Raw genomic sequence first — 1,020,414 nt, forward strand, 5'->3', positions numbered from 1 at the left:
TCGGTTCGATCGCTCTCAAGCTCTCTAAACTCAAGACACTATTAGCGAATCCAACAACATACTCTGCGTAGAGGTAGGAAATATGTATCTTTTAACCTACCTTCGAGAACATTCTCGAGGAAACCGCTAAGAGTATGTTTTAGAATATTCTTGTTCCATCTATGATGTATCGCCAATTTTGTCGCCAAATAGGCGATTTCGCGCCAAATCTGGAAACCCTACCCCGCTTTGCGGGGAAGCTATTTTACCACAGATGAGCATTTCTCAGCAATACATTACATTATTAACATAATTTATGTATGTGATAGTGCCAAAATATTGAAATTTTATTTAATAATTAAATCATTAATTCCAATTTCATATTACTGCTGATGATCATTTCTGTATTGACACAGTACTAATGTTATAAGTGTACTCCAGAGAGAAATGTATTTCATTATCCAAAAAAGACATATGATCTCTTGAAATTTAACTGATTTAATTATTAACAGTTGGGACTAGTTCCTAATTTCTTATTTCTCATTCTAAATGTAATTGATTCCAATTTTTCCATTTCCCCATTCCCTCAAAACTTATTTGTACACCCATTATTATTTAATGGCGAACGCTTCCCTGTAAAATGAATGGAGTCAGACAGAAAAACTTTCTGCTTTGAAGGAAAAATATCATTTGCCTTCGGAGGCAGGAAGATTGAAATTCGTTTGAAAGTACCACATATTCTCAATCCTCGGTGAGAAACAGGCATACATCTTAACCCACCTAAACCTAATAATTCTACTTTTTTATGTGAATTTATTAATATCTTCTTAGTTGCCACAAATTACGAATTTAGTTTCATATAATATTTTATTCCCCCAGAAAACAGGAATACAAATTCTTTTTCATATCCACGTAGTCCTGTTCCTCTTTGAGGCTTCGTTCAAATCTACTTGAAAAATTGTGCTAAATAGGTATTGACTTCTTGAACATGTCTCTCCTTTATCTATTAACACTAGCTTTTCTGCAAATGCGAACTGTTATCAAATCAGAGCACCAGCACAGAGTTCATCAAGAAAGTGTAACTTCTATACCTGTGTCACAAGTTTACACACTTTCAGCTTAGATTATAACGACGATACTTTTTTTTTATTTCTTTCCGTCCCGTAGCTTCAAATAAAATGAAAAACTTCAAATATAATGAAAATGATAGATGCTTAAATTGCTTGCAAAGAATGATACAGCCACTTTCTCGACAGTTTGTCACCTTAGGGATCTTACCAAACTGGGTCATGCAACAGGATTACCGGCATTACAGAATTCTTGAAACTTACAGTAACATCTTTTTCGTGAGAACCAGAAGAAGATCCTAGTGACGAATTTTATTCAATAACGCAATAATAGCTTTCGTTTCATATATAAAAAAAATGTAAAGAATATACGATTATACTAGTAAATCACCTTTAAAAAAATATAAGGTTATGTTCTATTATTTAAAAATATACAGATGCAGAAATTTTTCTAATTCGTTAAAGTCTGGTTTCTTTAGCATTTTACCGACTTTTTTAACCATTCATATATTAATTCATAAGACAAAATTAAATATGTTATATTTTACGTAACGTTTTTGCCAATGTTTTGTGACTTTTATGAAAAATAAAAAAATTATTTAGATTATTAATTTTTATTTAGATTATTAAAAATTATTTATAAAATTTTATTGAATATATCTGTTGAATTCCTGTTTTGTAGATTTAGAGGGATATGATTACTTTTCGTTTTATCATGTGAAAGCAATAATATTTCTTTCCATAAAATATTCAAAAATCTTATCTATAAATACTTTACGCTATTTGAAACAAATTTCTTTTAAACGAAACCATTTTGTATGGTTCTATTCATTCGCTTACAAGTCCAAAAAAGGGCCCACCAGCGGCCGAGCGGTAAAGTCGCTGAACACTGGTAGTTCGGTCCGAGGTTCGAATCCCGCGAACGGGCTGGCTGCATGGGTGTTTTCGTGGTTTTCCCCATGTGTAACGTGTATACGAGCCAGTTTCCCTTGGAAAGTCCTCCACGAAAGGCATCCCTCCTCTTAGGCAGATAGCCCTAGTGTGCTTTGCCATAATTAAATACACCACACCACACCACTACAAGTCCAAAATCGGTTTTCATTCGATTACAAGTCCAAAATCGGTTGCTCTGTTTATCCATATTGTAGGAGATTTTTGAGCTTATTTGAGATCTACTTTAACATTAAAGTATCGTATACATTTTAAAAACATCTCACGAGTAAAACACCTGTTTTTATCCATCACTAAAATTTAAATAGTGAATGCAAAATGGTTCCAAAATCAAGTAAATGATACAAGTGCATTTGCTAATAGATCTATATTCCTAAAACAATATTAAAATAAAAAGACACGTAAAGAGGCAAGTGTGAAGCTCTGCAAATGCAGTAAAATCGACGTGGGAAGTGACATAATGAACCTACAATGTCTTAATTTATTCTCGTAGTCTTGAAAACCTAGAAGTGCACTTGATCGGCTCAAGACACGTGATATTTTGTTATTACTTTCAAAAACTAGCCTAAATAGAGTCACGTAACTTTTATTTTTCAGTATTATTCCCCTTGTTATCTATTAATAGAAATTCTATGCCTTTCTATTCCTTCTCAATAAATTCGGTATGTTGCTTAAAGAATCTAATTGCTTTACTGTATGAATCATTTAAAAGTGATGCATCTCATTGAACATGACAAGTATCCTTGTCTAATATTCTCAAATTATATCGATTACTTATTAGAAATTTGTAATAAAGTAATAATTATTAATCATTAAATTCACGCAGAATGCTGCACAATTAATTGAATAATAAAGCGATAGTAAAATAAATTAAATCTTTCATAATGGCGAGCTTACTAACAGGAAAAAACAAAAGTAAATCAATACAATGATGTTCGTAGAATATTAAATTATAAATAAAAATAGAAAATAAGATATAGATAATTCCTTGTTCTTTTTCGAGACGTAGCCTAGGTCGTGAATCAAAAATTCAAAAATTAATCCGTAACTGAAATTAACACTTTAACCCGAACTTTAATTTTATATCTGTAATGATGTTCTTTTAATATATTCCCTTAATTTCTCTGGCATATTAAAAGTCTCTATATATACCGCTTTTAGTTAATTAAGTTAAGCCTTAATTAATTAAGTAAATTAAAGTAAATTTAACGAAATAAAATCGATATAAAATAAAATAAAAAGTGAAGAAGAAATTAAAATTTAAAACAATATATATAGATAGATAATATTGATATAGATCGATATAGATATATAGAGATATAGATCGATATAGATATATGGATAGCTTTAGATATAGATCGGTATAGATATATATATATATAGATATAGATATAGATCGATATAGATAGATATAGATGTATATATTCAAATCGTTCTAAATAGGTATTGACATCTTGCTTATATCTTTCTTTTGTCTATTAACTTTTCTGCAAATGCGAACTGTTATCGAATCAGAGCATCAGTACAGATTTATACATCATCAGCTTAGATTATATCTCGAATATTTTTCTATTTGGTATCAACTGCCGCATCTTTCTTTCCATCCTATAACTCCAAATGAAGTCATGACAATGATAGACGTTTAAATTTCTTAAGAAAATGATACAGCAATTTTCGCGCTATTTTGTCACCGTCGAGATCTTACCAAATTGGGTCATGTAACAGGATTACTAGCATTATATAATTCTTGAAGCCTGCAGTAACTATTCCGTGAGAATCTATAGAAGGTCTTGATGATGAATTTTATTCAATAACATGGTAACAGCTTTCAATTCTAATCCGTTCCGCCAAAGATGAACCATTTCATTTTTTTCGAGTGTAAAAAGTATCAAAATTTAAATTCGGGTAGTTGGCATCATGTGAGTATTAGAAATATTATTTTGCATGTGAAAACAATTTATTAACAGCGGTTAGAATCATATGATAGCAGGAAGAACGAAACATGTACTCGGCACTCATTAATCGTCCGGGTTTAGTGTTTTAAATACTAACCTCTTGAAAAGTTCTATTTGAAACATTAAACATAGGAAGGTTAATAAGTTTTATTTGTTACTACAGTAATAACTTTGTTTATATATATATTCAAGATTGATAGAATAAGGAAAGGCACATAAAATAATTCTTTTGCAGTTTAAATAATTTGTAAAATTTGTAATTTAAATAGCTCTTCACTTTTAACTTAAAAGTTTATTTTATACTTAATATTTACTTTATTTTCTCTCCCAAAGCCGCCTGATTATTCGCATTTAATTATAAACAATAATCTTTAGTTAATTGTTAGGCTACTAACTTATGAATACTTCAAAAACAAGATTTTGAATATACTTTCATTCAAGCATTATCATAACTGAAGAATGAAACAGCTTTTTTTCCCTCTTTCTCTTTTTTGTTTTTAGCCCAAGGGGATAATTTCCCCAGAAGGGCTATTAATTTCGTTTTGGCATTTTGCGTCGATTCACTATAAACGGCGAAACACTTTTTAAATTGTTGCCACCAAATATTAGAGCCCTGTATTATATTTAAAGAAATTAAATAATGAAGAATCTGCATAAATGTATGTATGTTTTTCGCATTGTGATAAAAATACGGTACCTAGAGCCATCAAATTTTGAATAACGTACGTCTCCACCTGCATATGGGCATCTGAAAGCCAAAATTTGGAATTGATTTTATTATCTATTTCATATTTTGTAAACATTTAACGAATTTTTGATTAACAAACTCAAGGATTTCAAAGCGATCATTGGCAACACTGTACGGGGAAGAAATATATCTCCACAGCGCGAGACTGTGTATCGGAAATTCTAAAGGTATGACCTTTTAAATATTTTGTGATATTGCTGTTGAACTGAATTTTATAGTTTTAGTACGAAGACCATGATATTTAATAAATAAAGGTAACACACAAAACGTTAAAAAAAAGCTCCCGTTTGGGCGTAATATAAAATCTGAAAACTTTCAGATTCTTGTTTATTTTATTTATTTATTATATTTTTTAATTTTTACCTATGGAAAAAAATTTTCCTTATACTTTTCAAAAGAAGAATGAAAAAAATGTTCAGTGAGTTGAAGGAATGATATACTAAATTTACTGCTTAATGAGCTGAACATAGTAATTATCACCTGACTTTCAAGATAATTTTTTTTCACTCCCAAGTAATTTCTTTGCAACATATATATTAAAAAATTCCAAACTAAATATTTCGTAATAAGTTACATAAATATATTTTATCATTTGAGTCTGTCTTTGAGTTTAAATATATTAATGAAAATTTGGTAAAATTCTCAGTAGGAAACATATTTAGCTAATGAATTTTGCTCTCAAATTACAAAACGAAGGATTTATAGGCCAAATTACTTAACACTTCTCGATATTTCTTGAAAAAAAGATTGCTGCTATTAAAAGTGCTAAAATTAATTATTTTTATCTTATTTTTCTTTCAATAGCATCATTCCAAATTATTTCAATCCTTTTATGGCTATTATTAAGCATGTTACTACTTTCATTGTGTAATATTATTTCCTCGTTACATGGAAAATATATGAATAACTTTACAAAAAGGATGAGTTTTACAATTAACACACAATTTTTGTTGTCGCAATCCCAAGCAAGAGCAACTGTTTTTAAGTGACGTCACAGAAGGTTTCTCGAACACCTGTACCCAAAAACGCCATTTTCCTTTCCACGCATTCCGCGCACGCAGTTCCTGTTTTCACGGCTTCAATACCTGTTCAGAATTCGGTTCTACGGGACAGAAACTGCACACGGTAGACAGGCACTGTTTTTTCCCCGAACTACGCTGAAAACAACAAAAAAAGGTGGCACACCTCGCATTAATGCTGGAGAATAAAGAATTTAGCTAGAACGTAAAATGGAATTACAGCGGCTCAGATGTTTTCGCTTATTACTGAGAATGCAGCTGTTGCCTTTTCACTTTTATTTTATAACAGAAACGTTTTGATGAAGAATTAAAAAATTAGATAGTTATGAAGTGGCGTGGAATAATTTCATTAGTGTTACTCTTCATAAGGTAAGTAATAATTTCTATGAAAATTTTGCGTGAATTATGCTTTATTAAATCATATTAAATGGTTTATTTTTATATTTGTTATTTTTATTTGTTTCAAGGCCATCCCGATAAGTGGAATTTTATTTATTTAATTATTTTAATTTGATGCTGTTTGTGAAAATAACGTTAAGTGATTAAAAATTATGTTTGCGCTTAAATGTTTAAAATTAAGCATTTTTCAAATGATAAATTTTCCTAAAATGTTAGATTCAACTAAACTTTCAAAGATGTTAAATTCAAAACTATAAAATACTTTCTAAGGCTATTATAGGACTTGCTTAATTCTTATTTTTGTTCTAAACCTTTTTTTAAAAATTAAGGGTAAAAATTTTAATTTTGAACAGTTAGGTTTATTGCTTGGTGCTATTATGTGCATGTTGATATTTACGTATTTTTTCTGACAGCTATATTAGTTAAGTTAGTATTTTTAAAAAGTCTTCAAAATATTTCAATAATATTTTTTAGCCTTTCTTTTATTCATTGCGTTGCTTTTCCAAAACACCGGGAGATGCTCATCCATATTGGTTTTAAAGGGGTAAATATGTTTAAATAAAATTACGTAAGTTTTCATTAATATTATTTAATTTTTTTTTGATGTATAGAATACTTATAAAAATGTTCAATTTTATCTCTTCTATATGAATATTTTGCTAAATATTAATTCCATGGCTTTTTATATTGCATTTCCTTTTTCGCTGTGCGAATCGACATTCACAAGGTCATGCAAACTTGTTGAAGACGGAAAGAGAATATCATCTAAGGTCTGTAACTATGCTAATTAAACTGATACAGTGGCTCCCAAAAGTGTTCGTACAATTATAATTTTCATTGAAATAGGGCTCTATCCATTAATTAAAAGTAAACTTTCTGCATGAGATTTTAATAATAAGATCTATAATCTATTCGTAATAAAATTACATGAAATATTTTTTAAATATAGCGAAACTTTATTTTTAAGAAATTAATAATCAAAAAATGACAAACTTTTTATCTCACAAAAGTCTTCCTACACTGAAATATTTTTAGATAAAATCAAAATTAGAATTATCGTTTGCCTCTTTTTTTAATTTTTGCATTCTGATGGCATTTAAAAAATCGTTTGCTTTAATTTTTTATTGTTTACTTCATAATATTCTATTTATTATTGAAAAATGGGTCGCAGTCGTAAAAAAATTACAAACAGCATTCGAAAATTGATAATTTTTCACCAAAGTAATGGTAAATCAATTCGAAATACCGCTAAATTACTTAATTTATTCCATTCTACAGTGCAGTATGTGATAAAACGCTTTAAAGAAGAAAATCGGATTGAAAACAAGGTAAGAAAAGGTCGACCGAGAAAGTTAACTAAACATTATGAGAGATTTATTATTAGAAAATTTGTGAAAAACACAAGTTTAAGTGCTGTAAAAGTTTCTGCAGAATTTAATACAAAGTTTTCTACTTCAATTTCACCTGAAATTGTTCGACGAGTTCCCAGAGAAGCTGGATTACATGGGCGTTCTGCCCGTAAAAAAAAATTGTTAGTGAGAAAAACAGAAAGCTTAGGCTTTCATTCGCAAAATCAATGATAAATACACCCGAAACGTAAAGGAATAATGTCCTATTTGCTGACGAAAGCAAATTCAACATTTTTGGTTCCGATGGTCGAATAACTGTATGCAGAAGGAAAAATGAGGAACTTCATTCTAAGAACTTAGTTGGAACAGTTAAGCATGGCGGTGGAGGTGTTCTTGTGTGGGGGTGCATGGCAACATCAGGACTAGGTAATTTGGCATTTATTCATGGCATTATGAATCATTCTCTTTATTTAAATATTTTAAGAGACAATTTAAAGTTATCAGCCTAAAATTTGGGTATTGGAAACAATTTTATTTTTAATCATGATAACGATCCTAAACATACGGCTCTCAACGTTCGCCTGTAGTGTCTCTATAATTGTCCACAGGGTTTTGAAAACACCACCTCAGTTGCCAGATTTAAACCCCATAAAACACATTTGGAAAGAACTGGAGGTTAGAATATAAAAACACGACACCAAAACGAAAAGTGAACTCTAAACAGTCATGGTGTAAAAATGGATGAACATTGATACAGAAATTACAAAACAATTAGTAAAATCTATTTCCAGACTTTTAAAAGCTGTCGGGGATGCTAAAGCATATCCTGCTAACTATTAATTTAACGAAAAATGAAAATATTTACCAATATGTCAAGATTTTTTTGAAGTGTACGAAGACTTTTGTGAGATAAAATGTTTGTCATTTTTTGATTATTAATTTCTTAAAAATAAAGTTTCGCTATATTTTAAAACTATTTCATGTAATTTTGTTACGAATAGATTATAGATCTTATTATTAAAATCTCATTCAGAAAGTTTACTTTTAATTAATGGATAGAGCCCTATTTCAATGAAAATCATAAGTGTAGGAACACTTTTGAGAGCCTCTGTATGTGTTGCTAGAGTTTTTGTGTCGCTAAACTTTTACAGATTGTGGTGATATCATGAAGAGCACACGCAAGTGTATTTATAATAAAATCAAATCACTCAAATCTTATCGTTAACTAGAAAATAACTGGGGTCAGTTGCTGATTCCTGTTACTCTTAGATAGAGTAAAGGCGTTTAAAATCTTTCTATTCCCAAGTCTTCTCGGATGGATATGGAATAATCCTTGAAGCATTTGTTTATGCTATTAAAATATTATATTTATCGAAACAGAGTTTTCTTTCCCTCATTCATTTTTTAAAACTCAGCAGGACAGAGCATCCTACCCATGAATTAGGATTGAGTGTTAGTTGCAGTTAAGTTGTGATACAAGCACATCATGTAAACTAGAGCAAAATGCAGAAGGGGGATGGGAAATACGGAATTGGAGTAGTGTAAATAAATTTGCAGTATTATAGTTTCGAAAGTCGAGCAGAACTTTCTTCTTCAGAATATGAAATTCATTTTTATCCAGAATTTTTACATTCGCAACTGAAGAAGACTGTTCTGCTTGATCTCCAAAACTATACTGCAACTTTCGTGTACTTACGTTAAGCTAATTATTAGTTTCTTTAGCGTCTATCTTATTTGGTGTGTCTTTTGCAACACAAAAGCAGATTATTCAGAGGTTTTCATCTACACTTCAATATTTTCCCATTTATTCGGACCAACTTTTTCCCCAAGTAATCGAAAAGATATAACTGATAATGCATGAAAAATGAATCTGATGATAGGTAATGTATTCATGATTTGATCAGATGCACCAAGCATGCGAGTGTGCTCTGCACAAAGGGATCAGGATTTCATACTGTTATTTTCAATCTACTATCACTTGATTTGTTTCATGTAATAAAAATACAAAACAATTACAGTAATGTTTGACATATTTCTTAACATTTTTCAATACACAATGTCGGAAATTTCAGGAAACATTTAAATTTACTGAATATCATTGTTTTAGATTTAAGTATACCAAGCATATGAAAGTCCTGCCAATATGCAAAGAAGATGGCGTTTTAATTTAAAAAATATAATTTTCTGGTGGAGAAGAGTATAAAAATTACATATTTATTTTTCAATATCCCTGATATAGGCAATATTTAATTTTAAAACCGCTTCCTATTCCCAGGCAAGAAAACAGAGTTGAAGAAATAAACTAGTTTAAAGAAAAAAATAATAATAAAACGAAATTTATGAGGCTGTTTTAGAAATTACAGAATATATTCATGATCTCGATCTCGTTGCAAAGGGTCTGAAGAATCTCAGGAGTGTTTCAATATTCGTGAATGTTATTACTTCTATCAAGGTAGTGACAGAGGATCTCGATATCAATCCTGTTTTTCTAAGAACTTCAAATAAAACAAAAATAAGTTTGTATGTGAAGCACTTGCTAAGTCCACAGAGAATGATTTAGAAAATTTTAAATCTTGTTACTCCTTTCCTTATTTTTGTCACAATAGTGCCATCAATTACAGTAAGAGCTGTACAGCTGAAACAGCGCTATGACGACTTATTCACGATACAAGTTAAAAGGAATGTAATGGAAATTTATTCTAACGCTGTAAAGATATGCACATAAAATTGAACGACGACATGAAAATGACGCTAATATTTTATTTCAAAAATGAGAGCCCTTAAAATTAAGTTTCATAATATATATATGTGTGTGTGTGCCTTTCACAATTCTTTAAAATATTAATATGAATATAATTTAATTGATACTTTTCAAGATGCTGTTATATTTTATCTATTTATGGAATGCTATTCGTATCCGCATCTTTGGGCATTGGAACTTTTTCAAAGCTAAAATTATTTAAAAGTTATTTTCCATCAATCGCACCTGGAAAAAGAAATGATTTATTAATGAAAAATTATTGAATGAAACTTTGGTACATCCGTATTACAGAGGAAAACACTTCTTATAAAACTACGAATTAAATTCATAACAGAAACCTAACAAGCGAAATCCTGCATTTTTGCTGAGGCCCATAAAACATTTAGGGTAAAGGTGGTTAAAACCTTCGCAGCCGGTAGGATTCGAACCTACGCGGGGAAACCCCAATGGATTTCAAGTCCATCGCCTTAACCACTCGGCCACGACTGCTCGCTAGGTTATGATATATTAGAGTATTTAATATAAATAAGATTTTTGTGTTGATTAAAATTACAAAGGTTGGTTTACTTAAGCTGGGAAATATTAAATTGGGAATATTTAAATTAGGTTATTGCAGTGGCGTAGCTAGGATTCCAGCGCCCGGGGACTACTGAAAAATTTGCGCTCCTTTCTGTGTGCCAAGAATGGAAAACATTTCATTAAAAAATTTCGTAGCGTCAATTGGGCGCCACCTGGATGCTGCGCCCGGGGACATATGTCCCCCCTTGCCCCACAATAGCTACGCCACTGGGTTATTGGTTTATTTAAATATGGAAAAGCAAAGACTACCTAGCTGAGAAGAGAAGGGCTATCGAGGATGATTTTCTGAAGGAATCTGACTCCTGTTTGCGTTATACATGGGGAAGACCAAGGAGACAGTTCTTCCGGAAAGCCAATTGTCAGGTGCCATCACTTATCAGGAGCCGGTAAAGCAGCATATACTCGCTGCACACCGACAATAAAGACACGGACTGGACTGGACTGGAGACAGTGATGCAGACGGCCCCTCGCCGAGATTTTAACTGGATCGAACTACTAAAACTCTCTTAACAAGCAGGAAGCGCTATCTGGGGCTGAATAGTTAAGACCGCTGAGTAATAGTAGTACAACTCACGTTCGAATCCAAGCAACCAGACTAACTGCATGTTGTTTTTCTTGGTTTTCCCATGTGCAATGTGAATGCGAACCAGTTCTACTTAGATAGTCCTCAGCGAAGCCCTACTCTTAGTAAGGTATCCCTTGTGTGCTTTGCAATAGTCAAATAGCTTAACTTTAACTACAAGGCCCTTGTTGAGTCTAAATATAGACTGTATTATATGTGTTATGTATGTCACTTATAACCAAAGTCCAAAATATATTATTGCATTGTGATTTACTTTGGAGTAATTTATTTTATTTCTTATTTTTCAAGGTGCTTTTTTATATATGCGTGAAATGTGTGTCTTACACTTGTACACTGAATAAACAAAATTTTGTCTACAGTAATTTTATTTTATTTTTGTAAACTGTTTTATGAGAGATGTAACTCTGTACAAAGTCGCTTCCGCTCCACTAAGCGGTGTTGAACCTCTAACATTAGTAAGTTCAGATCAAATCGATTTATTTCAATATATATCGTTCAGTAGAAAATACTGGAGTCGGCTACTGTTTAAGATTGAATGAGCAAGATCATTTATCCTCGGACTGAGTTGGATTATTTGGATTATGGCAACGTAAATGAGAGCTATCTGATTAAGTGTGATGGGGCCTTCATGGAGGATTTTCTAAGAGATATTGGTTCGTATTAACATTACATAAGGCGAAAGCAACGTAAATTCGCCTGTAACCAGCCCTTTTACAAAAATTTGAACTTGAGTTCGAACTACCAGTACTCAGCAGTCTTGCCATACCACCTGTTCTTATCCCAGAGAAAGTTCTTGGTTTTAGATCCCAGTCGTAAGCTAAGTATATGTGGTATAATGTGATTTAAAAAAAAATTAAATCATCCAAAGAGCGTTAATTAGTGCTAGCAATAAACACTATCTTGAATAAATATGTCAGTAGCAATCATTTTTGCTTTAGTGATGAAACAAGCTATTGAAAATAACAGTAAATATAAAAGATTAATGAACGGAAAGGAAAAACATAACATACAGTGAAATGTATGATTCCCAAATCCGTTCTTGCAAGGAAATTTCCTCTTCATCTCAGTAATCAATATTTTAATAAATGTTAATTTCTATCTGTGAGTTATACATTTCCAAAGAAACGTACTTTAAATTTAAAATCCTGACTATGCAATTAATTCACACAGCAAGAATGGGAAAAAAGGATAAAAGTGTGCTGAGATTTTACAGCGGGGCTTTACCTAAATCTTATTACTGACAAAACATATTTTGCCCGTTTTCCAACAATAAACAACACACTCCGCTAAAGCTTTTGAATTTATAATGCCAAACTAATATAAAGCTTAGAGGCCTTTGAATGCGATAATGGCTAGACTTCATGTTGCATTTACAAACCATTAAATAGTAAGTATTCAATCAAGTATCAAGGGGTATAAATAAAAATAAACAGAAATGTTTCTTAGAAGTTTTAATGTGGAGTAACAATCATGAAATATATGTTAATGATCTCATTAAAAATAAGGAAATGAAAAAGACACCGCATTTAAAATGATAATAAAGCTAAGATAACTATACGTTTGTTTCTTCTTAGATTGGAACAAAGTCATAAACGTATAGGCCTGAATTTTGGTAGAAATTATTCATATGATACGCCTTCTTGAAACAGTAAATGATAGACTGGATTATAATTTAGATTTTACTTAAAAATTTATAAAGTTTCAAGATGAATATTAGCTCATAAAAATAAGTAAATTATGTCGTTTTTATAAAATTTTCGAACTCAGATTGCCAGATTTATTTTTCAATAAAACAAGTTATGTCGAACTTTTATATGAATGTTTCTTCAAATACACGCTTGCAAAATGCATGTAAAAGTACACAGAATTTCAGTTATTCAAAAATATTTAGCATAGAGAGAGAAAATAAAACTTCTCTTCGCCACCCATTTAGTTCTTATAATTATTTTTGATTTAAATAGATGTTTGATCATAAATGAGAAAAGGAATCTATAATTCGAATTACTCGAGGCAGAACTTGACCTTGAAATAAAAAGCTTTTCGTGATTCTGACATCCGTCATATGTATCCTTATCCGGAATGGTTTGTATTTTACTTGTTTTATTCAGACGTTAGGAATAATAGATCAACTGATTTATTGCGTCATTTAGTTACCAGTTTAACAGCGTTTCGAAGTAGTTAATGTCTCAAAGAGCAAGAAATTAGTGACGTTCATGCGTACAAAGGTTTTAAGTTTATTACAAAACAATAACTTCTTAATATGCATCACAAAACGCCTTAATGATGCGCACCTTCTTAAAGAGGCGTTGATAAGCTATTTAACTGAAAGAAGCAAATTAACTCAAGAAATCTTCCCTTTAATATTCACGTTTGTTCAAAAGTACTTTCAGTTCCTCTATGCGTTTAAATATTTGTGAGGGGTATCAAAATAGACCTCATAAACTCTTGGTTTTATTTTCTAAGTAATTAATTACCTTGTTTTCAAAACGTAGAACTCTTCTGGGTAAATGGAAAAAGTTAAGCAATTTATATAATATATATATATATATATATATATATATACTGTTAATAATCTGCTGTATCAGTTTTCTGTCTGTTTATTGTTGTTGTTTTGTTTTGTTTATCCTGGTATAAATTTGAGTGATTAATTCTAAAGAAGTATTTAAAGGGACGAGAGATAGTGTTGAGTCCCGCCCGAAGGAATGAAGAAAAAAATTTAGATTTCCAATCAGTTTTTCTTTTAAATATTATAACGGAATAAAATTCGAAATTTATGTAAATGTTGAAGACGTTAAAGGAGCAGTTTGTAACATTACAATGCATTTTCAGAATACTATTGCAAGAATGTTGTTTTGTCAGTGAAGCTAGCTATAACGTTTTATGAAAGCAATTTCGTTTCCGAATTTATTATTCTTGAAAAGAAGATATGCCAAAAGCATTATTAATGCTAGTGTAGCTTATGAAAAGTTTCCTTTCTTGAATATTTACATTAAAAAAAAAATATTTGTTTGTTTTTCGTCCGTTTCCTGTAATTATTGCTCAAAGACATTTTTCAAGCTTAAGACAGTTAAAACTATTTTAGAGATATTCAGCATTGGTTGATCAAATGGAATCTTTTAGTATCATTCATTCATAAGAACTCCCATGTAAATGATGAAGAAATTCTTGATAAATTTCCTAGTATATCTAGGAACCTAAATTTGTTTTCCGGCAAGGATGCATAATAAATTGAACAAATAATAGAGCACTTAAATTTTTAATTAGTTTGAAAGCAATGGAAAATTAAATGTATGTAATAGAGTTTTCAACAGCCAATAGATTTAACCTTTTGAGGCGAGGGCTTTGGTAGCAGCTACCAAGGGACGGGGAATCTTGAACCGAATGCTTTCCCTTCTTTAAGAATTTTGCAACAAAGATTCTTGTATGTAGTTTAATGGATTCTCAGAGGGGTGCATCTATGTCACAAAAGGAAGATCTTTGAAAGAGATAAGTGGTGAAAACCCCAGTGACTTCAAATTTGACATTTCACCTCACTTTTCAGCCTGGAAAATGGGAGAAAAAGACATGGCCACTAAAGTGGACAACCCCGTCTTTTCAAGAAGAGGACTCTATGGCCACTATAATGGCCATCCCGTCTTCAAAAGATTAATTGCTTTACGTGTTCCACTAACTTAGCAAATTATATTACTTCCTCACTTAGGAATCAATTTAAAACGCTAAATTCAAGAATTAATTTTAATTATTTTAATCAGTTAAAGTACTCTTAATAATTCCAGCAATAAAATACATGTCACTATCTTTTTTCTTCCTGGTCATCCCCGAAGCTAACCTTTAATTCTCCGCAGTCAATTTTTCAAAAATGAGGTCTCAGAAAAGCAGACTTCAATTATATAAAGATAAAATTTTTATTAAATACAGTTCATTTAACAATAATACTATTTTTTAAATTTTTTATGCTCGTTATTAAATACTGATAAATTAAGAAAATGGTTTATATGTTAAAATATCAGTTTCTAAATTCATCATTCATTGATTTAGTCAGCATTGTACTTTATACTACGTACGAGTGGTAAAAGCTGAATGAAAGAAAAGAAGATTTTGATTTCATATTACGGGTGAAATAGAGAAATAGACTCCCCTGATGTTTATTATTGAGATTTATTTTACCGCACTGCCCTTTCTGAGTTCAAATGATTTTCTTAATATATTTCCTCTGTTCTACCACAATAAAACTACAAAAAGGAACAAACCGCAGATTCCTCCATAGGCTACAACGTAATATTTATGCAGCTTTCGTTGCACCATGGTGGAGCCATCTGCGGAATTCCCTCTTACCAGATGCTCAGAAACCAAAAGCAGCTTAGTAAACAAAATACCTATTTCAGTGACTATAATGAAACTATAATAGCTGAATTATAGTATCCTGTGTAGAATTAAAAGAATGATTCCAAAGTTTTTCAGTTCTAAAAATTTTGTTTCGTTTTAGAGTTGAACGAAGTATGCGGTTTGTCTTATTTATAAATTCCCTTGTTGTAACTTATTTTGTAATAGTTACAGCTTATTTGTAAGTTTCTAATAATGCATTTTGTAGTAATTACTGCATAGAAATGTATGATGAAGGCATGACATGAACTGTGAAAGCCATCAAAGACATGGCAATTTGTAAATTTCTAATAATGATATGTTCTTCTAAATTTCGATCAGTACGATTTAATTTTTTTTATTTTAAGTTGATGTATGTTGAACAAAACACGTATCTCTCGTTCTTCACCTCTTCATAAATTGCTTTATATTTCCTTTGCGTGAAATGATCAATTTGGCGAGCTTCCACATTTTAAAAATTTGGAAAGTCGCCAAATAACGCTGCATTGTCAATTTTTATTATGTTTTTACAATACTGTTAAGTTCTACGGGTTCGTGGATTTGGAGTGATTGATGTCAACACTTGATGAAGAATCAAAACACAGTTTATACGTCAGTACACAGGAGAGTTCCAAAGGCACGTTTACAGCCGTCGAAAAACTACGATAAACACACTGAAACAATCAACAACATAGCATTCAGGCTGTCGGGCTATAACGGGGAAGACAGCTTCACGGCAAAGCACTAAGGTACAGGTCTCAACTCAGTTGATCACTCTCGGAAAACTATTACTGAACTCAACGTACTCCTATACTCCCTACCACAGACTCTCGATACACTGCTACTCCGCGTACAAGCAGGATTTATATAGCTTTTGACCTGCCTTCGAGAACATTCTGGGGTAAACCGATAAGAATTCGTTCTAGAATGTTCGTTCTCCGTCTATGGCATATCGCCAATATCAACGGGCGATTTCGCGCCAAATCTGGCAAACCTGCCTGCGGGAAAGCTATCTTACCGCAGCTGGGCTTTTCGTAACAATATTTTAACTGTCTATTTATAGAATATTAACAACTAAATTGTTCATTACTATGCATTTCTAAATAAGCAGATTTATATACAATCATTTCTTAATTTTTTGGTGGCACTGAACCTGGTGTTGCTGTCAGATTTAACTCTGGAGTAGTTTCTTTGTTACAGATGCATGGCCTTTCACTCTCATATCAGTGGTCAGTCTTTCCAATTAACTTATTTCGATATCATTTATTGCGAATTGGCAAACCTAACTGTTTGTTGTTAGAATTCAATTCTATTTAATTTACTTCCATTTCACAGAGGTTGGTAAATTCGTTTCTGATTAATTCACGTCCATGAGCTTTACATAGGATGACGCTACTTAATCTTGTAATTTAAATAGTGCGTAACATTTTTAATGTAATATCTTTTATACAGTTTCTAGCATTAAATAAGATTTACAGAAATTATTGGATTATATTTTTTAAATAATATCTGGAAAATGGCTGTCATTGTTAACTTCGTTTGGGCAAGCTCTCTTTAGGAAATTCTCCTGCTGGAAATTTGGATCACAACTCTTAAACTGTTCCTCTAATATTGCTTTTAAGCTGTTGTATGGTTTTTGGCTTATTAACATGCACTTTTCTTAACAGTAGCTCTACAGGAAAAAAAAAAAAAAATCTTCGGCCGTTAAATCTGGCGATCGCGATAGGCAGTAAATTTCGAAAATCGGAAGTTTGTTCGGTATCGGAACATTTTCTCAAAAAAGCTGAAAGTTATAAAATAGTCGGTAAATTAAACTGAAAGAGAAACCTCAAATCGCATTTTAAACAGATTTAAAATTAGGTAAAAAACAATTAAGTAAACAATTTAAAATTAATAATTATTTATTATAATTAATAAATTAGTATTAAAATATGATAATTATAATTAATATTAAATATGATAATTCATTAATAATATTGATTAAATATAATAATTAATATTAAATATGATAATTCATTAATAATATTGATTAAATATAATAATTAATATTAAAATTAATAATTTATTGAATAAAATCCCTCTTTACCCTTTCCATAAACCTTTTTTATTTGTTTGTTTGTTTATTGTTTGCCATGCTAGATCATTTTAATCTGCTAAGGAAAAAGAAATGGCTTCTTTTTACTCTTATATATATCGTCCGTTTCTTAGGTTCAAAGTTCCGCTAGTGTAAATGGGTCTTAAAGATCGACTTTAATTCATATTGAATTTATAGTATATCTTGTCAGTATTATTTGAGATTTGCCAAACTATAAGAGCGTTAAAATTCCGCTTCAAAAAACACGCATTTTATGTCCGAAAAGGAGAAATAAGCAAATCTTCGATTCCTAATAATAGTTGGAAAGATAACCACAGTTATGAGTTTGATTAAGCGAAAATTATCCATGAAGCTTCTTCTGATCATGAAATGGCTTTCCTTGAAGCTTTTCTCATTCAGAAAAATTTATTTTGTTTAATTTAAGACATAAATTCTAACCCAATCTTTCGTAATACTCTAAGAATTTTAATATCTTAGTTCTTCCCGTTTCATTACTATTTTTCTCCACAGATGGCGCTACGTTTAGGTTCACTTTCCTCCGCTTATTGCTTTCGAAATAAATAGGTCGTTGCTCCTCCCATTTTTTTTTTTTTTTTTTTTCCCTGCCTTCTTCACTTTCAGAAGAAGAGGAACCTGTATCTGATCACCCTCGAAATTACAAAGTTTTTGTCAAAATATATATCAAGCTAAATTTGTTGTTTTGCCGAGTCAGCAAACTGTTGAAGAACTAGGCACGTTCAGAACATTAAAGAATTTGCGCTATGCTTATCACATCAAGATAAAAGCGAGTTGATTTTCAAATATAACTTGATTCAATTAACAAATTTCTTCCTTTACTTGGTGATAAAATTTTCTATCATAAAATTTTATAGTATTGATTGATTATACAGTCCTATAATAAAAAAGAAAAAATTGGCAAATTCAAGTAAATGTTATTCATTATCTAAATCAGGGTTTCTTAAACTTTCTCAGTCGCGACCCCCTTTTATCACGGAGATTTTTTCGCGACCCCCAGGATCCCATAACATTTACAAAAATTTTGTCCGACCGCATAAGTATTGCGCAAATCCGACACACGCGTGAGTGAAACTGTCAATTTTTTTCGCTTGTACTGTAATATACTATTGCAGTTTTAGGTCATTAACTTTAATTTCTAATTTTAAGACATATAACAATGTGAAAATTTTAAATAAGTAACAGACGAAATGACAGCGTCACGTGCAAAGCAAGGAAAATGAACGTTTATATTATAAAAAGAATGCTTCGAAACGCTTTCGTTTTTTTCTTTGTCTGCATTGTCTTATCTTTATCTATTTTCAGATACATCGTGTAAAAATAATTGGTAATTGTAAAATTATTATAATAAGTTAAAAAATATCAAAACTGCTAAAATTTTCGGAGACCCCTGCTGCAGGTTCCCTTGGGAGTCGCGACCCACAGTTTGAGAAACCCTAATCTAAATCACAGCTCGAATTATGCGCAATCCTACAGTTATATTGTAGCTGAAATGTATAATGTTTTATTTAAAGTCAGTTGCGTGATTTTATAATTTTATTCAAATTCACGTTATGGCACAACTCAAGACTAACAGCCTAAATTACCACCAAAAGCAGTTAGGTGGACACCCTTTTTGCATATGAATATACTGTGATTCGCCCACTTCCTTAGATTTCAAAGAGTAGTTATTAATTAAAGTGGCGAAAACTTAAATTTAAATTGGCATTAAGTTAGAGAAATATTCTGTGAATTTTGAGAGATTATGCTACAGGCCTCTTTTCTCCATGGACATATTCCGTCAAAATCAGTATCTGATCAGTATATGTTTTTGCTTGAAAAAGAATTTATCAGATTCTATAGGAAAGCCTAGAATATTTGTTTAACATTAAACGTGAGTTCGAGGCGGTTTTTATCCAATTTTAAAACTGCTGCACTTCCTATTACACTTGATATACATTTTCCCTGCCTTCTCCGTGGTTTCAGTTTATATGCCGATGATCGATGACGATGTTTATATCTTATATATCGATGACCACGTGAGAAAAATATGAATACTTCCGCTAATCTAACCATTCATGAACTCGCAGCGTTTATTCAACGTACAAGTTATTTCTTTTCTGGGAAAGGAAGTCAGTAAAAGCTCGGACTCTGGTCTTTGCGAATCTTTATCAGATTAAGGCTTGGGTGTCTGCGCAACTATGGACAGAAACAAGATCTTCCAGTTAAATGGCGGGCCAGTACGTTGTCCGCGACAGGTCGAAGAAAGTATGTTGGGAAATATTCGGACTGGTATGCTTCGTGTTCACCTTTATCACATTCCAAATCATTCAGAATGTCCCGGAATCGTAAGTCACTTGATCCCTTTCTTATTTGTTAAAACTTGTAGAATATATCTTAAAGCTTCGTTAAGTTTTTCTGGTGTTTATTTTATTAATCTTATCTTATTTAGAAATCAGTTTGCTATCTTATTAGCACTCGATTTGAGCACTTTATTAGTTCTTTGGTAAATAATGGGAAAAGGGAACAAAAATTTGAAATCTGAAAATTCCAAATTCATTAAGTAGTAGTAGTTTGCAATTTGAAATGTGTGTCCATCAAAAAATTCTAGATCTAATTATCTTCTTCTAATGAGAAATATTTATTCATTCATATATGTATGATATGTATATTAAACCGGAACTATAAAGATACTAAATTCTAAGAATCAAATTTTACTAAAACGGAATTTAGTTAGGAAAAAAGTTGCAAGTTGAAAACTTAACTACAGTCTGCTACCTAGAAAATTATACCTTTAAAATTTCAAAAATAATAAAATATCTTAAAAAGTTGTCATAAAATTGAAAAGAAATTTCTGTCTGATTTTCGTATACATATTTTAGTTTAAAATCTGAAACGGTTTTGAACTGAGCAAATATGACGAGTTTGCTAGTTAAAGAATTAGGCGTCCAAATGTTAAAGGCATGAAACAATTGCATTTAAAAGCAGTTTTTCAAAACAGCAAAAAGAAAGAAAATGAAATTTTCTATGTAACTGCATTGTAAATCATCGCCACATTGCATTTATTTAATAAAGAAAAGAATCATTCAAGGTGTAGCCATACATTTATTTCACCGGATCGCTTATGGATGAGATTTGCGACAAATAGTTCCTTCAGGTGGCAGTATTATCTGTTTTGCTAGGATGCGAAATTCATGGATTGAAAATGCTAAACAAAAACTATATTTTTAACTCTATAAATGTATATATATTTGTATTCAACTATATAAATCTAACGCTTTGCTTTTCCTTCAAAAATAATATTTAATATTGTGATCTAATTCAATCAAGTTTTCACTATTCAATTAAAATTTTAGAACGAGATGAACTGATGGCTGCACTTTATGCACAGTATGCTTTATGAATGCTAACAAAATTTTAATATTACTATTAGGTTTTCTGTAATTTTATTTACAATAAAAATATTTACTTATTTTTTATGCTGGCAATAGTATATAGATAGAGGAAATAAAATTTGTTGCTGAAGCTAAGATCGCTTCAGCTTCAGGCTCAGCACATGTATAATTTCCTTCATTAAAAGAATGGAAAAACTATACATATATAATAACTATATACAACTATGTGATACAACAATCTTATTCGGATTTAATTATGCAGAATTTATTAAAATTCATTCGTACTTATCAAAAAAATTAATAACCTTAGTTATACGAATTTTTGTACTAAGAATAATCTTTTTGTTTGAGAATAAATACAATTATATGTGAACAGCTTTTTTTCAGAGCTTATAAATTAATAACAAAAAAGATAACCATTGAGCATCTACAGTCCATGATAAAGATAATGTTTAATAATTTCTCTCTAAGGCTACAAATTGCATCACGATTTAAAAGCCATCAAGTGTCAAGCTACAGCAAGAAATAAAAAAGTTTACAATTATTCACACACAAACATATGTTATTTTTATTTATGTATCAAAGAAAAATTTATAGATAAGAAAAAAAAAAGACTGGGTTATTATTATTTGTTCTCAGACTTTGTCCCACTTGGTAAAATTTCTCTGAAAACCTAGAAAGTTTTCATAATTTGTTTATTTTCAGTTTAAATTAAAGCAAGTTATTTAATGTTGGTTAATGTTGGCATTAATTAAATAAACATTATTTAAAAGAAATTTGTGTCTAAGTATTTAATATTTAGTCGTCAATATATTTGAACTACTAACCAAGAACTATGTCTTACAGAAACCAAATTTTAGACTTCAGATAGAAATAAACATAAATTTGCATTTTTTCTTTTGCGATATTATTATTGTTTATGCATGTTTTGATAAATACTTAATAAGCAAAATTAAAATTTATTAGTATAAAGGGGTAATTTGCCCGCCAAATATTATCGATCTGTATTATATTTAAAGAAATTAAATATTGAAGAAGCTGCATAAATGTATGTATGTGTCTCGCATTGTGATAAAATGACGGTACCTAGAACCATCCAATTTTGAATAACGTAATCCTCCTGGGAATATGGGCATCTGGAAGCCCAAATTTGAAATTTGGAATTTGCATTATTATCGATTTCATATTTTGTAAAACTTTAACGAATTTTTTATTAACAAACTCAAGGATTTCAAAGCGAGCAATGACAACGTTGTACAGAAAGGAAAAAAAAAAAAAAAAAAAAAAAAACATTTTTTATCTCCAGCGCGCGAGATTGTGTATACGAAATTCTAAAGATATGCTCATTTCAAAATTATTTTGCGATATTGCTGTTGAACTGTATTTTATGGTTTAAGTGCGTAGAACATGATATTTAATAAATAAAGGCAACACACAAAATGTTAAAATAACGCCCCTTTGGACGTAATTTTAAATCTGAAACCTTTCAGAATTTTTGTTTTTTTAAAAATATCTTTAGTTTTGTAAATAAAATTTTTCATTTAAAAAAAAAGAAATTTGACCGTCAGCTGTTTTTAGACCATGCATTCGGCCAATATGCAATTCGAATTTGATATAATTGTTTATCGTTATATTTCATTGTATAATGGATTGATATCTTAAATTTTTTTTAAACCAAATGAGGACCACATCAGACATTTAGATTTCATTGGACCAAACATATCAACCAGTATAATAATTATAATTTTATTAAATTAAAAAAAAGCTGGCAGTTCTCAAAATAGTTTGCGCTTCGGTAATGGACACATATAAGTGCTTTGCGGAGTTTTACTTGATCTGAAACTCGTACTTAATCTATTACCTTGACAGATGTGAAGCAAATTATCGCTGTGTCTGAAGTAACTATATGTCGTGTGAAGGTTTTAAATAACCTTTTTATTAAATCAAAATTAACATAAACGAACTTTCTTATGCTAGCAATATCAGCCACATCTCGTAGTGATGCAACTGAACAGAACTATCAAATTTAAGTACAGTAACAGTAGTCAAAGAATACTCAAAACCGGTTGAATAATCCTATCGAAGCCTCAAAATCAAATTTTCGGCAGCGATATAACACAAAATTGAATAATTACAATTATCAGAGCTTGCAGGAGCTAAACGTAGTGTGCTCGCGCAACCAGAAACGCGCTCTGTCTTAAAAATCCCAAAAATCTCAGTTCAAGTATTAGCTATCTCACTTGCATTATGGTGAGGAAATGGAAAAATGAAGTTAAAGTAAAGTCTGAAATTATAAATAATTAATTTAAATAATAACCTTATAGCCTAAGTAACAATAAATTTTACAAAATATAAGCCCGTTAAGTCACGGTTTCAGGATTACTGCTTTATGTTAAGATAACCTATGTAACAGTTCATCTGTTGCATCACGTCTGTTCCACACAGGTTCAGAACGGGCGCATTGAACTGGATTACATGGATTATTCCCAACCACATGGAGAGCTATCTGCCTAAGAGGAGGGATGCCTGCTTATAATACCTTTTAAGGGAAACTAGCTTGCATATACGTTACACATGGAAAAAAACTCTATGAAGTTAGCGTGTTCACCGGGATTTGGGCTTGGTCAAACTAACACTTTTCAGCTATTTTACCACTTAGCCGTTGCTGAGATAGCGCAAACCGGGTGGAAACCATCCATGATGATTTATTGTCTATGTCAACGGCAAGAGTAGATACGAATGCAATTAAGTATAAAAGCGTAATGCGTAAGAAATATTTTACATGTCCTGCTCAAATCGAGTACACAATTTCTTCGCAGCAGGTTATTACGCAATATTTTCTCTATCATGAAATACAGGCGATTAAATGAGGCACTTACGTATTAACGTAACTACCTTGGCGTTATTCGGCAATTTCTTATAGATGAAAAAAAAATTATGGCATAAGTCATCATTTAATTTAATTGCGAGGTATAAGAGTTTGAAACATCCTGAAAATTTGGTGACTTCTGCTAAGGAGATTGCGCTAATACGTAAGTACCTAAAAATACCTGAAGGAAAATAATTTATTGCTGAAAATATCTGGAAAGTATTTGCATGAAACACGACTTAATTTCGGGTATATTTAAATACATATATTCTTATAACAGAAGTGTGTGTTACTGCCATCTCAGTAAGTTTCATGAAGCATACAAAGTGTTTCAAAATAACTGAATGGCTGAATGTGTCTCATATGGTTGGGCTTAAATCTGTATTATCATTTTAAGAAATGAGAATCAAAAACGTAAGCCAATCAAGACAATTTTGATCATGCTGTAAGGATGATTAAGTGTTTCGAAGCAAGAAACATAAAAAGTCAACAGTACCCTCTTTATAGGATACGAACTATGCACCTTTCGTTTGTTAACTAGATAGATTAAATGTTAACTAGATAACGTTTGTTAACTAGATAGATTTACTTCCCAAAATAATGCACGTGGAAAGGCTAATATTCTTCTACTTGCCAGATGTGTACGTTAACCACTGACATCACGACAGCACGTGTAGGGAAATGTGATACTTACTTATAGTGTAACACATTTATTAATGTAAGAAATTAAAGTTTTTGTGTACGATTTGTAGGAAGAAAATATCAGATATCTGTGATATGGTTCCACCTCAACAACAGGAGCGATTTTATTACTGTTGAAGTATCTATGTACAAGAAACTCAAACTTAGGAAAGTTGAGACACAATTATTAAAGTTCTTGGTAAACGTACTTACTAAAGATGAGTTCTCCCCCCTAAAACATACAATAGAAATATTTATCTGAATACTTGTCCTTCTCTTTACTTATCGCATGTGCTTGACCTATATCTGCACTTGATCTGCTATTCTTCGTATTCCGTTGTTTACTTCTTGTTGGATGATTTTTTTACGGATATTTTTTTAAATCTATTTAATCGTTTTTCGTACTTAATTTCTTACTATAAGAATTCAAACCATATGAACTTTTCAACATATTTCTTAAATTAACGTCATAAAAATTACATCTAAAAATTATATAATTTATATCTTTTATGCTCAGAATAAGTTTGAAAGATCATAGAACTTAGCTGAATCTGGTAACATCATAGAACTGCGTGCATTCGCTTACAACTGTGGGTCATGATTGTTTCCGGGGCTCAATTTGCGAGGAATGTATGAAAACTGTTTTGAGCTACAGTTTTCGATTACGGTTTCTTCTACATAATCATCCGCTATATTCATGCATTTGTGAATTCTGTTTTACGATTGGTTTACAGTTCTCTTCGACGGTTCGAACGATTTTTCCTGAGTCTAACACCCCTGAACGGTCGCCTCAATGATCTCATCATCCGTGTTTAAATGGTATTCCCGAAGTAAATTTTTTACAGCAGGGAACAGATGAAAATCTGATGAGACCATTCCGGGAGAATAAAGTGGATGGTGAAGAAAATTAAAACCACGAAAATCGAGCAAGGCAGCTTGTGCAAATGTAGTACACTAAGAAGGTGCATTGTCTTGATGCAGAATGATTCAATTTTCTCTGGTGTTTTCCCTCCACATCATCTCTCAGTTTATGCACCAGATAGGCATGATATTCCCCGCTGATTGTTGAACCTTTTGTCACAAAATCAACCAATATTAACCCTTTATTTATCCCAAAACGTCGCTGCTGTCACGTTGCTTACAGTTGCAGTCGCTTTAAATTTTGCGACGGTAGTAACAAAGAGTGGTTATGAAGAATGGGGACATTGCTGAGACTGGTGTTTCGTTGTGCCGCACACATTCATTCGAGATCTACAAACGTTCAGGTACTGTTTTCACACTCTCTCGAAGCTTGTCCATGATCATATCCAGCACAATGTTTGTTGTTTTCTGGTGTTGTTGTTGTCGTCTTTGGATGTCCTTGTGGTACATCCACGTTTGAAAACGTTATCTCAATGTTTAACGAATGCATATGATAAGGCTTCATTTCCTAATTAATATGTCCTTAATCTGCAATGTCCTTAATTTCCTAACGTCTGCAATATGTTCTTAATGCAGTGTCGCGATTGCATTAAGGCCTTTTCGACTAAGGTACCAAATCACGCACGAGCCTGTCTGCCATTCTTTTCTTGGCTGCTTCATTCCTTTTCCACTTAAAAATAAATAAATAAATAAAAATGAAATTTTGCACAGTATGTCATAAAATTTCAACCTAACATCATACAAAATTTCTACAGTTTCCTGCGAGGCTCAAAATTTTTTACTCTCCTTATATAATTGTTAATTGTTGAGCACTATAAATATGAGTTTATATAAATTATAGACACCATTAGGTTAATGTAACAGGAAAACGTGAAAAATCAATTGCGCCTTTGACAGTATTCGAATAACAACATCTAATTTGCTAGCCAGACATGCGAACCATTTGCATCCCGAGAGCACGCACGATGGAATGCGAGAACTTTCCACAAACTAAAATTAAATAAAGACAGGAATACATTTTTTCTTTATTTATACATACTTGTATAAAAAAAATCTTTGATATTTGGAAATTTGATGTACTTTCTAGTTTATATCGTACAACTTTTTTAACTAGTTTTCGTTCCACACAGGTAATAGCACTAAGGAAGTTTAAATAACATCAATAGCATCGAAATAGCACTGACGAAGTTTTTCTGATTTCCTTTTTACTTTCAGGAAGTATTAGAATTGCGAAAAATTTCGCGTTTTATATTTCAACAAAAATATCCAGTTTGACCGCTATCGAATACAATTTAAGGATGTTTTTGCATGACATCTGTACGTAAGGACAGAATAAAGGACTCTTTTTCCCAAAACGGATTATAAAATTAATTCAGAAGAAATTTTTTTCGTGACGTCTTTACGTATCTCGCATAACTCAAAAACGACTAGCCTCAGAATGTTGAAATTTTGTATGTAGGGCTGCTTTTACATGTTGTAGTGCACCTCTCTTTTTGCTAGAAATCGGCCATACCAAAACTATATATATATATATACCCACTCTGTTATTCGGCTCGGTGAGCTCATTTTTTTATTCTTATACGCTGGTAAATTGTGCATTTTTTTGTTTTAAAAGTGTTTGAATTATGTTGTTCCGGTTATTGTTTTTTATTCCTTTAGTTAGTCTGTATGAACAGATGTAGAATTATCTACAATTTGAAGATTGTTTAAGTGCGATTAAGCTTAACAGAGCACCATATTGGTTTACTTGGAAACTTAGCAGAACAGTGAATTAAGTCAGCTTCTGCACCTTCAGTGTCTTTTTTGCCGAGAGAGACCAAAAGTAAACTTTCCGTTTTGTGCATCGAAAAATCTGCCTTCTTGCCAGTTGGAGGAACTGCTTGATTTCGAGTAGAATCTTAATTTTATTTGTAATTTTTTTAAAAAACTTCTTTTAACTGCATTCGGTGTTTTATGTTTTCCTATATTCTACAATTTGTAATGAAGATATTTTGAGTTTTTATGTATTTTTGCCTTGCCGCGATGTGGATTAATTGAATGAGAAATATATCTCTAATGAAATAAGTTCAACTGAAATGCATCAAAAATCACTAATTTCAATAATGTTTTTTAAAACACAGTGAACCTTTTATAACTACTCATAAGTTTAGACTTTTGTGGATATGCTTGCTTAAAGAAAGATGGCAAACGGCGATTATTGGTTTACATAACGCATTTATCCTATTTAAAAAACTCTTGACGTTTGTTAAAGAAAACTGCTAAAGTAGAAATGCGTTATAATGCAATATAATGACCAATTATGCAATATAATTAATAAATATATACAATAATGCAATATAATTATTAAAATTATTAATAATAATGTAATAAGAAAGCAAAACTTAGAATAAAATTTCTCTTGATTTAAAATATTGTAAAAAGATAATTCTTCTTCCATCAGAATTTCTTTCGCTTCTTTAGAAAAAGAGAGCCATAGACATGAATTTCAGAAAAAATGCTCTTCTATAAGTGAACCTGAAGATACTTTTTTCTGTTCATGTATATCAGAATCTAATTATTGATCTAATTTTTTAAGACTTCATTTCCGGTCAAGATTAAAATTTGGTGTTTGTACTTTGATGCAATCAAAAATTATTCCTAAATACGTTTTTCCGTTCTTTTCTGGCCTATTCGACCAACACTACCGAATCTTTCTTAATTATTTGATCTGCATATCATACTTAATATGTCTATTATGTTAATTATGTGTACTAATATTATAATAAAGGTAAATGATTTAATAATTTCAAGATCCTAAAGTGATGATTTACTGTTTGCAGTAAGATAAAAAAAAAGTCAAATTTAATGATATTTTTAATTTACTTGATTGCCACTTGCAGACTGACCTCATTTTTAATTTGTACATGTTGTGCGGGTTTTCCCAAACATACGCACTGTTTGCCTTGGGCGGCAATTACTTTTTGTCCTGTAACTCTAAATAATCTATAACGACGAAAACGTTTTTTTAAGAACTCTTGCGAGAGAAATGAACATTCTGCTTCGGTGTCCAAGAGCGTCGGGGTTGGTACGTTATTTACAAGAATACGAACCTCCGGTATGGCTAGATTTTGCTCCACTACTGAGTTCAATCGTATTTCTGAGGGGCTTTTCTTCCCACACGGTGATCGTTCTCCCTTCTCGATCACCGGTTTGCGTTTAAATCTGGTTCCCCGCCGCCTCTTTACGCTGAATTTTGTATCCGCCACCCTTAGATTTATCCGCGCTCTTGTTATTGAACTTTTCACTTTTTTCCGTCTGCCGATACTCATTGTGCTGAACTTTTGGTTTCTTTTGAGGAGTAAATCTTGAGAGTTGGCCAAACTGTTTTGCACGTGCTTTCTCCGGGTTCCATCGGCTTTGGAACGTCGCCGAAAGCTGAAATAGATCTTCTAACATTTGCGGGTTACGGACTTCGAGGAAATCTTGAGCTGACGGTAGTAGACGGGGTAAAAATCCTTTCGATGAGTTCATTATCTGGCCTCTTCCCGTACCGTCAACTCCTCGAAACTTCCTTGGTATTTACTATACAATTCCTATTCTAGCTTCTCACAGTCTTTGACAACTACAAATGCTTTCAGTAATGCCGACTTGAAATTTTCACAGCTATACGATTCTGATCCTGGGGCCCCCAACAAGAACCTTCCAATGCCTACCAGCTGAGGACCTGACCTTTTAAGGCTGTAGTAGGGATGGTCACCTTTTGCAGCTGGTTCACAGGATGCAAAGTGAAATGCAGGTCCAGCTGTTCGAGAAAAGTCCTTACCGAACCTTTTCCGTCAAACGTTGCGGCTGGTTTCATAGCAGCCCGCATTGTTTCAATGATCTATCCAAACCCTTCCATAGGATTCGTAGAAGTCTGAGGGACCTGAAAGGTCGGAGGGGTCAACGTGAACTTTTCACTCTCTAACGGCATGGTCCTTTGAAAACGTTTCGGGCGCAAAATGTAGAGTTCCTCACTTTGTAAATGTTACGTTACAGTTGAACGTGAAGAATCTTGAGAACTAGTAAGCGAATAATCGCTTGAATTAGTGTAGATGAAACAACAAACAAAAAGGGTAAAATAACTCTCTATTATTCAGATAAAAGTTAACAGAACTCCGACTTGGATTTTTACAATAAAGCCGAACACTCGGGCTTTGAACTTAAGATATTAAGAACTAAACTAAACTAAGCTTAACTAAAGAGTATAGCCGAAGCTATCAAAGTTTTAATGTAGTTGGCCTCTTAAACACGAGATAACTGCGAAGCTATCAAGGGCCTGAGTACGGCCGAGCGTAATAACAGCTTTGAGAGAGAGTAGCCGAAAAGGCGAACGCGCGCTAATCAGAATCTCTGATTCTCTCTCATTCAGCAAGTAGAACTCCGCGGTTAAATACCGCTCCTCCTCATCATGTATTCAGACGTGATTCTAAAACTACGTTCTGATCGGAAGTAGTAAGTTGAAGTTAAGAATTTGACAGGAAAGAAGTTTTAACTAAAAATTTAACTGTTAATAAAATTAACATAATCCTTACAAAGTAAATATCTTAGAATGATGCTATATATAAATCTAATATATATCCTTAGTCCTGCTTTCAAGACATGAAAAACGCAATTTGAATTTCCTCACTTTGCCTAGTAGAAAACGGGAGATATAGAACTGTCTCTTTTTTTTTTTTTTTTCCCCGCAGTGTACATTAATAATTTGAGATATGACACATTATATACCTCTTGATTAATTTATTACATAAAAATGACTATGTTTAATAACAAAATTAGGTATTTTGGTGATCGCCTTAGTATATATTTGTTGTCTTTATAGAAAATAATTTTAGAATTATTACCTAAAATGTGGGAGCTCTTGGCTCAAACTTTGTAGATCTGCGCGATAATCAGAGCCTGAATAACATATCAGATTTGACAAATTTTAAAAAAATGTAAACCTACCAAAAATAGGAGGCATGGTGTAATTTATAATTATGAAGCAGTAGAATTTCGAAACAAAACTGGAGGTGACACACTTAAAATAAAAACAAGTAATTATTTTTTTATTTACCTACTCGTATTTTGCTTGAATGAAATGAAATCGCAAAATTTATCGCTTCAGATGAAACACTTTATTGACATCACCTTCCACGAATATAATGTTACATGATGAATTTTAACTATTTTTTGAATGGTAGATTTGCATATTAGTACATTTTAGTCCTATATTTGCAACTCTGTCTATGAACAACATAAATTATAAAAGCAATTATCAAAATAATGATATCTTAAAATAGAGTATTTGGTACTTCCTTTTTTGCGCATAATATAAATTATTCTGCTATCTAAAAGTGCGTTTTATCATATACATACCATAAATTAAAAATTTAATTATATTTTAATATTCTTAAAATGGGATCACTGAATAGCAATTATTCAGCCCCCAGGAGGGGAAATCCTCCCTTCTGTACGAGCTTGAATTTCCTATTGAATTATTTTTTTTAATTAAAAGTGATTGATAATAGATGTAATTTGGTTATTAAGAATAATTTTTTATTTACAGATTCACTGACAGCGGAGCACATTCTTTGAGCAGGCGGGTAGTGAGAGAAGCCAAGGAAGCCGATGGTGAGTTGTTTTAGTTCCATTAGATAGTTAATTTTTGTTAGAAAGGCCTCCATGAAGTCGCCCAGACGGTATAGTGGTTGGGGGAGTCTACTGCGGTACCGAAGGGCCTGGGTTCGAATGCCGGAGAAGGCATGGATGTTTGTAAATGTATAGTGTCTGTGCGGCATGGGGGCTTTCTAAATATGAGGCGAGCAGAAAGTCTTCTCGAGAGATCGGTGGTTGGGGAAGAAGGATGGGAAACCCTCGGACCCGTCCTCCCGGGGTGCTCTCCTTCTATATTGTTAACTAAAAGTGCATATTGAAGGAAAATTACATTTTTGCGTACATTTAAAGTATATAGTCTTTTATATTTTATTGAATATTGTATATTGTATGCATGTCATTCTATACATCGTAATGATTGGGATTTTATGTATCTGTATGTCATGTGTATATTGTATGCAGAAATTGCACGTATATCGTGAATTACAAGTATTTAGTAAATTGTATGTTTTGCATTTTAATTGCATATTGTTGACCAGAAGTTCATATTGAAAGTACATTGCAACTGTACGTGCATATTGTATATAGTAGATGCACTGTATTTTATTGAAGCGTACCAAATATTGTATATTGTGTGCACGTCATTCTATATAGCGTAAAAATTAGGTTTTTATTTATCAATAAGTATTTAATTGTTTATTGAATGTGTATTTTGCACGTATACTGAGAAGCGTGTATGTAGTATACTGTATGTGCTTTTTATTATAATTTATATCGTTAACTAGAAACCACATTGAACGAAAATTGCATATATACGTACTATATACTAGTATATGTGCATGTCATACAGCTAACCACATAGCGTTTATCTCATTAGGTCTCAAGAATTAGAAAGCAAAAATTGATTGGTATCATATTAAAAATCTGAAAGCTCAATTAAACTAACTTAATTTGATAATTGACTACAAAAAAGATTTGATAATGACTGGGTGAGGCATGGGGGATTGTTGAGTCTTAGTAAATAAATAATGCTTGTACTGAACTGCAAACGTAGTAAAACGACTGTTGTAGTGACAAGTGCAAAAATCGTAGGGACTTGTAAACTCTGAATTAGAACTTACTGGCATCATATTAACTAGTATTGGCTTTACTAATATCCAATTCTGATTGTAAGATGTCATCAGTGATAACCTCACCACCCTTTTACTTCGTTTTAAGTCTTTTAAATTAAGTTACAACTTCTAAAATTAATTAGTCGATGCATTGTATTCATGTGTCTTAGTTTCTGTCTCCAGTTGCGCAACAAATGCTCACTTGATTGAGTATATTCATCTGTCGACTGTGGCAGTGGAAGCTGTTGGTTAGTAGATGTTCTACCGAGCAGGCATTGTTCCGTTCTGTTTTCGTCTCAGTCGGAAGCCTCCCTCCGGTGTTACAGGGTGCTCTCCTTCAAAATTAGGGGCGGAACTGAGAGAAGTCGCACTGTCACTTGTATGGTGCTCAAGGCCCTTCCCAACGACAGGCGTAATCTTGCTGTCCTTGCCACGATGAATTTCGTGGCCTTATTCTGATGTTACTGTCAGATACGTGAGACAAGTCACAACAAAAACAGTCTTTCACAAAGGCATCCTTCCCCTTAGCTCTCGAGTGCTTTGCCATAATCAAACCAAACCATTAGATAGTGTTACATAGTTTCCCTTTCGAATTCAAAATACATAGATTTTTTTTCCGTGTGACTATATAAACTATTTTTTTAAATAAAAAAATCATTCAAGGCTTATCATTATTTTTTTTTTTTTGTTCCAATGCCGGACATTTTCTTATTTACTAAACAGGAAAGGCCGAACTCATTGATCATTTAGCTGTGGAGACCCATATTATACCTGCGAGAACAGGATTAATCAATTACAAATATCGATTCCTTTTCCAAATTCCGAATCTGAGTCCCACGCTGGGCTAGTCGAGGCCACCAACACCTTACCCAAAATTAGTGTTAATAATAAACAGATCACCAGAGGAAGAGAATCCCAGACCTGGAATGTTTGAGGCACCCTTAACTCGGTTAATAAATACCCTAATCTCCAGAGGCGATTCGAGGAGTCAATCCAGAGGGATTTTTAAATGTTACACTCGTACAGTAAATGAACTCAAACACAGTAGTGGACGGCTAGCATCCACCGAAAAAAGCAAAATCACAAGGTTGACATCGTCCATTACTCAATATTGACCAAGGGTTGTCTTGCGATATCAAATCATGTAAGGTCCCCACAACCAAGGGGCAGACAGGACAGTACCAGTCCGGTCCCTGCCAAGCCTGAACCTACCACCGAATAAACGATGGTTCTAGTCTTGTGAAGACATTATTTACCCCAGAAGTCGATGCTGTCTAGAAATTGATCTGGCCAGAACGCTGGGATAGTCAGTCCTAGTCGAATCCCAGAGATGGTTGTCCGAACGAAGTCAGCCCAGGCAAACCTGGTTATCAGCGAGGCCATGAGGAGGCCTATGTCGGACTGGGACAGAAGAGGCTATGTGGACAGGAGATGTCACTGCACTGTAGCCATACCCACCCTCAGAAGGTCCAGATCAGACCCCGGGTCTCCTCCCAGAAATTGGTCGGTTCCAGAAATGCGATCCTTCCTAACCTCCAAGCTGTACGACTACTCCAGCTGTTAATAATAAATAGTCCAAACTTTTAACGGAAATCTAAGTTTGCTAAGCAATAAGGCAAAGTTTCTAAAATGTTTCAGTAAATGTTTTAGTTTAATGAGTAACACATATAAAACACTCATGGTGGTCACCTCCTGTAGGCCAGTATATTTGAGAGAGAACACTATTTCTGAGAACATTAGCAAATATCAATGTAAAACATCTTTTATATTGACTACAATTTTAACGTAAAACGGATATTGTCTTAGGGAAATTTACTGCATTCTTCCTATAGCACTTTTTTTTAATGTAGCGTTCAATTTTTGGTGCTAAAAATCCTTTTTATTTTGCACACATTTCTTAGTTTACCGACAAAATTATAGGTTTGTCCAAACCAATAGGTTCGTCAAAGGGCAAAACATATTTTTTTAATATTTCTTTTGAGAAACTGAAATATAGTAGTGGTAACTAAAGTTTTTTTTTTTTTTTTTTTTTTTTTTTTTTTTTTTTGCTTAGATGGTACATGTTAGTCAAAAGGTTGAAAACCACTGATCTAGACTAAACTAGACAGATATTTAGGGGAAGGGATAAAGTAGTCTAAATTCCTTTCGGAGATTAAAATTCAAAAACTTGGAAAGTTATATAAGAAGAAAGCAACAGCAGATTATATCCTTAATGAGTTAGATTACTTGGGTTGTAGCAAACCGCACATGGGCTACCTACTAAGGTACGAAAAGCTTTAGTATAGGAAACTTAACTATAAAGATGCTCGTAAGTCTATTAACACATGGCCTAATACAGGGTTTCTTAAACTTTTTCCAGCCGCTACCCCTTTTTATATCACAGATTTTTTCGCGAACCCCAGGACCCCATAATATTTACAAAAATTTTGTGGGACCCCATAAATATTGCGCAAATCCGACACACGCGTGAGTGAAACTGTCAGTTTTTTTCACTTGTACTGTAATATTTGTACTGTAAATACTATTGCAGTTTTAGGTCATTAACTTTAATTTTACGACATAGAAGAATGTGAAAATTTTAAATAAGTAACAGATAAAATGACAGCGTCCCGTGCAAAGCAAGGAAAATGAACGTTTATATTATAAAAAGAATGCGTCGAAACGTTTTCGTCTTTTTCTTTGTCTGTGTTGTCTTATCTTTATCTATTTTCAAATACATTATTGTAAAATTATTATAATAAGTTAAAGAAATATGAAAACTGCTAAAATTTTTGGCGACCCCCCTGATGCAAGTCCCGCGACTGTCTTAGGAGTCGCGACCCACAGTTTAAGAAACCCTGGCCTAATCGAGGAAAACTACCACGCATCTAGTCTATTCACCAGGATTCAAACATAAGTTCAACTAATAAGAGTTCAGCAGCGTTACTGCTCGACTTTTGGTGGACCTAACCTTCACAGGAGGATTCTGACTTTGAACATACTAACGCTGTATTTTAGCTTTCGAAAAATTGCTTTTATCTCTATTCAGTCATTTTTTTAACTTAAAATTTTTCTGCTTAACATATAGGAAGAATCAAATATTTGAATATATGGCTTTTTTTCCTCCCTAGATGACTGCATATGGAACCTGACAGTTGCAGGCAGTGGAGGTACTTTGACCAGCCCCAAATATCCTGATAATTATCCGAGTAATGTAGACTGTCGTTGGCAGCTGACAGCGACAGAACCCAATGCTACCATTTACCTCAGAATTGACAAACTGCATATTGAGCCGGACACGGACTGCAAGTAAGTTATAATTTTTCAAATTAGTCCCTATAATAATGAACGTAATAATAACTCCATTCAAGCTAAATAACAAACGCTCATTTTTATAGTCGAATATATTCAAAAAGTGTACCCATTTCGTAGATGCGAATTACTTAATTCATTTCATACGTAAACCCATTCTTATATGCACGTAAATTATCATATTTATTCGGAAATTCAAACTGTTAGATAAAATTAATATTGTAAATAAATAATGCGGAATTTTAAAGAAAAATTGTTCTCAAATTGAACAAACTTAGTAGTTTAATCAGAAAAGAAGAGGAACGTTTTTCATGCCTGTTAATATCATAACTTTATACTGATGTAAAATTTTACAGTATAAAAATCGGAAGTAATATACTTTAATTTATGTTAACTAATTCCAGAATTTTTCATCTTGATATATTAAGCTAGTAAATTAAACAAATCCTTAAATTATAACCTTTTTCGAAATTAACTACAATCATGTATTGTTAATGTTCTTTGAAACACATCTTTGGTGGGTGTCGGTAGGGCTCGATTTGTTGAATTTATTGAAAAAAGCTGCCAGAGTTTGCTTTAGGAAACATTATTTTTTCAGACGTACACACACACACACAGTTCACAGTATTTCATGATGTAAAAGACTTTGCACTACCAAACGCTTTGCGTACAGTTCTGAAAATAGTTTCTTCTGTTACTCAGCTCACATATGAAGGCGAAAGATGCTTTTTGAGAATTCGACATCGAGCCCACCTGATAGTTCTCCCGCCAGAGGTATAAATTAATGAATTACTTGGAGTAATATCGGTCCCATTCATTTCAGACTGGACTACTTACAGGTCTACCTCGGGGCCTCAACGCTTGCACCTTCTTTGGGCCCCTTCTGTGGCAACATCAATGACAGAGTATTAAAGACAAACTCTTCCAAGCTTCTCCTTGTATTCCATTCTGATCCTGTCTATGAGGATAAAGGCTTTGCTATTGACTACTTCACGCAGACTCAAAAAGGTAAACAATATTTAATAGATGGATAGAAAATATTGTACACTTGTAGAGTCATTAGGCTATTTTGATGCTAAAAACGTGAACAATGAGCAATGCCCTCGTCGGGACTCGAACCTGGACCTCTCGAACACGCACCGAATGTGCTAACCATTACACCACGAAGGTATGCAGAAAAGAGGGATAAAATATATATCACTGCCTCTTTTAAAGGGCAGGTGGGGATTAGGGAGCCCAATCGCCAAATTCTGATTGCGCAGAATCCTTATCCACCACCATTTTTTAGCTCGAGCGTCACTGTAGAGTCATTAGGTTATTTTGATGCTGAAGGCGTGAAAAATGAGCAAATGCCCTCGCCGGGACTCGAACCTGGACGTCTCAAATACGCGCCTAGTGTGCTACCATTACACCACAACGGTATGCAGAAAGGAGAGAAAAAATACCTTATATACTCAGCTTACTTAAGAGCTGTACTGAAAACACTCGCCCCCAATGAATAGCTATATTTTTTCTTCTCGTTCTGGGCCCACCAGCGGCTGAGCGGTAACGTCGCTGAACACTGGTAGTTCGGTCAGAGGTTCGAATCCCGCAAAGGTGCTGATTGCATGAGTGTTTTCGTGGTTTTCCCCATGTGTAACGTGTATACGAGCCAGTTTCCCTTAGAAAGTCCTCCACGAAGGCATCCCTCCCCTTAGGCAGATAGCCCTCGAGGCTTTGCCATAGTCACATACACACATTCTTCTTTCAAGAGAATAGGACACCGTAATAATGGTCTCGTAAAGGTTGTTACTACTCCTATTGGCAAGGGGATGAATATAGTATGTTTTGCTTCGTATTTTCGAGAAATATCGCTTAAGTATTGTTATAAGTGATTTCAGGATGTTGAATATTTGTTAAATCGAGTGGCCCAAGATAAACTGAACTCAAAGTAAATGAAGTGTTTCATGACCGGTTCGGTTTATCATGGGTCACCCGGTATTAAGCACGGCATTTAACTAGGAAGTCTATCCATAAAATTAAGCATAACTTTCAGCACACAACCTAGGCACAGTGGGATATTCAGTATATAAAAGTGTAATGTTGCATCATTCATACAAATTACAGAAAAATTTCGACTTCCAGATACAAAAGAAATTAAAGTTTCGTATTATCAAAGGTGTATCACATTAGCGATGTCAATAATCTAGGTTGCCTCACTAATGCTGTTTTTCGAATTTTCTAACAAATTAGGCTTTTTTAAAAATCAAGTAAAACATTCGAAATATTTGACTACAATCCTGTGAAGAACATTCTATTGACCAAGAAGATCTATTGGCCAAAGATCTTGATTTTTAATGTCTTCACAAGCCTGCTTATATGAAATTTACCTTGTATCAAGTTTTAACGAAAGTTTCCCACCACCAAATATCGCCTGCGCAAACAAGTTCTCGTTGGCGTGTTTGATAGTATTTTGTCAAACGATTTTTGCCGTTTGAAAGAAAGAAATTTGCTTTAGAACACTGTGTTGTGAAATTTGTAAAAAAAAATTATCATTAAGTACAAGTTATAACGTTATCATTAACCATCATTTACTTAAAATGGAACTATCACGCTACCAGATTAGAACCGCCACTTACTTCCAGTTCTGCTGCAAAAAAGTCAGCTACGGAATGTCACCAAATCATATACAGTGTCTCACTAAAGTGATCAGACACTTGTGCTTTGCAAAAGGAAACTGTAGTAAATTAAATAAAAAAACATGTAAAAAATTGTGGGTGTGTTTCATACTTAAATTTAGTAACAATTATTACATAACATACATTTTCTCAAAATATTAAAATATTAATTTAATAAAAATACAATTGTTTAGAACGGAGCAAAAAATGGCTCACATAAGTGATGGGACACTTACTTTTCCATCAAATATTTATCCAAAAATTTTACTTTTTAAAAGATTTTAATATTTTGTTGGATTTCCTTTTACTTTTAAAACATGATTTAATCTTCTTGGGATGGATTCGACTAATTTTTTTGTGATTTCTGGAGTTATTTTACCCCATTCTTCTTGAAGCACCGATTTGAATTGTTGTTTTGAAGAAATGCTGTGTTTGCGAATTCTTGATTCCAATTCTTGCCAAATATTCTCTGTGGGATTTAAGTCTGGAGATTGTGGTGGTGTTTTTATTATTTCAGGACAGTTAATACAGCAGCCAGAGTCTAACGTTCAAAGCAGTGTGCTTGGGGTCATTGTCCTGGTAGAATTTAAAATCGTTATGAAGGTTAAATTTTCGTGCTGAAGATTTCAAATTTTGATTTAAAATGTCAATATACTTGTACTGATACATTATACTGTCAATAAAAACAAGATTACCAACTCCAGCGGACGACATACACCCCCATACCATAACTCCTCCTCCACCACGTTTTACTTTTGGCACCTAGTTCTGTTTGCGAAATTCTTCCCTGGGTTTTCTCCACAAAAAGATTCTACCGTCAGAACCAAATATATTAAATTTACTCTCATCAGCAAATATAACTTCATTCCAGTAATCAGAATTCTTATTTATGTTATTTTGCGAAAGCCAGTCTGAGTTTTCTATTCTTTTCACTTACGAAGAATTTTTTCCTGGCTGCTCTACCGTGATATCCAGCAGATCGAATTACTCTTCTTATAGTCTCAGGATTAACAATTACTCCATACAATGCTTGTAAATCAGTAGTAACTTTAGGAGCAACCGTTCTTGGATTTTTTTTTAATATTTCGAACGATAATTCACTTTATTCCATTGGATAGCTTTGATGGTCGGCCAGGTCTTTTATCCTGAATCATATGATTCTTTTTATATCGTTTAATGATATTGAAAACTGTTGAATGACTCAAGTTAACTGTTTTAGCAGTTTCTCTCATAGATTTTCCACGTTCAATATGCAAATTAATAACTAATTTTCGAATTTCAGGCAAAAATTCTTTTCGTTTAGCATTCATGGCTGCACAGAGCTAAAAAGCACAAAAATTCCAAAAAAAACTGGAGAGAAATACTGCAGACGATTTTATAAATTATTGCCAATTGCTTTTGAGTAAAAATAAAAACCCCAAAAAATATTTCTATTGTAGTACGTAGTAGTGTCTAATGGTGTTCCATCACTTATGTGAGCCATTTTTTGCTCCGTTCTAAACAATTGTATTTTTATTAAATTAATATTTTAATATTTTGAGATAATGTATGTTATGTAATAATTTTTACTAAATTTCAGTATGAAACACACCCACAAAAAAATTTTACATGTTTTTTTAATTTATTTTATTACAGTTTCCTTTTGTAAAGCACAATAGTCCCATCACTTTTGTGAGACACTGTATACAGCTTTAGATACTAATGTTGTATTATATGACACTGTGAAAGTTTGGTACTATGACATTCAAGAAGCAGAGCTCTCTGGCCGGCATGCTGATGTTGATGAGGTATATTTTAGGAGCTGAATAAATGCATTATATTTTGAGTACTAGTGACTCTTTGAGTTTTGCATGTGCTGAGTGTACTAAAAAATTATTGAAGGTTATTTCTTCAAAATGATATTAAATTTTATTAAAAATTTCAGCAGCATTATTCACTTTGCAATACAGAATACAATAATCTGTACTGTAAAATGAATAATGTTTTCTTGCATATTTTCCAGATTGTCAGACATCATTGACAGAAGGCTCGGGTGTTTTAAGAAGTCCCGGATTTCCTGAGAATTATCCAGATAGTATAGATTGCTGGACTTTAATTACTGTCAACTCAAATAAAAAGATTACATTATTCTTTGATACTTTAGACCTCGAATATGGAGAGAATTGCACATTTGATTATGTAAAAATATTTGATGGGGCAACCCGAGGTAAGCGCAGTCCTTTGTATTCTTCAGCTAATTAATTCAAAGTATCTCAGAGTCTTGATATTATGTTTCTCTTTTTAGATTCTCCTGTCTTGGGAAGTGTTTGCTCTCATTTGAGTGAAACAAAATTTGAATCTTCAAATAATTTTTTGCTTATACATTTTCATTCGGATGAATCAGTCAATAAAAGAGGTTACCGAGCACACTACTCTTCCATTGACAAAAGAAGTTCACCCATTGGAGGTATGCTTGCTTACTTTGAATACTAAGACAAATAAATTAACTATAATTGTTCTATAGTTATTTAGTTGAATCTTTCATAATTTAAAACTTCAGTTAGCCTTCTTTGCTAATGATTCAGCTATTCTTCTTCCAACATGCATATATAAACATTGCGCAAAAGTAAATGCAGAATCATCTGGTTGTTCTTAAAATTTATTTACGGTTAGAAAATAACTGCAAATACTCGGAAATCAGCAGCAATGGTTTTCAGAAAATTTACATCCATAGACAAATCAATCAACAGAGTGCTATTTGAAGAAGAAATTGAGTGGAGAAATTAAACAACATGCGTTGGTGTCACTTTAGATAACAAGTTTACAATCAGGCTACATTTTGAAAACGTTTCAAAACTCCAACTTCAACCTTGCCAATTTAAAGGTTTTATTCATTACGAAAAACAAACCTTGTGAAAAAAACAATATTATCTTATGCAAAAGAATTTTAAGTTTTCCATCATTACGTACTATAACACATGTATGGGGATATGCAACAATAGCCAGTCTACAACAAGATGCAAGGCTTCAAAATACACCAAGACCTTTCACAGTGTAGAGACATTAGATTATTTCGAAGCAGGAGATGGATAAATGAGCAACCCCTTCGACGGGAATTGAACCACGGGCCTCTCGAATACGCGCCGAGCGTGCTGACCACTACTCTACGAAGGCATGCTAAGAAGGCGGGAGAAATACCTTATATACTCCCTTTTTTAAAGGGAGACTCGGAATTTGGGAAGAACGATCATCCACCTTTTAATTCGGGTAGCACTGTTGAGACTTTAGGTTACTTCGAAGTAGGAGATGGAAAAATGAGCAACGCCTTCGCCGGGACTCGAACCACTGGCCTCTCGAATACGCGCAGAGCGTGCTGACCACTACATTACGAAGGCATGCTAAGAAGGCGGGAGAAATACCTTACAACATGACCTCAAATTGTGCCCCAATCACCGAATTTTTCAAACTGGCAGCTGTTAAAATCTATGAATATAGTGAAGAATGTATTTATCAGAATTCAAAGATACAATCCATTTGCCTTGTGCAAGTACCCATATCCTGCCAATGTTTTATTACTACAAAAAGCATACTGACGAATGCACTGCACTATTATGTTTTACTTCTATTGTTCTTAAGTACTGAGAAGCAAAATCAAGACTACTGGCTTAGTGGCCAAATGTCTGGCATTTGTAAAAATAAATTAATTAATACTATAAAAATTTATAATATCTATCATAAATATTCCTCAGATTTATATTTAAAGCTTGCATTTACTACACTGGTGTAAGAAATTAAGAGAATTTTCATATTTGATCTCTGATCTCCAGAACTACTGGACAGATTTTAATAATAAAAATTGGTGTGAACATAGGTTGATAGAATTATGTTCGTGTGTAACACTCATGGGAGTCTGAAGGTCTAAAACAGCGGTTGCAGAAGACACAAAAGAAATGGGTTAATAGGGGGTATGGTCCCCTCTTACAGCCATACAGGCCTCGCAGCGTGATGTCATACTGGAAATAAGGCAGTTTATCAGTGCCTGTGGCAATTGGTCCCACTCATTCAGCAAGGCTGTTTTCAGTTCCTGGATAGTTCTCGGAAGAGGGTTGTGAGTTGCAATTGCCCTCCCCAGAGCGTCCCAGACATGCTCTATAGGGCTGTGATCTGGAGACCTGACTGGCCAATCCATCCACACTCTCGAGAAATTCGTCGAGCAGACGAGCTCTGTGTGGCCTCGCATTATCGTCTCGTAAGATAAACTCGAGGCGCATTGCATCCCGGAAAAGGTAAACATAGGGCTCCAAGACCTCATCCCTACCAAGACCTTTACCTTAAACCAGTCACAGAGCTTCTGTCAAAGACGTGGAGAGATGTGCGGCCATCTAACATGATGCCTGCCCCCCCCCGACTGTTACACCGCCACCGCCATTTCGCGGAAATTGGAGAGAAGGTAGCAGGTCCCTGGCTCTCTCCATTTGAAAGTATGGCTAAAATCGGTGTTTAGGCTAAAACGGGACACGTCGGTGAACAAAACGGTCGCTCATTGCTCCGTACTCCAATCACCATGCTGCCTGCACCATGCTAATCGGACTCGCCTGTCCGTAGACGTGAGCGGGACGCAAATAGCCGGTCTTCTGGCAAACAACTTCTGTCATTCAGTTTTTTTGGAAAACAGTCACCCTTGTTACACAGGTTCCTGTGGCTGCATACAGGTCCCGAGAGATCTTAGAAGCTGTATCCTTTCTGTTACGCCTACATAAAATGGACAAATAGCCATCTTCTCTGGCCGTCGTGGCTCTTGGACGACATTGCCCAGGCTTTCTCTCGATGGATCCAGTATCCTGGAGCTCTTGCCATAGGTTACATACAACGCTGCGCGTTAAATTAAACTCTTTGCATATCTGGACTTGCGATTGGCCTGCCTCCCCACCTCTTTCCATCATCTAAACGTTGGTGGTTACTCATTTTTACTGTTCCGATGTGAATTTAACCGATTGCTGCAAGATAACACCAAGAAATTCGTCAAGATGTGCTAGCGAACGCAATTCGTCTAGTCTAGTCTAGTCTAGTCTGCACGGTTATTGCCAAAGAGTCGCGCAGCTGCGCAACTTATCCGGCTCTTGAAAATTAAGCCCGAAGGGCGCATGACTTTGAATTTTTCATGACAAGTTTCTAGGAGGTCAAAGGTGGTTACAGGGGGCGACCATGAGTCGCAAAGCCAAAGAGTGGCGCGCGCATCAAGAAATTTGCAAAGCAGGAGCCGTGAGGATCTGTATGATATGTTTGTGTTGTATCATAAAAGAAGACACAGACAGAATCCAATAGATTCAATCATGACATCTGAATTAATATATATCATAACAATTAAACATAAGCATACATTATTACATAAAAACAAGTGAAAAGAACATACAAACTAAGCATACAAATAATAAATGAGAAGTAAAATAAAATACACTATATACACTATATACAATATATACAGGCACTGTGCATTCCCATCATGATAATTTTACGTGGGAAAATTTAAGTCCCTGGCGAGGTGGGCCGCGAGCGGTCTAAGTGCAGCATCTTCTTCAAGAATTACATAATCTAATACATTTAAATCGGTCATATGGTTGCATTCTTGTGCCTTGTTGAAGAATTTATTATTTGCTTTGTGTAGATATGTTTCTACAGATTCCATTTTCAGATCATTGTGCAGGGTTTGATTCGAGACATAATAGTGAGCGTTTGTTATCATTCTAAGTACTTTATTTTGAATAATTTGTAGCGTGTTCAACTCCTTTTTCTGAACTGTTGCCCAGGCCGGAGAAGCGTACGCAAAAATAGGACGTATAATGGAGTTATAAATATGTCTCTTCCTCTTGATGTCTAATTTGGAGGTCGCAGACAGGAGCGGCTTAAGACTTTGAATTACTCCAATAGTCTTACCTCTGACACATTTTATATGCTCTTTCCAAAGGAAATTAGCACTATATTTTAAACCTAAGTAAGTAGCAGTTTTTACAACTGGTACAACAGTATCAAATAACAACAGTTGTGCAGTTAATAGGTGATTCATTTTATTCTGTTTAAAAATCATAAGCTTAGATTTATCCGCATTAATTGCAATTTTCCAATTGGCGCACCAGGTTTCAAGTTTCGGCATAAATTTTTGAAGTTTCTTAATCGCAAAATTTGGCGACCCAGACTTGACGGCAAAAGCTGTGTCGTCTGCGTAGCAGCCCATGAAAAAATTATGATCTAGATGTTCTGCAGGTAGATCTGCCACGTAGAATAAATAGAGCACGGGCCCTAAAATAGATCCTTGAGGGACCCCAGCCTGTACTTGCTTCTTATCTGAAGTGCTATCATCAATGTGAATACTGAATGTTCTGTTTGAAAGAAACGAGTGAATAATTTTGATTAACTCAGTGCTGAACTGCAAACTGATTAATTTATAAATTAACCCCTCATGCCAGACGCGGTCGAACGCCTTCGCCACGTCTAGCATGAGTAAGGCAACATATCTTTTGTTGTGCAGTGCACTACTTATGAACTCATTAAGTCTAACCAGTTGCTTCGTCGTGGATAGGGCTTTCCTGAATCCAAACTGTTCAAGTGGTAATTTATCCAGGTGTGGTTGAATTCTGCTAAGGACAATTCTTTCAAGTTTTTTTCCCATACTGGGCAGCAGGCTAATGGGCCTGTACCCATCCGTTTTTGTCAGATTCTTTCACGGCTTTGGGATCACTATCATTTTAGCAGACTTCCATATATTCGGAAAATAACTATTGTACAGGCAAGCATTCACGCAATGCGTGAAAAAACAGGCTTTATAAGCGTGAGGAGGGTAAGACCTTACCCTCCTCACGCTTATAAAGCCTGTTTTTCTGCTGGCTCCGCCTACACACACATGTACGCTTACGTATTTGCCGTACAAGATTTGCATTTTTATCTAGAAGTAGTGGTTTTTCTTTCAGTTCAGTTCTTTTCACGCAATTCAACAAAATATGCAAATGCGCTTAATTTATTTCACCAGTGTAATTAGCAAAATGCATCTGTCATGTTTATCTTTAAGTTTAATTGGAAAAGCTAACAGCATTTTGAAAGGAAATAAACAAATTCATATACTGTTTTTTCTAACTGAAATCAATACGAGATACTGAATTCTTATGTCTATATTTTAATATGCCGTTTCATATTTTTAAGTCAATTGAGAAATAAAATGTATCGAAAGTTAATGATGCCGTAAATTTTCATCTTGTTCAATTTCCCGTAACATTCTAGCAATTTTAGAATGCAGTAAACGTTACATAATCCAAAAATATTCAGTAATTATTTTTAGTTTATTCATTTAAATATTTTAGGAGTGCATTCTTAACTTAGTTTATTTTCACAGACTGCTTATGGGAAAGTGATGAAAGAAATGGCACTATTGCTAGTCCAAATTATCCTTCCAATTATCCAAGTTTCTCTAATTGTAGCATATGGCTGCAGGCTCCTCAGGGAGAGACAATACTTCTAATTTTTGATGCACTGCAGTTAGAAATGGAAGCAAATTGTACGTATGATTATCTGCAAATCAAAGAAGGTCCTCCATCAAGTAAGTTAAGAGTTTAAGTAATATATGAAACTTGTAATAATATCAAAATAATGAATTCGCAACAAATAAGAAATATACTCTTTCTTATTAAAAAAAGTCGGGTTTTATTGTTAACAGTTAATATTTTATAGCTCTCGCTTTGATTCATTTTTCTGACATAGTATATAAAAACTCAAATTTATAAGTTTCTTTATTTAAAAAAATCATTAGATTAAATAAATGAATTTGATTTTCCTCATGCAGTTAAACTTCATTATCATGTGACCGGATAGTAGCTCACTCTGCTCATTATAGGTCATATTCTTTTGGTGTCGATAAATTCCTATTTCATTTCGATGTTATCAATACTGCTGATTTAGTCTCTTTCGAGGTTCTCATTTTGCTGTCACGCTACATTAAATTCATGATGCGAATAAAATTATTTACTCTCAGAAAGAAAGCAGGTTTCTTCATGATTCTAAATTTTTGTGACAACGGTTACTTTTCTCTGTATCATCTTTAAAAATCCACCAATTCAGTAAATCTGTCAGTCAAAAGGTAAAACAATTTTAGATACCAATTTCCATAAGTAGGAAGGTTACGCATTTGTTTCCAAATTCTACTACAGTTTCTATTGTAATTCTATCGCTAGATCCTGAAGCATAAAAAATGTTCAGATGTTACCAGAGTCATTTGATTTTTCGGGAGTGGTCGGTATGTTGTTGTTTGGGAAAGGAAATAAGGACAATGGAACTTCTAAAAGTGACGCAAGACACTTTCTTAAAAAAAAAAAAAAAAAAAAAAAAAAAAAAAAAAAAAAATCAATTCCGAAAGGCGTTATGGAAATTCTGGTAATCATTAAATAGTGTATGTTATCTGTTAAGGAAACAACATCAGAAGGTCACAAATCAAATGTAGATCAAATTATATATAAAATTAAACGTTTGTATCGATCTAAACGAATAATTACACCGTAACTGCACCGTAAGCGAAAAATTAGTTTCAAAATTTCTTATTTTGCTAGTTGCTTCAAATGACAGGGCAGTTTCAGATTAAATCATTTATCGGGTGTGGTCGAAACCCATCGGTCATTTAGCCTTTTCATATGCAAAAACGCTGCCCGGACGGTATAGCAGACGGTTAGCGAACCTTACTTAATTATGGAACTTGGCTTTCGCCGTGACATTGGAGTTTTTGCTGCATGACGCGGTACCTAAGGGTTACTACGGAACAGCCTAGCGAAGCCTACTGCGGGCCCGGTTCGAATCCGGGAGAAGGCATGGATATTTGTAAATTTATAGTGTCTTTGCGCCAAGAGGGCACTGTAAATGTATGGCGGTTCAAAAATCTTCTCGTGTGGTTTGGTGGTAGGCGAGAGGGGTAGGAGAACTTCGGACCAACCCCTCCGGGGTGTTGTCTCTCAAAATTAGGGTGGAAGTAGAAGTCCAGCCTCCTTGAGACTCTGGCAGCTATTCTTCCATGAATTACATGGACAAGACAACACCACCACCACCAAAAACGTTGACCAAGGATACCACAGAGGGCGATCGAATTACATCCGTAAGAAAAGGAAAATATCCAAATTTTGATGCAAATAGCCCAGTAGACCGATCCAAGGAGCTCCTATCCTCCGCTCCCTTACCAGCAATCTCTCGAAAAAACTTTTAGCTCGAAAAGATTAAGTGCTTTTATTCTCCAAACACACTAAGATCCGAAGATAGCATAGTAATATCTATGCCATGTTCGGAATTCGAGCCCGAGCTTAAGGCTGTAGCAGTTAGTTTACCTACCACCATGCCGATAGGGTAGTCAATTCTTATTTTACATTACCCTTTAACGTAGATGCCTTAAACGTTATTTTTAATGCTTAATGAGAATCAGTGTTAATAATTTATTTTATTTGCTTCCCACAAAAAACTATTTTTACAACTCCAGATCATAAATCATTTTTTACTGGCCGAAAAGAATTTCTTAATGAGGTTTGACTGTACATAAATAAACTTCCTTAGTTTTACCTCTTCCATAGTTTCCTTAATTAGCTTCCTGTCTTCGTACTGACTATCAAAGCGTCTTCGCAGTTTTTATAACTTACACCATAGTTTTGTTAACTAAAATGAATGCGCAGCAAAATAAAGTCCAGTTAAACGTGCTTAGGTACTTGTTGAAAAGCTAGACACAAAATGTTAAATGAAGATTTATACATTTGCTATTACCATATTGGAGAGAGATAAAAAGTTGCGAACTTTTTATAGAACATAAGCAATAATTTTAATTTTATATTGCAAGTAACCATACTGTGCATTAAACTGCTCTTAAATTCAAGTTATGGATCCAATTTTTTTTTAATTTATCAAATGAAATTCAACAAGCATTTCTAATTGTAAAATCATTGGTGACTTAAGTGAAGTATGAATATTTGAGATTTACTATTATCTGCAGAAGAAGCTGCAACCATTTTTTAAGGAAAAGAAATTCTACTATCCTGAGCATTAAATTGCGAAAATGTCTCAAAATTAAATATATTTTTTAACTGACGGATTTCGATAGGGATGCAATTTACTCATCATGCATAGGAAAAAAATGCTTAAAGGGATATATTGTTTAAATCATTTTGATTCTCTTACCTCAGAATTCTGAGATGTAGACTATATATTTTAGGGGTTTAAAATAGTACAAAAACAGTGTTAAATGTCTCAACTAATTAGATTCTTGGACATCATACTGCCCAACAAAGTTAGATAAAATTGTTTTCGAACACTTTAAAGTTAATCTTAAAAAATCTGATGTGTACACCACATAACTTCCTTGTATTGGAATATTAAATTGGAATATTAAATTATACGCATTTTTTCCTGCATTTCATTTTAATCTTATTGGATTGAATTAAATCTACTTCGCCGACAGCGCATAAACCACAATAGAATAAATGCATTCTTTAAAATTCACTTTAGTATTTGTTTACCATAGCGACACTCTGGCGCTAGATTCACTTAACAGTATTAATAATTATATAACAGTTAACTTATATATTTCGTTCATATTATAACTCATAATGCACAAAATTTATATCATTTAAAGAATAGAATTATCTAATCGTTGCCACATATTCTATTCAAATACTATAATAAAGCTAGAATGATGTATAAAAGAAATTAAGCAAACAAAACAAAAAAGAAACAGTTTTTCACAGACGATTGAATATTTCTCATTTAATTAATTCAGTTAGCACTTCGCGAGAAGGCAAAAATACATAAAAACTCAAAATATCTATATTAAAAATTACGAAGTAAATCTTAAACACTTATTTCCTCGAAAAAATTCCAGAAAGAATTAAGCATGATTTAATTGGCAATAATAAATGAATGCGTTATCTTTGTTGTTGCGAAGCTAAGTTTCCCTAGATTGGCAACAAGTCCACTAGCCTCCTGTTTCAAATGTAAACATCAATGGTCCCCATTAAAAACAAGGAAGTAAAAAAGATCAATTTGGAGAAAAAGAAAAACTTCAGCTCGTTCGTGTTCGTATATTGGAAAAAATACCGCAAAGGCAATACATATAAATTTGTCCTCTACAAAAGAACACACATGCATTCTTTAATTAGTCAGATAAGTATATTATATACAAGATGAGAGCATAAATATAATAGAGACTCAAAGTAAAGCGATATTTAGATAACGTTAAAATAAATTGCATGGACATAAGAACTTTATTGTTTTTAAAATGTAACTAACAGGTCTTATTTCATCACTGCAAGATTCTAGCACCATTGGAAGGTACTGTGGAAGAGGGAATGAACCTAAAAATTTGACTACTAGAGGTAACGAAGTGGAGCTCATTTTCCGTTCTGATGATTTTGCAGAGTTCTCAGGTTTTAAAATTAGATACCAATTCCTCAAAAATGAGACTGGTAAGTAATAGTTATTCATCAAATTTAATCATGTTTTAGATTTTAATAAACAGTCTATTATTTTCTGAATACTTTTCAAATAGATTGAATCTTCTTCTCCCTCCAAAAAAAAAAAAAAAAAGTACTGATAAAAATAGTGAATAGTAAAGTAGTATATAATGAAAGTATATGCAGATTAGATCAACTTTCATGAATGATAGGATTCTTAAAAATATACATAACTACAATAATTTTACAGAAAAATGCATGTTTAATTGCTCGCTTAAAAAGCGTTTAAGCAGCCATATTTTGCAAGCATCTTCATATTGCCCACATTTTTGTCATTGCTCCTTTACTGCCCTTCAGACAAGTAGCGCCTTCTCAATTCTCAGCCTCATCGCTGGCCAATAACGCCCAAGTTTGAGAAAATATAGATTATAGTTAGAAGCAATTTTTAAACGTTCTAATTCTCCCCCTCTCTCTTTTGTTATCATGGTAATTTGTAGTGCAGTATTTCATATAAAGTTTGACCTTTCTGAACTCAAGTCGTTGTTTATTCTAGATACAGAAAACGCACGTCCAGAAAATGTAAGGGGCTCTACTGCAGTAAAGAATTCATTTCTGAATATTCCTCAGAATGCTACATTATCAAAAGGATCCTCGCACATGATGCACTGTAGTGCACGTGATCTAAATGCAAGAATACGGTGGTAAGTTATTATGTTGTGGTAAGTAGTCATTTATAGAAATAGAAATGTAATGATGAATCTCAGTAAAATTTGGCAAGATCTTTTGGAATCTTAATATTATTAAGAGGTATAAAAATACTCCTAAGACTCATAATCGCGAATAAGAGGTATTTGTAACACCTGTGCCCAAATATATTTGAGAGTATTGTTTAATTTAAAATGCTACACACATTATTAATTCTGTATCGTACTCGATGATGTACATGCACCAGTAGTTCCCAAAAACTTCCGTTTCGTAGCGCCCTTGATGTATCAAAATGTTCTCCCCGCGGATCGAAGTCAAAACATAGGCTTGCCAAACAATTAGTAACAAGCATCTGCTATGGTTATGTTAGTTAAACTTGTAGAGTTAAACAATAGGATTTTTTAAAGCAGGAGATATGAAAAATGAGCAATGCCCTCGCCGGGACTCGAACTTGAGACTCTCAAATACTCGCCGAGTGTGCTACCGTTACACCACGAAAGCATGCGGAAAGGAGGGAGAAAATATTCCCCTTTTAAAGGGCGACTGGGGATTAGGAAACCCAGCATGCAAAAAGGAAAGAGAAAATATCTTATAAACTTAAAAAAATGAATGAAACTCATAATTCAAATTCAGAAATTTGCTTAAAATAAACTAAATTTATGCATATTTTGAACAATCATAGCGTTTAATAAATGAATCGTAATTCGTAGGTAGGGTGAGCCTTCTTACTTCGCATATTTTTTGAAATCTTGGAATCAGCCTGATTATAATCATCTCAACTTTTATTCCACGTTCATCTCTTTTCACAATAGTTGCTTTATCACATGAACTGCCGAAAATCTTGCTTTCTCAAATATGATATCACACATGAATTATATACTATATTTTAATGATATCCAAAATTTAGTTATTTCCCTGCTGTCGAATTGAGTCTTCGATGCAGTGTCTCAAAGAAAGTTCAATAACATTTTCCTCTCCAGAAATAAAGGTTATATACCTTTATTTCTGGTTTCTGTTATCGGGATCGGGTTCAGAAATATATGATGTATGCATGTAGGTAGATGGACGTGTTTATGTACGTATGTGGCTACATACGTGTGTATACACACACGTACACGTGCATACATACATACATTTCTGAATCCCGTCCTGATAACAGAAGAGTACCGAAATTAATTCAGATGGAGCTTTGGTTGTGAAAGAGCTTTGAATCTCATTGCAAACTTATTGCCGTTACCTCCTTGAAAGTAATTTCCAAATCAGCTGATATACCTGATAAGTACTTTCCAAAACTATAGGTTGTATAGTGTTTGTTAGGTATACTTTCTATCATAACATCAGCACATCGATGGTCCAATTCTAAAACTATGTGCACTAAGCTTAATGTCTACGAAAAGCACTGAAATATTTCGATGCTCGGCCAAATAAACCACCCTTGGTGCCCTAACGTGCCAAAGTGCACAATTTAAGAACCACAGACGTATATTATACATTGTAGTAAAAATATAGCAGAACTTGTATTTTTAACATTATAATATAAATACAATATAATGAATAGCATAGTGAAGTCATACTGAACAAGGTAATTTATGGCATATGAAGTGATTTATTGGGATTTGTATGAGAAATCTGATCAAAGAAATGCTTTCGCAGATATATTCAGTACCTTTGTATGATTTTACTTGTAAATAAATTAATCATTAAAGACTTCGAATATGCAAAGATAAAATTGCATTTCGAATATAGGGAAAAAATAGAGGGTGTAATGTCAGGTTATCTAATCATTTGACATGTAGCGGTTAACTGCTAAAACTTCGAGATACTGCATTGTGCCCGACTCATCCCATAAATTTGTATTGAAATACTGTGTAACATTCCTTCTCTAATCAAGATCTGTAAGATTTTCGAAAGCGTACTTAATACTTCAAACTGCGTAGTCGATCTATTAAATACTTTCTTACACTTAAAAAAACTAAGAAATAATGCATGCCGTCTGAATCGAAAAAGCACTGAAACCTTCGATGTGAACTTCCGCAGAGTATATGGTGAAAATTTGATTAGCATCTAGGTGTACGCCACAGGACAAACGTACCACAACCTGGCCTTAGGAAGAGGGTACCTGTAGAAAACAAATTTATATAACAGCTAATTGTGCAAGAAAAATTTTAGGTACATTGCTCTTATATCTATCTCTCTTAGAATAAACAGCCACTTTTAACTGATAGATTATATTAATTCTACACTGACTACCAATAAGTATTTGGACACCTATGCAAATGACGATATCTGCGGTCCTAAGGTATTTCACGGACTCCGCCGGTATATATCGTGTAGGAAACAGCATCGGCTTTAGTAGCATGCAAGATGCCTCGCAGTTCGGAGCTCTCTGATTTCGAGAAAGGTATAATTATCGGGTATCACAAATGTGGCCGATCCTTAAGGGACTTATCTAGCGATCTGAAGTACCCAAAATCGACAGTGGTTTATGTGATTAAGAAGTGGAAGGTGAGCGTTGATTGTCGGAATGTGCCCTGAGTCGGCAGACCAACGAAACTGGGAGATAGAGACCGACGAGTGCTGTCCAGAGAAATTCGGAAGAACCGCACCCAACCGATGGCCCTCATCTGCAAGGAGTTTCAACAGGCATCCGGGAGTATTGTTTCAATGAATACCATCCGTAAGGAAGCACATCTGCTTGATTTTCATGGTTGTGCTGCTGCCCATAAGCCTTTGATCACAAAGTCCAACCGCGCTGCTCGGTTAATGTGGTGCAAAGCACATCGAAATTGGACCGTAGATCAGTGGAAACGGGTTCTTTGCAGTGACGAATCAAGGTTCATCCTTTACCGTTCGGATGGCAGGGCCTGGGTCAGGCGTCTACCTGGAGAACGTCTCCTGCCAGAATGCATTGTGCCAACAGTCAAGTTCGGCGGAGGTGGAATTATGGTCTGGGGGTGTTTCTCCTGGTATGGGCTGGGACCCTTGGTCCCCATTCATGGTAAGCTCAACTCCGATGCCTACTGCACTATTTTGGATGACAATGTGCTTCCTACGTTGTGGCAGTTATACGGGTTGGACCCCTGTTACTTTCAGGACGACAATGCCAGTTGTCATGTTTCTACGTTAACCAAGGCTTGGTATGGTGCCAATGGAGTTCATCGAATGGACTGGCCTGCCCAGAGTCCAGACCTGAACCCTATCGAGAACCTCTGGGACGAGTTGCATCGCCGAATTCAGGGGTGCACTACCCGTGCAAAATCGGTGAAGGAACTTCTATGTCTTCTCCAAGCCGAGTGGAAGAAAATACCACTAGCTGTCATACAAAGACTTGTGGAAAGTATGCCCCAAAGGGTCCACGCTGTAATTACCTCTCGTGGAGGCTCTACCAACTATTGATTTTCAATAAAGTTAGTTTTTCTTTTTTATCACAGGTGTCCAAATACTTATTGGTAGTCAGTGTATTACCTACTAGAAAACAATTCTACTGAACCCTCTGGTGGTGACACTTCTAAAGGACATCAGTATTTTTGAGCACATAAACATTTGTACTAAGTATCACCTCTATAAGACTATCACATCCACAAAACTCAGAAAACATTTAAAACCTTGGATGGTTGCATTTAAGCGATTAAAGAGATTATGCTTTTTATAAAACATGTGCATTGGCTTTAATCATTCATTTATTAGACTTTTATTTTCTTTCACAGCAATGGAACTATATTTATATTGCTTTAAAAAGAAATGAAACTAAAAAAAATGAGCACTTTATTACAAAACCTCAACATGTTCAAAATACGTATATCTGATCCTCAGATATATGTATTTTGAGCATGCCTCAGTTCCTTATTCCGCTTAGATTAAATTGTTTTATGAAATATTTAATAAATGTCAGAAACTGAAAACTAAAACATTTGAAAGCAAGTTTAACAGTCACCTCGTCTATAACGTTATAATTGACGAATGCAGACGCTTGCTGTAACAGAAAGTGATTTTTCGAGGAGCAGATGAAAAGGAAAGAGGGATGGATGGGGGTGCAGTGGGTAAATCGACATTATTTGGAGCTGAGGATGAATCAGAAAAGGACAGAACGGTACTAAGCCAAATACGATCTTGCAGTTACTAGTTGGACATGCTACCACATGCACCAAGAGAATGCGCACAGAGAAATGCGAAAATTCCGTAGTACTTAAATAAAATTTCGTTATTTTTCCTGCACATAGATAACAAATAACCTTTCATTCTTTTTAATTACCCTCTGTTACAAAAAAGGTAGCTCAGATAAATAACTTTTTTTTTTTTTTTTTTTTTTAAATAATTTTATACTTAAAGCTGTATACTTTTAACAAAAATAGTGATTTATTATGGTGTAATTTTTAGGCTGAAAGGTGATCATTTTCTTGCTGGTGGAAATCCATTGCCAGGCCTAAAGATGCTTTCTAATGGTACCCTCTGGATACAAAGAATGGATCAGCATTTGAGTGGCATGTATACATGCGTTGCTGTTTCCCCTGACGACACCATTTCTGTGCATGTATATGTGCGCCTTGAAAATGAATCAAGTAGCAGTAACTCAACGTGTGAAATAGGTAAGTGCCATTTGCGAAAGTGATTTTTAATATTAATAATATTTATAAATGGTTTCAAGATAGCCATCTATAAGATTATTTTCTTACCTAAATGTAGGTAAATTATTTCTACTTTTATGATAACTTTTCAGGAGAAATAAAATATGTCGTAGATCAAGACATTTCTGTTATTAATTTTTTTGGTCCGCATGAGAAACAGTTGAATGCAGTAGATGTATTGAGTTATAGAACTAACAACATTTATTAAATTTTTAAATATAATAAATATTATTTTATGTAAAATTTTATTTTAAATAATATATTACATATGAATAATATGTAACAAAATCTTTATAAATACTTTTATTTTTAGAATTAAACTGATTTCTTCAACCATATGCTATTTTTTCTACATCACCACCTACATTTTCTATGCCATTCTATTTCGCATTGCGCCGACTGCCATATCGTTAGGCCCACATTCATATCCCTGAGAAGGCATGGATATTTTAAACGCATAGTTATTTAGCGGTATATATTTTGCGTTGACATTTCATTCCCGTGCGGATTCAACATGCATCAGTAATAGTTTCGAGTACAAGCAATCATATTCTAGACGTGAATGACTGGCGATATAGCTGCTAATATACGTGACTCCATATATAACAGAACTGTTAGGTTCGCTTTAAACCGACATCGAAACATCTTATGCCAAGACTTTAACTTTAGTGATACAGGTAAAGTCCTGTAGCATTACTGTATTCCATAAAGGTATTGCAAAGCATAAATTGCAAGATAATGAAAAATTTAGTATGGCACTGGGAATTATTGATAGTTTTCAGAACCAAATCCTATCATACTGCTGCATTATGGGTGAAAGGATAAATGCATTTCAGGACACCTTATAAGGAAACAACAAATTCGTGAAAATAAAGTTTGCAATCGCAAGAGAATAGGCTAGTTGTATGGTTGGTTTTTGAGATTTTGTAACATGATTTCGAACCACTTCTCTTAAAAGTCCTTCACCAAGGCATCTATAACCTTAGGCAGAGAGCCCTCTCATGCTTTGCCATTTTTCAGTAATCTAACCTAACTATTCGAATTATGTCGTCATACAGAACATCATTCGATGCACAATTAGAGAGTGGAGCATTGTTTGCTCTTGTCTATTTTGACAATATTGCAAAATTTCTGATATATGTCTCGAGCAATTAATATACACTGCGAAAAAAAATGGGATAGTTCTATATCTCCTGTTCCACTGGGCCGATTGACGAAATTCAAATTGCGCTTTTCATGTCTCGAAAGCGCGACTTAGGATATATATTATATTTACATATAGCATTGTTCTTACATAGGTATTTTTGACACAAATTGGGACTTTTTCTGAAATGACATGCAGATTTTTTTCCATATTTCGATTCTACGACTCAAATTACGCCAAACTGCAAGTTTCGCAAAAATCACGCGAATAATTTTTTAAAAAATTAGATTTCGAAATTTTAGCTTTTCAATGTTAATTGAGTTTAGTATGTATTTATTAATATCTCTTTTTTTATTAAAGTTATTTGATTCTTCCTTTCACATTTCGAAATTTAGGTTCGTTGCAAATACTATTCGCCCATTTTTTTATGATTTATTTTTTAAATTTGTACTTTTAAATAATTTTTATAAATTTTTCGAAAAATTTTTTTAGTCATAATCTATAAAATTTTTACCATCATCGTAAAGTAGATGTATTTTTACCTGCAAACAATTAATATTTTTATTCAAAATTTCCGAAGATATACGTGAATTTTTATATTGGCGCGTTTTGAAATTTGGCATATTTGTTGAAAGCGATAATAACATCAAATATGGTTTAAGCACTTTGTTAATATTATTTGAAAGGAGGAACGATGCGACTTTTTTCCGCTCATGGACAATGTAAAAAGGTAGGAACGATGTCACTTTTTCCCGTTCCTGCACAATGGAAGGGGAAGGAAAATTGGTTGCCTTATATTAAGAAGTTCGCCAAGTTAATTATTCTTGGCGCAACTGAAAAAAATACGCCAAGATAAATTTGTGAATTTCTCCGTAAATTTCGCAACAAATTTTACAAAATTTAATATTTAGGCATAATTTGAATCATAGAATCGAAATATGGAAAAAGTCGGTATGTTATTTCAGACAAAATTCCATTTTATGTCAAAATACCTATGTTAGAACAATGCTATATATAAATCTAATATATATCCTAAGTCGCGCTTTCGAGACATGAAAAACGCAATTTGAATTTCGTCAATCGGCCCAGTAGAAAGGGAGATATACGTATATCTGTCCCTTTTATTTTCTATTATTGTTATATATCCCTAGGAATTTGAAGCATGCCACAGTGTCTGCTTGAAGTGTTTAAGTTCTTGATTTTTTTAATATAATTAATTATATGGTGTACTATATCTTAGAATATGCATGTTACTACAGTAGTGAGCTACATGCAAATTTTACATATTATGCCTAGCACAGGTCTTTAGATCCACAGTTGTAAGTTTTGTCATGAATTTTTATGTTTTTTTTAAAATAGAGGAAAGTTACATTGAGCATATATTTTTCATATGCTGCAATATAATTCCCTCAAGCAATGTATATTAAATTTTAATCAAAAACATAATGATCTGGCATGCTACTTTTCCACATTGATTGTTAGATGTTATATTTCCATGAATAATAAAGTGTGAAAAAAGCACAGAGTAAAGAATTATTGGATATACCTTTTGAGTTGACTGAGAGATAGAACATATATATCCTGCATCCTTGATCTGTTCGATTTCATTCTTGTTGCTAGTTTGCAACACTGCATTGCTGTTAAATGTGTCTAAAATTTGATATATTATCCATTTTTTATGTCGATATGTTGTGTGTAGAGTCTAATGCTGCTTCTCTTACAAGGTGGTCTGCTTGTTAATTCCCATCGTGGCTTGCATGTGCGCGTATCCAGAGATATTGATTTGGAGTTCTTTAGCGAATTGTAGGAAAATCACACATTTCTTACATTGGCGGAAACAAATGTTTAAAATTAGAAATTTCTTGAATCCATGCTTAACGTCGAAATGAACAATGATTTTATCTGCTTTTATTTCTACAGCATGGGTTAGTGCAAACTTTATGACTGTTGCTTCAGGTTTGAAATCATTGTTTTGCTCAACGTGTAATGTTTACAACACAAATGGACATTAATATCAGCACTTAATTTGGCCATGTGACTCAGGATTTACATAATTATTAAAAGAAAGTAATTTGAAAACAACAAATTCTTTAAATTTGTGGTTTGGCAAAGTGTTTATAAAATATTTGAAGTATATTTGCAGATGTTTTCAGATATTGCTATTATTCCTGCTTTCTAAAGAAAGTTCTTCCAACTCTGAACATGATAATAAGATGAGAGAATTACAGTTTATGGCGAACTTCCATCTATAATTTTAGACAACATTAAAATGCACTTATTGCCTTGTTGTTAAAGCTATTCAATAGTTAAAAGTATTTTGAATGTTTTCAAACAAGAAAATATATGTGTAGCATTTTCTAATTAAATGTATATGCAACATTTGATCTAATTAAAAACAAGCAATTGAGACAGTAGTTTTCATAGTAATAAACAGAATATTCATTTTTTTTTTTTTTTTTTTTTTTTTTTTTTTTTTTTTGGTAACTGCATCATTATACTCATCTATTCTGATATTTTTTAGATATAAAAAAGAACTAACTGACAAAATAGCACATTTTTCACATTTTAAAGGGAAAAAAAACACAGCAGTCATTTCTAATAATATTAACAAACTGGTTGATTGCTGATTTTTAAATGCAAGATGTGCAAGTAGTGATTTGTAATTAAACAAAATGCATACGACTCATCAAATACAATGAAAAATAAATATATAATGCATTACATATGTAGTAGAAATTTGATACATCATTCGAAAACATGAACAGCACTTGAAACTTCAAAATGCTAACTCTTAATGAATAAAGTAGCTCCCCTTTTTCTTTCTGTAGTATTTCGAAAAATTCCTAAGGATTCTTCATTTGCGGAGGGCGAGTTTGCACATCTAGAATGCCTAGCAGCAGGAACACATGTGCAATTATCATGGGAAAGAAATGGAGAGCCACTCGAAAGAAAAGAACACATGACTCTTCTAAAGAACGGATTTCTATTCCTGGACAAAGTGACACTTGCGGATACAGGAATTTATACATGTGTAGCCTTTGATGAAGCAGCTAACTGCCAGAAACGAGCATCTGCATTTCTTCAAGTGAGTAAGAGAGCAAATATTGAGGAAAGTAAGTATTAATTAATTTTTGCGTCTCACATCTAGAAGTAGTACCAACAACCAAATTTGAATTAATTACTATTAATTCTATTATAAATTCAGTTGATTGTTGTTATTCCTTAAATGAAGTTAGAATGACTCTAAAAAGAATTACGTATCACATAAAAAATAGAACTGGAATACTTAAATTCGAATTTATTCAACAACTAATCATATAGGTTTTTACTTGGGGGGAAGGGGCTGTGGCTAGCACATTGTGCAGAAGCTCCACAGGCTCGAGGTTCCATCCCAGGACTGAGCAAAGTTGACTTAACCTTCCAGTGGGTCGACAAAATTAATACCAAGTTCGTTTGAGGACTAAACACCGGGTTCTGTGACAAGCTGACCCACTAGTTGAGGGTATATGCTCAAGCAATCCAGGGCCCAGGGTCAGGAAAGCATATATCGGGGCACTGCTAGCAATGGCCCACTAGGGCTGTTGCACCACTGAGTTTAGTTTTACTTTCTTTTATATTGGTTATAATATTGATAGCTTCTAAATAAATTTTTATATATTTAATGACTGTAAAAAAATGGCAAATGACAATATGTAGGATTGTCTAAGTTTTATTTATTTCTGAAGTCTGTTGAAAAGGTAACAGCAATGAAGTCACTTGACTCAAATGAGGTATAAAATAACCAGGATTTCCTCTTACCCTTTCCCAGCTCAGCATTTTTCAGGTACTAGAATGCATAATCTGCATTATATTTCAAAACTGGGATGTGCTAGGCCAGTGGCAGGAAATATTTAAACTTGAATAACCATACACATGGCTGAAATTTAATATGTCTTAAAATTTATACTTCATTTTTACTTATTAAAAATGCAAAATTACATTACATGAAGAAATTATACATAAAAAGAAGAGAGATAAGAATGCACATTTTGCTAATATTTTGAAAAAGTTATTACTTCATGAGCTAAATGATTTTGCATTTCAGTAAGGAACATGCATGCCGGTAGTCATTCCCCTGGATATTTGGAGTATATACTCTAATATTTAATATAGTTTAAATTATATCTCAATTTTAAATTTTGTACTATGAATTTTAAAAAAATGCAATAGATTTTTCAATGAAATACATACATCTTTTGTTTCTTTCTCAAATGATTTTTACAGAACTAATTTATCAATTTCATTTCAGTTTGTGGGAAACCTAAAGTTGGTCAACCATCTAATGATGTACCACTGACGCAACATGGGAAGATTATAGGTGGTCATAATACAAAGAAAGGTGCTTATCCGTGGCAGGTAAGAGAGCTTTATAGAGGATTAGATTTATGCATTTGTGTTTTCTTTGTCTGATTTGAAATATTTTGGAATAATAAGATATACAGATGCTTTAAAAAAGCTAGCATAATTGAATATTTCTTAAACAGTTGATCATGGAGCTATGGTTCTAATTCAAAAGATTAATCCCATAAGGTATTTGGAGTACAACATATTTAAAATTTCAATTTTAATGCAAGCCTCATAGGAAAAGAAGGGGGAAAATGGCAGTCAGAAGGTTTTTTTCTTCCTATACAAGATAAAATAGATAAATTTTTTATATAATTAAACTTACAAAGATACTATTTATTAGATTGTGTGGAAACCATACATAAATATCGCTAAAAACATTTATGCAAACAGAGTTTCAAATTCAAATTTCTATAAGATAATTTCACATCAGATAAGCATAAAAGTTTATGCTTAAACTGCAAATTAACATATGCAGAAATGCTAAAATTCAATTTTTTAGAAAATGAATTTCAATATTTTAGCTTTAAAAAAACATAGAAGTTTTTCTCAGTTGGTTTTCATCTCAGAAAACAGATTAAGACCAAATAATTACAAATGTTTCATTTTTATATTACATAATAGCAATGATTCAAAATTAAGCATTAGAACATTTTGAGATTTTCTCTTCACTTCTCAGCAGAAAGCACATGAGAAAATTTAAAGTTTTCATATACTTACTATTAGTACCCAAAAGCTTACCTTGTTTGATTTGTTTCTTAAATCCTAATCAGGTTTACATCTAAATGTGCAAAATGCAATCTCGTTTAAAGAATTTTGTATTTTTTAAATATTCTGTAAATAAAAATAATGAGTTCAGAAAATGCACTTAAATTTTTGATTGGAAAGATATTTAAGGTATTTCTAAAATAAGTAACAATACCTATATAAAAATTTTAATTATGCACAAAAATTGTAAAACACAATTATTGATGCAGTTTTAAATCTATGATGAAAATACCTTAAATTATGTGGGCTTTTTATTAAATTTCATCTGTACTGAAACTGAAAGCAAATCTTGATTTAGATTTAAAATTTGAGAAATTTTTAGATACTTAAAAACTTTTACATTTTTCATGACGGCATCTGTTTTCAAACACTTACTCATATGGATCACTTCCATTATTAGAACCTTGCATACTACACTATTCAGTGTCTTTCTATATGATTATTCAGTACCTTTCTATATGATGAGGAACCTATATTCTGTTATTGCATTATTTGTATTTGCCACAATGTTTTAAACATCTTATCGGTGGAAAATAAAATATTCTTGAAATTAATATCATAAATAAACATAGAACTGTTAATGGCTAATATTCCTTTATTTTATGCTATCTTTAAGTCCATAATGTTCAAAACGGAGATTAACTAGTCTTCTTCTAATAGTTCTTCTTTAATATATAAGCCCTAAATTAAATGTCTGGGTTCTGTATTGGTAAAATAATTCATTGATATTTTATTTCAGGTCATGCTATGGGAACCAAATTTAGAATCATTCTGTGGAGGATCCTTGTTGAATGAAAGATGGATCGCAACTGCAGCACACTGCTTTGTAAATTACAGAGGATTACGATGGGACAGAATTGTCATTAAGATTGGCAAACATGACCGTGAATATGAAGAGCAGGAAGAGTTCAGGACAAGTATTGCAGACCCATCCTCCATTGTTGTGCATCCAGCATATGACAAATTGACTTTTGATAATGATCTCGCGCTGGTTCGTTTGAGAGATCATGTCCAATTCACTGATTATATTCTGCCAATTTGTCTCAGCAACAAAGAGCTAGGTGAGAGATTACTAACAGGAGATGGGGATACCTCCCAAGTTAGAATGGGTACAGTCACTGGATGGGGAAAACTAAAGCAGCATGGACTCTCTCCACGTTTCTTACAAGAGATCCGCCTACCAATAGTTGATCAAAAGACATGCATGGCATCTACAAATTACACAGTAAGAAAATTTGGTAATTCTCCATTACGCACCTGCCATGCATTTTGGCCAGCTTTTTTAATTGTTAACAATTTCTGGTTATAAGAATAGTTTATAGATACACGCATATCTATAGCCAAGAAGATGCTATCATCAAGTCTTGTCGTAGTTTGGCTTCTCTTCTTCTCTTTCCCAAACCCCAAAAAGTATAGCAGATGTATAACAGAAAATTACTGAAAATTTAATATTTAGCATTACTTTTCAGATGATTACTAAGATATTCAAAAGCAATTATAACATTTTAAATACATTATTTTTAAAAGAGAATGTTTTTCAGTTTGATAGCATAAAAAGTGCTTTTACTATCCTTTCCAAGCATAAAGGAACTTGTTACACTTTATATTAGCCAAAACTAATCCTGTAACCAGATCATTATGGTTGATAGCCCTACATATAACATAACCCTGCAATTTTTAATGTTAATTACCAAAAAAAAAAAAGACCTGTATCACAGACTTTGAACTTTTTAAACATTTTCCCAGTCCTTATATACTGGATAAAGGTATTTTCATGATACAAAGTACAACTCACATATGACAAAAGTTGACTAGATATTTTGAATGTTTCAAATAATTTTTTCTGAAAACTGAGGAGTTGTTTATAAATTGCAGAGAGCAATAGTTAAATTTGTATGGAACTCAAAATAAAACATTAAAGTAGAGAAAAAGGTATTTGATGTAAATGATTTTAAGTAGTGAGCACTGATATGCAGACTGTTATGACAAGTTCTAAGACAATTTTTAAACAGATTTAATTTTTTAGCACATATTGCAAACAGTAGAGTCCATAACACACACACACACACACACACACACAAAAAAAAAAAAAAAAGTCTGAATATTTTTTAATAGGAAAAAAAATTAAATGATATTTTTTAATTATAAATAATCAAATATTGTATTTCAGAAAAGAGGTAAAAACTCTCTTAGTGACTATAAGTTTAGATATTAAAAAAAGATTATTTTACACTATTCTAAATTTGGTCATGCACAATAAAAAAATATAAAATAAATAAAAAATTCTGAAAATAAGGAGAACAATTTATATTAATATCAAGAAAAAAGAAATCTTTTACCCTAAAAAAAAAATAAATAAATAAATAAATAAATAAATAAAATGAGAAATTCTTAGGTGAAACAAAGGTTTCTCTATTTTAGAGTAATATTGCTCAAAACATCTGCCATCAGCTGTTACACATAATTGTGCCCATAAAATAAAACGCTCTTGGACTCTTAGTATAATTGTGTTACATTTGCACTTGTAACTTCTATATGATTGAACAGGTCTATATGACTTATTAATTCCCTTTTGTAAACGTCCTTTCTAAAAATCCCCAGGGAAAAAATTAGTATGTTTAAGTCATATGATCATGACAGATATATCCAATCATGATTGGCTGTACATTAGTTCCTAATGTATTCCTTAAAATATTCTGAGGCTCTATTAATTTATGTGGTGGAATGCTATCATGTGGAAACTACACAGTTGTGAAATCTTATCAGAAGTCACATGATGATCTATTCAATATTCTGAATTTTATTTATGTATACTTCTCAACAGTTAAAGTACCAATAAAATTAGTGGTCCATTCAGTGTTTTGTTCTAATGTAAGAGAATAAGATTTTGTTCCATAACCCACTAAAAATTGTAAATCAAAAAAATTTTACACATAAGTAAATCAAAAAGGAATATCATTGAATGGCCTTACATGGAAATCAAAAGAACCTTAATTTATACTAACTTGTTTTTAACTGATTCCTTAAGGAGAGCAATAAATTCAATTTTCGAGCACTATAAAAATACTTAAATATTCTAAATTTTAAGAGGAATAAAAGCTTTCTTAGATTTGGGCCAAGGTAGTATATTTCTATATCAGAAAACTACTCATTTTAAAGCTTATCTCATACTTTGCTATTAATAAATAAATGTTTTTATGATAAGGGAATAAATCCATCTCATTGCTGACTTTATTTTCTAAATGTAAGAGAACAAGATTTTAGTAAATTTTGTAGTTTCATGAAAAAGTGTTATGCATCAGACATTTATTTTATGGGTTAATGTTTAGAAACTAATAATTTAATAAAGTGTTTTCCAAAACAAGAAAAAGTATTGTAAAATTGTACACTATCCCCCAGCTCCCAAAGAATCATTTAATCATTTATAGCATATATTTAGATATTGAATGCATCAAGACATTGTACTGTGATCAAAACCTGAATCTTGGACAGAGAGACACAGGTAGATTTATTGGGCTGTGCAAGTTGAAATCATGAGAATTCCAGATATCATTAAATAATTTTTTTAACTAGCAAACATAACTCATGCCTTAAAATAAGGAACCTTAAGTTGAGAGAGGGCCCAATTTATAAATCTGATATTATAGAATATCGGTATCAGTTTTTATCTGAGAATCATTTTCTTATTAAATAATTTTGCACAAGTTGAAAGATATGAAGAATCATTTGTATGCCCAACATTAATTTTTGATAGCAGTTACATGAACCTTGTTTCAGCCTGATTTATTCATGAGAGATCTTTTTCTGCAATAGAAATTTAAATGTCAAATTATTAAATGAAAAAAAAAGAGTTGTAAAAAGTTCTAATGTATGATTAGTTTATGATAGACAAAAAATTGTTTTTTTTTTTTTTTTTTTCCCCCCTACAGAAATGTTCAAAAATGTGTTTAAAATGTGCCTTTTTCATTTTAGGTAAGTCGCAATATGTTTTGTGCAGGCTATGCTCAGGAAATAGTAGGAGATGCTTGTCATGGAGACAGTGGAGGGCCATTTGTTATGAATTACCAAGCCAGATGGTATTTGATAGGTGTTGTCAGTTGGGGAGAAGGCTGTGGAAAAGCTAACAAGTATGGTTTTTATACCAGGATACCAAACTACTTACCCTGGATAAAAGGAATACTGAAATCTTAAATACTGAGCACACAAAAGAATTCAAAAGCTACAACTGTAAATATTATTCTTATGTTTTCAGTGTATTGTTAAACAGATTTTGTACACTTTTATTAAAATGCTATTTTTATACTTGCCTCAGTTACTATATATCAATATGATATACTCTTATGTTAAAAAATTCACAGGAAATGTTTGTCAAGCATTTTTTCTTGAAAAGTAAAAAAAAAAAAAAAAAAAAAATCATCTAGTAACCTTCGACATAACATCCATTTAAGCATACACAATACTTTCTTATTTCTTGGAAGCACTAATAGAATGCATTTTTGGTATCTGTTATAGACTTGTCTCATCATTTGGGATATCTTCAGTACTCTGAAAATATACTGTTTTGCTCAAAATGTGGCATAACACTGCTGGAAAAGATACTTTAACTTCATTTGAACTGCAATATGAATTATGCTTTGTAAGGGGATATCACTTCATATCTTTCTCCCATAAAGGGCTCACTAATGCCTTCTAATAGCTAAATTCATTTGCTGCAGATTTTACATGTGAAATAACATTTCCAGAATCTTTCAAAAAGAAAAGTATAATAGAAAGTATAAAATGCATGTCTGAATGTAACATAAATTCTACTAAAAAAACTTCAGAAAAAAAAAAAAAAGTATAGCTAGCTAGCTATATTTCTACATAGATTTTAAATATAGTTACTCTGACATAGAGTTTATTAGTTTATTCTTTTAAATTTGGATATTTTTAAGTAAAAATATATAAGAATTATTCAATGAAACACACATTAAAAAAGCATTAAAATTTATTAAAAGTAAATATTTCACATAAAAATTCATCCTCTTCATGTAACAACAAAATATACCTTAATATATTTCCTAAGAACAGATCATGATGGTGAAATATACTTTGAAAAGGGTGTAAGAGAAATAACATATTGGTCTTAAAGCTCAATTTCACTAACTTTGAATTCTAACCTAAAGATTCAAATTTTTCAATTGAAGCTTCACTTATTTAAATCTAAAAATGAATGACTGTTTTTGGCTACTAAAATTAACAAATGAGTGTTACTACTAATTAACTACATAAAATCTTAGAACTATAACCTATATTTTACATTTTTTGTTCCAAATTATCTTCAGGTTGTATAGGCATTTGATTGTTCTTGTTCCTGCAGAAGACTTAATTTGATCAGAATTACAGCAAGTTGATCACCAACATCCAGTTCAGTGTTATAAAAGTTAAATTAAACTAGGTAATAAAATATATAACAGAATAAAGCTACCCAGTGACTGCTGAAACTCAGATCGGACCACTTCTGCAGTGTGTGATGCATGTTGTAGCCCTGGGAGAAGGAAGAAACTTTTATCAGAATTTAAAGAACAAAATTTTATTTTCTCTAAAAATGCATAAAATTTTATACCAAGAAGGAAAACTTAAATTTAATATAATCATATATAGTTTTGGTACTTCCATATTATTTACTTGACCATGTAATTATGAAAGTTAGCAGAGTTGGTACCAGTCATTCATACAGAATTCTGAGCTACACTTCTGTCTGCTATTCTTATCATAAACTACTGTCAGTCTCTCTGTACAATATACCAACTAGCCACTGCTGCAGAAGTATCTGACTTGCTTCGTTTTTGTGTTTGATAAAAATGATTTGATCAATTTCTATTATTTTGTTAGGTTCTATGATTTTTACCAAAAGCTTTGTTTAGAATGGTAGGAGTACAAATTTCCTGCAAGTGAGTATTCTAATATCTATTACTGTTTTTTGACCATATCCAACTGTTTTCTCCTTTCGTCAGATATTAATTTTTTTGACCAGAATGAACCAGACTCCTACTGCAAATATGATTCTACAACTCTCAAATTTTTTTAATAAAAAGAATACAGCGATAGCAGTTAATTTAGATCCCTGTTCATAAAAACAAAATATGTTTCAATCTATAGTATACTGCAAATATGATTCTACAACTCTCAAATTAAAAAAAAAAAAAAAAACAGCGATAGCAGTTAATTTAGATCCTTGTTCATAAAAACAAAATATGTTTCAATCTATAGTCCCCTTGGGCAGATAGCTCTTGCGGCTTAGTCATAATCATATAAAGAAAACCAACACACCATTGAGTAAGTACTCTTACCAGCTTAGAAGCATTATAGTGGATGCTGGCTTACCATGGAGTAATGGGAATGAGAGCAAAAATTCCCTGGCAAAGAAAGAAACAACTGTCTTCCAAAAATCCAGAAATTTTACGAGCTTTTATTTTGTTAGGAGATTGATAAATACAAAATTAGCAACATTCACGACTCAAATTGGTACATAAAAGCTAGGGGAAAGGCTTGGCAGTATCTCCTGAACTAAGAAACATAATATCCCAGACCCTGTTCATTCTACAGCGGAGCCACCATTTCATCTTTTTGCTGGACATAATTATCTTAGTGTTCGTCTCTTTTACATTAGACTCAGAAATTTCCTAATGTGTTCTCTCACTGTAATGTTGGACAAAGAACATTTAAACACATGATCTGCACTTAATAGTCTTAATTCTGTCATCCAAAAGTAATGGCAAGGAAGGTGCTTAAGCAAGCATAGCTTAAGTGCTAAAAACCAGGCATTTGTAGATAAGTAAATATTCTAGACTAAAACAACTCCCAAAATACAGTGATATCATCTGCTATCTCGGCCGTTATCTCACATCTACTGTTCTACTGTATATCTACTGTTCTTTCCCTTTTTTCTTACTTCCCATAAACAGTTTTGCTTTATGTTGAAGGTCTGTGATAGAATTTCTCTGCCATTCTTATAATAAACAAACTAATCTTTGTTCTCAGGCAAGTTCTGGCTAATCTGTCACCAGGTTAATCCCTTTTGTCAATTAGGAATTGATTGTGTTTTATTTTTCATCTACTACTATTTGCCTTTACCATGTATATTTAGAATACATTAATCTGAATGAGAATGATAAAGAAATATAACGTAAAATCATTATACATAAATTTACTTATTTTTGGCATGAAAATCACATAAAAATCAAACTTTATTAATATATATATAATCATCAATATGAGCTTATATGCATTTTTTATCGATAGCTCTACAAAATTATAAACAGGTTTGAAAAATATACACAAAAGCAAGTCACGTATCTCTCATGATTTTTAACTTCCAACAGATATTATTTATCTTTCACCCATTATTCTATGCTTTTAAAATACCATTTACAATGCAACAATATTAGAAAGTGTGAGAGTGCAGAAATATTAACCTAAAAACATTGTCCATGTCAAGACAGAACAGGAACATAATAAAATATAAAATTAGGCAGAGCAATAACTTTATGTTTGGCATAGATTTTAGTCAAAATTCTGTCGATTTCAAGGACAAAAAAAGTCCCTCTTCAACAGGAGGGAAGAAATCTGTAACAAAGGGAAAGCCATGGTTGTATTTAAACCCAAAAGGAGCAAAGTAAATAAGAAAGTCTGTTGGCAGAAATAGTAATTTAATAGTAATTAAAAGTTATAGTAATTAAAATAGTAATAGTAATTAATAATAATAGTAATTAATAGTAATTAAAATTAATAGTAATTAATTTTAATAGTAATTAAAATTGAAAAATTAATAAAATTTTAAAAGCATTAGGAAGGACTGGATGAGAATTAAAAATAATTAATTAAGATAAATCTACATGAATGTGATAAGCTTCAAGAAAATCCCATTCGCCAATGGAAAAAGCTTTTCAGATAATTTTTACTCAAAATCAAAATTGTGATTAAATTTCCACCTATGATTAAGCTATTGAAGACTTGATAATTTCACTTTTTCAAGCATAAGATTTGCGTTCCTTGATGCAGAAGTTTAATGCTCTTTTAGTTAGACTGATATATCTCAAACTAAATTGACAAGATACATATAAATTCCCCAAGAATTAAAGTCAGAAATGGAATCTTTGCATGAAAATAGAATTTTTGATGAAACCGTACAATTTTGCAAGCAGGATAAAGTTATTAATTCTAATGCAGAGTGTCTTCTTTGATGGCAAGATTAATATTTTTTAAAGGCTTTATCAATAAATAAGAGAGAAAATCATCAAAAAAAGACTTCCCATAAACAGTGGAAATTGACCTCAAAAAATTTTCTTTAGCGAGTGAAGTTTCTGAGGAGCAAACTGAGAACACGAAATAGGAAATAGTAAAAGGAGGCATTTTTTTCTTAGACAGATGACAGAACATGGCATTGGGAGACAAGCAAACAGAAAAGGTTTTATGGTAAACAGTAGTGCTGAAAGCAGATCCATTGTGGATTATAAGAATAACAAGGAAGGGAACTGTATTGTCAGATTCAGTTTCAAAAGTGAACTGGATAGCTGCATTAATTGAATTTATAACAGATAAAATCTAAAATAAATCTCTTTTTTATTACAATCAAAAAGCACAAAAGTTTTGTGTGCATAGTGAATTCAGAGACTAGGTAGTTTCTTAAATAATTTGACCCCAAAATAGTGGACATAAATGTCAGAAAGCACAGGATTGGAAGGATTTTCCATAGCTAATCCTTCAACTTGGCAATAATATTCATTTTAGAAAACAAAGTGAATTTGACTCAAAGAGACTTTAATAAGAAAAATTAACTATTCAGTTTCAGTACATATGAAATGGAATTCTTGAAGCCTAATTTCACAACATTTTAGAGCTCCATTGACTGGAACATTAATAAACAGTGGTTCAACATCGGAAGAAATCATAATGGAGAGCAGGAGAGAAATATGCTTAAGTTTATCAATGACTTTAAAAGATTTTTTTACATTGTAAATATTTTTAGAAAGTAAAGGACAAAATATGGAAACTAAATATTTGGTCAAAGAATATGATTCAGTTCAAAAAGGAATTTCAATTTTGTGGACTTTAATGAAAGCCTAAAACTTAGCACAGTTGGCAATAGATGGAATGAATGATTCTTTAAACTGAGTTGGAAGTATAAGAAAATATTTAACAACTCTTTTAACTTTCATGAGGTCAGAAGTTAAGGAACTTTAGGAACTGAGCAGTATTCATTTATCAGTATTTTATTTCCTCAATGTATGTGTGTTCATCCATAGTAACAATCTATCCACCCAACCAGCTTTGGAAATTATAATCTTAGAATTAGAATGAATTTCAGATTAGGCCCTTCTTTCCTTTTGATTAAGATTCGAAACAAATGATTTGTTATTAAAATTAACGTTATGAGTAATTAAGTGACAAATTGTGTATTTCTGTGTTTCTGAAGTTTTAGATGATTTAAAAGTTTTTTCAATATGGCAAAGATTTGAGAAAATGAATGTTTAAATGTCTTTGAAAAGTTGAAGTTATAGTTAATATTTTCATATGATCCTTCAAACGATTAACATTAGAAATATTAACAATGGGATTAGTATTTACAGTGGAAAGTTTTAACTGGATTGGTGGGACTAGCCGATTGGGGTGTGAGCTTTTAGAATTTAGAAATAAGGACTTAGTTTAAAAAAATCACAGTTTTGATTTGGGGCCTGCAAAAATTATCTAAAAAGCTTCTTCCACTGGTGAACTGAATTTTCTTGAATCTTTTTACATTCACAAAGAATTATATTGTTTAGTTAATGATTTTAATTCCAATCTAGTTCTTCCTAATGGTATTAAAATCCTCTTATTTTTCATTTTTTGTTACTATTTCTGCCAACAGATAGTGATAGCTTTTTGTTCGCATTACTCCTTTTGGATATGAATACAATAATGGCTTTCTCTTCACTGCATATTTCTTTGTTCCTGATGAAGAGAGACCTACAGTTGTTTGCTCTCAAAATTGATAGAGACTTGACTATAATCTATGGCAAACACAAGTTTTGCTTTGCCCAATTATCCACGTGAATACTAAATCATTGACTGAACATTATGTTAATCCTAAATAAAATATTGTATTATTATGTATCTATCTATAAGAAATTCAACTGATTTTTTTGGGAAGAATTCTTGTGTTAAAAAGAAAATTCACAAAAATATATGGAATAAAACTGCTCACTAGTTGCCAGGTAATATTCCTGAACTGCAAATGCTCAAAAATGCTCAAAACTGCATAAGCTGCAGTTTATGCAAACTGTGTTAAACCTAGTAATCACATTCTTATTCATGCCATATAATTGCTTCCACGCTATATTTTCTAATATCAGATCATCATGCCTGTCAGCTTTGTAAGAAAAAAAAAAAAAAAAAAGACACAAAAAGAAAATTTTAAGAAAGAGTGTACAATGATTTTCATGGACCAAACTGATATATATCTGATTTTTGCTTTTGCTGAAAAATAATTCAATTATATTGCCAAAAATAACTATCTTGTTTCAGTTTTGGAATTAAGATATTCAAAAATCAGATGAATTCAAAATGAAAAGTAAAGACATTTTAAAACAAGAGGGAGGAAACAAAAATTCATTTTAGTTCTATTTAATTAAAAAAAAACTATCTTAACACACTATTATTATTTTAATTGCATTATCATGATGCTATTGTTTTAAAAAATCATCATGAAATTCACAAGTAACCAAACCAAACTTTTTTTGACAAACTGATCTTAGAATCAGCAAAATGCTGATAAGTTGCCAAACTTAATAATACATAACAACAAAATAATGAAAAAATAAACAAAATTATATTTCAAAATCCTAAGAACTTCTTATGAAACAAAGAGTGAAGATTTAAATAGCAACTTGATTGCCTGTAAGATATGCATTTAAAATACTATATGGTAACAAACTGGCAAACTAGCACAACTTTTATCATCTGCCCATAAAATTACATAATTCATAAAAAGAGGATTTTGTGTATAAGATCATATAATAGTTTTTGTGCATACTGCAAAAAATTTGAAAGTTAGCAGATATGCATACACGAGACAATATGTATACCAAATATGTATATAAGAAAAAAAAGTAAATAAACTAATATATAAACAGAAGCTATAAAAAAAAAGTTGAATAAGTTCTTACCTCCTCTTCAAGAGATGAAGAGCTATCAAACATGACTCCTAAATAAGCAAGGTGGAAAACAGAAAGCAGTCCAAAGGCAATATTAGTAATTACAACATAAGGGTGGTCCTAAATGGAAAAAGTAGACTTGGAGACTATGCATTTTCTTATAAATGTTATTGAGAGGTAGTACAGAGATAATGATTCATAATGGTAATATTACTTATCACATTATTCTCATAAATTAAGAAAAATGTTTTACAATGTTCTTCATTTGGGAAGAATTATTTATTTTTTCCCTCAGACGATATAGTGGTTAGGGGAGCCTAATTGCAATACCAAAAGGTCCGGGTTCGGATCCCAGGGAAGGCATGGATCTAAAACTGTCTGTCCCTTCACAGGAGGCAACAGTGGCCACCTATTAGTTGTCTCCACAATAAAACGGCCACCACTTCTAGCCGTACAAGTGGCCATTGTCGTTACTGACGCGCAGATGATATAGTGTTTAGGGGAGCCTAACTGTGATACCGAAGGGCACGGTTTGAATCCCGGAGGTTAGGTTAGGTTATTTAATTACAGCAAAGCCTCGAGGGCTATCTGCCTAAGGGTAGGAAGGCCTTCGCAGAGGAATTTCTAAGGGAAACTGGCTTGTATACACGTTATACATGGGGAAAACCACGTAAACACCCATGCAGCCAGCCTGTTCACTGGATTCGAACCTCGGACCGAACTACCAGTGTTCAGCTACTTTACCGCTCGGCTGTCGGTGGGCCCCCAATTCCTGGAGAAGGCATGGATGTAAAACTGTCTGTCCCTTCATAGGAAGTAACGATGGCCACCTATTAGGTGCCCCCACAATAAAATGGTCACCACCCCTGGCCTTAGTAGTGGTTAATGCCGTTACAAGCAAGTGCTCGCCATTAAAAAAAAAAAACAATTAAACTTATAAAGAAATTCAAGCTAAAATTACGCATACTTTTTTTTTTTTTTTTTTTTTTTTTTTTTTTTTTTTTTTTGTATTACTTCCCATAGTGGAAATCCCACTATGAGATTTTTAGACCCTATACCAACAATGTTAAATTGGACATTTTCGATGTACTTTTTATAAAAGTCTATTGTAGATACATGCTTGAAATTTTTTGTGTAATTAAAGTATACCTATCTGATTATACTGAAATGAGCTTTTGAAACATTTTGAATTTTAGTGTAATTTACAGAATATTTTGTTAGGCATAGTAAAATTTAGCACTTTTCTCACACATAAAATTTTTTTTCTTAGTTTATCATAAAAAGCTCATTTCAGTAAATATAAGGAAACATAATAAATAGCCATAAAAATTTTAGATATCTGTGAGCAGTAGTTCCTGAGAAAAGGCACATCGAGTATAAAAAAATCACGTTCACAGAAAAATGCTTTTTTATGTAAAAATCTTTATTTATTAAAGCATTCGATGACAAATTAAAATTATATTTTTTAGAGTTCTAATTTTCATAAAGATTAAAGAATGATATTTTTAGAAAGCTAAAAATGTAGTGAAAGTGAAAATGCAAAAATCCAAAATCACCATTTTTTGAAGACTTTTGGCTTTCAACACCCCTTAAAAAATTACACATGATAAAAATGCTTTATTTAATAAAAACTTTATAGACCTTTATAACACTTTTGAAGAGAAAAACATGAAATATCAACTATTCCCTTGCCAGGATTCAAACCATGGAACTTTTAACTACTAGCTGAATGTGACAAAATGTTACACCATCAGAGGACGCACAAGAGACTACAGTAATTCATTATATTCTCCCCCAATTAATGACTGACTGGACAGAAGCAAGAGACTCAGGTGACCAAATTCAGGGGGTTGACAGTTGGCATCCATCAGATCTTTTTAGTTTGGATGCCATTTTGCAGGGTCTTGAATTTTTCAGATCAAGTAATATGAAAAACCAAATGCACCTTTGTCGGGATCAGAACCATGAAGCTTACAATAAAAATCTTGTTATACTTAAGTCTTGTGTCATGAAAATATGCAAGGGAGTCTTTATAGTATTATATGAGTACATTTTTTTCTCTTTATCTCACTGACAATATCTGATTCTGCAAAAACTGAGATAAATTTTAATGCATGAAGTCATCAGTATTTGAAACTCGAAATCATTTTCAAATCATCTATCTACATTTTTCTGAAAATAAAAATTAATTAAAATAATTCATGAGTTAATTGAAAATATTAACTTTGAGAAATAAGCTCAGATTAATAATTTGTGATACATACATTCTATGCAACTTAAGTGCTGTATACTGTACAGCAAAATACATATACTAACCAAAATGATATTTTTAATATAACAGCAAAAAAAAAAAAAAAAAAAAAAAAAAAACCTCTAAATTATGCATTACAGATATTTCTTTACATATTAACTAAATAAAGCAATCAATAGTCATAAAAAATTTAACAGTTTGCACTGTATTTTGTTGGGGGAGAAGGCGGGAAGGAGTCCGTATACAATTTAGAAATGAAACTTTCTTAAAAACTAAAATATTTACTTGGCTAGCGAATAACCTATCTTGCATACTAACATTGCAAACTACGTCCCCTTGCATACTAACATCATTACATATTATTAATTTAAATATTATGTGAAAGTAATAAATCTATAAATAATCACAGCCTTAATATAATGAGCCTTCTTCTAAACCTAATTAGCTTCTTATCAATCAATGCTATATTTATTACATGGAATTTATCATACTTACATATTTAAATAAATGATCACACTCAGATCTGCACCTCCTTGCCAAAATGCAAGCATTGAAAATATTTGATAGCTTCTTCCTCAATACTAGAAAAGACACCATGAAAATCAAGTATAAATTTGATATATTAATTCAAGGAGGAAACACAAATATGAAACTGTGAAAATGCTAACATATTATGATACATGATGCTTTTAAAAAAGTGCATATTTAAAATTAAATATTATATTTGGAGGAGTATAAGATTCACTTTCTTTCTTTGAAAATAAGTCTGAAAAACAGGGTGCATTTTATACGTCGATACTGCGTCTCATACGTCGATATTCAATTTTTTATTATATTCATTTCTGGAAATTTTCTCTATTCGGAGTTAAGTGATTTTTTTTTTCTTGTTTCCTTCCAAAGTGTAGGAATATTACAGTTTTTTGTAGAGTTCAGTGAATGTGCATGCGCTGTCATCAGACGATCACAGCAGGATTTGTTTAAACTTTCTAGTTTTTGTGAATGACTTTTAAGTGAGTGAAATTTCTACTGTTCAATTTTCTTAAATTTGTTGGCAAGTCATGGCTCAAAAACAATGTCGGCATTGCTATAACATAGCATACAAGCTACGTGTGATTGCATATGGTAAAGTACATGGAAACAGAGCTGCAGAGAGGCATTTCGGGCCACCCCCAACTAAGAAAATGATAAGAACTTAGCAGAATCAGGTACATGATCTAGAAAAGCAACTCATAGATTGGTATTTGCAGAAAGTATTACTTTCTATTTGTATTACTTTATATTTAAAATACTGTAAATTCATTATAATGATCAGTAACAAAATTTTATCCTTCAAAAATGTGTACAAAAAAAGGAGGTGCATCTTATAAGCCAGCAAATAGGGTAATTAAGAAGTAATGATTAATTTAAGTTGAATCAAATAGTTTAATACTTTTAGACTAAATTGTAAATCAAAATTTTTAAGATAAGGTAATACAGGGTGATTATAATTAAAGTTTAAGTTTCAAAACGCTATAGAAAAAGAACCACTCATGAAAATGACGCTAAATTTGAAAGGAATGTTATTGAAGAAGGCGGAAAGCGTATGGCAGAAGAAAAAATTTAGTTTCAAAAGTTAGCAACAGATGGCGCTGCAAGCGGAAGAAGACAAATTAAAATGTTAGTTAAATTTCAGTGTTATAAAGCCGTCAGATACCAGGCTGTTCCTCATTTCGCGTCTCAGACGTTCGCCATGGGTGTTTCACTGCAGGACCGCGCTCTGCTGGTAAAGCTGTATTTCAAGAATGATGATTGTGCAAGAGTAGCTCTGCAAAAATTCAGGACACTGAAGGGTATAAAAGAAAGCGTTCGTCCAATGAGTGTCGTAGGTCTAAAGAAAATGATGCAAAAATTCGAAACGACAGGTTTGTTTGATGTGCAATCTGGTAGAGGGAGAAAACGAGTGCATTCGACGGTAGTTGAAGAAGTGGCCACAGCATTACAGGAGGGGTCGGCCGGTGGTGTGCAACCGTGCAGTGCACGAGGAATTGCCCGAACATTGGACAGGCCTACGAGCACGGTGCTGAAAATTGTACGAAACATCCTGCAATGCTATCCATACAAAATTGGCCATGTGCAGGAGTTGCTTCCGCCTGACCTGACAGCTAGGGAGATGTTTGCGTTAGAATTCCTGGCTCGCATGGAAGTGGATAATGAATGGCCGTGGAAAATTTTGTGGAGAGATGAAGCCCATTTCCATCTGACAGGATACGTGAATACCCAGAATTGTCGAATATGGGCAACAGAAAATCCACTGGCAACGCACCCCGTACCACTTCATCCTGAAAAGGTCACGGTATGGTGTGGCTTTACGGCATCATTCATCCTAAAACCACATTTTTTCGAGCAGAGTGCTTCCGGTCCAGTTACTGCAACCGTCACTGGTCAGAGGTATGCGTCTCTTTTGCGCAACCACGTGATTCCAGCTCTGCAACAGCGTGGATGTGTGGATGAAATCATTTTTATGCAAGATGGCGCTCCTCCGCACATTGCACATCCCGTGAAGCAGCTGCTGAGGCGCCATTTCGGAAATGCTCGAATTATCGGCCGTCATTTCCCTACAGCCTGGCCGTCCCGATCGCCTGATCTTACTCCGTGTGATTTCTGGCTGTGGGGATATCTGAAGGATGCTGTGTTCCGTGCTCCAATTGCAAATTTAGCGGAATTAAAGGCACGCATTTCGCAACACATTCTGAACATCACCCCGGAGACACTGCGATCCGTTGTGGAACATGCTGTTTGTCGCTTTCAACTTGTTGCACACAAACCATATTGAACATGTTTTGTGCCAGTCTCGCGACAGTTCCGAACTTCTTTGATGAATGGTTCTTATGCGGTATGTCGCCGCATAACTCTTGAAACCGATTTGTCCCTTTCGATGTGATATGTACAGTCATGCAAATAAAATTATTCAACAATTCTAATTTGTCAATGCATTTTAATGTGTAACTTCCACCTTAGCCATTGTTTTACGAATCGCTTCTCGTTTCTCGTCGTGATTTTGCCGCTTACAGCGCCATCTGTTGCTAACTTTTGAAACTAAATTTTTTCTTCTGCCATACGCTTTCCGCCTTCTTCAATAACATTCCTTTCAAATTTCACATCATTTTCATCAGTGGTTCTTTTTTTATAGCGTTTTGAAACTTAAAATTTAATTATAATCACCCTGTATATAAATTAATCATTAAATTTAAATACATCTTTGCAAATATCAATAAATGTTTTCAAAAATATATTAGTATCTTTTCATTAAAAAATTTTAGACTGAATATGATATTCTTACCATGTTCTATATATGTATAAAAACCCAGAGACAGAAGAACTGCAGAAAGCTGAAAGTTCAATCCCTAAAACAAATGCCCAAATGCAATTACATAAATTAAATTTAAAAAAAAAAAAAATTCATACACAATCTATTTTAATGGTAAATCAAAAGAAAGTGTAAATTAGCAGAAATTGCTACATACCTGCAATTTCTGTTAATATGGCTTCAAAAGAGCATTTGTTTCTTATGCAACTGCACTAGGCAACATAATTTAGGTATAACAAAATTTTTAGGGAGGCACCAGGCAGCAAAATTTAAGCCCTGCAGAGTTTGCACCGGGTGGCAAAACGCTTAGCTCTGGCCTTTTATACTAGTGCTGCATATATTTTGTTAGGTAAACCTCAAAGTGATGCCAAAAAACAAAAAGGCTTGTTATTTGTAACAGAATATGCAAAAATGGTCTCAAAATGCATTTATACATCAATGCTGAAAATACCAAGAGATAGATACAAGCTTAAAAGTTGAGGGAAGGAGAAAGACATTATTATGGCTTATTTAATAGGACTGTGGCTTATTTACTTGTCAAAAGAACTTTCACATGGTGTTACAAGCATTTAAAAATATGTGAAAGTTGTTGATTGGAAAAGTTATGTTGCCTGATAGAGGTTTTAAATAGGGTTGGTTTTCAATTAGCATTCAACTATAGAGATTAATTAAATAATTAATATTTTTTCATAAAAACCTCCATGACATACAAGTATATTTCAGTTTTAATTTTTTTAAGAAGAAAAGAAATTGATCATATTTGAATAAAACTGTTTTTTAAAAACTCAAATGCTATTGCTAGCTTTTGAAAGAGATTTTCTACTTATATTAAAATCATTACACTAAAATATATTTAGAGAAAAATTTTTTTAATTATTTTTGATTCAGCAATCATCTTTTTAATTCTAATTGCATAAATATTTTTTAACTTCCTTTTTACTTTTCAAATTCAGTTTCCTAGGCTTACTTTTTCCTTTAATAGTTAGATAATGTGTGTGTATTTAATTATGGCAAAGCACACTAGGGCTATCTGCCTAAGGGGAGGAATGCCTTCGTGAAGGACTTTCTAAGGGAAACTGGCCCGTATACACGTTACACATGAGGAAAACCACGAAAACACTCATGCAGCCAGCCCGTTCACGGGATTCGAACCTCAGACCGAACTATCAGTGTTCAGCGACTTTGCCGCTCGGCCACTGGTGGGCTTAATAGTTAGATAAAGACATTATTTTTCTCTTTCATTACAGGTCAGAAAATTTTAGAAAAGGATATGAGAACACAGACTTAGTTGAAGACTTTTTATAATAAAAATACTGCAGTTGATTGTGTTTCATTATAACACATAACATTTCAGTCATAGAATTTTGAGGCAATTAAGCATCTCAGGTTTAATTTTAAAATTGTACTTAAATAATATTCCATCTACTGTGAACATTGGCTATTATCAAACCCTGAAAGTTAGTCAAAATCCCACCAAAATTGTGTCAAATATTCCTATGGAATTCTGAAAAAAAAAAAAAAAAAAAAAAAAAAAACCTAGCAGCTCTTCATCTAATAAACAATCAGCATTTAACTCATTTTCTTTTGTGCTTCACAGAAGGCCTTTTGTCGATTTCTATTATTAAGTCAAACCTTCTAATTTTATCGGAAGTTCTGTTTAGACCACTACAAGTGAAGTTCCTACAGGTAATTATTCCAATCTATTACTGTCTTTTTGGCTATATTCAGCTAATCACATCATGCCCATTAATACATACTTTTTTAATGGTAAGCTTTCATAACTTGAAAATGAAAATAATCCATTGCTTGCTGCTCTGTAGAAGGCAAATCTCAAATTTAAATACTTAGTTTCAAATGTAAGAAAAATACAGCAATAATTAGCTCAAAGGTGCATTAGCCCAGAAGTGCTATTAGCCTCAAAACAGTAGTTTGCATTAATTCACTATAAATGTCCATTTCACTTTTAAAATTGCTACTACCAAATATTATCTCCCTGTATTACATTTAAAGAAATTAAATAATGAAGGATTTGCATGAATGTATGCATGTTTTTCACATTGTGAAATTTCAAATTTGTTTTATTGTCTATTTTATATTTTCTGAAACTTTAATGAGTTTTTGATTAATAAAATCAATGATTTCAAAACGGGCGATTGTAACAATGTATAGAAAAATCTATCGGTAATTCTAAAGATATGCTGTTTTTAGCTATTTTTAATTCAAAGGGACATTAGCCCAAATGCTCTCAAAATGTGCATGTGTATGTAAATGGAGGAAAAAAAAATTGCCTCTTTGGGTGTTATATAAAATCTGAAAGCTTACGGACTTTTTTTTCTTTCTTTCTTTTTTTTTTTTTTTTTTTTTTCTTTTTTCTTTTTTTTTAAGTTAATTTATATCCTTGTTCATAAAATCAAAAGACGGCTTACTGGGAATCAATCAGGTTACACCAAAAGAAAACACAGATGTTATGAGTGTGTTGTTACATCACACTTATTCATAACTGGCGCTAAATTGCATAGCTTGAATGCAGTTTCAGGGTCAATGGGATAATATGTTAGTAGCATCAAAATTTAATAAAAAGGTCAATCTAACATTTTTCAAAAGCTATGAATTATTTATTCCAATAAATTACACAACATTTCAGTACTATTACATATAATGATTTTTTTAATACTGCATTTGTCCATTAGCATTCAATAAGAATTTTAAATAAACATTTAATTTGTTTAAGTAACACTTAAATATCACCACACATATTACATTTACAAATATTACAGCTGCCATGCACAATGTATAAGCTTTATAATATGACTAAAAGATAAGAAATAAACAGAGGAGAAGGTTATGATACCTTAAACAACAATTTTTTTGGGGAAAATCCAATATTACATCACTATATTTATTAAGTAATTAATTTTACTTACATGAAGAAACGAGCTGGCAGCATAGGTAAGCAATATGGCAATAAAATCACCTAATGGCCTTGCAGTTTTAAAGACATCTGAAGATAAAAATGATGCAATTTTAAAGGAAATAAAAGATGAATAATTATATATACTAATACACATATCACATGTATCCAATATACTTTGTAACAACAGAACCATATATGTTTTGACTACCATAATGACCAGATTTTTAAAACTATCAATAAATTGTTTATTTAGTAGTCTATAAAAAGTTGCTATATCAAAATTTTAAGATTTTTGTTTTGCAAATACTACATATCAACAGATAAAATGATTTAAAATTTCTACTTCTGATAACTACTATTCATAAGATTACAAGTACGCTTAAAAATTTAAATGTCAGAAAAAGTGTAAACCATACAAAAGCATTTGAACAAATGCTATTCTTGTTCTTATTGACCAGAAGTCATTCTAAGAAAGGATAAAAAGTAAACTTCATTTTGATTATTAAACTTTCAAAACAACAAATTTGTTTGAAGAGCCTAATTAAAGAATTCTTCTTTAATTAGGCTCTTAACTACATACAAGGTAAAAAAGCTTAAAGATACAAGCTTAAACCCCCTTCTATAAACAAAAAGGAGGATGAGAATTTACTTGCTTATAAATCATCATTTCTTGCAGTACAAAAATGTATGTGTTACATAGGGCTTTACTTATCAGTCCAAACATATAAAACAGCTCAAGTATCACACAAGAACAATGATAAAAAATGTGTTATAACTCAGATGAAAGTTTGCTACATGAGACCTTCTATGAATGTACATTCAGTAAGTTAATTATATATCAAAGTGGCAGTTTCATGCTGCACATATTCTATCTGCTCAGTAAATATGAAATACACTCTTGCACCAATCTGCTGCTAAAGATGCAAGTACTGCATACATGGTTAATTTCATGAATTCTCAGAGAAAAAAACAAATACAGGAGATAAATCTTGGAGACTTCAAATAATAAAAAGACAATATGGTCTCTGATATATGGCATATTTTTGTATGGCAAGGTGGGTAGAAGAAAGAAAAATCTTATTCTTTTTTATAAACCATCCTACACATAATAAAATTTTCAATCAAATTCAATTGCTAAATGACAAGGTCATTACTTTTCCCATACACAGTGTATAAGTCATATCAATATTGCAGTCTTACTTTCATTCAAGTTGTAGACTGAATAGTTAAAGGACATAAATGAGCCGGCTGTAAATCAACCAGACTGCAGTTACAAATGTAGCTCTCAGACAATGTTCTATAGCTCTCAAACCAGGTTCTCTTTTGAATGGATATACTGTTTATGCAATTTTTCCCATTGCACGCTATTGTTTATTATTTTTGAATAATGTACTATATTATGTTCATTAAAACACATTTGTTTTTATGGTAGGATCCCATAACTGAAAATAATTCTTTTCTTGCTGATCTATAGAAAGCAGGTACCAAATTTTAATTTTTTTTTTTTTTTTTTTTTTTTTTCAAAATGCAAGAAAAAATACAGCGCTGACAGTTAATTTATCCTTTTTCATAAAGACAAAAGATTACTTATTAAGAAAATCAATTGGTATTGCACCAAATGAAAGCACAGATGTTATGAGTGTGTTGTTACGCCATGTTTATCCATAATTGGTGCTAGATTGTGCTCCTTAGTGACAGTTTCATGGTCCTCGAGTAGTTTTCCCTTACAGTGAAAAGACTACAGTTAACACTATATTAACAGTTAACACTATATCTGGTTGAGTTAACACTATATTTGTAGATTGTAAGGAAACACTATGAGAAAACTACAGAAAAAATTAAAGCAATTAATTCCACTCTATTTGCAAACTGACTATAACTTCACTTCGATTCATTTTCCCTAGCTTTTCACCTAACTTACATAACCATTTTAAAATTATTCTAAAAATTCACTAAACCATAAAAAAAGTATAAAAATTTCTAGGCAAAAATGTGACAAATAAAAGGGAAATTTTAAATTTTAAAAGGTAAGGAAGTGCATATAAATCCCACTAATATATGTAAAAATGTCAGATTATTTTCTTATATTAAATATATAACTATCAGTATAAACAAAACACTTGAAATAAAATTTTGAACTAAATATTAGTTATTAATATTTAAGCATGAAAAGCAGTCATATATTTAATGATATAAATATAACAAAATAATAGTGTAGGTTCATAGGTTAGTACCAACATGAGATATTCCATTCACTTTTAATTTCAAAGTCACATAAGTTTTAATTTGAAAAGAGTGTAAAGCAAATGAAATAGAAACACTAAGCTGCCTCTTGGGGGGAAGGAAGGCTCATTTTGAGATGATGACATCAAGAAGAATCTAATAGTTAGTTTCTTAATCACATCACTGTTCTAGGGATCTGAGAAATTTGAATACCTTTGACATTAGTATGTTTATACAAAGAGAATGTAATTTTAAAAACAGATATCAGACTTACATGTTTTGAGCCAGAAGTGCATGGGAACATTCCACCAGATTACTACCTCCACCAGAGAACGTGGAACCTCAATATCAAATGCAGATACAACAGCAGATATTCTAAAGTAAAAATCGTAATATTAATACCCTTTGTGTTTATTAAATACATTCCTAGTCTTGCTGAAATTTATAAATTTAAAAGCTTTCTTCACAGTGAAGTTTATTAAAAGGATTTTATAAAACTTAAACAAGCACTTAGAAGATTTAAATAGAAATTTTTAAAAGTTTTGCAAATGTGTAATTTTGAAATGTAAATGAGATGCTATGAATGACAAATGGGCATTATATTATTCATCAAAAATCTAGAAACTGATTTTGATTTAGAAGTGAGGAGGGTATTTTGGTTGTTTCTGTTAATACAACCAATAAGAAAGGAAAAAAAGTACTTTTCTGATCAGCATTAACATTTATAAGTGTTTTTATTTTATTATTTTTTAATGAAGATGCATTTTCAGAAGTTGTTTGAGAAATAGTAGAACCATATTAGAAATGAATATAAATTTGGGCTCACCACCACCACCCATTCCGGAGTCCAACAAGGGGACGCAGATTATTGCACCATGTCTAAATGGGTGTATATGTAATCTGAAGCCCCACAGTCAGTTTTCCCCAAAACAGGAGGCTCACCAGTGGTTGAACGGCAAAGTAACTACCCAAATATTATCTCCAAGCCACTGACACAAAAGATTAGTGAGGACAGCTATGTGCCTCCCATTTGGACTCAAGCACAAGCCAAAGCAGTATGTTGGGCATAGTACCTCGTTCCTCACTACCAAGATCCTCTTCTGCAGCTGTATGGGTCTCCATGCACAGCAAACATTTGGCAGTTTACTCTCCATGAAAACTAGAAACAAAGGGATATAACAGCATTTTAGTCTGACCCCAAACTATGTAAAGGAAAATCACAAGGGATGAAAAAAAAGAGGAAAAGAAAGAAGGAAAGATAAGTCGGGTTCCAGGCTCATGGCCTCCATCTCACCAAGGTGATTCCTTCGAAAGCTAGAGTACTTTGGAATTGCCACACCTGTTCTCACAAATAGTGAGCCCCTGACATCCTTATGAAATTACAGTCAGTATTTAAACTGAATGGCAACTAATCACTGTAAAGATTAATTGTTACTTTTCCGTTTCGCCGGCGTAAATCTCTCCAAGCAGACTTTATGGGCGACAACATACAGTATATATATAAAAAAGTTAACAAATGTTAGTTCTTAATTTTTTATTTTGAAGGCATATACATCTTAATATCGTTTAAAATTTTGTAAAAAGCCAATATATAAAGACAATATATTTGTAAAAAGACATTAATTTGAGAATTTACTATGGTTTTATGGTTCAACATCCTGATTCGCCAGTTCATATCACATGACCCCAAGCGATCTCATCTCACGTAAACTACGGTACAAAAATCTAATTCTCTCTACATTAATTTCAAGTTAAATCTTCATTTGGAATACAAGTTTAAATGAAATAATTATTTCAATTCGTACAAAAAGCTTACTTAGAAACTATGTAAAACCGCAGTGCTTTACTTCGCTAGTGCATTCTCATTAGAATTAATGAATTTAACACTTGACTTTGCCTTTTCTATATTTTCACCTTCGGGTGAGCAGTGTGATTGCATCCTAATTGACTTAATTACTGCGAATGGCCTGAAGGCATAAAATTGAACTATCTGGTAAAAATGCTATGTAATTGTACGCCAGTATTGGAAGAAACAATCAATCTGATAAGAAATAGCCATGAAGTGTTTTGAAAATGAGGCGTAAAAGGTTACCAGCGAGGATATTCTGTTTGTTTGGCATCAGTTGTACCATTATTCGTGACTTTAATCGTCTGCACAGGCAAAACGGAAAAGTACCAATTAATTTTCTGAGAACAGTTGTAATTGTGATCAGCATAATTTATGCTTAATGTCAAAACTTAAAGAGCACAGAAAGCCAATAAGTTGAGATTTCTTTTGCAGGGTTTTTTTTTTTACAAACATTATGCCATAAAATAGTCTTCTGTAAATTTCTAGTCAGCTAAAGATATTTATTATTTGATATTTTCTCATGGTTAGAAAAATGTATTACGCAACTCTTTAAAACATAGCTAAGAGTTTATGTCAAATATTATTTCCCAGACCCTGATAATGTTTCAAGATGTTGACAAGATCTGGAACATATTCAGTGGTTTGGAATTCAGTTGCTTCTCTCAAACTGAATGCACACTCATTACTTATAATTACTAACTGAACATAAATAAAAATACTATATGCATCTAAAAGGGCCTCGCCAGTAGCCGAGCAGTTAAAAAAAGCTGAATATTGATAGTTCATCTTGGGTTTGAACCCAGGCAAACAGGTCGGTTGCATGATTGGATTTTGCCCTGTATAACATGAATACAAGGTACTTTCTCTTTGAAAATATTTCAGAAAGGCATTCCTTCCTTTAAGCAGATAGCCCTGGTGTGCTTTGACATATTCAAATAACCAAACCAAACTACTAAAAGGAATTGTAGAATATCAATAAAATATTTTATTGCCAAATAACAATGATTCATTGCGAGAACAGAAAAGTTTTCTTCTATTTTCTATAGTTTCACATTCAAATTTCTTATACCGTGAAGAATGCAGTTTCTTACAGATTATTTCAAAGTATATCCTCTGATTTTTGAGTAACAATACTTTTTTTGTAATTTTGTTACAGAAAATACTTCTCAAACAAAAATAATATGGAACATTTGCAGATTTTTTATATCACATGAATTCAATTAACTATGAAAAGTCTCATTTTCAAATATCATAAAATTACATAATTTATACTTCAATTTTCATCTTTTGTACAAAATATCTTTCTAGACTTACCGCAAACCAGATGTAATGGCTGTAGCTGCAGACATATAACTGACAAAATAATGACTGGATCGAAAAGATAATGCATCCCGATATGCATCTACCCATCTGAAAAGAAAAAAAAAGGGTTATTACTTTAGTAGTAATAAAAATAGAAACTACTAAAAAAAGTACTTTCAAGAAAATGATTACTTTAATACAAGTTGTTACAGTTAGACCTAATGGCATATTACAATTAGAAAGAATATCTGAAAAGCTCAGATAATGCAGAAATTATGAAAACTATGAACATTTACTAAATTGCAAAAATTATTCATCAGAAAGAAGATACAGTCCCGGTTGCAATAAAAATTACTGATGTATGGTCAAATTTAATGAAAAGTTTTTTATTTCAGAATCATTCATGGATTAATATTTTCTATATTTCAATTAATAGCTTGCTAGAATTTCAAAAGGAAAAGCATAACTATACATCACAATATCATTTCACTTATTATAATGTATTATATGATTGCCAAACTGTCTCTAACTCTATGCTTGTATATGAATACAAACACACACAGTTGGCTCACAATTTAGTGTAAAGCAAAATTTTTTCTTCAGCTAAAATTCTCTTTTCATGTGTGAAAATTACTAAAAGCAGCATTTTGATGTAACATTTATATATATTAATAACCGAATGAAGAATTTGATTCAGCCTGTGGACTGATAGTTACTACTCAAGACACTTTTTGTTTCAATAATTTGTTCACTATCCAAAACATGTAATCCAAGGTTCCACTAATTAAGAACATTCCACATTCTATATCATTAATCTCTGGGCAACAAATTCTTAAACTTGATTCTTGTTTCAAAGGTTAAGCTGAAATCTACATAACAAAAGCAGATGCAATTTCTTTTTAATCTCATTATTTTTAATTTTTTTAAATATTTATTTAATTTAATGAAACTTTAATGGTAAACTCTTCAAGGCAACAAAACTGAAATCCAGAAGCTTCAGACTGAAAACTGCAGTTGTAGTCATTTGGAAAGCAAATACTTGAATAATGAAGCAAATTTCCCATTTTAAAAAAAAGGCAGATTACTAAATGAAGATTTTGCGATGCAATAACATGAAATCTAATAATAGTAAGATTTTTAAAAACAGTTTCCAACTATTTAATTGGGGAAATGACTTTGGATTAACATGAAAAAGTCATACAATATTAAATATTACATGAAAACATAACATATGAACGTGCCCTAAAAGCAAATACTAAAAATACTTTTTATAACACTAAAATGATTTCAAGAATAGGCAGCATTTGAATTACATTTCTGATGCTCATGGAAATTTTGAATTCAGGTTATGTTAGCCTTGCATAAAATAAGATACTCAGAAAAATAAAACAAACTACAAAATTAACTGAAGCTTTTAACATTTAGGTTTGCTAAATAAAATTTAAATTATATAGAACTGAAGGTTATGGATGATTTTAATTGCAATGTTGCAATAAAGATTACAGATTAAAAATAGAACTGATTAATTTTGTTAATCATAATAATGATTCTATTAACAAAAAATTTTAATTGTTATGTAAAAAGTCTGAATTATATAAATCAATCTTACTTCCAGCCAGAAGAATATAGTAACCAAGATGTCCAGCAAGTGGAAACAGTCAAAAAACTGAAGCTCAATGCAAGATTTTTCACAATGGAATAAAACCATGAAAAACTCTAAAATGTAAAATTAAGGTCTGATTAAGTAAAGATAAATTAAGTAGATACACAGCTTAATAGCTACATAAATTAAGTAGATACACAGCTTTAAATAAGTTTATTTAATATCACCATACTTAACTTTCAATGAATATGTTATTAATGGTGGTTTTCATAAGTTAAATGAAATGAATAAATCTCGGGATCACAGATACATAAACACCCAAACTCTGATATGCATTCTAATAAGAAAATTATAAATAATTCACAATCATATTTTCTTACCTTCAGCCAATATTTTTGACAATGAGCTTAAGCAAAGATTCATATTTTACAAACTGATCTACTGTTTTCCAAGCATCATCCCTACCATGTAGCTTCACCTTCTGATTAGAATCTTTGCCTTTTAATACGTCAAAAACCTATTTTGACTAATACTTCTTTTTTTTTTTTCGAAAAAAAAAAAAGTCTTCTAATTCTTATAGTTTTAGAAGTAAAAAGCAATGGAAATTAAAAAACTCTGCACAAAATTCAAATTCTTAAAAGAAAATGTACTTACAGATTATCGCAACCACCTTAGTAGAAATTGCCAAAGTTTCAGAATACACCAAACTCCGGTGCATAACAATTATTCAGGCAACTATGCACATGAAAAATATTCAGTTCTGTATACATTATTTTTATTGTATTCCAAATGCCAATGGCTTTCATAGAAAAATTATGATAATTTTTGTCTTATATTTAAAATTTATGCTTGTAGGAATTTCCTCTAGAAGAATGAGAGGTGAAATTTCTGCAGGAATACATTATTTTTCTGCAAAATTGTTATACGAACAATGCTTCAAATTCTTTCTCATAGGCGACAACTGCGAAATTTCTGTCACAACAAAAACACATTCGTAATTAGGTTTACTGATTGTCTTTTGGAATAAACATACAGTTGAAATGTGTAATAGTATGTAATAATATGCATATATGTAATATATAATTTTTCATACTAAAAGTAATTGATCTTTTTCCTCCATAAAATTCACCACACTGCACCAAGGTGGTTGTGATAATATGTGGAACTGCTGTCATATATTTGGCGAAACATTTCTCGCCAAAAATGTTTAGCAAGAAATTCTATGATTTTACTTACCTAAATGTTTTGTTTACATTTCAAACTTAAAGCCTAAAATGTCTGCAAAAACCACATTTTTGCACACGATTTACAGTAAAAGTCTGAAATAAAAACAAAAAATTTAGATAAGTAAAAGCGTGAATTTTCTCACCAAAAAGGTGTAAATATTCATTGTACATAAACAGTATGGCATGAAGACAAAATGATTAAATTTGTAAGCAGTTTGGAGCGCTACAGGGGAGCGAAATTAGAAGAAACGGCCTTTATGTGTTTAGGCATGGAGTTAACTGGGCTTGGATGACAGAAACAGAAAACTCATTCCATGCTGCTTCCTATGTCATACTTCATTAATCGTATTAGCAGGAGATGGGTGGCAGGTCAATCTCTCAGCAACCCATGACCATATCTTTTCAATTGGTGACAGATCTGGAGACCAAGCAGGCCATGGCAGCAATCGAATACTCTATAGGATGATGACCTATATACGAGGAAGGTCAGAACACAACATGCAAAATGTGGTCTTGCATTATCTAGTTTGAAGATGGTGTTTGGCAGGCCTCAAAGATAGGGCACAACCACTGGACATAAGACGTCAAAAATGTATTGATCTGCGTTCAAATTACAGTTGATCCGAAGCAGAGATGTTGAACCTGCCCAAATCATCACAACAGACCATTACAGCTTTGTTGAGAACCACATTTACCCTGAACAATTTTTTTGCAAATCCATCACAAACACAATTTTTCTTCCGAATCTTCATATCAGAACCGCACTTCTCACATGTCAAGATTGGCTTCAAAAATCCTGTATCCCATAAAAATTGCAAAAATAGATTTCTGTCAGAATGAAGACAACCAAGAACAAATGCTTCATTAATAACTTCAACAACATATCTTCTTGAACTAAATCTAGCTTTGAATACACTCTGAAACATGTGGCCGATATATCTCCATGACTTCGTGCAACTATACACCTTTTTTCAACATGTAAGCAAAAAACCATCATGACGAAGTGCAACCACATTCCTCCCAACACTTTCCATGTAAAAAGATTTGCCATACAAATAAAATCTCAACTAAACCATCCAACACAAAATATCGCCACATATGGTGACCACATGTATACCAGGCCGTATTACCCTAATAATGCAAGTACCTATAAAAATTCTATTCTTTGGAATATCAGTATTAAAACAAACCAAATATATGAATAATATATGTGATAAAGGACAAAATTTAGAAAAATAAAAATAGATAAATTTATATATTTCTTGATGCATATTTATTAATACTTGAGAGCCTAAAACCATATAACTGGTAATCTGACTATGTTTGTTTTTTGGCAGCTGATCAGGTTGGCTACAAAAAATTTCATAGATTTCCATATACAGTGGTATCTCAGTATAATCATAAATTCCTTCCAGATCTTTTCCAATAAAAGAAAACTAATTAATCCTTTCTATTAAAATATTCCAACTGTTATTATTATAACACTGTTTAATACTAAAATAAAAATGCAGTACGTGAAATATAGGCTGTACACAATGAAAACTTTAAAAAATTTATTAATCTCTTTCTTTTATTAATGTCATCCTACTTAAGTTTCAATGAGTTCTCAAGTTTTTGTCAAGTGCTTACTCGGACCTAATTAAGAACTGCCAGATCTTACATTAGATGATCTAATAGCATCTTTGCTTTTCACAATCATAGATACTACCATTCTCACCATACGGTATGCAATAGCCAAGTCCTGAGTATAGATGTCACCTTCATACTTTTCAACAGTTTTTTTTTTTTTTTTTTTTTTTTTTTTTTTTTTTTAATCTCCACGGTGACTCTAACCTTTTACTTCATTGCTTAATATCTCTAGTTAATTTTCTCTTAACTTATTGTTCATGAATTTTTTACTGAATAGAACTGGCATACTGAAAGTCATGGGCAGTCATAGCCTTACCTCAAAAAAAGTAATACTACAAGGTAATGCATGCAGTGATCACTCATCAAACTCAAGTCATATACAAAAGAAATATTGTACACCAAACAAAACTTTTTGTTGGACTTACTTTAAAACTGATGTATACTGAGGTACAATTGCACATAATGCGATCATGAACCAATCCCAAACAGGTAAAATTTACGCTTCTGATAAAAAGCTGAATTCAAATTTTTATGGAAACAAATTTAATATAAATATAGAATGTTAAAAAAAAAAGCTCTGAATATTTTTACTTACAATTTTTGTGTTCTGTTTGCTATTCATGTATGTAGTATAACTGATCCAAGGACCAAATATCACAGTTCCAGGATGGAATAAATAACCAAAGCAAGCAAAAGTTTCAGGCATAGTTTTAGCAATACTTCCAGTATCAAAAGCTAAAGATATTAATTTCATAGACAGCAGCATTTGAGAACCTGTGAACTGAAATGCATTAGCACAACTACTTGAAAATAAGTAAAATACACAAGAATTAAGAACAAGAACTTTATCAACAGATTTGCATAAAAATACAATACAGGTACATATTACTAAGACACTGATTACCTCGTATACGATGCCATAGAGTTTTCTCGGCAAAAAACAGTTCACTATAAAAAACATAAACAATAGTAAATGAAGTAGATAACAAGTAAAAATATCTTAATTAAATAACTTAAATAAATGAAAACTTACCATATAATTAAAAATGCATAATTTGCAAAAACACACACAATTCCTTGATACTGCTTCAAAATAATATTTGTTAACAGTAAAATGCCATAACCAACCACAGCAAAAAGAATAATGTAGAGAATCTCATTTTCAAAGAAATGGTACAAGCAGTAAAGACCCGTTAATGATGATGTTAAGTGAAAGGCATATTCTGGCAAAAAATCTGTTTAAAAAAAATTGCAATAATAATTTAGTAAATTTCTTTGCATTAGAGACACAGTAATAAAATAACAATAATAATAATAAATGCACTATTTAGCTGTTATTAATTAATATTCTGTACAAAAGTAAGTTCCTAATTTCCTTCCTATAAAATTGGTATACAAAAAAAGACAGATACTGTTTTCCTACTGCTTTCTTTAGCTACAACCACCAAAATGTCATAAAAAAACAGCAAATTCATGTTAAGAAATGCAAAACTAATTCCATTTCATTTAATGATGAAGCTATTGATCTACACAGAAAAACCTGCTAATATTCTCTATATTAAGTGGTGTGTAATAAGAAAGGAATAACATCACAAAATCTATATGGAATCTTTTCAAATTTGACATCATTAACAATAGCATAACATATCACAGGATTAAAATGTTAAGGTGCTCTATTATACAACCTCTAGTAACCTGTTTTATATCACTGCTGTTACAATTTTAACTTTAAAAATATATGACTGGCACAGCCGATTGCAACAAAAAAGGAAGGTGCATAACTACATGTTATAGAAGTCCCATACACAAAATTTCAACATTCCACGTCTACTCGTTCTTGAGTTATACTATGAGATACATACATACGTACATACAGAGATCAAGACAAAATCTTTTCTGAATCAACTTTAAATCCATTTCATAATCTATCTTGACAAACACAGTCCTTTATTCTGTCCATATGTATGGACCCTACAAAAACAGCATTCAAATGGTTTTGAAAGTGGTCGAATGTATATTTTCATTGAAATATGACAACCAAAATTTTTCGCCATTACAATACTTCATTTACTTTATACAAGGAAGTAAAAAGAAGAACATTATTGGCAAGTTCTAAAAGAAAATCCTTTTATCTTTAAAATAATTTTAAAATTATAGTATATGTTTTTAGAAATGCATCTAATTAAGAAAAAGCTATAACATGAACATCAGAGATGTATTTATAAATTTGCACTAGTCACAACTGTGAAGGGCCTCCAGGAACTAAAATAAAATAAAATAAAATAAAATAAAATAAAATAAAAAATAATATAAACACACACTGAATCTTAAGAGGAACCTCCAAATGTTTAGATAAGGTGTGCTCCATTTCATAAATCTGCCCTGATAGCTACTTATAATAAAAACTTTCTTATCTCTCTCTTTTTTTTTTTTTTTTTTTTCCTAGTTACAAGTTAGTAAAAGATCTTACGAGTTACATTTCTAATACAGGATGAGCCAAGATAATCTGAGCCCAAACCAAGTAATGAACATATGAATTGCAAGGTAATGTTATAAACTAAATCAAAAAGCTTATTTACATGCATTTCTCCATCTCTACAGGTACTGCTGAAAATGTTAATTACGTTGTTCAGGTCGCAGATTGGTCTCATAGATCATGCTAGGTACAAATAGCTGTAACTCACCCATTGGAAATTAGTGACTGCATATGTTCTGTTGCAGTGTGTCAATAGGATGAGGTTAATGAGTTTGAGGACTGCTGTGGTCAATATTTTGAGGATTATGTGATTGATATTCAGGTTGCCCACAAATAAAAACTGCAGTTGCACAGATCAGAAGGCCATGCAGGCCAGAGATTTTTCGAGATAGATCTGTCAATTGTGAAAGCACAAATACATTGCTTCCAAGGAGGCATGTCCAGTCTGTGCTATTGCATTATCCTGCAAGAAATTAGTAAAACGTCATTTACCTGGTGTCAGTTCCTCTATAAAGGGCTCAAAGATGCTGGAAATGTAATGTGCTGATTTCACTGTGTCTCAAAAGAAAAATGGGCCTAAGAATTCTCATTCCCACTCAGAACAACACACCACACTCCAGTCTTTGCAGTAGCTCAGATATTGGTTGTGAGATTTTAACTGATCAATACCATGAATTTTTGAATTAGCATAGCCACCGAGCTGGAATCATGCCTTGTCCATCATGAAATATAAGTATGGATCATGAAAACCACATCTTATTTTTCTGCAAGTAACCATGTTCAGCACTGTACACATTCAACACACTGTGCAGGATTTAACTCTGGTAATGTCATGATCTTATACGGCTGTAGGTTAAAGTTCTTCATGATATGCTGGCATTCCAGGCTTTTGTGACAGGTGGTGTATTTAATTATGGCAAAGCACACTACGGCACTATCTGCCTAAGGGGAGGGATGCCTTCGTGGAGGACTTCCTAAGGGAAACTGGCTCGTATACACATTACACCACGAAAACACCCATGCAGCCAGCCCGTTCGCGGGATTCGAACCTCGGACCGAACTACCAGTGTTCAGCGATTTTACCGCTCGGCCGCTGGTGGGCTCACTTTTGTGACAGATTTTCATAGTTCTTTATGGGGATCTGAAACATTCGCTGGTAAATATTTTACTTCTGCAGTTTATGAGTTTATATATGGATGATTTGACTATTGAACTTGACACAAAATTTTTCTTGTACTTTTTTTAGTAATCTGCTTTGTAATTAATATCTTTCTACAATGAATATCCTGGCATTCTTCATCCGCACATTTTCACCAGCATCTCTACTGCAGATTGGCTGTAACTCGATTATTTTTTCACAGCTAAAAATTGTGTTTCATTTTTCCCATCCATGCCTTTCTACTCTTTCCATTTAAAGTCAGCACAGTTTGTTACATGGAATACAATATATTATTACACACTGCTATATTGATGATAACAGCAAAGTTTTTCTTATCTTCGGTTGGGTTCAGTCAGGTTCGGTCTGCCTTGGTTCATTATGCAGTAAACTATTTAACTACAGATTATTCATTAAACTAACTAGTATTTACACATTAACGCAATCTCCTTTGAACATTATGTTAGTGTTTTACAGATGAAAAGATAAAAGTTCCTCATCAAGACCAAATTAGTGTTTTTCACAACTTTATTTTAAAAAAGATTCCCAAAATATAAATATTTATTGTAAGTCTGTAAACTTTATCAACATACGAAAAGGAAAGATAATTCAACAATTTAGAATACAAGTTTAATTATTAGATAAAAATTACAAAGTATGTTAAAAAAAATTAAACACTTGCATTCATTTCTAAATCTTTTTGCATTGTTTTATGCTATTCTTCTCAAATACATATGATCTGTTTCTGCTTTTTTGGGGAGGGGATCAGAGAATTTCAGAGATTTAGCATTAGCCTTAGCAACACCGGCTATCTACCAAACACATTTCTACATTGTCACCTTTAGAGATTTGAAGCAAAATTCTATATTCCTGCAGAAAGTTTATCACAGTTTCTTTCAATGCTGGTAAATTCCACAAGCGCATTTTTTAAAATTAAGCTTAAGACAAAAAATATCACAAATTGTTTACAAAAACTGTTTAAACCTAATTCAGAGTCAAACATTTGAAAATATAATGCTGCTTTTTGTTGTTTGACTTCTGAATTGGTATTTGGTGTGTTATTGTGTCTTAATTGTTTAAACCTGTTTATAAAAACTTTAAACTTTGGAAAAAAAACAAAAAGAATGCATATGAAAATTGAATTTCTTCGATGCATATTGCAAATGAACATAAATAAAACAAAAACTTCTAATTCCATTCAAATTACAAAAATATTACTACTTTAATCAATTATTTATTCAACAGAATTCTTATAGTCCATGATCACTTAATCTGCAAATGCTCATAATCTTCCTTTATGTTTGGATGCAAATAAATAAAATTCTGATTTTCGGAAAATTCAGCATGGTAAACTTAATGCAATTTTTTTGTTTCTTAAATGTATATAGAAAGGAATTTTTAAGCCAATTATAATATTTTCTAAAAGAAATAAATTAATTTTTTCTCTAAGTTATTTAACATTTTCTGCATATGTGGGTGCTCCTATTTTAAAGTAAACATGAATTATGAATTTCTGAGAATTTTTTGTTTCATATCAATCCCTCCTTTTTTGTATAAACCTTTAAAATCTTTTAAAATTAACTTTAAAAGTAACTGGGTCCAAATAACTGGGTTTATGAGGTTCACATGAAAGAAGAATTTATTTTTCTGTAATGTTTCAGGCAATGAATTTTAACGTAAATGCACTTTAATGTCATGTTTGTTTACTTTCCACGAAATATGCAAGCTTGTTAATAAAGGCAGTAAATATGGGTAGATTATTAAAAACTTTTCACAGAATTTTCTAGCATAAAAAATGAAAAGTATTTGCAGCACTTTCAGATAATTGCTACAATAGGACTACAATCTACAAACGAATAAGACTACAAACGAACAAAATATAATGGCAGAATAAGTGCAAGGGAAAAAATTTAGAGAAAACTTCATTGCAGTTCTCTAAAAAGGGCATTTTCTTTTTACATTCAGCAGAAGAAAAAGTGCTTTGAATGTAATTTCACTCACTGATACACCATTCTTTTTACAACATTTTAACTTATTTTCCTAAAAAAGTTATTTACTTTCAAAAAACATATTGCTCTCATTCATTTTTCATCTCCAGTAAGTCTTCTCCTCACATTGGCATTATTTTCTTTGCATTTAATCATAATTAAAAAGTATATCATATTTTCTTATGTGTCTTCCCTTCTAGCTTTTTAGCATCAGGTTCTGAAAACTAAAAAAATTATTCATGTAATGTTCTCCTTCCTAAATGCGTTCAGAAAATGAGTTCCAAAATTTTAAAATGGTTTAGTCATCAAAAGTAATTGTTTTTTTTTCTTACTAACAAAGATATATCCTTAATAACTATCTCTGGAAGACATGATGAAATTTTCCCTTCTAACTGCTTAACAATATTTACAAGAACTGACCCATCAGAGTGAGGTAAACATGAACTGACATTCAGTCTATGATTTTGCTAAGTCAGCTGCCCATTTGGTTTCTCTAATTATATATGGATGATAAGAAGTAGCAAATATAACAGTAATGAATCGGCAAGATTCAAATTACAGAGAAGTAGAGATGAAGCTAGCTTATTAGATACTGTAGTATTAATATTATTATGTATTCTTATTGCAATGTAAGTTTCTTTTAAAGGTATAATGTTGTAATAGTTACCTTAGTTTATCCGTTTTCAGTTGTAATGTTCTTATAGAATTGCAACCTTTAGAAATCAAATTGTTCACACAATTCTATCCCTCGATTTTTGGATAATAAAATTAATTAAAAAAGGGAGAGAAAAGTACCTGAGAAAATAGTATTGTATTTCATAAAACTTAATTCAGGAATTTCTACAAATTCACTAAAAAAAAAAAGAAGCCTTGGCTCTCAGATGTGCTTAAACTATTTTTGAGGATATAATTTTTACATAAAATTTTTATGTGAATGTAAATGGCATCCTTTTGGTACATGATAGTACATTTATTTTTTATTCTTATTTATGTGGAACACAATTAAAAAGTTTGAGAACCTCTGATACAGAGAGTTTGGTTAACAAACTCAGCTCACAAAAATAAAATGAAATTGTATTTGCAAGACTTTTATGAAAAGTGAAATAGGTTGATCTTTGGATTATGGTAACTTGGCGATTTTTTGGCGACCAACTCTGCTACATCAACCCTCTATTTTTTTTTCGCCGCCATTTTGTCTTCACGAAGTAGACATGTTTATTTTCTTTTTATTTACTCAACACTTTTTCCAACAATCCACTATCCAAATTACACTTATGCTAGAAATTTTATGTAACAAAACTGCTTAATCATGACAAATATTAACTGCAAAATTGGGAAAAAGTGCACAATCGCAAACTCCTTGCGCGTTTTTCAGAATAGCACATAACCATTTACATGTCGACTTATTTTTACTTAAAAAAAGTCCCAGAATTGCACAAAAATGGCATTGCACACACTGTTAACTTTATCCATCTACACTGCTATCTTCTCATAAATTACAAAAATTTGCACGAAAATGCAGGAAAATTTTCTGAATCTTTAAACTCGGTAAAAAGCACATATATGAAATTACCTGATCGCGAAAAAGTATATACCCTTTCCAAGGATGAACATTTCCACATATAAAATAAATAAATTATCCAAAAACTTTTACCTCTAAATTATCTATTATATTATAAAGTCACCAACGAATTTTTACCGCAAACATTAAAAATAGTTACCAATACTTAGTGTCAAATATTTAAATTATTTCCATACACGTTTACTTCAACTGAAACGTATACCAAATTGTTACAAACATAAAATTCACAAAATAACTATCATTTAATTAAAATATTACTGAACCATGTACACGTTGACTTATTTTTACTTAAAAAAACATCCCAGAATTGCACAAAAATGGCATTGCGCACACTCTTCACTATATCCATATACACTGCTTTTTTCTCATAAATTAGAAAAATTTCACGAAAATGCATGAAAATACTCAACGTATTCTACTCAAACGTATTCCAAAATACTACAAACATATAACTCACAAAATCACGATCATTAAATTAAAAAACACTACTTAAAATATAAATAAGCACATACATTAAATTAATAAAAATTAGATTACAATCCTAATTATTTTAAACTAAATCATTGCTAATAACAATTTTCCATAATACCATATTAATTTATTTACTCCTTACATTTAGAACAATGCATAAAAATAATATCCTCAAATGATTAAAAATACTAACTTACCTAATCTTCTTCAGAATCTTCATTACGTGGCACGCACACTTCCCTACAGAAAGAGTTCCAATCGGCTGCAGTACTACTGCTAATTTCTAAATCCGAAATCCAATAGTCAACTGGCAGTCTATTCACCCAGTAATAAGAAATTAATAAAATTTCACCCATATTCAAACTACTTTCAGCAAACCACGTACCCTTCCTTACACTCCGTTTCACAAAATGTCCATTTTCACCAGATTTCTTGCACTGCCATTCAAACTTATCTGTAATATCCTTCCTTTCACACAATCTCAAGTTATTATTATCAGATAAACGCATTAAAAATTTAGAATTCACTTTACATAGCGCCATGCAATCCGAAAATTAATCAACACTATTTCACACAACACACAATGAAGCTTAATACAGTCAAAAGTCGTTAATTCGGACACCCATAATCCGGAATGATCTATAATCCGGACCTCAAAGCTACAACCTTTCTGCGCATGCGTCGCGTTGACGTAAGACCTTTACCGCTGCGAATTTGTGTGTGCGCAAAATACGTTTATGAATGCGCGTTTAATGTATAACGGACGGGATAAGCTAAGCTAAAACTATCTAATTATCTATTTCAGTTAATGTTGCAGATTGCGTTGTTCCTTAATCTTCGAATTGGATCCGGATTATTATTTTTTGCAGACTGTTAGAGCAATTTTATAAAAGTAAGCTTGAACTTTCGATTATGTCAAATAGAATTTTCGATATATATTTACTAATAAAGCGAAAGTATCTTTCGGAGCCCATTACACAAAAAGTGGAATTGCTGCAAAAAATGGATAAAGGCATATATTTTGTTTATCTAAACTTTAACGCTTGTTTATCTAAACTTTAACGTTTGTTTATCTAAACTTTGTTTATCTTTAACGCGGCGGCGGCGTGCAATGAATTCACTATCCTTATCTTAAGGGCAGATGTTTTTATTTTATTTGGCTTATAATTGCTTACTCAATGTAGTATTTCATCTCGATGTACTCCATCTTTGATATGATTTAAATCAAATGCCTCGTCATTATAATTCGCTTCCGATAGCGAAGAAAGTGACAGAGGTTATTGAAAACGAAAAAATTTCGATTGACAGATTAGTCGGTATTCTCGACACAGCAATTATAGGACGTGAACAGCGGAACTTTGTAACAGAACAAGAAATTATGTCTGTTTATAGAATTAAAGAGAATGTATTATCACATAAAAAACGAATCAACTTAAACTGAAAGAAATGTTTAATAAAGTAAACAAATATTAAGCTTTTTTTTGTAAATTTTGATACCCTTTAGATCATAATTGTTCTTTATTTCGTAAATTACGGTTTTATATTTTTAATTTTATAATTTCTGCATGCCATTTTACCAGATTTAAACTGATGATCTATAATCCGGAAAAATCAATAATCCGGAATCGCCGAAGTCCCGACGAGTCCGGATTAACGACTTTTGACTGTACAAAATAATATACGAGGGCTATCCAGAAAGTAGATTACGTTTTGGAATAAAAAAAATAAACAAAGTATAGGAAACAAATTTTATTATATACAGATGAAAGCCACACTCAAATACTACTTTTCTACATAGTCACCATACAAATTAAGGCATTTATCGTAGCGATGTACGAGCTTGGAAATTCCTTCGTCGAAAAATTCGGCCGCCTGCGCCTTCAACCACTTCGTTACCTCTTCTTGCAGCTGTGCGTCGTCATCAAAACGCTGCATAGCCAGCCACTTCTTCATTGCTGGGAATAGGTGGAAGTCGCTCGGTGCCAGGTCGGGACTGTACGGCGGATGAGGAAACAACTCCCACTTAAAAGATTCAAGAACTTTATGAGTGACATTTGCCGTGTGGGGCCGGGCGTTGTCGTGAATCAACAAGATCTTAGAGCTCAACATTCCTCTGCGCTTGTTTTGAATTGCTCTTCTGAGTTTTTGGAGAGTTTGGCAATACCTTTGAGAGTTTATTGTAGTGCCTCTTTCCAGGAAGTCCACCAAAATTACACCTTTTCTGTCCCAAAAAACAGTCGCCATCATCTTCCTTGCCGACATTGTTTGCATGCATTTCTTGGGTTTTTGGGGAGAACTTGTGTGCCCCCACTGCATTGATTGCAATTTCATTTCACAGTTCACATGTTTCACCCATGTTTCGTCACCAGTAACGATGCGATCGAGTAAAGAGTCACCATCCTTATGGTAAGCGTCCAAAAAGTTCAACGCTGCAGCCATTCGCTGATTTTTGTGGTCCTCTGTCAAGATTTTTGGAATCCATCTTGCACAAAACTTGTGGTAACCAAGCTTTTCGCTGATGATTTCGTGCAACAAACTTCGCGAAATTTGTGGAAAACTCAAAGAAAGTTCCGTTATTGTGAAATTTCGATTTTCACGGACTTTAGCATCGACTTTTTCGAGAAGTTCGGCGGTCACTATGCTGGGTCTCCCACTTTGATCTTCGTCGTGAACATTGGTTTGGCCATTTTGAAATCTTATGACCCACTGACGCACTCCACCTTCAGTGATAATGTTGTCCCCATACACTTCACGAAGCTGCCGATAGATTTCTATCGGTTTACAGTTTTTTGCAGTCAGAAACCTTATTACTGAGCGCACCTCGCAGCTCGCGGGATTTTCAATTAACGCAGACATTTCAAACCGTCACAGTATCTGAACGGAGCACAGCACGAACCTCTCACTAGCACGGCTAGATGCAGACTGAGCTGTGCAACGCTCTGACCCCAAGATGGCCGCGCTAGCCCCGCCCCTAGCGGACACAGACGGAAACGTAATCTACTTCCTGGATGGCCCTCGTATTACTACAGATATTTTTCCAAATTTTACCCCCTTTTCCGATTAAAGAACTGTAATTCACCCATTAATGTCACATGACACATCTCATGATCTTTCATTTCCCTCACACAAAATAATGCGTAATCGGAACTGAGTACTTCTCACATTATTACCAAAGTCCTAGGTAGTAACCTTTATCGCCTCCAAAATGTCGCCAAACTACCTGTTACCATATTCCAAAGATCAGCCGTGAAATATACTTGTTGCTGCTTATTTATCATTAAAAATGTAAAATCTAATTCAATGTCTCAAATGTATTTGCATTAATCAGTTCTGCATTCAACCAATTTTGACATCTGTACCTCACACCTAAAAATTTAGCAAAAAGTTTCTATGTACATATATGTTGTTCAGAAGAGAAATAATTGTTCATTATAATTATTTTCTGCCCTTCTGAATAAAAAAAAAATCAATTCCCAACAAAAGTAAACAGCCAGGAAAACATTCTCAGTTTAAAGAGTTTGCAATTAATGATGAGCTTGTCTGTAAACATGATTTACTAATCATATAATAAACAGTAGATATAATTTTATTCAAGATCCTATCGAATCTCATAATTATTTAGAACATTTTTCAGATATGAAATTAAAATGATAAACTGAGTAAAATATTATTCAAAAATAATTTTATGCATTGGTAAACATCTAAAATTTCTGTCAAATAGTTTGATAATGTAAAAACTAATTTTGATGATGCAAAGTTACCATTAGTTTGTCAAACCAGTACTTTTCCATATTGCATCTGCCACACATGTTGGCAGTATTATTGTAATATTCAGTTTGTGTGTGTATTTGATTATTCTTGTTTACATGCATGTATACGTTATCCCCAGACTGACGTTATGGCTGGGTTTTAACATCTAATTTGACTGCTCTTTCATACTGCCAAAAACCACGGCAGGTGCAAAATGTAAAAGTATCATGAAACCTAATTTTGACAATGCAGAGTTACATAGTTATGGTTAGTTTGTCAAACTTAATTTTGATAATGCAGCTATAGCTAGTTTATCAAATACAACTAGTTTGTCAATTTGAAATCTATTTGATATATAGCCTTTTTCAAAATCAGCAATATACAATATTATTAAAAAATGCTTCACTGTTTATTCTAAAAACTATGCTCGTGAGTTGCTATTGTTAAAAAAACTATGGTTGGATCCTAGCAAAGCCCACACTCTTGGCGCGGCCACTTATATGGTGCGTATCAATGTGTACATGGACAAAGTCAAGGGAGTGTGCAATGCCAAGATTGTGCAATTCTGAGATTTTTTTAAAGTGAAAATTGGTCGATGTGTACATGGATACCGAGTTTGTGCAATTTTTTTACTTATTTTCAAGTTAGCGATTTTGGGAAAAGCGAGAAGCAGTGGGTGATTCTGCACTTTCACAGTTGGTCGCCAAGGGTGTGGGCTCTCCTAAGATTTAACCAAAACTATTTATATAAATATTCAAGAAGACAGGAAGGAATACATTAAAAAAGGAAAAACTTACTAAGTGAAAGAGTTAACTTCAACAGCATGCAACAAACTAACAGCTTGGATGATGAATTAAATCCATCAGAAAGAGTGGGCAACAGACAATCATGCCAAAGATCCTGGATGGTATAATCCATAATACTCGGATAAATACCTCCATAATCTTCATATATTCCATCATACTCAGCATCGGAATAATAGTCCAATTCATAGTCATAATCGCCATCCATTCTTCATTTCTAAAGAAAAAAAAAACGATAAAAACACACGTCAGAATATACACTACGAAGTGCAGAATTTGTATGGAAAAAAACATAACGCTCAGAAGATTTTCCAATAATACGATTAATAAAAAAAGTACACAATTACATCGATGCTTAGTAAAAAATATCAGCACAGAAAGTTCTCATCGGTAAATGTTTACATGTTTCGAATTTATGATTACTCTAAACATGAGATTAGAGTCAACTCATTTCTAAGCCATTAAAGACTGCAGAATACATGTGAACACTACACACGGAATTTAGAAACATCTAAGAATCATTTAATTTATATGAACATTTTTTATATAAACTAACTTGCGGCTTATAACTGTTAATATTTTGAAGCTGAAAAAGTTAAATATCCCGCAAAAATAAACACGGTTACAGTGAAATTTCGTAAATTTGGAAAGCATAGTAAATTCAAATCTGGTTTTCTAAAATCAAACAGTGCTCCTGAATAAACATTTTAATTCCTAATGTTGTATGAATTGGATATTTTTAAGTATTTAATTTGAGCAATGAATGTCTCAGATACTTAAAATATTATTTTACTGTGCTTAACTGCAGTAGTTATGAATTAACTGATGCAAAATAACTACTTGCTAGTAACAAATTATGATAAAAGTCATCTTATTTTCAATTTTACTCGGCTTTCTTTCTATTCAATAATGACGGTTAAATGAATCATCAGAAAGTCAAACAACTTGAACATAAATATAGGGGCGAATTCAAGTGCAACGCTCTGATAAATTGCAAATGTTAGCTCGCAAGAGGCGTTCCTGCTATCGGCTGCTAAAGTCGCATTCAAGTGCAACGCTTTACCGCTCTGGTAACTGATGACGTCAAAATTGCAATGGGGAGCTGGTTTGCTCTCGTGCCAGGAGAGCTTGTCCGATAAACTACATCAATATCCAATGAGACTGCGTGTGGATGTAAACAAAAAACATCAGTTCCTATAATTCCTCTGAGCTTATGGTCAAGTGTTTACTGCGTTGTAGTGTGGTGTAACGAAGTGTTCCAGACTTGAAAACGAAGGAAATATACAGACATGTAATGTAATGTGTACAACTTTATTTACTTTATCTTATAGATTCCCTCCAAAGTAATCTAGAGCAACAGGTGTGTGTAAAATATATTTTACTTTTCAGACAAAAATACTTGCTTTTTCAAATATAAACCACATTTTTTTCCCATTTTCAAATTACAGCATTTGGTTTTAATTCTTCTAATAGTAAGTTTAATTTAAAATTCAAATTTATGTTATATTTTTATTGTTTAATGCAGATGCATGATTCTTCAGTGACAGTAGGCATGTTTACCATATGAAAATTAACTAGTTCTTGAATTATATAGTAATTAATAAGCCCATCTATCTACAAGCAGATAAGCCTGCTGAACACCGCTATCCCAGTCTCTTCTTAATCCAGGGAAAAAGCTGGCTGCATGAGTGTTTTCTTCATTTTTTCAATGTATTATGCTTTGTGTTCTGCTCATTATATTGTGCATTTACAGTGCACTTTCTGCTTCTTAAGTGAAAGTTTGGACCCATTCTCATTTGATATCAGTTATATTCAGATTTATTTATTTCATAAAATTTCAAAAAACAATTTTTGGCTATTAAAAGCTACAAGTGCAGAAACAAAAGCTTAATTTCTTTACTGTAACTGTGTCATGCTTCTCTGTTGATAATGAAAGTCATCTTTTAATAAGATTTCTTTCATTGCATATATTAATTATATCTTTTACCATACTGGTTGCCATCTTTGATTGTGCATTCTTCAATATTTTTTGGTACTTACGTATTAACACAAACACCTGGATCAGTTTGGTGGTCTTTATATATGAAAAGAGAAAAATACTTATCAGGAGAAGTACGTTGTTTTTGCAGCTTGCTTTTAGCATAACCAAACTATCAATATTTATCTAAGTTGGCAAAATGTTATCAACATATCAAAGGAAAAAACATTTAACAAATTTTAAAATACTAATTTGAATTATTAAATAAAAATTATATGATAGTTTAAAAAAAATTATCCACAAATTTTTTGTCTAATTTTTTAGCACTTGTGCCAAGTGATCTGTTTTCACTTAAAAAAAAAAATCAGAGAATTACATAAACTTGATACTGCATGCCTTGTCTATGTACCAAATTCATCTCATAGTTGTTTCCATTAGAAATTTTTGTACTAAAATGTTCTATTCCTGCAGAACTTTTAACACAGCTTCGTCTTTTGATGGTAAGCTCCACAAGCAGTATTTTAAATCTGAAATTAATCTAAAACAACTATTCGTATCTAAAATCCATTGGAACTTGAAATACAACATAAGAAACACATATGAAAATGGTGACATTGCTTGAATAAAAAATTGTCATGAGCATGTTACCTGAAAAATTTTGATACATAATCGTTGCCAGAGTTTGGCACATTTTTGAAAATTTGATAACTTTTATTAAGGTGGTTTCAATAATATGCAAATATCTTTTATTCTTATGATTGCTTCATTGTATACTTTTCCCCTTTCCCTAGAGTGCAGCACAATACCACAAGTTTTCCAGCCAAATGCGGTATGCATTTCAAGTTTCTATACATTTATATAAATTTTAAGAGAGTAAAATATTGACAAAAACTGCATTAAGTTTTCAACTCTTGTTTTGTTTTTCATTAAAAATTTGCTACCATTATGTATAATTCATTTTTTTAATGTAAATATTTTTAAGTATTTGTAGGATAAAGGCAAATTACATTTATTCATTCTTTCTTTGATATAATACATGTAGCTCTTTACCTGAAATCAATGTTTGTCAAATTATTATGCATAAATTAGAAGTATGCATGTTTCTCTTAAGTCAGTTATGTTTCAGGAACTATCTTTAATGAATTGTATAGAAAATTGTGGACGAGGTGTTAGGTGTACAGGAACGTGGTATATTATAAACATGTATAGTATCTCATAGTATATAAACTCATAACTTTGATTATGCAGTATGCTTTGTATATTATTTCTGAAAGCATGTATATTTCAATCAAGATTGTTGAGTAAACTTTTCTTGCTTTATGCTATCTCTGAAAGCATGTATATTTCAGTCAAGATTGTTGAGTAAATTGTGCTTATTTTATGCTTTTTTCTTTTTTACATTAGAAAATTCCACACCTTTATCACGAGGAAATCTGCAATGGCATTTAGGAATGACAAGTTTGTATCTATTACATAAAATCTAATGTTTTCTGGATTCTTCTTTTCTTTTTCCTCCCAACAGAAAAACTTTAATGGTATAAATCAGCGGTTTTCAACCTTTTGACTGTAGTGTACCATCTAAGCAAAAACTGAAAAACATTAATACCACCACTAATTTTACAATTCCTCAATATTTATTTTTCAATTCCTCAATAGAAATATTAAATATATATATATATATATATTGCCATTTGCACACTCTTTGTATTAAATATGTACACATAAAGAACTATTAGATTAAAAACTGATGATTACTTAATTATCAAAATTAAATTTAATTAAATTAATTATTCACTTGATTATCAAAATTTCAGTTCTAATATTTTAATATTTAATTTCTTTATGTCTGCTCTTATTTCATTTAATGGTAAATTAGGATCCACTTTTTATTTTGATGAGTATTTATATTTCAAATTTAACATGGAAAAAATTATTTTTCACACAAACAGGTTGTGCGAAAAGACAATACAAATTTGATAGCTTTATTTTAAATGCCTTTAAATTCTTTTTTTCGTTTCAGCCAAAAGTTAACAAGTGTGTCATTTTCCAAATCTTCAAGTCAATTTCGATCAAAGGAAATTTCTATTAACTATTCTTTTCTTTATGAGATTTTTGAATTTCATAGTTAAAAATATTTTGTTTCTTTGCATACCACCGGTTGAGAACCACTGGTATAAATTAATTATAACAGATGTAAATTAATATTTCTCATACAAAAGAGTTATTTCAATTCTTTATTGCGAACATTATATACAGAGTATGTCTTTTATTAACAACACGATTTTAAGAATTTAAAATAATAATCATTAAATCCTCTTGATCTATAAACAATCTTAAAAATTATAAAGGGAAAAAAATTGAAAGTTAAAGAAATCAATATTATGAATTGTTCCTTTTTAGAGAAGTTTCATTGTTTAATTAATTATAAAAAGTGTTTTACATTATGAAATATAAAAATTAAGAATATTTGAATTTGAATGAATATTTTAAAATTTTCTCTCAGATAGAAGCTCAACTATTCAAAGCAGGAGACCGAAGAGAAGAAAGGAAGAGAGATGATATTACAGCTGCAGAAAAGGAAATAATTAAAACGCAGAAGAATATATTAATGTACTGTGTGAAATATGTGACTTGTATAAGCAATCAGTTGCAAATCAGTCTGCTGTCATAGAAAATCAAAATATAATTATTAATTTATTAAAAAAATAAATCATGCATTTCAAATATTACAGTGTTTTCATTCTTGTATGTATTTCTGCAGTGTGGGATTCATATTTTAATTGTAAAATTTACTACTTTCTTAATTTTATAAAATTTTGTGATTATAAAAATTATTTAAAAGAAATTCACAGATCCATTATATGACATAAACATTATAATAATTCTAATACCACTATTATAAGTCTCGTGAAAATATTTATGCATTTTACACAGCAATTATCTTTTTCCTGGAGAAAATGGGAATAAGACCTGTAAGAATCTTTAGTCAATGTATTACAAATTTTAATTTTCAGATATAACACGAAATGAATTAAATTGTTTTTCAATTATGTTAATAAGTTATATGAATGAGATGTGGTATTAAAAATTTCATTTCTTTTTATCATTGAAGAAATAACATTCGATATCCTACAGCTCCATAACAATGGCAGATAAAATTGACATTCTAATTTCGAAGTTCTAAAAATACAGAGATGACAACTATTAAAGTATGGCTAATGTCTAGTTTACAATAACAGTGTTGAGTCGCGTACTAAAAATTAAGTGAATCAAACTGTATTTATTTTCCCCCTTCTCTTTTTAAATGTATTTCTTTTAATTTCTTTTTAATGTATTTCTTTTAATGGCAAACCCACTGAGGTAAGTATGCAGTAAGTTATTATAGTGAATGCGTAATGATGATATAAATCTAAATTCAGCAAACAATCTTTCCCTTACTTTAATGTTTTAAAATCTAGAATTAAAAGAAAAATGTATGTTCTTCAAAATAATACAAGAGGATATGGAGGCATAAATCATAGGCTGTTTTTTCTTTACATATTATGCTATTCAGGAACTGGAGCAAAACCCTGCTTAATCGAAGAATACGCTCACAGGAATGGTGGAGCAAATTGAACTGTCCAATATTTGTTTTGCCCACCCCCAAGAAGACATAAACAGTATAGAGTGAAATAATTGTTTTTAGGAAATACATTTAAATATCTTTGACAGAATATGTCAGTTTTAATTTATACTATAATAAATAAGCATGAAGTTCTTATGCTATTAAATGTGTATTGTCACATGGAAATTTTCTATCTTGTCCCACGGAAGGGGACGAAAGGGAAACATTTGACTTTTTGGAAGAAACTGAATTTCGGTGCAGTAAATCTTATTGCTAAGTTTAAGATAAATTAAGTGCAATGCTAATTTATAGTGACTTACTATTGTAAATCATGACTGGCATACTCAACACTAAAATATATATATATCAAGCCTATTAAGTTATTTCTGGTGGTCAAGAGTTTTTAAACATAAATGATGGAAACAAGAAATTCAGAGGGAAGAACAATAATGATAAAAGTTGTCAGTATGCATTTGAAACCAGGACTAATAAAATTATTTAGGATTATTATTATAAATTAAAATCATTTAGGGTTGTGCATTTAGTTACAGGTTTAAATATAAACCATGGCTTGTGGGTCCCCAAGAATATATTATGAAAGTAATTTTTTTCATAATATATTCTTTATTATCCATGAAGGGGGTTTCACCTTTGCCAGAGGTTCATTGTTGCCCACTTTGGGTTTTTATTATCGAGTTTCAAAATTTAAAGATAATTCATTGTGCAATGCAATTTCAACATGCACTGACTGAAAACTTTCTGAAGGTACCAACTCATCATCTTCAAACACATCAATCTCAGGATTTTCAACACAATACCTTAAGCATATATTATGTAAAATGGCCACCAGATATGACCATTTTACATATTTTGCTTCGTGAATACAATAGTGTTCCACCAGTATCGTGCAGTACCCTAAATCTTGATTTGATCTCTATAGCTGCACGAACTTTTCTGTGCTTCTCATTATACAGATATTCCCGTGATAAAATGGGAATATAATCCACTATCTCCCAAAGATATGCACGATGCGACAAAATACTATCTAGATTTTGTTTCAGTCCACTCCATATAAATGCATCATGAGTATTGCCTGCCATTGTCCTATAGCATAGAGAACCCTTAGACCAGCATTCCATACCTAGAAAAACATAAATCCTAAGTCAAAAGAAAGTTTCATCTGAAATTTTAATATACAGATTTTTAACATTAAATATAGTTGATATATTAATAAATCAGTCTTTTTAAGGAGTTTACTTTCCATTTTTAACAAAAATATGTCACTGTTTTTTCATTATTAAAAAATATGCAATAAAACGTTAAAACACACACACACACACACAAAAAAAAAAAAGCTACCCTTTTTTATTAAATTGTAGTAATTATAGTAAATAGGTGATTCTAAAATTTATTTAATATTTTGTATTATTTAATATCTACACTTCACTATAATTATAGTATAGATAGCTTTTTGTTATTATTATTTGAATAACAATGAAACTTTCTTGCAGTAATTTGAAATGACTATAATATTATACTTATTATCATATATTTCTTACCTTTTCACCATTAATGGAAAATTTATTTTTCCGGTTAATGAAGACAAAACAAAAATTAATATCACCACACTCGCAACATCTGCGGTTTCATTTGTATGTAACCCAAAATAATTCTTGGTAAGCTAGGTAGAATCACATTTGTGATTGCACTCCAGTTCTTTTACAGCTGGTCGAAAGAATTAACATCTACTGCATATGGAAATAGCGAACAAAACAGTAAGAAATTGGAACAATTACCTGTGGACAACTTGTATTCATAGCATTCTAAAATGAGCTTTCGGTAAAATTTGACCGCAAATAAAACAGTAGTAATGAACGAATGTTTATTCACGAAGTGTGTCCAATACTTTCACAGCAGGGTTATTTCATGTATTCTGCAGAGAGACTGTTGTATGGTTTGTTGTAACTGCTGTATACAAATGTCTGGCTCAGAATTCCACAGCAGTAATTAGCACAACTTTCATGGTTGATGGTATAATATGGAGGTACCAAAAATTAGGATTATCACAGTAACTGCAAGATGGCTTATATTTCTAAAACTCAGTTAACACATTTCATGCAGAAAGAAAATATTATCCAGTTTCATACTTAAATCAAGGTCACTGAAATGTGGTAAAAGCAATCTGCTTAAGAAAACAGATGCCTCTGTAGAGGACTTTCTATGGAAAACTGGCTTTCATTACTATTATACATGGGCAAAACCAATGTCATGTAATATAATAATCTATTAGTACAGTAAATACATTTAATTTCTTTGTATTTATTTATGTCATGCTGCTTTTCGTGTAATTTAGTATGATAACCTTATAAGTTTATTTAATTCTGATCATGGTCTACGGAAGTAAGGTAAGTCACCTGTTATCGAGAATATCAAGTTATTAATAGTTATGTGAAAGTCTGCAATAACTTTTCATATCATAAGAGATTTATGAATGTGTATATAACTTACATGTGTAGTTATTATGCAAGATCTATAGAAAGTATCAAAAATTACCATGACATTAATCACACTGTACGAACAGGCAAGACATTATACATTAGGAGAAAATTAACTAATATTTTGGGGGGATGAAATACTATTTTACACATGGGAACTGTTTAAACAGCTGAGAAAAATTCATGGTTTTTCCCCCTACAGTTACAGAATATATATATATTGTTTCATAAGAATAAAAAGTAAAGTTAAATTTAAATAATTCTCATGTGCCATTGCTGCAAAGAATGAAATTTGAATTTTAACAAATATTCTCTATTCATATAAAGTTAATTTAAATTATGAAATTTTAATTGCATACATATCAAAGATTAATTATTGCTGCAAACTAATTTACTATATCACTGAAATTCTGAGAGCATATGTAAATTAAATGCACGTATCTAAAACCATGAAAAAATATATAATATTCCAAAAAACTAATCCCAAATATATACATATATATATATATATATCTCAAAGACAGGCATATGCATAATTTCTGTTAGAAAAACAATTTCTCCGAGATTATGTTTTAGAGTAATTAAAACAATAAATTAATGGTGATATTATTACTGCATTCCAAAATTCGCAGTAATTAACGATTTCGATCATTACTACGAAAAAAAAACGGGATGAAAAAGAAAGAATCCTGATACAATAACATTAAAAATTTGTGTGTTTACGTATAAAAATATATAATATTCTCAACTAGGTCATTTAAGCATAGTCTTTGATTCGGTAACATTTCCAGAAGTATTTCAGTTTTCATAATCTGAAGTAAAAACAAACCTGCTTTTGCAGAGAATATCCATTGGCAGTTGCCTTCAGAAAAGGTTTCAATTCATTGAAGCAAACCGATTTAATCTGAATCAACTGATGAATTCACGCTCCACCATTTCAAAAGCATTACAACTGTCTCTTAAATGCCAAGGGATTCGATCAGCATTTCTCCGATTTCTTAAACGTCTGAGCAAAATCACTTCAGCCATCTTGTTTACAGTCGCTGTTAAGAGTTTGCGGCAGGTCAGGAGTAGCCGCAAAATTCCTCTATGGTAGTGACGTATTTTCAGTAGGCGTGTCCGAAAAGCGTTGCACTTGAATTCGGTTTTGCAATGCAAGTGCGATTACCATGACAAGCGTTGCACTTGAATTCGCCCCATAGAATTTCTATCTGTCAGACATCTAAACTCTACGATTTAAACTCGGCGTGTTACGTAGCTGCAACAAAACTACCGTCAACAGTGTTTAAAATCGTGGTGGTGTATTGTGGTCGTCTGCTTAAGCATTCTAGATTCGGCTTTGTTTTCAGTGGATACAAACGCATATATGGTACGGATAGTGCGCTGTTTTGCGGAGCATTTTGCAAGTTTTTAATTTTTATTATATGTGAAATGTTATATTTTGCACGCAAGGATATTTATTGAACAAGATCGTATGGAAGAACTGGATTATGTGGAGTAAATAACAGTCGGTTTGTATCACTATATACATTTTACCAGTCAAATAAAAAAAACATCATATGACTGATTTTTGACGTTAGTTTCTCCTATGTATACTAAATAACAGATCTTGAATATTAAACTAATGCTTAATAAATATTATTATAAGACTTTTAACTATTCAGAAGTTTGTTATTAATTTTTCATCTGTAGGAAAGACTTTTGTAGGAATCTAATTCTCAGCTTATTAAAATAATAAAAATATAAAGGAAAACAGAATAATATTGAATGGCTGCTTATATTTAATTTTATTGAAATGTGCGATTTCTAATTTTTAGAGAAGGATTTTTAAATGTAAGCACTGGCTACATTAATTCCTCTAATGATTTTACATTTCGCGTACAAATCGGTAAGTTAATTCAAATCATCGTGAACGCCGAATTTGGAAAATTAAATTTGTCAGAAATGTTTTGTTTTGCTTCTTGAATCTGATGTTTTTCCTAAAATTTTCACATTTTGAAATTAAAATAATGACTTCAGATTTTTCTTGATTTGCTTACCAAAGAAGTGCCATGCTTGTAAAAGAATTAAAAGGCATTTTTCTAATATAAAATAGAATTTTGGGGCATGTTTTTGGAAGAGAGAGTGAAATAAATTTCCGAGTTAAATTACCACGACTCTTTAAAACACTCATTTCATGTGCCTTTTTATGAATTTTTCATTATTTAATATAAGAGGTTCTGTATACATTATATTAATTTTTAAACACTTCTGAAAAGATTTTTAATATGAATATTTAATATATAATTATTATCACTACTACATATTAATATTTAAATTTGAAACTGAAATATGGAAACTTTCATAATCCTGTTTCTCATCATTTATTTTATTTATTTAATTATTTATTCTGCTTGTTTCTTCAAATAGTATGATTATCACAAAAGAATTTTATTTTTGTTTTTTATTATTTTAAATTTCATTTTTAGTTACTTTTATCTTCACAAAACACATTTATTTTTTGTATTTAAGTAAATTTTCATATTGTTTAAATAATTTAAGAGATATTCTATTTTTTTTTTTTTTTTTTATTATTATTATTTGAAGGGATGTTAGCACTTTTATGTAACAGTATTAAGTTTCTTAAAGCTATTGAAACTACATCTTGCCTTTTAAGTGCTTTAACATGGAGCACCTTTCCAAACGGATGAAACTATTTTACTGGCACTTACTTAGAACATAATTTATAAACATGCTTCTGAAATATTCTGCCAGATACTATTATGAGGTAGAATTTTTATTTGACGGTTGCAAATGATATGAATTTCTGTACCTTTACAAACGAATTATGAAAATCTATACTGCGCATCAAGTGATAAAATACTTTTTCTCTAATATTATTTTTTGTGCAGTTTGCAAAACTAAATTATGCAGCTAGAATTTTAGTAAAATTTAATTTTAGCTGCAATATATGGATTCTGTTCCCTTTCAGTATTGGCTAAATCATTTTGAAAATTCTTTGAAAAGTATGTGCTATAGTCTGTTTCTTAATTTAAGCATTTCAAGTGCTTTGCTAGCCCTTCCAATTTACGATTGTTAATGCATGTCTTTATTATTGAACAGCACTTACTTTCTCCACCTCATTTGAGATGGTAATTCAAGTTAACCTTCATTTGTACAATTTTATAAAATAAAGCATGCTGAATGGAAATGAAAAAAAAAAAAAAAAATATGCAACACAAACCATGTGCTTCAACTGTCATTTCTATTATTAGTAGGCAAGCCAGATAGGGGAATATGATTCTTGTGTAACTTCTTAAGCTATTTTATCGACCACCACAAAGTTCTGAGAAAAAGAATGGCCACTTCGAATGTTCCCACATACAGAGTATTTCTTAACGAATTCTCGAAAAGATGAAGTGACCAGCAATAACAAAACAATTTCAAGTTTTTGTTCCTAATATAGTTGTTTGAAGGGAAACATTGTTCCGTTCCCTTTCATCAGTTTATAGGATTCAGTGTCTCAGACCACTCGGTTTGAGTCCCCAGTTGGAATCGAAAAGTTCTCGCTGACTTTTCCCCAGGCTGTCTTCATTATATCCAGTTGTTAATCAAAGTTCTCTTGCCAATCAAGAAGCACTTCTAAAAGTTATGGACAAATGAGGATCCTGGGATTCATTTCAACACGGCCAGTACAACTTGAACAAAATCATGGAACACAGTTCCAGAGGGAAGAGCGAGTGAGAGTTAGTTGCAGTAAGTAGAGAGACAAACCTTCTCTCGCTTTTTCCACCGCGGCCATGAGCATATTTTTGCTTCGCTCTGTGTAGAGCGATATTAATATCTCTGCGAAAAGATTTACAGCGAGGTAGCCGGGTTCGCCGCTACCTCACGAAGAGCATCCTGCTCGGACACAGCTCAGTCCGGCAACCACAGGCTTAGAGAGCTGATTAATTCTAAATAGTCTTATCTTGAACCAGCCACCAGCTTGAACTATTTCCAAACGAGAACTTTCATCTTGGCTGAGTTTTAAACAGGGACTTTATTCACACTGTCTGGAACTGGTTATATTTCTTTTCTCCTCACCTTGCTGTGAGAACAATACTGTATAAGTTTATTTATTTTTATTTTTTTTTGCATATAGTTTAGAAAGAACCCAAATAAATTTATTTACGCTACCTCTTGCCTTTTGAATTCGTCACACTATTGAAAAACAATAAGCTATAAAAATGGAAAGAGAGTTTTATATAACAGAGATAGCTAATTTTTGTACATACAGAATTTAGTTTATGCATCCTGGTACAGTAGATGCAAGTTAAATCTAGATAGTAGATATATATATATGTAGTTTAAGTTTTCTTTTTTCAATGGCAGGCACTTGCCTATAACATCATTGGCCACTACTTAGGCCAGAAATGGTGGCCATTTTATTATGGAGGCACCTAATAGGTGCCCACCCTTACCTCCTATGAAGGGGCAGACAATTTTACATCCAATGCCTTCTCCAGGATCACCTGCGTTCACATTTGTATGGTCTTATAACTATAAATGTATGTCTCCTGCAAAAATCACCTGATCATTTTTTGCCATGTTCAGAGTGTCTCATAATTGTTCTGCATCTTTAACTGATTGAAAAGATACCATCGTTCTAGCCAAATGATGCCTTTCTGCAATAAAATCTCATATTCATTGGATCATCAGAGAAAAAGTATGAAAATATTCTACATATCTAGAAAATCAATAATATTAATAATTGACAAATTTTATCTATTAGGCCACGGTCTGTGTACTTCCAGTTTGCCATCTATATTACAGATAATTACCATCTATGCATAATTATCATCGATATATGCAAAATTACAAATTATAGTATACAGTTTAGAAAAATTCTGCAGCAAAAAGTATATAATATATCAAATCACAGACATATTTTATTAATGGTAATAATGATATAAATATTACTACTTTTCTAAAATGTTATCAATAAGCATACATTGTTTTAGGTGATTCTTTCTTCTATACTGATAAGCATTATATTTGTTAGACAAAAAGTAAATCCGATATTCAACAATGACTAATTTTTCATTGGTTTTCCATACTAATCTTTCATTTTCCATAAAGGAAGAATCATACATAAGACGGTGGAAGAGGTTTGTTTGTAGCTTTGCATAGCACTTTCTTCAAAGTGAAAAAATTAGCTCTGAAGAAATACTTCAGGAATACTGAATTTTTGAAACTGATAAATTTTTTCAGATATTATTAGTATATGGAAATGTGCAAGAAATAATTTTATTTTTAATGTAGTAAATTAAAACATTGTTTATTTAACATTTAGTGGTGTATTTTAGTTCATGAAATTGTTCACATGATATCTGAATGATTTAGCAGCAAAATATATATAGGCATTAATTCAAAATTTAAAATATGGAGAAAGTAAGATGAAATCTCTATTCAGCAGATCATTACAGAGCTTGTACAAGCAAAAAGAGATTTTTTTCCGTAAAGAAACAAATAGTCACAAATAGTAGATGTATCCTGTGTATTTTCTTTTACAGAAAAATTAAACCTTATACTTATCATTCCAAAGTGGAATATCAAAGTCCTGTTTGTTGGTCGTGTTATTTTGTATGAGAAGTTTTTTTTTAATTATTCATTTATTTTATGGCATCTGTCAAACTAAAAAAAATTACTTATATTGGCATGATAAATTTGATTTCCCTTTCTCTTGCAATTTTATGCCGTCCTCTTTATTCAGTGCATATTCTGCTTTAGTGTACTTAGTCTTGATTTAAAAAAAAATAAGTTTTCTTGATAAGTTCAATTTCTGTAATCAGGGCATGCAACTAAGTTTGAGTACTTTAATAAAAAATTACTTCAGTAGCCTTTTTTATGATGGTCTTGAATACAGATCTTATGTATTCATTTATACTTAATTTGAAATTCTGATAATAATTTAAAAGTTATTGGTGCAATATGTATCCTTGAATAAGATTCAGAGCAGTATGTATCTCTGAACATTTGAATTACTATTGTACATATTTTTGCTTTCAAATGCCATGACCAGAATGGAATATCATTAATTTCATCCTTTCTATGGTGATATAAATAATATTTCAGGCCATATTCAAAGATTCAAACCAAAATGTAACTATACTTTTATTTCCTCATTCAAAAATAAGCATTTAATACCTCCAAATGTACTCATGAGGAATGAAAATCCTGTTAAAGTTAATAATTATACAGTTGTAGATTTATGAAATGGGAGGACCCTATTTCTAAGGCGCAGGTTTGTTTATCTTTCATTGCAAATTAAGCATAGATTTGGGGGCTCTTGAAATGCCAGGTCCATCGCGATTGTAACTTGTGCCGTCACATAAATTCTTCTCTGGAATTCTCCTGGCCTTTTCTGCTGCTTAGAAAAATTACTTATTCTCATAAAAGGAAAAGCCTCTTTTCTGAATTAATTGGCAGAAGCTTTTGTCTAGTGGATTAGGATCATTAATCTGGAATAAGATGGCTAAACATTTTTCGATACTTGAGGAAACCACTTATTTCTCTTGACCCCAAAGAGCAATAATTTGCTGTAAATGTCAGCCTTCCTCTTGCAACCATACCTTCAACTTTCGCTATATTCGCAACCATATCCAGGCTAATTTATGGGGTCGTGCAGGTCGTAATCACGAAAGGCCCCGAGATCATTAATTGAATTTTAATAGCCTTTTGTTTTAAGATGGAAAGCCCTCAAATGTTCAGATTAGGTGAGGCCCCCACTTTATAAATCCTCTTCTAACCATCCTTCAACTTTACCGGAACAGAATTGCAAAAGCCATACGACTTATTGCACAAGCAGTTATCCGTCAGATTTTGCCAAGTTACTCTATGCTGGTTAAAACTATCATAAAACGGAATAAATATCTTCAAGTAGTCTGTATTACTGATATAGAGAGAGAATTGATATCTCCATTTTGTAGATTGGTTACTGAAATCTGCCGGTATTCAGATCGAAGTTACCGTGGCACCGTTTTAAGTCGGCAGCGTAGTTTAATATCTTAATGTCTTTTAAGCTGCAAAGTACTGCTCATTGTATGTCTTTCAGGAAGAAGAAGGGGAAACAATTATTAAAAAGAAAGAAAACTTCTGATAAAATATATGCTTTATATTCATTTGACTATCAAAACTCTCTAATTAACCCGCAGTATGTATTTTTATAAAAATGTTCATAAATGTAAAAGGCGTTTAAACAAGTCAAAAAATTTATGTTTTTTATGCAAAGAAAAACAACCTCAATTTTGACTAACGATAGAAAATTCTTTGTGTTTATTTCTCTGAATGAAGCAAAATATAGCAGGGTTATTTGTCAGAAGGGGGAATGAATTTTCGAAGGAAAAGTGACTCATAATTGTGGAACATGCGCAGAAAATATCAAATGCATCTTTATTGTTGAAAGGCAACGTACGGTAAACAGTTTTCTTTAGAAAGATATTTGCCCCAGTTTGATATTTCCAACGAGAAAACATGCTTTCGTCATGTTCTTATTTCGAGTAGTGATATTAACTATGTGTTCTGTTTCACAATTCCGTTTGGTTTATCACTCTGAATCTCCCGAAAGCCATCTCAGCGGCGCATCGTCATATTGGTTATTTAGACTCGTGTTCAAATTCCGGAAAAGAGTTGGATGTTTGTAAGTATAATGTGGCATGGGAGGGACGCATTTAAAATACTGCCTAGTCTTACGTCCTCTCGAGTGGTTTTGATTGGTAGAGGAAATGGGCCCTGAGACTCTCGAATCCACCCCTAGAGTGGTCTCTGTCAAAATTGCGACGGAGCTGGACAGTTAATGCGATTAGACTATACTTGTACGATTAATGGTGAAATTCTAATATTTCGCCCACTTCTACTTAGGTAAAATTTTTCTAAACATAAGGAATAGACTTCTTGAGTTTGTTATTTCCTTGAACAAAGAATGACACGCTTTAAAAATTTTATACTGACAATACTTACTGTAAAAACAAAAACACTACACAATAAAGTAACACATTTAAAATTTTGCGGTGGCCACTAGGTAACGCTGATCGATATCTGATGATCTTTTTGTTCAAACTTAGTCGGTGTTCTCCCAAAACGGAAGAAATCCCATGAATGCAGCCAGCCCATTCAACTGGATTTGAACCTGGGTTAAGCTGCCTGTGATATATTTTGCGCAGCAAGAATAATTTCAGTTATATAGAAAACGTAAATATCTGCTTGTTAAAGAGTGCTATTGAATGCTACTACTCTGAATATCCAGAACCTTAGAATGAACAGCAGTGATAAATAGCTTAATATCATATTTTTTTCTGTCTAACAATAATTTTCTATGTTCATCAGCGACCGAGCAGTAAAGTAGCTGGACACTGGTAATTATTTGACCTGGATTCAATTCCAGTCTAACAGACTGGCTGAATAGGTGTTTTCGTGATTTCCCTCATCTGTAACGTGGATACGAACCAGTTTTCCTAAGAAGTGTCCCGCATTTTCGGTAGATAGCTCTCGCGTGCTTTGCCATAATTCAATTTTTTTAATCAGTCAACAGCTTTTGTTTAACTCGTTACCTCTAAAACCACTACCGATTAGCCTTTGGCTAATCTAGTGAGTAAAAAATGCAATGTCGTTACTGGATTCTTTGCGGTAATAAATCCATACTCTTTTCCATCTGAGCAGACTGGAGCATCAAAAACAAAGGCAATAAACAAACAAAGGTGTGTCGCAATGGATGTTATAGGACATACATCAGTTTAATGACTTATATGATTATGTAAGCATTCTGGGCGCAGAATGACACACTGTCCGATTCTTTCCGTCATTAGTAATGTATCTTTGATCAATCTCTCTTTTCTAGATTCTCAGGAGCTAACAAATTAAATATCTACCTCCAATATACCATCTGTAGACATATCATCAGCCCAGAGAGCAAACGTTGTACACCTATCCATCTCTCATGGATAGATGAAGTCAGCTTAATAGGTGTCTAACAGGCTTGAGGATTGAGCATTAGGTGGCGAAGGTCACATCAGAGCTTAGTAGAGCAAGCAGATGGTACTTTGCACATTGCATGCACGAGACTACAGAAGTATATATTATATTCGTGTTCCACTATTAACTGTTCTTATGAAACATTGTACCATGTAATTGGCTGCAGAAAGGCACTTAGTTATATGAGAAGAACTCTATAGCTTATTGCATCGAAATGTTAAAATGTAGGTCGGCAGAGGCAACATAAGGTGTGGATCCATTTTGCCAGAAAAGTTTGTTCAAGGCAATGGTGGCTACTTAGTGGTGTAGAGCAGTGGTCGTCAACTCTTTTCATAGACCACTACATATATAATTTTACATTTGGTGGACCACTTATATGAATTTAAAAAAAAAAGGTATATACATTTATACAGTAATAATCAGCAAACTACACATATTTCGTTCACATTGAAAAATTACATGAAAAGTACAAAAATCTTACCTTCTTGTACGGAAAGCTTCTCATTTCCAGACCACTGAATTTTTTTTTTTTTTTTTTTTTGTTTTGTTTATTGAGAATACGGCAAAGCACACTAGGGCTATCTGTCTGAGGGATGCCTTTCGTGGAGGACTTTCTAAGGGAAACTGGCTCGTATACACGCCACTGAAAAGGAACTTCACGAAAAGCAAGAACAAACCGACAAACCCAAAGCAATATTAATAAATTGACAGTGTTTATGCCGCCAATTTTTAATTATTGTAAACATTTGCTTATTCAGTAATGGCGCCATCGATCAACAGTTAGACAAAACGGAAGCAATTATAAACAAGAATTGAGATGGTTCTCATAAAAATCCATCAAGATAACTATTGACACGGAGAAAAATTGTTCTATTAAAGACCACAATAACATATGTTTGTAATTCAAAAGGAAAGAGAATTCCACTTCTCGCTACTATTGATAACAGCAGCATATCTATGGATGCCAATTCTTACTTTCAAATTTCGCTAGGTAAACCTGCAAAAATCGCTAAATTCAGAAGGAATTTCGCTAAAAGTAGTAGCTAAAATTAAATATATATATATAAAATCCATATTCCATAATAGGTTTTGTTACTCGTCATTTTTAAACAGAATCTTCATAAAAACTTAAATAATGTCCCAATTTTTCTGCGGACCATCAAAAAGTCTTAACGGACCGTCGGTTGGCGACCCCTGGCGTAGAGAACCTTGCCTTGTGTTATATTGAGTTACTAAGTCCTGACGAAAGGTCGTAGATAAATCTATATTATTTTATTTAAAATTATTTTTTAAGTTATCATTTAAGTAATAAAAATTAGCTTTCATAAAATGGCAAATTTACGACAATTTAGCAATTTAGGATGCCCAGGTATAGTAATAATATCTGACCGATGAATGCCCTGATAGCTTTAGCATGCAAAGAAATTAATAAAAGGGCCCAGCAGTATCAAACTGCATCTTAATTTCGAAAAAATGCTTCATTTGTAATTATAATATTTAGGCAGAAGTGTCGCGACGTCTGATTTATAGTTTTCAACATTTGATGTGATTCCATGCGTGCCAAAAGCTTACTTACTATCAGTAGGTCAAATCAGCTGTGAAGTAACAACTTTATTAGAAAAGGTAATTTAATTTTATTAGGTTTTATTCTCGGCGTAGAAGTTCTAAGACGGTTTAAAAAAATTTACTGCGTTTCAGAGATATATGGCAGTTACATTTGTGTATGTTTGCGGGGGGGGGGGGAATCTTTTAAATCCCACTTTCAGTGGGATTTATTCCCACTTTCATTGGAATTCTTGTTTTTATTGTTGTTCATCATTCTTGTTGTTCATCATTCTTGTTTTTATTCCCACTTTCAGTGGAACTCCCAGCTGTAACTTTAGTTTATTTTTGAACTGAACTAGGATTTTTCAGCTTCTTTCTGAAACATCTGCTTCGTAAGTTTAATGAGGCATTCCCTTGCTTGCTCGATTTTATTTTATTACGAAGTATTTGTGTGTGTTTTTCATAATCTAAAATCCGTAAAAGCATATTCTTTCAGTTGCGGTCATTTTCACTAGGAATTATCTTTTATATTTTTTCTGAAATTCTAAATCTGATTTTATGCTGCGCTATAGGAGGAGCTTTTGCTTGGTTGGTTAAATAATTATACAAAAATTTATCTACTTTTGCTAAATTGTATCTTTTATTCATGGACATATTAAGATGAATTGCCTAATGCGCATTACCATTGAATTGAATAAAAGTTCATATTAAGCCATTATTGTGCTCGAACGAATTTCATGTATATCTTTTAGCTGATTTATTCCGAAATTATATAAACATGCAGTGAAATTTTTTAACCTCTTTTAGTTTTACGCAGCTTTTGCGTGTTTCTTCTTGTATAATTTGCAAGAAAACCCTCAGTAGGCATGATCACGTTAAATTTTTCAACAGACCATATCTTGTAAGTATGATTTTGTAACATATCCCCAGTGTCCGAATACCGGCAAATAGAATTGATATTTCGTTTGGAAAACGATTTGCAGTAGGTAGGCTGCATGGAGTTTCATTATTTACTGTATGTGTAAAAGAATACGATTCATTTTTCCATAAAAATACCATTGAATACCTGTAAATTAAACCCTCATAAGACGGAGATACATATCGAATGCTTTACCGTATTCAGTTAAACTTCCTGGCCATCTTTTGGCGTAGTTACAGAAGCCGAAGAATTTCCACACCGGTGACGGAAAAGGAGTAAAAATGAAATAATTAGAATTGGGGCCAGAAAGAAGGAGGGGGCATAGAAACCAATCACTTGATCGTGAAAAGTTCTCACTTTAGCCTTACTGATCTCATGATAGGCTTGTGCATTATTAAACCTTATCTACTTTGTAACTCCACGATTACATCATCTGTGTGAACTTCTGTTTAAAGATAATTAGTTCGTTTCCTACAGCATTAAAATTCACTTTCCTCCCAGCCTTGCTTGGAGCATATTCATGTTATAGCATTTGTATGTAAAAGAGTTATTGTATTGGAATAAGGTTAGTGCAGTTGAACCTCTTAAAACACGGTCTGGGAGCTTTCAAACGTTTCTGACCGGTTTGTATTCATTTTTCGGTACAGTAGACCTTTCCTCGAACGAGTACGCGTGATTACAGTTTTCTTTTTATGTTGAAGAAATCTTTCCTTTGTGTTTTGCTATATGCGCAATGAATCTGCGCAAAATTTTGCTTTTGAGGAAGAAAGTTTACTTTCTTTTGTTCTACATTTCCATGTTGAATATTAACTGTGTACGAATCGTTATCTCACATGCATTTGCGCCAAAATATGTAATAAGCCAAACAGTATACTAAACGCCGCGAAACTTAAATATTCATCTTTTCTATTCCTGATAGCAAAACGAAATTGGCTGTATGACCCCTCTCAGTGCTTTAATTTAAATGCTGGTTAGTTTTTCTGTAGATATTCAACGTAGACATTCTTTCTCATTAGACGTTGGTATGTTTTAATCGATGTGCCGAATTTAATGAGATTAGTAATTCATAAAATAAATAGTTTTGATCTGTCAATATATTATTTCCCAAATGTATTTTTCATTTTAATAGAACTCACTACAATCACCCGACGAATATTTGTAGCATATAAAACGGTTAGTAAAATTTTTGATCAGATTGTCGTCAGAGGAATTTTACAGGTTGCTTTACTGAGATACAGGTAGGCACTGAGATACACGAAGAACACAGACAGTTTCCGGCAAATGGGCTAACTGCAAGGAAAGGTACCAACACGAAGAACACTAGAGCTCTGTACCCATTGGTCAACAAGTATAGTCTTCACATGCTATCTATCTTGAAATGTAATTCCCAAGCTTTACTTAGGAAGCGGGAAAGGCGTTTTGACTGTGTAACAATAATAGGCACTAATTTTTCATTTAGTTTATTTATTTGGTTTATGGAAAAACATGCTAAGGCTATATGGAAAAATAGTTCGTATCCACGTTACACGAGAGGTAAATCACGAAAACGTCCATTGGATCCAGCCCGTTCGTCTGGAATCGAGCCTAGGTGCAACTCCCAGTATTGGGCAACTTTACTGCTCTTTTTTTGTTTGGTTTGGTTTTGTTTTAAATCAGGAGGGACGAAAGACATATTTTATATAAAATTTTCATTTTATGAGAAACAATTTTCGAATTTTAGCATTGTTGTAGCTGATAAACTTGAAATCGCGATTGTATATTAATATTTATAAATTATAATGTATAATGAATTTTGGATGAACCAGATTATGCCAAAGCACATTAGGGCTATCAACCTAAAGTGAGGGATGCCGGTCAGAGGACCTTTTAAGGAAAAATGCCATGTCTTAAGTTATAGGGGAGAAAACTATGAAAACTCCTAAGCGGCAAGCTCGTTTCCCGAGATGGGAACTCGGGACGAAATACCGGTGTTCGTCGGTTTTTAACCGTTCTGCCGTTAATCGGACTCCTGTAAAAAGTATTTAAATTTTTTAAATTTTTTTCTTCCTCAAAATGGCTTATAGAGGGATAAGCTTCGTATATTTTTGCTAGTATTGTTATGTGATTCACATTATCGTAGTGTTGTCTGAAAGCTGTTGTCTGTTTCATTTCTTAATCGGTATTCAAAACGAAATCAACGTAAATAAATCGGCCAGAGTACTTGATTCAATTTTCCTAAGCATTTTACTTTTTTCGGATAAACATTTTAATGATTCAAATCACATACAATTAAATTACGTGTTTTTGTGTTAAAAAATAACTCCCAAATTTACAATGGCTATTATTTTTGTTTCCATCGTATTTTTATTTTACTTTTCGTGTTTTCTGTCGTCTTTTCTTCTTGTGTGTCAGTTCCCAGAGATTTGTGATAATAATTTTTACGTCGTTGTTCAATACAAGTGGCCAAGTAGTTAAAATCGCTGAATACTGGGATGTCGACCCAGGTTCAATTTCAGGCTAACGGGGTGGCTGCATGGTTGGTTTACATGGTTTTCCCTTGTCTAACGTGGATACGAGCCAGTTTCCTTTAGCAAGTATTTTATAAAGGCATCCATCTCCTTAGGCAGATAATCCTTGCTTAGTTTGCCATAATCAAACAAACCGTTAATCGGACTCCTGTAAAAAGTATTTAAATTGTATTTTACTGTAAAAGTAACTTTGCCATAATAAAACCAAAACCTCAGAAAATTTGCCACGAAAGCACCCCTCCTTCCTAGACAGATAGACCTTGTGTATTGTGCTATATTCAACTAGCCCAACCCAACTTAAATAAAATTGATTTTTTTGTGCAGGAATCGGTTATTCATTGATTAATTGTAAAACCGAACGATTTCTCAACGATGGAACGTATTGCTGATTGTTCAGGCTATGATTGCGTCCGTTGTAGCTAACAATGCTGAATTTTATTTATGTTTATAATTTATTAGAAATTTCTGTTGACGAAGATTGAGTACCTTAGCGTTATAAGTTGAATCGCATTTTAATGGAGGAGTTGAACTAGAAAATGTGTTTTTGGTCATTAAACTGATAAAAAGGAAAATGTTATGCAATTTCTCTGACTTTAGAACTCATCATGCAGTAAAAAAAGGGACGTGGAGATTTCTGAACAACAGCTGTTGCTAAGTGATAATAAATGAGCAGTGCGGTGTCTAATAAGTGACCGAGTAAGAATCCTCCTCAAATGTAACAGTGAGGTTTTATAAAGAAAGAAAAATTTCTTTTCAGAGGTATAATGTACATTTGAAGGTCACGAAGATTGTAAAAAATCAAGGACGAATCATGGCTGAATGTAAGACTAATTGCAAGGATCACGAAGAAAGTTCAGTATGAGCTGACGAGCAGAATAAAATTAACTAGTGTAAATTAAGCGAAGGATATCCATTTTGTGATTGCGAACAAGTGATTTTTCTGGTGCTTGGAACTTTTCTGGGAAACGTTTGGAGGTTCAATTCTTGGAAGACCATTGTAGGCAAAATAGCACCTGTATAATAATTATCGTATTGCTTCGAATTTAATCTTTATTTTTGAACTTTGGTCTTCATTAGTGTACCAATGCATAGCATTTTCGTTGCAATTTAAGTCAGTAGTAATGTAACATTATAAGGTATTTCTCCTGCCTTCCTAGCGTGCTTTCGTGGTGTAGTTGTTCTGCACGCTGGGCCGGTGTTCCAGAGGTCCGTGGTTCTATTCCCGGCGAAGGCGTTGCTAATTTTTCATCTCTCCAGCTACTTCCAAAAATACCTAATGTCTCAACAAGCTGTCTCAATACGATATTCTATCAAACCAATTTATTTATAAATCCCTAATGTCTCTACAGTGGCGCCCGATATAAAAGGGTGTTGGATGAGGATTCTCCACACCCAGGATTTGGCGATTGGGCCCCTAAAAGCCCCTATCGCCCTTTAAAAGGGGGAGTATATAAGGTATTTCTCCCGCCTTCCTAGCGTGCCTTCGTGGTGTAGTGGTTCTGCGCGTGAGCCGGTATTCCAGCGGTTCGTGGTTCGACTCCCGGCGAAGGCATTGCTAATTTTTCATCTCTCCGGCTTATCCAAAAAATACCTAATGTCTCTACAACATTATACAAAAGATTTTTTAAAGCAGATTTAAACAATATCATTGCGGGAAGGGATATCAGCGGAAATAATATGTTAAAATATTGCTTTGCATTTAAGCCTCATCTTAATTTTAAATCTTAAAATATTGTATTAAACTTCCGGCTTAAATTTTAAATTATATAGCAGTTGTGCTTCCTGCATTTTTTAACCCTTCTTCAATATAAATATATAATATCTAGTTTGCTTGAATATATGTGACTAGCCGCTAAGCTGCCAGCTTTCATCTGGCTTTTGAATGTACCGTAAAACTGCCTAAAGGGAAACATTACATTTAAAACCCGCATAGAATTTTACTCTGCAGAAAAACTTTATCAGAAAAAATGTATTACATATTAAAAAATTACAATGAAATAAGCAATATCCTTTAATACATTTATTAATTATCCTAATAAATAAATTAACCAACTTCCCGTTGCAAAATCTTAAGAATTCAACTGATATAAAGGAAGTTAAGAACTTTGTTTCCTAAAAAAAAATCGTGCAAAACTTTTTGTATAATTATATATAATTCAAGAATAATATAAACAAATTACAATGAAATAAGCAATAAATCTCATATTTTCAAGAGAAAACAGTCAGCAGTGCAGTATCCAAAGCAATGAAGGAAAAACTGTTACCAAAACAGTTTCTAAAAGAATGAAACTATCATCAGAAAGCAATAACCAATCAATATTGTACTTCGTGGATGGCATAATTTCAAAATATACAAAACTCTTTGCCATTAGCTAATAAAGAGAGCGAGGGAAAAAAGAATTCTTTCTGTGTGCCTTGAGAGACACGTGCGCGTCAGAATAAGAAGAGTGCCAGGTGCGTGTTGCGTGTCCAAAAATCAAAAGAAAATAAGCAGCATGAAATAAGCAATATCCCTTAATACAAATATTAATTATCCTAATAAATAAATTAACCAACTTCCCGTAACAAAAAAAAAAAAAAAAAAAAAAAAAAAAAAATCATGCTAAACTTTTCAGTATCTTAAAAACAGTGAAATACGTAATAAATATTTTATCTCATATTTTCAACAGTCAGCAGTCCAGAATACGAAGCATTGAATGAAAAACTGTTGCCAAAACAACTATTCAAAATGATGCAATTTCTTCAAAAAAAAAAAAAAAAAAAGATAAAATTTTTTCGAATTAAAAAAAAAAAAAAAATCGCTTCGAAGTGCACTGGCTCTTGTCTAGATGCACCTATATACCAAATTTCGTAGCCCTGGGTCTACTAGCTTATGCGCAGCACGAACGAAAAACACACACAGACAGATTTTTTCTTTTATTATATAGAGATATTTAGTTTGCTTGAACCTTCTAATGGAAAGTAAAAAAAAAAAAACTGCATTCTCTTAAAACGGAATTTTTTAACACACTTGTACTTTTCTCGTGCAAGTATTCAAGATGTAGTCGCAGATATTTAAGAGTTTTGAATGCATGCAGTTTGAACATAATTATATGTGGAAAACAGGTAAATATAAAATCTATTTTTATTCATTCTTGTATGGAAAAAAAAATTACGTAATATATCAACGTGTATGTGTGTGATTATGGCAAAGCCTCGAGGGCTATCTTCCTAAGGGGAGGAATGCCTTCGTGGAGGACTTTCTAAGGGAAACTGACTCATGTACACGTTACGCATGGGGAAAACCACGAAAACGCCCATGCAACCAGCCCGTTCGCGGGATTCGAACCTCGGACCGAACTACGAGTGTTCAGCGACTTTTACGCTCGGCCGCTGGTGGACCTAATATATCAACCTAATGATTCCAGCTGTTTTATTAGTTACAGTCTGCTGAAAATATTAGGATTAATTATATATTTTAATTTTAAAAAGACTTATGTTTATTCAAATCGCCTAATCAATAATTTTTACTTGATTTGCCTTATGTAAGTCGGAATGAATTATTATATCAGTAATTTTTATTTTAAATTGAGACTTAAAATGTGGAGTCGTCAACTGTTGTACCATCATTATCTGTATGAGAATTAGTAATCGATAAAATAATCTGATTCATCCCTCTTGTCACTGCCCTTTATTATTATTTTATTGACATGCTTCACAATGACCGAGACGAATTTATTCGTCGTCGATGTCTCTAAATTGCTCTTCTTTTAGTACTGTAAGAAACAAAAGAGCTGAAATAAAAGAAAATACTACTCTTTGTAAGTTTGTAACAGTATGAAAATCAAATGCAGTGCAATCCTTTCATTCATTGTATGGCACTGTTTTGTACAGAACAAGAGAACAGGAAAAGAGAGATTAAAAAAAAAGTATATACGTATTTCAAATATTGCATGTTAGCTAAAGACGTCAGATTGTTTTGAGAGCGTTTTTGTCGGAAACTCCAATAGAAAAGAAAAGAGTTTTATAAACTAGAACCGGATAACATATTCAAAGTTCAGAAGTCAAACAACAAAAATCAGCGTTATATTTACAAAATTTTCACAGGACTAGTTTCGATGGTTTTACCGAACCACCATCTTCAGCTGCAAAACCGCAAATGAAAAAATGCAAAACCGCAAATGAAATCATTTTTTCATTTGCGGTTTTGCAGCTGAAGATGGTGGTTCGGTAAAACCATCGAAACTAGTCCTGTGAAAATTTTGTAAATATAATGCTGATTTTTGTTGTTTGACTTCTGAATTAGTATTTATTCGGCGTGTTATTGTGTCTTAATTATATTCAAAGTTATTTTATTCGGCAGTTTCATATTTTTTTTTTTTAAATGCCTAGCGACTATCGCTCATAGCCATTCAAGCGATACTTAAAGTGTAGTTAGTGATCCTCAGATTTTGTTGAGTCTCGAAACCCCTAAAACTATTAATTTTTTTGGTAGAACCTTTACCATACTTAGAAAACTAAATTAAAAAATAATTGAAAATATCCATGTTATGCTCACTTTATGTGGCAAATTAAGTGAAACGTGTTATTTTATTACAACTTCGTTCATAAAAACAGATTTGATTCACATTATTTTAGGTAACAGTAACAACAGAAAAAAAATGTGTTGTTTAATAAATTATTTTAGATGATAGTTTTTGCTGTTCACAAAGTATTTCTTTTATACATTTATTTTATGAACTTCTGAACAATATCCAAAATATTTGTGGATACTTTATACATTTTACTAATATGGTTAGTTGGGCTAGATTGTCTTCATATGCTCATTTAAACGAAATCGATTGTTTTTTAAACTATTCTAAAGGATATTTTGGACTAGGTTGTCCTCATATGCTCATTTAAATGAAATCGATAATCTTTTTATCTTGATAATACTGGAGACATATCACAGTTTTTAGATCCTGATGATAGGGGCAATCAATTTCATTTCAAATTAATGTTTAGTGTAATTGACTTTAGTATGGTGTGGTGTATTTAATTATGGCAAAGCACACTAGGGCTATCTGCCTAAGGGAAGGGATGCCTTCGTGGAAGACTTTCTTAGGGAAACTGGCTCGTATACACGTTACACATGGGGAAAACCACGAAAACACCCATGCAGCCAGCCCGTTCGCGGGATTCGAACCTCGGACCGAACTACCAGTGTTCAGCGACTTTAGCGCTCGGCCGCTGGTGGGCTGACTTTAGTATGTAAAAAATGCAGTAAGGGTTGGACTCAGAATTAGTTACGTGCAAACTAGGTTGTTTGGCCGGTTAAAAATTTACTAAGGCGAAGCACCCGAAGGGAGAGATGCTTTCGTAGAGGCGTTTCAAAACTGGTTCGTATTTACGTTCGTGAGAGAAATTATAAAAAATTCGTACAACCAAACCCGTGATGTGAATTTATGTGGAAAACTAATTTCAACAATCTTATCCATGTAACTTCTTGTAGACCGAATGCAAACTAGAAAATACTTGAAATTGCAAAGTATTAAATTAATATTTTTCTTTATAATCTAAGAATTTTATCTGGCTTAAAAAGAGCAAGCGATATGGATAATTAGAGTTCTGGATGTCTGGAGACCAACTAATTAAAAATGATACTCTGCGTAAGTATCATGTATCTCGTTCGTAAAAATCAATCAAGAGAAAATGATAAATGACCTGAACTATAAATTAAGTTATTTGTAGCTGAACGTTAATTACTCTTAGCATAATGAGTTTTAATAGCACTTGTACGTCATTTTTATTATCTAAAGAAATGGTTTAATTAGGACTGCTACGTAGGACAGTAATCTTCAGAAATTAAACAAAATATTTTTTAAAGTTAATTTTTTAAAATTATTATTATTATTTGTTTTCGGGAGCGGTAAAATTATGCTACTGTTCTCCTATTAAACAACATAAGTTTTTTTGCCGGATTTCCAACTACTCGCGGAAACTTTAGAGACTGAAAACTAATTTAATGCAGAGAGATTGGAATCTGGATTTTCTGAGATGTAGATGATGTTGTACTCGGAGAGATGTGAATGGTCGGATGAAACAGAAATTCGCGTCTGTTTTAGATTTAAAAAATACAAATATTTGAAAAGAAGTGAGGTAAAAAAACGAAGAGAGGGGAAAAAATCGGCCATTTGTCTGGTTGATATTGCTTTTTGTCAATTTTTTTTACTAAGACGTCTTTTGATATATTAGTGAATTTTAATTTAACACCGTTTATGCAAAATATATTGTAATAAAAGCTCGATAATCCGGTAAGTTTGAGACTTAACAGATATTGTCGAATTATCAAATAAGCCAGAATATCGGACTGTTAGAGTTACTAACATTTATTATTTTTACTCATAATGCTGAAAAATTTGTCAAAACTTTCGATGGTTGTTGTCCTACTCTAAGAAATGATTTCGTGAAGAAACTCATATTAAGTTTTCATCTAAAGAAATAACGTGAAATCTTCATGCAGGAAACCTTCCTGGGACTGGTTTAAATAGTTTTAATTCCTGGGACTGAATCTCGGAGGAATGAAAACTATCTCCCGGCATGAACCTTCAGCAGATAGCCCTCGAGGGCTTTGGCATATTCAAATAAACCAAACCAAACATGGTACAATGAGGGAGCAATTGGACGCAAACTTTTCTCTTCTACAAAGTTTTTGTCAAAATGCGGCATACTGATGCTGATGAAATTGCTTGTAATATTTTCTCGTTGACGAACTTCTTTCTTTCTAGCTCGACACAAATATATCGCACTGTGTTAGAGCCAGTGCTGTTCTTTCTTCGAAGGTACTTCTACAATTTTTACCTCTTTAGTTCTGCTCAGTGCATCTACACCGGTTACCTGGCCTTGATGCCAGCACTACATTTCTTTAACTTATAGATCTTTTTGGTCTTCATAATCTTCGATCATCATCTACGTCTGTCACGTACTTCACGAAAGCATAGTTTTTTTTTTTTGGGGGGGGGGGTTGGTATCATCTAAGGATTCCTTAGATCTTGGTTATCATCTAAGGAATTGTTGGGTTTGTTTTTCTGAAGCTCGGGGGTAATTTTATCAGTTAGCTCTTTGATTTTCGCTAGATCAGGTCTTTTTTTTTTTTTTTTTTTTTTTTTTTCCCTCTCACTTTCGTTAAAGGAAATTTTTTTAGCTCTACGTGTTGATAGTTTTGTGTTCTAAATGTTTATATAATTTTACTTTACAGTTTATATTTTCTTAGGTGTAAATATAAGTTTATTTTTTCTGATTTTTTAATTAATTTGCAAATGGATCAGTGAGGGTTTTTTTTTTTTTTCCTATGCATGTAATCATATAACCAAGAAGTGCTCTTTTTGAGGGGAGTAGAGTAGTTGGCCTTTCCGTAGTGCACCGTGGATAATGCTAAATCTGCTACCGCAATCAGAATCTCGTGTTTTTTAATCGTAAGGAAAATCGTTTACTCTATTACGCGTACCCAGGAATGCTCGCTTCTGCGCGCTTTTCGAAGCTCCATTCATTCAGTGAGGCCGCCTTGGGCACATCCTTAAAATTGAAACGGGAAGTGCTGTCTACAAAATTTTACCTGTGTGCTCCCCTATGTTTAATTAAATCGCCTATCCTTAAAAAAAAAAAAAAAAAAAAAAAAAAAAAAAAAAATTTAAAAGGTAGCGTGCCGGAAAGGGTTGAAAATAATTTTTCTGCTTTTGTTTTGATTGGTTTAAATAGAATGCATTTAAATCATATGATATGTAATTAGAAATATTAAACATAATATTTTTATGAAGTGACACTAGCTAAACTCGTTAAAACCATTATATACTATTTTCTTTCAATAACCCTTTTAGGCGTCTGACCGCTAGAGTGGCTAGTAATTAAAAGAGCAATTATAAAAAAAAAATTTTAAATAATAATAAAAATAATTTTAAAAAATGTATGGCAGCCCCTAACATTCTAATGGGCATTTTAAAGATACTAGTAAAGACCCCGATTCTCTAACGAATTGAATAATACTTTAAATTAAACTAGCCAACCAACGTACCTATGTCCTGTACAACGTGCAACTCTTATTTTCAATCCCCAAGGATCATATCTCGATTAATTTTTTAGATGTGTTAACACTGATGTTAACTCTTATTAAGGCATGGAGAAAACTGAACTTTTTTGACTGCTGAATGATCTTTCTCCGATTCTTTTTGATTGTACTCTCAATTTTCCAAAACATTACTTGTAACGTTACACTGATTACACTTGTAAACGCTACTTTTTATATTGCTTCGAGGTTACAATAATTTTTTTAGTAGTTCAGAATGGCCGGGGGGGACTAAAACACTTAAATAAAATACATTATTGAAGTTCTTTTTTCGAACATTTCTTTTTTATAAATAAGAAAAGGGTATTTGCATATTCCCACGTCAACCGTGAAAGTTGGCTACCATTGAAAGTTGGAGATCTCGCCAAAGTTAGGCCAGTTGTTCCTGCGGATTTCTGCAGGAACTGACGCCTGTTTATTTAATCAGCAATCAGTAATGTTAATTTGATTAAACAATCGGTAATGGACTTTGTTTTAGTACCTATTTATTACTTTTTAATGCTGTCAGTTGCAGCTACATGTCCACGGCACACACATTTTTTTCCTTCCCATCTTCACCCTTCTTTTTTTGTGGTCAATTTTGTCTCTTCGCCTTTCTGAATCATATTAACCCAGATGCTGATGTCACTGCTAATGCTAGGGTAATAACTGATGCCTTAAAACTCATTCACCTCATATGCCTTAAAACTCATTCATCTCATAATATCTTAAAACTAACATGAAAACAGGTCACAGAGTGTAAATCATACAATTAGATTAGAATGAGAAGGCTTATAACATCTTATTGATTGTATTAATGGAATCTTAAAATTCGTAATTTTAATATTTTAAAATGACATCTTACCTATTTTCCAGAATAAAAGTTTTAAAACTTGGAACCTTATTTACAACTTAAAGCAGTAACACTTTTTGCAGGTGATGATATCTGGGGCAAATCATTCCGATATTTTCATCAGTTTGTGTCCCAAATATAAATAATATAGCGAATATTGAAAAAAAAAAGAATGGCAACATTTAATAAAATGTAAACGTGAACGTTATTCAGTTGACTGCCTTCATGGCACACATATTCGCCTTTCGTAAGATGCTGTTTTTAAATATTTTTAGATTTTTCTGTTTAATTTTATGCGCGTAAATGCAAAGAAAACAATGCTTAATAATAAATTTAAAAAGACAAAAAAGAAATATGTTGGCTGGAGTGAGTCCAAGAGCAGATTAGTAGGCTCCGATGCTCAGCAAACTTTAAAAATCCTTAATAAATCCTCTGATGCGACGTTAAAAATCTAAATCCTTCATATTTTGCTTCTTTTTTTAAATTTCGATTTGATCTCGGTATGTTGGTCCTCATATTAATTGTGTGATAAAACAAAATTATTAATTTTTATGCAATAACCTAAAAAGTTAATCGATTATTTTTAAATAATTTCCTTTCTCCAATAAAGGTTCCTCTACAATGCGCGCTTTGTGATGATTTATTTTATTCTTTTTAAAAGAATGTGCATAAGTTGAATAGAAAAAGGTTTTATAAAATTCGAATTGTTTCTTAAATTTATGATTTATTTTTCACTTACGTCTAACATATATTTTATTTATGAAGACAAATACGTGTTCTTCGATCTCATTTTTCATAAAGACCAATGCATTCTTCGATACATATTCCGATTTCAGTGTACTTTTGTTGAAACCAAACAGTTATAAGCGGCGGGAGGGGGGAACGGGCAGTTAAATGCTTTATTTTTCTATTTGAAAAAAGACGCTCAGCTATATAGTACATTAGTTTTAAATTTACATTTAGCTGGGACATATATTTTTTTTTAACGCAGAGTAAGAAATACAGATTTGTTTATTTGTAAACATTTTTATTACATTAAAAAGTGCTAAATTCTCCTTAATTTAATTCAAAAGTTTTTTCTATTCAAAGCCTGTCTCATTATTTTTGAAACGTTATAAATATGGATTTGCGGCTCTTGGAGAATTCAGTGCTGTATCGAAATCATGTGGCCCTTGTGTTCATGAAGTTTGGCTGCTTTTGATATATATAATTTCTATGAACACTTAAAGATTCTCTACTGCACATAGAGAATAATAGAGCTGCGTGGTTTCACAAGATGACATAACAGAGAAGAAGAGTTAAACAGACAGGGATTAGATACAACACATAATTTTATTCCTCGATAACTAATTCTAAGGATACACATTCATCTTTTCACATCATCATTGTGGATGTCATAAGCACCCCACAATTTTATACATTTGATCACATGGCTAGATAGTGGATGAAGCAGAGAAATAAGCAGAACACGTTTGCACGAGCGAGAGTAAGGCAGGAAAGCAACTACGTATTTCAGCAAAGATAAAAAATGTAAACGTTTTGAAATACGCACGAATAATGTGCCAAATTGTTTGTGGCCGTTTGTTTTGTAAATAAAAAATAAATATTTAATCTGCCTCAGCTCCCAGTTTTCTCTTCATTATGGATCAATATTTTAAGTATCTGTGCTGTCAATATTTCTATAATATCATTACTTCTAAGTCTGCTTCATTACATGTATTTGTTTTCTGAGTATGTAGTATTTTTCTGCTCATTGAGAGGTTATACGAGAAAAGCAAATTAAAATAGTAATGTTAAGTTACTCTAAAGCTTTGAATATATTTATTATATAATGATACATTAAATTATATAATCATGTGCATATTAATTGATATTTGAATACAATTAGTTCTAGTTCGTTTTCAGAATGTTTTTTACTTTTCAGAATGTTTAGTTAGCTTCAAATATCTCCGAACAGAAGTTATAAGCCAAGTAATAAATGTGGTGCAGATTAATAAGAAATAATTCTATTTTTGGAATACATGCAAATATTGGGAAGTGCTGGCATATATAGTATGTCTGAGAGCTCAGTTCTGCTTTACACTCTAATTCCAGTTGCGTTTCTTGGAAGTTGATATACATCGTGTTGTTTTTCTACTCCATCCTGGAAGTTATTTTATTAGCTTCTGTTCTTTTTATGCCAGGAAATATTTCTCTCTGCACTCTATTAAAAAACTAAAGAATGAGAATAGCTTTTTCTAGAGTATCCTTGTAATAGATTCCTCGCTCCATATTTTTTTAATTTTATCTCCTGTGTCTGGGTGAGCCAGTCTGCAGCCAATCCAGCGGGAGCGAGGGGGGATATAAAACTTAATTGCAAAATCTATGGCAGTCGAAGGAGATACGGTTAGATCTGAGACCTACGCGGACGCAAATAATTTTTTTTGTTTGTTTGTTTCCTTTTCGAGAGCGTCGGTTTCTTTGTTCTCTTCGAATGAAACCTTGATACCAGGCGTGTGATTTATAACACTCACTCTAAAAACTTAGATGAAAATATTATACTCGAAGTAATCGATAGGTGTAATTAATAAAACTCTTGTGTAGTATTTGAAGTACTCTCTTTTTTATGCTGGAATATCACTGATAGATTGATAGGTACCTAGATTAAGACCTTCGTAAAATTAGCCTTAAAAAAATATAGGATAGCATTTGATACCTCCTTTAAACGAAGCTTTGATGAAAAAGACTAAAAACTTCTTACATCGATTGCAGCCTATCAACGGGCGAGAAGTGCTGAGCTTTGGTGTTTCCGTCTGTCGTTCAGCTTCTCTTTGAATGGGCTAGCTGCATGCTTTTTTGTATAGTTTCCCAAGGTGCAATATTAATATTGGCCAATAAATTACAGAAAATGTTGCACGAAAGCTCTATTCTTGCACAGCCTTTGCATGTTTTTCCTCTCATCATTACTCTTTGTCTGCCGCTGCAATTTGACTCAGAGGACTGAAGTCTCGTGCATCTGATCAAACATAATCCCTTTTAAAATCTAACGGGTAGTACACCATATGAATACAAATTGTGAATCACTTCGGGCCTATATTGACACCATTTTACATTGCTGTTCAGAACTAAGGAAAATGCAAACCTCACATCATGATTTCATAGGCTAAACTATTGATCAAGTCGTGTGGCATATGCCATTCTTCTAAACGGTAGTTTTCATGTCTTGGAAGGTCCGGGGGTCTAGCTGGCGCTTTGTATTCGATGGCATATATCATCCCATACATGCTGAAATAAGTTCAAGTGTAGTTAAGACACCATATGCAACGTGAATACGAGTCAGTTTTCCTCAGGAAGTCCTATACGAACGCATCCCTCTACTTAGGCAGATAACCTTCGGAGCTTTGCTATATTCAAATAACCTAATCTAACATAGCTGAGTGAGAAAACTGGTCAATTTTCAAGTGATATCTTTTGTTTCCAGTATTCTGACACCAGAGATGCTTGATGCGGACAAGTATTGACTTCCATCAGCAAAACATTCTAAACCAATAAACCCCTAAACAGCCTTACATGAGATTCCAAGACCTTCACAACATATCTGTGACTGGTTACAGAACTTCCATCAGATATGCAACTCTGCGTCCATTTCTGACGATTCCACCCCGAACCATGAAACCCATTTCGTGAAAACGGGAACTTTCTTGAACAAGGAAAGGTAAACTGCGCATTCATCGTTCTCTCCAGATGAAAGCACGTCTATAATCACAATTCAGACTATATCTAAGCTCCTCGGTAAACAGTACTTGGAGCCTTTTCTCTTGGATCTATTGAACATGTGATGACGTCATCTTAAATAAACTCCTTAGAAAGGTGGAATGAATGGGACAAAAATCATGAGTTCTCTCGCGTAAGTCCAACCTTGTGAAGGCTTTGTATAGTAGTCAAAAGGCTGATTCAAGCTTCTGTGGCACTCGGAAGGTCTAAAACCAACTTTTTTGTAGTTGTTTCATTGTTTTTCTTAAGTTGCCGGTAATTAAACACGGACTTCGGGTGCAGTAGTTCCTTCTAACAGCCCTTGACTGATTGGATTGTCTACTAACTGTTTCACAGTTTAAAACGCTGTTTCAAGTTCTTGATACGACACTTTGATGGATAATCAAATCATGGTGTCTCTATCTGTGTTTGCTGTCTTTTCTCGCGTCATCTTTCTTTTTCTGAGTTGATTGGAAGTCTCCATAAATATAAATACGAATGTAAAGTTATTTAGGTTTATCGTTGCAGAAGACGGTGAAAATGTGCAATGACATCGCCGAGACTGGAACTCCGAACCTCCCGGTACGCGTCGGACATGTTTCCAGTTAACCACGGAAACACACAGAAAGGAGGAAGAAAATTCCTTATATACTATTATTAAATATATAGATTTTTCATAATGTGTGACTTTTTTAGATAACGTTTATGTTTCGGTCATTGTTTTCAAGGTGAGGGGTAATTTTATTGAGACAGATTAGCTAAGGGTAAATATTATTGTGGTGAAGAAATAAACGTTATATAAGGAAAATTTAATTTTTATGCATAGCAGCTGACAGGTCTGTTTGCGTCCACTCTTTCATCTTTCATCGAAGAGTACAAAGGTTAAAATTTCATTTTCTGCACAAATATTTTATAAAATTATCATCAAATTTCACTATTTTGTCCCTTGCTGTTGTTTTGCATTTACCTTGCTAATATTATATGGCTGTGATGTAATGTGGCAGATTATATTTAGTCCTAATACATGCTTTTTAATGCAAATTATAAATATTAGCATCTGTGATTCATACTGCAAACAGGCAACCTAATCTTCCGTATCAAGAGATAACAGTGATGGCTAATGACCTCAGAAGACCAGTTTTTGTTGGCCCAGCTGTCATTTTAACTTTATCTCTCTGTCTTGAATTTTTATTGAACTTTTCGTTCTGCCTGAAAACACCTGCTGTTGAATGATACAATTAAATTTTATGGCCGAAACAATCTGTAGCGTAACTGGATATATAAATGGTTTATATATCCAGTTTGAAATATAAAAGTGTTACTTCATATGCGTGTAGTTTATTTATCTTGACAAATGCTAGTTCAAAATATATCCGCTTTTTCGAAAAGATAAAGAGATGAAGGATGCTGAAGCCATTGAATGGGAAGGGGTTTATATATTAGAAAAAGGTAATGTATTTTATTTTTGAACTGACTTTTTTTTTTTTTTTTTTTTTTTGTTAAACTTGTGATATAGTTTTGCTTCTAGATCACTTTATTGCTGTATCAGAATTACTGTAATATTATTAAAAGCAAAGCACGAAATTTTCATAAATGAAAAATTTAAATAGGCTGTTGTTCAGCTTCTGAAGCTTAGTTGTGTATGCCCCTTATTTTATGAGACTTTTGACCAGAAACCAATACCAAATTAATATTGAATTTCTCATATTTTTAAAGCTGGCATATATAGTTTACCCTTATTGACACTATTTGCATTATTATTTTAGAATTAATTTATATAAATTGGTTAATTACTATCGGTATTTTCTAGTTAGTTTTAGTTAAGTTAAAAATCGTTAGATGCCCTTGAGAAACTAAGGCTTCAAAAATACTGTGCTTTAGCCATTGGAAGCGGTGTATTTAGGGAGGACTTATTGTATTCCTGTCATTCGTACTTTTATGTTATGCTTTCACCTTTGTAAATTTATATCCGTTTTTATTTTTCTCGATAGGTAAAATACGAGAATCGCTCTGAAAATCTCTAGAATTTCTGTTATAATGGATAGATATCAAAAATAAGCCTCTCGCATTTTCTTTAAATTCCTCTCCCTTGTACTGAATACAGATTCTTGTTCTTTCAAATAACTTGTAAAATTACTAGTGTCATTCTCCATTTGGGATTTTTTCCACAAGTACCGTGTAAGCCAGGTGAATCTCTGTCCAGGAATTTACTTGATTCCTTGGCAATGATAAATGAAAAGTCACATGGAATTAAATCCAGATTATAAGCAGGATAGCCAAGTTTAGTGAAGTTTTGAATTCTCGTGAGGCAATAGGATTCGTTGCACTAGTTTCTTATAATCTTAATAAGTCTTATTTTTTCGAACACTTTAGGTAAATTCAATTATAAAGAAGAAAGGCAACTCCATTTGCTTCCAACATTTGATCTTGCTGTAGTGCGAGGATCTTCACCAGCGAAAACCCATACGAATAACATTGATTTCATTTATGGATGATCGTGATAGAATCAAGTTTCGTCACCTGTATGGTAGTGAATATCAATTTAGAAAGTCTTTCATCAAATCTTTGAAGCATTTTAGGTATCACTCTGCTTATTCGTTGAACTGTCGCAGATGAAGAATTCAACGGCTATAAAACCTCTTAACACTTTATTTTTCATGAAAGATATTTCTAACGGCTGCCAGTCCAGTACTTAGAATGTGTTAACTTTGAGCATAAGTTACTTTTGACATTCTTTATATAATAATTATCTTTGACATTTTATAGATATTATTATAATCTTTTAAGATTTGCTCCACAAGCAGTTCAAGGACTGGCCAAGTCAATCTCGGTGATCTTCATCTTGAAAAGATTATTGCCTATTCCTGAATTCATTGTACCACTTGTAAACTGTGGCTTGAGAAGGAGATTTCACAAAAAACATGAACGTAATCCACATAGCAAGCAACTTAGTCCAACTTTAAAGTCATAAAAAATCAAAATTTTTAAGCTTCATGGTGTTTCGGAATCAAGTGTCAGGAGGGCACAAAAATTATCTTCTTGCCATACTGCATTTAGTAGTAAATACTGCATTGCCAAATGCTTTGTCATGCTATAAGAAGTACTTTGTTTGATAGCGTTTCGTAATATAGGATTTTCAAAATAACTTACGTATTAACTTTTAATTTTGGGGTAAAAAGGAATTTTCTTTAGAAGAAGAGATCAGCTTCCGCATTCCACCAGACACTCAATTATAAATATAAAATTTTCATTATAATCGAAAAATATCTTTTTAGAAATATGTCGATTAGGACCTCAGTTTTTATTCATTATTATTAAGGAAAGGTGGAAAAACAGTGAATTTTGTTCTGGACAAGATATAGAAAATGTTAACCCAAATATAGTTATTAACATGCCTAGTATTAATAGTTTACTTATAAAATTAAATTCTGTGTGCATTCAATCCATTACGACCCATTATAATACGCACCCATTATATTTTTGCTTATATTAATCTCGTATTTGTATAGGAATCAATTTGAAAACGAAGAATGGCTGTGCACTTAGTTAATTTTTACGATCAAGAAACTTATTTTTAACGGGTTATTTAACATACGTATTTAGCGTTTAATGTTTATATTGTTACCAAATGTAAAGGCGCGGTAAGATGGCTTCCCCGCAAAGTAGTTTTATGGTTGCCATAAAATGACAAGGGAAAGCAGGGTTGCCACATTTGGCATGAAATCGCCCATTTGGCGACGAATTCGCGATATACTATGGACGGATGGAGAACCTTCTGGAACGAATTCTTACCGGTTTAGCCCAGAATGTTCTCGAACACAAGCCGAAAGCTACATAAACCCTGCTGGTTCGCAGTCAGTTGTCTCGTCTATCGAGCTGATAGTCAGTCATTGAGCAAGTGTCTCGAAGTCTAGCGCCGAGTTCAAATCTACGAACTACGAACTTCAAATCTACGAACCCCGTACGAACGTGAAGGAAGAAAATAACGTAACAACTGGTGTCAGAAGAATAAAAAAACGCAACAATATATTGCAGATTATGTACAATAAATTATGTAGTTTTGTGGATAAAAAGAATTCCCATGTATTGTGACGTTATCTGCTGTAACTAATATATCAACTCACAAATTTTTTACTTCTTTACTTTCATGGTTTTTCTATGTGTAATGTGAATAGCTCCAGTTTTACTTGAAGAATCCTTCACGAAAATATTCCTCCCTTTAAATAGATAGTCATATTATGCTTCGCTGTAGTTTGATAAACCTCGTTCAGTTCAGTCCTCTAAAATAAGTGGCAATCTTCCAATTTTAACTTTTGTTAATTTAAACATGCAAGTGAGATGAATCTATAAAATGAATTTCTCTTTTTTTTTTGGGGGGGGGGCAATATAAAGTTAGAGGTTTAACCTCCATACCGCAATATTTTTGCAAACAGAAAGTTTGAGTTATCCAGAATGTTGGATTTGTAGAGTTGCGCGCCTCCAACCTGCACGCAACCAAGAGGTGACTGTTGAAACTGGAAAATAGACAGAGTCTTACTAAGGGTTTAAGTCCCTTTTTATTCAACTTAAGAAATTACAATTGCGTGCTGTTGACGCTCACAAACTACGCCGACCCGGCGGTAAAATAAAAATAAGAACCTGAAAAGAAATAATAACAAGACTCTAACTACGAGGCTCTCTAAAAGTAACTAACCTCACCGCGTTTTACAATACCGCTGCTAATTCAGCAAACTTTGAATATCACGTTGAACGATTAACCATTCTCCGAGGCAAGCACACAGGCCGAAACGCGGGGTTCTTCAATTACTGGCTAACTACCTCCGCGCTCGTGAAGTAAGAACAGCACACCTCGAACTCGTTTCCTTTCTATTTAACTCGGAATACTTCCGCTGATAATTTGAATCCTTGCGCGTTCTACTAAAATTTACATACTCTGGCATTGGCAGTTCCAGGGGAAAGTAAACCTTGACAGGAAAGATAGTTTAAACTTAAAATAAATATAAACCCTACATTTGCCGCTGCCAGAATTTGGAAAGCTTGGAAGCAGGTCCTACAAATGACCTGTTGTAAAGTTTCTATAATTCTGAACTAACTCTCAAGAGCCTCGTTTACACACACACACACACACACAAAAAAAAAAAAAAAAATCTTATGTAACAAACTGTATACTAAATTTCTGTCGATACTTATATAAATCTCTATTCTTACAGCAACCTTTCCTGGACTTCATCAATCAATCTTGTTCTTTTCCTTCCAGCATCTGGAAGGAATAAGTATCAGTATCTTTCTAAATACATTATAATTTACACTTTCTTGACACTGAATAAATTTTTGTTTTGAAACGATTCGTTTTCCTTAGTTATTGCTTAATTCACATTCCTTTAATTTTTCAAGCATTAATTTAACTTTACCCTGGCTCTCCACCATGTGTGTTGTCAAACGGGAATATTCGTGTTTTAGTCTTACAACACTTCCCCTAACCACCATGATTTGTTAGAATTCAACGACCAAATAGACACACCTTACTCGACATTCTACAACTCGATGAGCTACTTTAACATTCTTAAAAATTCAAGTGTAGGTGGAGAACCCTACAAAACACATTCATTCTAACTTCCCCCTCATTCATCTTTAGACATGCAGGTTTTCGCTGTAAAGCATGATTTTATCTACAGTTTAATACTTAAATTCGAATTCATTGCTTTTAAGCATTTACTTTTAGAATCTAAAATTTTATGCTTCTAGACTAAATTCTACTTTTACATAACTTTCAAGTATTTACGTATATTTACAAAATTTTAATACATATGATTTTTACAATTTACCATAAAATGAATAAGAGAAAATAAATTTTTACTTTACTCATTCTTTGCCAAGCTGGCGGCATTGAAACTAAAATTCTTATTAATACAAGAATACGAAGTTATTTTTATCTTCGGCCAAATTTTGGCTTTAACATAACAGAATTAGTCTTTCGACCAACAGAAAATGCTTGTTCTTAGATTTGTACTTAAAGAAAATAATACTTTTGCCTTAGCTAAATAAAGTAAAACAAAACTAAGTCTCAACCGAGACATATTGACTTTCGTCAAAACATAGAACTTAGTACTTATGCATAACATTTCGGCACAAAAGAAAAAAATTTATAGAAGATTTTAACTTATCTTTGAGTTTTCGCTGATTGAAACTCCGTCATTCTTTTCTGGCAAAATTGTTCCCACGTTATAGGTTTCATGGACGTCAATCTTCTCCTTACTGACCTCCGAGTGTTGTCCACATTAGTTTTTCTCTTGCGTCCTCTGCATGCTGGCCTCTTGGCGGAGTAGTCGTCGGGTTGCTGTCTTTTTCGTTTTTCTCTTGGACGGCTGGTCTTGACGACCTCCGGTCTGGAGTCTTTCTTGAATTTCTTCTGTTGTTCCTGGTATTTTCGTTCCTCCTGTTGTCTTTTCAGTTTCCGGAACGGCGGCCTTGCTTGCACCTGACTCTCTGGCCCTGGGAGCGTTCTTGATGTATAATTTCTACTGCGATACGTTGTAGGGGGTGTTTTCCTCTTTACCAAGGTTTCTTTACGCGGTGGCTTTGCATTCTTGTTTTTCTTAAATGCTGGAGTTTGAAAGTTTTCATTTTTTCTTTTTGGTACCGTCGTCTGGGTTGTAGAAGGGCTAGGTCTCTCTTCAGTTCTCTGCTTCTTGGGTACGCGGATGTTTGTTTTCGAATTTTCTTTTTGGGCCTTGACCTTCGAGGTTCGATGAGTTAGCTTGATAGCTCTTTCCCCCATAAGAGCGGTTTGCATTTCTGGTTTGCTCATTCGAAGATTTCGTTTGGTACTTTGAGAATACGATGCCCCTCTAGCTTTTTCCGCTATTCTGCGATTTTGAAACTTCACCGCCAATTCGAAGAGCTCCTGCAATGTGCTTGGGTTTCTAATTTCGAAGTAGTCTTGAACAGCAGGTAACAATCTTGGTAAGATTATTTCAATAATCTCCGCGTCGGGTTTCTTCCCATACAGCATATCCGCCAGCTTAATTTTTCTCAAAATAAAGTCCGTCAACTCTTCTATATACCGTTGATAGAAACTATATAGTTCGGCTTCCAGCCTTGCTCTATCTTTCACTATGGGGAAGGTCTTTACTAACGATTTTTTGAAATTTTCAAATGTATATGTCTGGCTTCCAAATTCCCCTAATAAAAATTTGTCTATATTCTTCCACCATAGCGCGGCCTGTCCTCTTAGTGCAGATGTGGCGATGGCAACTTTTTGTCTTTCAGGCACAGGGTAGAGCTGAAAGTGATTTTCTAGGCCTTCTAGAAATATCGCCAACGAATTTTTTCCGTCGAAATTGACGTTTGGCTTGATTGACGCTCTCAAAGTCTGGACCAGGTATCCAAATCCTTCCAATTGACTTGCCATTTCTTGGTGTTGTCCCGCGGCTTCCATCCGATTTTCGGCCATTTCAGTTCGATAAGTGTTCGGGCGCCAATATAGAGTTGCGCGCCTCCAACCTGCACGCAACCAAGAGGTGACTGTTGTAACTGGAAAATAGACAGAGTCTTGCTAAGGGTTTAAGTCCCTTTTTATTCAACTTAAGAAATTACAATTGCGTGCTCTTGACGCTCACAAACTACGCCGACCCGGCGGTAAAATAAAAATAAGAACCTGAAAAGAAATAATAACAAGACTCTAACTACGAGGCTCTCTAAAAGTAACTAACCTCACCGCGTTTTACAATACCGCTGCTAATTCAGCAAACTTTGAATATCACACACCTCGAACTCGTTTCCTTTCTATTTAACTCGGAATACTTCCGCTGAAAATTTGAATCCTTGCGCGTTCTACTAAAATTTACATACTCTGGCATTGGCAGTTCCAGGGGAAAGTAAAGCTTGACAGGAAAGATAGTTTAAACTTAAAATAAATGTTAGTTAAAATAAATATAAACCCTACAGATTAACCGAAGGTTGAGAAAGCGAGCTTTCATTGTGGATATTCACAAAAGTGATAGAAAAAATGCTACGTATCATCAAATCCATATTCATTATCGTGTGTCAAGTGAAGTTTGAATTTATTGGTTAAAGTTTTTATTATTAACGATTCAGTGAGTGCGAACTTACTTCATGTAATGCTGTAAAAATTATGTAGCGGAAAGAAGAGTACTTCAAAACTAGTGTTCCCAAACCTTATTTCTGTTGAGTACTTGTGTCATTCAGGAGCTTAAAAATGATAGATTTTTCTTAAAAGGTAAAACCGGGCGTAAACTAGAATACAGTCTTGAAAAAGGAACGAAAACAAAATAATACCGAAAGAAACTTAACTGAAATTTGTCAGCTGAATGCTGAAAGTATTAAAATGAGATTAGCGAAATTCTTCTTACAAAATATTGATTTTTCTATTATTTTCATAGCAGAGCATAAATAATGCTAATGATGTTTGACATGAGTAACTCAGTATGTTCTCATAGGTAGTAAACATCTATTCCTATTTATTCATTACATAACTCTTAAGAAGTGAAGGCAGTGGAATTTGTTTTAATATTGGTCCACAATGTATGTGTCTTTATCTTTGGTTGTTTTTTTAACTGAAGTATTACATTTTAGAATTACTTAACGTTAATAAAAATATATCATGGTCCCGCCATATTATTCGTAAGTTAAAGAATGAAACTTACACACACACACACACATATATATATATATATATATTTAAATCAACAGTACTATAATGTGATGATAATATTTCAACGACCGAGTGAGGGTTGAACGACCGATTGATACGCTACAATATTTTCTATTAGCATTTAAGCGTGACATTCGTTCTTACATTCAAGAGCATCCATTAAACTGGTAACATCGGTAAGATGAGATGAAAACAAAATATAATATTGCTGCTTTTAAGGATTATTATGTATGTATGTAAAGTATAAGAAGTTATGAAATCTAAGCTAGCGTGAAATTCTTTGATGGGAAGTGTATTTGTGTAATCTACGTATAATAACAATTCTTAAGCGTAAGTAGTTGGGAACTGTCATCATTCAAAATGTGCTGCGTGTTTAGATGCGATACGAATGCTTTTGCAGATAATAGAGGAACAAAGAATATAAATTTATATCATGTAGTGTTCGGAATTTTTGGATTGCCTGTCAATTCGAAATGGTTTTTAAATCAGTTAAGATTCAACGATGCAGATTAACATTAAGCGCTCGTCCATTAACAGCTTTCAGAATCTTCCTTTTATACAGACGTAAGGGAGTAGGGCGCATCCAGAAGGAATTATCCAGGTGTGATAACTGGCATGTATTATGCAATCGAACGAGAGTAGAAATCTTAATGTTGAAGATCTTAACGTTAACAATCAGAGCGTTGAAGCCATTTGTTCGGATAAAACAACTATAAACGTGGAAAAATCATTATGTTGCAATGGTCTGTGTAGTACAGATGCTAGCGATTAACCAACGTGGTGTAGATACATCAGCTTACGAGCAGTAATAACGTACCACATATAGAACAGTTGACTGGTCATTTCGATAATATTCTGAGATAAGCGCGTCCCATAATTTGCCAAACGCATTCGGTCAAGGAGAAATTACGAGAATGCTGTAGGAAGGTGTCGGTGTTGTGAATTTAGATGTCGGAGAGTTCTGCTGCATGCAGTTGATTATTATCTTATTAAAAATTAATGTGGTATGATCTGGTAAGGAACTGAACAATAAGAATGCTTACAGAATATCATGGACATTTAATACGGGGAACTACTAAAGATATCTCTTTTCGTAGTTAGATGTGTAGCATTCAATAGTAATCAAATCTCCAACATATACACGCCAGACGATCGATTCCATGAGCCACCTCCGTCTTACCGAAAATCTCAAGAGTAGCTGCAAATTGTACCATAGGCATCCAGGCAGGTACCACTGCATATGGCGCTAACGATGCTCGTTTATTAATGGTAAGCCACGAAGTAACTTTTTGGGGTAGAGTATCGTTCCTTAATTCACTTGTGTCAGAATGGATACACCCATATTTGTAGATGACATATGATCACGGATGGTAGGAAGCAATGTGATTGCTATTGCTTGAGTAGTTTTCACGAGTGTTTTTTCTTAGCGTTCTGTGGTTTCCTTGACCGTCGAGTGCACATATGTGGTTAAGATGTGACTTGCCACTCTGACACTAAATATCATTGGCTGGACGATATCTCAACTACAAGAAAAACCAGCTGTATCAACTCCATCTTACGTCTTTTACTCTCTGGCCGGCGTCAAGTTATCTGTAATCCTTAGAAAAGTGTATAAAAATTGCAGTTCTCTTTTCGGCTGGTTTTTTTCAAGCTTTGTTGTTTGTGTATGTTCCAGAATATTTTTCATGCATTATGTTAGGGAACTATTCGTCAATAGTTTAGAGTTTAATTTTTAAAATTATTTTCATATTTCGTTCTGGAGTGTTTGCATGCAGTCCGTGATCTGATGGCAAACGCTGTGCTGGGGAATTGCATTTTATATAATACATATGATTGATTACAAATTTTGATAACGACGACAAAATAAGAATATTTGTTAACAACAGAGCTATATTAACCATTAAGCAAAATAAGCACTTGCTTAAAACATCAAGAGAAGTAGGCACCGCAAAAAAATGCAAACATTTCTACCTACGCCACAACAAACATCTCGAAACATACACAACAACAAACATCTCGAAACATACACAACAAACAACAAACATTTCCCATTGCTGGTTTTACCGTAGTAGTATGTATGTATAGTGTAGCTAAACCAAAATGAGAGATTAGAAACAGGAAAAAAAAAACTGGTGTAAACATATGTGGGGGCACCAAAATATATTAGGTGCTTAGGGCCTCTAAAAGTATTCATCCGGATCTGGTTAATACAGTTCATTTCCAGGCACAACTGTTTTGAAAAATATTACGTTATTTTGCATTAAAAATGAAATTAGTTTCTGAATTATAATATTAAATTGCGCAAAAATATATGTTGTATTCCTCACTATTTCTTCGACCGGTTATTACAGCAGCGTTAAGAGAGTCCGTAGCCGTTTGTCGACTTCACAAAGGCCATAGCGGCAAGTGATGTGCATTTCCGCGAGCATCATTGAAAAATATATTTGCTTCGGACGAAGAGAACTTATGTATTGTCTGATTGCCATCGAAATCCATAGAGCTTTATGCTTTGCATTATTAAAATTTTGTATTGGCATTTCTGTTACAGTTTATTACTCCTTAATTGCCGTGCCGAAGGGTCCGGGTTCGATTCCCGAAGAAGGCTTGGATATTTATAAATGTATAGTGTTGGTGCGGCATGCCAGCACTCTAAATATGCGGCGAGCAGAAAATCTTCTCGTGTGGTTTGGGGGAAGGGGAGAGGGATGGGAAACTCTCGGACTCGTCCCCCTGGGGTGCTCTCTATCAAAATTGGGGGCGGAACTGCGTAAAATCGCACTGTCGCGTGTAAGGTACTAAGGCTTTTGCCAGCCGTATCTTGCATTTCTTGCCACGAGGAGTTTTGTGGGCTTGGGCTGATGTTAATGTGAGACAAATGAGCATAAGTAACAACTCCTTAATTTCTAAAACTACAGTACTTGTCGTATAAATCATATAACTAAAGAATGCCCCAAGACAACATTTCATCATTAAAAATATCCAGAGTTAAATCCAATACTATATTATTTATAGCCCAATACTACATTTCTGAAGAAGTTTTTAAGAGTATAGTGCTATAAGTTGTGTTTTTATTTCAGTGCTAATCCTTTTTACTTCCTTGTACGAAGTAAAGGAAGTATTGTAATCGCGAAAATTTTCAGGTGTCATATTTCAACGAAAATATTCATTTTGACCGCTATCGAATGCAGTTTAACGATGTTTTTGCGTGACATCTGTACGTAAGGATAGAATAAGGGACTCTTTTTCTCAAAATTGGATTGCAAAAAGGATTTGAAATGGATTTAGAAGAGATTCTTTCGTGATTGTCTGTACGTACGTATGTATATATGTATATCGCATAACTCAAAATCGAGTAGCCTCTGAACGTTGAAATTTTGTATATAGGACTGCTGTAACATGTAGTTGTGTACCTCCCTTTTTGGTTGCAATCAGTCGCACTAGAAGTATATATATATATATATATATGAACTGAGCTCATATATATATATATATTCTTTTTACCATATATATATATATTCTTTTTACCTTATATATATATATATATATATATATATGTAAAATGAGTTCGGTTTTTTTATTCTTATATGTTGGTAAAATGTTCATTTTTTGCTTTAAAAATTGTTATCTTCCGGTTAAAATTTGTATGCCCTTATGCAATAGTTGTAAAATTATCAACAATTTAAAAGTTGTTTAAATATGGTTAAAGACTTTTTTTTTTTTTTTTAAACCACACCAGCCATATTTGTTTACATTTGAAACTTAGCAGAGTAGTGAATTAGTCATTTTCTGCACCTTCGGTGTCTTTTTGCCGTATCGGACCAAAAATTCAGTTTTGTGCACCGAAAAATCTGCCTTCTTGCCTGCAGACTGAACTGCTTGTTTTTGTGTACTCTAATTTTAATTGTAAAGATTATTTTTTAATTGTTGTAATTGTATTTGGTGTTTTATATTTTTCAATTTTTAATAAAGATATTTTAAGGTTTTATATATTTGTACCTTTTAGCGAATTGACAACTGATTCAATCGAATGAGAAATATATTTCTAATGAAGTTCGATGAAATATGTTTAAATGAAATGCAGGAAAAAATGCGTAAAATTTAATATACCGTACATGGAAGTCATGTAGTATACATATCAGATTTTTTAAAAATTTCTAAACAAAAACATCGGCTTCCACACATAAGAATTTAATTTTCATGTCTAAATCGTTAGAGTTGTTGAAACAAACTATCTTAATAGGCTTTTGCCATAGTTCACTAATTTTCATGAAATCATTTTGTCATATATTGTTCACATTCAGATCAACTAGCGCCTTTTTAATTAATATTGTTGCGTGCGTGCGGGTTCGTAATGGGCTGAATACACACAGAACTGTTGATAGCTTGATAAAATTTATCTGCCCAATTTAGCGAGATAGCCATTTACCTCAATGCTAAATAGACTTGTCTCTGTAATCTTATTTTTCCGGCAGAGTTTCGTCTTTTCAAGCATTTCATGTCACGTTGTACAAAAAGTACTACATTTCCACATACAATTTCACTTAAATTATTTGCATGTATACAAAATTCGTAATATATTGTTATGCTCAAAACCCGTTTAGTCTTGACCTTCACGGTATTTCAGCCTATCTTACAAGCCCAGATCAATAAAAATGTATTTTCAACACATTTTTGCGATTTTTTTAATGCGTTTACAGTTTGAATATCTGAAACTGTTTCCACATAACTGTTTTCCTGTAACCTCTTCCCTACTGTATGGCTAACAGTAAATATCAAAACTTGCCTTAATTTTATAGGGCATTTTCCAGAATTTCGGTGTTTTCATATGTCGGGAAATGGCGCATTTTCTCGAGAAACAGAAATCTGAAATTTCACTTCCTCATAAAAGAATTCCCAAAGAAGAACAGTGCTATAGATTACCATTTCTCAACCTTTTATCCTCAGAAAATCCTTGCATTGTTTCTCAGAACACACGAAACACCGGTATTTTTAACTATTAAATTCAAAAATTAAAACTCCCAACATCCTGAATGAACTTTTTCTCTAACACTCGTAAATTTATGCGATCTGAGCTTTGTTCAAGAGTGATGTTGGTTGTAGTACTTTGTAGTGGTGGTATTAAATATTTTCAATAGTGTTTTGTAGTGGTGGTGTTAAAGGTTTTCAATAGTACTTTGTAGTGGTGATATTAAAGATTTTCAATAGTACTTTGTAGTGGTGGTATTAAAGGTTTTCAATTTTTTGTTTAGATGGTACGTATTAATCAAAATGTTGAGAACCGCTGGTCTAGAGCACACCAAGATTGTATGGAGAAGGGTGATGCGCCACACGAACCCATCACACCAGTCGGCGAGACCCAGCATATTTATTGAAATTCATTTAAAGTAATGCCATATAAAGGCTTTGGCAGAGTACATTGCCATACAATAATACTGTTACGGATTTTATATGTAATTTGCTAGTATTTGATTTGTTTTATTTTACTTATTGTTATTTTTTATGTTGTTTGTTAATGTAATGTTTATTATTGCACTGATGCCTTAGTTGTAAATTTGCCTTCCTATCCAGGGATTGTACTGCCTGGGACGTGCAGTCCTTGGGAAATGGGGCAGTGTTACGGATTTTGTATTTAATTTGCTATTTTTAGTAGAATTATAATTAAAATAGTTTTATTTTCCCGTGTAGTGCAGCGTATGACGAATTTTAACAGAAAGCTACGCCGAAAAAGTAAAAATACAGGAGCACGCGCATTTAACGTTTAATAAAATGGGTATTTCGTAACTGTACTCTTTTGCTTTCCAGAAATCTCGAGAAAATACCAGAATGTTCTCGTGTATGATTAAAAAGCTCATAAAAGCCGGAGAAAAACATCTCAGTTCTATTGTTTATTAGTTGTTTACTAAGTTGTTAATTGTAGCAATTTCTGCAGTGAGAGGCGGCAGTAAAAAAGTGTGCGAAATTTATGAATCTAATCTGGATTTCGATTTAAATGTGTTGGATAAATCACAAGAACAAACAACAACAATTGTTGTTAATATAAACGATGAAATTTTTTAGCAACTATAAGAGGAGTAGCTGCTTGTAAGTGGAACCGTTTTCTCAGCGTGGAACTAAAGGTGGAGATGGCGGATATTCAGAATAACTTTCTATAAAAGTGCTATGTAGCAGATAATAACATCTAGAGTCTGGTTGATAAGAGGGAACTTCCATTCTTAAGCATACAATATAAAGTTCTTTTGAATTCCACTTAACATAAATTCAAGTCATTGTGTTCATTGATGAATATCGTAAAGTGCAGATCTCGATTTAATCGAAGAACATTCTGATGATTGTTCGCGAACAGGAACACCATCCTACGCGTCAAAACGCGAAGTAGTTGATGATTTTTTACGTCAAAGATGAAGGATTCTTTTCAAATCGTGAATTCAAACCGAATATTGAACTTTTTTTATGAGAATTTTTTGCTTGCATGATATAATTTACATTAGAATTGAAACAATTATTTTAATTTGTGAAATTCAGATTTGGGGATGAAGTAAGAAAGGTAACGTATGATTATTGTTGTATTATAAATCATGTGTCAGAAGCAAATAAATAAAATGAGCTTTTCATTAAGAGTTAAAAAGGCAAGATATATTTAAAAGAGCTTTAGCTCTGTGTGGGATTCATGCATTATGTTTGTACTTTCTTCCACATTTCTTGTCACTTACAATATTCAGCATAAATAAAGGTATCTTATTTTCTATTGAATAACATTTATTGTAAATTTGGGTATCTTTTGACATACATTCTATTGCGATACTGGTGACGATATGTTTTGGCATATTATTAACTATTTTCAACTATATATATGGCCTGATTTCTCTATTTTAGCTGTAGAGTCTTGTGAAATGCGTAAATAAGTGCTTGAAAATAATAGTTCTTAACAGATTACGGCGAAATGTACCGGAGAAACGCGTATTTACATATATGACAGTAATATTATCCATTTTTCCATAGAGAATAAATAGTCTTTGTAGGGCAAAATGGAGCTAATATAGTGTAATAGCTTAAGATCATTAAAAAATAATAAAATAATAAATTATTTCAAAATTGATCGTCTATTACATTGTCATTAACCGACTCCATAATAAGAAAAGAATAAGCTAAAACGTTAAGAGTTCGAAAATATTTGGAATTCTTTGATCAGTATATAGTTTTTCTTTTAATAAACTGGTAGAGCACAGATTAAGCCGTATGATGGTTCCAATAACTACAAACACAGCTTTTTTACGTAATTATGAATTGACTAGCTGTTAGCATGTCTGTTTTCAGAACGTCGGTTGTTTCGACATGGGTTCGAATTCAGGTGAACGGACTGGCTGCATGGCCGTTTTCGTGGTTTTCCCCATGTGTAACGTGTATACGAGCCAGTATCTCTTAGAAAGTCTTCCACGAAGGCATCGTTTCCCTTAGGCAAATAACCCTCGTATGCTTTTCATTAATAAACTAAACCAAAAGTAAAAGCGTCTCCATCAGCTGTTTATAAAGACATACGTTTCATCGGAAATGTGCTGTAATTCAATTTTAAATGAAAGAAAGCGTACTTACAGAATTCTCAAAGAGTTATATTGCTTTTATCATCTCTTATCTATATTTTAACTCATTTTGCTTTTTAAACGCTTACTAGTGGTATAAAGTAGATAAAGTTAATGAACAATTTCCAGTGATTAAACGAAATTTATTTAGCTGACCGGCAGCTACACATCTGAAAATTTGGAGATGGACTGCGGTTCGAATCTTGGCAAATGAATAGTGCTGCATGTGCGTTTTCGTGATTTTTTTTTTTTTTTAATGTAATTTAGACAGCTTTCCGTAGGCAGCTCTTTCCGAAAGCATGTCTCATCTTAAGCATCTAAGCAACCCTTGCATGACTGATAACATATAATATTACTCACTAAACAGGAAATTTTGGTGCCTTTCTTTTTATATAACATAAATACGAACTGAATTCTTAAGAAAACACCCGAAAAGGTATCCCACCAATAGCAAGCATCCGCTAATATGGAAGTGGATAAGATACCAATAATAATACCAATAATTTTCGACCCATGATCGAGTTGCGGCGAACGGACCGTTTGCATAGATTTTTCATGTTTTTTCCCTGTGTTACATGAATACAAGCCTATTGCCTTCTGTAAGTCCTTCACAGACGTATCGTTTCTCTTAGGCAGATAGCATTGGTGGGCTTTGCAATATTCACAGAAGCCAGCTCTCAAGTGACAGATAGCCATTCGCTTTTTTGTTTAAAATACCCTAACCTGTTCTTTCTTCTTCAAAATTTGTTTCATTGAGCATTATAGAGAATTTTGTTGGGTTTAATCAAAGGAAATGATCAGTGAATTGATATTTAAAAGTTAAAATACTTCACAGCAATCTGAATTTTTTAAATTTTAAATCTTAAAATTTGAATTTTCTTGGATGAAATTTTCATGCGTTTCAATCTGAAATGCAAATGCACATTTTTCTTATAAGTGGGCTGTTTTTGAAGCCGATTTAAATTTCTATTTTGTGATAGAGTTACATTTGTTAGAAATTAATTTCGGTAACAGACAAATTTGATATTTAGTTTCTTAAATGATCATTAACGCTAACAAATGTTGCTGATCAAGCTGTGATCGTAATTCATAATGCGGTCTAACATTCCAGCATTCAAGAATAAGGCATGGCCCAGCTTTTTTCTCCAATAATCCCTAACGAAGCGTTTTCGAAATACACCTCTAAACCTTAAGAATTATTAACCGAAACAAAAGAAATGCGATCGTGACTTATGGTCCCGATTTAACCTCAAGAGACCTCTTCTTTCTCCCCGAAGGCTTTCCAGTTCCTCGTGTTCGGCAGTTTGTCCCCACCTCCACCCCTGATTTTACAGGCTTCTTTTCGCTTTTTGTTTTACTTATACGGTATCCCAAATGCCTCCTAAATAAGGTTTAGGGCTATACAAGTTGACAATAACGGGGTCCGTTTCACGGAGTTGATGATTATTGGAAAGTTCATGATTCTGGGCCCTCGTGGGGCGTCTAAAAAGCTGTTATCTATACCACTTGCTGAGAAAGATGGTGTCGGGGAAATTTTTACGCCAACAAAAAGACTCTCGTTTGCCAGTTAGATTTTTTCCGTGATTAACATTTGCATACTTAATTGGTCCGTAGTCGGTTCAGTTTGGTATTGTTCTGGGATCGTTTTTCCCGCCACTGTTTTATGAGTCATATGCTTCAAGATCATGTTGCAAATAAATTACTATTATCGGTATGAGTATTGTGAGTGGTCGGGAACATTAAAAGAAGTTCCTGAAGCTGGTATTTATTTTCATTTATGTTTACTATTATAACTTGTAGTCTGCTGATTTGTTCAAATATTTTACGTATATTTATCTCCTGCTCGTAATATTACTGGAAGGTTGCCCGGCAATTTCGTTTACTTTTTTTTAGTGCAGAAATATATTTGCATGGTACACCCTTCAGTTATTACGAATATTCTGTATGTTAATGTATTGAGCTTGGTGTAAGAAAAGTAAGCATACCTGTATAAATTTAAAAAGGTTTAAAAAATAACTAAAATAAGCTCATAAAAATCTGTTTCCCTTTGTTTGAGTTAAAAAGAGAATGTTGGTTCTGATTAAATATTTTTACTTAAAAGGAGGTAAATATTAAATCACTAAGTTTTATCTGTAAAACTTATTGCCAGTCTGTAAGTGAATTTTATTTATTTATTTTTTTTAAAAAAAATTCAGATTTGCTTTTGTTTTTCTTTCACGTGTAAATATTTTCAATCTAACTTGATGACTCGCATATTCATCATAATGATTGTTATTTAAAATTAGAACTGTGTACAGTTATTAAAAAAATCTGATGTGGATACCAAATGACTTCCATGTACGGTCTATTAAATTATGGACATCGAATTTCAAAAGATATATTATTTCTCATTCAATGAATTCAGTCCTCGTTTCGCGGCAGGGCAAAAATACATAAAAAACTAAAAACACCGTCATTAAAAATTGTAAAATACAGAAAATCTAAACACCGGATGCAGTTAAAAACAGAATAAAGAAACAATTTTTGCAACTGAAATTGGAGTTTCTACGCCAAAACAAGCAATTTGGCCAACGAGGAGAAAGATTTTCGGTGCACATAAATTTAACCTTATGTCACTGGACAAAAAGACACTGAAGTTGGACACTAGCTGTAATTCTTATATTTGTAGAAAATGCAGTTAGTAGATCTTTGAAGATTATAGAAAGAGGTAGACGATCTGAGATTCTTCCGAGGGCAATTTAAGTATTTTTCGTTAGATTGTGATCCAGAAAATATATTGGCCACCACATTCATTCAATACTTTCCCTCGCAAAATATTTCTGCGCAGTCATCTTTCAGTTAGGGCGAGAAATCTTATTCATCTTTGCGTCATTGGGCTTTTGTCTAAATCACACACTAACGGCATTACTTAGGTCATGCTTCTGGTATCAAAGAGATTACTCTATACACCATAGACAAAAAGGGAAACCTTTTGCATTTAGTCTTGACGTAACTCTCTGATCGGCCGGAAGTTTTTGCTAAAAAAGCCCAAATTTCCCAAAACTGTTATGAGAAAGAAGTATTTTCATGGTTTTATTGCGAATATGCCTCTGGTACTGTATACATAAATTTATATACTAATATAGTGCCTTAAATTCTTGGACATACTTCAAGATGCATGTATCTATATTTTCTTGAAGAAGTCAAAAATGTTCTGGACCGTATATAAAATAAGGCTGTGCCGGTCAGAGGGGTGTCTTGTAGTTGCAATAATAAAAATTCTGAGTGCTAGCTTGGCAGTCGCTTTGGGCCAGTTATTTATGTCCTGATCACCATTCTTCGTAACCCAAAAAGCTTCATAGAAACATGTCTTGAGGCCTCTGCTTCCTCTAGTAAGAACTGCTTCCGCTAGAATGAAAAGACGGAATAATCCACAAGAAAAAAAATTTGCTGCTTCCATGATATGCATTGTCTCATATCCTTGAATCCTGTGGGAGATTTATACTGACTTTCTTGATCTAGTTAAATTTGGGTAATGAAATACTTTTATGGATTTGAATTTGTTTGATGTACAGAACTCTTGCCCTAAGATAGAAAGATAATTGCGCAGTAACATTTTGCGAGTGAAAGTATTGAATAAATATGGTAGCCAATATATTCTCTGGATCACAGTCTAAAGGAAAATATTTAAATTACCCTCTGAAGAGTGTCAGATTGTCAACCTTTTTCTATAAACGTCTATTTATCTGTAGTCTCCCAACAGAATAGCATCATTGGTAATCTTCCGAATACTTTTTCAGAAATAGAGACAAATTTAATTCAATCAACTCTAAAATTTTATGATGAATTTTCGTTGGGCATTTAAGCTGTTGTCCGTAACACATCATTTTCATCGTATCTGTATTAAGCAGCACCTTTTTCCACGTGTTTTAATATTTACGTGTCACAATTGACAACAGATATTAATTTTCGGGACAATAAAATGTATAGTTGTGTTCTTTATTTGAGAGTTTGGAATTACAACTTATTTTTTTGGGGGGGGTTGTCAGTATATTAGTTTAAGTAGGAGAAATTTTTATCATAGAGTTTAGAAAGCCATGCTATTACGATTTAATTTCGTTTAATGATTTTCTAACATATCTAATAAATGCCACAGTAATGAGTAAACGTTAGTCTTTGTTATGATTTTAAATCAAACTGCGTAGCACATTATTATGACTAAATTTTGAGCATTTAGCATAAATTATATACACAGAATGCACCAAGATGTTATATCACGCTGTTAATTTAATTAGTTCACGATTCTTTGGTAAATGAAATTTCTGTATTTTATACCCTGAAGAACGCTACGCCTTAAACATCTTGCCCCCCCCCTCCGAATGAGAAGCACTAGGGAAATATAGAAGACGTGGAATTGAAATTTTACATCGTCAGTTTACTAATCGCGTCTTCGGTAAGCTGTTTGTTTCCTTGACATATCCGAGCATTTACAAGACAGTCTGATTACAAAAAACTACTCGGGCGTAGTCTGTGAAGAAGCCTGGTCGGGAATTTGCAATTTCCATAACAAAAGCGGTCTTTCTTCGCCTTTAGACGGACCCGATGAGCTTTCCTTGTGGGCTGATTTTGTAGTTCGAGTAAATAACAGTTAAAAGGCGCTATCTGGATCAGAGAAGTTCTTGAGGGAGATGCAGCTGCCTTTCCCCCTTCTTAAGCATACATACACACACACATACACACATGTATATATTTTTGTTTATTTGAAAGAAAAAAGAGAGTTCCGGTATTGTATAAGTAATTTTGTTTATATCCGGTACTATTGTGACACGCCTAAGATAATTTAAATGGGCAGTAAAAGAATGCAATCGTGAGTATTATGTTTTAAACAATTGATGAACTATAATGTCACGATCAGTGATGGATTAGTCACAGTATATTGCTTTCATTTTTTTTTTACGTTCGTTTTAACTGATTTCTGTATTTATCACAATAATACGTGAGGAAAGGTATGCAGTTAACAGAGGCTGTTCGCAGATTTTTTTTAAATGATTTTGCTTTTCTATAAAAAATTCGTCTGCGTGGAATTTTTCTTTTAACTTCAGTTACATTTTTCAAAGTATAAATTATCATCTGCCACTTTACAATTTTGTTTTGGCTTTAAAGAAGCAATGGCTGGAACGCTATGTCGGTGCTCTTTCCGAAGAAAATTATTCCTATCTAGTTATTAAGAAACACCGTGAAAGCGATGGTTTTTCGATAACTAAAACTACGATCGGTAATATTGCCAACAAGAAAGGAAGAAAACGTCAAAGTTTGGCTTCAGGTCGAGAAATTGTTCTAAATACAAAAACGGTTGTTGCAAAAGAAATTCTGCCGAGTCAGAGGACAGTTACAAAACCATTAAAATGCTCAGTGTCAACTGCAAACAAAGTAATTAATGCTGATTTGAATCTTAAAAAGCCGTAACAATATAATGTGCGTCGTCTTTGTCTGCGACATACCGCTGAACGCAGAATCCTTTATGAAAAAACATTGACCTCGGGCAGAAGTGGAAAAGTGTTATCACAGTAAATTAATCCTAGGTGTATTTAAATGACTGCAATAAAAAGAGGCCCATTTATTACCATCAAAGAGAAGAAAAAATATTAAAACATGGTTCAAAGAATCTAAAGAAAGTTTTCCAAAGCGATTTATGATTGTTGCTGGTTTCCCATATAACGGCAAATTAAAACTAAAGAAAGTGGAGAAAAATGTTAAGATCATTTCCGCATATTATCAAGAACACATTTTTTAACCAAATTTTCAAATACGAAATACCTTCTGTTTAGCCACAGTGCCATCAATCAATAGAACTACATCAAGACAAAGCCAGCAGCCACACGTCAAAATCCACTGTTAATTTCCTATGGAACAAGAAACAAGTATCTAGGCCAGGGATGGGCAAACGTTTTCGGTCGCGGGCCAAAATTCGGGAAAAAAAAAAGTTTGGCTGGCCAAGATAAATTTTTCTAAAATTTTAAAAACAATGTACAAGTATTACAATTTAAATATGTTAATGAGATGAATGAAATTGCGATTTCATTTTTAAAAGTTCCTTATAATGAGGTTCGAAGTGAGATGCACTGATTCTAAGGAACGAGGGTAAATGCTCATCTGTCAGTATAGTTCTGAAGTAATTATTTCTAAGGTTTATAGTTGAAAACACTTCTTCAGATATATAAGATGAAGTAAACATAGCACTGTTTTTCTGAGCGTGTGATATTAAATTTGGGAAACTTACTTTCGATAATGATTTGTAAAACTCTAACTTCGGCATATTTAGAAACAACTGCTTGGGATGATTTTTAGATTGCAACTCTGTTCATTCAAGCTGCAAATCTAACATCACTACTTCACAATTTTCGTTGAAAGGCATGGTAAAAATTTCTAATTCTGTTTGAATGGCACTGAAATCTTGAAATCTGCGTTCAAACTCAAAATGCAGTTTTTTTTTTTTTTTTTTTTTTTTTTTTTTCCAAGCCATCTTCGTAATTCTTAAGCTTAGTTGAAGCATGCCGGTGTACCAACAACTGAGTTTTGTTTAACCTATGGTACGCAAAGCTGAATTCTCCTAGGAGACGGTCACAAAGGAATTTTAAATAGATTTTAAGTACCACTATTTTGAACTGTCTCATAAACAATCACAAGGATCTAATCTCTGCGGAGTAAGTAAAAGCGAAATCATTAAGCTTAATTTTATTTAATGGTGGCTATCATAATTGTAAAAAATTATCGTATGATTGTTAAACTGTAAGTAGCAGTAGATTCAACTTGTAGTTGCTACAGCCTACCTAAGTTTTGGTAATGAGTTCACCTTACCTATGTTTTGGTAATCAGTTTTATTTTATTTTCATTCTTATCTTATAAAGATTGAGTTAAAGCTGTATAAAGGGAAAAAATCGCATTAAATAGCTCGATTCGAGCTAGTAGCTTGGAAAAAGGATACGAAATACAAATTAAACTTGATTTAATGATCCTCATCTATAAAACCATGGAAAGGTGGTTCGGATCTTCCACAAAAGTAATATATGGGAAAGGAAATTAATTTAATATTACATCAATAATATAACTTATTTAAGTAAAAGATTTATTTATTGCAGAATAATGTAAAATAATCCGAGGGTTCCCTTCTAGAAGAGAATGTTTCGCTACTAAAACTCGTCAAACATTAATTTTTATTCATATTCGCAGAACATTCTTTTCTTGAAGAGTTAGTTAAACTTTTGGCGTAATATTAATTAATAATAAGTATTTAGATTGAGCTGCATTTTTTATATTATGTTATATTGCATATTAGGGCTATCTACACAATGGAAGGGATGCCTTCATGGAAGACTTTCCATAGGAAACTAGTTCGTATTTATTTTACACATGGCGGAAGACCACGAAAACGGTCTTGGAACCAGCCCTGTTCGCCGGGATAGTAACCCGGATCGGGCTATCAGTGTTCAGCGGTCTTACCTGCTTCTCCGCTAATGGCTGTAATATACATTAAAAAACTTTTTCATGGTAAATTCCGGTTTACAGAATTGTTTTATCTTTTTTATGAGTCTAACGTCTGCTTATTTATGCAATTGTCCATTTATCCAGATCCAACCGTTATTAAACGGTAATTAAATGAAATGAGTATCAAATTACAGCATAGCACGAATATTTGATTTTCTCAGCCGCTTGATTTTTTTTATGAAAGCCGTAAAAACTTTCTGAGGTTATTTGAATATAGCCAAGCACACATGGGCTATCTATTCTGAGGTATGTTTTCGTGGTGCATTTTTAAAGGCAGATTAGCTCATATTTACATTACATATGAGAAAAACTCCAGAATCCAACCATGCAACCAACCCATCCGCCTGGGTTGGAACCCGACTTCGAACGACCAGTATCCAGTGGTCTTAAACACTCGGCCCCTGGAAGAGGGGCGAAAGTATTAGTTACATAAGAAACGATGTGTCCCAAAAATGAATATTACTATTCATTCTTCTTTGTTGCTGTATAATATTAAATTCACTTACTTGAAAAGTGCTTTCAAAGTGTGAATGTTAATAAGTAAAGTAATGAAGTCTTATACAGTACTTTAAATAATAAATTTTATAAGTCCTTTAGAATATTTGTAGTTGCCAAGCACTACCTTGCAATGTGTACAATGATTTCGATTGCTATATACAAATGTCTGTTAATCTCTTCTCCATAATATGTAATGCTGGTTAAATTGATGAAATCTTATTGTATCCGTAATCTTTTATTGAAAATAATTGCAGCTTTCTGGTTTATATGAGATAGCATTGGCCCATATCTGGATACTAGTGTAGTGATTTCAGTCTGTACGAATAAATTTTAATTCATCGGAATATCTCTTCGTGTAACTTGGAATCCCTTATTCTGAGTGCAGTTTCCGATGAAGAAAAAGAGCTTATTATGCATTTATACAGTATAAAAATTCTTATTTTGTAGTTAGCCTGATTATTTTTTCTGTAGCTAAACACTTTTATTATCAATTTTTTTTAACATTCTCCCTTTGTGTTTCAAAATACTTTAGGTAATTAAATGTCTCTTCATTATTTCTTTCAGCGTGGATCCTAATGCAAATTAAGAAGAAAACTGATGTAAATGTCATATAATTTCCTATCAATTTCCTATCAGATGGAGCTTACGATAAGAAAAAATAATTTCCTTACATAAATGGGAATAAAAAATAGATATAAATGAAGGAATTATTGTGTTTTTGCATCAATTACGATAATAATATGCTTCAAGCAAAATGTCTGCGATTTTTTATTTTATTTTTAAGTCTTGGACTGAGGGTAGAATTATGAATTGAAACTGAAAAAGAATCCATTGCAGTCTTTATTTATAAGATTAAAACTAAAAAAAAGAGGGGGGTGTGGGACACAAGCGAAGTTTTAATATGGTCGCCTAGAGGAGTAATCATAGACATTCTTTGCCTTGAAACTGGTTATGATATTTCTGATACCTTTGTTTCCCTGTTTCACGGACTATTATATTTTTCTTCGTCATTGCAGAATGTTCGGCCAAGGATGGAGAAGAGGACTCTGGTGAAGAGGGCGCCGTCCTCCAAGCACTGTCCCGGATATGTCCCCCACTTCTGGAGGTGAGTGCCGTTCAATTTGTTTCGCCAAACTCTGCATTCATCTGTCCATTTACACGGAAAGAAATATATTAGATCATGTATGTGTTTAAACGTGGTTGAAAATTTCTTAGAGAATGGTCGTGCTGCGAGATTAATATGTCGCAGCACTTCAACCCACGCAAATGTGAGTGACAACATGCGATTGCGAGACACGTTAATAGCTGAGAATTGCGATCTAACTGATTTGTCGTTTTATGGAATAAAGTTATATAGTAAATTAATAGAAGAAAATAAGTCAAAAATTAAATAATTTTACTTTGAATATACAGCTTGAAATAAATAATTCATCATCCAACACCTCCATGTAACTAGTACTTAATCAAATATAGTGTGACATTTTCTTGCGACAGTTATAATCCTGAATGTAAAGCACTCATGTTTGATTTGGATTTGCATATTTATCAAATAGAGCTGTTACTTTTTTCTTGGGGGAGGGGTCTGACATACTTATTGAATAACTGTGGGTGGGAACATAGTTGGACCAAAAGTAATTGCAGTTACAATTCTACTATAATAAAAATAAAATTATATGACTGTATTGTATTTAAATTGTATAGTTAGTTACTTTGCGGTTCCAGTTACAATGTAATTAAGATAGTGTAATTATAATAACAGTATAAATGTAATTACAATATAATCCAAATTAAATCACACTACAAAGCTTACAATAGCTTTTTAATTAAAATAACAATGTAATTGTCTTATTGTATATAGAATTACATTATAATTCCAATTATAATTGTGTTAACTGTAATTGCATCATAATTGTAGCCACAATTTAATTATCATTTCAACTACATTGTAATTCATTTAGCAAAAACTTATATTACGATATATTATGATTGATTAACGCCTTCTTGTGAGATGGAAGTAGGAAGAATATTCGTTTTATGTTAGCGTTAATCAAATACTATAAGGTATTTCTCCCACCTCCTTAGCATGCCTTTGTGGTATAATGGCCAGCACAGTCGGAGCGTATTTAAAAGGTCCGAAGTTCCATTCCCGGCGAATGCATTGCTCATTTGTCATGTCTTCCCTCATCAAAATATCCTAATGTCTCTACAGTGGCGCCCCAACTAAAAAAATGTGGTGGATGATAAGTCTCCACCACCAGGATTTGGCGATTGAGTCCCCTAATCACCAGTCGCCCTTTAAAGAGAGTATGTAAGGTATTTCTCCCGCCTTCTTACCATGTCTTCGTGTAATGACCAGGACACTCGGCGCGTATTCGAGAGGTTCGAGTGCCAACGAAGGCATTGCTCATTTTTCATGTCTCCTGTTTCGAAATTACCTAATGTCTGTACCTACGCATACTGGCTAGTTTCCATTAAATAGAAATTAGTTAGTGTGTACTCTAATCAGAGACTGTCAAACGTTTTAGCAGATAGACTTGCTCAGTAGAGGCGTCAAATAGAAAATACTCGTAAAAAATATACTCTCCACCAAGAGGATTGCACTTCCCGTAGTGACAATGCGAAAGGTTTGTGTAGTTCTGTACTTGATGTATTATACAAATAGTACCAAAGGTTTTTTCCAGTTCTGTACATGTTGTATTACGCAAATTTTCAAGAGGTGCTTCATATAGACACCAAAACACGAAGTGTTAAGATAGGAAAGAATCGAGCAAGTTTTTGAAAAACTGAACTGTCAAAACAAAACTGTAGAAGCAAGGTAAAGATTGGAAGAACGTAATATTTAAAAAAACTAAATTAAATAAATTATAAACGTATCTCTGTGTTTCAGAATTTATGCCTGATCAGCCGAATATATAATCCGATGATATAAAAATTTTGGTTTTTAATGAAATTTTGAATTGTTCAATTATTAAAAATATCGCAGGAAAGATCTTATTAAAACGGGAACAAATTTCGTGTTTTCTTCTTCAATATAAAGTAAATTGAAATTCTGTAAATTGAAATCCGAGGGCCGTTGTAGTCGAAAAGACACTGGAAGTAGGCCTTTTTCGCTGATCTCAGAACAGAATAGTCTATAAAAATTGGTAGTGTACTAGATGATACAGATTTTCCTTAAATAGCGACTGGCAAAAAGATGTGACCTGTCAGTACCTGATTTTCACATACTTCTAGTGATACCATCAATTTCTCGTTAAGTTATTAGAAGCTTCTGTCTATTGCTGTATGTCTATTGCTTCTATCTACTGCTTACCAAATGTTATTATGTTCGCCAGATTTCGATAGCCAATATCTCTGTCTTGATTGAAGTTTAAACGATCTGTAAGTAATTAACTCTTGTAATAAACAAATAGTACAAAAAGAAGTTGTATGTATAAATACTAAGCACACACCCAAACATCATATATATGATCTATCTTTTAAGTTCTGACTCTTCCTTTTAATTTAACTATATATATACATATGTGTGTGTGTCTGTGTGTTTAGTATTTATACATTATAACCATAATAATATCATAATTTATACATAATAATCAATATACGTTGAAGAGTCCGTAGTTTTTTTTTTTTTTTTTTTTTTTTTTTTTTTTTTTTTTTTAAAGCAGGAGACGTAAAAAATGTGCAGTACCCTGGCCGGGACTCGAACCCTGGACCTCTGGAATATTCGTCGACTATGCTACCAGTTACACCCCAAAGGTATGCGGAAAGGAGGAGAAAATACCTTATATGATAATCCTTTTAAAGGGTAACTGGGGATTAGGGAATCCATTCGCGAAATCGTGGTGGTGACGAATTGTCGTCCACCAGCTTTTAGTTCGGGTGGCACCTCTAGAGTCATTAGGTCTTTTTTAATTATCATCATCATCATTATTATTATTATTATTATTTTTTAAAAGCAGATGTGAAACACGTGCAGTGCTCTCGCCGGAACTCGAGCACTGCACCTCTCGAATGCACGTCGAGTATGCTTCCAATTACATCACAAAGGCGTGCGGAACGGAGAGAGAAATTACCTTCTAACGTTTGCTTTCTAATTTATTTATTTTTCTTTTCTATCCCAGATATAGTAATATGTGCCTTTTCATTGCGTCATTTCAATATTAATCCCTATCATATGTTTCTTAAGCAGCGTTAATGGCGCATTTATTTGCATAATCGTAAAAGTGAAACCCGATGTGTGTTTTATCCAATAGTAAGGGAAAGACTAAAAATCTACGCCTAACACAGATTGTTGCTTCACTTTTATGATCAATATCGTATTCTCTTTTCGCTGATACTTCTGTCCTAATAGCATGTCATTTATCTTCTCTTCTTTTTCTGTCGCCTGCATTTGTATCAGACGTAAACCTATAGTTGCCAAATAGCGGGTGGGCTTATCTTAGGGCCTGTGTATACCTTTATTCACAGTTATGCAAAAGACTAGAGAGAATTTGTGAATATACACAACATCCTGTTGTTAGATGAAAGATCAATAAACAAACAAAACAAAAAAACAACAACAACAACAAAAAAAAAAAAAAAAAAAAAAAAAGTCAGCTATATCATCCTCTTTTTTTCTTCTCTAATACTATACTAAATTTCTATTATTATATATATATAAATGTGCGCCGAACTTTATTATAATATTTCATAGTAAACTTCAATTCGTTTTAAATTCAAGTTCAAAATTCATAATAATGGAGGTAATAAAGTTGTGTCCGTTCTGGCATCTGTTGCACATGCATGCGTGACCACTGGAAATTCCGAACCATAGTTTACCATTCTGACAATTCAACTTCTCCAACCGCGACCGTCAACGCAATGGCAGGAATGAAAGGATTAGATAATTACGTATTTTGGGCTTATCGAATATGAAAGCTTTGTCCGATCGGGTCAAGCGCTGACGCCATTCCATTGTCCACATATGTGACCCGTCGTGTCGCAACGTCCGATTATTGAGTCACGCGAGCGACCGTGACACGTTCAGGGCGGAAAGAAATTGAGAGTTTTGAAGTTGTATAATCTGCCGCCGACACAACTTCATCTCGGCGGTGTTTAACCCGTCCGTTTTCAAATAAATGATCTGCTTCTGTCTATTTATTTATATATCTTGATTTCCTGTCAAGTTTAACAATCGAGTTTTTTAATTAGATTTATAACCTGTTTTGCTGAGTTTGATGTTTTTGGTACGCCTTTTCAGTGTCTTCTTTTGATATTACTGAACTAAATTTTATTCCAGAAATGCTGCAGAATTTCGATTATTGGATGTAATCCGTATTAGTAATGCTTCGGGTATCTAAATGCTGGGAAAGGACATAGATATTTCTGTATGCTAATACATATGAAAATATTTGATCAATTTATACAAGCATTGCATATCATTTCTTATCTTATTAAATTTAAATCAAGTTTTATGAGGTACTACATTAGAATCTGATTATAAGAGTTAATGCGCCTCGATAGTACTTCTGGTAATTGCATTCGGAAAGATGTTGCCATTTCTTGATAAAAATGCTAACGAAAGCAAAAATATATAGTCAATATATTTCATTTCTAAGCCTGTTCTGGTACCTTAGTGAATTAAATAATGTATAAAAATGAAAGTTTGATTACTCAGTCACGCAAATATCAGTTTATTCACTGACTCGAAATTTTGCCTTGTTAGCTAATTTCAGTATAATCCATAGGTTATCAGGCATCTCGAATTGTAATTTTGTTTCTGAGGGATGTCCAAAAAACTACCAGGGGTACTAGAAATGTTCATAAATTTTTAATACTGACAACAAATGTCACATGTTTTGCCCACTTATTGGGCCCACTACTGGTCAAGTGAATAAGAAGTTGAAACGAATAGTTCACTCCAAGCGCAGATCCCGGCAAATAGACATTTTTGTACTTTCTGGGTGTGTTACGTGAACACGAGCCAAACTCGATCACTCTAAGAATTTGATAGGAATCTCTCAACATTTTGGAGCCGTTTCTGGCATAATTTTTAGAAGTCTAGGAGAGAGTATATCAGGTGTGGTACATTTCTGGCCAGACATGCATGAAAAAATCATAAACTTTTCGCACCACTTGGTGAAGACTCATCTTCTGGTTTCGCACAGATATGGATCATTATGCAGAAAGCAATTAACGCTTTTAAGGTTTAAGTGATCGATGTGTGACAACACAGAAATTTGTAGAGGATTTTCCTCTAGCTGAAATGCAGGCTCATTAACGGCGAGCCAAGCTGGGAATGATGTCGTTGATTGCTTATTAGAGCAGTTGCAGCCATTCTTGTAGTAATGCATGTCGGTGTTCATGAGGGGTTCATGGCAGCACACTGCGACCTGCTATCCGTACCCAACATGTCCCACATATGTTCTATGAATATTCAGGTGCGGTGATGTAGCAGGCCACGGCAGATGTGGAATGATTTCACTTTCCAGACGACTCCCCACCTATCGCGCTCTATGCGGGCAAGCATTATTGTCCATAAATATCTCGGCGGTACCCATGGCAGCGATAAAAGGACGCACAAGAGGTTGTAGAATCTCGTAGCGATACCGGATAGCTGTAGCGGAACCACCAGAAATCACGAAGAGGTCGGTGCGGCCGTTTGTTGCTATCCCGGCCCACACAAGTAAGCCTTCTCTTCTGTAAAATATCTTCTCTTTCGATGATATTTGGCGCCCGATAACGTGTCCCTGATTCTCGCCATATCATATCATTGCCCTTCGAGAATCGTTTTGGATGTTAAATCGAGACTCATCCGTCAAGAATATGTGATCCCACTGCTTTGGTGTCCAACCGCGAAATTCACGAGCCAATTCAACCACACCCTGATATGCGATGGGGACAAAGGAACACAAACCAACAGGTCGTCGGGTGTACATTCCATCTTCATGCAGTAGACGTCACACAGTTTGGAGGGATATGGGCCTTCCTGCAGCGGCAGAGAGATGCGACGCCAGCTGTCGTGCTGTTATTCATCTACGTCATCTTGCACATAGACACAGGATGCGATCGTCTACCGTTGTGTTAATCGTCCGGCGTCCAGACACATGTATTCTGCAGGGGTTTTGATCCTTTTGGTAACGATTCCACAGACTATCGATGAGTTTTCGATGGATATTCAGCTCCCTCGCAACAGCGCATTTTCTCGCACCAGCTTGCAAAATCCCGACAGCCCTACAACGCATTTCATTGTGCAGATGGTGTCTTCGGCTCATGCTTTCCGCTTTGGCTTTCTCGGATTACAGAAAACTATCGGTACCTGTGAACTCACCCATACGTCTGGCATGCCCCTATTTTAAGGCGTTGTGTTGTGACTGCGCGATTGCGTTTTGGTTTTCTGTTTGCATTCGGCGATGGAACCTCTACCTCTATAAATTGTGTACTTTAATTCCGCTTTTTACATTCGTATCTTTCCTTTTAGCGTTTGTTGCTTATTTTTTAGCACGAGTTTGTATCTCCTGTAAAGTAATGCAATAATCTTATAATTTATTATTTTTCATTCAAAGTTATTGAAACAAAACAGACAAACAAACAAAATCGCCGTTTTGTACGTTTCATTTTCATGGTTTCAGTTTAGTATATGTGTTGCAAAAAGTACCAACTTACACATCTTAAACCAGAATCTTATTTTTGCTGAAAGAAAAGGGTAAAGAATTTTTATTAATGTTACTATAAACTTTAATTAAGGGGCACAGATATAACCAAATTAATGCATTAAAATTCTTTATCAATTCAGTAATCAAGTATATTAAAATCTCTTTTAATTGGCAGTAAGTTTTTCTGGATAAATGAATATGCATTTTTAGAACATGTCTGATCATGTTTCGTTGATGCGATCTATAGAGAAATTGCCGCATGTGAAGTCCAATGGTCTTATTTTTTCGATCTATTGACCGCAATTAAACAAATAACATTTAAAATTATACAGGCTATTTAAATTTAAAACACATGCAGATAGTTTTATGTTTCATTAAAAAAAAAAAAAAAATGCCATATCTTTATCACATAAGTTTTCTGAATTTCTTACTGTTATGGCTTGCAACTTCGAATATACGCCTGTATACAAGATTGTCGCGCGAATTTTTATAATTCGCTGTGTATGGAGTGAAGCTTCGTAACATCCCGTGCTAATACAGATAAACTTTTGCTCGGCAAATCCTACGAATGTGTACAGTCTTTCAGCAACTTCCTTCCACATAACTTCTTGCTGTATATCGTCTCTCCCCTCATGATAATCTTTTCTTTTCCCTAGTAATATGCTCAATTATTTCGTAGTCGCATTGAGAAAGTGTGCAGGGAACAAAATTTTCCAAATCCTACCCATACTTGCACCTCCCCTTTATTAATGCTAACCTTCTCCGAACATGTAACTAAATCCAAAATGTCGGATACGAGCGCCGGACATTTTTTTAAGCAGAGAATCTTCAGTAATATTATATGAAATGACAAAAATAGGTTTTTGCTCTTAGTCAAGTAAAATGGAGCATTGCCTTTCGTCATTCGACTCGTCATCTATGACCGCGGTCTCAGGCCACAATTTACTCTAACGCAGCGATGCAAAGTAATATTTTTTAAAACCTGGATGCAATGATATCTATTTAAATGACAAGTTAATGACCATATACGGCGTAGAATAGCAACATCATCAGAATGGCAATATGTAAAGCCGCGTGAAGAATAAATTACAGCGTAAAGTAACTTAATATCAGGCAAAAATTTGAAACAATAAGCTGTAGATGTTCAAAAGCTTCCAAATAACATGTTTTGCTTTAGTTACATGCCAACGAACGTGTGTGTCTCATTGAAATTAAGAGCTCAGTGGAGGCTGGTGATAAGACTACTAAACACGTCCGGTGTTTGAAACCCCATCCAAAAGTTAACTGCATTGTTGTTTCTGTAGCTTTTTCCCATGTGAACGTGACGACGAGCCAGTTCCCTTAAAAAGCTATCCACGAAGGCATCTCTTCCCTTAAGTAGATAACTCTAATGATATTTGCTGTATGCAAATAACCTAGCACAACCTAGCCATACCGAAATTAAAACACAACATATCAAGCTTAAATCATTTTGTAACATATTTAATCGTTTAGACTTTCTTGGAAGTTTTTTATTAACAAAATTTTTGTTTTATGGTTATTCATTTCTTCTTTGCCAAAATGCACATAGGCTTCAAAATGTAAGCAAGTGGGGTTCGACACGTAAAAGCGTTGTTTCAATGGTATTAAATCAATTCCGCGCATTCTTCAAAACCTGTTGTATTCAGGACAGTTCTTTTACGAATTCCTCTTTCATTGATGTTAAAACTAATTGTTAATGAATATTAAGATTAATGATGGAATGAAGCGTGATAGTGATTCACATTTGAACTAAAAGACTAATCGGACTTATTATCACATCAAATGTAAGAAAAAATAATAAATTAAAAAAAAGCTTTCAGATTTCATATTACTTTTTTTTCATTTACAGACACATGCATATTTCGAGAGCATTTGGGCTAAGGCCACATTGGGCTAAAAATATTTAAAAACAGCATATCTTTAGAATTTCCGATGGATAGTCTCGCACGATGGAGATAAAAATCTTTTATTCCCTAAGGTCCTGCTCCTATTTCCTAAGGTTTTATTCCTGCTCGCTTTGCAATGGTTGAGTGTTTTAAACAAAAATTCCTTAAAGTTTTATAAAATATAAAATAGGGACTAAAACAAATTCAAAATTTGGGCTTCCATGGTGTCCATGTTGGAGTAAAGGATTATGGTATTCAAAATTTGATGATTCTAGGTACCGTTATTTTTTTTACAGTGCGAGAAACATACGTACAATCGTGTGGATTCTTCATTATTTATTTTCTTTAAATATAATGCAGGGCGATAATATTTGGTGACAACAATTTCAAAAGTGATACAGCCGTTTATAGTGATTCGACGCAAAATGACGTTTCGAGACTAATAGCCCTTCCGTGCTAACGCCCAATTTGGGCTAAAAAAGTCAATGCAAAAGTTAGGCAGTCATTTGTTTTTTCAGATTTACAACTAAGCCTATATTAAAGTCATCTATCTTTTGTATTTTTTTAAAATCTGCTCTTCTCAGATTATCTTAAATCAAGTTTTCAATCTAAGTTAATGAGGCATTTATATGGCTATTATCTAAATGCGACATCACATGCAAAGCCGTGCATTTTTTTATGTCATTGCAAAACAGTTTATCTCTAAACTTATTTCCGGTATTATTGACTGACCGCTTTAGTCCGCATAACCTCTGAAGTATCGTCGCTTGTTAGGAAACGCTACATTGTTATAATTTTAAAAACATTTTGAGATTATTTTAATGTTTGTTGTTACTAATAGGACAAAAATATCTCCAACGAGTTCATTTATTTGAATTCACAGTTTATTAAGCAATGCCATCATAGGTCGTTAACCAGTTAAAGATCTCGAATTGTTCGTTTCGCAGAAACGTAAGATGTAGCTAATATCTCACTTTTTCTAATATCTCAATGAATATATGTATGTATAGTATATAAAGAAACGTAGTAATAGTCCAAAAATTAAAAACTAATGTTCTTTAAAACCAGTCCTGCGCTATAGCTGCAGGATTGAAGTAAATTAAACTTAAAGCATCTAAAGTTAAAATTAAATTGGAATCAAAGCAAGGTAATTCCTCTACAATATTAATAATTGCAGCCGTGGATAAGAGGTTTAACCGAAGATAAGAGATATGTTTAGATACAGTGTTAAACCTCTTGTCCACGGTTACAATTATTATTGTTGAGGAATTGCCTTGCTTTGATTCCAATTTAATTTTAACTTTAGATGATTTAAGTTTATATATATACATATATAAAACGAATAAAGAACTAAGTTTTTTAATGGGTGTAAAAAATTTATTGTTCATGGTTTGCATTGAAAACCGATAAATACCGATTTAAAACCAAGTAAAATATATCTTGATAGAAAAAATTGGAAGGTCCCAAAAGGATGAAATTTGACTAGTCACATCCAAGTGTGACTATCACAGGGTAAAAGGCACAGTGCTCTTTCACAGTTACAATGTAAATTGGACCTCTTTTGATAAATCCCTTTCATATCTGCATTCAAGTAAATGAAAGACAATCATAACAATAGTATCAACAATATATGCATTAAAAAAAGAAGTAGCTGCATCTTTGAGATCTCTTCATTTAGTTGACAGATTTGCTGCAACAGCTTTTTCCCAGAGCCTGAGAAAATGGACACTGTTTTACAAAGTTATTGATGGATTCAAATAAAACGCATTGAAAAATTGTACAATGAGAAGCATCCTTTGCTTTTTTGCCAAAAGATTTTCATTATAGTTTGAATTTTTATTTTATTTATAATTTTATTTTAATTTCTTATGGTATTCAGGAGCTTTTACTTTCCGCTGGTTGTTATGTGGAATTTCTGTTTTTTATATGTACAAAATTGTATTATTTTTTACTTTGCACCTTGCTCGACAGAGACGAGGTAGAAAAGTCTCTGAACACTGATAGTTCGACTCGGGTTCACATTCCGATTGATGGGCTGATTGTATGGAAGTTTTTTTAGTTTTCCCCATATGTAACGTGTATATGAGTCAATTTCACCTAAAAAGTCCTCCACAACGGCATTCCTCCTCACGGATAGATTGTCCTCGAGTCATTTGCGTAATCAATTAATTTAACGTTATATTTACGACTAATAAGAATAGATTAAAAAAGAAAATAGTGCATTCTTCATTAAATGAAATGAGATGCTCCCGTCTTCATCACAAAAGCAAACAAATTTTTATCTTAAGAATTTTAAATCCCTTAGTTCAGTTTTTAAATTTTGTTAAATTCAAGTTTAGAGTGACATTGGTTTTTTTGGAAAAGCTTTATACATTTCAGAAGAGTCTGTCAATTGCCTGCCGCTTTAAAGGAGTAAAAGTATGTCACTTAAACAAGCACAATGCAATCAAACAGTAAAACAAAAGCAGCTATGGAATAAAATAGAAAGGAGGTGGAATGCATGTTAAGAACAGAAACGAGAATATTGATTTCCTCTGTATTTAGATAATTCACTGTTAAACAGCAGCAGATTAATAAGAAATTATCGCATTTCACAATGCATGTTCTCAAAATAGAATTGGTCTGCATGCATGTCTTGCTCGCAACTGGAGAATCCCGGCGAGAATAGAGTTAATTGTTCTCGTTTTCTGTGAAAATCTTAATTCTTTGGTTTCTATAGAATTTCCAAAGCGCATAATATATGAATTGTGTTCAAAATTACGTGTAACTGCGAAAGAATTGAGATGTTTTTTAAATGCTGTTATTCTTGATTTCTTATCTTTGCCAACAACATTATTTTTATACAAAAAGCATGATCAGCGTTTCCAACTGAGAAAAATTACTTGTTGTGTCGAAGCAGTTTCCTTATTATCTGAACCATAGTGTTTAATAAAACTAGTATGTACGTTTTTTGCTAGATTCCTTCGTTATCTGTCTCTCTCATTTTACTTATTACCATGTGGTGAAGTAGGGTTGTGCAACCGAAAATAAATGGCAATCCTGAGAATCGTGTTTCTGTGCATCCGAAAAAAAATTATGTTGAGTTCATGTCCAATGGCTCACTGTTCACTTTTTGCACTTTTATGCAGTCTGTTTATGCAATTAATAAAGCAGCTCCATGCATCTTGAATATGCATCTCTGGCTACTCCTTACTAACTCACTGTCATTTGTATTGATTATAACAGCCGTGTTTACCAGTTCTGAAAATTATTTCGAAATATATCTATACATATAGTGAGAGAGAAGTACAAAGTAATAAAAAAATTAGAACCTAATTCACAAAGACAGAAATGAAATAAAAACCAGTAAAATCCCAAAATTTCCCACTAAAAATGTAAAAACAAATGAACTAAGAGTTTTCAAACCAGAATTCCCGATAACAACAGAAAGGAATTAAAAAAGAAGGGGAGGGAATAGGAATACATTTAAAATCTGATTCAACGTATCAAAAGGGGGTATATCAGATTCAGTTGAATCCTTTCTCCTAGGAAACCACTTTTACTCCAGACCCACTTTCGCTTACTATTGACTACTACACTCTGTTTTTTAAATATTTTAAAAGAACTTAAACTGTTACTTGTATTTTTTAACAAATTAGATGCTTGATTTACTATATTTTATTTTTATAGCTCCTTAATAAATTTAGGAGCATTTTTAAAACTGTATTCTTTTGTTCTTTTCTTATTAAAGCCGCATTTAAAATCTTGCTTCATTCCCCCCCCCTTGTACGAAGTAAAGGAAGTATTGTAATCGCGAAGAATTTCGGGTATCGTATTTCAACGAAAATATCTATTTATGTTTTCTGTTTATATACCTATTCTGGTACCCAGCTCGGTGAGCTTAGTTTTTTTGTTCTTATATGTTGGTCATTTGTGCACTTTTTGCTTTAAAAGTGATTGAATTATGTTATGTTCCGGTTAAGATTTTTATGCTTTTAGTTAATCTGTAATAGTTGTCGAATTATCAACACAGTTTTATTAAATTTTTGCTAAGCCTAACGAGGCCGTGATTTGTTTACATTTGAAACTCTTAGTAGAACAGTGAATTAAGTCAATTTGTACACAGGAAAAGCTGTCTTCCTGTCCGCTGGCCGAATTGCTTGTTTTGGCATAGAAATTCTGATTTTAATTTTAAAAATTATTTTTTAACTGTATTGGTGATTTTATGTTTTTCTGTATTTCATAATTTTTAATGAAGATGCTTTGAGTTTTTATGTATTTTTACTTTGCTGTAAAGTGAGAACTGAATTGATGGAATGAGAAGTATAAATTTAATAAAATTCGAGGATATAAGTTAAAATGAAATGCAGCAAAAAATGCGTATAATTTAATGTTCCGTACAGGGATGTCATGTGGTATTCACAGGAGATATTTTTTAAATACTGTTATTATTATTCTCCTGAGAAAGATTCGAATATGGAAAAAAATTTATTTTTCTTCTACCCCTAATAAAATCGCGCATTGTTCATGGAAAATGCAGTTTTAAATTGCTTCTGAAATTTCCTTTAATAGTCACTTAATTCCTTCCTGGGTCGTGATACATACATTGAGCAACCTTAAATCTGCTTTATGCAGTTTAAAAAAAGGTACGAAATCTCAGTGTCTTTTATCTGGGAGACCGAATTTTCTGCTCCGGTAACCCATAGAATTCTACGGTTCCACAAAAGATCATAATTGATTAACAACCAGTCTATCGAAAAGTCAAATCCCCCGCCCCCGTTTTTTTTTTTTTTTTTTTTTTTAATTTAAAATTGTTAGTTTTTCTCCCGCCTATTGGAGGTATATGAAAGGTGAAGTTTTTGCTTAACCGAAACCGATATTTGCCAGTTTTAAAAATGCAGCTCAACAGGACACTGCGAATATTTATGTGGGACTCTCTATATCGCGTCATCACTAGTGTTCACCTGGTACAGTGCTTCAAAGTACAAGTCGGACACTGATATTTTTGCATTCTACAAAACAATTTTCAATGTAAGAAATAATTGAAATAAAATGTAAAATAGCCTTTATAAGTCAACTTCCGAATGCATTAACCATTCAATTCCGTTCAATGCCGAATTGATCTAAATCTGTTGTAGAAAATAGTCTTGAGGTTATTTTAAAGCAAGAGACGGGAAAAATGTGCAATACTCTCTCCGGGACTTGAACCCCAGACCTCTCGAATACGCGTCGACTGTATTTCCAATTACACTACGAAGGCATGCAAACAGGAGGGAGGAAACACCTTATAGTCTTGTCCGTGGTCGGAAGCCATCATAGTGGTGCACTCACTCACCTTATAGTCTTGCCGTGGTCGGAAGCCATCATAGTGGTGCACTCACTCACCTTATAGTCTTAGCCAACGAAATACTAAATTTTATTGAAATAACTCAAGTTAATTACAACAATAATTATGTCTGAATTTGATTTTGAAATTGCTTTTAATTTTTCTTGAATTTTCATTTTTTCAAAATTAATTAAAAAAGATTATGTTTTATTGTTTTTTGAATTTGTATGTACTTTAAAAGAGTAAATAAATATAATTTATAATTTTGCTTAAATTCTTTTCCTTTTATCATTTCACAGTGAGTAAAAAAGCAGGTATCTGAGTTTTAATTTTAGCCACTGTAGATAGCAGCAGTGTCTTTGATTTTAGTGGACATGTCCAGGACTTAGTATTGAAGAAGCGCGATTCCTTTTGCGAATCCAAGACACTGACTTCAAGACTTTAATTTAATTCCTCAGTTGTGTCTTATTAGTTTTGTTTTTCTATATTCTTTCTTTTCGTCAGCTTCAACCAGAATGCAGATTACTTCAATGTGTAAATAAATATAAGTCAAGTTTCAAAGTCTATTGTAGAACTTTTAGCAACTTAGGCTGATTGCTTACTTTACGTTTCTGCTGATTGCTGATCAGTTGATTCTGCTGATTGCTTTCTTTACGTAATACAAGAATTTGCTCCATTTTAAAACTGAGGGATGTATGCACTAACTTCCCGGAATCTGTATGGGTTAATTCTCCACTTGCAATTTAGGAAGGAGGAGCAGAGATTTAAGTTAAGCTATGCTGATTTTATATTGCTATTCGAATTTCTTTGAATTCGTGTTGAGAAGCTATTATTCTACTTGCAAGTTGGTGGAAGGTTAGTTTTTGTTAATTTCATTTACCGTAACCATGAGATCCAAAGTGTTAATAATTATTTTTATTTTGGATTTTATGTTGATTGTGATACTTCTAGGTAGGAAGTCAAGTTTGGCAAACCGTCGTTTGACAGTCTTTTTTGGTGAACTATTAATTTAAATTTAATTACTTACGGTTAATTTACTTAATCGTGTTCAGTTCAATCCAGTTTTCCAAACGGCTATTATGAAATACTGCACTCTGTATTTTATTAATCCCGGAACTATTTAGCGTGATAGTTTAAGAACATTGCTGGAGTTCAAAAGAATCAGCAAACATCACGTAGATACAGGCAGCCAGGTCTTCTTTGTTTCTGAAGGGAAAGGAGAACCAGTAATCTTCCTTTTGAAAATATTTCCGAATAACGATGTCGACGAGGAAAAGAAATGCGGCTCCCACAATTAGTCGAAGCTATCATTGTGAATTAACCGCACGGCAGCAACTTTCTGTCTTACTTTCGCCTTGGAAACCGGTCGTCGACGTGTTATTGAAGAATTGTTTTTTAAAATCGTCAAAATAAAAAAATTAAAGAAGAAAAGCAGCGCGTTTGAAAGAGAGTAATAATAATAAAGGAAAGAAAAATCTGTGGTATTTGGTTAGTATAAAAAGATCCCCCCCCTTTCTCCCGCAGGGCAGGTGCACGATCGTGAGACACGTATTTCTTTTCTAGTTCGAACTTCACTCACCCACCTCATATACATGCATATAGTTTTCCTTTCGTTTAAAAGTTTCTGTTTAAAAAGTATGTTCAGTATCGTTTTGTTGCTCGAAATTGGCATGCGTTTGCTTTTCAGTTGCCCCTCAGTTTTAAAATGGAGCGTTATCTTGTATAACACTGTAAAGTTTATATTTTATTCTAGCTAATTAGTTCGTAACGTAAAATAACATATCCTTATTCATTTTTCTACATTTATCTTTAAATAGTGGCAGTTGTTGGGTTAAGTTTCAGTTGATGGCAACTAAAGGGGATTGTTGCTAAACAACTGAAGTTTTCGCGTTTTTAACTATATGAAACGTCATTTTTTTCTTTCGAAAGTCCATTACTAAGGCATTCCTTCCAAGGCTGATAGCTTTCCAGTGCTTTGCTGTATTTAACCATACACTGTATGGCGTTCCACTTTGTCAACATAAATTTAAATTACTTTTAAGAGCAAGATACGGGAGCACCTATCTTGCTCCCCGTTGGAAGCATCATGCATCTTATGAATATTTATATGTTTTCTTAGCATGTAGTTTTTACATTCCTAAATATTGCCAAATGCTTTATTTGTAAAGAAATATAGTCTGTGGCGTAGTAGCGAGTGTTACCAATTTATGTATAGGAAATGACAATTTTGTCCTTGATTAACTCTCTAGCCCTAGTGATTTTGCAATCTAGTTCATTTACTTGAAAGGTTTTTCAAGGTTTCTTTATACTTCACATACTTTCTGGCAAATGTGTACGTACTGGTATACCTCCTGTATATGTATGTAAAACCATAGGTATAAGATTACTAATGGAATTGCATGTATGAAATAATGTGGAAAATATCTTCAAAAGTAGATTGTTATTACTGGTCATTTAAGGGTAAGGTTTACTTAAGAGTGTGAGGAATTTTCTTTCTCCTTACTATGTGCAGTCGTGGTGCCATTGGAAGCATGTCCGGCTACCAATCGGGAGGTCCGACGTTCAAATCCTGGTGAGGGCATAGATGATTTTTCGTGTTTACTGCTTTGAAGTAAATTGAGCGACTCTACTTGCGGTCCCCGAACCAAAACGCAGTGACCCATAATTCATCAACATCTGGATTGGGCGACTTCACTCCGCTCCTTTCCAGTTTCGTTAATCCTTTAAGCACCCCAGCCTTACGGCCAATGTCATCTGAACAACGAGAAGTAACCTAAGTCGCTCTTGGGTGGAGGCATATAAAATTCTCTTCCTCCTTACCACTTGCATTGTAATTCGAAGCGCGTCCGGGTAGCAGTTGGAAAGTCCGAAGTTCGAATCCCGGCGAGGGCATTATTTTATTACTTTAAGTTGTCCTGTTCTGAAATAAACCTAATGATTTTACAGTGGTATAGGTATATTTTGCCTGTAAATAATAGTAGCATGATTACTGTGTTAGTGTTTTAAATAAAGTGTTAAATCAAAATCCATTAATCGTTAAATATGCCGGTAGAAAGTAGAAAATTTTGAATAGTGTGATGCGTTTTAAGCAGTAAAAAATAAAACAGTAAGAAGTAAGTAACCGTGTAATTAATTATGAGAAATATATAGAATGTAATAGTAAGTAAATATATAAAATGTGAAACGTATATGTAAAAAATGGTTTTATATTTTGTTATTTATTTAAAATTCGCTTATTTTCTAATAGGGTAGTGGATGATGAATGGGTTTCAATGTAGCTCTTAATTCACTGTTCCGTCATTTTTCTGTTATTTATTTTTGAAAATACTTATACTTCTTTAAGAAAATCTTGCTTTTAATTGAGCAATAAAAATAGTCTGTCTATGCATAATTTTGGTATTCACTACCCTCTAGAATAACTATAGCTTTTTAATGCAACTAGAACATAATTCAATGGTCAATGGTCAATGAACATAATTTGGTCAATATTTATCTTTTTTTAATAAATAATATATATAAAAGCAGTCAAATCCGTTAAAGGACACTTTAACGAAGGCATATTTCCTTATCCTAGGCTGTCATTGTGATAAACCAATGTACTCCTATTTAGCGAGCAGTCCTGATAATGTTCAAAAGCCACAGTTTCATGTGGTTTTATAACATAAAGTTCGGGTATGTAAGTTAAATTACATATTTTGTATTTAAAAAGTATAAATATCAATAACATAAAAAAATGGAATAAATAGTGGGGAGGGGATAATAGTAAAATAATGATGGGATAAATATAAAGAACTAAGTTATATCGCTAGTACCCTTTCTAGTAAAATATGAGGTACGTATGTAAAGTGTTACTAATGCGTATTTTTATTCTTTGTTGGTATGCCATATATTCTAAAATCAACAGACGTCGCAGAAATAACGCATATTTTAATATTGCGTAAAATTATTGCACATATAACAGAATTTAAAAAGTGAACTCAAATCGTAATGATATTTTAAAGACAAAACTATTGCTTGTTATGATGTAAACCTCATTTAAAGCGCACAATTATGAGTATGGGCCTGCTTGGTACGAAGCATAATTTAATGTGATGTTGTAAGAGATTGCTTTTTCCCATAGCAGCTAGTACATTCCAGCGAGCGATTAAAAGTTTCATAGTTCGAATCTCTCTTATCGATCAATTTTTCATGTTTCTTGCTCCAAAAAACATAATAATCTCTTCAATGTAAGTACCCAAAAACTTGGTTTCGGACTTCAAGATTCTGTCTCACATTGCGTAACTGTTTGGTCTTCAATGTAAGTACCCAAATCATTAAAAAAAAAAAAAAAAAAAAAAAAAAAAAGGGGGGGGGAAGAAAAAGAAACGGAACTGATTGGTCTTTACTAAATACTGGAAAACACTTGGTTCGGACTTCAAGATTCTGTCTCACATTGCGTAACTGTTTGGTTAGACGGTGCTTTACTGAACAAAAAGTTTTCAGCCCGTACTGCGGCCTAGTGGATTAAACATCATCCTTATTTTTCTTGGAACTGGGGTTGGCTCTTTGGTTTCTTTTAGCAATCTTTTGTTTATGAATGCAGTGTTTCTAGAGGGTATGATTTAAGCGGCATGCATAGAGCATGGATGTATTCGAAAAACAAATCTCTTGAATATGATTTTAGTGCCGTGACTGAAGAAAAATCTCAACTTGAAAAAAGAAATCCTGGAAGGCTGGAAACGTCGAAAGCCATCGTTCCGGTGAGATGGGTGCCGACGGTTGAACTAATGAATAGGTAAAAGTCGAGTCGTATATTGTGCCAGAGTCAACTTTTTTCATCTATCCTCGCCTTTGCCTGTACTTTTGACTCCCGCATTCTCTCGCTTCGCTGCCTCCCTCAAATTAAAAACCCTGTGCATTTAAATGTGCCCTTTGTTGACGACAAATTCGATTTTCTTCTCGTCAAAAAGAGTCTGTCTTGTACGCCCCGAATTTTGTTCATTTCTATTCTTACTTATCATTATGTCTTTACAAAACTCCCGTGTGTTCTTTTTTTTTGTCCCCCCCCTTTCGCATTCGCGTAGCAATAGAGGAGGAATAGACCGTCGCGTTGTGGAAGATTGCATTTTTTTTTTTTTTTTTTTTTTTAAATCTTTTCTCTGCATGTAGTTACTAGGTTGGGTGGTGCAATCAGTTTTCTGTGACTTGTAAACTGATTGCCTTAATCATTGGTGTGGAAAAGACACGCATGAAGTCTGCATTGCTTTTTACTTTTTCTTTAATGTATCAATTTGTGATTAAAATTCCGAATTCATTTCAATGGAGCTTGTTCTGCTAGTAGTTATCACTATTTCGCACAGTATAAAATAGGTAGAAGCGTTAAAAAATACGTTTACCCTTATCAGCTCTTAATGCATAATAGGTTCCTGGCAGAATGGGTGAATTGCGTTGGCCAGTAACAAACCGAAATGCCACGCGGGCCAGGAGGACAACCCGAAAGCAACTGACGGATCGAAATTTAAAAGGGGCGGGGGAATAAGAAATCATATTTTTTCACAACATGTTTATCTAAACATTTCAAATACGTATATAATACTGAAAATAATACAAAATATAATAATGAACAAAAACTATGTATTTATCTCCTCTGTTCAACGCTTCAAACAGAACTTGTCCAGGGAAAAGTTTTTTGAAGCCTTAAACCAAATTGATTAATGAGTTCCGAATACATGTTTCGTTCCTGAGTCATTTGAGACTCTACACGACGATTAAACACGACGCCACTTTGAACGAGTTTCCTCCTTCCTCAACCCCATAGGAGTTATCTCATCTCGGACAATACCATTGGCTTCTACAAAAATATGTTAACTTGCTTCTGTATCATACTCCCCTCCAATAGGTGGAATTTGACTGTTTTCTGAGTCTAATAGTACTCATTAGGTCTTAATCACTTTCTAGCAACCTTTTTCCACGTTTTTAGCTCAGTTTAATTTTAGGAAGAACTCGAGTCGGGTACAGGTATGTTTGCAAATTTTGTAAGTTTCATTTCTTCACGAATTACTCTGCCTTTTGGTCTTAACAAGACTCCTTTTAATAAAGATTTTTTCTTTAGGATAAAGTTTTTATTTTTTACGCTCAGAGGCCTGCCCCTTAAATTGATGTTTATTGAACTTTCAGGATTAACACTGAATAATTCGATTGACATTAGCCTTACCAGGCCACTTTGTATAGGATTTTCTTACATCTTTTAAATAATTTTTCTCTTTAAGAAATCAAGTACTTCTTTAGAGTTTAAAATTTATTGCTTTGGTGTTTTAAAGTTTTTGCTGTTTTAAGACACGCAAACACCTCGGGAAAAGGAACAAATCTATTGAGACATCGTTAGTAGTAGATGAATTAGAAAATTAATTACAAGGAAGGCCGTTTTCAGTCTCAATATGTTTGCTCGACGAAACGTGTTTGCATGTTTTTGTGGGTTAATCATCTTAGTTGAGGGCTTCAAACACTTTTCCCTTAATAAGTTCTGTTTGAAGCTCTGAAGAGAAAATTGACCATGTTTTTATATATGCACAATTTTTGTATTTTATGTAGATTGGATAGGGTTTTTTTCGCTTTCTACAATTTTTCTATTATATATAGATAGGATAGGTTTATTTCGCGTACATATTTTGTTTAACTTTGATTTAGATGATTTGGCATTGTTTTACACGTAATCTCAGAAATTAGATAGGATGTTCAAATGTTCTTTACGGCTCTAGCTAGGTTTTTAACCTCTCCTTTTCTTAGCAATATATTTGCGCAAAAGGTATAGTAAATGCAAATACAAATAGAAATGCTACATTAATGTAAATACAACCCAAAATTTATAATACTTTCAGAGACAACCCGTACTACATTACTTTTCCATCACAGTGTTTTGAAACTGCCATTAAGTCTCTTTTTATTGGTCATACTAATATTTAGATTCTGATTTTAGAGTTTGAGATATTTCTCATTTGGACATGAACCTTTTTGGCCAAGTGGTAGTAGAAAGTACGGAGTTGTGTAACAATATACAGTTCTTCATGGATAACATTGTTTCGCACATACCAGAATGCGTTGGCAGTTTGAGGTAGAACAGAGTTCTGTGCCCTCTGTAGTGTTTTCTGTTTGTTTGAATAGAGGAAACCCAAACTGCGTGCCATGCCATGGCACATGGCATGGCACGCAGTATGGATTTATAAATGAGTAACTTGTTATCTATGGATAGAACACTGTTTCGAGCATTTAAGGGGAAGAGTTTAGCTTTACGTATTCGAAAGTTCTGAATAATAGCATGTATGTGTGTAGACCATGTGAGAGAATTTGTGAGGATCACTTTAAGATAAGTGACTTACTTAGCACAGATCAAAGCATTTTCATAAAATTTGAGATGCTTGTCGATGATTTTCTTCCTCGTAAACATTATTGCAATGGTTTATCAACGTTTACTTGGATTTTCCATTATTTCAGCCAGGTCTGTAGTGCTTGTATTTGGTTTTGAAGGTGTTGAATGATTGGACGTAGAAATACATTTTGTACAAGGATCGCTGTGTTATCAGTGTACACTGCAAGTGTTATGTTCCGTGTCCAACGAATATCGTTCACATAATCACACATGCCATCCATCTCTCTTGTCTATGAGAGTTTGAGGTTCCGACGTTTTAACTTAATCCTCACGGAACGGAAGAGAAATGTAAAATATGTGTAGTTGTACTGGAGTCAAGGACTGACAGACACTCCTCCTCCTCCTCCCTTCTTCAAGGGAAAAAAAAATATGCGTCTAAGAATTTCATAAGCAATGAAACATTGTGGCTAGTCGAGCATGCGAAATAAAACAGCACAAAGTGCACTTGCGCTTTTGTATTTCATCATATTGTGACCCATTTTCACTTGATGCGTCTTCTATAACTTAAAAGCCGTTCATTACACCTAATTTTAAAAGAGTTCGATGGCGATCAATTCTGCTGATTTCGGTATCGTGAAACGCAGATAAGGGGGAGAACATCACAGTTATTTCTATCAGATTTAAATTTTAAATGTCAGTGGTGCTGTCACATGTTTACATTTCTTTACCACAAAGCATGTGTTTATACAGTTCTACGTAGGCTGTATTATATCATTATTATTACAAGGGCACAGATAGCATATCTTTCTTTTATTGTATGTTTAATTGCTATACGTTTTAAAGCATCAGATACGTACTGCAATAAGCTTTCTTTTCTCGCACTGCATAAATTTACAGTATATAATCCAGAACGCTAAAACCATGATTTTGGTTATTAGCATACTGGTCGTTAGTCTCTGATAATCGTGGAGAACGTAATATTCTGTCTTGGGAGTACTGATAGTTATGTCGTTGCAGCTTTTTGGCCGATATGCTAACATACCAGTGCGTAGGCTGCCTCTATGACTTTGGGGGGGGGGCTTGGTATTCACTTCCTTCTTCATTCTGGCTGGTTAATTTTTATAGAAGAATAGCTTAAATGCATTGCACTTTGCTGCAAAAAAAAAAATTAAATAAAACAAAACAGACACCATTTGCAATTTAAAAGGATGCCTAAAGGAAGATGAATGAAGCATCTACTTTGTTTTCTTTCTTTGTCAACTGAACTAAGGAGCAATAAACTCTCTAAATTGCATGTTCATTTTCTTCTGTTCATCATTTATGCCCCCAATTTATTTTTACTATTTTATTTCGCAAAATATTTCATTATCGTATTTTCTTTAATGATGTAGATTTCTTACAGAATCACATGACCTTTTAGGTTATTAAAACAAGAAAAATAAAAATATTTTATGAAATAAATTATCCTCAAGTAGCAGTTTTATTGGAGAACAATTTAGCCTCGAACTGCTCTGCTTCAACTATATTCTAGCTTAACGGTATTCTTTTCTCAGCGAATGATTCCTAACGTGTTCTGGTTGACGACATACTTAACTGAAAACAGGCACGAAATTTTCATTTTTGGAAATATTTTTATTATTCCCGTAATTATCATCAATTAATATGAATCCTGTTACACTCGCCCATGAGCGAGGTGTCTGATGAACGCAAAAGAATTTATCAAGACATAATCATATGTATCATAAAATGCATTAGCTTGTGTGTTTTCAGATTTCACTGTTGTCGGTGCAGAAAATGGCTAATTTATAAAACATACCTTTGAAAACGTAAATAGCATATCGCACTTCTTGTCGAAAACTTAAGCAATGCTTTTTGCGTGTACAGCGAAAACTGCATATGGTAGGAATCAAACAGGCAAACTGTTTATTTTGATACTCAAAACAACATACGAGTAATAACTTACAATGTGTTGGAAATACCAGTTCAAAGTAATGGCAGCAAATCTTAGGACATGCAGCAATCTTAAATGATATATGAATGAAAAATATAAAGCAGTTAGGCATTTTAGTGTGGGTATGTCCACTTCAAACTGTGATGCAGCAAGTACAGCGCTGTAGGATGGTCAGTGTTTAAGAGTTTCTGGGGCAGATTTGATTCTGGAGATATCAAGTGGTTTAAGAGTTTCTGGGGCAGATTTTTCATTCCTCCATGTTTAGTTTAACGTAGTTAATTTTTTTTCCCCGTAATGTTTCATACGTACTGAGTGAATTGGAGGGTTTGATGTCTGAAAGCATCCAATTTTGTACCGGATACCATCACTATTCATGACAAATTGCATTGCTTCTATGAGATGTAGCATTAAAAAAAGAAATGCTGCACTAGTTACACCACAGAACAATCGGACATCCTTCAAAAATCTCTTTAAAATAATGGTTGCTGGCTATTATCCAACACCTATAGCTCAATGAATTCAATTATGATGACACTGTTTACCATCACCTTAACAACACTTTTCTTCTATACTTTTCTTTTGGTATGCCTTAGTTATTGCTTTCACGCCTCATGAAATAATGACTGAAATGCGACTGTAGGCTGAATGAATTGCACTAGGAGACTGACATTCTGTGATTGTTGAATCTGCCGATTTTATATAGGCAGATTCACAGAATCAACCAGGAGATTCACAGAATCAACCAACCACAATCACAGAATTTACCAGGAGGGGATATATGAGAGCAGCGCCGCTCTCAGTCCTGTCAGACGACTTCTGGTCGTAATTTCGAACACCTGTTTGTAGTACAACCTTTCAATGAAATGTTTTCTGTCCCATTAATATGTTACTGTTTCTGTTCTTATCTGTTTCTTTGCACCATGGCTCGCAACTACGGCATTTGCGACCCTGCGTTCCTTTGTGATTCCGAGTCGCTTACAACACACCATGCCAGTTTGTCGATCTGATAGCGAATCATCCTGTATAAGTTTGAGGTATAGGTCACGGAGTTGTGGTGCGCCAGCGTTCTTTTCCGACTTTAAAGTGCTCATATAAACTCTCTTAGAAGAATGACATTTGATGCCAGAGCTCTTAATTGAAGCTTTAATTAGTAAGGGAAAACATTAAAAAAAAAGACAGAATGTGTTAAATCTTGTGCATGCACTTGATTAAAACATGATTTTTAGTTAGCTAATAACGAAAACTATTGAGTAAGTCTCTGACTTCCTCCATATAGTATATATGTGTGTGCCCGCGGAATGGGCACATAAATATCTAGGGATGGTAATAGTTGCGTGAGCTATTTGTTACAAGGGGCCTCACCGGGTGGTCGTAAACATCTGCCAGATTTCTAATGGAAAAGGTTAGTTCTGTGATGGATGTAAGTGTGTGTGATCTTTGACGGTAGGTCAGGATTTCGCAGTTGCAAGATGGAGATAAAGGATTCTGTTCTATCTGATAACATATTGGGCCATTTGTTCTTTTCGCTTATATGATATTTCATTTGTTTTGCATCTGTCGACATTCGTCACGCTATGTGTGTGAAATATGTTTTCGGTTCGACATCTATACTGACTTTCATATGAACTATATTTGTTATTTTTATGATACTTCCAAGTGAATTACTTTTTTGGAATTGAATACGAATTATGTGTCTATGTGACGACAATGAGCTAAATTTAAATTGAGTATTTTCCCCCTCCTTTTTATTTTAAAAATTAGTAAGATCATAATTATTCTAAAAATAATTTTATTATAAATTTGAGGACTTAGGATTTTCATTAGAATGTCTCTACATCTCAAATATCTGTATATCATGCCTTTAGCTTTCTGTTTCTTTTTTCTCCTTTGATTTGCGTGTATATAAATAATCGTTTTTGGTAACTCTTGACCCCAGTTTTGACCTGGTCATTTATGTGCGTCAGCTAAAGGACTGGCTGTTATTAAATACTCCCTGCCATATTTAATAATAGTCAGTTCTTGGCCATAATTAAACTTTTAAAGCTTTTTTATGGTATTTTATTTGCAAAAACAGAAGTATGGGGGAAAAAATCTACGAACATTTTTAGGTGAATTCATCTTGGTTATTTAGTAAGAGAGTTGAGTGTAGTAATTCTAGCGTTCTCAGTCGATGGAAGTGACGTCACAGAAAAAGAGCTTGATTAACCAGATATAACTTCGCCAACTTGTATATTCGAGGAGGCGACGTAGCCTTGAATTGCCTAATACTTTTTAAATATATATTTGAACTACTTAATATAATAGTTTTTTTATGTTGTGGCAACAGCCTCTTGAATCAGATGTTTGAAATAACGTTAATTTTAATTAATTTTCCTGTATTATTTTCTGTTTCTGTGTTCTGCCATTTTTTTTAATTGAGCATCGCTTGTTTATTCTTTTTAATTGATTCCATTATTTATTTTAATAACAGTCATTTTTCTATGGAAATTAAAAAGCTAGGATTTGAACCTGTCACCTCTTGCATGGAAGACGCGCACGATACCACAAAGCCAAGGTTTGTCTCTTACAATCTGTGCTTTCACCTTGTCCAACAGTCGAAACAACCATAACGTCAGTGCGATGAAAAATTAGCACGCATAAGCCTGTTCCAACAAACTCACGCCGTTTCATACTATCTTGCATCCGCAACGACGAACGAACTCTTTCATCCATTCTCGATTATCCAATCAAGTGGATAATTGATCCACTCTTCATCCAATCAAGTCCGGAACGAACCAATTCGCACACGCTAATTTAGTGTTCGCCTGTTTCGCTGTTCTTGTTTCAACATTTAGCATATTTGTTTCCTGGAGTATTATGTGGCATCAGTTGAAATTTATTTTCGGTTTTAGTTATGAGATTTTCCCACATTTTATAATTTCTCATTTACTTATGTTACAGATATGTTTTTTTTTTCCTTTATTTTCCTTATCCTTCTCACCTTTTACTAAATTGAATTTATTATTTTTTCACTCCGCATTTATTTTTGTATACAAATATAAATTTTATTTTTTACATTTCTCTTCCTTCCACGTTTCAAATTTTTGCAAAAATTTTTTTTCAACTTTTTGTTTTCTTTTCACTTTTTTATTCTAGAATTTTTTTTAACTTTTTTTTTTTTTTTTTTTTTTTTATTTAAGTCCAAAGGGACTTGAGTCCCGAAGGACTATTAGTTTCGTTTTGGCATTTTGCGTCGGACGGATAAATGTCGGTTCACTTTTCAAACTGTTGCCACAAAATGTTAAGAGTCCTGCATTATATTTGAAGAAATTAAATAATGAAAATCTGCGTAAATGTATGTATATTTCTCACATTGTCATAAAATAACGGTACATAGAGTCATCGAATTTTGAATAACGTAATCCTCCAACGAATATGAGCATGTGGAAGACCAAATTTGAAATTTGAAATTTGTTTTATGATCGATTTCCTATTTTTTAAAACTTTGACGAATTTTTGATTAACAAACTCAAGGATTTCAAAGCGAGCAATGGCAACGTTGTGCAGAAAAAACATTTTTATCTCCAGCGCGTGAGTCTCTGTATCGGAAATTCTAAAGATATGCTCGTTTTAAAACTATTTTGCGATATTGCTGTTGCACTGGATCTTATGGTTTAAGTGCGAGGAACATGATATTTAATAAAGAAAGGTAACACACAAAATGTTAAAAAACGCCCCTTTGGACGTAATTTAAAATCTGAAACATTTCAGTTTTTTTTTTTTTTTTTTTTTTTTACGAAGGTAATATTTTCTTCACAAGTTCAACTTTACCTTCGCACTTAAAAATTGTTTTCCTAGTTTTAACTCTTTTTATTTTACGAAAGTAATATTTTTTTCAATTTAATTTTTCTTTTCGCTTTTTATTTTAAAAAAGCTGTTTCTACATTTTTCAACTGATTTATTTTCATAAGTTTAAATTTTTTTTCACTTTTCTATTTTCACAAACGCAATTTTTTATTTTTTCTATATTTTACTTCGAAAGCAAATTTCAACTTTTTTCTTTTCAAATCTTTTTCTATTTTTACAAATGTATGTTTTTTATACTTTAAAATTTTTTTCTTTATGCTTAACTCCCCCCCCCCTTATATTAAATACTTATTTCAATCCTCCAAAATTATACATACATATATTTCTCTGTCCACTTCATTTGAACTGGAATTAACATGCATATCATTTCACTCAGCAAGCCTTCGTGGATAATATTTCCTGTAACTTAAAATTGACTTGAACCAATACGTACGATATTTATTCTGTATAGCTTAGTTGGAATATTACATTCTACAATTTTATACTGCTAACGCTTAACAGGAGATACTCAGGGCTTTCCCTTCGAATGTATTATACAAACTACTAATGATTGTACTAACTTTTTGAAGCACTGTACAAACCATTATGAATTTTGTTTTACGTATTACTTTTATTCAAAGAATTCACGAAACTGTGTGCAGCAAATCTAAATTTTATTCTACTTCCAGTTTGCACACTCTTCCTTATGTTTCATTTTTATGCTGCTTTTAAAATATATTCATGTTACATTTCTAATTTTTTTTTTCCCCCCTAAAAGTAAAAACAGACTTGCAGAAGTTTCTTAACTCTAAGATCTGTTGACTTCAACTAAATCAAATCTTACAATTCATTAGTAATTAAAGTCTTCTTAAACAAATACATGTATATTTCTTCCCAGTTTAGTTAAGATACATGCCGAAAACATTTCATTTCTTATTATTTTACGGTACAGACATATACACGAATATACTCAAGACACTCTCTCACTTACTTTCTTCTTTCGTCAAGTGACTTTTATGAGCATATCTAAGATACAAAAGTTAGCAAAAACTTCAGTAATTGGCAAAGAATCTAATTTCACTAGAAATGAAATGATTTGAAAAATAATCGAAAAGTTGAAAAATATTCATATAGATCAAATACCTTAACTATAATGTTTCAATGTGTTTGTTAAGACTAGAAATTCAAATCAATAATAAAACATGGAATTCGGTCAGTTTCATTAAAAATACGAAGAGTAAAGAGTAGTAAGCAAAAGAGTTTTGCTTACTAGTAAAATATTAATTAAATTCTGTAGCTGGAGTGAAACATGACTTTCCTCACACATTTACATAATTTATAATTAAGAATTAAGACCAGCGACTGTTAAATTACTGAAAGGCAACTTATTTTCAAAAGATTACTTCAAACATAATAAAAAAGTAATGTTTGGGTCAAAATAGGGACATTTTTCAAAAAAAAAAAAAAAAAAAAAAAAAAAATGCTCGCTTTCCTTCTTTTGATACTGTAAAGTTTCTACCTATCTGCGAATTCAATAGCGACAAATAATTAATCTTGTTCGCTTGATTATGGTCTATCCAACTGTAGTTCAAAAGCTTTTTGCTTTTGAGTTGTAATATTTTTGAAACTGAATCTTCAGAAAACGGAATTGCTCTGATTTACCAACTTATACCTAATAAGTGTAGAATACAATCCTCAAAACGGAAGATTTTATAATAAATAATATCTATAGGCAGAAATAAGATTTAAAATACTTCATTATTTTTCGTGCACAGTTCGTGAAACTGTTTAAGGACGTGTCTGATTTGGTACAGGTGCAGAAAAACGTTTCATTTCTTGTGTTTCGCATACTTAGAGGCTTACATTTTGTTGTAAATTTGCATTACCTTCTACTATTTTATATTTCATTGTTGCTGTTTGCTTTGAAAGAAATTTTGTCATGGATATTACAGACTTCTCTCATGCATCTCATACTACATGAACCATAGGTCTCTTATTTTAAAATATTTTATCATGAAGAGTACTTAAAGATAAAACGAAGAATTTTTAGGACTTTATTCCGTGTGGGGGGGGGGAATAAATAAATATAGAAGTATTTGTTTGGAATGTGAGGATCAGATGGCACCCTTTCCATAATCTCTAGGAATAACGGCGAATATTTATTAAAGATTAATTGAAATGTTAAATGCTTTGCTCTTTTGGCCAATAAATCGGTACATTTATGAGAAATAAATTAATTATAATATAATTAAAATTAATACACCTTCTTTCTGCATTTACACAGTACTAATCGCTAAAATCTCCACCAGAAAGTCACAAAAAGCTTTAATAGCATTCACTGCATTCACAGAACTGAAAAAAATCACAATCAGGGGTTCGAATATCATGCTTGAACGCAATTAATCTTCAACTACTGCCTTACCAAAATAAAGGGGGAGGAAGAAGAATGAAAGAAAAAAAATTATAGCAATTTTATCTTTGGATTTACAGTTTATGGCCATCCATTACATAAAATCGTTAGTTTATATGTTTAAATGAATACTAATCGTAATTAATAGGGAAATCATATTAGACATTTATGTGTTTCATTCATTATGTTCCAGTTCTTCAAGCTTTCTCTCAAGTTGATCGACATCGGCAGGGTTCTTCTTCCTCGAATAATATTTCTGTAAAAGGAACAAAAACAGCATCTGCTCTTTTCAACTGGAAAGTCTTCCCTGAGGGCATAAATATAAGGGTGCCATGACCATGCGGACAGTCAACCCTTCGGATTATCCATCATGGGTTGTGGCAATTTATTGGAGTGCTTGCAAACCGCCCGTGTGTGTAGTTCGCCCACTCAAATGATATTCGCTATTATTTCCGAATGACTGGCTACCCTCGTCCTTTCTCTGCTCACTCAAGGCCAGGCACGATTTCTGGGATCTGACTTTCAAAATTTTTGATGGAACGTGCGACACAATCCATTGATATGGATCTGTGCCATTTTCTCTGGAATGCGTTTCATTGTGCGTCGGTTATATCCAGGTAGAAATGACTGGTCACATTTAGAAGGCATCAAATTCCTTCCATAGTTGTTGAAAGTTTTTTAACCATTTAGTACTGAAACTGGTTTACCTATACCATATGACAGTTTATTCGATAATTTCATCATCAAGCGACTCAGCTGGAAATCAGTAAATCATAACATCATCATTGGAACATCTGTTGACATTAATAACATCAGTTTTGTAAATGTCGGTATCGTCAAATATTTTTACATTAAGTGATCCATTTCAATTAACGAGCAATTACGTTCTGTTTTTCGCTTCTGTGGCCAAAAAACAATTGTGCAGTGGCATGTCAATGCTTCAGTGGCTGTTAATCTCTTTTAAGCATTTCTAAGTTTTTATCAGTAGATCATATATTAAACATTAATGCTGGAATCTATTTTGGAGTTTTATAGTCTTGTAATGAAATTAGATTCTGTTTTGTTAAATCTCGTGAAGCGGTCTAACGTAAAAAGCCATTTTTCCTTGCGAAGTCATCCACGAGGGTATTCTCCTTAGACAAATAACCCTAGTAAGCTTTGTCGTCATGCATGGTGATGTTCCACCTCAGTCTCCAGGATATTTGTTTCAACTCAGCCCCGATATGAATATCTCTTGCCTGTCGTTCCCAAATCAGAATTTGTTTAATGGGTAGAAAAAGAATTATGTGATACTATATTAACATATTCATATATTAATGAATGATTATAAATTAATTCGTAATTACACGTAAATATGTAACTATACCAAAAGAAAAAATAGTAAGTATTTTGAAAATTTTCGTGATCTACCAAAAATTACCTCTTAAACATACTTAAAAATTACCTTAGTGGGTCGCGACCTACACTTGGGACACACTGATATGTATTCTTTCACAGCATTTTCTTTTGTAATTTTATTTATTTATTTTTTTATAGAGACAAAGTTTTTCCCAGATTTCTTCGATTATTATTGATTCTCATATGTAGATTAAGGGGTGTTGGAACGCAAAAATCTTCAGAAAATGGTGATTTAGGATTTTTGCATTTTCAAATTCTCTACACTTTTATCTTTCTAAAAATACCATTCTTTAATCTCTATGAAAATTAGAATTCTAAAAAATCTAGTCTTAATTTGTAATCGAATGCTTTGATAAATGAGAATTTTTACATAGAAACGCGTTTTTCTCCAAACGTTATTTTTTTATACTCGGTGTTCCTTTTCTCAGGAACTACTGCTCGTAGGTATCTAAAATTTTTGTGGCTTATTTATTAAGTTTCCTAATATTTTCTAAAATGAGCTTTTTGTGATAAACTAAGAAAACAAAATTAAAAAAAAAAAAAATTTGTTTGAGAAAAGTGCTAAATTTTACTATGCCTAACAAAATATTCTGTAAATTACTCTAAAATTCAGAATGTTTCAAAAGCTCATTTCAATATAATCAGATAGGTATACTTTAACTATATAAAAAATTTCAGGCGTGTATCTACAGCAGATTTTGAGAAACGGTACATCGAAAATGGCCAATTTAACATTGTCGATATAGGGGTTGCTGACACCCCTTAATCTGTCGTTTTTTCATTTAAGTTTAGAGATGTTATGAGTAACTCTTATTAAACATGTAACTGATAAGATCATCGCATTTTATATTGCTATCAAAAACATTTTTTTAACATTTCTGATTGCCCAACAAAAATGTTAAGACAGTTTTTTTATTCTTTTGTCTGAAGATTGACCTCGAATTTTTGTATTGAATTTCAAACCAGCTAACCAGAACGCACCAGCTAAGTGCTGTAATTAGTGTTCTCACTTACCATTAACTTCCTTCGATATTCGAAAATTATCCATCTTAATTAACTGTTGTGAAATACAAGAAACGAAGGAAAAAAGAAAAAGGATTAAGCCAACTAAGTGAAGTTCAGTGATTTCCCAGCTTTTCCTCGTGCATTTTCATTTGTTGAAAGCCCATTACGACTCTCCTATATTTTATCTGATTTCCCTTTTCAGCCCCGCACATACCTGGCTGATTCGCGCCAAAAAAAGAAGACAAAACCCGAATGGTTTCGATCGTTCCGATTGGGCGCCCTCCGCTGCACTCGAAAATGACCCCAACCAGCGTCATATTGCCCCATCTTAAAGCCTGCGTTAGTGTTCATTCTCACAGATTGAATCACATCAGGTTTGCGGTGAGAATGATAGGTATTTGGACTGGTCTTTTATTCCAAAATCGCGGTATTCTCCTTAACTTCTCCCTCCACTTTTTTCTCTTTAATCTGTTATGTCTCATCTTATCACCTGCGCTATAATCAAGGCTCAATTCGGATTTCAGAACAATCGAAAACTTCGAATTCGGGACTGATTCTCCTTCTTCCCAACAACTAATATAGAACTATATTAAAATTAAATCTCAGCATGTTAAAAAAGAAATGCAGAAGAAAAACTTTAGAATGTGGAAATCTATTGAGATAGGTTAAAATTTTTTACAATTTTTTATTTTTTTGATTCGTATGTTTTTTAATTCAATAAATCATTGGTTTGTTTTCGTATTTGAATTGTCTCTTGATCTGCGCGCTTGCTTGGCCATGTGCTCATTTTTATGAAGTTGCTCGAGTATTTTGCTTTTTGCGTATAGTCTGATCGCAAAATATTAACATACGAAACATTATGTACATGTGATGAATAAGAAATATATAACGCACGTACAAGAAAAATAAAAAAAAAAAAAAATATATTATCCATAAACAGAGAAAAATATTCCAGCATATTTTTAGTATATTTATTTTTGAAATAATAAGAGTTTATTCAAACGAAAGGTACGTTAAATATTGAATTTTATTTTGAAAAATATTTAATATCGAATTTTTTTTATTTACATCATTATAAAAAAAGAAAAATATCAAAGTTTTCTGTCCATATTATTGCTTCGATTAATTCTGATGTGTCACAACAAACATTGTGTCACACTGAAATTCCCTAAATCAATCTCATTTCACGTTGCTTGGCATATACAGTGGATGGACAAAAATATGGAAACACCTTGTGAAATGCATGTTTGAAAAGAAAGATTGATTTTAATGAAATATGTAGGTGGCGCTGTTGTTTTTGACTACTGACGCAACCTATACAACTTTGTAAATGTGCTAAACAGTTCAGTTGTCGGAGTACTGTTATGTGAGGTTGTCATTGCATTATATCAGAGTTAACAGACTTCGAACGTGGGCAAATTGTTGGAGCACGTATGGTAGTTGCTTCCGTAAGCAAGGTAGCCGAGGTGTTTAGTGTTTCAAGAGGTACTGTATCGAAGATTTATTCCGCATATTTGAAAAGCGGAAAAACATCATCTGCTAAATCACAGCGCGGACGAAAGTGTGTCCTGAGTGATCGTGACAGACGATCATTAAGGGCAATTGTGACGAAAAATAAGAAAACCACAGCTGCAAAAGTTACTGCTGAAATGAATGTTGTGTTACCGAACCCTGTGAGTACCAAAACAATTAGAAGGGAGCTTCATAAACAGGGAATTGCTGGCCGTGCTGCAATTGAGAAGCCACTCATCAGTGATGCTAATGCCCGTAACAGGAAAAGGTGGTGTTTAAGTCATAAAGCCTGGACTATAGAGCAGTGGAAGCGAGTAATATGGTCTGACAAGTCTTCTTTCACATTGTTTCCCACTTCTGGCCGAGTTTACGTCTGGAGAACGCCATCTCAAGCCTGTAATACAGACTGCTTGTTGCCAAGAGTGAAACATGGCGGGGGTTCTGTTATGGTTTGGCCAGCCATATCGTGGTTCTCTGCTAGCCCCATGATAACTGTGTCAGGGCACATGACTGCCAAGACTTATGTGAACATTTTGGCCGATCAAGTTCATTCCATGGTACAAACTTAGTTCCCCGATGGTGATGGTGTCTTCCAAGACGACAAAGCCCCTGTTCACACAGCTCACATTGTCCAGGACTGGTTTTCTGAGCACGAGGATGAGTTGTCCCATCTTCCCTGGCCACCACAGTCACCAGACCTGAATATTATCGAACCTTTGTGGTCTACGTTGGAACGGAAAGTGCGTTCTCGTTATCCACCGCCAACATCGTTATCTGAATATGCCACCGTTTTGCAGGAAGAATGGTATAATATTCCTTTGGCAAACAAACAGGAACTGTATTTATTCATTCCGAGACGACTGCAAGATGTTTTGGATGCCAACTTGTTTCCTACACCATATTAAGCAAAGAAACATGTTTTTTAAAGGTGGTTCCATATTTTTGTCCAACCCCTGTATGTGTTTCCTGCAACTGTTGCGACATCGCACGCTATGCAAGGTTGTGTTTACTGCAAGTCATTCATGCTGGTGTGGTAGACAAAAATAGACCTGCAGAAATGCACTAGTTAAATCTAATTACTAAGGTGTCATCCAGGATACTCATGGTCCTTTAAGAGATTCTGCACATTGTAAACTTCCTGTAGTTCAGATTTTGTTGACCCCAAATGGAAACTTTATTCTACGGTTTCGACACTGGTACTGAGGCGTCTGCAGTTACCGGCTATATAAGCACAAGACTCTGAACATCCGTTTAACTCTGAAACATTTCCTTTGCAATGAAACAAGCCAGTAGTTAATTCTTTCCTTCTAGATAAAACCGACGGAACGATTTATAAATTTCCTGCGTGGGACCTGGCCGCTGCTGGATAGGAAAGAAAAAGTACAGTTCTCAGTGTTGCCATCACTAGTTTTAGTTATGCAGTATAGATATGTTGCTTGAAATAAAACTTCTGCCTTTAATCTGAAGTTTGTTCTTCATTCGAAAGGTAATTTCGATTCTTGCCTGATATGTTTTTATTCTTCTTCTCCTATACTTACACTATCTTTTGCGTAATTTAGAAAACTCAGTCGCTGTAAGATCATCCGAAAGAAGATATATCGTCTCCTGACGATAATATAAAAATAAATAAATAAATATGAATGTTTTCAGATTTTACGTTACACCCAAATGGACGCTTTTTTAGCGTTTTGGGTGTTACCTTTATTTATTAAATATCATGTTCTTTGCGCTTAAACCATACAGTTTAATTCAACAGCAATATCGCAAAATAATTTTTAAATGAGCATAACTTTAGAATTTCCGTTACACAGTCTCGCGCGCTCGAGATATATATATATATTTCCCATACAATGTTGCCATTGCTTGCTTTGAAATTGGTGAGTTTGAAAGTGTTACAAAATATAAAACCGATAATAAAACAAATTCTAAATTCGGGCTTCCAAATGCCCATATTTGATGGAAGATTACGTTATTCAAAATTTGATGGCTATAAATACTGGTGTTTTATCACAATGAGAGAAACATATTACATTTATGCAGATTCTTCTTTATTTAATTTCTTTAAATATAACACAGGGCGATAATATTTGGTGGCAACAATTTGAAGAGTGCCTCGCCGTTTATAATGAATCGAGGCAAAGTACCAAAACGAAATTCATAGCCTTTTGGGCTAACAACATCATCATCGCCTCGTATAGATAGAATATGTTATCAATTTGCATCACAAATTTGCAGTGCAAAATATAGCTTCACTGTACATCTTTTAAATCCTTATGAAGATTTGTGTTTTAATACCCTGTTATCCACTGTATGTGCACGAAGAAAAAAAAGTACTTTTACAAAAATCAATGCATGACTGCTCACCGTGCTTTATTTAGAGAGAATATTGTCCATGATCATATATTACAGTTAGCAATAGAAAACTTTCTTAGCGATCATGTATATAGAATAAAAGTCTTAAAGGGTTATTTGAGTAAAATGAACGAGATATTGTAAGATGAGCTACAATAAGGCTTACCGAATACATTTTTACATTCATATCCCACATCTAAACAATCTTCTCAGTATAATCTTTCTTTCTATCACTCATGAACAAGAGGCTAGCAGTGAAAACGTATTCAGGCGGGGGGGGGGGAATTCTCTTCGTGATTGAGAGAAATAAAAATTTCAAAATTAGTAAAAAGATATTACATTTAATGCGTCATTATGATAATCGCAATGCCCTTTGGTTTATTTATACTTGCAGGTCTGTATTGCTGTTGACTGAATTTTAAATTAGTAAGAAGTACTTTAGATAAATATATATTCTTTACTTTTGTGTACGCATGTAGATTTACCTTTGTGCGGGGTTCACTGCCATTTCGTTTTTCAGGGCTAGTATATTATGGAAGAAAAAAAAAAAAAAAAAAACATTTTCAAAAGAATAACTGGCAATTACTATTGTGTATGATTTTTCATTCCCACCTGCAGAGCTGGTCTTGGGAAGCTGAAATGAATTCACTTTGCAATTCATATTCGCTGTGCCGACTCGTATTTCATCGAAGTAGCTTCTTGGAGAATGTGGATGTTGCGTATCAGCGCGCAACGGATCTGCAGTGGTCATAATTATTCCTTGGAATGGACATAACTGCGGTTTAGGTGTGCCGCTTGGTTTGTTCTCTTTCTGCTTGAAACGTACTGCAGGGGGATGGATCTTGACTCTTGAGGTGCTTTGCATGAGCGATTTCTTTCCTAGCCAGTGCCTCCAGCAACGGTGTATTGCGTCTTATAACCGAAAAATGAACGGAAGTGTGAGAGCGAGCAATATTTAACATGAAAATGAGAACTTCATTTTTAATGGCTAACTGCGAATATTAGTGATGAATCTACTTCCTTAAGGCAAAAATCAACTAATACATGATGTTTTCAGAGTTAAAAGCATTGGGAATTAAATTAAAATTGCTGCAAGCTTACTGTAGTATCAGTAGAAATTTCATTGTGAAATTCTGTGGAGACAAATTCATGTAAATCGTAAACAAATATGCATTTTACTGTACTTGCTACTTTATTCTCAACTGACATGTAAATGGAATGCATAAGTAGCAGTCAAATACGCTACATAAAAAAAATAATTTAAGTAAGCTTTCGTGTTGTTGTGTGCTTAAAGGGGATAGCAGTTCTTCCACTTCTCTAGTATTCTTGTGCAATTCTTGTTCTCCCCCTCTCGCCGCCTTGCACAAATAGGAAATGGTGGTTATTTCAAAGCTTTTTATTCTCCCACCTCCTCTCTGTATGTAGACGCATTCAAAATGTAAAATAATATTAAATATTTCAGAAAAACATTTTGAATGTCGCCCAGACGGTATAGTGGTTAGGGAAGCCTATTACGGTACCGAAGGGCCTGTGTTCGAATCCCGGAGAAGACATGGTTATTTGTAAATGTATAGTGTCGGCGCGGCATGGCAGCACTCTAAATATGCGGCGAGCCGAAGGTTCTCTCGTGTGGATTGAAGAGGAGAGGGCCGAGAGACCCCCGGATTCCCCTGGAGTGCACTCCCTCAAAATTTTGGGGTGGAAAATAGAAGTTCAACCAAAGAATCTCTAGGGGAACTATAGATTCTTTGGTTCAACCTCTCTTCGGAGTAGGCTATGGCAACCATTGTTCCATGTAATATGGACACGACAACAACACCAACAAACATTTTGAGTACATTTTTTTCAGTTGCTGTTATGCTTATCAATCTAAGTTTAGGTTCAAAAATTTATTCAAAAAAGTAAAGTGTTAACATTTGTTTAACATTTTTTAACATTGTTAACAAAGTATTTCGTTAACATTTCTATGTGCAGTGTTTCTCTTTGATGTCATGGCAAGTGAATAATCGCTAACTGACAAAAAGCTTTGGTACGCTTTTTATTTTAACTATCATTTTTCTGAACAGTGTTTACGGCTGTCAAAATATAAATATCGGCCATATAGATCTTTATTTTCTCATAAAATATATGGTTTTTTGTAAATATGTTTCTTTTTATGAATAAAACAGATGATAAAAAAAATTTTTTTTTCGCCGGCTCATTAGGTTGTCGACTTTTCCCGTGGGGAATAATCAAAAAGTACCCTGTAATGCTCACCTTCCCCCCCCCCCACGTATAAAGCATACAAAAATGTAAAATAAGATTTAAAAGAAACTTGTACCAAGTGAGCAGCACGCAATTTTAGAAATATCTTTTGTGAATTAAAGTAATGCTTCCAGCATTCATAAAACTTTCGAGCTGACTATAATGTACGCTCTAAAGGTATTTAAAATTGCATTAGTTAGTTAGGTTATTAAAAAACGAAGATTTTAAATTATTAAGAAGGCGTTTATTTCTTTAAAATCGCTGTTATTTAAGTATCTGTAGAACGATTAATTTTGAAATGTAAATTTAAATTTAAAATCTCAAATTTTGCCGAATGACAAAACACTAAAAACTGAAATATGGGATTTCGTGTAAATTAAATAAATTAAAGACGTTCATGATACGAGCAACGACAACACTCATTAAGTCCAGATAATGATACGGTATCGGTTTATTTGATTATAGCAAAGCATTCCAACCAGATGATAATGCATAATAGCGTAACGTACCGTAACTATCCAAAAGCATTCAGAAAATTTTCAAAAATATCTGGCCATCATTTTTAACATACTTACGCTATCAACGCTTATTAAACTAGATCTACATACACTAGTATTCAGAAAAACAGTTCAGTGTTGTTATTAACATATTACAATCATATTTTATTCGTAATAATCTTCTCTATTAAAAAAATAAATATAATTTGATCATACGAAATATTAATGTAATTTAGAGTGAGATCATAAATCAGTTGATCAGATCATTGTAATGTAGGTTATATAGTATGGTGCAATTTTCTGCTTTCTTTAAATGAATGACATACATTAAATATAAAATGGTATAAACTGCACATTTATTCGATTTCTGCGGAATGTGGGATTGTTCATTCGTTGAATGGCATATTTTAATCAATTATGAGAAATGAAATAGCCATATAATTTGTATGGTATTCTTTAATCAGATTGCGGGAGTGAAATATTCATGTGAGTGTTACTGAATTTTCAGCTGGTCTTTCGTTAATAGCATATTTTAATTAAACATTAACAGAAACGAAATGTCAAGCAAATTTGGCAAAATTTACATTTATTCATTGAATGGCGTATTTTAATTACCAGAAATAAAATATTAATGCGCGTGTTTTATGGATTTTTCAACTGTTCACTGATTAGGATATTTTGATTAAAAATTTTTAAAACAAAATATTCACACATTTTAGTGCAATTTTTCAGTACGTATTTATTTATCGAATGGCATACTTTAATAAAAAAAAAAAAAAAAAAAAAACTAATGGAATCGAAATAGTCAGGCGAGTTTTATGGAATTCACAGCTGTTCTTTTATTGAACAGCGTTCTTTAATTAAAAAGTAATAAAAGCAAAATATTCGTGAGGTTTTTGTCAAATTTGCAATTTTTCCTTGCCCATTTTTTCCTGCCCATGTTTTTAAGGATTAATAAGAAGACATTCTAACTCACTGAATTATATACTTCCGCAACAAGATGACTTTTTATACACTATCATTTGCATCAAGAATAAACTTAATGATAGTGATAAAATTATAAAGGTGTATATAGCTTGCAATCATTTGAGTGTTTCTTTCTCTTTTATTTTTTTTGAAATGGTGATTTGCTGTTTAGTGGTAATCGCATGGTTTTCTAATTTATGCCATTTTAAATAACAAAAGCAAAATTCGGAAAATAAACTTTTCAAACTGCAGAACTTTTAGTTGAAATCGTGTGTTTTTTTTTTTTTTTTTTTTTTTTCCCAGAGGTGGTTTTTCAAATATTTTTTGTTTATCCTGTAATGAGCAGGAGATCCAAAGATAATGACTTTTCGTCACTCCGTAGTTAGATTGCAACTGTGTTATAATCATTAAAAAATGATCATCGTTACTTATTTCGGAAGGTTTGACGAAAAACCTTCCGCAGTAACGCCTTCTTCCATTAGAACCAGACCGCAGATGTGGTAACACGCCGGGCGCGAATGAGGACCATTGTCGAAGATGTTCCAGTTACGGAATGGGTTTGAACGGGGAGAACCGGTTTCGGCTCTTTCTTGGGGGTCCGACTCCAATGGGGCAGACAGAATCTTGCGCCACCGCTTTTCCACTTCCGACTCGATGACGCACTATTTTCAAATTCAGGACTCCCACGGCTGAGCATCATCTTGTTTGTGTTTCTCGTCTGGGATGATCGCCATTCGCCGGGTCTCCCAATTCCAAGGACAAATAAACAAGCCTTTTTATCAGCTACAACTGAAACATTTAGCATTCTTATGGAATTGCAGTTAAAAGTTCGTTTTATATTGCAGTGGTAACATACAATTAGAAAATTAGAAGCTTTGCGCCGAGTAATATAGTTATATGCATATCAAAACTAAAGCGAAACTCATCATGAGCGTAGATACGTATTCCAGCACTCGTAGTAATTCATTTTAAGAAGGATTCTCTCTCTCTCTCTCGAAGAAAGCATCTTGTTTGGCCACTTGAATACCTTGTGGTTTTTATTTATTTATTTATTTATTTATTTATTTATTAAAATGTTAGTGGTTTCGGATGATCCGTTAAGTTCGAATGATCTTTCAAAATTGTTTCGCAGGATCCATTTATGCAAGAATGTATTGCGTAATATTCCTACGATCTCTAAGCACCGCATCTCTGACTCGATTGGTGTATTGCTCCATAGATTGATGTGGATGGTTTATTAAAATTTGCTTCTTCGAAGCATTCTCTGCCTTCTTTAAACATCTTGTGCATACGAAAATTCTTGTTAACCTGAAAAGCCTTCTGCAAAATTTCGAACATTTTTCATAGCAAAAATTCTATTTCGAAAAGGAAAGGCGGGGGAAATTAATACTTGGTCTTTGCTTAATCGCCAAAGCAAAAATTTTTTTAATTATTGAAAACGAATTTATTTGCGAACCAGAAAAGGAAGTAAAATACGGATTGTTGCCAGATGTCAATAATAGTCGTAGTAAATTTTCAAAAGAACCTTTGCATGCGATATCTTTGCATGTGCGTATTTTAAATGAATTATTCTCAACATGTTTTGGTTACATTCGTGGTGAAATTCATACAACTAAAGTATTATATACATATTGTGTACCGGGAATGCGAACTTTTTTGGTGCCCCTTTTCCTTGATGCCCTAAAGCACGTGCGTATATTGCTGAATGGTTCATTCAGCCCTGGTCCGAAAGACGGTTGTGTGACATAGCGGCCTGCACCCAGCCCCAGCTACAAACGGGGACGACCAGCGACCCAGCCAAATTTAGCAGCAAACTTAAAGTATTATGGTTAGGTATTCAGCATTCGGAAAACCAATGCCGAGATCCCGAGTGGCCAAAAAGTTAATGAACCGCAAATAATAGAAATCATAAGTATACAATTAGTCAAAATCCCATTTCAGTAAGATGGGTCGAGTAAATTTGCTAAATAAAGTGGATGGGTTCTTTAAATCAGTTAACTGAGCGAATAGTCCACCTCTGCATACTACTACTCGCGTGCTATGGCTGGAAATGTGTGCGAGGTTTTCAGATTGGTTAGTTCAGTTGTTCTCAAAATATTTAATCACTACCGTTCTGTTTCCTTTCCCCACCTACTTCCATGACAGAGGCGTGTACCCCACGGATCTCTGCATTTCTGGCGAAAGGGGTGACCCTGATCATTACATTTTTACTTCCTTGTACGAAGTAAAAAGGAAGTATTGTAATCGCGAAAAGTTTCAGGCAGCATATTTCAACGAAAATATCCATTTTGACCGCTTTCAAATGCAATTTAACGATGATTTTGCGCGATATCTGTACGTAAGGACAGAATAAAAGACTTTCCTCCAAAAAAAATTATAAAACTGCTTTAAAATGAATTCTGAAGAGAATTTTTCGTGGCGTCTGTACGAACGTATGTACGCACGTGCGTACGTACGTATCTCGCATAACTCAAAAACGAGTAGGCTCAGAACGTTGAAATTTTGTATATAGGACTGCTATAACATGTAGATGTGCACCTCGTATTTTGGTTGCAATCGGCCGCACCAAACGTATATAAATATATTTATACATATATCCACTCTGTTACCTGGCTCATTGATCTCAGTTTCTTTACTCTTATATGTTTGTAAATTGCACATTTTTTGCTTTCAAAGTGATTGAATTATGTTGTTCTTATCTTCCGGTTAAGGTTTTTATGTCTTTAGTAAATCTGTATGCAATATTTGTAAAATCATCAACAATTTTAAAGTTGTTTAAGTACCGCTAAGCCTAATAATTTTTTTGATGGCGGTCATTGCTTGTTGACATTTGAAACAGCAGATTAATGGATTTGTTGCCAATCTAGAGAAACGTAGCTTCGGAACCACAAAGATAACGCCTTCATTTGTTATTGCGAATTAAATCATGCTTAATCCTTTCTGGAATTTTTTCGAGAAAATAAGTGTTTAAGATTGACTTCATAATTTTTAATACAAATATTTTCAGTTTTTATGTATTTTTGCCTTGTCGCGTAGTGAGAACTGAATTAATTGAATGAGAAATACTCAATCGTCTGTGAAAAACTGTTTCTTTTTTGTTTTGTTTGCTTAATTTCTTTTATACATCGTTCTAGCTTTATTATGGTATTTGAACAGAACATGTGGCAACGATTAGATAATTCTTTAAGTGATATAAATGTTGTGCATTCTGAGTTATAATATGAACGAAATGTAACGCTATTATGTGAACCTAGCGCCAGAGTGTCGCTATGGTAAACAAATAGAGTGAATTTTAAAAAGGATGCATTTAGTCTTTTGTGGTTTATATGCTGTCGACGAAGTAGATTTAATTCAATCCAATATGTTTAAACGAAATGCAAGAAAAAATGCGTATAATTTAATAATCCGTACAAGGAAGTCATGTGGTGTATACATCAGGTTTTTTACTGTAATCTAACAGACGGTAAACATCTGATTAAGCCTAACAACAATCTAATGCCATTTAAGAAATACGCAATAAAGAACAGACACCTTAGGGCCAAAATCAGAGACATTCTTATACATATCCAAAGACTTGGTTCATGTATTACTAAAATATATTTATTTAAATTTTTTAGTTTAATGTTCCAACAATTCATTTTTCTATACGCAATGCTGATAGACGGGAGCTCCAAAGACTTGCTTATTACACCTCCGCCTTAGAAGGGACATTTGTTATACATTTAGACTTTTGGAAACATCAGTTGTTGAACTTTTCAAGAACAGTCTTTTCTCAGTATGATTTGTGTACATTAATAATACCGGAAATCAGTGATCTCAGAAAGTCCTCTCAAGAGGTTGTGGTAAAAAGAAAGGGGCGGGAGATCCTCGGACCACCTCCCTCAAAATTGGGGGAGGGGGAAGGTTTAACAGTTAGCTAGGTTCAGCAATATATCAATTACCTGTGGTACTACGGAGGTGCTGGCCTAGCTTCTACCTGTACTTCATAAATTTTAATTAATGACTTGGTGTAGTGTTACTATAAATTACTATGCATTTGCAGTCAGTGTCTACAGATTTCATTCGGAGTGTATCTAATATGCTAATATTGCAAGATTAGGAGGTCAGTAATTAAAGCTGAAAAAGCAACTTAAACTTGAGATGTACAATTCCTTTCTGTTTGTGGTTATTTTGGTCACATAGAACATGCCCAACTATAATGCTACTGTATGCCGTAAACTTTCATCTGTTTGCTTAGCAACACACTTCAGATCATGTCAGTCGACTAAACGGAAGTTAGTTTCATTTTATTCGTTCGTTTTCCGAGCACTTCAAGTTTGCTTCTTCAGTTCACCTCTTGATCAAGATCTCAGCTATTTAAAAGCAGTTGCTATTGACAGAGGTTTTTCACCTACCAGTATTGAACAAGCGGTTAAAAAATTCTCATTTCAACACATCGAAAATTCCTATCTCGCTTCAGAAGGTAAGAATATGTTGTCATTCCTTTCTTTCCGTTAATTTGCTATAAAATTGCACGTATTTACAGAAATCAGGGGTCGTTTTCTGTTCTATCAATAAAATTTACAGTTCCTTACTTAAGGACCCCTTTCCGACTATGAACTCCGTGATTCTTTGAATTTACATTGGTCAGAGAAAATTAAAATTTCGTTAAAGAACATGGAGCGTATGTTAGGAAAAAAGAAACACACAAATTCCCTGTTACCAAACATTGTAGGTCAGGAAATCACATTTTCCATTTTTCTCCAGCCAGAATTATGCAAATAAACACCTTCTATTGACGAATTAGATTTTTCTAGAGGAGTGTTTCACCTTCATAAATATCTTTCAGTTCTAACTAACGATCCCAATTCCATTCCATCTTTACCATCAGCGTTTAAGGAATTATTTCTCAGTTATTTTCAGTTTTCATCCATAGATGGCACCAGTAGCTCAGCTTCGTTCCTCTCATTGCCATTGCCTGAACACAGGCGTCTCTTTCGTCATTTGCATTTCTGCAACTAAGGCAGAAGGTTCTACATTTTAAACTTCGAAGCTAGTTTTGCAGTTTTAGGAATATTAGGCAGATTTATATTGCCTTAGCACCTCCAATAATCGTTATTCGACGAGTTATTTAAACTATTATTTATTCCATCACATCGGGAGGAACTGTATAAACGAAATATAGTGCCCGTGCGGTATGGGGCGTTCAAAATACACGGCGAGCCCTAAGTCCTCTCAAGGGGTTGGTGGTAGGCGAAGAGCCCTCCGGGATGTTCTCCCTTAAAATTGGGACGGAAGCTTAAAGTCCCTATCACATATGTTTCTGCTATACGGGACTTGACGTCGAAAAGGACATTTCTCAGAACTCTCACATTTCCACGAAACCTACGTAGTTAGATTCCCATTTTTACTTACTAAAGAGACTTGAAAGCCAAACAGTAATCGATTTTCGCTCACATTGCGATCACGTGATCCTTCAGAAGTAGAACTTTCGTCTGATTGGTGTACTTACCTGATTGGTACTCGGCACTTAAACTTACTCGGGACGAAACATTTTCGGCGAAGTTCCAAAATATCCTGTGTAACCGGGATATCGTTTCCGTCGCTAAGGCGGAACTTCGCTTCCAGAGGAACTGTTATTCTAGGAATCCTCCCGTTTAACCAGTGCTACCAGAAATCTCGTTTCTCACAAAAGTCTCGTGTAGCGTCGACGGCCTTTAGATGTGATAATCCGTTAACAATTAGCTAGGTTCAACAATACCTCCATTACCTGTGGCACCACGGTGGTGTTGGCCTAGCTTTTACCTGTACCTGTATAAACGAAATGCAGACTCAATGCAGTGTAATTCTGACGAATATTAATAATTATTTAAAGTCCAAATTACAATGCGAAAGATCATGAGTGTGTTCAATCGAAAAGAATGGAACTATTTATGTGTATATTGCCGAAAAATTTAAATGATGTAAAATATACGTTATTTTCTGCCTTTTTTTCGTAAGCTGACGTCAGTTGCCCGAAGGGATGAGAGTATTGGATTTATTAGATTATGTCATTAAAGCTCATTAAAGCTGACTGCCTAAGTAGGAGGAAAATCCAATAAAGGCATGATTTCGTGAAAGATTTCTGTAGGGAAAACTTACTGTTATTTGTGTTACATGTGGAAAAATTAGTGACTTCCCATGCACTTAGCCTTTTCATCTGGGATTTGAGCTGCGGTCAAATAACCAAATCTTAGCTTTTCGGACACTAGTAGACCGTACATTATATTGCATGCTAGTTCTTGTTCTGTGTTCCATTTTCCGATAACTGAGCAGGCTGACCACTTGAAGTTTGAATTACAAACCAATTTTTTCTCTAAAATCCTTCTGGAAGTATTTCTTCTAAAAGCAGATAGTTCTCGAATACTGCTGCTAAAAGAATTTTCATTGTTTCCATTGCAGTTCTTCACAAAGTGAGTATAAAAATATTCTTTTTTTTTTTTTCTTTTTTCCCCTAAAGATACAATAAAATCATTTGTTAACGATAGAAATCATTAAAATAGCTCTTGAAATTACATAGAACATTATTTCTAAAAGAAATATATATATTTTTTTCCACGCACTAGCGTTTCATATGAACATTTTTCAAATCCATGACCGGTACCTATACTTTGAGCCGTAGCAAACAACCGGAGCAATTTTTGTAAGTCCGACACGCCTTCGACCTTAATAAGTTTTCGGTCAAAAAAAGCTGAACTGGGATCGGGAGTTTTACGTGTCCGTTTCTTCTTTCCGATTGAAAATAATCTTTGTTCTGTTATTTTCATGGGTGTATTGGTCAGATATATAATTTTCATAAAGACTTGCTATTTCTGGCCAGTTCTCGCTTTATAGCCTTTTTAATTCGAAACTGTAATTAAAATTACCCTGTACATCGCAATACATTAGCCCGTAAGTAGGGTAACCAACGCCTGTAGGAAGGGTCTAATAGCACCTCCTTTTTCTCCCCATTTAAAGATAACAGTACTTAATAATGCTCCATTTAAAGATAACAACGAATTATTTCCATTAAAATGAATAGATTTTGAATTTACTGTAAGACAATTATATATTTATAGGTATAAAAAATAAATCGTTTAAATAATTTTCATTCGTGTTTAATGAGCAAAAGTAGGAAAATACAAGTACTACAGTACAAAATCAAAGTAATGGTTTTTATAGAAACATATTTTACAACTAAAGAAATGGGTTAACTAAGTTTTCATTTATATTTAACAATCAAGTTCAATATGCGTACATTGAAAATCAAAATAATATTTATCATAAAAAATTAAGTTTATCATATTTTACAAAATAATTCCTCAACCATTTTCATTTGCAAATATATCTATTATATCATCGTGATTTGATGCCTTAGACCTGGTTTAGCATGATTTAATACTTTTTTAATTGCTGTTATAAACACATTTATAAGTTGCTCTTGTCCAATGGAAGATAGGTCCGATTTTACGACTTCAGTTTGCTAAATGAACGTTCGCAAGAAGTTGTAACAATCATTGTTACGAAAATCCTCAGTGCATTATTAACCTTTAGATAGGTATTATGCAATGAGAATTCGTAATTTTTTTGAAATATTTGAAGAGCATTCATATCACATTAATTTTCTAATGCTTCCATCGCTTGATATTTGAAACTATTGTACTTATAAATTTGGAAGGATCTAAGTCCGTATTATATTTCAAAGCTAAGTCAGCTACGCATTGTTCAGGTTAATTAGCGGCAAAAAATTTAATGCATCTCCATTTAGAAACAGAAATCATTTGCTATCTCTTGTGAAGCTGTAAATCTTCCATTGATTTGTATTCCTATTTGATCTAATACTTCCCAAAATATCTTTTTTTTTTTTTTTTTTTAGCAATACAGTTTCAGTCATTGAAAATTAATCATCAGAAGCCTTCTCACCAAACATATTTTTTATTTCTCTTCCTCTCTTTCTGTCCTGTAAAAATAAATTTACTTTATTTTCTTTACGTAATATTGTATTCCAGAATATTAATAATACAACGACGTTGAATTGTGTTGATTTTAAAAACATTCCCTTTTTAACGGGTATACTCAGGGGCTAATGGAAACTTCTGTTTTGGAAACTAAATATTTGAAACCTTTAAACCATTTAAATTATTTGAAACCTTTAAACATCTTTGTTTGTGAATGGAAAGGGAGAGAAAATTATTGTGGATTTAAAAAAGATGGAATTTAGGTCGTTTTAGTATTTTAAGCTTACAAGTTAGCGAAGGCATTGGCTTTCTAAGTGTTAAAAGGATTAAGGAAGTATAATCAAGAATGATTTGTATATCTATTTGTTCATTCATCGGGATTTTACTTTCGTTATCTGGAATAACAACCACAATAATTATAAGCATAGACAAATTAAAATTTAAACGCCTTATATATTTGTAAAATACTTTAAAATTTGGTTTATAAACGTCTTAAAATTCAGATAGCTGTGAATGAAAATAAAATTCGTATGAATCAGCAAATATATTTGTACATATCCACTTTTATTGCTTTTCTTTAGGCCTTTTAATGAATTTTCACCAGAGGCAGAAACCCAATGACTCTTTGAGTTTTTATGAATAAAAATAGCGCCCCTTCTTGATCTGGCGTCTTTGTTTGGGGTAGGATTTGGCCACTGTTTCTCGTGAATTACCACTTCTAAGATGTAAAATGAAAGAAAAACATAACGATATGTCTGCGAACGTTTATCGAAAAAAGTCATTTGCCCGCAAATAATGGAAATCAGATAAAATGTCCCCTCCAATCAAGCTGCGCCCGGAGCGAATGCCTTTTATGAAATAACTAGTTAAAGTGTGAAATTCTTTACAGACTTTTAACTGACTTGATCAGTTATTTCACCTTAACGGTAAGCATGTGTGTGTGTAAAATATAAACTACTGTGAGAGATAATCACTAACAGAATTTTGACAATAAACCTTTTTAATGCCCACCTGCGGCCGAGCGGTTAAAGCCGCTGAACACTGGTAGCTCGGTCCGGGGTTTGTGCTGCATGGGCGTTTTCGTGGTTTTTCCCATGTGTAACGTGGATATGAGCTAGTTTCCCTTAAAAAGACCTCCACGGGGCATCCCTCCCTTTCTGTGCAGTGCCTAAAGGCGGAGCACATAATAAGTAAAAACCCTTTTTAATTTCTGATTTCACTATAAATAAAACCTCCTTCAATGCATCTCCACTGCCCTGCAGTATTTCACAATGTGAAAGTTCTTGCCCAATCATCATTCAATATTGAAGCAAAGAAGCGAAGCTTATAAATACCACTGCAACAAACTACGCATCTTCTTTTACCTCCCCCCCCGCTTTGCTCTAGCTGATACGTCACCGTTTGTTTTGCTGTATCGTCCGTTCATTGTCTGAAGATGAGCTAAGCTTTCAAAATTTTGGGGTGCATATTTCACCGGTAATCATGTTGTAAAGTTATTATTATTTTGAAAAACCAGTTATTTGATGAGCATTTTACGGTTTTATGAAAAGTATTTCCGCTGCAATTAAAATGTGAATTGATGCCTTTCCTAGTCAAGCTCTCATCTAATATCAAGTTATCTACAACTAAATAAATCATCACATATATACAGAGGGCTTTCACACATTTTTATAACGATGTTTTAAAAATTTAAATATAAACAAATCCGGGAATTTTATTTTGTAATATGTTCACTCTGATAGTCCTTTTGTTGAACTATCATATTACTTCTTAATTTCCAAAATAAAAATCCTTTTCTTAAGAGATCAAGGTTGATTTCATTTTACTCCTCCTTCACAATCTTCCAGAGTCCATCCAATGTTTTGGGATGCCGCTTATAAAGAGCTTGTTTTAAAAGTCCAGATGCGCAGTAATCCATAGGAGATACTTCAGGGGACTTGGTTGGGATCCATTTAAAAGGAATAACTTCAATTCCGGTTGTATTTCATGTTTTTTAAAAAAATAGAGCAATAGATTTAGAGGTATGGCTTTGGAGTCTTATCCTGATGGAACACAGTGAAGATTGGACAAAGAGATGGAATTTCTTCTTTAAAAATAAGTGTTAAAACATATTTCTGATAGTATTGAGAATTAATTTTGAAATTTTTTTCTACTTTCCTTATTTTAAGTTTTCCGCTATAAGAAAATCTAGTAATAACCATAAAACTTTTAGAAACACTTTCCTTGTTTTCTCTGAACCAATATATTAAGTTTATTTTGGTAGTAAATCGAACGTTTTCTATTGCAATCAGACTATCCAAACCTCATCAGTAGATATCCAAACCTCATCAGCTGTAACTATATATTTCCATTTTTCACCTGCTAAACAATTTTCACACAGCAATCTGCTGTAGTCTTACACTGAAAAACATGTTTCGACGTTAGGCGATGAACATCATGTTTTTTTTTTTTATTATTATTATTATTATTATTATTATTATTATTATTATTATTATTATTATTATTAACTTTAAATCAGATTTTTTAATTTTGTTCACAGTTCCTACAGAGATATTTAGATTTTGCAATAGCTCTTTGAAAGGCTGGATTTTCTTTTAAGACATGAGATGCATCTTTAGATTTAGTAATAACTGTACGTATGTACCTTTGTTGGGTATGCATTTTTTGCTTTTTTCCCAATCAGATGTAAACTTTGACGTTTCTTTCCTTTCATATTAATTATGTCACTTATTTTACGTTTAGAAATATTAAAACCATGCTTTTCACATTTTTTCTTAATAATTGAATTAAGAGTATTTCTCTTCGAACAGCGCAATAATATAGCCTTCGATCCATTGTTTATTTTTCAGCCACATTTTAAAGAAAAGAATATTTTTAATGCTGCGGGCGATAATTAATTGTTTTTTCCAATTTGATGCCGGTCATGTTTCTATTTTAAAATTAATATTTAAATTCGTGGAGAAAATCAAAATCGTTACAAAAATGTGAGAACACCCTTCTGTATGTTACCGTTATATCACCTTTCGGGGGTAGAAAAGTAATTATATTCAGTTTTTCGGTGATTGGTTTTTTGTGTACAGCTAAAGTTAGTCGCTGGGAAAAAAATACGAGAGAACTTTCAATAATTTTAATTTTTTTAATTCTGTGTTTTATTATATAATATTTTTAGATTAATTCCAAATACGATTTGATTATCTTATATCTATATATGCAACATATTCACTAGAAGTAATAACCTTTCAATTTCAAAATTTATTTAATTTTAAATTAATTTCCCATTTTGATTTTGAAACAGAAACCTACTTTCAAAGGGAGGAATATTATTGAACAGGGTTTCTTAAACTTTTATCGGTCGCTACCCCTTTTTATCACTGAGATTTTTTCGCAACCCCCAGGACCTCATTATATTTACAAAAATTTTGTGGGACCCCATAAGTATTGCACAAATCCGACACACGCGTGAGTGAAACTGTCAATTTGTTCACTTGTACTGTAATATACTATGTCATTAATTTCTAATTTTAAGACGTAGAACAATGTGAAAATTTTAAATAAGTAACAGACGAAATGACAGCGTCACGTGCAAAGCAAGGAAAATGAACGTATATATTTTAAAAAGAATGTGTCGAAACGTTTTCGTTCTGTATTGTCTTATCTTTATTTATTTTCATGTAGTACATTGTGTAAAAATATTTGGTAGTTGTAAAATTAGTATAAGTTAAAGAAATATCAAAACTGCTAAAAATTTTGGCGACCCCTTTGGGAGTCGCTACCCACAGTTTACGAAACTCTGTATTTAGGAATGAGCTTTATTTTGATTCCGTTTTTATATGTGTGCTCTCGTGAATTTTATATATTCCACAATATGTAATTTTCAATATGTATTGTACCAATCTATCATTTTAGAAGTAATTTTTTTTTTTTTTTTTTTTAAAAAACAATTGATTCCTAGCATTTATTTTGCAAGTACTAGGTACTGAAACTGAAATGGATCTTATATTTACTTTGTGCGAATTTCATCCTTTTATAATTTTTTTATTTCTTAAAAAAGTATATTTTAGTAGTTTATGTTATCTTTTCTACATTATTTTATGTAGACTTACTGGAAACGTAGATATATGTTAATTAAAAATAAAGTGACGTTTATTCATTAAATTTACTAAATTACAAATATTTTCTTTAAAATTTTGTCATTTAGATTACTTTATGTATACTAAAACAATACTATTCGTGTATATTTTGAAATTGAGAACATAATTTAAATAAAGAGCTGTGTAGAATTGAAAGAAAGGCTGAAATTTATTTTTCTCTGTTTAAATTAAGAGAAGTATTAGTTTCATTGTAATCCCATAGATGGCGCCACTACATGGATCATTCTTGGTTCCTTTTGTGATGGGAATTCTTCATGTACCAGCGGCAAAATTAAAACCGTACCTTCAGTACAATAAATATAAATTATTCCACGTTATGGTAAGATTGAAACTGTGCAATTGTCAACTGTCGATAACTGAATTGGAAAGAGGACCTACATGTGCGGTATATTTACTCAGTGAGAAATTTTGATTTTTATATCAAACCAGATGGCTTAACTTTTTAATTTGGATTTACCTATTGCAACCTTAAGATGTCTAACAGATGTATTAATCTGAATCATATAGATTTTATGAGGATTGTGGATGGCTGTTACGCATTAGGGAAATTTTGTTTTGTTTGTGTGTGTGTGCGTGAAATTATAAATGCCGTTGAAATATAAGTTTTTATGCGAAGGGCTATATCAGTTTTTCCCTTTCTTTTCCCTCCTTCTTCTTTCTCTCTTCCCCCCCTTTTCTTTAATGATACTAAATCCATTTTTAAACTCAAAATCCCAAAACTTTATGCATGACATAGCAAAAGGAAAGGTATAGTCTCGAACTTAAAAGGAAAGGTATAGTCTCGAAGGTATACGCATCATTGAGATTTTGTTAACATACAAAGTTGCATAGAATGTGAAAGGTATGTTTCTCAGCCCCTACCATAGCCTTCGTTCCGGGTTCGAGTCTCGGAAAAGACATAAAATATTTGTAAATGTGTACTGTCTTTGCGGCATGGGAGTATTTAAAGTTCTGTTTAGTCGAAAGTCCTTTCGAGGGGTTGGTATAAGACCCTCGGCAGTATTTTCCTTCAAGGACAGTATTTTCCTTCTAATTTAGGACAGCGGTAAGAAATAGCAATGCTGTCATTTGTAAGGCATTCACTTGGGCCTGATCGAAAGTTGCCATCAAATCAGGACTATGCTAATCAACAACAAGCGTTGCATAATTTTGTAAGCTGTTTATTATACCTTAATTCATATGCATATGGTACTCATATTCCTTTTTCAGTATCGTGAAACTAACTTAATTTTAATATTCACGATGGTCAGTTAAAAAATGAAATGATACTTTTTCCTGCTTCATGCAACTAATTATTTTGTCAGACGATTATTTTTTTACTTTAAATGAAATTGGTCAATGCTCAGCGGACTGAGCCAGCAGTGAATTGTGTATTTGTTTTTACTAATTTTTGTATTTAATTTCTCCTGATTGGATTTTCAAAATGATAATTTGAGATTCAAAACGAAAAAGAGCAAGGTTTTTCTTTAATTGTTCATTTATTATTATCCCAAAAGGGATATCAGTCTTGAAATATGACTTTGCGTTGTTTCACTTTTCATTCGAGTCTGTTGCCATTTGGAAAAACAGAAGGTTTTATTTTTTCATATTTAATTTCTCTGTTATTAATTAACAAACTAAATTATTTAAAAGTAGTAGATGCAGTTTTAAATAATATTTTTTTAAATATTTTATTCTGATTCACTTAAATCAAAGTACATTTAATGCATGGTATATCCTTGAAAAATATTAAATATTTTTATAGAATTGTATTACTTATTTTTTCACTTTTTAAATATACAGAAGATATATAATGTTCTCATGTTAGTCTGAATGCATATTCGTTTAATATCCCAATAAAAGGCTTCGCTATTTCACTTGGGCTACTGTATTCTTAACCTCTACTGACAGAAAATGTTAAACTTCAAAAGAACCTTATAGGCGATTGTTATAATCTGAATCAGATTTTTTTTAATTATTATTTTTTGCATTCCTAAAGGATAATAGCGTATTTTATTTCATTATTAATTTATCTCTAGTTTATACTAAATCCTTTTAATTTGCATCAAGAGTTGCATTAGGATTTAAATGTATGTTATTTGTCGAATGGAAATAAAGTAATATACAGTCAGATAATATACAGGGTGATTCAGTCAGGTAATATACAAGGTGTTTTTACAAATTAAGAAGGGTGATAGTACTCATCCAGGGTCACAGTCCATTCTGAGAGGTAGAAAAGAGAAATATTGGAATTCCAACTCGAACTTAAACAGTGTTGGGAGAGCGAATGAACGAGACCAAAAGTTAAGCAATCAGTTTAGTGAAAAACTCACAGAGAGTGCACAAAACGGATAAAACCGAAAACTTGACGTTCTGAAAAAATTAATCTGACCAAACGATTAATTCGAGCTCAGACTTTGATGGTAAACACTCAAACGCACATCTTTGGTTCGCAAGGTCTAAACCTCGCAAACGATTAAGTGAATTATCTAATCAAGGGCTGAATATTATCAACTAACTCCAACTTCCACTGTACGCCGAGATTAGAATAAAAAGTTCATGCTGTGTTTCGACTGTCAGAACTTTGTGTCCGTAGAAGGGCGCTTCAAGTAAAATGAGCACAGTAAATCCGGGAGGCAGGATAGAAGATGGCGAAGGGGGGGAACATCTACTTTGGATAGTATCAAACTTAACTTGAATTGGAGTTAGTTGATAATATTCAGCCCTTGATTAGATAATTCACTTGTTGCAATCGTTTGCGAAGTTGAGACGTGACGAATCAAAGATGTGCAATAAGTGTTTGCCATTAAAGTTCGAATTAACACCTGAACATCAAGATTTCGGTTTTATCCGTTTTGTGCACTCTCTGTGAGTTTTTCACCAAACTGATTGTTTAACTTTTGGTGTCGTTCATTCGCGCTGTCAACACTGTTGTAAGTTCAGGTTGGAATTCTAATATTCTACTTTTTTGCCTCTGAGAGTGGAAAGTGACCCTATGTTCTATGGTAATTACTGCTCATCTGGATGAATACTATCACCCCTTTTAATTTATAAAAAGAATTTAGATTCACTTTATATATATGCAATTTTACATTTGTTTCTTTCAGCTACCGTATTTACTCGAAAATAAGACTTTTTTTAATTTTGGAATAAATTTTAAGAAGTGTTGGTGAATCTTTATTTTCTCTTTCAGTAAGTGCTAACTAAGAAAGGAAATGTTAACCCTCCCAACCACAACTTTTTCAGAATTTTCTTGAAATAAAAGTATTGTTAGGTGTGGCCCAAGGCGCTAGTTACCTACTCTTTTTTTTTTTTTTTTTTCCTCCAGACATAACGAATAACCAGTATAGTAAGTTCATGACAAAATTGAAATTTTTGAGCTAGACGTGGTTATTATAAATAGCAGCAATTTTGCACTTTATGTATACGATAATTAACCTATGTGATTTGTTAGCATTTGAACAGTGTAATTATTCAAAACAGTGTAATACTAATTATTCAACACAGTGTAACAACTCCTTCCTCTCATTCGCCCACCAGCGGCCGAGCGGTAAAGTCGCTGAACACTGGTAGTTCGGTCCGAGGTTCGAATTCCGCGAACGGGCTGGCTGCATGAATGTTTTGGTGGTTTTCCCCATCTGAAACGTGTATACTATCCAGTTTCCCTTAGAAAGTCCTCCACGAAGGCATCCCTTCCCTTAGGCAGATAGCCCTAGTCTGTTTTGCCATAATTAAATACACCTCCACACCACCTTCCTCTCATTCTCCAATTTCATTTATTAAAATAGTCATTTATTAGACCCTACCTTATTTTAGAACAAAAATATAGCAAAGCGGAGTCGAATATAGCAAAAAGTTTTTGAGTAAATATCGTATGTTAAATCTTATGTCCAGATGTTTCCGCAAATAAAGTTATTTTCCATACCCTGAAAATTGTTCAGAACTTGTGTTTAATGGTCCGTGTAAGTCAATTAGCATTTGCTCTTCTATTCAAAAGTCAACCCCAAATGTGTCATCAACCGCCGCCTTGGGAGCAGAATCCTCGTTCTGCTGGAAGTGGGTGAAGATGTGCACTCCTGCTGCTCATCGTGACTCAGTTTTCCTGATTCATTTTTAATATTTCCATCAAGAGTATAAAACTGTTAACTGTATTGTTCGCTGAAGAGCACCGTACTGTTCGTTTCTGGGTGCAGTCGATAACTTCTTGGTAAAGGTTGGGAAGCAAGCTTTAACTTTCGACGATTTATAACTACTCATAACGGTTTTTTTTTTTTTTCTTCTCGTGTGTGTGTGCAAAAGAATTTGTAATTTTTACTTTTCTCGTAGGCATAAGTTTATAAGATTTCGACCACGAACGGAAAAAAAATAAGCCTTACTAGATATCAAGCTAATCCCAAACAAATTGCCTACCTCCAAGCTGTTTTTCACATAGTGATTGACGTGTTATGGATTTCTGAAGATGCGGGTGGCTATGCGCCAAATCTGTAGTCCACTTATGAGGTGAGTTATAATTTTTACAGACTGACTGCACTATAAATACGTTCTGATTAATTCCTTATTTTCTTAACGTGGAGTGTTGTGTTATTATATTGAGATTTCTATTAACTTACCTTTTGACAACTTAATTAGTCCAAAGGAGCTTTGTCCCTGAAGGACTATTGTTTTCACTTTGCGGTTTTGCATTGAATCACTATAAATGTCCGTTTCACTTTTCAAACTGTTGCCAGCAAATGTTAGAGTCCTGCATTATATTTGAAGAAATTAAATATTGAAAAATCTGCATAAATGTATGTCTGTATCTCGCATTGTGATAAAACAATGGTACATGGAGCCATCGAATTTTGAATGTCGTAATCCTCCTACGAATGTGGGCATGTGGAAGATTAAATTTGGAATTTGTTTTATTATCGATTTCATATTTTGTAAAACCTTAACGAATATTTTAGTAACAAACTCAAGGATTTCAAAGCGAGCAATAGCAACACTCTACGGGAAAAAAGAAAAAAAAAAAAAAAAAAAAAAACCTTTTAATGTCCAGGGCGCGGAACTATGTATCGGAAATTCTAAAGATACGCTCATTTTAAAATTATTTTGCGACATTGCTATTGAACTAAATTTTATGGTCTAAGTGCAAAGAACGTGATATTTAATAAATAAAGGTAACACACAAAACGTTAAAAAAACGCGTCTTTGGACGTAACTTAAAATCTGAAACCTTTCAGTTTTTTTTTTTAGTTAAAACTGAATAAATGTGATTTGTGTATAAATATGCATTGCTATTGTTAATCAATACACTATAAAAACATCCCTCACAACAAGTTTTATTATTAGACAGTATTGTAATCGCGAAAAGTTTCAGGTAGCATATTTCAACGAAAATATCCATTTTGACCGCTATCGGATGCAATATAACGATGTTTTTGCGTGACGTAAGGACAGAATAAAAGACTCTTTTCCTACAAAAAAAAAAAAAAAAAAAAAATTATAAAACTGCTTTAAAATGAATTCTGAAGAGAATTTTTTGTGGAGTCTGTACATACGTATGTATCTCGCATAACTCAAAAACGAGTAGCCTCAGAACGTTGAAATTTTGTATATAGGACTGCTGTAACATGTAGATGCAACTCGTATTTTAGTTTCAATCGGCCGCACCAAACGTATATATATCCACCCTGTCACCCGGCTCAGTGATCTCAGTTTCTTTACTCTTATATGTTTGTAAATTGTGCATTTTTTGCTGTAAAAATGATTGAATTATGTTGTTCTTATCTTCCGGTTAAAGTTTTTATACCTTTAGGAAATCTGTAAGCAATATTTGTAGAATTATCAACAATTTAAAATCTTGTCAATTAAGTGCCGTTAAGCCTAATTTAAAAATAACATGGCGGACATGCTTGTTTACATTTGAAACAGCAGAATAGTAGATTTGTTGCCAATCTAGAGAGACTAAGCTTCTAAGCTTCGCAACAACAAAGATAACGCCTTCATTTATTATTATTGCAAATTAAATCATGTTTAATTCCTTCTGGAATTTTTTTGAGGAAATAAGTGTTTAAGATTTACTTCGTAATTTTTAATATAGATATTTTGAGTTTTTATGCATTTTTGCCTTGTCACGAAATGAAAATTGAATTAATTGAATGAGAAATACTGAATCGTCAAAGAAAAACTGTTTCTTTTTTGTTTTGTTTGCTTAATTTCTTTTATACATCGTTCTAGATTTATTATAGTATTTGAATAGAACATGTGGCAAAGATTAGATAATTCTTCAAATGATATAAATTTTGTGCATTCTGAGTTATAATATGAACGAAATATAACGCTGTTAAGTGAACCTAGCGTTACAGTGTCGCTATGGTAAACAAATAGAGTGAATTTTAAAGAGTGCATTTATTCTATTATGGTTTATGAAGTATTGACGAAGTAGATTTAATTGAATCCAATAATTTTAAATGAATGCAAGAAAAAATGCATATAATTTAATATTCCGTACAAAGAAGTCATGTGGTGTACACATCAGATTTTTTAACTTTACTAACAGTTAAGTTTACTTTAAACGTTGTCCTATTTTCTCATTAATTCAGCTCACGTACAGAGGCTGTTCGCACATTTTTAGAGGATTTTGCTTTGCTCTAAAATTTTTTAAACAAATATTACTCGATAATTACGTAGTGACATTCTAGAGATTAAATATATAAATGTTCAACGCAAATATAGTGAGCACTTCTCTCGACTGTTTTCTTTAGAGGTCTGCATCCAAATGTGACTAGTGTTTATAGGAAACTGTGGATGAGAACTTGAACATTACTTTCTGAAACAACAATCTCCGCTGAAGACCAAAATCATTTGTGAGTGATCTCTGAACGGGTTAACGGAAATTAACACCTGAAAGAGTACACGAGAACTATGAAATTATAAATTTGAGTATTTTCAAACGCAAACATGTCGAAAATTCTATATGCAATGTATTCTGTTCTAGTTAAATGCTCTCATATGATTTGTAAGTAATGAAACGAAAACTGTGTAAAAAATAAAAAAAATAAAAAGGGAATTTTGAGCATTAAAAGACTTGGCAAATAAACTGGTAACAAAAGAGGCATTTTTTGTGAAATTCCTGTAGAAATGTAGATCTCTTAAGACGTATAAAGACATTCCCTTACGTTACTGTTAACAGATTTATTCTGTTGTTAAATTTGCTGAGTTAGTGATAATATTGAACAACAATCAAAGTGCATCGACGGAACATTTTTTAATTGCCTGAGTTTAAATTAGCTTCACTGTATAATAAATGAATTACACTGGTATTGAAAAAATAAAATTGTCATTTCGTCATAAGATCTGTTACATGTACAACTGGGGACCCCCCCCCCGAAAAAAAGGAGGGAAAGTTCTATATCTCCCGCTTTACTGGGCCGATTGAGGAAATTTAAAGTGCGGTTTTTATGTCTCAAAAGCGCGACTTAGGATATATATTAGATTTATATAGCGTTGTTCTAATATAGGTATTTTGACACAAAATCGAACTTTTTCTGAAAGGACACATCCAATTTTTTCCATATTTCAATTCTACGACTCAAATGATGCCAAACTGCCAATTTTTGTAAAAATCGCACGAGTAGTTTTTAAAAAATTAGCTCTCAAAATTTTAGCTCCTCAGTGTTAATTGAATCTGATATATATTTATTAATATCTCTTTTTTATTAAAGTTACTTAATTACTTCATCCAGAATTCGAAAATTAAGCTTAATCCAAATGTAATTCCACATCTTTTATATTTATTTTTAAATATTTTTTATAAAATTTTCAAAAAAAAAAGTTGTATTATAGCCTTTAAAATTTTTAGCATCATCTTAGAGTAGATGTATTTCTAGGCATACTTGCAACAAATTAGAGTTTTTTATTCAAAATTTTCTAAGATATACATGAATTTACATATTGTTGCTTTTTGAAATTTGGCATCTTTTTTTGAGCGATAATAACCCCAAACGATAATACGCACTTCGTTAAAAATATTTGAAAGTATGGACGATCACTTTTTCTCTGCTCGTCTACAATGAAAAAAAGAAAGGGAAAATAGGTTGCTGTAAATTAAAAAGTTCCCCATTTAAATTATCCTTGGCGAAAACTGAATTAAATACGCCAAGATAAATGTTTGAATATCTCTGTAATTGCACACAAATTTTGCAAAATTTAATACTTAGGTATAATGAGTCGTTGAATCGAAATGTGGAAAAAAATTGGCATGTCATTTCAGAAAAAAGGTCCGATTTTGTGTCAAAATACCTATGTTAAAATGATGCTGTATATAAATCTAATATACATCCTAAGTCGCACTTTCGAGACATGAAAAATGCAATTTGAATTTCGTGAATCGGGCCAGTAGAACGGGAGATATAGAACTGTCCTTCCCCCTCTCCCTGCTGTGCACTTCTTGATTTACGATGCGTTTACATACAGATATCTCTGTTAATGAAAAAGATGAAAAATCTTTAAGCTGAAAATGTGTTTTAAATGTACTGAGAAGATTACGTTCACCTTCAGCTGGGCATTACCATTAAACTCAAAGCTTGTTTTATTATAAAATTGTAAATATTTTATATAGTAATTTACTGTAACGAATATTATTCTGAAAATGAAATATGTGAGTATACTGAAACTCTGTATTGTTGTGCTTGTCTTAATACATACATAGCACAAAGAATTTCGATTCATTAAATTAACTCAATTTTATAAGAAAGATATTACAGAGGTTCATCAATGTCATTATTTTATTTCTTCCCGCTAAAGCTGAAAGTAGCTTTTAGAATACTTCAGTGTTGATATTTGTAGAAGACGTAATTTTCATTGGTAATGTATCAGATGTTTTCCTTTCTCTTTTTTGTGTTGTATTTCTCTACAGTAATGCGCAAATCATTTGTTGAGAATATTGCTGTAGTCTGTTATTTTAAAATAAGCGACAGTCTTCCCATTTGCGGTCGGAGCGGTAAAGTCGTTGAACACTGGTAGTTCGGTCAGAGGTTCGAATCCCGCGAACGGGCTGGCTGCATGGGTGTTTTCGTGGTTTTCCCCATGTGTAACGTGTATACGAACCAGTTTCTTAAGAAAGTCCTCCACGAAGGCATCCCTCCCCTTAGGCAGATAGCCCTAGTGTGCTTTGCCATAATTAAATACACCACATACCACCCATTTGCGGTCGTAAGGCGTGTTGTCTTCACCGCATAGCACTTACTTTCGCCACTTCATTTGAGACTGTAGTTCGAGTAAGCATTCATTCGCACGCTTAATCCTGAGGCGAAACACACTAAATGGAAATGTAGTGAGAGGGAAAAAAAAAATTAAGCCACTAAAAGTGTGTGCTGTACCTTTCGTTTCCATGGTTACGAGAAAAGTCAGGTTGCGGAATATAACCTTGGTGTTCCTGTTTTAAAGTAGCAGACTACAGTAAATAATTATCGTTTACTCTGTGCATGCTATCGTGATGTTCGTGGAATTTTCTACAATTAAAAAAAATATCGAACTATAATACTCAAGTGCCGTTTATTGTAATCATTAGAGGAGAATTACCATCTGTACTTCCACATCTCCCAATTCCGGATGATTGAATTTTTACAAAATTTTAAAACATTGTATTCCAGTGTTTCTGTAAACAAAACTTGTTTCGGTTATCGTCGCCTTTAGTTTGTCAGGATTGTAGGCCTTATTTGTTTGATTAATTAAACCACAATAAGTATTTTGTAATTCGGTATAAAAACTTCCCTTTTTTTTTTTTTTTTTTTTTTAAACCAAAATTGAACGAATATTCACTAAATTTCGCAAATAATTTTGCTAATCACCAAAAATGTTCCGAGTTGTGGGGCAGATTTCCAAGCTTTCAGTTCTGCTACCAACCTGTCCCTGTAGTTTTCAAATTAACAAATTAGAGGTTTAGATTTAACATTATGGATACAGCAGTTAGATGCGTTGAAAAGCCCGTGCAAACATTTCTTTCCATTGTTTATAGCAATTACTTTTTTTGAACGTAGCAAAATTGTTAACATAAAAACTCTGTTTTAGATAGCACGACAAGAGGCTCTGGAAAGACTGTTATCATTTTTTTAACACTCTATTGAAAGACGGGGGTGGTGAAAAAGCAATTTCGCCGTGTCATCCCTGCTATTGTAGTATTTGCATGATTTGTTCACGCTCTATTATGTGTTATTCCCCGTTGTTTCAAGATGTGGTCTTCCGTCACGCCATTCCGTTGTTCCCTAAAAAGCCATTAACCGGTGCATCTCGATGTGTTGCAGAGGCTCTTAAATTCTATTTACTCATCGACACCCTTAGCGGAAGTTGCCGCTTCAGTAAGCTTACCAACAATCCCTCCGACTGAGAGAACTGCTAAATACGGGAACGCGCTGCTGAACTTAGATCCATAAAAATGCTCGGGAATGAAGGGATAAAACAATCCAGCTGCCCCCCTTCCCCTGATGGTGAAGTTATTGAATGTGCCAGTTTGTTTGCTGCACACTCTTAACCAAGGAAGCTGCTATTAGTGCTTACTTTCAGCCCGAGCGCAATAGCTCGTATCCGATACTTCTTTGTTTGATAAAATTATTGTTACTTCTGGTAGACCGTACTGTATGAGGTTAAAGCGGGTATACCGTACTGTATGAGGTTAAAGCTAATTAATAAATATTAAACTGCAAACTATTTACCTCCATGTGGTCTGGACGAGATCTTGCTAGAATTATAAATTCTCGTTTACCTGGAATTATAAATACCTTATCACAAATAAAAGATAAGAACTTAACAAAAATGTTTATTAACACAATATCTTGTAGGTGTAACTAAAAATTATCAAAATATATCCTCCGCAATTCACGGAGGTTAAAAAGAGCTATCATACATCTTTCTTTTAAACGACCAATCTGTTTCAAAAACGTTATCACTAAGGATTTATTTATCACTGAAAAAAAGACGCGAATTTTTTATTTTTTCTCATTTCCACAAAAAGTTGCGGCTTGTTTGCATTTCAGCTAATAAGTTGTCGAAATCATAATTCCATCTCTATATTTGTTAGGGAATCATTTTTTTGTATTCTTAAATATATGTATTTGTATGTGTAACACCATAAAATAGTTTCAGCGTCTAAAGCAATGCGCTTCATTTACTCGCGACTTCTCGGTTTAAGCGCTAAATAACTCCTTAAAAGCAGATTGCCGAACAATTGTAAGGCTGACGTAAAAAACCGCTTGCTGTGTTGCCAAAGCTCTCTTCCTAAAGTGCACATCCGCTCGTTGTTTAAATTCTGCTCAATATGCAATTTTGTAAAGACCGAAGGGAAAAATTGCAGTTATTGTGAAGAGTTAACACAAAATCTTTCAACTCCATTTTTAGCTTACGTGTTAGTTAAAATAAATTTTACAAATGAAGTGCTTATTTCAGATGATATTCGCTAACTGATCTTTCTAATGACAAGCAAAAGCATACATTTCGCAGCCGATGCAGGTTAATTGGAATATTTCTGACTCATAATATTTTGGTTCAATTAAATGATTAGTTGACCAATGGCCAGGTGGTAAAAATGTAAAACACTGGTATTTTTTCCTGTGAAGGCCAAATGGTTTGTTGTAATATTTTCTTTTTCTTGTGCATGTGTAATCTGAAATAGAATCTTTTTCCCTTATTTGAAGTAGAATCTTTTTCCCTTATTTGAAGTAGAATCTTTTTCCCTTATTTGAAGTAGAATCTTTTTCCCTTATATTTCATGAAAACACTTCTTCTTTAGTAGGTAACTCTTGCTTCCTGTACCGTAATCAGCCGGACGGATAATACCTGAACACTGGCTGCTCAAACCTTATTCAAATCTCGGTGAACGAACTTACAGCATAGGTGTTTTTGTGGTTTTCCTTGTGTGTAATGCGAATGCGAGGGAAATTTCCCAAGAAAGTCCTCCACAAAGGCATCTCTTTTCTTAGACAGGTACAGGTAGAAGTATGCAGTACAGAATTTCACCATCGGTCGCGTAGCATAGATCCATTGCACAAACTGTGCAGCTGCGCCCAATTTTGATGGGGAAGACCCCCCTGTGGACGGATCTTAGGTCTCCTATTCCTCAGTTGCTATTGTCAACACTCGACAGAACTTGCCAATATTTCAAGCGCTCTCATGCCGCACATATACCATGATATACCCAATGATACGCAGGGCGGCTGTTTCCTTAGGAACATAGCCCTAGTGTATTTTGGCACAATACAATAATCAAAACTTATTGATTACTATCATTGCCTGTCCGCGTAGCGATACCAGTTTCACTCGCTTTTAAACATTAACATAATTTGCGGTGAGAGCATCGAAAAAATTAAAAGCATAGAAAAGAATTAAAAACTCCTTTTCGTACAATTCGGTATGTTAAATATTTCCTAGTTTTATGTATTAAATATTTCTTGCAATTCAAAACGGGAGAGGGAGACTCAGATTCTTTAACTGACTTTCACGTTTTACAGTGGGAGGATGCCAGATTATGACACTTGTCGGACGTTAAACTGGAATTTGAAAGATGAGATTGTAATTTTTATATTTGTTTCTTTATTGATCCGCCTTCCTTCTTGAGAAATTTGATCGTCTTATGCCAGATAGTAAAAGCGAATGAATTATAATAACCAAAACTTGACTGGGAGTGAACTTTCAGAATAAACCTGAAAGATGAATCGCTGTAACTCAAAATATAAAAACTTGTTCAAACTATCAAGTTTTCGTCTGAAGACGTAAGTAATTTTATATCAACAAATAAATGTAATGGAATGAAGTTTTTTTTTTTTTTTTTTTTTTTTTTTTAAATGCGTTTGTGTCTTTATTTATGAAGTTCGAAGCAAAATGGTACAACTACAGTTTCTCGTTCAAAAGTCAAACAACAAAAATATAACGCTGATTTTTGTTGTTTGACTTCTGAATTAGTATTTGTTCGGCGTGTTATTGTGTTTGTGGCGTGCTATTGTTCGGTGTGTCTTGATTACAGTTTCTCAGTTTTTCATTCCTAAAATTTTGTATTATTTTCCAGAAAGTTATATTGCTTCCCAGTATTGCCTGCCGCGAGCAGCTGTATGAATTTATAGATTTCCCCATTATGTAATTATCAGTTGGATATGAAGAATCATAAAAATTAGTAAGCGAATAATCGCTTCAGTACGTGAGACAGTAAATAAACTTGGAAAGAATTAAAAGACCCTTTATTATTCAAATATGGTTTAACAGAACTCCGTCTTGGAGTTGTACAATAAAGCCGACACTCGGGCTTGCACTTAAGAGACTACGAATTAAACTAAACTAATCTTAATTAAAGAGATATAGCCGAAGCTATCAAGATTCTAACGGAGTTGGCCCTTTAACGCTAATTGACTGCGAAGCTATCAAGGGCCTAAAGTACGGCCGAGCGTAATAATAGTTTACGAGATAGTAGCCTAAAAAAGGCAGACGCGTGCTAGCCGGAATATCTGGTATCTCTCTCACTAAGACAGTAGAATTTCGCAGTAAGAACTTCTCACTAAGACAGTAGAACTTCGTAGTTAGAACTTCTCTCACTAAGACATTAGAACTTCTAATGAGGAAGAGCGGTTAAATACCGCTCTTCCTCATTAGCATTTATACGTGATTCTAAAACTACGTTCTGGCCGGAAGTGGCTAGTTGAAATTAAGAAGCGATAGCAAAGGAAGTTTCACTCAAAATTTAACTGTTAATAAAATTAACATAATTCTTACATATTCATAAAAGTGAACGCTTGTCACGAATCTTCACCTTTAACTATTTCCATCAGCATAGAAATATTATATCACAAGTAGAAAAACTGTGAAGTCTTAGGAGCAGAGAGACAAGCGTTTAGGAGTTATAGAACCCACAAAATATCATTGAAGTGTGTATAGATGAACATATTTCCGTAATCACTTCTCTATTTCTTGTATGTTCATTCATTGTCTGCTTCTGAAGTACTTGATGGTAAAGTCCTACAAAAAGAATTGGTACCTGAAGGATTTATGGGAAATATCCAGCCTCTGAATATTCATTTTTTCAAACACTACAAATCTTTTGTTCGTTACATAATGGACCTAATCATTATCGAGGCACAGGAGCACATGTGGCATCGCAATAGTTTTCTGGCCGTGCAGTCCTTTTCACTGTATCAATTCAGCGCTCCTCGTTTTAAGAACTTGATTAAGTATGCTTTTTATAAGGGCAGATACTTGGACGACGAACCTGGAATGTGGATTGCGCCAATGGATTACTGTTTCAATTCATTGGCAAATGATGAGTGTGCAAAGTGTGAGGTTATAGCTTTTGTAAAATGTGCCCATTGTCTCTCTGCCTGTCTCACTGTTTATTCGATGAACTGGACATTCATTGTTTCCTGTAATAGAATTTGTTTGAAGTCAATAACAAGATTTTTCAAGATAATTTTCAACATCGAACGTATAATGTTTCTTTTCAACGAGTTGTTTCTTCCTTTACATTAAGATCCCCACCGTTTTACCATATTATTAGTTGACATAAATACGTGAAACGAGCATTTTAGCGACTTTTGGTGGCATTTTTGTAACACTTTTCTGATACATTTTGGGCCCTTTAGCTCCTAACCGCTTGTACCTCTGGGTTTCACAGTTTTTCTACTTGTGACATAAGCTTTCAGAAAATATATGGGTTTCAGGGAAACCGGTATCCAAGGAAAGAAGAGTTTACTTGTAAGTATCTTACGTTAATTAACGAGTTATTATGATTTAAATCTTTACTATAACTACTCCTTCCCCTACCAGAGTGCAAATTAGATTTTTGTGTATTTAAGCTCAGGGTTTTAATTGTTGAGATTAAAGCGTCTGGCAACCGCGTGTTTTTGTTAGCATTTTCTCCAGCTCTGCTGAAGTGTTATCTTCATGTAATAGCAACACGGTAGATTCCAAAATATACACTGCTGGCCACCGTAAATGCAACACCCTGAAGGAAGCATGCAAATAACATGAAATTTACAACATGCATTAGCGGAGGTGAGATATGCAAATGATTATAATTTCAGGGCAGACGAACATCACGCGCGCCTGTGGCGCCACTTCAATGCGCTATTTAAGGCTTGGAGTTTTCGACGATTTCAAGTTCGGCATTTGTGTTTTTCTTGTGGTTTTTTTCAAAAAAAAAAAAAAAAAAAAGATCAATTATGCCTTGTAGTATACAGCGATTATCGTTTGATTAAGTATCCGAGTTCGACAGAGGAAGGATAGTGGCGTACCGAGAGTGTGGATTATCTTTCAAGGAAATCGGTAGTCGTGTTGGACGAAACCAAACAACTATACTGCGGATATGTGACCGTTGGATGCAGGAGGGTACGACGGACCGACGTGTTCAATCGCATTCACCTCAGTGCGCCACTTCATCACGTGATGACAGGAACATTGTGCGCATTACAGTGACGGATCGCTCAGTCACATCCCGAACCATAGCACAGCACATTCGGTCTGTAACGCAACATCCAGTGTCTGCGCGTACCATTCGACGCCGTTTACAGAAGAGTTGTCTGTCCGCAAGACGTCCATTGCTTCGTCTACCCTTGACGCAGAACCACAGACGTCTCCGCCGCCAATGTTGCGATGAAAGAAGGATGTGGACGGCAGAGGCAGAATGGAAGGAAATTGTCTTTACGGACGAGTCAGTTTCCTGTCTGCAACAACACGATGGTCGGATTCGAGTCTGGAGACACCGTGGAGAGAGAATACTGAACAGCTGCGTTATACACTGCCACACTGGTCCTGCACTGGGTATTATGGTATGGGGCAGTATTGGATATCACTCTCGAACTCCTCTAATACGCACTGCGAGTATTTTAAATAGCCAGCGCTACATCTGCGAGGTGTTGAAGCCAGTTGCCCTTCCTTACCTTCAGGGCTTGCCCGCAGCCATATTACAACAGGATAATGCGCGACCACACGTGGCACGCATTGTCCAAGGGTCACCAGATTGAATCACCGTGAATCACCAGATTGAATTGCGTTCCTGGCCGGCTCGCTTTCCGGATCTTTCGCCGATAGAAACATGTGGTCCATGGTTGCTGAACGATTGACCCAGATTACATTCCAAGCTGCCACACCAGATCAGCTTTGGCAACGTGTGGAAGCTGCTTGGTCTGAAATACCCCAAGAACACATCTAAAGTCTCTTTGAATCAATGCCGAGGCGTGTGGCAGCGGCGATCTCCAACAATGGGCGGCTACTCCGGCTACTGATTCTGGAAGGGACCACACTTCACAAAAGTCTATAAATTTAATCATTTGATACTTGGTCAACATGTTATTTACTAAATAAATTTTGTTGTGATATCTCTTGCCTTTCTTGGTGTTGCAATTTGGGTGGCCAGCAGTGTATTTCGGCTTTATCATTCTTTCTAGCCGATGTTTTAAACATGTGACGCTAAAATATCTGAGCCAGCTTATTCTGTTTAATCTGTAGTCTTAGACTACGTTATCAACGTTTGAATTTGACTGTCTTTTATGTTAATTTAAATCTCCCACAAGTTGCGGAAGTTTAATCTGTTTCACAAGTCTTTGTTTATTATTATTAGGAATATAATCAAGAAATTAGTTTTATTTAGGAAATGGGGTGCGTGTTTATGAATCATGCAGCGAATGGAATAAATAAATACAGATACAAAAACACGCCGAACAAATATTAATTTAGAAGTCAAACAACAAAAATCAGCGTTATATTTTCAAATTTTCATAGCCGTGAAAATTTGAAAATAATAGGGGATTTTTGTTGTTTGACTTCTAAATTAAAATAAGTAAAATCAATTTAAAGAGATCTGTACAGAAGCATGAAAATTCGTGTGACATAACATTTGAATAATATTTGAAAGCCATACGGCAAGTAAAAACCAGTTTTTCTGCCTTTGGATCAAATTGCCGAACACTGGTTGTTTGGTTCAAGATTCGAATCCTGGCGAACGGCCTGGCTGTATGGGTGTTTTAGTGGTTTATCCCATGTGTAACTTGTATACGAGCAAGTTTCCCTTAGAAATTTCTCCATGAAGGCAACCCTTCCCTTAGGCATATAGCCCTTGCCTGCTTTGTCATCAAAAATACACCAAACTGGGTTCAGATTATAACATACTTATTTTAAAACTTTTAGAAAATTGCCTGAATTTTTAAAAATTATTCTTGTTTTAAAAAAGAACGGAGTATTTGTTTCAGAACCTGAGAAAATTTCAAAATTTGTAATCGATGCATTTTTAGATCTTGAAATTTTAAATCATATATATCAAGTAGTCGAAAAAAAATTGAGCGTTTGCCGAAAATTCAGCAAAAAATCAGAAATAATGTTAAAAATTTAATGCAAATTTCAATTAAAAGACTCAGTCTAACTCGCACAAAGTCTAACCAGTGGCCGAGCAGTAAAGTAGCTGAACACAAGTTGTTTACGTTCCTGCATTGAAATGTCGCCGAAATCAAAAGAGTAGTTTCGCTTTGAAATAACTTTAATAAAGTCAACTACTCTCAGTTTATACAAATCATATTGTAAACTCGTAAAGTATCCATACGTAAAACATCTAGTAATAATCAAATAAAACAGTTAAATTTTAATGTAAGTATTAGAATAGTTATAGGCCAGTTACATTTTAACGACAGAATTTATCGACGACAAATCCAAAGCGTGTTGCCAACGCAGGGCAACGGAAAAGTCTAAATTAATTCGAGAGGCATGGAAGTAAACACAGGTAGTTCGATCTGGGTTCAGATCCTGGTAAACGGGATGGCTGCATGGGTGTTTTGGTGTTTTTCTCCGTATGTAACGTGGATACGAGCCAGTTTTCTTAGAAAATTCTTCGTGAAGACATCTCTCCCCTTAGGCAGAAAACCGTGTGCTTTGCCATAATCAGATAAAATCAAACCAAATTTAAATCATGTAAAAAAGTTGGCTAGAGCTTTTGTGTTGTTTTGTTTGAATACAATTTTCCTTTTTAAGCTTGATGGTTTTATCTTTCGAAAATGTCTGATGGTGTACGATAACTTTTTCATCGTTTTAAAATATACTTTATTTCATACTTATTGCGTATAACTTGCTGCCAGTAAATTGAAAGTTATTTGAATTAAAAAAAAAAAAAAAGAAAGAAAGAAAGAAAAGAAAAACACAATTTATATGTTGCCATTAAGTATCCCGGAAATATTTTTGTTCTGAGCAATAAAAAGGTCAATAAAAACCCATGCGAAAACGGGATTCCTTGCTCCTGGGAAAGAAATCCTATGCGCAACCGAGCTCACATTTTGGGAGTTCTTAGCTCAACTTTTCGGAGATGGATAATATTTATTTATTTCCTGCTCTTTTGCATCTGGCCGCATTTGGCACAGCTCCAGAAGTGAATAAGAACCGTTTGTTGCTTGAAATAGCAACCGCCCTGAGTTCGTGATCGTACTCATGGAATGGATCTCTCTTCAAAGCGTGTAACTAGAAAGTTTGAAAAATGCATATATTTAATGGTTCTTACTTACATTTCATTCTCTTTATGTATTATACTGTATTTGTAGTCATTATTCAGAGTAGAATTGGATGTGGTACCACTGGAGATTGATTTAATTGGTACTTTATGAAGTTTGGAGTTCTAGATTGGTACATTTCACACTGGATTCCTTTTTAAAATATCCTAAAAAGCATCTGAATCATACACAAAGAATGACTTGTTCGCGCACTAAAGAACGCTAAGCTTAGCGGAGTGTTCCTTTATTTGTTAGTACACCATATTGGGCAGCTCTAAATGGGAATATCTAGGAGTTTCATCAGAAATCGCTATAAGTTCTTTAAAAAATAATATGATTTAAAATGTTAATGTGAAGACTGCATTGAAAAAATTATGTTTTGGTCTAAGCAAAGCGACTGTGGGGTTACGCAGGATTAATATCATAGTTTAAGTAATAAATAAAACTTTTTATTTTTAACGTTATTTATTTTTTCCGTTCTTAATATTAAATACAACTTATGGAAATATATTTGCGTTATGTTTTAAAAATAATATCTGGAAAAATGGCGGCTGTTATTCGCCTCGAAACTGTCTGTTCAAGTAATCTTTTAATTAGTTTTTCGGGTTCTTACGCTTAAACTGCGAGTCGAATATTGGCAATAGGCTGTTAAATAGCTCTTTGCTTACACCTGTAAATAACCGAATTTTTCAGTTTTAAGTTTAAATTCGAAAATCGGGAACTTAATGCGATTGCTAAAAATTTCCCTCGAAAGAGTCATTGTTTTTCGATGAAGTATTGAACCAGTTGGTAAATGTTGGAACTACTCTAGGTCGCGTTCCAAACATTAAAGAAGTTTCAAAATAATAGAGTTTGTCTCGTTTTGTCTACGATAGTAGACATAGTAATAGAGTGTATATAAGTAATAGAGTGTAGATTGTTAAAGTAAATTGAACAGTTTTCATGCTTTGCTGTGTGGTGAGTCTTTCCATCATAAAATTTTCAGTATTGGTAATATTAGTTATCCTGAAAATAAAAAGTACTGCACACGCACCACACACAAAAAACAAATTATTTATTTTATAAAGCTAATTATGTGCCTCCCTATGTTATTTCCTAATAAGTTTTTATCGCTTATAGAAAATCGAAGAACTGCACGCTCTGTGTTTATTTATTTTTATATTTTATGATTTTTTATGTTTGTAGTGGAATCAGTCCAGTTGTTTGTTGTTAAATTTGAGTACAGTTCCAGAGCATTTTTTATTCGTGCAGGCAGGCTATGATTGTTGCCATCGCATGTAATCTTTAATATATCTCCTACGCTGACTGACAAATAGTCCGTTCTCAGAGTCTAACATTCATCGTAGAATAAACACAAATCAAATCAAAAATCTTCAAATTTCTTTTCGAATTATAGCTGCAGTTGCTCTACAGACTGAATGGTTTCGAAGTAATAAGAATTCTTATTAATAGTTTATATGTATATTTTATTTTTAACAATGTGTATATCAGAAACAATTAACAATGTGTATATTGTTTAATTACAATTAACAATGTGTATATTATTTAACAATGTGTATATCAGAACAATGTGTATATCAATCTGATATCAGAAACTGAACTGATAATTTATAAACGTTTGTAGCATTATTATAATTAATACGAGATGCTTCTCTGCCATATATACGTACCTTGTAATAGAATTTGTGTTGCTTTGTTCAGCATCCCATTTCAGTTTCTGTAAAATCTGTTTGTGTATTAGGAAAAATACCAATGCCACTTTTTATCGAGATGGGACCTTAATAATCAAGATAGAAGGTTAGACTGAATTTGACGTAATCTAAACAGATGTATTATCCCAGTTTACCTTACAAATCAGAACACTCAGTTATTACCACAAAGCAAAACAACAATATTTATATCAACTTCAACTTAAAGTTACAAAAGTAGAACAATTAAAAAATTTATTTCTGCTTCCTACGCTTTGGGCAGACAATAATGATCCAAAGTATTTACCAGTCAAAGTTGAAATTTAAAGCCTAACGATCTGGCTGCGCTGTTTCATGACTGTTAACTTAATTTGAATAGAATTACTCATCAGCTGGTACCAGCAACGCTAAAGGCAAACAATCACAGAGGAGTTAATCCCGGCAGGCTGATATCGCTAATTTTCTCTCCTATACTTAGATTCTCACTTCATTTTCATATTCCGGTGAAGTAAATGAAATAGTAGAAATGCAGAAAAGATTTAATATAAGAAATAACATGTTAATTTAAATAAACCTTTCCTAAACATCGATGCACTGCAGTTGCTAAGAATTGTAAATCTTTTCTCACCATATATGATGTAAAAAGTTTTGCATGTGCATGTAATAATATTTTAGATGTAATGATATAGAACATGACGTATAAAAATGTAGTAGCAGTCGTGGCTAGTTTAACACTTCTTTATTCTTAACTACTCGCTACGCGGCCAGCCTTCGTCTGGCTTTTAAATAAATGTACTGAAAAAATACCTAAGGGGAACACCAAACATTAAATTTAAAAACTGCACAGAATTTTACTCTGCTAAACAACTTTATCAAAAAAATCAATAAAAATGTATTAGATATAAAAAAAAATACAATGAAATAAGCAATATCCCTTAATACAAATATTAATTAGCCTAATAAATAAATTAACCAACTTCCCGTTGCCTTCTCTCGACAAACGTCCAGTTCCAAGAGAAGCATTAAATTTAAAAACTGCGCTGAATTATCACCTTCATTTTTCCGAGTCGCAACAGTGATATATCAGCAACAATGGTTGCGTGCCATTATTGCTGATACAACGAGAGAGAATTATCGATTTGATGCGATTTCATCAAAAAATATAAAGGAAGAAAAGAAAAATATTATTCGAATTTTGAAAAACTCGCTTCAAAGTGCACTGTCTCTTGTCTAGATGCATCTACGTACCAAATTTAGTTAGCTTACACGCATCACGAACGAAAGACACACACACACACACACACAGGCAGTCTCTTCCTTTTATATATATAGAAGGTAAAACATTTTTAAAGCAGGCATTATACATTTAAACTGGAGCAAGACTACAGCGCTTTTCATAAATTACATATGTATTTTTCACATTAGTGTAATATATCTGAAGAAGAAAAAGATGCTGCAGAAAATATGCTAGAGAGGCAAAGAAGCCGAGAAGTGCATCGATTCCAATATTGATGAAGTTATAATTCCACTTCATTTCCGTTGGTTAATTTAGGTTTTGGTTTGTAAAATTTAACATTGCTGTTTGATAATTTAACATGCGTTACCTGAGGACATGCACAGTGAGCTTTATATGAAAATCATACAACAAGGATTTATTTTTTAGTGATGCGTGCGAGATTAGTGATGCATGCACATAGTACACGAGAGCTACCTGCCTTTAAGAAGAGGAATATATTCGTGAAGGGCTTTCTAATGGAAACTGCCTTGTATTCATGTTACGAATGGATAATCATGAAAACAAACCATGAAGACAACCCATTTGTGCAGGTTCGAACCCGTGTCGTACTTCCAGCATTCAGCGGTCTTAACCACTTGGCCACTGCTTTCGCGTGAAAGAAAGATTTCTGATAGGCATGTTAGTGTTTTTAGGATTGAAAGAAGAAATAAGCAGATTAAAAATCATCTGTACTGGGCTGTAATAAAGTCAGAATTTTATTTTTTGTTTGAGAACGTGAAAAATTCGAATGTTTTATTCGCTATGCGAAACTTTTCTAATCTATTACATAGGAACAAAAATAAAAAATTTCCTTTCGAAGAAGAAAAAATTATTAAATTGCAAGCGGAGCCGAAGAACACTTAAAATATTTTTGCTTACTTTTAGCACGGGCAAAATGAAATGTCCTTCGTTCCCGCAGGCCTTTCATGATTTCTTCCGTTCCAGTGTCCGAAAGAAATATAATCGTCTGACATTTGACCTCCCATCGATCTAGAGGGAGGACGAAATATATAAAATCTGAAGTGCTTTTCGTGCAATCGAGATCTGTTACTCTGCTTCCCGGCTTGCCGGAAGAGAATCTCTGGCTCAGCCTCCCGATTGGTCCGGCTCCAGAGCGGAGGGAAAAATCTCTTAACTTCATCCTCTCTCTCTTTCCCCACACGGACGGACGGACGGGTCGTGATCCGTCTATTGTTTTTATCTCGTCACGAGAAAAACCCATCTCGAGACTCTGACCAGAGAGAGAGAAGAGAGCAGTGGTATCCGGAACACGTACGCTTTACTTACTCTCTCTCGCTCACGATCTTCGCGAGTGGAGAAACTTTTTCTCGACTTTCCTGATAAGCCCATCTGTTCTGCAGCGGCGAGCATGGTGAGCTATGTGCGTGAGATAACACCGGTCGGTTCGCTCTGACGGCCGGATAAACGGTCAAACCCAGGCTCGCAGCATAACCGTCTCGAAATCTTAAACTCGAACCTTCTGTGGAATACGATAATATATTGTGTTATTTGCCAGTTTTTAGGATATGAATGGATTAATCTTCGGGTGATCCTTTATCGGGTAAGTTTTTTTATTGTTTACATTTCGAATCTAAATTCAGAATGTTTGGCAGTCCTTAACTTCAGTCGAAAGTAAGCTAACCATTTCGATTAAGACACAATAACACGCCGAATAAATACTAATTCAGAAGTCAAACAACAAAAATCAGCGTTAATTTACAGCGTTCATTTGCGGTTTTGCAGCTGAAGATGATGGTTCGGTAAAACCATCGAAACTAGTCCTGTGAAAATTTTGTAAATTAACGCTGATTTTTGTTGTTTGACTTCTGAATTAATATAACCATTTCGATGTTCACCATTAACTCAAACTCGCTAATAATTCGGGCACTATTGGGGTGGGGAGAACACAGGAAAGAGGAATAACCCGTATTATAATTATTCGAAAAATATTATTGACAGTTTACTTGTATTTTCAAACAGTTTAATATGAGGAGTTAGTTTCGTCAATTAAATCAGTATTCAAAGGAAAAAGAGCGCGATGTAAATAACGAAAGAACAAACTTCATTAGAACTGAAGAAACAAAATTGTAAATGACTATGACATTATCTGCTGTCGCTGCTGTTATTTCATGAATTTTCATTTCGTTTTGGAATTCAAAAGTTGTTACGGTAATGGTTTGTGGTAATATTTTTTCTGTCATTGCGGAATAAACTCCCCCCCCTTCCTTAAGACAGAGCCCAGTTTATCCGGTCATTGCAATTTGGTAGTCCACAGTATATTTTACAAAGTAAAAGAAAGGAAGTATATTCCGCAAAAATTCCTTCGCGAGCTCATTTTCAAATGCAGTATCGCATATGCTCTTGCTTTCGTTCATGTTTGCAAGATACGAGCCTCATCAATGAAGGCAAAAATAAATTTTCAAACAAAAAAAATTGGCTCCTCTCTAATGCTGTAAAACCTACTCTCTCCAAATTTTAGTAAGTTTGGAGATTAAAAAAGAACAATTTTTTGTTCTGAGCATTATGAAGTTCAGAAATGTAATCAGTTAGATTTCCCTCAAAACAAAAAATAATTTTTTTAATTTGAGGAAAATATGCACAAATTTTTCTTAGATTTTAATAATTCACCCTCAACACCACTTCTGTTCCGACTGTTGTCCGTTGCTGATAATTTTGAGCTCGTTATAGTGCAATTTTTATCTCTTATACCAGTAAATGCCATCTATTTTTAATACAAATTTTCAAATAAAATTAGATCTTGCATAATTTATATTTAATTGTTTAGTACGAATTTCTTTGACATTGAGGTGATAAATTTTTTGTCTTAAAGTGAATATATGTACAATTATTATAATTTATCCAAATAATGCTTGATGTAATAATTTTAAATTAATTTTACGCTAAATTATAAAAAATATTTATATAAAAGGCTAATATATGAATGTAAATCGCTACTAAATAGATTGGACAAAGTAGTATTCATGAGCGATGAGAGAAAAGAGAATCCTTGAATTTTTTTACTTAAAATTTGCTACTTAGCTAGAAGTCGTTTATTATCAAAATGCCGAGTGCTCCCAGATTTTTAAATCACCCTGCATTATAACACTTTAATCTGTCTGCATTAAAAGGTTTTTTACGTTGACATTCCAAACATCCCAGTACATTATTTGTTATTACAATGTCTCTGCCATAATTACGGTTACCAGACTTCCTAAACGGCCGCAGACTGTCCTATAATTCTAATTATGCCTGGGGATGTGTCTGGGATTTTTAACTGCACCATTGTAAAGTTGAAAAAGAAAAAAAAATATAATTTTTAGAAGAAGGGAGGAAAGAGAAGTAATAAGTAATATTTCTATTAGAATGGAGATATTTTAGATCTGTCTCATTAACTTAATCTTGAGACTTTCTTCACACTGAAATAAATTCTTCATAAAGTCTTGAATTAATTTTCCTACATTAGGTAATTCTAGTTATTAGATTACACTCACCAAATAATTTTCTAAAAAGATACTATATACGCTATAACGAGAAAATTTACTTCCGTTGTCAGTTCATTTCGGTTGTAATATTTTTCTTAAACATAAATAAAAACAGTACCTTGGGTTAGCTGGTTTAAAAAAGAAATGAAACAGCGTGAGAACTTTTAATTGACGGTACTTGCTTTGAAAACAAAGGCACTGTTGTTAGATACAAGGACAATACATTTAATTTAACGAAAGCTTCGTTTGCGCATATACCTTTCCTGAGAAAACTGTGTGCCGCTTTCTGTCTCGTAATGGAAAGGGTCTAAACGTTTTAATTTCTATGTTGCTTAATTCTAACTAGAAGTAGTTTAGCCGTTTATTTTCTGCAAAAAGTCAATTTAAAATGAAAAGTAAACAAGTAAATAAATAAAAATAACATTCAGTAAGAATTGTAGATTACTGTATAACACCTCGAAGAAAAGTTTACCATTAATCACATATATATTTCGCTTCTTGGCCCACCAGCGGCCGAGCGGTAAAGACGCTGAACACTGGTAGTTCGGTTTGAGGTTCGAATCCCGCGAACGGGCTGGCTGCATGGGCGTTTTCGTGGTTTCCCCTTGTGTAACGTGTATACGAGCCAATTTCCCTTAGAAAGTCCTCCACGAAGCCATCCCTCCCTTTAAGCAGATAGCCCTCGTGTGCTTTGCCATAATTAAATAATTAAATAATCCAATCCAATCCAATAGTTCGCTTCTTAAATGAAAATAATTTCTGCTATTGGAAACTTATAGACCTTAATAATATTTACTGCATAAAATTGAAACTCAACTCACTTTCAATTTTACAAAATTCCGACGTTGCATTTCAAGAACATCAAATGTCGTAAACAGAAAAATATCAGGTATTAAAAATGTGCATTCGTTTAAATGGAGAGGGTGTAGAAGTGTTCCAAGTTATCTTAATATAATTAATATTACACATATTATATTAAGTGAAATATGTGTGTAAAAATGTAATCTGATATATATTCACACGCTTGTTCTCTGTAAAATGCTGAACAAGCGAGTAATATCTCAAGCATATCTATCTCTATTTGTAATTTCTTGACTTGTGATCTGCAACGCGATGAAACTTTCACCGATTAAATTGTTTTATTTTGCCGGTTCAGTTTTATCAAACCCATTCTTTTTATATTTTGCTCAAAATGTTGCCGTGCGTTTATGTAATCAACCAGTACTGCTGTTTAAAATGCTGTCATTCGCTGATATAATCAGCCAGTGTTAACATTCGCTGATATATCGCCATAAATATTTATGTAACTAATCAGAGGTTAGGCACTGTCTGTCTTATCCGAAATATAAAGCAGAAGTAATATTTTCGTTTATCTTTTAGATTCTTCATTAAAAAGAGCACAGCAGAGGGGATATTATTGTTTTCAATTAGCTTTTTTTATGACACACCAAATAAAAATGAGAAGCTACTGGCGATCCATGAGGCCTAAATATCTTCCATACAGTTAAAAAAATTATTTTTTCATCAGTGTGACAAAAAATTAATCATTTAAAAAAGTAGTTTTATCTGTTCTTTTTAATGACATTTTAGAACATGTCTTTTATACCATTAATATTATACGCATAATTTGACATTATAATTTAGCATAACTAATGCAAAACTTAATTTCACTTTTTGGGTAATGTGACATTTGAATCAAAATAAAATAAAATAAGAAGTAAACAAGTAAATTATGATGATAATATGAGCAATGATAATAATCTAATTTTGTATATGTTATACATACATAAACATATTAAACATAGACATACGTAAACATATTATACATACATTCATGTATATTTTGATTTTATTCGAATGGTAGATATTTTTAATAGTATGTTTTTAATATTTAGGTATTTCAGTGTTCGACTATTTTTCTGATTATACCTTTTTACGTTAAAAAATTTAATACAAAAACAAACGCCAGAGCTTTAATTTTTTTTTTTTTTTTTTTCCTTTCCATGAGAGATTCTGAAAGTTAAGATAAACAAACATGGGAATTTCCAAAACTCAGTTTTTTTAGTTCACTTTAATTTTATTAAAAGTGAAGATTTAGTTTTATCACTCAATAATAGTAAATATCATTCTTTTTTCATGTAATAGCAAAATTATCTAAAAGATTTTTAAGTGAATATGAGGTTTGGCGAAGTATGATTCATAGTTCAGAAACGTGGACAACATTAATTAAAACACTGCTGGTCTTGTTTGATCATAGCCTGCATCTCAAAAATGTAAATGTAATAACTTGAAGTATTCAAATTATCCACATTTTAAGAAAAATTTTATACAGAATCTTATCAAAAAATTATTTTTTTTAATCAGGTGTTCAGCGCCCTCCGGCGAATTACAAAACAAAGCGTCTTTCAAGATCAGCTTTTTTTATTTTTAATTATCTGTTAATCATGAAAAATAATTTAGAAGAGACAAATCAGTTTTTTTTCACAGTTACGTTGCATTTTAATCAAAAATAATTAATTTAAAATTAGTTATTAAACATTTGTGTATAAAAATGTAATTCATTAAACAGCAGTCTCCATCTGAATTTTTATTTTTCTACATTTTAGATGAAAAAATTATTTCTTTAATATCTAATTCGACACATATTCAACTGGTATTAATGCAAATTTCACAAATCTTTCTTGTGACATACTCGTAGGTAACTAAGTCTTTAATTAATTTTAGTTTGGAAAAGATCATCCACCGCTTCCAACGCCAAACAGGCAAAGTCAATAATATTTACAATGAAATGGACATGTAAGTAAAATAAGTTGTTAGATGAAATTAACGGCAGAATGTCAAAAGGATTTAAAATTTTATTTTTACCTCTGCAAATAATTTTAAGAGCACAGATCTTCGGATTTTTTCCTCCGAATTGTTATACTTTCTCCGTAGATCTTCCTTATGGATTTCTGCTAAATTGTAAAGGAAACCTAAAGTTACCACTGTGCAGTTTTAGTAGTTTAGAAAACGTTTATTTAAAAGATGTCCATGCGATATCTAAAGCATACTAAATTTGTTCTGAGATGTTTGCAATCTTGTTTGCAGTCTTGATGTTCATATTGAAGCTGACGTGTCTTTTTACCTTCGTCAGACTTGAACTACAAATTGAAATTGAAATTTCCTATCTAGACCTTCAGTTTTGCAATTTGAAGCATATTGATATGATTAGAATCTGATTTGTATATTTAGATTAAATCTGATTTGTATAAAAATATTGATTTTTCTGTAGCGGGTTCTAAAGTAACTTTAATATTCATAATTTTATCTTGAAGTTGTTTGCAGATAGGATTTGTTTTGCTAAGAATAGTGTTCCAAGTTATCTTCTAGGCAAATAAGTTTAAAATCTTTTGCCTCATATTATGTTGCATTATTTAAAATGTTGTCGCTCATTATTGTCCAAAATTCCGACCAGCGATCGAACTATAAAGTCGCTGAACAGTGGCAGTCCGATCTGAGGTTCGAATCTCGCGAACGAGCTGGCTACATTGGGGTTTTGATGGTTGTCCTCATGTGTAACATGCCAGTTTCTCTTAGAAAGCTCGCCACGAAGGCATATCTTTTCCCTTAGGCAGGTAGCCCTGAAATGCCTTATCGTAATCAAATAAACGAAACCATTTATTGACTAAATGCATCGTAAATTTTCCACCCCTGATATCGCAGAGGTTTTGATTCGAATTTGCTTACGCAACAGGCATATGGATTTGATCAGTAAATTGGATCTTAAAATTGGATTAAAAGATTTACTCAACTCTGGTGAAGAATGAATAATTGATTAAAGATATGAATGAAAATTTCTTAAACTGAAAACAGCAGAATATATATATATTTTAAATTTTTTTTTCATTTAATAGGATCATCAGTCCTAACACAGGTGGATAAGATGAAATCAGAGGCCTTTTTAATGAATTGAGAATTTAATATTAGTTTTAGAGGCCAGAAGTTGAAGAATCTTTGGGGTATAGTAATATGAGCCTTCTCTTACAAATCTTGTAAGTCCATCATTTTTGTTCATAACAAGTTAACTGTTAGCAACTTTGGGATGTTCAACCCCAAAGTAGTAACATCTAAATTATTTATTAATGTTTGGATCACAAGTAAATTTCGTACAAAATCGTTTCCAGTTTTAGATTAAGATCAGAGCGGAATATTTTATTAATTGATTTATAACTATAGTTAACTTCAATGGTAATTAGTAGTGTGCCACCAGGACAAATTCTGCTTTTAGAAAGAGCTTTGCTTGAGAAACCCTTAGAAATATAGTATCAACAGAAACAACGAGCAGAGCAATAGGGACAAATTGAAAAGTAAAATTGCCATAGAATTCTCAAGACTGTGTATTAATCACATATTAAAGCACATTTCAAAAATGATTATACTGTTTTGCAATCTCAAACTAGCGTTCATGAAATATTTAAGTAAAACTTCTTCATAGTAAATTTGTCTATATGTTCCGACAGTGACTTTTTCCGTCATAGGTGTTTTGATGATTACCTTCAAATGATCGATATTTCTAAAATTGGGCATTCTTAAAACTACTATTCAAGGAGTCCAAAATTCTGTTTTGGGTTCCAAAATGGGATGAATAACGTCTGTTAATGTAAATTGTTTAAGATTAAAAATTATTAACACATTAGCCATCCAATTTTTGTCACTCTTTTAACGTTTGATTATACGACAGGGAGGATGAGACGTATGACGATATTTCAAACTAAGCTAGTCAAAATTTGCCACTTTAGTGCGAGGTAATTTAGTAATGTTCGAAATTTTTAATTACCAACTTTTTCCTGTTCTTAAAAGCGCTATAAGTTAGTATTTCATTCTAGAAATATTTCATGTTACATATTTGTATTAAATGCAATTTCTATCAATGAAAATGATCTGTTTTACTTATTTTTCAAATATTGTTTATAAACATATAATTATTAAAAAAATCATGTTGATGATTACTATTAGAGAAACGTCTGTTCGTATCCCTTTTTGGACAGCGCATGCTTTCTCCTACCTTGTATCATTAAAATTTACGCATAAATATGTATAGATTTTTCTTTTAATTATATGTAGTTTCTCTGATTTTCTTTAGCCTTTCGCTTAACTAATTATGCCGCAAAACATTAAAAATCTGCTGGTCTGACCGGTTGTTGAATATTTATAACGATACACCTGCTAAGTTGTTATAAAAAGAGTAACATTGAATAATTATTGGAGTTAAAGTGCAAATTAACTTTTTTAGATATTTTGATTTAGTGAATTTAGCGAACAGTGGAAACCATTCTTATTTCTTTGGAATAAAATCTCTAAACCTTTTTTATATGTGCGAACTGAAGGTAGAGTTTCTTTCTTTGTAATATGACATTTATATCTACAGTTATATTTTAATACGGAAAGTCGTGTATGATTTAATTATGCAAAAACACCTATTTATGACATTTTCATCTCTCAGTGTTTGAATGTGGTTATATTTGATAATCATAAGTTAATATGGGCACGTGCAGAAGCATTTTATTTTCATATGAAAAACAGAACATATATACTGCCTAATACTATTTTATATTTATGAAAAGTATCTGCATTTCATTATTAGAGAAGTTCCCGATATTTTTTTACTCACGGCGGGGAAAACATGTCGATGAAATTAACAAGGTTAGGAGAGATTAACCCCTTTAATGCAAATCACTCAACTATCCCCTTAGAGGACATATGTTTTCGTGGAGAATTTCTGAAGGAAACTGGTTCGTAATGATAAATTGGTAAACTTCAAACATGGGGATAACTATGAAAATACCTATGCAGCCAAAGTCGGTTCGCCAAGATTTGTAGCCGGGCCGAATTACCGATGCTCAGCGGTCTTACCCGCTTGGCTATTGGTGGGCGGATGAAATAATCAAAAACTGCCGAAGAGTGTCATCAGATTTAAAGGAAAATTTATATTAAAAAATGATTGTGAACAAACAACGTATGCAAAATTCACTTAAAATTTAATTATTAGCTTTTTAAAAAATAAATAAATAGAAATAACGAAGTACATGCGAAGATATTTTGAGATCGAAACAGGAAAAAGAAAGTTTTCGAAAAATCGTCGTTGTTTTTCCTCCCCTCTGAAATTTACTTTGCATTTAACTTTGAGCCAGTTTTAAGTAAAAATAATAATATAATGCATCTTGAATATGGTGTATTGTGGTGTTACTCTGCGTAAGAAATCATTTTTCCCAGTTTCTTATGACCGATGAAATGTCTTACAGAAAATATTTTCCTAAGTTTTGATATAAAATGTTTCATAAGTCATGAGAAAATAAAATTAGGTATTTGCATTCAGAATCAATATAAGCAGTTTATAGAAAACTTTGACGATGAGTTTATGAAGGAGTTATAATGTTGTAGTAAATTTCTTTTTAAAATATTTCGAAGCAAGCGTAAAAATAAATTACCGAGACTGTTAAAATTATCCGGTAAAGAGAAAAAGGGAATAAATCTAGCCTTTGTTTCAACAGCCATTCATTGTATATTCTATGATACAATGCAGTATCTTGTTTTTGACTTTAATGAACAAATTACGAGATGAATTGTAAGGTAGATAGACTGGCCATATACGTTGTATATCTTGTAAAGGGTGCTTTTATAAAAAATTCTCAGCAGAAAAATTGACTCATATTTATTGTACGAGTATATTGTGGAACCTTGATAGACTATAAACACTTACACAGCCAATTCCCTTCTACTGGGAGCCTAAGAGGTTTGGTTTATTTGAGTATGGCAAAGCACTCGAGGGCTATCTGCCTAAAGGGAGGAATGCCTTCGTGGAGAACTTTCTAAGGGAACCTGGCCCGTAGGGAAAACCACGAAAGCGTCCTTGCAGCCAACCCGGTTTGTTCGCGGGATTCGAACCTCGGACTGAACTACCAGTATTCGGCGACCTTTACCGCCCGGCCGCTGATGGGGCGGTTGCTTGAGTGAGCCCGGACAATAAAATGGCAGAATACTGATAGTTCGATCTGTTTCCAAATCCAAGGACAACAGACTGACTGCGAGGTTTTCCCAATGTGTAACGTGAATACGTTTCCCCTGGCAACTTCTCCACAAAACATTCCTTCCCTTAGATAGTACTTAAGTGCTTTTTCGTACTCTAACTAATCCGGTTTTCTGTTGTGTCTCCAGTCTAAGACGAACTAATCTATGTGTTTAAATCAGAATGTCTCACGTTATGGATTGAACTTTGTTATGATTATTTCTTATTATGGCAAAGCATAATAGATGTGTACTTCGGGAAATAGGGCTTTTTTGTAGAGAACTTTCTGAGGGAGACTTGCTGGTATTTATGTTATAGAGGAGTAACCATCGTATAGCAAGCCTATTTAGTCGGCAAGAAGCAGACAAGGACGGAAATATCCAATAGCTACTTATTTGAGGGATATCATTAATGGCAATGCATAAGTTCAACAAGATCAAAAGCGCGATACTGCATTAATGGTGCAATCGCATCGCATGAACTTCAGGATTTTAATTCATAGCCCACTTTTTTATCACTTCTGTGAAGTTAAAATCAAAATTATTTGTGTGAATTTTGTGGTTTTGTGGGATATTCTGGTTTGTTTCATTTGAGATCGCTGCGAATAATTTTATTTCTTACGAAAGTTTCTTGAAGCGAAATAAAGAAACGAGAGGGAGGGGAGGAAGGGTTAGTCAGTCGTGCAGTCTGCTGGCTTTAAGCGGAGAATGGTCATTGATTTTGTAAATGAATAATTCTAGAATTTATATACTCATCCCTTCTTAGCTATAATGAACTAATGCATCTTATATGACATGGGTTTTAAAGTTAGAATACCCAAGAATGCTTGCTTGTTTATAACATTCTTGGCTTTGCTGGCAAAGCTAAGAATGTTATAAACTATTGTTTAGAATTTAGTTCGTTCAAATCATATTAACCTTTTACTGAATTTAAAATTAATCGGATGCAAATAAACGATAGTAAAAGTACTTTTGCGTAACAAAAAATATTGGGAGCCCAAAAAAGGGAGCATAAAATTCATATTTAACATTTAATGAATGTTTTAGTGAGTATTGTAATACGAATTAAAGTTCAGAGACCATATTCGCATATTCGCCCCCCCTCCAACTGTTTACTAATTTTTCCTTTTGAAAATCGAGAGGGAATATTTGTCCGCCATTTCTGAAGGGAGAGGTTAAGAAAAAACACTTAGCTATTCTTTAAAAAAAAAAAAAAAAAAAAAAAAAAAAAAAAAAAAAATCAATAGATGCATTAAAAATTAGTATAATCTGTATTCAAGGAAGTCAATTTCAATTAGCTATCAGCTGTAGGTACTACAGAGCTGCTGGCCTAGTTTCTATCTGTACCTGCTTGTTTAAACTTTACAATAATACTTTCTGCATAAGTTCATAACTCGAAAGTGATGGAAATCATTAAATACAAGTGTAGGTAGAAGTACAGGAAACACTAGTTATTTACAAAATAAATGAAGCAGATCGTTAAATACAAAAAATATATATATTAACACAATATTTAACAGATACGACATACGAAACTTACGTGGAAAATAATAAGGAAGATATTCTTTGAATGCAAAATTTCCTTCCATAAAAACATCAGATAATTCTTTCGGCATTTTCTTTCATCTTTTCTTTGTCTTTAAGTGCCACTCGACTCTGCTTAAAACTCACTTCATATTTGCTTCATTCAAAATATGTCCAGTGAGATTTTTTGTTGCGTATATTTTGAAATGCTTCCGAAATGAAATTCAGTATTATCTCTGAAAATGCTTATACTCAGGGCCGGTTCCAAGGCTGTGTAGCCTGTGTCGCGGCGCAGGGCGCTGAGTATTTAGGGGCGCCATTTTCTTATCATAAATTTCAAAATTCGCGTGCGCTATATGACTGCCGACTGGTAGACAATAGAAAGGAACACGAATGAAAAGCTAACCGAAAATACCACCGGGAACTAAAAAATTTCAACTAGTCAGAAAGCGCAATTATTAAGGACTTTTGACATTTTCTTCTCGTGAAAGGTAATTTTTATAAAAAAAAAAAAATACATTGAAGTAACATGAATTCAACAGATTTCTTACGTCCTACTTTGGAATTCCCATAGGATCTAACAAACTTAGGTGGCATGAAACAACAGTGTGCCATCTACCATTTTTAATCAGATCTGAGAAGTAGGGTCAGTTTCCTTTCTTCCTCTTTTTTTTTGGAATCATTTCTTCCAATATTTTCTTTTGTTGCTGTTTCTGAAGTTTTTGTAATTCTTTCTTATTAATCTCCTTTTTTTTTTTTTTTTTTTTTTTTTTTTTATCAACCCATGCATCTTATGTGGCATGGGTTTAAAGCTAGAACATTGCTGGCCAAGGCTTATAATTTATTGTTTAAAATTCAGTTCGTTCAAACTTCTTTACGTTTTCAATTTTAACTTTCTAGCCCATGGTCTTGTGTAGATATAAAAAATAACAACAGTAACAAAAAAGACCTAAATGCCAGTCTCTGCCTGCAACCGAAGCTGGTCACAATTTCTTGCAAGGTGAAGTCATGGCCCTTTAGTCCCTTGTTACCAGGCTTTATTAATGAAAAGGCCCTGGGTGTTATGCTGTCGACTTGAGCGTTCGTAACTCGAGACACCGTTCGTTATCCGAGACGTTTTTTGTTCAGATAATTTGTTCGTAAAGTGAGACGTTCGTGATCTGAAGTTCTGTAAAATATACAAGATCTTCTTTGAATGTATGACTTATATCAGATTTAATGGCAATCTCCTGAAAAAGCACACGTTTAAAAAAAAATTGTTTATTTTTGAAAAACACCTTTTAGAAATTCATGGCTTGGCCTTAGAACCTCTTCGAAAGTGAATTGACTTGAATGAAGAAAAAAGTAATGGGTAGCACCTTCTGGTATAAATTATGTTGCATAATTAAGTTTTATCCTTGTTTTCTGTAATCTCTATAATTTCTGGCTTTTTGTAATTTTAGAGATTTTTTTATATTTTTTTAATATTTTTCTTGTGTATCCGCACGTATATTTGTATTTTCTGTTTTAGAAAAAACAAAAGATTTAATTATAAATTTTATTTTGTATGAGATTAAGTTTTCATAATTCACCACTGGTTACAATTATAAATTTTAGTTTATTTATGACGTTTAAAAAAAAATTGTTTATTTTTGAAAAACACCTTTTAGAAATTCATGGCTTGGCCTTAGAACCTCTTCGAAAGTGAATTGACTTGAATGAAGAAAAAAGTAATGGGTAGCACCTTCTGGTATAAATTATGTTGCATAATTAAGTTTTATCCTTGTTTTCTGTAATCTCTATAATTTCTGGCTTTTTGTAATTTTAGAGATTTTTTTATATTTTTTTAATATTTTTCTTGTGTATCCGCACGTATATTTGTATTTTCTGTTTTAGAAAAAACAAAAGATTTAATTATAAATTTTATTTTGTATGAGATTAAGTTTTCATAATTCACCACTGGTTACAATTATAAATTTTAGTTTATTTATGACTTAAATTCAGTCGAAGCCTTGCTACAGTTTTCTAGTGAAATCGTAATTTTAGATGAAGCGCGACGTACAAGTAAGATGAAATTTTTCTTGAGTGCTTTTTTGTTTAACTGTACGCTAACATGAACAGAATATTCCATTACCAATGGCAACAGTTCAGTAACTTTATTATTAATATTCTTTTATCTGCATAATGAATTTTGCTATCTACTCATACGCCATGCGTCGCTATCTAAAAATCGGAATTTTCTAAATTATATACCAAAAAACGTATGTTAGAAATAAGATAAATGAATCTCGATAGCAATTTGTTTGCTGCTACGCTTAGATCTCGATATATGTGCTGAGTGGAGAGATGATGTCAGTGTCTCCAAGCAATTTGTCGCGATGTGATGTTGTCCGCTGTCAGAAATTCTGTCGGCGGTGTTGCGTTTGTCTGCTGTCAGATATCCAAGTGATGTAGGTGGACAGCTCCCTTCACGATGACTGTTTGCTTTGGGGACGCGCGAAGCGGCTGTTTTGCCCGCACGAGCTCCAGACGGGTAGGCCAAAGCTAATGAAAGGTCTGGAGGAACTTTTTTCTCACGCTGCTTCGAGATTTATTTTTAGGGCTTCTTCTCCCACGCTCATCTTCGTCTCTCAAGCACATCTTATTGCGGTCGAAAGTGCGGTGAGAAATGAATGATTGGAAAATGTGGCGGGGTCGTCACTTTCTCTCCGGTGTGGGTATAATAACCCCCTCATTTCATCCGGCGCCATTGGCGGTATCCTTTTAGCACACCGTCTTCTACTGCTAATGAAGTATAAAGTAATCTGAACGAACTGTAGAAAGTGAAGGTGTAGTTTTGCATTTACGGACGTTATTTTTTCCCAGCGAAGTGCCAGCATTTTATGTATTTTAAAGGTAAAATTAGTCATAAAAAATTAAAATTTAAAAAAAAAATACAAAACTTTAAGGTGACAGAATTTTAATAAAACGCAAATGGTTATAAGGGCGACGGACGTAGGACGTTCTTTAGAAAAAGAAATGAACAAAAAAAATTTTTTTTATATATATACAGCATTTTAAATGTACTTCATATTTACGTTCTTTACAATTGTGTCACCAATTACATATGCTTTATATTTTGAAAAAGATAAATAATTAAATTGGTTTACATTTATTTTAATAAGAATAAAAAGCATCTTGGTTGTTTTCTGATCTGTAAAAATCTAATGTGTGCACCACATGACTTCCTTCTACAGAATATTAAATTATAAGCATTTTTCCTGCATTTCATTTTAAACTTATTTCCTCGAATTTCATTAGAGATATATTTCTCATTCAATTAATTTAGTTCTCACTTCGCGGCAAGGCAAAAATACATAAAAACTCAAAATATCATCATTAAAAATTGAAGTTTAAGAGTTTAAAAGCATTCAAAGATCCAATTATAAGTAATAAGACCCGAACTGATAGTTGGATCTTTGAATGCTTTTAAACTCAACTTAAATTATGATTTAGCAGCATTTTGCGCTAATCTTTTCATTTAGTACTAGCGTGCTTTATTCTCAAAACATTTACTGCTTCTTTTTCGTTAAAAATTGAAAGATATAGGAAAACATAAAACACCAAATACGGTTAAAATAATTTTAAAAATTACAATTAAAATTAGAGTTTCTGCTCGAAAACAAAGCAATTCAGCAGCAGGCAAAAAGGCAGATTTCTCGGTGCAAAAAACTAAAAGTTTCCTTTTGGTCCCACTCTGCAAAAAGACACTGAATGGGTAGAAACTGAATTTGTTGTTGACGCTATGTTGAGTCAATATATGGGTAATAATTTAAATGATAATTCTAGAATGATTAAGCATGATTTAATTCGAAATAATAAAAGAAGACGTTATAGTTCCTCTAGATTGGCAACAAATCCACTATTCTGCTAAATTTCAAATGTAAACAAATATGGCTGCCATAGTAAAAAATATTAGGCTTAGCCGCACTTAAACAACTTTTAAATTAATGATAATCCTACAACTATAACATGCAGGTTAACTAAAGGTATAAAGGCCTTTACCGGAAGATAAGAACAACATAATTAAATCATTTTTAAAGCAAAAAATGCACAATTTACCAACATACAAGAATAAAAAAAGCTGAGCTCACCAAGTCGAGTAACAGAGTGTGTATATGTTTGATGAGGCTGCTTGCAACCAAAAAGGGAGATGCACATCTGTATGTTAAAGCAGTCCCACATGCAAAATTTCAACGTTCTGAGGCTATTTCTTTTTGAATTACGCCCACCAGCGGCCGAGCGGTAAAGTCGCTGAACACTGGTATTTCGTCCGAGGTTCGAATCCCGCGAACGGGCGGGCTGCATGGGCGTTTTCGTGGTTTTCCCCATGTGTAACGTGTATACGAGCCAGTTTTCCATAGAAAGTCCTCCACGAAAGGCATCCCTCCCCTTAGGCAGATAGCCCTAGTGTGCTTTGCCATAATTAAATACACCACACCACACCTTTTTGAATTACGCTAGATACATACGTACGTACAGATGCAACGAAAAAATCTCTTCTGAATCCATTTTAAATCAGTTTTACTATTCGTTTGGGGAAAAAGAGTCCTTTATTCTCTCTTTACGAACAGGATGTCAAGCAAAAACATCGTTAAATTGCATTCGATAGCGGTCAAAATGGATATTTTCGTTAAAATGTGGTACCCGGAATTTTTCGTGATCACAATAATAACCTCCTCATTTCATCCGGCGCCATTTGCGGTATCATTTTTGGACACCGTCTTCTACTGCTAATGAAGTATAAAGTATACTGCATTAGTCCTTTGTACTTATACTTTTGTAAGGAAGTAAAAAGAATCATTTATTGTTATTAGTATGTCAAATATTTACTGTTGTTCTCATGTAGGCAGCCAGTACAGTTACCTGTGCCTGCTTTGAGTAACAGAATTGATGCATATTTTGTCACCTGCACAGAGTCGTAACGACGTAACGTAACGTCGTAATAATAAAAGAAGTAATAATAAAAGAAGACGTTAGTTCCTCTAGATTGGCAACAAATCTACTATTCTGCTAAATTTCAAATGTAAACAAATAGGACGATAGTAAAAAAAATTAGGCTGCCATAGTAAAAAAAATTAGGCTTAGCCGCACTTAAACAACTTTTAAATTGATCATAATCCTGAACAACACATAGAATTATAATAATGCATAGAATGCACAATAATAATTAAAGCACTGAATAGTGACGTATAGAATCTACACCAGCGTAAGATCAATGAATAACCCATAGAATTTACACCAGCCTAAAATAAGAAACGGCTGGCAGGGTAAGAATTCAATTAAATTATTATTTTGGGGATATCTTAATAGAATAGACAATGGAGGTACAGGTAAAAGCTAAGCCAGCACTTCTGTAGTACCACAGGTAATTGGGGTATTGCTGAACCTAGATCTGTGTTAACCTTCCGCCCTATTTTGAGGAAGAGCACTTAAGGGAGGGGTCCATTTTGACAGCTGTCAAGCTGCACAGACACTATACGCGTACAAACATCCATGCCTTCAATGAAACTTGAACTCGCACCCATCGATACGGCAGTTAATGTCACTAACCACACTGATCTTACGCCAGGAGACTTCTTTCTGTTCCCTTTTTTGTAACGAACCCTAAAAGAGAAAGAATTATTTTCGAATGTTCCAGACCCTCAAAGCCATGCGATACCGAAAGAAGACTTTGCTCGAAGTTTTCAGGAACTGCACAGAAGGTGCGAAAAATGAATTGTAAATTTCAAATATTACTTAGAAGGAATGTAAAATATTTTTCTTGATTTGGGTAAGATTCCTATTGTTTATGAACTCATTCACTGAACTTGTTTGCCATATTTTTCATTAGCCTGCATGTTTTCCATTTCAGTACTCGTAGCACGTCGCCTGTAAGCTATGTCATCTTCCATCTAAGCTCCGAACTGTAAAGCTAAATCATAGATTTTTACGTTATAAATAGTCCTGTTGCTGTGGCTGTTATTCTGTTTTTATAGGATTTAGTACTGTCAAATTTCTTCGGTGGCAGTGTACTCTTGACCCCTGTTTTCTGTTCTTTTCTTTTGTATTTTTTGTTATTTCTCTTAATAAATCGGGTTTTAGAAAATTTCGTTCCCTGGCTTATTTAGAAGCGCCAAAGCAAAACAGTACAAGTCTATTATCATTAACAAATATTCCATGAAACACTTCGACTGAGCAAGGAGGCGTACAACTTGTATGTATTTCTGAATTTACACTAAGCACGTACATTTAGGTAACCAGAAACGTGCATGCCACGAAAACTAGTTATTAAACAGAGTATAGACTGTTTAAACGCACATTCCCCCCCCTTCCGTTAGAGGTTCGAATCCCGCGAACGGGCTGGCTGCATGGGTGTTTTCGTGGTTTTCCCCATGTGTAATGTGTATACGAGCCAGTTTCCCTTAAAAAGTCCTCCACGAAGGCATCCCTCCCTTAAGGCAGATAGCTCTCGAGTGCTTTGCCATAATCTAATAAACCAACCCCCCTTCCGTTCTTTTTTTGGGGGGGCTCCTATAGGGTTTTATGATAAAAGTTGGTCTGTGCGTCTTGTTCGTTGTATGCATATAGTGTTCATACCTTAATTTAGTTTCACACTACAAATGCTAACTACTATACTAGAACAGAACAGACTACCTCTATCATAGAACCATACAGATATTCAGACAATTAATCATCCCCTTGTAACTCATAAAGTGCAGCAGAACATACTCAAATGAAGGTTTGAAACAGACCAGTTTATTTACTTGTCAACCACTTAATTATAATAATAATAAATTAATATCTGCAACTTTCAGAAGAAAACGCAGAACAAATGCTTACGTAAAATCGAAATATTAAATACTTGTAAGTCGCTTTAAGCTTTGGCACATCATCAGTATTTTCACGAAGCTATTACGGCTAGCAAAGTTAAAGCCGATTTAAGTAATTCAGTTGCAAAGAGAAGTAATATGGTAACAGTTAAGGATAGTTGCCGAAGGCTGTGTCTCGAACTCATGAACTCTTAGCGTAAATACCTAATAAAAAGTGATAAGATAACTTTTTAATTAATGTATAAAACCCTACAGTTTATGTAATTTATTACATTTTTTAAGGCGGTGAGCAGAGGGCACTATCCTAAATTCGGTACAACTCTTTTAGAGTTGCTACTCCGTGTGCATTTTATACTGTTCGAATTAAGCTATTTACGTTATCTTATTATAGCAGCAATATTTATTTTTTCAAGCGTATTATCGTTTATGCGTAGCGTGCAACATTTACGAACTCGTTGATCCTGATTAATGATATAAGCCCAGGCACGTGACCCTTATTTTAAACAAGGAGGTCATACATAATATGCCTTTCACCATTTTTCTCTACAGTATACGAAAACACACTATACAGGGGAAACCTAGGTATACGTCTGCTTTGAAATATGTCGAACTTCATATACATTCAAAAAGGACGCGAAAATTTTTGACTCCCGTAGATATTTCTAAGGAATGCGTCTCGAATTCGATGAATGATGGTTACTCACGCTACACGTATTTACCTCTTACCTATAATAAACATATTTATAAATAATGACAAATCTTGACAGGAATCTTACGGACCACAAGAATTAGATCATAATTTTTCGGGAAATTCGAGACAATGGTACGATTGTCCAATAGCATGCATGTGTACGTCTTTTGTAACTCAGTAAGCAGTTCGCACTATAACTCTGAATTTTTAAATGATTTGGCGTTTTTTCGCGTAAATGTTTTGTAAATTTATTGAAAATGAGTTTTCGAAAAGTTAATGCGAAAAATCGAGCAACGACGAAAATTGTTAGGATCATCATGGAGATGAAAAAAGAAATTGCTGAAAAGTATCGAGCTGGCATGCGTGTACGAGACTTGGCTGAGTACGGTGATGTCCACGATTGTGGAAAAACAAAGAGGCTGTTAAACTGACTAACTTTACCAAAGGGATGAAATCAGTTACCAAACAAAGATCAGAGACGTTAGAGCATGTAGAAAAAATGCTTTTGGTATGGATAGTAGAAAAACATTTCATGTACACTGGTGCTTCATTTATGTACAGTATACGTTTCACCTACTGCATTTGTATTAAACAGTAATGTAGTAATAACAATAGAATTAAAAAAAAAAAAAAAAAAAAAAAAAAAAAATCTGAAATGTTTCAGATTTTAAATTACGTCCAAAGGTGCGTGTTTTCAACACTGCACTTAAACCATAAAAATTATTTCAATAGCAATGTCGCAAAATAATTTTAAAATAAGCATATCTTTAGAATTTCCGATACACTGTTCGACGCGCTAGACATAAAAAGGTTCCCCCCCCCGTAAAGTGTTGCCATTGCTCGCTTTTAAATTGTTGAATTTGTTACTGAAAAATTCGTTGAAGTTTTACAAAATAGAAAATCCGATAATAAAACAAATTCCTAATTTCAAATTTGGGATTTCAGATGCCCATATTCTCAGTAGGATTACGTAATTCAAAATTATATGGCTCTAGATACCGTTGTTTTATCACAATGCGAGAAATATACATACATTTATGCAGGTTTTTCATTATTTAATTTCTTCAAATATAATGCAGGACTCTAACATTTTGTGGCAACAGTTTGAAAAGTGAACCGACATTTATAGGAGTCCGACGCAAAATGCCAAAACGAAAGTAATAGTCCTTCGGGACTCAAATCCCTTTGGACTAATAAGAACGTTTAATTATTTTCCCTTTTTCTTATTGGTAAAGTTTGTTTGGTTTGCGTCCAAGAATCTGGAACGGATTAATGACGTTACCTCTGGTACCGAGGTATTGAATTTCAAACGCGTAACCATATTTCTTATTCAGTCTGTAGTGAGAAGAACTTATTCTTGATCGAAAGTTAAGGCTTTAGGAATTTGCAGTTTAGAAGTCCTTGAGTACTTAAGAGAGGGAAAAATCACGCAAATTCAAAAAGAAAGAAAAATATTGGAGGAACTAACATTCCCTTTCCCCTCCTGTGCCCATTAGAGAAATTACTCTCTTCTTTTCTATTCCGAAGACGGTAACGTCGGGATTTCTTTTAAATTCTCAGTGGCGCCTCCTCCGCATTTGGGAAAAGTGTCTGTGCTTCCCTGTTTTTTCTTCCATAGAAAGGCACCTCGTAAATTGCGAATTTTGTGGAGTCAGAAGAATCGCGACTTTGAGACTCCGGATGTCTCCGAAAGCATCGACTGTCCGTCTGCTTTTAATCGACCGGTTACTAAATGGATTAATACTCAGAAGCTCCTGCATTAGGCCTTCTGAAAGTTTATTTGTTCCTGATGTGATCGATAGTAAGGAGCACGTTGCATAGAGACATCTCTATAAACATATTATAAACATAAAATTCTTATAAAGTCAACTCTCGGGAACGGCGCCCACGTTTTCTGACTATGAAGATCTTAAAAGTATTATAAATTTATAACATTTTTAAGATCAATAAATTTATTTTATATTAAGATTAAACTGATTATTTAAGAATTTGTTAACTTTATCTTTAATTATCAAATACAGAATGTGTGTTTTGAGCGTCTGAATATTTTTTATGTGTAAGCAAATAAAATTATAAATTATCCCCTTATTTAAAAATTGCCTTAAATATTTTTAGCTTTATTTATTTACTTTACGAAACTTTTGTTTTTATCTTTAACAACAAAACAGAAGAAAAATTGTATATTTAAATTCTTTTAACTTTAAAAGCAACTATTTTGCATGCTATATACGTATAATCTGCGATGTAAAAGAAATAAAAACTGAATCCAGACATTTGGAAATTGCCAAGTTTAATGTTTAGCATATTTTTGTTTCAAGAAACACTTTTCAGTTGACTATATTCCAAATTACGAATCTTGCTGTCAACTGCAATAAACTTTGTAAGAAGATTGATTCCCCCCATCCTCCCTGTGTGTTTGTTGAAGATGGAAATATCAATAAGTCCATCTTGGTGCACGAATTTCGTTTCGTTATAAGGCGTTTCTTATTTTTACTGCTCGAATTTAGAAAATAGTGCATACTGTGTGAATAGATTTTCGTAATTTGTTATTTTTTAATTTTAGAAACGCATGTAGCACGAGTTTTAACAAATTTTGTAAACCTTTCCTTTACAGTATGTTATGTTACCAGGCTATTTATTATCTATACCAGTGTTTCTTAACCGCCGGTCCGCAAGAAATATTAGCCGGTCCGCAAAATATCCAGCTATCTGGTCTAAAATTGATTTTAGTTTTTATTTCCTTTAATTTGGTAAATTATTTTTTGCTTATTTTGTATCTATCTATACTGTTTACATTTCGATTCATTGTTTTTTTGCTACTATATTAATTAAAAAAATAAATATATCATTAAAATTCGAATTTTCTTGGAGTTTTAGTTAAGTTTTGGTAATTTTATTCTCGATGCAATATTTTAATTGAGTTGAATGTACGTAGTAACGCACCAGAAACCCTGCAAAAGGAGCTAATTAATTTATACTGCGATATAAATCTTATTCAAATATTTGAAAATACTGTTTTGATTAAATTTTCTTCTTTCTTGTCAAAAAATAAATGTTCTCACTTATGAATTTTTGCAATAAGGATAATCGTTTTGTTTGGAAATACATTTATGTGTGAACAGTTATGGCGCATGATAATTAAAAGACCTTGTTTTTCTTTCAGTGTCAGCGCGGGACTTACGTAATATGAGATAACAAAAATAATTGTCCAAAAATTTGGGAGAGATACTTCGAAGGACATGTTTAACGTTAAGAAATTTGTCTAATGTCTGTATTTGATTCCTTGTATTATTTCAATAAATAATTCAACAAAATAACCCCTCTCCTTCTTCCCCTATCTTTAAATTAGCACTCTAGCAGCAACTAAGAGTAAATAATAAGAATTTGATAGAATATATTGAGAGGTTTAAGAATATATTTAAATCTTGTAAGAGAAGATTGAATTTGCAGATGTTTTTATAAGCAAATCCTAACACAACAAGCGGAGCCTGACTTTATGGTTGCCTAGCTGATACATGCCAAATGCAAACAGGAAAACCTTCTCGTCTGCTTAATTTGATAAGCATCCGGTCGGTTGTCGACTTTTTCTGCAATATTTACTTTTCTCGTGCTACGTTTCCTGCAGAAAAATTTTGTTTGGAGTTGAAATCGAGATTATTTTGGGAATGCTGTTGTAACCATAATTTCAGAGTTAGTGCTTGGTTTATTCATAAAAGCAATAAATTATATTCATTATATATTCATAAAAGAATAGTGGAAGGCTGTACAGACTTTTCACGAAAGATCAATTTTTCGTTTAGAAATAAGTATTAGTGTAATGGCAAAACTTGTTACGAATCGCACATGGAAGTTTAAAATAAAGTGATAAAAGGCAACAAAAATAAATTAGTTTGTAACATATTTTTCATATTCCTTGTAAATTTCTTAATAATAAATTTAGCATCATCATACCTAATTCCACTGATGCTTGTATACAATTTAAATCTTACTTCATAACTATAAATTAAATTAACGATACTAAAAATGAAGAGAATTGAAAATTTATTTTGACTCTTAAGAAAAAGTATTCAAATCTTGATCAACTGGTACTGAAACAATTTCGATATGAATTCATAAATATTACATAAAAATATATGGGTTAATTAAGACACTTTAATATTGTATGGGAATAGAAAATATACATCTCGTTATATATATATATATATTTACTTTTTTTGATTGAACAGTATTGAACTAATTTATATGCTAATGTTTTCACATGCTGCGAATTGCCATCCTTTCCCACTTTTGTGCCTGTCTCATGTAGCTTCAGATCATGGGTGCGCATGCTGGTGGTATAATGTTATTGACAGCTTTAATTCTTCCTCGCAAATTGTCAAAATTATATAGTTTCGTTGCATGAACACATTGTTTGTTCAGAACTTTTCCTCAAATTACATGGTGTAAGGCCATTAACAACAAGGTCAATATTTATTTCAACGGCATTATGAGCATCAGCATGAGAAATTGTATACGATACTTTTGCCCATGGCAAAGCTTTTATGAATTGTTATGGAAAACTCCGTTTTACATTTATTTATACGCTCATCTAATTTAAAGAGTATTTGTGCGATGGAGATTTTATTATATTGTTAAACCTAGGTTCATAGATTTAATTCGTTTCTGAAGACTGTTCGTCAAGCGAAATATTTCGTAAGCCGAGACAATTTTTTTCCCGTAAGAATTAATATAAAATGAATTAATTCCTTCCTGGACTACAGATTATTGTTTATATAACTTTATAGCTATACTTTGTGCAGAAGCTCATAAGCCAAAACTAAAGGAAATCATTAAATATATTAAAAAAAAAAATAAGCACAATGCATTTAGCAGATAAAGTAAGATTTACTTAAATTAAAGACTTACTTAATTTTATTTAATTTTACTAAACTAGTACTAGATGATGTAATTTAATTTTCCTGTATTGGTAACGAAGAAGAGTGTACGATGACGGGGAAGATGTATGCAGGCACAATTCTCTTGCATAAAAACACCTGGTAACGTATTGCCTTTTTAGAGCACATCTCTTTACTTCCCAGGCCCTGGTAGCTCGGTCCGAGGTTTGAATCTCGCGAACGAGCTGGCAGCATGGCCGTTTTCGTGGTTTTCCCAATGTGTAACGTGTATGCGAGCCAGTTTCTCTTAGAAAATCTTCCACGAAGGCATCCCTCCGCTTAGGCAGACAGCCCTCGATGCTTTGCCGTAATCACATAAACCTAAACGGTTTACTTCCCCTATGCTCCACTAGATTCTGCTTGGTAATCATTGAGCCTTTATTTCACTCAAAATTTATCTTGAATTGTTGTTACATGGATTTTAAGATGTTTTTAAAGTGAGATATGGCATTGTGATTCAGAATGCTTATGCTGTAGCCTGCTAATGCTTTTTCAGGATGTTATCGTTACGTGAAAATTCTGTAATTTACTCCATTATGCATTATTTCTCGGATTAATAAATTAGGGTAATATTTCTTTCTTCCTTTTCTTCCAAAGACATTTATTTTAAGATCGCCTTTTGTTGCTTTTTCTGGTTAGTTTATTTTATTTATTTATTTTATTTTTATTTATTTTTTATTTTATTTTATTTTATTTATTTATTTATTTATTTTGTTGTTGTTTTTATTGAGCTCATTATAATGATTCTCTTGTACTTTTTATTTTTGAATTCAGTCAAAGGTTGTATCTAGGTAAAAAATATCCGTGAAGAAGTATTAAAAAATAAAGCCTTGTGTCATAATTTAAATAAGTGGTTAATTTAAGTGTAAAACATTATCAATTTGAAACAATAAAAATAAACGAAAAGTCACTTACGGTTGCAGTGTAGCAGTTCGAAGCAGAAGCAAATCTTTACTGCAACAGTCTGTGGATACTGTATCGTAAAAAATTTTTCGTTCTCTGCTTTTTAAATACTTTGCCTCTCCGATTAAAAACTGGAGAATGAATGTGAACTCTGTTTAAACAGTGGTACCCATATTTTATGTTTTTGCGAAACATCTCTGAAATAAAGGCTTATGTTTCAATGAATGTACATTGAGACATAATATTTTTATTATTTAGGCTCTTTTATTCGACAGTGAATAACGTCTGGTTGCTCTTATTGTAATACAGTTATTGAAGTAATTTTTATGAATGTGTACACTAATGGCAGGAGAGTGCAATGTATCTATAAGCACTTACGAAAAACTGGTGCGCAACGAGAATTTAAACCAAAAGCTAGTTTCGGTATTGACGTTTTTCACATGGAGAGTATAACTGTATTAAAATTGTTATCTGTGGAGTTAACCGACAGAGTTGTATTCATGTTTGAATTATTGAAAAATGTGTCATTTTTGTTGATTCTCGAGACTATTCAACACACATACAAAACAAAATGCTATTATTAGAAAATGATTTTGCATCATAAATTGTGCAGTGAATTAAAAAAAAATATTCGTTGCTGGAAATCAAAAGAATAAGCCAAGCGTTTGCAGTATTGTTATTTATCAGGGCTTCCAATCACCTGAAAAATTTTTAAAAGTCAAGAAATGAAAAATGGATAGAGAAAGTAAGAGAGAACGTCATTAAAAATCAAAACGTTTTCCAGACAAAAATTCAGGAATTTTTTCTTTTTTTTAAAAGTGTGTAATGATCAGTTTTCTTCAAATAATAAGTCATATTTTAACTAAAATCCTTAAAAAAAACAGCCTGTCATAAAAAGAAAGTGAGTAAAGTGTAACCGATGTTTTTCTATCCACCTCAATGCAATTTTATCAATTCCTCGAAAATTTATTAAGTAGTTAATTGCACAGTTGGTGTGTACTTTATAATCAATAATTACATTAATTAAGCACTTTTTTCCGATCCAATATAATTTTTCAATTCGGTTTTATTTCGAAGAACCATAGGTAAAGACTTTTTGAAATGTACAGTGAAAATCGTTTAACACGAAACTGAGGGAACTGAAATATTTTTTCGTGTTAAGGGGGCTCATACACCTTAAACCTCTTAACTCCCTTCGAATATGTGACTGTTGCAAGAATTGGGATATTTTATTTATTTTAAAATCAATTACTTCCAACTTTTTACGGCTGACTACATAATATAACTGTTTTGGAAACTAGTGACCAGAAAGTTTGTGTTACCACAAATATTTTTGTAATTTAATCCGCTTTGTGACAAAATGTTTCGTCACGTTTCCACCTTGCGCGCACGATATTTTAAAAATGGCTAATGGTACGTACTTGAAATTTGATGGAATTCTTTATATGAGCTCTACTTTTTAACTGAACCAAAAATCTGATGAATATTTTAATATTAAAAAATTTTATGGACGAAAACATTACAGGTTTTTTTAATAAAATACATTTTATAAACTCCACTCCAAATAAAATAAAAATTTAACATCAAATTCTTAAAATTTTTGGTTCACAGTAGTTTCTAAATGTTATAAAAGCTATATATTAAATATGGAATTAAATTATGCAACAGAATGTTTCAAACTGTGCGCGCAAGGTGGAAGCATGACGAAAATTTTTGTCAAAAAGCGTATTAAATTATAAAAGTATGTGTGGCAACACAAACTTTCTGATCACTATTTCAGAAAGCAGCTATATTATGCAGTCAGCTGTAAAACGTTGGAATTAATTGCTTTTAAAATAAATAAGTTATCCCAATTCTTGCAACAGTCACATATTCGAAGAGCTTATGGGTTTTAAGGTGTACAAGTCCCCTTAAAGGAAATTGAAAAATATATATACATTAACAATATTAGCTTTATTAGAATGCATTTTATTTACGTAGATATATATCGTTACGTTATTTTCTTCCTTCACGTTCGTACGGGTTTCGTGTGGATTTGGAGTGAATAACGACGGCACTTGATGAAGTATCGAAACACACTTTATTTAGCCAATATTAATCAGGACAGCTCCAATAACACTTTTTACAGTCGTCGAAGATCTGCTATAAACACGCTAGAACAATCAGCGACACAGCCTTCAGGTTATCAAGCTATCACTGTGGAGACAGCTTCCTGCAAAGCACCCGACTCTGCTTGGTCGTTCTCGGAAATCCACGTACTCTCGAGACTCTCCACGCTACAACTTGCGATGCACTCGACGACACACGAGCACAGCTCCCGACTCTTCGGTTCAGTCGTTCTCGGAGCTCAACACGCTCTCTCGATGATGCACTAACCGCGATACACTAACAGACTCCTTCTGTGCACTCGACGATCCACTCGGCACTCGCTGCCCGGCTGTCCACTCGATCGACTCCGCAGGGATGGACTCGCTAGACGAGACACCAACTCGATACTAACTAATTCGCACTCTAGACGAGGCACACACACACTGACTGCGGACCAGCAGGGTTTATATAGCTTTCGGCTTGTGTTCGAGAACATTCTGGGCTAAACCGGTAAGAATTCGTTCCAGAAGGTTCTCCATCCGTCCATGGTATATCGCCAATTTTGTCGCCAAATGTGGTAACTCTGCTTTTCCTTGCCATTTTATGGCAACCCTAAAACTGCTTTGCGGGGAAGCTATCTCACTGCGCCTGTACATTTCGTAACAATATAGAGTTGTGGCCAGAATTGTGGACACTTGGAAATTTTTATGTTTTTGAACTTTGTATGGTTATAGAAAACGTTACGTTTCACAAAATGCAAACTTGTATATATCATTTTAAAGAGAATTTATTACTGAATTCAATACAAAACACAAAATTCAATTATTTGCAATACAAAAAAAGTTAAACGATAATAGTTATCGATATACATTAGATAGTGATGATTGCAGTGAGTTATCAGTACTTAGTAGGGTACACTTTTTTTTTTTGATTAAAGCTTCACATCGACGTTTCATTGAGCTGACAAGAGTTTTAAGCTCTTCTTTCGTTATTACATGATGCCAGGAAACAATTATAGCCTCAATTATTTCCCTTTTATTTGATGGGCGCCTCATTCGGACAAAAGTTTTCAAACGGTGCTTAATGCTCTTTGTACGAAAACACTCTTTCAATATTTTGGCCGTGTGGCAAGGAGAAGAATCCTGCTGAAAAATAAACGAAGCATTGTTAGGAAAGAGATCTCTGATGGAAGGTAGAAGTTTTGGTTCTAGAATAGTGTCAATATATTTTCTGGCATTCAGTGTCCAATCGATGACATGAAGGCGACCAATACCATCTGCTGACATGCATGACCAAATCATAACACTAACTGGGTTCTTCACAGTTGCTTGAATGCAGTCAGGATTTAGCTCTTCTCCTATTCTACGTCTTACATACTATTTTCGCCCATCACTACCGAATAACGATATCTTAGTTTCATCACTCCATATAACTTGTGACCACTGATCATCTGTCCAATTAATGTGTTCCTTTGCCCACTGTAGTCTTTTTTTTTTTTTTTTTTTCGTTGCTGAAAATTAAGATAAGGCTTTTTTTCGTGGAATTCTACCTCTCAGTCCAACATCTGTTAATCTTCTGATTGTTCTTGAACTGACAGAAGCACCAGCATCATTCAGATCACTTCTGTTGGCCGCTGATGACATTTTTCTATCTTGGAGACATAGTCTTTTTATTCTTCTGTCATCAATAGATGTGACGCACCTTTTTCGGCCTTTTCTTTTTTTGTTTTTTATTGAATTTGTCTCCTGGTATCGTAAACAAAACTCTCCTCCAGATGTAGTCACTGAACCACCCACCTGTCTTGCAATTTCAGCATAGGAAAGACCACTTTCTCGTAACATCTCTTTCTAGTTGTCCAATCTACTCTTTTATTTGATGTCATTGCTTCTTGACTAAATATTAAAAATTTTTACAAAAATTTCTACTTGTAATTGCAGTGTATAAGAAGCAGGTCCTCCTTCTACAGAACAAAGCAAAATAATGAATTGTTTCAAGTGTAAACATGATGTCAGCTTCTACTGGCAGTTACTAACATTTGATTGGTTCTCAGAACAAGAACAGTGATTGACCAGGAAAGCTAGACATTACAAACCACTTCATAACTGTGTTTTTATTTATATTAAAGTACATATAACTTTTTTTGTATTGCAAATAATTGAAATTTGTGTTTTGTATTGAATTCAGTAATAAATTCTCTTTAAAATGATAGATACATGTTTGCATTTTGCGAAACGTAACATTTTCTATAAGCATACAAAGTTCAAAAACATAAAAATTTCCAAAAGTGTCCACAATTTTGGCCACCACTGTATATATATATATATATATATATATATATATAATGCTGTATGAACTTAAATCCATTTAGTACGAATACAAGTTATTATTACTTGCGCAATTGCTGCAAAGTTACATGTATTTAATAAAAATCAATGAAACAAAAACATCCACAGGAACTTAATAAAATTTAATACAAAATTTTTAAGTTTTTGAAAAACAAATCATTTATTGAATTTTTGGGAAATAATCTGATATATTTCTTTGCATTGACGTTTTTAGCATCTAATTGTTAACAAATTGTTCAATGTCTTCCTTTTTGTTATTCATTTCACCATTGGAAATGTGCATCTAAATAACTGCGCATACATTTTATGATGTTCCTGATTTCGGATGACGTGGGAACAGAGCTGATTTCGGATGACGTGGGAACATTATTCATTTCATTTTCGTCGTCGAAATCTGCATCAGTGATTTTTTTTTTTTTTTTTTTTTTTTTTTTTTTTTTGTGCTTTGAACAAACTCCAAAATGTCTTGGGGCTGCACACACATTATCATCAACTACTGCAACGAATTCTTTCCATAATACAGTAGGACAGTCCAATAACACAGAAACTTTCTCAAACATTTCATTAAGTGTCGGTTTACTTTCAATATCCACCTTATCCATTTCTTTTGGCGCCAAAAGATCTGATACTTTTGAGAATCGTGCATGACGAAAACAATTTTCATTCGTCTTTGGAATCAATAAAATTCCATGCAGATATGAACATATGAACCCTACTAACAGATTTTTACTCACACTGCGATGTACTCGTCACCGAATTCCAAAGCCAACTGATGAGAGATGAGATGTTTGTGTGGCGTTTGTAGGGCTGAAAGGTGAAAGTAGTTTAGATAAACAAAACTGGCTCGTGTCACAGGCCATTCCGAGAATATTTCAAAGCCAAGTTAGCCACCTTTCTACGAAACATGTGAAACCACCTCTCTTTCATTTCGCACCCCTCTTAAATCTCGCCTGCGAGGCCGGTGTTTTCCGTATTTTGTTCATTCCCAAAAAGGGTATCTTTTCGTGTTAAGAGAAACAAAATGCGTGAAAATGTATAGTAGTTTGTCCGGACTGTTGGTATCATTTCATGTTAACCGATATTTTATCTAAAGCGTTTTTGCATTAAGCGAATTTCATTGTATTGTTGTAATAATACATATAAAATAAATTATTATTATATTGTTGTAATGTATATAAAATAAGTATTTATGTCGCTCAACCGTGATAGTGGTTAGCGACGTTGACTGCCGTACCTAAGGACCCGGCTTCGAATCTCGGAGAAGGCATGGATATTTGTAAATGTATAGTGACTGTGCGGCATGGAGGCACTCTAAATGCGCTTTTTGCACGTTGTGGCACCGTTATCATCTTCATGCAAACATCTGATTAAAGCGTGGCGTCATTACTGTTGAACCACGCTTTTGTACATATCCAAAGTTACCTGGCATTTTCCTCTCAGCACTTATGAAACGGCCAGAACTCTGACCTTTCTAATTAATTTAATATGAAAAGTAATTTAAAAAGAAGTTTTCACATTAAAAAAGTTAATATAAAAAAGTTTTTTTTTTTCCAACGCAGCACATTATAATGATATAAGTTAATGGCAGTCTTTTACGTGGACGCTGTATTAAGATGCAACAGTAGAAGCTTTTGAATCAGAAGTATTAATGTCTCTTTAAATTTATTTAGTAATTTGTTATGACAAGACTTTAGAGCTGGGGTCGTAAGAATGCTTCGGTAAAGGATATTCTGGAGGAAATTAACTCGTATTCACTTTGCTATGCTACAAGTGGCGGAACCCAATTACTCAAACTATCTGTTATTTGATTATGTTAAAGCGCATTTATTTGCCTGAGCGAAGGTATGTCTTCGTGGTGGACTTTCTTAGGTAAACTGGCTCGTTTTCACATTACGCATTAGGAAAATTACGAAAATTCCCATACATAGCACCCCGTTCACCGGGATTTGAACTGGAATCCGGCTTCTAGTATTCAGTGATCTTATCCGCTTGGCGACTGTTGAGCCGAGCTTTGAGTGGAACTTAGACTTTAATGACAAGCGCTCAGTGATCTTCTTGATTATTACGTAGCACTTAGAGTATTTATAAATAAATTGGTTTTATAGAATATCGTATTATTTTTTAGACAGCTTGTTGAGACATTAGGTATTTTTGGAAGTAGCCGGAGAGATGAAAAATTAGCAACCTCCTTCGCCGGGAATCGAGTCACGAACGTCTGGAATACCAGCCCAGCGTGCAAAACCACTACACCAGGAAAGCACGCTAGGAAGACGGGAGAAATACCTTATATACTCCCCCTTTTAAAGGGTGACGGGTTTTTAGGGGACCCAGTCACCAAATCTCGGGTGAGGAGAATCATCATCCAACACCCTTTTATTTGGGGCACCACTGTAGAGACTTTAATCGAACCACGGACCTCTGGAATACCGGCCCCAGTGTGCAGAACCACTACACCACGAAGGCACGCTAGGAAGGCGGGAGAAATACCTTATAAAGCTTGATATGAGTTAGAATACAGTTGAACTTTCGATTATCTGAGGTGAAACATCATTTTTATTAATAAGGCCTTTTCTGTCAATTTTTCTTGACTAAAATAAGTCACGGTTAGTGACGGTCGAGAGCAGTTCAAAAGTGCAGGTAAAGAAAATAACCCATAATGAACAGAAAAGTATTATGAGCGATTTATCGGTATTTTCAAGCAGTTTAGTCTGAAAAAGAAGTACATTTGGTTACATAAATTAAGTCAATAAATATTAAAAAATATATATGTATATCTAATGCACTTACTGTTTGTTCTTGCTTTGCGGTAAGAGTTAATATGAAACAGAAAAATAAATGCCTGAACACATGATTTATTTTTATTATTCAGCGATTTACTTTTAATGGATGGTTTAACACTTCAGTTTCAGATTACGTACAGTTAAATTGCCTGCTGTTGCGGATTAAAAAAAAAAAAATCCCAAATATTTCTTCCCCTTCTCTCTCTTTTTTTTTGGGGGGGGAGGGGGAGGGGTGTATATTCCGTAAACTGTTTTGTTTTACCCTAATGGTTTATATATATATATATTTATCGTTCAGCGTTTTTTGATCGTTTGATCGTTCCTGATAAGCAAATCGATTTTTTTTTCAGGGAAAACTGATTAATCCTCAATCCAATTAATCCAGCTTCGGTAAATTGGGAGTTGATTGTATAATACTAGATATACCTCAAGAATAACATGAATTTTTGTGAATTTTCCACAAGATTAAAGATGATAGCAGTTTTTTTCTTTGAAATATCTGCAAAATTTGGTTTTATCTGAGCTTCCGCTTATTCAGCTTAGTTTGTGTATGATACCTCAGGCTTCCGGTTTTGTCTCCCGTAGAACATGCTGTAAATTTTAGGCAATTCAAGACTTGTATATTTTAAATATATGTAATTTTAATACAGAACGTTTTTCCTGTGATAATCTGGGTTGAACTATGAAAGTTGATATTAAAAAATCCGGCTATCAGTTATCCGATTATTTCAGATTTCTAGCGTAGACTTAGGAATGCATTTTCAAGATTAATCGCCTGTTGCGCCTCATTTTTCTGGGAGCGCCGTTTATGTTGTGATGGATTTTCAAAAACAATAGTTAAGACGCAGTAGCTGCTGTGTCCGCACTTGACAGCCCACTGCCAGCAACTTCAAGTCAACCAAATTTGCTGTCACCACCAGCTCTTCCACAAACTGAAGCAATTCGTATTATTGAGGATGCCGTTACTGTCAGTCATGGAGATGATCATCCTGACATTTCATCTGCTATTTAGCTTCTTTTCGAAGGTACAATAATTTAAAATTTTGTGGAATTAAAATTCTAAGGAACCTCTTTTTATTTAACCGAATTAGTATTCTATTGAGTTATTTTACTATTCAGTTGAATTAAAATTCTGCAGAATTGTTGTAATTAGTTGGCAGACAGTATTTTTCTTTTGCTTTTCATTTAGTGTTAAATTTTCTTTCTTTAAAGGACTATGCAAGTAGTCATTTCTGTTAAATATGTGCAGCATATGTAATCCTAAAAAAAATCAACATTTTCAAAAATCCCGCATTTCTGTGGTCCGGAGCTTGCTGGACTTTTTTATCTCAACCTGTACAAGTCAGTCGTAAAAACTATTCTGCAAAGGCATCGATCAGCTAAAGCTCATTGAAAGTAAAACTACCGAAACATGTTCTGAATTAATGCCATATTTTGAACATGAAAAAAATCATTGGTATCACAAGAATTTGCAAAACAATCACGTCTGTTCTTTCGCTAATGCTGTCTAAAATGTTAAGTCCATAATCCAACTGATTCGACCACGCAACGCGCGTTAACATCTATTGTTTTCTTGAGCTTCTGAATGGCAATTGTGATGCTGAAGACCGCGATTGGAGCGCCTTAGAGGTCAAAACCTTTTACAAGGCTGCGAAAGGGTTGCGAAGTCTGGTTGTAGATTCCCAAATGGGCGTACTCTTCTTTGAATGCTTCATTGTAGCCAATGCTCTCATGAACATTACTTCTGATTCATTGCGCTTTTTTTTTCCCTTCCCTCTTCGTACGTTTTTTCTCTCCTTTTTCCCTTCTCTTTCCGGTGTCGACGAGCGATCACAAAAGACACTGTTATCATTATCAAACAAACGTCCAATAGTAATGAAGATTTTTTGATTCAAATTAGCTTTTTTAAATTAAATCTAAAAGTTACGGGTGTTGCAGAAAGCGGACTTATGCAATATATTTTCTTGTGACTTCGCTGTCTGCTAAATAATTATCCACAACTGAGTTATCTAGAAAATGCATCCACACTTCTGAAATTAAAATTTAATAATTACTCTTCATCATCGCCAACGTTTATTTAAATTCACATTTTCACATGTACTGCACGTTTGTAATTTGGATTACTTGGAAAAGCAAAGCACATAATGGCTTTCTGCCTTAAAAGAGAGAGATGCTTTCGTCGAGTACTTTTTGAAGTAAACTTGCTCATATTCAAATTGCTAATGGAAGAAACCGAAAACTTCCATGCAGCCAATCTGTTCGCCGGAATCTGAACGCGGATCGAACTACAAAAGTGTTTGCACACTTTAAGAATTTGCAGAAAAAGCGCTGTAACCCGAAATTGAATTCGATTATAAAGCCCTATATTTTTTCATATCATATTCATGTGATTTTGAGTAAAACCAAATTTTCTAATTTTTAATACTGACTTATTTTCTTTTTCTAAAATTGAAAATGTAAGGAGGCATAGATAAAACAGATCACAAAAGTGATCGTACACCGAAGCAGCTAGCAAAAATGAACTTTTTGCATTTTTTATACTATGAAGGAAATCAGGTTATTCACATTACCTTAAATTTGAAAATAATTAATCTGCCTTAATCGTGATTTTATCTATTAATCAATGTACCCTGAATGAATAAATATCAGAGTAGCCTTATCTTCGAGATGGGGACTAAGATTTTTCTTAAAAAGTAGGGACAAATAATGGGCATCAAAATATATCTGCGATGCAAAAGCAATTCAGAAAACCTTGATTACGAAGATAACGACGGTGGATCTGAATTTGGGGTAGCTGGCCCTAATTACAGAATGTGACATCCATCCATCGTTCTTAAGAATGCAGCAAGATCAGAGTCAAAATTAGGAGTTGACTGACTACAGATTAGGACAATAGTTCCATTGAAAATGAGTAAATTAGTTTAACGCTCTAATCCCCCCCCCCGAATAAAAATGAGTATGCGAGTTGTTTAAATTCAGCGGCTCTTCTTCAAGGTAAATAAGCGTGAACCGACATTTATCCGTCCGACGCAAAATGCCAAAACGAAACTAATAGTCCTTCGGGATTCAAATCCCTTTGGACTAAAAAGAGTTGTTTATGAGCACAACAAGTAAATCATTTAAAACTAATTTCATATATATTTCTTAATAACATTTTGAAAAAAGTGTTATGTTACAACATTAGTATAATAAATAAAATAGATTTATAACACTTAATAACAGGTATGCCCTCACTGCAACTCCCTTCATAACCAAATAGAACTGTAATCTATTACTTTTAAACACATTTATTTAACATTAGTGACATTATTTATTATTAACATTAGTGACACTTTCTTCATTCCATCAATTGTGAGATGTGTCGTCGTTGTCACTGAAAAGAGAGTTAAGGGATTTTTAGCAAATTAGAATTTTCGACCTTTTTCTTGTTGCCATGGTTATGAGTCATGATCATTTTGCGGGAGATGGCCTTTTGGGAAAAAGTCCTGTTTTAAAGTAACAGGCTGTACTAGCTCTATTCGTGAAAATACAGCCAACTTTTGATTACCAGGGTCGAACTAGCAGTGTTCAGTGCTGTAAAATTGCTATAGTTCAGTGTATTGTATATCTATAGTATAATTTGAGTGCTATGGTTCATAAACTATTATTTTGCATGCTGTCCTTTTTTTCTCATAATCAAGCCGACTGTTTTTCTTGTGTTTCTCGGCATTTTATTTATATCAATAGTAATGAAAAGCATAGATGTTAGATGCTGACCAAGTATTTTAAACAATGAATGAGATTCTTTTTTTTTTTTTTTTTCCCTGCCATTTAGCTTCCTACAGCCATTTTTCAACTACTCATTGAACGTTCCATTAGGATTATCTATTCTTACCAAACAAGGCAAAAGAAGTTCAAATGAACCACTTTTTTAGAAGATTTACCAGCCAGTGAAAAACGAGGAAGCATCTAAGACAAGATTATACTTCTACAGGTTTTTCTTCGCTTCTTCGTGTGACCCGTACTTCCAATTTACCGTGTTCAGTTCTCATCCAGTTTCTCCTAAGATCAGCAGATCATAAATTATCCGTTTACGCACTTACCTGAATCACGACTGCTTCATTAAAGGTTTCAAAAATGCCTCAACGATTGTTTTCCAGATACCAATTTTCTGCAATTACCATCCATGCAAGAAAAGAATAAACCGCCTGGACACGCGCGCTGAGGTCAAAATATGTATAGAATCTTTCTGCCCCGCCTACCATCTACTTGAGTTCTTAACATGTAAAATATATGCATCTTTTTTGTTTGATTTAATTGTCTGAAAAAAAAAAAGAGTTATGATAAAATTTAATAGAATAAAATATTATCAGCTGAAGTTTCTGAATTATTACAAAGTTGGTTTTGGCGTGATTGTGGCGCCATCCTGTGGATATCAAGTCAGTAAAACGTTCCATGTGCTTTGGCTTTGCGCTTTATTGTGAGATAATAGTGCCGTGGGCTTTGGTTTTAATTGGAGCGTGATCTGTTCATTCACTTCACAATCGATGCCTGAGGGTGTAGTAGAACAAAGGACAAATGTTGAAGCAGTACCACCTGTGTTTTGTGTAGAAGTTGAAGAGCGCATTTTTAACAAAATATGTATTATTGATTTAAGAATAATGATCCTATCGAAGTAAGAGACTTTAGGAGAAGTAAGAGACATTGCTTTTCACTCAAAATTGAATTAGCGAAAATGCTTAATCAGAATGAGTTCTTTAGTGCTCTGCTTTGGTTCTTGATGCCGTCAATTCACACAAATATTTGGCCTAACTTAAATTGCCAGTTTGGCATCGCCTTATTACTTGAGTAAAGGACGAAACACCTTCGTATTTATTTCTTAATTAGTGTTCATTGAACGGAAGTTGGTTTGTTCCCCTTGAAAAGTCAACTAATTTCCGATCAATGGCAATGATTACTTGCTTTGAATTTAATTTCTTTTTACAACTGAAATTTTGTTATTCATGATTTAATTCAAGTCCCCGTTAAACATTTTTAACAATTTACATTCAAGTTACTTTAAAAGAATTTTCGGAATTAAACTTACTAACTATGGATTCACCCTTTTTAGATAATTCTACTAAAATTAATCTTAGGAGATAATATAATCAATATTTCTTTAGTAAATAAATTTTTATTAACTTACTTTGCAGCTATTGCGCAAGTAGTAGAATAACTCGATTTCGCACCAAGTGAATTTAAGATCATACAACATTATATATACATATGTTGACGTATTTTTTTTTCGGCCGATTGCAACCAAAATACAAGGTGCACATCTACATATTATAGCAGTCCTATATAAAAAATTTCAACGTTCTAACGTTACTCGTTTTTGAGTAATGCGAGATACGTACGTACGCACAGACGCCACGAAAAATTATCTTCAGAATTTATTTTAAATCAGTTTTATAAGTTTTTTTGGGGAGAAAAGAGTCTTTTATTCCGCCCTTACGTACAGATGTCACGCAAAAACATCGTTAAATTGCATCGATAGCAGTGAAAAGAGAGATTTTCGTTGAAATTTGGTGCCTGTAACTTTTCGCGATTACAATACTTCCTTTTTACTTCGTACAATAAAGTAAAAATAGCACTGTTCTTTATATATATATATATATAAAAAAAAAGCAAACATACTTTACGAATATTTAACTAAAGAATTATTTATAAAAAATGTGAGCAATAAATATTTTGAACAAAAGTTGTGCTGAATACAAAGCAAGAAAAGTATATTGCAGGTGTATGCCTTGCTACAAAGTTAATATGAGGATTTTTTTAAACATTTGGAAAGTATTTTGTTTCCAGTAAGCAAATTTTTGTGTCCAGGCCCTTTTCTCAGGAAAAAAGTGCGTTTTGAGAAATATTTGTTGCAAGCCTTTTTGTGCCTGCAGGAAAATAAATCACTGAATTAAATAATAAATGAGTAAGTTTTCAACTGCCATTAATTTGCAGTGAGAATATATACTCCCTCTTGTCCATTCCGAACAGTTCATTTTAATTATAAAATTTATATTGTATAATTTTAATTCTTAAGGGATAAGATTTATGTTATATAATTTTTAATTTGTAATCCTTAAATTAGTAGACCTCTCTTAACTACTTGGTTCAAGATTCTTTTACACTGAAATCTGCATGCCAGAGTTGGATTGCAGGTTCTTTTTAATCTTACAATTTTATCTTTTTAATTATTTCATTTATTTATTTATTTCGAATTTTTAATGTTTACTTGTTTACTACGTTAATCATATTTATTTGTTTACGACGGTAATTTTTCGATAATAATGTGAAATTTTCAGATTGTAATTTTTTTTGTTTGCAAGACTTTTATGAAGAATGTTTGTCAATTCTTTCTTAGAGTAGTAAACGCCGAATGGATTTTAGTAGCTGTAAAGGTGTATTTTTCATAATTTATAAAGAGCAAGCTACAGTTCTTTTCATAGATTATTAAAAGTATTTGACGAAAATATTCATGCTTTTGTGCTTTAAAATATCTTGCCATGTTCTCATTTCCTTGTGTAGAGTAAAAGAAGTATTGAAGTCGTGAAAAATTTCGAATTTAAACCAAAACATTAGTTTTTTTTTTTTTTTTTTTTTTTTTTTTTTGTGTGTGTGTGTGTGTGTGTGTGTAAGTCCAAAGGGGCTTTGTCCCTGAAGGACTGTTGTTTTCGTTTTGCGATTCTGCGTTGAATCACTAAAACGGCGAATCACTTTTCAAACTGTTGCCACCAAATATTAGACTCCTGCATTATATTTGAAGAAATGAAATAATGAAAAAATCTGCATTAATGTATGTATATTTCTCGCATGGTGATAAAACAACGGTATATAGAGCCATCGAATTTTGAATGACGTAATCCTCCTACGAATATGGGCATGTGGAAGACCAAATTTGAAATTTGGAATTTGTTTTATTGTCGATTTCCTATTTTGTAAAACTTTAATGAATTTTTGATTAACGAACTCAAGGATTTCAAAGCGAGCAGTAGAAACGTTGTACAGAAAAAAACATTTTTATCTCCAACGTGCGAGTCTCTGTATCGGAAATTCTAAAGGATATGCTCATTTTAAGACTATTTTGCGATATTGCTGTTGAACTGAATTTTATGGTTTAAGTCGAAGAACGTGATATTTAATAAATAAAGGTAGCACGCAAAATGTTAAAGAAACGTTCCTTTGTACGTAATTTAAAATCTGAAATATTTCAGATTTTTTTTTTAAATTATTACTTTTATTTATTTATTTATTTTTTAAACATTCGAACATACGGATGAAATAAACGACTCTTTATTTTTATGCCAAAACGGATTGTAAATTTTTTTTCCTAACATCTGTGCGTATGTATGTACGTACGTATGTGTCTTGTATAACTCAAAAGGCCCACCAGTGGCCGAGCGGTAAAGTTGCTGAACACTGGTAGTTCGGTTGAGGTTCGAATCGCGCGAACGGGCTGGCTGCATGAGCGTTTTCGTGGTTTTCCCCATTGTAACGTGTATATGAGCCAGTTTCCCTTAGAAAGTCCTCCACGAAGGCATCCCTCCCCTTAGGTCTTAGGCAGATAGCCCTCGAGGCTTTGCCATTATCACATATACACACGCGTATAACTCAAAAACAATTAGCCGTGGGACGTTAGAATTTTGTATATAGGACTGTTATTACACCTATAGTTGTTGAGACTGCCTTTTTTATTGCGATCGGCAACTCCAGAAAAATTATTATTAAAGATATAAATTAAGAAATTTAGAACTAATATTTCACAAAGACCAAAAATTGAATATCATAATTGGTTACAGCCGAAAACATCGCGGACGAAAACGTCGCAGTGAAAACAACGCACAGCGAAAACGTCATGCTACAAAACATCGTGGGAGAAAACATCGCAAAGAGAAAATATCGCAGTTCTAAAACATCGTGATACAAAACATCGTCGTCGAAAATAAAGCGGTTCAAAAACTTCGCAGTTTGAAAACATCGTCGTCGAAAATATCGTGGTAAAAAATAAAGTATCTACAAATCATCGCATGACGATAACTTCGCAGACATGCTTTTTTTGGGCTTTAATAACTGTAAATAGATATTCCCATAATAATTTGAGAGCGCAAGATGTAAAGAATAATAATTTTTACTTTCACATTTTTTGATTAACTAATAAATTTTTGCTGAAAAAGTAAGAAGGAAACATAATAGAAAATTAAATGCAACTTATAGATTATACTTTTTATGAAAAATTACCAGTAAAAACTATATAAAATTATTTATTAATGGTCTTTGTTAGTTAACTATGTCGGTTTAAAATTTTATTAAGTGCTATAAGTTGCATTAATTTTCTATGCTTATGTTTCCTTCTTATTTCCTCAGCAAAAATTAGTTAATATAAAATATGAAAACAAATTATCCTACTTTTTATTTTGCGCTCACAAATTGTTATGGGAATATCTATTTACAGTTATTAAAGTCTGAAAAAAGCATGTCTGCGATGTTATCGTCATGCGATGATTTGTAGATACTTTATTTTTTACTACGATATTTTCAACGACGATGTTTTTAAACTGCGAAGTTTTTGAACCGCTTTATTTTCGACGACGATGTTTTATACCACGATGTTTTAGAACTGCGATGTTTTCTCTTTGCGATGTTTTCTCCCACGATGTTTTGTAGCACGACGTTTTCGCCTTGCGTTGTTTTTTCTGCGACGTTTTCGTCCGCGATGTTATCGGCGGACACCTCATAATTAATAAGAAAAAATCAAAAATTGCATTTATAAGATTATTTGAAATTTATTAATTATGAATTTCGATTTTTGGTCTTTGGGAAATATGTTGGTTCTAAATTTCTTACTATATGTATATATGTCTTACTCGGTTTTTTTTCCCTGAATCTTTGGTCTTAGACATATACTTCGGATAACAGAAGTGTTGTAAATTACGAAAATATTCATGTTTTGGCAATTTCAAATTAAAAAAAAATAATAATTTTGAACAAATAACGAAATGCAACGTTTCATGCGCTTTCTCGTGTTATATACTTATATTTATGGAAAGCTTTATACTTGTTATGAAAAAATAAAAGGTGCAAGAAGTTTGATTCTCATACGACAAAAATTGATCGATATATTTAATTTCCGTTTTTGATTTCATTTTCAGCTTCTCTTTGAGGGATCAGCTAATTAAGTTACAATAATTGGAAGAAATAAGTTTAAGTGAAGTGCCGAAAAAAATTTGCATAATTTAATAGGCGAAAGTCATGTGGTATTCACCTGTCCACATCAGATTTTTTTTCTTTAATTTTATGAATTGAAGGATCATGTTTTAATAATAAAGATCTAATTAAACGATGTCATTAACTTAATTACAGAAATAATGTCAAATATGATTATTATTTAAATTTTGATGAGATTTCGATTTCAATTTCGTATTTATACACAAACATTCAAATTAAAAAAAAAAAAAAAAAAGCAAAAAGCAAAATTAATAAATTTTCGATAGTAAGCATAGTTAGACAACTGATCAAATTTTGGTTCTTCAAAAAGTTACCCGTAAATCTTCTTCATTTGGTGAACTGAATTTGTTGAAGATTTTCATATTCACAGAAATTTATGTTATTTAGTTATTGAAATTAATTCCATTGCAATCTTTCCTAGCGCTTACTATTTTCTTTAAAAGATGGCGCTGCGTTCGCGTTCGGTTTGCTTTACCCATTGCTTTCGATATAATTACGGTCTTTCCCCTCCCATTTTGCAGTTTTAATTCCTTCTGAACAAGAAGGATTAAATATATTAAATATACGTGAAACTAAGGTTGAATTTACTTTTGTTAGGAGTCTGGAACTAGTTTATGTTCCCAAAGCAAGCCAGACTGTATAAATTTAACCTAAAGTAATTATTTAATGACAAAATAAGTGCTTAATAATATAATTCAAAATAAGTATTTATGATGATTTAAGTTATTTATTCAAAATAATTGATTAATGGCTTGTAAATATTCAGTATTGAATGAATTCATTAGTGAAAACGATGTACGAACTAAATGTCAGTGTTCCTATCTGGAAATATGTCACAAAACTGCATATTATTATTATTTTTTTTAATAATTCTATATTTTTTTCCCAACTATGTGCTTATATAATGAAAGGAAGATCATAAAATTCTAACTATAATTAAATTTGAATAGTCAAGTGGATATATAAAAAATAGTTAATTTTATTACGAACTTCTTCATTAGTTTTAAAAATGTGACGGTTTAAAGTGAATAAGTCAGATTGCGAGTTCCTGAAATTTTCATGCATGTAGAAAATCAAATTAAAAAATAGTCAATCTAATAAGCTTTCAAAAAGTTATGTATAATTTCAGCTTTTTTTTTTTAACTTAAATCGATGGATATTAAAACAATATATATATTGTGGTCTGAGCGATGCATTTTAACCATACATTCGTATGTGTTTAAAGTCTTACCTTATCGTAAACGCATAATTTATGTGCAATTAATTTTCATGATCTTGGTTTTGCTTTTAATTTTGATTTTCAATTGAAGATGGCGCCACCAAAAGAGACATAATTGCTAACATTTTTCATTCTCGTGATCTTATTTATTCGATTCTTTTCGTAAAATGTGTAAAGCTAGATTTGCGTCTATTTTTGAAAATTTTACAATCCCGAGGAAATAACAAAATGTTGAACCTTAAAAATGAATTTTTTTTTTTTTTTTTTTTTTTTTTTGAATTTAGAGCAAACCTTTTTTGTGCCCAATTTAGGATCAATATTAAGGCAAAACTGAACTTTGGATCGACGTTGGTATTGTAAAGAAATTGTTCATAGCGAGACAAGCATAGAGGTTCTTTTACCTCAATTAACAAAATACTGGGCTAGGACAATCAGTTTTGCCGTAGAAGAGACTGGGGGAGGGAACACTGTTATGATTACTTTTGCAAAAAATGTGTAGAATGGATCTTTCCGATTACTATCTATAATTTCCTTTGGTATGTAACCTTTGAAAATTATAATTTTTTAGTAAACCCCTAAAAGTCTATATAACCTCTAAAACTAAATTTTTCGTTTGTGTAACACCTTATTATAATTTTTTTTTGCCGAAACTCCTACCATCCTCAGAAAACACTAAATTGAAAATATATTAACTTTGTGTTCATTTTATGAGGAAAACGGAAAGAAAATATTACAATGTTACTTATTAAAAGCACATTTACTTCATAGTGTCCACGTGCTTTCGAATTTTAATTTTTATGTACAAAATCCCGAGGAACCTCGAGCTCTCCTAGAATACAGTTTCGAATACTAATATGGTGTGAAGAAACAAAACTTAAAATCTTTATGCGGAATAGAAAAACACACAGTTAAAAACTTTTCTGTAAGAAAATATTTCATAAATTCCTATTTATCTCAAAAAGACTGCAGGAATGCCAAGCATATACTAAAGAAAATAATTGGAAACTAGTTTTCTACCTTTCCATGTATCGACACTTTTTCCCATATCCGCCGACAGATAAAGCTTCCAATCTCCGCTGTCAGATAAGCCTTCGTCCCAGGACGGACCATTTCTTCTTGAGAGTTCCTTCTTACCCTGAATTATCGAGTCAGACTTAGCCCTACTGCGTAAGCTTCCGATCCAGAACTCTCATAACCTTTACTAACGTATTTGCCGCATGCATGTTTATATCAACACGTTTCAACGTAACAAATTTTTCGCAAATGAATACAAGTGTTAAGAATAATGTATCTTGAAGAAAATTACAGTCTTAATATTTTATATTCTACTTTATAAGTCTACACCCGCTATTTTGTTGTTATAAGCTAGTCTTTTTGCACTGTTATACATATCAAAATGTCCAAATTAATATTCTTATAAGTTAAATATTAACTCTTACCTACTTAATGCATACGGAATATATAAATAAAAGTAAAAATAGAATCTGTATGAGGAATACATTATTAAACTCATACATGTGTATAATACGTTAACTAAGTAGATTTTGCTAAGATTTTGAATGCTGTGCAATTGACATAATGAAAACACAAACGAACAGGAAAGCCTTAAAAGCTTTTCTATTTAAAAAAAATTATTCTTGCCTTTAATGCACCTTAATGCACCAATAAAAATTCAGAAAATTGTCTGATTTCCGTTATTCTTTTTAATTCGTTTTTTTAAAATTTAACCTCTTTCTTTATTTTAACTCAGAATTGTAGTGGATATATTCTGCTGTATCCTCAACTGAAAAAAAAAAAAAAAAATGCTTGAACGTTTTATTCAGACATGCGGCAATAATTTAGTTCGGTGTACCCGAGTTAACTTGGTTGAATGATTAACAGGGTAATAGAAGCTAAGCTCTAATTTTTTAAATTAAAATTCAGAAATAAAGCAATACGTAAACTAGTGGTTACCAAAATAGTTTTCTATCGATTCTGATTTACATTTTTACATATTAAAATCAAAATGTTTACAATTATTTTCGTATCTGGTGGTCTGAACAATATTGTCGAGATATGTTTACTGTGTTTCTATATTCCAAAACTGACAGATCTTAATTTCGATTTACATTAGCATTCTTGTCTTCTCAAAAGTATTACAAAGCGACCATCAGAAGTGATTGATTTAGGATTTCATGAGATGGGACAAAAATAGGAGAATAGGCGCTTACACGTTAGTGTTTTCTGTACTTTTAAACACTACAAAAATGAAGGATATAACACCACTATTAAAGATTAAAATTATGTTATTTAGTTTCATGTACATGTCGATTGTATTCATATGCTTGGCATCAAACAAGGATAAAATGGTACTTGAATATTCTTTAGAATTGTAAAACTTTCAATTAAAACGCATTTTGACCCAGACCGCAAGAATTTTTCCCCTACAATGAATTCACCTCTTATATGCTATTAGCTTTACCCGCGGCTTCGCTCGCGTTAATGTCCTTAAATAAGTTTCAACTCCGCGTGAATTTTAAAAAATACATACTCTTCGTAAAATTTCAGTAAGTACTACCCTTCTTCAATACCTATAGGCCGCGGATATTTTGCGTTTACGCGGAGTGTATCGCTACGGAATCTAGTAAAACTGCTACGTATATTTTCTAATGACTGAAAAATGTTTGTCAAAGAAGAACCAAAAGCCGGAAATCCTGAAGGATTTTAAATAATAAATTAAATTAAACAAATAAAAATTAATAAACGCGTAATTAATAAATGTTATGCTTTCACGCCTTAATTACTTAACCGGTCATCATGAAATTTTCAAGAAATATTTTTGATATATTTGAAAAGGTTATAGGCTATAAAATGTTTGCGTGGTTTAAGCCACGCACCTGCGCGCGCAGACAAACTTTTACATCGTTTAAGTTATCGTTATGAAACTTTCAACATTTAATGTTTATATAACGATAATCATTTTCAGCTATAAAACCTATAGTATAAGTTTCAACAGATAAGTTACATTTTATAGCCTATAATCTTTTCTAATATATCAAAAATATTTCTTGAAAATGTCATGATGATTGGTTAAGTATTCAAGGCGTGAAAGCATTGCAAACAAACAAACAAATATAAACTTACATTCGCATTTATAATGTTAGTTAAGCTATTAACTAATTATGAGGTTACCTGTACCGCATCGCATTCAAAGGACGCACAACAAAGTTCACCCAGCGCGGAGCGATGAGTCCAACAAGAACGCTGTTCCCGCCCCTTCTCTCGGAAGCCCGAAGCCACCAGCAATTTCGGGAGAATATAGACTACTTCATACCCCCAAAGCCTAGTCTGCCTAAGTACAGATCCTAGCCAGCAAACTAGTCGACTCCCCCCTGGTATGCTATATTAAAAGCACTTAAGGAGGATTTATGGTATGTTGTTCATAATATAGAGGGTCCGTAATGAATGTAATTGGAAAACGCTAGTATAGACAACGTAAGTTGTATTGTTATTGGTACATTTTATTTTTGATGCAAGTAGTAATGTACATTCTGACGAGAAATTTGTAGCAAAGGTGCATAATATGTCCCTTTTGCAGGTGTGTCACTTTGCAAGGATTACTGCATTGTGATGAGAAAGGTAAACTAAAAGGTAGTGTGTGGAAACTAGGCTTCAGTTTTTTTAATTCCGTGTTGGATTTTATCTGAAATGAAAATATTAACACCAGGAGGAAATTTTTAGTATTATTAATCGAAGTTAAGTTGAAAGAAAGTTTAACTTTGAGAATTGGGAAATACTTTTCTTACACAATGCGGTGAATTTTAATTTTTTTTTTTTTTTTTTTTTTTTTTTAATGGCCGGGTGCTTTATTTAATAGCCATTAGTCTTGCGCTGCTACAAGGGCCGAAATAATTGCTATTTCATTATGGAAGCACCTAATAGGTGGCCAACCGTTGCATCGGAGTGAAGGGACGGACAGCTAGAACCATGCTTTCTCCGGGATTCGAAACCGGGCCCATCGCTACGGCAGCCAGGGTCACTAAGCACTATATCGACTGGGCGATTTATATTGTAATTAATCTCCATAATATGGTTATGTATTTAAACTGAAATAATATACCATTCGCGAAAGATATTCAAAAATTATTTATACAAATGATTATACTTATCAGTTTAACAAATGTGGAATAGCTATAATGATTTTCGCCAAAATAAACGTTAGCAAAGTCTATGACTCGCACTATTTGACTCTCTATAAATAACTCGCACTCAAACTACATTGAAATATTATATCCGACTTACTGAAGACAGCAACACTGTTTAAAATGTTACACTTAGCAAGTCAACAGAAAGATTTATAACAGTAATTGGCGACTTTTGTGTGTAATGAAGCCAGACTTGTTAAAAAATGAGAAACGTTGTTTACTGCTTAATGGCTCATCGACAGTTATCAACAAATGTTCTACCTGTACTTCTGGTACGAAACGTTTAGAGACCTTTCACAGCGTTTACAGCTATTATTTCCGCAACAGTATCTGAAACGCAGCTACTACTTTCATAATAGATTCTGACATTGACCAGTATTTCGTGGAAAACTACCAAACTGAGCTCTTCAGTGGCAGTCATTCTGTCTTAAGCGATCTATCACCTCTATATGGAAGCTCAAAACTAATTAATTAATTAATTAATTATGTGCTACTGCTGCCACCTAAGCAGCAGCCGTTTTCGGGAAGTTTCAGTACATAATTTCTAAGAACGCAAAAAATTTAGTTGATAGGAGAATAGGACAAAATTAAAAATATGACCATCTTTTTAGATTTGTTGTTTTTAAGTAAAACGGATTGATGAATATATTATTTCATTAAAGTAATTGTAATAAACAATTTTGATTAATTATCGGTCTTCAGTTTAAGCTTGTGCTTTCAAACCTTTGTGTAACTGTATCATAATTGGGGGGGGGCAAGAAGGGACATCTGTCCCGAAAGCAGCATCCAGAAAGAGACCAATTGATTTTATTGCATTTTAACAAAGAGGAGTGGGCCGGTGGGCGGGAAAGCTGTCCCGGAAGCTGACAACCTTTGCTACGCTTCTGCTGTATGTTCACAGGGTCCCTTCGAAAATCTGGGCCCCAGAAGTTCGCCATCCTCTCAAGCCGCCACTGAGGAATGCATCGAGCACACTGGTTGGCTTAGAAATGATGAAAATGAAGATGGTGTTTTAAGCGATTAAATTTGCTGTAGAAGATAATGACTAGATGTGGGGAGGAAAAGAACAAAAGTAATCTATTATTTCATTGTCCGAGCTAGCAGGATCCTATGCCTACCTGCCTAGTGTCAAAAGTAGAGTTTATGGTCTTCTGTGACAGGTATGATATATGATAGTATGTTTCATTCTTAAGACTATCGCAATTTCTGTATAATTTAGTTTCTCATAAGCGATCAAACGTCCTCTAAAACTGCCTTAAACCTGTGTGTTCCTTCATAATTACGACACAGTCACATTTTTCTGAGGTAAAAAACTAACAAACGCTGAATGAGATTTTCGTTTATCTCACTCTTTCGCAAAAACCAAAATCCTGTTGAGGCATTTTCCGATATTTAAATATGATGCTAATAATACCAAATGTGATAATTAGTATTCTGATATCTCAGAGTAGCATAAAGCGAACTTTCGTAAAGTGAAATAACTATATAAGTAATTTCTCCTTTTGTAGGCTGTCGATCCTTAATAGCCACAACTTCAAAACCGATAAAAAATGCTGTAAATTTATATAGCTGCTTCATTGATAATGTCATTTAACAGCTATGTAATGTCGACGCTTAATAATAAGGGCATTATCCACTGCTATGTATTGGCTTTTTAATATTCATAAGATTTGCCAATTTGGAGTTAGCATGTCGTGTGTATTCGGACCCGATACTTAAGTTGCCTGGAGCTTTGCATGAGGAAAACTGTTTCACTTCCATAAAATCGGCCCGCTATTAAATCGATGAAAGACCTTGCATTCCAAGAGAATCTCATTTACCGTCTCATATAAAAATCGAGTTCTCGGGGGAGGCTGGGAAAGGGGGAATTGAGCAGGATCCTAGTTTATGATCTGGGGAGCAACAAAGCATTTTATGAGGCCGCGTATGCAGCATGCCAATGACTAACCTCTAGCACAGAAGACCTTTCTTTTGGCCCCCCTTTCCCAGGCTTGGTCAGGGTCCACCAGACGCTGTGGGCTTCAAACTTTTGAGGCACTACTTCTGTGCGCTTGTTTTAAATTTTCTAGCAATATATATAGATAGCACTGCTATACTTAATGCTAGTTTCGCATGTTGTATGCTTTTGTATTTATGTCATATACCATTGCTAAGAAAATTGTATTGTGCTGTAGTATGCTACTCAGCGATGTGTTTATGTTCATTCCTGAAAATTTAAAGTTTTACAGCCATATCAGGGTGACTCATGGGCTTAGAACGACTTGATATAAATTTAAAAAGTTCATTATGCAGTAAGATTAATCGAATTAATACATTATTATCATGAAACTTTCGTTCACTTCTGCTGTTTCGTCTGTACTTCTACTGACCTTTCTATTGTTTCACCTACTCCACAAGAAGATCCAAATTTGAACAAATGAGAATATAAGTTTAGAGGGAGAGCTTTGCTTAGTAATTTAGGCCCAGAGCGTTGTCTCACTGATTCAACTGGCTGAAGTGCTCTACTGATTGTTGTTGGCTTTAAAACTTTCATTTTTTTGTTCTTGAGAAGGTATAGGAGAAAAGTACTTTGTCTTTAATATTTAATTTGTAAATAACTGACGTTATGTTACCAAGCCGCAAACAACTGCCGAAGTTCTGTTCTTGTTAATAATCTCTGTAATTTTTAACTTCAAAGTTAAGTATCAGTAAATATTTTAGTTGCAAATAGCTTTAGTATCAATTAAAACATCAGTTTCTAATTACTCAATGTAGCATTATAATGCTTTTGCATAACGGAAATTCCAAACTAAATTGCTACATGCAGTTACTTTCTTTAAACATCATTCTAAATTAAACAGCAGTTTACAGTTACTTAAATTTTGTTAAATTTTAAATCTTTAAAAAATATTTTAGTTTAATTATATTGTAGATCAGTGTCTTGTAATTTTAGCTTTGTCTTGCAATTTTAGCTTCAAGCTAAAATTACAAAAGTACAGTAAATGCTTAAGTTGCAAATAGCTGTAAGATAAATTAATACATCAGTTTTTGATTACTCAGTGTAGCATTATAATGCTTTTGCATAAAGAAATTCTAAACTTAATTTCTACATACAGTTACTTTCTTAAACATCATTCTAAATTAAACAGCATTTTAAACTGAATTGCTGCAGAAATTCAAACTGTAAAATTTCTTTAAAAATATAGGATTACTTAAATTTTGTTAAGTTTTAAAGCTTTAAAAAAGTATTATATTTTAATTATATTGTACATCAGTGACTGAAATGTAAGATTCTTACCTCTCTTATGCACATTTCCCACTTAGTTCCTAAATTCTCCTGCCGGATGCAGTTCCTGCGGATTTTTTCTGGAGTAACAATACCAGTTTTTTTCATATTTCAATTCTACGACTCAGATTATGCCAGATATTAAACTCTGTAAAATTTGGTGCGAAATTTACGGAGAAATTCAAAAATTTATCTTGGCGCAATTTTTTCAATTTCGCTTGGCGATTCTTTTCAATAATAAACTTGAATTTCTTAATATACGGCAACCAATTTTCCTTTTCCTTCCATTATGCCGTAGCGGAAAGAAAAGGCATCTCGTTCCTAACTTTTTCCATTGCACGTCGTTCCTACTTTCAAATAATTTTAGCAAAGTGTCTAAACCACATTTGATGTTTTATCGCTTTCAACAAATATGCCAAATTTCAAAGCGCGCCAATATATATATTCACGTATAACCTAATTTTTTGCAGGTATGCTTAAAAATACATCTACTACTATGATGGTAAAATTTTTATAGATTATAATTCAAATTTTTTGAATAATTTATAAAAATTGTTTAAAAATATAAATTTTAAAAGTAAATCATAAAAAAATGAATGAATTTTATTTGGAATGAACATGAATTTCGAAATGCGAAAGGAAAAATCAAATAAGTTTAATAAAAAAAAGAGAGATTAATAGATATATACCAAACTCAATTAACATTGAGGAGCTAAAATTTTGAGAGCCAATTTTTTAGAAACTACTCGTGCGAGTTTTACAAAACTTGGTAGTTTGGCGTAATTTGAGTTGTAGAATTGAAATATGGGGAAAAGAAATTGGTATGTTATTTTAGAAAAAGTCCAGTTTTGTGTCAAAGTACCTATATTAGAACAATGCTATATATAAATCTAGTGCATATCCTAAGTCACGCTTTCAAGACATGAAAAACTGAAGTTGAAGTACAACGAGCGATGTAAAACTGCCCCCCTCCTCTTTTTTTTTTTTTTTTTTTTTTCGCAGCTTTAGTGAAGTCGTCGGTTATTGTAAATTTCCGTTAGTCCGATTTGTGTTGTGACTGTTTAGAGCACCTTGTTAATAAGTCTCGGGCACTTTTGTGTCTAATTAAGGTTGTCACTTATTAAATGCTTGCATTCAATTTTAGAAACTTGTGCTTCGTCACTAATATTGATATAGCGCATGTTACATATAGTGTTACATAGTGCATGTTGTATGTGATATGTAAAGGTCTATACTTGTTGTTTTAAAATGGAACCCTCACCTAGACTGATACTTGACTTAAAAAGAATCTGAAATACTTATAACATCTTTCTCTGCATGAGACTTTTTTAAAATTTTAAATCGAACAATTCAGAGAGAGCATAATTTGTCAGAAAAAGAGCAACAAGAAGGATATAAGCAAAGCAAAATTTTTCGAAATCTCTCACCATATCAAAATTCATAAAGTTTAATTTTAAAAGTAAATTTTTAATTGCAGGTTTTAATAAATTTCTCTTTTCGCAATAGAACATCTTCAGCTTGAATCTTTTCAAAAATTGTGGGCTGTAATGGCATGATGCCATGTTACTATGTCATTTATTATCTGCTCGATATAGCATCGCGTTTGTGCGAGGTATGGGATCTTTATCTCTCACGCGACATGACCAATAGCTGATTTTCAGAGCTACTATTTGATGTGACATAAAATCCCTAACGTAATTTTCAAATTGTAATTGTATGACTTCGACCATATGCTTACGCACCCCGGGGGGCCACGTTCAAGAAAACAGATTTCGGAGCACTGCAGGCATTGACCCACTAGGGCTGTTCGCGAATTCGTTATGTCGCGAATTTCAATTACTAATATGTGTTTTAATATTTTGTGTTTCTAATATTTTTATTTGTATTCATGTGTATTTTAATCTGGAAAAAAGTATTCTTAAGCTCTTAAGGTTTTATTAAACTCATTATTCTTGAGTAGGAATTGTAACAAAGGCGAGAGACGGTTGCAAGGAAACACATCTGGTTTATTGGTTATAGCCTTTTCCTACAAACAATGGAGGCAGTAGGGTCTTTTTTAGCTAATGCGTGTGAAACGGAAAGCGCTTTCCAGTCGCTTTGTAAGTTTGCAGTTTTATTACTTCAAGACAGTGGGGGTGGCTGGTAATTGGATTTTCGTAAAAGCTTAGTTTCACTTCTTAGTTGGGGGGTCTATTTTTTTTCTCCCGTTATGAGTGCAGATGTTTTTCGGATTGCATTGTCAGATTTTCTGGTGTTTGATTCGTCATGGGTGTGTCATTTTCTCAATTTAGATAACTTAAAATTCCGGGATTGGTAAGATATAATTTTATGATATTTTTGAAAGCCTATGAACTCACAGAGGTGGAGAAACCGAGATTTCCTGGGTGCTTGCACCAGGCTAGAGTTCATTATTCTGATTCTGATTTGCAAGAAGAGTAAGAGGAGAAAAAGTGGGGGCTTGACCCTTCGGGTCTTGCTTCTCGCGAGCCGCGTGAACAGCCGGCAGAGGGTATGATTTTTCTCTCGGCTTTTAGCTGGCGAGAATTTGCGTTGGCATAAGGCATAGAGCTCAGCAGAAGAATTTCGATTTCTCTTATCCCAAGAATTGTTCGGCAGATTCTCTTGGTGATCCTGACATCCTGATGCGGTATTCCTGTTTTTACTGGCTTTGACTTCCTAATTAGATTTTGTTCCAAAGGTGCTCTACGCTTATGGTGAGTTTCAGGGCTCCAGAATGAAAGAGACTCGTGTAGGACTCTTCTAAGGTGTGCGTAGCTGTTTATTCTGCCTGTGCCAGCTGCGTCGATTTTTTTCCATCATTCCATGCTCTGGAATTTATTTATTGTAAGGACAGCTTCAGTGGTGTTGCAACCAAGTCATCTTTAAAATTCGCAAGAACTGTCTGCCTCCAATAACGATGATTTTGTGAATAAAGGACAGCAGGAATAATGTGGTGCTCGAGTAAACTTTGGACGCTGGACGATCTGTGGAGCTGTCAAAACACCTTATTAAATCAGTATGCGAAGGTATTCCCGAGTAAAGTGAGTGTTGCAGATTGGACTTCACCCCGTGAGTGATTTTTTTTTTTTTTTTATTTGTTTTACTTCAATAATTATCTTAATACTCAAGCAAGAGTCGTCATTTTAATGTTTGTTGAAATTTGAGCAATTACTTAATTTAATTAATCGATGTGGAAATTATCAGTGTTCTTAAAGTGAATTACCATGATAAATACTTTAAGTTAGAAGATGAAATGGGAGAAAATACTAGTGTTACACTTATGATACAGTAGAATTTGATAATGTTAATCTTAATTAATATAAGTTGTAATTTGGTGTAGTATTATGTGTTATTTTGCTTAGAAAAAATATGTATTGCTGATCAGTTATCCATTATTTAATTATATAAAATAGTCAAGAATTTAATAAATGTTTGTTTAAAATTTAATTGCAATTGTTTATTTATGTTGTGTGTATTTACTGTGGTCTGTCATGTCCCTCCATTTGTTTGAGCCGGGAGGCTTTTAAGAAACATGGAGTTTAATTGAGTTTGGAGTTATTGATATTTCCTTTACATAGGTTACTCACAACGCAAACCTAAAAGTAAATTGTACTATATCACTATACGATTGATTGATAGATATGATATACGATTGATTGATAGATTTATTATACGAATATTTATAAGAATGTCGAAATGATATATGAATATTATGAATTAGTTTTTGAATGTATTTGTTATTTGATTTTTTTTTTTTTTTTTTTTTTTTTTTTTGTTATTTTTGTCCGGCACCATCAGTCAAAGTTCAAAGTTAAATGATATTAAAATACAAACATAAAATTTTTCTATTTAACACCACTGAGTTTAGTTTTTAGAGTTTTAATTATAATTTTGCTAACAGTAGCTATCTAAATACAAAATTCGTAACATTATAAACCATCAGCGTAAAACAAAATTGTCTGTGGTAAGCACAAAACGGATAAGAAAAGTGTGAGGAATAACAACAGTAGTATCAAATGATGTTATAATATTCTGTAGTCATGTTTATCTTGGACAATTTCTGATTTAATAATATATCTAATTTATAATAATTCGTAATTCGGAATATATAAACATCGAATAATTAACAGCAAAAAGGTTTACTTTATTATGTTAGTTTGAATTCAAGGATATTGTTCAAGTTTTCTTATATTGTTCTTTAATGCAATTTCTTACTTAATTACTTCTTTTCCGGTTATATTTATTTGTCCATTATTTACAACGCGTTCTTTATGTCATGAATATTAATTTAATTTACATAACCAAATGATTTTTTCGCCCCTCAGATTAAACTTTATTATTATTATTTTTTTTTAAATTTCCAATGGCTGGGCAAAAAGTTACAAAGAGCAAAAATCTTATAAACAGAGGTTACAAACAATAGAATAAGAACAAAAAGATTGAAGTCATTGCCTAAAGAGCGTTCTTGCCTCTATCTCGTTTCTTCTGTAAGACCACGAAGAGCCCACATCTAGAGCAATTGGTACTTGACCATTTCTTCTCCGAACCCACCAGCGGCCGAGCGGTAAAGACGCTGAACGCTGGTAGTTCGGCCCGAGGTTCGAATCCCGCGAACGGGCTGGCGTTTTCGTGGTTTTCCCCATGTGTAACGTGTATACGAGCCAGTTTCCCTTAGAAAGTCCTCCACGAAGGCATCCCTCCCTTTAGGCAGATAGCCTTCGTGTGCTTTGCCATAATTAAATAACCCAATCCATTTCTTCTCCAGAATCACAAAGTGAGCAAATAGGATCGCTTGAAATGCCTATTCGGTGCAGGTGGACGGCAAGGCAGTCATATCCTGTAGACAGACAGTAGCTGCAACTGCATTGCGTCTTGAACTATCAGGAATAAGAGAATTAATTAACATTTTCCTACTTTTTAAGGCTGTACGAGTCTGAAGATTTCGTAAAATATTAGATGTAAATCAATTTTTTTAAAGCAGTTTAATCCTTCAATAAGAAATGGCTGTATTAGGATGATGGTAGTAAGCTGGCACCTCTTTTTAGAAGGAAGTCCGCTAGTTCATTGCCCCGAAGGCCACAATTCTAAGCACCCACTGGAGAACGATTTGTTTTCCCCTTTAAATGTATTCCTCCCTTTTGTTTAAAGTGAGAGTTCTCAAGGATTCTTGACATTGCAAATTTCCAGGTGTTAATGGGTGTTTAACTGAGCAAGTTGATTGAAAGGCTGCTAGAGAATTAAAGAAAATGACTGCCTTTTTCAGTATGGATCCTCCCTCTGCAGCAGCTTTACATAGAGAACCAAGGCCCTCAACAATAACATCGCATGAATAGGTGTAAACTTCACAGCTCCTGTAACCAGGCGAAGATCTTGGTTTAGCTTCATTTCAAGTTTATTAACGAGCAATTGTGGGGGTGTGTCGAGAGCTTCACAAGAATACGTCATTAAAGGCAGTATATAAGTATTAAATGTAAGGTTGAGAGTCGACCGATCGCACTCCCCAGTTACATCCTTACATCCTGCTAATCTCTTACTAAGAGTACTAAGTGTACTTGAAACACGTTCGGTAAGCTGCTCAACATGAAACTTTCAGCTTTAATTTATTATCAAAAGTCTTTCCCAGGTATGTAAAGTTGTTCGTGTTGGTAATCAAAGTATCTTAGTACTTTAAGTCTGGGCGAAAAATTTCATTGGTTAGAGAAAGAAACTGTGAAGCTGTCTTTTCCAAATTTACTGTCATATTATTTTCTTCATACCAACTCGAGAGCACCTGCAAGTCCTTATTTATTAGATTTTCAATAAGGTTTTTTGCATCATGTTTTGTAGTTTCAGTCCAAATTACCAAATCATCAGCAAATAGTAAACAATTAATACCAGGTGTTGATTTAAGAGGAGAAACTAAATCTTTGATATATACAATAGTAAACAAAATGCAGCTACTAACTGCTCCCTGAGGAAGCACAGTTTGTAAATTAAAACATTTGGAGAAGGAATCAAACTTTACTCTGCATAACCTCTGACTTGTAAAACATCTAATCCAATTAAATAATTTTGATGAAATACCAATACTCACGAGCTCTCTTTTCCCTCCAGACAAAATCATAAGACCCCTTAAAGTCAACATAGACATCTTTCAAAATGTTTCTGTTATCCGATACATTCTTAATAAACTTGATGAATTTTGTCACCTGGTCACACGTTGACCTATTTCTTCGAAAACCAGCCTGTTCTACAGGTAAAATACTATATTCCTCAAGGTACCGGTTCAAACAGTTTACCACAAATCTTTCCATAGTTTTCGCAAGAATACTTGTAAGCGAAATGGGCCCATAGCTGTTCAGCTGCCGGGGCTCTTTCCTTAAGACTGGAGTAATAATACTAGCTCTTCTCCAATGTGGCGGAATCTGACCCGACTTCCATACTCAATTAAAGACATCCAATACTATTTTTCTTGCCTCACTGCCGAAATGGATAAAGAACTCTTGTGTGTATATAATGCACACCAGGAGATTTATTTCTTGAATTTAAGACGTCTAAGTGCAAGTTTCAGTTCTTGTGTACTAAAGGGAGCATCAAAGATAGTCTCCCACTTAAGTTCTTCCGCAACATTCTGCATCTTGATGAACTTTTTCCGTTCAACATTAATTTTCCTTGACATTTCTCTTGCATATTTTCCCTTTCGCTGGAACTGGTAATAGAACTGTCCAAAGTAGTTTGCAGTGTCCTTATCGGAAAATAGTAATTTATTTCCAGCGGAAATTCGGATTCTTTCTACACGAGGGTTTGCGATTAAGGATGTTAGAAATAAGCTTGTATGGATTTATATTTATTTTAACTAACAAGTTAAAATTTAATTTTAAACACTTTCCTATAACCTTTCATTCTCCTAATTGTCAGTGCCAGAGTATTTAAATGTTTTAGCGGGCGTGAAGGAATGCAAATTTCTACTCTGCGGGAAGTATTTAAAAGCCAAGTTTCGGTAGGAGAAAGAGAGAGTTAAGTTCTAGCCGCCACCTCTGCCGTAAATACGTTTGCTTATTGCTGGTTCAAGTGGCTTAGTTGCATTTATTTGCTGCCACTAGTTTCAAAGGGGGGGGGGCTCATTGAGTTACGGGATCTCATTGAGCCCTGTAGTTTAGTGCTATCATTTTTTAATATCCTCAAATTTTAGTTTCGTTACTTGATTTTCAATTACCTCCCAACAGAGGCGAAGTTTGGTAGCGTCGGGTTGATGCATTGTAAAAATTAAATAGCCAATAAAGGGTACTTTAACCCTTCTCTTGTATAGTTTCCTGCTACTCCAGTTTTCATACAGAAGTTTATCTACTGGACTCTACAAACTTAAAAATTTGTTTGCTGTAATCAATGTGTAAAATAAAATCTTCAGAGAATTTATTTTTGACCTGTAATACTTTTTTTTTTTTTTTTTTACCATGATAGCCTGCTCTTGCCATGCAACAACATCAGACTGCCTTTATAGTGAACTTATCTTATGAGTCGGTCCAGTTTCTCTTTATGTTCCTCCAATTTAGGGAACCAGAAGCTCTTACAGAATCTGATTCTGCCGCGTGGTATGCATGCCTTTGCCTTTGTTAAGTTAAGCTGATTTCTCTGGAAGAAGTTAATGTTGAAACTTGACTCCTCCGAGTTCTGTTTCAGTCATTTCTTCAAAAGTCACCCAATTTGCTTTTTTAAAATACCGAGATTTCTTTAAACTTCGGCTTGTCGGTTGGCGGACATTAATAGAGGCTATAACTTGCCTGTGTTCTGAACCTAGATCCTCCAGATCCCTCCTTTCATTGAAATGTCAGATGATACATATAACAAATATGGTGAACTACCCGAACGTTATAATGGATGTAAGTAGGTGGGTCATCAGATTAAACTAGTTAATAGTATTTTTTCTGTTAATTATGATATGTGTTATTTCTCTTTGCCGAGTTCTTTTTAATCTCCTTCGCATCATAATTTTGAATTAACTTTGGATGCCGTTCTGGTTATTACTACTATAAATCGAAGGTTGACTCTACGTTGATACAGTTATTTAAATATTTTCAATGACTTTTCTTTATTATTAATTTTTAAAATGTTGATCCATTTTTTGGTAATATATTGTTTTCATTTTGTAGACATACATGGAGACAAAAATAGTTTAAGCTAAACTTCGAAAATATTTTTATGCTTACGCTTTCAGAATAATAATCCTTTTGTGATAATATCGGAAGAAATATTTTTGCAATATGTAAAAAAGTTTAATTAATTCGTTACTGAAACAATCTTAAAAGATGCATAATAACTTGCATTTTTTATTCATAAATTCTGCACTTATTTCTTTAATCTGCAAACTTTTAAAATTACGATTAGTGCACTCCAGGCTGAATTCATGAATTAGTACTAGAGAATTTCAGTAATTAAAAAAACCAAGACGCTGTTTTATGGGGATGGAAATCTGACTTTATAGCCACCAGTATTAAAAAATATCTGACCTCGTGTTTGCAGCACACTATCGCCGCTTTTAATGATGTGATTGGAGCTCTAAGCCACGCGTCATCTCGGTTAGAGGAAATTCTTTTCTCGGCTGGGGTCCGCGATGTGCAAGAAAAGTTGCCATAAACTTACCAGAGTGGATGAACTTTATTTCTGTATAATCTTAGGGCCGTAATACCCATAAATCCAGCTAAGAGTAAGAAGGAGCGTATATATTTGCGTAGTACAAGGAAAAATGTAAAATAAAAGTGCTTACTCTTCAACGTTACATTTGGATACAACACAAAAAGTCGAGTTAAAAGAAATGGGGGGGGGGAGAACAGATATTAAAAATAAGAATGAAATCACCGAACTATTTTGTTGTGTTCAATAAAAAACAGCTTTATTCCATACATAAACTAAATTTTTGGCTGCTAATAGCGGCGTATTAATGTTTTTTTTTATTCCAATTGTATGTTTAATCATGACTCGTGTTATATTTTTAATTATTTTCGCTTTATAATTCAAAATTTTAATTAGTTCTCTAAATTACTTTAGAGAACTGATTAAAATTCCGTAGCACTTAATTTCTAAAATAAGAAATGAACTTTAAGAAGTAAGAAGAATTCAGTTTTGAAATAAGATTATAAGGTATTTCTCCCACTTTCCTAGTTGTGCCTTCGTGTTGTAGCGGTTCTATACGCTGGGCCGGTATTCCAGAGGTCCGTGGTTCGATTCCCGGCGAAGGCGATTGCTAATTTTTCATCTTGCCTGCTTCCAAAAAAATCCTAATGTCTCTGCAAGAATATTTCTAAATTGAACTAAGGAATATCGTTGACGAAAAGTGAAAAGAGATAAATAAAGCTGAATAAATTGTTAAAATGTGAATAATAATATTTATATATTAAGGATGGTTTGGTTTTATGAGATTACGGGAAAGCTTCAACGGCTATCCGCCTAAGTAGAGGGATGCCTTCGTGGAGGACTCTGTTAGGGAAACTGCATCGTATACACGTTACGCATGGGAAAAACTACGAAAACGCCCATGCAGCCAGCCCTTTCGCGGAATTCGAATCTCAGAGCAAACTATCAGTGTTCCACGATTTTACCGCTCGGCTGCTGGTGGGCATATTATACTGGAATAATAAATTAAACTTACTATTTATCCAAAAAATGGAATTAAGTAAAGTGTGTATTGTGTATTTTAATTATGGCAAAGCACACTAGGGCTATCTGCCTAAGGGGAGGGATGCCTTCGTGGAGGACTTTCTAAGGGAAACTGGCTCGTATACACGTTACACATGGGGAAAACCACAAAAACACCCATGCAGCCAGCCCGTTCGCGGGATTCGAACCTCGGACCGAACTACCAGTGTTCAGCGACTTTACCGCTCGGCCGCTGGTGGGCTGGAATTAAGTTAAGAAATAAATGAAGAAATATTGTAGAATCTGTTAGTGTTTTTGAAGCAGGAAACACGAAAAATAAGCTATGCCCTTCCCGAAATTCGAACTCCGAACCTTCCGATTGATTGCCGGTCATGCTTCTGATTACACCACGAAGGCGTAAGGAAGAAGAAAATACCTTACAAGAGTGACGAACTTGGCTTATTTTTATTTAAATAAACGGTTCTCGCTTTACGAACTAAATCTTCATCACTCAACTGTTGCTGCGTGATATAAATAAACGCGACTTTTGGAATTAACCTGCATATTAAAATGTGTAGCAGTCCAAGTCATTAATGCATGGCCAAAGGCATTGTCTTTTGAAACTAATAATGTATATAATTAAAGAAAGAAATAATTGAAATCTTTATGATTACGAAGTAGTGTTGTCCATGCAGTCAGCATATTCAGCTGTCGGAATCGAATAAGCGACGAGCTACCACTTTTTAATATTTATCCACTCTGCCAGTAGTCTGCTAGAACGAGCCGCCCGGACGGTATAATGGTTAGGGAAGCTTATTGTGGCAACGAAGGACCCGCGTTCGAATCCCGGAGAAGGCATGGATATTTGTAAATGCATAGTGTCCTTGCAGCATGAGGACACTCTGAATATGCGGTGACCAAGAGTGCTATCGAGAGGTCGGTGGTGGGAAAAGAGGAGGGGGAAACCCTCGAACTGATCAACCCCCGGGGGGGGGAGTGCTGTCCATCAGAATTGGGGGCGGAACCAAGCGAAGTCGTAATGTCAACTGTATGGTGCTCAAGGCTCTTCCCTACGACAGGCGCAATCTTGCAATCCTTGCTACGATGTATTTCGTGGGCTTGTTCTGATTTTACTGTTACACAAGTGAGATAAGTCACAACAATGACATGCTAGAACGAGCTTTGATACACGAATAATGTTAATAAAAGTCGCTGGGGGAAGAATTCATGCCTTAATTCCAGATAAAGCTATCGGTATTTTCTGAAATCTTTGAAATTTAAATTTAACTTTATGTTAATATTTTTTAGCTTTTTTATTCATATGCTTTCATAAAAGGTCATAGTTTATTCTCTTTAATATCTTGTGTATAATACATTTTTAATTGGAGAATGCAGTCGAAAGGAATATTCGAGACTAAATGATATGAAAATTTGTGTTGTATATAATTAAAGAAAGAAGAATAGAAATGTTTAGCATCCTAGAGTAGTGGTATCATTAATTCAGGAAAAATCTCAACGCAGGATGAAAAATATGCGCATACAATTCATAGAAAGTGTCAGATATAAGGTAATCAGTTTTCCATTTTGCCGACATTCTAGAATCGTCTCCTCTGTCAAGCCAAGATGGTCGACCAAATTATACCAGAGGGCTGTCACGTGACTGAATTAATTATGAGAAGATATAGTGGTATAGCATTAAGTAGAAGATATAGCATTACGTAATCAGCTATTGAAAGACCTATGACAAACTTCTGAGCCAAAAGCATTATCTTTTGGGAAAAAAAAAAAAAAAAAAAAAAAACATACATACATATTATAAGTGTCATAACGAAATTGATCGTCGGCATACTGTGCCCCTGTGACAGAAGTACGGAGGACTGCTCATGGTATCTTGGAATCTTCATCTATATACTAGAAAGTGCCAAGCATTTAAGTGGTCTTTTAGAATACAGTGCTGTTTTTATAAATCATATTATATAATGTTGTAATCTGTTTATAATAATATAATAGGTGTGCAATATTTGTGATGGACATATCCATACCTTTAAATGGAATTATAGTGTCATGGATTGACAAAAGCGATGTGATCGCTGCTTTTCATGAGATTTTCACAAACTCTTTATCATGACATTCTACCATTCATCACGATTGTCCGGGGCTTGCGTGTCACGTTAATTCCGTATCGCTTCGAGTCATTAATTGACCATAATATCCACTGTCATAATTGCCCTCTCGTTCGAGGTTTCCTCCTGATGTACCCACCATCTTCAGTATGCATTTTTCACATGGTGTGACATGGTTGTTCCGTTGATGTTAACGAACAAAAAAATTTTAAAAATAAAAATTAATAAATAAATGAAAAAAAATAAAAATAAAGCAAATTCCAAATTAGGGCTTCCAGATGCCCATATTCGGTGGAGGATTACGTTATTCAAAAAATTGATAGCTCTAAGTCACAAAGGGAGAAACATGCATACAATTATGCAGATTCTTTACTATTTAATTTCTTTAAGTGTAACACAGGACGATAATATTTGTTGGCATCAATCTGAAAAGTGAAACGGACATTTAAAGTTTTCGATGCAAAATGCCAAAACGAAATTAATAGCCCTTCTGGACTAACGCCCTTTGGGCTAAAAAGGAAATTTCTGCAGCCATTGCTCTGATCTATGATTCCCCTTGACATTCTTGAAAATGGAACGTTTAAATATGTATAATCATATGTAGCATACATCTTTAATACATAGATCAAGATGACTGATACAAAATCGGGAATATCGAAATGTGTATTCCGTGTTTCTGTTTCGATTATTTCAATTTCTTCGTCTGTATTTTAGCTGATTCATTATAAACATAATTCTTATAAATGATTCGACAAAAATAACAATGCTTTAACCAATCCCTCCCCCTCCGCAGAAGAGACGTGCCATGAATTCCATATTAGTAAGTACACCACGTAGGAATGTAGAAGTGAGGAAATAAATGGATCGCAAAAATGCTCTACGAAGTTTAAATCCGTCATCGAGCTCTCCGCTTAAATGCTATCCTGATAGTTGGTAATCTTTCAGCTCTGCGTCGTCGCAAAAAGAGAAACTTATTCATCTTATTTCAGCTGTCTTCAAAGGCCGTAAAGATGACACAGCACCCTCCGTGACTGGTTTGAACGGTGCGTGAGAGATAAAATTCAAAACGACCCGTTACATGATCGCCAACTATCTTGTCGGCCGTCCGGTGACATTTCTCGCTCGGACAGAAAAGTGCAAAATCTACAGAAAAATGGAGAGACGAAGAAAAGCAGCAAAAAGACGAGAGATTTATCCATGCATGGGTCGTTCACCTTGCACAATGACTTCTTCCTGCCTTCCCCTATATGCACTTTTTTAAACTATCTTTATCGCATCGTTGGGTTTATCTGGTATTTTGCTTCTTTTTAGTAGTAGACAGTATTTTCTTTTCCCTTCTATGGAAATGGTCACAAACCTATGATTTGCAATTCTTTTTCTTTTTCCATCTTCCTAGTTGAAATGTTTCCCTAAATTGCAGTTGATACTGCTTTCATTGTGCATTAAAAGTTGATACTGTTCGCTCAGTGCACCAAATCTGGAAATCTGTCTGCTGCAATGTTGCTTTCTTTATAAAGAAAAAAAAAAGATGTAGGGGAATGGACGGGTATTCTCTGCTTTTCATGCAGTGACGGAATTAAATTCCTCTTTTGCTTTTTTTATCCACGTGTGGTAAAGTAAGCAATTTTCAGATGGGCGTAGTTCTCTGGCCACAGTTAGTTCTTATCACGTTTTGTTCAACTGCAGTTTATTCTTCTGTCGCTAGGAAAAGAACAATATTTATCAGACTTACTCAGTTGAAAGGTTTCGTTTGGGTATTCCATGTGTTGTAGCAAACGTAAATGGAAGCATGCCGTCTTTCTTTTCATTCAGAATTTATTGAAATAGAATATTTTAAATAAAAGTTTTACAATTTTTTATGTGTTTGAAATATAGGATTAAAATTAGTACTTCCACGTGTCTTTTTATTTATTTATTATTCCCAAAATACCTATTATAAATCGTGTTATGAAGGTACTGTAAAAGTTTGGAATAAAATTTCTAATTTTCCTTAGTTTGATCTAGATTTTAATGACTGCAGTTAATTTAATAATCTTGAATGTTTAAATGGATTCACTTCGTTTGGAGTACAGTTTTCTGCAAGCATATTGAAATGAAGGAATAAATAAACTAATCAAAGGAAGAAAGAATACTTTATTTGATCTTGGAAAGATTCTTTATCAATGAATGCATGTTATTACCAAATAGCAAAATGCAATAAATAATTTATTAAGTATAGTAAAAGAAGGAATGCATTTTTTAATGTTTTCTCCTCTCTCTAGCAAGCCTCTTTCATTTGATATATCTTTTTGTGCTAAAATAAGAATTCCATTTCTTTTCCAACGTGTTAAGTATCACTGTTGCAAATTATATTGCTTGCTTCATGAAATAACTTTTAGATTCACCTTGTAAAATTCACCTTATTTCAGGCACGCTATTTAAACAAATTGTATATTTTACCTTTGTAAGATATATTCTTCCTCCTTACTGCATGCTTTCGTGGTGTAATTGGTAGCACGTCCGGCTAGGAGTTGGAAACTCAAGTTCGAATTTCAGGGAAAGCGTTGCATGTTTTTCATGTTTTCTCCTTAGACAGACTTAATGACTGTTTATCTTTCAGTATGCTTTGCTTTCATACTTCTGTTTATTATGTGTTACTTATACTATAAGCATTTTATGCATTTAAACCAAGATCTTGTTTTCTTATAGATTACAAAACCTTATTTAATTAAATTACAAAGAAAATACCAAATCAACGCAATACAATTATTCATTAATTTAATAATTAAATATAGCAATAAAATATTAGAATTAAAAGTTTCAGATTTTTTTCAGCGTTGAAGAAACATTACTTCCCCGATGATGTACAGTTTCAACCGGTGGGAGTTGATCTAAGAAAGAAAATAGTGTATTTTTATCCTAAAATTTCCCCCCCCCCCACTATATGAAAATACGCTATATTTTAATAATATCACTTGTCAATAAGAGTGCAAGACAGTGGCCCAATGTCTGATTTTTAAAGATGATTTGAAAACAGTGACATTACCAGAGATTTTACCAATTTCTGACTTGACATCCTCTTTCGATACGCAAGAAAATAGCCACAAAATGTCAAAATGACATATATTAAAATAAATTAAAACTAATTATTATTGTTGAAGTAAAATCTTTAATTCCAACATTTTAAAATCAAACTGTTATTTTGCTCGCTTTTTTCCCTTCATGAAACCATCGTAGACGTAGTAAAGGTGTATTTCATTATTCCAGCTGGTGTCTTATAGACAGTATAGAAAATTTTTTTTAATACAAAGTATTTATTTGTAAGTGTTAAATATTTATTAAAAGATTTTTATAGCTGCCGGCACTTAAGTCAGTTTTGAAGAAAGTTCTCAGTCTTATTTAAGTATTTCTTTATTCAGGAGGTTATGTTTTAGAATTTTAAAACAAACTGCAAAAGTTCAGAAGGCCCGTTTTTCCACAACTCAGTTCTAGTTTTCCCTTGCAATAATGGAAATAATACTCTGAAATATTTCTCTCTTAACGAGAAATTCTTTCTTATTAATGTCATGGTGATCATAATTTATTTTATATTTGTATTTTTCATTCAAAAGTTTCAACGGTGTGTATACAAGGTGTAACAAGAATATGTTACATTTGAAGATCTTGTAATGATTTTATGAGGTATTTCTCCTGCCTTTTTGGCATGCCTTCGTGGTGTGGTGGTCTGCACGCTGGGAGCGTATTCCAGAGGTCCATGGTTCGATTCCCGGCGAAGGCGTTGCTCATTTTTTCATCTTCCCTGCTTCCAAAAATAGCTAATGTCTCTACAGTGGCGCCCGAACTAAAGGGGTGATCGATGATGATTCTCCCCACCCAGGATTTGGCGATTGGGTCCCCTAAAACCCAGTCGTCCTTTAAAAGGGGGGAGTATATAAGGTATTTCTCCCGCCTTCCTGCCATGCCTTCGTGGTGTGGGGTGTGCACGCTGGGCGCGTATTCCAGAGGTCCGTGGTTTGATTCCCGGCGAAGGCGTTGCTCCTTTTCATCTCTCCTGCTCCGAAATAACCTAATCACTCTACAGTTTCTTTGAATGCTTTATCTAGTGTTGAAGCCATTATTTTATTCAATTTTCAACTAGGGATCTCCTTAGTCTTCACTTGCGTCAATGATCCACAGAACTTACCCCTATAAAATAATGTTACACATGGAAAATGCTTCTCCTAAAATTGTGTCGCTTTGTGCGAACTGCCTCTCCACTCATACCACTAACTATGCCATTACATAAGAAACTAAAATAAATTAACTTTTTTCCTCGTGCTCCAGATTTTAAAACCTAGAATTATAAAAGTAATATGTAAAATATATATTTTAAATAATGTAGAAATGATTTAGAGGTCTTGAAATTGGTGGCATAGCGCACGAGCCCCGTTTGCCATCTAATAAACGTCCTATGCAGCCGTTTCCGGAAAAGAGTACATCATTCTGTAAGTCATGGGAAGGAAAAAAAATTCTGCACTATGAAAAAACTTCTTCGCGACTTACTTTGACAGCATATATAAAATGAAAAGAGTCGCATTATGTATCAGTCGCTATGCTCAGTTCTGCTCTAAGCCTTCGTAAAATTCGGAAATATCTTGTTGGTCTACAGATAAAGTACACTTCTTGTTGAGATAAATTGTGGTTGTGCTTTCTGAGCTTGGATTTCCCGACTTTAGAAAAGGAGGAGTATGAAAAACTGCCCAGAGCCAGAAGCCGGATCATTATACGCCCAATATAAACCTCTGCTTGTGGCGGGAGTAGATAGTAGAGCCCACTCGGCGTACACACCACTATAGGTTGTCTGTCCGTCAGGTGCTACCAATAGATGGTAGAGGGATAATATTTTGTTTTTCCGCCCCAAGATATTGTGGAATAGGGGAGTGGGTTTTTAATGAAGCCGGTTTGACTGCGCTCTTTTCTTGTTGTGCTTGTTTATAATCACTTCTCTTGTTTTGCTGATAGCTCTAGCGTACAAACATTGCCTGTTTTTGTTCGACGGGTGCCCTATCCGTTTCGAAAATGGCGATGTTTTTGATACCCCGTTTCAAGTATGTTTTTCGTGCTTGAACTGCATTTTTTGAAACTGAAAACTTTTTTCCCGATGCGCCAAGCTACTGCTGTCATTATTATGGCTCCCAATAGAAATATATATTGAGTCGTAAGGAAAAAATTTCAGAACTTTATACTTCCTTGACCTGGCACATATGTTAAGCGCGAACTTTGTGTTCTTAATCGGAGAATCACGAACTCCAATTCCTGTAAGATAACTATTTTTATTAGTGTATGATAAAGATAACTAGGAAGATTGATATTTATGTTTCTTAACTTTGAAAATTCTGATGAGTAGACACTCATCAGAATTTTAGAATTTTCAGAATAGCGGAAGCTGAACTAAAATGTGGTCGACTGTACTTCCTCGCCACCAGATTTTGTTCAACTGGATCTCATGCCATAATCGCTCTTTAAATGGAAGAGAATGTATGAAATTACCACATTTTTTTCGTGTGTGCTGTCGTGATGTAGAATATGCAGCTAGTAAATGAAAGCTGCGTGCTAGGAATGCTGTCGCTTACACAATTGATTTTTCATGTTTATTGATTTAGATCATCTAATTGTCCTTACAGGGAACCAAATTAAAATGCAGTGAACGATATTTCGTCCATTTGGATTTGGTTGACTCATTCTTGTGAAGTACCACAGTTGCCCTTTAATTAGAAAAGAATATGCGAAATATCGCATTCTTGCGTACTGTAAGCGGTTGTCACGTCTATCCTGCAGAAGAAGATCCGTGATTCGAATTCTGGCCCAAGCGTATGTCTCATGTTTCCCGGTTCTGAAAATCTAATAGTCTCTACACCAATAGTAACTGCAGTAAATTATCATAGTATTAAAAATAAGAATCCAAATGTGACATGCATACTTCACTAGCTTCTCAGAAATGCAAAAGAACATTTACGAATACCTGATCGAGACTCTTGTCTTCAATATTTAAGATGACGAGACTGTTGTCTTCAACATTTAAGATGAATTTGATTTTGATACATCTTCGAGATTTTGATACATCTTTTCCCTTTTTGCCAAAATGTATTAATAATATTCACTTCTGTGTACGTATTTTGCTTGCCTGCAATTACGTTTCGAGTTAAACTGCTTTTTGAATAAAATCGCTCAATAAAACGAAGTTCCCGATTTTTGCATTTTGCTTGTCTTCTTCTCAGTCGTCGAGCAGATGCGTCCATTTGAATGCTAGTTCTGAGTTCATGTTTCTGATGATTTAAATGAAATGTCTGCAGAGTTTTTGTGGTTGACGGCTCGAGTAATATGAATACAAGCCAGCTACTTTAGACTTTCATCCTTCCTAAGTACGATAGCCTTTTTTTAACGCTATAGATAACAATTTCATGCTAGAAATTTTCATAAAGAGTTCTAAATGTTGACTGTAGATCTAGAATTCTTAATAAATATTTCTAGCAAGTATTTTGAACCAAATCTAAGCGATATAGATTTGCAATTAAATCAGAGTTAAATATTATTAACCGGGCAACAATTTGCGTTGAACGTAAAACGTTCAGCACTCTTATGTTAAACAATTATTTATTCTTTTAATTAAGTTTTGACTTTTATCTTCTAAGCATTAAAATTGGTATTCCCCCTTTCCTCCTGCTGTAGTTAAATTCAACTCGTTTTTAAGTCAGAGGGAAAATTCGTGTTTTTCACGAAAATGAGTAATCTGTTTTGTAGTTACTCACATTGGAATTCATTTTGAATTTTCTTATTTCAAATTGTTAATGTAATTAGTATTTTATATCTTCCTTATAGTATGTACATGTGTGTAGTAATAAATATTAAGTTGCATAGAATATTTGTCGTATAGTCTGGACAAATCATGATTACAGTGTTAAAATGCATTGTAAGAAAATATTGTATTATGTCTTACAACCTTGAAAGAACTTCCTGCCACCCTGCTTTAACAAGAATAGCTCCAGAATTCAAATGCAAAACAGTAGCCACAAATTAACTGCACCTTTTGACCTTTAAGCTAGCCTCTATTGTTCCTTCAGAAAATATAGCTCGATAATTAATAACTTGGTGACAAAAAATGCTTTAAGCAAGTGTTATTTGTTCCCAAAGCAAACTGCGCCTCTTTTTCTCTATACGAATCTTTAAAAGAAAAGAAAAAAGGAAGTTTGCTTTACACAGCTATTAGTATTCAGATCTGTAGTACAGTAATTTATGAGTTTAAGCAAAATCAAAGATAACGCTTTTATCGGCATGTCATGGCAGTCTCGTAGTTCTTTCAGCCGGCACCTAATTAAAGATTCGCTTCAAATCTCAACAACATACCCTATTTCTCAGGAAATTTTGTAAAAGTAAGGCCGGTAAATGGGAGCCACCAATCAGATAGATAACCTAAGCTAGTAAAGAGTATATCTAGAATTTAGCTAATTGTAATGAAAAAATGCTGCTGTCAAATCCCCGTTTTTTTTTTTTTTTTAGATATAAGTTATCTGCCATATGGGTTTATCTTAGTTAATTAACACTTTTAAGTCATATATATATACACACCTCGTTAAGAGAATGGATATTACACTTCCCGATCTATAAAACCGGAGATCTTAGAAGCTCCCCCCCCCCCCGATGTTTCTCAATGTAGCAGATGTAGCTGATGCAACATCATGCACTGTATATTTCATAGAAAGGTATTTCGGGAAATATTCTTACAATTTAATGTTTTCCGTTGAGAGCAGGTATTTAAACGAAAAGCTACATTTCGCATATGTTTCGTTTCCATGTTTCTGGCTTAGTATGCGTTGCATAAAATATCAACTTACATATCTTAAAGCAGGATATTATTTTTCCTGAAGGAAACTAATGAAAAGAGAAGAGCCTAAAGAACTTCTACAAACTTAGATTAAATATAGATACGACTACATTAAGGCATTTAAATCTTCTGTCAGTTCATTAAACATTAAAAAATACGCAAAAGCTGTAACATTCAAACTGAAATTTACTGATTAGAAATAAGGAAGAACTCCGTAAACAATTGCTATTTTCTCTGACCGTGAATAGGAGCCACTTTTCCCTAGAAAGACCTCCAAGAAGGCATCCCTCGTGTAAGCAAATAGCTCTCGAGGCTTTGCGATATTCAAATAATCTAACCTAACCCAGCTCTTTCCCTGACCGCATTGTTCTTTTATTTAAACAATATTCGCGCACTTGTTTATTGCCGTTGTTTATTAATCCTTTTAAGTTATCCGAAATGCAAAATGAATGATGTTTCATGATCTAGATCAAAACGTTAATTTTAGTTTGCATTAGTCCCTTGGTTTTCCATTTTAATTTGGTTATTTCTGTCCTAAAAGAAGCAACTGCTTATGATAAACCTCATTAAACTGCGTCATTTCAAAATTGAATCAAAATTCAAACCCATCATATGATTTTTACATAATGCTAAAAATGCACAGACACTTACCTAAAGCTTCAGCCAATGATAATTATTTTAAAAGCTTTACGCATCAAAAGAAAGTTAAATCGAAATAAATCATTCGAAAAGGAGATTTCCTCTTGAAACATTGCATTCTCTCTCCTCTTCTCGCTGTAGCTAGATTGCTTTCGCGGTTTCCTTTCTTGCTGTAGCATCAAAATGTGAAATTCATTCAAGAACGGACAGCGGTTATCGCCAGTTCATTAGTGATGTATCCAGAATATTCATCTACGACGAAACCAATGTTTTGTTAAAAAATAAAGGAATTTTTCTTCTGGCATGCTTTGCAAATATTTCAATCTTCTCTTCTACAAACATATGTATTTATAAATAAGGCAGTTTCTTACGAAGTTAGGATCAAACAATTCACAAATTCCATGTATACGTGAAGATTTACGAAACGTACTATTTTTTTATCTAGGGCTTATATATTGTATGCGAGTAAAATGTAGAATTCAAAAATGCAGTTTATTTCAAACGTTAAAGAAATCGTTTCTTCTGATGCGTACTGCTGTTGATTTTATATATGTTAAAACTAAATTCAAAAATATGTATAGAACATGATATATTTTAAATGTCATAAGAAAATTCGGAAGACCTCCTTAAAAGGAGATAGCGTGGGCACATGCCCTTTTTTGTCCATACCGAATTCAACCCATAATCATACACCACAAACTCTTATCAGAGAATTAGGGCTGAAAAGAAATTACTATTAATCATTAGTTTTAAAACTTTGCTTATTAGTCAGTCCTGATGACGATTGGTTGCATTATTTCAGAAAAGATGTGTTTTCCGATAACGTAAAAAATCACAGGTGAAATATTGCCAAATTAATAATCGCGCATCCTTGACAGAGTCTCGAAATGCAAAAGTAATGTTATAGTTATAAAGCATCTAGTTGAGTCATGGGCGACGGTCTGATTATGCGAATAGTATGTTTACTGTTTTGGTACGTTCAAAAAGGAGTTATTTACTATTTTGAAGAGATTGTCTTCCTGACGGAGCGTTTATTCCTTCGGTAAGTGTTATGCCAGGGATGAGCAAACCTTTTCGGTCGCGGGCCAAAAATTGAAAAAAAAAAGTTTGGCGGGGCAAGATAAATTTTTCTAAAATTTTAAAAACAATATACAAGTATTACAATTTAAATATGTTAATGAGATGAATGAAATTGAGATTTCATTTTTAAAGGTTCCTTACATTGAGGTTCGAAGTGAAATGTACTGATTCTAAGGAAGGAGGCTAAATGCTGATCTGCCAGTCTACTTCTCAAATAATTCTTTCTAAGTTTCATAGTTGAAAACACTTGTTCACATATATAAGATAAAGCAAACATAGCACTGATTTTCTGGGCGTGAGATATTAAATTTGGGAAACTTACTTTCGATATATCGAAAGTAATAATTTGTAAAACTCTAACTTTGGCATATTTAGAAACAATTGTTTGAGATGATCGTTAAATTGCAACACAATTAATTCAAGCTGCCTCACTGCTTCACATTTTGCGTTGAAAGGCTTGGTAAAAATATACAATTTTGTTTGAAGGACACTGAAATCTTCAAATCTGCGTTCGAACACAAAGCTTTTTTCAAGCAATCTTCATAATTCTGAAGCTTCTCTTCAGTTACTGAGAGTATTGAATTTAGCCTCGGGATGAGACAAGTCGTTCTTATCTAGCTGCCCAGAAAACAGATTAAGTTTTAATTTAAAAGCTTTGATAAGGGCCCAGATATATAAATTGATTTTCCCCTTGCATCTTGACGTTCAAGTTGCTAATATGACAAAGAAGATCTGTGAAAAATGCAAAGTCCGAAAGCCATTCTGTATCTTTTAACATTTCACACTCCGCAGAACGCTGTTTCTCATGGAAGAGCGACACAGTGTCGTCTTTCAGCTGCCACACTTCGCTGGAAAAAACATCCTGCGCTAAGCCACCTTACTTTCGTGTAATAAAGTACATCAGAGTATTCAGATTGCACTGACTGAAGAAAATCTCGAAATTACCTGTGAATGCCGCTTTTAACTCTTTAGGTATTGAAAGCTATCTGGGCTTGCTATTTCCGTCGATTTATGTTTCGTAGAACAAAAATAAAGAAAGTAAAAAGATCCTCTGAAGAAAAGGAAGAAAAATTAATATTTAAACAAAGTAGAAAAGGAGATGGAGATATAATATATAAATAATACATTTTCTTTTAATTTGCCTCGGACCAGCAAATTAAAATTATATCCGCGGCCGGATAGAACCTTCCTGCCAGCCGTAGTTTGCCCATCCCTGTGTTATGTGTTGTTAAATTCCTGTTCTTGACGATGTAAGCATGTTTATGTGTTTCTCTTTCTTTCTCCATTTTCTTTCTCTCCCAAATAAAGTTTGAAATCAGAAGTTTATGTTGTACTTCCCTTGCAATGTCTTTAAAAGACTTTTGCTGTCCTTTGAGACAATAATGATGCATTGGAACTGCCTCTGTTTTTCTTAATCATTTTACAGTTTCTGTTATCATCAGTGGACTGACTGCATCTGATTATGAATAAATAAATGACACAATCAATATCAAAATTTGGCGTGTTTGTTCCTGAGATCGTACCTTATCTGTTTTGTCTTCTCCATCTTGTTTATTTTTTCTTATGCTACCTGCATGGATTTTGTAATACAGTGCCACATGAGTTAAGCTACGGCAGTATCCAATCTTGCATACTATTGTTAACAGACTTTTGGGGAGGGATAAGTAAATCAAAATACAACTACCTTCGGGGGGGGCACTGCTACGGTTAAACTGCTTTCGTAGATTTTGTTTGGGTTATTGCGAATGGCGTCTATGATATGGTAAGAATAAGAGCAATTTCTGAATTGATTTTCATTGGTTAACGGCAGTAACCAAAGAAAATAAAAATAAATAAATAAACAAGACTGTCATACTTCAAAACGGTATTAAAACTGGGCAAAATAAAATAAACAAAGGAAAAAAAAATCTGAAAACTTTCAGATTTAAGATTCAGATTCGTACTTAAACCATATAAAATTCAATTCAACAGTAATATAAAAAAATATTTGAAAACAACCAAACTGCATATATTTAGAATTTCTGAAACAAAGCCTCGCGCTCTGGAGATAAAAATGTTTTTTCCATACAGTGTTGCCATTGCTCGTTTTGAAATCTTTGAGTTCTTCTATCAAAAATTCATTAACGTTTTACGAAATATGAAATAGACAATAAAAAAAATCCAAAATTCCAAATTTGGGCTTCCAGGTATCCATCTTCGATTGGAGGACTACGTTATTCAAAATTAGATGGCTTTAGGTACAGTTTTTTTTTCACAATGCGAGAAACATTCATGCATTCAGGCAGATTCTTCATTATTTAGTTTCTTTAAATCTAATACATGGCGATAATATTTGGTGTCAACAGTTTGAAAAGAGAATCAATGCAAAATTCTAAATCGAAATTAATAGCTCTTCAAACAAAACAGGCATAGCTATTAAAGAAAACAAGTACAGATATTAAAGTGTTTGATCTTTAAACAGGTAACAAATTTTTGCACTTCACTCTTTAAACACTGTCTAAGGATATTGAGAACTTTAGCTTTTTATAATAACCTTTGGTTTTTCAATTTAAAAATGCGTTTTTTTGTACCTTAAAATGCCTAGACCCATGACAGATTACCTCTCTTTCATGAAGAGGTTTTTTCAGAGGCAAATAAAAGTAATTCCCGACTTACCTTGCCAGTTGGCGGCGAGTTACGTAAAAAGTTCATTCGGCCTTTGTTGTGTAAAGTCGATGCACAACAATTCGGGTGATGGCTAACTGTGGGCCTCTAATTGCTTACCGCAATTACTCAGCTCCTGCGTGTGCATAGAAGCGTGAGAAATCTTCACTTAGAGCTGCAAAGGATGTCAGAGAGTCAAATCTAGGATAGCGGCAATGACTGGATAGATTCGTAAGACTTGTATCTAAATTAAATACCTTGGGTGGCCAAACTTCTTGCCATTAGGAGTTGCAAGCTTTAAATTTAGGGATATTCATATGCCTCAGTTGTTGTTGTTAAAGTCGTAAAGCTGTTTGCGAATGAAAAGAAATGTTTGAAATAAATTTAGAAGAATTTCTCATTTTTGAAAAATTTATCTAATACGTATTTTATTAAACATAAATAAATAAATGCTGCTGTTCTTGCTTTCAATTTAGAAAGTTTATTCCTATGACACATGCAGAAATTTCAAACTTTTGTACAATATGTTGAATACTGGACAGGAAACTAACATTTTCATCTAATTTTTTTCCCTGTTATAATTTGTGCGCACTTCTAAAAAATAAAATAAATTAAATTAAAAAGAATGACAGAAGGTAACGTTCGCTGCGGGGAAATTGTTATCCGAGATGAGACATTTATTTATCAAATAATATGTCAATTTAGCAGTGTTATGCATAGGTAGTGCGGGATTTACGTATAAGCTGAAAAAGCTATAGCTTAGGGCTTCCACTTTCTTGCCCGCCCGCTGAAAAACTGTAGCGTATCCCATATAAAAAAAAAATTGACTCATATAGCTCATAAAGGGCCCCATAATCTCAAGCAGCTCAGGATCTCGTCGAATCTAAATCCGGTCCTGTGCATAGGAAGTAATAGTTTTTTTTTTTTTTTTTTTTGTTTAAATCTTCATTATGCATTTGACTTCTTCATTATGCAAATCAGAATTGCTTGGTTTGGAATCTTGGAGTCACATTGCCATGTGGCGCAAAATGCTCTTGGATTTTTCATATTTCAGAACTGACAATTGTGCTATAAATCGGAAAAAACTGAAAAATTACATCGCTTACGTTTCTATGAATTATTTTACATTTACTTTATTTCAAAATGTTATTCATCAGCACCGAAAGGAATATGTTGCAAGTCAAAAATTTCTTAATGTTTGCTGCAAAGATGTTGTAGTAGTGAAGTGGCGTACAAGGAAGGTAAAAACGTCTGTTATTTTTCTTAGATTAGTAGTACAGATTGAGGAAGGGGGGCAATCGTGCCCGTCAGTCATGAAAAAAGTTAATCACCGTGAAAACTGTTTCAACTCCGTGATTGCAGTTTCCGAAGTAACATTTTTAATGGAAGTTTAATAGGCTGCTGCCATTGGATTCGTATTTCGAGCGATTGTCTTGAACCTAATTGTGTGTAATTAAATATCAATAAATTCGATGCTTAATTTGAGTACAAGCGGTCCTTTTCAGTTCGGGATGTAAAAGTGGATGAATAAATTGCCAAAGTTTTTATTGCATCTGTCATGTAGTTTTTTACTTACGACTATTGGTGGCTTAGGCGTTTTCAACTACATATATGTAGTGGCATTTCTTCAGTTTATTAAGTTACTAATTTTGAGCAAAAATTAACATTTCTTCACCAAATTTTTACCTCTAATCATGAAAACGTTCACTGTATGAGAAAATATTACATTTTCCAGCTTGTGCTGTTGGGTTGTAAATGGCTAGCATATCCAACTACGAAATAGAATATCTGTGGTTCAAATCCAGGCAAGCACAAAGTGATTTTTCATGTTTCGTGGTTCGAAATGGTCTCTGATGTAGTAGCTAGAATCTAGTTGTTAAATCATCATGCATAAATTTGGTCGATTGGGTCTCAGATCGTTCTCCTTTTTATCATCTAAGTGAAAGAATAAAGAAATTATCGCATTCTGTCATGCGTGTTCTAGTGTTGTTGTTGTTACTTGTCTGGCAGCGACATCAACTCAAGCTCACGAAATTCTTCGGGGCAAGAAACGCTCAAGATATGACTATCGTTGGCAACAACCTTGAGCGCCGTACATGTGACAGTGCGATTTTGCTCATTTCCGCCCCCAATTTTGATGGAGAGCACTCGGGGGGGGATCGGATTCGAGGGTTTCTCATCTCTCTCCCCTTCCACCAAACCACACGAGAGGACTTTCGGCTCAATGCATATTTAGAGTGTCGCCATGCCGCACCGACACTATATAAACATCCATATCTTCTCCGGGATTCGAACCCGGCCCCTTCGGCACGGCGAAGCTAACCTCTAATCCGGTTGCGCGACGTGTTCTCTTAATGGAAGCGGTTATTAATTTAAGTTATGATTGGTAGATCCGTGTGTCAAATCGAGGAACGGGTACAATTGACTTTTCATGTATCCTAGTGGGAAAAGTTATATGATCTCTGCAATTAAAGGTGCAGAAAAGCATATTGAAATAGCTTATATTAGATATGATATGGTTTTTTTCTATTTCCAACTGCTCGATGGAGTTTAAATCACGATGGATGAAAATTCACTGACCAAAAGACAAATTTTGGCTGCCTTGGGATATCCTGCTTGGGAGCTTATACCAACTACAGTGGTCTGTAGCCTCTTCAAACAAAGAAACATAAAACTTTGGCATATGCTGAAGATTTAGTTTAGCGTCAGCAACTGTTTAAAGAAATTATCATAAAGCAATATTTAAAGCAATTGGTGGTTAATGGTGCCGGCTGCCATATCATCGGACCCAGGTTCGAATTCTAAAGAAGGCATAGATGTTTGCGATGTCTTTGCGGCAGGGAGGAGGGTATTTAAAGTATCGTTGAGCGGAATCTGACCTGGAAAGTTATGTTGTATGGGGGAAAATAGGGGAAGGGAACTCCTGTATCTATTCCCAGGGATGTTTTTCAATCAAACCTAAGACGGAGCTGTGTAAAGTCAAATTGTCACCTATAAGATTACCAAGGCCCTTGCCAATGACAGACGTTCTTTGCCTTTTGGCTTTAATGAATCCGTGGATCTGCTCCAGGTCCTCTGAGATCAAGAGAATAAATGACAGCAACAACAAAACAATATGCTTGGAAGTATATTGTTTAAAAAATTCTTCGATATTAATTAGTTTTACGTTTATTTCTGCGTGGAAGATCTCAGCTTATGCGCGTACTAAGAAAACGCGAGGAATTCTTAAAAACCTGTAATGAATATGCCATTGTTCTGTAAAATGTTAATTTTCTTCTCATGCATAATTAATGATATTCATATATGATAGACATTTATATTATTTACTATATTTACAGATATTTTAGGTTTTTCGGACCATCGAACGTTAGAAATCAGTGTCCGGGATTCGAACGGTGGATCGCCTGTTTCCTAGCTAGACATGTTAACCACTTACACCACGTGATCATGCATATGGAAGAGTGATAATCCCTTATAACTTAATATCAAAAATGAAATACTTCGCAGATTTTACAGAGTAGTAAAATGGGAATTACGATGTAAAATGAATCATAAATTTCAGTAGTTCCTTCCATGTTTGTTTAACCTTACTGAACTATTTTTTGTATTCACTGATTAGGAGTGTTAAAAAAAAGTTGCAACAGAAGTTAAGTCATCAGTCTGTCGTTTACATTGCAGCAACATCAAGAGCAGGTTGCGCTGTTGGGCGTGAACTGTGCGTAGGTGAAAGATTTTGAATGACGATGACAGAAGTGTAGTGGGGAGAGTAATTGGACTCATAAAAATGATATGGTGAAATCGTTGGTGTCATATCATATTGTATGATAAATGGCGTGTGTAGTACATAAAAATAACAGATACATTGTCCTCGTTGTTACTGTATTAACAATTATGAGAAAAGGGGGGAAACTCGGGAGATGCATAAAACAGGATAGGTTATAAAATTTACAGACTTCTTTTTTCAAACTGGCATTTCTGACATAAGATCTACAGTATTATAGTACAATCTACTTACTGTATTATAGCATAATCGACTATATATATATATATATATAATAATTTATTTCCTAAACAGTATTTTTTTTTTTTTTTAAGACAAAGCTGTTTTTCAGCCAAGACATATAACACTTACTTCAGCATGTTGGGTTATTTGATTGTAAAGCGCAAAAGATTTATTTGTGTGATATTCGTTGACAGTTAAAATTACCAACGAAATTATTGTAGTTCGAAATATTTCTAAGCATGGAAAAGTAACCTGGACCAGTGTGCATACTAACATCTAAAAATAAGTGGTGGATATGTTTAAAAACCGCCTGTCGAATATATTCTTCAAAACGCTGTTGTACTTATGTGATTGCTGTATAACAACGCCTAATTATTCTTCTTAACTTACCATTTAATTTTTTTGTAAAGCATTATAATACAGTATCAATGTAAATCTCTTTTGAAATAGAAAATTGTAACAACGGTAAAAAAAACAATTCACCATTGATAGTGGTATGCTTTTTGATTTGATTAAAGAAAATTTCTTGTCATGAAATTTCTCCGAAATTACTCTTAAGTCTGTGAAAAGACTAAGCCAGCCACTGGCCAAGTAGCGAACCTTGGAATATTGCTGGTCAGTGTGTAACATGATATATGGGCCAATTTCCCTGAGGAATTCCTCCACGAAAGACTACCTTCCCTTAGACTGATTGCAATGTTCAAATAACCGGAACATTAATGTTGGTTTCGTCTGGATTTGTATTTTCTGGAGCAAATCAGCTACTTTCCAGAACATTTTCATATTTTTTGGCAAAGTGGGTTTAACTATGAATCAGTTTGGCTTTGAAATCTTCCACAAATGCACTTTTCTTGGATCTGTTGATCTAAATTCACATAAAATATGCGAAGAACAAATTGCACAATAATATTATGAATATATATACATACATATATATATATATATATATATATATATATATATATATATATATAATGTGAATAGTTTTAATGAAATTCTATGTGAAATTGTAGTGTCTTTTATAGAATGTAACATGAAAAGTCTGAAGAGACGAAGCACGCCGAAAAATATAACTCGTAGAGGTAAATGGCTATGTCGGTAAAGTGGCGAGATATCGCCAAGTTGGCAATGGTTTAGGCGACTAATTTTTGACTCCAAGCTTGGCGATCATTTGACAACATTTTGGTCAGGTCCCTATATAACAGTAATTGGTATTGTAATTAAGTAACGGTAATTCGTCCCTATATGTAACTGTAACCATATTCGGCCCTTGTATGTAACTTTAACCTTATCCCTTTTAGTAATTTCAATAAATGGAAGGTACTAGAGATTTCTCGGCGGCCGAGGGGAAACTATACAAAAAAGGATGATTCATCATAATCCTACGTGGTGGTGAAATTCTTACGGTCAACTTTGTAAACAGCTGTGTACATCTCTACTTTTCGTATTTAATCAAAATTCTTACTTTTACTATTTGTGCTATTATACTGATTTCGTGTGTATTTTCGTCTGAAGACTCAACAGTCTAGTGGTTAGAGACATTACTACCATCTCACAGGTCATCCGTTCGAGCCTCGAACTTTTATTTTCGTGATCAAGTGTTTTTACTCTGCTTCATTTTTGCATCCCATCATATTATGACTATTACTGTGTCTTAAGTACTTTCTTGTGTTACCTATAATTTTTATGACTTTTACTGCAATCAAGGTTTCACCACCAGTCCGTATATGATGGCACCTACGATGATATGCTATATAATGCTGACTTCTGGTTATCATGATTTTCATTCCTGTCTTTGACGAACTATGCGAATGCATTTTACCTCCCATAGATTTCTGTAAAAGGCCTTAGGGCAAATTTCAATTTACTAATGAAAACTTTAAAAAGTTGACGCTAGCAGTAGAATGATGTTCCCTCCATGTTCAGTTCTCATTTGTTTAGTTCAACTGAGTTCGGAGTATTGAAAGATCTCCATGGGAGCTTCGCCTTTTAGATGCGCTTTTCATTCCGCTGTGTTTAACATTCTTATAGTTTGAAGTGTAACTACGGATAGTACTCTGTGTGATGCTGAGAAAAACTGTACGAGTCTTTTTGTGCAAAGTTCCAGAACTGTAAAATGTTTCTTTTGGTAAAATTTTGTCAAGCTATCATCGGTTCTGTGCGCATTCATTCTATTACGAACCCGTATACACGCAACAGTAATTTCTTGAAATCATGTCTATAATTAGTTATGATGTAAAATGACTCTGTTTCTTAGCAATTGTCGAACAGTGTAGTCCTCTTTTAGTGGCAATTCTTGTCATGCGTCCTGAATCATAACACTCATTCATAATAATGTCATTGCAACAAGAGTAAAATTTAATAATTCCTGTAGAGCTTAATTAAGTACAGTTAAATCGTAACAGCCCAATTAAATTTACAAATTTGTGACATCACTGTCACAGATTTGGTGTGATGTTAAAATAGGTAAGTAAATTAAATTGATCCATTGAAATTAATTCGACCTTCTATGAATCCAAGAAACTGAGGAATTCGTACTACAGAAACTTTCGAGCATAATAAATCCAAATCGCAATAAAATAAATTAAATTAAATTTGTAGCAATGAATCTCCGTCATCGCGTATGTGATATTTAATCTGCATAGTAACATTAGGAGCAACGATGAAATTCTGAATGTCAGGTGTTCGAGAGTGAAACTATAACATTTCGCTGTGTGATGAAGCTTGCACAGATGTGCCTGATTTAATTTGGCAATAATACATATTGCGTCGCGTATGTGGTATGTATTTTCCGAATGTATGTCGGAGATGCTCTGATTTTCTTAAAGGGGAATTAGTATATCGAGAATATATTTGCAGCATCAAAAAGCCTTAACAAATTGAAAAATATGTATAATTATTGTATTGTGACAATATAGTAATTTCTCGGAAAACTTTTAATGCGCATATTAAAACACATTAGTTTAAACGCAGTCAGTGTACTCGTGCTTGTTAATTAATCAACTTGCATGAGGATTCTTCAAAGATAAACGACATTTGGACGTGGAGCGTATCTTTCAGACTGGCTAGGTTAATGAAGTGTTTCAGTAAATTTATTTTAATTAGCTTGAAGAAATGGATTCAAAGAATTTAATTACTCCAACAATTAATCTTGGGCTTATCGAAAGGTCTGTCTGGACGCAGTTTCAGGAAGATAAAGAAATTGGTGAGGTAATTCATATTGTTTTCAAAGATAAGAACAAGGTTATGCCTTTAAAATAATTAATGTTATTTTCGCCTTTTCACCTGTTGCAGCTTTGTTCAAAAATCTTATTTGCATGCTACGAAAGAAAAACTTAATTTGCAGGGGTGAGATTTTTAAGTGTTTGATAAACATATATTCCTTAAAGATGTTTTAAAAAACCGCCTAGAAATTAAATTTGTTACAGTAAAAATTCGATGATCTGCCAAGTTGAGTAATGCCGAATAATAAATATGCTGGATTATCGGATTTATGAAGACAATGCGTAAAAAATCGGTTTTCTTAACGTAATTTAATATACTGTAAGAATGCATGCTATATACAGAATAACCGTAAAATGCATTTAACTCGATGAAAACACAGTAGAAGATAAATTACAGAACATGAATACCTTATTATTCTTAATATATATTTTGGAATATACTGTATTGCTATTGCATAAATATTTCTAGATTTGAATATCCGCTTTCTTCTCAAAACATTATGGTGGATTGTTTGATTACATCTCCACTAATTTGTGACTGTTATGCTGTATAAATTTCACGGATGTATTTAATGGTTTAGGGCCGCGATTCTCAACCGGTGGTACACGTACTACTGATGGTACGTACGCAAAGAAACAAAGTATTTTTATTTATTAAACTCAAAAATCTCATGAAGAAAAAGAACAATTGATAAAATTTCCTGTGATCGAACTCTAACTGAAGATTTTAAAAATAACACACTCGTTAAATTTGGCTGAACCGAAAAAAGAATTTAAAAGCATTTCAAATAAAGCTATTTAATTTTTATTGCCTTTTTGTACAACCTGTTTGTGTGAATAAGGATTATCTTCCATACTGTATTTGAAAAATAAATACAGATCAAAATTAAAAGTTTATCTTAATTCATGGTTAAAACTAAGTGAAATAAGACTAGACAAAAAGAAATTGATATCTTATTAAATAGGCCCAAATTTCACACTTCCTTTATAATTAAAGTGTTATAGCTTAAATTTTGATAATAAATGGTCACCATTTTTAATCTAATATTTTTTTGTGTGTGCACATGCAATAAAATAGTGAATAGGTTGTGCAAATGGCAATATATATATATATATATATAATATTTCTACTGGGAAATTGAAAAATAACGATTGTAAAACGTAGTGGTGGTACTAAAGTTTTCGGTTTTTGTTTGGGTCAAAAGTCACTTTAGTCAAAAGGTTGAGAATCGCTGGTCTAGAGAGTTTTAAACAAATAATATCGGTTAAACTTTCCTTCCTCATTGCTCTGCAACCTTAACACCTGTGAGGTTTTCCCAGTTGGCTCATCTTTGGCGTCCTTAATCCATTCGGCAAATTTTGTCTTCCAAAAGTACGATTAGAGAAATTTTCAAAAGAGCACGAGGACTAAGTTTAGTAATTTGCAGTGGTTAATCGCAGATATATTAATATTTTCTTTTCCTTCAACAGAATTTTATTTTATAATTTTCTTCATAATAAAGCTGGCTCCGAATGAAGTTAAATGCTTTCAACTATTTCTGAAAGATGCGCTCATAGTCTCTAGCAGCACTCATATCAGCCTGCGCGTGGCATACATACTAGGAGTCAAATTATAGAATTTTTACTGAATGTTGTTTTGTTTGGATAGCTTTAACCCGTAGTTATAGTTCCATTATTCAGAGTATCGAATTTTGCAAGAGGAGTTCTAAATACCTTTAATGTCACTGGTAAATCTTATGAGGTATCTCTTCCGCCTGCTTAGCATGCCTTCGTAGTGTAATGGCCAGCACACTCGGTGCGTATTCGAGAGGTTGGAGGTTCAAGTCCCGGCGAGGACATTGCTCATTTCGCATGTCTCCTGCTTCGAAATAACCTAATGTCTCTACAATCTGAGTAAGGAGTGTGTTAAGTTTTAAAGATGCATAGAAAATAACATAAGTTGTCAATTCAAGAGCCAAAGATAATGAGATTATGCTTAAAATTGACTATAGCATATTGTCATTTACTTCTTGCTCTCTCAATAATTCAAGAAATTTTACCACTCTTCTGGTTGTATTCTTTAATTTTATGTGGCGAGATTTCTTACAGAAATCGTCAATTGACTTTTCTCAGATTGTGTTAAAAGAATAAAAATTTCCTAGCGCCTTTTATATGACAAAGAAGTTACATTACCAGATTATTATATTAAATTATACAACATTACCAGAAGAATGCATTGATACGGTCTCGAATACGATCTATTATATGCGTCGAGGGTCGTCATTGCACTTGAAACACATACATTTAGAAAGTAGTTCAAGCGATCTTATTTGATAATTGCCGACTGTGGCAAGCTATTTCACATTTCCCGATAGTCATCATTGTACTACTGTACTCAGATGTAAAATTGCACTGACAGAAGTCACTATTTTTCATGCACATACTATCTTGATGTCTCTCAATATGGCCAGAAATTTATCCCCATTGTAGACAAATCGTTACTACAGTTTAGCACGGTGAGAGGCAGCATCGCGGGCAACGTACTGCAGATTCCTCAATTGCAATAAATCGATAAAATTTAGCTGCTCTCTAGCACTATTCGCAATTAGCATATTGACTGATCTCATTTCCGTTGATTTCTTTTACCCAAGGGAGTGGGGGTGCTACGAAAATGCAGTGAGTAGCCCTGGCATATGCAAGACCAGAGCGGGACAAATAAAGGTTAAATCACGTGATTCATACTTATAAGTAAAGGCAAATATAGGGTATGCCACTTGTTGTTATAGATACGACCCGGTAGATCACCTATTGTTAGAATACCGCTTATTTTATATGACGTATTTTTTATGCTGTGGTGTAGTGACCGAAACTGCTACACAAACCCCGGGTTGTAATACAAGATTGGAATGAACTTCTAACTCAGGTTCTAACAATAACGTGGATTTTAATAAATAAAAATGTTAACAATTGCAACTCATGACGATGTGGGATTGGATACATTCAGTTGGGTAATTTCAGAAATTTGTTAAAAGGAAGAATGCGCTATCACTATTAACATTACACACGAGGAAGGATAGTTCCAGTGAGACAATATATCCATTGCTTCAGCAGGAAAATCCTGGCTCATCTCAGGAAAAAGGCCACCTTTTTGTCTCGCTGCTCCAAACCTTACTAATTCACGGTGTCGTTACCTGCGCTGAATTCCTGAGCGAAGAATCCTTCACGCGTATATAAAAAAGGTGTCCATCCTCTGACTCTGATGAAAAAACTTCTTTTATCCCTTTGTCCCTTGGAGTGACTTCGAGGCTGCAACCGGAATCATTAACAAAGGCACCTCATTTCACAAGGATTTTTATCTGGACTGAAAAAGGTACCATTGCATTCTGAAATCATTCATCATAGGCAAAGAACCTTTATGCGACCTTATCACCGTGTCATTTTACTGTGGTGGAAGTGTTTCTACTGTCTCCTCGGTTCCCATTTTGTCTTGTATCCCACATAGAATGCTGTAAACACCAAAATACTCGAAGTCTAGGTCCAACCTACATCGAAACTGATTGCAATTTCGAAACACAATATAGGATGTAAAAATCTGAAACGTGTTGTGTATATTATTTTTTCCTTAACTGTTTTACTAAACCCTTGCGTTAGTTTTGTGTAACCTGACCGTGAAATCATATTTATTAAATGTGCATTATCTTTCCTCTTTTCAAAGAAGTGTTTTTACTCTAGAGTTTAATCTAATACAATCAATTAATTAATCCCCCCTCACGTTTGAAATGCTGTTCTGAAAAGAACTAGAAAAAATATAAACTACCTTAAAGTAGTACAGGGATTTTGTATATTGATTTGGACGGAACAAATTTAGCTGAATCCATTCTAATCGGAATTCATTGAAATGCTGTATTAAAGAAATTTATGTTCTGCAAAATGAGCGAAAATTATTTAATGGGTGTATAGAACATAATTTAGTGTATTACCCGTGTTTATTCTGCATTTATAGTTATTTCTTTTACTATCCAAACATTAAGATTATTAGCCAGTAATAGCGTTATAACAGGTAAATTTAAAATAGATTTTTACTAAAGGATTTGATTTTCATTTCTGTTTATTTTCAGAAATTTAGTACAGAAAAAAAGGGTAGAAAGGAAAAGAAAAACAGACTACTTTTTTACTTCCTTTTGTACGAAGTAAAGGAAGTATTGTAATCGCGAAAAATGTCGGGTATCATATTCCAACGATAATATTTAATTGCAACCGCTCTCGAAACAATTTGAACGATGTTTCTGCGTACGGACAGAGTAAAGGATTGTTTTTGCCAAAAAGGATTGTAAAATGCATTTGAAATGGATTCTTAAAAAACTTTTTTTCTTGACGTCTGTTTGAATTACCTCGCTCGCTGAGCTTAGTTGTTTTATCCTTATATGTTGGTAAATTTTCTTTTTTTTCCCCTTTAAAAGTGAGTGCATTCTGTGGTTTTTATGTTCCAGTTAAGGTTTTTAATGCCTCCTATTAATCTGCATGCAATAGTTCTAGAATTGTCAGCTATATAAAAGTTTAAGTGGCGAGTTAAGCGTAACGAACCGCCATTTGTTTACATTTTGAAACTCAATAGAGTGAATTAAGTCAGTTTCTGCACATTCAGTGTCTCTTTGCCGAGTGGGACCAAACGTAAACTTTCAGTTTCGTGCACCGAAAAAAGTTCCTCCTTGTCCTCTTTCCGAATTGCTCGTTTTTGCGTAGAAACTGTAATTTTAATTGTTGTAAAATATACATATATATATTTATATATAATCGTTTTAACTGTAGCTAGTGTTGTATGTTTTTCTGTATTTTACAATTTTTAATGGAGATACATGTATTTTTGGCTTTACCGCGAAGTGAGAACTGAATTGATCGAAAGAGAATTATATCTGTAATGAAATTCTAAGAAATAAGTTTAAATGAAATGCAGCTAAAAATATGCAGAACGTAATAGGCCATACAAGGAAGTCATGTGGTGTCTACATACGATTTTTAAAATTGGAATGAGTTTTTCTCATCAGATCATTAAACATTACTTTCTTTGCGCTATATAATGGATCATTGTTTCTTTATTTTTCTCGTTACATCTACCCTTTTTATTTCTCGTTATACCTACCCCTCCCTCCCATGATAGCTTGCAACAATAATGTATTAGAATCGCTTTGAATGTGATAATGCAGTGTGTCCGAAAATGCGTTTAACGTTACAGGTATTTATTGCAACCGTGCAGTATCAAATTAATAATAAAAACTCACCACACAATGCAGAAAAATAATGGTAGTGAGTAAAGGTTTCGAAATGTTTAGGCTGCCAAATTTTCCAATCATTTTTGTATTACTTACTTGCCTGTCAGTGCCCCCCTGACCTGTCCGTCGGAGCAATACCTCCGAGATTTCCTCAGTGCTTACACTGTGAACCATCGATGTCAAATTTTGAATAAGTTACTGAACTTCATTTCTTTTTTAAATTTTTTTCTGTGGCGCTTTCGCCTTTCATTTTATACGGCGACAGCGAATACGTAAAAAATCAGTTCTAATGTCTGTTTAGTTTTCCACTTGTGTCTGATGTCCGATTTATAACCATACACTTCTGTTAGTCGGCAACTTTGTTGTTAGACAAACAATCAAGCCAGTAGTGGCTGCGGAGGGAAAGCTTTTTAATTTCACTTGGGTAGTCCAGTGGAAGGTGTGCCTATCCTTTTGTGGGCAACAACGAGCCTTAAGCGTTATTTGTTCCGCCGATTGTGTATTAAGAAATGGAATCGCCTGGAGGTTTGACGGAAACCGGTCCTTCCGCCATCCATCAGGACCTTTAATGAGGGGGTACGACACCGGACCCAGCCCAGGAATCTCTATCATTCTTTCCAGGAGCTCATCTTCCCTTCCCCCCTTCCTAACATCCCCACAGAGAAGCCATTAGACGAACTTCGCTCTCTCTCTCCCCAGGCATGACGACTCTTCGAATTCATACCTTCCTTACCTGCCACTCTTAAATCCGAAGAGGAGAAATGACCAATCTTATTGGAACTTAGCGTTTTATTTTTGTTTTAAAGAAGCCAGATTGAGGGATGTGGCTGAGTAGGATTTGTTTTAGTCTGGTCGTCGAAAAAAAAAAAATGTTTATGAAATGTGTGCTTTCGAAAACTGTTATCAAATAAATGATGGAAATATTTTATCTGTTGTTGCAAAATGTGATTTAAAATACCTCCAGGGGGATTTGGGATTTTGTTAGAGAAGTTAAGACTGATGAATGTAGGATTTCGGCTGATTGATGTCACTATGTATGTAGCAGTCTTTTTTTTTTTTTTTTTTCCCCTTTTCCTTATCGTCAGCATTTACTAATTTTTAAAGTTATTTTGTTTAGCATCTTAACAAAATAAAGTTAGAAACAACTTCTTCCACATCAGTTATTGTAACTGACAAAAAAGAATTTCAAAGTAATCAGATTCATCATTGTGACGGAAGTGTATGTAGCATTCCTGTACTTCAATTTACCTTTCTTAGACCTTTGTCTTATGGAAGTATTTAGACAGCCTACTATTTCTTGCAACTCTGTCTTGGACTCGAAATATGCATATAATTTTTTCCCTACATTTCCGAGGGTTGGGGAATAAGTTGCTTATTTTTGAATACTTACTTATAATTTTAGACTTTTTTAAGGCTCATCAGTGGCCTAATGAATAAGACTGCTAGTTCGATCCGAGTTATAATGCACGCTGAGGGGCTGGTTGTATGAGCGTTTTCGTGAGGTTCCGCACGTGTTATGTATTATGTGTGTGTCCCTTAGGAAGCCCTCCGCGAAGGTATCCTTCTCTTAGCAGAACATTGACGTGTTCTGCCTTGATTCAAATCAACCAGACATAATCTAGATTTACTAATCCTCGGTTACCAACGGCTGGTTAGATGCAGTCACAGAATTAATTGCAATAGACCTTGTTAGACTCATTTTCTCAAGGATTAAAGTATTTTTGATGATGTTGTTGTTTCTTTCCTTGAATTTAAGATGAACAGAATCATTTCCTTAGAAAATCCTTTATGATGTTCTCTGGCTTCTTAGTTGTTCTGTGGAGTGCTTTATCTTAATTAAGTACTACCTTAAACTTCTTATAAAGAGGCCCACCAGTGGCCAAATGTATAGAATCTCTGGCTTACTAAACTACTCTGAATATATTTGATTTTCAAGCTATAATAGTGTTGCTATTGCTTACACTATTAGTATAATTTGTAAAATAAATTAAAATCTGTATTCTGAACCGATGATGTATATTTGTTGTTGTGAAAATTGTAACATGTGAGCTCAGAACGCTGTTGCTAAAAATTTCTAATGAAGGAAACCCTCTTTCAATTGAAACAACTATTTGATTGGAAGGAAATTAATGAAACTTAAGTTGGGAAAAATCTATTTCCCTTAGTGGTTTTCAGGTTCTTTTCTTATTAAACTTTATTTGATGTGAATTATTTTAATCTACTGTGGGCATTTATGAATCATTTTTATGAATATTCAACTAATGTCCAATCAGTTAATATTCATATTTAATTTTGTATTAAATCAATTTATAGGCACAGTAGTATGCGCATTAACTATTAATTTTATTTTCACCGTGTTTTTAAATATACTTTAATAAATAAAAGCTTTTTTTACCTACATAGGATTAGTGTAAGAAAATTACAAAATAAAATTCGTCAAAGAGGATAAAATTTAAGAATATTTAGTAAAATAATAATCTATTTTACTTAAGAACCATATCAAAAATAGTTCAATAACCCAGCGTTTTAAAGTGAATAAGTTAATTTGAAATTCTTTTCAAATGACTTCTCAGCGCAGCTTGAAAACCTTCCAGTAAAAGCAATTTTTTCGCGAGAACTTCCCAGTGCCTTTTATATTTCAAGGTTGGCAACATCTGTTTCATGTAAATATCTGGTTATCGTTTGGGCAGTTATTGCAGTTTGAACATTCTTCACAAATAAATTTGACAGATTGATTACCAATATATGCTGTAATGATTCACCTAGAATATATCTTAATTAGAAAATCCTGCTGAGGAGAGAACTCCTTTGGGGGGGGGGCTTTTCCTCAGCAGGATCGCAATTTTAGACACTCGTGTAATAAGTACAGAAAACTAAATGAAAGTGTTATTCGTCTTGAATAGGCAACAATACAATGCAATTTCCATGCGAAAGGAAGAAAAGAGCATTTGAAGCATTCCTGTCTCTCAAATAATTGTAGCTAATACATGCATTAATAGAAGTGAAATAATAGTCGAAGCGTAAAAATAAGTCGTAGCGGCAGTTAGTATATTAAGTAGATTTTATAATAGACAGTTTAGTCAATTAAAACAGTATGTAATTCCGTTACATTTAGTAAAACTCGTCAGTATTTACTTTTCCGAATTAAAAAAAATGATGGTAATTCTGATTTTGTGTTAATTCGTATTGTCAGTGCCTTTCTTTCTGGTATAAAATTGATTCTCTTTAATAATTTCCATGATGGGTACAGTTGCTTAGTTTTTTTATTGCAGAGGATAATTAATAATTTCGAGAAAAATGCAAGTGAGGTACAGGTCAAAATCATTATAATAATTATTACATAAAATGCCGTGCTTTACATAAAATAATACGGTCGAAATTTTGTAGGAGTGTAGAATTTAGAATTTAATCATTAGTCCTCCTCCTGAAAAATGATTTGCGTGCATTAATGAGCCAGTGGGCGAATTAATGGAACTAGTTAATGAGCCGGTGGTCAGTCTCATGAATTAATTAGACGGTAGATAACTTAAATGTGTTTTTAAAACATGCGTTGGGAATTGCTTCCTGGCTGTATATCATTAACGCAGTTGGTCGTGATCCGTAGGAAACTTCATTTTTTTAAACAGGAATGGATTGCGAGATTGGCCAGTAAAACATTTTAGCAAAATCGTGTTTTTCTAGTTGTGGACAAGAACCTGACAATGAACATTGCGACGTAGTATTAATCTGTTATTGCTATCATTTCTGGTCTAAGCCCGCCGGGGCAGAGCAGTAAGACCGCTGAATGTTAGTAGTTCGACCTCGGTTCAAGTCCCGGTGAAAAGGCTGGCTGCATGGAAGTTTTCGTGGTTATCCAAAATACACTGGTGTGCAAAAATTAAGGACGAAGTCGAAAAATTAGCATATCAGCTGAACGAAGAGGCAGAGCGGACAGAAAGACCAATCAGGAGATTAAGTAAGGTGATGTACGGTAGCACATGCGTAGATATGCAGGTAGACGTAATGGGGGAGTGTCTGAGTAGTATAAAGCATGTTGTCGGTGTAAGATCAGTATTTCTGGCAAAGAAATCGCACGCCGTATAGCAGTTAAAATCACACCGAGTTGCTGCCTCAGCGAGAAATGGCGAATAATCAATCTGTTAGACGACATCTGGATGCTTTTACCCGAGGTCGAATCATTGGGAAGTTGGAGGAAGGCCGCAGTGTGACAAGTGTGGCTGCAGAGTTCGGAATTGCTCACAGCATCGTTTCACGACTTTGGAGACAATTTCAAACTACGGAACAGCTATCCGGGGGTTTAGTAGTGGTCGTCCACGAGGAACCACATCCGCAGATGACCGGTATATTGCCTTACAGGCCAGAAGAAACAGGCGGCAGACAGCGGGAGAAATCGCTAGACACACGACACAGGCGATGGACGACCGATATCGCGTTTTACCGTGGCCAGAAGACTGCACGGTGGTGGTCTGTTTGCACGACGCCCTGTACGGTGTGTACCTCTAACGCCTGCCCATCGGAGAAGGCATTCTCTGTGGTACCGGGAACACCGGAATTGGAGAGACAATGAATGGGGACGAGTACTCTTTACAGATGAGAGCAGATTCAGTCTGAGTAGCGATTCTCATGGCATACTCATCTGGAGACAGCGGGGAAGCCGCAATCATCCCTCGAACATCATTGAAAGGGACAGGTATGGAGGTGGCGGTGTTCTCGTTTGGGGAGGCATCATGCTCGGTAGTCGTACAGACCTTCACATCTTTGACGCAGGTTCAGTCAACGGGACCCGTTATTGTAACGAGATTCTTCTTCCATATGTGCGTCTTTTTAGAGGCGCTATGGGTCCGCAGTTCCTTTTCATGGAGGACAGTGCACCATGTAATCGCACAGTAGCTGCCGAACAGCTCTTAGAGAGTGAGGATATTGAACGTATGGATTGGCCGGCACGATCTCCGGATCTCAATCCCATCGAGCATGCATGGGATTTTCTAGGCAGACGCTTGGCAGCTCGTACCTTACCACCAGTAACGATTCCGGTGCTTCGATTGGCGCTGCAAGACGAATGGGCAGCAATGCCTCAACAACTCATTGACACCCTCATTTTCAGCATGGGCAGACGCTGTGAAACCTGCCTAGTAGTCAGGGGAGATGGATTCCCCCATTAAAGACCGGATGTTTCTTGCTGGACACCCATCACAGGGATGTTTCGGCCTTCAGTCGCATTGCGCTCCAGGCTACTTTTTCAATAAAGCTTCTTTTTATCGTTCTGATTTCTCTTTTAGTAAGTGTTGCTTACATTACTCATGTCGTTACGTATTGGGGATCTTACGGTATTAAATGTGTTGATTTGGAAAGCTTTTGTACAAAGTTATATTGAAAAAACCGTCTCGTCCTTAATTTTTGCACACCAGTGTATAGCAAATCTACCGAATATTGAAACCAGGGAGGGATAAATAATATGAGAATAGTGGATTTTGTTTGTTTGTTTCCTTGAATACGGCAAAGTACACGATAGCTATACCATTAAAAAAAAATACAGACGAGTATAATTTCATCTGAGCACGTATAGTTGGCCCAGCTGGAATCCCAGTGAATGAGCTGTTTGTATGGAGTTTTCATGGCTTTTTCTCGTGTTTAATGTGAATATGAGCCAGTTTCCCTTAGAAAGGTTTCTGTGAAGGCATTCCGTCTCTTAAACAGATAAACCTTGCATGCTTTGCCGTAATCCAAATAATTGAATCCGCTTTCCATTTAAACCAGCAAGGCGGTTAGGTAAATTGCTTTTGCGGTTCGAATCCCTGAAGAGGCGTGTATGTTTGCGACTGTTGAGGGTTCATGGAGCACTTAAAATCTGTTAGTGTAAAAGGTTTTTGAAGATGTTGCTAGTGCTAGAGAAGGATATCATTCCCTGATCTCTATTGGAATCATGCTGCACAGAAATCAGACTCGGGTATCTCTAAAATCGCTATTCATCAGCAATATGCACCTACAGCTCTTCATGGACTGTGTAAGCATTCGACAGCGAACAAATTCTTGTGTTTCATAAAAATAAAATAGAGATATAATTCAGAAAAATTAAGGCGGGGTTCAATAAAGACTCTTGACACGCAGTTCTCTTTCAGAAGCTGTCAGCAACACTGTTCTTGGTGTTTATGAGGTCAAAACAGGATTGATTATACGGATAGTTATAGAGTGATTTCAGGGTCTAGTCCAAGCCTTCTGATCCAGATAGTAATCAGGCCCTAGTAAACAGTAAACAAAAGAAGTGCAGGTTTCTCTACAAAATACACATTTTCAATAGTACAGGTACGCCAAAAGAAGTACAAGTTCCTCCGCTATTCGCAAAGTGAAATTTTCATAATTGTTTAATATCTTTCGTATGAGCCGAAATGGCATTGTAAAGAAAAAAGAATTATCGTTGGTTTATATGAGAAGCATTTTTAAAATATTCTTAGACTCAAAAAATAATCAGTTTGAGATTGCACGAATTAATACGTAAAACTTAAATTAATATTAATTCATTATTATAAAAAACAGAAATGGTATGAGGACCTGTATAAAGTCGAAATACAGTAGTTCACTTTACAGAGAGAGCTTGGAAGAAAATTAAGCACACTGTAAGACTGATAAACAATTGATTATACACTCAACTCCCGACTAACGGAGGTAATATTAGAGACGACGTCCACTGTTATCTTTAAATAACAGGGTAATCCGAATGCGGCTCAAAAATGCACGGAAAAGAGAAATTAACAGAAAGAGAGTTATTTTCATATATTTTCTAGCAATCTAATATGGAAAATATGTTCATTTTGTTAAGCAAATTAAATTAATATTCTAAACAAAAAAGAATGCATTATAGAAAAGGAAGAAATTAAATCATTAGAAATGAAGAAACTATTATAAAGGCAATATGTAACAAATCCTCGATTTAAGTGGCACCGGATGGCAATTCAATTCATATTTTGATGTTGTTGCAATCTGTGATGTTTATTTCAAATTCGACAACCTCAAGCGCGTATGCTTACAGTTGTGTTCATAAATTTCAAGTAATTTGCCTTAAATTAAGATGTCTACAAAACATAAAGCATAACATTTGGAAACCCTATTATGACTTTTCATAAATATGTTGCTATGAATCTTCATTAAAAGTCTGAAGAATGATAATTCTTTAGACTTTTAATGAAGAACAATATTCACAATAAAGTTTGAACAGATCGGCTAGGTTCAAACACGCTCAGAAAAGTATGAACTTTTTACTTGACTGAGTTCAAACACGCTCTATTTTTTACTGAGTTTATAATGCTTATATAGGTAAGTTTACGCTTTTATTATTATGGATTAAAACACAAATATTATGACATCATCTACTATCACTGTTGTTATTCCACGTATGTTCCATACACAGTTTATTTTACGCTGATGATTTTTGATATTAAGGACTTAGTTAATCCGCCTTGTGTTAAATTTAAATGGCAGTTAGTTAAAAGCACTTATTAATTTTTCGCTCTTTGCTATTAAATGGGTATCAGATGCATGTATCGGATTTGTTTACAAATTTTATTTTTAGGAAAGTTAGTAAAAGAATGTGGAACCACCGAGCCAAATTTACAGGTAACTATTAATTCGTCGTCAGATTTTATTATTAAGTTTTTGGATTTGAGGAACAATCCCATTCACCTTACAAACGAGAAACTTGTTGGCGAAAATTTTTTGGCGAATTGGCGGTGTCCGGAGCAAAAGCTGATTCATCGCTGGACGAACAAGTTGAGGGTTTTAGCGAACATTCGCCGTCCATCATTCGTGGCTCCAAACGGGAACGGCGTTTGACAATTAAAAAAGTGTTTACCTGTGGCCGGACGTTTCCTGGCTCCATTCTTACTTCGCAGTCACGGTTGTAGGGAACATTTGTCTTACGCTATTATTTATTTTTCTTCAGCCTCTCTCTTTCTCTTCCTTTGTACTTTTCATTTTTTATTTCTCTCCTTGGATTAATAATGGGCAGTGAATCGTGGAAAACTATAAATTTGAGTATTACAAACTTCGGATTATCAATGTTTATGGACCTGTTGTGAAAATGTGTTGGTGATGAGGATGATGTTTGTGGCACTATGTTACATACATTTTTTCCTCACGTTTTAATAAGAAAAGATCCACTGTGCATCGCCGGTTACGTTTGTCAGTACTACATGAAATGTGCATGGCAGGAGAATTAATACTTTTCTGCTACCTAGAAAATGGATATCGCCCCCTATGAGTAATTCGGGAGTAAAGGCGAGTTCTGTACTCGTCTGTCGTCAGTGGTGGAAAGTATGCTGGGTGTACGGCGACCAATACAAGCTGTACCGTCAGCTATACGGGAAGAAGAAAACCACCTCTACCTCTTTCACTATACAGAAAGATGACTGGTAAGTCCTTTCTTTCATCAAACAAATAGAATATACCGTTATTTCCAACGTATAAGTCAATATTTTATTCTGCAAAAATATCCTATAAAGTCTTATCGATTTTACGGCAGATATTAGCTATCAATAATGACTTTTAATTACATATACTATCCTTCCTTATAGGTCCTTCATGCTGTCAAAAATCTGTAAAAAATCGTGCATGTAAACTGTTTTCTTTGTTGACTTATCCTTAAATAATAGGCACAGATTTCAAGCATCATCATCTGAAATTAAAATGTTCATTTATTAACGCCAGAGAGGCTATTAGTCTCAATCAAAACTAAGCTGAATCACTGAATATCGCGGTTATATAAGACCAATGCAAAAGTCTTATATTAGTATGTTGTGACCTCACTATTATTCATTATTAGCGCAAATTGCACTGTTTGACTGCAGTTTTATATCTCGAAAATGGAAGACGAAAAAATCCGTAAGTACCCGAGATTCCTTTAAAGAACCTAAAGAGTTTTTTGGAAAATTCGTATGCTATATATATTTATTCCTATCTTCTTTCATTTGCTTCACGATAATAAGTAAGATAAATTAAGTTTTTAGACTCTTCATGGTGATTACATTGTATTTTGTACTAAGCAGATAAAACTTGATTTATTCAAAACTTAATTTGATAAATACCTCGTTATGTTTGACAGGAAAATTTTAAAAAATGAATTTTGGTGGTATCCCTGTATGAAAATTATGTATGTATTTTTGCTCCCAGTCTGTTTTCAGCGGTATTAAATTATGTTTGAAATGTGTAAAGCTCTCTATTGTGTAACGAATCGAATAATGCTTTAAACTCAAGTAATCAACCAACGTACCTCTGTCCTGTACAACGTTTAACCCTTGAGACCACAGTTATCTGTCTCCAGTTAATACTGATGTTAACTCTCGTCGAACTCACAGAGTCGAACTTTTTTGAATGTTCATTGCTGATGTTCACTCGTCTAGAGCACAATGAGATCTAAAGTTTTTTGACTGCTCAGTGATCTCTCGGGGACTGATTTTGATTACTCTCATTTTCGGAAGCATTACTTGTAAACGTAAACATTATCCAGCTGAGATAGTCTGTAGTGGTTTAAAATCGAAATGTCGGTTTGTTTAAATTTCCCTATGTACATATGCATATTTTTAAATGTAATCTTCTTTGTAACTTCATCTGGTGTCGAGGCTACAGTCATTTTTAGCAATTCAGACTAAAGCATTTAAAATATATTACTGAAATTCATTTTCCGAATTTTTTTTTTTTCTCCTACTAAAAAAGAAAGTACTTAACCCCTATTTATGAAATACCTCGTACCTCACCAGCAGCAGCTACACGTCCACACCATACTGATTTTTTCCCCCCCTCTTCGCTCTTCTTATTTCTTCTCCAATTTTTTTCCCTTCGCCTTTCTGAATCATGTCAACCAAGATGCTGATGTCACTGCTAAAGATAGGAATAATAACTAATTAGGTAACTCATGCCTTAAAACTTACTGATTTCATAATATCTTAAAAGAAGAAAATTAAATTCAATATTTTGATATTTTCCGTTATTTTCAGACACTAAATTGGCATTTGTGTCAGTAGTTCGTATGAACTTTGTGAATAAATGTGCCAGAAAAGCAAAAAAATTAAACAAAAACTTGGAATTTTTTTTACAACTTCAAGTAGTAACAATTCTTACAGGCGAAGATATCCGAAGTAAATCATTCGGGTAATTTCACCAATTTAAAGCCAAAATACTGTAGCGAATATTAAAAAAAATAGAACAACACTGACATTCTGTAAATGGGAAGATTTTTCATTAGACTTCCGTCAACGAGGCACATTTGCCTTTTCTAATATAAGATTTTTACTGCAACCGTTTCCATCAAAATGTCAGGTTTGCGATTTTTGATTTATGGCCGTTTTGAAATTGCAAGAAATGGCCGTTTTGCAAGTTCTTCAATCCATCAACGGAAATAATAACAATAATATATATATGATTTTCTTTTAAATTCTTATCAGTTTCGCCTTTCAAATTTCTTTTTCACTTCTTGCTTTTCAGTTGTCTTTAAAATGCGAATATCATATAAAGGAACCTTCAATTGCATTGGGCTAATTCCTTCATCAATCATATCTACGAAGCTCCAAACAGCTAAAAATGATTAGGTAAATATATAAAAAATATCAGCAAGATGAAGTACAATCATTTCCTAAGAATTTCGTTTTCTTTTCTTTCTAAGGGAAGACACTTATTTTCTTTTCATTGTTCTAAACACAAATGAAAATCAAGCGAAATTATGCATATGAAATGAACACCACAACCCGTATTTTGTAGTATAATAATTGTTCAGCTGTTTATTCTCGCTGTACATATATCAGCGCAGTCGTCGTTGCCCTAGTCATTGTCCTTCTATGTTAATAAGCTCTGTCAATGTTTTTCGCTTGCCATTGTCCATCTATGTTAATAAATGTTTCATCATGAATTCATTCATATTCGATTTGATGCTCTCATTTGCGTTGACTGAATTTAACGCATTAAAAATCCAATTACTATCCGTATTTTTATTATTTAATTAGTTACCTTAGCAAATGAATACCATAACATACAAATGAAATCGAATGTACAAATAGTCAAAATCAATGAAATCATTTGTACATTATGGTATGATATGTATCCATGTTGACGTCACATTGCTTGCCGTCAATTCATCCCATGCTTCGCATATTATTTTTTATAACATTGACGTCGTAGCTCTTCCAAAATTCTGATAAAATAAGCTCGTGGAACATAATATATTTCAGAATATACAATAAAACTAAATTACTAAACGGAAATATGCTATACCCTATCGCATAACTTTGGAAACGCATAAAAATAAACCGCACTACACACTATAAAAAAGATTTGATTGTAAGATAAGAGGAACTTGGGATTTGTGTGTGTGTGTGTAAAGTTTTTTTTTTTTTTTTTTTTTTTTTTTTTTTTTTTTTTTTTTTTTTTTATTTTGCTGTGTTAAAAATTAATTTATTTTGAAATTATCAGGTTAAGATTATGCGAAGTATTGCTGCTATTGTTGCATTTAGAAGTTGTGCTTAAATTATGAGCTGGGTTAAGATACAATTACACGCTGAACAAGTATTAATGTAAAACAACAAAAATCAGCATAATATTTTCAAAATTTCACAGGACTAGTTTCGATGGTTTTACCGAACCACCATCCTCAGCTTGTTTCATCAACAGATGGCTCCAGTAGCTTGACTCCAGTCCAATATTTCTTATCTTATCTAATCACTATACCTTATCTCGTTTATTTGCGCTTTTGCAGCTGAGGATGATGGTTCGGTAAAACCATGGAAACTAGTCCTGTGAAAATTTGAAAATATTACTCTGATTTTTGTTGTTTGACTTCTAAATTATGAGCTGGGTTATTAGTTCCTAATTTGCTATTTGATTTGTAATTATTTAAAGCATTCTTGTAGTCTCAGCCACAAGAAGTGAAGTTTTTTGTTAATGTCTTACTTTGTAACCCTATTGTAACGAAAAACTGTTATATGCTTCTCCTGTTGTTACATTCACGTAACAAACCTTTATCGGACCTACGGAAGCGAAAGGCAGTAAGAAATATTTTTCAAGAAATGCATTGCCCTCAAAAATGTAGTATGTAGAAGAAGAATTCTCTAATTGGTTGACCTGCATGAAAGAAAATTTTCAGTACATTTTTTTTTTTTTTTTTTTTTTTTTTTTTTTTTACTTTAGCATCGTAAAATAGTTGTGAATACATATGGGAAGCAGAACACTAAACGCAACATTTTTCTCATATTTGGCGGTGTAAATCGGCCGTTCAAATTAGAAGTGTGTTTCTCTGAAAATTATTGCATTTCGTATTCACAGGTATGATATAGCCGTGTTTTCCAAATCTAAACTAAAGATAGAATGATAGACAGGAGACAATTTTTGGACAAAAAAGGTTAAACAGGTGTTTAATTTTTTTTAGGTTTTAAGAAAGTCGTTTTTTAAGATTTTGTTTTTTTCCAAGAAAGAAAGTTTTAGTTTAAGGAAGTATCGAGAAAGTTCTAAAAAAAAAAAAAAAAATCGGATTTAAACTTAGAGGTATTTTAAATATCAAAGCATTGCTGCTATGCATCTTTTCTAACAAGACTGAAGAAATGTTAACTAAAATCTACAATCGAAATGTCGTAATATGCTAATAGGTGGTGATATCACTTTAAATAGCAGCATAATTGCGAGAATTTTCTTTAAGATGGGGTAATTAATAAAGTGCAAAATTAGTAACCTCATTCATAAGTCGTAATTCTACGTTTCTTCTGTGTGAGGGTCATTTCTGATATTTTCGGCGGTGCCAAATTAGTAGCTCTGACATTAGATTTAACAAACGCTTAGAGGGTTTATATATATATGTATATATATATTATTCCATGTTGGGGATCGTTTCATATGTTTTTTAATGGCGATTTTTGCGGTTTTGAATTTTATGGTCACATACATGGTTGCGCATGTATAATGAAGTTGGTAATGACATTCCGTTAATGTGATTTCATTTTCTATAATACCGAATTCGACTTTACATTCACATTTATATTCAGGACGTTGTTTGATAAATTGCCGGTTTGTATATCACAAAGATACTAATATAAGCGGAAAATACTAAATAAAGCATATATCTGCGTGGATTTAAGTCTAAATGAAAAGAAAATTTGACGATTTGTGGACAGCTGTGTAATATCTTGTTCATGCCTTATTTTTTTCTGGGATATATTTGGCATGATTTAATATCTTTATTTTTATTCTCCTGCTTTCCCCATTTTCCGCATTGCTGTTCATCAATTGCTTCTTGTTTTAAATGATATCGGACAGATTCGTCACCTTTCGAAATAACACTAATAGTTGGGAAATAATAATCCTTACTGTTCGTTTCATTAAAGTTAATAAACCTCACGTTTTGTCATCATAATTTAAGTAGTAAATTTTATTTTAATTAATTATGTCGAAACTTTCCTGCTTTCTATTGTTTCCTCTGTGTTGCCAGAAATAGCAAATTAATTTAAGTTTAAAAGACAGAATTGCTAACGTCCTCGCTGAAGGGCCGAAACTCTTCTATTTCTGCTTAAGTATTGTGCTATGAGATGGTAGATTAAAATTGTGTTGGAAATCGCGGGTAAATGAGTGACACCGAGGGTATGGGAACATGAATAGAAATGCATAATTACAGGTTGTGTAATTTTCATTTTCTTGATCATCTCTCTTCTTTGAACAATTTTTGCTTAACTAAATCCATGCGACGTGTAATGTTATAGTCGACTCGATTATATAATCACGGATGGTTTTAATTAAGTAGTCTCTGTTTCCAAGATTCCAATCACTTCCTTTCTCGAGTAGAAAATGGGCTCTTGCAACAAGATCGCGACATTAGAACCCTGCGACATCCTAGTTAACTGTGACGTAACGTTACCGACTGGCGTCGCATAATGATGGCTCTGTCGCCTTCCGATGGATCATTAAAGAAATTAATTGACTCTTCTGTGCACTGTTTCGTATTTATTTCTCCGCCCAGTTAATAGTTCATGTCGAAGATTGGGCCACCTTTCCAAGAACTGGAATGAACTCGGAGGGGGGCGAAGAATCCCTTTTTGTAATTAAATAAGTACTTTCCGAATAGTGTATCACGGTATGATAAAAGATTTTGAAAAGAAGAAGAAGGGGGAAAAAATCCCGCCGCGCTTATCTTTTGTGCCCAATCATCCAACAGTATCATTTGTTCAAAGGAAATTCAAGTAGCATGTGTTCAAAGAAAATATCAGTAATTAGTTGCTTATCATGTCATCCCATAAATAATATGAGACCTGTCTTTAGCACTTTTTGCGCGATCAATATGGTTGGTACCCTGTATAAACTAATAATTAAAAGCGACTAAATGTGCCTTTATTTAGCTGTCCGTTGCAAGAAAACTCGCTGTGGCCTCTTCGAAACGTTGGACTAGGCGGCTGCCTTTGTCACCTGTGCCTGGAGATAGCCACGAATAATGACATTTTTTAGATAAGAGTAGCTAAAACATGTTCTAATGCGCATAGACAAGTGATTTTGATGTATATATAAATAAATAGTTCTGAGAAAAGACAGCTTCTTTCAGGTAATTCCTCCCCCGTTCCCGTTGGCAGGCACTAGATGGCCCTGACAGGCATGTCATGTTTTAGGAGTTTAAAAGAAGTAGTTGTGCAGCAAATACTGTAAAATGTGGGGAGGAATTCTGTGGTAAAGGTATTTTGAATGTTCGCAAGTGTAAAGTATGGTTTTGTAAATTTCGACATGGTAACCTTACTTGTTAGGTGCCAGCCGCTAGGCGTCCTTTCTTTTTTGATAATGTTGTATTGAAAGCTGGAGTTGAAGAAAAGCCATATGCAGTTGTTGAAGAGTTGGCTAAAGAGGTTAATCCATCTTTACCAACTATCCATTGCCATTTGAAGAAATTTAAAATCGTATCTAAGCTTGGTAGGTGAGTTCTACATGAACGTACTGCTTGTAATTGTAAGAAATTGTGACACTTAATTATGTTCTTAATTTAGAATTTTGTAAGCGTTTTATAGCATATGTAATGATATTCGGTAATTCTACTACCGTGAAAGCTTAAACATGCGATGTTTTCAAATGAACTTTGCGTCGAATAAGTACTTCTTATTGATGCACAGCCGTAAAATTACTCTTGCATTACATGCAGCATTTTTAAGTTTGGGTTCTGGGTTTTTGAGGAGAAGTTGTCCATTTATGAACTTAAAATCTACCTTGCGTAACTCATAACTTAAAGGGTAATTAATAGTTCTAAATTCGACCTGTGTGTCTTTTCTTGTCTGTCATCTATGCCTTAAGGTGTTATGATTTCACGGACTAAGCGCAACTCATAGCCAGCGATTGTTGTAAAATTGATGAGATGGAAAACTAGAAAATGGGGATTACAATCGGTGATTACGGTAAGTCTTTTGGACAAGGTGATTAAAGTGTAGCACAGCTGACAGAATGTGTGTTATTCTTAATTTCTTGGTAACAGACATATTGAATAGAGATGTTTTTGGTATTCTGAATAAATTGCCGTTTCATTTCAAAAAGAGCGGAGGGATCAACACAGGATGCATTATGAAGATCTTGCTGAAACATTTTCGATGAACTACGATATGCCAATAATTATTTGTAGAATAATTTTTTGGAAGATATTCAGCTATTTGGTGGTAAATCCCAATCATTAGTACCACCAAACGAATCCATTTCATGAATAACTACTCTCCAAGCGCAAACAAATACTTTCATTCTTCCTAAATCTTAACCGCTAATGATGCTGTTGAGATAAGTAAAAACTGCAAGTACGGTTTTACGTTTATTAACCAGTTATCTTATTATATTGTTTTTACTTTTACATCTACTTTCATAGATTCCCTCCAGAATGCAAATTAGTTAATATATTTATGAGCAGAGTCCTCAGTGCATTTCTAACAGCATTATGGACCCCTGGGCAAACTAGTAGTATGTTGGGCACTGCAACCACTGACAGAAATGAAATCTAAATGGATTATCATGAGGCTCCCGGGCAAGTGCCCAATGGTCCCATACATACGAGACGGTTCTGAAAGTTCTTGAGTTCGAGAGTGAACTTTTGGCAGCTATCGCTGACCGTTTTGCTGCTGCATCTCTTTAGGTGGTGAACTACTTGAATCGGCTTTAACTTTGTTAGCCGTTACTGCTAGCGAGAGTTTGAGAGCCTGAGCCAAAGCTTGTAGAGAGACCTTGTAGAATTAATACTTGAATTCCGCTGTAACTTGCTGTTTTCCCACAAGCTGTCGATAATGTTTTCTGTTATTACGTAGGTTGTGTAACCGTCCGGATGGCGATTCAATAAAAAAAATATTTTAAATCTTTTTACTGACTTGAAGTTATTTATTTAGAAGTTTAAAACGAGACGAGATGTCATCTGGCTGTCTTCATGGATCCAGGAATGAACATTCAGAGTAATTGAGATATGTGCAACTTCTGCGAAGGTATTCAGAAGCTGTATGAACGTAAGATATGCAACATCAGAGGGAAGAAATATTTATGGAAATATAAACAATGATGAAGTTTCTTGTTATACTGTTTTTTATGAATTCAGTTTTTAACTTGCTTGACACACAGCTGTTTATTCTTAAACGCACATTTGTTTAATCTAAAATTCAAATGTGTCTAGTATTATCTGAAAAGTGTTTCGTCATTAATTTGATAACAAAAATTGTAAAAATAAAGTTAAATGTTTAAAAAGGCTGCAGAGATAAAACGACGACTGAGATTCATATTCTCGAACTAAAACATTTGTTCAGATTATTTTATTCTGAAAAAAAGCAGTATATTTCATAATTAGTGATTCAGAGTGGATGCTTTAATGTATCTGGAAAACCTGACTCAAATTTGCTTTTATAAAGTGCTTCCCACATTTACTTTTTGGGATCATGTGAATGATGAATTACGAGATTCTGGCGCGTTTAAAATTGAAGTCGATATCATGAAATATAATTCAAATATTTATTTATTTTTCAAAATAATTGAATATACTAGAGTTAATAATAATGACATTCCTCTATCCTATTTCTTATTTTTTAACTGTACACTGCTCAAATATTCTGCAGTATCTATGTTACAATCCTGCAGTCTGTTTATGCAGGTTTTTTCTCTTGCTGTTTGAACTGTTTGAGTAATTGAGACTTTGCATTGCGGAGATGACTTCTGACCTAATATGACAGTCCAAGCAGAGTTGTTTACCATCCCAGTGGAGGTTATCATCAGTTTTTAAAGATATTTCTTACTTTCTTAAGACTATTCTGTGGTACTGTAACAACAAGCATTAAACATAGACACATGTAGTGTTTTTTTTTTTTTTTTTTTTTTTTTTTAATTTTACCTTTAGTTCCTTGTTGTTTCATTTGACAATTCATGTTCCAGAAAACGTATGCCGACAAAAATAGAGAACACGTCGGGCACGGAACTTCTTTTTTAAAGTGTTATCACACATTTGTCTCTTTCAAAAAATTTTTTGGTTTTGTCATGGACCAAGATGTTTTCTTTCCTACCCTAAAAATTTTTAGTTGTACGTCTTGCAACCAGTCAGCTTTAATTTTAGTAGTCTCCGTGTTTGTAATGGAGTATCAGTCTCCTATTTGCATGGTAACGCAAAAGTAGTCCGTGGCCATGGTCTGTTTCATATCATGTTACAAAGCAGAAAAAATTGCACTAATCAGTTCTATTTCCGAAATGTTTTTAACGTGTAATATGGCGAAATCAGCGGTTTGCTGGAACCGTAGTCTTTCGAAAATGCGCAGTACTGCCAGCCTGTACTATGTAAATTTCGTTATGCTCCACTGTGTAGAGACATTAGGATTTTCGGAAGCAGGAGAACTTGAAATTGAGCAATGCTGTACTTGGAACTCGAACCACGGGCCTCTCGAATATGCGCTGAGCTTGCTGACCATTACACGAAAACATGCTAAGAAAGCGGGAGAAATACTGCCTTATACTATACTTCCCCTTTTACAAGGCGACTGGGAGTGAGGAGAACCGATCGCCGAATTCTGGTGGTGTTAAATCATTATCCACCACCTTTTTTAGTTCGTGCGCCACTTTAGAGACATTAGGATTTTTGGAAGCAGGAGAACATGAAAAATGAGCAATGCCCTCGCCGGGACTCGAACCACGGACCTCTTAAATACGCGCCGAGCGTGCTGACCATTACACCACGAAGAAGGCGGAAGAAATATCTTATAAGTGAATGTTGGAAAAACTTAATACAAAATGTACGAAAGTTCTCTGATGAGGTTAGTTAATAGGGAAAGACATGCACGTCCTCTATCTTTTCACAGTGATACTTGATAATCGTGCGCTTCCGAAAGTCATCTCCAAAAATCGATGCTGGGAAAAAAAAAGATTCGAAACCTACCAACTCAATATCCGTATAATATTCTTGATCAGTAGAATCAGAAAGCAAAGCCGGCCGTAGGCTTTTTCCTGCCTGGTGCAAATTCTACTCCTTCTGAATTGTACAGAACGTCAACGCTCTGTCATCACTAAAAAATTAAGTAGTCAAATTAGCGACTGGTGCAAATTTCTGTTTACCTATGATTATCTATGAAAAAATAGTTCTTTAAACATGAGCTTAATAACAACACAGCAGATTGCTAAGTTGAGCATTATCTTGCATAACTTTTATTGTATTAGTTTAAAATTTGAAAAACATTTTCGGCGAATCCCTTTTCCTGATATTATTTGTCATCATAGAATTTTTGTGTACGAGTCTATCGTATGAAGAAAAATTGCTCAGCAAGTGCAAATTATAATCCAAAGAGTCGTTCGATAAATTTTTAAACTGCAATCGCTTGAAGAGGTTTTTAATGTAAAACGGATCTTACTAAATATACGGTTAAGTTTTCTGTTCTGTTATTCTTAAACTTCTTTGTCATTTCTTGGGTCATTTAACATCCAACGAACGATCTGTAACAATTATTTATTTTTTATTCGCTGCTTGTCTGTGTTGTTTTTATCACGATTAACATGCATTCCTCAAACTTCGTAAATGAAAAATATTTATATATGTTATTCAAAAGCTCTTTCGCATGAAGAAACATGATTTCACCGGAGAATTTATGACTGCAAGCATGAAATTTTTACATTTTGTTTTATTTTAACCAGACGGTATTAAGAAATCTTCAATCTTCCGTGTAGATGAATAAAGGAATTCGGGAAAAACCACGAATCAGTACATATTATCAAATGTTCTAATTTTTAAATGTCATTGAAAATATTTTAAGGCTATGTGCGTTTTGTTTCGGATTTACTTTTATGATGAAAAGCTGTATTTTTCACTTTTTAATATGCATATTCTTCAACTGTGTAACTGACTAAAAAATCTTTCGCTACGTGCAAAGCATTTATTCTAGGTAATGCACTTCTTCGGTTAACCATAGATAAATAGTTCCCCCCCCCGAACTTAAAGTTGATGATGTAAAATTAGATTTCATGATCAGTGCGATATATTTTAAAATAAAGAAAATATTCCTTGATGAGATTTTTTTTTGCTAAATTCAGAAGAATTCAACAACTAGAAGATCCGTGGCTCTATTCCCAGCGAGAGCACAGTTGATTTTTCACGCTTCTTCCTCCGAAAACTCTAATGGTCTCTACAGTTGTGCCCGAACTAAAATGTGGAAGACCGTAACTCGTCATTAGCTGAATTTGGTTGACCCGCTTTCATGCCTCTCCCCAATCATGCTTTAAATGTTGCATTCCCTCTCCCCTCCTCTTGTATGTGTTTTTGTGATGTAAGCGGTTAGTCCGTTCAGCTGCCATTTAGATCCATAGTTTGAATCTTGGCAAGGGCGTTGTTAATTAAGTTTTTTGCTCCGAAAGCACTAATGGTCTTTGCGAAGTATTAGTCTCCATAAAATATTGTTTAAACTTCTCTGCAGGAAAAGCTATTTTCCCTTCATTTGCCGAACTTCTTCAGGCATCGTAACCAAATAAACTGCGAAATAGTTCTTGCTAGCAAAACGTTCTGAAAGTAGTTTTAACTGATATTAATTTTTTGCCATTTAATTTTCATAATGCAGCATTATGCGACTTCAGCTGCACATAAGAACCGCTGAACACTGGTATATCGGCCATGCTTTATTTTTAGCAGATTAACTGATAGACAGCATGATATTTTATATTTTAGTTTCCAGGTGTTACATACTAAGTTTGGACCAATTTCACTCTCAAGTGCTTCTCGGAAATATGTCTTCCAAATTAATGCAGCAAATCTAACCATGATGTATTTAAGTGAATGGATTTGCTACTTGAACACAGTCTTTTACAAATTTTTCGCATGAAATGACTTAGCAGTATTATGTTAACTGATTTCTTGATGAGTTCGATCTCATACAAATCGTTCGGATTTTTTTGTACGGGGTTGTAAAATATGTTTCCTCAACTAAATTCCGTAACATTGTTTAAACTCAAATAAGGAATTCTGGAAGTCATAAAAAAGATAACGCCCAAAATGCTGGAACATACGTGGCGAGAGTTTGAAAATTAACTGAAATAATATACGTAACCTAAAAGGTGAGTTTATTGAGATATTTGTTTTATTATTTAGAATATTGTAACAAAATTACTTTAGTTATTGCATAACCATATATGATGCAAATGGATCTGTTTTTAATTGACTTACTTTTCATTACTGAAATGCACTTCATAATTTATTATAACCATCCTATAAATTGATATTGGAAGTAAATAAGAAAATTACAAACGTTGTAAGAACAGAATTTTGCAAACGCCTGTCCTAAGCTTTTGCTAAGAATTGATGAGATGCTGCAAGTGTTTAGGTCAGTGGGACTTGGGAGGTCTTTTTAATGAATTGCCAAATTATTTTCCTCCAAATCACTAGCTGGCCTATCTGTTGAAGATTAACTAATTCATCGTACTCGATTTCGATGTGCTCTATTTCAAAGTGTGGCTCTGTTATAAGAACGTTATTTCTTCATCATTATTTTGATCTGTTTTTACATTCCATTAAACCTAATTTTGCCACTCCTTTCGTTTGGAAGCGCGAGTTCCCCGAAGGTAGTTGGAATGATTGGTAAAAAACACAAAAAAAAGGCGGTCGCGAGTACTGCCGTCGAAGACCGCGGATGCCCATAAATAACCTCCTGTAAAAGCTACATCGACCCAGATCCCGCCGCTGACCTCACCATTTGCAAAAATGGCCCAAACGTCAAAGGCTTTAATCTTTCCCAGCAGAAAGACCTCCCTCCCCGTCTTTAATGCCATATAAAAGAAAAAGAAAAGTAATTTTTTATTCTCTTTTAAGTCAACTTCCCGAATATTTAGTAGGCGTTTTCCCTGAGCCACATATAAAAACTTAATACGCGAGAAATCATCTTCTTGGAAATCGACATCGAGGGGTCACTCTTAAACTAACTGCTTAATTATATACGACGGATTTTGTATGTTATTCTTGATAGACGCCCTGCAGTAATATGCATGAAAGCTTCAAAATTCATAGTTTGTTTATTGTTCGAAGATAGTTTTACAAGAAAATGACGATCTGTACGTGTCCTTTCTATCCGGGTTCTGTGTAAATTCTGCCTAGAATTTTGGAGTCATGCCCAAGATCCATTTTATGAAATTGGATTTACGGTTAAAACTTCTTATGAAGAATTATTTCCCTGACTATTTTCAGTGTAATAAATATCACAGAAGTAATAATTATCACAAAGTACATTTTATCTTTCGATATGTTTTCAAATTTTCAGTTTATTATGTGCTGCATAAAATAAAAGTTTGTGCATTTTAAACTAGTGTTATTTATCCTGTTAAAAAAAAAGTCGGATAAAGGGAAGAATTTGCAGATTTCTTACTGATTTTCTTACGGACCTTTAATTAAATTACAGAGGTAAGACCAAAACAATGCAATTCAATTGTTTCTTAATTTATAAAATACGTTACTGTGCATGTTAACGTTAAAAAAATCAAGGCTTCGCTAATATTGGGTCGTTTTATAAATTATGCGGTATTTTTTTTATACTTTTATTTTTCAAAATTAAAATAAACAAAGTTCTTTTTTTTTTTCTAATCAGAAATATGTTCTCCATTCTCTGCTTGTTTCTCAATGGACCGAATAGAGCATTAATTATAAATTGACTTATATTTTTCGATTTAAAAGACTGGTAGTTCGGTCCGAGGTTCGAATCCCGCGAACGGGCTGGCTGCATGGGCGTTTTCGTGGTTTTCCCAATGTGTAACGTGTATGCGACCCAGTTTCCCTTAGAAAGTCCTCCACGAAGGCATCCCTCCCCTTAGGCAGATAGCCCTAGTGTGCTTTGCCGTATTCTCAATACACACATACACACGATTTAAAAGATGCCTCAGAAGCTAAAAAATCATGTCATATTTAAGAAAGTATTTTAGAAAGAAGCTCTATAAATAGAAAAGAAATACTGCATAATTTTAACATTAATAATACAATAAACTTTGATCTTAATTTTTGTACCTTAACCGAATAAAATCGAATTACCTTAAATTTTTTTTCTAATGTAATTAACGAAAACTTGTGAAAATATTTCATTCAAATTCAACCATTTTGAGAAAACTGTCCTGTGAAAAGTATAGCATTTAATTCCGTTCAGAATGAAATTTTGTTTAAAAATATGTTGTTTTCATATACTTAAGACTCTGAAGTGTTGTAGATAAAGAAAATATATACATTTACATTTACATATATATTTACGACATAATTACAAAATATTTACATCCGAACGCGTCAAATCCCATTGAATTCAATGGTAAATGACCCAATGTTTTGGTCACCACGTAGGGATCGCCGGTGCTTCAGAGCAGGGTACGGGAGAAACTTGTTTAGGGCTACTCCATCTTACTTCCTACCTCCATGGTTATATGATGTCAAATGAATGCACTGGATTAGAGTCTGATTTTCGAAAAAAGACTCAAAAAAACTGAAATACATGGTTTTAAAATTTGGAAGTTCTTCCTGGAAGTCAAAGTACGTGGCCCTTTTGCCCTGAATTCAGTTTCCTGTCAGTATTGTAGAACTTTTAAAATCAGCCTTATTTTTGATGTAATCATTACTACCAATAACTAGAAAACACCGCGAATTATCCGAACACTCCAATTCAACTATTTAAAAAGAAGCTTCTGTTTTTTCAGGAATAGGGGGAAATGTTGCTTAATTATATGAAAAGCAGATATTACCTAGTATAGTTTCGTCACAGTTTACATTTGAAGACATCTAGATTATGATGAAAAGAGAGTTAATGCGGAGCTAAGTGTGAATGCAAATGATCTTGGGTGCTAGGTTTTGTTGTTGTTTTGTGTTGCTTCATATTCCCTTGTCACAAACAAGCGTAAACAGTACAAAAGAGGCTTAATGTTGATTTTCTACTGATCTGATAGCAGATACTTAAAGGCGCCCGTACATCCATCAAGACGATGCGGGTGAGGAATGAAGTCCCAATCACACATATTTCCACTACAAGGGACTGGACGTCGAAAGGAACAATTCTCAAAACCCGCACATTTCCAGGAAACCCACGTAAATAGGTTACCATTTTCACTTGCTACAAAGACTTGAACACCAAACAGCAATCGATTACCGCTCAGATTGGGATCACGTGATCCTTCAGAAGAAGAACTTTCATCTGATTGGTTCATCTCTACCGAGGCCAAAGCTGTAGCCGAAACATTTTCGCCGAGGTTTCAGAAAATCCCGCATAGTCGGTAAATCGTTTCCGTAGCTAGGCGGGACTTCGCTTCCAGCGGAGCTGTTTTTTAGGAATCCTGCCGTTTAAACCAGTGCTACCAGAATCTCGTTTCTCAGAAAAGTTCCGTCGAGCAGCGACCGTCGCTAGATGTGATAATCTCTTTAGAACGAGCCCAACAGACCGGGGTATTTTGCCGCATATCATCTGTGATTAGGTGGAACTTGCCAATTAGCATTCTCATCATTTTCCCTGAAGACGTGGATTTCTGAAACGCGCAGCTCAGGATGAAGAAATGGCGAGGTTACATTCATGTTTAGCAAACAGTTCGGCGATTGCCAAGTTTTAATTACCTTGAAATTATTCTGTTTGCTTAGAATAAACAGCAAATCGAGTAAAACAATTATTACGATTGTGACTTAAAAGCCCATCAGATACTGAAAGCTTGTAAGTGTTTATAAATAGGTATGGAGTGATTATTTCTAAGCTGAATTTGTGATATGGATTCATATATAAGAATTTTGTTTTTGAAACAATAAACGGTTTCAATTTTTTTAATTAATAATTGAAAAAGATTCCATATCCGTGCAAGTTCCATAATTCATGTTATGTATGTTGTGAAAGATTTCAGTTTATAATTTCATACTGCATATTTGAGTCTTGGTTTTGAATACTGAAAATTAAACAGCTGATTAATGCCACAGGTTTTAATTTTCCCTTCTTCGATATAGGTGTCTATCCATGAATTTATAGCATCCGATTTTTTTCAAAGAGAAAATTGACTACGGCTAAAAAGAGACAACGTGGTGAATAATCCTTCATTCTCTCTGAAATACAGTGTAGATATTCTGAAGCCCATATCTGATAGGGGAGGAGAGAATTGTTTCAGTTTTTTTTTTTTTAAATTCCAAACTGGAATATAAGTGGCCTGTCTACTTGTCAAAATTATCATTCTGTTGAAAGCTGTAGACCCATCAAAGAATTCGGTAAATTGCAGGTTTAGTCCAAAAAGTAATTATGTTTATCTATGCGTGTCGATGAAATAGAAAAGATATCGTAATCGGAGGGGAAAAAAATCACGCTTGGAAGAGTCATTTGGCTGATTTTTTTCAATCTACCTAGATTAGTGTAGTAAAAAACAGCCAATTTACACACTGAACTCATAAATGCACGCTGTGGATGTTATAAAACAGGGTGAAATGATGTTACGGTGGCATAGTTTAATTTTCGTACAATGACATGACACAATTTCATTAGTAGTAATTGCATTTGCATTATATCAGTGACGTTATGATTCATTATCATACTAATGTCCTTTCACTTATGAGCGAACGATGTTAAGCTCCAGTTTGTTTTTCACCTTTCTTTAGTAATTAAACGTTTCAGTAATTATGCTTTTGATGTTGCTCAGTAAGGTCTCGTTGATTTATACAACTGCATTTTTATATACCTATCTCTACCCCCAAGTGAATTACCTATTTCGGCTAGTAAAGGATCACTAGAAAATAATTTTGAAGTTTGATAATGTTTATATAGTGGTAGATCCTGAAAAGCCCATACCTATCTCTACCCCCAAGTGAATTACCTATTTCGGCTAGTAAAGGACCACTAGAAAATAATTTTGAAGTTTGATAATGTTTATATAGTGGTAGATCCTGAAAAGCCCTGTAGAACAATGAAAGATGGCCACCGTCGTAAGACATTCATGTCTGAAAACGGTAATATTTCTGAGAACATGATTAAAATAAGTATTGAGTATCAGCGATGTTTTCTGAAGTGACCATTTCCTCCAAAGGTCAAAATTACTTGAAACTCTCGGTGGTTGTCTTGAAGCGTTCACTTCCTCTCTCCCCCTTTTCGGGGATGGGGGTGGTGCCATCAACGTTTTCGGTCCTTTAAGCTATTTATTGTATGCACGTTAATTAAATATGCCAAGGCTCATGAGGGCTATCTGCATTAGGGAAGAGGGCACCTTTGAGGACTTTGTAATTGAAACCGGCTCCTAGTCATGTTACACATGGGGAAAATCTCGAAGGCCCATGCAGACAGCCCATTCGCGTAGCAATTGCATGCATTAGGCAAACTGGGGCATACAGTATACATACCGGAAAAAATTCCATTCTTGTGGCCTGCGAATGCTTATATGCATAGTAGGCCTGTGAATCGCAGAGATGGCTAATTGAGTAAGACAAAGTATGCAAAGGCTGTGTGCCTAATGGGAGAGTTTCTTTTATGGAAGTCTTTCTATAGTAAGCTGGCTCCTATTTACGTTACATGTGCTGAAAACGAAGAAAATACATATTCTGTCACTGTAAGGGTTTTGAACCTAAGTCGAACTGTCAGTGTTTTGCAGTCTTATCCAGTGTACTACTAGTGGGGCTGGGAGCAATATGAGTTTCAAAGTATCAAGATTTATAATGTAAAAAGTCTGCTTATTAATAAGTGCACCTTGCACCCGTCACAGGGAATGTTTTACATTTTTACACGTTGAAAGGGTTTAAATTAGTAAGAGATAGACTGAGTTATAAATGAAAGTGAGTTAAAAAGTGAGCCTTGAACGACATCATTGAGTTTATACCAGGCGTCGGCAACCTATGACACGCGTGCCAGATTTGGCACGTGGTACAGTTCGCAGTGGCACTCTACAAAGTTATCAGACAAAGATAAATCTCCTTGTCTGTCCTCTCTGGAAATTTTAGTTAAAATAATTAATTTTATAGTGTCTCATTCTTCATTGGTACAAAGACAATTTAAATCTCCTTTAGAAGAAACGGAAAGCGAATAAATGGATCTCCCCTTAGGTAATGTCTTGAATAAGTTTTGTCATACATGGAACACATTAAAGTTTTTCTTAATGAGAAGAATCAACATTTCCCCGAATTGAACGATAATAAATGGTTATGTAAACTGCTATTTCTGATTGGTGTATCTAAACACCTCAATGAACTAAGAATTGCAAGTAAAGGACCAAACAGTGCTTGAACTTTTTTAATATTTGAAAGGTTTTACTACAAAATTTAATATATTTTCCCGTGATATTAATACTAGTACCTATGAATACTTCCCAAATGTAAAGCGCTTGCAAATATGTCGACCTTAAACAAATATGAACTTCAAACTTATACTGAAGCACTGAACGAGGAATTTTTCAAAAAGATGCAAAGACTTTGAAGCTTATAAAGTCTAATAATAATTGTAAAGACTGCATGAATATATAATTGTAAAGACTGCATGAAAATAATAATATATTATTTTCTTTATAATCAAACCAGATTTAATAGACCCATTAATGATCCCGTCCGGTTTATCAGTTTTAAGCGGATGGAAGTTGATAGTTTTCAAATGGAACTTATTGAAATAACATCTTCAGAAGTACGAGAAGCAAAATTTATGGAATTACGAAAAATCTGAAAGATAACTCTAACGATAAATCGACAGCTATTTTAAATTGCTGAACGTCAATGCCGGAGAAATTTAATTGTTTGGAGAAAATTGCATGTGCTCTGCTTTCCGTTTTTGGTTCCGCATATCTATGTGAACAGATATTTTCTCATATGAAAAATATTTTGAGTCCACAAAGAAGTTAACAACTAAATATTAACAGCAATATTGTTTAACAACTGAATATTCAGAATCATGTGTCAAATTGAAAATCACGAATTATATCCCCGATATTGCAATAATAATTTGAGGGGGTACAAGGACAAGATTCGCATTGAAATTTTAATTTTGTATTTAACTACATATATTGAAGGAATACTTATCTTTTATATCGTTTAATTTTCCTTACTAATAAATTTGTTTGAAAGATACACAAGACATAATATATGTACAATTTTTTTTAATGTTGAAGAATACCTGTATTTTTATTTTATTTTTGTGTTCATTAATGTCTTTAAATAATGTATAATTAATAGTCTTTGCTCCCTAATTCTCTGCATGCATTGCCGCGGAATCGAATTGTTTCAAATATTTCCTATTGTGCGGTATCCTGATTCATATTGGTAAGTCGGTTTGACATACCACAGCCACAAGGATGCCGATCCCTGGTTTATACTCTTGTAAAAAAGTAAATCTTGTTGTTTTTATTACATGGTATTTATATATTGGTATTAGATGTTATGCCATTTTCTGGATTTAAAATAAAAATTCCCAAATACTATGACATGAGTCTTTTGTACTGCTATCCTACGAATTTTATTTCTTCTTTGTATTTTCCGTAGACACTTCTCTTTTAAGCTGATAATTTTGATTTTTTTTCCCTTTTTCTTTAATAGTAATAATAACTTTATTTCAGATAGGGCATGTTTGATTCACAAATCGAGAATTGTGTTATAATTTATGAATACATAGTGTCTAGGTGATTGTTTTATTTGTTTAAATGAACAAATAATATAGATTCGAGTTCGCGGTCCTTTATTAAATTTTTCTGAGCTGGAATTCTCATCTATTGGGTGGGAATAATATTTCTTAGAGCATAATTAAATAACGCAATCTCATAATTTAAATAAAGAATAATACATTTTCCTTTTAACATTGGTCGATAGCTCATGTTACCTTACTCTAAAGAAATAGCTAATATAAAAATAAGCTTGCTCATTTAGGGTTGTATTACAATTTTATTTAATTTACCCTCAGTTGGTTTGTACCCCGACAGAAATCTAAACGATCGTACTCGTATTCTTGATTTGTCTTATACAGCAAATAATAAAACATCGGAGAAAGAATGCTGACGTCGGAAGAATTTACATTCATACTCCGGAGAAATACTTTCCAACGAATTTACTCGTCGGAGAAAGAATGTTGACGTCAGAAGAATTTACATTCATACTCTGCGCATTTTTGTTTCGTTTTGTTTTTGTCCATTTAGGAAATGCAAAGTCACCAGATGCTGACACTTGTAAAGACTGCATGAAAGTTTCAATTTGACACTGTTTTCCTGGACAATTAAAATAATAATTGTTCGTTTTTACGTACTCAACATGCTCATTAACAGATAATTCCTTGTAATGTGGGCATTTATATAAGGGGTGATTGTCAATACATGAAAAGATTAACTTTGAACTTTTGACGTCTGACAGGAACACATTTAATCTGTTTTTTTGCGTACGATATTCTGTTATAGTTACTTGAGTTTTCTGTCAGTTGTTTGCCATGAGATTTTTAACGTACGTCAAACTTCTTTAGCCAGCTAACCATTTGTCACCCTGCCGTACAAATGTGTGAAGGGACACCTTTTTCACCTCAATTTCAAGCAATACAGCCAACTTATCACCAAGATGCAATTTGCAGATGTATTTCATTAGGTTGGCCGATTCGTTGTTCTGAGAATAAGAAGATAGAAAAGTTCTCTAAAGATCTAAAGAAACAGTAGATGAAAAATAAACTCACTCATTTAGAATTGTACCACAGTGTTATTTAACACAGCAGTCAGAAGGATTATGCTCCAAAGAAACCCAAACACAGCATTGTCTGTGGCGACACAGATTTTTTTACATAGATTGCACTTTACTCCAGATGGCCTTTTTTTCTCCTTAACAAAAATTATTTATTAGCCCAAAGGGGCTATTTGCCCAGAAGGGCTATTAATTTCGTTTTGGCATTTTGTGGCGTCGACTTTTCAAACTGTTGACACCAAATATTAGAGTCCTATGTTATATTTAAAGAAATGAAATAATGAAAAATTTGCATGACTCGATATATGTTTCTCGCATTGTGAAAAAAAACAATGGTAACAATGGAGACATCAAATTTTGAATAACGTAGTCCTCCACTCGAGTATGGGCATTTGGAAGCCCAAATTTGAAATTTGTTTTATTATCTGTTTCCTATTTTGTACAACTTTAATGATTTTTGATTAACAAACTCAACGATTTCAAAGCGATTGAATGGCAATACTGTACTGGATGGGGGGAAAGTACATTTTTGTCTCCAGCGCGCGGGACTGTCTATCGAAACTTTTAAAGATATTCTCTTTTTAAATATTTTGTGATATTGCTGTTGAGTTTAATTTTATGGTTTAAGTGCGAAGAACATGATATTTAATATATAAAGCTAACACAAAAAACGTTACAAAAAACGTAATATAAAATCTGAAAGCTTTCCTTTTTTTAAAAAAATAATATTAGAGTTGAGTTTTTTTTTTTTTAATTTTTTGTTCGGTTTTTAACATATATTACATAAAGTTTTAATAATTATATCCAACAAACTGCGACCATTTTTAGCCTCGACTCGGAGTGCCGTACACAAGGAATTCTCCATAACTCTTACTGGAATTTCAAATCTGAACTCATGAGCTGGTCGTCGAATAGATTTGAATTGTTGTATTTTTCGTAGTTTATTTGGATGCATTATTTTTTATGTAATCGCAGAGAAAAAATAATTATGCGAACGTTAAATGACGCGCTGAAGAGTTAATATTCGAAAATCGGGAAATTCGGGAAAATCGAGAAATTCAATCTTGGTACTGGTGGTGAACCTTTCTATCATAAAATTTTCAAGTGTTTGAAATCCTAGGAAAGGAGGAGGAATCCAATGCAAGGAAAAAGTTATTTACTATTTAAATCGTATCGTACTTATGACGATGTATGACAGGTATATGTATGACAGGTGTATGTATGACAGGTTGGATATATCCATATGAGTATATGCTTAATCATAACTTAACAACTGCATCTCTTTCTTACTGACGCTTTTAAAAAGTTTAAAAAAAAATTCACCATTGATCTTACATTTTTCAGTTTTTATTTTATATATTTTTCCGCTGCTCTGCTGAACTCTAACCTTTGTCACTCAACTTCAAGTCTAATTTGACAGAACTAGAATTGCATCAGGTCCAAATGTTAAATCTGATTTGACCTGTTTTTATGATATAAATACTCTTACCATTCGCTTCCGCAATTTATTTCGTATTGGAACAGCATTTTGTAGTCGTAAATGTAGTTACTTTTTGGTGGTGTTTATATATTTCGATAGCAAAACAGAACTCTTGCAAACAGCTGATAACTTTAAAGCGAACGCCCTTGTATTTATATCTGGTTTTTTAAGATAATATTTGAAGAAACTCATTTTTATTGCTTTTAGAAAACTTCTTCCGCTTGAGTGATTTTTATGAAAAGATTCATCAAAACGAAAGAGAGAGAATAAAAAGAAAAGTAAACACATGAGGAAATGTTGATAAAGATCTGTGGTCTGACTGAAATTAGTGTTATAACTGTATAATAACTGAAATATCAACAAAAGTGCTAGGCCGAAAGTAAACTATAACGTTTTTGAAATAACAAAGCCATATTTTTAAAACGGGGGGGGGAAGTCTGGATTGCTATAGGTTAAAAGTTATAAAACTGAAGTAGTGGATTATTCCCCACTTCAACCAATTCATCTTTTTGTTGGCACGATCAAAGAACCACAACGGTCGATCTGTTAAACTTTGTTTTTATTCCACCTGTCATAATCTTATTTATCTTGAATTAAGTTCTCAATTTCATCAAAACCATCCAGGATCATGAGGACCGTTGCTGAACTCCAGTATTTGTTTGTTCAGCCATTTAGAATTTTTATAACGATGATTAAGTCTTTAAGATATTTTTCCTATTCATTTCTTTAATTCCAGTTATCTGGATTGCTTTTCTTGAGTGATATGCAATTTAAATTTGTTTTTAATTTATTTAAATATTTTGACATCTATAGGAACGTCTCTAGTTTAATTTGTCATTTTGTCGCTATCACATTACGCTGTTAGGCCATTCATGTTCCTTAACCCCTGGTAAGCTTATCATTATGCAAACCATTACAAGTAAATTTTTTTTGTTAGTTCAAAGGGGCAATTTGCTCTGAAGGACAATTATTTTCGTTTTGGCATTTTGCGTTGGTTCGCTATGAATGCCCGATTCACTTTTCAAATTGTTGCCACCAAATATTATCGCCCTGTATTATATTTAAGGAAATTAAATTATGAAGAATCTGCATAAATGTATGCATGTTTCTCGCATTGTGATAAAACAACGGTACCTAGGGCCATCCAATTTTGAATAACGTACGTTTCCACCCAAATATGGGCATCCGAAAGCTCAAATTTAGAATTTGTTTTGTTATCGATTTCATATTTTGTAAAAATTTAACTAATTTTTTATTAACAAACTCAACGATTTAAAAGCGAAAGAATTTTCGCTATACAGTCTCGTGCGCTGGAGGATTTTTTTTAATCAAAAATTCGTTAAGTGTTACAAAATATGAAATCAATAATAAAGCAAATTCCAAATTTGCGCTTCCAGATGCCCATATTGAGATGAGGATTACGTTATTCAGAATTTGATGGCTCTATGTACATTTGTTTTATCACAGGGCGAGAAACATACCTACATTTATGCAGATGATTCATTATTTAATTTCTTTAAATATAACACAGGACGATAATATTTGGTGGCAACAGTTTGAAAAGTGACATTTACAGTGAATCCACGCAAAATGCCAAAACGAAATTAATAGCCCTTTTCAGTCAACACTCATTTGGGCTAAAAATTATTATTATTATTTGAGCAATAAAATTTTTATGGAAATAAATATATTTTCCCCCTGTTAATTATTTTTGCTTTTTAGTCAATTTTCTTTCTAAATTTCTCAAAATGTTTGTTTAAATTTTTGTAATTCACTACATTTGATTTACTTTTAGTTTTAAATATTACTATACCCATGCCTATATGGATGACGAAACACGAATTGAGTAATTGAAGAGTTAGGTTTGAAGGCAAATTTCCCTTGATAAGATCTGTCTCCTGCCTGCTCAACAATTATTCACTAATGCAAATTAATTTAGTCTTTGAAAAAAAAATTGGAATATTATATGCAGGGTGTTTCATATATCATGGGACAAACTTGGGAGGGGTGGTGGAGCGTACTAAAACATGCATTTTTTGTCTAGGAATGTAGGGTCTAAAGTGACGGGTTAAGGCAGGAACGCAAAAAAACGACACTAGAGGAAAATGTGTTTATGTACAAAATCAATGCAAAGTGCATCTTTGCAGCAATACATTATTCACAATAAATGTTCAAAAAAGGGAACAGTAATAGGAACTACGACTGTGATTGGCTGGCAATGCAGCGGTAGAGGGCGGTAGTGAGTCGGCTAAACCACGATCCGATGCATCAGAAGATAATTAGCAACTCTGATGTCGAGCGTGATGGGTGAGTTTACGCAAAGGGAAAAAGTTGACATGCATCTCATGTATGGTGCTGCTAACGGGAACGGTAGAGCAGCGCTACGGTTGTACCAGGAACGGTTGCCGAACAGGCGTATGCCGAAGCACACAATGTTCGAGAGGTTGCATCGGTCTCTGTGTAAAAACGGGTCATTTGAAGCCACCTATGGTCTCTGTGTAAAAACGGGTCATTTGAAGCCACCCTAAGAATGGAAGAAGTGCACGACCACCTCGCATTAAAGAATCCATCTTGAACATTGTGCATGAATCACGTCAGACAAGTCGTCTGCAGCTGAGTCATTCCACCGTTTGGAGAGTATTGCATGAAAATGGTTTGCACCCATACCATTTGCAGAGTCCAAGCCTTGCAAGAGACAGATTACCTTCTTCGAGTTCATTTCTGTCATTGGTTCTTGCAGCAGTGTGCGGCGCAAGCGGATTTCCCATCGGATGTGCAATTCACGGACGAGGCAACTTTCTCACAGGACAGCATCTTCAATAGCCACAATATGCATGTGTGGACAACTCATAATCTACACACGGCACACGTCCACATGCATTCCAAACCCGCTTCTCCGTGAATGTGTGGGCGTGTATTGTTAACGACTACCTTATAGGCCCATTGGCTCCAGGAAGTTTTTGCTGTAGTTAGAGGAGGGCGTGGAACACATGCCTGTTTACCTCTGTTAAACACCAGGCGTTCCAATCCTCCGTAAGCTACCTACCTACCTGCAAGTAGGAATGGCTTATGTTATCATATTTTTCTGCAAGAGGTGTTACCGGAATTCCTGCAGGATGTTCCGTCTGTCGTTCGTGATCGCATGTGGTTCCAGCGTGATGGTGCACCAGCCCATAACCACGTGCGGGTCCGCAATTACTTGGATGGGACATTTATTGGCCGATGGGTTGGCCGTGGTGGACCCGTTCGATGTCCACCCCGTTCGCCAGATTTATCCAGCTTGGACTCACTGGAGGACCTCGTTGCACGACTATCCATTGCGGCTGCAAGCGTGCGCGAAATGCCTGTCGTTTTTCAAAATGAAATTTAAAATATTGTCAAACTCCCTACCGGAAAACGTGAAGAACTGGTTAAAAATTTTCTATCTGTAATCGTTGGAAAAATCAGAATTTGTAACACTTTTCAAAAAGAAATCGTAATTCCAGTTCAGCACTCAAGAGTCCTGCTGTGATTTGTGTTTGAGCCATTAAGCATGACGTGCTTTCTGTTCCGAAGATAACTATTGTATACTAACGACTCGTAACTATTATTTAAAAGTATGTCCATTTTTTTTCCCTTTCTTAATGTATATATACTTTTTTATGAACTAGGCGTGCATTTTTCTAACACGTTTTGTGCATTATCCTTTCTTGGAGTTTGCGGAAGAGATTTAGAGCCCAACACTTCTTGCGTACAGAGTATTGTTATGTATTTAGTCAATCCGTTCTGCGATATTACCAAGCATGTGTTACAGCTGGTGGTCGCAATTTTGAACATTTATTGTGAATACTGTATTGCTACAAAGGACTAGTTTGCGTTGATTTTGTACTTAAACACATTTTCCGCTCGTGTCGTTTTTTTGCGTTCCTGCCTTAACCCGTCACTTCAGACCCTACATTCCTATAAAAAAATGCATGTTTTAGTACGCTCCACCACCCCTCCAAGTTTATCCCATGATCTATGAAACACCCTGTATTTATTCATGGTTTTAGATACTTGCACTTAATTTACATATGCTATCAGAATTTAAATGATATTGTAAATTAGTTCGCAGCAATAATTATTTGTATGCAATTAAAATTTCATAATATAAATTTAATTTTTAATTAACTTTAAATTTGCTTTATACGAATAGAGAATGTTTGTTAAATTCAATTTTCCTCCTGTTATATAGTCTTTGTAAAAATCAAATATTATATGAATAATAAATAAATAAATGAAAAAAAAATTCTGTGCTTGCATTACATGAAAAGCTAAGCTATATCTTGTTGAAGGAGGGGTCCTCCCCTGAGGTGGCGGTTGTTTCGGATAATGGAGTTGCGCTGTATTTGCGTTTTTTGTTCAACGTTTGATGTATGAATAGTAAAGAATTATCTTGTACCAAATTACAATATGTAATAATTATAAGTTAATTTATAATTTTAAGATATGACTTTCATTTTAAGATGAAACTGTGGCATTCCGATGTGTACGTATTTTCTTCTAACTACTACTTTCAGCTTTGGAAAAAAGATTTTGTTTTTTAATTTGCGAAGAAAATCGTGTGCTCGTGAAACAGGAAATTCAGTCCACATGGCATAAATTCGTTTATCTTTCAAAGAAGAGTAGTACTCTAGTCAACAGTGTAACAAAGTGAGCCATTTATAAAATTCGAATCATTTAATGTTATAGAATTATATCATTTAATATTTTATGTCATTATAAATGTTAGTAATAAAATATATGTAAACATAAATATCAATAAAGTACTTGTAAACCTATATATGAAATTCATAATTTTATAAAGATTTTTACTGTCTGGTTTAATTTTTTAATGCTTCCAAGGCACTCACTGTATATTAAAGAAAAGGAAATAGCGCATATTCTGTTACGAATTATTTTTTAATGAATATGTTTGTTTTCAATCATTGTTGCCACATGTAAAAAATAAACTTAACAATTTATAGATTGTACTGGATATGCTCTGGTTATGTAACTTAAATCTTTAAAATTTCTTGCTGAAATTTCATGGTAAAATATAATAAAATATAAATATATTAATTCGAATATTTATCATTTTAGGTCATAAACGCTTAATAACTATTTTGTGATCTGAATTTATAACCAGTCTCCCCCCCCTTCACGTTGAAATTTAAAATATTGTCAAACTCCCAACCGGAAAACGTAAAGAACTGGTTAAAAATTTTCTCTCTGTAATCGTTGGAAAAATCAGAATTTGTAACACTTTTCAAAAAGTAAACATCGTAATTCCACTTCAGCACTCAAGAGTCCTGCTGTGATTTGTGTTTGAGCCATTAAGCATGACGTGCTTTCTGTTCCAAAGATAACTATTGTATACTAACGACTCGTAACTATTATTTAAAAGCATGTCCATTTTTTTCCCTTTCTTAATGTATATATACTTTTTTATGAACTAGGCATGCATTTTTCTAACACGTTTTGTGCATTATCCTTTCTTGGAGTTTGCGGAAGAGATTTAGAGCCCAACACTTCTTGCGTACAGAGTATTGTTATGTATTTAGTAAAATAAATATAATTTTCACCGTCATGCTCTGTTCTTCCTGATCATCCGTGGAAGTTCTATATGTTAACTCTTTGTTAATATTTTTTTTTTTCGTTTTTTTTTATAAAATGGGAGTAAAATTCTTCATTGTGTTAAACACCATCATGAATTTTCTTTCCTTTCCAATAATGCTTTCATTTTAACGCATGAAATCAAGTATTATTGTTCTCAGTACGAGAATTTTTGTGTCCGGGCAAAATAGAAAAGGTCTCTTTCCTTGCGGAAAATCTTGCGTGCTAGCGATCTACAAAAAATATGCATAGCTAGTATTAAATAATTAATCAAGTCTTTTCATTATTAAATAAACACAAAACCATCATATGGGTATTATTCATTATGGAATAATATTATAGAAAGCCCTTTACCGTTTCGCACTGTTGTTTAGAATGGCCCGTTTTAAATACCGTATATTCCGGCGTATAACGGCACTTTTATTACAAAAATTAAGATCGAACGAATGCATACAAAAGTCAGATTTTTACATGCACCTAAACGCTGTTTATTTTTAAAAAAATTGCATACCTTACGAACGTAAAAATATTAATTATCGGATAAAATGAAAATCTTCATCATCATTGTCGCTCTTATCCATAAATAAATAGTCATGATCCGTTCCATATTTCACCAACACCAAACACGCTTGCTGCAGCACGATTTCCATTTTCTTTTTGCAAACTAAATCGCATTGCATTTGAAACCATCACTGTGTTGTTTAGTATGGCAGGTACCGTATTTAACACTAAATCAACAGAAAAGCAAATGCGATTTATTAAACCCTTCGATGTTCGTTTCAAAATTACGCTTCAAATGACTACAGAAAGAGGAAACACTTGACTCTTAATTCTGCGAATTCATTCGTGTCGGAAGGACATTCTTACCCCAAATTCTGCTCCCCTCTTCCCAAAAACCTAGAATAATATTCTTGTGCCCCCTGCACTGAATATAACCCACCCTCTTTGCAGAATTATTTACTCCTTCACACACGTATTGTTCAACTTATCGCTTGTCAGTGTAGTATACTGTTGTTCGAACGCCTCGGAAAATTCTTCAAATGAATTATTTCAAAAGATAAAAGCAATCTACATGTATCTTTCAGGTTTCTTTGTAAAGAAAAGAATGCGCACTATACGGCGAATATGCTTAAAAATTAATAAATGCAGTTTCAAATTATAGGTACGCCCTATATCCCGGAATATACGGTATATCACTTTGTGTTCTATATCTTGAATTTGTAGTGAGTGAAGTCTTGGTTTTTAATTCTTGTAAGTCTAACTTAACTGTTTAATATGAAAACATTTCAGGTATTAAACTGGAATCCGAGTACAAAGACAAGATCGCAGCTCCTCTCCTTCTCCAGCTGCTTGCCTCTCTTTCTCTGCATAATGTAGTACAAATAACAATGTTATTTTATGGCACACTGGGGTGATATACAGATATGCCCATCAGCGACTGAGCGGCAAAAGCTGCTAAGTACTGGGAGTTCGGTCCGGGGTTCGAGTCCCTGCGAACGAGCTGGCTGAACGGGCGTTTTCGTGCTTTTTAAATATGTAACGTGTGTATTGTATACCATCCAGTTTCTCTTAGGCCGACCACGTAATAAATAATTTATTTATACATACAGTGTATTATAAAATTGTATGGTGTAACTTACCGCGCAGTTCAAGAAAACTAGAAACTTTCAGGTGAGAACTGCCGAAAATGCCCATGCAGATCGTTAGAAAAAAAAATATGCTCTTATAATTGGCTTATGGTAACGCATAGAAAAGGACCGTTAGAATCTGTAAGTGTGTCCATAAACCAGATTCCCGCAAAATGGATAATTGTACTCTAGAGAAATTAGGTTTTTTTGATGCGGATACATGAAAACTGTTCAGTGCCTTCGCCGGGACCTGAACTCTGTACCTCTCGAATACGTGCCAAGAGTGCTACTAGTATACCACGAATGCAAGCAAAAAGGAGGGAGAACTTGCCCTATGTATTCCCCCTTTTAAAGGGCGACTAGGGACCCATCCACCATCCCTTCTAGTTCAAGCGCCACTGTACTGTTTTTTTTTTGGGGGGGAAGCAAGAACATGAAAAGTAAGCAAAGCCCTTGCCGGGACTCGAACCTGGACCTCTCGAATACGCGCCGAGTTTGCTAACCATTACACCACGAAGGCGTGCAGAAAGGAGAAAGAAAATGCCTTATAGTACGATAAAAGTCGGTTGATGAACCAGTAGAGTATACCGGTACCCGTAGACTAGTCCGTGTAAAAACCGATAGAAAAATTCAGTAGGAATGTATTGTTGCCAATAGGTCAAATTTTCATAAATATTTTTAGAAAGAAATAAATTAAAGCCCAGTAAACTCCAGCGTAAATAGTGCGGACGAAACTTTTAGAACTGTACTTAAAACTGTAATTAAAAACTGTACTTAAAACTGTATTAGAACTGTACTTAAAACTGTAATTACTTGGGTAAATTCAGATTTCTTTCAAAAGAAATTTAAATCACAAATAACTTTTCATGTGCAGCAAAACAGAAATAGGTATATATTCAAATAAAAATGATAATACCTAGAAGCGTACAGATCTAGGTTATTCTTGGTGCTGGTTGGTACAAAAGGATTGCAATTTATTTCTATAAATCCACAAACTGAATTCCTCTTAAGTTTAGAAAGCATCGTCGTATCAGAAATTACGAAAATTGGCTTTTCCATGTAGAGAAGGCAGTATACATTTTCAGTAATTAAATGTTCCAGGCATAATTTTATCTTGTTTTAAAAATAATTGAGCAAATTCAGATTTCTTTCAACTGAAATTTAAATAACAAGTATCTGTCATATCAGAAGAGTTATAAGGTATTTCTTCCGCCGCCTTAGCATGCGTTCGTGGTGTAGTGGTCCGCATGCTGGGCACGTACTCCAGAGGTCCGTTGTTCGATTCCGGCGAAGGCGTCGCTCATTTTTTCACTTCTTCTGCTTCCAAAAATGCTTAATGTCTCTACAAAATTCTTTATAGATGTATTTGGAAATGAAGGGGTCCGTGGTTCGATTCCCAACGAAGGCGTTGCATATTTTTCATCTTTCCTGCTTCCAAATACCTAAGGACTCTACAGCAGGGGTTCTTAACTGGTGGTATTTTTGACTATTAAATTCAAAAATTAAAACCCCAACATCCTGATTTAATTATTTTGTGTAATACTTGTAAATTTATGCAATATGAGGTTTGTTCAAGCGTGGTGGTGGTAGTAGTACTTTGTATTGGTGATACTAAAAGTGTTCAGTGTTTGTTTACATGGTACGCGTTAGTCAAAAGGTTGAGAACCGCTGCTCGACAGGGTTCTTAATTTGAACCAGTTACAAAATGCGGTGAAATCATTATTTATTGAACTGAAGTTTCTTACTTATCTTTGTAATGAATATTGCGTTGAATGAATAAAGCGTTAAAATAAAAGAATGGAAAATGATTGATTCAAATAAGGAAATATTTTGAAAATTTTTATAAAATTAGGATTTTTCGAACATCAGGAACCTTGAGAATTTAAGCCTAAGAAGCGTTTAGTTATGTGAAGAGTATATAAACAGAATTTCTAGATTTCAGAAGCAGAGAAATTGCAGAAGAGATAAGTGGATAGAGACAACAGTCTCTGTTTCATTTAGCTGTCTCAAGATTTTGTTATGATGCCGTTATAATTTTTACAGGTAAGTTCGATAATTTGGCGAACCTACTAAGGGCCGAGCGGTATAGTCGCTGAACATTGTGATTTTGACTCCCATTGCAGTTCCGGTTAACGGGTTGGATGCATTGAAGTTTTCGGGATTTTCTCTATGTACACATGACAACGGAATAGTTTCCTTGAAAAAGTCCTTCATGAAAGCTTTTCTTACTTTAGGTGGATAACCTTTGTGCTGTGTGCTGTAAGTGTGTCTGATTATCCGTCACCTAATCATTTGACACGCTCGATAATCCGGAAAGAGTTTATCCGATATGAGTGTTATATGACGAAAATACAAACGTCTTGTTAGTTGGAAGCAAGCGACATTTGCCAGCATTATGAAGGCTGAGTGTTATATAACAAAATTCTTTCGAAGAAAACACAAAATTTCTAGTCGTATTATTAACCGCTGTTAACTTCTGAGTTCAGTCTAGAGCAGCGGTTCTCAACCTTTTGACTGACGCGTACTATCTAATCAAAACCTGAAAACTTCAGTGCCACCACTACATTTTACAATGATTATTTTTTGAAAATATATTTTACTATTTGCACAACCTATTGGCTATTTGTATTAAATATGCACACAGAAAAAATGTTAGATTAAAAATTGGTTACCATTTTAATTATCGAAATTTAAGTTATAATACGTTAATTCGAAATTTTAGTCTTAAATTTGGGCCTGTTTAAGAAAGATCAGTTTCTTTATGGCTGGCCTTATTTCACAAATTAATATCTACTTTTAATTTTGTTCCGTATTTAGTTTTTAGATATAACATGGAAGAAACTCCTTGTTCACACAAACAGGTTGTGCAAGAAGGCAATAAAACTTTAATAGCTTTACTGTAAATGTCTTTAAATTCTTTTCTTCAATTGAGCCAAAAGTTAATAAGTGTGTTATTTTTGAAATCTTCAGTCACAGTGCGATCACAGGAAATTTCTATCAATTGTTCTTTCTCTTCATGAGATTTTTGAATTTAATAGTTAAAAATACTTTGCTTCTTTTCGTACCACCTATTTTTCTCTTACCACCTATTTTACAGACTAACATGGTACGCGTACTACCGGTTGAGAACCGCTGATATAGACTATTCTTTCGAATATAAACTAGTAGGAAACCGCACTGGTGTCAAAGAAGTAGACAGCAATGATGAAGAATGTTTAACTGATATTCCTTAGTGTAAGAATGCCGAAGCATTAAATATATTCCGTAGAATTTGCAGAGCATAAAATAACTAATATAACATAATATAATGAATTTTTATATTCTGCCTTTGAAGTTATGAAGTTTCGATAAGAAAGCAAACATTCTAACGTTGAAGAATCTTCATGCAAGAGCAACATAGTAGATTCCAAAATATATATTCATCAAGAGTTTTCAGTCATGAAATGCATCTATAGAATTGCTCTAGCATTTACGAAATTATTTTTACTGCTTTATCCTGGTTAAATCGATAACTCAGCATTATCCGCACTTGCCAGATAAGTTCCGAACTTGCCACATCATCAAAGTTTTATTGTACTTCATCTGAAAAATCAAGATACATTGTAAAGGGGGGGAATAAAGTCTGAAATTATTTGAGAATTAATAAAACTCAAAGATAGGTCTATTTTTCTAAGCAAATTACAAAAAGCAAGACACACAACGAGTATTAACATAAAAAAATAATAATAATAATCATACTAAGGGAGAAATAGAATTCATATATGCTGGTATGTGGCGATAAAAAACGTAATGTCTTTCAAAAAGAGTATACTGTAAGACCCCGCTTAACGCGGGGGATACGTTCCATCGAAGTAGAGCGTAATGCGAAACAGCGCTAAGCGAGGCTATCTTAACATGTAAATAATGGGGTTAGGGGAAGACGGATAAAAAATAGTTAGGCATTAAATTTAATAATGTTTTTTTTAATAAAAATAAAATCAAAAATAAATTTCTTACAAAAATAAAAACAATATAAACGCATATACTTTTAAAAACAAATAAAATTCTCAGTCAGATCATTCAGTCTATTCTGGGTTTCCAATTTTCTGCCTTTTTGTCAAGAAGGCATTATGATAGATTGGCTTAATGGCATGTTGCGTTCAATTTCGTCGTCAATCCATATAGACAGTCGTTTTTCCATTTCCTCTATAATGTTATTTCTAGAACGGGTAATTCTAGTTGCAGAGCTCGACGTAGTTGCAGTTGCCGATGACAGTATTTTTTCTTTATTCTTAAGAATTGTCCTTATTGTTGAAGTTGCCAAAATCAATGCAGCACTAATTTGAGATTGACGTTCACCAGAATCTAATCTTCTAATCACTTGCATTTGAGTTTCCGCAGTGAAATGCTTTTTCTGGTTGCTTTCTTTTCTTGTTTTTTATTATCACCCATGATAAAAACTAAAGATCATAATATTTGTCACTGTATTAATCGTTATAGTATTATACAAACTTACAATAATGTCAACAAATGTTGTTTCAAATGATAAAAAGCAAGAAACACAACTACACTGTTTCGGATATGTTATTTGGAAACCTAGCGCTGCGCACAATTTCGGAGAATCCCCGGGTTGAAATAAAAGAGCGCTAAACCGAAACAGCGCTAAACGAAACAGCGTTAAGCGGGGTCTTACTGTATGTGAATTTTACATTTGTATATGATTAAATTTCTTCTAGATTCCCTCAAACAGAAGCAAATAATATGATAAACTGTTTAAAAGTATTAATTAAAATACTTCTGAGTAATTACTGTGTTAAGATTCCCTCCCCCTCCCGTTTAGAGATTATTACCGACAAACATTTTCTTTAATTTCTGTTAAGTCAGAGTAGGAATTCGCATTTCCAAAAAATAAATGTTATGCGCTTTTGATAATAAATTATTCTATTTATGTTTGAAAGCAACTGCTGTTTTATATTCTGTAATCCCATCTGTTTAAAAAATGGCCTTATGCATTGAATGGATACATAACAAAATTTGTTATCTTCCATAACGTATTATTAAAGTTTGTCGAACCCCACTTCAAGTATTTTAAATTTTATATGGCCACAATAAGCAACGAAAAGAATAAATTATCCCCGGGCAAATATTATAAAAGGAATTCTGTTTCAAAATTCTTAATAATGCATTATTTATTCTGTAAGAATGTTAAAGGCATGACAATGGAAAGGTGCGTTATTCATGGAGATTGAAAGCATTCCTCATGAATTCAGGTGGGTCTTTTCTTTTCAGAACTGATCATTGCATCTGGCAACTAATAAAAAGATAAAAACTTGCTTTATTCATCTGTCAACTGCCGATATAATTAACATGCTTTTTCGTTTTTTTACATTTGTTGTGTTGTTTATTAATTAAAAAGTATTTTCTTTGTGATTCTTTGAGTTACATGTTAATTATAATATTTTCTCTCTTATACATTACCTCTTAAGTAATTTTATTTATTAATTTTTCATTATTTTATATTGCTTTTTTTTGTGAACTAAAATGCAATAAGCCTTAAGCTGAATTTTCTTTTTTCGAGTCAGTTTGATTTCAAGGGGTAATAATTTGATGGATTGTTGTGACATTTTGAATTTTATTGGTATGAAGACCTAAATCGCACAAAAAATATTTTTAATTTTGATAAGTAACGTTCGTCGGCAAATCAAAGTAATTACTCAATCCTGTTTCAAAGTATTCCCAGGGGGGAGATGATTTGGTTTGCTTTAGATGCATTGGTAAAGGAAAGAAAATAAGCGTGAACAAAGTTACAAAGAATTTACTGGAAAAAAAAATTGAGGAGGGGGGGGGGAGGCTGACTGGTGTAATTTAATGTTCCTTACGCAAAGGAAAATTTTTATGCAGAAGCACAATTATAGTACTTAGAAAGCAGATATGCTCTTTTCCATAATTCTGTCAATCAACAAGAACATTATTGTATTGAAATTAGGTTACAATGGGAGGAGGAGAATGCGCTGCTTGAGTTTCGAGTATTGCTTAAACGAATAAAATGAGTGATAGATAGACAATGCTTGTTAAATATAGTATGCCATATACATTCCTGTTATATGTAATTGGATTTTGAAATTTTCGAATTGCTGAATGGAGAGAGAACGTATCTTTATTTAGTAATTTCGATATTCTAGTTTATATTTCGTCTGTCTTATCTGACTTTTAAATGCTTTTTGCTGTTCTTATTTCTCTAGTTAACTGTTCTAATGAAATTTAATTGGAGAACGCTGTAAAATTTTTAGTTTTTTGTAAGGCATTTGCACTTTTAGCTTTAATACTTTGCATAACAATAATCGGTCGGTTTCCTTGATATAGTTGATAGTACAACTTCTTTAAGGATATTCAGGATTATTCAGGATATTCCTTCTTTAAGGATAAAAGCAGGCTGCTTTTCAGAAACTGCCATCTGTCTAAACTGTTGAAAATTTGAAAGGGTTCAGCAATAAGTACCATTTTATGAATTTTCTTTCACTTCACTATACATGTTGTTTTAGTCGCAGATTTCGATATCCGTTACATGTAAATCTTTGGAGGTATTAATAAGCTGTGAATAATCATGAATATAAAATATCTGGCACTAAAACATAATGAATTATTTGTGTCCATAAACAGAAAATTAATATTTATACAAAGTAATGACACTAGGGAACAAAATATACAAGGAAGTACAAATCTATTGTAATATTAAATTACAAGGAAAGGTATAAATTCCTCAGTAATTCAGATGCATTATAAGATACTACTCAAAGACTAAAGAAGCCGACCTCTGGCGGAATGCTTAAACCCGCGCAATAGTTTACTTAGTTACTCTTTGCTAGGTATACTTTGAGCTAGCTCCGAATGTACTGGATGCATGAGCGTTTTTGTGTGATCCCCTGCCCCCGTTGTGAAATAAATGCAGCCAGATTCCTGTAGGAAGACCACCACGATGATATCTCTTCCTTATAGAACCCATTCCTTGACCCTTCATTTTGATTAGAAGAAGACTTCTGGCCTTAAGCTTTTAAGTCGCGCAGAATTTGAGGCAGTTTTCATGGGAATTGATGCAACTTAATGAAAGCATGAGGCTTGTGTCCGTTAACAGATTTTATGCATTTTAATTGGGGGAGATGATTTGGTTTGCTTTAGATGCATTGGTAAAGGAAAGAAAATAAGCGTGAACAAAGTTACAAAGAATTTACTGGAAAAAAAAATTGAGGAGGGGGGGGGGAGGCTGACTGGTGTAATTTAATGTTCCTTACGCAAAGGAAAATTTTTATGCAGAAGCACAATTATAGTACTTAGAAAGCAGATATGCTCTTTTCCATAATTCTGTCAATCAACAAGAACATTATTGTATTGAAATTAGGTTACAATGGGAGGAGGAGAATGACATGCAACAATGCAGTAAGTTTACAATCCGTAGAACTGTAACTAAAAATAAAATAATTAAAAGCATGATTCTTAGTAAAAGAAGGACGCAAGCAAATGGACTCAAGTTTATTACTCTGTGCCTATTTGCTTGTATTGGGCGCTCAGCCTGGCAGGTTGTTGCGGCTTGGTGTTTTGCTGGTGAATAAGTTCGCAATAAAAAATGTAGTAATTTGGATGTGTGGTAGCACAACATGAATGCAGTTCGCCATCCTTTAGTGAAAGCGAAACAGGTGAATAGCAAAAGCAACATGTTCTATAAAAATTTGTCTAATGGCAGCTAGTTTGCTCATAAATGTTATATTGACCGTTGGGGGAAAAAATTCGTATTCTGCAATCCTGCTGTACTTTGCCTTATTCAAATAAGTGATTTCCTTTTAGGAGATCCTTCATGCAAGCATCCCTTCCCGTAAGCAAATAGCCTCGCGTGCTTTGCCGTAATGGAGTAAAAAACATCTTCGATTCTACTTGGCAGCTAAACAGTTGGCTGCTTGAAGTGTTGGTGATTTTCTCCTTCTGTCTATAGTAAAAATACGCGCCGGTTTTTTAATGAAGTTCTCTCCGAATTTATCCCTCCCTGTAGGTAGATAGCCGTAATGTGTTTTTCCAGAATTAGATCATCCACATGAAAACCGAACCCGGAGTTATATTAATAACTGAATTTTCTATTCTGCTATTAGAGCATCTTCATTAATGTTCTTTAAATTCCCTAATTCGTTTCATTAAATTCTCTGCTTCCTCTTCGGAAGAATGGGGATTGTATCACTGCGCTTTTCACCTTTCTTCGTCTTCCCTTCTAAATTGCTGTCATACAGCAGATGATATTAAGTTCGAAAAATGTAAGAATTAGTTAGAACAAACTGTAACGAGAGGAAACAAGACCACCCGGATGTAAAAAAAGTGCCGCAATTTCACCATTCCCCACCCTCCTTTTTTTCTCTATTTTTTGGCGTAAAACAGCAGCAACAGTCCACCGCTATCTTTTCTAAAGTGACATTTCCTATCTAAAAGCACTGCCGAAGATGAGTCCGCCGTCCATCATGAACACGTGCCGCGCAAACAAAATGGCAAAATTCGGAAGATCGGACGCACTTCATCTCTTGTTGCCACGCATGCTTGGATAATGATGGATATTTTAACTTCAGCTGCGTGATGGATGCCATCATTTCATGTCGCCTTCGCAAGCAAAATAACAGCAACAACAACAAAACAAAACAAAAATCTGGAATTGCGAACAGTCGTTTCTGCTACAGTTTTGTCTCCCTCTGGCTATCTTTAGCATTCCCTCTTATGAGTCGTGCAGCCCATGATTGATGACTAATTCGATCGCATGCCATTTTTTAGTGCTCGAAAGCGATTGCTTATTTAAAGGAATGGTCACCTCGTGGTCCACTCTTCCCACTTCTTTCCATATGTAATAATATTATCTGATCTTCTCTTAGTGTCATTAATTAGAGAAATATGCAATGAATTCGTAGCTTCAAGGACGGTGGAAGGATCTGCGTCGTTATTTAATCTATAAGCCGGAGTTTGAAGTTAGAAAGTCGAGAATTCATAGCCTGAAACCTTGCACAACTTTCCGTTGTTAATCAACGTGGACAGTGAAAGGATGTCAAAAAAAGAGGGCTTGTTCAATGGTAATTAATTTGCTTAATTTATTGAAGTTGCCTTTCATGATTCAGATATTGGATCATAAAAGGCTTGATATTCGCACACAGATATCTAAAAGCACACAATAAACATGCAATTAATGCCTCACATCCACATCGGAAAATTTTTATTTTGTGCGATTTTACATTTCCTGACGCCCAAAAGCTTCTAGCAACGGGCTCAGTGAATTAAAATCGAGGGAAGGGGAGCGGATGCAGACAGGTTGCTTTGTGCTGCAGATTTCTCAAGACGTTCTTAAATGCCTTAATGCTGACCAAAGATCAGTTACATAAATCATTAGTGAATAAGATATAAATTTATAAATATTTTATTTTGGTAAATCATAAGAGTTCTCTGCTCGACAGGCATGTCTTCATGAAGGGCCTTATCAATTTAACTGGCGAAACATGTGGTAGAAAAAAGGTAAAAATTCACGAAATCTCCCATAAGTCAGCTGTTCTGCCAGCCGGGAGAAAATACCATTGCGTAGTATTCTTGGTCATTTGATCGTTAGTCAGCCATTACCAGCGGAACAACACAAAGTATCATGTATTTTTACCAAACTTTCATTATAACCGTTACTGAACTTGGAGTCAAAAAGGCTTGAAAATAACACTATATGATTTTCTTGTGTTTGCTTGTAGATTTTCTTCATTCCGTTTCCTAAGGGGAGTAAGACCTTCGTGTAGGACTTTCTAAGAGAATCTTGCTATTAATCAGTCAGCCCGTTCCTCCATTTTAACTTAGGTCGAAGCACCGTTACTCTGCGGTTTCGCGCTTTATCGCTGGCGGGAAAACTGAGTAGGCAAGGCACAGATCATATTTACACCCCACTTATTTTGCATCTTCATCACTCAGTTCGAAGCCCAGCGGCTGTATATTATTTCCAATTCAATATTTCGAAATGAACGTTTTCGAAATATGTTTTTATTACAGAAAGCTGTTAATCTCTCTTTCCATTTTCGTTTCTCCCCCAATTTTTGTAATCTGACTATAGTGATTCTACATTGTATACTTTAACACCATTCATGAGAGCGCAGCCTAATACTGTACATACCTCTCAAAGAATGCTGAACTAGTTGACACTCAATGGATGTAAATCCTAGCCAAAAGCTCCTCCCATTCGCACGCAAGATGGCCAGTCAGATAAAGAAAAATCATTTTCTTTATAAAAGACAATAAATTAAATACTGTGTTTTTTTTTTAATGCTGCTTCTTTTTTAGTGAGCATGTCTTCATTATTTTTTCCTACTTACAAATTAAATGCCTGCTGCTGCTTTTCTACTCGTATAAACGCTGCACTCTAATTCATATCTTACACGAATAAATGCTTTCATTTCTTTTAATGTGTAGAAGAGTTTTCTATGTGTATAGATTTAAAGTATTGAATATATGCATGTATGTCCGTTTCATAAATTTGGGTAAGATAAATAGATATGCAGTTTGTATGTAATAATTAAAATACACATTTTTTTTTTTTTTTTTTTTTTTTTTTTTTTTTTTTTTTGCGTGCAGGTGTCGGTAGTAGTCTGGGAACTAAGCCACTAGTCGTAACTTTACTATCACATATTATTTGGTTATTTCTCATTCCGTCTATCTCATGAAAGTTGCAAACGGCAGCAAACACTTATTCACACAAAGCTACACACTTTTGGCCAATATTGATAGCAGTTTCTAATAATTCTAATCTTCCGCAGCAGGACGATAGTAGTATTTTATAGAAAAATAGTATAGACTGTAGTATTTATAGAAAAATTCTATTTATGAAATTATGAGTTCCAGTGTTTCATTACGTATTTACTCAATCTATAAAATTTAACCATCCGTAGATAATTCGTGAATTGAACAGTAAAAACTGGAAAATAAACATAAATTTTCATCCCAAGGATTTTGCATTTGTTTTAACTGCTCAACTGTTATGTGCTGTGGATTAAATATTTGCTTTCTTTTTCTCACTGTACTTCTCTTCTTATTATTAGGAACTGACGATTCTAAAGCATTTAATCTGAGCGACCCATTTTAAAAGCTTTTATTTAGCTCACTGATGATGTTTGTCTTATAGTGAAAAGTTTCTCATTAGCGACTTTCCAATAAACTATTGAACTCAAATTTCAAATTTTGGGCGTACGCTGTTTGTTGATGACAATACAATGCGTGAAGCGATTTTTTTTTTTTTTTTTTTTTTTTTTTTTTTTTTTTTTCAAAATTCGATTTAGATTTTTCGCACATATCTTCGTTTAATGAGCAAACCTCGGAGTTTTACTGTTTGCACCAGTGGATAGAGCATATAAAAAATTCCTTCAAATGAATCTTTTATGAGATTTTAACATTATTTTTAACATAGTTTATGACTTATCCCAAAAGAGCCTTAGCTGAGAAGGGCTATTAGTCTCGAAACGGGATTTTGCGTTGAACCACTTTTCAAATTGTTGCCAGCAAATATTATCGCCCTGTATTATTTTTAAATAAATTAAGTAAAGGAGAATGTGCATGAATGTAGGTATACTTCTCGCACTGAGAAAAAAGAGACGGTACCTAGAGCCGTCAAATTCTGAATAACGTAATCCTCTACCCCAACATGGGCACCTGGAAGCCCGAATTTTGAATTTCGAATTTGTTTTATTATCTATTTCACATCTTGTAAAACTTTAACGAATTTTTATTAACAAACTCAATGATTTCAAAGCTAGGAATGGCAACACTGCACAGAAGGAGGGGGGAAATATTTTTATCTCCAGCCCGCGAGACTATGTATCGAAATTCTAAAGACATGATGTTTTTTAAATATTTTGTGATGTTGTTGAATTGAATTTTATGTGGTTTAAGTGCGAAGAACATGATATGTAATAAATAAAGGTGACACACAAAACGTTAAAAAAAAACTCACATTGGGCGTAATATAAAATCTGAAAGCTTTCAGTTCCCCCCTTACCCCACAAAAAAAAAGCTGAATTTTTTCGACCATTAGACGTAAGAGAATTGTTGGGAGTGAAAGGAGTGCTTACTCGTTGTTGAAAAATAATTTGTCAATTGAATAATTTGATTGAGGACGTGCCATAGGGGATAAAAATTAATTAATTGCAAAAGGAGTTTTTATAATTTAAGCTCTTATTTAAAAAACTCGTAAAACCATTAATAACCTGAAAGGAGAAAATGCTTTATTATATAGTTTAATGGGAATGAGATTAAATAATTCTCTGTACAAAATTTATCTACGTCTTTAAGACGTGAATAATAGTACGTGCTCGCCTAAATAACGAAATCGAATAATCGGATCGCATAATCAAATGTATAAGCCATTACTTTTATATGTATATTTATCAAGGGCGCCACACGCTTTTCTTACTCGTGATATGAAAATATAGCTGAATTTTGCAAAGAGAATTATTTAATCTCTTGATCCCATTAAACTAGTTAAAGATTTAATTTAATTACCTTAAAATGTGCCAGTAATGGCAGTCTTGGAAATGATAGACTTTGTATCAAGATATTAAAGAACTGTTATTAATTTAAAAACGCATGTCCTTGCTGAACATGAGGAAATTCCCCAAAATCTGGAAAGTCAGACCTTTTGGTTGCTGGAATTCGAAATATATCAGCTTTCAATGGTCTAATGCACCACTACCAGCGCTAGTTAATAGAAGGATTACTATGTAATGGTAAATAAAATATGCTGAAAGATGAAGAATATGCAAGATGTATATGTGCTTTTAAAATTTATTCCTGCAATGTATTTGCCAAAAGGCTTAAGAACTTAGCAGTTCTGATCTGAATCCTCAAAAGTGACTAGCGATTTTTTTTATTTTTTGTGACCGCGTATGTTCTTGTCATTAACTTCTACCGGTAGAGCTTGATGTGCATAATAAAAGCTATCACAGGTTAGATGGATAATGTTAAATAGTTAACGTATGATTGCTGTCAAGTTTTGTTCTTGCTGTCAGGTAACTGAACTAGAGCTTAATTTCTTTATAAGATTGATTAATGTAGTATGTATTAATTTGCATTGACCCGATTCTTCTTGTTTATAGGAAGGTGTGCCGGAACTGCAAGTGCCCCCGGGAGGAGCACGAGGGGGCGTCCGGCGTGTCTAATATGGCGGAGAGCGAACGCATCGTTCACAAGATGGCTGCTCACTTCGGCGGCGGGGGCGGCGCTGGGTCCCCCTCCGACCGCCACTCGCATTCCGACGATGATTCGGGATGCGCGCTTGAGGAATATACATGGGTGCCGCCAGGACTAAAGCCTGAACAGGTATGTCATTGTGTTTGGTATGATAATTTCAATAACTTTTCAGTTACATGCAAATGCATTGCAACAAACATATTCATAGCTTTGTTTCTAAATTAACTGATAAATACAATTTTAAGTTGTATAATTTAATCGGCTTTGGAGAAATAATGAATGCATATTTAAGTTAAACAGTTGCATTTTAAATGAAATTGCTTTTTAGGATCATCTTAAATATAGTCGACCTATTGACTATATACTTTCTCAACTTTCTGTTGGTAGGAATCCCCTCTTCAACTTTTAATTTGCTGAGCTTTCCCTTCGAATTTGTTCAGCGTCCCTTACCGTGCAGGCACGGAATGCAGGCGCATAAAATTCTCCAAGTATGTATTGCACTTGCACTACATCAAATTTTTAATAAAAACTCATCACACCATATGGAAACAGCATTAATGATTCAAGATTTTGCACAACATTTGTAATAAGGAACCTGCAAAATACGTGTTAATAATTGTCACAACACGGGGAGTAGTATATATTGAAAGTATAAGCTATTTGGGTTTACTGGAAACCACTGCAATTAAGTCTCTGAGGCTTAGTTTTTAAAATATTGACTGGTAGTGTAAAGACCTTATTTTATTCTAAACAACTATTTTTAGTTTAAAGAAACTTTCCCTTCCCTTTTAATTTCAATTTCCTGCCAGAATGTAAATTTAAAGAAGTGTGCAAATCTAAGTGAGCTGAAAACAGTACTTAGTGCAATACAGTACTTAAAGAGCAATTTTAAGTGATCGCGGTAGGATAGTTAGTTCTGAGTTTATGACGCGTGGGTGGATTTAGCAACATTGCACAGGTTCGGCTTTCCTGTGTGCAGCCGATTTAGCGGTTTAGATAAAGAAGGAGCCAATCGCGTACCCAGTCTTACTTTATTGTGATTGTATATCTTATTTTCTGTTCGAGTTACTTAGCCACAAGTAGTGGTTAAATTATGAGTATCGAGTGAGTGCGTTTGTTCAGTTTAGTATTAAAATAAAAAGGTTATTGTAACCTTCTTCTGCAGTTATCTGTACTTTCAAGATCTAGCGAGAATTCGCTACTCAGTCTTTCAGTAGGGGTCTTACCAGTTGATGATCCCGAAAGACACTGTTAACCAGAGAACAGGGGCTCCATTACCTAGCTGACATGATGTCTGCCTTACACGGATTAAAGCCCTTGCCTCCAGAAGCTATTTATTATGACTAAGCAGAATAAGTTTACAGTGGCATACAAGGCCTTCAAGAACACAAGAAATAAGTAACATAGTCATAAAAGACCCTAAAGAAAGCATGTTACAAGTAGTACCTATAGCATTCAAACAATAAACCGAGTATACTTTCATAATTTGTACTGAAAATACGAAATACTTTCAAACAATAGTTGTTAAGATCATTTGTAACGTTTGGAATGGAAGAATGAAACCGCTTGGACAAATTTGTATGAAGGGTCGACTGCCATGATGGTATGATTCACGCAAAGATGCTTTACTGTAATATTTATATAATAAAGTTAATGTTTCAATAATTTTTTTAGAACTAAAGTTTGGCAGCATGCTCTTGTTCTCCAGTTGCTTTTTATTGTCTCCTTACTGCTCTCCTGACCAGTAACACCCCAGAAATCTCAGCGCCTGCTAGTAGTCGATAACGCCCATAATTAGCAACTATGAACTTAACAGATAAAGCTTTCAATCAGAATGTACATATAAGCCGTAGCTTCTGAGAGTTGCTTTTATGGATATCGTTTCCGAAAGAAGCTGCCTTTAATAGGAATAGTGAGTTTAGTTCAAAATTCCTTAATCTTCATTGAGATGTGAAACAGATTTAAATGTATGAAAACTATATTGTACTCTGAATAAAATTCAGCAATGAAAGGCGCTACAATAGTACATATATAGTAATACTTAACTCGCGGTAAAGCGCGTGGGGTGTATCATACCCCAACCCTACATAAAAGTGGAATATTCCTAACTTGTGAAACTGAAATTCTGTGCTGCTTTCAGTATCTGAGTTTCTAGTTGTGGTTGACTTTCAGAACCGCTTTTCCTTTGTCTGTGTGTTTCAGGAAAAGATTTATCGGTATTTTGTTGGAACTGGGGTATGACACACCCCACGCGCCTGTCCGTGTAAGTGTTTTTCTGACTGAATATTTAGTTCAGAAATTTTTAAAGTGTAACAGTAAATATTTCTACTCGCAAGTGATTTTAAAGTACTTGACATTAAATTCTTAAAAATTTCTAACTGCATTATGGTAAAAAAAAAAAAAAAAATGAGTCCCTATGAACTGGAGATGCAATGCTTGTGAGATTTATTAGAAATATTTGAAAGCGATGAAGATTGCATTTCGGAAACTGAAGATGAAACTAAGAATATTTTCTACAATGTTTTGGTTTCGAAAAAGATGAAACATTAATTCCTGATGTTCCTAAAAAAAGGAAAAACTATTCTTATGCTTTCAACATTATATAACGATCATATTATAGATGATACTATTGCAGAAAATAAAACGTCAGGAATTATATGTTTTAATAATATGACTAAAGGAGCAGTGGATATGGGGGATGGAATGTCAGCCAATTATTCAATTGCCAGAATAACAAGGAGGTGGCCAATTGAAATTTTCTTTCCTGAACTGAATGTTGCTGTAATAAATGCTTGAATTATATTACATTCAACTGCTAATCCACCAACCAGAAACAGAAGTCTGTTTTTGAAGGACTTAGCATTATAATTAATGAAAAAAAATATTGAACAAAGATCAGAGATTAATACTTTTCCAAGGAATTGATGTACTGCATGCAAAACAAAAGCAGAAGTTTCGACGAAGAATTAAAACGAATATATGAAATTCGAAACAACTAAATGTGAAAGATGTGATAAATTTTTTGCTCTCGCGCCAAGGACAGAAGAACGTCAATGCAATGTTTAAAATGTGGAAACATTCTGTGCCAAGAACACTTGAATGTATTTCGTTCAAAATATGAAGAAATAAAATAAGTATGGTATATTAAAGATGCAGTGAAACTTAGAGGCATGATTTTATTTTTTTATTATTTTCATTTAATTTTAACTCTAAGATTATTTCGGAAATTAATTTTTTGAAACCCAATTATTATTCACGTATTTATAACACGCGAGAACCAAAAAAAAAGTTTTAAAACTAAATAATACTATTTTTATCATATTTTAAATATTGGGGTATGTGATACCCCACGCGCCCACTCTAGTAACTTTTCTTGGTGCGACTTCCGCCGGGTTAATGCACAAGTCAATCGGCCGATAGAAATTTCGCACTTGTTTTACGTCAACGTCATATTTATTATGCGTATAATGATTAGATTCATGATGTACCGTTTCGCGGCAAATTATTTTATGATAGTCACGAAATTAAAATCCTGTAATTTGTGATAATCTGAGCTTAAATATGCAAAGAATTACCAATCCAGTGTTCCAAATACAGATAAACCATTCCTCATCATTCCAACCGTTGTATAATACTCCATGCTATGTAATAAGGTAATGCGAAAATTAAAAGAAGCCCTTTATAGCGGTGTTCGTTGCCCGGTCGGTATCTTATAAAGGTAATAAAAGGTTTGTAAGTGGACTAAAAAGCACTGCAAACCAGAAAGTTAATTTATCTTGCGTCTGCGGTCTTAAAGCACGTGACCTAGAATAAATGCAAAAATTGTTTTAAATGTAAACGTTAACACTGCATTTAATTGAAGTTAGAAAGTAAAGAAATAAACTTCATAAGAAAACCGAAATGAAGTTCTTATGTTAATATTAAATTGTTAGTCTGGTAAATAATCTGATGGTGTTAGGAGGCTCTGATATTTAATTTCCGATACTTTCGGAACCGGTTTTTTCAATAGCGTAATGCATAATTTTCAATTAAGTGTAAAAAAATCATTATTATATTTAATTTTATTTTCTAAATACTTCAAAAGAAAATATTTTCGAAACTTCTCAGAAATGCCGTTTTAGTCTTTAACTTCCTTTGACTTTCTTGCAGTTGTTGCTTCTAGACTTGGCTTGCGAGACCATTACGTTAATAATAATTTTGAATGGAATTTGAGAGTATCTATTACTATGTCCGTAACTCTTGGAGTATTAAGAGGATGGGCTGTGTAGCAGGTTGTGGTCTCTGCTGTTGATCATATGTATGTGTGGATGGTGGCGAATCTCATTTTCGGCCGCAGGTGCAGTGTTCGGCAGCTGCCAACCGTGTAATGACGTGGTGGGGTCGTGGAGGAAAGTAATTACGCCACGCCTCAGCATCTCATCTGTACCTCCATCCCCTCCTCTTCTACCTGTATAATGTTCCCTCTACCAAATTAGCATTGGATAGTTGTGTTTCCCTCTCAGAAGACTGAGCAATCCTAGGAATTTCTGCGTGTTACTGCTAATACTATGTTTGATTTTGTTGACTGTATGTTAGTATGTGCTTTAGTCGTCAAACTATCAATGACTTACCAGTGTCTAGTTTAGTTAGTGTCGACAGTCAGTTACATTCATTAGCTAGTTAACGGTTTGTCATCGCTAACGTTTATAGCACAATAACTTTGAGAGTTAGCTTTTGAAAACATGATTTAAACACATGGACAAGTATCTCAACTGTCTCTTTCCAGAACTATGCACTGTCATCTAAACTTCTTTCAGAATAGCGTCCACTGTCATCCTGTATGTAAACTGCACATTGTCTGCTGGATATGTTTTTTTTTTTTTTTTTTTTTTTTTTTTGATTGATGTTATTTGTAACACGTTAAAATTTCATAAAATGTTTTATAATTATTTTTATTTGACCTACTAACAAAAATTAGAAGACAAAGGCAACATTCAGTTAAAAGTAATAAAAATAACCTAAATTTTGGTTTGCTGTTTTTGGTTTTGTGAATGTGAAGAAGAAAAAACTATTCCTTAATTAAGGATTTTTAGCGTTAGCCCAGAGGGGCTATTAATTTCATTTTGTCATTTTGTGGCGTTTCACTTTTTAGATTGTTGCCACCAAATATTATCGCCCTAATTAAATAATGAAGAATCTGCATAAATGTATATATATTTATTGCATTGTGATAAAACAACGGTACGTAGAGCCATACAAATTTGAATAACGTACGTTTCCACCTGAATATGGGCATCCCGAAGCAAATTTGGAATTTGTTTTATTGTGTATTTCATATTTTGTAAAGCATTTATGAGTTTCTGATTAAGAAACTCAACGATTTCAAAGCGAACAATGGGATCACTGTACAGGAGGGGGGTATTCCATCTGTAGCGCGCGAGACTGTGCATCAGAAATTCTAAATATATGCTCTTTTTAAATTATTTTGTGATATTGCTGTTGAATTAAATTTTATGGTTTAAGTACGAAGAATTTGATATTTAATAAATAAAGATAACACACAAAACGTTAAAAAAAAAAAAAAAAAAAAAAAAGGCCTTTTGAACGTAATATAAAAGCTGGAATCTTTTTTTTTTTTTTAAACAGCAGTTTAAACATGTGACTTGTTAAATAATATCTGCTGTTGCATTCCAAATAATGTATAAATTCACGCAGCTAACTTTTTAATGCATAACTCTCTCGGTTGTTCTTATTATTATGGAAAAATTCTAGATATGATGGCAACTATACTAGAATACTAAAGGTTTACAAAAAGTACTAGATCCAATACAATACTAAAAAGCTATTGCCCATGTCTTGTCCCTCTTTATGCGTAGTAGAGCAGTTCATAATTTCGTAAATGAAAACCGGAAGAATAATTTTAATTGACACATTATTTTTATCTTTAGAAAGACATTAAATAAAAAATTACGGTTATGCTGACAGAATATATCTTCTCTGCTCCGTTTTTCTATCATAAAAATGTCAGGGTTGTAAATTATTACTTTACGTACCAGCAATAAAAGCGATGCACAGACGTATCATTTTGCGAAATCAGTCTAGGAAGCTTAAGCATTGCAAACTTTTTAATTGCATTTAAGCTCCAAATATCCGAAATAATTGGAACCGCAGCTTGTGCTGATATCCGTAATATTCGGTTAACTGGAATTCTTCTTTCCTTTATAATGCATACCAAATATGTATTTATTTTTATATTGATGAATGATTTTTTAATCGAGTTTATTTCAGCCTAGTACCTTCAATTAAAAAAATGAAAACATGTTCGTTTCCTTAAAACGAAAAGTAAAACACGTGTTATCGACCAATAAAAGGTTATACAGTTAATTTTCATGTATGTTGAGGCCTTAAAACTTAACAAAATATTATTTTTCATTTTTACTTACTAAAAGTAAACAAAGAAATTATTTCTTATTTTGCTAAAATAAAGTACATACAAACTTCCTGTTACAAGATACTCAGGAGACCATTCAATGGAAATATCCGTTAAATGGACTCCTTGATGAAAGTATCCATTGACTTGGAAGTGTATTAGACTCTTTCTTCAATGAGCTTTCCATTAACTGAGTGTCCGTTAAAGAGGAATGCCGTTGACGGAGGTTTGTCTGTAACAGATTTAGAATAGGTTATATTTCTATTCATCAAAAATTAACTAAAGTATTATTGCTCAGTATGAAAGGAGGGTAAGTTTTAAATATTCATCTTCGGTGAAATAAGGTGCTAAAATTCTTTTGCCATTTCGAGATCGTAGAACTTTGCTTCTTATATACAACATTTTAAAATATAATGCTGGTATTCCTCGCTTTTTAAGGGTACTTTGCTTAATTTTACTACACCTTTATGATATATTTCTGAAATTAAAACTTTTTTTTCCATTTATGAAAAAAATCTAAAAAGAATTTTCGCTTTTGTAAAATAATTTTAAAAACGAATAAAAATATCTTTCAGAGCTTTATTGTTCTGCAGTTATTGAGTTAAAATATGCCTTTAATTATAAAAGAATACGAAGCTTTAATGCGAATTCATTTTATTGCGTGTGAAGAACTCAGGTCGAGGAACCATTGAAGCACATAATGGTATTTGAAGCGTTTTATAATCAGCGAGACCAGGCGACAAATTTTCGCTCTTAGAATTTGGGTATATAAAGAAGAAAACAGTAGGCGTGGTAACGTGGTGGGAATAATTAATGATTTTCTCTCTCATGCACCATAGTATGAGAGGAAGAGAGACTCATTGAATGTATCCATCAACAGCTTCCAACTTCTTAAAATCTGTAACTATCCCACGAGTGGTTATAGCTAAATACTGAGAAATAAGATACCATGCGAACTTTTTAGACTGCATGGTTGGTTTCCGGAGGTTTCCCTATGCGTATCATGAATACGATCTAGTGTCCTTTAGAAAGTCCTCTTCGAAGGCGTCCATTTCCTTAGACAGATAGCCCTCGTATTACTAACTTCTTGCCTGCTTATTTTTAACTATCCTCGGATTATAAGTTAATTGTAAACGTTGTCTTGGGAGTTACCGTGAGAAATTTAATTAATTAATTAACAGTTAATTTTGCAGTGGTTTTTCATGGAAACAGACTAAAAGTTTTCTAGACAACAGACTAAGAACTCTAAATATTCGGATTAAGTGGAACTCTAACGCATCCGTTTAACGAAGAAATGAAATTCTATTGTTTGCATTCCCTTAACGCTGTAATACAAATGAGAGAATTTTATTTTTTCGTTTTATCGCTCACCACAGTGAAAATTACACAGTTACTTGGGGGGGGGGTCTCTAATGTAATACACAAAATGTAATCTCTGAACGCGTGAGTTATGTCTGTTTCAACTGGGATAATGCAATGAAATTTTTGTAGACATTAAAACCGAACATTTTATCGTATTCAACTTATATTGTGCTAAAAGTGAAGGAAATGTTTTTATTTATGATAAATAAATAATATTTTTACCTGTAATTGAATAAAGCATTTTTAATTTATGTAAAATAATAAAATTAACAATGTATTTCATGTTATTATTAATTTTTTTGCAGTTACACTTTAATGTATTAATGATATCAATGAGTAAATGTAGAAAAAAAATCATCCCCCCGCAATCACACTTTCTGGCTTTGGCAAAAATGCTATATTCATAGGTTAGAAAAATTAATTGCATTGCAGAATGATATGTGTTTGTTGGATTTTATCTTATGACCGTCTGTGTATGACCATTCATTCTTAAATACAAGTATCCATCCATCCATCCATTTGTGATTTTATTCTGAATAGTATACTACATATTAACTGTTTAATAAATGACGTACCGCTAACATAACTGTGACTGTGTATTTTTAATCTATGCTTATTAGAGATAAGCAAAACCGCATTTTTATGAAATCAGATCCGTTCGCTCATTGAATTGAATAGTTCTCTTTATGCCTCACAGCGTACTAACTATAACCTTGATGAATAAGATTGGGATCGGGGAGTGAACTAAGAACTGTAATCGAAAAGCGGGAAGAGTCGAACGAGCAGTGGAATTAGAAGAATCGACTCACCGCTAACTCCCTACACTGATTGATTTCTTATTACTGTAGCTTTGAGATTCCTCAAAACTCTTTTCTGCATTGAACTAACAGTAAAATTCTAGAATACAAAATATGTTCTGAAAGTTGAGAAATGATAAAAATTAAACCTTTTTTTAACGGAGGGGGCATAAATACTCTTTTATCCCTAAAATGAAAATCAAACGCTTCTGGCACCCTTCCAAAAAGAGCTCTAGTTGAACTGTAAAAAAGAGCTACAGCCGTTTTTTGACGAATCAGTCGTTCGCTCGCTTATTGTAGTGAGTTGCTTCTTTGTACCAGTTCACGAGCGAAAAGCGTTATCTTTATCGCGCATGATGTTAAGTCTCAAACTGCTGGCTTGCGGAACAATTTTACAGGGCCCGTGAATACATTTGAAGAAAGGTTTTAAGATTTTAATGATTTTGATTATAGTCATTCATTAGCATTGAAAATGAACCTGAATAATGTCCCAGAAAATCTGCAAATGGACCTAATTAGTTTACACTCTGATAAAAGTCTTATTCAAAGATTTAAAGATACAGATTTGAATAGTATTGTCCCGTATTTATCAGAAGTTAAATACCCTCAGTTGCGAATGTTTTCAAAAAGAAGAGGGGGGAAGTAATAATAGTCGCTTTGTTTGGGAATACATTCATTTGTGAATCGTTTGTTCCCATAATTGAAAATTAATAAGTCTATAAAAGGAATCAGATTGACCAGTGAGCATCTAACAATTCGTGATAGAAATAGTTTCTAATAATTTTTGTTTAAGATTACGAACTTCATCAAAATCGAAACGCCGTGAGGTGTAGAAAGAAGCTTATAATAATTTACATGCATATACGTATATGTATTTCTTCAGTATGCATGAAAAAATTTAATAAATAAAATAAAGATAGCAGGTTGTCGTCATTTATTCCCAAAGTTTTCCTAATTTGTTTATTTTTATTTTGAGAAAGTCATTTAGTGATTAATTCAACGTACTAGAATTATTTGAAATCAACGTCAGCCTGAAAATTAATGTTAAACATTAAACTTCTGTTGGCTGCACTTTGTAATTCAACCAAAACAGCAAACGAGGAGTTAATATTTAGTTATTAATTATAAACATTAAATTTTCGTTTACTATTTTGGTTGAATTACAAAGTGAAAGCGAGAGAAGTTTCTCGCAGATACCAGCCTTTAGATTGTAGACGGAAAAATATAAAGAGAGAGGAGAAAAATATCAATTGGAATTGTTTCTTTTGCGTCATTATTATCAACGTTTATGTTTGTTTTTATAAATATCTGTTAAATAAAATTTGAAAGGTAATTAAAAAAATTGTCTTGTTAAAAAAAGTTTTCATTTTAGTTTAAAAAAAAATTGGCCCATCAGCTGCTTTGAGATTGTGCGCTCGACTGGCATGCAATTTTACTTTGAGACAATTAAATCCCGACGAGGACAGAGTAAATTTTCGTGTTTTTTACTTAAAAAAGAATTTGCGATTTCCACAGTGACGGCCGAATCAAAAAATGTAGCTGTCTTTTCTCCCTCCCGTAACCACTGCGGCAGTTGGTGGACTCCCGTAAGCATATTTCACAAGTGCACATCTGTGTAGCCACCAAGGAAGTGGCTTCTAGGATGGACCAATGAGCATCCAGTAATATTTCTGTCATGTCACATGACTTTCGCGTACTTTAAGATTTAAGCAAGATTGTTGAAAATATTCTGCCACGCAATTTTCTGTACAAAATAATTAAGGGATCGTCCATTGCTTATGAAACTTTTCATTGCGAAGTTAGATCAAATATAGGAAATTATGAAGATTTCACTACCTGGTTGAAATAAATGCAAACGCATATTGGATACTTATCACATATTGGATAATATCGATGGGAAATATTACTTAATAAGTGGTAAATAAGATGAAGAAAGAAATGTGTGATAAACATCTGACCCCAAAAGCAATCTTTATATAAAACTATGCGTATGAGAAAAATATTTACACCAATTATATATGTAAATAGAAGTCAGCACTTTTTATTGCAGTCTATATGAAAAAGACGTTCTATAATAATAACCAATGCAGAATTTTATTCAAAGTGAACTTTACTAATTTGCATTCGTATACATTTAATGCGTTAAATTTCACATTTAATAAATGCTCACTCTTAAATGTACTGTCTACACAAGAAATACTCATCAAAGAGAGTGAATTTATCGTATTCACAACGAGTATTTTCAATTTATTCACATATATTTTTTAATATTAAATAATAGATATAATCAGATCATATATGTATTCTGAATCTTACATTTTAAAAATCAAAAGAATGCACGCACTAAAGTTAGAAAACACTAAATTCATGGCAACACTTTGTCATTCTCAGCTCATTAAAAAAAAAAATATACACTTGAATTCTCTTAATCCGCATAATATGTCGTGAACATCAATCCTAATTAATATTAATGCGTGATAAAAATCGCGAAAGTGAAATGTCAGCGATTAATGAAACTCAGAAAACGAAAGCACTACGAGATTTTCTACTATTACGCCATATATTTATAACTGCGAAACAAATGCAAATTAAAACGTAAGCAACATACGCTCACATGCACGAAGATTTAGCGTCACAAGAGCAATAGCAGCTCATTGATCCATTTTCGAAACCCCTCCCTCAGTGGCTACGCTGATGTGCACTTGTGAAATATGCCTCCCGTAATTCTTTTTCTGTTCCGTTTATAGTAGCGATTCTCAACCGGTGGTACTCAAAGAAACTAAGTCGTTTTAACTATTAAATTCAAAAATCCCGTGAAGAAAAAGAAAAATTGATAGAAATTTCCTGTGATCGAACTCTGACTGAAGATTTCAAAAATAACACACACTCTTTAAATTTGGCTCAACAAAAAAAAAAAAAAAAAAAAAAAAAAAAGAATTTAAAGGGATTTCAAATAAAGCTATTTAATTTTTATTGCTTTTTTGTGCAACCTATTGTGTGAACAAGGATTATCTTCCATATTATATTTGAAAAATAAATACAGATCAAAATTAAAAGTTTATCCTAATTCATGGTTAAAACTAAGTGCGATAAAACTAGACACAAAGAAATCCATATCTTATAAATGGACCCAAATTTCACACTAAGTTTATAATTAAAGTTTTATAGCTTAAATTTTGATAATAAATGGTAAACGTTTTTAATCTAATATTTTTTTGTGTGTGTGCACATTTAATAAAATAGTCAATAGGTTGTGCAAATGGCAATTATGTTTTTAATGTTTCTACTGGGAAATTGAAAAATAATTGTAAAACGTAGTGGTGGTAGTAAAGTTTTTTTTTTTTTTTTTTTTTTTTTTTTTTTTTTTTTTTGGGATAGTACACTTTAGTTAAAAGGTTAAGAACCACTAGTTTAGAGCAGGAATGAAGGGTGACTTCGAATTATATCCTCAAATAAGGTGATGAAAGTAAGTGTTGTGCGATGATAACGACACGCGTCGCGATCATAAAGTAGGGAGCTTAGTAAAAACTTTGAAGTGCCTAAAGTTTAGTAGCATTAACCTTACTGTCCCTTTTTACTGCTTGGTCGACCAGGTCTTATGTGCTTCCCCAATAGCCCGTAAATGAAGCAGAATGTAAAGAAATGTCGCACCCCCTTTGCATGCTGTTGTGTTGTAAGCTGTTAGCACATATAACTAGTATAACTGGAAAATTCTTTGTTGAAATCCCAACGACGGTACATTTTAATTTTTTAGGCTTCTTGCTTCGAAAAAATCATGATTTGTGTAAGAAGTATGAAGTTCACTAAAATATACGCAAAAAGAGACATAAAAATCTGTGTTAATTCCCCTTTAAATTTACCCCATCAAACTTTGTATATTCAGTCGCACAGACGGTATAGTGGTTAGGGAAGCCTGACTGCGATACCGAAGGGCCCGGGTTCGAATCCCGGAGAAGGCATGGATGTAATTGTCTGTCCCTTCAAATAGGAGGCAGCGGTGGCCCACCCATTAGGTGCCTCCATAATAAAGAGACCACCACATCTGGCCTTAGGAGTGGCCGATGCCGGCATAGGCAAGTGCCCGCCATTGGGAGGGGTACTTTTTATATTCATAAATTTTTACTGTTTGTAGTTACTCTGGGCAACCCTAGCTAGTCCATAGTCTACACTAGCTCGGGTAATCGCCGTTTGCGTAATAATATTTAGTATAATAGCCAATATATTAGATCGACATCTTCAATTAACTTTTGTAAAGTTTTAAATGATAATTTATAGTTTTTATTCACAAGAACTTGTCAAAAATATGCAGTCTGATGCAAAACCCGAACCTAGCCATCAATGTTTTAAGACTGCATTTTCTGTTTTGCTGTGTCACACGTAAACCCCATTAACCTTACTGTCCTCTTTTTTTTTTTTTTTTTTTTTTTTTTTTTTTCCCCTTCTTGCTGAAGTAGCTGCTCAGCACGATTGAGCGCTTCTAAGCTACAAGTATCATCAACATAACTTTACGATAGTTCTTACTTTTTTATCTCCTGAAGGGGGAGGGGATAATGCTCAATTGAAAGACGGGTATCAAATCTGCAGTCGGCCAGTTACTTTCAAGGAGCAAAAGAAAGTATTTGCTTTTAGCGGCGTTCGGTTCTTGTTTATGGCCCATAAAGTGGGCCTCAAACTTTTTCGAATTTCTGATCCGCTGCCGTGCCAGAGATCCGTTATGAAGGTTATCGGAACTGGGTCTGTGGGCACCGACGAACAAGAGGAGAATCGTTTTCGTTTTTATGATCCAGTCTTAAGATCCAGTCATAAGAATGACCCAACCCTTTTTTATGGGTGGAGGCCATTTGCAATTCAAGAGTGGATTGCTTGTTGCTGGCATGTTTATCCTTGATGAAACTTATTCTGTGATCACACCGATATTGGTACTTGCTGCTTAAGTATTTATCATTTTATTGTTGTAATTTGGTTATGTAGTTTACTGCTTGGAAAATTTAATCGTCGATATAAATGATAAATAATTTTTATGAAACACATTGGAAATGCCAAAGAGATACATACATTGGATACATATTTCTTTGAAATTTTAATGATGTCATCAATGTTCCTACTTTTTCTAAGCCAAGATCTGTCATCGGTTTTGTAAATTAATAAATGTTAAGTTCTGTGGTTATGTTGCGTTTGGTTATGTTTCGTTTCGGCATGAATATTTTTAGCATGATTAGCTCTTTTTAAATTTAGCAGCACCTAGAAGCAGTGATAAATGTATGAAGTTGGGGGGGGGGTTATTTTAAGATGTTTATTTTTTTTAATTAATTAAGGTTATCAGGTTCTGTGTTCCTCCTTACTTGCTTTGGGAACATTAAATGTCCTGACTCGGAACAGGGAGCTTACTAAAGCTATGTTCAATAAATTTGGGAAGTAGACAATACACACAGGAAGGATATACGAAACCCTTTATTTTTCTCTCTTTACAATGATTTCCGGACTTCGGAATACAGAGACCAACCACTTGTGGTCTGAACGTAAGAATATAAAAATATTAACTAAACTCTAACTAAACTTAACTCAAACAAGTGCCTACTCCAAGATTGGCCGTATATTAGCAAAAAGCCGTATGTAGTACAGAGAACTGCTAACACTACGATACGTTTAAAATTATCAAGAGGATTAAACCTCTGGCCTTGAAGGCAACCAGCCACCGAGTAAAACTACTATGGCAAGCGGCCTGCTTCTAATAGCTCCTTCCTCTCTCTTGCTTGGCAAAAAACCACAACTTAAGTACTTGGCGTTCGCAAGACAAATTTGCATAAATAAGTTAAAGCTTTTAATACTGGCCGGAAGTAGAAAATAAGAAGTGATAGTAAAGATTTAAAATAAAATAAACGTTAGTAAAACTTAAGATCCTTACAAGGTTTAGGACCCATTGGAATGCGAGTCATCTCGTAATTACGGCTTGCATAACACATTAAATTCGTTTAGTCCAGACATTACGGTGGTCAGCAGGGGCTGACCTTCTAAATACGTTTAGGGTGTAGTTCTCAAGTTGTTTTTTTCCTTTAATAAAGTTTAAACTGTATTAAAAAGTTTCTGACTAACTTTATTTATTACTAATAAAGTTTAAACTTTGTTAAAGGGGAAAAACAACTTGTTCTGATAAACTTTATTTATTACTAATAAAGTTTAAACTCTATTAAAGGGAAAAAACAGCTTGAGCACTACATCTGTATGAACATAGTTTTCTGTATATGAAATTACTCATAACCTAAATGTAAATAATATTGTAGTGAAATTTTACACAATATTTTACTGAAAAGTATTTTCAACGCCTCAGAGGAATGCTATTGTTTTCACTTTATGATTTGATTCATCACATCGTTGGGCAAAATATTACAATCATATTGCAGTAATAAATTTTTAATTATATTATAACCTAACAAAACATAATTCATTTTCAAGCGGTTATATACTTTTTAAAATTTTGTCATTTTCCTGTGTATACTAATTTTTATTCATAAAAAAGAAATCTGACTAACTAAGCGCTTTAAAAGCAATAAACGAAGGTCTTTATTATGAATCATTAGCTAGATCCATAAAATTACACGAGCGAGACTCACAAAAAGTATTACATATTTTTGCTTTTTTCATAATAACTATTTTAGACGGCTGGCCACGGCAGCAGCTAGTTATATATAGAGTAAAAATATGGAGCAGTTTTTATTAGTAGTAAAAAAAAGTCACATAAGGTGCTTTTTGGACATTCACAAGCTGGGGAAAATTGCTAAAATAGATATTTTTGTTCCCTCGAAAAACATTTTCATTCTGACTTTGAATTTCGCTTGCAGTTATTTTCATTTCTTCAGAAAACTGCCGCGCTAATAAAGTCTCTGTCAGCTGTGGTCATTGTTCCGAAAAGGTTGGGGGGGGGTAAAAATCTCTTCCTGTGAGAAGATTAAAGAAGAATTTTTCTTATTTCTGTTTGACTTTCTTTAAGATTCTCTTCTTCTGTTGCATTGTCCTACGCTATTTATGATACAAAGAAAGAAGGTGTGTTCCGCATCCTTCGTCTTCAAGCTCTGTAATGGGGATTTTATCAAGATTGTTTAGAGGAGAGATTTGTAATCCAATACAAGTTATTTCTTTTTCCTCTTTTGAGGTAAGAAACAACTGTAGCGGAATCTTCTGTTGTTGGAGTCATTAATTTAAGCTACTACAGCATTTATCATCCTTACGACCAGGAATGTGTTGCCTGTTCGCCTATACGTTCCAACAAACGTAAGACCTTTAAAAACTTCCGTGTTTCTTGGGGAGTTAAACTAGAGTGTTGCAGTTCAACGTGGCATAACATCTTTCCCTAAATTATCATTATTGCTTTGGAAGCTTCTTCATCATGGTACCCGTCATAAAGGTGCTAGCACCCTTATGCAAATCAGTCTTCATTCAAAAACTTTCATAACAGTGCCTAGGCGTAAAGGTGCTTACACATCGAGAAAAGAACAAGTTCTGGCACCTTTGTGCTGGGTTATTGCCATGCAAGCAGAACCTTCATTTGCTTTGACTAATCAGAATAGCATACTAAAACCGTTATTGCATATATACTATTTTATATTATACTCATAACATTTCGTAATGGCATACAGATAATTTTATCTCATTTACCAAACATGTAATTCTATAGCACTTTTGTGTATAACACTTTGTTAGCAGACTTTGGCGTTTACTGGTATCTTAACTTCTATTTGCTTTAATGTATTGCTCAGCACATAGCATCTCATTAGACTAATTTAAGAGGTCCTTCAGTCCACTAGCGACCAAGCTCTAGATTGTCTAAAAACTGGTAGTTTGTCCTGGGTTTAAATCCCCGAGAACAGGCTGGCTGCATGACAGTTTTCGTGATTTTCCCTCATGTGTAATGTGAATATGAGCCAGTTTTTCTTAAAAATTCCTCCACAAAGGCATCCCTTATCATAAACAGAAAGTCTTCGTTCGTTTCGCCATGATCCAAATAAACTAAATTTATCAAGAGTTCTTCCTTTTTCGGAATATATTTAATATAGAAATAATACATGTTTCCTGCATAGAAAAACTTTTCTGTATGTGGCAATGTATATTTTTTTAATTTATCACTTAAAGATACTTGATAGAATACAATATTTTATGCATCGGTAATTTTCGCCTTTACCTTAGCCGATCTCTTTTCGTATCCCTTTAATAATAAAAAAATAAGAACAGAAATGAACTCAATTTGTATGACTGTTACCTCGTCACAATCTATCCCGAAGTTTTCGATTCATAAGGATAATGTTAAAATATGGACTGATTCCATCTAATTCACATAACATTTGCTAATTCCAAAATATAAATGTTTAACTTTATGAACTTCTCAATGCATTCATTATTCAGAAGACAAAAAGTAAAAATACGTTCAAAACCAAAAATTAAGTAAATAAATAAAATAAGTAAAATGTGTTATAAATTAATAAATAAAAATAAATCAATTTTTGCAAAGTAAACTTTCTTTCTTATATATATATATTTTATTTGATAAAAAGGAAGTTACACCCAGAATAAGGTAACATATTAATTATTGGATCTGGATTATTGAGTGAAGCTATATTAATTTGTAGCGCAGTTTATATTGTTTTTCTTATCTGTAAGTTTTAGAAAATTAAATCATATAATACAATTTTTTTTTAAATATGTGATTATATGTAAATAATTCCAAGTAAATAATAATATTGTTAGAATAAATTTCATGTTAAGTCTTTATTTACTTTTTAATTTTTGTGCCCTTTATAATGTTTAATATTTACATTTTAACACAGCATTCATATATTTATAAATGTGTTTGTCGCAGGTATTAAACTGTCTGGTTTTAGTCTTCGATTTTTTTGCACTATCGTTCCGTGGCAATGGCATTCATTATTTATTTGGCCTGGCAGAGCATTGCCATATTAAAGTATATAGATCTAATTTATCATTGACCTTGCTTGGCAAATTGGCATACCTCAGCGGTTCACTATTAGATATAGTATAAGTTCTTTAATTTACTTTTCAAATTAAAACTTTATTTTGCTTAACTAATTTTAGAAATTTAAAAAGCAATGAAAATGTATTAAAATTTATTTTTAATACTATCACTACTGCAATTTATTTTGCATCTAATCTTATAAGGATTTCTCCCAGTTTCCTGGCTTGCCTTCGTGGTGTAGTGGTTCTGCACACTGGGCCGGTATTCCAGAGGTCCGCGGTTCGATTCCCGGCGAAGGCGGTTGCTATTTTTCATCTTTCCTGCTTCCAAAAATATCCTAATGTCTCTATAAGCTCACAGGAAACAAATATATCAAACTAATAATTTCTACAAACATTTAAAAAAATATGTTTAGCACACTTTTAACATCCTTTGGTACCGAATAATCGTTTGTGTGCCACTTGATTAAGTCTTCTACCCTAATACAGACTTCATTATTGTTACAATCAAAGGAAGAAGTTAAATTAATAGTAGCATAAACAGATGTGATTAGTAAGAAATATAACTCATATGCTTTATAATTATCTAATTTATGATATAAAGCATATGAGTATATAGTATGCTTTGCTCTGGTTTTTTTAATTAATGGAAGATGTTTCTAATATTTGCATTTACTAATACCCTTTGTTTTCTTTGCTAGCTTTACATTTATTAATGTTTTTCAAGTAACTATCCGGCTTCAATAAGGTATTTTCTCCCCCCTTCCTACATGCCTTCGTGGTGTAACGGTAGCACACTTGGCGCGTATTCGAGAGGTCGAGATTCGAGTCCCCTGCTTCAAATAACCTAATGACTATACAAACTAAAAATAAATGGTAACCCTCAGCTTTTTGCATGGAGGTAGAAAATAATTTATTCTTATTATATTATTCCTACCTCCATGGCTTTTTGAAAGGGGGTTTCTTGTCAGGTGTTTTCTTCGGAAAGTGTGAATATCCCTTGTAGTGTCTAAGGGAAGAAAAAAAACTTCCTTCGCTTTGTGATAGGGCAAATGGATCATTTCCTCCTTTGATCCGCGATGCTAGACTATACCTCAAATTGCTTAAACTGTATTCTGTCAGAAACGTATTGTTTATTTTTAAGTTTTCTATGTATGCTTTTATACACAAATATTTGATATACATTTTGAACTTATTATTAGATCCAAATCCACTAACAGGATTCGCCAAACTATCCAATAATTTGGCCGAAATTGAATGATAATTTCGTTATTGGGTGAGCCAAAATTCAACTAATTTTGGATTTTGGCTGTTATTTTATCTGTCTCTATTATTGTCCTTTTAAGTTCTTTGACCTTTTAATCTTAGTTATCCTGCAAAATAATTTCTATGATTTTTTTGATAATAGTTACGCTTTATTGATTAATTTATTTACGAGGGCCATCCAGGAAGTAGATTACGTTTCCGTCTGTGTCCGCTAGGGGCGGGGCTAGCGCGGCCATCTTGGGGTCAGAGCGTTGCGCAGCTCAGTCTGCATCTAGCCGTGCTAGTGAGAGGTTCGTGCTGTGCTCCGTTCAGATACTGTGACGGTTTGAAATGTCTGCGTTAATTGAAAATCCCGCGAGCTGCGAGGTGCGCTCAGTAATAAGGTTTCTGACTGCAAAAAACTGTAAACCGATAGAAATATATCGGCAGCTTCGTGAAGTGTATGGGGACAACATTATCACTGAAGGTGGAGTGCGTCAGTGGGTCATAAGATTTCAAAATGGCCGAACCAATGTTCACGACGAAGATCGAAGTGGGAGACCCAGCATAGTGACCGCCGAACTTCTCGAAAAAGTCGATGCTAAAGTCCGTGAAAATCGAAATTTCACAATAACGGAACTTTCTTTGAGTTTTCCACAAATTTCGCGAAGTTTGTTGCACGAAATCATCAGCGAAAAGCTTGGTTACCACAAGTTTTGTGCAAGATGGATTCCAAAAATCTTGACAGAGGACCACAAAAATCAGCGAATGGCTGCAGCGTTGAACTTTTTGGACGCTTACCATAAGGATGGTGACTCTTTACTCGATCGCATCGTTACTGGTGACGAAACATGGGTGAAACATGTGAACTGTGAAACGAAATTGCAATCAATGCAGTGGGGGCACACAAGTTCTCCCCAAAAACCCAAGAAATGCATGCAAACAATGTCGGCAAGGAAGATGATGGCGACTGTTTTTTGGGACAGAAAAGGTGTAATTTTGGTGGACTTCCTGGAAAGAGGCACTACAATAAACTCTCAAAGGTATTGCCAAACTCTCCAAAAACTCAGAAGAGCAATTCAAAACAAGCGCAGAGGAATGTTGAGCTCTAAGATCTTGTTGATTCACGACAACGCCCGGCCCCACACGGCAAATGTCACTCGTAAAGTTCTTGAATCTTTTAAGTGGGAGTTGTTTCCTCATCCGCCGTACAGTCCCGACCTGGCACCGAGCGACTTCCACCTATTCCCAGCAATGAAGAAGTGGCTGGCTATGCAGCGTTTTGATGACGACGCACAGCTGCAAGAAGAGGTAACGAAGTGGTTGAAGGCGCAGGCGGCCGAATTTTTCGACGAAGGAATTTCCAAGCTCGTACATCGCTACGATAAATGCCTTAATTTGTATGGTGACTATGTAGAAAAGTAGTATTTGAGTGTGGCTTTCATCTGTATATAATAAAATTTGTTTCCTATACTTTGTTTATTTTTTTATTCCAAAACGTAATCTACTTTCTGGATAGCCCTCGTATTTAAAAAAGAGATTTCTATCTTTGGCCTAGGGGTATTTTCTAATTGTATAATTTAGATAGGAAACCGGAGCTTTTGTATGAGATGTGGAGAAATTTGAGTAAGACGTACGAGCACTATCGTATTTATTTCCATCTCTTTTTTAAACTTTAACGATTACAAGTTCATTCTTCTTGCCCTCTGGGCAAAGGGCGTTGTAAGCGAGCCGAGAACAAAATTCGGAAACGTAAAAGTGTTTGGGTACCTGCTTCAAACAGGATACCTTTCCTTCAACATAAACATAAGAAGGGGGATGGCAGAAACGCCTCCCTGCTCTCCTCCCACCTTGCAAACAAACGGCTTCTAATCGTCTGCTCCTTTTTATACGCCTCGTTAGTCTTGAGGGAGACTTTTCGCTTTTGAAGCAGGCAGCAAGCACTTCGCAGGGCCGGAACAAAATGCTGTCGTTAGGTAAAGCGTCGATAGGGACAATGATCGTCGTTCAGAACAGCACAAAAGGGATGCAGTTTGAACACTGTGAATCGTGGGAAAGAAAGAGAGATATGATCGCCATTTACAGAATCTCACGTCATGGATCTCGCACAGAAAGAAAACAAAAGTGGAACGTGCATCTGTTTGTTAAGCGATATTGGGCATTTTTCTGTAATGTATGGGTGGATGGCTGATAGGTTATGAATAATAAAGCAAAACATTTTGTGGTCATCTTGTTTGGAAAGAATGGCTTAGAGGGCAGAACCTGACTTCTTTTCTCCCTTACGTAACTCATACATAAAACATCGGTGCTGAAGACCTGATTCTGGAGGAGGTTTTCACTTTCACGAAACCTCCAGATCCTTCTATAGTAGTATAAATGCGCAAAATTTTACGCAATTTATTCCTGTTTCTGGGATATCAAAATAAAAAATTGAGGAACAAGAATAAAATGTATTTTTATTTTAATTTCTTGTTCAACGATATTTGAAACCAGATCGAATTGCTATTGTTCAGGGGTTTTACTGCTCGGCATTTCGTATGCTTAAAATAAATTTCTGTAAAACAAAATATCGGATGTGGACACCATATGACTTCCTCGTACGGCCTATTAAATTATATACATTTTTTGCCGTATTTCACTTAAACTCATTTCCCCAAATTTCATTCGAAATATATTTCTCATTCAGTCAATTCAGTTCTCAATTCGCGGCAAGGAAAAAATACATAAAATCTCAAAATCTCAAAACATCGTCATTAAAAGTTTTAAAATGCAAATAAATAAATAAATAAAAGCTAAACCATCAAAGACAGTTAAAAACATTATTTTTTTTTAGCAATTAGAATTTCTACAAGAAAACAAGCAATTCTGCAAAAGGGGGAGAATCGGTGCAAAAAAATTGAAAGTTAACTTTCTTGTGCAATGAAGTTAGTACACTGAGTGACTTCATTGTTCTAATATGAGTTTCAAATGTAAGCAAATGGTTGCCTCGTTATGCCTAGCTCCCCTTAAACTTTTAAATTGTTGATAATTCTACAACTATTGCATACATATAATTAAAGGCATAAAAGAGTTAGTTACCCGAAACATAATTCAACCACTTTTAAAATAAAAATTGCACAATATACCAATTTATGAGAATAAAAATACTCAGTGCACCGAGCCGGGCAACAGGAGCAGAATATATATACATATGTACATTTGATGCTGCCGATTGCAACGGAAAAGGGAGCTGCACAACTACATGTTATAGTAGTTCCGTATACAAAATTTCAGCGTTCGACAGCTATCTGCTTTTGAGTTAAGCGAGATACATATGTGTGTACGTGCAGACGTCACGAAAAAATCTCTTCTGAATCCATTTTACAATCCGTTTCAGAAAAAAAGGGGTAATTTATTCTGTCCTTACATACAAATGACACACACAAAAAAAGATTTAAACAGAATCAAGAGTGCTCAATATGGCAATTATTATTGAAATGTAATACTCGGAAATTTTCGCGATTACAGTATGTCCTTTACTTCTTAAAGAAGCAAAAACATTGTTTATTGGTAAAATTAAGCAATGGAATTACCTTTAATTTGCCCAAAGACATAACCTAATTGACCTTCAACTAAATTGTTAGTGTATTTTTTTTTTTTTTTTTTTTTCCTAAAGCCCAGAGGTTGTTAGCCCAGAAGGGCTATTAATTTCGTTTTGGCATTATTTTGTGGTGTTTCACTTTTCAGATTGTTGCCACCAAATATTATATTTAAAGAAATTAAATAATGAAGAATCTGCATAAATGCATGTATGTTTCTCGCACGGTACCTAGAGCCATCAAATTTTGAATAACGTACGTCTCCACCCGAATATAAGCATCTGGAAGCCCAAATTGAAATTTGTTTTATTATCTATATCATATCTTGCAAAGCATTTATGCGTTTTTGAATAAGAAACTCAACAATTTCAAAGTGAGCAATGGCAACACGTACGGGGGGGGATATTTCCGGCGCGCGTGAGACTGTATCGGAAATTCTAAAGATATGCTGAATTTAAAATTATTTTGCAATATTGCTCTTGAACTGAATTTTATGATTTAAGTGCGAAGACTATGATATTTAATAAATAAAGGTAACACAAAACGTTAAATAAAGCCCCATTGAGTGTAATATAAAATCTTAAAACTTACAGATGTTTCTTTGTTAAGTTAAACCGTAAACTAAATATATAATTTTCTTTCTTTATTTCTTTCAAATTAAATTTAGAGAAGAAGGGAACATTCTTTATCTGAATAAAATAAAATGCATGATCTATTTCTGTTCACTGTTTGGCAACTTTTCAGTAAATTGAAAATGGCCTAGGATGTTTACTTATTGTATGAATTAAATAGGGAAATATTATTGACAAATGGCAAAATTAAGAAGAAAGGAATGAGTAGTCATACTTGTATGATTCGAATGACCGAAGGGGGGGGGAAACAATAAATATTTGGGAGCTATCCAGTACATAAAAGAACAAGAAGGAAAATCAAAACTGAGGTGAATTAAATAATACATTGATAAAGACTTCGAAATTTCAGTTATTAAAAATTAGAGATGCCTTTCTTGGGAGAGAAGAAAGCTCAAATTAAAACTATTTATCTGCTCTAATTTTTTATTACTACTGGTAACATCTGTTCCGCCTTTAGAAGATGTTACGCAATAACTAAGAACCTTGTTTGAGCGTAAAGTTTGAATTATGTAAAATAGTTATGAATTTGTTTGTAGTGGATCGCCAACTAAGTAATTAATTGGGTTTTAAATTATGCTATTCTGTGTTATTTTTATTTTTGTTGTAGAGACATTAGTTATTTTTTTGGAAACAGGAAAGATGAAAAATGAGCAAATGCCTTCGCTGGGAATCGAACCACGGACCTCTGAAATACCGGCCCAGTATACAGAACCACTACACTACGAAGGCACGCTAGGAAAGCGGGAGAAATACCTTATATACTCTTCCTTTTAAAGGGCTACTGGTTTTTTTTTTTTTTTTTTTTTTTTAGGAAACCGAATCGCCAAATCCTGGGTGAGGAGAATCATCATCCAACACCCTTTAAGTTCCGGTGCCACTGTAGAGACATTAAGTATTTTTTTGGAAGCAGGAAAGATGAAAAATGAGCAACCGCCTTCGCCGGGAATCGAACCACAGACCTCTGGAATACCGGCCCAGCGTGCAGAACCATTACACCTCGAAGGCACGCTAGAAAGGCGGGAGAAATACCTTATGTTGTATACATACTTAAATATGCCAATTATGAGCTGCTTAATATTTCTTGCTGGAAATTTATAATTTACAATTTTTTATAATATTTCTCTACCTCACCGCATGCTTTGATGGTATAACTGAAACAGGTCCGTCTAGCAGTCAAAAGGTCCCGAGTTCGAAACCCGACCAGAACTTGACATGTTTCTGTCACGTAACTTATCATAACTTCATGTCATATAACTTTATCATGGTTCTGCTCCCTAAATAAGTGCCTAATTGCTTTGCTGTGGCTTCTGGCCAAAATATGGTGGAGGATAGTTCGCAACCACCTAGATTTGACGACGAGTCCTTTTTCTCTCCATTCACACTTCAAGTGGGGGAGAATATAAAGAATTTTCTCCATCTTCACTGAGTCTCTTCATAGTGAATTGATGGCGAACCTATGACACGTGTGCCACAGTCGGCACACAGAGCCTCATCAGCCGACGCACGAATAAAATATTATTGCCTTAATCAACAATCACAATAAAATATACTATATAATTTAACAGATTTAGGCTGTTCTTGAACGTTTCACTTACTTACTTATCGCATAATGCCACTGGCATAGGGCCTAAGCCTAGATATAAGATTTTCATATATCGCCAAAGAAATGATATACATATTTATTGACCCAATTTATGACATTTCAGTTGTTTGGTCCAATCATATTACTTGTTACATGACAAAGAACAACTTACGCCAAAGTTGAAGCAGCTAATGTTTGCTAAAACGAATTCAAATTTATTACAGACTGCCGGTGAATTTTAATACTTTCATTGTTAAATAGATCCAGTTTCCGAATCTAAGCATTTTGAGGTAACTTATGAATAATGTTAATTTAATATCTTAAACGGAATGGCACGCGGCCATTGCACTTTGGGCACGCGGCCCCAAAAAGGTTCGCCACCGCTGGAAACAAGCAATCGGAAGATCTAGAGTTCGAATCCGATAAAGGCATTGTTGATTTTTCATATTTCCTGCTCCAGTAAATACGTAAACATGTCTGCAAACTGATGATAGTATATTAAATCCATTTCCTAGTTTATTAAAATATCTAAAATAAAAGCAATTTCTACATTCTTTGCCTTGCATATTGGATTACATCGAATTCAAAGGCCAAGTCCATCAGCGATAGAAAAAGACGAAAAATATGTTTACTTTTATGAGATGAGTTTTGTTTAATTAGGGAACTGGTAACCTGTTTATATGTAATAAGTCAAAAATTCGATGGATGCGGACTTAATGGACGCGATTAACTGTCGGTCCTTTCCTTTCCAAAGAAGCAATCTTAACGGATTTCTTTTTGGACAATTCCAGAATGAAATCTCTTTCTCATGAGACAGATCTCGTTCTCTTTAAAATCAGGACTTGAATTTAAATGAAGAGGTGATTTGGTAGTCTTCGGGTGAGGGAACCTGAAACCGTTTCGTCATTCATCGTGATTCCATGTTGGCGAATCTGAGGAGGAGGAAGAATTCTCTGGCAAAAGCTTTACAATTCTGCCCACCAAATGATAGGGTTTTCTTCCCCGGCGGGTGATGAGACTTTATTCAAATAAGAAACTACGGTGGAAGTTTTATCAGCTTTGATGTGGAATGTTATTCTTGAATTCCAATTTTTGCTTTTCCCATTTTATTATTATTATTTTCTTTACGAATGAAGAAGTTTGACAATAAGAGAAGAAGATTACGGAGTTTATTTGCCACATCTTTACAAATATCCAAGACTTCGTATAGTTGTGCACTTTTGCAACAAAGAAGCGATAAACTCAGTTCCGTCTGTTACTTTTTATGATCTTTGACTCGTTTGCACTGAAACAGTTATTATTAGAACATTTCTTTAAAAGCCTATCTTATTACTGTGGTGTATTATTTGCCGAGTATTTGGTTTGGTTTGGTTTATTTGATTATGGCAAAGCACTCTGCCTAAGGGGAGGGATGCCTTTGTGAAGGACTGTCTAAGGAAAACTGGCTCCTATGCTCGTTACACATGGGGGAAACAAAAATGCGCCCATACAGCCAGTCCATTCGCAGAGATTCGAACCCCGAACCGCACTACCAGTTTTCAGCAACTTTACTGCTCGGCGGCAGGTGGATACCTACGATTTTAAGATCTCTTTGTGAAGAGTAAAATACTAAAAACGAAATTACAAATTTATTTCGTTGATAATTTTGTAATTTTCATTTGCAATTGAACACTCGTTATAACGACCCCTCGCGTCCTTCAGAAAAAGGATTGTACAGAGATTGGTTATTATAACGAAAGAGGTTTAATGCTGTGATCAATTAAGAACTTTTGACACCGGTCGATGTAATGAACGTTTACTGTACTGAGGGATCGCTATAGAGAGAATTGACTGTAATTTTTCCTCTAGCAGTCACCAAATTGTCATGTAAAAAATGTCGATAATAGCTTTAATTTAGCTTAATTTAAAATTTCAGATTGAAAGTTTCTTTTTCACAAATTAATGTTTTGATATTAATTATTAGGAAATAAGATTTTCTCCTGTATGCAATTCTAGCGCAGCACGTTTCATATATCGGTTAATCATGCTCGAGATCCCATATGCGAATCTGAGGAAAAGCGAAGTTTATTTTATTTTTTATTAGTATTTTCGATCCTTTAGTGCTTTTGGTTTGTTCAAAATCACAACCAAAATTCTGTGTCAGCTGAAATATACGGTGTTTGTAAAATTATTAATATCGAAGCTGTACGAAGTAAAGATTTCAAGACCAAGTTTCCGTTCTATAGCTTGTAATGTATAAGCTTTTATTTAGCTTATTCGTGCGTTGTCAGGATGATCAAAAGTCATTATTTTTTTTTCTGATAAACTGTCAAGCTCATAATTCACACGTACACACTTTATGGACATGTATAAGTTTGGCAAAATAATTTTTGCAGACTTCGATAAGGATTAAAAAAAAAAAAAAAAAAAAAAAAAAAAAATATATTATTTATTTATTTATTTTTTTTTATGTTGAAACGGTTTTGGCGTATGTTTTCGATTAATGGACAAACTAAAACTATCAAAATTGTACTGTATGCACCATCAGATAGAGCGGCAATTAATCTTTCAAATGAAGTTCATATAAAATCTGTCACTTAATTTCTGACTTTTTTGTGAATATTTTTCTAAAATCGTTCGATTTTGTTCAATCATTTAACGTAAGAGTGAAGTAGAAGCGAAAGCATGATTAATCATTATTGTAAAACTGTCTTTCAATACAATAATTTGATTGACAGCATATGATTGAGAATAAAAAGTTCAAATTTTTTTTTTCAAAAATTATAAAGTAAGCTTTTATTTAAAACTCTAAAACAATTAATGAAGAACTAATAGGAGAAAAATAATTTAGCATATAGTTTCATTGGAACGAAAGATTAAATAATTATTTTTATAAAATTCTTCTATAATTTTATGTCAGAGTAATCAAGGCGCCCAAATAACGAAATCTGTTAATCGAATTGCATCTTCAATTAGTATAAGCCATGTAAGTTCAATGAAAGGATACTCACCTTGAGGTTTCTTCTACCGTTTCTGTAAATAAGACACCAGATGGCAAATATCTTCCTTGCTAAAATCTCTATAATTCATCAGAAGTCACAACGATTATCTAATACTTAAAAACTTTAAAACAAACACTAAAGTTACAAGCACGTTTTACAGCAAATAATACTGCTTCAAAATCGAAATTTGGAGTACGTCAAGTTGCAGTTATTAAACCAGATGTAAAAAAACGTTCGGGATCTTTATAAATTTAATCAAAGGTGCCTACGCTTTCATTATTCACGATATAAAACTGTATCGTCTATGTAAACGATATAAAATAGTTTAGAGAATTTTGTAAAGAGAATGATTTAATCTCTCCTTTATATGAAATTTTACGTAAAAAATTATTTTTCTATTTTTAGTTCATTCCTTTATGAGTTTTAAGGGGTGTTGGAACCCCGAAATCTTCAAAAAATTGTGATTTCGAATTTTTGCATTTTCAAATTCTCTACACTTTTATCTTTCTAAAAATACCATTCTTTAATCTCTATCAAAATTAATACTGTAAAAAATCTAGTTTTAAATTGTCATCGACTGCTTTGATCAATGAGAACTTTTACATAAAAACTTGTTTTTCTCCAAACGTGATTTTTTTATATTCGATGTATCTTTTTTCAGGAACTACTGCTCACAGGTATCTAAAATTTGTATGGCTTATTTATTAGGTTCTCTAATATTTACTGAAATGAGCTTTTTGTGATAAACTTGGAAAAAAAAATTAAAAATTTTTTTGTGTGAGAAAAGTATACATTTTACTATTCCTAACAAAACATTCTGTAAATTACTCTAAAATTTAAAATGTTTCAAAAGCTCATTTCAGTATAATCAGATAGGTATACTTTAATTGCACAAAAAATTTCGAGCGTGTATCTACAGCAGATTTTGAGAAAAGGTGCATCGAAAATGGCCAATTTAACATTGTCAGTATAGGGGTTGTTGATACCCCTTAAATAAAAGCTTAATTTGTAAAACCTTTTTTGAAATTTTCAAAATAATATTTAGTCGACTGACCTTTTTTGATAGCGTGTTGCAGAAATCAGTATATGGGTTTATTTTACATATATATCATATATGGTCTGATTAAAAGTAATCGCTGAGTAATAATTTATTTTCATTTTTTGTGCTTTATTATTACTTTGAGTAAAAAATCTTCTTCAGTAATCATAATTGTAAGGAATTGTCACATTCTTCCGCCCTTGCTACCCTGGTGTTCGTGGTTCGAATCTGTGATTGGAATCCCGGAGAGGACACAGCTGATTTTTTCACGTTTTCTTACTTCGAAAATCCTACCAGTCTTGTACATAGTGAGTGAAATTGATCAAATACTTCCGAAATTAAAAACTCATATATCTGGTGTCTTGTTTAAGTATTAAATGCCTTCAAAAATAAATAAATTACGAAATCATTTTTAAAACTTGCATTTTTGTTTCCTTCATAATTTAAAAAAAAAAAAAAAAAAAAATTTGCGAATTACTTCTGTAAAGATTTTTTCAAAATATATGTTGAAATTTAGCCTTCATTTATTAAAAATATTCTTATTATCTACGTCCAAAAAATAAATAAATAAAATAGACAAAAGGAAAAAAAAAAAGGATTGTGTCTTTCAGATTTCACGTGCTTAATCTATTTCATTACGTTGGTGGTCGTGATAAAATCTGATTGACAGCTTGTTCCATTCTCAAGGTCATAATGTTTAGCAAAAACGTTCAACAAGCCGCCTTGTTCTGAGGGGGTTTGTTTTGACTTAGTTAATACTGTTACATTTCCTTAACATTCCCTCCAATCACTAACATGTATTTCCGCGTGGGCAGACTGATTTCCATTTCTTTTTCAAGCCGGAGTATTAAAGTGTTTTTCTAGAAAAAATTATTAAAATTACGTTCTCAAATTCATCTGTACCAGTGTATATTAGGAATAGGCTTCAGGGAGTAGAATATAATTTTCATCGCATAATTTCCATTAATTTCTATATAAAGAGTGATAAGCAGTTTACAGCACTTTCTGACTTCATCAACAGAAAGAAATGGAATTGTGCAAATACACATTTTCAAATGTTTTTATAAAGAACGGATTTGGACCTGAGCTCACACTCAAAATTTAATTTTCGGAAAAGTACTGTCAACTTCCAGTTAATCGGAATAATGAGAACTACAATTAAGCCTAAAATCGCGTTATATGAGGGCGGTTAAATATAACACAGAGCTGACTAATAATCTCTGTCTCTGTTTAATAAATAAGGAAGAATCTGTATGAAATATGTTCCTCGTATTGTGTAAAAATGGCAGCACTTAAAGCCACTAAATTTTCTACACACTTAATATTCCGTTCGAATATGTGAACCGCGAAGCTCAAATGTTGAATTTTGATTATTATTATTATTTATTTCATTTTTTGTGCAAATTTAATTACATTTTTATTAATAAAAATCACCAATTTAAAAGCAATGTGGAGCCCTTCGGTAAAGCGTAAGATTTGTTTCAAATTTAATCAACAAACTTCGCGATTTAAAGAAAAGGTGTGTCAATGTGTAAGATAAAGCCATTTAAAAGAAATATATTGCGTATTCCGGAAATAATATATGTTTATTCCCCACTCGCCGGTGTGTTGCCATTCGTCAAAGCGTAAAGTATTTAATTTTCTTTTAGATTCAGTTTGTCTGTTACTGATTAAAAAACTATGCAATTTAAAAGCAATACGCGCAGTAATGATTTCTAGCTGTGCTCATTAAAATCATTATATATGGTACGGTGAAACACCGAAATCTGGTGAATGTCAATATTCGCATAGTCGCTTGGTGTATGTTCGAAATATTTTCCAAATACTCTCATTTCTGACTTACACCGGTCAATGTCGACATTCACCATTGGTGAATGTTGAACATATAAGATTATTATATTTTCTTCTCCGAAACTCAGTCGCGAAAAAACGCACTTGAGACTTAAAATAAGAACTTAAGAACATAAGAACTTGAAACACACAGTACATTCAAAATGAAAAAGGAAAATAATAGAAGTTAAAAACTTATTAAATTATGTGATTCAAATCTTATTTATTGCATTAACTTAAACTATTATAACACTCTAAATTGCACAAGAGGCCCTTGCTTTTACAAGTGCATTTATTTGTGGAACACTTAGTTTTGCAATGTCAGCGTGTACGTATACTCCTCTCTTTTCGACCTGCATATCTGTGATTGTCGACATGCACCGGTGAGGGTTCGAATGTACAAGAATGTAACGTAATATTCGATTTTCACCGACGTATTTGGTGAATGTTGACATTCTCCGGTGAAAGTCGACATTCTCCAATTTCGGTCTTTCACGGTAACATATATATTCTTTTATTATAATGACTATTTTTGTCGATGTTCAATGCTTTTTATGTAACTGGTATCCAGTTTAAATATTATTTAGCTTGCTGAAAAATAGAAAACAAAATTAGTTGACTAAGTAAAAATAAAACTGGCGCAGCTATTTGCATTTGGGCAGACTATCGAACAATTTCGATAGTTTTACGTTTATGATAGGCTTCTGAAGGGCTTCGCCTTCTAGCTTTATGGCAATGGTCAGACCATATATGCTGTTCACACATCTCTTCATTCTTTGCTATTGTAAGACGGGTAAGACTATTATAAATGTACATTAATTGCTAATCATTGTGCTAATAATTTGTTCTGTTTTGTCTACTTTACACAGCATGAGTCCCTAGCAGCCTATACGCTCAACCAATCAAAATGAAATTTTAGGTATTGAAGGTATGAGCTCAAAATTGTGATGATTAAAAAAAAAAAAAAAAAAAAAATAGAGCTCTCATAGTTGCTGTGAAAATATTTCCAAATGGCAACACCCTTTTTTTTTTTTTTTTCCTGCGCAAATTGATCAGCGCATTGAGAAAAACCGTAAATGGCGTTAGAACGAAACACGTATGACTAAAACTCCCAGTTTAAAACATTTGAAAAGAAGATCAATGTAAAGAACCAGTGAGAATATAGGAGAGAAGAAGCGAAAAAAAACTTATTGGAATTACAAGTTTTCAACGTGCCCGCCTTCGCAGATCATAACGCACTGCATGCCAGATATTGTTGTCAACAATGTTGAGCGTAACATCACAGAAGGAGTCTGAATAACTTGGAATTTTATGGCACCCTTCTATTCTGACAAATCTCATGGACCAATGACAACATAGGAGAGGAGAGGGGGGGGGAACTTAGTGGAATTACAAGTTTTGAACGTGGCCGCCTTCGCAGATGATAGCGCATTGCATGCGGGTGATTGTTGTCAACAATGATGAACGTAACATCGCAGAAGGAATCTGTATAATTTCACATTTTATAGCACCCTTCTATTCTGACAAATCTCATGGATTTGATGTGAACACCTTACGTTTCAGGTAACCCCGAACCAGAAGTCTGTCAGAGTAATGTCGAAAGTTTGCAGTGGCCACGAAACTGCAAATTTACAGTAGATGACTGTCTCCAAAGTACTATTGCAGTACTTGCTAAACACATATGGCAACGTGTGGAGGAAAACCATCTTGCATCTATCCATAGTGTCATTAACAGCATTTCGGTACTCCAGTTCTAGAACTACTTAACTCGGACACGTTGTTGTATGCCGAAACCTTACGATGAAGCACGTTTTCATACCTGTGGATTTTCATACCTGTGGACCTGTGGATAAATGTGAAATTATACAGATTCCTTCTGCAATGTTACGTTCATCATGTTACGTTCATCATGTGGAAGTGACCTCTTCGAAGTACAGACAGAGAGCGGATGTGCTTGCGATGCCTCACTATACAGTCACTTTAGCTTTGTGTAAAGGTGCTGGTGCTACATCGTGAGGATTTTCGTCAACCCAATGAACGCAGTTCTTGAAGTATGCGTTCCCAGTTAAGGAGAATGAAATCGAAAAAGGAACATCCGGGCAGTACAGAGCGTAAAAGCTTGAGGACTGTGGTTTTCGGTACATCCAAACTACGGCAATACTTCTTGCAGTAATGAACCTGCAGTAATCTAGACTTTCGCAACAACATCAGCATCAACATGGTCGTCCGGATCGCGTGCCTTCTTCATATCTTTTCGACAAATCACTTACAGTTTTTACGGAACATAGGCCTCGTCTTAGCTTATGATTTCGTCGGTAAACTCGCTCTGCTTCGGCAGCATTTCCCCTGTTTAGATAAAACAGTTTTATGAAGTCACCTCGTTGTTTTCCTATAAGTATCATCTTGTTAGTACGTTCAAACACTTAAGAAACAATCTTCCCATTATTAAAGGTTTTAAAGGTCTTTCACAAGCAATAGTTTGCATATGATGTTCTGCGATTGGTGCTTCTTTGTCTATCCCTGCAAAGTGCATCACTTCTCTATGTTGTCATTTATCCTTTACAATGCTCTTCTTTGCAAATATTTTACGCCGGTAGTTTTTGTCATACGTGTTTCGTTCCAACGCCTTTTATGGTTTTTCAATGCGCTGATCACTTTGTGCAGAAAAAAAGTGGTTCGATCGAGAGAAGGACAACATGGTTTTCCATGTGGTACGTAATACCAGTGTGCCCGGTGGCTTTCCCCAGAGCGGGAAAAAAGTGGTTATTGCTATTCGAGAATTTCGAAATTTTTCACTATAACCGTAACCGTGAGAGCTCTGTTGTTTTAAATCATCACAATCTTGAACGGCGCATGCCTTGAAATAACAATATTTAAAATTTTGTTTCGATTGCTTGCGTGCATAGACCGGTAGGTGTTCATATATCGGGAAAGTGTATTTATGACCGTCATGTATATTGTTTAAAACTAAAAGTTGCGGCTGTGTTCCTTGTAGGTATTCTCTGTTTTTTCTTTCATTTATGTATTTTTTTTTTAATTTTATTTTTTAAGAAAAGAAACTGTAATGTAAATATTTAATTATTTAGGAATTAGGGAGTATGCTTTTAGAAAACAACATTATAATTATGAATACCGATCTTTATGTTCTTAATAGTGGTCATTTTTAGAGGTTATATATGGCAATGAGTCGCTATGAAAGGATTTACCCTAATATGAATTTAAATTTGATGATAACGTAAGTAATAATAGGAATTATATGATTTAATGTTTTTCTTGCTAAATATTAAAAAATAATGTATTTAACTTGTGAGCATATATACTTGGAGTTTATATTATATTACTTAATTTTACTGGCTGTGTTTAAAAATCAGTTTTATTATTTATCTTTTAATTGAGCTAACTCGTAAAAATTTTTGAATAAATAAATGTGCGTTTGTTAAATTTTAGGAAAAAAATATATAAAGTGATAAATATATTAAAGTGCAAAACTGTATTCTTTTCGAAATCTTGTCAATACAGATTAGAAAACACTTGTATCACAGCGTTTTCATTGTCCTGTACTTTTCTGGTATTTAAAAATGCTTACAGCAGAAAAAAGGAATATAATAAAAGCTAAGAAAGACGATTTATTTTCTTATTCCCAAATGGGCTAATATTCCTTTTCGATTCTGAAAGCCCGTGATACTCTTCCATAAGATGCTACTCTACTTATTACGTAATCAGCTGACATGCATGGACCTTATAAGAGACCTTTCTTATAAGGTCCATGCTGACATGTGTTGAAACAAGTAAAAATTCGTTTTGGAGGTGTGAAATGCAGCGCCCTCTAGTGATGCTTTATGTAAGTTTACGAATCTGGGCGTTTGTTAAATCATTTCTTTGGCTGCTTTCTCTTGAGTACCTAAATTGTAATCATTAAATGCATTCATCTAGTAAATAAGTGGTCGGCGTACTTTGAATTATCAGTTTTAATATCATCAAAACTAAATGTTTCTCGGATTAATATTTGATCAGGGTTATATAAAATTATATTCTCGAAGAATATGTAAACATATAGGATATTTATTTCAAGCTTATGATCGCGTTAAAAATTAAATATTAGTATTGATTAATAATCACAATGTTTGTAATCTTTAATTAATTAGTTGGTTTTTTATTTTTGCGAAAGGGGTGTTTAAAATTTTTTCTTTGAAATACATTTGATTTGTTTTTTAATAGATGATATTTAACGTTGCTTAGCTAGCGGGGTGGCAGTCCACCCTGGCAGTAAGTTTTGAGGACGGCCGTTTTTCATGTAAAACATTTTATAGGAGTTAGTCATATGGATCATCAGAAGAAAAAGAATTGATATGTATTGGATTTCAGCAAGGGTTATTTTGCCTAAAGCAGTGGTTCTTAACCTTTTTTGCCCCATGCACCTCATTCATCACTGCTAGACCGTCGTTCCCTCCCTCTTTTCCCTGACTCTAAAATACATGTATATTTAGATTTATGTTATTTTTTTTATAAACTAAACAAGAAAAAGTATAGAAAATGTTAACAAATACCAAAATTTGAATAAAAGTAGTTTTTTATATTCAATAACCTAAATCTAAATACTTATCATGTAAATAAAAGGCTGACTACATTCTCCTTCTGAAACTGTGAAATTCCACCCTGGTTGTGAGAACCCCTGGCCTGATTCTATACGTTTATTTAGATTATTTTTAATGTGTTTTGTAAATTAAACAACGAAAGAAATACCAAAACTTGAATAAAAATAGTTTTTTATATTCATAAACTAAAACTAAATACTTATCAAGTAAATAAAAGGCTCACTGCATCCGCCCCCCGAAAGTATCAAATTCCGCCCTGGTTGAGAAACCCTGGCCTAAAGGGAAGTGACACCTTCGTGGTTGATTAAAGTTGCTCATATTCAGGCTATGAAAGGAGTCTGTTGATGTCGTGCGTACGTGAATGCTATGTTTCCGTACATTACGCATAAGATAGAACATAACCATGTTGATACAACCAGTCTGTTCTTTGGAATTTGACTCAGGTCGAACTACCGATATTCAACCATCATATCCACCAGGTCTTTGATAAGGTTAAGAATTACGAGATGTTGAGTTAGCATACAAAATTGAATTGAGATGAAAATTGTTTTTCTACTGGGCATACTATTCAAAGAAATCACCGCCAAATCTCCCGCTTTTTAATTTTTAGGCTTTGTTAATATTTTCCAGCAATAAATAAAATTTATTGAGTAAAGGAAACTTTAAAAAAAAATTGTGCAAATTTTATTCCTCTACCCCTAGTGATTTTCATAATAATGTTTCTTGTTTAAATTCTCTTTCATCTGAACTGTATTTTTTAATTACATTTAATGGACTTTTTTCTTATTAAATTTAATTTTATCTAAAAGTTTTAATCTACTGCAGACATTTGTAGATTTTTATATGAATATTCAGCCGATGTTTAATCAGTTAATTTTACTTCAGCGTATGGTACATTACTAAATTTATCCAGATAAATATTATGTACGTTAATTATTAATTTTATTTTCATCATATTTAAAAGTAGTTCGATAAATAAAAGCTTTTTTTCCCGTTTCGGTATTTTCTTAGTATAAAGGTATAAGAAAATTATAAAATAAATTTAGCCAACGAACATGAAAGTTTGATCATCAGAATTGAATTCTAATATATTTCACATCTGAATTCTATTACAAATAGTTTAACAACTTGATTCATGCATTATTATAACATTTGAAATTGAATTTAAGACAAACGGGAGCTCGCTGGGGCCCACCAGCGGCCGAGAGGTAAAGTCGCTGAAGACTGGTAGCTTGGTCCAAGGCTCGGATCCCGCTAACGGGATGGCTGCATGGGCGCTTTTGTTGTATTCCCCATGTGTCAAGTGTATACGAACCAGTTTCCCTTAGAAAGACTTCCACGAAGGCATCCCTCCTCTTAGGCAGATAGCCCTCGAGGCTTTGCCATAATCACATAAACCAAACCAAATGCTCATCATCACCGCACAAAGAGAAAACCTCGCGCTTTCTTGCGGTTTTTCATCAGATTTCAGGGTTGGCAGCTATGGAATTTCAATTAAATTTTTATCACAGTTATATAAATAAGGACGAATTCTTTAATGAAGGAAAATAATTGGAGTGAAGAAGTTTTGTTTCTGTTACTGTTCTGAAAATCGAAACAAAGGAAGTTAATGCAGTTTGTTCTAAAATACAATCTCCGATAATCCAAACGTTTTAATACTGCTACGAAATTTTCTCACAGTTGCTATAAGTGCTGTGAGAAGAATTTTTTTCTAAATATAAAAAGAATTAAGAAGCACTTAAGACTTAAAAATGAGTATTTTAAGTTTAAGAAATCTTATTGTAGTGTGTACAGAATAGCAATAATAAAACAAAATTTAAGAATAACGTCGACGATTTCGCTAACGGCAAAACAAGCAAAATAGCGCTTTGGAATGTTAGAATTAAACTTTTATTTCAAAAGTAAACACAAAGCTTTTATTTATTTCCATAAATATCATTTTGACATTTAGCGGTTTTTTTTTTTTTTTTTTTTTTTTTTTTTTTTTTTTTTTTTTTTTGTTTGTTTTGTTTGTTTGTTTGTTTGTTTTGTTTTGTTTATATTGAAAGTTGTGGCAAAAGCTCTGTGTACGCCATTAATATTCAATGACCATTTATTTTGTCAGTATTTATTTACTTTTATAAATTTCATGTCTCTCACATTCAGAGAAATGCTTCGAGAAGCAGTTGCTATCGTACCCCATAGAAATTCATTAAATTGCATGAATTTCCTTTAAAAAGAGAATTATGTAGTTTTATTAATAACTTCATTAATTTCGTACCGGTACACGAAAATCTTCATCGATTTGTTATATTGCCAGTTTTTAATCTCTGACGAACATTTCATTATAGCAGCAATAACTTGCTTTTGTTTCATTTTCAACAATTCATTACGAATCAGCATAATTAACATAGTTAACAGTAAACATGTAATAAATCTTAATATACTCAAAGTTTTCTGTAATAATCATAGACAAATTTTTAAAAACAATGACATGTTTTTCACTTTCTGGGAGAAAGCTCGTTCGGAAAGCTCCTTTCTTCCAAAGTAAAGAGCAATCAGAAACATCTTGAAATTAAATTATTGTAATCGAAAAATTAATCATTAATGAATTTTCTGTGAAGTTAATAGTCTAAAAACAGACTAACTTTCAGTCAGAGCTCTAAAAGAATAATTCTGAAAATTACCTGGTAATTATAATAGAAATTAAAAGGTAATTGGAAAAGATCCGGAATTCTCGGATTTATTTAATATTTTCAGGTCGAGGGGGGCTTATATTCTTAATAACTTTTTTTAAATTCATGCTACGATTAATTACAGTGTTTTGTCTTCACGAATGGAAACGTTAAAGCGTTACATTGTATTAACATTCAGTGTGAAATGTCGCTCATAACCACAAAAATCCCAGGCGCCTAGTTTGCCCGAGTGGGCGCGAAAATGGTTCCGCGAAGGGGTGGCAGGCGCAGAATCAGTGATGCGTGGTTCCTCCTCGTCCTCATTTACGTGCCAATTGGGAAAAAGTTGTTTTCTATGTTCAAGGTTCCCCTTCTTTAAGTGGTTTTTTTTTTTTTTTTTTTTTTTTTTAATAGGCTGGTTGTCGGCTACCGAATCGAAGGCCATCATTCTAAGGGCCTGGTAAAAATCTTTTTTCTGCTAATGCAGAGCGTCATCTCTTTAGTTTAAGAAGGATGTTCGTGTTTTTCTTGACCTCATGCCATGGGGAAAGGATCGCAATTCCCCGCACACTTCTTTAATGGCACTAGGAAAGAAAAAGTATTGATGAACGCGATACCATTAAAGCTGCTTTTCATTTTGACATATCGTAGTTTCATTAATTTATTAATTCTTTCGTTTTGCACTTTTGTTCTTTTTGGAACTTGTCGACGAGTTGTTGAACTTTTAAAATGTGCGAACATGATTGCGGTTAATGGAGGGAAAGTCCAATAACCCTCCCTTCTTCCAGAACGTCCAATCGTTGTTTACATCAAAGATCCCCATGGTTGTCGATGTCAAGCTGATTAGGCATTCTTGGTGGTCGAGTATTTCTCAAAGGTGTGAACACGGAAGTGAAATGGAAATTCTGAATTCAGAAGCATATGGAAATTGCATTCCTACACAGTTCACTGAAAACTAATTGTCATGTTGGCATAATACCAAGGCGATCGGCTATCCTTTAGATGTAGAGATCTGAAAATTAGCAATTAAAATTAATCAATTAATTAGTAGCATTAAATCTAAAAATTGCACAGACAAAATGTATAAATAGTCAGAATAAAATTGTAATATGGAAGCTCCACATATATTCCCAGACAAGGTCCACCAGAGGCCGAGAGGGTAGGTTTGCTGATTATTTCATCCTGGATACGATTGCCTGGACGGGCTGGCTGTATGCAGGGTGATTAGCTGCCATACTGACAAACTTGTAGTGTGCATAGGGGGTACAGAGACGACTCCGAATTGCATAGGAGTTCAGGCTCGCAAATGGCGTAGTTGCGAGCTATGGTGCAAAGAAGCAGAGAAGAAAAACAGAAACAGCAACACAATAATGGGACAGAAAACATTTGATTGAAAGGTTTTACTACAACAGCTGTTCGAAATTACGACCAGAAGTCGTCTGGCAGGCCTGACAGCGGCGCTGCATGGAATGTATTACGTTCTGGAAGATTCCTGGCATGTCACGTATCCTTCCGTGAGCTATAGATATTCGAGGGACGAGGTCTTCAACTGAAGGAACGTACAACAAATTCTTCATGCGACCCCAGGAGAAAAAGTCCATGCGTCGTGATAAGTTCTGTGATCTGGCAGCTAATAAACCGGGCAACCGGGACCTATCCACTGCTGTCCAAAGGTTACGTCGAGTTGTCGGCGGACGTCAGTCGTGTAATGTGGAGGAGCCTCGTCATGCTGGTACCGCATGGAGCGGTGCAACGACGGAGAAACATGTGCTACGTCAAGAAGTTCGGGCAGGACGGAAGAAGATCAGGTATGCCTTACCGTCCAAAGGACTGGGCAGAAGGTACGGTCCATTGAGGTAGTCTCCAAGAGTGCCGGTCCAAACATAGACCGATAAACGCTCTTGAGCTGCGCGTGGTTGCGTACGATGAGGGTTCTCCAAAGCACACACATGGGCGCTATGCTGATTGAAGAATTCCTCACGTGTGAAGTATGTTTCATCCGTGAATAATACGGACGCAGCAAGTCCTTCTTTTTAAGCAGATAGCCCTTGTGTGCCGTAATCCAAGTAACCAAAATCCACACCTTTACACTTTGCTCTTCTAATAACTTCAGTTATAATTTTATTATTACTTTAAAAAGGCGTCTTAAGATCTCGTCATCTCTCTTTACCTTATGTTGTAACAGGGCTAAGGGATCAAGAGCGCCGTGAACTGTGGGATATCATCGATGACACACATTAGGTGCTAAAATAAGTAGGAAATTATGAACTTGAGACGTCTATTCTAAAACGTAATATTTGATTTTCCCCCGATGATCCAGATATTCCCAGCTAAGAGAATACTATATCTTTTAACTTCAGCTTCGACTCATTTCGGGGCATGGAGGAGAATGATTATTTGCTTTATAGAGTTTGGTACTCTTTAGTAGCATAAATTGGTATCCAAACTCCTAATAGACTTGTAGCGAATTATCGCTACAAGTCTATTAGGAGCTTCTATCGCCTATGTCTGAAGATAACGGCAAAGATTTGAGGAGGTTGCAAAATAACCTTTTTATTAAATCAGAACTTTGAACATAAAATGCACTTCTCGTACTTGACAAAATCAGCCAACCATTTGCGGCGAAGTAATTTAAAGTAACAGGTTCAAGTTGCAGTCGACACCCATCGGTTAACCACATAGGCAATGTCAGTATTGTCCAGCTGCACCATGTATATTTATTTTGAATGTTATTTTTGAAGAATTTTGACATATTTACAATTTTACATATAGTTGCAATATAATTGTGACATATGGTGCCGTTGGTACTTATATTGTAATACATAATGGTAAATGTATAGCAGTACTTTTACATACATATATAATAATATGATTATATAAATATTATGCAGAGAGCATTTTGTACATATACACGCAGAAAGTACGTTCCGAGTATATGCAGAGAGCATTTTGTAGATAGAGTACATACCGAGTACAGCATTTTGTATGTGAATTATTTTTCAGAAAATTTTAATCTTTCTTTTGTTTTGTTAGATGCAAAGAGATGTTGTATGTCCTTGTACTTTCTTCTATTTCATCCTTCAGTCTTTTTTTGCCAAGTAGGTCGTGTTTTGTCAGTTCTAATTCAAGTTATTTTTTAAATTCGAGTGCGTTCATTGTATGCTTATCTTGTATTGCACAGTTCTTCTGTACTAGCAAGGAATATGTCTGAGAGTTCCGTATTTCTTCTTAGTTGATTGGTTTTTTAATGCTGTTCGCAGGCTCTGATATATATTGGTCTCTGGATGTTTTAAGTGATAATTATCTGTTAACGGGAAATTGGCGATGTAGTGATTAGGCCCTTCCTCCACATATACATTTCTCGGAATGAGCTATGTTTTGCTCGTAAAAATAAATGGGGAAGGGACTATGTCCTGTCATAAACCATTTGATTAGATGGTTCATGCTAATTCTGTCTGTATTGACGTGAGATTTAAGTTGGAACAGTCCTCTCCCTTTATCGCTTTTTTTTTTTTCAACTCTTCTTCCCATATTTGTTCTCTTAGGCACTTGATATTTTAGCTGGCATTTGGGCCAAGATGGAGTTATTAGATCTGCTTCTATATCAGTAATAGCAGATTTTTCCGCCTTAATAAAATTAACCTTAAACTAATACACAGTCACACAGTACTAATACACAGCTACTAACTAATAAACTAATACACAGTCAATACTAATAAACTAATACACAGTCACACAGTAACCTTAAACTAATACACTTCCGTCTTAAAATAACAGTCAATTTCGAATTTAGAACAGGATCTAGTAATCACAGGCTACACAAATCAAATTAACGCGAAGTTGGCTCTTCTCCGAAATTTTAACGACTGTTTTTAATTGGCACCATGGCTTTAAATCAAAATTTCAGCTTGACATTTGTTATCTTTAGTGTTGATTTAAATACTGTGATATTTCTTTATGATCAAATCAGCGTAGTCCCATAGAATAAGAATAAAAGCCTAAAATCAAAAGTTTTTCATTGATATGCAAACGATACGGTGCACTGATAGTATCAATCTGACCAATGTCAACGTTTAGAAAGCTGTCTGATGTGTCGGTATTATATTTTATGGTTATACTTAATTTGTGCGAAGTCTCATTATTTTTATTTTCATTCGCTTATTATGAGAAATGCTGTCACAATAGGGGGAACTGACTGTGATTACATTTAATCCAGAGATTCCCTAGCGTGTGACGTGTATTTTTTTAATCATAATTATGAATCGTGTTACATCAATTCTAGATACATCTCTATTCTTGTGGACGTTTAATCATATCTATCTGCCTTTAATGAGCTGGAAATCAAGAAGATTTAATCCGCGTTTTGCACTCAGGAGCAAAGACAGGAAGGATTGCGTGTTGCCATTCTGTGATAGCATTTTTTAATCTTTGAATGTGTTTCGAGAGTTCAGTACATTAAAAGGCTGAATCGTTAAGAGCCTGTAATCGCTTTTCGCTTCCTTTATTACCAGTCTAAATTTCTGTGCCAAATCCTCTGCGTGTTATAAAATTATTACCTTTATGCAGATTTAATTTCAACAGAAGAAGTTTGTTTCTGTTGAACTTAACACCAAATAAATGCTAATTTTTGCGTGCTTTTTCCTCACACTGTAATTACTCACTGTCTTGTAGAATTCATTTTTTGCAAGTGTAATCGTAGAAAATCGGTCTTAAATAAATTATGAACACAATAACAACATTTTACTTCTAAATCCTCTTTTATTGAATTTCATTTTCTGATTTATCTTTCTCATAGTTATTTAAATAAAGTTCCTCTGAATACTGCTAATGTCTGCAATGTGGTATTAAACGAAGAATAAATATCATGTTCAGTTATCACGTATACGAGCACCACTAGCAAGTGGGATGGAAGATACAAATTACATCAAAAGGCAGAGCTAATTCTGTATCTATTTCACCCGTACATTAATTTTCTGCAGTTCGGAATGCAACCTGACCTTTTTAACATTGATTTTCATTGTATTCTCATTTTAGTCCTACACTATCCTATTAGTTAGAAGTTATATAATAGTCCGTCGAACATCTAAATACAAAGAATTAGCAGTTCAGATCTTAAAAAAAAAAAAAAAAAAAAAAAAAAAAAAACGCATTCGGGAAAAATAAATTATTTCTGATCCGAAAAGTATGTACGTCTTGCAAACAGCATGAAAATCAACTATCGGATGAATTTTTCCTTGATAAATCCATTTCACTAATCGATGGAAATGCTATAGACCCTAGAGGCAAATGATTGTCATTCTTTTCCTTTCTTGTTACGTCCATGGAAGTGTAATGACAGCAGTGTTCTTAACAAATGGCTGCGGCCCACTCCCCTGGGTATGTGGCCTCCAAGGCCATCAGTGTGTTTGTCTAAGCCTTGCTTTAATTAAAGATCTCCTCCTTCAGATAAAATGAACCATTTATTCTTCATGGCACGTTTATTCCGCCAAATAAATCGTCATCTAGTAATCTGCAATTCGACAGTCGCCTTCTGACTTATTATTCTCCAAGGGTCTGGTACAAGTGGTGTAATTAGTAAAGAGGAATTAATCTGGAATGATTTTCCCTAGTGCCTTAGTTGTCATCATTTACCAATCTATGAGAAATGCGTAGTTCTGTTATTTATCTGCAACAAATTCAAGCAAAAATCGGCTAACCGACTAAATAAGGTAACCGACTCCGTTTTTCATGGCGATATGTAACCTCCTAGTGCTTATTTATAAAAGAAGGTGTTACAGGTGGCTGATAATAAAAGAATAGTATGTAAAAGTTACTACATTGAGAGGAATACGTACTTTGCTTTGTAATTATTAAGCAAAACGGGTCTTCCTGGCGATATTATTACACTATCCTCCCCCCAAAAAATTTGGGGTGAGTAATTTGGCTAAAGTCAGGTACAAAAACTTAATTGAATAATGGATTTTCGAAATACATTTACCTAAATTTATTTCTGATTTTGAGCTTTTTTCCTGTATTGAAAATCAGTTTTAATATTGGCGTAGATTTTCTTAGCTAGAATGTGCAGTACAGTTTTAAGCATTGCATCACATCAAGATTATTTATTACTCATTTCTTCTTTAACAGATACTTATTATAAACAAGTCAGTTAGTCCACAGTAATAGGCCTTGTTATTAGTCACTTTATTCGTTATGATACGTAAGCAAGTTTTTGTGGACTGTGTGTGTTCGAATAATGTGAAAAAATTTATTTAGTAGGAAAAACAATAATTCGGTAGAAAAACAATAATAAACAATGAAAAATAATATTTAACTTGTAATTTCTTTCATCAATATTACTTAAAATTATTTCAAACTGTTTTAGCATTAGTAAAAGTATTTAAAATTTTATAAATTTTCCATATTTTTAGAGAAAATGAATGCATGTAAGCAGCAATTATATTACTTCTTGTGGAATGCACATCCTTTGCCTTAATCAGTTATTCTAAACTGACCTAATTTTTTTGTGGGATTAGACGCTTATGGAAAAGGCAATGAATAATGTTTTGTGAGATTAGACGCTTATGAAAAAGGCAGTGAAATCTATTAACGCATGCCTTTTCGCTTTTCGCTTACATGAAATAACTAATTAGAAAAAAACTAGAATATTCTTCAGTTTGAATATAATACTTTCCTTGTAACATAGTATTATAATGTTGATGTGGGGCGTATCAATTTGAGAAGATAGTTTATATAGTCATGCGTTTGTAGTTATAAACATATTAACCACTGTTTCAATATTATTCAGCAGGAAACACCACTCTGTCCCCCCCGGCGTTGACAAAGGCATTGGTTCCCTAGCTAAATCAGAGTTGTGTTTACGTACGAATTAAATAACTTCTACTGCCTGGTAATTTATGAGCACTGGTTGCTCAGCGTCATATTTTGTTGGTGTTTCTCAAATTCATACTTAAGGAGAGGCCTAAAAATATTTAATATGTGACTTCTCCTAACATCAACCCTTGAGGCAATATTTAATTGCAGAGATCTAATCACTAGAATATTATTATTTCATTCAAGTTCAAATATTACTTGCCAATAAATATCTGTAAATTGAGTCCTATATCTTTTATCAAAGATAATGACTCTGCATTGACTTCCATTGTGCAGATATGGAGTCGTAGTGTTGAAGGTGCAGCCTGTTTAATTTCATTGATGTCATCATTAGGAAGCCTGCTTTGCACGCAAACGAAGAGGAAGCAAGTTAAAAATGGAACTCATGTTTATTCCTTAGATCTTGATCGAGCAATTGTCTGATTGATGATCATAAATGACTCCATGGTCGGTAATCATCGTGTTACTTAGCTCTCTTGTTTTCTTTGTTCAGCTCTCGCGCTGGTTTTGCCTTATTCAGTCATAACCAAACGGCATATTTTCTTATTACTCGTACGCTACTATTATTAACATGCTTAATACTGTTTATGTGTTAACGTTATTTGTAACGAAATTAATTTCTGCATACTTTTTTAACAGTGAAAAAGATTCTGTAAAACTATTTGACTTGTATTAGTGTCATATATCAAAAAGCCCGCGAAGAATTTTTGAGGTATTTTCTCCCTCCTTCCAGCATGTGTAACACACACGGCGCGTATTCAAGAGGTCCAGGTTCGAGTCCCGGCGAGGGCATTGCTCATTTTTCATGTACTCCTGCATCAAAAATAACCTATGACTTAACAGTGGCGTTCGAACTAAAAGGTGGTGCATGATGATGCTTCACCACCAGGATTTGGCGATTGGGTTCCCTAATCCCCAGTCGCCCTTTAAGAGGGGAATTATATAAGGTATTTTCTCCCTCCTTTCTGCATGCCTTCGTGGTGTAACGGTTAGCACACTCGGTGCGTATTCCACAGGTCCAGGTTCCAGCCCCGGCGAGGGCATTACTCATTTTTTTTAGTTTCTCGACATCGCAAAAATTCCTAATAATCTACAGTGGCGCCCGAACTAAAAAGTGGTGGATGATGATTCTTCACCATCAAGGTTTGGAGTTTGAGTCCCCTAATCCCCAGTTGCCCTTTAAAAGAGGGAGTACGTAATATATTTTCTCTCTCCTTCCAGCATAACGGTTAGCACACTAGATGCGTATTTGAGAGATGCGGGTTACAGCCCCAGCGAGGACATTGCTCATTTTTTACGTCTCCAGCATCAAAATAACGTAATGACACTACAAATCCATAAACCCTTTGGTAGAAAACGAATGGCGGACGAAACTTCCATTGTTTTGCTGCTTTTAGTCGATTAGCCATTTGTAGTCAGAATGATTATTCAGATCGGCAGTAAAAATTGAATGAATTCAGAATAGGATCACGAACATCAGAAGGCAGCAATTCCATTGACATCGACCATTGTGTAAGATACTGCAAGGAATCTTCCATAATGTGATTTTTATTGATTTGATCAATAGAACATAAAGCAGATAAAGTGATAACAATAATGATAATAAAATTCACTTTAAAAAACTAATGCCATTCTAATGTCTTATGGTGACTAAACAGATAAAGTAATAACGGTAATGATAATAAAATTCACTTTAAAAAACTGATGCCATTCTAATGTCTTATGGTGAATACTGAAATCCTGTGTTAACAAATTACGCACTATTTCGAAACTGAATGGAAACATTGCCAGTAAAATTGATTACTTCAGCTGTACTAAGATATACGCAAACACGGGAGGAGTCTTCCATATCCAGCATTTTTATTGTGATGCGATACATTTTATGTTTGTCTAAGTATGTATTACCAGGATTTACTTGGATATTATGGCTTAGCTGTGATGGTGCCTGTTTTGAGTGGAACGATATCCTGTACTTAATAAAGATGTTACCGCGACGGAATAAATATGGAGAGCATTCTAATAATGCAATAAACAATTTATGCTGCTTATTTCTACTGGCTTCTTTTTTTTTAACCTAATAAATAAACATCATAATCACACTTAGCTTCTACATCCTCTGTCAGAAAAGTTCCAGGACAAAGGTCGTAAAAAATAGAAAATTGAATTTACCATCCTAGCTGCTATCAAACTAGTCCGCCTGGCTGTCCATACACAACTGTCAACGTATCTGGAGCTCTTGGAAGCAAGCGAAGAAATCTTCAACTGCAGTGCTTGCAAGCTGTTTGTCACAACACGTTGGATGTTTGTAATAATATGAATGAAGCTTTCCTGTCAGTCACTTTTTCACTCGCGGAAACAAGAAAAAATCACAATAATCTTTGACACAAATGTGGGATCAACTCTAGCTGTATCCAATAGTTCAGCAAAAATTCTTCGTCTTTCCTCTTTCTGTTCATCTGTTTAATGAGTGAGGGACGATTCTTGCATTAAGTTTCCGTTTCCCTAAATCTTCGCGCAAAATCTTATAACACACATCACGATTCAAATTCAGTTTTTTTAATATCATACGCACAGTTACACGACGGTCTTCTTGCAGCTATGGATGGGTGACCAGCTCTGGGATCGTCTTGTACTGAATCTTTGCCTTCACGAAACCTTTTGTGCCATTCGAAAACACAACTTCTTGAAAGTGCCTCGCCTGCATATGCTTGCTTAAGCATGTTCCACATTTCATTAAGGGTTTTCCCGAGCTTAACACAGAACTTAATGTTCACTCTTTGCTCACAATCAGCATCCATTGTGTCACCTTAACGAATGCGACAGCAATCTGACCAATGTGTTGCCAAGCATAGCTCTACCACCTAATAAGTTTGCGTGAAAACATGGCCCAGTTCATGCCAAGTAAGAATGCATACCAGGTAACATAAAAACAACATTTGTTCCTCTTTCGTACTCCAAACTCAGAAATTTAGAAAAAAAAAAAAAAATTGTTCTGGAACTTTTCTGACCTAGGCATATAAGCTTTTTTTCTCTCAGGTAATAACATAGTTAACTGGAACTGTTAATGAAATCAAATTGGACTGGAAAACATCAAAGAATTTTCTTTTAAGTGTCAGCGAACAGTAGCGAAAAAATGTTTCGTCAAGGATGAATTTGCACAAATGTGAACAAGCTCTAACGATGCGGCCGTGCGCATTCTACTCTGAATGCTTTATTTTTTCAAAGGGTTTAATGAGAAGGTAGGATATTTTTACTGGAATATATAGACTATATTACAAAATTTTATTAGTTCATTGTAAATTGATTTTATTTTATTAACACTGGAAGTGCTATTAATCTCAATCTTCGCTCCTTTGTTCGCATCAGTTGTGTCCGTATCAGTTTTGAAATAAAAGGATGTTGCCACCAAACGTTATAACCATAAATAATACATGGCGAATATAAAAAGTTTTGTATATATTATGTAAGTATTGTGTATTATATAAGTATATTATAACGAATATAAAACTATATAGTGACACTCAACACTCTATCAGGAATTCTAAAGATATGCGGTTTTTAAATAGTTTGTGATTTTCCTGTTGATTTTTACGTGACATAAATGCGAAGTAAGTCATTTTAATGAAAAAAAAATAATGGCAACACTTAACAGTGTATCGTAATTCTGAACATATGCTGTTTTTAAAATTTTGTGATTTTGCTGTTGAATTTTATGTGGCATAAGTGAGAAGTGATAGTCAATAATAAAATTAAAAACACACACAATAAAAAAAGTTGTGTAGGCCATCTTGTTAACAAAACTGAACATTGATATGATCAACTGAGAAAAGCCTGAAAAAAATATATGGCAAAACTTAACATTCTGTCGGATATTTGATTATATTAATTACATTAGCTTTGGCCATCACAAATCTGAATTTCTACCAAATGCTTTGTTAAAGGAAAAGTAACATAAAGTATTTTGTATGTGATCCAATTTTTCGAAAGATCGCGGATTTGTCGATTGGCATTCTCCTTGGAATGGGTCATTCCTTCGATCATTTTTACCGTCTTCTCAACGAAAATACTGAGCAGTTGCATCACAGAGTATACCGATATTACGTTCGCAAAGAAAAAATATACTGCGTAAACCCATGTCTTTCGGAATTGACATGGCAGTTACCCTCCGTACCTTTCAGGGTGGCATAGTTTATATATGGAAGACCAAATATTTTGCAGCGCCAGGGTTCGCAAGCTTCGGAAAATTATATGTCATTTCTAAGCCTTTTCACTTGGAAAAACGGTCGAAATCTTAACAATCTTATTTGATTAATAAATGAACAAATTTTAATTTATTTTCTTACGGGAGAGGGGAAGGAGATCCTCGCCTTCTCTGCCCAGTAGTTACAAGATATTGTTGATTGATTGATTAACTGTATATAGCAAGGTGTCAGTAGTGGTTTGGTATTCTGAACAACAGCTTGCGATATTTTTATGTTATATATTTTTATGTTTGACAGGTTCATCTGTACTTCAGCGGCATCCCTGAAGCGAAGGTGCCTTACGTGAACAGCGTCGGCGAGAAGTACCGCATCAAGCAATTATTGCACCAACTGCCTCCCCACGACAATGAGGTACGCTATTGTAATGCTTTGCACGAGGACGAGAAGAAAGAGCTACGGCTGTTCTCTCAGCAGCGAAAAAAGGAAGCTTTGGGCAGAGGAACACTCAAGCAACTCTCCGACCCACAGCCCTGCAAAAATGTAAGAAAACATCTCTTTCATTTCATCTTCAACTTTTAGAGTTAACTCTGAATACTTTCATATGGCACCATTACTCGTCGGTTATTTCTAAATAAGGACATTAATGAATAAACTTTGGATAACTATATTCAAAACGAACTATGGTTCATTTTAGATGGGCACTGACTGAATCAAATACTCCTTTCCATGGTTATTATTTCCATTGGTTCATTTACGTAAATTTGTAAGGTAATTTACACTTAAGCACTTTGGTTAAGCTTTCTATGGCGCCATTAATCCGTCCTGTGTCTGCGACTTGTCCTCACATTTTAACTTGAAATCAAAAATGCTAATGAATATAGCAAGAGTAAAATCCAAATTATAACTTTATTCCTATGAACTGGTTGTTAAACTAAAAGCATAACAAACTTATTCACTTCATCTTACAAGATTCTTGGAATCTGATAGTGTTAAACATGAATGACATAAGTAAAGCTATCTGCACCAGGGCAACCTGTCTGCTATAGTCTGTTTCTTCAAAATAGGCACTTCATAGTAATCCTTCCCTCATTTAAGATCATAACATGAGTCGTCATCACTGCGCAGAGAGAAATAAGGGAATTTAGCAAATTAGAGGGTTCAACCTTTTTTTTTCCGAAGCAGTCGTTGCTACATTTATGAGTCGTAGTTCGGGATAAGAAATGACTTGAAATTACTGTTCTAAAGTAACAGACTATAAAATATGGCCGATCCATAAAGCATAAATACTAGCAAAAGCTTTAAGGCATCCACCGAAACCAGGATGGATTACATGTAGACGGAAATATGATAAAACTGCGTTGCCAACTCTCTCTGACTTTAATTAGGCTTAAGTCTCAAAAAATTTCTTTCGTATTCTAGCCTTACCGACCATAAAACATTAAAAAAAATTATATATATATATTACCCCTTTTCCTTGTGATTTGCACCCCCCAACACCAGGGTATGTCATGTGAATGGGTTTATAAACAACAGATTCTTAGTAAATAATAATAAAAAAAAAACATTTTATAATACTTTGAAGCGTTTTATTTATTTATCCATCGTTTGCAGTGAACTTTTGATAACGATTCTGTAGTTCTTGAAAAGTGCTGGTAGTGTTCTTTCAGAATTGCATGGGGACCTCTCGGCGCATGGCTTTGAAAGTTCGGTATATCCGAAAATCGTTCTCTTTTAGTGTTCGTTTCAGAAGCAGGAACAGAACGAAGTCTTCTAAAGCAATATCATCGGAGTACGGCGAATGATCGAACTCTACAACTCCTTTACAGGCTATACACTCTTTCAAGACAAGGGCCAAATATGGTCGGGCATTATCATGGAGAAGGAACTAAGAGCTGACCTTGACGTATTCTGGACGTACGTGACGGATCCTTTATAATAAACTTTCCTGAACGTCATAAGTTTTAGTATTCATTGTTGCTCTTTTCGGTTAACATTCACTTTTCAATGTTTTCGTCATTACAAACAAAATCCATACGTCTAGTACTTCGAGCACTGTCTTCAGCGGACTGTCGAAAAGATTTAAACATTCATTAAACGCACTTTAAAAATACTAGGGGTACTTAATCTCCGTAAACTTGTTTCAGCATATAATGACTTTCTTTTGCAGATTTACCAAGCTTGAGGCAGAAAATTTGTTCGATACTCCATTTTCAGCTACTGCTGCGCGTTTGCATATAAATGTTTATCAACAAAAATCCATGATGCTTTTTTGGTATGTTCAAACACATTATGGAGTACCCTTGCTGCGCTTCGTCGTTCGCCCACGATCGCGCGTGCGCATCCTATGACATCATTTATCGAGCTTTATTATTATACCTTGTATATTATGTATATAATATTAATTTTTCCAAACACCGAGGACTTGCCGATTTGGTCTCTCCCACTGTGCAATTTGAAACAAATAAACGAAATAATTACTTAGTACAGCTAGTTTTTAGGACAATATTATTGTAATTTCCAAATTCGATGTTTATAATTTGGGATCTACATTTAAAAAATACAGAATGTTTTGCTCTTGAAGACAGAGTATCATATTTTTCATGAGTATAAAGCGCAGTGTGTTTTAACTGCTGTATAATCCTCTTTGAAATAAAAGTTGCACATTTGTATAATTTATTTTTATTCACATTCGCACATTTTCATAACAATAAATGAGTATGTATATTTGGTCAACAGAAAAAACGCAATCCAGTTTTCAGAGTTTCTGAAATCCAGCTGGAGTTCCCAGTCAATCCGGATATTCAGAGCTACTGTGTATTAAGCCTACTCATATAGCATAGTTAGGCGTTTCAGGCATCAATACTGAGAAAAATTTCTAACCGGAACGTGTTGGAAAATTCTTGTACTGTCATCCGTTTATGAGCAAAAGCACTAAATACACATAATCCGAAGAGTAAAGAATGAGGTGCTTTCTGGCTTGTATCCTGGAGCTACAGAAACGCTACCTTTTCTTGAAATGGAATTAAAAAGTGTAATCTTTGTTTTCGTAGATGGATGCGCTCCGTTGCTTTCGTAATTGGATGCTTCTGTTTACAAACGGGTAGTTTATGTGTTTCCTTACACGCATTTCCTAGTTGCTTTTCCAAATTCGCCCGTTAGAAGATGAGATACTGTCTGTTTCACAATTTATTTTCCAAGCTTACTGTCTTAATAAAAAATAAACTTTAATGGCTTAAATAAAGTTAATAAAAAATAAACTTTAATGACTTAAAATATCGACGTTAATGGAAGATTAAAATGATTCCGAATTACATACCATCGTATTTTTAGATCCATTTTCGTAACCTCGTTTAGAGGTAAATCTTTACAAAAAATTCTCTATTCTAATACTTTTATAAATTTGTAGACTATTAAGATTTTTGAAGCAGAAAACATCTGGGCGGGGTTCGAAACATGGCTCTTCCGCACTTGCTAGCTGGACGTACTAAATCACCAGAGCACGAATGGGAAACAACGATAATTCTTCGTATTTTCTTTCACTTTAAGGACGACTTGGGAGAGACACGAGATCTAATCGACCCAATTTAGGTGCTGAGGTTTATCGTCCACCACATTTTAATACCGGTACCGCTGTAGAGACCAGCTAAGCGACAGCTTTTTGAAGCTACATCAGAATCTGTAGGATTTTTGAATCAGGAAACATAAAAAGTCAACTATGCCTTCGCTAGAATTCACCAGGAATGCCTACGTCCTCGCCCGGATTCACCCGAATAGCCTATGTCTTTGTCAAGAATCACATATCACCCATTTGCTGGCTGGATGTGCTGACTACTTACACCACGGGAGGATGTGATAAATTTTGATAAATTTCTTAAATATGATATTACATTTTCTAAGAGGTGATTATTTGAAAATTATCCGCATTGCGTGTAGCAAAATTTTTAACAGTCTATGTAATTGTTTTTAAATATATCACAAATGTGATATGAAACTGTATATTTACTCTTTCTGTATAAATAATAAGCCTAAATAGACACGGCAGATTTTTCTGAAGTGAAGAAAAGAAAAGTAGAACTGCAGCACAAGTTTATAAAATATTGCTAGCCACATGGCAATTTTGAATGTATCTAAATTATTTATTCGAACCAAGTATCGGTGCTAAGGATCTCGACTTAGTTCCCTTTATCCTTATATTAGTCCTTGAGGAACCTTGCTGAGCTTAATCGTATTAATGCACATCCAGGAGCCAGTGGCTGCGATTATGTATGGTAGAATGCATTCTTTAATTGATTATAAGAAGAGAGGAATTTAATTGACTACTTGACCATAACACGCGATTTGTAAGTTCGAAGTCGTAATTCTTACATTTATTATAAAATTTCATCATCCTTTTGACCATAAGCTATATGTACGTCTTTGTGGAAACCTGCTGATGAAGCGCAGTACTGTTCCTGATTTCAGGTGGAAAATGTTTATAGGGCAATGTTGTTTGAAATTTAAAAATTCATTATCTAGTCATCTTTGAAGTCGCATCCATCGGAACACACGTACTTGCTTCAGGACTACTAAGATTCTCAGAAGCGTTGGTAAAATGCCTTTGTTCATATCTGCCATAGACTTCTAACATCGTTTTGGATAGTTTAAACTGTCTGAAAGCATTGACTTCCTTGAACAATCTTAAATAAAGAGAACATCACAGTAAGAAAATGAGAAATAGGATTAATAAGATGGTCGTGGTCACAATATGGAATTTTCTTTTTTTTTTTTTTTTTTTTTTTTCCCAGATAAAAGAACTTTAAAGTCCTTTTTCGGGGAAGAGGGCTCAACATGCGGTATCCTGCCAAACGGTCAAAAGATGCTTTAACCGTTTGCACTGCAACGCGAACTGTGTTGTCCTCGAAATCACTTTATACATTTCTTTTATAAATTAAAAACCTCTTAAGACCTTCTAACATCCAAATTTAGTTATTGACAGCTTTACGTTCATGACATGATTTTTCTCTGAACTTTTTGAGAAGAGGGGGCGTATCATCAAGGGTCGGCGCTAGACATTTTACCGCCCGGTGCAAACACCGCGACTTCAAAATTCTACCGCCTGGTTCCTTCCTAAATTCTAAAAATTTTGCCACCATTAGATTCTGCCGCCCGGTGCGGCCACACCGGTTGCACATTCTCTGGCATCGGCCTTGCATATCATTTACTAATGCAAGCGAGATTTTTAATGAAATACCTGCCACTTGACCAGTAGTTTCTTTCTTTTATATAAATATCAGTTTTACAGTTACTTATATTCCTGATTCATAAAAATAAAAGAAAGAACTGACATCATGATTATGGTCATAACAAAGCTGCCATAAGTTTGTTGACTGATATTTGTGCAGGATAAGTAAGTCATACCTAACAAAAAACTTGAATTTATGCCATTTAATAAAATTATGTTATAACAGAGTTGCATCCTTATAATCCTTCAGTAGAACGTCATCATTAAATCTTTTCAAGTAAATTCACCAATCTGAGATGACTCACCGAAATATATTAGAAGTCAAGATTGCCAGTCTACTCATCGTCATCAATTCCAGAAGTCATGAAGCCTCAATTAAAGCTCAACCATTCTTCTAGCAACCAAAGAATTCAGCCGCTGGAAAATTTCTGTTTAGTATAATACTTATTGAGACGGCTGCAAAATAGGAGATAGAAACTTGATTATAGAAGGATGACAGGGTGTTTGGAACGGGAAAAAAATTCGCTACTGTGATCCTGCTTTTGTGGGGGGAAATAACTGCAGTGTGCACGCCTGTCTTCTAAACGTAGAATTACATAAGCATTTGAATCATTCTGTGATACGTAGCATTATTTGCTCTTGAAGCGGGAACTTGAAAAATCGATAATTCGCTAACAATACGCGAGTCAGAATCAGGCGCAATGATGCATTTCTCTCGAGGGGAAAAGTGAAAAATGGGCTTCGGGATTAGTTTCGGGATGCGGATGACATCATGCCTTGGAGGGGCCATCCCACGCATCGCAGCATCATCATCACTGTCGAACGAAAGTTTTCAACGCGAATCGGTCAGAATGTTTTGCTCGCCTCAGGTATGTGCACGCATTTTTCTGCACGTGGTATTTCCATTTACGCTTGAATTTGGAGCCATAAAGCTACAGTAGTTGCTTGCGAACAACAGAACGCTATGCCGGTGAACCAGGTAACCTTTTATTTTCTCCATCGTGGTAATTACGCGTTTTTGACGTAGACTTGTGCGAAAAAGAAGGATTATTCATATCTACAACGGACACAAGAACTGTCAGAATCGTATTTTTGATATAACGGCAATCGAATGATTCCTTCTTGTGCAATATCATAAGCAGAACGAAGTTTCTTTTAACTAATGTACGGTCCAGAGCCGGTCGCACAGCCTTTATGCTGCAATGATTTTAATTGTTCATGTCTTTCAAATTTTTTGTTGTTTTTATTAGAAGTTTCTGAGAATGGGATATTACTTTGGCCATTTAAAAAATTTCGCTTACTGCTAAATTTGAAGCTAGCAGCGTATAAACTCAACAGGAATTTATCGAGTCTTTAAATTTTTTATTGATTTTGTTGTAAGAATTTTGATAATGAGTTACAGTTGCAGGAAACTGTAATTCATTATCAAATTAATTGCTGAATTTTGAAGAACACAATTTTTCCTCGTATTTCTTCGAATTTTAGTTGATTTCAAAATTGGAAAAAAGTAATAGAAAGCAAAAATTATTTTGGTATAGGTAATGGAAAATAAGAAACATTTTTGATTAATTAAATTGGTACTTGCATAAATAAAACACACTGCCTAATTTCTGATGTACTGTATATTATCACTTCCGATATCTTCGCTTTCAAAACTTAAATTTTAAGCTTTGCTGTTGCACTAGAACACATGCTCTTCAGTACCATTTAAATCATTGGTAACGCAAACGCAACATTTCAAACAAGACTGTTTGATAATTTCTTCAGGGCCATTCTTCTAATATTAGGGGAGATCGGCAGAAATAAGATATTAAAATATTCTCTTTGAATTTGAGCTGCAATCTAATTTTACACCTTAAAAATCTAAAAGTGCGGCTTAAATTCGAAGTGATATGTTAATACTTTGAGTAGAATTGAAAATTTCTTTTTCGAAGTCTTCTACAAGTCCCGCGCTAATCTCTGCTGGAATTTGCCTAGCGCTTTCCTAAATTTTAAAAATTCTGCTTTAGTGTCTCCACTAAATTTTAAAAAATTTGCTGTCCGTTAATCTTGCTGCTCTAAAATTCTGCCGCGCGATGCGGCTGGTCCTCATGGCCTGTCTGCATTTTTGGTACTCGTGTGTTACTTCTTGGCTAACAAGACCACTTTTTATTCTGATTTCTGCAGGCGTTCAGGAACCGTAAAATTGTTCTGAATTTTCCCCTAAAGAGGGGGTTTTTTTATTCCTTTTTTCGTTTTCTTGTTAATATTCCTTGTATTGTTTGGGGGATGGAGATAAATTTCAGACCAAATTCGACAAGTATATAGAGGCTGTTCATACATTTTTTAGATGATGTATATTGTATTCACAAAACTAAATTACATAAAATTCTTGTGTTTTAAATGTTCTATTTGACATCCCTTATTCTGAACTATCTTTCGACATCGCAATTTCCAGGATAATAATGCCTTTTGAAGTGGCAGAAGAGGTATTCTATCCCATTCCTCCCGAACAGCTTTCCAGAGTCCTGTTAGGGTTTTGGGACAACGTTTGGATAATGCAGTTTTTAAAAGTCCAAAAGCACAAAAATCCATAGGTGACACATCGGGAGATTTAGTAGGGATATCAGTGAAGGGTAATAGAACCTTGATACCAGTTTTTTTGTTCCATTTCTTTTAGGAAATTTACAGTAGATTTTGATGTGTGACTGCTAGCTTTGTCCTGATGGAGTCTCACAGATTGATAGTACTGTGGGTAAAGCGATGGTATTTCGTTCAGAAAAATTGGCGATAAAATATGTTTCTGATAGTATTTGGAGTTAATCTTGACATTTTTTTGCACTCTCTTTATTTTTAACATGCCATTATAAAAAAAACCAGCAACAATCATAACACCCTTAGAAAAACTTCTTTCGATTCTTTGAACCATGTACTTAAATTTTTTTTCTCCTCTTTTATGATAATAAATGGCTCTTTTTTTGTTACAGTCATTTAAATACACCCATGCTTCATCTATTGTAACAATTGTTTTCCATTTTTCTTTACATAAGTGTTTCTCATATAGAATTCTGCAGCGTGTCCTGCGTTGAGCGATATGCTTTGGAAGAAGACGATGCACATTGCGTTTTTTCGCTTTCTTAAGATTTAAATCAACGTTTATCATTTTGTTTACAGTGGACACCGAGCATTTTAATGATTTTGCAACTGTCCTTTGACTAGAGGTATTTTCTTTTAACATTAAAGAACGTATACCTTTCCAATAGTCGAAGATGTCCATTTTTTCCTTGGATACTTGTTTGGAATTTTTGTCCCACTTGAGGCTCCAATTTGACGTTTTTTTCCTTTCTTCTTGATGATATTACCTATGGACGCTTTAAATATCACAAAACCATGACTCCCACATCGTTTTGGGATAACGGAGCTATGCATATTTCTCTTCGGAAAGAGCGTAAATGTAGCCTTCGAACCACTGCTTTGTTAGAAAAATAGAAAAGTACAACTAAAAATAAATGACAGGATGCGTAATTAATGAAGTCACTATCTACGAGGCTCTATAATCGTAACTATCTTAACCGCGTTCTAAGATACAGCTGAGATTCAGCAAACTTTCTGATTAAGAAGTTGAAAGATTCAACTAACTGTCGAAATAGGCGCACAGGCCGAAACGCGCGGTTCTTAAACTTTCTACCAAGCAGCCTTCACGCTCGTGATTCAAGAAGTACACCTACAATCTCGTTTCCCTTATATTTAACTCAAATTACTTCTGCTAAAAATTTGAATACTCTGCGCGTTCTACTACGATTTACATACTCTGGCATTGGCAATTCCAGGGGAAAGTAAAGGCTTGACAGGAAAGATAGCTTAAAATAAATGTTAGTTAAAATAAATATAAACCCTGCAACCGCTTACCATAATCGTCTAAAAAATGTGCGAACAGCTTCTGTATATTAGCATTGCGTCTTTTTTTTTTTTTTTTTCCTTAATGTTTATCTCTTGGAAAGCATTTCCGAACAATTGTTTAATATACCTGTTTGTGTTCTATATTTTTATTATTATTTTGTGTTTATTAATCTGTTATATTTTAGTTACTTGCGGGCACCATTTTGTACCGATATTCTCCATTTTGTACCGATATTCTTCTTGTTTTGTGTTTCTGATTTTTACCATTTGCAACCAGCGTCTATTGAAAAAATTGTTATAAATGTTGTGCAACGTCTTGACATACTAAGCTCACTGCTTGCGTAGTATGTAAGTTATTCAATGCTAATAATTCGCACGTCCAAATAAGTTGGATTTCGGATAGAGTCCAAGCATTCAGGTGTTTGACGCCATTTCAACTTAAACAACCATTTGTTTATTCATCTCATGCTAATTTTTTTAAATGCGTTTACCAGATCTGATGAGAATTCAATCAGGGTCAATGCATTATTTTCAGGCTTATGGTATTTTACCAAAAAGTCACTTACTGAAACTGAATATGAAGGAAAATATATGATGAATAAATGAAATGCAGAGTGTTAAAATAACTACAGAGTGTTAAAATAAAAGTTTGGGCTTGTCGTCTTATTCAGCTGAAATAAGTTAGAAAATAATAAGTTATTCAGAAAATAAGTTACGGAGTGATCTGATTGTCAAACAATAACCGCTGGAATTTAAAAAAAAAATTTAATCAGTCTACCGACGTAGAAAATGTACTTCAGTCCCCAAAAGATACCAATGAATTGTTAGCGATGCATTGGCAGATATCAGATAATACATAGTTATCGTTTGAATATTTAATAAATACTTGATGCGAAGAAGTAAAGGGACACATATCTTTCCTGGCTGTTATCCTGGTTCATTTCCTTTTTTCTTTCAAATGCAGAGAGTTATCAGATGTCACCTGTCACTGCTGAAATAGATGGCGAAATTTTTCTTCCATCAAGTAAAGAGTAAATCTTTGTTGAAAAAGGCAAAGCATAAGTCATTCTGTAAAGCTCAATTTATATCCTTTCTCTTTTTATATTAAAATCTAAACTACTAGCAATTAAGTTACCTGATTAACACGATGAGGAAATATAATCAGGTCACACAATGCCAAAATTGTTTCTAGCATGAAAAGGAATTTTAGAAATATATATATATATATATATATATATATATATATCAATTCTGTTGAATGATCTGTCTTAATGTATAAGACAAAGATCCAGTTGATACTTCCATTCCAGTAACACTTGTTCAATGCCATTCATATCAATCTGACAGGCATGACATCCTTTCTTCCAACTGTTGTAGACTAGCAGTCATGGCAATTAATCATAAATTTTAGGTAGTCTGACTGGCAAAGTCGAGTAATATTAGTTCTCAAATAAATTAATTAATACTCTCAAACAGATTGTCAAAGAGATTACTCAAAATCTCATTGACAATCTCTCCATTATCTTGGAAGCTTGTGTTTAAAGCCTTTGATGCCAAACTAATAGGACATCCAATGCAATTAAATGTTTTTAGATAGTTTGTACTAGCGCCTACCCTACCAGTATAGTGGTTAATGACGCTGACTGCCCTAGCGATGGGCCTGGGTTCGAATCCCGGAGAAGGCATGGTTGTAACTGTTCGTCCCTTCATAGGAGGCAGCGGTGGTCACATATTAGGTGCTTTTATAATGAAATGGGCTCCAGTTCTGGCCCTTGTAGTGATGCAAGGCTAATGGCTATTAAATAAAATGCCTGGCCATTAAAAAAACAGTTTGTAGTACTAGCCTTTTTTATATAAAAGAATTATAAGAATTATAGTAAATTGTACATTTAATCTTTTCAGTTCCTTCTCTTCCTGTCTTATATATGAATATGTTTATTGTTTTTTCACTTGCAGCAACTGGCATTAATCATGATACTTTCTTCCTATAGTGTGAAGAAGCCATATCCAGGGGAGATATGGCTGTATTCGCATCCAGAGCAGGGCCCACCTCTTGCTGGCACCCAGGATGCTTTACATGTTGCGTCTGCAAGGAGTTGCTGGTGGATCTCATCTACTTCTTCAAAGATGGGAAACTATACTGTGGACGGCATCATGCAGAAAGTCTCAAGCCCAGATGTGCAGCCTGTGATGAAGTAGGAAGTCCTTCCTTCTAACTGATATTCTTTGCTTTTTTAACGTCTTTCCCAAAATTAGTATTAAGAAAGTATTTTTCTCCTTATGCTAATAAATAATAACTAAATATTTTATCACAGTAATATTTGTTTGTAAGGAGTAGAGTGTAAAAATTCTTAGTGGAGTTTATTAGTAAATTATTCCATAATACACAACAAGTCAAAGGAATCATCCTGTTACAAAAGGTTATAGTAAACAATGCAATTGACCCATATTACCAGTGATACATTAAATTAAATTTTGGCTATCCTAATTTCCTGTCATACATATGCTCTGTATGAGATCCTTTTATGTCAGGATACACATGCAGTCTACAGTCCATTTCATTCCACACACATTGAAGCATATTGAATGTGATTGATGAGACAATATAGATAATGCAGATTTTGAATGTACTGTGATGGCAATATCAGCACAAGAACAATATGTTTAACATATCAGGCCCCACAAAAATATGACAAGGATTCAGGTCCAAGTTAGTAATGCATTGCGTCTTTGGGCTAAATTGGATGTAGGTGTTCGATAAAAATATTTCTCATTGTACATCTGTAATGTGTGACAGGAAACTTGAATAGTCAAATCAAATTAGAAAAATAAAATGCCAGTGTAGAATTTTAAATTAGGTTAAAATGTAACCTTGGTTTAATGTAAATTTTGAAGTATCAAATATATACATATATTTACTATGTGATCGTAGTTAAACTTTCCTTATTCAGAGCACTCTGTAGTTGTAACTAAAATTCCAATTGATTCAAAAATTTGTAGATAGACAGTTCAAAGGATGCTCTGAAATATTTAAAAAAAAAGTTTAAAAAAATTTTTTTAGCAATCTAAAGCATATTGTTCAGCGGGAATCCCCTCATTAAATTGTAAAATGTGTAGTCAATGAACAGGGTGTTCAACAGCTGACCGTAGCTGATCGCCAGTTATCTTTCACCTGTGCAACGTTACACAGCTTTTCAGATGTCAGCCAAAGTTGCAAGTTTTTTCCAATAAACCACGCTCTTTAAATAGTTCCATAGCTAAAAATCACATGGATTGAGATTAGTAGATCAGGCTGGCCAAGGAGTGGGAAATGAGTGACTAATTACCCTGGTATCAATAAAATGTTGCCTCGAAAACCTCTATTCTCAGAGGCCATTATGTGTAAAGGCATCATCCCACATAAAAGTGGTAGACGCAAGGCTAATGAAGTCAAGGTAAGAAGAAACTGTTGAGCATGACACAATATCTGAGGGTTGTTACACAGTATGTTACAGAGAAATTATCATAATTTTCCTCAAAGAAGAATGGTCCAAGGACAAATTGGGAAATGAATCCACACCAGGATGGGAACTTTAGGTGAGTGTAGTGGAATTGTGTGGAAGGCATGTGGACTTTCCATGGTCCAGTTGGTATTCATGCTTCTCTTGAGATAAAAATGTGCCTCATCACTGCAGAGGATGTTCTATGGCCAAGAATCATCGACTTTCATTCAGGCAAGAAAGTCGGTGCAAACGATAAATAACAGTCATTGTCAGTGACAAGCAGATGCTAGTTGTGGCTACTCTTAAATAGAAGTGAACTATTTTTCTCAGTAGCTTCCCTGCTGTTCCACAAGATATGTCTAATTGTAGTGATATTGCATGTACCCTAGTGACATCATGCTTATTCATCAGTGACTGCTCGAGAATGGCTCTTGCCACCTCTAAAACAACTTCACTAATAGGTTTTCGCCTTTTGCCATAATCAAGTTTTTCAGAATCCAAATATTATGTTTGTCACACCTTGTAGAGAAACTAGTTCTCAGCACAATTTCTTTTGACTCTGAAATTCACGAAGAGCTGATACAGAATTATCCTGATTTTTGTAAAACACGGAAATACGGGGGTTGTAAATTAAATAGTGGCAACTTAACCTTGAAACTCGCAGAAGGGTAGACATGCGCAAATAAGATATGGGAGCAGTGAGGTGGCACTGTTGTCGATGTGTAGAGTGCAGAAAACAGTCGATCTGCTTAGAAGGGTAGTTGTTGTGTGGCGCTAAAGTGACGAATTTCGTTTCCATCGCTCTAAAGCATGTTTTCAAAAGGTGATCAGCGATCATGGCTTAAAATCGAGGTTAGCCATGGCAAAAATGCAACAGAATGCTATTGAGGATTAGTGGAAGCCTGTGGCACAAATGCTTTACCGTATAGGACAGTAGCACGATGGGTTCAAGCATTTCGTTCAGGTCGGAATGAGACTGTGGATTTGCAATGCACAGGTCGGCCCTCCATTCCTCAAGAGCAGATTGACATCCTGAGCGATCTCCTTACCATAGATCGCCTATGGACTGTCCGAGAATTATCCTTAGAGGTTGGTCTGAGTCATCAAACGGTGTGGCGCATAATGAAGAAATCTCTCAACATGAGGAAAATTGCTTCCCGCTGAATTCTACATCGACTAACCGAAGTACAGAAATGGCACCCACTTGGAGAGATACCGCAATGAAGGAGACGCATTGCTGCAGTGTATTTTCACCATTTATGAGACAGGGGCACGAGCCTATCAGCCTGAATTAAAGCGTCAATCAAATGAATGGTATGACCAAGGTTCGCCACGTCCGCAGAAATTTCGACAGGAACCCAGTCGTGTGAAGGTTATGCTGATTATGGCATACTGAGATGGTGTGATTCTTACACATGCTGTACCTGAAGGACAAACTGTCAACGCAGATTACTATTGCCTATTCCTACAGCATAATCTGCGTCCAGCTATGCGGCACAAACGTCCACGTTTATTGCACAGCACAACAATCTCCTTATCATATTGCATGACAACGCTCGTTGCCATGTCGCAAACAAAGTCACTTTTCTTTTACGATGGTGGCAGTGGGAAATCCTGGAACACCCTCTCTACTCATCCAACATGAGTCCTTGTGACTTCGATCTGTTTCCGAAGTTGAAGGAGCCCCTCCGAGGTCACCGATTTCATGACATTTCGTTTGTGCTCCATGCAGTAGGGCGCTCGGTCGCTCACATCAACAATCAACACCTTGCCACTGGTCTACAATGGCTTCCCGACATTTGGCAAAAGGTTATAAGCTTTACATAGAAGGCATGGTGATTACATAGAAGGCATGTGATGCAATTGCACTTCTAAGTTCATTAAAATTGATTTATACCTATGTTGCCATTACTTAATTTACAGCCTTCGTAGTTTCATAATTAATGCATGATCTCTGAAACTAATACATTACAAAGTCCATAATCCGGACTTGTCGGAACTTCGGCGATTCCAGGTTAAGGGTTTTTCCGGATTATAGATCCTCAATTTAAATCTGGTAAGATGGCATGCAGAAATTATACAATTAAAGATATGAAACCAGAATTTATGAAATAAAGAGCAATTATGATCTAAAAAATATCAATATTTACAAAATAAAAGCTTATTATTTATTTGTTTACTTTATTAAACATTTCTTTGAATGTAAGTTGTTTCGTTTATTGTGCTAAACGCGCATACAAATAAAATAATGCATACAAATAAAAGTTTGTAGCTTTGAGGTCCAGATTACAGACTTTGTACTGTATTCATTATAATTGAAAGAATGCTACTCACTCAAGAGCTCTAAAAAATGTTAAAATAGCCCGCAATTATTTATTTGTAATGTGCACCCTAGCCTTTTTTTTTTTTTTTTTTTTTTTTGTTCTTTCAGTGCATCCTTTGAATTGTGTCACTACATATTTTTGAATGAATATGTATTTCAGTTACAGTTACAGAGTACTCTGAATAGGCCAAGTTTAATTATGCTCACCCTGTATATATATATATATATAACCCACATAGCACAAAAACATCCTTGGGATATCCCGAGGATGTTGCTCACGGGATATGCGCACATCCTCAGGACATCCCGGAATATCCCGCGAACCTCCTAAACACCTCCTCCTGAGTGCTTAATGTCACATTCCGGGATATCCTCAGGACATCCTAACTAAGTCCCATCGACAGCGTGCGGGATGTTATTAGGATATGAACTCCTACTTACTACATCCTCAGGACATTCCGGGATATCCCACTAACCTCCTAAAAACATCCCATTATATCCTAAAAACATCCTATCTATGTCCCATTGACAGTGTATGGGATGTTATTAGGATTTAAAGTCCTACTTACTACATCCTCAGGACATCCCGTAATATCCCAGTTTCCTCCTAAACTCATCCTCCCGAGTGCTTAATGTCACATCCCAGTATATCCTCAGGACATCCTATCTAGGTCCCACCGGCAGCATATGGGATGTTATCAGGATTTGAAATACTAGTTACAATATCCCTTTAACCTCTTAAATACATACTCTCAACTGCTTAATGTTACATTCCAGTATATCCCCAGAAATCTTCTTTATATTCCAGTGAAAGTGTGTGAAGGTGTTGTGATAACCTGAAACTTGCTTATTTTCCACAGACAGTCTCAGGTCCTCCATCTGTGGTTACTATGGAAAAATAAGAAATATTAAGAATTAAGAATATTTATTCAATTTATTTTCTAATTTGATTTTCAATTTATTTAATAATTTGTAAATATATCTAAAACTGAGCAAAAGACTTTAAATGAATTATTAATACAAAATATTATAAGAGAAAATTTTGCTTTAAAATATGAAAAATCTTTCGATCATTTTTAACCATTCAATAGCCCAAAACTGAATTCGTCGACATATTCATAATTAAATTATTCTACAAATTCAGTTCTGACTACAGTTAATTTGTATTTAAAATTCAATAATAAAATTAAGCATTTAATAACTTTTAAGTAATGAACCACATGTGTGTAAATTTTGAAATTCTGAACTTAAAGTCGGTTACTGATTGAATCATTATTCATGGCTACAATACGATTAAACAGTTCATGAGTTCGTCTTGCTATCTACTGTAATGGAGCGGAATATTTTCTTTTCTAATCAATTTTTTATAGAAGATATATAGCTTTCAAATTTAAATGCACTGTAATTATCTAACGGCCCAAACATTTTTACATCTTCGCAAATATGCAGTAGGCTGTGAACATTATGAGAAATACAATCAAAAGTCGTTAATCCGGACTCGTCGGGACTTCGGCGATTCCGGATTATCGATTTTTCCGGATTATAGATCATCAGTTTAAATCTGGTAAGATGGCATGCAGAAATTACAAAATTAAAAATATGAAACCGTAATTTATGAAATAAAGAACAAAAGAACAATTATGATCTAAAGGGTAACAAAATTTACAAAAAAAAAAAAAAAAAAAAAAAAAAAAAAGCTTAATATTTATTTGTTTACTTTATTAAACATTTCCTTCAATGTAAGTTGCTTCGGTTCATGTGATAATACTTTCTCTTTAATTCTATTAAACAGACATAATTTCTTGTTTAGTTACAAAGTTCCGCTGTTCAAGTCCTATAATTGCTGTGTTGAGAATACCGACTAATTTGTCAATCGAAATGTTTTCGTTTTCAATAACCTCTGGGTCACTTTCTTCACTATCGGAAGCGAATTATAATGACGAGGAACTTGATTTAAATCATATCAAAGACAGAATGAAATACTACACTTAGTATGGAATTATAAACCAAATAAAATAAAAACATCTGCCCTGAAGATAAGGATAGTGTTGACAGATCAACTCCCAATCCGCCGCGTGAAATTGATAAACAGATTTCGGATCTCAAAACATACTTTCGCTTTGTAGATACAAATTACATATTATTAAATATATATCGGAAATTCTATTTGACATAATCTTTCTAATCTATCATAATCTAATAATGACGTTTCTGCCCCCCCCCCTCTGCCGCAGAGCAGCGTGAAATTGATAAACAGATTTCGGATTTCAAAACATACTTTCGCTTTGTAGTAAATATATATCGGAAATTCTATTTGACATAATCGAACGTTCAAGCTTACTTTTATAAAATTGCTCTGACAGTCTGCAAAAAATAATAAGCCGGATCCAATTCGAAGATTAAGGAACAACGCAATCGGCAACATTAACTGAATTAGATAACTTTAGCTTAGCGTATAACTCCGTTACAATTTAAACGCGCATGCGCACAAACATATTCGCAGCCGTAAGGGTCTTACCGTCACCACCGGAAAAACAAGGCCTCGTCACTGCGATCGTGACGTCACTAGTAGCGGGTAAAGGAATAAACGGGCTCGCAGCTTCTAGGCAGCGCGAATTTTCTTCAAAAATTAGAAATTTCATTTTTTATTCCCCAAAATAAAAAATAATGTAAGTAAATAAAATTCTTCAAAAAATTTAAGTTCAGGTGAATTTTCGCTGTATGCATGAATATTTCAAAGGGCATTTAAAAGACTGACACACAATGGTTTCCATACATTTTCCCACCATGTTAGCCAACAAATTCATTTTGTTTTTACTGTAAGAACCACAATATGTACATTATTTTTCCCTTGAATGACAAGAACATCTGCTTTCAACTTTGTTTATATTAGCGCCGTAACGAAGTTTGCTTGCTGTATGTTTAAAATCTATGGTTAAATCTAAATCAAAATATGCATATAGATGAAACAAATTCATGTCCTTAGACATAATCATAACAAGAAAAATCTGCAAGCAATAGATCATCTAATGTAAGTTTTACATTATGGTGGTGATGATATGGAAAACTCAGATATTTAATTAGCTATATTTTTTCTGACTAAAATTTAATCATTTTCTTACATGAAATATTATACAGAATAGCAAAAATATATTTTATTGATTTAATTACAACATTTTTCTTAAATATTAAAAAACATATTCAAAATGATGTAATGAAAATTAGAAGCTGTATAAAATTTAATAAATATAAGCTTTGATGTATATTATTTACACTTAATATTTTATTGACACTGCTATATAGAATAACTAAAGTAACAAGTTTTTAGGCAGTAACGTGAAAAATAATGTTTGTGTACGGCATTTATTACTTTTGAAACCAATTAAACAAAAAACTTAATTTAACAAAAGCTAATAAATGAAGTAGTGGTATATTATAATGCATGAGGATGCTTAAATTATTCTCTACCATATAAGTTTAAGCTACATGAGATAAACAATATTTGAAATAATAATAGAAGGTGATGTATCTTGTGTTGTTTATTTACATAGCATACCATATAAAATTAATTATATTGAATTCAGAAAGAACTAATAATTAGAATCTAATAGTGTCAAAGCATTTATAAGTTATTGTCTAGCATATGAAATGTAAGTTAAATTAGGTTAGCAGTATATGAAATGTAATGGCAAGTGACATTTATGCACTTTCATTTGTCTACAGAATTTGACACAGCATATAAAATTAATTCTGTTGAAACCAATTGAGCAAAAACAAGAGAACCTAGAAAAAGCTAGTGATGGTGTAATGATATACTACAATATAAAAGCATTTATAAGTCAGTTTTCAAGTTATGCAACTAGGAGAAATTATGTTCAATTTCCTTGCGTTTATGATCTTTGAAAATTTTGGGTATTTAAAATGTCCCTTGCATTTTAATTATTATCAAACTGTTTCCACATTAAATTTATAAGTTTTAACACTGGTCATAAACACTGGTCTATTAAGAATTTTGTTGTTTTTAGCATTGATAAACATTTACAGGAATTATTAGGCTTTTCATAAAATAATTTAAAAGGGCAAGTAAAATTTTGTGCATTATTCATGTGTACAGAACATAGCATATAAAACTGATTCTACTGAAAGCAGTAAAAAAAATTGATTATTTTGAAACCAGCTGAACAGAAATTGAATGGAGAAAAAGCTAATAAATGTATTAATTATTAAAATAAGTTAAAAAAACAATACACAAAATTTTAATAATATTTTATTTAATGCACTGCAGCTTCTCAGAGCAATGAATAATAAATGCACTTTATGTACATGTAATATAGAATGAATTCATAACTGATATTTGCAATAATATATACTCATTTAAAAAAAGCCATTAACAAAGAAAATGGTTTTTTATGGAAAATTTAATTAGCATTAAGTTTCACAGTTTGCAGTTTTCGCTTTTTTGTTACAGGCATGTGATCATTTTTTTTAGTACAATAATTTTTTAAAAAACAATTTGTAGATGTTCTTAAAATTATATTTAATAAAGTGTCATTGGAATGGCCATTATCACAAGTTTCATTGACTAAGAAAAAATCACATTCATCAATAATAGTAGACGATAATTCAACAACAATATTTCTTTGATTATTTTGCTTCAAAAACTTTTTTTCATTTTCTTCGCTTAATAATTTTTGTATTACGACATAATTATAAGTTACTGCAGTAACAACATCTGTTGAGGGGAAGAGTAATTCATTTCTGTCTAAATTTCGTATAAAATTATAATTTGCACTTAATTTTAGATTTTTGTCAAGGACAATTAATTTAAAGCAGGAATTACATCCGAGTGTTTTTGCAGCCATATATGAGCAATAACCGGATATATATGTTAAGACTGGTAACACATTTTGAATATTTTGAAAATCATTTTCAGAAATATTAATATTGAACTCTGAGCATAAGTCTAAAACATTTGAGTTATCATCTGTAACACAGTCTTCTCCAATACAGTCGATTAAAATGTTCCCACGTGCTACTGATCTCAGAGATAAAGGTTGAAAATTTTGCATTCTTAATTTTGATTCACTTTCAAAAATTTGTCTTACTGATATTAGGTATTGAGATCCAGCAAGCATGCGATATTTACTAAATCGCTCTTCTAATGCATCTGTCTGTATCTTTCCTGCAAGAAAATATTTAAATCCTAACTCATGAAAACAATACTTAGATAATTCTAATAACCCATGTGTGGTGTGAGAAACAGCTAAATGCGTTTCTTTTGTAAAGGTCCCAGTTGTGGGAGCATTAGCTTTCCAAACATCTAACCATAACAGAAATCTTTTTAAAAACTTTTCATTCAAAGAATTATTAGGCAATATTGGCATTTGCAATGGATCATTTAGCCTCTGACCTTTCAAAGGTGTTTTAACATTGACAATATTCCACCAGTTATAAATTAGTTCTATGAAACTTGCAGTACTAGCATAATTTAAAATATTATTCTCCTTGCCAATGGTAGAAAGAGCAACAATAACATAATTGTTAAAAATACTGTTAACAAGTTTGACATTTTGTCTCTCCAAGTTTGATGGGTTGAGGGATTTTAAGGATAATCCATATGCATATTTTACTAAAGAATTTGACTCAATTTCATAAAGCTGTTTTAGTGATTTAAATGAGGCAGTGGATAATGGTAATTTCTCAAAATCATCAAAATCAGAATAATAAAATGCTTGTTCACAATTTTTTTGATTCAACCAGTTATTTCTTATACTTTTAAAGATATGAACAGAATCGATGATAAAAAACAAAGGATCACTTTTATTACATGGGTGTTGATAAACAATACTTAACTGGGGTGGGGAAGAAAAAAAAGACATTGCTTTTCTGTTTATAGCATTATTATCACTGACAACTTTAAACCCTAAACTATGTAAACCAATTATTGTTTTCTTTAAAACTGAAAAAAGGTCTTCAGCTTGGATTCTTTTAATGGGCAATATATGTACAACTTCTTTAAATGATGATAATAAACTTTGTATCATGAATACATATGCTGTATTTGCAACACTATTACTGTTATATGCCATACCAACAACATTTCCTCCCTTATAGTCTATGTATGGTTTTATGTGTATTTCATCCAACATTAATGTAATTATAAGGTCTTCTGAATTCAAGCCATCTGCTTTTTGTTTTATGAAAGATAAGAAGTTTTCATCAGACTGCTCTTTAATGGGATTAGTATTAAATCCAGAAAATATTCTGTAAATTGTTCTTGGATGTGGCATAATGATATTGCATGAACTTCTAAAAAATTTATATGCATGGGGAGAAATGGAATATAAAATAACGAAGAAAACATACATATGTGATGAATAACGTATGCATTCCTTTTTACAAATAAGATTGGACAGTTGTTCTGTAATGAATTCAACAGTTTGTTGTTTATCACTATCATCAGTCTTAACAGTTTTCAATAGAGTAATAGCTGTTTTTATAACATTGGAAAATAAATTTTCATTTTGTGGTTTAGAAATATTCAATACAAAGTCTAAAACTTCAAACAAGCTATTTATATTATTTATTACTTTAGGAAACACTTCGTTATCTATTATTTTTAATTCTGATTTACCGATAAAAACATGACACATTAAATTTTCTGCCACTACTACTGAAGCTTCAATAATCGGTACAGACTCAGTATCAATAATAAGAAAAACAACTTTACCGTCTTTGAAAATAACTGTCCAAGCATCAGGAACATTCTCAGACTTTATGCACGATAAAAATTCACTAAACGAGTAAAAACATTTTTTTCTGTCGTAAATTTCTTTACTGGTTATGCTTGCAGCAAGAGCACTCTGTATATTGTTTCTATCAATTCGAACTCTTCTATCATCGGCACTTTCTCTTGATGTTGAAGATTTACCTGATAAATATTTTGGACAGCCAGGCAGCTGTGAAGGTACAGCATCCTTTCGAAGCCTTGGACGAATTAAATTAATTTTTATTGAAGTTCCTTTTTTCTCATCAAAATGTTCGACTGTTCTTTCAATATCTGATTCGACAAAATGTTTCTCTCAAACCTAAAGAGAATGAAAAATTCAGTATTGAGTATCATTGTAGATTCATACGAAAAATCTTACAAATAATTTAAATGTAAAATGAAAATACAGATTTCCATTCAGAAATAAATTTTGGAACCTGAAAAATACTAGCTAAAATTCATCTACCTAGTACTTCAAGACATACTCTACACATTATGTACTGGAATGATGTGTATGTATACTGAAATTCAGCTGATATTCTAGAAAGTTTTTGCTTACCTAATATTAACTTAAATATTGTACTTTAAATAATATCTCACTAAATTTCATTACAGATTTAAATGCTTTAGAATTAATGACGAACTGTATTATTTGTTGATTTATGTATCAGGATAATTAATTTCAGATTTTATAGAATTCAAATTAAGTTTATAACAACAATATCATATATAGAAGTTTAATTAGTATAAAAAAAGCAACAATAAGGCCTAATTTTTTATCGCGAAATAAATCATAAGTTTAAAAAATTGATTGTACGTACCTTAGAATGATTTGATGGGATGAAATTCTGCCGGTGAATTGCACGGAGCCATTTTCTGCACAACGAATCCGATTTGGGTATAGAAAACATCTGTACTTTTTCAGTGTTTGGATAGTTTCCTCTGCAGTTAGGAACACAACAAGTATAAACCATCCTTCAACAGATTATTAACAAATGAAATATTATTAAATGTTTTATGAAATATAGAAATTTCCCGCTAAAACTACAAGCATGCTTGCACGTTGACGTTACTACTGAAAGGAGCGGTGACGGTTTGTTATGCCTACTAGTCCCTGGCTGACTGACGTCACTCGCAGCAGAAGGGAGGCCTTGTTTTTCCGGTGGTGACGGTCTTACGCGCTCTCGTAAACGCCTGTGCGCATGCATGAACGCGACGCATGCGCAGAAAGTTTGTAGCTTTGAGGTCCGGATTATAGATCATTCCGGATTATGGGTGTCCGAATTAACGACTTTATGACTGTATACTGTTTTTCATAATAAAGCCCAAAATTTACTATGAAGAGTTTTAATAGAGACTATGCATATTCGTCAATTGCCGTCTGATTCTGTATTTTGCATAAGAGTCTAATCGAAATATGAAGTAGTAAAAAATGATCATATAGCTTTTTGTTAAATTAAAAAAAAAAAAAAAAAATGTGGGCTAGTGTACAGTAAAAATTAACGGTATTCTGTAGCTTTCCAGTGTTTCAAATTCTCTTAGAGTTGGTTCCTTGGTTTTCTTGCAAATTCAATTGGTACATAAGGCATTAAAACTGGTCATTTTAAAAAAAAAATTAGTTCAACATTTTTATGTGGTAATCGTGCTTGTAAGGGGCCTCCGCCTATCCTAATAGTAATCATTTTTTGTACTACTCTTAAGCACACAAGGGGCATAAAGTCTAACAGAATATTTATTAGTCCTATATTTGGAATATTCCTTAAAATGGGATAATCGTTTTGGTAATCATCATCAGTCAGTTCTTCTTGAGACATAAAAATTCATATTCCAAATCACAGTTTGAAATGGAACTTAAAGAATATTTTCTAGCGCGAAAATTCGTCACAGGCTTTTTTCATAATTAAATGCTACTTCATCTTGTGACGAATCTGATAATATACGTTGATTTATTCTGCTGTAAATCCATCTTTTAGATATCTGAGATAATTTTTTTTAGTTCTGATCATTTTTGTAGAATAAAGGAAAAATTTTGAAACTTACTTTTCACACTCTCTCAATGTAACGCTTGCAAGCGTCAGCAAGTCAGTTCGTAACTGAAAGAGAATTTGGAACGACGGCTTTTAACGTTTAGCAGAATAGCTGAATTCTGGAAATCAGAAAGAAGTACGTGTACTTTCCACTTTGTGGGGTTCTTCAAGGATATCACCATTACGGAGCAATTAAAACCATTGGGGGCGTCCTTTGTTGTGAAGGGATGTTTCCCTTGTAGGGGATACAATGAAGGGAAGGTCTGACACATAAATCTGTCACGTTAACAAAAGAGAAATCTTCTTGGGGCATCGGCTACAGAAAAAGTGCTCAGAGGTGTTACATTCTGAGCGGAGTTCAGTTTCTCAAAAGCAAAGAAAATTTGAGAAGCAGTTTTACGAACAATGATAGTGATGGAAACAAACATTTAAGATTTTCAACTGCAATTGTTATTTATAGTATAAAATAAAGTAATAAAACTGCTGAGTTTAAAGAACATGTTTAATTTAAAAATTAAATCATTTTAATTTAAAGTTTGAACATCTATTTAATCCGTTATCTAGTTTTGAGTTTTCATAACAACATTTAACTTTGAGTTATATACCTTGGAGAAACGTGTTTACTGCATTTTCTGGATGTTACAAATAAATTAATAAAGCAGTAATTATTGTTAAATTATGAGGAGTCATGTAGCATTGCCGGCATAACGTATAAGACTGCAGAGCTTCGGATATATTTTTTCGCGCTTTGTTTAGCAAAGACCGAATATTTGTATGGTTAAAGAGGTAGCAAAGTGAGGTTTGAGGAGAGTAAGAACTTAATGTTAGTTCTTCCCATTCTTAAACCTCATTTTCCTATTTCAGAGAGGTAAAAAATCAGTTACTTCTTACCTCAGTCACTTTGAAAGACTAATTCTCATTATTAAAGAACTTACCAGAAAATGAACGAAGAAACTGCAATGCAATTTTTAGCCAAATAAAATTATTCTTCTGTTTATAAATTCAAATTAAAGCAAGTTAAACCTCGTACAGACTAGTTTTTAACTGCGTCTGTAAACTAAAATTTCGTTTGTTAAAAAAAAAAAAAAAAAAAAAAAAAAAAAAAATTATTGTTACTTATTACTGCACAGCACTAAACATCATTCATTACTAATATAATAGTGTAACAGATAAAAAAGTACTTTTTTCTTTTGCAGTTTCAAAATATAGTTATTTCTATGCTAAGAACTATTGATGAATTTAATAGAATACTTTTATAACTTGATATTTCTGATTAATGCCTCAGAGATGGGTAAGTGATTAATGACTGATTGCCGTACAGAAGGGCTCAAGTTCGAATGCCAGATAAGGCATGGATGTACATCATGCCCATCTGTTCACAGGATCATAGGATTCATAGGTTCATAGGATCATAGGATAAGTTCATAGGATGTCTTCGTGAAAGATTTTCTGAGTTAACCTGTAACGTAAATAATATTTGTGTTCAAAGATATTAGAAAAGTATCTAAAATAATGTTTACAAAATATATTATGTAGCAATTAGAATTTAATCGTAAACACAGTTTCAATATGAAACTCAAAACGGCTGAAAACATGTGCATATAATTTGTAAGAAAGACTCTGATCACTAGACACTGTGAAACAAAAACAAAAATTTGAAAATATTATTAATTAACACTTACAGCCAACATATACAAGACAAAAACTAGTGTAAGCATAACAATTAAATTTTCATATGCAGAATAGGTAATCCATAGAGTAAGATTTCGATTATTATAACATGACTTGCGAGTGGTACAAGGTTACTTTACTTTAATATTTTCAGATATGAGCTTCCATAAAAAGTAAGTACTGAAGATATCTGAGAAACAACATCCTCAGGAGATCTTCATATATCCCGGGATATTACGACTTGAACAGGACATCCTTAAGATGTTGATTTACGAAGTCCTCAGGATATCTGAAAATCAACATCCTGAGGAGATCTTCATATATCCCGGGACATTGAGATTTGAATAGGATATCCTCAGGATGTTGACTTAAGAAGTCCTCAGGATATTTGAGAATCAACATGCTCCGGATATCCTAACTGCTTCCCGGGACATTGCGACTTAAAGAGGATATCCTGAGGATGTCTTGTGTTATGGGGGAAAATATGAAAGAAAACTCCTAATTTTATTTAGCAATAGTCCTTTAAATAAAGTTATATTCCCTTCTTCTCAAATACTAAATATATAAATCTGAAGAGCATCATCTGAAAATTAATCTGCATCATGCTTTTATGTAAGAAAAGCTTTGCAGGTATATTTTTATATCAAAGGTATATTTTTCTATCTAACCACAGTTCAAAATTTTAAAAAAGTAACCAAGTCTATAAATACTGCTGTTGCTAATTGTGCGCCCTTTTTCCTGCTTTGCCTTGCTGTCTGACACACATAGTTTGCTGCTTCAGATAAGCTGTACAGAATTGTGGGGTGTATAGCACACCCATAAATGATGATGTATGAACATATTTATATGTATCGCATTATAGTTTCATAACAATCACTTTATGTGTAGCGCACCCATAAAATGATGATCTGTAAACCTATTTATGTGTATCAAAACTTGCTCTGTTATGAAATAAAGCTATGTTGAAACAATGGCCATGCCTGAAAGCTTCTCATCTCTGTTATGTCATCTCTTATTTACATGCAGCTGATTTTCTATATCTCAAGATATTTATAGAATTATATGTAGAGTAGCACTGAAAATTATGCATTTATACTTTATCTGGGTTCAAGCAGTATAATATAAATTAAATATGAGTATTTTAATTTTTATGGCATTCCTGAAGCAAAAAAATTATAATCTTATAAAATCTATTTCAAAAGTATGCCAAAACTTGAAACAAATTCCACCTGAAAAAAGTGCATCAGTTTTAAAGGTTGTGTAAAACTAATTCATTTTATATATTTTTTTTTTTAATTTTACTGTTTCTACAAAGGACAGTTTAAAACCAGTACTTTTAAATTATTGAGTTACGATGTAAAAAATATCTTTTGGAAATTTATATTTGAAAACTTATTATGCCAAACTGTCTTAAACAATACTGAGGCATGTCTTGTGGACATTGTCTCAAAGTTAAATTAAATATGAGTACATTGATTATTACATTGGTTTTCATAATATTAAGTAGTTTCTTTTATCAATTCAGCTATGAAAAAAACACATACCATCATCAATATTTTCCCTTTCTTCAACACTTTTATAAAAAATTATATTTATATATCATATATATTTGTTTATGGTTTGGAGACCTGGCTTATTTGATTCATTACTTGAAAAATTGGATTATCTATGTAGCAATTCATTTATCAGGTATTTAATTAGGCAGCAGTCTTTTCTCAGTACTCCATGAGTATAAATAGAAACTTTTATAAAATGCTTTGAAATAATAAGGAAAATGAAATATTAATTTTTGATGTTTTCTTTTAGATAATCTTTGCTGATGAATGTACAGAAGCTGAGGGACGTGCTTGGCACATGCGCCACTTTTGCTGTTTTGAATGTGATCGTCAACTGGGAGGAGAACGATATGTTATGAGGGATGGTCGTCCATTTTGCCTTCACTGTTTTGATGCCACTTTTGCAGAATATTGTGACTCATGTGGTGATCCCATTGGAGTAGATCAGGGACAAATGTCACATGAAGGGCAGCATTGGCATGCCACAGAAAATTGCTTCCGTTGTCATGCTTGCCACCTTCCTTTATTAGGCAGACCATTTCTACCAAGGAGAGGCCTCATTTATTGCTCCGTCCACTGTAGTAAAGGCAAGTATTCTTCATATCTAGTTGGTGAATTGATACTTTTATCATTAGTTTTTTATACTTTCATATTTGTAAGCATGTCCAGATAAAAGTAATGTGCCAAGTAATTTGTCTGTTAACCATTGTTTTTATCTCTTTTGCTTAAATTTCTCTAACATTTACTCACTGTTTACATGCATCAGCATACTAATATAAATTAAAAAATAAAATGTATTGATTTTCATAGCATTCAGTACATGTATATTTTGAACATATTTAATGATCTCAATAAGTGCTAAATTTATCAAACGCAACTTTTACTTTTTATAGTCCATTGCATATATTTTTGTTTTCAAAAATGTGCGTATTTCATATTTTGATGTACACTGATTACCTACTTAGAAATATTGATTGTATGCCGTGTGGACACTGTGTGATTTGCCTGTGTGTGATATAGGAATTTTTAATTATGAAATTTCATTTATTGTATCTTGCTTTTTGAGTTATTCATAGACAGTGTTGTTCAGTTATAGAAGACACTCCCCCCCCTCTTCCTGTGTTGATTTGATACAAAACACGATTAATTTTGACTACTGTAAAACTTTAAAGTCCAAATAAACAATAGTTTGTTTATTGTTATTCATAGTTCAATGATTCAGCACCCTGTTTTAACAAGATCAAAGATATTCTGAAACATGATTTGGTAATCTACAAACAATATGCTGGTGTAAAATTACAAGATTCTGTCAGTGTCATCTCCTCATGCTTTGCTTGTTAAAAAACACAGATATTTTCTTCAGAGAAAAAGGGAAAAAAATGTATTGAAAAGAATTAATATTATTACAGTAAAAGGTTGTTTTTGGAATGCTGATCCCTGATACATGAAATTTCCAGATAGTTTAACTTATACAAAATGGAATGGTAAAAAAAAAAAAAAAAAAAAAAAAAAAAAAAAATGCCATGTGAGTGCAGAAAGGAATTTATTGTCTGAAATTCTAAATACAGTCGTCTTATTTGTTATCAGCTTGAATATCAAAAGCCTACTTTAAAAATTATACAAATTTTTGAAAAAAAAAAATCATTTCTTAAATAAAATCTGATGTATTTTATAGGCCTTCAACATATGAAATGAAATCATCTTATTTGATTATAAAATTCTGTCTGCATTGAAAATTGGCTGATATGCTGCCAAACTTGTGCCCGTCATTCCAGCAGAAGGTTAAAGGAAAAAGATTGTTCTTTATTTAATTAGGATAATTTGAACCAAGTTTGTCTTTTATTGTGAGATTAAGATTATGACTAATTTATTGTAATTTATGTTGATAAAAGAGATGAACGTACTTTAATTTCTGTTTGAGCACTTGTTGTAAGGTTACTCCTTCCAAATTCTACCCTATTGCATGCCACAGACCTTTGCACTCTCTACCTATCACAATAGACCCTTTGACAGATCATCTACAGCTGTCTTTTGTTGTAGAAACAAGCTCTAATCCATTTTTTACCCATCAGGGGTGCCACGATTAAACATACTTAAATTTGCCATCTTTGTTCATTTAGTGATGATTTGCAGGGTACATTTTTTTTAAAATTTTTGCATTAGTTAAAAATATAAGGCCAATATTTGAAAAAATAATGTAACAATAAAACTTTCATTTTACTCATCCCTTCTTTAAATTTTATAAAGCCTATTACTCTACTCATTGCCCCCATTAAGCATACTGATGAGAATAGTGATTGTAATAAACAAACTAAACACGTATTTTAAACTTTGAAATCTTTCATACGTTCCTGTACTCTAGTAACAAAGAACTTTCCTGTACTCTAGTAACAAAGAAAAGTCAGAACTTTACTGGATATTAATTCCTCACTTTTCTTTGTATGAGATGTATCTTCTTTCATGGACGAATTCTTAGAACAATATGATGGATACAATGGTGCAGGGAAAAGGGATGTAAGCAGCAGCTTCAGAAAGAAAAGTCTGTAATTCTATCACATTTTAAAAAGTATCAGTGGAGTTTCTAGAGACCTGTATGTGCTTTATAATGGCTTTAAAAGTCTCTCATTGGGTTGATTTTTAAGAAAGGATGCATTATAAAAACTGAAATTCTAAAATTTTCTGCTGGCTTGAGGTTTTTGGTTAGTTTGAAGCCAGATATCTGGGTGTTTGCTTTATTTTAAATGATATAATAGTGCCAAAACATACATGGGTAAAATATGTAGGTATTATTCTTGATGCAAATTAACTAAGGCCTATAAGACACTTGTGAATATTTACTCAATAATTGGACAATTCTACATTAAGCATTCGACCAAATCTACTGTATGCTTCACTTGCATTGGCAGTAGCCATAACGTATGGACTTCCACTTCAAAAATAGCAAAACAGAATATAAAGAATTGTTTTAAGTGCTCTTTCTTTTTTCAGGATCTCAATATTAAGCCTAGATTATGAGGTTCTTGTCTGTGTGGCAAAATTTTAGAGTAACTATGAGAGCCACCACATTAACTTGATTTTGTGGTTGAATAGCTGGCACAACCACAATTTTGTAGTTGAATAGCTGGCATAGGATTAAACACAACATTGTGAAGTGGTAAATGTTATTCTGTAAATATGCAGATTTCAACTTAAATTACTGTCTTTGTGAGATCATATGAAAACTGAATGGCAGTGCAATAGTTAATTAGTTACTGTAGTACATTTCCTAAGTATTTTATTAATTTATTCTTAGATGCAAATATTGAAGATTTAAGTTTTATTTAATGTAGTTTGTACTTGATTTTTGTATGTTAGAAATGGAAGATTTTGATAGTGACAGCAATAATTGTGGAAGTTTTGATTTTAGTGCCTTTGAAAATTTACTAAGCAAAATATAAATCAGATTTTTACATCTTTTTCATAATGGATTAGATTAGACAATAATGTTCAACAGTCTGTTGTATTCTGCAAAACTGATGTAAAAAAAAAAATTCTTCAGTTGATGTACCAAGTTTTCATTTCTATGCACACCATCTGTTCACGTGAATGTCAATGACACTACCAGAATTAATTTAGAAGTCAAACAACAAAAATCATCATTATATTTTCAAATTTCACAGGACTAGTTTCGATGGTTTTACTGAACCATCATCCTCAGCTGCAAAAGTGCAAATGGACATTTGCACAACATATGTGCTTCTGCAGCTGAGGGTGATGGTTCAGTAAAAACATCGAAACTAGTCCTGTGAAATTTGAAAATATAACGCTGATTTTTGTTGTTTGACTTCTAAATTAATATTTGTTCGGCGTGTTATTGTATCTTAACCGCCCGAATTATTCCATTCTTGTACAATTGAATTGAGCGTGAATTTGTTCAATTCTTGGAACCACTTCTGATAATGATGATATATTTATGGCTGTGTTGCAAACTAATTATGCTGACAGTCATACCATTAAAATGACTTGCATCCATTTTCATGTAGAAAATATTGGAAGTCCATGCATCAAATAAAATTTGTATGTTTTCTGGTTTCAAGTTACTGGGGAAAAAATCCTAGGATTGTTAAGGCTTAATATATATTTTGCTAAACTAAAATCTGCATTGAGAAATTTCCAAATATGTTATATATATGAAATGCCAAACTTATGCAAAATTAGTTTACTACTTAAATCACCCTGTAGGAAAAAAGCCAGCATTAAAGGAATAATAGTAATTTTTATATATTCAATTTTTTAAATTTTATTTTAGGTCACTTAAGTAAATCTTTCTACATATTTGGTGTAAAAATGCAATTTTCTTACTATTCCTGAAAATTTACAAAAAGGAGGCAATATTTTAAATATATTGAGATGGTATGTGATTAAACTTTAGCATTTTAAGACAGCTAACATGCTATTCAACTGCTTTTATTTTACTCACCGAAACATGAAGTAGTATGTTTTTCAGTCTTGTTGAAAATCTTCAGTATGATATTTCTTTTTAATTCAAAACAACAGTTGGTGACTTTTCACAATTTGTACAAAATTTTTCTCATAAATCCAATTTATTTGAAAATATTGTCATTTAAATTACATCCACTACTAGATGAAGGCAATTTGCTCAAGTATTTTAAGCCTGAATGAGTTTCAATTGAATTCAGTTTCAACTCTCAGGTACCATGCCTCCATTGAGTATAAACATACAACAAATATTAAATTTAATGCAGAAACTTTTTTGGGGGGATGCATAAAAGGCAAACTAGTGGAATTTTGGAAACTCTATTCAGATGAAGTAAAAGGAGTAAGTACATTGTCAAATGGAGTAATCTCGAAATTAGTGTTAACGTAGCTCCACCACATTGTACATTATTTAAAGCAAACAGAATTCAAACAAAAGTTTTAAATTTGTATAATTGTTCTTTGTTTATCACAAAGAAAATTGTGGCAAAAGAGAGTTATTAAAATAATTTTTAAATTGTGCCATTGATTTTCATAATTTTTAAAACATTTTTATGAACAGGAGAGCCAAGCAGTGGTAAACGAAATAAGCCACAAGGAGGAAATTATGCGAATGATGTCCGAACTTCAAGCCCTCTAGTTCCTCGAAGTCCCCTTGTTCCTTATCGCAATGTTCCATCCAGTCATCCAGTGCAGACCCACAATCTTTCTCCTCAAGAAACTGAACAAATCAGCAGTCCCAACAATAAGTATGTTTTTTTAAAGCTCTTTGAAATAAATTAATTTTTTTAGCTTACAAATGAAATATGTTTACAGTTGTATATTTCATATACCAGTAATGTGAACCTTTTGAGCTCAGTGTGTGAAAATTTGGAAAAACACTAGTTTAATTCTGATATCATGTCACATATAGAACCTTCTGTCAGTCATCCATCTGCCAAGAATGCACCTGAAGTAAGTATAGCACTTATTGAGAATGACAAAACTGTTGCAAGAGACATATCTTTGTATTCTGCAATTCATTGGTGTCTGAAATGCATGAGGCGTGTCACCCAAAATGGGTTCACATGTCACTTATGACATACATGTTATAGGTTCGCAATCACTGTCATATACAGTTCAAAGTTCGAGATTCAGATGTATATATCCAGAATGATCTAAAATCTGGACCTCAAAGCAATCACCAACTTTTATTTATTTATTTTGTGTATGTGCTTTATGCATGAGCATTTGATTCCACCCCCACCCCCCGGCATCTGGAGATTCCCGATTCTTCATTTCACTTCGGCACTATTCTAGTATGACGGAAAGCTTAAAATAAGGAAAGTAGAAAAAAATGTCAAATTAATTCGGATTACTATCAGAAATATGTTTGAACACCTATTTTTAAAGAAGAAATTTCCTCTCTTAATCCAAACAATCATCACTGTGATAAGTTCCATCAAGATAAGGCTCTCAGCCATACCTCTAAATCTACCAATCTATTTTTTGAAAAAATGACAAATGAAACTGGAATTGAAACTATTCCCTTTAAATGCATCCCACCCAAGTCCCTTAATGTGTCTCCTATGGATTACTGTGCAACTGAAGTTTTAAAATGAGTTCTTTATGAGCGGCATTCCAAAACATTGGATGGACTCTGGAAGACTGTGAAAGAGGGGTGGAATAAAATCAAATTTGATGTTTAAAAAAAAAAGGACTTTTATCTCGGAAATCAAGATCTAAAATATGATAGTTCAACAAAAGGGCTATCAGACCGAACATATTTGAAAATAAAATTGTAAAGGTTGTTTATATTTAAATCTTTGCAAAATCATTACAAAAATGTGTGAACACTCTCTGTATTATGTTTTAGCAGAAGCCAAAAAATGAAATAAATTAACACAGTTTGAAGACAAAGACTTTGAATAAGGATCGCCTGTAATTTCATATAGCCTATAAGTCAATAAAAAATGGTTTTAACTGCATAAACTTATTTCCAAGTTTTTGGACAAGACAGAAGGATGCTATTATTTTTGCATTTGCATAAAATTTTCATAGAATACTATTCTTTTTTTAAAAAAATTTTTTAGAAATTATTATTATTATTATTATTTTTCTAAATAATCAATAATTTGGTTAATGTACACTGGTGTGCAAAACTTAAGCAACAGGTGTTCTTTTGGCCATAACTCCATAAATAATCATCTGAGAGACATGAAATTCAGAAATGAGAGACAGCATTTTGTATTTAAACAATGACAAAAGAATATTAGCGCAAAAATGCATACAATATGGAATCAAACAAAAAAACGGCTTTATTGAACTCATAGTATCGTTACACATGATTGTCTGCACAAGAGGAAGAACAACAAGCAGATGTTCCTTAGTATGGGATATGCCCTCCTGTTACTGCAATGGTGTCTTCGCACCGTCGCTTCATACCCAGCACCATATTGTCCAACAAATCATGAGGTAAGAGTGTCCAATCAGCATCTGTTCAGTTGTTGGGTGTTCCCCGGAGGATGTAATCGCGCCGCAAGGCGTCTCCCTAAAGCATCCCACACATGTTCTATGAGATTTAAATCAGGGAAATACGCTAGCCAATCCATTCCAGTGGTATCTTCACTTTCCACTAGCTTCTGAAAAACAGGAGTCTGGTGTGGCCGTGTATTATCATCCATAAAAACGAAATCTGCTCCAATGGCACCTCGGAACAGACCCACATGGGGAAGGATTACCTCCTGACAATAGCAATCTCCGGTTACAGAACCTCTGTCAAAAACATAGAGCTCTGTCTGCCCGTGCAGCATAATGGTTCTCCAGACGAGAACTCCAGGACCACCATAACGATCTCTTTCCGTGATGTTGCTGGGATGAAACCGTGTCCCGACCTCTCTTCAAATCAACTGGCGTTGAGAATCTCTTGTAGCACTAAAACGACTCTCATACGTAAAGAGGACAAAACTCCATTGATGAGATGTCCAAGTTCATGCTCCTTGCATCACTCTAAATGGTGGCGCCGATGACCAATTTTCAAACGGATGCAACGTTTGAAACAGCGGACCTTCTGCGAAAGGCTACCTTCTGTGTCTGGACATAGTTAATCACGACACTTGTCGCCCCGTTGCTGTACATACTTGTTGAGCTATGGCGCTTGCTGACTGGTTTCGGGCTCTTTTTGCCTTCAGGATGATATATTGGTCATCCGCAGCAGTTGATTTCCTGCGGCTGCAACCACCAACCTTTCTAAAAACTGTACCTATTGTTTGTAAGGCTTTCCAAGTGCGCAAAATGACACTTTTGTTGATTCTGAACTCTTGAGCTACACTGGTGACACTATGCTCCTCCTCCAGCTTTCCGATCATTCTTCCACGTGCGATGTCATCCAGGTGATTTCTTCTAGCCATATTTCATGAAAGAACTCATATGGACTTGCATCAAATGTCTTTAATTGTGTATCCGTCCTTCCTTTTATTGTAAACTTGAGTGCGCCAACTGCACGCGTTTTGTGTACACTCACGTTGCCTGTGATGTTTTGTTCCTGACATTTGCATACGCATGACCTTTCTACTGAATTGTGTATTCATAGTACTGATCGAAAGAACCCCTTTTCTGGAACTTTATGGCTATCTGATTAAAATTTATATTGTTGCTTAAGTTTTGCACACCAGTGTAAATAGAAGCCATTATTTAAAATGTTTTATATTCAGCATAAAAGCCAGAACAACTTCTTAAATATTTTTTGGCCTAGAATATTGACCTATATGTCAAAAAATATGATATAAGTGTAATTATCATGAAATGATAAAGCCAGCCTTGGCTACAGCATTTTTGTCACCACAGGTAATCAGAAATAGTATTTCCCCATGTAAATTAAATCTATTACCGATTATTTTAAGTAAAATATACCTTTATTTACTTGTTACTTGTGACAGCAGCTTAATTGATGCTCTAGACAGGGATCCTCATAGTACATGCAGTTTCAAGACATAACTGAACAATTTAAAAAAAATAACATCAGTATTCTTTAAACAATGAAGCACTGTTGCAAATCGAGAACATACATTATTTGTGCTATTGGTTGATTTTATATATATATATGTAGGAAGATAGCATTAACATGTTTGGGTTCCTGTATTTCACCAAATTACAACTGAGTCACTTGGAGAGCATTTGTTTACTTCTTCAGTTTTTGAAAATATTATTGGTCATCTTACACTGATGTCTACAGAAACCAAATACTTCTGAATTGCTAGATTGGGAAACCTAACTGTATTAGCTTTATTAAGCATTTTTGCTGTACCCAAAAACTGTTGGTGACCTATTTTTCATATCGCTTAGGAATATAATTTGTAATTTAACATAAATATTAAAAATATGGACAGCATTTCCCATATTTTGAAGAATAAAAGCTTAAATTTATATTTATTGCATAAAATGTTAGCATTGACAGTCATATGATTAACCACTCCTGATCTGCTGAAAGTATTTCTTCAAACAATTCTTTAGTCACATATTCTAAAGCTTAAATGTGTGACAAATTAAGTAAACGAAAGACATGGAAAATCCTGATGATGCCAAAGGAACAGGAGAGTGATGAATAACATTACTTGGTGCTATGCTGTCAAAGCATTTAATATGTTAGTGATATTTAAAGAGTATACCAAACACAAAACAATGGAAATTCAAATAATTGTCATAGTCTTCTGAAAGACAGTTTGATAGGAAGGTGGACATTCAAGCTTTTACACAACTTCAATAGTAAATCCCTAAACAAAAACTGATTAAGAATTATAAATTATGCATATTCTGGGTACTTTTCTGTTTTGCCGGTGAAAATCTTGCCAAGCAGACTTGCATACTTTTTTGGCGACAACATACGGTATACACATAAAAAATTTTAACAAATATTAGCTCTAAGAAATTTCAATTTTAATTGTGTAAACATTTTAATATCATTTAAAATTTTGTAAAAAGCCAATAAAGACAATAAATTTCTAAAAAGACATTAATTTAAGAATTTACTATGCTTTCTCCAGTTCATATCACGTAACCCCAAGTGATCTCATCTCACGTAAATTATGTTACAAAAATCTAATTCTCTCAGTAATTATCTACATTAATTTCAAGTTAAATATTAATTTGGAATATAAGTTTAAATGCAAGACTTATTTCAATTCGTACGAATAGCTTACTCAGAAATTATGTAAAACCACAGTGCTTTACTTCGCTAGTGCATTCTCTTTAGGATTGATGAGTTTAACCCTTGATTTTGTCTTTTCTATATTTTCGCTTTGGGTGAGCAGTGTGATTGCATCCTAATTGACTTAATTGCCGAGAATGGCCTTAGAACATAAAATTGAACTATCTGGTAAAAATTCTATGTAATTGTATGCCAGTATTGAAAGAAACAAACAATCTGATAAGAAATGGCTGCGATTTGTTTTGAAAATGAGGCGTAAAATGTTACCAGTGAAGATATTCTGTTTGGCATCAGTTGTACCCATTACTGCCGACTTTATCGCCTGCGCCGGCAAAACAGAAAAGTACCATATTCTGTAGTTTATCTCCTAGCATATTTTTAATCATTAAATATATTTTTAATTACTCTGTATACAGCTTTATTTAAAATTTTGTATTCCTATAGTAGGTTGAATTAGGTTAGCAAAATTGTTCTTGCCACGTTGTCTTTGACATAGCCAAAGTCCCAGACTTCCTATTATCAAACTTTTAATGTATTATCTTAAAATTCTTTATAAATATTAAATACATTCTTTACTATTTAGGGACCCTGTCTTAAATATAGAGGAAAAAACAACAGTGGAAAATGAAAATTCTGCAATGAATGGACGATCAAGAGATCCTATAAATATGTCAGATTTAACTTTAGATGCTTTAATGGCAAAATCACCCCAAGTATTTGTACAGGTATGTAATTAATTTTTAACATCTTTTCCAACCTATTAGAAGTTGTAACATTCCTCTATTCACTATCTGTGCAATATAATGGAGGATGCATTATTCAAAGTAATTTATACTTTCACAGCTAATTGCTGAGTTTATGCTAGAGTAAAAGAGATAAATGTGCATATAAATTTAATTTGATTTTGGTTTAAATTTAAAATATAATTAAATTAACAACAATGATTTTTACAACTTCAAAATAAATATACCAATGTTTTATTTATATATTTTCTAATTTCTCTAATAACCAGTTAAAATGTTTTGGTACTTAATACCCATCCATAACCTTGGCGAATGTTCTAGGCATGTTTTGCCAATCATTCATGTGGAATTCTGAGCCATGCTTTCTATATGCAGCTGTTACAGTAAAGCATTTTTTCTCTCTACATATACACTAAATACCCACTAAGTATTAGACCCACTTTCAATTTTGCACTCCTTAAAAGGCTTTCTCTAATTTATTTTGTTAGGCCCTCTGATTTTTACCAGAAACTCTGTTATGAGAACAAACTTCCAGATTCAGCTGTTTTTCCCTCTTTTAGCAGATATTAATTTTTGAGTAGCCAGAGTTCAATCACAAACATGATTCTATGACCCTTGATTTATTTTTTCCCCAAAATGAAAGGAAAAAATACAGCAATAATAATTAATTCATATCCTTGTTCATTAAATCAAAAGGTAGATTATCAAAAACCAACTGGGGGGTTACATCAAATGAAAGTGCAAATGTTATGGGTATGTTTGACATAACACATGGTGACAGTTTTGCAATTGATGGGATAATACTTCAGTACTAATGTTTCTGTTTTAATTGCATTTTCTTTTCATAATTATTTTTTATTGTCAATAAATTTTTAAAATGATAAGTCAAGGATATACTGTATGTGCATAGTGCAAAAAATTTATTTCACATATAAATAAGTCATCAATTTCTTTATAAATTGCTGAAAACAATGATACTGCAATATTTCATATGAAGAATAGTCAAAAATGTGTATTTTTTACTGTCATTCCTTTTTATTTTACTTAAAGATAAGGAATAGGACAGGTAAGATTTTACTTCTGCCATGCTAGTGGCATAATTCCAATGGTAAAAGTACAAGATCTGTCAAACAACCATTTTTGGAACAAACAATCCGATTCAGATATCAGCAATTTTGCAAAAACACAAGTTAGCACAAATTTTGAGCATGGTAGCTGAAAGAAGCCTTATCCTTACTTTGATACCAAAGATACACCGAATGTTAAAAAAAAAAAAAAAAAAAAAAAAAAAAAAAAAATTGCTTTTGTAGCAGTTTGGCATTAAGTGTCTGTTTTGTTTACAGCTTGCAATATCAGTCAAATTAATGTATTTGTCTTATATTTAATTCATACCAAGTTTGTATTACCAAATAAACAAATTTCACTACATTTATAGGTAGTTGAAGAAATTCAGGAGCAGCGGAAGGATCGCAGTCGATATCATCATCGGCGCACAACGGCTCACTTTTCCATGCCAGATCTCACAAGAGATACTGGCTCAGCTACACCACCTGAAAGCCCAACTAAAGTTACACCTGACCAGAACAGTGGCACTGGTACCAGCAGTGGAACGGTTTCTTCAAAAAAACTGATTGTACGATTCAGTCCTTCCACTGCTAAGTTGCCTCCCTCAAGTGAAGACGAAGAGCAAAAAGCTCTTTCACAAAAAGTTGAACATTCTTCATCCTCTTCAGGGACAGGCAGTGAAGAGACCTTCAACAGAAGTCAAATAAATACACCTACAAATAAAAGAAATTCAGGTGTTCTTAGAAGCAGAAGCTATGGTGATCAATCTGAACTTGAATCTAGCTTTCAGAGAGGCATGAGTGCACCATGTTCAGAATCTAGATATCAAAGACCAGATGAGGATCGATGCAGTACTTGCTCAAGTTCAAGTTCTGAGGATGATCCTTACGAATTGCCACCAAGGCGAGCATATGGAGGAGTACGAATATCATATGTAAGTAATGATGCTCTTGCAGTCGCAAGACAGAGATCAGGTACTCTTCAATCGTCCGGTGCAAAAAGTCTACGAAGGAGACGGAAACAGGATGAAAAAAATTGTATTGTGTCTTGACAAGGCAATCATTCCCAGATTCCTATAGTACAAATGCTGAAATCTTGAGCTTCCAAACAAATTTTTATTGCCAACACCAGTTAATGCACCTATTTTTATACAATATATTTTTAAAACATTGTTTTTGAGACAATTTATTTATAATTATGTAATTTGACAAAAGTAAATTTAGCCTATGCTTAATTTTATAAAATTATACAGAAGCAACAAATAATCTTTATAATTTTTAAAATTTCTTCTTTAAATGTCATCTGATGACAAACATTTGCTTGTGCTTTTAACATTGGAACTTCTCAGTAAGTTTTCATGAGATGTTTTAGTGTGCACTGTTATTATGAATTAGGGTTTAATTACAATAGATTCGAGTGAGAAATAAATTACATGAGAATATAAAAAAGAAGCCTGCAAATAAAGATTAAGTATTGCACAATTTTAAATGAGGATCTAAAAACACTCATTACACATTACTTTTACTATGTTTATTCATATATCATTATTTGTATATTCTTTTACATATTTTGTAGCTATATAATTAAGTACTGCTGAGTAAACTGTTTTCTATAATGATAATGAGTGAGACAATTTGTAAATGATTTTGTATAATGTATTACTTTCATGATTTTATTGTAAATTCAACCATAGAACATGTAATAAAATAGAAATTTCCAATTTTAGTATCTTATATGTCTAATTAATAATAATAATAATAAATGAACAATAATTGTTGGTATCTACATCATAGTAAAATATTTATTAAACAATTTTACTTGAAATTACAGGAATGTAAATTTTTAACTTTGTCAAATCTTTGCACATCTTAAAAACAAAGATAATTTCTTGATAATTTATTGCTAAAAACAATTTTTCTTAATTTTGGATTTAAAACTCTTTATACAAAATACTTCACTCATTTGTAAGTGCTGTACAAACATAACATAATATTTTTAAAAATACTGCATTTCAAAACTTATCTAAAACAAATTTGATTTTCATTGCAAAATAGAGTATACAAAAATGCAATATACAGATAAATACAAACAATCACAAATATAAAATAAACCAATAATCTCACTTTTAACAAAACTTTGGAATATACTTTGCTTAATCACATGCCTCACTACTATAGTTTGGCAGTTAATATGCAATTTGAATGTGCTTTAGTGATGCCAAATTTGTGAATAGAAAATGTAGACACTTCAAAATGTATCCCAGACTTTGTGGAGAGAATTGATGCATGCTTTTCAGAAGTTAATAAACAAATCTTTGGTGTAGACTTTTATTACATAAATTGCAAGCCATGTGGAATGGAAATGTATCACATATTACCTGTAAGGATAAAGAAAAAGAAAATCATCAAAAAATCTAAAACCATATATATAAAACAGAACACTAATTGTTTAAACCTGATTGAACATATACTAGTTCAGAAAACGTTTCTCTTTTTTGGCTATCTAATATTTATATAAAGGTAAGAAAACTAAAAATATCATTATTTTATTGTTATTAGCTATTTAACTGATTTTATTTTTGGTACTTGTCTATTGTAATGGCTTTGGTGAAGGAAAACACCATTGGTTCAATTTGGGCTTCAGATAGTGCAGTTTATTGCCAAATGAATATCCAGAAAAATGAAACTGATTATGGTAATGACGAATTGGGAATTTATTCAATATCTATACAATAAAAGTTATTTATTGTAGTATTTAATACCACCTCGTAAGCAATTTAAATAATAAAATATATAAGTGTGGAAGAAAATTCTATTACTTTATTTAGTATAATTTATTAAAAGGAAAAATTGACATTAACATACTGGAAAATTCATTTTTTAGATTCTTTCTGGTGGCCACAGTTTAGCAAGTGCTTCTAACAATGCCTCAAACATTCAATTATAGCTTCTTTTTCCATTGACAGAAGATTTAAAGTAATAAATATAATGAGTATTTTATAATGAAAAAGCAGTCAGTTAGATCATTAAAAGTTTGTTTTCGAACATGAGCAAATCAGTGGCTATGCTTCTTTCACACAAGTAGGTACGTAACTGTTTTATTTCTCACCACTGCAGAAATATACCGAATTCACTTACTCTGACGAAGGCTGCTACAGAAGACAAGTACCTAAGTTTTCCCTGACAATTTTAGCTAGCAAATAATAATAATAAACAAAATCTGAAATCTTTCAGATTTTACTTTATGCCCAAAGGAGCTTTTTTTAACATTTTGTGTGTCACTTTTATTTATTAAATATGTTCTTTCACACTTAAACCATAAAATTCAATTCAACAGCAATATCACAAAATAATCTTGAAATGAGCATATCATTAAAATTTCTGAGGCGAACAGATATTTTTGGTTAATTCACTAAGTCAGCAATGAGTTGGCAAATTTTCATGCAGTTGCGAATAATTAGAAAGTGTTGAATATAGACTTTGATATTTTCAGGCTATCCCTTGTTCTGAGCAAATATAATTTTACCAGAATTTTTTTTTCATTCCAGTAATTAATTACAATTATTTAAGTTGCATTTTTATGATTCTTTATTTGCTGAGAGAAAAACATGGTAAATACTGACTAACATACAACATGATTCAACAGTGCCAACAATAACAACATATTTGGGTATATCTTTGATATTGATTTCAAATCTGCTATAACTTTAGAGATATAGGATATACCTATATGAACTGAATATATATATATGTGTGATATTTTGAGTGCGCAGTCGTGAATCTGGTACTTTAATTTCTGGCTGTAGACATGGCTACGTGGAAAAGGCAGGAATATGCTATTGATAAAACTGAATTGAAGAATCACCATCTTTATTTTTATACATTTCAAATCATCTCTTTGGCAAACAAATTACTTTTCAATCATTGTCGAATACAATAAATTTTTATGTAACAGGAAAAAAGATATGACGTCATTTCAGGCAGGGAAGCATAAGCAGCATTAAGATATTTGCATGTTGGAAGCTAGGAAAAAAGGAACATACTTCCTCATGAAGCAGTATCTATACTCCATAGGTGCATATGTGAATCTAAACCATGACTGGTTAATTTTACTTTTAGTTACCTTTTTCAAGTAGTGTTATGTAATATGAAATGATCTCGAATTTGGGAGAACAGATGAATTTAGGGAGGAAGAACATCAAATCTAGAATAGTTAAATTTTGAGTTTGTGAATTATTTCTTAATATAGCCATAGTATTTTATTATATCTTACATATATATATTATATGAACTGAATGAATATAAATATATATATATATATTGGCATTTTTAACATACATCAATATTAATATTGGCTTGCTTTATCATTACCACTGATTAAACTAGAGAATTCAACAGATAATAAAAGTTTAAATTTTCATATTTTTTATTAATTCCAAGAGCACTTAAAAATCAATGCTTTCATCTTGGATTACTAAAACTGAATTTTTAATATAATTAAATTTTCATAAATATGATTCTGTTTAAAATAACCTGACATAAAATTAATCCATTATCCAGCACACAAGTTTACTTCATAATGCTTACTAGAATAAGATTTACCAGCAAGGTAACCCTATATCATACATTTACTGTGAGATAAACATTTGATCAAGTCAATACTGGAGTTTATAGTATTTTGTGAATCATCAATTTTATGAACCACGGATTCATCAATACTAAAGAATCGAGCATATTTTATGATTCACCAGTACAAGCATGGATATTGTAAGCAAGTGTATGGTGGATTTAGCTTTCTTTACTTAAATGAAAGTTGCACAAAAGAAGAAAGGTAATTTTTTCCTTTGTGATACATATGGTACCATTTTCTAAATGTAAGTTCGCATATTTAAAATCTAAATTGATACATTTATAAAATAAAATTTAAAATATTATAGATACATACCCTGCCAAATGTGGACTTGCAAAATGAGATTTTATGTATGGATGTTATCTTGATTGTTTTTATTTAATCTCTCTGATGTGAGAATTTCAATTATATGCAGTATGCTGCTGAATGCTGAACCGTTGCAACAGTCCTCTTTAATAATTTGGTCGATAATTCAGTCATTAAAGAAAACAAATATTACTAAACATCAAAGTCTGAGCTTTAAATTTCTCATAATTCCCGATAATGCTCCAGACACAATACTGAAGTCTTCATAACATTGCATAAAAATGTACAGGTATTATTCCTTCCACCAAACACCATTTCCTTAATACAACCAATGGATCAAGGAATCATAAAAACATTCAAAGCCTATTGTGTCAGGCATATTTACAACCCCGCTAATAAAGCACTAGCTAAGGACAGAACAACACACTAATGTCATTTAAGAAGCAACTCAATATAAGACATAGTTTAGAAATGAAAAGAATTCATCAACAATGAATCCTTGCTGGCATCAGTGCTGGCCAAATTTTGCCAATAATTTTAAAGGATTTCCATTGACTGAAAATGAAGCCAAGGAAATCATAGAAATTGCAAAAGCAATAAGCAGCAAAGGATTTTCAGATACAAAAGAAGCTGAAATTAAAGAATTAATCCAGAATGACCATTATGAATTGACAAATGGAGAACTGAATAATTTTATAAGCATCAATAGTGATAGAGATAAGAGTCTTTAATATACAAGAAATTAAATTAATTGTTAAAAAGGTACAGAAACTGTTTAATTTTGTAATGGCGATTGACCCAAATTAAGGGGGGAAAAAGGGGGACACTTAATGAGAGGTATTGAAAAACTTGCAATTCTTACTGTGAAACATTTAATGGGTTGCATCTGACATTATCCCAAACAAAAACTGTTATTTAGAAAAATAATTCTATCAGGTACCTACTTATCAAGCAGCAATAGAAAATCCTGTAAATTAACACTTGCCTCATTTTTTCTTTTAATTACAATTCATTTTTAATGCAGAAAAAGATTTGGATAAACATATACAGTCAAAAGTTGTTAATCCGGACTCATCGAGACTTCGGAGATTCTGGATTATCGATTTTTCCGGATTATAGATCATCAGTTTAAATCTGATAAGATGGCATGCAGAAATAACAAAATTAAAAATATGAAACCGTAATTTATGAAATAAAGAACAATTATGATCTAAAGGGTATCAAAATTTTCAAAAAGAAAAAGCTTAATATTCATTTGTTTACTTTATTAAACATTTCTTTCAATGTAAGTTGTTTAAGTTGCTTCGTTTCATGTGATAATACTTTCTCTTTAATTCTATTAAACAGACATAATTTCTTGTTTAGTTACAAAGTTCCACTGTTCAAGTCCTATAATTGCTGTGTCGAGAATACCGACTAATTTGTCAATCAAAATTTTTTCGTTTTCAATAAACTCTCTGTCACTTTCTTCACTATCAGAAGCGAATTATAATGACGAGGAACTTGATTTAAATCATATCGAAGACGGAGTACATCGAGATGAAATACTACATTTAGTAAGGAATTATTAGCCAAATAAAATAAAAACATCTGCCCTGAAGATAAGGATAGTGCTGACAGATCAACATCCATTTCATTGCGCGGCGTTTCCCCCGCACTCCCCCGCCGCAGAGCAGCGTGAAATTGATAAACAGATTTCGGATTTCGAAACATACTTTCGGTTTGTAGATCCTTTACATATTAGTAAATATATATTGGAAATTCTATTTGACATAATCGAAATATTAAGCTTACATTTATAAAATTGCTCTAACAGTCTGCAAAAAATAATAAGCCGGATCCAATTCGAAGATTAAGGAACAACGCAATCTGCAACATTAACTGAATTAGATAATTTTAGCTTAGCTTATACTGTCCGTTATACATTAAATGCGGATGCGTAAACGTATTATGCGCATGTGCACATGCATATTCGCAGCCGTAAAAGTCTGACGTTCATGCGTAAATGCCTATGCGCATGCGTCAACGCGAGGCATGCGCAGAAAGTTTTTAGCTTTGAGGTCCGGATTATAGATCATTTCGGATTATGGGTGTCCGAATTAACGACTTTTGACTGTATTAGAAAGATGCATTCATGATTATTTAAAAAATAAACTATGTATGAAAATAGAGTAGAAAGTACAACTGTTTATTACTACTAAGTTTGCACTTTAGTAGTAAACTAGAAGAAGAGTTTTCATTTAATATTCTCTAAAGCAATAATCAGCAATAATGAAAAGTGTTTAGAAATACTGATTTTGAGTGTATTCTTTCTTTTGGATGGTTAATTCAATACAGTTTAGATTTTATGATATATAACTGGTGGGGAAAAAACTTTCAAAATGGATAAATTTCAGTGTTTTGAAAAATCAGTTGACTTTTCTTACAAAGCATTCTAGGACTGCAAAATAGTAAAATGCAAAAAAATATAAGAAAAACATTTTATAAAAGAGTGCTGTTCTAAAAAATTTAACACTTTCAAGAACAACATGGGTTTAATGTGAAAAAATCAGCAACATTTATATAAACATTTAGCATTTTTTAATTTTATGGTGCATAAACCAATTTATCCTGGTAAGAATAATACATTTATAAATTATTTGATAATCATCATTGTGTAAACACATGCAAAAGCTCAATCAAGGGTAAAACTTGCAATAAATTACATTACGTTTTGAATCGCAGAATACGTTTTTCCGTGTGCGTTTAATGTATAACGGAAGGTATAAGCTAAAATTATCTAATTATCTATTTCAGTTAATGTTGATGATTGTGTTGTTCCTTAATCTTCGAATTGGATCTGGCTTATTATTTTTTGCAGACTGTAAGAGCAATTTTATAAAAGTAAGCTTGAACTTTCGATTATGTCAAATAGAACTTCCGATGCTGGAGCTCCCAAAGGATCTACAAAACGAAAGTATGTTTCGATGTCCATCAAACAAAAAGTGGAATTGCTACAAAAAATGGATAAAGGCATATCCTTTGTTTAGCTAAACGTTCCAAATCTGTTTATCAATTTCACGCTACTCTGTGCGCCCGGGGGGGGGGGGGACGTCGCTGCGCGAAATGAACTGGAAGTTCATCTGTCAGCACTATCGTTATCTTCAGGGCAGATGTTTTTATTTTATTCGGCTTATAATTCCTTACTAAATGCAGTATTTCCTCGTCTTTGATATGATTTAAATCAAATTCCTCGTCATTATAAATATCATGAATACAAATCAAATAGTTTTCTGGTTGCAATTTTCTAATTTCGACTATGCGTAATGTATGCTTTACGTATGCGCGCGTTGAAAGAAATGTTTAATAAAGTAAACAAATAAATATTAAGCTTTTTCTTTTGTAAATTTTTATACCCTTTAGATCATAATTGCTCTTTATTTCATAAATTACGGTTTCATATTTTTAATTTTATAATTTCTGCATGCCATCTTACCAGATTTAAACTGATGATCTATAATCCGGAATCGCCGAAGTCCCGACGAGTCCGAATTAAAGACTTTTGACTGTAAATACCAGGCTTGCAATGCATCATTACATCCTGGTATTTGAGCAAATTTTACAATTGATGACCGCAAAGTTTAAGATTTGCCAAAAAAAGATTTAGTGTATGCATAAGTAGCTAGTAGCAATGAAGAGGTAAGTACTTCTTTTTTTTATATTAAATTATTTCTTCCTTTTTTTTATGTCTGTGTTACAGAATTAACTATTAACTAATGATATTTAATTATTTGCTCAATTCAGTCCTTTTATTGATTTAAAACATTTAATATTAGTAAATACATTATTTTATAAATCTGGTAATTTTGGGAACCATTTCATTGCCAATGCATACAGTTATAGTTAAATAGGAGGAAAATATATCTTTTACCAACAGCTCTTATTTGGAATGAACTGTCTCAGGTAATGTTACTTGTCTTACTATGCAGTCTTTTTGGATTCAAGTTATTAGCTTTTGAAAATTGGATTCAGTGCCTACAGCAAATCTTACATGTGTTATAAGCACACATACGACTATACTTTTTAATCATCTTCTTACACAGATCATACAAAAAGGTATGAATCACAATATATATATATATATATATATATATATATAAAAAAACTTTCCAGAAAAATATGAAAGGTATGTTGCAAGACATTTACTGACCATTATATTCTTCACTTTCAAGAACAGTTAACATAATACAATAACTGACTGGAATGAGGGTAATCTGTTGCAGTTGTATTTGAAGCAAACAGAAAATTATAAGTACATAGAACAAAATATAATAACAAAGTGAGAATAAGAAAAGTTCATTGGTGCCTAAATATTCTCTAGCCTCCTAGCAGTGGTTGCAGAAGTCACATCCAAATAGTACAGTGCACGTCTGCCAATGGCGGTGGTCCATATTTTGCCACAGAGAACAAAAGGGGGACCACAGAATTGTCAAATGGGAAAGATGTTTCAATGTCTAAGCAATCATAATTAGTTGTACAATGGGTTAAAGCAATGAAAACTTCAAGGCAGATGAATATCAGTGGACAAATTTATTTAATAGCTACGAATTTTGATACAAAAAGCTGATAAAAATAACTCAGAATTTTCCTTTTTTTTTTTTTTTTTTTTCTTTCTTTCTTTTTTTTACATTTTTTAATTGAAAGTATCTTTTTCAAAACTGCCTCGTGCAGAGCTACACCGCTGATATTCTAAACCTCAAAAGTAAACAGAAAATATTAGTTAATAAAAAATTGCTGACAGCCGAGTTACTTAATTTCTTTCTTTTTACTAACATAACACTTTACAAATTCTAATGCACTTTTATCAAATTTTTAAATTCTATATTTTAAAATCAGCTGAGGGATTGACAATACCTGAATTTCAAAAACAAGAACTTACTTTCACAGTTAGAGAGCATGCATTTGTCACTCCTCAGTGAAGAAAAATGAAAGGGCACAAATGCTGAGAAGTACTACAGTGAAAGCATTATAATAAATTAGCAACCTAAATTTAGGATGAAGGTCACCTTGACGATACCAATAAATCTGAAAATAAAGACAGGTATTAGTTGTAGACCATCTCAATAACATTTTCCAATAATAAATGAGTAAAAGCATATGTATTTGCTGTATACTAACCAATAAAAGATGACTGAAACCGATGAGTGAAATGCAAAGTGCAAAATATATATTTAATCCCCGAGGTGGAGTTCGAGATAAAAAGGCAGACAGCAATGTAACCTGCATATAAGAATATAATATATATAAAATATTTTATGCACAAATATTTCAAATGTTCATACATATTAACCTGAGCTAGCATGTATAATTAAAGTAGTACACACTTGAAAGTTACCCAAGTGCAAAATAATATCTATTAAGTTCAAAGATTTCAATATATAAAAAATTTTCTCTCTAACTCTTTATAAAATGAGTTATGTTTGCTTCATTAACAAATAGGAAATATTTAATGATGTGATCCCTCACTCACAGCCACTTTGACAATTATAAAATGTGTAAACACAAAAATAAATATAAAAATATGCATGTAAAAAGAAGGATAATAAAAATAAAATGGAAAATTTTTAAATATAAAATAGAAGACAAAATGGAAAATATACAATTAAACAGTAGAAACGGGAATGCTGAAACAAACAACAGCACCACATAGCAATAAAACGAAATGTATACAAATATAATTTAATATAAAAATAAAAAGGAAGCAGCAGTGTGAAAATAAAATTATAAAATAAAAAAAGGTCTTTATAAATTACTTTATACTACTACTGCATCATGTGCATTTTGAAATCAATTACATATTACATTTCATTTTTGATTTACATTTTTTGGCTTTTGTTCTTCCTATATTACTGTGTTAACAGAAAGCACCTGATTAGTTTGTGGAAGGCTTACACTGAAATTCATATACCATAATTCAAATACCAAACAACAGGATCAATACAATGCTGCAACAGCAGTAACATAAAATAAAAAGGAAATATATGAACCATTCACTTTCAGACTTTAAATCTATGTCTATGATTTTTAAAATAAATCAATTAAAAAAAAATTTCAATTTCACCTGCAAAACAGGTTCCCCCCCTTTTTTTTTCGTATTATTATGCTTGGACAGTTAAATAATTCCTGTCAGTGCACATGTCTACCATTACCTATTTTTCCTTTTCATAAAATTTTCACAGAACATGTTTTTATTTATTTATTTTTATTTTTATTTTAACAGGTATAAATATCTTACTCAATATTTTATTTAGAATTATAACTACTTACATAATTAGTCACTTTTGTTAAATATCAACTTTGTTAGTAAATGTAAATATAAATCATGAATTTTCATAGTTAGGGTATAACAAGGTATATCTTTTCCAGAAGTATTTTTTGATTTATAACATCAACTTATATGCTAAAAATACAGTAATTAATAACTGCAATTAATTGATGCTATGATCTCTTGTTACAATGTTTAGTCAGCTCTTTTATAATTTGTTAAAAACAACTAAACACAGCAAATCAAAACTATAATTTTTTTAAGGTTCCTTATAATGAGATTTTATTGTACTTTTAAATAGGCAACAGTTAATTAAATAATGAGAAATTGATTAATTATAAAAATTTTCAGGAACTACTCTTATATACGCCCTCACTTGGCGACAAATTTCTCGCCAAATATTTTTGGCACGAAACTCCACAGTGCCATATTACTATCTAATTTTTTTCTCTACATTTCGAACTTTAAGCCTAAAATGTCTCAAAACATAAATATAAATCATTAATAAATATTAAATGGCCTAGCTTTAATATTATAATAGTAAATAGTTTAGGAATGCATTTCAAAAGTTAAGCACATTCTCTACATCATTTCTGCTTACAAAATTAAATTACTTCTAAGAACTGTTCTTTCCCCCTCCCAACATAATAATATAATGAGAAAAATTTTAATTTTGCATGTTAAATAGATTCAATTATACAATATAAAAAACATAAAAAATGAACAGTATTGTAATAACTTACCACAAATATCAAAGTAGTTACACATCCAACAAACAGGTTAATAATTTTGTCCTATAAATAAATAAGAAAGAATTTTAAATGCATTACAAAAGTGTTGCTTGTGTACAACAAAAAAGTATTTCTACCACAAAATGGTTTCCTAATATTTAGGGAATTATGAATACAATAAATCTTGCGACATATGGTTAATATATAATTCCCATTTTCTTATAAAAATTTTACTACAACTCCATCTACATTTTGGTACAAGTTTAAATCCTAAAATTCAAGACTCAAAATTTTAATAAACAAAAATTTATATAATCGTTCACAATTTATAATAATTTTAACCTTTTTAAAATAATTATGCTTCCGTTTGGGAAAGGTTAATATGCCATCTAATACTGGTATTTGCAACTTTAGAAACCATATCTGACTACTTATCACTTGTTCCTAACATGCAAGTGCTTCATAAATTTATACGTTTATATAGATCACACAATCACAAAATATTACTTATTAAAAAAATCTCACAAAAATCACATACAATTACTTGCTTATAGCAAAATGTCCACTATAAATTACTAATAATAAAAAGATGGCATGCAAAATTGCAAGAAAGTAAAATAATTATAATTTTAATTACAGAAGTCCAAAATCTGGACATCCAATATTCGGAATTCCGGACCACCAGCCGAAAAATAAATAAATAAAATAAAACAATATAAAAAAATCCAACCCTCTCCCCTTGCAGAGTCTAGGAATGAAAAATGATTAAAACTCCTCTTTCTGTATGCCGTAAATGCGATTCTTTATTTGGGCCAGCTGACATTTCTGCATATCACATTTAAATACCCGCGGACTACGAAAGTGGCACCGTGGCCAATGATAATAAATAATTAGTGTTATAGTGCTGTCACCCAGGATCTCACTTTCGTTCCTTTAGTGGTTGTGTAGGATATGCATGCATTTTTCTATCTGGCTTAACAATAAACCCAATGTTGCCATGTCTACATGTCATCTTACTAGATAATAGTAGATAATGAGTTTAATAATAATAGTTTAATCTAATGACCTAAAATCCGGAATCACCGACTATTCCAGATTTGGAACTTCGTATTGTACTTTCCAGTTCAAGTCCGGTTTAGGGGCCCTGCAGGTGCGATACTCCGCAGGTGTCCATCGCAGGTGGGAAGAGCTCCGAGCTTGAAACGGGCCGCCGTCATGCATAAATACTAATAACAATAAGATGAACTTCTCATTGAACAAGACTTTCGTATTAATTTTTTTTTTAAATCTTGCATGCACTAAAATCGAAATAAAAGGATTAGTGATAAAAATTATATAAGGGGATCGCGTTAGGAAGCCCCCATCTTCCAACCCCCGAAATTCCTTAAACTCATCCTGTCCTTATTGGAGAGATCTATGCGCTTACTCACTAAAAATGGCGAATCTAATCAACTAACCAGTAAAAGTTTAAATTTTAATTGTCACTCAAGACTTACGCGGCAACAGCTTTAAGAAAAAAATGTCCTTATTTGACTATACAGTTTTTTTTAGCATAGAGAACAACTGCCTTTTACTGAAAAAAATGTCCTTATTTGACTGTACAGTTTTTTTTTTTTTTTTTTTTTTTTTTTTTAGCATAGAGAACAACTGCCTTTTCCTGAAAAAAATGTCGCCAAAGATCGCCAATCATGTACATTTGACTCAAAGATTTAACCTAAAACATAACATAGTACTATTTACGAGCTCATAACACTGGATCTGCTTGACTGTCGATTCCAATTCCTAGTTTTCCAAGAAACAAGAAAATTTGCGAGTTACCTGGGGAATGACACACGGAATAGACACTACGGTAAGTTGGACACAATTTTCTGCAACACATGATCGATAAAGCAACTCAAAAAATTCTCTTATGCAAGATAGCACTCTCGATCACATGCAGGATAGCTTAAAAATGATAAACTGATCATATTCTTTCTTGGTTATGCGTCTGCAAAGGAAATGACCCCAGCGGGGAGCAAGATGGTGCAAAACAGGTGGGCGGTCAAATTTAAGGGCGGCGAAATGATTATCAAACATATGTTTCTGTAAAAAAGGACGGCCAATTTTAATTTGCACGACGGTCTAGGATCGGCAGAGCCATTACCTATTCTTCAGCCCTCTTTCAAGTGACTTGCACCTCCGAAAACCCACCAATCTAGACTTCAAAAGACTGGTGATATTTCAACGCCATCTATATCCAAAAATCGTGAAAATACACAAAAAGCTCAACGCTCATAAGACTGAACCTATGCCAAGTCACACCTTGGGGGGGGGAAAGAAAGAAAAAGGGGAAAGAGCACTGGCTTCTACATCCCAAATAGCTGATTTCGAACAATATCAACAATTTATATTTCTTCAAGACACCGAATGTACTAATCTGAGCCTACGATCTTTATTTATGAATTTTGGAACAGATTTTGGGCTGAAAGATCTGAGATAAAAACGGTCTTTGCATGTAAGAAACATCTCCTCACATAGTAAGAAACAAACATTCCAATATATTAGCAAAATCAAACCCCATAGCGTTATCTACTTACATAAAAATGTTAAAATTCCTGTGCAACGATTTCCAAAGTATCAGCTCTAACGTAATCTAATATTGTAATGAATTTGTGTTACGTAACTTTGCCTAATTGTATATTAATATCTACTTATGTTTAAATGTAACAACTCCAATGTATAATATTCCAGTGTTTTCTCAGGAGAAAGAGCATACAGTCAATTTATAACTTTCGATTCAAAATTTAACCCCCTCGATCCCTTTGGTGTCGCCGCAGGTCTACGGTTTAGGCTCATCCAGTTAAGCATTAATATAAGCACTTCACGCGAGCGTCAAACTTTAGCTAAATTGGAGCAATACCTATTCCATTCTAGAGTGAAATCTCTGGTACCCCATGCACTTTTGTATGTTCACCTGTTCCATTACATAATTATAAACCTTGTTTATCTAATGAGCTTGCTAAGCTAATGAGAGCGGCATCTGGGTGTCAATTTACACAATTCCGGTCCTAAGTTAATTGATCCTACACATACACAGTATTATTTTTGTGACGATTTTGTGCATTAAAAATCTTACTCATTATTACATTATCAATTTATTCTGCATTCTATCGATTGTATGGCGCTATCGATTCGGTGACGGGTGTCAATGCTACTCCCCGTCAATCCAACGCATTGTCCATCTTATAAAAATACAAGCCATTGTTTCTTTTACTTACCGACTTCACATCATCTGCCTGTTCAGAAAGTCCACTACTATTTACTTCACATATCTCTATGTCTGTTTTTTTTGCGCTCGTTTTTTCTGAGCTCTCTTTTTGTGCATTCATTTTTTCTTCGCTCTCTATGTTCGTTTCCTGTTCAGAAAGATTTTCATTCTTCGGTTCATCCTCCATATCAAAATAATATACGGTTATTTTTTTCCCTTGTGTTAAAAATGTACTCACAAAACATCGAAATGAAAACTTATTCCTCTACTCAACGACGAAATTTCGCGTGCATACTGCTGTATGATAAACACGCGCTAAAATGCGAAATCTATCAAATAGGTATTTCCCAGAGAGAGAGGGGCAACCATTTTAATTTATTTCGAGCATTCAGCCCGAAAGAAGAGCTATTTACAGATCTTATTTCCGATTATTCCACTCGGAAGTTATACCTTTTTTAGTATTTCAGTTATCGAGTGTTTTTCTCTTAAACAATACCAAAATGGCAGATGTGATTTCCCTTCCTCTTTTTTAATGAGCTTTTTCAACTGATTGTTAACATTTTTAATTGCGACTAGAAATAGCCGAATCCAACATACTCACCTCATTAGGACACATTCTGGGCAATAAATTCGGATTAAAAAAAATTCTTAAAATTATCCTCGTCTTAATAAAAAAAAAAAGAGGGTACATTTATAATTCAAACTAACATAGTTCTATTTTTACATGCATCTACGCTGTTGCCATTCACAAGTTACTAAAATACTAAATGCTAAATACAGACATTTAAAAATTACTGAATATAAAATGTTATATCTTCCTAAAAAAAAAAAAAAAAATCTGAAATGTTTCAGATTTTAAATTACGTCCAAAGGGGCGTTTTTTAACATTTTGTGTGTTACCTTTCTTTATTAAATATCATGTTCCTCGCACTTAAACCATAAGATCCAGTGCAACAGCAATATCGCAAAATAGTTTTAAAACGAGCATATCTTTAGAATTTCCGATACAGAGACTCACGCGCTGGAGATAAAAATGTTTTTTCTGCACAACGTTGCCATTGCTCGCTTTGAAATCCTTGAGTTTGTTAATCAAAAATTCGTCAAAGTTTTAAAAAATAGGAAATCGATCATAAAACAAATTTCAAATTTCAAATTTGGTCTTCCACATGCTCATATTCGTTGGAGGATTACGTTATTCAAAATTCGATGACTCTATGTACCGTTATTTTATGACAATGTGAGAAATATACATACATTTACGCAAATTTTCATTATTTAATTTCTTCAAATATAATGCAGGACTCTAACATTTTATGGCAACAGTTTGAAAAGTGAACCGACATTTATCCGTCCGACGCAAAATGCCAAAACGAAACTAATAGTCCTTCGGGATTCAAATCCCTTTGGACTAAAAAAAAAAAAAAAAAGAAGAAGAAGAAGAAGAAGAAGAAGAAGGGGGGGAACCTTCAAAAGTTTTTTTTTTAAGTCCAAAGGGGCAATTTGCCCAGAAGGACTATTAATTTTGGCACTTTGCGACGATTCACTATAAACGTTGATTTAGTTTTAAAATTGCTGCCACCAAATATTATCATCCTATATTATATTAAAAAAATACATAACGAAGAATATGCATAAAAAAGTATAATATACTTTTTATAATACATATGCTTCTCGCATTGAGATAAAACAACGGTACTTACAGCCATCAAATTTTGAATAACGTACGTTTCACCCGAATATGGGCATCTGGAAGTCCTTATTAGAATTTGTTTTATTATCTATTTCATATTTTGTAAAACTTTAACTAATTTTTTATTCACAAACTCAACGATTTCAAAGCGAGCAATGGCAACACTGTACGGGAAATAAATAAAACTTTTTTTACTTCCTCATACGAAGTAAAAAGGAAATATTGTAATAGCGAAAAGTTTCAGGCGGCATATTTCAGCGAAAACATCCATTTTGTTCGCTATCGAATGCAATTTAGCGATGTTTTTGCGTGATATCTGTACGTAAGGAGAGAATAAAAGATTCTTTTCCTCCAAAACATGATAAAACTGCTTTAAAATGAATTCTGAAGAGAATTTTTCGTGCGTCTGTGCGAACCTCGCATAACTCAAAAACGAGTAACCTCAGAACGTTGAAATTTTGTATATAGGACTGCTATAACATGTAGATGTGCACCTCGTATTTTGGTTGCAATCGGCCGCACCAAACGTATATAAATACATTTATATATATTTCCACTTTGTTACCTGACTCAGTGATCTCAGTTTCTTTACTCTTATATGTTTGTAAATTGTACATTTTTTGCTTTCAAAATGATTGAATTATGTTGTTCTTATCTTCCAGTTAAGGTTTTTATGTCTTTAGTAAATCTGTATGCAGTATTTTTAGAATTATCAACAATTTTAAAGTTGTTTAGGTGCCACTAAGCCCGATAGGGTTTTTTTTTTTTTTTTTTTTTTTTTTTTTGATGGCGGCCATTGCTTATTTACATTTGAAACAGCAGAGTAGTGGATTCGTTGTCAATTTAGAGAAACTTAGCTTCGCAACAACAAAGATAACACCTTCATTTATTATTGCGAATTAAATCATGCTTAATCCTTTCTGGAATTTTTTCGAGGAAATAAGTGTTTAAGATTTACTTCGTAATTTTTAATGCAGATATTTTGAGTTTTTATGTATTTTTGCCTTGTCGCGAAGTGAGAATTGAATTCATTTAATGAGAAATACTCAATCGTTCCTGAAAAATGTTTCTTTTTTTTTTGTTTGCTTAATTTCTTTTATACATCGTTCTAGCTTTATTATAGTATTTGAGTAGAACACGTGGCAACGATTAGATAATTCTTTAAATGATATAAATTTTGTGCATTCTGAGTTATAATATGAACGAAATATAATACTGTTAAGTGAACCTAGTGCCAGAGTGTCGCTATGGTAAACAAACAGAGTGAATTTTAAAGAATGCATTTATTCTAGTGTGGTTTATGCGCTGTCGGCGAAGTAGATTTAATTCAATCCAATAAGTTTAAATGAAATGCAAGAAGAAACGCGTATAATTTAATATTCCGTACAAGGAACTCATGTGGTGTACACATCAGATTGTTTTATCTCCTAGCACGTATGGTTTAAATGCGAAGAACATATTTAATAAATAAAAGAAAAACGTTAAAAAAAACGCCCCTTTGCGCGTAATGTAAAATTTGAAAGCTTTCAGACTTATTTTTAATTTTATTATTATTATTTCAATATCCCGGCTTTCTAATCACTCTCCGTCATCTAGTTCTTTGCTTACCTTCCCTTGTTTTTGAGGCGGAGTTTGATAGTCAATCTCTTTGTTCTTGAGAATATCCGCTCTCTCCCTCTCTCTTTTTTTTTAAATACTGTCAAAAGTCGTTAATTCGGACACCCATAATCCGGAATGATCTACATTTCGGACCTCAAAGCTACAAAATTTCTGCGCATGCGTCACTTTGACGCATGCGCGTAAGATCTTTACGGCTGCGCATATGCGTGTGCGCATGCACATAATACGTTTACACATGCGCGTTTAATGTATAACGGACGGTATAAGCTAAAATTATCTAATTATCTATTTCAGTTAACGTTGCAGATTGCGTTGTTCCTTAATCTTCGAATTGGATCCGGCTCATTATTTTTTGCCGACTGTTAGAGCAGTTTTATAAAAGTAAGCTTGAACTTTCCATTATGTCAAATAGAATTTCTGATGCTGGAGCTCCGAAAGGATCTACAAAGCCAAAGTATGTTTCGATGTCCATCAAACAAAAAGTGGAATTGCTGCAAAAAATGGATAAAGGCATATCCTTTGTTTCTCTAACCATTCCGAAATCTGTTTATCAATTTCACGCTGCTCTGCAGCGACGGGGGGGGGGGGGGACGCCGCGGCGCGCAATGAATTGGAAGTTGATCTGTCAGCACTATCCTTATCTTCAGGACAGATGTTTTTATTTTATTTGGCTTATAATTCCTTACTAAATGTAGTATTTTATCTCGATGTACTCCGTCTTTGATATGATTTAAATCAAATTCCTCGTCATTAAAATTCGCTTCCGATAGTGAAGAAAGTGACACAGAGGTTATTGAAAACGAAAAAATTTCGATTGACAAATTAGTCGGTATTCTCGACACAGCAATTATAGGACTTGAACAGCGGAACTTTGTAACTGAACAAGAAATTATGTCTGTTTATAGAATTAAAGAGAAAGTATTATCACATAAAACGAAGCAACTTAAACAACTGACATTGAAAGAAATGTTTAATAAAGTAAACAAATATATTTTAAACTTTTTTTGTGAATGTTAATACCCTTTAGATCATAATTGTTCTTTATTTCATAAATTACGGTTTCATATTTTTAATTTTATAATTTCTGCATGCTATCTTACCAGATTTAAACTGATGATCTATAATCAGGAAGAATCGATAATTCGGAATCGCCGAAGTCCCGACTAGCCCGGATTAACGACTTTTGACTATCTGTTTTGTCTGCATTAACTTCTTGTTATATTCCTCTGATATTCTCTTCGGCAGCTGAACTGTTGTCTTTAGCTTGACTAATGTCTTTTCTGTTTCTTCTAAATAACGTTCTTCCTGATTTCAATATATACGATCTGGACGTTTTATATAATTCTTTTTCAACTACTTGCTTCCAGCGATTATCTTGATGTACCCTAAAACAATCTCCTTTGCTTAACAATCGTAATGTTTTTGTATAACGTTCATACCATGCCTTCTTGCTTAATTCTTTCTTGGTTGATTTTTTCTTCTTTTACGTTTTTCACAACTTGAGGTTTTAACAAGTTTTCTGATGTAGTAGAATTGTTCTTGTTCTCCTCATAAGTCACTGAGCTGGTTATCCTAACATCTCATTTGTTGGAGTGTTCCTCTGAGCTAACAATGCTAAGTAAGATTCGGTATGATCTGCTCTAGCTTTCTTTAACAATTTCTTCGCCGTTTGTACTGAACGCTCTGCTAATCTATTCGACAGCGGGTGGTATGGACTGCTCGTTGTAAGTTTAAATCGGTATTTCTGGACGAATTCTTTACTTGCAAACTGAGATTTCATATACCTGATCACTGTCTCTCCTCGAGTATCCGGTAATTTGGAGATTAAAAAAAAAAGGTTTTAATAGTAATCTACAATTAATAAGTATATATCTTTATTAATCTCAAATAAATCTGTTCCAACTTTATACCAAATTAAATTAGAAACTTCATGTGGTATCATAGGTTCACTTATGTTTTTGTTCCAATATTCATTATACTATATAGAACATTTCTGAAATTTTATCTTCAATCTGCTTGTTCATAAGTGGCCAAAACAAAATATCGCTAGCCATTTTCTTGCATTTTCTATACCAGAGTGACCCTCATGAATTAAATTTAACATATCTTTCTGTATAGATAAAGGGATAATTATCCTTCCTCCTTTGAAAAATAAGTCATTTCACTGTCAACTCCTCTCTAGTTTATAGTCGATGTTTCCTTTCTGGCTAACCTCCCAGAACATATTTCTGTAGCATCACATTCAGTTTCCTTCTTCAATTCATCAATTTTGTCATCAGATGCTCGAATCAGTGTACAGATTTCTAGCATATCTTCATCATTATCTTCTTCTGTTGTACTCAAAATTAGTATGTCTTTCCCCTTTTTATAACGTACATCTAGATCATACTTTTGTAAATTTAACAGCATTCTTTGCAATCGCTGAGATGCCTTAAAAAAGAGGTTTCTTAGTTATGCTTTTTAATGGGGGATGAACAGTTTCCACTGTAAAATATTTACCATATATATAAGAGAGAGATGAAATTTAGAACATCCAAAAGTATAGCTAAAAGTTCTTTTTCAATCTCAGCATAATTTTTCTGACTCTTCATTAGAGCTCTGGAAGCATCTTTAATTTTCTGATTTTCTTCTTTTAATCTTCTGATGAGCTCTGGGAAATGCTCTTTTATCTTATGAAGATATAATCACTATCTTATGTGATGCAGAATTTGTTATAAACTCCAGACCACTTTCTCATATGTCAGAAAGGGATGGTGAACTCATACCTTTGTCACCTAATTCATTTTTGCAAGATTTTCAGCAAAGTGGTGTTTACAACTTTGATCAAATAGATGAATTTGTTCTTAACAAAAGAATTAAATACCATCAACAATCGATCACAGATATCCAGAAAAGATTTAGGTTTGAATACCTGAATCTCTTGATTAAAAGAAGTGACCACAAGAAACAAATTCAACTTGGTGAAGCTGCGCTTTTAGCAGTGATAATGTAAAATGATTTTTAAGCCTCATTATTGAATTGTGACCTGGACAAGACTATGTTACCAGGATAGTTTGTCTATGAACATTTATGGGAGAATTAGAGACTTGTTAAGCATTCTTTAGAACTGAACTTATAAAAACTTTTACTTTCTGAACTTTAAAAAATTACATGGTACTTACGTATTAACGCAACCAGGCCAAAATTCGCATAAATTGACAAATTTGGCGACCCTACTTACGGCAACCCTACGTGTTATACGTAGTTTTGTAAAAAGAGCATGTGGAGATTCACAAAATTTTCCTCCATTTTCGTGCAAATTTTTGTAATTTATGAGAAAATAGCAGTGTACATGGATAAAGTCAAGAGTGTGCGCAATGCCATTTTTGTGCAATTCTGGGATGTTTTTTTAAGTAAAAATAAGTCGATGCGTACATGGTTATGGCGAATACGGTTTTGAATGACTGCTAAAAGCAATAGCCAAAAGATTTCCGCCGAAAAAATAATTCTGCAACTTATTCAAATTCGAAACCGGAAGGGTTTAATTGCTATTTTATATTTTAAAACAAAATAATATAAAAAACTGTAATAAAAATTATCTGTAATTAATAAATGTACATTTTCTTTCTATTCATACTTTTTTACTCAAACTTACAAATAGCGCCAACCTGGTTGCGATAATACGTAAGTACCAATTACATTTTCGATTGTAAAAATTTTGAAATTTTAAACAGAAAATGTATATAGTTTCTTTCTTTTCCAAAAATATTGCATTGTTTTGTTGTCTGCCAACTTATGGTTGCTTTTGTTTATTTTGTTTAAGTGTTTACGGCAAGGCCTTGAGGGCTATCTGCCTCAGGGAAGGGATGCCTTCGTGGAAGACTTTCTGAGGGAACTGGCTCGTATACACATTACAGATGTGTGGAACCACGAAAACACCCAGCCCATTCACGGAATTCAAACCTCAGCAATTTATGGTTACAGAGTTTCAAATTACATTCAGTTTGTAGTGAATGGCAACAGTTCTTTTTTTCTTTCTTTCTTTTCTTTTCTTTTCTTTTTTTTTTTTTTTTTTCTTTTTTTCTTTTTTTTTGTTAAGAATAGTTTTTGTGCCATGTGTTCTACAATAAACGTTTGTAGCTAGAATCAACAATTAGTATTCCCATTGCTTTTATTTTGTTATTAAATGATTGACATTAATGTGCATTTCTGTCCTTGGTATTCTGGTTATGTAATGGGTTGAATGGCATTTCTTTTGAAAAAGGAATAAGAAAGAAATATAAAAAAGAAAGTATAAGAAAAAAAAATATGAAAGTATACATACATCCAGAAGACCAAAGAAAAGGACCTCACGAGCAACGGGCGGTTTGCACAGCATCACTGATATAAGCAGCAACGCTTTACTTACCTGAATAAACCATCAATGATTTGCCAAAACATTGATAGTTCACCCTATGTTCTGAAAGAACATACTGTATAATGTTTTCTGGTTTTCTTTATATGTAGCATACTAAATATAAGCTTGACTTCCTCAGATCTTGCATTGAAAAATTTCACAGACAACTAGACATACAATGAATATTCAACAGATTCTAAGTTTAGCAAATAACGATAAAAGATGAAATGAAAAATATTTTTCCTACCTCAGGATTATGAATGTCAATGCATTTAACATATTGTACTCACAATGCAAAACCATAAATCATCAGTTTTGGGTGTTTTCACTTACATGCATTTTGCATGATTATTTGTTTTATATACAGTCAAAAGTCGTTGATCCGGACTCGTCGGGACTTCGGCGATTCCGGATTATCGATTTTTCCGGATTATAGATCATCAGTTTAAATCTTGTAAGATGGCATGCAGAAATTCTAAAATTAAAAATATGAAACCGTAATTTATGAAATAAAGAACAATTATGATCTAAAGAGTATCAAAATTTACAAAAAAACAAAAAAAAAAAAAAAAAAAAGCTTAATATTTATTTGTTTACTTTATTAAGCATTTCTTTCAATGTAAGTTATTTAAGTTGCTTCGTTTTATGTGATAATATTTTCTCTTTAATTCTATAAACAGACATAATTTCTTGTTCAGTTACAAAGTTCCGCTGTTCAAGTTCCGTTAATTGCTGTGCCGAGAATACCGACTAACTTGTCAATCGAAATTTTTTCGTTTTCACTAACCTCTTTGTCACATTCTTCATGTCTTTATCCATTTTTTGCAGCAATTCCACTTTTTGTTTGATGGACATCGAAACATACTTTCGTTTTGTAGATCCTTTGGGAGCTCCAGAATCAGAAATTCTTTTTGACATAATCGAAAGTTCAAGTTTACTTTTATAATATTGCTCTTACAGTCTGCAAAAAATAATAAGCCAGATCCAATTTGAAAATTAAGGAACAACACAATCATCAACATTAACTGAAATAGATAATTAGATAATTTTAGCTTATACCGTCCGTTATACATAAAACGTGCATGCGAAAACGTATTCTGCACTTGCGCACACGCATATGCGCAGACGTAAAAGGTCTTACGCGCACGCATAAATGCCTATGCGCATGTGTCAACGCGGCGCATGCGCAGAAAGTTTTTAGCTTTGAGGTCCAGATTATAGATCATTCCGGATTATGGGTGTCCGAATTAATGACTTTTGACTGTATATATATATTCTACAATAAGTCTAAAAAGAAAGAAATGCAAATTCTTTGAGTTAGAATTCATGATAATTATTATACAAAACCCATAACTAAATTCATTCTAAAAGTCAAGCATGTGCCAATTTTCTCCAGAGATTCTGCAGTTTCAAGATTTTGACATAGTGCTGCTCACATCTCTTCATCAGCTCTCTAATACCAGAGAAGAAATGATTTTGTCATATTCCCCAAAATAGCTTTCAATTGATTATTCCTCATCATGAAAGAAGCACCATAGAAAACAGTATTTCCCAGCTGTGAATCTAGTTCCCAAAGGTTTTATTTAAAATCACTAAATGTTCATAAACGGCCTTTTTATCAAGATTTCATATTATCACTCTTCATTTCAGACACCAGTAAGCAGCTTTGAATTTTTTAATTTTTTTTTTTTTTTTTTTTTTTTTTTTTAAGTTAATGTTTACGAAGCTCCTTTTCTCTTTCTCCTTTTCTGATACTGGGATATTTATTTGGAATCTTCATTTCTTGTAAAAGTAATGATTGATGATTTCTCCCTTTCTGATTAATAATGTTGCTTATTTTGCACATAGAAATTTTAATATCATGCATGTTACAATGTTCTTGAATTATGGAATAGGAATATTTCTTTTTGAAAGTGCAAAAACATATCCTTCAATAAACAACATGTGACATTTTGAAAGAAGGATACATTTAAAAGTAGCAGATGATATTTCATATAATAGGCTATTGTCAGAAAATTTTACTCCAAAACATTTAAAAAATTATTTATTGAAATTGTTATAAAAATGTGTAAACACCCTCTATACATGCCTGAATTTTGTATTTGCATATGTATTAACATAGGTTTTCAAAATACGGAACAAACTTATGTATCAAAGTTTGCTCATACTATACATAAAAATTAAGCTAGCCATGCTCCTCTGCAGCTATGCTTATTTGGTATCCAATAAAAGACTAATGAATGCTTTTTTCCCCCTCGAATATTTCTGAATATATTAAAGTTGTGAAAGGGACAAAAATGGTACAGTGCCATATGCTAAGCAGATCTTTCATGCAGAAAATACAGGGTGCATACTGTTGCTTGACATCCCAGATGTATTCAATAACATTAAGATCTAGTGACACAGTTCACCATGACATTGATAATACCATGGCATCGATAAAACTAATAAAAAAAAAAGAAATTCCAGTATCTTATTTTACCCTAATGCTGCTCATAATACATTAAATCTTGCTTAAATTTAAAAATAAATGCATTCAATTTCTGAAATTTCACATAAACTTACATATTAAGATTCTTTTGTCTTTCAAATTTAGCAGGATAAGAGCAATTTTTTTTTTTCTTTTGGATTTATCCAAAACAATACAACAAATTATAAAAGAGATTGCTACACAGTAGCAAAAAAAAAAAAAAAAAAAAAAAAAAAAAAAAAAAAAAAAAATTATGTTTATTACACCCTTCCTCAAAAGTTATCTATCTTACCTTGTGTTAATAATGATACAGATCGAGTTTTGTAATTTAATTTTGTTGTTTCTGTTATTATTATGAGTTAAATTCTATCCAAATTCACACATGTAAAAGTAGATTTCAATACAGAAAAATACACTTACATATGAGAAAAGTTACTGTCTACATACAAATAAGGCTAATTAAAGTAAACACAGAAGGAAAACATTTAAATTAATTAGTAATATAACAGCGGTACATCTTGATAAATTAGAACATATGGATAAAAAATCAATATCTTGTACTTTAAATGGAAGAAATCTTTTTCTCCCCCCCATTTAGTAATTTAAGATTACACACAAAAACAACTTTAGATTGACATCGATTTTGAATAAAAACTATCGATTTCAAGGGTATCTGGCATGGATCCCTCTTCTTCCAAGAGCAAAAATGCTCTAAAAAATAATAACAGTTTCACTCAAAATCTATGCCAACTAAAAGTTGCCTTTTTACTTAAATTGCTACGCTTCTCTTCCAATCTGAAATACCGTATTTGACGGCATATAAGACGCACCCTTATTTAGAAGACCACACACAAGGAAAAAAATTTTCAATAGTCCGCATGACAGCACGGTACCACAATAACTTAAAATGTAGCTTCTTTTAGTTCTCATGTTTCATAAAAGCCAAATAATCAATCATTGAATGAAATTACCAAACATATTTTTATTAAGGAAAATTAACAAATGGCAAGCTATTTTGAACATGATATGTAAATTTCAATAATGAATAAATGAATGAATGGCAAGCAATCAAACATAATACAAAATAAAGCAGAAACAACAAAAAACACAGATTCAAGGAAAACGTTGCCTATCATGAAATTAGACTTTAATCACTTTCAAAACCATAAAAATCCTTTTTACTATCATAATCATCGAAAACGAGAATATCGTCATCACGACTGTTTCCGTCATCGCTAGTATCACCTTCTTCGAATAATACATTGTCTTCTGTTCCGTCAAGAGCATTACTGATTCCGCACTTCTTAAAGGACTTAACAATTACTTCAGCCTTTATGTCCTCCCAAGATCTGTGAAATAGAGGCCGCTTCATTCTAACTGAAGGTCTGAGGGCGTGATGTGGCTCTCCTATCCACTTGTTCCATTATTCTCGCACTTTTTCCTTAAATGGCTTATTCACGGATACATCTAAATGCTGCAATTGGCTAGTCAGTCCACCAGGAATGACAGCTATCTGGGTTTTTAATTCTCTCGCTTTATTCTTTATGGTTTCAGTTAACTAGCTGATCCAAAACCAAAAGAGAGGGTTTTCTTAAGAGTCCACCAGATCGCCTCGTCCATACATTCTGTAACCACAGTTTCATTCCAGCTTCGTCCATTCAGCCTTTCGGATGAACATGAACAATTACACCCGTTGGAAATTTTTCTTTCGGATGAGTTTTTCTTTTGAATATGAAAAATGGCGGTAGTTTTCTGCCATCAGCACAACATGTTAGAACTACCGTATATCAGGGTTTTTCATGACCTGTGGTTTTTATGGTTATTGATTTAGACCCTTTAATACTCACAGTCTTGTTGGATGGTACATCAAATGTGAGTGGAATTTCATCCATATTTCCTATTTGACCGAGCTCAAAAGAAGTTTTCTTGCATGCATTTATAACAAACCTATGAAATGCTAGTATTTTTTCTTCATAATCTGCTGGCATTTTCTGTGCAATAGTTGTTTTTCTGCACATTGATAAGCCTTGCATTTTCATGAACCTGTAGCACCAGCCCTCAGACCCTGAAAAAGTTCCGATTTCCATGTTTTTCTGCAAATCCTTTGGCCTCACTGATTATCATTTTGGTTGAAACACTTATCCCAGATTTCTTCTCATCTCTCACCCACATTTTTACGGCATTTTCAAGTTCAGGTCAAGATGGAGCTGGGTATCGAAGGTTATGTTTTTGGTTTTATAGCAGTCTTCAGTTGATCTTCCTTCAGTCGCCAAGTAGGTGTCATTTTTTCGGTAGGTGGTGGACCGAATGCCTTGCTGCTGCTGTGTTTCCATGCACTTTGGCATAGTTTAACACGCCTAGTTTATATTGAATTGTATAGCTTAATCTCTTGTTTCCTGTAGTCATATTTCCAGGGTAATTTTTTAAAATAAATAGTTTTAAGCACGTTTATACAGAGTAGAACTGATACCGACACGTGTGTTGGCTGAGTCAAAGAAAGTCTATGTAAAGAAGGAAAGGCTCCATAGACGAAATGTGACCGTCGAACCTGTTCAACTGTGCGCAAAATAATTACGGCAGATGTAAAGAAAGTTATGTGTGTCTAGACCTTAATCCGGGCTATTGAAAGTTAACCTGTGTCCTTCACGTATAAGACGCAGGTAACTTTTTTGAGACCAAATTTAGGAAAAAAAGTGTGTCTTATATGCCGTCAAATACGGTAATAGTAAGCCAAGAAAACACTATGAACAGTAGTGTGGGTTTGAAGCTGCCTTGGGTGTAGACCAAATTCGCCACCCCCTAACTACAAACAAACAACTGATCTTGACTGTCCATCAATGTATTTACACTGCAAACTAAGGTTTTTAAAATTATGGATATGAAAATTATGTAACTATTAACAAATTTATGGGTTTAAATTATGTAACTGAACTATTATTTCTATAAAAAACGGATGTGTAATTGTGAATAAAAGTCATATTATAATATTAACTATTCAGATATAATATATATTGAATTACCTCTATATCCTAATTTAATTAGTACAGGTACATCTTGCACCAAAAAAAGGGAGGGGACTATATTATAGACTATATTTACTATATTTCCCGCTCTGCTGGATTGATTGTCGAAATTTAACTTGCGTTTCCCAGGTCTTGAAAGCACAATTTAGTATATATATTAAATTTATATATAGCATTGTTCTAACATAGGTATTTTGACACAAAATTGGACTTTTTCTGATATAACATACCAATTTTTCTCCCTAATTCAAATCTGCTACTCAAACTATACCAAAACGCCAAGTTTTGTAAAAATCGCACAAGTAGTTTTTAAAAAATTAGCTCTTCCACGTTAATTGAATTTGGCATATATTTATTAATATCTTTCTTTATTGCACTTATATAATTCTTGCCTTCACATTTTGAAATTTAGGTTCATTCCAAACAAAATGCACCCATTTTTTATGATTTATTTTTAAAATTTGTATTTTTAAATAATTTTTATAAAATTTTTGAATCATAACTCATAAAATTTTCAGCATCATCTTGAAGTAGATGTATTTCAAAGCATACCAGCAAAAAATTAGAGTTTTTTAATTCAAAATTTCCCACGATATATGTGAATTTACATTTTGCTGTGTTTTGAAGTTTGGCAAATGCATATCCATTATAAGCGATAATAATGCCAAATGTGCTTTATGCACTTTGTTAAAATTACTTGAAAGTATGAATGATGACCTTTCTTCTGCCCACATACAGTGGAAAAAGGAAAATAGGTAGCTATATATTAAGAAGTTCGCCAAGTGAATAATTCTTGGTGCAAACTAAAAACAATGCACCAAGATAAATTTTTAAATTTCTCCATAAATTTCTCTCTAAAAGTTACAAGATTTAATATCTAGGCATAATTTGAGTCGTCGAATTAAAATACAGAAAAAAATTGGTATGTTATTTCAGAAAACATCCAATTTTTTGTCAAAATACCTATGTTAGAATAATGTTATATATAAATCTAATATATATCCTAAGTCATACTTTCGAGACGTAGAAAATGCAAGTTAAATTTGGACAATTGGTCCAGTAGAACGAGAAATATAGAACTGTCCCCCCCTTTTTTTTTTGTGCAAGGTGTGAAAAGATTTTGGTTATTACTTATAAAAGTGAACTTATAGTATGAATATTTCTCACTAGCAGGTAAGCAAAAATAAAAATAATACTCACATGGTTGTATATATACCAAGAATTGAACTTACAGACCAGTGATTTATAGTGTTTGTACAATTTTTCGATAAAGTTCAATAATTTAACAATCACAAAACACACTTAAAGAAAATCATGAATTGTAGCAGGATAATAGAGTCAATGTCAATTGGACAATTGATGCTGCAGGTGTTATTCGACAATACTAAACTCTATTCTTTATATGAAAGAATGAATTCTTGCCGATATTCATCATAAACAATCCGAACACCAAATAAAACATAGCAAATTCCAGTGAGGCAACTGGTTAGGACAGACAGAGTTGCCAGTCACTACAACAAGCAAGATGATTATACTCACTTAAAGAAAGAGGATTCCCTGCTCTGTCATAAGATTAAATAATAAAAAGTTCTGTGCTCACAATTGGTCCAAATTGTAAGTGCTCTAAGATAAATGCTGTGATGCATATAAAATCAGTAACTGGTTTAAAAAAGAATCTTTTGAAACTGCAAACTAATTCTGGAAGTATTTCAAAGAAAAGCATTCTTTGTAATGAATCAATGCATGTTTCACATTTATGCACTTTTCATACATTAATATACTATATAAATAACAATACTTGCAATCACATTATCATTATTTATTTCTAAAATAAAAATATTTTGTTTCTGAACAGATATCAATACTATCCTGCTCACTTCAATTTTTAACACTATATCACAATAATTTTGACATTAAAAAAATATTGACCATCTTGTTATACAACACATTCAACATACCAGAATAAGTGATCATCTGTTATATTTTAATATATACTGAATCTATTCAATTAAAATCTTTGGAACAAAGTCATTTACCATTATTAAATAATATAGATTCTGTATTTATGTAGTATGCTTGTCCCTCGTATTGTGGAAAGATGGTGGCATCTAGAAGCACCAAATTTTGAACCTACTTCCATCCACACATATGCCTCTCAAAGCTCAAATTTGCTTTTTTATTTATTTTAAATCTTGTGAACTTACAGAAATTTTTATAAACAAGCCCAGCAATTTAAAAACAACATGCTGCCACTTGGCAAACTATAGAAGCAAACATTTTACTTTCAAATTAACCAAAAAACTTACTTATTTAAAAGAATTGTGCTGCCACAGAACAAAGTTTAGATTATTCATTTGTCTTTCAAATTCAACAAACTCAACTATTTAAAAGCAATGTTCAGCCACTGCTTGATGTAAAACATTTTTATCTTCCATGTGGTAGTGCGTAGCCATTTGGCAAAATGCAAGATATTCATTTTTAGACTGGGTGGACTAATTATAATTTCATTTTATATCTTTTTATAATAACTATTTTAGGCAGCTGGTGAAAAAGCTGCTAGAATACCAAAAATTTAAGCCAATTATTCATTGGCATAATAATTTGTTTTTTCAACTTCTATTAAAAATGGCATAACCAAACAAAACTATCAAATAATAAAATTCAAACGCAGGAAAAAATTTCAAAAATACATATCATGCAAAACCTGACCAAAAAGAATTTTACGAAGGGTATACCTTTTTGTTTGACACACCAAATAAAGGTTTATCTGTCACCTCTCCACCAAAGAGTGGGCGGTATTCTTCGTTTCTGGCATCCATTTAGGAAAACACTAAAATTAAATATATCCAAACTTTTAGTTCTAATTGTTTTTAGAAAATTCCACGTGTAGCACATGATATTATATAAACTAAAAGTAATAAGAGTGAAAAGAATCAATAACATAAAAAAATAATACAGAATACTTTCCTCTGGCATAAATTCTATTGCAGTAAACGGCTAATGCTTTCTGAAAATCATTGGCTCTTAAAACATTGCAAGTTCGCATGTTTAAAAATGTTTTAAAATTTCAAATGCCCTTTTAACAAATACTTAATCATTAGTTTGATATTTTTGGGTATTTCTTCATTAGTTCTTTGAAAACTGAAGCATTTGCTAACATCTATGCTTGAAATACTGAAGTGCCCAAAATGCCTTTCGAGGTTCACAGCAGTTTCCTCCCCTCCCCATCCATAAAAGGCACAAAGAGATGTGAAGATTTAAAATGACAACCTTTCTACACATTAACATATAAAGATAAGAAACCACAAATAAATCCTTTTAGGACAAGCTGTCTGCAATAAACTGATACAATGCATTTGGAGAAACTGTACCTGCTACTGCATAACTTAGGGGAAGGAAGGAAAATAACATTGCTATTTTGGCCATTTCGGGTAGTTGTGGTTGTTTGAACGAAGGGCGATCTGGGCGTTTTGGTCTTCGAAAGTTAAAGGAATCACCTCACTTAGCTGCCAAATTGGCAAATTTAATTGTTTAATTCATAGCATGTACATTTCGTATTTGCCAGAGACTTATGCAGTGACCATTTTAAGAAGGAAGTGTCTACATTTGTTTAATACAGGATAAGGAAATGTTTTCATCATTTATAGTTCACTATAACAATTATTAGAATTCCAAGTTTAATTTTGAATGTTCTCAAAATTAGCTTAAAAAAACGGTTATTATGATTACAACATTATTTATTTACTTCTGTTTTTCAGGAAAAGCTAGTATTGCATCTTTGTCCCTGGATATACTTTAGCTAACTTAATGTTGAAAATATGTACGAATAAGCCTGGTTCAAAATCCAAATAATACTGATTTTTTTTTTTTTTTTTTTTTTTTTTTTTTTTTTTTGTATTTGTGTGTGTGCAAGATCACAAATGCATACTGAAGAGAAAAGAAGTAGCAGCTTGACTTCTTCCACTCAATCTAAAGCTGAAAAGGTTCTTCTTGAAAGCAAGTTACACTGCCTGTCATCAAAATGCAACATCATGAAAGAAGCTTGAAATCTGCATCATGCACAGACCTCGATAAGACATGGAAATAATGTGTATGGCAGTGCACATGCAAATCATGTGTGTCAGTAATGCCACATAAAAAGGGTAACAAAAGTTGTTTGATGCTGGAATTAAGTGTTTTCCATTTTCCTTTGCACAGGATGTTCAGTATGCCATGGGAGGAACAGTCTTTTGAGCAAGTGTCTGAGTTTAATACAGGAAGAAATGGGGCTTATCAAAACTGTGGATTATCCTTCTGAGAAACATTTTGTGTTGAACAAAATCAAGCCAGAGTGATGAGACCAAGGAATGAGAGACAAGCATGGCAATAAGGGCTGCAAAGTAATAATATGGAACGTAAGCACAAGAATGAGACTCTGTTGCACAACAATCTGTATTAACACGTACGATTAAATGATGTCTGCAACAGTTACTACCTTTTACCATGGACTTGTATGGCAACAATGGAGAACTAAGTGCTAGACAGAACAAATATAATGCCATTTTCTTTTTGGATGAATCTTGATTCTGTCTATAACATCATGATGGTTATATCTGAGCCTGGTAACACCACAATAACAGATGTCATCCTTGCATTATGCTTTTTCATACTAGCCTGTTACCTGGAGTTATGTTTTGAGATAACGATAAATTTTACTCCTGCACCTGCCAATAAGTATTGCTGCCATACTCAACAGCCACTGATACATATCTGAAGTTTTACACTCTGCTGGTCCTTCTTTATTTTCAAGGCTTGCCTGTAGCCAAGTTTCAAAAGGATAATGTGCAACTGCATGTAACATACAACATTCAATAATTTTTCACAGCCCAATAGGTTGTACTGAAGGCTTGGCCTAATCCAATTATAGCACTTACTGAATATACATTTGGTCAATGATTGGCAAACAAGTGGCCGTATTGCCATAATACATTAATTATGGCAATCCAGACAAATTCTGGCAATGAGTGAAAATAAACAGCAAATATTCATATCCAAAGATCTTTTTCTTCAATTCTGAGGTGCGTTGCAGCAGTTTTTGCAAGCTATGGCAACTACACAAAATACCGATTTCTTTATATTCTGCAAGCCAAATAGAGCTATAATTTTAATCAAATCACCTTTATTCACCAAATATGGTTTCGATCTCCTGTTCTTCATATGTGCACTTTGAATGTCCACCAATATACATGGAATCATTGCATTATATCAAACTGTAGAGTAACACGGAAATGCAAAATTAAAATTAAGTGAAACAGCAACCTCAGTTTGACACAGATTTTGAATAAAACTTTCAAAACAGATCCAAGCTTTATATAAAATTTATGTCAAACTAAGGTTGCTTTTTTACCTGATTTTAGCACTGCATTATAATTATGCATCTTCATCTTATAAAGTCAATGTTTTCGTTTAAAGATTTTTTTTAAAAAGAAAAGTAGATTTGATGATTTTTTTACAGGCTATAATGAAATCAAAATCATAATAATTTGAAACACTCACACATCTGACTATTAACTAACAAACTGCTAAGGGTCCACAAAAGACTTTAGAAAATTTAAGTAATATTAGAAGGTTTAAGAACTATTGTTCTGAAACAAGACATGAAGCTTACCTTCATTAAAAATACACTTGAATGAAGAACATTGTTTATAATTTAAAACAACATAAATTTATAAAAAATATTTTATTCATACACATAAATAAAGCAGGCATAAAAGTAAGTAATATTAAGATAAAAATATGAAATATCATATTTAAAACTGAATTAAAAAACACAATTACAGCAAAATCAATCACTTATTTTTAAACTAGGAAGAAAATATAAACTGATCTACTCTACAATGATCTCGTGCTTCCATAAAACTGCTATCACACAAAAATATTTTTATCTAATCATCACACAGCAGACAGAAATTTAATGATTTAAAGTGTCAATTTAAGCACGAATAAAGTATAGCCACAAATTAAAAAAAAAAAAAAAAAGTTTAAATTTTTATTCCATATGTCCTGCGACTATTGCAACATGGGATCTAGACCCAATTGAACAATACAAAACAAAAACTACTTCTTTTAGAAGTAAATAAAAAGGCTATTCTATAACATGGTTAAATCATATATGCAAGGCGTTCTGGAATTTGATCAACAAATTCAGAGGGGTGATAGTAGGCATCAAGAGGATGAAAATTTGCCACAGAATGTGGGGTCACAAACCATGTTTAGTGGGAGAAAATTGCAAAAATAGTTATGAAGGGTGCATGTCAAATTGAACAAAAGTGGACAATAATAAGTATAAAAACATTTATTTGATATAAAGCAGAATTACAAAGCATCACAGTTCAATGTCAGACAGGAGACGCGAAGCTCGTTGCACAGTCAACATCAATGGATGAAGGATTGCTGGACATGTTTAAAGATACCTGGTGTGCTGGCGATGTCTGCTGAAGCAGTGACGATCCGCGCTGTCAGATTCTTCAATGCATCTACAGACTGTCTGATATACAATCGATTTCAGGTGGCCCCAAAAGAAATCCACGGGACTGAGATCCAGCGATCGTGGATGCCAAAGAACAGGTCTGTCATGTCCAATCCACTTCCCAGGATATATACCATCAAGGTGGTTACACACTGCAATTACAAAATGTGCAGGTGCATCATCATGCATGAACCATGTTTTAGTGCACAGTGGCTGGTATTATCTGCATCAAATCCGGGATGACATGCTATAGGAGAGAGAATAAGGTAATTTGTGCCATTGGGATGCATTCGAGCAGAAGGTACAATCCCAAAAGATGAACTCGAAGAATCCCTCCCTAGATACTAAATACTGAACTTGAGGTGCACTTTCGACGAGACAGTGCTGTGCAGATTTTCAGATTACCATAAATTCAGATTGCGCATGTTGACCATGCCTTCTCTTTCAAAGCAGAACAAAAAAGTTGCAGGAAACTGTGATCATTCTGTGTGGCATCAAGCAGCCAGTGTATGAACTCTACCCGAAGGGAGTAGTCGGCATCGGCTTGGAGTTGGACATTATGCATGTTTCCTGCACACAGAACTTTCCACGCCATTTTATAATGAATATCCAGTTCAGCTGCTGATCGTGTACTGGTAGATGGAGAAACAACAAACATTCCAATACTTTTTGTTTCTGTTTCATGTGTGAGCCCAATGCATTCTTGTCCTACATTACAGCTCATTATTTGGAAGGGTTCCATCTCCAACAACCATTGATCGATGTTTGTGAAGGTAGTATGGTGCAGACAATGCCTCATTGCCAATGCCTGCTTTAATCAGTATGTTTTAAGGAGTTAATGTAAAATGGATAATTCCATTCTTGAACCAGAAATGATAACTTATCCAAAATTCACAACAATACTTTGTGCACAGGTTCATAAGACAGAAATAATGGAAATCATTAAATTTAAGACAAAAAAGTAAAACAGTAATAACCAGATAAAATAGACAAAAAATTAATTCTACCTACACAGATGAAGTGGATAGCATAAATGTAACGTGATGAGAAAAAGAAAAGATGTTACTGCTTAAATGAGGAGGCCTCTTTAATAAAAATAACAGGTAAGAGTTTTCCTGGAGCATCTTCTTTTATCTTTTGTCTCTTAGCACCACTTGAGTCTGCTTAAATCTCACAGGAACTCTGTTTTACTTAAAATTTGTCCAATGACATCTGTCTACATTTAAAAATATTTTTAAAATGAGAAGTAGCACTTCCATTAAAAATATTTTACAGTAACTTGCTACTACTTCATCAGAGGAATATCATTACATGAAACTTTGCTCCTTACCCAACATTTTTCACAAATTTCATGGATCAAAGAACTAGGTTACCTTCCTTAGGGGTTGACTTTTATTGCTGCTTGTGAACATACTTCAGTTTTTCTAGTTAAACTGATTTTCACTGCTCTCTAGTAACTTCATGTATTCATTGTTAACTCACAAGTCCATGCTTTTGGATAGACACAAGGTAAGAAAAATATTCTCAGTATTAAAGCCCTCAAAATCTTTGCTTGCAACTCTATTAAGCTGTAATTTTCTGCCTGTCAAATTCGTGGTCTTGAAAGTCACTTACGGCCATGCTTTATTAATGAAAGTTAAGCAATGGAAAATATTAAAATGCTGTCTACAGAAGTACCTGAGTACTAATTCTCTGACAAAGGTTACATCCAAACTTTGAAAATCACCTGTTTCTGACTTTAAGTGTTCATAACTTGAGACATCGGTCATCATGCCATACATGGGCAGATGCTTCTACTAGATCTGAGCTCCTACTCATATAAAATTTATTTAAGATTAAATCATACTTTGCTATACATAAAAAGTTGAAAAGATTTAACAATCTAATTATTTCTTTTTTAATAAATAAGTCCTGCGAGTCCATATTTTATCATCCTTAAGCAACTACTAAGGTTCACCTAATGCTAAAACTGGCCCTAATTACTCATGACTATATAAATCATTGTTCTTAAATATGATGCATATTGTTTATATTAATTATCAGTATCATTTGTGTGAGCTGAAATATAATCAAGTAGCTTATGCAACTACAAATTTATTAAACAGTTAGCACCTAGATTCTTTCCTTGAAAGCATACTATTACCTAGAAGTCTTTAACTGATAATTACTACACTGAAGTAAAGATAATCAATACTTTTACTGACCATCATGTGAAGTTGTGTTGATAATTATTACAATGACATAGAAGTAGATTATGCCATATACCGATTTAGTTATTACACGAAATATATTTTAAAAGAGGTAACAAAGATGATTATATGTATCATAACTGATTACTAAGACTTTAATCACAGAGTTTTATAACTTTGTACACAGCATGACTGGATTAGAGATGCAATTGTTTCCTCAATGTTGCATTACACATATGGCACTTAAAAATGAATCAAAATTAGAAAAATAAGTAACAATTTGTATTATTTTTATATGATACTATATCACAAATAAACATATTACAGTCAAAAGTCGTTAATCTGGACACCCATAATCCGAAATGATCTACAATCCTGACCTCAAAGCTACAAGACCTTAACGGCTGCGCATATGCGTGTGCGCATGCGCATAATACTTTTACGCATGCGCGTTTAATGTATAACGGACGGTATAAGCTAAGCTAAAATTATCTAATTCAGTTAACGTTGCAGATTGCATTGTTCCTTAATCTTCGAATTGGATCTGGCTTATTATTTTTTGCAGACTGTTAGAGCAATTTTATAAAAGTAAGCTTGAACTTTCGATTATGTCAAATAGAATTTCCGATGCTGGAGCTGCAAAAGAATCTACAAAGGAAAAGCATGTTTCGATGTCCATCAAACAAAAAGTGGAATTGCTGAAAAAAATGGATAAAGGCACAACTTTTGTTTCTCTAACCATCCTGAAATCGGTTTATCAATTTCACGATGCTCTGTGCGGATGGGGGGGGGGTGACGTCGTGGCACGCAATGAACTGGAGTTGATCTGTCAGCACTATCCTTATCTTCAGGGCAGATGTTTTTATTTTATTCGGCTTATAATTCCTTACTAAATGTAGTATTTCATCTCAATGTACTCCGTCTTTGATATGATTTAAATCAAATTCCTCGTCATTATAAATATCACGAATACAAATCAAATAGTTTTATGGTTGCAATTTTCTAATTTCGACTATGCGTAATGTATGCTTTACGCATGCGCGCATTGAAAGAAATGTTTAATAAAGTAAACAAATAAATATTAAGCTTTTTCTTTTGTAAATTCTGATACCCTTTAGATCATAATTGCTCTTTATTTCATAAATTACGGTTTCATATTTTTTATTTTATAATTTTTGAATGTCATCTTACTAGATTTAAACTGATGATCTATAATCCGGAAAAATCGATAATCCGGAATCGCTGAAGTCCCTACGAGTCCAGATTAAAGACTTTTAACTGTATATATCAATTTATCACAGGTATATTACAAGGATATTATTACAAACTATATATTTCAAATGTGTTTATTTTTGTATTCTATTGGCACCATCTAAACAACAGCCGACCTTTCACAAACTCTGCACATATAGATGCATACTTGCCAACCTATGACACTCAAAAATCAGGAGATTTTTTTAAGAAATCAGGAGATTTTTCACAATGTTAAAAAGACTTTTTAAATGATAAAAATATAGTTTTTAATAATGAATTAACTTTAAATAGTTACTAAGTCTTAAATGCAAGCAAAACAAAAAATACCTTAGACATAAAAAACATTTTTATTACTTTCATCGTTTAAAAAAAAAAAAAAAGGCACTTTAATCAGTTTTCATACAAATGTTATGGACAGTGGCAGATTTTGCTCTCGTTAAGAAAGAAACTTCATAATTTTGTTCATAGCAATTGCCATGTAGGCCTGCTTTCGCCAATAAAAGTTTTTCTAATGTGTCATCACTAATATTAGATCTAAATTTAGTCCTCGTTTTCGCAACAACACTGAAAATCCTCTCACACTCTGCATTACTATGGGGAACTGTCAAGATGGCCAACATAATTCTAGAGAGTTCACTATATTTTAAAATTCCATCAGCACCTTTCAATTTTCCAATTAACCTCCACTGGGTGTCAATCCTAGCTGATTTTATAACTTCATCCAAGTTTTCTAAATGTAAACTGCAAAATTGCGACTGCAGTATATCAGTAGCAACATCAATATCATCATCTTTCATGACTAAACGAAGTAACACAGGAAATCTGTTCAAAAAGTACCTTATATCAAAAAAAAAAATGCATTTGCTAGAGCAGAAACATCACAAACTTTAGCATGCAAAATCACTTTATCGTTGACTGGAAATTTATGTAGTGTGTAATCACGTACTTGACAGATGTAACTTCTAACATGAAGATAAAACTTATTTTTGTCTTCTTCTGAAAGTTCTTCCACTACTTTTGTAGTTGCAGTTCCTATTGCCAAATCTTCATTTTCCTTCTGATTTTCTGTTTCACCATAAATCACATCATATATAGAATTACAAGACAAAACACAGACTGGTTTTACAAACTTTGAAAAAATGTCTTTAAACAGATCATAAATCATTGATTGCAAAACATGAATTAATGGAATTCTGCTTTGTAGAATTGTGTTCAGAACATCGAATGATGGCAAAATGAACTGTAAAAAAAAAGCAAAAAGCTTTGTTAAGGTCCGAAGAGAAAAACATAAATATTCGTTCTTCACAAGATAAACTTACAGTAATCGGAAAATGTTTCGTGTGTTGAGCAATTTTTTTTTTTTAATTTTGAGAGAAATTTGTATCAGCTTTACGCTTATATTTTGCAGTATTATTTTGAGAACTGCCAGTTGAATTGCTGAATGATGCAGAAATTACAAAAAATCAAAATTTTTCTCATTTCAGTATTATGCAGCTGTTGGAACTGTTTCAATTTTTCCTTTCTTTTAGAACTCCTTTCAAGATAATAATAAATATCAACAATGCGTTCATCCACATTTAATGGTAAAGAAGCTGCTCCTTTTTCAGCTGCTAAATTTAAGAGGTGACAGGTGCACCTCATAATCTGCAAATCTGAATTTGCCTTTCTTAAGATGCCTGCAACACCAGTCTTCAAGCCTACCATTACTGGTGCATTATCGGCACCAAGCGCTAAGCAATTATCCAGAGGGACTGCATTTTATTTTAAAGTTTTAATAATTAGCTGTGCTATATTAAAGCCTGTCGAATGTCCTTCTAAAGTGGGGTCACAAAGTAAACTGCACTCAATTTCTGAAGACTCTGGATTAAAAAAAGAAACAACAATTGGATACAGTTTTGAATTGGTATTATTGCTTCCATCCGTAGAGAGGCAGAACGGAGTTGTTTTAATGCAATCAATAACTGACGATTTATTTTTCAAACCCATTTCTTTAACAATTGCACCTGTTTTGGTCCTTGCATTTGAGTATTTCTTAGCGATTTCACTATCTGGAAACATTTTTCTAAATAAAGCTGCAGCGTGATCCGATGCATTCAGTGGCAGGTTGTGCTCCAGTAAAAAGGCAGAGAACAGACATTCTGCATTAATCACTTTTTGGTCTTTTGTTTCCGAAGAAAAATTTAATTTTTCGTTTTTTCAAAACAACTCATGTTGTCCTTGTGTTTTTGTGTACGCACATGTTTGAGAACATCTGCCCTTCCACCAAGCGAAATCGAAAAATCGCAACGACAGATGGTACAGATCGCAAATTTATTACATTTCCTTGAAGAAATAATGGAAGGAAAGTCAACTGTGTACGATTTTTTAAACGTGCACGAGTATTTCACCTTTCTCGCAGACATATCAAAAGACGATAATTTCTAAAATTATTTCCTAAAGGCACGTGTACTCACACAACTCAGGACAAGATGAACGAAATAGCGAAAGAACATCCAGAGAACGGCCAATGGCCTTGAGCTTGCTTTGTGCTCATTGGCTAATATATGCCAGATGACACGCAGTGGAGCTCGATGCCCATTGGACAACTGGAGAACGACGTTGCTGGATACGTATGCTGTCAATCACAAAGCAGAAATTCTCATCTGATTCGCAAGGTTTCATTTTAGATATAATCTAGAGAAAATTCAGTTACTTTCAGATGTCCAAAATCATTTTTTTTTTTTTTTTTTTTGTTCATATAACGAAGTATTAAGCCAAGTTCCATAAAAATCGTGAGAAATATTAAGAATAAGAAAAAGTCGGGAGAAATATATTGTAAATCGGGTTGGCGGGAGAGCGGTCGAAAATCGGGAGTCTCCCGCCTAAATCGGGAGAGTTGGCAACTCTGTAGATGGTATGTTTACAATTTCCTCAGGAATAGCAACTTTTGCAATGCGTTCATAGTATTTTCTGGCATTTCTTTTCTTGCAGTTTGAACATACAATCTTATTCAGCACATCACATACAGGAGCATGAAGGTCAGATAGCTGTTTCAATAAACATCTTTTTGCATTGCTGAAAGTCATAAAGGGACATGTTTTTATTGTAATATCTGTTGAGGAAGGAATTCATCATCATTATTTGCAAAATGCAGAAAATATTTTAGTAAGTCACGTAATGGCTTTCATTTTCACATGGATAATAGGGAAGCATTTGATCTTGCTCATCAATGCCTATCATAAATTCTTAATATTGAATTACAGGGTTTTGATTTCATTTAGCCTATATTGTTTTTCATTTCTATAACACTTTTTTTTTTTTTCAGTAGAAATGTAAGTGATATCTCTTTCTTCCCTCCACTTAGCAATCATAATACCATTAGCCTACTTTGCTACAATGTGCCCTTTCTTTAGTTCTTCTTTCTCTATCCTCTTTCAGAAATGTCTTCCTGTTCTTTCTGATTATTCTAATGCAATGTATTTTTCTATCAACATGACATTTTGCCAGTTCACAAATGTTACAATAATTGTCTACTAATATGCTATTTCCTATATCTAGCATCCTACATCCGAAATCTCATAGGAATCTTTGGGAAGAAAGAAATCCTCGACATTGTTACCATTATAACTAAAATCATCCGGGTAATCATTTGATAGCTCAGCCAACAAACTTGTAACCTTATGAGCTATTACAAGTCTTTTATTTTTCTCTTTTCTTTGATGTGAAAGCCTGTAACTATCATCTGTACAACTTGTTAGATGATTTTTTTTTTTTTTTTTTTTTCCAATAAGTAAAAGGAATTAATTTGAAGCCAAACACATTTACAACTAGTTTCTAACATTCATTATATGCTAGTATTAGCATATGTGCTCAAAATGTTATGCCGATTTAAACAGAGAATGAAGTGTTGAGGTGAGCTGTAGCTTTTTCAGCATCAGCACGTGATTAGCACGTAACACATCACCCCATACCATGCACAAATGCATGATTGGCTCTTCCACAACAATTCCACATCACATACCAGTGCATACTGGGAACAAACATGTTAAAAATATTAAGTATGTGCTAAGTAACTAACTCACAGAAAAAATTTCTAGAGCTCAAAATTAAATTTCTTATATACTCTTCATAAAGCTAAATATGTTTCTTATTTTGAGAGTTCTTTGATAAAAATTCTGACTTTTGTGATACCTTGTTAACTTTTAACAGTTCAGCGTAATAAAATTTTTTACATTTTCTTACCATTCTCCTTATTCAAGGGAAAGAATTTCAAATGCTGCTTTTCAGCTTCCGATATCATTTTTTCACATTTTCCCACTCGAAATTTTTGAAGAATAAAAGTGAACTGCTAACCATAACAACACCTGGAAACAGAATGAAGAAAATAAGAAACCAGTTAGCTCAATTCCTCACATACAAATGAAAAAGAAAAACCGATGAAAGGAGACGAAAATGTAGTACAGTATTTCAAATGAAGATTTCAGCAAACAGGCAACAAGCAAAGAAATGGGAAAAAAATAAGAGCACAGTCAAGCATGTGGTTTTAGGTAGAAAGTTTAAAAAATGGAAGCAATTTTAAAAAATAGAGAAAAAAGTAATCATCTCTACTTTAACAATAAAAGAAATAATGGCCATTTTGCAAAATACTAAAAATGTTTACACTAATTTAAAAAATATAATAAAAAATTCAAAACAGCTATAGTTACAAATGATAAGTAGATTTTGAAAGAAATAAAAGCAAACTTCACTTTTTAAATTTTCTTTAATGAGTTTGTTTATATTCAGCAGCATTACATAAAGTCAAATTATATTATTGAGAAAATAATGCTAATACAACTTCCTCATCAAATAAACATAACTTCAGATTCAGAAGCCAAAATTTTCGACTTTTTGACCGAATTTTGATATTTCAAAATTTTATATTCAACTTGGCAGGTTTATAAGCTGAATTCAAATGCTACAGTGAATAATTGAAGATTACACAGTAATATGACAATTATATGTTTTTTCATAAATATATATTGCAACAGCTTAAATGATCTTGGAAAATACTTTCAACAGTTTTCTTAATCAAAGACTTCAGCCCTCACATTACAGTTTCAGTATTTGTTCTCTTCTCTGCTTATTCTCTTCTATAAGAACTTGGCATATATTGCAACTTCTTTGAGAAACGACATAAAATGAAGTACCTACACTACAGGTTTCATCTTCACTTTAGAAAATTAGATTATTGCTGTTAAATGTTTCATAAACACAAAAACCATATAATGAAGAAGCAAATACCATTAATCTACATGGGAAAAGTCTTTGAGTATTTCATGGCTTTCAAAGTAACTTATGAAATCATACCAAAATACTTTTAAATTTCTCAATGGTAATGGTGCAGATTTTTAGATTTGCTCTTGAAAAACTGCTTTTACACAGCATTCACTAACTAGATTTTTACAAATACTTTTTCAATCTCTGTTTTCATAACCTTCTGCTCAAATAGGATAATAGTAAAATTGTTACAGAAAATAATGCAAAATATTTTAAATAGCAAGGTAGTACTCTATACCAAATAACAATAAATCTCATGATTGGATAAAGACAATCACGCCATTCAGTTAAAAGTCTAAAATAACTAAACATATATAATTTATACACAGTCCATATAAATAGAAATAACTATGCAGTATAATTTCAACTATGAAATGAAAAATAAAGCAAGCTTATTATAAAATTTCCAAGTGGCAACCATATTATTGATACAGCAAGTAACTGCAGATATGACAGTGGGAGATCCAAGACTTGGAATGTACAAAAGAAAGGATAAGGGTCAGCTAGTGGTATCTTATTATCATCTGTATTCACGAGATAATTGTGATTACAGTTTTAATGCCTCTTGGAATAAACCTAGAAAATCAAGATTTGCTGTTCTCTTTTCTGTTGTGAAAAGGTACAAAAAGGTAGTATGCTTGGTTGCTGATTCATTTTTTCCCTCCTAGTATACATTTCCTCACAAGCAATCAAAATATCTTCTAAAAGTGCATTAAGCTTACATGCTATATAATTAGTCGTACATTTCGATAATCATAGAAAATGTACTAGAGCACAGTTTTACTTTTCACCTTTATTTGTAAAAGCAGAATCATTTTTGGGTTTCTTCAATCAAGTGAGAAAACATACTAATGTAGATCTCTTGTGAAAGCAAAATTTCATAAAGCCAACATTCATAAAGTGGTAAATAAGTTGCTTTTTAAAGAACTGATACAATGAGCTGAAACATTTTGAGTAATTCTCACACCAGATATTGTGCCTGTGCTTGTAATCTTTTGATAGAATAAGTCTAGCAGTAAACCTCAAATCTAATAGATCTAAAAAATTTACAGAAAATTTAATCACCAGGGAAAAAAGATAACGCTGCTTAACTGCATGAAATATTTAATAAAATTCTGCAGCACAGAAAAATCAGTGATTGTAGAACTTCATTATACAGTAAGGAAGGCCAAAGTGTGATCTTCAGCCACTTTGATGAACCTAGCACAAACAAACAGCAAATGTATTTTTCAAGTTTTCTTGCACAAAAGTTAAAACTTGTATGTATATTAAACAAAGGCTTATTCGATACTGTTCAACGTTCAGGGCCAAATATGGCATAAATATTTTTTGGTGATAATGTAGTATGTGATCTATTGCTTTTAGTTAATAATTTCTTAGATGCCACTACAATGCTAGTTTAAAACATGAAAATAATTGCAAATAATTAACAACATATAAATGAAAAGATCATTAATTAAGTTAATGAAATATTAAATTTAAATTTCAGTATTTTCAATAATTAAGTGTTAACAGATTTATAAAATAAAAAGGTACTTTGGGATTATTCGGCCGAGTATTTTCGCCAAACCCGATATTATCGGCAAAATGGTTTTTTCAGGAAGAGACTGAACACCTGAAGGAGTAATTAAGCATCCAAGAAATGATACCGATGACTTTACCAGAATACATTTAGAAGAATTCAATTTTAATCTGTATTTTTGCATTCTATCAAAAATCAAACGCAGGTGGCTCTCATGCTCTTCAGCATACTTCATTTGCTGAAGCCACAAGCAAATCATCAACGTAAGGAACACACAATTCTAAACCAGAAAGTACATAAAAGATTAAATATCCGGAATTCTTGCATTTTGCAAACCAAACCGTGTTTTGAGGAACTCAATAATCCAAATGGGTTTTCTAGTTGTTTAAAGCAAATCCTCTAGATTGACAGAGATTTAATGACTAGTTAACCCTTTGAGGGGTGCGATATATAAAATAATTTAAATTGTGGCAAAGTTTTGCATGAACTATAATTTATGCACCCTAAGGACACAAAATTGAGACTTAAAAAAATCTAGAGTAAAATCCTGAATTTTGAGAGCCAGTATGTCCCTCTAAGACATTTTTTCCCAGGTAGCTGCAAATTGTTAATTTTTGTTTTTAAAATTAATTTTGCATACTTTTGATGCGCATTTGTAGAGATGAGTGCTTGAATATAGTTATGTAAGTCTGAAGACAAAAACTTTTAAAATTTCGGTAGAAATTAAAAATTTTAAAAATAAAATTTATGTTTTTATGCACTTTGATGATGGAACCCAGCTGAACATACTTATGTAAAATATGAGTAAAAAGCTTTTGAACTTGATTTAAATTCAACATTTTTATTTTGTAAAAACATTTAGCAAATATAACACTACATGCGTAAATCATATCATGCTGAAACTCAGAGGTGGGAAAAAGCCGGCCCGCGGGCAGCTTATTTTATCCGGCCAGTTGAAAAATCCTGCATGCAATTTTTTTAATCTCTTATATGCCGTAACATCCTCTTAAAATATATCTTTTTTAATCTCTTATATATATGTCTTATTTCTTAATAATATATATATATTATTTTATTGTAATAACTAAATTATTTATTTGCAGGCCTTTGTAAAATGAGTCAATCTAAAAAAAGAAAAGTTGATTTGGAATGCAGAAATTTCAATGAAGCATGGATGGTAAAATACCTTTTTACAAACACTGATAAGAAAGCAATTTGTTTAGTTTGCCAGGAAACAATTGCTGTTTTCAAGGAATACAATTTAAACAGGCATTTTAAATAAAACATCCAAAATATGCATCACTTTCTTTAAAAGAACTTCAAAGTGCAGCAGAAAACATGACAAAAAACTTGAATAAGCAACAAAATATTTGTACCAAACAAAGTAATATCGAGAAATCTACCACAAAAGCAAGTTATGCTGTTGCACACAAAATTGCTAAGTTCTGTAAACCTTTTACTGAAGCAGAATTTGTTAAACAATGCATGATACAAGTGTCAGAGATATGTTGTCCTGAAAAAAAAAAAACATATTTTTGAAAATGTAAGCCTTTCGAGAAGAACAATAATACGACAGATCGAAAATATTGCAGAAAATTTACTTGAACAGCTAAGCACAAAAATTGCCAATTTTACATATTGTTCTCTGGCTTTAGATGAGTCTTGTGATATTACTGACACAAGTCAATTATTAATATTTATCCGAGGTATTAACAAGGAATGTGAAATTAGCAAGGAACTTCTTAGTGTGCATCCAATGAAAGATACAACTACCAGTGAAGACTTCTTTATCGCTGTTGAAGAGTGTTTAGTTAAAATAAATTTAACTTGGAACAAAATAGTAAGCATCACTACAAATGGCTGTCCTAGTTTAACAGGGATAAATGTGGGTTTACTAAAACAAATCAGCGACAAAGTAAAAGAGTTGCAGCCAGAACAGGATATATTATTTTTACACTGCATTATTCATCAAGAAGTGTTATGTAGAAAAGTCTTGAAATTGAATCACGTCGTTACTGTGGTGACAAAAGTTGTGAATTTTATCCGAGGACGTGCCTTAAATCATCGACAGTTTGTTGAATTTTTTAAAGAAATTGAAAGTGACTTTTACGAAATTCTTTATTACGCTTCAATAATTAACGATAAGCTTCAAAAAGCTCTCCAGGAAAAAAATCAGGGCTTTGCATATGGAAGAAGCGTTGAATGGCTTGTTTCACTTCAGTATTGCTTCCAAAGTGCCTTTCCCCGAGATTTTTCTTCAAAGCTGGAAACAGATGGAAGTCGCTTGGTGCGAGATCAGGACTGTATGGCGGATGGTGTAGGCACTCCCAACCAAGAGTTGCAATATGGTTTTGCGTTGCCATCACCGAATGTGGTCTGGCATTGTCATCCAACAGCAGAACGCCAGATGTGAGAAGGCCAGGCCGCTTTTTCCGAATCGCCTCTTTCAATTTCGACAGGGTGTCACAGTAGCGCGTAGCATTGATGGTTCCAACCTCCAAAAAGTCCAGCAACAAAACTCCTTGGACGTCCCAGAAAACTGTGAGGAGCACTTTACCTGCAGAGAGGGTTGTCTTGAACTTCTTTCGGACAGGTGATGACGGATGTTTCCACTCCATAGATGCGGCCTTCGATTCTGGCGTGAAATGGTGGACCCACGTTTCATCCCCCGTCACAATCCAAAACAGAAAGTCATTGCCATCTTCATGCTAATGCACGAGATGTTCCAGGCTGACCCCCATGCGTTGTTCCTTGTGTGTCGAGGTCACTTGTCGGGGCACCCATCGTGCTGACACTTTTCTGTATCGAAGAATGTCGTGGATGATGTTTTGAGCTCGCTCATGTGAGATTCCAAGTTCTTCCGCTATTTCATCGATGGTGATACGCCGGTTCGCTCTAATCATGTCATCCACCTTCCTGACATTTGCATCTGTAGTGGCCGTGTGCGTCCGTCCAGCTCTCGGTATGTCCTCCACTTGCTGACATCCATCACTGAATGTGCGACACCGTCTCCGCACCATTTGCTTCAACATCACACCTGGCCCATAGACTTCCACGAGGCGGTTATGAATTTCTGTTCCTGATACTCCACGTGCCCATTCAAAGCGGATAACCGCTCTCACTTCCTCCTTTGACCACGAATTCAAAACGCATCTTCTCTCCATACCTACCGGGGTTCAAATGAGAGGCTGATCTCCGCTTTGCGCAGGCACTGCAACAGCGCCATCTGCTTGATTTGCAGCGACCTCTACCCAATGGTGTATCAGTGACTTGTGCGTTTTCCTGCTGTGTCGCCTTTCGCCCATAGCCGTTCAACGCTTCTTCCATATGCAAAGCGTGAATTTTTCTTGGAGGACTTTTTGAAGCTTATCAAGCGATATGACAAATATCTCAACGCATTGGCAACAATTTTTCATCGTATTTCTTATGTCACTGTTTTTAAGAGATTGGCATATTTCATTGTCATTTATATATATATATATATATAATACAATTTTACTGATTTTTTTTTATAGAGTTGTTCTGCAGAGTAAAATTCTGTGTGGAATTTTATGTTTTTTGAGTTGCTTTCATGTTATTTTTTGCTTATTTCACTGCTTGTAAGATATTGAAAAGTTTTGCATGATTTTGTTTTTTCAACGAAATTGGTTGGTTAATTTTTTATTAGGATAATTAATATTTGTATCAAGGAATATAGCTTATTTTATTGCAATTTTTTTTCTCTTGAAGATATAAGATAAAATATCATTAATTATACTTTGCTTTTCAGAATTTTTTGTTTTTTTGTATTCTTTTATGTTATTTATTGCTCATTTCATTATTTTTAAGATACTGAAAAGTTTTGAATGATTTTTTTAGGAAACAAAGTTCTTAACCTCCTTTATACCATTTGAGTTCTTAAGATTTTGCAAAGGGAAGTTGGTTAATTTATTTATTAGGATAATTAATATTTGTATTAAGGGTTATTGTATTAATATTTGTATTAAGGGATATATTATTTCATTGTAATTTTGTTATACGTAATAACTTTTTTTTATGAAGTTCTTCTGCAGAGTAAAGTTCTATGCAGTTTTTAAATTTAACGTTTGGTGTTCCCTTCAGCCATTTTCCCGGTACATTTAAAAGCCAAACGAAGGCTGGCAGCGAAGCTGTTAGTTTTCAAATAAATTGGTTTTAAAATTTACCCTGTTAAATATTTAATTATTACGCATTTTTAACCTAAGTAACCTAAATCTGTATGTCACTGATTATCACAGGAATTTCAATGCAAACTGATTAAACTGCTATCACTAAAATTCTATTCTGACAAATATCACGTGCAACTTTCATTCCTTCTGAGATATTGCTGAAACATTTCGTATTATTTCAGATTTTCTGTATTTTTGTCATTAATTAAAAATCTTTAAAACTTTCAGCATTTTCCTATATTCAACTGCATGCAAATAATAATTATTTTAAATAATTTCTTTTTGCCTTAATTGATAACGTAGTTTTAAGAGTAATAAACGAATAATTTGGGTGTTATTTAAGGGTGATAATATTAATATTAAATTTGCATTTTACTTTTTTATATACGTTCAAGATATTCAGAAAGGCGATTATAACTTGAAACTGTTTTCAGTGTATCATAAATTTATTGATTCAAATTAAAAATTCTTGTTTTCCTGTCCAAGAAACACTAGTAAACTTTATCTGAAATAGGAAAGATGAGACATATTAATAACAAACAAAGCAATTAATTTGGAAGTCAAAGAACAAAAATCAGCATTATATTTTCAAATTTTCACAGGACAAGTTTCGATGGTTTTACCGAACCATCATCCTCAGCTGCAAAAGCGCAAATGAACGAGATAAGATATAATGAAAATTAGATTGTGAAAATTTGAAAATATAATGCTGATTTTTGTTGTTTGACTTCCAATTTAATGTTTGTTTGGCTTGTTATTGTATCTTAATTAAACAAAGCTATGTTGTTACTCATTAGCTTATAATTTATTCAATATGGTATTTTTGTAAAGAAAGAGTGTTGCTGTACATTTGGTAAAGTATAAATAAGCATTGCATTTAATAAGTATAAAAGTTATTAATTATTTAATAATTAATCATAAGAATATAAATAATTAAATATTTTTTTCAGAGATATATTTTCCGGCGATATTTTTTTTCTAGGGATTCCAGCATATATTTTTGAAGCATTATGCTCTAAATAAATGTTTTGTTTGAACGTAGCATTTATTATTGACAAATCTCCAACCAAAGGAAATACCTTACTACAACAACAACAATTTAGGCTTCCCTGCCCCGTGAACTAAATCACACTACAGGTCTACTTCTCCTTTGGGCACGTCGTGGAGGTTCAACCTCCACTATTACCCTCCAGAGGAGCAGCGCACCACCTGGAATTCACCAGGCAGCACCGGTCGTCTAATGCTCCTACCAGTCGCAGTTGGCCGTTACCCAGCAAACCGGGGGGAACCAAGCCCTCCGGCTACGGTTCCACACCGCTCAGGACATGCCAGTCCCCGAGGCCGGCCAATAAATGACCTTTCCCAGGGGCTTCAGAACCACCAAGTTCATAAATTTTATGCCCCGTGGCCGAGACTGCCTAGGTACAGATCCTAGCCAGTAAGCTTCGCAGAGTTCTCTACTTCGACCCCGAGAAGGGGGGGGGGAAATACCTTACTAGGGATGATATTTAAACAAAAATTTTTATTGGAATAAATATTTTCGTTATTTTAATACTACTAATAATATACAAACATTAATTAAAGTTCACTATAGGTAGTTTGTCGTTGGCAACCGAACAGGTTAGCTGCTTGTGGTCTTTATGATTTTCCCAATGCGTAACGTGAATTCAAGCCAATTTTATTTAGAAAATTACCCATGAAGGTGTTCTCTTAAAGCAGATAACCCATGACTTCTTAAAAACTGTAAAATATAATCTGTGGATATTTTTCGTTATACGATAACACGAACAAAATGATTTCCTATACAAAAACATGTGATCAGCACTGTTATTGCCCGCCGTTTAATTAAATGCATCCATCTTATTCCTTACAATTAATTTTCCTTTTTCAAAGTAAGTTTGATTTCAGTAAAATGTACTGTTTACAATGTGTCATTTTATTTTGCTTGTTTTTTATAGAAATATTCAAATTCAGATAGATATTGCGTAAGCTCAGAAAGCCAACTAGTCTCCAAGCGGCAAGATAGCTGAGCACCGGTAAATTGTAGCGGCTGCATGGGAGGTTTAAGGGTTTTTCACAAGTACACTTGTGAATTAACAGTTTGTTTCCCACAAAAGAAAAAAATCTACCATGAAGACTTCCTTTCCCTTAGACAAATAGGTCCTGTGTGCTTTATCATAATCCAAAATCTTAAGCGTAAAAACCTTTTATCATAGCCGATGATGACGATAAAATAATTTCTGTCTGATGTGTCAAGTTAGCATAATTGTATATTTCTAATGAAAATTGTTTGGCTCATGTTACCCTATAATCAAAAAAAGATTCAAATCGGTTTTTAGCTTAAACAGTAATTTCATTATTAATTATATCACAAATTTTATCAATAGTATTCTTAGTATTAATTGCAGGCATGTATTCAAGAATATAATATACACAAAGCTGTGTCTAATGATTACGGCTAATTTTTATATAAAATTTTATAGTATAAAAATTTAGGTTCATAGGTGAGCCATATTTGAAAGAGTACTTGTGTATTATAAGAAAAGAGAGAGAAATTTAAGAATCAAAAAATTTACCACGAAGTAATATAAAAATGCAATACAACACAAAAGAGTACAATACTATTTCATGTTTTGTGGATATACTTAAAGACACAAACATGCTTTCAGCTGTATTCGTTCATCAGAGAAAACCTTTTAATATGAAGCTATTTTTTTCAAATCTTTCACTATACAAATCTTTCACTATATAGTAATACAAAAGCATTATAGGAATTTCTTTTCTTAATATCCAACCGAAGAGCTGAAGGGACGTACAATGATTAACATACAATGCGTGCCTTGAATTATTTTGCTTTACATGCAGTTTCCTTATATATGTAAAACAAAATAAACTTTCACCCATTCCAAGATTTCAAGAACTCAGAGAGAGAGAGAAATATCTATAACAAATTTTATTGCTGTCTGACTGATTGCTTCGGGAACAATAAGTCTTCCAACTTAAGCTTCTAGCTATTCAAATACGAACTCTTCTCAGCAAAGCCATTTGGACCGCATCTGCTTTGTTAGAGAAAACTTTTTGGGGGTAAAATCATCCACTTCATCGGGTTTTTCAAATAAAGCAGTCAGGGGTCCTGTTACTACCTGCTGACCAGAAGAAATTTCTCAGAAACCTTTGTTCGAAAAAAACGAGTTTTATATTTTTAAGAATTTCCAGTCTGACAGCAAGATTTTGTTATTTTTCATATATAGATGAAAAATAAACTAATTTGTTTTTAATAAAGAAGAAAAAGAATTAATAAGCTTATTTAAATTGTTTTACACAGCACCGAGTAAGGAGACGAAATTTAATTTTTTTTATAAATATTTTTCTCAGACAATACTTTAGTGTTTTTCAAATTACTAGAATAGCGCATTAGTGCATGCATTTTCAAATCAGATTTATTTAATTAATATAGATGGATATGCCGAACAAGCACACTTTCGCACATATAAACTGTATATTAGTACATACATAAAAATGAAATAAAATTTGAAAACAAGCAATTTAAAAACTACTGTATTGAAAAATTATTAAAAATTTGTTTTTACCTCATGGATGTCCCCATGGATGACTTTCTAAGTAAAACGTACTCATGTTCATGTTACACATAGGGAAAATCACAAAACTCAACCATGCAACCAGTTCGTTTGTTTGGGTTCGAATATGAGTCGAACTAGCGGTAATCAGAAATCTTAGCCAGGAGGCCATTGATTGGGTTTGCCAGATTTGGAAACCTAATAAATACTATTTAATAAATATAATATTATTACACAAATCGGATTTATATAAACCAAATAAAATTCTAATATCGAACACAACTAAATCTCGATATAACTTACACTGATAAACTGATGTGTAATAACACTGATAAATTCAAATACTAAACGGAATATACGTTAATTCTACATAGATAATTTTTTGTAATATATTTCGCTGGGAATGTCTGGCCGCAAAATCCTGATTATATATATACCCTTATTTTAAGGTTATCACATATCTGATGGTTTGACTTTTACCTCAAAACACAAAGAATCCACAAAATTCAATAAAATTAATAACTTTATTTCCCTGTTGAAAATTCTCTGGATCTTTTCAAATATAAAAGCACACGCGCAAAACAGTTTGCTTTAAATAAATATATGCAGCAACGAAAAGATGCGTTTTTGACAGCAACTCGTTTCGAAAATCAAAAATTTTTGATTGAAATTGAAATTGAAAATTGAAATTCGTGTAAAGACGTCTTAAGCATTTTTAAAGGAAACTCCAAAAACGTTTAAACACGTCTTAAGCAGTTAAAGGGTTAATACAACAATAAGTAAAACATAAAAATAAAGTTATTGGTTAAAAGGTGGTTTCCTCTATTATTACAGTTTCTGTATTTTATAATCAATTTTAAAGATATGGTTAACACCCACTGCAAAAAAAAACATGTGGACTTAATATCATTTCCATGTAGCACATACCATATTCACTCATGTATATTTCCTCATGACTTTTTGGCACAAGGAACTAGTTTTTTTTTTTAATATTCACATAATTTTACTTTTCCTGAAGGCACTGAAAAAATAAACACTCCTAAATTTTAATATCGCTGAGTACAAAATGTTATTGAATTTCGGCTTTTTAAAAAAATTTTTTATTAGCATATCCTAAATGTCCCTCATATCATAACATCACATCCTAAATGTTTCTATGTTTTGCAGACCACAATTTGTTTTCATTCATCATTTACACATTAAAACCATGCGGGCAAAATAAATGTTGGGTATATCTGGATAGAAATGTGTCAAAATGGATTTGTTCATTAGTAGCTGTTTTCATCTTACTAAAAGAGACAAATCCCAGCAAACTACCTACGAAGGGCATGCTGAACCTTCCATTTCCACTCACTGACAGCCCACCAGCGGCCGAGCGGTAAAGTCGCTGAACACTGGTAGTTCGGTCTGAGGTTCGAATCCCGCAAACGGGCTGGCTGCATGGGCGTTTTCGTAGTTTTCCCCATGTGTAACGTGTATACGAGCCAGTTTCCCTTAGAAAGTCCTCCAAGAAGGCATCCCTCCCCTTAGGTAGTCCTCGAGGCTTTGCCATAATCACACACACACACACACCACTCACTGACAATGGTAACATGTTAAAAGTAATGGAGTGTTCACACGAGGACTTTGCGAGGCATAAGTAACATTAACTGATCTATGCAGAATTACACATTACTCACTATTATTGACAGTCCACATGATAAACTCCTAAACAGCAACATTTTCCTAGTGTAAATACAATTTTGTTCAAATAATTTTCTTTTGAAGGTAACAAATGCTTAAAACCTTTTTGATACAATGCATAAACACACAAATTATGAGTTACACAGCATTAAATTATCACATGCTTAAAGAACTATACGATTCAAAGCAATATGAACGAATGAATAATTCTTTTTCATATAGTTAATAATAAATTACAAAGACACAGACTATATTTAAACCTTTTATGACTATATGACACTATTCTGAAGAAATAAATTATCAGAATGAAGAAAAAAATCGTGAGGTACACGAAAACAATAAAACAGAGGTAAGTTGTATGTAAAATAACAACACAGTATAAACACTTAATAGTATAAATTGTTGGCAAACATTTACACCATTTTATTCTAATACACAACAACACGTCTATAAAATCATTTGAATTGTCCAAACAATTAATTTGTAGTGAAACTAATTTATTTTTCATACAATACATTCACCAAATTATTTAATTTAAAATAAAATAAAATCCTTACTATTTTATACGTAATTTCCTTTGGGATATTTCCTCTTATAAAAAACTGTACTTGATTTCGAAATCTTCATACTTAAATTTGGAAACTTTCATTTACTCAAATGATTAATAATAAGAGTTACAAAATATCACAACCAAGAAGAAAAAAAAATTAAACAAATCTATGCATGTCATATGACGAACGATTACGATAAAGGGAAACTAATATTGTCATTTCCTCTGCAGAATACTTCAGCACTAAGTTAAATAGATTTTGTAATATCTATTTGTTGTTTATCAAAGCTGTTATGATAATTATTAATATTTTTTAAAAATTTAAATCATTTTAAAATTGTTAAGCTCGAATCTATTAATGTTCTTAAAGCAGTCTGATAAACATACAGATGCCAAACGTCATTCATTTCAAAATAATCTTGTGTGATAAACAACCCTTGGGAGATATTTTAGCAAATACAAAAAAAAAAAAAAAAAAAAAAAGCAACAGATGATCTGATCAGCGCAAAAAAATACATATAATTTTTAAATGAATCTGCAGAATAGTAAGCTTAAAGCAGTTATTTAGTTCTTGGCAGATAGAAAAAACAGGAATAAAATCAATGAGAATAGTAGAAAAAGTGTTTTTTCTTTTTTCTTAATCGTTCGTTAATCGATATGCGATACAATTCATTATGATAACATTTGGCAAGTAGTTTAAATGTAGTGTTTGTGTTACATTCATTGTTTTTGTAAAATATGTAACATTAGTCATAGGACTATATTTTTGTTTCGAGCTTCATGTTGCGCCTGATCAATACACTCCCTCTCAGGTCACAAATTGACCGAAATATTCGTACCGTGCTTGTTCGTAATTAATATAGAAAGTTACAATACTGTTTATTTTGTTTTAAAGTTGGTTATTGATTTTCTATAAAATACAATAAGGAAGGAGGAAAATAATGGCATTTAAGATCAAACAAGAAAAAACGGGTAAGTTTGGAATACTTTTTTTGAGTGTTGTTGTCATACTTTTGTATCATGTATTCGAATATATTAATTGAATGTTGCAGTGTCTTAGTTTTTCACGTTTCATGCAGTTTGTATTTGAAATAAAAAGAAATTTTTACGAAAGTATGACTTCGTATATTAATTTTTTTTAATGTATTTATTCTTTTAGGAAAATGGAGAAAAGTGAATGTAAACGTAGACTTACTCCTTTTTTATGTAATCAGATATAAAGTGTAACTGCCATTTGATGTAAAACTGGATAAAATTTAGCTCTTTGATGCCAACACAAGACTTAATTTTAACTGAAGTTCAAATTGGCTTCCACACATATACAATGGCTTACATTTGTTTTTTGACACATGTGTTTTTCAGTTTTATTTGCAAATATCAGTTATTAGTTACAAAATAACATTATTTTTCTTAGTAGGACTTTCTGTGAGGCATCGCATTTCCTTATTCTTTTCTCCATGTCACTCCATACATGTTCTATAGAAACAGGAGTCTGGATAATAAGGAGAAATTTAATAACTTCAGAACAGTTGTATAGTAACTACTTGCAAATATTTAGAGCTCAAGTTTAGGATCATTCCTGATAGAATTCAAGTATATTTTACATTCCAAATTTTCTTGCTAATGCCTTCAAAATATATTTAAACATATATTTAAATATAAATATTCTTTTTACCAATCAATATTACATTCGATAAACACTAAATTTCTTATTTTAAAGGCAGAAAAACATCCTCTAGCCATTATGTTTCTACCCTCATGTCTAACAGTAGGCAGTAGTTTTTTAGAATTTCATTCTTAGTTCAGCTTCTGTCACATATTGATTCGTGTACCAGGCCCAGATACCAGACCTTTGACTTCACTTCAAATATAACATTGTTCAAATATGATAAAACTTTGCTTACTATAGATTTTGGCAGGGTCATTCCTAGGCCATTGGCAGCTTGCATACTTTCCCAAGATTGCTGCCCCCAAATTTATAAAAAAGTGCTCAGTTATTAATAAAATTTTTATTTCACTCACTAAGTACTTGCATATAACAAATTGTATAAAAAGTACAATACTCTTCCATTTCGCTGACGCAAATCTCACCAAGCAGAGTTTGTTGGCGACAGCATACATTATACACATTAAAAATTTTACTTCTAAGTTTTTTATTTTGAAATTATCATAAACATATTAATATGATTTAAAATTTTGTAAAAAGCCAATAAATAAAGACAATAAATTTGTAAAAAGACATTAATTTAAGAATTTACTATGCTTTCATGGTTCAACATCCTGATTCGCCGGTTTGTATCATGTGACCCAAAGTGATCTCATCTCACGTAAACTACGCTACAAAAGTTTAATTTTCTCAGTAATTATCTACATTAATTGCAAGTTAAATCTTATTTTGGAATACTAGTTTAAATGCAAGAATTATTTCAATTTGTACAAATAGCTTACTCAGAAATTATGTAAAACCGCACTGCTTTACTTCGCTAGTGCATTCTCATTAAAATTGATGAATTTAACCCTTGATTTTGCCTTTCCTATATTTTCGCCTTCGGGTGAGCAGTGCGATTGCATTCTAATTGACTTAATTACCGAGAATGGTCTTAGGGTATAAAATTTAACTGTCTGGTAAAAATTCTATGTAATTGTATGCCAGTATTGAAAGAAACAATCAATCTGATAAGAAATGGCTGTGACTTGTTTTGAAAATGAAGCGTAAATGTTTACCAGCGAAGATATTCCGTTTGGCATCAGTTGTACCATTATTGGCGACTTTATCGTTTGTGCCGGCAAAACGTAAAAGTACCAAAAGTACTTACATATGACAAGTATTTACAATGAATTAAAAATATTTAGGCATGATATCGAAAGAGTTTGGCCGCCCCTGATTTTGGCTGCCCGCATACTTTTACGCTCTGCTACCCCGCTAGGAATGGCATTGGATTTTGGTTACTTCCTTATTATAGTGGCTCTCGAGATTGAATTGCTAATAAACGCCACTTGATACATCGCCACATGTGGCGATGTATCAAGTGTAACAAGTGGCGAAAGGTACATCACCACTTGTTCTTATAATTGCGTCCTGTTTCATTTTTGCATTCTACATGGGAATCATCAAATATAGAAATAATGCTGGCTTCTCAGGAAAATGTGATTGGCAAGTAGGTAAGTTTTCAAAACACTCACATGTAAAATATAGTTGTCTTCTTGGTATGTCTCGCATTACTTACACTGTCCATGCTTTGAAATTTTCAAAACAAGTCACAGCCATTTCATATCAGATCAGTTGATTGTTTCTTTCACAGTACAATTACATCAAATTTTTACCAGATTGTTCAATTTTATGCCCTAAGGCCATACCCGAAGCCGAAAATATAGTAAAGGTCAAGGGTTAAATTCATCAATTCTAATGAGAATGCACTAGCGAAGTAAAGCACTGCGGTTTTACATAATTTCTGAGTAAGCTATTCGCACAAACAGACATAATTCTTCCATTTAAACTTGTATTCTAAATTAAGATTTAACTTGAAATTAATGTAGATAGTTACTGAGATTTTTGTATTGTAATTTACTTGATGAGATCACTTGGGGTCATGTAATACGAACCAGCGAATCAGGATGTTGAACCATGAAAGCCTAGTAAATTCTTAAATTAATGTCTTTTTACAAATTTATTGGCTTTCTATAAATTTTAAACAATATTAAAATGTTTATGCCTTCGAAATAAAAAATTCTTATAACTAACATGTGTTAAAATTTTTTATGTGTATACTATATGTTGTCGGCAATAAAATCTGCTTGGCGAGATTTGCGCCGGCGAAACGGAAAAGTACCGAAATTTGTAACATAATTTTTTGCCTAAATAGCAAATAGGAATGCATATAAGTTCCTGACAATTATGCTCATTATACTTCGACATGAAGCTAAAGAATACTCATTAATTGTGCTCTTTAGGCTTAAATTATTTAAAACTGTATGGTATCAAAATGAAAACGTGAATGTGAGTTTGTTTTTTTTTTCGCTTGTTCAGCACCCGAGCTAGAAAGTGCAAGGGCAAAGCTAGAAGAAGCATTACAGTACATTATGGAAAAGACAGATGAAAGGTAATTCAAATTTTAATAGTTTTTATAGTTTATTATAATCAAGATATAAAGTACATTAAATTTTGAATTTTTCCCCCTTTTCTTTGAAGCCCTTCAACTTCTGAAGATGAATGCAATAAAGGTTTGACAGAAATAATTATTAAGAGGTAATATTTCAATAATTTTTATACTTTTATTTTCTCATTCGAAACAACGAACCATAGATGCTCATTTTCTCTTATTATTTGGAAAAGTAACCTGTAAAATTTGAATGATTTATAAATGTAAAGTATAGAAAATTTTTTTATTTTACTAGTGAATTTATATATATATATCAGTGTTTAAATTGCACCGGAGCTCGGCTCCGGTACTTTTCAATTTTTAAGATAAATTACAATTTTAGTCGGAGCGAACCGGAGCCCTAAATAAGATGAGCTCCGGTACTTCTTTTTATAAAACTGAACCACAATTTCAAGGGAAAAAAGTTTTTTAATTCCTAACATTTTAGTTTAACAATAAGCAGACCTTCCAATACTCTATTTCCGTAGAAATACGAACTCATGAGAACATGAGACGTTCAGTCTCCTCACTCACACGCAGAAACTTTCCCTTTAAGAAGGGCAATAAATTTAGGGGAGTGTGTTTAGGAATGCGTAAATTTCTCGCCATGCTATCGTATTTAGTGTATTGGTATCGATGGTTAGTTATCCTCACAGGAAGGAAAATTTGTGTTCTTTAATGTGCGTTAAATAACAGCGAGTACAATAATGGTGAAATGATGAGATAAACTGCTCAAGCACGTCCTGTACATCGTCTTCCCACAGTATCCACTAATGTAAATAAATAGGGGGTAGCGAAAAGTATAACCAGCAACTTTACATTCATCCTTAGGAGGCAGATTCAGGACTCATTTTGCCTCTGACACACATCCGCTTGATGGCTATAATTATAACAGCAGAGAGCTGTGGTCAAAGAAAACGTTCTCTCTCACCAAGATTCCCCTCATTTTTTATTTCTACCCACTCATACCCTCATTCTGTTTCACCCTGTTATAGCATTACTTTAATTTTCATCAGCTATACTTTAAGTATATTTAATTTTTGTGATAATTCTCCCCTACGATCAGAGTTTAATTTGGGCCGGAGCTCACCTGATCCCGGCTCCTATGCTTCTTAGTTTTGGTAATAAATCATAATTCTAGCCTTAGCACACCGGAGCCCTAAATAAGAAGGTTACGGCACTTCATTTATGTAACTGAATAACAAAAGCAGTAGAAATTGTACCTCGAAAATTTTATTTTTAGCAATAAAATTATATTAAAAATCGCTTATTAAATTTTAATTTATCTCTTTACATTTAATTTAATTTTAATTATTTCAATAAATAATAATTAATTAATTATCTAATAATTATCAATTAAATTAGAATTAATTAATTTGATAATAATCAACTGTTTAATTTTAAAATTATTAATGAGTTTAATAGTCATTTGATTTATTTATTTACTCTTGTTACTCTTTGCTGACGGTCTTCCATAGGGCTATGGTACTTCTAATTTTAGAAATTAAGCCCTGATATATATATGTATAGAAAGAGAATTATATTTTTATTTTTAAATTTAAACAAACACGTATAAAAGTAAAAAAGCAAATTTAAAGCCAAAATTAAAAAAGACTTCATTAGTATTTTCCTTTTAGAACTTTAATTCTTAAATGCTAATTTCTAAGGGCACCACTTTATTGGTATTTCTTTTTGGACATTCTTCACTTTTTACTTTGGTTTTGACTTTTACCCTTGCCTGCATGAATTACGAAACACGAATTGAATGATTGGAGAGTTAGGTTTGGAGGCAACTTCCCCTTGATAAGTCTGTCTCCTGTCTGCTCAACAGTCATTCACTTATGCATTTTTAAAAAAATTGTTTGGATTAATTTTAATTTGCTAAATTAGTGAATTTATTTTCATAGATTGATTTAGCACTTGCTTTGCTTATGCTTCTGAATTTAAATGATATTGTAGATTAGTTCGAGAATTAAATCTTTTATATGTTTGCACATTTTTAAAATATTTTTTTTAAATTATTTTTGCTTTAAATTTGCTTTTTTAATTTTGTTTTTAATTTTGGCTTTAAATTTGCTTTTTTACTTTTATACGTGTTAGTTAAAATTTAAATTTAAATTTGTTTAAATTTAAATTCCATTCCTTGCAGCAATGGTGCAAAGAATTATTTAATTAAATTTGTTTTTAATTTAAATTTATTTAATTAAATTCAATTTATTCTTATGAAAGAGAGTTATATATATGTATGTATATTTAAATAAAATAAATTGTAACAAGTGAGCATAAAATAAGCTTTGAAAACTAAAACCTAATGCAGCTAAGATTAAATAAATTTAATTTATTAAGCCTGAGTTATTTGTGGAAAGAACTTATTATGAAAATGCTTTTATAAATCAAGTTAATGTCAAAATATACTGCAAAAAGCACAAGCTAAAATTGAATTGATTAATAATTAAGTAATTAGTCATTGATGATTTAATGAAATAAGGCTGATTATATATATACAGGGTGTTTCAGCAAATCGGTTACAAACTTTCAGGAAAGATAGACTACACCTAGACTATGGAAAATCACATAGTAGTGCGTTGTCGAAAAGTTTTTCCTGGCATGGTAGTGACAACACAAAACTCAAGAAAGGAAAAACATGAACCAAGGAAACGTGTTTATTATGCTTAATACAGCAGAAATCAAGAAATAAGAATAAAAGTAGTCACAATCATCATCAAAGAAGGTGTTTGAAATTATGACCCCGGACCTCATATCTTTGGCACATGGAAGATCTGATATTTTCTGGAAAACATCACACATGTCCTGGACAGTAGCTGTCATGATGAATACAAGTTCCTCAGTACTTGAAATTGGGCTTTCATATGCCAGTATCTTGACATAGTCTCAGAGGAAGTAGTCAGTGCAAGTGAGGTCTAGCCATCTTGCTAGCCAGTGCACCGGACCACCTCTGCACCATCATAGTAGTTCTGTGCAAAGTCTACTTCTTAACCTCTTTTCCATTTTATTTAAACAAACTTCTTACTTAACAATTCCAAAAACATCAAGCAAATTTGACTGTAATATAACTTTAAAGAAAGACAGTTACATAATTCACTTGAAGATTCACTCAAATATTAAACATATTATTGGCTTCCAATCATTTAATACAACTCATTATGAGAAAGCAGGAAGTGGGATAAAGTTAAGGAGTCAAACAACATAAATGGTGTTGGGGGCATTAGTTACAAATATTTACGTTGCTCTCATATGCAATTTGGTCTGTGACCGTTACATTAGAATTCACGGTTAAAGTAGATTGAAGGGTGCCCCTTGTATTATCATGAAGTTGTTAATTATGAAGTTGTTGTTTCACTTATTGCCAAGTTGTTTCATTTATGGTAATCTGAGTAGTTGAATGTTATGGAAATCCTATTATGACATAATCGGTTGTGTGATTGCAGTAAATTTTGAATGATGGGAAAAGATTTGTAAGGGCTTGTGGTGTGTGTTGATTAGGAAGTACATTGCTTGTTTTCTGGTTTATATGGTAGAATGTAGTAAGATTAATTTGAAGTTTCTGTAAGATTTTTAACAAAAAGGGAAAATAGCATTAATTGACTGGTGCATAAATGAAGGTTTACTTAGTAGCCATTAAAACTGTCCTGTTTATAGGAAGGAAATGTGTATGGTCGAACGTAAACATCGTTCAGATGGCTTTGAATGGGTCTGGGGTTTGTCGTAAGAAAGGTTCATGCAAGAAATGCCATCGACAGTCCGGCACTATGGAGGATATTTTTTGGTCTTATTTTTGTGAATTTATGTGGTGATGCCAATATACAGATTCTAGTTCAGATAATTTTAGGAATTTTTTGGATGCTGTTAAGGAATTTTATGTCCACAGACTGAAGATGCATAAATTTCTAAATAAGGTAAGTGGATATTTGCTTTGTGTAGTGCTTAGATGCATAAGATCCTTGCATTCCCTTTTTTATGTTATTTTATTGTTTGATTTAAAATGTACCTTACTGAGATTATGTATTTTTTGTTTGGCTCTACTGTAGAACTTGTTGCTCCTTTGACTTTTTAAGTGAAAATACATCGATGTGTACATGGACAAAGTCAAAGGAGTGCGCATTGCCAAGTTTATTCAAGTCTCTGATTTTTTTCAAGTGAAAATAGGTTGATGCATACATGGATAAAGTCAAGAGAGTGTGCAATGCCAAGTTTCTTTAAGTGAAAATAGGTCGATGTGTGCATGGATACCGAGTTTATGCAATTATTTAAGTTAATATTTGGTCTTTGTGTAGCAGTATCCAGGTATTGCAAAGAGGCACCCGTAAATATATTTTTACCAAATTCCTCACAGTTACTGTCCCTTTTATTCAGTGATAAATTTAAACTGTCTGAGCATTTAATTTTTTTCATCAGTATATTCATTATAATACTTTGTTGTTTTTTTTTTATAATTACTGCTAATGCTTTTGCATATCTTTTGCACGTACCATAGGTTGGGAACCCCTGCTGTACATCATAAAAATATCATCATTTTTTATTGTATAAGCTATTTTTCTGCAAAACAGTAATATTGATTTTATTTATCTTGCAAAGTAAAGCAGTGATATTGTTGCTTTGTTATCAGTATGTAACATCCTGGTAAGTAAAAATTAGAAGTAAAAATATATAATATGCAAATAATAATAATAATAATAATAATAATAATAATAACATTATATTTGCATTTTTGATTTCTAACAATGGCATCATAATGCCACAAGATAGTGTTGCTATAGGTGTTAACAGACAAATGACTCATCTTGCAAATAGATAATTTTTAATTTCATAACAATTATAAATGCAGTGCAAAGTTATAAATGTAATTCTCTTTCTTAAAAGTCTCCTCTTTTTTTTTTTTTTTTTTAAACTCTTAAGAATTCGGCATGTAATACATATAATAGAAAAATGTATTGTTTGTGTTACTGTTATGTTTATCAACAACAGAGAGTAACTTACTTTTTTTTTTAAAGGGAACCTTCTCCTGTTTCTTCTCCTGCCAAGAAACCTGCTCAGAGAGCTCAGAGGAAGCGTCGTAGAAAAGATGAATCATTGAATAAAAACACAAGTATATATCTGTTGCTTTTATATATTTATTTATAGAATTCAGATTGAATTCATAAAGAATTCATGCATCACGTTTGTAACACATACCACAGAAAGTAAGGAAATATGAAAATTAAGTGCTATGAGAAAGGAAAGAAATCATAAAAAGCAAGCCTTTTTCACTTTTATGTACTTAAAAGCATGTTTTACTTATATATATATATATATATATATAAAACAATATTTTTAAATATTTGAAAAGGGAAATTATACATTTAAAAATATACTGTGATCAAAATTAAGGATACTAACAAAAAAAAAAAAAAAATTCGACTGTTATTTGTTGAAAAAATATTAAAAACTATTTATACAAAAAAATTATTTAACATAGATCATATTTATTTAAGTTTTACATTGGCATATTTTTCTTTCTATTTTGTTTTCTGTTATTAACTAGTATTTTTGAGAAGGTTCTTTTGGTTTTGTTTTTTTGGATTATCATTTTACATTGATGATGGATTCTTTTATTGTCAGAAGTCGCTGAGTTTTTTTTTTTCCAGTTGTATTTCTCTTTGATCATTTTGCCCCTGTTGGATAATTTCATAATTCTTTGTTAACTTTCTAAAATTATCCTGCATTATAAGCACTTTTTTATTACCTATAATTTCTATCATTTTAAACATTTTTCTTATTATCCATGCAGTTTTGTAAGAAAAAAACCAGCTTTGTTAGCTATGGCTCAAGTGTATGAAATTTTTGAAACATCTTCATTTTCTGCTTAAATGCAAATGTCAGAATATCATTCCTTAAAGTCAAATGTAAATAAAAATCTTCTGTAAGTATTTCTAAAATTATGTGTAATTCAAACTGTCACATTAAAGGGGGGGGGAAACAACGTTCATCTAAAACTGAGTATATCATTTCCATTTAAGAACTGTCGAACTATTTCAAATTTTTCCTCTGTTGATCATAAATCTTGGTCTAGAACCAAAATCACATATCAACGCCATAAAGAATTCTGCTTCCAAATTCCAAAAACTAAATATTAATTCCAATCTTAATATCTCTAATGTTAATCTTTCAGAGGATAAGATAAAAGTATTAAAATAAAACTTCAACCTTCCATGGACATGGAAACCTTCAACTACTCAAATCATTGCTCATACTCAGCAAGCTTTTAAACTGATTTAAATTTCAGAAGCATTGAAAGATATAATATTCCAGTTAATTACTTAAATACATTGATGGAGTCATGAAACTGATAAATGAAGGCCCATACTGCTTGATCTCTAAAGATCCTTCTGATAAAATTTGAAACAGCTATTATGTCTTCTCATGTACTCCCAAATGAGTTTAAAAGACTTCACATTCCACATATTGGTGACTGTGCTTAATCTTATGCTCTTCCCAAAATTCACAAAATTGGGATTCCTTTTCATCTTATAGTTTCTAACTTAGGAACAACATGATGCACTTTAACCAATATTTAGTTTCTAGATGTTTTTCTTTACTTTTTAACAATAATTACACTATGAAAAAAATTATTTTTGAAGTTTTTGAGAAACTTAAAGATATTTCTTCTCAGCACTCAGTTATGATTTCTTTTGATGCAAAATCACTGCTTAGTAATATTTTAGCAAATGCTTTGAAACTTTGAGAATTTCATTTCATGCATACTGAAACTGAGGAGTAAATTTCTGTCCCTAAAGTTTGAGTTAATCCTGCTTTCTTTCCAAAAATATTTATTATCACCAAAATGAAGAACTAGCTATGGTCCCTCAGTCCAGTACTTCCTAATGATTTCAGTTATTCGAAAGCAAGTGTCATTGGAAAAAATTTTCTCGCATGATCATTGATAAGAACACATTCATTGTTCAAAAGAATTGTAATAACCTCATCATCATTCCATTTCGTCTTTTTATCAATTATAAAAATTGGTCAGATTCTCCATAAATTCAACTTTCAGGTAATTTTCCCAAATAAAAGTGAAATTCTTTGTTTGATTCTTAAAGATACCATCTCTGACTTTAAATCTTAGGGAATTTATAGTGTCTTGTTGAGTGGTTTGAGATATATCAGCCAAACTAAAAGAACATTAAAATTTCACATCAAGAAACACAAATCTTATCTTCGAAAAGAAGAAATCTTTGATAGCTAATCATGGTTGGAAATTTAATCACAATTTTGACTTTGAGTTTACAAAAATTATCCATGGAACTTCCATGGAATTATCCATGGAAATCAGTTAATGATTTGGATTTCTGTGAATCTTTTTATACTTGTTAAAATTCATCTTATGTAGTTATTTACATCAATTTGCATTTAGTCCTTCCTAACACAGTTAAAAATTCTAATACCTTAGGTTGTCATGTTCCATTACTATTTTCCTTGACAGGTGGCATTATACTCATGTTTGCTTTGCTTCATCCTTGTGTTTGATACAGTTGCTCCACCCATGTTAACAAAATGTTTTTGCTCTTGAAGAAATGGGGTATGTGTCTGATCGCCCTCAAAATCATTCAAGTTTTAAAAATCTACGCAAAAATAAGGTTGCTGTTTTGGCTTATATTAAGTTTTACATTGCATTTATCTTTTCCTATTTGATTAATTTTCGTATATTGCCAGTTGATTAATCTCAAAATATTGAATTTAAACAAGGTTGCCATGCTACCTGGAAAACCAGAAAAAGTTAGGGAGTTTAAATATTTTAGTAAAAATCTGGAAAAGTCAAGGAATTTCATATGCCAATCCCCCCCAAAAAAGCGAGTTATGTGCCGACGTTGGAAGCGATAACTTTCTTGGTGAATTGTGTATCGCGTGAGTGTCATTCGGGCAGTTGGCAAAGAGCCAATTTTTGAAGCTCCAATTAGATTATCTTTTAGATAGGCAAAGCAAGTTTCCAGCAACTTTGGTTTCCAGTAACCTCGAGAATCGCATGCGCACGTGCAGTGCATGTTGAACTAAACAATATACTTATTCTCTTATAAAACAAAATCAGTTTAATCCTAGTATACGATAATATGAAAGTTAGAATCAAAGAATATGTATTTGGCCAAAGCTCAAAGCCAGTGTTGAAGTTCGAAGGTCATGTTATCAAGAGTTCATAAAATGAATTTTGTTTAAAATTTCTTTAAACTTTAAAACAAAAGAAAATATTTTTTCGCTTAAGTAAATTAATTAATGGATCAGTTATTTTGAGGGGAAGAAAACTATGAAAATCCGTGTTTAAATTATTGTGAAAAATCAAAGAAAAAACATTTTGTCAAAGAATATTTCTTCTTAACACGTTCTTCAATTTCCTTGGCGAATTTTCCCTCCGCTTTCTAGCGGCGTAATAGCATTACATCTATGGAACCTTTCCTTCTTTACATATACTTTCTTAGGTTAGAATAACCTCCATATACAGTACACACGGGATATGGCGACATTATGATGAGCAGTAAACGGGTCATTTTGGTGTTGGCGACAATTTTCAAAATCGTCCCAAGGCCTTACCGTATACTAGGATTTTATCACAAAATTTTTAAAGCTTTTTTTTTCCCTATTTAATGCCTTATTTGTCCTTTTACAGTAAAATAAAAGAATAGTAATCAGTTATCTAGGCTAACCATTAAATATAACTATATTCGCTAAAATATCATTGATTATTCTAATTCAATTTTTAAGTAATTAGCTTTATTTTTATGTTATTCATATCATTTAATGCTACTTCTTCCCTCTAAATTTATTTATTATTAGTAAATAATCCTTTCAAGTTTCAGGAAATTTTCTCTGTCAAAATTCTGAAATAAATTCTAGTGGTATGATGACATGCCATCATGAAATTTAATGCACATATTTTTTGCTTATGTATGCTGCTGAATAAATATAAAATACCTGAATTTATTTAAAAATATCATTGAATATATTTCTTTCTTTTGTTTAGCTGCAAAATGTATGCAAAAAAAGACATTTATTAATCCAGATTAGGCAGATTCTAATCTTAATCTTCAGTGGAGAAAACAGTTCCTATTATAGTTAAAATAGTAATGCTTTGGGGATTATACGAGGGCCATCCAGGAAGTAGATTACGTTTCCGTCTGTGTCCGCTAGGGGCGGGGCTAGCGCGGCCATCTTGGGGTCAGAGCGTTGCGCAGCTCAGTCTGCATCTAGCCGTGCTAGTGAGAGGTTCGTGCTGTGCTCCGTTCAGATACTGTGACGGTTTGAAATGTCTGCGTTAATTGAAAATCCCGCGAGCTGCGAGGTGCGCTCAGTAATAAGGTTTCTGACTGCAAAAAACTGTAAACCGATAGAAATCTATCGGCAGCTTCGTGAAGTATATGGGGACAACATTATCACTGAAGGTGGAGTGCGTCAGTGGGTCATAAGATTTCAAAATGGCCGAACCAATGTTCACGACGAAGATCGAAGTGGGAGACCCAGCATAGTGACCGCCGAACTTCTCGAAAAAGTCGATGCTAAAGTCCGTGAAAATCGAAATTTCACAATACTCGTAACGGAACTTTCTTTGAGTTTTCCACAAATTTCGTGAAGTTTGTTGCACGAAATCATCAGCGAAAAGCTTGGTTACCACAAGTTTTGTGCAAGATGGATTCCAAAAATCTTGACAGAGGACCACAAAAATCAGCGAATGGCTGCAGCGTTGAACTTTTTGGACGCTTACCATAAGGATGGTGACTCTTTACTCGATCGCATCGTTACTGGTGACGAAACATGGGTGAAACATGTGAACTGTGAAACGAAATTGCAATCAATGCAGTGGGGGCACACAAGTTCTCCCCAAAAACCCAAGAAATGCATGCAAACAATGTCGGCAAGGAAGATGATGGCGACTGTTTTTTGGGACAGAAAAGGTATAATTTTGGTGGACTTCCTGGAAAGAGGCACTACAATAAACTCTCAAAGGTATTGCCAAACTCTCCAAAAACTCAGAAGAGCAATTCAAAACAAGCGCAGAGGAATGTTGAGCTCTAAGATCTTGTTGATTCACGACAACGCCCGGCCCCACACGGCAAATGTCACTCGTAAAGTTCTTGAATCTTTTAAGTGGGAGTTGTTTCCTCATCCACCGTACAGTCCCGACCTGGCACCGAGCGACTTCCACCTATTCCCAGCAATGAAGAAGTGGCTGGCTATGCAGCGTTTTGATGACGACGCACAGCTGCAAGAAGAGGTAACGAAGTGGTTGAAGGCGCAGGCGGCCGAATTTTTCGACGAAGGAATTTCCAAGCTCGTACATCGCTACGATAAATGCCTTAATTTGTATGGTGACTATGTAGAAAAGTAGTATTTGAGTGTGGCTTTCATCTGTATATAATAAAATTTGTTTCCTATACTTTGTTTATTTTTTTATTCCAAAACGTAATCTACTTTCTGGATAGCCCTCGTATTTATATAGATATAAGTCATGTGTAATTTGCAAATTTTTGTGTTCTCAAGTAATACTGTAATTAATTTACCTCTTAGCACAGCCAACGTGCATTACACAGATAGACTTGAATTTTCTTAAAACATTCCCCTAAAGTCAGGGAATTTCATTCTCCTGTTTGAGTGGCAACCCTGTTTAAAGTCAAATATATGTACTTTAAAAAATGAGGAAAAAGTTCTCTCTTCTCTTTTGCATTAAATCTTTCTTTGGCCATGTCTGACAGAAATGTAAATATCACATCTTATTCTCATAGGATTACTAGTAGTTGAATATTGTAAAATTGTGTGCAGCTGTTTGTAAAGTACATTTTTCAGAGCCTGTTGAGTCCAGAGAGAAATTATCATTCTGCTGTTGCAGCTTGAGGCATTCTACACTTGCTGAATCTGGTTTTGAGAGTGTGATGAATAAGCTTGCTAATTTATCCAAATGTTATCTTCTGTTTCCAAGTGTTCTGATATCAGAGATTCTCAATGTGAATGAGTTCTATCATCTTTTAAACAAATTTTTGGTCTAGTTGCACCTCTAACCAGCTTTACACGGAGCTCTAAAACTTTGTCCACATATCTGAGATCAATTACAAAACCTCCATCAAAAATGTACATCTTAATGCTGCTGTTTTTAACAATTCCACCCTCCAACAATGTTTTTGTGGAAACAGGATCTTTCATTAACACAGGAGGGCAAGCTATATGTTCCTTCTAAATCGAAATATCTTTAAAATCACAGTTTAAGTTATAGCTTGACTCTCCTAGTAAACAGTGTATAATTCTTTTCCTCTTTGGTCCAATAACATGATGATTATCCCACTTTTACATGGGCCCCCTTTAGAAGTTGGATTGAGTGGACCTCCAACCATTGGTTTTTTCCTCATAGAGTCCAACCTTGTCAAGTCCTTGTGCAGCATTAGAAAGACTAATTCAAAAGTTAAAAAGTGATTCCATGTTCTTGATATGACACTTTAAAGTATACTCAAAAACTTCCATTTATGTCACCCCCTTAAAGTCTTTCTGTTAGCCCCTGTTTTTGTCTTTCATGTATATTATGTATTTTACTTTTAGTGAATACTGATCACTTTCAGAAACTACATCAACTTTAAATAAAACTAAGCACTGAATTCCAACAGACATCCATTTCAGAAATGTTTTCAGTTGCCTAATTTGCATACTTTCCATCCTAACATATGTACTTTTTTGTTCAGTTAGAGATTACCAATACTGGAGAATATAAAGTTAGCTCTTTGCACACCATGTAGAAGAGCGGTCGTCAATCCTTAGAACTTCATGGACAACTATATATATAATTTTATATTTGGTGGACCACTAATATGAATTTTAAAAAAATGGTAAATACATTTATACAATAATATTCAGCAAACTGCACACATTTCATTCACATTGAAACATTACATGTAAAGTACAAAAATTGTACCTTCTTGTACAGAAAGCTTCACATTTCCACATCACTGGAAAGAAACTGCACGAAAAGCAAGAACAAATCGGCAAAAGCAAAGCAATATCAATAAACTGATAGTGTTATAACTTTTTAATTATTGCAAACATAATAATCATCACTTATTCAGCAATGGCGCCATCGATCAACAGTTAGATGAAACAAAAATGGAAACTTCCAGTGATGCAATTATAAACAAGAATGCAGACGGTTCACTTAAAAATCCATCAAGTTGCCTATTGACACGGAGAAAAACTGTGTTATTAACAACTACAATAGCATATGTTTGTAATTCAAAAGGAAAGAGAATTCCAGTTCTCGCTAATATTGATAACAGCTGCATATCCATGGATGCCAAATCTCACTTTCAAATGTTGCTAGATACACCTGCAAAAGTAGCTAAAAAGTCAGGAGTTTCTCTAAAGGTGCTAGTCAAAAAAAGTATAATCCATATTCTATAATAGGTTTTGTTACATGTCATTTTTTAAACTGAAGCTTCATAAAACTATAAATAATGTCCCAATTTTTCTCTGATCAGCAAAACGTTATCACGGACCACTGGTTGGCGACCGCTGATGTAGATTATAGACAGTAGTGGATTGTGAGGCTGCTACTGCATACATTCAACCCAAGTATGCTGATATTCATCTAGATGCACTTGTATCCCTCTAATGATTCACATTCCCATTTTCAATTCATGATCTCTAAATCCTGTGCGCAATTAACAAATGTTGATGTGATGGTACTGACCAATCAGCTAGTATCTAGATTTAAAATGAAACCCTTCATTAAATTAGCAGTTTCTTAAAAACTTCTTTGGCATTGTCTCTCAGGCATCTTTACTACTTAGCATTTATTTTGGCATGAAAAATTGATAAGTAAAAATATATCCATTAGGATTGACAAATGTAATTTATCCGATTTTCCACTTTTATCTCGCTCATTAATCATGTGACCAATTTGAATTTTAAATCAGTTGCATAGATTGTTGAGCTTTGTATTTTTTTAATTTGTGGCAAAATCTTAATGATATTCCATTTTCTGTGTCAGTTAGTGTATAATTTTATGCTATTAGAAGAAAAAAAAAAAGATTTAAAAAGTATAAGAGCTATGTGACTATGAATTAGAATTCTGCTTTTAAAGAATTAATTAGTCTAATGCTATTTCAGCATGAAAAGTAATCAGTACTTTAAAAGTATTGATCAAAAATTTCCACTTAAAAATTATTAAAAACTGATATTTGTTATAGAGCTTTTTTTAAGAAAAAAATTGATTAACAAATTATAATGCATTTATCTCTGAATTATTTTTGTTAAAGATTCTTATGTGATGAAACTATTTGACCGTGCTGTTGATCTCACTCCATTTACTGAGAAGACTCCACTGTATCCTATCTGCAGAGCTTGGATCAATAACCAGTCATTGTACAATGCAAGTCAACAACCAAAGGAGGAACCGACTGCCGACGAGATTGAAACTTGTGATGAAGCTGATAAGGCAAATATCTTGATTTTTGTTGGAGAAGAATTTAAAATATTAAATATTCCAAAGTTTAACAGAATTTTTTATAGCATGAGTATTGACTTATTTCATTGAGATATTATAAATATTTAATCTTTTTAAACTTAATGATTCAAATGATTCTGAAACATTTTATTGCATAGCACAACAGACTTATTACAGTTTCATAGTCATGTACAAATTCTAATACCATCTAAAATTATTTACAGTAGTAATAAAACAGGTAATACAGTACATGGTTTCCTAGCATCATAATTTTAAAATCATGTTACAAATATATAAGCAAATTAAATTATTAAAAACCTTTAAAACATTGTTTTACAAAGGAAAATAAAGCGTAAAGCCCATATTTTAATATACTTCATTTTAATAGGCAAGTATTTGAAATTTTACTACATTTTTTTATATTTTATACATCTGCTTTCTGCCATTTAATCCTCTTATCTTAGATTTGTTGTCCTCACTCAGTAACTTGAAATGTAAAACTCTAGTGAATAAGTGAATGCAGAGCAAGTTCACATTAAACTATAAGTAAATTTACAATGTAATTATTATACTTGTAAGTGTATTTATAACTATAATTAAAAATTTAATGAACTTTTTTCACTGCTCTTTGAGGGGTCTTGAAACACGAACATATAAATGTGTACAATACAAATAGTACATTTAATTTCTATCAACCTGGCTCCAAATTACTCACAACCTGTAGATATAAACATTAGCAAAAGCCAAGAAATGCCAAAACCAGTTTGGACTGCAATCCCACCTTATTTACAACCTGGTGAGGCTGACCGAAAAAAAAGTACAGATTAAATTTAACATAAAAATCACATGTTAAATAAGCCTTACAAATTAAGTAAAAAGAGTGATGACGAGAGATAACAAAATGATAGTGCTTCTATAATCACATTTAGTGATGATAATTTTTTTCTGCGGCATAATGAAATTCAAATGCCAAAAATTATATTGAATTTTATTCTAAATGATCAAGAGAAAATGCATTTTCTGAAACAATTTTGTTTCTCTTTTTAAAGGTTCTAGAAGACCCCAACTCTGAAGAAATTCGCCAGCTACCCCCACCAAGACCTTTAAATGGTCGGGATTTACGAATACCATCACCCATTCCACAACCAGAAGAAGTCTTTACAGTTTGTTCAGTAAGTTGTTTTACATCAGTAATCTCAGTTATGCATATTTTTTTTTAAACTTGTGGGATTTTTATAATGAAGTATTATGATGAAAAATGGATGCTTAGAAAAAATGATGTCTGGCTGGCACCTGCCAGTACAACCCATGATCTCGGCTTTCTTTTGCTCATTGCAGTAACTCTAAAAGCTGTTTTAGACTTTGCTAGGAAGATTTTTTTTTTTTAGCAGAGGGGGGGGGAGGGGAGAGTAAGCATGAAATTTATTTTTCCCTGTTTGGCTGAGGGCGAATGTTGAGTTATTACTTTTTTTTAATACATTAAATAATTCATGAAAATTGTTTAAAATTTGTCTATAAGGGACATTGTCACAAATGAGAGTTAGTCCCAAAGAAGATCCTAAAGCACTGTACTAGAGGTTGATAAGGCTATCAATGAAATGTTGTTTTTTCATATCCACCAAAATTCCAAATTTATTTGAAGAATCTGCACCAATGATAAGTTGTTATATATCCACAATTAAAGAAGTGCCAGGAAAACTGTCTTGTTAAACCAGTGGTCAGCAAAGTGCGGCTCTGGAGCTGCATGTGGCTCTTTGGCTCCTTAAGTGCGATCCATGGAAGGCGCAATAATATTTTCATTTAAAAAAACTTGGTAAGAAAAAACTTACATCTTATTTTGATAAATTTAAATTCTTCTATAAATCGAGAACATGTATAATTTTTTGTTTGTGTAAAAAGATAGATAGGTAATTAAAATTTTATATTGTTGTAAAAATACGTAACGAACATCAAGTTTGATTTTATTAGATTTCGTAAACGTAAACATAAATCATGTACAAGCTACCGGCATGCATGTGCATGCGTTTTATTAAGTAGTGAAGGTACAAATTGGCATCACAGAGCAACAGTTGCAGTGTGAACAGTTTTGTCTTATCTACCGTGTCTGCCGTTGTCCTGTCTTATTAAAAAGTTGTATTTTTTAATCTAGCTGCACATCTTACAGGTATTTTTATACAATTTTATTACACCTGCTATGTATGTTTGTGGTTCCGGTACAAAATTTGTAATCGATTTTTCGATAACTTCTATTTGTCCAAATATTAGAAGTTTTCTTCCATTTTCGATCATATTAAAAGTTTTGTTATTCGGATGATGGAAAAAATTATTTTTTTCTTTTTAGTGCAGTTACATATATTAATAAAATTGCATTATTTAAAAAGATTTTTTTAATTTTTATTTTCATCAATTTAATAATGATAATAATTTTGTACTGGTGGCTTTAGAAAAAATATATTTGGAATATTTTTATAGGCACCCCAATTAACATGGCTACCAAAAAAAAGCAAAGAAAAACGGAAGATGAAAACCTCGAATTTAAAGTTGAGTGGACCGAGAATTTTGCGTTTATTCAAAACTTGAATGGACTTCCGACACGTCTTATTTGTAAGGAGAAATTCGCGCATAACAAGAAGTCAAATTTAGAGAGACACTTTACAAGAAAGCACGCGTCATTTAACACTAAATATCCTACCGGTGATGCAAAGGAAGAAAGCAGTTGAGGAACTTCAGAAGAGTTGTCAACTTCTGTGTTTAATAACTGGATGCAATCTTCCAGCAATATTAATATGGCAAGTTTTGTTTATAGCCAAGAGATTGTTAAGAGAGGAAAACCGTACATAGACGACAAATACATAAAAAATTGTTTTATAAATGCATCCGAAGAGCTATTTTGGAATTTTAAGAAAAAAGCAGATATTCTGAAAAGAATTAAAGATTTACCGTTGTCTGCAAAACCAATTAAAGATAGAACAATTAAAATGTGTTCGAATATAACCACCCAGCATATCGAAGATCTGAAATTGGTTTCGGCTTTATCAATAGCAGTTGACGAGTCTTGTGACATAAATGATACAGCGCAAGTTTCACTTTTTGTAAGATTTGTGTCTCATTCAGGCCCTAAAGAAGAACTTTTAAGGATTATTGCCACTCAAAGGTCAGATGCGTGGAGAAGATATCGCCAATGCTGTAATTGAGTGTTATGGATAAGCATCATATTCCCCTCAATAAAATTGTGTCGATTTCAATAGATGGGGCCAAAAGTATGAACGGCGTAAGAAAAGGGGTTGTTGCTATTTTGAAAGAAAAAATTAATCACAAGATACTTGTTTACCATTGTATCATTCACCAAGAAGCGCTTTGTGCACAAACATTTGCGGAAGAAATTTGTAAAGTTATGGAATTAGTGATTACCATTATTTACTCCATTTTAGCTAAAGCTCTTAATCATCGTCTTAATAATCTCTCCATTTCAAAGAGTGAGTACGCTGATCTTCTGCTTCATAACAAGGTACGTTGGTTATCAAGAGGGAATGTTTTTAAACGTTTCGCGTCCATTTTTTCCGGAAATTAAAGCATTTCTCCTTGACAAGGGCGTTCACTATCCAGAACTAACAGACGATCAGTGGATCCAAAACTTTTATTTCATCATAGACATTACGTCTCATCTAAATCAGCTGAATCGTAAACTACAAGGGAAAGGAAACTTAATTTTTTCGATGTTAGAAGTAATAACATTCGAAAATAAATTATCCATTTTTGCACAGGATTTTGAAAGGGAAACATTGTTTCACTTTCCGAGGCTGGTGAAGCATCGCCAAGAAAATAATTCCTCTGTTGATAAACACCATTTTAAAACAATAATTTTAAATATGAGGGAAGCATTTCTCAGCAGGTTTCAAGAATTTAAAAACAGCAGAGCATCTTTAGCGTTTGTCAAAAATCCTCTTAATGTTACGATGATCGAGTTGAAATCTTCTCCTTTTGAAATTGACATTGGTAGCTTTGAAATACAATTGCTGGATTTAATAAACAAAGAGATATGGCGCTCTAAATTCAAACGTCTTTGTGTTGAACTGGAAATATTGGAGAAGAAAAATGTGATCTTAGTTTACAACACAAGTGGTCTGCTTTGAATGACCTGGAGAAGGAAGACATGATCATTTTCAACACTTGGAATAGTATTCCTGACTCTTACGATCAGCTGAAAAAGCTTGCATTTGCGTTCTTTCCCCTTTAGGTTCTACATATATATGCGAACAATCTTTTTCAAGTATGAACATTATCAAAAGTAAACTGAGAAGTCGTCTTATTGATGATAACTTGGAATCATCCCTAAAATTAAAAACAACATACAAACCTGACATTCTCAAACTTTCCAAGGAGATGCAAGCACATTGTTCGCATTAATAAATATTTATTAAGTATTAAATTTAGTTTTATTTAGTGTAATAAAAGTTTACTAAACAAGCAGATGTTGCTCCCAATTTTTTTTTTTTTTAATTGTTGTAATGTTCATATTTGGCTCTTTGGCTAATAAGTTTGCCAACTACTGTGTTAAACCAAGATCAAGTTCAAAATGTTTAGTGCCATAACTGCATATTTTTGAACTATTGACAGCATATAAAGTCAAATTTTGATGCATCTTACATTTTGTAAATTTTTTAGGAATGCAACTAACTGCTGCACTGTTATCAATCAAGAATTGAAAACCTGTACTTTTATCCAAAATGAACAAGTGGGCAGTGCACTTGACTATCATCCATTGCCACTAATACAGAGATGCCTGAAAGTTTTCCTGCCATTTGTATGGGGAAATGTATTTTTTATCTTTTTGAGCAAAACGGCTGTGATACCAGCACAAACCGTGAGTTTGCGATTTAACATAATGATTTTCACCTCTTGATTTACTTGAATTTTGCTTTCTACTTTCACTACATCGCTGAAATTTAGTGCAAGATGTGCACTCTAACTGTTGCTTTCAATGCCATGATTTTATCTTTTAAGATTTGAAGAGTTAGTGCATTACCACTTACAGTCGCAGTTTCAGGTGGGTAGCCAGATATCTCAGTTTTTGCCGAACCATCTAATTACAATATCTTTTGAATTGAAACTGGGAGTTTTTGAAGCCAAATGGATTTTAATACTTCCTCGCTGAAGTTCCCGGCTGATAAATTGTGCATTTCAAATAAGAGTTGCAATGGTCTTTTATCTCCTAACTAGAATTCTTGTAAAAGCATACACATTTTAGAGTTCTCTGATTGAAAAAAAAAAAAAAAAAAAAAATTGGTCTAAAATTCTTAGTTTCAGTTGGTTGTACATGTTAGTTGGAGGATTTTGCACAGTATCAGATATATATGTCAAAACTTTTGCATCTGATTCAGCTGTGTCTGAGTGAAACTGTATGTGATCTGATGTGATAACAGGTAAATTAAAATTTGATTCTAATTTTATGAACCATAATTCTGGATTATTTTTCCAAAATAAAGATTCACAAAAATGAACTCTAGAGAGTTTGACAATTTGAGTTTCACTGTTATGCACATTTAATTTTCAAAAAAAGCTTTTAACTTATTAAATGTTGTTAAATATAAAACAATGCACGAAAGTTGAGCAGTTGAAAATTGTAAGCTAAATTATTGATCTTACTGTTTTTAAGAACTGATGACTGTTAACTTGCTTCCATCTTGCCACTGTTCAGTATTACAATGTGATGTTGTCTTCAAATATCATGCCCGGATAAACCATGCCACTAATACAGAATAATACCATTTTGGAATGGGTGAAACGTTTTCCAATTTATAACTCGATTTGTATTTAGAAATATATTAATTTATTTACAAGTTGAAATAACAGAACATATTATGACAATTCAATCTCAAAAATAAAATATAAAACAATTTTGTTGTTCCAAGCTTATTGTTACTATGGTAAATTTCACTGAAGTTTAATCATTGCTTCAAAGGGGGAAGAGGAAGAGGGTAAATGAATTTTTTGACTAACTTGGTAAACTCTTCATTCAAAAGTTGTATATAATGAACTTACTTCCTTTTAAAGATTATGTCATTGTAATTTACATTATATTGTAGTGAAATTGATAAAAATATGTAACTATAACAGATATTTAAAATTTTTCCTCTTTAATTATTACATTTTTATATTTCATATAAGGATGACCAAAATGATTTAACAAAAGAAACACTGATGGCAAAACACCTACAGCGTTGGAAGGCAGTGCGTCGAAAGTAAATAATTTTTATATATTTGTAAATTATATTTTTTTTGGAAATTTTATAACAGTTCTTAAATTTTACAAATTCAAATTTTTCAAATTTTCTCAGATGGAAACAAGCTGCTAAAGCCAATGAAGATCGTTACAAGGAGAGTGGTGCAATATTAAAGGCTATGTTTGAAAGGTGAGTTTTATAAAGCAAAAAGCAAAATGAATAAATTTATGCTAATTTATAATGAATTCCCAGCTGTTACTGTTTTATGAAGTATTTTGTATTTCATAATAAATAAAGTATTAATAATAAATAAACTCAGATCACAAATGCCTCAACGTGATGAACTCAACTACGGGATGAACATGCTCATGAACAAATTATCTGAACAAAAAATATCTCAGATTATGAATGGTGTCCTGAGTTAAAAACACTCAGGTCGGCAACATACGGTATTTTGAGATAACCTAAATTAATATTACATAAAAAAATTAATAATATTAAAATAATGTTTACATAAAGACCTAAGTGTTCATACTAGGATTGTGTAAAGTTTCAGCACAGAATTTATTTAAAAAAGATAATATTCGGAGAAGGCAAACTGTATAACTGCTTAGTTTGTTGCATGTGTTTTTTCTAACAGATTTTGTCTATTGGTGTGTTCACAACTTTTGAATGCTTTTGTGGAAACCATTTATTGGAATACCTTTTTTTTATTTTTTTTGTCATGTTTTTTCTGAATTTTTAGAAAATATCAAAATTATTTCCATTAATTTAAGATTTCATTGAAAGGAACTACATGTTATCAGGTAAGTTAAAGGATAATTAATAAATGTTACAATCTATGCAATGCAGTAGAAATGGAAGTCACTTAATCCGAGAATTGTGGTTAAGAATGATTCTTAACCCTTTGTGTGGCCCGGGTTTTGGGGTCTGTAATCATGGACCTTATAAGAGATAGACTAACGCAGTGGGCGGAGCGTGTGTCACTCACATGTCTGCAAGAAAGAGTAGGGATGATCTGGCTTACTTTAACATGAAAACCTATGGCGTTTGTATCACATACAGAGGCTGTACACATTTTTTAGACGATGTATATTGTATTCACAAAACTAAATTACATAAAATTCTTGTGTTTTAAATGTTCTATTTGACATTCCTTATTCTGAACTATCTTTCAAAATTGCAATTTCCAGGATAATAATGCCTTTTGAAGTGGCAGAAGAGATATTCTATCCCATTCCTCCGGAACAGCTTTCCAGAGTCCTGTTAAGGTTTTGGGACAATGTTTGGATAATGCAGTTTTTAAAAGTCCAAAAGCACAAAAATCCATAGGTGACACATCGGGAGATTTAGTAGGGATATCAGTGAAGGGTATGGCCTTGATACCAGTTTTTTGTTCCATTTCTTTTAGGAAATTTACAGTGGATTTTGATGTGTGACTGCTAGCTTTGTCCTGATGGAGTCTCACAGATTGATGGCACTATGGGTAAAGCCATGGTATTTCATTCAGAAAAATTGGCAATAAAATATGTTCCTGATAGTATTTGGAGTTAATCTTGACATTTTTTTTGCACTCTCTTTATTTTTAACTTGCCATTATAAGAAAAACCAGCAACAATCATGAATCCCTTAGAAAAACTTTCTTTCGATTCTTTGAACCATGTACTTAAATTTTTTTCTCCCCTTTTATGATAATAAATGGCTCTTTTTTTGTTACAATCATTTAAATACACCCATGCTTCATCTATTGTGACAATTGTTTTCCATTTTTCTTTGGATAAGTGTTTCTCATATAGAATTCTGCAGCGTGTCCTGCATTGAGCGATATGCTTTAGAAGAAGACGATGGCATTGCATTTTTTCACTTTCTTAAGATTTAAATCAACGTTTATCATTTTGTTTACAGTGGACACCGAGCATTTTAATGATTTTGCAACTGTCCTTTGACTAGGCGGATTTTCTTTTAACATTAAACAGCGTACCTTGGCAATAGTCGAAGATGTCTGTTTTTTATTTGGATACTTATTTGGAATTTTTGTCCCACTTGAGGCTCCAATTTGATGTTTTTTTTTCTTTCTTGTTGATGATATTACCTATCGATGCTTTAGATATTACATAACTCTCCATCGTTTTTGGATAATGGAGTATGCATATTTCTCTTCGGAAAGAGCCATAAATGTAGCCTTCGAACCACTGCTTTGTTAAATTCGCCATTTTGAATAAAATCAAAACTTTCAAGCCACAGACGATAATTTTGACTTTTAAAAACATAGTACAATTGCAATTACTTCTTTTGCAGCAAACGATTTTTTATTACCGCTTACCAAAATCGTCTAAAAAATATGCGAACAGCCTCTGTAACTGTTTTTAATTATTATATGTCGTTTAATTATTTATGTGATATGTTGTATAAGTGATGAGATTATGAAGGTTACAGTTTTTACAAATAAGATTTAATATATCTTATAAAAGCATTTTTTACTGCATTTTGCGCATTTTTTCAAGCATAATTCTTGTATAAATTTCTTTAGTAAAACGGTAAAAATTCTAAACGCAAAACTTATGAACTTATTTTTGCATACAAATAAAGTAAAATTAAATAATATTTATAGCACATGATGCTTTGAAACAAATAAGGTAAAATTAAACAAGATCTGATAATTTTCTTTGATTTTTATGAGCATTTTCAAGCAGTAGTTTTTCAAATTGTTATAACATAACAAGACGATCATTTATTTCATTATATGATCATTAATTATTAACATTACAAGGTGATTATTTACTGTAGTAATTCATAAAATTCGGAGCATAAACTTTTCTGAGTGTAACGAGGAAAAAAAGAGATAAACTCTGGAAGCACTCAGATTTATATTTCGTCCAAAGGAGCGTTTTTTGTAATGTTTTGTGTGTTACCTTTATCTATTAAATATCATATTCTTCGCAAATAAACCACATAAAATTCAATTCAAGAGCAATATCAAAAAATACTTGAAAATGGCATATCTTTAGAATTTCCGCACTGGAGATAAAAATGTTATTTTCCGTACAGGGTTGCCATTGCTTGCTTTGAACTCTCTGAGTTTGTCAATTAAAATTTCGTTAAAGTTACAAAATAAGAAATTGATTAAAACAAATTCGAAATTAGGTTGTCCAGGTGCTCATGTTCAGGTGGAGGATTACGTTATTCAAAATTTGATGGCTCTAAATATCGTTATTTTTTTTACAGTGTGAGAGAAACATGCATGCATTCATGCAGATTCTTCATTATTTAATTTCTTTAAATACAATATAGGGCGATAATATTTGGTGGCAACAGTTTGCAAAGTGAAACGAACATTTATGGTGAAACAAAGCAAAATGCCATTTCGAAACTAATTGCTTTTCTGAGCTGCCGCCCCTTTTCGTTAATAAAATAAATTCACAATAAATAAGAAAACTTATGCAGAACTAGAAATAAGTTAAAAAAATAATCATTATAAAATACTAGCACAATTAAGTATTATAGTTAAATACAATTTTTAACATTAGAATAAATGCATAAAAATTATTAACATGTTAAAAGTGTTTATCACTATGATGTATTATGAAATATTATTGAAATAAAACTTCTTTGTAGAATATTATGCTATAATATTCAGATATAATTTTAAAAATGCAATACAATTAAGAATTTTAAAAACTTTCAAAAATCTATTTTTTTGGATTTTAGTATTTTTTAGTTATTTACACCAATAAAAATATTAAAAATTGTAAGAGAAAATTGTTTGTTTGAATTTTTTTATTAGTTCAGATTTAAAATATTATTTTTTTAAAAGAAGTAGATGCAAATTTCTTTACAGTATAGGAAAAGCTAAAAAAATATCCAGACCTGAAAGCATGCAACAACTTTATAATTATTTAGAACATTAATTATGCCTGATAAACGTGCTAAATTTTTAAAAATCAATCTCAGTTTCAAAAATAAAAATATCTAAAAATTCTAATTTGTGAAATGAGGCACTATCACCAGCTTTTTCTTGAAAATTATACGTGCTGCAATAGTCAACTATTGTTAAGTTTCTGCAAGTCATCCCTACTCCTTCAGATGTGGTCATAAAATGAAATTTATATTATTAAAGAAAGTAATAGAGCAAAATATTATAAATTATAAGCAAATATATACTAAATGACAAAAAAATCTCATAACCGGATAAAGCCGGTCATGGCGCTCTGAGGGTTAAATATGAGTTGCTATACATTCGCCATATTATGGCATCTGGTATTCTGCTATTATCTGGCACCTTTTTATTTGTGAATCTTCCAATGACAGTTTTGGTTGTAGCTATAACTCCTACATCACCATCTAAAATATTAACCTTTATTTTTTTGGGGAGAAGGGTAACCATGGATTTATAATTTTACCCCCTGTAACTCAGGGGTTGATTATAATTGCATTGTGCAAAAAGGCAAGAGAAATCCGTTATTTAACTGAAAATTTTGTGGTTTAATGCAATGAATTAGTTTCAGAAACTAGATTTATTACATCTTTGCAGAGCATGGAATCTGAGGAATTTTTTTTTTTTTTTTTTTTTTAGAACAAGAAGTATCAGTTAAAAAAAAAAGTCACCAAGCTTGTGAAAGCAAAATTTTTCTGTGTTTTTGGAGTGTAATAATTATACAATACAAAATTAATGTACACATGAAGCTACATTCAGTTTTTTGCATGCAGAATTTACAGACTTCCAGTTCAGAATTGTAGTTAGGTAACCTTTGTGTTTTCAATCTAATTTTAGTATATATTCAGAGGAATGTTGAAATATTAATCAATGCCCTATTTTATAAGTCAGCATATAACATTTAATTAGTGTAATTATTTAATACAATTTGTGCATTATTATTTTTTTAAAAGAGCATACTGTATTCCACTTTTAAGCAAATATAAACAGATACATATGTTGTTATGAACATATGTACAGTAAAAGGCTGATAATCTGACATTTAGCTAACTGGAATATTTAAGAATTCTAGAAAAAAATTGTCTAAAAAAATTTATTAAATTAGAAATTTGTATTGCCATTATGGAGCTTGTAATATTATTAACATATATAAATTGTCACCAAACATTATGATTTATTGCTAGTAATGGATAAGCATAATGTTACAAACAATCATTCAGAAGTTTGTTTCAGTTTAATGTAAATTTGATTAATTTTCTACAAGCCAGTTAAAAGGAAGGATATGAGTTCTATTTTTACATCATATTTGGAAAAAAATATTAATATTCTGGACTGCATGAAATGGAATATTTTCAACATTACATGATCCAGGCATTAAAAAAAGGCCATGATATGTGAATTTAAAAATCGATAAATGATGATATTATAACAAGAAAAATTACAAAGAGCAGTGTGAGTGTTTTATATGCTATACTTGTATCTGTATTGCTTTATTATCAAACTAAATAAAGAAAAATCTGTTCATTTAAATTTCTACCAGAAAGATTGGCGACATCCCCATCAACTTTCATGTTCGACGGGATTTCATAATAGAAATATATTGGCTTTTATGACAGAAATGCATCTCTCACCTCAAAAATCTTACATAATTTTAAATAATGTATAGGCTTTGATATTCAAATTGGTAGCAAATTTGATCACTGTTTTCATACTTTTAAAGCAGAATTTTTTCCCATTCAGGTTTTTTTATAATGTGGAATTTTCTTTCTTTCTTTTTTTTTTTTTTTTTCTTTTTACACTCAACTATCGGTAATTTTCATGAATCCAGAATTTGACATTTCCTGTACTTGGTGGATACTCGAGCTTTTACTGCATTTGTGAAAATAACATAACAGCTGCCAAATTAGGCCAGTTTAATTCAAAGTATGGAGAATATCTGATTTATTGGAAAAGGAAGTATATCAGTAACATTATACCCAACTCACATACACTTTTTCATTACAGAAGCATTAATCAAATTCTGATAAAAATGGTAAGTGTAGTTCTGAAAATGGAAATTATACATTATTTATCTGGAAAATACTCTTTTGAAATTTATTGCTGCAATCAGATAACACCAAAACTGCTTTCATCAGATTTTGAAATGACTTGTGCAGTACTCCACTAAATTATGCTTTTCTTTAATTTAGAGCTCAGTGTCGTGAAGAAACAGTGTCTGCAGATCATTGGGAAGCAGTGACATCAGTTTCATAAATCTGGCTTTTTAAATGAAGGTTTGTTGTGAATTTGAATTTATTAATGCAATTAATATGTATTTTATAGAATTTACTAAATTAATTTAATTAAGATAATTGATATGTTGAAGATATTCAACTGCACTTTAAATGCTACTTTGAAGATATTCAACATTAATTTCAGGTTTGAATATTGGAAAAATTGACATCAGATAATGTTGCTTTCCTCATTTTCATGTATTGAACATCTTCAGTAAATTATTTAACACATTCACAGATAGGGTGGCATATGCCAGTCTATGTATAGGGGATACAGCACTATGTACTGTGCAGCTTTGATGCATTGAGAAAAAAAAAAAGCAACATATGCTACCAATTATTACATATGACAATTAATAAGCTTTAAAGGGTAGAAGAATTCTTCAATAAAAGTGTCCATGAATATATTAATATTAAATTTATAAATTTGTGCACCAGTTTTACAATTACTTAAGTATTAGCTGGAACACATCTATCAGTGGCATAGCTAGGGGGGCAAGTGGGGGACACATATTTCCAGGCGCAGCATCCCGAAGGTGCCAAATTGATGTTAAGAAATTTTAAAATGAAATGTTTTTCATTCTTGGCATACAGAAAGGGATGCAAAGTCTTCAGTTGGTATGGGGAGCTGAAAACCCTAGGTACAGATCTGCCACCTATACATTGGTAATGATCCAACTCTTGAATATGCTTTCTTGTCTCACAAGCAGCCTTAAAAGCTGTTTTATCCTTCACAATAAAGGCGTGATTTTTTTTTTCTCTTAACTTTTAGCAGTTAAGGGAATGTTGATGTATATTTTATTTTTCATCCTTTTTTACCACAACATCAAACTACCTACAATTGTAGATACCTTAGGATTTTTTGGAAGCAGGCAAGATGAAAAATTAGCAATGCCTTCGCCGGGACTCGAACCACGGACCTCTAGAATACCGGCCCTGCGTGCAGAACCACGCCTTACCAGGAAGAACGAATCGGGAGAAATACCTTATACAGTAAGCAGATATCTTCATTACAATTCTTTTCCTCTAGAAAATTCACCTGGCAACATTTGGCCATCTCACATTAATTTTTATGCAGTTTGCATAATACAATCTGTGCGTTTATTATTTTTTAAAAGAGCATACTGTATTCCACTTTTAAGCAAATATAAACAGATGCATATGTTGTAATGAACATATGTACAGTAAAAGGCTGATAATCTGGCATTAAGCTAACTGGAATATTTAAGAATTCTAGGAAAAAAGTGTCTAAAAAATTTATTAAATGAGAAATTTGTAATGGCATTATGGAGCTTGCAATATTATTAACATATATAAATTGTCACCAAACAGTATGATTTGTTGCTAGTAATGGATAAGCATGATGTTACAAACAATCAATTAGAAGTTTTGCATAATTTATACTAGATGTGCCAAGAATGAAAACAGTAGCAATTCGTTATTTCCAGATGTGATATTTTGCCAAAAAATCAATGAGACTGGTATTTTTATGCTGCTGAATTATACTTGATAGAAGTGCAGTCTTAACAACTGTTGATAGGGTGTTAGAAGTGTTTTCTTTAACTAGGTACTAGAAGAAGTATTTAGTTAAAGAGTCTAAAGAGAAGTCTCTTATTGTCTTATTTATAAGAATTCTTATTTTAGAAGCACAAAGAAAAGATAAAAAAAAAATCATTTGGAGAGGAGGGAGAATAAAGTTTTCTAAATTAAAATTGCTACAAGGGGGGGGATGTTTCCTAATTTAACAATATTAGTTGAAGCTGTGTTATATGTCCAGTAGTCGTCAGCAGCAACTAAATATTTCCCTTGAAGAATAATTTCTTTCAATAAAGGAAAAATTTAAACACTCATTAATAATTGATTTTACTACTTTTTAAAAAATAATGTAGAAATGTCTCCTAAAATTAATGAATAAATATTTCCATTGTTTAAAAATTTGTGTCATTAACATATTAAATAAATGAAATAGTTACATGCAAATTACACATAAAACGAATAAAATGCTTATATGTTAATAAAGTACAACTAGATGTAAGTTTCAGAGATAACTACAGTGAGGTGTATTGTAACATTTTCCTTTTTGTAATTGTTGGACTTATATTAAATTAACCCTTTGCGGCACAGTGTGTCCAATTTGGACACACCTAAAAATTTCCTTCTGTATGCACAGAAAAAATGAATGAAAAATTATTTATTGGTTACTCTGAACCTCCTTTATTTATAGTAGATGGCAGCTCAACACAAACCAGTCCATATATTTTAGTCATGTTTAGTTTTTTAAGACCCTCATTTTTCAAAGAAATCTTCTAGATTTTTTTTTAGGGTATAAAAGGAATAGTTTGAAAAGAAATTTCTATGTTATTTTTTTGGCTGTATGCTATTCTCCTTATTTTTTGAAATAAGACTTATTATTAGTTTTAAATTTTTACCTTGAAATCTTGCTTAAAATCAAACGGCGAACCCTAGGTGTGCCCAGACCAGGCTCACCAATAATCTAGGACAAATGAGAGTCTGTATTCTTTGTTTCTCCGCATCTCATCGGTCAATTCACTGATAGCAATGCTCGTTTCAGCACTTTTTTCGAAGCTCTATTCAATCAGTATGCCCACTTTGGGCACACCCACAGAATTAAAAAATAAGTCACAAAATTTTACTTGTGTACTCCTCTAGGCCTAATTAGACTGCCTACCTTTTTTTTTTTTTTTAATCAAAACTCCAACTTTAAAAGGTAACATGCCGGAAAGGGTTAACAGTTTTGCATTGAGTTCACTTACGGTAATATGATAGTAATATCATAAAAATCTTTAAAGATAATGAAATAAAAGCAAATATAAATTTGGATAACAAATCTAATTCTTTTTTCATTACTTTCTGATTATCCACACTTTCATGAAAAATCTCTAGTTCATCAGCGACATTGTGAATTGGCAAAAAACATTTGTTTGACTATAGTATAGCTCATAAGTGTTTTCTATTCATAAATAATAATAATAAAAGCATTTTATAAAAAAAACAAGAAATTTTATAGGGAAAAATAAACAAAAATCTGTGTAATCAATATTTGCATTTTTACAGCTGGGTTATCAAAATGACTGCTAAATATTAAACATGTAAAATCTACATGTACTGAAACACATAAGTAGTATGCATATTCATGGATTATGCAAGGTAGAATTCAAAAGTTCTTGGACTGAGTCTATAACATAAAAAATATTATAAATTAAATTGCAGAAACACATCCTCCTTCGAAATAAGACCCTTGTTCAACAACACACTTTTGCCAGCGCCTGTAAAGTTCATTGGAGCATGTCTGGAATCCATTTTTGACCATGTCAGCCTGCGATGCACATTTAACTTCATCTGAAAATTGAAATCGACGATCCAAGTTCAGGAAATAGGAAGAAATCTCAGGATGCGAGATCAGGGGAATAAGGAGAATGTGGCAAAACAGTTGTTTTAATTTTCACAAGGAAATCATTGACGAGTAGAGCTTAGTGAGCAGGAGTGTTGTCATGCAATAGCACCCATGATTGCTCAGCCCACATTTTTGGTCTCTTCTTCCAGATCGCCTCATGCAAATGATGCAGGATTTCGACGTAGAGTTCTTTGTTCACAGTGTGTCATCCAGGGATAAATTCCAGATGCACAATGCCCTAGATATTGAAGAATACCTCTAGCATGACATTTCCTTTAGAATGATCTTGGTGGAATTTCTGCTTGTGTTGAGATTGTGGTGATTTCCATGTTGCCGTTGCTCTCTTGGTTTGCGAGCCATACAAAAAAACACCTTTTTCGTCTCCAGTAATAATTGTGGAAGGGAAGGATCTTTGTCAACAGCCGAGATTAAGTCTCCCACCATTTCCATTCGAATTCCTTTTTGGTCTACGTTTAACATGTGAAGAACGATGTGTTGATACACCCTTACATGTTAAGATCCTTAGTCAGTATCTACTGACATGTGGCCTTTGATATCCCAACTGATTCTGCTGTTTGGCAAATTGTTTGCTGCCTGTTCGCATGTACAAAAGACACCTTTCTGATGCTTTCATCGGTGCGCAAAGTCTCGGGATGGCCACAGCATTCGTTCGTTGTTTTCAACATTTTCCCTGTCTTCTCTGAAAGACGATGCCACTCAAAAGCTTGTGTTCTTGATAACGTTTCACTTCCGTATGCGTGCTTCAACATTTAGAAAGTCTCTGCAGCACTCTTTCCCAAGCGAACACAAAATTTGATATTGATTCTCTGCTCAACTGTCACCATTTCTTTCTGTTGCTGGTTACTAAATGCACCTGCCTACAAAAAATGCTGTTGCCATGAGCTTTTGACCATGTGATTTGGGATATACCACTTTTAGAAAAGGGGAGAACATAGTAACACAAAAGCGTTCTCGTAGTCTCACTACTGCAAAATATTTTTACGTTATAGACTCAGTCCGGGAACTTTTGAATTCTGCAACGTAAATTGTCACATATATACTGAAAAATAAGCCAGAAATGACAGTTCGACTGAAAGTTGAAACCAGGGGTGCAGATAATCAGAAAGTACTCCCTTTTTCTTGCAAACGTTAGTATGTATTTTTAAGGGGCAGTCATCCTGACTCATGTAAAACTATATACGTTTCACACTACCTTGTTAAAACAACCATATCTGTCAGTCACCAGAAGTGGCAAGCTTGTAATAACAGTAACAGTAAACATGTAATAGCTCAGTATTATAAAAGTTCAAGTTTAAATTTGTATTCATTCCTATGAACAAAATGATAAGACTGCCAAAAATTAACATGAAAATAACTAGAACTTCAGCATGTAAAAAATACTTAAATATTGATCATTTTGAATGAAATATATTTTTAGTAAATTCAAGATAGCATATTCATAGAGCAAGCAAATTTTTAGTAAATTAAAGATATAGTTAATTGAGCTTTAAAATAGGGAAAGTTGAAACTCTTGCAGAGTTTTGAAAGGAAATGTAGATTGTCTAAAGGGAATATGAAAATTTTCTGGATTAGAGTTTTAGAAGGAAAAATAGATTGTCTAAAGGGAATATGAAAATTTTCTGGATTTTCCCTCCAGGATCTTTTGACTTAAGAGATATGCTTAAAGTAAACCTGCATCTTTGGATTTCATATAATTTTAAGGTTGGTGTTGAAGTCGTTAAAAAAAAAAAAAAAAAAAAAAAAAAAAAAAAAAAAAAAAAGGATCATGTTGAAATAGTGAAAAATAGCAGAAAATTAACTGCATGATAATATTGAATTTTACAATCAACTGAAATGATTTGGCTTACATAATTCTAATAATTTCTTAGTGATTTATAGTTTGAGTGTAAAAAAATTATAAAACAGTTTTTAAGCAATGTATTTTTCAGATTTTCCGATGCAAGAAATCTCAACTAGGAGAAACAGCAGTACATCATTTTAAACATTGTGTTGATATGTGTATTTAAATTTTATGACATTGTATAACATTCTTTGTAATATAGTAGTAAAACTATATTAGTTTGACTTAATCTATGTACAAGGATAGGATTTTAAACAAATTGGGTATTAACTTCATTTTTTTTTTACTTGTAATCACCCGGTGTAATAAAATTTTATGAAAATACATTAGTAAATTTTGTGTAAATGTATTTTTACCATTTTGCAGATACACAGAAGACATTATACTGAATTCATAAAATTTGTAATGCACTTTAGCATACATAGTGATACATATTATATCTGCCTACGTTAAATAACAATAAAAGGATAGCTCGAAGTAACTTGGTTGTAAAGTAATAGTAGATATTTAATGCAGTTTATCATATGGATATTTGGTGAATGTTGAAAATAGAGTCTTCTAAATGCTTTGCTCCTTGAATGTATTTTTTCAGGCGATGTGGGAATCATTTTGATATTTTTGAACATGTCCTATGGAATAGCATGTAGATCACAGTGAATAGCAATAATCAGCAAATGACAAAAAAAGACTCTTTCTTTTAGTTAATCCTCAGGAAGTAGTCTGAACTATCAATTGGAGAACATGATGCCAAAATCATATCAAAATCAGACAGTTTGGAAATGTCTGTCACAGTATAGCTTTAGTTGTGTTTGCCATTGTGCTGTCCAATTGGAACCAGATGTATCTACTAATTGGCTTGCTTACAATTTTGCATTCCTAGTTGTTCTGCCTCTATACCCAATGAGTGTCTACTGAGTATATGTTTGAATGAAGGTCTTCCCCACACATGTACTAGGCAATGGTCAGTCATATACTAAATGCATAGACTCCAACTACTACGGATTCTCCGTAGTTTCTACGGAAATTCATGAAAAACTACGAGCTACGAAAAGTATGGAAAAAACTACGGATTTTACAGAAACAAGAGCAGGAGAACCAGTACGCAAAACGGAACCAACTAATTCATCCGATGATTGGCTGAATACTCGTGTTATCATATATCACGTGTTGAGTGCGTTCCTAGTTTTGAAGAATTAGCCAATCGTAGATCAGTAACTCCAACCGTTAACGACTTATCAATAGTTCCACCCAATTGTCTGTCTCCCAGGTTCCTCGCTGATGCGTGTTTAGGCTGCATTGTGTAGTTTACGGCGAGAGCTTAGCGTGTGTCTTGTGAACTGTGAATCAGGTGAAAGATTTTTAATCATGCTGCTTCCTCGAACGAAGAAGCCGAAATTATCAAAGCAGAAGTTTAAAGATTCATATTCTTCAGAATTTCCATGCATTAAAACGTCCGAAATTTCTGTGAATCACGCACACTGCAGTGTATGCAACAAAGACTTCTCAGTTGCTCATGGTGGAAAAGATAACTGTAAACGGCATGTGTTTTCTCAAAAGCATATAGAACTTGGCACCGTAAAATCTAAAGAAATAACAAATTTCTTAATAAAAGATGATGAAACAGATCCTATAAAAGCCGAATACTATTTTGTTCATTTTTTAATTGAACATAATCTACCGCTTTCTGTTTCGAATCATTCCAAAGAGCTTTTCAAAGCAATGTTTCTGGATTCTGCCATAGCAAAAAAATTTTGCTGCGGTCATACCAAAACTGCTGCTATTGTGAAAACGCTTGCAGAAAATACTGTTGCTGATATTATAAAATCAGTGTGCAGTACATCATTTTCTCTAAGTACTGATGGAAGTAATGATAACAATGATAACAAACTGTACCCATTGGTTATAACATACTACAGTAAAGAAAAGGGAGTGATAATTACTTCATTGATTTCTATTTTAGAATGCACGAATAATACAGGAGAAGGTATTTTTAATTGTATAAATGAAAACTTTAAAAACAAAGGTTTAGAATGGAAAAATTGCTTATCATTTTCTTCAGATAATGCTAGTAATATGATTGGAAAGTTTAAAGGTGTAGCATCATTTATCAAAATGCATCAACCAAGTATAATCACCCGAGGTTGTCCGTGCCACCTCTTGCATATAGCTGCAAAAAAAGCTACTGAAAAATTAATTGGCTCAGAAATTGAAATGTTGATAATAGATATATATTTTTACTTGGAGAAAAGTTCGAAACGGAAGCATAGCTTCAAAGTTGCTCAACAAATTTTGGGACAGAATGCAAAATCTCATAAAATTTTGAAATATTGCAGTACGAGATGGTTGTCTCTTTTATAATCTATAACAAGGATTTTGGAACAGTGGGATGCTGTGATAAATTTTTTTGGAGATAAACCAGATAACAGTGAGAATGAAGGAAAGAGATTGCAAAACATTAAAAAAATTTTACAGTCACCAACCACCAAATTGTACTTGTTATTTTTGAAAAATACTTTGCCTTTGTTTATAACAGTAAATATTAATTTGCAACAACAAGTTCCTTATATACATAAATTGAGAAGAGAACTTTTTGAACTTTTAATGAATTTATTTGTTAGATTCGTAAAACCATCAGTAATTTCTAAAGAAAATGAAGATGTTACTCTAACGTCTATTCCATTTCAGAAGTATAGTAAACAAAAAGAAAATGAAAATTTAGTGATTGGTGCGGAAACAAGACTATATTTAAAAAATGCCAAGTTGAATGAAAGTGAAGTGAAATCATTTTTCAATTCTGTGCGAGCTTTTTTTGTAACTGCATGTTCATATATAATTGATAAATTTCCACTGAGTGATCCATTTCTAAAACATGCTGAAGTTGCTGACATCAACTTGAGAACTGAAGTCTCATTTTCATCTGTTCTTTACTTGATGAATACTTTTCCATCCATTATTGATGAAAAATGTCTTAATCAAGTAGAAATTGAATTTTCCATGTATCAAGTAGATGATTTGAAAGAAATTGTAGATTTGCGTATTGATATAGCATGGGGAGAAATTGCCAAATTAAAAAATATGAATGGGTTTATTAAATACAAAGTATTGCCTTCTGTAATGCTTGCTGTCTTAATAATACCTCATTCAAATGCAGCTTGCGAAAGAATTTTTTCTATTGTTAAAAAAAATCAGACGGAATTTCGACCAAATTTAGGTCTTAAAACTCTTGAAGCAGTTTTGATTGAAAAAATAAATATGCAGGCAAATGAAGAACTGTGTTATAAAGAAAACATTCTCAAAATCAGAACTTAAGCTTGCTAAGCATGCTACATATAAATCTTTGCATTCATAAATTATGCGTATTTTGTTTAATACTTATATGTATCATTCTTGGTTATTTAAATTTTATTTCCCTGTAGAAATCATATCCAGAATAAAGATATGATTTATAGCTTCTGATTTTTTCTATGATTAGTAGTGATTTGAAGTACTTTTTATTAGTGAATGCTTGAGGAGTTAAAAGAAAATTTCTAATTAAATGTGCATATAATTTACAAGGTATATTTTTAATTATTCAGTTTTATATGTATATGGATTTTAAATGTAATAAAACTGATTACAATTAATTATTAATTTTAAATTAATGAATGGTTAATTACAGCACACGCTACGCGCACATTTTGAAAGTTGTAAAAATGTCGTTCGCGCGTTGACTACTGACAAGGTTTGCTGAAGGTTGGAGTCTATGTAAATGACCCACTCCTAAGGGAGGAGCGCCACACCATTGACAGGTTGACCTTACCGATTCCCAGTCTCGGCCATGCGTAATCATGTGCATTCTGGCAAGGTTATGCACCACTTTATGTTAAATCTAAGATTATTACAGTGTGGGAGTGAAATTTAGCTTGAGTTTGCAATTTATACTCAAAAGATTTTTCAACAGCTGCAAGAGAAAGAAGAGAGTTCTTTAAAAATTATACCCACTTTTAAATTCTTTCAGTTGAGATTTTTAATTATTGAAATTTATTTAAAATAATTTGTTACCAAGTTTCTTAAAATGTTATATACATGCAGTCAATTTCATTATCAGAATACTTGAATAATTGGTCACTCATTGAATCAAATATGTTTGGTCCCAACTAGTTCCTGTTTCATTTTCTTATAATGTATATTAGCTATTTCTTGTAATGTATAGCCAATTTTAATATGCTGACTCCACATTCAAATATGTAATGTGAACAAAACTATTTATTCTCTATCAGAAAAACAATTTTCTTTTTCACCAAATTTTTGTTCTCAATCTATAATTATATTCTATTCCTTTCCGTAGAAATTGTAACTTCATCACTGCCTTCCAAGTAGGGGAAGAAATCTACTTCACCTTATTCTTATCCAAATTCCTATTAGGGGTTTAATATGTTTTTGTTGGAGGAGGAAACTTGGTAACAGTGGAACTTCCAAGTGTGAAAACAGCAAAATTTCTCAAAAAGTACTAACAATAAAATTGTGTTGAAGAGTTTGATATCATAGAAAAGTTCATACCGTCTTCAGAAAACAACAATCAATTTCAAACATAAAATTATCAATAAATATTCTTATCCAATCTTATTAAGGGTTTAATATATTTTTGGTTGGAGAAGGAAACTTAGTACAGAAATCAAATACTAGTTTCAGGTATTTTTTATTGCAGGGCTAAATTTATTATACTATTGTTCCTTCATATAAATTTTTTTCAATGCTTAATAAGTATTATTATTTATTATTTTTATTTTACTGATTTGTACAGAAAAAAGGCTGTTCTTACAACTGCAGATAATATATAATTGTTTCCTGGTCCTAAAGGTGACCTCTTAACAAATTTAACCGTAAACAACTATGTATTAACAAGGGAAAAACTTACTAAGATTAATATTTATCTTAAGGTATGTTTTGATTCTAATGACAACTTTCTATTATTGAGCACAGGTTCATGTTATTACTTCAATTTTACTTCTTTGTATGAAGTAAAATGGAAGTATTGTGATCATGAAAAATTTTGGGTATCATATTTCAATGAAAATATCCATTTTTACTGCTATCGAATGCAATTTAATGATATTTTTGGGTGACATATATACGTAAGGACCAAATAAAAGACTCTTCCTCCCCCCCCACAAAATTATAACTGATTTAAAATGGATTCTGAAGATATTTTTTCCGTGGCATCTGTATGTACGTATGTATATATCTTGCATAACTCAAAAACGAGTAGCCTCAGAAAGTTGAAATTTTGTATATAGGACTGCTATAAAATGTAGATGTGTACCTCTTATTTTAGTTGCAATTCGCCGCACCATAAATATATAAATATATGTGTACATCCACTCTGTTACTCGGCTCAGTGAGTTCAGTTTCTTTATTCTTATATGTTTGTAAATTGTGCATTTTTTGCTTTAATAATGATTGAATTATGTTGCTCTTATCTCACAGTTCTTAAGTTATACCTTCTGACTTATTAACAGTTTAAAAGTTGTTTAAGTGCGGCTAAGCCTAATTTTTTGTGCCATGGCAGCCATATTTGTTTACATTTGAAACTTAGCAAAATAGGGGATTTATTGCCAATCTAGAGGAACTAAGGTTTGCAACAACAAAAAAAGTCTTCTTTTATTATTGTGAATTAAATCATGCTTATCCATTCCGGAACTATCATTAAATTATCTCATACACTCGACTCAGCATAGCATCCACATCAAATTAAGTCAGTTTCTACACCTTCAGTGTCTTTTTGCTGAGTGAGACCAAAAGTAAACTTAGTTTTGTGCACCACAAAATCTGTCTTCTTACCCACTGGCTGAATTGCTTGCTTTAGCATAGAAACTTTAATTTTAATTGTAATTTTTTTTTTTTAATTTTTTAACTGAATTTGATGTTTTATGTTTTTCTATATCTTTAAAGTTTTATGAAGATATGTGCTATTATTATTTTTGCCTTGCACAAAGTGAGAACTGAATTAAATAATTGAGAAATAAATCTCTAATGAAATTCGAGGAAATAAGTGTTTCATAATAGCAGAAAATACTGTTGCCACTATGTTTTAGACAGAGAAGAATGTTTATGAGGAGCACAAGTACATTAGGTAAGCAGCGCTGAATCGTCTATGAAAACGTGTTTATTTTTTATTTAATTTCTTTTATACTTCATTTTAGACATCTTATACAGTCGAAAGTCTTTAATCTGGATTTGTCGGGACTTAGACTATTCTGGATTATAGATCATCAGTTTAAATCTGGTAAGATGGCATGCAGAAATTATAAAATTAAAAATATGAAACCGTAATTTATGAAATAAAGAGCAATTATGATCTAAAGGGTATCAAAATTTTAAAAAAAAAAAAAAAAAAGCTTAATATTTATTTGTTTACTTTATTAAACATTTCTTTCAATGCGCGTTATCATGACGAGGAATATATATATATGTAATAATAATTTAATTAAATGTATCTAATACACCTTATTCATCTTGCACTTTTAGTCAGAATATTATGCTTTATCTTTTCTGTCTTGAAATCCACAAAATCCTTGTAACCTCTAGTCCCAAGCTTTGCGGATTTCTGGAATTCTACTGTATCTCTTTTTTTTTTTTTTTAATTAAACTTACTTAATTCCTTCTTCCAAAATTCGAAATTTAGGTTCATTCTAAATAAAATTTGTCCATTTTTTTAAATATGTATATATTTTTTAATTTATATAAATTTTTCGAAACAAATTTTGAATTATAACCTATAAAATTTTTACCATCATCTTAAAGTAGATGTATTTTTAAGCATACATGCAAAAAATTAAGTTTTTTTATTTAAAATTTCCCAAGATCTACGTGAATTTACATGTTGGCGCGTTTTATTATTGCTTGTAACAAATATGCCAAATTTCAACACTAGTGTAATTTACACACTGCCAAAATTATTTGAAATAATGAACAATGACTTTTTTTTCTCTGCTGTTTTACAATGAGCAAAAAGAAAGTCAAATAGGTTGCTATAAATTAAGAAATATGCAAGTGAATTATTTTTGGCGCAAACTGAAAAAAATGCACCAAGATTTTTTATTTTTCCGTAAATTTCGCACCAAAATTGAATACTTACATATAATTTGAATCGTAGAATCAAAATATGGAGAAAAAAATGGCATGTCGTTTAAGAAAAAGTCAGATTTTGTGTCAAAATACCTATATTAAAACAGTGCTGCATACAAATCTAATAGATATCCTAAGTATCACTTTCGAGACATGAAAAACGCAATTTGAATTTTGTCAGTCGGCCCAGTAGAACGGGAGAAATGGAAGTGTCCCCCCCTTTTTTTTTAGGGCACAGCATACGCACTTATGTTGCATAACTCAAAAACGAGTAGATGTAGAATGTATATGAGACTGGTTACAATATGTAGCTTTGCCCATTCCCTTTTCGTTGCAATGGGCAGCATATATACTATATTTACACATTCAGTTTTTTATTTCTACATGTTGGTATTGTTCATTTTCTTTTTAAAAAGGAGACTGAATTAGGCTGTTCTTATGTTTCCGTTAAGATTTTTATGCCTTTCAGTTAATCTAAATGCAATAGTTGTAGAATTATCAACAATTTAATAGTGCTGAGACTAACGATTTATTTACATTTGAAACTCAGCAGACTACTGAATTAAGTCAATCTTTTTGCCGAGAGCCACCAAAAGCTTGTTTTTCCGTAGAAACTGTATTTGTTGTTTAAGGATTTTCTAATTTTTAATGAACATAGTTTTTATGTATTTCTGCTTTGTCATAAAGTCAGAACTGAAATGATCTAATCAAATTCAAGCAAATAATTTTAAATGAAGTGTAGCAAAAAATGTTTATTTTTTAATAAGCCATACAAGAAAGTCGTGGTGTCCACATCAGATATTTTTATAATTTCCTTCACTGTTTAAGAGAAATTTCTTTTTAAATCTGATAAACTGACTCTAAGGAAATGTGCCCTTTTCAAAGTTTATTACTATTGACTAAATTATTTAATTAACACTAAGGATTATTTTTATAAAATATTCTTTCTGCTTTAAATATTTAAATTTGTTAGTGGCTAAATGTTTACCTGATTTCATTAGGAATTAGAATTTATGAAAAATCTGGCATCATTATAAGAACAAAGATTTTTAATAAAATATAAATTTTGAATTTTATGTGTTATTTTATATCTTTAATGTTACCAATACTGAATCACATACGAGAGAATACTTGTGATTTTATTTTAAAGTGTACTTTCAAGTTATTACATAAAAAAATACTTTAAACAAGCACAAACGTTAAAATTTCTATTCCTCACCAATAATGGATGGGGGAGTAAGAGTTTTCTGCAATTTTTATTAACAGATTTTCATTTTTTAAAAATAGATATAGCCTTTTCACTTTTCATATAAGAGAAAAATTATTAAGAATGATGCTGTTTTCATTTGATGCAATTTTGAGAATGTTGTATCAAGGAATCCTACCAAAGTGAAATAATTGTTTAGAAGAATGAACTGGTCTGCTTCCCTGTTGGCATGGTGGTAAGGAAGCTGGTTGCCATAGCTTTGGACCCTAATTCAAACCATGAAGATAGTACGGCGGTTTCTAAATTCATCTGAAACGCCTCTGGAAAGATTAGTGGAAGGGGAAACCCTCAATTTATTGCTCCCTGTGGATCATTAAAAACTGGGATGGAGCTGGATAAATTCATATTGTCAGCTGTCATGTGCTCAAAGCCTAAGCTGATGACAAACGCATCCCTTACTTCTTAGCTATGAAAAAATTCAGACTCGATGTTACTGTCAGATAAGTGGCATGAAATGATCTGTTGCAAAGTTATACATCTAGTTTCATTAGCATGCAACCCAATCATGAAGAGTGTCATAAAACTCATGGAAAATCATCCTTATAATGGCATGCTTTTTGAATTCTCTAAGGCCAAAAATATAACAACAAATGCCAGAAACAATTATACTACACAGATTTAAACAATTATACATACATCAGATGACGAGCTGTTTCACTCAGCTACTAAAGTAAAATTATCATCAGACTATGACACATTAAGGCAACTGCAATTATTATAATCTACCAGAATACCTTAAATAAACTGGCAACATCTATAAACAAGACATTTCAGCATCATATAAACTATCATGTGACCACAAAATCTCAGCATTTATCCAGTTACATTTCCTTGCTCAACAGCAAGGGAGAAATAACAATTCTTCACCAAATTCGGAATAAAAATGAGAAATGGATTCTATACATAATTACAAATGCAAAAAACAAGGTCAAATGCCATTAGCAAAAGTAAGTTAGCATTCCACCTCCTAAAGAGGTTTGCTGTGCATTTGTTTGAATACTGTAAGCATAATTCATTTCAAGGTATTGAAACCTGGTCCGATTATGACTGGAAACTTCTACTGTCAAACCTTTAATCAGATGAATCAAGTTCTTCAAATTAAACATCACATGCCAGTCTAAAAAAAAATTTAAATGATTTTTCACTGCATTGAGCATTTGATTTTAAAAGTGTTATTTGTAATGATAGCGATTATGTAGATGATTAAGAAATTAAATATTTTCTGCATTGCCATCCCAAAATGACACCAATTACCTAATATTAGTTCTGCAATTTTTCAGAAAAAACAAAGCTTCTTAAATGGAATAAAATATATAAACTAATTTTAAAGTGATGCTTTTCCTACATTTGACTTGTTACATTCACTTAAACTGTACATGTGAGTGAAGAGAATATATAAATAACAGGAAAGGTCAGATTTTCAAGAATTTTTGTAATGAAAATTAATATGACATGCAATTAAAAGGAGGTTTTTAGATAAAAGCAAACAACTCACCCACATTAGTATTTTAATGTTAAATATAATATGTTCAGTAATAATTATTATACCCAATAATAATTAGTATATCAGTAATAATTATTATATATGACAGTAATTATTACATAATAAATTTTTTCATCATCATAATACATATTGATTCAAATAGCTGAAGTTTCATGCATATACAGCTAGAAAAAGTTGAAAACATTTTATCATGCATTTACTTAGGCACTGTTAATTAGTTATAGAAGTAATTTATTAATGAAAGTAAGAAAAACATAACAATTTTAATTACTTAAACATTCACTTGCAAAAATTAAAAACACTGAATTATCATGCTAGGTAATTCCCCTGCCCCCCCCCAAAAATTGTACACATAAAAGTTTTGTTTTTACTATCACAACACATTAAAAGGAAATGTATGAAGTTGAAAATGGTACAATTATTGCAATTGTATTGCATAGATTAATTGGCTCCCACAATACAATAAGAGTACTTAAACTATACATAGTATATACTCAAATACAGCAATACATTATAAATGTTTCACTAGACAATTTTTATAAAAATTATAAAAAATATATGCAAATGATAACTGAATAATTTTTTTCTGTTAAGATATTTTTGTGCTTAATGATAAAATGATGCATCCATTTCTTACTACTATCTGATAAGAAAAAAGTTCTTTAACATTTGTGCAATGCATGTAATCTATATTTTCAGTGTACAAAAAGATGATGGTTTCCATAAAATGTTGAGTATATTATACAGCATTCAAATAAATTGAGATAAAAGAAAAAAAAATCATACTATATATTTGAAATATATATCTATAATCTGTAGCAGTCTAGCTATGAGGAGAAAAGTCAACATTTAAAAAAATAAGCAACCAATATTTTAAATTCAGGAGTAAATAGAAATAATTTACATCTTTTTCCCAGAGCTTGTAAAAACAGACTTTGGAAAAATATGAATTAATATCTCCTAGATGACTGTCTGAAAATTTATTCCTTATATATATATAAAACTAAGAGAAATGACTGTTTTAATTTAACCACATTCAGTTGAGTTTTAAACTAATTGTAAATAATTCCCCATATCCCAAAATACCAATGAAATTCTAAACCAGATATGTTTATTTAAATTTTTGCAAATTATTCTTTCCAGAGCTAAACATTTTTATGATATACATTAACAATACAATATATTTCTAAAATATAAAACACAAAGAAACAAACAGTCTTATTATGTACAAAATATAAATGTTTGTCAGATCAATACATAATATATATTACAAGAAATATTCAGATAATATGCAGTTTCTTAAATGACTTCATGACATCTATAAAAAATCTACTTTTTAATTTAATTAGATCATACATAACAAACATTTAAACATTATGTATACATACATATGTATTAAAGCATTTTATATACATGCATACATACACACACTCATACATATCAGAATTTCTATATGATGAAATTCAATTAATGAATTGTTTTGTGCGAACTTAGAACAAAATTATGTATAGAATAAATTCATTCCATACAGTGAATGATTATTTTATCTCAAGAATCTATAATTACAATAAATTTAGGGAAACTGCATGAGGTTTTTGTTTATCATTAACATTAGAACTCGTAATGATTAACCTACATTAAAAATATTTTTACTGATGGCGAAAATGAGTTATTTTTTACCATTTGATAGAACTAAATTTGATAATTTCACAATAGGTTTTTTAATGTTAGGATGCAAGACAAGAATGCTACTTAAGCAGAAAATTCCCAAACCGATTTATTTAGACGTATCTTTGTCAAAACTTTTTTCTATGTGAACATCATCTGACATATTTTCCCTTAAAAAAGTAAGTAATAAATACATGAGAGCTAATTAAAAATAAATCTCTGTATTTCAAAATAAAACTTTGGACGTTTTCTGCTTATAGAATGTAGGCTGGCATTTAACAATTCTTGGTTCACTAATCGAAGTTCACCTTTAGTTACAAGGAAGTGTATTTAACATATAATTCATTTATTTATTATTAGATTTCAAAATAATGTTCAGTTGAATTTCATAATAATTTAACAAAATTATTTTGATCACACAGTATAAAATAATACTTAGCAAAGTTCATATAATTAACTATAGGACTAAAAACACTGATAAGATGAAATGCTTGACAAAAAAAACTAAAGTTTTAAAATCTCAAAAATCAATTAAAATATTTATATAGTAAATAAAACTTCGGAATTTAGATATTACATAGCAGCAGAAGAAGATATAACTGCCATAAAAATCTTGCGTAAATTTCAATTTTATACAATATCAATTATTTGTTTGATGCTATATCACTTTTCTGCTTCATTTTAGTGAAAATATGCATAAAATAGTTAAAATACATAGAAAAGATTTCAAACATTATTAATAATTTTACACTAAAATCTACAAATTTTTAAACTATTGTTTTATATACATTTTTAGGAATATCAAAAGAAAAGATATTTCAATTAAAATTATAAGTATGATACCAAAAATATAGCATCTTTCAAAGGCAAATTCATTTAATTAAACTCTAGTAATAATATTCCTTGAGTTACTCAGCTATCGTAATAAAAAAAAAAGCACATGATTATGAGTAAACTTGCTGAATAACATAATCCACATACAATGACAATGGCTATGAAAAATTTGAGAGCTTTCTTCTAACCAATGCCTATACTGTCAATAATAATGTATTTAATTCCACAGACTTACAAAAACCAAAAATTTGTTTTAAAGTTAAAATAACAGACACTTAAAATTTACAATTAAAAGCTTAAAATATATACCAACAAGTAATTTACATACTATTTCAACATATAGCACAAAACAAGCTCTAAAGGAGTCTGAGTATTAACATTTATGAAAATTCACACAAAATGAGCACAGTGTGATCTAACATAAAGATACTGAGCAATATTTATAGAAAATATGCAGCACCTTACAACTATTATGCATTCCAAGTCATAAAAGAGATTTCTTTTAAGTCATTTAAAATGATACTAAGAAGGTTGTATATTCAAATGACAACATGACAAAATATATTTTATAAAAAACATACTTCCAAATATATTACACCTTAAAAGAAAAATTATTTTTATTTTAAACAACTCTTCATTTCTATTTTTCTTGTTCAATTTCTATAAAGTCTTCTTTTGCAAAAGGAAAAATTTTAACCCTCTGAACTGCAGTATATTTTACAGTGTTTAGTTTGTGCAGTGTTGTGCCATTTCTTGCTTAGATTTGTAAGATAATTTATTTTCATAACCTATAGATTGTAAAAATTATTTCTAGATCATTAAATATAATAAGACAGTAAAATATTTAAAGGAATAAGATAATGCTCGTCAGTGGAAAAGTTTTTAAAACTACATAAAAGTGGCCACATAGCTTAGGGGATTAATTCTTAGGTTCCTAATGACAAAAACCATTTTCTATTACTGAGAAATTTCCTCCCAAAGGGCAATGTGAATGACAAGAATGAGTACACAACATATAAAATTATAGAATTCTAATCTTACAAATATGCAGACAAAATATTAACTGCAAAATATATTAATGTAAATAGTTCAAAATTTTATGAAATAGGTATTCATATGTACAGCCTTAATGCTGAAACTTTTACATACAAACTCTCTATATATTACTATTTCATGAGTAAAAACGTAACTGTGAATTCATATTTTGCTCAAATCAGCAATAAGGTACGTGAAATCTTGCTTATTACTGAACCCTGGAGTTAAAAACACACAAAACTATTTAGTACATGTAAATTAGCATACAACTCTACTTTTAATGCATAAGTTTTAAAAATTGGGAAACGATTGCAGTGCACTGACTTTTGTAAATTAACTGATAAATATCTATATTTTATTTAGTTCTGATTGCAAATACACTAAAATTATCTGATGACACAATTAATATGAATTTAAGAAACAAAATGATGCTTATTAAGTATTCATTCATGATAACTTAAATAAATGCTTTGCAAGATAAAATGATTATTTAATATCAAAATAACATTATGATTTCATAATTATATGTATGAGATTTTACAGCATACACTTTATTGATTATACTAATATATTTATTTTAATTAGATTATCCATAATATCTCATTCAATACACTGTATATTCACACAAAAAGATTTATTTATTACTTTAAATGTTACCTACCAAAATTAGATCATGAAGAATTCTCAGATAATATGTTTATATTTTTATGCTTTGTGAAAATTTCAGTACAGTATTTTTTGTAATGTCAAATCAAGCTCCTAAATAATGGCCTATACTTATCAATAGTATAAAAAATGAGGCATTCCATAATGAACAAAGCTTTATCTATACGCTGGCCAAGCTTTCTATATGCTGCTGCAGAACACACGAAAACGATTTTTTATTTACAGTCATCCGAATGGCACTGATTGAGCTGAAAAGTTTTTCAGCATCAATATCCTCAGGCAACTTTGTAAGAAACTGTGCTAAATGAATAAAATCCATTTCTAATAGTATATCTTCATACATTCTTAGAATGCCTGAAATAAAGTAATAATGAATATATTAACAAAATAATACATAATAATAATAATAAACAGAAAAATTATGCATGCATAATTCTAAGAGCCTCAAATATAACAAATACAGAGCATTAGTTAGAATTAAAAACATTACACGTATTATATTTTTCAGATAGATAACAAAAACATTTTCTGACTGTCACCAAAAGTATTCATGTGATGAATCTATATTTTCTTGAATCCAAACCCTTCATGCAAGAACAAGAGAGAGGAAAAAGAATGTACTCTTACTTAATAATAAAAACTTTTAATTAAAGCAAAATTCAAATTTGCATTTAATGAAAAACCAATGTAAAAATATACTTTTTAAAAACTCATCCATATCACTTAAGAAGATACAAAGAAATTTAATATATAAAGTGCATAATTAAAACTCTTAATAATAATTATAATTAAACTTGAATTTTAAGGTTTATTTCCTCGACATAATTTGATAAAAAATAGGTACTCTTCAGTTATCAGGACTGGATTGAGAAATGTATGTATGTATGCATATATGGAATGATGAATGTGTTCATGTATATATATGTATTATTATGAATTTTGTATTTGAATAGCTAATATTAGTAGAATTATAATTAAAACTATTTTATTTCCCTGTGCAATGCAGCACGAGCCGAGCTTTAAGAGAAAGCTACGCCAGAAAAGTAAAAATACAGGAGCATGTGCATTTAACATTGAATAAAAGTTTATCTCGATAATTTATATTTAATTTAAATAAACGTAATTGACTACTATGTTAGCTGTAACCGTAATTCTACTCTTTTGCTTTCCAGAAATCTCGAGAAGCAGAAATTTCTCGCGACTGATTTAAAGCTATAAAAAGGCAGACAGAGAACATCTCAGCTCAGTTGTTTAATTAGCTGCCGTTGTTATTTTTTGTAAATTCAGCATGAGATCGGATTATCTTTCTCTTTGCACCATACTGTATTCTAATGTTTTACTGGATATATTACATGATATATTGAACACTTGTACGAATATCTCTGGGAAAATTCCAGCATTCTGTTATATTTCTTTTACTAAGAATGAATTTTATTAAACTTGTGTATTCAATCTATTACGAACCCATACACACGCAACAGTATGTACGTACTATGCATATGTGTGTCTATACAAATGTGCATACATACATACACATGTGCAAATATACACACATTTCTGAACTTGTTCCCAATAACAGAAGAGTACCATAAAATATTTAAGTAACAGTTTAAAATTCGACTACTTCGACAAGTTCAACGGTGGACAACTGGAGTCTTGAGCATGATGTAGTGTTTATATACCATCTGTATGAGCTACTAGAAAAATCTATCACCTACCCATAGTAAGTTATCTTCCAAAACTTTCTTACAGTATAAGATATAGTTTATAGTTTTGAATATAGTATAGTTTATAGTTTTGAATATTTTCAAGAAAGTGCAGTGTACAAAGTATTTAGAAGTTCCAAAAGATTTCATTAAATAGCATACTGAAAGAGTTTTAACTCTCAAGGACACTGGGATCTAGGTATTACGGAAACTGCAAAGCCATATTCTTTTTTTAATGCATATTTCTGCTGGTCATCAATAAAACTATCCTGTTAAAATTCTGAGTCAAAATGATTAATAGTTTTTTTAGGTTAGAATCTGAGACATTTCAATGATCCAAAAGTGCAAATGAATCTTTTTTAAAATTGACAATTCTGAACATCCCATTCCTACTTAAATGCACAGGTCTGATGTTTACTTTGGAACAGCTTCATGACTCTAGCAATAGCAGCATCTTTTTTTTTTCCCCCCCCCATCAGTCAAAGTTTAAACTTATTAACAACACTTGTCTCAGTTCACCTTAGTAATATACATGTTTTGTCTGATCAGCTATTATGCAGTGAAATTATCACTTTATTTCATAAGACCAGTTCCTATAAAAGGATTTGTAACTGAATTCCAAAAATGCACAGTCATTTCTCCATCTGGTTACAGCCTCATGGAGAAGATGAAAATTCAGCATTAATGTATATACTATATCTGGTGTACAGACATCTGTGCACAATTACAAGACTGATTTTGCAAGTTGCTAGAAGTTTAAGCAATTTATCATCATTTTAATAAAAGATATTCAGAACTCCCTTGACTCCATATTAACTTTTCTAAGAATGGAAAATAGATCAATTTAAGGTTGATATTTAAATTAGGTTACGTGAATCAAGAATACGATGGAAAAAGGTAATTATACACTCTATAACAAAAAAGAAAAAGACGCACCAAGAAGGAATTATACAATTGCTTTGAAATTTTGTATGCATAAATGTTTTCACCAAATATGCAAATGATTAAAATTTGGTGTCCAGTGAATGAATGGTGCGATCTCCAATGCATCGGAACTGCACATCCAGCAGATGTAGTATATAAGGAGCTGTTCTTGAACTGTTGTTAAAAATTTCTGTTGCATTGTGATTTAGGATACCTTTCAAAAACTGAAAAAATCTCTCGCTGCAGGATTCAAGCTCATTATGAGCAACTGTCAGAGTTTGAAAGAGGTCGTATCATTGGATTTAATATTGAAATTGTCATATCACCGATTGAAAGAGGCAGGTTGGGCAAATCGTCATGCGAGTTAAAGCGATTAGAAGATGCTGGCAAGAATGACTGGACAATGGCAGATTTCAATGCCATGATGGTAGCGGTCGACCTAGGGCCACAACAGATCGGGAGGACAGAGTAAGGGTCAGATCAGCTGTCACAGTGCCTGATTCATTGCTATCAACCATCAGACATATGACGTGCACACGAGTGTCCACCATGACCATTCACAGACAGGGTGCTTGGCTCGATCAGGTTGGAATGATGCTGAATGGGGATGTATAGTCTTTAGCGACGAATCCCGCTTCCAAAAGTGTCATGACAATCATCAAAGACATGTCAGGAGATGCTCAGAGCAGCATGCCGATCCTGCTTTCGCTACTACTACTGCACGCCACACAGGCCCTCAACCAGGAGTTATAGTCTGGGGTGGCATTTCCCTTGATAGCTAGATCCCTTTAGTCGTCATTAGAGGCACAGTGGTATGTTGATGACATTCTGAGATCTGTTCTGCTACAGTTCCTTTTACAGTACCCTGGCCTTATTTTTCAGCGAGATAATGCCAGACCACATATGGCACATGTTGCTGTGAACTGTTTTACAGCTTGTTAAACACTTCCTTGGCCAGCCAGATCTCTCTCCCATCGAGCATATGTCTGATATGATGGGAAGGCGACTGCACCTACCAGGAAATGTTGGTGACCTAGCCCGACAATTGGAGCAAATTTGACAAGAAATACCACAGGAGACCAACCAAGAGTTTTATCAGTCTATGTCACGCCATGTGGCAGTTTGCATCACGTCGTACACCTTATTGAGCTCATTACTTTGTAACTACGTAACTCTGAAATAAATTATTTGTTCTGAAATTTTAATCATTTTCTATTCTGTGCATAATTTTCCTATTCACCAGTGTTTTGTTACCATCGGACAACTCCATCTTGGTGCATCATTTTTTTTTTTTTTTAATAGAGTGCATTTTAAGTAAAAGGAAAGTTTTACAAACTATTTATTTTTACCATCAAGAACAGACATACCTAAGGCAGTTTTAACTAAAAATTCTTCTCCATCCCTGAGATAAACATCCCACACTCTACAAGCAACATCCAGTGGTAAAGATTTACTGTACAAAGTATAAAGCCTAGGAAAAGTTTAAAAATAAATAAATGAAAAGTTAAGACATCTTAAAAATGACATTTTATTATTATTATTATTATTTATTTATTTATTTTTTTTTTATAGAATTGCATATCAGTTAAGCCAAAAAGAACCATCCTGTTACTATTACAAATGATGACAGACAGAAAACACTTTAAATTGGCACATATTTACCTGTGATACACCAAATCAAATTTTAACTAACCTAATTTCTTATTAGACATTCTACATAGTCTACACAAAATCCTTTTGTTAAATAATGAATAGTCTATGGTCTATATCAAACCCACATTGTAGCATATCTGGAGAGATGGCATGTGGATAACGCAGATTTTGAGTTCATTAAGTTTGCATGGCAATGGAAGCACAAAAACAATATCTTCAATCTTTAACATACAACTCTTCCCACCAAAAAGAAACATTAAGTAAACTTAAAGGCCAGGTGAGCATTTGTATTTGCTCTACACCAGGGGTCCCCAACCTTTTTGTCCTTAAGAGCACATTCTACAATATCTGTTGGACGGTTGGCACCATTTACTTTTTCAAAATGAATTTATAGTTGAATAGAATTACTTACTTAGATTTTGATGCACACACACAAAAAAGACATTGGTTGCATTTTGCTTTGTGCTGATATCTGTGTTGGATGCAATTTCTATTTCATAAAAAATGAGAAAACTTTTACATGGAATTTTATTGAAATCTAAAACATTTTTATTTTGATCGCACAGTGGTGGGCACATGTTAAATGATCAGCGGGTGCCATGGCATAGGGATGCAGGCATAGGGTTGGGAACTCCTGATGTACACAGTAGATGTGTGTTGTGACAAAAGTATCTCACACAGAGCATCTTGCAAGAGAAACATAGACAGCCAAAGTTTAGTTTGATATATCAGAGGTAAATATGTGCTAACTTTAAGAGAATGACTATTTTTCACTTACTGATATACACATAAGCATTACCTTGTAAAGCATAATTATTCAACAAAAAATATGACAACTATATTTATCCAATATATAAATGCCTTCTAATAAAAGCCATATATATGAGGATTTGTATTTTAACATTCCCAACAACAAATTTTTAACATTTTTTTTTAAACTCTCAAATCTATATAAATTAAGCCATGACTTGTCAAAGCAGCCCATGCCATAAGAGCTCCAGTGGAAGACCTCAAGACTAAGTAGCCCCAATAAAACAGCTTTCAAGAGTAAATAATTATTTTTTAATAATACAAGAGAATATTAACAGCTTTTATACAACATTAGATTAATGCCAGTTAATATAAAAGGGAAAATAATTACTACTACAAGTAATAAGTCACAACAGTCCATGCCAGGTGTAGTAAAATAATTCTCTTTGGATACATAATAGATTATATACCTAAGATAATTACTTTAATTATTTTGATTAAAAAGTGTCATTGGTTTATACCACTAAGAAACAAAACTGAAATAACATATTATCAGAAGGGCTAAGGCAGCAAGAATCAGCATATTATTAAAAAAATTGCAGGGTTAGTTTTGAAGGTTAACCTTTAAACTAATCTTGCAAAATTATGAATGTCATACTGATTCTTGGTGCCCTAAAACCTCCAATATCTGTCATTCAGCATGTTGCTTTAACTCAGATTTGAAGCAACATATGTTTGCATATTTCAGAAGCTGTTACAGCTGATGGAAACTTTGCATTCATCTAGTATATTAAATGAATACAACAAATGCAATTCAAAACATTGTGTTAGAAGTTTTTAATGACACAAAAGTTGCCAGCTGTTTGTTTCATTTGGAGCAGTCTTCATGGAGAAAAGAGTAAGATCTCAATCGATCAATTGAACCTAACAGAACTTTATATAAATAAAGAAAATATGCATGTTCGCAATAAAATGTTGTCAGCACTTTGGCCACAACATGATGTTATAGGAATATTTGAAGAATTAGTTCAGAACTTCCCAGATGGACTACAGTCTATTATTGGTTACTAAGACGATACATATATGAATAAGACACAATCACTGAGCACAACCACAATTTAGATTACATATATGGAATGTTCATGAGTGCATCCCCTGTAGTCTTCTGAGGATAAACAATTTGGTTAGAAGGGTGGCATGGGGCATTCCAGCAAACTGTCGATTGCCATCACAGATCCATCTACAAACTCATCTAATATCAAAAAGTAGGATGTGGTGGAAATTCGTGTAACCACCTTTGCTACAAGTAAATGGTAATTGAAAGGGGTACAACCTCCAGCCTACCTAACCGAAACTATGTTCAGCCATAAGGCTCACAAGGGCTTACCCAGTCAGGTATTTGTAACCTTGCTGCAGGTATTCGTAACCCAGATGCAAGCAAAACTAAATATGTGCAACTTATTTGATGCCTGGAAGCATTAGTAGAAAAGTATGCTAATGAGGAACATATGGATTTTCTTAAATCTTAAAATATAATCATTATCTTAAAATGTAAATTTTGTATATTAATATATTGTACAGGCAAACCTCTATTTAGTGAACATTCTACTTTACACGGATTTAAGTTTTTTGTGGGATTTTGCCAGACGTGTGAATTTCTTGCATAAAAAAACTCAAAATAATGAAGTACACACTCTATTTAAAAAAGATTTTGAATGAATATTTTTTCAAAATTTTTCTTTCTAATTTAAAACTGTTTATTCATTTGCTGTGACAAGTATGTGTGTGCAACTGTGGTCCTAAAAAAAGCATACGGCTCATTACCTTTTGTCCCATTCCATTCTGCATGATGTTAAAAAGGGGGGGGGAAGGAGATTCATGAATAATAAAGCATTTACCCATCCTGTTGTTAAAAATTTCCCAACTAATACTCTTTTGCAAACCAGTTTAAGCTTAAGCAACAACTTTACATTATTCATATTTCAACTTTTTTTTTTTTTTTTTTTTATACTGCATATCTTTTTTAAAGTTAGTTGTTTACTAAATCATAAAAATGTCAAAACGAAAGTATCTAACACCTACAGGAAAAATACAGATTCTCAACAAAGTGGACAAAGGGTGTGAAGAAGAAAGACATTGCCATAAAATTTGGTATTTTGCAAAACAAGTTAATGATAAACCATAAAAATTGGGGTACAATTTTGCCAAGCTTTGATTTCATTGATCCAAGCTCCAAACATAAGAAAATGTCCATTTTTAAAGATACTGGTAAAGCAGCATAAAAATGGCAGCAGACAGTTAAGAGAAAAAAGTGTACCAATATCAGGAACAATGATGTTGAAAAAGGTTATGGAGTTTACCAAACCTATAGGACAAAGTGAATTTCATTCAAACAATGGATGGCTGGGGGAAAAAAAAAAAAAAAAAAAAAAAAAAAAACGAAATGGAGTAGTTGCAAAAATCACATATGGTAAAAGCAAAGATGTTAATGAAGATGAATGAGTCACATGAAAAGATTGAAAACTAAAGGAAATCAATGAAATTTACAAAGCAAAAGGTATCTTCGATGCTGATTACTGGCTTACTTTATTAACACATTAAAGGCGGGGGATCTTGACGAAAATATGCTAGGTAACGCAGCGACCGCTTCGCCTCGTACGTCCTAGAGCGGGCGATATTTTGTGTAATCATAAAAAAATTTAGACTTAAAAAAGTTTATTTAAACTCTTAAATACAAGAAATATTAAAAAGAACTAAACACTAATTACAAAAAATGTTTTAAAATACATATTTATGAGAAGAATCTAGTATTTTTTATGAGTGTGATAATGTTGATAACACTCGCCACGGTGAAGAGGTGCATTGCAAAACTCGCATTTGAAGCAAATCAACTTTCTTTTTTTTTATGTGCCGCACAAACTATGCAGTTTCGTTGGGCATATAGCTTTTTGCCTTTATTTTCTATCCGAATTAATTTGTGCTTTTTGATGTCTAGCGAAAGACGTCTAGGCGGACCAATTTTATATCGTGGAGTCCGTGGTGTCAAGTTTGACGTACCAGGTTGCGGCTTTTCAATGTCCATCAAATCGTCTGCATATATATCTTTATTTTCACATGAAACCATATTGAAGGATTTCAAAATTTATTGTAAGTAGAATTTGAACAAACAGCTTCAAACCACAAAACATACTAAATACAAATGTAAAGTGGTGCATGGATTGTGCAATGTGGTTGCAAACCACATTGCGCAATCCATGCGCTAGCTACAGTCGAGATAAATGTGCAAGCTACAGTTGAGATAAATCGTAGTACTACGACTCCCGCCTTTAAGCTACAGTCGAGATAAATCGTAGTACTACGACTCCCGCCTTTAAGCTACAGTCGAGAGAAATTGTAATACTACGACTCTCTCCTTATTGTGTTAACATTTACCACAAAGAAAATTAATTTTTTTAAAAAAAAATATTTTAGAGGTAAGCACAGCAAAGATACAGTTACTGTACTGCTATGTGTAAATATGAACAAATCTGAAAGGGAATGAAAAATTGAAACCTTTACTTAGAAGAAAGGGTAAAAACCCAAAATGTTTTAGGGTTATTAAATCACAGGAAGTAGGTTATGATTTCAACAAGAACTGAATGACTTTTGAAATGTGGTTAAAAAATTTAGATAAGTATATGCCTGTATGGAAATGAAAAATTGCTCTAGTGATAAGACAACTGCAGTGCTCATCCTCATTATTGCAAAATAATTTTGAAAAAGGTACTGAGAGAAATTGAAAGTAATCAGCTGTTATGTGTAATAAGTTAACATGGTTGTATATCTGAACTTGCAAAAGTATGAAATTATGATGTGACTGAAAATGTTGGTTTCATCAGCAAAATTGATACTACTGAAAATAGTGGTATCAATGATGACAATGGGCAAAATGAAGAATAGAATAATATGTGGTTGCAATTGTAAAATGAAGGGCAATTAAAGAAAAATGAACAATTACAAGATTATTTATTTATAAATAACGACCTCAGGAATTCCTACTGAAGACGGTATATTGGAAAGCATAAAAAATAGCAGCCAGAGAGCATGAAAAAGACAGATAATGAAGAAGATTAAAATTTTAATGTTAATGAATGCACATAATCTTCACCAGAATATATGTTAAATGTGCTTGATATTTTATGACATGATTTTCCAGTTTGAAGAAAGTGTACTAAAAGATGTTTTCCAGGCATTACACAAATGTCAGAACTATAATGACATGCAGTTTTCCTCCCAAAAGTTTAAACAAACTAAAGCAGTGGTCGTCAACCCTTAGAACTTCACGGACCACTACATATATAATTTTATATTTGGCGAGCCACTAATATGAATTAAAAAAAAGATAAATACATTTATACAATAATAATCACCAAACTACACATATTTCGTTCACATTGAAAAATTACATGAAAAGCACAAAAATCTTATCTTCTTGTACAAAAAGCTTCACATTTCCAAATCATTGAAAAGGAACTTCACAAAAAGGAAGAACAAACCAGCAAACGCAAAGCAACATAAATAAACTGACAGTGTTATGCCACCAAATTTTAATTGTTGTAAACATAATAATCATTGCATACTCAGCAATGGCACCATTGATCAACAGTTAGACATAACAAAAACCGAAACTTCCAGTGATGGAATTATAAACAAGAATGCAGATGGTTCTCATAAAAATAAGTCATCAAGTTGCCTATTGACACCAAGAAAAACTGTTCTCTTAACGGCTACAATAGCATATGTTTGTAATTCAAAAGGAAAGAGAATTCCAGTTCATGCTAATATTGATAACAGCAGCACATCCATGGATGCCAACTCTCACTTTCAAATGTCGCGAGATACATCTGCAAAAGTAGTAGCTAAAATTTAAAAAAAAAAAAAGTATAATTCATATTCTATAATAGATTTTGTTAGTTGTTTTTTTTTAAACTGAATCTTCATAAAAACATAAATAATGTCAAAGTTTTTCTGCGAACCAGCAAAAAGTTATCATGGACCACTGGTTGGCGACCGCTGAACTAAAGTAACTGATTAATTGAAATGTAATTAAATGTAACTGATTAAATGAAATATACATGTAATTTTGCATTCATATTTCATTTTACTACTATTTTACATTTAAATTAAAAAAATTTCTCATACTAAGATGTTCTCTTGTTTTCTCATAATGTCCATTTTGCAAAGACCTTCATGGGATTCTGCAGCTTTGCTAAACAGAGGTTTGACTGCATATATATTTCTTAAAATATGTTTTTTAATAAACACGAAAACTATGCAATTGCAATCCATTGATATGGTTACTTACCAGTCAACTAAATAGAGATCAGGGCTTAAATTCTGTTTTGAAAATACATCTGAAAGCCTAGGAAGATTCTCCCTGAAATAGTCTTCATAAACTGAATAGTATGCAGTCATCTACATAAGAATAACAGCAAATGTTCACATGAAGTATAGCAAGATACAAATACAAACAATTTTGAAAATTTTTCTCGAGTATGCTGGAATTTTACATGGAAATTTTTTTAACACAATTTTTATATAAATATCAGATTCTCTTTACATATGTTACTTTGACTTAATGGAGTTCATAAAGTACCTTAATAAATATCTGCCTACTTACATTTGAATATCAAAAAATATTTGTATTAAAAATTCTTAGATTTTTCATTTATAATAAAGATGCTATTTACAGTGAAATTTTTCAGAGCAGTTTTGACTAAAAAATACTAGATACTATTTCATGCTTTATAACAGAGCTGTCCAATCTTTTCATTAAGTAGAACTATATAAAAATTTTGCATGCAGCTTTCAGGATAAAAGTTACCATACACTTTATTATATATAATAAATGCAAAAACATCAGAAATTATGCATTATAAAGTTATGCACTTTTACATTATCTTATTTTGCACAGTAAATATATTAAAATTTAAACATTATAAAATTAGAGGCCAGAAATTAGTATGCCTAATGTATTACAAAATTATTTTTCTCGTTATTAGACCCAAAACTTAGTTATTGTAAGGCCTGGCATTCCAAATTTTGAAGTTAGAAATCCTATAGCACAGTTTTCCCTTTTGGCCATAACATGACATTATTATGTTTAGTAGTTTAAATCATCACAAATAAAATGCATATTTGACATTTTTTATTGAACAGTGCACAAAAAGTGTACAAAAGAAAGCAGGCAAAAATACATGCATACAAACTTGTAGAGTGCCTACAGAGCTTGTATAGTTCTAAAAAATAATTCAGGGTGGTAGAGATCTTTAACTACAACTTGTTTCTGTTAAGGGAAAAGAAGGATTCTGAGCAGGTAAAATATTGGGAAGCCCTTTTAAACTCATGGTCCTAGGCCTGAACAACATAGCTGATAATCAGGTGCCGAGTGAAATCATTTTTCTTTTATGGAAACCTAGTAGTTTGCAATAGTTGCTAGCTTATATACTACAAGAGGGAGGAATTACAAATATTGTTTTTCCAGAACTACGTGTGATAATAGCTTACAAGGCGTGACACACACACACACACACAGACAAAAAAAAAAAAAAAAAAGACACTGGTCCAATAAATTATTGTACTTACAGAATCAGTTCTCCATGACATTATCACCTTCAAAGTAGTCCGCCTCAGCATTCACACACTTCTACATTCGGTGCTGCCATTGCTGGTAACAGTTCTGAAACAAGGTTTTTGGAAGGCCCTTCAGGAGATTCTCCATTTTTGCCTGAATCTTTTCAACTAAGATAAAATGGCTTCCCTTTAAGCCTGATTTAGCTTAAAGGTTCAGGAAATAAATAAAAAAAAAAAAAAAAAAAAGTCACATGGAGCCAAATCAGGTGAATATGGAGGATTCCTCATCACAGTAATGTTTTTGCTGGTCAGAAACTGCTTGACAGATAGGGCTGTGTGAGCGGGTGCATTGTCCTGGTGGAATAGCCATCCATCACTCCACAACTGTGACCTTTTTTCCCTAATTTTTTCACAAAGTGTTTTTAGTACTTCAGTGTAGTAGTGTTGATTAATAGTATGACCACTGGAAACCCACTCAATCATTACAAGTCCATTAATGTCGAAGAAGACAATTAACATGGCCATGAATTTTGATTTTGACATGCGTGGTTTGTCTCTTCTCCCTGAAAAACCACTTATGCCATTCAAACACACATACATGAGACAAAGTTTCATTTCCATAACATTTGAAATGTTTTCGTGGCTGCTTTCTTAAGTTTCACAAGAAACTTGATGTTGGTTCGATGTTCGGTTTTTTTTTTATATTAGCCATTTTTTCAGAAGTTGCACATGTTCAACTTAATGGTGCAGTACTCCCAACTGATGTGATCAGTTAAGTCGAAACTGGCCGCATGGAAAGGGGAGATGTGTGGCATGACGTCACCAAAACAGTTCTTGTCAACTCCACTTTTATTTTCAAGCTACACACTTAGACTTTTTTTTTTGGCACACTTCATAAAAGCAACTCCCCCCCCACAACTTTTGAAGTTGTTTTCTGTATGGACGATTGTGTTAGAGATATATTATTTTCTCTACAGATGATTATAATTATAATATTTTATTTAAAAAAATATGGAATGAATAGTAAATTTTACTGATAAAATACCAAATAATTTGTGAAATGCTTTTTCAAGAACAGTTTATTATTGAATAGGTCTTCATGCAGGGTGTATCAGTACAGCATTGACAAACTTTCAGGAGAGATAGAGTAGTCCTAGACGATGGGAAATCACATAGCAATGCATAGTTGGAAACACGTTGCTAGCGCAGGAGTAACAACAAAAAACACAAGAAAGGAGGGACACAAACAGGGTAAGTATGATGCTTATTATGCTTAGTGCCAATGAAACCAAGGAATAAGAACAAAAACCGATGATCACCATCATCAAGGTGGTGTTCGAAATTACGATCCGGACCGTGATGCAGGAACTGTATCTTATGCATCTGCCATGCAATCTTTCATGCTCTGGAAAAGTGAGGCCTACTTCACGGTCCGAGGTTGTAATTTCGAACAGCTTTATTGATGATTGTTGTTTGTTTATGTTCTTATTTGTTGGTTTCTGCAGTACTGAACATAATAAAACACATTTTGTCTCACTGCTTGTGTCATCCCTATAGAGTCAGGAAAGCATTTCCGACCATGCACTAGTACATGATTTCCCATCGTCTAGGTGTACTCTTATCTCTCCAGAAAATTTGTCGCTGCTGTACTGATACACCTTGTATATGCAACTAATTTCAACCTGCCATAACTTTTTACATTTTCTTTGAAATATATCATGTAAGAACAGAAAAGTGTACTTAATAAAAATACAAATATAATTACCATTTTTTGTTCTATTCTAAAAAATGATAACTGGCACTGCCTGTTCAATAAATTGCAGAAGCATATAAAAGAATCAACTGCATCCATATTCAATAACAACATGGCAGCTAAGAAAGACATGCCTTGAACCTGAAATATATGGCTTAAATTGAAAGTCGGGTATAAATGCAACTTAAAATAGTAATATGATACATGAAATACTAATAGTAATACCTAATTAAATATTAAGATTTTTCTAATGAAACTTTTTCAGACATTGCATACATTCATTACGTTCAATAGACCTATAAATATCAAGATTAACTGGGAACTACCCATGTGAACACTCAAAGCAGATAAATGTGTCACCTTTCTTCTGTTGTCCAGGCAAGCACTGGAATTTTATTTCTTGTACAGAGAAGATTAACCATTTTTATTTACTTTGTTTTAGAAAGGCAATACTTAGTGTGGCTCAGAAATGATTTAGTAAACAAAGAATAATTTTTAACAAAGTAATCCAGTAAAACTTTCTTTCGTGAACTTTAGTCATTTCTGAAGATAGTTTGACATTTGAAATATTCTTAAGCCAAAACAATTTTTCCCATAGGAATTAATGTAAAATGAAATAATCTGTTGCTGGATCTCAAATAATTGCTCAGAACACAGTACTTTGTATTCAGTTCATAATACAAAATCAGCGGAATTCCTTCAATCTAACACATACACAACATTTTAACTTATATATAATACGAGGGTTCTTTTTTTCTTCAAGGTCTGATTGGTCACAAAAGGAAAGTTCCTGGGAAAATTGTCTAGTGCAGTGTCTCTAGTTGGCCTGAGGAATGTCAATTCGCAATTGTCATTTCTGAGTACATAAGGAGCACATAAACATGCTTTGAAAAATAGTCTCCCACCAAATGTGAATTGCATTTAGTCATTTGATTTCTGCATGCTGAAGGAAGTAATGCAGCTGAAATTCATAGACAACTGAGTAAAGTATACAGAGAAACGTTCATGAGTGACAGCAAAGTGTGGAAATGGTGCAGGAACTTTGAATCTAGACACACAGATGTTCATGATGCAGGCATCCAGGAAAGGAAGCCAGTGTCAATCGATGATCTTGTTCAGCTCGTGGATCAGGCGGTTCACGAAAATCATCGGTTCACAATTTCTGGGTTGAGTGATTTGTTTTCTGAAATTTCACAGTCAGCTCTCTATAGAATTGCGAGTGAAAGACTCGAATACCGCAAACTTTGCCTGAGATGGATTCCCAAGATGCTGTCTGACCATCACAAAACTCAGCAAATGGGTGCCGCATTAATTTTCCTCCAGTGGTACTATCAGGATGGAGATGAGACATGGATGTATTATGCAACTGAAGAAACAAAAGAGCGATCGAAACAGTGGATGCATTCACACTCTCCAAGTCGTAAGCCAAAAAAGTTCCAAGCGCATGTTCTCCAAAAAGTATATGGCTACAGTGTTTTGGTACCAATAAGGTGTTCTCTTGGTGGAATTCATGCCCCGTGGCACAACCATCACTACAGCTTCGTACTGCATGAGTCTTGAACATCTTCGAAAGGCAATTCAGAAGAAGAGAAGAGAAATGCTGTTGTCAGGTATTGCCCTTATTCATGAAAATGCGCAGCCGCACACTGCAGGTGAAATAAGGATCCTCCTGCAGCGTTTTGGATGGGAAATTTGTGATCACCCATCATACAGTCCTGACTTGGCTCCCTCATCTCTTTGCCCACACGAAACACTGGCTAAGAGGACAGCATTTTGCCACAGACAAAGAGCTGCAGACCAGAGTGCAGAATTGGCTGAAAACACAGGCAGCTGCTTACTATGAAAGGCATTGGAAAATTGGTACCACGCTATGACAAATGTATGAATCGGAATGGTGATTACATTGAAAAGTAGCTTAATGTTGTATCACATTGTTCCACATAACATTTTCTCGATTCTCACTGTGACTTTCATTTAGCGACCAATCGGACCTTGAAAAAAAAAAAAAAAAAATAACCTACATATTTAACAAAATACGAAACACATAAAAAATAGGAAAACAAATTAAATTTTACTGAATCTCTATGACGGTGTACATAGAAAGCAATGAAGAAGTCAAAGGTGCAAAATGTTATCATTTGACAGAAGAAATCCTACTCCATAATAATATCAAGTAGATGGCTCTATGTTTTTTTAAAATTTTTCTCTTTCTCTTAGTACCGCTTGCCATCAGTTGATAATCATCAAGCCTCTGTCTCATTAAAAATTTGTCTATTGCATATTCTTTCTGTCTATATTTTAAAATGTTCTTCGCAAAGCAAGATATGACACTATTGCAAATATACATGCTACAGCTTAATACTACTTTATCAGAGTGATAATTTTCTATGAACCTTTGAACCTTATCCCATTTTGCACAAATTTCACGAATCAAATAACTAGGCATATCTTCCCTACCTTCTTCTTCTTCTGAAGACATTTCTTTCACTGCATTAACTGCATTTTGGAATATCATTTATTGCCACCTTATTTGTTCGTATTTCAAGACACTGTTCATCAGCAACCACATTTTACCTTTAGAAAATTTATTTGTTATATTCAAGGTGTTTGTGAACCGAGGCTCCTCTGTACTTCATGTGGTTCAAAAATGATTCACCGAATAAAAAAAGAACATAATGAGAGATAAGTATTTTTCCATTAATGTTTATCAGATTAAGCGCACAACTTAATAATTTTTATTAAGCCTATCTGTAGATAAGCATTACTTAGTGTGGCTTTGAAATGATTCACTAAGTAAGCAAAAACACAGAAAAAGTAAAAGCTTTTCAAGGGACTACACTATTTCAAAGCATTGGAAGATGTGCTTTCATTTCATCAAAATGAATTTAATAGCTTCTTAACAATATGCACCGTACCATCTTTTTAAGTTATTTAAATTAACAAAAATATAAAAAACATAAACAAATTAACAACCTTAATTTTATTTACCCTACAAAGAAAAATAATCAATCTAGATAAGCACTGTAGTAGATTATCTTTTCCCGAAATTTTTAATCAGATAGCTGGCATTTTAACATAATGTTACACGTACTTTTTAACCCCAAAATGTATATAGGTGCATTTACTGCAGCAATATGGTAAGATACATTTTTATTTGATTTGCTAAATGAGCTTATATTTGTTGGCTATTTACATGTGAGTAACTTTACATGTAAGTGCACATATTTTATTATTCAAAATATATTAACTCAATAATTGTAATACTCATGTATTTAAAGATGTTGATGCACGCATTAAAACCTTTATTAACGTTTCAAACTGTCCACTATTTAAAAGAAATTGAACAGCAGTTGACTAAAAATCTTCAAGCAACATATAGTGACATTTTTTTTTCCAGTCTGGGAATAATGCCTTTCTCAAGACACTACTCAGAACCATCTATAAGTCAATCAACTGGGATGCAATTCAAATTTAGTAAGGAGAGTAATGATGACACAGGAAAAATGATTCCATGAAAAAAAATTAGTTCCAAAAGTTGATAATAGTGGAAAATATGATGCTCTTCTAGTCTATGCAACTGAAAATTTGCATGAGATGCAGGTAAAATTTTAAAATGCTACTGCTCAGTTACACAAACAACAGTATCAGTAATAATTCAGCCTATAAAGATGAAGGGAAAACAAAAGGCATTCTGAAGATTAGCTAGGTTCAACATACATCAAACTTTACCTCAGCACACATTACTTGTGATGCTGTTTTATCATCATCAATCAAAAACAACCTCTTCAGTTAAAAAAAAAGCTTCAAAAGCTCTTCATGAATTCAGAAGTTGTAACCTAAGTAAAAGACCTCTATCAGTTAATGTACTGAAATGCATGATTCGACAGAAGTTTGAAGAAACAGGATCCTCAGCAGTTTGGTTCGGCTGAGGGCTTAGAAATGGGTGTCAAAATAAATAATTACTGATTTCAGGAACTGCAGTAGTTGACATTACCCATGGGACCACTGCTGGTAATAGCAATACCCAAGAATGTAACAAATAGATTTAAATTCTTCAATGGTATCGCAAATTTCTCATGAAGTTCTTTACTTCTGCCCATACATGATCAGCCACATGCCGGGATTAATACACAACGATTATGGTACATGAGTGTCATTTGCTCTAACATTTCTTGCCAGTATGGAGGTAAGAGGTGCTTTGCTGTGGAAATTTCTGTGGGGAGATGAAGCTCATTTTCACCTAAATGAGACCATCAATGCTCACTATTCTCAAATTTGGGCATCTGAACAATTCTATGCAGTTCATGGAATCTCACTGCATTCAACAAAAGTTACTGTTGACTGTGGCTTCACAACAGATTACATCAGCAGACCATTTTTTTTGGGGGGGGATATTATTCTAACAGAACGACATACCCATATTGCTCCCTGAAAAGGTACCAAGATAATTTGACTAGTTTTTGTCATTTCATAGCTTCAGCAAAGACAACTGCCATATCAGGTAACTTCTATATAGGCTCATGCACCACTTTACAGAAGAAAGGGTAACGAGTATCTTTTTTTCACTTGTGCGGCCAACTCACTCCCCAGATTTAACCCCACGAGACATTTTTCCTGTGAGATTCTTTGTTCAGTGTCTATCTTAGTGGGGTTCTGACCTGGATGACCTTAAAGGACAACATATTATGGGCTATGCTGAGCATTCCCAGTGATATGTTACTTTGGCCATCAAGAATATTGTGTACAGGATGCAATGTACGATCCAATCTATTGGGGTTCACGTTGTATGGAGTGCCTTTGCTGAGGAAGGACTTTTATTGAATAAAGAAAGTGAAATGGTGCATTGAAATATCATCTCTGTAAAACTTTGGGGCAGTACATTTGCTGCATTAAAGTGGTGTTGCATTGAAATTTCTTTTTTGCTATTGATTTGCCTAGTTCTCAGGTGTGTAGACTACAACAGTTGTAGACTAGAACTAGATATTTTCTCTTAACAGCAACTATCAGAACTTTTTTCAATGGTATCTTTTTCCCCATGTTGTCATTAATCTCCTACCACATTTGGTGGCATTCCAGCTAATAGATTGAACTACAATTGTTTCGAGTAGTGTCAGTCTTTTTTTTTTTTTTTTTTTTTTTTTTTAAAGATCCTGTTTATTTAATAGAAGTGTGCTTTATGTTCACAATGCATTTTATGGAAATGTATTCACTAATATTACAGACACTTTTGAATAGTGATACTAAGGATACTTTTGAATATTATGAATCTTTTCTTCTTTTTAAATGGTATAACATGCTTATACTGCATTATATATAAGTGGCTCTTCTACTAAAAATCATCAGAAAATATAATTTTTGGCCTTTTTATTCATTTAATGAGTAAACATAACATTTACCTGCATATTACCCTCGTAGCTTTGTTTCAGCATATGATTTAGAAACTTCTGATTTCAGGTAACAATCTAAAATGCATGTACAGACAGGAAGGTATACTGTGTATTGCTCAGAGAGTAATACTTGCATATCAACCTTTGAGTGTTTTCAGCACATGATTTTCAACACATGAAAATGCATATACAGAAAGGATATTACATTATGTAGGTAAAAGGAATGTTATTAAAATTAATAACTTTAATCAATTTCTTTGACAAAGCACGTAATACTGTAATATTAGTGCACCTATCCATATGTGCTTTTTAAAGTACTACTAAATATAGTAAATATGATAAATCCTGTTCATATGCTTATTTCTGAGCTTTTGATCAACTCATGTAAAGAAAATTCCTAGTAGATAATCATTTTACACCATATACATAATTTTCCAAATTCTGTAAATTTAGATTCAACATTCATTGTTTTTAGAGCATATTTAGTGTACAGTAATGCCTTAAGAGCTGTTTTCTTTCAAACATGAGAAATTTGAACCTGCATTTACACAATGATTAATTTGCTAGCAATAAAACTACATACATATTTTAAAATTGGAATTACTTTTCTGGGAGTTGGGAGGAAATATTAATTAAAATCATAAAATACATGGTATGTTTGTTCACATGCAAATAATTACCTAACTAAAAAAGAAATTGTTATTTCACTGCTTATGGTTACTGAAACATTTAATAATAGAGAAAATATACATTTTTAATTGCAAAGATTAAAAAGTTTTACTATAATCACAAACTAACTTCTGTACCATTTTAAATAAAAGCTGACTATATTAAGTTATACTAAAGACTATATCATATTATATTAAAATATATTGAAACTGCTATATTAATTTTACTGATTACATTGTGTTATGACTATTTTAATTATACTGATTACACAGTATTAAATGATAGGGATATGCTATCAGCACAGAATGCATAGCAAAACTGAACATCACTTACATAACCTATATCTGGTCTATATATCACATATGCTCCTAAAATCCTTTCTAGAGTGTTATGATATGGTCCACCCTAAGAAAATACAGGAAACAGAAATGTAGATTAAGGGAAATCTTACACTGCATGAGAAATAAGCAGAATTTGCATAAGAAAATGCCATTTATTTGATACAGACAACATTCATAATATCTAAACAATACTCAGTAAAAACTACTAAAATTTTGTTATTTGATATATGTTTTTCAAAAAACAGTAAGAAATTGTAGTTTATTTCATTAGCAAATAATACAGTTCTAGCTGAAAGATATAAAACCAAGAGAATTAAATACATAACGATAACACATTACATCACAACTTGCTTATAACAAGCCCTGATTTAAAAAGGAAATCAGAAATACTTAGTTGGTACAATGTTACGTCTATAGGTGCTTAACTCACTTTTAACGAGCAAACCCCAGTTATAGTGAGCAATATTTTTATGATTCACATACTTTCACCTCTCCAATTCAGCTATCCTTTCTTGGAAAAATTACTCTAACATTCTGAAGTCAACAAAAAGTTTGTTATGAGTCATAAATCCTGTGAACATGTGATGGTGGCCTTTTTCATGTTGTGGAATGAATATGTGAGGACATCCCATGATGATTTTAAGGAGACAGACGGAGATGATGGATGTTGCTTATTGGATGGAAGTTTACTCTGCGTAGGGGTGGCAGTGTAGGGGACTTGTGCGGAGGTCATTCTTTGATCAGCATTCATAGAATATGCTTGCAAAACTTTATCTTGTGATGTCAAAAAGTAAAATTTGTTGATGAAAAAGTAAGGATTTTGCCAGAGGATGAGATAAAAAATTACAAAATCTGCAAAAAGTATGATTTATCTTCTACTGTTTCAACACTGTTAAAGAACAAGGAAAAATTAATGGGTGCATTCCATTAAAATAAGAATGACTGTAATTGAAGAAATGTGCTAGAGAGGATTTGGATGAAGCTCTTTTAAAGTGGATGAAGGTGCAATGTAGTGCAGATTTTCTTGTAAGTGGTTCACTTTTAAAAGTTCAAGCGTAAAAATATATCTGTTGATGCCAATGTTATCACTTCCGAGATATCTACTCCTGAACATATTGTAGCTGAAATTCCAGCTAAAGCAGATTTAAAATAATAAAATAAGCAATAATGATAATGATGAATGTGAAGAATTTCAAAGCTGAACCACCCTCAACATACTCAATTTTTAAGCATGCTTAAGGCAGGGGTGCAAATGACAATGATTTTCAGGCCATAAGTCTCCTCTGAAGCACAATAACACAAGAATGAAATAATGAGACAATTCAAAGCAAATTAACTAACATCTTTTATACTGTACAGAAGTATAAAGTAAAGTAACTATATAGTAAGTATGTATGAATTTTTATGATTTTTTTTATGAACCTGTTTTTTTATGAGCACTGTTTTTTAATGAGCAAATATCGCAGTCCCTTAGCACTCATTACAAGCGAGCTCGACTGTAATTTTCAAAACTAGCTCTCAATGTGCGATTACTCGTTAAAATATCTAAAAAGAATTCTTGATAGATACTGCATTTGACTTTACCAGTTATTAATTAAAATAATAATGATCAAGTTATTTCAGGAAATACAATAAACAAATTAATACAAAAAGTATACGGGCACATTTATACAAAAAATTTTAATATTAAAGTACACCTGGCTTTAATTTTATTGGGATTAAAAAAAAAAACACTCTACCTCTTGAAATATTCCTAGCTGTGGAAATGTTCGTGAAACATCTAATTTTATAAAATCTGCAGCATTTTCATTTGATTCAGTCTCATCTGGAATTATTAATTAAAATGTTATAAAAAATAAAAGAGATTTCAACATAGTATATTAGCATAAAATCAGACTATTCCTTAATTATAATGAACAAATAACTATGTTACACAGAAACCATGATCAAAATAATTAGGACTGTTGATTTTGCCATTATTATTATTTAAACAAAATTCATATCAGCATAGATCAGTTTAATACTTTATTATGTAAGCAAAAGGAGATAACTAAAATGTGTTTCAAGTAAACCGAAATTAAGTTCATTTAATATTTCTGTAAAAAAGACAGATTTCAAATAATAAAAAATTGCTCAAAATAATATAAAAAATTAATATTTTACATACATTTTTAAAAATTTGGTTTATGGACTTATTTTTTTCACCTTTTCCAGTGCTACTTCTATTACTTTCTTATCTATTTCTAAATGAAAAGCAAAATCCAAAGTTTCATTACAAAGTTCTAAAGTTTCATTTACATTAGAAACAAAATCTTTTCAGCTAATAATCCTCCAAACAAAACATAAGTTTTACTAACAGACAAAATTTGTTACGACACTGATATCTTATAAAAGCATACCTTGTCACATTGAAATTAGAAAATAAAATTTATCAACTATTATAATTTATTTTTTTCAAAAATATGCTTGCTGTTTGTAGATCTCTCTTAAAATCTTGCATGCCTTGAATAATCACATAAATTTATCTTGATAGGAAAATATTGTACATTTACTCTAATTTTTGAAGAACTGAGTAGTTTTCAAATAATAGTGTAGTAATAAAATGTAACAATATTTACATTTGTTCTCAGATTGCTTGCAAATTTTTAGGGAATGAGGGATAAGTACAGGGTTTTAATACCTATGTTAAGGTCAACAACTCCAGTTCTGACGACTGAAAAATTTTTTTTGCAACTAATACTGAATCAGAAAGAGGTCAACACAATTTTTAAGCAAACATAATTTCACAGGATGATTTCAAATTAATAGGATGTATATCTTCCTCAAAACATATTTCCTCCTTTTCAGAATTCTTGTTATTTTTTATTGCTCTTATCCTAGATTACCCCGGATAATTCATTAAGAAAAAGTTTGGTCAGCGCAAAGGAATTAAACGTACTCATAAAAAGCAAGTCCAAAACATAAATGCACTCATGCAGAAACCATCTTCATCCACACAAAATAAGCAGGTCAAGTCAATGTTAATTCCAATAACAGCTAGAGGTGTTCATGTACGTATTTCATATTTTATGAACACAGGATTGAATGTTTCTGGGCTTCTAAAGACTTAATTTTGCTAAAGTACCAAGGATTCTTATTCATCATTTTCTAACGAGGGGAATTTAATCAGAGAGATCACCAAACTTTTTTTTTTCATTAAGAGTTTATTATTGAGAAACACAATGTTAATTTTAAGAGATACATAAATAAGCTGAAAACATAACAGCCATGTCTACAATTACAAATTCAGGAAATATTTAACAGAACATAAAACTCTCAAGACCCTCAACAATTTCAGAACAAAAAAGTAAATTCTAAGCACTGAAAAAATTAACTGCTTTATCTAACACACACACAAAAAAAGAAGATTACCATTACATTAAACATTAGTATTTAAGGCAGGAAAAACATATACCATCACTTTTATCACATGCTTTTGCATCAGTTGTAACCCAAATTTTCTCCTTTGATCGAGCTGTACAAATATCAAACAATTCTTGAGTAATGTTTAAATCATTTCCAATGGCTAATTTCCAAATTCTGCCTCGGACGCTTGGAGGAAGACCCTTCCACCAAAGGTCTCGTGTTTTCCTACTGTCTTTACTATAAATCAAAGAAAAAAGAATTTCAGTGACACAGTATAAAAGTATAGAGCAAAATATACACATAAAGCATAACTTCAAGTTTTAGAAGGATAAGCAAATACTTCATAAAAATGTAAAATTCTAAACAGCATGAAAAAAAAGTTTTGTAAAACTGATTACATATACGTCTTTTAACACATGAAACCACCTTTTGACCAAATCTACTTTTACAACATATAAACCCCATGTTTTATTCAGTAATATACTCTTTGATCCACATCACTTCTTAAACACAAGACATATTTTTAAAGTAAGTACCGTTTTGAAATTCTGGCATAGCAGCACTGTAGTTGGCATTTCGTGTGTGCACGCTGTTTACCTACATCTGCTGGCAAGCCACAGGCGGCATTACAGAAACTTCTGACCACGTAAATGCTTCAGTATTTAAAATGGTTCACTGACTGAGAACCCCACTGACAGTGAAATACAGTCGACGATTTGTTTTCTTAGTGCTAAAGATGTGAAAGCAACTAAGCAACTGAATTTATTGTCAGGATGGTGAAGTGCAAGGCAAAAACATAATAAATGATGGAATGGTAAGGAAATGGGTTAAAGCTTTTAAAGATTTCCGCACAAATATTCACGATGATGAATAAAGCGGATGACCTTCTGTCATTACTGAAAAGTTAGCACAGAAAGTTAATGAACGACTAACACAGAACAGATGCTTTAAGATTTCATCCCTACATGATGACCTTCCTTGGTTTTCATTCAGCGTTCTGTATAAAATTATGAGAAAATTCTTAAATCATCGTAAACTGTGCACACGCTGGGTACCCAAAATATCGACAGAGGTGCAAAAAATAAATGTTTAGGTAATGCTTTAACTTTCCTTCAGTGGCAAAGGGAGGAAGGTGATGAATTTTTAAACCAAATTGTCACAGGTGACAAAACCTGGGTGGCTTGTTAAGACCTTAAGCAAACTGTGTTCTGTAAGCCCAATCTAAAACAAAAGGCATGGCATGTTGCTTAGAGGGATTGTTTTGCTTCATGATAATGCCCATCCACAGGGGCTAAATAAACTCAAGATCTCATCATGCCATTTTACTGGGAACAAGTTGATCACCCTCTGTACACTCCCAATCTAGTGCTACTGTAGAAGCATCTGGGTGGTCTTCTTCACAATGACGATGATATTAAATGACTAATGTTGCAGAAGGTGTCAAATCAGATGACAGACTTTTATTAAAAGGGGATTCAAAAACTGGTTGTATGATATGACAAGTGCCTTAATATTGGCAGAAATTATGTAGAAAAATAGACTGAGGTACAGGCTTTCATATAAAACTGGTAAGAAAAATTCTACATGCTTTTTTTTAAATGTCCAAATGGTACTTCCTTTAAAAACATGTCTCATATTTTAAATTGATCTATCTAGTTTATCTTTTCACAAGCTAGAATGTGTACCCTACTGTAAATCTAATCCTTCTACAAAAGATGATGAAAATTTACAAAGATATAGTGTTTTTACAAGAAGTCAAATTCTTTTGTATAAAGCTTTTCAGAATTTTTATTAATCATATGTTTCAGTTATAATTCAAGGTAATTGATTTCCAATAACTTAGTCTTGACTGCATTAGGTGCATTTTAATTCTAATAGTGTATGACTCACCTGATCTTTTGTTCTAAGCATGAGCATGTGCAGGTGTTATTTCAATAAAACAACATCAATAAAATAATTGCGATATTACCAAAGTATTTTAGTACTACAGAGGCTGTTCACACATTTTTTAGACGATGTATATTGTATTCACAAAACTAAATTACATAAAATTCTTGTGTTTTAAATGTTCTATTTGACATCCCTTACTCTAAACTATCTTTCATAACCGCAATTTCCAGGATAATAATGCCTTTTGAAGTGGCAGAAGAGGTATTCTATCCCATTCCTCCCGGACAGCTTTCCAGAGTCCTGTTAGGGTTTTGGGACAACGTTTGGACAATGCAGTTTTTAAAAGTCCGAAAGCACAAAAATCCATAGGTGACACATCGGGAGATTTAGTAGGGATATCAGTGAAGGGTATGGCCTTGACACCAGTTTTTGTTCCATTTCTTTTAGGAAATTTACAGTGGATTTTGATGTGTGACTGCTAGCTTTGTCCTGATGGAGTCTCACAGATTGATGGCACTGTACATAAAGCGATGGTATTTCATTCAGAAAAATTGGCGATAAAATATGTTCCTGATAGTATTTGATTAATCTTGACATTTTTTTTGCCCTCTCTTTATTTTTAACTTGCCATTATGAGAAAAACCAGCAACAGTCATGAATCCCTTAGAAAAACTTTCTTCCGATTCTTTGAACCATGTTCTAAATTTTTTCTTCCCTTTTATGATAATAAATGGCTCTTTTTTTCTTACATTTATTTAAATACACCCATGCTTCATCTATTGTGACAGTCGTTTTCCATTTTTCTTTGGATAAGTGTTTCTCATATAGAATTCTGCAGCGTGTCCTGCGCTGAGCGATATGCTTTGGAAGAAGACGATGCACATTGCGTTTTTTCGCTTTCTTAGGATTTAAATACACGTTTATCATTTTGTTTACAGTGGACACCGAGCATTTTAATGATTTTGCAACTGTCCTTTGACTAGGGGGATTTTCTTTTAACATTAAACAATGTACCTTTGTAATAGTCGAAGATGACCGTTTTTACCTTGGATACTTGTTTGGAATTTTTGTCCAACTTGAGGCTCCAATTTGACGATGATATTACCTATCGACGCTTTAGATATCATAAAACCATGACTCTCACATCGTTTTTGGATAACAGAGTATGCATATTTCTCTTCGGAAAGAGCGTAAATGTAGCCTTCGAACCACTGCTTTGTTAAATTCGCCATTTTGAATAAAAACAAAACTTTCAAGACACAGACGATAATTTTGACTTTTAAAAACATAGTACAATTGCAATTACTTCTTTTGCAGCAAACAATTTTTATTATTGCTTACCAAAATCGTCTAAACAATGTGCGAACAGCCTCTGTAAAAAAATATTTCCCTAAAATAATAAACATAAATAGCTATTTCCAAAAAAAAAAAAAAAAAAAAAAAATACAGATGCTTAAATTCATTTATTTACATCTATAAAAAATTAACACAAAAACTGAGCTTAAATTTCTTTGCAACATGCACATTATATAAGTTCCAGCTCTAGCAAAAATCTTGATGGTGCTATGATTAAACATGAATAATTTTTTTTTTTTAAATTATTTTGAATACCACTATTAGCAGCTCCCATTTTTTATCAGTTTTATAGTCATTTACACAATACGTAACAATTCTATAAACATCAATTTTCAATAAATAAATTAAATAAAATAGTCATAAATAGCATTCTTTTTTTTTTTTTTTTTTTTTTTTTTTAAGGGATATGCAATCATTACACTAGGTAGCATTTCACAACAACTCACAGTTAACTGGTGCACAGAGAAATATTTTGCATGGATACAAAATACACGACGCACCGAGAAGGAGTTATTCGAATGGGACAAAAATCATCAGAAGTGATGTACATGTACAGAAAAACAAATGATTACAGTTTGAGAAAAATTGGATGATTTATTGAAGTGATAGAGCTTCACAAAGTGAAAAACTCAGTAACGCATTTGTCCACCTCTGGCCCTTATGCCAGCAGTTATTCGGCTTGGCATCGATTGATAGAGGTTCTGGATGTCCTCTTGAGAGATATCGTGTCAAATTCTGTCCAACTGGCACGTTTGATCGTCAACATCCCGAGATGGTTGGAGGGCCCAGCCCATAATGCATGCTCAATAGGAGAAAGATCCGATGACCTTGCTGGCCAAAGTAATGTTCAGCAAGCATTAGGAACATGTGCAGTGTGGGTGCGGGCATTATCTTACTGAAATGTAAGCCCAGGGTGGAACGTGAAAAAGCTAGGAACGTGAAAAATGTGCAATTCCTTGCCTGGAATCAAAGCAGGACCTTTCAAATATGCGCTGAGTGTGCTACCTTTACACCACAAAGGCATGCTGGAAAGAGGGAGAAAATACCTTATATACTCCCTCTTTTAAAGGGTGACTGGGGATTAGGGAACTTAATGACCAGATCCTGATGGTGACGAATTATTATTTCCCACCTTTTAGATTGGGAACCATTTTAGAGTCATTAAGTTATTTTTTGAAGCAGGAATATGAAAAACGTGCAATCCCTTGCCAGGACTCGAACCTGGACGTCTCGAATATGCACTGTGTTATCATTACACCACAAAGGCATGCTGGAAGGAGAAAGAAAATACCTTATGTGTTAAAAAAGGAAAATAAAAATATTATTTTTATCGACAAGTCATCTACAAAGTATTCCAAATTTTTAGCCATGCTGAAATTTCAGTTTGCAAGAACAAATAATAAAGAAATTTTAATGAATGTTAATGATCTGTGGTTCCTTCTGAAGAAAATTTATAAAAAAATTCTAAATTGTGATATGTGCCATTTATTCAACATACCCGATACAAAAATATTTTACATTTTGAATGCTTTAATGATAAATGCATTAGTTATATCTTTACAAAACTCTAATTTAAGAATTACATGTTTTTAAGCATCTTATTTTACTATGTTATGTTCATATAACCGATAGCCCAATGAGTCATAACTATAAAATAAATTTGTAAAAAGTACAATAGGTTAGAACAAAATTATATGAAAAAGGGCTTTTTATTGAAATTTTTTATTAAATCATTTTTTGCTTTATTCCCTTAAAAGCATTATTTCTCATTAATAAATTTCTTTTCAAGGCAAAATAAGATTAAAATTAATAAAAAAAGGGAAGGGAGATAACTGCTGACAGTGAGATTCAAAGTGAAAATTGAAGATAATACTCGGATGTTTACCACTGCACCAATGGAGCACATACAGTATAAAAAATTTTAGCTTTAATTTTCACAAGCTGTATGTTGCATTTTTACGAAAATATTCCCAATGAGGCACTCTTACTCATTGGAAATATTTTTTGTTAAGATACAGCAAAATCAATGAGCCCAAGGTCATCCATTTTCCTAATTATTAAAAACAATGAGCAAACTTATAGAAAGAATTTATAAACATCATATCCAATGCCTTAAAAATAAGGACTTTTATCATTTATTTAATTCCAATACTGAACATTCAGTAGTGCAATTAAATACAATACAAGTACATGAAGTCATTAAACTTTGGCAACTATATTCTGTGCTTGATTTAAAGGTGTAGAGAAGTAAAAAATACAATAAAAAAAATTAAAAAAAAATTAAACTTATTATGTTATTCACAATTTATATAAAATTTCTTCAACTCTGATTAAATCCAAATTTTATTAATAATTTTTTTAGAGGAACATACTGTCTTGTGTCAATGAAAATTCAGTTTTTCCTTAGTTTACTGTATATGCACTTCACATGGTAAATTTCTTCAAATTTCAGAAATACTGAATGCCCAACTCCTAAATTAAAGTTAAGCAATTTATCAACATTTAATAAAATATACTTTTTTACAATCTTTAATATAGTTGCAGTATAAGAAAAACTTTTAAATTTACATAGCTCATGACTTCAATGAAGTTGAATAACATTGAAACAACTACAAAAATGCTGAGTCTAATATAAAAACAATAAATATGTAGGTCTTTATATTCAAGATACACAAGTTTACAGAAAAAGGTAACATACGATGTATTCCAATTAGGAAGTATTTCATCATTCCATATTTTTGTGGCAGTAATTAATTGCTCCTCCAATTTCTGTTGCTGATATGCTTGTTTTTTCCGAAATTTTGCATCTTGCAACTCTAGAAAATATATTTATTATACTACAGAAGAATTTTAAAGTATTTGTTATTTAATCCTAACTTATAATTTGTATAACTGCAATGGGAAAACTATTAAATTTAAAAGAAAAATTTTATCACATATTTTCATTTACATTTCCTAGTACTACCATAAAATGAATAAAATAATAGTTAGCTCAACAAAATATTTTAAAGTTATCGATCAAACCCAACCAATATAAATTTTTTTAAAAAAAAGGGAAATAGAAACATTTTACTGCATTTAGTAGAAGATTGCACTTCTGATGCACTTATTACATATCTTAATCCTTAACCAAATTCTTTAAAGTCAAAATTATTTTTAAATATTTAAACAACATACAATAATCATATTTTCTGATTAATACTTGATAAAACTGCAAGTGATTTATATAAGCAACCATAAATTACTATAGGCAACCAACTTCTGTTATAGATAGGCTTCTTCATAGTGTTACGAAATGTCCAGGCACGGTGGGGTAGCTTCCTTTCAAAGCAGTTTTAGGAATTTAGTCAGTATTGTCAGGAAGCTCCAAAACAAGTTTTTACAGTCGTTGATGAACTATTATAAACTCACTGACACAATCAGCGACACAGCCTCCAGGTTATCAGGCTATCACGGCGGAGACAGCTTCACTGCAAAGCACCAGAGTACAGCTCCCGACTCAGCTCAGTCGTTCTCAGAACTCCACATACTCTCGAGACTCTCCACACTACAACTCGCGATGCACTCAACGACATACAGAGCACAGCTAACGACTCTTCAGTTAAGTGGTCCCCGGAGCTACGATGATGCACTAACCGCGATACACTAAGAGATTCTTCGATGCACTTGCTGACCGGCTGTCAACTCGATCATCTCCTCACAAACTAGATGAAACACACTGACTCGCCCTCTCGACGAGGGCCCGCCAGCGGCCGAGTGGTAAAGTCGCTGAACACTGGTAGTTCGGTCCGAGGTTCGAATTCCGCGAATGGACTGGCTGCATGGGTGTTCTCGTGGTTTTCCCCATGTGTAACGTGTATACGAGCCAGTTTCCCTTAGAAAGTCCTCCACAAAAGGCATTCCTCCCCTTAGGCAGATAGCCCTCGAGGCTTTGCTGTAATTAAATAACCTAAAATAACCTAACCCAACCTCTCGACGAGGCACTTACTAACTAACGGACTGCAGACCAGCAGGGTTTATACAACTTTCGGCTCGTGTTCGAGAACATTCTGGGCTAAATAGGTAAGAATTTGTTCCAGAATGTTCTCCATCCGTCCATGGCACATTGCCAATTTTGTCACCGAATGGGTGATTTCTCGCCAAATGTGGCAACCCTAAAACTGCTTTGCAAAGAAGCTACCCCACCGCGTAACAATACAATAGTTTCACTGCTTTAAAAAATCAACAATCTAAATAAAATGCAACTTCTCATTGCTACAACTATTGCTCTCTCCAATCAGTTCAATTAAATGGCATTATGCAGTATACAGTCTTTAATTCAGACGTCCATAATCCGGACCTCAAAGCTACAAACTTTCTGCGCATGCATAAACGCATAATGCACATAATACCTATGCGCATAATACATTTATGCATGCACGTTTAATGTATAACGGACGGTATAAGCTAGGCTAAAATTATCTAATTATCTATTTCAGTTAATGTTGCAGATTGCGTTGTTCCTTAATCTTCTAATTAGATCCGGCTTATTATATTTTGCAGACTGTTAGAGCAATTTTATAAAAAGTAAGCTTGAACTTTCGATTATGTGAAAAAGAGTTTCCGATTCTGGAGCTGCCAAAGGATCTACAAAGCAAAGGCATGTTTCGATGTCCATTAAACAAAAAGTGGAATTGCTGCAAAAAATGGATAAAGGCATGAAGAAAGTGACAGAGAAGTGATTTGTTTCTCTAACCATTCCAAAATCTGTTTATCAATTTCACGCTGTGCAGTGCGCAATGAACTGGGAGTTGATCTGTCAGCACTATCCTCATCTTCAGGGCAGATGTTTTTATTTTATTCAGCTTATAATTCCTTACTAAATGTAGTGTTTCATCTCGATGTACTCCGATATGATTTAAATCAATTTCCTCATTATAAATATCACGAATACACATAAAATAGTTTTCTGGTTACAATTTTCTAATTTCGACTATGCGTAATGTATGCTTTATGCATGCGCGCTTTAAAGAAATGTTTAATAAAGTAAACAAATAAATATTAAGCTTTTTTTGTAAATTTTGATATACTCTTTAGATCATAATTGCTCTTTATTTCATAAATTACGGTTTCATATTTTTAATTGTATAATTTCTGCATGCCATCTTACCAGATTTAAATTGATGATCTATAATCCGGAACTGCCGAAGTCCCGACGAGTCCGGATTAAAGACTTTGTACTGTATGATACAAAATAATTAATACAGTATATTCTATTTTTATGCACATACACAAAATTAAGTTATATTAAAGTAATATTTATTACTCATAATCCAATTTATTCAATTATTATCTTATATTCTGAAGATTAATATTAGTTTTCATTGTCTCAGCAACAAGATGAGATTAAAATACATATACATATTTATGAAATAGATTAATTTATAGGAATTAATTAAATACAAAATGTTACCTTTCTTTCGAGCTCCTTTTATCATTTCTTCATATAGCTGTTTATGTTTTATTTCTTCTTCAAGAGATTTTGCAGGCAGATTCCTTTAGAAAAGAAGAAAAATTTTATGTCATCAGCAATGTCAACACAGGGTTAAAAACATACCCATGAATACACAGAACTAACACTGAAAATTCAATACGAAAGATTCTCAGAGTATGCCACACTTCTTTATATTACATAATTGTGGAAGATATAAAAATCCAGAAAATGTTTTATCTTTATATCCTTATTAGTATTCAAGAGAACTACTGGTAACTTTGAAAAGTCACCGCATTACACGACATGATCTGATTGTGTTTGAGATATGGAACAAAAATAACATACGATGGATAACATATGGAAAACCATAGTATGGCACAGCAATCAGAGGCAGAAAACAAGTATTTAAATTTATACTGTCACTCTGACATAATTTTAATATAAAGAAGATTGAAATACTTTTTTAAAGGGAAAAATGAATTTGCTTCTGAATATAAAAATTTTCACCTTAAACAGTATTTAGCACTTTCATTTAAAATCAAAATTAATGAGAATATAATAAAATACTATTGATTACTATAATTCCTATTTTCAGATTGTTCAGTCAAATACCTTAAAATATACATGGAATTCTACGAAAAATCTGTGGCTTTCATTATCCAACATTAAAACCAAAATACGAACACTATTTATAGCTCTTTTCTTTAACACTGCATGGAATTTTATTCCTTTTCACATATAGTTGCATTTCCATGAAAATGTTTAGGAAAAAAAGAAAAAAGGTATTGTTATGTTATCAGGACCGTATTCAGAAATCTATGAATTTATGCATGTGTGTATGTATTATATGTGCATATACATGTATATGCATATACATACATTTTTACCTTTCTGAATCCGGTCCTGATAACAGAACAGTAACAAAAAAATAAAACAACACAATAATAAAAGAATACTTCTATATTTTTAATATATTTAAATAACTGACAAATATAACCAGTAAAACGCTACTTACTCACAAAACACTTACGAATAAATCTCTTATAAATCAAAAGAAAACTTAAAAATAAAACATGCTAGAAATAGCACAAAATAATGTGACAAAAATTATGTAATAACAGCACGAGATAGCAAAAGATTGCACATTTACTTTGCAATTACTGATTAGTGGGACATGAGTTAAAATATATGCAAATAGAATGGAAAATATGAAAAAATATTAAAATTATTTATATAATAAATTAAGAGGAAATTAATTTCTCCCTCCTATCTAACTATTCCTTACAAAAGGCTAGGAATTCATACATGCCTGGTTGAGAAATGCTGAACAAGAAATTTAATAAAATCTTACTCCCTTACCAATTTAATATCCTAATATGTAAAAGCTATAGTTATATCACACCTTCAAATTTAATACACACTTACGGTGGTCTGTTTTCCAGTATGAGGGCTGTAGTAGAGCTAGGTACGCATTCATCACTTCTACGACTACTGGAAGAGCAAGCGGATGGGCATCGCTGATTTTGGTCCAGTAGTTCAGCTTCACTCTCAATGGGTGATTTTGATTTCCATGGTAATCTAACAATATTAAAAAAATATTTTTAAAAATTCAGATAAAACAATATTGATACAAAGTATTATGTTACTGTATATAAGAACTAAAGACTGCTAAGTATAATGAACAAGATTAATTTACTTAAAATTTTCAGATTACATTAAGTTCCAACTCATCATCATTTCATTAAATAAAAAAAAAAAAAAGGAAGAATGGAAAATATTTCATAAAGAAAATTACATAAAAAAAAATTTTTTTTTTTTTTTTTTTGCTTATTCAGTTCATTAGTTTATGAACTGAATATTCACACTTAAGTTTTTACACAGATGAAAAGAACTGCAGATCTTTACTGTTCATACCATGTGCATTTATCGAACAGAGAGGAAGTTTTATCTTTCAGATTCCATCAGAAAAGCATTAGCAACAGAACAGATACTGCAGCACTAATGGACTATTTTTGTTTCTGCCATTATACAGCATATATATTTATCTGATTTAATAAATTTGAATTCGTTTAGGATATGCTGGTAAATATGAATTTTTGTTAACTCCAGTACTTTTAATAAATGACCATAAATAGATGAAAAATACAAATAAAAACTTGAAAATGAAAATGTAAAAAGGGGTGTAAAAAGGGGTGGAAACAGAGAATACTACAGAAAAATGGCCACATCTAAGACATGGGAAATATGCCAATATAGTCTTCTTAAGTTATAATATCAATACAGAATACTTGTTAACCTGGTAAAATCTATTCTGTATTTTTGTACTTATATTTATTTTTGTATTTATTCTCCATTTAATAAAATAGTTACCCTTTTCATGAAACTTTATATATTGTTAAGGTTGTCATCATCTAGTTAAGATTTTGTGTCAGCATTTATGCTTAGCACTAAGCAGTGCCCCATTCGCAGAAAAGAGCTAATTTTAGTTTTTAAAGGAAATAATATATAATTCAGACCTTTTTTCCTGCAGCAGTATAACTTCTCACTTGATAATCCTTCTTCATTTAAAAGTAGTACTAGTAATAATGATTCGGTACAGTAATAGTAAAAGAGTAATAATAATGATTTCTAGCACCATCCAGACGAGATAGCAGCTAGTGATGCTGACTACTAAAGTCTTGGTACAAAAAGCCTTGGTTCAAATCCCAGATGCTTGTAAATAAACAGTGTCTGTGTGGCATGGGGGCACTCAAAATATATGATGAGCTAAAAGTCCTCTCGAGTGGTTTGGTGGTAAGGGAAGACTATCCTTTGACTTTTTAGTGTTTTTCTTCAAAATTGGGGCAGAACTGCTAAACACAGCTGCACTGCCAACTATATGGAGCTCAAAGCGCATGCCAATGATAGATATAATTTCACCTCCCTGCCATGATAAAATTCATGGGCTGTTCTGGTTAGGTCAGACAAGTGAGACTGTTAGTCCAAGTTAAGCTATTATATTATGTCAAAAAACTGGGAACTTACTATACACAGCTATGCATGAAATACATCTATTGCAAAAATACTTTAAAATAAATACACAGTTAAAACACATCAGACTTACTTCAAAAATAAATTAGAAAGACCCCATTTCTTTGGCTTGGCTCCCTTACACGAGCCATCTGACAAACTCTGTAAATTATCACAGGAATAACAGAGAGAAGAATTCGAACCCACTCTCATTTCACCAATGCAGAATGAATGCTCCGTACCAGCAGAGGACATACTTGTGAAAGATGATGTGTCCGTATGCTGGAGTGATGTAGATGTAGGAGAGCGGGGGACATGATTTTCTGCATTACCGACATCTACACCACCCTCCTCTATCACATCTTTTTCCGTTTCTTCCATTTTTCTATCCAACATTTCAACTTTTTCTCGGACTGAAACCTTGCTGCTGCATCGGGTTTCGGACGTGTCTCTTTCAGTTTTGTCAGTGTTTGAGTGGTCCCTCTGAACAAGGGTGCCATCACGATCCATTGGAAAATAGGTTCCATTTCCTATTTTAGAGGACAAACACTTAAAGTTCTTTATTTGTGGTTCGGATCGAGATTCAAGCTCAAGTTGCTTAGTAAAAGGATTATAAACTAATGGAATACTTCCCAAAACTACATCTAAAGTAGGTTTTTCTTTCTTTCCAACAGTATAAACAGGAGATCCTTTCTTATGAAGTCTCTCATATGGCAATTTTACATCTACTTCACTTCTTTCATTTCCTACGGTATTTATAAGCCTGCATTTCAAATGCAATAAATCATCAAAATCTTCCTTTATGATATCAGAATCTATATCTGGTTTTTTTAGGACTTTAGGTGGTATAGGCTTCTTCGTCCACACCTCATTAAAAGAATGTATTTCAGTACCGGAAGAAGGCATCTACCATTACGATGAATGTAAGGGTGAACCTGCAATGGATGTTTACATATTATATAATTACATAGCATATTACAACATGCATACTAAAACAGATTTAATAGCAATAATTCATAGTTTGACATAAATGTAGTAATTTACAGGGAAGCAACTACTATTTTCGGTAAAATTTTTAAAAATACAGAATTCAGAAACACTAATTAATACTGATTACCCCTTCTTTCAACCAAATCAATAAGAATTAAATTACATTGGTGAAGATCTAGGTGTTAAAAATTAGCCATGTGTTTGGACATGATGGGCAACATACTATTTATAAACAGGTTCTTGCTATGTAGAGAAACTATTCAAGAGAAACTATCTGCACATATTTTATTTACATCACACGATAAGTACAGTACAAAGTCCATAATCAGGACCTCAAAGCCACAAACATTTTTTTTTTTTGTATGCTTTATGCATGCACGTAATGCATTATGCATACGAAGCAATTTAAACAACTTGCATTGAAAGAAATGTTTAATAAAGTAAACAAATAACTATTAAGCATTTTTTTTTTTTTTTTTTGTAAATTTTGACACCCTTTAGATCATAATTTATCTTCATGCACATAATGCGTTTACACATGCACATTTAGCACAAAAAATGAAGCAAACAACTTACATTGAAAGAAATGTTTAATAAAGTAAACAAATAAATATTAAGCTTTTTTTTGTGTAAATTTTGATATCCTTTAGATCATAATTGCTCTTTATTTCATAAATTACGGTTTAATATTTTTAATTGTACAATTTCTGCATGCCATCTTACCAGATTTAAATTGATGATCTATAATCCGGAATCGCCGAAGTCCCGAAGAGTCCGGATTACGGACTTTGTACTGTATAAGAGTTTCCAACTTTGAATTTTTTTTAACGACATCACACTGATGATTGATATTGCATAGGAATTACCATGTCTAATATCATAAGATTTTTATTATTTTTATAAATTAATGATTTTTAATTATTATTTAAAATAATTTTATCTTCAATTAATCATATTTGTTTTTCTGTAAAAAGTAAAACAATTGATTAGAGCTTGATATTTTTTAACAGAATAATATGCAAGCTCTTTGTTGAAAGGCCACTGTGAAATATTTTTTATTAAAACTAGACTGGATTATTTTGACGATGGCTATATACCTTAGGACAGGAAACCTTTATGAAGGGCATTTTATCCTATATTTAGATAAAACTAGGATTCGAATCCAGGTCAATCTACCAATGTTCAGTGATTTTACTACTTAGCTGCTGCTGGGCTTTACTAAAAAAATATGCAGAACTTTAATATAGTTTTCAAATTTTAAAATAATATTTAAAAGTGAACAAAAATATTTTCATACTTCCCTGAAGCAACAGCAATGTTAATAAAAAAATTGTAACTTCTGTATTCACATACGTAATACTAGAGCATCTTTACTTAATTACAATACCACTAAAAATGGCAAAAAATTCTGCCATTCTGATTTTTTGCTTCTGATGAAGAGGGACCCGTTTTGCCCCTGAAATCGATTGGGATTTTATAAAATCTACGCCGAATACAAGTATTATCAATATGCCAGTTTTATAGCTCATCACATCTTGAAATTAAGAAACTGCAAGATGGAGCCATTTCTCTCAAATGTAGCTGTATTATGTCAGCTAATGGATCATGCCATTTTTTAGCAATGAAGAAAAAATTAATAATATGCAAATAAATATCTTAAAAAAAAGAGACCTATTTGATAAAATAACCATCTAAGTATCACAGCTTTTTGAATCAGATGATGAAGACCTTTATTTATTAGCTAAATTTATACAGTTAATTATTTCAGTCTTCATTTTCATAAGCTACCATTTACTAGGGAAATACGAGGGCCATCCAGGAAGTAGATTACGTTTCCGTCTGTGTCCGCTAGGGGCGGGGCTAGCGCGGCCATCTTGGGGTCAGAGCGTTGCTATCTTGGGGTCAGCTCAGTCTGCATCTAGCCGTGCTAGTGAGAGGTTCGTGCTGTGCTCCGTTCAGATACTGTGACGGTTTGAAATGTCTGCGTTAATTGAAAATCCCGCGAGCTGCGAGGTGCGCTCAGTAATAAGGTTTCTGACTGCAAAAAACTGTAAACCGATAGAAATATATCGGCAGCTTCGTGAAGTGTATGGGGACAACATTATCACTGAAGGTGGAGTGCGTCAGTGGGTCATAAGATTTCAAAATGGCCGAACCAATGTTCACGACGAAGATCGAAGTGGGAGACCCAGCATAGTGACCGCCGAACTTCTCGAAAAAGTCGATGCTAAAGTCCGTGAAAATCGAAATTTCACAATAACGGAACTTTCTTTGAGTTTTCCACAAATTTCGCGAAGTTTGTTGCACGAAATCATCAGCGAAAAGCTTGGTTACCACAAGTTTTGTGCAAGATGGAAGGCAAGAAGAGGTAACGAAGTGGTTGAAGGCGCAGGCGGCCGAATTTTTCGACGAAGGAATTTCCAAGCTCGTACATCGCTACGATAAATGCCTTAATTTGTATGGTGACTATGTAGAAAAGTAGTATTTGAGTGTGGCTTTCATCTGTATATAATAAAATTTGTTTCCTATACTTTGTTTATTTTTTTATTCCAAAACGTAATCTACTTTCTGGATAGCCCTCGTATATACATGATTAAAGTAAAAAAAAAGAAAAATTTTAATTGTAAGATAATATATGACAAGTGATTAAAAATCTCATGACCAGATAAAGACGGTCATGCCATCCAGGGAAATAAAGAAAATTGACTTATTGTGTATAGTAGAATGGATTGTCAAAATTTTGAGGTGGATTGGAATTACGATTATTCAATTATGGCAAAGCACACTAGGGCTATTTGCCTAAAGGGAGGGGTGCCTTCGTGGAGGACTTTCTAAGGGAAACTGGCTCGTATACACATTACAAATGGGGAAAACGACCATGCAGCCACCCGTTTGCAGGATTCGAATCTCAGACCGAACTACCAGTGTTCAGTGTCTTTACTGCTCGGATGCTGGTGGGCCCAAAATTTTGAGATGAAATTCAGTTTTATACACTCTGCTTTTGAAAAAAGTTTAGAAAGTGAATTAGTTTAAAAAATGAGCCCAGGAGACTATAGGTAAAGTACATAATTCTAATGTAATAGATTTAATGAAGAGGAGTTCAGATTACAAGAATTTACAGGCAGGTGTACAAGAATTTACAGTTTGTCACATTGCATTAACAGGTGTGCTAATGAATGGATGAGAATTATTACTTTTTCTGTCACCTTACAAGACGAAACACGGAAAAGAATGAATGAATGTAAGACACAATATCATCAGATTTTTCTATAAAAGAATCTAGTTATTTTGTCCATAAGTATATAACTTTTATTAATATTTTTCTTTTAGTAGAATATTATTATTTTTACATTGCCAGTTTACATATTTCCTAATTTCCCACCCTCTCTCTATATCATCGGCATTTAAGAGATAACACTGCACTAAAATATAAGTTCTGTACAATTTTAATATGTACTTACATACTTTACAGTTAACAGACAAAGTTGGCAGAGATCACTACATGATACTTCCGTATTATCACAACCAACTTGGTAGAAGTTGTCAAATTCTCAGAAATCGACAGTCTCTGGCAACCATGCACCTAACAGTTCTTTAGAGATACCATAAGTTGCAACACGAAAATTCCGAATAATTTTTTCTTTAAAAAATTGTCAAAATGCGCTGAGGTGGTTGTACTAAAATGTAAGTACCCACTAAACATGAACTAATCATTCCAGACAAAGCTTGAAAGAACATTTTGTTAGAAAATCAGCATATGCAAGTTATACTGTTTGGTGTAAAATCACAGCTTCCAATGGTCAGCTTATCACAATTTTTCTTATTATTTCACCCCTGCTTATCTATTTTCAAATGAAGTTTTATATTTTGCCCATTTACACACACTTTTTTTTTCTGATTCAGGATCCTACAGCTAACAAAATGTTCTACTTCTGCATTAAAGGTCCCAAATTTAATTCATTTTTTCAAAATGCAAGGAAAAAACGAAGAAATAGCAATTAACTTTTTTAACAAAAACTGCTTATCATGGATTAATTGAGGCTACATAAAGCGAAGGTAAAGATCTTATAAGTACATTTCAGCGTCATGCTTTTCTATTATTGGCTCACTCTTTCATGACGGTTTTTGTTTGTCAAAAACAGTCAACAGGAAAGTATGTAAGCATGTTTCACTGGATCAGTTTGTCACATTGCATTAACAGATCTCATGTTCAGCAACTCTCTACTCGTTCAACATTGAGTTTGTGGGATTATATTCTAGTTACATTCAGCAGAAAATAAAATTAAAGAAAAAAAATCAGATTTTTATTGATTCTGTAGACTATGACACAATTAAAAACAGTTAATTATAAATCTGTAGGTCAGATGGTTAGGAAAATTTTAAGACCTTATGGCAAGCAGAAAATCAACACTGAAGGATAAAAATAATTAATATAATGGTAACAAACTGCATTAAAACTGTTTAAAACCTTTCTCACAAATCTGCTTCCAACTATAACATAATGAATTAAACACAGCATAACCAGCTTTAAGATGATGAACCATACTTGATAAAAAAGATGAATTAAGTATACACAAATTTGAAAAACGAAAAATGGTTCTCTTTAAAGCTATTATATATTACACTTACATAAATCTAAAATGCACCAGATGAACAAACAATGGTTCTCTTTAAAGCTTATTATACATTATACTTATCATACATCTAAAATGTATCTAAAATATATGGTCCATTAAATAAGAAACTACTCACTGAAATAATCTACAGAGTATTTAGTTTATCTTGAAAATTTAAAAATGTAAAAACTGCCTTACTCTACAGAGTCTTAAAAACAAACCTACAAAAAATTCTTAAAACCATAACAATAACTAATTTAAGTAACTTTTCAAAGAACTTGTATGTACACATATATACTAAAATTGCTAATAATAAAAAATAACAAAAAGAATTAAAGCTTACAATGCGGTTTTTTTAACAAACTGAAGTTCGATAACAAAAGGTATATCATATATTAAAACACTTCTCGTGTCCTAAATGAACTAAAATCGTGTTCCAAATCTAAAAGCATTTTAGTTTATTTCCCTTAAATTCAACACAAAAATAATGAAAGCATGTAAACAAAAACATGATACTTAACACTGAAAAAAGTCAAATTTTAGTCTCTGCTAAAGGATTTTTCCCTCATTAAATATAAGAACTGCGATCACCTATCAAAAAATCTACATAGATTTCGAGGTCAATAGCAAAAGAATGAAAGATCACACGCACGTTCTAAACAAACGCGGGTACGTTGTAATGAAATCTACTCAGGATGTCTTCTGTGCGTACATTTAAAAACAATTTTTACAGTTTGCGTCATGTTACGATGCTTCAGCTGTCAAAATTGATAAGCCAGATTAGATAAAAATAAAAACACACAATTCCACTTGTTTCAGAATATACGAATCACAGATACTGCTGTTCAAGTTTACTACAGTTCTGGATCATAATATAACAAGTTAAATATGAAATATAAATTAAGAAAATTAACGCATAGATATAATAATTTCTACAATCCATTACCATGATTATGTTCATTTGTAATACAACTTCATATGCATGCATATAAATCGGCGTGAACAGATATTAGACATTAAAAGGATCAACTACTTACTACGGAATTAATTAAGTCCAAATATAAATAAACTATCACATCATCTTGAACACTACGAAGTCATTGAGGAAACTCCCATAACACAGATGATTTCATTTTAGTGACGCTAATAGTCGAGTAATCTCGATCACAATATCATCGCTTGCAGTTTTCCGTGAGATTGAACATTACAGTCAATCTGAACAATGCCGTTAGTTTCAAATTCTGTTCCTAGATGTCAGGAGGAGAGTTTCTGATGCTTCTAATTGTTAGGCTAACAAACAGGCGAAAATTTCGTTAGCTATTAGTAGAAAATAATTAGGCCAAAATTTAGAAGATACTAAAGGGACAGATCGTTTGACTTCATACTAATTCATTTTAGAATAATCTTTCTGAAAAAGAAATCATATAAGTTTTAGTATAAAACTCTTAAATGTTGAATAGAACAATCAAATAGTGTTCTATTATGGCAGAGGTTTCTCAACAAACTGGAAAAATATGGCAAAATTTTTCAATTATAAATGCAGACGATACTATACTTCCAACATAGATGCAAATCTATGTTAGAGGTCTATATAAAATTTTAAATTAGGCAAAAAAGCAATCTTACGTTGGGGATAAGTTAGAGTAAATCACAAAAAATATAAATTATTGTTTTATCTCCCTTAAAACATTGCGTTTCTGTTTAAATTACTTCGGAGAATACCAGTGACTACTGTTTTAGATAATTGCTTGCAAAAATGACAGAATGTTGGCAGAGTGACCTGCCAACAATCTTTGGCAGGTTGACATGCAATAAGGGTAGTAAATAGGATATCAAGATCAATCAATTATACCTTAAAATCTAAATAGTAATTTTTGAAGTGGAAGTCTTATGGCATTCCTCCCTCGTCTGCCCATCTTCACTTATGTACACGCTCATAAGACTCTAATTAGAAAACGCTATACTGAAGCCTTTTATTGATAAAAACAGTGGCAAATGGAACCGATGAAATGACAATCAATTCATAGCAGATTCTAGAATCCCACCCAGGTGGCATTCTAGAATGCGCATATATTGCAAATAATTTGGCAACAGTCAAAACAGACCACAGACCAAAGCTTATTTCTTTCTGGAACTTTTTCAAGGAAATAAGTGTTTAAGATTTACTCATCGTAATTTTGAATATAGATATTTTGAGTTTTTATGTATTTTTGCCTTCTCGCGAAGTGAGAACTGAATTAATTGAATGAGAAATACTCAATCGTCTGTGAAAATCTGTTTCGTTTTTGTTTTGTTTGCTTAATTTATTTTATACATCATTCTAGTTTTATTATAGTATTTGAATAGAACATGTTGTAACGATTAGATAATTCTATCTTTAAGTGATATAAATTTTGTGCATTATGAGTTATAATATGAACGAAATATAATACTGTTAAGTGAATCTAGCGCCAGTGTGTCGCTATGGTAAACAAATATTAGAGTGAATTTTAAAGAATTCATTTATTCTATTGTGGTTTATGCGCTGTCGGAGAAGTAGATTTAATTCAATCCAATAAGTTTAAATAAAATTCAAGAAAAAATGCGTATAATTTAATATTCCGTACAAGGAAGTCATGTGGTATACACATCAGATTTCTTTTATAAATTAAAGTCATAAAAATGTGTTATATGAAATTAATCTTCGTCTAAATTAAAATAATATTCTGAGATACTTACTGTTATGCTTCCATTCAGTTATGTTCAACATTTTATTTATCAATTAATAAAAAATGTATTATATGAAATTAACCTTTCATATAAATTAAAACAACAATCTTTATTATGCTTCCTTTGTTGCGTTAAGCATTATTATTTTTGGCAGCACTGCCGTCAACAATAGTTTGGCGATTTTTTATGATCCCTATATAATGGAATTGCACCCATTTTTAGCATTTGCAAATGATGTTATATGTCAATAGATACTGGAAAGTGATTTGCTTTGAACTTTTATGTAGTTATTTACCAACAACAAGAACAACAACAAAAAACCGCCTTCTCTGTTTAGTAAACTTCTTCTATTTTATTTTATTTTTCACGCAACAACAGCAGAACGAAGTCTCCTAAAGAGAAGTGTGGATAGTAAAGAAGATGCTTTACCGTCTACAAACCAGTACCCGCCAAATAATCCATACAGAATTTTAAACGGGGTACGAAAGTGTTGTCATGATGAAGAAATCTACCTTTTTTCAAGGATAGTTGTTTCTGAAAACTCGATCAACTTTGACCAGGCATTAATTGGTATATTACATCATTTTGTTGCGTTATATTGTTGCGTGAGAGCATGTCTATCATTTTCACCCTCTGAACCAGAAAAACTGGAGCGGTTTTTGTTTTCTTCTTCTTCTTCTTTTTTTTTTTTTTTTTTTTTTTTTTTTTTTTGTTGTTGTTGTTATCTTTGTTTCTGTACGTTTCTTTTAGGCAGGATGAAAACTCATACTTTGAGCTTCTAATGCTGCTTCAAAATCAGCATCACTTCTATCACTGTAACTTTCATCTTCTTCTGAGCTGTGCCTCTTTCGTTTTCTAAAACACCTAATCTTGATTTTCAACATAGGAACATATTTCCGGACTTTTGATTTTTTGGGCTTGGGGTATGTCTTCTCGAAATCTTTTTTAGGTTTTGGCTTAAAGATAACCACCCTGTCCTCCTCATCCAAAATAGCTTACTTGTTTGGATTATTCTCTAGGAACTCACAACATTTTGCAGATATGAAAGTGACCATTTTTGACATAGCAATTTTAGGATTAGGGAGGTGTTTCTTCTTCTTCTGTATCTTCATCATCATCTCCATCATCATCACGAGCAGGAGGTTCACTGTTATCTAGAGCACCTTTGGGATTGTTCTCTTCAACATTCTGCTTTTAAATATTTATCAATTACTTCGTGATATATGTCTTAGAATTGTCGATTTCTGTGAAATCTACGAGTTTAACTCTTTATTTAATTTTATCAATCACAAAATTATCTCCAGATTCGTTTCAATTATGATTCCATGGAAGTCGAAAAATATAATGATTAATTTCAAAAGGTCAAGAAATTTGAAAATTTCAAATTTCACAAACCTTTTGAAATTATCGAAAACTGAATTATCTTCTAATTCGAGTTCTTTTTCAGAATCATAATTTATCCCCATGGATTCGAGCTCCAGAGATTCTTCAGCAAACTAGACATTGATTCGTTCTGCGTATCATTATAAATCACGACCTTCATAGTGTTCACACTAGATGAAGAAATACCGAAAGCCCTTTCTGTTCCACTAATGGTCCAACCTAATTTTGTTTCGACCGCTACTAGGGAAGCAGGCAGTCTATGAACCTTGCTCGTAAATATTTTCCAACAAAAATCCGCTCCTATCAGCAAAGAAATTTTCGTCGTTTTACCTCCTCGTCCCCATTCATCGGAAAGTTGCGTTTCTTGAATTTTTAAGAGGTTAATGATTTCACTTCCAGAGGAACGAATATGTAATCCGTTAAAGACAGGCGTAATTAAAGCTTCTATTTTGATTTCAGATAGATACTTAGAACTAGGAAAAATTAAACTGGTTCTTTTCACTTTCTGTGCTTCAGACGTTTTGCACCCGAAAGAGGATATTTTAATTTTTTCCGCTCCAATAACCGATTGTTTTAACTTCTTACAGATGTCCTCCGTAATAAATGTTCGCCCCAAACCTAAATCTAACAGATTGCGAACGGTCTGCCAGAGCCGATTATCTGTGCTTATAATTTGAGCTCTAAGTGTCTGAAGAAGCACTGAGTTGTTGCGTAATCGAAAACAGAAAAGACAGCTGCTCCTTGAATGGGCTTCTTGGCTGACGCATTCATTTCATCGTCGTGTATCAATGCATGATGCCGTTGATTACAAATGCGACAGCTTAGCTTCGATTTTAATCCCTAGCTAAATGATACCTTTTAAGACACACGAAGAAATTCCCTGTGCACTTTAACGCTTCCCTTTTCTGGTACATTTTTTTTTGTAATGATTCTGAAGTATGATTTTTCAGAACAGAAACAGCTATTGGAAAGAGATATGTTTAACGCTGCAGCTGAAGGAATTCTAAAATCCTTATAATAATTCCTATTTCTTTCGTTGTTTCGAAAGTATTCTCGAAATTGCCGCTTGTTTTCAAAGTGTGATTTTCTTTCAATAATTTCAGAATCGGTTTGCTTAATTAAAAATCTTGTGCGCTCCCTACTTTCTATTCCTTTTCTTAGAAAATTTAGCAAATTAGTAATTTTTGTCCAGTTATCACATTCACATTTCCTATTGAATTCTAGGGCCAAATCATTCGGAATCATCTTTTTTAATATCGGATGCAATAAGGTACTGTTCGAATCTGTCAAAATAACGATTCTAATCCTCTAATTTGTATTTCACAAGTCATATAATTTTCGAAGTGTTGTCACATCGCAAGACCCTTAAACTGGAGTCAGAGTGAACAAATTCTTCATGTGGGAATCTATTATTAGTTCCTTACGACTGAAGCGATCTTTTAATATTTTCAAAGCCTTCTCGTAATTTTCTGCTGTTAATGTTAACCCTTGTGTTGCAGTTTCTGCATCGGAAGGAGGAATTGACTTTAAATAATGAAATTTATCTACTGCATGTAGACTTTCGTGTTTTCGAGAACAGCAGTCTCAAATGATGCCCCAAACACGGGCCATTTGCATACATCTTTTCTGGAAAATGTTTCCAAGGCCAGTTTTTGGGAGTTTGATTTTTGTTTGCGATGCAGTGACAGTTCCACATGAAGTAGAATTAGCGCTATGTGGCTTAGTATCTAAATATCTTTTCGCGCGTAGTTTCCAAACAATAATTTTACCTTTATACTTTTCTCTAGAAATTATTTCATCTTCTAAATTCTTTACAACAATTAAAGTTTCAATATCTTTATCCGCTAAGATGACTTCTTCTTCTTCTTCACTAATTAACTGCCCAACCGCTATCTTCAACTATACACATTAATCGTCCTTATTAGCAATTTCTGTTTCTAACTTATTTATTAGTTTCATAACTAATACTCTTATAGCAGCTCGTTTCATTTTGAATTCTTCTAGATACATTTTTGCTTAAAGCAAAATCTCTTAAATTTCAATCCAAATTCAACCCAGTGGCCCTACGTTATGGCGACACAGAATGTGTTATTTCAAATTCAACTAATCAAGGTAAAACATTAAAAAAAGGTGCTTACCTTGTTCACAGCGGGTTCTTGTCAGGGCCGCCACTTGGTAATCTTCCTTCCATCTGCAATCTTTCGAGAGACATTAATTAAAATGATTAATGTATCTTTGCACAAAACAGCTTCTAATAAGACGAGTAACCTACATAAATTAACAGACACATGGAACGACTAAAATAAAGTTTTTTAAAATCTAGCACGATGCAGTGGGCTAGTTTTCTTGGTGATCTCGAGCGATCCAATATAATGACGTCACACAGCAACATCGACCGCAACAGCTGTTGAATCGCAAGAAGCTGTCTTCTTTAGGGAAAGAATGCCATCGTGGATAATTTTTTAAGGGAAACTAGCTCATAAATATGTTGCATTTGGGAAAAACCAAACGCCCATGCAGTCAGCCCGTTTGCTTGTAATCGAATCCATGGTCGAACTGCCTGTGTTTAGCAACTCCACCACTCGGTAGCTGATGGATTGAAGAAAGTGGCAGGAGTCATAAAAATATTTTATCTTTCAATTTTCTTGAAGCTGTTGATAATGCTGCCTAGACGTTACGATTTATACTCTCAAAGACCATGAGAAAATCAGTTTACTAGTAATTCACTGCATTTTTACGAATTTTGATTTGAAATTTGGTTACGCATTTTATATAATGACCAGTTTAAAGAGATGAAGCGTTGTCGGAAAAATACAATTACAGGCCTGATTTTTCATGCCTCTTTTAAAAAAAAATCTAGTGTCTCTGTAAGTTTTTTCTTGAAATATTCAGTGTTTGAAGAACAGATATAATTATTCTTAAAATTATAATAGAAATACTAGCATTTCATCCTCTCTCTCTCTCTCTCTCTCTCTCTTTTTTTTTTTTTTTTTTTTTTTTTTTTTTAATATTTTATTCGGAAACCTTTGCTGTAGCATCTAACTAACAATTAGTTCTCGTTAAATTTTTTGTTTGAAATTGCAGCTGTAGAAACAGTAATAAGCAAATGATTTAAGCATAAAGTATTTATCTCGATAGTTTTAATATAAATTAATCAGTACCTATACAAGAGATTTTATAATCTTTTTTGTCCTGTTAATAAGGATTCTAGTATATCTCTAACCTTACGAAACAGGACATTCGCGTGGATAGATTTACAATATGCACGAATAGAATTTGAAAGTAAAAATTATAACTCTCTCCTTTACAGCCACGAATCTTTCCTTTTTTTCGATTATTAGGAAACCAGCTGCCCCGCCAACTGAACGTAATTTAAGACATAAATCGAAATTATTCATTAACATGTCACAATTAATAAATATTGTTGCGTGCGTACGGGTTCGTTATGAAATGAATGCACAAGTCCGATGAAAAATGAACAAAAATTTATTATTATCACAACAAAAATGCTTAAATTTTCTCAAATTATCATGCAGTATTACAATATCTCACAGTAGTTTTCTTTTAACTACTCAAATGTCCAATAGAACGTAATTCAAAACAGCTAAAGAACGCTAATCCGCGAATTCGCTACAATCAACAACAGTAGTTTTCTAAACAACAACAAACTAAGCAACTACTACTAACTGAGATGTTTTCCTCCTTTTATAAGATTTTAAAATCACGCGCTAGAATTTTCCAGTACTTTCTCGAAATAAAAAGAGATATTTATTTATTTAATGCACGCGCTCTTGTATTTTCAATTTTCCGGCTTAGCTTTCTTTTAATATTCGTCACGCGCTACACTGCGCGAGAAATAAAACCATTTAATTTCTAATTGAACTAACATTAGCTTTTTAAATACCAAATTCGTAACAATATATTAGGTAATATATTGTTGCATCCTAAGGGTTCGTGGATATGGAATGATTGACGAGAGCACTTGAGAACGAATCAAAACATAATTTATTCGCCAGTATTTCACAGGAGAGTTCCAAAGGCACGTTTACAGCCGCCGAAAACTACGACAAACACGCTGAAACAATCAGCAACACACTCTACAGATTATCAGGCTATAACTGTAAAGACAGCTTCACGGAAAAACACTTAATACAACTCTCGACTCGGTCGATCGCTCTCGGAGCTCTTCACGAGAAAACTCCTGACGCACTTCCATGGTAAACTGACGATATACTCACAAAGAACTGAGGATAAACTCAACGATGCACTAATACTCCACGTACAGGCAGGTTTATATAGCATTTGGCCTGCCTTCGGAAACATTCTGGGGCAAAACGCTAACGATTCGTTCCAGAGTGTTCTCGCTCCTTCTGTGGCATATCGCCATAGACCATAGATATCGCCTAATGGGCGATTTAGCTCCAAATTTGGCAACCCTAAACCTGCTTTGGGGAGAAGCTATCCTACCGCAGTTGGACTTTTCGTAACAATATTTGAAACATAACGCTTCAATAAATATACTTAGAATTTCTGTATCATGTAAAATCTTATAGAAACTTTTAAATATTTGCCCCTGCTCAAAATGGTAAACAGTAAAATGCTATCTAATTTTACTATTAAAGTTTCAATATTGCAGGCAGCTAAAGTAACTACCCAAAAATAACAGCAATAATTTTACCTACATTTGGCAATATTTTCACCTTCAGAATTTAAAACTGCAGACATTTATTAGTCCAAAGGAGCAATTTGCCTAGAAGGATTATTTATTTAATTTTGGTATTTTGCGTTGATTCACTTTCTGCTTTGTTCCACTTTTCAAATTGTTGACACCAAATATTATCGCTCTGTATTATATTTAAAGAAATTAAATAGTGAAGAATCTGCATAAAGGTATGTATGTTTCTCGCATTATGATAAAGCAACGGTACATATAGCCATCAAATTTTGAGTAACAAATCTTTCACCGAATATAGGCATCTGCTATTCCTAATTTGGAATTTGTTTTATTATCGATTTCATATTTTGTAAAACTTTAACGATATTTTGATTAACAAACTCAACGATTTCAACACGAGAAATCGCAAAACTGTACGAAAAAAAAAGTGTTTTTATCTTCAACGCGCGAGACGGTGTATCGGAAATTCTAAAGATACGCTCTTTTTAAAATTATTTTGTGATATTGCTGTTGAACTGAATTTTAGGGTTTAAGTGCGAAGAACATGATATTTAATAAATAAAGGTAACACACAAAATGTTAAAAAAAGTCCCCTTTGAACGTAATCCTTTCAGAATTTTTATAATTTTTGTTTTGTTTTGTTAACAATACAGCTTTTTATTTAAACTCTTACATCATTGAAGAAAATTTAGGTTTCCGTGACTAACATTTTTATATCTCGATATAAGATCTTTATCTGAAATTTTATCAACGAATCGGTTTTTATCAACGGTTTGTATAGGAAAACAGACTTTCAACAACATTTTGTTGAACTAACCTCTAAATAAAGTAAAAATAAAACAAATTTGAGTGCAGCACAAAAGCAATTTGATATCTATCGTATGTTTATGTTTGAACAAAAAGATTTTAGAAACAATCTTTACTACAGTGGAGCCGATAAGAAAATAGATAAAGAGAAGATATCAGTTCTAACTAAAGAAATTGCTTGATTTCGATGTTTTAAAATTTTGATACCAGTTTGAACTAACTCATTGTTTGGCAACTGAGCACTGAAAGCAGCACAGGGAAATAAAACGCCCACATTATTGAAAGATAAGGCAATAAACCATCAAGAGTCCCATGTTAGGAGATAAGAGTTTTGAAAAGTGTCAATGAAAATTATCTATTGTGAGCCACGTGGAAGTATTTCGAAGAGTATCGAAGAGTCCATAATGGTTATCGGGTACAAACAGTAACTGAAAATTGACAAAAAGTAACTAAAAAGTTTTGCTTAGTTTCGAGATATCATTGCAGGTTTCAGAAAACTCAGCACAAATGCTAAAGTTTAAGAATATCCGAATGGTAGTAATTTAAAATTAACCTAGAAAGAATTCGAGGAAACCAAAAGCAAACTGAAGTATGTTTCGTGTGGTTTTTGTATTTTTAGAGCTGCGACATTTCTCTCGCAAATTTTTTAAAGTGGACAAAATTCAAATTTAATTTAGAGTCGATTTAATCACGAATATTCAAAATGGTGGACATCAGTGTCTAGGGATCAGTGCTATCAAAGATTATTCAACATTCAATTAGTAGATGACTTGAGATAATTCTTGCAGCAGTTTATTATCATTACACTGTAAAACACGATAATTATTTTCACCATTTCAGCTTAGTCTGTGCATATCAGTTGGAAAACTATTGCAAAAGTGTACCAGCTTCATATCACTGCACGACTCTCTGAAAATTCTTTTTCAGTTAGGTGTAATGCCACTTGGTTAGAATCGCATAATCTGATATTCTGAACACTAGATCAGAGCAGGGCCACCCAACTGGCATAGTGGTTAGCGCCGCTGACTGCCGCGCGAAAGGGCCCCGGTTCTAATCCCGAAGCTGGCACGAATGTTTGTAAATGTATAGGGTCCGTGCGGCATGGGAGAACTCTAACGATGCGGCGAGCCGAAAGTCCTGTCGAGATGTTTATGGTAGAAGAAGAGGAAGGGAAGTTCTAGGGAAACCCTAGAACCTGTTCACCCCGAGGTGCTCTCCATCAAAAACTGAGCTAAATCGCACTGCCACCTGTGAGGTGCTCAAGGCGACAGGCGTATCTTTCGCTCCTTGCCAAGAAGAATTTCGTGGGTTTCGGCTAACTATAGGTCAGAAAAGAGAGCACTAGTCAACAATACCAACAAGATCAGAGCAGGAAAAGAAAAACGGACTGAAGATTGTAAATCAGTTATGTGAAAATTCATGAATAATTTACCTGCCTGTATAAAAACTGTATTTGCAAAAGCTCTTTTGCACTTTAAAGTGTTTTGTCTAAATTTCTGAAGCTTTTATGTGGTTGAAGTTGTCTTTGTCACAAAAGTTCAATCGGAGAAAAACAAATAAACCAAATAAAATTGGAAGAATGTTATATGTTAAGCCTAAATGTAATATTCTATAAACGAATATTTGCTTCCTTCTCGAAGATAACAATTACATCACTGTCATTAAGGTCTTACGTAAGAAGTATAAGTTTATAACATAGTGTTTGTTATTTCCAATATTGTTATAAAAAATTATTTGAAGGTCTGTGCTCGAGATTGTGATGATTTAAAACAATACAGCAACGTTGCTATTGCTCGCTTTGAAATCTTTGAGTTTGTTAATCAAAAATTCGTTAAAGTTTTACAAAACAGGAAATCGATACTAATTCCAAATTAGGGCTTCCAGATGCCTATATTCGCTGGAGGATTACGTTATTCAAAATTTGATGGCTCTAGGTACCGTTGTTTTATCACAATACGAGAAATATACATACATTTATGCAGATTCTTCATTATTTAATTTCTTTATATATAATACAGGGCTGTAATATTCGGTGGCAACAGCTTTGAAAAATGAACCAACTCAGAAAGTGAATCGACACAAAAGACCGAAACAAAATTAATAGTCCTTCTGGGCTAACGCCCTTTGGGCTAAAAACTGGCAAGTGATGGAGAAATGTCGCTAAGTAAGAGGTTGACTTGCTAAATAGCTTGGTTTCAATTTTAATCAACTATTTAAAATTAAGCAAAGAAAAAAAAAAAAAAGAGAAACCTCTACTAATTTTTTTTTTTTTTGCCTAATTTTTAATTTGACATTGGCATGTTCTCTTTGAAATAGGGATGCCTTCAAAGTATTAAATATTAAGGGTTCAGTATCGATCAAATAACTTTCAGGAACATTATAAATAGTTCATAAATGAGATTTTGCATTACTTTTTGCATTTTGCTAAATTTTGCCTTTTGTGAATAGCTCATAAACAAATTTTTATCTTTTCCTAATTAAAATGCTTCGAAAATTGCTTTATTATATGTTTCTGCTTATATTTATATTAAATTAAATTCTATTACAATTATGAAGCCATTTTTTTAAGTTTTGATGTTATTAAAATAACCTTGGACAAACGGAATCACATTAAGAGGCATTTACTGTATGATAAAGAATGATTTACGCATAAGTTTTACTTATTTCCTCATTTCCCTCATTATAAATAATTAATCTTTTCCTTTGAATCACTCTTGAACAGACACGTGAAGCTCGTGGCTCTTGAGCCGCGTGCGGTTCTTGACTCGTTTTTATATGGATTCTTAAAAGACTTTTTGAGACGGTTTCTTTTAATCCATTAACAGATGCAATTAGCAGTAATTCAGTGCGGCTCAAATCTAAAGCACAGATTCAGTAAAGTATCCTCGAATTTTACAAACATTTGCCCGTGCGATTCTTAGGAAGCTGCGAATTAGCATATGTGATTTCCATGTTCGTGATTCATAAGTGAATCATACGGGATTTCCATGTCCGGTAGTACTTAACGGTGAACAATTTTTCTTAATAATGAAAAGGAACAAATCCCCAGGGAAATCTTGGTTAACAGACATTCATCTAACTTCTGCACTGAAAACTGCCGAGCAGTATGTTTCCAGATATCCGAAAGCCGGTTGCAGGGAAAAAAAAAAATACCAGGTGACACAAAAGAAGCACTAGGTATCCCATCTTTATGTTCCCCCTATTTTTTTTTAAACTACAATATTAGGTATTTTCTCAATTTTTAAATGCATCATTAAGTATAAAAATGCCATTTCTCCGCCTTTCTTGCAGCGTGCACTATTATACGCTAATGGCTATTTGGCCTAATTGAGATTGACAAGCCTTGCTTAGCAGAATTACGTAAGTAGAGATTTGGATATAAGTTTGTTATTATTAACTGTCTTGAAAGCATTTTTTAGTGTAATCCTAAGAATAATATTTAAATACACAGTAAAAACAGCTATAGGCTGTAAATAGCGTCAAAATAACTTAATTTGAGAAAACAATTATATAACACCGAGGCTGTGAATTAACGTAACCTTTTCCTAATTTGATCGACAAGATTTGCCCTTATCAAGCGATAAAAGTTGTAGGTAGGTACAAATATCTCTTCTATACGTATATTCACCTAGGTTATACGAAAACATAACGCAGCAGAGGCTTGGACTACAAACGCTTCTATTAACGAACAAATTGGTTTACAATAAACTTCTCGAATGAGAAACAATCAAATCAGTAACAAACGATTTTCAAAGATGCTTATTTAGGAAAATTTTACAGAATTAACACTCAAGAATTTCTAGAAACACCATTTTGATATTTTATGTTACTCAATTCTCATCAACAAAGCCTGACAGTACATGGTTTATGGGACTATGATACTGTCTGGATTCTGGATAAAGTTGTGGAGCGATTGATGTTGCAAGCTGAGGGCTTTGACATGAGAAGTTTTTTACAATCTATGATACCGAGTTTTTAGGCAAAACTATGACTTGGAAATTAACATTAAAGGAATAAAGACGAAAAGTAGTTACTAGTGGTCTATAAACTCAACAAAAAAGAACTAGAACAACTTCAGAGGCAGCAACAAAGGCGACTGTGGGGGAGAAAATGTCTTCACAAAATGAGAAAAGAAGGGGGCCGGATCCCATTGCTTTTCATTCGCGAAATCTGTACAAAATTAGATAAGGTGCAAATTTTTCATGGAGCAGTATCATGCTAATAAAGCAGTAGCATAGTACAACATAAACATTTTCAATGGGAATGTCACGTTTCACCTTTGAAACATTTAAAAACGTAGACAACAAATCCCATTAGATAAATTTTGAGTGAAACAGAGGTTCAAAGAGTTTCAAGCAGAATTGTGTGTTAATAAGCAAAGAACAGATAAAAGAAGATGCCTTAGAAAAAGAAATGCCTGATGTTAGTCCAAACAAGAACGTTCCTTCCCTTCCTCTTCCACATTCCACTTATTCCTTCTATTTTCCTTTGCAAAGTAATGGTAAAATTAAACTCAGCTTTTATCCTTTTCTATCTGCTTAATCTTGCTCATTTTGTTGTCTTAGATTTAATGATTTCCATTGACTTTTTGTAATTTCCTGTGACGAAATATGTGGCAATTTAGTTTACATTTTAACTAGCAAGTTAAGTTCTTTGCATCTTTTCTATCATACGGTAGTAGTTACCTAGCTCGTTCCCTCCATATAGTTATGTAGATTTTTAGAGACTAGCACTGGGCTGAAGTAGGTTAACTGGAACTGAGAAATTGTATGATGTCTCAGCCTGTTTGAAGTTGGCTGCTGTCTGAAGAACGTCAGCCCGAGTCTGGGCCTAGGTGGGACAGAACAGGCTGGAAGATGGAGTCACTAGCAGATAGTTGCTGTTGAATATTGCTGTGTAATCCTGGCCAGTATACTGATTTTGGAGATGTCCTGTCTAAAACGGAAAGCCATGGTTGAAAGCTTAACACATTTAAATTAGAATTGTGGTTCCTAGTAGAGTAAAACTGAAGTTTGAATTTTATAACAATTAAGTGGATCTGTATTTTTATGTTAATTCTCCAGCAGAGATTCATTAAAGTTTTAAGTTAATGTTATTGAATTTTTGTCTGCATGAATCTAGAAATACCACTTCCTTCTCGATACCTCGGGAAAGAAATTTAGTGACATCTAATAAATAGAATCCACAGAGCTAGCTATAGTGGAAACAATAACCCAAACACTCTAGAATCTAACAGTGAGGTGTCATAAGTATTGTTGAAAGTTTAAATAAGTAATTATCTTTGATGCAGAGAGGATTAATCTGTTTTACATTAAAGCCTATGGTGAAAATAATTTTGGTTAATGAACATTTCGGATGATAAACGGTTTTCAGGAATGTGTTACATTCGTAAACCGAAATTTCATTCACCCAACAGATCTGAATACATGGCAACTGGTGAACGAGAGAGATTCGAGAAGCTGAGATAAACATAAATCATATATAAACACGTCACATCGAAGAAGGAGGCAGTTAAACATACTGATAGGAATCATAAGAAACTGATCATGTTAACATACAAAGTACCAACCCGCCAATAGCTTACTGACAACAATTTTTGCCGTCGCGAAAGGGTTAATTTTACAGTACTACCACTTAACCGAAGGCGACTGAACTTCGCTTTGCTTTTAAAAAATTAAGTTTGTTAGCTATGGAAGAACAGAAAACTTACTATCACAAACCATCAGCATAAAACGAAACTGTCCAAGGCGAAAAATGCATTCTATAACAGTTGGTCTAGTTGATAACGTATTTGAGAATTGTTTTTGTTGGGTAGAGGCGAGCGAACGTTTTTTCTTATGCGCATGCGTATTAATTATGATGGCGCAGCTGTCTCTTCTACCGACACATCCGTCACTCGAGCTTCGAGCGTAGGGAGATGCTGACGTGTTATTTTCTGTGTGATACTCAATATGATTTCCTGTGTGATATTTTTATTCATTATTCATGTAAATAAAGTGTGTTGTCCTACGATGGCTTCTTTACTCTAAATATTGGCCTTTGAACAACAAATGGTAGCAGAGCGTGGTTTTGTCAAGAAGAATTGGATATAAGAGACCAAGTCGAAAACGAAACTGTCTTAGTGGAAGCCAAAAATGGAGAAGTGGAATTTATCATGAAAAAACAATTCCATATAACAGTGAGAGTAATGGGAAAGCTGAATGGGCAAACAGAGTTCTTTTAGAAAGAGCTAGGACATTACTACATGAAAGTGAGCTTCCGGTAAAATTCTGGGCAGAAGCAATTAATTTTAGTACTCAAGTATCAAATTTAACACCCCGGAAAGGAAAAGAAAAAATTCCTTTAGAAATTTGGACTGGTAAAAAACCCAAATTAAACTATCTAAAAAGGTTTGGATGTGTGGCATACTTTCACATTCCGAAAGTAATGCGAAACAAATTTGACATACCAGGGAAAAGAGGGATAATGTTAGGATATGCTATAGAAAGAAAAGGATATCGTATTTATGATATAGCAAGTAACAAAATAATTGAAGAACGATCAGTTAAATTTAACGAATCTTTAAAGGGTAGTAATTATATGGGAAAAAATAAAACCTTAGAAACTTGGGATATTGAAGAATTAGAAAGAAAGGGAAACGAATTAGAATTGGTTGTTACGGAAAATACTCAAGCAAGCGAATATGATGACTCATCGAATTTCGAAATCGCCGACATAAGCCGTTGTAGCGGGGGTGATGACAGGGGGAATGAAGTTCAAACATCTGATAGCTATGAAAAAAGTAATAAATATGGAAATGAAATACTATTACGACGATCCGAGAGGCTCAAATCAAAACAACTAGCATCAAGTATAATCAGTAATGTTCCGAATGATTTTTCAGAAGCAAAACAAAGTGCGAATTGGTATGACTGGAAATCCGCAATGGAAAATGAATTAGATTCATTACATAAACACAAAGTGTGGGAAATAGTAAATAGGCCTGAAAAAACAAAATTAGTAAAAAGTAAGTGGGTGTATACTTTGAAGGAAGGAGACTGGGGAAGTAAAATATAAAGCGCGATTAGTAGCGGCTGGGTTTAATCAAATAAAAAATAAGGATTATACCGAATCATATTCACCAGTAGTTAACATTGAATGTTTTAGATTATTGCTTGCACTTTCAGCTAAATTAAACTTGACTGTTAAATTTTATGATGTAAAAACAGCGTACTTGCACAGTGACTTAAACGAGGATGTGTATATGACTCCTCCACCTGGTTATGAAAAACTGATTGGAGAAGGTAAAGTATGTAAATTGAAGAAAAGTATTTATGGGTTGCCTCAGTCCGGTAGAAATTGGTATATGAAAATAAAAAATGAATTAGAAATCTTGGGCTGGTACAGTTAGCATCTGATAATTGTATATTCATTTATAATGATTCCAAAAACATTTTTATATTGTGTTTGTATGTTGATGATTTAGCTGTATTCTGTAATAATAAAGAAATGCTTGAAAATATTGTTTCTAAAATAAAAAATGTATTTGAGTTACGTGAAAATACTAATTCAAAGTTTTTAGGAATGCAAATAGAAAAACTTGAAAATGGTATATGTTTGTCTCAAACAGAATATATTGAATCTTTACTGACTAAACACAGTCTGGAAAATTGTAAAGCAGTGAAAACGCCAATCGTTAAAGGGGCAGATAAAGATTTTTCATGTACAAATGAAAAAATTTGATGCAATTTTGTATCAGGAATTAATTGGGGAACTTTTATATTTAGCGAATAGAACGCGTCCTGATATATCATTTGTAACAACTTATTTGTTACAATTTAATCATGTACCAGAAAAAAGGCATTATCTTTTGCCTAAAAGGGTATTAAGGTATTTAAAAGGTACAAAAAATAAAAAACTTTTCTATAGCAATGATTTTGGAGTTTTAAATGCATATGCTGATGCTAGCTGGGGAAATGCAGAAAATGGTAAGTCATTTTCTGGTGGTACTATTTTACTAGGTGATTCATTGATTTCTTGGTAATGTCGTAAGCAGAGAAGTGTTAGTCTGTCTACTTGTGAAGCAGAATTATTTTCTATTTCTGAAATTTGTAAGGATATTATTTGGACTGTAAATTTATTATCAGAATTAAAATGTAAACAATTTTTGAATGGTGCAGTGGTCTTGAATACAGACAGTCAAGCTGCCATCCAGTGGATCAACTGTGCAAGATCTTCTACGAAATCCAGACACATGAACTTGTTTCCATTTTATGAAGGACTTAACAAAGGACAATGTTATTAAGTTGGAATATTCACAAACTGATAATATGATTGCAGATTTTCTTACTAAGAGTGTCAGTGAAGAAAAATTAATGTATACATTGAAAGTAATTTCCTTAATTTCTTAATGTAATGTGTTATATATTGTTTGTATTTCATTTTTGTATTGAAAAAAAATGTTGCTCGCAGGAGGGGTGTGTTGGGTAGAGGCGAGTGAACGTTTTTTCTTATGCGCATGCGTATTAATTATGATGGTGCAGCTGTCTCTTCTACCGACACATCCGTCATTCGAGCTTCGAGCGTAGGGAGATGCTGATATGTTATTTTCTGTGTGATACTCAATATGATTTCCTGTGTGATATTTTTATTCATTATTCATGTAAATAAAGTGTGTTGTCCTACGATGGCTTCTTTACTCTAAATATTGGCCTCTGAACAACAGTTTTCATTTATAACAGTACATAAATTAATTGCATGTAATTCGAACTATTCATAACATATAACTTAATAAATATTTTAAAGCTATTTATAATTTAATTTCATCATTTCTAATGATGCTTGTTCTTCTATTATTTGCAACAGGTTCATTTTGTTTTGAATACTGATTTAAAACCAAATAAACTTATTTTTCTGATTAAACTGCTTGAAAATATAGATAAACTTTTAATAGCATTTATCTGTGAATAATAATATAGGTTATTCTTATTAGTCTAAAGGGGCAATGTGCCTAGAAGGATTATTTATTTCATTTTGGTATTTTGCGTTGATTCACTTTCTACGTTGTTCCACTTTTCAAATTGTTGCCACCAAATATTATCGCCCTGTGATATATTTAATGAAATTAAATAATGTAGAATCTGCAAGAATGTATGTATGATTCTCGCATTGTGATAAAACAACGGTACCTAGAGCCATCCAATTTTGAATAACGTACGTTTCCACCCGCATATGGGCATCTGGAAGCCCAAATTTTTGAATTTGGAATTTGTTTTATTATCTATTTTATATTTTGTAAAAGTTTAACGAATGTTTATTAACAAACTCAACGATTTAAAAGCGACCAATGGCAGCACTGTACGGGAAAAAAGGAACTTTTTATTTCCAGCGCGTGTAACTCTGTATCAGAAATTCTAAACATATGCTCATTTTAAAATTATTTTGTGATATTGCTGTTGAACTGAATTTTATGGTTAAAGTGAGAAGAACATGATATTTACTAAATAAAGGTAACACACAAAATGTTAAGAAAACGCCCTTTTGGAAGTAATCTAAAATATTGCTTGCATTTTTAAAGCAGGAAGATATTTGTCTCCAAGTGTGTGATGGTCTAACAACTTACTACATTATTTATTAATTATTAACTCCGTTGACTATTTTATTAGCTGTCTACTTGGCTTGTTTAAAGCAGAACCGAAATAAAGAGTTATGCTCTTAGTGCACGAAAACAGAATGTAAACTCCCATACAAAGGTACAATCAAATGATGCTTAAATAAATTATTTTATTGTTTCAGAGTGGGAATTTTGCAGCTTCATTCCTCTTCCACAGCAGTTCCGCAGATGATTTTGACGTAAGTGCCGATATCTATCATTCCATCTCTGTCAATGGGAGCTTCCTTGAAAGCTTCATCTACCTGTAAAATATAAAGAAGAAATTTATTCATTGCATTTGCATGCGAAAAGCTTTTGCGGAAAAATACATAAATTACCGAATTATCTTTTGTGTCATGAATTTCTGGGGTAGAATTATTTATATATAAGTGAATAACAAGTTAAAAATTTAGTCTGTTTACTTGAAGTTTTTATCAGAAACTCTAGCGGAAGTATTTCTTTAAAAACTGTTGCTTCTAGTAACAAGTACCTGTTTACTCATTGCATTAAGAAATGAAAATACATATAAAATTTTCCTACGCTTACAGAAGAAATGATAATTTAATAATTAAGTTTACGTAACCAGAGTTTACGTAACCAGTTTACGTAACCAGAAGCATTTATTAAGAATGAAAATTTTTATCACGTTCTTTAACCAATAATTCTTTGAATAACAGTGATCCTCAAACTATGTCTGCGGAAGCTGGGGGTTCCATATTATTCCTATGAAAATTCGATGAGTCAAAATCAAAATTCGAAAGCATTTTTTAATATTGTTTGAACAGCAAAATGCTTAAAATAACGACAAATCATCTAAAATAATAAATAAAAAAAATACAGTTCTAGAAATTTCTTCAGTCTGCAAGGTCTGAAAGATTAAAAGATAGTCAAAATTTTCACTTGAATTCTACTTAGTATATACAGGACCCTTCTTTGTGTATTATCTGTAGTAGCTCCTTCACAGAATTGTCTTCAGCAGGCTGACTAATACAGACGTAAATATTAACATTAGAGAACTTCACAGAACCGTTTTGAGCTAACTGATTACTACTGAAGCATTATTTCTCTCGCCTTCTTAGCGTGCTTCCGAAAAAATCCTACTCTACAGTGGCGTCTGAACTAAAAGGGTGTTAGATGATGATTCTCCTCACCCAGGATTTGGCGATTGGGTCCCCTAAAAACTCCAGTCGTCCTTTAAAAGGGGAAGTATATAAGGTATTTCTCCCGCCTTCTTAGCGAGCCTTCGTGGTGTAGTGGTCAGCACACTCAGCGTGTAATTGAGATGTCAGCGGTTCGATTCCGGATTCCCGGCTAAGGCGTTACTAATTTTTCATTTTCCCTGCTTTCAAAAATATCCTAATTTCTCTACAGTATTATTAAAAGATACTAGTGGTTGACTGGAGTTTAGAAAAGTTGCCCCTGCATAGGCTCATTTTAGCAAACTACAGTCATACTGTCAACAAACACTGGACTTTAAGTTAGTTGGCCTTTCGTAGAATCTCCTTTAACTAACTACTACAGACATACTATTAAGAGACAGACAGAAAGAAGTACAGGAGGCACCAAAACATCGCCATGGGCAAAACTGGTATCACCCCACTGCACTAACCATGTACCCTGACCAGGCACGCCAACACCATGCTCGGGAATTAGTTTACATTGCAGAAAGCAGCATTCATAATACACTGTTATATATTAATGGTGCATAATGACATACTATTAACAGCTACGGAAGTTTAGAGTAGTTGTATCTTCATAGAATCAAACTTCAGAAAACTGAAAACTACAGATGTCTTATTTAGAGTAACTGGCCTTTCATAGAATTAGCTCCAACAGACTAACAACTACACACATACTGTTAATACGCATCATAGTTTAAAGCTGATAATTATTTAAGCCGCCTTGATCGGTACGAAAGTACGAATGGTGGCTGCTATTACCCATGGCCTGAGGTTCAAATCCTGAAGCAGGCATGGTTGTTTATAAAAGAATAGTGTCTGTGCGGCTGGGGTCACTTAAAAATCCCAACATTTAAAACAACGCTTTTTACATTTTGAACGTTAATTAAATGTCTCCCGAAATCGTTAAAATAATGTGTAAACATCCTCTGTATAATATAAAAATTAAAGCTTGTAGAAGTGTAAAATCAATTTAAGTCATGTAATTAATTAAAAGTGATAAAACTAATTACATTTATGCTCTTAATTATAAAATTTTAATTCCTGACATTAATGCTTGTAATTATTGTACTTGTGCTGCCGATAAGAGAAAGAATTTATTAATTTTAATTGAACTGAATTATTATTTAAAATATATTTAAGTTATTTAAACACTTTTGAAATCAAAACGATACTAAAATTTTTATTAGGGGGGAAAAATCACGTCTATCCGAAATTTTCATTCTTTACCTTTATGTAATATACCATTTAAAAAATTAAGGAATTCTATCAAAAAAATTCTATTCAAAAATGAAAGTTAATTCATTTTTTTAATCTCAAAAGAAAATTTTGTTTATTTTATAATGCTTTTATATATCAAAAGCTTCTATAGGATTTTTTATAGAAAATTAATGCAAGGAAGCCTGATTAGATTTCATTAGAATTATGATCCAATTTTCTGTAAACTGGATCTGATACTTTCAGTAGAACTTATTAGTTGATCTAAACACATCATATTAGATTCTTTATATGGGACCTTTAGAAAATCTGCACAGATTTTTATAGAATCTCAGCAAAAATCTGTACAAGAATATCTACGCTTAACTATACATAACTGCTGGAAACTATATCTAAAATTTTATAATAACCTGCAGAAAATCTAGTTTACAAAAAAAACTGAGTCATAATTCTAAAGGATTCTAGAGAAGTTTATCATTGGATTTTTTTTGATGGAATTCTAAAAACATTTCTTAAGAATAGTACCAAAGTTACGTTTGTTGATTTTACGATTCTTCAAACTGAAACTTCGCTGCAGATAATGTTATTTCTCATTTTATAAACTCTATGTTTTTATTGTATCATTCCTCCTTTTATTATATGTAAATATGTTTCTTTGAATATCGTGTTTAGGTTTCTCCCAAGAGTTTTTTTTGTCACATTAATTAACAGTATTTGCTTCTTCGATTTTCACCATTTTAATTTTTGAAAGATTCTGCAGATAAGTTACATTTTCAGATTGTACAGAACCTCGAATTCTGATATTCATGGATGCAATTATAACAAAATGTATAGCCATTGATAAGCAAATTGCAAAAGTGAATAAATTTTGTAACAAATGTACTTCTTACTTCCGAATTCTGTAATTTCTCTCCCCAGGTAATTAGAGCTTTGCGTAATCTGAAACAGAAAAGGAAAAACTTTGAATTTAAAACTAATAAAATAAATGAATAAAAATAGATCAATAGAAGTACTTGAAGCATTTTTAAGACTTAGCACTACTGGCATATATAGTACTGAAGCAGCAGTTGATTCAGAATTCGAAATAAGTTAATTCTGAATATTTATGAATGATCTATAAACCTACTACAGTGAGCCAATTAAAAAATGCTATGCACGAACCTCAAAATAAACTTATCTAAGAGATAGTTAAAAAAATAGGAAGAGTTCTTGTAAACAATGATTGCAATCATTACTTATCGGATGCTTTTAAGTACTAGCATGAGAAGCAGATACAATCAATACTACTTCCTTTGTTTCATATCTCCTAATGGACAATGCATTTCCGCGGTTAAAGAATTATCTGATTTTCCTCGAAATAAGCACGTACCTAGCTGTTAGCTCACGAAAAACTTTAACAGGTGTCTATTTTTTCTATGTAGTACTGAGTGGACTATTCTTCTAAAAACTGATTGTGGACACAAGTTACTTTCTAAATTGCCTTTTGTAATAAGATATTTAATTAATAAAAGTATTAAGAATGGTTGTATATACTCAAAAAAATTTTTTTTAAAGTATAACATGTACCATGGCAAAATTACCTAAATAAGTTAGACCCACCGAACAAAAAGTACCTAATCTTCCTTTTGGCTCGCCAGCGGCCTAACGGTAAAATCACTGAACATGATCTGAGGTTCGAATCTCGGTGAACGGGCTAGCTGCATAGGTATTTTCTTGGATTTTCCCCATTTGTAACGTGTATACGAGCCAGTTTCCTTTAGAAAGTCCTCCACGAAGACATCCCTCCTACCAGGCAGATAACCCTACAGTGCTTTTCAATAATCAAATAAAGGAAACAAAACCCAATCTTTCTGAGCTTTCATGAGTCCCATTAATTAAAATATTGTTTTCGACAGTGAAAATATCTTCTGAGTTGTAAGATTTAAAATGGCGAATGGAACGTATCATTGAAGTAGGATAATTACAATCGTTCAGCAATATATTTTCTGGCGGCTTGCGGAGCTCTGAAAATGGATACGGAATGAATCAACTGAATAATATTACAATACTTTTATGAGTAAATGTAAAAAAAGTTTGATTATGAACAATTTCCATTCACATAATGTTCATTCAGCTGTTCAAGAAGCGGAACTTTTTCAGAAAGTTCTTTAAAGCTGGAATTTCGATAGGGACTAAAATTCTGTTTGGAAAACATACGTAATCGGATAGGCTATCAAATACTAATCTAGGTAACACAAAAGGACCTTAAATGACACAACCTTAACCACTCTGAGAAACCATTCAAGCAACACATCACTATATGCAGTTTTCTATTTTCGAAAAAGTAAACCGCAAACTTCTAAGGAAAATTCAAACGAGATTTCTTTTAAGAATAGTTCATGGCTGCAGAACTATTAGTTTTTGTTTTTTACTTATTACGTGCTCCTCCCTTAGGCACTACACGGAAGGGGAGGGATGCCCCGTGGAGATCATTTTAAGAAAAACTGGCTCGTATCCCCGTTGTACATGAGGAAAATCATGAAAACGCCCATGCAGCTAGCCCCTTCGCCGCAACTCAAACCCCGAACCGAACTACCAGTGTTCAGCGGTTATTACTGTTCGGCCGCTGGTGGACCAAACTATTCGTGACGAGACGTTTTTTACTGTCGTTGGTATTCCACCTATAGATATTGAAAGTTTGAGCAATATTGTGATGAAAGAAAAATTTGCATGCAATCCTCATCAAATTTTCTCGACTCAGTCTTCCAGTTTCTTCTTTGCAGCATCCGTTTAACAGGAATCCTATACCAGTTGTTGGTTATTTCGATGCTATCCTTGAAGAGTACCAATTAATTTGTTTTACATACGGAAGTAATATGAATGATAAGCTTTGCCTTGCTTTTGTAGTTCCGTTCCGTTCCATTTGCCGTTCCCGCTGCATCTAGCTTGCAAAGTTGCAAGCTGTGTACCGGCTATCTTCATTTGGTTGCTTCATGGAGCATGCAGAGACAGAAATGCCTAAGTGAGTCCTGGAGACAAGATAATACATAAAATACAAATTTTTCTTATAAACGGGAAGACTATATATACGCAATATTTACAACCATTTGCTTTGCATTAAATGAGTGATGAGGATGAAGTAAAAAATCATGCTATAAAGACATTTTCAGCCTGAGATTTTGGACAGAGCAAATACGAAAGCACATTTAAGCTTTATGTAGGAAAATTTTGATTATCGCTAATCTTGAAAGACGCAAAAAGACGAAAATGGCGGTCCTCATGAAGAATCTCGTAGCTGAAAAGTTCAAAGTGGCTCATTATATTACATTTTTGTGCTTCCTGATAGAAGCATTCATTGAGTTTTCTGAGAAACTTCGCCAACGATTCGAGCTTAAAGTCTTCGTGAAGACATTTGTCACGCAAAAAGAAGTGGACGTTTGTAATAATGCGAAGATATCTGTTTTGCCCCACTTGAAGCTTCTTAAGTTCCTTATTGGAAATAGCTTCTGTTGCTTATGAAGATAAACAAGAAAACGATTAAAAAAGTACAGAATTAGTGGTAGATACTTTGTTTTCCAGGCTGAGTTGTTATGCTTTAGCCTTGCTGTGAAATGGATTCAGAATTTCTCTAGTACTAGTTTGAGATCAATGAGCGTTTTAATATGTAGAGATTCTCTTTCTTGGCTACAATTGCTAAAGAAAATTAGTGTTTCAGAGAAACTTGCTGTTGAAATTCAGGTTATTATAAAGATCTTGATATTGATATTCATTTTGCTTACGTTCGTGGACACTGTGGAAATTTTGAAAATGAAAGATCTGGTGATGTAGCAAAGCTAGCCGCTATACTTTATTGATTTAAATCTTTTTTTTCTATTTCTCACTGAAACCGCTTTTATAGAAATGATGTTATCTGCATTTGGAACAGAGAATATCTGGCCTAACCAAAAGCACGATGGACCGAAAGGTTTTTTTTTTCCTGCAATTTTTCACAGAATAAAAGCTTATAAGTTTTTAATAGATTATAAATTAACTCAGCTTTTGATTGGACATGAAAATTTTATGAGCTATTTAAAGAGATCTTGAGTTGGTTAAAGTGCTTTGTGCATCTTCAGTAGTGACGATGAAGGTGCTAAGCATATTCTTCATGAGTGCATTCGACATGTCCACCAGCAGAAGATACTTCAGGCAACTTTGAAGCACCTGTCTGTATCTTGAGAACATTTACGGACTAAAGACACAATTTGTGCTTTTCGAAACTTTATTCTCAGTGTCGATTATTGAGTTCACTATTTTTATTATGCTTAGTCCAATTCGTCCAGAAGGACTATTAATTTCGTTTTGGCATTTTGCGTCGATTCGTTATAAACGTCGATTCACTTTTCAAATTGTTGCCCAGAAATATTATCGCCCTCTGTTATATTTAAAGAAATTAAATAATGAAGAATCTACATAAATGTACATATGTTTCTCACACTGTGATAAAACAACGGTACCTAGAGCCATCAAATTTTAAAAAACGTACGTCTCCACCCGAATATGGGCATCTGGAAGTCCAAATTTGGAATTTGTTTTATTATCGATTTCCTATTTTGTAACACTTTGACGAAATTTTGATTAACAAACTCAACGATTTCAAAGCGAGGAATGGCAACAATGTACGAAAAACAACAATAACAACAACAACAAAATTTTTATTCCCAGCGCGCGAGACTGTGTGCTGGAAATTCTAAAGATAGGTTCACTTTAAATTAATTTTGCGATATTGCTGTTGAACTGAATTTTATGGTTTAAGTGTGAAAAGCACTATATTTAATAAAAAAAGGTAACACACAAAAGGTTTAAAAAAATAAATAAAAAAAAATCTAAAATGTTTCAGATTTTAAATTACGTCCAAAGGGGCGTTTTTTAACATTTTGTGTGTTACCTTTCTTTATTAAATATCATGTTCCTCGCACTTAAACCATAAGATCCAGTGCAACAGCAATATCGCAAAATAGTTTTGAAACGAGCATATCTTTAGAATTTCCGATACAGAGACTCACGCGCTGGAGATAAAAATGTTTTTTCTGCACAACGTTGCCAACGTTTGTTAATCAAAAATTCGTCAAAGTTTTAAAAAATAGGAAATCGATCATAAAACAAATTTCAAATTTCAAATTTGGTCTTCCACATGCTCATATTCGTTGGAGGATTACGTTATTCAAAATTCGATGACTCTATGTACCGTTATTTTATGACAATGTGAGAAATATACATACATTTACGCAGATTTTCATTATTTAATTTCTTCAAATATAATGCAGGACTCTAACATTTTATGGCAACAGTTTGAAAAGTGAACCGACATTTATCCGTCCGACGCAAAATGCCAAAACGAAACTAATAGTCCTTCGGGATTCAAATCCCTTTGGACTAAAAAAAAAAAAAAAAAAAAAAAAAAACCCCACGCCCATTTGGACGTAATGCGAAATCTAAAAGCTTTCAGATTTTTAGCCCAAAAGGCGTTAGCCCAGAAGGGCTATTAATTTCGTTTTGGTATTTTGCGTTGGTTCACTATAAATGTCGGTTCACTTTTCAAATTGTTGCCACCAAATATTATGTTATATTTAGAAAATAAATATAACATAATATTTGGTTATATTTATTTTCTAAATATAACATAATATTTGGTGTTATATTTAGAAATTAAATATAATATATATTTAATTTAGAATATATGTGTTATATTTAGAAATTAAATAATTAATTAGAATGAGAGTTAAACGAAGAAAAAAAAATTCTCTTAGAGAGGAAATATGCATAGCAGCTACGCATTTTTAAATTCAAAAAGTAGCTTTTCGACAGAAGATGCGAATAGCAGCTACTCTAACTACGATTAAGAAAGTGAGAGAACTTTACGAACTCCAACTCAGGATATTCTTTTAATCGACGACAAAAATAAAATTTCCAGTTGGAGAACAGTCCTACAGTTTTCTTAAAGCGTCCTACAGTTTCGCCGTTCTGTCACACTGATTTCCCTATCTGATAGAACCGTTTAAATAACATAGAATTACTGCAGTAGAAAAAATTGGCGCAAATTACACGTCTTGATTCAGACAGATGTCGAACTTTGAATACTAAGAATTTAAAAAGTGCATTTAATCAATCTAAGGGTGAAATTTTGTATTATTATCAGCACAATAAAATTATTAAGTTTTCTTCAGCTTGGCAATTTAGTGATTATTTGGTAAACAGTAATAGAGAGGTATCTGATATTAAGACACAACCCCTTAAAGAGTTTTATCATTAAAAAAAATTAGGGAAAAAATATAAAAGTTTTCAGATTTTATATTACGTCCATACGGGCGTTTTTTTCATGTACTGACACGCACATTTCGACAGCATTTGGGCTACATTGTGCTAAAAATATTTAAAAACAGCATAACTTTAGAATTTCCGATAGTCAGTCTCACAGGCTAGAAATAAAAATGTTTTATTGCCTGGTAGTGTTGTCACTGCTCGCTTTGATATTGTTGAGTTTTGTAATCAAAAGTTCGTTAAAGTTTTACACGATAGGATATAGAGAAGTGTTACTTAAACTGTGGGTTGCGGACCTGCAGCAGGAAGTCGCCAAAATTTTAGGAGTTTTGATGTTTCTTTAACTTATCCTACTATAATAATTTTACAATTACCAATTATTTTTGCACAATGTATCTGAAAATAAAACAGATAGAGATAAGACAATACAGACATAGAAAAAACAAAAATATTTCGGCGCATTCTTTTTCTAACATAAACATTCATTTTACTTGTTTTGCACGTGACGCTGTCATTTCGTCTGCTATTTATTTAAAAAATTTTCGCATTGTTCTATGTCTTAAAGATAGAAATTAAAGTTAATGACCTAAAACTGCAATAGTATATTACAGTACAAGTGAAAAAAACTGACGGTTTCACTAACGCGTGTGTATGGGATTTCCGCAATGCCTGTGGGGTCCCACAAAATTTTCGTAAATATTATGGGGTCCTGGAGTCACGAAAAAAATCTCAGTGATAAAAAGTTATCGCGACTGAAAAAGGTTTAAGAAGCCCTGATATAGACAATAAAATAAATTCGAAATACAAAATTTGGGCTTCCAGGTGCCCATGTTCGGGTGGAGGACTATGTTTTTCAGAATTTGGTGACTCTAGTTACCATTGTTTTTCACAGTACGAGAAACACACATATATTTATATAAATTCTTCATTATTTAGTTTCTTTGAATATAATACAGGGAGATAATATTTGGTTGGAACCATTTGAAAAGTGATTCGAATATTTAAAATGATTACGTCGAATCAGCCATTATGGGCTATCGCCTATTTGGACTAATTGTTTAAAGAAGCATGTTTATAAGCTTGATTCATATATCCAAAGTAGTGGCTATTCTGGATTTACAAATACTGAGATTTCACTTCACTGAGTTATAATGAGTATTGTTATAATTTAATCCCCAGTATAACGAGTATTGTTATAATTTTATCAACGATAGTGTAAAATGCAAAGGCGGGCAACTACAAAAATAAATACATAAAAGGAATTATTTGGAAACTCCTAGCTCTTTAAAAGCTTTTGATTAGCTTCCTTTTCTTTCTGGAAGCTAGAAATATCTGTCGGATGACACATTGCACTAGCGAGAAAACTCATTTCAAATGGAGATCCCATTAAGTTCCATCGATTCGTTCGCAGAATTTTATTGGTCGGAGCGTCAGTTTGACGCGTGGTTTGTCATCTTACAGCTGGTGATGATTCACTCTGCGCAGTGCTCAGAGAAAGAGTTAGAAAGAAAAACGTACTTACTTCTTTTCGCTGATTTTTCCACTGCCATCAGGGTCAAAAGTCTTAAACGCTTTTTTGATTACTTCCTCTTGGTCTGTGCCTAGATTAAAAAAAATCTGCTGATACCAATTACTACAGTTTTCAACACAGCTATTCTCTTTTTTTATGTAACTAAAAAAAGAATTTGATTTAAAGTTTGATATCTTTTACTACATATGCTAATTTTTTAAACCGATGTATTTAGTTTACTTAATGATAAATTTCACTTAGATGCGTGAGATGTACATTAACTAGAATTTTACAAATAGAAAAAATAACTGAGTTTGGCTTTGATTGCAAATGAAAAAAAAATAATTCCTCTCCTTCCTTGAATGTTTAGCTTTATTTATTCAGACGCCTAATGTCTTGCTTTAATTTTGGATTTTCCTTCCTATATTTTATTAAGTTATGGATGTTTCTGGTCATTGAGATTTCTAGTTCCCTATAATAACTTAATCCTGCAGGGAAGGAGTTCCCTTGTAGAGTTCTTCACTCTTTTGGTACAAAAATGAACGTTAAGGAACCCAGTGAACTTGTTAGTTACTCATCGCTGAGTTCAAACAACTAAGACGTAGACTCAGAAAGGGTCAACTACCCTTTATTTCACTCAAAATAAAATGAAAAGTTGGCCCCTTTCTCGGGCTTACAACAAAGCCTCCACTCGAGCTTGAACTCAAAATAAGAAATAAGAACTAAATTAGAACTAACTGAAAGAGACTTAGTCGAAGCTAACCCAAATCTAACGTAGCTGACTCTTAATTTAAACTAGCCGGCGAATATCAAAAGGCACGTAATATACGGCCAAGTGTAACAGCTTCAAGGAGACTTAGCCCAAAGGCAAATACGCGCTATTCAGGATTCTTAGCTCTCTCTGTCTCTCGAAATAAGTTGAAACTTCCGTTAATACTACTTCTAACTCATTTGCATTCAAGCGATTCTAAAAACTTATTCTGGTAGGAAGTTGTAAGTGGAAACAAGAATCGATAGGAAAGTACATTGAAATTATAATATACTTTACACTTTTACGAATCAACTAAAATTACTTTCTGGCCGGAAGTAGTAAGTTGAAATTAAGAATCGACAGGAATGGAACTTAAAATTTAACTGTTAATAAAATTACTATAATCCTTACAAACTATTTATATGTTCTATCAGTCCCTATACTTGTATTTAGGAAAATGTTATAATCACTTAAAAAAAATCTATTGGATGAGACATTCAATTTAAAATATCTGCGATTTTGGATGTCATTTTCAACCTGCCTTGAGGGATCGGTTGATAGATAAGTTAGATGGTTGATGGAGTAAGCCTTCCCCGTATGTTCCCATGCAATGAAAATGTGTGTGTGTGTGTGTGTGTGACAGATTATGGCAAAGCCTCGAGGGCTATCAGCCTAAGAGGAGGAGTGCCTTCGTGGAGGACTTTCTAAGGGAAACTGGCTCGTATACACGTTACACATGGGGAAAACCACGAAAACGCCCATGCAGCCAGCCCGTTCGCGGGATTCGAACCTCGGACCGAACTACCAGTGTTCAGCGACTTAACCGCTCGGCCGCTGGTGGGCCGATAGATAAGTTAGAATCGAGCGGTAAAAGCTGTTGAACACTAGTAAGTCGGTCCGGGGTTCGAGTTCTTGCGAACGGAGGACTGGCTGCATGGGCTCTTTCGTAATTTTTTCCATGTGTAACGTGAATACGATCCAGTTTCCCTTAAAATGTCGTCCACGAGGCATCACCCCTTACGGGTAGTGCCTAATGGCGGAGCAAGTAAATAAAATTACCATTCAGTGATAGTGTTTTGTGATTTGCTATACGTAACGTTCTTTAGTTTATAATTTTGTTACAACTGGTATGCCGCAAAAGTTTTCAGACAAATAATTTATGGATTTTGAAACGTTAGAAGTACGGCAATAATGTTTACGTGCTGTTTTATTTTTTAAAAGTCCTAACCTAAAAATCATACAGAAAATTCATTAAACTAGAAGTAATTTGAATTTTAATTTAATGCAAGTAACGTTACGAGTTGACAATATGACAATACTGAGGCTTGCCAGTGTTTTCTAGAATAAGAATTCTGTAAGATTTCAAGAATAAGAACTCTTGATTGAAAAAAAAAAAAAAAAAATATTGATCAACACTTTTAATGATAACGTGCATAGAAATATTCGCCATTTAATCTATTAACACCAGACATATTTTCCTATGCCTGATATTTTATTTTTTGTTAGGTACAAATGGCAACCCTTCTTTCTTCTATTTGTGTACACCCTTGAATACAACATCCAAATTTAAATATCTCTGTCAGTTTTTTGGTCTTATGACGGTGATTTTTATATTATCCTTTTTATAATGTGTATAATATTTTCCTAAATATGAGTGTAGAGAGGGATGTATAAAATATTAGATTTCGTAATTATGAGAAACATGGATTATAATTTTAAATTAAAAAATGCGAAGACGCTAATAGTTGCGCCATTTAAAACAATTTTGTAGTTGGGAGTATATAGCTACGACCATTGGTTTCGAAAATAATACCCCCGTATTGACTTTTTTGAACACGGTATATATAATCTATGCTAATCACAAGTTGAATATTTGTGTTAAAAATTGAAAAGTGCCTCTTTCATCTGTAGCTTAATTAAAAAAGACATTAAGGGCATTAAAATACTGGAATCTCTACAGCCGCCTTTTGATTTTGCTCAAGAAATAGTGAGATACGTCTGGAATAATTTAAGACGACTGAAAAATTGCTTATGTGCAGAATAATTAGCTCTCGCTGAAAAAGATCGTATCAGTCGTCTTTCGAAATGCGCCAAATTTTTGCTGTGAAGTTAACTGCAAACTAAAATTTAATTTAAAGCTTCTTTGTTTAATAATCTGAAATTCTAATCAGGCATTGTACCTAGCATATAAAATTACGTAGAATAATTCTTGAATATTTAAGTTAAAAATATGTGGGGTTTTATGCAATTAGAAAAAGTACGCAAAATAATACAAATAGTTCAAATTTTAAACAAGTTACGTTTCATAAAATTTATTCAAAAGAGGTTTGTTCAAAGAGATTGTTCTTGTTGGGTATTTTATAACATTATTTTGTAATTAAATTTGATAGATAAGAAGTCACTAATTTGGAACTATATTTGCAATCATAATTATTAGACACTCAAACGTCACAAACAAAATGACTAATTGTTTCGAAATGCTTATCTCTTTGCATCATTTCTTAATTTTCTGGAAGTTGAAAAGACAAAAATTTTTAGTTTGTGATTTTTAGAATAGTTTTCTTCTGACACCATAAAATTCTTTTTGATAGCTTAATAAATAACGTGAAAAGGATAAATATTGACTTATGACTAAGAAAGTACCATCATGTGTAAAAACATTATAACTGACACATTTTGTATACCTGATATCCTCTCTCCAAAAATAGTAAGGAACATGGTGAAATTAATAGGGCCAGGAGCTTCAGCAAGCATGTTGTTGAGATCAGTTTCACTTACTAGTCTTCCTAGAAGAAATTCGATAAGTTATATATTTAACATTGATGTAATTTTTGGTAGTAAATAGATCAAGAAAGCACTGATAAACAAGAACTGTTATAAGGTTTTAATTTAAGTAACCAGATTGTTTAAAGTTGTTTGATTCTCATTTAGATAAATTGTCTCTGAGAAGATCAGTTACGTGACGAAAAGAGGAGTACTGTAACGAGATTAATCAACAAAATGTACGCATTTCAACATTAATTTCCTCAGCACCCTTATGTTGCTTACAGCCGAAAGGACTTAGTGACCGAACTAGAAAGTGTCAGCGCTTTGTATTTTCTAAAGCCAAATTTAAACTGTTTTCATTTGGCTTTGTTGTAAATAATTTAGTTTTTTTTTAAATCTACGAGTAAAAGCAAATAAAATGTTTGCTTTTACTCGTTCTCCCATGCGTAATCTTGTGGTGTAAGTAGCATAGGTCACAGTTAATTCGACACATTTATCCAATAAATCTCTACAGTGGTGCCCGAACTAAATTCATCACCACTTAAATTTGTTCGATGTCCCCTCCCAGTCTTCCCATAAGTGGGGGAGAATGTAAGGAATTATAAAATTTCCCTATGTGTATACGTATACGTGCTCTCGCCATTTGAGTGCTTCTGATGGCACATTAGACTTGGAAGATCTGTGATTCTAATTCCAGCAAAGGCCTTTCTAATCATAGGAATCCTTAAGTAGCACAAATAAGTGAGAAAATTATTACTTAAATTAGGATCAGAGTAAGCTATAATGTAGCATAACTTTGCAATTATAGTATACTTTTTCTTGGTAATCATGAATCCAATAATCATATTAAAGCATCCTATGCAATTTTTCAAAATTTACTAATTGTACGCAATTTTATACAGATAATCAAGAGTAGGAGAAAACTTCTTACCTAGGGAATCAAATGTAGCTCTAAGGTCGTTTTTGTCGATAAGTCCATCCTTATTGGAATCTATTAATTGAAACGCCTAGGATAAAGAAGAAAATAATTTAATGAGCAAGAAATTAAAGATGACTAACTCTAGAGTAGTAATCGTAGAAACTTTGTAACAGGCAACTTAACAGAGAAAAATGTGTTAAATTATCAGGAATCAATATTACAGTGACAGCACGCTAAATATATTAAGTTTGTGTATCGAAAGAACACTTCAGTAAAGGACTTTGATTTTTAAATTAAACTTCTTCGTTTAAATTCCCAATAATGTAATCTAATTTTTTGAAGTATATCTGTAGAGAACAATTAAGTTTATATAAACTGGTTCCCTTTGTTTGCTGCAACTGTTAACGAAAATGTTCCATTTTAACTTTTAATCAGGAATCATTTTACTGATCAGCTGATAAAAAGCATCAAAATTAGCTTGAAGCTAACATGTAGCCCTTCCTACCTTCCCTGGATTTACTTCAGCAGACTCTGGTGAATAATTTTGTTTGATTACCACTGATACAAATGATGAACTTTTCAATAAAACTTGACATCATCGACATAGCAGTGATAATTAGTCTGTTAAATTTGCATAATAAAGATAAAGAACCGCACCAGGATCATTTATTTAGATTTTGTTAAACATTTTGGACAAACCAAGCGATACATTTCTTTATGGTTCATCCTTCACAGAAACTTGATGTCGCTAACATAATAGTGATACCTGCTATGTTAAAACTGGTAAATATTATAATGACAAAGAATCCCACTAGGATTATTTCTTTAGGTTTTGTTAAGCATTTTGGACAAATCAAGCAATACTTGATAAGAATACCACGGATTGATAAAAAGGGTTCGTCGTTCGAAGAGTTTTGATATTGCCAACATAGTAGTGATAACTGGTATGATAAAAGTGGCATCGTAATGACAAAGAGCCATACCAGGATAATAATTTATTTATATTTTGCCGAACCTTTTGAACACAAATTGGTTTATCCTTCAAAGAAACTTGATATTGCCAACAGAGTAGTGATAACTGGTATGTTAAAAGTGGTATAATAATGATAAACCACTAGTATAATTTGCCTAGATTCTGTTGAATATTTTGGACAAACCATGCAATATTTTTCACTGACACTGACTGTCTAAAAGTGATGCATCTTTCAAAGAAACGTGGTATCATCGACCTAGTAGTGGCAATTATTTTGTAACAGCAGAGCCACCTAAAGCAATAGTATTTTGCTAATATGATTTTGGATGTTTACCTATTCAGTATAATTTTGATGTTATTGCTCTTCATTATCTAATAATAATTCACATAGAAAAAAAACTAGAGATTGCTTTCTTAAAACTTTAGCTACAGCGGCTAAGGAATTTTAGATATTTCATGGCTTTAAGAAAATAGTATAGTACGTACAGTCTTGAACGTTGAAGAGAGGCTGTTAAATAGATCTGCTAAACAAAAAATAACATTTAATTGCACGCTTAGTGCAGCAAAAAACAAATCGGTCCGTAGAAATGTTGAGTAAGTCATTTTGAAACAAGCACACAATTTAATCTTCCTAAACCTGCAATATTAAAGTTATTTCATAGGAAAATATGTATAATAATTTTTAATAAATTAAGTATTTGTGGAATGTCCAATAATTGAAAATAGTTAAAAAGTATTTTGCAGTAATTAATAATAGTACGCTCTTTTATGTAAAATTTATGAGATTATTTGATTTCTGCTCTATACAGCTACATCTGCTTGTGAAAAATTAAATTTGAAAATGCTGGTAGAAATATGTTTAATGTAATTTAATGTAATTGAAAGATGTATTTTAAAATTCAATTTACAAATGATGTAAATCGCTTTAAATAAAGTAGTTTGTTTCAAGCGGAACATCTCGAATTTGTCGTTGCTTTGCTTATTTTACTTGTGTCAGTTTTACTATTATTTATTTATTCATTTTTGTTGCAATATTCACTAGAAACTGTACATAAAACGTAAGTTTTAATTCACCTTTATTATAATTTTATTGTTAAATTACTTCTTATAATTTTCGAAGATATAGTTTTTGTTTACTTAAAATGCCAGGAAAGTTTATGTTTCGTAATTTCTTTGTTACTGAAATGGTATGCATTTAAAAACTTCTTCTCGATGAATGTGAATTTTCCTTTCTAAATATCTCCCAGTCTAAATGGAAAGTTGCTTTTATTTTTGTCTCTGCTAGAATGAAAAATATCTGATCCAAATTAATACAGAACAAAAATCTGACATTCGGAGAAATATCTTCACGAGGATAATTTCGGTTTTCTCGACGCATCACTTGTTTGATATATTCAATTCATCATCCATTCCATTCGTATGCCTTTCTAAATTTTACGGATATTGAACTTATAAATAGTATTTACATTCTATAACCAATTTATAATTTTTTATGAATGTTTATATTGTGACTTGACATGCGTTGTGACAATGTTTATATTGTCATAATGCATGTATTATACTTCTCGAATATAGAATATTAGTGTTATCATTTCATTTTCTTAAAATGCTCTACATTTACCATTTGTTTAATAAACCTACATTAAAATCAGTAAATCAGTATTAAAATGTTGAGGAAGAGAATGAATGAAGCTTTTCAAAAGGGAACTTCATTATTAAAATTCTTCTAAGTGGATAGTTACCTCTTTGAATTCGGCGATCTGATTCTGCTCAAACATGGCGAATACATTGGAAGTTGCTCTTCGAGCGGTCTTCTTTGTGTTTTCACCTTTTGTCTTCTTTGACTGTAATGCAGATCACTAAGTTTAATTAAATATTATATATAAGTTTCATCAAATATTATATAATGATGACTGTCTAGCATTTGATAGATTTGTTGCATTGTAACTGATGATAAGAAATCTGAACAAACGTCTTTTCAATAAGAACTGAGATTCGGTGAGATCACCTACATTAGAATTTGTCAGCTCCGTAAAAACTCTGTATAGCTATATAACAGGGGTGGCTAGATTTCATGTCAAGAGAATTCAGGAAAGTTCGCAAGCCATAACAAGAATTCCAAATTCCACAAGTCTATGTTTGCGTCATTTTCAAAGTAGCGAAACAAGTTTCAAATGAAAAGAAATGACTTTTTCTGAAAAGTTGAGTAGTTTTAATTTATTATGTATTTTCCTTTGTATAAAAACCTCACCACTCCGTTATAAGAGCAGCACAAGGCTCGCGAATCTCGCTGTGGCCACCCCCGCTCTACAAAAATCCAGTCGCTAGGTTTCGAATCATGTTATCGCCAAGAGATATTCTGATATTATACTGCTGCCGGTATTTCTTATGAGTTTGAATAATTGATCTATAAGGTATTTCTCCCGCTTTCCTAGCGTGCCTTCGTGGTGTAGTGGTTCTGCATGCTGGGCCGGTATTCCAGAGGTCCGTGGTTCGATTCCCGGCGAAGGCGTTTGCTAATTTTTCATTTCTCCGGCTTCTCCAATTAACCTAATGTCTCTACAGTGGCGCCCGAACTAAAAGGGTTGCGGATGATGACACTCCACACCCAGGATTTGGCGATTGGGTCCCCTAAAAACCCCAGTCGCCCTTTATAAAGTGGAGTATATAAGGTATGTCTCCCGCTTACCTAGCGTGCCTACGTGGTGTAATGGTTCTGCACGCTGGGCCGGTATTCCAGAGGTCCATGGTTCGATTCCCGGCGAAGGCGGTTGCTAATTTTTCATCTCTCCGGCTATTCCAAAAATCCTAATATCTCTACAGATCTTTCACTGGAATAGAAAAACTCAATGAGATTTACTCATTTGCTGGTCATCATACGTAGTCATTTTAATCTCCAAGGGATGCTCTAAATAGGGGTGGCCATAGCGCGCCCCCGCAGGCGAGTGGTGCGTCTCTTATATAAATAACATACGATTATGAAATATGATAAACTAAAACAACAAGAAAGTAATTAATTTATTTCATTTCTTTTTACAATGTTATCAAAGTTTTTGTAAACATAAACTGATCAATGTCCGAACGTAATTCTTTTACTTCATTTCTTGTTAGTTAAAAAACATAGCAATGCTATTCAAAAACATAAAAAACATAAAAATAATTGAACTGATTCTATCAAAAAATTTTGTAAAGAAAATGTTTTAAAAGTTAGACTTGTTTACAGATGCTTTACAAATGGATGGATGAATGCTTGTGATGTGCTTTACACGAAGAATCTGCGCAATTTCTGAATCATTAGTAGTGGTAGAAAAAAATGGAGTGATCCGTGAGAGGAGCAGAAAACGTAGGTAATGCATCAGAAACATTTAATATCATACAGAATTTGATACAAGTTAAAAATAATTTAGAAGTTGATTCAAGGTCCTAATTGGTAGAAAATTTATGGCAATTGGAAGCTATGGGAATTTCTGATGACATTTCTAATAAATCTTCACTTGAAGGCAAAATGTCACTGAATGATTGTTTAGAATCAGACTTTTCTCTCCATTTGAAAGTTTCACCACTTTTAAACCTATGCAAATACGTACTTATGGCTTTTGGAAAAACTAGTTGCGGCTCTTGAAATTTCCTGAATTCCATCATGCGCCTCTTACTGACATGAAATTTTGCCAACCCTATTCTATATTAAGCTGTAAAAACGAAAATTAAAAGGATTGAGATTCAAAATTTTCAATTTTTCAGTGACTACCATGTAAATAAAAGCTCAAAAGATACTGATGTTTCGCCAGAAACAAAATCTGATGTATACACCACATGATTTCCTTGTACGGAATATTAAATTATACGCATTTTTTCTTGCATTTTATTTAAACTTATTAGATTAAATTAAACCTACATCGCCGACAGCGCATAAATCACAATAGAATAAATGCATTCTTTAAAATTCACTTTGTTTACCATAGCGACACTCTGGCGCTAGGTTTACTTAACAGTATTATATTTCATTCATATTATAACGCAGAATGCACAAAATGTATATCATTTAAAGAATTATCTAATCGTTGCCAGATGTTCTATTCAAATACTATAATAAAGCTAGAACTATGTATAAAAGAAATTAAGCAAACAAAACAAAACAGAAACAGTTTTTCACAGACGATTGAGTATTTCTCATTTAATTAATTCAGTTCTCACTTCGCGAGAAGGCAAAAATACATAAAAACTCAAAATATCTATATTAAAAATTACGAAGTAAATCTCAAACGCTTATTTCCTCGAAAAAATTCCAGAAAGAATTAAGCATGATTTAATTGGCAATAATAAATGAATGCGTTATCTTTGTTGTTGCGAAGCTAAGTTTCTCTAGATTGGCAACAAATCCACTAGTCTCCTGTTTCAAATGTAAACATCAATGGCCGCCATTAAAAACAGGCTTAGCGGCAATTAAACAACTTTAAAATTGCTGATAATTCTAAAAATATTGCACACAGATTTACTAAAGGCATATAATCCTTAACCGGAAGATAAATACAACATAATTCAATCATTTTTAAAGCAAAAAATGTACAATTTTACAAACATATAAGAGTAAAGAAACTGAGATTACTTAGCCGGGTAATAGAGTGGATATATATATAAATAAATTTATATACGTTTGGTGCTGCCGATTGCAACCAAAATACGAGGTGCACATCTACATGTTATAGCAGTCCTATATACAAAATTTCAACATTCTGAGGCTACTCGTTTTTGAGTTATGCGAGATACGTACGTACGCACGTACGTACATACCTTCGTACAGGCGCCACGAAAAATTCTCTTCAGAATTCATTTTAAAGCAGTTTTATAATTTTTTTGAAGCAAAAGAGTATTTTATTCTGTCCTTATGTACAGATATGACGCAAAAACATCGTTAAATTGCATTCGATAGCGGTCAAAATGGATATTTTCGTTGAAATATGCTGCCTGAAACTTTTCGCGATTACAATACTTCCTTTTTACTTCGTACAAGGAAGTAAAAATGCTCTCGTTAACAATGCTCAACATTTGTGAAGAAGAGATGACAACTAGCGTGCGTTGATTAACGTTAATACATCTTATAAGTTATTGATATTTGTATGTTTGATAAAGTCTAGCTTTGCACCTTTTTGAAATTTAATGCACTTTTTTTCTTTCTATAACACTAAATTGAATAACAGGATACCATTTTAGAATTTTAATGCAATATTATATAAAGATTACCTGGTTACTTGTATGATTTATTTTAATTAGCATGTTATTTTCTGATGTTAAATCTTTCCTGCGCTTCTGCTTTCCAGACGGTGTAATAGATGCCGTGAACACTTAGAAGACCTGTAAAATGCTTGGATAAGCACAGTGTATCTTTGTTCACTTGATGATTATGCTGTTCAAATATATTGAAGAGCACAGCATAATGGCGGCCATCTTTTTCCCGAAATCTTTAAATACGCATTCTGTTTTTTTTTTTTTTAAACTATGAAGAAAGAAGGCGAAGAGAAAACCTTGCTTTACCCTAGTGGCAGCATGCTAGGAAAAAGTAATGCGTACTAGATGCAGTCGAATTTATAGTAGGAAAAGTCTTTGCGTTAATTCTGAGCAGCGAATGAGTTGAAGATTTCGCAGTGCAGAGAAATTACAGAAAATAGTGACGCAACGTGCTGCAGAGTGACAAAAAATGGTAAAAAAGTGTAACGTTGAAACGGGAGTGTGTTTAACTAAAATTTACGAATTTAAAGGTCTATTGCCAGTTCCTTCCAATTAAGTTTAATAATTTTGTTCCATATTTTGTATTTTACATACATATATAAAATTCACATAAACATCATTAAAAGATTCGTTTCCCCTCTAACCTTGGGTGCAAATAATAATGAGAAGTTTAGTTTGTTTTACTTGATTATGACAGAGCATGCGAGAGCTATCTTCTTAACGAAAGAGATGCCTTCTTGGATGATTTTCTAAGGAAAACTGCCTCATATCCATGTTGGACATGGGAAAACCATGAAGCCGCCCATGCAGCCAGCTCGATCGCTTGTCAAGCTATCAGCGTTCAGTGAATTTACCGCTGAACTACTGGCGAGCTCAGAGTTTCAGTTTGTTTGCTGAAAAACGATATATGCGAAAAATCGATTCAACATTCAATAAAAAAAATCTAAATCGAATTTTGGAAAGATCGCTGCACCCCACTGCATTATCATCCTTAAACAGCATCGGTACAAAAAGTGAGATGAATAACTTATCAGGAAGAAGTTTAAAAGTGGACTACAAACTTTTGACGACAAATAACGACAAACATCATGAGTGAGCTAAAGAACAGCATAGGGAATTTCGAAAAATACTTTCGAAAACTTATGTAGCATTTTCGTAACTCAGTGTTTGAAAAAATTCCTTTCTCGATTTATCATGAGATAACAAGAAATTATCATCAGAACCTTTTATCATTCAAACTCGTTCCATTGCGAGAATAGCTATTAAATCTTTATTAAGAAAGAAATATGGTTGGTGGAAGCAAAGCGAAACTTTTGAAGTTAATTAAGTGTTCCCGAGAAAGACGTCGTTTGGCGCCATACGTTTCCTCAATTATGTCTGGCTGAGTGGAATATTTGCTGCCTTATTTCGCAATTTTTTGGAATATATGAATCATGCAAATTAAACTTCCCGTTATTATAAATGATGTTGTAATAGGTTAACAGATGAAATGTAAAAGAAATTTATACTAGCATAAATATTAAGAATCCCGTCTTTAAATATTGCTGACTATTTATTAATTAATTATTTTTATTAAAAATACCATATTTATAAGCCAAATTTATGAGTGACAGCTTCAATAATATAACATTTAAACATATGGTCAGCTCCCAGTTTAACTATCGTAGATTAACGGAACCTTATTTGGTGAGTCTAAAAATAATATATTAGAACAACAACAAAAATATTTTTTAAAAAAATTCTGAAAGCTTTCAGATTTTATATTACTCCCAAAGGGGCATTTTTCAGCGTTTATTTCCCCCCTTTAACAGAGAAGAGGATAATTCGTCTGAATGATTGACAGTTTTCTTCAGCTTCTTTGAAAAATGCTTCTGAAATATTACTTAAAATCTGTGCTCTGTAGGCTGAAAATTACTTTGAACTTATTCCTTTTTATTAATTAGAACAAACCTTTTTCCTCTTTCGTTTTAAGTGTCTCTTACGAATTTTATATTTAGTGTGCTTTCGTACTTTAAGCATTACTATATGAAGGATTTAGACTTGGGTTTAAACCTTGCTCTGCGCTGTTAGGTTGTTCTTGGCAATGTTTTCACTTTGTGTGTTGTATTGACGTAAGCAGTTTGCGTAATCTGACCGAGCGAAACCTTTGCAAATACGCATTAAAGTGCTAATTTTAAAATTTAATTAATTTCGAGTGAATGCTTTTAAATTTAAACGGAATTATTATTTTCGGTATCTTTTCCTTAATTTTATCTGATATCGTTACAGTATTATATGAAAATTAAGTAAATTTCAATATAGTATGCTAACGGATTTATTAATTCTTCCTTAGTTTATAAGGTATTTCTTCCGCCTCCTTGGCATGCCTTCGTGGTGTGGTGGTCTGCACGCTAGGCGCGTATTACAGAGGTCCGTGGTTCGATTCCCGTCGAAGGCGTTGTATATTTTTCATCTTGCCTCCTTCCAAAAATTAACCTAATGTCTCTACAGTGGTACCCAAACTAAAAGGGTGTTGGATGATAATTCTCCAGACCCAGGATTTGGCGATTGGGTCCCCTAAAACCCCAGTCGCCTTTTAAAAGGAGAAGGTATTTCTCCCGCCTTCTTGGCATGCCTTCGTGGTAGTCTGCACGCTGGGCGTGTATTTCAGAGGTCCGTGGTTCGATTCCCGGCGAAGGCGTTGCATATTTTTCATCTTGCCTTTTTCCAAAAAGTAAACTAATGTCTTTACAAATTCACCTGATAACGTAACAGTATTTTCTGAAAATTAAATAAATTTCCTTGTTCCTCCTTTTTTTCTAATTTACTAACAGACTATACCGTATTAGTAAAGTTATACATTAATTTGCGAATACTGTATAGTAAAATCAGGATTTCCAGGTATTCAGGCATAAAGCAGGAGATGAATTCATCTCTCTACCGCTCCCCGCTGTTTCTGACTTAGTAGTTGAAATTTTGTATGTGAGGACGGAAAACTTAATTATTCGTTATTCCACATCATTTGGTTCGGCCAACCCAGTATAACTCCTGATCATCGATATTTCTACTATAAGCGCTAGTAGCTTTAGTAATATTCGTTATAGCTCAGCCATTGTTTCGAATGTTTTCTTCCTTTTCTTATTACATCTTTGCTTAAAACGCCTTGTTTATATATCGTTTGCTTTCTTTATACATTTAAAATATTGTTACGTTATTTTCTGACAGCAGTTGTTACGTTATTTTCTTCCTTCACGTTCGTACAGGGTTCTTAGATTTGGAGTGAATAACGACGACACTCGATGAAGTATCAAAACACACTTTATTGGTCAGTATTATTCAAAACAGCTCCAATAATACGTTTACACAGTGGTCGAAAATCTTCTACTATAAACTCGCTGGAACAATTAGCGAAACAGCCTTCACACGATCAGGCAATAACGGTAAAGACAGCTTCATTGCAAAGCACCAGAGTACAGCTCCCGATTCTGCTTGGTCGTTCTCGGAACTCTACGTACTCTCGAGACTCTCCACGCTACAACTCGCGATGCATTCGACGACACACAGAGCACAGCTCCCGTCCCGGTTCAGTCGTTCACGGAGCTCAACACACTCTCTCTAGGATGCACTAACTCGCGATACACTAAAAGACTCTCTCGATGCACTCGACGACCAACTCGGCGCTAGTCTTCGAGACACTCTCTCAATGACTGACTATCAGCTCGCTAGACAAGGCACACTAACTAACTCTCCTCATAACCAGCAGGGTTTATATAGCTTTTGGCTTGTGTTCGAGAACATTCTGGGCTAAACCGGTAAGAATTCGTTCCAGAAGGTTCTCCATCCGTCCATGCCATATCGCCAATTTTGTCGCCAAATTTCTCTCCAAATGTGACAACTCTGCCTTCCTTTGCCATTTATGGCAACCCTAAACCTGCTTTACGGGGAAAACCTAAACCTGCTTTACCGTGCCTGTACATTTCCTAACAATATTTTCAGAACTTGCTAAAACTATTGACAACGGACTAAAACGAAAGTATATGACTCTAACAACTCATCAAAAGCTGGATAATATTGAACGATTAGAGAAAGCTGAGAACAGAGAAAGTTAAGCGATAGTTGAGAGAAGAAAGCAGAAAAAGTCGATTAAAGAATGTTGATAAGTATCATAATTTTAAATATTGAAATAATAAATATTTATGTTCTAGGAGTGGTTTTCTCAAAGAAAAAAATCTGATGTGGACACCACATGACACACACTTTTATTGCCTATTAATTTATACACATTTTTTTGCTGTACTTCATTTAAACTAATTTACTCGAATTACTCTAACTTAATTAACCGATTCCTTAAGGCAAGTTGAAAATGACATGGAAAACTGTAAATTTTTTAAAATTAAATATATCTCTGTAGGAAGTTCTTTTAATTTTAACTTATCAGAACGAATATAAAACTTTCCCAAACATAAGTATAGGAAGTGAAAGACCGCATTATAAGTAAGATTTCGTTATTTCTACGAAACCAAATTTTTTCTTTGAGATTGGAAAAACAGGAAATATTTTCGTCACACTTTTTAAAACACTTCTGTAAGTGGAAGTATGTGAGTACTACCAACGTTTGCGAAAATAAAAGCCAAGTAAGGACTTTTAAGCAGGGTAAGTGCGGTGAATGAATATTTGGTTCTGTCGATTGCAATAAAAAAGGGAGATGGACACTAGATGGTTAAAACAGTCCCATACATCAAATTTATTTTTGAGTTATGTGAGACACATACGGATGTACACTGCGAGGAAAAAAAAAGGACAGTTCTACATCTCCCGCTCTACTGGGCCAATTGACGAAATTCAACTTCCGTTTTTCATATCTCGAAAGCACAACTTAGAATATGTATTAGATTTATATACAGGGTGTCCCGTAAATGTTGCGACAAACTTCTAGGGGAGGTAAAACATATCACACGGTTTAAAAATTCCACAGGAACCCATGACGGGAAATGTCAGGGGTGAGTGGTAGCAGAGGTAGAAAGGACACAAGATAATGATTAATTTGAAACATTTATTGGACATGAATACAAATGGCGTACGACAGCTTGAATGTTACAATAGATGCTCGAAGTTTGCCCCATCAGACGCCAAACATACCTGACACCGACGGAATATTGATTGCCTGACACCTGACACTGACGACCATTGATTGCCGGACATGTTCAAGCACACCAGGAGTTTCTTTGATAGTAGCAACTGAGCAGACGAGTCTTGCCACGAGATTCATTTTAGACACAACAGGATCATCACGACACTTGACAGCTCCCCACAAAAAAATCAAGGTTCGATAAATCCGGTGAGCGTGGGGGGGGGAACAGGGAACAAGCCCACCACGTCCGATCCATCGATGGGGGATTGATCTGTCCAAATGACTACTAACATCCAGTGACTATTAACTGACTGACAGTCCAAATGACTACTAACATCTATATGAGCAGCGTCCTATCAGGTTTGAACCACATGTTGCGCCCCACATCTGCTGGAACATCGTCAAGCAAGCCGGGAAGAACCTGCTCCAGGAAGATCAGATAATTCGCGGCATTCAGCCCATATGGTAGAAGGTACGACCAGACTAAGCAGGCGCCGAGCAAACCCGCCCACACATTAACTTTGAAGCGTTGTTGTGCCGCATGCTGCCGCACACCTTGGGCCTAAAAATTCTGATTGTGGTGATTGAATACGCCATTCCTATTGAATGTGGCCTCCTCCTCGAACAACAGATAAGCTGGGAAATCAACATCATGTGGGCTTTCTTTCAGAAACCACTGTTCGAACCGCACACGTTCAGGATGGTCATCGGGGAACAGTAACTAAACCCTTTGGAGACAAAAGGACTGGTAGGACTCGGCGTTCAAGACACCCTGAACACTGGTACAAGCCATCTTAATTGAGAGACAGTGGCACGTATGCTGGTCCTTGAATTACTCTCCACTATATCCAACACGCACTTTCTTCACTAACGATCGAGCGAGTCGATCGTAGCCTGACCTCACTTGTTCTGCCACTTCTTAATGCTCACACAAATTTTGATGCAGACGTGAAAACAAACTATGGTTGCTGTCTGTCGGGAAAGCGTTCTCGATAAGTGAATGTAACGGCTTGTCCATTATCTTCAGCTATTACATACACAAAGTGCATGTCAGCAAGCTCTCCGCTCATATAAAGTTCCATGCTCTTCGTATGGTTCCTACTGCTTGAATGAGGCAATCCTCACTTTCTACTAGCACTCTCCTGTACAGCAACCCTCTAGCGGCGTACAATAACGCTTCTGGGCATGGATTCCTATGCAATTCGTAATCCTTATAATGTGTCCTACCCCCCTAAAGTTTGTAGCAACATTTACGGGGCACTCTGTATAGTATTATTCTAATATAGGTATTTTTATACAAAATCGGACTTTTTCTGAAATAACATGCCCCGTTTTTAGCATATTTCGATTCTACGACTAAAATTACGTCTAAATATTAGATTTTGTCGAATTTGGTGAGACATTTACGGAGAAATTCAAAAATTTATCTTGTTTTAAGTTTGCGCCAAGAATAATTTACTTGGCGAACTTCTTCATTTATAGCAACCTATCTTCTTTTCCTTTTCTTCACGGGGGCAAAAATAAGTTATTGTTCATACTTTCAAATAATTTTAGCAAAACAGCATTTGGAGTTATTATTGTTAAAAAAAAGATACCAAATTTCAAAACGCGCCAATATGTAAATTCATGTATATCTTAAAAAATTTTGAATAAAAAAACTCTATTTTTTGCAGGCACGCTTAGATACATCTACTTTAAGTTGATGTTAAAATTTTTATTAATTATATTTCAAAACGTTTCTCGAAAAATTTATAAGAATTATTTAAAAATACAAATTTAAAAGTGGACGAATTATGTTTGATTAAGCTTAAATTTCGAATCAAATAAGTTTGATAAAAAAAGAGATATCAATACACACACAGAAAAAGAAAAAAAAAAAAAAAAAAACTTAAAGCTTTTAGTTTTCATATTACGCCCAAATGTGCCTTTTTGTTTTTCTCATTTACACACACATTTATGTTTAAAAAGTATTTTGGATAATGTCGCTTTGCACTAAAAATATTTAGAAACAGTATATCTTTAGAATTTCCAATAGACAGACTCGCGCGGTGGAGATAAAAAAAAAATTTTTTCATACAGTGTTGCCACCGCTTGCTTTGAAATCGTTAAGTTGGTTAATAAAAAATTCGTTTTTTTTTTTTTTTTTGTTAATCAAAAAAGTTTTAAAAATATGAAAAAAATAAAATAAATTCGAAATTCCAGATTTCGGCTTTCAGGTGTCCATATTTGGATGGAGGACTACTTTAATGAAAGTTTGATAGGTTTAGGTACCGTTGTTTTTTCACAATACGAGAAAAATACATACATTTATGCGAGATTCTTGATTATTTAATTTCTTTAAATAGAATACAGTGCGATAATATTTGGTGGCAACAATTCGAAAAGTGAAACGGACATTTGTAGTGAACAGACGCAAAATGCCGTTGCGAGAGTAACAGCCCTTCTGGGTTGACGGCCCTTTGGGCTAAAATGAGTTTTGTAAAAAATGAAGAAATTCATATTAACTGGAGGAACGTACGAAATATTAGATTAGTAATTGAAAAAATATATATCCACGACCAACGGTTATGAAAATAAAGCTCGAGAAAGGTCTTTTGTGGGCACGGTGAATATATATATATATAGGGTGTCCCAACAAAAAAAGTTCTGAATTTATGCCCTAAAGAATACTTTATTCCTAGAAAATGTTTCGATATAGATACAACAGATAAATATTCCGATTTAAGAATGTTGTATTTATTTAGACCTGATAACAACGAGATTTTATCATTGTCAGTTAATTTCACAGTTTCACTGCAAATTTGTCGAAATGAAGCGCTATAAAAAAGAACAGAGAGTTTTGATTGAGAAAATTCATTGCAAGAATGGCAATTGTTATGCTCAGGCTATGAGAATGCTTTGTGCAGTCTTTGGACATGACGTTGTTTTATAAACAACAGTTGGTAGATTGATAAAGAAGTTTGAGCAGACAGATATGTCAGTAGACATTAAATCACCACTTTTTTTTCAATCTACCCAATTTGTCGAAACCATGGATATTTTGTGTAAAAGTGGTTATTTGAAGTCCCAAAAATCCAAACATAAGAAAAAACCACAACAAAACGAATAAAAGAAAGCTGAATGTGTCATTAGCCGCCGTGATAAGCAAATTCGTGAAAAGAAAGGATTACGAATTTCGTAGAGACAATGCGGTATTACAGAGTAAGAATACATATATCATACATTATTTTTCATCCTTAAATCGGAATATTTTATCCGTTGTAAGCATGTTAAAATATGTTCCGCTTTTTGAAAATGAAGTATTTTATTAAACATATTAAATCCAGCGTATATAACTAAGCTCATGCATGATTTTACATTTCAACTTTACGAATCTCGTATCAACCCAAAGGGGCAATTTGCCCAGAAGGCCTATTAATTTCGTTTAGGCATTTTGTGTTGGTTCATTATAAAAGTCTGCATCAATTTTCAAATTGTTGCCACCAAATATTAGAGCCTTGAATTATATTTAAAGAAATTAAATAATGAATAATCTACATGAATGTATGTATGTTTCTCGCATTGTGAAAAAACAACGGAACCTAGAGAAATCAAATTTTGAATAACGTAGTCCTCCACTCGAATATTGGCATGTGGAATCCCAAATTTAAAATTTGGAATTTGTTTTATTATCTACGAGTATATCATACGATGCTCTTTCTTTCAAAACATCTATTGAAAATATAAGAATAAATAACACAAAATTATTTTGCTGTATTCAAAATTTACCAAGCACATCTGAACTGTACTCAGGAGCTGGTTGACTTTGTATTTAATAACAAAGATTATCATCACAAAGATATTTACTTTATTATACATTTATTAATCATTTTGTTGCTGTAGAGGAACGATCTGGCTCCAAAACATTTTAAATTCTCAATCACAAAGCTGTAAGATCTGTTACAGCAAGTACACAAAAGAAAAAAATACTCCATTCAAATTACGTAGGTCGAGAGTATAACGCGCTAGCAGCGCCTCCTGTCGGCAGCTCTTAATCACTACTGAACATACTCCCGACCTTGAAACCTTACGGGTTTCAAAATATTACAATTAGTATACACTGTTTTAAAGCACAATATAATAACAAACAATTGTAAGCAATAGCAATACAATGGTTAAATTTTAAAAGACACATTAAATCATAAATGCAATATAAACACTGGAAAGAAACACATTACAATATACAATACATAAATCTAATTACAATTCACAGGAAGAACACAAATGTCTCTCACATTTCTTTTTAACATTTTACCACCTGGTAATACTATGTTAATCACTCGAACTTTTTTATCTTTTCCAAAAATCATTTCTGCAATTCTACCTGTTAACCATTTTGTACTGGGCATATGCTCATCCTTGACTAACACAAGTGAACCCACCTTAACATTATCTTTAGCAAACATCCATTTACTACGTTGTTGAAGGTTATTTAAATAGTCTCTCTTCCATAACTTCCAAATTTGTTGACTATATTTCGTTATTTTTTGCCATTTTGAGAGCCTATTTTCTGGTATCTGAACAAGTTGGGGTTCAGCTATTGATGTTAAAGGCCTCCCTATGAGAAAATGCCCGGGGAACAAGGTTTCAAAATTATCAAACTCGGATGATAAGGGAGTAAGAGGTCTGGAATTTAATACGCTTTCAATTTCTAGAATTACAGTGAGAAATTCTTCAAGAAACAGATGAGCATTGCCAATAATTCGTTTCAAGTGAAACTTAAAAGATTTCACCCCGGCTTCCCAAAGGCCGCCGAAGTTTGGTGATTTAGGAGGGATAAACCTCCACTCAATGTTTTCACTTAGCAGGTATTTAGTCAGTGTTTCATCTGGGTGTTTAACCAATTTATGCAATTTTCTGAGCTCAATGCTTGCACCCACATAATTCTTTGCATTGTCACTGAATAATTTTGCACATTTACCCCTGCGACAAAAAAATCTTTTCAAACAAGCTATAAAGGCATCTGAAGTAAGATCAGAGACGAAATCTAAATGGATGGCTTTGGTGCTTAAGCATACAAATATGCACACATAAACTTTGTTTAGTTTACCCTTACGCTGATTTTTAAATTTAATGTGGAATGGTCCACAAAAATCAGTTCCAACATTACTAAATGGGTAAGAAGGTGTTACTCGTTCTTTGGGCAGATCACCCATTATCTGAGTCTCAAAAACAGGTTTGTTTTTAAAACAAGTTATACATTGAAAAACAACTTTACGACAAACATTTCTGCCATTTAAGACCCAAAATTTACGTCGAACATGATACAATAATGCATTTGAACCAACATGCAAATATTTTAAAGGATAATATCTCACAATTATTAAAGTTAATGGATGCTTATGTGGCAGAACAATTGGATTTTTCTCATATGTACTGAGGTCAGAATGTTTCAGTCTGCCTCCAACCCTTAAAACATTGTCTTTATCTATTAAAAAACAGTTTAAAGATTTTACCTTGCTGTTGCTGGGTAGTGAGGCACCTCTCTCAAGATGTTTTATTTCATCTACAAACTCACCTTGTTGGATTGACCTAAATAAATAGATTTCCGCTCTTCTCAACTCGCTAAATGTAAGGTGACCTGTAAGCTTTTCATTTCTAACATTATTGATAAATCTAAATACATAGCACACAACATGAACAATAGTTAAATAATTATTACTCAAGGAAAGAATATCATCAACTATAGAGCTATGATTTAAAACAGTAAAGGCAATAGGAGAATGATCATTAGAGTCATCAGTTTTCTTTAGTTCATCAGAAAAGTCATCTAATGAAATTAGAATGTCATTATTGTCTACCGGAACATCAGTCTTTTCTCTCAAAAATTGGGGTCCATGCCACCAAATGTCACTGTTCAATAAAATGTCAGCACTGACTCCCCTGCTGAGGAGATCAGCTGGATTTTGCTTCCCAGAGCAGTGTGCCCAGGCACTGGTATCACTTAAACTCTGTATTTCGTTAACTCTATTGGCAACAAATGATTTCCATCGTTTCGTAGATCCTTTAATCCAATAGAGAGTTATTTTTGAATCCGTCCAAAAGAACACTAAGGAGGGCTTTTTTAAATCCACTGTTTTCTTGACTTTACTCGCTAGTCGGGCGGCAAGCAAAGCAGCAAGTAATTCTAGTCTAGGTAGAGTGATTTTCTTTAGTGGTGTCACTCGACTCTTGCTAACCAATAAATTCACTTCGATGTTATTATCCTTCACAACTCTTGCATAAATAGCAGCACCGTAAGCCTTTTGGCTAGCATCGCAGAAGCAGTGTAGTTCTAAGATATCGGTTGGCACTTGTATATTTAAATTGAGCACGTTTCTAGGAACTCGTAACTCTGAAAGATCAGGAACTTCGAAGCACCACTGAAGCCATATTTTTTGTATATCTACAGGTATTTCTTCATCCCAAGAAATTTTCTTCATCCATAAGACTTGTAGAATGAACTTTGCACGAATAGTAAACGGTGAAAGCAACCCAAGCGGATCAAAAATCCTTCCAATTGTGCATAGTAGGAATCGTTTGGTACTTTCGTTTTTAGACAGACTGTCCACTAGGCTCTGCTTTCCCAATATTAGACAATCTTCAGCAGGATTCCATGACAGTCCCAAAATTTTAATAGTGTTGACTTGTGGTTGTGTATCGAAACTTTCATATGTCCAAAACTGCATCAATGTATTGTCATTCGTAGTCCATTTTCGTAGCACCATGCTAGCTTGGCTCATAATTGATGTAGCTTGAGTGGAGATCTCAAAAGCATCCGACACATTATCAGCTCCAGAAATAAAATCATCCACATACAAACAGCGGTCTAAGCATTCTGTTGTAGTCGGGAATTCTTCAGAATGCTTTCTCAGGTGAGTTTTCAAAGTAGCAGTCAAAAGGAATGGACTGCTCGTAACACCAAAAAGAACACGATTAAATCTGTAAACTTGAATTTTACCATTTTCTTCCCACAGAAAACGAACTGCATCTCTGTCCTTTTCGGCTAATAAAATTTGTAGGAAAGCTTTCTCTATGTCTGAAGTAAAGGCGACTTTGTTTAATCTGAAATTAACAAGAATGTCGAATATGTTCGAATTCAGGTTTGGCCCTGACCACAGGCAATCATTTAGACTTAAATGCTTAAAGTTATGACTGGAACTTGCATCAAATACTATTCTCATTTTTGTAGTTGCACTTTCCTTTCTAAAAACTGGTTGATGTGGCAAATAGAACACAGGTTTATCAACAGGTTCCTTAGGACGTCTAACTTTCTCTATAATATTCTTATTTTCATAGTCTTTTAAAGTTTCAATATACTGCAAATGAAGATTTGGATCTTTTTGAAGTCTACGCATAAGTAAATTAAGTCTGTTTTTAGCAACCATGAAGTTATTATTGAGCTCTCCCCAATCTCTTTTCCATGGTAACTGAACCTCATACCGGTTATCTTTAAAACGAACAGTTTTTTCAAATGTTTCTAAAGATTGATCTATCTCATTTTCACTGGGATCATCTTTAATTCCTATAGACTCAAGTTGCCAAAATTTTTTAATTTCATTTTCTATACCACTATAATTATTAATTAATCCACAGTGAACTGCTCGCGTATTTTCAGTCTCTGAACCTAAAATGCTGCCAGTGGCTATAAAGCCAAAAACAGAATTTTGAAATCTTAGCTCTGAATTGGGCACTTCAACTTGACCGAATTTTAAGATCTGATAAAACACCTCTGCGCCTAATAATGCATCAATTTTTCCTCTTTTATAAAAGTTTGGATCAGCAAACTTAATGTTTTGAGGAAAATGTTCAGTCGGAACTTCTATATTATTTATTGGTATGGAGTCCGAGATTTTAGGCACGCACAAAAATTCTAAACTCATTTCAAAGTCAATACCGTTTGAAATAGAAGCACATACTTTAGAATTAATATTTATTCTCGTGTTATTTAATCCAGAAACCGCAACAGATATTTTTTCTCTTTTAATGCCTAACGAATTAGCACATTCAACCGTTAAGAATGACGTCATCGAACCTACATCACACAAAGCGCGAACTGATTTTAATTCACCGTAGCAATCTCTTATTAAAATATTCGCAGTAGAAAGTAAAACATTTTTCGTCTGACGCATTCCGTTTACAGCTGTGCCGGCAAAACTACTTTCTTTATTGGTAGAAGAAGAGTCATAAACAAATTTTTCAGCATTCGGATTGAGACTGACTGTCGTCTTCTCCCCCCCTACTTCCGTCTTTGAAATATGAGCACTTTCGTATTTATTTTGTTTTTCATTTTCGAAATGTAATAGCGTTGAATGCTTTCGTGAGCATTTTTGACACCGATAATTAGACGAACACGTTCGAACGGAATGGTTTTTCAAACAATTAAAACAAAGCTTATTTCTTTTCACGAATTCCCACCTGTCATTGACAGAAAGCTGTATAAATTCCGGACACTTATATAATGAATGGAATTCTTCATCACGGCACTTTATGCATTTCAAATTTATATTTTTTGTATTAGAAGTGGATATCATACTCGTAAGTTTTTTATGTGGAGAATTATTACTCTTTTTTACCTCCTTTATTTTACTATTTTGAAGCGTTCTCGCTTGGCTTTGTAAAAACGAAAGTAATTGTTCAATCGTACCAAATTCTTCCGAGTTTTTTAATTCCTTTTCCCACCAGTATCGAGTTGATTTATCAAACTTATCCACTATCAAATATACTATCATTATTTCAGATAAGTTTTCTACCTTGTAGTTTAAAATATTTAAAGTTCGAATACATTCGTTCGTTACATCAATTAAATTTAGAATAGAACTAGATGTCTCGCTAATACTCGGCTGATTCAAAAGCTTTTTTATTATAGCATTTAAAAGCTCACGTTTATTCGAATACCTATCTTCTAAAAGTTTCCAAGCTATATCGAAATTTGTATCCGAAATAGAAATAGACTGTATTACTCTCAGAGCTTCGTCCTTACAACTAGCTTTTAAATATTGCAATCTCATTGCATTACTCGAAATAGATTTGTTTTCTATTACACTAGCTTTAAACATATCTTTAAACATTATCCAATTCTCTATTTTACCATTGAATGTCGGTACCGATAGCGTCGGTAACTTAACATCCGAAAACACATTTGAATTATTATTACTCGGCACAGGAGAAACAGAATGTTCAGAATTCATCTTATTTTTTACTACTGCTAATTTACGTTTAATCATCAATAGCAACTCATCAACAATATCATCTGTATCTTCTTTATCCTTAATAAAGTTATCAATTCTTCGGGTTTACATGTTTCGAAAATTGAATGAAATACAGATTTAAGTTCGTTAGAAATTTCATTAGTTTTGGTTTCAAATAGCTGCAACGCAACTGAATCTGAAACATCTAATGACGAAAAAACTTTATCTTTATGCCTCGTCAGTGAACTTTTTAACACTCTTTTTCTAGTTTTTAGAGCTTCCATATTTATAACAGTTATACTCTTCAAATTTAATAGAGATTAAAATGGGAGAGCTCACCTTCGATTCTTGACGGACCACTTGAACTGTACTCAGGAGCTGGTTGACTTTGTATTTAATAACAAAGATTATCATCACAAAGATATTTACTTTATTATACATTTATTAATCATTTTGTTGCTGTAGAGGAACGATCTGGCTCCAAAACATTTTAAATTCTCAATCACAAAGCTGTAAGATCTGTTACAGCAAGTACACAAAAGAAAAAAATACTCCATTCAAATTACGTAGGTCGAGAGTATAACGCGCTAGCAGCGCCTCCTGTCTGCAGCTTAATCACTACTGAACATAAAAAGATGCATATAGATGAAATATTCTAAACGTAAAATATAAAATAATTTAGCATCTATATAAAAATAATGCAATTTAATTTTTGATAGGCTAATAAGTGAACTAGATTTACATACACAGTTAAATTAAGTTATTTGAATACGGCAAAGTGAATAGCGGCTATTTACTTTCGTTGCCTTCGAGGAGGACGCTCTAGGAGAAACTGACTCGAACTTACATTACACGTAATAAAAATCATGAAAAACACCCATGTGGCTAGGTCAGTGCTCAGTTATCTTAACCACTTGGTTGCAAGTGGAGTTATACGTACATAGATCTTTACCACAGAAACATCGAGAAGATGCTTTACATTACTAATATACAATTAAGTAATATCAGTTAAAAATTCCACGCAAAAGGGTAATTTGTCCAAAGCGTTGCCTTCTGATTGAAAATTTAAATGTGCAAACGAAGTCAGAGTTGATAAGTCCTAAGAAGTAACACTGATAGTCAGACCTGTCAGTCTAGTTCTCTAAGATATGTTTCGTCATACGATATGTTTCGTCATTTTTCTGTAGAAAGCAATCAACGTTTTAGCCCAAATAGGTTGTCAGTCTCGAAACGGGATTTTGCGCTGAATAGCTATAAATATCGTATACTTTTTCAAGTTGTTGCCACCAAATATTATCACCCTGTGTTATTTTTAAAGAAATTAAATAATTAAGAATTTGCATGAATATATGAATGTTTTTCGCAATGTGAAAAAATGACTGTATATAGAGCCATCAGAATTTGAATAACATAAGTCCTCTACTCGAACGTGTGGCCTTCGAAGTCCGAATTTTTAATTTCGAAATGGTTTTGTCACCTATTTCATATTTTTAAAAAATTTAACGAATTTTTAATTAATAAACTAAAAGATTTGAAAGCGAACAGTAGCTGCATGGAATAAAACATTTTTATCTCCAACGCGCTAGACTGTATATCGAAAATTCTAAACATATACTGTTTTTAAATATCTGATGATTTTAATGTTGAGTTGAATTTTATGTGGCGTAAGTTCGAAGATTATGATATTTAATAAATAAAGTCAAATCACAAAACGTTAATAATAAAAAGACAAAAAACACTTTTTCTAACCGTCTTAAGGAGAAAACTTTTATTGATATGATGAACTGAGAAAAGAGTAAAAAAATATAAAAATGTATGCCAACACTTAACACTGCATCAGAAATCCTAAACTTTGTTAAATTGAATAAACCTTTTGTGATTTTGTTGTTGAATTGTATATGGCGTAAATGTAAAGGAAAAGGTGCTTAATAATGAATCCTTGTGTAATACTTATGTGTATACTTATGTGTTACTTTTATTAATAATATGTGAGAGGTTTGAATCCCGCGAACGGGCTGGGTGCATGCGCATTTTCGTGGTTTTACCCATGTGTAACGTGTATACGAGTCAGTTTCCCTTAGAAAGTCCTGCACGAAGGCATCCCTCCCCTTAGGTAGATAGCCCTAGTGTGCTTAGACATAATTTAATAAACCAAACCAAACCAAACTTTCCTCAATAAAAATTATAATGAAGCTAACAAAGCAAAAGAAATGGGTTAACTTGAGTGAGTGTACTTTCTTACTTTACATATTGCACTTCTTAGTTGCAATATTTCAATAAATTCATGAATGCTCTCATAAGGTATTTCTCACGCCTTCCTAGCATACCTTCGTGGTGTAGTGGTCACCACGCGTATTCGAGGAGTCTGAGGTTCGAGTCCCGTCGAGGGCATTGCTCATTTTCACGATTCTAGCAAATGTCTGGCAAAAAATAAACAGGCTGTAGAGACTCCAGCTAATGTCTCTACAGCCTGTTTATTTTTTAATTTCAAACATGCTTAAATTTTATACCTTTTTGCACATTTATTCAAAGGCATTCAATAACGAATTGAAATAAATAAATAGTGATTAAGGAAAATTGTTAATCTGACAGTTTACAATATTTGTTGCATTAAGTTCCGTTTCATAGTTTACAGTTATTTTCAATCATTTGGATATGGTTAATTTTTACAGCATTAACTGTTGAATTCGCATTTGTTGATCAAATAATGCTAAATGCATCACTCCTAAAAAGTGAATACTCATATATATGTGTCATTTTAAAAATAAAGATCAGTTTTGCTACTAAATACTATACCAAAGTAATTTACAGATATTGTGGTATTTCTTACGTTATAGCACCTTTTGCAAGAAATGGGAATCAATATGTTTCAGCCTAGGAGAGAAACAGATAGTTATTAATAAAAGCAAGCATTTTTGTTTTCAGCACCACTCTTGCTAAGATACTGTGTAGAGTGCAAGCTCAAGGAGAGAGTAAAAAGTGCTTTAACAAACCTTTTTGGGCGACCGTTAAAATCTGACACCTTTCAGATTTTTTTCATCATTTATTTGTTTATTTATATTATTATTATTATTTCAATATTTGTTTCAGTGTTAACATTACAACAGACATAAATGAAATTTGGCATAGGAAATTTACAGAATAGGTATCACATATTACTTGATGTAATTCAGTAGCATTGGATTTGTTCTTTACGCATTCAATTAATTCGTGGCGTTCTTCGTTATAGTAATCGTACGGATTTCTAAAAATTCTGAAATCCTCATTCCAATGTTTGGCGTCAGGTCAAAAAGATATACCAGATCATAAGAAAAAGTATATCATCTTTTTTATCCGATGTTTCAAAGCATTCTTAATTATTAAAAACTATGCTTTAATTTATTAGTTCGTTCAATATGAACTTCAGCGTAACAACAACGATAAATTTTTCAGTAAAGTATTTGTTCTACCGTTTGTAACGGTAATATTATATCAGAAAAACTTGTGAGATGATTGCCTGTATATCAGAGTTTAAATTTATGTGAGGTTTTCTTATAATATCAACTGCCGAATTAAGAACATACGCAGGGATCATATTGATAATCATCATTTACCAAATTATTGGTAAAAAACACCAATTTACCAGTAAAACCTTTTAAGCAATTTTTTGCAAGTTACCTGAAAATCTCTAAACGGGGTTTAATACTATTACAACTCTGAAATGTGTTTGATACCGTAATGTGGAGTTTTGAAATAACGATTATCAGAAACATCATTTAAAGTTCTACAAAATCTGAGATATTTTATTTTAATATAAAATAATAATTTCTCTGGAAGGGTACAGATTACTTAGAAACTAAATTAAATTAAAAAAATTAATGAAGATGCAAAGAAATGAACTAAAACTTACCATGGCTACCAGAGTTCCAATTCTAACTTCTGAGGAGTTCTTAGATGAGGAATTTTCAGAGGTAGTATAGGAACTAACTCCTCTCTCTTTCCTTGGTGGTTTTTGCAACTCTCTCAGACTTCCTCCAGAGCAGTCATCGTAATTTTCATTTTTTGAGACTATATTTCTTCCCTACTCCCTTTCCAACGAACTCAAAAATAAATGGTAAAAGATAACACGCGTCTGGATATGAATACCTCAGCCACCAAATATGGAGACTGCGGCAAAGCCCAACACTGTTGGTCATTCCTTCTGCGTTTCTTAGTCACCGAACACTATGTAAACAACCAAACGTTTTGAGCGAAAAGTGAAAGAAGCAAGTTGTCGTTTTGTTCGAAAACTCTTTTGCTTTTTGAAGCTCGAGGTGATAAAAACCTGGATGGAACATGGAATGGCAGTTCTGGTGCCAGAGCACATTGAAAAAGCTTCTGGATGTTGGTAAGTAGAACCAACTTCTTAAGCTTATCTGGATAACTTTAACAAGATGCTCAACAAATTTTCTTTTAGCAATTATAAGGATATATATTGGTAGATACTAAATTGTTTTTCAAATTTCACTCAATCTGCAAGACAAAGGAAACGGTTAAAGGTTTTAATGCGAATTCGTTTAAATGATTTTTAAACATCATTTTATAAAATTACTACTAATCCAGACTTAATTTTAATTGGAGTTCCCCGAAGATAACTTCTGTCACATTCTTGCCACTAGGTGGCGGGCATCTCTTCCTTTACTTTTTGCTGTAATTAAGTTCCGAGAAGCAGTCGAGATTGGAACCGCTTTGAGGAGCGTAAAGACTCAGAGTTAAAAATGTACTGTCTTAAAATAATTATCACTTACCTTGTAAATAGTGTATATTAGCGTTTTCTTTGAATAAATAATTAAAAGACAAGATGGCCTGCTAATTGTAATAGAAACTCTTACTGGAAAACGTGATTATTAGAAGCCTGGCGTCGAGAACACTGAAGATGCAGCAGGTAAGGAATTTTACATTAATTTTATTGTAAATAGAAGAACCTGATGCAACATTTTTATGGCGCCCGAACAGGGACGCCAGGTTTTTTGAAAAGTTCTAATAAAGTGAATTCAAAAGATGAATATTAAAATTGAAGATTTTAATACTTGTTCTTGAAGTATTCAGCAAAAGAATAATTTTGTTTTCTAAGTAAGAGTTAAATATTTGTTTTTCATGAGACGTATATTTTTTGTGTAAGTGTTTGAATCTAAGAAAGATAATGGCTGAAGTAGATAAATTAAAAAAGAAAAGAAGTATCTTAAGAACTGCCGTTACAAAACTATTTAAGAAAATCGAAAGTGAATTAAATAAATCTGAATGTAGTATTAATGAGCTCGAAGAATTGTTAGAACAGCTTAATGCTAAAACCGAAACGCTATCTAATGCCGATGTGGAAGTTGAACCAATTCTGAGTGTAGATGAATTCGAAAATGAATTCGAAATTACAGAACAATATCGCGAGAAGATAACGTTATGGAAATTCAGGCTTAAGAAACGGATTAAGGAACTTATTCATGACTTAAATGCACCGAACACACAGCAAAATATAAAAGATACACCTAATGTTAAATTACCAAAACTTTCGATTCCCGTATTTTATGGGAACAGTAGTCAATGGCTTACTTTTTGGAATAGTTTTGAGTCCTCAATACATAATAACGAATCATTGAACAAAGTAGACAAATTTAATTACCTGAAAGCGTATTTAGGAGGAACAGCTGCTAATTGCGTTCAAGGACTTCCGTTATCGCCGAAACATTATGATTCAGCAATTCAAATCTTACACGACCGTTTTGGAAGGAGAGACATTCTTATTAATGCGCACATGAATAATTTGCTGAATATTGAATCATTAAAAAATGCGAATGACATAAAAACATTTCGTAATTTGTATGATAAAGTACAAACACAGATTAGATGTCTCGAAGCGTTAGATGTTGTATCGGAATCTTACAGCGCTTTGCTGTGTCCGATGATTTTGAAGTTATTGCCTTCAGAATTAACGCTTGAATTTCATAGAACACAAAATGTTGGCACCGATTATAACATAAAAGATTTAATGTCATTTTTACACGCAGAACTTTCATCCCGTGAACGCACGAGGTCAACGGTTTCGCAACAGCAAAAAGTATCCGATCGGCGACAGTCTTCTTCCACCCCTGGAACGAAAAGCGCATATGGTTTCTCAAATAGACATAATAAACCAAAGATTCCGACCGCTACAGATTTGTTTACAAAATCCGAATGCAGAGAGGAAAATATGAACTGCGTCTTCTGTAATCAGTTTCACAAGACTTATGACTGTAGTTTCGTTTCCGGCTTATCATTACAAGAAAAAAAGGACATTTTAAAAAGAAAATGTGCTTGCTATAAATGCCTAAAATTACACCATTTGGCTCAAAACTGCAGAACAAAAATAACTTGTTCTATTTGTAAAAAACAACATGCAACTATTATGTGTAATAAACAAAATCCTTCTGTCGAGGTTTCGGAAATTAAAAAAGACGAACAGATAGAAAATAAAGTACTTTCAAATCAAGCAGGATGTTCAGAAGTATATTTGCAAACTTTAATTGTTCGCATATATGGAAGAGGGAATAACCAATTTGTTCGAGCGATAATTGACACCGGAAGTCAAAACTCATACATAAGCAGGTATGCAGCAGAAAGGTTACAATTAAGAAGCTTAGGTGAACAAAGTGTAACCCACGCACTTTTCGGTGGCATAGAAGTTTCGGAAAAACATAAACGTTATAGAATAAAATTGGGTAGCGTAGATAAACGGTATAATTGCGAAATCAATGTATTGGATGAAAGAAAAATATGTTCTTCGGTCCCTAAAATCAAAAATATACACTGGATTAGGGAACTTAGAAGAAGAGGAATTTACGTCAGTGATGTTTTTGAAAATTGCAGATTATTCCAGGAGAACCCCCAAGAGATTCATTTGTTGTTAGGGGCAGATGTTGCTGCAAATTTATTTACAGGTAAAATCGAAGTTCTTCCTTGGGGAAGATTAGTTGCTGTAAGTACAAGACTTGGGTGGACAGTCATGGGGAAAGCGAACACTGACAATTATGAAATAGAAAATTCCTTTTCCACGCTTTCGTTATCTTTACATATTTCTGATGCCACGTTGTCAGAACTGTGGAGGCTTGATGTTATCGGAATAACAGATCCAGTTACAAAAAAGGCTAGAGAGGAAAGGGATTTGCAAGCAAAATTGCAATTCGAAAATTCTGTATCTCTAAACGAAGAAGGGCGTTATGAAGTCGCACTTCCGTGGGCGGAGAATCATGTACCACTCTCCACCCACAAGGATTTAGCGTTGAAACATCTACAATCTACCACCCAGAAACTTTTATCTCAAAATTTATTTTCTTCATACAATGCAGTTTTTAATGACTGGTGTAACTTAGGAGTGATCGAAGAAGTTAAAGAAAATATTGCGGTTGACTATGGACATTATTTACCGCATAGACCGGTGATCAAAGAAAATAGCTCAACACCAATTCGACCGGTGTTTGATGCGTCTGCGAGGAAACAATCGTCTCCTTCTCTAAATCAGTGTTTGGAGTGTGGACCAAATTTGATAGAACTAATTCCTTCTCTTTTGTTGAGATTTCGGGAAGGCAAGTTTGCTGCTATAGCAGACATTGAAAAGGCTTTCTTACAGATCAGTGTAAGGCCTCAAGATAGAGACTGGCTTCGGTTTTTCTGGTGGAATGATGTGGAAGAAAGGAAAACGAAAATATTTCGTCATACTAGGGTAGTATTTGGGGTTAAGAGTAGTCCTTTCCTTTTGGCAGCTGTTATAGAATTCCATCTACAAAAGTACATGAAAAATTCTTCATATGATACGGAGATAATAGCTAAACTCTTGCGTAGCTTCTACGTAGATAACGTTGTTGCCAGTTTTGACAAAGAATCCGAGATGATCCAGTTTATAGAAAAATCTCGAGAAATAATGTATGAAGGAAAGTTTAATCTTCGAGGTTGGTTACATAACGGAGATAACTTGAAACATGAAACTATTTCACCCGTATTGGGTGTGTTATGGAACTCTCAGAAAGATAATTTAACTTTGAATCTGAATTGGCTAGAATATTTTGAAATGGGCATAATAACGAAGAGAACAATTCTCGCTGTAACACACAAAATATTTGATCCTATTGGTATTGTGAGTCCTGTTCTCTTGTATCCTAAAATATTGTTGCAGAACCTATGGAAAACAGGAATTTCTTGGGATACTGAAGTTGACGAGAGTACAAAACAAAATTTTGTGAATTGGTATAAAAGCCTTTTTCTCTTAAAAGAAATATCCCTCCTACGTTGGATACATTCCAGCAAGGACAATAGGAAGTTCTGCAGCATTCACACATTCTGTGATGCCAGTAGTAATGCGTATGCTGCTGCAGTTTTCTTGAGAACTGTGACGAATTCTGGAGTTGAAGTTCATCTGTTGGCATCGAAGTCTAGAGTAGCTCCCGTAAAATCTATTACGATCCCTCGTCTGGAATTGATAGCTGCCACGATAGGTGCCAGACTATGCTCTTCTGTTTTAAATGGTTTACAATGGCAAAATGTGGAAACGCATTTTTGGACGGATTCTACAACAGTTTTGACATGGATTCAAAGGGAAGAGATTGTCTGGGCTGTCTTTGTGGAAAACAGAGTCAGGGAGATTTGGAAACTGACGGATCCAAAAACGTGGAAACATATTGCTGGAACAAAAAATCCAGCTGACCTCCCATCAAGAGGTTGCACCGCCAAACAACTTTTAGTAGTTAGATGGTGGGAGGGCCCCGACTGGCTGAAGAAAAATCAGGAAGAATGGCCAAGACAAAGGGAAATACCGGACATGGAAATAGTGAATTCAGAAAAAAGGAAATCAGTCATTTCTGCACTAAATACGCAAAGGGTAGAACATTTTTTTGAGAAATATTCATCTTACCATAAAATGTTAAGAATAACTGCTTGGATATGCAGATTTATCAACAACTGCAGAAGACCAGATTCTAAACAATCAGGAGAACTCACGGTCCCGGAAATAGAAACTGTAGAAAAGAAAATATGCAAGATAATACAAATAGAAGCATTTGGCAAAGAACTTAAAGTTAGCAACCTTTGTACCTTTTTTGACTCAGATGGCCTTATTCGGTTAAAGACCAAGATTACTAGAAGAGAGGAAGAAGAAAATTTTCTCTGTCCAATTGTATTGCCCTCAAATCATGACTTAGTTCATAGGTTAATTTTAGATTACCATTTGCGACTATCCCACGCTGGTGTGCAATTCGTACTAGCCAATATTCGACAGAAATTCTGGGTCCTGAGAGGAAGAAAAACAGTACGTAAAGTTCTTATGACGTGTGTTCGCTGTAGAAGATATAGCGCAAAGAATATAGAGACTGTTCCAGCACCTCTTCCTGAAGATCGAGTTAGAGATGCTCTGGTGTTTGAAGTGACCGGAGTCGATGTAGCCGGTCCTCTTTATTTACGAAAAGGAAAAAAGGCATGGATCTTGCTCTTTACTTGCGCGGTCTATCGCGCGATACATCTTGAACTGATAGAAAGTTTATCAACAAATGCGTTCATCTTGGGATTAAGGAGATTTATTGCCAGAAGAGGTCGTCCAAGTATTATTTACAGCGACAATGGCACTAATTTCGTTGGAACTGAAAATCTTTTAAGATCGATAGATTGGAAAGAAATAGAATGTAATTCAACTAGTATGAGAATACAGTGGAAGTTTAATCCCCCAACTGCTTCATTGTGGGGCGGTTGGTGGGAGAGGTTGGTACAAACAGTGAAGAAGATGTTGAGAAATGTTCTCGGCAAGTCCTGTGTCTCTTATGAGGAAATGTTGACTATACTTTGTGATATCGAATCAGTAATCAACTCAAGACCCCTTACGTACCTTTCAGAAGATCCAAATGATCTTACGGCACTAACTCCTTCAATGTTTCTACAAGATGTGCACGACGTCGGAGTGCCTGACTTAGACTACCTGGATACCATTAATCTGACAAAAAGATACAAGTTCTTGCAGAACTTAAGAGAACATTTCCGCAAAAGATTTCGTGATGAATATTTAGCTATCCTAGTGCAAAAACCATCTAAACGATCTACTCGGACTATCAACAAAAATGACTTGGTGTTTGTCGGCAGCGACATCAAGAAGAGAATAGATTGGCCAATAGGTCGTGTTGTAGAACTATATCCTGGGAAAGACAACGAAGTACGTGTTGTCAAAGTGAAAACTGCAACGGGTGAACTCCTAAGACCTGTGAAACGTATTTATCCTCTCGAACTTGATAGACCTAACTTGTTTAGTGACTTCACCATGAACATAAAAAACTCTGCGGATAAGTGTTACAGTGATATGAACTATCAAACTAGATATGGACGTAAAACTGTAAAACCTCTTACATATTTTTAAATTGCTATACTAATTTTTGTTTCTTTTCAGTATTTTAGAAATTTAATTGTCCTAACAGTTGTCAATTGGAACATGTTATCTGGATATGGTATGAATGTAATGCAGAAAATGTTTAGATGTGTAATCCTTCTTTGTAAGTATTAATTTTAGAGCATTAGTTACTTTTCATATTTGTGAAAGTTGTACTTGAATTTTTGTTTGATTATTGATAAATTTTGTTTTGATTTTCCCATCTTATCGAGGTAAAATCAAAAGGTGGGAGGATGTCACATTCTTGCCACTAGGTGGCGGGCATCTCTTCCTTTACTTTTTGCTGTAATTAAGTTCCGAGAAGCAGTCGAGATTGGAACCGCTTTGAGGAGCGTAAAGACTCAGAGTTAAAAATGTACTGTCTTAAAATAATTATCACTTACCTTGTAAATAGTGTATATTAGCGTTTTCTTTGAATAAATATTTAAAAGACAAGATGGCCTGCTAATTGTAATAGAAACTCTTACTGGAAAACGTGATTATTAGAAGCCTGGCGTCGAGAACACTGAAGATGCAGCAGGTAAGGAATTTTACATTAATTTTATTGTAAATAGAAGAACCTGATGCAACAACTTCTAACTTGTTTCATTTCATAATTAAATAATTTAATAATTTAATGTAATATCAAGCCTCATATTATGCAACGTTCGAAGAAACTGTGGTTTACTTATGGCCGAGTGTTTAAACCCCCTGAAACGATGATAGTTTGTTTGAGGTTAGTATGAGCGGTCGTTTTGATTTTGTCAAAACAGTATTAATTTTAAAATAGAAAATTATTTACAGTAATGTTGTTAAAATTTTTTTTAATTTAGAATATATCATTTGAAGGAAATATAAAGTAAATTTTTATATTATTTTAAAATTAAAATTAAAAAATATATAGACCTCGAAAATAATATCACCTGTTTCTTTATTTTTTAAAGTAGCGTACAGAAAAGTGAAAAGGAAAGTATAAAATACACATTAATTCAACGAAATATTTATAAATTAAAATTGAAGAAAAGATAAAAGTACCGAAATCAATAAAAATAAATTAATTAAGATAAAACAACTGAAAAATTGCAACAAACAATTAATAATGGATAATATAACTGAATTTGACACTGAATGCTTAAATTAATATATAAAATAAAGTTTCTTGTGAGAATCTGTTATTGATTATTTTCTATATAAGAAATTATTTGGAACTATGACAGAAGATTTGCAGAATTTTCTAAAGAAAATAAGATCTCGAGTTGCATCAAAATAAATGGATGAGCTATTTGATGAAGCAAACTATGAAAAGCAATATTTTAATTAGTTTAATGATATAGAAACTACAGTGAAATTTTTTTAACAGTTTTTTTGCATTCAATACTCTAGTGAAATATACGTCATTTTGCAAGTTTAGTGGGGTTTTTAATAATCAGGGAAAATTGCTAGCTGAGAATTTATTTTTTCGTGAACTAATCATATATAGTATATATATAGACAAAGGAAAACAGTAAAATTGATTCTATAGTATAAAAAACCATATTAATTTTAAAACATGAGGTTGTAAATACATCGAATAACATTACGAATCCATTAAGTAGAGTGTTTCATTCTCAAAAGACTGCCAACACAATGCGTTGTAATTAGGGTGCGCATTGTTAATTTCAGGGTGCGCATTGTTAATTCTTTCATATATTATTTTTGTAACTTTATTTGCCAAGAAGAGCAAATAAATGCTTCGAAAGCTTTGTGTAGCGTCATTTTAAACGGCTGCATCACGTTTCAAATCGTTGCCACCAAATATTATCACCCTGTATTATATTTAAAGAAATTAATTAATGAAAAATATGCATGAATGTATCTTTGTTTCTAACATTGCGAGAAATCAACGATTTCTAGAGCTATCAAATTTTGAATAATGTACTCCTTCACCTAAATATGGGCCCCTGGAAGCCCGAATTTTGAATTTCCAATTTGTTTTATTATCTGCTTTAGATTTTATAAGCATTAATGAATTTTTAATTCAGAAACTCAACGATTTCAAAGCGAGCAGTGTTTAACGATCTAGGGAATACAAATTTTTTATCTAAAGCGCTCGAGACTATCCAACGGAAATTCTAAAGATATGCTGTTTTTAAGTATTTTTAGTTGGCCCAAATGGTCTCGAAACGTGTATGTGTCTCTAAATGAAAAACGGCCGTTTGGGAGTAATACGAAGTCTGGAAGATTTCAGACTTAAAAAAAAATTTTTTTTTCTTATTTTTGTTTTTATTTTAAAGCAAATTCTTAGTAATTAAAATATATTATTTTCAACAAACTATTTGTGACAAATAAATCTTTTAGTTTCATATAAGCCATTTTTCTTATATTGAATTCATCATGAAAGCAAATAGTCGTCCTATCCCTATTCCCGTCTTGTTGAATGTACGAGGCTAATTAAAAATTAAAAGTCATAAAAACATTAGCAAAATAATCTAAATTTAGACAAGATGTTAGAGCTATAGCGAGATAAAATTTAATTTTAATTACAGATATGCACTAAGCAAATTGGGAGTTTTTTTTATCTAATTTTATATTCTATGGATAAACTAGCAACATAAAAACAAACATAAAATAAAAACGAATGAATGAAAGTCTGAAAGGATTCAGATTTTAATGTTGCACCAGGGAGCTTGTTAATGTTTTCCATGCTCTCGCTGAGCATCGCTGGTTACTAACCTGCTCTTTAACTCACTCCTGATAACATAATTTTTTAATTTCTAACTTTGTTACTAAGCTTCGTTTTCATTTAACTTAGACCAGATAAAATTCAACAGAAAAATTTCAAAGTTTTTAAAAACATAATATGTTTAGTGTGTATGATTATGGCAAAGCCTTTAGGGCTATCTGCCTAAGGAGAGGGATGCCTTCGTGGAGGACTTTCTAAGGGAAACTGGCTCGTATACACGTTACACATGGGGAAAACCACGAAAACGCCCATGCGGCCAGCCGGTTTCGCGGGATTCGAACCTCGGACCGAACTACCAGTGTTCAGCGACTTTACAGCTCGGCCGCTGGTGGGCTATAATATGTTTAGAATTGAATTTATAATCTTTAGTCTTAGTATATATATATATTATATTATATTATATTCGCTATATAATTCCTTTAAAAGATACCTGAAATAGTTATCATAAAAATGAAAAGTATATATAATGATTTAATGAAGTTAAAACTAATGTAGTTTCGTAGAAAATATTTCTGATTAGATATCTCATGCTCTTAATGCATTTTTATTTAAGTCAATGATATAAAAAGTCAAAAAAAAATATTTTTAAGAACTGCGTTTATTGTTCTTTAATCACTTCGTTGATACTCAGTTGCTACTACTAACCTTTTCTAGGAAGTCTTTATAGAAGAGTTTCAAATAGAACCTACAAGTATCTCATGTTCACTTACATGTAGAGAAGGCACGATATTCTTACGTGGGCAGGGGGTCAACTGAGAACGAACAGAACCTAGTACCCCCCTAACGATCAGTTTTCAGTAGTCTTTTCAGTTGGCTACTTTGGCAGCCGTAATATTTAGTACGGTTTTATTAGTACGTATTAGAATAATAAACTGTTTTAATTTAAAACGTAGTAATTTAGTTATAAATTCTTACCTTAAACCGTAAACCATAACCCTGGCTTTTCTAATCAAAAGAAGTATTGTAATTTCGATAAATTTTGGGTATCATATTTCAACGAAAATATCCATGTGCCCGCTATCGAACCCAATTTGACGATGTTTTTGCCTGACATCTCAATGGATAAAAAAACGGACTCTTTTTCCCAAAACGCATTGTAAAGTGGATTTAAAATAGATTCAGAAGAGATTTTTTTGTAACGTCTGCAAGATCCGTACGTACACATGTATGTAACTCGCGTAACTCAAAAACGAGTAGCTTCAGAAAGGTGAATTCTTTTCTATCAGACTTCTATAACATGCAGTTGTGCACCTCCTTTTTTTGGTTGCGATCGGCCGCACGAAAAGTATATAATTATACATTACCTTATAAGGTAGTATTTCTCCCGCCTTCTTCGTGTGCCTTTGGACCGGTATTCCAGAGGTCCGAGATTCAATTCCCGGCGAAGGCGGTTGCTCTTTTTTATCTTGCCTTCTTCCAAAAAATACCTAATGTCTTTGCAACCTACTGTGTTACTCGGCTTAGTAAGTTCAGATTTTTCTTGTTGTTAGTAAATTGTTGGTAAATGTTGGTAAAATGTGCATTTTTTTTGCTTTGAAAATGATTGAATTATGTTGTTCTTATACTCCGGTTAAGGGTTTTATGCCGTTAGTTAATCTGCATGCAATAGTTGCAGAATTATCAACAATTTAAAAATTATTTAAGCTGGAATAAGCCTAAAGGAGTAGGCTTATTCCAGCTTAAATTTTCAGTTTGTTGACATTTGAAACTTAGCAAAACAGTGAATTCAGGTTTTGCACCTTCAGTGTCTTTTTGCCGAGTGGGACCAAAAGTAAACTTTCGGTTTTGGGCACCGAAAAATCGGCCTTTTTATCCCCTGGCCGAATTGCTGTTTTTGCTTAGAAACTCTAATTTTAATTATTTTAACTGTATTTGATGTTTTATGTTTTTCTATATTTTTCAACTTTTAACGAAGATATTTTGAGGTTTTATGTATTTTTGCCTTGTTGCGAAGTGGGAACTGAATTAATTGAATGAGAAATATATCTCTAATGTAATTCGACGAACTGCAGCGAAGAATGTGTATAATTTACACATACATACCTAGGCTGTACAGGAATGTGTTGTGTTGTCCAATTCAGATATTTGTTTTTTATAATACAATAAACTTCTGATTAATGGGTTGCGGATTAACACAGCTTTATCTTTAAAAGAAAAGCAACTAAAAAAAATCCGAAAGGTTTTGAGATTTTAACTTTCGCCCAAATGGCTGAGGTGAAACGCAAAACGTTTTACAGGCTACTAAATGAATATGAATTTAGACTAACATGGGAAGATTTTAGTATATCTTCTGCATATCCGTAAAGTAAAAAAAATAAATAGCGTAATTCTATAAAAAACATTGTTTTAATTAGATACATCAAGAGTTAAATGCATTTTTATTTAACTGAATCAAATTCAAAAGTTAAAAAATGGATTTGTATTCTTAAAAACTGCATCTATTCCTTTGAATTAGCTTAGTTTCTTTATCAATAGTAGACAGATTCGAAAGATTTACTTACTTTACTTATTTACCTTACTTTTGCCGAATGGCAACAGACTGGAGTGAAAAGTGAAACAACCCAAAATCGCGTTTCGAGATTAGTCTTTTACGGATAAAAAGAGTTAAATTTGTATATAGTAGAACGGTGGAAAAATTCAGCATAGATTAAAACTTTGTACGAAAAGTGCGGAGAGGAAAGGGAAAATGCATTGGATAACAGCAGTGATAACAGGTAATCTCACAGACCTGGAAGCTATTTTTATCCTCAAGAGTAAGTAATTTAATTGTATACGCAATTTGGACCATCTACACACATTGCCCCTTCCTGAAAAAAAGAAAAAATTAACCGGACTCTTTTAAGCGAGTTTGAAATGTATTAAATTTCTTCTTGGTATTTTTCTTTAATGCCACTTATGTTTTAGGTTTTCATTTGTAATGATAATTATTCTTTCATTACTTACAGTGTATTCTTTCTAATTTGGAAGCTGACTTAATTTATGCAACCAAATAAACTTACTCTCCCGTTTAAAATATTAAAAGATACAGGCAAATTATTATAGTATTTTTCTGTTAATGTTAGCATGGACTATTGCTGTACACTGTCTCGTGCGCTGGAGATAAAAATGTTTTTTTTCTGTACAACATTGCCATTGCTTGCTTTGAAATTCTAGAGTTTGTTAATCAAAAATTCGTTAAAGTTTTACAAAATAGGAAATCGATAATAAAACAAACTTTTAAATTTGGGCTTCCAGATGCCTATATTTGCAGGAGGATTACGTCATTCAAAATTCGATGGCTCTATGTACCGTTGTTTTATCACAATGCGAGAAATATACATACCTTTATGCAGATTTTTCATTACTTAATTTCTTTAAATATAATACAGGGCTTTAATACTTGGTGGCAACAATTTGAAAAGTAAAACAATGCTAGTAGTGAATCAACGCAAAATGTCAAAACGAAAATAATAGTCCTTTTGGGGAAATTGCCCCTTTGGATTAAAAAAAAACCCTTTGGTCTTAATATAAGATCTGAAGGCTTTCAGATTTCATCTTAATTCTTTTTTTTTTCTTTTTTAACTCTTTTCGAACAAGCTACAATTTTCAGTTAATGTCGTCCCGAGAATTATTCCTGCCAATCAGCCGTTTTCTTATAACTTCATTTTCGTGATTTTTCTCGTTCTTTTTTTAATTTCTCGTAATAATGTCACAGTTGGAAGTAATGCCTAGGTTAATCTTTGAATTATGGTAACTTGGCGATTTTTTGGCGAAAATTTGGTGACCAACCCTGCTACAGCAATTTGCTAGTTTTGTTTTGGACGCCATTCTGTTTTCAAGAATTAAAGGCATGTTTTTTTTTTTTTTTTTTTTTTTTCTACTCAACATTTTTTTCCAACAATCTGCTAGCCGAATTACGCTTATGCTAGAACTTTTATGGAACAAAAGTGCTTAATCATGACGAATACTAGGTGCGAAATTGGGAGAAGTGCAGAATCGCCCACTGCTTGCCGCGTTTTTAAGAATTGCACATACACGGTATCATCCATGTACACGTCGACCTATTTTCACTTAAAAAAACATCCCAGAATTGCACAAAAATGGCATTGCGCACACTCTTGACTTTATCCATGTACACTGCTAAAGTCCTAGCTAGTAACCTTTATCGCGTTACCAAAATGTCGCCAAACTACCTGTTACCATATTCCAAAGATTAGACAATGCCTATTATTTTTTACAATTCTCTGCGCAATCTCCAATTATTTTTTACAATTTAACAAGATCAAATGCGCACTTATATCTGAAAATTTCCTTTCCCCATAAGGCAACGGAAACAACATATATTGTGTACAAAACTTATAATAGTGTTATGTTGTTTCTTATGTTTCATGCTCATTATCTTCTGAAAGCTTCGAAATTTTGTAAGTTACCCCAAGAGCATTTTAGAGGAAGACTCTGGAACGGCGCTTAATTCAATTTTGCATTTTATTAAAATTCTCGTTTAATTTACCATTGATAATGTGATGGAATTAAGAAGTGAAAACATGAAGTTCATCATAAATGTACATGCTTAAAGGCCAAAAGTAAGTTAGAGATTCTTTTGCAAATACCAGATAAACAAGATTCCATACAATGCTGCTAGATTTCAAGGACAACTGTATTAATAACAAGAGTTTTGTGTTTGTTTTCTTTTTTCCTAAAAAATATGCTCTTTGTTTTCAGAACCAGATACGGAGAAAGGCATTAATAATGTGGTGAAAGAAATCGACGTAGTAAAAGCAACGATGAACACAAATGGCAAAAAATTCTGTCGTCATTCTTTTTAAACAATAGCAATTTTCTTTCTTTGTTTAATTTTACTCTAGTGCGCCACCTTTTGTTCCTTTTTGATGATACGCGTATTAAGAAGTTTATGTAATTTTTCCATTTTTAGGAAATACGAAGAAGGCTGAAAATGCGATTTATTTTCCGAATATGTTTCGAAATATTTCATTGTAAAAGTAATTTTTTTTAAATCCCTTTAGAATTACATCGTCTGTTGCTGCAATATTTAATACAAATGCCTTGGAAATTGATATACTTGGATAGAATTTTACCTTGAAATATTTATTACAATTTTCTCAAATAATTAATTATTTTTTACTGTAATTCTTTTAAACAAATGCTTAATTTAAGGATACCATAAATTAAAGGATTGCTAGTAATAGCATTTTTTTGAAAGATAAATATATTTAATTTTAATTTTTAATTATGGTTTGTAGAGACATTAGGTTATTTCGAAGCAGGCAAGATGAAAAATTAGCAAGGCCTTCGCAGGGAATCAAACAGCGGACCTCTGGAATACGCGCCCAGCGTGAAGATCACCACACCATGAAGGCATGCCAAGAAGGCGGGAGAAATACCTTATATACTCCCCCTTTTAAAGGGCGACTGGGGTTTCTAGGGGACCCAATCGTGTGGAGAGTCATCATCCACCACCCTTTTAGTTCGGGCGACAGTGTAGAGTCATTCGGTAATTTTTGGAAGCAGAAGATTTGAAAAATCTGCAACGCCTTCGCCGGGAATCGAACCGCGGACCTCTGGAATATGCGCCCAGCTTGCAGAGCACCACACTACGAAGACATGCCAAGAAGACGGGAGAAAGACTTTATAGGTTATAATACTGATCGAAGAGATTTTTTGAACAGTGGTGGCTATCTTTCATACATGAATGAATCTACCCATTAAAATGAAGACATTTTTATTTCAGAGAAGACAGTAGTTTGCAAACGTGAAAATAACGTATTTTTTTGTTATAACGTTGATTTCGAATAAATAAAACATATTATGTTCAATTTTGATAATAGATTTTTTTACTTTGATAACAAGGTTTTATATTTGTGTGAAACGGTCACTCTTTCTTCAATATACAGAATGAAAAATACGAACTTAAGATAATAAACAGAGTAAAATGTAAAAGAAAAAGAATTCACTACTCACAAGATTAGGCTAAGTCATCAAAAACTGAAAAATCATTTTCAATAAAATAGAGCTATTTAATTAGTTTATGCTCTAGGGCAGCTGTTCTCAACCTTTTAACTAACGCGTACCATATAAACAAAAACTGAAAAACCTTAGTACCACCCTTACATGTTACATTGATTATTTTTCAATTTCTCAATAGAAATTTTAAAAAATATATCTTGCCATTTTCACAACCTATTGGCTATTCGTATTAAATACACACAAATAAAAAATATTAGATTGAAAATTGGTTACCTTTAAGTTATCAAATTTAAGTTATAAGAGCTTAATTCTAAGATTTAGTGTCAATTTGTGCCTGTTTAAGGGAGATCAATTTCTTGATATCTGGTCTTGTTTCACTTCATTTTAACCGTAAATTAGGATCCATTTTAATTTTCTTCTGTACTTATTTTTCAAATGTAACATGGAAGAAAATCTTGTTCGCACAAATAGGTTCTGCAAAAAAGTGATAAATATTTAATAGCTTTACTTGAAATGCTTTTAAATTCTTTTTTTCGGTTCAGCCAAAAGTTAACAAGTGTTTTTTTTTAAATCTTCAGTTAGAGTTCAGTTTTCGCCTTTAAAATTAAATCTGCTAAAAATATTTTTTCATGCAAACTCAGATATTTTGAGACTGAGGAAAAGAGGTGACAAAGTGAAATTAGGTAGATTAATATTTTAAATCTATGGAAAGAAATTTAAATAGAGAAGAATTTAAATAGAAATTTAAGTAGAAAGAGAAGTTGGGATCGGTTAAACGTTTGAATGATAATTAAGAGCAATAAAATAACCTTTTTAAAGAAGTTTCTTGTGGAGGCTTGAGTTGCTTTTATACTGCATTTGTAACTATGGTTTTTCAAGCTGAAGATTACAAGCATATAGATTAAAAAGGAATTAATTTCATTGTTCAATATGGTATTTATGGTTTAATATGGAAGGTTATGTACATATTTCTGACCTTGGAGAGAAACGATTTAGCTTTGTTTCTTTTAAAACAATTCGAATATACTTTATTATTCACAGAGCATGCAGAGAGCAGTTTTCCACCATGCCTACGCGAGCAGTTGCTCCAGCATGCTGAAACAACTAATGCTGATGTTACGGTGAAACACCGAAATCTGGAGAATGTCGACTTTCACCGGTGAATGTCAACATTTACATAGTCTCTTGGTGTATGTCCGAAATATTTTCCAAATACTCTTATTTCTGACTTACACCGGTCAATGTCGACATTCACCATGTACTAATGGTGAATGTTGAACATATAACCATATTATATTTTCTTCTCCGTAATTCAGTCGTGAATAAACGCACTTGAGACTTGAAATAAGAACTTAAGAACATGAGAACCTAAAACACACAATACATTCAAATGAGAAAGGAAAATAATAGAAGTTAAAAACTTATACAGTACGTTAATTATACAGTACGTTCTAAATGAGAAAATAAAATAACAGTCATAAAAAACTTACTAAATTATGTCATTCAAATCTTATTTATTGCAACAACTTAAACTATTACGACACTTTATGACCTCTCTTTTCGACTTTCACCAGACCATATCTGTGATTGTCGACATACACCGGTGAGGTTCCGAATATACAAGAATGTCGTGAAATATTCGGTCTTTCACCGACGTAGTTGGTGAATGTTGATATTCTCCGGTGAAAGTCGACATTCTCTAATTTCGGTCTTTCACGGTAACACTGATAAGAAATTATGGCATCTAGATGAAATACGTTGAATACCAGACTGTCACTTAGCATTTTTAGCCCAGAAGGACTACTAGTCTCAAAACGGCATTTTGCGTTGAATCACTTAAATGCAATGTGTCACTTTTCAAATTGTTGCCCTGTATTATATTTAAAGAAATTAAATAATGAAGAATCTGTATGAATGCATGTAAGTTTCTTGCATTGCGAAAAAAACAACGGTACCTAGACTCATTTTGAATAAAGTAGTCCTCCACCCGACCACGGACACCTGGAAGCCCGAATTTGGAATTTGTTTCATGGTCAATTTAATACTTTGTAAAACTTTAAGGAATTTCAGATTAAAAACTCAACCATTTCAAAACCAGCAGTGGCACCACTGTGGGTCTTCAACGCGTGAGACTCTCTATCGGAAATTCTAAAGATATCCTGCTTTTAAATATTTTTACCCCAAACTGGAGTTAGCGCAAATGCTCCTGTAACGTGTATGTAAAAGGGGAAAAAGTCCGTTTGGGCGTAATAAAAAATCTGAGAGCTTTCAGATTTTATTTTTTTTTCTTTTGTAAGGATTTTAAGTTTTACTAACGTTTATTTTATTTTAAATCTTTACTATCACTTCTTATTTTCTACTTCCGTCCAGAATTATAAGCGTTAACTTATTTATGCAAAATTTGTCTGGCGAACGCCAAGTACCTAAGTTGTGGCTTTTTGCCAAGCGAGAGAGAGGAAGGAGTTAGTCGAAGCAGGCCGCTTACCTTAGAAGTTTTACTCAGTTGCTGGTTGCTTTCCAGGCCAGAGGTTTAATCCTCTTGATAATTTTAAACGTATTGTAGTGTTAACAGTTCTCTGTACTACATACGGCTTCCTGTTAATATAAGGCCAATCTTCCACGTTTATTATTTCAAAGTTAAGTTAGAGTTTAGTTATATTTTTATATTCTTACGTTTAGACCACAAGTAGTGGGTCTTTGTATTCCGAAGTACGGAAATTATTGTAAATAGAGAAAAATAAAGGGTTTTGTATACCCTTCTTGTGTATCCTGTCTACTTCCCACAGTTATTGAACATAGCTTTAGTAAGCTCTCTGTTCCGAGTCAGGTCCTTGGATGTTCCCAAAGAAAGTAAGACGGAACATTGAACCTGATAGTGGCGCTTAACGAAGAAGAATAACCATGGCCGAGTTTCAAGAAGAACCTGTGCTGCCTGCAGAAGTGGCTCAGAATCCAGAAATGTTAGCTGCCGCCCTGGAAGGATTTGGTTACATCGTCCAGACCATGCGCGCTTCGATGAAACCAGAAGCAACATTTAATGGAAATCACCGGTAACCAGTTTTTTGGAAAAATTGGATGACCACTTCATGCTCTACCCCGTGCACGAATTTCAAAAAGTTACCTTAGCTACCAGCGCTTTGAGGGGCCAAGCGCTTAATTGGTTCAAATGTATAGGCAGAAGTCTCTTGGGTCAAGCAGGAAGTCCCACCTATACTTACGAAAATTTCAAGACTTCCCTAGTAAAAGCCTTCCCTGTTGTAAGGGATCATGCGAAATTAGAAACGGAACTTTTCAGCATATATCAACAAAGAATCGAAAATCTCTCAAGCTTTATTTTAAGAAAAATTCACGTCTTCAAACTCTTGTATGGAAACCGTCCGGATCCTGAGATAATTCAAGTGATTTTGCCGAGGTTACTGCCCCAAGTGCAAGACTTTATTGAATTAAGAAATCCGACTACACTGGAAAAGTTATTTGAGCTAGTAATCCAGTTTGAAAGTAGAAGAAAGGCGGATATTGAAAGAAGACGCCAATATTAACAGCGAAACCAATTTGGTGCGCCAAGACTACAGGAAACTCAAGCATACGGCTATGGAAGCAAAGCGAATCAGTGGGCAAGGAAACCCGAGCATTCAAAAACAGCCGGCGAACGTCGACAGTTCAATAGCAATCCAGGAAAAAAAGTCTCAAGGCCAGTGGAAAAAGAAGGAAAGCACGGAAATGAAAAATAATTTAAACTAAAACGGATTTCTGCTGACGGGAGGGTGCGGAAATCCGAAGGCCACGAAAACCTCTCTTCCTTCAAGTTAAATACAGTAATGGTGAAAAATTTGACTCTTCCGAAGATTGAAGTGTTGGTGAATAATATCCCAGCCACCGCACTCCTGGATACAGGCGCGCAGTGTTCCTGTGTGGCAGAAGATTTTTTTAGGAAGTATTTTCGTAAATATCGTATATATAATTCGGATAATACGATAGTGTTAGCGGCGCAAGGAGAAAGATGTAAGTGTATAGGTAAATTACCGCTGTATGTCCGTATCAAGGACGAACAAGTAAAGGTTATGTTTTTCATAGTAAAGAATCTGCAAGCACATATTATCTTAGGAATAGATTTTCTTTCAGAGGCACAAGCAACGCTAGATTTTAATGAAGCGTCCCTTAAGCTGACAATGAAACCAGTTCGAGAAGAAAAGGCTGAACCGCCGATGTTAAACCTTGACCACGTGCCTAATGAAGAGCAACGAAGAATCCGACAAGTGGTAAGTGAATTTGCTTCGTTATTTAGTGATATTCCAGTATTTACTCAGGTTACTAACCATAGTATTGACACCGGAGATTCAATGCCAGTTCGCCACAAAGCATACCGATATGATAAGAATAAGGAAAAAATTATAGAATGGCATATCACTGATATGCTACGTAAAAAGATCATAACGCCCATCTCAAGTAGTTATGCTAGCCAGGTGGTTTTATGTAAGAAAAATAATGACTGTCCTTTGACACATCCAAAAAGGTGGAGATTCGCAATTGACTACCGTAAATTAAACTCCATAACTAAATATCCGGTATATCCGTTACCTATTATTGAAGAAATTCTAAGGAACATAACATCCACCAAATATATGACGACTTTAGACTTAACGACTGGTTATTTTCAAATAGGGGTTAGGCCTGAGGACGTGCCTAAGACTGCTTTTATAACCAAGTCTGGCACTTATGCATTTCTGCGTATGCCGTTTGGCCTTTCAGGGGCACCGGCAACATTTCAGCGATGTATGGATATTGTATTAAGGCCTGTTCTTGGAAAGTCCACATTTATCTATTTAGACGATATCATTATTACTAGTGATAATCTCGACCAACATGTACAGGATTTAAGACAGGTGTTTTCTTTATTAAATGAGGCCGGTCTAAAAGTTAATGTCGAAAAGTGCAAATTTGCAGCCCCTGAATTAAAATATTTAGGTTACAAAATATCTCAGAAAGGAATCGAGACAGACGAATCAAAAATAATCGCTGTACAAAAGTATCCGACTCCAAACACGGCGAAGAAGCTCTCTTCTTTTCTAGGACTTTGTTCATATTATAGGTCCTTTATAAAAGATTTTGCAGCTATTGCTGAACCATTGTTAAAATTAAAAAGGAAAAAGGCAAGATTCTCGTGGACGGCCAAAGCCAATAGTGCGTTCGAAAAATTAAAGCAAGCATTAACGCAAGCCCCTGTGTTGAAATTTCCTGAAAAGGATGAGAATTTAGAAATTTCAGCGGATGCTTCGGATTATGCGGTAGGAGCTGTACTTTCACAAAATCAGCAGCCCGTGGCATTTTTTAGCCGAACTTTAAATCAAACACAAAGAAACTATTCCGCGACCGAGAGAGAGGCACTTGCAGTTCTGTTAGCAGTGCAAAAGTTCCGAGTCTATTTTGGAAAAGCGCCAATAACAGTGTACTCTGATCATGCGGCGGTAACTAGATTGTACTCAGGGAAAAACTTATCCCCAAGGTTAATAAGATGGGCACTCAAGCTACAAGAATATAATCTGGTAATCAAGCATACCCCCGGAAAGGAAAATATCGTAGCAGATGCCCTATCCAGAATTAAAATAGATGAAGAAGGTAATACCGTAAAGGTGGCAATGCTCACAGCATGTACAATAAATTCCCGAGAAACTGTAATAACCGAACTGGGTAAGGATCCTGAGTTTGGAAGCATTTATGAGTATTTAAAGGATCCTGAAAATTTTAGCCACCAAGATATTGTGGCGATAAGAAATAGGGCGGCCCATTACGAACTGATAGATGGTCTATTATTTTATACAAAAACTACGAATTCCAACAACGAATTTCGACCTGTTATCCCAGCTAGTCTTAGATTAAATATCCTGCAGGAGCTCCATGACAGCCCTTTAGCTTCTCATGCTGGTATTCGAAAAACTATCCAACGCGTACGCGAGGCAGTCTACTTTCCTGAACTGCAAAAGTTAACAAAGGCGTATGTCCAGTGATACCCAACATGTCAAGCAGTTAATTATATTAATTTCCGCCCGGCCGGGTTTCTAAATAGTATTAAATCCGAATTTCCAAATGAAATAATTGCCATCGATTTATTGGGCCCTTTCCCAAAAAGTCAGTTAAATAAAAGTCGCTATCTCCTTGTTATGGTTGATCATTTTAGTAAGTGGACCGAAATTGTTCCCTTAAAACGAGCCTCCGCGAAATTAGTTACTGATTCTATTTTAAATAAATATATTTTAAAATACGGGGCGCCCCTAAAAGTTATATCGGATAATGGTCCTCAATTTGTAAGTAATGTATTTGAAGACATGTGCCAAAAACTGGGCATACGTCATTTAAAAATGGTCCCGTATCGGTCGCAATCAAATATAGCGGAACGGGTCAATAGAAATATAGTGAAAATTATCCGTAGTTATGTTAAAAATTTTCATAAAAGCTGGGATAACTATGTCAATGAATTTGCTTTCGCCCTTAGGACCGCAAAACATGATACAATGGGCAAAACTCCTGCTGAGTTATTTTTAGGCAGAAAGATTATAACGCCGTTAGATAAATTATTTTATGTGCAACAAAGAGCCCCAGAATTTAAAATGGGTGATATAGAAAAACTAATTAAAGAAGCAAAAAAGAATACTGAAGTAGCACAGAGAAAACAAAAGCTGTATTATGACTTGAAACGACGGGGAGTAACTTATACTGGGTTACTCCCCGTCGTTTCAAGTCATAATAGGAGTAGGGGATGAAGTATTAAAAATTAAGCATTCACTTTCTTCAGCACCAGAAGATAAAACTGCCAAATTTTTTCCACAATTTGAAGGACCATATGTCATAGAAAAAATAACTCACGCTGTAGTAGTGTTAAAAGCCAGGAATGGTGAAACTTGCTCCGCAAACATTGATCAAATCAAACCCTACTATGATCGTAATAAAATGCAAATATTTACAGATCTTTTGCAGGATCCGGCACGGCAGACACGGAAGGCACAAGCTCCAGAGGTGGAACAACGACAAGTACAAGGGCAAGCCATTAAGAGGCAGGAGCAAGTGAAAAGAAAGTTTCCCCGAGGGAAAATTGAAGGTAACAAGAAAAAAAAGCCGTTCCACCGTCCAGAAAAGAGAGCTCACGAACACCCCCAGAATGAAGAAGGGAGAAGGACGACGTATGCAAAGAGAGCCAGGAGAAATGACGAGACAACTATAACCCGGCTCTAAAACGGAAGATCTACTCATCCGACAGGACTCTCCGCAGCAAATGTCGCCGAACTGCGGAAGGGCCACCAGCGGCGGAGGAAAAGTTACAAGGAAAATTTGAACGGCCAGCAACGAGGTCCAAGCAGGAACGCGAAAGAAGCTTCCCGGTTCCGCCAAGACCAGCTGCCATCAAACGGCCAAGACCACAGGCAGAGGCGAAAAAGAAGGTATTCAAGGGTGACCGAACTGGAGAAAAAAGAAAGCTTCTAGAGGAAGGCACTGAAGGGCGAGCCCGCACACGAAGGAGGATAAATCAAACGAGAATCTACGCTACCTTCGAGGACTGGGCTCAGAAAAGAATGTCCGAATATCACAAAGATAAGTAAAATTTTATGTTACTTTGCAAACTTAAGTTAATCTTTCATTCTTACTGCAAGTGGCAGATTTCAAGAAGTTTTACCTCATGCGAGGTCTACCTTTATCGCCAAAAGGGCGAGAAATGAGTTGTTACCGATTTTGGTATTATGTTTTTCAATTACTCGCGCGTAAAACTAAAGTTGATGTATAATAGCGATGTGTAAATACTTAAATATTGTAAAAGTTATTGTATAAATTTTATTTAAAACTTTCTGGCAAGAAAGAAGTTTTAGTCTGAAAGACTTTTTGAAATGAAGTATTCCAATGTAGAAGAATTGGCACTTGCTTTGAAAAGAATAGAAGTTAACTATGTACTACTAATGTATGTTTTCAAATGCGTAAAATTAACGGCATGTTAATATGTTCTTATATACAATGTGAACTGTTATTTTAAATGTTAAGAAATACCGTGATATGGTAAAAGTGAAAGTAATGTTAAAATTTTTTTTTTTATTCGTGTGACTGTAAAAAGACCAAATCATGGTGAATATGTGTTAAAAGTTGAATGAATGTAGTTAGGCTCTCTGACGCTACACTTCAGAGTTAGCCACTTTCAGAATAGTACCTCAGGGTTTAGAGTTAAAGTTAGGGTGTGTTACGAGGTCTTGGTATGTTGAATTTTTAACACGTTAGTGTTTTGATTGTAGGAGGAAGTGTTGAACAGGTATACATAAACACATTCGTGTTTGGTGTTCTTTTACAACACATGTCAGAGAGCACGGGGAGAGATAATTAAAATAGTCATGAATGAAATAAGAATGTTAAGAGAAATATAAATATGCATGTTACTTGCCATTTCATTGTGTAACATTTCATTAAACTAGTTTTCCTTCCAGATCTCTGGAAGGAACCAGATTTGAATAAAAGCTCCTGTTTAGATGCAGTACAGATGAAAAAAATTGTGTGTCCTGGGAGCTGCTATTGTAAAAACAAATTTCTTTCTTTTAAATTTCTAGTTTCTAGCGAAAAATGTTTGTAAAAGATTGGCCTCACGTTAGATTCTAGAGCTAAAAGTTTTCAACAAGGTCGTTTTAGACCTCAGTTTCAAACTAATTAACTCTGGCGGGAAATATGTAAGGATCTTAAGTTTTACTAACGTTTATTTTATTTTAAATCTTTACTATCACTTCTTATTTTCTACTTCCAGAATTATAAGCGTTAACTTATTTATGCAAAATTTGTCTGGCGAACGCCAAGAACCTAAGTTGTGGCTTTTTGCCAAGCGAGAGAGAGGAAGGAGTTAGTCGAAGCAGGCCGCTTACCTTAGAAGTTTTACTCAGTTGCTGGTTGCCTTCCAGGCCAGAGGTTTAATCCTCTTGATAATTTTTAAACGTATTGTAGTGTTCACAGTTCTCTGTACTACATACGGCTTCCTGTTAATATAAGGCCAATCTTCCACGTTTATTATTTCAAAGTTAAGAGTTTAGTTATATTTTTATATTCTTACGTTTAGACCACAAGTAGTGGGTCTTTGTATTCCGAAGTACGGAAATTATTGTAAATAGAGAAAAATAAAGGGTTTTGTATACCCTTCTTGTGTATCCTGTCTACTTCCCACAGTTATTGAACATAGCTTTAGTAAGCTCTCTGTTCCGAGTCAAGTCCTTGCATGTTCCCAAGAAAGTAAGACGGAACATTGAACCTGATACTTTCGAATTTCGACTTTCTTTCTTTCTTTTTTTTTTAAAAAAAAAAAAGTGGTGAGCAAAAACAGTTCACCAATTTTTTAAAAATCAGACTAATTGATATCAAATTCCTTATCACGGAAATTCCGTAACCTATGGTCATCTTGGCATTCTGGAGAAATTATTGGTGCAATTCCTATCTAACCTTCTGAGCTCAGTATTGGTAATTATTCTTATTAACACTAATAATTCTCCGAAGTAATGCATTTTTGCGTGGACCAGAGATTAATTTGAATAAATCTCTGACTCTACTGATCAGGATCAGAAGAAAATTAAATATAGTTAATTTATTAAGCATTTGTTGCTTAATTACTTCTTTCAACTGAAGACGTACTTTGAATTTATATCTACCCTAACAACTAAAGAAAGAATCGTTATTATTCTTTCTTCACTTTTCCACTATAGTTCTTTCACATGCTAAGAAAAAAGCTAACGCATGAATTCAGTAAGTAATGTTCATTATATCAATTTTTCTGTCAGTTAGGTTTATGGGTTTTTTTTATAAATGCCAAGATTAAGTCATTTTTCATCTTTAAGTGATGCTTTTGATATTACATCATGCCGTTCATTTCATTAAAGCTATTTTTATCTTTAAATTGCTTTGGTGTCTTGGAATATTTTCAGAAAAAGCACTTTTTTCTCTTTATTCCAACAAGGATTGTTTTCAGTTTCTCGGGCAAATACGTTTCATTCCATTGTTACACGTTAAATTGGGAATAATGTAATAGATAAATCCATTTTTTATGATTAAAACATTTTTATTACTTCAGTCCTTCTTCTTGTTTTTTAACCACAGAATACTGTTGGACAAAAGCATGGTTAATATTTAAAACTAGTTAAAAACTCGTTTATGTCAGCCAGTGATATTTTCAGTAGAAATGAATACAAATATTTTTTAGTTTAACGTTATGATAAGATTCTTAAATTTGCGTCATAAATAAAGCGATTCACACTGAAATAGAAATATAATAAAAATAAATCTAAATACATTATGTTCACGTAAGTACAAGATTTTGAAATAAAAATATAAAACACTTGAATAAACATTTTTATAAAACTGAACATTGAAAATTGCTCAGTCTGTAATGTTTAAGAAAAGGTAAGAATTGTCTCTTTAGAAGGTATTTCTCCCACTTTCCTAGCGTGCCATCATGGGTGTAGTGGTTTATGCACACTGGGCCGGTATTCCAGAGGTCCGTGGTTCAATTCCCGGCGAAGGCGTTGTTAATTTTTCATCTCTCCTGCCTCCAAAAAAATCCTAATGTCTTTACATCTTCCTTAAAGAAGATCTGCTAAATACTTTTAGAGATGCATTCTTACCCGATAATGCGTTGTATGTAAAATTCCAGGTTATTGCTATACTGTCCAGTTTGGTTACTTGATAACTGTCGAACATAGTGTGTTAAAAATGCAGATCATCCTTCCCTGTACACTTCTGTACTTCTACAACCGTTCAGAATACTAAAAGAAATGCATTATGGGTGAATATTTCATGAAATATTCGTCTGAAAAAGAAAGGAATAAGTGTCTTTTGTGACTTCATTTACCAAAATGATAAACATTAGCACGTTATCATCGCAGAGAACTCTTTCCTTTACGACTCTCAAAAAAGCTAGCCTTACCTCTGGAAGTTTAAATCTTTCAGAAGGAAAAATTTGCCTAAACTTTAAACATTGCTGCAAGAACTAAAAAGAATGAATGAACTAAAAAGACGTAATTCTTGGAATATCCATTCTACCTTGCATCGATAAGCGCTGTCTGGGAGTTTCATGGCGAAGAAGCAATTCTCATAACGTCCAAACCATTAAAGGTAGTTGCACTGTTAATATAGAAGCTTCTGCACAGTAAAGATAAACCCACTTATATGATTGAGTTTAACTACTTTTTGACTTTACGAACTTGCAAAAGTCATACACACTCAGTAGAAACTATGCTCCAGATTTTGAATTTTGATCTTTCCTTGGGCTAACAATATAGTGGGGGATTTGATACTTGCAACGCATATGGTAAGAGAGCTAACAGGTAGAGAAACAATGCTTTGGAACACTTTAGACAAGCAAGTAATGAAAAGAAAAAAAGATATGAATTTTATACTCAAAATCTAACATTTTCTTGAAGAACGATATGCCCGCCAAGCCTTCCATATTAATGGCATAATCTTGTCTTTCAGCTATTATCGTGTTCTTTTAGACGAGGAAAATGTACACAACTTTAATATTCCCGCCATCGAAAAATTACTGGATTATTAAAAATTATTTTGATCCCCATTATTAAAAAGCTATTAGACCTACAAACTTGCAATTTTATAAGTCCAACTGGGATTCCTTGGTCACCTAGAATCCCAAATTTCATTAATCTACCTTTTATAGTTATGGAATTATTAAGGTCTGAAGAGTGTCATTTATAACGTTGATTTCGAATAAATAAAACATATTATGTTCAATTTTGATAATTCATTTTGTACTTTGGTAACAAGGTTTTATATTTGTACGAAACCTAGACTCGCTCATCAAAAACCTTGAAACTGACTCGCTCATCAAAAATCTAGACCACTTCTAAATGACTTAAATATTTGAAATTTGGCATCAAGATAGATCGCTAGGCATACAAAGGAAAAAATATAAAACTTCAAAAACTACATTAGTGTCGAGGTTAAACTAAGTAATACTCATAAGGGGCATTTGACAACGTCACCAATAGATGGCGTTGCACTGATCGCCGTTTTCCGTGCCACTCAAATGCTGATCAACTTTGCCGAAAGCAAAGAATAAAAACCTGTTTATAATAGATGAAATGATACCGCAGAGGTAGAGTGCAGGACCGGCTCTTTTTTCATTTTGGTAGTGGATTGGGGGCCTAACTACAGCAATATCGCAAGAAGAATGTAAACAGCTTTCAATCGATAAAAGCGTTGCCGTTCAGTAACTCAAATTTTAGCAACGAAACATATTCTAGATGCAAATAAGACAATAGAATATATATAAAAAAAAAAGAAACGTGAGTCTATACTTCAAAATAAGATTTGAACATTTATATTGTTTAATTATTAAAATTAGCTGTTTAAACTTATTGTTTACATTTTTATGTCCCTTTAAAAATCTAAAACTTAAAAAAAAAAAATAAATAAAAAATAACTACATTATTGTCGAGGTTAAACCAATAAATACTCATGCGAAATGTCGAAAATTTAATAATTATTGTTTACGGTAGGTACCGAGGTTGTACTGAGTTAAATCGTGCAAGCGTTGTGTTTCGGCGGACCTATAAATAGGCAGAGGGACGCGCGAGCTGCAGTATCTCAGTTAAAACTTTGGTTGGTTAATTGGTTTTCTTCTGAAAGCTGATCTTTCTGTGTCAAGTTATTATGAGTCGACAATTATTAGTCGTACAGTAGGATTATTGGTCAGTGACTCAATTATTTTACACAAAATAATTCTAACATTTTACCGTCACGGAAAATATAGAAATTGTTAATAAAAAGAAGCCAGTGCGGCGTAAACTCAAAATTTCCACGGTTATGGAAAATGTAGAAATTGCCTTAAACCAGTGCAGAGTAAACGTAAGAAAAAAATTCAAGGTCACTTATTTGTTTCACGCTTTTTCATTACATAAAAAGTATATAATTATTTTTTATTTCATTTTCATAAAAAGAAACTAGTGCAGCGTAAACGCAAGGAAAAAATTTAAGTACGTATTTATTTAGATGCATTTTCATTTACGTGGCTAAATAAGAACATGACCTTTAATTTAGTTTCTAGATTTCCTCACTCTTATTCTACTAAATGAACGTTGAAGAACCTAGGGAACTGTTAAGCGACTTATCGCTGAGTTCAAATAATTAAAGTCGTAGACTCAAGAAGGGTTAACTACCCTTTTATTCACTCAAAATAAGATGAACAGTTGGCCCCTTTCTCGGACTTACAACAAAACCTCCACGTGGGCTTAAACTCGAAGTAAGAGCTAAACTATAGAGAGCTTAGCTGAAGCTAAATACACTGCTGGCCACCCAAATTGCAACAACAAGAAAGACAAGAGATATCACAACAAAATTTTAGTAGATAACATGTTGACCAAGTATCCAATGATTAAATTTATGGACTTCTGTCAAGTGTGGTTCCTTCCAGAATCAGTAGCCAGAGTAGCCACCATTGTTGGAGATCACCGATACCACACGCCTCGGCATTGATTCAAAGAGACTTTGGATGTGTTCTTGGGGTACAGCAGACCAAGCAGCTTCCCCACGTTGCCAAAGTTGATCTGGTGTGGCAGATTGGGATGTAATTTGGGTCAATCGTTCAGCAACCATAGATCACATATTTTCTACGGCGAAAGATCCGGAGAGCGAGCCGGCCAGGGAAGCAATTCAATCTGGCGATTGACGAAGAACCCTTGGACAATGCGTGCGACGTGTGGTCGAGCATTATCCGGTTGGAAAATGGCTGTGGACAAGCCCTGAATGTAAGGAAGGGCAACTGGCTCCAACATCTCGGAGATGTAGCACTGGCTGTTTAAAGACCGGCAATGCATATTAGAGGAGAGCGAGAAGTGATATCCAATACCGCTCCATACCATAATACCGGTGCAGGACCAGTGAGGCGGTGCATAACGCAGCTGTTCAGCCTCCTCTTTCCACGGTGTCTCCAGACTCGAATCCGACCATCGTGGTGTTGCAGACAGAAGCGTGACTCGTCAGTAAAGACAATTTCATTCCATTCTTCCGTCCACATCCTTCTTTCATCGCACCTTTGGCAGCGGAGACGTCTGTGGTTCTGCGTCAAGGGTAGACGAAGCAATGGACGTCTTGCGGACAGACAACTCTGCTGTAAACGACGTCGAATGGTACGCGCAGACACTGGATTACAGACTGAATGTGCTCTGCTATGGTTCGTGATGTGACTGAGCGATCCGTCACTGCCATGCGCACAATGTTCCTGTCATCACGTGAAGTGGTGCACTGAGGTGGATGCGTTCGAACGCGTCGGACCGTCGTACCCTCCTGCATCCAACGGTCACATATCAGCATTACAGTTGTTTGGTTTCGTCCAACACGACTACCGATTTCCCTGAAAGATAATCCACACTCTTGGTAGGCCACTATCTTTCCTCTGTCGAACTTGGATACTTGATCAAACGATGATCGCTGTTTACTACGAGGCATAATTGATCGCTTTTTTGAAAAAAACCACAAGAAAAACACAATTGCCGAAATTGAAATTGTCGAAAACTCCAAGCCGTAAATAGCGCTTTGAAGCAGCGTCACATGCGCGCGTGATGTGCGTCTGGGCTGAAATTTTAATCATTTGCAAATCTCACCTCCGCTAATGCATGTTGTAAATTTAACAGTTTGTTCATGTTTGCATATTGTAAATTTAACCGTCCGTTAGATCTCAATTCTTTTGTGGGTGACACCAACTACACGGAATGTCTTTTCTCTCGAACTTGGCCCCTTTTTCACATTTATGTTTTGTTATGATTTTCATTAACAACATTTCTTTTACAAAACAAAAGTTCATCGACAAAGCAAAATCCAGTCTGTATTCATAAGAAATGTCAGCTAATAAGAATCTGGTTATTAATAGCTGTTGGAAAAAGGTCAATTAATAGGCTTCCGGCCCTCAAGCTTTGGGGAGAAAATATTTAAAGGTTAACAGTCTTCTAGTAGATCAAGTATTAGACTTCAAAATCAAGCTAGTTTCAAATATGTTGCTGGTTTTTTTATGATAAAATTAATTTATTCATAGTTGTACTGAAATCACACCAGCTACACCAGAGTATTACTTTTATAAGGATAAACGCAGGTTTGACTAAACAAGTTAACAACATTATGATGTGTGATAATTATTTTATGATAAACTCGAGTTTCTTTTATGTTTAAGAGTTACCGATCACTATCTGATAGACATATTTTAAATATAAAAAAAAATGTGTATGCTATTACAGATCTCATAATTGGAATTTACTTTTAATGTATTTAATTTTAAATATCTTCCAATAAACTGAACAAATTAGAGATGACACTATTTTTAATTGATTAAGGCAAAGCAAACGAGGGTTATCTGACTAAGAGAGATATGCTTTTGTGGAGAACATTATAAGGGAAAGTGATATGTATTCACGTTATACACGAGAAAACTACGAAAACCTTACCCAGCGGCCTTTTCTAAAAACGAAACAGAGACAGTCTCAAAACTTTTCAACTATTTGTATATGCTTGTTAAGATTTATGTTTAATTAACGGATTTTTAGACATAAGCATTTTGTGAAGACGAAATATTTAAATAAATAAATATTAATATGCATGCATTTTGAAAAATAAATATTGAATTTTGAATAATGAATTTACTTTTCTATGTTATTTTAGTAATATTCGAGCAGTAAATCTTTAAATGATTCTTCCCTGAATTTTGTACAGTCGGCTTGTATTGGACTACATTTCATTTGTTTTTATAACAGCTTTTAACTTAAAAAATTACATCGTCTTTTTGTATTCTGAAAATTAAAAGAAATTGATTTTGTTTGTTTATGAGTCCCAAAAGGTTTTGTCCCTGAGGGACTATTGTTTTCGTTTTGCGATTTTGAGTCGAATCACTCTGAATTTCCGTTTCACTTTTCAAATTGTTGCCACCAAATGTTATCGCCCTGTATTATATTTGAAGAAATTAAATAATGAAAATCTGCATAAATGTATGCATGTTTCTCGCATTGTGATAAAACAACGGTACCTAGAGCTATCCAATTTTGAATGGCGTAATCCTACTGCAAATATGGGCATCTGGAAGCCCAAATTTGAAATTTGGAATTTGTTTTATTATCGATTTCATATTTTGTAAAACTTCAACGAGTATTTGATTAACAAACTCAAGCATATCAAAGCGAGCAATGGCAACGTTGTACAGAAAAAAACTTTTTATTTCCAGCACGTGAGACTGTGCATTAGAAATTCTTAAGATATGCTCAATTTAAAATTATTTTGCGATATTGCTCTTGAACTGCATTTTATGGTTTAAGTGCGAAGAACATGATGTTTAATAAATAAAGGTAACCCACAAAATGTTAAAAAAAAGCCCCTTTGGGCGAAATTTAAAGTCTCAAACCTTTCAGACCCTTTTTTACTTCCTTGTACGAAGTAAAAAGGAAGTATTGTAATCGCGAAAAGTTTCAGGCAGCATGTTTCAACGAAAATATCCCATTTTGACCTCTTTCAAATGCAATTTAACGATGTATTTCCGTGATATCTGTATGTAAGGACAGAATAAAACACTCTTTTCCTCCAAAAAAATTATAAAACTGCTTTATCATGAATTCTGAAGAGAATTTTTCGTGGCGTCTGTACGAACGTATATACGTACGTACGTGCGTACTTACGTATCTCGCATAACTCAAAAACGAGTAGCCTAAGAACGTTGAAATTTTCTATATAGGACTGCTATAACATGTAGATGTGCACCTCGTATTTTGGTTGCAATCGGCCGCACCAAACGTATATAAATGCATTTATATATATATCCACTCTGTTACCCGGCTCAGTGATCTCAGTTTCATTACTCTTATATGTTTGTAAATTGTACATTTTTTGCTTTAAAAATGATTGAATTATGTTGTTCTTATCTTCCGGTTAAAGTTTTTATGCCTTTAGTAAATGTGTATGCAATATTTTTAGAATTATCAACAATTTTAAAATTGTTTAAGTGCCGCTAAGCCTAATTTGATGGCGGCCATTGCTCTTATTTGCATTTGAAACATCTGAGTAGCGGATTTGTTGTCAATCTAGAGAAACTTAGCTTCGCAACAACAAAGATAACGCCTTTATTTGTTATTTAAATCATGCTTACTCCTTTCTGGAATTTTTTCGAGGAAATCAGCGTTTAAGATTTACTTCGTAATTTTTAATACAGATATTTTGAGTTTTTATGTATTTTTGCTTTGTCGCGAAGTGAAAACTGAATTAATTGAATGAGAAATACTCAATCGTCTGTGAAAAACTGTTTCTTTTTGGTTTTGTTTGCTTAATTTCTTTTATACATCCATCTAGCTTTGTTATAGTATTTGAATAGAACATGTGGCAAAGATTAGATAATTCTTTAAATAATATAAATTTTGTGCATTCTGAGTTATAATATGAACGAAATATAATACTGTTAAGTAAACCTTGCGCCAGAATGTCGCTATGGTAAACAAAGTGAATTTTAAAGAATGCATTTATTCTATTGTGGTTTGTGCGCTGTCGGCGAAGTAGGTTTAATTCAATCTAATAAGTTTAAATGAAATGAAAGAAAAAATGCGTATAATTTAATATTCCGTACAAGGAAGTCATGTAGTGTACACATCAGATTTTTTTTATTTTTAGAATTAGGATCAGACATTGAATTAAAACTGGAATGAAATGACTGAATTTGATTGAATAAGAATCCGAGAAAGACACCCATAGTTAGATTTCTTTTTGAATCACCTACATCTTATAAGAAAGAGGTTTATATAGCAGTTAAGATTATTAAAGAAAATACAGGTAAGTAATTTTTAAAAATTAAATGCTTTTTGCAAAATGTATTAAATATATTTTTTAACTGTAGGGAAAAGAATCAACTAATTTTTTAATTTTTTTAGCAATCAATGAATTCCTTTGTTTAGCTTATCGTTTTTATCCTATATTTCTGAATTACGCTGACCACAATTTTAGTGGTGAACAATTTAATCTTTCATTATTGTCTTAAAACTGTCATCATTTATCGTATTTTTCGGCGTACAAGGTAAGCCTTGCATTATATATATATATGTAATAATAAAATTCCATAGTCAAGAATACACTTAAAATTCTAACTGTATGTTCTTTTCATTTTTAATGGCGACGGTCTCTATTTTGAAAGTACGTGGAATTAAATCCACAGCCCCGTAGTCAAGTTGTTTTTCCCGCCTTTTCTACACGTAGAGTTATAGAATGTTCTTGAAATATTTAAAGCGAACTGGATTGGCTGACGAGGCTGATGTCATTTCTTGGAAGCTCCGCCTTTCCAGAGGCTATAAAAGGACTCGCAAAATAATATCGGGGGCTTTTTCTTAAATGTCACGATGCAGTAAACTTCATACAAAAAGTTATTAGTAATTCTTTTTTATTTACTCCAGATATCTGATTTTGTAACTGCTATTTCTCCTGAATAATAATAAATGGATCCTGTTTTTTAAAACTTATCATCTGATAATTTAAGTTACGACTACATCTATATTTCTTCAACGATCTATTTATTCTGGACAAAAGCTGATACATCACACACACACACACACACACACACATATATATATATATATATATAACTAATTCTCGAACGAAAGGAAAAAAAAAATAAAAGAGAATGGGCTAGAAAATTTTACCGATATTAGTATACAGCTCCAGAATAATTAAACCTGAGTGTCAGAACTCGAAAAAAACTGCGGAATAGTGGACGTTAAGGGAATCAATAAAATGGGTGTATATCCCCACGCAGTGTGTTCTATGTGTTTTTGCTCTTAAATAAAATTAAAGAGTGTTCTAGACGGCTGCACGGATTTTGGCGATTTTTTTTTTTTTTTTGGCGAGCGATACGACTTATGGTAAACCCATTGCTGGACAAGTTATTTATGGTAACAGATACTTTGTTGTCCTTTTATTTAAAAAATAATGCGTTTTATTATGTATAAATTCCGTGTTTAAAATATTATTTATGGCTTCTTAATATTAAAAATCAATTTAACTTTGCATTTTTATTTGAAATAAAAATTTTATTGTTTATGATATTTTGTATAATTTATGTTGTGGATGATGTAATCAATGACGTCATCCTGCTTTAAAAGTAATTGGTATTAATATTTATAAATTTAGTCTAATGTTTTTAAACATTATTTATGGTTGTTAAATATCAAAATACAATTTAATTTTGCATTTTTTTTAAAATGATTTTATTATGTATGATTAGTTAAATAATTTTAATTCTAGGCGTGATGTAATCAGCTCCATGATTGGTGATTGAATATTTGTGCATTACCACGCCATTTTAAAATTTTATTATTCATCTCTTCGAATTCCTTAGATTTCATAGGAAACTGATATGTCCGCCCTTTCAAAGATTAATGTTGTTATTGGAATTATTGATATCAGAATCAAAAAAATTGTCAATTGACACCTTATTTTGGCCAACCTGGCTTTCCTAATCAAAGATTTATTTATAAATTGCTACAAGGGTCAGAGGAAATTTATTTTAAATTTTTGGAGGAAACCTCGCTAGTTGCTTCTTCAATGAAGTACGAGAAATGTGGATTACAGATGAAGATCGTTAGAAGATCCGATTCTGAGGACAGCCGTATATGGTATTTTGGTCACGGTGGAAAAAATAACCGCTGTAACGTTAAAAAAAGTATTAGACATTTCTCCTTTTTTACCGGCAATAAACTAATTGCTGTCATTTTAACTCTAGTGTACGAAGCGTTCTTAGTTACTTATTTTAAAGTATTTGAACTTAAGTAATATTTTAATTATTTTAAACGTTGGTATGATGGTTTTTAATTCGATATTCAATTTACGTAATATTTTAATCCAATTAAACGTTGCGCAACGTTTTTATAGCGGTGTTTTTATTCTATTTCTGTGCTATATGAAAGTAATAATTTAACCTTACTTTAGTATTTTATACTCTTAGTAAATGTATTTATTTTCATTTGTCTGCCATCTTAAAAAAATAACCTTTTCGTCAAAAAATTAATTCATTATCTTTAACGATATTTATTTTTTTAAAGTTTCGAATACTTTACTATGCGCAAAATAACGTAAAAACAGCGTTTTTCAAGATGGCTGACGATTGTAAAAACCGCGCCAACAATTGCGCCAAAGTAAATCGCCAAAAATCCGTGCAACCGTCTGCCAAAGTAGCACCTTAAACAGTATCATCCGAATGTTAAAGATGTTTTAGGTAGTTTGTGAAACCAATTTCAAGATAAATGAAATGAAAAAAGTGAAAATTTTAATTTCAAATTATGACAACTGACATTAAACGTAAGCCAGTGATTTGGAAATACATGAATTAAAAAAGATTTTATTTGCAGAAATTAGTTTTTTAAATTGTTTCGCTAGCACATAAGTCTTTATTATTATTTTTTTCTTTCACAATATTTTCAGAGAATAGCACAATTTTATTGTTTTCAATTTTTATAATTAAAAATATTTTTGTTTTATTTAACTTTTTAAAATGACAAAATCACATTTATCACTTTTATTCGATATAATCACAAATTCATTAGTATATGCAAAACGAAATTATTATGTATTTTATAACTGATATATAAGTTGATTAGACCTTTTGAAAGGTATTGTTTTAGTCTAAAATCTCGAGTTATACGATGAAAAATACAATAAATATTTTAGATTAAACATGCAATCAAACATGCTGCAAAATTCAAGAGTTAGTAAGAAACGAGAATTGAATCATTGCTTACACCACACATATATTACATGTTCAATATAAAATACATAAAATACGGCTGACAATTTTAAGATAACAATGAAGAACTAACTGTTTCCTCAAGCATAATAGCTACAAGCAGACAAGGAATATTCATATGCTTAATATGAGGTTAGGTTAGGTTTTTTTTGAATACGGCAAAGCATACGAAGGCTATTTGTCTAAGGGGAAGGGAAGCCTTCGTGGAAAACTTTCTAAGGTAAGCTGGCTCGGATTCACGAGTTTAATTTGAGAACTCGTTGATGATTAAAATATTATTTAAAATGTTTTGAAAAATTTTTAATATGCATCATTTTACTGTTTTTAGTTTTAATATCTTTTAAGATCAAAAAACATTAATTTCAAGACGATGTTTCAGAATTTTCTCTCAACGTTTTAAAGTTCTGTCATAATCTTTAGACAAAGTTTGGTGCTTCTTTGGTAGACGGTTGCACGGGTTTTTGGCGATTTACGTTGGCACAATTGTTGGCGCGATTTTTACAATCGTCAGCCATCTTGAAAAACGCTGTTTTTACGCATAGTAAAGTATTCGAAACTTAAAAAAAAATAAATATCGTTAAAAGTAATGGATTAATTTTTTGTTGAAAATGTCGTTTTTTAAGATGGCAGGCAAGTGTAAATAAATACATTTACTATGAGTATAAATATAATACTAAAGTAAGGCTATTATTACTTTCATATAGCAAAAACGAGAATAAACACACCGCTATAAAAAAATTGTGCCAACGTTTAATTAGATTAAAATATTACTGATATTGAATATCGAATTAAAAACCATCCCACCAACATTTCAAGGAATTAGAATATTATTAAATTCAAATACTTTAAAATACGTTATATAAAATATAATTAACATTAAAACATATGCGACAATAATTATCTCAGCAATTTTTGAAAATAGTATATTAATTTTTTTAACAAAAATTGAAGTATAAAATTATAAAATAAAAGAAAAATATGTACTTAAATTTTTTTGAGTAATTTAACCTCTTGTTTATTGATAAGTACCATAAACAAAATCGAAATCATAATTGAATCGGCTCTTTTAATCTCTATCTTCATCTGTTATCCACGTATCTCGCACTTCATTGAAGAAGCATTTAGCGAGGTTTCCTCGAAAAATTTAAAATAAATTTCCTCTGACGCTATTAACAATTTATAAATAAATCTTTGATTAGGAAAGACAGGTTGGCCAAAATAAGGTCTCAAAGGGCAATTTTTTTTTATTCCAATACCAATAATTCTTGGTAATTACCAATAACAACATTCATCTTCGAAACGGAGATATCCATTCCATTTGAAATCTGAGGAATTCGAAGAGATGAATAATAAAATTTTAAAATGGCGCGGTAATGTACAAATATTCAGTAACCAATCAGGGAGCTGATTACATCACGCATAGAATTAAAATTATTTAAATAATCATTCATAATAAAATCATTTTTTAAACAAAGGCAAAATTAAATTGTATTTTAATATTTAACAGCCATAAATAATGTTTAAAACATTAGATTAAATTTATAGATATTAATAAAACCAACTACTTTTTAAGTAAGGTGACGTTATTGATTACATCATCCACAACATAAAATTATATAAAATGTTATAAACAACAAAATTTTTATTTCAAATAGAAATGTAAAATTAAATTGATTTTTAATATTTAGAAGCCATAAATAATACTTAAAACACGGAAGTTATGCATAATAAAAAAGCATTATTTTTTAAATAAAATTACAAAAGGTATCGGTTACCATAAATAACTTATCCAGCAATGGGTTTACCATAAGTTGTATTACTCGCCAAAATCCGTGCAACCGTCTACCAAAGTAGCACCCAAAGTTTCATATACAAGAAACTGTAAAACAGTTGTTTCTGAGATACTGCAAAAGAAATAATAAAAATGAAAATTTCTACAAATTTATCATGGCGAAGAGAAAGCCTGTTATTGAACAGTCTTGTGTATTAGGTGACAGCACGACTTTACTTAGGTCCGTACTGTTTTGATCGAGAACGTTCTGCGGGAGGAAACCCAGGTCGCGTACCTCTATTCGCTTACCACTAACTTCTCTGCAAGACTCTCTGATCGACGTTATTTTTGACTACATTTCTAGGTTGCAAAGATACCGTACATTAACAAATATCCATGTTTTCTTCTGGATTCAAACCGAGACACGAAGATATAGAGGTTAGTTCTGCTAATCACCATACAGTAATGGCTGGCATTTATTGTTCTAAAGCAACGTTTTCAATTAGGTTTCTACAGAATCGTGTTTTTTAAGAAACTGCAAATGGTTGCATTATAAATAGTAATGAATGGGCTAATCATCTGTAAATGTGATTTTAAGTCAATTCTGTATTTAATTTCTTATTTGTCTACTATGAGATACTGCGAGGAGCGAAAGAAAACACACTTAGAGGCATATGTAGATTCCGATTATCGTCTGGTTTACAAGGCAGGCCTAAGACTCCGAGTTTTAAGAGATTCCACAATCGTAAATTCATCATATTCTTCAGTTCACCGAAACAACGGATGTAGTTATTGGAGAACTCTAAAAGAACAGTACACCGACGGCTCAGATTACAATAATCAGGCTTTAGGAATATGATTTATTTTTGAAGAATTTGCGTTAGAATGTAATCTTCATTATGCTATATTATTCCAAAGCATAAATATAGTAATAAGTATATTTAGCGACATCTGCATGACATCATAGTGAAATAACCTTTAATGCTCCCTATACAGAGATTAGGCTAATTGATAGCAAAGCACTAGAAGGATATACACTGAGGAAAGGAAAGCTTTTGTAATAGACTTTCTAAGGGAAATTGGCTCTAATATTTTATGCATTGGAAAAACCACAAAAATACCCATGCAGGAAGCCCGTCAGTTGGGACTCGAACCTGAGTCGAACTATCAGTGTTCAATGTTCTCAGCCACCGGCCACTGGTGGGCTCAGTATAGGAAGCAGATGTACGGGTTGGATTCGCATATCTTTCACTGGTTTAATACAGGACACATATGGTGCTCAAGGTAAACAGGGACAATATCTCATTCGTTTGTGAGAGAGGATATTTAAATAGGTAGATTGATTTTTTTTAATACTGTATAAGATTTCGTAAGTTCGTAAATCGTTAGTTATCTTTTACTTAAACTAACCAGAATTATCTGCATATTTTTAAATCTCTCTAACAATATCATCAATGGCTTCAGAGCATTTCGTTGCTTTGTTGAGGTGTCCAGAAAATATGATTCTCAGTGGTGATCAATACCGTTATTTGATTATTCACATATTATCAGAAATATTGATCACTTTAAGAAAATTGGCCTTTTAAACCGGTGATACTTGATAAACGTGTACTTAATAAAAGGAAAAGAATGTTATTAATAGTTGTATATATAAGTAAGTTTCGTGGAGGAATTTTTTGGGATAGCAATATTATTCGAAAAATTGAGGAAAAGATAAGAAAGGTTAAGAAACGCTAATTTAAAATATAACATTAAAAATTCAGAACATGTACAAAAAAGTGGTGCAGTTTCAAAAAACTTAATAACATATTTATTTTTTAGTTGCAAAAGCGGTTACTATCAACAGCGGTAACAAGATCTCATATGCGCAATTAACAATTCACTTCTATTTTTATTTCATTGCCGCAAGTCCCGTTTCCGAGATGGAACCACAGCGGGAGTAGGCTCTCTGTGTGCTCCGATCTGAGAGGCACAAGAACATTATTACAGTGTAGCTGAATTTTGAGTACAGTTTTAAAGGAGACGAACCAGCGTTATTCTTCAGATGTCTTTCTTGTATTATGCGCAGTGTCTGGCCAGAAAGGGTCCCTGAAGCAAATGTGACTGGCGATCCTCTTCTGGTAACGATTCAAAAATGGTTTTCATCCCAAATGAAGACCAATCAGGTCGATCATATTCTATAACTGAGATTACATTCTATCGCGTCCATTATATTCTATAACTATTACTAAATATACAGAGCTTGCCTTTATTTTAAGAGAAATATGCGAGTACTTCAGTTGTTTTCTTTTACAGCTCCAGATCGAATGCACTGCAGATAGACGACTCTCCCTTGGCCACTCCAGTCGCCCAAAGAATTTGTTTCTCTAGCGTTTATGTACCACTGTTACCCACGTGAATCCAGAATTTTGTGATTAGGTCATTACATGAACAAGATTCACCGAGTTTGGAATTAATTTGATTACTGCATGAGCTGGGGTCATGTTGCTTCAGGTAAACTTGCATTGTTTTTATTATATGTTCTACTATTAGGCATTAGGCGGAAAGGGAGGGCAACCTCCGTGGAAGACTTTTTAAGGAAACATGCTCGTATCCATTTTACATATGGCGGAAACAACGAAAACACCCATGCAGCCAGCCTGTTAGTCGGGCCTCGAAGCATGAGTTGCTTATACTAATGGTGTGGAATCAACGTATGAAAGGCTTGGACAATTGCCGTTGCTTTTAGTATTTTCTATCGTATTAAGGTCAGAAATATACTTTATACTAAATTTTGAAATTGCACCTATTTTTCATGTATGTGTGTGCCCTGTTATTCGATGAAACAATCATAACTTAACAAAAAGCTTGATGGCTCTTCTCACATTTGCACTTTTTATTAACGCATTCAGAAACTGGTTATAATAAACTAGCCTTCTGTGATTTTTAATTTCGATATCATTGTCAAAATAATTATTCTTCTTTATTATGTATTTTAGTTTTTCTTAAGTATTTCGATATTTCCTCCCCAATCATTATTTGCATTTTGAATTGGTTTGCATTTTGAATTACAGTTTTCTAAAAAAAATAAAATAAATTAATAAATAAATAATAAAAATAAAAAAAGAATAAAATGAAAAATTAAATAATTTTTTTCTCACGGGATTCTGTGAGTAAAAAGTTATTACATTTATACTCTTTTCATAAAATGTTTCCTGTTTGGCAGTTTGTGTGTGTGATGACAACAAGGAAGGCAATTACAGAAGAGATAATAGTAAAAAGTAAAATTATTTGCTTTTATTCCAATAGATAGATATGTAGACAGAAATTTGATGGCATTGAAGAATTCAAGGTGAAACACCCGCGAACAGAATGGCAGTTAAAATGTCTTTTGTGAGGAATTCCTCAAACAAAGGAAAGCCACAACAATGCATAACAGATGGTAATTCTCATTCTGTGTTTGTAGACACCGCTGAAACTGTAAGTCGTTCTCCTTGAAATCTTCATTCTGAAAATGAAAAGGAATAATTAGACAAATGAAGTGGTTTCATTATTATGACTGCACAAGCAGAATGGCCATTATTCTTACTTCTGTCACTTTGTTTAATAGATTTAAATATGTTTTATGGCGAAATTCTAAATGCTTATCCGCCTTAAAAGGAATGCTTTCGAGGAAGAATTCATAAGGATAGAGAATTCATATTCGTACAAGAGATGAAGTAACTAATAAAAACATCATGAACTCAGTTAATTTAGTCTTAGATAGTTGTATTATGCCAGTTCAGCTAGCTGGATCATTAAGTCACCACTCGGCTAAAGTCACCATATTTTATCCACTGGACTAAAGTCACCAGTTGCTAAAGTCACTATATTTTATCCGCTCGGCTAAAGTCACCAGTTGCTAAAGTCACCGTATTTTATCCATTCGGCTAATGTCACCAGTTGCATAATGGATAAGATAGTTCAGTCTCTAGGAATTGATTTCAGCTTGGTTCCTTGGGGTTGAACTGTCTTACTAAATTGGTGGACTGCATAATTTAGGGATCTTCCAGTGGACCCAAATACCCGCTGGTGGGCCTCAGTGATAGCCAAAGAAATCAGTTTATGGCCTCTATTTAATAGTTCCCTAGTGGCTGAGTGGATAAAATTATTAGCCTGGCAGATTGATGTCTTATCTACCTAGTCACTAACGAATGATGGAAGTTATTGACCATTAGGCTAGAGATTTGTTTCTAAAATAGCCGACGTATATGCAATGCCAAAACTCATATTTTCTAGTTCAATGTTTTTAAATTTATTTATTTATTTATTTATGATTATTATTTCAAATCAACAATTTTAAATAAAGCTCTTTTTTAATATTTATTTCATCTAATGCATTATTTTTATGTTAATTCTTGCCTGTCTGTTCTATCATCGGAATGCAAATTAAGTTGAACGTGACTAGCGAGCGAATTTGTAGTTTAAAGAGAATTGCAGCGACCGTTCGCTCAGAAAGCTAATTTATTCCATGAAACGTTTATTTGTGTGCTGACTTGTAATTTGTATATTGGTGAGTGATACTGTGTAAAGGTTAGTGCGCATGCTTGAATTCGCATTAACCGAGCCTGATTGGTCAAGAGTTTGCAAGTTCGCAAATCGGTTGGGTCGTACATGCTCAAAAATTTGAGTTTTTAAAATCCTGCATGCATCGGGAACTAGTTTGCTTAAATTTTATTTGTGGTACAAGATGTAGCTTTTAATATACCTTTTAATGAAGATTTACCTATTGTGCCTATTCTCGCGGTTTTAGTTAGTCGATTTCTAATAACTTTCTTATACTTGGAAATAACTCAGTATTTTATTTAAAACTCGATACTTACTTATTTCATGCAATTATAAAACTAAATTTTCTCTGCTTTGAAAACAAAGCATTTTTTCCAGGCGTGGTTAATAGGTGAATAATAACGAATAGAGTGAATTAATTAATTAGGATAATAATAATGAAAGGTTTTAACGTTTTTACCTGGCATGATTGCATCCGCTTAACCTCCCTCTTCTTCTTCTGCTCCCTTGGTAAGGATGTTTGCGAATTTCTTGATGTCAATGAGACCGTTGTTGTCGATGGGGGCTTCTGAGAGGGCTTCCTCAACCTGTGAAATAGAATTGCTACATGAAAACCACGGTCGCTAAATAAAAGCTTATGAAACAGCAGACGTTTGAGATGGTAATATTTTTTTATTTTTATATTTGAACCGTTTATTGCATAATGTTCTGGGATGAAATTTTTGATTTATCGTTGATGCATTTTTCCAAACTGGAGTTTTCTAGAGAAATTTAACACTCAATGAGGCACTAGATTTTTAATTTATCTTTTATGCTAACACTATATACACATTACTTGAGATTAACACTGTTAATATTATTTCGAATTAACACTACTTACACTGTTTAACATGTGACAATTATTTTTAAGTTTTAGATGTTGAATATTGTGCTATCTTCTCTCTTCACGTTGCATACCTCCGCTCAGGTTAAAAGGTTATGCAAATTAAAAGCAAGCAAAAGAAAGTGAGAAAATCAGTCAGGTTAACTGCAACTCATGTCTACCAGATAACAGCCCGCTTATTAACTCGGAGAATATCGGCGCCAGTTTTACATTGAATGGAGGTAGCCATACTTCCGATTGCCGTGTGGATTGGTGCAGTCTGTTCTTTTGAAACAGGCATTTCAGGTTGTAACAACTCTCCCTCATTTACAATGGTAATGTGCTTTGTCACCACAGTGCAGAAGGGATTAATTATTAAGGGATTTTGTGCAGAAGGGATCAGCCCATTAAACGACTCAACCATTTCCGGTAGCAGTCGTTATCATGCTTAGTTAGTTAGCAACCAGACCTGGTAGGAAATAACCAGCAGAGGTGGTTGCACAGTACTTTTCGTTGAAATGTATTATATTAAAAGACAAATGGCTTCAATTTTACTATGGCATTTTCGATAAGTTATCGACTATTATGCATTGCATGTTTTAGCTTCAAGTAATAAATGAACTGTTACTTAATTTTATTCTGTCTAAAGCTAATTAATAATTTGAGCTGTATCTTGCCAAAATCAAACTAAGTTAGGTAGACTTGTAACAATAATAGTAGAGTTATAAGTGAGCATAACTGACAAATGGGTTTGTTATTTAAAAGGCAAAAAATGCATTATTGACATCTGTCTTGGGAAGACTATTTTTGTGTTCTGCATTTTCTGAGGCCTGCGTCAAGTGGCATTATGACAAATATGCATTATAATAAAGAAATATGTTCTGAAACAAGTCTAGAGCAAGTATGCACGATTGATATCTGCCTTTAGAGGAATGCTTTTGTGAATTTTCTAGACTATTTGATTGGTATTTGCTTGGCATATTGAATAAACCGTTATGGTATACAATTAAATAATATGAAATGGTCTGCAATAAAAGAAAACCTACCTCAGCCTCTGAGAATTTCTCTCCCCAGGTGGTCAAAGCGCGTTTCAACCTGAAATAGGTAAAAATACAACTTTAATAAATTTATCAAATTTGAGGAGAAAAAAATAAATTTCACTAAAATAATTTTCTTACTAATCTTCATGTTTAAAGAAATAAATGCATCATGTGACTGACATTTAAATAAAATACTTTCATTATGGACGGCTTTGCAAACGTTCTTATGATTTTCCATTCCAAGATTTGTAATAAAATTTTACATATGATTATAAAAATATTTATTAATGTTCGTTTGTTTTATAGCTTGAACAACGAATGGCACTGTTTCTGTTTCATCCAGGACGAAATTGAATATGAAAAAAAAAATCATACATAAAGGAAATGATTTCATCATTGGACAGTGGTGGTAACAGATTTATTCCAAGTTATATTTGAGAAATGTTAGCAGAATGAAGTTTGAGGATCTCTTCCTCTTCTGCAAGTTTTTGAAAGGACTATCATTCTGACAGAAATTCCCTGTACACCGTGCAGACAATTCAGTAACAAGCGTTAACACTCAGTCTTACCCGGGCGTCTTACCCGGGTCTTACCCGGGGTGCAAAACTCGTCACTACGAAGTAGCCTCGGGACTGGATCATACAGAGATAAGCTGATCAATTAATTAAAGCAAAGCAACACGAAGCATAAGTTTCTTACAGGAGAGATAATTTCCTACGAACATGTAAACAACTTCGTAACATTAAGCGAAAGGTAAACTACGTAATTCTCATCATACAGTCATAATATTCAGCCACTGTGGACCGAACCTGGGGGGGGGGAGAAGACTTTATACTGGTTTAGCTACTCAAGCAATCCACGTTTCATGGACACAAATAAATAAAAGAATTTTGTTGTCCAAAGAGTTTTCAAGATAAAATTAAACAAAAAGATATGCGATATTAATATTTTTAATCTATTTCTCGAATAACTTGAAATTTTTGATTTTATTTCAACTGTATAAATTAACTTGCTTAGATATTATTTTTCGCTTCCACATATCTTCAGAAGGTCGTAAAACTTTATTACATTATTTCATTATTACTACGGAAAAAAGGAGGAACATTTTGCTGTTGACACTCAGAGTTGCAGACAAATTTTGATTTATTTCTTTATGCTGTGAAAACAGTTCTAAACAATCTGATATGGACAACATATGACTTTCCTTGTACGGCCAATTAAATTATACACATTTTTTGTTGCACTTCATTTAAACTTATTTCATCATAGATAAATTTCTTATTGAATCAATTCAGTTCTCATTTCGCGGCAAGGCAAATATACATAAAAACTCAAAACGAATACAGAAAAATGTAAAACATCAAATACGGTTAGAAGCAATTAAGAATCCTAAAAAAAAATTTTTTTTACGATTAAAATTAAGGTTTCTGTGCCAAAGCAATCTGTTCAGCCAACGGACTCGAAGACAAAAATTTAAAGTTAACCTTTTGGTTCCACTGAGTGAAAGACACTGAACTTGATGCACCAACTGACTTAATTCACTATACTACTGAGAATTACAGATGTAAACAAACAGCCGCCACGTTAGGCCAAGCTGACACTTTTAAATTATTTTGATAATTCTGCAACTCTTGCGTGCAGATTAACTAAAGGCATAACAAGCTTAGCCAGAATATGAGAAAAAATGTAATTCAATCACTTTTTAAAGCCAAAAAATGCACAATTTGCCAACAAATGAGAATAAAAACACGCAGCTCCTCGAACCGGGTAAGAGGGATTATATAGCTGTTTATATATATTTGGTGCTGCCAATTTAAAAAAAAAAGAGAGGTGCACAATTGCATATTATAGCAGTCCCATATACAAAATTTCAATCTTCTACGGCTAGTCGTTTTTGAGATACATATATAAATAAGTACATACGTACAGACGTCACGAAAAAAATCCCTTCAAGTCACGAAAATCATCTCGAATCGTCACAAAAAATCATTTTAAATCCATGTTACAACCCGTTTTAGAAAAAATAGTTCTTTATTCTGACTATAGAGATGTCATACGAAAAAAATCGTCAAAATTAGTTCGAGAGTGGTCAAAATGGATATCTTTGTTGAAAAATGATACCCGAAATTTTTTGCAATTGCAATACTTCCCTTACCTCGTACAAGGTAGAAAAAATTTAAGCTGTGTATCGAAACAAAGTAGTACCAATTTGCTTTTCGTACACATGTTAAAAAAGAAAAAAAAATCAAACAATTTCTGTTGTCAATAAAAATATAATAATAAACTGCACATTATAAATTTGATTGAAAATTTTATTCATAAGTTAACGTAATTTTAACGTAATTTAAATCCTCTAACTATTTACTTAACTTTCAACAACTGAAGAACTACTTATTTGTAAAAGTATTATATACTGTGTATCATACAGTTGTAAATTTCTGTTGAAGAATAAATTATTATTTGGTCTAAATATTAATAACAATTGTTTTCTCTCAGAATTAGTTTTATCACTATTGATTATAACTTACTGTTGTTATATAAATTCGTAATATTTTTTTTTTCTTTTTTTTTTAGCTTATCTGCAAATGCTTCTGATTATTGCACATACTTTTGTTTTGTCTTTTATACAGAAAAATACAAGTCAAGTAACTTACGTCTCCTCTCGGCATTTTCCTTCTCCCTCATCATACATATTAAAGGCATTGACAATGACGTCTTCCTCGTCCGTACCTTAGAAAATTGATTATGATATTAATGAATAATATAAGGAAAGAGCACACATTAAACTAAACTCTCGCTCGCTAACTGAGATTGAATTTCATTGCTGTTAAACATCATGAACTTATGAAATTACGATTTTATAACCTTAACAATAATTTGGTAATTAACAATAAAATTGAATTCTAATCATAAATCATAATTATAGCCATAATTTCGTAATCATAACCATAATTTAAAATGAATTTATGATTATGATCATTAAATACAATTTCGGAATTATTCCCATTTAAAAACTTTGCATTATGTAAAAAACACTTTAAATTTTGCATCATTTTTAAGCATATTCAAATTATATCATATTTATATAAGCATATCATATTTTTTCAAAAACTGTAAAACGTATTACAAAAATGAATAATATTTAAACTGTGTTCATTTGTGTTGAATGCTTGTGTATCTATGTCCGGATTAACCGAGGTTTTTTATTAACACTCTAAAGTATACACTCTGTTAAGTAGTATATACCCTGAGTCTGTAGATACTCTGCACTGTTTTTCTTCGCAATTATAAAAACTGTACTGTGAAAACTATACTTAGTCTACAGAAACTCTACTTAAGATATTTCATGTAGATGTTTGAGATGTCACCAAACTAACAATTTTGTCGGTTTGAACAATAGAAAGACGTTCGTTTGTTGATTCGTTTGAGAGAGAGGATTGCGAAACACTGGGGCAAAATGTACTGTTAAAATATGAAATAAATAAATTGTTCAAAAATAATTTTTAAGAGTTTCCAAAACATTAAAATGTATTAAAAATATATATTTTTATTACCTTTCGTAATTATTAGTTGTAACGTAAAATAAATCATTCATATGAAAATACGTTGTACCATTTTTTCATGTATTTGTTGTACAATAAATGATGTATCCCTCTCAGGTAAACATTAAATGCATATATGGTAATATATTATTTATCTGCATAAGTTACGATGAGAGATTTCAAAGTGATATTGTATTACAAAAATTTCTGATATTTGTTATTTGTTATTGATTTCTTACCCGAAGTGGAATTTTATGCAAGGTTAATACATAGGTATTTAAATCGGATGGTCTGACTGAAGAATGATATTTTTATATGTAAATCAAATCTTCTACCTTTTTTATAGTATTTAGTTTGCTTGTTCATGTAAACCACTGGAAAGATCGATTCTTTTACACAGACTATGCAGACTTTCCTTTGCAGATGAATTCACATCAGAAAAAACAAGAATTACCTTAATTTAAATTCATATCTATATATGTAATATAAATTTCATATCTATCCTATCCATGTTTTCATGAAACGGACTTAGTAAAAAGATACATGAAAATAATGTTTTACTTATTTATCTCCATAGCCAGTTGGATAAACATATAAAGAAGCAAGAGCCTATTAATTTTTCGAAGCTAGGAAACGAAAAAATTCGCAATGTTCTCTCCGGGATTCAAACTCGGACCTCTCATTTGCTAGCCGGACGTGTTTTCCAATTACACCACGAAGCCATGCAGCAAGGACGGAGGAAAATCTTACAGAGATTGGGGAATGATGACATCCTTTCTTGGTCATAGCTCTGCAGGCACTGATGCCATACTTTGTCCAGCAGCCTCTCAATTTTCATCATACCACATACAATCGGATATACACATGATTATTTATCTAATATTCTGCCGGATAAGCATGTAAAGAAATAAGACTCAGAACTGATGGCATCCTTAGTCATTGATCCATGGGCATTTGTGGTACACAATGCCGACGAACTTTCCAGTTTTGCTCAAGGACCACATGATGGATGCTATTTAAAAGTATCGCACCGCTGTTTTCCTGTCACTAATTGTATCAGAAGAGGATATGTTTTAATGTAATGCTTACCGGCTATCCTATCACCGAAAATGGTCAGGAACATAGTGAAGTTGATGGGGCCGGGGGCTTCAGCTACCATGGAGTCGAGTTCAGCTTCTGTGCATAGACGACCTGAAAAATAAAGTGTTGTCAGAAGTGGAAATTAAATAACTAACTGATATTCAGGCAGTTTGAAATGAGAAATGTTATTTTAATTATGTTTGCATACTGAAATAATTTTCACTTTGCTTCATATTTAGATATTTTTTGTTTGTCTATTTATTCTGAACTTAATCATGAACATTTCCACGAACATGATTGGAATTCTCAGTCAAAGACATTGACGTTTTAGCAAAATTTTGCTACTTAGGTTTAGGGAGTAGGCTTACATGTGAGTTCAAAATTATTTATGAATAATTTGATTACAAAACTGAAATTATATGTTAAATAATTAATTGAAAAAAATATTATTTTTGTTTTATTTAATCCTAATCCTATTACCTAATTTTATATAATTTATTTATTCCTAATACATAGTAATCAAATTTCTGAATATTAATATCCGACTCAAAATTTTGTCTCTCTCTACTAGAGGCGAAGACTAGGTGAATATCGCCATTCTGCATTTCCAGCTTAACTCGTACACAATATATCATGTCCAATTCCATCTGCAGAATTACTTGGCAAAAATGATAACTTTTGGCTTAAAACTAGCAGAAAATGCAATCGTTTTCTGTCCGTATAATCTCTTTATGTGAGAAATGACGAATCTTATTTTACACCAAAAAACTGAGAGAAAAATGTCTTGCCATTGGTGGAAAATTGTTTGCATAGCTGAGAACCAAAGGACAAATTGCGATGCCAAAGAGGAAAAAATGATGCACATACACAAAAGCTGAAAGAACTGAGTCAAACAGAAAAATTATTGGCTATAAAAATGCCTTTGCAATTTATTATGCTGTCTCTCCTATTGTTCGAATGGAAACTCCTGGTAAGTATACTGGACCAATTATATGCCTTTTGATGATACGTATGTACCGTATATTCTAACGTATAACGCGCACCCATAATTTAAAACTACAATTTTTTAGTTTTAGATATATTCGCCATATGACGCGCACCCTTTCCTTTACGAAGAAACCTGAAAGATGCAGGTGCGATGCTCTTATCTTCTGAAGTCATTCATTCGAAGATTTTTCTTAAGCTTTTGAACAATGGTATACTGAATTGACAAGCAATAAGGGGAACAATATGTCTGGGGAAAATGCTTGAGGAAGTAAATAATTCTGCAAAGAGGATGCGCAATGCAGGTGTGCACAAGAATATTATTCTAAGGTTTCGAGAAAAGGGGGACATTTTTTGAGGTAAGAATGCACTACCAAACCAAATAAATTCGCAGAATTAGGAGTTAGATTTTTTCTCTTTATGTAGTCGTTTGAAGCCGCGATTTTGAAGTGGACATCAAAGACAAGGAAGGAATAGGAAAGGAAAAGGAAGCTCGATGCTTCCTGCCAGTCTAGAATTAGTGTGTGAGTGGATAATACAAACAAGGAAGGAAATGAAACTTGATATAATTCAAAAACCACTAAAATGTAGTATAGCTAACAGTTTAGAGGGAATTAAAGATGATTATTTATTAATGGATCAGAATAACAGTGATGGTGAAGATGAAACAGAATTCGATGATACGCCTGAAGGTACAAAAGGAAGACGAATATGACGAACGTTTCATATTATCAAATAAGGAATTTTTTTAAGTTCATAAGGAATGTCATTTCTTTTAAACAAACTGCATTTAGTACAGGTAGAAATATAGTTTTTGTATACTCATCTTTTCCTTTCAATCTTTCATTTTTATATTCGACGTATAACATACACCCATAAATTTTGTTTATATATTTTGTATTAAAAATGCGTGTTATACGCCGGAATATACGGTAGCTACACACATGAAATCAATTTTTACACTTTTTTTAATTGTGGTTTGCATCTTGATCGGCTTACATTCGAAAATATATGGTATATGCATTTTAGGTTTCACATAAAGCGATATTTGTATTTTGTATAACTTTTTACGTGCTTATTATATTTAAGTTCCATAATTTACATTGTTTTTGCACATGAAAACAGTTTTATGTCTTAGTACTATTTTTTTTTACTCTTCGTTAGTCCTGCTTTGACATAAAAGACAGAGGTAATTTAATCTTTTATTGGTCATAAAAGCGGTGTTAATGGCTGCAGAATAGATCGCTTTAAGTTTCATGTACGCCTACAAGGAAGCAAAAAATCTGAGCAAGAGAAACATCGGAGATGGAAGGTCAAAAAGATACGAACGAGATTGAGAACAGCTGCAAAAATTAGAATGCGACGCCCAACCGCGAAAACATCTTAGTAATCGTACTGGTATCACATTATACTGATAACACTGAGTAACGTAGTTCACAGTTTCGATGTTGCGGGTGACTAATTTTTCATGTTTTGGATTTGTTTTCTTACAAACATACGTATGTACGTGAAAATATATTCAAAGATAAGAAGTTAAATACGAATTTCGCATTATTTAACACAATTGCGGAATAATTATATAAAATTTCTAGGATACAAACATGGAAAAAATATTACAGCAAGCAAAGAACAAAATTAAAAATGAAATTTTAAATACATAATTTGTATGTTTTCACATTTTTAAAAATAGTACTTTAAAGTATTTACCAAGGGAATCGAATGTTGCTCTGATGTCTCCTTTGGAGATGAAACCATCCTTATCTTGGTCGATGAGTTGGAAAGCCTGAAAGATGATTTTTGGTTTAAATATCTGCTTTACATATAGATTTTAGCTATGTATAAAATTGCCCTTAAAAATGTATAAAATGCAAAAAAAAATTAAGTGCAATTTTATACATTGCACTTAATTTTTATTTTTAGAAAAGCTTGCCATTCGTTATATTGTTTTATTTTTGATAATATTCATTTTCTTATCAGACACATAAATATTAATGTGTTTGGCACATGCTTTCTGACTTAATAAGCAATTAATAGCATGTAATATCTATATATGTTTGAAAAACTTGAAAACGAATTTTTTTTCCCATTTTTAATCTTTACAGTACCATCTTAACATCATCATAATTTTTAATCTTTACAGTATCATAGAATAAATTTTTGAAAAACTAAAATGGCTAGTAGTCGGCAGGGCAGCTGATCTACTAGCTTATCATCTGTTTCTTGAAGATGGTTCTGATTCACAAAAGTATGAATCTCGGGGCTGTCTTTGTCAGAAAGAAAGCAGCTCAAGAGGTTAAAGGTCATCTGAGGAGAAAATAATTGGGAAATTGCTTTTGTAGAACTTTATTTTTTCATACCAGACCGCAGTCTGATGTAACTGCCAGCAACGATAAAAATGAAAGAATTGTCAAAACTTAAGTCCGTTACTTCAAGTACCATAGACGAATTTTTTCAACTTCAGATGATGACAATTACAGGAACTCGAAGTCTGGAATATTCTATCTCAAAACAATAGCAAGGATCGGCAGTAGGGTTTTAGCTGTTAAACAAGACGAAGCAAGGACAATCTAATCCAACAATATCACTTGCATTTTCCTTTTCTTTATAATTTCACTTTCGAAAGAGAGCAGCTACAGTCTCTAACTGTTACTCATTTAGCACCATCCAGGGGGCACGCGTGACTTTAAAAATGTCCCGGTGTCAAGATTTTTGAAAGCATTTTGGGCGATTTAAAGCCTTAATATTCCTGTTGAAAATACTAACATACTTGCAGACCCCTGGAGTTTCGGTAATATCGTATACTCATAATTTAAAACTGGATGAAAACAGAAACATTAGATATTGTTCTAAAAACAAATACCTTATCACTATTGGATAATAACAATCCTGAGCCAGAATGGACACGTGCATATACAGATAGCTCTAGAATTGATTAATGCTGCTGGTGCAGGTGTATATTGGAAACTGTTTTCACAGTATGCCCCAACGGGTCAACATTTTTCAAACTTTGATGCAGAATCTTTTCGGATGTGCCTAATTTGAAATCCAAGAATTGAATGTTTTACAATGGTCGTTATTCTTGTTGAATCTAAGTCCGTCATAGAGGCAATAGCTCTTCATCAACACCACTCTGAGTCTCATCTTGTACCAAAAATAAAACGAGATATCAGGGAGCTAAATAGGAACAGTAAAACGGAGTTATTTATTGAAAACATAATTCCATTCCTTTGGATTACCTTAGAAGAAGTATTCGAGAGAATCTTATGTCAGCTTACAACACAGAACTATCAGTTAAATTGAAGGATAAACTTTGGAAGAATATCAGGAATGACTAGAATGAGTTCAGTCGCAGGCCAAGCAGAGATTGGATACAGGGCCAAATGCTTAGCCGAACATTTCAGCAGAATAGAAATATTGATAAATAGCCAATGCCCCATTTGTAAAAACAGACACTAGGAATTAGCAGCACTTGCTCGTCTGTCTATACCTTGATCCTTAAGTTACAGCACAGTGTTGATGTTCTCTTTTACTATACTGGATGGCCAAGGACTTTGTGTCCTGAGCAGACGGTTGCTTCGCCTCTAAAGGTTTTTGAGATTTTAATTGTGAAATTTTTATGCCTTAATGTTTTGGTATTTTAAAGGCTTGAAATTTAGTTCCGTAATTTTTAAGTGTTTTTCAGTCTTTGCGTTTTCATACATTACCTTATTCTGAAAGTGTTTACAAGTAGCTACTGCGATTTTCCCTGGTGCTGTTTCTTTGATGTTTTATGCATATACACATTGATAACCAATGAAAAATAATGGGGAAGTAAAAGATGGAAACTCATATAGAGTGATGGCTAGCCTATTTTGTAATGCCTTTTGAAAATCTTGGAACAGGCCTCGGCAGCCTTTTTTGGCTGCGGGTCGAAATCAACCAAATTGTGTGTATTTTGAAGGCGTTTCCTGTAGTTTTCATTTTAGAAGACTTTCTTGGTAAATAACAAATAAATTAGAGTGAGAAAATAATTACAATACGGAAGTAAAAGATGGAAACTCATATAGAGTGATGGCTAGCCTATTTTGTAATGCCTTTTGAAAATCTTGGAACAGGCCTCGGCAGCCTTTTTTGGCTGCGGGTCGAAATCAACCAAATTGTGTGTATTTTGAAGGCGTTTCCTGTAGTTTTCATTTTAGAAGACTTTCTTGGTAAATAACAAATAAATTAGAGTGAGAAAATAATTACAATACGGAAGTAAAAGATGGAAACTCATATAGAGTGATGGCTAGCCTATTTTGTAATGCCTTTTGAAAATCTTGGAACAGGCCTCGGCAGCCTTTTTTGGCTGCGGGTCGAAATCAACCAAATTGTGTGTATTTTGAAGGCGTTTCCTGTAGTTTTCATTTTAGAAGACTTTCTTGGTAAATAACAAATAAATTAGAGTGAGAAAATAATTACAATACGGAAGTAAAAGATGGAAACTCATATAGAGTGATGGCTAGCCTATTTTGTAATGCCTTTTGAAAATCTTGGAACAGGCCTCGGCAGCCTTTTTTGGCTGCGGGTCGAAATCAACCAAATTGTGTGTATTTTGAAGGCGTTTCGTGTAGTTTTAGAAGACCTTTTAGAAGACTTTCTTCGTAAATAACCAATAAATTATAGTGAGAAAATAATTACAATACGCTTTAAATATAAGGTTATAATTCTTCTTATTATAAAAACAAACATAACTTAATGAACTTAATTTTTCTCTTATGATGAAATCGTGACGTCGATTTAATCAAATCTGTCTCATCGTTAGTCGTCTTGAAATGAATCCAAGCAAATGAATTTTCGATAATTAAGCTGGTCCTGTTCTTCAAATAAATTTCATGTATGGAAATATTTGTTCACATTTCTAAGTTGAACCGAATGGGGACGAATAGAAGCGAGACGAAATGCCAAAGTCAGGTTTTTAGAAATATGGACTATGAATCGGCGTTGCCACGCTTTTTCGATTTCACCTTGATAATATGTTACAATTTTTAATTAAAGAGGGTGCCACTAAAATGAGCTCACTTCTTTAAATTCTTGGACCTGATGTTGGGTAAACATAGCGAAGACATTACTGCCAGATCTTTGGGCCCTTCTTTTCTGAGAGGCTGGTTTGGAAGCGGGAGCTGGGGCAGCAGGGGCAGATTCAGGTGCATCTTCTTCTGCCTTCTTCTTGGTCTTCTTCTTCTTCTCTTTCTTGTCTTCGTCACCCTGCACAGAAAAGAAACAAAGATTGACATTATTACTGAGAAGTGGTTCAGTCTTAAAATTTCAGTTCAATGGACAGGATCTTTGCTACTTAACAGGCATTAAAAACAGTTGAGCATTTTGAAGTGAAGACCTAAGTATATGTTTTTACTTTTTTAAACTCACATTGCAATTTGAAAGCAAATTTAAAATGAAATGTTGTTAAATGAGATTAAAATTCACATTTCGAAATATTTATAAAAATGCCTTAAAATTAAATAATTTTCACATTTTACATTGTTTTATTTCATTTATTATTTGATCAAAAATAAGTTTTAAAATAATTTGCTTCAAAGGAAAAAAAATTATTATTTTTGTAAATAGATGCGTTTCCACATTCTTCATGTTTTTTAAATTTATTGGCAAGAGCTTACCAAAATTAAAAAGAATTAAATTAAAGTTTATAACTTAGCAATTAATAAATTAATTACGATATAAAAACAAAATCTGAAATGTTTCAGATTTTAAATTACGTCCAAAGGGGCGTTTTTTAACATTTTGTGTGTTACCTTTCTTTATATTTAGTTAGGTAGTATTTAAACTGAGATTTTTGGATTGTAAGGCACAGCCTGTTTCTGCCTTTCGCGGGCACGTTACGTTAGTTCCTGCCAGCTCTGCTGTTACGTTTGTGTCATTCGGTTTTGCGTTATCGCTGCCGAATTTGAATCTGATATGCCGGTTAGAACTTCTGAGCCAGCTGATTTAAGTTTAACTGTGTAGTCTTTGACTTCTATTCTGCGTTTGAAATTGAAGTATTGACTGTTTCTTTAATTCCATTGCCACGAATTGTAGCTGACTTTGTTAGCACAATAGGAAGCATTTATATTCAAAGTTCGTGTTTAAATAAAAAGATTTGTTTTAAACTTTTCCCAGTGTTTATAGTTACTTTCAGACATAGTAGTGATGATTCGCTTTACGTTTGTTAGTGTTTTGGACTATTTAATTTTTACCAGGTTAAGTAAAAAAAAAAAAAAAAAAAACCGTGTTAAATGTTGTCAGTATTTTGCCAGGAAATACTTTTTTTTATATCTCCAAGCAGACAGCTTCATTCACTTATAATGAAAACTTCATAATAACTGTCTTAGATAAAAGCTAGGCATACTTGATGGTAATAACAGGAAGTGGACATCCTCATCATATGATAGCTGAAAGTTAGACGGATGCAATTTGAAAGGGCAGCATCTTTTCCATAGACATTTATAGAACGACCTAGACCCGATGGTATACAGCATCAGGTATCCAATGATGAAAATTATATGTGATTTGTGATAATTTACCTCAAGCAAATAATTACTACTACAATATATTGGAATAATGCTCACCATGCTCGGTACAAAAAATAAGACTCTTTATAATTTTTTTACTAATATTTGGTATTCTGTAGCATTTTTCTATACGGCCCGGTGGAGCAGTGGCTAGCGCATCGCGCAGCAGCACCACAGGTCTGGGGTTCGATTCCCGGGCTGGGCAAGGTCGACTCAGCCTTTCATCCCTTGATTTACATCCCTTGGGTCGATAAAATGAGTACCAAGCTCGCTTGGGGGCTAAACACTGGGGGTCCTGCGACAAGCTGACCACTATGTTCAGGGCATACGCACCCCGGGGCTCACGGTCAAGAAAGAAGATTTCGGGCACTGCCGGTCTTGGCCCATTAGGGCTGTTACGCCACTGAGTTTGGTTTAGCGTTTTTCTATGGTATTTCTATGGCATTTATTTTTAGTTAGACGTTTTCTTGGAATATTTGCACTTTACATTTGAATTTTATTATTATCATACATGAGATCAACAGAATAGCAATTATTTTTTATTATATTTCTAATGAATGTGCCCTTTTTTCTCGAATTTGTCAGAGACAGAAGAAGCTATTTCTAGTGTAAGCCTTTCATATAATTTAGAAACGCACATTAATGCTGAGCTTAAAAGTATCGGGTGCAAAATCAAGCTGTCGTCTCAGGCTGTGTAGCTTTATTTTATGTTTTGGTTTCTATTTTTAACTTGGTGATTAATTTTCCGCCGTAGACTAAGCGAAGAGAATTGGGAGCCCTCAGCAGCCAGCAAACTTTTAAATTAGGGCTGAGTCACCAAATATGAATTTCCGGCAGTGCATTCTTTCTCACCGAACAAAAATACTCCTAGCGCCTGAATAAGCACTTTATTGCTTTTCCTGTTCTATTTCCGGAGCAGTCTACCTCTCTGCCACGCTGACACAATCGGCAAAGTTCATATTGAATGAAAAAATGAATTTGTTGGTAGTGCTTTTTTTAAAACCTGCATTGACGTCATATGTTGTACGTATTACTATGGTGCTTAGCCCAAAATCACATACAGACAGAGTTAATTAATTAATTAAATTTTGTGCCATTTTTATCGACTAAATTTGCTTGTCACATTTAGTTCATTCGTGTACTTGCATGAAAGAAGGAATTACATGAAATACTTAAGTGGGAATTTAGGATTTTGCAGTGAATTCAATGTAAATTTTGGATTCTTAAGGAGCACCAGACAGCTATGTCATGAATCTCCTTCGTTTGGCACGTAAGTTACTGCTTCAACCGTATGCTTTGCCCAAATTAATTTATCAAACAATCCACGGAGCGCATTTTGCTAGAAATTAGATTCGGAAAGACACCAGAACTAAGACAGAACAATATGATTAAAAATTATTCGAGAAGAATTTTAAAAGCTTTATTAGAATTAAAGCGACAGGAATTAACGTCAGTGGCAACAGCTAGCACACAGATAAGCAGCTTAATTGCTATTTGCTTCTTATTTTTTTTTCTGCTGTGTATTCTATTGAAATTAAGGGAAATTCCATTTCCAGGTATTTCACTAATTGTCCAAGAATATTATTTCAAAAGTGACTTAACAAAAGAATAAAACAATTAAAAAAAAAAAAAAAACGCTAAATAGGGACGAAAAACAGAGTATCACATGTTGCCAGATCTCTGAATCGTCCTTGGGAATAACGGATACCAGTCACCAATTACATTAATAGTCCCACTTGCATCACATTTTTTTAAACAGTTCCTGATCTTGGGGTGGGTGGGGTGTTGAGTGAAGCCTGTTATTCCACTGATGCGTGAAATCGCTGAAAGCGTTTCGAACAAAACAAAATGGATTCCTCTAAAGAATGCGTCTCAAGGGAAAAGTTCATTTATTTAGTTTTATTGAAGAAATTTGCTAACTTCTGCTTCTCAAAGGAGTCCATTTGCTGTAGCTGGTATGCACCCAAATGGGCAGTGTTTCTTTCATAATTCATAGAATATCAAAATCAGGTTGCATTTATTCCTTTACGCAATATTGTAGACATTAAACATTATTTTTGATAAGAACTGTCAAGAACAACGAATAAGTAGGACTGAAGGTTCTAGTCCCCGCGTGGAATTAATAATCCTCGTCACGAAACTGAGCTGAGCATTTTTAATAAATTGTAATTTGATTAAATGATGAATGTAAATTAATTGGTGTCGGTGTCGGTGTATTTAATTATGGCAAAGCACACTAGGGCTATCTGCCTAAGAGGAGGGATGCCTATCGTGGAGGACTTTCTAAGGGAAACTGGCTCGTATACACGTTACACATGGGGAAAACCACGAAAACACCCATGCAGCCAGCCCGTTCGCGGGATTCGAACCTCGGACCGAACTACCAGTGTTCAGCGACTTTACCGCTCGGCCGCTGGTGGGCGTAAATTAATTGGATGAGCTTTTTGTAGTAAATTATTATTTGTAATAAATCATCTGATGAGAAAATGAAATGAATTAACTGGCTGAGCTTGTTTGTAATGGCTTATAATAAACCATTCGAAACAAGATTTAAAGAAGAATTTATGTCATAAGAAAAGCTAAATGATTAAAAAAAGTTTAAAGAACGAATTTTACTGTACTTCTGCAGATAAGCAGTCAAAAAATGTTTGAAGTCAGAACAAATTAAAAAAATTTCAATATCTTTTCCTTGTGGAATACCTTTTAAAATGTTTTGAAAGGAGTTCCACAATTATTTGGATATCAAAATGTTTTTCTTAGAAATGGCCTAAAATTGCGAATTATCTGATTAGAAATTATATTCTTCTAAAGAAATAATCGTTGTTTTTAATATACGTCAATAATCTCTCTTAGATACGTAGGAGAATAGTATCTTATAAATGTAATTAAAAGATTTTAACACATAAAGGAAAATAAAGGTTATTTAAAGAAATCTTTGTCGATGAAATTCGAAAGCTTCTTTTATTGATATAAAACATTTTAATAATGAAATATATTACATTTAAAATTAAGTACATTTTTAAGTATTACCTGGATACCTTCTTTAACATATGATTACATTTTAGAAAAATTTTCGAAAACTAAATATTCCAGAAATAAATTTTAGAAATAAAAATTTTAGAATATTTTTAGAAATTATAATATAAATATTTAAAAAGTAATTACAAATTTAGTAAAGCAGGAAATGTCATGAGTTTCTGTAACATTTTTACGAAGCATAATATAAATATTTAACAAATTTTATTCTACAATTGTTTCCATACAAATGCATGAAATATTGGTTCAAAGATTTTCGTTTTTTTAAATTTAATTAATTTATTTTTGTTTAAATTGCAAGAAGAATTTAAATAAAGTATGACGCATGACGTATTTTTCCATTCTACATCTAAACTGTACTTCGGTACTAGTACTTCAAGTATTTGAATGAATTAATAGAAGTTTTATTAATATTAGTGTCTTAAGCATTTATAATTCAAATTGCTATTATATGTTAAATTTTCTTTTAGAAAACACAGGTTCCAAATTTTTCTTCTTGAATTCGGTATTATTCTATTCCACTTTTATATAGGCAGAACTATTCGAAACTATTCTGCTCTCGTGTTTGTAAATTATTCTATATATTTCAAATTCTATAGTTTCAAAATTATTTTTATCGTGCTCCATTTTTTAAAATTTCTATTTATAAAATTTTTAAAAATTATTAAGCGTCTATAAATATAACATAGAATATTTACAATATGGAATAACTGTAGACACTTTTGTGCAATTTTTGCTGATTTTGAATAACTAGCTATCCAGTTTTACCAAGAAAAATCCCTGTATCTTTTTTGACTTAATATATGCTCGAAAAATAGACACCATATTTTTAAATATTAATTTTGAAGCATCTTAGTAAACGAGAAGCAAAAAATAACAAAGTGACGCCAATAAACTCGAACTTTATTATTAGAGCGTCTTCTCCCACACCAAACTATCGCCTGACACCCGTAAGAGAGAGGCAGGAGAAGAGGCCAAGCATCAATCGTAGTCCCAAAATAACGTACTCCCGAACATAGAATGCTGAGGAGAGAGAAAATTGAGAGCAACAAAAGAAAAGAACCATCCGCCATGTTTGACAGCCATTTTTGGGAAGGCTATAATTATACGTGGGTTCTGGGTGCAGGGTTTCAAGTTAGTGTAACACTTCACTACCGGAATTGTAAAACTTTGTGTTCTAAAAGGTGCTAGGTATTTTTAAGAGACTGCTGGATTTGCTTCATTTACGCTTATTTTTGTAATAAAGTTTTGAATTCTTTCAGTTTGGAATTTAGAATGCAATTCATAAGCAATGAGTATGACAGACGACTTTTTCACGTTTGTTATTTAAGTTAATTCGTTAAATTATATATTTACACACAACATGTTTGAAAGTTAACGTTGCCGAAAGGAAAATAATTAGTTATTAAAGAAATAATCTTTTAAAGTAACAAATTGGCACTTCGTATTTTTTTTATATATTTTAATATCGTAAAATTTACGGAAAAATTTTTAAGATATTACAACGAAAAGAATTCGGTTTTTATGTAATTATATACGAAATTATGTGTGAATATACATGAAACTCGTAAGAGTAGTTCAAAAACACTATTTGTTTTTTTCCATCTTTTGGAAAAGAACAATAATCTTTTCTCAGAAAATCAAAATAATAATTAATTTACTAATTAAATGCTAATCAAATCATAAATTACTCTCATGTTTATCAATAGAAATTAAATCCTAAATTATTCTCTTATTTATCTGATTTGAAGCACTTTTCGATAGGGAAAAGTTTTTAATACATTGAAATTTTATATTTAAATATTCATGTCAGATTCTGGAAACTTTAAAGATCCCGACATGTTTCAAATATTTAATTAATCTGTTTAGATCTGTTAATTAATCTTTTCAGTGCAGTAAATATAGTTTAATTCAATTGAAGATTTATTTCGCACTTAATTAAATTAAATGCCTTAAAAGTAACAGTTTCGTGAATAATATGTATTACTTATCCCAGCTTAGCATAAAATTTGAACACATTTAATATAACTGGAATAAAACAAATACTTATATCATCTACGAATATTCTTTTATTCGATTCTGCAACTTTTATTTTAATTTATTTTATTTTTCAAAGTGATAAGTCTCCATTTCACTTTTCGAGATCTTGAGAGCTGAATTCTATTTCATGTACGTGGCAGCAGTTACAAAATCAAAGAAAATGACGACATTCTAGGCAACAAAAAATTCTTGGCAAAAATAATTTTCTCGTACTTCATGTCGTCGCTTAAGTAAAATGAAACTTAAACCTGCAAGATATATCACAAACAACTTAATTTTTTTTCCAGTGTTGCACCTGTAATCTAAACAAACCTTCTCCAACTGTCATCTTTACAAACAGATGACTGTCGGGTTTTTAACCGCAAGGAGCTACTTTTTCATTCTTTAACATTTGTTTAATCTTAGACTATCAACTAGAGTTTTATTGAGCGCGCTTGTTGAGTAACAAGTTTGAAAAACAAATCTGCGAAAAAAACATTGTAAAATAATTTAACATAAAATTTTAGACAAATAAAACATAATTGCCTTTTTTTCATTAAATTTTCTCTCCTGGGATTCTAAATGTCGTCATATTTATTCGATTGAATTTTACGTTTTGAATTTTACTGATTTTCTTAAAACGTTTGCATAGAATGTGCCGATACATTAAGTCAAAATATAAACATTTTCCCAGGCGTTGAGGCTTTTAATACACAGTACTGGTAAATATTAAAATTTGCTGGTATTCGAACTTTTACAGTACATATATTTTTGCATGTTCACACATTTCAACGCCTGGTGCAATTTTCAGAATTGTGTGTCCTAAAATATTTTATTTATTTCGAAGAGCCATATACTTAAACCTAAAATTATAGTGAAACCTATAAATTATAGTGAAAATGCATGTTTTCTCGCATTGTAAAAAAAAAGACGGTACCTAGAGCCACCAAATTTTGAATAACGTAGTCCTCTATCGGAACATATGCACCTGGAAGCCCGAACTTTGAATTTCATATTTACTTTATAAGCTATTTCGTATTTTGTAAAACTTTAATGAATATTTGATTAACAAACTCAAGGATTTGAAAGCGAATAGTGGCAACAATTATACCTTTATATCTCCAGCGCGCGAGATTGGTTATCTGAAATGCTAAAGATAAGCTGCTTTTAAATATTTTGTGAGTTTGCCGCTGAATTGAATTTTACATGGCTTAAACGCGAATAAGATGATATTTAATGAATAAAGGTAACACATAAAACGTTAATAATAAGAAGACAAAAGAAAGTTTCGCAACTCATCTTACTAAGAAAACTGAACATTGGTATTATGAACTGAGAAAGGGCTGGAAAAAAATAGAAAAATGTACGCCAACACTTAACACTCCATTGGAAATTCTGAATATATACTGCTATGCTGCTTTTAAAATTCTTATAATTTTGTTATTAAATTGTATATGGGAGTAAGTGCGAAGAAAATGACGCTTAATGATAAAGCTAAAAAGATAAAAAAAGGGAAAAAATGGGTAGTGGTTACAGAAGTAAGCTCAACACCAGACTGATAGGCTGCAAGCTTAGCAAGAATCCAAAAATCCTTAATAAACCCTTTTGACCGCTTGTTAAAATCTGAATCCTTTGAGATGAAAAAAGATTTTTTATAAGATGGCCAACATTGGTATATTGAAAATGATTGATAAGAAGATAATTAAATTGTATGAATATCATACCTGTAATTTAAAACTCAATAATTGCATTTTCTTTTAATATCTATGTTAAGGAGTATCTTAATAATATTTTTAAAGTCTGTTCATTTAAGAAGGCATTTTAAGGAGATGAATCTCATCGTTTTTCGGCCAATAGAGTTTACATTTTGAATAACTTGATAAATTAGCAAATATAGATCAAGAAGTTTTAATTATTGCTTTGAATTAAAGTCTACCTATTAATTTAAATCTTCTCAACTACTCAAATGGTTTTTAATATCACTTTTCGGCAACTTCTACAGCTTTTTAAGAAAATACAATTAAAATAGTATCAAAAATGACTTACTATTAGTCTTTCGGTTCACACTTGGAGGATTTTCAGATTCCCCAAGTTTTTGTTTCAGGTGATTTAAAATTTCTGAGATTTACAAATAAGTGTTAAATTTTTTCATAAGCGTTTCATTAATAAGCGAAATAAAAATACTTTATGATACACTATTGTAAAATTATTTTATATATTAAGGAAAAGGGCTTGAAGGTTAATAGTTTTAGGCGAGTTGTCGGAGAATTTGTTAAATAATACGGCGATATATGATTCTTATTAAATTTCTAAATGCTGAGTATTAATAAAAAAAATTTAGATTATATTTTAGTTTGACCAGGAAATCAATTAGAAGGAATTCGGCGTGTTTCAATATTCTTTCGAAATGCATTGAGGTTTTTAAATTGAGTTTAAAATTAACGTAAAACAAAGTTTTTATTAATATTTTTGTCGTTCAAATAGAAGTGAAAATTTACGTTTTAGTGATTTTCATAAAATAAAATTTCTTTGCAATTTCAAGATATTTAGCAATTTTTGATAAACAAACATTAGACTATCAGTTTTAGTTAAAAAGTGCTTTTGATGTAGTTTAACTATTAAACATTTATATAAATGCCTTAAGTTGTAAAAATTCTTCAGATATATTTCTTAATTGGTTTTCTACCTTTTTGTGAATACAAGTTATTTTCCCTTAGAAAGTCTCCTATGAAAGCATGCTTTCCTTAATCAGTTAGTCGTAGGAATTTGCCGTAATCTATTATTCGTCTTGTCTTTTAGGAAGATTCAACCAGTAGAAGTGGGCTGCAGAAGTAAGAAATTTAAACATTTCGAATGTACATTGCAACTAGTATTTATTATACCACCACTTAAGTGTTTTTCAAACGGCTAGTCTGCGACCTTAATGCACATCAAACTTGGTATGTATAGATGATTATTCCTGTCATAAAATTAAAACAAAAACACCAGAAAGGCTTACAGATTTAGAATTTGTAAAAAAAAATTGAGGAATTTCAACAATGTTTCCAGAAAGAATTCTTCGAGTAGAGAATTATCAATGAAAGACAGAGCACACAGAAACTAAATGGCAAGTACAGACATTTGGACTTTTGGAGGAAGATATTTTAAAAAGTTCAATCTGTCTATACTTTAAAATGTCCCGGCTTCTAAAGATTACCGGATTTATTGGGAGGAAAAAAAAAAAAAAAAAAACTGAAAACTTTTAGATTTTACATTACACCCAAAGGGGCCTTTTTTAAACATTTTGTGTATTACCTTTATTTATTAAATATCATGTTCTTCACACTTAAACCATAAAATTCAATTCAACAGCAATATCGCAAAATAATTTAAAAATGAGCCTATCTTTAGAATTTCCAATACACAGTCTCGCGCGCTGGAGATAAAAATGTTTGTCCCCCCCCCCCCCTACAGTATTGCCATTCCTCGCTTTGAAATCGTTGAACATGTTAATCAAAAATTCTCTAATGTCTGACAAAATATGAAATAGATAATAAAACCAAATTCCAAATTAGGGCTTCTAGATACCCATATTCGGAGGAGGATTACGTTATTCAAAATTTGATGGCTCTAGGTACCGTTGTTTTATCACACTGCGAGAAACATAAATACTTTATGCAGATTCTTCATTATTTAATTTCTTTAAATATAATGCAGGGCTATAATAGTTGATGGCAACAGTTTGAAACATGAATCAACGCAGAAAGTGATCGACGCAAAATGCCGAAACGAAATTAAAAGCCCTTCTGGGCTAACGCTCTTTGGGCTAAATAGAAATGTTAAATAGAAGTGCTAAAGAAATTCTATATAGAAATGTCTATCATTTCTTACAATGAAACTTTTAAAATTTATATAGAATAGGATTAAGAATATATAAAGATACGTAAGAAATATAGATTAAACAAAATTAATCCTTGTAAAAGAACACTGGCAACAAGCAAAAGAAATATTTTCTCGAAAAAATATAATTAAATTTATTGCGGAGTAATTATTTTATTGAAATGAAAAGTAATGTTTTCTAAAATGAAACCTGTAACGATCTCAAAGATGAAAATAGTAATTTCTGGAAGCTGAATTTATATATCTCTTCTCCCACATGTCATTAATTTAATAATTATGATTAATCTGGATTTAGGTATTTTTATTTACCACTGATAACCAATATTTTTATTTTCATTATTAATAAAATTCTCGAAAGCATTCAGATGTAAATGTTAATGTCTTTTACCTAATATTTCTCTCTGTATTAATTCAAAAATGAAAAAATTCAATGACAATAATAAAGCAAAAAGAGCTGCATATAAAATTTTGATGGGACCTCATTATCCTTGTATTTTTTCTGTATTAATAAAACTTTGAATAACATTATGTAAAATATGTAGAGAAGGATTCGAAAGTAGTATTTTCATGCTTTAATTTAAAATTTGGGGAAATTAAGATGGTTATAAAAATGTTAGAATTAAAAAGAAAGAGCCATGCATTACTTTAAAATAAAATTGCTAATATTTATAATCGAATTTCTGAACGTAATTTATCAGACATAATTAAGTACATTCTTGCAACTTTTTGCACAGTTTGCTTAAAAGCAAGAATTTATTTATTTATATACTGAAAAAATTACTTTAATAAAAAGTATCTCCAAATTTCAGACACATATTTTTGATCAAAAAGTAATATTAGTATGCGTTTTGTACGAACAAATCTACCGTTATATTTAATAAATGCGAATATTATTCTGTGAGTAACGCATTTAAAGGGTTTTAGGTTCCGAAATTTTTGGCTGATATATCTAACAGTTTTCGGATGAATTAATTTTAACGCTGTTTTCCTTTGTGATGCTTCTCTATTAAATGAAGTAACGATATTTTGCCTATATAAACAAACCTTTTTAGTGAGAATATAAATAAAATATAAATAAAATATCATCCAGATCTGAATCTTTGGAGCTAGAAAGAAAATTTTATTGCTTTGAAATTACTATGAAACCATGTTTTTCTTCTACTCAATTAATCATATTAACAGATATTAATTAATGATGAAGTTATAGATATTCGTGTTTGCTTTGGTATCAAATATACTCTTGTTTTTTTAAATCAAAAATTAGATAATATTAGTATGCGTTTTGTACGAACAAATCTACCGTTGTATTTAATAAATGCGAATATTATTCTGTGAGTAACGCATTTAAAGGGTTTTAGGTTCAGAAATTTTTGGCTGATATTTCCTAATTATTATAATTAAATTCCTAATTAATTCCTAATTATTATAATGATTATTATAATTAAATTATCAAATTCAGCGTTACGTATTTTATGGTAATTTTGCGGTAATCAAACTGGGTCCTATGAAATATTCAGGGAATTAAAAAAATTTACAAAAATCTAGGATTTTCATTTTTAATGCAATTTTATAAAATTAAAATTTTTTTAACCCCGAACTATAATAATCATATTCTAAATTAGTAAACAAATTGTAATCCGAACACTTTTTAATTCCTTTACTGTATGATATATATGTATATGTACTGGTACATGCCAAAACATATAAAGTTTACAGGAATATGACAAAGCACACAAAGGCTGTCTGCCTAAGCGGCGGGAAATCTTTGAAAGAGGAACTGGTTCTCGCACTTGAGAAAAACCAACCGGACAGCCAACTCCATTCATTTCGCAGCCAGGACGCATTACCAGTTTTCAACATCTTTAGTCGCTCAACCTCTGGTTATTGTATTACAGGTCTGAGTTAATTTGATGGTTTTTTTTTATAAATTCAGGCTGTTCTAGTGAAGTAGTTATGCTTCTTATTCACGAAGAAATTAGCTTTCGATTCAAGTTCGTTAATATAGTTTTACAGAGGAACATTAAATAAAAAATTAAAAAAAAAAAAAAAAAACCCGAAAACTTTGCTGTCGAGTTTAAGATAAATTAATTTGTAAATAATATATTAGAAATTTACCAAATGCAGCAGAAAATATATGTAAAATAACGTTAATATTACATTCGAATAAATAGTTATGCATGCCAAGATTGAGAACGTTATAATTTGTGTATTTCGGATTTTTTGTTATAAACTTTAATAGTACTAAAATTCATAATTAAAACTTAATAGCCTTACGTCTTTAGTAATTATTTTACTATTTTTGTCACAGTTATATATTTCACACTAAATAAATTAAACAAAATTAAACTTTGAAAAGAAGTACATATCCCCTTTGATAAAAATTTCCTTTTTCAATTATATTTATGAAATCTTATTGCAGGTTAATGTTGCAGGTAATATAGTGTTAATTAAGTGAAATTAAAATTGAATTCTATCGGAAACTGCTGCATAAAATCCCTATTTCTCTAAACTTGATTTATTATTTTTCTAAGTTTTAAATTAAAATTTGTTGAAGTTATATTTTAACTAATTTTGTTAGTTTCCTAGGATTTGTTAACGACCTTTAAACAGCTCACATGTCATAAATTGCTTAGCTTTAACGTTACTATTAGGAAATAAAATAAAGTTAAACTTCTGTAGGTGTTAGAAAGATTATTATTTTCAGGGAAGATAATGATTTGATTCATTAGTAAAAGTCATGTAATTTGTTTTAGAACAGTGATATATGACTAATAAACTAACTTTTATGCACGAAATTACGACCTACTTAACACGTAATTTTTAATGTTTGGTACAGCAAACGTACATCTCTAGCAAAAAATTTGCATCATGAACTTTAGTGAATTTGGTGAAATTTCTTGTGGAAAGTGTATCAGAAACCATCCGAGATAAAGAGCAGACACTGAAGGGTTAGGGAGGAAGTAACTGATGCAAATCCAAACTCGTGTACTCACCATGGTTAAATCTTTTGCAGAAGAGAACTAAACCAAAGAGAAGATCCCAGGTGGATGACTAGGATGCTAGGAAGAACCCCGGCTCAAGTAATCTCGTTTTTAGGCTCCCCTCAAGTAGCCTGTCTTCGTCCTTCCCCCTCCCTCTTTCGTTGCAGGTGACGTCACGGCTCCCCTTTGCCAATAATACGCTATGTGTCGGAAGTCCCTTACTTTTAGGGAAGTGTGCCAGCAACCAATGGTAGGGCTCTCAATGTGTTGTTTCGAATGATCTGGAGGTCTTGCATACCAAGACAGTGCAGTGCTACGAATATAGTGTGATCTAAAAATATAGTTGGGTTTAGTTGTCCTGGGGTTTTCTTTTCTCTCACCGAGGAATAAAGGTAGCGTATTTGGCAGAGGCTCTGGCTGAAAGGATTTTTTCATGTCCGGGTTGACATAAATTGCTTGGCAAAAGTCGTAATAAAAGAGGGTTAGTTTAATTGGAAAAGTGGACCATATTTCTGACAAAAATAAATGCCTTAGTGGCAATGAACTTCTAGAATGAATTCCGATTCAACTTCTTGGAGGAGAACTTGATATTTTAATTAAATATTTTGGTAAAGAAGGCATTTTAGGTTTGAATTTTCTTGCAAAAAATATCGTCGTCTGAACCCCAAAACTAGTTTTTCGAACTTGGAGAAACTCTCATTTAAGGTTTGGGTTCTGTATAACTGATTGCTGCTAAATGTGGTTTGTCCATAATAATTAGGGTAACATAGAAAAAAGAAAACTTAACGGTTTTACCTCAAGCTGATACATAAAATAAAATATTTTATTTTGCTTTATATATATACTGCTTTTTCAGTATTTTCCCTTAAACTCTAATAATTTAAGTTTTAAAAAATAGCTACGATTTTTTTTTAAAAAATACATTAAGAAAATAAATTACGATTGTAAACCTTAATTTTTGTGATGTACAAGGATGCACCATTTTAAAGGATCTCTTTTAAAGCAAAGAAAATGGTACTAAATTCTTGAACACTTGCGCCCTCGTGTGTTTTTCCTTAATCAGCTAACCAGACCAAATACAAAATACAGTTTATTGAGGCGAGATAGAAAAAATCATTATCATGTATCTTACATTATTTTCAACTTTATTATGACATCGTATTTATATGAAGTTCAAATTTATATAGGGCATCAAATGATGAATCATTGCATTGGATTGAAACTAATAATCTCTCTAAACGGATTCAAAACTTTAGTCACGTCTTCTGGGAATTTAATACTACAAAAAAAGAGAAGGTTAAGCAATCATAATTAAATACTTTAAAGATGCAAAAACTGCATGCTTAACAAAGGGATTAATTTAATATCAAATCCTAGTGAATGGGTTGGCTGCATAGCTTTTCTTCGTGATTTACCCCAAATGAGTAACCCAAATGCGAAACAGTTTCCCTTAGAATGTCTTCCGCGAAGGCATCTCGTTCTTTAGACAAACAGCACTTGTATGCTTTTCTTGCTTATATTAATTTAAACATGCATAATAAAAGGAAGAGCTCTTTCTTTACGGAAAATGCAAGAAAATGTTCTTGAAAAATGTGAAAATTTCACTTTAAAAATTAGTATACCTGTATCAACAAATTAGGAAGAGAACTGAAAAAAAAAATGTATTATTAAATCATATTATCAAGAACCAACTGATAAAAGAATTAACTTTTCAGAAAAATAATTTTTGTATAATAGAAATGAAAGAAAATGAGAGATATTTTAATCTCGCAACTGATATGGAGTTCCAAAAATTCAACGAGATTGATTATAATTTCCAGCTTTTCCATTCCATTTAGCATTTAATTTTTAAATTTAAAAATCCACGTGCTATAAATGCTCCAGATATTCTCTCAGAAAATCTAATTTTAAAAACCAGGCTTTTTATTAGAGGAAAAGTCATTAATTGTTGATTATCTGGAATTATTCTGAAAACGTTTATTTATGAACTGTTCATTACGTTTCTAGAAATGTTTTTCAGAAAGCGACAGTTACATAGACAGATTATTCTGTCATCCATGCTACAACTTGAGTTTTTTTTCATTGAAGCGTTTTTTCACCCAAGCGTTAAATTCCTGACAATTTGTGTCAGTTGGACAACTTTTTAGATATTCAGCTTCCCGTTATTTCATCATTTATTAAAAGGTGAGCATGCTTAACACAGTTCTCTATTATCTTTTCTGAGACGCGGTTCCAAGACTTAAATGTTACCTCAAATCAAAATCAAGATTCTGGGCAACTTTGTGGCCTTACTCGGCAACATGTCTCTCTCATTTGGTAATTTATATACTTCATATGAGACTTATCCAGAGACCTTATCCTTATATATTATCCAGCGATTTTATCTTTTATGTGGCGACATTACTTCAGTTAAAAATATTCCATCAGCTGTACTGTCGATGGCGAAAAGGAAAAGAAAGAATATCAAAAAAGTTTTTCTATCGTGTTTTGATTATATTAACTGATTATTGATCACAATAAGTAATGTATTTTCCTTGTTTTCACATACGAGTGATCAGGATTTCGGCAATTCGATTTCAATATCCGAATGGTAACATTATTGCGATTACATTAAAGGGCTGCTTACTGTATATCAATAATAATGGTCGCCAAAGCAAATCAGATCTTTTAAAGGTAATTCTAAAAAAAAAAAAAAAGGGCAGATTTTTCTCGTCTCTAATTTTTTTTAAAATATTACTATTACGTACATAGAACATAAATTAAATAATTAAGTAATATGTTGTTTCGTTAAATACAAGAAATATGAAATTACAAAAAATAGAGCAAGAATATTAATGCAATATATTGCACATTAAATATTTTCATTTAAAAATCATAAATTATTATGAGTATTTATCTTCTGACTGCATAAAAATAGCATTTAAAATATTATGAGAATTACGGCATGAGCTAATGCAGTTACTTTTGTTGAATATGAAAGTATAGCGACATATTCAATTTGATTGCCTATGGAGGCGTGCATTTACCTCCTTGCGTCTGGTTAAAAAATACCGAGGCATGGCTTTACAGAATACTATCTGCAAACATTGCAAAAAACTTCTGTTTATCAAAAGAATTTATAAATTTAGCAGACATAGTGATACGAATATGGCTTAAGAAATTCTGCCTTAAAATGCAGTTCTTAAAACGGTATCTGCTCCACTTCCGCTACGACGCTTCGCTACGACTAGCTGTTAAAGTTTACGACTAATTGCTAACAAAAAGAGGGGTATAATGATGTTAATAGTAGTATAACGACTAGCGTCGGCCTACCGTCGTAATAGATACCACTGCTAACGGCAGAAATAAGTCATAAATAAATTGCTACTATTAGCAATGGTATCTCTTACGACAGGTGACGGAGGACGGGTGCACCTGGTGTCTACCAGGGGTAAATAGGTGCATACGCTTCGTCTTCCTTCTCCAGCTTTTATTGAAGAATTTAGGTAAGTTACACGGCCATACAAATGAGATGATACTAGATGAGACATGTAGATTTTGCATAGAGTATCTCTGTATACGACAGCAGGCCTGACCCAAGTCATCCTACATACGGCATAAACAGCTCAACTGCTGAAGACATCATGCAGCTGTTTACATTAACCTTCATAGAACGCCATCCTGGAGCTATTTTCTAAAGGGATAATGCTAACTCCTGTATGCCTCGATATCTCTGGACTATCTACGAGCTATTAATATTATTCCTTGGCCAGCAAAGTTACCAGACATTTCGCCAAACGAACATATATTGGATCTGGTACGCTCCCAGATGCGGGCACTGCAAAATGTCTCAGATGTGGAGCAACAACTGAAGCATGCCTGGCAGAATCTATCTCAGGATGAAGCTGGAAATCTTTATCATTTCTTACCTCAACTTTAAGGGCATATATTGCCGCCAGACAAGGTTTTACCAGTTACTGATTTCTGCATTGAATGTTGAATTGCTAGATACTGATGGGTCCTCTGGTCTTGAGTTTTTAATCATTTCATTACTGTATATAAGCTATAGGGACATTTAATTTCAATAAAAACAGTCACGTTCTTCCTGATGCTTCTTTTTGAATTTCTTTTTGAAAAAAGTATGTATATTATGATAACTCATTACTTCTTATTTGACTTTAACAGTAAAAAAAAAAAAAAAAAATTAATTTTACTTCATAGTAGGGCAATCGGATCTTTCAGTTAAGAATGATAAGCTTTGGAAAGGAGTAGGAAACAGACGGTTTATGATGAATAGTAGAGTTACGATGAGACTTATGGGTAGTTAGGAAAGGTAGTTAAAATATCAAACGAAGTACGGGAGTTGCCCGATTGGAATTTCAATATTAATCTGAATGGCTGAATCAAATGAATTCATAATAGGTAAAGTATTTCTTAAATCCTCTTTTTTGCCATAAAAAAGCGCATTTGGAAGAAAGCATTCTTAGAAAGTATATCTTCTACTTTTCATTATAAGACTGAATTATAAACTTTGAACAAGATGAAACATTTAATATCAGGCTTCTTAGGCAGTAAATTTAATCTCGATTTGAAATACCAATTTTTATGATTTAAATTTTTTTTATTTGGAATTTGTTTTTGAATTTCTTTTCAATAATAAATTCTTTTTTAAGTATTTCGAGGTTCATTTATAAATTTTCAAAGAGGTTTGGTTTGTTAATGTATTAGTAAAATTATCTGTCTAAAGGAAGTGATGCCTTTGTGGAGATACTTTGAGCCAAGAAAAGTATCTTCCAGGGGGAAAAGTACTTTTCTATAGAGAATGTCATTCCTTATATATGTTTAATTTATAAGTGCTGCACAAGGACAAGCATATAAAACACCTCAGGTAAATTGGATGCATAATGATTTATAATTTCCTTTACCTGTAAACGTAGATACTGTAAATATTTATGTTTACAGTATCTACGCTTATGTAAATATTTATGTTTATTTATTTGTAATTTATGTTTTATACATTTGATAGTGTTATTTTGTTTTGTTTATATAGTGCTTTTTATATAACAAATTTTATAATGTATTCTTATTTAATCCTAACTTCTTGGCTGCTTTGTTTGTAAGCATTTATTTTATTATGCTGCAGAATTTGTAATTTTGAAAAGGCCAGTGTTTGAATTAAAAAGACAGCTCAATTAGTAGAAGACATATGGGCAGACACTTTCCTTCCGGGTCATTATAAGGATATTTGGAGCCAGGTTGACGACCTTTGTTTGGAGGTTTCTCTTCAACATAAAGACATTTGAGTTTCATACCTTGTTTTTGTCAGTTATAAGTTTTCGAAAAAACTACTTTTGAGCTCCAAAGCGATTTCTTTGAAGCTTCCATTTTCACATAAATATCACTGCATAAGACCATGAGTCAGTCAGTTGATTTATTCAGTTTAAAGTCATGCGACTCTTCAGAGTTCCTGTGTACTGTAGAGTATAAACAGAATTTACTACGGACTATGCCCTGATTTTTGTTATCTGCTATTTTTCTTGAAAATTGAGAGAATTTTTTTTTATCTCTGCTCTTCTCCTTGTGCTATTTATAACTGTTTATCTGTAAAATCTGTCTCTGTTATTCAACATAAACTAAATCAGATCCTACAATGAACCGGGCGCATATTTCACAAGTGCACATCTGTATAGCCACCGAAGGAGTGGCTTCTAGGATGGACCAATGAGTATCCAGTAATATTTCTGTCTTGTCACATGACTTTTCGCACGCTTTAATAGGGTTGAAAATATTTTCCCCCTCAATTTTCTGCGCAAAATAATTAAAGCATCGTCGATTTCTTCTGAAAATGTTCATTGCGAAAGTTAGATCAAATATAAGCAGTTGTGAAGATTTCACTACCCGGTTGGAAGAATTTGAAATAAATACATGTTCGATACTCAGCAAAAATATTCACGCGAAATATTACTTAATAAGTGATAAATAAGACGAAATAAATATGTGATATACATCTGAGCCCAAATGCCATCTTTACATAAAACTATCCATATGAGAAAAATATTTACACCAGTTATATATGTAAATAGAAGTCAGCACTTTTTATTGCAGTCTATATGAAAACGATGTTCTACAATAATAGCCAATGCATAATTTTTATTCAGAGTTTTATTCATTCATTCACTTCACTAATTTGCATTTAGTGTGTTAAATTTCACATTTAATAACTGCTCACTCTTAAATATACAGAATGAATTTATCTATTCACAACGAATATATTCAATTTATTCACATATAACTTTTAATTTTAAGAATGGATATAATCAGATCATACACAATATGTATTCTGAATCTTACACTTTCAAAACCAAAAGAATGCAAGCACTGAAATAAGAAAAAACTAGATTCATTGTAACACTTTCAGTCCTGCTCAGTTCAATAAAAAATAAATTTAAAAAAAAAAAAAAAAAAAAAAAAAAAAAAACTATACAGATGAATTCTCTTAATCCACATTTGTTAGTAAATGCATAATATCCGAGGATAATTGTAGGAGTAATTTTCTCGATGTAAAGAGCGATAATATGCCGTGAACATCAATCCAAATATCAATGAGTGATAAAAATTGCGAAAGTGAAATGTCAGCGATTAATTAAACTCATAAAACGAAAGCACTACGAGATTTTCTACTATTACGCAATACAATTATAACTGCGAAACAAATGCAAATTAAAACGTAAACAACAGACGCTCACATGCACGAAGATTCAGCGTCACAAGAGCAATAGAAGCTCATTGGTCCATTTTCGAAACCCCTCCCTGAGTGGCTACGCTGATGTGCACTTGTGAAATATGCGAACCTGGCGAATTCTCGCACAGGCGTGAATTAAACACCAGCACAGAAGAAAGGTGAAAGTAACCCTTTATTAATTCAAACTAATTAACAGAAAGGCATGGATTTCGTGCGTTACTAAGACACCGACCACTTGATGTGGAAACTAAAACGTAGAATATAATACAAGTCAACCTGAAATAAATAGTGAAAGAGCGCACTTAAGTTTACGCCTAAGAGGTGGACTCACAGGAATCTAACTAGCGTGACGGTGAAATAACAAAGAAACGCGCTCTTGGCTAGCAAAACACGCTCTGAATAAACTGAGATATTCACACTTTTAAATAGCACTTCGCTTATTTTTAAATTTACATCCTGGCGAGAGAATGTGAGGGGAAGTTGAGAAGTTTAGAAAAAGGTATCAACTGAAAGTAAATTTGTTATGCAAAATAAGGTAAACCCTACATATTTTGCTCCATGACCTATTATTTATTTCAATAAAATTTTGATATTTGCCTGTTCATCTGGCAAATTATGAAATACATGCATATCTAAATTCTGTTATAGCGTCTTATTTATTTTACAGTTTATAAATTTCTTTTTTGGTTCTCAAGAACTTAAGGAATAAAAATCCCTATTGAATAAACTGTTTCTTTTTTAACAGAAACTTAAAAACAAGTAAAAAATTATAATTAGATAAATATGGTTACAGCCACAAACCGAGCATCACTCAATCCCACGAAATTTCTCTGTTCGATATTGCTGTAAATTTTTGTGTTTATTTGTTTATAGTTTAGATTTTAAGTATTTTTATAGAGTGTATTGGCTTTATTTGCATATTTATTTTTACTGCATTTTATATAACAATTTTACTTCGCATTTTTAATCAAATCTGCGGTCTCTTATTGTGTTCGTAAATAATTATTTTGTGTTTTATGTTGTAAATCTTTTAATTCTAAATTAATAGACTTTAAAATTGTGAGTATAACTCAAAGCAGAACCTAAGATATAAGAAAGAACCCTCCTACTAGCTTTGGCAACAGACTACCAAAATTTGTATTACCTCTAAATTGCCAATCAAATTCTCTAAATTTCTCTTCAAACTACCAAATTAGAGTTATTTTGAAAAAACACCTTTTTGTAGTTCAGGTTGATGCAAATGATTAGCTTTTAAGGCATACGCACATCGGAATTAACAATAATGACATTTCGAAGCAATATAAAAGAGTAATCTGAAATGTTTATTTTCCATCTGGAAATCATACTTGGTTCTTGTTTTTTTTAGTCCAAAGGGATTTGAATCCCGAAGGACTATTAGTTTCGTTTTGGCATTTTGCGTCGGACTCATAAATGTCGGTTCACTTTTCAAACTGTTGCCACAAAATGTTAGAGTCCTGCATTATATTTGAAGAAATTAAATAATGAAAAATCTGTTAATGTATGTATATTTCTCGTATTGTGATAAAACAACGGTACATAGAGTCATCGAATTTTGAATAACGTAATCCTCCAACGAATATGAGCATGTGGAAGATCAAATTTGAAATTTGAAATTTGTTTTATGATCGATTTCCTATTTTTTAAAACTTTTTTAAAATTAGACGAATTTTTGATTAACAAACTCAAGGATTTCAAAGCGAGCAATGGCAACGTTGTGCAGAAAAAACATTTTTATCTCCAGCGCGTGAGTCTGTATCGGAAATTCTAAAGATATGCTCGTTTTAAAACTATTTTGCGATATTGCTGTTGCACTGGATCTTATGGTTTAAGTGCGAGGAACATGATATTTAATAAAGAAAGGTAACACACAAAATGTTAAAAAACGCCCCTTTGGACGTAATTTAAAATCTGAAACATTTCAGATTTTGTTTTTTCTTTTTGTGTGTGTTGGAGGTTATGTTATGCCTCATGTAAGAAGAACAAAATTATAGCAGCGCATCTCAAAATTCGATCGGTTGGGGAAGGATCGCGATCTACTGAGATTGCACATTATCATACCACAAAATTGCTGCTCACACTGGTCGAGATCCACTGACTGTTGTGGTAACTTGCAATCCAGAAGTTCCAAGAAAGCCACACAGAGCAATAAGAGAGATCTCAAAGGCTCCCACTCACCAATGTTAAAGATGGCAGAAGCATTCCTCATCGCTGTTTAATGTTGTACAGCCATATCATGTACTCTCGACCAGGAAGCTAAGAGTATTGAAACACATCACAGTATGACGATACGACGTTACAGATTGTCAGCAGGATGATAACTGCTTGACACTGCAATGCAGTGAAGCCACTAACGACTACAGAGAAGCCGATTGGATGGTCATCCAAAGTCTGTTCAATGACATGCTCAATTGTCTAACATATAAATCCTCTATCTGATATATTTGGCTGCGAATTGATTTCTGTATGCTATGTGTCAGAACTTAGCTAAACGTTTCTTTGGACTTAGATTTTTCTCTTCTCCTCCTGGTGGGGTCGTGGAATGTGAGTTTCTGGTCGCCCCGTCGCCTTGGATTGCGGGAGCGGGCCGGTTTTGCCGATAGGCGTGCGACTCCTTTGGAGCTCTTCTAGAGACTGGGACTTTAATCTATGTAAGACACAGTCTCTAGAGACCGCTAGGAAACGGAGTCCCTTTCTTCTGGCGATCTGTACGTTAGTGCTTCAAAATTACTTGCAGTTTTAATCATTTAGCCTTTCCATTGTAATTTTTTTTATAAAATAAATATGAATCCTCTGACTGCTTTCGTTCATTGTATAGCAGTTTTAAAGTCGAGTAATGTATGTGAAGTATGGATCCCGATCACTTTTTTTTAAACGAACAGAGTCATAAATAAATCTTTGGTTTTAATCACTATCAATGCTATTATTATTCCAAAAAAATAAGTACTATAATCATCAATTTTTTGTTTCAGCCAAAGAAATACTGCGATGATCAACAGATAATAATCAGCAGAATGTTATTGTTTCAGTTCCAATAAAGGAGCTTTTGTAAAAGCCGAAATAAAATAAAAGGCTCGTTAACCCTTGATATAGTCCTGATATTTCAATATAGAAATATCGATAAAGAGATAAATACCAAATACATTACATGTAAACGCTGTAAACAGCAAATGCCCCACCCCCTTATGTCACCAGACTGAAGATAAGGGTGTAAAATAAATCACCATGAAAAGTATTTAAATTTTTTATTTTTTCTCTTAAGGAGATATTATTGTTAACATTACTTGTTACCGATAACAAAAATAATGCATTAAATTTATCGCGAGTTTAGATTAAAACTCTTCACTGGTATCACTTTTGTTTTAAACTGAAAAAAAAAATGCAAACCCCCTTTTTTCGTCTACAAAAAATACAAGTAAGACACTCTTAGACAAATTCTCAAATATTGGTAAATTTCCAATACCATTTTGCATTTTATTTATTGTTCGATAAACTCAGCTACATCGTTTGCAGTGCAGATTTTTTATCCATCCCATTTGTTCCGCCCAAACATCTTGTAGGTATTATTTTGATTTTATCTTTTTTATTTTTCAAATTTTTTATTTTTCAAAATTAAAAATAACTACATCTTGTAGTTATTTTTAATTTTGAAACCCTTTTCTTTAAATTCTTGTTCTTCACTTACAACTTCCTGCCAGAATGCGATTTCAGTATCGCGTATTATGTTCAGAAAGTAGAACTAGAATTTAACGGGAAGTTAAGTCACTTCCGTAGAAGGGCTCAGAAGTTCTCAGTAAAGCGTGTTCAAGGACACATAAATTAACTACAAGCTTATAATCTAAATACTCATATATTCACAATCCTACTTTTCAACCATATGGGCTATTTGTCACAGTTTTTGTCTTATAGATTTACGTACATTGTATTAACCACAGATAGATCAACCATTTACAGTGCACAGTTTGATTTTCTTTGAGAACTTAAACTAGGTCTAAAACTCTTAACAGACATAGAGCGAATTATCGCTGTGTCTGAAGTTAAGGACAAGATCTTTGAAAAGTTTTTAAATAATCTCTTTTATTCAACAGAACTTAAAACATAAACGCAATTCTCGTGCTCACAGAAATGAACAACCACTTGTGGGAAGACATTTAAAGTAACATTCAAATTAAAATTAAAACGTAGGCTAGTAGTCAAACACTACGCAAGTAAATTTAAATCGAAGTTGGCTTCAAACTCTAACTGGCATAATAAATTAAATGTCGGTAGGCAAATAACGTCAAGCTTCGAACCTTTCCTGCATGATTGCAGGAATATAAACTTAAATACTCCCTAACCCGTTCATATTTCTGGGAAGAAATGGAAAGGAGAATTTATAATAAAAGCTGAAATTATAAATAACTGGTAAATACAAAATGTAGTAACCATATAACAACATGATATCTTATAACAACAAGTAACCTTATAACAACAAGTAACCTTATAACAACATGGTACCTTACTATAACAACAAGTAACCTTATAACAAGTTATACTTACTTCCACAAAATGACATACGGCACCTGCACTACACAATGAATGCGCGTTTGTACTGCTTGCATTCAACACCGTGGCAACTACAGGTTTATTATTGTTTCACCATTTCACATATGAAATGGCTGTCCTCAATCAAGCACACTTTAACCTGTGACCTTGAAACACTAATCAAATAAATAAGTTACCTAGACAACTGCTTTGATTACATTTCATTCCCCTAAACAGCATACATTAGATTCATCTGCTTACAGTTCATTCCTGTAATCCCGATACCAAGATTTTTTCTTGTTATTTTGATTTCATTTTCTATAAGTGCATTTATTCGGGAGCAATGGTATTCAAAATAATTCAGTGCCTTCGATTCCTGTTCAGCGCTAAAAGTCTTCGTTTCCTGGTCCAGTCAATCAACTCTATAAGACAGCTAAGGTGTCGAAGATTCTATGTACTGTTAACCTGGCTATTTGACAAAATGCAGCAGATTTCGATAAAACCCTTGTTTTTCCCCGTGTTCCGACATGGAAGAACGAGAATTTTGTTAAAGAAGAATCCTCCTGTGAATAAGTGTTTAATGCAAATAAGAAACTTTTTCTTGCAAATACAGTATGAAGATAAAAGATTAAACCTAACATTATTTGAGCTAAATGCCTTTTAACCTTACAAAACTGCTAAGGGATTTTCATTTGTATCTTATAATTCAAGAGCACTAAATGAATACAACAACCGTGAAATCAACTGAAAGTTCATTTGTTCTTCGGGCAGGAGGTCATAAAACATAACAATGTTTCTTGCGAGCTGTGAATACAACAATACTTAATATTCTTGGATTCTATGAGTTCGTGGATTAGCATATCGGCAATTTTGTCGCCAAATGGGAGATTTCGTGCCAAATCTAGCAACTCTACCTTTCCTTGCCACTTTCTGACAACCCTAAAACCTCTTTGCGGGGAAGCTAGCTTACCGCAGCTGGGCATTTTGCAACAATATGCACAAGGCAGGATTAAATTCGACTCTAATAACTGAACTCCAATACAAACAAGAATTTACCAATATAAATGCTATCAAAATGCCAGAACTCATGGAAACCGGTACATAAGAAACCGAACATTCAGCAAGCATTCAAAGCATGAGAATTAAGCTCTATTAGCTAAAACTACAAATATTCGTTTTCCCTAATAAAAGAAAGATTTCACATAAGAAATTAAAAATAAACTTTAAAAAGACGCAAAGGACTCTTTGTTGTAATGCGTATTGTCGAAAGCTATGAACACACCATTTTATTTCTCTTATTCTGAAGTTTTGAATCAGGAAAAACTGGGTAAATAGCTAAAGCAGGGTACATGTATTTATTTTAAATCTGCTTTTTTTCAACCAAGTAAGGAACAGTGGTATCAGGGAAAGCACACAGTCACAGCAGGCATCAAGAATAAGAGTTACTTGTGTAACTACGCAAATAGTACTTGATAGTTATTTTTTTGAGGAGAAGTTGGCTTCGAGGAGAATTTCTTTCAGGAAATGCTTTTTGCTTATACTACAAAGTCTTAAAAACACAGAAGCACGTATGCCCAACAGATAATGTTCCCTACAACAGAAACCGATGCTACTTTTTAGAATCATAAAAACACCAATGCTCAGTCCATAATGTTTCCTAGAATAGAAGTTGGTGAGAAACTGCTGCTTATCAAAAAACATAAACATATCATTACCCAGTGCATAATATCCCCTTGGTTAGAAACCGGTGCTAAAGTACTACTCATAAAAATTCATAAAGCACTAATGCCTGATCCTTAACGTAAACAGAAACCAGTGAAAAACTGCTGATGCTTTAATTGGGTCTGCCCGGGAGTTCACTGGGAGCAAACCCGGCATTCTGGCTAGGTCAATATTTAGACCGACTCGATTTCTGGAGAAAAAATTAACAGTCTTCACAGTGGCTAGAACCATCGTTTATTCGGTTGTAGACTCAGGCTCGGCAGGCACCATATAGTACTGTTCTGTATGCTCCTTGGTTATGGGGACGCTACTTGGTTAGATTTCGAAGGTGGTCCTTGGAGGTTTGGCATCCATTGGTCAACACTGGGGACGGTCGATGTCTAACATGCAAGTTTTTCGGTGGATTTGTTGCAGTCCATCAGTATTCTAAGCGTTACAAGACCCAGACTCTGTGAAACTGAAATTGCCCCCTTCTGGATGACCGGGTGGTTACGCCTCCTCGGATCGTCCTAAGGTTTAGGGCGATTAACCATATAAGGCAGCCTCGAGCTAGCCAGGTCTGGGTGCACCTTTCTCCTGTGTGCTGCTGTGCTGCCTTAATTGATCACTATAATGGTAAAATCACTAAGGAAGGGTAACACTTGAGGGAAAAAATGTAAAAGTCTATTTATCTTATGATGTTGCGTGGCCCCAACTTGTCAGCTACAGTAGTAGTGACTGCTATAAACTGTAAATTACACAAACTCGTAAGAAGGGTTTAAATCCCTTTTTATTTCACTTTAGAAATCACAGTTGCGTTCACTTGACGCTCACAAACTACGCCGACCCGGCGGTTTAACAAAATAGAAAAGTACAACTAAAAATAAATGACAGGATGAATAAATAACGAAATCACTATCTACAAGGCTCTATAATCGTAACTAACTTAACCGCGTTCTAAGATACAGCTGAGATTCAGCAAACTTTGATTAAGAAGTTGATTCAACGAACTGCCGAAATAGGCACACAGGCCGAAACACGCGGTTCTTAAAATACGAACCATGCGTTTTTTCTCTATCTTTTCCTTGGGGATGTTGCCCAGGGTGAATTGCAGGGAACGATCGATAGTACATCTACAAGGGGGTAATGTAATATGAGTGAAATACGATTTTTCTTTTCCTCACAGGAATTTGAACTTGGCCCTAACAATGCAGCAACCAACTCCATACAGAATAGGTAGGTAAATTTACAGTTCGAAAGTAAACGTTAAGTTTTTCTGTGATGATAACGTCTTACAACTAACTCATAAAATTTAGAAATTCAATTTCCAGCTGCAAAGTATTAATTTTATCTGAAGCGCTGGTGTTTATGTCTCATTCTTATTCATTTAAGAGCTTATTTTGCTTCAGGCTATAGTTGTATTCGAAATTATCTTACACATGAGTAAACTGCTAAAATAATTTACTCGCAACACTGCTTTTCTCCACAAATACTTGCGTTCTAGTCTGATAAAAGTGTTCTTTTTCCTCTTTGGCAACATACTGCCCAAGGAATTAATGTTTCAGAACACATAGTGACAAATTTGAGGAGACTGCTCGTTATGTTCCGACGATGACGACATAAATTAAAGTTATATTTTCTGTGTGTAAAGAACAACAGCAAGACGTAAACAAAACAATTGTTGCTGGTAATAAGACAAGTTTTTTTAGTTAAACAAAATACTTCTCTCACCTCCTACCCGAAAGAAACCACATTGTGGTAAGAAATCGTCACCCATGCAGAAATTTTCCCACGATTAACACGAAAAAAATTTGTAAGAATGAAAAATGTACACTTCGTAACTCATTCTGTTTACAGCAATTAGATTTGATTCATTGATGTTTTTCAGTCGTAAATTCCTAATTCCTACTTAAGGTATGTTATTGCTACATTTTGTAGTTTGCTGATAAGAAAGTAGCATGAAAGGTTTTTTCATGAGTCATTTTGTTCCATGTTAGTTTTGGTTTCTGTATTTAATATTTTTACTACTAACAGTTATTTCAAATAAACGATTGCACAAATATGGATGCTTAGAAAATTTGAACATAAAATTTGCAACAGATTTTTGAGTTAATGATGCCCATTTTCACAAAAAATAAATTAAAAATTTAGAAAATAATACTCTTTTTACGTCCTATTCAGAACGTTATGAAGCATAACATTCTAAAAAACAAACAATGCAAGTTGTCGAACGAAACTATAACTCGAGAGGACGTTAGTAGGCATCTTGCGTGTAGGCTGGACTGTATTTTCACAGCAATTGTTGTTATGAGTACATATAGTCTGTATGGGTAGATATATGGTTTCTTTAATTTATTTTAGCTTAGTTTACATTTAATTTTTATTATTATTATAAATATATATATATTTTCTTTTCTTTTCTGTTCCTATTGTTTTTCCCCCTAAATTTAAAGTCAAAGCAGTTATAGTCTTAACAAGCGAAGAGAATAAAGAAAGGACTGTAAAGTATTTCAATCTTCAGAAAAATAAAAACGAAAAATTAAATGCGTTTTAAATATTAATAATTAGAGAAAATATTCAAAATTATGTCACCGGTGACCCAAGGAGGGATAACAGGAACTTATATATTGATGATGACTGATGTGGGGAGGTTCCTTAAGCTATTATGAATTGTGTTTATTACTTTTTAATCGCTTAACTATAAGCAGCTATAACTGTTATATGAAAGAAAACATCTTAGGGCACAACTCTGGACAGTGATGTTTGCCAAGCCTGGGGGCAAGTAAATTCTCCGCATCTTATGTTAGGAGCATGGGAACATTTGCAAGTAGAATGAAGCTAGGGTAACAAATATAATAGTTCAAGTAATTAGAAAGAAGTTTCTGATGCCAAGAACGAAAAGATTCTCTATCGAACGTTATGTATATTGTACCAATCAAAGTTTAAGACACAATAACACGCCGAATATATAACGCTGATTTTTGTTGTTTGACTTCTGAATCAATCAAAGTTTACTCAGATCGAATTTCAGTACAACTCTACGCATGATCAAGCCGGTCCATCCGCCACGATTCGATCCCAGATCAAGCTGCCAATGTTCAGCAGCTGTACCGTTCAGCCGCTATTGGGCCCATAAATTAAAGAGTAGATTGCCTTTGCAGTTTTTAAATTGCTCATTTTATTAAGTAGTTATAATTTGAAAGAAAAATTAAAGATCTAATGTTTCGGCAAATGGCACCACTCTGGAAGCAGGCTGTTTCCCAGGCCCTATGAAACATAAATTTAAGACTCTTAAGTCTTATACAGGGTGATTCAGAATTCATCATCAATATTTGGTGGGGAGGTAGGGAATAGGAAAAGAAGGAGATTTGACAAAGGAATGCATGGGCGCATATGCCATGTAGTAGGGTAAAATGACCCAGTTCAATGACGGAAAGAACACGTAAAAAGGAAGTAGTAAGGAAAAAAACATTTATTATCTTACATGTAACCTTTCTTTGCATCGGTTTTACAGACTTACAAGAGGTGCTCGAATTGCTGACCATGTGCTAAAATGCATGACTCACAACAGCGTTGCATGGACAACCGGAACTTCTGGAATATGCCTGGCATTTACATACATATCTGCAAGTTTATTCCAGGTATACCTGTTCAAGTTACTTCTGCAAATTCACCTAGTCGGGACTGGCTGCACACTTGAATGCTAATTGCTTATGCTTATATTAGCCAAGCTGGGCTTAATAAGCTATATTGATCTAATCCCCTAAGGACAATCCAATCAGAGAGTCGACTATCAGCTAGTTCCCAGCCGGGAAATCGGAGCAGATAAGGAAAAGAGGGCCCATCGGCCACAGTGACAAAAGTTCAATCATCAAAGTAACGTAACTCTCACCCCTGAGACAAGAGTAATAACCACGTGTAATGCTGCATACGTCAAACAGCTGTGTTTATGTATGGAAGTTGTGTACACACACCGCCCTCTACACCACCATGCGTTCGTCTGCGCCCATACTTTCCTATGTGAAATCTCCTTCTTTTCCTATTCCCTACCTCCCCACCAAATATTGATGATGAATTCTGAAACACCCTGTACAAAGGCATCACTTTCTGTAGTCTGTTACATTAAAATAAGCACTTCAATATCATAGCTTCCCTTTCCCTATTTACGATCGTAACGTGTATGGTCATCATGGCTAAGAAAGGATTAGAGGATTTATCAAATTAGTGAATTTGATCTTTTCCTCAAGTTTGCTATAGTTACAAGGCAAGCTGGAAGGCGGGAAAATGGTCTCGATGTGCCTATTCTAAAGTAACGGATTATAGTGAACACAGGGAATAAATGCACGACAGCGCAACATACCATAAAGGCCTAAAATGTTTGGAAAGATACCCCTAGATTTTTACGTCATATCTGCAATTCACAAAAATTTTCATCACGAGGCAAACTGTACCTTTTTTATTCGAAAATTTGGTGGTGTAAATTTGAAACAACACAATCTGCAGAAATGTTGACAATGTTTTAAGTTCTTCAAATTTCTAACGTCGTGAGAGAGTGATTCCTAAAACAGTTTGTTTTTGGCATAGAAAAGCGAATCCACGACTTTTTCAGATCCTTTCGCTGATGGCAGCTTTGAAAGCGTTCTGCATCCACTTAACGTTCCGCAGAAATGTTTAATTCGATTAACGGTGCGGAACACGTCAGAAATCAGATGGGGACTCGTGGCCGACCGCCAAACTCAGATTTCATGCGTTGGTGAACATTGAAGTTGCTGTATCGCCATAGGACAAAAATGAAGGCAATTCGAAAAATTGCAAAATCGGATTTCGGGAGAAACACAACTTTATTGTTGACTTTAAGAATTAACAAAAAAAGAATGTTTTGACGTAAATGCTGTCTGGCTTTACAAAAAGCTTTATCGTATTTAAGGGAAAAAATAAATGTTTTCCTGCTTTTATGAGACAAACAGGTTTGTTATGCACTTCGATCATCGAACAAGTTCTATTTCCAAATAAATCTTTTTCTTTAATTTTTTTTTCCTTTTTAGAACTTGTTGTTTTTCGTATCTTCTTCCTCAATGAATTTCAAAATCTCAGTTAAAACTTCTTAAGTCCCCTCTTTTTTTCATCGTTTATTTATTTGTAATTTCGTCAAAGCATATGTCAGTCATGTTATCTTAAGAAGATTAACCAAGTTTTAGCAACGTTGTCTTCCGAAAATAAATTGACATGCATTTATTCTGTGTATTTCTTTAACAGCGAGCGTGACCTTATGAAATCGAGACAATAACTATTATACACTATGAAAACTATGAAGATGTATTTACATAATTTGTAATTTTAGATTTTGAAGAATGTGTGTGTAAATTATTTATTAAAATCAATAAAAATATAATTAATATTTTCTTTATAACGTTTTCCCTTTTTAAAATTATTGTCTGAATTTATTTTGGACTGTGATATTTTTATTACGATTTTTTTATTATTACTTGTAAGAAAATTTAGTCGACTAATGAAACATGGATTAAGTAAAATTACTGATGGCTCATACTTATTCTCAGCCGTAAGTATTTATCATTGTCTGAGCTACTTAGAACAAACTGCATATAGTAGAGGCTCGATTATTCGATTTAAACAGGTTTAAAAGGTTTGTTGAATATCAAGGAATGGTGGATAATAATAAAAAACATAAAATATCGGCAGTTAAACTTGGAAAATTAAGAAAAATTCAATAGTTTAATGCAAGTTCAACGTAGTAAAAAACAGACATAATTTGAGCACACTGAAATCAGTTCACAATTTTATCTTTTTATGCATATGCTAACAAATTTCATGATAAATTACTCAATGTATAAAAACTTTACGACAGACAGTACGTCTGCAAAGCTATGGGACAAAATTCACATAAAATTAAATATTAAAGAAAACAATAGTCTTAAAGTTTAGCCATCAGTATGTAGTCATTGTAATTCTATACAACTCTTGGTACTTGATGTTTGATGTCTTTGTCGTACTTATTTTTTAAAATGCATTTTAAGTCTATAGTTAGAGGTCTCTGAATCTCTTCAGTGCTGTTAAAATAAAGACATTTGAGATTAGTGTTTTATTTTAAGAGCGAAAGTAGCTTACAAAGACAAATCTGACGAATAAGGACGTGACGTTTAGATGTCTGCACCTGCTTGACGAGAAAATAATTGTGTGATTATTCATTCCTTTGAGCAAAAATCAGCTATTCGATTGAGTATGTTCAGGTCTAACGTGGGGAATTCTCTTTAGGACTTTCATTTAACTTTTCATCCCAAGCGGATAACTGCCGTTTTGATTCAGGATCACAGTGAAAGAGCATAGTTTTCTTTGCATCCCAAATTATTTGAAAAACAATAAAGATTAATTCTCGTTTTATAGCAAATCTTTATTCCCGTTCTTTGTTCGACTTTCGCACCCAAATTTCGAACTACTAGATGTTCACTGGATCAAAGCAAACGATTAACTACAAAGAAAATTCTATCCGTAAACAGACGGTATTTTAGGAAAACGAAAGTTGAGTACCATAGTTAAGAACAGAAAAACAGTTACAATTATCATGTGGCAGATTTGTGGTAATTAATTTACATAATTAGTCCTAAAACTCATTAGAACTATATTCGTCTATAAGGGAAATACATTGTGAAAGATTTTGAAAGAAGTAATGCTAAGCGTGATTATTATCTGGTACCGCTATTCAGTAATACCTACTGATGGAATATTTCCCTATTCATCCTCTGTCAAACTACGCCCCCTCATGAGTAACCCCCTCTAATGGAAGGATAAATTTTTTCCGATTGTTGAGAAAGTCATTTGTCGAAACAGGGAACATTACGTGATAAATGTCATTGGCTAAACAATCTTATCAATACGTTAATTGATGTGAAATAATTTTAGAACTATGCACAGGCGTGAAATGCAATTCTTTTTTTAATCACATGTGATTAGCATAAACTTGCCTTTTCGTATTTTCATGAAAATGTGTTTAAATGGTGATCATGAACTTGCGAAACATGAATTTATTGAAATAAAATGTAGATATCCACTGGTAATATTTCAAGGCAGATCATAAATATTAAATGTTGTAATAAAATAAACGAAAATTAGAGTTGGATTTATCGAGAAGCTTCTGCAATGGAACACTACTGGCAAATTCTGAAGATGCTATAATGTAAAAAATAAAGTCATATCCTGCACTCCTTCCCAATATAGCTGAGTTGGAAATAAAGAAACATATTATGAAGTGTTAAAAAAAGAGTTTGTGATAAACTTATTCGAATTCAGGAAATTTTTAATGACATGTAGCTATGTAACGATAGTAGTAGTTTTAACAATACGATTAGTACGAAATATGGAAAGACTGAAGTATATGTAAGAAATACTAAAATCTATTACATGTATTTATACACTGAAGAGTAGAGAAAAATTGGTATAGGCGTACGTATGCAAATAACAGAGGTATGGAACCAATCACAGTAAATCACGGCTGTCGCAGTGGGTATATAAGACAACAAGTGCTGGCAAAGTTACTGGTAGAATGGCAAGTTATCAAAATTTAAATGTATTTTGAATGTGGTGTTATAGTTGGGGCATGAGAGATGGGACATAGCATCTCCTAGGTAATGATAAAATTTGGATTTTCACATACCACCATTTTTACGAGTGTACTGAATATCGGAAATCTGGTAAAACATCAAATATCCAATATTGCTGCGGCCGGAAAAAGCTCGTGAAAGATTGGGACCAACGATGACTGATGAAAGTCATTAAACGTAACAGACGTTCGTTTCCAATAATATCGGGCGGATGGACATATATGGGTATGGAGACAACCTAATTAATCCATGAACCCAACATGTCAACAGGTGACTGTTGCCGCTGGTAGAGGCTCTGTCATGGTATGGGGGCGTAAGCAGTTAGCGCGAGACGACTAGATACGACTCTAACAGGTGACAGATACATAAGCATCCTGTCACATCATATCCACCCATTCATGTCCATTGTGTATTCCGACGGGCTTGTACATTTCCAGCAGGACAATGCGACACCTCAAACACCAGGAGTTACTACCGAGTGGTTCCAGGAATATTCTTTTGACTTTAGAGACGTCTACTGGCCATTTAGATCTTCAGACATGAACATTAATGACTATGTCTGCGATACCTTGCAATGTGCTCTTCAGAAGAGATCTCCACCATTTGACACTCATATGGATTTGTGGATTGCCATGTAGGATTCATGGTGTAATTTATCTCCAGCTCACCTTCAGACATTAGTCAAGTTCATGCCACGTTGTGTTGCTGCATTTCTGCGTGTTGGCAACGTCTGCGTGTTGCATGGGTCTTCAATTTAGAATTTTATTAATATGTCAAATGGGTTAGCGTTAAAATAAGAGATATCTTCACAATATAATAAGTGTAAAGACTACACTTAGAATCTTAACGGTATTATGAAAAAAGAATATCTAAAACTAAATTTTAAGAAAAAGAGAATTATAAGTACATAATGTACCAACAGTTGTATTCTATCTTTCTTCATAAAAATAATTTCAAATGGGACAAATAAAATAACGTGTGGTTCACGACATAATCTACAAAGCATAACCCTTAAACAGTTATTATTTGAAGTACAGTGATATTAGATAACTTTAGCAAACAAACTTGTATTAGATAATTTTGATTCAAAAAGCACAACAGTTATTTAGGGTATTACCTAACTAACAATATGTTTAGCGAGGTTAGGAGTAGTATTTTGATTAACGTTTTTTTGTTAGGATGAAATAACAGACTTAAAATTAGAAATGCTCAATTTGGTTCCCGAGGGGAGTCCTTTATTATAGTTACCAGTCATAGTATTAATTGAAAGAATTAGTCATTTAATTCGTCCTTTTTGCTCTATCAATTCGTTTAGCTTCAAAATTAATGCCTGGGCATTTAATCGTTCGTTTATTATGAGTAGGGGGGTTTGCGTCATCTTTTTTTTTTTTTTTTTTTTTTTTGCAAACAAATTTATTATTTCTAGAATTTGGTATAGCTGTAATTCAGGCTTTTGCATTTAGAATTTTAATATTATTATATGCTTTAGAATATTATTGACAAAGATAGACAGGCAAGTGAAGAAATGATCTACATGACATACAAAAGGAAAACCAGAGCAACAGAACTCCAGTTATCTGGACTCCAGATTGTGAAATTCCAGTTATCCGGATCACTTTGCCTTCCATGTGGAGTTTAAATTTAATTAAAGTTTCCTAAATCAAGTGGAGCTTATTACGTAAATATTACGGAGTTACGTAAATATTTAGAAAAAAAGTGAAAAGAAAAAGATGAAGGAAAAAGTGTTTTATTCTTTTATTTTAGCTGAAATAAAAGGAGCTAAACGTTCATGAAAATCATAGATAATTTCACTGCTTAAATTTGCCAAAAAAATGTTTTACATTTAGTGTCAGGTAAGTAAAAGCATTTATATTTTTTAACGGTATATCCTTCATTTAAATGAAATTCGATGTAAGAAAAAATAAAATACCCTCATTTGTATTGGAAAAAATATGCATCTATATAACGAAAAGAAAAGATATCCGAATTTTTCAAATAACCAGATGAGTTGTAATTTCAGATAGTACGGATACTTGGAGCAATGATGTATATGTGTCGCCTATAACTGCATATTAGTATCTGTTTAGCACAAGTATTACTAATTTTCTTCTCAAATGACCAGAGAATATTTGAAGAGTTTATTCGAGTAAATGCAATGAATTCCTTTTGGATTCAAAGCGAATTTTTAAGAGACCAACCCCAATTTCGGGACAAGAGTAGCAACTGTGTCCTTCTTTACAATAGATGTAGAGGCATTTCGCTTACTCACCGGAAAAAAAGAGACCACAGAACAAATCTAGTCTTCAACGTTGAAGAAGAGACAGAGAGCGGTGGATGCGATATTTATTTTTAAACTTCCTCGGCAACCAAATACTACAAGGCCCGGTTCACTTTTGTTCCGGGGGAATGGTATCTCGAACTGTGTCTGTCTTCTGCCACTCTGCAATGATGTGAAACGGTGATTGCGCTCGGAACATTTCCCGCCATCTGGCCAACTGGGCCAAGTGTAGGTGTGCATGAGATGACGTATTATTAGTGCGGCTACAAATTTACTGGTTATCAATAAATAATGGGAATACATATCTGCGAATTTGTTGTGGTGCTAGATCTCAAAAATACAAGTGGAACAAGTCATTTATCTAATTCTAGCTGGATTATACTTTTTGGAATAACAAGCAATCGTTAGGATTATTAGTAGTTTAGAATCTGAGTAAGGATTACCTAAATCTAAGGCCTGCTTTCTTTTTGTTGGAGCGAAAGGGGGCACATGTCCCGAGCTCCACTTTCAATGGACTTTCAGCCCATTTTAATCGTTAATTACTAACTACCCAAACTAGCTGTTATAGAATCAAGGTATCCTATAGGAACTAGTCTATTTTGGAGACGCGTTTTTTCGCCCTTAGTTTAAAAATTTAAAGAATTTGGTCGATTTTAAATTTTTAATCAAAACACTTAGGCTAGAATAAGCTAAGGAAATATAGTGAGTAAGTTTACATAAGCTAATTTATTATAAGAGCAAAGTATTGCAGATTAAGTGAGAAATTATTACTTTACCATAGTCCATACGTTCCCTTAGTTAATCAAATCACCTTTATTACATTCCCTTAATCAAGTGAACTTTTTCTATTAGTGAACTATTTCTATCAAGTGAACCCTTTGCGACACAGTGTGTCTGGTCTGGACACACCTAAACATTTCTTTCTATACGCACAGAAAAATTGAATGAAAAAGGATTTATAGCTTACTATAGGTTACTCTGAACCTTTTTCATTTATAGTAGATGGCAGCTCGACACAAACCAGTCCATATATTTTAGCCATGTTTAGATTTTTAAGACCTTCATTTTTCAAAGAAATCTTCCAGATTTTTTTTAGGGTATAAAAGGAATTGTTTGAAAAGAAATTTCTCACTGATAATCTAGGACGACTGAGACTCTGTATTCTTTGTTTCTCCGCATCTCATCGGTCAGCTCATTGACAATAGTGCTCGTTTCAGCACTCTTTTCGAAGCTCTATTCAATGAGTGTGCTCACTTTGAGCACACCCACATAATTAAAACGATAAGTGCTAGCTTTACAAAATTATACTTGCGTAATCCTCTAGGGCTAATTAGACTGCCTACCTTTTTTTATATAAAAACTCCGACTTTAAAAGGTAGCGTGCCGGAAAAGGTTAAACTTAATGAAGTCTTTTTATTTGAAATTATTATTATTTATTTCAATATGAGAAATGAAGGAGAGAAACAACTGCAATCGTTTTCATTTAAGATTATAGATTTTAAAATTGTGATTTATAATGAGTAAGATGACATGTTTTTTTAAACAGATATAATGTATTTTCTTCTCCCCTTTCCGCATGCCTTGTTCTGTAACTAGAACCATACTCGACGCGTATTTGAGAGGTCTATGTTTCGAGTTCTGGAGGGGGCACTGCACACGTTTGCTGCTTCAAGGAAAAAAATCCTTAATGACTCTACTGTGGCATCCGAATTAAAAAGTGGCGGACGATAATTAGTCACTACCAGAATTTAGAGATTGGATACCCTAATCCGCAGTCGCTCTTTAAAAGGGGAGTATATATATATATATATATATATGGTATTTTCTCCCTCCTTTCAGCATGCCTTCCTGGTGTAATGGTAGTACACTCAGCTCGCTTTCGAGAGGTCCAAGTTCGAGTAGTGGCGACAGCATTGCTCATTTTTCAGGTCTCCTGCTTTTAAAAAAAATTCTGAACCCTTTCAGATTTTACATTACGCCCGAAGGGGCGTTTTTTCAACGTTTTGTGTATTAGCTTTATATATTTAATATCACGTTCTTCCCACTTAAACTATAAGATTCAGTTCAACAGCAATATCGCAAAATAATTTTAAAACGAGGATATTTTTAGAATTGCCGATACAATCTCATGCCCTGGAGATAAAAGTGTGTTTTTTTTTTTTTTTTTTTTTTTTTTTTGTGCGGTGTTACCATTGCTCGTTTTGAAATCGTTGAATTTGTTAATCAAAAATTCGTTAAAGTATTGCAAAATATGAAATCAATAATTAAACAAATTCCAAATGTCCATATTCGCTGAAGGATTACGTGATTCAGAGTTTGATGGCTCTAGGTACCGTTATTTTATCACAATGCGAGAAATATACATACATTTATGCAGATTCTTCACTGTTTAATTTTTTTTAATGTAACACAGGGCGATAATATTTGGTGGCAACAATTTGAAAAGTGAAACGGACACTTAAAGTTTTCAACACAAAACGCCAGAATGAAATTAATAATCTTTCTGGGCTAAAAAATGATAACTACAATTTCAAAACTCCTTTTTAAATTTTACAGAACATTAATACCATGAAATAAACCAAGAGAAGAAACGATGCCTTACATTTTGAAAGAAATCGAATTTTTAAATTTCTGTATTTTATTCCTGTGCTTAATCTATAAACAATTTAATTGATTTTATTTGGTCATATCCATATATTTCAATTTAAGTTTGTAATAATGTTGTTTAAGAATTCTTTAGGCTTTTCTCCTATTTTCAGTTTCCTTTAGGAGGAACATCTTGGTTTCAAACAAACAACTTTATATTTCGAATAACACATATGAAACTGATAGCATGAAAACATATTGCAGAAAAAGATAAAAATGCACCCTTTTCTTTAAATAACTTTTTAATGAAAAGTTATTAGATAACTAGTTAACAATGAAAAGTTATTAGATAATTAGTAGAAAAATTATTAGCTAGTTATTGGAGTTATAAGATTAAAGAAATATTTTTTACATAAACTATAATTTTCACAAATGAGAGTTAAAACGTTAAAAATTTAGAAAGAGGGTTTAGCAGCAGGTTTTGACCGAGCTCCAGTTTTGTTAATTTAGCTCTGAATATGTCTCTCAAAATCCGAAATCTCCTAAACTGGAATGAATTCAAAATCTCTGATTGTCTTGACATTCATTTTTGGAATGCTAAGCAATCGTTAAATTTTTTACTTTTGATTTTACATAAAGTTTGCATCATAAACATTCTGTGTTGCCTAAGAATAAAATTTATAGATATTTAAACAATATTCGAGGTTATTCTTATCGAATTTGATTGAAGCATGAATAATGTTATAAGATTCTGGTTAAGCTGATTGTCCTTGGTAACTAGAATACTTGAGAAGTGTGTAGCGACAAATCGCTGGCTTCTTGAAACTGTAAGAACAAGTCCAAAGTAGGGTTAAAATGCCCTTTTATTTTAACTCAGGAATATTTACATTTAGCCCTTTTTGGGCTTACAGGAAAGCCACCACTTACGATAGAAAATAGGAAACTAAACTAATCTAACTAACTAAAACTTAGCCGAAGCTGTACAGAAATAACTAACAAAGTTAGCCCTTATTAAACCTCACCGACGAATAGTAACAGGCACGTAACAGTACGACCGAACGTAGTAAGATTGCATTAAAAAACAACATGGCCAGTAGGCAGAACACGCTGTACTGAGCACATCTGAGCTCTTCTACGGAAGTGACAGATACTTCCCATAAATACTGGTTCTACCTCATTTACATATAGCGCGAAACAAGAGAATAAAGGAAACGGCTTTAAAATTAAAAAGAACTATCAGGAAATGAAAATAATCCTTACAATGTTTTCAATGAACACGACAGCAGAATAACTAATTCTGATCAACTAAGAAAAATACATTTTTAAATTTAAAGCAAAAGATTTAAAATAAAAGTACATAATATTAAGCAGAGAAAATATGGTATTAATTCTGGTAAAAAATTATCTTATTTAAGCTTTACTTTCGCGTAAAGCTTCAAATGAAGATTGACGTCTAGCCTCAAAACGATAATTTTATAAAAATGATTTATGTAATATTCCGAGGGGAAATGATATAGTTACCTCTCTTCAACAAGTCAAAATATTGTTACAATATGCACACCTGCGGCAAGATAGCTTCTCCGCAAAGACGGTTTAAGGTTGCCAGAAAATGGCATGTAAAAGCAAAGTTGCCAGATTTGCCGCGAAATCGCCCATTTGGCGATATGCCATAGACGGATGGAGAACATTCTGGAATGAATTCTTACCGGTTTGGCCCAGAATTTCTCGAAGGCAGGCCAAAAGCTATATAAACTCTGCCTGTACGCGTGTAGTCGTATCGCGAGTTAGTGCATCGCACGTGTCTAGTGTAGAATTGGTTGTCGAGTGTATCCAGTGAATCGATACTCTTATCGTGAAGTCTTTTGAGTATGTTGAGCTCCGAGAACGACCGGAACCGAGTCGGGAGCTGTAATTTACTGCTGTGCCGTGAAGCTGTTTTAACCGTTACAGCCTGATAGCCTGAATGATGTGTTTTTGATTGTTTTAGCATATTTATAGTAATTCAGAAGTCGCACAACAAAAACAGCTTTATATTTTCAAATTTTCACAGGACTAGTTTCGATGGTTTTACCGAACCACCATCGTCAGCTGCAAAAGCGCAAATGAAGGAGCTAGGGTATAATGATCAGATAAGATAAGAAAGCCTGGACAGAAAATAAGCTAGTGGCGCCATCTGTTGTTGAAACCAGAACTAAAACATTATTTCTTTAAAGGCCGAAGGCAAAGATGGATTGGAATTAGGATCGTTAACTAGAACAGAAAGATTTTGTTGAATGTGAAATGCCTCTAGAATATCCAGTTCTCCAATAGAAGATCTTTTTTGAATAATTTTGGTAGCAGAAAAATTGAAAGTGTGATTTTCGGACCAACAATGTTGGGCAACCAACAATGTTCCCTTTTTTCTAACATATGCCTCATGTTCCTTGACGCGGAATTTTAAGGCTCTCTTAGTTTGGCCAATGTAAATTAAACCACACTGGCAAGGAATCCTATAAATACTCCAGGAATTCATATCCGGAATGAGGTCCTTGAGTATGGAACTCGGAATTTTATTGATGGGATAATAAACGACCCGAAAGTTAAATTTCTTCAAAATATGTGCAACTTTATAGCTAACTGATGCAAAGAAGAGAATAACAACAGAATTTTTATAATCTCCTAAAACAAGAGTGTGCCTTTTAGTGTGTTCAGATGAGAATTTTTTAACTGCTTGATTAACAATGTTGGGTGAAAAGCCCCTGTCAACAGCTATTGCTTTTAAATAATTTAGTTCTTCATCAAGGGATAGTTTGGAGGAGCAAACTTGAAGAGCACGGAAAACATAGGAATAAAATGAAGCTAACTTTTGTTTAGTCGGATGACATGAGGATTTGTTCGGCGTGTTATTGTGTCTTAATGTTTATAGTAGGTTTTTTCCACGACTGTAAACGTGTTATTGGAGCTTTTCTGAGTGATACTGGCTAAATAAACTATGTTTTGATTCTTCATCAAGTGTTGTCGTCAATCATTCCAAACCGATGATCCTGTAGAAACGCAACAATATTCTCAAGTAATTTTCCGGAGGTGAATTACTTATATCAAGATTGCCCAACGTTTCTGTGAGCCTGAACTGTCTTCCCTCTTCTTGCGAATGACGTCCTGTTTTACCGACACCAGAGGGAAAAGCTAGTTTCGTTTGTTGTTGCTCGGGTTGGCACAAATACGATCTTATGACTAAACATTTATTTGTTTAGAAGATTTAGGGAAACCTAAATGATAATTAAAAGATATAAATTAATAAATAATAAAAGAATGAAAGATTTTTTGCTTATTTAATACTTATTTACATTTGTTATTATATAAATTATTTTCTCTATGTATTTAGAAGTTTCCTTTGGCCCACCAATGACCGAGCGGATAAGACAGCTGAATACAGGTAATTCGGCCTCAGTTCCCGACGCACTGGTTGGTTGCACGGATATTTTCGTGAATTTCCCTACGTGTGACATGAATTGAAACCAATTTCCATTACACAATTTCTTACAAATTTCCATTACACAATTTCTTTCAATTTCTTCCAGTTATCTTTTGCGTATATCGTCTTAATTAACCTCACCTACGAAGTATATTCTGTTTTTGTCCGTACAGCCAACGCGCATGCGGTTTCTATTAAGTAGACGTGTACTGAGTAAATCCAAAAGACATGTATAAAAGAGATTAAAAAAAGAGTTAAGTGCAGTCAACTATGCTTGACTGGTTGATTAAGTTGGCGGAAAATTAATTAATTAACTTTATTTGATTAGAAGTTATTTAGGTGAATAATTAACCAGATATTTGAATATTTTTATAAGAAAACGCTTATGTAAAATTTTCACTAAGCACTTCTTCTGATGAAGATTTTCTTAAAGGTAAAATTTGCTGAGATTTTGAATTGAAACTCGAACAAACTCCTTTATTTAGAAGTTTGCTTGTTCTTTTAAGCAAAAAGAGCAAAAGACAGGAGAAACAAAGGTTTGTACTGTCGTCTGCTACGCTTCACTAGTAGTTTCAAGAAACTCTCCTATTATGGAATCACAATGACGCCTAAAGTTTCCCTTCGTACAAACACGTGAGATCGAATTTCTTCAATCAGATTCGATTTCCTTGGCTAACCAATCGTGAGAAACAAATTCGGAATACCATACTGAATGGGGGATGGAGTTCGAAAACGTCTGAGAAGTGCCCCGGATAGGAATGTTGGAAATTACAGTAAAACGACTATTTTGCATTAATAATTTTTCGAATCACGATAAGAGTAGAATTTTGTGTTACCCGCTTAAAAAAATTAATGTCTATTCAGATTATTTTTTTCACAATTTAAATTGTTGAAAGCATTTCAGCTAAAATACGATCTTCCTCAATTACGTTAGTTTTCTCGCTCTAAGAATATTTCACAGTTACAGTAAAGCAAAACAGTGTTTGAGACTTCCTATAAATCCTAATTTTTTTAAATATCTCGCAATTCCACCGAAATATTGTAACTTTCAGAAAAATTTTCAGAAAATTCCCGGGAGAAAGAAGATCTCATCAATTGAGATATCCAGGTAATCGATGTATCCTTTTTCTAATTTTAGAGCTGACATCTTAACTTATTGTCAGTGAATTACGTAGAATTGTCTCCAAATTTACGCGTGCCTTCGTGAAAAGCAAAGCACGTCCAGCTAACAAATGGAACATTTGGAGTTCGAAATCTCTCTAGAACCTTGGGGATTTCTTTTGTTCCTGTCTTCGCAATATTTTAATGATTTTACGCAATGTCCATTGAAAAGCAATTGCTGTAAGGTTTCCTAATTTAACTGCTCCCGTGTTCAGTAAAGATTTTTTTTCCCGACTGTAAATGAAATTCGATTCTATTTGATTTGTGTACAGAAGCTCTATTTCATTGAATGTTATGCAATTCCTTTATCGTGGTCTAATGTTGCTGATTTCATTTCACACATTAGTCGCCCAGACAGTATAGTGGTTAGGGACAGGTGAGAGGTGAGAGTGAATCTGGACACCCGGGCAGCTTACTAGGACTATTCGGGTATCGTACGGAATCCACAACTGTACAACTCGAGAACGCGAGAAGCGCGGCGTCAGGAACTTAATGGAAACTTTCGTTGCCGCTGTATATTGGAATTTGAGCATTTTAAGCTGATATTTAAACATTTTACACAATACAATAATTGTATACTGATGCACACACTGCAGCTGTTACATAAATATTATACACTAATAATTAAACATTACCGTGGTGCAATTTATGTGCATCTAAGTTTAAACACTGGGAATATATTGTTACAATAATGTTTGTTTTACACATGCGTACGTTGTTGCACCTACATAAACATTCTACACTAATAATTAAACATTTTACTCTTGGTTACTGCCCAGTTCTACAATGATCATGGTTAGGAGAGCTTGCTACGGTGCCGAAGGACCCGGGTTCGAATCCAAGACATGGACGTTTGTAAATGTATAGTGTTGGTGCGGCATGGCGGCACTCTAAATATGTGGCGAACCGAAAGTAATCTCGTGTGGATTTGTGTAAGGGAAGAGGCGTGGGAGACCCCTGGACTCTCCCCCCCGGGGTGCACTTTCTCAAAACTGGGGGGGGATAGAAGTCCAACCTCTCTTCGGAGTAGGCTCTGGCCACCACTGTTCCATGTAATATGGGCAAAACAAGAAAAAGATTTCATTCAGTAATGTTAATTTAGGAAGTACTATGCCCTTTTGTTGAATGTTTGACCTAGCTCTGAAATTTACAAAAACTTTTCATTAAGTATGATTTATCAATTAGTTGCCGGTGCAGACGGATGGTTGCATGAAATATGACATACGTCACTCGTCTCTTGAAGTATGTAGTATTATGTATGTCAAAGAACTCAGAAGTAAAAAAGAGAATCTGCGTTGTGGTTTCTGCTGTAGCACAAAGCCGTGCACTAATAAGTACGTCTGAAGTATTTTGCTGGATGATATTATTAAATCTATCTTATGTTAATAAATCTCATATATTATATCTTAAATGTATCTGATGTTATTAAATCCAGCTTATCTAAATCATTGGTCACATTGTTGAATCGATTAACCATGTTGGACCAGAAATCTTGAAAAATGAATTGTACTCTCTCCAGGATTCGAACCATGGATCTTATAAGTACCAGTCATATGAACTAACTGCTCACACCAAGAAAGCACACAGGACGGAGAAACGGAAATTCCTTGCTTTCTTTCCCACGGCAAACGGGGAGAAGCACGACAACCAATCGATCAAATATAGGTGGTGATGAATTACCATCCATGATATTTTATTAGTCCATTACAGAGACCATTAGATATTTCGAACCAGAAAACCTGTAAAATCAAGTATACTTTCATTAGGATTCGAACCATGGCTCTTCCATTTATCAGCTGCACTTAGACTCTGACAGCATGCTCATGGGAATGCGATATATCCTTTCAACTCAAGATTGGGTAAATCTAGATGGCTATGCCTTATAATGTTGTAGAGTACCTCACTTTGGAATTCTAAGTTAATGTTGGAAGTTAGGAATCTAAGAACTGATAAGCGAATAATCGCTAGAGTTCGGTGACAAGAAACAACAAGATAGAAGGGTAACTACCCCTTTATTTTTCCAATAAGATTTAACAAAACTCCGCCTGGGAGTGTACAAGCAAAGCCCGCACTTGGGCTTGAACTTAAAAGACTAAGAATTAAACTAAAACTAAGATTAACTAAAGAAGTATAGCCGAAGCTATCAAGGTTCAGATTGAGCTGGCCCCTTAACATAATTGACTACGAAGCTTAGCAAGGGCCTGAGTACGGCCGTGCCTAATAACAGCTTTGAGAGAGAGAGTGGCCAAAAAGGCAGACGCGCGTAAATCAGAAACTCTGATTCTCTCTGACTCAGTAAGTAACTTCGTGGTTTAAATACCGCTCCTCCTCATTAAATATTCAGCAAATTCCAAAACTACGTTCTGGCCGGAAGTAGTAAGTTGAAGTTAAGAATTTGACAGGAAAGGAACTTAAAATTTAATTGTTAATAAAATTAACATAATTCTTACAATGTTAAGTGAGGTTTACAGTGGGGCAAAAGGGCCACTCTACCTACTAAATTTCAGGCAGCACGGGAAGGAATATTGCCAGAGATCGCTCTGGTGACATTATGAATCATGTTTTCTAGTCATTGTAGAAGCTTATCTCAAAGTGAGTCCTTCAAAAAATTTTTGGATTTCTGTATTTCTGCAATATTTTCGAAAATGCGAATGATTCATTTCGAAACATATATGTTATTTTAAAGAGACTTTGTAAAAAAACTTTATTATTCCAAATTTATAAAATTTAATTAATCTTTTTTTTTTTGAAATTTTACTAAATTTTTACTACTTTGTTTTAGATGCCGACAGTTTGAAACAGTGTCCTTGAAAAATCACCCGCTGTTCATCCAAAATAAAAATTGCAGTTGTTCGAAAGAAGAATCCGAAAATAAGTAAATATTATTGTAATTAAAATTTCTTAACATGATACACCGTACCTCCGCATCCGCGGATTCACAATGAAAGTGGAAAATGCTTTGAAATTTCAAAATGTACGCCAAGTGATAACACTTTCTTGGTGGATGTAACTAAATGGAAAGGAAGATGAAAATAGACATCTTGGGAACCTTCATGTATGTTCTCAGATAACAGGTCGCTGCTCTAACTTAAAGTTTTCGTAACTGATCTTTTCCCCATGACAGCTATAAAAATGTTAGAAGGAGACCACGGCTATCAGTGATCACGTGACTGATCTCCATTCCCTACGTATATAGTCCTTATTCCCTACGTATAAACACGTGACTGCTCTCCATTCCCTACGTATATAGATTTTTCTGCTCAATTTCTCTCAACTCGGTCAAGGATCATTCAGTCTAGGGTTCTACGCTGAGCTAACGGAGACATCCGGCACAGCTGTCACAGAGAAAAAAAACTGTTTTTCTTCTATTAAAAAACTTGAACTTTGTATACAGGAGTTACTCGACACATGGAACTGACTCCTTTGGTTCAAATAAACATCAATTTGAATGGCCCTTAACAATCCCTGTTCTCATAAATGAGATTTTATCTCAATTCTCGCCATCTGAAATTTCTTATTTACGTTACATACTAAGGTTAATCTTAATCGCAGTCTGTTCCATATATCAACGTGACGTGCAGAATATTTAGCTGAAGAACTGGTTTTTCGATACCGTGGAGCAGCGTTGGCTGTGCTAGATGTTTCCTTTAGCTTACATAAACCCTAGATTGTGCAGAGTCGTTAGGTTATTTTGAAGCAGGAGACATGATAAATGAGCAATACCGTCGCCGGGACTCGAACCTGGAGTTCTCGGATACTCGCCGAGTGTACTAGCGTTACACTACGGAAGACATGCTGGAAGAAGGGAGAAAATACTTTATAGGTGGACGGGCCTTGAGCGTAAGATGCTGCCAATGATTTTTATGCCGAAGAGAACCCATGGTGTGTTACCTATTATTTTGAGAAAGCAAAAGTTCCAGAGAATTACTTTTGCATTATTGTATTAGCAACGTCTTGCATGAAATCATATACAGTACATTTTATTTTATTTATTATTATTATTAACGTCTTAATGTGCCATATTTCTCAATTAAACTTCACCTCATTTATATATGTCATAATATCTCCTATTCTACATAGCATTCCTTGTTAAGCCCGGTACATCCTGGAACGAATCATCTGCAGATACTGGTGTACTATTGCACAATCTTCTTTTTTTTTTTATTAAGCACGTAAGCAGTTTTTATAATTTTAAAAATATCACATCCCCCCGTTTCTGCTCATTGTGATAACAGCATTTATACAAAGAGAAAAATACCTATTTTATAGTATTATTATGAAATGACTCTTCATAGTTACATCTACAATGAAATCTATACATACCAGTAAATTTGCAGTTTGCTTTGCATTTTCTTTCTGGAGCTTTCTGCAAAACTACAACCTTAATATTTCATATTGTTTTCGCAAAGATTTATATTCAGGAATGTCTTTCCTATATGATGTGGCATTGTGATGTTTAAATCTTATAATACAAGACCACGAGTATTAATAATATCACTCATATCTCGAAAACTTCTACGTAATGACCAAAATGTATCTCTATATAGATATAGTATTCATCATTTATATCTTATGGAGTTCATAGCGACTCCTCGTGCAACTATCTTCTGAGGAATGCCATTCGAAAAACGCTTTTGACATTATTATCTCACCCATAGAGAGTTTCCAATGTAAGTGTCAATTAAGTGCCATGGAATTCTTTTCTACTTCAATTTAAACGACTCACTTTTTTACAGGCTATAAGGAATTTGACGTGGGCACCACATGACTTCTTTGTACGGCCTATTAAATTACTATACAATTTTTTTTGCTGCATTTCATTTAAACTTTATTTCCTCATATTTCATTAATTCTCTTTCAATAAATCCAGTTCTCCAAGCCGGGTAAAAGAGTGGGTGTATATATCATATATACACTTTTCGTTCGGCCTGTTGCAACCAAAAAGGGCGGTGCACAACTGCATGTTATAGCAGTCCCATATACAAAATTTCAACGTGCTGAAGCTACTCGCTTTTGAGTTATGCGAGATACGTACATATGTAAGTGCATACGTACGTACGCACAGAGCGGCATGACAAATTATCTTCAGAATTCATTTCAAATTAGCTTTATAATTTTTTTTTGGTGGGAAAAGAGTCCTTTATTCTGTCCTTACGCACTTATGTCACGCAAAGCCATCGTTAAATTGCTTTCGATAGCGGTAAAAATGGATATTTGCGTTGAAATATGATGCCTGAAACTTTTCGCGATTACACTACTCCCTTTTTACGTCGTATATACGTACGTACGTACATACGTTAAGAAGTCACGAAAAAATATCTTCCGAATCCATTTTACAATCCGTTTTCGGTAAAAGAATCCTTTATCCTGTCGTTACGTGCAGAAGTCACGCCAAAGAAAAAAGAAATCTTTCAAATGGACTCGAGAGTGGTCAAAATGGACATTTTCTTGTTTCATTCGCGTAGTTAAGAGTTACTATAGCTTAACCCTATTCTCCTATCTCAGGAATTATTAAATTTCTCTTCAATAAAAAAAAAAAAAAAAAAAAAAAAAAGACTAAAAATCTGTATGCAATATTTGAAGAATTATCAACTATTTAAAAGTTCCTTAAGTGCGGCTAAGCCTAATTATTTTTTGCCACGGCGGCCATGTTTGTTTATATTTATAACTTGGCAGAATAGTGATTTGTTGCCAATCTAGGGAAACTAAGCTTCGCAACAATAAAGATAACGCTTTCTTTTATTATTGCGAATTAAATCATGCTTAATCCATTCTGGAATTTATTCGAGGAAATAAGTGTTACTTCATAATTTTTAATATAGATATTTTGAGGTTTTATGTATTTTAGCCTTGTAGAGAAGTAAGGACTGAAGTAATTGAATGAGAAATACTGAATCGTCTGTGAAAACTGTTTCTTTTCTTTCTTTCTTTTCTTCTTCTTCTTCTTCTTTTTTTTTTTTTTTGGTTTGTTTAATTTCTTTTATACATTAGTTTAGATTTATTATAATATTTGAATAGAAAATGTGGCAACAATCAGATAATTCTTCAGGTGATATAAATTTTGTGCATTCTGAGTTATAAAATGAATGAAATGTAACGCTGTTAAGGGACCTTAGCGTAGCGCCAGAATGTCACTATGGTAAACAAATACAGTGAATTTTAAAGAGTGTATTTATTCTATTGTGGTCTATGCACTATCGATTTAATTCAATATAATAAGTTTAAATGAAGTGCAAGAAAAATTGCGTATAATATAATATTTTGTACAAGGAAGTGATGTTGTGTACAAATCAGATTTTTTAATTTGTTCTTAATTTAAGTGCTTTTCATTTGTGTTGTACTTTTCATTTGCGTTATACTTTTTCTAATTTATGTGACATTAAAATTCAGTTTTTACTTGTTTATGAGTAATTCAACTTAATTTAATAATATTTTTGCTTTTTTTCTTGAAGTTTGATTCCGTTTTAGTAATACATTTCACAGTTTCAGTTACTGTTATTTTCATTTATTTATTTATCCTCGCTGTTTCTGAAGCCTTCCAAATGGCTCCTGTACTTTTGAGTTTAAAAATTAAATCCTGGTTTGTTCGTATGCTTTTATAGTAGAATATGCTAAAGCTGCAGAAAAGAAAAAAATAATTAAAAAATTTAAAAAATCTAATTTACACTTATCTCATTTCAACGATTTTTAAGTAGTTATTCATTCAGTTCATAAAATTAGAAATTAAAAAGAATGAGAATGCATAAATCCCCATTAGATCAACAAAAATAGCCAGACTTTGTTGGCAAAGGGTCAGAGCTATCCACAGTACCTGCTGTTCTGACATTTTATTTGAAAAGCTTGAATTGCTCCTTATGCAGTTAGTCTAAATAACATTAAATTCCCATTAGTCTTGCGGCTTTATTTATCTTTCAGTTTTGTTATAATCTGGCTGTCGTGCCTTTCCCCCCATCCAAAGGAATTATTTTGTATAATCATTTATGATCTTGCCCCTCTGGAGAGGTGGGAGAACTTTTTATTTCTCTTTCTTTTCTTTTTTTCTGAGGATACTAATTGCAAATAATTTATATACTTCTCAATATTGCATTTCTGCCATCTTATATGCTTTAAATGGGTTCTATATTGGTATGGAGGGGGAGCTGAGTATTACAGATTTAGGGCCGAGTTAAGATCTCAAAGAATACCTGAATGTGCGTGTATGCGTAGTATATTAGCGAAATGACCTTCAGATCAGCTTCTTCGCGAGGGGAATTTTCCATGAAAATTCGGATGGAGCTGAGAAAACTTGTAGTGTGACCTGTAGGATGGATAAGTTTCAGAGGAGGGAGATTAGCAACAATATGCTCTAAATTATGTCCAGATTATTCCATTCATATGATACCTAATATTGCATAAATAACTATGCAAAAACAGCTGTGTTACTTTAGCACTTCAAGACCATTTCTGTCCCCCAAACCATGGTTCATAAACATGGCAACGTGTGGGCAGCATTCCCTGTGGGGAAAAGGATCCACTTCTCTAATTTGCTAAAATTCCTATTTCCTTCCATGCACTACACTCATAACGAGCGTAAACGAGGGTAAGAACACTACGATCTTGAAATGCCTATTTTAAATTCATGATGTAGAAGATTGCAATAATTTACGCTATGAGTTAAATAGCAAATAATCTTTTTCTTGTATTTTTTCTTTTTCTTTTAGGACTTCGAGATTGAACACTTGGGCATTTTGTCGTAGGAAAGTTCACCATCAAGCAAAGAACAAGTATTGTTCAAGTTTCCTTTGAAAATCATCCTTCTTCTATCTGAAGACATCGAATAGGCTGCAAATTCTTTAATGTTTGGAAAGCACTTGATGTTGTAAAAATTTCCTAATAAGTTCAACAGTTTCAGCGACCAACAATGGATCATGGAAATTTTTGGTAAAAATATCATCTCTGGATTTTTGAATTTTAACTAGCCATCGCAGTCGCCAGACTGAACGGTAACATACCTTTTTTTACACTCGAGTAACTTTAAAGAAAAGGTATATGCAAATAACTACCAACTAGATAAGTGCTTAAAGGTAATATTCGACGCGCAATTCAAGAATTAGGTCTCGAAATTCTGATAAGAGCTATGCAGACTGTTCTGGATACAGTGTGTCTTTAAGTTAACAATAAACGCTACTTCCCAGGTGTTATTTTTAGAATATTATGCAGACATATAAATTGTATTTAGTATTAAGAACGAAACAAAAACAGATATTGTCGAAAGAAAAAAAAATATTATCCTTTATTTAAATTGTAACGATAATTACCATATAATTGCAATCCGTTACGTAGGTAAAACTAGAAAGAAAACGAAGGTATGGCTCAGGTTCTTACAGCGCCTAACAAAGGATATTTTGCTACATTGTGCTATAATGTTTCCGAAACTCAGTGACTGCTGAGCTCTTTAGTATTGATACAACAAATATTAATTCATATGACTTCGAAGATCCTTATACTATTTTGCATTTAATAGAAAATGATAGTACTGTACCAGATTTGTTTTCGCAGATTCTTACAATTAATTGGAAAAGAAGATTGGCATCTTACTTAAAAAGTGTTTTGTTCCATAATTGCATCAAATTTAATAACACATTTTTTAAACAAATCAACTTTATACCAATGGGTTCGAGCATAACTTCTGTTATTTGTAATCTGTACCCTTTTCACAAAAGAATTTCAGTTGCAACAACAACGTACTTATTTTTTCAACATATATGTCGATGATGCAATTGCATTCAACAACTTAAGATCGAAGAAGCTAATATTTATCCTACATGCCTCAAACTTAACAAAATTAAACTTCAACAGAATGATTTTAACCAATTAGATTTAAAGATTTTGAGCTACAAGGATTCTGTAAAAATGCAACAAATCTGAACTGCTATTTAAATATATTTGCCACATTATCTTGAGAAAATAAACCCTAAGACTCCAGAGACTTGAATGCATATTTCCTTTATTAAACTTCGATTGCATCTCTTTAATAAATATATGGAATTTTTTAGAAGTCTGTATCTTTAAGAGTATCGTTAAATTTAGATTTAAGACTTTTCTGTAACTCAAAACTTTTAATATTAAATAAAACCCTTTTTCCTCTTAATAAATAAAATAATAACTAAAATCTTTATTCTTTATATAGATTTCAGATATCTGAGAACTTTTAAAGAGTCAATTACTTCTTTAACTAAACACTTTTAATATTAAATGAAAGTTTATTATTTTCTTCGCATTATTATTTTTAACGAAAATGTTTCGAAAGTTTACAGATTCAAGAGATTTGAGAAGCTTTCAGGTTTAGATTCAGAATTTTCTTTAATTAAAAATTTTTAATAGTGAATAAAAGTTTCTTTTTATGATCACTGTTATTCTTACATGAAGAATTTGAGAGATTTGAGATTCGACAGATTAAAATACCATTTCGGAAACAGATTCAGATTCCGGATAATTTAAAATTGATCCTAGTTCACTGTTACAGTTTCACAAGCTACTTAATATTTTAATTTAGGTAAAAGGGAAAAAAATATTTAATTTTCTAAAGCTTATTAAATTTGAAACTTTTCTAAGCACTAAATTCATATTAATTAACTTACGAAAGTTTAGCTCCTTTAAGACTTACCTTCTTCATAACGGATGTATTTTGACGGATTGAGCTGCTTTTGGACATAGCTAGTTCTTTCATAACACTGTCAAGCACTGACATTAAGAACTGGGAAAGCTTTGTATAATATCTGCTTTGTTCTATGCAAATTTTCTATTACGTATTGAAAACACTGCTTCTTTTGTTTCCTACCATCTGTGTTACGAGATTATGAGACAGATTATTTAGTAAACCTTGTGAAGAATAAATAGATGCCTGTTATTAACAATGCTTCAGCAGCTTTATAACTACTTTTATTTGCAATTGTTTACGTGCGTAATAAATTCTGTTTTTCAAGAACAAAAGTGTTCTTAGCTGAAGACTTTTTTTTTTTTTTTTTTTTTTTTTACATTAAACTGTCTGAATTTTTCTGAGTATTTTTAGAAGAGTTTTATTATGCAGTTTTAAAAATTGTTTGTCGATGGAATTGTGAAAAAAGTTTTAAGCGTATGAAAATTAATTGTTTTGAAAACTATGCGATAATTACATAAATTTATATACTCGGAGCAAATATTTTTTTTCCTCAAAACACAACCTCAAAAATTAGATTTAGGAAATATTTAACACCAGATCAGTTCTATTAAAATAATAAAATTCAAATCCATAAAGTGGCAACGGAACGAAAAACAATATGGAATTGTTTATTTCCTGGTATATGTAGCTCCACATACCTAGTTCTAGCAAAGGAATTTGATTTATTATTTATTGCTTAAAAGACGTTAACAGGTTTTATTATGCATAATTATGCCGAATTTTTCATTCCTAGTATTATTTAACAATAAAAAGCATAAAATACCATTTTAAGTATATCATTAGCCCAAAAGGGCTATTTGGCCAGAAGTGCAAATAATTTCGTTTTGCCATTTTGCGTAGTCCACTATGAAACGGCGTTTCACTTTTCAGCACTTTTGTTTACAAATTACATAATACAGTGTTCTACAGTAAGTCTCTTTCTTTCAAATGCCAAAAGTCCTTTGAAAAAATATGATTAAACGTGCTAACGCGAACTTTTTGCGCAGACGATATTTTGCGATGGCGGAAATCTTTCATTAAATCTCGATACTATTACTGTTTATAATAACGTTTTCACCTTAATTTACTTTTTGTACTGTTTTAAAAGTAATTTTTTGCTTTTATTGCTATTAAATATTATGTTAATCCTGTAAGCTTTTTAACTTTAACTTTATTTTTATTAAAATGACTCAATGCTTTCTTAAATTTACTTTTTAATTAATTTAATTACTTTTATTATTCATATTGTAAACTTGAACTGAGGACATACTATAGCATTTTTTAAAACTTCTATGATAATTGCTGAAAAGGGTAAAAAACAAAAAACATAAAAAATAAAGAACATAAAAAACTGATTTATAATGAATAAAATTATTCAGAATAAAAGGAAAAAAAATTAAAAAACAAACAAAACATAGAAAAGAAACGGGTAAGAAACTTGTTATGAATATTTCTGATTATAGTGTAACACTTCGGAAAGTTTACAATTAGAGTTTCAAAAAATTAACAACAAATTTTTATAAATTTTGAAACATAAAAAACACAAAATTTAAAAAAAAAATAATCATGCTATTTTTTACAAGTTTATAATTTTTACAATTTTAAAAATTTGCATTCAAAATTTCATATACAAACTCCAGTTTAAAGCTAAAAGCAGTCTGAAGCTAAGCATTTACGATTAGTCTAATAGTTTAAGAGTAAATCCCCAAGATTCAGAGTCGAACCCAAATGAACGGGATGGTTGCATGGTTTCCTTCATGTGAAACTTGAATACAAGACAGTTCCCCTTGCAATGACCTCCTCGAAGGCATAAGGACATGTAGCCCTCTTGGGTATTGCCCTGTTCAAATAATCTAATTTAACCTAACAAAACATAAAATCATGTTTTTAAAACGAGCTCTTAGAAACAGTAAGACTCAACTGTAGCAAATGAATTTACTAATGTATATTATTTCACGAACACCACATGGACACTTATGCATTTATTTAATAAAGACTTAATTATTCAAGACTAGACAAGCTACGCATTTAATTCTCTGGATTGTTTGCATATGTGTCTTGTATGAAACATTTCCCTTAAATGTCTCTAGTACTTTTTATTTTGCCAAGACATAAAATTCGCCAAGTGAAAACAATGTACAGTTCTTAATTTTAGTTAACAAAAACATTTTAAACTAGTGGTCAATTTAATATATTACAGTTCAAACTGTTATCTTTAGACTTATTATATAGTTGTGTTCATAGATGGCAGCAGTAGGTATGTCATCAATAAAATGCAAAGCTTTATTCAGGTTCAAGTTTAGATGTCTGCATGTAGATGGCAGCAGTATCAATTGCAACTGCTTGAAAATTGAGGGATTGATTAACCGTAACAATATTCTAATAATCAGAATTTATTTCTCTTCATTAAGGAGGCAAAAAAGCAAAGCTAATAAAGTAAAACATAAAATTCTTTTTTATGCTTTACACCATGTAAATTTTTAATAACTTTATTAATTTGGAAAACTTAGTGTTTTAATACTTCAATGAGATGGTACTGTTTTCAGTTAGCGTTCAAATTTTGTTCTTTATTAAATAGATATTACTACCAATCTACATCGTATAAGATATTTGATTTATTTTAAATATTATAAAAGTGACTTGCTTACAGTATCTATAAAAGAGAGTATAAAGGGTTACTGTAGTAAAGATTATTATTTTATGCTTTCGTTGCAATAAGTAAAATATGATTCCCTAATATATATTTCTCTTTTCTAAATATACTAAATATGTTTCCCTTTTTCGGCTGAAAGTCTTCTAGCGAAAGTCTAAGTATTGTTAGAACTAACTACAGGAATTTAAGACTTTTATCTAAGGATCTTTAAGTAGTTCTTCTGTTATCTCACGGAATTTTTACCGGATAAACTTGTCTCCTAAGCAACAATCACTGTACTTTTACATGCTAAAATATATTTTTTGACCACTGTTATGTACATATGAACAAAAAAATCATAATAATCTATGTCAAGGATTCAGCTCTTTTCTAATAGCTCAGCGAAAATTCTCACATTCAGTGTCAAATATCTTCTTCTATAGATATTGAAAGTGAAAAATTTGAAACAAAAGTTTCGCTAATATTTCCTTAAAAATAAATACAAAATCCTTCTTTTGAAAACGTGAGATCAGAATTGATATCATAACTTTCAACTGTTAGGCTTGATATTCTAAAACATCTAACTGAAATACAGAATTGTCCTTCTTATTAAAAATTTTAATTTAATAGTCTAGTATCTATTTATTCCAAACCAATATTTTATAACTTCAAATTATTCAAACTGAAATATATTCAAATTGAAAGTTAATATTTAATAGTTTACTGAATACATCATTCGTAAAGCAGTGAATGCATTTATGAGTCGCTATGACTTACTTGGAACCATGGATAGCCTGTTGCAGAAGAAAATCTCAAGTAACAATTGAAATTAAAAGACGATTTTTTCAAATGATTTTTCTTTTTCTTTTATATACGTCTCTGAGGAGCTACTGTACATCTAATCGCAAAAAAATTAAGTTGTTTAGAAGATTTTTCAGATCTATCCTCAATGCGTCGTGGTCAATCATTCATGGAAAAACATCTATGAGGATTGGAATTGTTACATAGTTGCACAACTTCTTTGAAAGATTGATTAGCTGACCCTTCATATAAAAATATATAGCACCTTAGCAAACTATGATCCAAACTCGAAGTACAAATGTGAAACTATAAAATCTTACCATCTTCTACAATGTTAAGTGGTAATTTTTTATTGCATTCGTTTTTCCAAATATCGTCAGTATCTGTCAATACTAGATGGCATCATAAGTGTCATATACTGCGAATTACCCATGATATACTGAACTTTTAATTTTTCACTTCAATGGAGTTTTGATTCCCATCTTTCGGCAGTACTTATCATTTAAATCTTTTCACCATCGTATTGCCTAATGAACTGTTTCAAATTTAGCAAGTTTATAATGTCTTCAATAGTTCAGAATTTGTAAATCAAAACAAAGTTTTGGATTAATATTCAAGATAATCTATATGGAAATGAATTGAAATGAGATACAAAAGTGATATTTTTTTCATTAATTAACGTTTTAATTGTCGACCTCCTTAATATTTAATAACATTTTGCAAGACCCGGTCTTCTTTCTCAGAAGCTAATTTTCGAATACATTCATAGATGGCAGCACTTACAAGTTATTAAAAAATTTTCTCTTTAAGAAGTATTAAAATATAATTATTAGGAAACAAACTTGCTTAATTACACTGATAAGCAATAGATTGTTGCAGTTTGAAAGATAAGGTGTGGCGAGAATGTGATTTTACCGATTTCCGGCACCTTCGTTTTGTTTGCTACTCTCTTCTGTGTTGGAAAAAAGGCTGTCGTGATGATTCTAACTGAGTATTAACTCGGAAGTAAGACTTTATTGATCTCTGCTCTTAAATGTCAGTATAAGTTTAAGAAAAACCACCTGAATATCTGATGAAAACAGGGGCGATTCTAGTTAGAATGAAATGTAAGGTACTTAATTAAATAAAATATCTTACTACGCTACAGAGAGAAAACGGTATGTAGTTAGTTATGATACGTAGAAAGTTAATGATACATTGCTACCTATTTTTTTTAGACCAACAGTGACTATTATAATGGTCTTAAAAACTAACAGATTCAGACTTTAAGAAGACCCAAACACTTAAGAGATTCTGGTGGCCCTACATACATTTACGTCAGGTTTTTATCTCTCCTTTTTTTTCCTCTCTCGGCCTCAGCTTAGTTGGATCACACATACGTTAGTTCAACTGGCAGTGAAAATCTCTGTGGTACTCAGAGTATGTACCTTTTTTTTTGTGTCTGGCGGTCGCCATCTGGCCCACGGAACAAATTTAATCGGCCTGCGATTATATATTTGTTTAAAAATGGCGTTTATAGTTTTAGAGGTCCAGAGATATGCTTAGTATATATATATATATGCTGCAACGTCTATTGAAGGGAAAAGAGATATAATGATTACCTTGCAGTTTTGTTACTGTATGCTTATATGCAGTGTCGGCGCTAGGCTTTTCGCCACCCTGTTCAATCACTGCAATTCCTAGAATGTACCGCTCAATAACTCTTTAAATTTTGCTGCCGGGTGCGGCTGCACCTGTTGCACATGCTTTGGGGCGACCCTGCTTGTAGCCGAGGTCTTGTGACAAGGGGTAATCGCAAGTTAGAACTTCTCACTTCAATCAGTAAATTTATTTCGCTAACCTTATACATGGTGACGTTTCAGTATTCTGATGTGTTTTTTCTCTATTGAATTGGTACTTCTGCTATATACAGTATTCTCGAGTATAAGCTTAATTTTCACCTGAAATTTGCCTTACGGTCTTAATTTTCGGCTATCCTTGCTCCAACATCAAACGAGAACATCCAGTAGCCGAGTCATGTTCCATAATTGCCACCTTCCTAAAGTTAAATAATTATCAGCATTTTCTCGTGTTTGTGTTTTTAATTTTTTTAATCAATTATTAATGATTTCATTAATGAAAAATGTATTTTCATCTGTCATAACAACCAACATAACTGATTGTCGCTGCTTCTCAGAAGTTGTAGTGCTGATTTTTAGTGGACGCGAGTCTCGTGGTGCATCTGTGAGAGACGTAGGAATGTCTCAGTAAGGGAGTGTTTAACCTATGTTATCAATTTCAGACGACATATACCCATTGGCTTGCCACATGCGAATAACATTTCTTTGAAATTTCGAAATTTTTTTGTCAAAGTCGGTTGGAAAACGTTGTGCAACTGTTATCCTACGACGTAGAGATAAACCCTTCCTAGGCATAAAACTCTCATCATTCTGCACTTGCTTTTTTTCTTTTCACCATCGACGGAACAGCTGGCCCACTGGGTTAGGTGCTTTTCAGCCTGTTGGATCCCGTCGATGGAATTAAAAAAATACATGAATAAATATAATTAAAGAGCTTAGTTCTGTGTCCTCCGGGGATTGGTCACGAAACGAGGAACATTGAAATAAGGACCAGAACATGGAAAGAAGGTGCATGGTGGGGACTGCTGAGACTAACACTTTCCACTATTATCGTACATGTTAGGCATACACTTATATTAAGGATGTGCTATAAAAATCAGGTACAGATGTAAAGATGACCAAATACATTACAAATTGTGGAATACATTAAATGAGTTCTGGATTAGTCATAATATTAAATATAGTTAAAAACAGCAAAACAAATAAAAAAAAACACGAAACTTTAAGTAAATTAATATATGTACAGAGCAGGCTGCTGATGGCATGGTGTCCAAGGAAAGAAGTCACTCCAGGTTGTCAGCAATGCTTTTAGCAATGGTAGTGCAGTCTCTAATGCGGCTGATCGCATATTTATTATTAATTGTGTTCTTGAACCTTGCTGGCATATTGATTACAGTTGGTCTTTTCAAATGTGAATTCTCTGTGAGCGAGCAGTCAAACAGATAGTGATCTGGGTCACCAGTACTGCCACAAATACATTGGTCACTGTCTCTTAGGCGAAATCTGTGAAGATAAGACATATATGGGCCATGCCCTGTCAGATACTGTGTGAGGTGCGAAGAACTGCTATTTAAATTGTGGTTAACTTTTGGTTGGAAATCATACAGCCTGTGGTGCTTGTCTCCCAGTAGTTTGGCTACTGCTTCATTAGTTTACATTTGAGAGTAGTTTTCAGATACGAGTGCGGAAGGGGCACACCAATGCTACTCACGTGGGGTTCATTGGCTGCGCCCTTCGCAATCATATCCATTGCTTCATTTCCTTTAATCCCCGTATCGGCCGGAACCCATTGTAGCTGGGGCCTCAGAATTGCAGGAATCGAAATTAATAGTTTTTGTATGTCTCTGACAATGGGATGTCTACTGCGGCCGCCTTGGATGGCCTGCAAGCTTGACATTGAGTCTGTGTAAAATACTTTATACCTGCCATTGTTAGCAGTAAAGTCCAGAGCTGCCTTAAGGCTGTAAGTTCTACCTGAAACACCAAGTTACTGGGATGAAGCTTCTTAGCCCAGGAATGGATTATGTGGTCACCCTCCATTACACACCAGACACTGCAAGTCCCGAGTTCTCCTTTGGAGCCATCAGTATATACGGCTAAGGATTGTAATGCACTTGGAGGATTACATTTTGCTTCTATATCGAAGTCTGCAGGGTGGCAAGGAGAGTAGGCAATGTGATTCTCGTAGTCCGAGGATACATAAGTCTTACTCCAAATAGTAACGTCTTGTTTTAGTCTGATCACTCTCACCACAACACTCTCGCTCTGTACTATCAGGTGCAGGAGCGGAAGCCCAGATAATACATTTAATGCAGTTGTAGGAGAGGTACGGAATCCTCTGCAGATGCCCAGAAGAAATCGTCTTTGCGCGGAGTTCAATGCGTGTTGCATGTTAATCGTGACATTGACGCCCCATATGGAAACGCCATGAAGAGCTATGCGCTCAGCGACTGTGACATACCATATTTTGAGCATCTGCGAGGAGACACCTCAGTTAGCAGCAGCTATGCTCCTCATTGTATTAGACAATTTATGTAGCCTTTCTTTAAGATCCTTGATGTGAGGGAGCCAGGAGAATCTGTCGTCTATAATCACACCCAAGTAGCGGAAATGTCTCACGAATTGTATATTTCTGCCATGAAGGTTTACGCACGGGGTACGCTCGTGCCTTTTTCCTGGGATAACTAGCATTCCTTTGTTTTCTGATTCTGCACTTGCTCGAAAATCACGCCTGATCTCCAGCTGAACATTCTCATGAGATAGTAAGCTTATCATATCAAATGTTACAGCATAACCGGAACTTCGCTTCTCATTCACATACGATAAAACATTATCTTCCAACTGCAAATACTTAGCTGCTTTGCCAAGAAACGCCTTCCTATTGCCGCTGGTTCCTTGAAGTTCATTCTTCTGCCATTTTCTGCACATTGAATTCATCCATGTCAAAATGACATACTGCAGCTCGGATCTTGTATTTTCCCCACAGAATCGGATAATTTGATGTTTAATATATGCATCGTAGCTAAATTGTTTGCCCAATAGGTTTTGTCAAACACACTGAAATCTTAACTAAACTTGTACAAACTTATGTTCAATTAGAGCTTGGAATTAGAGCTTCTTCTGCTGGCTTTTACATTAAGACACATTTACGAGTCCATCATAATGGTGCCTCTTCACGGTATTTATTATGTGCAATCATAGTTATCTGAATGAACGAAAAGAGTATGACAAAAGACTGAAACAGTAAAAGCATAGAATGCCCAGGATGAGATCTTGAAATTGCTAATACAGCCCTATACTGGTGTGAAAGTGAATTGTGTTGGTACCGCATCTGAGGATGTAATTCAGTGCAAAAACATTACTATAAAACATAGATGTAGGAAAAAAAAAAAAAAAAAAAAAAAAAAAGCGTACAGAATAATAGTTGAAACTCAAAATTCTTGTGATCAAGTATAGAACTCCTTATCTTAACGTTTTCAGAGAAATGCTCTTCTACTGCGCTGTTAAATCCCTATGAAGATTTCCCTGACATGATAATATGAGAAATGCTGACTAAATACGATCTAGTCCTCTGACCGGCCAGGGTTTTCGCTAAGAAAGCTCAAATTTCTCAAATCTACTATGAGAAAAAATTATTTTCTTGATTTTAATGTAAAAATTCTCTTGGTATTTTATATCTGGATTTGTGTACTTTTAATATATTGCCTTGATTTCTTAGAAATATTTTAATATTCACGTATATATACATTCTTACAGCTATCACAAAAAATATTCTAGGCCGTATATATACGGCCTTGCCGGTTAGAGGGTTGGAATAAATTGATTGAGTAGAATAAAAATATACAGGATAATATACAAAATTATCTAAGAGCATGATGTTGAATAGTTCTCGGTCTTTTGACCGTATTTTCGATTGTGGGATGATAGTCAATAATTTCTGTAATTGAAGGCTAACGCGAGTTCTTCCTTTTTTGTGCGCTATAGTGAAAATGAGATCCGAAAAGGTGCTAACTTTTAGTTTGGTGTTGTATCTGAGAATTTCTTACGTACCAGGGAGCGTAACTATAGTACTGAGGTTTTTATTTTGGAAAACTACTTTTTTTTGCGAAAAGTTTTCAAAGCAGTTGTCCAGGAAGGAACTCCATATAAAAGTGCTGAGCGAATTAGCTTTAAGAATGGCGTTCGCTTAATTCTTGAATGAAGCTACGATTTTCTGTCGATTGCTGGTGTAGTGATCGGGGTGATTTATCACACCTGTAGTCTTTATGTGGAGAAAGTAATGGATAATAATTATTATTCCCATGAGATTATAAATGAATGTGTAAGCTCCATTTGCTTTGTTTAAAGTAACAGTGATGTGCCAATTATCGATGATTACTCCGAAGAGTTACTTTAAAAGTTTTTCACTGGCAGATTATCGTTAACAATGATAATGCCATATTAATTCTGATATTCTTCCCGTACCTTCGACAGACAGCAACCAACACAACATTTACTGGTATTCAAATGCATTTTCCACAGTTTAAATTAACGTGCAACTATGTTCAAATACAGCTGAAGATTATGGATGACAAGTTCAGGGTTCATTGACATCACTAGTATCGCGGTGTCGTCTGTTCTTAATTAAATTTTTCTTAAATTGTTTATTTTAATTTAAGCTGAAAGTAAGATATTCAGAGTTTAAGTCACTAAATTAAACACTAAATAATTTGAATTATTTGAAATTAATGCTGATCTGAAAATTTAATATTTAGCCTGAATGTTATTGAATTAATAAAATGTAACTAACATAAATTTCTTACCAAACAATCTTTACATTTCAGACAGAGAATGAATAAAAAAAACGGCATTTTTTGCATTATTATTATTATTATTTTTATAATTATTGTTATTATTATACTTATTTGTGTTTTGATAAGTACATAATTAATGAAGTTTAAAATTTAGTTAAAAATATATTTAAAAATTTTTTATTTTGCTAAAAATTTCATTTGGTTTAAAAAATAAATAAAAAATTCAACCCCATGTATTGCTTTTAAATGATGCATTTAACCGCATATAATTTGAGTTTGAGATCACTGTTGTACAGTATAATAATTTAACTCCATCCTCTAGTTCTGTAATCTCACTTATCAAAATACCTATTTAATAAGACTCTGCCAAACTATGGAACAAAATATAGAAGAAGGGGATTTTTTTTAAGTAAAGATGATATGTAGTGTAAAAGTTCCTAAGAAAGAGGCAATGATAAGATATTTAAAAAAGCGGATGATTCAAGCAAAAGAGTAGAAAAGGGAAAATGAGAAAAATCTGATTTTGATACGATTTTGGAGCAGCTGCAAGAGACAACTAAAATAGCGTTTCTATTTCCGGGCATAGATAAATTTCCTTCAGTAATGAAAATTTTAAATAAGTTAAATAATTTATACTCTTCTGATTTATTTTTGTTATTTACATAAATTCCAACAGCAAAAGCCTTGTTTTAATAACGCTTTTGGTTAATATTTGCTTTTACTCGATTCTAAATTATCGTATTTACACGTAACAGAAAGAAGAAACTTAAAGAGAAGTTAAATAAACTTCACTGTTATCCTGTTACAAAAAGTTTTAGATATCTTTTTAAAGATATCCTATGGTCAGGTTATTTTGTATGCTGTCAAAAATGGCATTTAGTTAAAAATCATCTAATTTGATATTATGTGAATCATTAAAGCGAATTCCTGCCAACAGTAAGAATAAGAAAGGGTAATATTTATACCAGTTACGAGGAACATTTATACTTATATTACAGTAACTGGAATTGCGTTCTGCAGAATTTATTTTATAATAAATTGCAAATGTTTAAAGTGACCCTCCTACCACTTCTCGGTTTTATCTTTCCAAACTGTAATAGAAATAAAAATTTAAAATATTTCCCCCTTTTAGTGAAGAAATTTCCTTTTTTATGTCATTGTTAGTATAATTTGAAGTTACATTTTTTTCACGCAAGCATTTCGATGGAGTAACGAAGGCATAGCAAGAACAGAAAGCTGTTAAAATCACTTTGTGATTTTTTTAATACTATGTCCACAGTAAAAACACTTTTCTGCTGAATTTAATTTCGAATGGCGATTCAGCATCTTCTTATTTTTCGTCTCATCAGTGGCTGAACGGATAAAGATGGTTGAATTCTCATAGTTCGACCTGGATTTAGATCCAGAAGAAAAGACTGGCTGAGCGTTCTGTACGTAATGCGGAATATGTGACGTTCTATTCACGTAAGCCATGACGTGAATTTGAGCCAGTTCCCTTTTCCTAATGTGTATATGAACCATTACTAAGTTTCTAAGCCCTAAGTCCTCCAAGAAAGCATCCCTCCATTTAGATAGGTAACGGCAATGAGCATTGCCCAGCCAATCTACACAAATATAATTCACCCAATCTTTCCACCTCTGGCGATTCGTATGACTAATCTGTATAAAATTATGTTTCGCTTGAGAAATACAATCCTAAAACATGTCTTACAAAGACAGGGAGGCACCTTTCTTCTGCAGCTACCCCACTGAGTTCTACCTGGTATTCGGGAGGCGTAATGGCAGACCGCACATTGAGTTGAACAGTGTTAAGCGAATTTCGCTTACTGCGCATGCTTGATGGTGTACCTTTGGCGCAGAGAGAAATATTGGCCACTAAGCAACCCTACGTTAGCTTATTCGTGATCTCCATGGCTGTCGAGTGTGTTCGCGTGATGGTTAAAATTGCAATGTTGTGGAACTTTGCTTATTAGTTATTTTAACGTCCATACCGATTGCACTTGCTTATTTTTCTAATATATGTTTCATTTTAATTTGTCAATAACAGTGCATTTAATATTTGTTAACATATGTTCGTAATAATTCGTTATTTAAATGTAATTTGTTTACATGTTATAATTCAGTAATTGTAAACTGGAGTATCTCGCTTAGTTTGTTAGCGTATATTCGCGCTTTTATTTTCTCATTTCAAAGAATTTAATAACTAGCATTAAGGAATTGTAAAATTTCTTCAGTGTTATTTGCAAGCACTTGTTATATTCCTCAGAGTTTCTTTATGTATGTACGAATGGAACGTATGTTAAATCCTGAATGGTTTTTATTGCTTAAAATATAATGAATAAATTTTCAACTAATATATCCTAAATTTCAGTCTCTTTCTGAACGAAAATTTGTACAGTTCCAAAGGAATGTGCAGAATTTCATAAGTATTATATTTTACATTTTGAATGTAAACACTGCTTCACATTACTTCGCAAAAATTTCAGCTTTCTAGTTGTTTGAGCAGTACAGAAAAAGTAGCATTTTAACACAGTAATTAATTTACATTATACTCTACGAAGATTTAAACGCCAGATTTGTTTACAATTAGATGGCGATACATCTACCATATACCGTATTTATCTTCTTTTCAAATCGCGCCAACATAGTAATTACGCCAAATTGTTTTCTGGGCATGCGCAGTATGCGACATTCGTTTAACACTGTTCAACTCAATGTGCGGTCTGCCAATACGCATTCGGGAGTACAGGCTCCTGGCACCTGGTATTCGGGAGTATGGGCGTAACTTGTGGTTTTCCCCCATCTGTAACGTGAATACAAGCTAATAACCCTTAGGAAGACCTGCATGAAGGTATCTCTTTCCATTATATACATGTGCTAGTGTACCTTGCCAGAATCTCATAAGTCTTAATAAAAATCCAAATTCCATAAGCTGGCGAATTTTTGAGAAATATTACCTGTGGAAATTCAGATTGAACTAACCTACTTGAAAGAAGTAGCAAAGGAAATCTTGACTGATCTCTAATATCATTTTGATAAAGGTAGAAAAATTATGTTACAGATCAGTAATTGATAATTTTACAAAATTAAAAAAATCAGTAACTGATAGAGATCAGTAACTGATAATTTTTTTTTAATTAAAAATTATCACTTACTGATAATTTATAATTTTATCAGTTACTGATAATTTTTCAAATTAAAATTTTCATACTTAAAAATTATCAGTATAATGTTTCTACCTTTGTCAAAATTATATACTATGACAATAATGACGCTTTGAACGATTCTTGCAAACATAAAAATTTCTGGCTACTGTAAATGCTCATATTTTCATTCAGCTTTCCTACCTGAGTTGTAATTTGGCATTCACCGATAAACTGGAAATGGGACACCTCAGTTGTCGAGCGGTAAATTCGACGATCACTGGTAGTTCGACTCGGGCTCAAATCCCGGCAAAAGAGCTGGCTGCATGGGTATTTTCATATGTAACGTGGGTATGAGCCAGGTTTTCTTAGAAAGTCGTACACGTAGGCATCCTTTACTTTTCGGCAGATAATCCTCGCTTACCTTGTGACAAGCAAGCAAACCAAAACCAAACTGGAAATGTTTCTGGTAGATTCTCAAATAATTTTAAATATCTATTGTAAAAAAAAGACTTGAATTTTATCTCAAGTATATTTACACTTATTAACCTGCTTGAAAGATACTTTAAATTTATTCTTCAAGAAGACACTTTAAACGCCAAACTATATAAACATCAGAATTGCATTTTACGTTCAAGAGCAATCATAATTTATGACAAAATTTAATGTTTCTAAAAGTTTTTGGGTATTACTATATTATATTACTCGTTCTTTTACTTAATTTGGGGAAGAAAACATTTCACAAAATAAATAAATAAAAATGGAATCCGTATATTGATGTCAGACATTGAAGTTTCGAAACCACTTTTAAAGAATATAAAATGGCAACTAATATTTATATATGCAAAAGGTTTAGCAATTACTATGACCATATTTACAGTACAAAAAATTCTTTAATGATTCTGACAGTGATTTTTAAGAGTATATAATCAAATTTTCTTCCTCACGCTCTTACCACGAGAGTGAAGTGTATTAAATGTGCCACAAAATCACTACTAATTTACATTCTTAAAAAAAAAACTGTCTGGTACTCTATTGAATTTAAGGTCTTTCAAAATTTAATTCAGGTCTTCTTTCTTTCCCATTAGCAGTTCGCGATTTGCAACTTTGAAATCAATTAAAGCAAATGACTCTTTAAATTCAACCATTTGCTTATTTTGCGTTCACCAAAACTTTAATGTGAAGATAACTTGTTATCTCCAGCAGACAATTAATTACTCCGTTGTGAAGGCTGCCAGTCGACAAGAAAGGAAACGGAAGACTGATGGCACATAATTAATTTAACGAACGTAGACGCATACAAAGGAAAATGAATAAATTCTGCATTACCATGGAAGAGCCGTAACGATTCAGAGGTAACTTTGGTCAGAGGTAACCAGTTTCTGCCATTTTTTGGTAACTATTTGATACTCATAGTTGCAAAGTCCAGTTGTCAGAAATTGAAAGTCCTGGGCGCGATACTGGTGTCGCGATCCCGAATATCTTCAAGCCTTTCGATTAAAATTCCATCCAAATAATTTATTATTTATGAATCTTTTCCTTCATAATTTCTTCTCGTATTATTGTAAAGCTTTGTAAATATTTATGTTTATTGACTATATTTTGGGGTTTTTTAATGCATTTTATATTCTTATCCGTTTATTCCCTTATCTAAGTGCACATTCATGCAGTAATTACGCATTTAGTTGAATGTGAGACCTCTTATAGTATTTGTAAGTGTTTATTCCGCATACATACAGGTAAATTCCAATACAGTTCTTCCTAATATTTTCAGAAATATCATTAGCTTAGCTTTTCACGTCTTATTATTCTCTTCCTCAATAGATGGCGCTACTTTCTTTGTGCTATACATAGCTTTCGATATAAAATATTTGCTGTTCCTCTCATTTTTGCAAAATTTATTATTGCTGAAGAAGAGGAATATGCGATAGGATAGCTTTATTCAAGACCTACGCCAGGAGAGGATGAACGCCAGACCTGAAGAAGAGGATAGCTTTATTCAAGACCTACGCCAAAGTAAGTTTGCTGTTTTGTCTAATTTTAAATTTTACATTAGCATGTCTCACTTCCAGTTTGTTTTGGATGAGTTTTTATGCGTTTCATGTATGTGCGAATAGGCGTTTTTTCAGATGCATCTAAGTATCACTAGATTTTCTAGTCTACTATTCTTTATTAGAGCTATAACAGAAAGAGCCTCATTTTTAGAAGAATCAGCAGACTTTTAGATAAGTGCTTTCCTTCTGGGTCTGTATATATTTATCAGCCTAGCACTAATGGTGAATGACGAAGAGAGTCCCAAGAATGTTAATGGTTTTTGCTACAATTAGTAGCGATGCTGGCTACCGTACCGATGAACCCGAGTTTGAATGTCGGAAATGACAAAGAGGTTTGTGACGCCACTTCAGATACTGAAGAGCCAGAAGTCCTCTCAAGTGTCATCGGAGTTGGGGAAGCTATGCTGGCTACCTTACCGACGGATTCTAGTTTGAATGACAGAAATGGCAAAGATGTTTGTGATTGTGAGGCTTGGGGCCACTTCAAATACTGAAGAGCCAGAATTCCCATCAAGCAGCATCGTGGTTGGGAAAGAGGGACAGGAGATCCTCGGATCGTACCCTGAGATCCTCCACCAGAACTGCACAGTTAATGCGATGACACTCTACCTGTAAACCAACAGGGAAATTCTGCTGTCGCATATACTTTTACCTATACATGTGTAAAGATTTCTCTATTATATCACATAAACTACTCATATTTTGCAATAAATTCAGGTTTTGGCGAAATCAATTCGGAAACATTACAATAATGTACGCATAATTGTGGCATTTATGATTTAAGTTTCTTAACAGCTAGCATGAACTTCTTTCCTTTTAGTTTATCTCGTAATGATAGTCAAAAGTTTATGCAAATTTTATGGGAAGCGAGACTGTATAATCTTAATAGAGAGCTCGATGAAATTTTTTTCCGGAATACCGCTATCTCGCAGCAGAGGCCACTCGCAGACTAGGAATCTAGAATTACCAATTAGAACTTCGGGAAATTTGTCAACTATTGGAAGTTAGTTAGTTACCGTTTGGACAAAAAATGTGTTGCAGATGAGCAGGTTTTTATTATTGTAATCATGTTTAAATATTAGCATATAAGAAAGTATCTGCTATCTGTACTTGAGAATTAGTGAGGTTTAGTTATTGTTATTTTTAGTTGCATTGCCGCCGAGTCGTGGCTAATAAAGTATTTTTGTCAGTTTTACTTGGGGTCTCGTCTTGCATATTAATAGTAAAACGACAACAGGGAAGATAACGCTCCAAACATTAGACACAATTTTTAATGATGTTCTTTTAGGTTTGAGAATAACCAGGTTTCAGTTAGTTTTAATGTTTTAGAAGTTATACAGCCATCACAGTAAAACTATTTTTATGTAAAAATATGTCCTTGGTGTGTACGGGCCCGCAATAGATTGAATGCGCACAGAACCGGTGATATCTTGATAAAATTATTTTTACCAAAAGAAACATTTTACAGTTCTGGAACTTTCCACGAAAGCACTTGCATAGCTCATCTGAGTATCATAGAGTGCAGTCAGTAGTTAGAACGTTAAACACAATGCAACGAAAAGTGCGTCTAAAAGTCGGAGCTCTCACGGATAATTTCAATACTACAAAGTCGCTTTGAAATAATAACTACTGAAAACCTAATGCTGTTCCCGGTCTTAACAGTTTCCCCACCGGCCGCCGATAAAACTGTACGAAATTACGGGAAGGCATATGAGGGCCGGATATGGTTACAGTTAAAAATAGGATTGATTACAGTTATTCAGTTACACAGGTACCGGACCAAAATGTCGCCAAATGGTCTCCAAGGTTTGGCGATTTCTCACCAAATGGGGTGTTGCCATCTTGGCGATATCTCGCCAAACTAACTTACCCCTGTATTTTTAATTATGCGGCAAAGCTTCGCCTATTTAGATTTTCATGTTACATAATGAAAAAAAAAAAGCAGTTTCACATATAATTTCACTAATTATTTACATATTTACGAAATTTGTAACAGTATTATCATCTTTTCCTTCAGAGACATGAAGTGAATTTTTTTAAGGAAAGATTGTTTAAGTAGAATCGAAATTACTGCGTCATATTTGAAAATGAAATGGCTTTAAGGTGGACTTGAAGTCTTAAGGATTACCTCACTAAATACAACCAGTACAGCTTCAAGTATCTGCATTTTACTATGAATTCGAACCCGCCCTCCATTAGAGTGTGATTAGCTTCTGTGAAGCAGCATAGAGATTAGGCGATCCATGATATTCTTAATTAAATTCAAGTGAATGCTTTCTCTTCGAATTTAATATCATTTTCATCCTTTTCATTTCGTATCTGTATTAGAAATTAGAAACTTTAATATTGCATTCAAGACACTTCCTTTCTGAAATGATTGCATTATTCCTAATCAGTATTAACTAACTAAGCATATTAATAAATTGATCAAATGTTTGAGCGCATTTAAATTTCTTAACTTACCTGGAAGTTAAATAATCCGGCGAAGGAGTAATAAACTTTGAATAGATGGTTCAGTTAATCCGCAAAAGAAGAATGAAAAGTGTTTTTACAGTAATTAAGTAGAAGAGGTTTGGATTCTCTTTCTATGAACGTGTGCCTAAAACTAAAAATCTGATATGGACACCACATTACTTCCTTGCACGGCCTAGTAAATTATATATATTTTTGCTGCACGTCTTTTAAACTAATTTACTCGAATTTCATTATAGATATAATTCTCATTTTTAACAATTTAGTTCTCACTCTGTGGCAAGACAAAAATACCTAATAATTCAAAATAACTTCATTAAAAATTGTAAAATGCAGAGCAACCTTAACCACCAAGTACAGTTAAAAAACAATTTTAGCAGTTAAAATTAGAGTTTTTATGCAAAAACAAGCAATTCGTTCACGGGCAAAAAGACAAATTTTCGGTGCACAAAAAATTAAAGCTAATTTCTGGTCCTATTCTGTAAAAACGCACTAAAGTTAGTGCATCGACTGACTTTATTCACTACACTACTAAGACTTTGAACGTAAATAAATAGCCGTCGCTTACATTTTAAAATTATTGATAATTCTACAGCTATTGTATGCAGATTAAATAAAGGCATAAAAACTTCAACCGGAGCATAAGAACAACGTAATTCAATCACTTTCAGAGTAAAGAATGCCCATTTTAGGAAGACATAAGAATAAAAACACTGAGCTCAACGAGGTGGGTAAGAGGGTGTATATATACGGATAATCGTGTTTGAGTTATGAGAGTTGAGTTATACGTACATTTGTACATACATATACTATATAGGTGCAGATAACAAATTATGTACGTGCCCCTGCAACTTAATGCAAGTACACGGGCTGGAGTCCGATCTGAAAATCTCCATATTAGGCAAGGGATGGTAGTCCAAAAAAAATCACCTTGGAGCTGATATAAATTCGCTTGCCGAGCGCCCGGGTCCCACACCGGGTTCATACAGATTTTCTAAAGTTCTCCGACCGCACTTCCGAGCGGGGCCACATATAAGCAATATGTACACTGCTAGGACAACGGCTTGAATTTGGCCAATGACATTCCAGATGAGGGTCACCCTTAACTCCACCCACATGAATGATGTCACATCACTGACGTTTGTTTACATTCTGCTGCTGTGCGTTACGAAGTGCGTTCTCTGAATGCACTTTTTTTGTTTCGGAATATTAAGAATTACTCTACTGCTCCAGTACAAAATTGGATTCAGTCAGATGGTGAGAATGGGCTGTATTCGGTGAAACACAGCACCTAATTAACATTACTTTTTTTTAGAAAAAATTGTTCCCAAACAGCCTAACTAAAGGTTTTCCAGGCAGATGATAGAATTATAAGATATTTCTTCCTCCTTCTTAGGGCCTACCAGCGGCCGAGCGGTAAAGTCCGAGCGGTAAAACCGCTGAACACTGGTAGTTCGGTCCGAGGTTCGAATCCCGCGAATGGGCTGGCTGCATGGGCGTTTTCGTGGTTTTCCCCATGTGTAACGTGTATACGAGCCAGTTTCCCTTAGAAAGTCCTCCATGAAGGCATCCCTCCTCTTAGGCAGATAGCCCTCGAGGCTTTGCCATAATCACACACACACTTCCTCCTTCTTAGCGTGCCTTCGTGGTGTAGTGGTCTGTATCCTGCGCGCGTATTCCAGAGGCCCGTGGTTCGATTCCCGGCTAGGGCGTTACTCATTTTCCATCTCTCCTGCTACCAAAATTCCTAATGTCTCTACAGTAGCGCCCGAACTAAAAGGGTGGTGATTCTCCACACTCAGGATTTGGCGATTGGTTCCCTGAAACCCCAATCGCCCATTAAAAGGGGGGTATATAAGGTATTTCTCCCGCTTTCCTAGCTTGCCTCTTCGTGGTGTAGTTGTCTGCATGATGGCCGCGTATCTCAGAGTTCCGTGGTTAGATTCCCAGCGAGGGCGTTGCTCATTTTTCATCTCTCCTGCTGGCCGAGACTGCATACGTATAAAGATCCTAGCTAATAGTTTCACAGGTTTTCCTGCGCCCACCCCCGGAAGGATACATATAAGTACACATACATATGTGCCTATTTCAGTTATAAATACCTACGTACGCATAACTGCAGACGTCACGGAAAAAAATCCCTTCTGAATCCATTTTAAATCCATTTTAGAACCCGTTTGGAAAAAAAAAGTCCTTTATTTTGTCCATACGTACAGATATCATGCAAAAATTAGGCCGAAAAAAATTCAAATGGATTCGAGAGCAGTAAAAATACTTTCGTTGAAGTATGGTACCCGATTTTTTTGGCGACTACATTATTTCCTTCACTTCGCGCAAGGAAGTAGAAAAGAAGCTTTTCTTCTTTGTTTGATGAAACAAAATAATTTTATTCGTTTTATTGAGTCAGATTAATTATGCTTTCATGGTTCGATACGAATTGTTAGATATGTGGTGTAAATACCTAAATTACATTAGATAACGTTAATAACACTCATAATACTTACGACTTATTACTTTAAGAGTGCTGAATACCGGTAGTTTGAACCAGATTTCAGCTTAGGTGTAAGGGTCTAACTGCATGATTGACTTAAATGGTTTACAGTATGTTTAATGTAAATAAGAGCCGGTTTCCATTTAAAAGCAATGATCGAAAATTATTTGAAAATTAAGAACATTATAAAATCATATTTATAAATTAAAAAGCACATAAACTCACAATTATACAAATAAATTAAATAAAAAAAGGTTTATTAAATCCTTGTATAGCTAAAAAATTTTGTACTTTAAAAAACATATTTTTTAATGTTTCAGAATTTTTTTCTCTATTGCTTATCAAGAGAATTAAAATACACTTTTTCCCAATTACTTGTTAAGTGAAATTTTGTTAAGAGAATTAAAGTTTATTATTATTATTATTATTATTATTATTATTATTATTATTATTTACATTTGACCAGTACAACTTCAGAATCCCCATTGCTTCTAGAATCGATTTTATTATCGGTGAAAATTTTACATCCTTTTTGTTGTCTATTTAGACATATTTGTCCGAAGAGTTCAATGTTACATATTTTTAGAGAGAGTTTGAAAATGTCCTTCTTATAATTATTTCAAGTCGTTTGTTATCCTAGGGAATTAGTTACAGCTTTGTCTTTTGTTAGCAATTTGAAACATGCACGGCTTATACAAAAGGGAAGACAATATATACAGCTTTTCATATTTTCAAGGATCATTTGTACTAAATAAACTTGATCTTCGAACACTACTCCTACATGCAGTTCAATCGATTTAAAGTACCACTTTTTTTTAATTATACTTTTCTGTGATTATGAATAGTGCTGTAATGCATTTATTTATTTTAATTAAGCAGTTGTTTTATGTTACGTATCTTTACTGTCACATTTTCCTTTCCGTTTTCCTACCAGAATGCTAATTTTAGTTGGTGCGTATATAAATGAAGTAGAAAGGAATAGCATTAAGGGGAAGTTTTAGATTGCTCAGAGAGAGCGTGTTCCGCCTGCTGAAGGCCACGTTACTAGTTGAATTTCTACGATAACAATCAGTCTTCGGCATTACTTTATTTATACCAACAGTCCATATCACGCAGGTGTAGGTTTGAGCAAACTTGCTAGCTAATTACTTCATTGTAGCCTGTAGCTAATTTAAAACATATTAATTTAATTTGAAATTTCTTATTATTGAGTAACGCCATAAATTTTGGTTTGGTAAGCATAAGAAGTGTCTTCTGTTAAATTATATTGGAGTTCTTAATAAAAGGGTCTTTTATATCCTTCTTACGTCTCTGTGTGATTAAGCAGACATAGCGATATGTCGCTTACGTCTTTTATAGAGTCTTGACTGAGTGGATCTAAAATCATGGCACTAGCGTTTGAACTACAATGAGGACCATGTATCAAGAAAGTCCTATGTTTAGTCTGGCCACCTCAACGTCACAAGCCCTAGCGGCACCAATTAGTGCCATAGTTCCATGGAGGAGTTGGAATTATTCTGGATACTAACAGATAGTAATTTCCTTGAACAGTTAAATTTACATTTTGTACTGTAGCACAAAATTTTCTGTGCCAAAAGCACAGAAATTCACAATAGCAACTGCCGCTTTAAGAGGACGGGCTTCTGGTTGGTATAAATGCAATGGCAAACTTGTGTTGGTTGAGCCAGGGAGCGAGACCAATCAATTTGAAATATTTAAAAATACGCTCGTCAAAGCGTTCCTCGTTGTAAAAGACAGAGCTAAGCTAGAGACAAAACGTTTTAGCAAGTATCACTTTAAGGTCGAAGAACTGACTAATTTATTTTACAGAAAATCCAGATTTTTAATTTGACGTATGACAAAAGGCCGGACGATGAAATAATACAAATCAATTTACCTAGGCCGCTTACCGAACAAGATGTCTTTGAATTAAGAAATCCTATGACAGTTGAAAATTTATTAGAGATGGCCCTGAAATTCGAAACCAGGTGTGTGGCAGAAAAAACACGTATGGCAGGATGTAGCGAGAGGTGAAATGGGCGAAGTTTTAGGCCTGCACCACAGTGAACGCCACAGTTTGGTGTTTTGATGCTTTGGTTGCATATTCTGGTTTACAGCGGGAATTAATTCCACTCTTACCAGAGCTTATCGGAGAATCCCGCGAGGAGCCTCACACATAAGGGCTTATCAAATTGGTCCACCATAAAGGTGTTTACCTTAAGATACAGTTTGGCCAGAATAAGCATTTTGGATATAAGCAAAAAGATTCGTTTGCGAGTGGTGGTCAAAATGAAGGGCAAAAGGGAAAACAGGTGTAGAGACATTAGGTTAATTTTGGAAGCCGGAGAGAGGAAAAATTAGCAACTGCCTTCGCCGGAAATCGAAACACGGACCTCTGGAATACTAGCCCAGCGTGCAGAACCACTACACCACGAAGGCACGCTGGGAAAGCTTGAGAAATGCCTTATACAGGGGGAAAGTAATAAGAAAATTTCTTAAACTAAAGCCAGGAAACTGAATACAGGAGGGTACAATTACCCCAGAGGCAAGAAAATCCCTCTGAAATTTCAAGATTCTTTTCTTTGACGAACATATATTAAACTACGTGGGCAGAAAATATTATAGGTACCCTGAGAGTATCTGTAACAGAGTCTTTTAGCACAGAAATGCGAATTTTATTATTGCGAGGGGGGGACCAAATAAACAAAAATGCGGGGGTTGGAATGCTAAGTGTTAGTTTGCTTATTGCTATACATGTGTGCCCTGCATTTTCGTAAATATTACCCAAATTTTCTTACTTTCAGAGTAGACTGGTTTGTGTGTATGCTCTAGTAATTAAAAGTGATAATAATTTAAGGTAACTAATTTAATCCTGGATAACAACATTTTATTTTAATATTTGACAAAATTTCAACTGTGGCTTTGGATAACGATAAAACTAAAGTGTCTAAGAGAAGTGTAAATTACACTGGCGACACAAACCAGTCTAAGGATTATGTACAGAATTTTTTTTGGGGTTTATGTTCTTTGGAAAATAGCATTACTTTTCAGAGATCACTCCATCCAACGTATAGATATCCAATAGTCTGGGAACCAAGAAACTCTAACATTTATCAAACTTAATCAATAATGCATCGATAGTCCCGACCTGGCGAAAAGGCTCTCAGATCCTCACGTACTGCAGATCCTCCAAGCTGAATTTTAAAATCTGGTATTCCTTTGCTTCGCTAGTATGGGGCTTATTCCAGACGGGAAAGGTCATCAATCTGAATAAATGTCAAAAGCAATTATTGAAAGATTTTTATTCACTATACTTTAGAATCCAGAAAGCAATATATACCACTAAAAGAAGAATCCTTTTTTTACAGTGTCGGAAATTTACCGACGTGGCAGCAACACTTTATATTGAACGGTTTCGATACTAAAAAAATTTTACTGCAAAATACGTTTGCTGTATTTCGCACAGCTAAGCTGTATGTAGTAAAATATTGGAGGGCTATCTACCTAAGGGCAGAGATGCCTTCGTGAGAGACTATCTAAGGAAAATTAACTGGCGTTCAAGTTACACATAAGAAACGAAAACCAACCATGCAGCCAGCCCGTTCAATTCGGTTCGAATCCGGGTCGAACTACCATCATTCAGCAGCCTTGGGTCTCAATCATTAAGTCATTGGTAAGGCTTAGAAAACATGTGTCATGAAGAAGTTTGAAGGATACCTTTTCCATCAAAATCATAAAAAACCACGGTAAAATTGCAGCCATGCCTCGTGAAGAATTTTGATAAGCTTAAGGTCAGAGGTAAATGCTACTTAAGAACTAGATTCGTTGCATAATATATATTATTTCAAATAAGTAACTAAGTAAACTCCAGTATTACATACAGCAAAAAACTCAAAAAATGCTACTTTATTTTCTGCTTGAGTTAAAAATGCTACTGCATTTTTGCTTGAGATTTCACTTGGATTCTTTCCCTTATATTTTTTAAATTGGGTTTCCTTGGAGTTATTTTCTCTTATCGAAGTATGTTATGCAGTATTTGACGAAGTATGATCTTGTGGAATGTGATAGGAAATATGAACTGTTTTTTATATATTCGCTGCAAATGAACCATATTCCTTCTTTATTTGATAAAAATGCAAAGGAGATATGTTTTCTCCTTTTGCTAAGTGGTAATAAGTACCAAACAGCGAATTGGAAGAAACATTTTCCCCAAAATATTTCAAGAACTAACCTTAGCTTTAAAAGTATTACTCTTATAAAGTGCTTCCTCTTTCCTGTAAATGATTGCGCAGGCTATTTTTATCGAACTTGTTCCAAGTCTCACTCTGTTAAGTCCATCTTAGTGCCCTTCATTTTACCTTTGAATAGTTAATCCTTTTGTCCACCAGGGATGGGATTTAGGAAAGGTCTTGGAAGTTTCATTTGTAATTTTAATATTATTATACAAAAGTTATATGTAGTTCATCTGAAGTCTATGTACTCAATTTACAGTTTTGTATTTAAACTGAACTGACATTGATTTTCTGCATTTAAATCTACATTATGTATAGACCTTGGAGATATCCAATCAGTCCAAAACAGTTTCATTCTTTGTTCATTATATTGCTAAAATAAAATCCCAACTATTTCGAATGAAATAATCCGATGGTCACTTAGACTAATCTTACCTTCCATCTATCAGTTATCAATACATAAATTACCATGTATTTTTACCATGGTGAGATGTATCCATGACTCTTCTCGACTTGCTCATTGCATAACGCAAACTTGAGGCATACTTGAATCCCTCTGGAGTTTGCTTGAGAAGGGCCCTTCTCAAGCAAACTCCAGAGGGATTCAAGTACCCAGAGGGATTCAAGTACCCAGAGGGATTCAAGTACCCAGACGGATTCAAGTATCCAGAGGGCGGATGCTTGGCGTTAAAGTCACCTGTATCAATAATTAAAGTAATATCGAATTTCCATGAAATACTTCGCATATCCATTAGTATATCATCTAAAGGCAAGGGTGGTGGGCAGTGGCGTAGCTACGGTTGGGCAAGGAGGGACATCTGTTCCCGGGCGCAACATTCAGAGGGCGCCAAACTGATGTCACGAAATTTTAGAATGAAATATTTTCCATTCTTAGTACAAAGAAAGGGGTGCAATATCTTCAACTGTCCACAGGTGCTGAAAAACCTCTGGTGGTGGACAAGAAACGGAGCAGACTATAAATGAATCGGGTCCTGCAATTAGATTTGAATAATATACTTTACAAAGCACATCTCTAAAACCAAGAGACCGGAATTACATTCTATGACTACCGCGTTTTGATTAGTCTTTGTTGCACCGTCTAGAATTGAGAAATTTCGCTTTGCATATATGCCATTCTTGAATACTAGCTGATGTCGCGATTTTTTCTAAATCTAAATTCACACTAAATTGCAGAGTCGCACTCTTACAGTGCTGTATATTTAATTGAATAGTACGGAATGTATTCATAGCTTAGTTTTATTTAGAATAATTCTAGTTCTCGTTTTAGACAATTACGCAGTTTGGATTTAGCGTCGTGAATATTACTGAAATCCAATTTATAATTTTGGTTTGCTTGTTTACAATTGATACAACAAGGTTTAATAACTGCACAATTTACCGTGATATGTTCCATGTCTTCAAATCTGGAGTATCGTTAGTCGATAATGCAATATTTTAAAGTATGCCTGTATTTAAAGCATTTGTGACACTGAGTCGTTCTAAGGAATTCTCGCACAGTTTTCCTTGCCCATTTGAGATTTACGCTTTGATTCTTAACCATAAATGTAAATGGCTCTACTTCCAAACCCCAATTGTTACCATATTTTCCTAGGAAGTGAAAATTTTGTTATACAAGTACAGTCATTGAAATTACAAAACAATTTTGTAATAATATAAAATATAAATATTTTATAATAAACTGTAAATTACACGAGTTTTACAATACCATGAAACTTTCATTGAAAACTTTACATATAAATAGCGTATCCATATGTTTTGAAGGATACATGTGCTTGAACCTCCTCCTTTAACGCAACCAACTCTTCTTGCGCCATATTATCAAGATCAGATGTGTCGCAGCTCAGCTTTTCTTTGAGATCCATGCTGGCACATTAAAATTTTCAATGCCTTAGAAGCTTTTCATTAAAATCTTTTTCTAAATTGTGCAAAAGGCTTATATATTAAGATATATCTTCTGGTAAAATACAATTCTTTTCAATAACGGACAATAGCATTTGAGTATTTTCTAACTCAAGTTTATTTTATATGGGATTTTCTTACTACATTATACAACTCTATATCAATAAAATTAATTATCAGGTTTATTAATACAATTTTTAATCACTGGTACCTTGATGATGTCAATCAGTTTCTGTAGTATATTCCAACTCCCAGTTGACCCTTTGATCATCATTGACGCCATTTAAAATTTCATCACCCCTCCCCCTCGAAGTATATACAGGACCCGTTGGAAACTCCTGGCTTAGTGTAATATGAAGATAAATTTTCCCTCAGCAGATCGAATCATGATTGAACATTTCTTCTCAACGCATTATTGCAGAAATATTGTTGAAGGATTTAAAAAAATTGTCCCAAATGCTCGGGGTGTCTAAGGAGACAAGAATGTTTCGTTTGGTAGCTGATTTTATGAAACTAGAAGCTTTCATTATACGAAATGAAGTGGTCGTTCCTTTCCTTTGAGTTGGGATAAAGTGGACAAAATCAAGAAATAATGTTTTAATTGCCAACGAAAGCCCGGAGAAAGGGGACATAGCAATGAAATTTATACGTTGAGAAATAATGCTCAATCATAAAAATTCGTTCTGCTTTGGGAAATGTACCTCCATCTTGTAGTAAACGAACGGTTTCTAAAACTAACAGCACAAACTGTAACTGAAATTTGAAGTGATAAATTATGTATAGCAGAAACTGATTGACATCATCAAGGTATGGGTCACATCCACTGAAGCAATTTACTATTAATATCCATTCTGGAAATTCCTAAAAATTCTGAAGTTTTGATGTACTCGTCTTTAGGATTACTCTCTGGTTTATTCTGAAAATAAAAAGAGATGCTGTGAAAGTATTGTTCGAAGTATAAAAACGCTTCTCACAGTGACCTTTAAATTTTGTACTTAGGTGCAGAACTAAGTTTTTGCTTTATTGATGTATGCAAAAATTTTAATGTATAAATATAATTATTATTTATAATATTATATATATCTCATTAATAATAGTTTTTAATTGTAAGAAATTGGCATTTCTGTTTTTGTACATGAAAATGAAGTTTAAATATTATATACACTGCTCAAAACGGTTAGGGAATATTATGATTTTGCATATACTAAACTACCGATTTGATTCCTGGTAAATGATATATAGGTGTTGCAAGATGTGAGAAAAGAAAAAGAAGCAACGAACAAGGAATATTAAATTTTATTGATAATAAGTAGTGGTAAACAAAAAATGCACAATTTGTTCAGATTACACAAATAAACATAAAATGTGATTTCTCGGATACAAATGAGTTTCAGTAAGGAGTATGGTTTTCCCTGACCGAAAGCAATATCGCACACCTACGCGGCATGGAATCAGTGAGGTTATAATGGGGGATTGGAATATTCTCTCTTACTTCTGTAGAAGAGAGCTTTTCAACTACTGAATTATTTCTGAGGGTGCGACTAGCAAACCGTTTAGAATGTCCCAAACATGTTCTATTAGGTTCATATCTGGGGAACATGCTGCCAATCCATTCGAAGGATTCCTTCATCGAAAAGGAAAGTGTCCAGTAGTTGAGCACGATGTGGCCTGATGTTATCATCTATGAGAATAAATTCATCCTCGATTGCTGCAGCGTTAAGAACCACGATAGGTCTGAGCCTCTCATCCTTGTATCGCTGAGCCGTTAACTCCCCGTTCCTCATAATGTGCAGGTCGGTGTGGCTGTTTGCAGAAGTACCGGCCTTCACTCAGCCTTCGTTAAATCGAACACTGTCATGCACAAAGACAGGAGTATTCCGTGTCCAAATTCTCTCCAGAAGAGAATCCGCCTATTGTCAGGATGCACACTAAAGTGGGACTTGTCTGCGTAGAGCACTTTGCTACACTCATCTTGTCCCCATCTGAGATGCTCCTGTGCGCACCACCTTCAGCAAGTAAACAAACTCACATGGTGAAGTCGGTTTCGAACAACTTGAGGGAAAACTCTGGTACCAGTAGCTCTCTGAAGGTGCAAGAAAGTAGCGTTCACAGTGCGGTTTCTTCTGACATTTAGTGTTAAATACCGATCCTCATTTTGTATTGTTGGAGGCGTATGACCTTGTTCTGACCTTCTGGGAACATTTCCAGTTTTCAGAAACCCATTCCATAGTACAGCGTATCGCATTTGAACCGCCCCCTAGAACGACCAAAGGCCATTCAGGCTACCGATTCAGCTAAGTCATTTTGTTGAAACATCATATTCACTGTCACAAAACATGAATTTTGTGCAATTTGTTTTGCTTGTTGATTAAAAGCAAGGAAAGAGATACGAAGAGATGTCCACCGCTCCAAAATCAATCATGGTCCCATGGGGAACTTTGCCAGGAGCGAAGAAGTTAAAGAATATATTCTTTAGAAGAAACTGCATAACAAATCCTTTAAAAAAGTGCCACATTTCCGTAAATGACATAAAAGCGCTATTGACAGAATCATCAATCTTGATATTCTACGTGATTAGTTAACAACATACAAGAGCGAAGAAACTTTTTAGTGATGGAGAACGAGAGAAAATGAGTGCAATAAACATGCCAAAGAAAACGGCAGAGAAGAATTTCTCTCTGTAAAAATCTGAAAGCTATCTGTTATCGTAATTTTAAAATTTTTTCTTCAATTAAAAACTTGTGCATAAATGTTGAAGAAAATAAACGTAATAAAACTTGGTATAAAGGAGAAAAGTATGAAATATGAAGTTATTAAAGAATTCATGCGAAAGGAATCAGTGGTGAATTTTATAAATTTGCAGAACTTGCAGAGACATTATGGTATTTTGAAGTAGAAGAGATGAAAAATGAGCAATACCCTTGCCGGCACTCGAACCACGGACCTCTCGAATTCGCGTCGAGGGTGTTGACCACTACACCACGAAGGCATGCTAAGAAGGCGGGAAAAATACCTTATAAACAAATTTGAAAGGTTTGACTACAAAAGCCTGAGCTTTAGGTGAAGTAAATAAGACTCACTCATTGACTAAAATGATTCGTCAGTTTTTTGCAACTGAAGGAGAAGATTCTATGGTCAAAACCTTCGAAAATAGTCCTGCAAATGTATAACTAGTACTGCTGACCCTTCTTGCGTGAATTCTCTAACAATTGTTATTTGGCATGTTATTTTTGCTTTAAAAAGTAAAATAGTTTCGAGATAAAAAAATTATAAGAAAACCTTCTTCTTTAGCGCTACGAATGCACAAACGATAGACAAAGAATCATTAAGCGAGAACTTAGAAGCTTCGTGAATTTTTTCAACCAGTTGATAGGCATCGAAACTCATAACTTCGCTGATAGGAAAAGAAAGCATGAGAAGAATAAAGTTTTTAAAAGTTAGGGTTAAGAATCGCTATGATATTAGATATTGTGTACTGGTATTAGATATTAGGACCTAATGGAAATTAGGTAGTGGGATTAGTACCTGAAGCAAAAAGATTTTATGCCAAGAACTGGTAGCCGTGCTGTTGTTCATGCGCAATGGAGGATTTAAATTCCCTTTTCTCCGGACATTAATTTCACGATTTTTGATTTGAGATTTTAAGGCTTCCTTAATGTGACCAATGTATATTAAATTATACAACCAGTTGATACATTAGTGACCAGTGTACATACATTTGGCCATATAGTTAAAACAAAAAGCCAGAAAATGAAATTTTTTCTAAAGGGCAAATTTTAGTCACCTCCCTTTTCACACGCATTAAAACGACAGAATTCGGCAACCTGCCTTTTCGCCTGCATTTTGGCTTAAGGGCATTTTGGCTTAACTCACACACCTTAAAACCCATAAGATCTTCGAATATGTGCGACTGTTGTAATAATTGGGATAACTTATTTATTTTAAAAGGAATTACTTTCAACTTTTTACAGCTGACTACATAATATAGCTGCGTTTTCTGAAATAGTAATAAAAAAGTTTGCGTTGCCACAAATATTTTTATAATTTAATCCGCTTTGTGGAAAATTTTTCGTCATGTTCCCACCTTGCGCACACAGATTAAAGCATTCTGTTGTATAATTTAATTCCATATTTAATATATAGCTTTTATAACATTTGGAAATTACTGTGAACTAAAACTTCTAAGAATTTCATGTTAAATTTTTATTTTATTTGAAGTTGAGTTTATAAAATATATTTTATGAAAATAATCTATAATTTTTAGAGCATAAAATATTTTAATATTAATATATTTCTCAGATTTTTGGTTCAATTAGAAAATAGAGCCCATATAAAGAATTCCATCAAATGTCAAGTATGTACCATTAGCCATTTTTAAAATATCATGCGGGCAAGATAGAAACATGACGAAATATTTTGTCACAAAGCAGATTAAATTACAAAAATATTTGTGGAAACATAAAGCTTGTGGTTACTAGTTTCCAAAGCATATATATTATGTTTTCAGCTGTAAAAAGTTGGAAGTAATTGCTTTTAAAACAAATAAAATATCCCAATTCTTGCAAAAGTCACATATTCGAAGATCATAAGGGATTTAAGGTATATGAGCCCCTTTAAGAACTGTTAGCCATTTTTCCAGTGCCTAACAGACTGTATACGTAAGGTTTCATGGCTCCTTTTCGTTTTTCTCATTTTCAGCATTAACAGTTTAATTAGTTTTAAAATTTCCCAGCTTCAAAAATAATAATAACTTTCTTATTTCGAAAATTGCTGGTTTTCTAGAAGTTATGATTTTACTTGATATTTTTCTCTCTCAGTAAGATAAGGATATTTTAACGTTTTGGACCGTAATATGGAGAACCTCTTATATACAAGTATGATGTGTCCGTTTTACAAGTATGCCTGTCATTTAGGTACATTTAGAAGCTTTTCGGTATTTTCTCTGCAGTTCTCGTATAGAAACGTGTTCATTTTTAATCTTTTCACTCATGCAGCTGAGTAAGTACATTATATTTAGGATTTGTATCTGTAATCTTTCAAATTTATTCACTCTTCAGATATTTCCATTACAGTAATTCGTCTATTATTAGTTTCTTTAATACGAGCCACTTCTTGCTTTTTAACGTCATCCTTTATACCTTTGCAACGACGAAAATCCTAAAGCAAACTGTAAAAGAAACACGCCAATGTAAATTTTCAGAAAAATCAACATTAATTTGGCGAAACACGTATGTTAAACTAAGGTTGTTTTTGTAACTCAATTTTAATAATTATAACTAACTAACCAGCTTTAAAGGAAAGCATTGACATTTATAAGAAATTATCGCCCTCCCTTCATGCGTGCTCTCATGGTTTAACTGGTAGCATGTCTGGTTAACTATCGGAAGATCTACGGTTCGACACCCAACGTGTGCATAGTTGATTTCTCACTTCTAAAACCTAATAATCTACTGTGGATTAGAATATTGAACTACCTTTTACCATAAAGAGATATAACATACATATTTGTGGAAATCGAATTTGAAAAAAAAGAAAATCTGAAAAATTTCAGATTTTAAATTACGTCGGAAGGGGCGTTTGTGTGTTACCTTTATTTATTGAATATGTTCTTCGCACTTAAATTATAAAGTTCAGTTCAAGTGCAATATCGTAAAATAATTTTAAATTAAGCATATCTTTAGAATTTCAGATAGACAGTTTCGCGCGCTGGAAATAAAAATTTTTTTTTACAACGTTGCCATTGCTAGCTTTGAAATCCTTAAGTTTATTAATTAAAAATGCATTAAGATTTTACAAAATATGAAATCTATAATAAAACAAAATTCAAATTTCCAATTTAGGCTTCCAGATGCCCATATTCGCAGTAGGATTATGTCATACAAAATATGACGGCTCTAGGTGGCGTTGTTTTATCACAATGCGAGAAACATGCATACATTTATGCAGATTCTTCATTATTTAATTTCTTCAAATATAAAGCAGGGCGATAATATTTGGTGCCGACAGTTTGAAAAGTGAAACGGACATTCAGAGTGATTCGACTCAAAGTCGCAAAACGAAAACAATAGTTCCTCAGGGGCAAAGCCCCTTTGGACTAAAAATTAAGTAGGTTGACAATCAAAAACTTATGAAAATATTTTATTATATTTTTTTATCAGGAGTTAAAAAAACTTTCTCTTTTTATCTAATAGCATAATAATGTTTCAACTTCTGGTACCATTATAATCCTCTTTGACGTTTTCCTTAAACATGTACTCTTATCTCGTGACTGAGGGTGCAGAAAATATTTTATGAAACTAAAAGATAGAAGGAGAAGACTGTTGGCAGCGGCCATTGCCTGAATAAAGCGTAGAAAATAAGAACATTCCTTTTATTTCACGCCGCTCCATTTTTCCTCTCCGTAAATTTTGTGACAGTTCTTTCCAAAACTCTTCAGGGATTTCTCTCTGTTAAGATAGTCGATGCAATTATTTACGTCCGACTTGTCACAAACACAGAGTCTGAGTTGCAATATATTGGGTCTATAACTGACAACGTCTTCCTCTGGCGAACTATAGCACGAAAATGGTCAGCTTTTTCGTACTTGTATTTTGATTTTTCTTTTCCTCCATTTTGAAGTGTTGGCATTGTGATATATTACCCGTCCCGTTGCCTTCGAGCTATTTTCAGATCGAAGAGATTTCAAAGATTTTATCAATGTATTGTTTTAAAAGTTATTGCTTTACCTGTAGTACCGATTAAAAAAAAAAAAAAATTCGCAATTGTTTTTAAGCAGGAATCAAACTGCACTACTCGTTGGTCGACATATAAGCAAGTAATGTAAAGTAATTCAATTTTCGCAACTACAGAGAGAGATATTTTAAGCATTAAATCACTATAATAATTTACAGATGAACTCCCGATTATCTATGAGATGCCAAATAGTAAAAACGCTGAATACTGGTGGTTCGACCAGGTTCAAATGCTACAGAACTGCATGGCTGTATGGTAAGTTTCGTGTTTTTCTCCATGTATAACGTGAAAACAAGTCAGTTTCTCTTAAAATATCCTCCATGAAGGCGTCTCTTCCTTCAGAAATATCTCTCGCATGATTTATTTTATTTCGAGCTCCGAGGGCGAATTAATCGAATGGTGGATTAAATGGGTCTTGTCTGTTTGAAAAAGTTAAGGTTGTTTACTGAAGAACAATGGAATGCAGAAAAAAATTATTATTGCAAACTTTCAGCATAAAACAAATTTGTATATGGAAAAAGAAAAAAGGAAAAAAAAGTTAGATTGGATAACAGCAGTAATAGATATGATGTCATATTATTTGGAAGTTACGTTTTATCCACAACTGTAATTTAATTATATATGTGAACAATGTACACAGTAAAACATATTCTAACCTTTTTTACAGCAGTTTGAATTCAATGACATATTTCAAGTTTTCTTGTAAATATTGTGATAATTAGTGTTCTTTTTGTCACTATTTTGTAGCTCTATTTCTTTTTTTCTGACAATACATTTTATTTATTGTGCAGTTTTTTTGTTTGGAATACTGATTTTACTCAATCAACGGTCGATAATTTAATTATATGTTTTCCAAAACGTATAAACAATATACAACAAAAATTTTTAACCAACGATTTTACAGTAGCTTGAATTTAATGATACCATTTAATTTCTTTTGTAAACATTGTTTGTTTATTATAACGTCTTTTATTATTTATACAGCATACTTTTTGTTTTGAATACTAATTTCATTTAGTTAACCAAAGGAACTTTTTCTTCAGATTAAATTACTTGAACATCACCTTTGTTCTGCATTAAGTTATTTTGAAGCAGGAGATGTGAAAAGTGTGCAATGTCCTCGCCGGAACTCGAACCTGGACCTCTCGAATACACACGCGCCGCTCGTGTTACCGTTACCCCACGAAAACATGCTGAAAGGAGGGAGAAAACATCTTATAACCTTCTGTAATGTATAAAAAACCCTGATTTTTCGAAGCATTCATACAAACAAACAGTCGGTTTAAGACCTAGACAAAAGGTTTTTGGGAAAAAACCAATCTTTTTAGTTTGAGTTTTGGTTTTAGGACTTTCCCTATGTTTAGACGAGAGTGAAAATTAAGATAGTCTCACGTTTAAAACTAATCAGCCTTTCGAATGAAGATAAATTATTTAGAGACTTATTTCACTTAGTTTACTACTTTTCAGATTAACCTTAATTCATATGAATAAATTGAACGGAAATCTGCAGCAGTTCGAATGAACGTAGAGTAGCCTCACAGTATTTCATGTGTTAATGAATATTATTACTAGCCTTTATATAAACTTGTTTAAAAGACATAAAAACAACAAAAATTAATATAGATCATTTATGGATCATTGAATGCATGCAGTGTTGAATGAGTAGATGAGCATTAAATGATTATTGAACAACATGTACATTCGTGCGCAAAATTAAGAGAATTTGCATATTTCGTGGAATTTCTAAAAAACTGACAGACAGACTTTAATGAAATTTTATGTAACTATATTTATAATAGAGAAAGAGGTGCACTTTTTAAAAGTCATTTTATGTACGCATGATTACAGTGAAGCTCACAGTGTAGGAATGTCCAAAATCCATGTTGCGATATCGAACTGAAAATGAGTTTGATATGGAATATAGTTCTCTTTCAGAGCCAGACAGATCGCGCAGCTTGACAACATATTAGACAGGACGCAGCTGAGGAATTCCTGTGACAGTTGATTTCACTCCTACAGCAAGGCAGTTTTCATCTCGAATGGTTCTCGAAGGTAATGATAGGAAGAAATTTCCCTTCCAAGGGCATACCATAGATATTCTGTAGGATTAAGATTAAAAATCTGGCTGATCAATCCATGCGGAGAATATCCTCATTTTGCAGATAAACGTATACCAGCTGAAACCTATGTGGATAAGCCGTCCACTACCGAAATTCAAGATCGTCTGAGCCTCTGAAAAGTTGAATATTGGGTTCTATGTTCTCCTCTCTGTCCTTCATACCAGTCAGGTAACCTTTGCCTAACACATGAAGGGATTTGCTGCTGGCAGCATAAGGACTGCTCAAACCATTACACCTTTACCCCCGTAATAATCTTTTCCCTGATGAGGGAAGAATGGTATCGTGTCTAGGCTCTCTCCAGACACAAGTATACCGAGATTCAGTGTCCAGGCTGAATCTCGACCCATCTGTGTAACGCACGGTGCTCATCTGAAGTCTTGTCCATGACATATGTTGTTTACAGCATGCTATACGCGCTTTCTTGACTACTTCAGTGAAAAGGACGCAAATAGTGCGCCTTCTGGCATACAGTCCTAGCTCAAAAGCTTTTGGGCGCCTGTAGACCACAAAACGTGGGTTCCAGTGACAACATTCAGTTCACGTGAGAGCTGTAAAACTGTAACAGTTCTGCGTCGCTTTGCTGAAAGTGCCAAATAACGATCCTCAGTCACCGGTGTGGATCTTGGTCGACCGTGTCCAAATCTTGATTTGGATCCTGTATCCCGAATCTCTTTCCGCAAATAGCAGAAGACTCTTGGCGTTGTACTGAGCTCTGTAGCCACCTGCGCTTGTAATTGGCATTCCTCCAGACTGCCGTCAATTCTCCATCTCATTCTGCCATCCTTACGTTTTCAGCTGCTCATTTTACTTTATAAAATTTACCCAACTCTTGCGAGAAACACGACGAGCAGAATGTTGTGAAGGCGTACGAGCACACAAAAGCCCCCAAACCCCCTCGTATGTATCCTCCTACACAATTATCTCCGCACGTGTAAGCTTACATATTCATCTCTGAACATCAGAATATTTCTTCAGCGGCATAATTAGTAACTTCGGCATTCTGAGATGCAATACGTAACATTTAAAATTACCTATTAACATGAATGTGTTTTTTAATTTACACATAAATGACAAAGGTGCTAACAAAATACTGTCATTTATGAACAAATACGAATACGATTGTTAAATGATAATGTTATTTATATGCGTGCGAGATAACACATGATACTTTGAAATGTTTGAAAAACTGGAATACACAAAATATGTTCTGCTATTAATGAACACTGCACAAAAAAAGGGGGGTACAGTTCTATAACTCTCGTTCTACTGGGCTGATTGTCAAAATTCAACTTGTGTTTTTTGTGTCTCGAAAGCGCGACTTAAGATATGTATTAGATTTATATATAGCATTGTTATAATATAAGTACTTTGACACAAAATCGGACATTTTCTGAAATGTCCTGCCAATGTTTTTCCATATTTCGATTCTACGACTCAAATTATGCCAAACTACCAAGTTTTATAAAAATCGTAAGACTAGGTTTTAAAAAATTAACTCTAAAAATTTTAGCTCTAAAAATTTTAATTGAATGTGATATATATTTATTAATATCTCTTTTTTTGTTAAACTTGCTTGATTTCTTCTTCGAGAATTCGGAATTTAGGCTTAATCCAAATATAATTCGCACATTTTTAATTATTTATTTTTAAAATTTGTATTTTTAAATATTTTTTATAAGTTTTTCGAAAACAGTTTTAACCTATAAAACCTATAAAACTTTTAACATCATCCTAAAGTAGATGTATTTTTAGGTACACCTGGAAAAAAATTAGAGTCTTTTACTCAAAACTTTCTAAGATATACAAGAATTTACATATTGGGGCGTTTTGAAATTTGGCATCTTTTCTTTGCGTGATAATAACGTCCAATGCGGTTTACGCACTTTGTTCATATTAATTGAAAGTATGAAGGACGACTTTTTTTCCGCTCGTCTGCAATTTTTGTGCAGTATTCGTACATTAACAACAATCACAAAGCTCAATGCATTTCAAAAGTCAAAGAAGGAATTTTGGGTACTCTTCTGCTATCGGGACCGTATTTAGAAATGTAATGTATGCATGCACGTGTGTATGCATGTATGTGCGTATATGTTCGTGTGTATACACACACATACATACGTATATATATATATATATATATATATATATATATATATATATATATATACAGACATGCATACAGTAACATATTCATTCATACATACATATATGAACACTTCCATCCATCCATACATCCATACATGCATACAGTAACACATTCATTCATACATACATATATGAACACATCCATCCATTCCATAAGGGCACGCTAACAGGAGAGTACCTAATTTTGTTATGTAGCAAATAGAGACATTATAGCAAAAAATCATATACAGTATATTTTAAATTCCGCACATGGTGTAGAAGAAAATGGTTTTTGTTTGAACGAGCAAACTTCGATTGCAACAAAGACTATTTCAGATTGAGCTAAAGTCAAAAATTGTTGAAATAGTCTAAAAAATTTCTAACAAAAATTTACAAAAATTAATTTATAAAGATTTGAGGCATAACTTACAAAAATGTAGTTCCGCCGAAAATTCATAGCAATTGCACCTGTAATAACATTTATTACCATCTTAAAAATAAATAATATGAAAAGAGTATTAAAAATTAAGCTAAATTTATGCCAATGTTATTACAGATTTCTAACACATATTTCGCAGTATTTAAAATAGTCATGGGAGGTGACAGATTAGGTTAAATTATCTGAATATAGTATAGCACACTAGGGCTTTCGGGTTCATACGGAATGCCTTCTTGGAGGACTTTCTAAAAGACCTGGCTGGTATTTACGTTCCACAAGGGAAAACCATAAATATCTATCGTATATCCAGTTTGTTTGCCTAAGTTCGAATCGGATCGAATTATTAATATTTAGCGGTCATTAACCACTCGGCCAGTAACGGTACCTTGAGGTTAATAACTACCCCTAGATATCAATGAATAATAAATGTGATACGATATGAATGCAGTAATACATATTTATTTTTACTTTAACACTATGCTATCGATGAATTATATATTTGGTATTACTTCTGAATAATAATAATTGCAAAAATTGAAATACTCAAAACTAGAAGTGAGTAGTATTTAAAAACAATTAACCTGAATTTAAAGATAGTGAGAGAAAAACGTTTTTACATAATATATTAAATCTTTAAAAGAATGTTTTTCTTTCAAAGCGTAGAAATATTAATCTTATTAGAAATACAGTCAAATTTAGAAACTTACTGTAATTCATGATAATATTTCAGTAATGATTGTAAATTGACTGTAAAATATTTATAGAAAAATATAAATTTCATAGGAATATGCTGAACGTACAAGTGTTAAAATAAATTAGATATAAATTTAAACAGTAAGGATGCTTCAAAATGCAGTAATAAAGGTTAAAGACATTAAAATATCAAGCAAGTGAACGTTTCATCAGTTTGACTGATGTTTATATTGACGACAATTTTATAATTGTAGAAAAGTGTTCAATATTCAAAATCTTATAGAATACAATATAGTGATTCAGATAATTAACGACGAGATAAAATTATTATTGTGTGAAATTATTGTCTGAAACATAATATTTTGGACTTGGCTTATGTAAAATTGTAAAGACATTTACATAATGTCTTATGGGAAAGACATTATTTTCTCATGTAAAGGAAAAGAATAGCTTATTAAAAATGTTCAAATATAACATGAATTTAACCCCTAAAAGACAAATATTTTATTTAAGAAAGATTTTAACGCTTAAAATATGCCAAAAGAAACCATACAAACACACAATTTAACATTGTAGATTCTTCCAAAGTTTGCTTGTTCTTTTGAAATTTGATATTATTCTATAATTTGCTCCACACTGTGAATTTTAAAAAGTAAAAGAAGCATTTGAAAATTATAAGGTCCTGTGTGATCTTTCTTCGAGAAAAGCGAAATGATTTAAAAGTTGAATTCAGAGATTCTTTCAAGTATTCAGAAAAACCTCCATTAAAATTAGATGTTTTGATTGGAAGTTCCAAGCAATTTTCAAATATTCAGAAAAATAATTGAAAACTATTAATAATGACACATGGACTATATTTCGCATATAACAACTATCCCCCCCAAAATACAACGTAAGATTTTGATAATATATCAGTGCTTTACCCAAAGATTTTATTATTTTTCATTTGCGAAATTACATACATATATATGATATATTTATTTAATTAATGACTATCATTATTTATTTAAAAAATTAAGAAATAAGAAATCATGCGAAATACATACCGAAGTTTTGTGGGATGATATTTCAGAAAATTTCTTCATTGAAAGAAGTGAAACAATACCTAAAAATACTTATTTATAAAAACACAGTTGTCAAGAAATATCTTTATCTTCTGGTTTTGAATGTGCAACAGAAAGAAAACAAGCAAAATGGACAAGCCTAATACATGCATACGATTCATATAATGCAATGATAGTATAATTGAATATTTACACATTTAAACGTGTTATAACCATACATCTAATTGTTAAAAAGGATAGATCAGTTTACACTGAATGTCAATAATTCGTTAAAATGTCAACAATTATAAATAATTAATGTCTAAACTAATTAAAAGAAGTTTAATTTATAATAATGTAATAACCTAAATGTATAAATAAATCAGCGAACTAAAAAACTTTAAACTCATTATAATTATATCAGAACGTCAAGGTCAAAGATATAGTAAGGGTTATAACAATAAAGTAACTACTACATGAGAAAGAATATTAGCCATTTCTTTTCAAGTGAATTGAATTTTGAAATATAAACAAGGATGTTTTATTTTAAGCAACACGGGTGATAAATAAATCCAATATCAGTGTTTGCTAAAATTAAATATTGCATAAGTATTAATTTGAATATTATTTAATCAGAAATAAATGCTTATATTAATAAACTGTTCTTACAACCAACCATCTCATACTATTTGTTTTTCCATTGAATACTGAGATCTGTTTTTTTAGGCAACTTATAATAAAACATAAATTTTATGCTTTTTACGAACGAAATCTGAATATTTAACTGCAGTTCAAAGACAGAACATATTAAATAAATATGAAATATAATAAACAATAACATATAAAGACGTAATGTAAAATGCGGCTATATATTCTGGAATGGGAAACTGCTTATACTTAAACAAAGACTTTATAATTCAATTAAATCCAAATTCCTAATTGATAGCGCAATTAAAATTTAATAACTAATAAAATACCTTAATTAAAATTTGAAACTAAATCTAAAAAATTTAATAACTCAACTGCTATTTGATAATAAATAAAAAGGGGGCTAAAATGTTTCATTAAATATGTAAAATTAAATATTTCAATAAAAATAATTCAATTAAAATTTAATAACAAAAAACTCAAAAATTTTCATTGAACACAATAAATAAAATATTCAAGTTAATTTTTAATACTTAAATTTATTTGACAGTAAAAAATCAAATTAAACTTCATAACTCTTCCGATAGAAATGTTTAGTTTCTTGGATTCTAGAGGAAGGATCACATTTTTAAGGACTAATCCTAGGAAACACATTTTTAAGGACTGAAATGAATTAACATAAAATGAAACTAAATGATACAAATTAACATAAATCTACGAATCAGCAATATTGAATAGTCATAGAAGAAAAAAAGAGAAGTCAGCTTGAATTTCTTTGCAAGAAACTAATAATCCTTTAACTATCGTCACTTACTATCACTATCATGAAATTAACATAGTTTGTCTAATACAAAAGACAAAACTTCTGTTCCCAAATTGGAATATTCCTTTAAGAAAGCAGTCCATACTGGAGTTGCTTTCATTTTCTTAATGTTAGAACAGATAAAAACCATGACATTTTGTTTTAGTTCTTCATCGCTGTGCATATCAGCTAAAATCAACGCTTCTGTGGCTGTCGACGTGGACAGCGATGACGTAATAACTTGACGACAAATACCTTTCAATTCCAAGATGGCGTACTTATCTGCAGCTGAGTACAACTCTCGGGCCATGGGGTAACTATAATCATTAACTCGACCGGTGTACATAAATAGCACAAGCTCTTTCATGACATTCTGTTCCACATCAGAAATCACCACTCTACTCTCCGTGCTTTCTGTCATGGTATGTTGAAGCATTCCAGCAAATACTGGGGACCTGGCAGAAAGCATAAACTTGTGAACATGTATTTCCAAGGTGTCTACGACAAGAACCATGTCCGAATAATCTTTTTTCTTGTATACATCTTCTATGTCACGGGATAAGGTTAACAATGTATCGGCGCTGAGTGTTGACATTGGTTTCTGGGAGCTGTTAAGATTCTGGATCTCGGCATTCGATTGCGAGGATATTTTCATTCCTTTAGTAAGTCGTAACACCACAATTTTGAAAAATGTTCTAAGTGGAATACTTAAATTGGATAAGAAGATATAAAGAGTAGTTTGACCTACATGCATAACGTCAGACACGTTTACTACTACATTAGTCGGAGGTCTCAATTCTATCACTCCTGTTAGTTGTAACTTCTCCTCTGTAGTTTTCCTACGAAGGTGAAACTCATATTTTTCTTTTTCTACACCTTTGATAAGAAAAACATCCCATTCTTTGAAACAATCATTCGTAGGTCCGAAACTTGGACACACACTAGAATTCGGAAGCATGAATGTTCTTTCGAAATCTAATACGTAAGATGCCATAATTCTTCTGTGAACTTTCAAATGAAACAACGTCAGAGCTTCAGAAGGATAGCCTTAGTAGCGGCCTTGGAGAATTTAAAATAGAAGGATAAAACACTTCAGGAACTGTCACTATACAGAAAAAGTTTTAAATCGTGTTTTCGTATAAACATCCAAGAACGAGTGTTATCTGCATAACGGCAAAGGCCCGAGCGGTATGATTTGCTGGCATAGCGACTTCTGTTCTGATTATCAGGAAGGTTTTCTTATCTGTTGATAAGAATGTAGAAATAACGCAATTGCGAAAGGTGAAAGAACCATATACCAAACATGTGACTGAAAATAGAATGAAAAAATATCCTTTAGCATCATAAATAAAACAAACAATGCCAATTATTTTATCTTGTTTTCCAAGTTCTTATTAAATGTATTTATTTTAATATATTTTTAACTAGTTAGCGTGAAATTATAGTAAATTATTTATTAAAGCAAAGAAGGTTTTTCTTTCTTTCATTCAAACGGAGCTGTTCGCACATGGATGTATTTCAAAACAAAACGATTATTCTTGATGCAATTCTTAATTCAAAAATTCATAACTGTGTGCACTTACTTTTTCATAAGTACGAACTAAAAGTTAATAAAAGCTGTATGTAAAAATCTTAGAATAAGATTTGTATCACATTGCAGGTTAATCAGTTCTATTTATAAATTTTCTGGTGTGTTATTTATTCCCTTTCGTTTTTAATGGTAATGAAAGTAATGTAAACTCGGACCTCAAATAACTAAAATCTTGAAGTCTTTGTAGCATTGTACTTGCAACAAATACATAATTGAAATATAATGGCGGGCCGTATAAAATCGCTGTGGAAGCCGCAAGGGGTCCGCAGGACGCAGTTAGAGACAACTGTTCTCTGTTCTCACAGCGCTCTGTAAAGGAAAGGCAGATTTTGTTTATATTTTAGAAAACGAGATAATGCTTCTCATTTGCATGCTATTCCGTGCTACCCCATGTCAGCCTTTCGCACTTTAGGCTTTCTGGAGATGGCAAGCCATTTTGGTCTTCTTCTTTTCTTCTGATGATCTGGGTTAGAGCATAAAGAATCGTTTCATTTTACCTTTCTATTTTACCTCATTCACTACAGTTGGTGATGAAATGTTTGTGGGGGAGCAGGTGTTCAAGGAAAGAGATGGCGAAGGATGATAACATGTGCTTTTCTATGTGTTATCATTTCATAAAAACATTCATGTTCACTGTATTAGAAATTTTACTCAGGCCATTTCAGCCCTGAGGGAAAAGGCTGAAATAACTTTAACTGGGAATATATAACACAGTAGCAAGTTTCTTCAGCAAGACTGTTTCCGCCGCGTTTACGTTTCAGCCGTAAAAAAAGGTTAAGTAGGCCTTGAAATTTATCATAAGATAAAATTGATGGAATATATACAAATGCAGTTAAGCGTAATATTTTGATTTTCTAATCACTAATGTTAACAATTTAAAAAATACCCCATCAACAGAATCAAAACTCCTTATTTCATTCTTAAAACTGAAATTTCTTATATCTAAATTCCTTATGTAGGAAATCTATCTAATTTTGCATTCAGTCATAAAAAAGCAATCTGAATGTTCCGCGTAAATAAAAAATAAATTAATGCATTAAAAAACAGAAACGAAAAGTAAAACAAATCTGAAAATTTTTATATTTTTATATTACGCCCAAAGGGCCGTTTGTTTAACGTTTTGTGTATTACCTTTATTAGTAAATGTCATGTTCTTCGCACTTACGTCATAAACTTCAATTCAACATATCACAAAATATTAAAAAAGAGCATATCTTTAGAATTTCTGATATGCAATCTCGCGTACTGGAGATAAGTATGTTTTTTTTTATACAGTGCTGCCATTGGTCGCTTTGAAATCGTTGAGTTTGTTAATCAAAAATTCATTAAAGTTTTAAAAAATACGAACTAGATAATAAAACAAATTCCAAATTTTCGATATGCTAATACTCGAGTGGAGGACTACGAGAATTTAATTTAATAAATTTATTCAAATTTTGATGTCTTTAGGTACCGTTTACGACGGTACTTAAAGACATCAAAATTTGCGAAAATTTTCTCTCATTCTGAAATCAAAATCAATTTCAGAATGTGAGAAACATACATACCTACAGTGGTGGCCAAAATTGTGGACACTTTTGGAAATTTTTATGTTTTTGAACTTTGTATGCTTATAGAAAACATTACATTTCACAAAATGCAAACTTGTATATATCTTTTTAAAGAGAATTTATTACTGAATTCAATACAAAAACACAAAATTCAATCATTTTCAATACAAAAAAGTTAAACGATAATAGCTATCGATATACATTAGATAGTGATAATTGCAGTGAGTTATCAGTAATTAGTAGGGTACCCTTTATTTTTGATTACAGCTTCACATCGACGTTTCATTGAGCTGACAAGAGTTTTAAGCTCTTCTTTCGTTATTACATGATGCCAAGAAACAATTATAGGATCAAGTAGTTCCCTTTTATTTGATGGGCGCCTCATTCGGACAAGAGTTTTCAAACGGTGCCACAAATTTTCGATAGGATTGAGGTCAGGACTGTTTCCTGGCCATGACAACAATTTAATGCTCTTTGTACGAAACCACTCTTTCGATATTTTGACCGTGTGGCAAGGAGCAGAATCCTGCTGAAAAATAAACGAAGCATGATTGGGAAAGAGATCTCTGATGGAAGGTAGAAGTTTTGGTTCTAGAATAGTGTAATGTATTTTCTGGCATTCAGTGTCCCATCGATGACATGAAGGCTACCAATACCGTCTGCTGACATGCATGACCAAATCATAACTCTAACTGGGTTCTTCACAGTTTCTGGAATGCAGTCAGGATGTAGCTCTTCTCCTATTTTACGTCTTACATATTTTCGCTCATCACTACCGAATAATGATATCTTAGTTTCATCACTCCATATAACTTGTGACCACTGATCATCTGTCCAATTAATGTGTTCCTTTGCCCACTGTAGTCTTTTTTTTTTTCGTTGCTGAAAATTTAAGTATTTTTTCGTGGAATTCTACCTCTCAGTCCAACATCTATTAATTTTCTCCTGATTGTTCTTGAACTGACAGAAACACCAGCATCTTTCAGATCACTTCTGATGGTCGCTGATGACAGTTTTCTATCTTGGAGACATAGTCTTTTTATTCTTCTGTCATCAATAGATGTGGTGCACCTTTTTAGGCCTTTTCCTTCTTTGTTTTTTATTGAATTTGTCTCCTGATATCATAAACAAAACTTTCGGACTCCAGATGTAGTCACTGAACCACCCACGTGTCTTGCAATTTCAGCATAGAAAATACCACTTTCTCGTACACAATAATATTACATCTCTTTCTAGGTGTCCAATCTACTCTTTTATTTGATTTCATTGCTTCTTGACTAAATATTAAAATTTTTTACAATAATTCCTACTTGTAATTGCAGTGTATAGGAAACAGGTCCTCCTTCTACAGAACAAAGCAAAATAATGAATTGTTTCAAGTGTAAACATGATGTCAGCTTCTACTGGCAGTTACTAACATTTGATTGGTTCTCAGAACAAGAACAGTGATTTGCCAGGAAAGCTAGACATTACACTTCATAACTGTGTTTTTTATTTATATTAAAGTACATATAACTTTTTTTGTACTGCAAATAACTGAATTTTGTGTTTTGCATTGAATTCAGTAATAAATTCTCTTTAAAATGATATATACAAGTTTGCATTTTGCGAAACATAACATTTTCTATAAGCATACAAAGTTAAAAAACATAAAAATCTCCAAAAGTGTCCACAATTTTGGCCACCACTGTACATGCAGATTCTTCATTTTTTAATTTCTTTAAATATAATGCAGGGCTTTTAAATTTTGGTGGCAACAATTTAAAAAGTGAAACGGCGTTTCATAGTTTACGAAGCAAACTGCCAAAACGAAATTAATAGTCCTTCTGGGCGAATTTCTCCTTTACTCTAATTATTATTATTACTATTATTATTATTTTACAAATGGCGGGCACTTGCCTATAACGGCATTGGCCACTATTAAGGCCAGAAGTGGTAGCCATTTTATTGTGGAGGCACCTAATAGGCGGCCACCGGTACCTCCCATGAAGGAATAGACAATTTTCCAGGATTCGAACCCGGGCCCTTTGGTATCGCGGTCAGGCTCCCCTAACCAGTATACCGTCTGGGCGGCTTGAGCTAATTATTGCTGCACACAAAAAGCACAAACCTATATTTTTCGATAGTCTCACTTCCATTAATTTTCAGTAACTTTTCTCCATGTTTTATATGCTGCATTAAAAATGAAAACTGCGTATTATAGATATATAAGTATTACTATATAGAAATCCTAAATTACTCTGTGTTTCTGAAAGGGAAAAGTAGTATAATCCTTTAAATACGTTTCTTTCGTAGCAAGCATTTTAAAATTACGAAATTTTGGTGCGATGCTGAAATGATGATGATGACTTGAAAATATGTATAAACTAAGAACAATTCTGATATATTGTGATTAAAATAAAGTATAGAAGAAGATTATGCCAAAGTTACATTACCTCCTTACATCACTCATCGGAGGAAATAACATAGTTGTACTCTTCAATAAGTCATCTGAATTGACTAATACCATACTCCTTCTTTGACATATTTTAATTATTAGGATACTAATTAACTAGATCAGTAATCTGCAACGACTTGACCTTCATCTATTTGGAAGCATCTTATTAATTATTGATTCCATGCAGAAAATTTATGCACATGGATAACATGTTTAATGAAGCTCTCACGAAAAGACAGATTTACATCTTTTTAATAGATAGATATTCCAGGATTCTGGCTCTGATGGGTTGATTATTTTAACTGGTTCTTGATTTAATTATTAGAAATTTTCTGATATACGCCAAAAAGGGAATATCAACAGCTTACTTGATAGATTTTACTTTATTTATAATGTGGAGTCTTCTATGCTTTGGTAGCATACCACGAGATATTTCAGAGACATTCCAATAATACTTAAAGTGAATTATCAATTTATCTCTATTTTGGTAATTGAGTTGCAGACTATATCTATTCATTTGCATTGGGTTAATTACTAAAAGTTTAGCAAAGCACGTGAAAGCTGTCTTCTCAAAGGAAGAGATACATTCGCGGAGGAAGTTTTAAGGTGAACTGCCTCATATTCGCGGGACTAAATTACCAGTATTCAGCGATTTTACCACTCGGCCGATGATAAGCCTTATCCGTTTTAAGATGAATTCCAGGAACCCGTTCTCAGTAGTATGGTATGTTATACAATACGAGATTAAAAGCAGAGCTTTTAGGAGATAGTTGCGGCACTCCCATAGATGTTGGACATTATTTAGGAACGTCCTGTGAAAAAGAAATCCGAAGAGCTCAATAGTTTAGGTCATAATCAAATTCAAGGTCAAAATAGAAAAACCTGGTTTTTAAATTAACTACTATAGAAGCTATTAGAAACTATGCGTTGGATCGTTCATGACTGTCAAATAAATACTAACATTGGTATTGTTACGAATTTGGTATTTAAAAAGCTAATGTTAGTTCAATTATAAATTAAATGGTTTTATTTCTCGCGCAGTGCAGCGCGTGACGAATATTAAAAGAAAGCTAAGCCGGAAAAATTAAAAATACAAGAGCGCGTGCGTTAAATAAATAAATATCTCTTTTTGATTTCGAGAAAGTACTGGAAAATTCTAGCGCGTGATTTTAAAATCTTATAAAAGGAGGAAAACATCTCAGTTTGTAGTAGTTGCTTAGTTTGTTGTTGTTTAGAAACCTACTGTTGTTGATTGTAGCGAATTCGCGGATTAGCGTTCTTTAGCTGTTTTGAATTACGTTCTATTGGACATTTGAGTAGTTAAAAGATAACTACTGTGAGATATTGTAATACTGCATGATAATTTGAGAAAATTTAAGCATTTTTGTTGTGATAATAATAAATTTTTGTTCATTTTTCATTGGACTTGTGCATTCATTTCATAACGAACCCGTACGCACGCAACAATTTTTGGTGTCAGGAGTGGGATTTGAATGCCAATAACAAGAGGGATGGAAGAACAATTGAGACAGCTCATTACTGCTTTTGCTGCTTTCCAAGAAAAGATGGAAGCTGGCCAAACATCTTTTAAAGAAGAAATTAAAGAGAAAATGGATGCTGGTCAAAGGTCCGTTAAAGAAGAAATGAAATTGGGCCAGGAATCCGTTAAGGAAGAGATGAAATCTCTTAAAAATGAGATGAAAGCAGGTCAGGACGAAATGAAAAGAGAAATTACCTGCGTAATAGAAAATAAATTTGAGGCTATGGAAGGCAGAATAAACGCGGTTGAAACTAAAGTTGGACAAATAGAAGAAAGAGTTTCTTCGGTAAAAGAACAAGTAGAAGAAAGAATTTCTTCTGTAAAAGAACATATAGAAGAGAGAGTTTCTGCCGTCGAACAACAAATTGATGATAGGGTTTCTGCTGCCGTCGCCAAAGAAGTTGACAGCCTAAAGAAGTGCATAGCGACGGTAGGAAACAATTCTGAAGGTTTCAAATTTTTATCGATGCCTGCTCGTTCCGTTCTGAAACTATCTACATATGATGGGAAGACCTCCTGGCAGGTGTATAGGACACAATTTTCTATCGTTGCGGATGCGAATGGATGGGATTCCCAAGCTAAGGCCTGTCATCTCGCCGCTTCTCTGAGAGCAGACGCAGCGGATATCCTGCAGACGCTTCCCGAAAATCAAAGGCTAGATTTCGAAGCTCTATCCGGCGCTTTGGAGCTGCGCTTCGGCGAGAAATGTTTAAAAGACTACAGCAGGCTCCAATTAAAATCTCGTCAACAGAAGCTCACCGAAACGCTTCAGGAGCTCGCCACGGATGTTGAAAGGCTGTCACATCACGCCTTTTCGGAGTGCCCGACAGAAACAAGGGAAATCCTGTCCCTGCAATATTTCATCAATGGCATCCGGGACCCTGAAACACAGAAAGCACTGCGAATGGCGGATGTTAAAGATCTGAAATGCGCTTTAGTGTATGCCATGAAATTTGAGGCAGCCCAGCAAGCCACCCGTCGAGACCGCCATCCAGTCAGAGCTGCTCAAGTCCAGGAGCCAGGGGATCAAGTTACTGCTCGTCTAGACGATTTAACTAGACAACTGAACGCCTTGAGACAGAATATTGGTGACAAGAAACCGACCGTAAAGTGCTGGAACTACGGTGCTGAAGGACACATCCGACGAAACTGCAGAACACCCTAGGGCACGGATGCTAAGACCGCTCCTAACAAACAGCAGGGAAACTAATTAGTGGCCATCTCGCGGGGCGGAGGTTGCCAGATCATGAAAAGCCCCAGTTTAAAGCGCTTCAGATTTCTGCAGTGAGAGGCGGCAGTAATGGACTTTTCATAATAGGACATATTAATGGAGTTCCCTGCAATATGACGATAGATACAGGAGCCAACGTTACCATCATCCGAAAAGATTTGGCTCAACAACTGGGAAGCAAACTTATCTGGACGCCGCCCTGCGTTACCCTACAGACTGTGTCCGGTGAGAAGATCAACATCGATGGAAAAGTAAATGCTAACATCACGTTTGGAAGTGCCGCTTACCATCACGCGGCATATGTAGCAGAGATCACTGATTCTTGCATACTCGGATTGGACTTTCTAAGGAAATACAATTTTTCCTTGGACTTTTAAAATAACGAATTGCATTCTACATCTGAGGACATAGCGTTATTTGGAGTCAATGATGAAGTTAAATCTGTCCATAAAATCATAGCACAAGACAATATCACAATACCGGCAAGAACAGAAATTTTACTTCCTGGATCGATAGCCGAAAACAGAAATTTCCGCTACGGCATCATAGAATATCCCAATAACTGTAATAGCCCAAAAGGAGTACTAGTAGCCTCAACACTCGTCGACCTATCCAGAACGGTTATCCCGGTGAGAGTCGCCAATGTAACTGAGAAGGGGAGAATTATTAAGAAAGGTGAAGTGGTTGCAGCATGTACTCCAGTAACCACCGTTGAAAGAAAGAGTAACATCCAAGAATCCGTGTCCTCAGAGAGAATTACATCGGAGTTATTGCAGAATGCGCAATTAAACGATAAAGAGAGGAATGCTGCCGATCGCGTCATTAAAGATCTTCAAGTTGTTTTCTCCCGCTTGTCTTCTGACGTGGGTCGAACTAGTTTGACACAACATAGAATAGATACCGGCGATCATCCCCCGATCAAGCAACATCCAAGACGTCTACCGTTTGCTAAACAGGAAGAGGTGCGAACACTGTTAAAAGATATGAAAGAAAGCGATGTCATCGAGCCTTCAGTAAGTCCATGGGCATCTCCCATCGTCCTAGTCAGAAAGAAAGACGGCTCAACAAGATTTTGCGTCGACTATCGCCGGTTGAATGAGGTTACGAAGAAAGACAGTTACCCTCTTCCTAGAATTGACGACATTCTAGACACTCTTTCTGGCAGCAAGTGGTTCTCAACACTTGATTTAAAGAGTGGGTATTGGCAGGTAGAAATACAGCCTGAAGACCGAGAAAAGACGGCATTTACTACGGGACAAGGGCTTTGGCAATTCAAGGTGATGCCGTTTGGACTGTGTAATGCGCCGGCAACATTCGAACGTCTTATGGAAACTGTTTTGAAAGGCCTTTCCTACGAAGCCTGCCTCATATACCTGGACGACATCATCATCGTCGGAAAGAGTTTTGAAGAACATTTAGAAAATCTTAGGAAGGTGCTTCAGAAACTGAAAGAAGCCAATTTGAAGCTGAGTCCCGCTAAATGCAAATTGTTCCGAAAGGAAGTGACTTACCTGGGACATGTCATCTCTGCAGAAGGTGTGCGCACGGATCCTGAAAAGGTATCAGCCGTTAAATCCTGGAAACGTCCCGAAAATGTCCATCAGCTGAGAAGCTTCCTAGGGCTTTGCACCTACTATAGGAAATTCGTGAAGGACTTTTCTTCCATCGCAAGACCCCTACACAAGCTGACAGAGAGCAACCAAAAGTTCTTGTGGACAAAAGAATGCGAGGATGCATTTAACAACTTAAAGGAGGCTTTAACATCTGCTCCAATCCTGACGTATCCTCAGCTTGACCGACCATTTATTCTCGACACCGACGCGAGTAATGAAAGTGTTGGTGCTGTTTTGTCCCAAGAAATAGACGGCCAAGAACGTGTAGTGGCATACTGGAGCAAGTGCCTGTCTAAACCGGAGAGGAATTATTGTGTCACCAGGAAAGAGTTGCTCGCCATAGTCAAAGCTGTAGAACAGTTCCATCACTATCTATACGGCAGAAAATTCCTGCTCCGCACCGATCATGCATCATTGACCTGGCTTTTAAATTTGAAGAATCCTGAGGGTCAAATAGCCAGGTGGATACAGAGACTCCAAGAATATGACATCGTAAGGGATCATCACACGGAAACGCCGACGCCCTGTCTAGAAGACCTTGCCAAGAAAGCTGCCGATATTGTTCCAGGGTGGAAGCGAAATACGAGCTGCTGACTCCGGTCGCAAGACAAATTACAACATCAACATCGGCTGATCGAGAACCGTGGAGTGATGATGAAATCAGGAAAGACCAGCTGGAAGACCGCGACATTAAACCCATAATTGATTTAATGGAGTCATCAAACAGAAAACCTACCTGGCAGGACATTTCTATCTGTAGTCCTACAACCAAACAATATTGGGCACTCTGGGATTCACTTCACATTCGAAACGGCGTCTTATACCGGAAATTCGAATCGGATGATGGGAAGACGTTCCGATGGCAGCTTATACTTCCAAGATCCCGCATTCCTGATGTCCTTAAAGAGTTACATAGCACCCCTACTGGAGGTCACTTTGGAATAATGAAGACCTTGCAGAGAGTTCGTGAGCGCTTTTACTGGAATAATGCAAAGGATGACGTGCAAAAGTGGTGCCGATCTTGCAATGCCTGTGCAGGTCGGAAAGGACCGAGGAGACGCAGCCGAGGCAAGCTGCAACGTTACAACGTAGGGGCGCCCTTTGAACGTATCGCCTTTGACATCCTGGGACCTCTGCCACGAACTGCTGATGGCAACAAATACATACTCGTTGTCATTGATTACTTCACCAAGTGGCCTGAAGCTTATCCTATTCCTGATCAAGAGGCTGTCACAGTAACTGAGGTAATGATACAGCACTGGATTTCCAGGTTCGGTGTGCCTCTTCAGTTACATTCCGATCAGGGAAGGAATTTTGCCTCGGCAGTAATCAAAGAACTATGCAAACTACTCGGCATTGACAAAACTCAAACGACGCCATTGCATCCCCAGTCGGACGGCATGGTAAAGAGGTTCAATCGAACCATCCTTAATAACCTCTCATTAGTGGTTTCCAGAAACCAACAGGACTGGGACAAGAAATTACCACTCCTTTTACTGGCTTACCGCAGTGCTGTCCACGAGACTACCGGCTATTCTCCATCACAGATGCTCTTCGGTCGTGACCTTCGTCTGCCTTGTGATCTATTGTTTGGCCGCCGTCCGGATGCTCCTTCATCGTCTGAGGAATATATTCAAGATCTCAAGGCCCGGTTTGAAGTGATGCACAACTTTGCACGAGAGCGAGTCAACTTGGCGACGGAGAAGATGAAGACCCGCTACGACACAAGAGCTACTGAACATCAGTTCCACGAAGGAGACAAGGTGTGGTTGTGGAATCCGACTCGACGGAAAGGACTTTGTCCGAAATTACAGTCACCTTGGGATGGCCCGTATACAGTCCTAAAAAGGCTGAATGACGTCGTGGTTCGGATTCGTAAGTCTTCGAACTCTAAACCTAAAGTCGTTCATTACGACAGGTTAGCTCATTACTATGGCCATAGTACGTAATGCAAATAATTGTAAATAGTATCAGACCATGGTCCTTTTTGTTTACAAATGTGTATTTAGTATTTCATTTGTGTTTAGTATTTGATTTGCATTTAGTAGTTGGTTTGTATTTAGTATTTGATAGCATTTGATTTGTTTAAGTTAGTTATTGCATTTATTGTTTATATTGTTTGATATTGTAATGTAATGTTTATGCCTCAGTTGCATTTATGCCACAGTTGTAAGTTTAGCTTCCTGTCCAGGGATTGTACTGCCCGGGACGTGCAGTCCTTGGGAAGGGGGCAGTGTTACGAATTTGGTATTTAAAAAGCTAATGTTAGTTCAATTATAAATTAAATGGTTTTATTTCTCGCGCAGTGCAGCGCGTGACGAATATTAAAAGAAAGCTAAGCCGGAAAAATTAAAAATACAAGAGCGCGTGCGTTAAATAAATAAATACCTCTTTTTGATTTCGAGAAAGTACTGGAAAATTCTAGCGCGTGATTTTAAAATCTTATAAAAGGAGGAAAACATCTCAGTTTGTAGTAGTTGCTTAGTTTGTTGTTGATTGTAGCGAATTCGCGGATTAGCGTTCTTTAGCTGTTTTGAATTACGTTCTATTGGACATTTGAGTAGTTAAAAGATAACTACTGTGAGGTATTGTAATACTGCATGATAATTTGAGAAAATTTAAGCATTTTTGTTGTGATAATAATAAATTTTTGTTCATTTTTCATCGGACTTGTGCATTCATTTCATAACGAACCCGTACGCACGCAACAGTATTTTACCCTAGGTACTGAATATGCTAGTTATATATAGGTTTCATGGTTTTCTCATACAAAGGTGAGGGAAAATCAATCTGATACAGGTAATTCTTCATGGAAGAATTTTTTCTGAAGCAAATAACCTACAAGTGCTTCCTGTCTAGTCTAGATTACTAACTTAACGTGCTCTAGCAAGTCAGCACAGAACTCTCTGACTTCCTTGCTCGAAGGTATCTTCTCGGCTTGAGTTCCAATTGAAGCTACATGCTTTGTACACGAATTCGCCCAAACTAATTTTTGTTGAAAGAGATGAATCGCATTTCAAGTTTGCAAGCAGATTCTCCTACTAAAAGCTTCTATACAACCCTGGTCGGTTTGATGGTTAGCGAAGTCAGCGGCCATATTGTTGGGTCTGTGCTCGAATCGCGGAGAAAGCAGGTTTATCTGTTTGTAATGTTTAATGCCTTTTCAACATGGACAGCACCTAAATTCCGTCGAGACGTAAGTTCCCTCGAGAAGTCGAAGATAGGGGAGAGGGAATACAAGACTTCTGAATTCTCTTCCCAGATGGTTCTGAATTGGAATTGGCATGATTTGGACAAAATATTAAGGTCAGACACTTACTGCTTGGCAATAATAAAGTTGTAGACCGGATCTAACCAGAAACAAGTTCAAGAGCTTGAGTACATGTGACAGCTACAATAACAACAACAGAGCTACTACAATCCATCTCTCTGTACCAAAACTAGTTTTCTGGTATATGATAGAAGCATTTAAATTGGAAATAACTGCTTTCTGGTTCTTAAACTAGTTCATTATTAAGTATAAGAGAATTTCTTGAACAAGTTCATAATCTAATATAAGCGAATTTCTAATTATATAGTATTAGTACGATAAACGAACATGGTAGAAAATAAAGAGACGAGACTATAAAGATATTCCAACATCCTTCTGTATAAAGGGCAATCTAAAAGTGACTGATGTGGAAGATATCGGAAAAAAAAGGAACAGGATGAGAATGAGTACTTCTCTCTCTTACTCGCCTCAGGAAACTACAAAAAGTCGATCTCTCCTCCCCCTACGAAAAGAAAAAAATAGACTGAGACTCGTTGAGTCGTAAAAATCACATCCGTTTCTATGGAAGAAGCCCCAGATTGAGTCGACAGCTGTCTACACGCAATATAACACTCGAGAAACAAGGTCTACTATTTTCCCACGCATTATGTTAGTTTTTTATTTTTGTAAAAATCTTAGTATTTGTCGTAATTTAATCACAATTTTAAATATCTGGTCTAACTGAGGCAATAATCTATTTGAGAATTGAAAAGTACAGATAGCCTTTTTATTCTGTTGGGTAAATGTATGTAGGGAGTCCCAAGAAAAGGACAGATTTAATGCGCCCAATATAATGCTTTATTTTTAGGAAATGGGAAACATTTTTACATAATTACAACAGGTAAGTGTTCCGATTTAAGGACGAAAAATTAGTGGCTTATGTCTTCCACGGCTTACTCTGCAGCTCTGTCCTCTTTCAATGAAATTCGTAATTACTTTTTTATCTAGCTACCTATCGAGGTGGCTAATGACACTTTCAATTTACTTTAAGTTCGTTTGTTGCTTCTTTTTAAGTTCGGAGCTTTTAGGACTTGCAATAACAATCTCATGCACAACAGCGATGTTATTAGCAGACCGACTGGATCGACAGCATGGTGGTTTAACATCTGCTGTCGAGAAGTTATCCTTGGATTTCTTTATCACTTCGTGAAGTGTTATTTTTTAGGTGCATGCTAACCTCCAAAAATTGCGCAAAGCTTCCTGATATTGTATGCGTAATATTCGCTATTTTGATGATGAAATTTCGCAATCGAAACTCGCTGTTCCCTTGTGTAGAGCTTCATGTCGACTAAGCTATAACGAAGGAACTGAAATGAACTGACAGTGATAAAATGTCGACGAGGACAGATTAAATCAAATTCGTTATTCTTAAATTGGAACATTTACCTCTTATATAAGTATGTAAAAATATTTCCGATTTTCTAAAAATAAAATATTTTTTTGAGGTATATTAAATCCTTTTCGTGGGATACCATGTATTTATTGCAATTCAGATGAAGAATGTTTTATTATTTATCATATTTTATTTTAATACAGATTATGTTGTCAAAGAACAAAATGTTTTTATTTCTGTGAAACAATATTCAAGCACATTTTTTATCAATAAAAATTAGAACGGGGACATTGACGGTACAACGAATGGACAATGGCGGAAACAATAACGGAACAACACTCACATACAATATTCACGCAAACAAACTGTTTATTTATTTACACTTCCTATCTCTACTTTATGGGTGGCAATTGGATGAATTAAGGTGAACTTAATAATGAATAAATAATTGCAAAGATCACATTTGAACGATGAATTAAAAATCTAATTCTACGTCATCTTTCACCACGATTTGCAATCAGAGTCAGCTACATTTGAAATCAGAATAAATCATATTACATAATATTTCTTTTGACCTTTTTAACAGTCTCTTCGCAAATCGATATCTTGCATTTTAAGATAAAGTTTACTTGCTTTTTTTCCTTGCATTAAAAAAAAATTATAAATAGTGACTGGTGTAAAGCGATGTAAAAACATGCCTTTCGAAAACATCGGGAGTGGTGGGGGGATTTAAAACTTTTTATAAGCATATAAAAAATAAAGCAATTTTTTTGGTCGGAAAACTATTCATTAAAGATCATTCTAAGAACGCATAATTGTGATTTATTTTTCATCTAGAAACTGAAGCGTGACTTTAATTTTTCCATAAATTATTTTTTTAACTTTTTAGATTTCTGTGGTTGATTTTGATTGATTAGAGCGCAGTTAGTTTAATTGATTAGATACATTAATTAATTGATTAGATACATACAGAGTCATGTCATACTTAAATTTGATGCACATTGCCAAAGATATCTTAAAAATGTTTCCTTTTTTGATTAATTTATTGATTTGATTAATTCTCCCTCCTTCACAGCATGCTTTTGTGGTGTGGTGGTCTGCACGCTGGGCGCGTATTCCAGAGGTCCGGGGTTCGATTCCTGACGAAGGCGTTGCTCATTTTTCATCTATCATGCTCCGAAATAACCTAATGTCTCTACAAGTGGCGCCCGAACTAAAAGGGTGTTGGATGGTGATTCTCATCATCCACGATTTGGCGACTGGGTCCCCTAGAAACCCCAGTCGCCCTTTAAAAAGGGAAAGTATATAAGGCATTTTTCCCACCTTCTTGGCATGCCTTCGTGGTGTGGTGGTCTGCACGCTGGGCGCGTATTCCAGAGGTCCGCGGTTCGATTCCCGGCGAAGGCGGTGGCATATTTTTCATCTCACCTGCTCTCAAAATACCTAATGTCTCTACAAATGAAATTAATTATTATTATCATTATTATTTTTTTGCTTTGGAATTTTATGACAGGAAAGAAATTATTCATCGAGCTATTTATATATAAGTTCCATCTGACTAATTAAAACAGGAATTAGACAGTCGAATCAAATTTAAATACTTACCCTGAATTGAAACTGATTTCCATTCCCTTTAAGGTAGTGTTCTTCAGGACCCTATTGCTTTTATTTTGTGAACTCAGTGAAATTCATTCAAAAGAAAGTTGTCAAGACCAACCAAATTAGAAAAACCTACAGGAATTAAATATCTTTACTTTCTGCTTCCGGGTAAGCAGTTTTCTTTACTACAGAAAAAGCTGTATTCGTGGAATTTCTTATATACTTATGTTACACTAAAAACACTTTTCTGATATTAATTCGTCGTTTACCAATTCAAATAAAAGTTAGTTGGCCTTTGTTTGTATGGATCGTAGACATATTTAATTACAAAAATGTTTTAAATGACAGAAAAAATTATGTTTTCATGTTTTAAATTCCAAAAATTAATTACTTATAAAATATGAAAGTAAATATTTTACACGTTCTTCCCTCCGACCCCTATATTTATATTTAGGAAAATTTTGTACTTGTTATACAAAAAATAAAACACAAAATGTTTGACTTTCGTACGATAAAATTTGACCCAGATACTGAATTTCAAAATATTCGATATTTAACGTCATTTCGAATTTGCACTTAGGGGTCGGTTAATAGATAAGTTAGAATAGATCGAAGTTGATTTTTTCCCCCTTCAATACTGTTCAGTGATATTTTGTGATTTACTAGTGTCTTCATTTATAATTTTTTTTTACATTTGGTATGCCGAAATAATTTTTACGTGAGTAATTTATAAGTTACCGGAGTCTAAAAATATATCATTAATAATCTAATAAACAAGTTTTTTTTTTTACTTTGGAATCACAGTCTGCTAACTGTAAAAAAATCATTAAGGTACAGATACTTTTATTTTAATTTAATGCAAATGACATTACGAGTTAGCTACTGACCAATACTGAAGCCCTTCAGTGTTTTCTAGAGAACAAATTCTGTACATTTTGTAAATAATATCTCCTTTTTGAAAAAAAACAAAGTTATGTTGATCAGTACGTTTCATAATAATCTGAATAGAAATACGAGTCACTTAATCTCTCAAAATCAGAAAACTTTTCCTAAACGATATTTTATTTTTAGCTACATACAAATGCAAACATTTCGCTCTTCAATTTGTGTAAGGCCCCTAAATATGATTCATTACTTTTATATAAAATATTTTTTTCATATTTTGTTGTATGGGAGTCAAATGTTTTGTGTTTTAAGTTTTTAATACGATCAGAAAATTTTCCTAAACTTAAGTATAGGTAACAGAGAAATACGTTAAAACTAACTTTTACAAAACTTACTTCTTTAAATTTAAAAGTGCCAAACCATGAATATTTTGCATCATTTAAAGGATCTTTGTAATTGGAAGTATTTTGACTATGACTACAAGCGGTCCTCACTATGACTATCAGCTACGAAAAAAGCCGAATAAGGACATTTGTGGACAAGGTGAGTGTAAAGAAAGAAATTTAGAACCAATGTTTTTTTTCACAAAGACCAAAAACTGAAATTCAAATGAACTTCATAAAATCCTATAAATGTAGAATAAGAATGTTTTAAAATGTAAAAATTAAAATAAACCATCACAAGAAAAAAAAAAAAAGGATATAAACAAACAAAAAGAAGCAGAATTCAATCAACTTTGACATAGCGTCGTCAGGAGGAGGTAAGTCGAATTCAATTTCAAATCCCTTTTCAAAAACAAAAATCCCTGCTTTTCTGTATCCAGAATTAGCTGATGAACCATTTCAATACATTTTTTAATCGTAATAGCTCACCTGAAAATTCTGGTCCTCCTCAAAGTAAAAGAAAATGGCAAACATATAAAGGTAAATTATTAAGAAAGAATCTTTCAGTTTAAAAAGAATCTTCTAATCTCAAAAGAATCTTTAATAAAAACGAAAACTTCAGAACAGAAAAGTAAGGATTTTGTTTTTGGAAAGGGTATTGTAATTGAATTCGACATAACCTCCTCCTGACGACATTATGTCGAAGTTGATTGGATTCCTCTTCTTTCTTGTTCCTTTAAATCCTTTTATGGCTTTTTTTGTGATGGTTTATTTTAATTTTTACATTTTAAAATAGCTTTATTCTACATTTATAGGATTTTATGAAGTTCATTTGAATTTCAATTTTTGGTCTTCGTGAAAAATTGGCTGTAAATTGTTTTCTTTACATATTTACTGATCAACTTTCAACGCCATAATGAGAGAAATTTCTTGTAAGATTTATAAATTTTTCTTTTAAAAAATTATTTGTGCTTCTGTAATATATATACACTGACTACCAATAAGTATTTGGACACCTATGCAAATGACGATATCTGCGGTCCTAAGGTACGTCACGTCTCCTGCCACAATGCATTGTGCCAACAGTCAAGTTCGGCGGAGGTGGAATTATGGTCTGGGGTGTTTCTGCTCGTATGGGCTGGGACCCTAGGTCCCCATTCATGGTAAGCTCAACTCCGATGCCTACTGCACTATTTTGGATGACAATGTGCTTCCTACGTTGTGGCAGGTTTACGGGTGGGACTTCTGTTACTTTCAGGACGACAATGCCAGTTGTCATGTTTCGACGTTAACCAAGGCTTAGTATGGTGCCAATGGAGTTCATCGAATGGACTGGCCTGCCCAGAATCCAGACCTGAATCCTATCGAGAACCTCTGGGACGAGTTGCATCGCCGAATTCAGGGGTGCACTACCCGTGCAAAATCGGTCAAGGAACTTCTATGTCTTCTCCGAGCCGAGGGGAAGAAAATACGACTAGCTGTCATACAAAGACTTGTGGAAAGTATGCCTCGGAGGGTCCAAACTGTAATTACCTCTTGTAGAGGCTCTGCCAAATATTGAATTTGAACAAAGTTAGTTTTTCTTTTCTATCACAGGTGTCCAAATACTTATTGGTAGTCAGTGTATTACAAAAATATAGGTATAAAATATACATAAAATATATGTGTGTGTGTATGAGAGAGAGAATTGGAAATAGTCAATAGTCCCTTGTATTCTCCATTTTAGTTTAGGTACTTTCCCTTTCTTCCCTAAAAATAGTAATTATTTGTAATAAATCAGTCTAACGGCGACATTTCAAAATTAATCCTTATCATAATCTTACATAACCCTACAATGCACTTTAGTTTTAGCCAATCAAATCAAAGATTTCAGTTGAATTCGAAACTCTTGCAAAAACATGCCATTCACTTCACTGTATCATCCATTGTCTGAAGCTATAATAAGCTTATGGAAATTTTGGTATAAGCATATTGCTCCCATAATGAAATGATTTTACCAATATAAATGTTTTCAAAAAAGCGAGAATTCATATTGTAGGAAAAACTGACAGGTTTCAGTATTTAACTGCAGTCAACTTGTAACGTAATTTGTATAAATCAAAAATGAAAAATATTTATAGTTTAAGGAATTATTTGGGCGTTATAGTTAAGACTGCGCGGTTATCCATGTACTGCCCAATTATCGACAAATTATCTGCCCATAGTTATTTAGTTATCGTCTAGTTAAGTCTAGTTATCGAAATATTGCCCATTATCGACATTATCAACAAATGCATTAAGTTGCAAATGCCCAGATATTTGTAGCGACAACAAAATGTACTTTTTATACGATAGTCGGCTTTTTAATTCAGTGTTATGAAATATAATAAGAATATTAATTACGCATTTTAAGAGCTTGAAAACGTATCAATTACTTGAGTTAAAATATTTTTGGCATACCAATTGTAACAAAATTTACACACTAGTAAATCACAAGAGTATATCATTCAGTCAAGGGGAAAAGTCAACCTAGAGTTACTTTAATTAATTTAAAATGGACCCTTGAACACAAGTTGAAAATTCTGTGAAATATTCAACATTTTGAAACAAAAATTTTTATTGATTTTATTTTTACTTTTCATAATGAGTATAAAATTGATTTTTTTAATTTTAAACATGTCAAAACATGAATACTGAGTCATTTAAGACATTTTTGTTGTGGAAGTATATGTCTACGACCAAAATTGTGGAAGTTAACGTCCATAATGGCATATACACACACGCACACATTAATGGAAAACAAAATTCCAACACCAAGAAGAAGTCAATTAAGATGAATGAAATGTAGGAAAAGCACTTATGTCTGTTGCACTTGGACAGTCAAGTCAGCACCTGGTTGTGGACTTGTCGTCCAATCGTGTCCTATATGTGCTCGATGGAGTGAACTCACAGGTCAAGGTAACATGTCGATACTGTGCAGAGCACGTTATAGGAAAGCGGGAAGCATATTTCACAAGTGCAGATCTGTGTAGCCACCGAGGGAGTGGCTTCTAGGATGGACCAATGAGCATCCAGTAATATTTCTGTCATGTCACATGACCTTTTTCGGGCTTTAAGATTTAAGCAAGATGGTTGAAAATATTCTGCCACGCAATTTTCTTTACAAAATAATTAAAGCATCGTCGATTGCTTCTAAAACTTTTCATTGCGAAGTTAGGTGAAACATAGGAAATTATGAAGATTTCACTATCTGGTTGAAATAAATACAAGCACATGTTGGAAACTTCGCAAAAGTATCGATGTGAAATATTATTTAATAAGTGGTAAATAAGATGAAGAAAGAAATATGTGATAAACATCTGAGCCCAAATGCAATCTTTACATAAAACGTTACTAATTTGCATTCGTATACATTTAGAATTTCCCATTTAATAAATGCTCACTTTAAATGTACTGTCTACACAAGAAATACTCATCAAACAGAGGGCATTTATCATCGAGTATATTCAGTTTATTCACATATAATTTTTAATGTTAAACAATGGAAATAATCAGATCATATGTATTCTGAATCTTACATTTTAAAAATTAAAAGAATGCAAGCACTGAAATAAGAAAACACTAGATTCATTGTAACACTTTCAGTCATTCTCAGCTCAATTAAAAAATATATACTTGAATTCTCTTAACCCACATTATATGCCGTGAACATCAATCCTAATATTAATGCGCGATAAAAATCGCGAATGTGAAATGTCAGCGATTAATCAAATTCGGAAAACGAAAGCACTACGAGATTTTCTACTATTACGTCATATATTTGTAACTGCGAAACAAATGCAAATTAAATCGTAAACAACATAGCCCACATGCAGGAAGATTTAGTATCACAAGAGCAATAGCAGCTCATTGGTCCATTTTCGAAACCCCATCCACAGTGGCTGCGCTGATGTGCATTTGTGAAATATGCAAAGCGGGAACAAATTGTTACCCTTGTAAGGTCCCTCACTTGAAATTCAAAGTTAATGTTGGAAGTGAGGAACCTAGGAACTAATAAGCGAATAATCGCTAGAGTTCGAAGACAGGAAACAACAAGAGAGAAGGATAAATAACCCTTTATTATTTCAATAATATTTAACAAAACTCCGCCTGGGCGTGTACAAATAAAGTCCGCACTTTGAACTTGAACTTAAAAGACTAAGAATTAAACCAAAACTAAGATTAACTAACTAAGTATAGCCAAAGCTTTAAAGGTTCAATGAGAGTTGGCCCCTTAACTTATTTCACTACGAAGCTTAGCAAGGGCCTGAGTACGGCCGAGCGTAAAAATATCTTTGAGAGAGAGAACGGCCAAAAAGGCAGACGCGCGTAGTTCAGAAACTCTGTTTCTCTCTCTGTTTCAGTAAGTAACTTCGTGGTTTAAATACCGCTCCTTCTCATTAAATATTCATCAAATTCCAAAACTACGTTCTGGCCGGAAGTAGTAAGTTGAAGTTAAGAATTCGACAGGAAAGGAACTTTAACTTAAAATTTAACTGTTAATAAAATTAACATAATTCTTACAACCTGTTAGAAAATGTCCCCTGGAATATTTGCTTAAGAATAACGATACAACCGGTGTTATCACCAGTGTGACTTACAAATTTGTTGTCAAGGTGTGTGGGATAAAAGAAGACAATGCTCCTGATGTCATAGGAAATTTCCTTCCGAAAACCATAACTCCTGATTTAGGTCCAATGTGTCTACGCCGCAGACAGCCTGATTCCAAGTGCTCACCTGTCCTTCTAACCAACGTATGGCCATCATTGAGGCCATGACAAAAACTCTCATCTGAGAAGCCAACAGTTCCATTCGGCCCTCCAGTGAGCTGTAACTTGACATCATCCAAGTCGCTGATGGCAGTCATCGCAGTTAATGGTATGGCCACTACTAGGCGCCTGGCTTAGAGCTGTCCCTCAATTGATTGGGGTTTTTTGTTACAGTTTTCTGTGTCACTCTAGAACCAACAAAAGCTCGAATATCTGCTGAAGATGCGTTGCGATGCGGCGAATACGACGGTTTAACTGCTTGAGTGGCGATATGCACGTGGTCGCTGCCCGGCCTGAGACACTTTCTTGCCGTGGCCACTGCTATTAATACATATGCACAGTGGTTACATCCATGCAAAGTCTTTCTGTGATAACACGAAAAGCCCCATCTCGTAGCCCTATTACATGGCCTCGTTCAAACTCAGTACATACTGATACAGCAATCTCGTCTCCTTAAAGGTAGTCTTGACACAAATCACGCTCACAATATCTAGTCAGGGAGATAAACAAAGCACATGAAGCAGAGGCATAGCTAGAGTTTTCAGCGCCAGGGGACAACTGAAGAATTGGCGCCCCTTTCTGTGTGCCAAGAATGGAAAACATTTCATTAAGAAATTTCATAGCATCAGTTTGGCGCCCCTTGGATGCTGCATCTGGGGACAGATGTCCCCCCCTTGCCCCACCCTAGCTACGCCACTGACATGAAGTTTACATATTGTATTTAAAGAAAAAGTAATTTGCATATTCATAGTGGGCGCTAGTAGCGCCACATGTATTCGTTTAGCTCGAAATGTGAATAGAAACCATCTTTCAGATGTGCAAATGGGCCTGTCGAATATCATTTATCTAGCACAACATCTTTTTGGTGTTGGGACTTCGTTTTGTATCACTAAACACTAATTTGTTTTTATAATCATTAGTCCAAAAGGGAATTTTGCCCAGAAGGCCTATTAATTTCGTTTTGGCATTCTGCGTCGATTCATGATAAGCGTTGTTTCACTTTTCAAAGTGTTGCCACCAAATATTATCGCCTTGTATTAGATTTAAAGAAATTAAATAATGAAGAATCTGCATGAATGTACGTATGTTTCTCGCATTGTGATAAAACAACGGTACCTAAAGCCATCAAAATTTGAATAACGTAATCTTCCATAGAATATGGGCATGTAGAAGCCCTAATTTGAATTTGAAATTTGTTTTATTATCGATTTCATATTTCGTAACAGTTCAACGAATGTCTGATTAACAAACTAAACTATTTCAAAGCGAGCAATGGCAACACTGTACCGAGAAAAAAAAAACATTTTTTCTCCAGCGCGGGAGACTCTGTATCGGAAATTCTAAAAATTTTAAATTATTTTGCGATATTGCTGTTGAACTCATTTTTATGGTTTAAGTGCGAAGAACATGATATTTAACAAATAAAGGTAACACACAAAATGTTAAAAAAACGCCCTTTCGGACGTAATATAAAATCTGAAACCCTTCAGATTTTCTTTTCTAAATTATAATTTTTTTATTCTATTTGTTTATCATTATTTGTTAATTTGTTATTATAATCATTATAATTTATTAATTTGTTTTTATATCCGGATATAAATCAGAAATGGGGCTCTGCTAAAAACGTTTCGGCTGCTCCTTGAAAAGAACCAAATTTGTTTTGTTATATTTTTATGTTAATTTATGGAGTTTTCTTTTTATAGCGCTTTTTATTTGTATTCTTACTGTGAAAATACATCTGTTTTGAAAAGGTAAACGTTTACAAAATGTTTTGTTACTTTTCCATTACACTACTCAGTATTCATAAATCTAATCTCTAAAATGTAGCAATAATTTAGGAATAATTATTTAGAATTTAATATTTAAAAAAAAATCTTTGTCGTTTTCGCATCAAGAACTAAAAAAAAAAAAAAAAAAAAAAAAAAAAAAAAAAAAAAAAAGACACCCCCGCTCATTAAAACCGTTTTACTTAAAAATGATATAATATTTTCCTCTAAAATAAATAAGTTTATAAATTTTTTCTGTAATGTTCTTTATTGGAAAAGTTAAAAAAAAGTTTAGACGCAGACGATTTAGTAGACAAACAAAAGACGAACTAAAATTTAAAATTCACACACAAGGAATTCTTGAAACCAGAAAAATCATTCAGTACTTTTTTTTTAATGATTTCAGCAGACAACTAATTAAACAAACAGTTGTGATAACGATTTCTACAAACGAGGATGAAAATGCTCTTTTGGCAATTCATACTGATGTATAATTTCGAAGGAGTTTTGATGTCTGCAAATAAATACTTTTTAACACTCCTATTAGCACGAAATGTTTGATTAAAGGAGTAAACATTTTATTTTTCGGCAGCTAAGTTTCATTAACAAGCAATCAACATTCGCATTCTTAAAAGTCTCAACATAATAAATTTTTTGAGTTTATTTTTTTCGTCCAGTAATTTGCAGTGAAGAAGTGAAGCTTAAAATTCTGCATTTTAAGTTAAAATTACTTCTACAACGTTATGTTTGTTCCCACTAATAATAGGGGTATACCTCAATAGATCTAATTAGCTTTTGCGGAAAAAGAAAGCTCAAGGTTTGCCTTTTGATTTTCAGGTTTTAGTCTCTGAAAAGAATTTCATTGAAAACCTAAGCGAAGATAAATTGATCGAATTCTGGTAATCGCAGTTACATAAACTTAATATCTTAAATTAGATGGCAGTGAATATTATTTCCTTACTGTCTACTTAAATTGATGATTGTTTTTATTAATAATTTAATTTAAGGATTAAATTAATTTTGTGTTCAGTACTTTTACTGTCTTTCTCGCTTTCCGTTTTCCCGCCAGAATGAAAATTTTAGTTCAAGCGAATGCAGATCGGATAGAAAGAGATAGTATTTAAAGGAATGTTTTAGATTGTTGAATCAGAGCATGTTCTGTCTTCTGAAGGCCCCGTTACTAGTTGAATCTCTTTAATAGCTTTCTGTCTGCGGTTTTGCGTTATTCTTGCTGTTACCTCTTAAAGCACCGGCTTAGGTTTGAACCAAATTGCGCGTTGTTCATTCTGTGTAGCCTTTGGATATCGTACGATTAAGCTTAGTTTAATCTGAATTCTTTACTTTTGATTTACGCCATAAATGATGGCTGGGTTTGTAAGTACAAAAAGTGACTTCTTTTAAAGTGTTGCATAATAATAAGAGAATCTTTTACACCCTTCTTACGTTCTGTGTCTGATTACTGAACATAGCGCTAAGTCGATTAGCTTCAGTTTGCGTTTCGTTGTAATTTACGCTTGCAAAGAAGGTGAGGTTATACAACGTTTTATTCAGTTTTTTTCCGATTTCATATTTAGTTTCGATTTAAATTACTCTCAAGGTAAGAGATGTCGCTGTGGTTCTAAAGCGGCAGTCTGACTTTGGTGACAACCTAAGAGAGTGTCATTAGACAGAACACCAGAGACGAACTCCTGCTCTGGTTTATATCTTTCAGGAATTGATGTCCAGACTCCAGAGACCAGCCAAGCTGGCTCAGATCCCACGGTCTCCTTCGAGGTTCATATAAACCATATAACGCACTGTACCCTTAGACAAGAAATAAGTGCAATAACAAATGTGCTCCCGGATACTACTCCGGTCGCAAAAAAAATATTCATAACGGTGTTCCATCTGCTCTGTCAGTCCCCCAATAGAGGACCGAATGAGGCCAAATCTCCAAGGATAGCCACAATATCTAACAATGTGTGTGATCCCACAGCCAGGGGGCACCCAAGACAGTGGTTCCTGCCGAGCTTGAACCATCCCCGGTTATGAAAGAAGATTCTAGTCTTGTGAAGACATTTTATGCCAGGGACATGGAAGTAGGAAGTATGTTTACTTTTACCTCCATGGGTCGAGACTGCCTAAATACAGATCCTAGCCAGTAGCTTCGCAGGTTTACCTACTTCGACCCCCTGGGGAGTATCGTTAAACAAGAAATGTTAAAAAAGTGCACTAGGAATTTAAGATGCAGATGTCGTAACGAAGAAAAAGATAAACCCTAAATGTGGGCACATATACACACAATCACACACTTTATACGTATTTATTATTTCGAAACATAAGCATAGTAAATTTTAAGTCAAATTCACCATTAGAAAATAGTAAACGCCGTCTAATATGAAATACTAAAATAATGTGGTTGTGTCTACTTCCACAGGAAAATTTTAGGAGCTGTTCAGAACTTACAATGAGAGTTTAAGAGAATTTCTTATTACGTTTGCTTGCTAATTTTTGGTGTCAAGGACATGTTGATTATGCAAAAATTTATTGCTGAAAGATTACTAATTGGGTGTGTAGCCAGAAATCGAGTAGAAAGTGTGCGCCCATGTTGCGTTTATTTTTACCTGAGGTTTGGGATGATTTCTTGTGCTTTCAATGATGTTGAATACAGTATAAGTCTCAGACTGATATTTAAAAGTCCTTTTATTTATACACCTGCTAGTATCTGTTTAAAGGTTGGCACCTAGTTAGCGTTATGATTTACGAAAACAGTAAATAAAGATTTTCTTGTATTGTGTATTTTCTTTTTCTTTCAAGGTTTATACAACGCGTAACAATAAAGTTAGGTGAATGACTTCATTGAAGACATATGCATGGTACTGAAAGAAAGTCGAAGTGTAAAAAAGATACTCAATAACGAGTTAAAATATATTTGTGCGTTACAAAGCAATAACCGTCTAATATGCAAAGGTGTAGCAGCGGATGTCAAATGAAATAGCGCATGAATATAAAGCTCTGTTTAAAGACTGCTAAATACGGGAAAGAAAGTTATGACGTGATTTAACAAAATTATGGAGTTGAAAACACGCTTTTTAAATGCGTTTATGAATATGTAAGATATTAGCTTTTTACTAAATATAATTTGTGACTAATCCTCAATAAGGCTCTAAGCGACTTATCATTGCGTCTTCAAAAGTACTACAGAGACATGAGAAGGATATAAAAGACCCTTTATTTTAAAACTAAGATGAACAGAAGGCACACTTGATGTTTACAAATCAGCCAGCATTTACGACAAGACGTCAAAATAGAAATTCAATGTAAAACTAAATCTAGATAGCTAAGAGCCAAAGGCTACGAAGATCGCTTCACTAGCGTGAAATACTATCGGCAGTTCTTAAGCATGGCTGTAGACAGGAATTATCTTAGAACAGCACACCTAGCAACGTTGCTTTCACTAGGAAAAACACAGTCTGCCTAAACAGTCTCAAACCTTCACTAAAATACATGCGAATTAATTTACATTGTGGCGGGAAAACGGCAAAAGAAAAGTGACAGTAAAGATTCAAAACATAAGGTAACTACTTAAATAAAATAAATGAATACTACAAATGATTTAAACGTCTTCATGGATCCAAATGCATTGAAGATGATGCTCGAAGCAATTCTTTTTGAGATGAAAATATTCGAAAAGTGACGACAAATGTTGCCATAAAAATGCACCAGGGAATTCCAACGCATGAAAAGATGTCTTGGCATATTTATTGCAGAGGATATCTCGCGTTTATCAAAACCTAAACTTCTTTCTTGCCAACCCGATATATGCAAACAAGCCACCAAAATATTCTACTAGTAATCAAGATTTGTTACTCGAAATCCTACAGAGAATTATAAAGAATTTCCTGAGTAGAGTGCGCCGAGTTTGGGACACCAATTACCAGACATTATGCATAATGTAACTGTATTAGCATAAAGCGCATTTAATGTTAAGAATGGTAATAATGTTTTACACAAGATGATTTTCATTATTTAATTTATAACTTTAACTATGTGTCATTCGTCATTACAGAAGAATGAATACAATGTCACTCTAGTTGATACACCAGTTCAAATACTGCAAAAATCTACTTGAATACTGCAATGAGTTAATTCCGTCTAATTTACTTTTATGTCATGTATTTTATAAGGACCTAGCAGCAGACTCATTTTCAGAGTAAATTTATGAATTATTTTATGTGCAATTCTGTGATAAATTATCTCCCTCTCTCTATATACATATTGTTGCGTTCTATGGGTTCGCGGATTTATAGTGATTAGCGACAACACTTGATGAAAAATGAAAACAATTAGCCGGTATTACTATGAGTAATACCAAATACAATTCCAAAAACACGTTTACAGTCGTCAAAAAACTGCCATAAACACTCTGAAGCAATCAGCAACACAGGCCTCAGGTTATAAAGGTGAAGACAACTTTACAGCAAAGCACTAGAGTGCAGCTCCCGACTCGGTTCGGCCGTTTTAGGAACTCAACGTACTCTCGAGACACTCCATGCTACAACTCACGATGCACTCGATAGCCTCTTCAGTGAACCAACTTGCGATACTCCACGTACAAGGAGGGTTTATATAGCTTTTGGCCTGCCTTCGAGAACATTCTGGGCCAAACCGGTAAGTATTCGCTCCAAAATGTTCTCCATCCGTCTGTGGCATATCACCAATTTTGTCGCCTAATGTCACCAAGTGGGCGATTTTGCGCCAAATCTGGCATCCCTGTCTTTCCTGTGCATTTTCTGGCAACCTTAAATCTGCTTTGCGGGGAAGGTATCTGACCGCGGCTGGGCATTTCGCAACAATATGGAATCGATTATTTACAAAATGCAGCAGGCTACCCCTTTGCAATTTACCTTTATCCTATAATAAAAGTAAAGAAATTTAAAGACGCAAAATGGAATTGAATAAAGAGCTTTATTTTATCTAGAACAATTTCATTACTGTCCTTTTGTTTATACTTCTTTTTTCCTATCGATAGTCCAACGTATTTCTCAAAATTATATTTATTTATGACAATTATTTAAGCTTCAGTAGCTTTTTTTATAACAATTCGTTATATATGAAACGTAACCACTCGTGCTTGTATGTTGTCTGATTTCGTTAAAATATTATAAAAATTTGAAAAGCTAAAAAAGAGCAAAATATATAAATCTTTTACTTCCTGTTAGAAATAAAGTTTTGAGAAAACTGTTTGAAAGTTTTGTCAGACGGAAATTAAAAATAAGCTTAAAGAAACTCCGACTGCAGTTCAAGAAAATAATGAAATATCATCCTGCCATCGGTACATATTATGTTTACTTTATTGCGAGAAAAGGGCAAGAAATAATAAAATAATGCAGAGGAAGAGAAGCTATTTCTCTCTTTTTTTTTTTGTTATTTTTTAAAGTAAAAGTTAAAGTAAATAACAAAATTCGTTCTCTAAGATGAGCTTTCGAGAAGTAATGCAAGCAAAACTCAACTTTTGTCAATTTTTGCCCAGTATATGCAATTTCGAAGAAGAATAAATATACTATTTCTGAATTTCAAAAGTTTTTAAACATATAAAATATTACGTCCCGAAGTTGTTACGTAACTTGCTAAATAAGTGACTTAAGTCTCCGTTGGAAGAAGATTATATAATATTGTTTCCAGATATATTATTATTGTTTCCAGTCTTTTCCCTCATCTTAAATATTTAGTAGACGAAATTTAATCTAATCTTAAAGATTTGCAAAATAAACAGTCTACGTCTTTATTTATTGTTTTACTGTATTAATATTTTTATATCTAATACTGATTTTATTAAATAGTTTAAAATTTTATAACGTATGAAATATTACATTCCGAGCTTGTTCATGTGCTAAAGTTAAAATAACAAAAATATTTAAGATTAAATCTAATCAGCCATCCATTTCTAGTTAAGTCTTTATATGTAACCGAAGTCGGAAGAGTTCCTGTTAATAAATACAATTTAATATGATTTGGATCTGTACTTTCACTTTTACTTTTCGTTAGCTCTCACCAGAATGATTAAGGCTACTTAAGTTATGGAGAAACGAATAGAAGAAAACGCTTTCCTTCCACCACGGCTGATGCAGTGCTACCGAGCTTTGATAATCAAAGGGGGTGTGGCACTTTTGTTTACTGGTACTTCTGCAGACGACAATTCCGCACAAATTGCAAAGCAGGAATGCTTCTGCACAAGGAAATATACATTGCTGAATAGGTATTAGCAGTATGTATGGTTGTGAGAACACAGAATTCTCACAGTGAACACTGTGGCATTATCGATTCTTGAATCGTTATCGCGCGCTACCACGTGCGTCGAAGTGTATAAAAACTGGAAGGACTGGTTTGTCTTCCTCTCTTTCGCTTTTTCTGCCTGACGTCGTGTTAACGAGTGTGTGGGCCTTCGGGCCACACACACGGTTACAGCCGAAAACATCGCAGACGAAAACGTCGCGGAGAAAACAACGCAAAGCGAAAACGTCGTGCTACAAAACATCGTGGGAGAAAACATCGCAAAGAGAAAACATCGCAGTTCTAAAACATCGTCGTCGAAATTAAAGCGGTTCAAAAACTTCGCAGTTTGAAAACATCGTCGTCGAAAATATCGTGGTAAAAAATAAAGTATCTACAAATCATCGCATAACGATAACATCGCAGACATGCTTTTTTCAGACATGATTTAATAACTGTAAATAGATATTCCCATAATGACTTGTGAGCGCAAGATGGAAAGAAGGATAACTTTTACTTTCATATGTTTTATTAACTAATAAATTTTTGCTGAGAAAATAAAAAGGAAACTTAAGCATAGAAAATTAATGCAACTTATAGCACTTATTAGAATTTTAAACCGGCATAGTTAACTAACAAAGACCATTAATAAATCATTTTTATGAAGTTTTTACTGGTAATTTTTCGTGAAAAGTATAATCTATAAAACGCATTTAATTTTCTATGCTTAAGTTTCCTTCTTACTTTTTCAGCAAAAAATTTATTAGTTAATAAAAAGTGTGAAAGTAAAAATTATCCTTCTTTATACCTTGCGCTCACAAATTATTATGGGAATATCTATTTACAGTTATTAAAGCCTGAAAAAAGCTTGTCTGCGATGTTATCGTTATGCGATGATTTGTAGATACTTTATTTTTTACCACGATATTTTCGACGACGATGTTTTCAAACTGCGAAGTTTTTGAACCGCTTTATTTTCGGCGACGATGTTTTGTACCACGATGTTTTCTCTTTGCGATGTTTTCTCCCACAAAGTTTTGTAGCACGACGTTTTCGCCTTGCGTTGTTTTCTCCGCGACGTTTTCGTCCGCGATGTTTTTGCCGCGATGTTATCGGCGGACACCACACACACTCAGCAGTCGCCATCGTTCCTGCATATTTTGCACGTGGAATGTCGTCGTATTTTGCATAGAAAGAAGCAGAATTAAGAGATCTAGTATCTAGAGGAAAATGCGTGTTCGGAGACTCACTACGTCCTGCTGCCGTGAATAAAATAAAATAAAAAAAAAAAAAAACAGCTCCAGCAGATTATCAATAGGTGTTAGACTCCAAGATGTGCTTCACCAGCGATGTGTCACCACGTGATGATAAGTGTGTTAAAAAAATGTGAATGTGAAAAAAGAAGAGCTTGCACGTGTGTAATAAGACTGCGCGACAATACGAAAATGTATATGAGAAAATTTCGACTGCATATAATTTTGATGAGACAGGATTGCAGTTTATCTACGTGTCGTCAAGTTTCCGTATCCATCGAACATTCCATTTTAAGTTATCACGTTTTGTGTATCTAAGTTCTGATATTTTGATATTTTATAGTGTGTGATAAATGTTCCTTATTTAATCCAGAAAATGTGTTTGTTAAAATAAATGTGAGATTGGAAAAAGAGAGTTATCGACTCATGCATGCCTTATTGGGTAAGTCATTTTATTCTTATTAGTAAAAATCATGCAGTGTACTAACCACTAACTTCTAGTTTAACTATTTACGCGGAATTAATTTGTATTTGATATTCTTAGTATCGTTACTTTGAGGCGGTCACGCCAGCAACACCACATTAATGGTGCCGTAACACAACAATGGTTTAGTGGCATTTCCGCAGAAATCACATCTTTCGATAACATGCAACAGCGACTTTGAATATTAACTTACTTGATAAAATTCTAAGCAACTGGATTACACAAATATAGGTTTTAGTAAAACATTTATTGAGTAAAGAATGATAAATACCTTTAAAATGCTAAAACATCGCAAACATATAGCGCTCTTTAAACATTAATTTCTTTATAATTAACTGTTGTAAGCGTGAAAATTTGTACACTTTCGATGTCCTTAATAGTGTATTTGCTATTTTTATTTTATGTTCCAATTATTAAAATATTTTAAATAAAATAAATTCTCGTTAACGCGAATCTTAATGGACCGAAAAATCAAGAGTTCGCGTTGAAAGAATTCGTGTTAAACGAGACTCAAATTTTAATCTTGCAACAGTTTTTTCTACTTATTAATCATTTACAGTATATAAGTACATATGTATTAGGATACATTATGCATGTCTTAATAGAAAATACTACACTATTACATTAATTATTGTACTGCAACTTGAAAATGTACTCACTGATCATTTTCCGGTGACAGATTCCTATACTATATTGCGCTGCTGTAGACGGATGGACCTGATAACGGCAACCGTACTCATGGCTTATGTTGTTCACGGCCATCTGTATTCATAGCTTACGCAAAACTAGCTGCAGCAAAACGCTCTGAAGTGTCCAAGGCGTGTAAAACTTTCTGGCGGGTGGGTGGAATGATATTGTCCACTTTGCTTTCTTCTGACGACATTTCTTGCACCAAGTCATAACTGCTTGTACATCAGCTTCCACTGCAGTACACTCGGTAGTAAAGTCTAATGAACTAACAAACTCCTCAAAACTAACACCAGTGTTCCCAACGTCTTGTAGAATATTCCATTCATCAGGTAAAGTGATATCATTGTCATAACCTAACTCTGAATAAATATCTGGTCAACATGATTAACGTCTTTATATCCCCAGGCTCTTCTAAACAAGCTCTGTATGTGTTGTGATGACATGGATATCCAGAAGGCAGCTATTGTTTTTATTGCATCAAGCACAATCCAAGATGACTTTTCCGTGTCCATTTCAGCAACACGAATTTTACCTGATTAATTTAGAATTAAAATTCAACATCAAGCTCACGAGTTGACTATTAAAGTCTAAAAAAAGCACATCTGATTACAGAAATGCATTCATGGCTTATTGTTGACGCGATTGAAGTTCATTGTTCACACGATGATCACGATTGTCGAACAGTGTTACTCGTGCTGCTATATTTTAAAGAATACGGTGTATTCTGTGAGGTTTTCACGGGATGAAACATTTTATGAACGCAACCCTGGCGCAGAAACAATAGGAAAAATATGAAAAATTTTGAAAGTTCGAGTTAAAAAAATCTAACGACGCAGAGGACTAAAAAACAGTTCGTAATTCGTGCTAACCGAAACTCGAGTTATCTGATACAACTTCCTCTAAGATCATATATATCGCCGCTCGAACCGAAATTTTGTTCATATCAACCAAGTGTCTGCCTTAAGGGGGTTTACCACAAATTTTTTCTCGCTCATGTAATATCGTAATCTTGCACTGAGCTCAGCGTTTTGGATAAACAAATCATTATATTAATTTCGAAGTCAAACAATAAAAATAAGCGTTATATTCACGAATTTTCACAGTATTAGTTTCCATGGTTTTACCGAACTATCACCTCAGTTGCCAAAGTGCAAATAAATGAAATACGATATAGTGATAAAATAAGAATGGCTGGTCGGAAGCTAAGCTACCGGCGCCATCTATTGATGAAAGAAGAAAACTAAAGCATAATTTCCTGAAAGGCTAAAGGTAAAGATGGATTGGAATTGGGGTCGTTAACTAGAACAGAAAGATTTTTTTTTTGAATGTGAAAAGCCTTTTCGAACAAAAAAATCTTTCTCGTACTCAGTCTTCTCGAGGTTTATCCAAAATTTTGATATTAAATGTCTCGATCATTTTTTGCCATACTTGAGTTAAACCTTCTGCTTTTTACTTTTTGTAATGAGTAGAAATCGGTACTTACATATTAACACAACCACACCTTAGTTCAATCTGGCGATTTTTTAAAGAGTAAAGAGAAAAATGACATAAGTTGTCATTCAAATCAATTGCAAAAAATTATTATATGCATAAATATTACTACACTTTTTTCTGATTAGGTATTTATGCCAACAATTAATCAATTATTAACTTACAAACTGGTTTTTATTTCTTTTGTTCGGTTGGAAATTTCATGATGATCTCTTTAAAAACTGATTCAAAGAAATTGTTCCCTTAGCAAATTTGTTGCAAAATACTGTATTCCTGCAGAAATGTTATCACATTTTCTTCCCTTGCTGGGAAATTTTACAAGTGGATATTTTAAAATTGATTTTAAGGCAAAAAATATCATGATTTATCGCTAAAAATAGTTGAAACCTGAAATAAAATACAATGAAGGTATACGAATATGGCTACATTACATTACTGAAGGATTGTACAGGGTTGCCAGAGTTTGGCACATTCTGAAAATTTGGCGAGTTTTACTCAGCTGGTTGCGATAATTCGCAAGAACTTAAAAACTTTCCTAATCGTAAGTATGTAGACTGGAGGACTACATAAAAAGTTAGAATTAATAATTTGAAAAAAAAAAATGATTGTTCAAATTACAAAATACCAAAATATAAATATTTTCATATTTTAAATTATCTCTTTATAACTGGAAGTATATGTCCCCAACCAACATTTGCGAAAATAACAGATGGATAAAAACTTTTGTGGCCAGGTGTATACTTATCAAACTATTTCTGAAATTATCTAGTTTCAATAGCAGCATTTTGACATAACCTAGTTGAAATAATATTTCCCATAAAATAAATTCAAAGTGAAATAGAAAAAAAAATCTGAAAGGTTACAGATTTTAAAGGTCGCCCAAATGGGTTTGTTAAGGTTTTTTACGCTCTCGCTGAGCTCGCAGTCTAACAGTCTGCTATTATATTCACTCACTATAATCCTTTTTTTTTTTAGCTGTTTAGCTTTATTATAAAGAATCATTTACAAAATCATTACAAAAATCAAAATTACAAAAATTTTAAAACCAGCATAATAATATACGTTTAGATTTCCCGTTGCAGCGTTAAGTGTTGGCGTCCAATTTTTTTTCAGTCTTTTCTCAGTTCATCATATCAGTGTTCAGTTACTAAGATTGCACTTCTAAGAAAACTTCTTTTTGTCTTTTTACTTCCTTCTACGAAGTACGAAGTAAAAAGCAAGTATTTGTAATCGCCAAAAGTTTCAGGCAGCATATTTCATCGAAAATATTCATTTTGACCGCTATCGAATGCAATTTAACAATGTTTTTGCTTGACATTTGTACGTAAGAACAGAATAAAAGACTCGTTTCCTCCAATAAAATTATAAAACTGCTTTAAAATTAATTCTGAAGAGAATTTTTCGTGGCGTCTGTACGTACGTATGTATGTATCTCGCATAGCTCAAAGACGAGTAGCCTCGGAACGATGAAATGTTGTATATAGGACTGCTATAACATGTAGATGTGCATCTCGTATTTTGGTTGCAATTGGTAGCACCAAACGCATATAAATATATTTACACATATATATACTCTGTTACCCGGCTCAGTGATCTCAGTTTCTTTACTCTTATATGTTTGTAAATTGTGCATTTTTTGCTTAAAAAATGATTGAATTATGTTGTTCTTATCTTCCAGTTAAGATTTTTGTGCCTTTAGGAAATCTGCAAGCAATATTTGTAGAATTACCAACAATTTAAAAGCTGTTTAAGTGCGGTTAAGCCTAATTTTTAAATAACATGGCGGAAATATTTGTATACATTTGAAACAGCAGAATAGTAGATTTGTTGCCAATCTAGAGAGCTTTGCAGCAACAAAGATAACGCCTTCATTTATTATTGCGAATTAAATCATGCTTAATCCTTTCTGGAACTTTTTCGAGGAATTAAGTGTTTAAGATTTACGCCGTAATTTTTAATATAGATATTTTGAGCCTTTTCGCGAGGTGAGAAGTGAAGTACACATCAGATTTTTTATTATTACTGATGTTTTGTGTGTTTAATTTATTAATTAAATATCGCATACTTCGTGCTTAAGCCACATAGAATTCGATTTAACGGCAAAATAACAAAATATTTAAAAACAGCACATCCTTAGTCTCGGGCGTTGGAGATAAAAAGGTTTTCTTTCCGTAAATGTTGCCATTACTCGCTTTGAAATAGTTGAGTTTGCTAATTAAAATTCGCTATAGATTTACAAATTATGAAACATATAATGAAATAAATTCAAAATTCGGGCCTCCAGGTGCCCATGTTCTAGTGGAGGACTGAGTTATTCAAAATATGATGGTTTTAGTTACTGTTGTTTTGTTTTCACAGTACGAGATAATACATACATTCATGCATATTCTTCATTACATAATTTCTTTAAAATAAAATACAGGGCGATAATATTTGGTGGCAATAATTTGTAAAGTGATACAACAAATTTAAATGCATGGACGCAAAATACCATTTCGAGACAAATAAGACTAAAAATCCCATTCAGAAGTAACGTCCCTTTTAGGCTAATAATTTTGTTAAGGGATCATCGATAAGTTAATTGACTATTTTGTGTTGTATATTTTACTTTTTGTTGTAACTTATCAGAGGTGAGTAAATGAAACGTTAGTGAATTTTAATCTACCTGTGTGAGGAAGCTGTTTAATAGTCCAACGATTAAATCTCCAGCATCAAAGAAATAACTCTGCGTGAAGTAATGTTCAGCTGGCAAACTTGTAAGAATAATTAATTGCAGAGTTATAAAGTTACGTAATGTGTTTGCAAAGATCCAATATCAAGCAATGGAGACATACTGTTATATGAATTAATACTTGAGTTAAATACATTTTAGGTTTAATTGCTTCAATCTGCCCGTCTACATTCAATTCCTGCAGATAACTTATAATTAAAAATGCACTTAAATGATGCAACAACATTATTTACTTATATATAAATCTACCGGATAGGGAAGCTAAACTACTAGCATTGTATCAAACAAGGCTAACGATATCGATTTCTCTGAGTATACAATTCCGTTTCCATCTTGAGATATGACCTGAATGTATATTGAATTCTCTTGTGATTTGATTTCAAAACAAGTCATTTGCGTAAAAATTCCAGAGCAGTACCGAGAATCAGGTCTTATATTCTAATTCCCAATTGAGGTAATCACAGAAGTTCAAGGAAATGAAAAGGGGAAGGAATTATAAATGGATGTTATTCAGAGAAGTTAAAGGAAAGTTTAAAGAAAGTTACATATTTGTAATTGTACAAACCAGGTGAGTTCGCAGACTGCAAGGTACAAACTTACGTACTTCGAAACAACACTGCAGCATTTAAATTTACACTCTCATAACTTAGATTTGCATAAACCTCTTCAGTCGTTCAAATTATTATGACAGAAAACAAGAAGAAATACGTTTTGGATATATTGGATTATAGTAAAACACACTAATGGTACATACCTACAGGGAGTTAAGTTCGTGTAAGTTAGATTAGGTTATCTGAATATGTCAAAGCATAGGAAAGCTAGGACGTAAAGGGAGTCTTCGTGGAGACCTTTCTAAGGCGAACTAGCTCGTAGTCACGCTGCACACGGAGGAAACACCGGGAACCCACCCTGCAGCCAGTTTGTTATTCTGCGTTCAAGCCTGGGTAGAATTACCAATATTCATCCGGCCGGCCTCTGTTGGGCGAAACGAAACAGTATAAAAAAGGTTGGAGAACGGAAGAACTTAAAATTAACATAATAGCCAAAATTAACATTAATAAAAAAAAGATTACATCATATTCGATGTTCTTAGTAAGTTTGTAGAGGCATAAGCTATTTTTGGAAGCAGGCAAAATGAAAAATGAGCAACGCCTTCGCTGGGAATCGAACCGCGGACCTATGGAATACGCGCCCAGCGTGCAGACTACTGTACCACGAAGGCATGCTAAGAAGGCGGAAAATACCTTATGAGTTGTCTAACAGTCTTTTTATTATTAAGTTTATATGTGTTTTAGTATTATTAATTACATACCAACGCTACAAAATTCACTTCAAGAACAAAATTACAAAATATTTAAAAACAGGTTATCTTTAGAGTTCTTTATAGAGTTTTAGAAGTTCCCACACATACTTTTATTTTTGATATATTAGTTCTTTAAAAAAATAACCTCCTTCTAGGCTAGCCTCCTAAAATAGTAATCACGAGAAAGAAATGTATATAATGATTTTCAAATGTTCAGTTAGTGTAATATCTGAAATACTCATAATTAGGCGGCTAATCTTTGGAATATGGTATCAGGTAGTTTGGCGACATTTTGGTAAGGCGATAAAAGTTACTAACTAGGACATTATCAGTGTACACGGATAAAGTCAAGAGTGTGCACAATGCCATTTTTGTGCAATTCTGGGATTTTTTTTAAGTGAAAATAGGTCGACGTGTACATGGATAACGCGTATGTGCAATTCTTAAAAACGCGGCAAGCAGTGGGCGATTCTGCACTTTCTCCCAATTTCGCACCTTATCTTCGTCATGATTAAGAACTTTTGTTCCATAAAAATTCTAGTATAAGCGTAATTCGGCTAGCAGATTGTTGGGAAAAATGTTGAGAAAAAAAAAAAAAAAAAAAAAAAAAATTGCCTTTACTTCGTGAAAACAAAATGGTGTTCAAAACAAAACTAGCAGGTTGCTGTAGCAGGTTGGTCGCCAAAGTTTCGCAAAAAATCGCCAAGTTACCATAATCCAAAGATTAACCAATTAGACATCTCATGATTTTAATTTAGGTGTTTTTTAAATAAGTCACATTAAAAAAGGTAGAAAAAAATATTCTTAAGAACTCTGTTTATTGCTTTTAAATCGCTTAGTTTATTACTCAAGAACCTTCCACATTAAATTTAAAGTATCTTAGACTTTACTTAATGGCATCCCACTGGCGCGTAGAAGATAGAAGTATTTTATTTTCGGCCGCGGTAATACATTACATTTATACAGCCAAGTTTGTTGATTTAAACTGGGCGATAAGTATCTTTCATTTTTCCGAATGGCAACAGTGTTGCCGGCTGGAGATAAAAATGTTTTTATTTTGAACAGTTTTCTACTGTTCGCTTCAATTCATTGAGTTTGTTAGGCAGAAATTCATTAAAGTTTTACAAAATATGAAATAAATAATAAACACATTCGAAATTCAGTATAGGGGCCTCCTGTTGTACATGTTTGGGTGGAGGTCTACGTTATTCAAAATTTGATGGCGTTAGGTACCGTCGTTTCTTTTCCACTGCAAAAAACATACATACATGCCTGCAGATTCTTTATTATTTAATTTCTTTAAAAATAAGATATGGCCTTAACATTTAGTGGCAACAACTTCAAAAGTGTTAAAGCTGTTTATAGTAAACCAACGCAAAATCTCACTTGGAGACTAACAGCCACTTTTGGGGTAAAACAAAATGGGTTGATCAATATTTCTCTGTTTATTCTGCATGATAATGCCCATTATTTAACATATTAACTTAAGAAACTTTTTTATTATAGCAGTATTTGAATTTAAATATGTACAATTGAGAACCTTTAGCTCTTCAGTTTATGTCTGATTTCTGACAATGAAGTTAAATTTTAAAATTAAGTATTTCAGTGAATTGTTGTCAGGTGGAAATGAAGCGTTTTGTGTTTTACTATTTAGAATGAACGTAAACGTTATGAAATGTAACTACAAAGGTTTTAAGGCCTGTATAAATAGACAAATTTCGTAATATTAACAAAAATAATTTTTTTTAAATTTAAAAATGCCTTAGCATGATAGTTTTCCTTATTTCAAGCATTTCTTCAACAGGAAACAGCAAAAGGTTATTTACGGCCGCCCCAGAATTCGAATCCCGGATCTTTCAGTTGCTAGCTATTTCTACTACCACATACGCTACGACGGCACTACTGGGAGGGAATGTGGAAGTATCTTGTATTTGTTCCCACTCAGTGGGTGACTGGGGGAGGCATGAGTTTCTAACGACCAAATAACATATAGTGTCGACTTATCTCCTATTTTATTTGTGTTGCTATATTGAGATTTTAGTTTGATGCTATTGTTTAATTGCACAATTTTAGCTGTTTAGTTTGTGCGCGCTACAGAGATATGAGGTTTTATCACACGCAGGAAATGTGAGAAAACAAATAGTGCATTCGCTAAGATTCAAATCATTGTTTTTCGAAGTGCTGAACACTGGTAACTCGGTCCGAGGTTCGAATCCCGCGAACGGACTGTCTGTATGCGCGTTTTCGTGGTTTTCCCCATGTAACGTGTATACGAACCAGTTTCCCTTAAAACGTCCTCCACGAGGGCATCCTTTCCCTTAGGCAGGTAGCCCCTGATGCTTTGCTGCGATCATACATAAAAAAAAAAAAAAAAAAAACTGCTTGGGTTCCAATCCCCGCGAAAGGGTTGGGTGTATGGGTATTTTCGTGATTTTTCCATGGTTAACATGAATAGGAACCAATTTCCCTTTGGAAGTCCTTTATGAAGGCATCTCTTACCTTAATCAGATAATCCACGTGTGCTTTGCCGTAATCAGATAAAACCAAACTAATCAAACCATTCAGTGTGTTATGTGAACGTATTAATTTCGTATAACCTGAAACCCACAATTCTCTAAAATCCGCGCAGGCTCAGGTGCCTTTCAAGACGACAATAATTTTATCTTGATAAAGAACATTGTTTATGGAATTCCACTGAAAATTTCATTTAAATTTAATAGCAAACCAAATCTGAATTTTACATTTTCAAAAATCCCCATGCCTGTTTTCAAACGCCGTACATTGCAAGATTTTAATTAAATTTGAGCAAAATTAGATGAAAGGTACAAAACTCTGAAAACAAGTATTTTTTCTTCCCTTGTGACGCTTAATTTTAATTTTGAATTTATTTTAAGGTTTAGATGAAAGAAGTTCTGAGCGAGCTCCCTGTAGTCTTTGCTGCAAGAATTATCTGCAGAATTCTTTTAAGTGCTATTTGCGTCTTATAATTAATATAACTTATATATCCGGAAACTTACCAACTTTATTGTTGTAATTTTCTGCATGTTTATAAAAATATAAATGAAACATGAAAAAAAAAATTAAGTCACACATTACGAAGCATCTCATTAAAAGATTTACCTGATAAAAATGTTTTTTAGTTTTGGAATTATTCTAAAACTTTAGCTCGATTTAATTAAAAGAGCAAATCTGATAGATAAGGGCTTTGTGGAATAAATTTCTAAATTATCGTATCAGCAGAGTTTCTCATTATGTGGAGTTTTAATTAATTTTCATTTGTTTGAGGGAAAATAAAATTCTTATTCAAGAAGAAAGCAACTTCGATGCGTCCCGTGACAGCGCCGTCACAAAAATTTTCATGACAATAATGAAAACTTCTTTCAGTTTCTGAAGCTTTAATCGCGTCAAGAAATTCTTTTAGCTTTTATTTGCAAGTGAAACGTTATTAAGCTCCTTTTCGTAAATCTTTCGTAAGTTTTAGATTTAAGTTATACTTTTAAAGTACTCTAGCAAAATATCAATAAAACAACTTTCAAAGGAACGCTCGTAAAAGACGTATAAATAAGGAAAACTATAAATGAAATGTGAGTTTAGAAATGTAACATGCGTAATTTAAATGTGTAATTTTAATGCTACTTCTAAAATATTACTTTCACAAAATTTAATTTTAATATCTTGGTTAAACTATCAGATACACTACTGCAAAAACTTATAAGGTATTTCTCCCACCTTCTTAGCATGCCTTCGTGGTGTAGTGGTCTGCACGTTCTGCGCGTATTTCGAGAGGTCCGAGGTCCGTGGTTCGATTCTTGGCGAGGGCATTACTCATTTTTCATGTCTCCTGCTTCAAAAATAACCAAATGTCTCTGGGTCCCCTAAAACCCCAGTCGCCCTTTAAAAGAGGGAGTATATAAGGTATTTCTCCCGCCTTCTCGGCATGCCTTTGTGGTGTAGTGGTCAGCAAGCTCGTCGCGAATTCGAGAGGTCCGTGTTTCGAGTCTCAGCGAGGGCGCTGCTAATTCTTCATCTCTCTTGCTTTCCAAGAAAACCTAATGTCTCTAAAAGCTTAGCAACATATCATTTTAAAATTATTATTTTCTTTTGAAAATACATAGGTTCATATTGTACAGCGTTTAATGTCACACTTTTGTTTCTCTTTCTCATCTTGCATAAATAATACATTTTATCAGAAAGCGTGTCCGTGAGTGACCGAGTGGCTAAGGCTGCTGAATACTGGCAGTTCGACCCGGATTCAAACGCAGGTGAACAAGGTGACTATGTACCTAGATTTTGTCATTGTACCCATGTGTAACGTGAATATGAGCAAGTTTCTTTTAGATAGTTCTCTGTAAAGTCATCCCTCCCATCAGAAAGATATCCTTGATATACTTCTATCGTACGAAGCAGGCGCTTCTTTTCTAATTTTCATTAGATCATATATACATCAAAGTTCACATATTAATAATATTTAAAGAAAAACATGTAATGGTTTTTGTAATGGTTCTTCTCCATATTCTTTAATTCACAAGATTTATTTAACTAAATAGTTATTTTGATATTAACTTTCCTGCAACCTGTCTACATTTACTAGAACACAGATTGCTAGTACTTTTACTGGATGCAGATTAGATTAAATTTAACTTGCGTTATGAGAGCCTTCGCAACAATTTGTGGTTTTAAGGAGATTTTTCGAAGGCTGCTTCATAATGTTCAACTGAGAGGCATCATCAGATTGCCTAAAAATGTTAATTTTATTTCTAAAATTTTAAATTTCTGCAGAAATTTTAAAACTTTTTTGGCTTAAAACTTGAATAACTACCTTCAAACATCAATTTCTATAGATAAACTTCAAAAGTATGCAAAAATAGAGTAACAAAAAATAATTATTAGCAGTTACAGAAAAAAAAATGTCGTACAGGGGCAGTGGTATAAAATATTACAGTACATGCAAAATTTTACTACAGTTTTTATGCTTTTATTTATCGCCTCTGAAAAGGTTAATGTAAGCATTTGTCCATGTGAACATATTTCATGCGAGCTTTTTTCCGTGTGAGCATATTTCTAAGTGAGCATTTTTCCATGTGAGCTTTTTTCTATGTGGGCATATTTCCTTGTGGGCATTTTTCCTGTGAGCTTTTATATCTGTGAGCATTATTCTGTGAGCATTTTTCCTGTGGGCCTTTTTTTCTGTGGGCATTTTTCCGGTCACCGTGTATTCGTTGTGTTAAGTGAATTTCTTTCAGTTTCACGGGGGAACTCAAATATCGAGCTTTTTAATGAATTCGGGATATATATACAACGTTATTGTGGGTGACACATTTAACATTTTTGCAGTCTCTCGCACAGTTATGTGACGATTCGTTTCAATTTTATAACTTTAATTTTGCCATCATCAGCTTCAGAAGGTCGGGCAGAACGCTGACCTTCTTGAAATGAAAAACGTTCGGAACAAAACCTTTTAAATCATTTCTGACGCATGCGTTCTGTTAGGCAATCAACGTCATAAATTTCACATATCTCAATGTGAGACTCAGCCGCTTTCTTGCCTTTATGAAAATAAAAAAGTAAAATACTTCGAAAATGTTTATTTTTGCATCCCACGTTAAAGATGACAGTAAAGTAATAGTTGGTAGCAAAATTACACGGGATTTGATTCCATAGCAAACTAAAAATGTCCGCTGCCAATTTTGAAAGAAAAAATGTTATAAAGTTGACAGAAAACTAACAAAACGAACATAATGCTATTTATTTGTGGAAACCGTTATTACTTTCTTGAAAGCCCAATCCTTTCAAAATATGTCTTAACGCACAGCAATGCCCAATCCCGGCCAGCTAACTAGCTAAATCAAGGCGAATCTCAATCTGTAGGGCAGAAGTGCCGGCTTTGACAGGACTCGACATGCTTTGATTTAATCTGAATATAAAAATTTATCTAAACTTACTGTACTGCCGAGTAGCAGTGATCTATGGGCTGATCATCAATGATCATCAATCTATAGATCGCTTTATTAGCGATCTACGTTTAAATTGTTTTCTTTAATTTGGTTTTGGTGTTAGAATGTTCTTAGCGAAGTATTTCCAGAAACTCTGATGCCCAAGAGGGCGCCGAAAGATTACGGTAGCTGAATGAATGCTGTTATTGCGAACCGAGTTCAAACCCAGGCGAAAGGGCTGATTGCATGATTGCTTTCCATGCATCATTCCATTCCATTGCATGATGGTTTGCCTTTGTTATGGAAATACGAGCCAGTTTCCCATAGGTTCTCCAGGAAGGCAACCTTCTGCTTAGGCAGATAGTCCTCATTTGCCTTGCCATAATCCAAACCGAAAACGTTTGACCTAAAGTGCTACATACTTGGTAAAATAACGTGTTACGGTACTATACCAAGGACATATTATTCACTCGCCTTTGCAAATAAGGCCACAATGCGAAAGATTTGGCAGTTATCGTCTGCGCACTTTGCTCTTAAACATTGCAGCCGATTGACAGCAGTCTTTCAACAATGCTAACACTATATTATTTAGCCAATCTTGTAACTGTTGGACAAACTTCGTATTTGTAATGCAGTAAACTATTTTGTAACACAATAAAGCTTTATTTTTAATAGTACATTTAATTACTATAAAGTAAAATACGGTACACTATGTTATTTTAAAAGGATCTTTCCAAAGGAATATATTAATATACTTGGTACTAAATTCTTAGTGTTTTAAAATCCTGATTGTATTTTGTAAAATACTACTTCTTTTAGAATTAACTCCTGTAAACATAATTGTTAATGAGATTTCAAATGCAAATAAAATGTAAAAAATGGGCAGTTTTCTGCATTAAGGCAAGAGAAATTCAAATACACTTATTCAATTCAACTTGAAATTCCGCTTTTTAAATACAGAGCAGCATGTTGATGTCTGTCTTGTTGTTTTATTGCAGTGCTATAACAAAAACCTTTGCTATCTAAAAAATTCATTACTGAAACAAAAATCTGAATTTCAAGGAACTGTTTTTCAGTTCTTTTTATCGATAATTTCTGAAGAATGAAAATAAAGAAGTTTAAAAAAATGGGAGTTAAACGTTTCAGTTCTTTCATGTTAATAAATAAAAACATTCTAATTGAAATTATTTGATGCTTGTCTTATTACATAAAATCAAACAGAGAATGACTCCTTCTTACAGAAACATTTTGCGAATTTTTTAATTAAGGAAAAAAAAAAAAAAAGAACTGCAATGCAGTAAATGAAGAGAAAAAATTTCAAATTCTAATCCAACAGTGCTTCGCTTTATGAAACGTTTATTTTCCAGACAGAATCATTTAATGCACGATTCGAAGAATTTAGCAATTTAAATTAAAAGTGCTGTTTTTATCACGATCCTGAAATGAAATTTTGTGCTCACTGACAGCTATTAACAAGTTTAAAATGAATTGAAAAAACTTCAATTGCATTCCGATAAAATATTTAAAAGCCTCTTTTTAATTTTTTAGTATTCCTCTCTCGAAACCAAATTATTAAAATTATTAGAGATATGCTTATTGGTATATTTTGCAACAACTATTAATAAAAGCATAGATTTTCATGAAAAAGCCTGTTTTATAATTCAAGCGAATGCATTAATTTTTCTTAAGGAATACTTCTGCAAATGCAATCGAAGGAAAAAAACACAGTATTAGATTACCATAGAGCAATAAATATTTAAGCTTTTATAAACTCAGTATACCATAGATATTAAATATTGTGTAAAATTATTATCGTACTTCTTCTGAAGCGGGGGATTTTAGTTGCGCAATAAGAGGAATTAATTAAATTTATGCATAAAAAATGTAATTTTTCAGAAAAAACAACGATGCAGATTCATGTTTAAAAGCGGCATGCCAGAAGTAAACCGAACCTTAGGAAAAAAACGCTAGCATTTATTATTTTTATTCAATGGATTTATTCGATTATGGCGAAGCACTTTAGGGCTATTAGCCAAAGGAAAAAGATGCCCACTTGGATGGGAGTTTTGCGGATAACTGGCACTGGATCGTTTTTCAGATTTCACATGGAATAAAACCACGGAAACATTCATAGAGCCAACCCGTTTCCCAGTATTTGAACTTGGGCTAAATGTTCCCTGCATAAAGCAACGCCATAATGGTCTTATCACCTCGGCCGCTGATGAGCCATGGTAGCTAATTTATTGGATATTTCTGTCTTTAAAATTCCCCATTATAGAATAAATTCTCATGTATTATTGCGGGTTATTGTTCATAAAAATGTTCACAAGTTGGTAAAACTATAAGGTATTTCTCCTGCCTTCTTAGCGAGCCTTCGTGGTGTAGTGTTCTGCACTCTCAGCGCGTAATTGAGAGGTCCGCGGTTCAATTCCCGGCGAAAGCGTTGCATAATTTTCATCTTTCCTGCTTCCAAAAACTTCCTAACGTCTCTACACGACGAGAGAGAAAATCTGAAATTTTTTCGAAGCTCAAAAAGAGAGCAACTTTTACAAATGAAGACCTCTGAATTTTGGAAGTTGAACGCTGGTTCGATTCCAGTTGAATGAAATGGCTGCTTGGTTTGCTTTCTAGATTTTCCCCTTGTGTAACATGAATACGAGCCAACTTCCTTTAGAATGTCCTCTCCGAATTTCTGCCCTTAAGAAGATAACTCTTGTGTATTTTGATATACTTCAGTTACCACAATAACCTTTTACAAATGAAGAGCAATATCTAAAAATAGCTTGAGAAGAACTAATACGTATCTCTGTATTCTGCTTTAGCAATGGGTTCTAATACGAAATCGCTCACTGAGAGAAGGTTAAAATCGCTGAGTACCTAGACCTGACAGCACTTTGACAGACGTTTAAATATGCTGCCTAAAACTTTTCGCGATTACAATACTTCCTTTTTGCTTCGTACAAGGAAGTAAAAAGGAAGAGACGTGGAACTGAACTACGCTAAATTCCTGAAAAAAAAAGGGTTTGTCCGAAATATTTTGTTCGACAAGGTGTTAAGAAAAACTAGTGTAAAAGTCGAGCAGCAGTTTAGCGCTCACCCGAATGAGGCTTCTTTCATCAATATTAATATCGTCGCCTCATGAGACTGGACTACCACAGCGTTTTTGAGCCTTTTAAAAGTGGACTTTATCGATGTTGTCCAGTCAAAATGTGTTATAAGTCAGTAAGTGAGAGAATGCCTGCAAATTTCCTGTCATTGAACTCCCACAGCATATTTTAAGCCTTCAAATCCTTGACTGGATAGGCGACTCACAGGGTGCTGTTTTGTCAAAGGTGCTACAGCTAATTTCAATCAATGATAGAAGGTCTACAAACGTTCTGTTAGTGGACTACTACAGAATATTTAAACGCTTTACAACACTCATTAGACAGTGAACTTCCACGATGCTGTCCTGTCAAAGGCACCACAGCTTAATTAAGTCAATTGGGAGAACATCCACAAGCCTCCTGTCAGTCAGTGGAAGATCAGCGAAAAAAAAAAAAAAAAAAAAAAAAAAAGAGCTAACGCAGAAGTTAACTACAAATTGCTGAAGACGTTTAGGATAGAACACATAGATGATATGAAATGCGGCAATGCATAAAAACTGTATGTGTACCCTCTTTAACAAAAGAAAGCTTTGTGATATATGTTGACAATAAATTTGTTCATACATCTCGAGGTGACTATTTGTTACTTCTAAGCTCTACAATAACAATAAGTGATTCAAGTGAGACTGAAAATTTATTATAATGATTTGAGCAATGTCGGGCAAAATGCAAAAGGAGTTGCTAATATGGCCATTTGAATTTCTTCGGTAAGATCCACGAATGTAGTTGATTTCCTGCGGTATTCAGGACCCTTTATTGATACCTAAACAGACAAAAATCTAAAGGTATTAAGTTAAAGGTGAATGGATTGGGAACTCAAAGACTGTTCTTCATACTGTCCAACGTCCTTGCAAATTCTCATCTAGGTGAGCTACGCGTATACTGCTAACCCTCATCTCACGTGTACATGTTGGAGCAGATTTCTGTAACGAGTGTGTAAACGTTTCCAGGACCATAGCTTATGAAGCAGGACTCGTTGTTGAAAAGCCTTCCTGGTCTTCTCATGCTTGTATCACAAACGGAACCACGTGTCTTCAATATTATCACTAAGGTTGGTTAAGGCACCTATATATGCTAGATTGAAGGAATTTGGTTGCAACCGTACAGCTAGCAAGCGAGTTTTATTACGTGCCAATGAATCCCGTACGCAAGTGTTCATGAAGGGAGTGAAGTGTCAACATTCATTCAAACAAGAACACTGAATAAATTCAAATTAGGTTTAATAAGCTGTACGCTGTACTTGAGGTCTTAATATAAAATTATGTTACAGATAACAATATATTTAAAGGGACATTAGTTGCAAGGTAGATTTTAAATCTTGGGGAATTCGTAATGCAATTTATATTAAGAGAAATGAAAACCCTCTAGCGAATATGAACGTATGAAACTTTCAACTGCAGCTTTTTTTATATGTATAAGTACTTCGATAGCAATCCGTGTGGGTCAGGATCACCATTGGACGTTCACCTACAGCTAATTTCATAAATATAGGGCTTTTCCATGTTTTTCGATCTCACGCTCTCTCAGACACTCCTAGGAGTGGATGCAGACGCTTATGCGGTTCTTAGTAAATTTTAATACATCTAGGCTTTCCGCATGAAAATTTGCATAACTTCCTGGAAGGATAGAGCTGCTTGACTTGAAATAAGAAAGGATAAGGATAGTAAAGATGCAAATTAAAAACAATTCGTTAGTTACATAAACTAAACTGTCACAGTGTTACTGTCGGTCGTGCTGAAAGTTATGTTGAAAACTCCTTCTTTCTTTTATATTGCACTTTAGAAGCACTCTCAAAGTTTTAATATAGTTTGTAATCCTCAAATAACAAATGAACATAGGCAGTTTAGATTTACTGCCTTACTTCACATGTTCACTCGGCAGACATATAAATAATGGCGTCTATTCAAATGAAACTATACTACTCATTACGGCCATTCTTAAATCCAATTTAGAAAAACAATTCTAGAGCTGTCACCTGTTAACCTCTTCGCTACCAGCGTATCATATATGATACGGCTAGTTTGCCTCCGTGGGCCCACCGTATAAAATATGTTACGGGGGCTAAGTGTTACTGACGGCCCACCGTGTCATATTTGATATACTAAAACGGAAAGTTTGATTTCAAATTTTAAATGAGTACAAATAACGTCAGAATATTGCGAAAACTTTCTGAACAGAACTGAATGCTAGCATTGTTGTAATGAATATTATATTATTTTATTCCACCAAAATAAAAAGCGCGAACAACGCTCGTTCATTTAGAAACGTGGAAGCTGATAAACAATTTTGTAAAAGGATATAATCATTACTACTACTAAATTCGAAATTTATCTTATTCTGAAATTTTACTTTAATTTTAAATATTAGAATCTTCTGTTTATGGAATAGGAAATAACGCTTAAATAATATTAAGAATGACGAATATAAGAGTAAATATTTAAAGAAAAATCAACTTTTATAGGTATAACTATTTTTGTATGTTAGGCTTAACTGCAAAATGAAGCGACAATCAGAGCTCGAAGATCATGAGAACAAAAGGAAACTCAGTTCGCGCGACGTCGGGAGCGAAGAGGTTAAAGTGTGCATGCACTCTGGAAGGACTCTGTACGATGACGATGCGAGAAAAACTCATTTTAGAAAAACCTGCTTGATAAAGGGCTAAGAGGGCTATTACCTACCCTCCCTAAAATACCACAAACTAACACTCGCCCTGATAAGAGTGGTGGTTAACTGTGCCGGCTGCTATATTGTTGGGCCCTCATTCAAACCCCGCAGAGGTATTTGTAAAGATGTCTGATCTTTACTGCATGAGTGTAATTAAAATACAATTATACGGGAATTGCCCACTAAAATTTGCTGTTGGAAAGCGAGGTAGGAGTTAAATCCGTCTCCCATAATTTTCTCCGTCATAATTGAGGTGAATTTCGGCAAAAGCCATGCCGTCACGCATAAAGTGGCCAAGACTTTGGTTAATAATTGACATTCCATTTCCTCTGGCCATGATTAATTCAGGACATGGTGAGTAGATGCCTCAGGGCTAAGAGAGAATAAAATCCACAAAAACTCTTAACAGGAAATAACAAAAAACTTAAAAAATGCAGGAAATTGGTTGCTATCAACGTGTAAATTATATTTTAAATTAACTGACGGTAATTTTTTGATTTAGAACTGTACTGTCACTTCTCATTAGCGAGCGATTGTTTCGGGTACTCAGTACGATTTTTAATATGAACGAAATTTAGAAAAGAAAGACTTTGTAAAATATAGAAACTGCTATAAATACACAATATTCAACAATGTAACTTTAGAGATTTCCCAGCTGTGATGGTTTATAATTCTCTTTGCTTCTCTCCGTTGTTGGAAGCCATCTTAGCGGTGCACTCACTCACTCTACTCAGGATGCAAATGAATTCACTCTACTCAGGATGCAATTGAATGCAAAAAAAATTAAAGAATGAGAGCTTTTGGCAGTACGATTTTCTTGATAGCTATTGGGAGTTAGTTATGCAGTATTAGACAATTTGGTAGCCGATTTTAATCCTGCTTTTGGTTATTTGAGTCAGCCTTTGTTAGGAGACTGTTTGCATTGTAGTTTCCAGCATCTAATTAATTTAAATTTCAGCTTTCTGTTAAGGAAATCCAGCAAGTGCGTAGATTTTAGTTGTAAGTACAATTCGTGTATTTGTTAAATTTAAAGTTTTAATACAAAAGGTTGTTAAAACCTACTTCTGTTTCAATTGTTATTTACATGAATGGAGCCATAACTCTACTAACTAAAAATGTTTACTTACTCGCCTAACTAAAAATGTTTACTTAATTGCAGAGAGAAACTGTACAAATAAAAATTCAATAGCTTAAAATCATTCTCGAATAGAATTTTCTAAGCGATTTCAAATTACATATATTACTCTGAAAATACTTAAAACTTTTTCTAAGAAATTTACAAAAGTGCTATTTCAGATAGAACTACTTTTATATAAATAAGATATCATTTTTACCACTGTATCAGATATAAGCTATATTCTTTAGAATAGGGAACTAAGTAATGAATGATAAAACTATTATCTTCATTGATGGTCGCCAACCAGGATTTGACCAAAAAAGTCAAGAATTCTTAAGCAATGATTATCTTAAAGGTTAGAAAAAAATATAGTGAAGAATCTGAATGATGATTTCACTTAAGTTCTTCAAGTATTTTGACGAATTTAATCATGCGAGCTCAAGATTTTCTCTTTTATTCCTATATCATTAAGCGAATCACGTTGTTGATGGATGAACTGGGAAGTGGTAGTTGGGGAAATTGTTTCTGGGAAATGTAGCACCGTGATCCTGATTGCCATGTTTCGTAGGGCCTTAATGGGTTTGCTGATACTGATCATTATCAGAAACTGTGTAGGTGTTATCTTATAAATCCAGAGCAAAGACGGATGGATATATTTGGATATATAAGAATGTTTTTGATAAGTGTTTTTTTAAAAAAAGTGAGGTCTTTCTTAAAAGATGGTAACCAAGCAAAAACTCAATTCAGTTAGAATGATTGAACTAGATTATTTAGATTACAGAAATGACGCGAAGACTATCTGTTTTAAGAGATGAAATATCTTCAGTAAGTGTTTTGTTTTTAATTGAAATTGGCTCGTACTCTTGTTGCACACCAATACAACCACAAAAACGTGCATCCAGGCAGTCCATTCGCCGATTCAAATTCAGTTTGATCCGAATTAACTGCTTTGCTATTAGAAGGTCCATTTAATTAGAATTTATGCTTTTTTGAATCTTCTGTTTCTTCAGCTACGACGTGGCAGAAACCGTTGAACAGTGCGAGTTTTTCAGTGTTTCGAATAAAAAGTTGAGGATGGCTCCTTAAAAGATGATCTAAAATGAGATCGAAAAGAATTCTTTTTCCAAAGCAATCTCAGAGCATTATCTATAAATCTGAAATTTTAGTATTAGTTATTAGACTTTATTCTATATTCTTGACTACGCAAATTCCTTATCTGCTTTATTGCAAGTTCATTTTCCGTTAGGTACATTATTTTGAACTGGGTATGTTTATTGTATGTTGCACTATTACTGCTTTAAAATACTCAGAAAGGAAATTGAAACCGAAGATTCCGAAATAGTTGGAATAAAAAATTACCCTCCATCTAATATGGTGAAGAATTTAGCCTTATTTCCCATAGTTTAAGGACTTTCATAAAAGTCCTTATAAAAAAAGAGCCGGGTTTACCTGGTCGGTCGAAGCAAACATAGTGCTCGAAAGATGTAAAACGGCTTTAATCCAAGTGCCAGCATTAAAGTTCCCTGATTGCAAACAGATAATTAGAAATATCTACAGATGCAACAGATTTTGTGGTAGGAGTCGTGTGTATGCAAGACGGGTAACCAGGTGCGTATTTTAGTAAGACACTTAATCCAACTCAAAGGAAGTATGCCGCTAGAAACTTTAACTTTAGCAGAAACTTTAGCAGTTCAAAAGTTTCCAGTTTATTGTTATAAAATACTGAGGTGTGTGATCTGGAAGAAACATTAAATTAAAGTAACTTACCCCCAAAGGATGACAATTAAAATCAAATCAATTAATATTTATTATATCTTGACATCATTAAATTTTGAATCAGTACCAGCATAAATTAAGTAAATATCGCCAGACAGAAGATTATCAGTCATGATCGTAGAGTGGCCGAATAGATAGAAGAGTATCAGACCTACCATTTTGAATCCTAACCTCTCGTACGAGATGTGCGTAACATTCCAATCAAAGTAGATCTCATTCCATCAACGTAAAGCAAAGTTTCGTGATAAAAAGGTCAGGTTTTTTAAAGGCGGAAATTGAGTTGACAGGTTGTTTCAATATATTTTTGAAGAAGCACTAGGCGAACACTCATATCATCCGGAAAGTGGGCCACGTGCACATGAAGTCCTTTCGAAGATTTTTAAATTGTAGAACATCGTTAATTTACGGCAGTAGTTAGTATATAGATTTATTTGGTTGAATCTTCAGTACCAATTTCTTTACTAGGAGGAACACATTGCTCTACATCCAGCACGGAGATGGCAGTCTAAAAAAAGGCCAAAAATAGAACAAAAATGGCACACGCGTCAGCCGGGGTGAGAACAGCCAGAAGCCGTCCTACACCTTCGGAGCCCACCAGCGGAAGGAAGAGAAACCGGTTGTAGCCATCAATTTCGCCTTGTCATTCAGCGGTCACAGTGAACACACTTGAGGTTGAATAAATGTGAAGGCTTGCCTGCTCATTTACTTTAGGAAATCATCCATAAATATTTACACAAATTATGCCAACGTCGTTCTTTTTGGTTTGGGGAGGAAATTATATCGAAGACTCATAAGACAGGCTTTTAAACTACAAAAATCCAACTTAATAATTAAACATACTTCCGAGAAAGAAAATGTTGCCGTGAAAGCTCTGTCGACAATAAAGGTACATGACGAGGACAATGAAACTCAAATGTGAAATGTTAATTTTAAAAAACTTAGATTCTCGCGGTACAATTATCACAGAACTTCAAAGAGACCGAAGTTTAAAAATATTTTCCTGATCATTTTGAATACCATGACATGACGACGATTTGAGACAGTTATCAACTGGTATCATAATTTTACCTAAATCTCACATTTTTGTTAGAAACGTTAACAAAAATATAAAGCTGAGTATAAGTAAATTTTGATGGATGTCAGTAGGTTGAGGTGAATTTATGAAATTGGTGTCAGTTAAGACTTTAAAACAACACTGAAGAAAGGTTGAGGTGAATTTATGAGTAGGTTGAGGTGAATTTATGAGTAGGTTGAGGTGAATTTATGAAATTGGTGTCAGTTAAGACTTTAAAACAACACTGAAGAAAGGTTGAGGTGAATTTATGAGTAGGTTGAGGTGAATTTATGAAATTGGTGTCAGTTAAGACTTTAAAACAACACTGAAGAAAGGTTGAGGTGAATTTATGAGTAGGTTGAGGTGAATTTATGAGTAGGTTGAGGTGAATTTATGAAATTGGTGTCAGTTAAGACTTTAAAACAAAACTGAAGAAAGGCAACAAGCTGAAAATGAAACTCAATTCACTTTCTTTGGTGAAACTTTGAGCTTCTGTAAATATTTGTAAAAGTGTTGAAATTTGACATAAAGGCGTTATCATTTTATCTATTCATCCCTTGTGTGGAAAAAAAAATATAATTGAGTTTTTGTTTTTATAATGATAAAAATTGCAGTTTTATGAAAATTTCCTTTTTTTTTTTTCATTTGTTATTCGAAACAAAATGATAGAAAAAATATACTGCTTTGAAAATTTTATGAGCTCTAAGAATTTAATTTTTTAAACGAAAAAATAGCCTTCAGCAAAAATAGAAAAAAGGAAAATGTAAAAACAAATTATTCTTTCATTAAGCTTTCCCCCGGAACTTTCAGAAATGCAAAGTTATTGAGAAAAATTTAATAAAGAATGGTTAAACATTCTAAATGCTTTTTTCTACCTAAGCAGTTTAGTTAAAAAATAAACTGATAGCAAAGTTAAAGGCTAGCTAAGGAAAACACACTTTTTTAATCTTTAGAACTGTCTGTGCTTATTTAATATCTTATTTAGCTTTTAACATGTTTTTATTTTCGACAAACAATTGAGTAGGAGCGTTTTAAATAAAATTACATCTTTTGTATAATACAGTTCCTGTTTTGTTAAAAGAAATGAAGGTCATAGTTCTTGAAGAAATGATACTTTTGAACTCAAAAGAAATAACTTTGCATTCTTGAAGGTCAAAGTTCTTGAAGAAATTAGAGCCATGTATTCGGTTGATTTAAAGTAATGAATGCAAATTCTTCTGTGGTTCACACATTTAGGAAATCTTTCATCAGTATTTCATCACCTCAATATGTTGGCATCCTTTCTATTGCTTGTATATTGGCAGCTCGGTGGCTTAGAATCGTTGTTACCTTAAATGTGATCAGGTTTAACTACACGTCTTGGTAAACGTCTTGTGCTTTAGTTTAATTCTCATCTTTATACTTAACAAGAATTCTAAACTCCAAGAATACATGCAAGAGAAAAACTTAACAAATTGTTTATTAAAAACTATGTTTTGTAGGGTAGCTGAAATTTAATAAAACGTATCTACAGATTCCTGCATTGTCTTCGAAGAATACAGATATTTGTATACGTACAATGCAGAAACAATTCAAAATTAGACAGAAAGGTAACCTGTTTCAGCGTAGGTTTTGTATAAAACTATCTCAATTTCGAGGACGATCTCTCTTCTTCAGAAGCAAAAATGTTTTGAAAAATGGGAGGTGTGACTGTCATTTTTATTGTTGCTGTTGTTTGACTTATAGTCAACCCAAGTCCATGATATTCCTTGTGGCAAGGAGCGCAAGATACGTCCATCGTTGGCAGCAGCCTTGATCACCTTGTAAGGATCCTAAGTTTTACTAACGTTTATTTTATTTTAAAACTGTAGTATCACTTCTTATTTTCTACTTCCGGCCAGAATTAAATGCTTTAACTTGTTTATGCAAATTGTCTTGCTAACGCCAAGTACTAAAGTTGTGGCTTTTTGCCAAGCGAAAGAGAGAAGGAGTTTTAGGAAGCAAGCCGCTTGCAACTGTAGTTTTACGAGTTTTCACTCGGTTGCTGGTTGCCTTTAAGGCCAGAGGTTTAGCCCTCTTGATATTTGCAGACGTATCGTAGCTTTAGCAGCTCGGCGTACTACATACGTACTTTTTTTAAATAAAGGCCAGTCTTAGTGCTAGGCTTTTGTATACTAATTCAAAGTTAGCTTTATTTAGAGTTTTAGTTAGTAGTTTTTATATTCTTACGTTCAGACCGAGTGGTTGGTCTCTGTATCCCGAAGTTCGGGAATACCTGTGAAATATTGAAAATAAAGGGTTTCGTATACCCTTCCTGCTTGTATTGTCTACTTCCCACCTTCTTGAACATAGCTTGAGTAAGCTCTCTGTTCCTATTCAGGATCATTTATGTTTCCAAAGCAAATCAAGAGAAACACAAGTCCTGACAACCTTACAGGTGATTGTGCGATTTAGCTTAGTTCCGCCTCCAGTTTTGATAGAAAGCACCCGGAGGGGCGCGTGTCCAAGGGCTTCCCACCCCTCTGCCCCTACTCCCAACTTCTCCAGAGGACTTTCGGCTCGACGCATACTTAGAGTGCTTCTATGCCGCACGGACGCTATAGATTTACAAACATCCATGCCATACCCGGGTTTCGAGCCCGGGTCCTTCGGTACGGCAGTCAGATTATTTCTATGCTGAAAGCAAAGAGCGGAGCAATGCGAGCTCAAACATAGAGCCATCTTGCGAGTAAAATATTAATAAAACATGAAAAACTATGACATCATAATTATGAAAACGTTAGAAAAGATTTCATCGAAATTAATGCCATTAAGCAAAGATGATAAATGTTTTAAAGTGAAAACCTTCAATCTTATCCAGGTCACCAACTGAAGAAGCTTTTTGAATACATTTTTGCAGAACCAAAGTCAAGATTGTGATCTAGACTCCAATTATGATAGTCTAATTTAAAATTTTATATTGGCGTGTATCTCTTCCGTGTGGTTTTAGAAGATAACTTTTAATGCGTTACTAACGTGGCTTCAGCTACCACGGCTCCTAATCCTGCATGTTAGCAACAACAAAAACTACTCTTGAAAGCAAACATTAGCAGATAGATGTGTAAGGGTTAAACGGCTCCTAATCCCACATGTTAGCAACAAGAAAAACTACTCTTGAAAGCAAACATTAGCAGATAGATGTGTAAGGGTTAAACGGCTCCTAATCCCGCATGTTAGCAACAAGAAAAACTACTCTTGAAAGCAAACATTAGCAGATAGATGTGTAAGGGTTAAGCGGCTCCTAATACTGCATGTTAGCAACAACAAAACTACTCTTGAAAGCAAACATTAGCAGATAGATGTGTAAGGGTTAAGCGGCTCCTAATCCTGCATGTTAGCAACAACAAAAACTACTCTTGAAAGCAAACATTAGCAGATAGATGTGTAAGGGTTAAACGGCTCCTAATCCTGCATGTTAGCAACAACAAAAACTACTCTTGAAAGCAAACATTAGCAGATAGATGTGTAAGGGTTAAACGGCTCCTAATCCTGCATGTTAGCAACAACAAAAACTACTCTTGAAAGCAAACATTAGCAGATAGATGTGTAAGGGTTAAACGGCTCCTAATCCCACATGTTAGCAACAAGAAAAACTACTCTTGAAAGCAAACATTAGCAGATAGATGTGTAAGGGTTAAACGGCTCCTAATCCCGCATGTTAGCAACAAGAAAAACTACTCTTGAAAGCAAACATTAGCAGATAGATGTGTAAGGGTTAAGCGGCTCCTAATCCTGCATGTTAGCAACAACAAAAACTACTCTTGAAAGCAAACATTAGCAGATAGATGTGTAAGGGTTAAGCGGCTCCTAATCCCACATGTTAGCAACAACAAAAACTACTCTTGAAAGCAAACATTAGCAGATAGATGTGTAAGGGTTAAACGGCTCCTAATCCTGCATGTTAGCAACAATAAAAACTACTCTTGAAAGCAAACATTAGCAGATAGATGTGTAAGGGTTAAACGGCTCCTAATCCTGCATGTTAGCAACAAGAAAAACTACTCTTGAAAGCAAACATTAGCAGATAGATGTGTAAGGGTTAAACGGCTCCTAATCCTGCATGTTAGCAACAACAAAAACTACTCTTGAAAGCAAACATTAGCAGATAGATGTGTAAGGGTTAAACGGCTCCTAATCCCACATGTTAGCAACAACAAAAACTACTCTTGAAAGCAAACATTAGCAGATAGATGTGTAAGGGTTAAACAGTTTTATGACATGTTAGAAAAGATCTCTGTCTAAACTAAAATTGGTTTCCTATCTAAATTCAATCTAATTTGCTTCTGGAAATAGTTAATGGAAAGAATAAAAAGTGCATAACATAACACCTTGTCTCCGTCCAATAAAAGACATTATGGTGCATCCGATGTCTAATGCATCCGATGTTCGCTGCGCAGCCAGGTATAATACAGCCTCGTAGTTCAGACTACCAAACGATCTTTGGCATTACAACAAACGACCCCAGGAGACAACAAACACAGAAAAGAATTAACATAATAATGTTTTAGATACCATAAACAGAGTCACTGTTTTTCCTATCCCGAGAAATTCAGTCTCCCACTCTTTGGTGACATTGGCAGTCCAAATCCCTTAATTTAGAGAACGAATAGTCAAACTCAAATTTATCTTGAGGTTGGTCTTCAGATTATAATAAATTGCTACACTGATTTCAGTGATATAACGAGTTTAACTAGAAATAGGTACATGGTGAGACTAGCAAATAATTAATATAGTATTCTGCAGCGAAGTCACTCTTTGTCCTGAATGTGCAATAAACATTCTAACACAGAATTGGCTCTCATGTCTGACATTGTTGGCAAAAGAAACTTAAGACAAAGGTGCAACTACAATTTACTTTAAAGTGACATCCATATATGTGTTATTTAACCTATTATTCAACTTCGAAAAAGCTCATTAATGAATTTTATTACAATTGGCATTAGTAATTTTAATAAACTCATAAATAAAATTCGCACTGCATTATAAAATGCTTGTCAAAATGAAAAAGAATGTATGAAAGATTTCAGTAAATTATAAAAAAATGCACTACATGCCAAGTAAATTTTCTTTTTCATGAGAAGGATGTCACGTTTTCAATATTCATGATGCCAGGAAAAAAATCAAGATGCGATGCTCAGTTTAGTTCTGCAATAAAAGCTTCAGATTTTTACTTCCTTGTACGAAGTAAAGGAAATATCGTAATCAAGAAAAATTCCGGGTATCATATTTCAACGAAAATATCATTTTGACCGCTATCGAATGCAATTTATGGATGTTTTTGCTTAACATTTTTATCTAAGGACAGAATAAAGGACACTTTCTTTTTTTTTTTTTTTTTTCCCAAACGGGTTATAAAATGGCTTCAAAAGAGATTTTATTCGAAATGTTTGTACATAGTATTGTACGTGCATGCATACTACGCATCTTTGTACTGACTTAATTCACTATTCTGCTAAGTCTCAAATGTAAACAAACATGCCTGTTACGACAGGAAAAAAGGCGTAGCCGCACTTGAATTTTTAAATTGCTAATAATAGCTCATAACTCAAAAAGAATAGCCTCAGAGCGTTGAAATTTTGTATATAGGACTGCTATAACATGCAGTTGTGCATCTCCCTTTTTGATTACCATCGGCGGCTCCAAATATCTATGGTGTGTATGTACCCACTTTGTCAATCGGCCCCGTGAGCTCAGTTTTTTTATTATATATTGATAAACTGTGCATTTTTTGCTTTCAAAATGATTGAATTATGTTGCTCTTATCTTCCGGTTAAGGATTTTATGCCTTTAGGTAAGCTGCATGCAATAGTTGTAGAATTATCAACAATTTAAAAATTGTTTAAGTGCTACGTTTTTTTACGTAGCAGGCATATTTGTTTACATTTGAAACTTAGCAGAATAGTGAATTCAGTTTTCTTTCATCTTTAGTGTCTTTTTGCCGACTGGGACCAAAGGTAAATTTTTAGTTTTGTGCACCGAAAAATCTGCTTTCTTGCCTGCTGGCCGAATTGCTTGCTTTTGCGTAGAAACACTAATTTTAATTGTAAAAATTGTTTTTTTAATTGTTTTAACTGCATTTGGTGTTTTACGTTTTTTTTTTTGTATTTTTCAATTTTTAATGAAGATATTTTGAGGTTTTATATATTTTTGCCTTGTTGTGAAGTGATGACTAATTAACTGAATGAGAAATATATTTCTAATGAATTTCGAGGAAATAAGTTTAAATGAAATGCTGCAAAAAGTGGGTATAATGCAACATTCCGGTACTAGGCAGTCATGCGGTGACCCCGTCAGATTTTTTTAAAAATTTTGATTACAGATGTATAATATTTGATTGATTATACATGAACAAAAATAAGCTTAAAATAAAAATTTTGATATTTATTTAATTTTTTTATACTTATGCAATGTTAAATGCTATTCAATAAATACAATACCATTTTTGAAATAACATTATTGTCGAAAATGATGAGTGCAAATATAAACCGCACTTATAGTTTGTGAAAACATGCTTTACCGTCGATTATCCGGAAACAAAAAAATATTACTTAAAATTACCCGACTCCATTTCACTCAAATAAAGATGATTTTGCTATATTACTATTGCAATTTGCTCATTATTTCTAGAAAACTGTCTCCTGTAATTAATTTCTTATCACGTAACACTGCATTTATTTACCCGCAACCAAATGCCTCTCTTGTTACGAAAATATTTCCTTCGATTTATACGTGTGTCTCTAGAGTAATCTTTGCTTATATATGGCCCCCTAGGTCACACTTTGCCCATATTAATGCTCTACTAAGTCTCACGTCTAAGAGCAAGAAGTTCTTCGCATCCGATTACTAGAAAGTGAGTTCTAAAGATCAACTATACTGAGGTGCACATATGGATCAAGACGCACAATAAAAAGCAACTAATATGCAAAGCAAGAAATTCCCTTTGCATGCTTTTTATCCAGTGTATGTTTGATGCGACTATCAGTGCAAAAGATAAAACGATCTTTTGCAAGACTGGTAAAACGCCTGAACTAACGTCAGTGACGCCTGAACTAAAATGTGGTGGACGATAATTCGTCACCAACTGAATTTGACGACTGGATTCGCTCCTTCCCATTCGCCCTTTATGTGTGTGTGTGTGTGTGGAGGATGGGAAGTAAAAAATTCCCCTTCCTCACTGCATGCTTTCATGGTGTAATTGGCAGTACTTTTGACTTGCAATCTTCCGATTGCAAGTCAAAATTGCAAGATTGCAAGTCGACTTGCAATTCGAAGCAAGGCGAGGGCTTAATTGATTTATCGATGCTATCTGGCTCCAAAACGTTTGGCAGGACTCTATAATTGGTCCCCACCAAAAATGAGATGAATGATAATTCAATGATAATTCTACTTGGATTTGGAGATCAGGTTCTTTCCCTCTCTGATTCCGTTTAAGTGGAGCAAAATGTAAGCAATTTTCGGCGTCGTGTTTTCTTTATGTAAGTTGTACTACAAAGTGCATACCCCGGCGAAAGCATAGATGACTTTTCATGTTTCCTGCTCCGAAAAGCCCAATGACTCTAAAACTCCAGCTTTCACAGTTGTTGATAAAAATACATTTTGAATTGTACGTGATTATCTATTCGAAATTTAAATATTATTTTTTAATTCTCTCTATTGTCTAGATTTGCACTTCCATAGGTAAACCTTTACAATAAAACATTCTGCCTGGTTAGTCTAACATTCGTGATTTCCTATTTTTTAGACATATCTATGTTACCGTGAAAGACCGAAATTGGAGAATGTCGACTTTCACCGGAGAATATCAACATTTACCAAATACGTTGGTGAAAGACCGAATATTTCACTAAGTTCTTGTATATTCGGACTCTCACCGGTGTATGTCGACAATCACAGATATGCTCTGGTGAAAGTCGAAAAGAGAGGTCATAAAGTGCCATAATAGTTTAAGTTGTTGCAATAAATAAGATTTGAATGACATAATTTAGTAAGTTTTTTATTACTGTTATTTTATTTTCTCATTTAGAACGTACTGTATAATAAAGTAAGTTTTTAACTTCTACTAATTTCCATTCTCATTTTGAATGTATTGTGAGTTTTAGGTTCTCATGTTCTTAAGTTCTTATTTCGAGTCTCAAGTGCGTTTATTCGCGACTGAATTACGGAGAAGAAAATATAATATTGTTATATGTTTAACATTCACCATTAGTACATGGTGAATGTCGACATTGACCGGTGTAAGTCAGAAATAAGAGTATTTGGAAAATATTTCGGACATACACCAAGAGACTATGTGAATGCTGACATTCACCGGTGAAAGTCGACATTCTCCAGATTTCGATGTTTCACCGTAACATTGTGTATGACTTCCTGTTTGCTTTCCTCTATTATGCTTACACGATTGGAATGTATGGATGCAGTATGTGAACACTAATTGAATCTTTATAAGTTTGGCAGTTATCAAAACTAGCGAGCTGCATAGAATATTTTAAAACGCAGATGATACTTTGAACCAGTTTAGGGCGTCTTTTACGAACACAACCCAGCCAAAGTAATTAGTGTTCTCGAGCTTAGCATTAAATTGGAATCCTAACTTGGCTTACAGTAATTCCGACAATAACGAGTTTAAGCATTGTTGGTCAGGGATTAAGATGTAAGATTAAACCTAATTGGCAATTAAACTAAACCTATTTAACCTTCTTGTGCTTCAGATGAATTCTCATCTTTGCATTTTAGATTCTTTATAGTATTGTGTAAACTTTACAGAATACAGAAAATGTAGAACTGTGCATATTTCTCTTATATGTAAACATAACTTTCATATGTGCCGAAAAATCTGCAAGGTTTAACTAACAATTTGAATGCACGTTGTTTAACCTTCTTATGCTTCCGATGATTACACCTCTTTGCACTCACCTAATGCATAATAGACGTTAAACCAAATATTATATGTCCAAACTATTGTACCAAATTTGTTATTATTGTATCTAAACTGTAATTACCAGATGTAATGCACTAAAATTATATCATACAGATTATATTGCTCCAAAATTGAACTGTGAATAATTTAACGAAATGAATATTATTTGACCATAGCTGTAAATATTTTACCAAACATTTATTAAGCTATAACTAGTATACTTAACAATATTATACACTATTGTACAATCATGTATATACATATTTCTTTGTACAACAGCCATATGTTTATCTTTGTCTGTTGCCATAGGTATTTCAACTATCATGCTATATGTATATATGCGTATTTTTAATAAAAATAAAGATGGAAACTACGCTGTAACAAATTAAACATATGGTAAACGAATACTGCCCGCGTTTACTTCAGCTTTTAATAAAAATTTTGCTAAAGTTTTACAAAATAAAAAATGGGCAATAAAACGAATTCCAGTTTCGGGCTTCCAGGTGCCGATATTCGGGTGGAGGACTATATTACTCAAAATGTGATGATTCTAGGTAGCGTTTTTTTCTCACAGTGCGAGAAAAGTATATACATTTATGTAGATTTTTCATTATCTAATTTATTTAAATATAATGCAGGGCGATAATATTTGTTGGCAAAAATTTGAAAAGTGATAAAACCGTTTCTAGTGATTCGACGCAAAATGCCGTCCCTTTTAGGCTAATAATAAGACGTATGTAAATTTAATAAACTATTTTTTAAAATCTTTTGCTCTCTTAGTGTTAACTTTTAGTTATTGATAGCTCATTATTTGGATTATGATTATTTTGTATGCTGTGTATTATAAAAAAAAATATAAAGAGATCGATTATACATTCTTTTAAAGAGGATCGATTGAAGAAAAAGGTTTGGGATTTCGTGCTGTAACAGATATTACGTAAATTTTAGGAGACTCAGTGCTATTAAATTTTGACTTATTGTCCCCGTGTAATACACTGTTCTGAGCGCAGATAACTGCCCGATTAGAATTCACTTTGCAAGAACATTCGCTCATGAACAGCTGATTTACTACTAATTACGACACTTTAATTTCCTCCCAGCAAACGACTGTCAAAGATTAGTTAGAACTGCAATTTTCGATTGTAATATATTGAATCTCGCAATCATTCCATTGTTTGATAGAGGGAAGGACAAATGAACGCTAACAGCCTAGAATTCAAATTCGATTTGAGACGATTGATACTGCTATTAAATCGAATTTCAGCAGAAGGAATTCTCTGATACTTAATTGATCTTCTGACGAAGATGCAGACAGTATTTTGGAGATGGGTACAGTTGTAATTCTCCTATTAGCTGTTAGAGGTGGTGACAATCCTAATAACACTTTAAGTCACTGCCATCAATCTACTAATCTAACAAATTCTTGGCCCGTAAACGAACTAATTAATCAGAAATTAGGTTATTTGGAAAATTTGTCTGTTAGCGTCTGACTGTGAACAAATGTGAACCTTTCAGCGTTCTGAATTTAATGATGAAATTTGTTTGAATTGCTTGCTTTTTATACTATCAGGTCATTTTTAACAGCTTTTTTAGCATTTCTGTTGCTTACAGTAGTAATGGATTAGATCCATGTTAACATATTTAATTATTTGTAAAGATTACTAAGTTTTCCAAGCACAGGAAATATCAAAAATCTTCCAAGCACAGATCTTTTAGTTGTTAGTTAGATGTGCTAGCTATTTACGCAATGAGAGCACTCACAGGGAAATGGGACACGATGTATTCTTTAGGGTGTCTGTCGATAACATCGCAGCAAAAACATCGCGGACGAAAACGTCGCGGAGTAAACAACGCAAGGCGAAAACGTCGTGCTACAAAACATCGTGGGAAAAACATCGCAAAGAGAAAACATCGCAGTGACTTAAAGTGTTATTAGGATTGTCCCCACCTCTAACAGCTAATAGGGGAATTACAACTGTACCTATCTCCAAAATACTGTCTGCATTTTCGTCAGAAGATCAATTAAGTATCAGAGAATTCCTTCTGCTGAAATTTGATTTAGTAGTAGTATCAATCAAACATCGTGGTACAAAACATAAACGTCAAGAATAAAGTTCAAAAACTTCGCAGTTTAAAAACATCGTCGTCGAAAATATCGTGATAAAAAATTAAGTATCTACAAATCATCGCATGACGATAACATCGCAGACATGCTTTTTTAAAGTTTTAATAATTGTAAATGGATATTTCCATAATGATTTGTGAGCGCAAGATGTAAAGAAAGATAATTTTTAATTTCACATTTTTTATTAATTAATAAATTTTTGCTGAAAAAGTAAGAAGGCAACTTAAGCATAGAAAATTAAATGCAACTTATAGGTTATACCTTTCATGAAAAATTACCAGTAAAAACTTTATAAAAAATGATTTACTAATGGCCTTTGGTACATGGTGACTATGTACATGTCATGGTACATGGTTTGAGGAAACTATGTCGGTTTAAAATTATATTAAATGCTATAAAGTTGCATTAATTTTCTATTCTTAAGTTTTCTTCTTATTTTCTCAGCAAAAAATTATTAGCTAATAAAAAATATGAAAGTAAAAATTATCCTTCTTTCCATCTTGCGCTCACAAATCATTATGGGGATATCCATTTACAGTTACTAAAGCCTAAAAAAAGCATGTCTGCGATGTTATTGTCATGCGATGATTTGTAGATACTTTATTTTTTACCACGATATTTTCGACGACGATGTGTTTAAACTGCGAAGTTTTTGAACCGATTTATTTTCGACGACGATGTTTTAGAACTGCGATGTTTCCTCTTTGCGATGTTTTCTCCCAGGATGTTTTGTAGCACGACGTTTTTGCCTTGCGTTGTTTTCTCCTCGACGTTTTCGTCCGCGATGTTTTCGGCTGTAACCATTCCTTACATTCCTACCTGTTTAAAGGACGATTGGAGAGAGTTATGAGAGCCAGCCCAGCAAGGCTCAGAGGCAACAAGCATCGCCTACATCACTTCTTTTCGGGTTCTGCTGCAAAGATCATCAGGTTATGGAAGACAGGGTAAATGAAAAATTGTCAAGGTCCTTGTCGTATAAGAATCCTGGATCTTGCGAGGGTTGGCTGGATATATTAACTAATTATATAACGAAACAAGTGCACTGGTATTCGATAGTTCTCAACATATTTTTAGACGATCTTAATCAATCTTGAGTAAACCCAGTTAGTGGAACAGATCCTTAATCACTTTTTAAGTTGATTGGGATTTTTGTCTTTGTAGACTTCAGTTCTTGCAAGGAAAAATAGAACTTTCTTTTTACTTCCTTGTACGAAGTAAAAAGGAAGTATTGTAATCGCGAAAAGCTTCAGGTAGCATATTTCAACGAAAATATCCACTTTGACAGCTTTCGAATGAAATTTAACGATGTTTTTGCGTGATATCTGTACGTAAGCACAGAATAAAAGACTCTTTCCTCCAAAAAAACTAAAAAACTGCTTTAAAATGAATTCTGAAGAGAATTTTTCGTGGCGTCTGTACGAACGTATGTACGTACGTATCTCGCATAAGTCAAAAACGAGTAGCCTCAGAGCGTTGAAATTTTGTATATAAGACTACTATAACATGTAGATGTGCACCTCGTATTTTAGTTGCAATCGGCCGCGCCAAACATATATAAATATATTTATAGTATATATATTCACTCTGTCACCCGGCTCAGTGATCTCAGTTTCTTTACACTTATATGTTTGTAAATTGTACATTTTTTTCTTTAAAAATGATTGAATTCTGTTGTTTTTATCTTCGGGTTAAGGATTTTATGCCTTTAGTAAATCTGTGTGCAATATTTTTAGAATTATCAGCAATTTTAAAGTTGTTTAATTGCCGCTAAGCCTGTTTTTAATGGCGGCCATTGATGTTTACATTTGAAACAGGAGACTAGTGGATTTGTTGCCAATCTAGAGAAACTTAGCTTCGCAAACGCATTCATTTATTATTGCCAATTAAATCATGCTTAATTCTTTCTGGAAATTTTTCGAGGAAATAAGCGTTTGAGATTTACTTCGTAATTTTTAATATAGATATTTCGAGGTTTTATGTATTTTTGCCTTCTCGCGAAGTGAGAACTGAATTAATTAAATGAGAAATACTCAATCGTCTGTGAAAAACTGTTTCTTTTTTGTTTTGTTTGCTTAATTTCTTTTATACATAGTTCTAGCTTTATTATAGTATTTGAACAGAACATGTGGCAACGATTAGATAATTCTTTAAATGATATACATTTTGTGCATTCTGAGTTATAATATGAATGAAATATAATACTGTTAAGTAAACCTAGCGCCAGAGTGTCGCTATGGTAAACAAAGTGTATTTTAAAGAATGCATTTATTCTATTGTGGTTTACGCGTTGTCGGCGAATTAGGTTTAATTCAATATAATAAGTTTAAATAAAATGCTAGAAAAAATGCGTATAATTTAATATTCCGTGCAAGGAAGTCCTGTGGTGTACACATCTGATTTTTTTTATTGTATTGTAAACTTTAACTACAATTTTACGCTGTAGTTAAAGTTTAACTACAGTGTAAAAAAGTAATGTTTATTACTAATTCAACGAAATCATCTTAATCAATATAACTTGCTAAATATTGTCTGTCTTATTAAAGATTTCAACAGAAGAGCCATCGAGGTATTTGTGTGAAGGATTTTGTGTGCTAAAAAACTAAAAATATTGCTACTTTAGGAAACTCTTAATTATGTGCATCGTACACAAGCAGTCTAGTGAAATAAACGGATACTACTTAGATTCTTAAATAATTTAGTATATATTTTATTAAATACTTCAAAATGTTCCAATAAAACAATACTCTGGCAATCCTTGTCATTTAATTCCCATGTCACGATGTTTTATACTGTATTTTCTCCTTTTGCTTTTTTCTTTTGAGTTGTTTTGTACAGTGATATTTTCCTTTTGCTCTATTTTCTTGGCTACGATTTCGTACGTGAAGTTTCCACCTGCTATCAGCCTCATACAACATGCAAGGAAATGCGGATGGATTTTGAGTTATCAGAGATCTATTCTTCAACCACTATCGGGCTTCGATGACATCAGATTTCGAATACATATTTATTTTAAAAACATTGTGTTTTTTTATATAATAACTGAGTTAGTTACATAGAGGATTAGGAAACTTTAAAGATAACGCTTTTTAAATTTGATCTCATTATGTTATTTTAAATAAAGTAGACGTGAATTAAGCGCCTAGCAAGTTAAAATTCGATTTTATCGAGGAAGAGTCAATTTGCCTTTTTATTATGAGGATATAGAAATGTTTTAATTGCTTTTATTATTTTATTTCCATTTTGTAGAAATAAAATGCGGGGAACGATTGTACGGTATCACATTTTTTTTACTGTTTTTTGTTTGTCCGTATAAATGTTTTCTAAATATAAGCATGGGGCAGAAAGCGCGCAAAAAGATTAAATTTCGTAATTTAAAAAAAAATTATTTTTTTTTAAATTTAAAAATGAAAAAATCAATATTTGCTTCTTATAAAAGTTTTTGTAACTGGAAATATATGTCTGACTAACGGTTGCGAAAATAAAGGCCAAGCAAGGATTTTTGTGAGCACAGTGTATAATAAAACAGTAATGCAGTACACATAATGCAACTCAACTACGTGCAATATATGACACTAATTATATTAATTCAGAAGTCAAACAACAAACATCAGCGTTATATTTTCAAATTTTCACAAGTTTGTGTCAAGTTTTATATCCAAAATTAAATAAACAGCAAATCAATAAGTTCCAGTTAAACGTGTAAATTAAACTCTACCTAAAGAAGCAGACGTAAGACGTCGTAACAGCTCCTAAAATGGACATCATTCTTAATAGTAGTAATTACTAGTCACATCTTGGAGGCATTTTCTCCTATTTTTCTTTTTGATTTACCGAGCTTTATATAGAAATTGAAGCGGCTTTTAACTAAGGTTAAACAAAAATTTATGTATATCCTTATAAAAAGCTATCTAGATCTTTTACTTAGCGCCTCCAACGTAGAATTTCTTTTTTTATGCTGTTTCTGAAGATTTGATAACAGCTGGAATATAGAGTTTATGCTTTATTTGCAACATTAGTAACGAAATTCCGCTAGTGTTTAGGGTGGAGTTTTTCGCACTAGTGGTTACCTCCAAGAGGCGAAGAAAGCTATGAGCTCGAATAAGGAAGAAAAGCCAGTACATTCCGAGGAAATTAATTTAGCGATTCTCTACATGGAATTTCTCTCTACTGCTCTGAGACTAGAATGGCGTCACGTACTAACGACCACCGGCGCCAAAAGATGGGCAGATTACATTTGTCTGTTGCCTTTGCTAGAGTATAACCATCTTTCGTGAAGAAGATTTTCTGTCTGAGACGTTTGTTTACGGCAATAGTTTCTCAAGGCACGATAAAATAAGGTTCTCAAGGTATGATAAAATAAGGTAAGGTTAAGCCAAATTTGCATTTAACTTGAACTCCTTAATCGTACTGGATGGCAGACGAATTATTGTCCCATATTATGTTTAAAACTAAAAACTATTTAAATTTAACTGTAATAAAAGTAAATATCCAAGAATTACGAAACATCAACCTTGTTCTAGCTGAGATTCGAACTCTTCAAATCCAGATTGCTAGTCGGACGTCCTAACACTGCAACGAAAAGGCATGCGGTAAAGAAAAGAAAATTCTTGACATTCTTCTTTGAACAGCGACTGGGGATTAGGGAACCCGGTCCAGTTTGACGACGAATTATTACCTACCATATTTTAGTTCTAGAGCCACCTTTAGGGAGATTAGATACATTTTGGAACAGGAAACATGAAAAATCAGCAGTGGCTTCACAGGGAATCGAACTCCGGATCTCCCCATTGCCAGCCGAACATGCTTCTAATTAAATCACGGAGGCGAGCTGTCAGGAAAGAGAAATTTCTTAAACGATGTGCAGATATCGTGTCACTGATTTTTATTCCTGCTACAGCTTTACAGTTCAGTTTACATAATTATTAAGAAAAATAACAGCATAAATTACGCCAATATGCCAATATTAAGCTCTGAAAATTACATCTTTCAAATGAGGTACTCTTCGATCCATATGCTGCTGGAATCGACCAGTGAATCTTCGGATAGTTGCGTAGTATTTCTCTCGATAAGGTGGCTACCTTGTGCTGAATGACGGTTTTCAAGTCTCATTTCAGTTCATATTGTAAAGATTATGTTAATTTTATTAACAGTTAAATTTTAAGTTAAAGTTCCTTTCCTGTCAATTCTTAACTTCAATTTATTACTTCCGTCCAGAACGTAGTTTTAGAATCCCGTCTGAATACATAATGAGGAAGAGCGGTATTTAACCGCGAAGTTCTTCGGTCCTAGGGAGAGAGATACCAGGTATTTTGGCTGCACACGTCCGCCTTTTCAGGCTACTCTCTCGTAAGCTATTATTACGCTCGGCCGTATTTTAGGCCCTTGATAGCTTCGCAGTCGATTAACGTTAAGGGGCCAACTCTGTTAGAATCTTGATAGCTTCGGCTATATCTCTTTAGTTAAAATTAAGTTTAGTAATTTTCTTAGTCTCTTAAGTTCAAGCCCAAATTTCGGCTTTTATTGTACACTGCAAGACGGAGTTCTGTTAAATCTTATTTGAATAATAAAAGATGACATGTTTGGAATAGACACATGATAACTCCACGTTTGGAAATCACACGTTCTGAGAATATCCTCATCAAGACTTATATCAAATCCCTAGCCGTGGTTGCTTAATCCTATTGAAACCACACATCGGTTTAGTTTATACGCCTTCTGTGAAGTTATAGAGTATTACAGTGCACCATTCTGCATTCACTGTTGTTGTGGAATAACCGTACTAAAACATATATAGGCCAATATTTCCAAACTTATTCCACACCACACTATAACCTATTATGAGTGTAAAAGGTACTCAAGACGTTGTGCGATTTTTCACTGATGGACACCGGCAGTGTACTACCTGAAGAAGACGGATGGCATTTGCAGGATGTCATTTTCAGAACTTGATACTGCCGTGATTTTGTTACGATAAGGGCATGCATTAAACTGCAAATTTACAACTTAAATAAGAAACATCATTTGATTATTTGTATTTACTGCGTTATTTCTCTCAAAACCATCAAGTTTTTTCTGCCTCACCATGTACTAGGTTTGGTTAGGTTTATTTGACTATGGCAAAGCACTCTATGACTATCTGTCTAATAGGAGGGATGCCTTCTTGGAGGATTTTCTAAGGGAAACTGGATCGTACATACATTACACATGGGAAAAACCACGATAGCGCCTATGCAGTCAGCCCCTCCGATGGAAATAAACTTCGAACCGAACTATTTGTGTTTAGCGACTTAACCGCTCGGCCGTTGGTGGGTGCCATGTACTAGAAAAAGTTACAGCGCACTCATCCCAGCACAGATACTAGGGTAGGTTTCTCTCATATAACTTACATTTCATAACTTACAAATTAAAATATATAATGATTATATTGTCACAAAGTATGTTTTTGAGCGATATAATATTCAACTTTTGCAACCCTCAAAAAGAATTGGCTTTTCTTATGACAAAGAGATTGTTGATTTTTAGTGCATACGATATATATATATATATATATACAGATGGCTCTGGGATTGCGGGGAGGATTGGAGCAGCATTTGTTGTATATTATTTTAGTGTCGAAATCGACTATATGAAATTTAGATTAAATAACCGTAACTCTGTCTTTCAGGTAGAGTGCGAGGCTCTATATCAATCTTTAATTTGGATTAACAGATGTGTTGTCTTTCAAAATACGATTAATATTTATACAGATTGTTTGTCGCTGCTTCAATCTCTCTCCCGCCTAGACAACGCCAATCCCATCATCCTGAAAATGAAAAACTGTTTACAAGCTTTGAATTTATTGTAAAACTGTATTTGTATTTAGATGTAAAACTGCATTGGAGCAAAGCTCATGTAGGGCATATTGGAAACGAGAGAGAGCCGACTGTCTGGCCAAGGAGGCAGTCTCCGATATGGATATTCCCTTTATTGAAATTTCAGGATATAAACAGATGGCCATCACACACATGAAGAAATATTACATTGACAAATGGAAAATCCCATGGGAAAATTCACCAAAACATAAAGGATACTTGAAATTTATCAGAATTTCTAACAAAAGGGCTATTTTTAACAATACTGATTTAAACTAAATCCTTACTGGCCACGGAAGATTTCCCTATTATTTTAAGAAATTCAACTTACAAAATAATGAACTTTGTGCTTCTTGTAATGCCATTGGAGACGCGAAATATTTTGTGGAGGACTGTCCTATTTTCGAAAATCAGAGGAAGCTTTACAAAATTGCTAATGATATATATAAAGATAATTTTGATATCAAGACTTTTATATCTTTTGCACAATATGTTCTTAAATTTTTTTAATGCAAATCGACGTGTAATTGGAATTCTGATCTGATGTTGTCCTTTGCGTTAATTTTTGTTTGTATGTTCGTGAGTACTTGCTACATGTTTTTCCCGATTTTTATTTTATATTTGAGTATTATTTGTATCTTACTTATATTTTGTATTATGTATTATTTATTTTGTGTCTGATGTTCTTTTGGGGTCACTCTTTTTTTTTTTTTGACCATGAGGCCACTTCGAGGCCAGGTGGGTCTGAGGGCAACCCCAATGTATTACAACTTACATCTCATTCGATATTACGTAATAACCCAGTTAATTTTCATAGTTGAGGGAAATGATGGAAGAAGTAGAATTGTAGAATGGACTTCATATAAAAATTATTCTTTAATTAAAATAAACCTTTAGAAAATTAGAAAAAAAGCGAGGAAATATTTAAGTATTTATTTGTAATTTTTAGTTATTTAAAAGAAAAGTGCTGAATGTACTGTTACTAATTTAATTATGAATTCACAGTAATAATTACGAGCAAGTAGGACATGTTATATATATTAATTGAATTGCTTAATTAGGGCTGATAGATGTAGTTTACTTTTCAAATTGCTTAATCCTTTACTTATATTCTTATTATTACTTGCGATACAGATCTGTGGTAGTTTTACCCAATTTCTTTCTCTGTTTCTTATTCTTAATCTGAGCAGTAACTATTAGGCTTTTTGGGTAAAAGTTATGCTTCTTTAAATTTCTGTTTAGTTATACTTGCTTCACATTCCTAAAGATTCCGAGATTCCGATAATTTGGATTATGGTAAAACAAGCAGGGCCTGTCTGCCTATTTCATCTCAGAAACCATCAGGATCCCCCACCCTGCCCCACTTTGTACTCGCTAAAGCAACAGCACAACGAAACCAGCACACCTCCAGATCCTCTTTTGAAACTTAAATTTCCCTCGCTATTTATAAACCTATATCTGGTGGAGCTGACTGAAGAAGTAAAACTAGAGGACAAATTAACATAAAATTTATGCATTAATTATAATAAACCTTACAGTTTAAGTAGAAAGAAGAGAAACGGGAGATTATTAGAGATATTCTTAGGAGAAAACGAGAGATTATTTAAGGATGTAAAATCTTGTCTTTTTGGCTATCAATGGCGTTTTGACTCAAAGTATCCACATCTCAAAGTTTAGCTTGGCGACTTCCGGCACAGGCATGAAGAGTGGCGCAAGAGATAAAGGGTGTAAAAAACCCTTTTTACTTATCACAACTTCTTTAACAGAAAGGCACGGGCTTGTGCTCATAAAAACATCGATTATTTGCGGTGAGAACTTAAAGGTAAATTTAACAATAAATTCGAAAAGTAAGAAGCAGTGCTAGACTTCACAATTTAATTTACTCTAACAGGCTGACCCAACATAGTTAATATTCATAAAATACTCATTAATATTCCGTATCTGAGCCTGCTCTTTATCAAAATGATTTCACATTCATCATTTGCATATTTCTTCTGGTTTCTTGAACGCATTTTATCATTCGCGACAACTTTGAAAGACAATTTCTTCTTTAATCTTCCTTCACAAAGCATTCCTTCCATAGATTTTTACAGATCATCCTGATTGTTTCTCATTAGACTTTCTTTGATTTAAACCTGAAAGCATATACAAATCGTATTCCATTTTAATAGGAATATGACAGCTTGATAACTAATCAGGGCCAGCTTTGGAAAAAGTAACCAAATATCAGTTGCCATGGTTTCTATACAAACCTATGTTCTATCACGAAGGTCTCTTGTGGCCTTCAGAGACGGAGAGTCAACTATGGAGCAATTACTTACCTCACTATAAGATGGCGACACAAGAAGACGACAACCAAACATGCGAAGGTTGAGTCCACTTAATATAAAAAGGTAGTAACATTAGGTAAAATTGTCATGTCAGTAAAATCTCCGGGATTTAGAAAACATATAACGGAAATTATATTTTCTTTGATAGTTTCAGCTACGCTCTCGGCTAATCTTTGGAATATGGTAACAGGTAGTTTGGCGACATTTTGGTAAGGTGATAAAGTTAGGACTTTAGTAGTGTACATGGATAATGTCAAGAGTGTGCGCAATGCCATTTTTGTGCAATTCTAGGATTTTTTTTAAGTAAAATTAGGTCGACGTGTGCATGGATACCGTGTATGTGCAATTCTTAAAAACGCGGCAAGCAGTTTGCGATTCTGCACTTTCTCCCAATTTCGCACCTAATTTTCGTCATGATTAAGCACTTTTGTTCCATAAAAGTTCTAGCATAAGCGTGATTTGGCTAGCAGATTGTTGGAAAAAAATTTTAAGTAAAAAAAAAAAAAAAAAAAAAAAAAAAAAAAAAAAAAAAAAACATGGCTTTACTTCGTGAAGACAAAATGGCGTCCAAACAAAAACTAGCAGGTTGCTGTAGCAGGGTTGGTCGCCAAATTTCGCCAAAAAAACGCCAAGTTACCATAATCCAAACATTAACCACGCTCTCTTCTTCGGTAATTACTAGGTGTAGGAATTGTAACATATGCTTGAAAGAAATCAAAGCAGAAGTTTCTATTAACTAGTACAACATTTCGTATAATGAGAGAAAAATAGTCCCCCTCCCATTTCTTTAAAAACGTTTTCGAATTTGATGAGAAATGTTTTGATAATAACTAACTCCAAAACATAAGAAAACAAAAATTATTTGGAACTGGTCTCAGGAATATTTTTCTAAACTCGAGATTTCTCGTGATGACATTTTTAAGCCAATCAGACTCATTCCTCTATTTCAAGCCACAATTTTTCATACGATACCTTATTCCACTGCATCTTCCTTTCTACAAACTATGACTTCTTATTTTGTCACAATTTACTCCTTGTATCTACAATAATATTAGACACCTAATTAGCGAATAAAATCGGTAATGAGCCCTTGGTACGTGTTTTTTCTTCCATTTATTTCCATTTATCTTATTTTAATTATTTCTTCCATTTATCTTCCAATGTTTTTTCGAAATTCCATTTATTTGAAGATAAATGGAAGGAATAAAAATTGTGGCAGTTAAACTATGCTCTTCTTCTTACAGCACAAATTCAATTCACTATTCCAGATTCAATTGAATATATTAAATAAAAAAAGAAGTTATTCACGTTCTTTTTTTTACTTTTCTTTCTGAGGCCAAGACATCAACAAAGAGAAAATACTTGTAACTTAATTTCGTAGAAATTTAAATACAATAGTATTTTGTTTTCCCTCTTCAAACGTACAATCGTTTTTAATAATCCTGAGACGATGTGCTTTATTTATAGTAAAAATAGGAAATCCCTTGTTAGTTTGCGTTCTTAGCAATTCCAAAACAGAGCAAATTTGGGCAATTTGAAAAACTTTGATGCTTTATTTATTCAGATTTCCTATTTTACATTTTAGTAACTATTTTTTTTTATTACACAAAAATTTTCCAAGAAAACCTTCATTTTTTTGGTGAATTATATAAAAAATTTTAGTGTTTGCTACCATTGATTACCGTATATTTTTTGTGTCTAGTTTGAAGACATGCAATATTGTTCATTGTTTTTGAGGGTATTCAAAATCTGGGAAGAATAAGCCTACAGTCCATGTTGGTGTACGAAAAACCCAGGTAATCAGGCTGCCTTTTATTTGTATGAAAATGCCTATTTTTTCAAATGTAAGTTAGAGAACATCTTATTTTTTCACTTCTCTTACTTAACGTAAGACAGACTCTACCGTTAGAACATTGGGTACATTATAGTTACATTTATGCATTATTATACATTGGTTCCTTTTTTTAATGGCGGGCACTAGCCAATTTTAGTAAGTACTAAGTACCAGAAGTGGTGGTCATTTCATTATGGAAGCAACTAGGCGGCCAGCGTTACCCCTTATCAGGAAAGAGATAATTTATACCCATGCCTTCTCCGGTACTCGAACCCGGACACTTTGGTATCGCAGTCGGCTCCTCTAACCACTAAACCGTCTTGGTGGTGGGTACATTGTAGTAGTAGTAATAAATTGAAGGTTTGCGACAAAGTTACTTTAAAGCAGCAGTTAATTTGATAAAATTTATTTATTTTATTAAATCCCAATTTGATAACCTTCGCTTCTTCTATTGTCAACTTTCACCAGAATGGGAATTAGTTAATGGACATAAGGGCAGAGTTTTTTTGTGTTCGAGAGAGAGACTTTAACTGTCACTTTAGTGTTATTTATCGGTTTTAGTTTCACTAGCTGTAATTTTTTCGTGGAAGGATCGAGTCCACCTAAAGCTTATTTAGGCACTTATAATACTTACTTAATATTTTAAAGTGTTCAAAATTTCCTGCAATCTGCAAAGATTTGCCTTTCTTATTGTTACTAGACAGTGTAACAGTTAGGGTAAAGAGTAAATGAAAAGGTTTATTTTAAATATTCTTCTTAACATTTGTTATTCTACTTAGGAGTTATGACCGGACAATAAGTAGTCTGTACGGATCTATGGGGTTAAATTTAGAGTACTTTGGAATTGTACACTGTATATTCCAAATCACGCACAATTAAACTTCAGCCGCTCTATTAATATTGCTATAGCCTTGGCGCGGGTTCGAATCCCTAAGAAGTGATGGATGTTTGTAAGTGTAATGTGTTTGCGGCATAATGGCACTTAAAATCTTGTGAAGCCGAAAGTCTCTCGAGTCTCCTCTGGAGGTTTTCCGTAGGGAACGAAGTATGCTAGGCTCTCGGATCAGTTTTCTGGTATGTTTTATGTCAAAATTAGGATGGACTTGCTCTATCTTACGATTGTAATTCTGTGGTGAATCCTGAACAATTTTCTCCGTGATTTAAAAAAATTTACTGAAGAAAACAAATGGAAAGTCATGTTCTACAAGAAATGATAAGACTTCTAGATGACCGACAGAGTTCTGCTATTGCCGACAAATGCATAACGTTGCGAAGGATTTTTAAATGAACATAATATATTCATACATTTCATAAAATTGAATGAGAAACGGAAAATTATTTTCCAAGGATTTTAACAGCAAGAAGCCTTCCGTAGATTCAAGCTTTGTTTCTTATTCGAAGAAAATTTTTTTTAATATTGTCCAATCAAAAAAGAAACAATTAAAAAGAAAAAAAAAAGAATGTTTATTTTACTTATATGCGGGCCAGGGCACATGTTATTACAAATTTTCTTTGCTAGCATAAACTGATATCTAAGGTCCTAACATAATTGGAGCGAACTATCGTTGCGCCTGAAGGTGACGACAGAGATTTGAGAATGTCACAAAATAACGTTTTTATTAAATTAAAACTTTGAAAACAAAATTTACGTTTCGTGCTTAACAGGCTCAGCCAACCACTTGATGCGATAAAACTTAAAGCAACAGTTAGTTTTAAATTTTTATTAGGCTTAGTGGTCTAAGACAACACAATTTGATTTAACTGGAAATTGGCTGGAAACTTCTCCCAGGCACGATAATTAAAATGTCGGAAACTATAGTACAAATTGAATAACATTACAAACTTATCTGATGTAGCGAAACCTAGTAACGTGGTCTCGAGGGACAGAAATACACTCTAACTTGATCTAAAAGCCTCATCATAAATACTCGAAAAATAAATTTGCTTTCTGGTAGGGAAACGGAAAGGAGAAAGGACAGTAAAGATCTAAATCATAATAATTGGCTAGATTAGCATACTAAAGTTGCAGAATTACTAGCTAGGCTATAAAAGTAAAGTAGTCATAAAATTTAATTACATATTGTGAAAGAATGGTCAATATCTTTGACAGCACATGTATAGAACATTCATTCTTCTCCACCTAAACGATCCCATTAAAGTAATTTCAAGTCTTAAATTTTGAATCAAATTAATCTTCAGAAGTAATAATTAAATTACTTCTTGAGCTCAAAATCGTGCATTATATTTGGTGCTTAGTATAATTATATTCTCTGGGACTTTTATTAAAGGTTCTGAGAATCTGAACTTAAGAAATTGTTTTGAATGGCGTCGGAAGTAAAGATACTAGAAAACATAATAGGAACTTCGTATATTATAAATTACCTTATCTCCGCTAGCAAACTTCGCTTCAAATAAAGCTTACTCAAATAGAGTTCCGTTATCCGTTGATCAAATTGAATTCTTTGCAATGAAAAGCCAAAGACATTAAGGGCATCGGGAAATTGCACCAAATAGCACCAGTTTCTTTTCCCGATTTAAAACGCATAGCGAAAAACAGATAAAAATATCCCGACATTTCTTTCCACCCCCCCCTCTCGCTTTCGCCTCAATAGGAAAAGTAACTCTGTGAATGTAATAGGGAAAAAAAATATCCCGACATTTCTTTCCAACCCCCCCCCTCTCGCTTTCGCCTCAATAGGAAAAGTAACTCTGTGAATGTAATAGGGAAAAAAAGAAAAACAGGGAGTTGAAGTTTATCGCCTCGAAACGAATGCCTTCGGATTGGGAACACAAGCAAAGGGAAGAAAAGTTACGAGGAGTTTTTCAACATTCATGTCACGTTTTGAAAGAGATTCCCGTCGGTAGAAATAGCTGTTTCTCGTTTCAAATTCAAAACAATTTTTGGAGCACTTAAGTTCTCCTGCTGTTACTACTTTTTTCTTGGCTTTTTACGAAGTCAAAGGAGTTTTAGTTATAAGTTGATTCATTTTTTACTTTCGAATAACAATTCGAAGTCGATTCATTTTATTCGTTTGGAACAGTACATGCATGTTTTTATGCATTACTTTTATCTTTATTTTCTTCTTACTTCATTTCATTTCAGATTGCGCATTTTGAGAATATCGATTATATATATGTATATTTGAAACATATTTCTTACCCAGTGAATTTTCTTTTATCGCATCAACAGACTCTAAACAGTAATTCTTAACCGTGCAATTAAGTAAAATAAGGTTAAAAAGTATTTTATAGAATAAGCTTTTATTTAAAACTTATAAAATAATAAATAAATTAACAAGAGAAAAGAAACCTATCATATAGTTAATTTAATAACAACAAGAGATCAAATAACTCTCTTTACAAAACTTTTCTTTACTCATCACCAATAATAAACAAAAATTCGTCTCACTTGGAATTGGTCGACCAAGTCTCGCACCTCTCCCCAGTCGCCTTTTGCGTGGGGCGAGAATGTAGAAATTATTGCCCCGCCATGCGAGTTGTTGCTGTGGTATAAAGTTATCTATTAGGCTTTTCGAAACAGACCACAGGAAAAATCTACGATGGTCTCGCCGAGATACGAGCTCCAGATTGCAAGTTGGATGTGATTGCAGTTGTGCCATGAAGGTATCAAGTAAAGAAAAGAAAATTCCTTATATTCCTTCCGGCTTAAGGGGCTTGTGAATAGGAAATTTTACTCACCAAATCCAGATGGTGGCGAATCATCGTCCACTATACTTCAGCCGGACACCGCTGTAGGCAGATTTAATCTATTACATCAACGAATGTATGTGCTCGAATACCGCGAGTTAACAAATAATGAACGTAAACAGGTTTAATGTATTCAAATATCTTACAGTAATCAAGCTCTCAAGTACAGAACTAACGTATCCAAGCAACGTAATGATGTATTCAATGTGTTGATGTATTTAATTGATGGATCATATTTAATGTAGCATTATTATTATTATTTCATGCATTTAAGAATTATAGCAACGCGCGCCTGAGAACATCATCAATGCATTTTAAATACTTACCGTATATACCCGCGTATAAGTCGATACCGCGTATAAGTTGACCCCCCCTTCGACATAAAAAATTCGTAGAAAATAAGAAACCCGCGTATAAGTCGACCCCCCACTTCGAGAAACTTCGAAAATTTTTTTTTAAATACTACATTTATTCAAAATCATCTGAGAAAAAAAGTAAATATACGATAAAAGATACCTTGGTAAATAAACAAAATCAAAATCCTTCAACGTCCGATTCATGGTCAGATTCGCCAAACATTTCATAGAACTCTTCTGGCGTCATTGGATCGTCATCATACACATTTTCAGTCTCGAACTCTGTATTGTTGCAATCACTACTAGAGCCTTCGTCGTCATTTTCACTTTCAAAAACAGCATCATCTTCCGTGCCGTCTAGTTTGTTGCTAATACAACATTTTTTAAATGATTTTATAATCATTTCAGAGGGTATTTCGTTCCAAGCATCTTTAACCCACTGAACAATTAATGTAATATCGGACTTTTTAATGTTGCCTTCCTTTGTAAATGTTGGTCGACCGGAAGTAATCCACTCAGCCCAATATTTTCTAACATTTACTTTGAAGGGCTTATTGAGGCAGACATCTAGGGGTTGAAGGACGGATGTCAATCCTCCCGGAATTACGGCCACAGTCGTTTTTAGGTGTTTTGTCACTTCTTCAGAAAAGTGTCCACGAAAAGAATCGTATCTTAAAAGAGGTTTTTGAAAGCTGCTCCCAGTCTTTTATCCCACACATTTTTAAGCCAATCGACTGCTCCGGTCAGCATCCATCCATCCCTTTTCATGGGCGCGAACCTTTGGTTTAATCGAAACTTACTCTAGTTAAAGTATGAAACTCTGTGATTAGTTCGTCACATAATTTAAGTCATGAAATTACTTCAAGTAAGTGACTTATTTGATAATTCGTCCAATTTGAGTGCGGGAAGAAAACAACTGCATTATATAAAGAAATTTTTGAACTTCCACTTCTTTTAATTTTTTATGGTCCCGCGTATAAGTCGACCCCCCCCACTTTAAAGCCTTTTTTTTGTCTAAAACATCTCGACTTATACGCGGGTATGTACGGTATATAGTATTGAAACGCTGTTCATATAAAGCTCAGAAAACACTCCATGCAATATACATTCTCAGAAAGTTAAATATGGTTCAGAAAACACTCCATGCAATATACATTCTCAGAAAGTTAAATATGGTTCAGAAAACACTCCATGCAATATACATTCTCAGAAAGTTAAATATGGTTCAGAAAACACTCCATGCAATATACATTCTCAGAAAGTTAAATATGGTTCAGAAAACACTCCATGCAATATACATTCTCAGAAAGTTAAATATGGTTCAGAAAACACTCCATGCAGTATACATTCTCAGAAAGTTAAATATGGTTCAGAAAACACTCCATGCAGTATACATTCTCAGAAAGTTAAATATGCTCCTCATTATTCTTCAAAAGATACCGAATTTCGATTGTAACGCTGGCAGCAACGCATATTTTTGCTTCTGAAAATCTTATATGAAAAACTAATATTGACTCAGAAATCAAAGCACGAATTTAATCGCAGCGACCTTTTAACGGTGTTGTACATTCATTCTATCATCTCTTATTGCTCCAAAACTATTGTTCCAATATTGAGACTGAAAAAACACCCTTCTCCAGTACTACAACGACTGGATTACAATAGCAGTCCCAATCTTTATGCTGACGACTCTCAATCCATTTTCCCCAGCCTTACTTTTTCTGTACATTTTTGCTTGTGTTTGCACTGGAGGCGCCCTTTCTCTCCTTGTTTATCTAAAGATAGTTAGGAACCGGAATCCTTATGTCTTTTTAATAACGGAGGCGACATCTAAGCGCGGCTTCTTTTGTTTGTTCTGGAGTTCTTGGAGAGATCATCCTGTGGGTAAGAATATCCTTTCTATTTTGTGTAATAAATCATTTATTGAACAATCTTTGTCATATATCCACAAGAGTATTTGGGAATATCTGCAAACAAAGAGCACTGGCACATTTATGAGAAATCTTCGAGTGCCACGTTGGTGGGTTGGATTGATGCCACTTTTTCAGAAAGAGGGTTTTTATTCGGAAATTTGAAGTGCTAATATATTTTTGTTTTAGAACAAACATCAGTATTCTGCCGTAGGTGGTATTAAGAGTATAAGTGTGAGTGTGATGCAAAATAAAGAGTTATGATTGATTCTAAGGGGAGTTACGATCTGTCATAGTTCCTTGTGTTAGAGCAGGGGTCTCCAAACTACGGCCCGAGGGCCACATCCGGCCCGCGGACAGATTTTGTCCGGCCCGCGGAGAGCTAGCATACTTGAAAACTCCTTTTAGAGAACATATTTTTTATAGCAAATTAAATTTAGTTTACTGAAGTATTCTAATTTTATGTTGAATAATTATTAATATGACATCTACATTGATATGGTCATGGGCTAACTACTCATAACATTGTTGTAGGCTTATTGTTATTTTTTTTGTGATAAGTTGGATAAAGAAACACAGAATTGTAATAAGTAAAGACATGTATAATATGCAGAAAATTTAACTTCAGTACATAATAACTAACAAATTATTGAAATGAATCCAACTAACATTTTATACATTTTAAATAAAAACATAACTTATAACAAGCATAATGACATATGAAATACTAATGAGATTTATGTAATTGAGATTTTCCACTGACAATAGTTTGTAGCTGTGGACTAATTTTACTTGTACCAATTATTAAAATAGATTTAAGATGCTCATCAGTTAATTTAGATCTGTAAACATTTTTTGTGTACTTCATTTTGGAGAAGGTCTTCTCACACAAATAAGTAGTACCAAAAACAGAAAACAGCCCACGAGCAAATTTATGCAAATTATCAAATTGTGTCAGTGGAAGACTCTTATAAAATTCCAACAAAGATGAGTTTTGATATTTGTTCTTAATTATATCAATGCACTGTAGATCAATCATTTCCATTTGAAGTTCCGGGGCTAGGGTTTCAATGTCAGTATCAAAAGGATTCTGAAAAATCTTAATTTGATTCGCAATGGCATCAAAGTCCGAGAAACGAGTATCAAAATTTACTTTCAAAGCACTCAAAGTTTCGATTGCAAAATCGATAGGAAACTCAGTCTCAGTGGTGTGGCTGAATATTTCACATGTTTTAAAATGTGAAAAACATTTACTTCGTAGTTGTGATTGAAACAATATCAGTTTCTTCCGGAATGATTTGATATTAGTGTATAAATCAGGAAGAGGCTGGTTTTCTCCTTGCAATCTCAAATTCAGTTCGTTCACATGTTTTGTCAAATCAACATAGAATGCTAACTTCCACAGCCATGCGTTGTTTTGTAATTCAGTAAGAGGGCGATGCTTTTCATTCAAAAAAATTTCGATCACTGCTCGAAGTTCAAAAAAGCGCTGAAGGACTTTCCCACAACTAAGCCAACGTACGGCAGTATGATAAGGTAAGTCATTTTCTCCAATCTCTTCAATAAATTGTCGGAATTGTCGGTGATTCAACCCAAAAGATCTAATAAAATTAACAGTTGATATGACTGGTTTCAGAACTTCAGACATATCCAAACATTTTCCGCACAAGGACTGTTGATGAATGATACAATGTAAGACTAATGGTTTTGAACCACCGTCATTTTCTACAGCCTTTGACACAAGAGCGACCACTCCTTTATCTTTCCCACTCATGTTTTTGCCTCCATCAGTTGTAATACATTTCAAGTTTTTCCATCGAAGGTTCTTTTGATTAATGGCCATTTCAACTCCTTTAAAAATATCTGTACCAGTAGTTGTGCCATGAATACTATACATATCAAGAAGTTCTTCATGCACTTCATAGCTTTTATCTACTCCTCGAATATAAATCAACACCTGAGCAGTATCTGACACATCCGTTGACTCATCCAAGGCCAAAGAAAACCACTCAACATGTCCATTTTTGTCGAACAGTTGAGAGGATATATTTTCAGCAATGTTTTCTACCCTTCGAGCCACAGTGTTTGCTGACATACTGACAGTTTTTAATAAATTTACCTTTTCAGGGCATATTTCTTCGGCTACTGCAATTATGCATTCTTTGATCATTTCTCCATCGGTGAATGGTTTTCCACGTTTTGCAATTTCAAGAGCCACACGAAAGCTGGCACAAGTTGCAGCCTCTTGTTCAGTTTTGAGTTTTGTAAATGAAGATTGCTGCGATTTCAATCCGCGTTTCATAGCTTCGAATTTTTCTGTCCGCAAACTCCCTGTATATTTTGAGTAATTTCGAAAATGTTTTGTTTCATAATGACGTTTAATGTTATATTCTTTGAGAACGGCTATGCTTTCATTGCAAATCAAACATAGCGCCTTGTTACTGGACTCAATTACGAAATACTGAATGTTCCACTGATCTTTGAATTTTCTGCATTCACTATCAATTTTTCGCTTCTTTTCCATACTACTAAATCACACACAAAAGCAACAATTCAAATCAAAATACTGTTACAAAGATGTCTTAAACTTAAACACGCACAAACACGTTTTAAGGAGGTATGCACTATTTTATTCCACAACAGTGTCATAGGAACTGACTTCTGTACGTGCTATTAGCGCCATCTGTTAGTGATGGAAGGTACTACCTATTTCCGCTTGTGTCCACCAGATGTCGTGTCACGTTACTCCTCATGGCTCGTACTCTACGACTAATCTAGAAATTACAGATAATGACAGGAAAATTAATAATATGCAGTGCTGCCGTTTTGCGGACTTTAGTCCGATTTGCAGCCTTTTTTAAACGTTGCGTACTTTTTCGGACTTTTTTATTCATCAGTGGACTATTTCACTTTTTACCACCGGCAACAATGATAATATGGTTTTGGCCCTCGGAACTTACTGGAGTAATCAGTATGGCCCTAAGGCTGGAAAGTTTGGAGACCCTTGTGTTAGAGGATCATACTCCCAAGGTCATAGTCAAAAGAGAATTTTAAATTCAGTATTTTAAAGAGGAAATATACTTAACACGTAGGAGAACACTCTTAATGTGAGAAAATCATCAAAAGAAACATATTTCGGAACTATTTAACAATCTTTAACGAGTGCTGATGTTAAGGAATTTTGTTTCATTTCCGATAAACGTTTACAGAAACTTTAAAATAGGATTTAATTTTACATTGCAATAGAATTATCTTGTCATTTTCCCTACAAAAAAGGTTCTAGTTTGGTTCCCACAGTAAAGATTTCTTATCTTAATTAAGAAGTTTTAGCAAATTTGTTTGCAAAGAAGTTCTTAGCCGTTCAAGAAATTAAAATTAATTTTTAAGCGAGATACCGAAGCCATAAATATTGATTTATATGCACCTTTAAGTTGAGATTCTTATTAAACCAATGCTCAGTTGTTTTTTATCGGGGACTGAGTAAACTGTTTGCGTTAGTAATCACGTAATCTTATGATTAGTTTTAAGCATCCAGATTTGTTTTCTACTTTTCTTCGAATGAAAAGTGTATAGACTTCCTTTGTTTTCGTCTAAAAGTGCATTTCCTAATCATAAATGAATATCATATTTAAAATGAATGATACTTAAAACGATGAATTATGAATTATATTCAAAACAAATTAGAAAACTAAATTAGAAACTAGATTACTTAAACAAAATTTAACTTTAAGATCTTTAATTATATTTAAGTTAATACTGAACCTATTTTATGCTGAAAATGGAATTTTTCCTTTCTTCGTATATACTTGTCACTCTAAAGAAGAAGATTAATTTTAAGCAAAGCGTTTGCATGTGCAAAATAAGGGTAAAGTTACTAGTATCAAAATAACATGAAATAAGCACGATGTCTTAAGACAGATATGTCTTACCTTAATAACTTAATGCCACTGTCCGTTGTTGAGAAGAACTGTGTTTCTTTAGCAGATATATTTTCACATACAAGCCATTTACAAAATTTCAAAAAAGATTTTAATATTCGCTTCCAAGACATTGAAAATTTGTATGTGACAGCGTGGCTCAGAATCGCTGAACTACGACATATCTGATTATGATATTATCACATAACTATACATCTAGATCAAGGGTTCTCAAACGGTGGTACGCAAGAGAAAAATAGGTGGCACGCAAAGAAGCAAAGTATTTTTAACGATTAAATTCAAAAATTAAAACTCCAATACCCTGATTGAGATTTTTCTGTAATACTCGTAAATTTATGCACTCTGGGCGTGGTGGTGGTAGTACTTTGGTGGTACTAAATGTTTTAAATTTTTGTTTAGATGGTACGCTTTGGTCAAAGGTTGAGTACAGCTGGGGATGTAAACTTGTAGGACTAAAGCCTAGTGTAGGAGGGGCCAACGGGGTCGGTATTGACAGCTTGGGGGTCAATGCATTTTAAATTGTGTGATTAATGATCAAGGAATCCGTAGCCATAATTTACAACACCGTAGCCGTAATTTACAACACAAAAAATTGATCGACATAAATCAAGATTCTATTGATTAAATAATTTATTAATAAAACTAATAACTAATTATTTATTTATTTAAAGCTGTATTATGCATAAGTGAGGTAATCATATAAAATAAATATAAGTGGAAAATATACTAAAATTATGGTGCGAGACGTTAAGACGATATCATATTTGAGTCATCGGAAAAGCCAAGAATGCTTGTGGATTGTGTTCTAAAACATGCTTGAGCTTGAAAAGTAATGATGAGCATTGAAATGGAATGAGGACTGTATTCTGAAACATGTTAGAGCTTTGAAAGTAATGAGCATTTTGGTGAAAATTTGTTAATACAGTTCGAACGCCTTATCCGCGACCATGAGGGCAAACACGCATGCGCCATTCGGACCGAATTATTCTCAAAATACGGTGGAAGGATAGGGACTTTCTTTCCCTCCAGCATAGCTCTTTCCGGAGAAGAGAAGACCTTTTACGTCGCAGCAAGTAATACCGCCCCTTTTGGACGAGTCTATGTGTTTTGGCAGAATGCCAAACAGGATTGCGCTTGAGACGGTCGATCTATAATTACTATGTAGATATATTAGGTTATTTGAAGCAGGAGACATGAAAAACATAAACTGTTCTCCCTGGGACTCGAACCTAAACTCTCAAATACGCGTCAGCGTGCTGATTGCTGTACCACGAGGGCATGCTAAAACGAGGGAGAAAATTACTTATAATTATTTTGGAAAACATTAAACAAAATAAGAAGCATGAAATGACTTTATGTTCTACTTTTAATGTTCTCATCTATACCGGTTTAGAACAAATTTCTTTTGTTTCTTCGGCCCACCAGCGGCCGAGCGGTAAAGACGCTGAACACTGGTAGTTCGGTCCGAGGTTCGAATCCCGCGAACGGGCTGGCTGCATGGGCGTTTTCGTGGTTTTCCCCATGTGTAACGTGTATACGAGCCAGTTTCCCTTAGAAAGTCCTCCACGAAAGGCATCCCTCCCCTTAGGCAGATAGCCCTAGTGTGCTTTGCCATAATTAAATACACCATAATTAAATACACCACACCACACCTTTTGTTTCTTCAGGATACATGCCAAATTTTGCAAAAGCGTGAATATCATAGTATCAAAACAAAACATGCACATTTGTAAAGAAGGTAAAAAGTTTGTTTTAAATTTAGAAAAAAATTGGAAAATGAATAGTGAAACAAACAATTTTAATAGATGTTTCATTTGTATTTTTATTTGTTTCACTGTTAGAGTTGCTCTCTTGAGCGTATTCATGGATTAATCAGTGAAGCCTTCCTTGGTGAGTTAAACAGAGTCGTAGCACGTACAGGAAAGCCTTCTGAAATCTTTAGTGATAATTATAAGAATCTCGTCTCAGCCAACCATGAATTATGTAAAATTATTAGGAATTTGTTCAAGAGGGAAAAGGAAAACATTAAACCAATAGAGAACTAATAAAGTGGAATTTTAATCCACCTTCAGCTACTCATTTCGGAGGCCTTTGAGAGGCAGGTGTTCACTTCCACGCCTATCGAATTAATTTCTAACTTTTCATTGCCCTGCGTTGGCAACACGCTTTTGAGATTTGTCGTTCGTAGAATTCGGTCGCTAAAAGCGTAGCTGGCCTGTAACGGTTGTAATTCTTATTTTAAAGCTTATCTGTACTCCTGAATTATTACTAAATGTTTACGTGTGAATGTTATATTATTAAATGTATTGAGTTTGATTTAAATAGACTAAGAGTCGTTGAATTTATTAAGTATATTTAAAGTCGAAACTGCGCCATCCATATCGGCGCCATTCTAACACAGGAACGTAAACAGCAGGAATTAAAATCACTGAAATATAATTTAAAGAGAGGTATTGGAGTTCGATTTTGAGACCAAGGGGTTTTTGATATTAGTCTCCCACATTGAGGCAGTTCTTAGTTCAAGGCCCCTTTGGGCTCTATCTAGTGATTCTAATGAGGTATAAACTTTCACTCTTGTAAATTTCTTGGTTGGATCATCTTTGATTGCTTTCGTATTAGTTATGGCGTGTGTTATGTAATATTAGTTAAATATTCTGATAATACAGGATATTTAATGTGGTATCTTACAAGAATTGTCAAAACGTATCAGCGCAAGGAGATGATGTTATCAGAGCGGGCACAATTAGAGATAAGGCTCAAACATATCAGCGTCCAGGAAAAAAAAAAAAAAAAAAAAAAAAAAAAAAATCTGAAATTTTTCAGATTTTAAATTACGTCCAAAGGGGCGTTTTTTTAACGTTTTGAGTGTTACCTTTATTTATTAAATATCATGTTCTTTGCACTTAAACCATAAAATTCAGTTCAAGAGCAATATCGCAAAATAATGTTAAATTAAGCATATCTTTAGAATTTCCGATATACACAGTCTCGCGAGCTGGAGATAAAAGTATTTTTTTTCTATATAACGTTGCCATTTCTCGCTTTTAAAGCATTGAGTTTGTAAATCAAAAATTCGTTAAAGTTTTACAAAATATAAAATCTATAATAAAACAAATTCCAAATTTGGGATTTCAGATGCCCATATTCGCAGTAGGATTTCGTCATTCAAAATTCGATGGCTCTATGTACCATTGTTTCATCACAATGCGAGAAATAGACAATCATTTATGCAGATTTTTCATTATTTAATTTCTTCAAATATAATGCAGGACTCTAACATTTTGTGGCAACAGTTTGAAAAGTGAACCGACGTTTATGAATCCGACGCAAAATGCCAAAACGAAAGCAATAGTCCTTCGGGACTGAAATCCCTTTGGACTTAAAAAAAAAAAAAAAAACTGCTGCTTTACCTTTTGTAAATTACGGATTTTGTACACATACAAATGAATTCAGTGCAATTATATGCAAAATTATTGTATTTTTTGGTGTAATGTAACGCGAAAAAATTTAAAGAGATAAGCTAAGACGGAAACGTAAGAATACAAGGACAACTCCATTTAACATTGAGTAAATTTGTATCTCGGTCATTTGGCGAGATATTGCCAAGCTCCTTTTTTGTCACCAAAGTTGGCGAGGAACAGCCAAAAATCGCCACATTTGGCGACATTTTGATTACCATATTAGCTATTGCAATTGTATAAAGAACTAGAAATATCTCGGCGGCAGGGTGAGAACTATATAAGGCCGAAGAGCGCATCTGCTTTGAGTAGTTGTTTCAATTTGTTTCAGGTAAAACCGGAATACTGGCATATTTTCGGGTTAGCTTTTTCTTTAGATCCGCTTTGCATTGCATTGTGTTTAATGTTCTTAGTAGTTTGATGTGTAACTAGCTAGAAGACAGAAACGCGCTACTGAGAACTTAGAAGATCTCTTACGGAAGTGCCCTAACCTTCCATAAATAATGTTTTTTCCTCATTTACAGAAAACGCGATACTGGAAACTCATTTTGGCAGAGAATTGTAGTTGGGAAACAAGAAAATTTAGTAAAAGTTGTTTTAAAATTAAAAATAACTATTAGGAAATTTAATTAAACTACTACTATGTCAGTTCTTCGCAAAAACGAGAGGAGGATGAGGTAGGATGTTGACACGATTGAGTACCAGTCGAAGTTTTTTAACTTTTCTTCAACGTTTAGTCTAATTGAAGCTGACCTGGATGTAACGCGACTCGTTGAATGCTGTTATAGTAGAATTAATAAATATCTTAGCCAAATAATTCTTACATTGTTGAATTAAATAAGTAAACTCTTTTGTACTTTTTAAAACTACAATCCATTTCAGAATTGTAAACTTAAGTTTTGTATTGTGGGGAATTAAATTATAAATAATATATCACATTTTATTAACATTTGTCATGACGCTTTTTAATTTAGAAGTAATTTAGGCATTCATTCCATGAGATGTTATAGTATAACAATCAGCAACGCGAAGACACGACTTCAAACAAAGTCAGGACCAATTTAAAACGATTCCTATCTTCTCGACATATTCATTGTTAATACGTGTCCCGAATACTTCTTGAAAAGCACAAGAAAACTCCATCTGTCTTAAATAATGGAAGAAGCACAAAAGGGTGGTTAGCAATTCCCTGCAAAGTAAATCCAATGTTCTGAGAATTACGCAAGTGGAAAAAAAGGTTCATTTAGAGCTCCTTTCTCTCTCACACTCCCTTTTCTCAATGCCAACAAAAGTAGCGAATAAAATAAAAATTGCTTTAACACCAAATTTTCGCAAACTCTTCAGCACCGGAATCGATCTTTTGCCGTTTCTTTGGCAATGATGGAAAATGTTCTTCGGTTTAATTCTCGTCGAATAAAATCGTCCCATGGCATGTTGTTTGCTCTCTAAATGGGATTTCGGCAAGAAGCTTTGTCAGTTTCCTTTGGAAAGAATCACATAAGTTTCTTTATTTTATGAAACGCCAGGTTTTCTCGGACCAGAAAGTAATGCTGGGTGTGTTATAGCAAATTTCTTGAAGAGATTATCCACGCGAGTGAATTTATTTCCTTTTATTCAGAGATAATTAACTCTGAATGTGAATAGAGCATTAGTATATGAAGGAAACGAGAGAAATAATAATAATAACTGCTCTTCTTTCCAAGCGGTTGAATGACTGCAATGGGTAGTATATTCTAAATTTAAATCATTTGCATGCCATCAAGAAGAGAATCCAATAAACATTTGCGGTATGTGTATAAATTATGCAATAAATCTTATTAGCAATCCGTGAAAGAATAATTTTTATTGAGCACTTTGAAAGCTATTTGAATATTCGGAATTTAATTCAGTATCGGTAAGCTTTTGCTAAATATGTAACATCCTTTCAGCTCGAGATCAGAGCTTTCCAGGAAAAAGAAAAAAAAAAGCAGCTCAGCCGGTATTCGAATCGCGGATTTTCGATGTGCAACTAGATACACTACGAAAGCACGTGTCGAAAAATCGATAAATATTATAGCTCTGCTTATGCTCTTAAGCTTTATTAAATAAAGTTTAAAACTCTGCTGCAGTAAACCTTTTCGCGGCAATTAGTTTAACCCTTTCCGGCACACTACCTTTTAAAGTCGGAGTTTTGATTAAAAAAAATAAAAAAGGTAGGCAGTCTAATTAGGCCTAGAGCAGTGCACTAGTAAAATTTTGTGAAGATAGCACTTATCGTTTTAGTGCCCAAAGTGGCACACTGATTGAATAGAGCTTCGAAAAGACTGCTGAAACGAGCATTATTGTCAATGAACTGACGTTGAGAACTGACGGAGAAACAAAGAATACAGACTTTCTGTTGTCCTAGATTATCGGTGAGCCCGGTCTGAGCACACCTAGGGTTCACAGTTTGATTTTAGGCAAGATTTCAAGATAAAAACTTAAAACTAATATAGAATAAGGAGATTAGCATACAGCACAAAAATAACATAGAAATTTCTTTTCAACCAATTCCTTTTATACCCTAAAAAAGTCTGGAAGATTTCTTTGAAAAATGAGGGTCTTAAAAAACTAAACATGGCTAAAATATACGGACTGGTTTGTGTTGAGATGCCATCTACTATAAATAAAGAAGGTTCAGAGTAACCTATAGTAATCTATAAATCCTTTTTCATTCAATTTTTCTATGCGTACAGAAGGAAGTTTTAGGTGTGTCCAGACCGGACACACTGTGCCGCAAAGGGTTAAACATTCTCTAAAGAGAGGTTGGACTTTTATTTTCCACCCCAAGTTTGAGGGAAAGCACCCGGGATGGTGGCCCAGAGGTCTTCTAACCCTCTCCCCTTCCACCATACCACACGAAAGAACTTTCAGCTCGCCGCATATTTAGAGTGCCTCCATATTGCACGGACACTATGCATTCACAAATATCCATGCCTTCTCCGGGATTCGAACCCAGGCCCTTCGGTATCGCAGTAGACTCCTCTAACCACTATTCCATCCGGGCGACGCCTTCAGAAGTAAAATATTAAATAACAATTTGATTAAAATATTAATATCAAGTAATTTTATGCATTTAATTATTTATTACACTTAGGTCTTCACTGCGTAGTTCCAGCAGGTTTAGATGATTTAAGACCTAGGGAGAAGCAGTGGACAAGAATAACAGCGGGAGAAATATAACATACAGGAAAGAAGAAACGAAGATATTTTATTAGGTATTATAATGTTAACACTACCATGCACCTTCATGCGAATACAGGTTTCTTTTAAATAAATAATATTGGGAATTTACCAGTAGTTCATCCATGAATCATTTCATTTCTCGAAATACGCACCGAGCGTGCTGACCACTACACCACGAAGGCATGAAGAAGAAGGCGGGAGAAATACCTCACATACTACCCGTTTTAAAGGGCGGCTGGGGATTAGGGGACCCAATCGCCAAATCCTGGTGGGGAAGAATTATCATTCGCCACCTTTTTTTAAGTTAGGGCGCCACTGTAGAGATATTAGGTATTTTTTGGAAGCAGAAGATATGAAACATGAGCAATGCCCTCGCCTGGACTCAAACCACGGACCTCTTGACTACGTTCCGAGCTTGCTGACCACTACACCATGAAGGCATGCTAAGGAAACGGGGGAAATACCTTATAACGTTTGGCACAGCCGATTACAATGAAGGCGGGAGGTACATAACTGGAAGTTATGGCAGTCCCATACACAATATTTCATCGTTCTACGACTAATTGTTTATGAAGCAGGCGAGATACATACATGCGTACGTACTTACGTACCGCCGTCAAGAAAACAAATTCCCTATGGAGCCATTTAAAATATATTTTACAATTTGTTTTTGGGAAAAAAGTAATTTATTCTGCCCGTAGATACAAAAGTCAAGACAAAAAATGGCCCAAGTCCATTCGGGAACGGTCAAAATGGATATTTATGTTGACATATGACACCCGAATGTTTTTAGAAATTACAATACATAATTTACTTCGCGCAAGAAAATAGAAAATGAGGGTAAATATGCAAGTAAATACGGTATTTGATACAAGTACATACAATGAGTATATTAACATTTTTATTTTAGACTCCTACTAGTTGTTGCCCATTGAGAAAAGACACATTCTCCTTATCAGTGTCCCAACCATACTAAATTATATCTGATTATTCTCCATTTAATCCTGATTTGGAATAATTCGAAATTCACAAACTTTAAGTTCTGCAAGCAGTGGATAATAAAGACGTAGGAACTGAGTTAATTGATTACCTTCGGATTATGCACGTGAAGCGTAAATGCAAAGTAGTTTCCTTTCAGTAGTTCTCCCGGAAAAGACCCACTTCCAATAGAGATAATCCTCACGTAGCTTAACATATGAATTTCCTATGTGTTGGCTCAGCTGCTGGAGTAATAATAGATGCAAGAGTTTCATGCCGTCCGTTAATAATTGATAAAATTCAGACTTTGGGTGGCATTGCTTTAATATGAATCTGAAGCCAGATTTGACTGAATTGAGCGGCATTCCTATGATTGTATACTCAGTTCTATTTCATAATTTCTGGGCACGATTTTGATTTAACACATCAGTTTTAAAGAGAGGAAAACAAAATTCAGTTCTCTTTTTACACGACTGAGTTGGATTTAACACAGCCCAACTCTCCTTCTGAAACTCTTTCTGAAACTCTCCTTCAGAATTTTAATGTTGAAAACTTTCAACTTCAAACAAAATTTCTTAAAAGTTTCATGTGGAGCAAAGTTATTGCTAGAGTCAAAGGTTTGGTGTAGTTTTCTCATACTAATTTAGGTATAAAAATGCTAAAAATTAAAACTGTAAAAATCGAATAAGAGCTTATAAGTCTTGTAAATTTTTCTTATAAAATGGCAATTCATTCTGGAAGCCTAAGCATCTGTAATAATAATAAATCCAGTAAAAACGAATTTGGGCTCTGCACGAGAAACGGAAAGCAGATTAGCGAGCCACAAAAAAAGTGCATGGTAATTAATGAAATAATGTTTTAACTAAAGAATGGTGAATGCACAATCACAGTCTAAGTTCTTTCGCAGTTTGTCTGCAAAGATCTTGTCCGGATCTGGGATATGGACATTTTTTAATTGAAGAGGAATCCCTTGAATTATTCGGAGCCAGCGAAATATTCTACATATTTCTAATTAAATATAAAACCCAAAATTTATACATATACTAAATAACCCACAAGTGACATTTTAATTTAACTCCATTTAAGTTGAATAGACCTTTATTCTCAATAAAGTATTTTATTTTTTTAACCCTTGATTCAGAAAGGAATTTACTGAAAATATTAAAAAAATAATTCTGTAATGTTAAAAATACTAGTAATTTTTAGCTTAAAGCGGCGTTAGCCCAGAAGGGCTATTTAGTCTCGGAACGGTATTTTGCGCCGAATCACTATAAACGGCTTTACCATTTTTTAGATTGTTGCCACCAAATACTACCGCCCTGTATTATAGTAAAAGAGATTAAGCAATGGAGAATCTGCATAAATGTATGTATGTTTCTCGCATTGGGAAAAAACTACGACACCTAAAACCATCAAATTTTGAATAACGTAGTCCTCTATCCGACATGGGCACCTGGAGCCCGAATCGAATTTCAAAATTTTTTATTATTTATTTCATATTTTTTAAGCTTTAATGAATTTTTGATTAAGAAACGCAAGGATTTCAAAGTGAATAATGGCATCATACTGTGCGGAATGAAATATTTTCATTTCCAGCGCGCGAGATTGTCTGTCGGAAATTCTAAAAGATATGCTGTTTTCAAATATTTTTAGCGCGAATAGGCGTTAGTCCAAATGATCTCGAAACGTGTATGTATGTGCAAATGAAAAAAACTCTACTTCGGAAGTAATATACAATCTGAAATATTCAGACTTTTTCTACAATTTGTTTTATGTTTCACTTTAAACACTGGGTATTGAGAATGACGGTCAGTTATAATATTACACCAAATTTATACTCAGTTAACAAGATTTTCTATCAAGTTCTCAATAATCACATCCTCTTTCGTAATGTTATGACGTTTTCTTTTAGTTCGAAATGTATAGATTCGTTAGAAAATCCATGTGAGAATATTTCGCCTCTGCAAATAATAACCCATACATATTTATTAATGATAAATAAAGTGAAATTTAGAGCCATCTATTCTTTCTGAAAACATTCTATGATGGATGGGCCTAAGAGAGATATTTTTTCTTTGTATTCGAATTTTATACAGATATTATTCATTGATGCACATAAGAAATTTCTTTCCCATGTTCATTCAAAGAATGTCTAAACGAAAATTCGTGTTTTGAAACACTTTGTTTATGTGTTGCTTTAATGTAAAGATGGAATTTGAATTTTAAGAAGTTGTCTAAGTACAAATAAAAATGTATATTTTACAAAGGGTTGATGAGAATGTAAGAACGATTTTATTAATAATTTTGGTATTCCTGAGTTATATATAATAAAACTTACTGGTGTAAACCCTACACCGTAAGCATCAGCAACTGCCCAAGTTTCTCATGTGTTGCTTGCTGTTTGCTTGTCATGCGTACTGCGCAGCCGCAACATCAATTTTCAAGATGGAAAAGTGTGCTTCATTTATGTGTGCTTCATTTTGAGGTGTCCAGATATGTGGTTTCAGGCCAGCGAGAGTTTCGTGCACGTTTTCTGTGCGTTGTTCCGAGAAAGTACATGGCCTATTTTTCTTCGAACAAGAAACAATGATCGGTGACTCATTTCTAAACATATTTGAAATCTGGTTGGTATAGTTCGACCGCCTCATCCATGATCATGATCGCAAACACGCATGCGCCATTCGGACCGAATTATTCTCAAAATAGGGTAGAAGGATAGGGACTTTCTTTCCCTCCAGCATAGCTCTTTCCGGAGAAGAGAAGACCTTTCACGTCGCAGCAAGTAATACCGTCCCTTTTGGATGAGTCTATGTGTTTTGGCTGAATGCCAACTATGGTTGCGTTTGAGACGGTCGAACTATACCTTAGTTGAAAATGAATTATGATGATTATATTTTGCAACTGGTCGGTGCTCCGATCTATTTTCACAGGAATGTACGACAGCCTCTTAACCAACTTCTTCACCAACGCTGCTAGACGTGCTGCAACATGTTAAAGACCGATTTTATAAACCGTCAATGCCCATGTCCCTCGAGGAAAATGGCTTGTGGCCAGATTAAACAATTACTGCAGACCGTTTCGGCGGACGTGCTACACCGAGTGTGAGAAAAATTTGATTACCGTGTAGATGTGCGTCATGTGACCAAGGATGCACGTATTGAAGGATTGAGATTAATGCATCAAAAACTTGTATAGCTATCGCTGCTTATGCAGTAAAGTTTCCTCATGTAAACTAATATATCGATTTATTAATAATTTTTAAAACCCCACCATTCATTTATAAATACCTTGTATTTGTAAGGTTTATTTTAACCAAATGATTACTTTTATATATTTATTTGTTTTTGTTAATTATTTCCTATATTTTTGAGATCTCCCGTCAGCTGTTGACAGAATGCAAGTTATGTTGAGTGGAATAAGAAGGGAATATGTAGTTTGGAGGAAAAGAAAGCGATGGCAAACGGCAAGTACAACAAATTATTTTGAGATGCATGCCTGTAACAGTCCTGCGTATTGAGTGACTTTTGTATTTATCAGCGAGTAGGAAATATTTCATTTAGTTTTATTATAACTATGGAATTTTAATATTCGTCGGAATTTTTATTCAAAACTAAATAATGGCATTTTTATTAAAAGTTTTCTTTTCGCAAACAGATGTATAAAGCAGGAAAGCACGATTTACAGCAACAGATATTAAAGGAGAGAATGTATGTTTCTTCCCTTTTTCAATAAATATTAGTGTTTATCTATTGCATAAATTGAAGCAAGATCAGATGAATAGCTTAATATAAGTTTGGGTAATAATATTTTCTTTCTTTAGGGATGCTAATTTCAATACATCCTTCAGCATTAGTTTCTGTTTTTTATTTCTGGAATGAAAACGAGAATTTCTACTCCAGAGTTTACTTCTCGAAAGTGAAAAAGCAATAGTCGAACATGTTTTGAATATTTTATTCTGTATACTCGTTTATTTCCAAAGTGAAAACACCAGATAAATTATATGTATAAATACATTGAAAGAGAAAATTTACAGCATTCATGCCGAAGTTTAAATATCTTCTTAATAAAATATGAGTAAAAGGGAATCTTAGTGGAGGATCAGAAGACATTCACAATTAATTTCCGTTCGTTTAAAGTTACTTGATTTACATTTCGACGTTAGAATTATCTTCTGAAGCACATGCAGGCATGTCAACATCATTTATAAAAATTTTAAATCTCATATTTTACAATTAACAAAGTACGTATATTTTATATTACACACTGGTTATATAGTCTGCGCTGCAGGTAAAATAGATATTTAAATTTATTCTCAAAATTTGAGTCAACAAAACCCACATTAGAATCAACAGAAAAATACTATAATACAGACGGGCTTTTTATGAAGCGTGTTAGGAAAGTTCGATTCCTACTCTACGTGAGAAATGAATGTTTTAAAGATTTCCCTTCTCATGTAAACAATGACATTCTTTCTTTATTATTTACAACTACCGTATATTCCATACTATATGGCGCACTTTTAATACAGAAAATAAAGTCGAATTTTACGCTTACGCGTTTTACGCCTGATATAAAAATGATAGATTTAAAAGTAAGTAAAAAATGAGAATGCAAAAATTATATTTCTACATGTATCTAAATCCTGTTTATTTAAAAGAAATGACGTACCCTATGAACTTAAGAATTTTCATTATTGGATAACAGAAAAACTTCGTCTATTCGTCTTCCATTATATCTTCAGACATATTTTAGAATTCTGCTTCATCTCCACTAGCACTTTTACTCCGATCCATAAATAAATAATTATCTTCTGTTCCATCTACAGAGGCTGTTCACACATTTTTTAGACGATGTATATTGTATTCACAAAACTAAATTACATAAAATTCTTGTGTTTTAAATGCTCTATTTGACATCCCTTATTCTGAACTATCTTTCGACACCGCAATTTCCAAGATATTAATGTCTTTTGAAGTGGCAGAAGAGGTATTCTATCCCATTCCTCCCGAACAGCTTTCCAGAGTCCTGTTAGGGTTTTGGGACAACTTTTGCATAATGCAGTTTTTAAAAGTCTGAAAGCACAACAATCCATAGGTGACACATCGGGAGATTTAGTAGGGATATCAGTGAAGGGTATGGCCTTGATACCAGTTTTTTGTTACATTTCTTTTAGGAATTTTACAGTGAATTTTGATGTGTGACTGCTAGCTTTCCTCATGGAGTCTCACAGATGGATGGCACTGTGGGTAAAGCGATGGTATTTCATTCAGAAAAATTGGCGATAAAATATGTTCCTGATAGTATTTGGAGTTAATCTTGACATTTTTTTGCACTCTCTTTTTTTTAACTTGTGTTAAGTAAGAAAAAAAAAACTATGTTCTGTTTCTTTACTTTGCCGTAAAATCATGGGCACCAATGCTGTGTTACTACTTCCTCTCAGGGAGGAAACTAATGCAGATACAGACAGGTGAAACCGTAACTAACTAAATATCAACTGAGAAACTAAATTCTTAAGATTTTGCTAATTACCACAATTTTAGTAATCGTATAGGTAAAACGGTAATGCATTGCGTTGTGAAAATGCATCCGGGACCGCGCCGTGAGAGGATCGAATAAATAACATGTAAAATCAATATATATATATAAGAAAAACACATAAAGGATCTAAAGAAAACATAAGTAATAGGTTTCCAGATTAAATACCAGTTTATTCAAATTCCTCACAATTAAAAATTAATCTTATCCTAATCAGAGAGTCAAACTTCTTATTTGTGTTACCTTTTAATTTACTTATTTTAGACACAGGTGAATTCTTCAATTTGTCATTTTTTTTGTTACATTTAAATTCATGATTTGCAAATCTATTACATGACTCTTTTAATTTAACGGGTACCCGTTCTATAATTTCTAAGAGGTTAAGGAAAACATATTATTTGCAATTCACATCTGTTCTAAGGAAGATTACACAAACAACTTAAATTATTACATCCTATTCATATAAAGACCTTAAGGTTTGTCTCGGTAATTTAGAAGGGGAAAGGGAAACAATTGAAAGCCTGAGAATTAATTTAAGATTCGAAGTTGTTTTTACATTCCAAGGAAGTTGTTGAAACCTTACTTAAAGTTCAAACACAAAAAATAAAACTTATCTTGGATGGACGTCTTGAAGTGGAGGACTCGTATCCTAATAAGCGTTGACGTCGTCGGCGCTGATCCCCGTTTACAAATGGAAGTTTCAGAGGACATCGTCCTGTCCTGGCATTATTGGCGAAACACACACGGCAGGTAACTGGTTTTCATAACGACGAAGCAATTTTCACTCTGGAAAACAGAAACAGGAAAACTGCTGCCCAGCACGGCTGTCCGCCTGGGCTTCCCGCTTCGAAAAATCGGGCCACAAGTCTTAATCCTGAAAGTCTTAAGTCCTTCAACAAAACTAGTCCAAAGTAGGGCAAAAAGTGACGTCCAAAAGTCTTTAAATCTCTCAGCAGGACTCATACACTTATCAATTTCGCCTCTTAGCCAAAACGCGGCCGGGGAGCATATTTGCCGCTCCCGGCCGGGAAACATCTCTCTTCGTAAATTACATCTTTTCTTTCGCTCAACCCCAGAGCAAGTTTCAAGAGTAACGTCCAAAAGTAAGTTCCGCACGCGGCCGGGGAGCATGTTTGCCGCTCCCTGCCGAGAAACACCTCTCTTCGTAAATTACATCGTTTCTAAAGTAACATCCACACAGTAAGTCTCACACGAAAAAGTCATTCCAAGAGTAAGTGATTCAAACTCGAATTTTCGTCTTCTTCACAAACGCGGGCTCCCACTATGGCTTCAATTATCGCCCCCTTAATTTTGGCAAAATTTGCGTTTCAACCCCTGAATGCGGAAATAAGAGCGAATGCGCGTGCGCGCCCCTCCTTCACCTAGCCAACAACCGGACCTTCCGATCGCCAAAACCTGAATGACTTCCATCGAAGGTTAAATGGCAACCTCTGACCCTTCTGTCACGTACTTCCTGTCCTAAGGTCAACTGCACAATGAAATTTCTTCTAGAACATTCTAAAGGACAAAGCGCGCGAAATCATGACTTAGCAAAATTGCCTCCCTTTCCCTGCTTCTTTTTACAATGAATCAAAGCTTGGACAAAAATTGCAAATAAAGGAAAAATAAATAATATTCTTTTAAAATAAATAATATCCCCAGAAGCATCTGTCTTTCCCCAAAATTAAAGCATTAAAATAAATAATTCAGAATCAAATAAAATTAAGATTTCCATAAATCAGAAAATCATTCACCTAGTTTTTATAACGCGATCAGACAATTCTCTACACAACACTTGCCATTATAAGGAAAACCAGCAACAATCATGAATTCCTTAGAAAAACTATCTTTCGATTCTTTGAACCATGTACTTAATTTTTTTCTCCCCTTTTATGATAATAAATGGCTCTTTTTTTGTTACAATCATTTAAATACACCCACGCTTCATCTATTGTGACAATTGTTTTCCATTTTTCTTTGGATAAGTGTTTCTCATATAGAATTCTGCAGCATGTCCTGCGTTGAGCGATATGCTTTGGAAGAAGACGATTTGACGTTTTATTCCTTTCCTGTTGATGATATTACCTATCGACGCTTTAGATATCACAAAACCATGACTCTCACATCGTTTTTGGATAACGGAGTATGCATATTTCTTTTCGGAAAGAGCGTAAATGTTGCCTTTGAAAAACTGCCTAATTAAATTCGCCATTTTGAATAAAAACAAAACTTTCAAGCCACAGACGATAATTTTGACTTTTAAAAACATAGTACAATTGCAATTATTTCTTTTGCAGCAAATGATTTTTTATTACCGGTTACCAAAATCGTCTAAAAAATGTCCTAACAGCCTCTGTATACTGTTAGATATACTACTATATTTTTTAAATGACTTTTGAATTATGTAGGGATTAATTTGATTCTATACTTTTATTATCCCCTCACACACTATTTCTAGACTATCATGACGCATCTGGCGAAAAAGTGCGAATTATACGGCGAATATATCTATAATTAAAAAGTGTAGTTCAAAATTATATATGCGCGCTATAAGCCAGAATATACGATATATATGTTCTGAGATTTTTTTCTGACTTTTTTTGTGTGGGTTGTTGTAATTTTGTAATTCTTTTATAAAAAGACAATTTAATAGAATGTTTTAATTAATTGATGGTATTCAAAGGATTTGAAGGCTAAAAGTTATTTAATTCACTAATTAAAGAAGAGTTTTTGATGTTTCTGGCTGAAATAAAAATATAAAAACGATTAATGCTCTAACAGAGATAACCGAAGAAGATTTATCAGTCGCTTCTTCTATAGCCTAGATGCATCTTTTTTGATGCAAATTTTATTATAATTATAAAACTATAATGTTTTTAATGAAGAAAACCTGCTTGAAAGTCTATTTTAAGAAGGATTCATAAAAGTGTATTTTCATAATTCAAGCTTTTTCAATTTCTTTTTGATCTTATTTGAGAAACTTTTAACTTGATAGTAGAAAAATGATTATTTCAATACCATTATACCTTGCAATCTACTTGCACTACAGCCGAAGCAAATATGACCTGTACTGTGCTCTTGAAGTACTGAAAATGCCATTTGCCGTTCAGCCTTCTATTCTTTTGAAAAACCACAGAACGTAATCCGTTCATTTCCTTTGATTTTGCACCACGCCTTGCTGCTTTCTCTTTTATCCCCAAGGATATTGCCAAAAAGGGAAAGGAATCTTGTAATTTTCACCTTTGATTTCGAAAGGAAACTACTTCGGAATAGTGAAAAGAATAATAATAAATAAATAAAAAAGCAGAGAAGCCAGTCAGGAACAGGCCAGGCTTATTCTTCGCCTTCTTTACTAAACCAAGACGAGAGGAGAAAATAGAGATCAAGAAAGAAGAACATTCAAGTAGCACCAGATCTGTTCTCGGGTTCCGAGAAGTTCTTTTCTGATTGTTCAGGAAAGTGTGTTAGGAGTGTATTTTTCTAGTGGAAGGATAGAACACAACCTTTGGGAAAACTGCAAAGAAATCGGTGCCGTTTCGAAACGGTTAGCTGAGAGAAAATCTTCAAGTTAGAGAAGCTAACTTTGAGTTAGAATTTTTCGGTTCAGTTGGCTATGCGAACTTTCTAAAAATAGGAAAACTACTGAGTATAAGAAAAATAGCTTGTCTTTCAATTCAGATACAGAGGGCTGGAAAATATTCAGCATTTTGTTGCCAAAGGAAGAAAGGGAAATATGCTCTCACAGCTAGGTATTCTATTGAGATAAATAAATTGCACCTATTTAATTAAGACTTACATACTTATTTAATTATATTACAAGTGATATGTTCTAAATCAATAATACTGCTACGTAATTCTTTTTAATACGACTAAGGCAACTTCAGTGAGGTGTTTATTTTTTTAAGCTTTCGGATTTCCTATTCTGAAACTTAGGGAAACATTTATTGCAAGCGACGTGTGCAGGTGATTCAGTGAAATGAATGCATACTTGCATCTTTAAAAATGAAGAAATCTTTATTTGTCGATATTTTCTTGTTGTTCTACGATGAAATATGTATGTTGCTTCGCCATTTTTGAATAGCTAAATCTTGACTTTTGAAGTTAATTTTTTAAATATTTATTAAAAACCTTTTAGATCTTTAATAGCAAGCTATTCGAGAAGTTGGACTGCAAATGAAGTTTTCGAATTGCAGTTTTTTTAATACAATACTTCAAGCATAATTAAGGTTTGTCTTATAGTCAATGAAGCTATGTATCAAGCCATCAAGCTATGATCTGATTGCTAAATTTGGTACACTATAGTTAAACACAGTGGACAAACTGAATTATTTATACGCCAAACAAGCCAAACAAAATTTGATTTATTTGAATCGTAGTTAGCAAAAATGTAGCTACTCTTGATAGGTCAAGTGTTTTTATAACTACGATACCCTTTTGGTTTCTCTAAGTATTGTTACGAAATGTACAGGCGCGGTAAGATGGCTTCCCCGCAAAGCAGTTTTAGGGTTGCCATAAAATGGCAAAAGAAGGCAAGGTTGCCACATTTGGCGAGAAATCGCCAATTTGGCGACAAAATTGGCGATATGCCAAGATTGAAGGAGAACTTTCTGGAACGAATTCTTACCGGTTTAGCCCAGAATGTTCTCGAACACAAGCCGAAAGCTATATAAACCCTGCTGGTCCGCAGTCAGTTAGTATCGAGAGTGTGTGTCTCGTCTAGCGAGTCAGTCCCTGCGGAGTGGATCGAGTTGACAGCCGGGCAGCGAGTGGCGACTGGGTCGTCGAGTGCACCGCAAGACCCTCGTAGTATATCGCGGTTAGTGCATCGTCGAGAGAGCGTGTTGAGCTCCGGGAACGACTGAATCGAAGAGTCGGGAGCTGTGCTCGTCTGTCGTCGAGTGCATCGGGAGTTGTAGAGTGGAGAGGCTCGAGAGTACGTGAAGTTCCGAGAACGACCGAGCAGAGTCGCGAGCTTTGCAGTGAAGATGTCTCCACCGTTATTGCCTGACAGTGTGAAGGCAGTGTCACTGATCGTATCAGCGTGTTTATAGTAGTTCATCGACGACTGTAAAAACGTGACTTTGGAGCTGTCCTTATCAGTATTGGCTAAATGAAGTGTGTTTCGATACTTTATCAAGTGTCGTCGTTATTCACTAAAAATCTACGAACCCCGTACAAACGTGAAGGAAGAAAATAACGTAAAAACTGGTGTCAGAAGAAAAGAAAAACGTAACAGTATCATTACAGAGATAAGCGATCATCAGATCTCATATTAACACCTATACAAATAATTTATTACATATGTAATGTAATATTTTATAAAAATTATTAGGCATATGCCTTCATTATTATTATACTTAACATTTTTGTTATTGCATGCCTAATCCAAGTAATCAGAGTGTTCCAAAGACTGGATTCCGGAGCACTTAAAATGAATTGACAGCGCTACCTAACGACTGGCGCTATCAATTTATAACAATTACAAAGCTCATAATTACAGTACAGCAAAAATGACTTATTCGAAATGAAACCCTTGAAAATGTATTACACTTCACTACAAGCCAATTCAAACAGATTATCACTTACAGTTAATATACAATAGTTTAATCGTCTTTAAACTCCTTTTATGTCAGCTAATTTGCATATTCTAGAGATTCAGCTTCCCTGGAATACCAAAAACAGAGACGAAGGGTTAAATTATACTGAAAGGTCCTTAAGAAAGGCTATATATTGTAATCGAACTAAAATTGTAGTAATACTCAGATCCAGTTTTCTTATTTATCAAATATTCCTTAGGTAGAGTATCCGGGAAAGAAAAATGGCATATACATTATAAATTAGGTTATTTGTTGCATTGTGTTTTACTCAGGTGAAAAGAACTCAAAGCATTTTGTAAAGACATTAGGATTTTTGGAAGCAGGAAAGATGAAAAATAGCAAACGTCTTCACCGGGAATCGAACCACGGACCTCTGGCAATACCGGCCCAGCGTGCAGAACCACTACACCACGAAGGCGCGAGAAATACCTTATATACTCTCCTTTTAAAGGGCGACTGGGGTTTTTAGGGGACCCAATCGCCAAATCTGGGTGCGGAGAATCATCATCCAACAACCCTGTTAGTTCGGGCGCCACTGCAGAGACATTAGGATTTTTGGAAGCAGGAAATAGCAAACGCCTTCGCCGGGAATCGAACCACGGACCTCTGGAATAGCGTGCAGAACCACTGCACCACGAAGGCACACTAGGAAAGCAGAAGAAATACCTTATAGGTTTAGTACATCTGTATGTGAGCGTCATATAAGCTCAAAATGTTTCTAGTCGATTTCGATGCACAGTTTGAAAGCAACACTGGTCAGCTCTATCATTCGATTAATTTGGGATCACAAATCTAGAAACTGTAAAATACAATACAATAAGCACATTGATTTCGGACATATGTGTCGTTCTTTTTCCTTTTTGTCTTTTCCAAATACTCTATCCATTGTCTCAGAATTAAGTTAGGATTTAAATTGCTGGCCGTTATTTTCCCGTTGGGTTGGCAACTTTCTCTGAAACAAATGTACTTATTAAATTCCTGTTAGTAGTGATGAAGAAACACACCACGCAAATGCGCTTAGCTATCCTGAAAATATATTACAAACTCGAAAAGTTTTGCGCTAAAACTATAATTGCGTGTAATGTGTGATGCGGGTACAAAAATAGCGGTTCAAAAGTTTGAACAAACCTACAATGTAGAGGATCATGGCGGAAGATCTGCGTGCGTGTCAACCGTATAAAATTCAGATAATTCAACGATCACGTCCAGTGACCGACATTCCCAGATTCCACGGTGCGCTAATGGCCGGATGTTTGTTTGCATAGTCAATCGGGGTACTTACTCTTTAAAAGTATGTCACAACTTTATATTCCTGCATATATAAAGGAAAATTCATGCATACATAAAGGTTAATTTAAAAGCTTAAATCCTGAAATATTTTGAGACACTGTACATAATATGCATGTTTGTCTTTAGAAGGGCTTCCATACTGGTCTTAAATTCAATATACACTCATGTCCATAAATTAAGGATAATTCGGAGTCACGCGGAAATCGAACTCTAAAATAAATATATCACCTGTAAAATCACTACACACATCTTCAAGAATCATATGCAAATTTCAGGAAGTAACCAGATGACATGGTACGTCACGATGACGAGAGTGTAAGAGAGTGGTATATAAGGAATACAGGCAAAGAAGTAAAATTGTTCGCAGGCGCTTTATAAGCATTTCACTGCAATAACCGAATAGTTATGACACAAAGGACGCATTTGGATGATTTTTTACGCAGTAGAATTATCGGCCGTCTGGAATGTCGGCGTACCCAACTGGAAGTATCAGACGAACTTGGAATTGCCCAGAGTGCCATCTCCAGGCTTTGGCAACGATTCCAAGATGATGGTAATGTGAGTAGACGTTACAACACAGGTCGCCCCAGAGTTACAACGCCCAATGAGGACCCGTATTTGGCAGTTACTGCCAAAAGAAACAGGCGGAGCACAGCCTCAGACCTGTCTCGTCAGCTCTCTTCAGCCACTGGTACGACAATTTCAAGGCAGACCGTGTACAAACGCTTAGGGCAGATTGGTCTATATGCTCGTAGACCTGTCAGATGCGTTCCACTTATTGCAACTCACGGTCGCCTGCGGTTAGCGTGGAGTAGAGAGCATGCATTGTGGACACCGCAACAGTGGGCTTGTGTGATGTTTTCCGACGAGTCCAGGTTTAGCTTGCAGTCTGATTCTCGCCGGACTTTCATATGGAGAGCTCCAGATACTCATTACCACCAAGAAAACATCATTGAACGACACCGTTACGGTGGTGCAGGAGTGCTAGTTTGGGGTGGAATTATTCTGGGCTCCAGAACTGACCTGCATGTTCAAATTGGAACCATGACAAGCCAAATCTATCGGGACGTCATTCTGGAACAACATGTAAGTTTGTTTCGGGGCGCCATGGACGCACAATTTGTGTTTATGGATGACAACGCCCGTCCTCACTGTGCAAACATCGTAAGCGAATGCCTTCAATCGGAGGATATCACCCGTATGGACTGGCCAGCATTCTCACCGGACTTGAATCCAGTAAAGTACGTGTGGGACATGCTTGGCCGACGAGTTGCAGCCCGTCAACCTCCACCTACATGTCTACCGGAACTTTGGAGAGCATTGCTTTTTGAGTGGTGTAATATCCCCCAAGATCAGATCGATAATTTGATACTCAGCATGCCTAGGCGTTGTACGGACTGTACTGCATCGTCTGGGAGACATACTATATATAAGCAATCATACCAACCATGTAATATTGGGTTTTTGTAAATAGGGTTTTTTTTTTTTTTTTTGTAATTTGCTCCAGGGAGAAAAAATCGCTAATTTTTTTAATAATATCAAACATATAGCATCTTTTTTTTGCTCTTTACCTTTTGTTTAATAAATAAGCTTTACAAATAAGTCAAATTTGTTTTGCTTCTAACTCTTCCTTTGCCTGATTTTGCATTATCCTTAATTTATGGACATGAGTGTAGATTAAGGATGTGAATATTGCTTTGTTATTTTCTCATTTCATTATATGCAATAAAATCGTAATTAATATCTTGCATTTCTCTTTATACAAGCTTAATTTATGAAAAGATTGCCGGGTTAGATCAATAATACATTTAAAGAAACGTGAATAAGCCTTACACTAGATTATTTTTATTTTAAGTAATTAAGTTATTTTGGGCATTCAATAGAAATTTCTCAGAAAGGAGTTGCACTATATTATCACGTATTTCTCTTTTCTTTCAAGCTTTCTTTTACATAGAAAATAAATAAAAACTACCCATAAGTACATTCTTTTTCAGTTTCCTGCAAAAGTTTTCTCCATTCTTTTTCTCGTGAAAAACTTTTCTTTCGGTAGCAACCACTATGTGTTTGCTAGATGACAAACATAGTAAGATGCATTTGTGTCTGCAGGAGACTTTTCCTCATGAGAGATGATGGGCCCTTTCGGGTCCGATAATGGACGGTAAATGACCATTAATCATTCGCTGCATGTCTCGCAGCTTTTTTTGTTGATCAGCCGGTCTCTGAAGAAAATATCTGTTCGAGTAGGACTCTGAATATTTGGTATTAAATTTTCGTTAAATGAAATGAAATGTTATACAGTGAAAGCATACGCACTATAAGATTTATAGATTAATACAAAATTAAGAAAATATTAAAAAAATATGTCTGTATATGGAAGAAAAATGTAACTTGTTTCCTAAATTAAAATATAGTAATCTGAATGCGGAAAATTTACATGTTTAATTCTTAAATCAACTATGGCATAGTCTGCAAAGATTATCTGCATAAAAAAGGCATAAATTCGTGAAGGACGTTCTAAAGAAAACTAACTCCACAGAAAAATACTAATATAACTACAGTCATTCTATTCTTCAGATTTAACTTCAGAATTAACTTCTAATATTCAACAGTTTTATTTCTTCGTTCACAAAAGCATTTGAAGAATATGCCTCAAGTCCTGTTTACCTTATTATTGTAAATATTGTTGCGTTCTACTGATACGAGGATTTGGAGTAATTGACGATAACACTTTATAAGGTATTTCTCCCGCATTCTTAGGATGCCTTCGTAGTGTAGCGGTCGGCACGCTTGACGCGTTTTCGAGATGTCCGCGGTTCGAGTCCCGGCAAGGCTATTGCTTATTTTTCACAATTCCTGCTTCAAAATAACCTAATGTCTCTACAACTTGATGAAGAATCAAAACACAATTTATTCGCCAGCCTTACACATGAGAGTTTAAAAGACATGTTTACAGTCATTGAAAAACTACGATAAATACGCTGAAACAGTCAGCAACACAGCCTTCAGGCTACAACGGTGAAGACAGTTTCACGGCAAAGCACTAAAATACAGTTTCCCGAATCGACTCGGTCGCTCTCAAGCTAAGCTCTGAACTCGAAACACTACTATTGAACTCAACATGCTACTTTCTCCGGATACAGGCTGGACATATATAGCTCTAACCGGCCTTCGAGAACATTCCCGAAGAAAACCGCTAAAATTGCGTTCTGGAATATTTTCGCTCCGTCTGTGGCATATCGCCAATTTTGTCGTCAAATGGCGATTCCTCGCCAAATCTGGCAACCCTGACACTTTCTGGCAATCCTAACCCTTTGCGGGGAAGCCATCTCACCACAGCTGGGCATTTCAAACAAAAGTTTGAGGAATCTTTACTAGTTACTCTTCTGTTTGCTACTTGAGAATACATCTCAATTAATAATTTAATGCAGAATCAGCGCCATGCTTTCTGCCAACAATGAGGTAGCCTATCCACTGGCATGTTAACACATCGAATGAAAAACTTCACAGTTGTAACTCTCGGTAACAAAACACCTAGGAAGTACATGGTCTTTGTCAAATACATATTATTGCGTGTGTACGTATTCGTAATGCATTGAATGCACACAAAAAAATGAAAGCTTGATAAAATTTATTTCGTAAACGAAACTCTTGACAGTTCTAAGGCTTTTTACAAAAGTATTCGTAAAGCTCTTCTCATTACGACAAAGCACAGTCAGTAACTACCCCTTCAGACTACTTGAACACACGAAAGCCTCATATGAGAAGCTCGCAGTTACCTCTCAGTACATTCAGCTAATCTTTGAGTTGAACTTTGTACTAAACTGGCAACTGATACTCGCTGTGGTTCAGGTTACATCATCGGAGGGATGATGCTATTTTCCCCCGGCCATCGAAAATTGTCCAGTACTTTTAATTTCTCAAAACTGCTGGAAGGCATACACAGTTACAGTTACATGCGGCTGGATACAGTTACGGTTACATAGTGATAGGACCAGTTACAGTTAGATGGAGGGGGGATGATCAAATGTGGTTAAGTTTGCCGACATTTGGCGATTTTACGTCAAATTAGTCGCCAAAACCATTACCAGCTTAGTGCTATTTAAATTAGTGTCTCTATATTAAATGGATTTGCTCGTTATTTTTCTGGCGAAGCTTCACTCTCTTGATGCCTTTCATATTACATTATGCAAGAGATACTACAAGTTTAGATATAATGTCACTAGTATTATTTACATATATACAAATTTCGTAATCATTTATATTCCAAATATCAAAGATCGAAGGGCGAGTGAAGGAGATTGATACTTAAAACCTTTTATGCCTCTTGAGTCAGTTCTGACCGATTAATTTTGAAAGTCACCTAATGTAACATCGTTGCAAGGATAAGGTGCGCTGAGAGAATTAAGGTTAAAAATAGAGAGCTAAAAGACTGGGAAATTATAACAAAACTATATGCGGCAGTTCTAAAATCAACACAAAGTGCTTTACTGCTCCAGCTCCTTTAACTATTCAATAACATACTAGCTCTACTCTACGGCAGAGATTGAGGTCTTTTACGCAGCATTTAAAAAGTGGTATAAATATTGTAGTTGTCTTAATCATAATGCAATAAAATCTGAATAGCTTTGTTCAACTCTGTGGAACCAACTTTAAAGACATACTCAATCAAGGAAGGTAAAGCTGCACATGCGCGGGCGTGCAGCTGATTCAGCGGAATCGTTAGTTCATATTTGATTCGCTGTGATTAGTACGCTTTTGTACCAGATTCCTAAAACGTTCAACAGTTAAAACATTTAGACAAAATCTTTATACCAATTTCCATGACGTAGCAGTGCTTGCCTTGCAACCAGTGCTGCATTGCCTTGCAATGGAGGTTCGGTGTATTCAAGCTCTGATGTAAAGCCTTCGTCTGAATGCTCTCTTAGTGTCGCACGCAAACTTTCTGGACACAACTACAAATGTCGGGTTTTATGTTCATTAGCTATTTATTATGAACGGAACCTTTACTTTCCCTTTCTTTCCGTAGTCTTCACAAGATTACGTATTATTTGTTGTGCGATTGTAGAGACATTAGGTATATTTTAGAAAGAGGCAAGATGAAAAATTAACAACGCCTTCGCCGGGAATCGAGCCGCCGACCTCTGGATTACCGGCCCAGTGTGCAGAACCACTACACCACGAAGGACTTTTGGAAAGTGGGAGAAATACCTTATATACTCCCCCTTTTTAAAGGGCGACTAGGGTTTTAGGGGACCTAGTCGCCAAATCCTGGGTGTGGTGAATCATCATCCACAGCCCTTTTAGTTCGGGCGCCACTTGTAGAGTCATTAGGTTAATCGGAAGCAGAAAAGATGAAAAATATGTAACAACGCCTTCGTCGGGAATCGAACCGCGGACCTCTGGAATACCGTCCCATTGTGCAGAACCTCTACACCACGAAGGACGCTTGGAAAGTGGGAGAAATACCTTATACGCTTAAGCAGAGAGTTTTGAAAAATTTAGGGTTAGAGTTTGTAGCAGCCTCGACTCGCCGTTACGTACTATCCCACGTTCTGCCAAACTAAATAGCATCTTGCTAGCAGAAAGCTGAATCCGCGCCATTAATTATCTTCAGGTAGCTGGAGAGATCTATTTAGTTTGTTATCTCAGACTATGTTACCTACATTGAAATTTCTTCTTCTTATATTATGTTAAATATTTGCAAGTAGCAGATGTTTGTAAGTAGCACAAATAATGGCTTTTGCTCATTTAAAAGTTAAATAAAAGGTTATAAATAATTAATATATAGATAATTAAAAAAAGTATAACCTAAAGATTTTCAGATTACATATTTCTCCTAAAGGGTTTTTTTTTTTTTTTCATTTACACATATATACACGTTTCGAGAGATTTTGGGCTAAGCCCTTTTGGATTAAAAATATTTAAAAACAGCATATCTTTAGAATTTCCCATAGACAGTCTCGCACTGGAGATAAAAATGTTTTATTCTGTGCACTGCTTGCTTCGAAATCTTTGAGATTTTTAATCAAAAATTCATTAAAGTAGATATTAGTTTCAAAATAGGAAATAGATAATAAAACAAATTCGAATTTCAAAATTTTCGTTTCCAGGTGCTCATATTCGGGTGGAGGACTACGTTATTCAAAATTTGATGGCTCTAGGTACCGTTGTTTTTTCACAATGCGAGAAAAATACATACATTTATGCAGATTTTTCCTTATTTATTTTATTTAAATATGATATGCAGCGATAATATTTCGTGGCAAAAATTTGAAAGTGATTCGACGCAAAATGCGCTTTCGAGACAAACAGCCCTTCTCCATCGGGCTAATAATAAAAATATTATTTAACCTTCTTACAACTTTAGTCATTCTTCTGGGCTAAAGCGATAACTCGATTCCGATCTAGTAAGATTTACAAAGCATTGACACCAGTCATACATCAGAACACTAGATAGTGTTATCTGCGAATAATTATGTATTGACACTTTCTGTCTAGTTACGTTTTAATTTAATTTGCAGAGTTCTTGAATAAGTTGGCAACAAAAATGGTAGTAAAAAATTAAAATTTAACTACTAAGACAGCTTAACAACGTCAGCATTTTTAATTGGAAAGAACAGTATTTTTAATTGGAATCATTAACAATAATTTTTCATTTCCTACGCTTCTATTGTTTTTAATTTCATTCAAACTTTCAAACTATTGTGGAACAAAGAATTTCTTCTCACCATAAAAAATATTATCGATTGAAAAGAAAATGTTATTACATTTTCTATTTTAACCTTTGAGAACTACAGTTTCTTTTGAAGAACCCTGCAAGGCATCTAGCACCAAAACATTTTCAAAAATTCAGAGTATTTTTAAATTATTTGAATTCATGATTACAGAAGAGAAGAAATTCTTTATTACTTACTGAACCCAAAAGTATCCTAGTAAGTTAATTTTTTCTCAGAGAGAAACTCTTTCAATTTTTAAAATCTTTTGAAATTATTTTAATCAAACATATTTTTTTTCCTACATGTTCAAGGTTTTATTCGTAATTTTCAGAAGTTTTGCTTAAATGCTATTGACGTCTTTTTTATCCCTTCCGGCTATTACAATCTATCATTTAAAACATTTTTTTAAATTTTTCTTTTTTATTATTCCGATATGCAGTATTTATGATGTTATATTAGCAACACAAAATCGTTCTTATGTATGAATTATATTTAAAGTTACATCAAGTAATTAGAATGACTTGACAGCCTTCTAGTGAAAAAAAGTTAAAATATTCTTTTCTGAGGATAAAGAAGAAAAAGAGTAAAAAAATGGAAATATTGATTTCTAATAAAATAATAGTTATTTCAGTAATTCTACTGTACAAAAATTACGCATTTTCAAAATTATAGATTATACAGAAGGTACTATCTGCTTTCCATGCCTGTCTTGGTGTACTGTATTGGTTATATAGATATTATGTGGTGTACTAGCATTTTTAGAATTTTTAATATAGATGTCCACCAAAAATCACTAAAAGGCATCTTTGAAATCCAGAAAAATAAGAACTGTTGTGAACTTCATTCTCTTTCCATATTACAAGACATTATTAAGGCGAATAAAGGCATCTTCAGCAGACTTCCGAGGAGTAAATCCGAACTGAGAATTCTTATAAAAACACTAGCAGCTTCGCTGCCAGCCTTCGTCTGGCTTTTAAATGTACCGGAACAATGGCTGAAGGGAACACCAAACGTTAAATTTAAAAACTGCGTAGAATTTTACTCTGCAGAACAACTTCATAAAAAACGTTATTACGTATAGCAAAATTACAATGAAATAAGCAATATCCCTTCATACAAATATTAATTATCCTAATAAATAAATTAACCAACTTCCCTTTGAAAAATCTTAAGAACTCAAATGGTATAAAGGAGGTTAAGAACTTTGTTTCCTAAAAAAAATCACTCAAAACTTTTCAATATCTTAAAAACAGTGAAATGAGCAATAAATAACATAAAAGAATACAAAAAACAAAACATTCTGAAAAGCAAAGTATAATTAATGATATTTTATTTTATATTTTGAAGAGAAAAAAATTACAATGAAATAAGCTATATCCCTTAATACAATTATTATTTATCCTAATAAAAATATTAACCAACATTCCGTTGAAGAAAACAAATCATGCAAAACTTTTCAATATCTTACAAACAGTGAAATAAGCAAAAAATAACATGAAAGCAACTCAAAAAACATAAAATTCCGCGCAGAATTTTACTCTGCAGAACAACTTTATAAAAAAAAACAATAAAAATGTGTTATATATATAAATGACAGCGAAATATGTCAATCTCTTAAAAACAGTGACATAAGAAATGAAAAATTGTTGCCAAACCCATATTTCTAAACGAATGAAACTATTCAAAATGATGCGATTTCATCAAAAATCTATCAACAACAATGAGAAAGGAAAATTGTTGCCAAAATCACATTTTTAAAGATGTGAGATGTGAGAAGTGTACTAGGAAGCTTCATTTAAAAAAATTTTTAAAAATACAAAACATTATCATTTTTCCAAAATTCGTTTTGTAAAAGTAGTCGCAAGGATGAAAGTTTAACGTGTCCAAAAAATCAAAGAAAAATAAACTGTACATTTTTAAAAATAAACTATTTTATAAAAAATCCCGTTGAAAAGGTGTTAAGCTCCCTTTGTTAAATAATTTCGTATTTAATCGATTTATTGAAACACGAAATTTATTTTAATTTCGTAAAATAGCTAAGTGCCTACGTCTCATGACGATGTGAAAATGGAGTGTGTAGAGTAAAATCTCGCTTTCCTATAGCCCATTATGTCTCAAAATGACGCGATTTCGTCACAAAACATAAAATAAAAAAATTCGAATTCGAATTTCGAAAAAATCGCTTTGAGGTGCACTGGCTTTTGTCTAGATGCACCTATGTACCAAATTTCGTAGCCGTGGGTCTATTAGCTTACGCGCAGCGCAAACAAAAGGCACACATACAGACAAACTCTTTCTTTTATTATATGTAGAGATTTCTGTTTCAAATACCTATTTATGCTATTAATGAAGAGAGTTTTAAGACATTTCCCAAAGTAGATAAAAGACTAGTCCATCTAATATAATCAAGAAAAGCAGTTCTTTTATCTAAAACTTTAGGGATCAAAACAACCCGAGATCTCTTCCATTGTGTTGGAAAGACTCCTAAGAATATAAAAAGGTTGAAACGTCTGTGAAAAAATATATTTTCCACTTCATGAAAGTGCTGTATAATTTTTTTTGCAAAGAGAGTCTAGCCCAGGTGATTTGTTGTTAAGATTTTAGTCCCTTATATGACTTTAGTCTCTTATACAGACTTTAGTCCCTCACGATATGAGGAGGGAGAAGGGCTACTGAAAAGAAGAAAGACTAAAGAATCAAATGAAGTTGAGAAATACTCATATTTGCATTTTAATTTGAGTAAACTATTATACACACATTAGAATTTTGGAATGGCAACATAAAAAACCCGAACAAAATATGCCATCGCAGGGAGTAAAAGTCAAAGCTTTCTAACCGCAAACTAGTTGTCCTCTGTAATACCAAACATTCATGCTGTAGAAATGCCTTTAATTCCTTGCTACGTCAAGCTTAATTTAGGCAGGATTCTCTGGGTGTTTATGTAAAATCATAGTGCCAAATGCACGCAATGACTAACCATTAATACCACGACAATAAGGTAATGCGATAATCTGTCATAAATTCTGTTTCTTCCGTCTGTTTTCTAGTACTTTTAAAATAGTATCATCTAAATTTTAACACATTTTTTAGCGTAAATTTCTTTCTTAATGCATTTATTTCGAAAGTTCTCAAAAATAAAACTACTTCCTCAATGCATTGAAATATTTTCTTAAATGCATTTATCTTGACAGTTTTTGTAATTAAATTCTGTTCATAGTACACAAAAGACGAGGGCAAGCTTATCCGTTTTTCCATACTTAATCGAGCTGACAACTTCAATCTTATTACAACGAGTTTCTAATCCTTTAAGTGATAAATCAAATACTCATCTTACCAAGTTGTAACTCATTCATAACTGAAATGGGATCTTTCGCAATCAGCCTTTCATATTGGAGCAAAAATAGGGACACTAATGGAGAAGGGATTTCAACATAAATGATGAGCCATTAGTTGAGCAGCAATAGGAGAAACACAGAATCAAACTTTCCAGTAATCTATCTTCTAGTGCCAAACAGACACGTGACGAAATCGAAGGCAAGGTTTCCAAAGCAAAAATATCTAAACATTGTTTTTAATGGATAAATGAAGTGTTACTTGAAATTTTCCAGAGATACAAATTCTAAGGAGAATGATAAATAAAATGCATATAAATTCAGCTCTGGAATCATTCGTTTTTATCTAAATAAGGTATTTCGCAAATAAATAAATAAATAAATAAATATTTTTTAAATTAAAAAAAATAAATAAAAATGGAAAAGTTCTATATCTTTTTTATATATACAAAAAACTGGAACTTTGACGTAATTTTGTACTTGGCATGTAAAATTGAAATATTGAAAAAAGTTGGTATGTTATTTTAAAAAATGTCCGATTTTGTGTCAAAATACCTAAGTTAGAATAATTTTGTATATAAATCAAATATATATCCTTAATCATGCTTTCGAGACATGAAAAGCGCAAGTTAAATTTCGTCAATAGGCCCCGGTTGAACTGGTGATATAAAACTGCCCTTTTTTTGTGCAGGGTGTACATTTCTAAAATTTTCAAGTTATTACAGGTCTAATAGTTACTTCATTTATGTGTATCACCTTGGTTGTTCATTACGTAGAGACATTAGGTTATTTTTTAAAGTGATGAAAAATGAGCAAAGCCTTCGCCGGGAATCGAACCACGGACCTCTGGAATATGCGCCCAGTGTGCAGACCACTACATTTCGAAGGCATGGTAAGAAGGCAGGAGAAATACCTTACATATTCCCCCTTTTAAATAACGACTGATGTTTTTAGGGGACCCAATCGCCAAATCTGTGGAGAATCATCATCCACCACCCTTTTAGTTCGGGCGCCACTGCAAATGTATTTTTTTGGAAGCAGAAGCCTTAAAAATTGAGCAACGCCTTCGCCGGGAATCTAATCACGGACCTCTGGAATACGCGTCCAGCGTGCAGACCACCACACCACGAAGGCATGACAAGAAGGCGGGAGAAATACCTTATAAAGTCAGTGCAACAAACTTGGAAAAATGATCGTATTTGCTTCATTTATTTATGAAGGAGCTATTCTAAAATGATTTCTGAAGATTTTTATGAAAAATGATTCATATTAATCAACGTTATTGTTATCAGAACCAACTTGGTAAACTCCTATATGAATTTTGTTCTTGCGGATAAATATTGATATGTTCGTTTCCAAAGTAGTCCTCTTCAGAGGAAATGTACTTCTTGAATAACTATCCATCTTTTTACAGGTGACTGTTCATTTTTAATCTGAATTTCTTCCATTCAATTTATTTTTAACATTTGGAAAAATGAAGAGATGACGCCGAACTGAATTTGGATTAAATGAAAAGTGGATAGCTGTTAAGTGTTTCTAATTCTAAGATGATATCAAGACCGCTATTAATGTTGCCAATCAAGTATTATTGTAATAAATCTGTGTGTGTTTTTATTTATCTGTCTTTGACAATTTGGTTTGTTTAATTAACAAGTTGTCTTTAATTTGCATCTTTACTTTCCGTTGGTTTTCGTCGAAAACATTGCGGCAAAAATAACGCGAAAGTAGACGTCGCTGCGAAAACAACGCAAGGTGAGAACATCGTCGAGCAAAATATCGTAAGAGAAAAGAAAGCAAGAAAAAATACTGTGGTAAAACAACTGTGGTACAAAACATCGTAGTCGACAATAAAGGGATTCATAAACTTCGCAGTTTTAATATCCAATAAAAAATCTGTTGTTCCTCCTAGATTAAATTGCATTGAGAATTGCTCGAGACTGAAATCTTATTCTGCAATTTATGCGCACGGAAGTAGACTGTTAGTTTGTAATTATTGGTTGTAGCTGTAAAATTACAAAATAAATACTTCAATATAATAGGTAGGTGTCCATGTGTCTATCATATTATGCTTATGCAGTTAATGCTTGCAGCTAAGCCTAATCATTGCAACTTATCGTGAATGGAACTAAATGAAATCTAGCTAAGACCAAAATGCAAGCGGCGATAAACCGTCATCGCCTAGATTTTATCGACTGGGTCAAGGGTTTTTCCTTCTTTTCAATAGCCCCTTAAGTAGGGAACAATATAAGAAATTACCATATTCTATTCTCCCGTGAGTGTTCGTATGGTGTAAGAATGATATGGTGAGTACGTCCTGCTAACAGATGGAAGATTCATGTTCAAATTACGGCGAAGGTATATCTAATTTTCGTAGTTCGTGATTGATCCTAAATGTTTAACAGTCTTTACAGTTTACAATTATCTAATCTTTTAGAAATCCCTTTCTAGTTTTATAGGAAATTTTTATTCTTAATATTGGGAAAAACGGTGTTTTCCCTAACATGTAGTTCACATTTGTATTATAATATTTGTCTAATTGAGCACAAAATTTAGTTGTTAATTCTGATTTATTTCTATTACTCAGTCACTCAGTCGATATAAGCGTGTAAGGTTTACTTTATTTTTCCACTAGTTATTTTTATTTTGGAACAAGCTTTTTCTATACATTTTAAATTTCCACCTAGGCTTCTCTGCCAGAATGAGGTTTCAGGATTACAATTTATGTAAATGAAGTAGAAATGAGTATTTAAGCTGGATTCTGGGTCACTTCAGTAGGAGGGTGCATTCTGCCTTTCGGTGACGTTGTTACTGCTAGTCTAAGCTTGCTGCTCAACGGCCGAACTTCTACGTGTCTTCTAGCATACGACGGTGATCGTCGAATAAGAGATAGCTCAGTTAGATAATTCTGTGCAGCTTCGGCTGGTTAATTTTATTTGGTATTAGATTAGGTTTAGATTTTCTATTTTGAGTTAAGGCGCAAGTTTAGGCTTATTGTAAGCCCGAGAAGGGACCATCTGTTCACTTATTTTGAGTTGGGATAAAGGGTAATTCAACTCTTCTTTAGACTTGTTACTTGAACTCAGCGAATGGTCGCTACATAGTTCTTTAGTATTCTAGCTCACAAAGAATTCTAATCTAGCTAGGATATTACAGGTGTATAAACAGTAACGCCTTGTTTTTAGTGGGCCCTAAGTAAAATATGTATTTTTTCATTTAATCAATAATAATGAATAATAATTAATGAAAATTAACAATAATTAATGAAAACAGAGGAGTCATTTTAGGTATATACTTCTTTGATATCATGTAGCTCATAAATTGAGTATATGGAGTTTTTTAATTCACTCAGTTCTTCCTTAAACAACTGTGTAATTACGTATAGGGGTAGTTTCAGAGAAATTTTCAGTACTACCCCACAGTCTATTTTTTAGTCTTCTTTCAGCTGTCTTCCAACTTCCTTAATTCCTTCAACACCACTTCCTTCCCTGTACTAATGGAAGACATACGTCAGTGTTCTTTTTGCTAGTTGCCTTGCTTGCTGCAGTGTTCTTTTTACCAGTTGCTTTGCTAGCTACAATATTCTTCTTCTCATTCAATTCCATTATAGTGCGTTACTCTAATCCCATACGACAATGAAGTAATAGTATTTAGCAAAGCAACTTGAAAAGGATTAAATAGACTAATTCCTTGTGAAGACAAGACGCTCCTAATTTAAAAACTCGTCTTAATCTAGAATGAAAAAGAGCTAAAAGAAACTTTTTTCAAAAGGATTTTGTATCCATAAAAGTCTTATGAGTTTTAGTTTTTATCAAAGAAAGCTTTATAGCAATTTTATTTTTAGTACTATTTAATAATAGCTACTTTTCTTGAATGCTCAAAGATTTAATGTTAAGTGATCAAACTGCGGATAGTTAAGCTTTGGTCGTGACGGAGCACTTGAACAAAGTTACTTTAAAGTTTCCTTTCCTGTGGATAAAAGTTTTCTCGTAGCTTAATCCGCCTGGATTGATTGACACAATTTGTTATTTATGTAAAACTTAAAATTACTCAAATATAGTCCCTTTTGCCGAGTGGCAAAAAAAATTATATCGAAGAGTTTTCTGATTAAATTTGAAACATATTCTGTATATATTACACTTTGCAGAGTGGCAAACCTTTTAAATCGCTGAGTTTTTAATAGAAAGTTCGTTAAATTAGCATAAAATATATACAAAAAAAAAAAAAAAAAAAAAAAAAAAAAAAGGTAAAAAGTGCTGACCCCAGTGGGCTTCCTCATATTTCGAAGGTCAAGTGCGGCAAGTTTCATGAAGAGCGGAATTTAACTATAGATTTATATAAAAGAAGAACAAACGAGCATTTATACACACACACACACACACACACACACACACACACATATATATATATATTATGTATCAGCTTTAGTCGTAGCTTAAATAATCAGACGATAAGTTTAAAAAACAGGATCCATTTATTATTATTCAGGAGAAATAGCAGTTACAAAATTCATATCTCCGGAGTAAATAAAAAAGAATTACTAATAACATTTTGTATGAAGTTTACTGCATTGTTACATTAAAGAAAAAGCCGCGATATTCCTTTTGGGAGTCTTTTTATAGCCTCTGGAAAGGGGGAGCTTCCAAGAAATGACGCCAGCCTAGTCAGCAAATCCAGTTCGCTTTAAATATTTCCAGAACATTCTAAAACTATACGTGTAGAAAAGGCGGGAAAAACAATTTGACTACGGGGCTGTGGATTTAATTCCACGTACTTTCAAATAAGAGAACGTCGCTATTAAAAATGAAAAGAACATACAGTTAGAATTTTAAATGTATTCTTGACTGTGGAATTTTATTATTACATATATATATATATATATATATATATAATTAAAGAAAGGAGGACCTTTGTGGTCAAGAACTTTGCGCATTGAGCTCCAAATTTAGAAACCAAGTTAAAAGAAAATTCTTAGTGCTTACTCGAAAAAGTAGCTTAGATACTGTGGTTCCGGTAACAAATTTTAACATATGTAAATTAAAGTGCAATGAAAAGTGTAAACATTAAATAAACAATATTATTACTAGAATATTTACACATAAAATTCAAAACTAATTGTAAGTAATATGTTGATCATGGTAAGGCAAACTTTAAACAATAGAATAATAGTGTGACATAAGCAAAAATACAAAAACAAAAAGTGGTAAATGATAGATTAGCCCAATTCGAATCTCATTAACGACTTTTCAGGGAAAAGTTTATAATGATATTCGAATCCAGCTAATTCCATATCGCGTTTCGTCGAAACAGACAATTGAAACTGTATACGATACTCATTTTGAATATTAACTGAAGAAAACTTAGTCATAAACTTTAGTTTCAATACTCTGTTCCATTTCCCAATGCGTCCGCTTGAAAAAATACATTAAGGTGTAAGAAAAAACTATACATAATGGCCTGGTTATGCCATTGTACAAAATAAAATAAATAGCGATTTGCTATTAGTCAAAAGTACAAGATTTTAGGGGAGGACCTACTAGCTTATAGAGTTTAAACTTTGTGAACGTAGCTAAAAAATTAAATTGGAAAACTTAAAATTAAAATAAAAAGCAATCATCAATTATAATCAATACAAGAGAAAGAAAAAAAAATTTAAAACAGACCTGGAAAGTTGACGTCTTCTTGCTGGACCCATGCTAACTCAAAAGGGACGAAAGCCTCGAGAAAGGAAGTAGCCAAACAACTAGGCAGGATAACGTAAAAGAGCCAATCAACTAGGCAGGATAACGTAAAAGAGCCAACCAACTAGGCAGGATAACGTTATATATATATATAACTTATTTTCTAGCAGATTATTGAACATATTATCTCCTTTGAAAATAAAGTAGTTAAGTTAGAAATCTATTGAAATGGATTTACTCATTAGCACATTGAAAACTGAATATATATATTATCTAAACTGCATTGTGGTCGAATTTGACAGCCATAGCTGTTAAACTAAAGGCAAAATAATGAGGTAACTGGGCTAATTAACATAAAAATTTTATTAACAATTTGCTTCAGTTTTCAGATATTTTAACCAGTAATTATGGTTGAATAAATTAAACCAGGAGTTAAAATAAAAAAAATGAAAATGGAGGAATAAAGACCATTCATTATAAACGAAAAAACTAAGTTATAAATGGATTAAAACACTATTTGCAAGAAATCTGAAATTTGTCATTTAAGTCAGATTCGCTTGACTCAGTTGGTGAGAGAACTCTCAACGTTTTCATTACAGTACATTACTTATATATTCCGCTTTATATACAGTTAGTTAAATAACGAACTGTTGTAGATCAAATTGAACTCTAAAATATTATCGCTGCTATTGTCTTACATATTTTCTCTTCCCTTTTTTTTTTGTAGGCAGTTTTCTTTCATGCCGATGGTTTGTGATGGTAATTTTTTCATCGTTAAGTAAACTTAACTCTTTCTAGACAAGGCTAATTTAATTCGCGACTTGGTTAATTGGGAGCCCACTGTACTTTTCTACATGTAAAGAATCTGATGTAGATTTCAGACGTTTTATTTAATCATAAATAGAGCGAAAATTGTGTATGAAAATTCCCAAATGTGATCACTTACTTCATCATTTTTGAGTTTGAAAACGTAAAGAAACTGAACTTGTCTCATCACCAAAAAACGCTTATGTTTAGTGAATGGCAGTGATGCGAAACGAATGTCGTGGAGATCGAGAATATATTACTTAATCCTTATTTGTCTTTGTTGATTGTATTCCCATTACGAGAGAAGAATGGGCAGAAGAGAAACTGCTTGTGATTATCCACCCTAGAGATTTAATTAACCCTCTTCCCAGTGAATAAACCTGTTTGGCGAGTGTGATTTAAAATTAATGATGAGTAATCCCAAGTTCCAAGATTTAATTAGATTGAGTTTCTTCATGTTTATTAAATTAGTTGGGAGAAGTCCTTGGGTAGTTTTTTATTTTATCTAAATTCAATTGTCATTACATCGTGTGAAGATTCGAAGTAAGAGTTAAATGAATTTTATTTGCGATTCAAAACTACGCAATTATTTAAGGCACGATTAACCTGGTTAAGCTACAAAATATGAGATATCTTTGCTTAGATGTTAGTCAAATGTATGTTATCATTTGAGGATATCCTAAGTAAAATACAATTATATTTCTTAAAATTCTCACCAGGTGTTATTAGGACTAAGCGAACAGGAGTAAGACATTAGGATTAGTAGTAGACTTAACATATTAAGAGTAAGATAGAAACAAGACTTTTATGTAGTAGTTCCTTTTTTGATTTGTGTTTTGCTGCCTTTTTTGTGTCAGATTGCTATTAAACTTCGAGGCATTAAGTTGTAAAAATGTTTATTGTTATTGCTGATGAAGACTGGTCAATGATAAGTTAATACTGGAATATTGTATCGTTATTTTGAACACAGAGCATGGAAAGAGAGAAATGAGTTACAATTTCCTAATATAACTCAGTAATAAAATTAATAATAATAAGAAGAAGGTTAAGAATAAATAAATAGAAAAAATACATTAATTAATTAAATCCTGCACTTGAGCTGCAAGGGACTGAATTTTTAAGAAATTATTAAACTTTTTTATTAAAATGTTTATCCCATTGTAGAGAAATTTGTTTAGAGCATATGTATATATTGCGGTATATGTATATAAAATTAAAACAGGTCGTAATAATTTTGGTCGTAATTCCGCAAAAATCAACTGGGAAATATGAAATTTATATTACAGAAGCAAAATGTAGTACTTAAAGGATGAGGAATGTTTTGTAGCATGTAAAAGGTGACGGAAGTCAGGGATATTTGACGTTAAACAGACGTAAGCAGGTATTTATCCAAGTCCTTCAACTATCTGGAGATAGTAACACCTAGCGTGGCATCCATAAGGGAGCTATATCGTAATATAAACAAAATAGTCATACATAAGTAGGTAGGTGTCAGGACTTCTGATTATGTACCATAGTTTTTTTCTGTTTGTAGAGTAATGTTTAATATCAGATATATGACAATGATATTGTTACGAAATGTCCAGATGCGGTAAGATAGCTTGCCCGCAAAAAGGGTTTAGGGCTGCCAGAAAATGGCAAAAAAAGCAGGGTTGCAAAAGTGGGCGCGAAATCGCTCATTTGGCAATTTGGCTATATGCTACAGATGGATGGAGAACATTTCGGTACGACGTTTTGGCCCAGAATGTTTTCGAAGGCAGATATAAACCTTGATGGTACGCGAACTAGGGGTATCTCGTAGTCTATTGAGTTGATGGTCAGTCTAATGTCGAAGTGTCTCGTCAGCGTATCGCGAGTTGGTGCATCGAGAGCGTGAATCGTTAAGGCTATCGAGTATATCGTCAAGTGCATCGCGAGTGGAGGGTCTCGAGAGTACATTGAGTTCTGAGAAAGACCGAACCGAGTCGGGGGCTGTACTCTAGTGCTTTGTCATGAAGCTGTCTTCACTGTTATTGCTTGATAGTCTGAAGGCTGTGTTGTTGATTGTGTCAGCGTGCTTTTCGTAGTTTTTCGACGATTGTAAACGTGTTTTTGAAGCTGTTCTGAGTAATACTGGCAAATAAATTGTGTTGTGATACTTCCTCAAGTGTTGTTGTCAATCACTCCAAATCCACGAACCCGTACAGAACGCAAAAACATGTATATGCAACGTACACAGTATATAACATAAAAATATACTATAAATACAATACACTTAAAACATAGCTAACTTTAAAAATACTATACACAAATTATAATTTTATGATCACTTAAAAAGTAACTTAAGTGTTTATGTGATTACGGCGAAGCCTCGGGGGATATCTCGCCTGAAGAGAGGGACGCGTTTCTGGAGGGCTCTCTAAGGGAAACTGACTAGTACATATGTTACACACGGAGAAAACCTGCGAAAACGCCCCTGCAGCCAGTCCTTTCGCTAGATTCGAAACTCGGACCGAACTACCAATAGGCTGCGACTTAATCGCTCAGCCGCTGGTGGGCTTTCTTAAGTGCACGTGACGTTTTAGTAGAAAATATATAGTTTAAAGAAGATTAAACCGAAGAAGATACATTTGTTTAAAATCTTATTAACTGATATATGCAGTATTTTTACAATTTTCAAGATTTTGAATGCTTAAGTGGCTTGCTATTACTTAATGCAAAAATATAAAGTATAGATGTAAAAATATTACTTACTTCTTCTTGTGCTCACAAATTATTAAGCGAAAATTTGATTGAAATTTTTATAGTCAGAAAATGCATGTCTGCGATATTATCATCATGTCATGATTTGTAGGTGCTTTGTTTTTTTACCACGGCATTTTGTACGATGATATTTTAAAACTGCAAAGTTTGTCACCACAATTTCTCCTGAAACGATGCTGCTTGCTTTCTTTTCTCACGGGATATGAGAAAAGAAAGCCCGAAATATACGAATATACGAAGCCCAAATATACGAAGGCCCAAATATAGGAATATTGCCCAAATATAGTAAGGCAATTTCTCCTTGCGTTTATTTTTCTGCAACGTTTCCTCTCACGATGTTTTGCAGCATTTGTAGGGTTACCCCTCACTTCTGGAAGATTCAAGAAAATATCGTTACCAAAGCTTCGAAAATGCATTTCCCAAAAAATGACAGTTTAGGGATAAGTTGGCCTGGAAATTGTCAAATGTTGCCACTCAGGTACGAAAGTTGTCGCTTATCTTCCTTATAAAACCTTTTGCTCGTATGTGAGATTCTAAATGAGTTACTTTTACAACAAATGTCCATCGATTAAGTATTAAAAATCTACTGAAACATAATGCAGAAATAAACACCTGCAAATGTAACAAGTGGCTAAATATTCAATTAAAGAGAACTGTACAATAAAATTATTACTTAAATGGTTCAAATAAATAAATAAAATCAATACATAACGCTACAAAAATACAGAACAATATAAATTAAAATAAGCCCAAATATTTGTAAAGATTTACGACATTATAGTTTTTTTTACAATCTTTATGTAATTACGCTACGGTTGCGTTGTGAATACAATTTACATTTCATAAAATATGCATTTGTTAGCACAGGAGATGCATTTAGTCTCGATCCTCCCTTTTTTGTTCATATCACTTTTGTGTTCGCATCACTATCGAAATAAAAGAATGTTGCCACTAAATGGTATCACCATGTATTATTTTTAAAGAAATGTGCTAATGAATCTCTCTCTCTCTCTCTCTCTCTATATATATATATAGACACATGTATATGTGTGTGTATATGAGCAAAATAAGGAACATATAAATAAGCTGTATATTTTAATTTAGCAATAGTCTCTTAATTCCTCATTTTTAATTTAGTTATTTCTTCTCCCGATTCTAAATATATTAATGCCTTTTTTCTGGAATACGTCATTTCTAGATCAGTCCATCTCGTATACCTTGTGTAACGCTGATAACTTAGCTAATTCAAAACCTGAACTCAAACTTCCGAAAATTGAAACTTTTCTCTTAATAAACAACCTAAACCGAAGGCTTCTCTTGGTGAGCCTCCATATTGGATAACTGCGCACTTTAACTTCTACCTCTGTTGCACTTGAACGCTATTTCGATGTGCTCTCTTCCTGTTGCAACAGTATCAAAAATGTAAATGTTCTTGAATAGGCACGGTTAGAGAGCCATGTAAATTGTGGCTCCAAATGTCAATTGAAATAAAATTGAATATTTACTCTGCTGCCAAGTTGCCTCTTCAATATGGATTCAACGCCATTAACTTTGCTACGTCTTTTCTCATTACACCACACACACACATATATATATCCCGCCAATGGACAGTCTTTTGACATTGGCTACTGCCCAGTGACCTTGTTTCCCCCCTTCCTACGTCACACGACAAGTTGGAGAGCAGTGAAAAGCGCGGAGTGGAATTAGAACCCCTTTTTGTTTTACTCCACGCAAGAGAAGAAAGCATTGCCACAGGTCTGTTTTTTTAATATTTCTTTTAAAAATTTTTTTTCTTGGTCTTAGCAAGACCCACGCTGTTGGTTGTTTTATTTTTTCCTTATTCCTTTAAATTTAATTTCAGATTTCTTTATAAAGTTTTAATTCTCTAAGCTTGCAGGTCCAGCCCGTACGTTATTGTATATTTTGACTAATAGCATACCGCTATTTATTTTTATTTTTATTTTTATTATTGCTGTACATCGGAATTGAATTTACATTTTTTACACCTTAATGTGTCAATTTTATGCGGACGCGTCGGGAAATTGGAACAGAGAATTGAGACTAAAAAAAAAATTTTTAGGACAGTTTATTTAATTAATTAAAAAATTTTTGTAACGCAAAGTTTAAATTGTCTGTTTCGGCGAAACGCGTAATGGAGTTAGCTTGGTTCGATGTTCACTCAGAAAATTTCTTTTGAAAAGCCAGAGTGGACCTCGAATTAAGCTAATTTACCATTTTCCGCCTTTTAATTTTTAACTTTTAATATATATATTTAATTATTATTTTTTACTTGTTTCATCGATTGGTTTTTTACTGAGTTTTATTTTTTGCCTTTGACTTGTTCCATCGATTAGTATTTTACTGTGTTTTATAATTTACATTTTATTTCACCTGTAGCCTAATATGTCACTTCATTCAATTTAATTAGTTTTTTTTTAAACTCTGTTAAAATTACCGAAAATATTTCACATATAGTTTTTATTCGAACTTGTAAAAACTACTGAATATGCATATGTTGGAATTTTCTTGGAGGCACAGCTTTTAGTAACTTTTTGGCGAGCTAACTACAATTTCTCTTCTCATTTCCTTAATTTTGCAGCACATTGCGCAAAAAAATTTTGACCAAAATTGGTCTTATTTGTATTGTTCTTACAACTTTGCTTAAAATAATATATATATATATATATGAAGCATAAGTGCGAAAAAAGTATCCTTAATAATTCAGTTAAAAAGACAAAAAAAGTAGTGTAAGTCCTGTTACTGAAACAATTGAACATTAATATGATGAACTGAGAAAGGACTGGAAAAAAAATAGAAAAATACGTGGCAACACTTAATATTCTATCGAGATTTCTAAAATACTGCTTTTAAAAATTTGGTGATTTTATTGTTGAATTTTGCCTAACTGAAGTGGGAAGAAAGTAGTGTTTAATAAAACAGTTGAAAACCTAAAGAACGACTCTAAGAGCAGTTCGGTAAACTGCAAGCTCAGCGACAGAATAAAAAACCTTAACAAACCCTCTGGTGCAAAGTTAAGATTTGAATATTTTGAGATTTGTTTCTTTTTTGTTTTCTTTGCTGCTTTTAAATCACCTTAATACCGGATGCTAAAAATGACGCAACCTGGAATTATTTTCAGAACTTATGAGTTCGTCCACGTTGATTCTTCCAAAGACTGTGTAATCAACAATAGACGTTTTAATTACATGAGCAAATTAAATACAGTATAAATTCGTATACAAAATAAAAAAGGATGTAAATCAATATTTTTTCCCACATTGAGTGAAAAGCTTATCTATACCTTAACAATGGAGGAGGGAAGATCAATGAATACCCCTTCCATTATTTAATCAGCCAGAATCATGCAATTTATTTATCAAGGTATTCGTGTCTCGTGCCCGTCGAGACCGGAATAGTTGTTGCCAATTTAAAGAGAGTAATTGAACCTCAAGGAACTAGAAATTTTCGTAACAATATTTTGACAGAATGGTGAGGTTGTGCGAGGGTGAGGCTGTCAGAACTTCTCCGGTTGCCTAATGGAATGGACTGAGAATCATTAAAGAGGAAATACTTTTAATGGATTCCTGATGTTGTCTAAGTATTACGAAATAAATTTGAGGAGTTATTTCGAAACGCAAGCTGCTAATATTTGAATATTTTAATAAACTGTTCTCTCAGTTTCATTCGTATATATTTTCAGTATAAAAGTCTTCGAGAGATTTGCAATATTGTCTTCACTAGAAGGAATTATAATCACATATCTATCGCAATTTTAGAATCTATATTTTTATAGTAACACATAGTTTAATTAATAACAGATGGGATTATTTCACAATGCATTATTTGTTGGCAAGCGAATGTGTAAAGATGTGTTTAACGAAAGCCAGTGAGGTCACACGATAAGTTAATTTTACCATACTTTGCTTCGTTTTAATTTACAATTCAGGGATTAGATTTCTCTAACTTAAGTGTATTAGTATTTTAAAGACAATAATTACTTTGCAGCCTAAGTAAATTAAGCATTATAGATATTCACATTTGAAAAAAAAAGTCTCTGTAATAGATATGAAACCTTGCATTGTCTGAAAAAGTACAACAGGATAAAAAAAAACACTTGTTTATTTTGTAGTAGTTTACATAGCATTAACTGTTTTCTGAGGTTTGAGACAGATATACACTGGTGTGCAAAAATTAAGGACGAGACGGTTTTTTCAATATAACTTTGTACAAAAACTTTCCAAATCAACACATTTAATACCGTAAGATCCCCAATACGTAAGGACATGAGTAATGTAAGCAACACTTACTAAAAGAGAAATCAGAGGGATAAAAAGAAGCTTTATTGAAAAAGTAGCATGGAGCGCAATGCGACTGAAGGCCGAAACATCCCTGTAATGGGTGTCCAGCGAGAAATATCCGGTCTTTAATAGAGGATATGATCTCCCCTGACTGCTAGGCAGGTTTCACAGCGTCTGCCCATGCTGAGAATGAGGGTGTCAATGAGTTGTTGAGGCATTGCTGCCCATTCGTCTTGCAGCGCCAATCGAAGCTCCGGAATCGTTACTGGTAGTAAGGTACGAGCTGCCAAGCGTCTGCTTAGAAAATCCCATACATGCTCGATGGGATTGAGATCCGTTGATCGTGCCGGCCAATCCATACGTTCAATTCCCTCACTCTCTAAGAGCTGTTCGGCAGCTACTGTGCGATGACATGGTGCATTTTCGTCCATGAAAAGGAACTGCGGACCCATAGCGCCTCTAAAAAGACGCACATATGGAAGAAGAATAACGGGTCCCGGTGACTGAACCTGCGTCGAAGATGTGAAGGTCTGTACGACTACCAAGCATGATGCCTCCCCAAACGAGAACACCGTCAACTCCATACCTGTCCCTTTCAATGATGTTCGAGGGATGATTGCGGCTTCCCCGCTCTCTCCAGATGAGTATGCGATGAGAATCGCTACTCAGACTGAATCTGCTCTCATCTGTAAAGAGTACTCGTCCCCATTCATTGTCTCTCCAATTCCGGTGTTCCCGGCACCACATAGAACGCCTTCTCCGATGGGCAGGCGTTAGAGGTACACACCGTACAGGGCGTCGTGCAAACAGACCACCACCGTGCAGTCTTCTGGCCACGATAAAACGCGATATCTGTCGTCCAGTCGCCTGTGTCGTGTGTCTAGCGATTTCTCCCGCTGTCTGCCGCCTGTTTCTTCTGGCCTGTAAGCCAATATACCGGTCATCTGCGGGTGTGGTTCCTCGTGGACGACCACTACTAAAACCCGGATAGCTGTTCCTGTAGTTTGAAATTATCTCCAAAGTCGTGAAACGATGCTGTGAGCAATTCCGAACTCTGCAGCCACACTTGTCACACTGCGGCCTTCCTCCAACTTCCCAATGATTCGACCTCGGGTAAGAGCATCCAGATGTCGTCTAACAGATTGATTATTCGCCATTTCTCGCTGAGGCAGCAACTCGGTGTGATCTTAACTGCTATACGGCGTGCAATCTCTTTGCCAGAAATACTGATCTTACACCGACAACATGCTTTATACTACTCAGACACTCCCCCATTACGTCTACCTGCATATCTGCGCATGTCATCACCTTACTTAATCTCCTGATTGGTCTTTCTGTCCGCTCTATCTCTTCGTTCAACTGATATGCTAATTTTTCGACTTTGTCCTTAATTTTTGCACACCAGTGTATATCCTTCGTGTTCCCTACTTAAGACGATTTAAGACGGTTGAGAAGATTTTGTAGATGCTAATCGGTGACTATTCACTTAAATCTTTACATGGGTGTTCAGGCATCTGACGTCCGGATTATTCATAGTATAAACCGAACTTCATTAGGGGACCGGATAACTCCAGTGTTTTGAGATATTTTCAGTTCAAAGATATTTTGAGGAACAATGGCCAGGTTCCAAAAAGATGGTGGAAATTCTGTACAACTTTAAGTGTAATACTTTAAAGTTGGCAGCGTCGGTCAGACACATCCCATCCACGCCTGATGGAGCTGCTGTAATGGAATAGAACTGGTTAGACATTTGAAAGTTATCTGATGCGTTGCACATATTCAAGTACTTTAATATTTATGTTTCCACAAGTAGTGATGGTTAATTTCTTTTAAATTATGGATTTAAATTTCTTCGGATGTATATTATGCACCAAGTAAAGAAACTGTAGGTTTCTCAACGAACCTGAATACTAATAGCATAAAGATATCACATTTTTTCCTCGACAGTGTACTGTTTTGGCTACTTTTCCTTTAGAATTAGGGAATTAAAATGAAACCTTTTGATATATTCTGTCAGAATTAGAACAGTTAAGGGCAAGCTTTAGGTAATTTTTTATTAATTTTATGTAAATACGGTTTTTAGCTTTGTTTACTAAATATTGTTTATTCATATATATGCGTAATAGTTTAAGAATGCGAAAAAAGAGTCGCAAATAATTTTAATTGTTAAGATAAGGCTGGCATACTCTCGTGACTGCGCATTAGAAGAATAGACCTTGCAGACGAATATAACTGTAGATACAATAACATTTTGCGCTTTTGATAAAATAATTCTTAAGGTCCACATACTGACTTGCATTTATCACATCATTCCCACCTATTCACAAGCATCATAAGAACAAGTCTGCACTTGAGAAGACCAAGACTAGAATAAGATGTGATTTCATACGTCAAATAAGCAATCAGTAACAGCCATATGAAGAATCACATAATCCAAATAATGCATATTCTGGCATCAACAGGTCTAGAACTTTGCAACACCCAGCGATCCCACCCAAATCATTATGCAAACAGCAATACCTCGGCACCAGAATGGTACCGTGGTCCCCAGGAAGGCGTTGTAACTCTGGATAACTACTGTATCTACTTACTCAGGGGCTTTTGCCAATTAAAAATACTATACGTATATATATATATATATCGGGTGAATCTGAACAAGGGGGCAAAACTTTGGAAGATGATAGAAGGCAGCTATACGGGTAATATTCGTCATAGAATGTATGGTCGGAATTCAAACTGCGAGCCACTAGGTGGCATTGTAAATGTTATAACAAGAGTCGGTCTTTGCACCCAACGGCATTCTCTACCGTGGATTGCCGAGAGAATGGTTCGTTGTACGAACCACGGAATTTCCAGGCGATGGATTGGTCAAGGTAGTCCCATAGCTTGTTCACCAAGATCACCGAATCTCTCGTGTTTGGACTTTTTCTTGTAGACTAATATGAAATGCCTAATCTACATGCCCCTTTGAAATTGACCCTTCATGCCCCCTTCCTCTACGATTGCCCCTTTGAAACTAATATGGATCTTGTCACCAGGACTGCCATTGTTTCCGGGCGACATTCGGGAAATGCCTGGTGTCTTGGCCAATGTGAGTCAGTCCCTATCCCGCAGGTGTCAAGCCTGGATTACAGCTGACGAAAGGTCTTTTGGGCAGTTTCTTTGAGCATGTACATAGAAATGGGGAAAAAAATGGGACAGTTTTTTACATCTCCCGTTCTACTGGAACGATTGTCGAAATTTAGCTTGCGTTTTCTATGTCTCAAAAGCGCGACTTAGGATATATATTAGATTTATATATAGTATTGTTCTAACATAGGTATTTTGACACAAAATCGAACTTTTTTCTGAAATAACAGAACAAATCTTTTCCACATTTCAATTTTACGACTCAAATTATGATAAAGTTGTAAAAATTGAAAGCGTAGTTTTTCAAAATATTTGCTCTCAAAATTTTAGCTCCTCCATGTTAATTGAATTTGATGTAAATTTATTAATATCTTTTTTATTATTAAACTTATTTGATTCTTCCTTTCACATTTTGAAATTTACGCTCATTCGAAATAAAATTCGCCCATTTTTAAGATTTATTTTTAAAATTTGTATTTTTAAATAGTTTTCTTTTAAAGTTTTCAAAAAGCATTTTGAATTATAACCTATAAAATGTTTACATCACCTTAAAATAGATATATTTCTAAGCATGCCTGCAAAAGATTAGAGTTTTTAATTCAAAATTTTCTAAGATATACGTGAATTTACATATTGGCGAGTTTTAAAATTTGGCATATTTTTTATAAGCGATAATAACACCAAACGTGGTTAAAATTCTTTGAAAGGATGAACCATGACCTTTATTCCGCTCGTGTACAATGAAAAAAGGGGAAGGAAATTATGTGGCTATGAATTAAGAATTTCGCCAAGTGAATTATTCTTGGTGCAACCTGAAAACAAAAGTTGCCAAGATAAATGTTTTATTTTCCCCAGAAATTTCTCGCCAAAAATGACAAAATTTAATATCTAGGCATAATTTGAATTGTAGAATATAAATAAGAAAACAAATTGGTATGTTATTTCAGAAAAGGTCCGATTTTATGCCAAAATACCTATATTAGAAAAATGTTATATATAAATCTAATATATATTTAAGTCGCGCTTTCGAGACATGGAAAACGCAAGTTAAATTATGACAGTCTGTTCAGTATAATGGGAGGTACATAATTGACCCTTTTTACTTCCTTGTACGAAGTAAAAAGGAAGTATTGTAATTGCGAAAAGTTTCAAGCAGCATATTTCAACGAAAATATCCATTATGACAGCTATCGAATGCAATTTAGCGATGTTTTTGCGCGATATCTGTACGTAAGGACAGAATAAAATACTCTTTTCCTTCAAAAAAATTATAAAACTGCTTTAAAATGAATTCTGAAGAGAATTTTTCGTGGCGTCTGTACGAACGTATGTACGTACGTGCGTACATACGTATCTCGCATAACTCAAAAACGAGTAGCCTCAGAACGTTGAAATTTTGTATATAGGACTGCTATAACATGTAGATGTGCACCTCGTATTTTGGTTGCAATCGGCCGCACCAAACGTATATAAATATATTTATATATATATCCACTCTGTTACCCGGCTCAGTGATCTCAGTTTCTTTACGCTTATATATTTGTAAATTGTACATTTTTTGCTTTAAAAATGATTGAATTCTGTTGTTTTTATCTTCCGGTTAAGGATTTTATGCCTTTAGTAAATCTGTGTGCAATATTTTTAGAATTATCAGCGATTTTAAAGTTGTTAAATTGCCGCTAATCCCGATTATAATGGCGGCCATTGATGTTTACATTTGAAACAGGAGACTAGTGGATTTGTTGCCAATCTAGAGAAACTTAGATTCGCAACAACAAAGATAACGCATTCATTTATTATTGCCAATTAAATCATGCTTAATTCTTTCTGGAAATTTTTCGAGGAAATAAGCGTTTGAGATTTACTTCGTAATTTTTAATATAGATATTTTGAAGTTTTATGTATTTTTGCCTTCTCGCGAAGTGAGAACTGAATTAGTTAAATGAGAAATACTCAATCGTCTGTGAAAAACTGTTTTCTTTTTTGTTTTGTTTGCTTAATTTCTTTTATACATCGTTCTAGCTTTATTATAGTATTTGAATAGAACATGTGGCAACAATTAGAGAATTCTCTAAATGATATACATTTTGTACATTCTGAGTTTTAGTATGAATGAAATATAATACTGTTAAGTAAACCTAGCGCCAGAGTGTCGCTATGGTAAACAAAGTGAATTTTAAAGAATGCATTTATTCTATTGTGGTTTATGCGCTGTCTGCGAAGTAGGTTTAATTCAATCTAATAAGTTTAAATAAAATGCAAGAAAAAATGCGTATAATTTAATATTCCGTACAAGGAAGTCATGTGGTGTACACATCAGATTTTTCGTGAAGGTGCATATGTACTTATTAGTAAATTGAAAAACTGTTAAGCTGAATATCAATACTTACCTTTTCTGTTTAACTAAGTGACAATTATTAATGAACTATGCTAGAAAACCCTTTAACTATGTAGAATTACAGGGTATTGGAACATCTATTTTGCAATGTTTTCCAGAATCCGATATCTTTACGTTAAATATGTTTGATGTTGGCAATAAAAGCAGAAAATGTTTTAAAAATTCTTCAGTAACAACTCTGTTGCCTCTCCAGTTATTTTCACGATATATCGATTTGCCCGTGCTTTGAATCGATAAAAGAAAGCTAAGTTCAACTCACAAAAGGTCCATTAGCTGCACTTTTATCACGTTTTCTCTTTTATATCCTCAAAATAACTTAATGCTTTTTCTTTAATTAACATTACGCTAATTGGAATACAGCGCTGATGGCAGATCTTAAACGTAGCATTAGAAATTTCTCCATTTCTATGATTAATTATCTAATTTTTTAAAGAGAATTATTTACCGTTATGCGTAGCTCCTTTAATAAGTACAGCAATTCCCTGTTTATTCTCAATAACTGTAGAGGTTTTTAATGTGCTCGAACGTGCAGATGGTTGATTTCTAGATACCTCTTGTCTCGTTAGTTGCAATGACTTGTCAATTTCCTAAAAAAATATAACCGATTAAGTTAAAAACATTAGAAAAAGAACGTGCATTTTGTTCATTCAGATGTTAATTAGTCTTAATACCCCGAAGATAATTCTTTTTTAATAATATCTTACACAGGACTCACTTGTGATAAGGCGCATAATTGTATAATGATAATCAGGAATACAAGGACCATCACGGATTATGAAGCACTGCAGCTGATACAGAGAACTTCCTGATAGAAATATCAAAATGAGTCAGGTAACAATTAGTTTTTCCTATACTGTATTTTCCGCAGGGCTGTGGAGTCGGTAGGGAAAATGACCGACTCCGACTCCTAGAATTTTAATGACTCCTACTCTCTCATATATATATATATATATATATGTGTGTGTGTAAACATATACATATGGGTTACAGCTTATTTTTTTTAATATAAAAGAAGTAATAGAAGCTACAGGATAAAAATTGATAGCTTAAGCAAATTATTTATATTAAAAAGTACTTATGGAATAGGAAAACTGGCATTAGGTATTTCTAAGAAACAGTATAGCTTCGGCAAGATCTTCTTTGTTGGATGGCCATTGATCCGATTTGATAAACTTCAAAGCTGAGAAGAGTCTTTCCACACTAACGTGAGTAGGAGGAAGAGCTGTTATTGTTAGGCCTTTTACTTCTTTTAACTTTTCAGGATTGATTTTTATAACTTCTAAAAGAGGTGTCTTGCAAGCGCAATCATATTACTTTATTTCTTAAAGGCCGTGTAGAAATCTTGTTTGTATTTTTGTCATTTCTATATCTGAAGGCTCTTGTTTTTTATTTTCATTCGCTTTGCCTTAGTCTTTTCAATATTATCCAAAACTATTTCTCAAAATCTAATTCATCAATGGAAAAGGATGATAGAGACTCAATTGCAATGTCTGCAGTTTGATTGTCCTGATTCGAATTCCCCAATTGTTCTGAGAATAATGTCATTCTTCATGAAAGTTCATAGATGACCTTCTTTGTCTTTTTAATTTGTTGGTCATACAAGCAAATTCGGTGTTTCGGATCTCCATATATTGAACCCAGCAAAATCTTATTGTCTAGGAAACTAGTTTCCCTTTTCTTCATTGAAGAAATGATTCGTTCTGCAATAAACCTTCCATTTCAGAAATAACAAACATCCCATTCTCGCGCAATGTCAATTCTTCAGATTGCAGCTTTTTTATGGCTATTTACAGTGGTGGCCAAAATTGTGGACACTTGGAAATTTTTATGATTTTTGAACTTTGTACGCTTATAGAAAACGTTACGTTCCACAAAATGCAAACTTGTATAGATCATTTTAAAGATAATTTATTACTGAATTCAATACAAAACACAAAATTCAATTATTTGCAACACAAAAAAGTTAAACGATAATAGTTATCGATATACATTAGATAGTGATGATTGCAGTGAGTTATCAGTACTTAGGAGGGTACCCTTTATTTTTGATTACAATTTCACATCGACGTTTCATTGAGCTGACAAGAGTTTTAATCTCTTCTTTCGTTATTACATGATGCCAGGAAACAATTATAGCCTCAATTAGTTCCCTTTTATTTGATGGGCGCCTCATTCGGACAAGAGTTTTCAAACGGTGCCACAAAATTTCGATAGGATTGAGGTCAGGACTGTTTCCTGGCCATGACAACAATTTAATGCTCTTTGTACGAAACCACTCTTTCGATATTTTGGCCGTGTGGCAAGGAGCAGAATCCTGCTGAAAAATAAACGGAGCATTGTTGGGAAAGAAATCTCTGATGGAAGGTAGAAGTTTTGGTTCTAGAATAGTGTCAGTGTATTTTCTGGCATTCAGTGTCCCATCGATGACATGAAGGCGACCAATACCATCTGCTGACATGCATGACCAAATCATAACACTAACTGGGTTCTTCACGGTTGCTTGAATGCAGTAAAGATGTAGCTCTTCTCCTATTCTACGTCTTACATATTTTCGTCCATCACTACCGAATAACGATATATTAGTTTCATCACTCCATATAACTTGTGACCACTGATCATCTGTCCAATTAATGTGTTCCTTTGCCCACTGTAGTCTTTTTTTTTCGTTGCTGAAAATTAAGATAAGGCTTTTTTCGTGGAATTCTTCCTCTCAGTCCACACTGTAAAAAAAAATCTGTAAGGTTACTAAGAAAACTCATGGAAACTGGGATGCCATGGGTTATTTGAGTAACAGAAACAGGTGTTTTCTTTGTAACGTTACAAGAGTTTTGCCTGTAATGGTTACAGATCTTTTTCTTGTAATATCACAGCATATAGTTATGTAAGTAGAACATATTTTTCTCATGTAAATTCCCAAATGATATATCTGTAATGGTTACAGATTATTTGCGTGTAATATTACAGCAAATAATTATGTAAAAAGAACATGTTTTTTTCATGTAAAATCCCAAACGATATATCTGTAATGGTTACAGATTATTTGCGTGTAATATTACAGCAAATAATTATGTAAAAAGAACATGTTTTTCTCATGTAAAATCTCCTTTCAACTGCAATGTTCTTTTTTTCAAAAAGTAACATTAGTCTGTTGCAGAGTATTTTTGTTTTATGAAGAGAAACTTATGTCTGATATTATTGAAAGGCCTTTCATATTATCATTTTGATTAATTTAAAAGTTCAAATTGATATGCTACTCCTTATATTTGCCCTGTAAAATAGCTGAAAAAAATAGTATGTTTTATTTGCATGTTTTAGTTTCAGTTGATAAGATATGTTCTAGAACTTTCTTTTTAGTAATTTTAGCTAAAATAGACACTTGTTGCTTTAGATTTAACTTTAGAGTAAACGTGTTGCATGTTGATATGATCATATTATTACAGTAAAAGACATTTTGTGAAATATTTCTATGAAGAACTCAGAACTCAGAACTCTGTTCTTCATATTTCAAAAATATATTCTCTCCTTCTAAAAAATGACATTTTCAGTAAATTAAAGAATTCAACATAGCAATGAACTTCATTTTGTTACTACAAGGAATTCAAATTTTGTTCATACGCTTGAATTACAACGTCTAACTAATTTTTTTATTCTTATCTGCACTCAGTGTTTGTCAACAGTCTGCTATTGTTTGAAATAATGCATAACATTTTTACTTACCTTCAAATAATTTCCTTTGAATTAACAGATAGAAGTCTTTCATTAAAAACCTAATGTCATGCTTTTTCAATAAGCATAAAACTTTGCCAACTGACCTTAATTTTTAAAGCCTTGTTTCCCTTAAAATTCTTAATACAACTATGCTTTAAGAAATTTATTTCTAAAATTAATACTTCAGTTTAGCTTAAAATTTAATGCATTTTAATTTTACCTATAATTTTTTACAAACATAATATGTAATAAATCTAAGCTTAATATTTACCATTTTTACCATTTCGAAAGTGATACTAAAAAGTATTCCTAGTTATTATAAATTTCGAGATTCGCATACAAAATTGTGAAATAAACATGTGACAACAGAAAACAAACTTTATGCTCTCTCTATATTACAGCATGTTAATTAAGAAGTTTATTGAATTTATAATTTTATTGTGAAACACTATGAAGCAAATGATATGCTAATTAAAATACAGAAGTAAAAATAATTTATTAATTCATAAACTTTACATAAAACCTGAAAAAAAGAATTAATTAAAAAATAACATAATATAATTTAATAAACATTTCATAAAAATTCGTTTCGACTGCTTGGAAAAAATGAATGGTTTTTCTCCTCTTTGTAAACCATGTCTCCTAAATAAAGAAAAAAACATTTCTTTTAAAATCATAATCATGCTCTTAAAAAGCTTATAAAAATTATTTTAATAGATGTTTTAAACATGTGCTTATATAACACTTTTAATCATATTTCTTTATAATATCTTAATTAATTAAGAACAGCTTAAATTCTTTAAAAAATTGGATTACAGTGAACCGTCTCATTACGACAAGCTACCTCAGTCAATCACTTTTTAAATTTAACCAGCATTCTTCATAAAATAACTAATTAGTAAACATAACTTCTCTAGGATGCCCACTATCATTTAAAGATCAAAATTTTCAGGAATCACGTATAGCTAGCTTAGAGAAGGTTCATTGTACAAAAACAGCCAATATTCAAATATTTTCATAAATGAAGCCACCATAGTTATTAAATATAATATACTTATATTCAGAATTCAGAACTTGAATAAATTTCTCGAACTGTTTTAGCATTCGAAAAATATTATATTTATTACCTTAAATTTATAAAACAATATTACATATTCGTCCAAAGGAATCACTGGGACTCGGACAACATTTTCCCCCTAGCTTTCTTTTAGCACAGGATTCTGAATATGTTTTAAAGATTTAGGTAATGTTTGTCTTCCTTAAGGCGCTCACAAAACAAGTTACCCTAAATGTTTTGTCCGCATAGTGGTCATTTTCATCTTACTAACTGATTTGCTAGTGGATTTTGGGTGCATGGCCTATCATTGATGAAACAATAATAGTGAACAGCTTCAAGAAAATGGGGATATCTAATGCTCTTGATGCCATATTCCCACTTATTTTTACTAATTTTATCTTCTGAAAATTAAGAGGGAAAAATTAAACGAATAATTTAATTTCCAAAGGACAGAGTCACAGTAGGAATATAACAAATGAAAAGTAATCATGGATAAACTACTACTATCACAATATTATTTATTTAAAAGAAACCTCTATTTCAATAAGAATCCACATAATTGCAACATCTAATAAGTTATCTTATTTCTTCTTTATAATTTGAACTTCTGTCATTCTCATTGTTGTTCTTGCAAATCCTTAGGCCTCAGATCATACATAAATAATTAGAGAAGGTTGTGGTCCGATGCTTGCTAGGGTGAACATTCAGCTGATATGGCAAAATTGCACAGTGAATGGCAGTTGGTATTTGCTTTCACTATCATAGATCATTGTTTGTATTAGGCTGACATAATATTCAACAGTTAGAAGAGAAAGATTCAATGGGGCCGTAAGTGTGCAAAAGTTTGCCTTTGTTAGTATGACGAAAACAATCATTATGTTGATAAATCCATTTTAAAATCTTGGGATATTCATTTTCTGAATGCATTAAAAGGGGGAAAATTATGTAAATATTTTTTTAATTTTCAGAATCTGGTTCTAAAGCTCGGTGGGGTGGAATATGCAACGCAATACGGTAATTCTGAAGATCATTGCTCGGGGCAGTACAAGCTAAACGGTGATAACTTGCATGCTGTAGAAGAAGACACAAATTGCAGTTCCAGATGCATTAAATGCTTTGAGGTCTAGGGAGTAGCAGTGGGCAATACTAAGAGTGAAATTCAAGGTATAGGGAAGTAGGAATGAAAATTACTTTTATCAGATAACTTAAATGGTTATGTTACTAAGCGTTCTTATTGGAATGTAGGTTTCTTTTAAATAATAATACTATGATAGTTACCAGTAGTTCATTCATGAATATTTTTGATTGGTTATGATCTTATTGTAATCACATCCTTCAAAATTAAATTGATTGCTTAATTTCCCCCTTGATTTTCATACTATAATATAAAAGGAAGAAAAAAGTCTGCAAGTAAACATAACTCCTCTTTCTCTCTCTATATATAGACATGTATCTTCGTGTGCAACTAAGCAAAACAAATGTGACTTTTTCTTCTTTAAAAAAAATTGTATAAATAAATAGGATGAGAATTAAGTTCATTTCAAAGACTTATGACACATGAAATATACATGATCAAAATAAATAAGAAAATTAAGTTCAAATAAATTTTAAGCTAAATTATGTGTTGCAATGTAAGTTGCAATAATTCAATAATGTATGTAATAATTAATACTAATAAAACCAAACATCATATTCCCATTCTGCAAAGTATAAAAATTCTTCTGCAAAACTGAAAAAATGACCAACACTTTGGCTTATTTGATAACTTTCAAATTCACTCCTTTGTTTGCATTTAGAATTTATAACTTTAATTTTCCACAGAAATTTGTTTTTGATTTAAAAAAATTTCACTGGCATAATTTCATTCACTTCAGCATATATTAATAGATGCAGAAGGTTTTTGTACCTTACATAATTTTAAATCTTATGTAAACTAACGTAATTAATAACAAAATCAAAACATAGATCAGAAACTGCATAAAATTTAATTAATAATTACTACTAGTGTCACACGAAATGCTATGAAATTAATAAAATAAGAATGAGATAAAATATATAGAATTAATATTCCACATGTGTGAAGTTTGGAAGTTTTACGTTAAATAATTTTTTTTAATTAAGTATTTTTAAAAATGACCCCTTAAAGCATGGGACCTTTCGTAATTAGAACTTGCAAATCCACTTCGCTAGTCTTTCATAACATTGCTTTTCTTTTATTAACAAGAAATATTGCATTCAGTTATTTAATTTAAGATATCAAAAATAATGCTACTGAAAGGCATGAATACTTACTTAAATTTGAAATTAATTTGGTTGACTTAAAATAATATTTAAAAAAATAAATCTTCATATATACGTCTAAAAATCAGACCTTATTAATTTTCTTTTATTTGAACGATATCTGAATTCTGCCTTAGTTTGGACTAGTAAATCATTGGGCAATTAAATGCCAAGCTATAAGAAAACTAATGTAGTTTACAAATGCACTGAATTTTATTTCCGGTATTAACTTTCAAAGAAGATAAAATTTTCTGCATATTTGCATCATTTGGATTGATAGAATATGGCAAAGCATGCAAAGGCTATCAGCCTAAAGGGAAGTATGGAAGCACTTGAAGTATATATTCATGGGCGGTTTTGTAAGGAAAAGTAGCTTGCATTTCCATTTATTCATGTGTGTATATATATATATATATATATATATATATTTACATTGTTAATGCTAAAATCAATGCTTCATTAAAAATTCATTATTATTTAATTTTAATACAACATACAGATACAGAATTGTTTTAAATTCCAATAAACAATAATAATTTATTTTTAAGAAAACTTATTTTATGATTTATATATTATATTACATGAATAAGAGAAATATTTGTCAAGAAATGTATTAAACTTGAATTAGCAGATTCATGCTATCCTAGTAACAAGATTATCATACTTCAAAACTGTATTAAAACTGGGCAAAATAAAATCAACATAAATTCTACATTAAATGTTTAAAAACTTATAAGTATGCAATGGTAGTTATATATATACAATATAATATATGTTGTCATTTATAAAATATTAATGAAATGATATTTTTGGAAATAATGCACAAAATTTTAGTTTTGTTTTATAATTAGTTTAACGAATTGTTAGAAAAATATTTTAGGTCATTTCCATTTTTCCCCTGTTGATATTGGTATATTAAAATATATGGAATAATTAAGTTGCATCTAGTTAGTACAACAAAACATTACGAAAAGTATGATACGGCATATTTTTAATCAATATAATTACTTCATTTTGGAGTTATAATATTTTCGTAAGAAATTAATACCACTGAAAAAAATATTATTACACTAAAGGAATAAACGAGATTCTCGACCGCGTTGTTCAAGTTTTTGTAATTTTACTTCATAACACACTCGTACATAAACATATTAGACTGAATTATAAACCAGGTATAACTAATCAGATAATCCTAGAAAAAGAATAAATTAAACCTTGTAAGCAAAAAAATATATACATTACATTCAGAATTCTAAATGTTTATATAAACGTTTCTCGCAAGGCCTGCTGGGAAAAAGATGTCAAATGTTCTTTGGTCAGACGATTGGAAAAGAACGCTAAAATGATTAGTTTTGTTTTCAACAACCACATTACCATTTCAATTATATACCACAAGCAGTGATTAAATTTTGGAATAATTAGTTTTAAATAATAATACGGGCAATTTAAGGCGTAATTTATCGGATGCACAATGACAAAATACTACTATTAGATCTGCATTTGGAATAAATATTTTGCACTCTTTCAACTCATTAGACATTACGAACACTGATATTAATTAATCGCAAAGCTTAAACGTTTAAATACTTACTCACTACATATAACAGTGCAAAGTGCATGAGAATAATCTGCATAAAATGAACAATAAATATTTTAAGTAGTAATTGTTAACATTTTCTTACTTACCTGAGCTATACAACCAACATGCATTCAACCATGTTTTTTTCTGCAACTAGCTTTCAAACACTTTTCTCCTGATTGACTAATTTCCAGTCAGTCACGTGATTCTTCCGCGCGGCTACTGAAAATTATCTGTAATGTTACAAGCAAATCAGATGTTACCGCTACAGTTTGCTTTCAACCTGTTACCATTACAGGAAATTCTTCTGTAACATTTTGATTTCTGTAACTTTACAAAACTTTTGCCTGTAAAGAGCGAACTTTTTTTTTACAGTGCAACATCTGTTAATCTTCTGATTGTTCTTGAACTGACGGAAATACCAGCATCATTCAGATCATTTCTGATGGCCGCTGATGACATTTTTCTATCTTGGAGACATAGTCCTTTTATTTTTCTGTCATCAATAGATGTGGTGCACCTTTTTCGGCCTTTTCCTTCTTTGTTTTTTATTGAATTTGTCTCCTGATATCGTAAACAAAACTTTCGGACTCCAGATGTAGTCACTGAACCACCCACCTGTCTTGCAATTTCAGCATAGGAAAGACCACTTTCTCGTAACACAATAATATTACATCTCTTTCTAGGTGTCCAATCTACTCTTTTATTTGATGTCATTGATTCTTGATTAAATGTTAAAAATTTTTACAAAACTTCCTACTTGTAATTGCAGTGTATAAGAAACACGTCCTCCTTCTACAGAACAAAGCAAAATAATGAATTGTTTCAAGTGTAAACATGATGTCAGCTTCTACTGGCAGTTACTAACATTTGATTGGTTCTCAGAACAAGAACAGTGATTTGCCAGGAAAGCTAGACATTACAAACCACTTCATAACTGTGTTTTTTATTTATATTAAAGTACATATAACATTTTTGTATTGCAAATAATTGAATTTTGTGTTTTGTATTGAATTCAGTAATAAATTCTCTTTAAAATGATATATACATGTTTGCATTTGCGAAACGTAACATTTTTCTATAAGCATACAAAGTTCAAAAACATAAAAATTTCCAAAAGTGTCCACAATTTTGGCCACCACTGTACGGTATAGAAAGAAGAGTTTCCAATTCTGCATCCACAGTCTTTCTGTTAGTGAAACATTAGGGTTATTTTCATCTCCTAAAAATTTTCGTAATTTTAAAAACCACTTTATCATCAAATATGTACTTCCTTATCGCATTGCTTGATCAATAATTGGTTCTTTTCCTGCTCGCTTCGTTAGAATTGCATCAATTTTAGGAGTTCTTGATGCTGTTGCTGCTTACCTAAATTTACCAGTGAGATTTGTAACTAAATGAATAAGTTTAATCACTAATGACAAATATCACATCTATCCTCCTCCCTTATATTTATTTATTAATAGGTCAATAAAATAGAAAGTAACTATTTATTAATGTATACAGTCCATAAATAAAAATAATAACTCAGCTTGTCACTAATTTTTTTCAATTCATTTTAATTTCATTTCAAATTCAAACTGTTCGACGAAAACTGGAGTCGGAATCGACCTGTTTTTAGCGACTCCAGCTCCGACTCCTTTTACCCCAAATTCTGCCCGACTCCGATTCTGACTTCACGACTCCGACTCCGACTCCACAGCCCTGATTTTCCAGCATGAAATTCAAAAAGGGAGGCGAAGACAATGATTCTCAAAATCTAAATTGACTCATGTACTGTGAATAAAATTTTATAATGACTTATATACTATAAAAACTATATTTGGTAGCCACGAAAGAACAAAATCGGAGAATGTCGACATTTTCCGGTGAATATTAACACATACCAGAAACGTTGGTGAAATATTCGGATATATTCTTATACATCCGGACCATTATAGATGTATGTCAACAAGCACAGATATGTCCTGGTGGAGGTGGAAGGCCCACCAGCGGCCGAGCGGTAAAGTCGCTGAACACTGGTAGTTCGGTCCGAGGTTCGAATCCCGCGAACGGGCTGGCTGCATGGGTGTTTTCGTGGTTTTCCCCATGCGTAACGTGTATACGAGCCAGTTTCCCTTAAAACGTCCTCCACGAAGGCATACCTTCCCTTAGGCAGATAGCCCTAGTGTGCTTTGCCATAATTAAATACACACACATTAAATACACACTGGTGGAGGTGGAATAGTGTGCTCAGCAGTCTAGAAGATAAAAATAAGCAAAACAATTTCTAATTTAAATTGGTAATAGTCCCTCTTAATCTAAGTCGGGTATTCCCCTTTCTGTCCTAAAAGCAGTAACTATTAACAATATATCAACATAAACTGCTTCATTTCAGAGAGACGTTGTAAAAGCAAGGGACTCTTGTACAATTCAGAGTGTCACAACAGTTTAGGTTGTTGTAATTAATAAGGTTTTATAACGCCATTTACATAATTAAGTAAGTTTGTTATTTGTATTATTTTCTGTTCTCATTTACAATATATTGTTCGTTTTAAGATCAACATTTTATTTACATATGCTGTTACTTATGCTTTCTCCGATTTGACATATATCATAGTACAGTTTAATAATAAAGTGCGATTTGAAAACGTAACAAAAGTATTTTTATTCAGCATTCACCATCGGTGCGTGGTGAATGTAGACATTTGCCGTTGTAAGTGAGAAATAAGGATATTTAGCAAATATTTCCGACATACACTAAGCGACTATGTGAATGTTGACAGTCATCACAGAATGTCGACATTCTCCATATTTCGGTCTTTCACGGTAACATATAAATTCAATAAAAATGTTCATTAATGAGTTTAATAAAATTTATTACCTGCATGTAGTACTTATCATTCGACATAAAAAAAGAAACAAAGTGTGTGAATATGGCAAAGCCTCCAGGGCTATCTGCCTAGGATGAGGGATGCCTTCGTGGAGGGCTTTCTAAGGGAAACTGGCTCGTATGCACGTTACACATGGGGAAAACCACGAAAACGTCCATGCAGCCAGCCCGTTCGCGGGATTCGAACCTCGGACCGAACTACCAGTGTTCAGAAAAGAAATAACCCCCAAAAGAAATAAAAACGTGTCTTATTTAAAGAAATTTAGATCAAATAAAATTGTATGCAACTTTTACGTAGCGAGAAAATAATTCTGACGATATGTGCTGCTGAAGCATGTTAAAAATAAATTTTTGGCGGCAATCATTGTTTTTTAAATGATTTAGCTTTAAAACACAGATAGATCCAAAATTCAAATTTTATAATCCAAAAGGAATGTATCTTGATTTCCTTTTTATCTTCTAGCACTTTTGTTGCTTCATCGTGTTATCGTACCACATTGCGTGCTGGATTACCAGAAGCTTGACTTTCCCCAAGAAACTTTCCGCAATTATCATTTTCTTTACTATTAAAAAAAATGAAATACTTCATTTTTTAAATGATTCTATAATAGTCTCGACTTTCGCAGCTTCTGGTTTCGCAGCTTGAAAACCTGGACTATCAATTACTAATAAAATGTCGATTTATGCCACAATTCTAAACTAAAACAACAAAACTAAAATTACTCATTATTATACATTATTTACTAAAAATCTACAGGTCAGGTTATATGCCGGATATCTTTAAAATTATGGAACGCTTAGATAACACCTAAGGGTTGACGTACGCTTTACAGATGAAATCTAGGGCTCGACTTATACACAGTGATTCAGAAATATATGATAAAAGTCATAAGGCAATTATAGGGTTACCGAAATAGGCCTATCTTGTTATAGAATGTGTGCGAGAAAATAGTGCTTCAGATGCTAAATTCACGGGCTAAAATCATAGCTGAAAGCATTTCACTGTCGTAAATCTGTATTCTTCGTGCGGATTTCAAGCGGTATGTTTAGCAGCAGCTGTGCAGAGATTTTACCATCAGCAGACTGGATATTTCCATGCTTACAAACGTAATGTGGGCAGGAGTTTTGCAGCCGCAGAAGTTCTAATACTTACATTTGAGCATAATAGAACGAACCAATCGTTTGGCGGACAATAAACGAAGAAGAAATGAATCCATATCATTTTCAGAGATTGCAGGCTTTGACAACGGACCATAACCCTTTGTGTGTTAACTTTGTGTATGCTCGTACATCTTATTGACTGATAGGATTAAGACGTGTGTGTTTAACAGTCAGAAGCTTAATAATCGCTTTGGGTCCTTAATAATCCATGTGGCACGAGATGACGTGCCTTAAAGGAACGATTCTCCATTAAGGTTTGAACTGGTATGGCACACAACTACTTAACAGGACTGCACATTCTACCCCGTTTAGAGCCATATTTACGTATAAACTGCAGAAGCTATAGCTTAGGGCACCCACTTTATTGGCGTACCTCAAAAAATTAAGATATAGTATAAGTATTATTAAAATATGTTATAACAGACTTATAAAGATCCCATATCTCAAATAGCTTAGGGCATTATCAAGTCTAGATAAGGCTCTGATCCAGTCCCTTGAACGGTCGCACGTGTAGCACCTTTGTAGAAGCCTTCCTACTGGATATTCTTTCTAGGTGTTCTCACATAAATGTCGTTCAAGCCTGATGAAGCGCTAACTTATTTCAGCAGTAATTTCACAAATTACCTCCATGTTCCTTAATGGCTCTATTGGCTCTGATAGGTCTTTGCTTGGCCACAATGATCACCAGATTGGATATATATGGATTTCTTCTGTTGGCGCATTAAAGGTAGTGATAGTGATAGTGATAGTGACGGAGGACGTGGCCACCACCCCTTTACTATTAAGTTAATTAGCATATAGGGCCACGTCCGCCCTTATACAGAGTAAAGCCAGAGAGGCCACATGGGAGGCTTGCACAACGCGCCCAAACCCAACGCCTGGACCATCCGGTTGGCAGTTCTGCGAACCAAATGCCACCGGGTAGACACCCGTCCAAAGTGCTCAGGTCCAGTGATTTTGAATCTTCAAGAATAGCATTGTACATGGCTAAACAAGGGCAGATATACATTAGTAGTTATTTACATGCTTCTGTTAATACATATTTGCTGACATGCAATCCAGCACTGTTACATACATATACTTTCTAAATACCTACATGACATTACCTTAATTTGCTTTGGAATAATAAGACAGAGCTAGTATATACACTTAGCACAATAAAAATAATAATAATAATAATAATAATAATAATAATAATAAGTCTCCATTGGACTCGCTGAAGATCTAGTGGCTAAATTGCCAGTTGCTGCTGGAAATATGCATGAAATGACTGGCGCTGTTGTTAATATACGTCATTCCATGAGCCGTTGCTCTTTTATATTACTGTTGGGTGTCGCCCTTTCGAGTATGTATTGTAAGAAACAGAATCAATAAAGTGATTGTTTCTTTTGAGTTTAACTTTCTTTTCTTACAGGTTGTTCACACCTTCCTTGCCTGCCAGCACGTACAGGCATTATTTCCTTAAAAGTATTATATCGTGAGGATCTTATGTTAACTTCTTTCCGTATTCCTTACCAGAATGCAAATTAGTTGTTAGAGTACTTTTATGTGTAGAGCTTTTAGCAGCCTTGCTTGCAGTTTACATCCTATTTGCAGCTCTGCCAATGTTTATTCTCTCTTTAGCCATTTTGCTAGCCGACGTTAAAAGCGAGCCGATAATTAATTGAGCCAGCTTAAATAGATAATTTTGTGTATTCTCCGATTACGTTACTTAAATTGGAATTTCAGTTATGTTTTTTAAATAGCTGCAAGTGGCAGAGCATTTTTTTGCGAACCCAAGTGCTGCAATCTGTTGTATTTAACGAATTAATGAAAAGTTTTTTGTTTAACTTTATAGTACACTGTCACATCAATTCTGACTGGAGGGGAGATAAAACGCTTGTCAGTCTAGTAGGGTTTGAAGAATACTCATCCAAGCTTCTATACAAATAAAATCCTACATCACAACAAAATCTGCTTATTTCGGTACCTTTTACCTGCTTTTGAAATTTTGCCACATATTCTTAAATCATTCTGCATGCTTGAAAATGCGGTGTTTTAAAACACTTATTATTTAGATAGAATCTGGCATTCGACTTATACAACAGATATGCCTAAAATTACTGAAGATAAAATTTAGGAGTCGATCGAAGAGTTTCACGCCGAATACACCTAACATTACTGAATTATTTGAATGAAATCTAAGTCCCGAATTAGTTGGATAATCTTATGCTTACTTTAAATGCTTTTCTATCTTAGCGTTTATTTCAGAGTCTCCGTATCTATAGAACGTCGTAGATTAAAGACTAATCGTAGGACTTTATATAAATCAATTAAAAACGTTTTTAGAAATATGCGCTGTGTTATATAAACATTTAAGTCTCTGAAAATTTCAAAAATGTGTTTTGAAACAATAAACCACAACAGAAGTAAAATAGAGCCCCTCGTTGATTTATTTAAAGGGCGCGACTAAACGAAAAGCGTAAACATAATTACTTATTTTAAAAAGAAGAGTAAATTATGTGAATAAATACTACCGAGAATAATAAGATACTACAGATTTCCTCTTATCTTGAAAACAGCTGCACTGTTTATAAATGTGAAATAAATTCTCCCAGTATCGTTTGTATTTAATATTTAAAATGTACAAAGAAAATGCTTTTTATTCTAAGATTTAAATTGTCGTTTTCATCTCCTTTTTAAAGTTTTTACAAAATAATATATAAAATTATTTTAATTCGGTTTCCTTCTCTTGTAATCTTAATTAAGATATAGTTAACTGTTTATAAGAATTCTTTCTTTTCTTCGAAACATATATTTGTAAACAGTTAATTAATGAAGTAAGTGAATTTTTAGTTTGAAAAGCGAACATGCATATTAACGCATAAAACGTAAAGGTGAAATGCTGACGTGTGATACCCAAAGACGTAGAAGAGGAAAAAAATGTCATTATCCTTAAAAACTTAAATTCTTTTCAAGGCAAAAATAGTAATTGCGATATTTATCTCTCAGAATTAAGCTTGGAAAATAAATAAAACTTCATAATGTCGTGCGTTCAGGCAATTTATCATTCAACGCTTGTTTGAATAATTCACGGGGGAAAAATGACGCATCTCTCTTTTTATTTCCCTAAATTTCTCTCGAAGTCAACCATTTTTTGGATACCAGTCTGAACAATGAGATTTTGAAAGCAAAGTCTGCCACCAGCACATTAGAAGAAGGAAATTTAAAATAAAATAAAATAATAATTAATTTCATATTCCACATTTGACAGCGATTTCTTATTGTTTGAGATTACGCGCAGAAAGTCAGCGCTTAGTCAACGTGATAAAAAGTATTGAATCAGAATGTTCTTTGACAAAGACGCATGATATATGACATTAGAAAATGTATTTGATTAATTACATTAAAGATAAAATTGTATATAAAACTTAAACACACTTTTTAATGGCCGGCCACATGTCAATTATGGCCCCTGGGCATTTCGATGATGGCGAACATTGCTTAAATTTACTTGGAGTCCACCAGAGCCCAGCGATAGTGCTTCTCAATTTTTAACCGAAAACGTAACTCCACCCTCAATTAGCAAATTTATGAACTAAAAGGAGAAAAATAATGTAACATATAATTCAATGGAATTAAAACATGGATTAATTCTCTTTACAAAATTCATTTACAATTTATATCACGAATAATAGTAAATGCATGGGGATCTATGAAGAACAATGCCCTTATATTTTCAGCAATGAAATTCGATGATTAGATTTTGGCGGTTGTGTCCCCTAAGAACCCCAGTAGCCCTTTAAAAGGGGGAGTATATAAGCTATTTCTCACGCCTTCTTAGCATGGCTTCGTAGTAGTCTGCACGCTGGGTGCGTATTCCAGAGGCCCGTGATTCGATTCCCGGCAAGGGCGTTGCTCATTTTTCATCACACCTGCTTTCAAAAAGTACCTTAATGTCTCTACAATCTGAATTGCCATGGACGACATCTGCAAGACATTGCATTGAAAAAGTAAAGTCTTTTATAATTCCAATTCACAGATTTACTTAACTGTGCTCAGTTGCATTTATTAGTGTACAATAAATGCGTTAGCTTTCTTTAAACGTGGGTGACGTAAAACGTCGTACATTCATATAAATTCGCCATCCATTACCTATATACGCGAAAATAGTAGCGATACAAAGAATCTTTACCTAAATTTCGGATGATGAAAGAAGAAAAAATAAAGGAAAATAATCTGTACGGATACTGTAGTGTAACGAAATCGTACCTAAATAAAATGGAAAATCTTGATTTTGTGTATTAAAATATATACAAAATCTATTTTTTTAATATTATCGTATAAATGTTTGATGGAAAAACTTTTGCAAAAATTTTAGTGTAAATCCTAAACAGTCAAATTTCACAGTTTATTCTATGACCGTACTCTGAGTGTTGCCTAATTTCATCGTAACAATATTGCAGATGATAACCATAATCATAATCCATAATTTAAATTATCTATCTAAAATGTGACCTTGGCGGTTACCAAGGTTAAAACTTCGCAGAAAATAAGTACTTACGTTATTTAAATGCTCTTTATTTAGTTTTAGTTTAGCATTGTTCTCGTATAGTGTTCATTAAAATATGAAGTGGGATGTTTTAGATATTGTTTCGTAGGTTTTGTCATGCACCGGTTTCGATTAAAAGCTCTGATAAAGCTTTATTTCTCAATTAATAACATAGATGTTTGAGGAAGTCCCACAGTGTTCTTTGTCTTAGTACTTTGTAAAAGTGCGAACGACGACAAATGAATACAAAGTTGTTTCTTTAAAGTGACCCTCAGAAGGATTACTGTCATCAAACGATTGAAACCCTACACTCTTGCGAAATCATTTTCGCCTTCAAAAACTGAAGCTCTCATCATCGGAAGAAACGGGCAAACGGCGACTATTGGACAATTTTACACAAAGAACCTTCACTGAACCGCAATCGTATGAAACTATTTTTTTCTTTCTTGCTGCTTCTGACTCGTGGCTGAGAAGAACTATTAATACCCCATCCATCATCTGGCGATAACATGCCTGTCATCGGATACCCAAATCAGTCGAGGGCTCTTGAGTTGCGGCCCACAGATCGAATAAAACAAAAATCGCAAGAATGTTCTCCTAACGCTCCGACACCTCATGCACCCACAAAATAGATGACATTGTTTATCGGCGGATGCAGTTATATTTATTTTGTTTGAATCTTTTTTCCTCTTTTTCTCTGTCGTAGGCTGGTCCGTACCCAGCCATCCGATTAGCTGCCGTTGAGATAAGAGACAGTTCTTTCTGCTCAACGAATCCTCCGAAACTCGATCGGCAGTTCTTAGCTTAATCTCCCAAAATAATTGCAATCCCCAAGTGGTAGCCGAAGATGCAGCGAAAGATAGCTCCGCCTCTCACTGTATTGGACCATATGTCCCGAAACTGCGCCCTAGAAAAAATAAAAGTATGCTATATTGTTATAATGAACCAGTGTTAAATAGTACTGTTGAATTGCTGTTGCGGTATTGATTTTCATCTTTTTTTCGATAGCAGCTAAACATAAATGAAACTCTATAACTGCAGATTTATTACTCCAATGAATAATAAATTGGTATGAGTAGTATGACTACAAGTATTACTTTTATCAACAATGATCCTAGACCTGATAATTTAAACGATTCAACGCAAAATGCCGCTTCGAGACTAATTGGCCTTCCGGTCTAACACCCTTTGGAGCTAAAAATGTATGCCAACACTTAACGCTGCATCGGGATTCTAAAAGTAAAGTGCTATATTGCTTTTAAATTTTAAATGCTTTTAACTTTTAAATTTGTAATTTTGCCGTTGAATTGTATATGGCGTTAATTGAGCTTCTAGTTGCAAAACTTCTTAAAATGAGGTAGAAGAAAAGTTTTAAAACTATTTGAAGATTGTAGGTTTATGGAATTATCAAGAAAGTCGCTTTGTATTTTGTTTGAGCCTAAGCAATCGAACAAATATTCTAGATGGCAAAATATCCTATGGGTTGAAATATTTTGAAGATAAACTTCACTTCCACTTTGCACATATGAAATGCTTAATTTCCTAAAATTCGGAAGTCTCACCAAAGCTATAGGCACCATGTGTTGGTCATATGTTTCTCATCAACATCTTCTTCCATAGTCCTTGTAGCCGTAACTTGAAAAATATTTCTGGAAGTACTACATTGTACAAATTAACTGGGACAAATCGATTTTTTTAATAATTCATGAACCTACCGTCGTATACAATGATAAAAACAAAATTAATAGGATATATATCCTCCTTCAGCAGAAATGTCCTCTAGAATGCGCTTAGGCATTGGTCCTATTAATTTCATGCATATATGATTTACTTCCTTATCACGGAACCACACTTTAATAGCGTTAATCATCAGGCGCTCGTTTGACGGACAATGCATTTTGCTGAGATGATTCTTGAGAATGTGCCACAAGTTTTCGATCGGATTTAAGTCTGATGAATTTCGATTCCAGTTGAGCACAATAAATTTATTTTACAACGCGAATCTTCTGACAGGCTTTTAATTGTGGTATGTAGTCAAGTCATGTTCAAATGCCCCTGCAAAGGTTTTTGTAGAAGGCAAAATCCTACGTTTTAAAATTCTACGTACTTGGATGAATCCATCATTTTACCAATAGCAGCTAGAGTCGTATGCTGCGAAAACCCCGCAAACATTTGTTTTTGAGGGCATTTTACAATTTGTTGGATATGTTGAGGTCTTACTGTTTCTCTCTTGTTTCGTCTGATAATGTCAGATGTGTAACTATGAACAAATAAATGAGTCTTATTGCTCAAAATGACCGTTTACCAGTCATTTACTGCCCAAGATTTGTACGTTTTGGGCCACAATCGTCGCTTTTACCTCAGTTGACATGTCAAATGTGATGGCTTTCTGACATTTTAACCAGACTAGCAGCAAGAAGTCTACGCCACACATTTGAAGGGCTAATGTCAATCCTAATGGATAATGGATCTCTTTTAAGGTCTGTGCTAAATTGTTTGGATTGATAATGCTATTTTGGAGTATGAATCTATCCGATTTTGGAGTTGCTTTTCTTTTCCTTTCACATTTGTTCTTCTTTTATGAAGAAAATTTTTCAATCTTTTCAGAAATCGAGAATCACTCGATTTTCCAACACGAACCAAAGAAGCAGTATATACTACCGCAATCTTATGCATATGTGACTGTTAAACGCAATACATTTTGCTCTTTTCCTAGGTATTATATCAAATTTTAGTACGCTAAAATGAACGAATGCAAAGCATATTTAAAACGTATGAAAAACGTTACTTTACTAAATTTTTAAATGCCAAATAAAGAATAATGGACCATGAACCATCATTTAACATATTTTTGTAATTATAAGTATATGTCTCCGGCCAACAATTGCGAAAATAAAGTCTGGGTAAGGACACCTCTTGACATATTGGCACGACATTCGAGATCAAAAGGGGTGTACAATCCATGAGAGAAAACAATCGTCGCAGCGATGATAGATAGAGATTCTACTGTAATAGCACAAAAAAATATAAATTAGGTGGAAATACTAGCAAAAATATAAAAAATATTTATACAGCTCTACGATAATATAATTATGTATACATTTTTTTCTCATGCAGAATACACTTTATTAAGATTGATGAATGGAGAGATTTCTCAATTCTCCGTCTGTAGAATTTAAAGAGAGTAATTTTTGGTAAAAATTATACTTTGTTTGTTGTAAATTATTTTTATGCCAGTTATTCTGTAGCTGCACGGATCAAAACTCAGATATTCTTAAACAACAAAGAACTGTATTTCGTGAATAATTCATATTTTGTTGAGAACGAACGTCTCTTGACAAGTCTCTCTTGAAGCTTATGAAGACAGAAAATGAATTGCTGAATATGCAGATTACGTTCAGCAGAATTTTCTGTGCTTTTTTATTAAATGTTTTCCCATCTTTTTTTGTCCCTTGCCGTTATTTGTCAAAGAGTCTAAATCCCTTGTCATTGCTGAGGATGATGAAGTCTCGCTTCGCACGCAGGCAATCTCGAGATTTGTTGGAGGCATATTTCTTTAAAATGTTTTCGCCACTTGCTTTCTGTTTAAGTGATTTAAGTTATTATACGTCTTATTCAGTTTATTTGACCTAAGAATATTTTAAATTGCATTATAATATAATTGCGCTAAAGTTGTATTATTGTACATTTGTTCTATCTTGCATTATTATAAAATTTGTATATTATGCCGTATGCAATGTACGTGGGTTTGTGACTTTCTTATAGTTCCTAATTATTTTCTTAAATTCAAATTTTTTTGTTCTCTTTATCTTCCAACTGAAATTGTATTCTACTTTACGAGTGCAGTAAGTTAGTATAGTTTTTAAGTAAGTGATACGTCGTATGCAAGTTTAAAAATGCGCTGACAGAAGTAATTTGTAGGACGTTGGCGTTCTTGGGACAGGTCATTATCGTAGAACATACCATGCAAAGTGCGGTTATGTGAAAAATCACTGAGCTGCAGTGTTGCAAAGCTTCTTTTTTATGCCTGGAAAGGACTGTTTCAGCAGGACAACGTTTCCTGTCAGATGATCGGAATTGTACTACAGTGGTTTAAGGAATATATTGACGAATTTCGCTTGATATCTTGTCCTGTTAACTCACTGGATATTAATTCTGTTGAGCACATCTAGGATGTTATGAAGCGCAAAATGAAGGCACATCAATGCTTTCTTAGCGATCTGGAAGAATAAAGTAACACATGCTTCGAAAAAATCTTTGGACATTTACCAAGAATATGTAAAATTCGGGTAATGACGGGCTGCAGCTGTTTTGCTTACTAAAAATAGTTCAACATGGTATTAGGAGAGATGATAGTAGTGTTTATTGTGATCAGTGTACAAGAGTTATTAAGTACAGTTTATCTGAATTTCTCATCGTCAGTATTGATTAAAAATCGGGCGATATTAGTATCTGACGGCTTTGTTTTTAGAATCACATGACCAATTTATGATTACTTTTATAAATCAAAGAACTAATTTTTAATTTATGATCGTGAAGTAGTTTCGTCAAAGCCTAAATGGAGCAGAGTATCTGTGTTTCTGCTTAAGCTGTTGAACTGTTTCCTTCATTTACAAAACCTGCTGTCGCTTAGAGCTGAAATAAAGTTTTATGTTTTCTTCAGGTTTGGCTTCTTAACTTGTTGTTGTTCTTGTGACTTACCTCACTTGTGTGACAGTACCATCAGAACAAACCCACGAAATTCGTCGTGGCAAGGAGCGCAAAACTGCACCGTCCGTTGACATGAGACTTGACAGGCACACAGGTGTCAGGTGACAGTATGACAATAGTCATACAGGTGAAAGTATGACTCCGCAACGAATTTTGATGGAGAGCACTCCGGGTGGCCACGAGTCTGAGGATCTCTCACCTCTCTTCCTCCACCACCAACCCCCTCGAGAGGACTTTCGGCTCGCCGCATATTTAGAGTTCCCCCATGCCGCACAGATATTATACCTTTGTAAATATCCATGCCTTCTCCGGGATTCGAGGCCGGGCTCTTCAGTACGGCAGTCATCATCACTAACCACTCTCCTTGTTGGGCGGCGGCCTCTTTATATAAACGTGGTTTAGTAACTATTACGTGCAATAATGTTCTGAATGGTAAGATGAATGCTGCTCAGTATTTCAAAATCCTGGAGTCCATTATTTTTCATTGATTTGCTTACGCGTTCAAAAATGATTCCTATTCTAGAATAAAAAAACATTCTCCATAGAGCACGAATTTCTTTTTAAAGCGATCTGAATGCTCAATAGCCTGCATAATCGCCAGGACTTTTGTTTTTTGAATATAACTTAAGCAACAGATATCTGCAAAATTCAACGAAGTAAAAGTCAATTGATTGGTTTGGTTTATTTGAATATGACAAAGCATGGTACGTATATTTGCCTAAAAGCGGGGATGTCTTCATGGAGGATTTTCTAAGAGAAACTGACTCGTATACTAGCGGCTGAGCGGTAAAATCGCTGAACGCTGGGAGTTCGCTCTGGGGTTCGAATCCCGGTGAACAGGCCCACTCCATAGGCGTTTCCGTAGTTTTCCCCATGTGTGTAACGTATATACGACCCTGTTTCCATTAGAAACTTCTTAGAAAGAATAGTTAATTGAAGTCACATATTTATACTGATGTCATAATGATGAGACGCGAAAACGATTGTGAATGGTGTGGTCATAAGTTTAGTCTTGTACTTAAAAAAATTAGTATTGCTTGTAATGTTTGTCATTAAATGCATTTAGCGTTAAATAATTTTAAATAAAAGTTTTAATGAATTTTTACCTACCTGATTTAGTTTATTGTAAACCGCAAGAAATTAAAAAAAAATGCGTTAGCTTTATTGTTTCCATTGCATAGTTATTTCATCGCAAAAATTGAGGACATTTTATCATGTTTTGAATCTGCTATTAATGCCTGTTTGTCAAGAGATTGCTGAAAATTATCCTTAAATCGTGATTATCTTTAAATTGAGGAATCGTCCCAATTCAATATTAAATATCATATACAGAGCTCGAAATTTTTATAAATATTTATGTTTGTTTGTTTGTAATTTAGCCATACTAGCCATTTAATCAGTTTATTTATTTATTCACATATTTTTGTAATTTTATATATTGTTTTCATTTATTTACATAATAAGGTAGTTTCATCTAATAATTTTACTTTTCGCTTTTATTTAAATCAGTTTAGGGTCAGCAGCTGGGCTTTTAAATGTCTACTTTCGATATTACTTGCAGATCCTTCAGCTCTGAATCGATGTGCATTTAAATTGCAAAAATTATTCAAATGAAACAGAAGTTATTTTTATCACCAATTTGGTAACATTCTGGAAGTTTCTCGAAAATGCATTTTCGATGCTCTAGGAGCGGATCTTTTTGAAGTTTCCAGAAGAGCTTACTTTCTTTCTTAAAGACACCTATAAATATGGTTTCCACTGGAGCTGTGAGCAATGAAATCAGGCTCCAATCAGTTAGTTCAACATCTGAGGCTGTTTTTTTAGACAATATCTCACTCAGTGATGATTTTATTTAGACTTTTGTCTGAGAACGATTTTAGTGATCTGCGATGTATTTTATGTCTTTGTTATATCTTTAAGTTTTCCTTGGATAACTTACAATTGTCTACATCGATGAATAATTTGTTTATGTATTTCAATAAAGTTTCAACTTTTTTCCCTTATTCATCTTGCTAAGCTATGAAAGAAATGTGTAAAAAACCGTACCACCCAAGAATGCCATATGACGTTGAAATTTCTGTTGATCCAGTTAGTTATATATTTTATGTATCAAATATATGTGCCGCAAAAACATTACTTTCTTTAAAGGAAAGATTTCCATTTTTATACGTTTATAGATTTTTATAAAGATGTGTTTTGAATTTTAACTTAGTTCTGTTAAAAATATGGAATATTTTTTTTTTCGAATCTGTTTTGATGTTTCAAAATATATTCTAAAGCTTTAAATAAAAGCATAAAATATCGCATTTATTTTGATGAAGCCATATATGCATAAATGTAGGAACAGCTCAAAATAAATAACTACAAGTATTCATTATCTTCAACGTTGTTACTCTCAAGTTGATTTTAAGCTTTGCTAAAACATGTTGCATGTCCAATTTTGTAAAAATGAAGAAGCGATCAGGCCTTTATTTTATAGAATCGAAATATCAGTTCTATAATGACCGCCGTTGACTCCTGAAAGTTGGTTCAATTGAAACTCCCAATCATCCAACTGCATTCAAAACTTTTCTTTTAAGAGAGTAAGGGATTGAAGTAGCATTGTCATTAACTCACTCTCTAATGAGAGAACATCAGGAAGTTCCATTGCCAGATACAATATCTCTTCTTGTTCTTCGAGTAACGACTGACGAATTCTTCAGCCCCTTATCGTGTATCTTCACCCTCTTTTATCTTCCAGGAAAGAACACGTGATTGCGAATGAAATATCCGGAATATAAGGGACTTCTACACAAATTAGAATTTTTTAGAAGAACGGAGTGTGCTAATATGTACAGCAGTAACAATGAGCAAAGCCCAATTACATGTTACTAATTTTAAAATATCTGGAAGTTTTTTTCCCTTTTGTTCGAAAAGAAAAAAAATTTTCCGAAATAGCCGAAATAAAACATACTACTACATTTTATTTCCATATCAATTTTCTACACACTTATTTATCTACCAAAATATATTTGTTTTAGCTTTATAGCTATTTTAAACATGTCAGAACTGCAAATATCTACTGGGCCATTATGAAAATGCCTTTAGAAGCAGAATAATACTTTACGTGTTTCGTAATTACACAAGTTAACAACTAGCATTCAATATTAAAGTGTACCTCACTAACAGAAATTTCTAAAGTCGGACATGTGGATAGTTTCAGAAAACTTTACAATTCTCATGAAAATATAATGAATTCACGATCCATGACATTTCTGTCCAGACGTTTCAGCTTTTATCAGGTGTTTAAACTCTTATGTCCGCTTTTCTTGTCATTTTTCAGCTTTTTCTCTATCTCATTTCAGGTATTTGAATGTGATGTTTTTCCAGTGCAGGTGGTCTGTATCTAAGCCATGTGAATGAGGCAAAAACATGTGCTGAAACAATGAAAAGTTTTTCAAACATAGACCTGAAACTACTGCTTTAGAAGTCAACTGAATCCTAAGTGCATTTATTTATTAATTTATCTTATTGTTAAGCTTGTGTTAATACATTGGAAAAATGGCCTGTGTTCAGCGGTTTAACCTTTGCCAGGTTGCCAGGTTTCGAATTCCGAATAAGGTTTGGAATTTTGTAATAGTATAGTATCTGTGAGAAGTGGAGGCACTTAAAACACTGACTTGACGAGTTCTCTCCACTTCAGGTCTGGTGGTAGCGAAAGAAGGATGAGACACCCTTAAATTCTTCTTCCTTTGTATTCTGCATCAAAATCAGGAATAAACTTTCTCTTTCTCACGGATGTAATTCGGCCGCCTCTTATGGTGCACTTTGGACAACATTCTTGGTGAAGAAATGCTAAATGACTGATGGGTATGAGCATTTACTACAAATGCATTAAGTTACAAGGGTCCGGCAGTTGGGATACCAACAACGTATACTGGAGAGAATGAGCAAAGTATTGTTCACAGATCCCATTCGAAATTAATGCGAAATGGTCATACATTTAATTTTTACAAATATAATTCTACTGGGATGATACAATTTTGGACCTATGAAGAAAGAGCTTCTGATATTTGCAAAAGGAGAATAATCACGTCCTTAAAGTCAAAGGAGGTAAAAAAATGTCCATTTTCATTATAGCGATATAACAACTATAGAAGTATTCATAATACTAACTTTTACTAAACTCCAAACTGAAAACTCAAAAAAACTCTTCGTTGGATTTTGAACAATGCATATGTATAGCTGTCTTTATCTGTGAAAGAAAATTGTCGAATTATTATGAATTCAAAAAGTCAGTTTAAAAAAAAATATACAGAAGTTGCTTCATCTTCTACATATCTAGATAATATAAGTATTTGGGTATGCCTCATTATTACATCGAGTATAATTATGGTTCTGTTGTCAACAAGAATTTTTCTGTATGGTTCATCCAAATGCCAAATGCGTTTTAATATTTGGCAGAGAAAGTCATGAAAAATAGGCTAAAATTATGAAAAAATGCTACGTAGATGGCTAGTTTGAAACAGGAAATATTCCAGTATCACTTTTGCAATAACATTTCAACGATACGGATTTATTTTGCAAGTAATGTAAACTTTATTCCCTAACATAGCAGAAGAAACGTACATGAAATGATAAATAATTTAATGATATAACGTAAATATGAACCCAGTTTCCTCCCGGTCTTGTTCCCATGGATTCTAAAAAAGTAGAAATTAATGCAGCTTTTCATTTTTTTCCCATTTAGTAAAAAATATGGAAAAATATATTTCGTAAGTAGGTTCGTAATGGCAAAAAAATAACAATTGATTTTACCTTATTTGCTGTACAAATTCTGGCAACAGCACATCCCTACTTATCGATTAAAAGATACTTTGAAAGTCCTCGAATAAGATTTACCAGAAGAGTTACAGCTTATTTTGAATGCGTTTGAGGATTATTATTTAGGAAGGCCTCTTAGAGGAGAAATACATAATATGTCTCAGCTTTCTGTTCAGATTTGGAAAAAGCGGGTGAGCTTCAAACAGAGAAATTCTAGCTAGCAATTAAGTGCGAATTACTCACCGCAGAACGCAAAATGAAATCAGTACAGTCCATCCGACGATTTAAACATTTATTTGATTGAAAGTGGCCTTAAAAACGCAAGAATTTGTAGCGAAGTACAACTTTTGAAAAAACGTAAAAAAGTATAATAAAACTGTCGAAAGATTTCGGGATAAGAGTAGAAGCATTGCACTACAGGAATTCCTCAGAAGAATTGTAAAGATATTTCTCATGCCCTAAATAAGGACTCATTTTTTCCCTCATAACATAATTTGATGTATTTATCTTTCTTATACTGGACGTAACTGTTTTTCTGTACTGGTTGATACTGTTGCGTGCTAAGGGTTTGTGGATTCGGAAAAATATACGATAGATAACACTTGATGAAGGATCAAAGCACGATTTATTCGCCAGTAAGCACTATTGGCTCGAAGACACGAGGACAGTTCAAAAGACACGTTTACACTCGTCGGAAAACTACGACAAACACTCTGAAATATTCAGCCCCACAGTCTTCAGGCTATAACGGTGAAAACATCTTCACGGAAGAGCACTAAAGAACAGCTGTCGACTCGGTCGATCGCTCTTAAGCTAATCTCTGAACTCAAGAGATTCCTTTCTCCCCGTATAGGCAGGGCATGTATAGCTTCCTTCCAGAATAATCCAATCTTTCAGAATGTACCCCAGACAACCGCTAACCGAGGTGTTCTAGAATGATCTCACTTCGGCTATGGAAATCGCCAATTTTGTCACCAAATATCTCCAAACGGGTGATTTTTAGCCAAATCCGGTAAACCTGTCTTTAACTGCCACTTTCTGGCAGCCCTAAGCTGGCCTGCTTTGCGAAGAAGTTATCTCACCGCATACCGCTGGTCATTTCGCAACAATATAATTATGCACGTTCGTGAAGTGATGAAAAAAGGATTGCTGGGCTGAATACCTCCACATAGTGCAATCTGGAAATTATTTAAAAAAAATCCTCTACTTTAAATTAATAAATAAAGGCTTGTAAATTAGGCTAAATATTAGCGCTAAAACAAGCTATTTAACTGCAGAGGTGGAGGGCTTGAAATTTCAGGATCTAAACAGCAGACATGTCCTACTTTGCGCTGATTTATTTCCAACAAAAGAATTTATTACAAGACATAACATAGCTGACCCACGGATAATCTTTCAGAATGTTAAACTGGGTGAAAAATCTACTAACTCCTGACTCTAATAAAACAGGAAAAGGCGTCACAATATATTTTTCTGCACAGTCACAGTTCCGTTGACTAAAGTGTACGTATAATTACTTGATTTTTTTGATAAATTTAATAAAATATAAGTCATGTCAAATATTAACTATGTTTAATAAAAGAATCCTTATAAACAAACAGAACGAAAAACAAATATTAAACAAACTAGTATTAAACAACAAGAATCAACGGAATAGGATAGTTATAATTCTCTTTTGTAGTCATCTTTTCAAGAATTTACTTCCTAGTTATTTTTCAAGTTAAAGAAAACAGATAGCGACTGTAGCTTTTTTTTATATGATTTAGTTAGAACTTTATCTATTATTCTCTCATAGACTCAACATTCGCCATTTTCGCTCCTGCAGCTGAAGAGGAAAGTTAAAATTATACTTTGAAACTACAGTCTTGCAGTGTTATTCAGGTTACGTCGATTATTATTCACTATTTCCAGTTTTTTAGCAGAAAATAAATGTCTTACTAAGTTTCCATAATTTTAATCTTATGATCGCTAATTTACAACAATTTTCAGAAGATGCAATTACATTTTTCACATTTCGATTTTACTTACTGTTAAACATAGAAAATGCCGTGGTTCGCAAAGCAAATATTTATTACCGAGATATGCAGAGATACACGCAGTTACATGCAAGCAGAAATAAGTACGTACAAGTACTAGCTACAAGCACAGATAAGTAAGTACAAGTAGAATAATACAAGCAACGATAAGCTGTCTTTGTCTTTGTCTTTTGAATGGTTAAGAGGCAATTAGCAGCCTCTGCTGCTTTAACCACCGCTTTTGAAAAAAAAATGCCCTTAGGCGTTGGTATATATAATTGAAAAAACGGGCGTGTAACGCCGCGCCTACTAGGCGAAGCTGAAGCAAATACAAAGGTATGTAGAGTGAAAAAGCATCTGGGAGCTGTTCGAGCTGTGACAAAAGATATAACTAGCTGAAAAGTATGCTTAATAAAGCATTTGAAAAAATAAACATTAAGTAATTTAAATTAAGTATGCTTTTGAAACAGGTTCAGAATGAAATGGATCGTAATTATACTGGTGGGAGTGGCTCAAATGAGGAATAAGTCAACAGTAACATATTTCTGGTGAATTTCAAGAGTTCTCGTACGAGAAATGTTAAAGTCATATAAATTAACAGCATTCACAAACAGTTCACACTGTACAAAGTTCTGGAATAAACACACTTTTTAAGAAACACTTATAATTTTAAAAGACACAATATTTCAGCATAAGTCACAGTTTAGAAGGCGGGATGGTGAAACACACATAATTAAGTCAGTTTGTGTGTCCCTAACAAAGTCTTTTTATAGGAACACTAATAAAATATAAAATTCTTGAAAATAATGATATAAAGTAGTAATCCACTGAGCTTTTTTAAGTCCTAAATAAGTTGAAAAAAACACAAAAGTCTCTAGTGGGGAAATATTTACAGTATGTACAGCTATTTACAAGTTTCACCACCTTGGATTATGAAAAATGCTCCTAGGACGCTTAGCAGCATTTTCAAGTGTTGGATCATAATTGATTAGTTCCTTAATATGATCATATTGAGACTGTTCAATTTTACTATAAAAGTTGTGGCAGCTTGAAATAATTTGGTCAGCAATTGGTCTGATTTTTAATTCTTTGTGTATTTGCAAATTTCTAACGAACCAAGGAGAATTAACTATTTCTCTTAGAATCTTGTTTTGAAAGACTTGTAACTTGTGTCTGTACGTTTTGAACACTGTAGCCCATATGGGAATTGCGTAAAGTAGTGTCGGTCTAATCAGCATCATGTAAACTCTTTTCTTTAATTGAATGTTTAATTTTGAGTCTCTTTCGATGAGAGGGTACAGAGCCATTTTTGCGACTGTAGCTTTCCGTAAGGCATATGCAGTCTGTTCCTTAAAGAGGAGTTGTGAATCGAAAATGACACCCAGGTATTTAGTACTATTGACGACGGGGAGTGGCTGATCTTCTATCTTTATACTTACGTTTACTGGAGTAAATTTTCTATACCTTCTAAAGAGCAGAATTTGACATTTAGCCGGATTGACTTTAAGTTTCCAAGATTTGAGGTAATGTGCGATGATGTTAACTGCTTCTTCTAATTTGTCTACGGCAAACTGTGGTTTTAAAGATTTTGTAAAAATAGCGGTGTCATCTGCATATTTCACAAGTTTTGAATTTAGTGGGATTGGCATATCATTTATAAAGATATTAAAGAGAATTGGCCCCAAAACACTTCCCTGGGCGACGCCGCTTTTGATTCTTTTTCTTGAGGATAAAGTGTTATTGATTTTGACATGAAAATTGCGATTTTTTAGATAACTTTGCATTAGTTTGATAAAATTTATAGGCAGATGAGCAAGGTGTAGCTTAAAGAGGAGTCCCTCATGCCACACCTTGTCAAATGCCTTTTCTAAATCTAGGAAACAGCTTGCAATAGTATTTTTTTTTGGAAAAGGAATCGGCAATAAATTCAGTAACATTGAGAAGTTGATGTACTGTGCTATGCTGTGGGCGAAAACCAAACTGTTCATTTTGAATTATCCCTCTATCTTCCAAGTGTCTCGTCAGCCGTTTCTGTAGAACTCGCTCAAAAACTTTGCTAAGACTTGGAAGCAGGCTAATTGGACGATAAGAGTTTTTTGGATCTTTGCCAGGTTTAACAAAAGTAATGATATGTGCCATTTTCCACTGCTGCAGAAAATAGTTAAGCCTTATGCAGGCATTAATTATGTTGGTAATTAGGACAATATATCCCTTGGGGAGAATTTTGAGCACTTTATTTGTTATCCCGTCGTAGCCGGGGGCCTTTCTATTTTTCAGATATTTTATAATGTTTTGAATTTCAATGGGCGAGGTGTAATTAATATGCTGTCCATCTGTTCTATCAGGAAGGTGAATAATGAAATTAAAAACTTCCTCTTCTGTATCTTCATCTTGTGAGTTATTTGTCGTGAAGGTTTTTTCAAGATGTGTTGCAAGAACTTCTGCCATATCTTTTTCAGAATATGCGATTCCAGTATCGGTGTGCAACGGTCCAATGTTGTCGCTATGAGTTTTTCTGAGCGCTTTCCCAATACGCCACACTGTATCAGGGTTGAAGTCCATTGAGTCTAATAAATTATTCCAACTATCAGATCTGTATTCACTTAGAAGATTTTTAATATTCCTATTTTTTCTGTTAAGAATTCTTTTGATATTAGGATCAGCAGTACGGCGCCAAATTTTAGCGGTGCGATTTTTGTCCTTAATTTTGTCAATAATGTCATCCGGAAGTTTTTCTTTTTTATGTTCTTCATATTTAGTAGATTTGTCAAGAGCACTTTTTATACAATTATTGACCTTAGTGATTTGATACTCAATGTCAGTAATATCGGCTAAAGCAGGATGCGCTGGTAGTTTTTCCAGAGAATGAATGAATTTATCCCAGTTTGTGATTTTTCTAAGTGGAATATTTTTTTCAAAGCCGTAATAAGTAAATCTGACAGGGAGATGATCGGAAGTTAGCTGGTGTGAAACTTGTAGGAAGGGAATTTGTGCAATATTTTTTGTGATAACAATATCAAGAACTTCAGCGCTGCCAGTATGGCTGTATCTGGTGGGATCCGTTGGTCCAAAGATACTTAAATCATTTGTAAGGGCATAATTATGAAGGAAGTTCCCGTTTGCATTTGCACGTCGAGAGTTCCAGGAGTGATGCTTCGCGTTTAAGTCTCCGGCTAGTATTGTGGGAAGCATAATGCCGCTAAAGATGCTCATGTCACTGTTGCTGATATTATGTCCCGGGGGATTATAAGCAGAAATAATCACAATAGGTTCATTAGTGCGAGAGTGAGCTATGATGGCAGTAGTTTCAATATTACTAGAACTTGGGAGATTAAAATAGGTGGCCTGCAAGTGTCTTCTGATGAGAATCAGGGTGCCACCACCCCTGTTATTTTCTCTGTCTTTTCTAAAGGTTCTATAACCTTGGATGTTAAATTTATCACTAGCTCGAAGATGTGTCTCGTTAATTAAGAAAATATCAATGTCATGGCAATTAAGAAAGTTTATGATCTCAGTGTTCTTGCCGCGAACTCCGTTGGCATTAAAGAAGGCGAAATTTAAACTGCTGGAGGCAGTAAGTTGGATGCTTGCATAGTTATTTACAATATTAACACTCATAATTTAAATTTGCTAAAAGTTCAAAGGCTTCCCACCCTATTTGGAGCTTTTCCATTATTGACTTGGCTTTAAAAAAGCGTTCAAATAGCGCTTTGCCTTGAGTAAATAGATTTTTGATCCATTTCAGGAAATCCGGGGCGGAGCCTAATTGTTCTCTTTCGTGAGCTTCATTCTGGTTGACTGATGAGGGACTGGCTTCATTAACATTTTCGTTAGTGTTTCTCCTACTCGGTAATGGGGGGAAGTTCTCCAAGTTGTTTTCTGGAGGATTTGTTCTTGTCTTTCTCCAGGCATCTCTTTGATTTTCTTTTTCAGCAATCTTACGTTTAATATTGTCAGGGTGCATTTCGCAACCCCTGTAGGAACTGACGTGGGGTCCCCCACAAAGGCAACACTTTCCTGGAAGATTTCTATCTTTTGTACAGCTAGTGGTGATATGGTTTAATCCGCACTTTAAGCATCTTGGTTTATGTTTGCAGTGGGAGCGACTATGTCCATATCTCTGACAGTTATGGCACTGTTTGTGTCCTGGGGTTGGTTGGAAAGAGGTAATTTTGACCGCAAGGTCCAAGATATGTGTTACCTGAAATATCTTTTTTCCTTCAACAGTCCGTGGGACTTCTACAAGGAAAGTTGGCAATTTGACAATTTCATTGTCAATCTTTTTGGTTATCTGTCTAACCGTTTTAACTGGAATTTTTAATTGTTGGAGTTCTAATATTTCTTCAGGTTTAGTATGCACTGAAAGCTTCTTTATTACTAATGTTATCCCTTGGTAGGGGAAAAGTGTGATAAGGTATTTCCTTATTATCCAAAAATTTTGTGACTGAGCGATAGTCATCGTCAGATTTGACTTTTATGTGGATGTCTCCACCTTTTTGTACGCACTCCATAGCTGTGGTAAATTTTTTAATTTCATCTCTAAGGGGCTTCCAAGACGTAACATCAGATATTATAATCGGCGGTACACGGTTTGCAGTTTTTCTAGGGGCTATGAATTCGCCTTCTTCTGATTGATCCATATCCTGAGGGTTTGTGTTGGGCGTTTGATTGACTTCCATGCTGTCATCTATTCTAAGGGTAGAATATCTATTTTTTATTGTTGTAACAGATGAGTTACTGCTATCACTTAAAGTACGCTTGTGCGTTTTTTTGGGTTTAATCCAAGTTTCGCCCTGCTTAAGAGAGTTATTGTCTTGCACATTGACATTATTCATGTTTTGTTGGGTAAGAATCTGACCAATTCCTACAATCTCATCAATTTCCTTTGAAGATTTAACATTTTTTAATTGCCGTTTACTGAAGAGTTTGGCTACCATAACCTGAAATAATTTTTCAACTTCTGGATCAACTATTTTTTGACCACTATCAATAAGATTTTTTTGGATTTGCAAATAGGTAGATATAGCATCTAATTCCTCTTCTGAACCACTTTCAATAACATTTTCGATAACATTTTTATCATTAATTAAGTTTAAAGTCTGAATGTACTCTAAATTTGGATTCATTGCAACAGTCCAAAAAGCCTACCGTCCCTAACGGAAAGGCAAGTCCATCATGAAAACACTTGCAAAAATCAAAAACCCTAACTCGAAAACTACTTACGCGCACGATCGATCAGGAACACTTCACCAAGCGACCAGCTCACAGTAACTCCAAGGCTCAACGATAAGCGGTTACAGAGGTCATATATATAACTTCACAACAGATCATGGTTTAACAAATCATAAACAAGACACAATAAATAACCAATCAAAAATAACATACAGAATGAGATTGAAGTTTCAGAATAACTCGGACCTGGCTGAAAGCTAATGAATTTTCGGACGTGACAGAAAGCTATACTTCCTTTTAAAACAGTAAGAATGCGATTACAAATATCTCAACACTTACAAGGCATTTACTTAATTTTACAGTAGTGTAACCATAAAGGATTTTACAAAAAATCACATTTAGTTAATAAAGTACTAGCATAATTTCCTGAACTAAGCTAATAATATTTGATTGGGTTTTCTACTGCAGCTTTTTTTAAAAAAAGATCCTTTCGTTTGCATTAGATAATAAAATAAAAAAAAACTGTAAGATTTATTTTATTTAATGCGTTATTTTCTGTTTCGGATTGTCCTATATTTCTGCTGCTTCAGCAAGTTCTACCAAAAACATAAATTAGATGGGTTTTAAATAGGGAACGAAAGATTTAGTTAAGAAAAGAGCATGTAAAACATCAGCCAGTGGTGCTGTATCTCAGATAAATCATCTACATGATTAGTTGTGTTGGTTTTATTGAATTTTCTGGCTTTTGTCCTGAATCGTGTTTCTAAATTGCACATAATGATAAGCTGGCTGGTATTTAATTTACTATTTGTTTTATACATACAGTACAGTTTCGATCAACTGGAACTCCATGGAACGAGGTCTCTACTAGCCAAGCCGACAAACATCTAAAGAAATCATTGGGGAAATATGCAGAGTAATCGAAAAAGAATGCAGGAATTGCTAAATTCTATTACACAGAAAAGTATACACATATACGAATAAATATTTTACTATTATTTATTCAGAAATATATCCCGTTTTATATGTATTTCAGTACGCTTCGCTATATACGACAGCAGATGTCGCGGCAGTATTCAGTTTTCGTTCATGATTTTTGAAGCATCTCCTAAGTTACGATTTCAGCTGCAGCTATTATTCGACATTTTAGGTGGATGATATCAGTAATGGTTGTTATCTCAGAAGAAGAAGTCCAGATGTGTAAGATCTGAGCTTCGTATAAGCGACGAGACTCAGTTAAGCAATCCAATCCGTAAGTTGAATTCATGGATTGGACGGGCAGAGGAACTAGTAAGCGGAGGTAGAACGTGTATTCTTTTAACTTAATTTCAATACAAAAATTTATTATTTAAGATTTCTTTGTGTAATAAGTGTGAAAAATCCCACCACTGTTTTTTCATAACCTATGGATTATTCTTTTAAGAAAAACTGATTTGTATCTATGTTACTCAAGAAGCAGAAACAGGAAAACATCTATGCATCCAGCCCGCTTGTTAGGGTATGAATCCAGGTCGAACAGTCAGTAAACTGCTTCCGTTTTGCTACTGGGAGATACACTGTATCAGTGAATCGCGACCAGCCGGTAACGTGCTTAATGACACTAACTGTCGTACTAATGAGACGTACTAACTGACGTGCTAAGATTAGAAAAAGTGCAACGAAAATTAGTGGTATTTGCGACTTCTGTTATCAACAATTGAAATTTTGGCCTTTCTGTTTAGTGATGAATCATTTAATGTCCTTCCTGTTATGCATTACGGTAAAAGATGTGGTTTACATGTATTAAAGACAACAGTCAGAAAGCAGTTAACAATAAATTTATAGGTACATGTCAAAGGATAAACGGATGCGAAGACACCCCGTCAATTTCCGAGTTGGTAAATGTAAAAAGTAGCAAACAAATTTTTCAAGTTTGGAGTGGCAAAGAATAGAGTCACGCTGTAGAATCGGAGAACAATAAAACTGCAATGAAGAGAGTCATATTAAGAACGAAACAGAAACAGACGATATTAAAATTAGCCATGTAAAAGCTTTAAGGGAAATGGTTTACTTTTAAAGGAAACTACCTTATAATTTTTCTATGCGTAATTTTTGATGTTTATCAATCTCAGCACATGACTGTGCTGAGATTGATACTTTAAGACTATCATAAAAAAGGTTAAAAGTTTCTTAAACTAATTAATGTGTACATTCTCACTCTTTTTGGTAAAACACGCTAAGCCAAGACTCTAACAGAACTAAGCAAATTGTCGCTACGCCTAGAATGCAAACAGAAACGTCAGAAGGGTGTAAAAAACCCTTTTTATTACGAACGCAAATAGTTGAACAAAGGGTACTCCTAGTGCTTACAAAACCATCCAGAATTTGTGACATTAAACTCAAAAGTAAAGAATTCAAATTTAATCTAAGTTAGCCAAAGGCTACCCAGGATTTGACAGCACTATTGGCAAGAATAAAGTTACACTGTAGACAGAATGCTCTCATAGAATTTCAACAAGTAACGTGGTCTTCAGCAGATGGAACATGCTCTGACTTAAAAATCTAGAAATCTAGGACCTTCCTTTTAATAATCTAGAAATCTAGAACCTTTCCTTAAAAATCTAGAAATCTAGAACCTTCCTCTTTCTACCTAATTTAAATACGTGTGAGCTAAAATTTGCATTCCGGCAGGAATAAGAAACAGAAGAAATGACAGTTTCTGAACATAAAATGCCTGGTTAATTTACATTAATACCTTACAAATGTTTTATAAAAAGGAATCTTTAAAGTTTCACAAGTTGTGTAGAGGCTGATGGAGTTCATTTATTCAAATTTTTTTTAAATAGAACTGTCATAAGACGATTCGATCTATATGCTAATCGATCTTGTATAAATTATTTGTTTAAAGGAAGGAAAGAAAAATATTTACTAATAAAAGAATTTGGTAAAATGTTAACTAAGTTGTTATGCACTTTATTCAGGATTTCAAACGGTCATTTACAAAAAGCATTGCGGAATTAAAAACTGGCATAATATAAAAATTTGTCTATATTCACTGATGTTTTGATTATTGGAGGTAGCTCAAGTCCAAATGACGTCGAATAATCAGTGTTCTACTGCATTTTGTTTGTTCCACTTGCAGATACCATATGAAAAGGTGATTTGATCTTTTACGTCTCAGTTTGTAAACCTAAACTATAAATAAAGTTTTAGAGTGTTTCACATAGTTATAGTACAAATAGGATTTTTAACTTATTTCATTCTTTTTGTTTTTAATTTTAAGTCTTTTTATGTTGTATCTTTAGTCTTTTACTGGGATTTTAAATTGAAGCCCCATGACGGCATTTCGTTCCCAGCGCGTAAAGTTTAAATGACTCTTTAGTTCAAAAATAAATTAGGTTTAGCCTCACAAAAGCAATAGTGCATTCAGAAAATAGCAGAATAAAAAGGTAAGAGCTAAACAGGTTTCGTTACATAAGTAATTCAAAAAGAAGTCTTGCCCCAGACATTTAACAAAAAACCAACTACGCAATAAAAACTCAATCAAGAATCCATGTTGTTCTCTGTCTTACTTTCATTTTAACAGCGACAGCTTACACGACTTTCTATCTCGCACTGTGAGAATATATATCGTCTGGATGCTTGAATGAAAATATATACCGTTCAACAAAAAGAAAGAAAAACAATTCTTCTTTCATTCTCAAGAGAGAAATAACATTCACCTCCCATCCTGTCAGGGGCTACATTATTATCTCCGTTGCTGACTATGGCGAACGCGAATCCGGGAAGTTATGCGTTGGAAGCAAAGCTTACCAACAATCAAAAGTCGACTTGTTCTTTACTACTCCTGACAGGCGCTGTTTTATTGCATATCCTGGCCATTTCCCTTTCCCAACATGGTCACTCTTTTATCCGAGGTTTCCGGCCATCGAGCTAGGGAGTCACATCTCTGTGATTTTATCAGATATTACATGGGGATAGAACGTAAGCTATTATAAATGAGCTAGGAAAAATAATGTTACTAACGGGGGCAATTTCAAATTTTACAAATCAATTTCAGAAAATGTTACAGGGAAAGGGAAATTTTAATTTTATCAGATAAATCCTTGTTTAAGAAATAGTTTTTCATATACAGTTGTAACGCACATTTTATATACAGCTAATATATTACTGTTATGTTAATTCTTTTCTCATATGTTATTTCTTCTATCGATCAACCCCACATTGCAGATTAGGTTCCATTTAAATAACGAACAAAATCGAAACTGAAAGAGAGAGCTCTGGAAATCAGTCAGAAAGCTGTTATCCCTGAGATGTCATTCTACATACGATCTGCGATTTATTGAGAGATTTTTGCATTCGTTAGCTCGCAATGTAGACGCCGCAGTAGCTGCAGCGGCTCCTGTATATAAGTTATCTTCGGAACCGCATTATGTATTTAAGTATTTTAATTGTAGAGATATCGCTGTACGGCGAGTGACTTATCTGTTAAATTGAGATGCGTTACCAGACTTATAATGAGCGTTTTATTTGAGAATTATTCGCTGTTTTTTGAGTTTAAAGTTTTAGTATGTAAAAAGATTGGAATCCTTCTGAAGCACTGAAAAATTGAACGAGTGTAGTTCAATACTTAACCATGTTTAACCTTACACACAATTAACATTTGTATATGAAATTGTTTTCAGGTTTTTAATGTGAAAGGAGGAATTAAATTAGAGAAATAAGTTAATATTAGGTCAGATTAATATTTTTACTCCTTATTCTCTATAAGGTGAATACAGACCGAATGCATCAGAACAATTCTTTACGAAGACATTCCATCTAAAGCTGATGGATGTATCGTATAAAAAACGCTTTACTTTGAAACAAAATGTGCGTGTTCCTGCTGATTTTAAGTATAATGGAGTTTATTAATGATCAAATTTGTTTTTACAGTTCTGGAGCTAATAGAAGCTAGTTGCGGAACAGGCTCTTTATGAAAATGCATGTTGTTTAAGAATATAGGGTGTCTACAAATGAATGGTGCGGTTTTAAAAACTAATATTTTTTTTCAATGGCAGATTGTGAACAATTACAAATGTAACCCAGTCCATTAATCTATACAAGGCCGGATGTGGTGTTCTCTTTATTATGGAGGCACCTAACAGGTGGGCCACCATCGCCTTTCCTAAGAAGGGACGGACTTTGCTTCTCCGGGATTGACCATGCTTTCTCCGGGATTCGAATCCAGGCCCTTCGGCATCCCAGTCAGCTTCCCTGACCACTATACCGACTGGGCGGCTTAAAAATTAATAATAAATCGTTATATTATCTTAACAGTGTAAACCCTAAGCATTGGCAACTGTAAAAGTTTTTTAAGTGCTACCTGTTGTTTGCTTGCCATGCTTACTGCCCAACCGTAGAGTCAATTTCGATGATGGCGCCGCAAAAGGAAAAGGCTTTCTGTGTGCTCCGTTTCGAGATGTCCAGATTTATGGCTTCAGTGCAGCGTGAATTTTGTGCACGTTTTATGTGCGCTATCCCTCGAGAAAGTGCACAGCCCATTTTTCTTCGAAAAAGAAATTGATACCGTTGACTCATTTCCAGACATGTTGGAAACCTAGTTGTTATCCTAGCTGAACACCAATTATGATAATGACATTTTACAAATATACTGTGCTCCATCCCAGTTTCACAAGAATGTACGAGAGCTTCTTAATCGTGTTCTTCATCAACACTGGATCGGACGTGCTGCAACAGCAGACACACACTGTTCGCCGGATTTACCACATACGATTTCTTTCTTTAGGGGTTTGCTAAAGAGCTAGTTTATGTACCGCCAATGCTCGTGTCCCTTGAGGATGTTTATGGTCGAATAACGCATTGGCTACAGACCGTCATGGCGGACATGCTACACCAAGTATGGGAAGAATTTGCTTAACGTGCAGTTGTCTGTCGTGTGACCAAGGGTGCGCATATTTAAATACTGTGACTAATGCATCAAAAACTTGAACAGCTGCTTATGCTGTAAGGTTTGCCCATATAAAGTACTACATCGATTTATTATTAATTTTTTAAAACCGCGCCATTCACTTTAGAGACATTAGATATTTTTTTAAAGCAGGAGAGATGAAAAATGTGCAATGCCTTCACCGGGACTCGAATCACGGACCTCTCGAAACAAGCACCGAGCGTGCTGACCACTACACCATAAAGATATGAAGAAGAAGGCGGGAGAAAGACCTTCTCCCGAAGGCGAAGAAAATTGCGCTGAAAACTCATTCCTTCTTTTATATTGCACTTTAGGAGCATTCTCAAATTTTAAATCTAGCTTGCAATCCTCAAATAACAACTGAGCTTAAGCAATTTAGATATATTGCCTTACTTCGCATGTTCACTCTAAAGACATATAAATAATGGCATCTATTCAAAGGAAACTATACTACTCATTATGGCCATTTTTAAATCCAATTAACTTTTTTAAAAGAAATAAAGTAGGTCTTTAAGCAAGGTAAAGCAGCGCGATGTTGGCAGAGCAGAAATTACGGAAAGGAAGAATAACGTAGTTATTTATGAGTAGTATTTATACCAAGTACGTGCAGAAAATACTCTAAGTTTTGATTGGTCAATTTTAGTTTTATTTACCTTTTTTCAAGCATTGTTATGTAACATGGAAAGATCTCGAATTTGGGAGAAGACATGAGTTTAAGGGGAGAACATAAAATCTAGAATCGTTAATTTTGATGTCGCCAATTATTTTCTTAAAGCACCTATCGTATTTTGTTATATCTTACACACACACACACACACACACACACACACACACACACACACATATTGATATATACATACACACATATATATTTTAGAGACATTAGGTTAATTGGGAACGCCGGAGAGATGAAAAATTAGCAACCGCCTTCGCCGGGAATCGAACCACGGACCTCTGAAATACCGGCCCAGTGTGTGCAGAACCACTATACTACGAAGGCACGCTAAGAATTCTGGAGAAATACCTTATAATATATATATGTGTGTGTGTATCCTATTTATTAAATCTAATCTTATACAAACATAATTTTTAGTTAGTTCGACATTTGCTGCTGTTGTTTATATTCTGTTAAATTGTAGATACGTGGCTTCAGGTTTGCTTCTGTGAGACGAAGCTCTGCATTAGCATCCAATCTATTTCTTTGTTTGTTTTTATTATTGCTATAGTTGAAAACATTTTTCATATACATCGTCGAAAAAACGACCAACAATTAATTAGGTTTATAGCAGAGAGATGAATGTTCTTAATCGAGAGATACCAGAGTTGAGACAATGACTGCATTTTATGTCTCGACACAAGAGTAACATCAGAAAATAATTCGATGAGTTTTTCTTTGTCACGAAAATCAAGTACGTGTAAATTTACATCTTGCAAAAAAGGATTATCATTAATCCAGAGGTTATCTTACGTGGATCTTCAGTTTCATGGAAATAATGATTAATGATCTTAGCTAAAACTATCTTAAATGTTGGTTTATAATGTTGAATATGACATCAAGAATTACCCGAAAAGTAGAAATATTTTAAAATTTTTCTCTCGTAAACTCTTCAAAAGAGCTATCTTTTTTTGAACGCCTCAATTTTATTTCTTAATGTAAAAATATGAAGTGCTTTAAGAAGGCCAAATATGTCGGCCATATACGCCAGCTTAGTAAAGCCATTCCTCATTCAGCAAATTATCTACTAGGTAAGAGTTTTGTTCTAGTACAAACTGTATCACTTCTACCCTTCTACCTCAGACAAGAGGAATGGAACGCGTGTGACATCGGACGACGGACCTACAATCTCCTACCCAAAGTCTCTCTATCACGCCTCATAGCTATACCCCAACTCACCCGGTTCATAACGGGACATGGCCCCTATCCAGCGTATTATTATAGGCACAACATCTCCACTACAGATGCTTGGGTGTGCGGCCAACTTGGATCACCAGACCACTATATCTACTCTTGCCCACTCACAGCAGACAACCACATTAAGCATCCCACTCCTCCTACAGACGCCTTTCAACGGTTCATTATTAAAAACAAACCTGCAATCAATAAAATCTGTAAGGTCATTGACGAGCTCGCCGCTATGGGCCAAGATATATGCGACGCTGCATAATCCCACAACGTCCGCCACTAACAGAAGTCAACATGAATATCACCCTGTGCTGCTAACATGTCACCGCGCTCGGCATGCTCATATACTCAGCAACCTATGCGCTCCACAAATATATATTCGCCGGACCTCTACGTGTCCCCCATATCAATGTCCAGCAATCACATGTTATTCCCATCTTATGGCCCCTCGTCTGTAAACACACCCCACAATGTACAGTATATGTGATCGATGAGGCCAAATATGTATCTGACATGTGGTATATGTGTATTATTATTTTTTAAGTGTGCTTTATTTGTCATAAGTCTTCAGTGTTAATCAAGTGTATCCCTCTCCCCCCTCTTTTCCCCCTCTGCGTGTGTGTTTTCTGCACATTTTCATGGTTTTGTGTTTTCATACATTTAGTACCTAGCTCTGAGCCCCTCACCTGTAAATCCGTCCCACAAGTCTCATACCTGTAATTATGTAATTAGTCAAGCAATGTTAATAAGTCGTCCCTGTTTGGCCATGTAAACTCCTGCACCCTTAATAAGCTACCGGTGTGGACTCTTGAGGCCACAGGGAGTTGTTGCCATTAGATAGTGGAAGGCGAGGGACACATGCCTGTTTATCTCTGGTAGCCACCAGGCGTCCCCGTCTTCCGTCACCTACCTACCTACCTTCTACCCTCAGTTCAGAAAGACGTGCAAGACTGTCTTCTCTTGATAACCACCTCACTTCTGAATGGAGTAAAGTATGGTTGTAGTTTGAGTCCGTACTCTCACATAAAAGACTTAGCCTGGAACAGCTTTTTCGTTATTGGGTGTTTTGAGTGGATCATGCAATGAGTGAATAAAGGTTCTGGTTGATCGACTTCTTTCATTTCTGTAACTAGTCCTGACTGATGGCGAGTCATGGCGAGAGTGCGCATTCCAACACATTTTGCTCTATTTTAAGCCCGAGCTTGAAAATACACATTAAGGTTATTAAATATATCTGAACTAGTGATCCGTCTAGGTAAGTTAAGGTGGCATATAAGTTCTTCCCGTAAGTCTTAATCGTTCTCAGCTCAAGCAAAGTAATATATCATAGGGACTCGTGCCAGTTATTTCATCAGCTCTCACCAAGACGACTCAGCTTGGACTGTTTCACAGCATCATTTGAAAGAGTTTCGTGTCATACTGCACACAAAGGTGGCGATACTTCACTGCCAGGATCTATAACGAAACCAAGCTTTAAATAATCCTTATCATAATGCCTAACGCCTAATCATTATCATTATGCCTTCGTTTTCTTCTGTTTTCTACAGTACAAATGGAAATATCAACGTATTTCCGTTTCTTTACAGCACTTGGCATACTTTCGGGGCAAGGGCAATCTATCTTTAATAAATTATCTAATATTTTCTCTGTCTGTAACTACATTAAAAATGTTATAAGACTTTGACCTTTTATTTCTTCATTCTGATGGTTTCCAAATTTTGCTAACAAAAAATTTACTGTACACAAACTACATAGCAAATATACACAATGCGATAAAATAAAATTTCTTATAACGTGTCGTCGGCAGAACTTAAGGAGTACTGACCAGAGAGAAAGGATGACTTGGAACTCGGATTCATGTTTCGCACTTTGCCTATATAATTGTCGCGTGCAGTGCCGGAACTGCTTTGAATGTGGTAGCAGCGTAGCGGTGTGATTCATTGAAAGAATTGTTAAATTAAAAGTCTGTGAAATGTTTAATTATTCAAAAATTCATATTATTAATTTAATATGTTCTCTTTTGATGTAAATATTTTATTTATGTATTTAAATTTATATTTATGGAAAGTCGTTGACAGGTTTAAGAAACGTTACGACAATACAATTTTTAAAATTTTCGAGGACCGACACTCATCCGCGGACCAGTGATTGGGTAACGCTGGTATAAAAAGTGCATTCCAGGTGCAAAATCGATAACATTGTTTGCCGTAAATTTTACATGGTTTACATTCATGGAATCGACAGGCGTAGCATCAAAGTCAGTAGGAGACCGACACTAATTACTGACATATGATAGATGCGATAATAGAAACTTTGACAATGATGTAATGAATAAGTATACGGAATAACAATATTGGACATAGAATGCACTTACAAGGGTATACAAGAATATACAATTTCAAATAGAATATACAGTAACAACAAGAATATACAGTTTCAAATAGAATGCATATTTGTCAATTGCAAATGGCTTCACAAGCATAGGATCGACACTGGCAGATATCAGCACGGCATAAAAGAAACTGCATTGTATAATAAAATTTAGCACAATGTATATAAAGCTAATGACTAGAGACTGTGCAAAATTAGAAGAGAAAATTTTGATTAAATTATTAATTTTAGGGTGTCTTCTCAGAATCCACACTTGCATAGTATCGCAATCATTAGTTTCTGAGCTGTTGTGGGAATTGTGTGCAAGAGATGGACTGTCCATTCTACACAGTATCTTTACTTTGTCGTATTACCTTTTAGTTTTAACACTGGCGCTTTAATTGATTGAATGCTATTTCTTTTTTTTCAGCTGCAACGAAATGGAAGTCAACTTCCATGAACAGAAAGAGAGATCACCAATTTTAGAGAATTTGTAGCTAACCACGACGCTTTGTGTAATAAAGGGAAAATTTCTCCTGCAGTTAGCAGCACTGTTTTTTATAATTAAGGGACATTTTTATAGTAGATAACAGAGATGCCTTCTATAATGGCGAATTTTCTACTAGCTAACAACGATACCTTCTGTAATGAAAGAAGATTTTCTAGCTTTCTGTAATCAAGGGAAAGTTTTTGTCTTTTTACAATGAATTGAAATTTCCAATAATAGTTAACAATAACGTCTTTTCTAATAAAGAACGTTTTGCTCGCTAACAACAAGAACTTCTATAGTAAAAGAATTTTCTACTTCCTATAATGAAGGGTAATTTTTTTAGTATAATTAATAACAATTCTTCCTTCATTAATAGAAGAGTATTTTCTCATAGGTAATAACAGTACCTTCCATAATGAAAGAGAATTTCCTGCCGGCTACCACTGATGTCTGCTAAAATGAAAAGACATTTTCTACCGTAACCAATGAGGACAAATTCCCATTTTGTTACAGAAAGGGAATTTTCTACTGCAGCTAACAATGAACTTTTTAAAATGAAGTGGAAGTTTATGCTATAACTAACAACGGGGCTTTCTATAACGAATCGGAATTTTCTGCTGAAGTTTGGCGAAAATGCTTTCTAGAATGAAGAGCGTTTTTTAAGCTAACAACGAAATCTTCTAGAGTGGAAGTTAATTTTCTACTATTCAACAACGCACCTTTCTTAATGAAGGAGAATTTTCTAATGACGAGGAACTTCGAAATTTTCTACTTTAGCTAAGAGCGACATCTCCCAAAATAAAGGAAAATTCTTCACTAGCTAAAAACGAATAACTCTTACAAAAACTCCGATCTCTTCAGTTGTGAAGCCATTGCTTTTCAGATGATTCGTTGATTTGTGTTAAAGGAAAAGAAATGCATAAAGCCTTTCATCTCGCCCAAGATGTTTTAGATTTCATATATCAGTGGTCAATGGATTTTAAGTTAAAATCTAACCATGCAAAATCCAAGACCATGTTTGTTGATAGAAAAATATTACTTATGAAGAATATCAATTGCTTTTAAATGATAATATCCTTGAGAGGGTGAATGGAACTAAATATTTAGGTGTTTTGTTAGACAGAAAATTAAACTGGAAAGAGCATATTTCCTACATTTCTAATAAAGGTGAGAGACTTCAGCGTGGGCTGAATCGAATTGCGTGTAATAGGTTTGGTGTTAAATCGAATGTTAGCGCAATTATTTATAAACAAGGCATTGTTCCCTTTATTTAATATGGATATAGAGCTTGATAATTATCTCTAAAAACGAAAATTAACTCTAATCGTCTGCTTCGAGTTCAGAAAGGAGTTTTATTGCCAGTTATAAGGGGTTACTGAACTATTAGTTTTATGATACTGTTTTCTCTCTTGCCGGGTTTTCACCATTGGATTTGTTTATTCTGACCTTTAGATAGATTACAAGAATAGTCTTGCAAATTGCTCCAGTTCTCAGTTTGATCGTTTATTGCCATTGTGTGTTCTTCCGCATCCTTCTGTAAGACAACCAGTACAGATTCTGGATAGTACGGACACTGATGAAACTTCATTCTCATTTGTGTGCTGTACGGATGGTAGGATTGATGATAAAGTTGGTTTTGGCTCATGTTATTTTTGAGGATAATGTTGAAATTGAGTACTACCAATTTCGCATTAGAAATGAATGTACTGTATGTATTTCTGAGCTTCTCTGTATTAATTTTGCAATTAAGTGGATACTTATCCAGGATGGACGTGGTTCCAGCTACTTAATCTGTACGGATTCACTCTTTTCCCTGGAGTCTCTCAAAAATGCCTCATCATGTAATGATATTATTGTTAATATACAGCAGTCTCTCGGAGATCTGGAGAAGAAGGGTGTTTCAGTGTTTTTTACATTTGTCCATGATCACTCGGGTAATTATGGAAACGAGAGAGCTGATTGGTTTGCTAAGATTGCAACTAAAAATGATATTAATGTTGATGTAAATAATTCCAAAACCTTATTTTAAAAACATTCAAAGCTAAAATGACTGAGCAATGTAATTCTGAATATATTTCTTCTGCTAAGGGAACTGTTACAAAAACATCCTTCCCAACTATTTTTGAAAGACTGAAAAGTAAGGACTTTTTGCTCAATTTTAAAGTTACGCAATTCTTGTCTGGACATGGTAAGCTTAACGTTTATCTCGAACGGTTTAAGCTGACGTCTTCCAATTTGTGTTATTGCAAACTTGGGGTTCAGTAAAGTGTTTTCCATTTTTTTTTTTGGTTGGCCATTGCTTAATAATGCAATAAATCTATTGAAATGCAGAATAAAATTAATTTGAGTTTATTGGCCGCCGAGATGTTATGATTTTGTATTTTCAGCTTCGGCCTACCGAGTTTTTGAGGACTTTGTTGACTTTTATTTTAAACATTGTAAATGATTTCTTTATATATTTATATATTTTTGTATTTACTTTTTTGTGTTTTTTCCTTTGTGTTTGATTTCATTGTATTATTGAAAATTGATGTTATTACTTACGATTTTTACTTCCTTGTACGAAGTAAAAAAGACGTCTGGTAATCGCGAAAAGTTTCAGGCAGCATATTTCAGTGAAAATATCCATTTTGACCGTTATCAAATACAATTTAACGATGTTTTTGCGTGACATCTGTACGTTAAGACAGAATAAAAGATATATGTACGTAAGGACAGAATAAAAAACTCTTTTCCTCCAAACAAATTATAAAACTGCTTCAAAATGTTTTCTGAAGAGAATGTTTCATGCGGTGTCTGTACCTACGTACGTATGTATCTCGCATAACTCAAAAACGAGTAGTCTCAGAACGTTGAAATTGTGTATATAGGACTGCTATAACATGTAGATGTGCACCTCGTATTTTAGTTGCAATCGGCCGCACCAAATGTATATAAATATATTTATATATATATCCACTCTGTTACCCGGCTCAGTGATCTCAGTTTCTTTACTCTTATATGTTTGTAAATTGTGCATTTTTTACTTTAAAAATGATTGAATTATGTTGTTCTTATCTTCCGGTTAAAGTTTTTAAGCCTTTAGGAAATCGGCAAGCAATATTTGTAGAATGATCAACAATTTAAAAGCTGTTTAAGTGCGGTTAAGGCTAATTTTTAAATAACATGGCGGACATATTTGTTTACTGTTTGAAATAGCAGAATTGTATATTTAGTGCCAATCTAGAGAGCTTGGCAACAACAAAGATAACACCTTCATTTATTATTGCGAATTAGCCCACCAGCGGCCGAGCGGTAAAGTCGCTGAACACTGGTAGTTCAGTCCGAAGTTCGAATCGCGCGAACGGGCTGGCTGCATGGGCGTTTTCGTGGTTTTCCTCATGTGTAACGTGTATACGAGCCAGTTTCCCTTAGAAAGTCCTCCAAGAAGGCATCCCTCCCCTTATGTAGATAGCCCTCGTGTGCTTTGTCATAATTAAATACTACTACTATTACTGCGAATTAAATTATGCTTAATTCTTTCTCGAAGTTTTTGAGGAAATAATAAGTGTTTAAGATTTACTTCAAAATTTTTTATATAGATATGATTATGTTGAGCTTTTATGTATTTTTGCCTTGTCGCGAAGTAAGAACTGAATTAATTGAATGAGAAATACTGAATCATCCGTGAAAAACTGTTTCTTTTTAGTTTTGTTTCCTTAATTTCTTTTATACTTCGTTCTAGATTTATTATAGTATTTGAATAGAACATGTGGCAACGATTAGATAATTTTCCAAATTATATAAATTTTGTCCATTCTGAGTTAAGAACCGTTAAGACGTTACCAAGCCGAACGGACAGGAGGAAACGTCGTTCCCTAAAGTCCTCATCTCCTTTCTTCTTGCTTAAAAGCAAGATTGCTACATTGCTACATGCTCAGTTATAATATGAACGAAATATAACTCTGTTAAGTGAACCTAGCGGCAGAGTATCGCTATGGTAAACAAATATAGTCAATTTTAAAGAGTGCATTTATTCTATTGTGGTTTTTGAGCTATCGACGAAAGGACTCTAACATTTGGTGCCAAAAGTTTGAAAAGTGATTCGCCGTTTATAGTGTTTCAACGCAAAATCGCAAAACAAAAACAATAGTCGTTCAGGATAAAGCCCCTTTGGATTAGAGAGGCGTTGTGTAATGAAGGGGAAATTTTATAGTTTTGTATGATGAAAATAACATTTTTAGCTCTCTATAGAATTTTCTGGACTTCTGTAGTGAAAGGAACTGTTGTACCGTACCTAACATAAAAGCCTTCGCTAATGAAGAATAATTTTCTACTAGTTAAGAACGATGGCTTCTATAACATGGGAATTTTCTAGCCTTCTTTAGTATCTTTGTAGATTTGTTTCTTGTTTAGTTCAAAGGAGAGTTAGTCAGAAGGGCTACTAGACTCGAAATAGCATTAGTGTCGGTTCACTATAAATAGAATATCACTTTTTACGTTGTTGCCACCAAATATTATCGAACTGTATTATAGTTAAAGAAATTAACCAGGGAAGAATCTGCATGAATGCATGTAAGTGTTTCGCTTAGTGATAAAACAACGGTTCCTAGAACCATCACATTCTGAATACCGTAGTCTTTCACCCGAATATAAACACCTGGAAGCCCAAATTTGGAATGTGTTTTATTGTGTATTTCACATTTTGTAAACGTTTAACGAATTTTTGATTACCAAACTCAACGATTTCAAAGCTAGCAATGGTAACACTCTATGGAAAAAAAATTTATCTCTAATGCGCGAGACCGTCAATCGGAAATTCTAAGGATATACTGTTTTTAAATATTTTATTGTGTATTTCATATTTTGTAAAACTTTAACGAATTTTTGCTTAAGAAACTCAAAGATTGCAAAGCGAGCAGTGGCAACATGCAGTACGGAATAAAATATTTTTATGTTCAGTGTGCGAAACTGTCAATCGAAAATTCTAAAGATTTGCTGTTTTTCAATATTTTCAGCCCAAAGCGATATTAGCTCAAATGCTCTCGTAAGATGCATATGTATGTATATAAAAAAACTCTCCTGTCGGAGTAAAATCCGAAAGCTTTCAGATTTTTCTTTCGCTGTGTTATGCTAGTTTTGTTCACTTTTTTAACTGTAGCTAACAACGACGACTTCAATAACAAAGAGGGAATCTCTATTTTAGCTAACAACGCATTCTATATAAAAAGAGGAATTTTGAAGTTAACAAAGATTTCTTAAGGAAGGAACTTCTCTAATATAGTTAATAAAAACTCTTGTTAGCAATACGAGATACTTCTAGAAAATTCGATGACTTTTACTTCTATCTGTGATACTTGACATTAATTTAGTCGCATGAAAAGGTGATTAGATTCAGTCGCTAAGAACGCTGCTGCTAAAATAAAATCTACATCAATAAAGTTTTTTTTTCCTTATACTCATTTATACTTGAAGTCTCATCATGTATTCAAAATATCTATAATAAACCTCTCAATGGGCTTACAAAGTGCAAAGAACTTAAAAACAACTACTCTGATAAGCAGCATAAACCGTAAGGATCTTAAGTTTTACTAACGTTTATTTTATTTTAAATCTTTACTGTCACTTCTTATTTTCTACTTCCGGCCAGAATTATAAGCGTTAATGTATTTATGCAAAGTTTGTCTGGCGAACGCCAAGTATTTAAGTTGTGGCTTTTTGCCAAGCGAGAGAGAGGAAGCAGTTAGTCGAAGCAGGCCGCTTACCTTAGAAGTTTTACTCAGTTGCTGGTTGCCTTCCAGGCCAGAGGTTTTAATCCTCTTGATAATTTTTAAACGTATTGTAGTGTTCACAGTTCTCTGTACTACATACGGCTTCCTGTTAATATAAGGCCAATCTTCCACGTTTATCATTTTAAAGTTAAATTAGAGTTTAGTTTTATTTTTTATATTTTTACGTTTAGACCCCAAGTAGTGGGTCTGTGTATTCCGAAGTACGGAAGTTATTGTAAATAGAGAAAAATAAAGGGTTTTGTATACCCTTCTTGTGTATCCTGTCTACTTCCCACAGTTTTGAACATAGCTTTAGTAAGCTCTCTGTTCCGAGTCAGGTCCTTGCATGTTCCCGAAGAAGGTAAGACGGAACATTGAACCTGATAGTGGCGCCCAACGAAGAAGAATAACCATGGCCGAGTTTCAAGAAGAACCTGTGCTTCCTGCAGAAGCGGCTCAGAATCCAGAAATGCCAGCTGCCGCCCTGGAAGGATTTGGTTACATCGTCCAGACCATGCGCGCTTCGATGAAACCAGAAGCAACGTTTAATGGAAACTCACCGGTAACCAGTTTTTTGGAAAAATTGGATGACCACTTCATGCTCTACCCCGTGCACGAATTTCAAAAAGTTACCTTAGCTACCAGCGCTTTGAGGGACCAAGCGCTTAACTGGTTCAAATGTATAGGCAGAAGTTTCTTGGGTCAAGCAGGAAGTCCCACCTATACTTACGAAAATTTCAAGACTGCCATACTAAAAGCCTTCCCTGTTGTAAGGGATCGTGCGAAATTAAAAACGGAACTTTTCAGTATATATCAGCAAAGAATCGAAAATCTCTCAAGCTTTATTTTAAGAAAAATTCACGTCTTCAAACTCTTGTATGGAAACCGTCCGGATCCTGAGATAATTCAAGTGATTTTGCCGAGGTTACTGCCCCAAGTGCAAAACTTTATTGAATTAAGAAATCCGACTACACTGGAAAAGTTATTTGAGCTAGCAATTCAGTTTGAAAGTAGAAGAACCGCGGACATTGAAAGAAGACGCTAATATCAACAGCGAAACCAATTTGGTGCGCCAAGACTACAGCAAACTCAAGCACACGGCTACGGAAGCAAAGCGAATCAGTGGGCAAGGAAACCCGAGCATTCAAAAACAGCCGGCGAACGTCGACAGTTCAAAAGCAATCCAGGAAAAAAAGTCTAAAGCCCAGTGGAAAAAGAAGGAAAGCACGGAAATGAAAAATAATTTAAACTAAAACGGATTTCTGCTGACGGGAGGGTGCGGAAATCCGAAGGCTACGAAAACCCCTCTTCCTTCAAGTTAAATACAGTAATGGTGAAAAATTTGTCTCTTCCGAAGATTGAAGTGTTGGTGAATAATATCCCAGCCACAGCACTCCTGGATACAGGCGCGCAGTGTTCCTGTGTGGCAGAAGAATTTTTTAGGAAGTATTTTCGGAAATACCGCATATATAATTCGGATAATACGACAGTGTTAGCGGCGCAAGGAGAAAAATGTAAGTGTATAGCTAAAGTACCGCTGTATGTCCGTATCAAGGACGAAGAAGTAAAGGTGATGTTTTTTATAGTAAAGAATCTGCAAGCACATATAATCTTAGGAATAGATTTTCTTTCAGAAGCACAAGCAACGCTGGATTTTAATGAAGCGTCCCTTAAGCTGACAATGAAACCAGTTCGTGCAGAAAAGGCTGAACCGCTGATGTTAAACCTTGACCACCTGCCTAATGACGAGCAAGGAAGAATCCGACAAGTGGTAAGTGAATTTGCTTCGTTATTTAGTGATATTCCAGGATTTACTCAGGTTACTAACCATAGTATTGACACCGGAGGTTCAATGCCAGTTCGCCACAAAGCATACCGGTATGATAAGAATAAGGAAAAAATTATAGAATGGCATATCACCGATATGCTACGTAAAAAGATCATAACACTCATCTCAAGTACTTATGCTAGGCCGGTGGTTTTATGTAAGAAAAATAATGACTATCCTTTGACACATCCAAAAAGGTGGAGATTCGCAATTGACTACCGTAAATTAAACTCCATAACTAAATATACTGTATATCCGTTACCTATTATTGAAGAGATTCTAAGGAACATAACATCCACCAAATATATGACGACTTTAGACTTAACGACTGGTTATTTTCAAATAGGGGTTAGGCCTGAGGACGTGCCTAAGACTGCTTTTATAACCAAGTCTGGCACTTATGCATTTTTGCGTATGCCGTTTGGCCTTTCAGGGGCTCCGGCAACATTTCAGCGATGTATGGACATTGTGTTAAGATCTGTTCTTGGAAAGTCCACATTTATCTATTTAGACGATATCATTATTACTAGTGATAATCTCGACCAACGTGTACAGGATTTAAGACAGGTGTTTTCTTTATTAAATGAGGCCGGTCTAAAAGTGAATGTCGAAAAGTGCAAATTTGCAGCCCCTGAATTAAAATATTTAGGTTACAAGATATCTCAGAAAGGAATAGAGACAGACGAATCAAAAATAATCGCTGTACAAAAGTATCCGACTCCAAACACGGCGAAGAAGCTCTCTTCTTTTCTAGGACTTTGTTCATATTATAGGACCTTTATAAAAAATTTTGCAGCTATTGCTGAACCATTGTTAAAATTAAAAAGGAAAAAGGCAAGATTCTCGTGGACGGCCGAAGCCAATAGTGCTTTCGAAAAATTAAAACAAGCATTAACGCAAGCCCCTGTGTTGAAATTTCCTGAAAAGGATGAGAATTTAGAAATTTCAGCGGATGCTTCGGATTATGCGGTTGGAGCGGTACTTTCGCAAAATCAACAGCCCGTGGCATTTTTTAGCCGAACTTTAAATCAAACACAAAGAAACTATTCGGCGACCGAGAGAGAGGCACTTGCAGTTTTGTTAGCGGTGCAAAAGTTCCGAGTCTATTTTGGAAAGGCGCCAATAACAGTGTACTCTGATCATGCGGCGGTAACTAGATTGTACCCAGGGAAAAACTTATCCCCAAGGTTAATAAGATGGGCACTCAAGCTACAAGAATATAATCTGGTAATCAAACATACCCCCGGAAAGGAAAATATCGTAGCAGATGCCCTATCAAGAATTAAAATAGATGAACAAGGTAATACTGTAAAGGTGGCAATGCTCACAGCATGTACAATAAATTCCCGAGAAACTGTAATAACCGAACGGGGTAAGGATCCTGAGTTTGGAAGCCTTTATGAGTATTTAAAGGATCCTGAAAATTTTAGCCACCAAGATATTGTGGCGATAAAAAATAGGGCGGCCCATTACGATCTAATAGATGGTCTATTATTCTATACAAAAACTACGAATTCCAACAACGAATTTCGACCTTTTATCCCAGCTAGTCTTAGATTAAATATCCTGCAGGAGCTCCATGACAGCCCTTTAGCTTCTTATGCTGGTATTCGAAAAACTATCCAACGCGTACGCGAGGCAGTCTACTTTCCTGAACTGCAAAAGTTAACAAAGGCGTATGTCCAGTGATACCCAACATGTCAAGCAGTTAATTATATTAATTTCCGCCCGACCGGGTTTCTAAATAGTATTAAATGAGAATTTCAAAATTAAATAATTGGCATCGATTTATTGGGCCCTTTCCCAAAAAGTCAGTTAAATAAAAGTCGCTATCTCCTTGTTATGGTTGATCATTTTAGTAAATGGACCGAAATTGTTCCCTTAAAACGAGCCTCCGCGAAATTAGTTACTGATTCTATTTTAAATAAATATATTTTAAAATACGGGGCGCCCCTAAAAGTTATATCGGATAATGGTCCTCAATTTGTAAGTAATATATTTGAAGACATGTGGCAAAAACTGGGCATACGTCATTTGAAAATGGTCCCGTATCGGCCGCAATCAAATATAGCGGAACGGGTCAATAGAAATATAGTGAAAATTATCCGTAGTTATGTTAAAAATTTTCATAAAAGCTGGGATAACTATGTCAATGAATTTGCTTTCGCCCTTAGGACCGCAAAACATGATACAACGGGCAAAACTCTTGCTGAGTTATTTTTAGGCAGAAAGATTATAACGCCGTTAGATATATTATTTTATGTGCAACAAAGAGCCCCAGAATTTAAAATGGGTGATATAGAAAAACTAATTAAAGAAGCAAAAAAGAATACGGAAGTAGCACAGAGAAAACAAAAGCTGTATTACGACTTGAAACGACGGGGAGTAACTTATAAAGTAGGGGATGAAGTTTTAAAAATTAAGCATTCACTTTTTTCAGCACCAGAAGATAAAACTGCCAAATTTTTTCCACGATTTGAAGGACCATATGTCATAGAAAAAATAACTCACGCTGTAGTGGTGTTAAAATCCAGAAATGGTGAAACGTGCTCCGCAAACATTGATCAAATAAAACCCTACTATGATCGTAATAAAATGAAAATTTTCAAAGATCTTTTGCAGGATCCGGCACGGCAGACACGGCAGGCACAAGCTCAGGAGGTGGAACAACGTCAAGCACAAGGACAAGCCATTAGGAGGCAGGAGCAATTGAAAAGAAAGTTTCCCCGCTGGAAAATTGAAGGTAACAAGAAAAAGAAGCCGTTCCACCGTCCAGAAAAGAGAGCTCACGAACACCCCCAGAATGAAGAAGGGAGAAGTACGACGAATCCAACGAAAGCCAGGAGAAATAACGGCAACTATAACCTGGCTCCCAAACGGAAGATCGACTCATCGGACAGGACTCCCCACAGCAAATGTCGCCGAACTGCGGAAGGGCCACCAGCGGCGGAGGAAAAGTTACAAGGAAAATTTGAACGGCCAGCAACGAGGTCCAAGCAGGAACGCGAAAGAAGTGTCCCGGTTCCGCCAAGACCAGCTGCCATCAAACGGCCAAGACCACAGGCAGAGACGAAAAAGAAGGTATTCAAGGGTGACCGAACTGGAGAAAAAAGAAAGCTTCTAGAGGAAGGCACTGAAGGGCGAGCCCGCACAAGAAGGAGGACAATCAAACGAGAATCTGCGCTACCTTCAAGGACTAGGCTCAGAAAAGAATGTCCGAATATCGTAAAGATAAGTAAAATTTTATGTTACTTTGCAAACTTAAGTTAATCTCTCATTCTTACTGCTAGTGGCAGATTTCAAGAAGTTTTACCTCATGTGAGGTCTACCTTTATCGCCAAAAGGGCGAGAAATGAGTTGTTACCGATTTTGGTATTATGCTTTCCAATTACTCGCGTGTAAAACTAAAGTTGATGTATAATAGCGATGTGTAAAGACTTAAAGATTGTAAAAGTTATTGTATAAATTTTATTTAAAACTTTATGGCAAGAAAGAAGTTTTAGTCTGAAAGACTTTTTGAAATATATTATTTCAATGTAGAAAGAATTGGCACTTGCTTTGAAAAGAATAGAAGTTAACAATGTACTACTAATGTATGTTTTCAAATGTATAAAATTAACGGCATGTTAATATGTTCTTATATACAATGTGAACTGTTATTTTAAATGTTAAGAAATACCGTGATATGGTAAAAGTGAAGGTAATGTTAAAAATTTTTTTATTCGTGTGACTGTAAAAAGACTAAATCATGGTGAATATGTCTTAAAGGTTGAATGATGTAGTTAGGCTCTCTGACGCTACACTTCAGAGTTAGCCACTTTCAGAATAGTACCTCAGGGTTTAGAGTTGAAATTAGGGTGTGTTACGAGGTCTTGGTATGTTGAATTTTAACACGTTAGTGTTTTGATTGTAGGAGCAAGTGTTGAACACGTAGACAGAAACACATTCGTGTTTGGTGTTCTTTTACAACACATGTCAGAGAGCACGGGGAGAGATAATTAAAATAGTCATGAATGAAATAAGAATGTTAAGAGAAATATAATTATACATGTTACTTACCATTTCATTGTGTAACATTTCATTAAACTAGTTTTCCTTCCAGATCTCTGGAAGGAACCAGATTTGAATAAAGCTCCTGTTTAGATGCAGTACAGATGAAAAAATTGTGTATCCTGGGAGCTGCTATTGTAAAAACAAATTTCTTTCTTTTAAATTTCTAGTTTCTAGCGAAAAATGTTTGTAAAAGATTGGCCTCGCGTTAGATTCTAGAGCTAAAAGTTTTCAACAAGGTCGTTTTAGACCTCAGTTTCAAACTAATTAACTCTGGCGGGAAGTATGTAAGGATCTTAAGTTTTACAAACGTTTATTTTATTTTAAATCTTTACTATCACTTCTTATTTTCTACTTCCGGCCAGAATTATAAGCGTTAATGTATTTATGCAAAGTTTGTCTGGCGAACGCCAAGTATTTAAGTTGTGGCTTTTTGCCAAGCGAGAGAGAGGAAGCAGTTAGTCGAAGCAGGCCGCTTACCTTAGAAGTTTTACTCAGTTGCTGGTTGCCTTCCAGGCCAGAGGTTTTAATCCTCTTGATAATTTTTAAACGTATTGTAGTGTTCACAGTTCTCTGTACTACATACGGCTTCCTGTTAATATAAGGCCAATCTTCCACGTTTATCATTTTAAAGTTAAATTAGAGTTTAGTTTTATTTTTTATATTTTTACGTTTAGACCCCAAGTAGTGGGTCTGTGTATTCCGAAGTACGGAAGTTATTGTAAATAGAGAAAAATAAAGGGTTTTGTATGCCCTTCTTGTGTATCCTGTCTACTTCCCACAGTGATTGAACATAGCTTTAGTAAGCTCTCTGTTCCGAGTCAGGTCCTTGCATGTTCCCGAAGAACGTAAGACGGAACATTGAACCTGATAAAACGACATTTTTGAATTAATATAATATGCCACGCGTTACATTCAAATGACAACAAAAGATGACTCAAACAAATTTATCTACGCGAACGGCAAATACTTAGAACTTAAAAATTTCACTATCATCTAGTAACCTACTAAATGTTTGTGTAGCAATTAAGCTTTTGATTAATACTCCTCATCTCAAAAAAGTTTCATCTAAAATGTAATAACTTTGTTTTTTAAAAGCTTCTTTGCAATTAATAAGCAATTTACTTTCGTAATTGGAAAAAATAATTTTCCAATAAAAATCTGAATTGAAGATTTTAATTAAATTATTTTGCTCGAAACATTTCCCATTCTACTTAAAATTAAAAATTTCATTACGAAATTACTGATCTTAGCCTGTCATTGCTAGGAGCCCCCGCTAACACAAATGCAAATACCTTGTCTTTTAAATTTCTCCAATCAACAAATTAATTAGATGTTTTGAATAGAAATAATGAGATACTCAATTTCGGTTTCCGGGACTGTAGATGATTTGTTTTTAAATAAGAAAGAGCATTTATGTTACGCTTCGGTGCTTTATGTGGTGGGCAGATATTTTCACCCGTCTCTAATGAATAGACGTTTCATTCAAATAGAACTTGCCCAAACTGTAAGAAAGCATGGAAAGCTGTAAATGTCTAGACGTGGAATTAAATAAGTACCTCTTTAATGTAATAACTTTTTTTAAATTAGTGATAAGTTGTATATCAGTTTCTGGTTCTCGTCTCCCTAAATAAAGCAAGCGTTATTAACAGTTATTAAAATTTTCAGTGTTTTTGAGACATGAGTATTTTAAATATGAGATCATAATGTTATAAATTGTGAAAATATTTATAAATGTTTATTTATAATTTAGGTTTCGTCTAGCTCTGCTTTGTTCATTTTTATTTATTTACTCTTAAGTCCAAAGGAGAGTTTGTTCAGAAGCCATATTAGTCCCGAAACGGGATTTTGCGTTGCATCACTGTCACTTTTCAAATTGTTGCCACCAAATATCGTCGTCCTGTATTAGTTTAAGAGAAATTAAATAAAAGGAGAATGTACACGAGTATAGGTATGTTTCTCGCCTGGTAAAAAAAAATGGTCGGTAAATAGAGCCATCAGATTTTGAATAACGTAATCCTCTACGCGAACATGGGAACTTGGAAGCCCGAATTTTAAGTTTATTTTATTATCTGTTTCAAATTTTGTAAACCTTTAACAAATGTTTGATTAACAAACTGAACAATTTCAAAGAGAGCAATGGCTACCCTGCACAAGTAAAATAAACGTTTTTATCTCCAGCCACCAAACTATCTATGGAAATTCTAAAGATATGCTGTTTTTGAATATTTTGTGATTTTGCTGTTGAATTGAATTCTCTGTAGTTTGTTAGTTTGAGTTCGAACACCATGATATTTAATAAATAAACGTAGCACACAAACTGTCAAAAAAGGTCCAAAAAAGCTCCTTTAGGCGTAATATAAAATCTGAAGGCTTTCAGACTTATTTTTTAAATGCATTTTAAGTAGTCATTTTATGCTTATTTATTGTGTATTTTTTAAACCAATTTTACGTCCGCATAGTTTGTAAACGTTTGTCTCGTGTATTACATTGCAAATATTTTAATTTTGAACAGATAAAACTCTGAATTTTAAACATAATTCAAATACTAGAATCAGACGTACGCGCAGATAACTCCTGTCGGAACTTGGCGATTTCTCACAATATTGCGATATTTTGGCAATTTCCAGAAAAAGAAATCAAGGCCTTATGAGCTATTTTTTCTCAAAGCTCCAAGAAGTACTTACTGTCCGCCCTTCAGAAATCCTAGAAATATCTACTACATTGGAACGTGAAATCACTTAGTTAATTCAAAGTTTACGTCTGTTTTACTAGAAATCCACTCCCTTTTTAATTACTGCTTTAAAGTTTTGTGAGTGATTATAATCTTCGATATTTCTCAAGTGTTAAGCCTCGTTTACATGAGGAAATGGAACTCTGAACAAGTTTCCTTTGAAGACATGTCGCCCGGTAGCATTTCGTCTACAAAGGGAGATTTTGTATCTAAGTTTCTATGAGCCACTAAACCAGTCAGAATAGTCAAAGCAAATGACGTGATTTGTATCCGAAAAGAGATCTCCATCTATCTCACAAAAAACACAGTAATTCACAAAAGCTTTTCAATGCTTTTATTTTTCAGACCTTATTTTTTTTTCAGTAAGTCGTAATAATAAAAAAGCAACAACAAATAGGTTATAAGGCTTTGCCAATAATAATCCAAAATACAAAAAATAAATAAAAGTTATAAATTAAAAAAAATCAAGCGGGAAAGGAAAGTAATTAATTTTGAAATATAATGCATATATATATAAACATACATTTGAAGGACCAAAACTTTATCACCACCTACTCAGTAACGCGTTGAGGGACCTCTGGTCTGCAAAACAACTGCAGCTCGCCTTGGCATGGATGCCACAAGTTCTTGGCAGATGACTGGAAACTGGCTGTACCAAAGGCGTAAGCAGCTGTCACGCGAAGTCGAGTTATTCTTACATGGTCCTAGACATAGGTGGACATAGGTGTTCAGGACATTAAATGGGATTCATCCTTATGCTACACGAACTACTCTAATACCATTAGAGCCTTGTGACGTAGGTCGTTGTTCTGTTGAAAGACAGACGACATTTAAGAGTGCAACTTATCCGCAGTTATATTCAGATGGTCCACAGCTTTCATATTCTGTTCTACCATAACTAAAGGTCCCATAGCCGCCCATGAGAACGTCCTCCAAAGCATAATACCGCCGCCATCAGCCTGTGTATGACCTACTGTACGGGAGGCTCATACTGCAGAGAGGTCAACTGGTAGCCTGGAAGACGGCGTACCCTGACAAGACTTTCGACATGATGAATGAGATCTAGTCGGGATCATCCGACTAGACGACCGTCTTTCAGTTATCCATGGTCCAGTCTCGATGTTCCTGGGCCCTCTGTAGACGTAACTGACGATGACGCGTGGTCAACAGAGGCACACGAGTGGGATGTCTGAGTAGTCCCATATCCAACAGTGTGCGTTGAATTGTGTGTTCCGAGACACTTACATTTGGACCTGCATTGTATTCAGCTGTCAGCTGAGCCACTGTCTAGCACCGAATTTTCCTGTACCAAGCGAGACAGTCTTCTACGTCCTTTTTCTTTGATGACGCGTGGACATCCAACACCTTGGCATCTACTGCTGGTTCACTTTCTCGGGGGAGGTTGACGAAGTTTAACACTGTGAAGCTTCTGTCTAGGATCTGTACTCAGGCAGTCTCGACCACCGCGATATAAAATAATCCTTAACAGGACTAGATCCATCGTTATTCGATGATGATAGGTTCGGGCTCGATAGGGATCACATGGTGCTGTCTTGCCTGCCCCTTGGTTCTGGAGACATTACCTGGTTAGATTTTGAAGGTTGTCCTTGGGGATTTGGCTTGCTTTGTCAACATTTAGGGATGGACTACGTTTTATTTGTTGTTGGTGCACGCGCTGCTGTCTCTCTCGGACTTGTGTGCAAAACCCCAGACTGTGTGGATCATATAAGTCCACCTGGGTTGACCGGGGAAATATCTATAAGAATATCTATGTTGCACGTCATGCTTCTTTAGATAATGCCCGGATATTATTAACCGTCTCTAACGAATAGTAATTTCTTCGCCAGTCTTTAAACCCGATACCTGCCCATTGTTCCTTATTGTCTCATAGATGATCTAGATCAAGGAATTCTCCCATTCCTTGGAATAGATCGTTCTAATTAAAAATTTGCAAGAAGAGTGGAGTACTTGTGAAAAGATTAGACGTACCTTTAATCTACTAACAGTTCATCTAAATCGCAGAATTTCGATACTGCAATAATCATGATGTATAACAAAACATAATGACTTCGCTACATTTACTGTGTTTGTAGGAATAGGAGATTAGCAGATCATTATGTAATGGAATATTCCATAATGAAACATTATCTCCCCCCAAAAAATAGTAGCATATTTACTTCTTAAAAACTGCATTATTAAGCTTATAAGTCCGCATACAGTAACATGTTTTCATGAACATAATGTCTAAAGTCTTAATAAAATGCCTTCTGAATGAGTCTTAATATAATGGCTGTGTGTGCGCTGTTCGATTTTATGTATATTTGATCGAACTTTATTTTTTACACTATTTGCATTCTTCTTTAATTTAATTTTTTTTATTCCTTTTTCATGTAAATGCCTTTCAAAACTTATGGTTGTAAATCATATATTGAAGCATGGAAAATATAAAGAATATTGCTAGTATAATAAAAAATGAATATAGTGAACGATGAATATGGAACAATACCTATTAACTGTTATTAAAGAGAAGGTGTCCCCATTCCTCGTCAAGCGAACTGAACAAACACAACGTGTGCATCTTAATAAGTTTACTTCGTTAAGTGCACACCTCAGTAGAGCATTAAATTCCAAATATTCTGATCAAGCCAATTTTTTTCAGATATTTAAAATATTTTAGTTTTCAAATTTTCAGTCAAGCATAATTACGAGCCTCGTTTGCTTTATTAACGAAACTATACCGTGTAGCTGAAAGAATGAGCTTATTCAGTAGTAACGTTAGAAGTATTTTTACTTTCCTTTTAATTAAAAGTGAAGCAAAATTCAACGACTGAAAGGAGGGCCATAATCAGTATTACTAAATAAGAAGGAAATGCTAAAAAAGTTCATCGTTAAAGAACAATGTTTTTGATAAACATATATATAGGTAAATGAAAGAAATTTAATGTTCTGTTGACGTAGAAAATGTACCAGTACCTGGTTGATTACGCAGAAGATACATTTGTGGCGGATTTATGCATCTCTTTAAATTCGGCATCTCTTTAAATTTATGCATCTCTAAATTTGAAAATAAACATAGATCAACTAGATCAAAAGGCTGGCAGCGTTACGATAATATTCATAGCATTACAGTAGCTGATGAAGAAAAGGAAAAGATAAGATATTATCTATACAGATGCAACTGTTAAAACAATGAAAAATATACTGTTAACGTTTGATGAAGAATACTAAAGTTACACAGTTAATTTTCCAACAAAGGAATACTATGCCCCCTTAGGTCGCTCGTTAATTAAAAGCTTTGATTTGAACACTTTTCAATACTATTTAATGAAAGCCTTGCGTTATATAAACATTATATATTATAGAGTCATTTGGTTATTTTTGAAATAGAACGTGTGAAAACTGTGCATTGCCCTCGCCGAGACTCGAACCTGGACTCTCGAATACGCGCCGAGTGTAGTACCGTTGTAGAGACATTAGGATTTTTTTGGAAGCAGGAGACTTGAAAAATGAACAATGATTTCACCGGGAATCGAACCACGGAGCTCGCGAATACCCGCCGAGCGTGCCGACCACTACACCACGAAGGCACGCTAAGAAGGCGGGGAAAATACCTTACTGTCACACCAAGAAAGCATGCTGGAAGGAGGGAGAAAATACTTTATATACTCCCAATTTTAAAGGGCGACTGGGATTTAGGGAACCCAGTGTCCAAGTCCTGTTGGTGACGAATTATTGTCCACCACCTCTTATTTCGGGAGCCGTGCGTAGAGTCATTAGGTTCTTTTTGAAGCAGAACATGCCAAAAATGTGCAGTGCCCTCGCCGGGACATGAACCTTGACCTCTTGATTACGCGCCGAGTGTGCTACCGTTACACCACGAAGGCATGCTGGTCGGAGGGAGAAAATATCTTACAATATTATTATTAGCGTTAAATAAGAATCATGTGACAAGGATTAATTTTGAAATGGCACACTTCACAGAGATTTATTATAAGAATGTTACTATTTTTGTGATGGAAAAGGAAGATAAATTAAAATGAAAATCAAGAAACTGCTGAAAATTAACATCAGGATATTATCTTACAGGCTTAAAATAAAATGTCACTTTGCCTTATTTAACGCATTTCAGAACTGATATATAATTACAACTTAATTGTTGAAAAGATTTGAAGTATCTGAACCCGGTAGATGTAAAGCGTTCTAATTTTAAAATTTAATAAATTCAACTTTGGCCTGCATGGATTTTTATGGTCTGTCAATGTATTTCGAAAAGAAATTTCAGTTTGTTCTTTTTTTAATATTTACAAATATTTCAGTTATCCTCAAGTAAATAATAATAACTATAAATAAACTCCTTGAATTTAGAAAAGTTTTGAAATATTTCTAGAAATTAACTATTGCAAAACTACATCAGCCTGAACGAAAAATTGAAAATCATTTACATTTATCATTTCTTGTGATTTTTTTTACCATTCCCTTAATTTTCTTTTTCAATCAATGAAAAACCAGTTCATGAAATACACCCCAAAGGGTTTTCTTCGATAATTATTTTCTTCATAATTTGGAGTTGACTGATAAAGACATTTCTTAAAATTGTATCTTTTTAAATACTATAGCTTATTCCTAGCATATTTACGAAAAATTAAGTAAGGTCCACACTAGAAAAATTCAATGTTATTAATAAAGTTATTTTAACTCATTTTCATCAAAATAAATAAAACAAATAAACAAAAAAATCTGAAAGCTCTCAGATTTTAAATTACTCCCAAAGAGTAGTTTTTTTTTTTTTTTTTCGTTTACATATACATGCACATTTCGAGAGCCGTTTCAAGAGCATTTGGCCTTACGCCCCTTTGGGCTAAAAATATTTAAAAAAGCATATTTTTAGAATTCAAGAGTCTCGCTAGTTTGGAGATAAAACTGTTTCATTCCCTACAGTGTTGCCACTGCTCGCTTTGAAATAGTTGAGTTTCTTTAATCAAATATTCGTTAAAGTTTTGCAAAATATGAAATACAATAAAATAAATTCCAAATTCGGGATTCCAGTGCCCATGTTCGGGTGGAGGACTGTGTTATTCAAAATTTGATGACTCTAGGTAACTTTGTTTTTTCACAGTGCGTCAAACATACATACATTCATGTATATTCTCCATTATTTAGTTTCTTTAAATATAATATATTGCGATAATATTCGGTGACAACAATTTAAAAAGTGATTCAGACATTTAAAGGGATTCAACGCAAAATGCCATTTCTAGATTAATAGCCCTTCTCGCTAAAAAGAGGCTCTTTTAAAGTTTATGAGTAGAGATCAGCAGAGATGGCCCAAGTGGGGTAACGAAGCATTTTATAGTATATTAGATGAACATACATTTAGACTAATATTGGAACGTTATATATCTTCTGCATATTTGAAAAGCGAGAAAAATATAACGTCATTCTATGAAATATTGAATAGTTTTAATTTGGTATATCATGAATTAACTGCATTTATACTGAAATCAACCAGATTAAAAAATTATTATTCAACTGACTAGAATGAAAAGTTAAAAAATGCATCTAGACAAAATTGTATTTCGAGACCAGTAGCCTTTTTGAGATATATAAGTTTTAAATAATGGAATTTTAGCAGAAACATTAAAAAAAATTTTTCTTATTTTTTTTTTTTTTTTTTTTTTTTTTTTTTAACGTAATCTGTTTCCTATAAAAAGTTAATTCTTTCTAGTCAAAGGGGCTTTGTTCTTGAGGGACTATTGTTTTCGTTTTGCGATTTTGCGTTGAATCACTCTCAATGTTCGTTTTACTTTTCAAACTGTTGCCATCAAACATTATTGCCCTATATTACATTTGAAGAAGTTAAATAATGAAGAATCTGTATAAATGTATGTATGTTTCTCGCATTGTGATAAAACAACGTTACCTAGAGCCATCCAAATTTTAATGACGTAATCCTACTTCGAATATGGGCATCTGGAAGCCCAAATTTGAAATTTGGAATTGGTTTTATTATCGATTTCATATTTTGTAAAACTTTAAAGAATTTTTGATTAACTTATCGCTGTAAAAAATGTAAATTTTTGAAGCAGATAACCAGTGTTTTTTTCTGGTAGTGCGTCTTAGTATGGCTTTTGCTGCGATACATAACTTAATTTCATCAGAAGAATTCATTAAATTAACACTAGCATTATGTCATTTTTAGTTTAATTACGATATGCGGTAATTTTGAGCGTAATTTAATTAATGGAAAAATGCGGAATTCTAAAGTTTTTTTTTATTAAAATATGTTATCATTTAACTTGTTTAATTAATTTTGGTTACAGAGTAAATATCCTTCAAAAATTCCTTTTAAGTTATTCTTTATTTTGAAGAATTATATGGTAACATTTTTTTATGACATTAACCTTTGATATTTATGTTTAACTTACACGAAGTGTTCTGCACGATTGATTGTGCCAAATGAACTAATACATTTATTTCGTAATTTTCTTATTAATTCTAAGAAATAAAAATAAATTCTTTCTTTGTTATGAAAGAATTCACTCAACCGATAAACGTCATGCCCCCAAAAATATTCTGCTTTCGTCTTTCTCGAACAAAGGTAAGATCCATTTACAAAACCTTTTATTTTTTATGAGCTAAAAGCCAAAACTGTATGCTGAGTTCATCGGATTTTTGGCACATACTGAATAAAACGGCATCTTGCTTTTATAGGAACACTTTTTACTCAATTGATATCCCAATTTTCGTCTAATTTCGCATTGGATATTCCTCACATGCAAGTTTTTGTGGTGCTTTGATTTGCAGAATTAGTTAGATTGTCTAAGATTCGAGGTGCGATTCTTAAATTTTAATCTTCCAATAACATCTACTACATTTCATGATATCAAATTTAGTAGACAATAGTTTGTAATCGTCTGGACGGATGGATTCATCTACTTTTTGTAGTTGTCCTTTTCCATACAGCACGCATAGTTGCTGCGACGTTGCATCCACGTCATATTTGTGACCTGCGTGCAGTTTTACAATAAAATTGTACTGTAACATGTAAGTGAATTTGCTGATATAACAGCAACGTTGCTGTGTGAGTGTAACGTTGTAAGTGTAGGGAGTTATAGCATTATTTTTCATTACGTGCATATCCTTAGGCTGTAGTAGATAGCAATCCTCCTAGCGAATAGAAGATCCTCTGGAACGGCTGTGCTGGTTTCTAATGAATTCCAGACAGTAACCATAACTCTAAATGGCAACCAGGCTGATCCGATGTACTGCGCCTGCGAGACTAGAACAGCAACGTGTTCAACTTTGAGTCTCTTGAGAGACAGATTGAGCTCCGCGAGTGAGTTAAATTCAGGTGTTTTTTAGGCGTGATGGATGCCATCATGGCCCTTTTTTGTAGTCTCTGAAAGTGTCATCACCTCAGAAATCTGTTAGTGTTTTTAAATGTGTTTGAATTAAAATTTATGTCTGTGTCTTCATGTGTTGTGATAGTTATGTGATAGTGAAGAAAAGATTGATGCATTATTAATTCTAGCTTCCTCGTGTCTGAGATATTCGAGACATCACAGGCTTATCACGTTGTCTGCTCTGAAACATAATATCGTCCACAACCTCACTTTACGAAATTTGGCTTCACAAAAGTAACAGTTTTAAGAATTGATCATATAAAAATGGAAATTAAAATTTTGGAAAAGTAAAGAAAAGAAAGGAAAATTAACCAGATTTTAACATTTAAGGCATAACAACCATCTTGTGTACCGTTGTCAGGGCACGGCTGTTTGAAAAACAAAATCTGAATTAGGAATTATACTTTATTTCAAGAGCAAACTATTTCATAATAATGAGGTATTCATCTACCACTAAACATTGGTAGTTTCTTTTTCGGTTCTCTTTTAGGGATGGATTGAATGGTTTTACGGTTCAGTTGGAGCTGGTTGTGATATGTAGTACGTATGCCTGTGTAGATGGTACAGTGCACTGTATAGCATTATACTAAAGCAACAAAATGTACTAATTTGCCTAGAATATGTTATTAAAAACACAATTTTACTTCAGAATTTATAAGGTATTTCTCCCGCCTTCTTGGCATGTCTTCATGGTGCGGTGGTCTGCATGCTGGGCGCATATTTCAGAGGTCCGTAATTCGATTCCCGGCGAAGGCGTTTGCTCATTTTTCATCTTTCCGGCCTCGAAATAACCTAATGTCTCTAAAAATTGACTTCCAGTGGTAAAAATTCAATCCAAGCTCACAATTGTAGACTTTATTCTAATTTAACTCGGTAATACTGGGGGCGATTTGTATGATGAACCTAAAAACACACTTAATCAGGAGGCAATCTAAAAAAATAAATAATCAATAGAAAAAATATATTTAAGAATTCGCTTCTATTTTTAAACAGTTTAATTTTCCGAATAAATTCGTTTGATTATATGAATTCAATCAATATTCAAAATAGCCTTCCGCAGTGAGCAAAATCAAGTTTTGTTTAGATAGTGTGGAGTAAACCCGCAGTCTTTATAATCTACTCTTGGTAAATCGGGCATTAACTGTTACTTCAATTTACGTACAAGTAGAGGCAAATTGCATTCGAAGCATTTTATATACGAACGTTGTTGCTTTATGTTTTTCATGAAACTAGTTAGTATTTCTACTTGTATAAAAATTACTTTTTTACAAAACAGCTTTGTTTCAACATAACGGTAATAAAATCAAAATGTTACTCATTTCTTATTTATTCCAATTACAAATTTTTGGAGTTATTTACTTCATTTCATTTTCTTTTAATGCACCTGGAGCACGAATCAAACTTGAACTAATGGCTACACTTACGCGCTTGTCATTACAAGAATATTGAGCATAGAAAGGATGCTTAGCAAGTCTCTAATTTTTTCTTATCTGTAGTTAGAGAGATTGTTATATGGTACAGACCTAATGAAAAAATGAGCTTTTGAGGAACTAATCTGTAAACTATTTCCTATTTCATACTTGTTATGATAACTGCATGCGGTACCATGCAGTTAGAAATCTGCGTAAAACATAATTTACGGAGAGACGAAGCTTCATGCATAAAAGACGTAATTCCTTTTTTTAATTGCAAAGGTACTTGATTATACATCTAAAGAGTCTCACTTTTCTTGGTAGCATTAAACTAGTGAGCTGTAGAAAGACTACAGAGGAATAATCCTCTTGTCTCTAAACTCTAGACAGACAAAGTCAGAAGAGCCTTTTTTATTTTGAACACAAAGACATAACAATGTTCCAACTTGGATTAACACAAGTCATTACTTCTGGCTTAAATTAAATATGTAATGTTGAACAAATTCAAATGTATTAGATTAGCGTAACGGCTCACAGGATAATTTAAACACGCAGGAAAGGCTCTGGGTTGTAGAAAGCCGGTAAGGCACGCCAAATGGCTAGAAGTAATCAACGTCACAGAATCAAATAGCTACTAGTCACGGTAAAACGTGGCCTGGAATAGGAAAAACACGCTCTAAAAAGAACTTGCGAAACCTTTACTTGATAGTACTTCGTTCTCTCTCAATCGGAATAAACCTTCGCTATATCATTTACACTCACGCATGAAAACGCGTGGGTGAAGAGAGAGTGAGAGGAAAGCTCTAAAACTTAGAAATTAACTATTAGTTAAAAGTAAATAGATAGAACCTCACACATCGTTGGTCCCCATGCATCGAAGTTGCATGAGACTGGAACATGAAAAAGATACAAAAATAGAAATACAAAAAGACAAAACAGTAATTAACTTCATTACAAAAATAAGAACTAAACCAAAGCTGGGAAATTAAATAACAAATGACTATGTTAAGCATTAATAATAATAATATGTTAAGCATTAATAATAATAATATGTTAAGCATTAATAATAATAATAAATTAGACTCTGCATGCGAAATGCATCAGCTCTCTAACCCGCCAGTATCGACTGTATAGGTTTCCTTACTCCAACATGTTAGCAAATGATCTCTGCCCATTTCAAAATTCTGGTTGCATAAAGTACACAAGTTGCTGCCATATATACCAATGCGGTGCAACTGATTAGAGAGACAATAATGTCCGGCCTCCAAACGAAACGCCGCAAGAGCCATGGATCTTATATGCATAAAATGCGTTAACAGTCGGTGCAGATGTAACACTTTTTTATTCTTGAGAAGCACATCCTAGTAAGAATTACACTGAGTAATGGGCACAATCTGCGCGCCCATTCTTGATCACATTTATGCCTTTAACACAACTTTAGAACAATTAAGTTTAATGTAGAAAACAGAAGTAGCTGGTTGAAGAGTTGACAGCCTAGAATCAAGGAGAGAAAATATTAAGATAAAAGTTTGTAACTTTCTACGAACCACATATAACCTTTGTTTCTACAACTTTACTTGCGAGTGGCAACAAGAAAAAAAACATGATTACAATAATAATGTTCCCGAAAGATCAATGTCTTAAAAAGCAATAAATAATTTTCTTTAAAATACATTAATGGAAAGTTATTCGTGAACAAATAAACAGCGTTTTGGGGATTTAGCAATCGCTATAAGTTTTGTTCAAAGTGATTTAGCTTTATTTATGATTGATTGATTTTACGGTTCGGTTCTCAAATTTGAAATTATTATTGGCTGAAGTGTTATTTACCTTCAAGCAAGAATCATATGACATTCATTAATTTTGAAATAGAACAGTTTAGAGAGATTTGTTATAAGCAGATACTAGTTTAAGAATACAAAAGAGAAAACAATCAAAGTTAACCCGCGGGAAAGCGGGTGGGGTGTATCATACCCTACCCCTACATAAAAGTGGAATATTCCTAGTTGGTGAAATTGAAATTCTGTGCTGCATTCAATAGCTGAGTTGATAGTTGTGGCTGACTTTCAAAACCGCTTTTTCTTTGCTTGTGTGTTTCAGAAAATGATTTATCGGTATTTTGTTGGAACTGGGGTATGACACATCCCACCAGCTTGTCCGCGTAAGTGCTTTTCTGACTGAATATTTAGTTCAGAAATTTATTTCTGGAGCGTAACAGTATATATTTCTACTCGCAAGTGATTTTAAAGTATTTGACGTTAAATTCTTAAAGATTTCTAACCGCGTTATGGTAAAAAGAATGACTACCATTGAATTGGAGATGCAACGCCTGTAAGATTTATTAGAAATATTTGAAAGTGATGAAGACTACATTTCGGAACTGAAGATAAAACTAGGAATATTTTCTACACTGTTTTGATTTCAAAAAAGATAAACATTAATTCCTGATGTTCCCAAAAAAGGAAAAACTGTTCTTATGCTTTCAACATTATATAACGATCGTACTATAGGTGATACTGTTGGAGAAAATAAAACGTCAGGAAGTATATGTTTTTATAATATGACTAAAGGAGCAGTGGATATGGAGGATGAAATGTCGGCAAATTATTCAATTGCCAGAATAACAAGGAGGTGGCCAATGGTAACTTTCTATCCTGCACTGAATTTTGCTGCAATAGATGCTTGAATTATATTACGTTCAACTGCTAATACACCAATTAGAAACAGAAGCAGATGTCTGTTTTTGAAGGACTTAGCATTACAATTAAGGAAACAAGTATTGAAAAAAGATCAGAGATTAATACTTTATCAAGAAACTTACGTACTGCATGCAAAACAAAAGCAGAAGTTTCGACGAAGAATTCAAACGAATACATGAAATTCGGAAACAACTAAGTATAAATGATGTGATAATTTGTTTTTTGCCCTCGCGCCAAGGACGTGAATGCAATGTTGAAAATGTGAAAACATTCTGTGCCAAGAGCACATGAATGTATTTCGTTCAAATTGCAAAGAAATAAAATAAGTATTGTGTATTAGAGATGCAATAAAACTTGAAGGCATGATGTTTATTTTTTTATTATTTTCATTTATCTTAATTTTAACTCTAATATTATTTTGGAAATTAATTTCTTGAAACTCAATTATTATTCACGTATTTATAATACACGAGAACCAGAAAAACAGCTTTAAAACTAAATAAAACTATTTTTATCGTAATTTAAATTTTGGGGTATGTGATACCCCCACGCGCCTACTCTAGTAACTTTTCTTGGTGCGATTTTCGCTGGGTTAAATTGAGAATTTAGATATTATTACAATTTCAAAATAGAATTTTCCTTTCTACGTTTTTTTATTTTGCATTAGTCAACGAGACTTATAATATTATTCGATTACGATAAGTAGATTGGAAATGCAAATTGAAATGCTAGTTATGAAACTGATTGATTAAAACTCTTCTGACAGATGAAATGTAGGGGAGAAATTTTAATATATCACGAATAGTAAAATTAGTGACAAGCATTTTTCTGATATTTTGATTTTATCAACAACTTCATTCCACTTCTTCAGCAAATCTTGTAAAGTTGACACGTTCGTGAGATTAACATGTCATGTGTAGTAAAACACTTTAAACAACGCAAAAATGTTTTATTTGGCTGAAATTTTAATTTTGAAAGTGCTTTTCTCCAAAAAAATCTTGTAAAGTTTTCTTTGAGAAATATACGAACACGAAAATGGAAAGCGTGACTAAAACTTCAAAGTTTTAAACTGTTTTATTATGATGAAATATGTGCATTAAGATGAAAAAAAAGTGTTAGGCTTTGCAATTATAAATTATATTTAAACTTCCGCGTAGGCATTCACATTATTTATTAAATATGTTGTTACCTTGTTTAAAGTTGAATCCAAGATCTTTCGAAACCCAGTATCAGATCGATATTCAATTTTAGAAATGAAATTAAACTCTCTGAAATCTGCGTCTGGTGGTTAGGAAAAGTTTTCTGATTTTGCAACAAATTTTACTAACCAACCTCACATAGTGCAGGATAAGAAATAAAACAAAAATTTGTATGTGACATGGATAGTCCTGGAAATCCGGTTTCTAGTTACTTTTTAATAGTACTTTCAAATGCATCAAAGTTTGCAATTCGGTCCTCTACTTGAGTTTGTGAAGAAAGCTCACACTCAGATGACGACCGATTATTCAAGATGAAATCGTGCGATTCTTACAGTTAGGCGGAGGCTTCACCAGTGGCCGAATAGTTAAGACCGCTGAATACAGAGAATTCGATTCAGGTCTAGTTGCTAGCGAATGACCTGGCTGGAATGGTGTTTTTCATCCTTTTCCTCCTGTATACCGTGAATACGTACCGCCTTCTTTTAGAAATTCTTCATGAAGGCGTTCTTTTCTTAGGCAGATGG

General features: G+C 33.4%; 9 protein-coding genes and 1 non-coding gene across 29 annotated transcripts; 4 read left to right on the forward strand and 6 right to left on the reverse strand.

Moving 5' to 3' along the window:
• The first annotated feature begins 5,753 nt into the window (after positions 1-5,753).
• On the forward strand, positions 5,754-65,753 carry LOC118193394 (mannan-binding lectin serine protease 1-like). 2 transcript variants are annotated; one of them, XM_035364475.2, is made up of 14 exons: positions 5,754-6,088; positions 31,274-31,338; positions 35,543-35,720; positions 36,547-36,731; positions 40,383-40,586; positions 40,665-40,826; positions 45,744-45,947; positions 49,681-49,833; positions 50,375-50,522; positions 54,904-55,112; positions 59,124-59,408; positions 60,584-60,690; positions 62,186-62,671; positions 65,419-65,753. In XM_035364475.2, the coding sequence occupies exons 1-14, from the start codon at positions 6,045-6,047 to the stop codon at positions 65,635-65,637; spliced, it is 2,649 nt and encodes an 882-aa protein (XP_035220366.1). In that variant the 5' UTR covers positions 5,754-6,044; the 3' UTR covers positions 65,638-65,753. The 2 variants fall into 2 exon arrangements, with proteins under 2 accessions (XP_035220366.1, XP_035220365.1); XM_035364474.2 differs by lacking the exon at positions 5,754-6,088 and adding an exon at positions 20,037-20,189.
• TRNAS-UGA (transfer RNA serine (anticodon UGA)) lies at positions 10,636-10,717 on the reverse strand. The gene has a single exon. It is a non-coding gene; the product is annotated as a tRNA-Ser (tRNA).
• Positions 65,754-66,415: 662 nt separating the features above from the next.
• por (Protein-serine O-palmitoleoyltransferase por) lies at positions 66,416-103,804 on the reverse strand. Of its 2 annotated transcripts, none has more exons than XM_035364476.1 (13): positions 103,537-103,804; positions 103,184-103,406; positions 91,997-92,198; positions 91,868-91,911; positions 91,559-91,737; positions 88,115-88,221; positions 86,518-86,613; positions 83,629-83,729; positions 81,142-81,218; positions 78,191-78,254; positions 75,367-75,452; positions 72,633-72,740; positions 66,416-66,973 (listed from the first exon to the last, which is right to left on the reverse strand). In XM_035364476.1, the coding sequence occupies exons 2-13, from the start codon at positions 103,395-103,397 to the stop codon at positions 66,875-66,877; spliced, it is 1,377 nt and encodes a 458-aa protein (XP_035220367.1). In that variant the 5' UTR covers positions 103,398-103,406; positions 103,537-103,804; the 3' UTR covers positions 66,416-66,874. The 2 variants fall into 2 exon arrangements, with proteins under 2 accessions (XP_035220367.1, XP_035220368.1); XM_035364477.2 differs by having other exon boundaries at positions 103,746-103,801.
• An 8,740-nt stretch (positions 103,805-112,544) lies between these two features.
• esn (espinas) lies at positions 112,545-462,845 on the forward strand. 3 transcript variants are annotated; one of them, XM_085822642.1, is made up of 9 exons: positions 112,545-112,777; positions 163,162-163,250; positions 373,892-374,114; positions 423,023-423,265; positions 433,817-434,020; positions 449,904-450,240; positions 454,692-454,878; positions 459,898-460,039; positions 461,493-462,845. In XM_085822642.1, the coding sequence occupies exons 2-9, from the start codon at positions 163,177-163,179 to the stop codon at positions 462,171-462,173; spliced, it is 2,091 nt and encodes a 696-aa protein (XP_085678768.1). In that variant the 5' UTR covers positions 112,545-112,777; positions 163,162-163,176; the 3' UTR covers positions 462,174-462,845. The 3 variants fall into 3 exon arrangements, with proteins under 3 accessions (XP_085678768.1, XP_085678769.1, XP_085678767.1); XM_085822643.1 differs by lacking the exons at positions 112,545-112,777; positions 163,162-163,250 and adding an exon at positions 237,269-237,588; XM_085822641.1 differs by lacking the exons at positions 112,545-112,777; positions 163,162-163,250 and adding an exon at positions 330,770-331,368.
• Positions 462,846-462,894: 49 nt separating this feature from the next.
• Positions 462,895-516,638, reverse strand: LOC118181931 (transmembrane protein 243-like). 6 transcript variants are annotated; one of them, XM_085822644.1, is made up of 8 exons: positions 516,294-516,636; positions 514,066-514,251; positions 503,690-503,811; positions 492,253-492,347; positions 473,105-473,155; positions 471,215-471,316; positions 470,976-471,121; positions 462,895-463,499 (listed from the first exon to the last, which is right to left on the reverse strand). In XM_085822644.1, the coding sequence occupies exons 4-7, from the start codon at positions 492,334-492,336 to the stop codon at positions 471,002-471,004; spliced, it is 357 nt and encodes a 118-aa protein (XP_085678770.1). In that variant the 5' UTR covers positions 492,337-492,347; positions 503,690-503,811; positions 514,066-514,251; positions 516,294-516,636; the 3' UTR covers positions 462,895-463,499; positions 470,976-471,001. The 6 variants fall into 6 exon arrangements, with proteins under 6 accessions (XP_085678770.1, XP_085678771.1, XP_085678772.1 ...); XM_085822645.1 differs by having other exon boundaries at positions 514,066-514,261; XM_085822646.1 differs by lacking the exon at positions 503,690-503,811 and having other exon boundaries at positions 516,294-516,638.
• A 164-nt stretch (positions 516,639-516,802) lies between these two features.
• mip40 (Myb-interacting protein 40) lies at positions 516,803-551,926 on the forward strand. The gene is made up of 10 exons (XM_035351165.2): positions 516,803-517,258; positions 520,314-520,386; positions 520,476-520,532; positions 525,438-525,532; positions 533,706-533,884; positions 534,943-535,065; positions 540,062-540,135; positions 540,232-540,306; positions 546,241-546,324; positions 551,689-551,926. Exons 1-9 carry the CDS (start codon positions 517,228-517,230, stop codon positions 546,302-546,304), a joined length of 771 nt encoding a protein of 256 aa, XP_035207056.1. The 5' UTR covers positions 516,803-517,227; the 3' UTR covers positions 546,305-546,324; positions 551,689-551,926.
• Positions 551,927-561,465: 9,539 nt separating this feature from the next.
• Positions 561,466-607,400, reverse strand: LOC118181929 (TBC1 domain family member 14-like). Of its 4 annotated transcripts, none has more exons than XM_035351162.2 (12): positions 607,253-607,400; positions 600,704-601,544; positions 599,026-599,178; positions 597,580-597,662; positions 594,826-594,943; positions 588,931-589,118; positions 587,216-587,301; positions 585,469-585,540; positions 579,092-579,220; positions 576,059-576,168; positions 569,679-569,782; positions 561,466-566,035 (listed from the first exon to the last, which is right to left on the reverse strand). In XM_035351162.2, exons 2-12 carry the CDS (start codon positions 601,513-601,515, stop codon positions 565,842-565,844), a joined length of 2,049 nt encoding a protein of 682 aa, XP_035207053.1. In that variant the 5' UTR covers positions 601,516-601,544; positions 607,253-607,400; the 3' UTR covers positions 561,466-565,841. The 4 variants fall into 4 exon arrangements, with proteins under 4 accessions (XP_035207053.1, XP_035207055.1, XP_035207054.1 ...); XM_035351164.2 differs by lacking the exon at positions 607,253-607,400 and adding an exon at positions 606,737-606,865; XM_035351163.2 differs by lacking the exon at positions 607,253-607,400 and adding an exon at positions 606,559-606,715.
• Positions 607,401-625,531: 18,131 nt separating this feature from the next.
• LOC146996011 (myosin regulatory light chain 2-like) lies at positions 625,532-664,626 on the reverse strand. 2 transcript variants are annotated; one of them, XM_085822658.1, is made up of 8 exons: positions 664,446-664,626; positions 656,843-656,918; positions 642,754-642,855; positions 640,051-640,126; positions 639,038-639,139; positions 635,615-635,693; positions 628,707-628,755; positions 625,532-625,683 (listed from the first exon to the last, which is right to left on the reverse strand). In XM_085822658.1, the coding sequence occupies exons 3-8, from the start codon at positions 642,787-642,789 to the stop codon at positions 625,582-625,584; spliced, it is 444 nt and encodes a 147-aa protein (XP_085678784.1). In that variant the 5' UTR covers positions 642,790-642,855; positions 656,843-656,918; positions 664,446-664,626; the 3' UTR covers positions 625,532-625,581. The 2 variants fall into 2 exon arrangements, with proteins under 2 accessions (XP_085678784.1, XP_085678783.1); XM_085822657.1 differs by lacking the exon at positions 656,843-656,918.
• A 153-nt stretch (positions 664,627-664,779) lies between these two features.
• Positions 664,780-774,221, forward strand: LOC118197399 (uncharacterized). 7 transcript variants are annotated; one of them, XM_085822652.1, is made up of 4 exons: positions 665,058-671,487; positions 697,288-697,446; positions 704,472-704,669; positions 770,410-774,221. In XM_085822652.1, exon 1 carries the CDS (start codon positions 665,718-665,720, stop codon positions 670,935-670,937), a length of 5,220 nt encoding a protein of 1,739 aa, XP_085678778.1. In that variant the 5' UTR covers positions 665,058-665,717; the 3' UTR covers positions 670,938-671,487; positions 697,288-697,446; positions 704,472-704,669; positions 770,410-774,221. The 7 variants fall into 7 exon arrangements, 6 of the variants coding, with proteins under 6 accessions (XP_085678778.1, XP_085678777.1, XP_085678779.1 ...); XM_085822651.1 differs by lacking the exon at positions 770,410-774,221 and adding an exon at positions 712,722-713,235; XM_085822653.1 differs by lacking the exon at positions 770,410-774,221 and adding an exon at positions 711,177-711,300.
• Positions 705,431-732,820, reverse strand: LOC118197401 (myosin regulatory light chain 2-like). Its single transcript, XM_085822656.1, has 8 exons — positions 732,663-732,820; positions 719,249-719,434; positions 715,916-715,991; positions 713,234-713,335; positions 711,257-711,332; positions 708,609-708,657; positions 707,161-707,287; positions 705,431-705,663 (listed from the first exon to the last, which is right to left on the reverse strand). Exons 1-7 carry the CDS (start codon positions 732,663-732,665, stop codon positions 707,180-707,182), a joined length of 600 nt encoding a protein of 199 aa, XP_085678782.1. The 5' UTR covers positions 732,666-732,820; the 3' UTR covers positions 705,431-705,663; positions 707,161-707,179.
• Positions 774,222-1,020,414: the final 246,193 nt, after the last annotated feature.

Source organism: Stegodyphus dumicola, chromosome 8 (assembly GCF_044657685.1).
Source record: "Stegodyphus dumicola isolate Sdum_Otavi_A_Nest chromosome 8, ASM4465768v1".
Taxonomy (NCBI): domain Eukaryota; kingdom Metazoa; phylum Arthropoda; class Arachnida; order Araneae; family Eresidae; genus Stegodyphus; species Stegodyphus dumicola.

Coding starts and splice junctions, on each gene's coding strand:
- LOC118193394 (XM_035364474.2), top strand. CDS start 20,071: ATGGCGGGCCAGTACGTTGTCCGCGACAGGTCGAAGAAAGTATGTTGG. Junction 20,190..31,273: donor ATTCAGAATGTCCCGGAATC/GTAAGTCACTTG, acceptor TTTTATTTACAG/ATTCACTGACAGCGGAGCAC. Junction 40,827..45,743: donor AAGAAGTTCACCCATTGGAG/GTATGCTTGCTT, acceptor TTATTTTCACAG/ACTGCTTATGGGAAAGTGAT.
- por (XM_035364476.1), bottom strand. CDS start 103,397: ATGGATGGCGATTATGACTATGAATTGGACTATTATTCCGATGCTGAG. Junction 91,912..91,996: donor TATGCATTTTTAATTATATG/GTAAGTTTTCAT, acceptor TGTTTTTTATAG/TGAACTGTTTTTTGCCGAGA. Junction 78,255..81,141: donor CTGCCAGCTCGTTTCTTCAT/GTAAGTAAAATT, acceptor CATTTGTTTTAG/GGATTGAACTTTCAGCTTTC.
- esn (XM_085822641.1), top strand. CDS start 331,214: ATGAGTAATTCGGGAGTAAAGGCGAGTTCTGTACTCGTCTGTCGTCAG. Junction 434,021..449,903: donor GATGTGCAGCCTGTGATGAA/GTAGGAAGTCCT, acceptor GTTTTCTTTTAG/ATAATCTTTGCTGATGAATG. Junction 450,241..454,691: donor CTCCGTCCACTGTAGTAAAG/GCAAGTATTCTT, acceptor TTTTATGAACAG/GAGAGCCAAGCAGTGGTAAA.
- LOC118181931 (XM_085822646.1), bottom strand. CDS start 492,336: ATGGATGCCAGAAACGAAGAATACCGCCCACTCTTTGGTGGAGAGGTG. Junction 473,156..492,252: donor TTGGTGTGTCAAACAAAAAG/GTATACCCTTCG, acceptor ATTTATTTATAG/GACAAAATTATTAACCTGTT. Junction 471,317..473,104: donor TAACTACTTTGATATTTGTG/GTAAGTTATTAC, acceptor TCTTATATGCAG/GTTACATTGCTGTCTGCCTT.
- mip40 (XM_035351165.2), top strand. CDS start 517,228: ATGGCATTTAAGATCAAACAAGAAAAAACGG. Junction 533,885..534,942: donor CTTGTGATGAAGCTGATAAG/GCAAATATCTTG, acceptor CTCTTTTTAAAG/GTTCTAGAAGACCCCAACTC. Junction 540,136..540,231: donor TGGAAGGCAGTGCGTCGAAA/GTAAATAATTTT, acceptor AAATTTTCTCAG/ATGGAAACAAGCTGCTAAAG.
- LOC118181929 (XM_035351162.2), bottom strand. CDS start 601,515: ATGCCTTCTTCCGGTACTGAAATACATTCTTTTAATGAGGTGTGGACG. Junction 597,663..599,025: donor ATACTGGAAAACAGACCACC/GTAAGTGTGTAT, acceptor TCTTTTCTAAAG/GAATCTGCCTGCAAAATCTC. Junction 579,221..585,468: donor ATAGACCAGATATAGGTTAT/GTAAGTGATGTT, acceptor CATATATTTCAG/GTTCAAGGCATGTCTTTCTT.
- LOC146996011 (XM_085822657.1), bottom strand. Junction 640,127..642,753: donor AGATCGCCGAATTCAAAGAG/GTAACTATCCAC, acceptor TCTTTATCCTAG/GCGTTTCAATTAATAGATTC. Junction 635,694..639,037: donor TTTTGGAGAGAGGATATCAG/GTATACAAAATG, acceptor TTTTTAATCTAG/GCACAGACCAAGAGGAAGTA.
- LOC118197399 (XM_085822652.1), top strand. CDS start 665,718: ATGGCTGAAGTAGATAAATTAAAAAAGAAAAGAAGTATCTTAAGAACT.
- LOC118197401 (XM_085822656.1), bottom strand. Junction 711,333..713,233: donor TTTCGGTGATAGGATAGCCG/GTAAGCATTACA, acceptor CAATTTTCTAAG/GTACGGACGAGGAAGACGTC. Junction 708,658..711,256: donor GGAAAATGCCGAGAGGAGAC/GTAAGTTACTTG, acceptor TACCTATTTCAG/GTTGAAACGCGCTTTGACCA.